The sequence below is a fragment of the Sorex araneus genome, chromosome 3, assembly GCF_027595985.1.
Source record: "Sorex araneus isolate mSorAra2 chromosome 3, mSorAra2.pri, whole genome shotgun sequence".
In the NCBI taxonomy this organism is placed as follows: domain Eukaryota; kingdom Metazoa; phylum Chordata; class Mammalia; order Eulipotyphla; family Soricidae; genus Sorex; species Sorex araneus.
Window position 1 is genome coordinate 211,649,460 of NC_073304.1, and position 1,053,481 is coordinate 212,702,940.

General features: G+C 41.9%; 2 protein-coding genes and 4 non-coding genes across 6 annotated transcripts; 4 read left to right on the plus strand and 2 right to left on the minus strand.

The window, feature by feature from the left end:
* Positions 1–189,775: 189,775 nt before the first annotated feature.
* Positions 189,776–189,910, plus strand: LOC129403921 (U8 small nucleolar RNA). The gene has a single exon (XR_008629559.1). It is a non-coding gene; the product is annotated as a U8 small nucleolar RNA (small nucleolar RNA).
* Positions 189,911–195,428: 5,518 nt separating this feature from the next.
* CA10 (carbonic anhydrase 10) lies at positions 195,429–774,004 on the plus strand. The gene is made up of 9 exons (XM_055132899.1): positions 195,429–195,768; positions 294,097–294,171; positions 435,237–435,379; positions 648,499–648,684; positions 747,035–747,130; positions 752,429–752,501; positions 769,851–770,005; positions 771,286–771,460; positions 773,133–774,004. Exons 1-9 carry the CDS (start codon positions 195,708–195,710, stop codon positions 773,153–773,155), a joined length of 987 nt encoding a protein of 328 aa, XP_054988874.1. The 5' UTR covers positions 195,429–195,707; the 3' UTR covers positions 773,156–774,004.
* On the plus strand, positions 245,863–245,996 carry LOC129403920 (U8 small nucleolar RNA). Its single transcript, XR_008629558.1, has one exon. It is a non-coding gene; the product is annotated as a U8 small nucleolar RNA (small nucleolar RNA).
* On the minus strand, positions 305,874–305,980 carry LOC129403801 (U6 spliceosomal RNA). The gene has a single exon (XR_008629462.1). It is a non-coding gene; the product is annotated as a U6 spliceosomal RNA (small nuclear RNA).
* On the plus strand, positions 357,709–357,832 carry LOC129404077 (U6atac minor spliceosomal RNA). Its single transcript, XR_008629675.1, has one exon. It is a non-coding gene; the product is annotated as a U6atac minor spliceosomal RNA (small nuclear RNA).
* LOC129403601 (ATP synthase membrane subunit K, mitochondrial-like) lies at positions 682,683–682,948 on the minus strand. Its single transcript, XM_055132900.1, has one exon. The coding sequence runs from the start codon at positions 682,946–682,948 to the stop codon at positions 682,772–682,774; it is 177 nt and encodes a 58-aa protein (XP_054988875.1). The 3' UTR covers positions 682,683–682,771.
* Positions 774,005–1,053,481: the final 279,477 nt, after the last annotated feature.

The following is a 1,053,481-nucleotide window of genomic DNA, read 5'->3' on the forward strand; positions in this document are numbered from 1 at the left end:
TATCTACAACAACCCTCATAGGAAGTCATATAAAGAAGTAGGTCAAAGGATGAAATGGAGTCAGAGTGATTTTAAAATTTCTCCCAAATCACATTATCAGTAAGGTTCATTGCTGGAATTTAAGCCCAGGTTTCTCCAGTCAGAGCCTGATTTTCAATTGACATTATGCTCTTCAGCTCTGCAAGACTTGACATTTCACAGTAGTCATATATAGTAAAAAATGGAATGGGACACCAGAAAGAGAACATAAAACAGAAAAGAAGGTACCAGGCAAAACTAGAAGAGATATTGTGAAGGGTGGATTAAAATAGTCATAATTTGATTGCCTTTCTTAGGAAACAGAGTTACCTTCCATCTCCTTCAGTCCAGTATAATATATAGTTTACTCTCTCTCTCAAAATGTGGCAAAGTGATGATCTTGGTACTTCTAGGTTTAGGTTTAATAATTATTGGAAACACTCTCTGTGTCTCTCTCAGTCTCTCTCTGTCTCTATCTCTCTCTTTTCTGTTGCAGGATGCCATAGTTTAAATACACACACACTCAACACACACACACACACACACACACACACACAAACTGTTTAGCTCTTTCATCTTTAATTCAGAGCAGGTTTTCCTAGGCGCCTTTGGCAGTGTCGGAAGATATGTTTATATTTTTGACTGACCGAATGGAGGTGAGGGGTAGAGCAGCTATTATTGACATTAGTGGAGAGGAGACAAGGATTGTGCTATCCACCCCACAGAGCACAGAATAGCTCCTTTCCACCTTACTCCTGAAAGCTAAAAACCAATGCATTAAGAAATGGCAATAAGTAAGTTGAAAAACTCTAAATTTACACAATATACAATGAGAGATTGAATGCCTGGAGAGACAGGCAGGAGAGACGTGAGAGACAGTCAGAGAGAAGTGGAGCTTATTTGGAAGACCACTGAGATGACACACCTGTGAGTTGAATAGTTATGGACATTCTGGCCAAACAAAAGTGTTGGGTAAATGTTACTGAGTAACTGAATTGTCTCAGTTGACACAACTTGGAGCAGAAGAATCACTCAAATGAACTTCACATGAATCCCCATATGAAGAACTGTGGAAAATAATAGATTTAAACTATTAACTTGGGAGGCAGAATGGTTGTCCATCAAGAAAAGCATAAAGCAATATCTCTTTAGTCACATTAAGATGTAATTATTCATTTGTTAAAGGCTTTATGCTAAAATTGATTGCATAATATTTATAAACTATCATAAAAATGCTTCAATTAGTAGCATTATTAGGTTACTCATACTGTCCTGAACTTGAGTCTACTGACAACTATAAATAATTTTGTTTTCTTTATGAAGTCTGCAAAGCCCTATTATTATGATCTTATTGTTGATGAAAATTTCTATACCTTTTTCAGAAATATTTCTGACACCTCCCATTTTCTGTCTGACCACAGGATTTTACAACTAAGGTAAAATCCTAGGCCTAGTGCAGTTCTTTTAAACTACATGATGTCTTATTCATCTTCCCATTCCAATTGCCACATTTATATTTTCCCATTCCCAAACTCTCTTACATAGGCCAGAAAGAGAATACAGAGTTTAAGGAACTTACCTTACAGGGATCCAAACACCTCCCACCTCATTTAATCCCTGGTACTGCATGTATTTTCTTTCATGCATTTTCAGGAATAACTCCTGAGCATAGAACCAAAAGAAGCTCCACTAGGTATGGCCCAAGACACACCCCCCCAAGAAAATAAAGATTCATTTTTTTAATATGTTGTATATCTCAAAGCTTCCTTTTTGATAAGTCTACCATCAATTTGCCATAAGAGGAAGTCAGAGTTGTAGGTAACCCTCTATAACATGTTTTAATTATGTGCATGCTCCCTATAATATTTTGGCATATTTAATATGGCAGGCACACAGCTGGTAGAAACTTAAGGTGAACTGTGATTTTTCATGTACAAGCAATCATATTGGGTAGCAGTCAATTAAAGTAGTGATGATTTAGAAAGCTGTTCCTGACATAATCTCGAAATTAATATTAACATGTTTGGATAATTTGTCTTGGTAATACAACAGGTTTCCAGCATGTTTAATTTAATTATAATTAGTTCTTACATTTTAATATGACTATTCTTTATACTACTTTATAACTGCAAAAATACTTCCCCAGAGAGATACTGTGCAAAATATTAACAAGCGTGTCTTCCACCCAATGGAGAACTCTACAGGATTTTCTCTTTTTTTGTTAATTTATTAATTAATTTTAGAAGTTATTTTGTCTGTACTGTTAGTGCTCATGAATTATCCCTGATTCTATACTCAGAAATTACTCCTGACAGTGCTTAGCAAAAACTATATGTGGTGTGGGAGATTGAACTTGGTTGGTCACATGCAAGATAAAACTTAACCTTCTTACTGTCTCTTCAGCCCTCTACAGAAATTTCAAAGGAAATTTAGGTTATTTAAAATTTATTATTTAAAATTACATATGTTCTGACTCTGCTTATTCAAAAAACCAAATGCATTTGCTGCTATGCATTTGGTTATTGAATCACCTTGATAATAATATGCAGTTTCAGTTAGTGAATAAGCATTGTTACCTGTCTATTGCATGCCTTGAAAACTTGTAGTTTTTGTACATAGAATCTTGTGTGTTCTTTTTTTTAAAGACAAATATTTAAATTTTTATTCCAAAATAGCAAATCGAACAAATTTCTAACATTTCCCCCACAAATACTCAAATTCCACATAATAAATAGAGTTTTACCATTTCATACGAGACATACACAAGCACAAGTTTATGGTAATATTGGCAGCATATAATGTCCTTTTACAATGCTAAGTTGCATAAATATTATTTCAGGTGTTCAGAAATCATAAGAAAAATATAATTGTTTCTCTAATAGCCAATCAACAATAAGCAGTATTACTTAACTGTAGTCATCCTATAAAATGATATTGCTGTGGAAATGCATTAAAATTGTAGCCAACTTATGAGAAAGACCAAAGTTAAGGCATCAAACTTTCTGATTTCAAACTATATTACATAAATACTAACAGTAGAGCTATAATTGTTAAGTATAGTTAACAATTTTAATGAATCTTGTGTGTTCTTGACTGTAGCACTGTAGCACTGTTGTCCCGTTGTTCATCGATTTGCTCGAGCGGGCACCAGTAATGTCTCCTTGTGAGACTTGTTGTTACTGTTTTTGGCATATTAAATACGCCATGGGGAGCTTGCCAGGCTCTGCTGTGCGGGCGGGATACTCTCGGTAGCTTGCCAGGCTCTCCGAGAGGGACAGAGGAATCGAACCCTTACCTGGCAGGATAGACACCATGATCACTATATATGGTACTGAGGATCAAACCAGGATTGGGCAAGTGCTTATCCACTGTACAATCTCTCCAGTCCCAGAAATGCATTTCTTTTTTTTCTTTCTTTTTTTTTTTTTTTGCTTTTTGGGTTACACCTGGCAATGCACAGGAGTCACTCCTGGCTCTGCTCTCAGGAATTACCCCTGGCAGAGCTCAGGGGACTCATATGGGATGCTGGGAATCGAACCCAGGTCGGCCATGTGCAAGGCAAACGCCTTACCCGCTGTGCTATTGCTCCAGCCCCAGAAATGCATTTCTAAGGCTGAATAATATTCTTCCATAATTATGTCCAAGTTTTCTTGATTCATTTATCCATAGAGGGATATTGGGTTATTCCTACCTTTGGCTACCGTGACCAGTACTAACTCATCTGAAATATTGTTGGGTACTGTGAGACCTAGTACCTCACACTGTTGGGTAGTGTGAGCCAGATGGTTCAACGCACAGGCCAGCAATGTGGTGCAGCTCAGTCCCACTGTGCCGGGGGCCATCGGTCACACCTAGGGTGCCAGGGTGGTGGTGTGGGGAATATGATGTCCAAGATCAAACCCGGGACGTTGTGCATGCAAGATATGTGTTTCAAACTATCTCCCTGTTCCCAAGAAATTTTTTAAAATGTATTTTCACATGCTCAATAACATGTGAAGCAGGTACATAAAGAGACCTACTCCACATGTGTTCTTGACATTGCAGTTAATAAGTAGAATTTATCATCAATCCATGAAGAGACTAATTAGTAGGGATAATGAGGCGTCATTGTGCACTTTCAGGTGGATATTGGATCAAACCTCTTGAAAACCTGATCATTTTGTATTGTCAGGTTGCCTGCTCCATCTTCTTCTCCTTGATTTCCTTCTTTAAATTCCTATAAAGTTCTTAACTATAAATGTGTATCATAAATATGACAAATATAGATATGAGAACTGGAACGACGTAATGAGAATATATATACTCACTATTTGATTCAACACCTTATCATTTATCACAAAAATAAAGCTTTTTGTAGGAGACACCTTTAGTGCTGCCAGTTGAGGAGCAGGATGGGATAGGGTCACTCCATCCAGTTCCCTATGCGGGTATGGTGCTGAGTCTCTCCAGGCTAGTGCTCCATCACTCTATCCCTCTCTCCCTTGCCCTTCAGAAAATAGTTTAAGGAAGTAACAATGAAAAATGGTTGGAACTCCTTTCCTTACTCTTTCTCTACAGACATAAACAACATCACAAAACTTAGGAGCACCTTATGTGTATGATTTGAATATTCCCATAATGTATGCATGTGTCCTTAAATTAAACAGAATGTTTTTTGAGTGCTTTTTAAACATGGAATTGCACTATTCAGATTTTTTTTTCATTTTTTTGATACTTTTGCTGTGTACCGTGGCGCATATTTATATTGTTAGTCTCTTTTAATTGCTACATAGAAATTCACTGACCAAGAATGGTGTAATTTATATCTTTGTCCTCCTCTTAACTTTATGGGTATTGTCAAGCCTTCAATTTAAGACAACACTGGTGTACATTTTTCTAACTGCCTCGTTGAACGTATGGGAAAGGATTTCTCCAGAGTACTGCCTGGTAGTTCACTGGGATACACAGTTCTGAATGACTGAATGTGTCTTCTTCCACATGGTTGCACCAAAATAAAATAATGAGTTTCCCTCCTTATTATTATCTTATACTCTCCCTCAGCTGGCCTTAGTAGATATTTAATAATATCTTATATTGTGAGTGTGAAGCATTGTCTTTGTTTAACATTCATTTCCTTATTTCCAGGTACTAGTTAGTCATTCTGTTTGTTTCCTTCTAGAAATATCTTGCTTATTTAAAAATTCCTGTTAAGTTATTTAATTCGTTAATTTCATCTAAAAATGTATTTTAAAGTTTATTTTATTGATAAGTGCTCTTGACATAGTCTAGATATGAGTAGATTTTGTCATTGTTATTCCTTGAAAGCTGAATAACACACGCATGCCCATTTGAGCAGAAAATTCATATTTTTTTAATTTATTCTTTTATTGAATCACCATGTGGAAAGTTGCAAAGCTTTCAGGCTTAAATCTCAGTTATACAATGCTCGAACACCCGTCCCTTCACCAGTGCACTTCTTATGCCTCTTTGCCTAGAATCTTTTTTTATTGCCCCTTTAGAAAAGTTCAGAATCCAGAAAGGATCCAATTAGTGACTCATGAGGTGTAGGAATAGAGGTATGTAAAGGAATTAAAAGGGAACAAAAAATATGGAGACAAAAAAGACCTAAGGTATCACCACGTTTTAAATGTCCACTAAATATTTGCTGATTTTTACTTTTCATTTGACCTTGGCATATACAAACAATAGAGCTTTGGAATTTCCCAAAGAAAGAGATTCTGAAGGCTTTAGAGGAGCACTTTTTTAAAAAAATTTTTTATTCTTTTATAGAATCACCATGTGGAAAGTTACAAAGCTTTCATGTTTAAGTCTCAGTTATACAATGCTCGAACACCCATCCCTTCACCAGTGCACATATTCCACCACCAAGAATCACAGTATACCTCCCCCCCACCTCCCCAGCCCCCCGCCCCGCATGTGTAACTGGTAAATTTCACTTTACTTTCACTTTACTTTGATTACATTCAATATTTCAACAAAAAACTCACTATTACTGATTTGGAGTTTCTCCCCCCAGAGTGCCCCAAAACAGATGACTGGATAAAGAAACTCTGGTATATCTACACAATGGAATACTATGTAGCTGTCAGAAAACATGAAGTCATGAAATTTGCATATAAGTGGATCAACATGGAAAATATTATGCTGAGTGAAATGAGTCAGAAAGAAAGAGACAGACATAGAAAGATTGCACTCATATGTGGAATATAAAGTACCTGAGAGGTACAGGCTTACAATATTGCAATTTCTGGCAGATATTTCTCTGGACTTAGTTACTAAAATACTAAAATACAGAAATCCAAAACCGTGCAGCTGCTAATGTGGCCTCTCGACCTCATATTTCTTCGTTCGCAGCAATGGAAAACAAATTATCAAATGTTTCCTTTTCAGCAGAAAAGTCATGTTTTAAAGGAATGTTGCTTAGCTAGGAGAATCTTTAGAAAGACCATACAATCAGACTGAGGGGTACTATGTTTTCTCAATCACTCTGCAGGACTGTCCCAGTATAAGCCTCACCGTTTACCAGTGAGGCCCAGACACTACTTTGTGCCACTAATGAACCTATAGCATGAAGTCTGTAAAACACAGTTTGTGGGGCTGGAGCGATAGCACAGCGGGTCGGGCATTTGCCTTGCACACGGCTGGCCCAGGTTTGAATCCCAGCATCCCATATGGTTCCCTGTGCATCACCAGGAGTAATTCCTGAGTGCAGAGCCAGGAGTAACCCCTGAGCATTGCCAGGTGTGACCCAAAAAAAGGAAAAACAAACACAGTTTGCAATCCTGCAATCCTTAATTCAGGGGCATTATTTCTAATCAGACCTTATCCCAGTGCTTCTGATTATTAACTCATAGACATCGTATCAATGCCCTACCTGGATTCTGCTTTGGGAAAGAAGTATTCACATAAATTTCAGGAAGGATGTGTCACAATGTCTGACATGGCTAGTCACCTCACCAATCATCTTTTACCCATATGTGAGGCACTTTTTGCACTATTTCCTCCATCTAGTTCTATTTCACAATGCTTGGTACAAATTAGTTTTATATTCCAGATTTGTCAGTATTTTCCTTTCTGTCTTACGGTTTGTGTTTCTTTTCAATAAAATTTAGCCCATACTGAAATTGTATTATTTTCCTATTCCCTTAAAAAATTAAGCTTTGTGTTTCACATTTGTAACATTATTTTATCTTGAATTGCCTTTCCTCTCTCATGGGGAAAACATATTAAGGCTCCCTCCAAGTGGGTTTACCCAAAACATAACACATAGCTGTTCTCAATAACATTTGTCAAACATATCAATTTCTCACTCGTTTATGTTGCTGTTTTATATACCGATATTCCCTATTTACATGGTATCTATTTGGAATTTCCCTTGTGTTACATTATTAAGCTTGGCTATCTATGTGTACATGGGTTTTAATCGCTAAAGTTTTAAAAAATCAATGTCTTATAGAGTGATGCTGTTCGCTTATGATTTTTCTTGTGCGTTATTCTTGTTTCTTCCAGATAAAGTTTCTTAATTTATTCACCCTGTGTTTTTTATTACAAGTGTATTGAATACATTAATTTGTGACCAAGTTTAATTTTATTACTGATATATATATATTTTATCATTAAATATTTAAATTGGTTTTTGTTTATGTATTAGCATACCATTATTGTGTCATATTAAATGTGTCAGATAAATTTGATAAATATACATCCATAGATGTTTTAATATTTCCATAACTATTTTCTTCTTATAAAATCTGTGTTGCATTTTCCTTTCTTCTTTGATGTTATCTGTTCATATTATTTTAATGACTATGATGAAAAAGGTGGCAGTATTAGTGAATATTCTCATTGTGTTCCTTCAAAGGAATACTTTTAACATGAAATAATAAAACACATGTTTGTCGGTGGTTCTTGGTGACTACCAATTTTCAGACTATGTAAATTCTTTTTGGTTATCAAGAATACATGTATAAATGTATCCTATATTTTTTCTCTATTTAGAGAATCATATAGCTTCATTATTATGTAGATGTGCTAATTCTTGCATTCCTAGAATAAATCTCAATTGTCATTTGTATATAAAATATGTGCTTGCCTCTGTGTGTGTGTGTGTGTGTGTGTGTGTGTGTGCAGAATTTTTAGGTTCTGTAGGAATTGAAACTAGTACAATCTGAAATTGCTCTCCAAGAAAATAAATCCCAAATTTAGTATCAAATCTAAAGTTAAGCAATATGACTTAAAGGACACTCTTGTACCTGAAAGACTTTGAGGTTTTAATTTCATTATTACCATGTTAAATCTACATTCATCTATAGATAATTAGCTGTCTTTTTTGCTAAATGTTTGCTTAAAACTTTATCATTAACCATAGAAAATAATTTTGATATATATTTTTTTACTTTTTTGGGTCTTAATATCAAAATGATTCCAATATTGTCAAATAACATTTCATCAGTTTTTGTTTATTTTAATTTGGGGTTCACAGCAGGTGGTACTCTGGGCTTACTTTTGACTCTGTGCTCAAGGATCACCTATTGGTACCAAATTTAAACTAGGGTTAGCCACAAGCAAGGCAAGCCCTTTAATCCCTGTATTATCTCTCCATTCCCAACATTTCATCATTTTTTAACCTCTAGAGTAAGTTTTATAAGTCTGAAGTGAGTCGTGGTTAAATCTCCGAAGAGATCAACAAGATGAAAAAATCCACGGATACTCTGATCTTCCAGTTAAAAACTCCAGAGTGCCATTGGAAGGAGGATGAGCATAATCCCAACCCTACAGAGGCCCCTGCAGTCACACTCATACCCCATAGCTGCTGCCAAGAAACAGCCCACTATCTCATACTAAGTTCTTAGAGATGCCAAACCGCCAAAAATTCCAGGTTCACTGATCTTCGGGCTGAAAACTTTGGGGTCTTCTCAGAATGAGGGGGGCAACCTCTCCCCAACCCTCCATACTTCTGGAAGGCCCAGCAGCCACACCCACACCCCATACTTGGTGCCATGTAAACTTATTGCCACATTAAACATTCTGTAGTTTTTGGAGTGCATGGCCACAAAGACACCTCCAATTTCTACAATACTGGCATCTTAGTAGAATCACACTAAATTAGATGAGAAAGAAATGTAGAAGAAAATAGTTTAAAAATTTTTTAAAATAATAAGTGTACCTTAAAATGTCAACCTGAAGGCATTGTTTTGATTGGAACAATTTTGGCAATATATCTAGATGCAAAGATGTAAAAGGAAAGTGTTAGAGAACTAAATAGCACACTCTGCCCTCACTATGTTTATTCTCTACTTTTTCTTTAACAAATAACAAAATTTGCCTTTTTTCCTTTCCGGCCCCGCACGAGATCGACCCCAGAGGCACCTGAACCACTTTGGACACGAGCAGCACCCCCAAAATGCCTCCAAACTGTGTGCTCGGAGCTTCTGGCCCAGGCGCTGCCAGCGAGTGATGCAATTACCAAAAGAATTTTCCCTGGACTTCATATAGAAATCCAAAACCTAATATCTCTTGATTGTCAGCAACGTGTAAATGTTCCTTTTTGGCAGGGCTTACCGTGGGGGGAAACTCCAAACAATAGTACTGAGTTTTTTGTTGAAGGGTAAAAGATTGTAACGATAGAATTTTAGGCAGAATTTTCCCTGGACTTTATATAGAAACCCAAAACTGCGCGGCTTCGGCAGCCTAATGTCATCTAATCATCAGCAATATGAAATGGTTCCTTTGTAATGGGTTGGACTTTGGGGGGACCATAATAGGGTTAAAGTTTGTAGCGACGTGTAATTTCTGGCTGTACTTTCCCTGGACTTTATACAGAAATTCAAAGCCGCGAGGCCGCTGCCATGGCCGTGCAACCTATTGTCATTTAATCATCACCAATATGAAATGGTTCCTTCTTAACGGGTCGGACTTTGGTGGGAAATCCTAACAAGAATAGCAAGTCTTTTGCTGAAATATTGAAGGTTACCAAAGTGGTAGCCATCTCTCTAGACTGAACTAAGCCATATCCCCACGCCGGCTGAGAAGAAATATCCTTTTTTCTCGGGAAGAAACGCGGCATGGCGTTAACCATAGTATGATGTCCATTAAGCTGACACGGACCTGGTGGTGTGGGAATGGGATACAAGGGAATAAATTATTATGTACTTGGAACAGCGGGGCGCTGGTGGAATCTTGAGCCGGGGCCGATACCAGCGTATTACCTTTGGTTCCAGAAACTGCTTGCAGACATTCTACCAGGCTATCAACTAAGCCAGAGCCCCACGCCGGCTGATGACGGGAAATAACCATCTTTTTTGGTTTGTTTTCCCTTTGTCAGGCAGAGTGGTGATTACTAAACAGGCGTGATCTCGGTGGCGCGGGACGAGGGGAGAAAAAAATAGAAAAGTTATGTAACAAACAGCGGGACTTAATATCTCTACATTCTCAGCAATGGAGAGCCATCAAATGCTTCCTTGACAGTGGGACTGTCTTTTCTTTTTTGGGGGGAAACCCTAGCAACAATAGTGAGTTATGTGTTGAAACATGGACTGTAACCAAGATAAAGCATAAACGAAGTGAAACTTATCACTTACAAGGGCGGGGACTGGGGGGGCGGGAGGGGGCGGGAGGTATAATGGGGTGGTTGGTGATGGAATATGGGCACGGGTGAAGGGAAGGGTGTTTGAGTATTGTATAACTGACATAATCCTGAGAACTATGTAACCCTCCACATGGTAATTCAATAAAATTTAAATTAAAAAAAAATTTGAGTGGTCTGCCATGATCCCTTATCTATCTCAATTGATTCAGAAGTCAGAAAGATAGAATACACATATTATTTACCAGTACCCTCACCACTCCCAAATGCTAATTTTCCTATTAGCATGAGCAAGATTCAGAAGTTTGAACTAGGAACTTCACTTGGAAAGCTCAATTACATATAGAAGTTCTCACACTTGTCTAAGTTGACCAGCCAGTTGAATGTTTACTGTGTTCCTACAAAGAGCACACAAATACCCAAAATAGTAACAGAGACTGTATCCCTGCCTTAGGAAAGCTAATACAAGCCCAAGACTTGCTTCTGTATCGGGCTCTATACCATTATTAAGTGTTCACAATGCCCCAGTTATCTGTTGTAAGAGGAAAAATTAATTTCTCCAAAGAAGAATAACTCAGCTAATCATATATTTCCAAAGTCAAAATCAAAAGTACTTCATACGGTTCTGAATCTGGAAAAAACCCGAATGCCCCAAAACGGATGACTGGTTGAGGAAACTTTGGTACATCTATACAATGGAATACTATGCAGCTGTTAGAAAAAAGGAAGTCAAGAATTTTGTAGTTAAGTGGATGGGCATGAAAAGTTTCATGCTGAGTGAAATGAGTCAGAAAGAGAGAGACAGACATAGAAAGACTGCACTCATCTATGGTATATAGAATATCAGAGTGGGAGACTAATACCCAAGAACTGTAGAAATAAGTACCAGGAGGTTGACCCCATGGCTTCGCAGCTGGCCTCACGTTCCGGGGAAAGGGCAACTCAGAGAAGCGATCACCAACTACATTGTAGTCGAAGGCCATGTGGGGGAAGGGAGTTGCGGGATGAATGAGGGCTAGAGACTGAGCACAGCGGCCACTCAACACCTTTATTGCAAACCACAACAGCTAATTAGAGAGAGAGAACAGAAGGGAATGCCCTGCCACAGTGGCAGGGTGGGGTGGGGGGGAGATGGGATTGGGGAGGGTGGGAGGGACGCCGGGTTTACGGGTGGTGGAGAATGGGCACTGGTGAAGGGATGGGTTCCCGAACTTTGTATGAGGGAAGTATAAGCACAAAAGTGTATAAATCTGTAACTGTACCCTCACGGTGATTCTCTAATTAAAAATAAATAAATTATAAAAAAAAGAGAGAGAAAAAAAATATTGTAATGGGAAATAAATTATTCTGTACCTTGTCATTTGAAAAAAAAAGTACTTCATAAAATTTACAATAATCATAATATTTTTAAGTAGAACCTCTCACCCCATTTTCTTAATCAAGGCAATCTATAGAGCAGGAACTTTTGCATTAGGACTCTGCATCTACATTGCTGCTATTAATGAAGACAGGATACAGTCAAGTCCAGAAGAAATACCCTTGTGGATAGACAACAGCCAGTAGTCGTACCTCCTTCTTGAGAGCTAAACCTGGTAGATTCATAGTGAATCAGACAATTTCCCAAACTAAAGTTGCAAAGTCACATAGAGTTGGGAGGAATCAATCTCATGATAAACTATTTTGTCTGTAAACGTCACAATGATGGGATGAAGGAAGGAAGAATTTCACTGAGAAAACTATTTTTTAATTGTTCTAAATGACAGTATAGTTTTGTTTGTTTTTTTAAATTTCATTTTATTCTTTAATTAGTGAGTCACCATGAGGGTACAGATTCACATATTTCCGAGCTTGTTTTTCTCTCATACAATGTTCGAAAACACATCCCTCCACCAGTGCCCATACTCCACCACCAATAAACCCAGTATCCCTCCCACCCCCATCCCATCCCATCCCCCCACCCCACCCTGCCTCTGTGGCAGGGTATTCCCTTTTGATCTCTCTCTCTCCAATTGGGTGTTGTGGTTTGCAATAGGGGCATTGAGTGGCCATCGTTAAGTCTCTAGACTACTTTCAGCATGCATATGTAAACTATTCTGAAACAAAGACAATTATATTCAGTTAGAGGCGAATATAAAGATGTTTATCAAAGAGGCATAAACAGAGCAAGAGAAAGGAGTTGCATAAAGACTTTTTGAGTCCCATGCCATGATGTAAGGTTTCACTTTCTGGAATTGAATTAGATGTCCATATAACCTTTATGTTTGGCAACACTTAATAGATCCCATACCTTTGCTATCAAGTAATCTCTAAATAAGAATTAGTAATGTTCACCTATAATATAAATAATAACATTTTATGTTGACAGTTATTAAAAATCCTGTTATATGACATGAAACATGTCTGTTCTAAGGTGAAATTCTAATGCTGCCAATTTTGTAGCCGCCAACTTGGCACCCATCAGGCCCAAAGATGTATAGTAGTTGTGTTAGACTAGGTCCAGTGTTGGACAAATAATAAGAGTGCAAAACAGCTAAAATTATACAGAAGCATTTTTTGAGTCTTCAGAATGTTTTAAGAATTTGAAATATTAAAAAGTATATATTAAAAATATTAATGAAAAGGGCTGGAGTGACAGCACAGCTGGTAGGGCATTTTCCTTGTATGTGGCCGACCCGGGTTCGATTCCTCCGCCCCTCTCGGCGTGCCCGGCAAGCTACTGAGAGTATCTCGCACAAGGAAGAGCCTGGCAAGCTACCCGTGGCATATTTGATATGCCAAAAACAGTAACAACAAATCTCACAATGGAGACGTTACTGGTGTCCACTCAAGCAAATCAGTGAGCAATGGGATGACAGTGATACAGTGGAAAAAAACTAAAACCTAAAGCATAGACCCCTTTATTTCATGATTTTTCGCATTTAAGTAATCAAATTAAACACATTAATGCAATAGTGACAAAGCATAGGATAGGGTGACTAAGAAAGAGGAAAATAATCACAGTGAATTATAGTTTGGAGGGCAAAACTCTTTGAAAAAGTGATAAAGTAGCTAAGCCTAAAGCTAGAATATAGAAATTAGCCAGACTTAAAGATGTGGGTGTAAGGCACGCCCCAGAGGCATGAATAGCCTATGCAAATACATCTCTCTATAAGGGAGGAAATGAATACATGTGTGAGGGAGAGAAACCATAGATAAAATGGAGAAATAAGAAATAGCCAGATCATTTGGAAACTTCTACACCTCAGTAAAGGATCAGAGGTTACTCTATTAAATGTTTCAAGCCATAAACCTAGTGCCCTTCATTTCTAGGCTAAATTGCTTTTTTATGAGGTCTGATCCTTGGCAAGTTTTAAATAAATGATTCTAAATATCTATAAAGTAGAAAATATTGATTCATCTTCCATGTTCTTCTCACTTCCTGCAAACACAGAGAGAATGGAAGAGAAGTCATCTATAACTAAAAGTCATCTAAGATAAGTCGTCAATATCTAAAGGAAACTATTTCATGTAAAACCACCTAAAGGTGTAAAATATCTATTTTGTCCAAAATCATTATTCCTTCGCCCTCTGCCACCTTGCCATGATTCTCCATATTTGTAAAAATTGTGTATTTTGTATGCTGTAGTGTTCAAATGTATGGCACTGAACAAAGTGCCAAATCATCAGACATAAAAATATCTTAGTCTTATCATCACCAAATGAACTATATGGTGAAAATAATAATAATTTTGAGCATCTCTAACTAGTGTGGGCCAAGTTATGAGAACAATTTTGCTTATAATGTGCCAGCATGCTCCAGAATAAACTCTGCTGAGTTACAGACTCCCAAGGCTGTTGGTAAGCATGAGAACACTGAATTCAGTTGGGGAAGGAAAGTTTAATGGATTTCAAAGCAAGAGCAAAAGGCTGTCAGAAGAGGAAACAAACCTGACAGACTGTGACCGTGCAGGAGCCAAAGCAAATTTAATAAAAAAAAAAAACCTTTCCGAGGTTAATGGTTCTGTTTTATAGGTGCTGATGCCACACAGAACAGAATCAGGGGCAATGGGCAGCATTTTCTGATGAAGAATGCGTCAGTACTTGACTTAGTTGGCTAAGTAGGATGTTTGAATAGACTGATGCAAGAGGGTTTGGTGATGAGAAGACAAGAATGACTTCTCTGTTCTTGGCATAAAGTGAAGGAAAGTAGATCATTTCAACTAGTACAGAAAATGTTGAAACTTGGAGGGACTTTCAAATTACCTGTTCACATGTCTCATTTTACAGATCGGGAAGAGCTCAGAGGTGAAGTAACTTGCTCAAAGATGACAGAGAGGCAGAGCCAGAATTAGAACTCAGGTCTGACACCCAATGCTGCTGTCAACATATTTACACATTTTGCAGAGATGATTTAGCTAAATCCCGCTATACATGGATTATTGTCTTCAATTGTTCTAGAAAGTATGTTCACTAGTTTATTATTTCTTCACATCATCCCAGCTTTGAGTATTCTTTCTCCCTTTTCTAATATAATATCAATGACAAACATCACTTCTTTTCCCCTTTAACTTGTATGATAAAAATATTTGAGTATCTCTTGTGCAGATTGCTTTGCAAACAATCTGTTTTAAGCAAAATTATGAGGTTATTTGATATAAAGATTAGAGTGGATGTTTGGGAGAAAACAATAGGTAGGAGACAGCATTTTTTTCTGAGCGCTTATGCTCATTTATCTTACATAATATTACAGATGTTAGAACAACATGTCCCAACTCTATATTAAGTATCTGTTATACTATCATTTATCTCTCTGGCAGAATGATTTCTGGCTAGCCCCAACCTTTCATTGCCATGAGTTTACTCAAATATAAAATGAGGGACTGCAACAGATGACTGATTTCCAGACATTTGTTATGTTGATATATTTTCAGTAGTGTCACCATTTCTTTGAACATGAAACAGATTAAAATGGAGCCCATTGCCTTGGTCTTGCTCTCCTGGTCTCCTCATCCTTTGAATGACATTGAGGACAAGTCTTAGAAATCTTAGGAATCACTATAATAAAATGTTTAAAGTACTGAGGGAAACACAGTATTTGACCATATATAACTCTTTACACTAATTTATTTCCAGTTTACTAGGAAAAGCCAGTAGGAAGACTCAACTTGGGAAGAAAACTAGCTTTTCATCCATCAACTTCATGTCATGCTTATATGCATTATTAAATGAAATATTCATAGTTACTTTATGGAGCATTACTCTAATTTTATCAACAAAATAATGATTACTCAGAGGGTATGTCAGACCATTTCAGAGAAATTAAACTGACCAACAGAGTTATAATATTAAGGAAATAGCTGACCCAGAATTTGAAACTTGTTCTCTTTGGCTCTAAAATTTCTTTTTGTTTCCACTGCTATCATTTTGAATTAAAAACAGAGATCCAGTAATAAGTATTACCTCTATATGTCATCTGTCCAGAGGCTTTAGTTGCCATACCAGTAGGGCAGCAAGACTAAGTAGATCCTCTGATTCTCTCAATTCAAAATAACTCTGAAATGATTTACAAAGCTTCTGAGTGATTTCATCTTCTTATACATTATTTGATTCCTCTTCAACCATATCTGAAACAACTGCTCTTTCCATACAATATATTAAAAACTGCTATGAAAGTGTTTTCTTTTTTTGAAGTAGAAATATTTTTTTTATCTTTTTATTAAGGTAGCATTGCATGACAGCATTATTTAAGTTGCCTATGTACAGGACTGGAGAGAGAGTAGGGCAGATAGTGCATTTGCTTTGTACACAACTGATCTGAGTTTGACCTCCAGCACCTTATATACTCCTCACAGCTCCACCCGAACTATCCCTCAGCACAAAGCCAGGAGTAAGCACTGAACACAGCCAAGTATAGCCCAAAAATTAAAAAAAAAAAAGTTATCTATGTGCATCTTTGAAAATCAATGTGTTTATATGAAATAAAGTTCACCATTAAAATTTCAGCTTTATTCTTCACTCTATGAAGGAACATTTATCAGGCACCAACTGCCTACCAAATTTTGAACTTTCGTGTGCATTGTTTTAGTTTATCTTCAACAATGCTGCAATGTCAAAATTAATATGAAGAGTAATGAACAAAAGGAATGGAGACTTAGCAAAGACGGCACAGGTGAGAATATATGAAACTTTGGGATTTCAAACCCAGGCCTCCTGGTTTTAAGTATAATCCTCTTTTTCATTTTTTCCACACTGCCTTCTTCACAGTTCCTGACTGAACTAAATCACAATCCAGGGACTCTTTCATCCTGCCTCTCTGAAGGTTTTCATGCTTAACCAGACTTCAAAAATAGTTGAAATTGTTGCTTGAGTTTTCATAGTAGTATGTATTTCATTCTGACATCTTTACTCTCTCATTACTTTTAAATGCTGTTAAATTAACTGCCAGTTTACTTTGAAATTCTCATATCATGAGATAATGATCACCGGCAAAAGGTTTAAATCCAGTGACAAAGTAAAAGATTAATGCTTGGATGTTAATTATCTAACATGGAGGGTCCCAAGTGCTCTGTCATGTCGCTGGAAAAGATGCTTCATTTTAAAATATGAACCTCTTTCATGGGAGCATCAGATTACGCTGGGAAAGTTATTGCTGAGAGGATAAGCAGATGACACAAACCCCAGCAGCTCGGATCGTAGCCAGGGTAGAGGCTCCCTATTTCCGGTAATTTGCACTGATTGTGGTTAAGACTTCCTATGTCTGAGATAAGTCTGCTCAAAACAGAAGTGTTCTTAATATGACATTTTCTAGATTCATGTGATTCTCGTTTGTTCACCCTCATTGGTAGTTTTCTTCTTCAAGCAAACAATAGCTGCTTTTATCTGAGCACTGCCATAGGTACCAGAGATGCAAAGGTGCAAAAGATCTCTACTCTCAGGAAACACTCCTGCTCTGTGAGGGAACAAAACTATGTCTTCTCATAATTATGAATAATATGAATGCATAATAAATTTTAAAAGCGTTGGAAGTGTCCTAATAATGTGACAGATCGTGTAACTCAGACATGCATGGAAGGGGTAAAGAAAGATTCAGGTGGATACTGAGCTCGACTGGAAAAGATGGTGACCACTTAGGTTTGCAGAAAGGAGAAAAAACATCTATAATAGATAGGAAGCACATAATAATATTGGAATGGTAATGATAATAATCTCTTATGAGTAACAGACTGACATTAAGACTGAAGGTGATGCAGGGTAAGTCTAAGATATAGACTGATAACAGATTGCAGTAAGAGAGCTCAAAAACATAGCTAAATGCTTGTGACATTGACCTTATTTGTTAATTTTTTAATTATTTTTAAAAATTTATTATTTTTATTAGTAAATTACCATGAGGGTACAGTTACAGATTTACATATTTTCGTGTTTGTGTTTCAGTCATATAATGCTCGAGTACCCATTCCTCCACCAGTGCCCATTCTCCACCACCAATGATCCCAGTATCCATCCCACCCTCCCATCCCATCCCCCAACCCCACTTGGCCTCTGTGGCAGGAAATTCCCTTTTGTTCTCTCTCACCTTTTGGGTGTTGTGGTTTGCAATAGAGGTATTGAGTAGCCATTGTGTTCAACCTATAGTCTACTCTCAACACAGATCTCCCATCCCAAGCGGGTCATCCAACCACACTTTACTTGGTGTTCCCTTCTCTATCTGAGCTGCCTTTTCCCCCAGGTGTGAGGCCGGCTTCCAAGCTGTGGAGCAAACCTCTTGGTACTTATTTCTACATTGACCTTATTTTATAGACTCTACCACACTAGTTCCTTTCTGGTCAAGTGTGCCTAGTAGGATGATCACTAATAGTCTGTAGACAAGGACTCTGAATGGCAGCTTTCAGTTCACACCCATTACAGAGCTACTGGGTAAGCATCATATATTGGGAAAAATGACATGATGATCTTTCCATTTCAATTTTCATCTTCACTAAAATGGGTGGCATTTTTTGCACACTATCAATAATGCCTGTGGTGGAGGAGATTTTAATAGAACAAACAATCATCATTTTAAGGTTACTCCTTTCCCAAAAGCTTGAGCTCAATCTACTGGTAAAATTGGAAAAACACCGGGTGCACTCTTGATATCCCCCCAACCACCTTTCTTCCAAGTGATGCCAACTAAGAGGAGAGAGTGGCAATGATTGGCAATACAAATTATCATGTTATTTATCATCACTTCCTCAGCAAAGGCTATGCTGTATAACCAAAAAATACAGAGGATAAAAGCAACAGACCAAGGTTCTAGCTCTAGCTTAAGTACAAATAATTGTGTCATTTTAGGTAAATTACGTTTACTCTCAAGTTAAAACCTCTTCATCTTAAAAGGAAGATTAGACTATACATTCTTAAGATTTTTATGCAATTGAAAATTTCTGTACAATATGATCTTAGATTAGATTATTGTCTTTGTAAAGCATTGGCCTGTTCAAAATTCCTGGATGTTATTCAGAACACAACACTTTGCTTTTTTAGGTTTTTTTTTTAACTGAACAGACTGAATATACTCTTTCAGTTCATATGCATAATAATCAATTTATATCTAAAAGAAGAATGGCATCCAGGCTTTGTGTTCAAACCAAAGGACTAAATAAATATGGTGCTTTGACATTATAAAGATTTTGCACTTCTATTCCCAGTTAGACCACTGGGTGGTGACTATGGAGTAGAAAAATTATTCTGAGAAGCATCATTAAACAGTATAATCAACTAATAGATGCACTGGCTTCAAATTTAATCCGTTTTCTGCCCATCAAGAACTTGCAGACTACCTGACATATGCTGCACGCTGTGGGAAGTTATAGTAACCACTGGAAAATAGGAGAAGACAACATTCTTGGCACAAGAGACTATAGTCAAGCTGTGGTGAAGAAAAAAAATGCACATGAGGCTGGAGAGATGGTACAGAGATTAAGGCCCTTGCTTTGTACCTGATGAACTCATCTGATCCCCTGTCACAGCTTAGGGAACCCCGCGTACTGGCACCAGTCATCCCTGAACACAGAGATGGAAGTATGTTCTGAACATCATCAAATATGGCCTAACAAGCCCCTCATCACTTCCCCACCAAAAAAAATAATAGTAAAACATAGGAAGAAGAGAAGTCCATGACATTCTAGAATGATAAGAACTCAGCGAAATAAAGGGCATAGAGATTTAGAGTTGTCCCAGAGTGCTTCAATGAAAGTAATATTACTTCTTTTGGAGGAATTTTCCATAGCAAGAAGGATTTCTACCAAATGCTCTGTCCACTTTTCCATGGTGATGACTAGAATTATATCATAATGATTAAAATCTTCTATTTATTTATTCTAAGTGCTCTGAGAATAGGACTTTTTTTTTATATCCTGCAATGACCACTCTAAAATGTACTGTCTGCATCCAATATTAAATATATATATATATGTATAGTGAGGACAAACATCATGTGATCATCTCAATAGATGAATAAAAATCATTTGACAAGATATAATATCTTTTTGTGATTAAAAAATTGTCAACAAAACTGGTATATAAAAATGTATTTCAACATAATAAAGACTACATATGACAAAGCCACATGTTGATCATGCCAAATAATAAAAATCTGCAAGTTTTCCCTCTAAAATCAGGAGATTTCTGCATTTTAGTATTTTAGTAACTAAGTCCAGAGAAATTTCTGCCAGAAGTTGCATCATTGCTGGCTCGTACCTCTCCTTATATTCCACGTATGAGTGCAATCTTTCTATGTCTGTCTCTTTCTTTCTGACTCATTTCACTCAACATGATAGTTTCCATGTTGATCCACTTATATGCAAATTTCATGACTTCATCTTTTCTAACAGCTGCATAGTATTTCATTGTGTGGCCACACGACCTCATATCTCTTCATTCTCAGCAATGGAAAACAAATTATCAAATGCTTCCTTTCCAGCATGTCTGACTTGGTGGGGGGACTCAAAACAATAATCGTGAGTTTTTTGTTGAAATATCGAATGTAATCAAAATAAAGAGAAAGTAAAGTTAAATTCATCAGCTACACAGGCGGGGTGGGGGAGTTGGGGGAGTAGGGAAGTGGGGGGGAGGTTTACTGTGGTTCTTGGGGGTGGAATATGTGCACTGGTGAAGGGACGGTTGTTTGAGCATTGTGTAACTGAGGCTTAAGCCTGAAAGCTTTGTAGCTTTCCACATGGCGATTCAATAAAAAAAAGAAAAAAATAGTAAAATAAAAAATAAAATCAGGAGAAAGACAAGGATGTCTGCACTTACCACAATTATTTAATGTATTGTTGGAAGTCCTAGCAATAGCACATAGAGAAGAAAAGGACACAAAGTGTACCCAAATTTAAAGAAAACAGTAAAACTATCACTTTACATTTGCATAATAATATACGTAGAATATCTCAGTCCAATAAGGACCTATTAATATAAATAGACTAAAATGTCAGACTACATAATTAATATACAAACTCAATTGTATTTCTATATGCAAATAATAAAATAACAGAAAGAAAAATAAGGGAACAAATAACATTTGTGATTGCACCCAAAAAATAAGATACCACCAGATAAGTGAAAAACTGACACACTGAAAACCATTTGTTGAAAGAAATAGAAGACAACAAAATGAAAATCTATTCTATGCAATCTATAAGTTGAAGGAATCAACACTGCTAAAATAGTTATGTCACTGAAAGTAATGTAGACTTAATGCAACCCTTTCAAAATCTTAACATCATTCTACATAAAATAAAATCAAAACTCATAAGATTTGTTTAGAGCTACAAAATTCCCATAATAAAAGGGCTATAAAAAGAAAAATTATCAAAATGGATATATCATCATCCCTCATATAGAAAGGTATCACAAAGTAGTAGTTACGAAAACAGGAAGGAATTTAAATAAAAGTAGACATAAAGGCATGTGAAACATAACAGAGCGTAGAAATAAACCACACTTATAGGAACAACTGATTCACTACCAAGAATCAGGTAGTGAAGGGACCAAGAGGATACAAGAGAACAAGAAGTCTCCTCAAGAGGTGTCACTGGGAACGCAATGTAATGTAATGTAATGTAATGCCACAAACAAAAGAATAAAACCAGACCATTAACACAGAAAACAGAAATAAATTAACAATGGATTAAAAACATGGATGCAACACCTGAAATGAAACAATTCATACATGAAAACAGGTGAATGAAAAACATCAGCCTCAAAGATGAGTTTGGGGACTCAACTGCAATAGCAAGGAAAACAAAGAAAAGAAAATCAAATAGGACTACATCAAAAGGAATACCTTCTACTCAGAAAAATTAATTATGATCAAAACAGGTAGGTGGGAATATGACTCAAGAAGTAGAGCACATGCCTTGCATTTGTGAGGTCCCCTGTGCTTTCTCCCACAGGAATGATCCTGGTGACTACCAAGCACCGCAAAGAGCAAACCCTGACTCCCTAGCAACAACAGCCATCTCAATTAAATAAATAGCAAAAAGAGATTCTACTAAATAGGAAAAGATATTCCTCTTTGCACCTAGACAGTTAATAATATCAAATATATAAGGGTTGGAGAAATAATACAGTGGGTAGGGTGGTTGCTTTGCATGGTGCCAACACCTGTTCTATTCCTGGCATCCCATATAATCCCCAAATCCGTGCCTGAGTGCAGAAACAGGACTATGCTGTGAACACTGCCAGGTGTGACCCAAAAATAAAAATGCAAAATTTAAACGTGTGCAGAGAGTTTTAATAGTCATTTATCCAAAGATGAAAATGATGACCAACAGTAAGATATAGAAATATGCTCATTTTATCTTATCATTATGGAAATATAACTCAAGTGACAGTGAAATATTATTTCATTTTGTTAGAATAACTAATATTCAAAAGGCAAGAAAAATCAAATGTTTGAGAGGAAGTGGAAAGAAAGAAATCCCTGTATATTGTTGGAATTATAAACTGGTATAGCCATTCTGGAAAGCAATATAGAAATTTCTCCAAGTTAAATTAAAAATTCAATACTATCTGGTTATCTCACTTCTGGGTATTTTCCCCAAGAGTACAAGGATACAAATTCATATAAATATATGCACTTTCATGCTAGTGAAATATTATTTACAGTCACCAAGTACTAAACAAAATCTAAGTTCCATTGACCAAATGATTTAATTAGGAAGATGTAACCCAAATGTACAATGGAATGACACCCAGACTTTTTTTTTGTTTATTTCCTGGAGGCATGGGGTAGGGGAGCTGGAATAGAGCACCCCCCCCTGCGCAAACGTTCCTGAGGTCAGAGGCACTGAGTTAAGGAACACGGAAGAAATGTCTTGATTGGAGGACTAAGGCTCTCTCTGGCTCTTAGCAAAGGCAAAGGGCCTCGTGGACCTCCTTTTATTGATCATGGTACCCCTAAAGGGCGCAATACAGTGATGTGACCAAAGGCATCAAAAGATGTTACAGGAAGAACATTGAGGCAACATTATTTCCTTGTATCTGCAGGCCAGTAATCTAGGCCTCCGGAAAGAAGGTGCAAAACCAAAACTGAAACCTTCCTTGGGCTAAAAGCACTTGGATTTACATCCCAAAGACAAAACTGGGCCCTGCACCTGAAATCCACATCCCAAAGACTAGGCTGGGCCAGAGCCTACAATTTACAATATCAAAGGTCAGGCCTGGCTAACACCATCTGCATGTCAAAGCCCAGCCAGGCTTCTGTGAGAGAAGGAAAACTGCTCTTTTCAGTATACTGAAATTATTTTTCTGAAGGCAGCTTGAAGGGGGAAAATGTTCAGCTTCATCCAAATCAGTCAGGACACACGAGAAATCTTGCCGATTTTCATGGGTCCCTATGTTCCTGTCCGTAGTACAGTACAGTATACGTGGGCTGGCCCTGGTAGCTCAGTCCAGCCCCAACAGTTGAGGGTTTACATCTGTCCTGTGCTCAGGGATATCTCCTGGCAGTGGGGACTATTTGTGGTATTTGCGGTGCTGGGGATTTAGTGGGAAATCAAATGAAGGCTGCCCTGTACCATCTATCCATCCCCTCCAGATATTTTTTAAAGATGACGTCCTGTCATTTACAGCAACATGGGTGTTCTTAGAGGGCATTGTGCTTATTGGAATAAGTTGAGTGGAAATAGGTACCATACTACTTTGCCCTCATTAGTAGATAGACAAACCAAAATTATAAACAAAATAAAGCAAATTAAGCTTTTATACCACAAAACTGCTTAGTGATCACCAGAAAAGAGAAAGATGGCTTTAATAAATTAGTCAAGAGAGGCCAATTATATAGTGGAGGATGGAATCAGACTTAGTGGTGTTTTTTCACAACTGAAACTTAGAAGATGTTAACAAGACATTGCTTCAGTTTAAGGGGGGAAAGTAAAGGAAATGGTGAAAAAAATACATTGGGTTGAAAATAAATAGGAAGATCATTGTTCAAGCAAAAAAATCAGTATAGAGAGTGAGAACATGAATTTAAAACTGAAAGAATACGTAAAGATACAGAACATTTGTAGGTAACAGTAAGGGGAACATAGAGATTGAACCAAAGATCACTGAGGTTATGTTGGGAGGGAAATTTAGATAGAGAGGGAGAGCTGGCTGGGAAATAAGTTGGCCATAAACTTTTGAATTGAAAACTTGTTTTTTGTGGCAAAGCTATGGGAGGTTTTGAAGAAAGAAGAGGTAAGTGATGACATCTGTGCCTTACGGAGCTGTATCTGGCAATCTTACACGTGAGACTGAGCCTAGACTGGAAAATCAAATAAGATGTGATTGCCATAGTCCAAGCTGTTAAAAGTTGTTTAAATACAAAGCTTTTTATATTTATTAGGACTTCGCATGAGCAGTCTCATCTTTTTTCTTGTCTTAGCTACCTCTCTAATTTTATCTTATACTATTTACCCTTTTGCTTACTCAACTCCATCCTTGCTAGACCTTAAGAAAGTCTAACAAAACTGTCCATGCAAGACTTTCTCTCGGTTTCTGCCTGGAAAGCTATTCTTCTCTGAGCTGAATATTCCCTCAGATAAGTAACTGGATCCCTGACCTCATAAAAGCATCCTATCAAATGTCATCTATCAGAGAGCTTCCTTAACCATCTTACCTTTAGAGCATGTTACCTCCCCACTGGCATTCTTCACCCCTCTGATGTGCCGTATCTTTTCCCACCGTTTTAAATATTTACACGGGATAAAATGAAACATCTATTATATCATTAGAGAACACATTTTGTTTGTTATCTTAGACCTGATGATAGTGTGTGGAAGATAGCTGTGCTGAAAAAGCTATACTTGCTTGAACAGGCAACTTCAAGACTTGACATGAGCTAGTAAATGATTTTTCCTTTCCTTTTCTTTTTCTTTTTTTAATTTTTGTGGGGCAGTGTTGGGGTGGGGGGTGGAGCGATAGCACAGCGGTAGGGCATTCGCCTTTCACGTAGCCAGACTTGTGTTCGATTCTTTCGCCCCTCTCAGAGAGCCTGGCAAGCTACCAAGAGTATCTCATCCGCACGGCAGAGCCTGGCAAGCTACCCGTGGTATATTGGATATGCCAAAAACAGTAGCAATAAGTCTCATAATGAGAGACGTTACTGGTGTCCACTCGAACAAATTGATGAGCAATGGGATGACAGTGACGGTGACAGTGGGGTGGGGTTTGGAGGCTACACTGAGCAGTACTCACAGGCTACTTTCATTTCCGTGATATGGGTTGCTCCTGCTAATGTTCAGGGTACCGTGTGGTTCTGCAGGTAGAATCTGGGGCTGTCACATGTAAAGCATGAACTCTAGTTCACTAAGTTATCTCCATTCCAGTAGTTTCTCTTTTCATGGTCAAAATGGAAACTTCTACCAAACAGCTTCCACTGAAATTGAAACCATCTTCCTTTATTTCTATGATCACACGATATCTAAACTGTTATCTGTCAATACAGTGTAGAAAACAAACATCAGATTATGAGTTAAGCCAAGGTATATAGCCTCACATTATGTCAAGTTGTGATTTCCTTTCCCTATATTCTCCTGGCCTGGGGGGGGGGGGTGTTTTGTTTGTTTTAGGACCACACCCAGTGATTTCAGGGCTTACTCCTGGATCGGCACTCAAGAATCACTCAGAGAACCACATGGGGATCAAACCCAGGTCGACCACATGCAAGGCAAGTGCCTTACCTGCTTTACTACTTCTCCAGCGCTCTCCTACTTTTATTATAGAAACATCTACAAAACCTTCATCTCTGTATTCCCCTGACTCCTTCAAGTCATTCCTGAAACAACTGTCAAGGTAGTGCTTTAAAAGTCCATTATTTGGAGCCAGAGAGTTAATATAAAGGTTAAGATGCTTGCCTGGCATACAGCCAACCTAGTACCACATAAGATTTCCTGAGTACTGCCAGAAGTGATCCCCGAGAACTAAATCAAGATAAATTGGCCCACTGCTGGGTATGCACCCCAACCACCTGCACCTCCATGGAAAAATAAATACAAAGGCCATTATCTGCTTAAAACCAGTGAAGGGAGCCAGCCCAACATCCTATAGCCACCACCATGTAAGCAAGGGCCCAACTCCACAGCTTCACCACTAATTGTGAAAGAGATGCAAACCAAGCCCCTAAAAGTCACAGGTACCTGGGTCTTTAGGCTGAAAACTTGGGGGCATTCTACAGATGGGGGAGGGCCAAAGTCTTGCCCTCCTGTGCAGCCACACCACACCCCATAGCCACCACCATGCAAACCACGCAAATGATCCATTTTTACTGCTTCATGGCAAAACTGCAGAACAAACTAAAGAAAAATTCCAGGTACACCAGTTTGGGGACTAAGAACTCAGGGTTCTTCTCAGAAACTCATTCACACAGTTCTGTAGATTCTAGAGTTCCTGGCAACACCTCCAAATTCCATAATACCAAGAGCCCAATAAGAGCACACCAAATTCAATTAGAAAAAAGAAACATAGAAGTCATTTAAGCTCAATAAACAAAAACAAACACAGAAATCTCAACTAACAGCAAAAAGCTTAGTAAAATCTTAGACAAGGACTTAATGGCCCCATGGTGAGATGTTAACAATTTTCACAAAGTATTTTTCCATGATTTTGGTTATTCTATCTGAAGGATTAGCCCTTTAGCTGATCTCCCCAGCTTGGGACATTTTCCCTGTTCCTATTAATTGAATTGTCTCATATAGTACAATTTCCTCAGGAAAATGATCTCAAGTCTTTTAGCTATTCTTTTCCATTCCACACCCCTTAGATATGTTTTTATTAATAACAGCACACATTCTTCCTAACTTCAGTTATTTTAAATCAATTTATGCAATCACAATAATATAATCAGAAACTGGTTTCTAAAGAATGGGGCTTACACTTCACTTTTATCTATTAACTTCCTATTATAAGAAATTAATATTTAGCTCTCTTAGACTGTTATTTCTCCTGCACCCCTTTTTATCCTCTTGATTGTATTACACTTCAACTGAAAAATCACAGTATTTATATTCCTATCACCAGACAAATACATTCGCAAATGAGTTGTTGAGTAGCATCATTAGATTTTATTCATGAGTTAATAGTCTGGTTTTTCTTCCAGTTTCTCTTTGGCTATTTAAAATCCTTCCCATACTTTTCAATAACTATTCATTATAATTTTCTATGAATCAGAACTCTCAGAGGCTCGATCAGATTTGGGTTTTATTTTTCTTGGAGTATTTCATAAGATGAGTCTCCATTCATCCTCCATCTGGGCGGTTCTCTCCAGGCCTGTGGGATAAAGACAGGACACAGCTGTGATGCCAAGATTTCCTTCTGCTGTTATTCTCCTATATCACTTGCCATTTTTCTAGGTGTTATTCTTTTTCTTAATTTCATTCTTATTTTAATTGGTTTTGTTTCCCAGTCAGGATTTATTGTACTGTTTTCATGGAGCGCTTTTTCCAGTGCATTTCTCATTGCACTGTCAGAAGTCCAATGGCAAAGTGCAGAGGATGGCAGCCCACAGCTCATGAGTCCCTCCTTTCCAGATAAGACTTGCTGCCTTCTAGGCTTGGTTCCCAGTTGCTGTCCTGCCTTATCTCTGCACCATCACTCTTGAGATGTCTGTTGCTTCTCTCAAATCTTCTCTTCTCTGGTGTATCATAGGGATGGGGTACTATACAGCTTGCAAGCCCATATAAGAGCAATGAAATCATGGGACACAAACACGGGTCTTTCTCATCAGTTGCCCAGCGCCTCTCTACAATTAATATATGGTCTGAGAATGATGCTATAAATATCTTAGTGACCTATAGCAGAAAATGATCCTTTTTCATCCCTCTTCCCCACCTTGGTCTATTCTCTCAGTGCCATAGAAGCTGTTTTCCAATCACTGTTATGTCACTGTTATCCCATTGCTCATCCATTTGCTCAAGCGAACACCAGTAACATCTCCATTGTAAGACTTGTTGTTACTGTTTCTGGCATATCGAATACGCCACAGGAAACTTGCCAGGCTCTGCTGTGTGGGCGGGATACTCTTGGTAGCTTGCCGGACTCTCCAAGAGGGAAGCTTGCGTTTTCCAATAGTTTCCAAGCTTAACTTTTAGACAATCCAATTCTTTTTATTTATTTATTTATTTATTTATTTATTTATTTATTTATTTATTTATTTTTAATTGAGTCACCGTGAGAACAGTTACAGGGCTTTTAGGATAGAGTCTCAGTCATACTACGCTCAAACACTCATCCCTTCACCAATGCACATGTTCCACCACCAAAAACCCCAGCATACCCCCCCACTCCCCCTCTGCCTGTGTGGCAGATGATTTTCACTTTACTCTTTCCTTACTTTGATTACATTCAATTTTCAATAGGAAACTCACTATCATTATTTGGAGTTTTTCCTCCAATAGTCAGACCTGTTGGAATGGCATCATTAGATAGTATGTTTTATATTTCAGAAAAGCGGCAGCACGGTTTGGAGATGCCCCAGTCCCTCATACCAGAGCCATGTTAGTAGAAGCTCAGTGTCCCCGGGGCTCCATCTGGAGAAGGCGTGCTGGCTGTACCTTCTCCGTCAGGCACCTGTTGGGGAATTCTTAATGTGTGGTGGACACTGATGACCCTCAATCAATAACCCCTAGCGAATGATGACTAAAGAATTTTTTAATATTAAAATTGACTTGATCTAGGGTTATGATAAATTTTTGTTTTTCTTTTTGCTTTTTTGGCACAATAACTGGGTTAATCCTGGCTCTGCATTCAAGAATTATTCCTGGAAGTGCTAAGTGGAACATATAGGAAGCTAGGAATTGAACCCAGGTCAGCCTCATGCTAGGCAAGCACCCTACCAATTATACTATCACTCCATCCCCATGACTAATTTAATCAACAGACTGTGGTAGAAATGATAATATGAATGTTCTCAATTTAGGTCTTTCTAGATTTTTTTTAGAACCTTTTCTTCAAACACTCCTTGGAAACCAGCTTTATCATATGAAGCATCTTGGGCTGAAGGGATGCCTGGAGCTGCTCTCTGTCCCATAGAAATGTGAGAAATAAAAAAAGCATCTTTTAAGCACCAAGTTTTGCAGCAGTTTGTTATGCAACACTAGATCATTGAAACAGCCCGTGTCATTAGCTCTTTCTCACTTTAGCCTTGTCAGGTTTTTCAGAACGGATTCTTTCAAACTCCTGTCTGAATTCAGTTTGTCAGCCTGCATGTGAGACTTAACTGGAAAGAAACCCTAGAGATTCTCAGCATGTAGTCTAGCACTTAACCTCCATGTTTTTCAGATGGTATCCATGATCTCAACTGTGCTATCAATCCTGGTGAAAATAAACCTCTTCAAAGAATAAATATCTGTTCTTCTGCCAGAGAAGGGGGAGGGTAGTCATTTAGCATCATATGAGGAGGAGAGAACATTTAGATTTCTAACTTATTCTCTAAAACATTTTACACAATGAAATATAATTTAATTTTCCCTGTTACCCATTTCCCCAATCTTAGAATTTCCTGGAATTGCCAGAACCTAAGCCTTTTCAGGGTTTTGTAGTATTAAATTGGGTTGTTTTTCAGCTTTACTGTTGTTTAGAATCTGCCTTTCCTTGGTATACTAAGTCCATTATAATTGCTTCATCTGCTTTTCAGGTTGCAAAACAACATTAATACTGTTTTTCTCTCATGCTTTTCATGCATTTATGATGTAAGTCGGTGAAGGAGGGGGAACATCCTTCAACTAGTTTTACTGGTGCTTTCAGAGGATTTGACATTTGTTGTATATGTTCAATCTATAATTCTATCAGGGTATTTCTGGTGAATACCCTGATAGAATTACATATTACATATTTTTAGAATTACATATTTTTAAATATCTAAAAATTATTTCAAATAATTAAAATCATTTTAAAATTTAATTATAAATTATTTTAATATTAAAATATTTAAAATTATTTTAAATATCAAAAATACATATTTTTTGGAATTCATTTAATTTACTTTTATTTTAAAGACATTACAGACTTATAGGAAGTTGTTGAAACTGTAAAGATAAGTTGTAGGCACGCTTCACACAATTAGCCTTCATGGTCAAAACTTGCAATGCTAGTAAACGACCCAAAGTCAGAATGGGTACCACCCAGTGTTTATTCACTCTCAGTATTACATGCACTCATGTGTGAAAATGTATTTACCTCAGTTTATATATGCCATTCTATGGTCATTTTCATGTGTGACACAGAACTAAACTTTCACCACAGGGGTGCCTCCTGTACAGTCACACTCACTATCATCAATAACAATAACTCTTGGCACTCACTATCTGTCTTTCATTTTTATCATTGTGGTACTTCAAAAATGCCATGTGAACAGACACTTACTGGATGTAATATTATTTGAGATTACCTATTTGTTCAACCTGATTCTCTTGAGTTCTTGTTTGTGTTTTGTCTAGAATTCTCACTATGCCATAGATTCCAGGAGAGAGGGTCCATGTTTCTGTTATTTACTGTTATTATCCCAGTATTGTACATACTGGCACATACAAAATAGGAACTCCAAAGATCAGACCCCTGGTTCCCTTTAGCTGTTAGGATCATTTTGCCTCCTACTACCAGGAAGGCACAATAACTTGAAAAGATTAAAACAATGCAGGGCTATTTTCTCTTACAAACTGAGGGTTCTGGAAGAAAGTAGTCCTAGCCACAGGTATTGTTATTATCAAGTGCTGAGGCTATTCAAGGGCTAAATTTGCAAATGGCCCTAGAGATTTATGGTCACAGAACATCACAACTGCAGGCATCACTATTTGTATGTTATAACATTCAGTGAGAGAGGTGATAGAATCGTCAACCATAAATCAGAGATACAATTAGAAATAGACTTTTAACAAAAAGATCATTTTCACCTCTGACTTGTCTGATTATAATTTAGAGTTTTTAATTCCTGTAAACCCAGGGTCTGCATTTCTTTTGAAAATTAATTTGCTCCCCAAATTAAATGTATAGCTCTGAGTTGGCTTATATTAATGATGCAGCAAAAAATGAAATTTTAATCTTATTAAAGAAATATTACTTTTCATATCTCTTCAACCTTTCAGTACAAGTTCCCATTGTCCTTTCATTTATCAGACCTCATTCTTTTCTTAAAATGGTGTTGCTACACTGAAAAGGACTAACAAGATATTCATGAAATGAGAAGAGAGTGGATGGATGAAATACTGCTAATGGAAGTTCAGCAGAGATTCCAACCAGCGTCAGCAATACCAGAGGCTTCTGAGACTGCGGGTGGTTTTGCATTTTTACTTCTTAGACCCTATTTTCTCCATTATGAAAAGAACAATCATTAAAGGAGTCGGCTCCGTCTATAATGTTCTTCCTAGATCCTTCATTTCAGTCCAGTTGCATTAATTTGGTGCTTAAATTTATTGCTCTGGAGTCTAATGTGTATTACTCCTGTCAGCATTAAATTTAATTTACTGCAGCGGGGCAAAGGGGTTGCTGAAACCAGATTCTAATTCCCAAGCTATTAAAATGTGTTGTCCTTGATAAACAAGATCTGTATTATATACCAGGACAATGTGAGTGCCTATAGAGCTATAGCTCTGCAGAATGTACCTTTTGGATAGCTTTTGCTTCTTTTTAAAATGGTACTTAGTCTCTTTCTTCTGCATATATGAATGTTCCAGGAATGTTGGGCTACTGAAGCATTTTGTTCTAAAGATTTTTTTTTCAGATGATGAAATAGAAAAATCCAACCCCAGCCAGACTAGATAATTCTGCTATACTCCTACTGTTCCTGCTGAGATCTTCTCACCAGTGGACAGTCGCCAAAGACACAGTGTTGACATTTTTTGTAAGGGCAGATACTAAAGACAGCAGGGATCTTTTTTTTTATTGTCAAAAATGAAAATAGATTTTTCAACTTTTAAAAAAGTGTAAAGACACATTTGTTAAGTAGTATGTACTTGTAACAAATTCAATTAGTATGGAATGCTTTACACTGTCAGTATTTTGTACACACACACATATAAATTCATGATGTGTGCATCTACAGAATTTATATATCTGTGAATGACACAAAATAATCATGCAATAATTATTTGGAAAAGAATGAATTAGCTGATATCTTATGCAGTTATCATTTATAAAATTTTGTCAATCAGACACATGATACTATATGATACTATTTTGCAAATAAAACAACCACAAACTAAGATTGTGTTATTTAACATAGAAGGAAGCATATAGGTAAGGCAGAAAGTTAGGATTATTATTTTTCCCATTCCAGAAGATTTTTAAGGTCCTAACTTTTTAATATCTCTCAACTTTGTGACCCCATTAGAGGATTACATTCTAGGACAAACTCCCTATATCTGTAGCAATTAGAGTACCATGTTTTCTCATTCACAATTGACTGTTTTAAAAACTCTCTCAAGAACAAGGGAAATTTTGCCTAAAATTTTTTAATATAGCTCTCCTTCCATCTTCTTAGCCAGGACTAGTTCTTATTCATTCCTCAACCAGTCCCTCACACACATAAAAAAGTAAAGAAAGAAAGAGTAAGCATTCTATCTTCTGCATCAAGCCAGCCCCTAGCATATTTTTAAAAAACATAATTGAATATGAGTGATACCTACTGGAAAAAAATCTAGTTCCTAGTAGAAAATGTAAAAGTCAGAGTATGTCCATTTATCACCAACAAAGTCCACTCTGGTTATGTAAGTGTGTAAGGTTCTAAATTCTTTAAATTTTCCTTTAGATTCACATAATGACCTCTGGATATACTTAATAGAATTATAATTAATTTTCAGGTGCTTTTATTTTATACTACTTTTAGTAGATTTTTTGTTTGCAAAATTTTCCCTGTGAGTTTTTTGGTTTGCTTTTGCTATCTTTTGCTTTTACCCATTCTGCTAATTTAAAACATTTGAATTAAAATGGCTGACTTTCTGGTGATTAACTTTTAATAACTCAGACCTTTAAGATAATACAATTAGGGATTGGAGTGATAATTCAATGGGCAGGAACTTGTTTTGCACACAGTGACCCAGGTTTGATCTTTGGCACCTGAGCCCAATGGGAGTGATTCCTGAGCACAGATCCCAGAGTAAGTTCTGAGGAATATTGGGTGTGACCCCAAAAGGAAAAATAACAATAATATTAAATTTCATTTACAAATTTGTCTACTTTGAGAACATCTAATTGATATTTATTTTGGATTAATTTTTATTAGTTACTTTAGTTTCTTTTCATTATTAATATTAAATAGCTAATATTTTAGATCATCAAATTGCATACACTTAGCATTATATTCTATGTAGCACCTAATATGTAGTTTAAAGTCATAATATGTACTCAAATTTATGTTTACATATGTTCACTGATCACAACTATTTGTATATAACTCATCTTTCAAATTTCTGATCTACTATTTTGATTCTCCTGCTACTCCAGTTTCGCTTATATTTTCCAGTTGGTTAGATTTCAAAATGGTGTTTATTCAATCAATCTGTCAGAGTATAGTTTTTCTCTAAGCTCCTTTATATGGACATTACAATTCTGGTTCATTCTAAAAGAAAACTAATCTGGTGGAATATGAAATATTTCTATTCACTTTTATCATGAGTTTGACAATCTAGTTCTAAAATGTTACTGAGAATTATTAAGGCAATCTGAATTCTCTGGATTTTCTGACTGGATTCCACAGGACGTCAAAAGACCACATAGCCGCCCACCTAAGATATGGTCAGACTTCTTCATCAAAACCCTGAATGAACATTTTGAGGCTCTTCCTATTCCTGGAGCGAGCAGATACCATTGGGCTACACTAGCACGCGATAGGGATGAATGGAGATGTTACTGGTGCCCACTCGAGCAAATCGAAGATCAATGGGATGACAAGTGACAAGTGAATTTTCTGGGCAAGATTTTTGTCTCATTTTTTTAGTCCTACTCAGATTGTAAGACTTTTAGATTTTGTGTCCTGAAATAACAGTAAATTAACCAGGGCATATTTCAGTGAGTGTCCTTATTTCTCAAACATTTTTGTACTTTTCTTGCTAATTATATTTCAAGTTGTTGTTTTTTTTTTTTTTTCAAAACAAGGCCCAGTTCAAGGATGCCTCGTGGGCTTGGTCCACTGCTTTTCATGCATCTTTGAGTCTTCATTCACAACATTAAGTCCCTAGAGATTCTCTTCTTCATTGAATAAATCCTTGCTCATGTCAGTGAAGGCAATAGTGACCAACATGAAACAAAAACAGAAACTTTGCTTTAAAATTGGGGCTATTATGCAAAGTGCTTGCATGGATGTCACCATATTTCCCTTAACCCTTCCCCTCCAATTTCTGAAGATGCAACGGGAAATGATGCTCTTTGAGGTCGCTGGATAATAATTACACTCTCTTTCCCAATCCCCCCACCCCCCAAAAAAATCCTTGCTTTGAATGCATTATGCTTTCTGATATTCTGGATTTGATTTGGTTGCCAGATGACCTGATGGGTACACTCATGTCAAGTCACAGTGAGCTCATCTCCTTGAGGATGCCTACTCTGGGTAGTGGGACTCCTGAGCCATTGAGAAATTGACAGGGTACAAGAACCTTGTGGTCACACAGGCATTCTTTCCTGGGTAGGCTATTTCCAGAATTAGGACTTCTAAGGAAATACTCCAAGTTCAGCCAAGCACCCCTCAATACTCTGTATCAGAGGCATCGTTTTAGTCTTAGGGTGCTCCGTGTTTCATAATGAGCTCCTGGATAAAATCAGATTTGTGAATTCCCAGGTCACATACGTTTCCACTATATGAAACATTTATTTTCCAATTTAGGCACTGTGATTTACTATAGTGTGAATATTAACATTTTTGGAGAATAATGTCACAGCGCCATATTCACCAGCAAAGTGCCAACATCCCCTCACCACTGAAGTTGCCAGGCCACCACTGGTGGCTTTATGTGAGGCGAGGAGGAGAAAGACATCACTTTCTCTCTACCCTGTCTCTGCCACGCCAAGACTGGGAAGGCTAGGACTGGTAAATTCTGCGGAGGAGTCCCTGCATGCCCCGGGCCAGAGCCCTGCCAGTTCCGCTAGGTGACGGTCAAGTTCGTTCTTCTCTGCATGGGAGTTAATCCCCACCACCTAAGATTTCTCTCGGAGGGCCACGGATTCAGGCTGGAGAGAGGACATGCTCTCTGCAGGAAAGGGAAGTCAGTCCTAGACCTGACCCAGGGTTTTCAGGTTCTTGTCGTAGTTCTCAGAAACAAATTTTAGGAGTGAACAAGCAATGCAGTAAAGCAGATTTTATTTGAAAGGTTTTTGAGGAAGGGGAAGGAGGAAGAGGAGAGAGGGATAGAGAGAGACAGAGTGAGAGACATGGACAGAGAGAGAGAGAGACAGAGAGAGAGAGAGAGAGAGAGAGAGAAACAGTTGTTCAAGAGAGAACATGGGCTTTTGCAAAGGCAGAGAGCTTTGAATGGCCTTTAAGATGTACCTTTAAATGGCTCTTAGGCTGTCTTGGTGGAGCTGTCTTGGTCTGGAGTTTCTCTGGCAGAGGTTGGTGGGGGGGGGGGGTCGTTCAGGTGTGTAAATCTCCTTCAGTTCCTTAACTGCAATCTGTATCTGCTGAAATTTGCGTCTCTGTGGGGTCCAGCCTTCTCAGGGTCCTCACTGGCCCGGGAAGGTCTTATCAAGCCTAAGCCTTAAATTTTGCAGCTTCAGTGTTAGCACAGCAGGTAGGGCATTTGCTTGCATGCGGCCGACCTGGGTTCGATTCCTCTATACCTCAGGGAGAGCCCGGCAAGCTACCGAGAGTATCTCTTCTGCATGGCAGAGCCTGGCAAGCTACCTGTGGTGTATTTGATATGCCAAAAATAGTAACAACAAGTCTCACAATGGAGACATTACTGGTGCCCACTCAAGCAAATCGATGAGCAACGGGATGACAGTGACTTGATACAGTGATTAAAATTGTACTTTTCACCAATAAACTCTCTTCTCTTCTCCTTTAGATTGGTACCACAAAAGACTTACAGAAATGACATCTTTACTTATATGTTCATTGCAGCACTGTTCACATTAGCCCAAATCTGGAAACAACCCAAGTGCCCTAGAACAGATGGCTGGTTAAAGAAACTTTGGTACATCTACAGAATGGAATACTATGCAGCTGTTAGGAGAAATTAAATCATGAAATTTGCTTATAAATGGATAGACATGGAGAGTATCATGCAAAGTGAATTGAGTCCGAAAGAGAGGGACATAGAAGGACTGCACTCATTTGTGGAGTATAGAATAACATCACATGAGGCTGACACCCAAGGACAGTAGATACAAGTGCCAAGAGGATTGTCCCATAGCTGGAAGCCTGCTTCGTGAGTGGAGGGGAGAAAGCAGATGGAATAGATAAGGGATCACTAAGAAAATGATGGATGGAGGAATCAGTTGGAATGGGAAATGTGTGCGGAAAGTAGATAATGGACCAAACATGATGACCTCTCAGTGTCTGTGTTGCAAGCCGTAATGCCCCAAAGTAGAGAGAGAGTATGGAGAATACTGTCTGCCATGGAGGCAGGGGGAGGGTGGGAAAGGGGAGATATACTGGGGATATTGGTGGTGGGGAATGTGCACTGGTGGAGGGATGGATGTTTGATCATTGTGTGATTGTAACCCAAACATGAAAATTTGTAAGTATCTCATGGTGATTCAATAAAATTTAAAATAAAATAAAATAAAAGAAATGGTGATCTGGTACTTGCAAGCCCTGAAGTTTCAATTATAGTCGATTGACATACCCTTTGAGCCTCATGCATGAAGGAACCGGCAGAGGAACCTAGTTGTTCAGGACCCGGGGATGAGATCTTCAAGCCTGCTCAGATTGGGACTAGGTCTTCTCCACCCAGATCCCCCTTTTTCCAGTAGCTAGGCAGTCATACCCACAAACTGCCCCCACCGCCATGTAATTCCATCAATGGCCAAGATCCAGAGACTATAAAACAAAGTTCCCAGAATCACATGGCCCAGCCACATTTGCAGCCATGCAACCTCTTATTGTCTAGTTCTCCTTCTCACAGAACCCAGCAAGCTACAGCAGAGCCTGGCAAGCTCCTTGTGGCATATTTGATATGCTAAAAACAGTAAGGATGATGGGTCTCATTCCCCTGAATCTGAAAGAGCCTCCAGTTGGGACTGTTGGGAAGGATGAGTAAACAGAGGCTGCTAAAATCTCATGGCTAGGAGAAATGGAGACGTTATTGGCGCCCGCTGGAGCAAATCGATAAACAATGAGATGACAGTGCTACAGTGATACAGTGACATATCCCTGGGTTCACTTGTCTCCAAGAATCAAATAGAAACCATTCCGGTTGTTTAAGCCTCAGCCCTTTTCTTTCCCTCTGCTCCAGCTTTTCTGTTGTGTCTTTTTGCCTGGGGGTGGGGAGGGCTTTGGGGAACAGATAAGCCTGCCTCTCTTTCAGAAGATTTTCTGGAACAAAAGAGATCTTTTTCCTTCACCTTTTATTATTTATTTATTTTGCTCTGCCATCTTTCCAAAGCTGTGACTGATTGATTGTCATTCTTTCTTGAACAGTTCTTAGCCTTGAACCTCTCCATTTTTATATCCATAGTTTTATTCATTTTAGGAAAACTCTGCTTCTGAATATTTTTTCTGCTCCATATGCATTGTGTGCTTTTACCTGTTTTAGTGGCAAGAATAGCAATCAATTATAAGTAAGCATAATTTTTGTGTTCTCTAAATATTCTGACTCTCTCTAATTGCTATTATCTCTGCTCTGTTCTATACCCTTTCCACAATCTAATTCACTACGCACCTGTGTTTTATCAATTTTTCTTCATATTCCTTTCATTTTAGCGTGACTGTCATCTATGTAAAATATCTGATAGTGTGTTTTCTGACATTCCAGAACTTGAACTTTTTTCCTTCTATAAACAATAACTTTTCAGAAATTTAAAAATTTTATGTTCTTTCAATATTTACATGTATAAACTGTATAAAAGTTATAAGTATGTTACCAAAACGTTCTTTTATTATTAGAATAAATTTTAGCAAGACTATTGTTTATTTAAATTTTAGCCCATATTTTTACCATTTGTTTATTTTCTGAATGAGAGCAGTTCTTCTGTGACCTACTACTTTTCTCAAAAAATGGAGTAAAGAGATAGTACAGCAACTAGGTGCTCGCCTTGAACTCACCAGTCCTGGATTCCTGACTTCTCTTATGGCTGCCCAAGCCCTGCCAGGATTAACCCTGAGCTCAGAGTCAGGAGAAATACCTGGGCACTGCCAGGTTAAATTCATGTAGGTAGTCCCTCCATTTTTATTTGTTGTCTTAGAATAGTGTATTCCAGCAGAATTGAAGAGGAGGGCAAGTTAAGAGTCAAGAACTGAAGGGCAGGTTAAGGGTTAACCGCTGAAGTTGCCCTTTGTAACTACTTGACTGCTTTGAAAGATGTCTTCAGGACCTTCTGCTGGGCAGGACTCTGTCACCAAATGGGCCAATAAACTGCCCCTACGAACTGTAAACAAACATCTGCTCGGAATGGTCAACAAATGTTGAAATTAGCATATTAAGTGAAATAGGTGTGGTTTTCCCTTTTGTATGGTTTTCCTATTGATCCAATACCTGTGATTTTCTTTGATATGTATGATTCTCCTTTGATTCAATACATGTAATTTTCCCCCAATATGTGTGATCCCCTTTGATATATAGATGTGATTCCCTTTGATATGTGAGATTTTCATTTGTCAACATATGTTTAGATATGCAAATTAAGTGACCTATGTTATTCCCTTTGATATGTGAGATTTTCATTTCTCCCCCAAAAGGGTATAAATACAGCCTGCTTTTTGGAGGTCGGGGCCTTCAGTTATGCCACGCTATTGAGGCACAATTGAAGGTCCCAATATAGCTATATTGGCTTAAATAAACCCCATGCATTTGCAGAAAGAGTTGTCTTGGTTTTGTTCTTTTGTCTCTCCGAGCCTCCCCGGGCAGAGATCTGCCGACCCTAACAGAATCACACCAAGTTAAATAGAAAAGTAACATAGAAGCCAACTAAACTCAATTAACAGAAGCAATAATTCAGAGGTGAGCCTGGTAGGTCCATAGGGAAGGGCCCCCCACTCCATGGCAATGAATTCCTGGGAAGTAATAAAACCAATAGTCTCAAGGCTGTTAAAGCCCACCTTGTGAGCACAGGAATTAAGGCCTGGTAAGACTTTCACCTGGCACCACTGCAGACCCCAGGAGGCTGGACCCCCTACAGAGAGGACAAACCAGCAGAAACAAAAGACTGTGATGAGGATTTGAAGGAGACTCACTAAAACGTCAAAGTTATTCCTTTATGACAATACCTAATCAACCCTCACATCTGCAGAAAATTCCAGGCCAAGGCAACCTGAAAAACATTCACATAAAAGTCAGAGTCCAAGGCCATTCTAGGCTCTCTTCTCCTTTGGAGAAGTGCACCTTCTCTCACGAGTGGATCTCTCTTCCTTCCTCTCTTTCCCCGAAAACTCCACATAAAATATGTTTTTCACTTCACTTCTCCTTTCCTCCTGTAATTCTTTTCTGAGAGAAAGGAGAAGGGCCCGAAAGACCTAGAAAAGGACTGATTTTTTTTTTTTTCGGCAAAGAACAATTTCTAGTTCCAGCCTGAGTCCAAGGCTTCCAGAGAAATCGGTGGCAAGGATCAGTTCCCATGCAGTGCAGAACAAGTGAACTTGACGGCTGCCAAGTGCACCTGGCAGGACTTGTCTGTGCCGTGTCGGGGCTCATCACAGACTTGGATCAGGCCTCGATTTCCCAGCATTTCCCTGGGTGGTAGGGGTGAATCGGGAGAAAGTGGCAGATCCCGTTCACAAGGCTGCCTTTTCTCTCCTCTGTTTTACAGAAGACCCCAGAGGAACCTACCAGCATCAAAAGGCTCGACGAACAACAAGTAGCTTATTAAATTAATAGACAAGGACTTTAGCAATCCCATGAACTATAACAGTTTTCACTAAAAAGATATCTTTTAATACTTATCTATTTTAATATTGAAGCTTTGTTATCAAATCAACTTCATGTATTTTATCAACAGTTGTGGCTTTTGTCTATAATCGAACTTTTTTAAAAAAAGAATACTGTCTTGGGGCTGGAACAATGGTACAGCGGGTAGGGCATTTGCCTTGCACACGCCCAACCTGGATTCTATTCCAGCATCCCATATGGTCTCCCGAGCACCGCAAGGAGTAATTCCTGAGCCAGGAGTGACTCCTGTGCATCGACGTGTGTGACCCCCCAAAGCAAAAATAAAATAAAATAAAAAAATTAAAAAGACTACTGTCTTATTAAAACTATAATACTCTCTGTAGCATGAGTACACTGTCTCAGGGATCAGAGTTCCCCCTTTCTTGAGTCATTATGTCAATCAGAAGAGCATTAGTTTTCATTAATAATGTCCATAAGTTATAAGAATGCTAAAATATTACACCTACTAACTCTTCAATTAACACCATTCCAGAGCTACCAATAGCATTGCTCTACTTCCATCTCATCTTTAGATCCGATAAACAAATATAATATTCTGCATAGACCTTCCTTCATTTTTCTTCCACTAGTCTGAAATGTGAATTTGCCCCCAAAAATATTTCTGGCAATAGTATGACCACAGGCACTTAAGTCAGGCTGTCTCCGTTGAATGCTGGCTTCAGTTGTGTCTCTTGCATCCACTGTCTTACCTCTCTGTGTTTGAGAGATATTATTTCATCTATAAAGTGAGAGACTAATAATATTTGCCTCATGGAGAATTTATCATGGTATTTGCCACACAGTTAAGAATTCTCAATCACGCAGCTATGTGTTAGCAATGTCTTTATAGTTTTTATTATCTGAAATTATCCTATTCTATTTGTTCACTTTCAAGCTTTCCACCTCTTTAACAAATATATTAGATCATTGAAGTTAAAAATTACATTTTTAATTAGTCATTGTTATATATTTGTATATTTATCACTTAGACTAAAACCTAGCCAAAAGGTAGATGCTTGATTTAAAAAATTAGTTAAATAAATTAACTAGTGTCTATCACGCCCTCAGCCCAGACGAGATCTGGAGCAGCCTATGACCCACGCTGTGACACGCCCGCTGACCCACCCTGTGACATGCCCTAAGAACGGCCCTGTGACATGCCCTTAGACACGCCCTTTCACCCGTCCTTTGAGCCACTCAGACAAGCCCTTAGACACGCCCTCTGACCCACCCGGTGACCCGCCCTTTGACCCGCCCTCTGACCCACCCTGTGACAGCCCTCTGACCCACCCAGCAACAAGCCCTTAGACACGCCCTTTCACCCGTCCTTTGAACCACCCAGACACGCCCTTAGACACACCCTCTGACCCACCCTGTGACCCGCCCTTGGAACCTCCCTCTGACCCGCCCTCTGACCCACCCTGTTACACACCCTAAGATCCACCCTGTGATAAGCCCTCTGACCCGCCTTTTGAACCACTCAGACACCCCCCACCTACCCACTGACGCGCCCTTTGATCCACCCTCAGAAACCGCCTCTGTCCTTTCTGTGATGTGTCTAAGGGCGGACACCCTATGACACGCTCTGTGACCCACCCTTAGGCGTCCTTTCACCCATCCTTCGAGCCTCTCAGTCACGCCCTTAGACACGCCCTCTGACCCACCCTGTGACACGCCTTATGGTCCACCCTGTGACACACCCTTAGACATCCCCACCTGCCCACTAACCCGCCCTTTGACCCGCCCCTCTGCTCCTTAAAGACTATGATCCGGGAGGTCTACTAACCTATTTTGGCACCCAGAGACTTATAGAAATGCATCTAGACTGTAAACTGAGCTAAAACAACAGAGCTCCTATAATCTTCATTCTCAACAATGGAAAACAAACTATCAAATGATGCCTTTTCAGCAGGTTTGATTGTTGGGGGAAAATTCCAAATAATAATAGTCAGTTCTCTGTTGAAATATTGAATGTATCCAAAGTATAGAGAGAATAAAGTGAAGATTTGGCCACTTGGGTGAGGGGAGGTGGGGGGATGGGAGGGGTGTATATTGGAGTTTTTGGTGGGGGGAACAGGTGCATTGGTGAAGGGATGGGTGTTTGATCATTATATGACTGAGACTTAAACCTGAAAGCTTTGTAACTTTTGTCACGGTGATTCAATAAAATAAAATTTTTAAAAAATAAAAAAAAATTAATAAAAAAAAAGAATTCTCAAACTTTACATCCCTACAGCTTTATTAAGCTTTGACTCTTTCACCATTTAGCATCTGAAGAAAGTTTATCTTACAGGGATATCTACACCTTGTTTGAAATTTTGCAAGGTTTGAATACACTTTTCACATACTTTCTCATTTGAGAAAGAAGCCAATGTATACTAATTATTTGCTTCTCATAACACTGTTTATGATGTTTTATTCCCTAATCTTTGCTTCTACTACTTATCTGTATGCTTTTAAGGAGCATCAAAAATTAATATGCTTTTTATGTCCTTAAAGAAGAGTTTATAAAAATTAATATTCTAGAAATATAAATATCCCTTACTCAGTTTGTTAATACAGGAAAAAATTAAAATGGAAAGGTCATTCAAAAATTCATGAATCAGAGTTATTTAACAGTTTGGTGAGCATTTCTTTTGAGACACTTATGTGCACACACAGAGACACATTTACACACATACTCATGTCTATCAGTTTGAATACTTTCTGCGTCTTCTTTTTTCCTTCCTTAATATAGTATAAACTTTACAGTAGTTTATGTAAAGAAACATAAATCTAAATGAACATTGCTTACTCCATTGGATAAAAAATTGCCTCCAGATTTTATAGGGCCTTTTTTTCACTATGATGAATATTGTTTTAATGAGCATACTTGTCTGGTACTATCTTTAATGGTACAATCCACATTGTAGAATGAGACAGCAGGTCTGTACTTCTATCCATTTAGTCTGCTCTTTGAAAGTGCACCTTTTGGCCAAGAGACTGATAGCTCTCTCTTTGTCTCTAAAAGTCACATGCTTTAAAAAAATGCTATATTATCCAACACAAAGATGGACTGTGACTTGAACTTAGAATGAAATATGCTTTCTCTTTCAAGAGGAATTCTGAAGCATTAAAAGGATGGATGTAGGATGCCGTAAGAACAATTATAGTCTCTGATATTTCCCCAAACGGGCACCCCTACCAGAAGTTCTAAATATGAAATCCACTTGTTCCACTAAAGCTCTACTTTGTTCAGTAAAATCCAAGCTTGAGAGCTGTCAAGAATTGTGAGTCTCATCACTTGTCAAAGCCCAGAGAAAAGATAGGTCTATTGAAATTGACTGGGAAGGGAAGAAAGAAATCTTTTAGAGCTATAGTACAGAAATCAAAACTCAAATTGTTTAAAATACTACAGCTTTCTTTTGTAGTTATATCAGTTTCTATTTCTAGACGAATTTGGCAATTAATGCCGTAGCTTGCATTCTCTGTATTAATGACCAAACCTATACAGCAATGAATAATTTTATATGGTTCTTTCTATCATGTTAATTATTTTTTGAGAAGGAGGAGTTGAATACTTTTAGAGGGTGTACTCCTGGCTTCAATGATTGAACAGGGTCAGCTTCATGCAAGGCAAGGCCTTACACCCTGTATCAACTCTCTGGCCCCTACCATGTAACTTTTTCATGAAACTTTCTTTAGGCTTTGTATATTACTTTAAGTACAAATTTAGTATTATTTGAGATATAATCACTCTTACCTTGCATTTCTCTCAAGCAGAAATATTCCCTTGGCCTGGTAGATATTTATCAAGTAGATTGTACCTACAATGCAGAGAGAGATTACTCAGCTACCATTTTATACAAGGTAAAAATGATAACCCTGAGAGAGTAGCCATGGATATAAAATGTTACAGAAAAAATACTAAGACAAAGATGGTAGAATTTGTATGGGCTGGTACTTCTCTGTTAATGATACCTTGCACTTTTTAAAATTGATTTTGTCTGATTCTATTGCCATTGTAAAATTATCTTTTTCAAAGTATTTACCAAATAGTATATATTAATTTATCCCCAAAAAGCATATCTATTCAAATTAATCTCATAAATAGTTTTGCTATACTAGCACTAGATAGAAAAACATTAATTGATTCCTATGTGATTTCTAAATTAAAGAATGATTAAAGTCTACCTCAAATTTATATTTTCTGGTAATATTTTATCTGGGAGAAAATGTAAATGAAGAAATCCATACCTAGATGAACTCAGTTTAGCTTACAATCACAAAAGGAAGTGTACACACATGTTTTTCAAATTTTTACAGATGCTTCCATTTGTTCTGAATCATGAATATTTGCATATGATTAGTTTGACCAATTTCTGTCTTATTTCACATAGTGCTCCTTCTCCACAGTACAATTATAATTTACAAATTACAACTTTTCTAATACACAATCCTACAAACAATAATTACAGTAGTATTCATGGTACTTTTCTGTTTCCCTAATTCTTTATAATTGGAATTTTTCTGTAAGGAGTGTTTGCCCCTTCTTCCTGCTTGCTTATACATTTAATCCTGTATTGAGATTAATATGGACTCATGGATAATTAGTTCTGATGCAATGGGAAGGGTACATCGATGTGCCCTTTTATAGCCAAAAATCGAAAATCATGTGCAAAAAAACACCAAAAATAATAACAACCAACTGGGGGCATTCAATAAACTACCTGATCACTACTCTTCAAAACTGCCAATATCATAAAAGCAAGGAACAACCAAGAGACAATAATAACTTGGAGAAGACTAGACAGACTTGACAACTAAGCATAACATAGTATCCAGATCAGATCCTGAGACAAGGAAGAACCTAATTTTCCAGCACTAGAGACATCTAAATGAAGCTTATGTTTTAGTTCATAGCATTATAACCATACTCATATCTTGAATTTTTTGCTAAGTGCACCATTACTGAGTAAGATGTTAACACAAGGGGAACTGAGTGAGAGGTCTATGAAAAGCAACTCTCCTTTAAATGTAAATTATTTCAAAGCATTCAGTTTACAAATAAATAAAGGGCATAAAATAGGAATGGCAAAATCTTATTCACAATGTTTTTTCAGTCCAATAAGGTAAGATGTAAAGCACTTAGACATTGGTACATTGTAAGCATTATAAAGTTATCTGTTTGTTATAAAATACATGGCAATAATGTATTACATACTATATTTTATGTGTGATGCTTGGGACCTCATATTTGTGAGACCTGTGCTCTTCCCTTGAACCACATTGTGGCCTATATAAATGTATACACACACAACAAACACACACACATACAAAGTAATATTTGCATATTGCTATGCTAAGTACCTAATATATAATTGCTTTATATATAGAATTTATTTTAATTTTTGAAGTAAATCTTGAAGTTCTCTAGAGCTGGAAGCCTCAGAGCTTAAATCTTTTTGTGAAGGTTGATGGCTAGTATGAGTAGGAGTTGTATTTGAAATATGACCCTCCCTAAATCTGAAGACCACATTATTTCCCTAGATACTTGTTGCCTCCCTGGAAAACACACGGGACTACCATTTATAATGGAGCATTCTGTTCAACTCTTTACATTCCTTTAAATTACTTCAGTAAGTGGACTGAGTCAAAAATCATTAAGCAGTGAGCACGAGTCATATGGTATTATTTCATTTGTTTAAAGAATGGTGGTTTGGCTGGTTGGCTGCATCTGTTTTTATCACTTTCTTATACTTTTATTACTCTTAGGTTGTCTTCACAATAAATAGCAAAACAAACTCAAAACATTCTACAGAGCCCCATTGATAAAATAGAACTTGAGAGCCAAATCCAAAATAATAAAAATTAAAATAAAACAATAATAATAATAATGAGTAACCTGTCAGAATGTCAGAGCAGTTTGGTGGTTAAATTTGATCACCAATATACATATCCCTAATGATCTTGCCAAAAATTAAAGACAAATCAGGGAGATTCTATTAGAATAATTCCTGTATTCTAGGATGTTTTTAATGTTTTTAATGGTTCTTAAATAAACTTTTCTTATAGAAACATATTCCACTATTTCTCCCTCCTCCCCCAAATATTTGCTTTTAAAAAGAATTGCAAGAATGGGGCTTGAAAGACAGTACAGCCCTTAGCATGCTTGCCTTGCACTCAGGCAACCCAGTGTGTTCCTTGGCACCCCACATGGTCCTCTGAACCCTGCCAAGGAGTGGTTCTCGAGCACAAAGCCAGGAGAAAGCCCTGACATTCACTAAGTATGACCTCCCCCTCCAAATAATGATAATAGTAATAATGGCAAGAATTACTATCAGTGGCATCACCACATTTTAAAAATAAGTTACATCATACTATTTATTATTCTTCTTCTCGATATCATTTTTTGTTTCTATCAAAGCTCCATATGCATGATGATTAGAATATGCTATCTCCCTCGTTTTGAGATTTAATTGCAATAATGATCAACTTTCTCTTCTCTTTCTACCCAACATTCTAAGAAAAAAATAACAGCTTTAGATGTAACTAAAATATGTGGAAGATATCCTAATTTTAAGAAATGGGAGTGAAGATAGACGGTCGCTGATGACATAGTTCTAATAACATCAAACATTAGCCAAGTGGCACAAATGCTGGCTGACTTCGACCATGAGTGTGCAAAGGTCGGACTGCAGCTGAATCTCACCAAAACAATGTTTATGAAAAACGAACTAGTCCCTGACATTCCATTGGCTCTCAATGGAATGAACATCACCAAATGCAGCAGCTATGTGTACCATGAGAACTCACCATAAGGAACGACTTGGCACCAGAACTGTGCAGGAGGAAGAAAGCAGTGTGGAACGCCTTCAAACAGTGTCAAAAAAGTGGTTAAGAGGACGAAGAACCTCCGGTTTTCAAATCCACCATTCTTCCTGCACTAACATACGCCTTGGAGACCTGGGCCCTACGAAAATAGGATGAGAACACTATTCAGGTATCCCAAAGAGGAATCAAAAGAGCTATGCTTGGAGTATCATGTTTCACTCAAGTGAGAGAAGGAATCCGGAGTCCCCACCTCCGTCCATGATCAAGAATCAGGGATGCTGTCTTGTTTGCCAAGGCGTCGAAAAGGAGATGGGCCTGACACATAATGCGATTCAGAGATGACCGCTGGACTAGAGCTGTTACCAACTGCATTCCACGGGACATCAAAAGACCGCATGGCCGTCAACCTACGAGATGGTCAAACTTCATCAAAACTCTGAATGAACAACGGTTTGAGACTCTTCCAGTTCCTGGAGCAAGCAGATACCATGGGACTACACTAGCACGAGACAGGGACGAATAGATAAGTTACTGGTGCCCACTCGAGCAAATCGAATATCAACAGGATGACAAGTGACAACTGATCCTAATTTTATATAACAAATTAAGTGTCAGAATAATAACTCTGAGTCTCTAGAACTATTTCTTCTACTTAAGCTCCCTCAAGTTCTGTAATGAGATTGGTAATAGTGAGGTGTGGGTGCAAAAGCATTGACTATAAAGGAGAACTAACTTCAAATTCTCTTACCAGTCATGTGGCATCAAGAAAGCCTTTTAATTACTTAAATTATCAATATTTTCCTCCATAAAAATTCATTCATAAAAACATCCTCTGGCTTTTGCTAGTACTAAAGAGAACACATAAGAATCCCTCATAGACTGGTTATTATCCTGTGAGTACTGAAAAGTTCTCCTTCTTTGGGCCTCAATAAAGAAGATAAGATAGGTATCATTGGAGTTAATTTCAATTTTTGAGAAGAAATTATATAATGCATTGGATAGTGAATTAAAGAGATATACTGATTCAGTGATCTACTGATTCAATATGTACACATCAGTGTCTGCATATTCACATTGACTGTTCCTTCTTGTGATTAAAAAAAAAAAGTAAGTTGTGGTGGGGACTATAAGACTTGTCAAATCATCTTCTGCTAGTTGATTTTGTAATTTTTTGAATTCCCACTAATTATAGCAGTGTTCAGATGCTTCTCCTGCCCACTTGAAGCATCCAAAATAGAGTCATTTCACTCAGAGGGACTGTGATTGGGAATTAGTGAATACACTAAGGCATATTGTATAACACTGATGAGGAGTTTGAGGCCAGACACAAATAGATTCTAGATCTATATTTTACAGTTATCAAGTTTTCATCCTCTTGTTTCTGTTTTCTGATGTTCAGTTCCTTCTCCATAGATTTTAGTAATTTAATATTAGTTTATTGGAAAACCTATTCCTTATGTTGATGAGTAAATAGGGGAATGCTTATAAATCATTTGGTGTTTGACACATTCTAAATGGTAAAGAAATGTGAACTGATTTCATTGTTTTTTCTGCTTCTATTTGCATTATGGAGTATTGGCATATAGATATATGTATATGTGTATGTATGTGCATATGTATATATGCTGATGTCAAAGTTTGGAAATCTAGAAGGCTGATATTCTACAGAGAAACTTGTAGAATTTAAGGCTCCCCCATTCCTGTAGACTATAGCAACCAGGAAAACCACTGTAAAAGGAACTTACCTGTTCTAGGTTAGAACTTGGAGGCAGCTGACCATGCCCAGTCTTAAAGTAATACTAACCTGTGTTTATCAAAACGTTGTCCTGAAAAGTGACATCTAACTCACATGCAGTTACTGTTGGAATGTGCTTGAGAGATGTCTGGCAGGCACTATCTCAAAGTTTACCCTCTGCAGTGGGATGGAGAGTCAGTATCCCCTAGAAGAAATCTCAGACTTGTATTTGGTGACTGAATTTATGGCTTCCACCTAATGTTGTCTCTTGATTGCCTGTAAGCCAGGAGAGCTTTCACTCCTAATTCTAGGTGACTGTGAAAATCACTACTAACCAGAACAAAGTCCATAACCCTCCCTGGCACTCTAGTTGTTGAGATTGTCCCCAGGAGACGCCTTTATCCTCTGACTTTAGAGGTATGCTTCTGGGCTCCTGTATGTGTAATGAATGGGTAAGTAGTTCTTTACAGGTTGATGTAGTGCTGTAATTTGTGCTAATTAAAGCATATTCAAGTGTGAATCACCAGTGGTACATGCTGGAGTCAATATGGTTAAATAGCTACTTTCTACCTCTATCAACCAAGGGCACAGCAAGAGACAACTGATCCGTAAAGACTTATTAGCCAGGACCACAAATGTGACTCAGTGGTAGAGTACATGTCTCCACGTGTTAATCTTGATCCCAGGACCTCGAAAAAAGTAATAAGTCATTATCATGGCTACTGAACTGGAAATGCTAAATCTATAACTAAATTAGTGAAGAAATTGAAAGTTGGATGAGAGGCTAGGTATTCATATAATTTCCAATAGCTCCCAATATATGGCTAAGTAACTATAAATTGTAAGAGAATAAGTTTAATTTAGAGTAACTTGAAACATAAGTTTAGAACTGTTAGTTCCTTGGGGTAAAAAAGATCGTAAACCACTACTTTAAAAAATATTACTTTAACTCAATTTATTAAATTGAACATTAATAATTAGTGAATCAAAATTGCACACCACCTCATAGGATACAATGTGGAAAACAAGCATCACTTATGTAATATTTCTACAAAAATCCATTAAGTTAATCTAGTTACTATGGAACATTGAACAAACCCAAAATTTAGAGATGCTCTAAAACATGATCAAGCTATAACTTTTTTTTTTTTTTTTTGCTTTTTGGGTCACACCTGGCAATGCACAGGGGATACTCCTGGGTCATGTACTCAGGAATTACTCCAGGCGATGCTCAGGGGACCATATGGAATGCTGGAAATCGAACCCAGGTAGGCCACGTGCAGGGAAAATGGGAAAATGCCCTACCCTCTGTGCTATCACTTGAGCCCCTGAGCTATAATATTTAAAAATTCAAGGTTGTAATGATATAAAAAAGAATGAGAAATGGTTCGAGACTGGAAACTAAAGACAGGCGGCAACTAAACACAATGTCTGATTCTGAGTAGGATTCTTTTGCCATCAAAAGCATTATGGGGATATCAGTCAAACCTGAATTGGGCTTGAGGATTGGTGTGACAACATAATGCAACTTTCCAGATTTAGTTGGTAGGGTTTAACTTATGTAGGTTTGTACAGACAATACCTCAATGTACTCAGTAATGATTGGACTTTTAAGTTGACAGCCTCTTCTATATTCTTTTAAGGAAGATAAAGTTTTTTGTACTTCACTTCTGGGATTTTTGTTGTATTTGTAATTTTTAAAACCTAAAGCAAATATTTCTCATTAGTAACATTTCTCAAATAAAGTAAAAGAGACAACTATCTGTGGTATATTACTTGCAAATTTAAGTGTCAATTTAGTCAAGTTATTGTACATATATGACCAAATATTATCCTGATACTTCTTTAAAGGTATTAATGAGATAATATATTTTAGATGAAATTATACCTAAATCAGAAGACTTTGAGTGAAATGGATTACCTTCCAAATTGTGGCTGAAATTATTCTTCTCAGGAACCTTGAAACTGTCTCTTCTCTGGTTCTGCAGTTTAAATATCCATCAGCTTACTTGAGAATGCCATGCTTTCCCAATGGCAGTAGTCAACTCCTTGGAATAAATCTCTATATACATATTTGGTATCCACAAATATGTGGGGGGATACATGCACTCTACGTACACAGGTGTATATACATGCACATGTGCAGACATACATTATTCTACCAGTTATGAGTACCCAAATACACTGCAAATCCCTATCAAACTATTATTATGTGATAATACATTTCATACTGAATAAACTTCAGTGTTCAGGAGTAGTCAAAACTAAAAATTTTAATGCAAAATGCATAATTTAAAATATATCAATCAGTTTTTATAAAATGTTTCAAAACCCAGGCACAAGACATATCAATGTACCATCCAGCCTACCAGATGCCAGTTTGCAGCCAAGAGTTAGTTCCACCACAGATATAGAGTGGAGAGAAAAGGGTGGAAGTGGGTTAGGTGCCAGATATGGCATAGCTGCATCAACCAGAGCGACCCCACTTTATATTATTTTTAAATTAATTTTTTATGTAAATTACAGGGTTTCAATACTGACTTTTTTATAAAAAATTGCTATAAAGAATGAGTATCAAATATTTTTAGAATAACGAATCATCACAAAGGTACTCTAAGTAATTCTTTTGCTCAGCACTCAGCCCCACTCTTCAGTCTGGTTCCATGAAGTACTGTGATTCCCACAGAGGATGTTTGTACTTCACATTAAAAAAGTGCTCCTCTAAGGGACGAGACAAGGATGCCCACTCTCCCCACTTCTGTTCAATATAGTACTGGAAGTACTTGCAATAGCAATTAGGCAAGAAAAAGATATTAAGGGCATTCAGGTAGGAAAGGAAGAAATCAAGCTCTCACTATTCGCAGATGATATGATACTATACTTAGAGAAACCTAAAACCTCTACCAAGAAACTCCTAGAAACAATAGACTCATATAGTAAAGTTGCAGGCTATAGAATCAATACCCAAAAGTCCATGGCTTTCCTATATGCAAATAATGAGAGAGAAGAAAGTGACATGAGAAAAGCAATCCCATTCACAATTGCGCCTCAAAAAATCAAGTACCTCAGAATCAGCTTAACAAAGGAGGTAAAGGACTTGTATAATGAAAACTACAAAACACTTCTTCAAGAAATAAAAGAGGACATGAGGAAATGGAAAGACATCCCCTGCTCATGGATTGGAAGAATTAACATTGTCAAAATGGCAATTCTCCCCAAAGCATTGTACAAATTCAATGCGATCCCTATAGGGATACCCTTGACATTCTTCAAAGAAATGGAGCAAGTGCTCCTAAAATTCATATGGAACAATAAGCCCCCACGAATAGCTAAAGCAATTCTTGGGAAAAAGAAAATGGGAGGAATCAACCTCCCCAACTTCCAACTCTACTACAAAACGGTAGTCATTAAAACAGCATGGTACTGGAACAAAGGCAGAGCTGCAGACCAATGGAACAGGGTTGAATACTCTGACACACACCCCCAAATATATGACCATCTAATCTTTGATAAGGGAGCAAGAAATGTGAAGTGGAGCAAGGAAAGCATGTTTAACAAATTGTGCTGGCAAAACTGGACGGCTACATGCAAAAAAATGGGCTTAGACCTCCACCTATCACCATGTGAAAAAGTCAGATCAAAATGGATTAAAGACCTCAACATCAGACCAGAATGCCTAAGGTACATTGAAAACAAGGTCGGCAAAACCTTCCACGACATTGAAGCCAAAGGTATCTTCAAATCTTACACGCCACTGGCCAAGCAAGTGAAAACAGAGATAAATAAATGGGACTATCTCAAACTAAGAAGCTTCTGCACCTCAAAAGAAACAGTGACCAAAATACAAAGACAATCTACAGAATGGGAAAGGATATTTATGCAGTACCCATCTGACAAAGGGTTGATAACAAGAATATACAATGCACTGGTTGAACTCCACAAGAAGAAAACTTTCAACCCGATCAAAAAATCGGGTGATAAAATGAACAGAAACTTTCCCAAAGAAGAAATCCGAATGGCTGAGAGGTACATGAGAAAATGTTCAACATCACTAATCATCAGGGAGATGCAGATCAAAACAACAATGAGATATCATCTCACACCACAGAGACTGGCCCACAGCCCAAAAAACAAAAGCAACCGGTGTTGGCGTGGATGTGGGGAGAAAGGGAACTCCTTCACTGCTGGTGGGAATGCCAACTGGTTCAGCCCTTTTGGAAAACAATATGGACGATTCTCAAAAAGTTAGAAATTGAGCTCCCATTTGACCCAGCAATACTACTCCTAGCAATATATCCCGGAGAGGCAAAAAGGTTTAGTAGAGATGACATCTGCATTTACATGTTCATTGTTGCACTGTTTACAATAGCCACAATATGGAAAAAACCAGAGTGCCTGAAAACAGATGATTGGCTAAAGAAACTCTGGTATATCTACACAATGGAATACTACGTAGCTGTCAGAAAACTTGAAGTCATGAAATTTGCATACAAGTGGATCAACATGGAAAGTATCATGCTCAGTGAAATGAGTCAGAATAAAAGAGACAGACATAGAAAGATTGCACTCATATGTGGAATATAAAGTAGCTGAGATGTTACAATTTACAATGTTAAATGTTAAGCTTACAATGTTACGATTTCTGGAAGATATTTCTCTGGACTTAGTTACTAAAATACAGAAATCCAAACCCGTGCGGCTGCTAGTGTGGCCTCTCGACCTCATATCTCTTCATTCTCAGCAATGGAAAACAAATTATCAAATGCTTTCTTTTCAGCAGGTCGACTTTAGGGGGGAGAAACTCCAAGTCAATAATAGTGAGTTTTTTGTTGAAATATTGAATGTAATCAAAGTAAAGTGAAAGTAAAGTGAAATTTACCAGTTACACATGTGGGGTAGGGGCTGGGGAGGTCGGGGGGGCGGGGAGGTATACTGTGATTCTTGGTGGTGGAATATGTGCACTGGTGAAGGGATGGGTGTTCAAGCATTGTATAACTGAGACTTAAACATGAAAGCTTTGTAACTTTCCACATGGTGATTCTATAAAAGAATAAAAATTTTTTTTAAAAAAGTGCTCCTCTAAAGCCTTCAGAATATCTTTCTTTGGGAAATACCAAGGCTCTATTGTTTGTATATGCCAAGGTCAAATGAAAAGTAAAAATCAGCAAATATTTAGTGGACATTTAAAACGTGGTGATACCTTAGGTCTTTTTTGTCTCCATATTTTTTGTTCCCTTTTGATTCCTTTACATACTCTATTCCTACACCTCATGAGTCACTAATTGGATCCTTTCTGGATTCTGAACTTTTCTAAAGGGGCAATAAAACAAGATTCTAGGCAAAGAGGCATAAGACGTACACTTTGTTATAAAGAAGGTTTTGGAGACATCATATAAGGATCTCCACTATGACAGCATGACAGTTTCAGAATCTTGAAGGATGTCAGAATGGGGACACCCAATAAATATAACACTCCAGGGCTGCAGCATTAGTACATTGAATAAAGTGCTTGTTTTATACATGGTCAACCTTGGTTCAATCCTGGCATCACACATGGTCCCTCGAGCCCCTCCAGGAGTGATCCCTAAGTGCAGAGCCAGGAGTAAGCACTGAGCCCCTCTCGGTGTGGTTCCAAAGTAATATATATGTGTGTGTATATATATATATATATATACACACACATATATATAGGCAACACACCAAAGATCAAAGCACTATCACAAACTTAGGAGCCAAGAACCTTACTCAGCATAGGTTATGAAAAGTTTCCCATATGTGTCAGAACAATAAACCCACATAGGATGCATAATGATATGGAATATATATCACTTGTATCACTGGTCATCCCATTGCTCATCAATTTGCTCAAGCGAGCACCAACATCTCCATTGGTCCCTGTTGTATGCTAGTGTAGCCCAATGGCATCTGCTTGCTCCAGGAACATGAAGAGCCTCAAACCATTCACTCAGGGTCTGACGAAGTAGTCTGACCATCTCGTAGGTGGGTGGCCAGGCATTCTTTTGAAATCCAGTGGAATCCAGTTGATAACAGCTCTAGTCCAGAGATGTCTCCAAATTGCATTATGTGTCCTATCTATCTGATTTTCGACGCCTTGGCAAATGAGACAGTGTTCCTGATTCTCAATCATCGACAGAGGTCAGAACTCTGGATTCCTTCTCTCACTTGAGTGAAACGTGATATTTTAAGCATAGCTCTTTTGATTCCTCTTTGAAAGAACTGAATAGCATTCTCATCCTGTTTTCGTAGGGCCCAGGTCTCTGAGGCGTATGTTAGTGCAGGTAAGAACAGTGGAGTTGAAAAGATGTTCCAGGAGCCAGAGGTTCTTCATCTTCTTAACAACTTCTTTGATGCTTTTGAAGGTGTTCCACACCACTCTCTTCCTCCTGCGCAGCTCAAATGCCAGGTTGTTCATCATGTTGAGTTCTCGACCTAGGGACACATAACTGCTGCATTTGGAGATGCTCGTTCCATTGAGAGCAAAAGGAACGTCAGGAACTAGTTCATTTCTCATGAACATTGTCTTTGTGAGATTCAGCTGCAGTCTGACCTTTCCAAACTCATAGTAGAAGTCGGCCAAGATTCGTGCCACTTGGCTAAGGTTTGGTGTTATTAGAATGAAGTGGAAGTGGTGTAGTTGCCAACTGTCTATCTTCACTCCCATTCCTTCTCATTCCAGTTGTTGCATGTTCTCGAGGGTGGCACTGAAGAGTTTTTGTGAAATGTCGAACCCCTTTCTTTACATCAATGATCACTTCCTCGTAGAATGGTAAGATCCTGGTGGTGAATCCATAATACAGTTCACAGAGGATCATGATGTACTGAGTTTGAACGCCCTGTTTCGCTAGAGCTTCAAGGGCCACTTCAGTCTCAACAGAATCAGAGGTCTTCTTTAAATCAATGAATATTAAACAGAGTGGGATCTTGAATTCTTGTGAAACCTCAATGAGCTTGATTACCATGTGGATATGGTCGATCATGCTGAATCCTTTTCAGAACACAGCTTGCTCACATGGTTGTCCTTCATCTAGTGTTCTGCTAATTCTATTCAGGATGACTCAAGTGAATAACTTGTAGACGATGGACAACAGGCAGATCGGGTGATAGTTGCTGATGTCGTGGATACCTCCCTTCTTGTACAACAGGATGGTCCTGCCGGTTTTCCATTGGACATAACCTTACATTCAGACAGGTGGCATGTGAAGAGCTGAGCCAGTGTATTAACAAGTACTGGCAGCAGATTCTTCAAGTTTTTGGGTCTGATCTTGTCTGGACCAGGTGCTGTATGGTTGTTTTTTTTTAGCTTTTTGGGTCACACCCAGTGATGCTCTGGGGTTACTCCTGATTTTGCACTCAGGAATTACTCCTGGAAGTGTTTGGGGGACCATATGGGATGCCAGGGATCGAACCCGGGTCGGCCGCGTGCAAGGCAAACGCCCTACCCGCTGTGCTATTACTCTGGCCCCGGTGCTGTATGCTTCTTTACTGAAGAAATGGCATGTTGGATTTCAGAAGGTAGAACACTGGGAACAACATATCTATCCTGCGGAATTTGGTATGTGGGCAGGTGGACATGGCTATCAAAAAGATCCGAGTAGGAGTTGTGGATAGCCTTTTCCATTCCCCTTCTGGAAGATGTGATAGATCCATTAGGACAAAGGAGGGCAGTCATCTTAGTCTTATAGTTGGCAAAGGACAGGCAGGTATTTTGAATACTTTTCCTGGCTTCTGCCACATCAGCCAACACTGCTGCTTTCCTCTCTTTGAGGTCCTCCTTTATCGCTTCTCTGAACAGCTTTGTGAGATCAGACATTAGCTTGTGATTGCGTGAGGCTCATGCCAAACCACGTTGGCAAATGAGCTTGAGAGTTTTCGAAGACAGGTATGAGTTTCCGAAGACAGGCATCTTTTCGTGACTTTCTTACTCTCAGCATTCCTCGCACAATCATGGCGGTGCTGAACCTCGTCAATGTTGTCAACAATGGCATATTCCCATGTTACCGCAATAGTGTCAATGAGCTCCCATTCTGGGAGTTCTCTTGTTAAACTTTGCAGCCCTTTTCCCCTTTCTCACACAAAGGAGATGTGGTCTAATCCTGTTTGGAATTTTGGAACAACAGCAACATTAGTCAGGCAAAACCTTTGATTGAATATGATGTGGTCAATTTCATTGTGGAACTGTCCACCAGAACACTCCCATGTCCAATGTGTAGATTCAGCTTTCGGGAACTGTGAGCTACCATAGATGGTTGTGGTCGACATGATGAACTCAGACATCTGTCACCCTATTTGTTCCATTCTAGGCAATGGGTCCCATTGTGGAGTTCTTCGGTTGACCTTTTAGGTCCTATTTGGCATTAAAATTATGACAATGACCTTGTAGAAGGTGTGGTCGTCTTTATAGAACTTCTCCAGCTCCATATAGAGCTTCTCAATTTCTTCTTCGTAATTGGGTGTTGGTGCATAGACGACAAAGATAGAAACTGCCAGCAATGAACCACATCTATTCAAATGTAAACATCTGATTCGGGTTGTTAGACATTCAAACGTATCAATGTTCATGGCCAAGTTTGTGTTGACAAGGACACCAACACCACCAACGCCTCTACTGTCACATGTTCCGAGGAACAGTTCTTCTCCAGTGTTGAAAACGGCGTGATATGATGGATGCCTTCTCGTCTCGGTCAATCCAATGATGTCGTATGAAGCATCTACAAAGCATCCATTGAGGACCTGATAGTGCAAGCACAGAAGATCAAGTACGACTTCATGGAATATATAGTAATATGAAATACATAGATTAATAAGCAGTAGTGGTAAAGCTATGCAGAATATCTCCAACAAAGTACATTTGGAAGAACAATGGTAATACCAGTTCTATAATGAAACTAAAAATTCGCTTTAAAGACGTTGGTCTATGGTTGTGGAGAATTAATGACAGAATTGGTGGACTGAGATTATCCAGGAGATAAGAAGCATTAGAATGTATCCTTGTCTATCTAGAACTTATTTAAGAGCAGAATGAATCTGGGTCAGATTGCCAGGAATAGCATCACATAAAACATGAGAATATAAAAAATCGTGAGGGACACCACATATCATAGCTCAGCCATTCAATCCGAAGAGTGGGTGATGTAAATTTATCCAATCCCCTAACAAATCACCAAATAGGATTGACTTTGTTTCTCAGTAGTCAACTTCAAGGAAGCAATATAAGGATAGAAAAATAAATTGAGGCTAACAATATTTTCTGATGGTTATATTTTCTTCCCCCGCAATGTCTAGTTATCTATGTATGTGCATGTGATTTATCATCATTCATTAGTGTCAGTTTCCTGGTTCTTTTACTCTATATACCACAAATGAGTGAATCATCCTGTAGTTTTTACTTCTCCCTCTGACTTATTTTGCTTAACATGATGCCCTCTATTTCTATTCAAGTTGTAGTGAACTACATGACTTCATCTCTTCTTAGAATTCTATAGTGTACATATGCCATGACTTACTCATTTATTTTTCACTGGACATTTGGATGTTTCCATTGCTTCCCTATTTTACAAAGTACTTCAATGAGCATATGTTTTGCATACGTATTTTCCAATGTTCTGTGTTCTTCAGGTAGGTACCAGGAGGTAAAATCTATTCTTATATTAGAGCTTCCAAGGACCTAATGATGGCTACTCTTATATCTAACACTTGTTATATATCTCTGTCTAAATTAGGCTCAGTTCTCTGGAAAAATGGTGATTCCTTGAGACAAGGACAGATCTTCTCTTTTTATCTATCACCAGCCATACAATCTTTATTTCCTTCCAAGCGTTAACATGAGCCTGTCTTTTTTCTGTTGGGAATAGTTCTTATCAGTGCATAAAACAACACAACATATAAGACCTTTACAACCTTCTTCCAATGCAATTTTCTAATCTTACTTTAAAGGCTATTTTTGAGCCATAAAAATTGTTCATAGTTCAATCTAGCAATAAGTTACTTTCTTAAGTTAAAGGAAATAAATTGGATTTTATTTATTAAAGCTTAATAAATTATACAGTACTTTGAACCTGAGATATGCCTGAACTATCTTCCCTTGTTCTCTTAAAATTAAATTAAATCTAGCAGTGCACTTAGTTTACCAGGTTGAAGGTAAATTCAGTCTTCATCATTATGGCACTGTATCACCATCCATATATTGTATCCATTACTTCATTTTGGACACTTTAAAATTTTATATTAGGGACTAGAGAGATAGTATAGACCTTAAGGTGCTTGTTTTTCATGTAACTAAGCTGGGGTTCAATTCCCAGAACCCAATTTAATCGTAACCCAATTTTAATCCTCCAAATCATAACCCAATTAAATCCTCCAAACTCATCAGGAATGATCCCTGAGCACAGAATCATTAATAAGCCCTGAGTACTGCAGGGTGTGCCCCCCCCCAAGACAAAAATAATAAAATACAATTTCCTATTAAGGAGAGCATCCAACGAGTTTGGTCATACTGGTTACTATCAACATGCCTACTGTTTCTGTCCGAAACTTTCACTGGATTAGTTTCAGATACTGTCATTCAGGCTTCAAATACAAATATTCCAGGATTGAGGGAATGACTGATTTGACTGGTTGACCAAGTGATAGTCTTAGAAATGGGATAGAAGTGTATATGCGAAGAAAGGAAAAAATTACAAATTGAGTTTCTCCCTGACAAATGCTTCTTTTTCACAGAGAAAGGAAGACTAAGAGGAAAGGAGAGAGGGGAGGGGAGGAATTTCTCTATAAGTTATGGTTCTTTTAGCCCCAGTGTTCTGTCTACCTCAGCAATTGCTTCTTCTGATGCTTCCCTTCCCACATCCAAGTCCAGCATAAATTCAGTTCTTAGTGAAATATTTGCAGTTCTTATCTTTGTACCAGAGTTTATATCTACCTTGATCTGCAAGAACCTTCTACCTTTTTTTTTTATAGTACTTATACACTGACACTGATTTTTTTATTAATCGTCTGCCTTGATAGGAATATTGTAAGTTCCTCAGGGTAAGAACTACATATTATTTCCATATTATGAATCTTTGACAGAATTCCTTGAAAGTTAATATTACATAATAAATGCTAGATGGTATTAATGAAGAGTTAAAAAATAGGTTTCTCAATACGTATTTGATATGATCATAAAATACATAAATATATGTGAACACATTAATATATTGGCAATAGCTATAGAAATAAACGCAATCTTAAATAAAAGGTGCGGGGCTAGACCAATAGCACAGTGGGTAGGGTGTTTGCCTTGCATGCGGCTAGCCCGGGTTCGATTTCCAGCATCCCATATGGTCCCCTGAGCAGGGTCAGGGGTAATTCCTCAGTGCAGAGCCAGGAGTGAACCCTGTGCATCACTGTGTGTGATCCAAAACTCAAAAAGAAATGAGGTGCAATTTATTATTCCTGGAAGTCCAGGTTTGATTCGGACTACGATCCAAGAATGCCATGAGACTACCTCAAGGACCACAAGTGTCCCTGCAGTGGGCAGCTTCTCCTAACATGACAGCAGAGGTCAAGTGCCTGCCTGGCCCCCAAGAAGCCACAAGCTGGCTCCCTGGAATGCCCCCTCATGAGAGACACACTCCCCTCCAAGGCACTGCCCTGTAAGATCAATCTCTCCCATCACAGCAAAGTGTGCAGTCTCTAGGGCATGAAAGCTGAATGTGCGACAATACCACAACCACATTTGTGCTTCCCAGGTATCCCAACCACAATAACAAAAGGGAAAGGAAAAGAAAACAATGAAACAATTACTGCATAAAAATTTTAAAAAGTAATAAAAAACAAAATCCAATTGGCATTTTTTTTTCCTTTTCCTCCAATCAGGTTCCCAGGGAAGCATTTATATGTAAGTGATTTTTCAATGAAAGTCTGAGGAAACCCAGGGAGAGGAGAAAGCCTGAAAGTCAAGCCAGAGTCAGAGTTCAGTCAGAGCTTCAGCTCAGTATCATTTCAGACTGTGGTGAGAGGGTTCAGTCCTTAGGGATCAATTGGCCAAGAACCCTCATGACATGGGTAGGGAGAAAAGGTGATGAACTTGGACATCTCTCACTTTTTGTACTTGAGGGACACGTGGCTTCAGTGTCCTGAGACTGACCGCCAAAGGGGAGCTACAGGTAGAAGCCACTGAAGTTTGCCCCCTGAGGCCTAGAGAGACACTGGACACAGCAGCAGAGAAGTGATTGCTGGGAGCATGAGACCCTGTTATAGTACCTGTCAGGGGCACAGAAATGCTCTGGTGCTCTGGGAGACCGACCACCTCTTCTCCACACAAGGATCCCAAAGCACTAGGCTTCCTCCACCTACCCACAGATTTTGTCTTTGTCTCATATAGTTGTCAAATGTCCCAAGGTGTTTGCTGGTGTCAGACACTAAGATTTTGTGCAAGACCAGAATTCATGTCAAAAATCTTTAGACAGGTAAGTCAGAATTGAAGACAAGGTGAATAAGCAACAACAACAGCAAAAATACTTCAACACCCTCTTATTTTCAGTTTACTCATTTTGTTTAAGGAATAGCACCTCTCTTCTGGTTCTATTGTAGGAATTAAATGTAACAATATTAAGTAGTATGTCTATATATGTGTGTGTATATATACACATATGTAAAACAATTGAGTGACATTTAAGTACCTGTAACAATTTAATATGTCTAACAATGATCATCATATATGTAAGTAAAATACTCAATAAAAAACAAAAAAGTTAATGTATAATGACTTACTAATACTTTTTTAAAATTTACTCACTGCTATTTCACAGTATTGAGAACAACAACTGATAATACCTCATAAAATATATGAAGGAATGAGTAAATAAGTTTATTGTGGTACAATCATTCCTTTACTCCCCAAGTAATGAGCACAAGTCAAGATATTATAGGGAGAGCTTAACTTGAATTAAATAATTTAAGACCTTGAAGAATCTATAATCCAGTAAGGAAGGTGAAATTATAAGCTATTATTTATACCTATAACCGCCATTTGTTCCAGAAAAATAGTGTTTCATATAATATTAAATGATTAAAGAAGTACAGGAAGAGATGAGAAATTAATCTCCTCTCAAGATAGAGGTTGGAAGTGATAGATGACTTAATGGATATAATGTGAATTTGAAATTTTTTTAAATTGTATTATTTCTGTGTAAAAATAATAACTCAAAGATAGAATAAAATTGTATTATTTCTGTGTAAAAATAATAACTCAACACAACCTCTGTTGTCATGGAGCTCACATTCCAAATAGAGAGACAAATAGGCAAATCGGGAACAAACAAAAACTTTAAGAAATATACATCTAATAATATATTAAGGGATCAAGGATGTATACTATAAAGAAAATTAAAACAGAAAGAAAAGTGGAAGAAAGAGTGGAGTTTCTAGTACATGAACAGGCCAAGGAGGTGCAAGTCTTGTAAATGTAAAGCATTTCAACCAGAAAGCCAGAAAGCAGCAATGGTTAGATACTGGGGCAAGAGAGGATTAGTGGGTTTGCAAATTGACAGAAGTTAAGATGGCTGGGCTAGAAAGAGTTACCAGCTGGCTGAGGTTAGAGGGATTTATGAGTTTGAAGCAATAAGAAGCAATTTTAATTAGTGGATCAATTTTTTCCAGTGCTAAGGATCAAACTGGGGATCTTACACCTGCAAACTATGTGTTACACCCCTGAGCCCAAGAAATGACATTTTAGAATCAAAGATCCTCAAAGCACTACAGCTTGAGTAAAGTGTAGGGCATAACCTTGAACACTGAGCTAACTTTTCATGATGTATTGATGCCAATGAGGGAAGTTGACTGTTTTAAATCTCTTCCTCAAGAAAGGACTCAAAGAATAAAGCTTTAGTTTTGAGGGTACCGATCAACTGCCCTTTCCTAAATCTCTCCTAAATGTGTCTGCAAGAAGATTAGCATCCCAGGCCTTGGATGTCAAGCACGGGAGCATCTAGAAAGAAAGAAAAGGCAAGTTTCTGCCAGGGAAGTGTCATTGACAGTGCTGCTGCCTTTGGCTTCACCACCTTAATGCAGTCGAATATCTGCATTTTCTAAGAAAGAGCTGACAGGGAGTGTACTGGCCCATGTTGCTTTTGATGATTCTATTATTTATCATCCCTTAGCTTGCATCTGCTGACATGTATGGCAGCTAAATGGCAGCTTTGAGGGGGTCCCTGTGATTCTGAAGAATGACTTAAAAGCAATGAGGGGATCATGGGCTTGACTATTAGGCTAGACTTATTGCCAGCATATGGTATCCAAAGGTACCTGAGTCCCTTTATGACAGCTAGAAGAATTCTGTGGCAGGATATACTCAACTTTATTGGCACAAATGAATGATGCTACTGTGCCAAGGGGTTCTGAGTTATGGAGATAAACTGGCAGAAAAACAGGAGGCCTGCAATTACCTCCCACATAGCTCATTTTGGGAAATGTGGGTACTTCCTCCCAGATTCAGTTTCAGGGGAGTATGTCCTCTTGTTCACAAAAGTTGCACCTAAAAAAAGAGACATCTTCCCTCACACCCACCTTGATTCCCCAAATCTAACCATTGTCAAATCAGACATCCAGCAGTAAAATAAGATGGTTGAGTGAAGAAAAATCTCTAGATACTTGAATTTAGAAACCGCTAAATGGAAAATTACCATTTTCATTAGCATATCATTTTGAAACAGGGTTTTTTCATTTATAAAGTGTGTGTGTACTTAAAATTAGGGTTTTTTAAAATTCATTTTATTATCACAATAACCCAGAGGGGTATGTGTGAGCCAAATAGCATTACCATTTTAAATATTTTTTTAAAAAATCAAACCAACAAACAAAACCAAACTTGAGGTCCAGTGATTTTACATGATTTCCCAGAAGGTAAAGAAGGTTCAAAGTGCCCTTCTGCCTATTTTACACAGGTGTTTTACTGATGGATTTTAAGTTAGACTGGAGAACATAATAAAACACAGAAATTAACTAGTATTGACTATCCCTACATGTAAAGATTGTTAAAGAAAATTTAAGACGACACAAATAAAAAAGCATTTTATTTTTATCCCATTGGATATAGATTACAAGAATCAATATTATTAAAATTTTCCTACTAGCCAAAATGATCACTGTCAGTGTCATCCCATTGCTCATCAATTTGCTAGAGCAGGCACCAGTAACATTTCCATTGTGAGACTTGTTACTGTTTTTGGCATATTGAATATGCCACGGGTAGCTTGCCAGGCTCTGCCGGGAAGGCGGGATACTCTTGGTAGCTTGCCAGGCTCTCAGAGAGGGATGGGGGAATAGAACCCGGGTTGGCCGAGTGCAAGGCAAACGCCCTACCTGCTATACTATTGCTCCAGCCCAGTCAAAATGACCTACATATTATAATAAATCCAATAAAAATCCCATTTCCACAAAAATATGAAGAAATTATAAGATTCACATGGAACCACATAAGATCACAAATAGCTTAAATATTCTTGAGCCAGAATTAATCTGGAGGCATCATGCTACATGATTTCAAGCCATAATTTCAAACTAACTTAGAAACATGTAGTAGTCAAAAGTTTGTGATCACAGCATAAAAAACACACATAGATCACTGGAACAAAATAGGAATCCCATAAATAAACCAGTTTAGCACAAAAAAGGGAACAGTTTAAAATAATCATAGCTGCCTACATAGGCAACTGATGGGTATTTAAATAATCATGTGGTCACTGTCACTGTTTTAGAGGTCACTGTCATCTCATTGTTCATTGATTTGTTCGAGCGGGCACCAGTAACGTCTCTCATTGAGAGACTTATTGTTACTGTTTTTGGCATATCCAATATGCAGCTTGCCAGGCTCTGCCACGTGGGCTTGATACTCTCAGTAGCTTGCCAGGCTCTTTGAGAGGAGCGGAGGAATCAAACTCGGGTTGGTAGCAATCATTTTCCTACTATTCATATAGATTAAACCAATAGAAGAAAATACTAAATCTAGACAGAGAACCAGTGTGCCTAGACATTTGGAGATTACCTGAAGTCAATGAACCACTGGAATCATGGCAGGGGTGAGGTATTTTCAATATCAGGTCAGTATCTGTGATGAAGAACTATTTTAATTTCTGCCTTAATTTTATTTTTTCCAGCTTTTAAAGATATAATTCACACACAATCTATTCTAGGTATGTAATGAGGTGATTTAATATATGAATAGTAGTAAAATGATTACTAGCATAAGATTAAATATCCATCCTCACTTTCTTTTTATGGTGAGAACTTTTTTCTTTTTGCTTTTTTTTGGGGAGGGGTCACACCCGGAAATGCTCTGGGGTTACTCCTGGCTCTGCTCTCAGGAATTACTCCTGGCAGTGCTCGGGGTACCATATGGGATGCTGGGAATCAAACCCGGGTCAGCCGTGTGCAAGGCAAATGCCCTAATGCTGTGCTATCGCTCCAGCCCCCCTCATGGTGAGAACTTTAAAAAAATCTACTCTTTTAGGAAATGTTATGATTTAAATACAGTTCTATCAACTATGGATGCTGCACTATCTATTAGTTTCCCTCATAGTGCTCAGAGTATGGCTAGATACCTTTGGATCACCTCCACCCATTTCCCTCTACCTTCTAGCAACCACCAATCTATTCTCTTTCTGCAAATTGCATAATTTTTTAAAGATTCCAGGTAAATTCTTTCTCTGATTTGCTTAGTGTGAACGGCTTTAAGATTCATCCATTGTTGCTTCAGATGGCAGATTGGGGGCCTCAGGCTATGCCTGAGGGTGTGGCAGTCTGGGTAGAACTTTGGGTTGTGCTCCTCCTTCACAGGCTGGATTCTCTGGTAGTGTGGGACCTCCAGCTGCACCCCCACAGTTCTGCTGTGTACAGCTGTAGAATAAAGTTTCTGTCCAAGCTACGGGATTCGGTGGGGCTGCAGCCTATGCTTCCTGAGGATGAGCCCCTGCAGGCCATGGGCCAGAGCCCTGCCACTTCACCAGGTGACGGTCAAGTTTGTTTTCCACACCTGAGCCTCGTTTGTTCTTCTCTGCATGGGAGTTCATTCCTACCACCTAAGATTTCTCTCGGAGAGCTATAGACTTAAGACTTCCTTATTCAGTGGCTTCTGGCTAGGGGTAGCCATGGGCTGTGTTCAGCAGTTGACTGGAGGTGTATGCCTGGTGAATTGTTGAGAAGTGCCAGATCTTAGGCTCATATGCTGCTCAAGGCCACTTTTCAGGCTTCTACACTCTGAAGGGTCAGCGGCTAAGCTCAGCAATTATGCAAGGTTGCCTTCCTAATTGGAACTGTGGGATGTGGCTGCCGGGTGCCTGTGGCCACATTTGCTGGAAAATATAACAATAGAGATTATGCTTAGTCATTGGGCAGAGTATGAATTTTCTCCCAACTTGGGTGTAGCCTTAGCATGTACTCCATGCCTGGTATAGCCCATGATCTGGGAAGGCAAATCAGATAGAACTGTCCACAGAGCTTCTGGTTGGAGGAGAACATTTGGCTGAGTTTCTGCTTGTGATCTCCACAGAGAGAACTCAGACCACCATGTTCTGAGCACAGTCTAACAAGTCTCTCCCCTTCTTAGCTGAACCTGATCCTTGGTGTTAGTAGAGCATCGCAGGTTCCCCATGATCCCTGAAAGATGAGTGTCCCATGAAACAACCCCACAATGCTGAGGAAACTGGGTATAGGCGCAAATTTCTTCTGCCCCACTGCTGGTTGTGGAGAGGGACAGTTTAGTCACAGTGCAGCCTTCTACCCTTCTAAACAATCTATCAGAGCTGTCTTGGTCTCAACTGTGCACAGATGTGTTTCAGTATACAAAGAGATATTCAACATTATTAGTCATTCAGGAAATGTAAATTAAGAACACAATGACATATCATTAGCACCTATTATAATAACCATTAAAAAGAAAAAGGAAGACTACTGTGCTATACCAGGACAAAGAGAAGAGAAACTGGAATTTTTGCTGGTGGAAATGTAAAACTGCCACTCAAAAAAAAGACCTAATAATTTCTTTTTTTGTGTGTGAAGTAAAATATGTTTATGTAAAACATGTGAGGAATATGAGGGATGCTTGGAGGCATATGAGAAAAAGAGAGAGAGATGCATGTTCAAGAGAGAATAAATGAATTTTTCCAGAGGAAAAAAAATCCAAGAGTACACATCTCAGGTTGAAATGCAGGCCAATCTTCCAGTGAATAATGAAGCCTAAATTAAAAGAAAGGAATTACATACCTGAAGTCAAGATATGGGTCAATCTCCTGAGTGCAAAATGAATGCTGCATGACTGTACAAAGTTGGTTTAATAGTAGGGTTTCTTGTCAGTTAAATACAATTATGATGACCTTTAGATTCTTTTGAAGCTTCTCTTTTTCTGAGGGAATAACCCTTCATCTTTCTCTAGGCAATTTATCTCTTTATCCTCTCTTTCTTTGTTTTCCTTCTTTTTTCTTTTTCCTGGTTTTTAGTTTTTGGTTTTTTGGTCCACACACCCAGTGGCACACAAGGCTCATTTCTGGTTCTGTGCACAGGAATCATTTCTGGCAGGCTTAAGGGGCCATATGGGATACTGGGGATCAAGGTGCTATACTATTGCTCCATGCCATACTATTGCTCCAGCCCCTGGGCAATTTCTTGTAAAATTTACCATATAAATCTTCCTTTATCTAGTAAAGGTCTGACCAAACTTTGATACATCTGTACAAAGTATCATTCAGAAATAAAATAAACAAAATAAAACAACATGCAATGAACAGAAATGAAACACAAATGCAATTTGTTAAGCAAAAGATCAACTAAAAAGAGGACACGTTACATAATTCCATTTACATAAAAAATCTGCAAGAAAAATGTAACAATTTTAAAAATGGGTAAGGGAAATGAATTTATGAGAGACTTCCATAGCCAACAAATAAATACTTGAATAAAACAACAACAAGTTTTCATTTGTATTAGTCAGATTGAAAAGGATTTTAAATGATCTTAAGTATCTAATATTGATTTGTCTAATGTGGAGAAATGGACATCCTTTTTGCAGGGCAGAGTAGCAATTTGTATAAACATTTTAAATTGCAATCACTAGACTCCAGCTATTGCTCAAAAATATTTAAGAAAACAGTCACACATGTTTGCAAAAATATAAAGTCAAGCATAATCAATGCAGTATTGTATGTAGTCACTCAGAATTCATAAAAATGTAAATATGCATCAACAAGAAAACAGTTTAAATTCTTATTTTGTATAACAGTGGACTATCAGTCATTTTTAGGGCTTGCACTCATGGGTCTGAATTCCGGTAATCTAATTTACATTAACTTTAAATTTCCAAAGAACTTCAGTCCCTAGGAGGTATATGTCACTGTGCTGAGTGCCCCGGTTACCAAAACAAATAGTTCACTGACTAGACCCTCAAGAATCTCATGTTTTAGCAGAAAAGCTAGACTTGTGAATTAGCAACATCAATAAACCATAAGTGCATATGATAAAGGATTCATGTTTCTATGGGAGTGAAGAGAAAAATCACTTAGTTTAGACTCTAAAAAGATATATTTATCAGAGAATTGTTAGTTTCCCTCATTTTTCCACTTATAATTTGCACATCACACAATATTACATCTGTGTGTAAATACTTGAGCATGTGTCTGCCTGAGGGAAGATCCTTTTGATGTTTCTCTTGCACTACTTGAGATCAGGGATATGCAAGACAAAAGACCATTCTTGTGGCTAAAATACAAGTTATCTATTTGTCCAGCACAATGGACTGTCTCGAGTGCTTCTTCAGTGGACTGACTCAAGTGCTCCTTCATAGAATAATTTTCCAAAATCTTTCAGAAGAGGATTATCATGATGTTTACGCAAGTGAGCTGCCAAGATTTTCTCTGAGATTAGCAAGAACGAATTGTACTTGAGAGGCATATACCTAATACATATGCCCATTGAAAATTTATAAATCCTATTCCTTCTTTATTCTCAAACTTGGGTCATGCAACTGAAAATTTGTTCACTTAGAAATTGAGACTTCCAATAGATTATGTAGAGAAACTTTTGGCACGAGTCATACAAATGTTCAGCAGTGGCCATCTCCAACAAGAACTTTGAAAACTAATAACTTCTGTGTTAATTTTTATCTTCTTTAAAGAACGCTAAAAAAAAAAATTTAAAAGATAATGAATCAGAACCAAAAAAATGATAATGAAACAACTCATTGCAATAAGCTTAAAGGTATATCACTGATCAGGCTTTTAAGAAAGAGGAGAAAAGGGAAGAAGCATTAATTCAATTTTCCTTACATAGAACAATGCAAAGGTAATAGCCCATTGTGTTCACAAATTTCAGCTGAACTGAAAAAATTACCAAATAATTTTAACATACTACTGGATTTACCCAATCAATCCCATTGCTATTCTTTCCAAGTGCTAAAATATGGATGCTTAGCTTCAAGTTAAGAAAAACATAAGATCTCATTCTGTATTTTCTTCCATTTCTTTGTCCTGGTACTTTAATACTAACAACATAATTTCTTTCATTCTTTTTCTTCAAGTTTAATGCTCATATTTTACTCAAAGATGGTTGAATCTCCCTTAAAATTATAATTAACAAGGTGTATACATTTCTCTAACTCTTCCACTTATGTCCCAAAAATGTACATGTTGTCAAAATTGGATTCTCAGTTTTCTAACCAATATTTCCTGACTACCCCAGCACAGGTAGAGAACAAACAAACAAGACAGTCATCATAAAAAACCTAAAGGAATAAGTACAAATCCCTAGAAACCTTGCCCCCAAAAGCCTAGAGCTGATTTTGGAAAGTGCATCACTTGCAACGACATACAGAGTAGCTCGTGTAAGAATGCTTTCTTCAAATGTCTGTTCGTCAACCCAGTCACAAAGAACTAGTTTCACATAGAATTCTCACTAGAGGCAGTTAGTGTTGCAAATTCTAGGAAAATTATATAAATTTTAATAAATGTTTACAATGTTCTAAGAAGTCAATATCATGAATTGCATTCCTATATGACAGTAATGTAACTGCATGGCTTGATAGTTAGTCCCAAAGTTACCAAGTTATTGAGAACAGAAATTGAAACTAAGATCATCTTTTCTCAAAACCCAAACTCGGTCCATTTATTTCATTGGCAGGATGTGAGGATAACTCAAAGGCAAATTCTCTATTAGTTGTATATTTATCAAAAACAAAATAATGTGTAACTCTACATTCTACTGTCTCTCACACCAATCAAAAGATATTGTCATCCCAACTACCACTCCCCTATAAATCAAGATTATTAGTAATTATTTTAGTATTCTTCATTTGGACTCAAGTGAAATATATTCTAAGTAAACATTATGGCAGGCAATGAAGCCTAGCTTAAACAGATTTTGTTTTATAGACTTGGCACTTTGTGATGGTTGAGTTTTTACCTACTTCCTTCTGAGATAACGCAGGTGCACCATCAAAAAGCAAATGGTAGTGTGTTGGAAATAGGAAGCCACAGTAGAAAACATGCTTCCTTGTTGTTGAAGATAGTGACTTTCATACTTCCTTTATAAAATGATATTTCAAACTTCTTATGTTTTGCGTTGATGTTGCATATCATCAAAATGTTTTCTTTTCTTGTATGTCTCATGGATTGATTGTTTCTTTTTTCTTTGTCTAACACTGGGACTAGTTAGACCCAAGAAATGTGTTTGTTATATTATTTTATCTCCACTAGGAAATAACTGATCAATCTTTTTTTACACTACATGCTAAGATTACATTGTCAGTAAGAGGCAAAATTAAACTTTAACTCCAAATAGTTCCAACTTAAAATGCATGAACTTTCCACAACATTAATGCATATCTTTCCATGCTGCATTTCTATTATCCTACCTTGGTCTTTTTTCTATGTTTATTTTTCTCCATAGCCCAAATAAATTGAATTTTCTCTTATTGTCCTTCTGGCGTAAAGTATATCTTTTTCCTATTCTTTCCAAGTCTTATGATTCCCTATTCTACCTGTACCAAACCACCACCATCACCAGACTAATACTCCATTTATAAGGGTATATTATTTGTTCAATCACCCATTAACACCTTAATTCAATCATTCGATAAAGCCTAGAAGAGTTAGTACAATTATTAGTTAGTTATAGAACATTCTATATCAGTCTCCCTCAGAATGACAGATAAAAAGATTAATATAACATACCCTTCTATCAAAGAGATAGTGGTCAACCAAAACATTTTGTGGTGGAAAAGTGAAATTATTCTAAATAGGCAACATTACGGAAATGTAAAGACTGGGCATTCTGTTTCATAGAAACAGTAAATATTCTTCATATATGTATGTGCTTTCAAAATTGAAAATCATAATAATTTATGTAAATTTGGGTCTCAAATGAACTTTTCAAAACATAATTTATCTATGTATCTTAATTAGAATAACTATTCTGCAAAACACTATCTTAAGTATTATAGAATAATTAGTCCAATATTTTATTGTAAGTCATATTTACGATTCCAGTTTTGTTGTTATAGGAGTTGCATTGGTTAGTTCTTAAAACCAAATCCCCTAGGGGTGTATGGAGGCCTCCAAACTCTGAGAAACAAGGGATCAGGGTGTCACTAATTCTGGCATTGTCTACCCAATGATAGCATCAACTTCCTCAGGTTAAGTATAGTCTTACAAAATCACTCTCCACTTCAGGTGGTCCCAAGTTTCTGAGCCACTCTCCATGGAGGGTTCCCATTACCCCTTGCTCAGGTGCCCATTACAAACCCAGACTATTTTCTATGCTTCTGGTCTGCTGGACGTTAAAGGAAAGGTTCCTCTGAACACCAGTCTCAAGTTTGTATAATTGGCTAGAAGGCACAGTGAAATCTGAAATCTATTCATTCACAAGATCAAGAATTTATTATGAAGGTTCATAAAGGATACAAAACAACTGCAATAACAAGGATGGGGAGGGGGAGGCACAGAGCTTTTCCGCCTCTCCAGGTACTCATTCTCTCCAAATATTCATGTTTACAGCCCTGAAAGTTCTTGAAGAGCCCCACCTCTTCGATTTTTACAAGTTTCCTTACCTAGGCAAGTCAGCAATGGAACTGTCCCTTAGCAACTGAACTTAGCATCTAGCCCCTACTGCCCTTGGCAACCTGGCCCCACCTTCAGATGTTTCAATGATCCAAATAAATAAAACATATTTTTCAAGTAAATCAGAATATTGCAGCTGTTTCTTTTTAATTTCTTTCTCTATTACACAATTGATGTTGCAGTAATTAGTTACACTTTTAATTCCACTTGTTCTATGGATGTCTAGAAGTGGGTCAACTGATTCAACAAAGTATTGTAAAATGTTCTTGCTACAAGGAAAGTCTCTTTAACAAATGGTGCTGGCACAACTGGACAACCACATGCAAAAAAATGGGCTTAGAACTCGATCTGTCACCATGCACAAAAGTCAGATCAAAATGGATTAAAGACCTCAACATCAGACCACAAACCATAAGGTACATTGAAGACAAGGTAGGCAAAACCCTCCAGGATATTGAAGATAAAGGTATCTTCAAAGATGACACGGAACTAAGCAATCTAGTAAAAACAGAGATCAACAAATGGGACTACATTAAACTAAAAAGCTTCTGCACCGCAAGAGATACAGTGACCAGAATACAAAGACTATCCACAGAATGGGAAAGGATATTTACACAATACCCATCAGATAAGGGGTTGATATCAAGGGTATATAAAGCACTGGTTGAACTCTACAAGAAGAAAACATCCAACCCCATCAAAAAATGGGGCGAAGAAATGAACAGAAACTTTACCAAGGAAGAGATACGAATGGCCAAAAGACACATGAAAAAGTGCTCTACATCACTAATCGTCAGAGAGATGCAGATCAAAACAACCATGAGATACCACCTCACACCACAGAGGCTAGCACACATCCAAAAGAACAAAAGCAACCGCTGTTGGAGAGGATGTGGGGAGAAAGGGACCCTTCTACACTGCTGGTGGGAATGCCGGCTAGTTCAGCCCTTTTGGAAAACAGTATGGACGACTCTCAAAAAACTTGAGGTTGAGCTCCCATTTGACCCAGCAATACCACTGCTGGGAATATATCCCAGAAAAGCCAAAAAGTATAGTCGAAGTGACATATGCACTTATATGTTCACCGCAGCACTGTTTACAATAGGCAGAATCTGGAAAAAACCCGAGTGCCCTAGAACAGATGACTGGTTGAAGAAACTCTGGTACATATATACAATGGAATACTATGCAGCTGTTAGAAAAAATGAGGTCATGACGTTTGCATATAAGTGGATCTACATGGAAAGTATCATGCTAAGTGAAATGAGTCAGAAAGAGAGAGACAGACATAGAAAGATTGCACTCATCTGTGGAATATAGAATAATAGACTATAAGACGAACACCCAAGAATAGTAGAAATAAGTACCAGGAGGTTGTCACCATGGCTTGGAGGCTGTTCTCTCATTCTGGGCAACTCAGAGAAGGGAACAGCAAGTAAAATGTGGTTGTTGGTCATGTGGGGGAAAGATGATGCGGGCCAAATATAGACTAGAGACTGAACGCAATGGCCACTCAACACCGTTATTGCAAACCACAACACCTAACCAGAGAGAGAGAACAAAAGGGAATTCCCTGCCATAGTGGCAGGGTGGGGTGGGGGGAGACGGGACTGGGAAGGGGGGGTGGGATGTTGGGTTTACTGGTGGTGGAGAATGGGCACTGGTGAAGGGATGGGTTATCAAACTTTGTAAGGGAGAAACATGAGCACAAAAATGTATAAATCTGTAACTGTACCCTCACGTTGACTCACTAATTAAAAATAAACTATAAAAAAATAAAATAAAATAAAATTAAAAAAAAAATGTTCTTGCTACATCTTGTCAGAGTGCTTTTTGCAAGTGTTTTAAATACATATGCCAAATATAACAGCCTTCTGCCCTATACTAAGCAACACTATAGCACTGTAGCACTGTCATCCAGTTGTTCATCAATTTGCTCGAGCAGGTCTGGCAAGCTACCTGTTTCGATATGCCAGAAACAGTAACAACAAATCTCACAATGGAGATTTTACTGGTGCCTGCTCGAGCTATACTAAGTAATATTTCTGTATCACTGTCATCCCATTGCTCATAGATTTGCTCCAGCAGGTACCAGTAATGTCTCCAATGTGAGACTTGTTACTGTTTTTGGCAAATCGAATATACTACAGGTAGTGTGCCAGGCTCTGCCATGTGGGAGAGATACTCTTGGTAGCTTGCCGGGCTCTCTGAGAGGGACAGAAGAATCGAACCCAGGTTGGCCGCATGCAAGGCAAATGCCCTACCTGCTGTGCTATAGAATTAATTATATATAAAAAGTATTATTTTTCATGGCAGAGAGTCTCTTGCCCGCATGCCTGGCTGTCTTCCCCAGGGCCCCTTGGAAGGGATGGGCTCCAGCTGCCCTCCCCACCCTGAGCATAGCTCACGGTGGCCGAAGACCACTGGAACCTAGTCACAGCCATGCTCAAGGCCCCTCTCCACATGTTCGGACAGGCCTCACGCATGAAGGTACTGGCAGAGGAACCCAGGTGTGTGTAATCCCATCAACCTCCAAAATTTAGAGACTTAAAAGCAAGCTCGCAGAAGCTTATATCTTATAACCTACTTTTCCCTCTGGGAGAAACTCACAAGCTACTGAGAGCTTCCTGCCCACATGGACAGCCTCACAAGCTTCCCATGGTGTATCTATATGCCAAAGCCAGTAACCAGATGAATCTCATTCCCCTGACCCTGAAAGAGCCTCCAATGTGGCATCATTGAGGAGGCCAAGAAGAGAGAGGCTTCTAACATCTCAGGGATAGGATGAATGGAGAGGTTACTGAGACCGCTCGAGCCACTCGACGATCAACGGGATTTCGTGATTCGTGATCATGATTATTTTTCATGCATTAAATAGATTTCATTATAGAATTATTTTAAATATATAAATTCATAGATAATATATAATAAATATATAACTTTAAATATATAATTAATTCTATAATGAAATCCATTTAATGCATAAAATAATGCTTTTTTATAGAAACTAATATTTGATTACTAAAAGTCTAAAATTTCTAAGATAATTATTGGTTATTAGAATTTCTCCTATTTTTTCTTCTTATAATATTGTGTGTCATTTGTATTTTTATTGCAGATTTAGTAAAGACTTTTTAAATTAAATGTTCTCTTTTACTAGAATTCATTTTTGGGGTTACGTTCAATTTTATAATTAAATTCAATGTCTGATTTAATGTTTCATTAAATCAACCATCCATACACTATTTATTAAAAGACTACTGATTCCAGATTTTAACCTAGCACATAGGGATTTCTCTCTTCTGAGTTCCCACTAAAACGATGACATGGTAGTAAAGGGGGAAAATGAATTCAGAAAAATAGAATAAGAGAGTTCAATAAACTTGTGTGTGTGAAAAATGGACTGAAACATCACAATGTATTATTATGCTCAACTATATCAAGCTGTATACATATATGAAGGGTTTTAGTGTAGGATTACATAGCCTCAGGTAGTTTAGGTTTATTGGGTTACTCCATTTCAGTGCTCCCATTCCTCTGTGTTTATTTGTAGCTTCTTTCTTAGTGTTCTGTTGACTTGTAAATATTGTTTTTTTCTTCTCCTTGAGTCCTTTGCATAGTTTATTCAGAGCAATGTCCTTTTTGTATGGACACAGGAAGACTTAGCAAATGTTGCGCTTTTGTAACCTGGGAGTCATTTGACTCTACATGATATTTTCCTCCTGGGCATCTGTTCTCTCGACCTAAGCCTCAGCTGCCCTTACTTCCTAGCACCCCCAAAAGCAGGGTCCCAACGAGCGACGAGAAGGACCCAGGGGAAGCAGTGAGTTGTGTGCTACCCTGGCATCAAGATGGGCCTGGCCAAAGTGCCTAATGCTTAACTATAAGTTAAGAGCTTGATCATGGACAAATGTTGTCATGATCCAAACAGCGATAACTAGATTTGGACCCTGCTAGGGTGAGGAATGATTAATCTGGCCTGAGTGCTGTGGTCTGAGTCTGTGGCAAGATGTTGCCAGGAGAGCTGCCTTGCAAACCTCAATGTATCTCTTGCTATGTCCATACAAAAATAACTAGTATTAAGATGTTCATGAGTGTTTGGACTAAGGAAAGGAAAAAAACCTTGTTAGGGGTGGCAGATCTCTGCCCGGGGGAGGCTCGGAGAAACAAAAGAACAAAACCAAGACAACTCTTTCTGCAAACGCACGGGGTTTATTCAAGCCAATATAGCTATATTGGGACCTTCAACTGTGCCTCAATAGCGTGGCATAGCCAAAGGTCCCGAACTCCAAAAAGCAGGCTGTATTTATACCCTTTTGGGGGAGAAGGGAAAATCACACATATTGCAGCATCAAAGGGAAATCACACCTATAGATCAAAGGGGATCACAGATAGGTCGCTTCATTTGCTTATGTCAACATTTGTTGACTGTTAACTGTTTCCCTGCAAATGTTTGCATACAGTTCCTAGGGCAGTTTGTTGGCCCATTTGGTGACAGTTTCCTGCCCAGCGGGAGGTCAAGAAGAAAACCTCTTTCAAAGCAGTCAAACAGTTACAAAGGAAAATTTAACCCTTAACCTGCCCTCCTCTTCAACCTTAAGAGTCAAGAAGGGCTTTGGAATGCCCTGCCCTCAGGAAGGGCTTTCTTATGTTGATTTTGCTACCTGGCTGGGTGTAGCCTAGAGGGCAAGGTGGGAGAGACAAGTAGGAGGAGAGACTAGAGAAGCCAGAGAGCCTGCAGTAGATCGAGAGAGAGGCTGGAGCTGGGAGTGCAGGAGATGAGAAAGATGGAAGATTGAATAAACGGTAACTAATCAGCAACCAGCTTGGTCCTCGTTCTTCCTTCGCCTGTCCTTGGCCAATGGCCATCCCGATCCAGCCCATACAAAGTGGTTCCAGAGCACCAAACTCGGGCGGTGAGACAGAGCCCCCTGCAGAGCCCGCGAGTACACATGCCCCTAGGCGTGCTTTAGTTTTTTACATTTTAGTACATTAATAATACTACAATGAAACTAAGAAAATTAAAAGCAAGTCTAGGGCGATAGTTCCATGGACTGAAGATAGCTCCATATTCCTTGCATAATCAATTCTTCAAGTTCAAGTTCTAACACTATATGTCCCACTCATGGGCACTGTTGGACGTGCCCCTGGAGGCCCACTGAATATGAGCCACACTGCATTGGTAGGCCAAAGCATAGAATATCCAGTCTGGTTTACTAAATATCCATAAGAGTGGCCCTCAGGTCCACTGAGCATTGCTTGAGAGGAATCCCCAAAATAATAATGATTAAATAAAAACTAGATCAGGGGCTGGAGCGATAGCACAGTGGGTATGGTGTTTGCCTTGCACGCGGCCAAACCAGGTTCGATCCCCAGCATCCCATATGGTCCCCTGAGCACCACCAGGGGTGATTCCTGAGTGCAGAGCCAGGAGTAACCCCTGTGCATCGCCAGGTGTGACCCAAAAAGAAAACAAAAATACTAGATAAAAGCATATTGGTGATTAAAACCAACTGGAAGAAAGTACAGCCCAGGAAAGCAAGTAAAACATGAAGGAAATTCCAGCGTTCAGAAAACATGAGGAAGGGTCCTGCTAAAGAGTGAGAGGACGGACTTAAAGATAACAGCTAGCTTTGCTCTTGGAAAATCTCTGCTGTTTCACAATACACACTTTGCCCTCTCCAGATAGAGAAAACTGGCTGATATTTCCCGGAAAAATAATAGAATGCTGGGGTGACAGGGTAGTAAATAAAAATAAGCCATTCGCAGAGAGTAGAGAGTAATGCTGCAGCATTTGGGGAGGGGGAGGGGCTCAGGGACACAAAGGAAATGTTGGTCAAAGATGATATTGTTACCATTCTACAGGATAGATAAGCCTATAAATTTACTGCACTGCCTCTTGTTGATAAGACTGAACACTGGAAATCTGCTCAAAGTAGGTATTAAGGGCTCTTGCCATGCACATATATAAATTGATAAATATATGATAAGAGTAATGGGATAAATCGACTAGAAAAACAAGAGGGAATTTAAAGAGAACAAGATGTCTATAGATTTCAGAGTTCAGAGGTATCACTGTATCACTGTCATCCCGTTGATCATCGATTTGCTCGAGTGGGCCCGGTAACGTCTCCATTCATCCTAGACCTGAGATTTTAGCAGACTCTCTTTACTCGTCCTTCCCAATGGTGGTGCCACATTAGAGGGTCTTCACGGGAATGAGACCCATCATTGTTACTGTATTTGGCATATGAATACATCATGGGGAGCTTGCCAGGCTCTCCCCAGTGTGGGCAGGAAACGCTCAGTAGCTTGCCAGGTTCTCCAAGAGGGAGAACAAGGCTATCAGATGCTCAAGGGCACTCTCCACACATTTGAAGGAGCCTCATGCATGAAAGAACCGGCAGAGGAATCCAGGTGTGCAGGACCTGGGGCTGAGAGCTCCAAGGCTGTTTGGATCGGGACTGGGCCTCTTCCACCCAGATTCCCCATTTTCCAGTAGCTAGGCAATCACACCCACAATTATTATGACTGTGGTATATCCAAAGGTATTCTCAATTATGAATTTATAATTTCAAAATTAACAATTTTGAAATTCATAATGATTCAATAAAAAGAAAAGAAGGGAAAAAGAAAAACAATTTTGAAATTCATAGTGATTCAATAAAAAGAAAAGAAGGGAAGAAAGAAAAAAGAGAGAGAGAAAGAAAGAGGGAAAGAGAGAGAAAGAAAGAGAGCAAGCAAGTAAGCAAGAGAGAAAGCAAGTAAGTTCAGAGGATAATTTAAGGATATGGCTAAATATTGGTGAAAAAACTCCTGGACTACCACCAATTGGTAGAGACAGGACTCGGGACATAGTCCTTTACTCAGGCATGGTAATTCAGGAATGGTGAACACTAAACCTGTGTCTCAAATCTTAATCTATACATTGATGAAAAAGAGGCCAAGTCTGGTTTAAGGAGAATAAGAGTTAAGACTTAAGACATGCAAATCCAATTTGCTGTAGCAGTGCTTCATTCAAAGAGTAAAGCTAATAAAGAGAGAGAGAGAGATTCCCTATAATTTAAGTAAAAATTTGGTGAATTTGCAACTGTTTGGTTACCTAATAGAAATATGTTCACACAACTAGGTGAATACAGCTGTATTATTAGCAGGCCAACTGGGATCAACTGAACCAGAAAACAAAACAAAACAAAAACTTCAGAAATTCTGCAATTACAGTATGCTTTTTAGAACACTAAAGCTAGAAGCATCAACATCAGGGACTTTGGAAACAATGTCTGCGAAAAAGTGAGAGTTATGGGTTAGAGAGAGAGAACTTAAAGGGCTGAGCATGTGCTTTGCATGTAGAGGACTCAGGTTTGGTCCTTAGTACCACATGGTCCTCCAAGCACCGCTAAAAATAACTCTTAATCACTGAGCTAGGAGTAGCTCATGAGCACCACTGTATGGGACCCAAAGGTCATACAAAAGGAAGAAAGAATTATGAACTTATTCCTCTCTCCCAATTCCTAAATATATTCTCAAAAGCCAGAAAGGAATTATACAGAAACCATTGCCTCTGCCTACTTGCCCTCAATCTGCCTGATATCAGCTTGAATCTCTGGAGAAAGAGTGACAGTTTTTGAGCAGAAAGCAGCCTTTGGAACTCAGCCATTCACTTATTAAAATGAAAGAAGGGGAAATCTGTGTTCAAACTGTTGTGTCTGCACAGATAGGCATCTGCGAATGCAGAGCATCTGTACCGTTTCTGCCAGAGCCCATCGCGCTCCTGCCTCGGGAAGAAACACAGTCTGCTAATAAGGGGCTGTGTAAAACATTCTGCCTGCAAACGACTTAGGCTTCCACTGATGGATTTCAAATTCACAGAAAAAGACCAGAGCCATGACTCATGGGTAAGAATAATTATCCTGAGAGATCTGAATCTGCTATAAAAGAAACCTGGGTCTTGTGTCCTGCAAATTTGCCTCAGGAGCTTCACACTCTGTAGCTGGATTCTTTCATTTAACTGTCCAAATGATCTTGCTATATAATTCATTCCCACAAAGCGTAATACTTCTTTATCCCACATCTTCATCTAATCATCACCAGAATCACGGTCACTTAATAATGATGCAATATTGATAACATGCTGGGCATTTGTTAAACATTTCTGTAGAATTTATCTCCATGAGGACAATGTTATCAGACAGGTACTATCTTTATTTTCCATTTAACAGGAGAAAAAAAATAAGGTCCAGAATAGCTAAGAACTTGAGCAGGAAAATGCCATTCCTAAATGGCAACATTATCATTTGAACTTAAGTCTCTCTGAGGCCAAAGTCTTTACTCCTCGTCATTACATTTTAATAATCTGCCTCTTCCTTTTGGAGAATTTTTATTTCTTCCAAGGCAAGTTTAGGGGCTGGGATCCTTCAAGATGTAATTTATTGCTGGTTTCTATCTGTCCCACCTTCCTTTAAAATAGGTATTGGGGCCACAGCAACAATACTGCCACAAACAGGTGTGAACTCCAAACCAAATGACTAAATAAATGCATCAAGTTAAATTGGTTTGTATATGCAAAAATCCTTAAAACAATTCGAAGTTTCTGCCTGCCCTTTAAGAGTACGGTGGTCGCCATTTCTAGAAGTCAGCCAGAATCTCTAAGTATGAGTGGTGGTGACGGCAAATCCCAAGTTTCAAGGGACAGGAGAGGAGTGGGGCCTCCTCCTCTCCACCCAACATGGGATGCTGAGATGACGCTACATCCACCCACCATCTTACTTAAGCTCCCACATGGCCATGATCCAGAGACACACAAACAAATCTTGGACACGAGCAACTTACTGAAGCGATTTCTACAGATCCTAATTATTAAAATCTTAAAATTCCTAGGGCGCACATGGCCACATAACATTATATTACATTCATAATAAGCGATACAAAACACATTGTCTAGCATTGCATTTTTGGCAGATAGGACTGGTTTCAAAATATGGAAGGTAACTAAAGTAGAGAAAGAGTATTTTGCAAATTTTCTGCCACACAGGCAGGGTGAGGTGTGGAATGGATGTTGGGGTGGGGGGAATTCTGGGGATTTTGGTGGTGGAAAACTTGCACTGGTGAAGGGATGCGTATTTAATGACTGTATGATCGAAGTTCAAACATGAATTTTTTGTTACTGTACCTCATGGTGAATTAATAAAAAATAAAAACAAAAACATTTGAAGTTTCTATATTAGGATCCTTCTTGCCAGTGGTTCTGGACACAAATTTCATTTGTTCTGATCTGCTGATGAGTCCATTCTCATCTTTCCCGGTTTTTCACTTCAATCTGTTCATTTTCTTTGAGTACAGGTGAATTTTCACACTCAGGGACTTTCTTTTCCACTTGAGCTCCAAAGTTTACCACTAAACAATAAAATATACCTACAATTATTCCCTGTATCTAACCTGTAACTCCTCACATCAATTCTAGTGCCAGTAGGATTAAGACTGTCTGGATCTACTTAACCTGATTTTCTTTTGTTTAGGAAAGAGAAAACTAGACATGGAAAACCAGTTGGAATTCCAGCTAATTTTAGTCTGAATTTTATGTTTTGACCCTCTCAGCTTCAATATCTGATAATAAATACAGAGAACTCACACAAAAAATGTCAAACTCCCAGAGATTTGACCAGCACTTGTGGTCATTATTCAATCTACAGTGCGGGCAGGAAAAAAAATAGGTAGCTGGTGATAGATCAAGGGCTATATTCTGTGGCCCCAGGACCTATTTTAAAGGAAGGTGGGACAGATTGAAACCAGCAATATATACCGAAGGCTGCATTCTGACCTAGGTTTATGACAGCGTGAGGCAAGAGATTTAATGAAAGAAGCAAGAAAACCAGTTTGTTTCCATTTCTTGGCTCTCTCTAACATAAGACCTACTGCTTGGTCCTGCACAGTCAAGCATTTGTAAGGCAGAGTTTTTAATGGGCTGGTGGCCATTAAAAGAAGTTGTACTTCTCTGGGTAAAGAAGTACAACTGAGCTGAATCTTAAGTCTGTTTGCAACTGATAAGGTCAGTGTGAATGTATAACCTCGATTGAATAATAATGTATGGTCACTCAGAGTCAGGTAATTCAATGCCCATAATCCACATCATTATGTAATAACAATAAAATACCAGTAACACTTTGGAATAATTATGTATCTGACCACATAAAAAGCAATATGTGGTGGTGATTCATGCTACTACACATTAACTGTACTTAAATATCTTATTTTCTGGATTCAATTTCCAATGTGAGGTGAGGCTTCCTCACACACAGCAATAATTTAAATATCAGCTATATATCATGCAATTTAACTCGGTTTTGACTATCTACCTGGAGATAACATCAAGTGTCACTGGTTAAAGGCCTAATCTTACAAGATTTGTCTTTTCCCATACACATTCCAGATACCAGTTTCTCCTATGCTTCTGAATAAGAGTCTCTGATCAAAGCCTCCCACAATCCCCTCTTTGGGTTTCATTGATTTGCAAAAGCAATGCATACTGCTCAGAGAAACAGTTTTCTTACAGGAGTTCTCGTTCATTAAAATGGATGGAATTGAGGAACAGTCAGATAATAGAAGTACATTAGATAGAGTAAGGCATATAGCAGGGGTAGGACACTTCTATGCTCTATTCAAACCGTTATTCTCCTCAAATCTCTGTGTTCACCAACCCCAAAACTGTTTTTCAAATAGTCTTTATTTCATAGGAAAAGTTGATTAAATAACTCACTATTGGAGACTGAATTCAATATCTTGTCCCACTTCTCTTGCCCTGAGGCAGAGGTGGAATGGAAAGTTCTAGCCTAATCACCTGGTTAACTCCATTGTCAGCCAGTTCCCACACCTTCATGTCATCTAAAAGCCACTCCATTAGTATAGCAAAAGATACATTTTATCATTCTCCATACAAGAAATTCCAAGGGAATTGGAGCTGTAGTCTCGAAATATTGAATGAAGAAATTACAATTAATAATTTTTTTCTTAAAAATGATTGTCTCACCTAAGTTACAGAAGGAGGCTTTGTCAGGAGTCTTATAATAGGATTCCCTTAACAAGTTATTGTATCTTTTTTTTAAATGAGGTAATATAGTTTTTCTTTTAAAAAATCCTGACTAATAAAATGGCTGATGGCACCTAGTCTATAACTCTAGATGCATATTTTTCTTTATATAAATACTCTAGATGCATATTTTTCTTTATATAAATGCATGCTTGACTGCACACTCACACATACTATAGTTCATGGCTGACAATCTATGGTCTAAATTGGATAGGTTTTCTTTCACATCCTTGTGTCCTATGTGTAAGTTGGCCCCTCTTCCTGAAGATCTCATCCCTTTTTTAGAACTGTAGAAATTCTGAGCCATACTTCAGTAACCAATGTGAATATCACTCCTCTGGTAGTTCTTCCCAAGTCCTTAGGCAGAACTCAATGTCCTGCAATTAATATTGTAAGCATAATCACAGTCATACTATAAATTGCTATTCTCCTTTTTCACTTCATGGTCAAATCTGTTCAAAGTCATATATTAGACTCTAGTTTCCTTAGATTATCATAATTTTTTAATTTGGTTCACAGGAACTAAGAATTTAGCCTGTGCTCAGCACATTATTAATTATCATTGTTTATTAACATTTACTCAACATCTGTATTCTTTTAAAATTTTTTTTTGCTTTTTGGGTCACACCCGGTGATGCACAGGGCACAGGGGTTACTCCTGGCTCATGCACTCAGGAATTACTCCTGGTGGTGCTCAGGGGAACATATGGGATGCTAGAAATCAAACCCTGGCCAGTCGTGTGCAAGGCAAACGCCCTACCCTCTGTGCTATCCCTTCAGCCCCAACATCTGTATTCTAACACTGCTAAAACCAGAAATGATCCACAAATGTAAGATGACCCTTTTCATAATCTATAAAAATGAGATTTAAAACCTCTTGCAATTTAAAATTTGGGGCCTATGATAAAATGAATTGGGGCTTGTGTCCTTTCACCCTTACTGAAATAAGAGGCTAAATATTCTACATTCCAAGCAAACACCCACAAGATAAATGGTCCTGGTTAAAGTATTCGTTGCTACTGATATATGAGTGTATCATTATTCTAAAAATAAAGTATTGTCTTTGCAGAGTATCTAACAAGACTTCAGGAGTTTGTATTGATTAGTGGATTCTTGTGCTTAGGGTCACCAATGAGGAGGCTGCTGCCGATCTGGGAGTTGGAGGAAACTCTCAGGCAAAGGTCCATGTGGAGGAAAACTTCACATTGACATTATAACCAATCCAAGATGATTTGCCACACCTGATCAGTCAAATGTTTCTGATTCCATTAAGTTTTTAAATCAATGGCCTCTGGATTCAGCCCTCAGTTGTTAGGTACAACAATGCTAAAACTCGGTGGATCAAAACATTGATTATTGCTCACAGATGTAAAGATCCATAGGTAGTTCTGCTGAGTGGGTAAGGCTGAAACTGCCTTGACAGGAATGCTCTTCTGTCTGTCCAGTGGCAGAGACGCTGAAGACTGGCATCTCTATATTGATCCCACTCATATAAACCGGACTCGCGGCTGGAGCAAGCGGGTAGGCATTTGCCTTGCACATGACCAACCGGAGTTAGATTCCCAGCATTCTGGATGGTCCCCCGAGCATTGCCAGGAGTAATTCCTGAGTGCATGAGCCAGGAGTAACCCCTATGCATCGCTGGGTATGACCCAAAAAACTAACAAACCAAAAAAAAAAAAACTGAGCTGATACATGGAACTGAGCCACGTGATGTTTCTTCTCAAGCTACCCTAGGTTTGCTCAGATAACAGAACTGAACAGACTAAGTGGACATACTGAAGTTCAAACTTGGAGGTGACATACCATTACATCTATTGCATTTTATTGACTGAAGCAAATCACAACTCCAATTTATGTGCAAGGACTTATATTTTTGAGAAGGAGCTACAAAATTGCACCTCAAATGGCATAGATATAGAAAGTGGGCATTTTTGCAACGTAAGACAAGTTCCACTTCTTTGTTTGACACATTTTTTTCTTATGTACTATTATTGAATCAGTTTCAGTCAAATTCACTCTATTGTCCTGAGAAACTTTCTAGTTCTTACTCTTGTCATAAATTCTAGATGTATTTAGCTATTGTCATTCATTATCAGACTTATATTTTCATGGCTGAGATATTGCTGTGAATTATTTGTTCCACAGAAATATCCCTTAGAAATATTTTGACCATAGTTCATGAGATTATAACTGAAAAAATGGACATTTTTCAAAAAGTGGTAAAGTGAATAAAAATTGAATTAGGCCTCTTTAGTTTTTAGTATTGTGTGCTTGTATGTATATACTTATATACTTATTCATACATATACACATGCATAATATTCACACACATGAACGTGTGTGAATAAACCACAGGTCATATAGATGACTGTGACTTCTTGCTAAATTAAATGTATTTCAGTGCTGGTCTATTCTCTCTTTGGAATATTCTGTCAGAGTTTTTGTGTGGCATAACATGCAACAATTTTAGCCACAGTTTTGCAACAGATGCCAAGTGGAATTTTAAAACATATTTTTAGCCAAGTACTGGAAATATTTAAATATGTATTACTAAGGTAAATCTTGATTTGATTTCACATACTAGTGGCCTCACAGCCAAACAAGAATACAATATTCATATTTTAATTTTATGCCTCAGCTTTTCAAGTTATTTGGCCACTCATTAGTCAATAGTTTGGCCACTAATTAGTCAATGTTTCATCCAAAATCTCAACAGACTCATAATTTTGTTTTTAATTGTAATCAATTTCCTGTCAAAATTCTAGGACATTTAAAACCCAACAGGCAAGAATTCATTCCCTAATACTCCTAATGGTAGTTTGGGGATATAAACATCACTAAATTTGCAGCATCCTGTTTTGAATACAATTAGAAAGTACTGTGGTGAGAAAAATTTCTGTAATACACTTCAAAATCAAAATCCAATGCAGAATTTCTGCATCTTGATAATTATAGGTATTAAGGTTCCTCCCCAAAGTTTTTGTTTTCTCAGGCTCTGAGGAGTCATTATAAGAGCAAAAAACTTTGATTCTAATAAATCAAAATTGAACTTACCTTGTGGAGGGGACTATAGTTATGATTATGATGATACATAGGGTAAATAAATGCACTACAATTTGTCAAAATTTTATCTGTGGCTGATTCTAATAATTGTACAAGAAGTAGTTAGAAGTGAAATTAAAGAATCTAATGGATCAACTTTTGGTGAAAAAATTTAGCCTTTAAGAAAAAGAAAGAGGGGGCTGGAGTGATAGCACAGCGGGTAGGGCATTTGCCTTGCACTCGACCGACCCGAGTTCAATTCCCAGCATCCCATATGGTCCCCTGAGCACGGGTAATTACCAGGGGTAATTACTGAGTGCAGAGCCAGGAGTGACCCCTGAGCATCGCTGGGTATGACCCAAAAAGCAAAAAAAAAAAAAAAAAAAAAAAAAAAGAAAAGAAAAAGAAAGAACGCTATATATGTTCTCTCTGAGATCAAACCTTATCCTGTATTTCAAAAAAAGAAGGTATTTCAGGGGGCATAGCAATAGTATGATAGTATAAAAGTATAACAGCAATAGTATAGCAGTACCTGGCTGACCTGGGTTCAATCCTCAGCACCCCAGATGGTCCCCTGAGCCCCTCAGAAGTGATCCTTGAGTACAGAGCCAGGAGAAAGCCCTGAGCACAGGGTGGGCTTCTCCACCCCACCCTCCCGTCCCCCAGAGAAGGTATTTCAGACAATGTGCCCAAGGCTCTTATTTCAAGGGAGCTTCTTATTACCCCAACCCAAAACGTCAAGTTATAAGGCATGTGGTGTTGACTGCAATGGTACTGAAAAAACTCAAAAACACAAGTTGTGTATGGCTATTGGGTTGTCAGAGGGTGAAAAAAGTCTAGTCAAGAGATTTGGTTAAAGTGATGTACCCAGAAAACATGATACCAGTACCCTAAAGCCAGAATCATACTTTGTATTTGCATTACAGTTAAAATATTTTTTAAATAGAGTCCTTACAATTTTTAATTTATTTTATCCACACATCTTTCTTTGGATACTGGGAGAGTTCAGAGTAAGATGCACAAAACTGGCAGCACAATGCAAGCAAAGACATGACATACAAAAAGAGGTAAAGTGACTTGTTCAGTGTCAATCAAATAAATGAACGAGTTTAGAATTAGAACTTCTCTAGGATGCTGGCTCCTCTAGCATGGCAGTAAATTTGACAAACACCTCTGCTTATATTCTCCCTTAAAAAATTTTTGAATGCAGCTAATTAAATTGGCAAATGCACTTAATTCTGAATTTTTACTGTTCATTCTTCTTTTTTTCTCCATTTAGTATTCAATTTCCATCCCTAGGAATAGCTACTGAGTGAAGATGCAAGGTGAACTTGACTCCTGGGTCAAAATAAGCTTTGGACAAAATTAAATCATAGGAAAAGTTGGCAGAGTAGGGAAAACTCAACCAGATGACATTAAAATTTTGAATGTCATGATAACCATGACATCAACCAGATGATATTCAAATCTTGAACACTCTCATTTGTTTTACACTTGTTTGCATAAGGTTTTGATCTTATACAAGTTATTTAACCTCTCTGTGCCTCAACTTTTCCTACTAAAAAATGTGCAAAATAATAATCTTTACCTTACAGGGTTTCTAGGTATATCTAATTATATATTTCATTTTTAAGTTTAATAAATGTTGTTTCCTTTGTGTAAAGTTTGATGTAAAACAATTGACAGGCTATTCTGCCTAGCTAATTCAAAGACAACAAATGAAAAGATTTGTCTAAATTATCTAACATGGGGTCCAGGAATGGTTCAGGAACAAGGTGCCTTAATAAGCATCAGGTCATGAGTTTGAACCTGATACTTCCCCATATGCACAAAATGAGGAGATCTGCACTTGGGAATGCTGATAGCACTATGGAGTATGCACAATTTCTTGCATATTTTATGTAAGTGTGTGTGAGCATGAAAATAAAACTGTGCAATTCCTCTTAAATATCATCAAAGAGTTCAAGTTTATATGATTACATCATCACAACAACAAAAAGAAGGGAAGAGGAATAAATATTTCTGAAAATTGAAATTCCCCAATTGAGGGATTGAAAAATTAATAAAGTATCTAGCATGACTATTTCTTATTTTAAAAATGCATTCAGAAACATAATGGCTAAATACTTTCGAACTAAAAATAATATTATTCCACTACGTAAAGTACAATGTAATTTGACATTCATGTAAATATTAATAAAGCTATGTGGAATTAAGTAAGATAGACATTTCTCCACTGTAGAATATATACGTTGAATTTATTAACTAGACTAAATTTTTTGTTATGTATCAGCTTTGCTACACTATAGGCCCGAGTTATTCAATTAAATAGCAATAATGTTTGGTGTTGCTCTGATGATATAAAAGCGGTTGAGACAAATTCTATAATAAATTTTCACTGTGAGAGGTTACCCTACATAACTTAAATGGGCTCAATCCATTTGAGAGACCTTAGAAGTAAATCTAAGGAATCCCTAAGAAAGCAGAAGTTCTCACCTGTAAACTGAAGCTTTAAATAACTGTCTCTAGAAAGATTGCACTCATCTATGGTATATAGAATAACAGAGTGGGAGACTAACACCCAAGAACTGTAGAAATAAGTACCAGGAGGTTGACTCCATGGCTTCGAGGCTGGCCTCACGTTCCGGGGAAAGGTCAACTCAGAGAAGCGATCACCAACTACATTGTAGTCGAAGGCCATGTGGGGGAAGGGAGTTGCGGGCTGAATGAGGGCTAGAGACTGAGCACAGCGGCCACTCAACACCTTTATTGCAAACCACAACAGCTAATTAGAGAGAGAAAACAGAAGGGAATGCCTTGCCACAGTGGCAGGGTGGGGTGGGGGGGAGATGGGATTGGGGAGGGTGGAAGGGACACTGGGTTTACGGGTGGTAGAGAATGGGCACTGGTGAAGGGATGGGTTCCCAAACTTTGTATGAGGGAAGTATAAGCACAAAAGTGTATAAATCTGTAACTGTACCCTCACGGTGATTCTCTAATTAAAAATAAATAAATTAAAAAAAATGCTTCTAAATAACTGTCTCAGTTAGCTTATAGAGATAAAAATGGATATAGGTATAGATATATGTAAATAGATATGTAGACAGAAGTAAATAAATTTAATGTCCCTATTCATACATATGCAAAACGATTGCACATACTTTGTGTAAATATATTGTATATAATGTCTGTGCATAACACAAATATATTGTATATAAATCTGTGTGCAATGTGATTATATGTGTGTGCATGTGTATGTGTATGTGGTGGAACTTTGTGACCGTGCTCTTTCCACAGGTCAATGGAGATCTTTGTGAAAAATATCTTGACTCTTATTGTGATTGTATGTAATAGAGCTCTAGGTCTTCTTTCTCTGACAAGCAGAAGAGAAATGTGAGCATTTCACAAGTCTCAGTTGATTGATTGACATAGGTAATAAACAATTCCCACAGTCAGTCTGACAAATTGGGGGTCTCTAAGACCATTATGAATTTATGTGGCCAATCCTTATGTTTTACTTTCTCAAAAGCACTGGAAACTTACTTCAACTTTGTAGAAAGATTCAATTCAGTCTTCCCTCATTTCTTCTGCCTGGCCTATTATCAGACGTCATTATTATTTTGATCCTTCCTAAACCTTAAGCAAGGTTTAGAAGCAGACTTTAGAAGTTCAAAACTGAAAAGATACAAGTAACCATTTCTTTGTAATCCCAAGGTCTCAGAAAAAAACGAACTCTCAAGTAGTAAGTTTTTGTTCCTTTAATTTCTTGACAAACATAATCAATATCTTCATATTTGAGGATATAATCTTTCTTGTACCCCCAATCTTCCAGACACACCCATTGTTCCCAGAATTATATCCAGAATAATAATGCAATGAGAACACAAGTCGGCTTTGAATTGAACCAGAACATTTCTCCTGCACAGACAAAGCCAGGAAAGTTTGCTTTGTGCACTTTTCAGCTGATGTGCAGCTTCCTATTATGTGAGCAAAGAGACCATAATCCATCTTCCTTTGGAAGGTTGTGACGTGCTGCTCTGCAGTTCCTAATGAACTGGCAAGGCCAATTAAGCACTGCATAGAATACCCAAACCCCACTCACCCAATGAAAAACAGATAGATGCATTAAAACTCTATCCTTTGTACATTAAAATTGCTGGAAGAGAGAACAATTGTGTTATTTTTCTAGCACTGAGCAAAGCAGTTGCCCAAATTCACCAAACAAATATCTTTTTTTTTTCCATTTGGGAACTCTTGGCCAACTAGGTTCAAATAACATTTACTGTGCTCTAATATATACTGCGCGCTAAACTAGTCAGTTTCATAAGGATAATGTGTAGTTTTCACAATAACAACGCGATGTAAGGACCACTGTGATGAAAACACTGGTACCCAAAAGGCTAGCCAAATTAAGCAGCTAAAACAATGGCAGGCCTGGGATTCAAAGGCAGCTTTCTTAACACCAAGTCTGGTGTTCTTTCTCTCTTTTACAGATTTTATGTGTATTAGCATTTAGCATTTGAGAGATAACTTATTTCAGTGAATTCATATTGTTGAGAATGGATTCCCCCAAAAGTCTTCTATGGACACTTTCCTCTGCATTTTTCTGAGTATTTCTTTTGGAATTTTTTCCATGGATTTTGTGAAAAAGAGAGTCTCATCCTGATGATTAAAATCGAGTATTCTTGGGAGCGGCAAAAGACTATAGGCCTTCCTGACCTGTTCGAACTCTAAAAAGGAGGGTGAGATCACAGCAGGTAAAGGCAAAGGGAAAGATGACATATTTTGTTCCAGGGCGCTCTTTTCTCCAGACTCTTGCAGGCATCAGTCTGCCTTTGGAGAATGCCCGAATACCCCTAAACCCATTACTTTCACATAAAGTGACAGGTAATTTCTGTTTGAATTCTGATAGAGCAGGGGAGTTACAGATCATGCTTCAGCTTATGCCTAAGTAGGGTCTCTGCCTGGATTTGTGCCAGGATCCTTTCTGAAGTGTTATTGTGGGAAGAGAAAGGAAGCCTCACATAAGAGGAAGGGAGGACGGATAACTACTGGAATTTAGGTCAAGCCGGGTGTTAAAGCCACCAAGGAAACTGCTGGAGGATAAGTAAAGAATAAAAGAATAAATCATGAATTTAGACCCACTGATAATGTCTTATTTACAATGAGGAAAACCAATGTGAGAAGAAAAACAGGAGTCAAAGTTAGAGATGTAGCATAGTGCTGAGTCATAGAAATTAATGAGTGTATTTTCATAGGGGAATAAATCTTCGAAAGCAGCCAGTGCAGATAAAATGGTGAACTGACAGCTGAAAATAAAAGAATTAGATACCATTCTGCCCTCAGAGAAAGTTTTTCTCATTATATATATATTACATATAAATTTACAGAATTCAGATTTCTATAGGATTTGGAGTAAGTAGGAGGTATAAAAGTCGGGACACTGAGTGTAGGATAATATATATCTATATATATATAAATGATATAAAAATAAATATATATACACTGGAGTGATAGCACAGTGGGTAGGGCTTTTGCCTTGCACACGGTCGATCTGGGTTCGATTCTTCCATCCCTCTCAGAGAGCCCGGCCAGCTACCAAGAGTATCCCACCTGCATGGCAAAGCCTGGCAAGCTACCTGTGGCATATTTGATATGCCTAAAACAGTAAAAACAAGCTTCACAATGGAGACATTACTGGTGTCCTCTCGAGCAAATCAATGAGCAACTCGATGACAGTGATACAGTGATACAGTGATATACATATATACATATATATGCAGTGATATACATATATACATATATATATACATACATAATAAGACAAAGAACTTGTGCCCAGTAGAGTGAAGTGGCCCATCTATTCCTTATCTAAAAACCTATAAGAATTCTGGACAGCTATGAAAGAGGCAAAGATAGATGGAGAGAAAGAGAGACTAGAAAGAAGGAGAGATAGATGGAGAAAAAAAGAAAGACTATTCTCTCCCTCCTCTCTGTCTTTCTCTCTGTCTCTATGTCTCTCACCCTCTCTCTTATTCTGTCACTCCCTTACTCTCCCTCTTTCACTCTACTACATTGTCGATCAACTTTCATCTGCAGAAAGAGCTTTCTTAATAAGTAGATGATCTGGGCATGACAACTTCTAAATCTCTCCTCATTCAACTTCATTTCCTGAAACAAATTGGAATTTGCTCTTTCCTCCCAAATTAAAAAACTAGGTGAAGGCTTTCTTGGTTCAGATCCCCAACTTTGTGTCAACAAATTCTTGGCAGGGAAAAGGATGTCTAAGAGGATAGGAACTTACATTCAATTATTTATTCAATAATTTACATTTGAAACAAAGCACATTGCTCTCTCCAGAAGGCTGACTAGAGCATTTTAGAAAGTTGATACTATTTATTCTGCTTCTCGGAACTCATATGTCAAAAAGAATTCTTTATTACAATAAATAAGATGTAATATCCTAAAAACAAACATGATTGGCTATAGGGCAAAACTGTGTCCTCACATTTTCTGCTGTCTTTTGGATTAAGAGCATAAAATAAATTTACAGAAATCAGGCTTTAATTCATTCTTTAACCATAGTATATCAGTGTGAGCTTTTGATTAGGAAGTTATATTAGGAAGAATAATCAAATCATGGCTTGATAAATAAAACTTGTAGAAATAAAATTATCTAGAGCATTGACCAAAAGAAACAAGGGATGGTATTAATAGGAATAATTATAGCAGGCAGAATCTGCTCTATGGGGTTCTAAATTACAGGATATACCTGACCACTTGCTAAAATCTGAGTCAGGTGTCTGTGATGTGGCATTGAAAAAATTCCCTTTTGGGCATTATTAGGATATTAACTCAGGAGCACCATCATCAGATCAGCATTTACACATATTTTTTTCCTTCTGTATTTGAAATACTGGACAAATTCAAAGGGAGCTCCCCACCCATCAAACAATGTGGGTTTCATCCTAAATGATGACTTCCACATCCCAACATCCTCATCTTCTCTTTCCCAGAAAAGTGTCTGTCCTGTGGATCACTCACCTGCAGAGTTAAATCAAACAGGAAGCTGAAATTGGTGAGTCCAGACTATAAAGCATAATTGGATGACTCTTCCCAGGCAGTATGAAGCACTGCATCCTGTCTTACACAGATGGGATTATTTAGCCTTCCCACAACCTTCAAATAATGCATTGTCCTCCTTTGAATCAATCCATAATTCAAAGAGGCCATGCGGTGGCCTCCAGAGGCTTTCCATTATGACAATGCGTATGGACAAGCTAAAGAGAGCTATGTTTTATTATGAAAGTCAAAGACAGCCTGGGCCATCATTTTTAAAAATCTCATTAGTGAGGGTGGTTTATTTAGTTTCACATAGGATTAAAAAAAAAAGTGTTTTTTTTTTTTAACTTTGTTGATGTTTCTCAGCCAGGAAGAGGGATCCCGGAGCCTCTCCACCAAGTACTGGAACAAAGAGGCCCCTGGCATGCAGAGGCTGTGTCAGTGCCGATAAGGAGCTCTGCAGAGAACAACTGTCCTTTGCTTGCAAACAACACCTTAATGGAAGGTTGGAGAGCAGAACAGCTTCCATCTGCATCTGCCTGGGAAAGAAGTGGGGAGTCTATGAATGTCACAATACACAGCTTCCCTCTGCACCTCTCCTGTCTTGCTTTCTCTGTATGGCTTAGCGTCAGACAAATTGGGACTAGAGATTCCTAACAACCAGCAAATGTGTTTTTGTAGGTGCTGAAATGCAGCTTCTCCATGAGATTAAGTAGTAGGTAGAGAAATGTACAGTGAAAGATCCTGGTACTCAGATCAGTCCCACGCTGCCTTGTTTGTGTGCCCATGGGTCTTATCTGCGATGAGGGAATCACATCACTTTGCTGCAGAGGGAATTAATATTTACTTGAAAATAATTTCCGAGCATGCATTCCAAGCAAAGCTATGGGTGGTTTCTGAAGAAAACACAATTATTTGGGGCGGGGGGGGGGGGGTTGAGGAAAAGCACACCTGGTGGAGCTCAGGGATAATTCCTGGCTCTGCACTCAGGGATCACTTTTGTTGGGCTTGGGAGACTATCTTGGGTGCAGAGGATCGAACCCAGGTCGGCTGTGTGTAAGGCAAACACTGTCCACTCTACTATCACTCTGGCCTGAAGAGACCATGATGAAAATAAGCAGTGGGGGAACCAGAAGTGGTCCTAATATAAGGGAGAGAGAGAAGAGAGAGAGAGAGAGAGAGAGAGAGAGAGAGAGAGAGAGAGAGAGAGAGAGAGAGAGAGAGAGAGAGAGAGAGAGAGAGAGAGAGAGCGGTTGGATGTGGTGAAAGTGTGCCGGCAGGTCATATCAGAGAAATACCCAATAGCTGGCAGTCTTAGGAGACCTTTAAAAATGTGCTTAAAATTGAAGCTGATAAATGAATGGGAGAGAACCATGACAGGAAAGAGGAGGGGAAATACCTAGGTAGAAGGCACAGCAAGTGAGAAAAGGGCCTGATAGGTGACTCAACAAAACTGACCTAAAATGGGAGTTGCGTTGGCTGGCTCCGGTTTGGTCCCTTTATCCCACAATTGTTACTAAGTGACATACTCTATTTCAAAAGTGGCTAGGGTTGTCTAAACACTACATTGTAAATCAGCTTTGTTCTGAAGCACACATAGAAAAGGTTGAAAGTAACTTACTTTTCTAGGTAGCAAAGTTGAGTTCATAACAGAGCTCTGAGCTTTCCAGGAGGGTGGGCATAAGCTGTAATTTATTTAGCAAGCAATGAGAAACTTTTGAAAAGAATTTAATCAAGGAATAGGGAAAAAAAAATCTCAGATTTATATTTTGTGCCAGGATCACTGACAGCGAAGTAGAGGATGGATTACTCAAAGGGGTAGAACTGAACTTAAGGGGACCAATTAGTTTACTTAAATTCAAATCCATACCCAAAATGAATGTGCTGTCTATAGCAATGCTTTCCAATATAGTGCAAAATATAATGCCAGACATTTAAGCATAATTTCACATATTCTAGTAACCACATTAACACAGGAAAAGAAATCATATGAAATTAATATGTAGTATATAATAAAATATATAAAAATATATCATTTGAAAGTGTTTTTTAAATGAGATTTTTTTCTTTCTATGTTGTATTAAGTCTTTGAAATTTGTTATGCATTTTACACTAATAGGACATCAATGGTCATGTTTCAAGAACTCAGTAGCTACATATAATGAGGCACTGGCTTAAACTCTGAATATCATTCTGAGACTAGAAAAAAGTAACTAGCAGACAAACACTACTCATATTTTTTAAGATTACAAACAATTTCATGTTCTTAAACCTACGCACTCAACAAATAAGAACTGTATGTTGTCAGATTCAGTAACAGTATAAGAGATAAGATTAGCATACAAATGATAGGTAGTAGATATCAATAATGTCTGTTCAGAGAAAGAAAAAACCCAAAATTAAGAAAAACTTCACTGTATCACTGTCATCCTGTTGTTCATTGATTTGCTCAAGCGGATGCCAGTAACATCTCCATTCATCCCTGTTATGTGCTAGTGTAGCCTGATGGCATATTGGGGGCTCTTTCAGGATCAGGGGGATGAGGACCATCATTATTACTGTTTTTGGCATATTGAGTATGCCACGGGTAGCTTGCCAGGTTCTGCCGTGCAGGTGGGATACTCCCGGTAGCTTGCTGGGCTCTCTGAGAGGGACGGAGGCTTTTGGGGTGGCCTCTAATCACCTTTACAGGTGTTCCCAGTCTACCGAATGTAAGCCTTTGGTCGACTGGCATGTTGTACTGGCACGATCTGCACACTGACAAACACGCACCTGCCTGCGTCTCTGGGCAACACCTGAGACATCTGTGGCCTGAGGTTGAGCTCCTTGAGGTTGATGGAGTGCTCCCAGAGGTTGTTAAGCAGCTGGCAGAGCAGGACCCTATCTCGGAGTTTGAACACCTGTGCCGAGTCCCAGGTCACCCGGTGGTTAGCTGACAGCACCCCATGGTGGAAGAGCCACTGCTGCCACAGCTCTATGTCTGACAGCTCTGCGACTCAGCCCAGCCAAGGCAGGTGGCGATGCTGCAGCCACTGCCGTGGTTTCTCTGTGCCCCGAGATGCCATTCTGTCCAAATCTCGCAAAACAGCCGGTAATGTCCATCAGGAATCACATGTAGAGTTCCAGCAGGGATCACACATAGACATCCCGCCAGGCTGTTTTCACTCAGGGCACCCCAGAGGGGGGCAGGTGAGAGCCCTCCCTGCCCCAAGGGACCCAGCCCCACCAGCTGACCTCCACTACCCAATCACCACCATGCTCCAGGCTGCTTTCACATGCTCTGGTCGAGCCTTACACATGAGTGAAGTCCAACAGAATGCAGCTAATACGGAACTTTGTGACCTTGGACTCTGGGCTCAACGAGATCCAGGAGTAGAGATCCTCTGCCTGCTTCCCCCAGTCTCTGGTGACCCAGGGGTCACACCCATAAGCCACCCCCTGCTGCTGCCAGATAATCTCCTCATTGGCCAACCTCTAGAATTCACGACTGCTTCTCCCGGAAAGGAGCATAGAATGAGGCCCCATAACCATGTCACCGGTCTCCACGCTAGGCTGTTTTCACTAAGGGCACCCCAGAGGGGGGGCCGGTAAGAACCATCCCCGTCCCAAGGGACCCAGACTGCCTGCCACTCAACCTCTACAATTCAATCACCACCACACTGCAGGCCGCTTTCCACATGCTCAGACTGAGCTTCACGTATGAGTGAACATATTCCTAAACACATTATAAGACACTCCCTAGTCATTTTCCATAATTACCACACCATATTTCACTGGAGGCAAGATGGCACTGTCACTGTCACTGTCATCCCATTGCTCATCAATTTGCTCAAGCGGGCACCAGTAACGTGAGATTTCTGAGATTTGTTGTTACTGTGTTTGGCACATCGGATACTTACCAGGCTCTGACATGCAGACGAGATACTCTGGGTAGCTTGCTGGGCTCTCTGAGAGGGGCGGAGGAATCGAACCCGAACCCGGGTCCGGCTGCATGCAAGGCAAATGCCCTACCACTGTGCTATCGCTCTAGCACCAAAATGGCAAGATGGCACCTATGCCGCCCAAACCCCTCACGCTCTCCCAAACCTGGCTCACCATCTTGCCTTAGACAACATGCAGCACAGCACGCCAGGCATGGAACTCTACGCGTGAAGACAAAGTTAAGTGTAGATATATACTTTCCGCTGCTGCTGCTGCACGAGCATGATCCCGGAGGCCAGCTGAACTACTTTGGACACGAGCAGCTCACAGAAATGCCTCCAGACTGTGAACTGAGCCACTGCCCCATGCAGCACCAGTGGGGAAAGATTTCTCTCTCCAGGCTTTTCCATCTTATGAGCACCACAAAAGGGAAGTAAAAGCTTGCAGTGATGCAATTTCTGGCAGAATTTTCCCAGACTTTATACAGAAATCCAAAACCACGCAGCCACGATATTTAGACTTAATATTTAGACTTAATAAATTGCTGCTCTTAATTGTCAGCAATGTGAAACGGTTCCTTTTTAGCAGGTCTGACTTTGGGAGGAAACTCCAAACAATAATAGTGAGTTTTTTTGTTGAAATATTGAAGGTAATCAAAGTAGCAGCCATTTCTCTAGACTGTGTACTAAGTCATAGCCCCACACCGGCCAAGGAGAGGAAATATCCTTCTTTCTCGGTTCTTTTCTTTTTTCGGGGAGAAACACGGCGTGGCGTCAGCCATATTATGAGGTCTATTAAGTAGGCACCAACTTGTTGGCGCAGGAAGGGGGGAAAAAAGAAAAAAAATATGTACTTGGAACAGCAGGACACCTGGGCAGTCTCAGGCCCGGACAGGTACCAGCGCACGCTATGCTGAGATTCCATCCGGGTGGCCACACTTTTGGGCGGCTGCTTTGCTGCTGATCTACCAGAATCCAGAGGCCAACTAGACTACTTTTGGTTCCAGAAACTTCTTGCAGCCATGTCTCTAGACTGTGAACTAAGCCATAGCCCCACGCCGGCGTAGGACAGGAAATATCCTTCTTTCTCGGTTTTTTTCCTTTGTCAGGTGGTGTAGTGTCAGCCATATTATGAGGACTATTAAGCAGGCACAAACTTGGTGGCGTGGGAAGGAGGAAAAAGAAAAAGAGTTATTTACTTGGAACAGTGGGACTTCATATCTCTTCATTCTCTGCAATGGAAAGCTAATTATCAAATGCTTCCTTGGCAGTAGGGCTGTCTTTTTTTGGGGGGAAACTCCAACAACAATAGTGAGTTTTGTGTTGAAATATGGAATGTAATCAAGGCAAAAAGAAAATGAAGTGAAATTTAACAGTTACGCAGGCGTGGGGTGCCGGGGGAGGTATACTGGGGTTTTTGGTGGTGGAATACGGACACTGGTGAAGGGATGGGTGTTTGAGTATTGTATAACTGAGACATAAGCCTGAGAACTTTGTAACTTTCCACATGGTGATTCAATAAAATAAATGAATTTAAAAAATAAAATAAAATAAATTTTAAAAAGCATAGATACATATAAATATGTGTGTTCAAATAAAGATAAGAACCTGGGAAACAAAATTCAAACACATTAGAAGTACATATAGGAGATTATTTTTATCACTTTGGCATGATTAAGAAAATCAAGTATAAAAGCACTAACCATAAAGAAGAATATTTGCAACCATCAAACAGAGGATTAATATTGCAACAGCTAACCTGGGGGGAAAGACTAAAATATAACTGGTAATTTATAGAAAAAATAAATGGCTAATAAATATTTGAAAATATGCTCAACCTCATAGGTATACATAGAAATGAAAATCAAAAGAAAAATTAAACAGGTTGTTTACCAGATTAATAACAATGAAAGAAGATTGTAAACATCAAGGAATAGGAAGAATGTTGAAATTAAGAACTTTCATGCAACTTAGGTGAAATGATATATATATGATCAAACCTGGCTTAGCTGCGTGCAAATCAAACACCTTAACCACCTTAACCTTGTACTGTGTCTGTCTCCAGCCTCTGATGCCTAGTCTTATGTGTCAGCTTGTCTGGATAGAGGATGCCCAATTAAACACCTCTGGTTCTATCTGTGAAGGTGTTTCCGGATGAGATTACTTTCAAATCAGTACAGCAGGGGCCTTTTGTGGGCAGGTCTTATGCAATTATCCAGTTTAGGCCTTGAAGCTTAGGCCTTGTACAAAAAGATGGGGAAAGGAGCCAGTTCTTAGTCTGACATCAGCCTGAATCAGCCTTCTCTCTTGCAGTCAACTAAGTTCTGCCATTGGCCCTTCCAGCTCTCAGAACTATATACTGGCTTCCCTAGATGTCAGGCAAACAGCAAGCAGGTCATACAACGTAGTCTCCAGGATTGTGTGAGCCAGTTTCTTGCAATAAATATCATTTTCCTTAGAATTAAGTTCTCATAAATCTTTTTGGTTCTTTCTCTGGAGAACTCTGAAAAAAAATCCTTCTTTATTTCTTTCCTTCCCTCTTTCCTTCCTTCTCCCTGCCTTTTCTTCTTCCCAATTCCTTCTTCTCACTTTCCCATTTTTTTCTCTTTACTTGCTTCCTTCTGTCTCTTTTTATTACTTTCTTTTCTTTCTCCTCAAGTTTCTCATTACCTGTTTGTTATTTCTCCCCCTTCTAGAATATAAGTTTCAGGAGAGACTTCTGCACCATACCTGTCATAAGTGCATAACTGATGTTCAATAAAATTGTTAGAATAAATAAATGAACTTTCCAAAGAGGGAAATAAGGAGATTATTTATTCCCCTTATTTTATTTATTTATAAATGAAAGATAAAAATATGTCCAAAATAAAATACTAGAAAGTAAATACAAAAGAATAATTAATATGAGTATATAGGCAAAATGATTTGTACTAATGTGTATTTCCTAAGTCAGGAGACTTTTATAATAATAATTTACTATACTGGGAAGGAAGTACCTAGTAGCAAAGAAACAAAAAATACATGACAGAATAGAAGGCAGTATTAAGGGTATAAGTGAATCAGTACAGGGGGTCAATAATGGATTTCATCAAGGATGACAAATGGAATTTTATTAAGTGGTATGTCATAGTAGGAATGATTTAACTTCAAATGTCAATAGTTTTCCAACTTTTAAAAAACATGCTGAGAAAAAATGGTAAAGTTATATGGTGATGAACACGAAGAGTTAATAGAAAGTGGAAGCAAAAAGTAATGCATAATTTATCCTCCTCCATATTTTATTATGACAACTAAAGCACAAGAGAAAATCTTGAAAGCCTATTTAGAGGGTGGGAAGAGTACAGTGGGTAAGATACTGCCTTGCAAGCAGATGACCCTAATTCTAACCTGGGCACCCATTATGGTCCCCTGAAGCCCACTAAGTGTGATCCCTGTCACAGAGCCCAGAGTAAGTCTTAAATACAGTCAGGTATGGCCAAAGAAACAAATAAAAAGAGATTTCATTCTCTTCCCATTATTTGGGGGCATCTTTATCACATTACTTCAATTCAATAACCTCAAAGAACAGTCTTATCCCCTGAGCAATATTCTAGACTCTTGGTCTGAATGACATAAAAATTTAGTTGCCTATATCGTTTTCATGGAAGTTAGAGAGCAAGATTACATTTTCTTTAAACCTCGAAAACAACTGTCCCAAAGTTTCAAACAGGTGATTGACCTATCCTGTCATTCTGTTTTCTATAGCTATATCTCTTCTAATAATCATGGAGGTTTATAAAACTCAACATTTTCCCCCTAAAACTGCTGCCAATAGAGAATTGCATGAGCTATTCCTTCGCTAAATTGAGTCACTAGCAAAAATACATCAACTTCTTACCTCCAAATTCCCAATCCTGAAATAATTTTTAGTCTCATTTCAGTAACTTTTCTCTTACTGGGACTGTCATTAAACTCTAAATATTAGACATGTCTCTCTGGGCCTGCATTACTTTAGCCACAGAGATTCCCAGATGGTCTCTAAGGATATTTTTCTAGTTCTAACATGTTAGAATTTACAAGGGAAGAAAAACCAACAGTGCACTAGAGATAACTAAGGGACAAAATTTCCTAATGATTAGTCACAAAAAGCGGGAACCAAAGCCCTGTGTTTGGAGTTGATTTTTAATTACTTCCCCATTCTCTTCTATTTTTTCATTGGAACGTGCAAAACTGACTCCCAATTCTTTAAAGTGTCCTAAACAACTTTCTTCCCCTCCTCCTAGCTTGAAATAGTCAACAGTAGGTCTTTAAGTTTTTGAGGACATAGTTAAATTCACTTCTGCATTTTGTTTATTTGTTGCAGGCCAGCTTATTGCCCTTCAGCTTATTGCCCTTTTGTCCATAAAACCTGCTAGGGCGATCGGTCCCCAAGTGCTTTATGCAGTAGATCTCTGTTTTTTGGGACATCCCCAGAAGCTTGTCATCATACCTTTCAATAAACTATGTGAACTTGCAGAGGGAGTGAAAAGGGGGCAAGGAATTGGAAATTCGGTTACACGCTGCATGAGTCCCAGGGGAATGCAGCCTTCTGTTTTAAAGAAGAATTTTCATCTGTGCACAAGCCTTCCTGGCTCCCTGCCTCCCACCGACAGATCTGTGGCAAAACTTTTTACTCATCATCTCCCCTCCTGGGCCACTGCGGGTGACCGTGTCGGAAGCGCAGTTCCAAAGATTTCTCATTGTTTCAAATATAGTTGCTTATTCTCATTTCCTTGCTTTCGCTCTTTAAAAAAATTCACAGAGTCCCAGTAGAATCTATGTAAATGTCTTTCTGTAATCTTGGCTTTTTTTTTTTCCAAAGAAAGAAACGAGGGAGTCTGGGGGTAAATTTATTCTCCTTGAGTGTTTCTGTTTTTCTCAGCAGAACAATTGGACTTGGGACATTTTTCCAGTGTCTCTCGCCAGACCATTTTAGGCTTTCTAAAATAAAAGTGAGAATCCTGAACCCCACTTCCTCTCTTCTGTTTGCTCTCATTCCTTTGCTAAGGTATAACCGGGGCATGTGGCCCAGTTCCTCTGTGTTTTTTCCCCTTCGTTCTTCCCTAACTCTGTTTCTCATTTGTTTCACAAAAAAATCATTCACTTGAGTTTCAGCTCCTTATCTGGATTCCCATAAATGAAAATCTAAACTGTACCGTCTTTCTTCTTGTAAGCAGACCCTTGGCTCTGAGACCAGCAGGGGCAGAAGTGGGACTCTGTAAACCTATTCCCTTCTGGTGATGGGGACAAAGAAACCCATTTCTTGCTTGATACCACTTGCCAGGGCATTTTACAGAGGAGAGATGAGTGTTGAGGTATGAGGAACACATCGTTGTAATATGTAAAAAGAGAAAAATTAGAATTTTAAAAACAATTAAAAATGAAGAGTTCAGGGCACAGAATATACTCTCTTCTCTCTCTCTCTCTCTCTCTCTTTCTCTTTGTCTCTGTGTCTCTGTCTCTCTCTGTCTCTGTATCTCTGTCTCTGTTTCTCTCTCTCTCTCTTTCACACACACACACACACACACACACACACACACACACACACACACACCTGAACTGCTCCAGGAATGTCCTAAAACAATCTTAGTCACTAAGCTCTAGGATTGCACAATACAAGCCTTCATCTCAATCCCATACTTCTCATCTTCAGTTACACTTAAGTAGTGCTGGGAACCAGAATCCATAATGCCAGAGTCCAGATATGGAATGCTGCACTGGGAATGCCATGCCCTGCCGGAGTCCTGTCTGCTCCATCTCTGATTTACCCTTTAATAAAGCCAGTGTTGCTCTCCTTTTAGCGATTATCAGTTCTAAGTAATAAATACTGTTTGTGGAGGACAGTTGGGGCTCTCAGTCCATGAGGCTGTTAGTCCCCCGATCCCAGGCTTTTTCTCTTTTATTTCTGTCTCTTTTCTTAATCTTCACTGCACCTCTGCTTCAGGCTATTCACCCAGGGTTGGTCCCTGGGAATATAGCAAAAGATTACACTTTTTTCCCCAACTCCTCTCCCCTAAGCAATTTGGTCTTGGAGCACTACATGCAAAGCCTATCATGGTCTGGCCTTTCCTACTTCCCTAGTTTCTATCTTATCCCTCAAAATTCCTTCTCTGTCCCCCAACTCGAATCCTATGCTTCTGTCACAATCAATAGCCATAGGCCACTCCATCCACTCCTGATCAAACATCTCCTCCAGACCACAATAGCTTTCTTGGCTTCATCTTTTCATAGAATGGCTCTCTTTTCTTTTAAGTCAACTCGTGCTATTAAGCCTGTTTCTGACCTCTGTCTAAAACTTTCCTTACAGTTATATATTCATGTATCAGGGTAGGAGCAACACTTGTTGGATTTACAATGAAAAATGTCTTCATTACTTGGAAAGACTGTAAATTCCTTAAAGGCAAGGATAGACCTGTTGTGTTCATTTCTGACTTTCAATACCTAATGCAGAGCCTGGGTTTAGTAACTGTTTTAAAAATTGAATTATTTGAAATATTCGTTTTCTTCTTAAAATCTTCTTTAAAAAGCACTCTGAAGGGCTAGGGATATAACTCAGTGGTAGAGCACTTGTGTAGCATGTATAAGGCTCTGGGTTCGATCCCCAGATTATTTTGAACTCTCTCTCTCTCTCTCTGAAACAAAAACTGGGAGCAAATTTAACTTTCAGTTTTCTCCACTGTTTCTATCCTGTACTTTGTACCCTAATCAGGAAAAGAAGATCTCGGTCATTTTGATCATTTCAGCCAAAGGACCACAGGACCCCAGGGAAAACACTAGGACAACTGTGACATATACTGTGGTATTTTTTAAAATTATGCAAATAGCCATCTGTTCAGATACCATTTCAGACTTGTTTAATGTGTATAGTTTAGGATAAAGGGGAAACTAAGAAAAGTGCATCTCGCTTTGGACCCATAAAAACCCGAGTGCTACCTGATTCATTTCATGATATGAAAGGTCTCGGTTTTAACGGGCATCTTTTTCTTTGGTCAGAATTCTAAATCTTTTTAATTGCAGTTTAAACACCTGTAGTCAACTCTTAAATGTCTTTCTCATTTAAATTCTAAACATTAAAATTCCAAACATCTCAATCATGCAAATGATAAGATTTAAGGTACATTTTCCCCTACAAACTAGTGTTCCCAATTATGATGACTCTTCATATTCCAGATAGGTGGCTAAATTTCTGAATGACCTCAGAAGACTATGTATGGAATTGAATGGGAATGCGAAATCCTGCCAATATTTTTTAAGCGAACCAAAAAAGTGAAAATAACCATCATTTGTTCCATATCTATCATTTGTTGGCCACCATACTAGGTCCCAGAAGCAAACTTTTTAATATAAATTTCACCCTCAGAATCCTGCAGTTTAGTGTCACCAAACCCATTTATCAGTTCAGACCACTGAAGCTTAACTACATAAGCCATTCACCCTAGATTATGTGCCTAGCAAATATTTATATTGGAGATCAGAAGAGATGGGTTAGAGTATTAATTTCTTTTTTATTAATTAATTTGTTCTTATTGAATCACAGTGAGATACAGTTACAAAGTTGATATAATGTTCTAACACCCATCCCTTCACAAGGGTACATTTCCCACCTCCAATGTCCCCTGTTTACCTCCCACTACCCCACACCTGTCTCTATGGCCTCTATGACTCTCTCTCTCTCTCTCTCTCTCTCTCTCTCTTTGTTTGTCTCTCTTTGTCCTTTTGGTTATTATAGTTTTTAATACAGATACTGAAATTTATCATGTATATTACTTTACCCACATTCAACACTTAATTCTTGTCCAGAGGGATCATCTTTAACTATATTGACATATTGATCCCTTCTAAATCCTAACTTCCCTTTGCCCCCATACACTTGTGGCAAACTTCAAAACACTGACCAGTCTTTCTGGCCCCTGTTTTTCTTGGTCTTGGATATTAGTCTCATTTTTTTTCTATCCCACAAATGATTGCAGTCATTCTATATCTGTCCCCCTCCTTCTGACTCATTTCACTCAACATAATACTCTTCATGTCCACCCATTTATATGCAAATTTCATAACTTCACTTATCCTAACAGCTGCATAGTATTCCATTGTGTAGATGTTCCATAGTTTCTTTATTCAGTCATATGTTCTAGGGCACTCAGGTTGTTCCCAGATTCTGGCTACTGTGAACAATGCTGCAAGGAACAGACAGATGCAGATGTCATTTCTACTGTGCTTTTTTGCACCCTCAGGATATATATACCCAGAAGTGGTATTGCTGGGCCACATGAGAGCTCAATTTCTAGTTTTTTGAGAAATGCCCATACTTTTTTCCAAAACAGCTAGATCAGTCAGCATTCCCACCATTAATGTGCCCCCTTTTTCCCAATATCTGCACCAACACTGATTATTCTTATTCTTCTGAATGTGTGTCAGTCTATGTGAGTCTGCCTAACTTCTTTATCACATTGCTTCCAACCAAATGCCTGCCTCAGTGTTCTCTGTCAGAAAACATTGTTGGAAATTTTCTAGTTGTGTGATATCAACAAGAATGATTGCTATAGAATAGGTAGACACATGAAGGAATATGCTTCAATCTAGAATGAAGATAATCAGGGAATGATTGGCATCTGTAACCTTAACTCTTTTTTAAAAAAATATCTAGATTAGCAAGCACACCAGGTAACATAGGGAGGAGTCTAGTGAAAGCTTCCAGATCTTCACCCTTCTTCATTAAAACCAGCTTGAATGTTCCCCATAGGTTTGGCTTCCAGTGAGACCTGCCTTCAATCTGGTTCCATATGATTCCTACATGATATGATCTACTTGCAATATGGTCTAGTGGTGTCACTCTGTCCTAGGTGTTCACGATTCATTTCTTATAGCCCTGGCTGTTTTCTGTAGACTCAAATATTAGATTAAACATACTTGTACCCTCATCTTATCTCCTGCTAACTACTCCCTGTGTCCACACCTGGCTAGAATTAAAAAATTCTTTGCTCTGAGCCTGCTATTTATTTTTTACCCGGGTATATCAATTGTACAACAATGGTCTCAATCATTTCACCCGATTGAGACAAAATGGTATCTTTTTTTTTCTGGCAGGGAGAGGTACCAGACCTAACAGTGGACAGGAGCTTATTCCTGGCTCTGTGCTTAGAAATCACTCCTGGCAGAGTGAACATGGGTTGGACATGTTCAACCTGCCGTATTATTGCTCCCACCCCAGAATGGTATTCTGGAAAGAATCTGCAACAGACCAGTTGTGTGAACTTAGGATATATCCACTGTTTGACTCTCATTTCTATTTTTGTGAAATAGGGAGAGCAAAAAACTCCACCTCCAAAGTGTGCAAAATCAATAAAAATGATCCATATGAGAATGCCTTTAACACAAATTGAGCATCCTATGACTCATTTGTTCACCAAATCTTGAGAATGTCAGGGGTTTTGTTAGCTACTATAGCCATGCTCTGGAGTTTCGTTCTAGAACACTGAGACAGATAAAGTAGTCAAGTATGCAATGTTACAGACTTTAAATGTAATGGGTAAAAACAAAGAAGGGAAACTATAATCAGGAAGATCAGGAGGGTGGATAAGGTGATAGATGAGGTACAGGCTGGAGGATTCAAGAAGATGAAGAAGACTGAAAGAGAAATAGAGTTATCTCAGCAGAGTTCTGGAAGAAAAGCATCCAAGCCTGAGCTACCAACCACTAACAAAGAGGAAAATGAAGAGAACTGTGATGTTGGACCTGTATAAAGCAAGGGAAGTGTGTGATGGAAATAAGGTCAAAGATAAGAGAGTAATCTCATCTGCCTGGACCCCATTATTTTTTGCTTTTTTTTTGGGGTCACACCCAGCAATGCACAGGGGTCACTCCTGGCTCTGCACTCAGGAATTACCCCTGGTGGTGCTCAGGGGACCATATGGGATGCTGGGAATTGAACCTGGGTCGGCCGCGTGCAAGGCAAATGCCATACCCGCTGTGCTATCACTCCAGCCCTGGACCCCATTTTAAGGACTTGTATCTTCACTGTGCATGAGATGTTTCATTTGGAACCTGTTAGGATAGTCGAGTCTTCAGGACCTTTCTTTATTCCTATATATCTTTTGCTTACATTTCAATACTTCCTGTTTATGTGTAAATCATGTCATTTTATTGTAGAGTCCAAGTGTCACCGGATGACTTGGACAGAATACTCAATGAATGTCACTCATTGGTATAAGTTGTTTGTCCTGGACTTTCTTTTTTTTTTTTTAGAAAATTAAAATGCATATATCATCAAGGTCACTAGGAAAGAGAGTTTATTTATTCATCTATTTATATTTTACCTTTGCTATTGTTGCTGCAATGATGAGAAAAGGGATGTCTTGGATATGGTAGTGTTCTTGCACACACACTGGTTTTGGTGGTAGCCACTGGTGATGTTGTGGTGATAGCACAATTTAGTGGTAGTGGCAAACTTGACACCCACTTGGTTGGGATGTGCTGTGGATGACTCACTGAGGACCCAGTGGAAATATCACTGGGGGCCCTCTCAGCATGTAGGGAGATGTGGAGGATTGACCAGTAACAGCCCAAAGAGGGTGGTTGCTCCCACTGCATAACTACTGGCAACTCATCATGCCATTAAATAAAAGGTACAGGCTTGGAAATCAGAAGACCTAAGTTTGACTACCAAAAATATCATTTAGTTGCTATGTGATCTAAAATAAATTATATAATCTCTCTCTTTCAAAAATTCCTCTTTTTATGCTACCCTAAATAATATGCAAATCTTAGGACCAAATAAAGATCGAAAAGCATGAAATGTAGGAAAACATTTTGGTAAAGTATATTGCAATATATAAATTCTAAATGTGGTTATGATAATTTAGGCACTGACTAATACTTGACATAAAACTATGAATCTTTCTCTAGAAATGCTACCTATATTCCTTTGATGAATAATGAATGTGATTTGTTGTTCAGGATGCTTAGTGAGAAGAAGGCCCACTTCAATAAAAACAAAAACAAAAACAAAAAAACTTCATTGCTCAGCATTTGTTGGATTCCTCTTCTTTTTCTCAAGTTTAGTTAGGTTAGAACACACTTAAAATTAAGATGTTATTAAGATGTTATTAAAGATGTAGAAGCTGGGGGTCTGGAGTGATAGTACAGCAGGTAGACATTTGCCTTGCTTGAGGCCAACTTGGGTTCAATTCCCAGCATCCCATAGGTCCCTGAGCACCACAAGGAATAATTCCTGAGTGAGAAGCCAGGAGTAACCCTTGTGATTGCCGGGTGTGATACAAGAAAAAAAAAAGTACAAGCTGATGTATAAGATCTGTAACTTTCCAAAACTATGTGATGAACAAAAGCTCAGTTACAAAGAGAATGGGTAGGGGTCCTGGAACCCCATATAGTCCTCTAAGCCCCAGGAATGATCCCTGAGTGTAGAGCCAGGAGTAAGCCCTGAAAACATGTTGGTATAACCCAAAACCAGATAAATAAATAAAGCTGGGTGGATGTATGAGCTCTCCGTCTGCATCCTCTCCTTGCATTGGTCCCTTGTCTAGGTAACTACAGCAGACACAGGATGTAAGTTTCACCATCTCACAATTTTTTTTATGATGTAGGAGCAATGCTATTTATTCAGCCATTGATTAAGCTGATAGAATTGGGCATGAAATCCACATGACTTTTTAAATTTTAAAAAAATTTTATAAGTAGTTCACAATGTTTAATTACATTCAATATTCAAACACCAACCCCACCACCATGACACCTTCCCACCACCAAATTAGTGATGTTTCCATCCCAAATCCCAATCCCTGTCCCAAAACACAAGCAAAATAATATATTTCTTATTGTCTGGGCTGGAGGGATAGCACGATCGACCATATCCATACAATGACCAAGCTCATTGAGGTTTCACGAGTTCAAGATGCTACTCTGTCCAACGTTCATCAATTTAAAGAAGGCCTTTGATTCTGTTGAGACTGAAGCGGTCATCAAAACCAGGCCAAGTAGATCATATCATGTAGGAATCATATGGAACCAGGTTGAAGGCAGGTCTCACTGGAAGCCAAAACCTATGGGTAACATTCAAGCTGGTTTTAATGAAGAAGGGTGAAGATCTGGAAGCTTTCACTAGACTCCTCCCTATGTTACCTGGTGTGCTTGCTAATCTAGGTATTTTTTTAAAAAACCCTAGCCAAACAGGGCGTTCAGATTCAGTACATTAGGATCCTCCATGAGCTGTATTACTGATTCACCACCAAGATCTCACCATTCTACAAGGAAGTGATCATCGATGTTAAGAGAGGGGTTTGGCAGGGCAATACCATTTCACTGAAACTCTTCAGTGCCACCCTCGAAAACATCATAGGATGACTGGAATGGGAAGGAATGGGAGTGAAGATGGACAGTCGGCAACTATACCACCTCAACTTTGCTGATGACATCGTTTTAATACACTTGGCTAATATATTTGCCAAGTGGCACCAATGCTGGCTAACTTTGACCGTGAGTGTGGAAAGGTTGGACTGTAGCTGAGTCTCACGAAGACAATGTTCATGAGAAACGGACGAGTTCCTGATGTTCTATTTCCTCTCAATGAACAAACATCTCTGAATACAGCAGTTATGTGTACCTGGGTCGAGAACTCAACATAACGAATGACTTGGTGCCAGAACTGCGCAGAAGGAAGAGAGTGGCATGGAATACCTTCAAGAGCATTGAAGAAGTTATAAAGAGGATGAAGAACCTCTGTCTCCAGGCACATCTTTCGAATCCACCATTCTTCCTGCACTAACATACACCTAAGAGACCTAGGCCCTAAGAAAACGGGATGAGAACGCTATTCAAATATCCCAACGAGGAATCAAAAGAGCTATGCTTGGAGTATCACTTTTCACTCAAGTTAGAGAAGGAATCTGGAGTTCCAACCTCCGTCTATGATGGAGGATCAGGGATGCTGCCTCATTTGCCAAGGCATTGAAAATCAAATGGGCCAGACATGTAATGCAATTTGGAGATGACCGCTGGACTAGAGCTGTTACCAACTGGATTCCATGGATGTCAAGAGAACACCTAGCCACCCACCTTCGAGATGGTCAGACTTCTTCATCAAGTCTTCATCATCAAACCCTGAACAAACGGTTTGATGCTCTTTGTGTTCCTGGAGCAAGCAGACACCATTTGGCTACACTAGCATGCAATGGGGCAAATGCATATGTTAGTGGTGCCTGCTGGAGCAAATCAATGAGCAACAGGACTACAGGTGGTACAAGTGATCTGAAAATATGTATATATGCATATATATATATATATATATATATTTCCCTCTATGATTTGTTGCCTACTGTCTGATCCCCATAAAATGTGGTATGGTAATTATGGGGAATGGGTAAGGAGTGTTTTATGACGTGTTACGTGGCCTCGAAAGTGGCCGCCAGGTGGTCCAGGAGTATGTTTGCTCATATGTGAGGTTCGGCCTGAGTGCATGGGGGAGCGGCCTGGTGCGAGGTGATGGTTGGGTTGTGGAGGCTTTTGGCTGCCAGAGCTGGGTCCCTTGGGTCTGGGAGGGCTCTCACTCACTCGCCTTCTGGGGCGCCCCATGTGAAACAGCCTGATGCGGAGTCTGGTGCATCTCACTAAGTTTTGCTGAATTCTTACCCAACTGGCATTTTGGGCACAAGCAGGAACCAACTCCATGCCAATGGCTCAGGCAACTGTCCAAATAATGGACAGAAGTCTTCTAATTTTACCAAATTCTTTACAAAATTGAGTATTCTAGATTTATAGCTTTGGGGGCTGGAGCAATAGCACAGCAGGTAGGGCGTTTGCCTCGCATGCATCTGACCCGGGTTTGATTCCTCCATCCCTCTCAGAGAGCCCGGCAAGCTACCGAGATTATCCTGCCCGCACGCAAAGCCTGGCAAGCTACCCGTGGTGTATTCAATATGCCAAAAACAGTAACAACAAGTCTTGCAATGGAGATGTTACTGGTGCCTGCTCGAGCAAATCGATGAACAACAGGAGGACAGTGCTACAGTGCTACATATTCATAGCTTTCAATGTTTTCTCACAGAGGATTATATAAACCTTCAAAGAAAATAGAGATGCATGCATTTCTCATGACTGGTTGGGAATGTATATTCAGTTTTAATTGACTCTGGAGAATCCTAGGTAATCATACTAAGGGCATAATAGGAATGAGAAGCTATATTGTTTTGCTAGCTTGACTGTTTTGTTAAAGCAGAAATAAATAAATGCAAATTTTTAATTTCATCAAATCATGAAGTTATACCATCTATACAAGTGTTTTTAGTCACAAGTATCTTCAAGTCATTTTTAAATGAGCTGAAAAGATGATGTGAATGTTCATATCCCAAGTCTGATATTCTCTTATGCAACATTAAGTCATTTCTCATTAAGTGAGTAAACCAGTATTGGCTAAGTATATATTTATAGATATGTATATAAACATCAGAATAATTTTTAAGAGTGAATTTAAATATAAAATTTCTGAGAACTAGAAAGAATCCACTAGACATTAACTGATCATTTACTATATTCTACACAGAAAGCTAAGTTCAGAGCTTTGAAAATGAATATATTCCCTAAAGACACTCTGAAAGATATACAGTAAACCATGGAAAAATAATATGTTCACCATGTGAAGATTCTGGGATGTGGGTAGGGATCGACTCACTGATGAGGAATTGGTTAATTTTGTAATGTAAATGGATTTATGAGTGCTTTAGGGAAGTAGTGAGGTGAAAGTGGCAGAAAAAAGTAGAATTTCATAAAACAGAGGTGAAGGGGATAAGTTTTCTAAGCAAAAGTATTGTCCTAGCATTGTCATATATCTCTGTAAATATATGAAACATTTGTGGTTGAGAACACCTTTGTTTGCTTAGCTCATGTGGAACATGTACTGGAAGGAGGTGAAATAAAAGAAAGCAAAGACAGAAGGGCAGGGAAAATGAGAAGAAATAGATGGGTGTGTAATTAAAGTCAGATTGTAAATAAAACTGCTCTGCTACAGAATTTGTACAATAATTAATGGAGAACTACTAAAGATATTAAAGAGAAATAGAGCTTATTCACATTGATAACTTAAAAAATCAATTACCATGTTCAATATATATAAAATAGAGGCAAAAATAGTTTTTGAAGTACTACATTATCTACAACCTTCGTCAACTGACAATCCATCCCCTAGACCTTGTAATAATCATTGACTATTATTAATCATCCTTACCATCAACAAATATACATATGAAAATTTTTGCATTGAATGAGATTTATGGAACACAATATTGACCAAAACAGACAGAATTCTGGCCCTACTTAGTTTGCAGTGTCTTAGAGATAAATACTAATCATGTAAAGGAGATCATTATAAGTTACAATAAGTACTACTACAATGAGGCCAAATTACCACTAAGCATCCTGGTACTGATTACAAAGATTGCAGACTAAACTCATTAACATTATTCTCATCAAATGTTTGTGGAAGTTACATATTTTAAATTACATAATGCCAAAAGCATTCCCCTTTGGAGACAAGCTATTTGCCAGTGAATTTGGAGTTGGGCAGTCTCTACATAAACCATTATTGTATCTACAATTCTTTATTGCTACTCCAAACATTTATAAATTACTGGAAAGCATTATATTTTGCTAGAAAAGAGAAATAGTCAGGCTTTTCTCAGCTGGAGCCTTTGAAATACATGAGTTCATTGGTAAAAAGGACAGATGGCTGAGCTAATGTCAGTAATTACAGGGAAGAAAAGTCCACTGTTGGCCTAAAAATGCAACAGAATCTATTCTTTAATATCTTTCTAGTGACCTTTTAGCTCAATAACTGATTAATAAAAAATGGATAAAATGATATCATCTTGAAAATTTTCCTGAAAATCTAAAAATATAAATTTACATCTCTATATATGACTGGTGCCCATTTACATAACAGCTTGCTTCATCCATCCTATCTGCATGGTGATACATTTGAGAATTCAAAGTAATGCTGATGTGTTATATTATAGAAACAAAGGTAAAGTTACATTTTCAGTTAAGAGTAGTTCAACAATCTAATACAGAAAATTTTTAATTTGAAAACTTTGTTTATGTTTAACTTTATTTAAACAACTTTATTTTATACCCTAATTAATTAATAATTAATATTATTAATAATTTAATAAGAATTATTTTTAACTGTTTAACTTGGTTACAAAGTTTTTTCTAATACAGTTGTTTTGAGCATCCAACACCAATCCTACTATCAGTGTGACCTTCTTTCTACTATTGTCCCCAGTTCCCTCCCGACCCCCGAAAGCCTGTCCCAATAAGCAGGCACAAAATAAATTACTTTTTATTGCTTGTATAGATGTCTCTGAGAGAGCCTGGCAAGCTACCGAGAGTATCTTGCCTGCACGGAAGAGCCTGGCAAGCTCCCTGTCGCATATGTGATATGCCAAATGCAGTAACAATAGCAGGTCTCATCTCTTGACACTGAAAAGAGCCTCCAATCGTTGGGAAAAATGAGTCAGGAGAGGCTGCTAAAATATCAGGTCTGGGACAAATGGAGACTTTACTGGCACCCGCTCGAGAACAACAGGATGACAGTGACAGTGTCAGTGATACAGTGCTTGTAACAACTAATTGGCTAGTGGGATCATCAAAAAATACTCCAGTCAAAGAAAATTCATGAAAACTGTTATACCTCACAATGAGGTCATTAAAGTCACTGTCTGAGGGTTTGCTAAGATGTGTGTTGCTAGTTGAGCCCTCAGTGCTGCTGTTTTATTTATTGGGATTAGCTGGTTTCTACGCTACTTTCCCATCTACTTTGGTATCTTCCTACTAAGCTGTTGGCAGGTGTTGAGCGACTGGACACTTCTGGAACTCCAGGATCTATAGAATTCGGCGGATGAGTTCTAATTTTAGAAGAAATGCAAGCCGAGCTGCTAAAATTCATGAGTACACTGGTCTTAGGACTGAAAACTCTGGGGGCACCCAAGGAGGAAAGGGGACATACTGAATCCATGCCCTGCTGAAATCTTGGTAGCTGCATCCATACCGCACCCCATCATGCAGACCATGCAAACAGCTCAACTGAGCTTCCCTTCTGTGGGTGCCTCATAGTTTTCAGCCCTAAGAGCAGTGCACTCATGAGTGTTAGCAGCTTGGCTTGCATCTCTTCTGGGATTAGTGGTGAAGCTATGAAACTGGACCTGTGGGATGTAGATCCAGTTATAGAAATATAGAAAAATATAGAAAAAATTCTATATTTCTAATATAGAAATTCTTAAGAGGTTTTCTTCTTCTATAAAAATTTAAATTTTAATCTAAGTATTTTTAAGTCCAGTGTAACCAATCTCTAGGTATATGTAATTTAAGAGTATAATGACACTTTTTGACATTATAATAGTTTACAAGGACTGATGTTACAAAGAACATTAAACTGGATGACTTAAATAATAAAAACTTATTATCTCACAAGATGAAGGTGGTGATAATAATCTGTCCTCAACCCTTAGTAGCTTTGGGCTGGTGTATTCGTCTCCATGAGTCCCTTCCCCTTGCTGTGCTGTGTAAGTCACATTTTTCCAGATCCCTCCTTTTCATAAGAAAACCAAAGGTATTATACTAGACCTGTCCAATGGCTTCACTCTAAACTAATGACTATGTTAAAGGTTTTATCTCCATGGAGAATCACATTCAAAGGTCTCAGAGATTTGAACTTCAACTCGTGAATTTGAGGCAAATACCATTAAAACCACGTTAAACTAATGTACAAATTAAAGCAATTTCTTTACTTTTTTAGCTTCAGACACCATACCTGCATGTGTGCCATTCATTTTCCTTCTCAATGCAGTACATACATGACCATATTTTCCCTAGTTTAGGACCACACACATAGTGCTCAGGGCTTATTCCTGGCTCTGTGTTCAAGAATCACTCCTCTCCAGCTTGGAGAATCATCTGGGGTGTTGGGGATCAAACCCAGATCAGCTTAATGCCCAGGCAAATGCCTTACTTACTGTACTATCACTTTGGTCCCCATACATGACCAATTTACACTGTTAGAATTATAAGAATTCGTATTGGAAAATACAGTGTGTAATATAACACTTTGGGATGGCTGCCCAACTCAAAACTAATCTGTCATTACAGAGACTTACATCCCCACCCAGGTCAAAGTGGTTTCTACCAGTAGTCTTGTTTATCCTGTGTGATACTACCCCACTGACTTAAGCTGTTGTTGAAATAACCAGTAATGTTTGAGATGACACATAGAAGAAGGGGCTAATAGTTATGCACATGCTGTATTTACATAGACTTATTCTACCGATCTATTCTCTTTGCACAGACACCTGCATAGTACACATTTCCACCTATGTTCCCAAATTTTATGTAATCCTCACCACCACTTATATAGAACTTAGATTTTATGCTATTTGGTATTTTTTCAGTGACTTCCAGGTGCTCTGCTAGGTATTTCTTACACCATGCTGCTAATTTTCACAACATTGCAAAAATCAGTATTCTTATCCTCAGAGGAAGTAAGAAACTTATTCAAGGTCATAACACAAAACTAAAATATAAACCCAGATATGTCTGACTCTAAGCATGTGTAGCTCACACTACATTCCACTGAGAAATGTTTGAAAAGCATGATTCATTTTGGCGTGATTTTGCTTTGTGAAATTTTAACACAACCAACTAAACATTAGCTCTCCCTTTCAACTACAGTTGAGGTTGAATACACATTTCAATATTTTTAAACATATTTTTTCACACTGGAAAGTGATGTTAACAGATCGAGCACTAATCAGCAGTGAGATTTGAGATCTCACCCCAATGAATCATGTGACCTTGGATGTCTTTCACTTGTTGGAGAAAATATCCTCACTTCTTAAAAAAAATAAGGCAGTAAGGGCTGGAGAGATAGTAGAGGGGCAGGGCACTTGCTTTGCATGCAGCAGACTCACCGTGGTCCCTGGTATCCTCTATGGTTTCCCTTGTCCTTCCAGGAGTGATCCTTGAGGGCAGAGCCAGCAGTGAGTCCTGAACACTACCAGGTACGGTCCAAGAAACAAACAAAAAGCAATGAGAACTGAAGGTGTTGAGTAAGGAGACTGAACCAGAAAAACTAAACTCTGAGAGTCTCTTCTAGCCCTCCCAGCTCTAAGTACCCTGCCAATCCATTAAAACCCATTCTTTTGATATTTTCCATGTGACCTTTGGAGAAATGCCACAAAATTACATAATTTAAACTTTACACATTTATTTTGTTATTGCCTTGTGTACTATGCCATTGATGTCAGTAAGGTTGGTGCCAGGGAGTGAACTCACAGCCTCATACATGCAAAACAGGTGCTCTACTCCTGAACCATATTCCCAGGTCCTCAATTTTATATTTTTTAATTCTCTCACTATTTACATCTCCCAACAAATCAGTTAACTTATTTCACTACTATACAATTTAAGAGAGTAGTATTTTAAATATTTCATGACTGAAGTTTATGTAAAGCCTTGTTGACTAGTAAAAATAAATAAATACACATAACAATTTGAATTCTTGCCTTCAACTAGAAATAGATCTTAAACATAATTCGATATAAGGACAAGTATCTTAACTTACCATGAAAATCACATGAGATTACTTGAATGAAACAGTGAAGACTGAACTTAATAGTGTCTTTTGCTAAAGTTTTCATAGGTATTTCAGGTAAAAACATTTGCAGAACTTAAAATAAGGAGCCCATGGAATTTTGGGGGCAGACCATTGTATGTAATTACTTATTTCACTGTCTTTGTGGCTCAAGTTAAGGATAGCATCAAAGATAAGGAGGATAAAAAAAAAGAGAGGCAACACCTGAAGAGAACAAAATGGACTGTCTCCATTGCTAACTTTTCACATGATGTTAGGCATGGATGGTTATAATAATTCATCATGATTTTTCAGACTGCTCTCAGATATTTTGTGATATTAATGCTTACATTTCTGTGACTGGTATTATACATTGCATTCCTACCATTTAAAATAAGGAATTAATTGCAATATACTCTTTTGCACTTCTAGCGTGAATGAGAAAGATGAAGAGCAATTGAGAGATTCTGAGTTTTTAGAATGCCTTTCAACAAGATTAAAAGCATAAGGCATCTCAAGTTGGCTCTTCTAAAAACAGAAATTAGCCATCTGTTGGAACTGCAGAGCTATTCTACTCAAACTTGCTGTATGGTCCAGTACAGAAGACTCGGGCACACCCCTTAACCAGACAGAGTTTTAGAGGGAAGGCATTGTGTACTCTCAAGCAAAATACTTAAGATGGTTATTGAAAATGCCCTTTATCTCTTATTTGATAGAACTTACATATGTATGAAAATGTATATAAGAGGCCATTTATAATTATCCAACACCTGGAAGTTATAAATATCTCTAGTCAACTCACTAGTGATCTTAAAGTCTTCCTGGGTTTCCCTGCATAGATATCCAATGAGCAGGTGGGACTAAGGAGGGAGGGAGCTTGCCTTGCTCTTCAGAAAACAAAAGCTATATTTGTGCCTGCACAGAGAGATATGAAATTACTTTAATTTTGTGAATTTTGTGTGCTCATTTTTTTTTGTTTTTCCTTTGGGAGTTTAGCTTCTTGCCAGCATTTCTTACCTCTTTCTAAATTTTTGCCTTTCTGTATTCTTCCTATGTTTATCTTTCCATACTATTCTATACTGGAAATTATATTGAAAAACTGATTCTCAGACTTCCCTCTAACATTCCTGATCAGCCTCTAGTGGGTGCATGTTTTAAGGACAAAAGATAAAACTGGGTGAACTTTCTCTTTCACCAAATGTAGAACTCCGTGATCTTGGTTTTAAGTTTATTGAGATCAGTGCAGTGCCATCCACAAGTCAACCTGCATCCACAGGGTGAGTACATCATCAGCCGCCTGATGGTGCCTTTAGGCTTCCTGATACCCCAAAATTTCCTCTGTGCCTCTGGCCAAATCAGGAACAAATTTCCTGAGAAATCGGGGGCTGGTGCAATAGCCCAGTGGGTAGGGTGTTTGCCTTGCACACAGCTGACTGAAGTTGGCTCGTGGGGTGACTACAAGTGATTTCAAGAGTATACGGAAGCTGGGAGGGTGACTAGGTATGTGGGAGCCATGCCCACAAACCACCTCTGGCTTAGTTATACACGCTCATTTATCAGCCTTATTTAAGATACCCACAAGTAAATCTCAAAAGAGATCAAAAGCCACAGTTAATCTCGTACCTACACAAGGCTGAACAGACCAGGGTAAATTGGAGGGTGGGTCTTCTTGGTGCCTACCCAAGCAGAGCCCATGGCAGCCACTTGATTCCACAATTCAAAATCACCTCCGTGCCCCTGGCCGGACTCCACCATCTTGGGAAGTACTTCACCGATATATAATCTGCTAAAATTCAGGAATGTGGGTTTTGTGATTGAAATCTCTAGGCTTTTTGTTTAACCACCGGGGTTAGGATGGGCTACCTCCCCTCCTGCCCCCAGCTTCCATATACTCTTTTTTTTAAATTTGGTAATTGTTATTTTTTAAATTTATTTTTAATTAGTGAATCACCGTGAGGGTACAGTTACAGATTTATACATTTTTGTGCTCATGTTTCCCTCATACAAAGTTCGAGAACCCATCCCCTCACCAGTGACCATTCTCCACCACCGGTAAACCCAGCATCCCTCCTACCCTCCCCAATCCCATCTCCCCCCACCCCACCCTGCCACTGTGGCAGGGTATTTCCCTTTGTTCTCTCTCTCTGTCTATGAGCTTCCGTATACTCTTGAAAGCACTGGTAGTCACCCCTTGCTTCAGAGACCCATAAATAAATCTTGAAAAAGGAAAAAAATAATAAAGTTCATTGAGATATGAAGGAAAGACAAAAAACACACTGATTGGTGAGGGGAGGGGGAGCACACCCTGTGTTGCTCCTAGCTTTGCACTCAGGAATTACTCCTGGCAGTGATTTGGAGACAATATGGAATATAGAGGCTCAAACCTGGGTCAGCCATGTAACGCAAGTGTTGTACCTTCTGTACTATCTCTCCAGCCCTGACATGCTGATTCTTCATATGCCTTAAGGAGCCACTGAAGGCAACCCTAAAATCAAATCACTATACTGGTTTGTTGAACAATAAATTGAAAACTAAGATTTTGAAGATGATATGTGTGTCAAACCATAGCTGGATAGTTAGTCCACCACTCTCAAACTCATCATATTCACAACTCTCATAATGATTGGGAAAGAAAATATCCAAGAAGGTAGACAGAGATGTGTGTACTTTAAGAAAAGGAGGTGGGACTTATGGGAAAATGTGTGTTCCTCATTCCCTGCTCATACATTGTGAGGATTAGTATCATCAAAATGGCAATATTCCCCAAAGCATTGCACAGATTCAATGAAATCTCTTTAAGGTATCCTTGTCACTTTTAAAGCAGTAGATCAAACACTCCTGAAATTCATATGACACAATAAATCCCTCTGAATAGATAAAGTCATCCTAATGAAAAAGATGGGAACTTTCCACAAAAATGCCGACTGGTTCAGCCCTTTTGGAAAACAATATGGACGATTCTCAAAAAATTAGAAATTGAGCAATCACCACGCTGCCTGACAAAGGGAAAACAAACCAAAAAAGATGGTTATTTCCCGTCATCAGCCGGCGTGGGGCTCTGGCTTAATTGATAGCCTGGTAGAATGTTTGCAAGCAGTTTCTGGAATCAAAGGTAATATGCTGGTATCGGCCCCGGCTCGAGATTCCACCAGCGTCCCGCTGTTCCAAGTACATAATAATTTATTCCCTTGTATCCCATTCCCACGCCACCAGGTCTGTGTCAGCCTAATGGACATCATACTATGGTTAACGCCACGCCACGTTTCTTCCCGAGAAAGAAGGATATTTCTTCTCAGCTGGCGTGGGGATATGGCTTAGTTCAGTCTATAGAGATGGCTACCACTTTGGTAGCCTTCAATATTTCAGCAAAAGACTTACTATTCTTGTGAGGATTTCCCACCAAAGTCCGACCCACTAAGAAGGAACCATTTCATATTGGTGATGATTAAATGACAATAGGTTGCGCGGCCATGGCAGGCGTGATCTCGGTGGCGCGGGACGAGGGGGGAAAAAAATAGAAAAGTTATGTAACAAACAGTGGGACTTAATATCTCTACATTCTCAGCAATGGAGAGCCATCAAATGCTTCCTTGAAAGTGGGACTGTCTTTTCTTTTTGGGGGGAAACCCTAGCAACAATAGTGAGTTATGTGTTGAAACATGGACTGTAACCAAGATAAAGTGTAAACAAAGTGAAACTTATCATTTACAAGGGCGGGGACTGGGGGGGCGGGAGGTTTAATGGGGTGGTTGGTGATGGAATATGGGCACGGGTGAAGGGAAGGGTGTTTGAGTATTGTATAACTGACATAATCCTGAGAACTATGTAACCCTCCACATGGTGATTCAATAAAATTTAAATTAAAAAAAAAAGAAATTGAGCTTCCATTTGACCCAGCAATACCATTCCTGGGAATATATCCCAGAGAGGCAAAAAGGTATAGTAGAGATGGCATCTGTATTTCTATGTTCATTGCAGCACTGTTTACAATAGCCAGAATCTGGAAAAAAACAGAGTACCCCAAAACAGATGACTGGTTAAAGAAACTCTGGTACATCTACACAATGGAATACTATGTAGCTGTCAGAAAAGATGAAGTCATGAAATTTGCATATAAATGGATCAACATGGAAAGTATCATGTTGAGTGAAATGAGTCAGAAAGAAAGAGACATAGAAAGATTGCACTCATATGTGGAATATAATGTAAATGAGAAGTACAAGTTGACAATGATACAATTTCTGGCAGATATCTCTCTGGACTCAGTTACTAAAATACTAAAATACAGAAACCCAAAACCGAGAGGCCGATAAGTGTGGTCACTCTACCTCATACCTCTTCATTCTCAGCAATGGAAAACAAATTATCTAATGCTTCCTTTTCAGCAGGTCTGACTTTAGGGTAGAGACTCTCCAAACAATAATAGTGAGTTTTGTTGAAATGTTGAATGCAATCAAAGTGAAAGTAAAGTGAAATTTATTAGTTACACAGGCAGGGGGGCTAAGGGTCGGGGGGCTAGGGGCGTGGGGGGGCTAGGGGGTGTGGGGGTGTGGGGTGGAGCTATACTCGGATTCTTGGTGGTGGAATATGTGCACTGGTGAAGGGATGGGTGTTCGAGCATTGTATAACTGAGACTTAAACCTGAAAACTTTGTAACTTTCCACATGGTGACTCAACAAAAAAATTAAAAAAAAAATAAAACAGCATGGTATTGGAGTAAAAACAGACCCTTGTGTTTGAGCTTCGACCAGCAAAGAAACACACAACCCGGAGAGTCTTCTTACAGTGATTTATTCAGGAACCTTCCCATGCATGGGGAAGAAGAGGAACCCTAGCTAGGCGGCTTCCCCGCTTTTTTATCCCTCTCGCTGCTGGTTATGCCCAAGTGTCTGCAGCTGATAGGGTAGTTACACCCCGTGTGGCGTGGCAGGACATCCTGCTTCCTTATCAGGAGTTGTTTATGAAGCACAATCTTATGCAATAACAGGAAACAGGCACCATCTGTGAGGCGCGGTCCCGTGGAGGCTCTCCACAGCTCCCCCTTTCTGTTTTAGAACAGCAAGTCTGCGTAGCGACCTCGGCCCCCTTGGCCTTACCCGTCATTGGGAGCCCTCTCGCTTGTAGGTCCCTGTCTTAGATTGGTCCAAGGGTCAGGTGGGGTATGATGCACCCTTTCAAACTCCTCAACTACAGGAGGTCCCCTGCAGTTAAGGGCTCTCAGCTGCATAATACTTTTGCTACATTCGGCTAGACTTGATTGTTCGAAGCGAGATTATTGTTTCAGAGATGCAAGCCAAAGCTGCGGGGATTGCTGCGCTTCCAGGGCAGCGAATGGCTGTAAATACAATGCCTTTGTATGTAGTTATTCTTGCCGCATTCTGCACAGACACCAGACAAAAACCAGAGCAGCGAGAAGCAGTAAGGATAGTACTGCTCCCACCCCCGCCCACTCTTTGAAGAAATGGAGGGAATTGCGTATCCACTTCAGAACGTCTTGAGCGGAGGGGGCTTCTACTCTGGTCGTATTCAGGGCTGTAATCTGTGAAAATAAGGTAAAGGTTAAGTTTTCCGCAGCCAAGGACCAGTTACCTTTTAGATACTGGCTAAGTTGCCAAGATAAATTGCATTAGAGGTCCAATTGTCTACCCGATACGGGGTCACACAGATTCCTGGGAAGGAACCTATACAGGACAATTTCAAATCCTAGTGCAATTTGGGTCTTTCGAGGCTCAGGGCTTTGACAAGGAGTAGGAATGGGAGGAAACCTCATGTCAGGGGAGCAGTAAGGGAGCACTCGCCGCCCTATAGAGTTGCCTTGTGGGGTGCGTGAGTGAGAGGGTAATATTGTTGATGCATAAAATCAGGCAAAGTGCAGGGAAGGTCTAATTCACACAGTGAAGAGAAGAAAGTAGGTATGGAAGGGGATAGTCTATGGACAGGCGTCAAAACAGCCACGTTGTAGCAATGGCCCAGAAAGCTGCTTCTTCAGCTCGTATCGTCACAGGAATCAGGTTGAGCAGGAGCACCAGTTTCCACATATTGGTCTACTGGAGGCGCAGTCTTCCATGTCAGGCATTCAGGAATCCACACTGGTTCTGCCTTGTCCTGCGGAAAAACACAGACAGAACCCCTGGACCAGGTTAACACAGGGTCCGGGCCGCGCCATTCACCAGAAAGGATATCCTTCCATTTAACATATCCTTGGCACACAGGGATCTTTGAAGAATGCCTGTCTGCTGGGGAGGTGCCCTTATCATCAAGAATCAAAAAATTTAGAGTAAGAAGGGCAATAGAGGTTCTTTCTTGAGGGGGCTGTCCCAGGCCAACTCCCCCTTTTTGTTTTATCAAGCATGCTTTAAGGGTGGAATGGGCACGTTCAACAATGCTCTGTCCTTGTGGGTTATACGGGAGGCCATGAGATAAAGAAACTCCCATCTGGGCACAAAATGCGGTGAATTTTGCAGAGGTGTATGCCGGACCGTTATCTGTTTTCAGTTGGGCTGGGATGCCCCAGGCTGCCCATGCTTCAAGGCAATGAGAGATAACATTTGTGGAACACTCTCCAGGAAGGGGAGTGGCATGAATGACACCGGAGTACGTGTCCACGGATACATGGAGATATTTGAGCCTGCCAAATTCCGAGAAATGTGTAACATCCATTTGCCAAATGCGTAAAGGCACAAAACCACGAGGGTTTATGCCCATGGAGGGGGCAGGAAGAAAAGGGACACAGTGTGGACAATGTAAAACAATTGCCCGAGCTTCGGCTCGAGGGATTTGAAATCTATGTTGAAGGGTCCGAGAAGAAACATGGAAGCGGTCATGAAAATTTTTTGCTAATTGTAGAGGGGACTGAATAATAAAACAAGATGGTCTAGTGAGTGCATCAATACAAGCATTGCCTTCTGCTAAGGGACCCGGAAGGTCTGTGTGAGAGCGGATATGTGTGACAAAAAATGGTTTTACATGGGTCCAAAGAATTTGCTGTAAAGCAGATAACAAGGAGGCTATCGAACTGGAGGCCTTTATAGGTCCTGCCACCTCGAGTGAGCAAAGAGCATTTACAACGTATCGTGAATCAGAGATCAAATTGAAAGCAAAGGGGCAGTGTTCAAACACTGTCAAGACAATGAGAAGTTCCACAACTTGAGGGGACGTAGTTGGAAATTGCATACGAATGGGATCCTGACCCTCTATCATATAAGCCCCCCAGCCTGTACTTGATCCATCAGTGTAGATGTTCGGAACATCCCAAAGGGGTACATAAGAGGTGACTTTGGGGAAAATTACCGGATGGGTTTTAAAGAAGGTCATTAGTGGATGTTTGGGATAATGATTATCAATAATATTGGGAAAAGAAAATCGGACAATAGCCCAATCATCATGTAAGTTACACAAATAAACTATTTGAATGGAATTATAGGGGGTTAAAAGAATATCTGAAAGTTCTCCAAAATGTTGCAAACAGTCCTGAATACCAATCATAGCCAAACAGGCTACAGCTGCAGGGTATAACTCCACGGCTTTTGCCGGAGAGACCCTAGGATGAATCCACAGAAGGGGTCCCTCCTGCCATAGGACTGCAGTAGGCTGCCCATGTGTTGGAAGCACACAAAGTAAAATGGGAAACTCAGGCTGCACGCGTGTATTGCTGGCATCGGTAAGAGCTTGCTCAATTTTGCAAAGGGCTTCTCTAGCTTCGGTTGTGAGAGTCCTTGGGGAAGAAAGAGGGATCACCTTGAAGTATATTAAACAAAGGTTTTAACTCATAGTTAGGTAATTTAAGGTATCCCCTTATCCAATTAATGTCTCCTAACAAACGTTGGAAATCATTAAGTGTGTGTAAATGATCAAGCCGAAGTGTAATTTTTTGAGGATGTACTGCTTTGGGGGTTATCTTAGTACCTAGATATTGGACAACTGTTCCCTTTTGAATTTTTTCAGGGGCAATAATTAAGTTGGCATTTTGTAAGAGCGAAGTCAGTTTAAGTAGAGCATCTTTAAGAGCGTCTTCGGACTTTGCTGCCAGCAAGATATCATCCATATAGTGTACACACTGTACTTTTGGGAACCACTTTCGCAAGGGAGCTATGATGGAACCTACATACAACTGGCAAAGAGTAGGGCTGTTTGTCATTCCTTGTGGGAGGACTACCCATTCATATCGCTTATCTGGTTGCTCATGGTTCTTAGAAGGTAAAGTAAACGCAAAACGGGGAATATCTTGTGGATGCAACTGAATAGAGAAAAAGCAATATTGTATGTCAATGGTAATTACATGCCAATCTTTTGGCAAAGTGGTTAATAAAGGCAGGCCACGTTGTACAGGCCCCATCATTTGCATTTGAGCATTAACGGCTCGAAGATCATGCAACAAGCGCCATTTGCTGGATTTCTTTTTAATTACAAAAATAGGAGTATTCCAGGGGGATACAGAAGGATGTAAGTGTCCAGCAGATAATTGTTGATTAACTAGGGCTTCAGCTGCGTCCAACTTTTCAGAGGATAAAGGCGGTGGAACCCACACTGGTTCCTCTTTAGCCATGTTAGGGGGATGATTTCCACAGCGGCCCCTACAATAAATTTTGGACAGCAGAAACATCAATAGGGCGTGAGGGAGTGCAAAACCTAACTTCCATCTTAGCTAGAACATCTCGTCCCCAAAGGGAAAAGGGCAAATTAAGTATGAAGGATTGGAAGCTATACTGGTGTCCCTCGTCATCCTTCCAGGTGAGGTGTCGTGCACTCATTTCCGGGGAATTGAGGTACCCCAGGCCTTGCAACTGCTGAGCAGAAGCCTGCGTGGGCCAGACGGGACGCCAATCTTTAGTGGCTGTTATGCTTTAGTCTGCTCCAGTGTCGAGGAGTCCCACAATCCTTTTTCCTTCCACTATTAATTGCATCATGGGTCTGGAATGCATATCTAAAGCAAGAAAAGCTCCCTCAGTCTGTTCTTGATTTAAAGCCCTTCTACCATTGCATGTCTGCCCACCCAAGGCGGGAAGGAGAATAACTTGGGCAACAGGGTCTCCTGGATTGATGGCAGTAATTCCACGAGGAGATTCAATTAGAATTTTAATACTTTCAGAATGGTTGGGATCAACTATGCCAGGATATACACACAAGCCTTTTAAAACTGCTTTGGGGGAGCCTATTAGCAATCCTATAATTTCATTTGGTAAAGGGGCAAGTTTCCCTGCCTCTAAAAGCTGTACTCCCATTCGTGGAGTGAGAACCATGGGAGTGACGGCTTGTAGGGTCACAGTGGGGGAGGCCTTAGGGGCTCCCCCGTGTCCCTGGGGTGTTGCAGAGATGGCCATCCCTCAGAAACTTGAGCTGCCCCATATATTTGAGGGCCCTGGGGATGTGGGCCCCGTGAGCCGTTTTTTGAATCCCTTCTTATGTTGCTTTGTAATATCGGTTGACCGTGGATATCTTTCACTGTCCTATACTCATTTGCCCAATGGTTTCCCTTTTAACACTTGGGGCAGAGGCCGAGTTTAGGTCCTATAGCTTTGTTTTTGACAGGACACTGCCTCCTCGTGTGCCCTGTTCTTCCACATTTATAGCAGGTTATGGTGAGTCCCTTAGCCTTCTTGGCAATATCCATGACAGCCGCAGCTAAACCTGCGGCGGTTAGGGGACCCCCTATTTCTCAGCATATTTTCATCCAATATTCCAGTCCCATACTCTTATAGGGGGCGATAGCCTTGCGACACTCAGCAGTGCATTGTTCGAATACCAACTGCTTTATGAGAGGCATCGCAGCATCCGGATCTCTGAAGATTTTCCCGGCAGCTTCAACTACTCGGGCAACAAATTCGGAAAACGGTTCCAGGGGCCCTTGAACTATCTTGGTAAGGTTGCCTCGGCCTTCTCCTCGGTTGGGCAGAGCCTTCCACGCTTTCAACCCTATTTGGTTCACCTGCGTATAAACTTCCAGGGGGTACCCGGTCTGCTGATTGGCGAATCCGCCAAGTCCTAATAACATGTCTCTATCCCAGGTTGCTCGTGCCCCTCCTTGGGCCAGATTGGTTGCTGCTTGCTCATTTGCAAATTCCATTAGGAAAGTGCGCCAGTCCAAGTATTGCCCGGGCGTCAACACCGCTCTAGCCACCTGTTGCCAATCATTTGGGGTCATACAATATCTAAATAAGCCTTCTACTTGAGTTAAGGTAAATGCCGCATTGGCTCCATACATCTTTACTGATTCTGCCAAGGACTTAATTATTTTAAAATCTAGGGGCTCATGATATCGCTGTTGATTATTATCTTCAAAAACAGGATAAGTTAACTGCAGCTCTCGCCTAACCTCTGCCCAGAGTCCGGGTTTTGCGAAGGAAAGCCCGCCTCCTGGTTTGTTATAAGGGGGCGGATCATCCTCAGAGCCCTTTAGCGGCAAGTATCGGTCACTATCAAGTGTCGCAGCTTCCTCCTCAATAGAGAGGTCAGAATCCCCATTAGCCTGTCCCTGCTGAAATTGACGTAGCGAAGGATAAAGAGATGGGCGAGTCGTGGATGGTTCTCGGGGCCTTCCTCTCTTTTTGGGGGTGAGTCCCTGTATCAGTGGAGTTCCCCTAGAGGCCTCGCTATCTATGTCTGAATTATCCTCTAGCTCAGAGGCTACAATGCTATGAGGGCTGCCTCTGTCCGACAATTCCTCTTTTGTCTTTTCTAGCGCTTCCTGTCCCAGTTGTATGGCCTCACAGCACTTCTGATCCTCCAAGCAACTTCTGACCAATTTCCATATAGGGCGGACACCGGGCCGCAATTCCTTTCTTTCCCAAGCTGAGTCTATGTCTCTGCCCAATTTGTCCCAACTGGCTAGGGTAAGGGAGCCAGTGGTCAAAAACCAAGGCGCCACATGATCCATCTCTCGTAAGAAAACCTCGATATTCGCCCCACGAAGGCGGATCTGTCTCTGAGCAAGCAAATCGGTAAGGGCAGTCCTCAAATGTTTGGATGGAGAATTTCCCATGATATTGAAAGCGAAAGGGAGACGCTTACTCCTCAATGCAGTCACAGAAAGCAAAACAAAAAGCCCGAAGAAGAAGCAAAAAAAAAAAAAAAACCCAGCCTGCAAGCAAAACATACACATCCATCCCACTAGCCAAAACTTCCATGGACTTTATTGTCCTGACTCACCACAGGAACTTAGCGGTACCACCCTGAATCGCAGCAAGTTCTGAATCAACCGAAGGGCGATGGAAGTCGGTTCCCCGTACGGGCCACCAGCTGTTGCGCGCCGCTTCGACCAGCAAAGAAACATGCAACCCGGAGATTCTTCTTACAGTGATTTATTCAGGAACCTTCCCATGCATGGGGAAGAAGAGGAACCCTAGCTAAGTGGCTTTCCCCCCTTTTTTATCCCTCTCGCTGCTGGTTATGCCCAAGTGTCTGCAGCTGATAGGGTAGTTACACCCCGTGCGGCGAGGCAGAACATCCTGCTTCTTTATCAGGAGTTGTTTATGAAGCACAGTCTTATGCAATAACAGGAAACAGGCGCCATCTGTGAGGCGCGGTCCCATGGAGGCTCTCCACACCCTTGGATCAGTGGAATAGATTTGAATATCCCAAGATAGACCTTCAGGTATATGATCAGTTAATATTAGATAAAAGAGAAAGATATTAAGTGGAGCAAGAAAAAGCTTCTTCAACAAGTGGTGCTGGGAAAACTGGTTAGTCACTTGTATCACTTGTCATCCCGTTAATCTTCGATTTACTTGAGTGGACACCAGTAATGTCTCCATTCGTCCCTGTCACATACTAGTGTAGCCCAATGGTATCTGCTCGTTCCAGGAACATGAAAAGCCTCAAACCATTCATTCAGGGTTTTGACAAAGAAGTCTGACCATCTCATAGGCAGCCACTCGGTCTTTTGATGTATTGTGGAATCCAGTCAGTAACAGCTCTAGTCCAGCGGTCGTCGTCTCTAAATCGAGCTACGTGTCCGGCCCATCTGATTTTCTTTTTTTTTTTTTTTTTTACTTTTTGGGTCACACCTGGCGATGCACAGGGGTTACTCCTGGCTCTGCACTCAGGAATTACTAATGGCGGTGCTCAGGGGACCATATGGGATGCTGGGGATCGAACCCAGGTTGGCCGCATGCAAGGCAAGCGCCCTACCCGCTATGCTATCACTCCAGTCCCAACCCATCTGATTTTCAATGTCTTGGCAAATGAGAAAACATCCCTGATTCTTGATTTTTAATGGAGGTGGGAACTTCGGATTCTTTCTCTTGCTTGAGTGAAATGTGATATTCCAAGCATAGCTCTTTCGATTCCTCTTTGGGATACCTCAAGAGTGTTCTCATCCTGTTTTTGTAGGGCCTAGCACTCTAAGGCATATGTTAGTGCAGGAAGAACAGTGGAGTTGAAAAGATGTGCCTGGAACCAGAAGGGTTTTGTGCTCTTAACCATTTTTTTCGATGCTCTTGAAGGCGTTCCATGCTGCTCTCTTCCTCCTGTGCAGTTCTGGCACCAACTCATTTCCCATGTTGAGTTCTCGACCCAGGTACACATAGCTGCTGCATTCGAAGATGTTCGTTCCTCCATTGAGAGGAAATGGAACGTCAGGGACTAGTTCATTTTTCATAAACATTGTCTTGGTGAGATTCAGCTGCAGTCCGACCTTTCCACAGTTGCGGTCAAAGTGGTTGTATCCCATTTGGAATTTTGGGACAACATCAACATCTGCCAGGCAAAACCGTCAGTTGAATATGATGTGGTCAATTTCGTTGTGGAACTGTCTACTGGGAGACTCTCATGTCCAACATTTAGATTTGGCCTTCTGGAACTGTGAGTTACCATGGATGGTCTTGGTTGACACGATGAACTCAGACAGTCTCTCACCCTGTTCGTTCCATTCTAGGCCATGGGTCCCAATGTGGAGTTCTTCAGGTGACCTTCTAGGCCCTATCTTGGCGTTAAAGTCATCAACAATGATCTTGTAGAAGGTGTGGTCCTTTTTATAGAACTTCTCCAGCTCCGTGTAGAACTTCTCAATTTCTTCTTCAACGTAGTTGGATGTTGGTGCGTAGAGGACAAACATAGAAACTGCCAGTAGTGAGCCACATCTATTCAAGTGTAATCATCCTATTTGGGTTATTAGGCATTCAAATGCTCATGGCCAAGTTCGTGTCGACAAGGACACCAATGCCACCGACAACTTCTGTTGTCACATGTTCTAAGGAACAGTTCTTCTCCTGTGTCATGATGTGATCGATATCTTCTCGTTTTGGTCAGACCAACGATGTTGTACTTGGTCTTCTGTGCTTGCACCATCAGGTCCTTGATGGATGCTTCTGATGCCAGTGTACGTGAGTTGAAAGTCACATACAAAAAGAATAATTCAGACCTCTTTCTAATGCCATGCACAAAAATCAAATAAAACTTTATTTAAGACCTTAAAATTAGACCTAAGTCCATAAGGTTTACAATGGAAAATGTAAGTAGATCTCTTCATGACATTGAAGCTAAAGACATCTTCCAGGATGAAATACAACTGACCAAGAAAATGGAAGCAAAGACAAACAAATAGGACTATATTAAACTAAGAAGCTTCAGCACTTCCATGGAAATGATGACCAGTATACAAAGAAATCCACAAAATGAGAAATATTCTTTACCCAATACTCATCTGATAAGGAATTAATATCTAAGATATATGGCACTGGTGAGATGCATAAAAACTTCCTCAAAGGAGAAATATAAATGGCCAAAAGGCACATGATAAAGCATTCTACATCACTAATTACCAGGGAGGTACAAATCAAAACAGCAATAAGATACCATCTCACACCACAGAGACTGGCACACATCAAAAAGAAAATTCATTGCTGGCGTGGATGCAGAGAGACAGGGACTCTCATGCACTGCTGGTGAGATTGCTGCTGATTGTCAGCCTTTCTAGAAAACATTATGAACAGTCTTCAAAAAACTTGAAATTGTGCTTCCATACAACCCAGCATCACTACTCCTTGGAATATACTCTAGGGGTTCAAAAATTGAAGTGCATAAAAATCCATTTACACTCATAAGTTAACTACGGCACTATTCACAATAGCCAGAATTTTGAAATAGCTCAAGTGTCTGAGAACAGATAATGGATAAAGAAACTATGGTACATCCATACAATTGAATACTATGTAGCTGTTAGAAAAAAAGAAGTAATAAAATTTGCTAAACATGGATGGACATAGAGAGTAACATGTTGAGTCAAATGAGTAACAGGGAGGACAGACATAGAATGTATAGGATATTAAAATATATATAGCATGTGAATAATACCCAAAGACAGTAGAAACAAGGGACCAGGAAAACTGGTCCAGGGTAGGAAGCTTGCCACAAAGTGAGAGGGGAAGTGCAGTTAGGACAGATAATCCTTATCCGTGACAATGTGACTACTATGACAATGATAGCTGGAAATGATCACTCAGGACAAGAACTGTGCTGAAGGGAGGTGAAGTGATATGCATGTGATTCTTTCAGCAATAGTGCTTAGAACTACAGTGCTTAACAGGAAAATAAGAGAAATAGGAAGAGAGGGAGGAGAAAGAAATGAAAAGTGTTTGCCCTAAAGGCAGGTGACAGGAGCGGGAGAGTGGAAGTGGGTAGGAAACTGGGGACATTGGTTGTGGGAACTGTACACTGGTGGAGGGATGAGTGTTGAAACATTGTATGGCTGAAATGCAATCATGATCAACTTTGTAACTGTACATCTCATGGTGGTTCAATTAAAAAATTATTTTTTTAAATGTGTGCTTCTTTGGAGATTCGACTCCAAGGGCAAGAAAAGCAAAAATAAACAATGGAATTACAACAAACTAAAAAGATTCTGCAAGTCAAAAACATTCTCAATAAAACAACAACAACAACTACAACATGGAGAGAAATTTTTAGCATAAATATGTGTGACAATATTTATGCTAAAAATTTCCTCCCATGTTGTCCTGGCAAGCTCCCCATGACATACTAATATGCCAAAACGAGTAACAATGATGGATCTCTTTCCCCTGACAGTAAAAGAGCCTCCAATGTGGCACTGTTGGGAAGGACGAGTAAAGAGAGGCTTCTAAAATCTCAGGGCTAGAACGAATGGAGACGTTACTGAGACTGCTCGAGAAAATTGATGATCAACAGGATGATGATGATGATGATGATGATGATGATGATGATGATGATGATGTGTGACAAAGGGCAGATTTTCAAGATACTTAAAGAACACATGAAATGCAAACAATAACCAAATATACCAACAATAAATGAAGGAAAGAGATAAACAGACACTACCCAAGAATATTTACAAATAACCAATAGATACATGAAAAAATGCTCATTATTGGCTATTATCAATGGAATGTAAATCAGAACAATAATAAGACACCACCTCACATCTATCAGAATAATCTACACAAAAGATGAACAGCAAAATTTGTTGTAGAAATACAAAGAAACAAGAACCCTCAAATGCTGTTAGTGAAAATTTAAATTGGCCCAGATTTTATGAAAAACAGTAAGAACATTCAAAATATTTAAAGTAGAGCTACCACATAACAAATAAATTCCATTCTTGGATATCTATCAAACAAACACTTTTTCAAAATAGATGTGTGCATATCTATGTTCACTACAGTACTATTGATAGTTGGCAAGATATGAAAACACCAGAGCCAAAGAACAGCTGAAAAAAAGGAAAGAAAATTTATACACAATAGAAATGCAACTCAGCTTTTAGAAAAGAGAAAAGCTTGCGTTTGTTTTTTTTACAATATGAATGGAATTGAAGGGGATTCTGTTAAGTGAAATAAGAGAGAAAGTTAGAAATACATATCAGATGATATAATTCATGTAGGGGGTATTTAGAAGCAGAGCATGGGAATAGATAAAACCAGTGGTCAAAGGTTGGAGGGAAACCCCAGTGGGTAGGGCACTTGTCATGCATACAGTTGACCCAGGTTCTATTCCCAGCACGTTTTATGGCCTATTACCAGAAGTGATCCCTGAGCACAGAGTCAGAGTAAACCCTGAGCACCATCAAATATGGCCAAAAAAATTAAATAAATGGGAAATAAAATCTTGAACTGAGACCATAGAGCTGTGGTTATAAAAGAGGATTTGAGAGAGGCACTCTGGTAAAAGGATATTGATATTTTGGTGGCAGTTGTGGCACTGTAACATACATTTTGAAGAGATGTGAATTGTAACCTTAAAGTACACGTAGTTCTGTAAAATCCAATGCTATCTCAATAAAACATATAAGTAGAAATAAAAGCTATGGAAGGAAGTCAAGAAGTCAGGGGGAAAGGAAGGCAGGAAGGAAGGGAAGGAGGAAGGAAGGAAGGAAGGAAGGAAGGAAGGAAGGAAGGAAGGAAGGAAGGAAGGAAGGAAGGAAGGAAGGAAGGAAGGAAGGAAGGAAGGGAGGGAGGGAGGGAGGGAGGGAGGGAGGGAGGAAGGAAGGAAGGAAGGAAGGAAGGAAGGAAGGAAGGAAGGAAGGAAGGAAGGAAGGAAGGAAGGAAGGAAGGAAGGAAGGGAGGGAGGGAGGAGGGGAGGGAGGGAGGAAGGAAGAAAGAGGGAGGGAAGGAAGGAAGGAAGGAAGGAAGGAAGGAGGGAAGGAAGGAAGGAAGGAAGGAAGGAAGGAAGGAAGGAAGGAAGGAAGGAAGGAAGGAAGGAAGGAAGGAAGGAAGGAAGGAAGGAAGGGAGGGAGGGAGGGAGGGAGGGAGGGAGGAGGGGAGGAGGGGAGGAAGGAAGGAAGGACGGAATGAAGGAAGGAAGGAAGGAAGGAAGGAAGGAAGGAAGGAAGGAAGGAAGGAAGGAAGGGAGGGAGGGAGGAAGGAAGGAAGGAAGGGAGGGAGGGAGGGAGGAAGGGAGGAAGGGAGGAAGGGAGGGAGGGAGGGAATGGAGGGAAGGGAGGGAATGGAGGGAAGGGAGTGAGGGAGGAAGGAAGGAAGGGAGGGAGGGAGGAAGGGAGGGAGGGAGGGAGGGAGGGAGGGAGGGAGGGAGGGAGGGAGGAAGAGAGGGAAGGAATGGAGGGAAGGGAGGGAATGGAGGGAAGGGAGTGAGGGAGGAAGGAAGGAAGGAAGGAAGGGAGGGAGGGAGGAAGGGAGGGAGGAAGGGAGGGAGGGAGGGAGGGAGGGAGGGAGGAAGGAAGGATATATAGAAAGACATCTGTGGAATATAAAGTAACAGAATGGGAGACTAGCACCCAAGAATAGTAGAGGTAAGTACCAGGAGGTTGGTTCCATGGCTTGGAAGCTGGCCTCACATGCTGGAGGAAAAGGCAGCTAAGATAGAGAAGGGAACACCAGGTAAAGTGTAGTTTGAGGACAGGCTGGGGATGGGAGATTCATGCTGAAAATAGACTATAGATCAAACACGATGGCCACTTAATACCTCTATTGCAAACCACAACACCCCAAAGGAGAGAGAGAACAAAGTTACCTCTATGTGTCTTGTTTTTAAAAAACCTCTTGTTATTTCTTAAGTCCCTGTTTTTTCTGGTTTTGTTTCTCTTAGTTGAAATTATTCCAGATGACATAGAAATTGTGTTTTTGACATCAGGCAAACTACTAATGTGTGGTCCTCATAATAATTTTCATTTGTTTGACATTTTTCTATTTGCAAAGTTGTTCTGTCTTTTAATCCACACAAGAAGGTAAGACATAACTTCTCACATTAATTTTAAATTTATGACATCACACAGTGCTTTAAAAACTTGCCTAAATGCTCCAATTCTCAATTGAGGCCAGTTTGCTTGTGTTAGAAACCAAACTCTTGCTTTCGTATATTTGTTATGATTTTACAAGTCTCTTAAAACTTGTGTGAACCACTACTAAATTACAACAGAGAGAAAAGGATTAAAAATTACTGAACATGGAGTTAACTAAGGCTCTATGATATGACCAATGGTTTTAAAAACAAACATTAAGGGGACTAGATAAATAAGTATAGCAGGTTGGATGCTTGCCTTTAACATGGAACCTGGTTTATTCGCAAATGCTCCATGTGATTCCCAAAACCCCATTAGAAGTGACCCTTGTGCACAGAGCCAAGAGTAAACTATGAATGTCACTGGGTGTGGCATAAGAGATAATAAATAACATTAATTATCTTATTGGGCTGGAGCGATAGCACAGCAGTAGGGCATTCGCCTTTCACTTGGCCAACCCATGTTCAATTCCTCTGCCCCTCTCGGAGAGCCCGGCAAGCTACCGAGAGTATGGAGCCCACACAGCAGAGCCTGACAAGCTATCCATGCATATTGGATATGCCAAAAACAGTAACAATAAGTCTCTCAATGAGAGACATTACTGGTGCCCGCTCGAACAAATCGATGAGCAACGGGATGACAGTGACAGTGAATTATCTTATTATGAGGTTTTCATATATACATTTTAAAGTAAATTATTCTAAATACAATGCAGAATGGGTGCTCAGGGAAGTGTACTCACCATAATATAAGAGTACTAGTTACGACTGTTGGAAAAATGGAATAGCTTATAGATGAAATAGAATACTGAGTAAACAGACTAGGTAGCTAAATAGTCTTACATGGTACCATACATTTTGAAAAATTGTGATTCACAGGGCTTCAAAGTTCACATATCTAGTTCATAAAGGTCCTTATAAGTCCTGGAGTTTTAAGATATGTGGATGATTCAGATGGATATATTTCAAACATAGTCACACTAAATTGGCTGGAATGATAGCATAGCAGGTAGGGCGTTTGCCTTGCACACAGCCGACCCAGATTCGATTCCTTTGCCCCTCTCGGAGAGCCTGGCAAGCTACTGAGACTATCTCACCCACACGGCAGAGCCTGGCAAGCTATTCATTTCGTATTCAATATGCCCAAAACAGTAACAACAAGTCTCACAATGGAGACGTTACTGGTGCCCACTTGAGAAAATCGATGAGCAATGGGATGACAGTAACAGTGAGTCACACTAAATAGGGAATTATACCTTCAAAAACTCTCTGGCATCAAGCAGTAATCTGAAAGTACACAAGGCTAGAGAAAGGGGGTGAGAAGGATGTTAGAGCATGCTTCTCAGCAAGATATAATGAGACCAAAAGCTCAAGGGAACTGGATTAGATCTAAGGAAGGAGACTGGAGAAATATTCAAATATTATCATTTCTAATCTAGAGTAGACAGTTATATATGGTTGAAAGGGCATGTCAAAGGAATAAAATAAAATTACATGCAGGTTTCTGGCTTGAGCTTCTAAGGAGGTAGAGTGTCATTCTAAGAAAAGGTAGAGAAGGTTGAGGGTTGAGAGGCACAATAAAGGAAATTAATTCAACATTGCATATGTCAAATTCAGTAGCCCTTCATAACATTCAGATGGAGATGTTCTTAAAAGAATCAAAAATAAAAATCTGTAAGTCAATAAATAATTTTGAACTAGAGTAGTGAATTTTTGAAGTTGAGGAAGGAAATAGACTCTCAGTGGGCCATGCATGAGAGAGAAAAAAAGAGACTAGAACTCTGGAGGAATTCAAACATTTAAATAATAAGAAAAAGTACAAAATTTAATAACGGAAGTAATAACGTTATATGTCAAGAGGAAAACATGCAAACTTGAGTTGTTTCTGTAAATTCTTAGAAAACAGTGTCTGGAGAGATAGAACAGCAGGTAGGACACTTATCTCGCACACTGATGACCTCGGGTCAATCCCCAGAACTTCATATGATCCTCCAAGCTCTGCCAGAACTGATCTGCAAATGCAGAGCCAGAAATTAGCCACACACACGACACGTCACACACACAAAAAGAAGTTGTAAACAACGCAAAAATCACCTTAGATGACATAACTGAACATTTACTATATATGCAATAATACATCTCATCTCTGTACTGTTAATTATTGTAAAGAAGTTTACAGACATGAACATTTTATAATTAATTTTATCACTAGATAAGCATTTATGACCTTTGACCTTTGAAAAGGACTCTTCAGTCAAATATTAAGAGTAAATTCCAGAATTCAATGGGCAAGAAATAAATGGGACATATGGCTGCAGAAGACACCGAGAGCAGGTTAGTCTTTTTAAGAATCTTTGATTGGAAATTGGAAGGAAACATCCCCAGATCCCAGGGTCATTTTCTAACACAATAAAGATTTGAGCTATGATTAAAAAAAAGAGTTGAGAGGGGAATGATAAGAACAAAAATGGATTAGGGTTTGGCAACAGGTTCCTTGATAAGATCCTATTTTAGAGTTGAATAGAAAAAAGCACATGTATTTCTCTGAGGATAGTATGAGGGCACAATTTGATGACAAACATAAACATGCAGATAACAAACCAAAATGGAATTGGTATGCATCCAAGGAATGAGCTTTTTACCACCGCTCCAGTATTTGTTGGCCATTGGTCATTGGTCATCTATCTTTGGGACTCAATCTGAGGGACGCTAGTTTGTATAGATTGCTTTCTTACACAAGCTGACTTGTTAATTTAGCAGAGAACTCTAACATTCTCTTTCTGTGAGAGTTTAAGTTTCAGATTTAAAGGGATTGCCTTAAATTGGGTTCCCTCAGAGATGAGATAGAATAAGGACTGTACTTGACCCATTCACACCAATCAAGAAGTCCAAGAGATAAATTCCTCAGAGAACTTGCCTGAAGGCAAAACATGGCCCAGTTTACCAATTCTTCAGGGAAAAATCATTCAGCTGTGATTGCCACCCTCTCTCCAGTGATACAGGCAGGAATTTCTAGTTCTGGTACTTTCTTAGTATTAAGCAACCTCTTAGCTCTACTACCTTCCTAAATAATAATAATAAGTCAGTAGTAAGCAAATACGCCTCCTTATTGGGCCATGGGAGCAAAGTCTCACTAGGTATGTGATGTCAGAAGTATCTGTGGCAACCTTTGAAACCACATACAATAAGCCCTAGTTAGACATGTGCAGACTAATAGGTCATGAAGAGATTCTGAGGTCGAGTTCAACATCAACTGGCAAGGAACAAGAAGCCTATGGAATGAGACAAGTGTTCTCAAGCTGAGTGCAGCAACCATGAACAAGAACCACATTCGAGTATGCAAGCCCTGCAACCTCATGTGTGTAGCCTCAGGTCATCACAACAACAAAAAAAAGAGAATGGAAAGGAGTAAATAAATTTAGAATGCTATTTTGAACAATATAACATTGTAAATATTACTAACTACCATAATGGCAAGAAATGATCTCTCTCTGTCTTTCACTACTTAAACAACCATAATGACTTTTTCATCGCCTTGGTCCCTTTTGCCCTCATAACATTTCCCTGATCCCTTGATTCTAATTTGAGTGTGTGTGTCTCTGTGTATGTGTTTGTGTGTGTGTGAAAGAAAGAGAGAGAAAGAGAGAGAGACAGAGAGTGAGAAAGAGAGAAGATGGACACAAACATTGATATTCAAACCATGAAATTTGAGGACAGAAGGCTATACTTTTAATTATAAAACTAGAACTCGGGTTTGAACAGCAGTTATTTGAAGGGCACTGGAAATCATGCTTTAAGATAAGACCAACAGGGGCTGGAGCGATAGCACAGCAGGTAGGGCATTTGCCTTGCATGTGGCTGACCCGGGTTCGATTCTCAGAATCCCATATGGTCTCCTGAGCACCACCAGGATTAATTCCTGAGTGCAGAGCAAGGCGGAACCCCTGAACATCTCCAGTTGTGACCCAAAAAGAAAAAAGAAAGAAAAAAGATAAGACCAACAAAGGACATGGAGAATGAGAAAGAAACACTCAGAGAAGTGCCTCTTAGCTCTAGGAAGGAGTGAAAATTTAAGGCAAGAAGAACAGAGAAAACACAAGTATGATCTTCTCACCCAACTCAAAAGTCAGAGAACAACTTCTCCAGCTTATCTGATTGGAAGAAACTGAAGTCACTCTAGTATGACTTACTTGATTTACGAGAACACTACTTCAAGCCATATTTCCTCTCTTCTATTTATATACTCTCTTATTTTCCATCAAACATCCACACAGTTGTGTGCATAAGCATAAATCAATTCAAGAAGTAGCCGTGGATTGCTTACTGTGAGTCAGACACTATGTTAAATACTGAAGACACAAGAATGAGTAAGATAGAGCTTCTGCCTTCAGGGAATTATGGTTAAGAGTGATAGATGTAAACAAATTCTCTTACCCACCCAATAAGTGCACCAACACAACACATGCAAAAGAAAGAATATCTTACGTAGCAAGTAATAATAGCAAAGGTAGAAATGACTAAATGTACAGAGAAAACTTTCGAAGAGATGATTCACTTGAAATCTAAAGTATAACTAGGACTTCTCCATCCATGAAAGCAAGAGGAAAGGTCATTTCAGCCAGAGACAAGGTCGACATGGAATCTCTAAAGCATCATGACCGTAAAGAAAAGTAAAGAACAGTCCTGAGTGCCATTAAAAGTGTTTTCAATTGATCCTATAGACCACACAAAACTAGAAACATTTCATGTAAAAGCAATATGGCATGTGTATACACGTATATTTGTAAAAAACTAAGACACACCGACGGGCATGTGCACTCGCAGGCTCCCTGGGCGGCTCTGTCTCACCACCTGCGTTTGGTGCTCTGGAACCGCTGTGTATGGCTGTTAGTCAAGGGCAGGAGATGGAAGGAAGAAGGCCAAACTGGTTACTCGATCAGTTTATTTCTTTTTCTCTTTCTGCTTCTCTCCCGGCTCTGGATCTCTGGATCTGGCCCCGCCAACCCACTCTTACAGCCTAGTTAAATCCCCCAGCATGAGGGGTTGGGGTGTACACATAGGTGTGGTCACAATCAATAGGGTAAGGTTCCTTTCCCTCAGGGGATGCTTCTCCTAGGACTGATTCTCTTTCAGCAGGAAGATCCACCCAAGGGCGGAGTCCCGTGAGTGTGTTTCTCCTCTCCTCATCCAGCAAACATATAAGAATTCATAATATTAATCATTATGTATGGGCACAATAAGAAATGCATTAAAGCTTATAGAATTGCTCTCCTGGAGCTATCTCGACCTCAGACTACAGTGCTCAGGCCAGATCAGTCTTTCCTATCCCTAGCAGGGTCCTTGTCTCATCATTACTTTTGGATCATGACAGCATTTGTCTATGATCAAACTCTTAACTTATAATTAAGAATTAGGCACTTTGGCCAGGCCCATCTCGAGGCCAGGGTAGCACATAACTCACCACTTGCCCTGGATCCGTCCCGTCCCTCATCGGGACCCTGCTATTGGGGTGCTATGAAGTAAGGGCAGCTAAGGCTTAGGTTAAGAGAACAGACACCCAGGAGGAAAATATCATGTAGAGTCAAATGACTCCCAGGTTACAAAAGCATGAATTTGCCAAGTCTTCTTGTGTCCATAAAAAAAAAAAAAAAAGGACATTGCTCTGAATAAACTATGCAAAGGACTCAAGGAGAAGAGAAAAACAATATTTACAAGTCAACAGAACACTAAGAAAGAAGCTACAAATAAAGAGGAATGGGAGCACTGTAAAGGGAGTAACCCAATAAACCTAAACTACCTGAGGCTATGTAATCCTACATATATTAATGTATATTAATATCTCAAATGTGTCTCTTATATGTTTTCTGTCCCATTTTTAATTCATGTTTATTTCTCATTTGGAGATATGTATTTGGAGGCTGCACCGTGTGGTGCTTGGGAGATGGCTACTCATTGCTCAGTGCTTACAATCACTCTACTACGGATCACTCTACACTAGGGATCATGTAGTATGAGCTCCCCTTAATGCAAAGCATGTGTTCCAGCTCACTGAGCTATTTCTTAAGCTATATATATATATGTATATGTATATACATATATATTACATATATATAAGACTTTAGCAACTATGTGAAGAAGAGTTTGCATTGTTTTCCGTGAGAGGTGGAAACTTGTGCTACAGCCCATTTGCCTTTTATGCAGCAGACACAGTTTTATCCCCACCCCACCCCCCACCCTTATCTTATAAAGGTCCCTGAACACGCAGGGAATGATTCCTGAATGCAATGCCAAGAGTGTGAGCATGGCTGATGTGGCCCAAAAACATAAAGAGAGGCAGGGCAGGGTGAAGGGGGCATGGAGCTATAGTACAGTGGGTAGGGCATATGCCTTGCCTGAGCCAACCAGGAGTGTTCCCTGAACTCAGAGCCAGGAGTAAGCCCTGAGCACTGTCAGGGAGCGGAGAAGGGGTCAATGGGGGGGGGGGGGGAGAGAGAGAGAAAGAGAGGGAGAGAGGGAGGGAGAGAAAGAGAGAGAGGGAGAGAGAGAGAGGGAGGGAGAGAGAGAGAGAGACTATTAAGATATATTAAGTATCCATTCTGAGAGATACCTAGCTGCCTCCTGGAGAAGCTGGAAAATGGAAGGGAAAAGTTTATTCAGGAAACAGCCTGAATGTGGGTTGATCAAGCTAGCATTGATTGAGGAAAGGGCTGGAAAATGGAGGAAGTATATATAGTAAATCCATAAATATTCCAAAACTTTATTGAGGAATCAAAATTCAGCATTCAGCTTATACCTCAAGAGGACACCTTTTTGTAATTTTTTTTTTTGCAGAGGGACAAAATTACAAGTAGCCTTTGGGGTAAAATGAAGCTTGCACAGAGTATTTATAAATATACAAGCATCCAAACAGTCTTCCTGATTCAGCTCAAATTAAACACACTTACTTTGGAAAGGTTAGCAAGCCTGACTTTTGCTGAAGTGCTCCTCCTCCACACTTTGTTTTAATATTGCACTGACAAATTGCCTTCACTTTGAGGATTTATTTCCCCTCAGACAGAGCTCACCAAACAGTAGCTATAAAGTCATAACACTTCAAAAGGGTGATTAGTGGTAATGGGAAGAGGGTGGGGGGCTGTGTGCAGGCCTTTTTTTTCCGAAAGAAGAGGCAACTCAGAATCAGCTGAAAACATCTGCCTGCCAGGTGTCGTCAGCCCTCTCTCTCTAATGGGCCCTTGGAATGCCACAAAGTAAAATTCTGCACTTGTGACAAGAAGGGGTAATCACAGAACCCAGCGGTCCTCTCTCAGAGCTTGTTCCAGAGTGATCCTAAGAGAGCAACAATTCAGTTCCAGCCTGAAGAGGAAAAGCTGCCATCTGATTCAGCTCCGCGCTTCCAGAATCTTGTCCTGACAGCCAGTAGGCTTTTGTCACTGGGAAATGAATAAAGCAGTTTGAAGGCAGAGCAGGCAGCCGCTGGGTGAGTCTGGCTCCTAGGAAAAAAATAGTCTGCCCTATTTCAGTCCTTATGTGTGAATTCCCCTGACAGCTGTGTCTTCAAGGTATTTCTGTACCTGCAGCTGACCCCAGGTTTTACAATTCATTGAGAAAGAAGCTTGAATATATATATTCTCTTTCTCTCTCTCTGTATATATATATATATATGTGTATATATATATACAGAGAGAGAGATCAGAGGGATACAGAGGGGTTTAGCAAGGGTAAGGAGAAAACACTAGCCTTCAATGTATATTATTGATTCTGGCAGCAGTGGTGGTGGTGGGACCTCCTTGGTGGGGGGAGAATAAATTCAATCCATTACCATGAAGAAAATTCTACTAGGCAGTCACGAACTCACAGAGGCCAGAGGTGAAGAGAATAGTTCCTTTATCTTCATCTTACACCTCAGGAAAGTGTTTTTTGGAGAAGGGCAGAACTATAAGGACCGTTGTATCATAATCGGTAGCTTGAAGTTCCTTTAATTGTGCCTACTCTCATTTATTCTTGTCATCCTACCTTCTCTCTATCCTTTTATTGTTTCCTTCTGAGAAGGGCAGAACTATAGGGACCGTTGTATCATAATCAGTATTCTGAAGTTCCTTTAATTGTGCCTACTCTCATTTATTCTTGTCATCCTACCTTCTCTCTATCCTTTTGTTGTTTCCCAGGAGTCAACATTCACCCTGGAGAAGATTTTTTTTTTCAGATTAAGCACTCTGAATAGTGAACCTAGAACCTTTTGCTAACTAGGGAATCTTACTAAAGACAAACATCTCTCTACTTAATTACCCCCTCTAGGAGCATAGGTTCAATTATTTCATAAATACTCTTTCTTTTTTTACCTGAACACCTCCAAAATAATTACAAGTAAGTAAATGTGTGTGGGGGATGGAGGGGGGCTAGAAGGGGAGAAGAGTAGGGAAAAATATATATAAATACATGCTGTACTAATACTGTAACGAAAGTCTTACTGCTGTTGGTTATCATTGTTATGCTTATGCTATATAATTATTAAAACTGGAAGTGGGTTCTCAGATTAAATACAAACTGAGAAATTTAAAAACATTTGTTTTTAGGTAACAAATCTCTGAGACTTTTTTTCAGCAACTAATTCAAAAACTGTCTTCTTGTGGCAAAAGTTTATTTATTATAGAAAAGAACTTCCTTTTTCAAGTGAAAAATAAAAGAAAAAACTACATATGTATGTTAGTATTAGATAAAACATGGGTGACAACTTCAACAAGTTAAGGAGAATTGGCTTGCCAGACATTAAATCCAGGTGTTGGGGAAGATGACAAAAAATACAAACTAGGAAGCTGATCACTGGGAAATGATTCCAAAGTGGGGCTGGGAACTTGAAACAACACTCAATGATGAGCACAAAAATCAATGACTTGGAGCACCTCCTAGCACCTCTCCCAGAGACAAGACTGATTTTTGGAGTTCAGGACACAGGTGACTTGGGAGTAAGGAAGATAGACACACTAGTCCGAGACTGCCATAAGAGAGAGCTGATGTCTTTATCATCTGTTAGTAAGAATTTATCATTCATAATTTCAGGAAGAAATCTATCAAAAACAAGTAACCTAACTTTTAAATTCTGGATAGTGCCATAGTGCCACTTTTGAAACATTTCTTGGATGTAAATTTTGGTTGTTTCACTCTCCACTAAACTTTTATTGGATGGGTGAGGTAGCATTGGTTTACAATGCTGTATATGCTTTCAGGATTTACATCTCCTCTGATACTTGAGCCATATCACCACCTTTCAAACTAGCCTTCAAAACTCCAACCCAATCTGATCCGAGATTGTGAATTCTCAAATGGAAAAATAACTGCCTGTAAAAAATATATAGTTTCTGTTTTCAGATTATAGCGGTTTTCAGATTATAGCGTAATAACATAAACCTCCTAATTATATTGTATGGAGCTGCTCTCTTTCAGAAGAGTTAGACAATAATGCATTATTTATCTCTGCTGAGATCAGAGTGAAGCTTCAATAAAGTAAATGGACACTACCCTCTCTTTGCCTTCCATCCAAGTTCAGAGAAAATAGAAACAGTGTGTGTGTGTGTGTCTGCACTGTAACTTGTCTCCCTTATTTTTAGAGTGTCTCCACATTCCACTCAAGGAGAGCCTTTGAAAGAATGCTCTTCTGTTATGACAATCCTAAGTGTCTTCAAGACATGAACAAATGCTTCTTAGAGGGAAAACTTGATCCTGCCCGAGAACCATTATTTAGCAACATCCATTGCTAGAAGTCATGAATGCTGCTAAAGATTCTACAATGCACTGGAAAACTCCCCCAACAAAGAATTAACCGACCCAGAAAGTCAATAATGATGATACTGAGAAACTCTGCTCTAAAACATTAGTCACTTCTGTTAAATCACTCTAAAGTGTCCCATAACAGCAAGGAGAAAATTCAACTCTTTTTGGAAAGTACACATTTGTAAATAAATATGTAAAATATTAATAGATAATAAAAAACTGGATTTGTTAGTTTTCCCCATAATCTCGTTGAAAAAAATTAAGTTGAAGCAAAAAGACTACGGGATATGTATTATGTGATTTAAACAGAGTATTCAAATAGACATGGAGGAAATGCATCTTAGGTAACAACTAACATGCTCAAAGAGCAAAAGGGGGAAAGTAAAATGCATAAGAACACAGGTTAACTAGATTAGAGCTTCAGGTATAGAAGTGAACCATAAGATAAAGGAATAAAAAGTCAGATGGACTGACTGTAAAGGATCATCAGAATGAGGGTTTTGGTGATGTGCAGTTACTGAAGATTTTTCAGGCCAGATTAACAAATTGAGATCTATCTTTAAGTGGCAGCAGAGAACAATATATATTATAGAAGGAGTTCAGACAGGAAACATGAGACTATAGAAGCAGTTTACTCTTTACATAACCCACATAACTTATATGTAAAGAGGAGTAAGGACAATAAGAATGGACATAAAAAAGCAAAATATTAATTATGTGTTAAAGTTTTTTAAATTTATCCACAACTATTAATAAGTAAATATATTATAGAAAGAAGTTGACACTGGAGAAAATATTTAGACATGGTATTAGATACTCAACTCCAAAAACTCCTACCTCCAATAAATAATTTATTCATTTTTTCATTTATTTTCTTTCATTCATGCACTTACCGCTAATTTTTTTTTGGCCATTATCTATACCAGGAAATTTTCTAGGTGTCTTTGATTCAGCAAAGAACAAAACATGCAAGTCTCCCCTCATGGAATTAGTATTCTGGTGAGTAAAATAAGTTAATAACAGAACACAAATATTTTAGTTCTATGGTTTCAGTATTTATTGAAAGCCTAGCATATATTCAATACCATTGGTAGAGAAATAAAAAATACATATGAAATACAGTTTTACATAAGCCAAAGTTCATAGCCTTGTGGATAAGACAAAATAAATAAATAAATAAATAAATAAACAAATACAGAAATACAGAAATCTGCATAAGACAGCAAACGATGGAACCATATAGTACAGAAAATGTATGTCCCTAAACTTATCTGATATTCACAATGACTCTTTAAGGCAAGAATAGTGATGTGTCAATTGCAGAAATAGAAGAAGCATGATTTACTAATGATTAAGTTGGCAATTCACTCATGGAAGACCTCAGAACACAAAGGTAACAAAGGCAGAACTTCTTGTTTGTTTTGTTTTGGGGTGACACTCAACATTGCTGATACTCAGGGATTACTCTATACTCAGGATTTACTCATGGCCATGTTCAGGGAACCATAAGGGAGGCCAGGGATGGAAGCCAGGTTGGCCATGTGCAAAGCAAACACTCTATCCTTTGTGCTGTCACTCTAGTCCCTGTAACCAACCCCTTAACTATCAACCTGTTGCTCTTCTCGTACACTAAGAGAAGATTAATACTCTTTGCTGGCTGTGATCTTTCAAGGCCAGATGTTTTATACCGATAAATATTTCTTTGTTGATGTAGTTTTGATTTTAATCAGTAGTTCAGGTGTGGTCTAATGATAAAAGGTCATCTGTAATGCAGTAACTAATGCAGTACCCTAATCAAGACCCTATCTGCCAGTATCCATTCATGAGATGGTCTTAGAAATTTATTTTTTAAATATTAAGTTCCCTTTCAGAGATGTCATAATTCAGCACTAATGTAGAAGGAAAGCAAATTGAAATAGTCGGTGCAGAGTTGTCTAATACAAACAGCTCAGAATTTGGTTTCAGAGAAACTTGATTCAGGTTAGACTAGAAGCTTCACTGAATGTGATTTTGGAAACCAAATTGCCATCATCAACCTCAGAATCTACCTTTGTAAAATGAGGGTAGAGATCACAAAATATCATTGACATCCTATAAACAGCAGTAAGTAAATATCTAGTCCAGATTATTAATTTTAGCTACCTTCGAGGATTTTTTCTTACTTATCAGTATTAAATGGGAAAAAAGATAAATAGGTGAAAGTAACTTTTCAAATATTTTTAAGGATAAAATGAGACAAAGCTTATAAATTAAAACAGATTTCTATGCTGTCCTTTTTATTCCTTAAAAATTATCCCATCCCCACAAAATCTGCCTCACAAGGCAATGGCACCTCCTGTGAGATTATTTTTCCAAATCCGAAGCACCTGTTTAGCATCTGAAGGAGAATACCACCATGTGGGTCTTAAGAGTCTAAGTATTATATATAGGTTTATATTTACAGGTTTATACTTAAAAGAAGTGAGATTTGAATATAATTCTTAAAGTTTTAGGCCATACCTGGTAGTGCTCAGGCCTTACTCCTGACTCTTAACTGAGGGATCAATTCTAGCAATGTTCAAGAAACTATGTGGGGTGCCAGGAATTGAACCAGGATCAGTAGTGAGCAGGGCAAGTGCCTTACCCACTGTAATATTTCTCTGGCCCAAGATTTGAATTCTAACGTTATTAGCTTATAGAAACCCTATGAGATTTATGCCTTGGTATTTTTGATGTATCTGTCAAATTTTCCCTTATATTCTCTAAATTTTATCTCCCTGTTAGAGTTCTGAAAAATTCAGTCCTCATCCTTTCCAATCCATTAATTTGCTCTTAGCTAGTCTTTGTCTACACCTTGGTCAGTCCACTCAGACCACTTCTCTTGTTTTAACATTTTGCAAAGTTATAGTTTGTTCTTTTGTGACTATTTTTTCATAACTTTCTCATGGCTTATGATTTCTTAACCTAAAGAACATACTGGGGCCAAAGAGATAGAACAGTGGTACAGCATAATGCCGTGCATGCGACGGGCCCAGGTTTGATCCTCAACATCCCATATGGTCCCCCAAGTACTGCCAGGAGTAATTCCTGAGTACATGAGCCAGGAGTAACCCCTGTACATCTCCAGGCATGACCCCGAAAGAAAAGTGTATGTAATAAGCGTATATTTTTTATCTTTACATACATTTATTTACCCATATTTGAGTACCTTATTTTTTTAAATTCATTGCCTATAATTTTTATAATTTTCCCTGTCCATTGACAGTATTTCATAGCATTGCATGCCAAAAAAAGGAAAGCATACTTTGTAATTTTGTCTGTGGTCGCTCTTCAATGGTTTTTTTTTCTGTTTTTTTTCTGGGGGAGCTTCGGATATTTGGAGAAGCCCCTAAGGAACATTTTATAATCACAAACCCTACAGGCTAATAGGACCCAGACCAGTTTTTAGGTTCAGTTTCCAGCTATAAATTTTTGCACTCATGGAGAGAGTGCCAATCAAATCTTACACTCACATGTGGTTTGATGTTTTTTTTTTATTTAGTTTCCTCCAACTGAGTTTCCCATTGCTTATCCCCACAACCTGGGAGAGGTTATTTATTTATGTAAATCATTCCTGAGGTGATATATTAAATTTTCCCTTCTTATGTTATAGAGTTCAAAAAGAATTTTGAATTTTATTTTTCAATTTAGGTAAGAAACCTGAGGCTTTAAATGTCAACCATTATAGCATATACCCCTGTGTGATTGTCACATGAGACATGTAATTTCCTCAAGTTTCTCCTTTTCATTCTGTTAGGATTTTTTAAATCTCATTTAAAAATATTTAAATTTTTAAATATGTGCTGTATATTTAAATTACAATGATCATCATCATCATCATTATCATCATCATCATCATCATCCCGTTGATTATTGAATTTCTCGAGTGGTCTCAATAATGTCTCCATTCATCCTAGCCCTGAGATTTTAGAAGCCTCTCTTTACTCGTCCTTCCCAATGATGCCACACTGGAGGCTCTTTCAGGGCCAGGGGAATGAGACCCAGCATTGTTACTTGTTTTGGCATATGAATACACCATGGGGAGTTTGCGAGGCTCTCCAATGTGGGCAGGAAACTCTCGGTAGCTTGCCAGGTTTTCCCAGAGGGAGAAGTAGGTTATAAGATGTCGCGCAGCCACAAAGTGGCAGCACATTTCCGGGAACTTGGTTTTAAGTCTCTGGATGTTGGCCATTGGTGGGATTACTCAGCGCTGGGGGCAGTCCCTGGGTGTGACCGCCTAGCTACTGGGAAATGGGAAATCTGGGTGGAAGAGGCCCAGTCCCGATCTGAGCAGGCTTGGAGGTTTCAGCCCTGGGTCGCATACACCTGGGTTCCTCTGCCAGTACCTTCAAATTACAATAATAATTATTATAATTTTATCATTTTTATAAGTTATTTCTTTCTGTTTGAATTTGAAGTAAGAGACTTCATATTATCTCTCATGGTTGAAACATCTTCTTTACTGCTATGGAGTTGTATATCCTAGACTCAACATAACTCTCAGATTTAAGACCTTATTCAAATGTACCAACACAGCATAATTTAAAAACTATACTTTAAAATAATAAGGCTCAAACACTCTATGTAAAACACTAAAGCTAAATGATGAAGATATCAAGGATAACAATCCCAACAGACCTTTCCTTGGAAACCAGAGAATAACCACAAGCTTATTATGGAGGGACAGAAAGGGTGAAAGGAAGAAAAGAGGGTAGAGAGATAGAGTACATTTTCCTAGGAACACCTATATTGCTGGATACTACCAAATATTCAGGAATCTAGGTCACGGAAAATAAAAACCTGGCCTGATCCTAACAATAAATCCACTGAAATAATTTTCTTCCTTAGAGTAGCAAACAAACCCATGTACAATTATTTGCAGATTGTTTATTATTATATAGTTTTATCATTGTGTTGAGAAAAGAACAAATTCAGTCCTTGGTTAAAACACAGGGCATTCTGTAGCCTATATCCTATCCTTTTTGCCTGAGTAATTTCCCCTTAAGATTGGAAACCAATGAACTTCCTTTTCACACTATAGCAACTAAGATAATTTGTAGACAACAAGGTCAATTCCCAAATGTCTCCCAGCGAAAATTTTGCCCTTAGCACATTTTTCAAGATCCATTTTTACTAGCCAGAATAAATAGCTTCACTCAAAACACCTAGAAAGTATAGACAAATATACTGAATAACAGAAAGCTCTGAAAGGTAAGGGAATTCTCTAGAATCAGATATAAAAATAAGATTGAAAATTAAAAAGTAAGTAGGTGACCTAAAGTTGCCACTGCCCAAGGTGGTACTGTCAGTCTCAAAATCTGTTCTATATTCTTACATTTTATTACCATGGTAAATGAAACCTGGACCAGTGGGCAATGGGGAAATGAGACTGATTCCACTATAGAGCTAAGACCCTTCCTACTTGGATTAGCAAATTATATTTAAAAGATCTTATGCTTATATGGTAATTAAACAAGAAGTCAGATTTTGCTTAAAAATTCATAATAATGAAACATCACAAATGGACTTTGGGTCAAATATATACCACCCACATGTTGTATGGACTTTCAAGCAAAAAAAAAAGGAATATTAAAATTTGGTCCAATTTTTAATGCCTCCAAGATGTGGGTAAAAGGATATCCAAAACCAGCAAGACAATGATTATTTTAAACAGACTATAATGATTTCAACAGGGAAATCCAGTTTATAGAAGCTCTCTTGGGACTGGAGAGATAGCGTAGAGATAGTATACTTAGCATGCAGCCAACCCAGACTCAGTCCCCGTCACCCCAGTGGTCCCCTGAACTCCATTAGGAGTGACCCTTGACCACAGATCCAGGAGTAAGACCTGAACATCATCTGATGTGACTCCGAAAACAAACAAACAAACAAACAAGCAAAATGGAAGCTCTCATGTTCAAAACTAAAGGGCAGCCCATATGCTGCCAGAACTGGACCCAGTTTGTGCCCATGTAGCTGAGCACATGTGGCACCAGAACTCATGTGGCACTTGAATCTCTCCTATTGAAATGTGGACTTTGCTATGGAATTCTGTGATATGTTTAGGAAAAACCCACATTTTCTCTTGAGCATGTTACTTTCTCTTGCTTTCTCTTCCTTCTTTCCCTTCCTAAAACCACCACCACAAGTCTCACAATTGAGATGTTACTGGAGCAAATTGATGAACAATGGGACAACCATACGACAGTGTTACAGTGCTACTTTAAATATAGATAGGTAGATGATGATGATGATGATGATGATGATGATGATGATGATGATGATGATGATAGATAGATAGATAGATAGATAGATAGATAGATAGATAGATAGATAGATAGATAGACAGACAGACAGACTATATATATACATATACATAAAGGGGGGAGCTGGAACAACAGCACAGCGGTTGGGCGTTCGCCTTTCACTCGGTCGACCCGAGTTTGATTCCTCTGCCCCTCTTGGAGAGCCCAGCAAGCTACCGAGAGTATCGAGCCCTCGAGGCAGAGCATGGCAAGCTACTCGTGTGTATTGGATATCCAAAAACAGTAACAATAAGTCTCTCAATGAGAGATGTTACTGGTGCCCGCTCAAACAAATTGATGAGCAAGGGGATGACAGTGATATAAAGGGTATGGGAAAAACAACCCACCGTAAACAAGAGCCAACACACACACACACACACACATGCATGTGTGCATGCACACATACACAAAATTACACAACCGACCAAAATGATTACAAAATAATCTAAAATTATAAATACATTAACAGATCAAAAATGAATAATATGAATAAATTAAAGGATAAAGGTAATCTATGAAAAAACATATGCTTAAGAAGTAATTACATAATTACTAAAATTACATAATCTCTAAAAATAAAAGCACACATTGTTTAAATTAAAAACATTTTTAATGAGTTAAAGAACATATTCAATACAATTTCAGATAGCAAGAAAATACATAGTTCCCAAGTAACACATACACAATATGGGGGAATTAAACACAAAATAATTAAAAGACAAAATATGTGAAAGACAAGTTATATTTTATTCAAATTAAAACTTTCATACATGGTGGAAGATAATCAAGAAAGTACTTTCTTGCAAATGGAAGAAAATATTTGAAAACTAGGTATCTGATAAGGATCTAGTGTCCATGGCATGTAAAAAATGACAATCTAATTTTAAAGTAGTCAAAGTATTTAAGTAGATATTATTCTAAAAGATAAGCACATTAAAAATGCCTAATGAAAGATGAAGTCATGAAATTTGCTTATAAGTGGATAGTCATGGAGAGTATCTTGCTAAGTGAAATGAGTCAGAAAGAGAGGGACAAACATAGAATGGCTGCATTGGTTTGTGGAATATAAAATAACATAATATGAGACTAACACCCAAGGACAGTAGACACAAGGGCCAGAAATATTGCTCCATAGCCAGAAGCCTGTCTCATGAACTGGGGGAGAAGGCAACTGGAATAGAGAAAGAATCATTAAGTCAGTGATGGTTGGAGGGATCGTTCAGGTGGGAGATGTGTGCTGAAAGTAGATAAAGGACCAAACGTGAAAGCCTCTCAGTCTCTATAGTGCAAAGCATAATACCTGAAAGTAGAGAAAGAGTATGGGGGAAATTGTCTGCCACAGAGGCAGTGGGAGGGGTAGGGTGAGGGTAAGGGATACTGGGGACATTGGTGGTAGAAAATGTACTCTGGTGGAGAGATGGGTGTTCAATCATTGTATGACCGAAAATCAAACATGAAAGTTTTGTAACTGTATCTCATGGTGATCCAACTTAAAAAATGCCTAATGGTGATCACATTATCACATTCTTCATTGAGAAATGCAAACTAAAACCATTAAGTGCTACTTCATATGCCTAGATAGTTATAATAAAAATAGAAAAGTAATTAACAAGCATAGACAAATAATTATATGAAAAAATTGTGACCTTTATACATTACTGATTGATATTTTAAATGGTGCAGCTATTTGGAAAACAACTTTGAAGTTTCATTAAAAGTTAAAATATAGCTATACTATTATATAGCACTGGACTTCTAAGCATGTACACAGAAGAATTGAAAACATATGTCTCCACAAAACTGAAATTCTTATAGCAGTATTATTCATGCCAGTAGAAAATAGAAATAACAGTTGATGAATGAATAAACAAATGTGATATAGCTATAAAACAATATTATTCGTCCATAAAAAGTAAAGAAGTGCTGGTTCACATGGCAGCCTGGTTAAAATAAAAGAAATCAATAGAAATGGGCATGGGGCTAGAGAGAGAGTGAAATCATTAAGACATTTGCTTTGCATGAGGTCTGGTTTGATCCACCAGAACCACATATGGTCATCTGATCACCACATGAGTGGTCTCCTGAGCACTGCCAAATGTGGTCCAGAGCACAGAACCGGGAGTAAGCCCTGAGCACCACTGGATTTGGATTTGACCTCAAAAGCAAAAACGTAAGCAAAAAAGAAACTCTCACATCCAAAAATAAAAGGTCACTGGAAAAACAACCTACCATAAACAAGAGCCAACACACACACACACACACACACACACACACACACACGTTTGTGTGTATGGGGGGTGTATTTCCTGCCTGCTTTTCTAGCACTCATTTGAACGACTTTTGTCTTGTTTTGGACAAAGCAAAACAAGAGCAGAAAGGCAGACCTCTGACCTCTTCCTTGTCACAGAGTGAATCCTCGCTGAAGGAGAGTCAGGCTTGCTTTATGCTCTCTCCCCCACAAAAAGAGGAATGGTTGCATATCCCTTCTGAGCACCACTAGGCATGTTTCAAAAGGAAAGCAAAATAAGGTCAAGTATTACATGAAACTAGATTTAATATTTAAAATAATTCTACAAAGAGAAAAAGAAATAGCATGTACCAGGTGCTGGTAGAAAAAGAAATGAGGATTGATAATAGGAATTTTTAGTGATACTAAATTGTTAGTTGTGATGGCTTCACACCTTTGTGAATACACTACAAACCACTGTTATATACTTTAAAAGGGTGAATTTATGGTGAGTGAATTGTATTTCAACTATAAAAAAAGCCAGCACTCAAGGAGGATATGTACCAGTGAGCAAACTTCTGTATCACATGTTTTAATATCCCATAAGCCAAAGAAATCTATTTATCGGCAATAGGAAGGAATCACACTTCTATGGAGATAGTGGGAAAATAGTCAATATTTACTGAAAATTATCTCATGTACTTGAAATTATAACTTATTCTCGAGCATGTCAAAGTATGGACAAATAAAATTTTGGACAAAATAAACAAATATGGTGATTTAAAAAATTTTAACTTTATTTTATTAAGTGGAGAATCAAATATTTAATGCTAGACATGGCAAGAATAATACATACATAAATATGTAAAACTTCTAAATATATTAAATAAAATAAATATTAGAAAATTGATGATGCAATGAGAACTTTTTAAATGAGGAATAAAGGAAGAAAAATCCTTTACACAAGAAAACCAAAAGGAATGTAGAAAAAAATTCAAAGTGCACAAATAGCCAAATAAATGAAATATAATCACCAGCGTAGTGAGGGAAAATGAATCTTCAGATTCAATTTTGGAGTGAGGTTTTGGGACACACCCTGCAATGCTCAGGGTTTACTCCTAGATGTGTGCTCAGGAATCACTCCTAGCAGTGCCCAGGAACCATACGAATGCAGGGATCAAACCCAAGTTGGCAAGGCAAATACCCTACCCACTGTACTACCACTCCTGGCCCCAGATTCAATCTTTTAAAATGTATGGTTATGCGGTCACTCGACCTCATATCTCTTCATTCTCAGCAATGGAAAACAAATTATCAAATGCTTCCTTTTCAGCAGGTCCGACTTTAGGGGGGAGAAACTCCAAACAATAATAGTGAGATTTGTTGAAATATTGAATTTAATCAAAGTAAAGTGAAAGTAAAGTGAAATTTATCAGTTACACAGTCAGGAAGGGGGGGCTAGAGGTGTGGGGAGGGCTAGGGGTGTGGGGGGGCGGGGTGGAGCTATATTGTGATTCTTGGTGGTGGAATATGTGCACTGGTGAAGGGATGGGTGTTCAAGCATTGTATAACTGAGACTTAAACCTGAAAACTTTGTAACTTTCCACATGGTGATTCAATAAAAAAATTTAAAAACTAAAAAAAAATGCAAATGGTTGTCAACTAGCCATACAATTCTATTATACCTTTTAAAAATAAAATTTCAGTTTTCAAACATTTAAAAAAGTAAAAAATAAAAATAAATAAATAAAATGTATGATTATATGTTATCCAAAAATTATAGGAAAGATTTTTACCTCATTGCTAATGGAATACATATATCCATCTTCCCTGACTGAATTCTAGTTTTAATAACATGATTATTTGTGTTTGAAAGCAATTTGCCTATCTTTAAATTTTTCCCACTTTTAAACTCATATCCATCCAACACTATAGGTAGAAAATGGTAAAATCCAAGTTATAAAGTGGATAAAATGAACAGGCCCACAGAAACTTTGATGTGATTTCCCACGTGTATGTTGGGGAAAGAGGGACCATAAAACAACATTGACTCTCATTGTGAGGCTTCAGCTGGGGTACAATCTGTGACAAGAAAGAGATCAGAGGTCTTTCCTTCCACTCCTCTTGCTTTGCTTTGTCCAAAGCCCAGTTCAAGATGAAAGTCACTCAAATGAGTGCTAGATTGGGGAAGAAGGCAGCTGGGATTGAGAAGGAAGAACTATGACAATGATAGTTGGAAATGATCACTCTGGATAAGAATTGCATGCTGGAAGTAGGTAAAGGAATAAACATGATAACCTATCTCTATCTATATTGCAAACCACAATGCCCAAAAGGGTGGGCGTGGAAGGAGGGAGAGAGAGAGAAAGAGAGAGAGACAGAGACAGAGACAGAGAGAGGTGCCTGTCATAGAGGCAGGCTTGTGAGGGGTGAGGGGTGGTGGGAGGAAACCGGAGACATTGGAGCTGGGAATTGTCCACTGGTGGAGGGATCTGTGTCAGAACATTGCATGACTGAAACCCACTTATGATCAGCTTTGTAACTATCTACCTCATGCTGATTCAATTAAAAGGAAAAAAAATGAGTGCTAGAAAAGCAGGCAGGAAACTGTCTGAGGTAAGTACCTATAAAACATAGATGCCACTAGTCTATACTCAAAGACCATTTCCCATAAGTTCTCTGATTTGGATTACACATTACTAGACATGGTAGTAAGAATTTTAAAGAACTGTATTAGAAACAATAAAACACAAGCTTATTGTTTCCCTGATCCCCTGAACTCTATGACAACCACTATCTTCCAGAATTCACACTATGCTCTATAGGTTTCCAAAGATGTCCAGCCTATACACAGGAAGAAAATTCAAGTAACACACCCCTTAAAATATTGGCTGTGGAGGAGTAAAGAAGAATAAGTCAAAGAATTTAACCTGGGTCTATCAGGTAACTGACTGAGAAATTCTCCCTTATATAAAAGATGAATAGCTCTACTTTCTGACCTACAGCTATGATAATCACATGGCCACTGTATATTATTTACCAATGTCTACTTCTACAGAGAGAAGTTTTATATCATTTGTACCCTGCAGTATATTGGATGAGTTAGGTGTAGATAAATTTACAATATCCAAAAGTGACCAAGAGAGTTCCATATAAGCTAAGGAAGAAACTTGGAATAGGTTTTCTTCTTTCAGTCAATTTTATATAGGAAAAATAAGGCATTTTGAACAGCAAGACATTCTAGGATGTCTGTGTATATCAACTTAACATCTATTTCCCCTCCTTCTGGGAAAAATATCATGAATTTTCTTTTGTTACCTGCATCACTTTCTTTCAGAAGGATAAATTGGATTGAATTCTCCTACCTGATCAGTGGACCCTGAATAGCTTAAACTTATCCATGAAACCTCTCTCCACTAAATACAATGAAGTGAATTCTACCATAGTAAAAAAGAGTAATTTAAATATTTAAATTATTCAAATATTAATTAATCTTCATAACCAAATAACTCAGTCTATGAAATTATATTGTGCTATTATTTTATCATCTACATATTTTAAAGAACTTAATTCACAACTTCCTATACAAAGATAAATAAACACAGTTTTTAAGTTCAGTGTGTGGTTCTGTCATGCTGAAGCCAGCAGCAGATCATAGCAGGATGAACATATGTAAAGTATGCGGTTGGAAAGAGAAGCAGTTGATATCATGGAATGTAAAGGAAAAGAACTGACTCAGAAAGCAGATGTTGTCTAAGTTCTATTCAAGTTCAGAAAATCAATGAGAACATGAAAATACAGTTTTTGAAATGAGAATTCATATTTGTTTTTAATACTACCTTAACAAATAACGAAATTAACAAAAAATTGTTGTTGAATCACAGTGAGAAAAGTTACAAAGCTTTCAGGTTTAAGTCTCAGTCATACAATGAACAAGCACCCATCCCTTCACCAGTGCACATGTTCCACCACCAAGAACCCCAGTATACCCCCCATCCCATCCCACCCTCTGCCTGTGTGGCAGATGATTTTCACTTTATTCTCTCTTTACTTTGATTACATTCAATGTTTCGACAGAAAACCCATTATTATTATTTGGAATTTTCCCCCAACAATCAGACTTAACGAAAAGGGATCATTTGATAATTTGTTTTCTATTGCTGATAATGAAGAGCATATGATGTCTCTGTTGCGGCCTTGCAGTTTTGGATTTCTGGTATTCTAGTAATTAAGTCCAGAGATATATCTACCAGAAGCTGATGTATTTGGAAATTGGTTTGTGTGCCTCTGGGATCGTGCCCGTTCCGGAGCAGAGGAGCTGTTCAGGGTCTCGTCCAAGCTCGGAGCAGCGCCGGTTCCGCCCCCATATCCTGAGATTCCCCGTGTGCCCCGTCACTGCAAACTCATACCTCTGTCCAATAGTCTCTGAAAGATAGCGGTCACCATGCTGCTGCTGAAGGGAGAAGGGGGAAGGGACAATGCCCTTCCCCCCTCGTGAGTGACACAGAGCTGTAGCTTAGTTCGAAGTCTAGAAGCATTTCTGCCAGGAGCCGCTGCGTTCTGAAATTGGTTTGTGTGCCTCTGGGATCATGGCCGTGCAGGAGCAGAAGAGCTGGCGCTCAGGGTCTCGTCTAAGTGGGGAGCCTAATGAAAAATGCAATGACTTAAGACAATACAGATCCACTATCTTAGTGCTCTATAGTTCAGAAGTCTAACAGTGGCTACTGTAAATTTCAAGAAAATTTAGATAAAATCTGTTGAAAAAATAGAAATCACACTGGTAAATGTTTGTAAAAATCAACTGGGTCCACTGTTTTAAAGTCAATTATGCATAGATATAGAATATATGCATACTGTGAAAACTATCCTGGGTCTGCTGATGCATCTCATGCACAACTTCACTTCCAAGTGACGTCTATAGTTTACAGACAGGAGAGAGGCTTTAGGTTCTTCTTAACTGTAAAAGGGTTGGGGATTGGGAAGCATATTAGTGATAGTGAAACTTTTTCTTGATAGGTCATACTCTTACCTTCAAATGCTTCTTAACTAGCTATGGCAGGCCCAATGCAGCGTAAGAATTATATGTCATCCTTTCCAAACAAAGGTTTGTCCAAATTTTGTTTACTTAGTGTAAGCCAAACACCATAGGATATAATTTATTAAAACCTTGATGCAAAGTAAAGAGACTGGAAACAGGTCAGGGTGCAGGGTTCTCATCTCTCACATTGCCTTGTATCCTTGGGCATGAGGGTTGATTTCATGGATTTGCTTCTTTGCAGGATGAATGAGAAAAGAGGACTTAACTTTTAGGCCATTTTTCATTCTGCGAATCTATGTGTCATTAGCTATAGCAGATATTGAATCCAAAGGGCCTTTTGAGATCCATCTCTTACTGAACTTACCAATTTCTTCAGTCACTACAGCATCTAATACCATTTACAAACATAATACAAATTTTATAAAGATTTTAAGTAAACGTATATAATAAATTAAATACGTATAGATGCAAGATCTCAACGGCTGCTCCTCCCAGCTGGGAGTATAAAATGAAGCCCCCATAGCCATGCCACTGGACTCTGTGCCAAGCTGTTTTTCACTTGGGGCGCCCCAGAGTGGGGCGGGTGAGAACCCGTCCCACCGCAAGGGACGAGCCCCAACAGCCGAACTCCATGACGCAACTGCCGCCATGCTCCAGGCCACTTTCCAGACTGTGGGGCTGCAAAGCAGCCATGCAATACATTATAAGACACTTCCTACCCATTTTCCAAAATTACCACACCATATTTGATGGAGTTCAGACAATAGGCAACAAATCACAGAGAGAGTCCATCCAGCAAGCTACCGAGAGTATACTGCCCACACAGGCAGAGCCTAGCAAGCTACCCATGGCATATTTGATATGCCAAAAACAGAAATTATAGGTCTTATTCCCTGACCCTGATAAAGCCTCCAATTGTTGGGGAAAATGAGTAAGGAAAGGCTACTAAAATCTCGGGGCCTGTAGGAATAGAGACGTTATTGGTGCCCGCTCAAAAAAATCGACAAACAATGGGATGACAGTGACAGTGACAGTGACTTATAAATGCATATATAATACTATTAACTACTAAGAATTGTATTTTACAATTAAACATCTGAAAGATTATTTCTTTGAGCTCTTGAAGAAGTGCAATCTTCCTCCCCACAAGAAAGGCAGATTAGTGTACAGTAGTTTCTACTATCTATACCAAACCACCTGGGTTCACTACTCTGATTCTTACTAAACAAAGGCTTGTGAAAAGGCAACTTAACCACTTCATGTTTCAGTTTCTTTACTGTAGAGTAAGAACAATACTCAGAGTTTTATCAGAACCTTATGGAAATTAAGAAAATTTATTACTACAAAGTTCTCATAGAGCAAAGGTTTGATAAATGTGAGTCACTATTGTTGCAGCTAACAGTTTCATTTTGTATTATTTTGGGATCTTTCTTGAGTTAGTCTCAAGGTCCATTTTCACATGTAGATCTGTTATTTGATATGCCAGAAACAGTAACAAAAAATGGGCCTCATTCCTCTGCCCCGGAAGAGCCCCCAATATGGCAGAGTTGAGAAGGATGAGCAAGGAGAGGCTGCTAAAATCTGGGGGCTGAACTAGGCTGCCAAAACGAATAAGGACTAGAACAACTTTCTGCACTTTTAACACACACATGCTGGCATCGGAGGCATCCATCGAGGACCTGATGGTGCAAGCGAGAAGATCAAGTACGATGTCATTGGATTGACCGAGATGAGAAGGTATCCATCACATCACACCAATTTTGACTGGAGAACTGTTCCTTAGAACATGCGACAGTAGAGGCATTCAGTGGTGTTGGTGCCCTCATCAACACAAACTTGGCCATGAGCATTGATTCGTTCGAATGCCTAACAACCCAAATCGGACGCTTCCGTTTGAATAGATGTGATGTGGTTCATTGCCAACAGTTTCTGTCATTGTCATCTACGCACCAACATCCCATGATGATGAAGACGAAATTGAGAAGTTCTACATGGAGCTGGAGAAGTTCTATAAAGAAGACCACACCTCCTACAAGGTCATTGTCAGTGATTTTAATGCCAAGATAGGACCAAGAAGGTCACCTGAAGAACTCCACATCAGCACCTATGGCCTAGAATGGAAGGAAGAGGGTGAGAGACTGTCTGAGTTCATCATGTCAACCAAGACCATCCATGGTAATAGACGTTGGACATGGGAGTCTCCCGGTAGACAGTTCCACAATGAAGTTGATCACATCATATTAAATTGACATTTTTGCCTGACCAATGTCTCTGTTGTCCCAAAGTTCCAAATGGGATTAGACTACCATCTCCCTTGTGCAAAATTCTACTTCACAGAGCAGGGAGAAAAGGCTGTAAAGGTTAAGAAGAGAACTCCCAGAACGACCATCAACTGGGAGCTCTTTGGCACTATTGTGGCAATATGGAAAGATGCTGTCACTGACAACATCGACAAGGAATACAATTGACTGGTTCAGCACCTCCATGATTGTGCGAGGACCTCCGAGAGAGAGAAAGCCACAAAAAGATGCCTGTATTGGGAAACTCTTGAGCTCATTTGCCAATGTGGTTTGGCATGAGCCTCGGACAATAACAAGCTAACATGTGAGCTCACAAAGCTGTGCAGAGAAGCTATAAAGACCTTAAAGAGAGAAGAGCTGCAGTGTTGGCTGGTACAGCAAAAGCCGAGAAAAGTACTCGCCATGCCCACCTGTCCTTCGCTAACTATAAGACCAAGATGACTGCCCTCCAACATCCTGATGGATCTATCACATCTTCTAGAAGGGCAATGGAAAAGGTAATCCACGACTTCTACTCAGATCTCTTCAATAGCCATGTCCAACTGCCCACATACCAAATTCCACAGGATGGATACGTCATTCCCAGCTTTCTCCCTTCCAAAACCTGACACGCTATTTCGTTGGTAAAGAAGCATACAGCACCCAGTCCAGACAAGGTCAGACCCAAACACCTGAAGAATCTGCTGCCAGTACTCGTCAATACACTGGCTCAGCTCTTCAAACGCTACCTGTCTGAATGCAAGGTTCTGTCCCAATGAAAACCAGCTGGATATTCCTGTTGTACAAGAAGGGAGACATCCACAACATCAGCAACTTTTGCCTGACCTGGCTGTTGTCCGTTGGCTACAAGTTATTCACTCGAGTCATCCTAAATAGGATTGGCAGAACACTAGATGAAGGACATCCATGTGAGCAAGCTGGGTTCCGAAAAGGATTAAGCATGATAGACCATATCCATACAATGACCAAGCTCACTGAGGTTTCACAAGAGTTCAAGATGCCATTCTGTATGACGTGCATTGATTTAAAGAAGGCCTTTGATTCTGTTGAGACTAAAGCAGTCATTGAAGCCCTAGCCAAACATGGTGTTCAAACTCAGTACATCAGGATCCTCCATGAGCTGTATTTGGATTCAACACCAAGATCTCACCATTCTACAAGGAAGTGATCATCAATGTAAAGAGAGGGGATTGGCAGGGTGACACCATTTCACCGAAACTCTCCAGTGCCACCCTCGAGAACATTTTGCTACAACTGGAATGAGAAGGAATGGGAGTTAAGACAGATGGTCGGCAACTACACCACCTCCGCTTCACTGATGACATTGTTCTAATAACACCAAACATTAGCCAAGTGACACGAATGCTGGCTGACTTCAACCGTGAGTGTGGAAAGGTCAGACTACAGCTGAATTTCACAAAGAAAATGTTCATGAGAAACTGACTAGTTCCTGACCTTCCATTTCCTCTCAATGGAGGAATGAACATCTCCTAATGAAGCAGTTATGTGTGTACCTAAGCTGAGAACTCAACATGACAAAAAACTTGGCACCAGAACTTCGCAGGAGGAAGAGAGCAGTGTGAAATGCCTTCAAGATCATCGAAGAAGTTGTTAAGAGGACAAAGAACCTCCAGCTCTGGGCACATCTTTTTGACTCCACCATTCTTCCTGCACTAACATATGCCTCAGAGACATGGGCCCTATGCAAACAGGATCAGAACACTATTCGGGTCTTGCAAGGAGAAATTAAAAGAGCTATGCTTGGAATATCACATTTCACTCAGTGAGAGAAGGAATCTTGAGTTCCAACCTTCGTCGATGATGGAGGATCAAGGATGCTGCCTTGTTTGCCAAGGCATCAAAAATCAGATGGGCTAAAAGGCACATGAAGAAATGCTCTTCATCACTAATGATCAGGGAGATGCAGATCAAAACAACTATGAGATACTACCTCACAACACAGAGACTGGCACACATCCAAGAGAACAAAAGCAACCACTGTTGGCGAGGATGTTGGGAGAAAGGGACCCTTCTACACTGCTGGTGGGAATGCCGACTGTTTCAGCCCTTTTGGAAAACAATCTGGACGATTCTCAAAAAATTAGAAATCGAGGTCCCAATTGACCCAGCAATACCACTTCTGGGAATATGTCTCAGAGAATCAAAAACATATTGTCAAAATGACATCTGCACTCTAATGTTCATCGCAGCACTGTTTACAATAGCCAGAATCTGGAAAAAACCCGAGTGCCCGAAAACAGATGACTGGTTAAAGAAACTTTGGAACATCTATACAATGGAATATTGTGCAGCTGTTAGAAAAGATGAAGTCATGAACTTTGCATATAATTGGATCAACATGGAAAGTATTATACTAAGTGAAATGAGTCAGAAGGAGAGAGACAGACATAGAAAGATTGTGCTCATCTGTGGAATATAAAATAACTGAATGGGAGACTAATACCCAATAGTAGTAGAAATAAGTACCAGGATGTTGGCTGTATAGCTTGGAAGAAGCCGACCTCACATGCTGGGGGAAAAGGCAGCACAGATAGAGAAGAGAACATCAAGTAAAATGTGGTAGAAGGACCCACTCGGGAAGGAGATGAGTGCTGAAAGTAGACTATAGATTGAACACGATGGCCACTCAATATCGCTATTGCAAATCACAACACCCAAAAGGAGAGAGAGAACAAAAGGGAATGCCCTACCCCAGAGGCAGGGTGGGGTTGGAGGGATGGGATAGGAGGGTGGGAGGGATACTGGGTTCATTGTTGGTGGAGAATGGGCACTGGTGGAGGGATGGGTTCTCAAACATTGTATCAGGGAAACACAAGCATGAAAATGTTTAAATCTGTAGCTGTACCTTCACGGTGATTCACTAATTAAAAAATAAATAATTTTTTTAAAAAATCAGATGAGCTGGACACTTAATGTGATTTGGAGATGACCGCTGGATTAGAGCTGTTACCGACTGGATTTCATGGGACATCAAAAGAACATGTGCCCCCCCCCCCACCTACGAGATGGTCAGACTTCTTTGTCAAGACCCTGAATGTATGTTTTGAGGCTCTTCATGTCCTGGAGCGAGCGGACGCCATTGGGCTACACTAGCACGTGACACGGACGAATGGAAATGTTACTGGCGCCAGCTCAAGCAAATCGATGAGCAACCTGATGAAAAGTGATACAAGTGATCTGTTTCCAAATGCATGGGTTCCTCCAGCTTATGATAAGTATTCAGAAGAAATATGACACCACCACCAATAACAAAAAACTAAGAAAAACTTTCAAAAAGACACTCTTGGAAATTGAAATGCTAAAACTAAAGTTGTTTGGTTGAGAGTTTGAGAGTAAAGTTTTTTGTTTGTTTGATTGTTTGCATTTCAGGCACACAATGTGATTCTAAGCAAAATGTCTTAAAATTTAGATGCATTAGAACAAATTACCTAATGCCAAATATAAGGTCTAAGATTTTATACTAAAACATGGGCACAGGGGTAGTGCTCAGTATTACAGGGATTCTAAAATGTTCTGGAGTAATAAGACATTAGCGATGAGTGATTTTTTTATTTTATTGATTCATCATGAGATATAGTTACAAGCTTTCATGTCTGAGTTGCAGTCACAATATTCCTCCACCAGTGCACATTCCCCACCAACAATATCTCCAGTATTCCCCCACCTTTCCTACCCTCCCACTGACTCCATGGCAGACAATATTTACCAAACTCTCTTACTTTGGGGCATTATGGTTTGCAATGCAGATACTGAGAGATTATTATGTTTGGTTCTTTATCTACTTTTGGCACATATCTCTCATCCCAACCAATTTCTCCAACTATCATTTTCTTAGTGATCACTTCTCTATTCCAGTTTCCTTTCCCCACTCGCTCATGAGGCAGGCTTCGAACTGTGGAACAATATTCCTGACCTGTTGGGGTCTCAGCAGCCAGTCTGAGACTTTGACTAAAAACAAGAGCTGGCCCTGTTTACAGGGGCCCAGAAGCCCTGCATTTCACACACTCCAGCATTCTACACACTTCAGCATTCCACTCACTCCAGCATTCCGCACAGAGACACTCTGGTTGAGGAGAGAATGGGATGAGGGGTGTGACGGTTAACATTTGCCTGAGCTAGTTAACCTGGCCCTGAGATTGGGGAATACAAATCATTAACTAGCATCTGTACTGAGCTCGATGAGATAAGCATAATATATGCGTAGAATGCACCCCCCAAGATTGTGTGCATAAAAATTCCTGTGTAACTTATATGTTCATTGCAGCACTATTTATAATAGCCAGAATCTGGAAAAAACCCGAGTGCCCTAGAACAGATGACTGGTTGAAGAAACTTTGGTACATCTATACAATGGAATACTATGCAGCTGTTAGAAAAAGTGAGGTCATGAACTTTGCACATAAGTGGATCAGCATGGAAAGTATCATGCTAAGTGAAATGAGTCAGAAAGAGAGAGACAGACATAGAAATATTGCACTCATCTGTGGAATATAGAATAACAGAGTAGGAGACTAACACCCAAGAATAGTAGAAATAAGTACCAGGAGGTTTACTCCATGGCTTGGAAGCTGACCTCACATTCTGGGGAGAGGGTAACTCAGAGAGAGAAGGGAACACCAAGTAAAATGTGGTTGGAGGCCACGCGGGGTAAGGGTGATACTGCTGAATGTAGACTAGAGACTGAACACAATGGCCACTCAACACCTTTCTTGCAAACCACAACACCTAATTAGAGAGAGAGAACCAAAGGGAATACCCTGCCACAGTGGCAGGGTGGGGTGGGGGGAGATGGGATTGGGGGGGGGTGGGAGGGATGCTGGGTTTATTTGTGGTGGAGAATGGGCACTGGTGAAGGGATGGGTTCTCGAACTTTGTATGAGGGAAACATGAGCACAAAAATGTATAAATCTGTAACTGTACCCTCACGGTGATTCACTAATTAAAAATAAATAAATAAAAGAATTCCTCTGTAAGAGTCAATAAATGGAGACTGCTTGACCACCAGACTCCCTCGCTCTGCTCGGTTATGTTCTTTCTCCACTTCTTTCTCGGCGGTGACGCAGCAGGAATCCCGCGGTGAGCAGAGCCAGGACAGAGGCTTCTCCCCTTCCCACTCCCTCTCCCATAGGGAGTAAGTCTGGCAACTTCAGGGGATCATACTCCAGTGTGCCAGGATTGACTGGCCAGGACCCCGACACTGACCCTTCTACCTACTGTTCTTGGGTGTCGGTCTGGTGTTATGTTATTCTATACTCCACAAATGAGTGCAGTCCTTCTATATCTGTCCCTCTCTTTCTGATTCATTTCACATAGCATGATACTCGCCATTTCTATCCACTTATAAGCAAATTTCATGACTTCATCTCTCCTAACAACTGCATAGTATTCCATTGTGTAGATGCACCAAAGTTTCTTTAACCAGTCATCTATTCTCAGGCACTTGCGTTGTTTCCAGATTTTGGCTATTGTGAATAGTGCTGCAATGAACATATAGATACAGATGTCATTTCTACTGTGCTTTTTTGCAGCCTCGGGATATACTCCCAGAAGTGGTAGCAATGAGTGATCATAAAGCCAGGAGGAATGCCCTCACTGAAAGCTCTGGATTTGTCTGCAGTTCCCGAAAAGATACCATCTGTGCTTCCTTCCAAAATTGTACCTTTCACCCAATTTATAAGTTGATGTCTATAGCAAACTGAGAGTGAAACTTCATTTGTCCTTTGTATTAAGGTCATTCCCTGACTTTTCTCTACGGAAACAGTATAGGGACAAATAGGATGTCAGTGCAATTTCTTTCTGCTGGTATGCCCCAAATAAATTTCCTTAATAAGATAAACACCATAGAGGATTATACTTATGTGTATATATAAATATTATACATAGAGGATTATAGAATATGTATATATATTTCTATCACTTGTATCACTTGTCTTCCCGTTGATCTTCAATTTCCTTGAGCGGGTGCCAGTAATATCTCCATTTGTCCCTGTCGTGTGCTAGTGTAGCCCAATGGTATCTGCTCACTCCAGGAACAGGAAGAGCCTCAAACCTTTTGTTCAAAGTTTTGACAAAGAAGTCTGACCACTTTGTAGGTGGGCAGCCACGCAGTATTTTGATGTCCCATGGAATCCAGTCCATAATTGCTCTAGTCCAGTGGTCGTCTCTGAATTGCATTACGTGTCTGGCCCATCTGATTTTTGACACCTTGGCAAATGAGACAGCGTCCCTGATTCTTTTTTTTTTTTTTGCTTTTTTGGGTCACACCCAGCGATGCACAGAGGTTACTCCTGGTTCTACACTCAGGAATTACTCCTGGCGGTGCTCAGGGGACCATATGGGATGCTGGGATGCTGGGATTCGAACCCAGATCGCGTGCAAGGCAAACGCCCTACCCTCTGTGCTATCGCTTCAGCCCCCAGCGTCCCTGATTCTTGATCATTGACAGAGGTCGGAACTCCGAATTCCTTCTCTCACTTGAGTGAAAAGAGATACTACAAGCATAGCTCTTTCAATTCCTCTTTGGGATACCCGGATAGCATTCTCATCCTGTTTTCGTAGGGCCCAGGTCTCTGAGGCATATGTTAGTGCAGGGAGAACAGTGGAGTTGAAAAGATGTGCCTGGAACCAGAGGGTTTTTGTCCTCTTAACCATTTTTTTCTATGCTCTTGAAGGCGTTCCACGCTGTTCTCTTCCTCCTGTGCAGTTCTGATACCAAGTCGTTCCTCATGTTGAGTTTTTGACCCAGGTACACATAGCTGCTGCATTCGGAGATGTTCGTTCCATTGAGAGCAAATGGAACGTCAGGGACTAGTTTATTTTTCATGAACATTATTTTGGTGAGATTCAGCTGCAGTCCAACCTTTCCACACTTTCGGTCGAAGTCGGCCAGCATTTGTGCCACTTGGCTAATGTTTGGTGTGATTAGAACGGTATCATCAGCGAAGTGGAGGTGGTATAGTTGTCGACCATCTCTCTTCACTCCCATTCCTTCCCATTCCATGACATTCTCGAGGGTGCACAGAACCAGATAAAGCAGAACTTTGCGACCTTGGACTCCAGGCTCAATGAGACCTGGAAACAAGATCCTCTGTCTGCCTCCTCCAATCTCCGGCGCCCCAGGGATCACACCCAGACACCCCACCCTACCGGCACCAGATAAATCAGCCTCCACTACCTCCACTACCCAGCCTCCACCCAGATTCAGGCCACTTTCCGGACACTCGGGCCGAACCTCAGGCATGAGTGAAGCCCCACAGAACCAGGAATATATGTCTATAGAGAAAGAATATCACCGCAGATGAAGATGATGAATTTGAAGCATTTCCCAGACTAGAACTTTTGGCATGACTCAATCTCAATAGCAAATCTCTTGGGCAGGAGGCGTATACTGTCCATCTTCCCTAGAAGAAAACCACAGCACAGCAAGGAAACAGAAGTGGCTCCTAGTCACAAGATTCCCTAACCCTGTGTCTAATGGAGATCAGAGTCCTTGATACTGATCATTGTACTTTGTCTCCCAAAAGATGACAGGGAAGGTCCACTTCATCCCCCACACCCAGACTACTCAGAGCCGGGTTGAGTTTAGCCTCTCAATCTCTTTTTCTCTTGAGCATCCAGCTACCTACTCACTTTTTTCCTTCTGTTTACCTATGAAGGGCTTTGCTCCAGTGATTAAGGACTTTAAGCAGATAATTATCCTGTGATTTGCAAGCAGTACAGTGGCTGGTATTTCTTGAAGTAGCACTGCCGTATAAATATTACCTGTGTGCTGTGTCAGCTTATTGCCCACCTTGAGAGCAATCTCCCTGTTAGTTTTATGGCACATTAAGTCTCCTTTTGGAATGAATTGGGTTTGTATGAGTCAGATTGGTTACATCAGAATAAGAGAGTAAACAGCAGGGATGACTGGAAAAGCTATAAAACAGAAGCATTAGGGAATAGGAACAGAGAGGGAGCAGGGAGGGTGGGAAGATATTTAAAGGAGAGGTTGAAAAATGATAAACTAATAGAAATGGAGTGACAGTCTGAAGAGATTGTACTTAATGTAGAGCGTGTGACTGTTACCACAACGGTGAGTCAGAGGATGTAATAACACTTAGCGCTACAGGAAGGATATTGTGTGGAGAATGAAGAAGGGCAGGAAAATCATCTATTTTATTAAATGTCTATGTTGTACTTTTCCTATACATTCAAGTAGGCTTTGTGGCTCAACTGGGCACCCCTTGAAGTCTTTCAACTTGCCTTCTACTTCCTTCTTCAAAGGAATGAAAAGGGGGAAAAAGTGAAGAAACACTATGTACCAAGCACTGTATAGTATATAAACACTCTGTACCAAGCACTTAATACCATACAGGACTAGCAGGTATTTTTTCTTGGTTAATATCCAATTTGAAGCCAGAAGGCATCTTGTGAATTTTAGTGTAATGGGCACCAGCATGAAGTTCTCAATGTTTTTTTTCACCCAGAATAAAAGTGAATAGATAGAAAAGATGAAGTACTGAGCAGAAAAAAACCTCTATAAAAGGATAAAGAGAATATGGGCTGAATCACACTTCTTGGTAAAAATTTTACAATAAGATTTAATCATTCAAAGGCAGTTTCAGTTACTAATTATAGAGTATACTGGGAATGAAAAACTTGGACACATTTACCTATAATTATCTTTTAATTTTTGAAATTGATTTCACTTGTATCACTTGTCGTCCCGTTGATCTTCGATTTGCTCGAGTGGGTGCCAGTAACATCGCCATTTGTCCCTGTCGCGTGCTAGTGCAGCCCAATGATATCTGCTTGCTCCAGGGACAGGAAGAGCCTCAAACCATTCATTCAGAGATTTGGCGAAGAAATCTGACCATCTAGTTGGTGGGCGGCCACGCAGTCTTCTGACGTCCCATGGAATCCAGTCTGTAACAGCTCTAGTCCAGCGATCATCTCTGAATCGCATTACATGACCGGCCCATCTGATTTTTGATGCAGTGGCAAACGAGACAGCATCCCTGATTCTTGGCCGTCGACAGAGGTCAGAACTTCGGATTCCTTCTCTCACTTGAGTGAGATGTGATACTCCTAGATAGCTCTTTCGATTCCTCTTTGGGATATCCGAATAGCATTCTCATCCTGTTTGAGTAGGGCCCAGGTCTCTGAGGCATATGTTAGTGCAGGAAGAATGGTGGAATCAAAAAGATGTGCCCGGAATCAGAGGTTCTTAGTCTTCTTAACCACTTCTTCGATGCTCTTGAAGGCATTCCACGCTGCTCTCTTCCTCCTGCACAGTTCTGGCACCAAGTCGTTCCTCATGTTGATGAGAAATTGATTTATGTGTTATAAATATGAAATTACAATACTCAGTACAATATGGTACTTCCTCTATTTACTTCTCTGGATGGGTCTCTCTGATGTATCATGATGTAGTTTTTTTTTCAAGTGAGGGATGCAGAAAAGTACTTAACACAAGTACTAAATTACATGTGTCCTGGGTTCTCATTTTTGAAAAATAATTATTTTTAAAAAATTAAAAAGGTAATCTAGGGGGGAAAATAGGTGTTGGAGATCACTATCACTGTCACTATCATCCCGTTGCTCATCGATTTGTTCGAGCAGGCACCAGTAACGTCTCTCATTGAGAGACTTATTGTTACTGTTTTTTGGCATATCCAATACGCACGGGTAGCTTGCCAGGCTCTGCTGCACGGGCTTGATACTCTTGGTAGCTTGCCGGGCTCTCCAAGAGGGGCGGAGAAATCGAACTCGGATTGACCACGTGAAAGGTGAACGCCCAACCGCTGTGCTATATCACTCCAGCCCGGGTCATAGCACCCTGAATGCGCCCGATCTCGTCTGATCTCAGAAGCTAAGCAGGGTCGGGCCTGGTTAGTACTTGGTTGAGAGGTGTTGGAGATAGAGGCTAGAAATCTCTAACCAATTTTTTATATTAGATTTAGAATTAAAATAGTAACATAACAAGAAAGCAGTGTTCAAGGCGTTTCTAAAAATCTAAGTGACAACAAAAGAACCCAGCTCTGTATTGAATTGGTAGCAGAGCCTTACATAAAATAATTATTTTAAACTATTTCAGTATTTGTTTACTCATAGGTAGAACTCAAAGACAATAAGATTATTTTTTTAATTCTTAGTAGTTATGCTTTTGAGATACCATTGATATTGTTATTCTGAAAGTGTCATGAATTTCGAACTTTTAGGTTTTTTTTTCTAAATCCAAGCCATGTTAGTGATTATAGAAACCAAGCATTAAAGAGAAAGTAAAAAAAAAGAGAGAGTAAAGAAAGTAAAGGGTGGGGCACTTGAGTTTTCTCAAGTTTCCTCTCAAACTAAAGGAGTTTTATTTGGTTTAATTAATATCTTTTATACATAAGTCAAAATGAGTAACTGAGAATGGGACAGAGGGTAGAGGGTGGAGTTGTTAGGCTTGTCACATGGTGGCCAGTATGTGGGTGAAAAATTATGTTCAGGGTAGATTACCCATTCTCTATCTCCTGTCTATAGGTCTGAAGTAAAATATTTAATATTAAGGACACCTATGATTTTATTACTGAGAAGAGAGGTTATTGAGGACACCCATGAATTTGTTACTAAGAAGAGAGATTATTATGCTATAGTCTATGCACTGGATTTTATATCATTGGACTGGGAAGCTCAGCAAAGTGAGAATTTTGCCTTAAAACATCTTTTTCTTTTTAGGTCATACCCAGTGATGTTCAGAGATTACTCCTCATTCTTCACTCAGAAAATATTCCTGGAAGTGCTTAGAAGACCATTTGGGATACCAGGGATCAAACCCAGGTCAGCCATGTGCAAGGCAAATGCCTTACCTGCTGTACTATCCCTTCAGCCTGCCTTAAAATTTCTTATTATAAGCCATGAGAGCCATCACAGGGCTATGGTACTTGCCTTGCACACAGCCAACTCAGGTTCAATCTCTAGCATCCCATATGGTACCTGAAGCCCAGTCAGGAATGATCTCTGAGCACAGAGCAGGTTTAAGCCCTGAGCACTGCCAGTTGCAGAACAAATCAACCCTCCCCCTAATGACTGCTCCCCAGTATACAGTCTATAGAAATCTACTCTTTTTTTTCTTTTTCTTTTTGGGTCACACCCAAGCGATGCTCAGGGGTTACTCCTGGCTCTGCGCTCAGGAATGACTCCTGGCGGTGCTTGGGGGACTCTATGGGATGCTGGGAATCAAACCCGGGTTGGCCACATGCAAGGCAAACGCCCTACCCGCTGTGCTACTGCTCCAGTCCCGAGAAATCTACTCTTATTTAAAATCATTGTTATATACTATTAACTGAAGCGTTTGGGGCATTCGTTGATTTTTAATTTTAGCTTTTGCATCAAACTAATAGCAGTTTCAGTGTTCAGTTTGCTTACTTTGTACTTCCTCTCTAAATATAAAGAGTAATTTTTATGCTTTTACTAAAATCAATAAGGTTCATGTTACTTTAATAGAAATTAAAAATAGAGAAATCTTGAGAATATAAGTCACCAAATCATTTTAGTTATATAATTTATTCTTATATTTAAACCTGATAGTTTTTAAAATTCCCCTTTAAAACATTGAAATTTAACTATATTTCACAATTTATTTTTGATTCCCAAATGTTCAGAATTGTTATGTCTTTATTGGAAGTACTGTTTTTAGTAACACACAATGAACTTTCTTTCCACTTAATGTTTTTTACCTTGAATTCTACTGAACCAGAATAAAATTTCTCACCTATGCCCTCGTTCTCCTAGCGCATTTCTCTTAAGCAGCATAGGATTGAACTTTGCATTTTCTGCAGTCAGCAAGTTTGATGATAGCGAGAGTTCACCTTTGCCTACTGAATTTTAGCAGGAACAAATGGTCCTAAATCAGAAAAATTATTATTTGTAAAGTTATGATACAGTAACAGGGAAGTTTCTATCTGTGAGCTCTGTTCTCTCTTAAAAGATGAATATTCCAATATGATCTGTGGATTACCTGCATCAGAAAGAACCATCTTAGCAGGTGTCTTAGTGAAAAAGTAGGCTGAAGACTGCACCTATGAATTGGCATCTTATTCTTAGAGGGAAGGAATTCTAGCATTTGCATTTTCAGCAAATTCCACAGGTGATTCCTATTGCCTTTACAGCTTAAGAACTTGAGAGTTTCTCTCTCTCCTTCTCTCGCTGTCTCTCTGTATCTGTCTCTCTGTACCTGTCTCTATCTCTCTCTCTCTCTCCCTCTCTCTCTCCCACCTCCCTGTCTCCCTCCCATACCACCACCCACCTCCCACCTTGAACATTCCTGTAGATTGAATCTGGAGCCTCACAAATACAAGACAAGTTCTCTACACCGCATTATTTGCTGGTTGTATTTGGGTGATTTTAAGAAGAAAAATAAAAACTCCAAATGAATATTTTCTTTGGACAGTAAGAGTTAAAGTTAATGAGAAGAATGTGAGAAGATTTGTAGAAGGGTTTCCTGCCTTCTATATTTGTTCCCTCTAACTCAGAAAAATGACAGGACATTTTATCTTAATGGACTGTTTGTATTTGTCCTGCCTCCTATTGTAATTCTTTCTCACCCCTCCAAAAATTTCCCATTTCTACAATCCTGGCAACTTTAGCTATTACTACTTATATATTATAATCCTGAGATATGAATCTTTAGTGTGGTTACAATCAAGACTATGCTCAGATTTTTTTAAAATGGGATAAAACACATATCTGAAATGATAATAATGTGTTAACATGTTCTGATTACACAATCAAGATTTCCTCTTTTTTCTATTCTTTTTTCATATTCCTATGGAACAGAGTTTCAATTTACTGGGCCAAATATCTCGTACATTTGCTGTCAATCAATGAAGCTATAATATGTAATTCAATCATCATGCATTTCTTTCTCCCACTAAACAAATAGTTACTGAGTTTTTAGATTAATATTTTGGCAGAAAGAACTCGAAACTGTCAAATGCATAGTAGTATATAATAACTAGATTGAGCTTCTTTGTGCTGCCCAAGGCATTAGTGAGGCAAATTTCTGTTTATTCACTCTGTTTTATTACACTGGATCATCAAAATGTGGCTCTGTGAGTTTAAATGACATCTCAATTCCTTCGGTACATTTCTAATGGAACTCTGTATACTTTTCCATGGGGAAATACTTGCCTTACAGGCCCCTGTGAAGCAGTCTTCAGTAATGTCATTAATGGGTTCAAAATATCTATTAGGAAATAAAGGTTATTCATCCCTTAGAGATTTCATACAAATAAAGTAAATGGACTTTTAGAGAATATCTAGTTTATTCTCTAAGTTTAACATATAAGGAAACTTAGGTCTCAAGCGGGAAACTTCTTGCTCCAGGCCAAATTATAAGTGACAAGGCCCAGAAAAGTATGAGGTTTTAGCCCAGTGCTGTATTAGCTACAAAAGCTGTGCCATGAAATCAATGGGACATGCCAAGATATTAATTTTCACATGTCAATAAAACTTTGCTTTGGGTCCTGCTGAATTCGGAGTGGCTTGCCAAAATATCTCATATGTGAGTTCCCTGGTGAAGTTTCTTAGTTCTTCTGTTTTCCTCCATCCACAGACACAATCAACAAGTTTTGCAGACAAGACCCTTGAAATAGATCTCTAGTCCAACCTCTTGTTCCATTTCAAAATCCCTCCATATTGCCTAACTGGCCATGGTTGTCCATTCTATGTGATATCTCTGCTCCATATCTCTGATATTCTATAGCCTTTCTTTGGGTATCACCCAGGTTAATTTATTAAATTGTAATCAAGGTCAATGGTCTCAAAATGATATGGTCTTTGTTTTGAAACAAAATGAACATGTTAGCTTCAGATATATAGTATCATGATCTGACATGAATAGATACTATAAAATGATGACCAAAAGTTTAATTAATAGGCCTCCCTGTTCATAGGAATAATTTTTGTTGTTATAAGAACATTTTAAATCTACTCTCTTAGCAACTATGCCATATGTAATGCAGTGTTATTAACTATTTTTTCATGCTGCACATTCAGCCCTATGCCTTATTTATTTTTTAACTAAAAGATTATATTTATATATATTTTTAATAACCTTCACCCGTTTTGCCCACCTCCTCCCTCTGGCAACCATCAAGCTCTTCTCAGTATCTATGATCTTGGTCTATTTGTTTTACTTTTTACATGTTAAGTTTAGGTTCCATATAAAAGTGAGATTGAATACAGTTGCTAGGTGAAATGATGCAGTCTTTGATTTAAGCATTCAGACACATTCTCCCTTTCTCTGGAATAGCATATGATGTATGCCTAGATCCCTGACTTCATCTTGAACTACTCTTCCTTCTTTCTAGAGTCACACAAAGCTCTCCTGGTTTCTCAAATATGCCAAGCTCGTTTGCTTTTGGTTCTCTGTACCTGTTATTTCTTCCAGAAGTGCTTTCCCCTCAGGTTATATAAAGGTCCCTTTCTTTGCCTTTTTTTTTCCCTCTCCTTTTTTTCATTGTTGTTTTGCTTTTGGTTTTGTTTCATTTGTTTGTTTGTTTGGGGTCTAAACTCGGCAGTGCTCAGGGAGTGAGACATGGGGAACCAGCGCCAAGCATCAAACCCAGGTCAGTCATGTGCAAAACAAGTATATGTGCAAAACGTGCAACATTTATTGTAACATCTCTCCAGCCCCATATCCCCATTTTTCCATGACACATTCCTAAACAAGCTGAGCACTTAATTTCAATGAGTTACTTCCTTCCTTACCACCCAGTGCATTCTGTGATTTTTAAAGTCATACTATTTTTTGAAATTTTATGTTTAATGATTAAGTTTTATTATAGTTTTGCTATATGGTTCCAATAATACTAATGTTTATGGTATTGATATACAAAGCTACTGCATCTCACTGAAGTCACCATGACCCTCCACCACTGTTCTTAGGTCACCTCTAGTCGACCTCTTCCTTACCCGACCCTTAACCCTAGAGCTTGGGAATCTGAGTTTTGCTATCCCTGGCCAAGGGTTTGTTATCATTCAATAATATTATCTTGTTTTGTCTCTCTATATTCCACACAGGAATGAGACCATCCGTTATTTGTCCTTCTATTAAAACAATCTTACTATTAGGATCAAGCAGGATCTGACATGTAGCAAGACATAATTATTATTTATTGAGTAAATAATTATTATTGTTTCTTTCACTTTCTGGTAAAAGCTCATTCAGAAACACACAAACATGCTCAAACTGCTCTGACAGTACCTTTACTTAATTCTGGATAGGCTTTTATAGATTGAAAAGCCCGACTGTCTATTCTTCTAAAAATAAAGAAGGAAATAAAAGAGACAATCACAAAAACTCCATTAAAAATCTGCAATTTGAGGGGCTGGAGAGATAGCACAGTGGGTTGACTCTTGCATGTGGCTAATCTGGGTTGATTCCCAGCATCCCATATGGTTCCCTACCACTTCCAGGAGTAATTTCTGAGTGCATGAGCCAGGAGTAACCCCTGTGCATCGCCTGTTGTGACCAAAAAGAAAAAATAAACTTCTATTTGAGTGGCAGGAGTCATAATCCAGCAGGTAAGTCTCTTGCCTTGCACATGGTGACCTGGGTTCAATCTCCAGTACCCCATACGGTTCCCTAAGCTTTGCCAGGAGTAAACCCTGAGCATCCCTGGATGTAACTCCAAAACCAGAAAAGAACCTGGCATTTGAAGGATGAGTAAATAGAGCATAAATAAGAACCAGAAAGATAGTACAGTGGGTAGAGCACTTGCCCTGAACCTGAGTTTGACAGCTGACCTAAGTTTGATCCCCAGCACCACAGATGGTCTGGTCACCTAAACCCTGACAGGAGTGATCCCTAAGCGCAGAGCCAGAAGTAAGACCTGGGCACAGTTGAGTGTGCCCCAACCCCAACACACACACACACACACACACACACACACACACACACACACACACATATACACAGATAAATAAAGCCTAGTATCTCCAAATTGATGGAAATTTTGGAATAAAATTTACAGAAAAACAGATTCTAGTGCCAATCATAAGAACAGGACTTAAATAAACATACGTAACTAAGGACTGAGTGCGTCTGATAGCAGTTACAATGGGGAATGATGTGTTTCCCATCACAGGGAGGTGCCATATTCACATTCTGGACAAACTGCAGTGCTCACAGCTGTAAAAAGGTTTTTTCACATTAGACAGAGAATTGCAAAAGGTGGTCTGAGCTTTCCTTCCAGTTGTTTCAAGGAGCTTTAAAACAGTGATTTCAATCATATTGTTACTATTGAGAACACATCTGAGAATATCAGAAATTGCTTTCAAAGTCCGTGACTCATTCCTCAGAATATATTAATTTATGACCAGTTCAAATCTACTGAAAATGGCAAGTGATAAGCTCATTGCTATATTTTGTATATAAAATAACACTTATGAGTGTAACATTCCCATTTGACTTGACATGACTGTTTCTAAACCCATTTTTCAAGTAAGAATTTCCATATTATTTTGAGAAATGATAGTTTCAAAATCATTCTGAGGTTCTTTGAGGAACAAAATTATTCAAACATACGACTTCTACTCTGTGTGAATAAAAATGCATGCACACCATGAAAGATATTAAAATCATCAAATCACATTATAATTTCACCTCTTATATAATATTCATTAACCTTTATAATTTATGCAAAGTGCTTTAACTAAATATCTCATTTTACCTCTTCTACAACAATATCATAGAGTCTGCATTTTTCTGATGCATAAATTGAGGATTATATATGGTGGCCTTGACCACAGCTAGATGTCTAATAAAGGATAGAGCATAGATCAAGTTCCAAAGCCACTGGTGCTGGGCTTGCAGTAAATTTTCACCTGTGCTCTGCTAAAGTAAAGCCCTTCACGAATACTGCAGACTTGCAAACTCCAACAGAAGTACATGAGAGATATAATTCTGGAAGGTTTACTTTTCATTTCCTCTCAAACCACACAGTATAAGAAACCTCCTATTCTGTCTTCTGGTTGGACTGTTCCAGCTATAAAGCACAATAAAAACATCAAAAATTATTCTCCTCTCCCGTAATGTGGGTCTTTTCTTGCCAGTGTGTGGAAGGCAATGATGGATTTTCCATGTACTTTATAAATTGTCACACCCTTGTTATTTTCTTTTCCAAAATCTATTTACATTCAGTGGCTTTATGTTAAGCTTGGGTTACTAACTCACACATTTATTCTAGACTTAATTGAATTTTTATTACTCACGATAAAATTGGTGTTTTGCATTTTGCACAGTATTTCTCTGCTCTGGGCTTTCATAAGGTACAATTATGCTTGAATCAGAGCTTAAGGCAATTAATTATTAATGAATGGAATTAAGATATTAATGTTTATCAGTAACAAATGAGAGTTTACATTTGTTTCAATTGTCATAGCAGAGCCTGGATTTTGATACTGTTGCCCTGCCTTAACCAGTAAATTTCAATCCCGAAATCACCTAGATAGATTATACACTATTATGATACCTGCTAAATTAAGACCTTCTAAATTATATGTGTATTGTGTGTGTATATATATGTATTTACATGCACAGTTATAACTATTATAAACAACCACATTCATATACATACACATATATAAGATATTTTCTTAAGATCCATTTACCCAGTAACCTTGTGAAGTAGGTGATGCAATATCAGTCTAAGATTTTGAAATGAAGACACTTAAATCTGAATATTTTGATTGACTTGCACAAGAGCACATAACTGATTTTTAATTTTTTTAATTGAATCACTGTGAGATAGACCCTTACAACACTGTTCATGATTAGGTTTGAGTCATACCCTGTTCCAACACTCACCCCTCCACCAGTGAACATTTTCCAGCACCAGTGAACTCACCTCAGTTTCCCTCCCACCAATCCCCCAGTCCCCACCCCTAGCCTGCCTTGCCTTATACTCTAGAGCAGGCTTTCTCTCTCTCTCTCTCTCTCTCTCTCTCTCTCTCTCTCTCTCTCTCTCCTGAGCATTATGGTTTGGAACACAGATACTGAAAGCTTATCAGATATATCCCTTTACCTACTTTTAGCACTCAATTCTCATCCAGCAAGGAGCACATAACATAACTCTTACATCAAAAGCTGGAACACAAACCTGTAATTCACTGATCTCACCACAAAAACTGAGTGCTCAGGCTCTGACTGTAATAACCCCCAAATACTTAAGAGTTATTCCACACTGGGCATTTTGCATTATTACTTCATTTATTTCTTAAGACAGCCCAGTGAGGTAGATGTTATTGAAGTGGTATGACTTGACCGCCATGCAAAAACCCAGTTCTTACCAGAAAAGCCATCAGTTAACATAATCAGCAATCAAAGGTAATTATATTAATTAGCGAGTTGAGCAGTATGGGACAGGTATAGAACCAGAACTTGCTATAAGTTAAAAGTCTGGTACATGGTGTTTTAAAATTCCTGGTAAGCCTCTGGAGTCACATATTATATTTCCCAGTGACAGTCCCATATAGATTTTGATTAATTAATAACTACAGGGCAGGAGAAATTGTGTAGGGACTAAGGGACTTGCCTCGCACTAAGATGATCCCAATCTGATCCCAGAACCAAATATGGTCTGCTGAGTGCTGCTAAGAGTTATCCCTGAGCACAGAGCCAGGAATAAGTCCTGAGCACTTCTGGGTGTGGCCCCAACAATAACAATGATAAAGTTCCCTATTCACGATCATGAAATCCCGTTAATCACCGATTTCTTGGGCAGGCTCAGTAACATCTCATTTCGTCCTTTCCCTGAGATCTTAGAAGTCCATCTCGACTCAGCCCTCCTAAGGATGTTGCACTGGGGGCTCTTCAGGGTCAGGGGAATGAGATCCAGTTGTTACTGGATTTTGCATATGAATACACCGTGGGAAGCTTGCAAGACTGTCCCATGGGGGCAGGAAACTCTCAGAAGATTGCCAGTTTCTCCCAGAGGGAGACCAGAAGGCTAAAGATATCTTCTGAGAGCTTGCTTTTAAGTCTCTCTCTGGATGTTGGCCATTAATGGGATTACACACATCTGGGTTGCTCTGCCGGTACCTTCATGCATGAGGCCTGTCCGAACGTGTGTGGAGAGGGGCCTACAGCATGGCTGTAGCTAGGTTCCAGTGGTCTTTGGCCACCGGGAGCTCTGCTCGGGGTGGGGAGGGAAGCTGGAGCCCTCCGAGGGGCCCCGGGGAAGATAGCCAGGCATGCGGGCAAGAGACTCTCTGCCGAAAAGTTTCCTATTATATGTACCATATGTATCCCTAATATATGTACATATAAGTGCTTTTTATGTATTCTATTCCGTGTAATTGTCTCAATAATTTCGATGAAAGATATCTTTATTTCATCTTTGCGAAACAGAACAATTGTGGCTTACCACACTTAAGTGCTTTTTGAAATCTCATCGCTCACAAACGTTTCTGGTTCAAACACTAGCCTTCTGACTAAAGATCCAGTGCTTCTTTCTCTCCTCACTGTCCCCCATGGTGCCTAGGCTTTTCATTTAGGATGACTAAGCTCAGCAGTCAAGCTTAGCTCAACACTTATAGTTCATACTGGACATTCGCTCCTGCATTTCTACAAGGGTCCTTTCGATTTTAAGTTCACTGCTTGCTGACCTCAGATGACCTCAGGACTGTCTCCAGAACACTGAAGATTTCTTTTTGCATTTACATCATTTAATTTTGGGGAGCATATTCTAACCATGATAATCAGATCCCAAGGTAGGGAAAGAAACTGTGAGGCAGGCTGCTTAGTTCTGTGGGGAGTGAGAGATTAACACACACACACACACACACACACACACACACACACATACACACACACACACACACACACACAAATTGGTGTCTGAAACTAAATATATGGCGTTGTGAGTAAGCCATCAAAACAGCTTTACCAATCAGAAAAAGCTCCTTCAGTCTCATCAAGTGCTATGAAAAGCAGCTGAGAGGTTACACTTCATCTTCAAAGCCCTGGACAGCAATGACTGCGGTAACTCTAACACATCAGAGAATACACGTTTTCCTGCTGCATCAGAGTCCTGCTCTTGTGGGGATTAGCATGAGTATTGATTACTGACCTATGATTTTTTTTTCCTGGCTGGCTCGGGGTGCCGGAGACCGAACCTGGGGTGTCCGTGCGCAAGGCTAAAACCCTACCGACTGTACTGTATCGCCCCTGCCCTTCTTTTTTCCCCATTTCTATCGTGATTTACAACACTGCTATTGACGGTTTTATGCATCCAATGCCCTAAACCCACACCCACCTCTAGTGTCTGGTTTCCCTCCATCAATGTCCCAAGCGCCCCTCCCAACCCCACCTGACCCCCACCCGCCTCCACCGTCTCCCATCCCCCGTGGGCTTGTAATTTTTCCCTTACTCTGCTAGATGACGCAGTGACTGGATCTTCATCCTGTTTCTCTTTGTTCTGTTAGGTTTTCGCCAACAGGGGGAGCTAGAGGCAAAACGAAGGCCAGCGCCTGAAGAAAGGAATTGATGCTTTTTTGGTTTTGTGTCTCTCCAGCCAACAGCTGACCAGTTTCTTTCAGCTGTTTCATCTTGTTCCCCATCAGAGAGCTACGGACTGAGCTGAACCACATGCCCTCCTCAGAGGATGTCATAGCTCCTCCTCTCAGTTCCTAAACTGCTATGGAAAGCACGTTCCTTTTACTTTCCCTTCTTTTTTAAAAATTGGGAAAAATATTAGCCCTCCATCCAGTATAAGTGTCGGTGGTCAGCCTCATACCTCAACAATGAACATGACCCATATAGCAGCCCCACTGCCAAGTATCCAGCTATTTTCCATGACCAACCAACGCACCCAACTGACCCATCCATTCCACACTTCCTTCTCTGGTAAACCTGCCTTTTGTAGCTATAGTCTAAAGTTTGCTTTTGTTTCTCTGTCTTCCATGTGAGTGGAAATCATATCGTGTTGGTCTTTCTTGGAACCATGAACTCTGGCAAGGTTCACTGTGTGAGTTTCTCACTTTAATTAGGTCTCCCCAGCCAGAAGGGTGGCAGCTGTTTGCCAGTTATTCTCTGTGTGAGTTACAGTTCCAAATTAGTTTTAAGGAATACTGTACATTGATTTTTCTCAAAAAATTACAAATGGGGCGGGGCTTGAGCAATAGCACAGCGGGTAGGACGTTTGCCTTGCACACGGCCGACCTGGGTTCCGTTCCCAGCATCCCATATGGTCCCCTGAGCACCACCAGGGTAATTCCTGACTGCAGAGCCAGGAGTGACTCCTGTGCATCGCCAGGTGTGACCCAAAAAGAAAAAGGCCCAATTTTTCAAAGCTCCAACCTTTGTTGTACTTTTTCAATTTGAAGATGGCAGGAGAACACAGTCTACCCGGGAGAGAGTGCCGAGCCATCTAATCAGAACTTCTAAGGAGATCACCCCTGTTGGTCAAGGAAGATCGCTACATTGGCCTTTGTTCCTAACACAACTTGCTGAAGTTCCTTGCATCTGGAACTGTCTAGTTTGGGTTACCACTAGAGTAGCCAGAAATATTTTCCCCTCCGTGGAGAAAGGTTAAATGGAAGGTGTCAGTTCCTTACATCTAGCTCCCTTGGTTCTAAGCTTGTTTCTTGCTTCTCCTCAGGGAGAAGCCCTATCCAAGCTGACTCAAGGTTGCACCCTGCTGGTTTAAAATAGATAGCTGGTAGCAGGCCAGGAGAAGAGATTCTCCTGACTGAGTTTGTGGTTCTTTTACCCCTGAGATTGGGGTAAAACTCAGTCCCTGCAGTCTGAGAGCTAGTCTAGGGGTTAAGGCATTTGCCTTGTAGGCATCCATGTAGCCTAGATTCAATCCCCAGCAGTGCATAAGATGCTCCAAGCCCCATTTGAAATGATCCCTGAGCACCGCAGGATGTGGTCCAACACACACACACACACACACACACACACACACACACACACACACACACACACACACACCTGTCTCTGAACCATCATAGACTCCTTCCTAAAATCAATGAGCATTATCTAAGATTTTTATTATTTAATTTCGTTATACTAAATCTTCCCACTTCCTTAAGAGTCATTATAATTCAAGTAATTCAATGTGATACAACTATTTTTCTTTGAACACTTTATGAACTAATGGTTTTATGAATTGAACAAATGGGTTGAGGCTCTTCGAGTTCCTGAAGTGAGAAGATGCCATTGGGCTACCCTAGCACGCAACAGGGACAAATGGAGACGTTACTGCCGCTCGTTCGAGCAAATCGATGAGCAACGGGATGAAAAGTGATACAATGGTAAATGAAAAATCTTCGGGCACTTCCATTTGGCTTGAACAGGTGCCTTAATCCCAGTCTTTGGTGAAACAAGAGTATTGAATAAGCTAATTCAAATATTAATTGGACTAATTCAAGGAACCCAAAACAATTACGACTGCACATACAGAATTACCAGCACCTTCTGAAATTCACTATAAAAATGGAGAAAAGAGAGCTACCTCTTTTTTTCTGATTTTCTAACACAAAACCTGAAGTGATGAGAGCCGGTAGAGCAGAGGAAGAATGGTGAGAAACAGTCACAGGATTCCTATTTTATTATGAGGAAATTTAGTGACTTGTAATGGAAAACTTTCTTTTTAAACAATTGTTTATCATTTATAATGTATTTAACCTTTCATTTACATTCATTTAAAATCCAGTTTCCTAAATTTCATTACTTATAAGTAACGTAAAGAAGATTAAAATAAAAGCTAATTCCAAATGTAATATTTATGTCCTTGCCCCTCCCAAGAGGAAATTCAGCATTAAGTAAAATCAGCTCATAAGGGTCATAAAAGAGTCATTAAAATAAAATATTCGAGCCAGTGCAATGAAATCATCACTTGATTAAAAGTTTATAGGACAGTTACCACAACCGTGATATAGTATAGTATCTGACAAAGGCACCATTTGTACGTTTGTAACAAAAGCTCTGGTTTTACAGCCCCCTTTGGACTAACTGTTGTTAACTTTGTCATAGGCTTCTGGTTACAAATATTCATCCACTTTTTCTTGGCAGGAGGTTCTTCTTTTTAACTTTTTTTTTTCATTCTAGTGAGTTTTTTCCATTGCTTAGCAGCAACCATAGAGCAAATTCAGAACTTTGCAGGTTTACTATCACCTAACACCTTTATTAAATCCACACAGGAAAAAGGAGGAAGCTCATGTGGTCCAAGTTCAATAAAAATCTAGTAATCCCATTTGTAGGAGAAATAATGATAAAATAGATGTGGAAGTCTCTCTTGTAGGCTCCTCATTTCCTCTGTGGTTTAGGAATGTGATTCCTTTGAAACACTTTTGGGGGCTAGAGCAGTAGCACAGCATGTAGGGCATTTGCTTTGCACAAGGTCAACCCAGGTTCATTTCCTTTGCACCCCTGTTCCCAAGCCCTCCAGGAGTTCTCCTTAAGCACAGAGATAGGAGTAAACTTGGGGTGTAGCTGAGTATGCCCTCCCCACACATAAGCCCCAAAACAACTCTCAGTTGAAGCACTTCTCATTTGTGAACATATTCAATTTTTCTTAAATTCATTTTTCTTTATTTTTTCTTTAGTCGCTGTAAATTAAGGAGTTTTTCATAAGTGGGTTTTAGATACACAATGATCCAACATCCCCATCACCACTTCACCCATGTCCACTTCCCTCCACCAGTGTCCCCAGATTCCCTCCCACCCACCAATCTGTCTCAATGACAGGCACTTTTTTAAAAAATCGCAGGCACTGTGGTTTACAATACTGTTGCTGATAGGGTTTCATGCATAAAACTTTACCACCTTTCAGTCCCCAGCCCTCCTCCCGTGTGACTATTTGCTCTACCATTATCAAAGTGTTCTCTGGAAAGTCTTTTCACCAAGCATTTGATGTTTGACACCACTGAGAGAAGGAAGGGTAGATCTGTTTTACCAAAAAGAGACTGTGAGCAATACCACTCCTGGGAATATATCCTGGAGAGTCCAAAAAGTATAGTAGAAATGACACCTGCACTTATATGTTCATTGCAGCACTGTTTACAATAGCCAAAATCTGGAAAAAACCCGAGTGCTCAAGAACAGATGACTGGTTAAAGAAACTTGGTACATCTACACAATAGAATACTATGCAGCTGTTAGAAAAAAATGAAGTCATGAAATTTGCGTATAAGTGGATCAACAGGGAAAGTATCATGTTAAATGAAATGAGTCAGAAAGAGAGCGATAGACATAGAAATATTGCACTCATCTGTGGAATATAAAGTAACAGAATGGGAGACTAACACCAAGAGTAGTAGATCAAGAGGTCTGCTCCATGGCTTGGAAACAGGCCTCACATGCTAGAGGGAAAGGCAGCTCAGATAGAGAAGGAAACACCAAGTAAAGGATGTTGGGAGGACCCATTCGGGTTGAAAGATGCAAACTGAAAGTAGACTATAGACTGAACATGATGGCCACTCAATATGTGACCACAACACCCAAAAGGAGATAGAACAAAAAGGAATGCCCTGCCACAGAGGCAGGGTGGGGTGGTGGGGAATGGGATGGGGATGGTGGGAGGGATATTGGGAACATTGGTGGAGGACAACGGGCATTGGTGGAGGGATGGGTAAATGATCACTGTATGACTGAAATGCAAACACGAAAGCTCATAAGTTTGTAACTGTATCTCATGGTGATTCACTAATAAAAAATTTAAAAAATAATTAAGAAATAAAGCCATTTCCTGGATTTACAACTTTAAGAGAGAGAGAGAGACTGCGATACTGGTGACTATATACCTAGGTCTGAGGCCGCAATCAAAGAATAACATATAATGGATGAGATACATAGAAGAAACATGAGATTGAGGTACTTGAGCTTCAGGTATTCCTCTGAACACGAAAGACCGTGCAGAGGCCCCTGGCAAAGTGACATAGTACAAAGAATGAGAAAAGAAGGAAGGAGAGCAGAAGGACAGGTACAGGGGGTTGGGCATTTGCCTTGCAAAGCAATTCACTCCACTATTAGTCACCCTAGAACCTTCAGGTGTGTTTAGAAAAAAAAAGAAAGGAGGGAAGGAAGGGAAGGAAGGAAGGAAGGAAAGGAAGGAAGGAAGGAAGGAAGGAAGGAAGGAAGGAAGGAAGGAAGGAAGGAAGGAAGGAAGGAAGGAAGGAAGGAAGGAAGGAAGGAAGGAAGGAAGGAAGGAAGGAAGGAAGGAAGGAAGGAAGGTAGGACAGACTACATACCTGGAAGAAGAAAGACTATTCATATGCATTCTTGAGTGGGCCCTAAATATATCTGAGGCAGGGGTCAGAGAGATCATTGTATGGAGGTTGAGGCACTTTGCCCTGCATTCAGCTAACCTTGGTTCAATCCTTGGCACCCATATAGTCCACTAGGTATGGTCCCAGACACCCTCCATGCCCCTCGCCTCCCACAAAACCACAGATATGTGGGGTATGTCTGCCTGAGCTTTTCCTGTTAAGTAACTGCAGCATATGACTTTATCTCACCTAGCATGTAGAAAATGCAGATGATGTGTTTTTCAAGTGCAAAATAAAACATAACACTTAATATTTGTGCTTTTAATCCTATTCACTGATGAGGCCAGGTGAAAATTTTCTTGACGAATAATTTAAAGCAAATCCTAATGCATTAGTTGTTAAATCCAGAATTAGATGAGGTGAGGTAGGAGTAAACAGTTATCCTAATGAAAGTCTATTTTTTAACTCTAAGAACTGTTATAAAATTACAGTTCTCTATTTTTATTTATAACTACTACCTGAAGCCAGGAGAAAGGTGAGCATTGTTGATATAAAACTGGTGTGGAGGAGGCCAAGAAATAGCTCAATGGGCCTCCAACTTAAACCACTTGCAGGACAAGCAAGTTTGATCTGCAGCAGTACGTAGTCCTCTGAGCATGGCCCAGAGTGACCCCACGACCAGATCCAGGAGTAGTCCTGGAGCATTGCTGGGCCTGACCTTAAAAGGGGTATGACCTTAATACATAAAAGAAAAACAAACAGAACAGTGGAAAGTGGCATAAAAGAAATGTATCATGAAGACACGCACACACAGACACAACACACACACACACATACACACACACACACACACACGGTGGGATGGAGTTGAAATTGCATTGGATAGAAATCTGGGGAAAGCATCGTATGTGAAATTGTATGGATTTGGATAATACATTTCTTTTCAGTGTATCAGATGCTAAAATGTGTTAGCAACAATAGAAAGAAGAGATGGAATGGTTTAATATAATTAGGTTGGGATCAACATTCGCCTCTGTTTTTGCCTATGTTTAAACTTAGGTGCATCATGGAATCTCACCTTAAACTTCAGTATTCTTACTAGAAAATCAAAGGATTGAATAAAGTTGGATCTGCAATTGTATTAACGTGCACTTGAGTATACTATAAAACATCTGCCATCAAACCCATAACAAAACTGAAACACTGGAATAATTTGAATAAAGAAACAAATTTTTCAAATTTTCAGCAACCATTCATACTGTACCTGTTGTACACTCAGGCAAATTGTTTCTGTGAGTTTAGAAGGCAAGATGTTGAAGTGAGAGAATAACAATGGTGAAAAGAAGAAAGGTAAAGCTGAGTTTCACTAGCTTTCAAACTGCCATGCTAGTCATTGAGCCAAATGTTACTGTATATATAACTTCCTATTCACTATTCATCTGGCAAAATTACAGAAGCCAATAGCTGTATGTCCATTATGTTAATAAAAAAGTTAAACACCTAATTTTGATGACATCATATAATCTACATGAGAAAAAAATCCTATTTTAAAGATAGTATGAACAGTAGTAGTAATGAACTGGTAGTAATTAACTAGTAGTAGTAATTAACTATTATGGCATCAAAGTAATTAACTACTAGTAGTAATTAACTAGCGTGGTGTCAAAGAGAGAATAATAACCCATTAACCATTTGAAATATGGTTATTTTATAAGCCTTACATTCTAATCCAGATAAATTTTCTGCATCACCTTAAATATATTAATGCCTCCACTTGATGGGCTCATTTATAGAGAAGAATCTAATATTAATGCCTCAAAGAGCCCACAGGAACTTATTATTGAAAACTATAAGGAATATTACTAAATAGTACTGCAAAATGAGAAGCTCTTCTATTTGAAATTACTCCATGTAAAGCACCCTTGATCTGTTAGGCATGTTTTCATGTGACCCAAATATTTATCTACTTATCTGTTTGTAGGAAACAGAATAATTCCCTCTGCCCCAATCCCAAGAATAATGAATTTACTGCCTCCCTAGTCAAAAGGGATCCTACAGACATGATTAAGTTAAGGATTTTTAGATGCAAAGATCATCCTGGATTACCCAGGGTCACTCAATGTCATCACAAGTATCCAATGTCATCACAAGGAAATAGAAAATTAGGGAGTCAAAGAAGGAGGCATCATGAGGCCAGTGCAGGCTGGTAAAAGCTGATGCTGAGAGGATCCTTGAGCAAGAAATGTGGACAACCTCTAGAATGGAAAAGATCCTTGTACTTGATTCCAAAGACACCAGAAAAAATAAAGCCCCGCAGAAACATTGAGAGGAGCCCAATAAGATTCACTCCCAGGCTTCTTCTCTCCATATTCATTTGTAACAGTTGACCTGAACAGCAATAAAAAATGCATACACTGCTTGATGACCCCAATCTGCCTGTGAACAGCAATCCTAGCTCCCTCTTTGAGTTTCCTCCTTCCTGCTAAATTTTTTTTTCTTTTTGGGTCTCACCAGGCGATGCATAGGGGTTACTCCTGGCTCTGCACTCAGGAGTTACTCCTGGTGGTGCTCAGGGGACCATATGGTATGCTGGGGATCAAACCCGGGTCGGCCACGTGCAAGGCAAATGCCCTACCCGCTGTGCTATCGCTCCAGCCCCTCCTTCCTGCTAACTTCTGAGGAGTCCCTTGTGGGATGACTCTTCTCACTGTCCATGGCACTGCCGTTTCTTCAGCACTAGCCACCTACTTTACTGACACAGTTCCCTATACCATCACTCACTGCTCTGCCCTTTGTGTGCACATAGTCCGGATGTCCATTACTGTCCATCACGTTCTGCAGTTCTCGGTACCACTAAGAGTTTGTTTCTGCTATCACTATCTCTATAAGGGTTTTTGAACTGCTACAATCCCACACTCCAGACCTCCCCACATCCATTGCCATGTAGCTCTGAGTGCTTCCCAGAATATATTACAATATTCATCGATAGTGAGACTGGGAGGCAGCAGGCGGGGGTGGGGAGTGGGGGGTGACTGCTGAAGAGATCCTGGAGAGGTGACTGCAAATTGTCTTATAAACTACACTTGAGCAAATAGAGTCTCTCCAGCCCTGTTCTGTATTTGGAATACCGATTCTGCCAGCTGTTTCCACAACGGGAGCCATTTACCAGGATGCCACAGCTTTGAGGAATCCTGTGATTCTGAGACCATTTGGATTATGTCCAGAGTTCTGTTAACTCTATAAATGCAAGACCCCAGTGGGCAGGTGCAGAGATGACCTGCCCTACAGCTGCCTAATACAAAGCTCTGATATAACTTCCCTTGATTATTAAAACCTCAGCCTACCCATCTGTGTGGAGGTGGGGAGGGCTTGCTTTTTCCTTTGGTCTCTCTTTCCCTTTCCCAACCCTCCGTTCTACAAAGGTTCTTTTTGACTTCACCTGGAAACTCTGGAATTTGCAAGCCAGCAAGAGAAGAAAAGAAAAACAAAATAAAGCAAAAAAAAATGGAGATAAACTTTTAACTAGTTACTAAGATTGGGAACTCTAATCTAGCCATTCCATGTCCATCTTACTGGCTTCCCTTCCAGTATGGCCTTGCTTCGCTTCCCACCTAACTCACAGCCCACAGCTCACTGGCAGAATTCAGCTTTTCCATCATCTTTAAATGTTCTCCTGAATATAGACTCTGCCTCTCATTCTACTTTCTTGTCCAACTCTGTCTAGGACTCTCCTCATTTCTGTTTTAAGATCTAGTTCCCTTCAGGGAGCTTTAGTTCATAGTCTCTGGGTCATGGCCATTGATGAGATTACATGGCACCAGGGTCCCGGAAGAGAGTGCCAAAGAATCTCCTGACCCCTCACCAGGCTGTCTTCACTGCGGCACCTTGAAGGGGGGTAGATTGAGTCTCCCTCCCAGCCCCAAGCAGAACCCCGGCAGCCAAAAACTTCCAGAATCCAAGTGCCGCCATACTCAAGACCACTCTCCACACACTCAGACAACCTCACCCGAGAGGGGACGAGCCTCACTCAAGACAAGATGAACCTCACTGGAGAGCAGACCAGCAGGGAAACCGAGGTACGTGGAAACCCATGACAGATCTCTAAGTCCGCTCGGATGGGGACTGGGCCTCCTTCTCCCAGCTCCCCAGTTTTCCAGTAGCTTGGCATCACTCCCACAAACTGCCCACATTGCCATGTAATCTCATCAAGGGCCAAGACCCAGAGTCTGTAAACTAAAGCTCCCGGAAGTGAGTGCCACAGAATCTTTGGAGCGTGCAGCCACAAATGTAGCCGTGCGACCTCTTACACTCTACCTCACTTAAAATATCACACATTTTTTTGGTTTCTAATATACATGCTTGTATTCTCTTATATCCGGGTTAAATGGCTCCAGAATAAAATGCAACAACCCTCCCACACTTCCCTCTTATTGTGGTGGGAAGGTGCTTGGTGGTGGGATTGGCATCTGAATTTTATCTGTAATGACCTATTGTGAACTACTTTTATGAAAATAAAATATAACACAAACAAACAAACAAGCAAACAAGATCTAGCTCCCTCCAGGATTGACTGGCTGTATAATTTCCACACCTTTCCAGGGAACACTCCCTTTTTAATAATAGGGGAGATCACCAGGTAGGATAATCCTTGTCTGTTCCTCTATTCAGAGGGTAGATAGAACATGATGATTAGAGTTGGCATGATTTGTGATTAATGTTTCTGCATGATTAGGGCTTGTATAACCCTAATTGCTCCTATCTGATTCTTCATAAAAAAATAAATAAGCAAATAATAGGGGAGTATCTTCCAAACAGAAAAAATACATTGTAGTAGTCAAATGTGTATAAAATGACTGAGTATATACACAAATGTTTGAAGAAAATACTTAGAAAATCTTTAAAGAAAATATTTAAAAGATAGTTTTTAATCTAAAGACAAAACTCGCCTATTTTTTTGTTTTGGGGCCACACCCAGTAGTGCTCAGGGCTTATTCCTGGTGGGTTTGGGGGACCATGTGGCCATATGACAGGTATTAAACACAGGTTGGATAAATGCAAGGCAAGTACTTTACCTGCTGCACTACCACTCTGGTCCCACAACTCCCTATTTTTAATATTTATCAGGTTCTGAGTAACTTAATAATAACTAACATTTCATATGGGACAATGATAGTATGTTAAAACTGATTTTCTTTAAGCACAGTCCAACCAGGGTTTATTAAATGTATCTACTCATTACAGTCTTTGTGCTATATTTGCAGAAGTTAGTCTTCCATTTGGAAAGATAATTTGGGTCTATCACTATCATAAAATAAAATTTATTTATTTAAAATGCTCAATTTGATAATTTTGGACATATGCATATACCCATGAACAATAACCATGATTAAAATAATTGGTATAAATTTGTTATCCAAAAACCTTTTTAGAACTCCTCTGCAACTTCTATCTTCTCCTGAAGCTCCTTCTTTCTGCCCCACATCTCTGCTTCACTCTTCATGCAACTACTATTGTTCACGGGAGTGGGAGGAGAGGAGGGAATAGACTAACTCAAGGCTTCACACATGTGAGGCATGTGCTCCACTGCTGAGTCATATCCTGAGTCCCACATCCACTGCTCTTAGTAAGTTACATAAGTGTACATATAAACACAGAAAACAAACACACAGTTAAAGAAGGAACCTTTGTGCCTGAATGCAGACTGACCAATACAGAAGAGAAATGGACAAGAGAGGTGAATCTGTTTTGTTTTCTAATACCCATGCCCAGCCTAAGAGAAATGTGCCCCCATAAATGTCAAGCTTACACTGATGTTATAAGTCCATGAATAAGTCTTCTCCCCCTCACCACCCCCTCCATAGGGTTGAGAGAAAGAGAAGCTGGAGAAAGAAACCAAAGGAAATCAATACTGTCCATCCCCGGGAAGCAGAACTTTGTCCTCTGCATTCTAAGGACAGTAGGAGTTGGCTTTCACACTTTGGTCATAAAGCCAATGCTATGCTGTATGTATAATACACTGCCTTGAAGTTATAATGGAGAAATGTAGAATAGGAAAAAGGCAAAGAATAAAGGTAGGGTAGTGGAAAGGGGATTTGTCGTCACCAAGATATAAGTACAAATTTGTTAAATATTTAAAATATCCACAAACACATATTTTCTAGCTTCATGGAGTATATTTTCACTTACTTTTGGTTTGATTTGTTTTGGGGATCAAATGCATAAGCACTTCAATTAATTTCATACAAAATTCACCCCAGTTAGAAGGTTTTTCAATGAAACTCTTTTACTGATTTTCTGGGGAGAGAACTTTTCTTAGAAAACATATCCATTAAGCCTAGATGACTCAAGAAAATATTATATTTTTCTTCTAGAAAATGCTAATATAGAAAAGAAATGCAGAGTGATGGCTGTGTTCTGTGATGTATTTCCAGTGCCAGGGACAGAACTGGCATTTAACAGGCATTCAGATCCTCTCATTAGATATGCCTTTGGTTACTCCTAACTCCCAAGGATATTTTCTCCCCAATTCTAGAGGAATTAACTGCTAACTTGAATAATCTCCCTTTGTTTTTAATTCTGCCTTGACTTTCAGCGTTCTCGTGTCTAGACTTCTGGTGTACAAACGGTCTTAACAACATGATCCTTCTCATTTTACAAAGCCTGAGAGGAGGTTGTAGGGCAGGACCACTGAAGTAGGAGGGCTTGGCTGTAATATTTTACATTCCCAGCTAGTAGCTGTGGTTCTGCAGCAAATCTCTGGATTTCTTCATTAAAAGCTGTTAAGTGGAAGTAGTAATAATATTTTTCTTTCTGTGGGTGTGATGATAACCAAGAGAGATAATTTATATAAGGAATTTGGCAATGCCCAGTACCCAGCAAACAAAATACACTTATGTGCTATTATTTTTCCTTAAACAGATATTCTCATATGCATTGAAGACTTTGTTTTGTGTTGTTCTTAAATTGAAAGTATTTGGAGGCACAAAACAGGTTAACTATTCCTGGAGAGGACTGAAGGTCAGTCAGAGTACAGGATGATAGGGGGGAAATCAGGGATGTATAAATTTACTTTCATTGGCTCTTAACGCCAAGACTTAGGGGAGAGATGTGCTCTGTCGGCTTTTTTGAAAGCAAGGATTGTGAATTCCCTATGATAAAACCCCAGCAACTTGCCACATGGCTTGACACATACAAGGCACTCACTTAATAATTGCATAAGTCGTTAATAAAGAAATGGGTCTTGACATAAAAATCTTGGCGCCGAGCTTCTGTTCCCAGGGAGCGCGCTCCTGCTGGCAGAAAATTTCTGCTTCCCAAGTGCAGAAGATATTTCGCGGTCCGAGACAGCGAGCTTGCAAAGGTTGGAATGTGCCCATCTTTGGCAAACTGCGGCTCCCCCTCTCCTGCAGAAATCTCTTTGGTGTGCTCAACTTTCAAGCAGAGGACTGTCCCGCCCCTGCGGGTCCACGTTTCGCAAACACCCTAATTCTTCCTCTCTCCGATTCTCTTAAGGATCCGAGGTCTCCGCTGCCTTCCCGCTGCTGTCTGCTGGAATCCCGGACTGTCGTGTTTTCCTCTAGACAGTTCACGTGTCGACCCCCCACCCCCACCCCGGAGGGCTAGGCCACCGTTTCTGACCACACATCACCAGCAGGAAAATCGACTGGAGGTTCCCTTACCCCAAATCTCAGGAGGGGACAGGACTTCAACTGCTGTGACTCCAGAGTCTTCTCTGTCCAGGACACACCCGCGGCTGGGCTCTGCTCTCTCAGCTCCATCCCCCTGGCCCACCTCCTACCCCCGCAGCCCCTTTTGCACAAACTCGCCAGACTCCTGGGTCTTGGGGAATCAGTTCTAGACTCCCAGGGGCGTTGCAGGGTCACTTCTGTTGCCTCCGGGCCCCTCACCCTTAGAGGTTACGCAGCCTGGAAGTGTCACCCAATCGATTCTGTGCGGGGAAAACTGCTCCTGGTCTCCTCCTCCCACCCCCACCCCCACCCCCCAACCCCCCACGGATCCTAACTGCGCTCATTAGGCCGAGACTCGCCCTGAATGGGCTTCTACAAGTCGACAATTAACCGGTGCATCAGCCCCCCACCCCCGCCCTTGCGGGTAATGTGTTGTGGTGTTTGTGTTCCTTGGCGGTGTGTGTCCATCCGCGCTGGTGCTAAATCTCCAACGTCACAGTTTGCCATCCCGAGCAGCGCGTCCAGAACCCCGAGCTCTTTCCAGGGATTCCCCCGACACGCCGGTGCTCCTCTTCTGCACCCACCCAAGAGGTAGGTCTGGGGCTCTCCCAACCCGTTCCCTCTCGCGGGGGCTGTCGCAACAGCGGTGATAAAAAAAAAAAAGTCTGCTGCGATTCCCCACCACCCTACACCCCCAAGCCCCCGGGGCTGGTCCTCTTTCCTGCAGTGCTCTGGGCGAACAGTCCCGAGAGCCGGGTTTTCTCGCGTCTCGGCGCCTGGACCTTCCAAGCGGCGGGGAGGGTGCAAGTCCTAGTCCGATTGCCGCGAGAGGCGCGCGGCCCCGCGGGTCCCCGCGGGTCCCCGCCGGACCTGGGTGGCGGCCGATGTTCCCCGCCGCCCCCGCCGCCCCCACCGTTCCCCCCACCCCCCCACCCCGAGCCCGGAAGAGCCGCTCGCGGGCCGTGCGCGCGCGCGCTCGGCTTCGGTGGGGAAATCTTCAGTGCAAGCTGCGGAGTGTCGCCGGCAGAGTATTCTAGAGCCCGGGAATAAGCTTCCCAAGCACTTAGAGCTTCCCAAAAAACAAACAGCATTAAAAAAAAAAAAGAAAGAAACGAACAAAAAAAAAATCTGTCAATCAAACAGAGAAGCAGTGAAGCCCGTTCCCGAGGCCTGGGGGCTCCCTAGAGTCTTGGAACCTCCGGGTGCTGGGTTAAGGGGGCAGCGGCCACCGCTCCACCCGGTACTTACAAGGACGTTTTAATTTTTTATTTATTTTTGGGAGGATTTTTTTTGGCTTTTTTTTTCCTTTCTCCTCCCGTTTCTTGGGTAGGAGGGAGGCAAGGGACTTGCAGGCGGGTTGCACCTGCTCTAGGACCCCGCAGAGAGAAGTGAGGTAAGTAGTGTTGGGGCATTGGAGCGAAAAGGGGGGAGAAGGAGGGGTGCAGGAGAGGGACGAGAGGGATAGGGCAAGGAATGAATTATGCCCCCCCCCAAAAAAAAAAAATATCTCCAGTATTCCGCAGCGGAGGAAAAGCGCTCAACCGCGCTCGCAGGATGAGTCCCGCCCGGGTCTCCCGCGCCGCACGGGCGGGCGCGAAGTTCTTTTTAAGGAGAAGAAAAAGTCCCCCCCACCCGGGGAGGGTGACCCTCGCGAGCATCCGGGGAGGGGTCCGAAGCGCCGAGCCCCGGGCGCTCGGGTCCTCCTTCTGGCCGGGCTTAGTCTCGCCTTCCCGCGCCCGCCTGCAGCCTCGGTCCCCCGGCGCCGGGCGGACGCGGGGCCTTCCCGCCGCGGCGAGGACGCTCACCTGGCCGAGCCTCCCCCTCCGCCTCCCCTGCCTGCCCCCATCTGCCCTCCTCCTCCTCCTCCTCCTCCTCCTCCTCCTCCCCCTCCTCCCGTTCGAATCGGGCGGCGCGGGGATCCGTAGGCGAGGAAAGAACGACCCCTGCAGTTGCATTGCGGAAAATCTCGGCGGCGCCCGCGGCGGCCGAGGGAAGCCAGGCAAACTGGGGGTGCAGGAGAACCCGGGAAAATAGCAGAGGGACGGGCAGCCAGGCAGCGCACGACGTGGGGTGGAGGGAGGGGGAGCCCGTGGGCCCCCGGCGCGCCCGGATCCCCGGCTCCCGCCCCGTGTTTCGGCGCGGCTGGGAGGAGACCGCCCCGCGCGCGGACTTGGGGGAGCTGGGAGGGTCGGCGGCGGCCGCAGCGGGCGGTAATCCCTGCCTCTCTCTCTCTCCCCCTGCCTGCCGTGCCCGCCGCCCCCTCCAAAGCCGGCGGAGAACAGCCCCGGAGTGGAGCCGACAGCCCTGATCATGCCCCGGTGAAGGGGGCGGACTTCGAGGGCAACTTGTCGTGGCCAGCCGAGGCTTCGCCAGCGAGCTGCGAGCCGCCTGCCCGGCGCCCGGAACTGCGCGGCGGGGCCCGGCGTGAGGGGGTGGCCGTCGTCTATGTCTTCTTGGGGCGCCCGGCGGATCGGGGTCTCGTTTGTGCACGAAGAAGAGCCCAGCGCGGGTGGCTTCAGGTGGCTGCTGCCGCCGCCGCCGCCGCCGCCGCCTCCGCCCGCACTGTTGCCGCCGCTTGGAGCAGAGACCGGCGAGCGGGACGACCTCCGGGGCAGCGAGGCATCGGACATGTGTCAGCGCATCCGGGGCGCACATCCGTCGAGCCCGAGGGGAGATTTGCCGGAACCATTCAAACTGCGATATTGATCTCGGAGGTGACTGTCCCTGGCCGGCGGTCGGGTGGGAGTCGCGAGTGGTGCGCGCTCGCTCGCAAGTGTGTGCGTGTGTATGTGTGTGCGCCGCGTCGGGCCCTCCCTCCCCCCGGCCCCCCCTGTTTTCCCGTCGAGTGATGCACTTGGAATGAGAATCGGAGGATGGAAATAGTCTGGGAGGTGCTTTTTCTTCTTCAAGCCAATTTCATCGTCTGCATATCAGGTATGGGACGCGCTGGAGTCACTGGCGGGGTTTGGGGTCACGTTGTGGCGTCTGGAACATGGGTGTGGGGGGGTCTTAATTGTGTCCAGTCGTCTTCGGGGTGGGAGGGGAGGAGGGTAGTGGCCGAGACCCTTTCAGCTCTGGAGGTTTGGGATGGGGTGGGGGGGTTGCTGTCTTCAGGAGTGTGTGTGTGTGTGTGTGTATGTGTGTGTGTGTGTGTGTGTGTTGTGTGTTCGGCATGGAGTCCATCCCAGTCCCAGAAGGTAGAGGGATGGGCCATGGGCGATGTGGCTGAAGAGGCAGATGGGTGTTGATTTTCCACCGCTTTTTTGGCTGACAACTCTGGCGCCGAAACCTGAGCCTTGGCAACCCCACCCCCCATCCTCTGGCTTCCAAAGTTCCCAAACTCGGTGGTTCCGTTTCTGGCGAGATGGATGCAGAACTGTGTGCCCCGGGATCTAGGCGCTTTGGAGAGACTGCGGATGATGCGGGCTGGAGAGTGCCGGCCGGGACCAGAGGGAAGTGCACGTCGTTCCTCAGACACCTCAGGACCTAGTTGTGATGCTCTGAAACATGCCCGCTCTCCTCCCTCCGCCTCAAATGAAAAAATGAAAGCACCCCCCCCCCGCACCCCCCGCCAGGCGCCACCATATCATTAACGCCTCCTATTGCATCTCTCCTAATTCCCAGTGGCCAGGATGTGCTGGCTCAGACTCTGAGCTCAGGCTCCAGGTGCCAGTCAGTGGTTCTAGGAGCTAATGGGAAGCCATGCAGGACTTTGAGGTGATGAAGGAGGTTTTGTGCCTGCCTGCCTTGTGTGTTTGTGTCTTTGGGGTGATTTTGATTTTGAAGAAGCCCCTTTGTCAGTGCAGGCAATTAGGGATGTGGATGGGGAGCAATGAGTAAAAGCCCCAGGATCAGCAGTGTTATTCCCCAGTTCAATTTAGCACCTTCTCCTACTGGCAGTGACTTCCCACCCCCTTTTGCACCTGTCATTTAAGCATCCAGGTTAAGGCCCTCTTTGCAGTATTCCTTTCTGCCCGCATTCCCTCTGCAGAAATTGGGGACTCAGCCAACTTTCCGTGAAGTCACCAGGAGAGGAGAGCAGGCACCTTTCACCCCCTTGGAGCAGACCTCTTTTGGGGGGGGGCACTGTTAGTGTGTAGGGACTCACATTTGCTGCTTCTTCCTGCAGCCCTGCCAGCCCCCACCCTCTAAGCCCTATTCTGGACATTGGAAACCTTTGTCTGCCTTTCCCTTGGACCCAGTTCCTAATGCCAGCATTTGGTCTAGGCGCTTTCCTGTGTCAGGGATAAGGAATTATCTACTTGGAATGATTGTGGTTGAGGCTGTAGCTGTCCTCAGTGATGATTGCTTTTGCAATGCTTTAGAGAGAGGTTGGATAGCTGGTAGACACCAGAAAGTGCTTTGGGGTCACTCCAACTCTTCCAATGGGAACTCATTTACCCTATCTTGCCTGTAAGAGGAAGAAATCCCTGCTGACTTGTAGAGATTTATCTCAGTTCTCTGCCTGGATAGACTACCTGGCATCTCACAAGACTACATTTTATTTTGTATCTATACTCCGGCCTCTCTTCTCACTCCCTCCCTTTCCATATTTCTCTAGTCTCCATCTCTTCATCATGAATAACTCTCAAGATTATTTAAAGAAACTTCATCATTTCCTTCTCAAATAATGAGTTCTTTAAAACACACACACACACACACACACACACCTTTATAAACCTTATAAAGGGTTATCATTCATTGTTGCTCAGAATTTCCCCAAGCACCCTTTGTCCCCTGCCTCTTTCTTGCACCTGGTCAGCTGTCAGAGAAGTGATCCAGAGGAGACATTGGTGGTATCACTGTCATAGTTATATTTGTCTACTTGATTTTATATATTAGTGAGTAAATCATACAATAGAAGCAGGGGGAATGGCCAAATTAGGAGATGCTAAGGACCAAAAGGTCTGTCACATGGATTTTCTTAGTAATCATCATTGCTACGTAATGAGAGGATGAAGTGTATGCAAAATTGCTAGCTATTAGCAAAAGACAGAAAACTGGGTTAGCATTCCAAAAGCCTCCTTAGGATCTGCATTAATTTGCACTTTATGAAGATGTTCATGGAGAAATGCAACATTATGTACTCTATATTTATACTTCTCTAGCTGGAAAAGGCCATTCTTTTCTCCATGGCCAAGGGGCCTCCTCCTTCCATAAGCCGAACTACTCACTGAGTGATGTCTATGTATGTCACCATACTGATTAGTAATATAATTATGACTCACACTTGCCACAGTTTGAGGGACTTTGTGTTGCCATCTGGCAGCCCTGAAAGGTATAGGAATGTAATATACTAAAATTGAGCAATTGTGGCAGAGGAAGAGTTTGGTAGGTCTTGCATTTCTGTGCCCATGATTTGCAGTTTTAATTTGCTCAGAACTGTGCTTTACTGAAAGGAACATAACCCTATGATCACAAAACCTTCTAAATCTTAAATTAAAAACATTTTTTTAAAAAGAAAAAGTATGTTGCTACCATCTTGGGATGAATTGCCCAGTAAATGGATCCTAATTCTTACTGAGCTTCCAAGTGCCAGTGATTGATGTTTTTGGGGGGTTGAGGGCTGACTTCATTACTGAAGAATACCACACTAGAAAAGGTCATCAAAAATCTGCAGTGTAAACAGTTTGCAGAGAGAAAATTTTCTTAATAAAATTGGTATATAGAAGTTTTATTAACTGAATTTCACTGAGTCCTGTTGGCATTTAGGATCACTCCAGTGCCTTGTAGATTAGTGGTTCATTAACTAAAGATTCCAACCCCCCCCCACCTCCACCCCCACCTCTACCCCCACTCCATAGGTATACCCAAGGAATTTGTCTCTAGACCTGTGTGAATGTTTGGATGGAGTGCTCCAAATAAGGTGACTTGGATTATTTGGTAGTGTGTCTGCACTAATTATTGGACTGTAATGAAGCCTTGAGCTGCTAAGGATATAGCTTGTATGCCTTCCATTTGAGAGCTCCCATCCATTTTAGCTTCTTAAGCAGAACAGAACTAGGCTAAAGAGGGGATGTCACGATCTGCCGGCTCCACATGAGAGTCAGATCTCATTGTACTGAAAATATCAACAGCCAAAATCTGTGAAGAGGACATGGGGTTGGAGAGAGAGAGAGAGAGAGAGAGAGAGAGAGAGAATATTTCTGAGCATTGAGAGAGAACATATGAAGGAACCAGGGTTATTTTCCCTGTACTAGTAAGAGCACATTCCCTTCTTACAAAAGCAACTCAGATGAGTGAGAATGAGTGCTTAACATCACCACTCAAGAATTTCCTAGACCAGTGACCAGCAATTACAATTTACACAAAACCTCCTACTTGCCTATGTGTAACTTTACTCTTTGTCAGTTTCTCTATAACAACAGCAGTGGCAATTTGAATTGTATGATGCTTTTACAAATATTACATAACAATGCATATAGTTGCATTCATCTATTATTCGTATGTGTACTGTTCTTTTAAAGGGGAAGTGACCTAAATGCCACTGCAGTTCAGTCTCTCGAGGACTTGACATCCATGTCTAGATAAGGTCACATTCAGTTTATCATATATATTTTGGGTCATAATTTCTCTTAAGATTTTTAATCAGTTTCTTTACATGTTGGTATTTCCAGTTGAAAGAAAAAATTGTGTTAATAGGCTGTAGATCTGAGAGAGTTGGAAAGTGGTTGTTTAGGTTTATTGCAGTCTAGAGCTAGAGCTAGAATTAAGATAGCATCATCTTGTCTATGACAACTATTACCCAAGATGGAGATTATTACCCAAGTAATATTTCATACATTGTTTTCCTAATCTAGAAATTAAGATGTATAAGAAGTGTCAGCTCCTACATATAGAAAGGAGATGATAGTGTAAACAACAAACATTTGTCATATGGATTCAGTGAGATAGTATTTAATAAATTGTTACTTGGCACTGTCTCTGAAGTATAGTAAGCTTACAATAGAATGAATATTTTTTAATCAAATCTGGCATTGCAGATTTATGACAGGTTTATGAGGTCATAAATCTTTACCTTTCTTCCTCATAAAGTTGTTAAAAAACAAGATGAAAAGAATCCTTAGCAAGGGCATTCGATAGTACAAATCAGAAGAGGTGTCCCAGGTGTAGGAATGTAGCCCATACCCCACCTAAAAAAAGGCCTTGTCTAACTAACTTTGAAATATCTTGTCTACGGCCATACCACCCTGAACGCGCCCGATCTCGTCTGAAATATCTCTTGATTTTCTCTCTCACCTAAATGAGAGTGGTGGCTTCAGACTTTGGTGTATGATTATGAGCATGGAACATGTTATTCCTTAAAGTCCAATATTGAGGTGAGACTTGGAAAGTTTAATAAATCACCTGGGGACAATGTACTGCTTATTACCCAGGGGAGTGACAGAAATTTCCTCTTTCTGCTTCTAACTTATAACTCATATAAACCCAACTTTAAAAAGTGCTTCTCAAATGGCAAATTGCAGACGTTGTCAATGTAGCTTGAAATAGAACGTTCCTTTAAATTAAACAGCAACAAAGAATATTTGTCTGATAATGTTATCAGCCATGTGGTTTCTTTACTGTCCCACGTGAAGTCACCAAGCTCCCATCACCCACAGCTACTTTAGTGGAGATGAACTCCTAGTGGTGAGATCAAGAAAGTCTTCCTGAGTATTATAAAATTTCAGGTAAAGGATAAGTCAACGTGGAGAAGTGCTTTTTTACTTTGAGGCATGAAGTTCATTACCATCATAGACTGTCAATATTAAGTATTCCAACATTTTAACTTAATTAAACATAACTAGTTGGACATAGGATTTTAGGTCAAAAAGAGATATTCAAGCTTCATATATGTGTTTGGGGGAGAGTCATTGTTTTGTTTTTGTTTTTTAAAATACAGAAGTTGGGGCTGGAGCGATAGCACAGTGGGTAGCACGTTTGCCTTGCACACGGCTGACCCGGGTTCGATTCCCAGCATCCCATATGGTCCCCTGAGCACTGCCAGGAGGAATTCCTGAGTGCATGAGCCAGGAGTAACCCCTGTGCATTGCTGGGTGTGACCCAAAAAGCAAAAATAAATAAATTAATTAATTAAATACAGAGGTTTTAGGAGACCCACCCCATGATGTCACAGTTAGACTGTAAATCATCTCTGTGATTTAGGCAATTCTCCTGGACTTTTAGAGTCTCAGTTTCTGAATCTGTAAAATGGAAGTTATTATCTCTTTTCCCATTTCAAAGAATGGTTAGAAAATGAGAATGATCCTGAATATTTATCACTTTATTCTTGGGATATCAGTTAGGGGACACTTGGGGCTACCACAATCCATGAATGTTTAAGAACTTTATTATAAATAGAATAATATGTGTCAGTAACCTATGCATAGCATCTCGTATTCTCCGTATCATCTCTAAATCACTTGCAATTCTTCATATTATGTAAATACAATAGTTTTACTGTATTACTAGTGAATAATCAAAAGAATAATGAAAGGTCTAGCAATGCATCCATCACTAGAATATCTACATAATACATATTTTTCATCCACCGTTAGTGGTGTCTTTGGGTATGAATCTCATGGATATGGAGGGTCATTCGTAGTTAGTTTATAAGGTAGCACCTGTAGCAAAGTTTATAAATGCACATATAATGATGTCAACAATATGAAAATGTTTTTTTTGTTAATCAAACTGGTGCTACACTAAATACATAATGTTAGAAAACAATAATGCCTAATTGTTTGATAAAGGAAAAGTTCTAAAAGATAAAGGAAAAAATTAATCTAGATGTGAAAGAAAAGGGAAGAGAGAGTGTTGATGGTTGGGATAGAACAAACGGAGGGGACCACATCATTAAGGGGGGGGGAAGGAATGAGTGAGATTAGACAGTAAGATTTATACCAACTGGAGTGAATGGTTCTTTGGGAGATGATAGAAAGTAGGAATGAGCCTTCTAGGGAGCTATTGAATGGAAAGTATTCTGAAGGGTCTGAATATATTTTAATTTTGTGATAATTTTAGTTTTCTTACTATAGATGATTGCATTGATCCAGTGAATTGAACTTTGTTAAAATTTGCTTGAGACATTGACTTTTATTTCAATGTTATGTTGCATGTTTTTTATAACTACTACTTTGCCTGTAGTCTGTGTAACTTGTTTGGGATTATAGACAGGTGAGTTTTGGGAGATTTTAGTTTCCTCATCTATACAATAGATATATTTCCTAAGGTTATGAATCCACCACAGTAAGTTTAAGGAGTACAGTATTACTTGTAAAATGTCTAGCATGGTATCTGGAATACAACAACTATATTACACATTTCACAGGAGAATAAGCATACGCTTTGAAGCCAAGATAGGCTTACATGTAGATTCAGTCTTAGACATTTATTCTCTGTATAATTTTAGAGAAGTTCTTTAAGTGTTTTTATGCCCCTATAACTCTGTAAAATGAGTATTGAGAAAAATAATACTATCCTGCCACAGTTCTCAAAGTACTATTAGTAGAAATACAGTAGTTGCTCAATACATTGTAGTAATTCCCACCACACCCACTATTCCCATCTTTAATGTCATCATCATCATCATCATCATCATCATCATCATCATCATTGTCATCATTTTTGTTAGCAGTAATTCTTATTGAAAATTGCAAACTGTTCTTGTAAATGCCAATTAAATTGTATATTCTGTTCTTAACAGAAGTGTTGCTAGTTATATATGGTTATGGTTCTGTATGGGTATGTATCTATGGCTATGCATAACTATATCTATCATATGGTTGTATGAGGCATAACCATCACAAAGTTAAACCAAAGCTGGTCTTTACATGTAATTCCAAGGTGTTATTTTTCATGTGCTAGAACTGTGTATAAAGCCCCATCAGAGCATAAGGAACAAACAATTGTATTGTTGGTGGATATAAGTAGGAAGTAGAATGGTTTACAGAAGACAGAGCATTTGAACTAAATCTAGGAATGTTAAATGTAAATTTCAAAAGAAGAGGAAAAATAGAAAAATGCCATGATGGAAGAACAGTATTGTTATAGTCAAGAAGGGATGAAGCAAACTTACCAGGGATATGGAGAAATGGAAATAAGAAAAGGGCAGGTTGAGATTAGTGACTGGAAATAAGACAAGAAAAATAACCTGGGAGCAACGTGAATGGGCTTGGAAGTCAAGATAAGAAATTTAGACTGTATCTTTTAGTTATGAGGAGCTAAGAAAAATGACATTATCAGGTGCATATGCAATTTAATAAAGTTCTTTTGTACTTTGATCACAAGAGGCAATAACTTGGAAATCTAATTCCTTCTTTTCAGCCTCCTTCCTTGCTTAGAAAATTTACTTAAAAATATTAACCTTAGAAGACATTCTGGATGACATACCTAAAAAAGAGTAAAAAACATTTGTCCTATATCTTATGTACTCATCTGTATATTTGCTATTCGTATTTTCACATTAAGAAAATACAAATAATTGCAACTTTGTACTTTAATAATGATAACAGAAAAGAACGTCAGCATTAGACAAAGGCTGTAGCACTGTTACTTGAGCAGGCATCAGTAATGTCTCCATTGTGAGACATGTTGTTACTGTTTTTGGCATATCGAATACACCATGGGTAGCTTGCCAGGCTCTTGCCGTGTGGGTGAGATATTCTCGGTAGCTTGCCAGGCTCTCCGAGAGGGACAGAGGAATCGAACCCAGGTCAGCCACGAGCCAAGACAAACACCCTACCCACTGCGCTATCGCTCCAGTCCTATGCACTACTATATATATAGACATAGATAGATAAATAGATAAAATTGAGTTACTTGAGATCCAATAGGAGTAAGACACTGACTTTCCCTTCCAGAAATTAACAATTGAATAATTTACAACTGACTTACCGATTTTAAAAGGTAGTGGTCAAAGCAGAATGTGTTAAACCAAATAATAAATGGAGACACAGTATTTGGAGGAGAGCAAAAAAGAAACATCTGATTCTCCATGTGGCAGAAAGACAGGAAGGAGAGTTTGGTTAGAAGATGCTTGAGCTGACTTTTGAAGGATGCTAGAGAGATTACTTGCAAGATTTTGGCTGCTGAACCCAGAGATGAGTGGCGGTGGAGGAATGATCCTAAAACACAAAAAAGCATTTGCAAAGATGGAATATTAGAAAGAATGTGATGAATTTGAGGGACAATCAAGAAGTCAGCATAGCAAGAGTCGGAGAGTGAAGGGTGATGAATAAAGCTAAGATGTCAGTCTCGACTCCAACAACACATTAACTGCCTGCAGTAATAGTGTGTACAACATGTCCTCCTCCCTGTGGCTCTCTGTGCAGGAAGTTATGCTTTTAAGACTGAAGAAGATTGCTCTGGTATCTGCCTTTTGGTTGTTGTTATTCAGGACATAGCATTTTAAATTTGACTCTGGTCCAGCTATGCTCCATTTGGCTGAGATAACTATTTATTTTCTAACATTGTCTCTGATTCCATGTGGCTTCCCAGAAACTTTTGAGATCACCCAGATAGGGATGACAAAGTGTATTTCCTTACATAGTTTATTTCCATGTTTTTATAACCCCCCCAAAAGAAGTTCCAGGATCACATTGACTGACCTTGGATTTTGTACTGTTAACATCACTCTTTCTGAAAATTGAATCTTTTCTATCTGTTTTTTTTGTAGTTTTTATTCCCCTTAACCTTAATTATTATTAAATATATTAAATATATTTCCAGCATTCAGATTGGGATGGGTGCTAAGATATGGCCTGGGACTGCCTTGGTAACAAAACCAGAATTGCTTTTATTTGCAAGATTAGTGTGGTAATGGGGTAGACAGAGTTTGGGTTTGATTGTATTTACATTCTGGTGCCATCAGGATAGCAGCAGAGAGATTAACAGTCTGAAAGAGACAATCCACAAATGCCTTTCCCTCCAGATCTAAGAGTAGTGGGACATTAGTCACCATAAATGCAGAATTCATCTTTAACTTTGTCCAACACTTTATGCCCAGTGACTGAAGTGGTTGGCAATAGAAAATAAAGCCTGTGACTTTCAGGTGAGTTTTCCAGAGCCAACTCCTGCTGGCTTCACAACACATTTGGCAGCAACTCCAGAGTTGGAATAAACACATTTTCAGAAGGAAATGAGTCAACATGTTCCCCTTCTGCTGCGCCCTCTCCCTTCCATATACACAGCTAGAGTCCATTCTTGTAGAAAACAATTTCAATGGCAGCACTTATGCTGTGAGTATTGGTTATTCCTCCTCCACCAGGTTGAAATAATAGTAGATACTTCATCGGATACTTGAAATGAACCAATGAATCGACATATCTATGGAAAGGTTCTCTTCTACTCCCTTAGAAATTTAATGTGTTGGTTCATTGATTTCACCAATGCTGAGGGATGCTTCCTTGTGCAAGGCACTGGGCCAGACAGAAGATAAAATAAAGTGAGGAAAGAAGCCATGATCTTTGCTACTATGGAATATATATTTAGTGATATGCACATGTGGTTTGTTTTTCATATCATCCACCCCATGACTGGCATTTCATAGAAGCTCAATAATGAGTTATTGAATTGATACATGAATGAGTAATTAGGACTGATTTAGAATGGCTTTCCTTTCTTTGAAGGAGAGTGGGTGATGCTCATCGAGGCTTGTAGGGAGGGCAGATGAAGAAGTCATCTTTCTCTGTGCTACTTTTTTGATTCTACTTCAAGGCAGCATGCAAAGAATCAGAGAATACTAGAACTCTAGAACTGTCCCATGTGTGTATATATGTGTGTGTGTATGAGCAACTTGAGAGTTTTTTATTTCCTTAATGCATATCACCATTTGATAAGTGAGTATTACTTGGGATACTATAGATTTGTCTAAATGTATTCTGCCTTCTAATTGTATTTCTACGATATTCATATTCAAAGGCTTGATGTTGGACAATTAGGGATTAGAGGCTCCATTGTAGTTCCTTCCTCCATGTCATTCCCATTCCTTTAAGACAAGATTAATCAAGGACTGGAGTGATCGTACATCAGGTAGGGTGTTTGCCTTGCATGCGACCAACCTGGGTTCGATTCCCAGCATCCCATCTCAGGTCCCCTGAGCACCACCAGGAGTAATTCCTGAGTGCAGAACCAGGAGTAACCCCTGAACATCATCAAGTGTGACCAAAAAAGAATAAAAAAGACAAGATTAATCAGGATAAATTGTTTTCTGATAGGGTTCAACCTTGGGGGAAACTGGTCTTTGAGGAAGCTCTGTTTCTTAGTTGTGAGCTGAGCGCTTTAGAGGAAATTCTAACCCCAAACTTCAAACTTTTATTTAGTTTGGGGTTAGGATTTTTTTAGATTTAGTTCAATATGGAAATCACTATGGTTTATAAGGTGCATTCAGTCTTAGGTCGGAAAACTTTATTTCCCTCTTTGACTGTTTGGGAAAGAACTGTGGTGTAGCCCACCAGGGGAGGAAAATCAGGAGACCAGAAATTGAAAAAACAGTATGGATTTGCTGTTCTTGGTTTTATATTCTGTTTATAACCTCTTGCTGGATCTGGGTATCTGTGAGGAAATGATCAGTTGGCTGTTTGACTGTTTGCCTGTGAAGTGAATGACAGAAAAAAAGGAATAAAGGTAGACTATAGACAAAAGGAGACATCTACTATAAGCCTCTAAACAGCTAAATGCAGATTCTGCTAATAGAAAGTGTGGCATCTGAAAAATAAATTTTGACTACATAGCCCGGTTGTGATATTACCTACGGTAAATCTGAGCTTCTTCACTATCTTATATTGGGGGTTGGGGAGATCAAATCATGGCTTTTAAAATTTATCTTAAAATACATTTTTTTATTATTTATTGTTAGTGTTTGACTTGTATTTAATATGCCGATGTGTTCAGGACCTTGTAAATTTTTTTTTCTTAGGCTAGAAAAGGGTCATGAGTGGAAAAAATTTAAAAAGTCCTGATGAAAGTAGGGATGCAAACCTCTGTGGAATGAATACAGAGTACAGAAATCACTTGTTTTGCATAAATAATACAAACATAACACAAATGTTTGTCTTCTGTGGTGAAGAAGACACCATTTTTGTGACCTTTCAGTTGTATCCTTGAAATGCTGCTTTATAGTTGTTAGATAATAATAATCACATGTAATTTCACATGTAGTTCAAGTTCATGCATGAGTGCAGCCCCCTTTTTCCTCCATCCTCCTTTTAGAACTGATGAAATCAGAACTGGACTGAGCTAGAAAAGTCTTATAATGAGCTGTTTGAAAGTGAGATGTGTAGAACAAAGGAATGAATGAGCGCTTTGTTTATGCATTGTGGAGTAAATTTGTTTAATTTTTGCTTTATTTTTCCCCTTGCAGTTTGGGTTAAGCTTGCAAAGACATTTGTGAGGTATATGTTCATGAGTGTATCGAATATGTTCCCTTCAAGCATTTTGTTTTGGGTCATACCTGGCTGTTTTTAGGATTTACTCCTGGCCCAGTGCTCCAGGATTACCACTGGCAATTTTCAGGGGAGCATATGGGTTGCCAGGGCTCAAACCCAGGCTGATCGCCATTCTAGGCAAGTGCCGTACCTGCTATACTAAATGTTTTTTTAATGCAGCAACATACTTGGTACCTAGAATATACTGAATAAACGGTGACTTTGCTTTGTTATGCTTGAAGTTAAGAGAACAAAAGATATGTTGGGCAAAATTAGGAAGGAATTTGGCACTGTCATGTAAAACATGGGGATTAAATGAGCCAATTGATATGAAAGTATGTAACACAATGCTTGCACATAATCAGTTGAGGATGGTTGAATCTGATTCACTAGGTGAAACTAGGATGGGGGATATTTTACAGGTGATAGGAAAGAAGTTAGTCATGGCTTACTCACAAAATGATCTTCAGGCACAATTTGCTGGGGCAGGCCCACATTTTTCTTTAATAATTTAGAAAATCATGCGTGCTACTTTTAAAATTTTTCATTTTTCAATGACAGTTTAAACTTATGGCCTCCAATGTAGGTGTATGGCCTCATTTAATCCAATAAATATTTGGCCTTGACATTGGTAATATAAACAAAGCACTGAGTCAGGAATTTGTTCATTGTTCTTCTTGCCTGGTTATAGTTGTAAGCATGCTTAGTAGCCAGGAAGAATAAAAAAGAAATAAGGTATTATCATCCAATCCATTTATAATAAAAGACGTAATATTTACTCTATCTGTTCTAAAACTGTCACTTGCTTCTTCTTACTGATATTGGAATTTGGTAACTCTATTTTCATTATTCTGTCTTGCCAGCTCCCCCAAAAGTTAATTTACATACATGGTAGCCTTCGCAATAATTTTTTCAGCACGTTTGCAACATAAAAAGATATTTTTGATTTATATTTTATATTAACTTTAGAGAATGACTTCTTAAATATTTATTAAAGGCTAGAGATTTCTTGGATTGTGATATGGTTCTCTCTTAGTAGATCTGATCTGAGCATTTCCACAAAAGACATAAACAAAACAAAACAAATAGGATAAATGACAAATGCTGTACTGATGTTACAGGAAAGACAAACTGACCTATGTGTGTCCTCCTGGGAGCCTGCTTTGGAGCTTTTCTATTGTTTTGTGCTTGTGTGTTTGCTTGCTTGCTCTTTTGGGGGGGCAGGGGGGAATGCGACTGAAGGGGGGATTTGTTTTCATCACCAATCACATTTGTAGAGGCTGGATTAAAAATGAGAATGCAGAGATTAATGGCCTGTTCTGACTAATCCACTAAATCCCAACTCCTGTTTCTCTCAAATTGATTAAATTTAGAGAAGTCAAGCATAGACCCACACCTGCTAGTCTGTTATTAAGTCCCAGTGAATTCATTAATAGATCTGTATAATTGTAACCAAAAATTATGGAACTTTTATGGAACATAGTACTCTCTATTAGTCAGTTTTTTTATTACTCATTTCTTCTGTTTGATCCAAATGTGTTGTTTTATAATTATTTTTTAGAATGCATCTTTACAGAATTATATTTAAAGATTATAACACTTATGTAATCCAATTTTAAGTAATTTAGAAAAAAGGCTACAGAGTATGCAACTATTGTTCATGTTTAATCCCCATTTGGTTTCTGTTTATAAACATTATTAGTTATTTAAAGTTTGTACAAAATCTATGTGAGCAGAAAGAGATAAATATATGGTTTTGTGCATGAAGGCAAGGCCAACTTAAAGTAGACAGAAACAATCTGAAAATAACAGTATAACCAGAAATATAGGTAGATATGACATGATAAAAATCACAATTTATGCTGTTATAAATATTGAACACAGTTTTAATTTTCAAAAATTTAGTTGTAAGATTACTCTTGAAAAAAGAAATTAGTAGAATGATGAAAGACAAGAAACATAATCACAGTACTACAGATTTTCGAGTAAACTGAGACACTGAAAGAGATAATCTAGAAATAAAGATTTTTAAAATGGTGTTTAACTGTGAAAACACTTAATATACTTAAATGCACTGGGAAGTTATTTAGGAGATTATTAAAAGTTTAGAGAACACAGACTGAGATTAAATTCTGACTTAATTTCTGCATTTCAGTTTTTCAATCTGTGAGATAGGTCATAAAATAAGGACATTCGTATTTTTATATGTAAATGACATGAAAGTAAATTGCTTGGTAAGACATTTTCAAGCACTTAATATCCAATGGCTTAATAACGGGAACCATCACACATTACATATAAAACAACCAGCCCAATTTCTTTAGAAAGGAGGGTTCTTGGGGCTGGAGGGATAGCACAGTGGGTAGGGTGTTTGCCTTGCACGCGGCCAACCCGGGTTCGATTCCCAGCATCCCATATGGTCCCCTGAGCACCACCAGGGATAATTCCTGAGTGCAGAGTCAGGAGTGATCCCTGTGCATCATCGGGGTGACCCAAAAAAGCAAAAAAAAAAAAAAAGAAAGGAGGGTTCTTCGCTTCTCTTTATACTAGAAACTTGGAAATCTTTCATTGACTCGATGAAAATTTTCATTGACTCAGTGAAAATTTTCATTGACACCTCTCACTGACTTTCAAAAAAAAAAGAGTTCTCACAGTTAAAACTATTTAAGTGAGGTTTAAGAGCCTTTGTAAACTTTCCTTTCCAACTCTGCCAGTTTTTCTGCTCGCTATTCTTAGCATACACCTTGCCCTCATTTTTCCAGGTCTTTGCTTTTGCTCTTTTTCTTCACCTGGTTTAAACTAGCAGAAATTCAGACCTGTCTCACCAGGTTAGCCATTGGTCTTCTCTGTAAGCTTCTGGGAATCTCTCTCTTGCATTCTCACCCACTTAGTTCCTACTGTTTCCAGGGTGGCAGATCACCAGTTCTCATTCCTTCGTCACACGGAAGACTTCAAGGTGCTTCTTTCCTTTTTGTGTATCCTGTTCCCATTCCCTAGCACAGCATGTTGACTGGTTGGTTTTATTCCTCAATCTGTAATGAAAAGATTATCTCCAGTTGCTTTTAGTTGTGTCAGTTGATTTCAATTTTATTTTCTCTTTCTCAATCTGCCTAGTCCCTCTTGCCGAAAAACTATAGCTTGGGATAGGGCAAACTGCCTACAGACTAAATCTGGCCAGTTTCCAGCTTTTGTAAATAAAGTTTTCTTGGAATACAGCCATGCTCATTCATTTCTGTATTGTCCACGGCTGCTTGTACACCACAGCCACAGACTGGGTAGTTGCAACAGAGCATGTGGCCTGAGAACTCTAAAATACTGACTATCTGATCCTTTACAAAGTTTGCAACCTCTAATGAAAAAAACAATTGCTTTGAAATCATCTGACATGTAACACAATACACTGGATCATTTATTTTCTTCATTAACAGATTGGCTAACGTTTAGATGATGTATTAAAAGTTTTAAAACCTTGAATCTTCAGAAAACCCAGAATTACCTTGATTTTTTTGTGACTATGCCAGCGGTGTTTTTACTGCCCATCCAAATGTTCCTTAAACACCTAGCCCCATCAGAAATTTTTTTTAAAATGGAAAAAAAGAATCCCAGTTCGTGCTGGTTTGGATTCATAAAGCTCCCTTTGCTGTCAGAGGAGCTCGGAGGAGCTCTGACCCTAGCCAGGCAAACAGTCTGGGGGGAATCACCCTCTCCTCGGGGCTGATTTATTGCTGGGGATGGCAGCTTGGCAGTGAAGGAGCAAGCTTTGGAGGAGTGCTGTTCTGCAGTGAGCTCTTTGAAAATATAACCCTCCTCTTTGGGGACTGTGAAGGTCAGAGACGCTTCAGAAATAAGAACATCACCTGGAAAGACAAGCAATTTTAGGAATGACAACCTGAAAAATCAAACCTTTCCCCCTGATGATTGAGACAGGCCAGACATATAACCAGAGCCATGATCAGTTTCTGCACTTGGATAGAGATTTTTCTCCTGAACAACAAGCCAACTGAGCTTTGCAGGGCTCTGGGAGATAATTGTTGTTCTTCCTGGACAGATGGGGAAATTGAAGTCAAGAAGCGGAGGCTTAGCCTGGCCACAGAGAGAGTGGGTTCTGGCAAAGGACTCGCAGAACTCCTGGAGCTGAGTTCCCAGCCCTCTTAGACATGGCATTTGCATGCAGAAACCCCTAAAGCCGATTTGAGGATGCTTTTTCTGCTTCACAGGGGATCTTCTTGCCAAACAATGGCCTACAGACCACATCCAGTCTGCTGCCTGATTTTGTCAGGCTGACAACTAATAATGATTTTGCATATTTAGCAGGTTGAGAAAAAAATCAAAAGGAAAACATTTTATGACACCTGAAAATGATAGGAAACTAAGTTTGGGTTCACAAATACAAATTTATTGAAGCAGCCACACCCATTCACTCAGGTATTGTCTATTTATCTGTGACTGCTTTCACATTTCAAAAGCAGATTTGAAACAGAGTCTTTCCCTGTTGTCTTCAGTCACTGGTCCAGAATCCATACGGGTCCTCTAGAGGCAAATGATTGAAAACCAGTGGGCTACTGACCCATGCACTGGTGTGCAGGTTACACCAGTCTGCTGATACTGGTGTATCAGCATATATCTCATTTGTCAGCAGGTACAACCCAGGCAGACACACACACAAATACCACCTCCTGCACTAGAGTGTTTGTAAGTAATATAATAATGGTAATTGGATATAGTAATGCTAATCACATTTATTGAAGCATAATATGTGTGTATGATAATTTCTGGGCCGGAGAGATAGCACAGCAGGTAAGGCGTTTGCCTTGCACGTGACCGACCTGGGTTCAATTCCTCTGTCCCTCTCGGACAGCCTGGCAAGCTACTGAGAGTATCCTGACCGCACAGCAGAGCCTGGCAAGCTACCCATGGTGTATTTGATATGCAAAAAAACAGTAACAACAAGTCTCACAATGGAGACGTTTCTGGTGCCTGCTTGAGCAAATCAATGAGCAACGGGATGACAGTGATACAGTGACAGTCAAACAGTGACAATATCTATTAAACTTGTTTAAAAACTAATAGGTTTTGGAAAAAAAAATCCAGTCATGTAAAGTAAGTTTGTCTATTTCTAGAACATTTCCATCTTTTCCTAAATTTCCTTTTGGTACTTTGTCATCAGTCTCTCTCCTATACTTGGATTCAGGTGACCATATATCTCATTTGTCAATAGTAGCAACTTTTTAATGCTTGTATCTGGAGCATCTCAGATCATTAGGAACTATGTAAAGGAGGTTGGTGGCATATATAGAAACATAAGTTTGCTTTTTTTCTCTCACTTGCTTATTCCTTAATTCACCCAAATCCACACTCTAGACAACCACATGTATACTATTCATAGTGCCAGCAGTCAACAGTCCCTGTGCATTCTCCATCTCTGTGCTCTCATTGTCTCTGACTCTATGAGGGAGCTTGTATCTATCTCTACTTTACTGAGAGCAAATACAGACACCCAGGCATTTCTCTTTTCCCTTTATCTCCATTTTTCCTGTTGTGATGAGTGAAGATGGCACACACTAATTTTGCTCAGGCATTTTAGTTGTGGTGCTCTTCAGGGGTTACTGTGCAGGGTTCACCCATATCTTAGTGCCAGGGATAGGGATGCCAAATAGCAAACTAGGTGAGATATAGTGACACATGTAGAGATTGAACTCGCAGCCTCTCCAGACTCAGATTTGCAAGGCAGGAACTTTTATCACTAGCCCTTCTGGGCAACCCTCGCTGCTCCTCTTTCAGACTCACTCTCTGAAGGTCACACATTTGTTGAGTCTTAAACTCTCATCGTTCTGAATTTGGAACTTGAATTCAACCTCCAAAAGGTTGACTGCTTAACCAAGTCTGCGTTTCAAGCCAATTTAGGGTGTATTAGTAACATTTTATAGAAAAAAACTCAGAGAGGTTAAGTTACATATCTGTGTCACCCAGCTACAAGCTATAGTGTCAAGGTGTCAACCAAGCTCTACTAATTAGAAGACAATGAAAAACTATTATTTTGAAAAAAATCACCATATCCTACAAATGGATGAACGAAGAGCCATGGTGAGATATAGATAATACAGAGGTAGAGTGTGAGTAGGTTATAAGGAGTTTTTAGCCAGATAGACGTCTGCTTTATAAACTAATGGCTATTTTAAGACCATTTAATATAAACAACTAATGGTGCTTTGAGAAACCTGCAGGGGTGTGTCCTTGCTGACCAACACCTATGACCATCAATTCTCTTCCTCTCTCTCCACCCATAGCATTAGCTCAGCATTAGGAGGTTTAGATTGAGAAGAGAGAGAAAACCTAGGGCACAGAGTGGAGCCACATTAGATGTTCTCTTTCTCCCCTCCTCCTTGCACCCACTATTCCAAACAATGTGGTTGTCCTCCATGCCCTAGGTTGAATGATTGCACTGTATGGCTTCAGAATTTTTTAAACTAAGCACATGATATCTAAAAGGCATCCCCCACAAATACTGTTTATAGTTCCCGCTTTCTAAGAGGGTGCCAATAGCTTCTCAGAAAGCCCTCTTACAATCAAGGACAGGAGACCTCAGGGGCCCTGAGTTGTAGGTAAAAACTAGTCTTCAAGACTAGTATGAGAAGAGAAATTAAAACACTTGAAGTAGTCACTGTATCACTGTCATCACATTGTTCATCGATTTGCTTGAGCGGGCACCAGTATGTCTCCATTGTGAGACTTGTTGTTACTGTTTTTGGCATATCGAATACACCACAGGTAACTTGCCAGACTTTGCTGTGTGGGTGGGATACTCTCAGTAGCTTGCCAGTCTCTCCAAAAAGGATGGAGGAATCGAATCCGGGTTGGCCGCGTGCAAGGCAAACGCCCTACCCACTGTGCTATCGCTCCAGCCCTGAAGTAGTCACACATATAGAAATTGGTCAAACTATTGGAACTGAAGGCTATGCTTATACCAGTGGGTTTATGTTAGACACGAGCTCCTCTGCACTGCTGGGAGGAAACAACCAGACTTCTGTCCCTGATGATGATTAATTGGTTGCTTAGGGACCCTGATGTCCAGAAATCTGGATTCTTCTGTCACCAATCCCATCAGAAAACTGAATCCTCGGCAGACACACTTAGAGTTGTTGACTCCAGAACTCAGGTCTCAGGCATCTGGTTGGCCCAATTCAGTCATGTGTCCGTGCCCTATCAAAAGCAAGTTCAGTGACAAACACTACAAATAACTCAAATTCTGTGTGTAGGGAGAAGGGGGAACAATAGTGAACAGATGAGAAAGGGAAGCTAAAACTCAAGGAATGATGATATCAAATTTGTCAGTTTGATACTATGATGGGTAACACTTGAACTTAGGAGTATTAGGAAGCTCTTTTGCATAAGTAAGAGGTGTGAAGCTATGTACCAATGGTCACTGTCATCCCATTGCTCATCGATTTGTTCAAACAGGCACCAGTAACGTCTCTCATTGAGAGACTTATTGTTACTGCTTTTGGCATATCCAATATGCATGGGTAGCTTGCCAGGCTCTGCCGCTCGGGCTCCATACTCTCGGTAGCTTGCCGGGCTCTCCGAGAGGGGCAGAGGAATTGAACTCGGGTCAGGCTGCTTGAAAGGCAAACGCCCAACCGCTGTGTTGTGTTATCGCTCCAGCCCTGTACCAATGGTAAATTGATAAAACTTTATAAAAGAGTAGATAAATTCAAAAGATGTTGACTTCAGATGTTTAGCAAAATAAAAATTAATGCTCTTTAAAAAATAATAAAAAGCAGAGCCAGATGATACAGTGCGTAGGGAGCTTGCCTTGCATGTAACTGATCCAGGTTCAATCCCTAGCATACAATATGTTCCCCTGAGCACCCTTGAAGTAATTCCAGAGTGAAGAAGAGCCAGGAGTAACCCCTGAGCATTGCCAGGTGTGGCCCCAAAACCAAAAAAAATTTTTATTGAAAAAGTTAATTTTTTTTAAAAAAGAAATGTTCAGGTTCTTTTCTAGAGGAAACAAATACAAATGATCTAAAACACTTTATACATTGTGAGCTATCTGTATAATGGTCCCACAAAGATTGTCATCACCTAGTAACCTGTAAATATGTTAACCTAAATTGATAAAAGGAACTTTGCAGATGTGATACAGTTAAGGTTCTTGAGAAAGAAAGATTCTTCTGGATCACTTGAATAGGTGGGCCAGTTACAGGGGTTTCATAGGAGAGGCCAGAGGCGGGGGGTGGGATGAAGGGGAAGGAGATACAGTAACTAAGGTAGGAGCAGATACTCTTTGAAGGTTGAACAGAGTCCAGGAACTATGTAATTAAAGAGGTCACCAGTCATTGTAAAAGACAACGAATATCTTGTATTTATTTATAGGTATACAAATAAACATCTTGTATTAAATATCTCTGTATTTCTCATCCCACCCAGTCTATATGAAGATGAAACATTTTAAAGAACTGAAGGGAGAGAGAATGCCCAGAAGAAGAACCCCAGAAATGTAGATTTAAAGGCACTGAAACTGAAGTCACTTTTTAAACAAATGCTGTCGGTTACAACAGCGGTCAACCTTTATTGACTACTTACTCCATTTAGGAGATAAAACCAAGTATTTTGTATGCTTTATTTTATTTAGTCATCAATGCCAACCCATGAGGTGTGACCAATTTTTTTGAGATAAGGAAACTGAAGTTTAGGGAGTATCATTATATTCACATTCCTGGATTGCCGGTGGAATTTCAATCTCAGTTTTCACAGACACAGGGAGTCTGTTTTTCTGCTTTGCCTTCTTGTGTGCCAAGCCCTGGATTAGGAGCTGGGGATTTACACATGTAAAAGAAATAAAATCTTCAGATAAGTGAGCCTCAAAATATAGCCTGGAAAATGTGCTATGCAAATGCAGACAATTATATAACTTTCCCAAGTGACTGATTTTGAAGGAGAAAACTCTCATTTGGATATACAATTTCCAGTTCATTTGGTTAAAGATCATATTATTTTACTATTGAGGCAGGAGCAACCCTTGTGCTGCTTTCATTAATTTAGGTGCAAAATGCATTTTCCTAGATTATTTCAGTTTAAAAATCACATTCCATCAGAAATGTACATGAGCCATACTACTCTCTACTCTTTCTCCTCTCTCATTACCCACAATTTATGCTAAGGTCAGTGCATGCAGTATTGGGATTATTTGTATTAATAACCGTGAAGCCTCTTGCTAGAAAGTAGAAGGGTCAGGAATGTTGCTTTCAATTCTCATGTTCTAAACAGGATCCCACAGCCTTAGAACTGGGTTTCACCAAGTACCCACAGAAAACACCTGGAGGCTGGGTGAGACTTCGAGCAAGGTCACGTGCATACATTGCTGTTACTCGGTAGAGTAGGGAAAAGTTTGTAAGATCTTTTGATCGCCAAGCCAAGGCTCCTTTATTACAGTGGTGCCCAAGTGTTCTGCTTTGGGGTTCTGGGAGCTGCTGTTTGTCGAGGTACCACTTAGCAGTGCAATTGACAGATGGTGCACCTTGCTTATTAACTCAGAGCCTCCCCCTCTGTGGGCCCCAGGCATGTTGGGAGACAGACTTGCTGGTGTTTTCCGATGCTGAATGGTCTGTAGCTCAAGAGCGTTGAAGATAAATATTCGACATCATTGTGCATCCACTAACTTAAGCCTTACTGGGTCTATTCTCTTCACTTTGACAGGGCACATTTAGAAAAACGAAATGAAGTGCTTTTAGGCACCCAGCTCCTTCATCCATCACTTTCTCTTGTACTTTACCAGCTTGACTCTCTTCTCTGAGACTTATCTTTCTACCCTGTTTTATATCACTTACCTACAAATATCTTGAACACCCCCCCAAAAAAAGCCCTTCCTAGCCCAGAGTTTAGATCGTAGCTTTATTTTTGAGGCAGTATTATAAAAACATATTTGTTGGGAGAGCTTATTGAGGAAAATATGTTTCTGCAAAGAGAAAGCCAATATAGACCAAGATGTCTTCCATAGAGAAAACTCCCAGAGAAAAATCTCACCCCAAGGCAGCAAAGGACTATAATAGGCAATGGTTATAGGATAACCGTGTTCATAAGCTCTTATTTAACTTAAGAACAATGGAAAGCCACAAAAGGACCTTAAACTGAAAGAATTCACATGATCACCTTAAGAAGGGTGGTTTGCTGGAGAGATAGTATAGTGGGAAATTCACTTGCCTTGCACTCCTATAATCCAGGTTTGATCCCTGACACCACATATGGTCCCCCGAGCACCTCCAGAAGTGATCACTGAGCACAAAACCAGGAATAAGTCCTAAAAACCACTGGTTTTGTATGAAGCAATGTATGCCAAATATCTGAGTGCAAGTACATTCATTTGATATCGGAAGCAAAAATAAATGAGGAGCCTGTAGGGAGAAGAGGATGTGGGAAGTAGCTTTATGAAACACCAGTCTGCTTTATAATGTCTAGCTCACAACATTTTGCTTAATAACCTTGGGCTGTGTTGCTTTGCCAGTTAGGTGAAGCTCCAAGATGCTAAGCGTGGCCCTCAGGGCTCTCATGCTGTGCATGCAGAGACACTTTTAAGAGCATTTCCATTCTCTCCTCTTTGCACTTTCTGCATTAGACATAAAGGATTTAGCCTTCTTCCCTCTTTCCAAGTTTCTTTTCTTTGCCCCCTTTATTCCCTTATTCCTCCTTTCCCCACTTTATTATTCAGTGGTCTCAAACTGAGAATTTGCTGTTTGTCAAGAATTGTTTTAAATCTTGAGAGCAATGGATAGTGATATAAATGTAGATTGTGGGTGAATACAATTTAAAAGGTTCATATGTATTTCACTCTGAAATACACTGCCATGGATACTGAGAGAATAAGACCTGAATAGTGTCTGTCTGAAATATCATTTTCAACCTTTTTACACCTGTAGATTGGCACCTATCATGCATCAGGTTCAAGGACAAGAATCCACAAGGGAGGTGGTAGACCAGTGGTTTTTAGCTTTTGTATAGCTGTAGACTGGCACCGGTTTGGTTTGCAGATGAGTGGTTGAAGAATGCTGGTCCAAAGGAGATGCCCATTGACTTGTTTGAGAACTCGTAGAAATTTGTCCAAAAATACAGAGGAGCTCGGCATTTCTGCATATAATGAAATAAATGAACCCTAGCAAGCAGGACACTTATTTTTTTAAACAAAAGATTTTAAAGTTAAAGTGATGCAGGCCTTCTAGTTTTAAGTTGGAGAATGAAAAGTCTGCAAATAGCCATTTGCATAGTTTCTGAGATGCGATCTTTCCCCCACTGGTTATTGCTCTTTGCATTTCTCTTTCTGTTTGTTTTTACCTCTTTGCTGACTCTCTGGATTAAACTCTTCATTGACGATCTCTGTCAATTTCTCCCCTGCTTTGCTAACCACTTTAAAAAATAGACATTTAAAAGCCTTTCGTGGATCTCCCGCGATGTTATGGCTCTCGTGCTGTGTGAATCACCGCTCCCTGCCCAGAGGATGTGCGCCCCACCGCTGGGCCCCGGACACTGTGCTGCAGGCTTGCCACGGAGCTGTGCACAGTGGACCTCACCGACTGACAGCTGGGCTTCCGCTCCCTGGGGTCCATCACCTGCACTGCCTGCCTTCTGCAAAGGGCACTGCACCAGATTGCTTGCTCCCCAGCAGAGTGAGGCCCCGCCAAGGCAGTGAGGCAGCCCCAGGCTTACTTGAATCAGGGCCAGCCCAGTTCCTAGCTGTTTCTTATGGCCAATGTCACTTATCTTGACTTGAATATCCAGATCCTTAGGGCTCTCTGGATTACTTCTGATTAGAGACTTAACCACCTAGGACTTGGTTAAGATGACACCCAGGTGGCCAGAGCCACTGGAAAATATACCAAATTCTGAATCTACTCTGTTTCCTTTCATTTGTTGGACAGGCAGGGGAACTTGGATACAAGATAATGTTCTTCATTCTGCTTCTTATGAATAATATAGTGGGCAACACTCAGAGTGCACCTCATTGGACCATTACTATGCTATAAATGCCTTCAGAGAATTAGCTCCCATTGCTTTACAACAGGTCTGTGGTTCTGGGGTTAGTCAACATTGGTCTACAGCTGGCTTTCTTGACCAGGATGCACTTTCATATCTGTCTGAACTAGAGCAGGTTCCCTCCTAGTCAATCTAAATACCTTCTCAGTCATACCAACTTTCTGAGTGCACCTTCCTCTGTGTTTGCTTTCTAGTACTGCCATGGCTCTTGTGGGAAAATCTTGCCCGGTTTGATCTCTTCCTCCATAATTGAGCAATTGCTGGTTAAGTAATCAGACTCTGTGCAATTGAGTTTCAAAATACTCACAGTGAGGACTCAAGGATGCTGAAAGGATCACCAGTGTCATCCTCTAGAACGCCAAGGAACAAGTGTGTTTTTTTGAGTAATCAGCATTTAGTTTATGGAGCGATAGCACAGTGGGTAGGGCGTTTGCCTTGCACGCAGCCAACCTGGGTTCAATTCCTCTGTCCCTCTTGGAGAGCCCAGCAAACTACCGAGAATATCCCACCCACACCGTAGAGCCTGGCAAGCTACCCATGGTATATTCGATATGCCAAAAACAGTCACAACAAGTCTCACAATGGAGATGTTACTGGTACCCACTCGAGCAAATCGATGAACAACGGGATGACAGTGCTATAGTGCTACCAAAATGAACATTTATTCTCAGCTGTTTTCAGTGCTATAAAGAGATTACATAGAATAAGTCTCATAGACTCTAATATCTGGCTGCCCAAATTTGACCAGTTGCTTCACTACCTAGTTTATATGTGACCTTGGGCACATCACTATTCCTTTTCATACTCTGAATTATTTTCCTTAATATTTAATAACAGTGCCTGCTTCCTAGGATTCTTGGGAAGATTAATTGGGTTAATTCATGTGAGGCATTTTTTATGTACAGTAAATGTAAAATAAATATTTTCTGCCATGATATTGATGATAATGATTAAGAATAAGAAGGCAGTGCATTTGCTCCCTGTTTTAGAAAACTGTTAGGCTATTATGTATACAATAAATCACTGAACAAAAAGAATATCATTGCTTATTTGGGTAATAGATGAAGGTATCTCTGGTGGGCTCGGGGTGCCGGGGAACCCAGGTTGGCTCCATGCCAGGCGAGTGATCTACCTGCTGTACTATGGCTCTGCCAGGTATTTGGCTTTTAGGATAAGCAGACTGGATAGAGGCAGATGAAAAAGTGGTGGCTCAGTCTTCTTGACTCCAGAGCACTTCCTTAATACAACATTGATCATTCTTTCACAGTGATTGTTATCTCTTATTTGCCAAATTTCCCTCCAAACAAAGAAGATTATGGGTCTCAGCTGAAATATCAGCTAACTTCACTAGCAGAGTTTGGATTTTAAGGAAATTCAGGAGATGAGTATGGCATGTGTCTGGGGTATGAATGGCATGTAAATCAAGTTGAGCTTCCTCTACCTAGCAGTTAAGTTGGAAGACAAAGTAAAGGCACGACCCAGCTGATTGAAAACTGGGAGAAAATTTAAATCAGACATCTGATGAAAAATTTAAATAAGACATCAGATGAATTAATTCAAGTTAAGGTATGAGATCCTCTATTGGTGGAGCCATAAGGAATGGATCTAAAGGGAAATAGTTCCCGATGCTAGAGATGCACCTTGAGAGATTGTGATTTGGGTATCAGCAACATCAGCCATGTCCTTGTAGTATCTATGGATAGATACCACAGTAGGTATGAAGACCATTGTCTTGGACCACAGTTTGGATGACACTCCATGCACTTGGATTATCACTGTATCACTGTATCACTGTCATCCCGTTGTTTGTCAATTTATTCGAGCGGGCACCAGTAACATCTTTATTACACTCAGCCCTCAGATTTTAGCAGCCTGTCCTTACTCATCTTTCCCAACGATTGGAGGCTCTTTGGGGTGCTTGAGGGATCATAAGGGATGCTGGGGATTGAACCTGGGTTGGCTGGTGCAAGGCAAGCACCCTACTTGCTATACTATCTCTTAGCCCCTATATTTCTTCTTTGAAAAAGTTTATGTTAATTTCTCCCCCCCTTTTTTATACGGTTGGGGTGTTTTTTCCTGTAAAGTTCTACCAGTGCTTTATATATTTTGCATATTAATCCTTTCTCAGTTGAAGGGTGGACAAGTTGTTTCACCAAGTCTGTGGCATGTCATTGTATTCTGGTCATTTTTCATTGTTTCCTTAGAGATGCAGAAGCTTCTTAATTTAATGTAGTCCCACTTTGTATATCTTTGCTTGGCCAATGGTGTTGCCTCCTTAAAGATGCCTCAAGCTTCAATGTAATGAATAGTTCAGACTATGTTTTTAATCTATTATCTTGTGGATTCAGGTCTGATATTGGGGTTGTTAATCATTTTTATTTTACTTTTGCGTGTGGACTTCAAAAGTGGTCTAAGGTGTCTTTTTTGTTTTGTTTTTTGCATGTGACTGACCAGTTTTCCCAGCACGACTAGTTGAATGGACTTTTCTTGCTCCACTTCATTTTTTTTCCTTTATCAATATTAGCTGTCCATATATCTGGGGATCTATCTCTGGATTTTCAATTATATTCCATTGATCTGAGAGTCTGTCTTTATTCCAGTACCACATTGTTTTAATTTCTACTGCCTTGTAGTACAGTTTGAAGTAGAACAAAGTGATGTCTCCCGTCTTCTTTTCCCCAAGGATTGCTTTGGCTATTTGCGTGGGTGTGGGGTATTTTTCCATATGACTTTCAGGAGTATTTGATCTATTTCTTTTAAAACTTTCAGAGTGGTGGACAATAGTATAGTGTGTAGGGCACTTGCCTGTGCACAGCTGACCTGGGTTTGATCCCAGCACCCCATAGGGTCCCCTGAGCCCAACAAGAGTGCTCCTGAACATAGAGTCCAGAGTAAGCTGGGCGTGGCCCCAAAACATACAAACTAAATAAATTAAAATTTCATGGGTATTCTGATTGGAATTGCATTGAATCTGTATAATGACTTGAGGAATATTGCCACTTAAAAAATGTTAACATGAGGGGCTGGAGTGATAACACAGCAGGTAGGGCATTTGCCTTGCATGCGGCCAGCCTGGGTTCGATTCCCAGCATCCCATATGGTCCCCTGAGCACCGCCAGGAGTTATTCCTAAGTGCAGATCAAGGAGTAACCCCTGTGCATTGCCGGGTGTGACCCCAAAAAGCAAAAATAAATAAATAAATAAATAAATAAAAATGTTAACATGAGCAGAGGCTATGTTTCCATTTCTTTGTGTTTTTTTTTAATTTCTTTTAGTAGTGTTTTGTGGTTTTATTTTTTTGCATAGCTTGTTCCTCTCTTTTGTTAAGCTAATTCCTAGATATTTTATTTTATGACACTATTCACATTTGTAAAGTGTCCTATGCTGTATCGTGCATGAAACCTTTAAATAGGCCTTTGATTCTGTTGAGACTGAAGCGATCATCAAAACCCTAGCCAAACAGAGCGTTCAAACTCAGTACATCAAGATCCTCCGAGAGCTGTATTATGGATTCACCAACAGGATCTCACCATTCTACAAGGAAGTGATCATTGACGTAAAGGGAGGGGTTCGGCAGGGTGATACCATTTCACCGAAACTCTTCAATGCCACACTGGAGAACATTATGCGATGACTGGAATTGGAAGGGCTGGGAGTGAAGAGATGCGGTTAGCAACTACATCACCTCCGCTTTGCTGATGACATCGTTCTACTAACACCAAACATTAGCCAAGTGGCACAAATGCTGGCCAACTTGGATCTCGAGTGTCGAAAGGTTGGACTGCAGCTGAATCTCAACAAAATGATGTTTATGAAAAACGAACTAGTCCCTGATGTTTCATTTGCTCTCAATGGAATGAACATCTCCTAATATAGCAGCTATGTGTACTTGGGTCGAGAACTCAACATGAGGAATGACTTGGCGCCAGAACTGCGCAGGAGGAAGAGAGCAGCGTGGAACAACTTCAAGAGCATTGAAGAAGTGGTTAAGAGGAAGAAGAACCTCCAGCTCCAGGCACATCTTTTTGACTCCATCGTTCTTCCTGCACTAACATATGCCTCAGATACCTGGGCCCTATGCAAACAGGATGAGAACACTATTCGGGTATCCCAAAAAGGAATCAAAAGAGCCATACTAGGAGTATCACATTTCACTCAAGTGAGGGAAGAAATCCGGAGTTCAGACCTCTGTCAATGGTCAAGAATCAGGGACGCTGTCCTGCTTGCCAAGGCATCAAAAATCAGATGGGCCGGAAACGTAATGAGATTCAGAGATGACCACTGGACTAGAGCTGTTACCAACTAGATTCCACAGGACATCAAAAGACCACGTGGCCGCCCACCAATGAGATGGTCAGATTTCTTTTTTATAGCCTGCCATTTTACTATACAAGTCTAGTGGTCTAGTTTCTGGGAATTTTTTCATGAATTCTTTAGGGTTTTATAAGTGTACTCTCATACCATCTACAAATAGTTATAGCATGACTTCTTTTCCTATCTGGGTGCCCTTGTATCTTTTTCTTACCTAATATTTAAGGAAAGTAATTCCAATACTATTTCAAATCAAAGTGTGATAATGGGCAACCTTGTCTTGTGTGTGATCTTAGAGAGAGGGCTTTCCACTTTTACCATTGGATATAATGTTTGTTTTGAATTTGTGGTAGATGGCTTTGAGTATGTTGAGGAAAGCTCTTTCAACTCCCATCTTATTGAGAGTTTTTAGCATGAACAGTTGCTGGATGTTGTCAAATGCTTTATCTATATCCATTGATATGATTCTATTTTTTTCTTTTATTAATATGCTTTATAATATTGATTGATCTGTGTGTTAAACCATCTTTGCATCCCTGGATGAATCCCACTTTTTAATGGTATATAATCTTTTTGATATGCCGTTGGATTTGGTTTACAAGTATTTTGTTGAGGATCTTTGCATCTGTGTTCATCAGTGATATTGGTCTGTAGATTTTCTTGTTTGTGTTATCTATCTGCTTTTGGTATCAGGGTAATGTTTGCCTTACAGAAACTATTTGGAAGTGTGATATCACCCCTTTCATTTTTAATTCAGTTTATTAAGGTTCTTTTCTTTCTATTTTAGATTTTGTTTTATTTTATTTAAAAAAAAACAGCTTTGGGGGCTAGATCGATAGCATAGCCAATAGGGCGTTTGCCTTGCACGCAGCCGACTGGGGTTCGATTCCTAGCATCCCGTATGGTCCCCTGAGCACTGTCAGGAGTAATTCCTGAGTGCAGAACTAGGAATAACTCCTGTGCATCACCGGGTGTGACCCAAAAAGGAAAAAAGAAACCTCTTGATTCTCATTGATATTTTGGATTTTCTTTAATTTATGATGATGATGATGATTTTTAATTTAAATTTATTATTTCTACTCTAAATTTTATTATTTCTTTTCTCCTATCTTATTTGAGCTCCCTTTGTTTATCTTAGATGTAATTTACTTCCTTTCAGCACTCAGTTCTTGTCCAGAATGATAATTTCCAACTATCATTGTCATACTGGTCCCTTCTCTATCCTAAGTGTCCTCCTCCACACTTACAATTTTTTAAAGCCTTAATTCTATGTTGTCTGATACAATTGTGACCACCCTTGCCTTTTGAGGAAGTTGTTTGCTTGAAATATTGTCTTCTATCCTTTGATTGTGAGCCTTTGTTTGTCTTTATTATTCAAATCTGTTTCTTATAGGGAGAAGAAGGTTGGATTCAATTGTTTAATCCATCCTGCCACTCCATGTCTCTTAATTGGTACATTTAGGCTGTTGACATTGAGTGAGATCATTGTCATGGAGTTTTGTGCCATCTTTCCGTAGAAGTTTCGCATGTTTGCAAGATTTGTTTTGTCTAAACCCTGCAGTGTATCTTGCAGAGTTGGTTTTGAGTTTATGAAGTTTCTGAGTTGTTTATCCATGCAATTTCATATAATTTCTTTAAATCTAAATGACAGTCTGACTGGGTAAAGTACCCTTTGTGATGCGTTCATTTCATTAAACTTTTAAAACTCATATCCCACCATTGTCTTTAGGCCCTCATGGTCTCATTTGATAAATCTTCTGTGAATTGAAAGGACACTCCTTTGTATTAATTTTCCTTTTTTGGATCTTTCTGCTATCAATATTTTATCTCTGTCATTGGACTTTGTCATTCTGACTAGTTTGACAAAAATCTTAGTGCATTTTTATTTGGCGATCTTCTAGGTGGTACCCTCAGGCTCTTGAACCTAGGTGCATGTGCTCTTTACTCTGGAAATATCTCATTGATGATTTCTTTAATTATTACTTCTTCATTGGAGTTGTTTCCTTGGTCCTCAGAGTCACCAATAACTATGTTATTCCTCCTGAATTTTTCCCAAAGTTCTCTTTTCTACAAATGATTCATTGATTGACTTTTGGGGAGTCACAGTCAGCAATAATTAGGGATTACTCCTGGCTCTGCACTCGAAAATTACTCTTGCTGGTGCTCAGGTGACCATATGGGATGTCAGGGATTGAATTCAGGTCAGCCAAGTGAAACTCAAACACTACCCACTGTACTATCACTCTGGCCCCATTATTCATTTGCTTTGAGGCTTTTATCCCATCTCTGCTGTTGTCTACTGATTTTGTTTTCAGTTGTTGTTACTCTGCACTAAAGCTTTCCATTGAGTTTTTCATTTCACTTATCAAATTCTTCTTTCTTTCATTTCTGGTTCTATTGTTTTCACACTATCTTGTGTTTTCTTAAGCCAAGCATATTTTGGTTGAGAAGCTAACATGGTAAGATAAGCTAAGTGGTAAGATAAATCCAATTCACAAATGACTAATGTAAGATTTTAGTGGTACAATAGAAAACAGATAAGATTATAAAAAAGATAAGAAAAACAAGAGGAGGGGATTTCTGTTTGCACTGGATCCTTGTGGCTTATGAACTCAAGTCCTAAGTAACATTGAAATCACCTTGCCTGTGTTCAGATTTCTGCTCTTCCTCTTGGTAGATGATAAATATAATCCCTTAAACTTGTTCTTCATCTATAAAATGTGGATCCAAACATTATCAAACAGCTATTTTGAGGGTTTTTCTGTTTTTCTTTTCTTTTTTTTTTTTTTTTTTTGCTTTTTGGGTCACACCCAGCAATGCTCAGGGGTTACTCCTGGCTCTGCATTCAGGAATTACTCCTAGTGGTGCTGGGTGGCCATATGGGATGCTGGGATCGAACCCTAGTTAGTCGCGTGCAAGGCAAACGCCCTACCCGCTGTACTATCGCTCTGGTCCCTATTTTGAGGTTTTCCTGAGATAGTATATGTGAAGTGTACAATCTAACAAATGACAGTGCTAATTACAATGGATGAACTTCTTCATATGAAGGAAAATGTAAATATAGGGAAGTTCATTATCAAGGAACTAGGATCAACTGAAACTAAAGTCAAGGGCTAAAGCAGAGGAAATAAAATAATAACTAATGAAATAGAGAGAATTATTGTCAGAAGAGGCTCCTTCAGCTCCCTTAGACTTTATTTGCTGAATTTGTTTATTTAAGCCTAGAGATCTAGAAAGCATCTGTTTCTCCTTCTACACCCACTTCTTCCATAAAGAACACACAGAGGCCCATTTACTGGAATGTCTCTTAGTAAAAGTGTAAATTTGTGTCTCATCATTAGATATCAAGTCTATATAGTAAACTAAACTTTAAATGAAGAAACGTGATGAATGTCCATGAGGCTGTAATTACATTTCTCTGTGTACTTTGGAAGAATATGCACACATTTCACTAGAACGCATACAAAATGATTCAGTGTAGCATGGTTTGAACAAAAGTATATTGAACGGAACACCAGTACCCAACCAAAAAGAATGGAATAAACTGTTATAAACTAAGAAAAACTGTGGCAAATCTGCACTGTGTAAACTATGCAAAGGGAAAAGAAATGTGTGATATAGCTTTTTGTCTCTGTGGTGGGTCTCCAAAATATATAAGAAACAGACTTCTGAACAAAATGCACAGCCTCCTACTTACAAAAAGCATCTATTTATAATTGAAAGATGCAGGAATAGAACATTGACCCTTGAGCAGTCAAAATTCCATGTATAACTTTTGATTCCCCTAAATTTTAATTGCAGTTGCCCCTTAATATTGATTTTTGAATACCTTTGATTCTACAATACCAAAAATCCCAGGATGCTCAAGTCTAATATTGTCATCCCACCATATTCATGACTTCTAACTCACCAGAGTTAGCCAATTAACATCTACAATTGGTTAAATCTACGAATGCGTAATCACTGTGTTTGAAAAAGTGGTATATGAGAGTTAACTTAAAATGGAAGAACGCTTGGAGTAGAACTCGAAGTATAAAATGCAAAGAAGAAAACACAGATAACACATACAACCCCCATTGTCAAGGGGATAAAAACCAAGATTAAGTGGTACTACCTATCATTAAAAAAGCTTTTATGCAGGAAAAGAAATTCCACAACATAAAGAAGGCAGCCAAGAAATTTAGAGATTTGGGATATATAAAAATGTCTGACATGGGGTAGATGTCCAAAATATATGAAGAAATTACAGAAAAACAACAAAAATAAGTAAGTAGAATGGGCAAAAGATTTGAATAGACACTTCTTCAAAGATACATTATGTCTATAGATGGGTAGTATTATAGGTAATAGTTATAATATAACCCAGTGTCACCCACTAATAGATTAATGCCAATCAAAACCACAAGATATTAGATACTACCTCAGATCAGTGAGATCGACGTAGGTAGAAATATTGGAAACAAGTGTTGGTGAATATGTGGAGAAAAGGAACTGATGTAGTGATGGTAGGGATACAGATTAGTACAGCTTCTATGGAAAATTTTCAGAAGCTGAAAAATAAATACCATATGATCCAACAATATTACCCTAGGTATTTATCCAAAAGATATTGAAGAATTCATTTAAAATGATATCTATATGCCTATGTTTGAAGCAGCTTTATTCACAATAGCTAAATCAGAATCAACCAAAAGGCCACTGTCAGATGACTGAATGAAGAAGCCATGGTATACATCCTCAGTGGATTACTATTCTGCCATTATAAAAGATAAAATCATATATTTGTAGACAAAATGAAAAGAACAAAGGTCATGCTAACTGAAATCATAAGGAAGTAAAAAGGGTTACTGTTTCACTTATATGGAATATAAAGAGCTAAATTACATGAAGTGGTTAAAAAACAGTAAATCTACTAGAATTCTTGATAAATATGGTGATTACTGAAGGTAAAGGGAGGGTTGGTAGAAATAGGTGGGTACAAAGAAGCATAAACATATAGAGATGTGAAGTTATGCCTTGCAATCCTACAGTATCTTATTTATTTAATTAATTAATTTATTGGCTTGTTGGGTCACATTTGGTGATGTTCAGGAGTTGTGCCCGCCTGGCCCTGCAGCCAGGAATTAGTCCTGGTGGTGCTCGAAGGACCATACGGAATGCCAGGAATCGAAACTGTTCTACAGTTTTTAAAACCAATTTTAACTCTTAAAGAACTTAAAGGAAAGAAAGGCCTTGTGAATAAATGTGTCTTCACAGTTCAGTTCTTTGTTGTTCAGGAATCAATTGCATATATTTAAAAGCCTTAAAGGAGGCACATTAAATTGATTCATGGATGGAAGTTCTGATGGAGAAGTGAGGAAATGGGAGTGTGTTGAGCCCTTTCCATACTGCTTAAATAACTGAGGATCTCTTCAGATTTTTACTGGATAGATGCAAACACATAAACAGACATATACATAATGCAGATAAAACTGAGACCTTCTCACCACATCTTCACTTCTCAGCACCTTTCAAAATGGGGGTTCCAAGTTCTTCTTTAGCAAATGCTCTATAGAAAAGCCAAGGCAAAGTTTATTTTCATGCTCCAATCTCCTTAAAGGCAGTAAAGAAAAGAGTATGCTGCCATTTATAAAAAAAAATCACAAACAGTTTCAAAATTAAATGTGGTGCCTAAGTCTCATGGGGATTGACTTAATGTTCTCCCACACAGTGCTGGCAAGCACATATGTCCTAAATAGAAATGAACTACATAGAAATATAAATAACATTTATAGGAGATGGCCAGCCCTGTTCGTTGTTTTCCCAAACAGGCATGAAAATGCCCATTTAAAATTTACATTTAGACAGGAAAATTACCATTATCTCAGTAGTAGGAGAAAAAAATAATAATTCTTGAGGTTGATGCTTTTCAAGTACACAGCAGTAAGCTCATGGATTTTCCAACCATGCAGATGTGTTACCTAAACCAGACATTCAATCCAACGCTAAGTCTGTCAGCCAGACTTTTGCTTATTTTCAAATATATAAATCACTGATGGATTTTTTGATATTAATATTTGGGTAAACATTTCATCAAAATTAGAACAATAACAGCTATAGCACCTACTTTATGTGATTTTTCAAAAAATCATTCTTATCTCTCACACATGAACCTCAGTATATACCATACTAAATATTCAGAGCAGTTATTTTAGAGCAGATATTATTAGCACCATCTTAGAAATGATGACATTGACTTTTAGACAGATTTAATAGGTTTTTCCCGGATAGCATACACAATATTGTAGACTCATTTTTCCTCATAGTACTTATCACTAGCATATATTGTATTGTGTATTCATTTTTTTTAAATGGTGCAGATTCCTAGTGTAATTCAGGAGACCTGGAGAAAACTCTGGTGATTCTGAGATACTCGTGCCAGTGGTTTAATGCAAGAGCCTAAGGGTGTGATACCACTCAGGCATTGTGGTACCAGGGATCACCTAGGCCACCCCAGTACTGTTCAGGGTCTACCAAGATCATACCAGTGATGCTTAGGAGGGGAGACATGTTCTACTAGGGTGCAAACAAGGACCTAATCCCTGACCTATCTCTCTACACTTCGAACTATTTCCCTGAACACCACTTTTTTTTAATGATGATACGATTCCCTTACTAGTATTAAAACTTTAAGGAGGGCAGGAGGGCTTTGAAGCTTAGTCTATTGTTGCCATTTCCTTGAGTAGTACTTAGCACGTACATAAAATGTACCCCATAAAGCTGTTGAATGAGTGGGTAGGAACTGCACCTAAGCTAGTACTCAAGCTTACTTCTTTTTATTCGAATGATGATTTGTAAAGTATCTTTAAAAATGATTTATTCCTCCTTCCCTTTTTTATTGTTGTGATGACTGAATGTCATGCATAGTGATGTACCACCAGTATTTCTACCTGCATTTATAATGGTAGCAATATGGAGGGGAGCTTTGAAAGTCAGCCTTGTCTTATTTTGTTAAACTGACCTGGAGATTATTCAGACAAGGTGAATCTTTGAAAGTGCTTGCAAGAAACTCTTGGTTCACTTGCTACATTGTCTGCAGAACAGTTTGTCACAAGGAAAACACCAACAGCTCCCAAGTGGATTGGATACCGAGACATACATGCAAAGATGTAGAAACAGGTCATATTTTTGGAGGCTTTGGTTTTTGTAGGACCATGGGGGATAATCTACTAGATATAGACACTCATGCATGAGCTGAGGAGTCTTGCCATAGACAAGAATGTAGGAGTAGCAGAGCAGCACATTTGAGGGATCCAGGTACAGGAGATGGATTTGGATGCAAGACAGAGTGTAGTTCTTAGAATGACTGCCATGGGGCAATACAAAATGGTGCCCCACAGAGAAAAACTGAGGTACTTTAATACCAGGACCTGATAGGTAAAAGAAGAAGAATCAGATTTCAGTTAGGTCTTCTGGGTGTAACTGGCATTTCACAAAATATATACAGGGCCAGAGACAAGTAAATAAACTCTGACTTGTCAATCCTGTGTGGAGGTAATTGTTGGTCCAAGAGAAGGACGGGGCTGGCCTGTATCTGGCAGAAGAAATAAAAGATAGTGTATGGCAGTTAATACTTATCGTGCCATGTACCAAGATTTTCAAACCTCATGTGTAGTAAAGTATTTGGCTCTAACAAAAGCATTGTATTCAGCACATTGTCCTTCCCATTGGAATAAGCAACATATAGCATAAAACAGTGATTGAACTATGGTAGTTGGGTTTATATTAACCATACTCTATTGGTCATATTCCACTGTATTAACCGTATTCTAATACATCCACTATGCTTTGAAGTTTATATAAGTTAATCTTCCAGTGATCAAAATCAGAGCGTCAGCCATAGCTAGAGAAGAGAAACAGAAATCCAGAGTATGGTTAAACTTTAATTTGGTGATGAATCTGAGAATAAAATCCTTCGAGCATCCAGGCAATAGGATATCTATAGTGAATGGTGAATATCATAGAGAATCTTCATTTACTAGACTTACTTGCAAGTGTGTCTAGAACACTCTAGAATGTTCTAGAACATTATAGGATTCAGCTGCATCTACTCTTTCATTCTGACTCTGGAGAAGCTGTTCTGGGTTCTGCTGTGTTCCATTGTTTTGTGGGTGCTTTGGGATTGTTCAGATCTTGCCTCCCCACCACATACACACTCCCAATACTTTGGCTACGGCACTCTTTTTCTCTCAAAGTTTTACCATGTTAGGTCTACTGTAGCTATCCATTGCTCTAGCTTATACATTTCCATGCAACATCCCACAGCGGAAGTTATGAAACAATGCATGCTGTCTGGTTAACATGTATTATTAGCTTGGGAAGCTGGTTAATTAATGTTCATTTTAAACTAAAATACCTTAAATTACTCCCTTGAAATGTAAATACATATTTAACTTTGACATTTTATCTTCCTTCAGTTGGAGGAAGTAGGAGGGCCATTTTCTCCTGTTTTGGTTAACAAATTTATATGTCATGTGGATCTTATTCTCCTCTGGAATTTCTCTAATGCTAACTATCTGAAGAAAGTGCTTAGCGACTAATTACTTATCACATGGTGATATCATTACCACTGTTACCTTGTACTGTCATGAAACTCATTAATTGCTATTTAACTTTTTACAAATTTGCCTTGCCTTCTCAAGTAGATTATTAACTCCCTAGAACAGAACAAGGATTCCACCTCCTGGGTATTTTTCCATGACCCACAGCACAGTACATGTCAGTGTCAGTATAATTTCTTGAATTCACAACATAATCTATTAAATATTACGTTTTCTTTTTCCTTTTAGAAAATAGGGTAACTGGTTTACAAAAGTGTAAAAGTTTGTTTTTGGGGTACAAAGTTACCATAAGACACCTATACTAATGTTCCAACACCACTGGATCACTATCTACAAACCCTACCCATCCCTTTCCCTCCCCTTTTCCCACTCCCCTACTCCATAGTCTCGGTTTTGTGTTTGGAGTCTAAAGGATGTGTTTTTGTTGAATATTGCCTGTTTCATTGCTTTATTTTTTTATATTTTATACATGAATAAGATCATCTGACATTGTCTTTCTCCTTTTGAATTATTTTGTTTAGCATGAGCCCCTTCAATTCCATCCATATTGTACCTAAATACACAGTCACATCTTGTCTGGAACTGGAGAGATGGAACTGAAGAGGTGGTAGAGTGGTAGGGTGCTTGCAGCAATGTGTTCAATGCCTGGAACTTAAAGTGATCCATGGGCTCTCAGGAATGTCCCTGAGAACAGAGCAGGGGGTAAGCCATGATCATGATCACTGTTAGGTGTGCCCCCCCCAAATAACCACACACACATATAGGAAAGATTACATATCTTATTATAGCACTGTAGCACTGTCATCCCATTGTTCATCGATTTGCTCGAGTGGGCACCAGTAACATCTCCATTGTGAGACTTGTTGTTACTGTTTTTGGCATATCGAATTGCCAGGCTCTGCTGTGCAAGCATATTACTCTCAGTAGCTTGCTGGGCTCTCCGAGGGACGGAGGAATCGAACCTGGGTTGGCCGAGTGCAAGGCAAATGCCCGAGTGCATTATCTCTGTATTCCATATAGATCACACTATCTCTGTGCACTCAACTGCTGTTGGGCACTTGAATTGTTTCTATGTTTTGCCTGTATTGTACATAGCACTGCAATGAACAAAAGTTTACATATGTCTTTTTGAACTAGTTTTTTTGTTTGTTCTTTGGATAGCTACCTAGAGGAATTGCTGGCTCATATGTTAGGTCTTCTCTTCATTTATAAAGAAGTCTCCATTATATTTTCTATAGAGACTAAACCAGTTTATCTTCCCACCATCAGTCAATAAGATTACTTTTTCTCTGAATACCCAGTGCACCATTTATTTCCAGTTTTTTTAATATAGACAATTCTCATTGTTGACTTTTTATTACTGAACACTGGCAGAAATGCATAGGTACTCATGTGTTTTTGTAGATAGATAGATAGATAGATAGATAGATAGATAGATAGATAGATAAATAGATAGATAGGGAGAGAGAGAGGGAGAGAGAGGGAGAAGGGAAGATAAGAGAAGTACAGTCTACTTAACCATATGTTTCCAAAGAGGTGGCTTATTCACAATTTATTTTAATTTTACCTCGTAGCCTCTGTTTGACAAAGGATTTGTCCTCTGTGAATCTTGAACAGCTAATTTGTATGCATTAGTGAGCCATCTTAGGAATTCAGGGTTGGTGTTTTAAACCATAGTCTCTGGATCATACAGTATCATCATAACCCTTAACAGATCTTGAAAGTGAGAATAACACTGTAAGTTGGGAAAGCAAGGCAGCTATTTTTTCCAAGTTGTTTGGATGGCCGTGTTAGTTGGAAATAGAGGAAGGGGGCTTGAAATCTATACAAATGCTTTTTTCCCCCTCAAAGTCCTCTTCCAGGAGTGAGTGAGGAAAGGAGAATTTCCTCTCAGAATAACTGTTGTGGAATACCTAGAACGTGATTTGTCCACATTAAAATGAGCTATGTCTGAAAGACATTCTAAACTCATATGCATATGTGTTAAGAACAGCAGGTGTAGATGTAGATGGTTCTGTGGGCAGCAGAGCAAATCGCATGTCTGGAGAGAAGGGGAAGGTATGATCCTGTTTTAATAAGACTGACCCGGAGTTATTGAGTCATTAAAACATTCTAGATACTATTCTAGGTGATTTATCATTCTAGCTCATTCTAGCTATCTTCACGTCAACCCTTATATCCTTATAATAATGAAAACCAAGAACTTTCCCAAAATAATGCAACTAATAGTTAATAGAAACAGTATATAATCCCAAGGAGCCCAACTGTAGAGCAGGAGTCAGTGACCATTTTTCTTTTTCTTGTTTCGTTATTGTTTATTTTTCTGTTTGTTTTGTCTTATTTGGGGGCCATATGCAGTAATACTCAGGACTTATAAGAGCATATATAAATGAGCATGACTTTTTCAATAAAACTTTATAAATGCAATCGAAGAGCCACTAGTTGGCCTATCCTTGGCCAACTAGTTCTAATTGCCCTTACTTTAGAACTTAGCTTCCGACCTTCCCAAATCAGAGTCCATTTTCAAAATTAACTATTACTCTCAGTTTACAAGGGAAGGATTGTGACTTATTGAATATCAGGGACTATTTGTTTCCTTGTTTATTTTCTCAAAATACATTATTCACCTGATGAACTCTGGTGAATAGGGGCAGCAGATTGACTTGTTGAATCTTTCCAAATTCAACAGTTGGTTTGTTGAACACTCATGTCTTTGATTTCATATTAGTGATGAAGGTGTCCACAATCCTTTGCCCATTTCAAATGATGCTGAGAGGCTGCTCACTATTAAGAGTCTCTTAGAATACAATTTAGAGACTTTATCATCCCTACCAGTAGAGAGACTATCAGATAGATGGAAGCCCAAGGAAAGAGCAGGTCGGTCAGTTTGGGCGGCATATATTTTGTCTGCACTCATTAACAACAAATGAAGAATCTCTGAAAAGGGCTGATTTATTCAGCAGATGTGGATTCTGAGGATTTGTGAAGCATTGAAGCTAAGGGTGACTTTAGGAGAATTAATATCTTACAAACAATTTATAAAACATTCCCTCCCGAATCCTAATGATGACCAACCCAGCTCTCTTTCCTCCTTCCTTCCCCGCAGGCCTGGGGAATTTGTCTTAATGTTGTTTTCTAGTGTAAAGCTGAGGATACCATCTCATCTGAGTAGGTACTGGAACCTGAGCACATTACTTATTAGTTCATTTGTTTATGGAGGTGGAAATCCAAGCATGACATCAGTAGATTCAGAAAGCAGCGCCTTTACATCTTTCTCTTTAAATCTGGATCTTTGCATATCTAGAAGAAAAAGTACAACATTTAAAATGCATCTGTCACTTACATGCTTGGAAACATGTCACAGTGAGTAGTGAAACATTATTAATTCCTTTTGCCTCCAAAGAATAATTCATGCACTTACAAAGATCATCTGCATCACAATGGAATATTTGGATGTAAGTGTAGGTGTAATTAACGGCAGAAAAATCTCTGAAACACGGGAAGCAAAGAAATTCACCTAAGTCAGCTTCAGACATAAGCCACATGTCAAAGGATTTGAGAACATGCTCTACCTTTGTGGTCTTCGTAATTATGAGGGCCACTGGAGGGGAGAAATATAAGAGCTGTATCCAAAGTGCTTGGACCTCTGGATGAGACATCAGCCACTCATACTGGTTTTACATGCTCTCCAAATTCAGATCCTTTAGTTTAATTTAATGTAATAACTATTTACTGAGCCCTTGTCATATCAAAAGCTCAAACCTAGACATGGGATAATATAATAATAGTGTAGTGGGTGATGTTGGTGCCCTGCCCAGCTCTCCTCTATGCAGTTGTTGTGAATATTGGCTGCTGTCATCTCACAGCTGCCCTCCTCAGAGAATTCTTGTTAGCCAAATGAGAAAGATGCTTGGCATGGCTTCCTCTGTGGGTTCACTTCCATGCAGGGGGCTAGGGGCGGGGGGGGGTGGGAGGCAGTCTACAGCCAGTGAACAACTAATGTGGAAGACTTTGAGTGGGAAAAAATACAAAGAGCTGGATCCGTTCCAAAGTCAAGTCAACTTTTTGATATATTTATGTCCCAGAGTTTCCCCTAAGATCAGGTTGAATCTAGGTTTTTAGCTTTGGACCTCACCCTGCTCTATTTTGATGACCTCACTCTCTTATTTCTGAGATCATGCCTTCAATTTACTCGCAGGCTTTCAAACCCAACCTCAGATTTACTTCTAGAAAAAGTCACTTTCTCTGGATGACAATGATAATAGTGTCATACCTTATTATGTCAGCTATTAGGGGAAAAGGATTGGCTCAACTGCTCACATGCATTAGATCTCATTAAATCTTTATACTAACTTGCTGTTATTTTGTTGAGGTTAACCAGAGGCTCAACATTCCAACAGTCCGTAGAACCAACTTCCTTGGGTAGACTAATCAGATGCCATAGATCTCATTTTATCCAGCTTCCTGAATTGAATAGGACACACATTCATCTATGCTCTCTACTCACAGGAATATTCAACCCAATCCTTGGAATGTTGTTCAATAATGTTGGACAATGCAAATATGTACATATACATATATATGCATATATATGAAGAGTTATTACAAAGAAAGTTACAGGGATTCAGAGGAGGGAGGACTTAGATACGGTTGAAAAACATGACTGTGGGAGATTTTTATCACATGTTTACACAGAGAGCATGCTGAGCTTTCAGATTTCTTTTTAGCTGAATTCACATGGTGTTGCTTCTGGTATATTTCCAGCTTTTACTTGTCAAATAGTCATGTTGAAGAGACTAAGGCCTGGAGTCTGAGCACACAGTTATAGTTGCTTAAACAAACTGGGTGTGATTCCATACATAAACCTGTTTCAAAATACCTTTTAGATACCAAAGAAGACATTAAATGTATTGCCTCCTAATTCAGAGACAAGAGGAAGAGGTTCTCAAGTCCTTTAATAATCTGATAGGAAGTGGATGCCTCTTTTTCATACACTTTCTTTGAAGTTGACCTTGTCATGAACCATGCCTTCAATGTTTCTGCCTTGCCAACCACTAGGCTAGTAGGAGGTTGTACTAGGCTAGTAGGAGGTAGCATTGAAAAAACAGATGAAGGGGCCAGAGCGATACGGGCCGACCTGGGTTCAGTCCCTGGCATCCCATATGGTTCCCAAAGCACTGCCAGCAGTAATTCCTGAGTTCAGAGCCAGGAGCAACCCCTGAGCATTGCTCGGTGTGACCCAAAAGCAAAAATGAATAAATAAAAATATGTATGTTAAATAAAAAGATGAAAATTGGCTTGAAAGAGTCCTGGAGACTAGTGGAACAATACTCTTCTTTGACTTGAGTGTAACAACGTATCCTAAAATATATAAACATTTACACTCTTATAGGCTAATATTATCTCAATAAAATTATATTTGATAATAGTAAAAAGTAGATGTAGATTTTAAAAGATAAAAAAACTATAAAAAGTAGATTTTAAAGAGGTTTTCTGATGAGATTAGATGTAACCTGCTGGCACTTTTTCCTCTCTGTATGAATTTTCAACCCATAAAAATGAATAGCTGCAATTTTGTCCATAGACACCATAGCACCATAGATGTTAATCTACCTTAATCTGCAATACTTGCTTCTTCAGTAAGCAATGAATTAGGAGGGATTCTAGTTTCTTTGAGTATTTTCAAGAAATACTTTTAGGGACTCAGTTAAAATTCCAGATGATTTCATGTTGACTCGAACTGTTATTTGGAGAATCAGTATAGATTGAGCTTAAATATTTCTCTTCAAACCCATTTCTCTTGTCTTTTCTTCTCAATCTTTGACTTATTTCTCACTTGGTCTCCTTGAAGAAGTTGATGCACAGGCATATATGATATATACATGCATCTACATATGTATGTATATGTATGCAACTATTGTGTTTTGAATGTCTTGTAAATTTTTTTCTCAGAAAATGCATGAAACATTCAGTATGAAAATAGCATTTATCTATGAGATTTTGTCTTTGGGGGCAAGATATGTAGTTTCTGTAGTTTATCTTAAAAAATGGACTTAATTTCTATCTTTCTCTGTTGGTGTCCTTTAAAGAATCAAATTAAAGTATTCATTCAAAAGTGCCTGGTGGACGGTTGACAAAGTATCTTGGTGGACATCATTTTTTTTTTACTTTAGTTCTTGTTTGTGACTTGGTGAATTTTCACTGGGTCAATGATTTCTAGACCCTTCCATTTTACATTGGCTTATGAAGAATTTTTTGTTTCTCCTGTGGTAGAAATAAAACCCTTCCAGCATTGCCTTCCTCTGACTTTCCCCAAAGCTCTCAGCACTGGTTTCAGGAAAGGGCGATTACGCTGTGTTCAGATGGCTTGATCTTCTCTCTCCGCTGAACTGTGGCCGGGAAGTGGGAATCCGGGAAGTGCAAACCCCACACATGCTGATGGAAGTCAGAGGTGGCTGATCACGCTGCACGTCGGCTTTGTGGAGGGCAGTTGTCCTGCCTTATTCTAATGGTTTCTGGGCAGGGATTCGTCATCCTTGGTTTTGATCACTGCACTTTATTTTTGAATTTATAAAAACCTGCATCTGGAAACTGTTGTTGGATCCCTGCCCCCTTCACTGCTTTCCTGGGTAATAAAAATGTTAAGATTTATCAGACTGCTTATGTGGAGACGGTCAGAAGTAGACAGTTTTCTAGAGCATTTCTATTGAAACAAAAGCTTAAAGAGTTTTAAGAATCTCTCCTTCTGGGGTCTTTTCCGTGTCATTTTCAAGTACTCCACTTTGGTAGAATTGAGGCCAGAATCTTCTGAATTCAGAATTCCAGTCCTCACTTTTTTTAGAGTCAGAATAAAAGAATCAGGACTCTTCAGGGCATGGAACCCCCAAACTGGAGAACATCTGCATCACAAGTTACAGAGACTCCAAGAGGGCCTTGCCCATAGCTGAGCCAATCTTCTCTTATGGAAAGTGGGCCAGAGTGAACTTACATTTTCTAGTTTCCAGAGGTGTTTCTTCATCGGCCATCAAGTTCATGAAATCAGATCTCCTATTGGGCAGGGAGGTTAAGGTGTTTTATAGGTGGGTAGCTCTATTGTACTCACCACTGACCTCTGGAAATTCCCTGACTACCTCAAAATCACTCTCCTTTTTGTAGGGCCTCATCAAAACCAGGTACGCACTCTGGCTTATGGCCAGTAGAGGGCGATCAAGTTAACGCAATCTTTCTGCACTGTTGAGCTTTCAATTAATGCGTGGATGCGAATTAATAACACAAAGAACCAAATTAACCTTCATGTTTAAAAACAAACCCTTTAATCAATAACCACTAGCTCAATGGGGGCGAGGGGGGGCACAGCTTGCTTTACATACTGTAGTCATTCACCAATACATATCAAGTTGTAGCACAGCCTGTATGTATGCCTTCAATGATGAAATCCCAGAAATCCAAGTGTGTGTCTCCATCATTGTCAGGATTCTGGGCATCACCAGGTAGAAAACCAGGTGATGCCTATGAGACTTACCATGTGTTTTTGCAATATTTGTAGAATTTTTATATTAGCAGCAACAAAAAGCTAGAGTGAAAGAACCTCATCACATGTGATGGGGAGTAGCTCTTGATTCATTCTTCATACCTCCCTCCCTCTCCTTCCCTGTTCAACTCTCAAGGACTTGGCGATAAACAAACCAGTAGTGGCAGACTCCACCAGCCTGGCTCACTCCACGGGCAGCATCCATCAGGTCTGCTGTTGATTAGAGCTGTGGGCAGCTTGGCAGCATTTGGAAGCAGAATAAATGGCCCCATGGTCAGTCAGGTTTTCACAGTCTTCAGACACGGGCACGAGCATGTGGAGAGTGAAAATACAAATTACCTGATACTTCATTCCTTTACACATTCAGGAACCATTCATTGAATCCCTGGTGCATGTCAGCCTCTGTGCTAAAAGCTGGAGAAACAAATATAAGAAAGATATTTGGCTTCATTTAAGGACCCAAGTTGGACATTTTCCTGAATAAATGTATCAGAAATACTGAAAGGAAGATAACCCTTTATTGAAGTTCTACTTGTATGTATAGCTATAACCGCTGACATTTATTGAGTATTCACTGTGTACCAGACTGAGCACTTTACATGCACTGTTTTGTTTGGATTCTTATAATCTGCGAATGCTGTTTATTGTCTTCTATGCACAGGGGATTAAGTAACTAGCCCAAGGTCATCATGCAACTGGAAGTCAGAGACAATGTTATATATAAATTCACAATGCTTATCCATAATAAAAGTCAAATAAATGCTTAAAGTGCAAATACCATTTTTTCAACACATAATCATAAGATTTTATGCTTTATTTTCCCCCCAAACTGTGGGGTATAACCATCACGTGAAGCATTTTTTAAAATGTGCTAGTGTCACTTAAAAAATACTTGTTACCAAGCTATTTGAGGGGCAGTTTTAAGATGCTACATGTTATCACAAAATACTCATGAATATATGTGAAAAACATGATGATTATGCAGTGAAATGTGGGTAATTACAGTCTCTTCTTAATGTGATTTATATCTGAGTTATTCCCCATAAGAGGTTATTGCGATCAATAGCATAGCTATTGTCATTTTATAAATTAGTAGGTGGTTAGTCCATTAATCAAAGTTTAAAGGGAAACAAGTGCAAGTGCAAAGATCTGAACCCTGTCTGACTGCAGAGCCGAAGAGCTTAGCTTGATACCAGTGAAGTTTTTCAAGGACAATGTGTGTGTATGACTCACTGGAGAATTCAAATTCAGATTTGGGAGTTGGTGGGGGAAGGTGGGCTGGGGCAGAGGGGGAAAGGGGATACACCATATGACCTTCTAAAATTCCCCAGCACGCTTTTCAGAATTACCCATGTATCCAGCTCCCGCGCAAATGGGCCAGAATCCCTAGAGGTGGACATCGCAGCGTCAGTGGGGCGGTGAATACTTCCAAAGGCCAGGGGCTGAGCAAAGGAACTGTGTCTTCTACCTGCTCCTTAGAGAGGAAACTTGACTGAGTCCAGCTGGTTCATTAAACTGTAAATAAACTGCTGGGAAGAGGGGAAGTGGTTATCTCTGGTGACTGGAGGAGAGGAGGGAATGATAATCCTAGCAGGAGGGCACCGCCAGGGATCCCAGACTCGGGGAGAGGTGGGTGCTGTCAGGGCTGTGGAGCTGACCCCGGCACCCCACACTGTGAGGAACTAACTCTGCATCTTCGCTCTCTGGCGTTGAACACCCCCACCCCACCCCCAGTTGGCTTAGTATGGAAGGCAGCGTCCATCCCCCACCTTCAGTTCCTTTGTGTGCTGCCTGGGAAGCTCCCTCCCCCACAACAACAGAGAAAGGCAAGGGATATGTTGTGAACTCTGTCCAACTTTTTAAGTCAAAGGGGTTACCAAGTGCCTGAGCGAGCATTTACCAAGTGCCTGACATATTTTTTAAAATTTATTTTTTTATATATTTATATATTTTCGTGCTTGTGGGTACCCATCCCTCCACCAGTGCCCATTCTCCTCCACTGATGACCCCAGTATCCCTCCCACCCCCATCCCATCCCCCCCACCCCGCTTCTGTGGCAGGGCATTGTCTTTTGTTCTCTCTCTCTCTCCTTTTGGGTGTTGTGGTTTGCAACAGAGGTATTGGGTGGCCATCATGCTTAATCTATAGTGTACTTTCAGCATGCATCTCCCATCCTGAGCGGGTTCTCCAACCACACTTTACTTGGTGTTCTCTTCTCTATCTGAGCTGCCTTTCCCCCCAGCATGTGAGGCCAGCTTCCAAGCCGTGGAGCAAACCTCCTGGTACTTATTTCTCCTATTCTTGGGTGTTAGTCTTCCATTCTGTTGTTTAATTGATATCATATTTATTATAGATTCCAGAAGTAGTTACTATTTTATTATTTTTCAATGTGTCAATGGCAAAGGGGCTGTCTCTGTTGAGTCCTGGCATTGGTCCAGAGCTTTCAGTGACAGAGCTGGGGTTGGAGCCCAGATCCATTCAGCTCCAAAGCTGGAGCACTTTCCTTGAGTCGAGGCTGGTTCCTTGCACATGAAGAAACACGAAGTGTATTTCTTAGCAGCCATGTCTTTGAGTTGACCTCCAAGCATGGGGGTCACCACCTGTGTGAGAAGTAGAAAGGTGACACATGAAACCAAAGAGGCAGAGACAACTGTGAAAGCAAAATGGGCTGGGTTGCATTATTGGATTCACATGTGGGAGTCAATCGGTAGGGTCTGTGGCAGAAGGTGAACTTAAGAATTGAAATTATAATTTTTTATTCAGGCAGTCAGGGTCCAGTATCCACTTACATATCCAGTGGTGATGCTAGCAGAGATCCTCCTCTTTTCTGAGGAAGGCTCAGGAACAGGCAGGCTTTCTGAATCCTTATGCGCAGACAGCAATGACCCCTCACTCCTGAGTACATCCCTCCGTCACTCTGATGGGCTGCACCACAATGAGATCTGGGATGACAGCTAATGATGACTAGACATGCAGATGAACATAAACCTGGATGTCATTGTGGATTGTGTTTTGGAAACCTGAAAGAGTGACCATGAAGAAGTTGCTAAAGGAGCATAGGAGAGTTTGTCATGTGGTCACCAGAAGACAGAAGTCTCAACCTAACTACAGTCTACCAGGACCCAAAAGAAAGAAAACTAAAGCTCTCCTAAGGGCTTCATTAGAGCTGGGCTCAAAGCTGGGGAGAAGGATTTTGCAAATCAAAAATCCTTGTGTTTCTGAGGCCATTGGGCTTCTCAAATACAGATTTGTAAGATGGGGCAATAGGGATGATTGGAGTTAGTTTCCAAAAAAAATCGCCAACTCAAGTGGAGGTCTGTAATCCTAAAAGTTTAAAGTTAGGAAAGACAAACAAGGTCAAGAACATGACCCAGCAATTCGACTTTTGGGTGCATAGTCAAAGGTGTTGAAAACAGGCATAAATGTAATATCTTTACTTTCACGTTTACTCGAGAATTTCCATGTTTATTCCATAGCCAAGATATGATAATGACTGAGTTGTCCATGGAGCAATATATGGATAAAAAGGCGAGTGATAACTCTATGTTTATATATCTATAACTATATCCAAGCACATCTTCTTAGTCCATCTTCACATGTATTCCATTTATGTAAAAAGTCGTTGTATTGTGAGAAGGAAGGAAGTCCTGCACTTGTGCCGAATGGATAGGTCATGAGGACAATATGCCAAATGAAATAAACATGAACCATGGTCTCACTTACATGAGAATCTGAAGATGAGAGGTCAAAGTCAGAGAAATAGAGTTAAAACGTGATTTAAGGGGCCAATGAGGGTGGGGGAATTAGGAAATAATTGGTAGAAAGGTCCAAACTTTCAGTTTATATGATAAATAAAGCCTGAGGATCTAGTGTAAAGTGTGGTAACTGTAGTTGATAAAGTTGTAATATATAATTGAGATGTATTAAGAAAACAGAATGTAACGGTTCTCATTTTCTAAACAACATTTGAGGTGAAGGATATATTAATTAGATGGGGGAAGTCCTCACATTACATAGACATACAGCAAGTCAATTTGACACATATATTTTAAATATCTTATAATTTTATTTGTTCATCTCCATGAAGCTAAATTTTGTTAAGTGAAAAAGGCACTGGCGAGAAGAAAAAAAATCAAATGCATGAAAACCTTGGTAGTAATTTATAGTAATTTTATGTCAAGCACTTGCCTTCTATTGAGAGTGGAAGAAAACATTTGTATATTTAAGATAAGATACATTTTGGGTGTTGCTCGTGATTTAAGAATCAACAATTATTAATATACATATGCGTGTAGATATAAATATATGAAAAAGTACAATATACATAAATTACATTTATATAAATTTGGCTGCATCATTAGAAGCACATTAGATATAATTTCTTTACTCACTTTTACTCTTATTGAGTAACAACCAAGATCCACCATCCAGGACCACCAGAAATAATTTCCAAGTCAGAAGTAGACTCCCAAACACAGGTTGCAATGCAAAACAAAAACTATATTATTTGGAGCAAGGGACATAGCTCAGTGGTAGACCACTTGCCTTGTGTTTATGACACTCCCCAAGGGCCCGGACTTCTTGGAAATAAGGATGTTTTCATATATAGTGCAATTGAGAAATTTTTATTTACCAATGGTCTTCTTAAGGAGAACATTATATTTGTATCAAAGAAGTGTTTGGAACAAAAACCAGGAGGAGAAACAGAGACCTCCAGGACATGTTTATGTCACTAAAGATGTTCTACAAAAAGCCTTCAGTGAATGAGGCCAGGCTGTTTCCTGCAGGAGTCTTTGTTTTGCAAAGCCTCTTGGTGTTTTCCTTTGCAAGTTAAAAAGGAATCCAGTGTTGGGAGGTAGCTTACACAGCACAGTCATTTGAAATTCCATAAGGAAAGGAACAGGAAATAAATGAAACATAATAGTGTGTCTCAGAATCTTAGCGTAAGATTGGGTGACTTTGATCTAGCAATGGACTTTTAGGCAAGCTCACTGAAATTTGGCTGCATCATTAGAACTATATTGTGTATAACTTCTATACTCACTTTTACTCTGGTTGAGTAACAACCAAGATGCAACATCACTAGCCTCCTAATTAACATGAATGCAGGTGTATACATTTGTACATATTTGTACCAGTGGGGCTGGAGTGATAGCACAGCGGGTAGGGCATTTGCCTTGCACGTGGCCGACCCAGGTTCGATTCTTCCGTCCCTCTGGGAGAGTCCGGCAAGCTACCGAGAGTATCCCGCCTGCATGGCAGAGCCTGGCAAGCTACCCATGGTGTATTCAATGTGCCAAAAACAGTAACAAGTTTCACAATGAAAACATTACTGGTGCCCACTTGAGCAAAATTGATGTACCAGTGGAAAAAATGGTAACTTAATCTCATCCATTCTTAAAATAACCTAGTAGACTTAGGTTGTATATTTTCCTACTGTGAAAAGTACTTGTCAAAAGTTGGTGTAATATTGGGCTGAGTGTTGGCAGAACTGGGTCAGTATCAGAGCAGTGTTGGTCACAAGCTGATGAGATCCTACCTCCTCCAAAGGTCCCCGACCAACAGCATTGATATCATCAGCAAGTTTTTAAAAATGCAGACACTCCAACCCACCCCAGATCTTCTGAGTCAGTCTTCATTCTAACATTATCTTAGATGCTTCATGCACACAGTAGAGTTTGACAAGCAATGTTTAGATCATTTCCTTGTAAATGTAGGTACTGCTTTGAATGCTACAAATTATCAAGAGCAAAACTAAACCTGGAGGAGAGGAATTAGGACAGCAAGAATTCCTGAAGTAAGGTCACAAGTAAATATAACCACCTTCCAGAGAGAAGTCAAAGTGTGGAGCATGTCTGGCACCAATAATTTAGGAGAAAGGCTCGATGAAGCCATGGAGTGGGGACTTGGAGCCCTGTGAACCCATGTCACCCTTTCAGTTAACGTGGATGAGTTGGGGAGTCAGTTGGGGAGTCGACCTCAGTGAAGGCCAGGTGATGGACATACAAGGGGCTAGTGGTATTGGGTGTTTATAAAAGATGAAATTTATGCACATCTCTTTATATTTTCATCAATGGTATGGTAAAATAGTAAATATGTGTTGAACTCATTTAATCAACTAATAGCACCACCCTGTAAAATATCATATTGGGGGTTGTCAGGTTGGATAATCCTTACCTGTTCCTCTATTCAGAGGGGAGATAGAACATGATAATTGGAGTTCGCATGATTTGTGATTAAGGTCTCTATGATATTAGGGCTCACAACACCTAATAGCTCCTACCCGATTCTTCCTAAAAAAATTAAAAGTACATGCAGAAGACAACAAGGATATTCAATACAGCACAATTGAACTGGTTAAAAATGAAAGAAGGGAAATCTAATTATTAGTTGGAGTATAGAAAAATCAATGCCAATTTATAAAATGGTATGGTACATAGTAGTTAAAATGTATGAATTGATCTACAGTATGATAAATGAGAAAAATAACTTGAAAACGGATGGGTATGAGTGGATAGATTTTATATCATTTTTAACCATATCACAAACAATAATAAGTGGGAATTGCCTTTAAAGAAACAAAAGAATGCTGGCAAAAAGTTAAAATCAACCCTAGAAGAAAAAGACTTTCAGGGAGAGTAGAGATAAAAAGGAAAAGTAGGACCAAGCATATCAGCTCTACCTGGAAGATTTAATTTTGCTTTGGTGCCACACCTGGAGGACTTCACGAATCACTCCTGGTGAACTCGAGGGACCATATGGGGTGTTGGTGATTGAACCTGGGTCAGCCACATACCAGGGAAGAACCCTACCTGCTGTACATCTCTCCAGTCTTCAAAGGCTGTTTTTTTTTTCTTTAAAGAAAGAGAATCTAATGTCAACTTCTCTTTGGTCAACTTCCACCAAAAGGGTATAAAAATATCAGTGTCTATTTTATTATTGTCCAGGCTTTTGCAAAGTTGACTACAATACACACACACATAAATATATATGTATAATCACAGGGAATTAGTATTTAAGAAAGTTGAGGGATGGAGAAAGGACATTAGTTCTATTCTGTTGGAATCTTGCTCATTTTGTCATCCAAGTTGCTTCCCATCTCTTTCTTCTGTGGTCAGACACAGAAGGTGGCCTGGGAATTTGTCTCTAAGGATAGGAAATACATGATAGAGCTGAGCTTTGCCAACCTTTTTAAGAAACATGCACAGTTTTCTGTTGAGTCTTCCCTGATAGCAGGGGGGCTGTTTTCATCAGGGTGATCACCCACTAACTTCCAAAACTGAAATACATGTCAGAGGAAATATGACAGATGAAGAGCAAGGAGAACCTCAAGCAGTGATTGAGATGCTCAGATCTTCTTCAAAGACCTTAGCTCTTTACCAGGATTAAATTCAAACCAAAGATCCAGGCTCTGAGCATCTTCTCTTTCTATAGCATTTCAACCCCTATCTATAGCACCTTCTTTATTTTCTTGTGATTTGTGTTATGCCCTTCATATGTACAGTGTAAGTGAGGCTGGAGTTTGGGGAGTCAGGTGCAGTAGGAGGCTGCAGTGAACACACCCAAACCCAAGCCAAAAGAGTGATTGATTTGGGGATGAGTTCATGTGTCCTTCCTTATTCAAGCAAAATGTGACAGGATTAATTCTTTTATAGTCTGATAAACAGAAGCCTGTCAGCACAAGAGAGACATGTTTCTTCCCCCACCTTAATTATAAATGAAAAACTTACCATACAATGTAAAAGAAAATCTGTTGTATTTATTTTCCTTTTACCTAATGTTAACCCCACTGGGAGGCAAAAACTAAGTTTTGCTTATTTGTTGCTCTTATTGAGATGTAGCATATAGAGCTTACAAATATTCATTGTACAAATTGAGATCTCTAAATACATATTTTAGAGGGATAATGACATATATATTACAGAGAAGGCTAATGGGGAGACATGTAACCCCCTCCATAAAAGTCTAGAATATTTCTAGCATCCTAACAGATACTCCTCTACTCACACTCCACCCCAATCAATTAGCTCCTCCCTACTCCCAATGCATATTGTTAAAAACAGTTACAGCTTTTACAAACGTTGACTGGTCTTGACTGTTCTTACACAGATTAATATGGGTAGTATGGAATGGAATGTTCTTTTTGTGTCTGGCTTCTTTTGCAAGACTTTTCCTTGCTGTTCCTTTTATTTATTTATTTTTTGTTTTCTGTTGATGTGTCATGTGTCATTGTATGACTATACAAAATACATATTTTCTCAGCTGTCATTGGGCATTTTGGTTGTTTACAGCCTGGCTCTGATGAATGAAACTACTGCAGTGTCTCTTGTGCACATGTTTTGACTACCAAAGTACCAATTTAGTTCACATTTATTACCTAGAGTATGGCTTCTGGGTTTTAGAGTAGTTGCAGTTGTTATTTTTAGCTTTAAGAGAAGCTCCCAAACAATTTTCCAGTGTGGCTAGACCAATTTATACTCCCATAAGAAGCTGATTTGAATTCCAGTTGCTCCACGTTTTTGCTAGCACTTGGTATTGTCTATTGTTTTAAAATGTAGCCATTCCAGTTGGTATTAGTCATCATGGTTTTAATTTGCTTAATAAATTATGACTTGACTTTCATATACTGATTGAACCTTTAAAATTCCTCTTTTGTAAAGGAGGAATACTCAATTCTTTCACTCATTTTTCAAGTCTTTTGGATTGTTTCTTAGTAGTTGTAGGAGTATTTAATGTATTACGGATGCAAGCCTTTTTCTTGGATTCATGACTTGCTCTTTTGTCCTTTTAATGATATATTTATTTAAAGAGAAGTGTTGTTTATTTTTTGTTTTTATTATAAGTCTCTCACCTTTCCCATCCCCCAAGAGAGAGACTTCCTTTCATCTCCTATTGAAGAAACTTATTTATCTCAAAGTCCTGATATTACCTCTCTGTATATTCTTCTAAAAGCTTTATTATTTAGTGCGGAATAATTTTAAACACATGACCTTTTTAGTTAAATCTTTGCTTCAAGTCCCAGCTTCCCTACTTAAAAGATGCATAACCCTGATCAAATAATTCTGAGCTTGAGTTTTCTCATGCGTAAATGAGATAAAACCTACCTAATAAATTTGTTGTGAGAACTAAACAAGATATGCATATAAAGTAGGCAGGAGAAGTTCGGAAAAATTTAGTTATCATCCTTTCCTCATTTTGCCACATAAAAATAATACAGTTAGCATTTTTTTTTTTTTTTTTTTTGCTTTTTGGGTCACACCTGGCGATGCACAGGGGTTACTCCTGGCTTTGCACTCAGGAATTACTCCTGGCGGTGCTCAGGGGACCATATGGGATGCTGGGATTCGAACCCGGGTCGGCCGCGTGCAAGGCAAACGCCCTACCCACTATGCTATCGCTCCAGCCCCAATACAGTTAGCATATTAATGAATTAAACATTTATGGGATATGTGCTTTAGTGGAGCACAGTAAAATCTCCAAAAACTAAGGCTTGGGGCAGGAGAGATAGCTCAATGCTGGAGAACAGGTTTCCTATAGGAACACTTGCTTAGACGTTAGGCACTACCTAATCCCCAAAGCCAGGAGTAGCAGCCCTTGAACCCCTGGACACTGACAGATAAACTCCCCAGCCCCCCACTACCCAGCCCCTGCTGCAAAGTCTAAACAACTCTAAGGCTGACTCCGTTGAAGATACGAACAGGGAAAATGAAAAATAACAGTGCTAAAGCCAAGTAACAATTTAAAATCCTAAAGATTCTTCTCAGAAGATAACGGAATGAAACAAAATGCCAGAATACTCAGAGAGGAGCAGTTGTTTCAGTCAGCCAGAGCAATGGAGACTTTGCATGAGTTCTGATATTTTAAGCAGGATGTGATCATCATTTATAGAGAATGTTGAAATGGCTCAGATAGGAGCTTCTGAGATAAACAAGAGAAAACACACAGCATATAGAAGAGGCACTTAGAGTTATCTGGAATGAAGACTTTTTGAGATGATTCACTTGTCATCCCATTGATCTTCGATTTGCTCTAGCGGGCAACAGTAAAGTCTCCATTCGTCCCTGTCACGTACTAGTGTAGCCCAATGGTATCTGCTCACTCCAGGAACACAAAGAGCCTCAAACCATTCATTCAGGGTTTTGACGAAGAAGTCGTAGGTGGATAGCCACATGGGCTTTTGACGTCCTGTGGAATCCAATTTGTAACAGCTCTAGTCCAGCGGTAGTCTCTGAATCACATTACGTGTGTATTCGGCCCATCCGAGTTTTGACGCCTTGACAAATGAGACAGCATCCCTGATTCTTGATCGTGAATGGAGGTTGGAACTCCAGATTCCTTCTCTCACTTGAGTGAAATGTGATTTTCCAAACAGAGCTCTTTTGATTCCTCTTTGGGATACCCAAATAGCGTTTTTGTCCTGTTTTTGTAGGGTCCAGGTCTCTGAGGCATATGTTAGTGAGATGAGGATTGGGAAATAATACTTTGAATTGATTCACTCATTAATTCAACAAATATTTATTGAGCATCTACTGCCTGTTCATATATGATGCCTGATTTTTTCAACTATATGTTTATTTAATTCTCTGGTTTGTTTTGCATATTATATATGTCTCTCTCTCTCTCTCTCTCTCTCTCTCTCTCTCTTTTTATGCTCCCTTTCGGGAGAAGCAGGCATGAGTTCTGGACAGTGGCCGATGAAGAGATTATCTGGTGCTGGTAGGAGGTGGCTTATAGGCGTGATCCCTGGGCCGCTGGAGACTGGGGGAAGCAGGCCGAGGACCTCTGCTCCCAGGTTCCGTTGAGCCCAGGATCCAAGGTCACAAAGTTCAAAGTTACGCATTACCGGGTTCCATGGGGCTTCATTTATGCATGAGGCTCAGCCCGAGTGTGTGGAAAGCAGCCTGGAACATGGCAGCAGTTTGGTTGTGGAGATAGCTGCCGGGGTTGGGTCCCTTGGGGCGGGAAAAGCTCTCACCCACCCTGCTCTGGGGCGCCCCAAGTGAAAACAGCCTGGCATGGAGTCCGGTGGCATGGCTATAGGTGCCTCATTTTATGATCCCTTCCGGAAGAAGCAGCCCTGAGTTCTGGAGGATAGCCAATGAGGAGATTATTGGCACCAGCTGGAGGTGGCATATGGGCATGATCCCTGGGGCGCTGGAGACTGGGGGAAGCAGGCAGAGGATCTCTGCTCCCAGGACACATCATAAGACACTCCCTACTCATTTTCTATAATTACCACACCATATTTGATTGGAGGCAAGGTGGCACCACCACCGCCTGAACCCCTCGTGCTCTGCCGAACCCGGCTCACCATCTCACCTTAGAAAATGTGAGGCTCAGCACACCAGACTTGGAACTCTAAGTGTGATCCCTGCTGGAACTCTGCGCATGATTCCTGATGGACATTGCTGGCTGTTTTTCAAGATTTGGACAGAATGGTGACGGGGCATGGACGAACCACGGCGGTGTCTGCAGTGTCGCTGCCTACCCTGGCTGGGCTGGGTCACAGTTCTGTAGGACATAGAGCCATGGCAGCAGTACGCACAGTGTCTCACCCACTGTGAGGGGTGTCAGCCAACCACCAGGTGCCCTGGGACTCAGCCCAGGTGTTCGACATGGCACAGATCCTCCGAGATAGGATCCTGCTCTGCCAGCTGCTCAACAGTTTCCGGGCACACTCCATCAACCTCAAGGAGATTGACCTGAGGCCATGGATAGCTGAGGTGCTGCCCAGAGACACAGGCAGGTGCGTGTTTGTCAGTGTGTAGATCATTATAACATGCTGGTTGACCAAAAGATTACATTCAGTAGACTGGGAACACCTGTAAAGGCGATTAGAGGCTGCCCCAAAAGCCTCCGTCCCTCTCAGAGAGCCCGGCAAGCTACCAAGAGTATCCTACCCACACGGCAGAGCCTGGCAAGCTACCCGTGGCATACTCAATATGCCAAAAACAGTAACAACAACGGTCCTATTTTCCCCTAACCCTGAAAGAGCCTCCAGTATAGCAGCATTGAGGATGAACAAGGAGAGGCTGCTAAAATCTCAGGGCTGAACTAAGCTGCCAAAACGAAGAAGTATTAAAATGACTGTCCTCACTTTTAATGCACATACGCTGGTATCGGATGCATCCACTGAGGATCTGATGGTTCAAGTGCAGAAGACCAAATATGACGTCATTGAATTGACTGAGAGAGAAGGCATCGATCACATGACGCTGTTTTCAATACTGGAGAAGAACTGTTCCTCAGAACATGCAACAGTAGGGGCGTCAGTGGTGTCAGTTTCCTCATCAACATGAACTTGTCCATGAGCATTGATTCATTTGAATGCCTAACAACCCAAATTGGATGCTTAGGTTTGATTAGATGTGGTTCATTGCTGGTAGTTTCTATCTTTGTCGTCTACGCACCAACATCCAACTACAACGAAAAAATTGAGAAGTTCTCCATGGAGCTGGAGAAATTCTATAAAGAAGACCCACCATCTATTAATGCCAAGGTACAACTGAGAAGGTCACCCGAAGAACTCCACATTGGAACCCATGGCGTAGAATGGAAGGAACAGGATAAGAGACTGTCTGAGTTCATCATGTTGACCAAGACCATTCATGGTAACTCGCAGTTCCAGAAGGCCAAATCTAAACATTGGACATGGGAGTCTCCTGGTGGACAGTTCCATAACGAAATTGATCACATCATATTTAATTGACGGTTTTGCCTGACCAATGTCGCTGTTGTCCCAAAATTCCAAAGGGGATCAGATCACGGTCTCCTTCGTGCAAAATGCTACTTCACAGAGTGGGGAGAAATGGCTGTAAAGTTTAAGAAGAGAAGTCCCAGACCGACCATCAACTGGGAGCTCTTTGGCACTATTGCAGCAATATGGGAAGATGCTGTTTACAACATCGACAAGGAATACAATTTACTGGTTCAGCACCTCCATGATTGTGTGAGTAACACCGAGAGAGAGGATGCCACAAAAAGACACCTGTCTTCAGAAACTCTCAAGCTCATTTGCAAAAGTGGTTTGGAGCGAGCCTCAGGCAATTACAAGGTAATGTCCGAGCTTGCAAAGCTGTGCAGAGAAGCAATAAAGGAAGACCTCAAAGAGAGAAAAGCAGCAGTGTTGGCTGATGTGGAAGAAGCCTTGAAAAGTATTCATAACACCCACCTGTCCTTCGCCAACTACAAGTCCAAGATGACTGTCCTCTGATGTCCTGATGGATCTATAACATCTTCCAGAAGGGCAGTGGAAAAGGTTATCCATGACTTCTAGTTGGATCTCTTCGATAGCTATATCCACTTGCCTACATACCAAATTTCACAGAATGGATATGTTGTTCCCAGCATTCTCCTTTCTGATATCCATAATGCCATTTCATTGATAAAGAATCATACATCATCTGGTCCAGAGAAGATCAGACCCAAACACCTGAAGAATTTGCCTCCAGTACTCGTCAATACACTGGCTCAGCTCTTCACACGCTACCTGCCTGAATGCAAGGTTCAGTTCCAATGGAAAACCAACAGGACCATTCTGTTGTACAAGAAGAGAGATATCCATGACATTGGCAACTATTGCCCAACTTTCCTGTTGTCTGTCGTCTACAAGTTATTCACTTGAGTCATCTTTAATAGGATTGGCAGAACACTAGGTGAAGGACAACCATGTCAGCAAACCAGGTTCCAAAAGGATTCAGCACAATTGACCATATCCACACAGTGACCAAGCTCATTGAGATTTCTCGAGAGTTCAAGATGCCACTCTGTCTAACGTTCATTGATTTAAAGAAGGCCTTAAATTCTGTTGAGACTGAAGCAGTCATCGAAGCCCTAGCCAAACAGGGTGTTCAAACACAGTATATCATGATGCTCTGTGAGTTGCATTGAGGATTCACCACCAGGATTTCACCATTCTACAAGGAAGTAATCATCGACATAAAGAGAGGGGTTCGGCAGGGCGATACCATTTCACCAAAACTCTTCAGTGCCACCCTCGAGAACAACATGTGACAACTGGAATGGGAAGAAATGGGAGTGAAGATAGATGGTCGGCAACTACAACACCTCTGCTTCACTGATGACATCATTCTAATAACACTAAATATCAGCCAAGTGGCACAAATGCTGGCCAACTTCGACCGGGAATGTGGAAAGGTCAGACTATAGCTGAACCTCATGAAGATAATATTCATGAGAAACATACTAGTTTCTGATGTTCCATTTGCTCTCAACAGAACGAACATCTCCAAATGCAGCAGTTATGTATACCTAGGTCGAGAACTCACCGTGACAAATGACCTGGCACCTGAGCTGTGCAGGAGAAAGAGAACAGCGTGGAATGCCTGTAAGAGTGTTGAAGAAGTGGTTAAGAAGACAAAGAACCTCCGGCTTCAGGCACATCTTTTTGACTCCATCATTCTTCCTGCACTTATATACGTCTCGGAGACCTGGGCCTTATGAAAACAAGATTGAACGCTATTTGCTATTTGGGTATCCCAAAGAGGAATTGAAAGAGCTGTGCTTGGAATATCATGTTTCACTGAAGTGAGAGAAGGAATCTGGAGTTCTGCCTCCATTCATAATCAAGAATCAGGAACACTGTCTCGTTTGCCAAGGTGTCGAAAATCAGATGGGCCGGACTTGTAATGCGATTTAGAGATAACCACTGGACTAGAGCTGTTACCGACTGGATTCCACAGGATGTCAAAAGACCACGTGGCTGCCCACCTATGAGACTTCTTCATCAAGCACCTGAATGAATGGTTTGAGGCTCTTTGTGTTCCTGGAGTAGGCAGACACCATTGGGCTACACTAGCACATGTCAGGGACCAATGGACATGTTATGGCACCTGCTCGAGCAAATCTATGAGCAACAGAATGACAAGTGATACAAGGGATACAAATAAAAGGGAAAATAATACAACATGTATAACATATGTAATAAATATAGGCATGTATGTGTATAGAGAGTCTCTTGCCCGCACGCCTGGCTATCTTTCCCAGGGCCCCTCGGAGGCGATGGGCTCCAGCTTCTCTCCCCACCCCAAGCAGAGCTCCCGGTGGCCGAAGACCACCAGAACCTACCTACAGCCATGCTGGAGGCCCCTCTACACACGTTCGGACAGGCCTCACGTATGAAGGTACCAGCAGAGGAACCCAGGTGTGTGTAACTCCATCAACGGTCCTGCACCCAGAGACTTAAAAGCAAGCTCCCAGAAGCGATATCTTGTAGCCTACTTCTCCCTCTGGGAGAAACTGGCAAGCTTCTGAGAATTTCCTGCCCACATGGGACAGCCTTGCAAGCTTCCCATGGTGTATTCATATGCTAAATCCAGTAACAAGCTGGATCTCATTCCCCTGACCCTGAAAGAGCCTCCAATGTGACATAGATGGGAGGGCAGAGTCGAGAGAGACTTCTAAGATCTCAAGGAAAGGATGAATGGAGAGGTTGCTGAGCCCACTCGAGATTAACAATTGACAGTTAATGGGGATTTCGTGATTCATGATTTGTGATGTGTATATTGAATATTATATACTTATATACGTAATTTCTATATACTTTATATTTTTTCTTTGTACAGATTTGTATTATGTGGCATCCTATTACAGAAACAAAAGACAAAGCTCAATCTTTAAAGAAAGAAAGTTCAGTAGAGATTGCTATGAATATAGGGTATTAGATATTAGAAGATCTTAAGAAGCCAAGTTTAGATTGCTTTTGGAGCAAAATTCAGGAGAAAGGAAACTTATAAAAAGCAGGTAAGAAGGGAGTGGACGTGAAAGGGATCACACTGCTATCTTTCTCTGTATCCTTTGCTACGTTCTCATTTTTGGCCAGCCTGTAGGTTAGGAAGAATAAGCCCTCCCAGCACAGAGAAATGCCTGTGTCAGTGTATCTACAGACAACAAATGGTGTGACTAGAGGTATGGGTGTGACCATCTGGGTTCCCTACCAAGCAGCTCTCTTTCATTTTCTGCATGAATGAACCAGAGCCCATCTCCACCACTTTGGACAAAATCCTTCTCTGAGTCTCATATTCATTCTTCCATCAATTCTGAGTGACTTGAATAAAATAAAGTATAAAAGGTAGCAAATACGGTGCCTTCTCCAACACAAGGAGTATTGTTTCTTTGCTTAAAAGCCATGGACAAGAAGATAGGATGCTGTGCAAAGAAGAAGACACTAAGGAGAATAGACACAAAAATAATCAGAGAAATGCAGAGAAAGAGAGAGATACAGAGACTGAAAATCAAAGATAGACCAACAAATAATTAAAAGGCAACAATTGGCAGTAGAAAGAGGGAGTGTAGAGGGTGGAGAGAGAGAGAAGAGACAGAAGAGAATCAAAGCAAAACAATAAGTGGAAAAGTTATGGATAGTTGTGTGGGGAAATAGGAAGAGGGAAGGAGTAAAGAAAGGAGATGGGATGGGAAGAGTGAATGGGAAGGAACAGGGGGGCAGGGCAGGACAGGGCAGAAAGTTAAAGTTACCCTCTTTAACTTTTAGAGAGAGAGACAGGAGACAGACAGCATTTAGGACTTTGTTCAGTGTTTTAGCAGCACCAGTAAAAAACCACAGACAACATTCACCTTTAATAAGTAACACTAAACAAATGGGACTATCTTAAACTACAAAACTTCCGCGCCTCAAAAGAAACAGTTACCAATAATGGCTAACAGAATGATCAAAAAATATTTCCATAAAAGAAAATTTGTGAAAATTGTTGTATCCCACCATGTGGCCGTTAAGTCTTTGTCTGCGATTTTACTAAGCTATTGGTACAAGTTAAACCTTCCAGGTTAATATTTTTGTCAGTCTAGATTGCTTTTCTTTTGTGTTCCATCTCATCCAATCTGTTTGCGCTACTACTGGGATGTCAGTACTGCGGAATTTGGAGATGTTGCTCCAGAAAATCCAGAATATTTAACTGGGCAGTCTGGCTGGAGGCATGACAGTAGCTTTCGAGTGTAGGAGTGGCTGCCGGGGCTTTGTTGGGTGAGAGCGAGCCTGCCCACCTCCAAGATTGCCACGCAGGTCTCACCCGGTACAAGCGTTTAGAAATGTTTGCAGCTTAGCTGATCTCGTTTGAGATGTATTTATGAGTCTCTGAAACAAGGCCGGTAGATGAGCTTACATGGTGGCAGTGGTGGGATGTGGGCATGGCTTCTGGAGCTTCAGGAATTATGGGGGTGTGGGGGAAGGTCACCCATCCTAACTCCAAGAAGGCCTGAATATTTTCAGCCCCAAAGACCCGTGTACCTGAAGTTTTTGGCAGGTTAGTTTCTCTGTGGAGCTCTGTCCCGAGAGGTCTGGGCAGAGGCTTGGCAGCAGCTGGCTCTGCATGTGGGAGCAGCTTCCGGGCTTTGCTCGGGTGGGAGCTGGCCTGTCCACCTCTGAGATCAGCCCAGAGGTCTCAGCTGGGAATGGGTATCCAAGAAATTGTTGTGGTCAGTATTTCCATTTTTAATGTCTTATCTTGCCAGGGAATATTTTAGCACCATCAATACTAATACTGTGGTGTTTATGTCACTTGATTAGTGATGATTTGCCATATCCATTAATTCTTATAACTTTTTATATAAAGTAGTTTTGTAAAGTTTGCTATCTGGACATGTAAGCCTCTAATAAGATTTTGAAGTCTTTTTCTTCCATGTAAACTCCATAAATAATTTGTTACTGTTCTTGATATTGAATTATTTATCATGAAAATATTAGAAAAATTACTATCTATTCAGTCTGCCATTTCTGAAAGATGAGAAAGATGAAAGGAACTTACTTAGTCTTACCGACTTCTGCTGATCTCTCCTATATTTGCTTTCTCTCAGATGATTTAAAAAATTAAGTGATGTACAGCTGAAGAGATAGTACTGTGGGTAAGGACTTGCCTTGCATGCAGCTGTCCTGGGTTCAATCCTCAGCATCCCATATGGTTCCCAGAGCCCTGCCAGGAGGGGTCTTGAGCACAGATCCAGCAGTAAGCCCTGAACATTTCTGGGTGTGACTCCAAAAATAAAGTAAATAAAATGTGTTTGAGATTACCCAACAATCTATCTATTTACAATTATATTTATTTTTTTCCTTTTTTTTTCTTTTTGGGTCACACCCAAAGATGCACAGGGATCACTCCTGGCTCTGCACTCAGGAATTACCCCTGGCAGTGCTGGGGAACCATATGGGATGCTGGGACTCGAACCTGGGTCAGCCGCATGCAAGGCAAACACCCTACCCGCTGTGCTATCGCTCCAGTCCCTGTTTTCCTTTTTTAAACTATGAATTTATCTAAACATTGCAGAAGTCTAGTTTGTTAGACACACTAGTATATTCAGCACTCTGAAGCAAAAATATTGACATTGTTATGTTTCTTTGAGATATTTTTAAGTGCAAGTTGTAGTAATTGTTATGTGCTTGTCCAATGCCATTCCAATATTCTTTAGCATGTATACATTTTTATTATTACTCATATGTATGTAGAGTTTGGCAAGCTCCCCGTGGGCATATTCAATAATGCCAAAACCAGTAACAATGATGGGTCTCATTCCCCTGACCCTGAAAGAGCCTCCAATGCAGCACCGTTGGGAAGGATGAGTAAAGAGAGGCTGCTAAAATCTCAGGGCTAGGGTGAATGGAGATGTTTCTGGCGCCCACTCAAGCAAATTGATGAACAACAGGATGACAGTGATACAGTGATACAGTGATACTCATATGCATACATGCATAAACTATTTAGTTGCATTTTGTGAGTTTCAAGATACACATATAATTATATACACTATATTTTACATTTTAAATTATAAATTTTTTCCAAATAACTTTTTTACTTAGTATAAGTTTTAGTCTATCTAATACAGACAAGCATAATTTGTTTTAACTATGCTATAGCATTCCTGCATATGAATCTGACAATAAATTCCCCTATTACTATATTTATGAACATTTATATTGTTTTCATGATGTGCTTCCATTATTCTCCTATTATATTTTATGTATATTTCTGGAATATAAAACATTTAATTAAAAAGTCCAATGTGAGAGTCTTATCTCATTAGTTTTTTAAACCATTTAAATTTATCGTGATAACTAATATATTTGAGTTTATTTTCCCATTTTATTTGTTCTCTGATAATTGTCTTCTCTTACTTTCTCTTTCATACTCTCCTTTTAGCTCTCCCCATTCATGATTATACTAAATCCTTTGTTTCCTTGCCCTTTAAATTATTTTTTAGGGAACTTGGAATTTATGCCTTTTTATTCACACCTATATTATATATCTGCAACAATATAACATGTGTATATGCTGGTTTTGCTCTACTCATTTTTAATAAGTTTTATAATTCCCATCTATTAATTGTTCAATGTCCCTCGGCTGTATAAAGAGTGAAGTTTATGAACTATAGCATCAGCTTCATTTAAATCTGCAGCATCTGCCACTGGAGTAGCTTATAATCTTGTATGTTATATGTTTTTGAATCTTTGTCTCCATGATTTTCTGTTTTGTAGACACGTTTTGATTAAGTGAAATGGTATATTGGAAGGGTACCTCGCGTTGAAAACGTTATTGACTAAATGATAGCTCTTACTTTTTTTTATGGTTTTATTCACCTTTGGTCTTATTTCTGTTAGAATGTCAATAATTATTCTTTTAAGATATTTTAAATATCTTAAAAATTTTAAGATTTTTAAGATTATCTTAAGATTAAGATATTTTATTTATTTTTTTTTCATAAATGTTGTCTATTTATTTATTTTTCTTTTTGGATCACACCTGGCAATGCTCAGGGGTTACTCCTGGCTCTGCACCCAGGAATTACCCCTGGCCGTGCTCAGGGGACCATATGGGATGCTGGGATTTGAACCCGGGTCAGCCGCATGCAAGGCAAACGCCCTACCCACTGTGCTATCTCTCCAGCCCCAAGATTAAGATATTTTAATAATTATTAAAATTATTCTTTTAAGATATTAGTTCTGTTAGAATGTCAATAATTATTCTTTTAAGATATTGATACCAAAATAATTCCACTTCCACAAGATGTAGAAATGCTTATTCGTGAGAATGTGTTTTACCGTTTCCTAAATAGTCATAATGGAAAATTCTTGCAGAAGTAGCTGAACAGCTTTGATGGAGAGGTTTTTTGGGCTTTCACTGATATTCATCCTCTGATATTCAGCTGCCCATTCACTATCTTTAAGTGAGAAATTTTTATTGTACTTTATTCTGTGACACCAGGGGTCAGATATTGGCTCTCCATACAAGGCAAGTACTTAACTACTGAGCTATTTCCCCAGCCTACCAGGGGGGATTTTAAAAGTTGCTCCCTGCTGTTACACGAGTTCTCTTGCTAGGGCCTAAGCAATGGTCCAGGGAAGGTGCCTGCCTTACATGTGGCTGACTGGGTTTGATCCCCAGCACCATATATGGTCCCCACAGGTTTAGGAGTGAACCCTGGCCACTGGTGGTTGTGGGCCCCCAAACAAAAATAGCCACAACAAAAGAGTTCTCTTGCCTCTTGCCTCCTGTCCCTATTTTTCCAACTATTTGTCCCCTCTTGGTGACCTCTTATCTCTGTGGCCATTTCCAGTTGTTTTATTCCATGGCACTTGATGACTTCTCTTCTGTTTTTGAAATTACAACTCCCTGAAAAAAGTAAAATAGAACTCATATTTATCCGTGGACTCTTAAGAAGAAATAGATATAATGGTTAAGAATACAAACTCACGAGCCCAACAGCCTACCATGTTAGCTTTACTCCTTATTGCCAGTGAGAAGTTGGACAAATTACACAATGTTTCTAATTTTTGATTTCCTCACCTGTAAAATGGGTTCAGTGACAGTAACACTGAAGAGGTACCTATATGAGTTCAATGTGGTGATGCTTAGAGCAGCGCCCACTTTTGCAAGCTATTTATATGTTAGTTACTGTTAATCATTTCTTCTTTTATCTGACTCCTGACTGCTCAGGGAATCTTCAAATTGAGCTCAAGCTCAAAGCTAATGCCATCTAGCCCTGGAACCTATGAAGGCAGCTTTTCCTATATTCATACAGGCTGTCTTTGTGTTTAATAGCCATGCTTAAGTGCACTGATGGGGGCTGGAGCGATAGCACAGCGGGTAGGGCGTTTGCCTTGTACGCGGCCAACCCGGGTTCGATTCCCAGCATCTCATATGGTCCCCTGAGCACTGCCAGGAGTAATTCCTGAGTGCAGAGCCAGGAGTAACTCCTGTGCATCGCCAGGTGTGACCCAAAAAGCAAAAAAAAAAAAAAAAAAAAAAAAAGTGCACTGATGCTCCCTACACTCAGTTAAGGTCAGTATTGGTATTACTTCTTGTGCTCTTCTTCAGTCTTCCAGTCCTAATATTTTTTTTTACCTTGAAAGTTTGTGTCCAGAGAGCGCAAACTCTTGTTTGGCCTACCATTTGAAATTCGTCCTTACCTAACCCCTCAATGTTCCAAAGGAAGCGGATTTGTAGAATTTCGGGGCATTAACCTAATGATGAAAGAGCATTTGCTTACTTTCTAAATAAAATATCATCTGGGAAAATCTGGCCAGGATGATGAAAGCATTTTATTGACAGAGCTCTCTATAATCCTTAGTGGTCTTTTTTTTTGTTTCTTGTTTGTGCCTGATGATTTTTTTTCAGAGTTGAGAATACTGTGGTGCTCAGGAATAGCATCTGCCCCTGTTTGTCCCTGTGTTAAAATCATATTAGTCTGTAAGACTTTTTTTTTTCTTTCTTTCCACTCTTTAGTTTTGTGATTCTATGTCTGTGTGCAACATTCATAACAGAGATAGATGATTTTGACATTCCCAGAAGTCTGAGAAAAACTGTTTTTGAGGGGGGGAAAAACATTTAAAAGAACTTCTTCATTTGTGCCTTTAGAGATTAACTTTTGTGAAGAGGGTCTCAGAGAAATCAGACTCCCATAGGTCTGTCTTTTCATTTGTAGTCATCTGGCTTTGATTTGCAAGTGAGGAGACCTTGAGGGTACTTCATACAGAGTTTTGGAGGTGGCTGATTACAGAACAAATGAGTTCTCTGGGACTTCTAATTCTGAAACGTGTTAAACTCTGCTCTTTCACTCAGTTTTCCTAGGCAAAGGGTTTTGTTTGAGAATTCTGTTCCACATATCAAGAAGGCAAAATTTCATCATTACAGATTCATTGGTGGAATTTGTTCATGTGCTATTGGGAAAATGTGGTCTCTGCTGACTAATGAACTGGAGTGGGATGTTCTGTTTAGGTGGCAATTAATTTATTTTGCAACTCAAAATGCTTTCTTAAAAAATAATTGCAGTTGGAAAAACAGCAGTTCGGTCACCAGAAGTCTTTTCTTTAAATTAGTTAATTTATTTTTATTTATTTTTTTGTAATAGATCCCCACTGTGAGGTGCAGTTACAGACTTACAAACTTTCGTGATTATGTTTCAGTCATACAATGCTCAGTACCCATCCCTCCACCAGTGCCCATTCTCCACCACCAATGATCCCAGTGTGCCTCCCCCACCCCCACTTCATCCCCCCCCACCCCACCCCGCCTCTGTGGCAGGGCATACCCTTGTGCTCTCTCTCTTTCTCTCATTTTGGGTGTTCTGGTTTGCAATAGAGGTATTGAGTGGCCATCATATTGCATCTATAGTCTATTTTCAGAATGCATCTCCCATCCCTAGCCGGCCCTCCAAGCACCCTTTACTTGGTGGTCCCCTATCTTAGAGCCTTTTCCCCCCACGTGTGAGGCAGGCTTCCAAGCCATGGAGCAATCCTCCTGGTGCTTATTTCTACTATTCTTAGGTATTAGTCTCCCTTTCTGTTACTTTATATTCCACAAATGAATGCAATCTTTGTCTGTCCCTCTCTTTCTGACTCATTTCACTTAACATGATACTTTCCATGTTTTTCCACTTATATACAAATTTCATGACTTCATCTTTTCTAACAGTTGCGTAGTACTCCATTGTGTAGATGTACCAAAGTTTCTTTAACCAGTCATCTGTTTTCTGGCACTTGGGTTTTTTCCAGATTCTGGCTATTGTACACAGTGCTGCAATGAACATACAAGTGCAGATGTCATTTCTACTATACTTTTTTACCTTTCTGGGATATATTCCCAGAAGTGGTATTGCTGGGTCAAATGGGAGCTCAATTTCTAATTTTTTGGGAAGCGTTCATATTGTTTTCCAAAAGGGTTTAACTAGTCGACATTTCCACCAGCAGTGAAGGAGAGTCCCTTTCTCCCCACATCCATGCCAACACCGATTGCTTTTGTTCTTTTGGATGTGGGCCGATCTCTGTGGTGTGAGGTGATATCTCATAGTTGTTTTTTTTTTTTTTTTTTGCTTTTTGGGTCACACCCAGCGATGCTCAGGGGTTACTCCTGGCTTTGCACTCAGGAATTACTCCTGGCGGTGCTTGGGGAACCATATGGGATGCCGGGGATTGAACCCGGGTCGGCCGCGTGCAAGGCAAACGCCCTACCCGCTGTGCTATCGCTCCGGCCCCTCATAGTTGTTTTGATCTGCATCTCCCTGATGATTAGTGATGAAGAGCATTTTTTCATGTACCTTTTGGTCATTCAGATTTCTTCTTTGAGAAAGTTTCTGTTCATTTCATTGCCCCATTTTCTGATGGGGTTCGATGTTTTCTTCTTGTACAGTTCAACCAATGCCTTATATATCCTTGATATCAACCCCTTATCAGATGGGTATTGGGCGAATATCCTTTCCCATTCTGTAGATTATATTTGTATTCTGGTCACTGTATCTTTTGAGGTGCAGAAGCTTCTTAGTTTAAGGTAGTCCCATTTGTTTATCTCTGTTTCCAATTAGTTGGTCAGTGTCATGTCATCTTTGAAGATTCCTTTAGCTTCAATGTTGTAGAGGGTTTTGCTGATGGTCGACAGAAGTCTTAAGTCGTGGTATTAGCTTTCACCACTATCTCTTTGAAGATTTGTTCTCATAGGACTGTGCATTTGATTAAAAGCGGAATCAGAAGATTTGCAAACTTCCTTTCATGTCATGATTCTATCAGATTTTTTTTTCTAGATATACTATGCGAGATAGTATATATATTATATCTCTTGCCTGGCATGTAGCTAACCATAGTTTTATTCTCTGGACTGTGTATGGTTCTCTGACTATTGCGACAAGTTTCCCCTGGGCACAGAACCAGGAGTGACCCCAATACCAATTTTGCCCCACCAGAACCACCCAAAAGAAAATAATTTAAAATATAACAGATAAATTTGAAAGAAAATTAAATTAAATATAATTAGATAGTTTATAATGATAACTCATTACATTCAATATTTTATCTTACAGCTTATTTTAGTAGCCATTCTCATTACATAGAACAGGAGTTGAAGAAAGCATTAGGGGTCATATGTATACCTACTGATGAAGAAAAATTACTTAGAAGAGGGGAAAGCAGCCCTCATCCATGGCTGAACTCTCCTCATCAGTCAGCTTTTAACAAATTAAGTATCATCCATGTATTTATTTCCTTGATATTTCCCTCTCTTAATCTAGTATGTAAATGAAAGGAAAACTATCTGAATCATCAGGTATCTATCAATTGGGTCTTTGTAGTGGCCAAATGAATTAGTTCTATTAATGTATCCTCTGGTACCTGAACAAAAGCAAGCCCAAAAAAGAGAAACTGAAAGAGTAAAGGAGAAAGTATTTATTCTTGACTTCATTTGACAACACGTGCATACAAGGCAAAATATTGGTCAATGTGTAGATGATCTGATGTAAATCATTATGCCCTAGGAGCAAGCTCTTCAAAATGGCTAACACTACATGTGATTGGGACTGAGCAATAGCACAGAGGGTAGGGCGTTTGTCTTGCACGTGCTGACCCGGTTTCAATTCCTGGCATCCCATATGGTCCCCCTAGCACTGCCAGGAGTAATTTCTGAGTGCAGAGCCAGGATTAACCCCTGTGCATCACCGGGTGTGACCCAAAAAGAAAAAAAAACTACATGTGATCAAGACAGGGCATATAGATAACATTTTTTGCCTCATTTTTTTTTTGCTATTTTTTTTGTCTTTACGACACCTTTGCAATTAAGAGTGTTCTATTTATTATTATATTGGGATAGCAATTATAAACTGAAAATACCTTAAACAAATTGGAAGCTATTTTCCATCCTGGCTGTATATTCTCCAAATATATATCCATTCCCCCTTTTTAGGTAGATCTTAGGGAATGGGAAGCTTTCAAATTCTCTTTGGTGGTACACTGGGATATAGAGGAATCTCTAAGGCGTACATTAATGCTGTCCTGTAAACACAATTGTATATTTCCCTAGTCAGTGAAATGCTGGCAGAAGTCATGAGCATTATTTCTAGGCTTATGGCATGAAAGCAAATTTGGGGTGATTCCCTATGCTCTTTTCCCTTCTGCTTTAATGTATGCAGCATGGTGATTTGAATACATATGTTTGAATACATTAGTTGCAGACTGCAGAGCAGCAAGACAGAGGGAGTCTGAGTATTGACTTGGAGAACTACCAACAACCAGTAGAGCAATTGGGATTTTTTCCTATATGAGAAATAAACTTGAACTGTGATCTTGAGATTTTAGACTTTGCCTATTACATAATCATAATTAATATTATCTCCACAAGTACATTTCACAAACATTAGCTTTAAATATATTAAAGTTATCTCTTTTTTCTTTCTCACAGAACTGTTAGCCTCTGCAAAATAAAAAGCTAGAATTAATATTCAACTATAGTGCACACATTCTCAATGTTATTTAGTGGGTATTGAATGAAATCATATTGAATTTAGATGAATAAAATAAATTGTATATAAAATAATACATTCAAACATTATAAAACTTTCTTCCAGTTGCTAGGAACCTGGCAATTTTAAGGAGATGTTAGTCTTTGAGATGATACTTGAAGATCTTGAATGAAATGAAGAAAATTGTTGTTACAGAAAAAATAAATAACTTGAACTATAACACATACAAACAAAAGAAGATAGTTAAGTCTGACTAGATCATTGAATTAGTCAGTGAAATACAAAAGCATATGAATGACTTCAATTAAAAATATATTTATTGGACACCTGTTCTGGCAGAATGACAAACACATGAAAAGAATATTGAATAAAATAGATTACATGACAGAAGTATTTAATAAATGCCACAAGAGCACAGAAAGATCACCCTCAAAGTAGTTTAAAGTGAGATTGTTCAGTGAAGCAAAGTAGTTTTATTTAGAGAAATAAAAAGAAGGAGATGGGGAGAGGGAGAGGGAGGGAAAGTATATACAAGTGTATATACAAGTATACTCTCAGAATGTATTACAGAAAATTTTCTGAGAGAAACATGCTTCTCATGCCTTTATGAAAATGGGTTTTCTCAATTTGTTTTTTTGTTTGTTTGGGGGGCCATACCTGGGAATGCTCAGGGTATTGAACCCCGTTGGCCCTCAAGCACCCAATTCACTGTACTCCCTTACTAAATGGTTTTTATAGCAGAGCTTTTCTCAAATTCCCCTCCCCTGCCACCCCAGGCTTTGTTTTGAGGCTGTGGCCTTGGGGAAGAGCCTTGATGAGACTTCTATAATCTTTTTTGAAAAAAAAATTTATGAGAGAATCACTGTGATGTACAGTTACAAACTTATGAACTTTTGTGTTTGCATTTCACTCATATAGTGATCCCTCCACCAGAGCCCATTCACCTCCATCAATGTTCCCAGTATTCCTCTCACCACCCCCACCCCATCCCCCACCACCCCACCCTTCCTCTGTGGCAGGGCATTCCCATTTGTTCTCTCTCCTTTTGGGTGTTGTAGTTTGCAACAGAGGTATTGAGTAGCCATCATGTTGAACTAAAAGTAGACTAGAGACTTCCATAATCTTAACAGGACTTTTTGTTTTGCTTGGAACTTCTTTCTTTCAGAGGGGATCCACCCTTCTTTGTGTGCTACCTCAGATTTTTCCTGAGTAGGTGTTTTCATGGCTGAGGCTACTCCAGCTACTTCAGGCTGGGTGACTTGTGAAATGCCCTCTTCTTTAAGTACTCTCTGAGTTATTTTTCCTAAAGAAAATAAAAAACCAGGATTCCTGTCATATTTACCATCCTGCAATAGTGACTCCTCTGATAGGAGGCTACCAGGTCTGTGGGGAGAGTGAGTCACCTGGCTGCTTCTTGCTGAAAGTGAATGACAATAAGGGCCATGGGTGGAGCTCCCTCTGGAGAGGTCTGTCTGGGGACCAGCTGTAGGACGCATTTTGGATGTCCATTTGGGGCTGCATCTTGACCAGCATCTGTAACTACAAGTTCTTTATAGCAGAAAAATTTTTATTTTAAATATTATAGCCAATGTTAATCAGTTTACCGAGAGTATCCCGTCCTCACAGAAGAGCCTGGCAAGCTCCTCGTGGCATATGTGATATGCCAAATACAGTAACAACAACGGTTTCATTCCCCTGACCCTGAGAAGAGCCTCTAATCGTTGGGAAAGAAGAGTAAGAAGAGGCTGCTAAAATCTCAGGCTGGGACGAATGGAGACGTTACTGTTGCCCTCTCGAGGAAATCGATGAACAACGGGATGATGACAATGTTACAGTGACAGTGATTATAGCCTTATATTATAGCGTGGGTTAGAGATGGAAAGACCCAAAGCTTTATTTAATGTTTCCCCTCACCCCTAATGTAGTTACTGAAGTCAGATGGGTCCCTTAGTTGATGGGATCAGACACAGTAGAGTATTTATCCCTTTTACTTACATGGCTTAGACAGAGGAAAAGGGGAGGTTTCTTTGGAGGGGATTCAAGACATGTGAGAGATTGGAGGCTATTCTTGTCTTTCAGAAGAGGGATTCTTTAATTATCTGAATTTAGTCAGATCATTATATCAAGGACCTTAACCAAAACCTGAGTACTGAGAACCAAATCTACCACATATCTTTTTTTTTGCTTTTTGGGTCACACCTGGCGATGCACAGGGGTTACTCCTGGCTCTGCACTCAGGAATTACTCCTGGCGGTGCTCAGGGGACCATATGGGATGCTGGGAATCGGACCCGGGTTGACCGCATGCAAGGTAAACACCCTACCCACTGTGCTATCGCACCAGCCTCCCTCTACCACACATCTTAAAACTGTGTAGCTGTTTTTATTTTAGATTCTAAACTGGATTTTTTTTTATCATTACTTGGAAAAAAATCATTGACATCTTAAAAACATCACATGCACATTTTTGTGCACCAAGCAGGTCACCATTGATTAATAGTGTGATCTTTGAATAGCAGTCCAAAAAATGCGCATAATTTGTAAATATTTATTTTGAGGAAGCAGGTTTGGGCCACACCTAGCAGTTCATGGAGACTATCCCTGTCTTTCTGCTATAAGTCATTCCTTGTGGTGCCTGGGAAACCATGCAGTGCCAAGAGTCGAACTGGGATTGGCTATTTGTGAGGAAAGCACTTTAATTCCTATACTGTCTCACTTAGAAATTGTTATAGCACAGTGACTGAAAACACCTGTATTACAAGCCTGTGGTCCTGATGTTTGATGGGCCCCACAGGTGGCTTATGTGAAGCCAAGTGTGGGAGTACCACAACCTCAGAAGCAGCCCCCTCCCACCCCCAGAAGCATAGCTAATGTGAGCACCACAGCCTGGAACACATGCAACCCAAGGTCATAGCAATACTATCAATAATATTAATAAAGAAGGGAATGAGGGAAGTAAATAGAATTGCTGAGTGATAGTGGAAAACATGAATAGAACTTTACTTCAGGAAGAGGAATCTTTTTTTTTTTCTTTTTGAGTCACACCTGGGCTGGAGCAATAGCACAGCAGTAGGGCATTTGCCTTGCATACAGCCGACCCAGGTTTGATTCCTCCACCACTCTGAGAGCCTGACAAGCTACTGAGAGTATCTCGCCCACATGGCAGAGCCTGGCAAGCTACCTGTGGCGTATTTGGTATGCCAAAAACAGTAACAAAAAAGTCTCACAATGGAGACGTTACTGGTACCTGCTTGAGCAAATCGATGAGCAACAGGGTCACACCTGGTGATACACTCCTAGCTCATGCACTCAGGAATTACTCCTAGCAGTACTCAGGGTACCATATGGGATGCTGGGAATAGAACCCGGGTTGGCCACATGCAAAGCAAATACCCTACCTCCAGCCCCCAGGAAGAAGAATCTTAATAGTGCCATAGGTGTGAGGTTGGCAGTGGAGAACATGGAGAAGCGGAGTCTCCTAATAGGAGGCAGACATAATCGTTCATCTTTTTAATTATAGGAGTCCTCTGTCTGGAGAGTGTAGATTTATGGGTGAGAATAGATTAGAAGTATAGCAGAATCAATGCCGGAATCCCTTGGGCCGTCAAGGTGGATGAGCATCACTTGGAAGTGATTTCAGTCATGAGTGGTAGAAAAGAAGATGGAGCCAAAAAGGCAGTCCCGGATAGGAACCTCCATCTATCTGTCTTCTAACCAGAAATGAGGTTTTAGCTTTAGTTCAAGTGGCTATGTGAGCTCTCACCATCATGTCCACACTCTGGTCTACTAGAAGACTAGCATTTCCCTTTAGAACTGCTGAGTTTCTTACATGATCGAAGCCCATTTACCAGAATTTAACCACACATTAACAGACTCTACAGGAAAGGTCAGGAATCACGAATCACGAAATCACGAAATCCCGTTAATCACTGATTTCTCGAGCGGGCTTAGTAACATCTCATTTTGTCCTTTCCCTGAGATCTTAGAAGTCTATCTCAACTCGGCTCTCCTAACGATGTTGCACTGGGGGCTCTTCAGGGTCAGGGGAATGAGATCCAGCTTGTTACTGGATTTTGCATATGAATATACCATGGGAAGCTTGCAAGGCTGTCCCATGTGGGCAGGAAACTCTCAGAAGATTGCCAGTTTCTCCCAAAAAGAGAAGTAGGCTAAAGATATTGTGCGGCCGCGCACTTCTGAGAGCTTGCTTTTAAGTCTCTCTCTGGATGTTGGCTGTTGATGAGATTACACACACCTAGGTTCCTCTGTCAGTACCTTCATGCATGAGGCCTGTCCGAATGTGTGGAGAGGGGCCTCCAGCATGGCTGTAGCTAGGTTCTGGTTTGGCCACTGGGAGCTCTGCTTGGGGTGGGGAGGGAAGCTGGAGCCCATCCCCTTTGAGGAGCCCCGGGGAAGACAGCCAGGCATGTGGGCAAGAGACTCTCTGCAGGAAAGGTAGGAAAATATATTCCCTATTCTGGGAAATCATCTGCTTTACTAAGAACCAGGGATCTTCCTGTTAGGGGAGAAAAAAAAAAGAATTTTAAAGAGATTGTTAACATCATGCTTGCTACAAAGACCAATGACTGTGATGATGATGAGATCCTGGAAAATAATGATCTCCTAATGAGTGGGCTGCTAAAAAAGACAGGTAGTGGTATGGGGTGGTGATCAAAAGGCCACCAGAGACCAAAAAAAGAGAACATGGAGGAGTCCTTATTGACACTAGCTGGTGGACTGTCCAGCTAGGCTAGAGTGGCAGCCTCGAAGCAGAAGCACTGGCCTTTTATTAAGAAAATCCTCATGGGGCTGAAGCAATAGTACAACAAGTAGGGCGTTTGCCTGGCACGTGGCTGATGGGTTCGATCCACAGCATCCCATATGGTCCCCTAAGCACCACCAGGAGTAATTCCTGAGTGCAAAGCCAGGAGTAACCCCTGTGCATCACAGGGTGTGATAAGAAAGAAAGAAAAGAAAGAAAGAAAGAAAGAAAGAAAGAAAGAAAGAAAGAAAGAAAGAAAGAAAGAAAGAAAGAAAGAAAGAAAGAAAGAAAGAAAGAAAGAAAGAAAGAAAGAAAGAGAAAGAAAGAAATTCTCATCTTGATGCCCCGAGCACTTTCATAAGCACCTGCTAAACTTGTTTTGCTCACCAGGTTCCTCAACCCAGCACCTGTAAATTCACACAAGCCTAGCAAAGCAAGCATTGCTACAGAAGTGAGAAAAAGCAGTTATATCTGGAGTCCATGAAGCAAACAATCAGTCACCTTTAACCATATCCCTTTAGGACCATGGCCCGTTGTTCCTGTTTGCAATCCATGACATGCTATCTTTTGGGTCCCTGTGGGAAATTCAGTGTATTTACGGATTGATACAGTCAAATCAGCTGAAAAATAAACTTCTAAAAAACGAAAATTCTTTTTCCTCCTCTTCATCCTCCCCTTCATCCTCCCCTTCATTCTCCCCTTTACAATGGAACTGGGATGAAAGACCCAGGCGAGGGCTATGCATTTTGGGGTCTTCCTCATAGAACCAGTCGCTGAAGTAGGTTGAATGATCAAATTCCTCCAGCTCTTAACTCTCCATATATTTTAGTTTCAAATCATTCTTTTATAGTTGTTACTTAAAAAAAATGAAATTCCAGCTTCTTTGTCTGCACAGCTCAGATATGTTCATAATTCAGTGGCTCTCCCACTTAGTGGGTGTGCAATGACCCATGGCAACTACTTGTAATTCATGTTCAGCAAGTACTGAGTGGATCAGAATCTGAAAGGACAAGTGGAAGTTGATCTGATGGTTTAGGAACACAGCCAAAGCAAATGAGAATTTGGACTTTGCCCTAGGTTTGCATTCAGGTAGGTTTGCATCCTACCTTGGCTAATTGGCTGCAGTGGGTGCTTTTGTTGCTGTCTTCCTTGCCTCCCCATTGGACATTAGGCTTTGTCGAGGCTTTTTACAGGATTCTGTTGTACAGACCTGCTGTCCCCTTCAATCAGCTGTTTCCTGCCTTAAGAGATGTTCTATTTCCCACATCCTCCTTGGTGACTGCACTTTGACTTGTAAATGTTATACGTGTCCTCAGGGGCAACTGAACTCTCCTATCAAGCTGCACTTTTTCCTTCAAGGAATTAACTCTGAATTTTTTTTGTATGGAGTATGCAGATCAGTGCTTCTACAGGTCATGGCTTAAAATATTTTTTTCCCCAACAAGATTCTTAGAAAATTATGCCATAGCTTTGCTTTCTTTTCCGAGTACTTTCTTTCCCATGATGCCATTGGTCAGATTCCCTTTCTTTCTTTAGTGGCATTGATGTTGGTGGGCCCCACTGGTGACATGTGAAGTGGGGAGAAAATGGGGAGAAAGACGATCACGTTCTCCCAATCTGCCTCTGCCACCCGGGACCCAAGGTTACTGGGTTCTTGTCTCACCTCGAAGAAAGGAATTTTAGGAGTAGATGAGCAGTGAATTTGCACAGTTTTTATTTGGAGGTTTTGGAGGGAAGGAGGCAGAGGAAGTGGGAAGAGAGTGGAGAGTAACGTGCTCAAGAATGAACTCAGGCTTCTCCAAGGGTGGAGAGAGCCCCTACACACACCCCAACATTAGACATAAAAGCATGAAAGTACACATCTTAAGAGGCGAGATGTGGACGACACATGTGCTCAGGAGCCACATGTACTCAGCCACGTGGACACAAGCAGCACATGGGCTCAGGCAGCATATGCGTGCACCTCCTTTGCTCAAGGTGGCTTTTATAGGGCATCTTCTCGGGAGGTCTTGATCTAGAATGTTCTGAAGTCTTTTCTGGGTTGAATCACTAAAGTTAACTGGACTAAGAGAGAAGGCTGAGTCACTGTCACTGTTACTGTCATCCCATTGCTCATCGATTTGCTCTAGCGGGCACCAGTAACATCTCTATTGTGAGACTTGTTACTGTTTTTGGCATATTGAATATGCCATAGGTAGCTTGCCAGGCTCTGCCGTGCGGGTGGGATACTGTCAGTAGCTTGCCGGGTTCTCCAAGAGAGATGGAGCGATTGAACCTGGGTCGGCCACATGCAAGGCAGATGCCCTACATGCTATGCTATGGCTCTGAGTGTATTCGAGGAATTTCCTTTATGCATAGGGGTCCAATCTCCTCAAGGTCCACTATTGAAGGACTTATCTCGGGTCTTGCTTTCTGTATCCACAAGGTGGGTCAGCCTTAGAACTTTCCTTCCCAGAAATTTCATTACCATCATGTGTGTGTGTTGGGGGGAGAGGGGGGCTTCCCTAACCTACCTGCCTGCATTACCATCATTTTGTACTCCTCAGTACCATCACAATTAACACAAAATAGCAAGATAATGGATCCCATTGATTGAGCACAGTGTTTGCATGACATAGATAAAAACATCTCTTGGGGGGGGATTCTGTTTGTTTCTTAACATTGTATTCACAGCACTTATTTGATAACTGCAAATTTGTGCCTTTTTACCACCTTCATACAATCCTGCCCACTACATCCCCACCCCACCCCAGCCTCTGATAATCAGATAATCAAAACATCTACTTCTTTCTTTCTTTCTTTCTTTCTTTCTTTCTTTCTTTCTTTCTTTCTTTCTTTCTTTCTTTCTTTCTTTCTTTCTTTCTTTCTTTCTTTCTTTCTTTCTTTCTTTCTTTCTTTCTTCTTTCCTTCCTTCCTTCCTTCCTTCCTTCCTTCCTTCCTTCCTTCCTTCCTTCCTTCCTTCCTTCCTTCCTTCTCTCTTTCTTTCTTTCTTTCTTTCTTTCTTTCTTTCTTTCTTTCTTTCTTTCTTTCTTTCTTTCTTTCTTTCTTTCTTTCTTTCTTTCTTTCTTTCTTTCTTCTTATCTTTCTTTCCTTTTTTTTTCATAATGTGGTGGAACCCAAGGCCTCAGACATAAGTAAGGCAAGTGCTTATTGATCAGTCACATTCTGGCCCATAATCACAAATATAATTGTCTTGACTCTTCACAGCATAATGCCCTCGAGATCTGTCCATAGGCATAGTATATTCTTCAGTTTTATAATCTATCTGATAGTATTTTTACATGGCAAATCAGTGGAGTCCTAGGTTACAAAATTCAGTTGGAAATGACCCCCACAGAACATGAGTTGATACCTCACTTTTATTTTTCCTTTGACCTTTTGAGGAATCATACCTGGCTGTACTCAGGAATCACTCCTGGCCAAGCTTGGGGAACCAACCAAATGTGGTACTGGGGATCAAACCCAGGTCAGCTACGTGCAAGGCAAGCACTTTACCTGTTGTATGACCTCTCTGGCACAATGAGACAATGAGTTAATATCTCTTAAATTAACAACTAACCCCTATTTAGTTGTCTTGGACAGGACAAGGAGCAGTAAGGCTGTCTGTCTCCAGACTGCACAATCTAAAGTGATTGATGAGACCCCGGGGGCCATGGTGCTAGATTTTAAAGGTGATGCTAATGATTTTGGCTTTCTTCACTTGGGCCCGCTGCTTCTGGGCAAACTCATGCCCTTTCTCCAGCATCCGCACTTGATCTTGCAGTTCCAGTTGATGCCCCTGCAGTTGACTACAGTCCCTGTGATGCTACTCTAGCATTTTAGTCACAACTTGGGTACTTGGGTGGCTTTAGAATTTGCTGCTGCTCTTTCTTGGTTCTTCTCCACCTCTTGCAGCTCCTGCACCAGTCTCGCTTCCTCCATTCTGGTCCCGGCAGAAATTCTTGCAAGGTCTCTCTCTCTTTCTCTCTCTCTCTCTGCTCTCTGAAATAGTAGTTCTGACTCTCAGGGTCTGTGATGGTGAGATGGGTGTCTCGCATCGCTCAAAGTTTGTTAATATAGTACCCAGACAGGGGATGGTGTGGTATCAGTCTCTCTCTCTCTCTCTCTCTCTCTCTCTCTCTCTCTCTCTCTCTCTCTCGCTCGCTCGCTCGCTTGCTCTCTTGCTCTCTCTGCTCTTTAAAATAGTAGTTCTGACTCTCAGATTCTGTGATGGTGAGATGGTGTCTCACATCTATCAAAGTTTGTTAGTACAGTCTTCAGACAGGGGGTTATGTGGTATCAGTCTCTCTCTCTCTTTCTCTCTCTCTCTCTGAAAATTTTCCAGAATATGCTCAATCAATTTCTGGATGGATGGTGTGGAGAGTCCTAATAGGACCATGGTTTCCTCAGTGAAAGTTAGGACTGTTCAACAAGAGCCTACTATTACCAGAGAGAGAATTCCATCCTGTGGGTCTTCAATATAGGAGTTCTTGCAGGTAGCAGAGCTGCCCTCCTGGGCTTCTGGCTCCTATGGAATGAGGCCAAATCCCTCATTTCAGGTTCGCTAGTGTTTTTGAGGTCTAGTGTCTCCACTGACCGATTCCATTTCAGCAACTGGCTATAGGATTGACAGATGAAGTGGACTGAAAACATGGTGGAGTCTGGATGTGCTTTGATCCTAGGACCAAAAATGTATTTTTTAAAAACTTTAGCTTTTTTAGTACTTCTCAAACCAGTCAAGGTACAGATTGCCCAATTCAGATTAGGAAATTTAGATAACCTTGAAGTGTTTTGTGGAGTTTTGTTTTATATTTTTATTGTTGGGAGGCACATACTTGGCAGTGCATAGTCACCACCAGGCCCATATTCGATGATTTATGGGCCAGGATAGGGAGATGCTGTTTGTGTACCCACAGTTGAATGCAGTGTCTCATATACATAAGATGTGTTCTCTACTCCTTGAATATCTTCTTTAATAAAAATATTGAGCATAGGATATATAAAATAGTTTTTTTGTTGTGCTATAAAAATTAGTAGTAAATCTGGGGTGAAAGGTCTTTTTTGTATATTTTATAAATTATCATTTTAGTATATTGATCACAGTTTTTTTGGTTGCACAATATGGATTTATTTTGTAGGATAACTTGGAGCTCCCTGGATCTGGGTGTCTTCTTCTTCATTTAGGAAATTCATACTTCATTTTTTCAAGTAGGAATTATTTCCCTTTCTTCATTCTTGTTTTTTTTTTCTTTTGGTGTTTGAACAACAGCTAAACATACTAAGCATCACTTCAGATGGTACTCAGGAAACCATTTCTGGTGCTGGGTGTTGAACACTGGATGTCCATGTGCAAAGCAAGCACCACCCACTTTAGGTCCCATATATATATATATATGCATATATATATGTATTATATATAACAGATTTATCCCTTTTGTCTGATAATGGAAAACTATTTTTTGAGTAGCTATCCACTATCTTATCATCAAGCTCACTAATTCACTCTTTGATTCCTGTGATTCTCCTGTTGAGCCCCTCTGCATAATTTTCAGTTCAACCATTATATTCTTCCAGTCTATGATTCTTAGGTGGACTTTTGGGCTTTTTCTCCCAAATTTTATTTTACTAAAGCATCATGAATTACAAAGTTATTCATAGTAGAATTTTTGACATAAAATATTCCATCACCCAATCCTGTCCCCCATGTCAACTTCCCTCCACCAATGTCCCCAGATTCCTTCTCCTACCCACTCCACTTCAGCCTAGCCTGCCATCGTAACAGGTTACTTTTAAATTTGGTCATTAACATTTTGGTCTCTTGATTTCAGTGTTGTTGGCTCTGTAGTTTGGATATTTAACTCTTTTTTTTATGTAAAACAGATTTTATTTGGAGGTTCTGAAGGGAAGGAGGAAGAGAAAGTGGGAGAGTGGAGAGTTAACATGCTCACGAGAGAACCTGGGCTTCTCCAAGGGCAGGGAGAGCCCCTATGCACACCTCTGCATTAAACAGGAAAGCATGAAAGTCCACATCTCAAGAAGGGAGAAGCGGGTGACACATGTGCTCAGGCACCACATGAGCTCGGCCACCTGGGCACAAGCAGTACTTGGGCTTGGGTAGCATATGCGCTCAACTCGATCTTTTTTTTTTTTTTTTTCTTTTTGGGTCACACCTGAGATGCACAGGGGTTACTCCTGGCTCTGCACTCAGGAATTTTCCCTGGCGGTGCTCAGGGGACCATATGGGATGCTGGGAATCGAACCTGGGTCGGCCGAGTGCAAGGCAAATGCCCTACCCGCTGTGCTATCACTCCAGCACCTTGATCATTTTTTAACTCCACCAATGCACCTAGGTTCCCTTGACCCTCATTGCTTCTTATCTATCTCTTCTCCTCTTCTTCATTCTATTTCTTTCCTTCTCTTCCCTATACTCGGGGGCCAAGGGAGATCTATGCCTCCCCCCACCTCCCCATTCACTTGAACTATTGCATTTCCTCATCCATTTACTCTAAATACCCCATATAAGTGATATCGTCCTGTATTTGTCCTTCTTCTGTATGCTTACTTCATTTACGATGGTATCTTTCAGTTTGTATGGACTTTCTTATGCTTTCTCTGTCCTTGTTGACATCCTCTTTTATTGATTTCTGTGAGCATCATTAAGATTGTCAATCTCAAGACTTCTTCAGGCAGTTTTTTGCATTACTTTTTATATTAAGATTCTTTCTAAGTCACTGTCTTGATGTTCCAATACAGTTAAGGCTCTCTGTTTCTTTTATATGTCTTGTGTTCCATGCAGGTCTGGGTTGGGGTCTGGAATAAATATTTGAATATGTCTGGCAGTGATCAGGGATTCTGTCTTGAATACCTAATACTGATTGTGGTACTGAATTTTAGTGGACCTGAGTCAAGACTGGGACTTGATACTCGAGTAGTGCCTGATAGCTGGCAGCAGCTAATGTGCCGAGGTCATGCAAACCAGCATATGAGCTGAGAAACCCATACTGGGAAGGTCTAAAGGCTGGGACCTCAGTCCCCTCTGGCAATGGAACATGTACTCAAGGACCAAAAGGACCAGTAACTGACTTATATTTTTCAACAAGGGAGCATGTCAGGAACCTTGCAAACAGGTTATGCTTTAGGCATTTAATAGGGTACTCGCTGGATGCAGGGTTATGACTTGTCTTACTGTCAAGTGGTACTAATAGCAGTAGGGCCTATTTGTTCAGCAGGAGTGAGCGCTCATTTTTTTAAGGGCATAGGGACTTGGACCACTGCCAGTACTGTGTGGGAGAGATTCCTAGCTCTGTACTTAGGAGTAACCCATGGCAGTGCTCAGAGGCCTATTCAGTTCTAGGGATTGAACTGGGGTCAGCTTATGCAAGTGCCTTAGCTTCCTAACATTGTCTCCAGTCCCAAGAGGAAGCACTGGCTCATATGTATGCGCAATTGTGGGTGTCCGTTTGCTGTGATGGTAGGAGGAGGAAGACACAGGTTCTCCCTAGTTAGTCACCCTCTTCTGTTTTCCATTGTCCCACACTTCCTGTCTAAAACATCAAACACTTATCAATTATTTTCCTTTCAATTGACTTAGTCCTGTGGAATTCAAAATCCATGTGGTGATTTTAGTCTCATTTAAAGCTAGTAGTTATAGGGGCCTGAAAATAGCACAGTGGAAATGTTCTTTGCCTTGCACGCAGCCATCCTGGGTTTGATCCCCAGCGTCCCATATGGTCCCCCCAAGCACAGACAGGAGTCATTACTGAGTGCAGAGCCAGAAGTAACATCTGAGCATCACCAAGTGTGACCCCAAAAGCCAAATAAATAAATAAATAAACTAGTAGTTTTGATGTAAAATTGTGTCACACAACTAACTCATTGACTAAGAATTGGTCAGTAGTTTTTAATAGTAGCTTAGATATCGATTCATTGTATTTATCACGAATCACGAAATCACAAAATCTCATTAATCGTTGATTTCTCGAGCGGGCTCAGTAATCTCTCCATTCGTCCTTTCCCTGAGATCTTAGAAGTCTCTTTCCACTCGGCCCTCCCAACAATGTCACACTGGGGGCTCTTTCAGGGTCAGGGGAATGAGATCCAGCTTGTTACTGGATTAAGCATATGAATACACCATGGGAAGCTTGCAAGGCTGTCCCATGTGGGCAGGAAACTCTTAGAAGATTGCCAGTTTCTCCCAGAGGGAGAAGCAGGCTACAAGATATCGCGTCTGGGAGCTTGCTTTTAAGTCTCTGGATGTTGGCCATTGATGTTGATGGGATTACACACACCTGGGTTCCTCTGCTGGTACCTTCATGCATGAGGCCTGTCCGAACGTGTGGAGAGGGGCCTCAAGAATGGCTGTAGCTAGGTTCTGGTGGTCTTCGGCCACCGGGAGCTCTGCTCGGGGTGGGGAGGGAAGCTGGAGCCCATCCCCTCCGAGGGGCCCTGGGGAAGAGAGCCAGGCGTTCGGGCAAGAGACTCTCTGCCATTGTATTTATACCCTTCTAGTATTCTGAATTCAACATACACATTCTCCTTAATACTTTGACCTTAATTAGGAGAGGCACATGAACGTGGATCTGGATTTGGAACTTTTGTGAGCTAGTTTCATCCATATTTCAAAACATATGAATAGACAATATTGCCACTGATTTATAATATTTATTTTAAATACATCTATTCCTAATTCTAATATATAAATTATAGTTAAAAGGGAAGGAATGTACAGTATGATTCCGATAAAATGTCCATCATATGCATTTGTGATAGAATAGATGTATTTATTAGAACAAGTTGCATTCTACTTTATTTCTTATTCTTCAGATGTCAAATTGCTTTAAAGTTATCGTTATCTAGTAATTATTTAGATTTCTTGACATTATCACAGTACTTGTCCTTAAAAAATAATTTCTGGGTAGAAGTGATAGTGCAGAAGTAAGGTGCTTGCCTTGCATCCTACTGACCTTGGTATGAACCTTTGCACCACATATGCTTCCTCTACTGCCAGGAATTATTCCTGAGCACAGAGCCAGGAATAATCCCTGAACACAGCTGGGTGTGTCCCTAGAACAATAACAGAAATATTTCTTGCATCTATCCATTTCAGAATTGCACACATCCTAGCTTGGGTGTGTAATTTCTCTTCCTTACTCAACATGACTCTCTCTCTCTCCCTCTCTCTCTCCCCTCTCTTTCTCTCTCTCATATTTCCCAAATAAAACTATTTACTTAGAAAAGCTAAAAGTATTTACATTAATTTGACAATGTGAATTGTTATAAATTTCATACAAGAAAAAAAATGAACAAACCAATAAACCAATTTATGCCTTATCCTTTGATCCTGTGTTTTGGCACTCTGTATTAAAGACTTATTCTAAATTAAAGGGAATAGAGAAAGTCTTGGACTTAAAAAAGTAAATTGCAGTATTCAGAAAACCACATGGCTAATAGAAAAGAAAATAATTATGAAATTATGCTGTGTGTCCTAAAATTATTATGAGCACATTTAAAATAAGAATGGAGAAGAAACTTTAATGTTTGGCGAAAGAAGCAGACAACACAATTATGCCCCCTTGTCTTTTGTGTGTGTGTGTGTATGGGGGGAGCACATCCAGCAGTATTCAAGAGCTACTCTTTGCTCTGTGCTGGGGGTTTGCTCCTAGCAGTGCTCTAGGGACTGTGAGGAGCTAGGAATAGAACCTAGAACTTCATGCCGAATATGTACATGGCCCACGAAACTCTCTCCTGCTCTTATTTTTATTATTTTTTTTAATTTTATTGACCCGGGTTCGATTCCCCGCCCCTCTCAGAGAGCCCAGCAAGCTACCGAGAGTATCTCGCCTGCACGGCAGAGCCTGGCAAGCTCCCCGTGGCATATTCGATATGCCAAAAACAGTAACAACAAGTCTCAAAATGGAGACGTTACTGGTGCCCGCTTGAGCAAATCGATGAGCAACAGGATAACAGTGACAGTGACAGTGACAGTGAATTTCATTGAATTACCATGAGATAGTTACAAGCTTTCATGTTTGGATTACAATCACACAATGATCAAACACCTATCCCTCCACCAGTGCACATTCCCCACCACCAATGTCCCCAGTATACCCCCCCTTTTCCACCCTTCCCCTGCCTCCATGGCAGACAATATTCCCCATATTCTCTCTCTACTTTTGGGCATTATGGCTTGCAACACAGACACTGAGAGGTCATCATGTTTGGTCCATTATCTACTTTCCACACACATCTCCCATCCCGACTGATTCCTCCAGCCATCATTTTCTTAGTGATCCCTTCTCTATTCCATCTGCCTTCTCTCCTCTGCTCATGAAGCAGTCTTCCAGCTATGGGGCAATTCTCCTGGCCCTTGTATCTACCGACCTTGGGTGTCAGCCTCATGTGATGTTATTCTATACTCCACAAATGAGTGCAGTCCTACTATGTCTGTTCCTCTCTTTCTGACTCATTTCACTTAGCATGATATCTCCATGTCTATCCATTTATAAGCAAATTTCAAGACTTCATGTCTCCTAACAGCTTCTCTTATTATTATATTCTTGCAATGCATAGCACAATGGGTAGGGCATTTGCCTTGCACGTGGCCGACCCAGGTTGGATTATTCCATCCCTCTCGGAGAGCCTGGCAAGCTACCGAGAGTATCCCACCCGCATGGCAGAGCCTGGCAAGCTACCCATGGTGTATTCAATATGCCAAAAACAGTAACAACAAGTCTCATAATGGAGATGTTTCTGGCACCTGCTCGAACAAATCAATGAACAAGGGGACAACAGTGTGCTGCTTGAGTGCTGCATTATTATTATAACAAAACATAGAAAATCTGAATGAAGTATGGATTTTAGTTAATAATTATTTGTCAATAATGGCTTAGTTAATTATGAGAATGTATTAATAATGAATGTTAGTAATAAGAGTTCTGGGGGTCTATATGGGAACTCTACTATCTTTGTAACTTTTTACCAATCTAAAACTATTTTAATATAAAAAATGTAGCTCTCTATGTCTCTATTTATAAAGAGAGGTAAAGAAAAAGGAATGGTGTCAGACTGCCATTTTTCTCCTATTTCTTTTTTTTTTCTGCAACTTTAGTGACCTCTCTCCCCTCAATCTCATTATTTCCCTCCTCTGTTCAACCTCTAAGTGTTGAACATCCCAGAGTTCTATTCTGTGTCCCTTTTTATCTTTCACTACCCATTTTCACATTTTTCTTGGTGACCTCTGCTTAACTCAGTTTTAAATATCATTTATATGTCAAGTCATAAATATCTATTCCATTTTGATCTCTTCTCAGAATTCAATTGATATTCAACTGCCTACTTGACATCTTCCTCAAAACACTCACCCGCCATTTCAAACAGATCCTTGACTTCAAGCTCCAAAGCTCCTCCTCTCCCAGTCTCTTCTGAGATCTCAATAAGTATCACTATCTAGTTATCAAAAATATATGAGACTCTTGGTCCTTTGCTTTCCTCATGCAATACACTACCATGTCCTATCCACTATTACACTAACAAGATCCATTTTCTTTTACTTTAAGCAACACTATCATAGTTGACAGACATCACCATCATCTTTCTCCTATATGACCACTTAAACCATCAAGCCTCATCTTGAACTTCTCCCCACTCATCTACTATGGTTCACCGATAAAAGCCACTTTTATTTTCTTGAATAAACTTAACTCCTTTTGTCTTCTTAGGATTTTTGAACCTATTTAAAATACTCTCTATGTTGATCTTCATGAAATAGATCATTTTCATCACTTAAATTTTAGTTTAAATGTTCTAGTCTGAAAGATCATCACTGTTACACAATCTCAAAACTTCTATTCACTCTCTATCACTAAACCCTGTCTAATTATTCTATAGGGTATTTTTCTTTACCTAATAGTCATTCTTCTTGCAAGTTAAATCAGCTCTCTAATTTTTATGTCTCCCTCAAGTAGGATATAAGTACTTGGAAAATGAGAACTTTGTAGTCTCAATGCTTAGAAAACTACCTGCTAATTACAAGTACTCAGTAAATGTTTATTTTATTGATAAAAGTGAATAATGAAATACAGACATGAATGTCCTAAAATTCAGGAAAACAAGAGACTATTGTGGAATGAAAATGACTTGAAGTTTCTTAAAAGAAGTAGGAATTAGGGTCGGAGAGATAGTTCTTTGGTAAGGCACTTGCATGAAGCTGACAAGAATTCCATCTTCAGCACCCTATATTGTCCTCTGAGCCCCACCAGGAGTGGTCCCTGAACTCAGATCTAGGAGAAACCCCTGAGCACTACCAGGTGTGGCCTCCCAAATCAAACCAAACCAAATTCACCGCCCCCCCCCCACATACACACACAGAGGAGTGGGAATTGGTGAGCCTTTAAAACTGAATGAAACTATTAAAATAGAAATATAGAGAAAATTCTAGAAAGAAAATCAGGTGAATGCAATGGAGTGTAAGTGCAAAGAGAGTTGTAGACATGTTTTTCTTGGGGACAGCAGGTAGCACCTAGTATTCATTCTGTCTAGTCTTAAATTGGGATCATATAGTCTTAAATTAGGATCATAAAGATTGGAAGGATAACATGAATTTAATCTTTATCTTACAAGTTCAGAAAAATAAAGAATGGCGGCTGGAGAGAAAGTAGAGTGGGTAATTGCACTTGTCATTCACATGCTGACTTGGGTTCAATCCCTGGTACCACATATGGTCCTGCAAGTTCTATCAGGAGTGATCCTTGAATATAAAGCCAAGAGTAAGCCCTGAGCCAAAACAACAGTAAACCCTGTTGTTTTTATGTTACCCAAAAACAACAAAAAACAAATAGAAAAAGAAACAGGAAAAAAGAAGTAAATGATATAAGATATAAATACTTTCAAGTATCTGCCCCCGCCCAGTTTCAAATGCTTAGAAATTTGAATTTCATGTTTCAAATGAAACATTGGTCTAGACAGGAAAGGTTACTGTGGTTTTACAGTCAAGATTTCACCAGTCAAGACGCCAGCTTGTGATGCTCTTCCATCTATCAAGTGGATGTAAGTCTGTCAACCAACTTGAAAATGTTTTAATCATATTCCCATAGACCAAAAAATACAGATAACTCACAAATATCATGAAATATGTAGCACTGTTGTCCCGTTGTTCATCGATTTTTCCAGAGCAGGCACCAGTTACGACTCCATTGTGAGACTTATTGTTACTGTTTTTGGCATATCGAATAGGCCACACCACGGGGAGCTTTCCAGGCCCTGCTGTGCAGGTGGGATACTCTCGGTAGCTTGCCGGACTCTCTGAGAGGGACAGAGGAATCGAACCCAGGTCAGCTACATGCAAGGCAAACGCTCTACCCGCTGTGCTATGGCTTAATTAATATTTGATCCAGACTGCAAGTTGGATAGCATTTTTATTCATTCAGCTTCCACTGAGCATGAAACTTTGCATAAATAATGAATTTCAAAAGAAGACTCTTCTCACCTCAAGAAAGTTACAATTTAGTTGGAAAATATAGCATGGGGACATATGAGTGTTGAATGCCATCAATTTAAATGCTAAAATGTCATAACTTGTTGGGGTTACACAGCTGAGGGAGATACCTGACGGTGCTATAAAAGTCAAACACAGGCCGAGCCATAGTACAGGGGTTAAGATGTTTGCATGAGTCAGGAAAAATGAAGTCATGAAATTTGCTTATAAATGGATGGACATAGAGTATATCATGCTGAGTGAAATGAGTCAGAAGGAGAGGGACAAACATAGAATGATGGCACTCATTTGTGAATGAAAATAAACATAACGTGAGACTAATACCCAAGGACAGTAATAGCAAGGGCCAGGATGAGTGGTCCATGGTTGGAAGGCTGCTTCAAGTGCTTGGGGGAAAGGCCACCAGGACAGAGAAAGGAATGTACAAATGATTGCTCGGGATAAGAGCTGTGTCCTGAAAGTATGTAAAGGAACAAACATGATAACCCCTCAGTATCTGTTTGCAAACCATAATGCTCAAAAGGAGAGGGAGGAAGATAGAGTGAGAGGGAGTGGGGGAGAGAGAGAGAGAGAGAGACAGAGACAGAGACAGAGAGACAGAGACAGACAGACAGACAGAAGAAAAGCAGAAAAGTGCCTGCCATAGAGGCAGGCTGGGGTGGGGGTGGGGGCATGGTGGGAGGAAAACTGGGATCATTGATGTTGGGAAATGGACATTAGTGGAGGGGTGGGTGTTGGAACATTGCATGACTGAAACCTGGTCATGAACAGCTTTGTAACTGTGTTTATCACGGTAACTCAAAAAAAAAAAGATATTTGCATGGCTTTGTGGCAGACCCTGGGACTGAATATGCTCCCCCAATCCTGTCTGGAGTGACCCTGAGCACAGAGCCACGAGTAAACCCAGAAAACCGCTGGGTGTGGTCTACATACCCCCAAGTAATTTAAATAAATGAATAAATAAGTCAAACACTTAGAAAAGAAACATCCCTGATAGGTGTCATGCAATGCTTTAGGGCAGGTATTTATGTGTCCCTTATCAGTCTCTGCTCTTCTCAAGGTCTTGATCCCCTTAGAGTGGAATGGAATTGACTATTAATGGGAAAATCAACGTGATTTGGGGATATGATGCATCCTACATCCAATGTTAGCAAGATTTTTTTAAAAAAAAATTTGCCTTTCAACATCTAGTATTTTCCTGAGCCAGTCAGTTTAGTGCCTTTGACCTACTTTGCTTAGTTACAACTCAGGCAGAGAAGCAATTTTTTTTTTTATTATTTTTTAAAAATTTTTATTGAATCACTGTGAGATAGTCACAAGCTTTCATGGTTGGGTTACAATCACACAATGATCAAACACCCATCCCTCCACCAGTACACATTCCCCACCACCAATATCCTCGGTATACCCCCCTTTCCCACCCTCCCCCTGCCTCCATGGCAGACAATATTCCCCATACTCTCTCTCTACTTTTGGGTATTAGGGCTTGCAACACAGAGAGAAACAATTTCTTAGGAAATAACTGTTTAGGATCCTTACTAGCCCAATAAAACTAAGTATCTACAGCAGCACTGTGTTCTAGCTGCTTCTATAAATCCGCACCTCACCTAACTTATCTCCCATCTTTTCTGAGACCACTTGGCATAGGTATAATTGTACTGCACCAGTCTTAGAAGCATTCTTATGCAATGTGAATGAGTAGAGCAATGTGCAAAACTAGCATAGTTTTGACAACTAGTGAAGCTTTGTTAAGCAATCCTCTCTCCACTACTGAATCAATTTAGATAAGTCTTCTCTGTTCTTGCAGCCTCTGCCTAGCCGCAGTGGGATATTCTATATTATTGCTCGTAAGTTTTGTTTTCCATAAGGCCAAGAGACCACTCTAATTCCCTTATGGAGATGTTCTGCTATCATGTTTTCTTGAACCTAAGTGACTTAACTCTAGCTGTAGTTAATGATATGGGTTGTAAATTATATATAAATAGAAGAGAGTTGTGAAAGTTCTCTCAAAATAGTGTCAAGGAATTAGCATGTGAAAAGTGTAATTACGTTTCCAATGAAAACAGGTGAGAATCTCAGGAGTCATTGAGAAATAGGCATTTTGGGATTGTGGAAGAAATAAAAGGGCTTTTAGAAATCAGTAGGTGTCTTATAGCTTGTTTGAAAAATCTAGAATTTGGTTGTGGATAAGGTTTATTTCAGGCTTCTCCAACTTTGGTGGTTTAGTTCAAAGGAAACGTGGTGGTATAGGGATTATACTGAATTTTATGAATATTTTGGTAACCAATTCCAGACAGCCTGGGAAACACTAAATATTTTGCACAGTTTCGAGAGAGCTCATTGCCTACCACTTACATGTGGTTAAAAATTCACTTCCAAATTCTTTGCTTTTTCCCTCTTTCCAAATTGCTTCTTATTTTCTTTTTAAAGCAGCCCAAAGAGAGTAGGAAGTAAAGCTAGATCACAAAAATCCTTTAAAACTCAAAGACAGGAATCGGTAAACTGTAGCCAAAAGGCCAAAACTGGCCCTATGACTACATAAATCAAACTCTCAGCACACAGAGACACCACTTATATCTAGGCATTCCCAGCTTCTAAAACATTTGCCTTCTATCACTTTGCTTTTTTTGATTTCTCAATCTGTTTTAAGTATTTTTTTTTGGTTTTGGGGTCACACCCAGCGATGCTCAGGGGTTACTCCTGGCTCTGCACTCAGGAATTACTCCTGGCGGTGCTCAGGGAACCATATGGGATGCCGGGAATCAACCTGGGTCGGCCAGGTGCAAGGCAAACACCCTACCCGCTGTGCTATCGCTCCAGCCCCCTAACTTTGCTCTTTTTGAAAGACTAATACATGCTTTTACTTTTCCAAAGAAATACGGAGCAGATTTTGACTGTTACCACACAAGGAAAAATGGGAAAGTCTCTCTTTGATCCTTCAGCAGCCTTTCCAGAGGCTGTGGCACCCAAGCAATGAGTGGCACTTGCAGGCTCCTTCTCTGGAAGCTTCTTTAGGCGGCACATACATTGATGACACCATTCCTACTTTTACTGTGTGCTCCTGGTGTTAGTTTTTCAGTTTTTCCTTTGTTTTACTTTGGTGGCCCCACCCGGCAGTGCTCAGGGTTTATTCCTGGTTGTGTGCTCGGGCCACTTCAGGGGGGGTTCTGGGGACCAGATGGGGAACTGGGGGTTGAAGTTGAGGATGGCCACATGCTAGGCAAGTGCCAGGCTTACAGTACTATGTCTCTGGTACTATGTCTCAAGTAAACTACTAATGTTAGTTGAGATTTTTTACCTACAATTTGGTAGGTTATTTGGGTCAAGAAAAATTCAAAAATATGGGCTGGAGCGATAGCACAGTGGGAAGGGTGTTTGCCTTGTATGTCGCCGACCTGGGTTCGATCCCCAGCATCTCATATGGTCCACTGAGCACCACCAGGAGTAATTCCTGAATGCATGAGCGAGGAGTAATCCCTGAGCATTGCTGAGTGTGACCCAAAAAGAAAAAAAAAAAGAACTAAAAAATATTTCTATGTAAATAGTAACTGCTTCCTTGTTATGTATTTTCAGAGATCAGTTTAAACAGGGCTCCTCTATCCTTGCTGCAGCCTCTGCCTATCTACACTGAGATATCCTCTCTCCAGAGAGAATGGGGGCATCCTGTATTGCGGGTGGCCATAATGGCCACCTGTAGTTGCCTTCAGTAGCCTTCAGAGCTGTTTGACTATTTATTATCTGACCCTTTACAGAAAGCATTTACTGACTCCTAAAAACCTTGCTTTATAATTTTTTTACTTTATTTATTTATTTATTTATTTATTTATTTATTTATTTATTTATTTGCTTTTTGGGTCACCCCGGCGATGCACAGGGATTACTCCTGGCTCTGCACTCAGGAATCACCCCTGGCGCTGCTCAGGGGACCATATGGGATGCTGGGAATCAAACCTGGGTTGGCCGAGTGCAAGGCAAACACCCTACCTGCTGTGCTATCGGTCCAGCCCCTTATTTTGTTTTTTGAACCATACTCAGTGGTGCTCAGGGATCACTCTTGGTGGGCTTAGGTGGCCCCTAATGGAGTGGCAGGAAGCAAACTCAGATCCGGCACATCCTAGGCAAGCACTTTATCTGCTGTACAACTGCCCCACACCTTGACTTTTTAAAAGTTCCACCTTCAAATCTGAACTTTTTAAAATGGCACCTCAAACTCTTTGCCTCAGTTTCTTGATCTGTTTCCGAGAACACTGGAATGTTGAACTCTGAAAAATCTTGCAGTCTTCTTTTGAAATCTGAATGTGCTCATACCATGATAGTGAACACAGGAGAATGAAGTCGAAATGTCTTTTATTTCCTGCTAAGAGGAAGAGCCCCTTGCTACATATATCTCCTCGTTGGGCAGTAATGACAGCTTTTATTGTCAATGCAACATTTTTTTTATTAGACACCTGGATTTTTCCCAGAGGCCGGTTGTAGGTTAAGTAAAGAAAACTCAGTTCATAAGCAAACAGAAGCAGAGGCCGCTGCAGAAGATGGTCTGCTTCCGCTCGCCTGTTTGCTCAGCAGTATTCTCAGCGGGCTCTCCAGTCACCAAAAGAGAGCCGTCAACAACAGCAAGAATATAATTGAGGATCTGGCTAGGAGATGTTAAAATGGAAATCCTGTCCTTCTCTTGGTACCCTACCTCAAATAAGCTTTGTGCTCTTATTACAATAGCAGAACTTTAGATGAGGTGCCCTTTATATGAGATGTTTTATCTTCAAAATTGTCAAATAGAATGGGGCCAGAATGGGCAAGCATGGGTATTTGCAAACATACTATGGGAATCTACCCATATTTTCTGATGTCTGCCTGCAGCACTCACATTCTGTAATTGATAGACATCAAATAACCCCAACTCAGGCTGATTGATTTTTGCAGGGTGAGTTTGACTCCATCGTAATTTTGTCAAAGAAAGGTACTACTGGGAGCTTTACAATTCTGTCATGACAATACTTCATTCTGATTGTCTTGCCTCTTGCTCAAATTTTACCTAATCCCTCTCTGTAATGGGATTAGATGGCTAAGGAAGCAGTTATGAGGGACCAGAGAGATAGTACAGCTGGTACAACCCTTGGCTTGCACATGACTGACCTGAGTTCGATCCCAGGTACCTCGACTGTTTCCCAGAGCTTCACCAGGAGTGATGCCTGACCACAGAGCCAGGAATAAACCCTGATAAGTGCTCAGTATGGAAGGAAGGGAGGGGGGAGTAAAGGAGAGGAGGAAGACAATGACGAAGAGGAGGAGGAGGAGAAGGAGGAAGAGGAGGAGGAGGATGGAGAGGTGGTGGTGGTAGTGGTGGAGGAGGAGGAGGAGGAGGAGGAGGAAGATGGAGAGGTAGAGGAGGGGAGGAGAAAGAGAGGTGTTTGTGACTTTCTGGAGGAAACAGCCTTTCAGCAGTAAGTCTGTCCGTTTCAATAGGCAATATTCATGCAGTTCTTCTTACTTCTCCCCTTCTCCCTTTTTTTTTAATTTTTGGATTTTTGGGGTCACATTTAGTGATGCACGGGGATTATTCCTGGCTCATGTACTCAGGAATTTCTCCTGAGTGCTCGGGGGACCATATGGGATGCTGGGAATCGAACCTGCTGTGATGTGCTCAGGTCATACTCCTGCCATGACTCTGGGGATTGTATAGGGTGCCTGGGGTTGGCTGCATGCAAGGCAGATGTTCTGCCTGCTGTAGTCTCTGGGTCCTAAATGACATTTCTAAAACTGATGCTTCAGTGACACTGGCAAGTCTTCCTTATAGAGGTGTGTGTATGCAGGTTGGAGGTGGCGGAGGTATGGGGAAGCATCCTTGAGTGTACAAGAGAGGGAGAGACAGAGACAAAGAGAACATATGATATGTTTGGAAATCTAAGAACTTCCCTTTTTTTAAGCTATTGTTTTAGAATTAGCTGACTTAAAAAACAAAAGTGCAAGAATTTCTGCTTTTTCTCTCTTTTGTTTTTCTTTGCTTTCTTTTGGTAGAAATGAGAATATCTTTAGGATATGGTCGAATAGCAGGAAAAGGTAGAAAAGATAATTTGAATATGTTATGAATGGTCAGTATACTGAAGACTAAAATGTAGGTATATAGGAATATTAGTATCTTTATTCTAATCAGATAAACTTTAGTCCTCTGGTATTTGACATAATGTTTCACCCTGTCTCATTTATTATGCATAAATGTGCTGTAAATACTCCTTTTAGGTCAGAGATCTTCAACAAGAGGGCCACTATTTCTGGGGAAATATTTTATAAATAGGTGAGGTCACTTGAGTTTCTTTTAATGAAGAGGTTGTAATTTATCGCAGACAGGAGGCAGGGAATATGCTCTATAGTGTATATCTTAGACAATATGGGTCATATATTCAGAATATATGGAGTATTGGCACTTCAGCAGTGCCTATAGTGTAAAATTTGTGTAAAAATTTAGTAGGGCTCAATACTGAAGTATTGTTCTAAATTTTGCTAAGAATTGTTCACTAATTTGAAATATGTCACCTCTGAGAACAGTGCCATTTGTGGATTCTGGAATCTCCAATATGACAGTGTCATTTGTACTTATTTTCAGCAAACACCCAACTTCTTAATTTTGATACTTAATGCGTCAAGCCAAGTATTTACAAACTGAAATATATATTTTACTGTAGTTGGGCTTTGTGTTTTTCTCTTTTATGTTACTTTGACTATCTATATGCATTATTTTTCCATTTTGGGTGTCATTGAGCAATCAACAACATTTTTCACTAAAAACCCACATAGGGCACATTTCAAGCTTCATGAGCCAAATGGGATCCACCACAACTCTGGGGTTGTAGGGAGAAGGCCATAGACAGATTGTAAATAAATGGACATGCCTGTATGCCAATAAATCATTTTCTGGACAATAATATTTGCATTTAATATAATTCTTAAATGTTACAAGGTGTTCTTTTCTGCTTTCATTTTTCCAAATCTTTGAAAATGTAAAATGATTCTTCATGCTTGGGGGGTCCAAAGGAACAGCCATCACCTGGCCATCTTGGCGAGCAGACAATAGTTCTCTGTGCATCATATGTAAGCATTTACACATTGAAATATATGTCCTTATAAGTCACAGTTATTTTTATGCTTCCTGTTTTAGCGAATGAACAGTGTTTTCTTTTTTTTTGGTGGGGAGGGGAACAAAAAGTCTTCACAAAAAGTGATGCTTTGGGGACCTCAGTGCCACTCCAGAAGCTACTTGGCCAACTTGGCAGCACTTCAGTTCTGGACTCAAGGATGCAGTGTTGCTTTAGCCCTGCGGCCCAGAGGGCACCAGGGTAATCCCCAGGGTGCAGAGAAACCTCTCAGGCTATACCCAGTTATACTGTGGGAGGAAGAGGGGAGGTGGGCTTGCAGAGCTGGGAATCAAACCAGGGTGAAACACAGCATGCATGCTTAATCCCCGTGCTATCTCTTGGCTCCATGTGCTATCATTTTTAATGAGTGTGTATAAATACTATAAGCAACAGTTTTGCGAGATAGCTTAGTAAAATGATTTGCCGTAAAACCAAAAGATCTTGTGCTGTGCAGCTCCCCGCTAGAAATGATGAGATGCAGGCAAGAAAGTGTGGATTTCCTAACAGTTGGCACAGAGAATAAAGAGAGAACGCTTAATTCATGGCTTAAACGGTTCAATGACAAACATCATTTCTATTTGGAGAAAAATCAGTAAGTTTTGATAAAAGTCTGAAGTTCCTGTCTTGGATAAAGAAAATCAATCCTGGGTTATCTGTGATGAAAGCTGTGAGTGATGCGTGCAGTTCATGACTTTGGGGCTTTTAGAAATATGTATCTTTTTCAAGCTAGGAACAGGCTCCACATTCATCCAGCAGAGATCACCGGAAGTTTTTAGTTCAGTTTGTTTGCTTATTTGTTTTCAGTAGGAGATGCTGGCTATAATTTCTAGTTAATTTATGGCAATTTATGAGCATGAAAAATCACTTGTTTCAAAAAGGTGCCCTGGGTCTGAATACACTAAATAGCACCTGACTTTATGATTGTGAAGCCTTTGGAATTCCTTTCTCACTGATGAGTTGGGGATAAATGGACCATCAAAGAGTCTGAACCCTTCTGAACACTCAACAAATGTCCTTTGTATACCTACTTAGCGAACTTCAAGATACTTCCTCTGGTTTTTACAACTTGGTCAGGCGTGAAGATCTCCTGGGTGAATTCAGAGCTCTTGGTCCTTCCCTGCCACTAGCAATATCTGGAGTCTCCATCCAATCTCCCACTATCTGTCTGTCTGGTTGATGCTCTCCAGCTTCTGCTTGGAGATCACCTTTCTCCTTGCTGTCCAAGAACAGGCTTTCAAGTTAGCTGTCTTCAGGATCTTTCTTAAGAGCTGTAGGAATACTTTCACTCTTTTCCTATCTCTCAGGAAATCAGAATCCCGGGAAATTCAGTGTACTTTATTGTATCAGCTCGTGGCTTTGTGCTGGGAAACTTGAAGTGTGATAATTTAGAAGAGTTTTTAAATAGGTCCTTTGTGCCACCACTGTTTGCTTCTGAAGCCCTCTAATTTCACTATCATTTCCAGACAAAATGGGCTTCTTTGTTTCTCTGGGGCCATAAACTCTCCTTCAGCTCCAGAGTTGAAATCAGTATAATCATTTCATATGTAGAAAAAGTATCTTCTCTCTATTATTGCTGAGAACATGTATGGAGCAATCCAAGTTCATCTAGAAGCTAAAGAAATTTATCAGTTTCTTTTTCAACCTCAAGTTTCGCTCTCAGACCCATTGTCTTATCCCATTCTTTCTAGTTCAGAGTGATGAATATGAAAAAGAAAGAGTTAACATTTGATATGCATTGGCTGAGTTACAAGTATAGTTCAAATGGTCTGTGTTAAAGGATAAGTGGAGGTATCTAACAATCTGTTTGAGTAAAGCATTGATTTAAATTAGGCAACATTCTGTCTTGCAAATAGAATGAAACTACAGGATTTTGTGCAGAATGAAAGAAATTTATAGAAGGGAGAGGAAGAAGAAGTTGGAGAAAAGAAGGTTGCTGTATGGTTACTTTTCTTTAGGCTTTATGATAGGGATTGGTAAAGCTCATCACCTGACCAGTAGGGATCAGGAGATCTGTAAGTGACTGATTTAAGCTTTGATTTCTGGATCAAGGAGATAACTTGGGGTCAGGTGAACATGCCTTGCATATACAAGGACCTGATCCCTGACCTTTTGGATATATAAGCTCCCTCTGTTGTAGCCCTGGGGGTTGGTAAGTACTGCCAGAATGACTTTGATGGCTTCTAGCACTGAGAGGCCCAAGCAAGCTATATGCCAAGTCCTAGCATGGAATCATCCTGCATTGTTAGTCAAATATGTCTGGGTGTTCCCCGAAAGCCCCTGAGCACAGCTTGGGAGGACCACCCTCACTATAGTTGTGGTTCTTGGAAAACCACAATTTTAATTAAGTCTTGGTTTGCTGATATGTAGCTTAGCATAAGTGATTCCATTCTAAACCCATTGCTTTGTTTCTAACACAGTGTTTCCTTCCTGTATTATTGATGAATGAAATATAAATGCAGTTTAAAGGGATCAACCTAAGTGTTTGTTTCAATATACTTGGGGACGTACAGTCACTTGGAATAGAATTCTTTCAGCTTATCTGTCAGCTGTCACAAGTGTCAAGGATTATCCTGAGGTCATGCCAATATGAACTCACAGCTCCTTATGATAAGTCCCAATTTCTTGGGCTGTCCACCCTTTATCCCTGTGATGTCAAAAGCTGTCAGCAAATTATTTATATATTCTCTTTTCATTTTCCTGACACTTGAGCAGTGTTGGCCTACTGCACTTTCCCTCTTGGGTAAAATCTTTAGAGTTTGCCCTTTTCAGCAGTACCTCCCCCACCCCCTTCTGCATTACTAAGAAACCAGCACACATTTAAGGTCCTTATCCAACTTATGAATGGGATAATCCCTCCCCTTGCTCAATTTCAGCAAATGTGTATATTGCGTACATGTGTATGTATGTGCATAGAAAGATATTGTGTAAGTGGTAAATATATTATCTGGTATTTTTAATTTTTAGCATAAATAATATGACAGGTGAGAAAAAGAGGTGAATCATATATAGAGGCAAGTGACGTAGGAATTCAAAAAGACTTAACAAATCATTATTGTCTAATTCTTGTCTAGAGAAATACCTGAGTACTTATAGGTTGGATAAGTACTTGGTTTGAAAATTCCATTCAAAAAAGCAAAAACAAAAAGACAGGAAAGGCGTTGTCTTTTGGGGTTAGGGACTTTGGATAAAAAGGGCTTAAAAAATTATTTACCCTAGCTTGGAAGCCAGAATCCTATGTTTCTCTGCCATCATCTTACTCTCTTCTTTGTTTTTCTTTTAGCTCAACAAAATTCACCAAAAATCCATGAAGGCTGGTGGGCATACAAAGAGGTGGTCCAGGGAAGCTTTGTTCCAGGTAAATGCACACTTATTATTATTTACTTTTTAAGAAAATAATTTGATAAAAAAAATATAGTTTGGATGATGTCTATCATTATGAATACATTATTTCAATTATAGGAAATACTTTGCTCTAGGGCATAGTCTGACTTAAGTGTCAATAAATGCTCCATTAAGAGAAGGTTTGTTAAGTGAATGGCAATGTGACCAAGACCATATTTTCTCATCTGAGTCTATATCCGAAGGTCCTTCTGTCTCGAGATGTCTCCATCAGGGAGAAGAAGATGGAGAATTGAGGGTTGAAGTTCTGTCTGCTGGAATTTAAGTGGGGAAGAGCCACTTCTTAACATTAATAAAACAGGAAGTATGGAGATTGTTGTCACAGATATCACTTCAGAAGCATTCATGGTCAGGACTTAGCAGACTGGGCAGAGCACCAACTAAATATAACAAGCAAAGTGGATGCATTCAGCATGGGGAGAGAGAACAGGGTGCCACAGACAGATTAGTGCCTAAGCTTTTATTGAGAAGCAATGTGGGGGCTGGAGCGATAGCACAGTGGGTAGGGTGTTTGCCTTGCATGCGGCTGACCCAGGTTCGATTCTCAGCATCCCATATGGTCCCCCGAGCACCTCCAGGAGTTATTCCTGAGTGCATGAGCCAGGAGTAACCCCTGTGCTCTGTGCATCACCAGGTGTGACACAAAGAGCAAAAAAACAATAAATAAAAAGAAGCAATGTGGTGCTGGGAGGAAAGGCAGCTCAGATAGAGAAGGGACCACCAAGTAAAGGGTGTTTGGAGGGCCTGCTTGGGATGGGAGTCTACGAAAGTAGACTAGAGACCAAACATGATGGCCATTCAATACTTGCATTATAGACCACAACACTCTAAAGGAGAGAGAGAGAGTAAAAGGGAATGTGCCTGCCGCAGAGGCAGGGATGGGGGGAGGAGGGGGAATGGGAGGGTTACTGGTAACTTTGGTGGTGGAGAACAGACACTGGTTGAGGGATGCGTACTCGATCATTGTATGAGTGATCATTGTATGACCGAAACGTAAGCACGAAAGTATGTAAGTCTGTCACTGTACCATCATGGTGATTTATTAAAAAATAAAATAAAATAAAAGAAGCAATGTGGCAGTTCTTTGTGCTTTCCCACTGTGGTTACTAGAAGCATCAAGGTGCTCATCTTTTGACTAAATCCAAACTGTAGTAAGCAGAGATGTCAGAAGAGAGTCAGAGGGCTAAAAAGAAGGATGGAAAGGAAAAGGGGGTGAAATACTTCAAAGTATTTCTAACTGCTTAGATGTGCTAAGCTCTCAAGATGACTCAGTAGGTGGTCCTCACTCAGACACTGGAAGTACACGTCTCCAAGTGACCACTGAGGCTTTGTAGTTGTCAGCAAGTGGAAAGAGCACTGTCCCCAGCACACTTGGCTCTTTCTTAGCTGCTGTGTCCTCTTTTTCTGATCTTCTGTAGCGTGTATCACATCATCTGTGCCATGCAAAGCTGAGCCAGTTGCTGACGCCCTCTGAGTATCACTTTTATCATCTGTGTTGTGATGATATTCTTGAAGCTCTCCGGCAGGAGGAAAGCAGGCATGGTGAAGGAGAATAGGTGACCCAGGAAATAATTCAGTTCACTGCCAAGCAGCCTCATAAATTGATATTAGCTTGATAAATTTACTCTGGTACATTTATTCCTTGGCCCACTAGGCATAGAAACTGGACTTGATTAATTCACTCAGAAATGATCAGTCTTTTGATTACAATCTTATAACAGCTCAATTGACACTAGTTATGTTTCTATGGAATGATACCGGCACAAGACCTTTTATATGTGCAATTGAGGACATCCTTTCCAGTGGATGAAGTGCTTTTATTTTTCCCCCTATGGTATCTGCTTCTCATATACCAGATATCTTGTGAATTGCATTTATAATTACATTCGTCTGCTTTGTAATTATGGAATTAGAGAAACAAAGTCTATCCCCTCCAGGTTATAGTAAGTCTTGTTAACTAGGGATACCCTCTGTAGTTGCTGAGATGTTCATGGATAATACTCAATAAGCACTTCAAAATTTTCGGCCCAATATTTCTCGTCTATTTTTCTCTTGGTTGACACATTTCTTACACAGCCTTAAGAGCCTTTTTGAGTCATTTGTTGGTTCTAAAACAGTCGCGGGGCTGGAGTGATAGCACAGCGGGTAGGGCGTTTGCCTTGCAAGCAGCCGACCCGGGTTTGATTCCCAGCATCCCATATGGTCCCCTAAGCACCACTAGGGGTAATTCCTAAGTGCAGAGCCAGGAGTGACCCCTGTGCATCGCCTGGTGTGACCCCCCCCTAAAAAAAAGAAAACAACCAAAAAAACTAAAACAGTCTCAGGAAAGAAGTTTCTGGGGACACAGAGTTAGTACAGGGGTTCAGGTGCTTGTTTTACATGTGGCTGACCACACTTCAATCCCCTGCACTGCCACGAGTGGCAGCTGAGCACAGAGCCACAAGAAAGAATTAAGTTTCAGAATTCAGGGACTGGAGAGATAGTGCAGTAGGTAGGGCAATTGATTTCCATACAACTGATCTGGGTTTGATCCCCAGAACTCCATATGATCCCCTAAACCCTATCAGAAGTGATTCCTGAGCACAGAGCCAGGAGTAAGCCAGGTGCAGCCTTCAAAATCCAAAAATAAAAAACAATAGATTTCAGAATTTGGATAAAGCTCATGGCACATGGTGTCTGTATATGTCAGATGCTGATTATATAACTCAATATTTTATATTCCAGTAGAAGTGAATATTTGTGACATACTCACCAGAGAAGTAAAAGCAGGTAAATAAATCTGGAAAATGTAATCACATATATGAGGGTCTCTTGTGATGCCTAGAACATGCAATGTTTCTTACACTTGTAAATTCAAAGGATCTCTACAGTGGTCAACTGAGAGCTAACTTTATCTTCCTCTGAATTTTACAAGTCTAGAAGCCCCCTGGCTTCCTACCAAAGAAGATGGATGTCTGATTATTGCACGTTGCAAACATTTGGGAACTTCAACTGTTGTAAAAAGATAAGAGTCATGAGAATTTGTGAATCAAGTAATTGAACCTGAGGCTCTAGCATCTGAGACTCCAGATGACCTACTTTACTTACTTGGTGCTTAGGGCAAACAATGGGTTCTTTATTTAATACCATTACTTGAGTGTAAGGCTGATTGTTCCTTGCCATTGGAACTTTAATTTTTCAGGTTATGGATGTAGGAAAAAGAAGAGACTTTATTCGGATAATTTGATCATTCCTTAAGTGCATCTAGGAGTCATTGTCAGTTGGCACAACAGTTACGAATCTCTAACTTCAACAAATGTTTGTGGTGGTTCAAAATATATAATCTCTGTAGCAATTGTAAGTGCAGGGTACTAAATAGCAGTCCCTTTGTTCAACTGAACAAGAGAGATCTTTTGAGAAGTCCTGTGGACAGGAGTATTTATAAGGAGATAACTGAGGACTGGAGAGACAGTGTAGAGGCTAAGGCACTTCCCTTACACATGACTGAATCTGGACAATTCCTGGTACCAGATATGGTCTACTGAGCACTGCCAGGAGTAGTCACTGATCATAGAGCCAGGAGTAATCCCTGAGTACTGCTAGGTGTGCTCCCCAAACAAAAAATAAAACAATAATAACAGAGAGAGAGTGAGAGAGATATGTGATACCTTGTTCTTATTCAAAGATGAACCTGTAGTTTAAAGAATATGATAAGCCATAAACCCTTTGCTCAGTATGCAGAAAGCTGTAGGGGCCAGAGTGATAGTACAGTGAGTAAGGTGCTTGCCTTGCACATATGGCCAACCTGGGTTCAATGCCTGGCACTCCATATGATCCTTTAAGCTCCACCCAAAGTGATCCCTGAGCACAGAAACAGAAGTAAGCCCTGAGGACGGCTGGGCCTCAAAAGCAAAGAAGAATAAGAAAAGGAAAGGGCCTAATAGAGTTACAGCATGTAAAAAAGCCCATTTCTATTGTGATTTTTGGCTATCTCATGTTGAAACTCCCTTTGATGTTGATGTAATCAATATCATTCAACCCCATCCTCAACTACAATCAGCCTCACAGATAACCCTTGTTTGAGTGATAATCTCCACAGAGTCATATTGGGAGAGGGAGCCCCTCCCCGACTGTAGAAGGTTATTATAAGATATTTTCAACATCAGTCCTGGTGATTTCAGTGTCTTTCTCACTGATGCATTATTTAGACCTCATGACTAATTTCATACATCCACTGAAACAGACCATGGTACCCAGACATTTGGTCAAACATAATTATAGATGTTTCTGTAAATATATTTTTCAGATAAGGTTAACATTTAAATAAGTAGTCTATTGATAAAGATCACCCTTCATACAATGGGCCTCATCTAATCAACTGAAAGCATTAAGAGAAAAAGAATGAAGTTCCCCTAGAAGAGGGAATTTTGTTTCCAGGAGACTGTGACCTCAAATTACACAGTAAACTCTTTCCTGGGTCTGCAGTTTTTCAGCTTACCCTGCAAAGTTCAAATTTGTCAGTTTCTACAATCCCATGAACCAATTCCTTAAAATTAATTTCTGTGTTCTCTCCCTCTCTCTCTCTCTGTCTCTCTCTCACACACACATACACACATATGCACACATGCATGCACACACATGTACTACTAATGCAGATATGGACATATGTTAAACAATTATATTCATAGCTTATGGGAGAAAATCTACTTAAAAAATCAGGACATCAATCTCACCAAACATGGCAGAGCAGAGCATAAAAAAGAATCTAGGGTTTTTTTTGTTTGTTTTATGGTTCATTTGAGTATTGATTTCACTAGAGAATTTTCTTGCTGCTGATTTTCTTAAGACAGTTAACAAACTTCTTTATTTCTTATTGTTGGAGCTCTTTAAAACCAGAATTTCTGTCACTTGCAATCCAAAACATTCCTTTGGATTCATGGTTCTCAGTACAGGTCAAAAGGAAGGACATTGAAACTGGGTCTTAATAATGGAACTGGGTCTCAGCATTACCCAAAGTGGAGAAGTAGGAGAATATGAGGAAAGGAGAAGACATGTTTGTTTGGAGGAGTGTTGGGAATATTTGAGTGTCAAAAGAACATTCAGCACTCAGAGGAGCTTAGTGATTGAGAAAGCAGAGATTGTCAAGGGTTAGGCCAGGAAATTTTGCATTATGTTCAAGTGCTTGCACAAATTCCTTTAAAATCAGAGGAATTGTAAGGTACATATAAGATTTAGAGAGACAATTAAACATGTGCTTCATCAAATTAACTTATCTTGTGGTGTCAGAGAAGGAATGTAGGATCTCACATGTGCAAAGCATGTCTGTACCATTGAACCCTCCCTGGGACCCTAAGTGTGTACATTAGGAAACTAGCTATGGCTACATAATGATGTAATTTTATGTCCTTGATAATCCTAGGGGGAGAAAGATCCATGGTTGTTTATAAAAAGCATTCCAAGAAAGAAATTGCAAGCATTGAAATAATAAAAAACAAAAAACTTGAGTTAATCATGTTATTGAAGAATTCAGTTTTAAAGTGATGTCTTGTAGCATTTGAATGATATTAAACACTAGCATTTTATAGCATAGATACATACGTACATATATATAATGTTTATATATAAACATATTTTCCCTTCTATCTCACTTTTATATTTAGCACGAGTATATTTAACACATGAGAAAAACCATATGTCAAATACTGCTATGCATATTATAATTACCCCAAATGGTAGGAGAAATGGGTATACTCTTTAGAGGTGACCCTGTGTTAAGAACTGTGATTTCAAAAAGACACTTTCTTGTTGGAACTGACAATAGAGTGGGAGAGACTTAAATAATAGACTGCCTCTCAACCAGCACTTGCTTCACAGGGCAGTGTTTCTATGGGAAATTTCCTTTTCCTATTTGAACTAGGACATTAGAATCTGGGGACCTGTTTCTGCTTTATTGGTTTGGGATTGTTTTGTTTGTCTGTGTTTTGGACGACACCCTCTGGAGCTCAGGAGCTATTCCTGGTGTTGGGCTCAGGGCTGTCCCTTGGTGATACTTGGAGGGTCCTATGTGGTTCTGGGGATTCAAACCAAGGCTTTTGGGATGCCAGGCAAGTGCTTTCCCCCTGTATTATCTCCCCAGATTTGTGTTATTATGGCTGTTGTTGTTTCTTTTCACTTCCACTTTAAAGCTCTAACTCATGGCACTTGGGTGATCTAGAGTTTTTAAATTTTGAAGAACCCTAGGCAAAGTGAAAAATCTCTCTCCTACTTTACCTCCTCCTCTGGATCCTCCTGGGTCTCTAAGCCTGAGCTCTTCAGCTCACTCCAAGAAATCTGCGTCTGGACGCTTGCTTCCAGCAGAGCCATTTTTCATCCTTGCTTGGTAATGACACAAAGCATGTTCCTCTGTGGTCTCAGGGAGCTGAGGATGGTGGGAGTCAGATGGGGGAACGTTTATCACCTTCGAGGGTTTCTAGGACTGCTACAGAGAGTGTTTGGGACTGCCAGCTCTGAGAGATGCAGGGGGCTGCCCAGTAGAGGCAGTCCCTAGACTGGACTGTAAGGGTCACATGTAGGATTCTGCTAGGAGAAGAATAAAGGGAAGAAAAAGCCACTTAGAAGGGGAGTAAGATGGGTGAAGACCTGGTAGATGAAAATAGGAGACTTGGGCCGGAGCGATAGCACAGCGGGTAGGGCATTTGCCTTGCACGCGGCCGACCCGGGTTCGATCCCCGGCATCCCATATGGTCCCCCAAGCACCGCCAGGAGTAGTTCCTGAGTGCAAAGCCAGGAGCAACCCCTGAGCATCGCTGGGTGTGACCCAAAAAGCAAAAAAAAAAAAAAAAAGAAAAGAAAATAGGAGACTTATTGGATAAGAGATCTCAGGAACATTCTGGCCATGGAGGTTAGCAGGGGCTAGGTCACAGAAGGTCACATCGGTCTGGGAGTTGGGATTTTACCTTAAAAGCTTTGGTACTGGTTTCAAAAAGGGGTTTAAATGGGTGCAGAATTTAGAATCAGAGAGATGTGTGGTATGATAGGAGTTGTGAGAACCAAAGCGACCTTGTCTTTTTTAACCCCTTACACCCTAGAACTTAATGACAACCATGCACATGGGGGCAGCTTGGCATTTGTTAAATCAGCTTGGATCAGAACCAAAGAATCGTAATTCCTTCAATCAAGATGTGAACTATTATCCCTATTATTAAACAAACCCACCATTACAAACTGCAGTATGTTCTGTAGAAGTCTTGAAAAGCCCAGGAAGAACATTCTGATGATAATGAAAGACCTTCCTACAAATCCTTTGAGAATGTGAGACTCGAATATTTGGAAGAACAGTAGCAGTGAGAGAGGGGCTTAGAGTGTTCTAGGCACAGTATTGAGCCCAAATAAAGGCTCCGAGGCTTACGGGAGCTTGCCATGCAAGAGGAACAGAACAAAATCCAGACCCAGCGACTAGTGATTTGAGACTGGATTTAGTCGGGGGCAAGGCATAATGTTGACCACACTTATAATGTCTTTGTGAAGATCCTAGGAATGATGGGAAGATGATGAGCTGTTAAGAGCAATTTACTCTTCCTTGGAGATCTGCCAAGCACCAAGAGATCATGCATTGAGTTTCTAACCACCTGAGTGATTAATAGAAGATATCATGACTTCATTTCAGTTCATGATGAGATTAGGATGCTGCTTTGACCCTCTATGCCATTCTCTGATGTGCTCTTTTAAAATGGAGTGGAAACCTTTTTCCCAGGCCCATAAATTCGCCGAATGTGCAATTCCCTACCCCTTCCTTGTTGGGGAGATTTAAAACCTCAAGATTGTTAGAAGATGAAGGTAATTATACCTATTGGCAACCCAACCACCTGTGGTTTAGCACTACTGTCTAATTATCTGTGTAGTTCAAAGTGGCCAATTTGCTTTGCTTAAGGCAGAGAAAGGCTGACTTTAGACACCTGCACGTAGAGTGAGTTTTCTTTTCTCCGAGATCTAGGAGGGGAACAGGCCAGATGGTGGAGTGTTAACTAATAGAGGATGGTCTTATTGGGGTCATTTATACCCCTCATTCCTCTATATAGTAAAGGATGCATCTTACTAATTTTTCTGTGACTGCATAACAAGTTACCATTCATTTTGCAACTTAAGTGAATACTTACCTGTATTCTCAGTTTCCTTGAAATAGAAAGAAATATAGTAACTAGGTTCTCTGCTCAGAGTCTCACAAAGTTCTCGTAGAACAAGTTCATTTAGGTTCTTGGCAGAATTCAGTACTATGCAGCTCTAGGACTCAGGCACTTAGATCCTGTAGACAGCCTCTTCTCCCACAAAAACCAGGAAAGGTTATCAAAATGTCCATTTGCCTATTTTCAACACTCAGTTTTTGTCCAGATTGATTATTTCTAACTAGGGGAATCAACATAGCTGTTTCTAGGACAATAGGGAAGTGTTTCTTTGAATTTTTCTTTTTCCTTTCAAGAAGATCTGGTCTCTTTAAAGTTAGACCAGGCCTATGATAGTATCCTTTTCAGTGAACTTTCAATGAAGTCAATTTTATTTTCTTTTTGGGTCACACCTGGCGATGCACAGGGTTTCCTCCTGGCTCTGCACTCAGGAATTACTCCTGGCGGTGCTCAGGGGACCATATAGGATGCTGGGAATCGAACCCCAGTCGGCCACATGGAAGGCAAACGCCCTACCCGCTGTGCTATTGCTCCAGGCTCCAGTCAAATTTTGATGAAGTCAACAAACTGAGGACCTCATTCACATATGCAAAACTCCTTCCTCTTTGTTATACAACACAATCTAAGAACAGGAGGGGAATTTTATGCTACACACAAATTGTACCCAGATTGAAAATGGGAGTATTATCTAGGGTACAAACGGAAGGTGAAATTCTTGGAGGCCCCCTTAGTGTTTGACCTGGTACAATGACAACAAGCACTTTCTATAGCAGAAATCTATAAAGGGATGCTGGAATGCTCAGTCCAAAGGGATCAGTGTGCCACTTGCAGATGAAGCAGATATCGATCTGACCAATGTTTTCTTTCCATTATTTCATGATGAAAGCCAATTATTTATTTTCCTTTCTAATAGTCTAGGTAGTTATAATAGTGTTAAAGTTTCTACTATGGGTATAAAAATTTTACTGCACTCCACCACCACAGAAGAGCCCATGATCATCCTCCACTTCTTGGCTGATCTTTTCTACCCTTTCTTCCTACCCCTGCTAAGTAATAATACTCTATATCTCTTTTTGTCTCTGTATTCCATAGATGAGTGAGATTATCTAGTACTCATTCTTCTCACATTGAATTTGCTTAACATAATATCTGCCTGTTCTATCCACATTTTAGTGACTGCATGATTTGCATGCGTCTATGTACAACAGTTTTTTTTAATGCACTCACCTTTTGTTGGACACATGGGTTGTTTCTATATACTGAATATTGTATTAAGCTCAGCTGTGAACATAGACATTTTAACCTATATCCTTGGATGCATGATTTATGCTTTGGGGGTAGATTCCATGAAATAGAATCGCTGAGGTTTATAGGAACATACTTTTTTTTTCTTTGGAAAAATCTCCATATTGCCTTCCACAGAGGCTGAGGCAGAGAACATTCTCACCAATAGTGAAGCAGAGTACCTTTTTCAGCACATTTCCGCCAGTACTGATTGTTTACAGTCTTTTCAATATATGTTATTCTCGTTGGTGTGAGATGATATCTCATATGTGGCAATGAACACTTTTTTTTTTTTTTGCAAACCTGTTGGTCATTCGTATGTCTTCTTTGAAGAAGTGTTTGTTCCGAATCTAACATGTTCAAAGTGAGAAGTAGAAAGCTGTAGTTTTTTGGATTAGATATTTTTTGTTGAGTTTAAATGAAGAATACCCTCAGAAGATCCAAGTCAACCAAAGTCAGATTTCTAAATCATTATTTTCAATATGGGGATTGACAAGAAATGAAAGGGTTATGAGAAAGGACGTGGTTTCAAACTGGTTCCTAGGTTGTGGGTTTGGACAACTAATTGGAGGGGGGAGGGCAGCTGTTCTCCATTTGTGGACATACGAGAAAGCAGTGAGGTGTGGAGGAAAAGATGTGCTGAGCTATTGGAAAACAGCAATCCTTGGGGTCCTCCAGGAGGCCACCCCAATTTATTCTTCTAACAATTCCTTCTGCCCTCATCATCCTGGCTTCAGACTAGCTTGTCCTTTTCCAACCTGGTGTTTGGCATCGAGGTCTTTGACAGCCGGCTCAGACTCAGTGTTTGCTCTTCCCCTGTTCTGCTGACCTCCAACTTCACCTCTGACCTACAGGTCTTGCTGAGCATGGCCGTCAAGTGCAGTTCAGGACACAGGCTTTCTCCCTTTAGAATTTCACTATATTATTAGCAGCTCCATTCCTCTTCCCTCTAAAGGGAAGTGACTCCCAGAATGAAGAGTTTACCTGAACTTCAGCATCCTTCCATACATTCAGCAGAGTGCTAGAAGATCATTGTATTCATTCCTATAGCTGCTATAATAAATTAACACAGAAAGAGGATCAAAACAGCATATATGTATTGTCTTGCAATTTTGGAAGTCAGATGATCTAAAATCAAGGCTCTCCTCCCAATAGTTCACTTTATTTATTTGTTTTAAATTTTATTTTTACAAAGTTATTTATAATAATTTATCGCATTCAATATTTTATTTTATTTTTTTTGTTTTTGCTTTTTGGATCACACCCAGCGATGTACAGGGGTTACTCCTGGCTCTGCACTCAGGAATTACTCCTGGTGGTGGTCAGGGGACCATATGGGATGCTGGGAATCGAACCAGGGTTGGCCGCGTGCAAGGCAAACACCCTACCCGCTGTGCTATCGCTCCAGCCCCTGCATTCAATATTTTAACACCAATCCCATCACCTCTATACCTTCCCACCATCATTATCTCCAATTCTCCCACGACCACCCAAGCCTGCCTCCATGGCAGATCCTAAATAATTTATTTTGTATTGCTTATTATGAATAATCTGCTAAAAATGATCCAAAAAGATTTGCTTTGAGGGAAGTGTGTGAAAATTTTTGTGTCTCACCTTGGAGCCATTAAGCCCTTGTATAAGAGATTACTAACATGTTGTTACAGTTTGAGCTTTGTGTGCTAATATATAAATATATTTTTGATCTGGATCGATTGCCTTCTACTTTACACCCCATAAAATGTGGTGTGCTACTCTTGGCACAGCAGTGGCATCAAGTATCAGATGTCACGCTTCCACATTCACTCCAGGAATTCTAAAATTTTAAATAAGGTGACAGATCTGGAGTTAAATTTTTAACTGGACGGAAACTTTGGGGTCCAGGAGCATCTCTGCAGCTGTTGCTTTCTTTTGAGATTTATCTGTAAGTCTCTGTATCATGGAATGGCTCACTTTTTGACATTGATTTCTTGGGCACAATTTTGTTTGAACAATGTTTAATTTCCCTTAAAAGACAAAGCTTCTGTTTTAACTGTCACATGGTATGTTGTTTTGACAAGAAACAGTCACTCTTTGTGGATTCTTTTTTTTTAGGGGGGTGGGGGGAGGAAAATATCTTTATTGAGATATCATTCAGTATCACAGAATTAACCCATTTAAAGAATACAGTTCAGTGGTTTTGTATATTTACTGTGTGATAATTCCCAAAATTTGAGTTAAAAATATGGAACACTTCACAAATTTGCCTGTCATCCTTGCGCAGGGGCCATGCTAATCTTCTCTGTATAGTTCCAATTTTAGTATATGTGCTGCTGAAACGAGCACACTCTGTGGATTCTTACTTGATCTCTTGAATTACCTCCAGAGCAGGAAATTGTGGGCACCTTATTCCGTGGGTCTTACCAGTTTTATTCCCATCAGAGTTGTGCATCCAACAAGAAATATAGTAAAGCGCTTTGTTTTTTCTATTTCTTCGGGAGGTGAGAGAGGAAGGAGGGTTTTGAGCCACACCCAGTGGTATGTAGGAGTTTCTCCTAGTCTGTGCTTGGGGATTGCTTCTGGTGGTCATCAGGTCATGTGGTACTGGGGATTAACTAGGGTTGGCTGTGTACAAAGCACCTTCACCTTCACCTCTGTATTGTCTCTGGTCCAGGAAAGTGTTTTCTAATTTGATTCTTCCACATGTTGAACATTGGATTTTAGGGAAGTTGCTTATTCTCTGAGGTTTTAGATTTCTCATGTAAAAATCAAGGTTTTGAGTTGATTGGTTTTGAAAGACTCATTTTGGCTCCAACATACTTGGAGATTTTACTAACTGATACAAGATTAATCTCTGAGATGTATCTAGTAGAATTAAGAAATAGACCGTTTGGCTAAGGATATAGTTCTGTAGCAGAATGCTTGCCTTGCATGTTTGAAGCCTTGGGTTACATCGCTGACACTATTGAACAGCAAAAAGAACAACAATAAGCAAACAACACACACACAAATTATTGATTTTATTTCTAGGAAAACTATATCAGGTTCTCAAAACCAATGTTTGGAAATGGAGTCAGTGATATTGTTGTCTCTTTATTCTCATTTCTTATCTGTAAGAAAAAAATAACTAGAACTTAACAATCATATTCTGTGCATAGGAGAGTAATGTTACACAAACTCACCTTCGATCATAAATCCCTTCCATTCTACTTTTCCCCGGGTACGGGGATGGGTAGAAATTAAAATTTACTCAGAGCCTGTTAAGTGTCAGGCAACATTCTGAGGATACAAGTATAAATCGACAAGAGTTCTTGATCTTAAGAAATTTGTGGATGGTTTTAGAAACGAACTTGTGCACCAGGGTTTGTTGGTTAGCTTGGTCAGGAATATATTAGCAATGGACTGGTGAGACAAAAAAGAAAGCAACTAGTTTCTCTGCTTTTAGTATTAGAGAAGGCTTTTCAAATGAAGACTGATTTTAAAATATTACAGAAGTCTGTCAGGTGGACAAAATGGAAAAAAGGTGTTTTTGGTGGATTCAGTGGAATAGAATTTGGCCTACTACTAAATCATAAAGTGCAAACTTTGCAAGTAGTTAGCACTCCTATTTATCTCTTCTCCCATGACTGTCCCTGTTATTCACTGTCACTGTCATCCCGTTCCTCATTGATTTGTTCAATCGGGCACCAGTAACATCTCTCATTGTAAGACTTATTGTTACTGTTTTTGGCATATCCAATACGCCACGAGTAGCTTGCCAGGCTCTGCCGTGCGGGCGCGAAACTCTCGGTAGCTTGCCGGGCTCTCCGAGAGGGGCAGAGGAATCGAACACAGGTTGGCCGCGTGAAAGGCAAACGCCCTGCCGCTGTGCTATTGATCCAGCCCCGTGTCTTAAGTATTTATTGTAAATAAGTATATATTAGACCTAGACTTGCCTTATAGATTCTGAAAGTTATACATAGGGGTTACTGGTTTTATCATTACTGCGTATCAGACTATTAAGATTTAAAGAAGAGGACTGCTTTGTTGTTCCATACTTTTCAAATCCTTATAAAAATTGAATCACTGTAAGGCACAGCAGATAGGGCATTTGCCTTGCATGTAGCCGACCTGGGTTCGACTTCTCAGTCCTTCTCGGAGAGCCCAGCAAGCTACTGAGAGTATCCCGCTTGCACAGCAGAGCCTGAGAAGCTCCCTGTGGCATATTCGATATGCCAAAAACAGTAACAACAAATCTCACAATAGAGATGTTACTGGTGCTCACTCAAGCAAATCCATGAACAACAGGACGACAGTACTACAGACAGTGCTACAATACACACAGTTTAAAAGTTGTTCAGGATTGAGTTTCAGTTCTAGAATGTCCCAACACCCATTCCTTCTTTATTTCACTTATTTTTTATCTTTTGAATTTGTTTTTTTTTGTTCCAGTTTATTAATTTCTGTTGTAAGTTTTATTATTTACCTCCTCCTGTCTGCTTTGGGCTCCTTTTGTTGGTCAGTTTCCAGTTTCTTAAGTTGTGCAATCTTGTTATTTATGTGGGTTCTTTCTTTCTTCCTGATGATTTCTGGCATAGTTATGAACTTTCCTCTTAATGGTGCTTTTCCTGTATTTTTACAAGTTCTGGTAGGTCATGTCCTTATTCTCATTTATTTCCATGAATCTTTTAATTTCCTCTCTGATTTTCTCTTTGACGCATTGGTTGGTCAGTAACATGCTATTTAATTTCCAGATGTTTGAGTTGTTTCTCCATTTCTGTTTCTTGATTAACTTCTACTTTCAGTATGTCATGGTTTGAGAAGATAATTGGTTTGATTTCTATGTTCTTGACTTCGTGGAGTATTTTTTTTAAATGTAGGAGTACTGATATTTATTCAGCCACTGATTGAACTGACTGCAGCAGGCATAAACTCCATGTTATTTCCACATTGCACGGTAGCTCTCAGCCCTTCTCGTCCTTATCCACTTCACTGGTGTGGGAACCCTGACTGGGGGCCGTGGAGGGGGCAAAGTGGCAATCCTGAGTAAAATGCTCAATGCTTAAGCCACTGTGTTTTCTTAGTTTTCTAGTTATACCAAAATATGAATCCCACGTATATCCTTTGAGCCCAAGAAGGTAGAGTAAGCCTTTAAAACTTATGTTAACAATAGCACATTACATGTAAAAATACAAGTGGAGCACAAGAGTATATATAAAATCTAGTTGAACAGAGCTTGGTTTGGATCAAGTTGCACCTACCCAATATGTAATATTCCAAGAGTATGGGCTCTGTAACAAGTCTTCTGGTAGGGACCTAACTTTCCTGGTTCCGATGGGTATATATTATTGATCACCCACTTGGGAAAGGCTTCTGGAGCATGAAGCCTTCCCCAGTTGGAGGGACCCTAAGAGAGGCTCAGTGCCAGAGCCTGTACTGGGTTCAGAGATCCAGGTACACCGTGTCTGTGGAGAATTCAAGAGTAGTCATGAAACCCATAAAAGTCTGCTTTTCATAATCCCCAGGTCCTAGAAATTGTAAAACAACAACAACAACAACAAAATTAATTCAGTGAAATTATCCTCCTTGTAGAAATTTATTTTATTGAGCTAAGCTCTAAAAAATTTCTGCAGTTACTGCGGTCTTTTAATAATAGATGTATAATCTCTAAATTAGCACATTTTAGTTACTTATTCTTTAATAAGAACTATTTTCTGCACAGAATTTAATTGGAGGGAATGCTCAGTTATCAATTATCCTCTAATACACAGGAACATGGCTGCATGGGTATGTCCCATGAGGACATTTCTAAGGGGCTCAGAATTGGTGGGGTTCACTGACAGGCAGCACCTTCCCCACCAATCCCCTCCAATTCCTGAATAACTGTAGCACAATGTAACACCTTAGTCCTGTTGTTCATCAATTTGCTGAAGCGGGCACCAGGAACGTCTCCATTGTGAGACTTGTTGTTACTGTTTTTGGCATATCAAATATGCCACGGGTAGCTTGCTAGGCTCTACTGTGTGAGCGAGATACTTTCAGTAGCTTGCTGGGCTCTGAGAAGGACAGAGGAATCGAACCCGGGTCAGCTGCGTGCAAGGCAAACGCCCTACTCACTGTGTTATTACTCCTGAATAACTGCTCAATGTAACTACTTCAAATTGAATTTAAACAGTTGATTCAAAATTATGAAGTCTAGTACTATAATAATAAACACAAAGAAGGAACTGATCTTGAATTACTTCAATTTATTTTTGCTTAAAACAGGGAGGTAGGGTGTGAATTGCAAGGTTGATGCCAGTTTGGTGAGTGCAAGTTTCAGCTTATGCATGAAAAAAATTTTTTTTTTCTTTTTGGTTCATACCTGGCATTACACAAGGTTACTCCTGGCTCATGCTCTCAGGAATTACTACTGTTGGTGCTCAGGGGACCATATGGGATTCTGGGAATCGTGCCCTAGTCAGCCACATGCAAGGCAAACACCCTACCCTCTGTGCTATTGCTCCAGTCCCAAAATTTCTTGAATTTTGCTCTCAAAATGCCTTGTTCTTAAACTGAGGGTGATTACTATTATACTCTAACAATAAGTATGTTGTTTTTAGAGAGGAAGCTTTTAAAAATGAATCAGCTTTGGAGCGCAGTGTTTGTGATAAGCCCCCATATCTAGCCTAATACAACTTTACATTCACTGCAAGCCTGTAACAGAGGTTGGCAACCCCAAAGCAGAGCTCCTGGCTGCCTTTTGGCCTTGCTACACAAGGTTTCTTAGAGTCAAGGTAGCTGGGTCAACACCCTTGACATCGGGCTCATTATTTTCAGGTTTTATGGTAGGCTGAAAGATTCCTAGGTCCCTCCTGACAAAGCCCTATGTTTGCAAGACAGGCCTTGGTTACCATCCCTGCCCAAAGCTACAGCTTTGTTAGAAGGCTGCTTGGTGAGCTATTGAGCAAGACTGTGTTTGGGTAAGTACTGCTCATTGAGTTGTTGTGTGATAATAGCTTGTTTACAGAATACACAGCAGGATGCTTTATCCTCAGGTTATCCCTTTTTGTCAGGTGGAAGATAATCAAAGGCAGCAAGACTCCAACTCCACCAGAATCCTGCTTCTTAAGCCTGTCAAGGGATGACAGGGAGCTATACCTGTGTGTGGTCTTTATTTCAGAATTGATCATTCTCAAAAAGACAAAGGCTTCTCCATGGCAAGTATCTAGCTTGGTAGGCACTTAGAAAATTCTGCACAGTGCGGATGGCAGGATTCCGCAATGATGATGAGGACTGGAAGTGGGACGAGAGGCACCTATCCCTCTCCCCACCTGTCTCTTACTCCCTGGGACTGGACTCTTAGAAGTTGAGAGTTTTACATTTCAACAGCACAGTACCCTGCAAGTAATCTTGTTCCCTTACTGAATCACAGGTGCCATGTCATTGACCCCTTTACAGCCAAGAGGCTGAGCAATAATGATTCTCATCAGATGGACTTTCGATTCTGGAAGAATGTACAGTTCTAGACCATCAGTTTGCAATGTGGTCCTGCCTGTCTTCTTTTCGTCTTATCACCCAGTCCAGAGTCCCTAATTAGGCCTAGTTTATGCTTCTCTTGACCTCAGGGGCCACATGTTTTAGGGGATTAACTCCAAATCTCTAGCGTAGTCCAGCCTCTTCCCAGCTTTGCCCTTATTTTCCCCCAATCTTAAAAAGGTTCTCTTTCCCCGTCTTTTGAGTACTGGAGTTCCATAGGGTAGAGCTACCATCAGTAAAGGCTATTACATTTTGCTTCTATCTGTCTTACTCCTAGAGAACTGATAATTTTTGTTTCTTTTTAACTTCTACTGCTTCCCCACCCCCCACCCCCAGTGAATTTTCTAAATAACTGTAGCAGTTTTTGCCCAGAATTTTAATTCACTCTTGGGTCTAGGATTCTTGTAGATATGAATCACATGTATTACTTTATCACTTGTCATACCATTGTTCATCGATTTGCTCAACCCGGTGCCAGTAATGTCTCCTTTCGCCTCTGTCACATGCTAGTGTAGTCCAATGACATCTGCTCTCTCCAGGAACACGAAGAACCTCAAACCATTCACTCAGAGTCTTGACGAAGAAGTCTTCGTCAAGGTGGGTGGCCACGCATTCTTTTGATGTCCTGTGGAATCCAGTCCGTAGTGGCTCTAGTCCAGTGGTCATCTTTAAATCGCATTACATGTCCAGCCTAGCTGATTTTCGATGCCTTGGCAAATGAAACAGCATCCCTGATTTTTTGAACATCGATAGCGGTCAGAACTCCGGTCACTTGAGTGAAAGCATAGCTCTTTTGATTCCTCTTTGGGAGACCTGAATAGCGTTCTCATCCTGTTTTCGTAGGACCCAAGTCTCTGACGCATATGTTAGTGCAGGAAGACCAGTGGAGTCAAAAAGATGTGCCCAGAGCCGGAGGTTCTTCATCCTCTTAACCACTTCTTCGACACTCTTGAAGGCATTCCACACCGCTCTTTTCCTTCTGTGCAGTTCAGGTGCCAGGTCATTTGTCATGTTGAGTTTTCAACCTAGGTAGGTACACATAACTGCTGCATTTGTAGATGTTCATTCCATTGAGGGCAAATGGAACATCAGGAACTAGTCCATTTCTCATGAACATTGTCTTCGTGATATTCAGCTGCAATCCAACCTTTCCACACCTTTCCATATCTTTCCATATGTATATATGTATAATATGTATATGTATATTTACTGTTTTTGCTTCATAACAGCATTGCTCAGAAGCTACTACTACCTCAGTGTTTGGTGGTGCAGGGACAGTATCCAGGCCTCCTGCACGCAAAGCCTATATTGTAGCCCATTAAGTTTTCTCTCCAGCCCAGAACATTTATATGTAGACCAGCCTCATCTTGCATCTGTTTTTTTTTTCCAGAGAAAATATTACTGAGATCAATCAGAAAAAGTTATACCTTCATCTCATCAGTATGAATACATGTGAGAAATGAATCATTGTGATGACATTTGATAGAATATCAGGCTATACCAGGATTCTTGTTTGGGTGTAGTAAGGAGACCTCTCAAACAGGGTTCAGGAGGGCCCAGAGATATTCCCAGCAATGCTTGGCCAACTAGGTCAGTTCAGTGTGAGAATGTTGCTCAGATCCAGTGCAGCTCCTTGGGCTACTATGTAGGTCTACACCCAGCAGTGCTCGGAGGCCGCCAGAGCTACACTATGAGGGTAAGGCGTGCAATATTGAGATTTGACTTGGGTCTCTAACCTTGAGCATTTTCCTTGGGTCAGCTTTCTAATTTTTTAATTATGCATTTTATGTTGTTGCAGCTAATTTTTGCTAAAGATACTTTTTTTAAAACTCTCTTAGATTTTGTTCCAGTGCAAACTGGTTACTTTATAAGATTACTACTTAGCTGTCATACTGGCCTTTTACTTTTGTTTATCTTGTAGGTCATTTCTTCATTTTCACTTATTTCAGTATACCCTTGAATTGTCTTTATAGTTTTCTGAACTCTGTATTTTAGTTTTGTTTTTATATTTTTATAGAAAGAGTATGTGGGTAATCAATTTTCTGGGTCCTCAGATATCTAATACAAAGTCTTTCTTTTGACCTTACACTTGATTGATAGTTTGTTTGGTAATAGAATTCTAGTTTCAAATTACCTTCCTTCAGATTTTTCTCAGTATTACTCTACTGTCAGCCTGCAAACAGTGTCCAAGATGAGAAGTCTGATGCTTTTGGAGATAAATGTCTCCCACCAGCTCAGGCACCTAGTAGCTCTTAAGACATTATCTTTATCCTTGCAACTCAGAATTGTCATGGGATGGATCTCAATGTGGATGTGTTTTATCATTCTCTGTATTCAACATGCTGAGACAGAGACTCCAATGGGGCAGAGATGTTTTCTTGTTTTATTCACTGATCCCAATCAGTTATAAGGATTGTGCTTGATGAAAAAGACTCATAGAATCTTATTGATGAAATAAGTTAAAAAAATTTGTTTGTTGTTTTGGACCATACTTTGCTGCAAGGACTTACTCCTGGCTCTGTGCTCAGGGATCACTCCTGGTGAGCCCAGGGACTATATATGATGCCAGAACTGAAACAGAGTCAGCAGCATGCAAAACAAGTATCCTACCTACTGTATTATCTCTCTAGCCTAGAAATAAGCCATTTTTAAGTTACTTCCGATTTTAAGGAAATTTTCTTCTACAATATTTTTTATTATTTTCTCCCATTTCTTCTATTCTCATTCCATACAGGTTTTGGAAATAGAACTTTTAAAATTAATTACATAAATTTGCCATATTTTAATTATAAGAGTTATTTTTTATTTATTAGCATTTTCTTGTTACTAGATACATTATGTTTCTGACAGCCTACAAAGATAGCATGTTTAGAAGTTTTATTTTGTCCTCTTTGTTATCATTGTTGGTTCTCTTTCCAGTAGTTGACCTTTCTTAAATATATGGTTGCCTTTGACCACATGGTCATGACTTCATTTTGACAGAAAATCTTATACTCAGCAGTAGCACAAATATGCAAAGGAGAAAAAGAAAAAGTGCTCTCCTGGTGCAGAGAAAAATCATCTACTCTTCTAGGTTCTTCTTGGGATAGCTGAATAATCAGAATAGCATAAGTCAATTATGTTAGCATAAGATTAGAAAAAGAAAAATTGACATGATAAGTTTAATATGGACATTTTATATAACTGCAAATTCTAAAGATGATGTGGGATAGCCTGTGTTTGGGACCTGGGCATCAAGGAGAGGGAGGAAAGAATTTCACATAATGGAAGGGATTACTTTATCTCTTACTTAAAAATATGATTGTTCTCAATGTCTGTTTATAAAATTATATCTCATAAATATCACCCAAACTACATTCTTCTGGGTCACAAAGTGTGTATGGAGTGTGTGGGGGGAGGGTGCAAAGATTTTCACAAAGGCACGTAAGGACTCGATGGACCTTGAGTTCTCCATACTAAAATGTGTCACTTATTGGAAAAGACTTACTCTGAGGATGTCAACAAACCCCAAAGGGTAAGACTAGCCCTACTAAGCTTAATTCTCATAGGCAGCAAATCAATAATTACACTGTGCTTTTTTCTAATACTTTAGTCTGCAGGTTTGACTCTTTTCCTCCATCTCTGATGAACAGTGAGGAAGCAAGGCTATTACCACTTCAAGAAACTCACTCCTTTTCTAGTTATTTATTTTCTTATTAAATATTCTTCTTTCTGCTTGATGTGGTCCGGAAACTCCTCAAAATTCCTAGTCTTGCAAAAAGCACTTGTTCATTTTATCAGTTATTATATATCCATTCCCTTTATAATAACTTTTTTCTATATTTATACCTGAAAATTAGGGGTGGGAGAGAGTACATACGTGTGCCCTCAATGATAATGGACCCAAATTTCAGTGAATCCTATTTCCCACGAAACTAGTTCTTTCTCCCGACTCTCTTATTATTTTATTGACTTACCAGTTCAGATATGGAAAAAGTCAAGGCCCCGTAGCTAGCCAACTTCAGAGCATAGTCTCGCCTAGGCATTCTGGCTCTAGAACTGATGCTCTTTAGGACTCAGTCACAGTGTTTTTAAACATCCCATGATCTCACCTAGAATCAGTGAGATCCTGTTATCAGTGAACCAGAAGAACATCACCTACTGGTCTTCTAGACCTTATTATCCATCCACTGCCAAATCCTATAGCTTGTACTTCCAGAATTATTCTTATAGCTCTCATTTCATTATACTTCCTCTGCTACCATCTAAGTTCCAGATTTTAAGACTATTGGAATAAACTCCTATTATATGACCCTCATTTCTTTTTCCTTAGCTCCTATCACTATTCCCCATGAAAGCACCACTGCATCCTGTTATCTGTGATATCACATGCTGTAGGCTCTCTCATCTCTCTTAAAGAGGATTGTCTCTAGCTGTCTCCTGGTATCCAAAGCCACCTATAATTTGGCTCAGCTTCCAAACTCATCAGTCATGGTTTCTCAGCAAATAGCTACTACTGTCAGCTTGGGCTGATGACTCCTTGGATCTTCTTCAGCTCAGCAACCTAGAATCTCTCCTCATTCCTCCTGCTCCTGTCTCAACCTTTGGGAATCTGACCCTCCTACACAATCCAGTATGAGCTTCATGATTCCTTAGTTTCCAGCTGAAATTGGTAAGATTCTTTATTTATTTTTTAAATTTTTTTTCTTTTTGAGTCACACCCAGCGGTGCACAGGGGTTACTCCTGGCTCATGCACTCAGGAATCACTCCTGGCAGTGCTCAGGGGACCATATGGGATGCTGGGAATCGAACCTGGGTCGGCCGCATGCAAGGCAAATGCCCTACCCATTGTGCTGTTGCTCCAGCCCCAAGATTCTTGATTTTTAACTATTAAAATTTCTCTATACCCTTGAAAGTAGTCATCAGTTTATAAAAATCATAGGAATCTGTGGATATGAATTGTCAAGTCTTAAAGACAAGTCATCTGTCTCTTTCACCCATTCTGATGTCTCTCCTTAGCTGAATCATGATTGGTACTTGCTAAAATATTTGTCTTTGTTTGTTGGGGGGCCAAACCCAGCAGTGCACAATACGTACCCCTGGCTCTGTGCTCATGGTTTACTGCTAGTGGGGCTTGGGGAATCATATAGTGTGCTGGGGCTTGAACCTGGACTTGCCACGTAAAAGGTGAGTGCCCTACTCACTGTAGTATCTCTAAGGCCCTTTGCTTAAAATATTTAAAAACTTGATAAATGGAGGCAGGCTCTCTGCTGCAGTGTATTGACTCTTGGGCGTTTCTTGGGAAGATTCTTCTTCCCAAATGCATTAACAGCACTAAATCCTACATCACATGTATTTCCTACACCTACAAGGATGCTAAGTGGTCATTCCTTAGTTTTCCACAAATTGGATGAGCTATGGACAAGATATTGTAGCCTGAAGTGTGACTTTCTTCGAACTATCTTTCAGAAGCTTCAAGAAAAGAAAATTGAAAAAACTAAGTATGTGTGTGTGTGTGTGTGTGTGTGTGAGAGAGAGAGAGAGAGAGAGAGAGAGAGAGAGAGAGAGAGAGAGAGAGAGAGGTGGGGTAAGTATTGACAAAGATGGGAGCCACTTTTTATCTAGTAATAACAAAGTTGGAGGAGTTTGCAGGGTTGTACTCAGTGGTAGAGTATTTGTTCTGCACTTGTAAGAAATGCCTGAAATGGAAAACATCAAACTGAAGAAGAAGGTTTGTTTTTGTTTTGTTTTTTATTTGAGTCACACCCGACGATGCTCAGGGGCTCCACCTTGCTCTGCACTCAGGAATGACTCCTGGCGGTGCTCAGGGGACCATATGGGATGCTGGGAATCAAACCCAGGTCGGCCACGTACAAGGCAAATGCCCTACCTGATTTGCTATCGCTCCATTCCCCAAAAGGTTTTTTTTCTTATTACAAATATTTTTGCTTTTTTAAATAAAATGTAATACTGAGAAAATATTGGTTGTTTGTAAAAACTATGAAAAATATTGCTTTGTCTTAATAGAAGAGTTGTGGGAAAGAGAGTCAATGTTAAGAAGTTATATAAATTCTATTCAAAATTTAGTACTGGTGAAAAGATCAGTCTTTTAAAATCTGCTTTATTGAGAAAACAGTTAAGGTAAAATATTCTAATTTTAAATTTGTCACTCAGTTAATTTTGCAAATGCATAAATGTGTATGTTCGTCCTGTAATTAACATCACAGTCATGATAAATAACATCCAAAAAGTTCTCTTGTGATTCTTTATGTTTAATTGATTCATTCTACTGCCCCTTGAGCCTTGGAAACCCCTGGTCTGATTGCCATGAACAGAATTTTACATTTTCTAGGAGTTAATATAATTGTAACTAAATATATAGTGTGTATGTGTGTGTATGATCTTTTGTCCATGGTTTTGTGTAGATTTTTTGCTTATTTTTTAGACACATCTGGTAGTGCTTAGGGTCCACTCACAGAAATGCACTGGAACCCACTCCTAGAAGTGCTTGAAGACCAAGAGATGCCATAGACTAAACCCAGGCTTCCTGTATGCTAAACTTGAATTTCAGCACTTTGAACTATCTTCCTGGCTTCTAGTCCTTTCTTTTAGCATGATGTATTTCCAGTTTATCCATAGCATTGATGGTATTAATTGTTCATTCCTCTATATTGCTTGAATATAAAGTGATACTGTCAAATAGTCAAATATGAAGTCAAATAGTGATTGAATGTACATCTATCACATTGACTTATTGATGGACAGTCAAATTATTTTCAGAATCCAGCTGTTTGGAATAAAGCTGTTATGAATATTGAATTCACACGTTGATGTGTGAACTTATTCTTATATTTCTCTTGACAGGAAAGGGTAGTATAAACCTTGACTTTTGTGTTGGCCTTTATTTCTTTAATGATAGTGCCTGACTTAAGTTTTGATGTCATGACATCCACTTCAAAGAGAGCTAGCTGGAAAAGCACATAACCAACAAGGCTGCCCTCCACCACCCTCCCTCCAATGAGGTGAGGTGCTGTTGGTTTACAGATCCTGATTGATTTATGTAATAGATTAGTTAGGTACAACACGTTTTTTTTTCCTTTTTCCAATTTTGTGTGTTTCTTCTCTAGCTTTAAATTCTTGTTCTTATTATCTGTAAATTCACTAGAAACCCTAGAAGACCATCCTTCTCCTCCCTGTCCTTCTCTGTCTTCTTCTTCATTCTCTTCCTCCTCCTCCTCTTCTATCTCCTCCTCCTTCTCTTTCTCCTCCTTCTCCTCCTCTTCCTCCTCCTCTTTCTCCTCCTTCTCTCCTAGCTGTGTATTCCAGCTGGAATGATATATAGTACTGAGGAACAAATTCAGATCAACTGCATGCAAGGCAAGCTCCCAACCCATTGTACTATCTCTCTAGCCCCAACTTTTCTTCTTTTCCCAGATATTCTGTTTACAGACCATAGAGATTTTACAGGGGTTCAGGTGCTTGCCTTTCATGTGACTGATGCTGGTTCTATCCTTAGTATTGTATATGGTCCCCGGAGTACTCCCAAGGACAGCCCTTGGCAGAACCCTTGGCACAACCCAAGCCTTGGAGTAAGCCCTGAGTGCTTTGTAGTATTTAGTATGTAGTATGTCCCAACTCACCTCCAAAAATAATTTGAAAAATTAATTTTTTTTATATTTTAAATCTGTAATATTTAATATTTTTTGATTCTTTTTTACTTTGAGTTCAATTTTATCATTTCGTTCTAGTTTTTCTTTAAGGGGGAAGCTAGAAACCTTGTGTGAATTTTTAATATTTTAAAAGTATGAGCACTTAATTTATCACTTTCCCTCTAGGTCTACTTTAATTATGACTCAAGATTTGAATATATTATTTAATTTTCATCAATTTAAGTCATTTTTTGTTTCTATTTCTTTTTTACTTTGATCCATTATTTGTTTAGAATTATGCTATTTAATCTCAATATATTCTAGAATTTCCCCAAGTATATTCCTGTTAATGATTTTTAACTTATTTCTGTGATGTTAAATAATACTTTGCTTTAAAATTTCTTAAATCTATTAAAACTTGTTTTATTTCTAATAACATGGTCTTTCTGAGGAACTGAGCCTTATGCAGTTAAAAAATTCTTTGTTGTTGATTGGTGGAGTGTTTTTATTTATTTAATTTTGGGAACGTGTTTTTGGCTCTGTGCAACGATACTCAGTGGCTAATCCTAGCTCAGTGGTGGGGGTGAGGTGGTCTATCCCAGTCTACTTAGGGGGCCATTTGGGGTCAAGGTACTGCTACATGCAGGGCAAGCACCTTAATCTCTATACTATCTCTCTGACCCTGGCATATTATTTTTTAAATGCTATTTAGATTCCATTCACCAAAATTTGTTGTTTAAATCTTTTATATATTAACTAATTTTGTCATTACTTTTTTTTTTACTTTCTTGAGTCACACTCATCGATGCTCAGGGGTTATTCCTGACTCTGCACTCAGGAATCACTCCTGGTGGTGCTTGGGGGACCATATGGGATGATGGAGATCGAACCTGGGTCGCCCGTGTGCAAGGCAAATGCCCTACCTGCTGTGTTATCACTCCAGCCCCTAATTTTGTCATTAATAGTTACATTAAGTCTTAAAAAAAGAGCATAGAATTCTTTAACTATAATTATAGATTTGTGTACTATTTCAGTTCTGTCAGCTTTTATTTCATGCATGTTGAAACTCTTAGAGTATATAAACTGTACAATATCATTTCCTGTCTTCCTGATTGATACTAGCAGTGGCATATGTTTCACTTTCTGTTATACATTCTATTCCACATGGCTTTTATTTTTAAAAAGTCATCTTTAGAAAATACTAAAAATAAGAAAAAAGTATTTTATATTTATCTGCATATTCAACTCATGATTTTATATATTACTTTATATTAATCCAAAATTCCATCTGTTGTCATTCTCTCCTAAATGGAAGGACTTCCTTTAACTTTTACTATAGTGCTAATGACTTGGAAATGAGTAATTTTTCTGGAAAAAATTAAAGTTTATTTAATTTTTGTTAATAAATTTGTTTCCACTGGCTAAGAAAATCTAGGCTGACAAGTTTATGTGTTTATAATTTTCTTTTTGTATTTGATATTGCTCTTCTGACTTTATCTGGAATTTAGTCTTATAGTTGTTTCTCTACATAGAATGCATCATTTTTTTTATCTAGTTACTTCATCTGTTGTGCTCCTTTTTGTTGGTTCCCAACCCCTTGCTTATCATGCTGCTAATGATTATTTTCTTTGTGTTCAACTGTTCATAATTGCTTCTTGGATTTGCAGGTTTTCAATTTTGAAAGATGACATGATTTAAAAAGTTTTAAAAAGTTTTAATGAATCACCATGAGGTGCAGTTACAGACTTACAAACTTTCATGATTATGTTTCAGTCATAAAATAATCAAATACCCATCCCTCCACCAGTGCACATTTTCCACCACCAATGTTCCCAGTATCTCTCCCACCACCCCCACCTCTCCCCCCCCCACCTGCCTCTGTGTCAGGTACATTCCCTTTTACTCTCTTTCTCTCCTTTTGGGTGACACGGTTTGCAATGCAGGTAGTATGTAACATTATTTTTTAACACCTTTACTGCCCTTTCATCCACTTCAACTCTTTCTGAGATCCAATTATGTGTATGTATATTGGATTACTTGACGTTCTTTCTAAAGTAATTGGGATTCTGTTCAATGTTTTACCTAGAACACACCCTGTGGTGCTTGAGAGCCTCTAAGGGGATCAAGTTGTGCTGGGGATCAAAAAAGGGTTGTACACCTTGACTCCTACACTATTTCTTTAGCCTCCATTTATATGATTTTTATGTTTCCACTTCTATTGTTTTCCTCTGCTCCCATGAACATATGGAAAAAAATGTGATAACAGGTTTAATGTTTTTCCACTAATTTAATCATTTCTGTTATCCTTTCATTTGTTTTCATTGACTTTCTGTGCTTCTTATATGAAAACCGTCTCTTCTTGAATCTTTGTATGAATTTTCATTTTGCATTGACATAAAGTTACTGTGAACTTGATATTTTTGACTGTTGGATTTTATTATATTTCCCTTCGAAAGCCAGATTTCTTTCTGTGTGTCATTAAGTGACTTGCAAACCTTTGACTCCTGTGAAGCCTTGGCAGTGAAGTTTTTATTCTAGGGCTAATTTAATTATATTACAAACACTCTTTCTGTGGTTTTCATCTGAATCATGTGTATTATATACCCGCATATTTCAACTTTGAATGGTGGGGATGCAAACTACTCCTAGCACTGTGAAGCCAACTTGGTGAAATGAAAACTTGAATTTAATTTTAAAAATCAGAAGACCTGTCCAGTTATGGGTAGTTGAGAGTATCGAGAATGCCCCCTTTTATCTTTTCCTAAAGTATAAGAGAATAAAAACTTTAACCAGAATTTATTTTTCTTTTTGGATAACACCTGGGGTTATTCCTGGCTCTGCACTCAGGAATTACTCCTGGCTAACCAGAAGTATTTTATTGGATCTGGAGCAATAGTATAGCTGGTAGGGTGCTTGCCTTGCACACAGTCAAGCCTGGTTTGATCCTCAGCATCCCATACAGTTCTCCAAGCTCATAAAGAGTAATCCCTGAGCATATAGCCAGGAATAAGACCTGATCACTGCTGGGTGTGACCCCAGAGCCATCCCCAAACAAAGAAGAAATCTTTATTGGCAATCACCTTGAACATGTGCCAGAGGACACCAGACCCTGAGTGAACTTATTGATTACTCTGGATTGATTAGCCTGCAAACCACCCTTTCTTCCTAAAATTATTCTCTGTTTTCTTTCTCTATAATACCCTTTCCTGTGACAGTTCAGACAAGATCTCTACTTTGAGGATATGCGTTCACCATCTTCCATCTGGCTAGCATGTTGCCTAAAAGGTCTTTCTCTCCACACATCACCATGCCTTTTGTTTGATTAGCCTTCAAGGTGCAGTGGAACAGAACCTACTCAGCTATACCTGTGTGTGTGTTTTCCCAGAAATTGTTGTAACTTCTTGTTTCCAGTGTTTCCCCTAGGACTTGGGTAATTTCATTTCATGCATGCTAAGAATACTCGACCCAGCACTTAAAGGGAAACATCTGCACATCTGTGGGACTCCACTTTGTTGTCCTTCCCACTTTTCAGTAAGTCATCTCAGAATATCTAGCTGCCTTAGCCCGTCCAACTCCTGAAATCTCTCTTTTCAACTCGGTGTGATCAGTAGACTCTGTTTGAACCCCCTGCTACTGTCATACTTTGCCAAACCAGATTTTATAGATGGTGACCTGGGAAACACATAATCATTCTGATCATTTCCTTCTTTTTAGGGAAATGAATCACTGTGCAACATCGATGGTTGTCCAAAAAACACATTTTTTGAACAATTGAAAAATGTCTGAAATATATATTATATATAACTTAAATCTGTATGATATATAATATAATTTTAAAAACTTTTCTTTTTTTTAAGGAAGGAAGTCATTTGGTCCCATCATGGCCTGAAATGAAAGCTTGATCCACTTCCTAGCTTGATACTTAGATGCAATGTCCATAGAATGCAAAGAGCTTGAAGGGAAAATGAGAAACCAGTAACGGATGTAAAAGGATCTGAGGGCCCAAGTTTCTCTAATATGAAACATATTACTCGTGTAACACAAAAATGAATGCTCATAGGCAGACCAGAAACCTGGCAGGGATTTTGAATTAGAGCTGCATGTTTACAGTGGAGTGATGAAAAGCGCTCTCTCTATATATAATAAAGGTGTTGTTTTACCAAGCTATTGATTTTGAAGGTCACTTGAGAATAGCTGCAGAAAAAGTGGGAATCTGGATGCGATAAGAAATCTGTTATTTCCTACCCATATCTTCCCAGACGTGCAGCCACACAGGCTATGTCTAGTCAGAGCATGTTTAAAGGGATTGTTCAGTATAGGCATGTCTGATAATTCAGAACCTTCTCTGTTTAATTCAGCCAAATAGCTCTTCCTTTGTCTTCCTCCTACTTAACTACCTTGGTCTTCCTGAACAACAAAATGTATTATGTTAACAATTTATCAATATGAAGACTTCAACTTCCTTTCTCTTTCTCTCTCTTTTTTTTTAAATCAAAATCTAGATGAAAATCTGGTTTCTTAACAAGAGACCCTGCTTTTCAGACCCTTTCTTTCCCTGTACTGCTAGTCTGTTAACTTTCACACTTACTGTATAATTGCCAGAAATAAGCAGTTTCATTTGAATTTAGGTTAATAGGTCAATTATTTTCCACATCAAGGAAAATTGGACTTCGTTGATGAAGCTGAAGGTGATGCTAACCTTTTTTTTATTAATGTGGAAATATTTTATTTTTAGGTTTAAAATCATAGTTTAAAATATATTTTTGCCTTACACTATTGATATACTTAGAGAGGTGGCCACAAAAGCCCATTGATCCGTCTGCCTGAGCTCTGCATTGAGACTCATTCTGACCTGAGATCATTTAAAAAGCTTGTGGAAGGACCAGGGTAAAAGGTCAAAGGGCTAAAACCACACCTTTGCTTATTGGAATCCCAGGTTCAGTTCCAGGCACCATATTCTCTCCCAGGCACTTCAAGGGGTAATCCCTATGTGCCAAGCTGGGACATCACTGGCTGTGACCCCTATTACATACCGCTATTACCCCTATTATGGGGACCCCTTGCTAAATAATTATTCTGTCAGCTATCAGTTGACAAACAATGCGATGAAGAATGGAAGTACTTGTTTTAATTCTTGTCAACTTTGAGAATGCATATTTAATCTAATACCTAGAGAAGAATGTCACTCATCTTAGATTTCAATGCCCTTATAAGGATTCTCAGAGACAGAGAAGGTGGCTGGATATTTATACCCATTATAAAAATTAATTTTAGGAGTGGAAAAAATAAATATTTCTCCAGGATGCTAAGAACCAAATTGGAAAGAAGGGCGATTAAATCACACTTTACATACCCAATTGATTTAAGAAGAGTAAATAATCATAAACTTGGGAGAGATTTTTAAAAATTACTTAGTTCAATTCATTTTACAAGTAAACAAAGTTAAAATGAGAGACGAAAAATGATTTTCACTTGGTCACATAGATGACTTGTGGCAGAACAGATCTTCTGACCCTCGTTTCCCCAAAGCCAACTATTTTTTTTTGTGGGGGGAAAGGGTTGGGGTCACACCCAGTGGTGTTCAGGACTTATTCCTGGCTCTGCACTCAGGGATAAGGGAGACCATATTTGAGACTGGAAATTGAACCTGGGTCAGCTGCATGCAAAGCAATCAGTGGTTGGGGTGGGAGGCTGTAATTAAATTTTCCTCAGTTGCACCGTTTGTAAAATGTTTGCAAATATGTTGTACTATTTGTTCCTCAATTGCAACTCCATGAGGTCAGTGAACAGGCAGGATAGGTCTGGTTTCTTTCCCAAAAAAGGACCTGAAGTCTCAAGGAAGTGGATTAGCTTGAACAAGGTAATTCAACTGTCAGTGGGCGAGTCATGAGCAAAATTTAGTCAACTTTGTTTAAGGCTGTTATCACTGAAGAATTCTGTCAACACAGTTATTCACTGTGGCCCATTCTTTAAGTTATAAGTTTGCCTGTTCTTGCATCAACACTGCAGTTGTCTTTTACTAACTCAAATAATGGACACTGAGTTGCTTGGTACTTTTTACTGAGTTTTTAATGTGCTCTGCTCTAATGTATTTTAATTCATAAAATCAATGTGGTGTCATTTACTGCCTTAGTATTGTGTAACCTGACTCATTTTAATGGTACCACTTATTAGCTGTGTGATTTGGACAACAAATTAGGCTTCCCCAGCATCTGATTACTCATTCATAAGATAGTGATTATGACACCTACTTCAAAATTTCCATGTGGGGATAAAAATATTCATGACAAATATATTTAGTAAGCATAGGTGTCCTTAGCTATCTGAAAAGAGTAAGAATGCCTAAATAAAATCTTTTTTCCCTTCTGAATATATATCATATTCTATGTATTTCCTACTCTATTATTAACCTATTTATGTTCTACATATTTTCTATTTTTACTCTTTATTTGCCTTTTTAAGAATCTTCCCATCTATTCCTATGCTATGAAACTTTACTGTACCTAAATGGCATAAAACAGAGGAGCAATTACAGGTAATTTATGTGAAATTATTTTTCAGTATTTCCAGACCCTCAAATTAACCTAATTATACCTACTAGGAAAACCATGAAACCTAGTATAACACTAACATACGGTAAAAATACTCTGGAGTTAATAAATACATAGCCAGACTCCCTAGGGGTAGAACTTGAAGGTGCCGATTCTTTGGTAATGTGCTGCTTCCAAAAAGACTGCAACAAAACTAATGTTGAACACTTTTGTTGTGTTTTGCCTTTGCTCCCAAAGCAAATATTCTGTTCACCTTTCTTTTGGTTAGCAGAAACTAATAAATCTTTTCCTTAATTTGTTAGAAGGCTGTGATCAGATAAACCCATCTCAGGTTGAAAATAGGCTAAGTTGAAAATGACAACTGGGAGATCTGGCTGTTGTTATACTAAGCATCATAACTAGAAAGTATCATACTACATTTTCTGTTGAAAGTGTGTAGATTTATATTATCATAAATTAAATGTCTATGAGTCGAGTCAACCTAAGTCTGGCACCCTCTATAATAAAAACAAAATGACATAATATAAGCTTTCAAATGCATGCTGGAAATTATTTTATTTAATTTTTTGCTTTTTGTTTTTTTGGGTCACATCCAGCAATGCTCAAGGGTTATACCTGGTTCTGCACTCAGGAATTACTCCTGTCAGTGCTGGGTGACCATATGGGATGCCAGGGTCCAAACCCGGTTGACCGCATGCAAGGCAAACACCCTTCCCCTGTACTAGTGCTCTAGCCCCCATCATGCTGGAATTCTGTGTCTGGTTGCTCCCCCTGACCCTTTATACACCTTCCCTATTCTCACGTGCTTCCCCCAATTTCAGTTCTATTTACCCCATTCACCTTTCCAGAATAGATAAAATATCTCTTAATGACTTTTCTTATATGTCACTGTCACTGTCATCCCATTGCTCATCTATTTGTTCGAATGGGCACCAGTAATGTCTCATTGTGAGACTTATTGTTACTGTTTTGGGTATATCAAATACACCACAGGTAGCTTGCCAGGCTCTGCTGTTCAGGCGTGCTACTCTTGATAGCTTGCTGGGCTCTCCAAGAGGGGTGGAGGAATCAAACATGGATCGGCCATGTGCAAGAAGAATGCCCTACCACTGTGCTATCACTCTAGCCCTTTCTTATATGTGTCCTAAGTAATTTACAACTTCTTTTAAAGCATATACATTGATCCTCTATTTATCCAGTGTATGTTTATTTAGTGATTTGTATATATCAGGCACTTGGATAGCTTAAGTACCACTAAATTAAATGTAGACCTAGATAGTTGTCGTCCTTCCATTCATGGTGCTTACCTTCCAGAGAAGATAGGGATGAAAGAAGATAAATAAATATCATTTGTAAAAAGGTTCTATAAAGAAAATAGAGTGCTGGAACATAGGATATGGTTAATGTGCAAGATGAGAGATTATAATATGGCATAGAATATAAAAAACATTTGTATTCATATTTTTATATAATTATGGGGAAAGATAAAGGAATTATAGATGGAAAAATTCACTGCCATCCCGTTGCTCATTAGTTGCTCGAGTGGGCACCAGTAGCGTCTCCATTGTGAAACTTGTTGTTACTGTTTTTGGCATATCCAATACACCACGGCTAGCTTGCCAGGCTCTGCTGTGCAGGCTAGATACTCTTGTTAGCTTGCTGGGCTCTCTGAGAGGGGAGGAGGAATCAAACCTGTGTTAGCCGCCTGCAAGGCAAGCACCCTACCCACTTCGCTGTTGCTCCAGCCCTGAATAACCAAAAACCTATGGACTTGAAATGCCTTGATGTGTACAGAAAAACTCAGACTCACAATGGGAGAGAATAATCTTTTGGAAGGAAGGGTGGGAAGATGAACCTGGACTGGTCATACATCACCAATTTAAAGATGGCTTGGAAAACCACGTATAAACTAGGGCAATAAGTGAGAATAAAGATTGTCAATCATTATTTTTGAGGTTTGCAGAGGAGAGTCATTTGTTTCTCTGAAAAACATACTGGAGGGGCCAGAGCAAGAGTACAGTGGGTAGGGATTTGCCCTGCACGCGGCCATCTCAAGTTCGAATCCCAGCATCCCATATGGTCCCTCCAAACACCACCAGGAGTGATTCCTGAGTGAAGAGCCAGGAGTAACCCCTGAGCATCACTGGGTGTGACCAAAAAAAAGCCAAAATAATTGAAAATCATACTGGCTATGTGACTACTGTCTATCCCTCTTATTCTCCTTTCTGCAGATCTATAATTCTTTAGAAAAACGTTATAATGTAGACACCAAGTTAAACTTCGTCTAAAATTACATCTCCACATTCTAAATCCAGGAATCATTCAGATTTTTTATCTTGTTTTTGTCTTGCTCAAGCTCTAGAGTGTTCTGCACTATTGCCAACATCTCCTTGGAATTCTTCTCTGTTAACTACTAAGATATCCCTTATGAGTCATCTTCTCCAGTTCTCAATGCTGACTTCATAAGGATTACTATGGATCCTCCTCTCTCAACATAATAGTATCACTGGGTCTTTTAGTTCATTTAGCTTTTGCTGCCAACTGAGGATCTCAGATTTGCATGACTGAAATCTCCACGTCAGTACGCTACTTACTTCATCAGTTTTCCTTTGAAATCTGCCCCTCCCTTTTGCCCCCACATTTATAGCCATCCTCACTTCTGCTATAATGAAGATTATAGCCTGGCACTCTTCTGCACCCATTCATGACCATTCATTGCCTTCCTGTAGAAGGACCTTGCTACAAATTGTTTTCACAGTTTGATCTTGCCTGACTCAATAACCTCACATATATGTCATAGTGTAGGCATGTTCTTGACTTTGAATGCATTGCACTCTGACACACTGTGATAATAGTCTGAAAGACAATTATTCATACTTATTAGGGGATAATTGTCTTTCATGAACTATGTCAAAGAATTTCACATTTATTGTCTTAGGTGACTCACACATCAACCAGTGGTGTAGATTCTTTTCATATCTATGTTAGTTTTTTGTTTTTGTTTTATTTTGAGTTTTTGGGTGACTCAGGGCTTTTTCCTGGCTCTGTGCTCAGGAATCACTCCTGGCATGCTCAGGGGACCATATGCAGTGCCAGGGATCAAGCTAGGATTGGCCATGTATGAGGAAACTACCATTCCTATACTATCTCTCTATCCCCATCAGATTCCTGTTTTTGAAAGAGAATATTGAGGTCACAGTGTTAAATAATTTACCCAGGATTGGGTTAATAAGAACCAGAATATTTCATTGTTGGGCATGATGCTGTAATTGCTTCTCATACACCAACCAGCCTCTTTACCTGGAATTTCTCTATTTTACTTCCTTGTACATTTCCTTCAAAATGCCTTAGGTATCATTTCTTTAAAGAAACCAAGTACTTCTTTATGGGTCATAATTTCTTATGCTCCCAGGGGACTTACATGCTGTATTATCTCCTTTTCTTCTACCAGATAACAGGCCTATGGACATTCACCATTTCATACCTATAACCCAACACATCAGCATGGAAACCGATGGGATTTTGTACATAGCATGTAGAGTAAGTGAGTTTTGATTAAAGCCCAGATTGCCTCACTTAGTGATAGTGTGACCTCATATGAATTAGAATTAGTCTCTTTGGTATTGTTCTCATCATGGATAAAATAAAGAAGTTTGGTCATAGTAGAGGTCCTGCAAGTGTGGTCCCTCAAAAAGCAGTATCTGCACCACTTGGAAATATGCTGAAAATGCAGTTTTTTACTCTCTACCTGAGACCTAATCGATTAGAATCTCTGGGGGTGAGGCCATACACCTGTGGTGTTTATAATAAACTTTCTCCATGGTTCTTTTGTATGGCTGTATTTGAGGGTTAAAGGTTGGAAATTGGGAATTGAAAACCTCTTTTTGTACAGAAAAGTTATTTTTAACCTCTGCCCCAGATGACAGGATTTCTGAAGATCCTTCCCATGTTGTGATTCCATGGTGAGAAGTCCACGATGTATACCTGGTCGATAGGGACTGCCAGTCAGGAGACCGGGATTGTAGACCATCTGTTTCTCCTTTATTGTATGTAATGTTAGTTATTTCCATAGTCCAAAGTTCTATTTTCTCATTCTCAAAAATGACATTAGGCTACATTTGCTGAACCAGTGAGGGTCCAATTAGGAAAAAAGAAACAACACCAACTCTCTTGAAAGGAGTATAACATGGGGAAGTGGGGTAAAGATGTTTGAAAGCTGAAGATACAACAGGGGGAGAACTAAGGCCAATTAACTTGAATAAAATCTTAGGTCAATTCCCACCCATTGAATTGGAGGAGCTGTAAGGAAAAGGCTGCAGGAAGAACTGGAGATGTGGACCCTATTTAAGAGACTATACCTTAAATATTTGTGGAGACAACATGCTTAGCTGCAGTTCATACCTTAGTTTTGTGTGCTGGATGCCCAAGAGTACACTTGCATTTGGGTTTTTTGAATATTGAGAGTGCTTTGGTCGGGAGATGCCAGGATACCCTGAGGCCTTCTTCACTGCAGCTGAGAACTTTCATAAAAGGAAATAACTGAGGGTGCCTGGCAAGCTACCCGTGGTGTATTCAATATGCCAAAATCAGTAACAATAAGTCTCACAATGAAATGTTACTGGTGCCCGCTCGAGCACATCGATGAGCAACGGGATGATTGTGACTGTGACTGTGCTCTCTCAAAGAATCCAAGGTCTATGGGAAAGCTGCAGAGTGGAATGGTAATTGCTTCTAGCTTTTGCACCGTTGAATGAATATTCGTTCAGTTGGAGGCGCTGAGACAAGGAACGCAAGAGAAATTTTATTTCATGGAGGATCACAGGACTTAGATTCTGTGACAAAGGGAGAGAGTGTCCTGAGATCTCCTTTTATTGCCATCCTACTGTAAATACCTCTAAAGGACTCCATACAGTAACGCCATCAAAAGAAGTTTCAAAAAGAACCTTGAAGCAGTAAAGGTATGCATTGTTTCCTTGTGTCTGTAAGTCAGTGGGTTTTAGACTCTGGAAGGAAATACACAACCAAAACCAAAAGCGTTCTTGGGCTATAAGCACCTGGGTTTGCATCCGAAAGACAAGCTGGGCTAGCATCTGGAATCTACATCCCATCCAGAAGACTTGGCTGGGCTACACCTGGAATCTACATGTCAAAGACCAGGCTGGGCTAGCACTTAAGATCTGTATCTTACAAACAAATAGGCTAGGTAAGCACCTGGGATCTGTGAGAATAGGAAGACTGACAATTTCAGTATACTGAAATTTATGTCATTTATTGAAGGCAGCGTAAAGAAAAAAGATGTTCAGCCTCATCCAAACCAGTCAGGACACACGAGAAATCTTGTCTGTTTTCATGGGACCCTTGTTCGTGCTCGTGTGCAGTACAATCTACAGGGGCTCATCCTGAGGGCTCAGTCCGGCTCCAACAGCACTGAAGATAAATGGGCAGAAGCTGAAAGCTCTTGTTTCCTCCCTTCTTCCAATTTGTCCACTGGTGTCTTCATTAGCAGAATCTGACCATAAAAGCACCCTTTGGAGTCTCCCCTGCATTCTCTAATAGCGACAGAAAAGAGGAAAGGAGGGCTGTCTAGAAGTGCAGACATGGGCAAATAACTGGCATGATCTGATAACATCCCAGGCCCTCCTCTCCTTAAAGAATTGCCTGATATGAATGCATTGATTGCACGTATGTGCCACTGGGATCGCTCTTGCCTCCTTCACCCTCTCCAGAACCATTATTTAAGCATGGGAAAATGCCATGGCTTCAGATACCAAGATGCTAAGGGGACCTATTTTGGAAGAAAAATAAGAGAAGTTTAAAAAAAGAAAGAAGTTAAAAAGAATGCACTTTTAAAAACTAGATATTGTATGGAAGACACAGCTTTGTTTTCTATTGTTAGCTCAGAATTTCAGGGACTGAATTTCAGGGCCTCCAAATGTCTTGAGTACAGATACTCTCCTTCTGTCATTTATCTTCAAACTCATTCAGAGAGGTGGGGTGCGTTCCAGCTTCTAGGTCTTTCTTTATTCAATCCCATCTTCCATCACCTTTCCAGCTATTCTGTTCTCTACCTACTTGAGCTGTGCACCGATGGCTTGTTTTCATTGAACAAAACACAGTTCTTTGTGTTCCGGGAGCTCTTCAAACCATACTTTATTCAGTTCTCAGCAAAACTTGCGATGCCAGTGTTGTCATCAGCCATATTTTACAGGTGAGAGATTGAAATTGGGAAAGGGAAAAGCATCTTCTCAAGTCCACACACTGATGAAATAGAAGAAGTCAGATAGGTTTGCACTCAGACAGGTGGCTCCTCATGCTCAGTGATCACGCTACCAAAGAGGGTGGACCCCTAGGACCTTGTCATCCTATTTTTTCATGCTTCCTGTCTCATCTCTCTTTTATGAGAGTGGAGAATGCAGTTGAAGCCGTTTTGTTCCTCTCAGTATCTCTTTCTTCCTTTCCTGTCTAAAGAGCACCAGCTTCTAGAATTTTGTGTTTATTATTCCTTATTAGCTTTTTTTGGGTTTGTTTCTAGCAGGTAGAGATTCTCAGTGGTGCTTAGAGTCTATTCCTGAGTGCTCAGAAATGACCCCTCATGGTGTTCAAAGGACCATATCTAGCCCTGGGGATTCAAACCAGGGTTGTGAATGTTGAAGCAGCTACATGCGAGGCAAGTGCCCTACTTTCTGTACTATTTCTCTGGCCTTCTTCCCTCGCTTTTTACCATATGCATTTGCTACCCATTAGACGATTTTTACAATATTTCCATGCTGTAATCTTCAGTAGTATGGGGTCTAGAATATGCACCTTTCTGCAGCTTGGTCTTTTCCTTTTTCACTTTCCACATTTGGCAGATTTATTTATGCTGATGAATTGAATTTTTGTCCACTTCACTGCCAGATGGTCATCCATTATAGGGATTTACAATGATTTGTTTTCCATTTGGTTGATGACAAACATTTATATTATTTTTAAATTTTCACTATTAGAAACAACATACAATGTACATTCTTCGATATTTCTTCTTGGGTATATGTATAGATTTATACCAGGAATTTTATTACTGAACTGTATGAAGAAATATACTTTTAATACTTCTGCAGCTCTCCAGTTGGAGGTACCTATGTATAGTTATTCATATTCTTTTCAGAGGGCATTTTTTTCAAGTTTTGTTTTTTGCATTTTCTTAGTATGAATGGGCTAAAATGGAATCTCTTAGGTATTCCTTGGGGTTCATATGAGTTAAGAGCATCACTAAGCTCTTTCACTGCTTCACATTTTGTGCTTGCTATTTATTTTTGCCTAGAATAATTTCCCAATGCTCTACTTAGCAAAACTCCTGCTGGTCTCTCTGTCTCTACATAAATTGCTGCTTTTACTATTTTTGTGCCTTAGCACTTTGATCCTAATTAGGGTAATGTTTATTTCAGTTGTGCTTGCATAGTTACCAATAGTGTATCTTTTATTGTTTTCAAAACTCACCAAAGTTGTACAGTGAATCACTGGTGGTCCTGATATTTACTCCATCGTAGACTTTAATGCAGATGACATTTTATAATATCAGTTTTCCCTTTAGTAAGTCTTACATCTACTGATCTTCTCATCCAAAGTGTCCAATTTCCTATAGTTGCTCAATAAATATTTGTTCGGACAATTCTTCACCATCCAGAATGACTAACAAAACACATGTATTTTCTGAATTTTATTTTCTTTTTATTTCTTACAATTTTATTAAAGAGCCATGATTTACAAAGTTACTGATAATTGCATTTTAGGCATAAAATTATTCAACATCAGTCCATCCACCACTGTCTTCTTCCCTCCACCAGTGTTCTCAGAGTCCCTCCCTATGAATCTATGTTTTTGCATATGGCTTTACCTCACTCATATCACTGGTATAACTGAAGTTCTGATGCCTGCTAACCTATTACTCTTGTTCTCTTCCCCACCCCTCTGCCCCTTGATTTCTTTAATTCTCTGTCTCCTTTTTAAACACTGAGGTCAAGAATTATCTAAGAATCCTGCATCTCCTTTTACTACAACACATTACTCTTCCAGTATTCTAAAATTTCCACAGATAAGGGAGATAATCCTGTGTTTTTCTGCTTCTGGCTTGCTTCACTCAACATATATCTTCCATTTCCAACCACATTGTTGCAGCAAATTTCATTTTCATTGTCCTTTGCAGCTGCAAAGTATTCTACTGAAAACACATGTGTTTTAATTTTATTTTCTTTTAACTCCCAAGCAGTTCTCAGGAGGTCTGAAAACTGTTTCCAGAGATACTGATAGTTTATTTGCAAGGGCCCCAGGATGCAGAGTTGCTCAAGCCCCAGCATGCTGGGACTCCTTTGGGCTATTTCTAGGAGTGCTCTGAGGGCTATGTGGTGCTGGGTTTCAAACTTGTGTCCTTTTGCCTGTGCCCCAATTACTGTGCTGTTTCCCTATTTCCTAAAACTCACGTTTTATTTTATTTATGTGTGTTCTGACTTGGCCCAAATCCCACCTTCTCACTACCAGGGAGCAGTGTAAAGAATATTTCCCTGCAGTGGCCATATTTATGTCCATGTTAGCATTCTGTCAAGAAAGGCAACATGGAATCAATAACTGAAGTCAAAGAAGGAAGCTGCTTTATGTTTTCACTTCAAGTTTTATTTAAGAGTTGAGTTTCATGAGATAATTAGAATACACCATTGTGTTTCCAGCATGTGGAAAGAGATACAAAGGCTATGGATTAGAATTATTCAGGGAGCTATCAAGTAGACCCATGCAGAAAGAGAATTACTCTTCAAAGAAGGTGCCTTGCAAAATGAAAATAATAATAATATAGTGATATTGATAGCCTTTGGTTGCCATGGAAATATACCATTTCACCTGCTCCTATTAGATATTGTGCTTCATTTCACTATACTAGGTTTAATAGAAAATCACATACCCAGCTATATTTTTTAACCATGTCTGGGATTTAAAACATTCAGTGGGCTGCAGTGGTAGTGGGTAAGCATAGAATTATGCATTTCAGTGTGTGCGTGAATATGACCTCCCTGTTGGGTTTAGAAGGCAGAACAGTCAGTATTTTAAATGTAATCCATTTTTATGAGTCTGTATGAGATTAGAGATGTTTGCTGTGCCCATGTGGCTTCTATTTTTCACAGTTCTTCCAATTTTTAATTCCTGTCTTTGTTAAAATTTGATACTGCTCTGAAAATGTACTCATGGCAGTTATATCTCAGAGAATCCAAGAAAATCAATTTCTAATTTTTATCAATTTTATCATTTTATTTTACCACTTAATTTTTGAATTGAGCAAGTTAATACAATGTGGGGAGTTGGAAGATTTGAGAGAAAGGAATTAGCATTTATTGAAGTCATGAATAAGGAATTGTGTGATGAACTTTGCAATTATTATTGTCTTCATTTTTTAAGATGTCAGAAACCATTATTTTTCTTTGTTATTATTTTGTGAATCTCAGTGTTGGAGAAGGGAGGTGATTTTTCCAAGCAGTTTTCCATCTGGCAGATGGCAAAACAGCACTGTTATCAGTGTGTGTGTGCTGAATTGGTGAATATTACATATTTTAGGTGTAGAAATTTACATTATTGGGTTCAGTTAAGTAAATGTGCTTTTATTTGTCTACGAGCTGGTCATTGCCAACATCTCATTAGAAGCTACTGTTTCTTTTTTTCATGGCTTATGTTTTCATGTGTGCCTAATAACTACATAATTGAAGTAGAAACAAAGCCAAAATTCCAGTTTGTCCTCTTTGCTTCCATTTTCGTGATTTCTCACTTCCCAAAGGACTAAGATAGGTTTCCTTTATTACTTTGAACTCTCCTTTCTTACTTCTTCCTTCCCACAAAGACTGCTCCTGAGTCGACACTCTTTCTCCCTTCATTCCATTACTGTGGTCCAACAGTTGTTGTGACTCATCATTAAGACAGAAAGGTCAATAGGCCCTATTGTATGATTTTTAAAATGCTGATAATGTCAAGATAAATGCATTCTCTTAAATCTGTTTTTAAAGACTAGAATCATTCATGCATTTCTGGGGAAGAATAATGACATAAAAATTATTACCAGAACCAATCCCTCCAATCATTGGGGACAGCTAGGATTCACAGCTCAGCTGGACAGAGCCCCTGCCATCCAAAGTGTGCTTTCCATCTTTGGTGGGCTTGATTTTAGGATGTAGAAAGCAAATACTCTGTTGTTTGCAGCAAAGCAATAGGTGCTCTATGCATAGTTGCATACATCCTCACTCAAACTAAATTTTTCTCACTTATATAGAAGTCTCTCTTTAAGAATATACATAGAAAGTGTGTGAGAAAAATAATAGAGCTTATATGCATATAATATTATGATGCAATATAATATTACGACGCAGAGAGTCTCTTGCCTGCACACCTGGCTGTCTTCCCCGGGGCCCCTTGGAGGGGATGGGCTCCAGCTTCCCTCCCCGCCCCAAGCAGAGCTACCGGTGGCCAAAGACCTCTGGAGGCTAGTCACAGCCATGCTTAAGGCCCCTCTCCACACGTTTGGATGAGCCTCAAGCATGAAGGTACCAGCAGAGGAACCCAGGTGTGTGGGACCCGGGGCTGAGACCTTCAAGCTTGCTCGGATTGGGACTGGGCCTCTTCTGCCCAGATTTCCCATTTTCCAGTAGCTAGGCGGTCACATCCAAGGACTGCCCTGGGCACCTTGTAATCCCATCAATGTCCAATATCCAAAGACTTAAAACCAAGCTCCCAGAAGCGACATCTTATAGCCTACTTCTCCCTCTGGGAGAACCTGGCAAGCTACCACCGAGAGTTTCCTGCCCACATGGGAGAGCCTCGCAAACTCCCCATGGTGTATTCATATGCCAAAACCAGTAACAAGCTAGGTCTCATTCCCATGACCCTGAAAGAGCCTCCAATGCAGCATTGTTGGGAAGGATGAGTAGAGAGAGGCTTCTAAAATCTCAGGGCTAGGACGAATGGAGACGTTACTGAGACCACTCAAGAAATTTGACGATCAATGATGATGATTATGATGCAATACATAATAGCATGTATTCATTCTTTAGTTTAGTCACATGACTTTTTAAAGTTTGAACTGGAAATAGGGCCTGTGGCTAAGAAGCTGTAAGTTTCTTAGAAATATTTGTGATGAGGCAGAGAGATAGTGCAGAAGTAAGTTTCTTGTGTTGCATGTGGCTAACCCCAGTTTGATCCCCAGCACCGAGTATAGTCCGTTGAGTAACACTGGAGTTACTCTTGAGCACAAAGCCAAGAAGAGCTTCTAACTACCACTGGGTGTAGCCCACTCAACACCTCCCCAAAAGAGAAGAATTTGTGATCACTACTAAATAGCTCATACTTCTCAGTCTGATTACTTCTCTGTGGAAATTTAAATGCATAGTGACTATAAAGTAACCATTGTAGGCTAGAGATCATGCTTGTTCCTTTGGGAATATAATTTACAGGATAGAATAGGAAACCTTGATGTTTTCCAGAAGTGAAGCATTTGAGACCTGGAGAGATTTAATAACATCCCCAAAGCTGTGTGATTTTTTTCTTTTTGGGTCACACTCATTGATGCCTAGGGGTTTCTCCTGACTCTGCACTCAGGAATTACTCCTGGCAGTATGTGGGAGACCATATGAGATGCAAGGCAAAAGCCCTTCACACTGTACTATAACTCTGGCCCCAAGCTGTGTGATTTTTGACTCCCAAGTCCTGGGTTCTATTATTATACCCAGTATCAGCAAAAATACTGTTCTGTTACAGCAACAAGATACTTTCAATCAGTGCTACTCCCAGTAGCATCAGACAAAGCATCAGACAAAGATTTAAATATGATTGGATTTGTTGACCAATGATGTTTTGAGATAATCTCTTGATACCTAAACAAGAAATGATAAATGGACATCTCCTTTGACGGCCATACTTAAATTAGACAAGAGGAATCCTGTAGTCCCTTCTGTTTCTTGGAATACTCAATCAGAAACATAAAAGAAGGAAAGTCTTGAACAGAACCCCATCAACAAATAATCAATGAACATAAAAGGACTCAATTAGGATACCCGATTAACTTCCAGCTTAAAACTGAGTGTGTTCGAAGTTTAGCAGTGAAAAACCTGAGACTTTGACTCACTGTATCACTGTATCACTGTCATACCATTGCTCGTCGATTTGCTCGAGAAGGCACCAGTAACGTCTCATTGGTCCCTGTCGTGTTCAGGGTCAGGGGAATGAGGCCCATTATTGTTACTGATTTTGGCTTATCGAATATGCCGTGGGTAGCTTTCCAGGCTCTGTCGGAATATATAATAGCACCTCCAAAGGGGATGCCCCCCCTGTAGTTCTAAAATATATCACTGAACAGTATCGGGAAGGATGCAAACACAGGAAACCGTGTTCTCCAGTCTATCAGCTGGGAAGAGCTGAAGGATGAAGCATCATGTTGGGGAAAGGTAAAAGTTGAAATGTAAAAATTTGCGTTAGCCTTTCCAAGACCCTCAGTGTCAGCAAAGCAGCATACTCTTTCAGAGCACCCAAGAAACATTTTGTGAATATGCTATGGAGAAGTGGACTATCTACTTAGTTCAACATTATGTCCATGGTTCTGTTTTGACTCATATTGCTTCTATGCAGTATAGCATCTCAAAGAACTAGTGTGGTTTCCATTTGTGTAGGGATCCTGGACCCCAATTCCAATGTGAGTTTGAAGTTTCCTCACAACATCTAGCAATTTGCTGATATCAGCAGATTGTTTGAGAATACAACTCAATTCTTATGCACTTGACCCAGAGACAGCATCCTATTCCATACAGGCTCAGTCTCCCAAGACCTCACTCCATTTCAAGCACCAGGGACAAATTCAGCTCTTACCAGAGCTTTTTACCAACTAGCTAGAGAGTAAACAGTCTCATTACTTCTTCTTAGATTTCACTAATTTGCTGAAACGGTACGTAGAACTCAGGAAATCTGTGTACTCATTAGATCAAAAGTTCATCCCAAAGGAAAGGAAGGGATTGGAGTTAACATTCAAAGAAGAGAATCATAGGGTGAGGTTTCAAACAAAGGAACTTCTGTGCTCATGGACTTTAGGGTTCAGCATATTGATGAGTAGAAGATCTCAGTTTCCTTACTCTGGAAGCTCTCCAAGCCCCCTTTATTTTTGTGGAGGCCTGATTGATTAAATCATGGACTACTGGCAGTTAACTCAACCTTCAGCCCCTCTTCTCTCTACAGAGTAGGGAAATTTTAACCCTTTTATTAGGTGGATTCATCTGACAATTAGTCCTCTTCCTTAGGAACTTCCTCTAAAGTTCCTAAATTTACCTAACAAAACTTATTGCTTGCTTAGTAAAACCACTAAAGAAATGTATATATTTGGGGGAATTGTAAGCTATGGCCTCTGAGTGAAGAGAAAATATTTATGAGATGTATATTATGAATTCCTGAGTGTACATGCTTATAAATCACAATATCATACCATGTAATATGCAAGTACTGATCTTAGTTATTTTAACCAGCCCAGGTCAATAGCTGTGAACACTTACAAATAATATCATTGCTGTCGCTCTTAGACTCATAACTTAGAAGAGACCATTGCTTGTCTCGAATGATTACTTTGCTCCTTACTTTATGTCATAATTTTCTCCCTAAGTCTTTGTGTAAGTAATTGTTTTACTATCCTAATTTCATACCCATGACAAAGCATGAGACATATCAAAGAAGTCTGTTTTTAATAAAACCCAGCATTGTTCTGTGAAAACTACAAGTTGATAAAATTATCAATTGACAAACTTTTTCTTTTAATTAGGTTTGCTTATAATGGAAGTTGTTAAAAAGCGAGAGAAGTCTGGTTATCAGTTTTGTTATTAGTAAATATGAACTCCATACCTGTGTTTTCTTTCATCCCAAATGGGAGAGTGGTGTAGGACCTTTGTCCCTGCAATTTGTTAATAACCATAATAGCCGCTGGAAATTTTAGCATCATCGTCATTAAGAGGAACCTATCCAGTTCGCACCTTTATTACCTCATTTATCTTCTCATCCCTGGAAGGCATGGAGTCAGATATTACTACTTGCATTTACAGGGGGAAATTCTGAAAGGTCAGCCAACATAAAGTGATGGTCTAAAAGAGGGAAGAGGGGGCAGTTCAAATCAGGATAGCCCACCAAGAGATCTGGTCCTGGGGGACATTGAAAGGGTTCTAAAAATAGGGAGGCTATATCAAGTGATTTCTTGCTGTGTCTCCTCTTGTCCTGCTCTTCCACTCATTTGTCATGTGACCGTGCTCTAATTCACATCTCTATCATTGGAAAAGTGTAGAGAATAACACCTGCTCTTCTTCCAGCAGAAGATTCTTTTCTAAGAACAGTTAGCACTGTGGAGGAGTGAGGGAACAAAGAGTGAGTGTCTATCTTACTCTCTCTGCAGAACATGGCAAAGTCACTGTTTGGTAACCATAGGGGTCTTCTTCCTGTCTACATAGTTGTTGTTGTTTTAAGTTAACTTTTATTATTATTATTATTATTATTATTATTATTTTTCTTTTTGGGTCACACCTGGTGATGCTCAAGGGTTATTCCTGGCTCCACACTAAGGAATTACTCCTGGCGGTGCTTAGGAAACCATTTGGGATATTGGGGATATTGGGGATCGAACCTGGATCTGTTGAGTGCAAGGCAAATGCCATACCCTCTATACTATGACTCCAGTCCCTTACATTAACTTTTTGTGAATGTCTTTTTCCCCCCACTTAATGAGAGCATGAGCCTTCTTATTTTTCTATTCTAGAACCTAAAGCAACAGGATCCTCAAACCTAAAATCAGTTTGAGAGGAGCAGAATGACCTCCAGTCTGTGTTCTTACTGGCAGGAGTCAAAGAAGTATGAGGGTCTGCACTCCCAAGGCCCCCTGCTGGGATAGATGCCAGAGAATTCTAGTTCAGACTTCCTCCTTTTTACAAATATGGAAATGAAACAGCAGAGAGGTAGTGAGGACATTCCAGGTGGAAAACTCACTCTTTCCATCCACCCTGAGGTATTCCTCCTGCCCTCTGCCTGTCTTTCCTTAGAAAAACTTGAGAGCATTGGGGATTGAGCCCCGGGAAAAGGGACAGTGGTGGGCTCCCTCATGAAGTAGAGGACTGAGGGAGTTGTGTGAGAGAGGATGCTGACTCCCCATATCTGAAAAGAACAAGGAGCGAGGAGAAGGAGAAGTTTGAGTGGCCATTTTTTTACCCTTTTTCTGTGGGACCCAGTGGCCTCACTTGGATGCGACCCTATGACTTGCTGCACTCAGTGGTTTTCAGGTTGTCAGTTCATGGAGGTGTGAACGAACTGCAAACCACGCGCATTTCAAAACTGGATTCTCAGTCTTCGCTGAGACAAGCTGACTCAAGAACAGGACGGCTTGCGCGTCTGAGAGCAAGATTGTTGTTTTCCTCTCGTTTGGAGACTCTTTCCAGAAGCTCCAAGTCCATAGGTTGGTGCACAGCACATGCATTGCATCCCCAGCAAACACACACCAAACAGGGATAATCTTTCTACATTGTATACTATTCATGATATGTTATGTTATGTTAAATGGAATTTCATACATCATATAAATTTCATATATCATATATATTTATTTAATACATATATTCATTTAATGTTTCTTAATAGAACAGAATAGAATAGAATAATAGTAATATCATAATAAAGTAGCACTGTAGCAGTTTCATCCCATTGTTCATTGACTTGCTTGAGTGGGCACCAGTAACATCTCCATTGTGAGACTTGTTACTGTTTTTGGCATATCGAATACGCCACGGGTAGCTTGCCGGGTTCTGCCATGCGGGCAGGATACTCTTGGTAGCTTGCCAGTCTCTCTCAGAGGGGTGGAGGAATTGAACCCAGGTCGGCCGTGTGTAAGACAAATGCCCTACCCACAGTGCTATCGCTCCAGTCCAGTAATATAGTACAATTAATCACTAGTAATAGAATAACTACTTTGTTCTTGTTGTTCTTATTATGTTATTATGATTTTACCTTATGTACCAAAGTTTACAGTACATTAATGTTTGTAGCCATGATTTGTAGTTACCAACCCCAGTCAGCAAGTGTCCACAACTACCCAGTGTCCTTTTGTTGCCTCTGATCCACCTATAACCCTGCCACACCTTCTGCCTCTTCTTGGTAAGCTCCGTTTTCAGAAAATTGCTTTGAAAAAATATATGATTGTTAACATTTCCTATAGCCATAAAGAACATTATTTGTGACCAGTTGCGCATATTGATCACGGTTTTTGATTTTTTAAAAAATTTTCTATAAGGACCCTCAGGGAAAAAAAAGTCTAGAAATAAATATATCATGATCAAGTGCTGTTTCCTTCTTTTACCTGTTTTCTCAACTCCATGTTTGGTGTCTTATGCCCTCTCTGTTAATCACAGAACACCCAATTTACACAGTTTGAGAAGCAAGCATTGAATCCATTTCTCTCAACAGAGTAGTCTTTCTCTATCACATTCTGAAAATGCTGGTATTTTATACATGTTTCACTTATCAACAATCAAAAATATTTTATGATAAATGGAGGACAGGAAAGGTGTTCATGAATAGAAATGGCAGTGTCTTGGTTTAATCTACTTCCATCTAGGTGCCATATCCATTTGGTTTAAGTGGCAGTTAATTTTTTTTTTAATTACACCCTCTTAAAAATGCTGTGGATTTGTAGGGATGGGGGGAAGGCCCACTACTTCTTTGTGAGTGAGACTTAGGAAAAATTGTTCTCTATTATCAATATTTTTCAGCGAATGCCACAATGAGGAATGTCTCCATTCTGAAATATGTGCTGTTTCTCCTTTGAGATCTTGCTTATTGATCACCAGAAAGTTCTGAGTCCTGTAAAGTCACGTTGAGTTTTTCTCTATGCAATGAGTCAGCTTTAGTTCCTCCCTTTTATTGATGCAGACCCAGTGGCAAAAGGTCAGTATATGGGTCCACGGTTCCCAGGATTTTCAATATTTTCAAGAATGAAAATATGGAGTAATAAAAACTGCTCATCGTCAGAGTTAGAAATAGAATTGTTTATTGAAAAGTAGAAGAGAGAAAGTCCCCAGCTTGGTGAGGGGTGTGGAACTTAGTATAAGTCTGAGTATGGTTTTTTTTTGTGGGTATATTTTTAGTAGGAAAATTGAGTTTTGTTTTTTAAACAAAGTGTCAGAGTGGATTCCCATTTGCTTCATGAAGGTGCCTTGTAAATTTAGGGCTCATTTGTGTTTCTAACATATGATTAACATCTTGCTGTGGAGAAATTGCAACAAACCCTTCAGAAATTCAAACTTTATTATAATAGGTTACTCTTCTATCACTTGTATCACTTGTAGTCCCGTTGATCTTCGATTTGCTTGAGCGGGCGCCAATAACATCTCCATTTGTCCCTGTCGCAAGCCAGTGCAGCCCAATGCTATCTGCTCGCTCCAGGAACAGGAAGAGCCTCAAATCGTTCATTCAGAGATTTGACGAAGAAATCTGACCATCTAGTTGACCAACTAGGTTACTCTGAATAAGTTTATTCTATTAAAAGAGAGAACCTAGGAGAATGGACACTTTCTTTCTTTCTTTCTTTCTTTCTTTCTTTCTTTCTTTCTTTCTTTCTTTCTTTCTTTCTTTCTTTCTTTCTTTCTTTCTTTCTTTTTTAAATGAAACATCATGAGAGCAGTTACAAAGTTTTTGGTTTAAGTCTCGGTCATACAATGATGAAACACCCAACCCTTCACCAGTGCACATTTTCCACCACCACCAAAACCTAGTATACTCCCATCTCACACCCTCACTCTACCTGTGTGGCAGACGATTTCCACGTTACTCTTTCTCTACTTTGATTACATTCAATATTTCAACACCAAGCCCACCATTATTATTTGGGATTTTACCCAACATTCAGATCTGCTGAAAAGGCAACATTAGACAGTTTGCTTTCTATTGCTGATTATGAATTGCATATGATGATGCGTGGTCGCAATTGTGGCCACACGATTTTGGAATTCTGAAGTTTTAATAATTAAATCTGGAGGGATTTCTGCCCAAAGCCTCTGTGTTCCAAGTTTTGCTTCTGAGATCATGGACAATAAACAGCTCAATCAGCAGCCAGAGGGCTCGTTCGTGGGCAGCAACTCAGGGTCTTATAAGGGCCGGGGGGGTGGGTAAAGGTCCAGCACAGCCCCCATTCCATGAGGCCCCAAGTTCCTCATCACTGCGGGCCCCTCCCTAGCTGTCCTTAGGCCTCTGGAAGATGGTGGTGGTGACTGAGCCACCAGGGGAAACAGGCCAAGGCACAAAACCCATTCCCACCTTGGGTGGTCCAGTGCTGGAAACCTAACATGTAGTCTGGATATATTTCTGCCAAAAGCCACAGGGTTCCGAGCTTTGTTTCTGAGTTTCTGGGATCATGGCTGGTAAGCAGCTCGATCAGCAGCCAGAGGGCTCATTCATAGGCGGCAACTCGGGGTCTCGTAGGGGTGGGGGGAAAGGCCTGGTTCGCCGCCCCCCCCCCCAGCCCATAAAGTTCCTAGTTCTTCATCACTGTGGATCCCTCCCTGGCCGTCCCTATGCCTCTGAAAGATGGCAGCAGTGACCGAGCCGCCAGGGGAAACAGGCCAAGGCACGAAACCCATTCCCACCTTGGGTGGTCGGGCGCCTGAAACCTAATGTGTATTCTGTATGCATTTCTGCCAAAAATCACATGTTTGATATTCAGCAATACAATGTTCGATCACCCATCCCTCCACCAGTGTAAACCTTCCACCACCAATATCCCCTCCTTTCTCATTTCAGTCCTTACCCTGCCTCTATGGAAGACAATTGTTCAGATACTCTCTTTATAGTTTTGGGTATTATATTTTGCTTGGATATTCCCACCACCATAAAAGCCTGCCTTCTAGGGGCAGATGCTAGCTCATCTATTTTCCATTGCTCACTTTGTATATCAGGATATGGCATGGTTTGGAGAAATTGTCCTGGTCCCCACATATAGAAGCCATGTTTGTAGAAGCTCATGGTCACCAGGATTCCATCTGCAGAAGGCTGGGAGACTGCACCTGCTCCACCTGTGGAATCCCCGGTGTTATCGGCTTGGTTTGGGGTCCTGGAGCATTATCCGGTGTTGTGGTGCCCGCTGGCCAGGATTCTTCACTGGACATATTCTTATAATGATGTAGTCTTCCAAAACTAAACAAAGAAACAGGATAAAACATGAACAGGCCCATTACAAGCAAAGAAATTGAAATAGTAACTAAGAATTTTCCCAAGAACAAAAGTCCTGGTCCAGATGTATTCACTGGCAAATTACATCAGACTTTCAGAGAAGACTAACTTCCTTTATTCCTTAAGCTCTTCCAAAATATTTTTTTAAATTTTTTTTATTGAATCACCATGTGGAAAGTTACAATGCTTTCAGGCTTAAGTCTCAGTTATACAATGCTCAAACACCATCCCTTCACCAGTGCACAAATTTCACCACCAGCAGCCCCAGTATGATTCCCCCCGCCCCACCCCCACCCTCCACCTGTGTAGCTGATAAATTTCATTTTACTTTTCTCTTTACTTTGATTACATTCAATATTTCAAAAAAAACTCACTATTATTGTTTGGAGTTCCCCCCCAGCTGGCCTCTGGGGCCATGTTCATGCAGCAGCGGAAAGGCTGCACATGTGTGGCCACCAGGTTTATATCTCGGCGGAAGACAGCACCGGTACCACCCCTATCCCGAGATCACCCACGCGTCCCGTTGCTGCAGACTCAGACCTCCCTTTTGTGGTCATCACAAGATGGCGGCTGGGGCTCAGTTCACAGTCTAGAGACATTTCTGCAAGAAGCTGCTGGTGCCCAAAGTAGTTTAGCTGGCCTCCAGGGTGATGTGTGTGTAGCAGCGGAAAAGTCTTCTAAAATATTGAGGAAACGTGAATCCTCCCTAACAGCTTCTTCATGGAAGAATGTAATGTTAGCTTCACATTAATACCAAAAGCAGATAGAGACACCACTAGAAAACTTCAAACCAATTTCTCTGATGAACATCTTCAACAAATCTTAGCAAACTGAAAATTTGCATATCAAAAATAGTCATATACCATGATCAAGTGGAAATTATCCCAGGCGTACAAAGATGGTTCAATATACACAAATCAATTAACATTAAACATCACATCAATAAAATGCATGATAAAAATCATATCATCACATCAATCAATCTGTTTGACAGCTTTCAAATAGATCTAACAGATCCAACATCTAATCATGATAAAAAGCCTCAACAAAATAGAGGTGGAAGGAACCTTCTTCAAGATGGACTTCTATAATGACCACGGAGTATCATTCTAGATGGTGAATAACTAAGAGCATTTCCTTTGAGATCAGGTACAAGGCAAGAATATCCACTGTCTTCACTTTTATTCAATATAATATTAGAAATCCTTGCTATAGAAATCAGGCAGGAAAAGGAAAGGAATTCAGAGGGGAAAAGGTATTAAGTTATTTGAAGATGACATTATACATAAAAGACTTTTTAGTGAACTGAAGAGTTCACTAAGAAGCTCCTAGAAACAATAAACCAGTTTAGCACCATGGCTATCTACAAAGTAAATATGCAAAACCAGTCACATTCTTATATGCAAATAATTAACTAGAAGAGAAAGTTACTGAAGAGTATTTCATTCCAATTAATGTCCAAAAACTTAGGTCTAGGAATTAACAAAAGAGGTGAGCGATGTATATCATAAAACTATGTCACTTAAGAAAGAGATAGAATGCCTTCGAAAAAAATGGAAAAATATTCCATGTTCATGTATTAGAAAAATCAATATTGTCAAATAACCACTCTACCTAAATTATTATGTAGATTCAACACAGCCCTCATTCAAATTCTAACCCCAGCTATCGGCAAAATAATTAGGCTATGGAATCAATCAACCTTAGTGTCCAATTACAGATGAATGGATTTTGAAAGTGTGATATATGTACACAATAGAATACTATGCAGCTGCAAGGAAAGAGGAAGTCATGCAGCACTTTGCAATCTGGATGGAACTGGAGGATATAAATGTTAAGTGAAGTAAGTCAGAAGGACAAATACAGGATGATCTCACTTACCTGTGATATATAAAATAACAGGACAAGGGAATACAATATATTAAAGGGGGACTATGGTGAAGATACCTAGATTATCTTTAACTGCATAGTTTAGGAAGGAGGACATGAAGCAAATAAATTGAGGAAAAGATTTAGAAGAGGTGTAGGGAAAGTAACAGGGGCAGGGCTCTTGGACAGATGGGTGGGGTGGGGTCTGGTATATCTATATTTCTTAACCATGGATTGAGCACTGATAGCACGAGATCAAACTTCAACAACCAAATTTTAAAATGTTCCTGTCAAGGAGGCAGATTGGGAGTGAGAGGGAATTTAGGGTCACTGGTGGAAGGAAGTTGACACTAGTGATCGGATACATTCGGAACACTGTAGCCTGAAACTCAACTATGAATTTATAAATTCAACTTTATAAGCCACAGTGCTGTAAAAAATATTTTTAAAATATTAACATCTTGCATTCTCATTTAGGCTGGCGGGGACTCTCTGCGCATTTAAGGCCTTTTGAGTTACATAGTTGACCATCTGCCCAGGTGTTGTCAGTATCTCTTAGTTTCAAATGAGCTGAAGGTCTGGGATGGCTGTAAATTTCCTCAGTCTAAGAGCTTAAGAATTTGCAGGATTATTTAAAATGTAGAATGGGACAGTCAGAATAGAGTTATTCTTGGCAACTGGTGAGGGGAAACTGAGACTTTCTGTTTCATTACTATTTGTTATTAGGAACAATAGAATGATACTATGATTGTAATATGTTTTTTGTTCATGCCATTTGCTGAGGGTGCTGGCTCCCCAGTTCAGAACTTATCCTTTTATTCAGATATAACCTCAAGGAACATAGCACTCTAAGGAAGAATAAAAAATTTTAAAGGCTATAAATATGACACTTCCTCTTTTATCTTAAAAAAAAATAAAATTACCCCAGAGAAAGTGAGCTATCACAAGTTAGGGCCATGTATTATGATCTCCTCCAACATCTTCCTGATAATAATGATAATCATTTTCATTTCATGATCATCATCACAATCATCAATATCTTTAGCACAATCATCATTATCACTATCGCCATTATCATATCTCTGAGTTATTAAGCAATTACTATAAGAGAGGCACTATTCTAAGCACTATGCATATTTATTTCCAATCACTACAAGCCTGTAAGATAATTATTCATGATTATCATCATTTTAAGAGACCTGAAGCTTATTGGCAGAAAGTTATCCGTTTTAAGATGGAGGCCTGAGCACCATCTCCAGATTATGAAGTAGTTGCTGAGGACTCCAGAGTGCTTTTAGATATCTGTGATAGCACTGCTTCTTCTGTGGCCTGACTCACTTCCTCTACTTTCCCTCAGTGTGGAATATCTGGCAATGGCTGTGCCACGCCTGACCCCATATTGTTACTTGGCAGCTCCTCCAACAGAAATGAGTTTGAAAGTGAGGGTCACAGTATGTACAATGGGAATGATTCTTAGGAGAAATGGTGACTAGGACAGGAAATACATGCATACATACATATATATATATCGAACCATATATATATACATATATATATATATATATATACATATAGGGTTCGATTCCTCCATCCCTTTCAGAGAGCCTGGCAAGCTACCAAGAGTATCCCGTCCACACGGCAGAGCCTGGCAAGCTACCCATGGTGTATTCAATATGCCAAAAACAGTACAACAAGTCTCACAATGGAGACGTTACTGGTGCCCGCTCAAGCAAATCAATGAACAACGGGACGACAGTGCTACAGTGCTATATATATATATATATATAATTGTTATATTATATACACTTTGTTAGAAATGGGATTTGAACTCACGCCTCCAGGGGAGACTGCAACCTGAACACAGAGCCTTAGACCACTTGGAGCAATAGCACAGCAGGTAGGGCGTTTGCCTTGCACGCAGCCGACCCAGGTTCGATTTCTCCGTCCCTCTCGGAAAGCCCAGCAAGCTACCCTTGGCATATTCGATATGCCAAAAATGTAACAAGTCTCACAATGGAGATGTTACTGATACCCACTCAAGCAAATCGATATTATATGTACACTATATATAGTACAGCTTAAATTATGTACTTAGTGTAAATTATACACGTGCATAAATACTGTATACATTGTGATTTGGCTTGGGAACCATATCCATCAGTACTTGGAGGGGTGTTCACTTCTGGAGGTAATCAGGGGTCAAATCTAGACCTCCAGCATACAAACCATGCTCACAAACCATGAGGTACCTCTCTAACTCCTGAAGATCCATGCTTTTGCTTTATTAAAAAATATTTGTTGGAAATAGAAAAAAGGATTTTGGAAGTAAAGAAGAAAGAATCTCCTTAGCCAGGGAGGAACTTAGTACAAGACTAAGTTCAGATATATGCTTTTCAAAATAGGCATGCCATTACTAATTTCTTAACACCTAGACATAGTTCCCATTTCACACATATGATTGTGTCCTAGTAAGATTATGGGTTCAGCCCATGACTGGGATTAGTGTAACATAAGTATTAACTCTAAAGGGAATCTTCTCCTGGCTATCAAGGATTAGTTTATATCAGATACATCCTTCTGCTGAGAACTAGATAAAATGTGCCGAATATTTTTTAAGCATGTCAGAAAGGATTATAAATGGCCAAGGTTGGCATTTATAATGCCAACCAACAAGGATAAAAACCAACATAGAAGAGAAGTGTAGAATGAGATTGTAATATTTGATGAGATAAGTATTTTATAAAATTGACAAACACTCCCGTACTGATCCAAGAAGCATGACACATTTCAGGTAGAACAAATAATTTTAAAAAACTGTTATCAATAGCATAGAAAAAATGTTTACCAAGAAAAGCTTAAATGCAGACGGAAGGGAACAAAAAGAAGCAACTTTCCAAGTATAAACAGTAAGGTGAGGAGGGAGTTGGGAGAAGACCCAGAAAGAATGGATGAGGGAGGCAGACACAGACGGAGGATGTGGTGTTGTAACTCCTGTTGTAACTTCATGGAACATGTTGCATTGATAAAACCCTATTAGAAGCAGCATTGAAAATTCCTAGTGCTACAAATAAAAAAGAAATAAAATTTTTAAATTAAAAATTAATCTTTAATTGTGCTTAGTAATCATTTCAAATAATGGGAATAATCAAAATAGAAGAGTAAATACAGTGGAAGGCAGAGTAAATGGAACATTTTGAAGAATTCAAGAAAATTGTAGAAGTACTGAAATGAGAGTCTCTTGCCCACACGCCTGGCTGTCTTCCCCGGGACCCCTCAAAGGGGATGGGCTCCAGCTCCCCTCCCGCCCCGAGCAGAGCTCCCAGCAGCTGAAGACCACCGGAACCTAGCTACAGCCATGCTCGAGGCCCCTCTCCACACGTTCGGATGGGCCTCACGCATGAAGGTACCGGCAGAGGAACCCAGGTGTGTGTAATCCCATCAACGGCCAACATCCAGAGACTTAAAAGCAAGCTCCCTGAAGTGATATCTTATAGCCTACTTCTCCCTCTGGGAGAAACTAGCAAGCTACTTAGAGTTTCCTGCCCACATGGGACAGCCTTGCAAGCTTCCCATGGTGTATTCATATGCTAAAGCCAGTAACAAGCTGGATCTCATTCCCCTGACCCTGAAAGAGCCTCCAGTGCAGCATTGTTGGGAGGACTAGTGGAGAGAGGCTTCTAAAAATCTCAGGGATAGGACGAATGGAGAGGTTACTGAGCCCACTCGAGAAATCGACGATCAACGGGATTTCGTGATTCGTGATTCGTGACTGAAATTTTAGATCAAGCGAGAATGTATTTTGGGCATGAAGGCAAAATAAGGATCTTTTTAAACAATAATAGAAAAATTAAGATGAATTAATTTATTTTAGACTGACAAGTTAAGAAGTGAAATTATAATCTCACCATCCAACATAGCAGCAAGATCAGTAGCCAACAAAGAAATACCTTTAAAATTTAAGGAAATTTAAGGAAAGAGACTAGAGTGATAGCACAGTGGGTAGGGCATTTGCCTTGCATGTGGCCAACCCGGGTTTGATTCCCCAAATCCCATATGGTCCCCCGAGCGCTGCCAGGAGTAATTCCTGATTGCAAAATCAGGAATAATCCCTATGCATCTCCAGGTGTGACCCAAAAAACAAATAAATAAATAAATAAATAAGGAAAATATCAGAAACATCAAACTTAGGAGAGTAGGGGAAGGTACACCTCCTGAAGATCTTTTAGCAGGCCCACATCCATATCTCAGATCTCCTGACCCTTTGCTTGATTATTCAGTCTTCCAGGTCCCCATCCACATCCTGTGTTCATAACTCCACTTACTGCTGCTTGTACCATGAAGTGTGAGGCTGCATAAACGGGCCTTTCAATGGCTTCACTCATTCATGGCACTTCCCATGGTGTACACTTACACCTTCCTGCTAATTGGCAGGGAAGGGAAAGAGCAACACCAGTCTGTTACCTCCAGTGACTCCCAGTGTGGAAAACTACCAAGATTCACCCTCATAGCGCAACATTGACAATAGGAAAGCAACATTAAAGCCCATCAAATGCAATGAGTAAAAATCATAGCACAGAAGAGTCCAGAACCAACTAGCTCTGTAACCTCTCAAGTAACATCTAAGGAGACACCATGTTGAGGATATTTAATGAACTCAAATAAATGATTATACAGGTAGTTTTAGCAGAGCACAAGAAACTATGAAAATAGAAATGAGAAAACTGCTATCAAAAGTGACAGAAATGAAGAGTATGGTAGGTCAAATGAAATATCTCAATAGAGTCTGAGCAACATAATCACAAAGCTGAGGAAAAATCTGTGAGCTCTATGATGAGATGCAGAAAACCTCTGGAAAACAACAGAAGGGGAAGGAGAGATTCTGAAAAGAAAGAAACAGCATATCAGAGAACTATGTTATGAGTCCAAGAAAAACGGTAGAATCCCTGGGGAGTAGAAAATCGATTTTGATGAAGAATCACTAGTCAAAGAAATCAAGTTGAGGAGTACAGGAACCTGATCCAAGAGACCCTCCGTATGCCAGCAACAGACACAAATAGAGAAATTTCAAGACACTGTAATCAGAAGACAGAAGCTAAAGACAAGAGACAAAATATTGAAAGCAGTAATATCAAAAAGAAAATTTACAAAGGAATTCTTACAGCAGATCTATCAAATGAGAATCATTTGGGCTAGAAGAAAATTTTGGGGAAAGTTAAAAAAAAATCAATGAAAGGAGAACCTCACCAAGAATACTCTATTCAGGTAGATTATCACTCAGCTTTGAAGATTCGATACAAAGCTTCATGGACAAGCAACAGTTTAGAGAATTCATAACCTTAAACTAGTTTTGTGGGAAACATTAAGGGAGCTTTTTATTTAAAAGATAAGACAAATGTCTCAACATTTCACCATCAAATATAGCATTTGTTCATGATGCTTATTATTAGATTATTAGATTAACAAAGTTCTGCTTACTCCTAGGTTGCTAAGGGTTTCATATTTTTAAAATAATGAATTGACTGTTTCACTTATTTTTAACATTTATTCTAGGTTAATTCAGGTGATTTTTTTACAGCTATAGAATTTTCTTTTAATTATTAATGCAGTTACTTAAGTATTTGACCTACTCCATTTCCGACCTGGGTCGGTTCACCTCTCCTTTGGCAACCTGGTGGTCCTCGGCACCCAGAGGGTCACCATATTGATCCCCAACTTAGTGCGGACACCCGATTGCATAGCGCACTACAGCCCAGAACTCCTGGACTCAAGAGATCCTCCGGCCACAGCTGGGACTACAGGCACCTGCCTCCATGCCCAGCACAGTGATAGCACAGTCGGTTGGGCATTTGCCTTGCGTGCAGCCGACCCAGGTTCTATTCTTCCATCCCTCTTGTTGGAGATCCCAGCATGCCACTGAGTGTATCTCACCAGTGTGGTAGAGCCTGGCAAGCTACACAGGCGTATTCTATATGCCTAGAACAGTAACAACAAGTCTCACAATGGAGACATTACTGGTGCCCACTCGAGCAAATTGATGAACAACAGAATGACAGTGATACAGTGCTACAGCTAAGTATCATCTATAATATATTTTCTAATATAAAACCACCTTCATCTTCTTAGCATAAAGCGCACTCTTACACTTGTAAAAAGACTATTCACATTATCTGTTGGTTTAAAACTTCTCTTTTTTTCACTCTAAATTGTATATTAATGTGACTTATCTATTCCATGTAAATTTTAAAACATATCAGCATGGAGTTATTCATATAATTAATGTTTTAAATTTATGTATCTGTAAAATGATAGACAGCTAAAATATTTTATTGACTTACTTATTTACAATTTTGTGAGATTTTCAGGAGTTCAGCTTTATTCATCTATATATAGTAAAGTGTCTTTATTCTCTCTTATATAGTGAACTATAAAGAAATGTAGTAAGGAAATAACAAATGATACAAAGCATAAGAACTGGAGGTTTTATTTGTAGAGCAGAGGTTACAAAGGAAGGGACAGTGGATGGGAAGTATCCTTAGGACATTGGTTCAGGATGCAGATTCTCTGTGATGGGCATGGTATTTTGTGCATATAATATGCACAAAAAGTATAATGAAATATTGTAAATCATACTGCTTCAATAAACAGGAAAAATATATATGTGTATATTCTTTTTAGTCTCCTAATTTACTTTATTGTTTAATGTCAGATGATATAGACTTCCAGGTAACAATCATTACTAGCACTAAAGAGATTAATAATAAAAGCATCAATTTTCCAGAAATATATGCAGTGAAAATGTGCATTCATGTGAAAGATAACCTCAAAACCACCATGACAAAAACATAAAGAACTAAAAATAATAGGAAGGGGGTTCTAATTGCACTAAGTGACATAACAGACATTCCCACTTATCACCTAATATTACAGAAATGCATAGATTATTAAATATATATCATCTTCACTGGTATATTTAATTACAAATAAATAACAAATGTATTTAGAAAATCCCCCAAAGTTAGAAAGTTAAGTAACACATTCCTAAATAATCCATAATCAAAGAAGCAATTACAATGGAAATTCCAAAACTTTTCCTGAACCCAGTTTTAGGTAGTAAACACTAAAAGGTTTACTTTGAGCAGACTCATCAAGATACAGCACAGTCTGTGTACTTGTTGCTATGTACCATATACATCAATTTGAAAAAACAAAAGTTAAAAAAATAATAAGTGTGCACTGCTCCAAATTCCCAAGTCTTCATATAAACATGTAAGTGATTCTGTGCTTTCTCATTGGTCCATGGATTGGTATTACAAAACTGACACTTCTCGATACTGGTATTAGTTTCTCCAAAATTCAATTTTCTTATCTGTATAAAAGATTAATATTGAGTGTGTTGAGAGGGGAGAATTGGGAATTTGAAAAAAATTAGGGCAAGTTACTTAGTATTTGTGTTTCCTAGTTTTCTCATATGTTAACTGGAGATAACAGTCAGCAAAGTACTTCATAATTAAGGAGAAATTATAATAAATTGCTAGTTGCTTGGTGTTATGTGTATAAGTGATAAGTACTGTTACTATCATGTTTGGCCTCCTGGCCAGACCTTTTCCTTGCTTATGGTGCTGCTTTCTGGCCCATCCTGACTGTGGCTTCCTTTCAGTTCAGTCTGACCTCACAGGCAATTCTGTCTCCTTTATCATAAGTGGCATTAATACACAATTCTACTCACAACTATTTCTTTGTTGTCATTACCCTAGAAAACAGTGTTCATTTTCTTTAGTTTCCATTTTGGTGTTTTATGATGCAGATCATTTTCAACATGTACTTGTCATCAATATTTTATTTAAAATTCTCTCTTCAGAGCCAGAGGGATAGTACAGGAGTTAATGCACTTGCACTTGCCTTGCACACAGTCAGCCTGGGTTCTATCCCTGGCATCACTTTTGGTCCCCTGAGAACTGCCAGGTGTATACTCTCAACAATACACATGCTACATGTGGCCCCAAGATAACAGTAACAACAAAAGACTCTTTATCACAGTCTTCTCTTAGTTTCCCTGAGTCATGTCACTTAATATATGTATGTACATACATATAGTCTTCGTTGTTCTACATGCTCACTTCACTTACATTTCTGTTACAGAATAGGAAGCCAGCAGTTCCATATCACAGACCACAGGGGCCAAGAATGTGGCTCAGTGGTAAAGTGGATGCCTTGCACATATGAGACCTGGGTGGATTCTCAGAACCACAAAAATCAGTAATAAAATATTTCGTACAATATTATGTACAATTGTTGCATAGTAAAGAAGAGGAAGAGGAGGGGAAGGAGAAAGAAGAGAAGGGGGAAAAATCCAAATGCACTTTTGGTGAATTGGATTTTTTCCTCAATGGCTTTAATAAAGCATCTCATATTTTATATATTGGTTAGTATAACAGGATAAAATTATTTAGCATCACCTTCCTGTTATGATGAATGATTCCTCTTTATCATGATAAGCTATAAAAGATTAATACCCATGCTATTGAGAATGTAATTTTTTAATAGCTTGAAGTATATTCAGCAGAGAATACTTTTATGTTCATGACCCTGAGGATGAACTACTTCCACCTGATCAAAGCAGAAAGTCAAACTTATGTTTATAGGAATGATGCTTTGGCTATTAAGTCCAGGAGAGATTGCTGATAGCGTAAAAAAAAATCATTATCGACTTCACCATCATCACTACCATCATCATCATGATGACTGTACTGAAAAACTGTCATGATAAATGAGCATAAGCAATACTACAAATGAGAGTTACATATTACAGGATTCAAAGTTATACATACCATCGCACACGTTACACAAAGTCATAATAATCCTCAGCTCACAGACAAAGAAAGCAAAGTACAAAGAACTAAGAGTTCTTCATAAATTTGTAGTTAAGTGGCCCAGGAGAGAAACAAGTCCCTTGATTTCCCTTCTGCCTCTAAATTTGTAGCTTTCAACTCTATGTGCTGATTCTCATCTTTGTATGCAGCCATTTACTGAAACTTTTTTCTCTGGTCATAGAACTTCAACCTGAATTATGGAATGAATTTAGGGCTTCAGTTTTGCCAGATCTAAATAAGACAGCATGTAATTCAGAAATAAATGTATTAATAAGTATGCCTGTATTATTAAAAACACCAGAGGGTTTTTTTACATTTTGTTTTAAAATGTGCATTTTGAATTGTAAGCTGTTTAAAATATTTCTAAAGATTAAACATCAAACATCAGAAAGAAGAGAACACAGAAGAGAAATGCTCTCTCATTGTATCATTACTTTTGCATCATTACTTTAACACGTAATCATTACTTGAGCAATAAAACAATCATTATTTTTAGCAAGGAAACTGGTGAATTGAGTTTAACCCTGAAACAAAGTTAGTGCTTAGGAGTCACTTCTGCTTTGAAGTGGGGAAAACAACATGTGAAACCCATATGTGAAAACTAGCTGTGGAACTTCAGGTTGTCCTGGAGAATATGGGACATTAAGAAGCAAGAAGTGCCAAAGAAATTCAGAAGATCATCAGAGACTACTTTGAAAGTCTGTATGCCATGAAACTAGAGAACCTAGAAGAAATGGATAAATTCCTGGATTCTTATAATCTCCCAAAGTTGAACCAAGAAGATCTTGAATACCTGAATAGACCTATTAATATCAAGGAAATTGAAACTATAATCAAAGTCTTCCCAAAAACAAAAGCCCAGGTCCTCATTGATTCACTAGCAAATTCTCCCAAACATTTAAAGAGAACCTATTGCCAGTTCTCCTCAAGCTTTTCCAGGAAATCAAAGACACAGAAACTCTCCCAAACAGTTTCTATGAGGCACATATCTCCCTAATACAAAAAGCAAATAAAGACACTACACAAAAAGAAAACTACAGGCTGATATTCCTGATAAAGATGGGTGCAAAGATCCTCAACAAAATATTAGCAAATAGAATCCAACAACTCATCAAAAAGATCATACACCACAACCAAGTGGGATTCATCCCGGGGATGCAAGGAAAGTTTAACATTCAGAAATCAATCAACATAATTCATCATATCAACAAAAGAAAAGAAAAAATTCCTATGATCATATCAATAGATTCAGAGAAAGCATTTGACAAGATCCAGCATCTGTTTATGATGAAAACTCTTGCCAAAATGGATTTTGAAGGAACTTTCCTCAATATAGCCAAAGTCATCTACCACAAACCCATGGCAAGCATTACCTTCAATGGGGAAAAACTAAGAGCCTTCTCTCTAAGATCAGGTACAAGACATGGAGGCCCACTCTCACCACTTATTTTTAATATAGAACTGTAAAATTTGCAATAGCGATTAGGGAAGAAAAATATATTAAGGGCATACAGATAGGAAAGGAAGAAATTAAACATTCACTATTTGCAGATGGTATACTATATTTAGAGAATCCTAAAGCCTCTACCAAGAAGCTCCTAGAAAAAATAGACTTGTATAGTAAGGTTTCAGGCAATCAATGCCCAAAAGTCCATGGCTTTCCTATATGCAAATAATGAGAGAGTAGAAAGTGACTTTGAAAAAAGCAATCCTGTTCACAATCATGCCTCAGAAAATCAAGTACTTTGGGATCAGCTTAACTGAGGAGGTAAAGGACCTATACATAGAAAATTATAAAGCGCTACTACACGAAATAAAAGAGGACAACATATCCCCTGCTCATGGATTGGGAGAATTAACATTGTCAAAATGGCAATACTCCCCAAAGCATTATACAAATTCAATGTGATCCCTATAAGTATACTCATGACATTCTTCAACGAAATGGGCCAAACACTCCTGAAATGCATATGGAAAAACAAACCATGAATAGCCAAAGCAGTTCTTGAGAAAAAGAAGATGAGAGGCATCACCTTCCCCAACCTTAAACTCTACTACAAAGTGGCAATAATTTAAACAGCATGGTACTGGAACAAAAACAGAGCTGCAGACCAATGGAACAGGGTTTAATATCCTTACACACACCCTCAAATATATGATCACCTAATCTTTGATAAGGGAGCAAGAAACGTGAAGCGGAGCAAGGAAAGCCTCTTTAACAAATGGTGCTGGCAAAACTGGACAGCTACATGCAAAAAATGGGCTCAGACTTCTACCTAATACCATGCACAAAGGTCAGATCAAAATGGATTAAAGACCTCAACATCAGACCAAAGTATATCAAGTACATCAAAAACATGGTTGGCAAAAACCTCTACGACATCGAGGCTAAAGGTATCTTTAATGAGGACACTCTGTGTTGTATGAAAGGAGAGAAGGTTAGCACTCCCCTTGACAAGGATGGAAGAGGCTTTGGCCTTGCAACACGCATACAGTTAAGGCACTGCCACCTACTTCGTGGCATCTAACCAACGTTTTTAGAAAACCAAAGCCGAGAGGCCACTAAGTGTGGTCACTCAACCTCATACCTCTTCATTCTCAGCAATGGAAAACAAATTATCTAATGCTTCCTTTTCAGCAGGTCTGACTTTAGGGGAGAGACTCTCCAAACAATAATAGTGAGTTTTGTTGAAATATTGAATGCAATCAAAGTGAAAGTAAAGTGAAATTTATTAGTTACACAGGCGGGGGGGCTAAGGGTGGGGGGTTAGGGGCGTGGGGGGGTAGGGGTGTGGGTGTGCGGGGTGGAGCTATACTGGGATTCTTGGTGGTGGAGTATGTGCACTGGTGAAGGGATGGGTATTTGAGCATTGTATAACTAAGACTTAAACCTGAAAACTGTGTAACTTTCCACATGGTGACTCAATAAAAAAATTTTAAAAAAATAATAATAAAAAAAGAGGACACTCCACTGTCCAACCAAGTGGAAACAGAGATAAACAGATGGGACTACCTCAAACTGAGAAGTTTCTGCACCGCAAAAGACAAATTGAACAGAATTCAAAGACAACCAACAGAATGGGAAAGGATATTCACCCAATACTCATCTGATAAGGGGTTGAAATCAAGAATTTGCAAGACACTAGTTGTACTTTACAAAAAGAAAACATCAAACCCCATCAGAAAATGGGGCGATGAAATGAACAGAAACTTTCTCGAAGAAGAAATCCGAATGGCCAAAAGGCACATGAAAAAATGCTCTTCATCACTAATCATCAGGGAGATGCAGATCAAAACAACAATGAGATATCACCTTACACCGCAGAGACTGGCCCACATCCAAAAGAACAAAAGCAACCGCTGTTGGCGTGGATGTGGGGAAAAAGAGACTCTCCTGCACTGCTAGTGGGAATGCCAACTTATTCCGCTGTTTTGGAAAACAATATGGGCGATTCTCAAAAGATTAGAAATTGAGCTCCCATTTGACCCGGGGTGGGGGGTAGGGGGACGGGGTGGGGATGGTGGGAGGGATGCTGGGACCATTGGTGGTGGAAAATGGTCACTGGTGGTGGGATGGATACTTGACCACTGTATGACTGAAATGTAAGCACGGAAGTTTGTACTGTAACTGTAAGCTGTAACTGTACCTTATGGTGATTCACTAATTAAAAAAAAGCGAGAAGTGGAGGGCTGGAGCAATAGCACAGCGCATAGGGTGTTTGCCTTGCACGCAGCTGACCAGGGTTCAATTGCCAGCATCCCATAAGGTCCCTCAAGCACCGCCAGGAGTAATTCCTGAGTGCATGAGCCAGTAGTAACCCCTGTGCATTGCCAGGTGTGACCCAAAAAGCAAAAAAAAAAAAGTGGGAAAATTTAATTTTTAAATTTATCATTATGGTTTAGATTGTATACTCAGAAAATATATATTGTTATGTATAACACAGAAAACTCTGGTATAAGGGAGTCTTACAAAAGAGTTTTATGTTTGATAACTCACTACATAGCAAACAAAAAGTAACATAAAAGAGATGCTAAGCTACATTAAAAATTTAAAGAAAAAAATGACTTCCAACTGGGAGTATAGAGGAATGGTTTATAATAGAGGGTGAGTAGTGAAGAAGTAGAATTTAAACTCGTATGTATCTATTGTCTAGTATATTCATTTTCAGGGATGAACTGGATTAATATTATTGGTGAAAGGTAACATTTTGGTCTATTCAAGAAATATGCTTTTTGAATACTTTGTTATTTCCTAGACATCATATTAGTTGCTAAAGTCATGAAGATAAGAATCTTTTACTGTGTCCCACATTTTCTCCAGTCTAATGTTTCATTGAGGAACTGAGAAAAAGTGAAAGAAAATGGACAAATGCAGAAGGGGGCATTAACTCTTTTAATGGGAGAGGCCATTCAAAAGCAGAAAAATGAGATATATCTCACAAAACAAAACCACTGCATTTCTGTAAAGTAATTTTTTTTCTTTTTGGGTCACACCCGGCGATTCATCGGGGTTACTCCTGGCTCTGTACTCAGGAATCACCCCTGGCGGTGCTCAGAGGACCATATGGGATGCTGGGAATTGAACCCGGGTCGGCCGTGTGCAGGGCAAATGCCCTACCTGCTGTGCTATTGCTCCAGCCCCTCTGTAAAGTAATTTTTTATTACTTTATGTGTAGCCAAATAGTACAGAAAGTTAGGTGCTTACCTTGCACTTGCACTGAGTATTTGCCCTCTTCCCCTCACCTCGCCCATCAGTGATCCCTAAGCATTAGAATCAGGATTAATTCCTGAGCACCACTGGGTGTGGCCCTAAACAGATGAACAAAATACTAAACCAACAGTTAGAAACTGGCAATGTGGTCCAAAGGGGAGAACATATGACTAGCATGTTCTTGGGGCTAGCAGCCTACCCACTGTACTATCTTTCTGGCCCCAAGAAATTTTTGTATTTAAATTCTCTGTTGTTTTTGAGACTGTGTTCTTCAAATTTTCTTGGATATATTAGAAGCTCTGAAAATTCTGATAACGACTGCTACTGAGTTCTAGTTAAGATGCCCTTGGAAGTTTATATTTTAAGCCCTCTTCTGCTTCAAATACACAACAGTAGCAGAAAACAGACATATGAAGGAGAAATTTAAAAGACTTACACAGAGTTGCTGAAAGTAGATAAAGGACCAAAAGTGATGGCCTCTCGGTATCTGTGTTGCAAACCATAATGCCCAAAAGTTGAGAGAGAGCATGTGGGAAATTGTCTGCCAGGGAGGCAGGGGGAGGGTGGGAAAAGGGGGTATACTGGGGAGATTGGTAATGGGGAATGTGCACTGGTGGAGGGTTGGGTGTTTGAATATTGTATGATTGTAACTCAAACACGAAAGCTTATAACTATATCTCACAGTGATTCAATAAAATAAAATTTAAAAAATAAAATAAAAAAGACTTACACAGAGTATGTTTTTAAAAAATTGACATACTTACTTAACTGAAGTATTCATCATTTAGCTTCTTTATCCTGTCTTCTCCAAAAGACAGTGTAATTGTGCACTGGACTCTTTTTGCACTCCCAACGTCATCATAAGTTTTTAAGCCTTATGTTTTCATTTAGCAGTAGCCCTTATGATATTTTTGTTTGGACAAATATTGTGAGAATTCTCACTTTAAATTTATTTTAGTTTCCTCTATTCGGTCACTGTCATTGTCATACCGTTGCTCATCAATTTGCTCGAGCGGGCACCAGTAACATCTCCATTGTGAGACTTGTTGTTACTGTTTCTGGCATATTGAATACGTCACGGGTAGCTTGCCAGGCTCTACTGTGCAAATAATAATAATTAAAAAATAAAATACAAAAATAAAAGCACTATAAGTGTGAATGAATGGTCCGCAGGTATGAGAGAAAAAGTAAGAATAACATGGAAAAGAAAAAGAGTATATGTGAACAGTTGGACATCCAACTCTCCCTAAATATCCTTTATTATTTTTATAATTTGGCTAAAAATTCACATCTTAATTGTTGATTTTATTGAATTTCTTTTCAATAGCTTTCCTCAAGCATTTTTGACCATTATTTGCAAAGGAATACTCTGAAAAGAGGCAGGAACTAAACAAATAAGAAATGATCAGCAAAACCAAAGCTGACCCCTTGAAAATAAAGCAAACCACTTTCTATTATAAAGTGATCAAAATTTATAGGAATGCTTTACATGAAAAAGTAGAAATAGAAATGAGTTTATGAGAAAAGATAGATCATATATAATGCAAACTGTGTTAGAAAATAGGAAAATGAGGAAAAGGGTTTAACTTACATGAGTCTATAAAATACACCTAAATCAGGTAAAAATGATAAAGAAAAAGTGTAAACTATTCATATTTGATCACATATAAAATCTGTAATAAGTGTTAGCTACTTAAGTACAGTATAAACACTGTATTTTTATATTTTAAACAATTATTTTGCTTTCATTTGTTCAGTTTCCCCAATACTATTTATTGAAGAGACTTTCCTTGCTCCAAAGTCTTGGCTTCTTTGTTGTAAATAAATTGTTAATGTGTGTGGAGGTTTATTTTGGGATTCTCAGTTCTGTCCCATTGATTTGTATGTCTGCTTCCTTTCACTGTCTAATGTCATACACAAAAATTAATATAAAACGTATTAAAATTTTTATGTAAAACCCCAGACCATAAAGTACATAGAGGAAAACTTAGACTAGGAGATACACTACAGATACTGGTTTTAAAAATGTCTTTTGGGGAGGGTTCAACACCAACAACAAATATAACAAAAGCAAAATTAAATAAATGGAGTTAAAAAACCTGCACAGCTTCTATACAATAAAAGAACCTATGTCAATTTGAAAATGACACTTCTGAAGATGAGAACATTGCAAATCATCTAACAAGGCATTAATATTCAAAATATATAAAGAACTCATGGAATTCAAAACCAGAAAAGCAAGCAAACTAATTTTGAAAATGAATAATTCTCAATAGACTCTTCCCCAAAGAAGACATGCAGATGGCCAGTGGAAATATTCAAAGAAGCCCGTTGTCTCTTATAAGGGAAATGCAAATTAAAACATCATAGTTATAAAAGTGGCTCTTATCCAAAAGACTAGAAGCAGCAATATTGCCAAGGACCTGAGAGAACAGGAGTTTGTACACTGCTGATGGGAATATAACTTGTATAGCCACTATGGAAAGCAGTATGGAGATACCTTAAAAACATAAAAATAGGTATTTCATAGGAGATACATATCCTAATCGAGGGACTTACCAAAAGAAATAAAATTACTAATTGTAAAATATACAGACACCCCCTCCATGTTTATTTTAGCATTATTTAAAATATTCAAGAGTTCAACGAGTGCCTTGTATATCTTTGATATCAATCCCTTATAAGACGAATATTGGGTGAATATTCTTCCCCATTCTGTAGACTGTCTGTATTTTGATCACTGTTTCTTTTGAGGTACGAAAGCTTCTTAGTTTAAGATAGTCCCATTTGTTTATCTCTGTTTTCACTTGCTTGGCCAGTGGCATATCATCTTTGAAAATACCTTTAACATCCATGTCGTGGAGGGTTTTGCCAACCTTGTCTTCCATATACCTTATGGATTCTGGTCTGATGTTGAGATCTTTAATTCATTTTGATCTGACTTTTGTACATGGTATTAGGTGGAGATCTGAGCCTATATTTTTGCATGTAGCTGTCCGGTTTTGCCAGCATCATTTGTTGAAGAGGCTTTCCTTGCTCCACTTACATTTCTTGCTCCCTTATCAAAGATTAGATGATCATATATTTGATGGTTTATGCCAGAATATTCAACCCTGTTCCATTGGTCTGAGGCTCTGCCTTTGTTCCAGTATCATGCTGTTTTAATTATTACCACTTTGTAGTAGAGATTGAGGTTGGGTAGGGTGATTCCTCCCATATTCTTTTTTCCCAAGTGTTGCTTTAGCTTTTCGTAGGGACTTATTGTTCCATATGAATTTCAGGAGTGTTTGGTCCATTTCTTTGAAGAATGTCATGGGTATCCTTATAGGGATTGCATTGAATGTGTACAATGCTTTGGGGAGTATTGCCATTTTGACAATGTTAATTCTTCCAATACATGAGCAGGGGATGTCTTTCCACTTCCTCCTGTCCTCTTTTATTTCTTGAAGTAGCATTTTATAGTTTTCTTTGTACAAGTCCTTTACCTCCTTAAGTTAAGATGATTCCGAGGTACTTGATTTTCTGAGGCATGATTGTGAACAGGATTGCTTTTTTCATGTCATTTTCTTCTCCTCGTTATTTGCATATAGGAAAGCCATGGACTTTTGGGTATTGATTTTATAGCCTGCAACTTTACTATACAAATCTATTGTTTTTAGCAGTTTCTTGGTAGAGGTATTAGGGTTTTCTAAGTATAGTATCATTTAATCTGCAAATAGTGAGAGCTTGATTTCTTCCTTTCCTACCTGAATGCCCTTAATATCTTTTTCTTGCCTAGTTGCTGTTGCAAGTACTTCCAGTACTATATTGAACAGAAATGGAGAGAGTGGGCATCCTTGTCTAGTCCCTGATCTTAAAGGGTAGGCTCTTAGTTTTTCCCCATTGAGGATTTTGCTTTTCATAGGCTTGTAGTAGATGGCTTTGACTATACTGAGAAAAGTCCCTTCTATACCCATTTTGGTGAGAGTTTTCATCATAAACAAGCACTGGATCTTGTCATATGCTTTCTAGGAGGTCTGCCCCACAGCTTGGAAACTGGCCATACATGCTCGGGGAAAAGGCAGCTGAGTTAAAGAAGGGAAGACCAAGTAGAGGATGTTGGGAGGACCCATTCGGGTTGAAAGATGCGTGCCGAAAATAGACCATAGATCGAATATGAAGGCCACTCAATAATGCAAACCACGACACCCAAAAAGAGAGAGAACAAAAGAGATTGCCCTGCCACAGAGGCAGGGTGGGGTGGTTGGGGATAAGGCGGGGGTGGTGGGGGGTATACTGGGAACATTGGTGGAGGAGAATGAACACTGGTGGAGGGATGGGTAAACAATCACTGTATGACTGAAATGCAAACACAAAAGTTCTTAAGTTTGTAACTGTACCTCACGGTGATTCACAAATAATAAATAAATAAAAATATTCAAGAGCTAGAACTCACCTAAGTGCCAACCCACCATTATTGGATAAAGAACATATGGTATCTATATACCATGGAATACTACTCAGCTATAATAATGATTGAATTATTATCATTTACAACAACATAGGTAACTTAAAGGGTTTCACTTAGTGAAATGAAAAAAGTCAAATACGATATGATTTCACTTGTATGTTAGAAACAGATGAACTAAATTTAACAAACAATTAAAAAAATGGGACCAGTTTTGCTTATTAGTACAAGGATAAGTAAATTGGGTATAATGGGACAACTATATGGTGAAATATTTTAATGATAAACTTTAATGTTGTATATACACATTCATTTACAATGTATATCTACTTGAGATTTTTAGGATATTATAATTTTATTTTTTATTTTATTTTTTTTTTTTGGTTTTTGGGTCACACCCGACGATGCACAGGGGTTACTCCTGGCTCTTCACTCAGGAATTACCCCTGGCAGTGCTCAGGGGACCATATGGGATGTCGGATTAGAACCCGGGTCGGCCGCGTACAAGGCAAATGCCCTACCCGCTGTGCTATTGCTCCAGGCCCTGATATTATAATTTTAAATAGAAGGTTTGCCTAATAATAATAATCATAATTGTGAAATAATAGATTTTTGGTACCACTCATGCTTTTTCCTGGCATTATTTTATTTTATATTTTGGTTTGTGGGACATATTTGGTTATGGTTGGGGACTACCTCTAAATGATACTCAGCGGGTCATGGGATGCCAGGTATAGACCAAAGGCCCTCTATGCCAGGAATATACTCTAACCCTTTGAACTATCACTTCAGCCCCTTTATTTAGAGTATTAAATAAATTACTAATAAATATTTTAAAGCAAAAATATAAATCTTTGTTTCAGAAAAATGACAGTGGGTTAGGGCTGGAGTAATAACACAGCGAGTAGGGCATTTGCTTTGTACGAGGTTGACCCAGGTTCGATTTCTCCGTCCCTCTCAGAGAGCCCGGCAAACTGCCGAGAGTATCCCTCCTGCATGGCAGAGCCTGGCAAGCTCTCTGTGACATATTCATTATGCCAAAAAAAGTAACAACAAGTCTCACAAGGGAGACATTACTGGTGCCCGCTCAAGCAGATAGATGAGCAATGGGATGACAGTGACAGTGACAACAGTGGGTTAGCATCACAAAATACTGATTAAAGAAAAAAATCTTACATTGTCATCTAATAGAAACAAATATTTCTTTTTTAAAAAAAATTTATTTATTTTTTAATTAGTGAATCACCGTGAGGGTACAGATACAGATTTGTACATTTTTGTGCTCATGTTTCCCTCATACAAAGTTCGAGAACCCATCCCTTCAGCAGTGCCCATTCTCCACCACCAGTACACCCAGCATCCCTCCCACCCCCCCAATCCCATCTCCTCCCATCCCACCCTGCCACTGTGGCAGGGCATTCCCTTTTGTTCTCTCTCTCTCTAATTAGGTGTTGTGGTTTGCAATAAAGGTGTTGAGTGGCCATTGTGTTCAATCTCTAGTCTACATTCAGCAGGTATCACCCTTTCCCCGCGTGGCCTCCAACCACATTTTACTTGGTGTTCCCTTCTCTATCTGAGTTGTCCTCTCCCCAGCAGGTGAGGCCAGCTTCCAAGCCATGGAGTCAACCTCCTGGCACTTATTTCTACTATTCTTAGGTGTTAGTCCCCTACTCAGAAACAGAAATATTTCTGTGTTTTAGCATCTTTTAGAATCTTTCTTTTAGCATCTATTCAGAATTTTTCTTTTACCATCTTTGTTTTGGGCAGGTAGAGGGTTGGGACCATGCTGGTCATTCCTTGGGCCTTATTCCTGGCTCTGTGCTCAAGGATCACTCCTGGCATTGCTCATGGATCCATACGTGGGATTGAACCCAGGTCAGCTTTGTGCAAGGCAAGCTTCCTACCTACTTTACTGTCTCTTCATCCCCCAAATACAATTCTTTTAGTATTATTGTTTTGTTACGGGGCCACACCTGGCACTAACTACTCATGACTCAGTGCTCAGAGATCACTCCTGGCAGGCTCAGGGGATTATATAGGGTTCTAGGGATGGAACCCAATTTGGCTGTCTGTGAGGCAAGTGCCCTGCCTGCTCTATTTCTCCTGCTCTACTACTTCTCTTGTTCCCACAATTCTCTTTGAACTGAAATTAAATAAAATTATTCTCATCTTTTGAACTGTACTTTAAAACCCTTTATCAAGCCTGATTCTTGTAAAAGAGATGTAGAGAATATTTCCACTAAGGCCTCGGATATGAAACTGAGCATTCATATTTACTATTGAAATGCTCAACCATGAAGGGGCTGGAGCAATAGTACAGCGAGTAGGGGGTTTGCCTTGTATGCGGCTGACCCGGGTTTGATTCTCAGCATCCCATATGGTCCTCTGAGCACCACCAGGGGTGATTCCTGAGTGCAGAGCCAGGAGTAACCCCTCTGCATTGCCAGGTGTGACCCATAAAGCAAAAAAAAAAAAAAAGCTCAACCATGAAAAAGATAAACTGTAGAAAAATTGGAAAAGAAGAAAAAATTAATTCAGTAATACTTTATTCTTTTCATCAAGTCCTCAAAGGTCCAGAGATCTCAATAACATTTTTAGAAAATATTTATTTATACCGGAATACTTTCATACACTGAAAATAAATAAACTAAATATGCCCACATTAACACTAATAAGTCTCAACCTATCTTTATAAAAAACAAATTGCAGAATTAATGTGATTGCACTAAGGTAAAAATGAAAACAAAAAGCAAACATATAATCTACACTATGTGTTGTATGGATATACATGCATCTAGTAAAGTATAAAAACAGTCATCATTAAGGACATAGAGCAACTTTTGGGACCTTTGGGACCTTGATCACTTCTGATAAAAGAGGGGAAGAGTGGATTTAAAGATAAAAATTGATTTGCTGCTGACTTTGTCTTTTTGTCTTTTCACAAAGAAAAATCTATTCAAAGGAAGGCAAATTATAACATTTGTCAGATATGAGTTGGAGGTACATGGCATTTTTATATTTATAAATTTTCTGTAATATTTTATTGTATTACTGTGTGACCTTAGTTACAACAGTGCCCGTTCCCTTATTAGGTTTAGTTGACTAGGAACTAAATAGAGTATGTGGCACATCATGACTTCATCCGTTCTCCTATAGCGAGTTGCTGGTCTTTCTGTTACGTTCGATCTCTGCCAACATGGGATGTCAGCTTTATTTGGAAGCAGAAATCATATTGGGGCTATTTTCATCTAGAGACACTGTGACCAGGACCTCTGAACATTTTGTTGTTGATTAGACATTTTGGAATATATATGTTATGCATCTTTTTCTCTCTGCCCTGCCATTACTTCAGTCTCCACTAGATTAACGTTGTAATTTGCATTACCTCTAAGACTTAAGGAAATTCTGAATGAGAGGAAAGTTAGGGCGGTTTTGCCTCTATCCTCTCTTTTTCCCTGAATATTCATCTCAGTTTCCCCTTTTCCTCTTCTGTCTTTTCTTTTGCCATTCTTTTTAGTTGTCAGGATATTGAAAGGAATTCTGGTTTAGGATGCGCTATTTTCCATCTGTGGTGGTTTCTTGTGTGACTAGTGAGTTTGGGTTAATAAAGTCAGGAGCAGCATACTGTAGAGAAGTTTTTTTAAAGACAATAATTTATATAAAAGGATATTTTTGAAAGCTTATTATTGCATCAACACTGCATGTTAAATTGCCACCTACCCCCCATAGAGTTATTCCATGTGGTGAAAGACTAGTAAAGAATTGGCCATCCATGAAATGATTTTGACAGCTACTTTCCAAACCAGTGAAATAGAGCTCTTCCAGTCCAGAGGGAACACTCACCATGTTTACTATTAGAAAGGTGCCCTAAACAGCCATAATGTTTGATGAATGTAATGCCAAAGGGGCATCTTCTGGAAACAAGCAGTGTGTGACCAGTGGGGGAGGCAATTACTTTGATAGGGAGTGGCCTCAGTGGGCTTCTGACCCTTTTCATTTCAATGAGCCTTGGAAGACATCTATCATTCGTTGCCTAAAGAAACTCTCAAGAGTTTGATACGTACATGGAGATATAAAGTTTCTTTACAGAAGTTCCAAATTAAAGTTACAATAGTCATGTGGAAGCAAATGAAGTGTAGAGTTTACTTTGGAAGCTGAATTGACTTTTACGGCTTTACAAATGGTATTAGTAGTGTATTTTTAGAAATCATCCTATTTATAGGGTCAACTGAATTACCATGTTGCTTATTACTGCATGTTAGGGGGAAATGTTCACTAAAGATACATTCTCAACTTTGGGAATTCAAGAGGGCTTAGATTCTAGTCATTATTTACTTAATAATATACCTCAGGTCAACCTGCGAATAGAGCAATACATGAAGTTTAGAAATATTTAATAATTTGAAAGCTTTACATCTTTTTAAAGGCAAGTTTAATAGTTGAATAAGAAAAATAGATGTCCGTAATTGATCTCAGTTTAATAAGTCTGAGGACAATTAATACATTCTTTCAACAACTAAATATAAGTTGATAACTTATATATTTTTAAAAAATAAAAAACATTGGTTTGGGGATCACACTTGACTATGTTCAAGGCTTACTTCTGACTCTGTATTCAAGGATCACTCTTGTTGTATTCAAAAGACCATCTGAGAGGCTGGAATTAGACCATACGGAGTGCCATGGATTGAACCCAGGTTAGCCACATGCCAGGCAAGCACCTAGCCTACTGAACTATTTCTCCAGCTCCATATATTTATATTTTAATGAGCTTACATTTAAAAGCAGAAATTATTCATAATCAAAGAATGTGATGCATCTTTTATAAAGAAACTAGAGTGGCTTAATCTAATTTACAGGTGAATGTGGTTCAACTGTTTCAAAGAAATTAGAATGGTCTACTGGTGATTATCACTAACTTATTCTTGTTTTCTAGATCTTTCCTGAACTTCTCTAAGACTGTTTCTCTAGAGACTCAGAAAAATACTTGTTAATTATTTAAGCACTAAGATCTCTTTGTATAAATGTGTGAAAATAATGTAAGGTGATGATATATGTATACATCCAAAATTTATAACTTTATTCCAGATCTTGTATGTCACTTTATTTCACTGCCCATAGTCCTCTTATTAATGTTGAAGGCAAAGAAAAGCTGTACTAAAAATCTTTACTGTCAACTTCTAAGAAGACATATATCTATGTCTTTTCAGAGTGCTGGTTATAAATTACAGTTTTGATAGGATCAGCAAGATATTGATCTATCCCAGAAACATACAGCTGGCATTCTTACTAACCAAACAGTTTTGTTGTTCTGATTCTGAAATAGGTTGGCTACTTCTTCTCATACCTTTTGGTTTAAGAAATTATAATATGAGATATTTGTTTCATTAACTCTTAAAATCCATATTTGGGTATAAAATTTATTGTGATTGACTGCTAAGGGATAACATAGGGAAATTATAGACTTAAGGGATTTATCCTGGTGCTGATAAACAAGATATTAAATTATACCATAAGAAGCATAACTCAATGAATTTTTATGATCTGTAGAGATGGGCAAATTACATTGCAAATGATAAATAAGTTTTCAGCATCAAGATATACAAATAAATCATCATAAGTAGATATTTTGATTTATTAATATAACTAGGAAGCAGCCTGTTGGGCTGTGCATGTTATTTTTGGTGGTTGTCCTAGTAAGAGACAGATAACTTATTTATGCATTTTGTTACTTTTTTCTATAATAAACTACTCTGAATATTTTTAGGAAAGAGTTTCTTCATTAAAAATAAGAGTCCTTGCACACAGATGTGAGAATGGATGCTCATTTTAATGATTAGTACCAGCATACCACTAAATGCAGATAAAATTCAACAAGGCACCTGAGTCATCTTTTTCTGCCTTTTCTTCAGAGAAAGTTGTGTATTTAAATGTGCCCATTAGGAGTGAGTGCTGGATGTTATTCTCTACCTGAATCAAACATTCCTATATCAAATCCTCTCTGCTTACATATGTTTTTCCAAATTCAATGTTACTGAAATAATGAATATTCCTATTTATGTCTTCCTTATCTTTCCTATTAAGCAAACTGGAGTCTAAATTTTTTTGTTTTGAGGTCACACTCAGGGATGCTCAGGGCTTAATCCTTGCTTTGTCATCAGGGATTACTTCTTTTGGGCTCAGAGGACCATAGGATCAAACTCTCAATCAGCCACATGCAAGGCAAACTCCCTAACCAGGATCTCTCCATCTCCTCTAAAATTTTTTTTAAACATCGGTAATAAGATTTCACATATTCATTAACCAATACTAGTGGACTATGTTAAGGCCAGGGAAAACAGAATGAACAAAATATAGCCCCTGTCTTTGAGAAGGCTACCATAAAATGATAGAAGCAAATAATTCAATTTGGTTATCACAGTGGAGTGGTTAAGTTGTTGGGAAGAAGAGGACAGAGTACCAAGGGAACCCAGAGGACAGGCATGTAAAACTGGAGAGTGCCTTTGGGTGACCAGGATGTCTACTGTAGTTAAAGGATAGTGAGAAAAGATTTTCAGGAGCAGATGGTACTAATGCTGATTCTTGAGAGGTCGAAAATACATCCTTGCAAGATGAGATGCATGTATCATAGCCCATAGGCTCAAGAGAGGGTATATAAGGATAATAAACCTCGACAGAGTTTATTGGATTCTTGCATGAGAGAACGTGGAAATACCTATTTGGCATGGCACCTCAGAAGCTCTTAATACATATGAGTTTCCTTCCCATTTCCATTTCGAATTTCTACATGGAAGCCTTTCCCTGTAAATAGATCTTAAGCTGTGAAGCTAAATTGTGTGCAGAAGATAAAAAGTAAACTCAGCTCTATGTGTATCTGTGGAGATGGGGTGGGGGATAGTGTAGGGTATGTCTGAAGTTACACTGTGTATGTAGCAACTATGTTCTCTATCTTTGGGCCCATCTGTGTCCATCATTTCCCAACTTTTCTCCTCCCTCAGACTACCCTGCTCACTCTCCTACACTAATACCTCCCGTATGTACTCCCTGGAACACAGTCTTCTATAGCCAAGGGTAACTACGTAGGGTTGCCTTCACTCTTGCACTTTTTTATTTTGGCTGAGCTTTTTCCTCTCATACGTTATTCTTCTGTAATGGGCCGACCTTGATATGTTTTCAGAATATGTTTTCACAAAAGTTTTGAGCCACACGCTTTAAAGCAAATATATTTGAAAAACCATACGGCCTCTTCTTCTTCACTCATCAAACTTTCAGCTTCAACAAACCTTTGGAGTTAGCAAACACAATGGAGAGACCATTTCTCTGGCCTCTCTGTGCTCTTCCTCAAATTTCAGCAAAACTGGCTTAAATCCCAGTGTGATTATCAGCGATTTGTCTGGAGTTTCTTGAGTTCTACCCCTTTTGCCTTTCTTTGATCCAGAAACTGAGTCTTGGAATCTCTTGGGTAGTCAGTCTTTCAAGCATAATTTACTTAGTTTCACTTTTCCTGATGTGTTTAGCCACAGTCTCAGCGCTACCTCTGAAACACTAACTTTAAAACTTTATTTTAGACACCGCTATTTACAATACTGTTAATGGGAGAGTTTCTCCTCTAAAACGTTTCAGCCCCAGATCCTCTACCAGTGTCCGCTTCCCCCATCATGGTCCTAGTGCCCCCAATTTATACTCCCCTCACTCACCCACAGCAGAGCCTGGCAAGCTACCTGTGCTGTATTTGATATGCCAAAAACAGTAACATGTCTCACAATGGAGATGTTGCTGGTGCCCACTCGAGGAAATCGATGAACAAAGGGACGACAGTGCTACAGTGCAGTGCAATCACCCATAATAAGCTTCCTACTGAAGACCAGTTCCCAGAAACTTTCATTACATAAAGATATATGGAATAGAAACTGAAAATCTGCTTTAGACAGGGAAGTATTTTTTATTATTACTAAATTTTAAAAAATAAATAAGGACTGATAGGAAATAAAGAGGAATAATAATATAGCAAACTCTTGTAAGGGCTCCTTCAAAAGCTATTAAAGTTTAATAATTAGTTGATGATGTTATGGCCAGGTGATGATGGTATTTGGTTTTCTTGAAGATAAAAGGGTGAGATTTTTTGTGACATACTAGTACCTTACTCCATTCATTTAAATATCCAGTTACTTTTGGATGTATCTCAAAATATAGACCATGCACAATTATAAGGTTCTCTGACTCATTTTGAAAGTAAGAATGGTATCAACCTTTTGTTGATACCAGAAACCCTTTTCCTATCTCTAGCCAGAAGTAAATACCCACCTGATGGTAAGTAAGCCTTTCAAAATTTACCTTCACCTGATTTAAGAGTCTCTGGCCCCTGCGCCTGGCTGTCTTCACTGAGGCCCCTCGGAGGGGGTGGGCTGAGTTTCCCTCCCCACCCCGAGCAGAGCGCCGGCAGCCGAAGACCTCCAGAACCCAGTCACAGCCATGCTCAAGGGCCCTCTCCACACATTCGGATGAACCTCACGCATGAAGGAACCAGCAGAGGAACCCAGATGTGTGGGACCTGGGGCTGAGATCTCAAAGCCTGCTCAGGTCGGGACTGGGCCTCTTCTGCCCAGATCCCCCATTTTCCAGTAGCTAGGTGGTCACACTCAGAAACTGCCCTGGTGCCATGTAATCCCATCAACAGCCAACATTGGAAACTATAAAACCAAGTTCCCAGAAGCGCATGGCTGCAAAGCGGCCTTGCGACATCTCATAGCCTAGTTCTCCCTCTTGGAAAACCTGGCAAGCTACCAAGAGTTTCCTGCCCACATGAGAGAGCCTGGCACACTCCCCATGGTGTATTCATATGCCAAAACCAGTAACAATGATGGGTCTCATTCCCCTGACCCTGAAAGAGCTTTCAATGAGTTGTGAAGGATGAGTAAAGAGAGGCTTCTAAAATATCAGGGCTAGGACAAATGGAGACATTACTGAGACTGCTTGAGAAAATCAATGATCAATGGGATGATGATGATGATGATGATGATGATGATGATGATGATGATGATGATGGTGGTGGTGGTGATTTAAGATACCATTTTCAGGCATTGACTTTAATCTGTGAATAGAAGTTCTCCATTTCAAATTTTTAATATGATACATTTACTCAAGAGCAAATGAGTATTTTATTTTATTTTTTATAAAGTTGTTCACAATGATTTATTACATTTCTACACCAGTCCCACCACCATTACACCTTCCTGCCATCATTATTTTCAACTTTCCCAAACACCACCCAAGCCTGCCCCAATAGCAGGCCCTAAATGATTTATTTTGTATTGTTTGTTATGATTAACTTTCCAAAAATGATCAAAAAATATTTCCTTAGAAGAAAGTGCATGAAGATTGTTGTATCTCACCCTCGAGCTATTAATCCCTGTATAAGAGATTACTAACATGTTGTTACAGGTTCAGCCTTGTGTGTTAATATTTTGTTAATCAAAATTGGTTGCCTTCTACTTTACATCCCATCCAATGTGGTGTGCTACTCCTGGTATACCAGGGTGTAGAACTCTGGGAATTCTAAAATTGAATGGGCTGTTATAGCTGCAGTTAAATTTTTAACTGGATGGTGACTTCAGGGTCCAAAAGCTTGCTGATCTCTTTCAAGATTTATTCATTTGTCTCTGAATCATGGCTGCTTAATGAGCTTGTATGGCGTCAGGAGCAGTGCATGGGCATGACTGCCAGGCTCCCAGAAGAACCCAGAGCTCCTAGAGGTCATCCATCCCCAACTCCGTGAGAGCCTGGAGATTTCAGTCACAAAACCCGCCTACGTGAGTTTTTCAAAAGATTTATTCCTGGATGAGGCTCGTCTGAGCCTGTGGAGTCGGCCATGAGCATGGTGGCGAGTGGATTATGGAGGTTTTTGGCTTGGGAAGGTAGTTTTTAAAAGATACATACGTAACCTTAATATAATTGGGCTGCCCGGTTGCCTATCTTCGTACAGTGAAATATCCTAAAAAATAAACAATTCCACCTTTGTAAAGAATACAAATCTTTAGTAGGCCTTAAAAATGTTAGAAAGGCTATATGCGGCATATCAAACAGGGTTTTTCCTATAAAACCTGGAAGTATTAAATATTCATCTGCTAATCAATTATAGAAAGTGACTTAAAAATTGGGCTATGGTGGTAGACTGTATCTGGTCTTATTCATTTTTATTCACTTTACTGAAAAAATACCAAATAGAGTTTTTCCCTGCCTCTTTATTCCACTTCTGTCTTCTAAGATCTAGTCATTTTTTTTCTGCTTTCTCTTTCACTTTCTCTCTCAGGAATAAGTCAGGACAGTATTTCTTAGTCTTTCAGTTCTATATCTCAATTTTGAAGAGGCAGCATAGTATAGCCATGGATTAGCAAATTTTATAAAGAGCAAGTAAAAACTTGAATATTTTTTTTAATCTATTGTCAGTCTTTGTTGTAAATCTTTTTTCTTCTTCCTTTGTTCATTTCCCTCCTCTTTCTCCTCCTTATTTCTTCTTCTCCCTTTAAAAATGTAAACTTCTTATGGGTCTTATAGTTTCCTAATTCTTGGCATAAGCAGTAGAGCCACAAATTGTGCATAGACTATAATAGGGTAGACTAGATTACAACTACAAAACAAAGTGTACAGTGACTGCACAACAGAATGTTTATAAAGTACCCCCAACAATGCTTGGTTTTCCAATAAATCATCTCTCTTTTTAGCTTGATATATTTAGGGACCAACAAAATATAAGTAGTAAGAAGGGTAAATCCCCCAAGGGGTGAAATGTATATATTGAATTTCTCAAGACAATATGATTGACTTGGAACCAGTTACTATTTTAGATCATCCACTCCGTTGACTCCCATTACTAGTAGGGATAATAGAGAGTCAGAGCAATTTCACCAGACCTATTTAGTACCTGACTTAGCTTCAGTTTATGTTGAGTGGAAGAAATGAGCGATTCAATAAGGAATAGGGAAGAAATAAGAGGGGGAGAATTGATTACTCTCTGGTTGTGTCCTACCTGACACCTCTGGATGATTATTGAGAGTTATTTTGTGACCAAAATAAATTGATTAAAACAGAGTCCTATTGCTGAAGTGAAATTAAACCACACAGTGTGATTTTACTACCAGACTCTTTCCCTGTGGTGCCTTGCATAATAGAAACCAATTGAAAAAAATTATATATACACACACATATATATTAGGACAAATAAATATAAATAAATTGATGCTCTGTGCAAAAGAGTGGACCTGGGGGACTCCATAGTGAAAGGAAATACTGTCAGAGTTGATAGTAGTGTCTCTTAATTGATAAAATGGAAATATTAATGAAGAGAAATACATCAGAGGAAGATGGGATGGTGTTGCAATTTTATGAGGTTGATATTTTATGGCCTGAGGAATTCCCATAGACAGGCATTAAAAGAAAGTAAAGTTAAATTTATCCTTGAGTGGCTTACTCCATGCAGACCTGCAGAAGAGCACATCATTTTCTAGGTAGTCTTTTCCTTGCCTTTAAATGTCTATGGTACTGGAACTCTCTACATGTAATTGAGCACAACGTTATTTCACTACTTATATCACTCCTTTGTTTTCTTGCATGGCATGTCATTTAAATCCTTGATGCCCAGAATACAACAGTTTAGAGTGATTGAACCAAAAATAGAAGCAGCCATTGTTTCTCTAAAGAATATAAGCTTTGACCTAGGCTCTGCCCAGACAACAGGTAGGTTCCACTGCCCTGCCCCCACTGCAACCTCTGCTATATTATTTCACTGGGCTGAGGAGCCAGAATACCCGTCTTCTATCTTGTCAGTTAGCAGACTCTCCACTTGGCCTTTTGGTGGCTATATCTCCCAGATGCTAATGTTCCTGTGATTCCTACTGGAAAGTTGACCTTGGAGTTAAAATATTCCAATATGTTACAGTTGACTCTTTTCACTTTTTCTGGATGCTTCAGGCCAGGGAATAGGGTGCCATTATTTTGCCCTCAATGGTGTCAGTTTTCTTTGAACATCCTTCAAGTTTTTAATATACATTTTATTCCTCAGTGCATGCTAATTTAAATCTGATATGGTCCCTCCAGGTTGAGTCAAACGCTATTTAAATGCCTCCACATTGTGTGATATCTAAATATATTTCTTCAATGCCTCAAATCAACATGTTTCACGTAAGAAAGTTGGGCAGCTTGCCTATTTCTTATCTGCAGATGAAGTGTTCAATATCCCAGATATTGGGGGAAAAATGCTTCTGATCTGCAAATTTCTTTTTTCTTTCCTTTTTTCCTTCTAGAACATCCAGGACTTCCCTATGTTCTTCATAAACAAAGAATTCTTAGAAATCATTTAGCTACCATGATACATGTATACTTTCATTAGTAATAGATTTATTCAACAATGATACTGTACTTTTAGTGAACTTGCCATCTACTGTTTTTAAGTGCTTTTATATCATCTAACATGATGAAACTTATGGTTATTATTGTTCAAACCGAGTCTTGTGACTCTATGCCAGACAAGTACTGGATGGACTTATGGATAAATAAAACAAAGGTGGTTACCATAGGCCTTATTTTTATCATAGACTTAAAAAAATTCTGAAGAAATAATGTTAATTATTAAGGGTGGGGAAATCAGTCTAAAGGAAAAGAACCCGAATCTATGAAAATCAGGGCAGGGACTGACCTGAAAGGGTATCTAGAAATATTTCTTGAAGAGTTTGAATATAACCTAGCATTTGAAGGATAAATAAGCACCATTATACAGAGGGTTTGGGAATTAGAAAATTTTTAGTATAATTCTATTTTTATTATTTAGACACTTCGAAACCCAGGATACACCAGTTGACTCTAAGAAAGGTAGTCACATTGAAAAATGCATTAGTACCTTTAGGTCAGTAGAAAATAGTTGGGTACATTATAGCAATTCTCTTGGTGAGAGTTTTTACTCAAGTGATTTTCTTTGCATGTTTATGTTTGGCTAAAGTGTGGTCTCAGCTGTTATTTAAAAGTCAAGCCTTTGCCCACATGTGGAATGGTCTGCGTTGTTGAGAGAGTGGCCATCTGGTAGCCTTTGAAAGTTGGGTGTTGGAAAAGGTCAGACACATGACTTTTTTATCTACTGGATACGAATTTTTCCCAGTAAGATGGGATCGGCAAGAAAAGTAGGCCAAACAGAGAAAAGAGCACTCTCAAAGATATAGATAACAGGAACCCAGAAAGTGAGAGTTGTGAGAATATGAAGCTGGATATATGCAAGGGCTAGATTATGAAGGCTTCCAAGGGTCATACTGAGGAGACTGACGTTGATCTTATGGACAAACTACAGACAATGGCATCTTAAAATAGATGCTGCATGAAATAGGAGAAAAGACAGTAATGATCAAATGTTAGTGTAATTGCTACGGCAAGAGATATTAAATGCCCGGTTTATTGACAGAAAGATGTCAGAGTTATTTCTGAAGCACAAATCACCATTTTATGGATAAAGGTGAAAGAGAAGAGGGGCATAGCTCCAACTGTATGAAGGAATGTTGACCAACACCCCATCAGTAAGAGAATCCCCTCTTAAGTAGAAGAATCCCCTCACATTTGAATCATCTGTCCCCTCATCTGTGCTCTTCTAGCAAATTTCTTCTTCTGCAGTAAACATCTGCTTACATGTTTGCCTCGGCTGACTTGGAGCTCCCCAAAGGCAAAATGTTTTGTTTATTACTGAATCTCTAGCACAGTTGGTAAAGGTTTAGTTGAGTAGTTCAGTCTATAGTAACTACTCTTATTATAAGACATTCAATACCTGTGTGTTAGTGACTGTAGGTATGACACAGTCTTGATAGTCTAACGGTGAGTTTTGAGGGCTCCACAGAGGGCTCCACAGGAATTATGGGACGCATATTGAGAGAAACGGCTTTGACTCTTTCGGTGAATAATTTTCAAGGAGAAGAAAAGTGATGACTCCTACGGGAAGAAGAAATGGAAGAAATGTCACGTGAGAGGACAGAAAGAGTGACCTAGTTTAGTTCCGTTGCTAAAAAGTAGTGATGAGAAATGAATTCTGAAAAATCTAACCATCTCAGTTAGGTAATCCTTATTCTTGAATAGATGAAGAAGCTTTGCAGAAAGAACATATACCGTTTCTCAGATGTTATAGAAATTTTTAGAATCGATCTAAACTACACTTTTCTTTTTGTTAGACCAACCTTCATTAGGCAGGGAATGTCACTGAATGTAGGAATTGAATATAACTTCAGTAAAGAGGTTGATTTGGACTGAGGTCTTGAAAAAAAATATTGTTTGAATAGTGTCTTCTCTTGGCGATCAGACTTCATTTATTGAATGTGTGTTCTAGGCAGTGCTAGAGCATATAAGCAGAATTTTGTTATTTCTGCTTTGGGGCCACTGTTGCTCATGACTTACTCCTGATTTTGTGCTTTGGGGATCAGATTTTAATCCTGGTGATGCTGGGGGACCAAATACAGCTGGGAATTGAACCAGGGTTGGCCACATGCAAGGCAAGCACCTATGCTATCTCACCAGTCACTTTAAGTAGAATTCTTAGTGGAGCTCATAAGTTTAGTTCAGAGACATTTTATTTCCTAGATAATTTTGCTTATTTGCAATAAGCAAAGCACAGAATAAAAAATAGCAATTTTAATTAAAGAATGATGTGTTCTAATAGTCCAAATGCTGAGTGTTGAGCTTTGTTTCCTTCTCTTGTTTAGTTCTCTTTTTTTGTGTGTGTGTTAAATATTCCACAAGTTTTGGATTTAAGAGGCAAATTTTTATTTGGTTTCACACCTCTAAGAGAATTTTGTGTCTTAGTTATAATTTGAAATCTTTACTTATTTCTTTTATTTTATAATATCTATTTGTTGATTTTTGTGTTACTATCAGGTTTAACTATACTCAAGCATCTTCTGTATATCTGATGTTTCTTAAGCATTTTCTTTATATCTAATGTTATTAAAAGAAAGTACACTTTACAAGTTACATTTCTGAGAGGTTTCTTGTTTTTACTTACTCATTGACCTCTTCCAACTCTGGAATTCTAAGAGCATATCTGTATTAGAAATTGGGTTTCCCTCTCCAACCAGATCTATCAAATTAGCTATCAAATTAATCCATTAGCCATTAGAAACAGTAATCTTGAAGTAGAGACTCTATTGAGAAATATATAGCTCTTAACATGCATATTTAAAGAGAACTGTAGGGAAAAACAATTGATGAGTGGTGAAAGTCTAGAGGGAAAGTTGAAAGATAAAAGTTGACACTAATTTGTTTAACACAGTCTTTGGTAATGGGTTCCTAGTTCATTTCATTAAAAACCAATTCCTTTTGATAACAAGAATTCCACTATCAAGGTGGGTGCATTGTCATAGATAGGTGTTATCAGGACCTCATGTCATAAAACATATTCATCAAATTAATTTCATTTTGAATTTATGCTTTGGCAATTAATATTGTTTAAATATTATTCAATCAATAAAATATTTAGTCAATTAGTATTGATTATATATTACTAACGTAATATGTAATCATCAGTCAATATATAATCAATACTAATTGAGTAAATATTGTTCTTTCCTATAGTTTTCCTATAAGAAGAAAGTTTTAAGGTAGGAAAATAAAACACTATAAATCAAGCACTTAATTTATCTATTTTAATTTTTTATAAATTTGCCTATGATAATCTGGTACACAAGTTTAGATCCCTGTGACACTAATATGAGGAAGTTTCTCAATTTACAAAATGAAATGACAAACTTTCACCAATGTAGCCTTCTATCTAGGCCCACATCTCCTGGAGCAAACCAACCACATTCCCCACTATCAATAAAATCTCCACCAGCCTTCACCATAATATGCTCTGACTAGGCTCTATATCAAAATTGAAAAGAGTAAGCCCAGGGCACCTACAAATTTGGTCTCTGGCTAGGTACATATTCCTTCCTTTGGATTATTCTTTAGTCTTGTTCTTAGTCTAGTATCTCATGGATCTACAGGTATTTTGATTTTCTTTATGTTCTTTTACTTTCTTATGAAATTCAAGACTTGGAAATTACTACTCACCTTCAGAACTTAACTTCTTCATATTTTATTTCTAATCCCAAAACCCTCTGTTTCTCCAAATAGAAATAGTTACTCTGTCTCATTCATATCACTATTATATACTTGTCATGTGATATTAACCTTTGTACCATCATTACTGTACTTCATAGTGGTACTAAAGGACTAGCCATATGCTTTACTGACTGCAAACATAGCAGCTAGTATTGGTAATAATTTCACAGTAAAAGAGAAGATGGGTGGTAAAGAACAAGAGAAGTGAGGAAGAGCAAGAGAAAGGAAAGACACTCGAGTCTCTTCTCCAGGGAGAGCTTCTATTTTATTTATTTATTTTTATTACTATTGAATCATCATGGGTAGAGGCTTGGAACTGGGCCTGCTCCACCCAGACCCCCATTTTCCAGTAGCTTGGCAGCCACACCCACAAACTGACTGCACCCCGTAATCCCATCAATGGCCAACATCCAGAGATTATAAAACCAAGCTCCCAGAAGCGTGCATATGCATTTATGCTGAGCAATATTTTATAGCCTAGTTCACCTTCTCGGAAAACCTGGCAAGCTACAGAGACTTTTCTGCCCACACAGGAGAGTCTGGCAAGCTCCCTGTGGCTTATTCATATGCCAAAAACAGTAACAATGGTGGGTCTCATTCTCCTGACCCTGAAAGACCCTCTAATGCGGCACCATTGGGAAGGACGAGTAAAAAGTGGCTGCTAAAATCTCAGGTCTAAGACGAATAGAGACGTTACTGGGCCCACTTGAGCAAATTGATGATCAAAGGGATGGCAGTGATACAGTGACAGTGACAGTGATCAAATCATCATGGGATGCAATTACAAAACTTTCATGATTGAGTTTTAGTCATACAATGATCGAACACTCATCCCTCCACCAGTGTACATTTTCCAACACCAATGTTCCCAGTATTCCTCCTGCCACCCACACCCCACCCTACCCCTTGCCTCTATGGCATACAATTTCCTTCTTAATCTCCTACTTTGGGGCATTATGATTTGCAATACAGATACTGAGAGGCCATCACTTTTGAACCCTTATCTACTTTCAGCATATATCTCCTATCCCGAGAGATCCCTCCCACCATCATTGACTTAGTGAACAGGGAGAACTTCTGATTTCTCAGCAGCTATTATTGGGATTGCATGAGGGAAGAAAGATGCAGAAAATGTAGGCAGAACCACATCCTGGCTCAAAATTGTATTTTAATTTTCAAGGTTAATTTGGAAAATGCTGGGTTAATTTTTCTTCCTATTACCTTATGCAGAATGTAATTATAAATTATTAGAATTTTCCTCCGCATTCTATGATGGATTTAAATAATAATATTCTTAGAATTCTGGAAGCACCAGGGAAGATTTCTGCTCATGTTTAGACAGATGTTATAAATAACTGTATCCCCCTCTCCAAAGTGACCTCATGTCAAAGCTGAAGGGTAGTTGGTTCCAGTGGTAACTGAGATGCAGCATCCGTTGAACAGATGGAAAAGAATCAAAGAGTATGCTTGAGAAGAGGTCCTTATGACATTTAGTGTCAGAGACAACAGTGGATGTTAATCCAGCAGAGCTAATTCTATGGTGGGGAGTGAAATATTATTTAATCAGCAGTGCTTCATACATAATTCAATTAACTGCCTTCACTCATCAGTATTAACGAGAACGGGAGCCTGGATTAATGTGCAAGAGGCTCATAAAGGAGCTCCCAGCCTACCTAAGTGCTGCCAAAACTTAATAAAGTCCTGCCAATCAAATTGTCGTATCTGGACCCACTGCATCAGTGCACTGATATTACAAATTATCCCGAGCACTTCTCATTGTTTCCTAATTCTTTAATTATGCTGATCTCTGCACTAAAATGTTTAATTAGTGTATGGGGGGAAACGAGTAAGATTGCCTGCCTCTTTCAAATAAACAAAATCAAATTTTATTGCAAATACTTTTCAATGGCAAGTTCTCCTTTCTTATGTCTGTAAATCTTGATAATTGAATAGGAAACTGCAAGTTGGGTGATAATAAACTAAAATGCCACTTTTCTCTTAAGATACTGTTGCGGATGCAGGCGATAAGGTAGGCTTTGTCCAGCGCGTGATCTTATTTTCATTTAGCTTCTGAACTTCAGGATCCTGAGCTTTATTCCATTCTCCTCTGGAGTCAAGAATAGGAGACAAATACATAATACTAAAATCAGATAATCATTGCCACTCACAAGAGCTAAGAGATGATCATTACTCTGGATTTTTCAAGGTGAAAGACTACCAGCTTGCATATTAAGGACAGGTTCCTAGTTTAGATAATTGATAAAGATCTTTGCTTAATGTGTTTTAGGACTGTGCCTGAAATGAGGGGATGGGAAAAGCATTTGTCCTTGTATTGCATTCATTTAATTCACAAGGGTTGGGTGCTAATGTGTGTTATGAGCTAGGTTAAGCTGCTATAAGTAAGTGGAGATGAAGGACAGTTTAATTTTTTTTTAAAAAAAAGAAAAGCAGGCCTTTGCTGAGAAGAAGTAGAGATGTGAAGGGAAAATAATGATGATAATTGCAGTTTTGTTGCACTGTAGCACTATCATCCCATTGTTCATCGATAGCCGGCGCCAGTAATGTCTCCATTGTGAAACTTGTTGTTACTGTTTTTGGCATATCGAATACGCCATGGGTAGCTTACCAGGTTCTGCCCTGGGGGCAGGACACTCTCAGTAGCTTGCTGGGCTCTCCGAGAGGGACAGAGCAACCGAACCTGGGTCAGCCGCAAACGTCGTTTGCAAAGCAAAAGTCCTACCTGCTGTGCTATCGCTCCAGTCCAGTTTTGTTAATAAGAGGAAAATATATAAATTATTGAACATTTAACTAATTGTTAGCCACATTGTATGTTTTATTTTTTAAATACTCTTAGCTTTGTCAGAGAGATATTTTAAATGTCCATTTAAAGAAAATTAAAATGAGACTTACAGAGAGAATACAGCAATGGTTGCTGCAGAGGAGGAAGAATGAGAATAGGATTAAGAGGTCAATAACTGTATCCAAAATGTTTATAGGTTTATCAAAACTAGAACTCGAATATTGTGGCAAAAGGTCAATATTTGTGAAGTCAGGATGACAGAAGCAAAGAGATTTTACTCACTGTATTTTGAAATGTTTTGTAATAGCATCTCCCAGTTTTTGGGAAGTGAGTTGAGGTCTGTGATAAAGACCCTTAGGCTGAAATAATCAAAGTAGTTCTGGAATAGTAATTAACTTATGAGGTTCATGGAAAGTTTTCTAAAGACATTGGAGATACTGATTGTTAAGCAGTTTATTAAGCATCTGTTCATTCCTAGAACTGAATTGGGAAGTTGCAACTGCCCCAAGACCCAGTCTTAGAAATAGTCACTATATTATTATTATTATTATTATTATTATTATTAAATAAATAGAGCATTGCATATGTGTTATTTAATGCAAAATATATCTGAAGGATAGAAAGTGCACATAGAAATGTTTGGATAGGAAGTGCACATAGAAGATGTCATAGAAATGTTTGTGGTTGGCCATTGAAAGGTCAAAAATGCTGATTTTGTGAAGGTGACAAAATTCCTATGAGGAAGTAGAAAAATTATTTCAGCTGGATGTTAATATACTATTATTCATGAGTTGCCAGGCTTTTCACTACATTTTTTTTTATATCTTCCATTCTTTAATCCTGTCAGAAACCTTAGGAGATTAAGTATAAAGGTCACATGATTACAGCTGAAACATGAAGTTCATATTTGTTCAGTTCCTAGCCAAAGTGTAAACAATTAAGAAAATTAAGGGTCAAAAGTGTTGACACCTTGTCCAAGGGCAGATCTTTAACTGGTGGCAAGTATCTTCACACAATAGTCACTATCTGATAAAGGAGGGGACTCATGTGCCTTTTAAAAGCATCTGCATTTATTCAAGAAAACGAAGGGGTCATTTGTGAGGTAGGTGGCTTTCCTGATTTAGAGCATGTCCTTGGAAAAGCAGCTGGATGTTGGCAGCAAGTATAAGTGTCTATTAGAAGTCTCTAGGTTCTTCCTCTCCCAAGACTTCTTGTCTTTGAGAATAATCAATCACGTCAGTGTGGTCAAGGGAGAAATAGCAAGTTAAAAGTGCCAGAACAAGAACAGATTTGGACCTTTTCAATAATGGGCATGTTAACAAAAACATAAATTAAATAATAAAGATTGATTAGAAAAAAATGGCTCAGACAGAATTTGAAGGGATGATTGTTAATGGGTCTACAGTAAAAGTTATTCCTTGGATTTGGAGAAGGTAGTTGTTTCAATTTAGAATTATCCCAAGTTGCTTTCTCCCTTAAACATTTTACTTACATCTGTGATCATGCCATTTGCTTAGGCAAGTACCACTTTTGGAACCCAGGTAGTATTTAAAAAACAAACTTTATCTATAATAGTGTTATAATGGGCTGGAGCGATAGCAGGGCTGGGGCTATAGCACAGCATATATGGTGTTTGCCTTGCACACGGCCGACCCGAGTTAGATTTCTCTGTCTCTCTTGGAGAGCCCAGCAAGCTACCGAGAGTATTGCACCCCCAAGGCAAAGCCTGACAAGCTACCCATGGCATATTTGATATGCCAAAAACAGTAACAACAAGTCTCACAGTGAAGACGTTACTGGTCTCCACTCGAGCAAATCGATAAACAACAGGACAACAGGGCTACAGTGCTAGTGTTATAATAAGAATAACGTTGTTAAAGATAAAATTTGATTTTTATGTATCTAAGAAGTTTATAAAGCAAAAGAAGAATATCTCTAGCTTTCATAAATATTATCCACAACTTATTACAATCAAAAAATTTATTGTAGTTTAATAGGTTAAATGGAGTTAACTCTTACTGGTTTGATGAGCAAGATTACCACACTATCGCCACCACCAAAGGGTGTAAGACCTTCTATCATCATTCCTGTGTGCACCCCTCCTCCACATCTTCCTATTCACTTTCCTGCTTTATAATCTCACTACGATAGCACAGCAGGTACGGCATTTGCCTTGCACTCGACCAACCTGGGTTTGATTCCTCCGTCCCTCTCAGAGAGCCTGGCAACCTACCGAGAGTATCCCACCTGCACTGCAAAGCCTGGCAAGCTTCCCGTGGCACATTCAATATGCCAAAAACAATAACAACAAGTCTCACAATGGAGATGTTACTGTTGCCCGCTCAAGCAAATCAATGAACAAGGGGATGACAGTGCTACAGTGCTACAATCAAAATCATCTCAACTTCTGCAAATAGGATTAGTCACTTTACTAGCTATTTTGCTTTATTTAGTTTCTGGTTCGAGGCTACCTTCAGTGTTGCTCAGGGCTTACTCCTGACTTTGTGTTTAGGGATGACTTCTGGTGGGGCAGAAGGTACTTTATGTTGTGCCAGAGATTGAACTCAGGTCAGCCCATGTAAGACAAGTGCCCGACTACCATACTATCACCGCAGCCTCACTTTGTTAGTAATTACTGCAAAATAATGGAGACAAAATTGGATGCTTCATGAGGAGGTGCTTCAGCCAATGCCTGCCATGGAGTAATAATAAAATGGTGGTGACTAGTAATGGAAGAATATGCAATAATCCAGGCACTTTAGTACTGTATGTATAACCTTAGTAGGAGAACAGAAAGGAATTCTTGTTCTCTTCCTTTCAAAGACATTATTGAATCATAGCCAATACATTAGTTAGGGGGGGAAAGGTGAATATGATACGTGATATATGGACTTGAAGAATTGTATGTATCTCAAGTATGGGAGACAAGTATATACACAGATAATTTTGGTTAAGACACAGGATTTTGGAAATATACTACTTGGTTTCAAAACCCACTTTCACTAAGTATTAGGTAGTCAGTCATTCAGACCAAGATGGGTACAGTGATGGTTTGAATGCAGACTTTGAGAGAGAATTGGTTTTGGTTTTTCATTATCTACTTTCCAAAATTTTCCTGCAATGAATATGCAACATCATTGTCATAAGAAATAACACTGTAGCACTGTCATCCCTTTGTTCATCGATTTGCTCGAGCGGGCACCAGTAACATCTCCATTGTGAGACTTGTTACTGTTTTTGGCATATCGAATATGCCACAGGTAGCTTACCAGGCTCTGCCATGTGGTGGGCGGGATACTCTCGGTAGCTTGCTGGGCTCTCCGAGAGGGGCAGAGGAATTGAACCCGGGTTGGCCACATGGAAGGCAAACGCCCTACCCGCTGTGCTATCACTCCAGTAATAAATCAGTGAAAATTATTTTAAGACAACTGCTGCTCAGCTGGGAATGTGGCTCAAGTAGGAGAGAATGTGCCTTGTATGTGTGAACCCTAAGAATGAGCCCCAGTCCCACATGCCTTTCCTGGCAGTGCTGTGTGTGGTCACAGTGGTGCTCTTGCCCTCCCAGGTATGCTTCTGTCCCCACATACATTTCGTGCTTTCCTAGATTCCATTTTCGGTTTTATCTGTGAAATTATATATTCTTTTAATGTTTTTGCCTTAATTTTACCTCGGTTTGCTTTTCATATTGTAATATTGAATTTCTCTGTGTTTGTGTGTTTTTCTCCTTAAAATTGTAGACAGAAGAAATGTTGGATGAATCAAGGTTTCAAAGTGGGAGGCTGCAATTCTTTCTTTAAGATAGCTAACGAATGCACTGAAGTTTCCTAAAGATTGAGACATACTAGAATAAAATATTTGGGGGAGATATACTAGAATAAGAATAATTTGGGGAACACTAATTGAAAGACAACAGGTATTATAATCTGTAGCACTCTTGCACTGTCGTCCTGTTGTTCATCGATTTGCTCAAGTGGGCACCAGTAATGTCTCCATTGTGAGACTTGTTGTTACTGTTTTTAGCATATCGAATATGCCACGGGTCACTTGCCAGGTTCTGCCATGCGGGCAGGATACTCTCCGTACTAAAATAAATAAATAAATAAATAAATAAATAAATAAATAAATAAATAAGGGTTAAGTCACACACTTTTCACGTGCTCCTGGGAGGAGGGCCTCCAGTACCACCTACACCGAGGGATCACGCCGGCAACGCGGGGTCTCAGCACAGCAGTATGCCAGGCGCCCACCACAGCCCTCAGTCAGAGTCAAGGGTGGTCCTGGGGACCAGTAGCGGGGCTGGACGTGGTTAGGCAGCTGGAACAACAGGCTGCGACACAGAGGCGAGCCCTGGACCAGGGTGCCAAGTCCCAGGCAGGCAGCCCTGCAACTAAAGTGGGCAAACCCAACCCCCCGGGACCCTGTGGTGCACCCTGCACCCAGTGTGACACAGGACCTGGGGGCCAGCCCAGGAGCGGTTGGCGCCCATGGGGCCACCCGGAGGTGAGGGGAGTGGCCAAGGAGGAATGCCTGGGCAGCCTGAGGAACAAGTTGGGGCTGAGGATCAAAAGGTGTCGGAGAGCCTGGAATGGTGCAAAGAGCGAGTGGAGAAGCACCTGGACGGGCAGGAGCATGTCCAGGACTGGGGGCAGGGGGTGGGGGCGCTTTGCCGCCCCAAAGTCTCCCACCCAAGAAGATGCGGCAGCAAGGTCATTTGGCCACCTGCTTCCTGCACCCATAGGGCAAGCCCACCAGGAAAGCAGAACTTACCCCCGCCCAGTCCCCCCGCACAATCCCCAGGGACACCCCTATACCCCGCCCCTGCTCCATGAGATAGTGCCTCTTCAACTTGGTGACTGACATCGGTTGGGGCTGAAGCCAGCCTGGAGCATTCGCCCTACCGGGCCAAGGGGAGCCTGAGCCAGCGCTGGGCAGGCCGAGTGCAGCTCCCTCCAGCCTCTCTCTGTGTCCGCTCCAGATCCCCCCTTTCTGCCCTAAGATTTGGAGGGGGAGTTTGGGCCATCCCTGGTGGTGCTCAGGGGCCACCCCCCACCCCGCATTGTGCACTCAGGGCCCATGGGGTGCTGGGGACTGAGTCTTCACAGGTCCAGCTCTCTGAACACCTCCCTGACTGAGTCTGGCTTTGTTCGGAGGGGGACTTGGCCCCTACCCACCGTGCCCAGTGAGGACCCATATATGGTGGCAGGAAGTGAACCAGATCTGTCCCACATCAGGCCAGCGCTGCCCACTGGACTACCTTGTACTCTCTCCAGCCCTACCTGAGCCTTTTAAACTCCCAGCTCTTCCCACCCTGAGTTTATAATCATATTATCAAATTGTCATCTATTACATAGATATTTCAGATCTCTGGGGATATTCGCTCAGAATAGGTGTCAAGGCATTTCCAACCAATGCAGCCAAGAAAGTTCTTCCAGGGTGGTGTGATAGTACAGTGGGTAGGGCGTTTGTCTGGCATGCAGCTGACCGGGATTTGATTCCTGGCAACCCCATGTAGTCCCCTGAGCTTGCCTGGAGTAATTCCTGAGTGCAGAGCTAGGAGTAACCCGTGAATACCACTGGGTGTGGCCCCCAAACCACCAACACACACAAAAAAGTAAATTCTTCCACAGTTATGTGACAGACTTACTATTCTTCTCTGATCCCTGCTAATAAGTTAGTTCTGGTTTTGATATAATTGATTTTTGTTTTCACTCCTCCCCATCAGTGTACTTTCCTTTTGTAATAGATGACTTGTTTCTTCTCTTAAACATACCATTTCTCCCTCCCACCCTTCTCTCTCCCTCTCTCCTTCCCTCCCACCCACCCTCCATGCTTCCTTCCTTCCTCCCTCCCTTCCTTCCTTCCTTCCTTCCTTCCTTCCTTCCTTCCTTCCTTCCTTCCTTCCTCTCTTCCTTCCTCCCTTCCTTCCCTCCCTCCTTCTCGCCCTCTCTCCCTCCCTCCCTTCATTCCTCCTTCCCTCCCTCCTTCCCTCCCTCCCTCCCTCCCTTCCTTCCTTCTTTCCTTCCTTCCTTCCTTCCTTCCTTCCTTCCTTCCTTCCTTCCTTCCTTCCTTCCTTCCTTCCTTTCCTCCTTCCTTTCTTTGTTTCCTCCCTCTTCTTATCTCTCCACTCTTCTGTCTTTTTTCCTTCCTTCCTTCCTTCCTTCCTTCCTTCCTTCGTTCCTCCCTTCCTCCCTTTCTCTCTTTCTCTCTTTCTTTCTTTCTTTCTTTCTTTCTTTCTTTCTTTCTTTCTTTCTTTCTTTCTTTCTTTCTTTCTTTCTCTCTTTCTTTCCTTCTTTCTTTCTTTCTGGGTTACACCAAGTAGTGCTCAGGTACAGACCTTCCTTTCTTAATCATTCATTATCATATATAGCCACAGAGCTCCTATAATCACAGTGATAAATGAACCATGTGATAATAACCAATAATCCCTGAAAATTAACCTACAAAAATTTCTTTTGACCTTACCAAAGGATAAGCTGCGTAATTAGTAATCACTATTAGTCTTGACTTGTTGTAGTCAGTTATACACAGTTATCATAATTTATATCAACTAAACATCAGGTAAATAGTCCTTAACCACGAAGATGTGAGTGAATAACAAAGCACTGACTTCTGTCTTATTGTTGAGTAACTGGACAATGTTGAACTATGCTGAAATTTTACCTAATTGTAGCAGTCTTTTTATGTCTGACATATAGGGACAGACAGTATATTTATTTTGTTTTGCATAAAAATTAAATCTATCTAAATAATCAAACAAAAGGTAGAATACACATGCATTTGTTTGACAAAAACAAATGAAAAATCCCTTAAAAATAGAATCTGTAAAACAAATAATATATGCCACCCACTTACTGGAGCTATTTAAATGATGTATTTATTTCATACGAAGACAGAGAAGAGACAGTATAGGGGCAGACTATTGTATTTTTATATTATACAGTACTGTCAAAGAAATCAAACAAATTAGAAAACTTAATGTGAGAGAATTTATATACATAAACCCACAATTTTGTAATAATTTTTTATTTCAAAAGTAGTTCACAATATTTCATTACATTTAATACTCAAACACCAATTCCACTACCATTACACCTTCCCACCACCATATTTCAGATGTTTTTATCCCAAACCTCAATCCCTGCCCCAAAGCAGAACCAAAATAATAATATATTTTGTATTGTATGTTATGGAAAACTGCTGAAAATGCTACAAAAAAGTAAATTTTTTCAGAGAAAAAGAAAAACTTCCTCTTGATGGCAGAAAGCATTCTCTGTTCTGAATGTCTTAGATAGAAATTGAGCTTGAAAAGTGCTCAGGTTTCTTGAAGCCCAAACCAAAAAACTGACGAAGAGCATTAAGTGATGTGTGATCTGGACGATTTGTTTCATGGTGGATAAATGACATACTCTGTTATATGTGACCAGATATAAAACATGTAAGAGTTTGAAGCCAAGGAAATAGGGAAAAAATAATTTCCTATAGCAAAATAGACAGTCAGCTCAAAGATGTGAAAGCAGATTAGGCTGGATATGAAAAATAATATTACTGAAGGAGCACTTAAGTTAAAAAAAACCCATACCAAGAAGTGGAGGATGGAGGAGTGGTAGAATGTAAATTAGAAATAAGGGATAGTGATAAAGAATCTTGGGCACTTTGATGAAGATGTAGTAGGCCCAATAAGTTTGATAATGTCTACTCTAGAACTTTATAAAATGGGATAACTTGGTATGTACTCTTTGCTGTTCTTTTTTTATTTTTATTCTCAGCCTGACTTGTTTGTGATGTTGGAATTATTCTTCACTCTTTTAAGGAGTCTGTGTTTCATTACTCCTTAACGTAAAACTATTTTAACATTTCTGTGTTTTCAATTCTCTCCATTTAGTACTTATGGAAATGTCATTGTCTTGGACTCATTTTTGAAAGATATTTTATTAGATACAGAATTATAAATGTGTGAGCTTTCTTAAGTCTTCTGAGTGTGTCCCTTTGTTAATCTTGCCTTATTTCTGATAAATCAGTGATAATACTTACTTTTTTCTACAATATATTATGTATGTATGCACATTCTGTTTTTAAGATTTTTTCTTAATGTTAAGTAAAATGAAGTGTGCTCATATCTTATTTGTTTTTATTTAGCGTGGAGTTTATCTGGCTGCAGATGGGATTGGATTTTTCCACCAAATTTAGAAAATTTTAATCATAAATTCTTCAAAGAAATTTTTGACAAATCTATCTTCTCTTCCTAACATATATGTTAGACTACTTGAAACTGCTCCAGAGGCCATCGAGACGATTTTTTTTCAAGCTTCTCTTTTCGATTTTAGCTTATATAGAAATTTTCATTCTTCCTCAGGTCCACCAATCTTTTCTTTTGTACTTATCATATATTCTCATGGCTGTGAATGTATATTGTGGGGCTGGAGTGATAGTGCAGTGGGTAGGGCATTTGCCTAGCTCGCAGCTGACCTGGGTTCGATTTCCAGCATCCCATATGGTCCCCTGAGCACAGCCAGGAGTAATTCCTGATTGCATGAGCCAGGAGTAACCCCTGTGCATTGCCAAGTGTGACCCAAAAAGCAAAACCAAAAATGTATATTGCACATATAAATATATATCAAATATATGCACATTAATATTGTTCCTAATCAAGTATCATGTTACCCATTAGCACTTTTTAATTCCATGCGCTATATCTTGGTTAACTCATATTTAGAATCTGAATGTGACTGATTTTATTTTTAAAAAGTTTACCCTTTTTTTCTGAAAGTAATTAATTAGCTAGAGAATCAGTTCTATGCTATGGAGGTTACTTGGTGCTTTATTCACTTGGATATTGTACAGCTGGTATAGTCTTACTCTTTATTTTACACAATTTTTAAAATTCCAACTGAATACTGAAATATTTAACAAAGTGTTTCCATTCTGAATGAGCAGAATTCCAAAGTTTCTGTGTATTATGCAACCACCAGAACATCAAGTCAGCTCATAATTCCCCAGAATTGTCCCATGCAGATTTCACACAATCTAGTCATACACGTATGAAATGCTAAGGCAGATTTCTGGAGCATCTAGTCTGCCAAACTGCCTCTTTTTTTTCCAACTCACCCTGAATGCTTCATCTTCCTTACCATCCCTATAGACTCGTTTGTTTCCTTCACCAAGCTAAGAACAGAGCTCTTTGCTTAGGTTCCAACTCCATATGTCAGTGCTCACAGTGTATCCTCCAGCAAAAATGCAGGGTAAATACGGAGCTCATTTTATATATTTTTAATTTCAAAGATGACAGTCTTGTGTTCTTTTTTTTTTTGATCACTGTTTAAAATACTCTCCCATGTCAGGAACTGAAAATCTGCTTGATTCGATTTAGACCTTGCAGAATGCTGCTGCCTCACCAATTAACCAATTTGTGGCATTTCCTAACCTCTTTGACCAGGTAACAGAGAGCCACATTAGCCTAAAATCAGGTTGAATGAAGTCAGAGGCTGAGTAAAATCCTCTCCGTCTGATTTTCACATAGCCATGCTTGTCATTTGTCCTCATGTTTACTTATGTGGAATATGTATTGCACTTTGATTTCATTTTGAGGCAGTGGAAGGAATTCCCAAGAGTGTTCAGGGGTCCTGGTGCCATCACAATGAGCCAGGGCTGTAGTGTTATGGGGCTGAGAATGCAGTGATGCTCATGCTTTGTGGTGCTGGGGACGACCAGGGCCACCCTGGTAATGTTTGGGGGGGCGGCTCCAGGATTAGAAACAAGAGGCTATATAATGCTGGTGATCCATACTGAGTAGGGCATATGAGAGGCATACACCTTGACCTCTGTATTATAGCTCAGGTCCCAACTTTTCATTTCAACCACCATATGCATAAATGACATAAAAGAAATTAAGATGCTTGTCCTGTTTTGACTTTTTCTGTATTGCTTGATATGTGGGGTTTTTTTGGGGGGGGCAGAGGTTTTATCTGCTTGTTCTTTATCATTTAAATAAAATATGTGCTATAAAGACTTCATTTTCACTCCATAGATGTGACTAGCTTTTTAATATATCACGTCTTGCCTCTACTTATTCACTTATCTTTTTCCTATTATCTCTAAAGGTAAAATAGCAAAGTTTACAAAAATCATTAGGGAGGGATGTTGGAGGCATATCCGGCAGTGCTCAGGGCTCTACACGCAGAGAGCAGTTCACCTGCACTCAGTACTGTGGGTACTGTCAGTCAGGTGACCATGTGGGATCTAGGGGTGAAATCCAGGCTATCTACATGCAAAGCAAATGCCTTACCGCTGGGCTATCTCTCCAGCCCCCCCAAACAGAATCTTATGCGACATAATTCTTTTGCTTCTTAGCCACCTGCTGTAAGATGCCATTTTCAGGAATGCATGATAATTTCAAATAACACCACTTTCCTTTTACTCCCTTAATGTCTTGTACTTCCACCACAGCATGGTAGAGTTATAGCTCTTAATAAGTGTTTCCTTAAATGGAAGGAACCTCTCAGGCATAGTTCTTGTCTTACAATTCTCCACATCCATGACCCTATGTTATCCTTCATATATGATGGATTTTCAGAAAAAATATCTTCACAAACTTCATTAGAATGCTATTTTTAGTCTTATATATTCCAGGAAACGTATATGGAATCTAAAGATACTGAGTGTCAGTGAACATAAAGTGTGCAAGGTAGCATATGGTCGTAGTGTCATTTTCAGTTGGTTTCCCAAAATTTTTGTTGTCTGTAGTATAAGCTTTTCTGGAACCAAAGTAAAGTAGGGAGCCCAGAGCAAATCCCACATCTTTTTTGAAGCTTTCTTTTTTACTTGATTCCCCAAATAGTGTCTTCCCTTATATTATTCTGATGTCACATTTCCTATAATTTCTAATTCTGTTTGGTTTTATCATGTATGTGCTCCCAATACTTTCTTCCTAAAAGACTTTGAAGTATCTGAGATAAATAACTGTGCTTTGAATTCTTTTAGAATACTATTTTGTCAAATGTGTGGTATAAAAAATCAATAGAAAAATCAATCTTACTTGGTAAAATAAAACTTATAAATTGCAAGCTTTAATTAATAAAAATTTTCTCTTGTATTTTGTATATCTACTAAGAAAATATTTTAAATAATTTAAAACATGTTATACTAGTTTAAGATCATTAAAAATTATATGGTGACTTTGTTTTATACAAATAAATTGTTAATAAAAGTGTTACATAAAACTTAAGTTCTTTTTAAAGTAGTAGAAGTTTTTGTGCTCAAAAACACACCCAGATTTTAAAAGTTTCAGTATTCTCCGAGTGCCCTAGAACAGATGACTGGTTGAAGAAACTCTGGTACATCTATACAATGGAATACTATGCAGCTGTTAGAAAAAATGAGGTCATGACGTTTGCATATAAGTGGATCAACATGGAAAGTATCATGCTAAGTGAAATGAGTCAGAAAGAGAGAGACAGACATAGAAAGATTGCACTCATCTGTGGAATATAGAATAATAGACTATAAGACTAACGCCCAAGAATAGTAGAAATCAGTACCAGGAGATTGTTTCCATGGCTTGGAGGCTGGTCTCTCATTCTGGGTAACTCAGGGAAGGGACCACCAAGTAAAATGTGGTTGGAGGTCATGTGGGGGAAGGGTGAGGCGGGCCGAATACAGACTAGAGACTGAACACAATGGCCACTCAACACCTTTATTGCAAACCACAACACCTAATCAGAGAGAGAGAACAAAAGGGAATTCCCTGCCATAGTGGCAGGGTGGGGTGGAGGGAGACGGGACTGGGGAGGGGGGGAGGGATGTTGGGTTTACGGGTGGTGGAGAATGGGCACTGGTGAAGGGATGGGTTATTGAACTTTGTATGGGGGAAGCAGGAGCACAAAGATGTATGGATCTGTAACTGTACCCTCACGATGACTCTCTAATTAAAAATAAACTAATAAAAAATTTTAAAAAAAAAGAAAAAAAGGTTTCAGTATTCTTTTAGCAACTTCTATTTTTGCTGCTACTATTGCACATTAGCCAGAGGAAGTCAACTTTTACTCTAAACTCTGTGTAATCTGAAATATCTTATTTTCTGATAAGCAAATGTATCGACTGTGGTTCCTCTCCACATGACTGTGTCATCTCCAAATAGTGCTGGTTAAGCTATCCTCTGCAACAAGAACAGGCAAAACTTTCTAAAGATAACTTATATACTAAGAATCTAAAGCCCCCCCCGATATTTTTATATACTTTTGGTGTAGGCAAAGGTAGATTTAAACACAGTATCACTAATTTTGTTGTGGCTTCCTACAAAAAAAATGGCCTGGTAGAATTCTGATATACTCTTTCTGCTCCAAAGTTTATGCAGATAGTAATTGTAATGTTTCCACTTATGAACTTTAAAACATCTGAAGTTTGTGATGGTCTATAAATGTACATGTTATAGCTGAGGTTCGTTTTGATTTTATATTCTTTTTTATTTGAATTGGGAGGGGCTTGGATGGGGAGGAGGGCCACACCTGGACTTACTCCTGGCTTTGTTGGTGGGCTTGGGGGACATAAGCAGTGCCAAAGAATTGAACACAAACTGGCCATATGCAAGGGCAGTGGACCTTACCCACTATACTATCTCTCTGGCCCTGAGATAGTTTGATTCTCTTTGTCATTAGTCAGAGGCACTCCCAAATTACTGAACTGAGACAAATGTACAGCTTCAGGTTCTACCAATTGAATAAATAACCTTTTTCCATTTATGTAAAATAATCTATTCTAGAATGTCTTTTTTGATTTTTGGGTTTTGGTTTTTGTTTTTTTTTTATTTTCTGGGTCATACCTGGCGATGCACAGGGGTTACTCCTGGCTCTGCACTCAGAAATTACTCCTGGGGTTGCTCAGGAGACCATATGGGATGCTGGGAATTGAACCCGGGCCCGCTGTGTGCAAGGAAAATGCCCTACCCGCTGTGCTATTGCTCCAGCCCCTATTCTAGTATGTCTTTTACAGTGCATTTGAAACCTATATTTTGATCAGAATCTTTAACAAACTAATTTAAAATACCGTACAACGAATGGCCAAAAGGCACATGAAAAAGTGCTCTACATCACTAATCATCAGGGAGATGCAGATCAAAACAACCATGAGATACCACCTCACACCACAGAGACTAGCACACATCCAAAAGAACAAAAGCAACCGCTGTTGGAGAGGATGTGGGGAGAAAGGGACCCTTCTTCACTGCTGGTGGGAATGCCGACTGGTTCAGCCCTTTTGGAAAACAATATGGACGATTCTCAAAAAATTAGACATTGAGCTCCCATTTGACCCAGCAGTACCACTGCTGGGAATATATCCCAGAGAAGCTAAAAAGTATAGTCAAAATGACATCTGCACTTATATGTTCATCGCAGCACTGTTTACAATAGCCAGAATCTGGAAAAAAACCGAGTGCCCTAGAACAGATGACTGGTTGAAGAAACTTTGGTACATCTATACAATGGAATACTATGCAGCTGTTAGAAAAAAAGGAGGTCATGAAATTTGCGTATAAGTGGATCGGCATGGAAAGTATCATGCTAAGTGAAATGTGTCAGAAAGAGAGAGACAGGCATAGAAAGATTGCACTCATCTGTGGAATATAGAATAACAGAGTAGGAGACTAACACCCAAGAATAGAAGAATAGTAGAAATAAGTACCAGGAGGTTGACTCCATGGCTTGGAAGCTGGCCTCACATTCTGGGGAGAGGGCAACTCAGAGAAGGGATCACCAAGTATAATGCGGTTGGAGGCCATGCAGGGGAAGGGTGATGCGGGCTGAATGTGGTCTAGAGACTGAACACAGTGGCCACTAAACATCTCTATTGCGAACCACAACACCTAATGAGAGAGAGAACAAAAGGAAATGCCCTGCCACAGTGGCAGGGTCGGGGGGGGGGAGATGCGATTGGGGAGGGTAGGAGGTATGTTGGGTGTACTGGTGGTGGAGAATGGGCACTGGTGAAGGGATGGGTTCTCAAACTTTGTATGGGGGAAACATAAGCACAAAAATGTATAAATCTGTAACTGTACCCTCATGGTGATTCACTAATTAAAAATAAATTAATTAAAAATAAATAAATAAACAATCAAACAAATAAATAAATAAAAATAATAAAATAAAATACCGTACAATAACCATCCAAATGTGTGATTTTTAGAACTGTATTTCCTGGTCAGGTCCATGATGTGATGTTGGTCAGGTCCATGATGTGATGTAGTCAAGTAAAGTTTTAGCATTTTCTGTGCATTCTCTCTTTGGCTTCTCACTTCATCCTCAGGCCACTCTTTTTTGTTTGTTTGTTTGATTGTTTTTTCTCACTACTTGTTCCTTGATTTCTCTCCCCTTCTATTTTTTTCCTGAAATGTACATATGGTGCATTTATTGCTTTATTTCTTTTTTTTTTAAATTTAAATTTTATTGAATCACCATGTGGAGGGTTACATAGTTCTCAGGATTATGTCAGTTATACAATACTCAAACACCCTTCCCTTCACCCGTGCCCATATTCCATCACCAACCACCCCATTATACCTCCCGCCCCCTCCCGGCCCCCCAGTCCCCGCTCTTGTAAGTGATAAGTTTCACTTCGTTTACGCTTTATCTTGGTTACAGTCCATGTTTCAACACATAACTCACTATTGTTGCTAGGGTTTCCCCCCAAAAAAGAAAAGACAGTCCCACTGTCAAGGAAGCATTTGATGGCTCTCCATTGCTGAGAATATAGAGATATTAAGTCCCGCTGTTTGTTACATAACTTTTCTATTTTTTCCCCCCTCGTCCCGCGCCACCGAGATCATGCCTGTTTAGTAATCACCACACTGCCTGACAAAGGGAAGACAAACCAAAAAAGATGGTTATTTCCCGTCATCAGCCGACGTGGGGCTCTGGCTTAGTTGATAGTCTGATAGAATGTCTGCAAGCAGTTTCTGGAACCAAAAGTAATACGCTGTTATCGGCCCCGGCTCGAGATTCCACCAGCGTCCCGCTGTTCCAAGTACATAATAATTTATTCCCTTGTATCCCATTCCCACGGCACCAGGTCCATGTCAGCTTAATGGACATCATACTATGGTTAACGCCACGCCGTGTTTCTTCCCGAGAAAGAAGGATATTTCTTCTCAGCCGGTGTGGGGATATGGCTTAGTTCAGTCTATAGAGATGGCTACCACTTTGGTAGCCTTCAATATTTCATATTGCTTTATTTCTAAAGGGATCGAGTAAATATAGCCAGTCTTATAAGTGAGTATGACCTCATAAAATATTATCAAAAAAATTGAAATGGAAGGAATCTAGTAGTAGAGCAAATGAAACTTCTCTGTTGCCAGAAATGTAGTTCAGTGGGAGTCTGACTGTGAATCTCCAAATAATAAAGAATCCAGTCTCTAGAAGTGATGCAGGTAGAATTAGTTGAAAAGGAAGGCAGGGCTAATTCAGTAGTAGAGCACATACATGCCTTGCATCTGATCAATCTTTTGTTCAATCCTCAGCACACACACAAAAAAAGCAATCATTAGATGGAACTTATTTGTGATCTTCTAGTAAGTAGAAGAGACATAGCAATGAATTCTTTCTGGATAAAATTTAAAATAATCTAAGAATTTTCTTTGGTCACTTAGAAAGATGGATGAATTAGATCACTGATTCATACTTTTTATGCTTATCCTTCATGACAATAACTCTAAATTAGTCAAATATTAATTTCAGCATTTAAGCATCAATATATCTATGCTTTCTGTAGAATCACCTTGACTCTCTTAAAATCAGATAGCATTAAATTTTACAAACATGCTGCAGCAGTAGTTTTTATTTCCAGATATCTTAGAATGATTTCATAATTATTTTAGACTTCCCATTTCCTATCCCTCATACATACTTCTAATGTTTCTACTATAAAAACTATGAACTTAAAAGAGCTCTTTTACTTTGTGAATGGCTTATTTTCCCCCTACAGGAAAAGCCTTTCCTCGGTTAATTCCCTCTGTTTTTCATATGCATTTTTAATCCACACTACCATAAAATTAAGTTGAAGAATTAGGCATTCTGGTTATTGTAAAAGGATATTTGAGAAGATGGTGCTTTAATGGGATTTAAATGAACTAAAGACTTAGACTGGGTAGCCTGGAATTGGACACATTTTTGCCCAGTCTTGCATAGTATTTTTTTAATTAAAGATGCCGTAAAAATTCCACTTCGGGTACAAAGTCTGAATCGGTGTGAGGTGTGTGCTTTCTCTCCTTCTGGGTGTTTGGGTTAGAGAGCTATTTTGTAAGCTTCTATTACTACACAAAGAGCCATTCACTAACCCCCTATGTTTTGATTACCTCACTGTGGTTAGTACATGCAGTCCACACTCTCTGTTACCTGTGAAGACAAGTTAGATCTCTTAAGTGGCAAAATGTGAATTGTCTCGGAGCGTAATGCTCCTTATTTCCATTTTTCTGGTTAGCCCCTTTCACTCTGCCTGAAAGAGATGCCTCTGCATATTCTCTAAGATCCATACAAAAGTTCTTAAGGATTCAGTCATCTACTCTGTTTCATTTTGCTTGACATAGTAAGTGACACACAATGGGTTCTCAATAGGTATCCACTTTAGTGGAAGAATAGGTATATAGTTAAGTTTACGTAATCCGATGAGCATTTTATTATGACTTAAACTAATTCATTCATTACACTTGCAGCAGATAAGGGAAGATATTTTAGAGGAACATTTCTAAAATATCTGTACTTTAGTCTTTTAACTAATGATCTTGCCTGGTTAAAGTAAGATGACTATTGACTTTAATCTTATCTACATGATAGCAGCACCTTGATTCTTGTTTGATTAGATAACAAAAACAATTGCCTAGCTCCATTAACACATAAAATTGACCATCACTGAGAGTTTTATTTTTAATTCGTTTAAAATATTGTCTAATGTTCTCTGAGGCTTTGTTTTCAACTCATGTAGTACTTGTGTGTTACCTAATTTACAAATATTCAGTCAACTTCTCATCTTTCTGTTACTGATTTTTAGTTTATTTCCATATGATCATAGAATATACTGTATATTTTTTTAATCAGTTAAAATTTATTGCTCACTTTATGACCTTTTTGGCCCAAGATATTACCTACCTTGTAGAAATTTCATACACCCCAGAGAAGAGTTTTTGCTACTCCTTTGATATTATATACACATACACACATATATAATATATTTATATATACAGTTAGCTGAGTCTTGCTCAGAACTTTTACATTTTTGATGATTTTGTCTTCGTGACCTAATATTTACTAAAAATAGTGTTTGTAACTGGGTATAATTTTAAATTTGTCTATTCAGTCAGGTTTTATAAGCTTTTGATTTGTGAATTTCAGTTTATAAACTTATAAGATTATTGTCCTACTGTCTTCTTTTTATCTTATTAATTTTTTATTTTATAAGTTAGTTCACAATATTTGATTGCATTTAATATTCAAACACCAATCCCACCACCATAACACTTTCCTACCACCAAATTCAGGATGTTTCCATCCCAAGCCCCAAGCCCTGTCCCAAAACACAACCAAGAGAATATATTTTGTAGTGTCTGTTATGAAGAACTGTTGAACATGCTTACAAAAAAGTTTTCATATAGAAAACAGTGTGAAGATTGTTCTATTTTAAGACATTCTATAGGATATCACTTACATGTTGTTTAAGTTTGAGTGATATATATGTTGTATATGTCTGAAAATATGTATATATGCACATATATATCTCCCTCTATGATTTGTTGCCTACTGTTTGAACCCCATCAAATATGGTGTGGTAATTATGGAGAATGGGTAGGGAGTGTCTTAAGATGTGTCCAAGAATATGTTCACTCATATGTGAGGCTCGGCTCAAGCGTGTGAGAAGTGGTCTGGAGCATGGCAGTGGTTGGGTAGTGGAGGTCGGCTGCTGGGGCTGGGTCCCTTGGAGTGGGAAGGGCTCTCACCCATCCCTCTCTGGGGTGCCCTGAATGAAAACAGCCTGGCTCAGAGTCCGGTGGCCTGGCTATGGGGGCCTCATTTTATTTCCGGGAAAAGCAGTCATGTGATCTGGAGGATGGCGGAGATTAGCTGGCACCAACAGGAGGTGGCTTATGGGAGTGACCCCTGGGTCACTGAAGACTGGGGAAAACTGGCTGAGGATTTCCACTCCCAGATCCCGTTGAGCCCAGAGTCCAAGGTCACAAAGTTCCACATTACCTGGATTCCATGGAACTTCCCTGGAGCGTGGCGGCCATTGAGCTGTGGAAGTCGGCTGCTGGGGCTCCTAATGTTTTCTTCTTTATCAGAGGTATTTGCTATTTATTCTGGTTCTAAGGTTTTCTAGTCTTATTTAATATAGCCATTTTAGTTTTATATTAACTAGTGTTTTTATGGTGTATGTTTTCCTTATTCTTAATTTTAACTTCTCTGTGTTATTACAGTTCATGCATCCCCTTACAAAACTTACAGTCAGAGCTAGACTGTATATTTATAGGATGGCATAATTATGATAGTTCCAGTCAGCTAGGTCATATAGACTGAGTATGCAGGCCAGCTCAACCATTGGTGTTTGCATAATTGCCCCCTGTAAAGTTTGCATAGAACACATTTCTCAGAATGAATCCCCAGTGATCATGACACTACAAAAAGTATTTTTCTTGTGAACATTGTACAATTAAGACTTAAATATTTTCCAAGAAGATCATCTCTTTAAAATTTTAAGTCATTTAATGTAATTATTTATATACTATATTTAGATTTATTTATTAGTTTTGTGTACTCCAGTTTTATTTCCAATTTTCATTTAGACACCATGATTTGCAATACTCCTAAGAGCAGAGTTTGGTGAATACAATGTTCTAACACCACATCCGTCACCAGAGTGTCAGCTATCCTCCATCAAAGTCTCAATGTCCCCTTTCACTTCTCTTTCCTCCTTTTTGATGGACTCTATAGGGTGATCTCGCTAGGTGACTCTCTATAGGGAGACACTTCTACCCGGTGATTCTCAGAGTTTATTACGATCATCCATTTGTTATTCCTTTACTATGTTCCTTGTATTGCACATGTGAAAGAGATTTTTCTATTTTGTCCCTTTCCCTCTGGCTGACTTCACTGAGCATGATACCCTCGAGTTCCATACACACTGCAACAAATTGCAGGATACCCATCTTTTCTTAATGCTGGCTAGTATTCCAATGTATACATGTACCACAGTTTCTTTAGCCACTTAGCAATTCTTGGGAAACTTTGTTCTTTCCAGATCTTGGCTCCTTGACACTCCACAGGATATCGTTTCAGAATAGTGTTTTGGGGCTCTTGGGATTGATACCAAAACTAAGGTCATGTGGAAGGTGAATTCTTAGTTTTTGAGGAGCAACAATATTGTTTTCCATAGAAGTTGCTCCATTTAACATTCCCACTAGCAGTGGAGGAGGATTCCTCTTATACCACACCCCTACCACAACTGGTTGCTTATACTCTTTTTGACGTGTACCAGTCTCTCTAAAGTGTGAGGTGATGTTTTTTTATTGTTGATTTTTGTTTCGGGGCCACACCGGGCTGTGCTCAGGACTTACTTCTGACTCTGTTCTTAGGGATCACTCCTGGCCAGGTACAGGAGACCTTATGAGGTGCCAGGGATCAAACCTGGGTCAGTCACATGTAAGGCAAGTGCCCTACCACTATACTATTTCTCTAGCCTCAACATCTCATTTTGATTTGCATTTTCCTGACGATAGTGGTAAAAACAAAAACAAAAACAAAACTTCTTCATATACCTATTGGCCATCTGCATGTCTTCTTTGGCAAAATGTCTGATTACTTTTCAGTTTTTGATAGATTTGTTTGTTTAGTTTGTGAGTGCTTTATATATCTCATATATTAACCCTTTGTCAGATGTGTGTAAAAGAATATATTTTCCAACTCTGTAAGGTGTTTTTTTATCCTACTCATCATTTCTTTGCTACACAGAAGCTTCCTAATTTAATACAGTCCCCATTTGTTAGATCAGATAAGTCTTTCATTTTCTTTCTGTGCTCATTGCCTGGTCCTTCAAAGTACTATAATTTGAGTATCTCCAACCAATATTTTTTGCCTCAAAATAATTTTTTAAGTTTTAAAAGCTGGTTGAACCACCACAAATTACCAAGTTATAAAGTTATTCATAATTGAGTTTCAGGTATACAATGTTCCAACACAAATCTCTTCACCAACTATTTTTTTAAAGTATAGAAACCTAACTGGAGCGATAGCACAGCAGGTAGGGTGTTTGCCTTGCACACAGCTGACCTGAGTTCGATTCTTCCATCCCACTCGGAGAGCCCGGCAAGCTACCAAGAGTATCCTGCCCGCACCGCAGAGCCTGGCAAGCTACCCGTGGTGTATTCAATATGCCAAAAACAGTAACAAATCTCACAATGGAGACATTACTGGTGCCCGCTCTAGTAAATCAATGAGCAACGGGATGATAGGACAGTGACAGTGATAGAAACCTAACAAACATACCAGTTCTTTTTGATCCCTCCTTTATGGTAATCAGATGTGCTGTATCTATAAAACATTGATGTCTCATTAGACAATATCAAAGTTTTATCTTTACTAACCATATTTTCTAGAACTTAACGAGAAAGCAATTTTTATGAACCCAGAAAGTTATCATTGCTTTTCTGCTCCAGAATTTCCTTTTAATCTTTATCCCTTTTTAAAAATTTTCATTAGCCCTTCTTCCCTTCTCTCTGTTAATATGACAGCTGAAGCTGAAGCTGCCTGACCGTGGTGCCTTCACACCCAGTTGTGATGCTGACCCCACTGGAGACCATGTTGCTTGTGTATTTGGACTCCATGCTCACTGGCGGCCACACACTTCAGTTTGGGAGATGGCTCGCACCCAACACAATTAAAGCAGCAAGTTGCTGTCAATGCGAGTTATCCTAGATAGCAGAGCTGCCAGACACAAGCAGAAGAACTGCAGGATCACCCTTTGCATGTGCTGGCACCAGGAATAGAACTTGTAGCCTCTCTCTCACAAGACGGGAACTCGAGCACCGAGCCATCTCTCCACCTTTTTCTTGTACCATACATTTCTTTTAAAGCAGGTTTATGAATCCCATTATTTTTTTCTTTCTCCTCAAGGTTTTACATTTCACCCGTTTCTGAAGCGTATTTTTGGAAGATAGGGAATTCTGAATTGACAGTTCTTAGCGGTCAGCATTTTAAGTAGGTTATTGTACTCTTTTCTGATCTCTATGATTTCTATTAAAATAGTCTGTGATTTCAATTGTTTGTGAAATGTTGGGGGTTTTACTTCTTGCTTTTAAGATTTCGTATTGATCTTGGAATTTCAGCAGTTCAGCAAAGTGATAATTTATCCACTAGAGTTCTTTTTGGAATTTACATCTCTGCATTTATAACTTCCACCAAATTTAGTTCTTCTCTATATTTTCTATCTCAATCTTTCCTTTCATGCCACAGTTTTTCCTCATTTAACTTCATGGTACATAACTGGAAAAAAAATCTAACTTTAAACCTTTTTCCAATAGTTTTAACATACGGGTTATCTCAGAAATTGATGTCAGTTGATGGTCTTTTCTTTGCAGGGTTATTGAGAGTTTTCTTTTTATTTTAGTGTCCAGTAATTTTGTTTGTTTACTTTGGTGAGATACCTGACAATGCCTGGAGATTACTTTTGAATCTGCACTCAGGAATTAGTCTTGATAGTGTTGGGATGCCTGGGATTGAACCCTGGTCAGCCACATTTAAGGCAAATACTCTATCTGCTGTACAATCACTCTAGCCCCAGAGTACAATAATCTTGGTTGCATTGTGGAAATCTTGAGAATGAGGTTTGTGACCCCAGTTCTGTTAGAATCCTCTAGAGAATGCTCACTTTAGTTTGTTCTTCTTTTTGTTCATGATATCGAGTAATAAAATTGATGTTTTTTTTTGTCACTTGTTTTATTTATACTTGGAGTGGCAGTGTGTGTGTGTATGGTGGGGGCGGGGAGAGTGGTTGCATAGGGGAGGACTGGCCCAACCCAACAACACTGGAGGAATATTCCTGTCTCTCTCTGTGCTTAAGGATCACCCCTAAAAGTGTTTAGTGAACCATGAAATCAGGTTCCATGCAGTACCAGAAAATCAGACGAGGATCAGCCACAAGCAAACTCTGTATCATCTTTCACGCCCCTGACTTGGTTCTTTATACAAGTCCCAAGCTACATCCTGTCCATTTAGTTTTTAAAGACTCGGTAGTTATTCTCTCTGCTCTTCTTGTGGACCTCCCAGGGGTCAACCTGAGCTCTGTTTTATACAACAGTATAGTTCTTGAAACATCTTCTATGGTTCAGGGATTTATCTATCCCATCTTCTCACTATCTTCTATTGATCTATCCTGACTTCTCACTTAAAGTCAGGGTTATAGGTTCTTAGTGTTATTTCATACTTGCCTTGGCTTTGTAAATTTTGAAGGCAAAGCAATGAGAGAAAAAGGAGGACGAAAATCATAATTATCCCCTGCCTACCTTCATCCCTACACATGCTCTTATTCTCTGTCATCGGACCGCAGAAACCCAGTTGTCTAGTTCCTCAGCTCAAGAGTCGTAGGCACATCTTTGGCTGCAGTAGCTACTTATATGTATATATCAGTGTGCTAAACCTGGATGGAAACTCAACCAAGTTAGCAGAACACACAAAAACAAGTGTAGGAAGAGGTTTCGTCCACAGTCTCCATCCCACAGAATCTTTCTTGCCAGCCCTCTGCAGAAACAATGAGTATATTTATCTTAAAACTTTTTTCTCTATATCTGTTATGTAATTCTTGTGCTGGATATTTCTAGAGCTCCAATTAAAGGAGAGAAGATTAGAAAAGAAAAATACCGGTCAAAGAGATAGTACAGTGGGTAAGGCATTTGCCTTGCATACAGCTGACCCGGGTTCAACCCCCGGCATTGCATGTGGTCAGTACCTCAAGCAGGAGTAATTACTGAGTGCAGAGCCAGGAGTAACCCCTGAGCATTGCTGGGTGTGACCCAAAAAGTGGGGGGGAAAAATACCTCTGAAATCACCACCATATTGATTGTGCTTTCAATTTTTATCTCTTCCCCCAGTCCACCTGCTATTATTTCCTATTTATTTCTCTCAATTTAGGCATCTCTATATTTTTAGGAGTAATCAATGGGAGAAAGAATATCAATGGGAGTATGTGTTTACTCCCTCATGACTAGGTGGAACAAAGCCCCAAAATAAAAAATCACTTGTTATTTTTCCTGTTGAGGTTCTTGTGAGCTACTTAATGCTTTTGTTTTGATTTGGTTTATCTGTTTCTCTTTGCTTTGTTTAATTTTATTTTTGTTTGTTTGTTTTGGGGACACACCCAGTTGTGCTCAGAGCTTACTCCTTGCCACGCACTCATGAATAACTCTTGTTGGGCTCTTGGAACCATATGGGATGATAAGGATCAAACCTGGGACAGCCACATGCAAGACAAGTGCCTTATCTGCTGAACTCTTTCCAGCCCCTCTTTGTTTAGTTTTAATATCATGACTATATGGCCTGATACATTTGAACTTTAAAATAATTATCTCCTAACATTCTTTATTAAGTATGTTTCTTTCCTTATGTATTTTTTAGAGAAAATAGAAAAAAAAACTAATGTTACCTAAGAAAAAGCCACTCAAAATTGTTTCCCAAAATATATAATGAACTTCAATGGTGAGGGTGAAATAATACTCTTAGAGTCTATGTCTAGGGGCTGGAGTGATAGCACAGCGGGTAGGGCGTTTGCCTTGCACGAGGCCGACCTGGGTTCAAATCCCAGCATCCTATATGGTCCCCTGAGCACCACCAGGGGTAATTCCTGAGTGCATGGGCCAGGAGTGACCCTTGTGCATTGTTGGGTGTGACCCAAAAAAAAGCAAAAAGAAAAGTCTATGTCTAGTGTTTTATTTTTTCCAAAGCATATTATAATTTCTGTATTTACACTAGTAAAATATTTCTTTGCCATATGCTTCCCAGGAAAAGTGAAGTAGACAAAAGAAATAGTCTGTTTTTAGCACAATTTGTGAAAGAGACACATCAGGATTACTTTTATATACTTAGGAAAGCACACACATCTTGGTTTCTGGCCAGGAGACTGAACTTAGAACTTTCTAGGAAGACACGAGGGAATTAGTGTTAGTTATTAAAAACAAACAAAAAAAGCAAAATAAGAGTTCTTTCCAAAGAAGTCTTGCTCACATGAAGTGGAAGGTAATTACACTAGTGGGATCCATTGATTGCTCCAAACCAACTTCTTTGGCTATGTGAGACACTTAAACTTCACATTGAACAGATACAACCTGTTGGTACCTTGCCAGATACTCTGAGATCACAAAGATTAATTAGACAAGTTCCTGTCTTTTAGGGTGTGGAGGACACAGAGGCATGCACAATTTACAAAGCCATTTATCAGACTTATGCTGTGCTTTACAGAGGTAGAAGCAGCCTTTCCTGGAAGCATACTGGGGAATGATTCACCCCTCCAGAGGGGAGTGAGGAAGTTTTTTCTAAAGACATGAGCCTTCTACGAGAGTAAAAGATGCATGAGACCATAGAGATGTAGAACACACAGAGGGTGTCGCCCAAAGTTTGGGGTGTAAACAAGACTTGGAGTCTTGAAAGTTCATGGCACGTATCAGAAGAGAAAGTAGTTCAGCTTTGCAGATGTGTGGTGTACTCCATTGTGATGTACTCCATTGTGGTGTTATTCTTGTGATGTTATTCTTTTTGTATTTCATGGTTGGACAATGGTGCAAATGAACCAACTATGAAAACCAGGACTTAGGTTTCAAGTAGTTGTGCTATTGTAGAAGCTCCTGGAAGGGCATTTGCCCCAGAGTCTCTCTGCGTGTAATGCTCTCTTTCCTCTTTGTAGAGCTCTTGTCTCGTTTCCTGCCTCGCCTAAACATCTCCAGTTGTCTCGCTCTCATTTCCTCTGTCTCTCTCTGTGTCTCTAATTCTCTTTTCCTCTCTCTTGTGATTTCATACATTCAAGCAGTGGAAAGTAGCTTAAGACCTGGCACCTCAGCTTTACCCCAGTGTCCCCCAATACTTATGAAGTTAGGTACTTTCATAATAAGCTGATAGAAAAAGACAGTGATGCAAATGTTCCTATGGAAACGGGGTAACTCTGAGCTGAGGCAAAGCATCTGTTTTCCTGCCTAAACACCTTGTAGTAACATTTATCACCTTCCTTCCAATTTGTGTAGAATCATTAAAGAATAAAACCCAAGTTCTGCTTTAATTAGCCCACAGAACAATTAGGCTGCTATATTCTCCTCTTTTCTGTTGGACTACTTATAGGCATATTTTGAAATTTGGGGCAAAATCAGTCATGTTCTTTACAGAGTGGATTTCTTTTTCAGGAGAACTTCTTTCAAGGTAAGATTAAAACAATGTTGACGAATGCTAGATACAGAAAACTAGAATTTAGAAAGAAACTTACAGGTATTGTTCAGACTTAATCCTCTTGTTTTGCATGACAGAATGAGCATTTCCAACCTCCCTTCCTGAGATTTGGAAGAGTTCAAAAAAGACTTAAATAACAACTCACAGATGTGGATTCCCTAAAAAATGCTGATAAATTACCCCCTGCTATTTTCATTGGTTGAGAAGAAAATTTTTGCTGAACCAAAATGAACAGGAAGCCAGCCTCTCAGTACTTCCAAAAATACTATTATTTATAAAAACAAGACACCAAGGTTTTACACTAGCTTTAGGATCTCAGGTTTTACCTTCCCTATCTTTGAAACAGAGGGAATTATTTAGAAACCTCCCAGCCCAACTCAGATACTCAGCTTTTGGAACTCTGTGACTCTCTAGGGTTTTAAGATGAAAAGGGATCCTTTTCTCATATTTTATAACCTTATGCTAAGGGCAGAGGAATGGGTGCTTCAAATTCTTGAAGAAGCTCTTACACAGAGAGAGACACTGCACTGTGAGAATCTCTCCAAGACTGGCCTTTGAGGGGAAAAGTAGAAAATAAAAAGGAAGGTAAACACAAAAAAAGTTACAAACTTGAAAAATATTTTATTCACTCTTTCTCAGAACAATAAGAACTCAGTAAGGTGAGCCCTGATCTGTGAATCCAAACTTGAAATAACATTCTAGCTCAAGCAAGGCTACGGCACTTTGGCTAAGAAACAAAAACAAAAACCCACGTTCTCCTCTGTCCAATAGAAATAACGCGTGTTTCTTCAGGAGTCTGCAGGTGGCAAACACATGAGATCATGGATTTGAAAATACTTCATAAGATAGGAGTCGTAAGTGCATGTGAATAGCTCATTTCATGCAATTTCGTTGAAGGGGGATTCGATCAGAGCAGGGTTGTGAGCTGCCATGACTGGTACTCATTAGGTTTTAGCTTTCAGTAGTCACACCTACTTTCCCTTGCCTTGCTGAACTTGGATGACCTTTCCAGAATAAGCAGGTGCAGGCCTTTTGCATTAGTGTTTGAACATAGCTACTGCTTCTCTCTCCGTCAAGGAGAACAAGAAAGAACCACAGGAAGAGTGAAACTAGGCAGAATTAGGTTCTTAGGAAAGCTCCAGAAGCAGATGTCTGTCTCTGATTCTAACTGTTCCACAAACTAACACCCCCCCCACCCTCCCACAAAGAAGTCACTTGGACAAAGTAGTCTCCGAGCATCTTGAGATATAGATGTGCGGGGTCTGGAATTGGATCATACTCAACAGTTCTCAGGATCACTAGTCCTGTGCTCAAGGGACATTCTTACAAGTGCTTGGGATACCGTGGGCTGACAGGAATCATTCCAAATGGGATCATCCCATATGCGAGATAAAGCGCCTTATACCCTGTGCTATTTCTCTTACACCCTGTGCATATATTCTCAAGAGAATGTATGTAATTTTTTAATGTCTTGCCATTCATTCTGAATTGAATACTTTTTTTCTCACTTAAAAATTTGCATTGAAGTCTTAACCTAAGCTAATCTCAGAATATAGATAAAAATTGGTTAAGTTAGGATGAGGTTTTCTTCATGAGTCTCTCTCTAGCACAATGTGACTGATATCCTTATTAAAAGGTGATGTTTGGACAGACATGTACAACAACACAAGGCCATCTAAAGATGGGTGCAGAGCAAGAGAACACCAAAGGTGCTCAGCAAACTAGCAGAAGAATGAAGAGAGAAGCTTGGACAGGTTCTCCTTCCCAGTCTTCTGAAGTAACAAATCCTGCTGACACCTTTATCCCAGATGTCAACCTTCAGAAAATGCATTTTTATCTGCTAAGTCATTCAGCAACAAGGTACCTCCTTACAGCAGACTTCACAAACAAACAAATGCACTGGAGAGTCAGGCTGTTCCTCTCAATGGAACATATAAGCATGGTTCTAGTTCAGGGGAAAGAAAATTAGATCTTACTTTGTACATAACGCTGGGTGCAAAATATCCCATTGTGTTTGTAAGAGAAAACAGAATTCCACTTTGTTAATATTTGCGATTAACGGAAAATGGTGGTGGCGGCATCATCCGAGTGGCGAGAGCCACCCCCTAAGACTTCCACCCAGAGGTAGGAACTTTGCAATGTTGTGGCTCATAGGCGATCATGGGAAGGGGGTGGTACCAGCACGCCCTCGGCCCAGATAAGATCCGGAGCTGCTGCTCGCGAAACATACCCTCTGCTCCTAAAGACTATGATTCAAAAGGCCTTCTAATCCATTTTGGCACCCAGAGAGGCTTCTTACAGAAATGCATCTGGACTGTGAACTGAACTAAAATATAAGAAATCCAAAACCGCACGGTGCAGCCACACGAGCTCATATAACCTTCATTCTCAGCAATGAAAAGAAATTATTAAATGATGCCTTTTCAGCAGGCCTGATTGTTGGGGGAAAATTCCAAACAATAATAGTGAGTTCTCTATTGAAATATTGAATGTATTCAAAGTATAGAGAATAAAATGAAGATCATTAGCTACTTAGGTAGGGGCTGGGTGGGAGGAGGGTATATTGGGTTTCTTGGTGGTGGAACATGTGCACAGGTGAAGGGATGGGGTTTCAATAATTATATGACTGATATTTATACCTGAAAGCTTTGTATTTTTTTCCACGGTGATTCAATATAATAAAATTAAATTAAAAAAAGAAATGAAAAAAATATTGGCGGTTAATTTTCTCTTCTTCCCAAAGACTGCACATCACAATGTTTTGACTTGACTCAAAAACCTTAAAATCATGTGAGAAGAAAACTCTTACTCATGTCACTATATATATATGTATATATGTGTGTATATATATAGCCAGCGACGAGCACAGCATTTAAAAATGGAGCCACGTGCACGTGGAAGTTTTTGTGTTTACAAAATGTTTCCTCCTGGATGCAGAATTCAGCAGTTTCTTGTCACTTATGTTCCCCCTCCTAACGCAACCTCAGCAGGTTACAGGAGGGGAGAATGTCCTGAAGATCAGGTTCTAGCCAGTACAGCTGTGACTCTTAGAAACTCTCTGCATGTATTGATTAATGCAGAGAAAGAAGTTCAGGCATGTGAAAAATGATCTGGTTTATTCAAAAGTAACAGTCTGTGCATTTTTAATAGGCCCCAATGAGCGTGATTCATCCCAAATTTTCACAGTGAAGGACAAAATAAAAGGAATGTATCCATTCACTTTCTGATTTGAAAATAAATTCATTTTCTTTTTAATTAACTATTCTGCTGTAAGGGATGACATTCCTAAAGACAGTTGTTAAGTCTGCTCTAGACAACTAAGCCCTAGAAGTTTTAAGTTAATTAAATAAGGGGACATTGTAAGCAAATTAAGTATTGGAACTGGGGAACAAGATATTGAATGATTTTTCTCCTGTTGTGAATAGGGACAAAATGAGCAGCCAAGACTTGACTTCCTTGGGCAGTTTTTGTCTTCGTTATGGAATAGAGATGGAAGAAAAAGATGTGAAAGCAGAAATCAGGAGGTAGAGGGGGGAAAAAATCTCTTAAAATCAAAGACAGCGCAGGAAGATGAACTAATAATGTCTTCCCAGTGTTCGGCTTCCTATCTATTGGGATCTTTATTGTAGGTCTCTTATGGAGTCAAGTACCATCTTCCGGGCAGGTTTTATACTAACTTACATTTTCTGTGATTTAAAAATAATCAAAGCTCTATATTACATGGCAATTAAGCTAAATTAGTTCAAGAGTTCATGAAATGAGGCAAAGAATGTAAGAAACTAATGGTTTCCAAAATGGAATATCTAAGAAAATTCACAGGGACTCAGGAAGGAACCGTTATTTTTCTATTGGTTCCAGAGCTATTTGCCTGCCTACTGTGTGCTGGGAACTGAAAATACAGCTGCAAATAACCACAAAAAAAGATAAAGCATCTCTGCCCTCAAGGATTCTGCATTCTAATAAGAGGAGACAGGCTGTCTCTAAAAACATATGGCAGATTAATGGTGGTGAGTGCTATATATCTGTCAGGGTTCTGGGAAGAAAACTTACCATGGGCTCAAAGTCACTGAGAAGAGTTGAGGGACATTTATAGAGGTCTGGGCAGGGTCCAAGAGACATCAAGAGGAATGGGTAACCATTGGGGATTAGGAGGGTATTTCTAATAATGAGCCATCACATTTCTAGGGTATGGAGCAGGGACCCAAAAGAAGAAGTATCTGTGGGTATAGGAGAAGGGCATCCTATAAGGTGTGAACTCGGGAAAGAGAACGTTATTTTTAATCTGCACAGGTAGTGGCCTGAGGAATAAACCCAGGTCTCCTTTTGCCTGTCCTCCAGATCCCTCCGGGTTCTTCCCAAAGTTTGAGTTGAGCTGGAAGGCAAGAACATAAAGAATCCCCATTTGTGCAGTCCATGACGGATACCGACTTAGAGCACAGAGGAGGATGGAGAAAGAAGAAAGAGCCAGGGCAAATGAAAAACACCCAATAAGGTCTCTAACCCTGGAATCAAAGCCAGAACAAGAAAGGACAAAGGGCAATGCAGAGAAGGAGCTTATAGATTTAATTGTGTAGAGAAGCCACACATTCAGCAGTGCTGGGGTGGGGCCATGCAGTGCCACGATGACACGCAGGGTCTTGATCATGCTAGGTGTGTGCTCCATCTCTTGAGCTATCTCCCAAGCTCAGGAGGAGGATTGTAATTTAAAATAGAGGCTCTCTGAAAAAGTGATATTTGCACTGAGATTTAAGTTATGGGACATATGAACTGACTGCAACTGAAATTAGAAAGGAGTCCGGTAGAGATTCCTTCCCTTAGAAAGTACCCAAATACTTGCAGTCATAAATACAACATATAGATCTAACTTATGAATAAATATTTAAATTTGGGGGACTGCATACTAAATTTATTATTTTTTTAATTCATGGGAATTGCATACTAAACTAATTTTTCATGAATAAAGCATGCTGACCAAATATTGGCAGCTAATGCCAATGGCAGAGTTGTTTGAAGACACTGAAGCTAAACGTGGTTGCAGAAGGCTGCAGAGGGACTGGAGCCTCTGCTTGTCCCAGCTTGATTAGCCCAAGTCCTCATTTTTCACGGTGGCCTTGAACCCAGATCTCCTAATGTTCCTTCTCACTGCTTCCTTTCTCACCTCAGGCTTCCTTCCTGTTTTATCACGTTTCAGGTCACTGGCACTGGCACTGTCATCCTGTTGCTCATCAGTTTGCTCGAGCAGGCACCAGTAACATCTCCATCGTGAGATTTGTTGTTACTGTTTTTGGCATATTGAATATGCCACGGGTAGCTTGTCAGACTCTGCCTCGCGGGCGGGATACTCTTGGTGGCTTGCCAGGCTCTCTGAGAGGGACAGAGGAATCAAATTCGAGTCGGTCGCATACAAGGCAAACGCCCTACCCACTGTGCTATCATCACTCCAGTCCGGTTTTGAAACAATGAATGAAAAAGAAGTGGAGGAGAAAAAGAAGTGATTTCAGGTCATCTTTCTTAATGAGGATTTCTGGGACAGAGGGATAGCTCAGTGAGTAGGGCTCTGCCTTGTACACAGCTGACCCGAGTTCAATTCCCCAGCATCCCAGATAGTCCCCCAAGCACTGCCAAGCTGAGTGCAAAGCCAGGAGGAACCCCTGAGCACTGCCAGGGTGACCCAAACTCCCTCCTGTAAAAAATAAAAATAATTTCTACTTGGCTTATACCTGAAAATACGGTCCCTTAGTTTTAGAATCTTGGCCACAAGCAGAGATCAGCTTTGTTGCCACTGCTTCAGAATCTTGCTTGTGCAGTTTTGTGGGGAAAATTTTGACAAAGGAATCAGGTGTAGAAATTTCAAACCTTATGTGCAGATACTCAAACACTGCCATTTTCTGACAGGTACTTATAGCTTGATTGAAAGCAGAGGCATGGCATTAAAATTAATTTGTGAATGGGCTTGAAAATAGAAGTGTAAATGAGACTATAATTAAAGTTTTGAGTAATTCTTCTTCCCAGCTGTGGGCTTTAACTTGAGTTGGTTTTAGCTATATTTAACTTAAGAGAGTTACATTTTGTATGTAGTAGCATATAGGTCTTTGAATTTTGTACATAAGTGTTTTGGGTTTCAAATTATGGCAAAAGCATCAAAAATTGCATCTTAATTGTTTTGTAGTTATTGCAAATCCAACTAAATGTGGACAAAAATAATGATATCATCCTGATTGCATATGTTAAAGAGTTAGTTTAACAAGGATAATAAAGTACTCCTTTAGAAATCATAATGTCTTATTTATGCTTCTTAAGCATTTCTATAATTTTTTTCTAATTGTAAAACAAATGTTTGTCATTCAAAAAGCACTTACTTTTATCATTTAAATATGTCATGAACATCTTTCAGTGCAGTAAAATTTATGTATCATGTACTTTTTAAGAGCGATAGCACAGCGGGTAGGGCATTTGCCTAGCAAGCTACAGACATGGGTTCGATTCCTCCCTCCCTCTCAGAGAGCCCGGCAAGCTACCAAGAGTATCCAGCCTGCACGGCAAAACCTGGCAAGCTACCCACGTATTCAATATGCCAAAAACAAGTCTCACAATAGAGACTTACTGGTACCCGCTCAAGCAAATCGATGAACAACCAACACCAGTGCTACAGTGCTACAGTGCTTTTCAAAAATGCAGATTAAAGTTATATAGATGGCTCAGTGGGATGAGCACATTGTTTGCCTGGATTCAAGGCTTGCGTTTGAGCCCCAGCACTGGGTAGTCCACTGGGTATCACCAGGAGCAACTTCTGAGCACCAAGGCAGGAGTAGCCCTTGAGTGCTGCTGTGAGTGGCCCCAAATCAAACAAAAATCGCACTATTCTCCACGGAAAATGCAGATCATGCACATATTTTTATAATTCATAAACCCATCTTCCAAAATCTAAGCATATAGCAAAAATATATTAAAAGTTGGTATAACTCTGTTACAAATAATAAAGCATATCAATTAGTGTCCAGTCCAAAAAAAATTAGAGACTTGTAATTATTTCAACAGAGATAATTTAATGTAAAATAATGGTTTGATCCGAGGATTGAAAATGCAATAAAGGGACATGCCGGACCGCAGGCATCATAATGAAAGAAATAAGTTTCTACCCCAAAGCTGCGAGAGCAAGAAGAGAGAGGGATGAGAATTTCAGAGCTCGGGGGAGCACAGAATGGGGAACTGAGAACAGACCTGCTGTGGAGAGTCTGGAGGTCAGAGGAGGTTCCTATAAAATTGGGAACTAGACCAGAGTTCCTTAAAGCTTTTCCACTTGAGACCTGCTTTCATCCAAGAAGTACAACATGTAGGCAAGTGCCACAGGCACTTTGGCTTCAATCACTACATAATTGATTTTGAAGCACTTTTTCCTCATTGTATGGTCAGAAACCTTTTATTGTTGTCAATTTTTCACGACCCCCATCTTCAGGTGTGTAATCCCATATGAGGTCATTGTCCACAGTTTTAGCAGCTGGAAGATCTGGACCATTGCATAGTACTGACATCTCATCTCTAAACCGTTTCTGGGCATAAGGGAGGGAACATCTGCAAAAGGAAACTAGAATGCCTATACCTGGATGAACCCCATCATTGTCTAATGCCAACAAGGCAGGATATGGACAGGAAACAGCAATTCCTTCATGCGACTCTTGATTTCTCCAGGTCAGGGGCTTCAGGAGGGCCTGGACTGAGCAGCATCAGAAACAGTATAGATGGGCATATTGGAAGTGTGAGAGCCTGTCATGGGTGGTCACTCCTTGCTGGTCCCAGTCTAAGATGAAATTCTGTGCTATCAAATTCAGGTCTAGCTTAGCTTCCAGGGCGTCTTTCACTGAAGCCCAGGGAACAGTTATTCCTGAAACACTTGTAGACTCAGAATGTATCTGTTCCTTGTGTCAAGTTCCCAAGAAGTGTACCTGGGGATATGGAAGTGTATTTGGTTGAATCCAACCAACCTATTCCCTTGTGCTTGAATGTCTTAAGCCTTCCTGGAATCTCTGGGAAAGGCAGGGTGCTTGTTCTTCTGGGAAAAGACTCCTACAATTAGGAAATAAAGCATGCTAGATTCTTTTGCCACAATGTTCAAGGAGGGTTTGAAAAATACTCAAAGAAACCAGTAAATAGCCTCACGGCCCCTTCCTACCATACTTTGTATTTCCCAGCATACCTTGCCCACTGTAAGAGATACTGCTTGGAAGAAGGCAAGGAACTTTCTAGTCAGGAGGCAGTAATGACTTTGTCTGTGAGACACGCTGTAGCATTGTTATGATCAGGCATGCAAAATTTTACTTGTGCGTCAAGAAGAGCCCCAGTCTCACATTAAGAATTCAGACTAGAGTGTCATATTAAGCGAAGTTAAACATCTGTCTGTTTGCTGAGAGAATAATTTCCCTGAGTATAATGTGCCTTTACAATCGCGTAGGAATATTTGTACAGCACTAATACAGTCTGCAAAGAGACCCACAAGGTCGTGTCTACAGCCATGAGAACATACGCTCTGTTTATAAGCCTCAGGTAGGCAAATCTCTATCAGATATAATGAGTCCCTCCCATTTGTCATACTGCAAACGTTGGAATTTCTTATTCCAGCCTTTCACTGTCTCACAGGTAAAGCTGTATCTGAAACTGTGAACATGTCTTTGCTTTATTTGGGGGTCTTATGAAGATACATTAGAAAACCAGGATTTTTGCATTGTTAAAAACATGCCCAATGATCTCTACAGAGCAAAGGGTCTTCTACTTTGTGTAAATTCGGCAAGTACTGCAGTGTAAAAATCAAGTAGAAAAATATTTTATCTTATTTCAGGGAGTGACAGCATCAATCGTGTTCATTTGGCCCCATTCTTCCTCTCTTCTTATCTACCTTTCATTTTTCAATTAATATACTGGATTTTTTCTCCTCGATAGAAATGGATTGAGCATGGAATGTGAGTTGGAGAGCGAGAGAGGGTGAGTCTGAATGTGAAAAACAACTCCTGTGGTGCAGTGATTTTTTTCTCTCAGAGCTTGTAGTCAGGAATTCTCACTCAGGCATCAAACTATGGATAGTCCTCTCAGATCACACTAAAAATGATAAGAAGTGTACAGTCCTTAAAAACTTGACTTATTCCACTATTCCAAGAGATCTGGTGGGAGATAGGCATTGGACATCACCATTTTTGTGGAAAAGCAATCGATTTGGGAATAGTGGTGGCACAGAGAGAGGAGGCACTGAGAGAAATTCCTAAAGGACAACTTACATGAATCCAACCTTGCTTTTTGGGTCACACCTGGCAGTGCACAGGGGTTACTCCTGGCTCTGCACTCAGGAATTACTCCTGGCGGTGCTCAGGGGACCATATGGGATGCTGGGAATCAAACCCAGCTCGACCACATGCAAGGCAAACGCCCTACCCACTGTGCTTTCGCTCCAGCCCCATGAGTCCAACCTTGAAGAATGAGTAGGTGTTTCATGAGCAAGCATAGGCAAAGGTGTGGAGAAGAGAAAGGAAAAACATGGGAAAGACTTCATACTCTATCTTCATATCAATCCTAGGTCCTTCTCCTGCGCCCGCCATTAGTTCTCCTCACCGATGACCTGACCCTGGGACTTTTGGTGACCGCTCTGATGATCTGTGTTGATGGTCCAACCTCTTTTTCCACCTTGCTCTTCCTTCTCCCAATTCCTTCCATGTTAACATTCCCTGCCATCTTAGGGTAATTCAAATAGAGTCTTCATAAGGACTGGTTTTTCTGAACCAAACATGTTCCAGGTCTTCTGCTACCCCACGTAAGAGCATGTTTGCTGATTATCAGAGCCAATTTATGTCTGATCATAAGGGCCAATTGGTAGTTCAGAATGTGTAATTGTGATCCATGTATCATCTGCATCTGGACCTGCAGAGGCAAACGGAAAGGGAGTGAGAAACAGAAGCACAAACCCCCTGCTCAGAGATACGGCAGATGACAACTTCAAAGGCAGGTGAAAAGATGCGGAAAACCAATTTAGGCTGCCTCCGAATTTTGCAGGAGTCTAGCTCCACTAAGTGGTTTTCTTCGGCTCCTTTTGATGACGGCTGCAGGAAATGAGGTGGCTAATCCCTGTGTTAAGTGGCAGAACTAATTAGTATGGGAAGAGAAGGAAGGAACTCCATGCAGGTGGGTTGAACTAGCACCTTCCAGAAGCCCTGGGACCCGCAAGGCAGGAGAGCCTCTGTCTGGCATTTGCATCTGGTCTCCAGCCTACACATCTGTATTTGCTTAAGGGGAAGGCAGTGGTAGTGACAACATCAGCTATGTGTACCTTCCATTTCACTTTTTCTTCGAAGAGACAGAAAGGCCTGGCAGAAGCCCAGCAGGACATCCGCCCCCGCCTGAATGGAACCTCTGCTCTCTAGGGGAGCTAATGTGCTGAGTCTCAGGACCTGGGACCTCATGACATAAAAATTTCAGCTTCATTTCAACCTCAATCTGCGGCTGAACCAGCCTGTTATTTGTTTCCTCTTCTCCGGTTTTTCTTGAGATTGGAATAGATTTGTTAGCCAATTAGGATGAAAACCAGCCAATTAACTTAAATCCCTATTAACTTCTCCTGTCCAAAGGCAGGGATGAAAGGGAAGAATTCTTGTTCAATATATTGAGATTTCTCATGTCTCCTGTTTGGCGACTGCTAAGCGGGATGCCGCTTCACTCCTGGCCATTCAGGGGAGGATTGATCACCTGCGTTTATTCTTGGGTATGCCCACATCACCCCAGTTGACACCGAAATTTGGAAAGTGAGTTCAGGAAGCAATTTTTCTCTCTCGTTCCTCTGCGCCTAGAAACTGGTATGATAAGAAAATTAAACTTGGTTTTACAAAATGTAATTCTTTGGAGGGTTAGACTTTGGCCTAAGTGAGCCTTCTTTTAAAAAAATATTTAATTGTGAAAGTTGAACGTGCTCAGAGCATATAAACACAGTTGAATTTACATTAATATTCACATCTTGGTTATTTTCCCCCTTGTGCCGATTATTTAATATATTCGAGTCAACAGTCTATATGAAAATTTGCTGTATAGTTAGAATTTATTTTAATCGCTGCACAAATATTCCTTATGAGGATGTACCTAATTTACTTAAGCCATTTCTCGATTATTGTTGCACATTTAGAATGTTTTCAGTGCCTCTTTATTATAAATTATGTTCTCAGGAACATCCTCCACAAATCATTTTGGGTTTAGAGCAGTTTATGGTTTGGAAATTCAGGAAAAGTGTAGACTTTTCTGGGAAAGTGAGGGATATGGAGCCCCCTATAGAAACACCCACTGATACCGGCTGGTTGCTGGCTAAACTTTATGACCCTGTGCCTGAGGCACAGAGTTTGAATACAGAAATGGGATATTCTTGGTTTATCCATGGATCAGGCTCTTAGACAGTTGCTCATTAAAATAGAACATGGTTAAGAATAAGCTATTATCATAGTTTACTTTGTTATTATGAATTGGAAAATTTCTCATCTAAAACAGGTCATTTTTTTCTTCCTTGAGATTTTTTTGGAATGTTTGTCTGAGAGTTTTCTGGTAGATGGGGCATTAGAACAAAGGAAGATTAATTTATTGAGGACCATGATGAATCCTGCTGGAAAGTTACTGACCGTTCTAAGAAACCCTTTCTGGTGCATCTCTCAAGGAGCCAAATGAATAGTCCGCTTCTCTGTTCTATTCTTCATTCTCAGTCTTCCAGTTAATGTTTATCTCCTTATAACTTTCATTGTTCAGGTCATATTGTTCAACTTGTGGATTCTGAGATGTACTTTCTTCTGACATATATTCATTTTATTAGCCGCTTTATTTCCCATCATTTGGCCTGTGGGCAATCTACGTTGGAAGCAGACAGACCTTTGGGCTGCCTGGTTAATAAAGCAAATCCCTGGATTCCATCATAGATTTATTTAATCAGAATCTCTAGCTATGGAATCCCCAGGTAGCTCTTTAGACAAGTTCTGCATTTGGTGGTTGTATATCCTTAAAGATCAAGGTAAGAGCTTAAAGGATGTTAGTTCTGGAGCCAGACTGTTTGCCTTTGAATTCCAACTCAACTGCTTACTATATAATATACTCTCCTGTCTGTTTTCTTGCATGTTAAAATAGTTGTATTCCATGACTGAATTGTTGCTGGAGTAATTTTTTATATATATATATGAACACTTAGAACATGACCTGGAATGGAATTACTGCTTAATAAAGGTTAATTATTCAGTTGCAGATTAGGCCATTTATAACACTCTACAAAGACCTTGGACATTTTAACCACCTTTTCAAAGGAATCCACCCCGTTTTGTTCCTGGCTGAACCAATGCTAAGTGCTTCCTATACTCATAGCTTCCTTATATGTCCCCATATTAATGCTTCATGTCTAAATTAGGATCCGTTGGTATGTTTATAGTGATCAGTAAATTCATAATCTCTGATCACTTTTTGATTGGGGGAGGAGGGCTATTTACTGCTTTCTAGAAGATGGAAAAGGAATTTAAAAGTTGTCACCTCTTGAGACAACACAGATTATACAAAGGGTTTTTTGTTAAGTGGTCAAATTGTTGAGAAATGTGCTATTATGTCAAGAGGAAGGAGAGCTGCAGATTTTCAGAACATGACTTTATAAACATTACAAATGGCCTGGAGTGATAGTGCAGTAGGTAGGGTGCTCACCTTGCACGTGCCGACCTGGGTTCGATTCCTCAGCCCTTCTCAGAGAGCCTGGCAAGCTACTGAGAGTTTTCCGCCTGCATGGCAGAGCCTGGCAAACTCCCCATGGTGTATTCAATATGCCAAAAGCAGTAACAACAAGTTTCACAATGGAGACATTACTGGTGCCTGCTCGAGCAAATCGACAGCAACGGGATGACAGTGATACAGTGACAGTGACTTTATAAACATGTTGCAAAAGTGAGGACTTGGCTGATTTTCTCAATGCAAAAGGCAGACAGAAAGGGAGGAGAGGACAACCTTACAAAGACCGGAGGCTGAGATTCAGACCACTTGCAGAGGACACTTTTAAAGATGTTTTTACTGCTGATTAAATTTCCAAGCAGACCTTGCTGACTCTCCTAGGCTTCCGGGCCCTCAGAACTCTGAGGCTCTTTTAATCTCTTATCCCCATGAACTAGTGTTTCCTGGGGCACTTCGAGTTCTTCTCAGAGAAGACCTGGGAGCTGCCTATTGTTATGAAGAAACTTCAGATTCTCCCTATTTCAAAGAGAAGATGTTAGACTTTAATGTCTCATACCATTGATTTAAGAGAGTTTTCTAAGCTGAATCAGTCTCCCGAAAAAGCACACTTCCAGGAGATCAGCCTGTTACTTTTGCTGCATTGCTGTGAGTCTCCACAGAGGCTGTAAGTGAGAGTATGGTTTAAGGATCTCACTTTTTCCTTAGGAAACAACAATAAAGAAAAAGGCTGATGTCCATACTGTCTCTTTGAGCAAGTATACCAATACAAAATCTGTTTTTCATGTTCAGTACATGAATTTGAGTGTTCTTGTACCAAAAACAGAGACCTAAATGACCAAGAGAATGTTGATCATTTCTAAACATACCACAGTGTAAGTAGGACTTATTAAGAAAGAGTGACTATATAGCAGTATACAAAGCACTTTGCATGTATTTATCTCAGTGCAGTGCTATGTGGAAATGAGAAATACCTTCAAAAATGGAAACATAGGGACAAAATCCTTTGAGCATCACTTTATGTCTTATAGCCATATTGATCTCTTGTGGTGGTACCATTTTACTTTTTGAGCTAGTGTGATCATTTGACATAGCCTTTAACCCACTTTTCATAGTAAGTTTAAGGATGGATCAAAGTCTACCTCAAGACTATACTTTTGAAAGCTGAGAGCATACCATGCACATGGACAGAGAAACCAATGGCTTCTAAGAAACAAGGGTCTTCTGGTGTTGATTCTCAAACTTCAGCTTGTTTCAGCATGACTGATACATGCTTCTTAAATCCAAGAGATCGCTCTTTTGCATAAGCTTCAAGGAGGTCAGGAAGTCATGCATTTAGCCAGATATATCACTCTGGTTATTTTCTCCAAAATCTAGTAGGTAGAAATAATCAATGGGCTTATTTATTGACATGCATTGAGATATTCTTCTCTTTGAGGTCCTAATTCCAAGCTTCAATCAACTAATTTCAGATTTTATCTAAAGCAACCAGGAAAGTGATATATATATATGTATATATATATAATCTGATTTTTTTTGTTTTATTATTGGTTCATGCACGGAAGAGCCTGGCAAGCTCCCCGGAGCATATTCAAGATGCCAAATACAGTAACAATAACAGGTTTCATTCCCCTAATCCTGAAAAAGCCTGTAATCATTGGAAAAGATGAGTAAGGAGAGCCTGCTAAAATCTCAGGGCTGGGACGAATGGAGACGTTACTTGTGCCTGCTCGAGCAAATTGATAAACAGCGGGATGACAGCAGTACAGTGATACAGTGATCTAAAGCACCAGTAATTGCATGAGACAATAAATTTTCCTATTGCAAGCAATCAAATAGTGCTTGAAACTGTTGTTAGACTACATTTCTTTTTTTCTTTTTCAGTGTTGACCTGGTTGTTTTTTGTGAGTTACTCTCAGCTCAGTGCTCATACCTTGATGGTTCTTTGAGAACCATGTGGCCTTGGGGATTGAATCCATTCTTCTTACATGCAAAGCGTGTACTCTAGTCTGTTGAGCTAGCTCTCCTGTCTAAGGGTAAATCTTAAATCTATGACAGGCACACCTACATAAAGCAGACTATGTTTTATGCTCATAAAGCGGACTGTGTTTTATGCCTTTCTGCATGTTTTCATATATGAGTCCTGCTGATTTACACTAGCGAATAAATCCTGAGAAAGCAAAATATTGAGAAAATAATGATATCCATTTATTTCATTTCAGTTCTATGCTAGATGTGAGCATTGTATGAGGGCAAAATGAGCACAGGAATTAGACCCAGATTTAAATAGACCCAGATTCAAATCACCAACTCAGCTATGCTCTAGTTAAATGGCATTGATTAAGTAACTTTACTCTGATCTCCTGTTCTTCAGCTATAAAATGGCAGAAATAACCTCCATATCAGATACTGTACTATATCTCTAGATTAGTACTACATTCCTAGAGGTTAAACTGGCCTCTTTCTAGACTAACACCAGTAGTGCAATCCATGATGCCTTCAAGGGGCTAGAGATAAACCAGGTACAGCAGATAAGGTGCTTATATTACATGCAGCCAACCCAACTTCAATCCCTGGCACCAGTTTTCATGGTCCCCTGAACCTACCAGGAGTTATCCCTGTACCCGCAACTAGGAGTAAGCCCTGAGCATAGCTGGGTGTGGCCCAAAGATCAAAAATAAACAAACATGACTCAGTCAAGAACTGGAACTGAACTGACTGTGATGATAGTTGTTACTTTCTTGGGGTCATTTTAAACATAGTCCCTGTCATATAGACACAGTATGATTTCCTATGATCCCTATTTGCCAACTGAGGAATCAGAGAAAGAAGCAGATTTGTATTTATCAGGAAGCCTTGGAACTAATAAATGACTATCCATTTAGCAATACTCAGAACATTCTGGCTCTGAAACAGGAATATCACTGTCTCACTGTCATCCCATTGTTCATCAATTTGCTCGAGCGGGCACCATTAACATCTCCATTCGTCCTAGCCCTGAGATTTTAGCTCTTTTAGGGCCAGGGGAATGAGACCCATCATTGTTACTGTTTTTGGCATATCGAATATGCCCCGGGGAGCTTGCCAGGCTCTGCCATGTGGGCAGGACACTCTCGGTAGCTTGCCGGGTTCTCTGGAAGCTTTGTTTTATAATCTCTGCATCTTGGCTGTTGATGGGATTACACGGCCCCAGGAGCAGTTTGTGGGTGTGACTCCCTAGCTACTGGAAAACAGGGGATCTGGGTGGAGGAGACCCAGTCCCGATCCAAGCAGTCTTGGAGACTTGGAGATCTCAGCCCCGGGTCCCGCACACCTGGGTTCCTCTGCCAGTTCCTTCATGCATGAGGCTTGTCCGAGTGTGTGGAATGCCTTGAGCATGACTGTGTCTGTGTTCTGAAGGTCTTCAGCTGGAATATATAAGCAGGAATATACAAGTATACAATTGTTCCATACAATGTGTGGAACAATCTAGAAAAATCAGAAGCAAATCCAATAAAATATATGGAAATGTGATAGATGATTAAAGTAATATTTATTTGGTGGGAATGGTTTATCATAAATAACACTGACATGCTAAAAATTTCCCTTTCTGTCTGAGCAAATCCTTTTTTTAAAAAAGCAATTTGTTGTTCATTATTGAAGTCACATTACACTAGAACATTATATAAGTTTCAGGTTTGTATTGTTGACAATGATATACATTCCAAAGTCCTCCCTCACTCCTCATCCTCATTTATGAAGCCCTGTCTCACCTGTATGCTTCATCCTTTCTTTTATAAATAACTTACTGATTTTATAGTTTAGAAAGAGCACATCTTTCTCTTTCTGAGATACACGGTAAATATATTTTAATATTTTATAAAACATTTATATAAAGTTTAGTTGGGTGAGCCACACTAAATAAGACAGGAAACCTAAAGACTATTAAAAAATAGGGGCTGGAGCGATAGCAGAGTGGGTAGGGCCTTGCACTCCGCCGAACTTGGTTTGATTTCCAGTGTGGTCCCCCAAGCACCACCAGGAGTAATTCCAGGAGTAATACCTGTGCATCGCCAGGTTTGATCCCAAAAGCAAAAATTTTAAATTAAAAAAAATAAGTCAATCCAACCATGTAAAAGTTTAAAATCTCTATGTAGCAAAACCAAAAAATGAGGTCAAAAGCTTCATGATCAGCTAGAATAAAATGTTTCTAACATGTGACATAAGGTTAACAGCTCTCTCGTTCACATGTCTGCCAAACTTTACGTGACAAACACAAATTTTCTCAGAGGAAAATACACAAACCATATGATAATCAGAGAAATGCAAATGTAAGCATTTAAGAAGATCCTCAAACTTAACTATAATTAGGAAATACAAGTATATGAATGAAATGCCATTTGTTAAATATGTAGGACTAGTATAGACATCTTTCATGGAACATTGCTGACACAAAAACATTTGATTTTTCTTTGGTTTTGGAACCAGACCCAGCAATGATCCTGGCTCTATGCTCAGGAGTCACTCATGGCCATGTTTAGAGGACCATATGCATGCTGGGAATAAAACTGGGGCTGGCTGTATGCAAGGTAAGTGTCTTGACCCTGCACTCTCTCTCTCTGGTCTCTACAAAAAACATTTTTATAAATAGAATCTCTCATTGTGTGTGTCTTAGATTGCATAGAGAAAAATGTAAAATGATGCCAAGTACCTTACTGGAGCGATAGTAAAGCGGGTAGGCTGTTTGCCTTGCACGTGGCCAATCCAGATTTGATTCTTCTGTCCCTCTCGGAGAGCCCAGTAAGCTACCGAAAGTATCGTGTCCGCACAGCAGAGCCTGGCAAACTCCCCATGGTGTATTTGATATGCCAAAAACAGTAACAGCAAGTCTCACATTGGAGACGTTACTGGTGCCCACTGGAGCAAATCGATGAAGAATGGGACGGCAGTGCTACAGATGGCAGTGCATCTACCTTAGAGATGCCACTTGATAAAAAAAAAAAAAGAGGGATGGGGCCAGAGTAGAATACAGAGGATAGGGCATTTGCCTTACATGCAGCTGACTCAGGTTTGATTCCGGGTATACCATATGGTCCCCCAAGCACCACTAGGACTGTGAATCACGAGGTTGGGCCCCCAAACCAAAAAAATTAAAATTGAAAAATGAGAGGGATCCTTGTCTTTGCTTTGTACTTTGATATATTATTTGACATGATGTTGCCAGCACAAGTATTTTGCTTGTTTATTTTTTGTTTCTTTGAGGAAGATATATCTAGGAGGGCGGCTCAGGGGACTATGCAGTGCCAGGGACATAACTTGGGCCTTCTGCATGAAAAGTATGTCCACTTGGCTTCTATTATGCTGATTTAAAAAAATAAAAACTGATCTTTAAATTCTGATTCCATTACTGAGTGACCTTGGAAAGTAACCTCTGTGTGTGTGATCTCTTTAAATATTATTTTTCTCATCTACAAATTGATGGTATTTTTTCCACAGAATTGTGAAAAGGACTACACATACAGAGCTTATTAAATGGCGTAGTGCTCAGCAAATGAAAATTCCCCTTTCCCTGCTTATTTCACCCTCAGTTGATTTGTTATCAGGGACATAAACCAATCGCTACCTTGGAACTAAGTCTCAACACAAAATGAAGCTGCTCTACAGGCACATAATTTAGCCACTGTTTCTTTGGAGTCAAGTCCCAGGTGGATGAGCCATATCACTGCTTGTTCGTTCTGTTCATCTAGACATTAGGAGTTAATGAATCCAAGAAATAATTGCGCACAGCTTATTAAAAGTATGAAATTAAGTGACCAGGCGGGTGACCTAGACTGCTTCCTGCTCTAAATGCCGCGTGGGTCCTGTGTTCATTTGCAAGCTATCACTACTTCCTCCTGCCTAGATGCTAAATCTTTATTTTTGCTCTTGAAAGTGACCATGGTAAAGACACAATATTAGTGCACATTCCTCACAGCCCCCTCCCTCATCTCCTTCTCCAACAATTATTGAATGCTTGCCGTGTCACAAACGTGTTCTTCATCTTTCATAAACGTGTTCTTCATCTTCCAAACCACTCTGTGGAGGAGTTCTCATTCCCATTCTTCAGATAAAGAAACCAATGTTTACCTACCTGTTCACACTTCCATGGGGAGAACATGGCAGCTCATGATCTTTCTCCCATGCAAAGTCACTCTCTAAGTTGGAGAAGTCAGAATATCGAGTGGCTTAAATTCTCCCTGCAGAACACTTACTCATTTTCAGGGGTCATTTGCCTTGGTTGTGAGGAGCAATATGTTTATCCATGTGAAGAAAAGCTTCTGTCTTTTACCTGGTTATGTAAGACTTTTATGACAGCAACCGATTTATACTTTCAGGCTGAGCTCAAATCTCTCCTCTACTAGGAAGACTTTCTCTAGTACTTGAGAGAAAGGTCAGGTTTCAGTTTACTCCCTTCTCTGCATTTAAGCTTTATGTGCACACACCTTAATTATAATACTCATCATGCTTTATTATAACTATTTGTTAGCATACCAATTTCCCATAGAACTGGATGACCTTAAAGAGTGGGGGTAATTTTTAAAATCTGGCTCATTGGAAATGCTCCATTAATTTTTTAGATGAATGCACAAAAGGACTGTGTGTTAAACAGAATATTTGCAATTCCTTAGAGAGTCCCAAGTTAGAGAAAGGGAAACCCTCGCAAGAGACTCTCCATGTAGCAGCATCAGAATCCCAGTGATGGGAGGAGAATCCATCCAGTATAGGAGTTATTCCAGGCTATTCCTCCTATGAAATAAATCTGAAAGGGGCCAAAAGCCTGCAGCAGTGGGTATTTTAAACATGCTCATTAGTAGTGGCTCAAAGTAAAGATTTATTACGATTGAGAATAGGAGAAAGGACAGTAAATCAACATTGGTGAGGCAAAGAGCAAGGGAAAGATATGAGTTCTTATTTAAAATGTACTTATATGCTTTATAACCCTAAAGTCAAGATTGCTATATTGAAGTGGAGAGCTTTATTTGTGGGATGAATTCACAAAGGTATGTTTATGCCAGTATTTATTTCCTCAGCTTTCATTTGCTTTCCTCTGGCCGAAAAGTTGGGGACTTAGTTTATTGCTTGAGAGCAAGAAAAGATTGTCTTTGCTAGGTCTCTTCATAAAAATATTCCTTGCTTTTGAAGTTGGTTTGTAAAGTATGGGTTGTATACTAGGAAAATGTTCTTTTACTGGCACATATGTTGAAGGGAATCGTTTTTTAAAAACATTCAATTAGTTCTGCCTTTGAGATAGAATTTAAACAAACCCAAAGCAATAGGATTAAATTCACATAAAACTCAACTGTTACTGAGCAACCAAATCTTTTCCCACTCAAACTACTCAAGGATAATCATACTTGCTGTTAGCTATGTTGCAGCCAAGGCAGATACATAGTTTTAAGTCATACATCAGGCCATGGTCTTCCCTTGCTGAAAATTGTGTCTTCTAATGCATTGTAGTGAAATGTAAGGTCCTGACTATGATCTAAACATCTGTGCTCTAAAACATCTGTTCCTATTCCACCCGGCCACATTCACATCATCGTAATTTTATTCTCATTAGTTTCGTCAGTCGGATATCTTATTACTCAAACCCATCTCTGAGACCAACTTCTCTCTCTGTCTTCCCTCTTCCATTCTTTAAAGTGACTGCCCCTCAACTCTCCAGAGTCTTCTAGAAGGCTCTTCCTAAAAAACCGTCTCTGATCATTCTACCTAGGGTACCTCCAGCATACACACTTTAATTTCTCATTTGTTACCATAATGATTGGCTCCATAGCATTGGAGCTGGCTTACCAAAAATTCTGATGATATGGTTATATATGTAGCAGATTAGTTATATCCCACGTTTTTCTACTAGACTGCAAGATTCAGGCAAGCAGGATCCATGTTGGTCTTAATTATTAGTGACTATCCAGAACTAATGGTCGTGCCTGGCACCCAGTAAATATTCACTACATGAATCAGTGAAACACTTTGTCATGTTTTCACGGGATTTAGCAATTTTACACATTACCTATATTAATGCCAAGCTGTTAAATTCCCAACCCCAGAATGCCTGGGCTCAGCAAATAACTCTAACAGATGAAGATTCAGCAAAAAAAAAAAAAAAGAAAAAATGTATTTGTCTTTGGAACATCTTCTTCAAGATAATAATGTCCTCAAGTCAAATATTTAACTCTCAAAACTGGACTTGATTCTTCTGATTTCTCATTCTTCTGACCTATTTCCTGTTTGGGTTAGAAGTTTTTTGATTCTCTCTGGGTTTCTAAAATGTGTTAATAAACTACTTCTTAACTTTTTTGTGTCACTGGCATTTGTGAATGAACAGCTGATAGGATTTGCTTTGGGTTTTCCAAAGCTCACATTGAAATCACAGTCACTGACCTTCTTTTCATCTCACTAGATCCAGAACCAAGGGACTCTTAAGGATTTGTAGTATGTGGTAACAATGTCACGGTGCTATGGGTAAATGTTTTGGCAAGATCACACAAAGATGTGATGCAGCGATTAAATTCCATTGTTAAGCTATGTGAAAACTAATAAGCAAAAATATCCAGGTCTATTTGGTATTCTATTTTATATGTAAATTAGAATATTGTGTGAAAAGGATGCCAGGGCTGATGGCATTCAAACATTTTCAGACTAGTTGTTCATTAATTACTTGGGGTAATTGTTACTCAGTTTTGCTTTACACCTACTTTTTTTTTCTTAGCAATAACTTATATCTGTGGAGCTAAAACAAAAGACATAGCATTAGATAGTAAAACATAATAATTGATGCTCACAAAATGACAGTAAGTTTTAAAAATTAATTTGTTAGAACATCTGTGGAAATTGTAAAGAACAATTCAACAAGGGTTCTGTGGGGGGTTAGAAATAGTCCCATAGCATTCTACATTTTCACCTCTGGGGCTTACTTGTTTTTTTCTGTCAATGGGAGAATTAGTAGTATGGAGGGAAGTGAACTCTAGAAGGACAGGGAAAGTTGAGAGTTCCCTGAAGCTCCTTCTCCTTACTCTAAATCTTAAAGACTTAGTTCTAAAGTCCAATATTCTGCAGGTCAAGTCAGCCAGCTCACTCCTGTGCCTTCAAAAGTATAGCACTCCACGAAGCAATCGTACATCGGGTAGGGTGTTTGTCTTGCATGCAGCTTACCTGGGTTCAGTCCCCAGCACCCCATATGGTCCCTTGAGCACTGCCAGGAGTAATTCCTGAGTATAGAGCCAGGAGTAACCCCTGGCATTACTGAGTGTGCCCCCAAAGACACAAACAAGCAGACATATATAGTACTCCAGGCCACCTTGTTTGAACCAGTCATATAGACTGGAAGAGTGATATGAGGATATTTCCTGATAATCCAGGTTACACAATAACTGCATACTTGTTCCTGGGTAGTTTGGCACCTGAGGTCCTCAGACTTGCATTGACACCTCCCTTATTGTTGGCACCCTTCACACTGCTGCTCAGAGCACTGGCTTCACTACTCTGAATTAGTTGTTCTTTGCTAGTCCAGCTGGACCCTGGACATACCTATGAAACAATTCTTACCTGTCAGTCTCCCACCCAGGCCTCCCAAGGGCCCAGCAAATGAAACACACACACACACACACACACACACACACACACATACACATACACATAAACGTACACATCTTTTCATATCTGAACAGAAACCTTCTTTACATACACAGCACACACACACACACATACACACATGCACACATCTTTTCTTGCCTGAACTGAAGCCTTCTTTACATACACAGCACACACACACACCACACACACACACAAACACACACACACCCCTCTTCTTGCCTGAATTAAAACCTGATTTTCTATCCAGACTATTCTATTTCTCCAATATTGATCGGAGTCTTTTAGGATCCTAATTTTATTGCGGTAAAGGACATTTAAAACACTTAGATTTGAACCTCTGAACATAAAATTTATTTTAACTGGAAAAGAAGCACTAATTATACTCCTAGCTCACCAAAAAGAAATGGTATCAAGTCTTACCATGGACATGACTATTATTAACTTTGAAGTTCCCTGGTTCTGATAATCTGCCAATCTGCAGAGCAGTGGAGGGAGAGGTATTTGAAGACATAGAGGTGTGATAGATTTTGGGTAGCTTAAGACTCCTTGATCTGTCCTTTCTCGCCTCTACCTAGCAGTGTGGCTTTGGTTAAGGATGTCATCCTCTGCCTTTTATGGCCTTAATTCATGTATGCGATTATATCAGATGATCTCTAAGGTGGCTTCTATTTCTGAAAGACGATTAATTTATGGCTGATTTAAAATCAGCAATCCAGTGGTGAATAAATTTAGATACCCTTTTCGGAGGGGAGCTAATGAGGGACACAGCTGAGCAGGGGAGAGTGCTTCTCCGTTGTTCCTCAACTGACTGAGCAGGTGGTAAGAACCAGGCAGGCACATAGACTTGGATAGTGAAGTGGGGATATAAAACCCTGAAACTGTTTATCATAAAGAATGTCAAGCCCAATAAAAGCAAAGGCAGATGTTCATATAAAGTTTTTGCTGCCTGTGCTTTTGTGGGGGTACTTTCTGCGTATGAATTTTATTAGAAAAACACAGCAGCATCTGCCTACCCCTGTTGCCATATCACAGCAGCCTTGCTATTCATTTATGGGCTTGGAATTATTCTTGTTAATGATTTTTAGGGGGATATATGAGATGCAATATTCACCAGTGAAATTTGTCATGCAGCTGACTTCCAGGGAAGGTCCCCCTGACATCATAGATGGCCTAATTGTCAAAATGGTTATTGCTTCAGAAAATGTTTTAAAAGTAAAAGATCTGTATTAGTTCCCCATTGCTCCTATAACAAATAATTATCATTTAATGTCTTGAAACCACAAAAATTTATTATCTCATAGTTCTGAAGGTCAGAAGTCCAAAATGAGTCTGGAGGGATAAAAAAAATCACAATGATAGCCACCAGTGTGGCTTCTGGAGGCCTGTCCAGTCCAACTGCCAGAACTTGCCTGCATTCCTGGGTTCTTTCCCCCTTTATGTTAAAATCCAAAAATTAGCTCTCCTCTTTATCCTGGCTTTACATCTTAAAATCTCTATATCTCTGGGGTTGGTGCAATTGTACAGTAGGTAGGGTGCATTGACTTTGCATATGGCCAATCCAGGTTCAATCCTCGGCACCCTATATTGTCCCCTGAGCACTGCCAGGAGTGATCCCTGAGTATAGAGTCATAAGTAAGTAAGCTGTGAGCACCACCTGGTATGGCCAAAAGTCAAAAAAAAACAAAATTTAAAAAATCTTTATGTCTCTGATTCTCTTACACCTCTCTCCTAACAAAAGACCCTGTAAAGACAAAAGAAAAATAAATTGAATTACTTCAAACTAAAGTCTTCAGCACAGTGAAATAAACTATGGCTAACATAATATGCATCTGACAAAGAGCTACTATCACCTACTTAAAGTAGCCCCATGAGAAAATCCCATCAGCAACAACCCCATCAGAAAATGCAGAAAGAAACTAAGTAGACATTCCTCCACAGAAGATATAAAGATGGCCAACTGGTTGATGAATGCATCTTAATCCTGACTGATTATTAGTAAAATGCAAGTCTAAACAATATTGGGATCTTACTTCACACGAATGAGAATGGCCCGCATCATAAAGATTGGAAATAATCAGTGCTGGTAGAATGAGACAAAAAAAGGAACTGTCATTCATTGTTGGTGGGGGTGTAATTGGCTCAGCCTTTAAGGGTAACACTTTGGAGATTTAAAAACAACAGCAGCAACAACAACAACAAAAATGAGAACGATACTGTAAGTTCAAGTGTGCACTGCATTTGGTAGCTGAAAACCATCTCCATAGGCCTCCCCAGCAGAGGAACAAAAAGATGGGAGACTCAGGAATAGATGGTCAAAATGATCCACTCAATGCAGAGCTGTAAGCATACTTATAGAGTGTCTGAGAAGGGTTTGAGGTATAGGACTACACAGAGGTGTGATTATTTACAGAGGGAAGGCATTTTGATGGAGACAGTTCTCTTGGTGGGGATGAACATTCTGTATCCCAGGGTCTATATGGAGAGAGAGATTCACCCAGGGGCAACAAGCATTTTGCTTTTTCTCTTTCCCTTGCTACTAGTTATATTAAACAATTAAGTTTACTTCTTACTAATATTTGCAGCTATTTGGTTAAACACAATAAGTGGCATAGATTCCAAAACTTAGTTCTCTGGACTCCAAGGGCAAGCAAGGCTTTTCCTGTAAATCCCAAACTAAGTTCCTCAGGCTATTTCAGCTTGTCCTCCCCGCTGGGGTCCACTCTTATATAATAACAGCTTACATCAAGACCATGCTTTTATGCTTCCTAGACTTTCCATTTTTATACCAGGGTAGCTTTGTCCTCTCCCGCCACGTTTATCCAAATCCCATGGCAAGACCCTCCTTTTTGGGGTATTAGGAACATTGGTAACTGAAGCCTGAGTTAAATAATTATGATGAATGTCCAGAAGTAGATATAGATCAGAGTCAATCAACTTCCAAATATTAGGAGCATAGCAAATGGTCTTTCTGTGTTTAAGTGGAGAACATGAAGTAAAATATGAAGATTTTAAGGCAAATAGGAAAACAAGTAATTAACTACAAATACAAAAATCCAGAGTCACCAGAATTTTTACTTTATTTTATAAGTAATTTTACTTTATAAGTAAAAACTTTTCTGTATAAGTAACCAAGCCTGACTTGGGGTATTTAGTAACTAACACAAAGGAAAGGTAAACTTGGTGCTTATAAGAGCACTGTAAACTTCTCTGGGGGGAAGGAAAGGGGGCAATTCACTGATGAAGCCTAAAACACTTAGGGATAATATCCAATGCTATACAATCCAGCAATTGCATTCCTATTCCTTGAACAACAACAAAAAAAAAAACCACTAGTTTGAAAATATATAGGAATGTCTATGTTCATTTCAATGCTATTAGCTATGACCCAGATCTAGATGCAGCCCAAGTTTCACCATCCATAGAGAAGTGTATAATAAAGATGTTTATCTGCACAATGGAATACTACTAAGCATTAAGAAATTATAGTTTGAATGGAGCTTGAGGGGGTAATTCTAAAAGGTCGAAGGAGAAAGACCAATATCAGATGATCTCACTCAAATGTAGTATATAAAAAACAAAGAAAGGGGATAATGGTCAGTGAAAACAAATCTTTTGACCACTGAACTGAGGTTACCAAGAAGGAGGAAAAAGTGGGTGAAGTGGTCCAATGGACAGGATTGGTTCTCTAAATGGAAGACAAGAACATCAGCTGAGGAATTGGTAAATAGGAGGTGGACTTCAGATTATAGAACAAGGATGAGGTGGCTGGACGAGTCTTCCATCTTCTCAGAAGATGGCATTAAGGCTTTTGTGCTAATTGTACTGCAGTGAGGCTGCAGGATGAATGGATCTGAAACAAGAAAACCTGGCCTTCAAAGCGCATGAAGGTAGGTAGGGCTAAGAGAAACAGACCAAGGTTGAAGCCACTTCCATCGAGATCCTTAGCTACACCAGAGGATCTCAGTGGAGAGAAAAAACCGGTGATTCTTTGATCGTCCCACTTTTGAATCTTCGCTCTCTCTACCATTGCCTGTTCTCCCCTTACACTTATCATAATTCTACAATTTCTTTTTATCTACAGTTCCTTCTTTCTGGGGATTGGTGAACTCAGCTTGGAATCTCTGCTCTGTGGGGAAGCGGCAGTCGCCAGTCAACATCGAAACCAGCCACATGATTTTCGATCCGTTTCTGACGCCCCTTCGCATCAACACTGGGGGCAGGAAGGTAAGCAGCTGCGTTGCTTCTTGGTGCAATTGGGAAAAACTGGAGTGAGATGCTGATTCTGAAAGTCAGTACTCCAGACCTCGATTTTTGTCTTTCCTCCTCGGACCTGGCAGCAAATATAATTATATCTAAATTGTGCTTGTTCTCCCTAGCTAGTCAAACCCTTGTGCTTCTAATTACATTGTACCCCCAGAGGTTGCCTGAGGTCTTATCCCTTAGTACCACAAAAAGGTCAGAAAATAAGAATTTCCCCCGCTCCACCACTGCCCCCTGTAAATCATGTCGAAACAAATCCTGCCTCCTAGGAACCTCCTGATTGGGGTTTCTTTTAACCACAACAAAATGGAAATTAAATGCTTAACAAAAGTAAAATTAGATGTTTATCATCCTAGAAGGGAAAACTAACAAAAATCATCTCAGATGATTTATAAGAAAATCAATAATTAATCTTCCTGGGGGCATCTTGTTGGCTAAGAATCCCAGCTCCCGCACAGAAATGCTGAGCTGTGCTCTGTGGTTCGCAGACAACATCCATCTCTCCCGCCCCGCCACTCTGACGAGCCCCTCCTTAATGTGGGGATCTGCGTGTGGGTGTAATTCTCAGTAGTCTTCTCTTCGCTGCTATCTAGCATTTCTCCTGCTCATTTCTACTCGGTTAACTTTGACTGCTTAGATGGTCAAAAGTGGAAAACATACACATAGAGAGAGAGAGAGAAAATTGTGTTTGAAAGTGATTTAGCTCTTGTGAACTCGAGAAGAATGGAAAATCAATTGTGTGCAAGAAATTGGGGTTAAAATTGCAGAAAACTTTTGTTACTGCTGGCAGCTGATTCTCCAGGGTTTGAGCTCATTGGACTCTGCCCTCCACTCTGCATCTGCATTCAATCTACTTTCCTTACCCTGCAATGTCCAAGCCCTTTTTTCCTTTCTGATGTATTGAAAATATCTTTTCCTGTCACTTAGCTGTCAACATTCCACCCCCACCCCCCCACACACACACACAAAATTTTCACTGACTCATCAACGGTTGTTAGATATTTTTACCCAAGTCACAAGGCAAATTTTACACGTTATCACATGGTTAGACTCTTCAGCTAAGCAGTATTTGTGTGTTGTTTGAATTACAGCTTGGGAATATTTTTCTAGAAAAGGCCCTGGTAGGGCATGGCATTTGTTGTTTTGATTCCATAGAAAATGACTTACCCTAATTATTCTTCCATTTTCAGCTTTATTTTTGTAGATGCTAAAAGCAATTTCCCATGGGTTTAATATACCCCTCTCTCCAAAAGAGACAGTGAATCATTCAAGTGAAGTCATGAGTGTGTAAATGGGTGCTAGTCAGTATTTAAGATGGGAGAGTTGCCATTTTGCCGACACACTCAGTCATTTTTTTTCCTAATGGGAACATGATGGAAAGAATAGTTGAGTACCAGGCAAGGGGGAAAAGTGGTAGAAATGGCCAACGTTGTATGAGGTTTGGAATTTGAGTTCCAGAAATTACCTGAAAGATGGCCAGCTAGACTGAAAGACAGACCAAGGAGGTGGTCAGTAGGGAGATAAAGACAATGGAGAAAATCAGAGCAGGACCTGGGAACATATTAAGGGACTGGATCTTTCTTCCAAGACTTGTGGTGTGTTTATGAAGTATTTTTTAATGAAAAAGATTGATTTGGGAGTGGTGGGGAAAGTAACAGACTATGACAAATGCATGGTTTTACTTTCCATCTGAGTGCTGGGAGAAAAATATTCACCTAATTTCAAGACAGCTTCTCCCTCAAATTTATTGGAAAAAAAGACACGGAAATAGCCTGGTATTAAAAAATCACTCACATGTTAGGCTTTGTTTGGGTGCTTTTTGTTGTTAACAAGTAATTTTTTTTTCTGCATTTCCAGTTCAGTAAAGTGTACCTGATCCAAATCAATTTTCAAATGCATTGGAGTTTAGAATTTTGGAAACATTTACTTGTGAGGATGTAAATATTTATATCTGGCATGATTTGTGTTGTCAGATGTTTGAAGAGCTGAGAACTGTCTGCTGGCTCCCTTTGCTTTTGTGAAAGGTGGAAAATAAGATATATATGTTGGTGGTAGAATATACTAACTGGTAATGAAATGCCTGTACATGATAGAAACTAGCTAAATCAAGTTTTCTGGATTTTTTAAAAGTGATATTTAATGAGTTAGAGATTTCTTTTGGAGGTGAGAATCCATATCACTTCTCTGAATTTACTTTTGCTTTGAAATATGTGTATCCAGCTCAGAAAGATTAAAAACCATCCTGTAAGATTAGAACATTTGGAGAATTTGAGCAAGGAGTCATATTTTGAAGTTCAGGATCTGTTTCCAGTATTTATGCAGTTCAGTAATTATGCATTTTTGTAACATTTTTATCAATGAGTATTTGTGCCCAAGCCTGTTCTGCACACTTCCTTGTTTGTGTTGATGGATTTGTTTTCACCAGGTTCTAATTATAAATGTGGGGTGTTTTTTAGCATGAACCAGGGCCAAAATTCAATCTGAACACAAAACTACAAATGATAATGTATGAGAATCAAAAAATATCTATAATAATAGCAAATTATCTTAGACATAATGAAAGATATTCATTTTACTGAACAATAAGATTGCTCTTACTTATTACTAAGCCTTGAGTTTTGTTTTGTTTCTTGAAGAGAAGTATATTTTATATAATTGTCTATATCTGATACATTGGACAGTTGTCGCAGAGGACTCTTATATACAAGATCCAAAATAATCACATTTATTTGGACTTTGCTTGTTTGTTTGTTTTTTCTTGGACTCCCATGAAAATACATGAGATTTTATATATAGTTTTTGTGGTTTTTTCCTATATAAATTATCTTGTTAATTCAAAGATAAAAATATGGTCTAAGGATGTGACTCATATTATAGCACATGCCTAACTTATGTGAGGTCTTGAGTAATCCCCTGCACTGCACATGCCTCCCCTCTCCCCCAGTTCTACCTGGTGACCCTTGAACCCCCACTCCCCGCTGGTATGTGTCCCTGCAACACTAATAAAAACTCTCAAGAATAATAACAAAAATACATAATGAACAATAACAACAAATACAGTGTTATTTTGCTGTAAAATATAAATAGCCTCTCTCCTTTTTTTTTCAAGCCTGCCTGCCAGGGGCAGATGCTAGATAATTTATTTTCCATTCCTCATTTTGAATATAATGAGAGTTTGCAGCCACGCACTTCTGGAATCCTACATTGTAAATGGTTGGGTTCCAGAGACGTCTCTGTAGGGCACTAATCTATTTGGGAATTCAGTTGGGAGTCTCTGGTCCAAGGCTATTGGCGCACTAAGATGGTGCCCGGAGGAAGCTTGTGGGCATGACAGCCAGGCCACAGAGCATGTGGAGAGCCTGGAAGAGACAGCCTGGAACCCACATACCTGGGCCTTGCTTGTGGATGCTCTCTTGGTTGACAGGATTCCATCTGGGATAGTCAGGAGACTGCACCTGCCCCATCTGGGGTGTCCCGGTGAAATTGGCTCGTTATGGGGCCCAGGGATCTCCGGTGCTGTAGTGCCTCCAGAACTCACTGCTGTGTCTCTGGACCAGGGCTGTTGGTACCTAAGTAGCCTCTCTTGATCTGTTGAGGCACTTTCCTGGAACATTCTCTGATTCAGGTAGGTGCTGGAATATTGTGAGTTAAGCTTCCATAGGCAAGATGTGGTCCGTAAATAACCTCTCTGCTGATCTAAACTTTCTAAAATAAGAAAAAACTAAAACTGAGTCTAAAATCTCTTGCTGATTCTACCATTTTAACCAAAATTTATTTTTGGCATCTTTTCTCCTACTTTAGCTCTTTTAATAAATTGACATCTCGGTAATAATATGTGAACTGCTCATGCTATGTTAAATGTAAAAGATAGAATCTAAAAGCACCCACTTAATGATTCCAATTTTGTTTTTAAAGTGTCCTTGATATGCACAGCAAAAAAAAAGAGAAAAAGACCTGGATTACGAGCAATATCATTTTCTTTCCAGTTTTCTAGAATTTCTGGGTTTTCCTGCATTCATTTAATAATCTGAAACATCTGGATTTTAACTTATAATTCCAGTTTAAGCAAAAATGTATTTAGAGCTGGTAAATTATGATAGAAAAAATAAGGTGTCATTCCTATAGATATCTGCATCTTAATCTATCCCCAGAACATATAGCAAAGAGGTACTTGGAAGATGTGATTACAATAAAAGATCTGAAAATGTGAAGCTAGCTCTATATTTTCTAGGTTTGCCCTTTGTCATTATAGGATCCTTGAAGGAAAACCAGGAGGCAAGGGAATCAGTCAGAGTTAGAGAAGGAAGCAACACAAGGATATGATGTGGGGTTAGCTGCCAAAGAACGTGGGCAGCCTCCAAAACCAGGTCCAGATATATGTGATATTAAGTACCTAGCTTATATTTATTTTTGGACTTTCATTTATAACATGCAGGTTTTATTTTCCTTAGTTCACCCTTATCTTAGATTAAGAGCTTCTTAAGATAAATGTTTCTCCTTTCTTTTTTTTTCTTCTCTTTTCTTTCTTTCTTTTTTTTCATTTGACATCTCTGGGGTTTTCTATCTTATAGTGTTAATTGTTTTAAACCAAGATTATCCTTGACTACCAATGAAATTTATTTTTTTTAATGCAGTTAGACAAAAGTCACTTTGACTTATGATGGGAAAGATTGAGAAAGTTCCATGATGAAATGTAAGCTTGCTACCGACAGACTCTGTTTTTAGAAACAGTCGAGTATGTTAGTATTTTTCCTGAAATATGTTTACATTAAGTTGTGTAACTTAATTTTGTATTAATTAATGTTAACTTGTCCTTAAAATCTCATTTTTTTCTGTTTCTTGTGAAATTGCTGTGCTCTGAAATATTTTGTGAGTGTGGAATTTATTTCCCTGCAAGAAATTCATATTCAGGGAAAATATAGATACTAGAAATAGATGATAATTAGCAACTTAAATAACTGAGATAATAATGGAATTAACACTAAGGAAGCAATAAGATGACTATTTATCAAATTAATCATTTTGACATTTTTAACAAAGGTAAGAAGTTGGCTGCTCAGTCCAGTTTTTCTGGAAGAGCTAAGATCAAAAAGGAAGGTGAAATATTATTTGCTGAAGTTTAATTTAAAAATCCCATTTCTGACTCAGAAGAAAAGGTAAAAAGATCGATTGCCATCTAAATATATTGCTGTGAACAGATATTTTGATTGTATAACCAAAATTAAACTTTCATATATAAATATTCTACCCATTTGGAGCTCATTAGTTCCATAGATCTTTTTGTATTGTATCTCTGATCTAGATATGGTGCATAATTTTGCATATATTTGTAAGAGAAAATTAACCTTTGAAGGCTGATGAAGAAGTAAATGTAACTTTTATACATCTGTTATTTTGTGGTTTGATAAATTTCTTGACTTGAATTGACAGCCTCCATTCTCTGAAGAAAACAGTAAAGTTCTCTTTATCTGGGTCTAAATCTAACCAACAAGGAAAGGCGAATTATTAGTGTGGAATGAACAACAAAACTGGAGGGGAAAAAATTGATGTACTGGTTTAGAAAATATAGTAGCCGAGGTTTACAAAAATGCTAAGCATTGTCAGACATGCATGGCTTTTGCACTTTTACAAGTCAGTTTTTGAAATAGCACAGTTAAAATAGGTATGATCTCATTGCCTCATGCAAGATAGCTCTAGAGGGTTGGGAAGCTCTTAAAATGAAATTATGGTAATGCAATTACAAATGATGATGCCAAAAAAAAGAAGGAGGAATGATAGGAACTTAAGATTATGGATGTGACTCTACAGGGATTTTTGTGAGAAATAATGTTTTTAAACAGCATGTCAGAGAAGTGAGAGGAAGGGTTTCTCTCTGAGGAGGAAGAGGACAAAAGACAAACTAACTTATAAAAATGGTTCCAGAGAGAATGAAGCCCAGAATGAGTTGAGACTTCCAGAATGAGAAGGTCTTTTGAACTTATAGTCAAAGGACATAGGATCATTAAATCTCTACTGGGACAGGATGGTTGTCCAGAGATGTTCTGATAAGAGTTTGAATTTTAGATCTGCCATGGAACCCCTGCAGACAAGAGATCTAAACTCTCTAAGCTTCAGTTTCCTTTCTTTGTTAAAAGAGAGATAAAATAGAATTCATCTAGCATATGGTGGAGCTGAGAAAATCATTGAAATAATGCAATTATTAGGCAGGTGGTTCTATATGTTTTTAAACTCATAAAGACCAAAGGAAGAGATGCTCCAGGGTTATCAGAGCTGCCTAAGTTCATCCATCTGCTGTAAAAATCCACCACAGTCTGGGTAACATGGGTTCAACTCGGATGGATTTGAAGACTGCGAAGTCCAAGGTCAAGACACCCATAATGTCATGTTTTAGGACCTTCTCTAAATTCAAGGACAGTACCTTCTTCCCATGGCCTGACTTGTGGAGGGGGGTAGGAAGTTATTGGGGACCTTTTTTGGTAAAGACACCAATTCCAGTCGTGGGAACGCTGTCTTTGTAATTTAGTCATCTACCAAATGCTCTACTTTCTAATACAACCACTGTGGGGATTAGGACTTCAATTTATGATTGGGGGGCAGGGGAGACATAAACATAAGGACTAACAGCTCCCAATAGACATATCATGGCTATCAACAACAACAACAACAACAACAAAAAAACGCAACCCAGTTCCTAGTTGAGGTTTCCTGTCAAAGAGATGAGTGTTCACGTTACTATCAGTAATGCCTATGTTAAGCTGTGAAGTGATTGAAGTTCATTGGGTAACAGAATGGGAATGCAGAACCATCTCGGCGTATTCCCAATCCAAAGGCTGAAATTCAGTAAGCCCAACGGCAAGCCTGTCCCCTCAGGTGTATATTCGTCAAAGTTGCACAAATTTAGGGTGGACGAGAGGTACTGTAAAATCACTGTATGTGGAAAAATCAGAGGAAGTTCATGACTAGTAAGAGTAAACAGCATAGTGAAGATGCCCAGAGACAAATTCAGTTTAATTACATGGCACATAAACACTTTGTCCACTGTGTGGAAGGTCTTGGAACTGTAATAACCTTCACTGAGAAGATAGTATCTGGTGTTTTACAATCATATCCCTTGGTGCTAATGGTTAGCATAATAAATGGGAAAGACCTTGTCAGAGTGAAACATGGTGGAAATGAGAAGAATCAAATATTCAATACTCGATGTGCTCTCTTCCCCCTCATCTTTATCTCTCTTTATCTTGAATATATTTTAAGAAATAATTACAGGTACCTTTTAAGTGTACCTCTCTTGTGCTACCTCAAGCATAGAAATAGCCCTGGTGTTTGGAAATGGCTTAGACCATTCCATTCAAAATATGAATGGAGGCTGTGTAAAAACTAAATCAACCCTATGTGTTTCATTGAGAACTTCAACACAAAAGGAGTTCGGGCAGGCACTGAAGGTCACGTTAGGAGGGCGAACTAGTTGATTCACTAAGAGCAGTATTTCGGGTACACGGAGATAATTTTTTTAATGCCCCTGTGGAAGTGAGTACTTAAGTTGGATGTAAGCCCTCCAGAAAATAAACTCCCTTTAAAATCTTAGCATTGAAAGAAACATGCATTCTCTAATCCTGTATGAAATTATAAAAGTTTTGACTGAAGAAACTCTTTGTTATTTAGGAGAGTTTGTGATGAATGGCTGTAATGGAGGATCTGGGGCAAAATGAATGTTACAGGAAAGGACTTTGATTAAAGGTAAAGGAGTAAGGCCAAGGTAATTGTGCTTATGCTCAGAATAGAGCTGTGTACAGGGCATGGGTGCTTTCCGAGCAAAGCACCAAAAGGTGATAAAGGACTGTGGGATGCAAGACAGAGGCGCTGTACTCTGCGTTGGGAAGTGGATCCAGAGAAAAGGTAGTCTGGTGTTGGTATCAGGTTTTTGTGCACATTGCCTAGCTTGGTTCTGGGCTGAGAATTACAGCTTATTGTCTCGGCAGTTCCTTGTAATATGTACCTCTTAACACGGTTCAGAAAATCAATGCAGAGTCATTAGGCAAGTCTCTCAGGGAAACACCTAGATGTTTGCTTTAGTCTTTTATAAATGTGTCTAATTCTTTCTCGTTTTTACTTCTCTGGCGAGTGTTAGAGAAAGTGCTTTCTGGCGCTTTCCCCCCCTGCTTCTTGGTTCACTACTCTCAATCCCTCTGCTTCTCCATCTCTGTGACTTGCTCCATATTTCCCGCCCCTCTACACTCACTGGTCTCTCTACCCTTTCCTGTCCCCCTCCTCTCTCCTGATCCTGGCTACACATGACCAAGAGGCCGGCACCACTCTCTCCTGTATCAGTGTATTTCCCCTTTTCACCGATCATTGTACGGTTTCAGTGAAGCACAAATGAATGAAAATCCTAGTTCTCTAAGCATAGCTTTTACAAAAGAATATGGTGGGGTGGCGAGGGGGCGGAGATTACCTCAAGATGCTTAATGACTAGATGGGTAGTTGATTCCTGGAAGAAAAGCTTTCTTCCAGGGACCTCACCTGAACGCATTGTACCAATTTAGTTTTCTAGTTAAAGGACTCTACAGGGGAAGCTAACTGGCATTTAACAAAATAACTATTTTTAAAAAACAGACTGCAAAGGGTCTTGTTCACATACAGAGCTTGCAAGTCAGCTCTCTCGCCATCCACCTAAATATGGAAGAGAAGAGAAAAAGAAAAGAAAAATACATGACCTAATTTTTCAGACTTTTTTCCAGCTAACCTGATCCCTCATGCAGTCTGGAACACATATCTTCAGTCGCATCAAGAAGATAAAACTGGATAAGCGCTTGAACAATAACAAACAAACCAAAAAGAGCCAGTCACATATACAAGGGAAGTTTTGAATTTTTATTTTACAAAACTACTATTGATTGTATGTTCTCTCTAAGAAGTCTTTAAAATTTGCTAATCTCCTTTTTTGTAAGCCTGATCATTTGGCTAGATAAACCAGCAAAGCTCTCTCTTTGTAAAGGGTCCTCTTGAAGGGCTGCCAATGTCTAGAAACCAGGTATCTTTAGTCTGCAAAGACTAATAAAAATAATAATAATTTATTAGTCACTTCAGGGGAAGTAAGGGGGTGGGTAGATTCTGTTTAAGAACTTAAGAAAATGCTATATTTTTCTGAGCCTTGTCTCTGAAACAAAAGAAGTCAATTAAAACTGAAAATCCAGAATCAAATATACACTTTGGGGGATTCTTTTCATCATATAATAAACAATGGTACATCTGAGTAGAAATCAGAATTCTCTTTTCTTATGAAAATGTAATGTCATGTAGAAGTAACTTTATTCATGTTACATAACAGAATAAGACTATCTAAACTAATCAATATCTTACTGTTATGTCATAATTTTAACATTTTAGACTATGCACTGTAGCACTGTCCTCCTGTTGTTCATTGATTTGCTCGAGCGGGCACCAGTAACATCTCCATTGTGAGACTTGTTGTTACTGTTTTTGGCATATCGAATACGCCATGGATAGCTTGCCAGGCTCTGCCGTGCGGGCGGGATACTCTCAGTAGCTTGCCGGGATCTCTGAGAGGGACACAGGAATCAAACCCAGGTTGGCCACATGCAAGGCAAATGCTCTACCCACTGTGCTATCACTCCAGTCCATTTTAGACTATAGGTATTCAAACCTCTTGCTCAGTAAAATGCTGAGGCCTAACTAACATCCACAAGTAATGAAAAATTAGTAGATACACTCCCCATATATCTAGTTTTCCAACTCTAAAAATGCAGTTATATAGAATAACAAGATCTAATGTACAGGATCTTGATCATACCTACTAACATGTTCTTCAGTGATACTTGGTTGAAATTTGCAAAAAAAAAATTAGATTTTAGCTGCTCTTACTATCCAACTATATGAGTGATATGTTAAGTAGCTTGACTGCAGTAATTAATTTACTGTGTTTATGTTTATTAGGTCATAGTTGCATGGACATGTAGGAAAAGGGGGGCATTTTATTCTCTGTTGCTAGGAACATAAACTAATTCAGACTTATGTATGACATTCTCAAAAAATTAAAAATAGACTAACATATGTTCCAGTAATTCCACTCCTAGGTATCTATCCCAACACAAAAACATTCATTTGAAAAGATATATGCGCATTTGTGTTCACTGGAGTTCTTTTTACAATAGCGAGAATGCAGAAAAAAAACAAGTGTTCATCAACAGATGAGTGGATAAATAGAATATAGGTTATATACATAATATAATACTATTCAACTATTTTTAAAAAGGTTAAAATATGTTCTGTGCCTCAACGTGGCTAGAACTGGGGGAGAAATAAGTGAAAAAGTTGCAGTAAGTCAGAATAATAAAAACAAAATAATCTCATTCATATGTGGTATATGGAAAAACAATGCAGAAGAATAAAAAATATCTAACGGGAACTATTTTTCTTCTACTGTTCAGTTTCTAGCAAAATATCTGTTTTCACTAATTTCTTAATATGAACAAAATACATTATTTGTCCAATGATGAAGGAAAGGGCGTGGATTATATGTCTGATATTGCTATTTAATACTCGTTTGCTGGGTTGATTTGAGTATAGAAATCAAGTCTGTGTTTGATGATTGCTAAAATACTAATTTCAAGTTTGATAATCTGGTAGAAGATTTTGACCAGATGATCCATTCCAAGCAGTGTTGCATCATTCTTTCAGAATCTGAAGCTACTGAACCCGTTAGATGAGATGGAGATTCTCACATAGATGATTTGCTAAGGATTGTTCTTAGATGGGTCTAAGGATAAAGGGTGGCAGGACGGAAGAAAAATCTCAGCAGTGAGTTGGTTCAGCTGGAGTACAACTGGAACTTGATCCAGCGGGGAACTCTTAACCACAATGGCCCCACAGTGTTATCACCCTCCAGCCTCCCTAGGGTTTGGGGAACAACCCTACTTAGAGGGATATAACTCACGTGGATTCCCAGATTAGATAACCTTTATACTGAGGGTCCTGGAGAATTGAACACTGACTTTCAATAGCCCATCTTGCACAACTCTTCCCACTTCTTCATTCAGCAATATCAAGCTTATAGCTTGAAATTCCTTGAGATAAGAGTGTTTATACCACACAAACCTGAAAATGCTTTATAAAAAACCCTGTTATCTGAAGAGCACGTTTATGGACATCCTTCTGTACAGTTCTTGTAGACCAAGAACACTTCCCAGGAGACAGGTGAGTTGATTGCAGCTAATACCCATAGAATGGCAGGGGTGAGAGTTGGGGGTGGAGGAGTGTCTGTATACTAAATCTGAAAAGACAGTCCAGTTACATCATCTCCGGCATCTATTACAGTTGGTGAGGTAAAGACATTTTAAATTTGTGGCTAATATTCATATTGGAAATGTCTCCAGTCATGAAGATTTGGCCTTGAGGGAGCAGTCAAACCCAGTACCTGTGCCCTATATTATAACGTCTCCAAATCCAGTTGCCCCCACTAGGGAGGGAAGGGAGAGACAGAGGAGTGGTTTTAAGGGGCTCTGACTTTTCTTACATTCATCCTAATTCCTCTTTCAGCTTATCCCCTTAAGTTTTCTTCCTATATTCTTCATAAGAACATCTTTCGTTCATTGCCTCGATAGTCACAAAGTAATGTACTCAAGTAAATTTCCAGTTTTCGCCACCATGCAAAATAAGACCCCGTCTATTTTAGCAGCCCCTCTACCACAAAAGAATCCCAAGTACCGCTATATAAATCATACCATGTTTCAGCAGCATAGCATGTGGCTCTGTAAACACATACTCTACCTATGTTTAGAAATCAAAAGAGAAGAAATGGGGTGAAACTTTTAGACTTTTCCAAACAAGTGGTCCTTATTCAATACACCACCTTTTAAAGCATTTTACCATTTGTGAGTCTAAAAGGTAAGATTAAGAAAAGACATCTGAATAGGAGTGAGAAAATAGCCTTGTGCCAGGCCATTTTGAGTCCATACTGTTCAATCAATTCAAAGTATTACTAGCATTTTTCTCAAGAGTGTAATATACGACAACTGCCAAACTTTCCTTTCATGATTACAAAAAGGACAGATACTGGAGTGAACCATATTTCAGCACTGCAGGGATATAAAAAATGAACTGCTAAAAACGGCCCAGGAGGAATGAATAGCAATAAGACATCAATGTCATCTGTATACTGATTTGTGATGAATTTGCAAAAGGCTTAATGGCATGATGCTATGATATATAGGGGCTTCCTGAAAGTTAATAACTGTAAGTTACCCACTTGGAAGAATGTAATAGGGAAAAGTAAGTGGTCCCAGATAATATATAAATAAGTAGCACTAATATAGTCAAACTGTTCTGTGTATTCCGTATTGTACACTATTGAAATAGAAAGCTTAAAGACTGATGAAGATAGTGGAAGGTGAAATTTTATGCAAATATCTATAATTACACATTTGATAAAACCTTATGTTTGCCTTTGCAGAGAATAGAATCCACAGAGCTAAGGGGAAAGTATGCAATGTATCAATGTAAAAATGACACATTGATCATCTTTCTGATGGAAATGCATAGCAGCCATGGCAGCAGGATGCAGATTTTCCAGGAGCAACACAATCTGTTTGGATGGTCACAATGTCCTTGACCATGTGGTCTGGTTCCCCACCAGAGACTGTGTTTCTTAACTCATCTGATCCTGGCCATGGGATCTTGAAAAAGGGCAACCCCTCCCACCCTACAGTTTGGATCCCAACCAACTAATTTTTATGCCTGTGATTGACAGCTTCTGTTAGCAATGAAGTGCATCACACACACACACACACACACACACACAGGCACTCAAAAAAGAAGTAATTGTATGAAATGGTAAATTAATGCGTTTTTTTTTAAAAAGGGAAAAATCAAGAGAAAGGAACTAAACATATTAAGTTCCTACTACATCCATCTTTTCCCTACCTATTTTATCTGTTCTGAATTTCCCCAAATAACTGAAGATGGTCAATTTTATAGAGCAGAAAATGAAAATGAACAGCTACTAAATTATTCACGTGACAGGGACAAGAAAAGGAGCTGAGTCGCAACTTGAGGTTGTCTCCCTTTCACACTGGTTCTTTCCACAACGTTACTCCAGAACTGAGGTTGAGAGAAATATTTGCTATCTTGTTTGAAAAGAAGAGGACAGGGCATCTGCAGGCCAGTTTCCTTCTTTTTGCCATAATTTGTGAAAACCAGGGATGGGGATGCCCAAGGCCAGGTTCTCGCCTGGTAATTGCCTCTCACAACCTGTTTGTTTTGGCTGTAACATCGCAGCTATTTTATCCTGGGAGGCAGTGTTATAGGTCCGCTTTGTTATCTGGCAGCCACTCTTCCCTGGCAAGGTGGCAAAAACACATACTGCTGCTTCTGAATGGGTTGTTAATTTTCCTCCATCCCTCATTCAAAAAGAACCATATAAAATGCCTAAAATAGTTGTTGCCATTCTTGCAACCAGGAAGTCATGGGGAAGACATGTAGTTTTCATTTCTGGGACACATATAGGGGGAGGAGAGAGAGAGAAAGAGAGAGAGAGAGAGAGAGAGAGAGAGAGAGAGACTACAGCGAACAGTGGGACTCTTCTCTGTCTTTGCTGCCTTCTCTCTTTTCTGTTGTGCCATTCTGTCTCATCGCCGTTGGCATGAGCATTGTCCTTAGTATTTCTGCATCTGGGACACTCGCCAACAGAACCTGGATTGCACTGTGGACACTCTCAGAGGCGTAGTTGCACATGCCACGGGGGCCAGCGTGGATCAAGAAAAACTGTTGGTGCCTCAAAGGACTGAGTAGCGTAAATGGTCTGTCCCTGTTTCTCCTAGCCAGTCATCCTTTAAGTCATTTCCTAGGTTGTGCATAATTTAACAGGGGCGAAGCAGCCGCATCCCTGCCATTCATTTCTCAGTCTGACTTTAGTTCTCCGGGATAATGCTGATGATAACGGATGGGAATGTTAGGTTTGTTCTCCACATCCAGTGTTGAGAGGGAAAAAAATTCAAAGGTGACCCTCCATCCTCAAGTCATACTGGAGCAGGAAAATCAAATCAAAGTCTTACAAGTGCCACGGTATTTAGCACTTACCCCCCACTGGCAACAATTTCTGGGAACTCACTTCAGACTCCCAGATCCCTCCCTTATGCATGGTTTTAGTACTGTGAAACTGGTCTAGCTCCTGCATAAGTGCTTGGGTTTTATGTGTAAAATTAGTTCACACAACTTCAGGTGTTTGTGAAGTTATTGTCATTCTTTCACTGCTAGTTGGGTTTGGGTGGGGGTCTGGAGAGATAAGATAGTAGGTCAGGCTTGCCTGCTGCTGACCCTGGTTTGATATCCAGCACCCCATGTGGTCCTTGAGCCCTGCTAGGAGTGATAAATGAATGTTGAGTGAGGAGTGAGCTCTGAGTACCTATGAGAATGGCTTAAAAAGAGAGAGAAAGAGAGAGAAGAAGAAGAAGAAGAAGAAGAAGAAGAAGAAGAAGAAGAAGAAGAAGAAGAAGAAGAAGAAGAAGAAGAAGAAGAAGAAGAAGAAGAAGAAGAGGAGGAGGAGGAGGAGGAAAAGAAGGAGAAGAAGGAGAAGAAGAAGGAGAAGAAGGAGGAGGAGGAAGAAGATGAAAGTAATTTGGGATCCCTCAATGTCTTATGTCCTTGCCCAATGCTGGTTACTCACTGGCTCCCTTGGTCCACATTGGTCTCTCACAGATTTTATCCCTTTGAAGGTCACCACTGTCCTTCCCATCTGTCATCAATGCTTTGCATTTTGCCTCTTCTAACTAGGGCTTTAAGCTTTGTCCTTTTAGCTTTCCTTGAGTCTTCTTTTCTTGAAATCCCCAAAAACACCACTGTTCTTGTTCAGGTATGAAGACAGAGTCCAAGAAAAGCTGCTGTCTGAGTATAAGGGAACTTCAAGAGATTGTTACAAGCAAAGGATGCTTCGAGTGCTCGCTTGGGATGAGAGATGTGTGCTGAAAGTAGACTATTGACCGAATATGATGAGCACTTATTATCTGTATTGCAAACCATAAAACCCCAAATAAGAGAGAGAGAGTAAAGGGGAATGTGCCTGCCACAGAAAAAGGGGGGAAGGATGGGGGAGTGTTGGGAGGGATACTGGTAACATTGGTGGTGGAGAATGGGCACTGGTGGAGGGATGGGTACTCAACCATTGTATGACTGAAGTGTAATCATGAAAGTAAGTCTGTAGTTGTATCTCATGGTGTTTCATTTAAAAAGTAAAAAAAAAGAAAGATTGTTACTTGCCCTGTGTTCCTCCTTTTAAAGATTCTTATTCCCAGCCCTTAGTGATTTCCATTGTTTCTCTGGTTGGCTACCTATAAAGTTAGTGAGATAAAAAATGACCAAGTATTTTTGCCAGGTACTGTCCCACCACTCCCCACAATCCCCTGCAACCTCCACTATAGCAGTGTGGGGTGATGTTTGTGGGGTAATGTTTACTCCATGAAGGACCAGGCATGTGGGGGTGGGGCCACACATACTTCTCCCCTTCAGTGGGGCTCTGCCAAGCTCTGCCAAGCACCACAAGGCCAGCTCTCATGTTCCCTCCCTTCCTGGAATGGGTGTATTCCAAAGCAAGAACAGGCCATTGTCCCTAAGGCACTAACTAGGTCTTCTGAGCACTCCCCAACAGATAGCATGGTTTTCCAATTTCATGGGTGCTGCTGTCCAAAAGGCCCCAAGGAAGATCCCAAGTTCTTGCAGGAAGTCATTAGAGTGAGCAAGCTGACTGGAACTCAGTGCTCTCAGCATCCAACAGAAGTGATTCAGGCCTGAGTCACTATGCCTTCCTTCTTTTCTCTCTTCCTCAGAAAAGTGCCCTACCCTGCCTCCAATTTCCCAACCACCAACAATTTGTACATTTCTTCTCTCTGCTTTTCTTAAGTTTCTCGGTGCCTCTTTAAAAGGTCCTTTTGCTCTTTCCCAAGAAGTACCTTGAAACCTTTATGGAAATGGATTCTTAGAAGCAAGAATCAATACTCTTGTGATTCTAGAGAAGTATGTAAAAAAAACTAAGTGGGTCCTTCACTCCAGGTGCACCAGAAATCCCTCCCTTCCATCTTGCAAGCTGGGAAGATGGCTTTCTAAATCAATGCCCTCCACTCTGTCCCTTAGCTTCTATCCATGGACTGATATAAAGGATGGACAAAGCCATCAAGTGGAGCATTCCTCCTGTAACTAAAGCTTATGCATTCCTGGCACAGTAGCGTGTGCTACCAAGTCCCAGGAAGGTTTTTAAAGCTATTAACATGAGTGCAGAATTACTAGAATGTATTTTGCGTTTGGGAAGAATATTTTATCCTTTTGTTACCATGTCTTTTCAAAAGATAAAATATACATTGTACTGCACGGAGTATATGAAAGTTCAGTAAAATATGATAATGTTGCTTCGCACGCTGTTCTCTGGGGTTTGATATCAGGAAAATGTTTTTCTCTGACAGCCTCTTATAATGGATGAAAATATTCCCTCTCAATGCATACACAGTGCAAGGTTTGAGGCATATTATTGGAGTCAGGTAATCTGCCTCTGAAATACTGTATTTGAAAAGCAAATTTAAGGCCTAGGACGCTTTTGCTTTATGATCATTGACACTGATGTCAGTAAACCCTTTTCTCTAGCTATGAAGAAGAGAAATGGCAGGTACATTTTTCTCCAGTTGCCATTTGCTTTTTAGTGACTGCACCATATGGAGCACAGTAAATAAACGGTGTAGGTGGTGGAATTCATGGAAAATGGAGCATGCTTGGATTCTGAAGGTCCTCATATAAGTTACTTTATCTCCTTGAGCACAGTTCCTGATCTATAAATTGCAGCTAATATTAAAAAATTGTGGCAAGGATCATAGTTCATTGGAATGTTCCCATTATTGTGCTGAGCACATAGTGTTTTCATAATTTAATTTTAATTTAACAGAGAAATAGCTGACCCTGGAAATTATGTCAACTGAGGCTGCTCACATAGAAATATGCCTGTGGTTAGTGTTATTTATATTAGTGTTATTAATATTGGAGTATATGTGAGTCCATAAAAGAGGGAGAGATGCTACATATAATATAGTAAAATATATAGTAGTTTATAAGCACCGTGATTGATGTAAGGAAAGAAAAGCTATTGTTTTCTCTCTACCATTCTAGGTTCTCCAGCTGGGGTCTTAAAATTAGGCAGACAGAAGACTGATGAAGTTTATTATCATGTAGATCCATTCTACCTGTTAACCCAGGGCAGTACCCAGAGATGAGTAACCAGTGGCTCTAATTGTGGCCCATAGAACTAATTTAGTAGGGGGATGGAACTAGGAGACAGAGCACTTATAACAAAGCAAATGCCTTTTTGGAAAGATAAATGGGTCCCAATGACTGAAACCCCATCGTGAATTTTGTAATTGTGTATTCAATTTTTTAAAAAGGGGTGGGGGGAGGTAGAAGAGAGAGAGAAGAGAGAGAGGAAGAGCAAAGAAAAAATTAATGAGTCCATAAGAGAGCAGATGGAAGTTACCGTTGCTTGTCTTGATGTGGCACTGTCCTAGAAGAATCCTTAGGAAGGTTTAATCACAATTGCAATTTTATTCTTTTGTTCTTGTGGGTTTGTTGTTGTTATTCTTCATTTAGGCAGTAAGAGATGTAGGAACTCAAATACATTTATCCTAATAAGGCTTATAACAAAATGGTGCATTTGGAGCTGGATATGTCCTTATACACAGCATATCTGTACTTTTCAGTCAGTGAAGCACAGTATCCTGCATCTTGTCATCTGGCATTTATTTACTCATGTCAGTGGTTTTTCTTGTTGATTCCTGAGGCCACATATTATTTGGCCTAATAGTAGGTGCCTAATAAATCTACATTGAAAATATTAGTGAGCTCCTGATGAATATTTTCTCGTATTTAGTTTGTGCTAGGGTGACCAGCATAAGTTGTATTTTAAAAATTCAGGAAAGTGGATATTACTATAATTTCCATAGATCCCCTCAGAAAACAAAAACATCAGAATTTCATTCCAAGAGAGTAATTTCTATCCTGTCAGATGATTAGTGGTTAACTAGGTTAGCCAGACTTCTACTTGGGTTTATAAACTCCTGTTGGTCGCTCATTACTATCTTCGTCTAATTGTTCAAGCATCTCTTTGATTAACCTTTTCCTTGAGGGGAGTTGGGAAATATTAAGCAGTGCTGAGGAAGTACAAAGGTCTTACTGGCAATTCTTGGCCAACTGAGCCTTTAGTTAAGTGACAGGTCCTGCTGTCAAGGATACCTGAGTCAACCTCAGGGATGCTGGGGACCTCCATGACCATGGCATGTGATGCTCCAGGGGCTCTTGGAATACACCGTTTTGCTTAGGAGGGGCCATGTGTTGCCAGGACTCAATCCCATGCCTGTCATGTGCCTTAGCCAGTTTACTCTCTAACCCCACCCCATCCTTTGGATTAAACTTTTTTTTCTTTTTCTTTCTTCCTTTTTTTTTTAATTGAATCACCATAAGATGCACAGTTACAAAGCTTTCATGACAGGGTTTCAGTCATAAATGTTCCCATCCCTCCACCAGTGTACATTTTCTGCCACCAATGTACCAAATATCCCTCCCACTATATTAAATTTTCGGAGGGATTATTCCAGTTGACAGATAGGGTTCATATGTGGTGCCGAGTATCAAACCAGGGTCAGACATGCATATGGCAATTGCCTTAACCCCATTACTTTCTCTCTGGTCTGAAGCCAGCAGTTTTAACTCAGCCTCCTCACCCATGTATGATGGACTGAATAGACAGGTTATCCTGTTGCAATATATTAAGAATGGTTAATCCAATACCAAGCAAACCATTTTGTATACTATTTCCTTGATCCTAATATTTCATAGTAATTTTCTGATCTGGTATCTGTCCCAAGATCAGTTGATTTGAAAAAAGCAGCAGGCAAATCTACTGAAAACTCTGTAAGCCTTGTATTGGAACAATTAGGGAAGAGAACAATTCTGATTTATCCATTAAATTTGGAGTTCCAAATAATTCCCAATCATTCTCCCACTTAATCTTCATAACATGTCTTTGAGGTAGTCAAAGCAGCTATTATCCAATAAACAATGCACCTTATGCAGTAACTCCATGTCATGAAATAGGAATTTTGTCTTTAGAACCATGAATTTACTGCTCCTGAGTCTTCAGGTCCGCTGTAGTCCATCACGACAAATAAAAAGTACTAAGCCAAGGTCAGATGTGTTCTGTGGCTCAAACTGATGGGGAAGCCCAATGCCACATGTTTTAAACTCAATATTGACCCACTGTCACTTAACCATGACTACGTTGGCCAAACCACATGGCCATTCATGGCATCTACCTCCTTACCTAGATTGGCCTTTGGGGCAATTTCACATAAAACAAGCTAGAATTAACAAATGTGATCAAGTGAAAGGTGAAAGAACAAAATTTGCTCCCCCTAATCTCTGATAAAGCCTTTAAGACTCATTTTGCTCTGCAAAATTCCATTAATGAGCGGTTTGGGGAACTGCTTTTAAGGTGCTTTTAGCCTTTAAGGTGCTGCTGGCATTTCATAAAGGACACTGTGTCACTGGGTCTTCCTGAAGGAAGTCATAGGTAGATGCATTTAACACTAAGAGCTGGTGTGAGTGTGTGTAGGGGGGGGAACCTTGTTTCCTGGGAACAATTTATCTGCATTTCCACTCCATAAGAACTGTCTCCCCATACTGTCTATTTCTCTTACATATCAAGCCCTTTGGAGGCAAATTCTCACCTGTAATGAAATTAGTGAGACTTTATTGCCCACTGAATTACTCTAGATCTTGTCATTGTAATCTAATTTATCTTTTATCTGCTTTGACTTTTTGGTTATACATAATGTTTTTACATGATTTTTTTCTTTCGGTAAGCCCTATTGAATCTTCTGTGAAAACAGGCAAAACAGAAAGAAGAAAAAAATAAATAAATAAAGCTGTGCACTGTCAGGGGTACCTAATTAAGAAGAGGCAAATCTGCTGGTCTGTTTTTCTGTGTTCAAGTGTTAGTAATTACCAAGGTAGAAAAATATTTTGTTCATGATCAAAATTAAACAAAATCTTTCAGAGACTGGGTTTTATAAAGGATCTTCAAGGTAGGTCAAGGAAAATTCAATGCATTGTCTTAAGCAATTCCTCTCCCTACCCTCCAGCCTAAACCTACAAAAGGACATGAAATTTCCCTTTGGTGGGTCTGGTTTTAAATAGCTCCACTACCAAGATTTGAAAATGAAGAATAATGATATAGGAAGGCATGGATGAATTAAACAAAAACCTTACAGAGAAATATTTTATTATGTGGCTTACAATTTTTAAAGAATGGAAATGAAAACTGCTTCCAATTGCATAGAGAATGAAAGCTGTTGAAAACATTTCAAAGTCCCAAAGTAGTGAAAATAGGAAAGGGGATTATGAGTGGACTTGTGGACTGGGAGGAAAGGGGTCTTCCCTCTCTGTGATTAGCATCCATGATAACTCTGTGGAAGGGATAATTTTGTAAATTGCAGAAGTACTGAAGAGTCGCCTGAGAGAAAAACAAAATGTTGTTTCTGGGAAGCCAGATTTTAAAAGCTGAGCATCCAGTTGACTTTCAAAGTGAATGCTATTAAATGAACATCTGTAAAAGATTCCTTCACAGGGGCTCTTTGTCCTTTGAACGGACTATTGAAAAGTGACAAATTCAGTCTCATCCCAATCCTGTAATTTTGCATAGAAAAGTGTTTGCTTTTCATTTCTGGTATTTTATGTCTTTCATCAGTGACATCCCATGTCCTCAAATAGCTCAATAGAGAGCACAGGACACCATGTTTCCCTATTTCATGAGGACCAGTTGTATATACCTCTGAATGGCCCCTGACCTTGGTGGTTTTTAATTCTCTGAAATATGGTAGGAGATTTTCTGATCAATGTATAGATTAATAGTGACTAATTCTGAAGATTCTGCAGACCTGACCTACAGCTTCAAAGTCCTGAGGTCTGTTCCATAATTTTGCAGAACCCAAGGTGGCATCCAGTCTTGGTATTGGATGAGAAATACCAATATCATTTTACTTACCTGGGAAAAATGAGTTTTCTCTTTAACAGAGTCCAGAAAAGGACCATCTGGGCCCACCCTTCCTCTGCAGTTTCATCTGGACTGGGAAAGGTGCTGCCCCCCTTATGCTAACTCTGGAAAAGCCAGCATCACTGCTCTGAAACATTGTGTGTGCTTGTGATTGAATTCTCAGGAGTTAGGGTCTCCCCTGATATCTACAGGCAGCTGTAGCTCTGAGCCATGCACAGAACCAGATGAAGACAAATCAAGAAGTCGGTTATAAAAAACCAAGGGTATTTTATTCAGCACAAGTAGCCTGTTTCACTAATGTCCTTGCATCACTAGAAGATCAGCATAATCAGAGTTTGATTCTCTCCTGATTTGGACAGATGTCATAGCACATAGCTTAACTCGTCATTTGGTAAAGTAGGTTACTAAACACATCCCCGGAATATGCACTGTGATGAAGTGAGCTTTGATCCTGAAGATGTGACAGGAGTCATTTAGAAGACTCCACATCACTCCTTTAACTGAATTGGCTTTTTATTAGCAACCAAATGTGTATTTCTCCAATACAAGCCAGGAATAAAGATGGTCAATATATTCCATTATTTCTATTGGCTGCCACCCACTTTACTTTGGTGGAAAGCTAGGTAATACACAAAGGGTCCAAAGAAGAAGTCAAGACTAGGAAGATATGGAGCTGAATGCTCTCAGAGGAAAATTCGGCTTCCCAACAAAATTTAATCTAGCAGGCAGGCGCTGTCAACATGATAAATATTCTAGTCTTTAATATTGGTTTACATACCAGGGTAGAAGAAAAGGAGAAATTATTCACACTCTCAAAATTAGTTAAAATGATGTTGTTTGACTTCAAGTGACAGAGGCCCAAGGAAATTCAAAGTTAAGATGGAAATCTCGCAGGCTGAACTGGGTCTGGACTCTCTAGGGGCTTTCTGATGTGTCGATGCCACCAAAGTAATTACATCGCCACGCATGAGCTCTCCCAGGTTCACCATTTGTGGGAATGAGTTCTTTCAATTAATCCCTGCGCCTTAGCTAACTGCAAGTTTCATCTGGTATTTTGGCTGCATGCAGAAGCCAGGGCAAGGTTTCAAATTGAACCAGATCTCAAAGTTACAAGTTGGAAATGCCTTTGTGATAGTTTTTGTGGGACAGAGAGCACTGGATTTGAAATATTGCAGAGCTGGTCTTGAAACCTGCTATGCCATTTTATTAATGTGACACCTGCTTACTAAACACTTGCTATGTGCCAGGCACTGTTCTAGGCACTGAGCATGCAGCTGAAAACTTGCATGAGAGGTAAGGTCCTAGCACTAGTGGAGCTTATGTTTGAATGGTGGTAGCACAGGAAAGACTCCTAGAGAAAAGGGACTCCAAGATAAACATTGTGTGTGGGAAGAGTCAGGAAAAAACTCTTGAGCTTATCTCCTGTGGGAGAAAGGAAGGAAGACTGGGCAGAGGGAGATGGTGGGTTTTGATAGAGTCTCAAGGTAGATTGCAACTGATCACATGCTGAGCTCTGAAGCTGGGATGTTGCTTCAAAATGCCCCTCTTGTGAAGTTAAAGAGTCACCACTCTTAAACTGGTATGAAGGCCAATCTATTACTGGTGACTTTCTAAAGAGTGCAGAAGCAGGAAGTTCTTAATAGTTAGGGTGATCCTGCTAATTTGGATGAGTTAGCTGGGAAAACCCTACGATAGAAGCTTTTCATTGAACCAACCTAAGATGAGGGAGAAAGTGATCCACGTGAAGATTGAAAAGTAATCCATTCAGCCAAAAGGAACAGCTCAGTCTGACCAAAGAGACAGACTGGGCATTTTTGAGATATTTGGGGATAAAGTGGCTTCTCTTGCAGAATAGAGAAAACAGCAGTTGAACTTAAGTTGCAGAGAAGTGACTGATGGTGAAGGGTCTCATAGACCATGGCAAAGTATTTGGTTTAATGCTGTGAGAATTTTAAAGCACTGAGAATTGTGGAAAGGTAAGTGGTAGGACTTGGGTTAAGGTTTTGGAAGACTGCTCCAAGTGCTGCTCGTATTGAGGGCAAGAACTGTGCATGATGAGAACAAAGACAGAGAGTGTGGCAGTATGCCATGTGTTGCTGGATGAGACATGGGAGGTGGCAGGTATACAAAGAACTGAGAAATAAGCTATGGTAGATTTGTATAGTAGAGTGGCAGGCTACAAAATCAATACCCATAAGTCTATGGTTTTCCTATATGCAAATAATGAATGGGAAGAAAGTGATATTTTAAAAAAAATATCCCATTCACAATTGTGCCACAGAAAATCAAGTACCTTGAAATCACCTTAACTAAGTAAGTAAAGGACCTGTACAAAGTACAAAACTTACTTCAAGAAAAAAAAAGAGGACTTGAGGAAATGGAAACACATCCCCTGCAGGGTTGGAAGAATTAACATCATCAAAATGGCAGTAGTTCCTAAAGCATTATACAGATTCAATGTGGTCCCTATAAGGAATCCCAAGACATTTTTCAAAGAAATTGATCAAACACTCCTGAAATTCATATGGAACAGTAAACTCCCGTGAATAGCTGAAGCAATCCTCGGGGAAAAGGAGACAGGAGGCATCATCTTCCCCAACTTCAAACTCTACTACAAAGCAGTAGTAATGATAACAGCATGGTATTGAAATAAAAACAGACCTGCTGACCAAGGGAATAGGGTTGAATATCCTAGCACAGACCCTAAACTATACAATTACCTAATCTTTGATAAGGAAGCATGAAATATGAAGTGGAGCAAGGAAAGCTTCTTTAACAAGTGGTGCTGGGAAAACGAGCGCTCCATGTAAAAAAGGAAATGAACTCTGACCTCTATCTAATGCCACGCACAAAAGTCAGGTCAAAATGGATTAAAGACCTCAACATCAGACCTGAATCCATAACATACAAGGAAGAAACCATAAGCAAAAACCTCCACAATATTGAAGCTCAAGGCATTTTCAAAGATGAAACACCGCTGACCACGCAAGTGGAAGCAGAGATTTAAAAATGGGACTATATAAAAATAAGAAGCTTCTGCACCTCAAAATGAACAGTGACGAAGGATACAAAGAAAGCCCATGAAATTGGAAGAACTGTTTGCCCAATGCGTATCTGATAAGAAGTTAATATCAAAGATATACAATGCTCTGGTAGAACTTTACAAGAAAAAAACACCCACCCCATCAAAAAACTGGGGAGAAGAAATGAACAGAAACATCCTCAAGAAATTCAAATGGCCAAAAGACACATGAAAAACTGCTCTATGTCACTAATCACAAGGGAGGTGCAAATTGAAGCAACAATGAGATGTCATCTCATACCACAGAAGCTGGCACACATACAAATGAACAAGAACAGTCAGTACTGGCACAAATGCGGAGAGAAAGGGACCCTCATTCATTGCTGGTGGGAATGCCAACTGGAAAACAATATGCCTTTTTGGAAAACAATATGGACATTCCTAAAAACTAGAAACTGAGCTCCCAACAATACCAGTTCTGGGAATATATACCCTAGAGTCCAAAAACACACAACAGGAATAACATCTGCACTTCTGTGTTCATTACAGCACTATTCACAATAGCCAGAATCTGGAAACAACCAAGTGCCCGAGAACAGATATATCATTTAAGAGACCATGGTACATCTACACAACGGAATAATACACAGCTGTTAGGAAAAATGAGGTCATGAAATTTGCCTATAAATTGATAGACTGGGAGAGTATCATGCTGGGTGAAATGAGTCAGAAGGAAAGGGACAAATATAGAATGATTACATTTATTTGTGGGATACAAAATTAAAAAAAAAACCAACAGTATAAAACAAATATCCAAGGCCACAGAAAATGGACCGAGAGAATTGGTCAATGGTTGGTTAATAGTGTGGGAGGTGGAGGGCAGTTAAAATAGAGGAGGATTCCATTATGACAATACCAGTTGGAAATGATCACTCTGGACAAGAACTGAGTTTGAAAGCAGGTAAAGGGATATACATGATAACCGTTCAGCATCTGTACCACAAACCATAATACCTAAAATGAGAGAGAGAAAGGACGAGAAAAAAATAAAGATGCCTGCCTCTGTGGATTGGGGAATGCCTTGAAAAGGTGGGAGGGAAACTAGGGACACTGGTGCTGGAAAATTACATTGGTGGAAGGAGGGTGTTGGAACACTGTATGGCTGAAGCGTAATCATGTACAATTTTGTAATGCTTTATCTCATGGTGATTCAATTTACAAAGGCAGGGGAAGTAGGAACATGCTTAGATTGTGTGTGTGTGTGTGTGTGTGTGTGTGAGAGAGAGAGAGAGAGAGAGAGAGAAAGAAACAGAGACAAAGAAGATAGAGTGAGAAAGTGAGATACTAAGATAGCTAATATTGGAAAGAAACATGTTATATTGGGATAGGGAGATTAAGAATTCTGATTTGGATTTCCCAAATTTGAGATGCCTTGAGAACATTCAAGTAAAGGTATAAATGGGAACTATATAATTGAATCTGGAGAGAGTTAGAGACCAAAAAAACAAAAAAACAAGCCAGAGGTAAAGATAAGGAAAATTGAGAAATCTCAGCACATGGCAGTTAAAGCTGTGTTCTAGGTTGGATGATCTAGAGGGTTGAGTGTAGAGGAGAAAGTCAATGATGAAGTCCCAGAGCACATCACAATTAGAATTGGGGAACAATAAAGGAGCAACAATGGAGACTGGACTGAGACTTCCAAAGAGAAGGAAAGGTCTTCTTCAGAGTCTAATATCTTAAAAGCCAAGTAAGGACAGCACATATAACATCTTTCCTAGAAGAAGTGATTGACCAATTATTGGAATTAACAAGACAGCAGTCATTGATAGGAGCTCTTTCAGTAGTATAGTGGTATATAAACCTTCTTAGGACGGAGAAGTGAATTCACTGAGATGGTAAAGACAGTAAAATTTTCAAAAGGATTATTCTGCTCCATAAAGGATATGAAGAAATCATATGTGAGATTTGATTTCTCACATATGAGAGCAGAAATGTGAGGGTAGTCAGTGAATAATGAAGATCAAAAAACTCTTTTATCTTTCAAAAGGGATGTATTAAAATATCACATGCTAATGGGGATAATCCAATTGCCAATTCACTGGTAATGCTAAAGAAAGACACATTATCTATTAGTGTCAACATTTAGGTAAGAGAGGTGGGATGTAATACAAAAAGAGCATGTATCCTTTGGTAAGCAATAGAACAGTTTACGATAACTGGAAGGATTGAGGATATTTTGGTGAAAATGGAACTGGAGAAATAGGTTTGATTACAGAAATATGAAATAGTCCCATGTCCATTGCTTTATGTTCTCAGTAAAGAATCAAGGTTGTCTACCAGAGTAGAGAATGGAACTGAAAATGTGAGAAAGAATAAAATTGATACCCTTGAGGTAGAAGGTGAATGAACGAGCACAAGATGGTAGGATTACTATAAAGACAGACAAGAGTAATGGTTACTATAAAGGCAGACAAGAGCAATGGTTACAGAAAATAGTTATAAGTTTTTAATGCAGGTTCCCTTTATCAGTAGAAGGCAGGAATAGGAAGAACTTATTCTAACCAGCTATAGTTTCCCCTTTCTTTTGAAGAAAAGGGAAACAGGGGAGTCATATAAGTGCCACCTACTAACCATGTGACACTTGAATTTCTGCCTAGAAATTCAAGCTAAGTAGGAATCTGCCTATTTAACCAGTGTTCATTGAGAACAGACTCTATCCCATGATGAATTAATTCTCACAGCAAACTCATGAGATACCTACCTGAGACTCATACAAACTGTGTGCCTCAACAATTTTAGCTGAACCTCAAAACACCATTATCTAATTCTACAGCTGTCTCAGTTCCACAGGACAGAACCAAATGCAATTTCTGAAGGACTAATCAATAACTCTTTTAATTTTCAATCTTAGGGTAAATCTTTAGTCACTTACTTGCCTTAATCAAGAGGCTATAGGTAAGTTACTTGTGCCTTTTATCGTTGAGAGTTTTGTGTCCTCATCAGTTGTCTCTCATGCTGTGCCCCAGAGCCAACAAAGCAGACTTCTTAGGTATAAATATGCATACATTACTTTCTAATAGTCTTAAATCTCTGCTACAGACAAATGAGTAGGTGGAGATGTAAAATAATTAATTCATCTGGTTTTATGTAGGTAAGTAATATGAGTCAGATCCTAAAATCTACAGTGGTTCTGAATAGGCAGAGAATTCCAGAATCCATGTGTGGTCATGAGAGATGGGAAGAGCTTCAGTGAGAGGCTTTATTTGGCCTGTGAGTAGTGGAGGCAAGAAAGGACAGCATATGATTTAGAGAAGGGCTTGAATCTCTCAGTCTTAGAGTTAATAAGTGAGGTAACAGAGATAGAACCTGCACAATTTGGTTGGGAGGAATAGTACAGGAGATAAGTCACTTGCCTAACATCCAGTGTACATAATTCTTTCTCCCTGGCACTGTGAAGGTCCCCTAAGCACCACCAGGAGACACTTCCAATCATAGATCTACGAATAATTTCTGAGCACCACAGGATGTAGTCTAACCCCAAGTCCACCCAAAATAATTCTTGGGAAATTTTGAAATCACCCAAGCCTCCTCAAGGACAGAGGGGCGGTGAGCCTGAAAAGCTTCATCTAATGCTACAGTAGAGAATTGATTCCATTCGGCCTGAAAGCAGGGACAATGGAAGCTAAGATGGAAGGAACTGCACTCGTGGGTGGACAGATGAGGCAGTTTGGAAACAAAGGGTTTGTCCTCCGCATTCATATGAACTGTCAGCCTCATTCCTCTCATTGGTCAAAGGACAGGGCACAGGCAACTGCTGGCCAACTTGACCATGAGTGTGGAAAGGTTGGACTGCAGCTGAATCTCACAAAGACAATGTTCATGAGAAATGAACTAGTTCCTGACATTCCATTTGCTCTCAATGGAACAAACATCTCCAAATGCAGCAGTTATGTATACCTAGGTCGAGAACTCAACATGACGAACGATCTGGCACCTGAGCTGCACATCAGGAAGAGAGCAGCGTGGAACACCTTCAAGAGCATCGAAGAAGTTGTTAAAAGGATGAAGAACCCCCGGCTCCGGGCACATCTTTTTGACTCCACTGTTCTTCCTGCACTAATGTACACCTCAGAGACGTGGGCCTTTTGAAAACAGGATAAGAACGCTATTCCAGTCTCCCAAGGAGGAATCTAAAGAGCTATGCTTGGAATATCACATTTCACTCAAGTGAGAGATGGAATCCGGAGTTCCAACCTCTATCTACGATCAAGAATCAGGGACACTGTCTCATTTGCCATGACATCTAAAGTCAGATGGGCCGGACATGTAATGCAATTTGGAGACAACCACTGGACTAGAGCTGTTACCAAATGGATTCCATGGGATGTCAAAAGACCGCGTGGCCGCCGACCTACAAGATGATCAGACTTCTTTGTCAAGACCCTGAATGAACAGTTTGAGGCTCTTTGTGTTCCTGGAGAGAGGAGATACCCTTGGGCTACACTAGCACGTGACAGGGATGAATGGAGACATTATTGGGGTCCACTCTAGCAAATCAATGAGCAACGGATGACAAGTTATACAGGTGATACAAGTGATAATATATTCCAGATAAATGGTTATTGTGTTTCATTCCCCCTTAAAATACACACATGCATGCCTGGCAATGGATTTCCCTATTTTGCGTAGAAGACACCACAATCAATTGTGCCCAGGGAGCTAAGAAGTTCTCCTGCTTCTGCTTATCCAAAAAAGGAGAAGGCCTCGATCATATAAAATCAGTTGTTACATTTTTCTCTCTTTTACGTTCAAAAATTCCCTTCCTGCCAAAATATTTTGAGCTCTTTTCTCTTGATCTTGTAAAAATAGTTTCTAACATAATATAGATGAGGCACAAGTGTTGGCTAATTAAGTTTTGACACATCACCATATTCTGTAAGGTGGCTACAGCAGACGCCATGTAGGAGAGGAAAAATTAGAAAGAATATAATCAAATTTTCATTTATCCTAATATAGGCATCCTGATGCCATCTGTTACCCTCAGTGTAGCATGCTTCAGGTCAGGAGCAATTCTTTACTCTGAATAATGTCATTGTGATTGTGTTTTTCTTCCCAGGAGTGGCTTGTTAGAAAGAAAAGAAAACTACAACTTTACTCTCCATCTATAAACTGAGCACAGGAGGATGAGCATCGACTGTATGCAGGGGTGGGGAAGGCAAGACTGAAGGGTGATAAAGACTAGCAAGTCTATTAAATTGTTGCAATCGAGGTATATGCTTTGCTAGGTAGACACCAAGTGGCACCTGAAAACTAGCTTGTGAGTGTCCAAGCTTCAGAGGGAATGCAAAGTTTCTCAGTTTTAATAGGTTATAAAGAAATCCTCCCCGGAAGGGAACATAACACGACACTTGCCATAGCCAGGCCACCGAACCTGTGACAGGCTGTTTCACTCGGGGTGCCCCCGAGGGATGTGGGTCAGAGCCCTCCCAGTCCCAAGGGACCCAGCCCTTGCAGCTGTAAACTTCCAGAAGCCAACCACCTCCATGCTCAAGGTCTTTCCCCACACGCTCGGGCCAAGCCTCACACACGTGTGAACCTACTCCTGAACTGTGCATTTGTGGCTGCATTTGTGGCTGTGTGACACATCATGAGACACACCCAAGCAACTCTCTAAGAGTACCACACCATGTTTGATGGGGGTCAAATAGTAGGCAACCAATCATAGAGGGAAATATACATATGTACATATTTACAGATATATATACAAAAGTTCACAAGGCTCAACCTTTAACAACATGTTACTGATATTTTATAGGTCTTACTGGCTTCTGCCAAAATAGAATAATCTTCACACTCTTTCCTCTATGGATACTTTTTTGTAGCATTTTCAGCGGTTTTTCATAACAAACAATACAAAATATATTATTTCGGTTCTGCTTTGGGGCAGGGATTGGGGTTTGGGAAACATCCCAAATATGGTGGTGGGAAGGTGTAATGGTGGTGGGATTGGTGTTAGAATATTAAATTTAATCAAATATTGTGTACTGCCTTATAAAATTAAAAAAGTCACTGTATCACTGTCACTGTCATCCCGTTGCTCATTGATTTGCTTGAGCGGACACCAGTAACGTCTCCATTGTGGGATTTCTTGTTACTGTTTTTGGCATATCGAATATGCCACGGGTAGCTTGCCAGGCTCTGCCGTGTGGGCAGGATACTCTTGGTAGCTTGCCGGGATCTTCAAGAGGGGCGGAGGAATCGAACCCAGGTCGTCCATGTGCAAGGCGAACGCCCTATTTGTTGCGCTATCGCTCCAGCCCAAAATAAAAATAATTTAAAAAATATAAATAAATCCTCTCTTAAATCAAAGTATAGATGATATACTGGGTTCTCTTTTTTTGGTGGCATGGAGGCAATTCTTAGGGCTTGTTCTTGTCTCTGTGCTCAGAGACCACCCCTGGTGTGCCTGGGGGACCATGTGGGGTGCCAGTGATTTAGTCCAGGTTGACTGCATGCAAGTCAAAAAGATAATATACTTTTTATAGCACTATTTAACTTTGTCACATACAAGCATATATCTGGTATAATATGGGTCTAGATAGTCATTTATTTGCTTAACTTTGTCCCCCTCTTAGAAAATAATCTTTGAGGAAAAAGAGCTTGTATTCTTTGTTGTAGTTCATCAGACCCAAACAAAGGAAGGCCCACCATGATTAACTGTTGAATGAATGAGTGGAGAAGAATCATGCACCTCATTTGAAAGCCTATGACATCTCCTGTATCTCTTTCACATTCTTTGTCCCACTGTGTTATGCATATACATTGTCTACTTCCTTACTGTAGACTACATGGAGGCCACAGTCACAAAATCTCCAAGCTTTAAAAATCCTTGGTATGCAGTAAATGAGTGCTGAATAAATGGCTGAATATGAGTCTGATAGATCTGAAATCACTGTATCACTGTATCACTGTCATTCCGTTGATCATCAATTTGCTTGAGCAGGTCCAGTATCGTCTCCACCCTAGCCCTGAGATGTTAGCAGCCTCTCTTTACTCATCCTTCCCAATGGTGCCGCATTAGAGGCTCTTCGGGGTCAGGGGAATGAGACCCATCATTGTTACTGTATTTGACATATGAATACGCCACGGGGAGCTTGCCAGGCTCTTCCGCATGTGGACAATAAACTCTCGGTAGCCTGCCAGGTTCTCCAAGAGGGAGAACTACGCTATCAGATGTCTTCTGGGAGCTTGATTTTATAGTCTCTGGACGTTGGCCATTGATGGGATTACATGGCGCCAAGGGCAGTTTCTGGGTTGTGACTTCCTAGCTACTGGAAAATGGGGAATCTGGGTGGAAGAGGCCCAGTCCCGATCCAAGCAGCCTTGGAGATCTCGGCCCCGGGTCCTGCACACCTGGGTTCCTCTGCTGGTTCCTTCATGCAAGAGGCTCATCCAAACGTGTGGAAAGTGGCCTTGAGATCTGGTATACCTTTGATTTTGTTGAGAGTTGTAAATAGAACATTTCAATCAGGCATTATTCAGAACTTTTAGCCACCAATATTTTAGATACTAGATAGACTGTTGAGTTTGTCTTCTCTGCCAAGATAATAAGGACTCTTCACAGGAAGCTGTAATGCTTGAGTAGAAAGCTGACTTAAGAGTTCCTATCAGAGACAAGACCCCGAGCGGCCACACACGAATGGCTCCTCCGTTCCTGAGAGACCATGATCCTGGAGGCCCGCTAACTACTTTTGGCACCTACTGGCTTCTTGCAGAAATGCCTCTAGACTGTGAACTAAGCTACGGCCCTATGCTGCCCCAGGAGGGGAAAGGTTTTTCTCTCTCAGCCTTTCCTTTCGGCAGCGGCATGGCGATTGCCATCTTTTAGAACCCACTAAAAAGAGGTACAGGCTTGCAGTGATGTAACTTCTGGCAGAAATTTCTCTGGACTTAATTACTAAATACCAGAAATCCAAAATCGAGCAGCCGCAATAGTGGCCACGCGACCTCATATGCTCGTCATTCTTAGCAATGGAAAACATGTAATCAAATGATGCCCTTTTGGCAGGTCTGATTGTTGGGGGGAAATTCCAAATAACAATAGCGAGTTTTCTGTTGAAATATTGAATGTAATCAAAGTAAAGAGAGATTAAAGTGAAAATCATAAGCCACACAGGTGGAGGGTGGGGTGGGATGGGAGGTATACTGGGGTTCTTGGTGGTGGAACATGTGCACTGGTGATCATTGTATGACTGAGACTTAAACCTGAAAGCTTAGTAACTTTTCTAATGGTGGTTCAATTTAAAAAAAAAAAAGAGTTCTTATTAGGTCATATTTTTGGATTTCTACTTGCTCATTGTGTGGCCTTGGGAGGCAGTTATTCTCATTTTTTCCTATTTTCTGTCATGTGGGCCTTAATAACACCTGGAGTCTTTATCTCTTATGGATTTGTAGGGAACAAATTTTTAACAGATGAAAATTAAGTTACTGAGAAAAATATGAAAAGTATAAATCACGAAAGACACCTAAAGTGATTGATGTCCTCACTTTATGATTCACCAGCTTCATCATTACATTTCTGAAAAGTCTAGAACTATGTTCCACTTTTGGTGAGTTCTGAAGTTGTGTCTCCAAGAAAGAACAGTAGGAAATGATGTTAATTTTTAGAGTAAAAACAAAATCTAACCTAGGTTTTCTGGAGACTCCAAAATAATTCTTTGATAATAAATACTGCCTAATTAATTGTCTCCAGATATGAAATTCAATGTTGACTGCTTAGTTTAAATATTTTGTGTTTTCCAATGTAAAACTAAGGACTAGTAAGAAATAAATATGAATAATAAAGAAAAGAAGGAAGAAGGATGTACAAGAGATCCCAATTTTGGGAATCATCCACCATTAATATTGCATTATTTTTTCCCCAACAAGTAATTATTTTTTTCAAAAGATAAAATGTTTCACTTTTTTCATTTCTTCATCTTGTTATATGATTCAGAAGATTGTTGTGAAGATGACAGTGAGAGAGCACATACTATGAATCATAATTGGCAAAACACTAATTTCACCCAAACATAACTAAGCAGTGATATCTTTAAGAGACCAATGTAAGTTGTAGCTAATTTTGTTTTCAATCTGTGTTGTACTATATGTAATGACTACAATGTTTTTAATGAATTATTCAGCTAGGTAGAGATCATACATGTAACAGTGTGGTATAAGACAAGAGTGAAATGTCTAAGGATAACAACAGGAATATTTTATTCTATTCTTACTGAGAAAGGGAGTAATATGTATATATATATATACACACACACAAACATATATATAGTCTAGCTACATGAGAGGAAAACGTTGAAAGAAAAAAAATAATGTCTCCTGTTTTTCCTGTATCTAGAGAAGAAACTATTGTTTCTCTTTGCATATATGAAGTGATCCATGCATACCATATTTCATACCATATTTCATATTTTCCTCAACCATAAAGTAAGTCAATTTGAAAACAATAGTGCTTACTTAATCTTACCTAGAGTGACTTGGCAGGGTGGGAACCACATAAAATTCCCATAAAATACAGGCTTTTCTAAAGTAACATTTTTAACTTTCGTTCTTCTATTATAATTGTATTTTTGGAGTATTATTTCTTATTTTTCTTGAGTATAGTGAGACAATCTGTCAATTTTATGGTCTTTTCAAATAATCATCTTTTGATTTCATTGATCTTTTTGTGCTCTGTTTTATTTATTTCTGTTCTAATTTTTAATGGAAATTTCTGGCCTCCTGTGAACCCCGGCTTTTTCATCTGCACTTCAGTGGATGGCAATGAGGATAAAATAAAAACACTAGTAAAGCAATTATAAAAATATCTCAATAATAAGAATTCATGTAAGAGTAACATTTTTATATAAGCATTGCCATAGTTATTGTAAAATTGCTATCACAATGATCTCTATTGTCATTTTTGTTGTTATTCTCTGTCTAGAATTTTGTGATCTGATTTTTTTTTTTGGTATCACATAAGAGATCTTATGATCATGACTACTAAAAATACAGGTAGCCACCTTGAATTTCTCTTGTGTAGTCTTTCCCATGTTTACTATCTGTAAATGACCTCCTGAGTTTTAATTTTTAACACAATAAAGAGGACAAAATTAGAGGTATTCCCTTAGAGCAGAAGATGCAGGAAATGCTTGGGGTGGGAAAAGGTGGCTAGGATTCCGTCTGGATACTAGGAAATCTATTCCATCTAGATACTAGGAAATCCATGCCATCCCTTTCTGTGATGTGAACAGAACACAGAGGCTATTCTTTATGACTGGAAGGAGTAGGTAGGAAGATAGTATTTCTGATTCCGGTGATAATTGCTCACAGTTTACTCAACACTGTTATTGAATCAGTATTGAAAAGGTAATTTCGTGCTTCATGAAGTGGCAAATTTGACTCATATGCAAGGAAGGCAAAGGAACAAATGTGACATTGACAGTAATAATTACATCCCGCCCCTAAAGCAAGGCCGAGTAAACATTTTACATCTCCATGATATGAAGCATTCTTGCCCTTGCCATCTTCTTAATTGACTGTCCAAAGAAAAGCTACCACAAGATAAGAATTTCTTTTGTTAGATATTTTTGACCTGATCTTTCTTTCCAAGTCATAAATTACTATATTTTGAAAGCTATGTCAGGAACCAATTTGTCACTTGATAACATAAATGAATGAATTGCCCACATTTATTTATAATTAGGTATGAAAAAGCTAGAATCACTCTCTGCATCTCTAAGTGGTCCTCGTGCTCTTTATTCAGACCTAGGCATGGCTTTGATTTCAGAAGAGCCTGAGTCTTTGAGAAAAGATTTTGTGGGAACACAGACACACTTCATCTTGAGTTCTCATTGGCTACTATTTCTGTATTCTGAACTTTGTACAGTGATCAGTCATTCCCCTGCAATGAGGCTGCTCTTATGTTTTTATCTGAAGATCTTAATTCAGATTTACTAACATTTTCTCAGGATTCGCTTCTCTTTCTAAGTAGTCTTATGAATGACGACATGGTTGGTTTAAGAAGAACCTTAGAGTAGAAAGAGGATATTGGGATGTAGGCGAGTTTTCCTACTCCCCATGAATCCTGTGTTTATGGTTGGTGTTGTTTTTTATATATCATTTACAGAAATGTGTTTTATGAAGTCTTCAGATACATTTTTTGTGGGTGAAATTTCTAGAAATAAAGACATAGGCTCAGGGCTGGAGTGATAGCACAGCGGATAGGGTGTTTGCCTTGCATGGGGCCAACCCAGGGTCGATTCCCAGCATCCCATATGGTCCCCTGAGCACCACCAGGACTAATTCCTGAGTGCATGAGCCAGGAATAACCCCTGTGTCTCCCGGGGTATGACCCAAAAAGAAAAAAAGAGAAAGAAAGAAAGAAAGAAAGAAAGAAAGAAAGAAAGAAAGAAAGAAAGAAAGAAAGAAAGAAAGAAAGAAAGGAAGGAAGGAAGGAAGGAAGGAAGGAAGGAAGGAAGGAAGGAAGGAAGGAAGGAAGGAAGGAAGGAAGGAAGGAGAAAGAGAGAGAGAGAGAAAGAGAGAAAGAAAGAAAGAAAGAAAGAAAGAAAGAAAGAAAGAAAGAAAGAAAGAAAGAAAGAAAGAAAGAAAGAAAGAAAGAAGGAAGGAAGGAAGGAAGGAAGGAAGGAAGGAAGGAAGGAAGGAAGGAAGGAAGGAAAAAAAGAAAGAAAGGAAGAAAGAAAGAAAGAAAGAAAGAAAGAAAGAAAGAAAGAAAGAAAGAAAGAAAGAAAGAAAGAAAGAAAGAAAGAAAGAAAGAAAGAAAGAAAGAAAGAAAGAAAGAAAGAAAGAAGACATAGGCTCAAGACTATAGCATCTGTTTTTATGGCTTTTACGATTCTGTAACCATTGACGGGCATGTTTTCATAAATGCTTTAACTACTAATGCTGAATTTAAGGCCCACATTGACCTAGTAAATTTCTTGAATTTATGGGAACTCGCCTACTCCCCAATATCCTCCTACTACTCTGAGCTTATTTTGCTCCCATATGTTTACTATAATTTTGGTTTTTTTTATTTAAAAAGCCAATGTTACATTTTTAGGTGTTAAGATGGGTGGGGTTTGGGGGAGCAATGAATGTACTAAAATTAGAACAGTATAGGGATCAGCATAGCTCATGTGCAAGAATGACATGTAAAGTTCATGAAGTATTTCATGTTTTAAAAATAACAGTTTTTAAATTGTTTTAAACTTAAGTGTTTTAAGTGATATCCCAAGTGTTGCTCTCTAGAAAAAGTCATTGTTAACAGTTAGGCAATGTGTATTCTTCTGGTGTTTTTCATAACAGTAATAATATGGAAATAACATATAGAATATAGATGTATTTTTTTTAGTAATTCATGAATGCTGTACATTCTTCCACACCAGTTCATAGGACTTATTTTGTATTGTTTTTAAATGCTGCTTAGCATTCTGAATATAGCTGAGCTGCCTAAGCATCAATATTTAGAATTAAAATTGTCTTCAATTTTGCACTCTTCAAATAATCAGACAAGAAGTATTCTTGCAGGATTTTTTTCCTACAGGTGACCTTGCTATTTCAATGGGTCTCTGTTTTTAGATTTTGATAAAAATTGATTACTTTCCAAAAATCTGAACCAGGTAAAAATCAACTCATAAAGATAAGGTAACTTGTTCCCTTATCTTTTAACTAAACTAGTTACTGTAGAAGAGAATCTCTTGCCCGCAGGCCTGGCTGTCTTTCCCGGGGCCTCCTCAGAGGGAATGGGCTCCAGCTTACCTCCCCAGCCCTAGCAGAGGTCCCGGCAGCCAAAGACCTCCAGAGCCTAGACACAGCCATGCTCAAGGCCCCTCTCCACACGTTCAGATGAGCCTCACGCATGAAGGAACCGGCAGAGGTACCCAGGTGTATGGGACCCGGGGCTGAGACCTCTAAGGCTGCTCGGATCGGGACTGGACCTCCTCCGCCCAGATTTCCCATTTCCCAGTAGCTAGGCGGTCACACCCAGGGACTGCCCCCCCCCCCCCCCACCACCACCGCCGGCGCTGTGTAATCCTGTCAACGGCCAGCATCCAGAGATGTAAAAGCAAGTTCCTGGATATCTTATAGCCTACTTCTCCCTCTGGGAGAACCTGGGAAACTATGGGAGTTTCCTGCCCACATGGGAGAGTCTCGCAAAGTCCCCATGGTGTATTAATTTGCCCAAACCAGTAACAAGCTGGGTCTCATTCCCCTAACCCTGTAAGAGCTTGGACGAATGGAGACGTTACTGAGACCACTCGAGAAATTCGACGATTTACGGAATGATGATGATGATGATCATGAGCTACTGTAGCACTGTAGCACTGTCGTCCCATTGTTCATCAATTTGCTTGAGCAGACACCAGTAAAGTCTCCATTGTGAGACTTGTTGTTACTGTTTTTGGCATATCGAATATGCCACAGGTAGCTTGCCAGGCTCTGCTGTGCGGGCAGGATACTCTCTGCAGCTTGCCGGGCTCTCCAAGAGAGACCGAGGAATCAAACCCTGGTCGGGCGCGTGCAAGGCAAACACCCTACCTGCTGTGCTATCCCTCCAGTCCAAACTGGTTACTAGCAGACTTACCCTTTAGACTGGGGAAAAAAAAAAAAAAACTGGTTACTAGCAGACTTAATTTTTTGCAGTCTAAAGGGCAAGAATCATATCTTGTTTCAGTGTGAATTCCCCTTTTCACCTACTCTATTGCTATGTTTACTGGCCATTTGCATTTCTCCCTGAGGGAGTTTTATATCTCTATTGGGCAGTTGAGTTTTCTACGTAATTTATAGGTTCTTTTCTCCTTTGCCTTTTAACTCATGGCTTTGTCTACAGAAAAGGTTCAACATTTTGTTACAAAAATTCCTATGACTTTTAATTATTATGCTTCATATTTTGTTCTCATTTCCCCACATTTCCAAGGATTCTGCATGGCCAGTTTTCTGTTTTCTTTTTACATAACATGCTAGGTAGATAAGTATTTTAAAAACATCCAGGAATTTTTTCTTTTTTGGCTTTGGGTTATACCCAAATATTGGTTTTAATGTACAACTTCAAAGGACTTTAAAAGAGTCAGAGAGTCTCTTGCCCCTATGCCTGGCTGTCTTCACCAGGGCCCCTCAGAGGGGATGGGCTCCAGCTTCCCTCCCCGCCCCAAGCAGAGCTCCCAGCGGCCGAAGACTACTGGAACCTAGCCACGGCCATGCTCAAGGCCCCTCTCCACACACCTCACACATAAAGGTACTGGCAGAGGAACCCAGGTTTGTGTAATCCCGTCAACGGCCAACATTCAGAGACTTAAAAGCAAGCTACCAGAAGTACTCGACCGAGATATCTTATAACCTACTTTTCCCTCTGGGAGAAACTAGCAAGCTACTGAGAGCTTCCTGCACACATGGGACAGACTCAAAAGCTTACCATGGTGTATCCATATGCCAAAGCCAGTAACTAGCTGAACTCATTCCCCTGACCCTGAAAGAGCCTCCAATGCAGCATCTCTGGGAATGCCAAGAAGAGAGAGGCTTCTAAAATCTCAGGGATAGGACGAATGGAGAGGTTACTGAGATCTCGAGCAACTCAACAATCAATGGGATTTTGTGATTCCTGATTCGTGAATGTACGACTTACTGATTTGTCATCAGAGATTGTAACTAATAAGACATGAGCTATGTTTATTGAGAGTTTCTTTATGACCTGATACATAGTCCACTTTTGGAACCCTTTCATAGTTGAGTCAAATGACTACATAATCTCAGTTCTTCTGAATCAAAATCCGCTGTCTTTCCTTTGCTCCTCCTCTCATCTATCATCCTTCCATCCTTCTTTCTGTCTCTCTTGGGTTTCTCTTTTCTCCCTGTTATTCTTTCTAGATTGTTAAGGTTTTCAAAATCTCTGTAACCTTACTTCTGCATCTACTTAATTTAATTTCATTTAAAATCTCAACTATTTTTCTTAAATGGAATTATAATTTTATTATCCTTTTATGTGCTGTCTGGATTTTAAGATTCACAGCTATTATAATAAAACACATTAGGACTTACATTTTTATTGATATAAATATATCTTTGTGTATATTTTTGGCCTAAAGTTCTACTTTATCACTAACTCTAGTTATATTTACATTGGCCCAATAAAGCTTTGCTCACTCATTTATTTTTTAGTTCTTTATGTAGTTTTATTTTAGGTAGGTTTCCTTAAATAAATGCATGGAATTATATTATTTCTTTATTCCAAGCTGAGTCCTCTGAGTAATAAAAAAATAGGTTTAACTAATATTCATTATAATGCATTTTTCATGTTTTTCATAAGTTTTCATTATTTGTCTAGTTTCAAAGATCTACCTTATATTTTTGTTCTTCTAAAGTTATCCCATTGCCTATAGCCAGATTACCTAAACAAAATAACAATGAATAACCAGGTATTTTATGTATTTGCTTTATTTCTTCTGTACTGCCTCCTCTGTACTATTAAAATAATTTAAAATTTTGGTTCCAGGTTGTTAATTTTCTTTACTTTGTTCCTATTCTGTTTTATGAATACCTGATTAACAATTCCATTAAATTTCATGGCCACATTTTCAACAATTACTTAGTATTAACTATAAGTTTTACTGATATCATTGCTCATTGTATTGATATGCCACATATTTCTGTTTCTCTGCCTTATTTTGCTGAAATATGGCATGACATTTTATCTTTGTGGTGTTTTTGTGATGGGGATGCAGGTACTCAGGTTCTTGTGTTCTGGTCCTCAGTCATGAGTGAATGTAGGAGATGGAGATCAAGTTGTCAGAGGACCTTATGGAAGTCAGGCCGGCCATATGCAAGGCAAGCGCCCTCTCTGTTCTACTATTGCTTTGGCCCAGAAAAGACTTTATTTGAGAATAGGGAAAGGCAGAAAGCTTCCAGATTATAAGAGAGGTCTCTTAAAGTAGGATTCTGGAGAAAGACAGAAGCCCTTCCTTCTCCTTTTATACCTTTTTAACAAAGGTGGATGAGCATTTCTTTGTTTCAAGCATGTGGCTCATGAAAATGTGTGTGTGGGGGGGGGAGGAGAAAGGGAATGGGGGAAGTGCTAAGATTATTATCTTCTGGTGTCCTGATTCATCAGGGTCTTGGTTCAACCAGGTTATCAATCACCACCTAGGTCAGCCTCATGACATTCCATATTGACGATTCCCTTTCTCTAGGGCCATATCCATCTCGCCCTGTGACTGTTTTCCTTTTGTTCCTACCATTTTGTCTTTATAAGAGGTCATATGAACAATAAAGTTTCTTGGGTCTTGTAAATTTCAAAATGTCATGTTTTCTTTGTCCCATACTTTAATAATTGGACTCTTCTTAGACATTGGTCCTTTGTTTGCGTGCCTAACAGGTCTGATACTAGCGATTAAAGTAGTAATTCTCAACAATAGACAGCCTAAGTTTTAATGCTCTTTCTAACACTAGAAGTTCTCTCCATGGTATTTCTCTCTCTATCTCTCTCTCTATATATATATGAATATATATATATATATATCAGATTAGAGTATGGCACAGGATTTTTGTATGACAAAGATTAAGTAAAATAAAATACTATAGAGAAATAATGGACTCAGTTAAGAAAATGGTAACAGTTCCCTAATATAACCTGTACATTTTCTCTCTTTGTAAGCTAGTAGGACCTTTTTTTTACCTTTGAAGATTCTAACTTTTTAGAATTTCTCATAAAGAAATGAGTCACCTTTTTTTCTCCCTGAAAATTCACATTCCTTTCCAGCTATATGATATCCCTTTTATTATTTGTTGATTATACCCTGCCCTCCATCCACCTCTTTTCTTTCTGAATTATACCTAAACTGACAAATCTCTTGTCCTTGTATATTAACTCCCTATGCCTGTTGTCACAAATTTACCACAACATGGGTATCCAAAACAAAATGGATATAGTTTATAGTTCTGGAAGTTTGAAGATTGAAATTAATTTCTCTAGACTTTCATAAATGTATCAACAGTCTCTGGACACAAAACATCCTTTTATCTTCTTCAATTCTAGAAGTCACCTGCATTCCTTGGTCCTTGATCCCTTCCTATTTGTTAAAATCTCATTGATGTTGGCTTTCCTGCCTCCCCTTTCACTTATAAGGGCTCTTATTATACTGAATCCTCTTAAAAAGTATGGAATATAATCTCAGGGTCAAGGTCCTAAAATTCGTCATATCTAAAAAGTCCCTTTCACCACATAAGCAAGGCCGTTACTCTACCTGCCATGCCATCTTTTTGCTTTCTTGATAAGTTCATCTCTTTGTCTCTGTTTTCCAAGAGAGTAATTTTGAATCCTTTCTCCAGAGCTGATAAATAGGTATGCATTTTATTTCAACAATAATATTTTTAATTTTCAAGAATTCTGATTCATCTTCTCTTGGCAAACTGGAGAGAAACTCGCAATTATCCCTGAAGATGCTAATTTTGCTTTGTCTGTAGTTTTTTTTTTCTTTTCTGTTTTCTGTATCAACACTTTTCATTAGGGGATTTGTCAATTTAATCATCCTCTGAGTCACTTTCAGAATATTAATTTTTTCATTCAATATTAGTGATTAGGTTACTTGTTCATATTTACAAATTGGGATCTGAATGAACAAGTTGGTACCTGGAGTTTGGCATCCTCATCACATACAAAAATCATCATCTCTCTAAAAACAGGTATGAATTCTTATAGCAGAATCCCTGGTTCCTTTCAGGTAGAGGGGACTCTAGACTTTTAGGATACAAGGGCTTTTCTTTAGTGATTCATTGTAGTAACCAAAGTAACTTTGGATCACAGTGCTACATCTTTGGAAATCTTAGCTCCCTGCTAGAGTCTATCATAGACACTCACCATTCGGGAAGTTATTAGGGGTGGGGGAACGAAGAGGAGAAAGGAATGCCCATCCCCCAATCAGTGCTAGGAAGCCCCAGGGGACACTACCAGTAATTTTCAGTCAACCAGGCAGGCATTAGACTGGGTGGGCCTGAGGATGCAATAATGCTCAGGCCCTGCAGTGCTGGGGCTTACCAGCTTGGAAATCACCACTTGGAAATGTTCAGAGGACCATGTGGCATGTGGACTGAACATGCCTTAGCTCCTGTACCCTTGCTCTCAGCCCCTCAGAACGCTGTTCTTTTTGCTCTCCCAGGGACAAATGGGACATCACACATGTGAGTGGTGCTGCTCTTTCATAGACTTTCCTGCAGTTACTCTTCATTCTGCACCCTGATCTAGGAGTTCCTCCAGTGTTTCACTCGCATTTCCTCGGTTTCTTTTCTCCATGGTTTTCGTGGCTGAGGAAGCAGGGGTGGGTGCCTCCACCAACAATTTTCTGCCCACAGAGCCTGTGGTTCAGTGCAAGGGCCTGTGGGTGCCATGCTCTTCAGTCCCTGTGGTTCTGGGGATACCAGGGTCATGGTGGCAGTGCTCATTCCCTTCAGGCACATACCCAGAGGTGTTTGGGGAACCGGGTGGTACTGGGAATCAAACTAAATGTAGGTATGTACTGTTTCCTGTCCCCTCCTCCCCATTTTAATATGGATCATTTAGCTTCTTAGGATTATTGGTCAATGATATATTGCCAACTACTTTGTGTATTTTTAGAAATTTTTCAATATTCTTAATCTGTCAGTGGCAGACTTCTGATACTTTGCGATGTCGTTTTAGTTTTGTTCTCATATGCATTGTGGTGCTTAATGACATAAGGCAGGCGACAGAGTCAACTCTGATGAGAGATTTTTGAAGCCTCTTTGTGAAGACTTTTGAACTACAAAATTTTTTTCAGTTATTTATTCTACTATTATGTGTCTGTAGGACTGGAATGATAGCACAGCAGGTAGAGCACTTGCCTTGCATGCAGCTGACCCGGGTTTGATTCCTCGGTGTCCCTCTCAGAGATCCTGGCAAGATACTGAGAGTATCCCAGCCTCACGGTAGAGCCTGGCAAGCTACCCATGGCGTATTCAATATGCCAAAAACAGTAACAACAAGTCTCACAGTGGAGACGTTACTGGTGCCCACTCGAGCAAATCGATGAACAAGGGGACAGCAGTGCTATAGTGCTATGTGTCTGTAAATGTAAGAATTTTTGAAAATGTATAAGTGAAAAAGTACATTCACACACATATGTATGTATGTGAATAGCACTGTTATAGCACGGTCATCCCATTGTTGATCGATTTGCTGTGTGAATAGTATGTGTGAATAATATGTGTGTGAATAATAAATAAAATTGCTCACAGTCACGACCATGCTATTTCAAGGCCAGGTGACAGTGTGATCAAGTTTTTCTCCTATTTATTCCTGGCTGAGATAATTTCCCATTCCTTAGAACTGTCATCCTTTTTTTGCCCATAGCACATTCTTTGCAAACATTAGTACTTAGGTATCAATCTCATCTCTCTTCTTTTGAGCTCTTAAATGATTTGTGCAATTTATTCACCCTCCTGCCACACCCCCTTCCCTCTACACTACCCCAGCCCTCACACAGCATCTTGCCCAGGTCATGACCATCTTGTGCTAATTCGTGAGACCCTAAGATTCGGGTCTTTCCCATTGTTTTCATCACTCAAACAATCCTTGGGTTCCTTATTGGTCCCAACTGCTGCTTAAATCTTGGTCGTTTGAAATAGTTTTCTTTCCAGGAGTACATCTCTCCTGAGTTGTTCTTAACCTATTTATGAGAACCCAGAAGGGGAGAGAAATGGCCTTGCCTAAGTGCTTGGTTGTTTGTGGGACTCTTTCTGATCCATTTCCTTTGGAACAGAAACCATCTTTCTTTTCTCTCCTTGGCAAGAAGCTTGTTCTGTGCTACTGCCACAGATATCCACCCTCTCCAGTTTCAACCATCACTGCATAAGAAGGCTGGATGAAGCTTTGGATTCAGAGACTATGAATCTTATCCCCTCTATAGAGCCTAGCACATATAAATATTAGTAACCCAATGAGAATTTTCCACTGATTTCAAAACTGTGGTTTGGCTCTACATTTTCAAATAGGGCTGCCTTGTTTTGCAATGCTGTTTATTAATTTATTATTTATGTGTCTTATTCATACCCTGACTACTACTCAAGCTGAGTTTTTGGTAACTAATAGTTACCAAACTATTAGTTATAGGTACACCATAAACGTTATGCCATATAGGTGAGGTAAAAAAAAATGAGGGCTGGAGCAATAGTACAGTGGATAGGGTGTTTGCTTTGCATGAGGCCAACCTGAGTTCAATTCCCAGCATCCCATATGGTACCCCAAGCATCACAAGGAATAATTCCTGAGTGCAGAGCCAGGAGTAACCCCTGTGCCTCTCCGGATGTGACCCCCCAAAACAAGCAAACAAAAATAAAAATGAAAATAATGAAATGAGCCAGTGGTAGTAAGCATAGGATCTAAATGTTCCCCCAATAAATTTATGAGTTTTTTTTTTAAGAAAAAAACTTCGAAATTCAAGGATCAGAGAAGTTGTACAAATGAAAATAGGTGTCACCCTTGAATTTCAGAAATCTTGACTTAAATCTAGCATACTGACTCTGTGGTCTTTACTCTGTCCTGCACCATGATGGAACTCTAGTTCTACTTACCCTGCTACTCTATTCTCATTAATGAATCAACGACATAAAAAAATTATGGATATTTTTTAGTGCGTTGCAACCATAAATTTGCCAAAATATTCTGTTCTATTCAGTTAACGTTCTGTGTGAGATTGTGGCTATTGGCACATTAAAAAGAGAAGAGACTTAAAATGCATCTATTTTTGTTCCTTTTTATTTTACATATGAAGAAATGGAAAGAAGTGATTTGCCCAAGATAGTCAATATAAATGATTCATCTAAGTCAGCGTACTCCCCCAGGACTGTTCAGCAGCTGGGGGATTCCAAACCCCTCTATGTCTAAGAATTGGAATCAGAAATTCTCAACAGATGAATGCTTCCAGTGGGCCCCTGCTTGGAAAAGGGCTTTTCCAGCCTGAGTTAACAATTTTATGTCCTGTTGGTGTTACCGTTGATGGAAACCTTGTTTTTTGTATATATACAAGTGAAAGTTTCCATTGTAGTTCAGTGGTTAGTGATCTTGTTACTGATCTTGTAATGGTAGCAAGGTTTCTATGAGTGAGCAAATTTAATTAGAAGGGAAGTAGGTATAGCAACTTGTCTTCTAACATGGTCTTCCAAAGAACCAGACTTCGTAAGAGTCACTCCCGTCAGTAACCAGATAACCAGTAACCAGATACCAGGTGACTGGATTCTTGGATGCTCATGTTTTACCAACAGAATAGGATACAACTGACATTCTTTGACTTCCAAGAGTGAGCCATGGAGCTGGAGCAATAGTACAGCGGATAGGGCATTTGCCTTGCATGCAGCCGACCCAGGTTCAATCCTGTATATTCCCCTAAGCACCAATAGGAGTAATTCCTAAGTGAAGAGTCAGGAGTAACCCCTGAACTTCACAGGGTGTGGCACAAAAAGTAAAACAAAACAAACAAAAAAGAGTGATCCATAGGGAGCCTTGCAGCCTCCTTCTGGATCTTAAAAGAATCTCTTTAGGCTATTCGACTTGAATCCTGCAGCCATTCCCAAAAAGCCATAGTCACCAGGTTTGTTAGTTTTCAGCCCCAGCTGTGTTCCTAGCCAACTTCTAAAATGATCTATCGCTATTAGGAGTAACATCCAGTTCATCTTAGCATCTAGGTCCAAGAGTATTCTATGACTGTCGTCCTAGTCTGCTATTATATGTAAGACCCAAGGGACATCCCAGTCAATCCACACAACTGTGAGTGATAATAATAAATTGTTATTTTAAGCCACTGAGTTTTGAGATGATTTGTTATGTTGTAGCAGTATATAATGGAAACAGTTGAATATATCAAAAACAAAAATTATTTTCCCCAGTGCCCACAAAACTCAGTGGTAAATAGAACATCTAACCAAGATCTAGAAGATGGTCAAATTGAAATTTAAACTCCCTATCACACACCCCTCCCACAGCCCAAATTGTGCTATTTCTAGCTAAGTTGTTTCTTTCTTGGGTAAATGAAATACTAGGAATAGAAAGATTTTTGAAAAAGCAATGCAATTTAAACATACCTATTGAGACAGGTATTTTGACATTTGAAGGAAGAAAAAACAATTTAGGATGCTTTCAAAGCTTTTCAATGTTTACTTTTGTATTATTTCACTCCGGGCTACAGAAAATAGTTCTTATTCTACTGTCTAGTTATTTGTAGCAATCAACAATGGTATGATGTACCCCTTAAAGGTTTTAATTGAAATCCTCAGTGAAACACTTTATGTACAAGTAACTTATTTCTGCCCAACATGAACCAAGCTATTTTTTCTTTCAGTATTTTTTCCATTTCTTTTCCATTTTCCCTTCTCTCTTCTCCTCCCTCACATTTCCTTTTATTGCTCCTTCTTCTTCTTCCTTCCTTCCTTCCTTCCTTTCTTTCTTCCTTCCTTCCTTCCTTCCTTCCTTCCTTCCTTCCTTCCTTCCTTCCTTCCTTCCTTCCTTCCTTCCTTCCTTCTTTCCTTCCTTCTTTTTCTTTCTTTCTTCTTTATTTTCAAATCAATACCCACTTCTGATTGCTTCTCACTCAGGACAAGGGAAAAATCTCTTGACTCTCATTTGAAAGGTCTCCTAGGATGAAGTATCTCTGGCTGTACCCATACACTTTGTGTCATTTAATCTTCACAACCAAACCTCCAGGTACTGAAATTGCTTCACTTGCACAGTTGAGGAAATGGAGACTAAGATAAAGAATTTGCCTGAAACCCCTCGCCAGAAACAATTAGGAAAGTCCATTGAAATCTTGTCACCTCTTATTCCAAAGACGTTGTTGTTTCCACTAGGCCATGTTCCATTGGACATTTATACTTTGTTTGTTGGACTGTCCCAAGATGTACTGAATGAATGACTTGACCCGAATTTTTCCTCTTCACAGGATCCTTGCCAAGGTCTCTGGCTTTGATTGCTACAAGCTCTTGAAAATTGCTGTTCATTTCTTCTGGTTCCCAGCCCAGTGAGCCTACATGCCTCACCCCTCATGCTTCTTTCCTAGTGAACCAGAAAGACTAGACCACACTGGCTGAATCTCCTTGGAATAGTTCTATTTGGAAATAGGGAGACAGGAAATATTTAGAAATACCTCAACTTGATCCCAAGAATCTTTTTCCACTCCTTTCTCCTACCAGGTCTGTCAAGATTAAAGTTGATCAAGATAGCACATTTCAGTGGATTTGAGGTAGGAGATCTTTTTAGATAGAAACTCTTAGATCTTGGAATAGAGGATGTATTTTACTGGGGGCTCAGTGACAATGCAAGTACTAGGGATCTATCACAAGAATCTGATTCAGGAGCATCTTAGATGGCACCTAGGAGTCAGCCTTTAAAAAGCAATTAAATGACCTAAGATAGTAGAACACTGCTGAAAATAAGAAAGATCGATTGTAGTTAGGCTGAGGTAGTGAACTGTTACTCGGGGAAATTTTCTTAGTTGGCTGCTGTTTTTATAGTCACTCAGGCTCATCTGCGTCTAAGATCACACTGCCAAATTCGCCCACAATGTCCAAAATACCCTATAAATGATTCTAAAGCATGGGACTTCAGAGATAATGCAGGTATCTGTGTCTGGGGAGGGAGGCTTCCCCTCTCCCCCAGTTCCACTTACTGGACAGGCAATATAGACATTTTATAGAGCCAAAGCCCACACCCCTGTCTAATCCTCTGCAGGATTTTATTTTTAGTGTACTAAGTGCTAATTTCTGCGTTCTTTGCTTGAGACAGAGGACTTTCCTGGAGTTTAAAAAAATTCTTTAAAACCTACTCTCTCCTACCTTTCTTACTGCCTGACTTGAATGTAGATTCTCTATTACTTAAAAGCCAAGCAAGGCAAGGCTGCTTACTCTCTTTATTCTGTCCACAGGTGTCTACACACAGCTGTATAGTGCACGCAACTGGCAGATTTGCAGGGGGTGGGGGAGGGGGTCAGAGGAACGAAAGAAAAAATGATAATGCATTGGCCTTTCCCTGATTATTTTATTTGGCTGATTACGGGAAGCCTCTCCAATTCTGAGGTTAGCGGTTGCTCCTCTTTGTGCTCTGAAAAACATGTGACCCTGGGGACCAAACCCAGGGCCTCCCACGTGCAGGGTATTTGTTCTAGTCCTTTGAGATATCCCTCTGGCCCTCTTTTAATATAATAGAAATGTCAGGTTGGTCATTATAACAGAAACATTTATTCCTGGATGGGAGCAATAGCACAGCGGGTAGGGCATTTGCCTTGCATGCGGCCAACCCAGGTTTGATTCCTTCATCCCTCTTGGAGAGCCAGGCAAGATATTGAGAGTATCCCGCCCACATGGCAGAGCCTGAAAAGCTACCCATGGCATACTCGATATGCCAAAAACAGGAACAACAGGTCTCACAATGGAGACGTTACTAGTGCCCGCTCGAGCAAATTGATGAACAACGGGACGACAGTGTGACTGTACATTCAAATGACAAAATTTTTTTTTAATTTTATTGAATCACCATGAGATAGTTACAAACTTTCATGTTTGGGTTACAATCTCACAATGATCAAACACCCATCCCTCCACCAGTGCACATTCCCCACCACCAATATCCCGAGTATATCTCCCCTTTCCCACATTTCCCCTGCCTCCATGGCAGACAATATTCCCCATACTCTGTCTCTACTTTTGGGCATTATAGCTTGCAACACAAACACTGAGAGGTCATCATGTTTGGTTCATTATCTACTTTCAGCATGCATCTCCCATCCCGACTAGTTTCTCCAGCCATAAAATGACAAGATTTCTGATGGAGAAACTAGACTACTTGGGAGGAATCAAAGGGGGAGTGGGAAAGTGACTGCTCTGGGAAAACTGAACTCACTCAAGGAAGATGCCTAAGATTTTTATAAGAAAAAAAGTATATTGTAGAGGCAAGAAGGAGCATATCTTTTGGGGGGTGGGGGGTAGAGGTAAGAGTACAGCAGTTGTGGAAACCAAAGAGCTAGGGATTATTTTGGTAGATATCAAAAGTGAAATGATCAGAGCCAAGGGTAAAAAGTAAAGGAGGGCAAAGATGTCTAAGAGTGTTGATCCAGAGGCCCGTATACTTTTCATCATGGAGAGCTGAAAGGGAGCTGTCAGTCATTCACCAAAACTTTACAGGCTGCCTGCCATCCACACAGATACCACTTTCCCCCCAAGAAAATAACTACACCGAAGGGATAGAACTAACAAAGTGAAGTGCGGGTGGGTGGGGATTGGACACAAAGATTTGTTCTCTTAAGGCAAATGAGAGAAAGACAACAAGCCAAGCATGTAAGCATGTGTGTATCATCATGCTATGGGTTGAATTATCTTTGCAAAAAAAATTTTTGTTTTTTTTTTTTTGCTTTTGGGTTACACCCAGCAATGCACAGGGGTTACTCCTGGCTCTGCACTCAGGAATTACTCCTGGCGGTGCTCAGGGGACCATATGGGATGCTGGGAATCGAACCCAGGTCAGCCTTGTGTAAGGAAAATGCCCTACCTGCTATGCTATTGCTCCAGCCCCAGGGCTAAAGTCTTAACCCCTGAACCTATTGATGTGAATTTGGAAATAATGTTTAAGTTATTTTTGCAGACATAATGCAGTTGAAGTAAAGTCTGTTAGATTAGAGTTTATCTGAAATCAAGTGGCTGTTGTCCTACTAAGAAGGTCATGTGAAGACACAAGGACACAAACACAAAAGAAAGTCATGTGCTGGTGAAGGAAGGATTAGAGTGATGTTATCTATAAACTATGGAACATCCAGTATTTCTGGCAAACCCACCAGCTACTACGGCAAGGGTTAGATTTTACTTCACACCACTGCAAGGAACCAAGCCTGCGCACACCTTGATTTCAGAGTTCTGCCTCCCAGAAGGAAGGAAATATATTTTTGTTGTTTTAAGCTACTACATCTGGTTCATTTGTTATGGCCTCCACAGGAAACTAGTGTAAATTATACTGATTGAAGTATCAATGAAGAAGGAAATTCTGCAAAGGGAAATAGAATATCCCAGGAAAATGGGTAGAGTGCTATTTTAAAGAGAATGGTCGTGGAAAGCATTCCTGGAAAATGCGCAGAAGGCCAGAGGCCTAGGATTCAATTTGCAAACCCTTGTAGTTAGGAGTACAAGATTATTGCAGGGGATAAGAGAAGATTAAACAGAAAAAAATGTAGCTGCAAATGCAGAGGTCCTGAAACATTGTTTTATCTGGACTGTTCTGTAAAAAACTGGGAGACTGGGGGCTGGAGCAATAGCACAGTGGGTAGGGCATTTGCCTTGCACGCGGGCGAGCCGGGTTTGATTCCCAGCATCCCATATGGTCCCCTGACACTGCCAGGAGTGATTCCTGAGTGCATGAGCCAGGAGTAACCCCTGTGCAACGCCAGTGTGACCCAAAAAAAAGCAAAAACAAAAAACAAAAAAAGTGGGAGACTGAACTAGCGGGGAGAGAAATGGAAGGTAAAGGACAGTGACATCAGAGGGATCCCAGAGGCTATGCCATGGAAGCCTAATGAACCCATTCCAAGGAAAGAAGATAGATGTCTGTAGCATTTGTGAGCTAAGCTCATCTGCTTTGTGGTTTCATATAACCATTCTCACCATTCTCACTGAGATTTTCTGGAAGGGTGCAAAGGCCAAGTTGGGGCTGCCACTGAAGGGGTCATTGCAACAATCCAAGAGAAGGTTATAATGTCTTAACTCAAGAAAGGAGAAGGAGAGTTGGTGGAAAGCATTCATCTTCAGGATATATTCTAAAGGTAAAGGAAACAAGATTTGCTTGTAGGTTAAACGTGAGAGGAAAAAGAGAGGTGAAGGATTACTCAAGAATATTACCTGGACAAGTGAAGGTATGAGGTTATTTCTTATTTGTCATTTTGTAGCAGAATGTAAGATCAGGTTTTGAAGAGAAAAATCTTGAGTTCTGCTTTGTTCAGTTGAACATGGTTATCAAACATCAAAATACAGATTATCAGATAAACAGCGTGGCATAAGAAATCAGGGGTGCCAGGCTAAAAATACTGGAATTTATTCCACTTAGATAGTGTATAAAGCCATAGTAATTAAATCACACTAGAGACTAACGTTCCAATACCAAACTCAATGAAACCAGTTCTGATGGGGAGGAAAGTGAGAAAACTAAATGTTTTCTGTCAGGGAAGGAGCTAGAAAGCCAGAAGTGTGTAGTTTCCTGGAAGCCCAGAGAAGAAGGCATTCTGAGATAGAAGGGTTTCTCATGGGCCAATTACAGTGAAGACAGAAACCAACCATTATACCAACCATGTTAAGGCCCTTTGAGACCATGATGAGAGCAGTGAAAGTGGGAAACATTGCTAGTATGATTTATCTAGAACGTACTTAAGGATTTTGCTGTAAAGAGCAACAGAAGGTATTAAATCATGATCCAGAGGGTACTTAGGGGGTGGGGGTGGGTCACACCCAGCAATGTTCAGAACTTACTCCTGGTCTATGCTTAGGAGTGATTCCTGGCAGTGCTCAGGGGATCATGGTGCCAAGGGTCAAACTAGGGTCAGCTATATGCAAGGCAATGTGCCCTAACTCCTGTACTATCTCTCCAGCTCTAGAGGGAAATTTAATTTAGTTGAGGGAAATAACAGGATGAAGATAAGATGATGGAATTATCCAAACTAATATTTGATTAGTTTTAAGTTGTCTTGCATATCTATGACATATGTTATGTATATGCAAACATACATATACATATATAATGTCTCTATATTAAGATTCATTAATCCTCCCAAATGAAATCAAAGTTTAACCCATTCACATTACCATGTCAGTATGACAGGACTTCTTTCACTTCTATTTTTTTCCTGCTACCACCTTTCTACACAGTACTCATACTTTGACCCGATGCCTTTTAGACATGTACTATGCAAATAAAGTTTATTCTATCAGTGAAATACCTGAAAGAAAGATGGATACCACCAGAATTTTATGTGTTGGGGACACAACTTCTCTTTTCTGGGAGATATGCCAAATCATTACTCAGTTCCAGGAAAGAAGAATCAATAATGAGTCTGAGATTTTATTTTTAAATTTTATTTATTTTTGGTATCATTGTTCCCTGACTAGAAAACAAACCAGAGTCTGAGATTTTAAAAGAGAAACCTTCCTGAACCCTTGGTGGATCCCCTGGAGAGAGAAGGAGGTGGCAATGTTCAGTCTCAGAGCTGGTAGATTCCCTGAAAGTTCGATGTGTAGAAATCAAGCTGAGTATAGTAAGTCATGCTCTCAAGTGACCCCTGGCTCCAAGCAAGGGGGGTGGATCTCCTTTGAGGACCAAGCACAGTTGCTGATTTGCTGTGGCATGACCAGAACAAGTGTCGCCATCAGAGACTCACGGTGGGAGACCTCTTTCTCCAGTGACATCTTGTGAAAGCCAGCCCTCTTCACCTTCATCTTTTGTGTCAGGAAGCTGGATACACACACACACACACACACACACACACACACACACACACATGCATACACACACAAACACACTCATGCCCACACACAGAGATGCACACAATTCTCAGTGACCACTTATGGTACTTAAAAGCATCTTTAAAAATTTTGACAATGGAGGAGATTTATGACCATAAGTGAGAGATCCTAGGTTTCCATCCCTAAGCTAGGTGGGGACTGAAGTGATAGGCTGAAAAAAGTGAAAAGGTTCATGGTGATGCAATACAATGAGTTTGTGAATGTTTTACTATCAGTTACTTTGTATTTTTATAAATTTTTATCTGTGTATAAATACACTGCTGTATTTTATTTATAAATACATCTTTAGGCCCAGAGAGATATTACGGCTAAGGCTCTTGCTTTCACATGGCTGAATGGCTGACCCAGGTTCTGTCCCTGGCTTCATATATGGCTCTTGTATACCTCCAGGTACTTGGGTACCTCCCTGAACAAAGAACCAGAAGTAAGCCCTGAGGACCACCAGGTGTGGCCCCAAAAATAAAAGTTTAAATAAATGAGTGTATCTTAATAAAAATATGTACACATGCACGCAGATAATGCTGTACACTTTTTTTTTTGCTATTTTTTACTTTTAACCAATAATATAACTACTCAGGAAGGATGGTTTTGGGCCACACCTGGAGGTGCTCAAGGACTATTTCCAGCTCTGTGCTCAGGGGTAGCTTCCTACAGTGCTCTGGGGACCTTATGTGGTACCGGAGATTGAACTGTGGTCAATTGCATGCAAGGCAAGTACCTTAACCCCTGTACTACCTTTCTGGCCCAAATTAAAACTCTATTTTAATAAAGTCTATAGCACTGTAGCACTGTCGTCCCATTGTTCATCAATTTGCTCAAACAGGCACCAGTAATGTCTCCATTGTGAGACTTGTTACTGTTTTTGGCATATCGAATACACCACAGGTAGCTTGCCAGGCTTCTGCCATGCGAGCAGGATACCCTCAGTAGCATGCCAGGCTCTCTGAGAGGGATGGAGGAATTGAACCTAGGTCAGCCTCGTGCAAGGCAAATGCCCTACCCACTGTGCTATCGCTCCAGTCAGTGACAGCAATATGAAAATTGTCTTTATGCCCCAATGAGTCTTTAGAATGCATCCACATTTCAAATATTGCATACAATACTGTCTTTAGGAACCTAAGCAAAAATTGCAATGGAATATGTTCCTAGAAGTGGAACTGTTGGGCCACAAAAGTCGAAAACTTGTCATTTCCATGGTTTCTACCAAACTGTCCTCCCCACAGCCCTGTCTCTCTTTCCCAAACCAGAGGGTGGTATTCCTCATCTGCCTTCACTTTGCCACCTCTGGAATTATTTGTCTTTAGTGTTTTTGACCATCTGATATGTGAAAAGTGCTAGCTCATTGTTGACTAACCTTGGTTGCCGCCAAGGTCCATCACCTTTTCATATGTTTATCTGCCTTTTGTATTTCATGTGAATTGACTATTCATATTCCTCACTGCTTCCCTAATAGAATGACTTTTTCTTGTTGATTTTTATTAGTTTACCATACATTATAAATATTAAGCATTTTTCTCCTTTAGGGGCTGCAAAGTTTTTTCTCTTTTATCACTTGTCTTTTAAATGTGTTTGCAGCTTATTTTGCTGATGTACAGAAACTTCTATTTTTAGGATATTAAAATCTTTAAATCTTTCCCGCTTTGATTTTTCTGGGTTTTGGCTTGCTTCAGAAAGCATTATTTAGCATAAGATTATAAAAACACCATCCTATTAATGTAATCACTGTTAGGTTTTTAAAAATATGTCTGTAATCCTTCTCAAATTATCTGTTTTATCATAAAGAGATGCCATGTTTGCACGTTACTCAATTTTATTGAGTAAATCATGCATCACTACTAATTTGAAATGCAAGTTAACTTTCTACATCTGTATGTGTTTGTACTATAATTTCTCTATTAGTTTCTCTCTTAATTCATTCACCAAAGTCATGAGGTCTTATTGATGCTCTCTTATTGTTCTGTACATTTTCACACCTAAACAGTTTTTATTTTAAATCATGCTTCATAATAGGGTTTTTCTTCTTAATTTACTTATTACTGAAACCTATTGGGTTTGGCAATAAGCAGAGCTTTCTATAGAGCTTGGATAAAGGTGTGGCACTCAATTTCAGAATGCCAAGGGACCCACAGCAAGGAAATCCTATAATAGAGTGTGTTTGTAGAGAAACTTGAGGTACCATAAGGCCGGTAGACCAGGAAACATTTTCCACTGAAAGGTAGATTGTTAATCACATCTCCCATCTGATGGAGGTTGGGGCACTGCACTTGAAGGAAAGCATCAGACTGTGTAAGAAGACAGAGGGAAAGGAAGAAACAGTGGGAAAGAAATTCCAAACACTTCCTGCTGAAGAGTTCAGAGGCAAGGTCAGGAGGCATAGGATGGGCTAGTGAGAACAGCTGCAACAGACTCTTCTGCCTAAGAAACATCCAAACTTTCTGTACCTGGGTCTGAGCGATTAGGGCAGAAGGATAAACCCTGAGGACGCACAAGCACCTAGGAGGTGAAAGAGTGGGGACACTTAAAGGTTAGAATCTGAAAAGGTGCACTCAAGCAAGTTGTTTGTTTACTAGCTAGAAGAAGAGGCAGACCAGCAAGGTTCCTTGTGTCAAAACAACAAGCTACAATTAAAAAAAAAAAAACAGCTAATAAAAGTTCTCAAGGAGTTCCACCCATTGGTGAATTAATTTTAGTCCTCAATATATTTCATTTCATCTAATGCCTGCCCCCTTGTTCTTGTTAACAGCATGTTTGACTTTCTCCAGGAAGCTTCAGGAAGTCTGTCTTTCATTAACTTTGACTTGTTCTGTTCTCTAGTCTTTACTGCCTGTCTTAATTGTTCTTTCTTACTCATAAATTCCTAGAGTCTTATTTATTCCTATTTTCTTGAGTTTTAATAGGTTTAATTTTATTTTAATAACATTAAGAGACTGAGGAGAAATGAAGAAATTGCATATATTTTGCCAAAGTTATTCACAAATATCAGATTCTTCACCTAAGGATACTGACAATTAAAGCAAGATGCACATTAAATTTCCATATTAGACATTTTTTGCTTTTTTGCTATTTTATTTTATTTATTATTATTTTTTAATTTTAAAATGAATCACCATGAGGTACAGTTACAGACTTACAAGCTTTCGTGCTTATGTTTCTGTCAGACAATGATTGAGTACCCATCCCTCCACCAGGGCCCATTCTCCACGACCAATGATCCCAGTATCCCTCCCACCACCCTCACCCCATCCCCCTACCCCACCCCACCCTAGTGGCAAGGCATTCCCTTTTGCTCTCTCCTTTTAGGTCTTGTGGTTTGCAATATAGCCCACTCAGGATAGTATATTCGAGCTGAAAGTAGACTATAGACCAAACATGATGGCCACTCAGTATCTATATTAGACATTAAAAAAATCTTATGGTAGCCTATAATTCTGCCAAGTCAGTATTATGAACTGTTGGCATTCTTTCACAGCTAGGATGATTATATGGCTTTTCCTAGGTCTTACCAGAACTCTCAGAATCATAGTCTCTGCCCTTCTGTAATTTATGTGATGGTTCCCAAACTTGTCTATTTGTCAGAATTATATAGGGAGCACTTTGAAAAATGTTATGTTCCTAGGTCGTATCATAAATATATTGTTTTGGAATCTCAGTAGGATTATGTCTTGGAATAAGAAGTTTCAAATTTATGCAGGTGATACTGATATACCCTCAATCCTAAGAGCCACTCTGGATTTTTATACCTCTCTACCACTATTTATATTTTTGGGAAATGAACAGGTAGACAATGTTGCAAAGGTTAGATAATGACTTAAATATCTTCAAAACATATAGTGACCCCAAGGATAATGACTGGATACTCTTAGTTGTCATTCAAGCGGACTACATTTTAGCATCATTGTGATGCTGTGTCTTTGAACCCTGGATGTTACGCCAACACACTTTAGGAGCAGAGCAAGTGACTTTTGAAATGTGTGTCTGCTTCATTGTGTCTCTTCAAGACCAATCTACTGTCAGGATACCTGGAAAGAGCTGAAATAGTCCTCTTAATGCAGTAGAGAAAATAAAACTGCATGTATAAACAGAAAAATCCCCCTGGGATAGGATGGTCAGGGAAGAGTAAATATAATAATAGCAACCATTTACTGAGCACTTATTTTGAGCCAAGAACTGTGCTAAATGCATTAAGCACATTTATCTTGTAAATGCTCACAATACGCCAATCACATGGGAATTTGTTTTAGTCAAGACAGGCTAGATATGATGAGGTGGCAAATAATCCTAAAATATCAGTGGCATAAATCAACAAAGGTTTATTTCTCCCTCATATCTCTTGTCCATTTGAGGCTTGGCAAAGGGACTGATTCTTCTTTCATGTCATCCTCACTCAAGGACATTGGCTCATGCAATCCCCACCATCTGGAATGGAACCAGTTGCCAAAGCCTGGCGAAGTCAGAACTGTGCATTAACTCTTCTATGTGTCCACCCTGAAATGACTCACTTTCACTCTTTGACCAAGAGGGTTCACATAGTCAATTAAAACTTAAGAGGGCAGGAAATAAAATGTTCTCAAGTGACAAGAGTCAAAAAACTGAAAATACTGGTGTACTGCACTTAAATCTGTCATGGTATTGTCATCCTTTGTCTTTAAACTGAAGGAACTGACCTGCTGAGTCGTTTAGCAAATACTAAGTGCTGACAGAGATGCAGAGCAAATAGAACACTCTCCTGCATTGCTACTAGGGGTGCAGAAAGGCATAGGTACCTTGGAAATTAGCTGGGTAAGGTTCCTTGTAAATTAAACATATACTTATCATATGAGCCAGCCATCTTTTATTTGTTTTTTTTTGTTTGTTTTACCTTAAAGCACTGATTCTCAACAGAGGGTTACTTTGCCTTACCAAGGGGTATTTGTTGATGGGAGAAGATAATTTGGTTGCAAATTTTTGTTGTCTCCATGGCTAAGAATGCTAGTCATACCTAGTGGGTAGATCCAGTGATCAAACTAAACATCCTGAAATGCTAAGAAAGGCACCTCCATTAAAGAATTACTACACTTACCTTTCTCTCTAATAGATAATAGTAGAGCAGTGGGAAAACTCTGTACTAGAGACATGAAAACCTACAACCCATTAAGAACTTGTACATGTTTGTTTATATAAGCATTATACATAATAAATGAATGAATCCTTCAATGGATAAGTGGACAAGCAAGTTATTTCTACGCAAATGGAATACTGTTCTGTAATAAAAAGGTGTATGCAACAATATGGGGGCATTTTAAATACTAAGCAAAGGATATCAATCTTAGGGAGTCACTGTAAATTTCACCTTCCCATGACTGTAGAGATGGAGAATATATCAGTGGTTTTCAGATGTACAAGGCAGTAGACAGAGAGGGCAGAAAGTTTGAGTTCAAAGGTTCTGCATGAGAGAAATACTAGCAGTGATAATGGAATTGCTATGAATTTGTGTTGTAGTTACATTAATCTACACATATTAAGACTCAGATACATCCACTCGATGATTGTTTGCAAATCATTTTCAAATGTTGGAAAAAAATAAAGACCAAAGGAAGAGCAGTCTGGGAAGCTTGACTGTGAGATACAAGCTGGATGAGGCAGAATGGGAGTAGAGTTCCAGGTCATATGATGGTAGAGAGAGAGACATGGAAATAAAACTCTCTGCACAGGGAGGGACAGTAAACTGAGCGGTTGAGATTAAAGGTGTTTGTTACTCAATCATGATCAAGTGGAATATTGAAAGTGTTAAGTTACCCCTGGTGACTTCAATAACTAGAATAATAAGCACATGCCTTTCAGAGGCAGAATTCCAGACACAGATTAAAACCACCAAGACTGTAGAGATGATAGAGTAGGTTAAGGCACTCTATTTTTGCCAACCCTGGTTCTATTCCCAGTACCACACATAGTCTCTGAAAACTGCCATGAGTGATCCCTGAGCACAGAGGCTGGGATAAGCCCTGAGCACAGATAAGTGTGGCCAAACACCGTCAAAAATGAAAAAAAAAAAAGAAAAAAGAAAACAATAAAACCACTATCCCCATTCTGACTTTCTCCCCACACTGGTTTAGGATATCCAAGGATGAGTGTGGACCAGAATAGGTCACCAAGAGAGAGACAATTCAAAACTTAGGGAAAACAGACATTCCACAGGGGTAAGAAAGTCTGCACTGAGTTTCATGCTATGGTGTTGTTTCAACTCATATCTAATTTTTCTGGGCCTTTGTTTTGTAATATTCTTGAGGTTTTTAGCTCTAAGAAGGAAATGTTGCCTGAGGTGCTAGAAGCAAAATTAGGAAGAGCTGAGTATCAGTGTTTTCAGCATAATTTATATGTGAAACAAGGTTAATATAATAGGCCATGTTAATAATGAGGTCACATTCAAGAGGCTAGTGCCTGCTCATATGGTTTTCTCAGTTCATGTGGTCAGAGGTCATTCTAATCAGCTCTGCCTATCTTCTGACATTTTAATCACTGTAACAATTACCATTGCTTAGGAAACACTTAGGAAAAGACTTGAGCAAAAGAGCAAGGAAAGGAGAACTGAGTTCAAGGTATTTTTTTTCTTTTTTTCCAAGTGATTACTCCAAAGTAGAAGCTTGGGTAGCACTTTTAAAAATTGAATTAATAGGGTAATGTGAGGGCTGGGCATGAAAAGGGAACTCTATTAGGAATGATCATAAATGGAAACAAAACTGGTTGTTCTGTCCAGTGAAAAACTTCTTTAAGCATTGCCATCTTACCTGAATTTCCAGATGGAGTGGCACTTCCTATAAAGTTTTCATCAATGGATGCATATGTATGTTCATTAAAACTACGGTTGTGTAACATTTTTAGCAATATTTAAAGATTTATGTATATATATAAATATATATATATAAATGGATTTGCAACAGAGGTACAGCTTTTCTGGGGAGTGAATTACCCATTCACCCCCACTCTCTACACAGAAAAGCCACAAAATAAATTAAGTTTATTACAACCAATAGTAAGTTGGCTCTTTTTTCCCATTAAATAGGGTTGATGAGTATAAAAAGTAAAGGAAACTCATATTTATTAGTAACCTGTTGCATGCCAGGCACCATTCTAGATTCTTTTAAGTTATTTTTCCTTTGTACCCTTGAAATCTTCCTCAAGTCCTGCTTATTTTTTATTTTCATTTTTATTTTTGCAATTTTGGGGTCACACCAGAGATTATCAGGGGTTACTCCTGGCTCTGCACTCAGAAATTACTCTTGGCGGTGTTCAGGGGGCCATATGGGATGCTGGGAATCAAACCCACATCGGCCACGTGCCAAGCAAACGCCCTACCCACTGTGCTATTACTCTAGGCCCCCTGCTTGTTTTTGAGTTTAGTTGAAGAACACAAACATACACCTCCTTTGTCATTTTGAACTTAAATTTACTTACCACAGCCTGCAGCATACTTGAGAGAGCTAAAGGCAAACTATCAGCCAGATCAGCAGAAATGACTCTCAGAACAATATTGTGGAAGCTGGCAAAGTCACACCCACAAGCACAGTCAGAAGGATCTGAACAGAGGCCAACATCTCCTAACCCCCACACCAGGTATCCTGAATACTGGCACTCCCCTGCCAAAAAATCTCACAGCCACACAGCCAACAACCAAAGTCAAGACATTGAAGTTGGTCTCTGTCTTGCATCTGCATTTCCTATTCCCCACATTTATTGGTGGACCCTAATTCCTTTCTGTATGCTGGCTGCAAGGGAGACTGGGAAGCATACTTCTCAGCTTTCCGGTCTCGGCAATACTGAGAAAGGAGGGATAGTCAGCGTGAACTACCCAATGCCCTGCACCCCGTGAAGCAGTCCATGTTCTTTACATGAAGAATTACATCCCGGAGGACTTTGCTAACTTTAGCCAAGTTCTACAGACAGGAAAGTAGCAGTGTCAGCATTTGAGGCTGTCTGTCCTCAGAGTTTATTGTGTACTTAAATTGTTCTGCACTTGGTTATAAATGCCTTTAAATAATCCTGCTTAATCTTGACTGTAGCTCTGAGAGATAAACATTGGGATCCTCAATTTTAGAAGAGAAAAATAAAGTACCAAGATTTAAATAACTTGCCCCAAACCAGTCAATAAGGAATCAAGCAGCTATTCTTAGACAGTGGACTCCAGTATTTCTCCACCTACCCTCGTAGCTTACTGCATTTTGGACCAGGATGTTTGACCATTGCGATGTTTGGTACCATCTTTCAATGTTTTCCTGGACAACAGCATTTCACTGGTTTATGGAGTAAGGTGGCAATTCTCTGAGAGCCATCTTGTGTGTTCTTACCTCACTAGTAGGAAAGATATAGGACAGAAATTCTAAAGACACAATATCAATATCAATCACAAACAAAAATATTTTTAAAAATGTAACAGTAAACTACCTGAAAATATGATTACTGGCTGTAGCCTTTGCTAATTTGCAAGGTATAAATATTCACACCATGGTTTATTTTAAATTGCCAATGTGACATCTACCAACTCAAGAGGTTTCTGAATGTGTAGCAACTAGCTTTTTCAAGCCATAATGAACAATAACAGACGATGCCCAGGATATCTTTGCAAGGAAACTTGGACACTTCGTGCATTTAAAATTCTGACATGGGGGTTGGGGAGGAGTGAAGAGGTGGAATAGAGGTGGCATGTGGATAGTGTTGGAGGGTCTTGGCCAGCACTTTGTTGGTGGTGAGGGGATGCAATAACTTTGTACATCAAAACCATAGCATTAATGATAGTGCTGTAACCGTGCACCTAAATAAAAGTTTTTTTTTTCTTTTTGGGTCACACTCGGCAATGCACAAGGGTTACTCCTGGCTCGTGCACTTAGGAATTACCCCTGGCGGTACTCGAGGGACCACATGGGATGCTGGGAATCGAACCCAGGTCACCCGAGTGCAAGGCAAACACCCTACCCGCTGTGTTATCGCTCCAGCCTCAATAAAAGTTTTTTAAAGTGATTAAAAAAATAAATAAAACTCTGACATATACTGAGATATCTGAACTGTAGTAATCTGGCAGAAAGTCCACACAAAGGAGAAACAAAGAGTTTTCTGAAGACTGTGAGTTCCTGATGGGGGTGCACAATGTATGATTTCAGTGTTCCGAGAGCCGCCTCCCCAGGCCTCCCCAGAAGAGGAGCAGAGAGAAAGGGGACCACAGACTAATGGTCAAAATGGTGCCTTTAATGCAGAGCTTTTAGCATACTTATAGAATATCTGAGGGCGTCGAACTATAGGACTGCACGTAGCTGTAGGTGTGATTGTTCATTAACAGAGGTAAAGTTTTTTGGAGGAGGTAATTCTGTTGGGGGAATTAACTCAAGGAAAGACACTGTCTCCCAGGGACATCTATATTGCTTCTCTCTTTCCCTTTAGTTGTACATATTAAACAATTAAGTTTACTTCTTATTAATACTTGCAGTTATTTGGAAAAACACAGTAAGAGATATAGAGTTCAAAACTTAGTTCTCTGGGCTCCAAGGGCAAGCAAGGCTTTTACCATAAACCCCAGAGTAAATCCTCAGGCCATCAGCTTGTCCTTCCCCATGGGGTCATAACAGCTTGCATCAAGACCATGCTTTTATGCTTTCTAGACTGTCCCATTTCAATGTCACCATTTACCCTGGTCCATCCCAGTTCCACAGCAGACCTCCCCTTGTGGGATGTTAGGAACTATGGCAACCAAAGCCTGAGTCAAGTAATTATGACGAATGCCCAGAAATAGATATATCTCAGATTCAATCAACTCCCAAATATTAGGAGCATAGAATCCTAACAAAATACAGGTCTTTCTGTTTTTAAGCAAAGAGCATTGTTCTATAGTAAAATATGAAAAGGCTATCTGGGAAATAGAATAGCAAGTAATAGTAAATAGGAGTTTAATACACTTTGGAGGGGAAGCCCCACCTCACATGTTATTAATTAATGTGAAAAATTCTAGAGCTAAGGTTTCAAGTCATTTATGGAAGAGCCTTTGCCAGGGCAGGAGATGATCTTTCCATTGCAGCCAGAAATGCATTGATGCTCTACTGGGAAGGCCAAGAATAACCACCAAGTTTCTCTTCTCTATGACCTTTGCATCCTTCTTTCACTGGAGGTGTTCTACCAAAGTTCAAATCCCATCCTATTATGAGGAGATACTTCCCCAAGTATCTATAATTGAAATTAATCCTATCATTTGTTTCTTCTCCTTAGGACTTGCATTTTATTTTGATTGGCATTATTAATTTCCTACACATGATTTTCCAACAGAAGCTAGTGAAGTTCTTGTGGGTAGGGGTGGTGACTCATTCATCTCTGTAATTCTGCCCCTCTGACATCTCTACCAAAGGTTTGTGATGCACCAGTGCTGGACAAGAAATACCAGCACTGCTAATCAAGTCTGAACAGGAGCCACTGACATTAGAGTCCATTTTCAAATAAATGAGGGAGAAAGTCAGAGGAGAAGAAATGAAGGTGGTGTAGGGAGGGAAGGAAGAAAGGAATGAAAGGAGAGAAAGAGGGAAGAAAGTATGGAAGGAAGTGATGTTTACTTCCTAACTCATTGTTTGGCATAAAGTTAGGGGGATTTTTCCCCTCACAACTTTTTTTATTAAAAAACATGGTTTTGTTGGGGAGCTCGATTCAGTTAAAGACACAATTGGGGCCGGAGCGATAGCACAGCGGGTAGGGCGTTTGCCTTGCACGCGGCCAACCTGGGTTCGATCCTCGGCATCCCATATGGTCCCCCAAGCACCGCCAGGAGTAATTCCTGAGTGCAAAGCCAGGAGTAACCCCTGAGCATCGCTGGGTGTGACCCAAAAAGCAAAAAAAAAAAAAAAAAAAGACACAATTAAACATTAGAGAATATTGAAATCCAGGCATTTAAAAATTACAATTGTTGGTGACTAGAAACTAGACTTTTAGTGGTGAGAATGGTACAGGATACCAAAGTATATCACTACATACCTGAAACATTTATATTATAAACTAATTTCACATCAATGTAAAATATTAATGAACATTGAAAATGATGGGTCTTTAAATTTTTTTATGTAGGAGTACTGCTATTTATTCAGTCATTGATTAAGCTCACTGAATTGGGCATGAATTTCACATTACCTTTAAAAAATTTTTTTAATTGACCTGCCATGTGATAGACCATTATAAAGCTGTTTATAATTTGGTTTCAGTCATACAATGATCCAGCACCCATTCTTCCACCAGTGTACATTTCCCACCACCAATGTGCCCTGTTTCCCTACCACCATCCCCCAACCCTCCACCCCCCACCTCCAGCCTCCCTCTATGGGAGGTACTTTCGTTCTTTCTCTCTTCTTTCATTTTTATGCATTATAGTTTGCAATACAGGTACTAAGAGTTCATGGTGTTTGTTCAGGGCATTCGGTATTTTTATCAGGATGGTAAGGCTGGAGTAGCTTTTCAATTAGGTGGCAGCTTTGGGTTGTGGATGTGACTCCTGAGGCTTCTATAAGTACAGGTGGGGGGAGGGAGCCCATCCCAACCCCAAGAAAGCCTGGAGATTTCAGTCACAAAACCCACATACCCGAATTTTCAGCAGATTATATTTTGGTGAGGTCCGTCCTGAGACAGTGGAGTCAGATCTCAGGCCAGAAGTATGGCAGCGATTTTGGATTGTGGAAGCAAGCAGCTGCCGGGGGCTCTGCTTGGGCTGGCCCCAGGATAATCTGCCCCCTTCCAATTTTCCTCGGTCCGTTCAGCCGTGTGCGGGTCTGAGATTAACTGCAGCTTTTGATCTCTTTTGAGGTTTATTTGTGGGTCTCTGAAATAAAGCCAGTAAATGAGCTTGTATAGTTGAGCTGGAGGTGATTTGTGAGAATGGCTCCCACATGACTCAATTTTTGGCTATTTAATTTCTTGGTAAACTTGGTCCCAAGTTGTTGGGGTCTGGCCAAAGGCACAGTGGCAATTTTGGGGTATCAGGAAACCTGAAGTTACGATCAGGCTGCTGATGCACTCGCCCCGCATGTACAGGTTGACCTGCTGGCAGCACCATACCCCCTGAAAATAGTGGTTTTAGAGAAGGGAAATAATCACTTCAGACTGTCTTAGAGCTACCTGCATAGGAACCTTCTTTCATGAAATAGAGTAACCTTGTGTTTTCTGTTTATTATTTATCTTTCTTTGGGATACACATGTTCCCCATAAGAAGTATTTACCAGAAAGATTGTCCTTGGCAAAATCATCGATCAAGAGCTAAAGCATTATTTCAGTTGATGTGCCAATACCTACTCGACAGTGAATGCTTTTGTGATTCAAACATCTTAATCACTTCCTGTTTCTTGGAGCGTGTCAATAAGTGCTCATATATAATGTATGTGTGCTTACAGCATATATAATATATATGTGGTGTTTGGCATTCCATGCCTGAGAGAACAGCTGATTTATTTCATAGGTTTTATGGACTGTTTTATTATTCTCAACAACATCACATCCATTCTCTTGCATGCATATTTTATAGCACCTTGATGGACTTATTTGATTTGACCCAGTGTTTTGATGACAGCACAACCAGAGGAGGTGCACATTAATTTACACAAATCACTTGCCCAAGTCACTGCAGGGTGTGATCCTGCCTTCAGGTGATTTGTGGACTGCAAGCTCTTTCATGAACATCTGAAAAAGAATCATGGTTAAAAGTTCTTGAGCATGGCTTTAGAGTACTCCGGGATTATCAGAGAAATCTCCTAAACCGGCTGTTAACTGTATACATATTGCTAGTCATTGCCAGAATTACATCTTTGCATTAAATTCCATGTGCTGCTTTTTTTTCTGATTTTCAGCTACCCCATAGAGAGCATTTAAAACCAAACATAATGATTGCTAAGTCAGATTCTTGAGCCCTAAAAGATCATGTAGTAGTATATTGATCTTAATAAATATTAATTCAAGAATAATTTGGTCAGTCAGGTTCTGTGACTTGATTATAATTCCTCACCTCTTCATCTTCAATTAACTAAGACTTACATCTTCTTTTTTAAAAAAATTACTTATTTATTTTTAGTTTGGGGGCCAAACGGCTATACTCCAAGTTTGTGCTCAAGGATCACTCCTGGTGGTGGTCAGGGACCTAATATGTGGTGCCAACAATTGAATATGGATCAGCCACATGCAAAGCAAGTACCTTACCCACTGAACTGTTTCTTCAGTCCCGGTTTTCTTCCTCTTCTTTTAGCACCTATGTTTTCACCTATTTAAGGGTGATTCCATTTTACCTTGGTATAAAGAATAGTTTTTCTAATGATATAATTGTTCATCCTTCTCACCACAACATCACTTCAGATAGTCTGCCTGACTTTGTTTCAAAACCTCTTTTGTGAAGTGGCAATCTGTGAAAGTTTGTCTGAAATCCAAAGCAACATGTTCCATTAAAGTTAGTGTTTAATATGAACTACAGGATCTGAAAGACATTCATTCATTTAGCATATGTGTTTAAAGTTAACATGCTGGTTAAAGAAGTAATGCTCACTCAGTAAGACCTTGGCTCTCCCTTTGAAACTCCTCCAGAACCATGCATGACAGAATTACTGATGCAATTGTGCAAAACCACATTCCTAGAAAGGGAATTCTAGACAAAGAAGTCAGGCTAGACTACAAGGATTTGTCCTTGAAGAGATTCTTAATCTTCCTAGATATATTAATATGGATTGCTCTAGGAATTTATAGAAATTGCTACAGAAACTCAAAAAGGGTAGTGATATCTGGAGTAGTTGCTTTTTGGTCTACGTGTGTGTGTGTGTGTGTGTGTGTGTGTGTGTGTGTGTTTGGTCTACTCGCACAGCAGAGCCTGGCAAGCTACCCATGGTGTATTCGATATGCCAAAAACAGTAACAAGTCTCACAATGGAGACGTTATTGGTGCCCACTCAAGTAAATCGATGAGCAATGGGATGACAGTGATACAGTGATAATGATCTTCTTTCCTATAACTTGAGTCAAAATAGCTTTATCCCAATTCTGAAACTTGCCTAGGACTTCTATGCAACTGTATCAAGGAGAGATCTCACCTTGATATTCAGAGTCAAGTGCATTTTGCATTGTGTTCTATTGTTCCAGGTGCATTTTGCATTGTGTTTTATTGTTATTTATATTAATCACACAGGAGTGCCACACAAGTACATTTACACATCAAGAAATGGAGGCCTGGAGAGGCTTATCAACAACTTCCATCACGAAGAGAGTTCCCGTAGAACCAAGATCAGCAGTTAAATTTCTTGAGCTTGGAGCAACAGGTCTTTTCAAGACAGTAGATTTCTTCTGCAGCTTCTTTCCATGTTTCTTTTCCGGCTTTTTGGGTCACACCCAGTGATGCACAGGGGTTACTCCTGGCTTTGCACTCAAGAATTACTCCTGGCGTTGCTCAGGGACCATATGGGAAGCTGGGGAATTGAACCTGGGTCAGCCGCGTGCAAGGCAAATGAATGCCCTATGTGCTGTACTATTGCTCCAGCCCCCTCTTTCCATGTTTCATGTTGCTTTCTCTCAGCAGGAAGTTGTTCCTCAACAAGATCTTTTATGGTTTTTTTTTTGGTTTTTTTTTTTTTGCTTTTGGGGGTCACACCCAGTGATGCTCAGGGGTTACTCCTGGCTCTGCGCTCAGGAATCACTCCTGGCGGTGCTCGGGGGACCATATGGGATGCTGGGAATTGAACCCAGGTCTGCTGTGTGCAAGGCAAACTCCCTATCCCGCTATACTATTGCTCCAGCCCAGATCTTTTATGTTTGGAGCACCAGCAAAACCTGATGGCAGGGGAGGTGGGTGGTGGGGGTGGGGAAATATAGTCCATGTGTTAATAATGCCTTGTCTTTTTTCTTTTTTTTAAAATTTTATTGAAGCATTGGGGGCTGGAGCGATAGCACAGTGGTAGGGAGTTCACCTTTCACACGGCCGACCCGTGTTCGATTCCTCTGTCCCTCTCGGAGAGCCCAGCAAGCTACCGAGAGTATTGCACACACACAGCAGAGCCTGGCAAGCTCCCCGTGGTGTGTTGGATATGCCAAACACAGTAACAATAAGTCTCACAATGAGAGACGTTACTGGTGCCCGCTCGAGCAAATCGATGAGCAATGGGATGACAGTGACAGTGACAGATTTCTTCTGATCACCTCTTTTAGCCTTTCTAGGTTCTTTTTGTGGTGCTGGAGAGATGTCACATGGGTTAAGGCCAATCCTAGTAGATCCCTAGCACCTTATGATCCCCCTGAGAACCGCAGAAAGCAAGAGTGGGGAGTAGATTTTTGGTTTTGTGCTACAGCCAGTGTTCTCAGGCCATACTCCTAGCTCTGTGCTTAGGAATCACTCCTGATGGGCTCAGGGGACCATACGGACTACCAGGGATCAAATCTGGGTCAGCCACATGTAACACAAGTGCCTTACTCACTATCTTTTCTCAGACCCCTAGGAGTGACCCTTGAGCATAGAGCAGGAGTAAGCCCTGGGTACAGCCAGATGTGATTCCCAAGCCACATCAAATCACACCCAAAAAGTGAATAATTTAGCTTAAAGTAGATAATAACTTGAGTTTAAATGTTATATATGTGTCTATAACTTTATTACAAAACTTTATTTTAAAAACTTTCAGGCTTCCACTGGAGAGATAACAACAGTGGGCAGACAAATTACCTTGCACACAGCTGGTCCAAGTTCAGTAGCCTGCACCCCACATGGTCCCCCACGCTCTGCCAGGAGTAATCTCTGATCACAGAGACAGGAGTAAACCCTGAGCACAGCCAGCTATGTTTCCTCCGCCTCAAAAATCTATTTAGGGTTTATAAGGAACTTGGGATTCCGTCCTCTATGATTTCTCTGAAATGATTATACTGCTCAACTCTCTAGAGTAAGAATGGAGAAGGGGAGAGTGACTCTAGAGAAATGAGTTGTGTAAAACAAAATTGCTGGTGGGTGTCATTTATTTAGAAAGTGTCTAACACCAAGCAGGAGAGGTAAAAACCTGGCGGTCTCAGCAGCATTCAATTAGGACAGAGGTAAAGGGAAGCCTTTCAGTTAGATATCTGAGAAGCAACTCCACCAAGGCTATAGCTCATATAGCGGAATTATTCACAGGAAGGTCAAAAGGTCAGGACTCATCCCAACAAAAGGCAGAAAGAGACTGGACTGGGCTCAGTGATTTTTAGCGTTGTCTCTCGCACTCTTTCTCTAATGAGGCTAGTTCGTGGCTAACTTTGATCGTCTTAGCCAGACGACCATGTTCTACGGACAGGGCACCCTCCTACTGAGTGAGGCAGGAGACAGTATGCTAATAACCAGAAAGCACCTTCTGAATATCAGGTCAGTTTCTTCCAGAAACAAGGCTGCCATCATGCATTTATAAGCCACGGCAGTAAAAAATAATTTGAGCATTATGAGAAGTCAAAAAAGATTCGAGCGCTTTGTGTAAAAACCCTTAAATTCCCATTTCATTAAAAATTCCTCTCCGCAGCTGGTAGCAGAGATTACCATGGTACACCATCTGTGCGGATTAATGTTGACTAAAAGAGTGAGAGTGAGCAGCAGATAAGACGAATGGTCTCTCAGATACAACAGGAAGCCAAAGCAAGCTCTCTTTCCATGACTTTTTAATATTTTTTTGCATCTTACACCTGTTTCATTTGAATCTTGATAGAATTGTTTAAGGAAAACTCAGATTGATTTATTTTTTAAAAGACTGACTAATGTAGACACTGTGGATCATCATTGCACTATTTACATTTACATTTATGCAAAATACTTGTTGGAAGGCTTTTAGAATTTGTTGAAAATAATTAGGCACCTTTGACACATCTCTTTTACATTTCCCATTCTAGGGAGATTTTTTTTTTTTCCCCTCCGACTTGCATCTTGGGTTCACAGGCTAAACTTCAAATTCTACCCTGGAGGTATACCAGATTGCCAGGTGCTGTAGGTCTGAATAGAATCAGTTCCAGAGTACAATTTAGCTTTCCTAGATCACTGGGCGGTTACCATTCAGCAATGAGTTTCTGGTGAACTAGCAAACTGTAGGATTTTTTTTTTTTTTGGTTGGCTGCTTTTTTGTTGTTTTGTGTGTTGAGTACTTGCTGTGTGAGACACTCAGACTGGTTTTCTTGCTTTGTCACTTGCACTGTTTCTGGAAGACACTAAACTGCTGTTTAGAAGGCGCTTCCTGTGTTCAGTGTGCTCTTTTCCGGCCCACCCTCTCTGAGGATGCCTGAAGATGACAATGTAAAATCAGAGTGGTAAGCACGTTAAGCATTCTCATTTCATTGTAGAGACTTGAGACAGAGAATTTGAAAAGCTGGCTGCGTGCTACAAGTCAAGTTCACATTTGCATCGATCTTTGAAATCAGAACTGGTTTCCTTCTAAATCCCATGTTCTTATTAACCTTTCCTCTCAACAGTTTCCATTCAATAGTTAGCTTATTTCAATTTTATTTGGGAGTCTTTAGACCCTATCTTCATATTGGGAATCTCATTTCCTTGAAAATCATGCTATTTCTTCTCAATGTGCCACAACTCATCATTACCAGGAGCCAGAGTATCTTACTTACAGCAGTTACACTTCCTAATCAATTTTGCATCTCTTCCTGTGTTATAAATGTCTAGTTACCTATATTCTATTGACATGTGGCCTCATTTCTTACTGAAATGGGCAGTAGCCTCCATTTCCAAGGCTCTCATTCTAATAGCACTGGGAAGCCAAGGAAATATGTCGATCTTATTGCCAGGCAAACAGAAATAAACCATCAGGTTATTTCTTATACCAGGGATTCATCAGCTGAGCATAATCCAGGTACCTCTGAGTTGTAACTTTTCAATCAACAGGACTATTTCTGAAGAGCTATGATTTCTATCCTTACTTTCTAAATGTTCCTTTTGTTTTTGTTAATAGTTGTCTACTTTACATCAACATATTTTCAGTATTTCTTAAAGGGTGGCCAAAACACCATTAAGTGGGTCTTCTAAGCTTTACAAAGTAAACCTCAGAAGCGTGTAACTATGTTAGAAGACTTCCTGGGATTGATTCCATGGCTGACTGACTGGCTAAGTTAAAGGTCATAGAATAAGAACAGATTGATTTTTTTTTTAAAAAAGACCCCCAGAAAGAATACCCTCTTATTGCCTTTTTAAAAGGAGAAGCTATGAGTACAAAGTCCAAGAGAAGGGAGATATTCTTTGGATGGAGGTATCCATCCAAATCAGGCTGGAGATAATTAGGGCAGGAAACAAAAGTTTTAGCTTTGCAGACTTCCCTATGCTATAGGTCCAGAGAATTCTTATGGCTGCAATGGCAGCACAGAGTCGTGGCAGGATACAGATGAGAAGGACACAGGGAAAACTGGAGTAAAAAAATGTAGGAATACCCATAAAGTGACTGGGAGAAAAGGGAAGTGATGACTTGAAGATATTATTGCCTCTAATCCACCTTTAAGCAAAGCCTAGATAGGAGACATAATACTAATCCCAGACAGCAGCTCCCTGCTGTAAGCAAGAATCCCAACCCAGTGCCTCACTGGGGTTTCGTAGACTCGGTTCTGGGAAAGGGGTGGTTTGAACTCAAAGGACTCTTAAGTATTTACAGTCAGGAATTAACAGGATATAACACTGAGGTTTGAAACACTGCCTTTAGTATATTTGGTTTATTTTATTTTCTCCTGGTTTTACTTGATCTCTCTGTGCTGTGGGCACAGTAAACATGGAGATGAGGACAGCCAAGAGTTCATTCTGGCATCATAGTTAGATTTGTCCTGCCCAGTCCTCTGGAAATGATACAAAGGGGCAGGCAATCCCAGCCTTAGGGATCAGCCTGATTTCTGAGGTCCATATGTACCCAGTCCTGCAAAATGGAAAGTGAAGACCTTGCCCATGTTTATTGTTCACCAAGACTTGCTATAATATCATAGATAGGAAGAACATGAAGCCTCTCCCCCTTGGATTTGGATTGAGAGCTCAGCTGATGAGATGTGGAACCCTTGACAAGCAATTTTACCACTCCTGCATTTCCAGTGAATCTGGCCTCACAGGATAACAGTGGCAATTATATGAGATGACATGTACTAAGTGCATAGTAGAGTATCTGGTTTGAGTGCATATTAGGTCTCTTTGCTTCTTCTCTGCAGCCCTGAACATTTCTCCATGTCCCCTGGGGAACAGTGCCACCCTGGAGAGATGTATTGTCATAAACACATCTTTGATTTTTTTTTTTGCTTTTTTGGTCACACCCAGTGATGCTCAAGGGTTATTCCTGTCTCTGCACTCAGTAATTGCTCCTGCAGTGCTGGGTGGTGGGGACCATATGGGATGCCAGGGAATAAACCTGGGTCAGCCACGTGCAAGGCAAATGCCCTATGTGCTAGACTATCGCTCTAGCCCCAACACATCTTTTAATTTGGGAGGATTATAGAGAGGAATTATAGGCAGTGAGTAGAGGGCAGCCTCTGTTTAGCAGATTCATTCATCCATTCTCAGTCCACAAATCATAAAGGAATAGTCACTTCCCAGACACAGATTCAGAAACTGAATGTGCTACCAAGAGTTATAAACTAGACACAAAGTTGTGGCTTCATGGAGTTACATACTAGAGGAGGAGGCAAACAAATAAGTTAATGTAGCATGTCAGGTGGTGATTAATATCATGGAGAAAAGTAAAGTAGAAGTTGGATGAGCAGTGTTTGAATACAGGGGAGTAATTGGGACATTTATAGTGACAAATCTCTTTTGGGTTTATAGAACCTATGAGGAAAATTTATTCTGTCCATCTCACCGGTAACTCCTGTGTCCCCTAGATCCTAGCTTCTTAAACTGTGGGTCTCAACTTCATAAGAAGTCTCATAAGTGAATAAGGGGGTCATAAAAAAATTGGCAATGAAAAGTCAAAGAATTTCAGAATACACAACAACAGCAGAATTCAAAATCAACCATGCCATGAATCTAAGAGATCTCTGGCAGTACTCACCTATGTTGTATTTTTTTTTCAGAAAGTAAAAAATATGATGTTTATTATTTAGATACAACATAATATTATAAAGACAACACAAAAAAGTCTGATTAACAAATTTCATAAAGTTGCATAAATAGAAAACAGCTGCAATTCTATTAACAGTGAAGTACCAAAAAGATTTAGTAATAAAACAAATGCATTTATAACTATATCAAAAAAGTAAAATAAAAATAAATTTAACTAAGAAATTGAAAGATGTGTATACCGAAACCTATAATATATTACTAAAAGTTGAAAAGGACACAAGTAAATAATATGCAATTTCTAAGCTCATGAGTTAATATTTAAGAATTAATATTGTTAAAATTCTCATACCATCCAAAGTATCTAAAAGTTTCTTACAATCCCTATCAAAATTCCAACTGTATTTTTTGATAAATTGATAAATGGTATTTAAAGAAATGAATATTGACATACAAAAGAATTAAATGCGGTGAATAGATTCTTTGGTTAAATATGTTTGCTGTGAGGAGATAAACATTAATTGTTAATGGTATGCACTTTTAATTTCAAATACATTTTTACATTTATATGTAAAGTATCCACTTAATATTTGGCACATCCATTCTTTTTTGACTTTGTGATATGGAGATCAACTCTAAGGTGTCACATGAAAGGCAAGTTCTCTAATCTGAGTTATACCTCCAGCTATTTTATATTGATTTTATGTTCATAGCTTTCCATTCCCTTTTTTTTTCATTTATAAGTTTTTTTTTTAATTTTATTGAATCACCATGTGGAGGGTTACATAGTTCTCAGGATTATGTCAATTATACAATACTCAAAGACCCTTCCCTTCACCAGTGCCCCTATTCCATCACCAACCATCCCAGTATACCTCGCGCACCACCCCCCCCCGTTCCCGCCCTTGTAATTGATAAGTTTCACTTCATTTACGCTTTATCTTGGTTACATTCTATGTTTCAACACATAACTCGCTATTGTTGCTGGGGTTTCAAGCAAGTCCCATTGTTTGTTACATAACTTTTCTATTTTTTTCCCCCCTCGTCCCGCGCCACCGAGTTCACGCCTGTTTAGTATTCACCACGCTGCCTGACAAAGGAAAAAAAGCCGGAAAAGATGGTTATTTCCTGTCATCAGCCGGCGTGGGGCTCTGGCTTAGTTGATAGTCTGGTAGAAAGTCTGCAGTTTCTGGAACCAAAAGTAGTGTGCTGGTATCGGCCCCGACTCGAGATTCCACCAGCGTCCCGCTGTTCCACGTACATAATACTTTATTCCCTTGTATCCCATTCCCATGCCACCAGGTCCGTGTCAACTTAATGGACATCATACTATGGTTAACGCCACGCCGTGTTTCTTCCCAAGAAAGAAGGATATTTCTCCTCAGCTGGCGTGGGGATATGGCTTAGTTCAATCTAGAGAGATGGCTACCATTTTGGTTGCCTTCAATATTTCAACAAAAAAATTTACTATTCTTGTTAGGGTTTCCCACCAAAGTCCGACCCGTTAAAAGGGAACCATTTCATATTGCTGATGATTAGATGACATTAGGTCACGCGGCCGCTGCCGCGCGGTTTTGGGTTTCTGTATAAAGTCCAGGGAAAAGTCTGCCTGAAATTCTATTGCTACAATCTTTTACCCTTTTATGGTGCTCATAAGATGGGAAAACCTAAAGAAATACCGGGCCCCCGCACGGGTGGAAGTGGGAAAGCTCCCTTGTCCTCCTCAGTCATACTGGGGCTGCGGGCGCGGCGAAGTGGGAAAGCCCACGTGGCTGCACTCTCTTTAAGTGTCCGAGGTGGGCGGAGACCGGTACTTCCCCGCCCTCGATCTCCCGCCAGCCGCGCCGCGCATTTGGGTGCGCGTCTCCATTTTGTGCTCAGAGAAGTGGGGTGGAGGCTGTGCTGTGCCCAGGAGAGGTTGAGGGAGAGAGAGAGAGATTTAAAAAAAGAGAAACACCGGGCCCCCGCACGGGGGGCCTGGCGGAAACGCTCAAATCACATACTGCAGGTTGTTGGCTGGGCTGCTGGTGTCCAAGTGTCCTTGTCCTCCTCAGTCATACTGGAGTGGTGGGCGCGGCGAAGTCCTATGTTGTATTTCTCAGGAAAAAAAAATATATGGTTGCAAGTGGGAAAAGCTTAAGAAGCACAAGAAGCACTGCCCTAGGTAACAGCTTCCTCAAAGTAAGAAACTGAACCTCTTTGTACAGCTCCACCCAGTCCCCAGCCCAGCCTCTGACATGTACTAGACACTCAATAATTGTTTGTTGAACCAACCTGCCTCCTCAGACCTCTCCCAGGAGCTAACGTGCCCCTTGACACCTGAAATATCAGTTGTGTTAACAGCTCCACCCGCTTGCCTCAGAGTGACAGGCAGTAAGCTCCAAGCCTGCAGGTTGCTTATTGATTTGACTAATAATAAGTAATGGAGTGGCAACTGAAGTGACATTAATATAATGTGGAAAAGAATGAACACCAGAATTGAAATGCTCTCATGCATCAGGACCCTTCTGCAGTGGAAAAAAGAATTTCATTTTCTTGCTCTGTGTTTTTTATCTTACTGCTTCAGTGCTGGGCACCATACAGTTCTGAGGGGTGGGGGGTGGAGGGCACCAAGTCTGTTTCACTATGGGAAAGGAGAATTAAGAGTGCAGAGAACTCAAGGAAGAGAAGATAGTAGCAGAAGGAGAGGACTGCATTCTGCCATTTGAAATCCTTTTTTTTCTTTTTGATTTTTTTGGGTCATACCTGGTGGTGCTCAAGGGTTACTCCTGGCTCTGCACTCAGGAATTTCTCCTGGCAGTGTTCAGGGGACCATATGTGATGCCAGGAATCGAACCCAGGTCATCTACATACAAGACAAATGCCCTACCTGTTGTATTATTGCTCCGGCCCCTGGCATTTGAAATCTTATACAGAATCCTGCATTGTGTTTCCTTTGGAAAGAGCACCTAAGCCTCTGACAGATACAGTGTCAGGCACCCCGGCTCCTGTAGGAAGTAAAGACATCCCTGAAGGTGGGGAAAGTTGCTAGGGTTGAAGTCCCCCTTGTAGTCCCCGTCAGTGCAACTGATTTCTAAAATTTCTCTGAGCTAAGAGAATGGAGATAAAATACCTATTGTAACATATTCTAACCCAATGGAGGAATCGCCAAAGAATTTAAGTCTCAGTGCAAGAAAGAATGTCCCCCATCTATTCTAAACCTGTGTAGTCCTAGACTTTTAAGCTGCTCACTTTTCTAGGGAAATGATGCCTCCTTCCCACAGATAGGATCTTCTGAAATTTTCTCCAATGAGTTGAAAGTTTATCTTCCATCATCTTGCACTCTTTGATCTTGGCTATGTCCAGGAGAACATCAAGGAATAATTCATGTCAATAGCAAGAGGATAAGCTATTTGATAGAGCTACTATGCAAGTTCTGCACAGCCCATTGCAACTGGTTTTAAGAAAGTTATGGTTCTAGAGTTCCTTTCAGATGAAATCCGTAGCGATTCATCTTTCGTGATGACTTTGAAGTGTCTAGTCAGATGCAGCAGTAATCTTTTATTCAACTGTTTTTTTTTTTCCTGTGGATGTGTGCATTGTCCACATTAGACTTCTTTTATGTAAATCAGGTCCCCGGATGGGAAGAAACAAAGCCAAGTCAAATTAATTGGCTAATTTTCAAAGGCTTATTCTACATTGATTGCAACTTTTTTTTCCATGAATTTTTTATTGTGTTTTCCGTTTGGTATGCCAAGAGTTGTCTTTGGATCAACAGCATGTAAAGTTGATATATAGAAAGTTGACCCAAATTATCTCTTTTAAAATACCTACACACACATCATACGTATTGTGACCTATTTCTACATTTTTTTCCAACGCAGTGGGTTTAAAATATAATAGAGGACTGGCAAAAAAAAAAGAGAGAGAGAGATTTTTCATAGCTGTAGCTTTTCCTAATGCCTTTCTAACCTTATACTCTGTGTCTGTCGAACCTTTTTTTCTTTCACTTCCTCATTATTTTTCCACCTTTTCAATTTTAACCCATGATTTTAGAAAACTTAGACCAAATAAGACAGTTAAATAGCATTTGGCTTAAAGGAACTTTAACAATCTCCTCCACCCCTGCTCACAGCCCTTCTGCTGTCACCCAGCAAATAAGCACCGTGTCCCTGCATCACCTGAGGGACTCAGTGCCTGCCCAGAAACCTCTGGGTACTTCTCTCTTCTGTGACTCCTATTGATCTTTACCAAAATATATTCTTTTCCTTCACTCATCCCTCTGTTCTCACCCTTGAAACCATGCAAACCATGCAAAATATTCCTTATATGCTTCAGAGGTTTGAAAATAATTAGAGATGAGTTGTTTCTTGTGATGTTTTTGAGCCATTTCTTTCTTTCTTTTTTTTTTTTTTTTTTGCTTTTTGGGTCAGACCTGGCAATGCACAGGGGTTACTCCTGGCTCTGCACTCAGGAATGACTCCTGGCGGTGCTCAGGGGACCATATGGGATGCTGGGAATCAAACCCGGGTCGGCTGCGTGCAAGGCAAACGCCCTACCCGCTGTGCTATCGCTCCAGCCCGAGCCATTTCTTCATTGAACTGGAGGAAATGTAGTTTGACTCCTTTTTTATTTCTGCTCATTTTATGTAGAAAAACAAAAATGGAAAAGAATACAGCTAATAAATTTGCCTTCCAAAAACTCCATAACAACTTTCTATAACAACTTTCCAGAAAATAGTAGAATTCCTTGTGTTGCTTTAAAAAGTACTTATGGAAGTTTGGAAAGATAGTATGGGGATTAAGGCACTTGCCTTACATGTGACTGACCCTCCTTTAATCCTAGACATTGCCTGTGGTTCCCTGATCACCATCAGGAGCAATCCCTGAGCACAGAGAAAGGGATAAACCCTGAGTCTATGGAGTGTTGTCACACCCCCAAAATAAAATAAAATTTATTTAATTGTTTTTTAGTAACCAAAGGTATTCGCACATATACAGGTACATGGATTGATATGCGCACATGCATGTACATTCAGTTAGTTACTATCACTTACAATCTTTCCAGTGCTTCACAATCTCACTTAGTATTCAGAATAGCTCTTTGAGATAGTCTTGTACCTCCGTAATCTCAGCATGCACCTTTCAGATGACCCGGTTTCATGAAGTATAGAAAATATTCAGATAGAAAAAGTTACTATGGATCCCTAAATTGTCACTCAAATATCAGACCATGTATGGGCTTTCAAACCAATAACCCACAGAGCATGTGCCCTGGTGTCTTTGATTGGAAAGAACGACTGCTGGTTTTGACTGCCAGGCATGATCGAGAGCAAACGTGGTGCCACTGCCAGAGTCCAGGTGTCAGCCAAGAGAGTTTAGAGGAAGAGCTAGTTAAAGTAGATACTGTGCATCTAAAAAGGCAAAGAAATAACGTGAAGATGTCAGAGGTAATAATTGCAGGGGGCAAGTACCATTTCTAGGACCGAAAAATGGGGGGGGGGGGTACACATTAAAAGTTAGAAGCTTGGTCAGTGGTAATGAGACTGGCCTCTGGAGTGAGGGCCAGGGCCCCTACAAAGCCCCAGATACTGCTAACATCTCTAAGGGAACTCTTACGAGGTTGGGTCAGTTATGTTGGGAAAAGCTGCAAACTAGGTTCAATTCCTGTTACGAGAAAAGGGTCTGTAGCACTGTAGCACTGCCATCCCGTTGTTCATCAATTTGCTCGAGCGGGCACCAGTAATGTGTCCATTGTGAAACTTGTTGATACTGTTTTTGGCATATCGAATACGCCACAGGTAGCTTGCCAGGCTCTCCGAGAGGGATGGAGGAATCAAACCCGGGTCAGTTGCGTGCAAGGCAAATGCCTTACCCGCTGTGCTATTGCTCCAGTCCTCACAGGAAAAGGGTGGGTACTAAAGTGAAAAGATCAGGCCACTTTCTCTCTCTCTCTCTCTCTCTCTCTCTCTCTCTCTCTCTCTCTCTCTCTCTCTCTCTCTGTCTCGATGAAAGAACCGTCTTTATTCATAAGAAGACCAGATTTTGGATGTTGAAAGTACGCCAGTTTTCATAAACAAATGCCCACGAGTAAGAGTAAATCAAACAAGATCACTGACCACATGCAAATATACAAAATCAAAAATCGAACAAGATCGCTGACCACATGCAAAAAATAAAAATCGAAGGGTGAGGGTGGGGGTGGGGTGAGGTGGGGTGGGGAGTGAAGGCAAAAAAAAATAAGGCAGCCCCTGGGCCAGTGTTCACTTGATAAGAAAGGCCAGGCCACTCTCTGTTGCCAGGATCACCAAATAGGCTCAAGGGCATCAGTAGCTGTCCCTCCTTGTAGCCACTCAGTCTCCTCTAGCGCCCCCTTTTGGCAGAACATGACAGAGCTCAGAGTCCTAGCTCCAGGTACAGGTCTAGCTCCAGCCTCACAGGAAAAAAAAAATGTGGGAAGTTGGATTTGAGACTGCGCAGCAATAGCTGTATTCGTGGTGTGGTGAGGGTTTTATGTTTACATTTCAGAGTCTATCCTTGGCTTAATGGGAGGTTTTCACAATACATCTCACAAATAATGGAGTGTGGTGGGGAGGAATAGATCAAGTAGTTAGAGCATCATCCCTTGGTCTCTTTACCCCGCCAAGTATTGGCTCCTCTGGATGACTGTTGCCAGGGCTTGTATTCTGAATGACATTTTAATGGTGGAGAGGAATCAATAACTGCTACGTTGTCGCTGGCATATACAGCATTGTGTTATAATGTGTTTCTGCCTGTAATGGCTTTCTGCTGTGCAGATAAAAGTCTTGAAGTCAGAGGAAACCCAAAATGCTGCCGGTCCTTCAAATTCAGGGTCGCTGGGAATGATTGGAGAAAAGCTTCTTGGGGAAGAGCATCCATCCTCCGCTATCTCTGGAAGCTGTAAATGTGGAAAGCACCCAATCACCTCCCCACTCCCCCAGCCCAGTCAGTTATTCTGATAGAGCTGCGGCAGGAGACAACAGACTCACCTACTCCGGGGCATCAAAATACAGATCACATATTTGGCCCACTTTCCAAACCATCGCTTGCCGTCCATCTTCTAGTCCTACAATGTGGTTGGGTGTTTAGGGGAAAACAAAACAAGAGAACGCTGCAAACGAGGCCTCAAGGACTGGTGAGGCAAAGAAAATTGCAAATCTGGCTGTGCTGGAGCCTCTCAATAATTGGATGTTTCTAAATAGGAAGGACTAATTTCATGGGGTCAGTGCTGGGTCCTGTAAAAGCATCTACCATTTAAAAATTAATGCTTGATGAGTGCTAAATCCAAAATGTCTCAAGAGACCAGAAGAGAAAGGGTTTCCAGGAATGGGATCTGGAGAGAGCATGAGGTGAAATGGGATATGTCTGTAAGGATGAGGAAAACTGTCAAGAAGTTCAAATCTAATAAACCAGAGGGAACGAACCTAGCCCTCTTTTGGCACATTTCTCTTTCCATATACCTTTGACCTGGTTCAGCCCCTGAAGGCTCCATGCCTCTCACTAGTATACCCAGTCCTCAGCCCATTCAAATGCTCTGACTTTTTAATACAAAATACATTTAGTTAATGTGTATACTGGCAGTCTTCAGTATACACGCACGCCTTCAGAATTTTGGAAAGCACCAGACAAGTGCATATTTTTTGCCTGCTTAGCAAATATAACATTTATGTAGTTCCTTATGGGCTCATATGCTCTTTTAGGTTATAGCCTTCAGATTCACATACCTTGTGAAATAAATAACTGTATTATTTGTGTTTTCTAGGTGAGGAAACTGGGGGGTCAGAGAGTTTATATAACTGGTGAGAGATGACCTCATTAGTAAAGGGCAGAGCCAGGACTTCCCCACATCTGGGAAGTCTCTCGGTGTTGGAAATATAGCCTCGCTGGGCAGATGGGTCCCCCAGGATCTTTTTCAGATGGAACCAAAGGTCTGACACCGGTCACTTTTCAGGCCAAATAATGCCAGTGTAAAGAGGGAGGTAAGAGACACGGTGGATAAGGAAGTCCTACATGTTACTGTGAGTTGTTGACAGCTTTATACCAGCACCCGCCTCCCTCACTCACAGACAAAATCTTGGGGGAGAATTCTTGTTGTCTTGGTGAAGAAAGAGCAGGATGGAATCTGCTCTTTCTTCACAAATTGTTGTTCAGTTACTTCCATTTCTCTTGAGAAAGTGATTACAGACATTATGAGAAACAGCATGGGGAGTCTTCCAGCCATCAACTCCGTACCCAGTAGATTTCCAAAGGAAATGGAAGAAATTGGAATCAGGGTCTCTGAAGGATAGAAGCACCCCCACACTCACTGGAGTATTATTCATGGGGGATAAAAGATAAAACAACCTGAATGTCAGTTGAGGGACAAATGCATTAAAAGTATTTGGGTGGGGAGTCACCCAAACAGTGCTCAGAAATTTCAAGGAGCCCATAATGACTCTCAGCCAGCCAGGCATGAGGTTCAGTGCAAGAACCCAAATATGTGGTGTTGCTGAAATCCTTCAGTGCCAGATTTACCCGGGTAATCACAGAGAGGTGCTCCTGAGACCTCCAAGGATGCACCCATTGATGCTCATTGGTGCATCACACCCATTGATGTGGTACCAGAAATGAAACCTTGGTTGGACACATCCACTCTAACTGTTATATTGTTTTCTGACATAGAGTAGAAATTTTCACACTCACTCACACACACACGCACACGCACACGCACACACACATGTTAGTTCAGAAATTGTGGGTGCATGGGACTCGTGTGTTTAGTGGACGAGAACCACCTCCCCAGGCAGACTGACTGTGACAGATGAATGAAGGAATGGAGGAATGGGGCCACAGGCTGGTTGGCAATCAATGACCTTTATTTTCTTTTCCCCCTTTCCCTTACAGAGTAGTTATAGAAACCATGAGGGGTTGGGGTACACATAGGTGGAGATAAATGTCATACTAATAATAAGCAGGTGCAAATCTCCTCCTTCAGAGAAAGTTCTAGGAGACTAACTCAAGGACAAAATCTCATCTAAGGGGTCAGTACTCTTATTTACTAGGAGATCTGCTCAAGGGTGGGATTCCATCTAAAGGGGTATTGTGTTGTACTTTCCTTAGTAATCCATTTAAGCAATCATATTGAACACTAATATTTCTAGTCATTTTGTATGGGCACAGTAAGAGATATTTTAAGCTTAAAGAGTGGTTTTTCCTGGGGACATCTTGCTATATATCTAGGCTATAGTCCTCAAGACAGATTAATCTTTCCTAAACCCAACAGGTATCTTATCCAATTACTTCTTTTTGGTCATGACAAAGTTTGTTCCATGACTGTGCTTTTATTATACTTCTTATGGTGTTAGCTTGTCCCTTTTCAGTGCCAGGGTTGCTTATAGCTTGCCTTGTGTCCATCCAAGTCCCTCACCAGGACCTTCCTCTTGGGGATGTTAAGAAGGAAGGGCAACTGAGGCTTAAGTCAAGTAAATATAGTGAATAAATATGATGGATACCCAGTAGTAAATATTATTTGAAGTCAATCTTAACTCCCACATTACAGAAGCGGAGCATCAACTGTCTTCCTGTGTCTATACAAAAAGGACATTGCTAAACCATGCAAAGGACATAAAGGAAGAAAGAAAAGCAATATAGGATTAGAAATGCCTGATGGAATTGGGTGTGCCTTGGGGGCACTGTGGTGGGAGTAACTCAATAAACTCACTGCAGGAGAAGCAAGGACAAACCTGTTATCAAACACACATGCATGTAACCAGTGCTGGCATGGATATGGGGAAAAAGGGACGCTCCTTCACTGTTGGTGGGAATGCTGATTGGTCCAGCCTTTCTGGAAAACAATAAGGACAGTCCTTTAAAAACTAGAAATTGAGCTTCCATATGACCCCGCAATACCACTTCTGGGAATATATCCCGAGGATGCAAAAGAGCACAGTAGAAATGACATTTGTACCTATATATTCATTGCAGCACTGTTCACAATAGCCAAAATATGGAAACAACCCGAGTGCCCTAAAACAGATGACTGGTTAAAGAAACCTTGGTACATCTACACAATGGAATACTATGCAGCTGTTAAGAGAGATGAAGTCATGAAATTTGCTAATAAATGGATAGACATGGAGAGTATCATGCTAAGTGAAATGAGTCAGAAAGAGAGGGACAGACATAGAGGGACTACACTCATTTGTGGAGTATAAAATAACATCACATGAGGTTGACACCCAACGACAGTAGATACAAGGGCCAGAGGGATTGCCCCATAGCTGGAAGACTGCTTCATGAGCAGAGAGAAGAAGGCTAATAGAATAGAGAAGGGATCACTAAGGAAATGATGGCTGAAGGAACCAGTCAGGATGGGAGATGCATGCCAAAAGTAGATAATGGACCAAGCATGATGACCTCTCAGTGTCTGTGTTGCAAGCTATAATGCCCAAAAGGAGAGAGAGAGTATGGGGAATATTTTCTGCCATAGAGGCAGAGGGAGGGTGGGAAAGGGGGGCTATACCGGAGATATTGGTGATGGAGAATGTGCACTGGTAGAGGGATGAGTGTTTGATCATTGTGAGATTGCAACCCAAACATGAAAGCTTGTAACTATCTCACAGTGATTCAATAAAATTTTAAAAATTTAAAAAACCATGCATGCACGCGCGCACGCACACACACACACACACACACACACACAGAGCATCATTGAGCTTTTACAGAGAAGTTTGCAGCAACAAGTATGAACCTGGAGGGCATTTAGCTGTGTAAAATAAATTAAACACAGAGAGACAAATACTGCTTGAGTTTCCTGACTAGTGTACTCTAAAATAGGCAAGGGGATAGAAGCAGAAAATAGAATGGAAGCTGTTAGGAGTTAGGGAGCAAAGAGAGGAAAAGGAAATAAGAAGATATTGGTGACATGGAACAAAATTTCAGTAAGGCAGGATGAATGAGTTCTGTCTAGTATATGACTGTGAGTATACTTAATTACCCTCTATTGTAAATTTGAAATTTTCTTAGAGGATATGTCTTATATCTTCTCAATACTTACATAGTCGTAGTGATAGCTATGTAGAGAGAATGGATGAGTTATTTAGCTGGAGTACGGTGATCTTTTCTGTTTTATTTAGATAAAATTTGACATAAAGCATGATGCACTTTTAAGGTGTGTGCATAGTAATTTGACTTACCTCTATCTTAAAATGATGACCCCAGCAAATTTAGTTAAAATCCATCATCTCTTGTAGAGGCAAAGATGGGAAAACAGTTACTTTTTCAGTGTGATGAGAGCTCTTAGGATCTACTCTCTTAACTCTCATATATAGATAATGATCTTTTCAGTGTTATACATTTCTCAAAAGATCAAGTTGTACCTCTTATATCTATACAAAGTTTATATGGCAAAGTTATCTCCATGAAGATGTTCTTTAAAACTGATTATTCCAGAAGGTCACAAAATTTCTCTTCTTTTCATTTCATTCTCACCACATCCTTCATAGGAAGCATCCTCATTGGCCCTGCTTTGCAGATGTTGTTGGATTTCAGTTTACCCTGACTCCAGCCCTATCCTCTCAATGACTGTATCCCATGACCGCAATTTGACATCTGTCCCTAATTTCCCCTTTTTCTAGCCACAGAAATCATCTCAATATGAATATTCTCTCCGTGGGTTTGCAATAATGGGGTCACTGTAGCCATTTCCAGTATTCCAGCACAGGTCAGGGCCAAGACACATTGGAGCCAAGAATTTTAATACCATCTGGTGTTAGTCCTTATAAAAATGTCACGGATGCCACTGGTTTAAGGAATTAAAAGGAGGCAACGTAGGTAGCAGTCTTAAAACTAGCATTTTGAACTACCACTTTCCCTTGTAAACAACTTTTATATACCCCTTTTGGAGTGTGTATAATGAAATGACTAACATTTTCCGCTGTAACCAGAACTATTACACAGCAGCTGAGTGTTTTGTAGCTGGAAATCTGTTCAGGAAAACACCAGAACTTGGTGAAAGGGGGAGGCTATGGGGACTCTTTGACTCTGCAAGGGCTCATGTTCCTCAGGTACCCTGTGGGAATGGCCTCCGCAAAGCAAAACAAGGTCAGAGCACTGAGGAAATTGCATCTTGCCTTTTCACTATGAAATGAAGCTCTTAGCTGCCCCTTTTACGTCTGCTTTTACTTCCAGTCCTTTGCACTCACTCACTAAGGAACAATGTGTGCTTTTCTTAGTTTTTAATCTGCCCCCAAAGAAATCTCTACACTGAGAAAATGTGTGCCCACCTATCGTGGTGGTTTGCATTTCAAGTGACATGTCCCAGAGAGATTCTGGATGAATCACGTTTTTCCTGTTCTTTTCTGCAGTTTGCAAATATATGTAGTTAACAATGCCTGCCACAGTTATGGATATTCAGAGAAACATAGTAAGAGATTAATGAGTCTTTTTCCTCCTGAATTCTGGAAGGTGGGCCTCAGAAGAATGAGTGACAGGGACTGAAAGAGAAATTCCTGAGTTCTCATTCTCCTTCCTCTGCTGTACTGAAAATGAGGAGTTTTCTAAGGAGCTTTCACGGGACTCGAAGAACTGACGTTCCCACAGAAATCCTAAAAATGTAAACAGAGTACCGTGTGTCTGCCCTAGTCTCCTAGTCCCATTGCAAGGAGCGACTCTGCTCTGGTTGGGGACAGTGGTTCCAGAAACAGACAATGGGAATGCTGTGTCTCCCCCCACTTCAGTCGTCACAGGAGGTCAGTGAGGTAGTCTGACTTAGAGCCATTTAAAAAAAAGTGTGTGTGTGTGTGTGTGTGTGTGTGTGTGTGAACAGGTCTGATAAAACAGATATATCCAGAAGTGTTTTGTAATTTCTCTTGGGAGGAGCCATAGCACAGTAGGTAGAGCGTTTGCCTTGCACAAGACTGACTCGGGTTTGATTCCTCCATCCCTCTTGGAGAGCCCCACAAGCTACCGAGAGTATCCCGCCCACACGGCAGAGCCTGGCAAGCTACCCATGGTGTATTCGATACGACAAAAACAGTAACAGCAAGTCTCACAATGGAGATGTTACTGGTGCCCGCTTGAGCAAAGCCATGAACAACGGGACAACAGTGCTACAGTGCTACATTGCAGTTTTGTAGTTTCCCATATACTCCCCTTCTGCACTTGCTCACTCTCAGATCTCGAACCTGAGAAAGGATAATAAAAGGTCCCCTAAGCTTTGTTGGACAGACCTATGATGCCTCTTTTAGGACTGTCTTGTTGTGTTCACCTGACAACTGTGTTCTTCAAAATATATCTTGCTTTTTGATCTTGCCCACTTTTCTCACCATTGGTAAATTCTTTGTTGTTGTTGTTTAATTTTTTATGTTTATTTATTTATTTTGGTTTTTGGGTAACACTAGGCAATGCTCAGGGGTTTCGCCTGGCTTTGCACTCAGGAATTACTCCTGGCAGTGCTCAGAGAACCATATGGGATACCAGGGATTGAACCCAGGTCAGTCTCGTACAAGTCAAATGCCCTCCCTGCTGTACTATCGCTTCGGCCCCACCATTGGTAAATTCTTTATTTTTTTACTTTTAATTTATTCTCATAAAGTTGTTCCCAATAATGGATTACATTCAATATTTTGACACCAGTCCCACCACCATTACAACTTCCCACCACCATTATTTTGAGTTTTCCCGCCACCACTCAAACCTGCCAAAAAGGCAGGTGTAGATAATTTATTTTGTATTGCTTTTTATGAATAGCCTAAGGCATTGCGACCGCACACACCTGGAATTATAAAATTTTAGATAATTAGGTTCTGGAGAAATCTCTATAGTGAGCTGCTCAGTTCTGAGATTCTTTTGTGTGTCTCTGGATCATGGCCATTAAGGAGCTTAAATATCAGATGGAGGCAGTTTGTGGGCGTGACCTCCAAGGTCCCATAGCGATGAGGAGATGAGAAGGGTGGGCCCCTTCCCTATCCCTTGAGGCCTGGAGTTTGCAGCCACTGAACCTGCATACCTGCACTTCTCAGTGGGTCCTGAAAGTTGGCTGTCGCAGGGATTCTTAGGGGGCAGGTGGAGAGACGATGCCCGCTCCTGTCTGAGGCATCCCAGTGAAATGGGCCTGGCTTAAAGTGCGGAAGCATTTCTGCAGCGAGCTGCTCTGTTCCGAGACTCTTGTGTGTCTCCCCGCTGGTAAATTCTTAACCAACTCACTGCTCAAGCAGTACAGGTACAGCTGCTCCTATATCTGGGGTAGAGGAAAAAAGCAAGTCACACCTGGCCAGCCATGTCCTGTCAGGTGAATTAGGTCTGTCTGGTTATCTGGACCACTTTTGTAAACATGTGCTATGGTTCTTGGGGTTTCTTATAGTGAACCTTGAAGAGCTGCACAAAGAGTAGCCATCTCCTCCAGCTCCCCTTCTGTAAAACTTCGGGGTTTCTTTTGTCTGAGAAAACCGTGGCCCCATGCTGAAAGGTGTATCTGCATGCAGGGAAAGGCAGCGTTTCGAATCTCATCACCTATTCTTCAGATCTCACTCTGCCAGAGTATGCACACTCCAGCCCGTCTCCAGACCTGGCTATCCTCAAAATCGGATGTGACAATACCTAGTTAAGAAGGTTGTGTTGGCACTATTATCATGTAACTGTCTGATTTTGTGAAAAGCAGGAGAATGATTCATTTGGAGGATGATATTTTTAATCCTTCATTTACTTATCATGTCACTTTCCTCCTCAGAACAAATGAATTACTCTGCACTGCATATAAGATCAAAACCAATCAACCTCTCTCTCTATCTCTTTCTCTCTCTCTCTCTCACTCTCTCTCTCTCTCTCATTCTTTCTCTCTCCTCCATGCCCCCCTCCCTCCTCATCCCCTCCAGGACTAAGTTCCTATTAACCCATTCATTCTGGACCATTATGCTGAAATAGAGGCTTTCCTTCTGTGCTATAATTACTAGAAGTTTCTCTCCCTGGGGAATTTGATCAGCCTGTTCTCTCTGACTATTGTCCTCCCTACACAAAAAAACTCTTATTCTTGTAAAGGGTCCCCACTTTGGGGGCGGGAGGGAAGGGGTAGTATTTAGACCACACTCAGTGGTGCTCAGGGCTTACTCCTGGATCTGCACTCTAGGATGACACCTGGCAGGCTCAGAGGACCATATGGGGTACCAGGGATTGAACCCAAATTGGCTGGTGTGCAAGGCAAGTACCCACTGTACTAACACTCCAGCTTCAAGAGTTCCCCACTTCAAAGTGACCTTTTTTGTTGTTGTTGTCGTTCTCAGTCCTCTGTGTGGGCAGCCTTTTGTAATAGGGAGATCTTGATGCCTTTTGCTGCTTGAGCTCATGCGACCCTTGGTCCAGCAGTTTTTATTTTTTGTATTCTCCCCACTTGTGGATGGAGTAACTGCATAATGAATCGAGCTGCATTTCAGTATTGGTGCTGCTCCTATTACCGCTCTTAATTTCCTCGTTGTTTATTTGTGAGCGGCATGTCTTGTGGTTTTCATGCTTAGTAGCAGCCATGCACCGAACAGTCAGCAGTCCTTTATGCTGAAGCCTTCCTAGAATTCTTTTGGCCTCATCAACAGCATTTGGGATTTGGGCCATTTGCCCATGTTGTTTTACTGGAGTGTCTCTGTCGTCTGGTTTCGGATGGGTGGCTCCTTCAATCACCAGAATGAACAGCAGGAAACAGACAAAAGAAGAGCTAGGGATGCAGACTTCGCCCCACTGTTTCCTCAAGGAAGGAAAGAAAAATCTGGAATACATCAGGCCTGGATCCGCATCAGAAAGCTGTTTCTGATGCTAAAGTATGGTCCGTACTTTAGTCCCTTTGTACCCAGAAAGCTCTGGCAGCAAAGGGCTAGGAGTGTCCAGTCCACACTGTAGAAAATGCTGGAAACTTGGAAAAACCAGATTTCCTGTTGCCATCTTCAGTTTAACTCTGGCCAATTTACTATTAGGGGAGATCTTTATTTATTTTTTTTTCAGAACCGGAAAAGTCTCCTTATTTCCCGTAGCAGCCTCTCACCTAGAAGCCAGAGTAATTGGATCCAAAGGTGAAGCTCCCTACCCAGGCCCGCCTGGCCGATAATTAGTGAGAAAAGCAGGAGGAGGCAGAGGTCATGGCCCGAGCACTCCACTCTGAGAGTCCTGCTCCTTCTGCTCCATGTCCTGTGCTCACTTCCGTTTAGAAATGATTCACCCTGTCAGGGATTTGAGGATCCATTTAAGGAATTAATCTCACCTCCAGGTAATGACTGCCCCTTTCCTTGGATACTCTGCTAGATTTTGCCATTAGTAGATGCTTCAGTTCTATGGGTAATGAAGAGAGAGCCCGCCAGACCTCACTGCCCCCCCATCTCACCTCCAGCAAAAAAATCTCCCAAATGAATTTCTGCATGTGCATCTAGGCTCCCACCTGGTGAAACAGATTATCTGTCTTCGTCCCTCTTCCCTTTGCCTTGTTTTCCTTTCGGCCATGGTAGTAGAAGGAACAATAAAAGGTGAAAGATGGAGAAGTTGCTAGATATTTTATCGCATCTTCACACCTAGGAATCCTACCATGTATTTAGCATCACTGAAATTAAGAAGTGTCTTACAAGAAATGGTCAGTGGTGTTTTAGGTTTTCTTTTTCTCTTGCATGATGGCACTGATTACAGTCTTGCTATTACGCCATGTAAAAGGAAACAACACTCCTCATTTTACAATGTGCTCATTTATGTACAATGTCCCCGTGTGCCAGGCTCCGTGGCCCTTCCTCTTACCAACCAGCACTCCCTCATTCAGAGAGGAACACACTGAGAGAACATGATATTGCCGTCTACAAAGCCCTAGGAGATCATCATATCCAGCCCCTTGGACCATTCATTTTTCTCTCCTCTCTTTGGTTCTTTCCTATTTTCACCCCAAGCAGGGCTTCTTCTGCCTTTCCTGCCCATTTGACCCTCAGCCTCTCGTGAAGCCAGCCAAGGAGCATCATGATGGACTGCATAAGATTCAGACTCTCTTGCTGAAATCTTTTGCAAATCTCTCAAGCTTTACATACCTCTGATTCCTCATCTGTAAAAGGACGTGAAAAAATAGCCTCTTTCCATGCAGTTGTGAAGCTGAAGAGGAATAAGATGTATAAAGCAAGTGGAATCCTGGTCTGGTCTACATGGAGGATTCAGGAAATAGATGGGATCACAAAGTTCCCTGGTTTCTGAGTCCTCTGTGGACGTAACCTTCAGGTAGGGCTCTTGCTTTAAACGTGGATGACCCTGGTTCAGTCCCTGGCATTCCAGATGGTCCTTCTGCTCCATGTCCCATGCTCACTTCCGTTTAGAAACTCAAGACTGCCAGTAATGATCCCTGCGTGCAGAGCCAAGAATTAGCTGTAAGCACTTCTGGGTGTGGCCCAAAAGCTCCTTCCCTTCCAAATGGCCTTTAACTCCCTCCAGAGGGTCATAAGCTCTGTGCCTAGATCCTCATCCCACACTCTGTCTTCAAAGATATCAGCAGGGGAGCTGCGTGCCGAGTTCAGTGCTGTGAAGAACAGTGGTCCACCACAGTGGCAGACAGCTGCCTCTGCCTGCCAAGACCCTCTATTGTCCAGAGCAGATCTTGCCTGCCCAGAGCCTCTTCCCCATGCCCTAGTGCGGAGACATATGGTACATACCCCCATTGAGACCTAGAGCAGGCTTAGAGACATAGTCAAGAAACAAGGAATCTCCAAAGTGGGAATAGAATCATATGGGACCCCAAATAAATGGTTAGGGTGTAGAGACAGTAGATGGCAAGAATGGAGAAAAGAACAGATGAAAAGGACATTTAAACAAATGCTTTGTCGTTTAAAAAGAAAAGGTGAGGTTGATAAGGGTTTCTAAATAAAAAATTAGCAAACCCCTGGTTCCCTTAAAGATGAGGGAGGGGAGTGGGTGTAGGAATTAGTTTAGGGAGTGGACATTTAAGTGGAAGCCATGGCTTAGTGTGTAGGATGGAGAGTCCCTTGTGGTAAACATTGTTCTGAGTAAATTTTGTGTCTTATCTTACCCCTGTGAGCTCTATGAGATGATTAGAGCTACAGTAGTACCCTCGCTGCACAGGGCATGGGATGGAGATTCTTAACTTTCTAGTAGATCCCCTCATGTATACAGTTCTTGAGAGGCAGCTCGAGACTTTAGATCCCGCTGGTCCCCAGAGCCCAAATGCTTAACCTTTCACATAGTATTGAGGTTCAAACTTGTATTTGAATTTCCGAGAGTATCTGGCCCGCATGGCAGAGCCTGACAAGCTACCCGTGGCATATTCGATATGCCAAAAACAGTAACAAGTCTCACAATGGAGCCCGCTCGAGCAAATCAATGAGAACGGGATGACAGTGATACAGTGGATACAGACTTTTGGCAAGTAACTTAACTTGTCTATGTCCAGATGTTTATTATTTCTAGCCTAATTTCTGTAATGGCTAGATTTTAAAAATATAGAAATATGACCCCAGTGTTAAAATAGTCTTATAACTAGCATTATTAAAAATTGTTACACAAAGTCCTAAATAATTCCAAGAAAACCATGGTGATTTTCTTTTTTTTTTCTTTTTTTGCTTTTTGGATCACACCTGGCAATGCACAGGGGTTATTCCTGGCTCATAAACTCAGGAATCACTCCTGGCGGTGCTCAGGGGACCATTGGGATGCTGGGAATTGAACCCAGGTCGACCACGTGCAAGGCAAACGCCCTACCTGCTGTGCTTTCACTCCAGCCCCCCAAACCATGGTGATTTTCTAATGAAGTGTTTCTGTCTGAATGTTTATTTGGGGGATGGATGTTTCCAAATAGAGCCCAGTGATGTTTAAGTATCTGAACCAGGTAGTTTAATGCCAGGAACTGAGAATGTGATCGTGCTCACCCTGTCAGTGCTTGGAGGCCATTTATGCCACACACAGCAGTGCTTGGTGGCTTCCAGGCTGCATCCAATGGTGTTCCAAGGACCTGAGATCTCACTGGGTTCCCATATGAACAAAGCATGAGCTGACTCCTGTGCTATTGCCTGTCCCCTGGTCTGAGTTTTCTCACAATCATTCACTGCTGCTGATCCTCATGGTGTAGAGACCATGGATAAATTCAGTCCTTATTGGTGTTTGTTTGTTTATTCATCTTTCTAGCTTAGTGAACCTGGAAACTGCCTGGATGGAGCTATGAAGTGATCATAGATGAGGGTCCCTCCAATTCATGTCAGCTTGCTGCATGGCCTGATTTGAACTCTGGCCCTGTGAGTTTTAATGGCTGTACTATGCTGAGTCCTCAACAGTAAATACGTCCTGAATATCTCTTCTCCTTCATTATATAAAGAATCGCTGGTTTTAAAACCCTGCCCAATAGGAGCCCTTGTTCAGTGTGGATTTCTAGATGACAATCATGTAAAAAGCTCTCTTAATTTCTTTTCAAATAAAATGATCTGAGTTGGGGCTAAATATAGAAAAGAAAAGCTTTGCAAAATCAAAAGTTTAGTGACATCTAGATTGTTTTAGGACAAATTGAAAGATAATAGTTTTCTGATCTTTGAAAGAAAAGTGGATAAAATATCATGAGATGTGACTCAAAGAGGCTCAGAATGTTTTCAACAGCTGACCAGCTGTTGAAATATTCTTTTTTTATTTTATTTTTTTTATTGAATCACCATGAAAAAAGTTACAAAGCTTTCAGGTTCAAGTCTCAGTCACTCAATGATCAGATCCCCATCCATTCACCAGTGCACATGTTCCACCACCAAGAACCCCAGTATACCCCCACTCCTACCCCCTCACCTGTGTGGCTAATGATCTTCACTTTATTCTCTCTATACTTTGAATGCATTCAATATTTCAACAGAAAACTATTATTATTTAGAATTTTCCCCCAACAATCAAACCTGCTGAAAAGGTGTCATTTGATAATTTGTTTTTCATTGCTGAGAATGAAGAATATATGACCTTGTGCAGCCGCAATAGCAGCTGCGCAGTTTTGGATTTCTGATATTTTAGCACAGTTCACAGTTTCGTGTGCGGCTGCTCCAGATCTCGTCTGGGCAGAGAGCGTGCCGGTAACACCCCATCCCAAGATCTCCTGTGCGCCACGTCACTGCAAGCTTGTACCTCTGGGTAATGGGATCTAGAAGATGGCGGTCGCCACGTGGCTGCCATAGCCGCCGCTGCCGCCACCCCCGCCAAAAGAAAAGGTCGAGAGAGAAAAACCTTTCCCCTCCCTGGGCGGCATGGGGTTATAGCTCAGTTCACGGTCAAGACGCATTTCTATAAGAAGCTGCTGGGTGGGGCTGGAGTGATAGCACAGCGGGTAGGGCGTTTGCCTTGCACACGGCCGACACAGGTTCAAATGCCAGCATCCCATATGGTCCCCTGAGCACCACCAGGGGTAATTCCTGAGTGCATGAGCCAGGAGTGACCCTTGTGCATTGCTGGGTGTGACCCAAAAAGCAAAAAAAAAAAAAAAAAGAAGAAGCTGCTGGGTGCCAAAAGTTGTTAGTAGCCCTCCAGCATCATAGTCTTTAAGGAGCAGAGGAGCTGTTTCGTGTGCGGCTGCTCCGGATCTTGCCTGGGCCTGTTGAAATATTCTTATTCAGTCTATTTGCCACAAGCTTGATACACAGGGAGAATGGTAGTAGATGGGCACATGCAAGTAATCTTTACCACTGAAGTTCACTCTAGTCTGGAAAACTGACACCAAAATTAGCTGAATATAGAATTTGAAAATGGCAAAATCATGTGACAAAATAATAAAAGAATTTTCTGCCTGCCTTCTAAGGACTATACATATATTCATGGATGTCCTCCTCTAAACAACCCCACTTTTAAAAAAAATAGACAAAATCCTCTTATTCGTTACAAGAGTAAACACTGAGACCAACTAAAGCATGGCCACACAGGCTGAGCGCAGTAGAGCCCAGGGCTGCCTCGCTCCCTTGGTGCTTTTCGATGTACTCCATCCCTTGGTGCTTTTCGATGTACTCCACGATGTTGCGTGCATCAGGGCACCATTCATGATACACGCCAGAGGAGTTGTGTAATATATAACCTGGGAGGCTGTCTCCAGCCCAGAAGATACTACACTGTGTATTCAGATTATGCCTTTTAAAGGAAATTGAGGTTTGTAGGACTTAGTGCCACCTCCAGGGCTATATCCGTAAGTGGCAGGACTGAGACTTGGAACTACCCTGCTTGCTCCTCCATGGGACACTCTTTCTAGCATTCGTGCCATCTCCAACTTTGCTCCTCAAGGGCTACTCTAAGAGTGCAAAGAAATGGGAATTCGTACAGCCAGTCCTAGAGGCACAGCCCACTAGGAACAAGTGGCAACTTGCTCCTTAAAAGGGGAAATGGACACTGGTGGAGGGATGGGTATTGGATCATTGTATGACTGAAACCTGATCACGAACAGCTTTGTAACTGTGTTTCTCATGGTGACTCAATTTAAAAAAATTAAAATGTAAGAAATAAATAAATAGATTGAAATTCTGTTAGAAGATAAATAAATAAAAGGCAGGTTTCCTTAATCTTCATGACTGAGGCTCTTGGGGCACTCATGAATTCTCCCCTCTGCAGGTAAGTGTTTAAGCACTACCAAACCTCTGCAGGAAAAACACCAGACATCAGGCCAGTTGACTAGGTTTGCTGTCTTGTCTTACATGCTCCACAGATATTGAAGACTTAATGAGCATCCAGCATTATGGTGAGAGAGTACAGAAGTATACTAGACCCTTGCTTTCTCAAGATCTCCAATCTAGTGTCCTTGTTTAAGGAAGTCAACTTTGATGAATGCCAGTTAGTTCTCCCTTCTCTGCCAAGGGCAGTAATGCCTGTCCCCTAGAGCAGTGGTGACCCTGAAGTGAGGTAAATGGCAAATGTGCTTTGCAAAAACCTCACTCAAGGCAGGCAATCAACAAACCTTACTCTGATCCCCACCCACCTGCTACCCTAAAAAAATGAGTGTGACCGTACTTGCCTTTGCAGTCTGGATTCTTCCACAATAGGAATCTTACTTTTTGATGCGATATAAGGTTGATGGATGATTCCAAGTTGGCTTGGCTTGCATGGGTTAAAGCAATGAACCTGTTCTCCATGTTTCTCAACTTTATATACATTATGACTTGGTATACGGGACCATAAAACTCAGGACAGATTTATATACATACCATACTGCATATTTTCTTAGAAATGTTTTACCAGGCACCTGTAATACGTTGATAGATGTGAGCAGTTTTCTAAAGTTTATTTCTTATAAATCTCTTTTAAATTGCATGTGAAGTGACATTTTATGGTTTAACTTTTGTTTTCATGACACAGCCCAAATTTGCATCTCTGCTGTAGCTCTTAGGACTTCCATGCTCACTGCACCTGGGTTTTTCCTATCCTTAACGCATTTCTTTGGTCCCACATTTCTTCAGGAAGCTATTACTAACAACCTCAGTTTGGCATCTTTCCTGGAGAAGCCAATCCATTTGTGACTGTCTTGTGGAAACAGACTTGAATTATTCAAATCCCATAGCCAACTTGCTTGTGAGTCTTTGATGCCAAGAAGCACTTTGTGTGGTCTGAGCCCTTGGCATGAGAGTTGCCATGAAGTCTCGTGGACCCTTCCCCAAAGGTTTTTCTTTTTGCCTGGAGTTGCCTTGGACTTCCTGACCCGCACTTCCGTTGAGTATGGAAACAAAGAGAAAAGGAGATAAAGGGTACCCTCTGAAGTATGCTCTGCGCACTAGACTCTTCATGGAATGCTCGGCAGATTCATAATCTTACTAAAGAGCTGTGAGTGTGCTGGCATTAACCTTATTAGAGGAGACAGTTTCAGAAAGATGAAGCAAATTGGCCAAGGTCACACAGCTAATAAGGGGGGAAGCCAAGTTTCACATTCAGGAGCTGTCAACTGCAAAGTCGGATTCTTCCCTTTGCACCAAAGCCCGCGGGCCTCCAAGGCAAATAAAGGGGACCCAGGTGGACAGAGGATAACTAACTGCTCATGTCTATGTTCTAGAAACTCATTAGTTTGAGCATATATATATATTGAATGTGTCTTTGGTGCTGCATTTGAAGTAGCCATGCCAAAAGAAATGAATTCTAAAAGGATGTCTCAGTATTTCCTCTGGATAAGCCACTGCCAATGAGTGTTTTACAGAGAAATACTGACTCGCTGAAAAGTGATTTTTCTTTTCCCTCGCTGCCTGTTATACTTGGTATCTATTGTGCGTGGCATGTTTGTATGGAAGGGCTCATGGAACACTTGGGATTGAATCTATGAATGAATAGATGCATTTACCACATCCCTAAAAATATTGTATGGCACATATTGTTTGTGAATCTTTGTTCTCCATATGCCAGGGCTTACGTCTTGTCACAGTAGGTTCCTAGTACCTGACATAGGTTAGAGGCTTGCTGAGTGAATGCATGAGAGGAAGAGTTCATATTTGGTCACCTGGGGCATAATTAGACATAATAAGAGATATATGAATCTGGAGAAGGATGAAGCGCAACAAACCTCAGGATTTTAGGGAACACTGAAATCAGCAATCACAATCAATAATATTTGTGTGCAATCCCTTAAATACTCAAGATGAAATCCCAGAGAACAGAGATGAGGGTAAAGCAAGGTTGTGTGTGTTCCAGCCGAGGAATAAATTCAGCCCTGAATATTTTTATTTCTTTCAACCTTGGACTTTCTCTCATGTCTTTAACTTTTAAAACACTGCATGAAATTTTAATTTGTCTTCCTCATGGAGACCTGGATGCCTCTTCAATTCTAAGGGAACCTAAGGGAACTGACTTCTTGAACCTGATCATGTAAAACCAGCAGTAGGAACTAAAAACTTTGGGAGAGCCATAAAGAGATATAGTACAGGAGTTAAGGCATTTGCCTTGCATGCAACTGACCTGGTACTATCTATGGTCCCCTGAGCATCACCAGGAGTGTCCCCTAAGCAATACTCGGTGTGGCCTCCAAACCAGTAATTATGATAAATATGAAAGTGCTTTGTGTCTGTCAGCTCACAACAGGTCCACAAAATCTCTCACCAGAGAGGTGCTGTTCTGATGCAGCAGGAGCAGGGTGGGCCAAAATGAGGACACTAAGCTACTGTCTCATCCTGTCATAGATGACTCAGAGCTGTAGCTGAGAGGCTGACTGTCTCAGCCTTAAAGGTTGACCAAAACCTGGGCCACTGGAGCCCCCATTCTGACTATTTGTGTATAACTTTCCCCAGGGAGCTTCACGTACACAATATTTCGTGGAATCCCAATGTTCTAACCATTATCAGAAGCAGAGTAGCTTTATGTGCGATGTCATTGCTGCCGACAGAGGACACTGAGGTGCTAAATGAAAGACCTGGGCTGGGGTCATGGAAAGGAAGAATCAGAGTGCAAGAGGAGTGGTTTATTGGAAAGAGAGCCTGGACAGCCCTCACAAGCCTCTAGAGGAGCTAACAAAGATCACACTCTCCTGTGTTTTAGGGTGGGTTTATACTGAAGTATAGAAGGCTTGAGGGGGTGGGGGGAGGGATGAGCAGTTGACTCAGAATCACATCCTGTTTCTGCCTGGTGGGGGCGGTTGGCTGAGCCTAGGTCAGTAGGTAGTCTTGTTGGGTTCCAGAAATCCCTTAGGGCCCCCAGGCATTGGTGGAACTGCATATATTCAAGGTGTCTTTTTCTGGGCCCACCCAACACAGACCTCTGGAAGAGAAGGCTAACATTTCCGATTTAAGAATGTTAAAAAAAAATGATGACCCTCAGAATGGGATATTATGATCATACATATATTATGATCATATCTCAAGTGGCCATAATATTGAAAGTTGGGCAGACTCTACGTTGGGTGCAGGTCAAGGAGAGATGTAGTATTTTTTGTTGTTGTTTGTTTGTTTTATTGAATCACCATATGGAAAGTTACAAAGCTTTCAGTCTTAAGTCTCAGTTACACAATGCTCAAACACCCATCCCTTCACCAGTGCACATATTCCACCACCAAGAACCACAGTAAACCTCCCCCCACCCCGCCTGTGTAGCTGATAAATTTCACTTTACTTGGAGAGATGTAGTTTTGACATTGTGTTTCTAACTATCCACAGGTCCACTCACCTTCCCCACTGATGCCATCCCTGCTGGTGAAAGCAGCTTTAAGCTAACAGAAAGTCAGAGAATATTTAAAAAGGAGATTGCTTCGTTTGTGCTCTGGAGAGATTTACCCCAGAGAGAAAAGATTTCAGTATTATTTGTCTGATTATATTATTCTTGGATGGGTTAAAGAATTTTATCTATTTACAGAAATATTTGGAGTCATAACTAAGGAGAAGAGGGCTGATGCAGTACAGCTGACTTGAAACTTAGAATCTCTCTCTTAGAAGCTTCCATTTAAAGTAAATCTGTGACAAGCTACAGAGATTCTCTGGCCAGCAGCCAGAATCTCATAGCACAGTCCCAGGTTTATTATAGGACACTGAACTGCCCATATTCACCCATAGCCAACTGATCTACCTACCGCATTATGCACTTATGAGCATACCTAATTAACTGCATTCCAAAATTTTACATTGAACTTTATTTGACTTTAAATATACACCGTGATGCATTAATCTAAGCCAGTCATTGGGCTTTTAGACATTATAAGGCATGCGTATAACACTCAAAACAGATGAGTCTGCTCTCTTTTATTTACTGTTGTTTAAAAACCTATCTACCGAGCCCAGGAACAAATCAGTCTTATGTTGGAATAACAACTCATCAGTGCTAGATCTGTATGATTTGCTAAAGAAGCTTAGAATTCTGCCTTTTTTATAGGAAAGAGTGAACATTCCATAAGCCAGAGACAAAATATGGGGGCTTACGTGCTTACCTTACATGCAGCCAATGCCAGTTCGATCCCCAGCACCACAGATGGTTCCCTGAGTATTTCTAGGAGTGATTCCTGTGCACAAGGCCAGGAAAAGCCCTGAGCACAGAGCTAGATATGGATCAAATCCCCTAACCACCCAAACAAAGAATAAAAATCCTTTATGCTGACATCAAATCCATCCATAGCACAGCGGGTAGGGCCTTTGCCTTGCATGTGGCAGACCCAAGTTTGATTCCTCCATCCCTCTCGGAGAGCCCAGCAAGCTACCGAGTGTATCCCGCCCGCATAGCAAAGCCTGGCAATCTCTCCATGGAGTATTCGATATGCCAAAAACAGTAACAAGTCTCACAATGGTGCCCGCTCAAGCAAATCGATGAACAACTGGACAACAGTGCTACAGTGCTATGCTAACATTCAGGACAATTAAGAGATTAACATCCAGGCATAGTCAAGACACAGATTGTCCAAGTTTCAGTTCAGTCTGGTCCTCACTATGCCTCCACTTCTTTATTTGCTAAATGGAGATCATAGTACCTACCTCCTTGAATTGTTAGAAATCACTAAGCTAAGATTCCTAAGGCACTACCCAGCACCTGGTATTAAGATTATTGGCATCCCTGACCATAGACAACCCCAGCGCAGAATTGCCAGACATAGGCAACTATTAGAATACTTTCATTTCTCCGAGGGGAACGAGCCCACCTTGTAAGTGGATTGAATCTCCTCCCATTTTTCCCTCCTCTTTCAATCTTGGAAGCAGTTCTTACCTTGAAGGTGCACCTAATAAGAACCCCAGGGGCCAGAGCAATAGCACAGCGGGTAGGGTGTTTGCCTTGCACGCGGCCGACCCGGGTTCGATCCCGGCATCCCATATGGTCCCCCAAGCACTGCCAGGAGCAATTCCTGAGTGCAGAGCCAGGAGTAACCCCTGAGCATCGCTGGGTGTGACCCAAAAAGCAAAAAAAAAGAACCCCAGTGGTGAACCAACCTGCAGACAAATAAAAAATTTAGAATAAAATCAAACAATTTGGCAAGCTTCCCTCATTTTTCTCTTGGTTCCTATTGAACTTTGTACCCATTTCTGTTCGGGTCCTTACCACAGAGCATGCAATTATCTTTTATTAAGGGCTCATCTCCCTCATGGACAATGATGAGCCCTTATCTCATTCTTCCTTCTCTGCCCAGGACCTAATTTCCTGTGCCTGGTACACAACAGATGCTTGATAGGTCTTCTAAAACACTCTGTAACCAGTATCCAACATGGTGGCCCTATGTCACCTCTTTATGGTGGTCGTTTCCTTTCTGCTTGGTGCCCTGTGTGTGTGCACACAAGTAAAGCTGCCAGCAGCATTCCTGCCTTAGTTGAGCTTTCTAAGGATTCAGGGACCCCTGTGTGTGCACCCCTCTAAACATCCTCAGAAGCTCAGAGGAGAGAATGCCACCTTGGAATCTGCAGCCAAAGATGTGTTTCAGGGGAGACAAGAGGCTTCAGATCATTTCTGAAATATCTGCGGTAATAAAATGAATAAATCTCATTTATGAGCGTGGCAACCTCCTCCTATTTAGAATCTTTACATCTCAGAGATGATAGAGCTTTATGAGAGAGAGAGTTCTCTGGAAGAAAGAAGCCCACTTTTTAATCTATCAGACCTAAGAGGTGGAAAGCAGTGGAAATGAAGTTATGAAAAATTATAATAGCCTGGGGAAGAGAAATCTCTGTTCACAAGTGCGAAATGTGTTTTGATTGTGTCAGAAGTTTGGCGGACAGGAAATTTGATCAGAGGGGACAGAGGTATTAGTGACTGCAGGATAAAAAAAAATTATTTCAAGGTTTGGTGGTTTAAAGAGAGAATATTTATTATTTTCTCGTTTGTTGGGGTCAGAATTGCAGAAGCTGCTTTCTTGGCTTCTCTGCACTATTGCAAGTTTATCAGGTAAGACCATGAGAATGGGGGCAAGGGCTGGACGGTTCACTGACACAGCCTTACCCACAATGTTCCCCCTGGGGACCTCTCTCGAGGCAGCTTGGGTATCTTCATGGCATGACATCTAACTGGCTGTAGAGTAACAGAGAGCTTCAAGAAAGAGTGAGCCGAGATTAGGTATGTCTTTTGAAGAGAGAGAGAGAGAGAGAGAGAGTGCGCGCGCGCACACGCGTCTCTGTGTGTGTGTGTGTGTGTGTGTGTGTGTGTGTGTGTGTGTGTGTGTGTATTGATCTCTAAAGGAAGATTCCTGAGGCCTCCATAACAATGTACCACCAACTGAGTGGCTTAAAACTTAAAACTCTAGTTTATTGTCTCCCACTTGTGAGCCTAGAACTCCCAACTCCAAGTGTGGGGGAGATATATGTAGGATAAAGGTTGGTTTGCCCTTCCTCCCTGGCCGCTGGAAGCTTGTGTTTGTTGATTGCCCCCCAAACTGTCAATTACCTTTGTCTCCTGATCAGACCTGACTTGTAAGTATTGTCTTTCTCTTCTCCTAATGTCCTTTGCAGGGTTATTATTTCAGAGCAGTTGCTTTTTCAAAGCAGGCCACACTCTCTCTGAAGACCCTAGGAAATGCATCCTTCCCACCGCCTCTCTTGGCCTCCAGTAACTGTCAGCAACCTTCACTGTATTCTTTTTTTTCCTCTCTATAAAATATCCTTTAATATTTATTCTTATTTATTTTTTCTTTTATGATTTTTATACATTTTATTTTCATAAAGTAGTTCACAGTAGTTCATTACAGATAATATTCAAACACCCACCCAAACAGGGAGTATCTTCCCACCACAATAAGAGGGAAGTGAGTGAAGGTTGTTGTATTTCATTTTGGGGCATTTTAAGCCCATATATACAAGAAAGCAAGCAAGTATGTTAAGACCAAACACACGTGTGCTACTTTAGGCACATCAGTGGGCTAGAATATAAGAGGTCTAAAGTATATAAGAGGCTAGAGTATTCATGGCCTCGAGATCCAGGAAATACTGCATCAATCTCTTCCAGGAGCTTTATTTTATAGTCTCTGGATCTTGGCCCTATTGATGAGATTACATGGTGTGTGTGGGTGGGGTGGGGGGTTCAGTTTGTGAGTGTGACTTCCAAGCTACTGGAAAACTGGGGACGTGGGTGGAGGAGGCCCAGTCCCAATCCGAGCAGGCTTGGAGATCTCAGTCACAGGTCCCACATACCTGGGTTCCTCTGTTGGTCCCTTCATGGATGAGGCTCATCCAAGTGTGCCTCACTGTATTCTTCACTGAGAGATGCCCCAGTGTCTGCCTCTGTCTCCATATGGTCTCTTCCCTCTTTCAATGTGTCTGTTTGTTCTTCTTATGAGAAGAAGAACTCATTACCTGGGGTCTCACCTTTATCTATGGTGATATCTTCTTAGTTGACTGCATCTGCAAAGGGCTTATTTCCAAAGAAGATTAAATTCTGTAGTTCTGAGTCTCAAGAAGAGACATAACTGTTTGGATTGTTTGTTTTGGGAGCCAGAATACTTTTCAACCCAGTACACACCCACCATCAACTTCTGTTTAATTCTATTTGTTAGAAATGAATCACTAAATACATCCCACACTTAAGAAGAGATAAGTGAGGCAGCCTTACAAAGAGTACAAAGAGTACCAAAATCTGGGGCTGGAGAGATAGCACAGCGGGTAGGGCGTTTGCCTTGCACGCGGCCGACCCGGGTTCAAATCCCAGCATCCCATATGGTCCCCTGAGCACGGCCAGGGGTGATTCCTGAGTGCATAGCCAGGAGTAACCCCTGTGCATCGCCAGGTGTGACCCAAAAAGCAAAAAAAAAAAAAAAAAAAAAAAAGAGTACCAAAATCTTACCAAAAAAAGAATTTTACCAAAAAAAAAAAATCTTTTAAAGAGTAAGAATTGGACTGGAGCGATAGCACAGTGGGTAGGGTGTTTGCCTTGCACACAGCCCACCCAGGTTTAATTCCTCCATCTCTCTGGGAGAGCCCAGCAAGCTACCCAGAGTATCTTGCCCGCACAGCAGAGCCTGGCAAGCTACCCGTGGCATATTCGATATGCCAAACACAGTAACAAGTCTCACAATGGAGACATTACTGGTGCCCGCTCGAGCAAATCGATGAACACTGGGATGACAGTGCTACAGTGCTACAAAGAGTAAGAAAATCTCTGTGAAAAATTTTAACCCACTCCCCAGGACACAGTTGTGTAGTCCATACCAGGTGGTCTCAGGCTGGGCTTTTCTTGCTCTCCTCTGAGGCCAAGAGAACATTTGCTGAAATTCCATCTGATTTCACTAGAATGGGTATCGGAAACAGCCTATTTAAAGGGAAGTCCCTAAAAACAAGAGCCAAAAATTTCTTTTTAAATGAATGAAAAAGTGTTTGAACTTGACTTTCATAATGAAAAATGATGAAAAGTGTACTTACTGAAATGTGACACAATTTAGGTCAGAAATGACCCAGCAGCGGCCAGGGTACAATTGAGGAGTGTTTTTGGTTTCCTCATTTAAAGAAAATAGATTTCCAGGGGGACATTTTTTTCCTGAAAAGGAAACTATAGGTCCAATAAGTTTGGGTACCCTTTCAAAAGTTTCTGCTTTTGGTCTTTCCCTCTTTATTTTTATTTTTTTGAAACAAAATCATAACTTTGCACACTTCTTTCACATTCTCAGCATAATCATGAAGGCAGATTTTGGCAGTTTGGCAAATTTTGAGAATTTTTATCAATATACCCTCATTTCTTTAGTTTGCAGTTCTCTTCTTTAATGCCAAAACTGTCATGCTTAAGGACTTCCTCCTCTTCAAATATTGCCATTATGTTTCTGCCTCATCATTTGTCCTTAATTCTGCATGTGATTCTAGCATTTCTTCAATAAGCCCTTTTTCAAACTTGGCAAAAAAAAAATCTCCCATTGGGGAAAAAGTACTTATTTTACTTCTAACCCACTTGCAAAATTTCCAAGACTGTATTTTATAAGAAAGTCAATGAGAGACTTATAATGACATTGAATGAGCTGTTAGTGTTAAGTAGGGACTGATTTTGAATGGGGACTGATTTTATAAGTGATAAATTCAGTGATGAATATGTGCATGCTATTGTGAATTTACTGTCTCTAAAATCTCACAACTTCGGAGATCCCAATCATGAAAACTCAGAAAACAATAACTCCCTGACTTCATTTTTTCTTCTTTCTCCAGCTCCACTCCTTCCCACTTGAGATTATTCTGATATGTCCAGATTCTTGAAGGCAGTGTTATAAGGAATGCATAACCTTAGATATGAATTATTTTCAAGGTATAGTCTTGCATGAAAAGGATGGTGTCCAGTGATTCTCCAAGTAGATAATGTTTCACCCACCCCATGCTCTTGGGTGTGTGGCAATCTGAGTGGATAGTAAGAGCCTTAGATACAATGGGAAGGAAGGGTGTTTTCTATTTTTTCATTTAAAAAAGAGAGATTTATAAGAGACTGCTGAGTGGATTTTATTCTCTAAAAAAGGAAAAGTAATCCAAATAAGTTTACAAATCTCTTATGTTTTTTTTTAATTTTTAAAAATTTTAATGAATCATTGTGAGGTACAGTTACAGACTTACAAACTTTTGTGATTACGTTTCAGTCATACAATGATCAAGTACCCATCCCTCCACCAGTACACATTCTCCACACCAATGTTCCCAGTATCCCTCCCGCCACCCCTCCCCCCCTCTGTGACAGGCACATTCCCTTTTACTCTGTCTCTGTCTCTATCTCTTTCTCTGTCTCTGTCTCTCTCTGTCTCTGTCTGTCTGTCTGTCTGTCTGTCTGTCTGTCTGTCTGTCTGTCTGTCTGTCTCTCTCTCTCTCTCTCTCTCTCTCTCTCTCTCTCTCTCTCTCTCCTTTACAGTGTTATGGTTTAAGCAGAACTCTAGGATATGGACCTGAGAGGTTTATTTCAACTACTTGATTCCACTAGCAAAGATAACAAAAATAAACAAACAGGGCTACATCACATTTAAAAGATTTACATGATAAAAGAAACAGGCTAAAATAAAGATACCCTTCTGAATGGGAAAAGATATTTGCACACATTGCATCAGTTAAATGGATAATATGCAAATATATAAAGCACTTGCAAAGACCAGTCACAAAAAAACTCAGGATCTTATCCAAAAAATGGGGAGGGGAGGGGGGAAGAGTGAGAATACAGAGGGTGGAGCATTTGCCTTGCATGTAGCTGACCCAAGTTCTATCTATTCCAGCATTCCATATTGTTCCCCAAGCCCACCAGGAGTAATTCCTGAGTAAAGAGCCAGGAGTTACCCTGAGCATCACCAGCTATGGCCAAATCCCTCCCCACCATTGCAAAAATAATGGGGAAAAGAGATGAATGACACTTACATGAAGATGATATCTGGAAAGCCAATAGACTTATGAAAGTCCTGATAACTTATTATTAGGTAAATGCAAATTAAAACAACGAAACAATAATCTCACGTGAGTGAGAATGCATCTAAGTGTTTGAAATTTTTTTAAAATTTTGTTTAGGATATTATATTTTAAAGTCTAAGTATTATGCAGTCACTATAAGCAAATTTTCTTTTATAAATCAATCCAAGTTCAGAGAGATAGTACAGAGGTTAACCTCTTATGTTTGCAGTTGAAGACTGTTTGTACTCCAACGTGCATCAGGAAATTCTTATGGAGAATGGGACACATTTCAGAGACCAGAAAATGGTGTGAGGTTTCTTATGGCTTTCTTTACTACAAGAGAGTCACTGTAGGAGGAAAGTCAACCAGTTTTGAATTCTTCTAGTTTAAATGTCCCCCTAGTGAGATGGGAGTTTGTCCTTCAAAAGTCCCTTCCAGTGAAATGCAAGTCTATTTGCATGAAAAAAGAGAAGTAACTGAACATCTACTTTGTTTTACAAATGAAATGTAAAGACATTTTCTATTCAAAGACAAGGTGGTTAAGGAATTGCCCATTAGAAAGATATTATTGTGCCTACCTTAAGGGACTGGAGCATTAGCACAGATAGCACAGCAAGTAGGGCATTTGCATGAGGCCAACCCGAGTTCGATTCCTCCATCCCTCCTCCCTCTCGGAGAGCCCGACAAGCTACAGAGAGTATCATGCCTGTCTGCATGCCAGAGCCTGGCAAGCTACCGGTGGCGAATTTGATATGCCAAAAAACAGTAACAAGTCTCACAATGGAGACATTACCAGTGCCTGCTCTAGCAAATCGATGAACAACAGGACAACAGTGCTACATTGCTACCTTAAGGACCCCAGCTTTCAGAAGTTGTTCCTTCGCCAGATTGATAGTACAGTGAGGATTTGCTTTGCACACTGCCAATCTGGGTTCAATCTCCCATCCCCAGGACCTCCAGGAGTAATTCCTGAGTGCAGAGCCAGGAGTAGCGCCCAAGCATTGCTGGATGTGACCCAAAAAGAAAAAAAAAAAAAAAAAAGTTGTCTTCCTCTTAAGAGAATGGTTCCTTTCCATAGCAACCCACTGTATTTCCAATTTACCCAAAAGCATTGTACCAGATGCTTGGAGTTACCTTGCTGTCTTGCTCCCAATGTTTCCATAGTCATTTTTCAGGCGGCTTTCCTTGGGCCTTTTGCTTATTTCTGGGTAAATTTAGCTGCCACTTTAGTATCTTCACCCATCCCCGCTTCAGTGCTTGACCATGGACATTCAGCAGCAGCCCTAGTCAAAGTTTATCATCTGCAGGTAACTCAAACAAAGCTGTATACTCAGCCCACCTCTGCAAATAACCCATTCACAGCCCACTCTCTGTTTTTTTCCTTTTCTTTCTTTTTTAATTTTGTAACAAAAACTAATTCTAAGTTGTCTCTCATAGGTTTGTTTTAAAAGCTGGAAGCCAGCTGCAGGAAACCAGGTTAATGGTTCTGTATGCTGTTATTCTTCTCATACTGAATGCTTAAATTTTAATTACCTATTGATTTATTGATGTGACTTTTTCTAAAAGCAAAATTGGTTTAACATGCATGAAAACTGTTTAGTTATGAGTGTGTGTGTGTGTGTGTGTGTAGGAGTTTCATAGCAGTGATGCCTTATCTTTATGGGTGTGTGTTTCCAACAAACAAACCTAATAACAACCAATCACTTTTAAACTACAGAGTGCATATTAGGACCATCATTTCTAACACTGCTCACATTCCAGAGTGAACACAAAGATATCAAATAGGGCAGTGCTCAATCACTGTCATGGTTACACAGGTGAATACACAGAGATGTTACTGATATTTCTGCTATAGCTCATAGGAGATGCTTTAAATCTCTGGATTGTCTTCATATGGTGTCACATTGTCTGCAGCCAGCATCCTTTGTGTAGAATCAGTCTAACTTCCTGATCCTGGTCCTATCCTAATTGCACTTTTGTTGTTCTTCTTCTTCCCCTTTTAAAATAAAAGGTCTCTTTGCAGAGTGGATATGGAGCAAATCCCGTTAGCTGCCCACTTCCGAACCTGCTCTCCTCTAACTATTGATGAAGTACTGGTTTTGTTCAGGTGGCCTCTTTGAGAAAGCATGACCACCCAGAGGACAAACCCTAAATAGTCTAAGATGGCTATGAAGATCTCATACCCTTGTCTGTCAGTGACAGGCTTAGAGGCAGGCTCATGACTGTGCTCAGGCCATTGAGAGGTAAAACTCTCAATACACATATAGAAATGTTCTCCTTCAAGAGAGAGAGGGAAAGAGAGTGAGAGAGAAAGAGAGAGAAAAGGAAAGAGAAAGAGAAATGAAGAAGAAAAGTGCCTGCCACAGAGGCAGGGGGAGGGAAACTGGGGACATTGGTGATGGGAAATGTACACTGGTTGAAGGGATTATATATTCATTATTTCATTAAAAACTAATCGATAACAACCTTGTAACTGTGTACCTCATGGTGATTCAATAGAAAAATTTTTAAAGAAAAAAATGTTCTCCTTCTATTCAAAAGAAGAATAATGAACTCAGCAACACTGAAATCATGAGATCTAAGCCATAACCACCAGAATTTTGAAATGTGTCTGTTAAGATGACAGACAAGGTAGAGGATTGGGGTAGTATAGAAGTGTGGGTTTGGGGATGGAATATGGGTACACTGGTGGAGAGGAGTTGATACTAGTGGTGGAGTAGGTGTTGTGATATCATATACCTGAAATTGAACCATCAATAACTTTGTAAATTATCGTTCTTCAACTAAATAAAACACTTTATTAAAATTAAAACATTAAATGTTAAACAATAACATTAATTTTTAAATCAGTTAAAAAATAAAGAAGCACAAGGGACTAGAAGCAAACTCTCAGTACACCTATAGGAGTTCTCTGAGAGAGAGAGAGAGAGAGAGAGAGAGAGAGAGAGTGAAAAGAGAGAGAGAAAGAGAAAGAAGAAAGACCTCTACTCTTTATTCTATACTTGTTCCATGCGAAGATGTGATGCCTAGAACTTCTGAAGTAAAATCCACAAAGGTAGACAGGGTCACAGTGAGGGGCTTGGGCCAGATATTCTCTGTGTGGATAGCTTCCCTGCCTGTGGACAGCTTACTCTATGACAGAATAAATCCCCTCCATTTTAAACTGGTCAAATCCGTGTTTTCTGTTACATGCTGCTCATCTCATTTGATGTTGTAGCCAAAATAATAAAGCAATTCATACTATGTTCTTTGCTTAGAGAGCGCTTCTGCTTCTATTTACCAGGCAATTTTGAAGACTAACCAAGGTGCAGTGAACCACTCCCTCATCCAATTTCCTTTGAAACTCTGCATGTACATATTGCAATTTATCCTAATTTCCTGAGGCTGCTTTGTGGGCTTGTCTTCTCACTTTCAGGTCACATTCTCCTACAAAATCTGTACCAGAAATAATACCAGGGACACTGTTAAATGTTTACGAGCAAAGCAGATGAATCCTGTACTTAGGGATTAATTATAGGACAGGCTACCAGAGTTAGAGATCCTAACAATGACGTGGGTATGTATGGAGGCCAGGAAACCAGAAAAGAGCTGTGAAATTCTAGTCAGTGTAGAACACAGATGAGATCACACTGAATGAGCTGAATAAATGACACGTGGTCTGAAGACCTCGTGTTGGGGCAGACAGGGATCTTGATTTTCACTGTTATAGGCAAAAAGGGGGAAGGACAAAGATAGCCAAGTCCTTCTTAAGGAAAGATAAATAATAACACAGAAGATCTTGTTCCCACCAGAAAAGTAGGAGTCTGACTGTCTGGCTGAAGGAGATGAAGCCCACTATTACCCGTCTCTACTGCATTCACTTAGCCCTGCAGAATGTCAGTTCAGCTCTTTTTCTGAGCAACCACCTGGGTCTTGGTGAATGGAGTAGAACTCTGCTTTGCTTTCTGATACTTCACTGGTAGTTCCTGAGCTTATTCTCCCTGAAACTCTGTCCCTGCAGGGGCTTTGTTTTAGACACTAAGTTTTGTTTAAAATAATCTGGAGTGAGGACCACACATTTTTGGAGAGTGGAATTCTAATATTTTTGCTCCATGTTCCACATCTCTTGGTTCTCCCCCATGTGGGGCCAGGTTCTGTTGACATGCCTGTCCAAATGCCTTTCCTATTGCCAAATGCCTTTGCTGTATTTCTATATCCTGAAAGAAGCTCACATCCTGTATATTCAAAAGCTGAAGCCATCCTCCCACTCCTCAGACTTTGAATCACTCTAAAATCAAAAACATAGGAGAGAACCGTCATCTTTTCCTTCTCCTTTGTTTCTCATCTATTGGTTTTGTTCTATAGCCTCCAAAGAGCCCAAACAGCATCTAAGTGAGTGTGGGCACACATTCACCACACACAAACACACACACACACACACACACACACACACGAATTGTCCCAGAGTTTAAGTTGGGGCATAAATGGCCTAATAGTCTCTGGTCAGAACTAACTCTGCGTTCTTTCCCCTATCAGACATGTAATAGCTGTATGTTCAATTACACAGTGTACCCAGAACGGCAGCAAGCATGAAAGAGCATGTACTTTGAAAATTCATAAGAGTAGAGAAAGTGCTTTGGTCCACATGATCTAGAACCAAAATAATAGTCAGCAGTCATGGGTTCTGTACTGGGTACTGTGCTAATAATACCTTACTTACTTACTAACCTCACTAGTGAGGTGCATCTGCTCATTAGCCCTTATTACTGGTGAAAATTCTACAATTTAACATGATTTGCCCAAGACCATACTGTTTTTTTCCAATTTTTTTAAACACCATGATTTGCAAAGTTATTCATAGTTGAGTTTTAGACATATAATATTGTATCACCAATCCCACCACCAGTGTCAAATTCCCTCCACCACTGTTAACCAGGGTACCTCACATATACACTCTGCCCCCAGCCTTTCTCTTGACAGGCACCTTTCTACATTTGCTTGTTAATGTTTGGGTCTCTTGATTTAAGTGTTGTTAGGTATGTCTTTGGATATTTGGTTCTATCATTCCTTTACACCACATTTGTAACTTAATTCCCTAGCCAGTTGCTTCTCACCTATTTTCTTTTTTTTTAATTTTATTGAATTACCGTGAGATAGTTACAAGCTTTCATGTTTAGGTTACAGTCTCACAATGATCAAACACCCATCCCTCCACCAGTGCACATTCCCCACCTCCAATATCTCCGGTATATCCCCCCCCTTTCCCACCTTCCTCCTGCCTCTATGGCAGACAATATTCCCCATACTCTCTCTCTACTTTTGGGCATTATGGCTTGCAACACAGACACTGAGAGATCATCATGCTTGGTCCATTATCTGCTTTCGGCATGCATCTCCCATCCCAATTGGTTCCCCCAGCCATCATTTTCTTAGTGATCCTTTCTCTATTTCATCTGCCTTCTCCCCTCCACTCATGAAGCAGTCTTCCAGCTATGGGGCAATCCCCCTGGCCCTTGTATCTACTGTCGTTGGGTGTCAGCCTCATGTGATGTTATTCTATACTCCACAAATGAGTGCAGTTCTTTTATGTCTGTCCCTCTCTTCCTGACTCATTTCACTTAGCATGATACTCTCCATGTCTATCCATTTATAAGCAAATTTCATGACTTCATCTCTCCTAATAGCTGCATAGTATTCCATTGTGTAGATGTACCAACGTTTCTTTAGCCAGTCATCTGTTTTAGGGCACTCGGGTTGTTTCCAGATTTTGGCTATTGTGAACAGTGCTGCAATGAATATATGGGCACAGATGTCATTTTTACTGTGCTTTTTTGCATCCTTGGGATATATTCCCAGAAGTGGTATTGCGGGCTCATATGGAAGTTCAATTTCTAGTTTTTGAAGGACTGTCCATATTGTTTTCCAGAAAGGCTGGACCAGTCAGCATTCCCACCAACAGTGAAGGAGCGTCCCTTTTTCCCCACATCCACGCCAGCACTGGTTGCTTTTGTTCTTTTGAATGTGTGCCAATCTCTGTGGTGTGTGATGATACCTCATTGTTTTTTTGATTTGCATCTCCCTGATGACTAGCTATGTGGAGCATTTTTTCATGTGTCTTTTGGCCATTTGTATTTCTTTTTTGAGGAAATTTCTGTTCATTTCTTCTCCCCATTTTTTGATGGGGTTGGAGGTTTTTTTCTTATACAATTCTAGTAGTGTCTTGTATATCCTTGATATTAATCCCTTATCAGATGGATTTGGGTAAATATTCTTTCCCATTCTGTTCTCACCTATTTTCTTTTCCCTTCCCTTCCACTCTTTCTTTCCTTCTCTTCTCTATATTCTGGCACCAAGACTGATCTAGACATCCTCCTTTTAAATATCGCATTCCCTCATCTAGTTATTCTAAATGCCATATATAAGGGATATTATCCAGTGGTTATCATTCATCTTTTGGCTTACTTCGTTTAACATGATGTCTTTCAGTTTCATCCATGTTGCTGCAAGTTGCATGATTGTACCAAATTGAACCAGACAACATTCCCACCAGCAGTGGATGAAGATTTAGTTTTCACCACTTTCAGACCAACAGATTGTTCCCAGTATGTTTAAATGTGCCATTCTCACTGGTAAAAGGTGATATCTCATCTTGATTTGGATTTCCCCAACAATAAGTGATGATGATCATTTTTTCCTGTGCCTCTTGGCCATTGGCCATACATTAGTCTTCCTCAGAGAACTGTCTGTTAATTTCCATATTTTGATGAGGCTGTCAAATTTGTTGTTGTTGTTGTTGTTATTGATCTTTGTGAGTATATATATATATATCCTGGATAGCAACCCTTTATCTGATGTGTTGAGTACAAATATTTTCTTCTACTCAGTTTGTTGTCATTTAGTTTAACCGTGTTTCCTTTGCCATACACAAGCTCTTTAGTTTAATATAGTCCCATTTGTTTAGTTTTTATCTGTAGCGTTTGACAATAGTGTGGCCTCATTGAAGACTCTTTTGGAGTCTTGGAGCAGTTTGCCTATATTTTCCTCCTTATACTTTATAGATTCATGTCTGATCTCAAGGTCTTGATCCACTTGGAGTTGACTTTTGTGTCATGTGTGAGATAATAGATCCAGCGTCAATTTCTTGCATATGGTTATCCAGTTCACCCAACACCATTTGTTAAGAAGGATGTTTTATTCCATTTTATACTCTCAGCTGTTTTGTCAAAAATTAACTGACCAGTATACATGGATTTATCCTTGGATATTCTATCCTGACACCTTGATGAGAGAGTCTTTCTTTATGCTAGTACCACGCTGTTTTGATTACCATGGCTTTATAGTATAGATTCAAGTTAGGTAGTGAGATGCCTCCCAGTTTCCTGTTTTTCAGTATGGTTTTAGCTATGTGAGTCTATTGTGATTCCACACAGACTTCATAATTGACTGTTCTAAGTCTTTGAAGAGTATCACTTGAATTCGGATAGGGGTTGCATTGAATCTATTTTAGGTTAGATAGCGAAACCACACTATTAAGTTATAAACCCAAGGTTCAAACCCTCTTCTTCCAGACCTCAAAGCTAGTTTTCATAACCTTAAAACTCTGTATACTTTATCTCATTGATCACAGTTATTATCTACACAAGGATTCCTGTTCCTACTTTCTGAGCTACTTGTAAGTGGTAGTTGCATAGCAGAGGTAAGATACCCTACCTACTCTTTGAAACCAACACTTCAGCAGGAATGCAGGGCCCCTGTTGCTCATTGACTAGCTATGTGTTATTAATTCCCAGGATTGATTATTGCATGGGTTCCTCTTCCAGAATTATATTAATGCAACTTTTGGAATTTTCTGATTTTTTATTTCATAAGGCCATGAATTTGAAGATAGCCTCTTCCTACCAAAGTATAACCCCCTGCTGGACCCCTGTCATTCCTTTTTATACCTAGTCATCAACAAGCACTTGGACCTTATATCTAATGAACAGATCAGTTATTTTTACATCATTTACATGCTTATGTTTATATGTTTTTCTATAAAGTTGGATTTTTTTAGCCACAGTTTTCTGATTGATAAGAAAACATTTGATATATTTGAAGACTGTTTCTTCTCTTATTGATCAATGAATATATCTCAAAGATTGTAAGTCCCTGACATTTTGCAGTTATGTCTTTGTCCAACAGATGTTTTTGGATCTTGTTAAGTGTCAGTCACTGTATTAAGTAAAGAATGGGGATAAATAAAAACAGAACAATTTTATTATACATAGAGACCTTCAAAGGTGATAGCAGATGGAAAAGGGAGTGATCCACCTTTGTAGAAGAAAAAAAGAGAGAGAGAAAGAAGGGAAATAAAGGAGTAGGATCCATAAAGCTCCAAAGAGCTAATCCATAGGTACCTTTAGCAGAACTGTGGATATTCCAAACCTCTAGTGTCAGAGAAGTACAGATTTTGTATGCAAAAATGTTCGCTGTGTAAAGGGAAGACATGTGCTCTGTTGTGGAAGGTCTCTTTGAATTTCACTGGAAGTTTTAATAATAAATAATTCCTGAAAATAATTGTCAGTCTTCAAAGAAAATAAGAAACATTCAAACTGAGTAATAACTGCATTAAATTCCTTGTAGCAATTAAGCAGTCTCATCCCCTATAATTGAGTTAGTACATAGCCTCCTCATACATATCCCAGGATTTCTGAGGCAACAGTACTTCTAAAAGATATCTCTGTGTATGTGTAAATGAGATGTGATTTAGAAGGTACAGTTTCCATCAGGCTCTGTCCTGAAATAGTATAAGTAGCAGCATTAAGATTATATATTTAAAAGACCTAGACAAGACCATAACTAACAATCAGATAGTTATGTTAGAAATGGCCCAAATTCTGGGGCCGGAGCGATAGCACAGCGGGTAGGGCGTTTGCCTTGCACGCGGCCGACCCGGGTTCGATCCCCGGCATCCCATATGGTCCCCCAAGCACCGCCAGGAGTAGTTCCTGAGTGCAAAGCCAGGAGTAACCCCTGAGCATCGCTGGGTGTGACCCAAAAAGCAAAAAAAAAAAAAAAAAGAAATGGCCCAAATTCAGAACCCAGAATCAAAGCCCTAATTTCTGTCTGTTATGGTTTCTTATATTGATTCAGAAGGTATATTAACTCTCTGTGGCTCATATTTTTTAAAAAGTTGATTAGTATTTGTAAAGTTTATGAATTGATGAGTGGAGATAAGTGGACAGTCATTAGTATCTGTACTACCAACTTTATAAAAACAAGTGATTCATTATATATTGAAAAGATAAAGTGTAAGAAGACACCTGTCCCTGATCTTTCAATCAATAGTGATAAATATTATTTTAAACTTTTGAGACTCTAAGACTATACAGAGCCTTTCGCCATCCAAATTTTTCCTTGACTCCAAGAGATGATATATTAATTTGAGGAACATTATATTGCATTTCTGTTAAACAGTTAGCTAGATAACAATTCCAAAACTTTAACCTGCAATGGACAATAAGTCAGAAATTATAAAGAATGAGTTTTCAATAACAGTAAAATAATTACAAATAGTTAGATACCCTGGCAAGCTATCGAGAGTATCCCGCCCACAAGGCAGAACCTGGCAAGCTACCCGTGGCGTATTTGATATGCCAAAAACGGTAACAACAAGTCTCACAACGGAGACATTACTGGTACCCGATCAAGCAAATTGATGAACAATGGGAGGACAGTGCGACAGTGCAGTTAGAGACCAAGGGTTCTGTACATACCAGGCCCTACATACCAGACATATACTCTAGCCATGAAACTTGTCCAGGACCTGAGTTCATTGTGGCACCATCTTAATCTGGGTGCTGGATGCTGGTACCTTTGTCAAATTGCTTTTATGATATGGTTTTCAGCCTCAAGTCTGTGGACAGTTTTAATCCATGCAAAAGTTAAGGCTGTTTACCAACAGGTATGAAAGGTTGAAAATCATGGATGAAGAGCATTGCCAGGAGTTACAAAAGGTCCCCAGTGTCATGGGAAGCAAGATCCCAGGAGTAGTCATGATACTTTTTCTTGACTGTGTGTTTACTTGGCCAGCAAGAATAACAGGTGAGAGATGGTGGGTCAAGCTTCAGCCTACAGAGAGAATGTCTTTGTTGCTTTGTTGGCAAAGAGAGCAAACCTATAGCCACTCAATTTGTTTCTCATGGTCCCTTTTCAGGTGATGAGTGAAAACTGAGTTTCAATGTGTTGCCGGAAAAAATAAATAAATAAATGTGCTGCCGGGAGAAGTGTTGTTGGTGACTGGAGTGTCCTATCTCTCATGTTGTTCCCTTTCTACCCCTCATCCTCATCCTCAGCGTTTAGGCACCTTTATCACCAACTACACCGTGACATTGTTGCTGCTCTTGCTTCCATTCTCTGCTCTCTGGTTAATCTTACCTGTCTCTCAAGCTCAAAAGTGATCTCGATGTCCTCACAGCCCTTGATTCTACTCTTACAACTTTCCATGGATTATATTCTGATGACACTTAGCACTAGCATTTTCCATTGAGGTAGTTAAGTGGCTGACTTAGGAAGCACTCTCTGCAGGTGCTAAAACACTAATGTTTAGGAACATTGCTATTATTAACCGCTCCCACCACTACCTTGCCCAGAAGAGTTTTGGAAGTATAACATGAATGTTTATTTTACTAAATTGGAAGGAAACAACACCTTTTTTTTTTACATGAATGCTTTTTTTTTATTTTAGAGATACAGTGACCAATTTTATTTTTTACAAAAGAAATGGATAATATGGAAAGATGTGAGCATAATCATAGGTTTGATGGACATTTGAAACCAGGCTTGTCTTTAAAGATATACAGGACTTTTGATTCTTAAAAACAGGAACAAGCATTCCTTTTAATTTTCCTCTGTATGCAGGCACTTGATAGACCTTGGCATTACTCTTTTGGGGAAGCCCAGCAAGAGAGGTTGTCACCATTTCATATATTTGGTGAAAGCAACTCCAAACGAATGAGTGATGTTTTCTAGATTTATATAATAAAATAAATATAAAATAGATTTAAATACAAATTTGAGTTCATAGAGCAAAGACTTTCCCCCTCCAGTTGGATGTCATTTCTAAATAACTGATAAATTGTTTCGACTACTGTGTTGAAATTGCTGAGTAGGGGTGAGGGAGGGGGAGTGGGGAATGACATCAAGGTTATGGCTTGCTATGTACCTGGCACTATTCAGGAAACAACATCTTGGTTTGTTTTTTTTTAACTTTTTAGTTGAATCTCTATGAGATAGACCATTACGAAGCTGTTCTCGACTGGATTTCAGTCATACAATATCCCAACACCCATCCCTCCACCAGCAGAATCACCTTTCTTAGAAGCCAAATTATGCCTTGTTTTCTGTGTGTTCACTTCATCTGTGCCAGACCCGTGACTCAGTGAAGGAAGAAGCCCCAGTGTACTGCGCCATAGAAAAAGAAAGTATTTGATACATCAGCACCCTGTGGTTCCACTACTTAGGGTCCCAAAGTAAATCCTGACTCTTGAAAAAAAGATGAGTCAAGACCTGAGGCCTCTCTCTCCCAAGGCACAGCCCCAACTTCCAGTCAAATCTTTTCACGTTCCCCCAAAGGTCCCAGTTCCCAGTGCAAGTAATTCTGGGTGCTCAACTATAATTTGTTCAGTTCCTACAAGCTAAGGCTGATTTTATCTCAGGAATAATCACACCCCCTGCCTCAGAAATTGATGTCTGGCTACATAGTACTGTTGTAGCTGTCAGTGAATCCCATCACAGGCTCCCTGTAAAAAGACTATCAGAAGCACCAGCTTCCACACTCAACACTCAGAGCACAACCTCCTGCAGTTTCTAGCTGACTTAGTCCCTGGGTACCTCTCTATGGCTGAGGACAGAGTAGGAGCTATTTCTCCTGACCCTTTGCTTGTACATTTCCCCAGTAGTCCACTTTTGCCTGACACCAGAATGATTCATAGTCCCTGCAGTCCCCCAAGATGATGGTCTTTTATTGCCCCAATAACTGTGTCCCTTGTATCAACCCTTTTTTGTAGTTCAGCTCATTGAAGTAACATTCATGATCTCACAGTACTTGGGGAAACAAAGTGTAAGGCCAAGTTTGTTTGACCCTAATGCCTACCTGCCTAACCCTTCAGCTTCCTGTCCCAGAAAAGTGAGAGATGAAGGAGGCTTTTCCCAGCCTGAGCAGGTCCAGGTGCATAGATGTATTGCCATTTCTTTTGTGTTTTCATCATCATCATCATCATCATCATCATCATCATCATCATCATCCCGTTGATCGTCGAATTTCTCAAGAGGTCTCAGTAACGTCTCCATTCGTCCTAGCCCTGAGATTTTTAGAAGCCTCTCCTTACTCGTCCTTCCCAACAACTAGAGGTACTTTAATGATAAAAGAACAGCCACGGTAAGGCCATGGAAAAGATACAAAGATGATTTATGTAACTTTCCTTTCCTATTTGCACCTTACTCACTGTACTCTCTCCATCCCCCCTCCCACCTTTCTCTCACACCCTCCACTTCTATTTCTGAACCTACATTTGGAAAGAAAATGTAGCATTGATGACCCAACATTATTATCATTATCATTTGGACAGCAACCAATTTCCCATTCTTCTCCGTAATTGCCATTTCACAGGCCATGATTTGGGGGAACATGGACAGAGAATCCAAGGAAAGAGGCAGCTCACTAAAGAGTATCCATTTTCTTCCCGGTTTTCTAGGAAAAACCTGAAAAGTTCTAGGTACAATTTCACTTCAGGAAACTGAATGGGGGGATAATCTCTAAATCATTCTCATGCATCATATGCTGCTTTTCAAAGGGAAAGAATATGCGTCAAAAAGATTTGTTCCATCTTAAACCTGCGTCTGAGCATCCAGGATCAATGTAGAGGCTGATTAAGCTGTGCTCAATAGATTTCTGCAGTCAAGTTCATCAAGGCACCCATTTCTCTTCTTCTAATGATGCTGAACCTCAAGCTCTTCTCTGAAGTGCTTTAATTTTCACTTGGTCACTGTGAGAAGACAGTGACTTAATGAACTGCAAATAGGAAAGGAAAGTTACATAAATCATCTTTGTATCTTTTCCATGGCCTTACCGTGGCTGTTCTTTTATCATTAAAGTACCTCTAGTGGCTTTTCTTTACTCAATATTGGAAATTAAATTATAAACCGCATTTCAGCCATGTAGCACACCAAAGAAAAAGTACATAAAGTCATTAAGATAAATAACAAAGATAAATTAATGTCAACAAGGCACAGTATTATTTTACCCTATATTGCAATAGCTTTCTTCCAGCTGATTTGTATTAAATCTTTTAGAAGACAGTTGTCTTCTAAAATATACACATTTCAGCAAAACTGTCTATCAGTGCAGATTCATATCATCCTACCCTTCAAAATGATAAGAAAATGAGTTGGAGGTTTGAACACATCTCTGTGTTTTAAAGGCAGCATTGGAAATTAAAGTGAAGAATTAATTAAAGATGAATCAAAACTGCTAGGTCTCTAGTAAGTTCACTGCTTTTTGCTTGATTCTGAATGCCCTGATTTGAAAGAGTATTTCAACCTAACCAGAATTTTAATCAGCTGTCTAAAAGTTGGGAGAACAAAAGAGAGATGGAAAGAAAGAAAAAAAATAAGCCTAAGGGTAAATGCTTAAAAATGCATCAAAGGCTGTTGAAAAATAAGCTCTTAATCTATGTCATGTTTTGGGGAAGAGGAAGACAGGACACTCTGGTTTCTCTTGGCCTCCGCCTTTAGGTGTGGCATTACGGAGATGAATAGTCCATAAGGCTGGTCAGTCGGCTTCTCTTTCTGAACACACTCTCCTGCCAAGGCCCCAGGGAGAAGAGTGGATCCAAAGGATCTGCAGCCATTTCCCAGCAAAACAGCCAGAGCAGGACCAGGGCTCAAACCTGTTGGACTCCCTGATGCCTGTGCAGGTTCAACAACTCTCCCTGCTTGGCAGGCCCCCAGAATCTTCCCTGAGGCTGGACTCATCATGCTGTTCTGGTCTCTCACAAAAATCTTGAAACTGAAGGACCTCAGGTTCATCTGCATGATTGCTCTGGTTCCCCCCCCCCTTCAAAAGCACAAATCCTTTCAACAGGAAACCAGTGTTTCCTCAAGCACTGTAAGCACAGGGTGTCACTTCTCACCCATTCCCTTGTCATTGGGCTTTGGCTACACAGCCTTCCTTTTGTTACTTAAAAGTTCTCTCCCTTCCACAACAGGCCGCCCTTCCACAACAGGCCGCTGGTCTTTGGTCACTGGAACCTAAAACTGTTAGTGGGATCACTGTTCTACAAACCAGTCTAGTTGATAGGTAAAGACAATCAACATACATTTCTGAGCTTTCTCCAGGTTCAGTGTTCATGGTTAGCAAGTGATCTACTCTTTTTTTTTTTTTTTTTTTTGCTTTTTGGGTCACACCCGGCGATGCACAGGGGTTACTCCTGGCTCTGCACTCAGGAATTACTCCTGGCGGTGCTCAGGGGACCATATGGGATGCTGGGAATAGAACCCGGGTCGGCCGCGTGCAAGGCAAATGCCCTACCCACTGTGCTATCGCTCCAGCCCCTACTCTTTTTTTTTTTAATTCTTTTATTGAATCACCATGTGGAAAGTTACAAAGCTTTCAGGTTTAAGTCTCAGTTATACAATGCTCAAACACCCATCCCTTCACCAGTGCACATATTCCACCACCAAGAATCACGGTATACCTCCCCCCTTCCCCCTACCTCCCCAGCGCCCCCCCACATGTGTAACTGGTAAATTTCACTTTACAAGTGATCTACTCTTGACCTTCTTGATCTGCTCCCAGGAGCTGCACTCGAACAGAAAGAGCCTATTTAGACTTGGATGCATAATTTTACTCCTGCCACTAAACAAGTGTCCTCCAGTCCATCATGAACTTCCCTAAGTCTCAGATCCTTGCCCTCTAAAAGGGAATATGTGAGTGATGGTGAGAGGGACATTCTCTCACAGCACATCTATAAACACACGCAGGGCCAGCACCTTCCCTTGTCATTACTTCCTCACTACCTCTATTCTAAAATCACTGGCTTAGCTGCATCTTTTGTCAAGCCACCCTCTTTGGAAGGATGATGGGTCAGAACATTTCACACTAGAGCTCCTCTTCCAACTAAAATAGTGAAAATTTCTCATGTGGTAAAAATAGTCTAAATTATAAGGATTCCATCTCAACCACCACTACCAAGACAACACTTACTATTCTCATTTTATTGGTGAAGTAAGAGAAGTGAGAATGTCCTGCTCAGGTCGTACACTGGTGCCTGTAACTCAGGTCACACAATTTTGCCTAGAACAGAGTCAAGATTCAAATCCAGATCTCTCTGACAGCAGGTCCATTGGATGGCTCTAGGGTATCTGACAGTTGTTCTGGGGAAAATGGAGAGCAAGTGGGAATGTGAGTGAGGTGGATAGCAGGTGTCTATCTGATAGTAGCAAGCCATTTCCATTTTTTCTATATAACATAATCTGCATTTTCCAGCCTTGAGCTATAATTAGAGCTCATCTGACCTAAGAAGTGGTGATCACATTCCTCTCAGTCAGTTACTCCCTCTGCAACTAGTGGTCATCTTATGACCCAGTTCTGATCAATGAAAACTAAGAGAAACTATGAAAAAGCTTCTTTACAACACACGAAAATGAGTTCATCTTTGGTTTAGTTCAACTTAATGTAAGCAAACTCCTTTAACTGCCCATGAGTTTCTTTTTCTGCTGGTAGCCACAAAGTATAAAGAGGCGCTGGTGGGAAATACTGCTGGTCGTCTCAGTCGCTTACAATGACCAGGAGGCAACCAACCAGAAGATAAAAGGCGAGGACAGGAAACGTGGGAGGATAGAGGTTAAATCCTTCATAATGTTCTGAACCCCAGCCCTGAGCCTGATATTATCTGCTTCTTGGTGTTAACCGTCCCAGCCAGGGTTCTGAATTTCAGATAAAGCCCCCACTGTGGCTGGTTCATGTAAAACACAGTCATATAAAAAACAGGATGTTAAATGGTATGCAGACTCTCTGGAGGGACCACAGGCAGGATTTGAAATGAGAAATCAGAGCAAGGTCCAGAGAAGCTATGGAGACTATTTCAGTGAAAACATAGCCATGCCCCTGAGCCCCAATCATTCCTGAGTGAATGAAAGAAGCTCTGACAAAATCAAACTTTACACCAAAGAGATTGCCAGGCTGTCAGTGTCCTATGCCTGCCATCCCCTGACATTGAATTCAGATCTTACATGCATACATGCTAACTGTGGAATCCAAGTCTCAGACTTGTACTCTAGCTGCAAGGGACCCTGGGAATACAAGTTTTCTGGTCTCTATCCTCAGGATGGACTGGAGCGATAGCACAGCGGGTAGGGCTTTTGTCTTGCTTGCAGCCGACCCGGGTTTGATTCCTCCGTCCCTCTCGGAGAGCCCGGCAAGCTATCAAGAGTATCCCACCCCGCATGGCAGAGCCTAGCAAGCTACTTGTGGCATATTCGATATGCCAAAAACAGTAATAACAAGTCTTACAATGGAGACATTACTGGTGCCTGCTCGAGCAAATCAATGAACAACAGGACGACAGTGCTACAATGCTACATCCTCAGGAAGGAAAGACTTGGAATATCAAATAAAATTAAAATAAAGAATGCATGGGGTACTAATAAGTGACCACACACCATACTAGAGAGTGTCACATCATTTCTTTCTTTTTTTTTTTTCATTTCTTAAGCTGGTGTTTGTCAGGTATTCTGATTTTTTTGGCTCCCTCTCAAGTATAAAGGATGCAGGGAAGTTGCCTGCTGGCTCCCTGGAGGAAGCAGTGTCAGCTTTAGATACTTGGGACTTGGGGGCCCAATGCTTCCAGCTTTTAGGGAGATATATTTCACAATATCAGTTTTTGAGGTAAATTTCTGAAGTTTTCAAGGGCTCTAGTTCATTGGTATCAGCTGGTCATAAATCTTTTGTGAATAAAGATAATAGGACCTACAAAGCAAAGAAGCATATAAGGCTTGAATGGAATTCAGAAATGCTCTTTTAAAGAACGTGCAATTGTTTTTCTAAATAAGGTGTACAAAGGAAAGAGGGAGAGAGACAGGGAGAGAGAGAAAAATATACATGAATTTCGTGCACCCTTAAGTTAAAGAACTGCTCCTACTCCTCTCCCCCAGTCTCCCCTGCATGCTTTATTGATTTTTCTTGGTATTTTTTTTCCTATTGATTTTTCTATACCCACAGTGGCCTTTTCTTGCTCAGGGTGGGGTGATTTTTGAACTTCATCTCAATCATTTTCAACTTTAGAAATAAGCAGTCTTGGAAAGGAACCTAGCCTGGACTCTAAATCTGAGTGTGGCTTGGAAATGGTCACTTGCTTTTCTACACCAGAGTTTTCTGGTTTTCAGAAAGGGAGCCACAATGAACACTACCTCCTCAGGATACTCTGAGGATTGAAACAAACACTGGTAATTCGGGCGTCTAGCTCAGTGCCTATCAGCAGGTTAAACATCTACTGACAGCTAAACAAAGCAAGAATGAAAGTGCTCAGTTTTACATATTGTTGACTATAAATGGCATGGGCCAGCGTTAAAAAATAAGGCAAGTCCCACAGAGCTTAGTTTTAGAGGTTTTTCTGCCCAAAAAGGTTTCCTCAAACAAAATTTGGTTGGTATGCTTTCTGTCATATTCCATTAATTCTAAGACCAACCTCTTTTGATATCCCTGAAATATTAATACTAACACTTTTTTATAGTAGTTCTGGGGCCACATCTGGAGTGCCCGTGGGCTACTCTCAGCTCTGTGCATAATAGTCACTACTAGCAGGACGCAGGGGACCATGCAATGCCATGGATCAAACCTGGGGATCCTACATGTAAAGCATGCACTTAGCCCATTAAGCTACCTCCCGGCCCCTAAAAAGGCAATATATCTTATAGTAGGTGACACCTTATAATTATATAGCTTTTATGTGTGTGCATTTGTGTGTAAGTTTTATTTCTTTATTATGCACCATACATTATATAGCATATGGTATATATTATCACTTGTATCATTTGTCATCCCATTGATCTTCGATTTGCTCGAGCAGGTGCCAGTAACATTTCCATCTGTCCCTGCTGTGTGCCAGTGTACCCCAATGGTATCTGCTTGCTCCAGGAACACGAAGAGCCTCAAACCATTCATGGCCTATATTATATCATATATTATATATTGTACATAATATGTATATATTTTTATGTAGAAAATATATATAGTAGAAAATCATGGCTCTGAAAAGTTTTGCAGATTAAAAAAGGAGGAGCTGATTGTAATGGAAGTTTGTTCTACATGTGCCTTTCAAAAGTGGGACTATCAGGAGCCAGAGTGATAGTTCAGCAGGTAGTGTTGCTTTGGGCATGATTGGGGGTTTCTACTCCTATTCCACTAAGTTAGATGATGCAAATGACACTTTCTCTCACTCAATTCAGCTCTTTCATTTTTGTTTCTATTTTCCACTGCTGTTCATGAGACAATAAGGAGAATGCAACTGAACTGTCCACTCGTTGACCAGCATGGCAGTGAATCTGACCAACTGACTCAAAGCTGCTGATACCAGCACCATCCTTCTTTGTGGTCTCTGGTCAGTGGGTCAAGGAGTCAGAATTCATGGGATCAAATTGGCATAGCAACAGAGCACAGAGGGGTCACATGTTGGTATGTAGTCAGCCACTCTACCGTAGCTGAGGGCATCTACAAAGCAAATCAAGGTATAGCTCGTTCAAGTCAATATCCCACACTTGGGGTTAAGGCTTGGCAGTAGAGCATTTGTTTTCCTTGTGTGAGACCCTGGGCTTGATTCCCCAACTGCACAGAAAAATAAAAGTAAGTATTCAGAAGCATTTGCACACAGGGAAGAAATGCCTGAAGAGTAAGAGATTCAATACATGATGAAGTATGGCAAGAGCTCTGGGCAAGGTCAGAAGTTCAGGGTCAGCAACATTTGGGGGGTGGAGGGAAACAGATTGGATGAATCACACTGGAGCCTGAGGAAAAAGGGAAAAATCAAAATTATTCTTTATAATTTGTAAGGCTTTCCCATGGTTTTCTGGTATTATCATTTTCAGATATTCAGCAAAACCACCTTAAATTTTGCAAAGAGAAGGGTGCCTCCCTAGTCTTCGCCTGATACCAACCCCATAGAGAGATTGATGCATGAAGAGCGATATCGAAAGACGTGTCTTTGAAGTCAGCTGGCCTAGAATTGAATCCTCTCTTGACTCTGCCCCAGCCTCATTCTGAATTTGTAGTCTGGGGCAATGCACTTCCCCCTTAAATGTTTGGTTTCTTCCTCAGTATAATGGCAAAGAAACTTAACTTGGTTTGGTCATTCATCCATCAACAAACATTTCTTTTAAACCTATATGCCTGAAATATAGTGAACAGAAATTGTTTTTTTTTTATAAAAGCAAGATTTCTCTGCTGTTCCAATCTTTACATTTTGGTTTAGAAAACACATATAATTCCATGGAACACAGTTGTGGTGTTTCACAGGAAAATGAAGCAGGGTGGATATGTTTGACGATGCTCACAAAGAAAGGAAGAAGAAAGTGGTGGAAGCAGGTTAGGGAAGGATTATGGAGAAGATTAAAGAAATGGCTATCTCTGAAGTAGACAGCACCATGCTTGAACGCATCTTGTTGACTTCATAAGTAATGTGGTCTTTCTGACTCAAGTAGGGAAAGATAAGTTTGGAAGGGTGGGTGGGACCCAGGGGCATGGCTGTAGAGCCACCTTTGAAGCTGAAAGTCTACAATTCTGGACAATTCTATCACTCAGTACACAAAAATAGCATTCAAGTATCATCCTATATTTCTGGAGCATGGCAGTGTCTGGCCTGGAGGACCAGAAAAGGCAATTGTCTACAAAAACATTTCCCCTTCTGCTCTCTTCTTATAGACAGAATAAAGTAGAAAGACTAGCTCTGCTGGGGAAATTCACAGAAGGAACAGAATTGGACAAAACCCTCTGTGATTTGTCTTCCAAAGGGGATGAATATAATCTCTTTCTAGAGCAGCACCCAACAGGGAACCTCAGCAAAGCTCTCACCTGTCTGGATCTGGAAGGGCTGCTCTGAGCTCTGGGCTCCTGAAGCCAGCTCTGTACACACTCTGCACTCCATCCGTGGGCAACTTCCAGCAAGTCGGCTGATCTGGCCTGGCCTGGTTCATGTGGCCCCTTGCCAGCCCTCGGGATGTGACTGTCCTGGCATTTCACCAGCTCATTTCATGGTGCTTAGGTTACTGCACAGCAGCATGTAAAGAAAGAAATGAAAGTTTTCTCTTCTTCACCTGAACGCTTTATGCCTGTAAAAACAAAGGAAGAAAAAAAAAGGAAAACAAAGATCAAAATATAAAAATGCTGTCTTCTCAGAAAGAATAGGTCTTAGGAAAAGTCTTTAAAACTTTTTCTTATCTATTGAATCCTCTGGTTAATTATTAGGGAACAAAAGAAAGTGGGGGGATGGTGGGAAAATAGGAGTAAGGCTGTAATTAGCCTCCTCCTTAAACCAGTGTGGAAAGATTCAGGACTTTATTCTATCAAGAACCATTTAAGAGTTTCCCCGACACATAAAGCACATAAAGTTGTGCCTGTGTACATAAAATTTAAATCCTCCACTTAATTCACCCTTTCCCTTTTTCTTTCTAGAAATTTTTAGTTCTTGGAGATGATAGTACCATCTCTCCAAAGAAATTAGTGAATCTTCCTTCTGGCCCTCAAAATCCTGTTAGATCTCTCATTCCTATGTTTCTGATATATCATCCCTCGTGTACTATCTATTTTTATTAATTACCAGCTATCAGTTAGTATTTTATGTGCTGGGAATACATTGGTGGAACCAGGAAAGCATCATGGAGCTTCCATTCTCTGGGATAGAAGACAATAAATTTTTAACTTAATATACATCCAGTCATATTAAATACTTTAAGGGAAAAAAATGAAGCAAGAAAAGAACAGTAGAGCTGGAATGATAGTACAGTAGGTAAGGTAAGGCTGGGTTCAATCCCCAGCATCTTATAAGGTCCCCGAAGCACCATCCGGAGTAATTTCCGAGTGCAGAGCCAGGAATAAGCCCTGAGTTTCACCAGATGTGTCCAAAATAAATTGTTTTAAAGAGAAAAGCAATAATGGGAGAGTGTGGGTACTATTTAATACTGGTGGTCCAAAACAGAGTTTCTTTTTTCAGAAAATAATATGAGCAGAGGTCTAAAGGAAAGCAAAAAAAAAAAAAAAGGTAATGTGAGTGTATGCAAAAAAAGATACGTGCCAAAATGTCTATGAAATCTCAAGTGAGTTTGTGTATGGAGGATCCAGAGAAAACTAAGGACACAGACGTGCAGGCAAAACAAGGATAAGAGGTGAGCAGAGAGCAGAGTGTCCAGAGCTGCAATGTTTGGTCAATGTTGGAGCTTCAGATTTTATTCTGAGTAAGAGGAGAAATCATAGAAGGGTTCTGTTTAGAGGAATGACACATCCTAACTTTCATTTTGACAGGTTCTAGCTGGAGGGGGCTATGAGACAACATCAACTTTGTGATGTATTTTGAGAGCAGAGCTCACTTGATTTGCTGGTAAATGGACAATGCCCTATTAGAGAAAGAGAGAAGTCAGAATTTCAGTAAAAATTTAGGAGATACTGGCTCTTCCTTCTTTTCACCTAACTCATAGTTCTTGGCTTACTATCTGCCATGACTGAGAATTCACCCATCTTTATTCCCTTCTAGGCCAGGAGGGGTAGAACCTAGCCTTGTATGGGTTTGCTTATATTGCATCTAGTGTCTGAATATAGAGCATCTAGCAAAGAGTGTCTGGTATACATGAAGTGCACAATACATATTTGAAGAATGGAGCATTTATCATGAAGGAAGGAAGGAAGGAAAGAAGGAAGGAAAGAAGGAAGGAAGGAAGGAAGGAAGGAAGGAAGGAAGGAAGGAAGGAAGGAAGGAAGGAAGGAAGGAAGGAAGGGAGGGAGGGAGGGAGGGAGGGAGGGAGGGGGGAGGGAGGGAGAGAGGGAGGGAGGGAGTGGAGGGAGGAAGGACGGAAGGAAGGAAGGAAGGAAGGAAGGAAGGAAGGAAGGAAGGAAGGAAGGAAGGAAGGAAGGAAGGAAGGAAGGAAGGAAGGAAGGAAGGAAGGAAGGAAGGAAGGAATTCAGTTGCATTTTCTGGGTCTCCAGACCAGAGGTTACCATGCTTCCAAAATACATAATGTTTTAATCGACCCTAGTTCATAATTTAACCTGGCAAAGACATTGTCAACATATGTGTGCTTATTTGCTACCAAACGATTCACAGTTCACAAAGTTTACCCAAAGATCCCCTCCTGCCCCCGCAACAGTGGGTGAGGGCAATAACTAATGTAAGCAGCTTATGTAGTGCATGTCTTCCAACTGGACCCTCACACCAACTCTGGCAGGTACTCTGAGTGGGCAGATGCTCCTGTCCACATTTTAAAGATGAGAATTAAAACTTATGATTTTGAGCAGTTGCCATAGGTTATGTTAGATAGACATAACAGGACTCAAACTTGGATTTTCAGTTTGATTCAAACTGTCAGTTCCATTTTCTTCATCTCTACGCAGATATTCAGCAGCATTCAGGTGCTGGAGAGATTTTTTCAATATGGTTCAGACTAATAAAATCTAGTTTTAATTGCTGTGTAGAAATTTTATCTATATAAGTAGAAATAATTGCCCCACAAAGATTATCTAGGGACCAGAGAGATAGTACAAGGGTTAAGGCAATGCTCTGAAAGCATCAGACCCTGGTTCAGCCCTCAGCACCATACGGTCCCCCAAGCATCACAGCGTGTACCCCTGGAGACCCCCCAAACATGAATGAGTAGAAGCCTAGAGGCCCCCAAGGTGGATGGGGTAATGCATGACACCACGGGGCCTGGCAGTGCTACTTAGGTCTTAATGCTAAACCGCCAGCTTAGTTGGCTGAGAATCACTGGGCACTGCTTAGGGACTCATTCCCTGCAAACAGCAGGCTATCTTGTATTCAGGGAGAATGTAGTGTGACCAAGTCCACCTCCATGTTGCCCAGAGTTTTCATTCAAGGGTCGGGGTCCCAGATGTACAAAAATAATATTATCTTCAAGAAAGTGGAAACTCATGGAGTAATAAATCAGCTCTAGGATTCTCCATGTGCTTTGTGTGAAGAGTGCAGGGAAAGGCCATCATATTCCAGAGACCAGGACATAGTGCAGTGGGAAATGGACGGGGAACATTCTAAGTGTTCACAAGTTATCCCAGGAGGGATTCAGGTTCAGGCTCTAGCGACAGACTTTAGGGGCTCAGATTCTAGTCCTGCTGCTGTGAAACTAGAAAGAGTAACTTCCTGGAGCTCTCTGAGCCACATTCATAAAAGAGGAATTACGGCAAGGAGCTCTTCAGAAGATGCTTAGATGACTCAATGAGAAAACTCTGCTCAGAGAATGTCGTCGAGCAAGGGCAGAGAGGAACAGAGACAGAGGGAGGGAGAATACGGGAGTGAGGTGGAGAGGGCACCACGCTTCTGATTGATAGTAGAAATTGAGCAGACCTCTAAAGGTTGGCTGCAGATGCCAAGAGCAGAGGGGGCAGGCAGCCATGCCAGACAGACCTCTGAGTCTAAAAGCAGAGCTACTGCAGAGGGGCAGAAGCAGCCTTTCCGGGACCCAGTATAAGACACATCTGTACTCCATCGTCCAGGGGAAGTATGAGTGTGGGGGCTTTGGGGCTTTGGGAAAGTGCCAGAAAAGGACTATTTTTAGGTTGCAAATCTGCTAAGTGACCTCAGAAGGTGACTATTTTTCAGTTCCATTAGCTCATCAGCAGTTTCTTAATGAGGCTAATTAGCCCCAAGCAGCTCCCACTCAGCAGGGCTTCAGGGCGCGGTGGGGTATGTGCAAACCAGTAGGCTGGTGACCTCCATCAGCAGCTGAGGTGCCTCCATCCTGGGCATCACCCTCAGCGAAGCTTGTAGCTTAAAGATAATCTCACAGTTCGGGCTGACAGCCCCAGAGCCCCAGAGCCACCAGGAACTGAGACCCAGCTGTGACCTATAGGAGGCCATCACCGTGGGGACCTGCGTGCAGATTAAATTCAACGCCAACAGCCTGGCTGGAAGACAAACCTCACTGGAGACTTGGGAGGTTTCTGTTGTTAATAAGGGATTTTCTCAGGACCTGAAGTCACTAATGTTAGAACATGGATTAAGTTCTTATTTAAACTCACAAGTTGACATCAAGTGAAAAAGAGACCTTGCACTGGAGATATAGTACAGGGGAAAGGGCACATGCCTTGCATGCGGCTAACCTGGGTTCAATCCCCAGCACCCTGTCTGATTCCCAGAGCACTTCTGAGCGTGATCCCTGAGTGTAAAACTAGGAGTAAGCCCTGAACATTTCCAGCTGTGGCCCAAACGCTAAAGAAAGAGAAAGGAAGATCTTAACTCAAAGTGACTTTGAGTGCATCACTTTCTAGGATGCTGTTTCCTCAGTCACTAAAGTGACAGATAGCTGTGGCAACTGATGTTCTGCTTCTACAGCATCCTCCTTGTGGATATCATAATGATAAGACTTTTTTTTCTGTCCCATAAGCAGATCATAGAGGAAGTATTCCGTGCGGGATCCTGGGCAGCTGGAACAACATGTGTCCAAGAGATAGCCCTTATAAGGCCTCCTGTGTGCCAGGGACTAAGTTCCACTCACATTAGCTACACAGCCTGATTTAACCTCTCCATGCTTTCTATGGTTGGACCAGTCTGCTTTACCCACAAGGCAACAGATGTGGCAGGGGAGGTTAAGAGAGGAGCCTGCGGTCTCACTGCCCATCATCGGCAGAGGCATCGTGCAAACCTACATCTTCCTTAAGCCAAAGTCGGCGGGTTAAGCATCACTTGCCCTCCCTTCCACCCCCAAAGGAAAAGATTCCTTGATGTTGACTTCGGTGCTGGAGTGATGGGGCACTCAGAGCAGGCACCCACTTTGAGGAGGCCATACAGTGCAGGCAGACACACAAGGGCCCCCGCACTCTAGCACTGAATCTCTGCTCACGCATTGTGGGGGAGAAGGAGGCGCACAACACTTCCCCTTTCCTCCCAGGACTGCTGTCTCCTCAACTGCTAAAAAAGGATTGGCTTAGAAAGATCTCAGATTTCTTTCTCTCCCTGGCATTATTTCATCCTGCGATGTGCCAAATGAAATCAAATAAGATAGATTTCAATAAAGGAGTCAGATGCTAATTTGGGCAGCTGTCAGTTTTGTGAGTCTTTCAAGGAAAAGAAAAAAAATTTTTTTTCTTCTGTGCTGAGACTGAAAAAAAAAAAAAGAAACATCCACCCGGCTCATTTATTTCTTTCCTTCTGTGAATGAGTTCTAAATCCCCGGTGTGGTGAGGTAAAGATGACAACTCTGTCTTGACAGATGAATGAACCAAGACTCAGGGAGGTCCTTTCTGACTTGTGATATCAGAGCAAAGCAATAGCTCATGACAGACAAAAATTGACCTTGGGCTGGAGAGAAATAACACAGGGGTTAAGGCTCTTGCCTTGCACATGGCTGATCCAGATTTGATCCCTAGCAAGGCAGATGGTCCCTGGAGCACCACCAGGAGTGATCCCTGAGCATAGTCAGAAGTAAGCCCTGAGCATCTCTGTGTGTAGTCCCAAACCACACAACAACCGGATGTGAATTGAAAGACAGTCTGGACTGGGTGATGGCAGAAGCCTGTCCCAGTTATACTGTGTTACCACAAACACCCCACCAAGGTTCCTGGTGATGGTGCTAGCAGTGAAAAGGACTTATGGGAAGCAGTGTTGGGCCACATCAACTGTGCTGGACAGAAAAGCAAGCTGAGTTCAGATTCCTAATTAAAATCTCTGCCACCTGCTGATTACACCATCTTGGGTAAAACTTGTGCCCTCTCTCCCCTTCTCGTACCTGCTTCCTCTTCGTGGAGTTTTAAGGAAAATGCAGTATCACAGAAGGCTCTTGTCTGGGTGTAGTACCTCCCTCGCCACGCTTCCTTCTTTCCTCTAAAGCAGTGCGGTCATATCTTCACTGCCACACACAGCTGAGGTAGAGAAAGTTACCCCACTGTGAGGATATGAAGCACAACTCTTGCTCCATCCCTACACATCCTCTCTCTCTCGGGAGTCTTGTCTACTTGTTCCTGGGAGATTGCACATGAATATCAGTATACAAGATGAACTCAAGCCAGTGTTGAAGGGGGTTGCCAGTCCTGGGCATGCTGTGTGTGCCTCAAAATTGGATCTGAAGGGAATAGCACTGTCTATAGCACTGTTATCCCATTGTTCATCGATTTGCTAGAACGGGTACCAGTAACGAACGTCTCCATTGTGAGACTTGTTGTCACTGTTTTTTTGGCACATTGAATGCACCAGGGGTAGCTTGCCAGGCTCTGCTGTGTGGGTGGAATACTCTCGTTAACTTGCAGGGCTCTCCAAGAGAGATGAAGGAATCGAACCCGGGTCGGCCACATGCAAGGCAAACGCCCTACCCGCTCCAGTCCAAGGGAATAGCATCCTCCTAAATTTTTCTAACCCATGCAAAGAGTGCAACTTGCTCCTCCCTTTCAACACTCTAATGGGAAAATAGCGGAGCGTAGGGCAGAAGTTAGCCATGTTGTCTTAAAGAGCTAGATGGTCACTATTTTAGGTATACATGCCCTTTGATGTCTGTGTTAACAGATTCACTCTGCCATGAAAGCAACAAGGTCTGATGCATAAGCTGCCAAGTGGTTTCAGATGCCAAGAAAACTTTATTTACATACATAAATAAGAAGTAGGGAAAGGGTTTGCTCTTGGAAAAGAAGGTGGAATATAATATATGAATGGTATATTATATTCCAATGGTATATAATATAGGTATGGATCACCTAAGCACATTCTACTCATGTTCTCTCCTGTGCTACTTCCTTCCCATCTGCATAGATATGCAGGGGACTAGTTCATCCATCTACCCAGGGCCAGCTAGGTAACCAACTATCTCAGAAATCTTTTCTCTTAGTGGTTCAACATCAGTAGGGTGCCTTCTACTGCAGCCCCATGAGGGTTGGTAGGGCTCCATGGAGAGTAGGTGCAATAGTGGGGCACAGGTTCTGATCCATAGGCTTTCTGAATGCTCTGGCTCTGAACGCTTTGGTGCCACGAGCGTCTGCAATCTGATTCAGTCTCTGTACCCTCTGAACAATTTTGCAAGAGAGCAAAACAAAAGTCATGGGACCACACAGGAAACTGATTCTGAAAGAGTTCTCCAAACTTTCAAAGGAATGCATGGTGATACAGAAATGTGTGTGATCCCTTATCAGTGCATCCTCAAGCAAGAACTAGCAGCTACTCTGAGAACTGTAACTAATCACAAAAGTAATTTTGAGATATTACCGATAACAGCTACAATGTGAAATGAAAGCATCTCTGGTGTCTATTAGAAGAGAAGACATGGATATTATGGCATTGTGGTGATTTGAGGTTTGCATGCATAAGGTTTAAAAAAATCCACTTCATCAGAGCTGATGGGGAAGTAATTTTTTTCTTCCCAAGTTCTTGCAAGCAAGGACCTCTTAGGGAATCCAAGGACCTAAGTTTTAGAACCCTAATACATTATCTCACATGTCACAAAGAGGTCTCAGGGATGACTTAGGGACTGGGACATCACATCACTTTCGCTGCCAGTCACCACCTAGAGTCATGTAACAGAGGAGACCAATCCTTGGAAAGTGCAAGAAGGGCCATATGGGATGAACTTGATTTGTGCAGCTGGAAAGAAGAGAGGGATAACCAAAGACTAGGGTACTTTTACACTGTTGACCCTGGTCCCATATCATTTTGGGTCCCATATCACAGCTTTTCCCATACTTGTATCCTGACTCAGTCCTTTAGCAACACACCTAGACCATCTCGTTCCTACAGCCAGGCTTCCTGAAGCTTGGTATTGTTGCTGTCATAGATATTCACAAAAGTTTAGAGGAGGAGGATGTCCTTTGTTATTGGGTAAATTTTAGCAAACATTGTGTCAACAACAAAAAAAGTATATCTCCAAACTCCAGGACTTATCAGAGCCTTGTACGTGTCAAGCCCTTCTGAATTCTAAGCAGGAGAAAACATCAGGTCATATTTCCCACTCAATCTCTGTTGCCCAAGCAACAAACACAATCCTTAGACACACTGTAAAAGGCTGGCCTCTCTCTAGACTCCGTTTTCTTCACGCTCACATTGGTGCAGACCTTTCTACTTCCGCCCGACCTTAACAAGGTATTGGGATAAGAAATAAGAAAGTGCTTTGTAAACTCGGAACAGTTATAAAACTTTAAGGGGTCCATTACTAATGCATACTTATTAATAATTCACTAATAATAAAATCTTCCCTGCCTCACTTAGATGTTCCGTGGAAGATGTGATAATTGAAGCCACCAAGGCCCCAAGAGGTTAAGGTCTCACCCAAGGTCATGCAACTAGAAATGTAGTCACAGCACAGATTAATTATGATGACAAATATGGAAACACACTCTCTGCAGTGTCAGTTGCTTTTGGTGTTGGAGTGGTTTTTGTTCTGTCTTGGAAGACAGGAAGTTGTAAATCATCCATGGCATAAGCCACCCCACCCCTCCCAGCATGGAACCCATGAGAGAAGGGTGCTGGGTGGAGTCCAAATCAGACTGGAGGTGATCCCCAAACTACTCAACCTTTCTGAGCCTTAGTTTTTCAATTTGCAGATGGGCGGTTTTGTTGAGTGCTGATTTTCTTCATGAGTGGGCCAATCAGAAATAACATTTGCAGAATAAGGATTGGAATAGCAGGGTTACGATGCATGACTGTGTTACTATGCATGTGCACTAATATATGATCCTGCGCCTGAGTTCTCGAGAGTGATATGAAAGATGACATACTAAACTCAGAGGTTAGAGAAACTCCAGGAGGAACAAAGATCAAAGGAATTCAAAGAAGACCAGTAACTATTCCAAACGCTACCCCCTTTGGCAATGACCCTAGCAATGGACTCTTACCTAGGTAGAAAATGCCACATGGGGCAGCTTGAGAGAAAAACCAACTTGAACAAACAAAGCTCGGGCATACGCTGCCCAAACCCATGTGCTGCTTGTGTAACGGCCAAGTGTACATGGTGCCTGAGCACATGTATTACCCACAGCTCCCCTCTTGAGATGTGTTCTTTCATACCTTCATACTTTAATGCTGAGATGTGTACCAGGGCTCTCTGTGTCTTTAAAAAGGTCCACATCCTCTTTTCAATGTGCTATTCTCTTTTTCTTTCTCTCCCTCCTTCCCCTTCCTCAAAAACCTCCAAATAAAATCTGTTTTTTACTTCCAAAAAAAAAACTCAGATGTTTAAGATGTACAGCTTAAGTGGGTATGGGTGAGGTATGGGTCCCTCTTCATTGTGTCTTGTACAGTGCCACTCATCCTATCCCTCAAGGGCCAGTCCATGATATGATGTCCTAGACCTGTCCCTTGCTGTCTGCTAGTCTCTGGTGTACAATGGCCTGCTCTTGTCCCTATGATGTTCTCTGTCCAGTATATGTGTTTTTTATTTTTAATATTTTATCAGAGAATCACTGTGAGTTACAGTTACAAACTTATGAACTTTTGTGTTTGCATTTCACTCATACAGTGATTGTTTACTCAATCTCCACCAGTGCCCATTCACCTCCACCAATGATCCCAGTATCCCTCTCACACCCCCATCCCATCCCCCACCACCCCACCCTGCCTCTGTGGCAGGGCATTCCCTTTTGTTCTCTCTGCTTTTGGGTGTTGTAGTTTGCAATAGAGGTATTGAGTGGCCTTCATGTTCAGCCTATAGTCTACTTTCAGTTCGCATCTTCCAACCCGAATGGGTCCTCCCAACATCCTCTACTTGGTGTTCCCTTCTCTATCTGAGCTGCCTTTTCCCCCAGCATGTGAGACCAGTTTCCAAGCTGTGGGGCAGACCTCCTGATCCTTATCTCTACAACTCTTGGGTGTTAGTCTGAATCTTGAGTCTTGTGCTTTTAGTCTGAATCTGCAGCTAGACTCCTGAAACCTGTGTCCCCTTACCTGGGCATGTGGCGCTGACACCTGATACTGAATGTCTATGGCTGTACCAAGCAGCTTTATATCATTTCAGTTTTCCTAGTCTCTGTCCTTGGCCATGTGCATAGGGGTAAGATCCTCACTCTTCTGCCTTTTGTCTTGGTGTCAGTGAGAGGGCAAAAAATAAAAAGTATTGCCTGACTTGGGGCTTCCTTTTATCTCCTGTCATCTCCTACTCTCAACCATCCCCATTAACTATTTTTATTTTTTTGAGTTTTGGGGTCACACCCAGAAATGCTCTCAGGGGTTATGCCTGGCTCTGCATTCAGGAATTCCTCCTGGTGGTGCTCAGGGGACCATATGGGATGCCGAGGATGGAACCCAGGTTGGCCACATGCAAGGCAAATTCCTCCCCACTGTACTATTACTCCGCGCACCCCCCCCCACTAGCTAATTTAGCTGGATACTTTTTTGGTGGGTGAGATTTAAAATGACCAAATAGTTTGCCTGACACACCTTCCTTTTACTCTCACCACCACAATCGCACGTTCTCACCACACCAATCACAAAGCTTTATGGAGTCTGCTATATGCAATCGTTATGGGCAGGCCCCAGCAAAGAGGGCAGAAAATGGCTGGAGTTTTGAGGAAGAACTGGTGATCGACCTAAAGCAGCATTCTGCCACCTTTTTACACCTGCAGACCAACACCTGGGCTGCACAAACTAGCAGTTATAATCCAGGCAAGAGATTGTTGGTCTTCAGCCTCTCAACACCTGCAGACATTTAGTCCAGGAACCACTGGGCTAAAAGGCTTTCTGCAGGAAATGGACTTGTACTGAGCACCTCCTGCCAACTACCCCTAACACCCCCACCTCAAGGTAAATCTGCCTCACATTCTGGAAGCCTGAACAAATGGGCTGCATGTGGGGCAGGCTAATGCCTGATGGGCCCATGGATTTCCACCGAGAAGGTAGCATTAATATCTTTTGATTAGGTCCTCAAAGAACTCTATAGAGGTCAGAAGAGATCATATGTTGCAAAGATCTAAGTATTAGTTTCCTCCTTCCTTTTAAATGATAACCATGTCTGTTGTGACATTTCAATAGCCCTTAATTTAAAAAATATATATATATATATTATTGAATCACCATGAGAAACAGTTACAACGTTGTCCATGATTGGGTTTCAGTCATACAATGTTCCGATACCCATTCCTTCATGAGTGTACACTTCTCACCACCAATGTCCCCAATTTTCCTCCTTCCACCCCTCCATCCCCAGTCAGCCTCTATTGCAGGCACTTCCCCCTCTCTCTCCCTCTCTCCCCCTCTCTCTCTCCATCTGTCTCTCTGTCTCTGTCTCTGTCTCTGTCTCTGTCTCTGTCTCTGTCTCTCTCTCTCTCTCTCTCTGTCTCTCTCTCTCTCTCTCTCTCTCTCTCCTCTGTGCATTTCTATGAAGGTAGTCTAGTGAAATGTTCATGTCAATTGAAAAAGAAAGTGCAAGTGCATTAACTTGATGCATCTTTATTTCTAAACCATTCCTGAAGTCAGTCTAACACAAATTGTGTATGTTCTTTTACTACAAATGTGAGCTACTGGGGAGATGGTTTAGCAAGGTCCCCTCATTCTGGAGGCTCTCACTCACACTCCCAAACCAGTTCTTCTCCCCTGAGCAATGACTAGACTTTCCTTATTGTCAGGCCATTGGCCAGAAAACAGCCTAGGAGCAGACAGGACCCAGATTGGGAAGTGATAAATCATCCTGGATACAGCATAGTGTAAAGAGAATCTGGAAAGGAACTTGAACAGGTCTCCTCCAACAAAGGACACTGTATTGGCTTACAAATCAGCCAGAGAAGGACGTGAAGCCTTGGCTTCTCGTGTTTACCAATATCCACTGTACAAACACTCCCACTCAGGAAAATGTCAAGCTTAAGAGCACGGTGGCATCACTAAGCATGGAACTAGGAAGAGATGCAGAGCAGCACACAATTTTCTATCCTTTCCACCCACCTGGATGAAGCAAATTCTAATAATCTCCAGAGGAGAGATAATAGAAAAATGTAATTTTAAAAATTAGAAAGTAATGAGTTTTGAAAATGCATTACTGTTGTTTTAATATAATTAAACGTATCTATTTGATAGTTTATGTAATGTAATTAATCGTGATGTGTGCAACATTGGGCTTGCAGAATTCTTAAAACCTTAAATAAACTTTTGTGAACTAGGATAGGTGAGCCAGAAGGGAAAGGATGATCTGAATTCTTATACTACCCTCTGGTGGGCCCCAGAGCACGGTTAATTGGACCAGCCTTTTTGCAGTGTTATTCCTTACAGCCAGGCACCCCCACAAACAGCCTGTAGTTGAGTACATTGAATTTACTGGTTCTGCCAGCGAGGAAAAGCCATATTGTGAACTACCAGGGGACCTCTAGGTAAAAGTTGTAGGACTTATTACGAGATTAAGACTTATGATCAGTGCTTTCGAGGAGGGTTGAAGGAAGCAGTGCTTTGCCTGGGACTACATGTTTTCGGGAAGTGTTATGAATGGCTCTCTTACTCACTGTTCTTGGGGTGGGTAGGGGGCTCCCCAGAGACGTGCAGAGGGCCCAGCCACCACTCACAGTGACACTCAGCCAACTGAGCTGGCAGTTCTATGTGAGGGTTTGAGAATAGAAGCTGCTTGGGGCCTGTGGTGCTGGGACCACCAGCTGCCCAGGTGGTGCTGAAGGCCTCCAGAAGGATTCTCAGGATGCTAGGGAACCATGTGGTGTCAGGGATCAGACCCGGGTCAGGCTTATGCACCTAAGCCTTGTGCTATCTCCCCGGCCCTACGAAGCTAACCTACAAAGCTAAAAGAATGGCGCAAGGTTGGAAATGTGTCTGGTACAGCAGGAAGAGCCAGGAAAGGGGAGTGTCTGGAGTTTGGATGATGCCTGTGCTTTGTATAGTATTCGAACTTGTGGAAGGGTCCTGTATGGGACTGTCTGGGACATGTCCATCACTGAGCGGTGGTCCGTGGGATCCTTTGTGTTTGTTGAATGGCCTGGTGAAGAGTTCCTGGTCAGTCCTTGGGGATCAGAGACCTGCCACCCCTTCTGTTACTCAGTGTGTCCTTTCACAGAGCCAGCCTTTTGAAGCATAAATGAGAAGGGCGCACCCCCACTTCAAAACCTCGGGACTCTCCTTTGGTTAACCAAATGGAAGCTTCTGTGTCCTACAGCAGCTGTTCACTGTTCTTTTGGATCCTCATCTTCCGACACCTCCTGCTTCGTGCTTTTTCTGCTCTTTTCTACTTGGTTCTTACCACCTTGTCTTGCCTGCGCTGTTCCCTTCTCCCGTCTGCTCAGCCCTCCTGCTCTATTCTGACTCTACAGAAAATCCACTCATTCTTTAAGGATCCTCTCTCTCAGTGGCCACCTCCTGCAGGAAGCCTTCCTAACTTTTTCCTCAGTCAGGAATTTTCCCTAGAGCTTCCAGTTTATTTATTCCACATCTCTTTAGGGGAGATTTATTTTCCCAGGCACTAAGAATTCCCCTAGGAGTATATAGACACAGATCCTGTTCTCTTGAAATTTTACATTCAACTAGAAGGAAATAGGCAAGATCTTGTTAAAACAAGAGGTGTTACCAAGTATTGATCAATGCTCTATACTGAATTTAAGAGTAAGTTCAGTGGCAGGCCAGAGCAATTATACAGAGTAGGGTGTTTGTCTTGCATATAGCCAACTGGGTTCAATCCCTGGTATCCCACTGGTCCTCTGAACACTGCTCAGAGTTATTCCTGAGCGTAAAGTCAGGAATAACCCCTGAGCATGGCTGGGTATGATGCCAAAACAACAAAAAATTGAGATTAGGTTTAATGGAAAATAGCGGATAGTGCCTTGCAATGGGACTCTTCTGCAGAGGTGATAAAGCAAGGTTAAAATCTAAAGGACCAGAAAGCCTGAATCACATTCCAGCCTCACTGTCTACTGGGGGGTCTGTTTGCACAAGACTCAAGATCCTGGTGTTCTTTACCTCCCTGCTTTTCTGAAACCTGGACTATCACTTATCACTTCCATACACAAAAATTTTAGCCTGTGACACCCAGTGAGGGCCCCTCTTGCCCAAGAAGGTCCCGCCCACAGCTGACATCTGTGATTCCCAAAGTTTTCACATCCCATATCACATGCTGGTCATCAATACCAACCTTTGGTGCAAGAGACAGAGACCCAGGCCTTAGGGCTGCCTTTCTGTGGGACATTGGATATGGTATTTAATTTTTCACATCTAATCAGTGAGAAAACTCCTAAAGATAAAGGGCTCTATTTTTTTTCCTTACATATAATTTACAGATAACCTTAAGATTCTTATCTTTTTTAATCTTTGGAACCCAGCATTGAAACAAGGCCAGGCACACAGCCTGTGCTTATAAATATTTGTGGATTAGGTGGGTGAAAATAGTCATCTCCACCTTCATCAAAGAATGTTTTTGAGATAACAGATCTCAAGTACCCAACAGGAAACAGATCAAAAGAAAATGTTAGTTCTCCTTCTGACATTCACTTATGATTTTTTTTCCCCTCTCATTCCTTTTGTCCCTTTTACTGACACTGTTATACTTTTATTTTATCCTGCCTAGTGCAATGAAAAGCCTCACACAGGGCTTACAAACCTAAGTGTTCTGATTTAAAATTCACTATTATTAGTAATATGAGGTACTCAGTCACTCTGAGAAAAAAAGTGTCTAGACTGTGTCTCTAAAAGATACTGAAAATTAGTTTTGTCCTCAAGATGTTATCTTTCATTATTAATACAGTATCTAAACATTAAGAAACATTAGAAAACAAATAAAAGTAAACAGAATAAAATATCTCTGTTCTCCTAACTAGGCATGATTACTATTTCTGTCTCATATATGCATTTTTAAACATATATTATAGACAGAGTTGAGTCATAGTATATGTACAATTTTATTTACTTCCCCCTAATCTATCATAGGCACTTTCTAAACCATTTTCTAGTGTTAGTGGCTACATTGCACTTCATCTATGGTTCACATAAGCATTTTCTGTTAGTGGACATTTATTTGCTTCCTGTTAGTTCCTGTTATAACTAATGCTGCCATAAGTGTTTCTGTGACTAATGATTCTTCCTCAAAGAACAAAACAAAAATTTCAAGAGATAGAGATACAGATGGAAATCTTAAACTGCCTCCAGAATTTTGGTCAGTTATAGAAAACTTAACAAAGTATTTTGTCCCCCCAAATCCTTTATCCATATAGAGGCATTACTATACTGTCCCAAATTAACAGTCGCAAAGCACTTCCAGTATCTGAGCAGATTGCATTGCTGGACTGTGTACTCTTTGTGATTTCAATTCTTTTTGATCTTGAATAGGGGGGAAAAAATGTACTTAGAAGATAGACTTATAGGTGAGCAGCTTGTGGGAGCTTAAAGAATTTAACGCTCCCTAAGGAGCACTGGAGCATTCTCTCTCTCTCTCTCTCTCTCTCTCTCTCTCTCTCTCTCTCTCTCTCTCTCTCTCTCTCCCTTTCTGTCTCTCTCTTTCTCTCTCTGTCTCTGTCTGTCTCTTTCTGTCTCTCTCTGTCTCTCTGTCTGTTTCTTTCTGTCTCTCTCTGTCTCTCTGTCTCTCTGTCTCTCTATCTCTCTGTCTCCCTTTCTGTCTCTCTGTCTCCCTTTCTGTCTCTCTGTCTCTCTCTGTCTCTCTGTCTCTCTCTACATCTATCTCTCTCTCTTTTTTTCTCTCTCTTCTCTTACTTTCTCTTCTCACTAACCCTCATCTGCTCACACCTCATGGAAAGGCCACAAAACTACCTTCACACAAGTAGGAAAAGTTGCCTACCCATTTTTCTTTCAATCTTTGTATTATGGCTTAAATAAAATGATGTTATCATGTACATTATTAATGTCCAAAGTTTCTGCGACACCCCCCTCCTGCCAAAGTGCACTGGACCTTCCCCACCACTGTCCTTATAACTACCTTTAAATATATTTCAGAAGCAGTGGAAGCATGAGATCCAAACTATGTCAACCAAATACACAACGACTAAACTTTAAAACATGCCTTTAAAATATTCCAGGAGGCAAAACTCAGGGGAGCAGGAGGGAGAGAACATGGGGACACTAATGAGGTGGAGGAAGCTAACACTGGTAGTGGAACTGGTGATGAATATTGAGTCTCTGATCTAAAACTCAACTATAAATAACTTTTTAAATCATGGTGCTTTAATTTTTTTTCTTTTTGGGTCACACCTAGTGATGCTTAGTACTGGTTCTGCACTCAGGAATTACTCCTGGCAGTGCTCTGGGGACCATATGGGATGCTGGGGATCGAACCCAGGTTGGCCGCGTGCAAGGCAAATGCCCTCCCCACTGTGCTATTGCTCCAGCCCCATGGTACTTTAATTTTTTATAAAAAACTTAATAATAAATATATTCCAGGGACCAGATCAGGTCTGCTTGCCTCCTGATTTAGTGACGTTACTCGATGTTCTAATAGTCACTAATTTTCAAGGGTGCTAAGGCAGTGATGATAATGCAAATTTGTCTTTGTTTTACCGCCACTGTCAATCACCAGTGGTGTAATTACCAGTGGTGTGGAGACAATCAGATTAATGGGTACTGAGGTGCCAAACTGGATGGGGGAATAAAACATTTTGAACTGAAATATCTCAGTCAAATTTAACAGCATTTGGTGGCTTCCAGACATCTCCATGGAGCGTCCTCTATCACAGCTACATGAAATCAGAGCCCCACTTTCCTCCTATCTAAGAAACCATCTTCCCACAATCTTGCTTCTAATTCAACAAAAACGATGTCCAGTGCTTACAGTCAGCAGGCTCCTTCCGGGAGGCTGACCTCTTTCTTTGTCCTCATTCCTGGGAACTTCTGTGAGCCTGTGCTCTCAGAGTGGCCCACGGCAGCTCCTGTGCTGGGATCCCGCCGACAGATACCATTGGTTTAGTATGAATGGAGTCATGAAACTGTAGAGTGTCTGTGTTTAAAAGGAAAGGGGAAAAAATAATCCCTTAGACTCACACTTTATTGGCTCCCTTGGTGTAGGTTGAAAAGTCAGAGAAAGAATATTTCAGAAGTTAATTGGAAAATAGCAAGCAAGTTAAGTAAATTGCCTACTCTAAACCCATTAGGTAAGCGTTTATTACAATACAAAATCTTGATGACTGCAATTAACACATTTATAAATGCTCTAACTTCAAGCCTTCCCTCTACTGACTGAAGACTACAAGCCAACAGCTCTTCAAGTGGAGTGGTGGGTTCACAACCCATTCCCTGGGCCTGTGGGTAGGGGGGGTTGGTAAACAAATTCCCCGAGCCTAATATTGCTAAGCTTCTTCTTACTCCTGAGAGCTGTTGTAAAGGAACAGGAAATGGCAATTGGAGGAAGGGAGGGTTTTTCATTCATTAAATCTATTGACATATAACTTTCATTCAAAAACATACACAGATTTTAAGGGAATAACAGACCTTTTGGGAAATTGTACACATGTTTATACCAGTGTTCTCTCCACTCAGACCACAAAACACACCATTTCCAGCACCTCAGGAGGTCCCCCTCGTGCTCTCTCTCAGCCAATAACCCCTTAGTATAAGTACTATTAGGATTTCAGTCACCAGGCTGCCTATTTTAGCACTTCAAATAAGAGAAATAATATTGGATAGACTCTTATCTAATTTTGGTCCAGTTTATTTTGCTCATCTTGTATCTGTTAAAGTTTAACAAGTTTGTTTAATGAAACTGAAGCTCATTTTTTACATTGCCTTTTTTTTCTGTCTTTTGGGTTGTACCTGCCTGGTAATGCTCAGGAGTTACTCCTGGCTCTGCAATCAGGAATTACTCATGGTGGTGTTTAGGGGACTGTATGGGAGGCCAAGGATCAAACCCAAGTCAGCCACATGCAAGACAAAAAAATGCCCTACCCACTGTACTATCTAATCTGGCCCCATTTACATTGTTTTTTATCCTTCAGGTATTCATACCCATTCTACTCTAATGAGTGTTTTAGGGCTATTGTGATTATTTCTACTTGGGCACTCTAATGATTAAAGGTGATATGAATCTTTTCATACACATAATAAAGGTGATATGAATCTTTTCATACATACATCTTGACATATAAACATCAGATATAAGCTTTTCTGTGCTTTATAAATTATCAGTGAGAACACTGAAACAAGACCTGAGTTGTTTTTGGAGCTTGGCCATTTCAGAATATAATTTTACAAAAATAATTTAGGGCCTTTATTTCTAAATCCTTTCCACAATAAAATTAGAGGACTTTTTGACCAAAATCCTTCATAACCCAAAAGAAAAGCACTTCAATTTTTAAAAAATTTTTCAAATTTTATTGAATCACCGTGAAATATTTACAAGCTTTCATGTTTAGGTTACAATCTCACAATGATCAAACACCCATCCCTCCACCAGTGCACATTCCCCACCACCAATATCCCGGGTATACCCCCCCTTCCCCACCCTCCCCCTGCCTCCATGGCGACAATATTCCCCATACTCTATCTCTACTTTTGGGCATTATAGCTTGCAACACAGACACTGAAAGATCATCATGTTTGGTCCATTATCTACTTTCGGCATCTCCCATCCCAACTGGTTCCTCCAGCCATCGTTTTTTTTAGTGATCCCTTCTCTATTCCATCTGCCTTCTCCCCTCTGCTCATGAAGTAGTCTTCCAGCTATGGGGCAATCCCTCTGGCCCTCGTATCTACCATCCTTGGGTGTCAGCCTCATGTGAAGCACTTCATTTTTCTGAGCCTCCACTTCCTTACCTATAAAGCAATTGAAACAAATGCTCCCCAGCTGAAAACAGGGCTTCAAGAGTCCTCCATGATCCCAGGGACCATTGGCATAATGTCCTGGCTGGGTTAGTTGTTTTCAAGGGTTACTATTCAGCAAAAGAATACTTAGAGGAAGAAGACATGTGTTTGAGTCTCAGTGGATAACTTGAACTTCAAATGCTGAAATTTTCTCATCAGCAAAATGAGGAAAATGAGATTTGACTCACAGCCCTAATGCTTTTGTGAAATCCTGATCCTCAGCTTCCTCCTACAAGACCACAACCTCTCGTAAGGAAATTCTGTTAAAACCTGCGCCACCCACCAGCACCCAACACAGAGCCTAGCAGGCAGTAGGTACCTGGTTGCTATTCGCTGGATGAATTGCTTTGAAAACCATGCATTGTTATACAAATGTTGCGTTCATTATTGTCACACGTTAAATCGCATGTGCTGATGAAATCAAATCTCAAGGCAGATTTGTTTATACAATATGAAATTATACATTGCCTATCTTGTGCACTAAATCATGCTACTTGCCGAGGGAATTCAAAACATGAAACACAGTTTCAGCCCTTAAAGAGATGCATTATTCCATTCAGCAAACATTTATTTTCCGAACACCTGTTACTGCACCAGGCATAGTGCCAGGTACTAGGAAGAGAAGGATAAATAACACATTTTTTTCTTTCTCATTTTTTGGTTTGATGTGTTTTTCCATTAATTTATTTGGCACTGTTTTCCCCCTGTGCAATCCATGGAAGGTATTCACAACCTATAGGGAAGACAGACAAGTAAATAGATTATTAACAATCCCTTGTAATTGGTTTTTTATGGGGGTATAAATGGAGCTCTATGGAGAGATCTGGGGCACCAGAAAATCTCCCAAAGTTAATCATGCCTACCCATGTTTTAAAGGGATGAGAAGGCACCCCAAAGAATAGCCCCTTCAGTGCTCTTTCTGCTTCTCCTTGCTCCTTTCTAAGCTAGTCTCCAGAAAGCCACCAGGAATCATTTTTCAGGCCATCAAAGTGGCTGTTTAGAGAAAACCTGGATCTGAAGACTTGGATGATCATCACAAAATCTGAGTCCAAACTCACCACAGAAGTATCCCTGAAACCCAAACAGACAGGAAAGTTCCCAGATGGACTGGAGAGAGGAACATCCTTAACATGAGCTTTTTATTAGGAGAATTACAGTGGGTAGCACTTACACACCAGTTTTTCATCATTATCCCACAACTTCCTTAGGAAAAACTCAACTTCTCAGTTGGCCACCAAATTGCACACATTCTGGGTCCTGCCTCTTGCTCTTCTCGGACCATCCCTCACTGGAGGCACAATGGCCTCCTCTCTGCTTCAGAGTCCTGCCCAACCTCTTCCACTCTCCCAGTCTTTGTCTTCGCTGCTTCCTTTGTTTCCAGCACTCTTCACACTCCTTCCTGACTAGTTGGTTCCAGTCCTTCAGAGCTAGCTTAGCCACCAGCCTCCCTTCATCTACTCAGTGTAAGCTTTGCCCAATCCAGGCTACACTTTAGAGCTATCTGGAAGTTAAAGGGTACAGGGAGATAGCACCAAGGCCTGGCACAAACGGGGCCAGAGGTTAGGGTCCCCCAGGCCCCAGCATTAAAGACACAGCTGGGTAGACCCCAACACCACTAGGCCCAAGCAGCTCAGTACCATCAGACAGAACACTGAACTGCGAGGCCTGCACCTGCCAGTTAAGTACTGCCGGGAGTGAGCTCAGGTTCCCAAGCACTAGTGGGGAGGCACCCCCAAGCAGGCAAATTGGAAACTCCCTGGGGGAAAGAACTACCTAGGAAAGGGAAATCTATGGAAACCAGATCAATGATTGCCTAGCACAATGGGGTGGGAATGGGGGGTTACTCCAGATGGAGGGAAGAGACTCTCTAGGAGATGAAGTTCTAAACCTGAACTGGAAGATAGTTGCAATGCTGTAGTAGTTTACTGTGAATTACCCAACTTTATAATGAGTGTAAATTATTGCACCTGAAATATCCTTATATAGAGCTGTTATTAAACTTTGTCTGGAGAACATTTGAAAAATAGTGGTATTTTTGACTGTATTAGTAATTATTGTATTAGTGACTGGAGAGATAGTGGCTTAAGGCATATATCTTGTATATGACCCACCCTAGTTCAATCTCTAACTTCATGTATACCCTTGAGCATCATCACTCCATGCAGACATGGATTCCAAAAGTACCACCAAAGTGGCCCAGGCAATCTTTGGCACCACAGAGCTTGAGAGGCACTGCATCCTCAGCTTCTCACAAAGCTGACCCACTTGACCAAGAATTCCCAGGAAGAGCCCCCAGACCTCTTGAGTATTGCCTGAGAGCCCTCACCTGCCCCCGAAGTTCCAAACCTGGTCATTTGACCTCACTCCCATAAATTCTGATCTGCCTGATCTGGGGAAGGCGTCCAGGCACCTATATTTCTTGGCAGTTCTGGTACACAGCCACAATGAAAAAGCATTACTCTCCCTTATCACTCTGTTTATTGGCTTCATAGCAATGTAATTATCTTATTTGTTCAATTGCTTACTTGGTTATTGTCCTGATCATGTTTTATGTAAAATCTCCCTTAAGGGGGAGACTTACTGGATCACTTTTGCATCTCCTGCATCTAGATTATAGGCACTGCTTAACATGTTCATTCAGTAGATGAATAGAGAAGTGGAGGATGTAAAGAAATCCCTGGCTGAGCCATAGAAATGTGAGAGAACATGGCTTGTTAATGCTTCGTGTCTGCTGCATAGCTGCCCGGAATGGCAAACGTGCAGCTGGAGCTGGATGTGTCGGTGCAAACCACGGTGTGGGGTGACAGAAACCCCAGGTCCAATGAGATGGTCACATGGCCCTGGAAGCAACGTGGAAAAACTCCAGACATGGTCAATGCAGGTGTTTCCCGAAATGATTAAATGCAGAGTTCAGAGAAAATGCTGCTGGTTCTTCACTTTGCAGTTCTGCACCAGGTTTGCAATAAGATCTTTATGTCATTATCCCAAAGAAAAACCCTCACGCCTCCCCCCACCATAATTGTAGTGTTATTCCCAGTGGCCATGATCTGGAAGCAATCTAAGTGTCCACTATAGATGTGTGTGTCTCCTATGCACTGCTACTACACACCCAAACAAAATGTACAGCCTACTGGGACCTCCAATATAAATGAGCTCTCAGCTTACCCAAATTATTAAGTGACACATGACTGTATATGAAACATGAAAATACTCATCAGCCACAAAAAAATGAAAATACTCATCAGCCAGAAGAAACTCCTCATCTACATTGTTATAATGAACCTTGAGATCATTCACTGTATTACTGTATCACCATGATCCTGTTATTCATCGATTTACTTGAGTGGGTGCCAGTAATGTCTCCATTCATTCTTGCCTTGAGATTTTAACAGCCTCCCCTACTTGTTTTTCCCAACGATTGGAGGCTCTTTTCAGGGTCAGGGGAATGAAACCCCTGTTATTGTTACTGTATTTAACATATCAAATACACCATGGGGAGCTTGCCAGGCTCTTCCATGTGAGTCGGATGCTCTCGGTAGCTTGCCAGGCTATATATATATATATATATATATATATATATATATGTATATATATATACACACACACACATATACATATATCCCTTTATGGTGATGTGTCCAGGAATATGTTCACTCATGCGTATGCTCGGTCCAAGCGTGTGGAAAGCAGCCTGGAGTGTGGCGGCAGTGAGGTAGTGGAGGTAGGCTGCCAGGGCTGGGTCCCTTGGGAAGGGGAGGGTCCTCACCCACCCCACTCTGGGGCACCCCTGGTGCGGAGTCCAGTGGCATGGTTATAGTTATGGGGACCTTATTTTATGCTCCCTTCTGGGAGAAGCAGTCATGAGTTTTGGAGGATTGCTGATGAAGAGATGAGATCCTTATACTATGAAAAATAAGTCAGACAGATGCTGTATAATATCACTTTATGTGTGGAATCTAAAAATATTAAACTCAAGGAAACAGAGTAGGCTATTGGTTGTTAGGTGTGGGGGGTGAAAGAGATGGGTGAAGGGGGTTCAAAGGTACAATCTTCCAGTTAAGAGATGAATAAATTCTAGGAATGTACTGGACAGTGCAGTGACCATATTGCACCACACTTTGTTATATAGAGTTAATAAAAGACTTGTCATCAAAACTGCTAAGGACTTTTTAAAAGTTATATTTTTTAAAAAACTACAAAAAATGATGAGTCCGAATGATAGAATAGCAGGTAAGGTAATTAGCTGTGTGGCCAACCCAAATCCAATCCCAGGATTCAACCCCTTATGGTCTCCCAAATACTACCAGGAGTAATCCCTGAGCACAGAGCCAAGAGTAATCCCTGAATATTGATGGAATGACCTAAAAACAAACAAAAATGCCTACAAAAATTATAATCATGTGAAATGATGAGTGTCTTAACTAACCGTACGGTGGCAGTTATTTTGCAATATATGCATATGTCAAAGAACTGTATTGTACCCCTTAAAGTTATACAATATATGTCAAAAATTAGTAATGCTGGGGTAGGGGTAGGAAAAACCCTTACTGCAAAAAGAAGATTAAAGAAAAAGCTCTCACCTGTAAACGTCTACAAGCCCTTAAGGATGAGTTTTGCATTCACTAAGGAAAAATCGCAGACAGATTACTAAATAATAATATATAAAATATAAATGATGTTGCATGCATATTTAATTACTTAAAATGGGCTAGAATGTTCTCAGACTCGCCTCCCCGTTTTCAATTAGATGTGTATAACTTCATTTTGCATTGTTGCAGATAATTTTCTCTTGAGAAAGCAAATTTACTTTTTCTCTTTGGTGATTCATCCAAATTGGAAGAGTAAAGATGGAGCTAAGACCAAATCTTGGTGAAAACCGAACAGATGGAAACAGAGGCTTATTTTAAGAACAAACCAAAGTGTCCAATCTGACTCCAGAAGTTTACATGAAACCAACGTCAGGGGCACATTTCAAAGGAGAGAACCCTGCAAGCAGAAATGAGTCTCTGACTGGACAGATCCTAGGAAAACAATGTAGGGGGTGCAAACTAGAGCAGAATTTGCCAGAACGCACCAAGAGTGTTACAGCCTTTTCATATTGTCTCCATGGTCCCATTTGGCACATCTCATTCCAATTCCCTGCCTTCAAAAAGCTCTCACGTGCTCATTTGCCTTACTCCAAACCACTAGGGCTAAAAAATGAGGGGCCCAAATGCAAGGATAGCAAACAACAAACTGATCTGTTGAACAGAGTCCACGAAAACAGTCTGGTTTTGTTTTGGAGATTCTTAATTTGTAGTACAGTGGGTAGTCAGCCTGTCATCTGTACACACAGCAAGGCCACTGATCAGTTTCTACAGCTTCTGGTTTGTGACAATATAAAACATAATCCTTTTGTTTTCAATGCCTCGGGAGTTGCATGAACATAATTGTAAAAAGGCTATTTAAGATCATAAATTCGTATTTTGTAATCTGTAAGAACGGGTATTCCTTTGCTCTTAAACATGGGTTATCTGAATTTTCAAAGGAAGAGGCAGTAACCTCAGGTATCCTGATGGAAGTGTGATGTGTGTTAGTAGCTAAAAATCTACAACTGAATTCTGTGCTGAACCAATTTAAAGGCGAAAAGAACTGCAAAGATTTGATATTACTCTTGAAAAGTTTTTTACACATTTAATGGCTACTTTTGAAGATTAATATTCCTAAAGTTACCCTGATCTGTAGTGTGTTTAGAAATTGATTCAGCCAGGACCAGAGAAATAGTACAGTGAGCAGGGAACTTGCCTTCCATATAGCCAACCCAGGTTAAACCCCTGGCATCTCAGGCCCACCAGGAGTGATTCCTAAGCACAGAGCTAGGAGTAAGTCCTGAGCACCACTGTGTTTGGGGAAGCACACACTCCGTCCCCAAAGAAAAGAGAGAGAAATTGATTCAAGTCATTTTACTTTATTTTCTCACATATGGATATGTGATATTCAACCCAAACGATTTAGGAGTAAAATCAAATGCTCTTTGAAGATAAATTATATTCCAGGTCCATTCAGGTACAATCATGTCATGATATTTTTTTCTTTTTGGGTCACACCCGGCGATGCATAGGGGTTACTCCTGGCTCATGCACTCAGGAATCACTCCTGGCAGTGCTCAGAGGACCATATGGGATGCTGGGAATTGAACCCGGGTCAGCCGCATGCAAGGCAAATGCCCTACCCGCTGTGCTATCGCTCCAGCCCATCATGTCTTCATATTTATGGAAATAAGCATGTTGGCAAGGGTCAAGTCCAGACTTGAACTCTTCTGGGAAATGAGTCTGTATATGTTGATTAGACTGTGTTTACACTTTATTAATTAGATTGCAGTAAGTCAATTAGCAAGAAAGTAGAATACTCATACCTGATGCCTGTGTAATAATGCTACCACTGACTCCACTAAATGTTAAGACAACCTCCACTGAAGACCTGAGAACTATTTCTAAGCCAATCCATACCTGAGCTGAGTCCAGGAACAAACCAACCATTCCAGCAACTATCACAATGTCAGTTGTCAATTGTGTGAGGGGAGAAATGTTGAGGACAGAAATGTGAACATGGTAGGTCACAAATTAAGAATTATTGGCTGATCCTGTGTGACAGTTTCACACATCAATGAGTTTAGGTTCTTGATATTTTTTTCTCTCCAGAATTCATTTCTGGACTATCAAGAGGGGGAGGGGAGAGGGATGGCCATATCTGGTGGTGCTCAAGGCTCATTCCTAGTTTCCTATTCAGGGTTCACACCTGGCAGTACTCAGGGGATCATAAGGACTTTGGGAATTGTTGGCCACATGCAAGACAAGCACTTTACCCCCTGTACTATCTCTCCAGCCCGTAATTCTATTTTTAATTGATTTTACACTAGAAAAATTAAGTACATAAAACAGAGAATTGTTTACCAATCATAAGTAATTCTAATTTTGCATTAATATGTGCTAGACAACATTGTAAAAGTTTTGTAAGTACTATAGCACTGTCGTAGTGCTGTCGTCCCATTGTTCATCGATTTGCTCGAGCAGGCACCAATAAGTCTCCATTGTGAGACTTATTGTTACTGTTTTTGGCATATCGAATATGCCACAGTAGCTTGCCAGGCTCTGCCATGCAGGAGAGATACTCTCGGTAGCTTGCCAGGCTCTTCGAGAGGGACAGCAGAAACAAACCCAGGTCGCTCGCATGCAAGGCAAACACCCTACCCGCTGTGTTATCACTCCAGTTTTATAAGTACTGACTCATTTTATTCCTTTTGACAACTCTGATGAAATAGATACTGACTAATATGAAAAAATGGGTACTTGGTACTTAAGAAATGTCTAGTACCCTAAGCAATATCACAACACCAGTAAGTATCTAAGTAAAGCTTCAATCCAGACATTGTAACTCATAGGCCAATATGATTTATTTATTTATGGAAGATAGTCTCTTTTTTTGATATTTTTCCTGCTTTTAATTCACTGACAAAAAGAAATATGCTAGATTCCCTTCAGCTCAGTAACTTTCAGCTCCATTTGTAGCAAAAGTTAAAAATATTAAAAAGTAAAATTAATTAATTCAGTGGTAATTATTTTCTGACTGAATTATACTTTAAAATGTAATATACCAATCACCATTTAATTATCAAGCCAAGTTATAGACAGTAAAAGTAGCCTTCTGTTCCCAAATTGACTAAAACTGGCACTTGAAAATAAGCATTTATTTTTCCTCTTCCCTTTGTTCTGATGACTCAGAGCGGGGCACGTTTGTTGTGGTGTCAGGGATCACAACCTTCAGAGAACCCCAGTGTGGCATGTGGCACAATTTCAATGTTGGGATCATACTTCAGGCCTTCAGGCCTGCTAGGTGAGTGCTGTTCCACTGAGCCACATCCCTAACCTCTTGCATGTATTTTAAAGATGTAGATCTCTTTCTTAAAATGTGATTTTTTTTTTTGCTTTTTTGGGTCACACCTGGAAATGCACAGGGGGTTACTCCTGGCTCTGCACTCAGGAATCACCCCTGGTGGTGCTCAGAGGACCATATGGGATGCTGGGAATCGAACCCGGGTTGGCTGTGTGCAAGGCAAACGCCCTACCCACTGTGCTGTCACTCCAGCCCCTCAAAATGTGATTTTTATATGCTCTTTCTTCAACACTTTCCTTTTCCCCAGCAACAGCACCACAAATGAATAGGAGGGAAGGAAAGAATGGCACTAAATCAAACATTTTCCTTGATCTTAGAAATTTTCCATGGTAAGATTGAGTCATAAAGCTGGAGGAGAGATGCCACAGATCTGAAGAATCTGAAGAGAAAAGTCAGCAGGTGAACATGAGGCTTCCCATGAGGGCCGGACTATAGGAACTGGGAGGCCCAAATGGTAGGAAGACCACTCAGTTCTGGCTGCCACTTTGGAACTGCAAAGACACAGGTGAAGACACAATCCCAGGGGTGTAGAGAGAACACAGCTTCAAAGCACCTTGGGCAAAGTACCCCATCCTCATCAGCATCTCAGAGCCCAAATCTCTAGCCCACTCTTCTAAACAACCTTGGTGGTCAGACTGGGCTAATTTTCAACCATTTGGAGATTTGAGAAAACCCCATTTTTCTGTAAGGGTTTCAAGTAATGTCAGAGAAAGAAAACAAAGGGACTGCATGGCAATAGGCCAATTCTCCATCCCAGCTAGAAGGAACATGTTAATCCTTTAGCATAAAGGAAGCCTGAATGTCAGGGGCCCTGAGATTTTAGGATGAGTCCTGTTCTCTGCTACTCTACTTTAAGATAATAAAATGACCCATCTTATTGATATTGGTGAGAAGTGATGGGGTTCTTTAGTAAAGGCAACTGTAGCAGGACTCGGAGAAGATGTAACTGGTTACTTGGGAGCCAGAGATTGCAAAGCTGTGAGTGTCTGTCAATTATCATAGACTAATGAGCATGGGAGGGGTTCTCTTCACCATAACTCCATGTCGTCTGAAAATCAACTGGAAGTGGGGCCCTTAATGGATATCCCTAGTTATCTGATTAAATCCAGATTCTGCAACTCACCTTCTCTTCAGCCAACATCTGATGTTGTTCTCTGCTTCAAATGCAGGAATTCTGGTTTTTTAGATTTTAAGTACAAAGCTCCTCTCCAAGAAAGGCCCACGGAGACTGGATAAAAAAAAAAAAAAAAAAAAAACACAAAAACACTAGCTTGCATAGGAGGTTTACTTGTGTCGAAAGAAATGTTCTACAATGCCAAGGATTGATTGTACTAGTCACTTGTGGAGACTGTCATTGTCATTGTCACTGTCATCCTGTTGTTGATTGATTTACTTGAGCGGTCACCAGTAACGTCTCCATTGTGAGACTTGTTGTTACTGTTTTTGGCATATCAAATACACCATGGATAGCTTGCCAGGCTCTGCTGTGCAGGTGGGATACTCTCAGTAGTTTGCCGGGCTCTTGGAGAGAGACGGAGAGGGACGGAGGAATCGAATCCAGCTCAGCCGCATGTAAGACAAATGCCCTACCCACTGTGCTATCACTCCAGTCCTTGTGGAGACTACCTGGGTTAAAATATGTCAAGCCCCTTTTAATTGACTTATCATTGGTTTGCAATCTTATGAAATTTTGTAGGTATAAATTTCATACCTCTCTATGTTTAAGACCAATCATACCCACCATAAAGTTCTAGTGCCATTCCACCTCCCAAAGGACTCCTCTACCTATAACCCCCTCTTTGCTCCCCTTTCCCACTGTTACCCGCCATAGGTTTCACTGAGTCTAGGAGTTCTTTTTGTTATTAGTAAAAAAACCTTTTAAACAGTGCATAGCACCAAGTGAACAAGAGGCAAGAAATCACAGTAGACTATCACTGTGACCTCAGGAGTCATCTTCACCATAAGGGGAAAAGGAAACCTTGGGTAGAGTAACCACAATTGCTCAACTCCCAGGTGCCAAAAAAATCATAAATGAAGCCATGTGTGCCTAGCTCTAGTTCTCTGCTCCTTCTAGGATGCCATCTCTCTGTGCAAAACTAATACGAAACATGACAACAGACCCAGTGCTACCTCCCAGCTCCTGTGGAAAGCACATATCCATGTGATCAATAATAGAGAACTCTTCCCCATGCAGCGTCTGACACAGACCCAGCATCTTCTTCAACCAGGCATGTCAAACAACCGTTCTCCATAATTTAAAATCTAGATGAAAAAGTGAAGCTATTTGTCATCTATGATTTGTGATACCCAACTGTCAGGCATCCAGCTCTGTGGAGCACACCCTACAGTCCTTCTCCGTCATGAAATGTCCTTGATTGTAGTCTGTTGGGATTGCTCTTCGAGCAGTGCCTCCAGTAGAGTTTGAAATTAAGGCAGCAGAATTACCATCTCATGTGTTTTAAGAACAAAGACTACTGAGAGTTATTTACCTACAACTCATGCTTACAGACTGTGGTATCACTGAGTCTGATATCTTACATAAAACATACATCCTCTTGTGTTAGGATGCTTTGTCCTTATTGCACTGTGATCTTCATGTTGGGGAGTCTAAATCTGGAATCACTCAGAACAAAATGCCAACCCACAGAGAAAGGTTGCAAATTCAGCATGTCATCCACCCTGTTCCTCACTATTCTCTTTCTAAAATTTGTTTCTGAAAAATAAAAAGAGGACTATGATATCCATATTTTTCTTAATTGCTTTCCCCATAGGAATATTCTCTAGGTTGCATAAGATTCATATATACATATATAAGATTCATATATATATATATATATATATATATATGGAAGAGGAGACTGAAGGGCTAGTTTTTTTTTCCTCTAGTGTGAAAATTAGAATGTACTTTCATGCTGTGAAGAAAGTGTACGAGAGCCTGACTGGGAGGCTATTCTACAGTTGGCCCTAGATGAGATTGGTAAATTGCAAGAGGGAGAAAAGATTTCTCCCCAGTTCCCAGGAGGGACGGCAGATCTACTGACAACCCAAAGATGGATGGGAAGTGCTTTTTTCCATTCCATTGTCTGTCAGTCAACAGCTCTGACTGCTCGTCACCCAAACAAAAGTGAGCATGTGTGTGGTTTCTCATTCGCTCTTGGTGGGAACTGCCATGGGAGACCAGATGTCCCTGGCCACAACAGAGCACTGTCCTTATTCATCCCAGTCACATCCCATCAGGGGAGAGAGAAGCCTGAATGGCTTCAGGGATAGAAATGACCTCCAGTCTCTGAGGGAAAGAGACAGGCTCATTCCACAGCCTCTCTCCCTATAAAGAGACAAGAAATACTCAGGCAAACCAGGGCCCCTGAGGACAGGCCCTCCAAAGGGTGGGATGGACCAGTGAGGGGAAGAACTTCACCCGAACAGACCTTCTAGTTTTGATGGATGTAGGAGTCAGAAATAATTGCGCCCACCTACCCCACTGCCAAAAGCTGTTTTTCTAGGGAAGGTGTGCAAATATAACCTTTAAACAGGAATATGGAAAGATATGTCTTTCTGTTGAGTTCGTTCCATTTCAGATGCTACTTTTGTCAAGCATGCCGTATTTCCATCCCATATTTTATCATCTCTAAAATTATACTACACTTGCCATTGATAATTGAAAATTGATCAAAGTTTGCTTGCAGTAGTTTTTCTTTCTTGGTGATATATAAAATAATGAGGCATCCTACAATCTACAGTATTGTTGATTTCATAAGATAGTGAATATGGGGACTGGAGCTATAGTATAGAGGGTAGGGCATTTGCCTTGCATGTGGCCAACATGTGTTCGATCCCCAGCATCCCATATGGTCCCCAGAGCACCACCAGGAGTAATTCCTGACTGCAGAGCCAAGAGTAACCCCTGAGCATCGCCAGGTGTGACCCAAAAAGAAAAAAGAAAAAGTTGTCTACCTCTTAAGAGAATGGTTCTTTTCCCATAGCAACCCACTGTATTTCCAGTTTACCCAAAAGCATTGTACCAGATGCTTAGAGCTGCCTTGTCGTCTTGCTCCCATGTTTCCATAGTCATTTTTTAGGTGGCTTTCCTTGGACCTTTTGCTTATTTCTGTGTAAATTTAGCTTCAGTATCTTCGCCCATCCCGGCTTCAGTGCTTGCACCATGGACATTTAGCAGTGGTCCTAGTCAGTGTTTATCATCTGCAGGTAACTCAAACAAGGCTGTATATTCAGCCAGCAGTAACCCCTGTGTATCACCATGTATGACCCAAAAAAGACAAAAGAAACATAGTGAATATGGCTGAATTCAGATGAATTGTATCTTTTAACTGATTTTTAATGAAACTTTATCAAGATACCATTTTAACCTACTTAAAGTGTGCAATGTAATGTTGTGTATATTCAGTCAGATAGCCTTAGGCCAAATAAGTTTAGAGCATTTTTACCACCCCATAAAGAAAACCTACACTCATTCAAAGCGATCTCTGCTTCACTCCAGCCCTTCTAACCATAGACAACCAGTAGTCTGCTTTTTAGGCTTGTATATTTGTCTATTCTGAACATTTCACACCAATTCCAGAGAAATAGTACTGGGGTAAGGCATTTATTTGCCTCGTTTGCAATTTAATCCCTGACACCACATATGGTCCCTATAGATTTATCCATTCTGAACATTTCACATAAATTTCGGAGAGATAGTACTAATTTGTCTTGCCTGTGGTTCAATCCCTGGCACTTATCTTTGTACACAGAGCCAGAAGTAACCCTGAGCACAGCCGGGTGTGGCCCAATATCTGCCCCCACAATGTAGTCATAGCATATGTGGGTCTTTGTGTCTGGCTTCTTTAACTCAGCGTAACATTATGTTCATCTAGATTGTTGCATATATCAAAGCTTTACTCCTTTTTATAGATGAGTTCTTATATTATATGAACATATTACATTATTTATCCATCAATTAATTGACATTTGTATCTTCTGATTCTTCTGATTAATGATGCTGCAGAAACTTACATAGAAGGTTTTAGGTGAACAAATGACTTCATTTTCCATGGTATATACCTGGAAGAGTAAAATCAGTTATGTCTAAAAGTATCTTTGTGTTTAACTTTTCAGGGCATCACCAGACACTTTCAAAATTCCTACTTACATTTTTACAAGCAATATATGACAGTCCATTTCCTCACATCCTTGACAATACTACTAATAATTGAACTGGTGCCATACTATTGGATGTAAAGTTCTGTATTACTTACAGGGGCTTTTTTGTTTGCTTTTCCCTTATGACTAATGACATTAAGCATTGTGTAATGTGCTTATTGGCTATTTGTACATTTCTTTGGAGAAAATTCATTTTCTGCAATAAATTTTTGTGTATTTACTGTATTCCAGGCATGTGACATACTGAGCCCCCAATTCTTCATGCCTCTCTGTTGTACCCATGCTCTGCCAACTAATGTAATAAGTCTCTCATTTAGATTGAGAAGTTAGCCATGAGTTACTTCGTGGCTTGCAGTGAGATACTGGAGATCACGTCCAAGCCAGCTTTCTGGAGGATGAGACATGGAGTGTAGGACTGAGTTACTCTGCCATCCCAACCAAGGCTCTCCTAGATCAGACAGTAACTCAGCATATCCGAAAAGCCACGAGCAAACCCAACTCAGATTATCTGAACCTCAAGGACTCAGGAACTAAATGAATGTTTGCCACTCTCTCCTAACAATGCTTTGTGATTGGTTTGCAGCCCTATATACAGATAGCTGGGGCAATTTTCTTAAGTATTGAGGATTGGAAGAATGAAAACACACAACTTCCTGGCCCAGGGATCTATTTTGAGTTAGAGAAGAAAGAAAAGTACCAAGGAGTAACAACAGGAACTGGAATTTGGTCTGGGCTGTGGAAGATATTTGGGAACTCCTTTGACCGGGATATCTCTCACTGTCCACTGTGCAGAATACGGAGCCTGCGAGAGCTTGAGAGACAAAGCTTCCTATGTCTGCCAGCTTCCCCACCTGTGCATTTCACTGGCTTCCTTGGTGTCACTGCAAGTGTCTTATACTCATGCTCTTCCTGGAGCCATTAAAAATGTTTGGTGATGCGCAGAGTTGGCATAAAACTTTAATTATGAATCTTTGTTGCCCAAATTAGCATACCCACATAACTTTAATTAAAACTTACTGCTTCATATTCCTCCCAGGTTCTGCCCTGATAAAACGATTTATTATCCTTCCAAGTCTATGTCTTAAGCCTTCTCTGCATTTTTCCTTGAGGAGTTCTGCTTTGGCCATACCTTTGCTGCACAATTGTGACATTTCAGCATTAAGCCAACTTTAAAGTTTTTTTTTTCTCAAGCTGCATTAGCTTTTATGCTCCTGTCTTCTTTGTTGACACTTAATCAAACACTTTCACTATGCTTAGCACAGCTAGATGTGCCAAAAAAATCAGTCTGTTAAGCTGAATCTGTAAAGTCGACTTCTCCCCCTCCTCTTTTCAGCCTTTGTTTCTTTTTTTTTTTTAAAGTTCTAAGCCATCTCCTTCAGAGTGGTTGGTGAACATCTCTTATCAGGAATATTATAAGCCAGATGTTTCTGCTATTTTAGGAACATAGATGCCTTCGAGCCTCTGAAGAAAGCTCTAAGCCCTCTTCCACAAAGCAAGCACACATAGAGCTATACAATAATATCCCAACATTTTAAGAGTCTGATCTTTAAAACCTCATGGTTTACCTAAAGGCCTGCAGTTGCTGACCTAAAAGACTCATGTTTCAGTGAAAGTTTGAGCTTTCAAAGAGAGGCAGAGTTTGAATAATTTTTTTTTCTGAACAATAGATGTGGTTGCCTAACTGAATGTGTATTGCAGCAGTATTCACCTGAGAAAAAGTGATAGGAAGGAATATTTGGCCATTAACAAAGGACAGAGAAGTGAACACTATATGAAGGAGCAAAACAAGGATGCCCTGGCATTTGCTTGCAAATCCATCTCTGCCTGCGCTTCCAAGAAAACTTACTTCCTTTCCCAAAGCCACGGAGTTTCTTCAATAAAAAGTGCAGACGTTGGGGTCAGGGAGATAGCACAGGAGTTCAAGCATTTGCCTTGCATGTATTTGACTCCATATCAAACCCTGGCACCGTGTCTGGTCTCTTGAGCACCACCAGGAGTAATCCCTGGACACTGTCATGGCCCAAAACCACCCCACTACCGCCCCCCCCCCCAAAAAAAATAGTGCCAGGGTAGCGGTAGGGGATTGGAACTACAGTCAATGGTTACCCCAGTGCCAATATACTCTGCACATATACAGGGATGGCTACATCCAAGTCATCTGGAAAGTTTCTTAAAATACAGATAGTTACAGATTGTCCATAAATATAGATACATCAGGCTTACCTCTTGACATTCTAACTCACTAGCTCGGGGGTAAAATTCAGGCATCTGTGATTTCTAAGATGTCCTCAGATGGTCAGTAGATGTGATCAAATGTAGGAAACACTGGATTAAATGATCCTCTGGTGATTTCCAGCACCCTTCCCACCACTCTGTGATCCAGTGATCCTGTGTGTGTGTGTACATGTATGTGTACATGCACATTCACACACACACACATGCATGCATATGAGTTAGGACACACTGGTGTTTGCTGCTTAAGCCTGTGGAAGCCACAGGAATGGCAGCATCCCTTTGCACAGTGTGGACCATAGCTCATCCATGTTCATGCGCCTGCGAGGTCTCAGTACCTACTCTCTGTCCAAGTTGGCCATGCCTGCCCCGGGCAGCTGGGGCTGTCTATATTAGACATGCCTGCTGCCCTGATGTTGAAGAGACACTCAGGAGTTTTCAGGCACTCCCTGGGCCCATCTTCCATCAGTGGCAGTTATTCTGGCACACACAGCTGGCAGATGGACTGTGGGGAGATAAACTGTGGGGAGATACACTGTGGGTACATATACCTGGATACTTCTGGGGTAGAAAAAAAATTGAATGTCTTTAGAAATGAAGATAGTTACTTAAAAAATGTTAGCAAGGTCACCATCCTCATCCTTAAGGAGACTCAATCTGTTTCATTTAAAAGTGGGAAGAGAAGAACCAGTGTCTTTGGCAGCTGTGGGAGCTGGCTTTGCCGTGAACTTCCCTGGCCTTGGTGGCTTCTGGAGGAGTAACCATGCTCTTGGCACAGATGCTGGAGGTTTGGCAGTGGACAAACCTTCAGGGAGTCGGAGAGGAAGAGGATAAAGTGACAGCTGCTATATTGTAATTAGCAGGAACTGCCCCTGATTTGAAGTGCTCCAGGCACTCTGATGACAGGTAAAGACAAAGCCCAAACAACATGGTTTTATGACTAGTGTGAATTTAGCTTTAATCCTAAACCAGAATAGTTTCATAAATTTGACTTGAATTGCCTTAAAAGAAATTTGAACCAGGGGATAGTAGGTCTTCTTGTGTGTTTTGTTGATTCAAACTCGTTCCTGACATCTCCAAGAGATGTAAGAGTGTGTATTCTAGATTCTACTTGTGCACACACTGCATTTGGCCATGCAACTCCTGGGGACTATGGGAACCAAATGGTTTCTTTTGAAGACTGCTGTCATGGCCTGAGTAATGAAGTGGAAATGCTCTGGGCTAGGATGGAGAAGGGATCATTGCTCCATGATGGTTGGAGGGACCATTCGGGATGGGAGGTGTGTGCTGGAAGTAGACCAAGGACCAAACATGATGGCCTCTTAGTATCTGTATTGCAGACCATAGCACCCATAAGCAGAGAGAGACTAAGAATGAAATTGTCTGCCATAGAGGCAGGGGGAGGGGTGTGAGGAGATGGGGTGGATACTGGGGACATTGATGGTGAGAAATGTAACTGGTGGAAGGATAGGTGTTCGGTCATTATATGACTGAAACCCAAACATGAAAGTTTTGTAACTGTAGCTCATGGTGATTCGATTTAAGAAAGGGGAGTGGAGGGGAGGAATGGAAGACTGCACAGATTTTCCCATGAATTTTCAAGAGACCTTGGGCCCCAGGGTCCCCCATCAAAGAAAAGAATAGATTTCAGGCCAGAGAGCTCATACAGAGGGTAAGGTGCTAGCCATTCCTGTAGCTGACTTCAGTTTGATACCTGGCACAAACTATGCCCCCCTGAAGTGATCCCTAGGCACAGAGCAGATATAAACCCTGGGCACCAGCAGCATGGCTCCCAAACCAAAATAAAATAAAATATTTGGTAGGTCAGAGAAATGGTTCAGTTGACTGAGCTCCTCTTTGCATGCAAAGTGCCTGGGCTTGACCTAAAACCTTGAATGTTTTCCTGAGGACCAACGAAAGTAATCCCCAAGCACAGAGCCAAGAGGCGATCCTGAGCACCGCCAGATGTGGCTCAGAAATGAACAAGAAAAGAATAAATTTGGAACAAGTAATCTGTTCGATGTCTTCTGTCTGTAACATATACCTTCAGTTAGCGGTCTTCGGATGTCTCTGGGAAGAGCCAAGATCAGTCATAAGAGAGACAGCAGGAAGAACCTGAATGGAAAAAAAAAAAATTGCGCCTCTGGATCTGGTCCCAGTACTCTCTTTCTATAAAAGCCTCAGTATCTTTCTAAACTGAAGATTTTTGTTCTATGCAGTAAACTCAGTACATCTTTCTGGTTCCTAAGAGTTTCAGGTTCACCACAAAATTGAAAGGTAGCCAGAGAATTGCCCATCCACCCCTGTCCTCTGCCACAGGCTCTGTCTCCCTCCTTCGCAACAACCCCCATGAAATAAGAAATTTGTTACAACTGGTAGACTTACAGCGAGACATCACTGTCCTCCCAAGTCCAGAGTTGATTTAGGGTCGATTTGTGGTACTGAAACTTCCGTGGATTTAGGCAGAGGCATTATTACACATCCACCTTTGCAGTATTATACCGGTCATTATCACTGCCCTACATAACCTCTGTGCTCTTCCTACTTGTCCCTCCCCTTCTTACTCCACCCCTGAAAATAATAGAAATTCTGTCTCCATAGTTTGGCCTTTTCCAAAAGGATATAGTGTAGGAATCATAAACTGCGTAACCTTTTCAGAGTCCTTTCTAGGGCTTTCTTATGTCATGCCATTATTTTTCTGTACTTTGGATTCTTCCCACTCTAATCTACCCTCTGAATCCTTTCCTGGGGACTGGTGGGCAGGAGGAGGGGCTTGGACACTTTCCACATACATGTCCCCTTCCCCCTCCCTCCAGCTGCCCAGCACAGGGCTGCCTCTGGCCACCTGAGTGTGGGCAAGGGCCTTGCAGAGGACACTTTATGCCTCCCTGGGCTCAGCCCAAGCTCTGTCAGCACTGGTCAGATCCAAGAGAAAATATTTTTAGAAAGGGCACTCAGGTCCTTTACCTCCTGCTGGAAGCTGGTGCCAAGAAACGCAGACCTGCCTCCAAAGGCAGCAGCTTTGTTCCATTAATATAAAACAAAACCTCAGTCACCCATGGTTCTAAGCAGCGGTGTTCTGATTAATTGAACCTTCCAGATGCCTTTTTGACAGCTGAAAGTCTTGTTTCCTTTTCAATGGCTAAGGCTCTCAAAAACATACGATTCCCATATATTCTGCTTTGGGAAGGATGACATTGGGAATACAGTTGACATCCCCGGGGGCTTTGTCACATCATTTCCAATGTTGGTCCTTGCTGTTCCAGTAGATGAGGTCTGCTGAACAAGATGATGCCAGAAACAGTTCTGAATATGGATCAAACCCAAGAGGGTCCTCTGGAGGTGCATTTTTAAGAAATGAGGAGGAACAGACAGATAGCTCCGGTGGACTGGAGCGATAGCACTGCAGGTAGGGTGTTTCGATTCTGGTTCAATTCCTCCATCCCTCTCGGAGACCCCGGCAAGGTACTGAGAGTATCCCGCCCGCATGGCAGAGCCTATCAAACTACCCGTGGTGTATTTGATATGCCAAAAACAGTAACAACAAGCCTCACAATGGAGACATTACTGGTGCTTGCTCAAGCAAATCGATGAACAACAGGATGACAGTGCTACAGTGCTACAGAGGAGGGACAGAAAGAGTTACAGAACAGATACTCTGTGCAGGACTGTGAGCTGGATGCATTCCCCACTTACACTCCAAAGCCTGCCTTGGCACTGGAAGGCGTCTGGAACATCTGGTGGGAACTCAGGCCCTTTCCACGTGCCATCTTGTCTGAGCTTCCTCTATTTTCTACTGTGTTTTATTCTCCAAAAACAAAATTAGCAATGCAATTTAATTAACTGAGAGTTGTAGGTTTTTCCCTTATAGTTAACTGAGTTTTCATTATAAAATTTCACTATTTAAGAAATCATGAAATTTGCATATAAGTGGTGGGACATGGAGAGTATCATGCTAAGTGAAATGAGTCAGAAAGAGAGGGACAGATATAGAAGGACTGCACTCATTTGTGGAATATGATATGAGACTGACACCCAAGGACAGTAGAGACAGGACCAGGAAGATTGCTCCATGGTTGGCAGCCTGCCTCATGAGCTGGGGGAGATGGCAGCTGGACTAGAGAAGGGATCACTAGGATCACTAAATCAATGATGGTTGGAGGGATAGTACTGGATGGGAGATGTGTGCTGAAGGTAGATAAAGGACCAAACGTGATAGCCTCTCAGTATCTGTATTGCAAACCATAATGCCCAAAAGTAAAGAGAGAGAGAGAGTATTGGGGAAATTGTCTGCCATGGAGGCAGGGGGAGGGGTGGGACGTGAGGGGATATTGGGGACATTGATGGTGAAAAATGTGCACTGGTGGAGAAATGGGTATTCGATCATTGATGACTGAAACTCAAACATGAAAGCTTTGTAATGGTATCTCACAGTGATTCAATAAAGTAATTTTTTAAAAAGGAAATTTCAGATGGTTTTTAAAATTTTCAGTGGAAGGAAAACTAGATAGTACAGGGGTTAAGACACTTGTTTTGCATGCATCTGACCTTGGTTCAATCCCTGGCACCACATATGGTCCTTTGAGGACCACCAGAAGTCGTTCCTGAGGACAGAGCCAAAATAAGTCCTGAGCATCACCAGGTGTGGCCCCAAAACCAGCAACAACAAGAAAAGTCTTTTAAGAATCTTGCCTTCAGTACAAGAAATTATCCATGACTTAGCTGTCATGGATACAATTTCTGGGTTACACTCTCACTTTTTGTCCTCATATTTTCTCTACTTTTCCACTTAAATGTAAGTATATTATAATATTTATATCATTGATTTATTGTAATAAAACTTTGTTTCAATCCCAGTGTTCATAAAAACAAATTCTGAAAGAAAAGTTTAGTTGGAAAAAAATGCAGAAACTTAGGACATTACATACTACATTTAGTATATCTATTACATACAATGTTTAATCTACTTTAATTGTTTACTATCACATTTTAAGTGTCATAAAATTGAATTTAAGATGCAAAATAGAATCCTGCCTGAATAGGAAAGGATGCCTTAGAGCTCAGAGAAATTAAAATTAATATGGTATAAAGGGATGACACCTGCCAACTTAGGCTAAAATGTCCTCATTTCAGTTTCCACCTCTGTCACCAATTAGCAATATGACCTGCAGCCAGACATGTCACCTTTCCAACCCCTGCTTTTCGCTGGAGAAGGAGTACTTCTAACAGTTTTCTTCCCAGTTTTCCCCTGAGTGTACAGGCAGCAAAATGTCCTATTTACACACTCATATTTGTTAACAATAGAACCAGAAACCAACTGAAAATACACCTTTCCCTCTTGTGATACTGAAGAAATTCAAGGTGACTAACATAATTAACTTCTCTTCTGGGGCATTGCAAGACCCCCCAAAAAAACCTTGGCAGGAAAGCCATCGTTTTAATTTGCAGCTCTCTGTACTGCCTAGTTCAATTCAGCCTTCTTCCAAACCAGCATCGGTTGACTTTGCAGAGGTGGGTTCCATGGTCACTGTTTTTGTTTGATGTATTATATACAAAGAGAAAGGGACTCTGTAAAGCAAATCCCAATTAGATTGCATTGGATGTCCAGCGTCTGAGCATGCTCAGACATTGGAAGGCAGATGGAGACACAGCAGGTAGATAAATGAAAACCCCACACTGAATGAACAATTGACAAAGAAAGGTCAGAAGTGAGATGGTAAGGAAAGAAAGCACAAGGAACACCCAACATCTGTCTAAAAGACACAAGGGGAGAAGAAATTGTCTTTCCTTCACAGATACCATGTGGGTCTGTGTACTAATTTACCAATCAGCAGCTGTTCCCTGTTCCCACTGTCCATTTTACAAGAGACAAGTTTATTACCAAGCTGTAGTATATTTCTCAGAGTCCAACCTCCAGTTTTAAAAAAAATCCTCTTGCTTTCTCCTTTCTCCATCCATCTTAGCTAATTGTTACAGTGCAAGGCCAAAAAAAAAAATGGATTTCTAGGGATTACCCTTCTTCTAGGGAATACTGCGATAAATTTACACCAAAATTAAGATGATCAAGAATTATGATTTCAACCTCAGTCCATTGTTCAGTTTTGTTGCAATTTATAGTTTGCTTTGCAGACATCAGTAACATCTGGGATTAGATGTGTCCTGTGTCTAACCAATGGATACAGGCTCCAGGACCCCACACTCATTCTGTGAAGTGCCAATCCCATGGTTTCCAGAAAAAACAGCTTAGTTTTTGTTCCTTTGATGGCCTAAGCTAATAATCGCTGATGTGAAGTAGAAAGAAAACCTACACTCTGTAAGAAGTTCAAGGGCTGGAGCTCTTTCCACCCACCATCCACTCCAACTTTATTTTAAATCATGAAGCCTCAGTTTCCCCAGCTAGATCAGTTGGTAGAGTTTGAGTCTCTCAAATCATGAAGCCTCATTCCCTGTTGCTTCTTGGATTGAAGGTCTTTGGGGTCTTCCATGCCGTGGGAGGGCAGGAAGGATGGAGAGAGGAGTTTGGAACATCATTGGATAGGAAGAGAGAAACTAGTAATAAGTGTTTCTCTGTGGATCTCACTAGGAAAACCGAAATCTTAGAAATAAGGCAATTTCTTGGAGATCTACATTCTCTGATTTTCCATTGACTATGCAGTAACCACAGGCAAGGTTTGTGAACCTTTGAGCATCTGTTTCATGATTTGTAAAATAGGGGTGGCAATAAATATAATCTAATGTTGCTTTGAGTATTAAATTGATAAGGGGGTTGAGATTATGTTTAAACTACAAAAAGCTTCATAAACGTAAGATACTGATAGAGTTGTAATAATAGCAGTCAGGCAAGACATTTGATTCTCCCTGAAGTTCACTCAGACTTAATTTATGATTTGCCTCTCTGCCTATATAGACCTGTCTCTTCATTAGACCTTTTGATCCTGGTGCTTATTTTCTGATTTAATTTTTTTTCAATATGTAAAAAAATAATAATAGATTCCAGTCGATCTTCTTTTGATTTGGTCATAGCAGTATGGTATTATAATAGTTTTGCCCATATGCAGCAACTGAGGCTGAGATTTTACACTGAGCTTTATTCATGAATTCAATCAAAGCTTTCTACTTGTCATAATATAGTTATTCTGACAACCATATGCTGTCACCCATCTTCTACTGCTCAAGTACTTTAAAGCTCTTAAATGAGATTTGATTATGTTTCACTATGATCATATACTTGATCTATTATTGGTTTTATCAGGTCATGATTCACCAATTACTGAGCCTCTATTATCTGCAAAGCATCAAAAGGAATCAAAGTTGGCAAAGAACAAGCTTTGAAACCTAACAGGATTGAGCTGTTTCTTGCTTCACTGTTTGCTTTCTTCATGTCACAAATAAAGATGGAGCAAGTTGATTGACCTCAATGTCCCTACTTTTCTCTGGTAAATTTGGAGAAATACTACCTGTCTCTCAGATGAGGATAGCCTATGATAAAACACCCAGTCTAAGAACTGAAGAAGTAAGTCTACTGTCATAACTTGCCACTTATTTATCTTTCAGTATATCTCTGCCCCTATCTCAGTCCCCCTCAGAGTGCCTGCCATTTCTCTATGTGGAGATAAGTGCTTATTTTCAAGAACTTAGCATCTAGTAGAAAAGCAAGAAATACACAGAAATTATTTCACTACAGATCATAATTAAATAGATTCTAAAATTAGAGGTTTAAACAAGATCCTACAAGAAATATGGATCAATCTCCCAAGTGGAAAGACTTTATATTGTCTCCCTAGGCTAGCAGGATTCTAATAAGTGGGAAGGGGGAAATATTCACTTAGATAGTTATTCTAAAAGAGTTATTTCCACTTTCTTCCAGGAATATATATTTTTTTAAATTTTGGGCCATACCTGGTGCTTCTCGGGGCTTACACCTGGCTCTGCACTCAGGGATCACTCCTGGTGGTGCTCGGGGCACCATATGCACTGCCAACTATCAAACCTAGGCTGACCACATGCAAGGGCCATACCATTCCAGCCCCCAAATAATTCATTTTTATTTCTCCACCCAAGTTGGTGGCAACATGGGCTTCCATCTCCTTAGGGACCCTTAGGGATGAATATTTTTAAAGCTTTAGTGAGGTTATATCATTTACAATGCTTAATGGTTTCTCGTGCACACAATTCTGACACCGCACCCATCACCCGTGTACCCCCTCCCTCTACCAAGGACCCAGCATCCCTTCCTCTCAACCTCTCCAACTCCATTGTGTGGATAAATTCTCCCATTATGTTGCCTTTGACCCTTTGTTGCCACTTTGCTGTGTATCTTTAAATCCCACATGGAAGATTATTCTGTATCTGTCCTTTCCTTTTGACTAAATTCACTCAGCATGAGATCTCCTGGTCCCAGCCACGTTGCTGCAAATTGCATGACTTTGTGCTTTCTTACAGCCTTATGGGGTATTCCATTGTGAATATATACCACAAATTCTTGATCCATTCATTTGTAGTTGGGCATTTGGGTTGTTTCCATATCTTGGCTATTATACTAAATGCAGAAATGCAATGATGAACATAGCTGTGTATATGTCCTTTCAAAATAATGTTTTGTGTTTGGGAGGTAGGTGCCAAGATGTATTGCTGGGTAATATGGAAATTCTGTTCCTATTTTTAGATAGATTTCCATATTGCTTTCCACAAGGGCTGAACCAGGTGATATTTTCAGAAGTGGATGAGACTTCATGGATGAATGTCTTAAGCATGTTAGTCACTGGCAATTACCCTAATATAGACTATAGAAATAAGATTGAATTTGATATTCTAAAAATTCATGTCTGTCTCTTCCTGGTGCAGTCAAAAAGCCTGATGTAGATGCAATAACCAACAAAGAAAGCACTAATCATTTCATTTACCAAATGTTAGTTTATCACTTACTATGTGACAGCTCCTGTATTTTAAATAAGTGGATATTCATTCATTTGCCTTATTTAAGGATATGTCTTTCTTTGTAAAGGAAGAAAGAAATTGGAGAATTTGTTTTCATATGGTCATTTGGACCACATGAACTTGTTTAGAATAGAATTCAAGATGGTAGTCTATTAGACAACCTTGGGTAAACACAATGGGAAAATCAAGAATGGAGTGTTTAAGTCTTTTTTCTGAGGTGGAGAGAGCACCTCACCATGCTCAGGAACTAATACTCCTGGCTCTGTGCTTAGGGATCAAGCTTTGCTCAGGACTTACTCCTGACTCTGTGCTCAGGGATTAATCTTGGGTGAACATATGTAGTACCAGGTCAGTCATGAACAAGGCAAGCACCCTACCTGATATATCAGCCCCTGGAGAGCCAAAGTGTTAACCTACTCCTTTACATAATATCTGAGAACTACACTATTATTTCACTGTACTGAGAGAGAAAGTTCATTCTGAGTGCTTATATAATCTCATTTATTCTTCCTAAAACTCTCTGAGATATATAAAGAGGTTTCCACTTACAGATATAGAAACTGTATCTGTTTTTTAAAGTTATGTAACTTGTCCAAAGATGCATATCACATAGCTTGGGAGTGGTAAGCCTAGACCTAAATTTCAGTCTGTTTTTGTTTTTTTATTTTATCTTTATAAAGTTGTTCACAATAATTTATTACATGTAATATTTGAATACCAATACCTCCACCATTGCACGCTCCCATCACCATATTTTGAATATTTCCACCCCAAATCCCTAACTGTGTCTCCCAAAGCAGAACCAAAATAATTAACTTTATATTGCTTGTTATGGATAATATGCTAAAATAGTTCAATAAAGTTTCCTTAGAGAAAGTATGTGATGAAAAGTTGTATTTCATCCTGGAGCCATTAAGCCATTGTACAAGAGATTACTAACATGTTTGTTAAAGTTTGAGCCTGTGTGCTCCCCCTGAGATGAATTGCTTTCTACTTAAGCCCCATTGAAATCGATGTGCTACTCTTGGTACATTAGTGGTGTAGAGTATGAGTGGTCACTTGGCTGCAAATGCGGCCGAGCACTCCAGGAATTTTAAAATTTAAAATAAGATTATACAGCAGATTCACTCATGGGTGAGGCTCGTTGAGCCTATGGAGAGCGGCCATAAGCAAGGCAGCGATTGAGTTCTGGAGTTTTTTAGTTGCCAGGGCTCTGTTGGGGCAGGGAAGGGAACTCACCTGCCCCCTCTCTGAGTTGCCCTAGTCAGCCTAGCGTGGGGTCCAGTGGCATCTCTGTGGCATGTCCAGTTAGTTTTACTCTAAAATGTGTCCTATTGAACAATAGTCTATGTTACTTCCATGAAAGCTGTCTTCTGAGAAACTTTCCTTGCCCCCAAGTCAGAAAGAATATTTATGAAAGTATTGCAAAACATTATACTAGGGTTCATTAATACCTTAGTAACATTCAGTGCATTGTTAACATTTCTTTGAGAGAGATGCAAAGATGGAAGAACCTTTAAAATTGTTCCAGCCACTCAATTCACCTGTTTATAGTCATAGAATGAGTTCAAAATCAAATTTATCTGGACACACACTTATATTAGCAAATATATGCCAAGCCCACCGTGTTCCCAGAATACAGTTAAATAGGGTCCTTTCACTCAAGAACTTCTTAGCCTTGTAGGAAAGACATCTTTTCAAACACATAAATAACAACCTGTTTCTGGTAAATTTATGAAGAGAATTGTTTAGGGACAGACAGAAGAGTAGTCACCATAAGCGAGGAAGGTGGGTAAGAGAAAGAGGGTAAGTCATAGGCAAGAAGTATGAGTCCAGTTAGCTGTCACTTAAGTGAGAAATCCATTGCTTGAATCCTAGAGGACAGTGGTTAGATGCAAACACCCTTCTGCTTCAGGTAGTGGCCAGGCCCAGCTGCAGACGCTTTATTTTTTTTCCCTTTTATTTTTTTTATTAATGAATCACCGTGAGGTATAGTTACAAACTTATGAACTTTCATGTTTGAATTTCGTTTACATCCCTCCACCAGTGCCCATTCTCCCCCACCAATGTTTCCAGTATCCCTCCCACCACCCCCACCCCAACCCCCACCATCCCGACCTGCCTCTGCAGCAGGGCATTCCCTTTTGTTCTCTCTCCTGTTGGGTGTTGTAGTTTGCAACAGAGGTGAGGTATTGAGTGGCCTTCATGTTCTGTCTATAGTCTACTTTTGGTATGCAGCTTTCAACCTGAGTGGGTCCTCCCAAAATTCTCTACGAGGTGTTCCCTTCTCTATCTCTGCTGCCTTTCCCCCCAGCATGTGAGGCCAATTTCCAAGCTGTGGGGCAGACCTCCTGGTTCTTATCTCTACTCCTCCTGGGTGTTAGTGTCTCATTCAGCTGCAGACACTTTAGACTGTCATGTTCTCACTGTGCCCCTCTCTCTTGTGACTGTGACACACAGACCCAGCCAAACGAGGAAGTTGGGACCAGGAGCCCTGGTGCACGGTGAGTCAGGAGTGCCCTGACCACCACCACCTATGATGAGCTTCATTTCCCCACTATTCTTGCCAAGCTTTTGGTGTGTAGTGGCTCCTTCTTTGACCAACGGGCAAGAAGGCAGCTGGAAAGTCAGCCGCAAGCCGAGTTTCACCCAGCAGGGCAAGGCAGCTTCTGTTGTTGTCATCCAGGGTTTTCCCAAAAGCCATAAAGCAAGAGAGAGGTGAGATGCATGCCTCGTTCTATGAAGAGTGGGGTCTAGAGACATCACCTGCCTTCCCTTTGGAATGCCTTCTCCCCATTATTCAGAACGGAGGCATTTTCAGGGACCCACAGGGAGAGGGGAGAGGCCTTCTATGCCAGACAGCAAAATAGAAAATGGCAATGACAGCTATGTGAGGAGATGTAACATGAATGGGCAAATGGGATATGGAAAATCCAGACTGGGGTCAAGGGACTTTTCCCCAAGGAAACATGGGGGTGGGATATTAGCCAGGTAGAAAGGAGGACTAGAAGAGAGCAGAGCAGGTGGATTTGAAGTAGACAAAATGCCCTATGCACACACGGGCAGAGCTCAAGACATGCAACTTGTCTTGGAATAGCTCAAGCTGGGCAGAGTTGGACAGAGAAGCTCATTGAGATTATTCCAAACTCATTTCTTTAAGCTGTAGGCTGTCATCTGTTAGCCTAAAGTGAATTACAGATAAATATGTCAGTATTGCATTAGCATAATGCGAGTGTCTTTTATTAGAAAACACCATAATTGAGAACTAAATTGTATGACAAATACTCTTAAGTGTCATTGAATTTCAGAGGAAAGGGAGACTCAGACTCATTTAGTAACACTGCAATCATACATCCTCTCTCACAATATAGTACATAAGTTAGGGCTCCCTGACCCCCAACCCCACCCCCACCCCCAGGGACTTGAACCTGCATCTCTTCCCTTTTAAGCCCCACTAGAGTCATTGAAGTGAAGCTTCCTAGAGGAGCAGATGTGGGAGTTCCTAGAAATACTGTGTGGTGGAGGGTACTGAGAACCATTTTAAAGCAGCACATTATATATGGAAATCTCCCTAATTTCCAGAACACAGCACTGCAGAGTCGGCCTCACATCTCACTGGCTGGCTGGGGCGCTCTTCCTAGAGAAGGTGGCCTTGCCTCCCCCACCTGCTGAGGTGTGGCCCACGGCTAGGGTGTGGCCAGCTCCTCTAAGAAGTTTCTCCACTAACATCTGGCCCTAGGCTGCCACCCCCTACCTTAGACTGGCTTCTCTGCCTGAAAAGAGGATTTAGCTGCACAGGATTTAGCAGGGACCTGGTCAAATCCAGCAGGTTAGCTGCTCCTTCCCCACACTGCACTTCTGTACCCTGAAGGCCTGTCCTCTAGAAGCTTCTGTTCTCCCAGAAGGCTATGGAGAGAGGCCAGTCAGTTCTCTAGCCTGTTTTTTGGTTTGTTTGTTTGTTTGGGTTTTTTTTTTTTTTTTTTTTTGCTTTTTGGGTCACACCTAGCTATGCACAGGGGTTACTCCTGTCTTTGCACTCAGGAATTAATTCTGCTGGTGCTCAGGGGACCATATGGGATGCTGAGAATCAAACCCAGGTCAGCCGCGTGCCAGACAAACACCCTACCTGCTGTGCTATTGCTCCAGCCCCTTTCTAGCCCGCTTTAATACAGCTTGAAACTGCCTGTCAAAGGCTGGGGTTCCCTCTCTGGCAGTCTGGGAGAAAAATAAGCTCCACCTCCCAGTGGCCCCACTGCAGAGTGAAGGGGCCCAATGAAGCCCCCATCATCACTCCTGTTTGCATGAAAGAAAAGACAGCTCAGGATATCCTGTTACTCCAGAAGGGAGGGTCTCTCCTCCTTAAGCCACCCTCCTTACTTTATCACCATCCCCGTGCTTCTCTTCACTCTTCTTTACAGGCTTTCTCCTCTCTGCGCTCCTCTCCTCAGGATGAGTTGAACAGTATGAGTTGGAGGTTGGGAACCTCTGCTCTGGATTTCAGTTCCTCTCTGAATCATTTATGAGACTGGGGGAAAGGACTTAACTTTGCCTAACCTGCCAGGGAGAGAGTGATAGCTTGTTTGGGATCTGGGGACATGGCTCAAAAAGCTGGAGCACGTGCTTTGCACACACAAAGTCCAAATTCAATCCCCAGCACCGCATACTCCACCCCTGCCAACCTCTGGGGGAGGCCCTGGTGGACTCCCCGCATCACTGAGCTGGTGCAATACCAAATTCAAGTACCAGACCATCACGCTCGATCAGTGGGGCTATATTAATCACCAGGAGTGTTCCCTAGGCCTCCGGGGTCTGATGGATAGATCCCCAAAAGTTGATTAGGTCCAGAGTTCCCAGAGAGCACCCAGGGTGCTTAGGCACTGGTAGCTACTGCATGCCAGCACAAATGGAGACAATTTCTGTCATCTGGAAAGCCCCCTCCTGCCTCTCCCAGGAGAGTGCTGTCCCACATGGTGGCCAGCTTCCTGCAGACTTCCATTGCAGACAGGGGTTCTCTAGCAGCTCAATACAACTGACATTTGATTTGGAGTAGGATGCTCCTGTGCATTCCAGGATATGTAGCAATATTCTTGCCTCCACTTAGTAGATGTCAGTATGAAACACATACAAACACACAGACACACACACACACATGCACACACACATGCGCACGCACGCACACACACACACACACACACATTCCTAGCTATGATAACCAAAACTTCCGGATCCTGCCAACTATCGTTCATCCCTGGTTGCCAGCTAGCACCCTAAATTAGTTTTGCCTTTCTCAGCTTCATGTAAATGCAATCATGTGCTCTACAATAAAAAGACTGTGAAAGCTCCTGAGTTTTTTTCCTAGCCATTAATAGTTGCCATTTAATTAATTCATTAAGCAATAAAATATTAATTGATTATCCAGCATGTGATAATTGTTGTACATTGAAGGAAGATAGCATTAAGCACAGAAAACATGCAATTTTTAGATTTCTCTTGTGGCTCACTTCAAGACTATTCATTCCCAAGTTAGTTTATGCACGAGGAGCATCTTCTTGCATGTAAACTCCCTGAAAATATGAAAAAGAAGGATAAAATTCCCATAAGGGAAGTCAGGAAAGCATCCCTGGGAGAAAAGTTAATACTGTAGACTATAATTAATTGAGAGAGCGTCCATAAAGTGTGTTACCTGAGATTCTTGGTCACAAGCAATACAGACAACTCTTGTCTAAAGCAAACAGGAGATTAGTTGGAAGAGTATTGGTGGGAGGCTTGAAGGTGAGATTGAGGATCAAAGATGCTTAAAACAACCCTCTCTGATCCTAAGACTACCAACAATACTGCAGCCTCTGCTCCACCACTTCTGGTTGAGTTCACCTCCACTTGCCCTCTTGTAATCAGAATGCAATGCCTGTCTCCTGGCTGCACCAAAGAATGAGCCCCAGGCTTCTCCAGTGGGAATCAGGCCCTCAGAATTGCTTCCCTACCGAGACCCTGCCCATCAGAGGAGACAGAGAGCCCTATCCATCAGGGACTTAGAGGATAATCAGGTTTTTTTGATAATCAGAAAACTGACACAGGTCATCGTTCAAATGGAGAAAGGAAGAGACTAAGCAAAACCTTTTCTTATCAACAGAGAATGAGCCAATGTTTGACAGCACCGGTCATTGTTGAAAGGGAAATTCCAGTCCAGTGGGCCTTGATTTCAATTTGTCTGAGCAAGTGTTTTCTCCAAGAAGATGCCGAGTATCAGTCCCGCTCCTCGGAGAGAATGCACTTCTGCACCGCCTTGTCATCTGTGATTACAGCGTCCAGGTGCTTGTGTGATGGATGGCAGGCCTATATTTTCAGGCAGCTGTTATAATGCTACTTAGCATATAAACAGAGAAAAATATTTCCATTCTCACCATATGTCAAAGAAGCACTCATTCCCAAAGGCCAAAAAAAGTTAGTAGTGCATTCTTTGGAACAATCCAAGTGATCATGAAACAAAGGTCTTTTCAAGTTAAATCTCCCAGTATTTAATAAATGTCAAGTTTTCTGCATTTGATTGTGTCTTGAGAGGAAAAACAAAAATAAGCCCAGTCTGGGTAGGGAAGGAGACTGAGTTTCACGGAATAGCTGGGAGTGCCAGAAGAGAGCGCAAAAACTCTGCATTATTCCATGGTACAATCTCAGGCTTCAGAATCATACCAGCATGGTACAAACATCAGTCCTGCCACACATTAGCAGCAAAATCTTGACCAAATACTCTGACCCCTGTTTTCCTCATCTACAAAACAGGAATAACAGGTACCTGCTTTCCTGTTATGTAACTATATTATTATGTAAGTTCTGTTCCATATTATTTAAGTCACAGAATGGTGTATATAAATCAAGAACAATATCAAGTATGTAGAAAAATATTTTTAAATAACATGTGTCATGATTTTACTGAGTGCAAAATTCTTCCTGGCACAGGGATCAAGTAGTGTTAACAGGGGACAAAGAGGGGACTACATTCCGATAGAGTGGCAGACACAAAGGCGTCTTTGTCAGTCATTAACTGAGTTTCATGTGGATGCAGAGATAATTGGTCCATTTTCAAGGAAATCCCAGCCCTGTGGAGGAAATTAACAAACAGTTTTTCCATTCAGATTAATATACATGTAATATCAGATGATTAGAGGCCATTTGATCTTGAGCCTCCAGGGAAAGCTTCCCAATTGGATTTGGGACCAAACTGCATCTCCTCTTGTTTAAGCTGCCAGAGGAGACAGGGAACTTTGCTGATTGGATCTGTTCTGAATCCATGGCAATTTCTCATCCCTACTTCTACCTGTGACCCATTTGTGAAGGAAGTGGCAGAAACAGCCACTTATATCTCACAGCACCTAACCCAGTGCCAGGAATTGGGCTACCTTTATCTCAGATATGATCTGGGAGAGTCTTGCTGGGGACCTGCACCCATTCCCCATCACAAGCTGAGACTCAGAGAAGCCATTGGCTCAGGCTTCTTTACCAGCCAAGTCCCTTCCTGATCTGATCGTTATTAAATTGATACATTTTCTCTCCGGTTCTTCATCCCCAGGCTCTGTGCTTCAACCATTTTATACTACTGACGACATACATACCTTAAAGCAGACCTGAGCAAACTACTGCCCATGGCCAAATTTAGCTCACTGCCTAATTCTATTAGAACACAGTCGTGCCTATTTTCTTACCTGTCATCTGCTTTTTTGCAACAAGATTGAACAGTTATAACAGAAAACTTCAGTTACAAAATCTAAAATCTTCACTCCCTCACTCTTCAGGGAAAAATTTGGCCGGCACCTGCTGTAGAACTCTACATACCCATACCACCCACTCCTGTGTTGGGGAAGCTATTTCTTTCATCCAGACATAATGAATTCCAAGAATTTTCCCTAAGTCCAGTTTAGGTGTGTGAGATTCTACTCCCAAAGCATTTATTTCCTCTCTCTTATTTGTAAAAGAATGACTTTTGACTCAAATCCCTCTTCAAAGTCTTTCCTAATTTCTGAAGGAGTTGCTTCTGTTTTGCATCTATTTCGATGTCTGCATGTGTTCATCTCTTACTGTTGCTCCTTCAAGTGTCTGAGTAAACTCAACAGCAAGAATCTCCTCTTATAATTCTTAATGCTTCATCATGCCACCCAACTCCTTGAATATAACGGGAGCTCATTTAGACAACTAAAATTTTTTCTGTTCTTCCTTTTTCCAACTATACTGTAGCTTGTTTATGAGAGGAGACTGAGTGGTGAGACGTAGGAGGCGAGAGCAGTTCAACGCCAACATTTGGAAAACGTGGTGTCTCCCTTTCCATCTTTGGGTCTTTCCTCTTGCCACTTAAGTGACCTTGAACAACTCTTTCCTAAATGCTTTCTTGTGCATTATAAAGAAAATGCAAATAATCTTCTTGCCCTAAAATTTCTAAGACCAATGTCCAAAACTGAGGATCAGCAGCTAGAAATATAGATAGCCAAGGAGGTACCCAATCCACATTCTTTTTTACTTTTTCTTCTTTCTCTTTTTTTTTGTTTTCTTGTTCTGTTTTGTTTTGTTTTGTTTTGTTTTTGGTTTGGGGCCACAACCAGAGATGCTCAAGGCTTACCCCAGGCTCTGTGCTCAGGGATCACTTTTGGCAGGTGCTGAGGACCATATGGATTGAGAGATCAAACCCAGGTAAGCCGGATGCGAGGCAGGGGCCTGCCCTATCCGCTGTACTAATGCTCTGGTGTCTTTTGCTCCTTTTTTTTTTCTAATTTAGGGTTCTTTTTGTTTATTTTTTGCTTGGTTTTTAGTCAATGTAATTTACAATACCATGTCAAAATAGGGTTACATGTGTACAATGTTCCAATTCACATTCTTATCTATTGTTGTCAAGGGAAATTTTGAAGGAATTCCAAGAATTTTCCTTAAGTCCAGTTTAGGTGTGTGAGGTTCTACTCCCAAAGTATTTATTTCCTCTCTCTTATTTGTGAAAGAATGTTATTTGACAACCAGGTTGCACTCTCTTATTTTCCTGTTTGTATGCTTTTTCTTTTTTTAAAAAAAAAATATTTATTTGGATTAGAGAACGGACTCAGCTTACACCATTGCAATTTTGAGGACAAGACCAATGCCAAAGCCAAACCAAGCCGTAGTAGGAGTAACACCCATGTCCACCATCACTCATACTGGCAGAAGGCCTTTCACAGTGCCATAGGAAACAGCTTCTTTGTCTCTGGTGATGGAAGATTGTTAGCAAGATAGGAGATAAAGTTGGTTGGATTATTTCAAGAGAGGACAGAAGGAAGAGGTTAATTGGGGGGGGCGGGGGGGGGAGGTGCCAGAGTACATTGCCAATGAAAAGGGGCTGTTCCCTCTTTTTATTCTTTTGTAACCAGAGAGGTGAGCAAGCATACTTTTCATTAGGCTTCTGTTAAACCCAGCCATACTTTTACCGTTTTTAAGCCTGCGGACTGTAGGTAGGATGTAAAAATGCCAGCAGGATACTCAATTGAGACAGAAAGGATATTCAAAATAGGATACTTTTTTAGGGCCTTTTACCGGGTTCTGCCCTGCATTATTTTATTTATTTTTATTTCCAGGTCAAAACCAATTTTTTTCTTTTTCTAGTTTTCTCTTACATATTTGCCCTGTTCCTAGTTAGGCCTGTAGCAACAACCCCAATCAGTTCCAGCCTTCAATCAGAGCACACCCCAAACTTGTCTCTTCACAGGAGTTCTTTTGAAAAAACTGAGTCACCATGATTCACACTACTGTTAATAGTAATGTTTCAGAAATACAGTGGTACACCACACCTTCCACCCCCTCATCCCCAACTTAGCAAACTCAGTTCTATAGGCTGACATTCAGTGTCCAATACTATTGGTCACTATTTATTTCCACACAACGTTTCTTTATGTTTCACAGATGAGAGAGATCACTCTGAATGTCTGTTTCCCTTTGACCTGTGAGGTCCTTTTTCACTCTATCACTGTATCACTGTCATCCCATTACTCATTGATTTGCTTGAGTGGGCACCAGTAATGTCTCCATTGTGAGACTTGTTGTTACTGTTTTTGGCATATCGAAAATGCCACTGGTAGCTTGCCAGGCTCTGCTGTGCGAGCGGGATACTCTTGGTAGCTTGCCGGGCTCTCTGAGAGGGACAAAGGAATCGAACCTGTCGGAGAGTCTGGCAAGCTACCGAGAGTAGGGCATTTGCCTTGCACAGCAGGGGTTACTCCTGGAATCATGCACTCAGGAATTACTCCTGGTGGTGCTCAGGGGACCATATGGGATGCTGGGAATCAAACCCGGGTCGGCCACGTGCAAGGCAAACGCCCTACTCACTGTGCTATCACTCCAGCCAGATGTCCTTTTTAAGCTCCATATTTCTGAGTCCCTCACCCAAACACCTTTCAACATGAGAATCCCGGATTGGGATCAGGAGTCTTTACAGGCATAACAAGGCATTTGGTAGGTCACTTTGCACTTCCTCGCTTAGGAGAACAATTCCAAGCATGAAGCTCTCCTGACTCTTAAGCCACAGAGGTTCATCATCAGTGTTTGGTTGAAATGGCAACTATATTTATCACCCACACAAAGGAGAATTCAAGAAAAGCCCTTGCTGGAGGGAGGCATTTTTCAAGCCTTGCAGCCATGCCTTCAGGTAAGGCTCATTTGCACACCTGCATCTTTCCCCCAATTTTCCAGAGAAACCCTCTGCGACTAATTGCAGTTTTGCTAATTGAATCTGAGAGCACCTGTTTCTTAATCAATATTAATGCATCTTATGGACCTGGAATTTGTAATGAATCATCCTAGAGGGAAAAATTATTCAGTGGGGGAGAAACAAGGATTCTGTGTTCATCTGTAGGCCTGAATCCAGTCTGGGGAGGTAGAGGGTGAAATAGGATTGCTCTCCACATACCAAGTCCTGAGATGTCAAGCCCCGCCCAGGGCTCCTGCTCCAGCTTCCAGTGCCCACTCAGCTTTTAGAAGAGGGAAAATGGAGCCTGTGATCTACCCGCCCCCACACACCTGCTCCCTATGTCCATGAACACCTCCCTCCCCAGCCTTGCTTCTGACCACTTACTAGGTTTTCCTTTATCCCAAATTCCTAGTGTTGAAGTTTCAAAAAACAAAAAGCAAAAGCTCTTGATGTCTTTCCCAGTTCTTCTTACTGTATGTAAGAGGTAGGGGACGGGAGTGGAAGTGGACAGGTTAACAACCAGGTTCTGTAAATCTCAGGTCTCCATCTCACCCATTTGATTCAGGAACGTGGGGTTTCCATGCTTCCAGAAGGTTCAGGTCAGAGGTGACTTCCTGGCAAACAACCCCATTTCCTCCCTGCACATCCTGACGGAGCTGCCTCACTTCTGTGAGGCCCAGTTCGAGCACTCGCCCTGAGGGTTATTGTCTGCTAATTGTCTCTCCTTCCTAGGGTGGGGTGGTTGGGCAGCACCCCTTGCCTGGCCTACCTCTGGGCTCCTGTTTGTAGCTAGCACCAGGCCTGGGGAAATGTTGGTGCTTTACACCTTCCAGTCGAACAAATGATTGAGCATTGTATTATTTACTCCTGTGTCAAGGTGTTAGAAGTGATTTTACAGCTATCAGGGCTATTACCATGTGGTCAAGGGGTGTTTTCTGCAATCTCATCTGAACTGATGGAACAAGAACTTCCTAACAAAGTGTAAAATCCTGTAAGATTTCATCATCTGTCTGCATGCCCCCATGCTCAGAGAACTATTTGCAGGGTACCCAGGAAACCAGTCACATCCCTGCACCAGTCCACAAGTCTGCAAGCCAGCCAGCCAAGCTCGACTCTCAAAGCAAGCAGATGCTGACATGGGTGGGTATGCGCCCTGCTCTGGCCCATCATCTGAATACCCCATCCTGTGCTGGTCAGTTGGGCCAGAGCATTTAGAATTAAAGGCTCTGGGGAGACACAATTAAACCTGGATGTTCACTTCAGCTGTTGGAAAGCTTCTAAGTGATCTAGTACAATTTAGCTTTGTCCATCTACTTTTAAAGTTTTTCCTTTTTGGTTTTTGGGTCACACCTGGTTTTGCTCCGGGTTTACTCCTTTATCAGTGCTCAGAGATTACTCCTGGTAGGCTCAGGGGACCATATATGTGGTATCAGGGATCAAACCTGGGTTGGATGCATGCAAGCTATGCACTATACCTGCTGTACTATCTCTCCAGGCCCATGTCTATCTTCCTTTTCACTCTATCCATCAATTTTTTCAGTGTAGACACAGAAAAGTATTTCCTGAGATAATTGTGCCTGAATCATAACATATACACTTGGATTTTGAATATTTGGTCTACAAAAAGAGTGTGAAGTATCTCAGTAATCATTTTTAGCTTAACTGCAAGTTGAAATGATCATCTTGAGGATGCATTAGGCTAAACAATAACTGGTCTAAAAACTAATTTCACCTACTTTCTTTTACTCTTTTTTGATTGTGATGACTATAAATATTTTAAATATGGCCCAGACAGCATTTCTATTAGACAGTGATGTACTAAGGCATATTAGCTCTGACAGCAAGAAGCTCGAGTCCACAATAGCTGGATTGTTCATTTTTAATAACTTCTTTCCCATCCACTTCCCATTACAGGAGTTCCTAACATTTCTTTGACTGTATTGGAATCTCAGAATTTTGGGGGGGCAACCCAAACAGAGACCCCCTAAGCCATCTTCATTGCCAAAAAACAAGTTCCTGTCACTAATAGCCTATTTGGACAATGGTATTAATCTCATTATTAGGTTCCTAACTTCTGCTCTAGTTCAGCATTTATTTTTTGCATAAAACCAGAATTGTCTTTGTAATGCCCAAATATCTCATTCTTGATTAAAATCTTATCAACACCTTCCTTGTTGACCTTCGGGAAAAATCCTAGACACACCTAAGCATCACCCCTAAGATTGTCCATAATTGACTTATGTTACCAGCTCCCTCTTGCTGTGTGCCTAGTTTCTCTTCCACTTTTTGGTTTTAGTCATACTTCCTGCCTTTTAGCTTCCCAGGAACCACACACCTTGGAATATCCTGCACTCGTCTGCACAAAAATGCTTGAACCACCATCATACTGCTCATCCTCAGAGCCTAGGGTCCCTTTCTCAGATTCAATTTCAGGCAAGAATATGCCGGGTTCCCCACCACCCATCCATATGACATAGTCTTCTAGCGTCTCCTTCTCTGTTTAGTTCTTGTCACTGTATTTCTTAAAACCTGTGCCCTGACACTTAGTGGATACCTTGTAAATATGCATGAAATAAATAAGAATAACTTCACTATTCACTCTTTCATCTCAGATTTTGTTCTTCTTATTTGTGTGTGAGAGTGCTGGCCTAGCATTTCTTATCTGGTCCCTTGCATCCTACATCCTATATGATTTCAGTGAAGTCAGAGATAAACCCAGGAGTCAGGCTGTTGGAGATCAAACTATCAGCTTTGTTAATGATTTTTAAAATAAAAAGCCATGCTGAATGAGATGGCCATAAGGTCAGCAACAAAGTGAACTTCCAGAAATTGGACTGAACCTCTTTACTATGGGTCAGGCCTTGAGGAACAAGCTTTAACAGTCGAGATCCTAGCATGATCAAGAGAAGTTATGGAAGAGTCCTCCTGTGGTCAGGTGGTTGTGGGGAGAGAGTACGGCCCTCAGCCTCACAAGTCCACTCCCCACTCCCAAACCCCTCCCTCAGATAATCCAGTCCCTCTTCCTTGGAGAATCAAGAAGGGAGCAGAGGGACCTGATGTGTTTTTATGGGCCTGGGGCAGGGATCAAGGAATGGTGGAAGATCCCTGGAAGTCTGTACGTGCAACTAAAGAGCAGGAAAATGAGCACTGTTCTTGGGAAAGTCAAGTAGATTGGAGTCTGAGTGAGCTGAGTAGGCGCTCCAGGAAGCACTGCACAAACCTTTAACTTTTATTTAGAGTCTCCACATATGCCTCAGATGGGTCACTTTCTACTCATTCCTCACCTTCCTTTCAATGAAATAAGTAAAATGCATTCATCGTCTAAAAGTTCTGGGCTCTGGCTCCTGTCTGGCTTTGCCCTAGAAGGTGACCTTGAATGAGACCACATTCCCCTCCCACTGTGTTCCCACATGTGTGTGAGTGCATGTATGTGTATGTGTGTGTGCGTGTGTGTGTGTGTGACACACTCTATACATCAGCGTTATGTCCCCACCTGACGTGATGGGATGCAATAACAAAATAGACTTTTTTGCAGAGGGGTGGGGTGGGGGCAAAGAAAAACTCCAATTAAAAATGTGCTAAAGTCCTTTGAAAATTCATAAGTAACAGATAAGGATCTAGTCTGGTGCCTCTATCCTGACATTCTGACAGCTTCATTGGTTCAACTCTTTTGAAAAAAGAAAAGTAACTTTAAAACTTGCACAAATTACACCTTTTGTATTTTAAGTTGCACAGGCATGACAACATGATTATTCATGACTCTGGAGGATGTTCTTGACAACAGGAGGACATTACTATCTCCTTCCCTGTACCAAATTAATAAGAAGCCCCAAGAATCAAAGGGAACAAACAAACAGAGCCCCTTCTCCATAGGAAGAGAGAACAGTCTATGCTTTGAAATGTTCTGTCGCTTAGGGAAAGGTAGGTGTGTTGCTGGCTGATAAATATTCTCAGGCAGAAGCTGCTGAAGAGACAGGTCCCTATCAGCTTTGATGACTTCGGTCGCAAGAAGCAACTGGACCTCTGAGAGCTCGGAGGAAGAGAAAGCATCCGCCCTGCCAGAAATGCATTGCTGGCAACCCCAGCAGAATAGAGCAGAGATGCAAGCCTGGAGTGGCAGCGACTACTCAAGGAGAGTGTATCATGTGCTCAACACTGTGCTAACGTGGGTGGCACAAGATCCTGAGAAAGGTCCAGTTTCTTTGCTTTCCAGAGGGGAAACTGAGGCATGGGGTAGTTGAACCATGATTGGCAGGGGCAGAATTGGGACTTGGACTCAAGCAATCTGGCTCCAGAGATCCAGCGGGCTCTCATGATGCAAGTCTCTACACATCACCAGTCATAGAAATCTCTAAGGGGTACAGGTAATGCCATGCACACTGAGTGTGAATGTTGCATATGCAAATGTGGTAACTAAAGAATTAAGTGCTCTTCAAAGTTTCAAAGGGTGCCAAGGGTGGGCAGTGGGTAGAAGGGACGGAGAAATAATACAGTGGATAGGGTACTTGCTTTGCATGCAGCTGATCCATCTATCTTTGAGCATCTTATATGACCCTCGGAACACCAGGAGTGATTTCTGAATGGAGACCAGGAGTTACCCCTAAGCACTGCCAGTGTGCCCCTCCAAAAAAAGAATTCCAAGAGGGGAGAGATCACAAGTTTCTCCCCACTAGCTCCTCCACTCCTAGATGATGACAGCATTCTTGTTGGCGAGGTGCAAGTCACAGGGTCTAAAGTAACGATCTACATGAAAATCCTGTTCCCTCTGTGACCTTGGCACGTTGCTGCGCTTCTTAGAGTATTAATTTCCTCATTTTCAAAATGGGACGCCTCCGCTCGTCTCACATGACAGTTATTAGGATTAAATTGCATGGCTGTGGGAGTAGATCCAATAGAAAGAAATTCTATTCTCTCCCCACGCTGCCCCTGTGACAGTGGTAGCCCTCACTCATTTGAACTTGGTCTCTTGCTTGTGCTTGTGATTGCCATGGGATTGACTTACAGAGCTAGTCCGTGTTCCACTGCTGGAACAGAAAGGGTCTGGGACATGGATCAAAAACAGTCACATCTGGGAAATCTAATTTTATTTCACTTTGGTGGAGCACAGATCACACAACAACTTCATTTTCTAAATAGGCACCTGTGTGCGGGCATTCCCATGTACTTGCGTGTTTCTTTATAAACGTTTTGAGTTATTGTGTGAGCATCGTCGTCGTCGTCGTGGAAGTAATGCTGTTACAGACAATTCTGATTGTATTACTTATCATACAGAAAACAAAACACTGAGTTTTTCACAGAGGAAACTTTTGTTTCAGAAGGCGCAAACCTTGGGAATTCACCAAGTCTATAGTTCAAAAAAAAAAATTACCAGTGTAAAGCTCTGGGGACTTGTAAAGGGAATAATGATCTTCAAATAAGAACCCAGGTTCTCCTCATAAAATCTCTTTCACTTTAGCTTGATGGATGGACTCATTCTGGTTCACTTGATTCACTTGCTTACTGTTGGATCTTTAATATTATCAGCTCTGGATTCCTAAAACAATGTCTCCAAAGAAGTCTGCACATCAGACCACCCCAGCGCCAGTAAAAGGATGCAGCTAAGGGGTCATGCTCAGTAAAACATTAAACAGAGAAGAATGTGGCTTTCTGTGGTTCAGACCAGTGGCAACTACTTTCCAAGACATCCTTAAGAATTCCAGTACCTGACTACTAGTCCCTAGTGTTTATCAAGTAATTATCAGGCACTCTTCTAAGGACTTCATGTTTCGTGCATGATTTAGTCTTCATGTAGTAGCTACTGCTTTCCTCATTTACAGCTGAGGACAGTGAGATACAGTGAGGTTGGGATTTGAGAAAGAGGAAAAGAAATGAGAGGCATGATGGGCTTGAGCAGTAGTGACAACTGCTCTGTGGCATCACATGGACAGTGAGGTTCCTGATTCATTCTGCAAGTCACAAAGACAACCTGTTCACTTAGATTCTGAGAGACTTGTCCTCGCATGTTAGATGGGTTTTCTTCCAAGTGAGCTCTCTGTCTCTGTCTCTATCTCTGTCTCTCTGTCTCTGCTCTCTCTCTCTCTCTCTCTCTCTCTCTCTCTCTCTCTCTCTCTCTCTCTCTCTCTCTCTCTCTCTCTCTCTTTCTCTCTCACTCTCCACCTGTGGTTCCCAACTCACAGCACCCCAGAGCCTTGGGATTTCCTAAGAATGGAAAGTGATCAAGGTCTCATTTATTTTCAGGAGGTGACTTTTAGCTCCACCTAAGTATGGGAGCAAGGGCCAGTGAAGCCAACCTTGTAATTGTCCCAACCCATGACTTCTGGGAAAGGAAATAGGGTTTAGGGGTGAATCAATTGCCTGTGACTGATGATTTAATCATCAGCATCCATGCCATGTGTCCTCTAATAAAAACTAAAAGACAGGGCTCAGAGAGCCTGTGAAAAGGTGATCACACAGAGATTTTGGGGAGCATGGCCTGCCTAGAAAAGGCATAGGAGTCCTAGATCCTTCCCCCACCTTTCCTTCTCATCTCTTCTATCTGGCTCTTCATTGACATCTTTTATATTTAGTATGTAATTTTTTATAATAAATCACTAGCACTGTAGCACTGTCGTCCTATTGCTCATCAATTTGCTCGAGCGGGCACCACTAATATCTCCAATGTGAGACTTGTTGTTACTGTTTTGGGCATAGCAAATACACCATGGATAGCTTGCCAGACTGCCGTGTGGGCGGGATACTCTCGGTAGCTTGCCAGGCTCTCTGAGAGTGACGGAGGAATTGAACCCGGGTCGGCTGCATACAAGGCAAACGCCCTACTATGCTATTGCCCCAGTTCATAATAAATAAATAAATAAATAAATAATAAATCAGTAACATAGCAAATTGCTTCTATGACATTTTTGCCATCCTCTAGCAAATTAATTGAACTAGATGAGGGGCGTATGGTAATCTCTGATGTATAGGCAGTTGAGCAGAAGGACAGGTAACAACCTAGTCTCACCGCTAATGTCTGAATGGGGTGGGCAGAGGTGGGATTGGAAGAGGGAAGTTGTCTTGTAGGATACATAGAATCTGAACTTACTATCTTTGGGTACACTGTGTCTAAACTGAGTTGAATTGAGTTGAATGACACCCAACTTTTGTCTGAGTGCTCCTTTATGCACCTTCCACATCAGGATTTAGTGATCAGGACACCCCAAGGCACTGAAGTTAGCCAGTTGTGTCAAGCCTCACCTCACAGGTTTGCACCCCTTATATCCCTTCCATGGCCCCCAAACCTAGCATACTTTGGCACATGCTCAATGGATGCTTGTTGAATGAACTGTCAAAGAGCCAAGACTGGCCATTGTTAAGTTTCTTGAATTCAGGAAGGATGCGTGACCAGATTGGAATGAGGTCAGACAGCCACCATGACAAGAGGGAAGATAGAACATCAAAGAATTCTCAAGGGTGTCGATAGGAACCCTTAAGTCCTCCAGTCCTTCACAGCCATTCCAGAAAAAGCAGCAGCAAACATGATAGGAGGGAGGTCCTTGACTGACTTCTGGGAAGTGATGGAACAGGGAGGGGGCATTGCAAAGGACACTCCTGGGTGGGTGACCTCATATTGGTTCCTTCAAGTTGTGTGATCTTGATCAAGTCTACTATCTTCACAGACCTCAGTCTTCATAGCTATAAACACAAATATAAATATATATGTATATATACATATATATTTAAAGAATGCAAGAATGCATTTTTCCCTTCTTTTTTCTTTATTGGACAGAGGCTCCCTAGCAGACCTTGGGGAGGTCAGGCTCATCAATTGATTCTCATCCATCAGTCCAGTCAACTAGGCTGGATGTTTCAATGCTAGAGCCCTGTGCTGCTCTACTGCCTAGGCCCAGAGATGATGGGGGTCTCCAGGACTACCGCCAACAGTGCTAGGAAGCCATGGGTCACAGGGCATTGAACTGGGATTTTTAAAAATTTTTTGTTAGTGAATCACCATGAGGTACAGTTACAAATTTATGAACTTTCATGCTTGCATTTCAGTCATATAGTGGTCATTTATATCCCTCCACCAGTGCCCATTCTATATTCCTCCACCAATGTCCCCAGTATCCCCCCCATCACCCCCACCCCAACCCCCACCACCCCACTCCACCTCTGCAGCAGGGCATTCCCCTTTGTTCTCTCTCCTTTTGGGTGTTGTATTTTGCAATAGAGGTATTGAGTGGCCATCATGTTCAGTCTATAGCCTACTTTCAGCATGCATCTTTCAACCCTAGTGGGTCCTCCCAACATCCTCTACTTGGTGTTCCCTTCTCTATCTCAGCTGCCTTTTCCCCTAGCGTGTAAGGCCTTGAACTGGGATTTTTGCCCACGCAAAGCACATGGCCCTGGACCCTAAGCTATCTCCCCAGCCCCAAGAATACATTTTTCATGTCTTGTCATATAAGTCATTCCTTGAGAGCTTTTTATACCTCTTGAGGGTATGGGGAATAATGTGGTTTTACAGTGCATATTCACAGTGCATTGCCATGTATTAAAAGCACACCGGAACTCCCCAAAAACTCCGAGGAAAAAAATTACAAGGGCTGTTTATAATGGGTTTTGCCTGGAGCTGCAGAGATAGTACAGAGGGTAAGGTGCCTGTCTTACACAAGCTTACCCTAGTTCAAAGCCTGGTGCCATATATGGTCCCCTGAGTACCACCAGGATAGGTCCCTTAGCACAAAGCCAGGAATTAGACCAAGCAGTAACTGGCATGGCCAAAAATTAAAATTAAAAATATATATAATTGGTTTAACCTCAACATTTTTAGAGCAATGAGACTATAGCTCTTTGCCCATTGGAAAGAAATGTTCCCCATCTCCTGTTTAGCCTTCCTCACCAGATCTTCCCACAATTCATATAACACACACATATTAATGATCTTATATGCGATATAACTATTTCTTAAATGTTGGCATCTTCTCTTTAATTCCCTCTTCACCTGGTCCAGGGCTGAGCAATCAATTCTAGGGTATGGGGAAGGATGTAGTTTTATCCTGATACAGTTCAGCTGTATCAGGATGCACTAGTGAGTGTGCTGGCTGATGGGCTCTTGCTGTACAGTCCAGGCAGCACAGAATACAGATTAAACTGTGCATCCTTGCTGCATCCTGCTGCTCCCATGAGACCCTGCACTTCCCACTCTTCTACAAATAGCTGGTGCAGATCAGTACCCCTAGCATTCGGCAGAGTAACTTCCCTGAATGTGGCTTTCTGCATCCACTCCACTCCCAGATACACGTACAGCCTAGGTCACGGCCCCCTTTTATACACAGCAAGTGCTCACACCAAATCCTCTGTGTGTTCTTGCAATCTTCAGTAAAATTAAGAGAAGCAAGTCCTTGGTTTCCATGAAAATGAAATGACCTTGAAGGGAACCCTGTGATTTGAACATCTATCCCCAGAGGACCCACCACAAGCCTGTGTCATAGCCCTTTCTGTCTCATATGTAGTTAGAAATCTGTCATTTGCACTCTCTGTCATCTTTACTTTTTACACCGTGGGCATGTCGCAGCTGTTGAAGAAATAGTAGGTGAATGATGTCCTAATGAAGGCTGAGCCCTCTTTTCCTTCCCTTCCCCTAATAAACCCCCCAACATTTTACCTGGAACATAGGCTGTGATCTCCAGAAATCTGACTGCTGCACTCAGCTCCACAATGAGAGGACTAAATATTAGTCACAAATTACCATTTTCTCATTGAGTTGCCTTAACACATGGCAAGAAGAGATGACATTTAAGACATATTATCTATAATGATATCTGCTATATCTTCTGAATAAAGAATGAAAATGTTAATTTTTAAAAGTATATTTTATTAAAGCCTCCACCCCTTAACTGCACACTTTTTTCAAGTACAATGTTTAGAAAACTAGGCCAGGAGGTGGAAGGTGCAGCGAAATCATTGTGTTTTGACATTTTCCTTTCCGTCTTACCATGTCATCAGCTTTCATCCTTGGCCCATGCCTTTCTGAAAACATAATGAACTCTCAGAACTGAATTCTGGGGTGAGCTTGATTTGCTTTTGTTCCAGGGAAACAGGGAGCTTTCCCAGAGATTGTGCACCAACTAGGAGGCATGTAGACTCATGGGCTCCTGTCCACAGCCTTAAATAAGCGTAAATGAAACTTAGTACCCAGCAAAGAGAGCAATGATTGAAAGAAGGTCACTGTCATCAGCTTGGATCTGATGGAGGTGTCCATGCCCCCTGTGAGGCTGTAACATTCTCCTTTCAGAAAAGTTCTAGGCAGCAATTCTGGCTGACTCGCTGTATTGAAAGCCGAGCACTAAGATCAATAGAGCAATATTTTATGAAATTCAATTTATCAGAAGATTTGACACCTTAAATATGATGGAACGTCTTATTTATTGGCAATCGTGGAAACTTCAGGAGAGTTTGACGCAGCGAATGCAAAAGCCCAAAGTTGATTTGAAGTTTCCTGCCCTTGAAAGAAGACAATGATGGAGCACTGCTTTTGAAAGCTGAATCTCAATCCCAGGCAAGCCATAATGTTAAGCTGAAACACGTATCATTGGCAAGGAGTTGTTAGCACTGCTTCCACCTTTAGCAAATATTTAAAAACGGCAACTCCGCAGAAGAAATATATTTCCGAGGTGGTACAGCCTTATAAAAATGTTGGCCTTAAGCTTGATTCCTACCCCGATCTCTCCCCAAATGAAGTCGCATCAAATATTATAACTGAGAGTCACTAAATGCAGTGTGGCTCTGGGAATGGATGCATTGGAAAAGAACACACATGGAAAAAATTCATGTAAACTTGATAAAGTCTATCGTTTAAGAGTGAGCGCAATGTCAATTTCTTCAGGTTGGCAAATGTGCAATGATTAGGGGAGTTATAAATATTAGGGAATACTGGGTAAGGGGTATTTAGGAACTCTCTTTGTATCTTTGCAGTTTCAGTCCTAAAGGTCATATAACCTTTAAATAACCAACGCATAAAAGTTAGTTAAAAAATGTAAGCAGCTCAAATGCAGAGGTCAGTGAGAATATAAGGTGAGGTGCTAAGAGAAATGTGAGATGTGGAATCTATCCAAAAGCTTGAGGATGGCGCTCTCCTCTTCTCTTATTATCCATCCCCAAGATTAAGTTTTTCACCTCCCTAACCTCAGTTTTCTCATCCCTAGAAACAATCATAATAAGCGCTCCATGCAATTATGATGAACATTAAATGATATCATCAATAAAAACAACTTTGCAGTTAGTAACTGTTCTGTGCAGTTAGTTGAATTTAGTTACAGGCCAAGATAAGGGAAAGTCCATAAATTCTTTAAAAAAAAAAAAAACAAACAGTGGCGGACCCTTGCCTAGTCACCTCCCATAGCCTCTGAGTCACCAGGAGTCTCATTTCAAGGACAAAGCAAGCTGACAACCATTGCCAGTCATGGCTCATCAGGGTAAGAGTCTGCAGAAACTTGAGCTCGGCGCAATTTATTCCTCTCTTTGGGTAAATAATCATCCTATTTTCAGCCCTCTGACTCAGAGGGGGGAATCCTTTTTTTTTTTATTTTTCCCCCAAATTTATTTCCCGGTTATTTGAATTAACTACCACTTTACTTCCCTAGGTAAGTTCTATTATAGATAAGAATTGCTTCCAGAGAAAGAATCCTGGTTCAATTTGTTACTTCTTTTTTTCCCCCCTTATCTTGGGTGTTAGAGAAATACATAAAAAAAAAAAAAGCAAAACGAGGCAAACTGTCATACTCATTCATCTTCCCACCTTCCTTGAAACAGATAAATGGCCAAGCAAATTAAATGTCAGTTAGGGAACTTGCCACTCATAGCAGCTGAGCAACTTGCAAAGAGGCCCAGCAAAGGAGGAGGAGATGGAGTCCGCACGCTTGAACAGGACCCCTGGGGAACTATCCTCTCTGCCCCCCAGCCCGCAGAGGCATGTTGACGAACCTAGTGGGTAGGATTCATCTCTCCTGCCTGCGCCTTCCCTCCAAAGCAGAGCTCCCGGGCAGGCTCGAGGATTGCTCATTCCCTCACATCCAGTTGACTCGTGAAATTCATTCTCTCCACTTCTTTATTGAAGATCATACAGGTGTGGGTGCAGATTATAGAATCGAGCCACTCCCTCAAGCCTGACCCAAGCAGGGTCCTTGGTCTTGTGGGTACGGACTCCAAGTAGTGCCTCTTAAAGAGATGCCCACTGGGCTGGGCTGGGCTGGTCCCATCGCTGAGACCCACAGCAGCCTGATGCTTCCCATACCACCTGGGCACCCCTGCATTGGTATTGGCTCCCAGCAGAGTTTTCTTTTTTATTGGGTTGGGTGGGGGGGTGTATCCAGGGGTGCTTGAGTTTACTCCTGGATCTGTGTTGGGGGTGGGGTGGAGGTAGCAATCCTGGTGGTGCTCAGGGGACTATATGCAGTGCTGGGGATCAGACTGGGATTGGCCATGGGCGACGCCAGTGCCTTAGCTTATTTCTCTCCTCTTTACTATCCTTCCAGGTAGGTCCCAGTAGCTCTTTGCTGCCCAGCACTTAAAACTGGGGGCCTTAGCCCTACATGCCCTCCCAAAATAGGAGCCCCTGGATTTTCAGTCTAGATTTTATACTTGATCTTGCTCACCAAGTTGTCATCACGGTCCCCCTTCTCTGGACTCCCGGGCACTCTATGACAGACTGTCCAAATGTTGGATAAAATGTGCTTTGCTGCCTGCAGATATGATTATGAAATTGTGCAGTTCTTGGGAAGCACAAGGGGCAATATCTGTTAAAATCATAAGTGCGTTTACCTTTGCACTTACATTTTCATTTACAGGAACTTACGTCCACATAAACAAAAATGAGATGCTTAGAGCACTATTCTTTACAACATCTGGGCAGTAGCTAATTCTTGGAACCAACACAAATAGCCACCCATTAGGGATGGATAATAATCATGGCTACAATAGTACCATAAGCCTAGTAAGAAAAAGTAAGCTTTCTCCTAAGGGGCAGTCACTAGTGTGTAATGAGGGTGGGTGGGATTGGAGGAAGATGTAGTGCATCTGTACCTAATTGCCTTGTGTGTAAGAAAGTAGGAAATAAAAATATAAATACTGTTTCTTTGTGTGCAGAAGTCCAAGGATGCAGCATCCTAATCTAAGGCCATGAGAGGCAGGATAGAGTAGCTGGGGCAAAACTAAACAGCAGTGCGATTTGTTTTCTATCAAAGCCGATATCCTCTTCCTAAAACTCTTTCAAATTATAGACATTTTAGATGAACAGGCAATTATTTAATCAGGAATTTCTGTGATTCAGATATAGTTACAGTATAAGAAAGAGGTAAGAAGTCAAGCTTGATCTCATCCCTTCTCTTGTCACCATGTTCCCACATGGTCACCACCACGTGGCAGAGTTACTTACTTACTCCAAAGAACGTTTAAGTAAATATTATTTCTTCATTAAGTCAAAAGGCATACTACACACTTATTTTGAACCTTGTTTTTTATATTTTTCAGCAACGTATCTTGGCATAGTTTGATATAGAAACAAAATGTTTTTCAAGGATATGTATGTAAGTTGTAGTTTTTTTAAGTTACCCTACGTTTTATTTAAAATGCTTATGTATCCTATCATTGAATTGTTTTTCTATATTAAAGGGAATAGCATTTCCGAGGCTGGAGTAATAGTACAGCGGGTAGGGTATTTGCCTTGCACGAGGCCGACCCAGGTTCAATTCCTAGCATCCCATATGGTCCTCTGAGCACCACCAGGGGTGATTCCTGAGTGCAGAGCCAGGAGTAATCCCTGTGCATTGCCAGGTGTGACCCAAAAAGCAAAAAAATTAAAAAATAAAAAATAAAGGGAATAGCGTTTGCCTTGCACGTGGCCAACCTAGGTTCGATTCCTCCATCCATCTTGGAGAGCCCGGCAAGCTACCAAGAGTATCTCGCCTGCACGGGAGATCCTGGCAAGCTACCGGTGGTGTATTCTATATACCAAAAAACAGTAACAACAAGTCTTACAATGTTACTGGTGCCCGCTCTAGAAATCGATGAGCAACAGGATGACAGTGATACAGTGATATAGTGTCTGACCCATTTGAGTCTTTCCTAGACCCTTTGCCAGCTCTCAATTTTCCTGCTGGGCTGCCTGAGTCCAAGACACATGTACATAAATATGCACGCACATTATTCACACAGATATGTGTGTACACATTCACACACACACACACACACACATGCTGGGTACTACCCCACTTGCAAGGGCTCATTAGCATCAGATGCCAACTTTCAGGAATAACCAACCTTCTTGGTTACAAGTAAATTGGAGACCGCTGCATTAATGCGGTAATGGAAATATAATGAAGGAATTTATTGTCCCTGAAAGACAATATCTGCCACACGAACCCCATGGGGTATCTGCAGACAGTAAGTACAGCTCCATGTCTCTAATTCCTCTGGCCCATAATTATCTGGGGAGCACTGTGACCCTGCAGCTCTCCCTATTAAAAGTATATTTCCTTACAAAATGAACTGTGCTTTATTGAATTGCATCATTGTGATCACTGGAAATTGACATATTGGGCTCATTAGCCAGGAAGTTGGATAGTTAATTTATGAGGTTTCCTCGGAACCTGTCCCAGACCACTCATTGAGGGAACTAAACAGCCCACAATGAGTTGGAGGAAAGTTACTCTAGCAGAGTTGTATGATTTTTCTCTCATTACAGAGATAATGAACAGAAAACGTCCTGGGTGCAGAGAGTGCTTCCCATGCCGGCACCCACCCCCCCCTTCCAAAGAAGACTTTGCTTTCTCACATCCTGATGCCATTGGATCGGCGAACAGCCGTATTCTGCTCATTAGCACCATTTTTCATTTCAAATGCATCACTGCTGAGATGAAAAGATGAGCTGAGTCCTTGCCTTTATCTTTAATATTTAAAAAATGTTCGCACAACCTTTTAAAAATCAAATATTGATGCTGGTACCTGTTGTTCTTCAAAGTGAAGCAATTATATCGCTGGCCCTGCATGGCAAGACTGCGATTATTAGAAATGAGAATGGGAATGGTAGGGAAGACATCTCTTTTGCTCACCATGGCTTCTCCCTTCTGCCCAGGCTGAAAAGCTTAAGAGCGCCTGGCTTTTAGTAAAGAAATGTGCTGAGGCAGTCACCCAAAAGCACCCAGCAGACTGGCTGGCAAAGGATTTGGAGCTGCAAGGAACATATCCTCAAAGTAGATTCCACAGGATGGTGCTGTGCCTTGCAGCTCTATAGACTCCCGGTTCCTGGCCAGTTTGCCCACAGGCCACCAACTTCCTTCCACCTCTAACCTAAATTCCTAGGGAACAGCTGTTCTGGGTAATGGAATGGTTCCATACTGCCCTCTAGTGGCTGCTCTAAGAAGCTCCAAGTATGCACAAGTAACAACGTTCCACAGTCTTACCAGCCAGGGTCTCACCTGCCAGGGTCTGGGGCTACTGAGGTGAGCCAGACCACAGGCTATCTTGGAATCCTTCACGGTCCTTGCAGGTAGCACATAAGCAGATAGTATGGAGCAATAGGCATATATTCCCCAGGGGAAATTTCAGAATGTGAGGGGATATGGGCTGGGGCAATAGCCCAGCGGGTAGGGTGTCTGCCTTGCACATGGACGACCTGGGTTCAATTCCTCCGTCCCTCTTGGAGAACCCAGCAAGCTACCGAGAGTATTTCACTCCCACGGTAGAACCTAACAAGCTACCCGTGGCATATTTAATATGCCAAAAACAGTAACAACAAGTCTCACAATGGAGACATTACTGGTGCCTGCTTGAGCAAATAGATGAGCAATGGGATGACAGTGATGACAGTGATGAGGGGACATAGGGAGCATTAGTCCCAAATATGGGGATCTCAAAAGGCTTTAGATTTGGTCTCAGAGCATGCAAAAGCAGAATCAAATCAGATCTAGCTGGGAGAAAAGGGCTTGGGTGCCACTCAGAAAAGATGAGAACAACAGCGAGGACTTTTCCTTTGTACGAGTTTAGTTGAGATTGTGTCTCCCATTCCTTCATCCCTCTCAGAGGATTCGATTCCTCCATCCCTCTCGGAGAGCCTGGCAAGCTACCGAAAGTATCTCACCTGCTCGGCAGAGCCTGGCAAGCTACCCGTGGCATATTCAATATGCCAAAAACAGTAACAACAAGTCTCACAATGGAGACGTTACTGGTGCCCGCTCAAGCAAATGATGAACATCGGGATGACAGTGCAACAGTGCTATAGTGTGTCTCTCATCAGCTTTTGAGATGCATGTTTTCCTTTCATGTTCTAGCACCTCTTTGGGACATCACTATCATTGTTTTATGTGTCGTATTTTCCCTTTTTATGGTTGAACATAAAAACAGGGTGCATTTCATAATCTCTGGCACCTGGGGTTTGAGGACATCAATCACGGTGAAATAAAGGCTTAAATTAGTCTGTGGCTAGGGATGAAGAGGCAGGGACAGATTAGAGAGTCGTTAAGAGGTGGCATTTTTTGTGGGGTTTTGGCCCTAATTGGACATTTTGAAGGCTTGCTGAACTCAGGCGTCACTCCTGGAGGTTTCAAGGGAGCAGATGAGAGGTTGGAGATCAAGCCCAGGTTGACCGCATGTAAGGAAACCCCAGGATAGCCACGTGTAAGGCAAACACCTTCCCTCCCTTTGTACTATCTCTTTGACACACCCACCCCCAGCCCCAGTTTTGTATTTTTATAATGGTGGACTGATTAGATGTCAGAGATTAAAGCAAAGAAAATAAAATTTCATCTGTGGAGTGTGTGTGTGCATGTGTGCGTGTGTGTGTGTGTGTGTGTGTGTAAACAGTGAGAAAACACTAGTGAAAGTTATGCCTGAAGTTCTTTGACCATAAAATAAGTAGAGGGATTATATAACAAAAAAACTCCATGAAATCGCCTCCTTGAGTAAAACTACAAGGATATCCAATGAACCAGATCGATGAGTAGGGCCAGGGAGGAGGTATAAGAAAAGAAAAAATGGGGGGGGGGGAAGCGAGGGGGAGGCCTCTGAACTTCTAATACTTGTCTGCTTATAGGGAACAGGCATCACAGCAATGAACTTCATTTGCCCTAATTCATCTGGCGAATACACTCTTCTGATCCCAACAAGATCAATTGTGCAGATATGTTGGAGCCATGAGCACCTCTGTCATGGATGAGACAGAGAATACATTTGCTTCCCCAGGCCGGATACCCAGAGAGCTGATTTCAGCATCAACAGCAAACACTTCCTCCTCCCCGCAACCCCCACACTCCCTACACATATACCCCAGCCCGAAGAACAAACACTCCACTGCCTTCTCTCATCAGCCCTTTAACTGAATTCAACACACAAAATTGGGTGATCTAACTGTGGCTTTGGCACCGTGAAACACAGTGTTGGGTTCAAAAATCTGAGCCCTATATTCTGAGATGCTCTGATTCTTGCAGTATTTCTCTTCTCCTCCCTTAGGTGCAATTCTCGTTGGTGCTGTCAACTACTTAATCATTCCATTGGGGCCTTTTTTGGTTGTTGAGTTTTAAATTTTATTCCTATTAGTCAAACACTTGAAAAGGTAGGTGGAATGCCTACCTACCGCTGGTAGGCATTCCAGAGGTGGCGTGAAGGATGGGAAGATCTCTGATAGAGAAATGTGGCAGATCCAGGGAATCAATATAGCATGCTAGCAGATTATTTATTAGTCAAAGTATCCTCTTCTAGCTTGATTTCACATTGCAATGAAAAAGTGGACTAGACTTCTGGGAATATACCCCAGGGGCCCAAAAACACAGCAGCAGATACACCGTCTGCACTCCTATATTCATTGCAGCACTATTCACAATAGCCAGAATCTGGAAACAACCCGAATGCTGAGAAAGATGAGTGGATAAAGAAACTATGGTACATCTACACAATGGAATACTATGCAGCTGTTAGGGAAAATGAAGTCATGACATTTTTCATATAAATGGATGGATATGGAGAGTATTATGCTGAATGAAATGAGTCAGAAGGAGAGGGACAGATATAGAATGACTGCACTCATTTGTGGTATATAAATATATATATGCACATATACATTTATATGGGGCTGGAGCAATACCACAGTGGGTAGGGCATTTGCCTTGCACGTGGCCAACCCAGGTTTGATTCCTCCGCCACCTCTCAGAGAGCTCAGCAAGCTACCGAGAGTATCTCACCTGCACAGCAGAGCCTGGCAAGCTATTTGTGGTGTGTTCGATATGCCAAAAACAGTAACAACAAGTCTCACAATGGAAACGTTACTGGTGCCCGCTAGAGCAAATCTCTGATTTGCCCGCTAGAGCAAATCAGAGACAGTGATACAGTGATATATTTTATATACATATATTAGTATATATCTAATATAAATATATGTATATATGTGTGTGTGCAGAGAGTCTCTTGCCTGCATGCCTGGCTGTCTTCCCTGGGGCCCCTTGGAGGGGATGGGCTCCAGCTTCCCTCCCCATCCTGAGCAGAGCTCCTGGTGGCCAAAGACCACCGGAACCTAGCTACAGCCATGCTGGAGGCCCCTCTCGACACGTTCGGACAGGCCTCATGCATGAAGGTACCGGCAGAGGAACCCAGGTGTGTGTAATCCCATCAATGGCCAACATCCAGAGAGAGATTTAAAAGCAAGCTCTCAGAAGCTATATCTTTAGCCTACTTCTCTTTTTGGGAGAAACTGGCAATCTTCTGAGAGTTTCCTGCCCACATGGGACAGCCTTGCAAGCTTCCCATGGTGTATTCATATGCAAAATCCAGTAATAAGCTAGATCTCATTCCCCTGACCCTGAAGAGCCCCCAGTGCAACATCGTTAGGAGGGCCGAGTCGAGATAGACTTCTAAGATCTCAGGGAAAGGAGATCTTATGAGATGTTACTGAGCCCGCCCGAGATATCGGTGATTAACGGGATTACATGACGTGACGTGATATATATTAGAAGACTAATATCCATCACCAGGAAAAACAAGAGTTAGGAGGACTGGTCAGTGGTTGGACCAAACCATGAGCGTGTGTGGGGCTGAGGGTAGGTAAGATAGAGAAGAGACCAATAAGACAATAATAGCTGGGAGTAATCATGCTGGACAAGATCTGACGGTTGAAAGTAGATAAAGGGATCTTCTTGGTAACCTTTCAGTATCAGTATTGCAAACCACAATGCCCAAAAGGATATGGGGGGGAGGGAAGAGGAGGGAGAGAAGAAAAGTGCCTGTCATAGAGGCAGGCAAGGGGTGGTGTGTGTGGGGTGATGGGAAGGATCCTGGGGACACTGGTACTGGGAAATGTACACTGGTGGAGAGATGGGTGTTGAAATCCAATCATGAACAGCTTTGTAAGGGTCTATCTCACAGTGATTCAATAAAAACGTTAAAAAATAAAAATAAAATATTGAAGTGGCGGGGCTGGAGCAATAGCACAGCGGGTAGGGCATTTGCCTTGCACGCGACCAACCCAGGTTCAATTCCCAGCATCCCATATGGTCCCCTGAGCACCGCCAGGGGTAATTCCTGAGTGCAGAGCCAGGAGTAACCCCTGTGCATCACCAGGTGTGACCCAAAAGGCAAAAAAAAAATATTGAAGTGAGCTGGACATGCATTCATGTCCTCCATCCTTTCTTTGCTTGCTAACTGTGGGCCACTGGGCAAACTAGTGAAACCCTCTTAGCCTGTTTTCTCCTTATTTATGACAAAGAGTTAGCCATGTGCTTGCTGAAATGTTTTGCTGAAAACACATGAGACCACCCAGGACTGTCCCACCAGGCGTGTCTGGTACCTGCTATTCCAGATTACCTCACCCTTGGCTGCTCACAGTTCACAGAAGCGTCTGTCCTTCCCTTTGCACACCCCTGGCTTCCCATCGCCAGGTCTCTGATGCTGCTACTCCTTATTCTAAGTCTCTCCGGATGTCCACATCTCCCTCTCTCCAAGTCCCATTTCAAATGCCAGCTCCTCTGTGAAATGTCGCTGGCACCTCTGAACAGGCGCCGTCTCGCTCTCACTCCTTGGAGCCAATATCACAGCTCAGCATGCCCTCCCCGTGGGTTCTTTCACATATATTATCTTGGGCACTTACAGCTCTGTGACCTATTTACCCTTGCTGAGCCTCAGTTTCTTCACCGAAGGGTGATAATAAAAAAGACCGGTCAGTAGCAAGGAGCATGTTGCTAATGAATGCATGCTGCAGCCCACCCAGGGCTGCACGGATTGCAATGATGTGGATGCATGAGCGTAACACACTGGAGGTGACCTCTCGGCAGACACTGTCGTTGCCTTGGTTGCTGACTTCTATATGTTCTTTCCGGACCTCGTGTCTTTTTTTCACACCGCCCCTCATCTATGAAGGGCTGCCTCAGAGATGGCGGCAGTGGTGAATCCAATCCAGTGAATGCATCAGGGCAGTCCTGTTTGAATGGTGATGGTGGATGATATTTATTTCTCAGCTTGAAACCTGAAGCCTTCCTGCCAGAGCACGTGAAATTTTCATTCCACTTGCAGTCACAAAGCATGTCAGTACAGGACGGCAGGGTCAAGTCCCCACTGCACCGTCATTAACAGACAAGACTAAGAACTTTGATGAGGATAGAGTTAAATGACTGACCTTCGAGTGGGAACAGAGGGAGTCTAATCTCGGGAGCCAGAGGAAACAGTGGATTAGACGCGCTTGGGAGTTCTTCCCAAATGCCTGAACAAATGCATCGCTGAGGCAAAGATTTCCCATTTTGATCGCATTTTCCCTCCGCTGCTTACATCATGATTTCCAGAGGCAACCAACTTCTTTGAAAGAACATTGAAAGTTTCATAATTTAGACAATGGGATACATTACCTATTCCTTGTAAATAGCACTAGGCCATGAGTCACTGGGTTTCAAGGTCAGTCGATTCTAAGTACCAACCCAGGCAACTGTCATTTGTCTGCTTCCCATCGCTGGCTGCTCCATAAAACTTGCAACATGAATCACCAAAAAAAAAAAAAAAGGAAAGAAAGGTCCCAACAAATAGGAAGGAGTATACTTGATTGAAGAAACAGATATGTTGGTGAGATCATATTCCTAATTTACTGCTGGGGTATTCAGTTGCTTCTCAGAATCTCGTATCCTCAGAGGCTCTCCCCACCCCATTTATTAATAGATCTGTTTGCAAGAGGGAGATCAGGAAGAAAGACATCTTGGACAAGATCACACCATCCAATATGGTAGCCACTGACCCGAGGTGGTGGCCATTGAGTACTAGAAAGGCAGTGAGTCCAAGTTTGAATGTGTTTTGCATGTTAAATACATACCGAATTTCAAACAGGTGAACACAGAAATTGAAGTCCTTCCCCGCCCCCTCCATCGAGGGTCTGAGAGATACTACAGGGGGCTAACATGTATGTCTTGCATGTAGCAAACCACCCTCTTTTAGTCCTGGCACCACTTGGTCCCCTGATCACCTCAAAGTGTCACCCATTGTGTGGGTGGCATGAGTAATCCCTGGCATAGCAATGCCTGAGCAGCACCACATTCTTTGGTCCTGGCATTGAACCACTGACTCAGATGACTAGGCATCACCAGGAGGGTTCCTTGGGTCTCCTCTTGGTAGAACTTAGTAAGTAACTCTTGGTAGAAGCCCTCCCTTCCCCCCAAAAAAACCATTAATAGTATTAATTTAGGTTCTATATTGAATGAATTTTTTTATTATGTTGGACAAAATAAAATATATTCTCAAAGATAATTTTCTGTTTTTTTTTCTTTTTGAAGAAAAAGCTACCAGAACATTTAAAATTGCAGACGTAGCTGGTTTTCTTTTTCAGGCAAGGAGACAGCTGCAGTAAACTAGCTCCTGGGCCCACATCATAACTGTGGACCCAAGATTTAGCATGTGATGTGATGGTCTACAGAGTATCTGGTTTCCTTTAAAAATCACCTTATTTACTTGTGAAAATTGAACCATATGAAGAGACACGAAGTAACGGTGAGCTGGCGCCCTCTCCCCTCTTTTCCCAGATTTGTCTTGGCCTCTCCCTCAGAGGTAAGAGTCAGTCCAGTGTCATGCTTACAGCGACTCTCAAGAAATGGTGCTCCCCAGTGCTCTCCCAGTCTTACACCTGCCTCATTCATTACGTTCCCTACAGGCCACTCAGCATTTGAGTAAGTCCTGGAGGCAACAACCCAGGTCAGGCAAGAGTCCACAGGGCAGGGACACTGTGGGAGAGTATTGTGAAATAATGGATTTGTGCTTTGACAAGAGGAATGAGCGAGCACAAGAAAGGTTTGATGAATTAGCTCCCACAGACTTGCTACTTCTCATTTCTCTGAAAACCTGGGATTGAGGATGCTTACATGACCAGTGGGACCTGGGACACCCCCACGGGAGAAAGGTACGAAGGTGATCTACGGGATCAGGCAGTGTCTGCACCTCAGCCCCACGACCTCCCCTGAAAAGACATTTTCCTCTTTGGAGATGAAATAACTGGATATGGGGAGTGATTTGCCTAAAGGCTTTGTGATTTGGGAACTGAATTAAGTGACATTAGCTAGAAATAACTTTTCTTGGGAGAGTTTAGTAAGTTAATTAAGGAAATCTAACCTTGAATTTTTAGTATAGGGAGAAATGGTGGTCAGAGTATGAGTCGCTGTATAGCCCACAATCGATAGATGATAGATGATAGATAGATAGATAGATAGATAGATAGATAGATAGATAGATAGATAGATGATGGATGGATATTTAGGGTGTTCGTGCTGACATCTTTATTAATATTTAAGCAATCTTTATGGCATAGAGAATAGAGAAAATTTTAAATACTCTCTATTACTATGCCCCTGCAGCCAGCATTGACTATCTGTCAGACTTGATTAAAATAAACATGAAGGGAAGCTGGGAAGAGAAAAATGGCATTCCTACTGAAGACCTGCCCCAGATAAACTGGGCTGGAGCTAATACCAAGTACCTAGATGGGCCTGAAAGCATCACTCTGTGTGTTTCTTTGAATTAAGTAGAACTAAGCACTATCCAGGTGCTAGGAAAATAGCACAGATATAAAGATGGCTATATCATCTTTAAAAATTATTATTAATGTATTTATGCCTATATGCATGTATTCCCACAACTTTGATTGAAGATAGTACCAGTCACTAAGATAGGCTTTGAATTCACATCATTCATGTATGTCCTCCACATTCTGCTTGTTCTCAACTCCAGCACCAACTAGGTGAGAGAGATGTTTTGCCACGGAGGTGCCAGCTAGCATCCCTGTAGGGTTTGTGACAAAACTATCTTTATAGCATTATTTTAAACATCAATATTATCACAGACAGCTCAACTTTTATTTCCACAATGAAAGGAATGATACGGTAATTATTAGCTCATGTGATCATCTCATCTGTTTTCCAACATTTGTTGTCTTCAGAAAAACAGACTGACTCAGATGATGGAATAGAGAAAGATTCAAGTACTTAGTATTGCTAAGAAAGAAACCACATTCTCCCCTCAAGGTTAAGAGTGGTGGGTGAAATCTTGGAAGCATTTCTCAAACCCTCTTACATAGCTCCATCTACGTATAGTAGATCAAAACCAATCTCACTGCTCAGGTTCCATTTTCATTTTTTGTTTTTGAGAATTACACCTGCCTGTGCTCGGGGCTTACTCATATGGAATACCAGAGATTAAAACCTGGTTTGGGTGCATGCAAGACAAGCACTCTATCAAGTTCTATTTCCTTTCATACCCACCTCTCAGCCACATCCTTCCTAACAGCTCCAACCAACAAAGTCCTAGTATTTGATCTTCTGCATTTTCTTTCAAAGCTGCATTACAAAAAAATGCATTCTCCTAACCCACCCCCTCTACCTCCGCCTCTCTTCTCAACAGTGAATTCCTTCTAGCTATAGTTATTACTAGAAATCCATAATATAGGACAGCTGGTCCAGCAATAAGAAGAGCCATGAATCCAGAGTAATAGAGTCATGTAAATGGTCCATCCAGTCGACAGGTTCGATTTTTTAATTTTTCAATGAGAACCAGTCTTTGTGTGTACATACTTCTTTAGCATTCCAGAATCTCTCGCTGAATGATGTGCTGATGGACCTTCAGCAGAAAATGATTTAAACAAAAGATAAAAGAATATGAGGAAGGGGCCAGTACAGTGAGTAGAGCTTTGCACGTGGGCGACCCGAGTTCAATCTCATATGGTCCCCCAAGCACCACCAGGAGTAATTCCTGAGTGCAGAGCTAGGAGTAACCCCTGAGTATAGCTGGGTGTGACCCAAAAAGAAAAAAAAATACGAGGAAAAGGAAATGAGAAAAGAACAGAGTTGGTTGATTCCCTCTTAGGTCTGCCACTTACTTGATATAAATCCTGGACAAATGTCTCCAACCCCTGCATCTCCAGGTTCCTGGTTCATGAGTGAAAGGTTGGACTTGATTATCTCTGTAATCCTGTTAGCTGTAAAATGCACACCCCGCTAACATTGCCATTCCATGTATATGCTAACAGGAAATCAGGCTAATGATTTGACTCCTCTTGTTTTGGCCAGACTGTTCTTCCTTGTCACAACGCCTTCAGAGTGCCCCTCTGAGCAGAGAGCCCACTGGTTTCTTGCCTTTACAAATCAGTCCTTTGGCATCTGGAGCTACGCTGCAGGAAACCAGACTAAGTGGTGTTCTTAAATCTCTGAGGCTCACTAATTACATTGCAAAGACCTATTACACACCTCAGCAGAGCGTTGAGAGACACATAATAGAAAACCTCAGTTGCAAAGAAAGGAGACCTAATTTATATGACATGGCTGTTGGACCATCTTCACTCACACCTGAAGGCACTGAGCCAGCATTATGGACAGAGCTACCCAGATGCTAAGCCTGTATGAGGAGAAGCAAGTAGGTAGGACCCATCTTTTAACTCCCAGCAAATAAAGACCAGGATTTCCCTTGATACCTTTATCTATAATAAATTTCCCCAGGGTATTCAGACTAAGTTTTGTCAAATTAAACTCAGGATGGCACATCCATGGACATGCCTTATTTTACTTTGACTTTTTTGCCCGGCCCCAGAAGATGTTTCCAACCTGCAGGCTTTCCTAGCACTCAGCCAAATTAGTGTTGTCTCTCGTACAATCACACAATTTAGACACAAAGCGATAGCACAGCAGGTAGGGCATTTGCCTTGCACACGGCCAACCCAGGTTTGATTCTTCTGCCCCTCTAGGAGAGTCTGGCAAGCAACCAAGAGTATCCCACCTGCACGGCAGAGCCTGGCAAGCTACCCGTATTCAATATGCCAAAAACAGTAACAACAAATCTCACAATGGAGACGTTACTGGTGCCCGCTTAAGCAAATCGATGAACAATGGGACAACAGTTCTAGACAGTGCTAGACAGTGCTAGACACAAAAGAGTCTGTGCTGGAATTCTGACCCTACCACTTCCACCTGTGGGATTGTCGGTTTACTCACCTCACCCCTTGGAGCTTCCCTCAGTCTCTGTAGAACATGAATAAAAATGTCTTCTCTACATGGACAATGTAAGGACTGAACAATGGTTGTAAACATAGGGCTGAAAGAGACCCACGTTCCTGCCTCTATTGCAGACAGTTATGTCAACATGCATCAGCCCAGTGTGCTCACCCAATTATAGAGAGTCTGATGTTGGGAAGTGCAATGGCCTCTCCATTGTGCCACAGAGCCAGGAATCTGGACAGACTGAGCCGGAATGCCGTCTAAGCTGAAATGTATGTACTATACACCAGTATTTCCCAAAGTGGCAACATACCCCCGGGGCTCTGAAGTGATGCAGAGGGAGGACAGCAGACTCAGCTACAATTGTGAAGGCTCCCACTGTATCTAGTCTTAAAAAGGTGGGTCTACAAGTGTTCACTGAGTCCATTTATAATCCTAAAAAGGAAGCAGTAGGCCACATCAGTTTGGGAATTTCTGCTCTCAATGAAATATTACTCTGATTTTTATAAAAGTATCTTTAACTGTCTCCAACTCCAAAGAGCTTTTGCTCATGTGGCTTAGTTTCATGTGTTCATAAGATAGATTATTAAAGCTGCGAAAAAAAATTCTTAAGGCAATCTGTTGAGTTTGACTGTCTTAAAGGCAAGAATGTGACACTGCAATGTTCTAATGAACAGGGTTCTAATACCCACTCTACGGAAAATAGATCAACAGCACAAACCATTAGATGTCTAAGATGGATAGTGTCTTTAAGAAATGAAATTAAGTGCCAGAGCAATAGTGCAATGGGTAGGGCGCTTGCCTCACACACAGCCAACCCAGATTCAATCCCTGGCACCACCAGGAATGATCCCTGAGTGCACAGCCAGGAGTAAGCCCTGGGTACCTGTTGGTTTCATCAGGACATAACCTTGCATACACACAGGTATCACGTGAAGAGCCAAGCTAGTGTATTGATGAGTACTGGCGGCAGATTCTTCTGGTGTTCAGGTCTGACCTTGTTTGGACCAGTCTTTACTGATGAAATAACGTGTTGGGTTTCAGAAGGGAGGACGTTGGGAACGATAAATCCGTCCTGCGAAATTTGGTATGTGGGCAGGTGAACATGGCTGTCAAAGAGGTCCAAGTAGAAGTCGTGAATAATCCTCTCCATTGCCCTTCTGGAAGATGCAATAGATCCATCAGGACATCGGAGGGCAGTCATCTTGGTCTTGTAGTTGGCGAAGGACGGGTGAGCATTGAGAAGACTTTTTCCCAGTTTCTGCCACATCAGCCAACACTGCTGCTCTTCTCTCTTTGAGGTCTTCCTTTATCGGTTCTCTGCACAGCTTTGTGAGCTCGAACATTAACTTATGGTTGCCTGAGGCTCATGCCAAACCACATTAGCAAATGAGCTCAAGAGTTTCTGAAGACAGGCATATGTTTGTGGCTTTTCCACTCTCGGCATTTTGCACAGTCATGGAGGTGCTGAGCCAGTCGATTGTATTCTTGTATTCCTCATAAATGTTGTCAATGACAGCATCTTCCCACGTTGCCACAATAGTGCCAAAGAGCTCCCAGTTGGTAGTCATTCTGGAAGTTCTCTTCATAAGCTTAAACTTTGCGGTTCTTTCTCCCTGCTCTGTGAAGTAGAATTTTGTACGAAGGAGATGGTGGTTCGGTCCGATTTGGAATTTTGGGACAACAGCGACATTGGTCAGGGCAAAACTATCGACTGAATATGATGTGGTCAATTTCATTGTGGAACTGTCCACCAGAAGACTCCCATGCCCAACATATAGTTTCGGCCTTCTGGAACTGTGAATTACCGTGGATAGTCTCGGTCGACATGATGAACTCAGACAGTCTCTCATCCTGTTCATTCCATTCTAGGCCATGGGTCCCGATGTGGAGTTCTTCAGTGACCTTCTCGGTCTTTTCTTGGCATTAAAATCACTGAAAATGATCTTGTATAAGGTGTGGTCTTCTTTACAGAACTTTTCCAGCTCCATGTAGAACTTCTCAATTTCTTCTACATCGTAGTTGGATGTTGGTGCATAGATGACAAAGATAGAAACTGCCGGCAGTGAACCACATCTGTTCAAGCATAATCGTCCAATTCGGGTTGTTAGGCATTCGAATAAATCAATGCTCATGGCCAAGTTTGTGTTGACAAGGACACCGACTCCACCAATGCCACTGACGCCTCTGTTGTCACATATTCTGAGGAACAGTTCTTCTCCAGTGTCGAAAATGGCGGATGTGATCGATGCCTTCTGGTTTAAGTCAGACCAATGATGTCGTACTTGATCTTCTGTGCTTGCACCATCAAGTCTTCGATGGATGCGTCCGATGCCAGTGTACATGCATTGAAAGTATAGTCATTTCAGTTCTTCGTTTTGGCAGTATAGTTTGCCCCTGAGATTTTACCAACCTCTTCTTGCTCATCCTTCTTAACGCTGCCATATTGAGGGCTCTTTCAATGTCAGGCATATGAGGCCCATTGTTGTTACTATTTTTGGCATATCAAACATACCATGGATATCTTGCCGTATGTTGCCAGGCTCTGCCATGCGGGTGGGGTACTCTTGGTAGCTTGCTGGGGTCTCTGAGAGGGATGGAGGCTTTTAGGGCGGCCTCTAATTGCCCTTACAAGTGTTCCCATGGTTCATACCATATTTGAACCCCATCAAATATGGTGCAGAAATTATAGAAAATGGGTATTAAGTGTCTTATGGTGTGTCCGGAAAGCGGCCTGGAGCGTGGCTGTGGCTGTGTAGTGAAGGTAGTGGAGGTAGGGGGATAAGGTATTTATCTGGCACCAGTAGGGTGGGTTATCTGGGTTTGATCCCTGGGGCGGAGGAGGAAGAGGAAGACAGAGGATCTTGTTTCCAGGTCTCATTGAGCCTGGAGTCCAAGGTCACAGAGTTCTGTTTACCTGGTTCTGTGGGGCTTCACTCATGCATGAGGTTCGGCTGAGTGTCTGGAATGCAGCCTGGAGCATGGCTGTGGCTGGGTAGTGGAGGTAGTGGAGGTCAGCCGATGAGGTGTTTATCTGGTAGGGTAGGTCATCAAGTAGCTCCATTAAATAAGTAAAAGCAACATCTATGTTACATGTGTTATCAGCACAACTCTTTGGTTAAGAGCTATTTGAGTAAGATGTCAAGAAGAAAGCAAATTGCACTCATTTGTGGGATATATTATGTGTGTGTGTGTGTGTATTAGACTAATATCCAAGGCCAAATAAAAGAGGTCAGAAGGACTTGTTTATGGTTGGAAGCATGCCACAGTGTGTGGAGGTCAAAGGGAAGTTAAGATAGAGAAGGAACCAGTAACCAGTATGACAATATTAGTTAGAAATGAGCACTATGGGGCTGCTGGAGTGATAGAACAGGGGGTAGGGCGTTTGCCTTGCACGTAGCCGACCCAGGTTTGATTCCCAGAGTCCCATATGGTCCCCTGAGCACCGCCAGGAGTAATTCCTGAGTGCAAAGCCAGAAGATACCCCTGTGTATTGCCAGGTGTGACCCAAAAAGAAAAAAAATAGAAATGATCACTCTGAACAAGAACTGAGTGTTGTAAGTAGGTAAAGATAAGGAGATATACATGATAACCATTGAGTATCTGTAATGCAAACCATAATGCCCAAAAGGGGGAGAGAGAGAGAGAGAGAGAGAGAGAGAGAGAGAGAGAGAGAGAGACAGAGACAGAGACAGAGACAGAGACAGAGACAGAGACAGAGACAGAGACAGAGAGACAGAGAGAGAGAGAATAGTGCCTGCCACAGGGACTACGGCAGGAGGTTAGCCAGAGGAAAACTGGGGACACTGGTGAAGGGATGGATGTTGGAACATTATATAACTGAAACCCAATTACCCAATCATGAACAACCTTGTTACTGTGTATCTCACTGTGATTTATTAAAAGTTTTTATTTTAAAAAATAAGAAAGCAAGTGATGTTTGAAGATCAACACGATGGTTTATTTCTTGTAATTCTATGACAGCACCCTAGTGCCTGTGTATTTGGTTGAGCATTATTCTGGAGGTGTCTGTGAGAGTATTTTTGGATGAGATAACATTTGAATCAGTAGACTTGAAAGTGGTTTGCCTTCCATACTGTGGGTGATTCTCGTCCAATCAGGTGAAGCTTGAACAGAATAAAAAGACTAACCTAACCTCGCCCCAACCCCCACCAGCCCCAATCAGGAGGGAATTCTGCAGCAGATAAATAAGCCATAAGCTGCAGCCTTTCAGATCCTCCCCTGAGACTTCAGTCTGTCAGCCCATCCTATATATTTTGGGACTTCCGTAATTGGGTGAGCTGATTTCTAAAATAAATCTCTTTCTGTATGTGTACAAACAGCCTATTCTGTTTCTTCCACCCTTGTTTCCTTCCTGTCTCCCACCCCCACCCTCTGACTCTAAGTCTCAAGCCATGACTCTCAATTTACGTGATTTTTTGACCTATGGCCCCTTCGCAATATCCTACTCTAAACCATAGTGGGGTTCCCACACTACCAACCTGTCTTTGAAGATAGTTTTATAACACTTCACTGTAAGCGAAGTTATGCCCAAAAAAATACCATGAAGAGCACAAGCTTTAGTGCCAGAGACCAGAGGTTCAAGCCCAGACTCCCTGTCAGTCCCTGGCATCACCAAGAATGACCCTTGAGCACATAGCCAGGAGTAAGCCCTGGGTACCACCAGATGTGGCCTCCAAACCAAAATAGAAAGGGGTAGGGAGTGGGAGGAGTGAGGAGGGGAAGGGTGGGAAAGGAAGGGTTCGGGCTTTCTTTGGTGTCTGGGAAGTTGCTGTCTGAGGAGACAGCCATACATTTGGGTCATTAGAAACTTCTGTTGGCTTTAGTTGCCTCCTCACTCCTTTTGTCTCCCTGCCAGAAACCTTTATCTGTCTGTAATTTCCTGGTTTGTAGAGGCACCAATTACCAGGTGTGCTCTGTGGGGGGCCTCCACGCCCCACCTGAAGGGTGAATCCGATATCCTCCTATTTCAGAAGAAGCAAAAAGGATCACATTAGGTGGCGTCTTGCATGTGCTGGGGGTTAATGACATTTAGGTTCAGAACTCGGAACCCTAGTGGATACCCAACTGAGAGTTCAAAACAAGATGCCAGCTGCTGCAGCGATAGCACAGCAGACAGGGCGTTTGCCTTGCACGCAGCTGACCCGGGTTCTATCTCCAGCCTCCCATGTGGTCCCCTGAGCACCTCCAGGAGTAATTCCTGAGTGCAGAGCCAGGAGTATTCCCTGTGCATCGCCAGGTGTGACACCCCCCCCCCAAAAAAAAACCCCCAAGATGCCCGCTCTCATGAACAAGATCATGGCTAAAAGTTCTCCTGACCTTAAGAACACACTGACCAGATTCACTTTCCTTTAAAAAAAAATGACACCAGGATGAAAGAGATATCTGGGTCCATTCGTAAAAGGTTCTGAGTAGCTGTGAGTGGCTGAAAGGCATTGTTTTTCCTACACGAAGACTTCAGTTGTGCATAGAAAACTGAAGGTAGTGGACTTGCTCTGCCAAGGAGTGCACTGTGATTAGGTGGTTTCAAGTTATCCATGTAGTACCATTTGGCACACAACGACTGTGCAGAACCTGCAGCTTGCTTCCGTCACAACAAAGAGCCCCACCCTATCCAATGCCAGAATAAATATTGACAGGAGAGGAAACCAAGAAACTTGTGGTTCCTCCAGGCCTCTTCCCAAAATAAAATCCAGCCATCCAGGGTCCAGCCTAGTCCGCTACTTTCCTAAGAGAATTCTCCAGCCTCTGGAAATACCGAGCATTGAAAAATCACCAAGAGAGCTCCCTTCTGCAATGACTCACGATGCTTGCACTTGCTCACATCAACATCATCCTATTTGGAATCAGAACACCTGGTTTGCCATTCTCACCAGCGAAAATGGGGGACTTTGGACTGATCACTGAGCCTTTCCCTAGGATGTGTACAGTGTCCATTTGTAAAATGGGCATCATGTTCCTCCTGTACTCATTTGACAGTAGTTTAAAATTAAGACAAAAGAACGTAGGCAGCCACAGGCTGCCTGAACGTCCCCTGCAGCTTCAGTTTCTCCATTCAGTTCTATTTCCTCTTCTGCATAATACAACTTTTTTCCGGCATGCTGTGCACCAAAGTAGTTCATTGGAAACACAGTAATTAGCATTACAGATAAAATGACACTGCTGCAGTGTTAATTACTACAGTGCAGATGTACCATTAGATATCATACATAATGTTGTCAAGCCTTTATTTTTAAATTAAAGTGCAACAAACCATACCGTGGCTACACAGTGTTTTTTTTTTCTGATTAATACAAATTAATGTTATTTCGGTGTCTAAGCAAAGGGTGGAGATAAGGGGAGGGTTGTGTTTAATTGTAAGAACACATGGGCAAATGGTAAAACTTCAGATGGATTCCACATGACTTCTCTCACTCTCATCTACATAATGGAGAGTTTGAGCTCCATGAAGCCAGGAGCCATTTATTATTTTATTCATCCTACTATTCCAAACTCCTAGCACACAGTCCAGTGCATTTATACTTTCTGAAAGAATGACTTAAAGATAGTCATGTAAACAGAAGGGGTGCGGAAATAAAACAGAAAAACTCAAAGACCCATGAACTATTACCTCGATGACGTTGGCTTTTGGTTGCTTCGTGGCTTTCAAAAGAACCACAGATGCTTCCCACACCTGAAGCTTTACATCTCATCAGGGGGAAGGGAGCCACCATGAGAAGGAAGTCAGTTCAAGTTCATTGTTGTGATGTGTAGAAGGAATACTTTATTCCACTAGGCTCCCGGAGAAAGAGAACGTGAACATAGGTCTTGCCAGCCAAGCAATAAGTGAAAAGTAAGGGAAGGAAGAGAATGAAAACTGCATGTTATTTAATACTCACAACAACCTCATGGGGGAAATTCTTTCCTCAATTTTTTTTATTATGAAATTCACCACCATTACCAACTTTATGCATATCCATTTCAGTGGTCTTAAGTACATTCATATTGCTCATCAGCATCCATCTCCAGAACTCTTTTCAGCTTGTGAAGCTGGAACCTCATTCTCTTAAAAATACAAACCCCCCATTTATCCCTTGTCCCAGCTCCTGACAATCCTCCTTCCACTTTCTCTTTCTATGACTTTAACACATCAAGGTACCTCCTAAAAGGGATTAATCTCTTTGAATGAATTTAAGGGAATTAACCGTTTCCTTCTCTCATTTTGAAATTTGTTTTCTATATGTCCTGCAGTATTTTAAACCCACATTTTCATGAAGAACTCTCTTATTTTTAATTTAAAATTAGGAGACCGGGGCTTCAAGAAATCAAGTGGAGAGGAATAATTTTTGCCTGAAACTCTTTATTCCCTGTATTGTGATTATGGTGCCAAAATAAAAATTGGGAAGAAAACGTTTTTTAAAAATTAAAAAAAAAATGACTTACTTAAGGTCAGCATGAGGCAGATTGAGTCTTTTGCCTCAAGAACTCTTGGTTCTCTCTCCTGCCATGAGACTGTTCCCGGCAAGAGCTGCATGCGGACCCTGCATGGACAAACAAGTCATGGACCCTGCCTTGTTTCAGTGAGAAATTATTTTTCTAGGAGCATTACACAGTCACAGATTTCTAGAGTTGCAGACAAACTTAAACATCTTGTACAAAGAATGTATCCTATAAGAATTCTGAGCAGCTGCTCTTACCTGTCTTATATACCATCAGTGTCCATGACTCTATTCATAATGTCATTCAAGAAAATTCCAGAACTCTGATCCCATTCTATGGGATGTACTCTTTACCATAGATTAATTTAGTGGTGGATAATAAGACTAGTAAGATGCATATATCTGCATATACCATTTGACCCAGAATTTGCCTATTGAGATATCCTGGGACTCATAAAAATTTGTATCCATGAGATCTTCATTACAGTATTCTTATAATGGTCAAAAAATAATAAAGAGAATTTGAATATTGAACAATAATCTGTAGAGTTTTTCCAAGAAATATTAGGCAACCATTTCAAAGTGACAATTGTTGTAGAAGAACAGTAATTTCTGGGTGGAGTTGTGTTGGCGAACATACAAGTGTGAAGTTTCTTGTCCCCTAAACACACACATATGGAATGAGCCCATAAATATATGGGTACCTCTAGCTTTGAGTATTAAGTGTATATACTAAAGCAATAGTGGTACTGTGTATATACACTAAAATAGTAAAGTACTGTGGAACTGTGACTGGTTTTTTAAAATGTAGTAGGAGGAGTAATGGTGATGATTGTAGTGATTGATGGCAGCAGTAGGAGTAATCGTGCAGTACTAGTAAAATAGTGGTAAGACTTGGTAGTCCTGAGGAGGGGGACCACCAGGGCTGGACTCAGAAGTGAAGGGGTGCCCCAAGATGCATGCCTTCAGTACTGAGGATTAAACCCAACCTGTGCTAAGTTTGTGCTCTACAATTTGGACTATCTCATCAGTGATGGATCCTCCACACCATATAGAATGCCCGTTTACTAATCATAAGAAAAACTAAATTTTGAATGTGGATTAACTGTCAAGCACAGACCTGTCTCCATCCTTGTGTTCCAAAGAGTTGTCACAGCTTATGACATTTCGTTTGAGTTAAACTTCTGAGGAATAATGTGGGGGATGCCTCAGAGCAAGTGCCCTAGAGGCCAGATAAGGCAGGACTGTGTCTTGTGGGGAAGTGGCCACTCCTTGTGCTTGTCACCTAATGGTTCCCTACCAAGAAGGAGAAGAGGGTGTTGTTGGTGGAAGCACCTTGCTGGGTTTAGGGAAAAGTGCAAGGAGGAGAGTCTTGACTAACCTGTCACCCATTGCCTTGCAGGTCAGCGGGACCATGTACAACACTGGAAGGCACGTGTCTCTGCGTCTGGACAAGGAACACTTGGTCAACATTTCAGGAGGGCCCATGACATACAGCCATCGGCTGGAGGAGATCCGGCTTCACTTTGGGAGTGAGGACAGCCAAGGTTCGGAGCATCTCCTCAACGGACAGGCCTTCTCTGGGGAGGTAGGTTTGCCTGTTGAAGTTCAAACTTAAGTACTGACCAATAAGCAAATGTAGCAGCCGAGAACTTCCCCAAGCACTCTGCCCTCTTCAGTTCACATACATTAAGGCCACAACAATAAGTCACACCCATTTCAATTACAGAATAAGAAGGACAGTTGACACAGATGCCCTCTGCATTATGACACTTGATGGACAAGGTATACTTCATCTGACCCGATTTATTCCTGTTCCACTTGAGGGTGATTATCCTTATATTTTAGTTACCCTGTTTCTGCCAAAAAGTTCTCAGTAACCTATCAAGAAATCTTGTTGCCTCAGTAACCATCAAGAAGACCTATTGGCTTGGTCTTTTTAGCATTTTTAAACTCAAGATCATGTGTAAACTTTGGTGATATTTTTCATAAAGTAAGGCAAAACACTGGGAAATAGACCCACAATCTCAATGAGTACAGTGGTCAGAGTTTAATGAATGTCCAAAATGTTGCACCTGAGACCCTACCCAGGCTCTCTGCTAGATCCCAGGGAACAGAGGTTAGAGAGTCAAAGAAAGATGGAGTTCCTATCACAGAGGAACTTGAACAGTGCTAAATTCAACTCATTAAAGAATAATGCCATGCTGTCATAGAGATTCAAAAGGCCCAGGGAAAAAATGAAAAGGCAAAAGCGACAGTTTCTCTTGAAGAGGTTAGGAGAAGCTTCACAGGGTAGGTGCCCTTGAACTGGACTGAGAAGAGAGGTATTGTAGAACACTTTTAAGAGCATGTGCCTTGGCATTAAAGAGCCTGAGTCTGAGCATCCTTCTATATACCGCATGCTGCTTATGTTCCTAGGAGTGCTTACTAGATCCTTCTAAAGCAGAGTTGCTATTTTGAAAATCGAGTGGACCCCAGAAGTGAGGTGTATACCAGAAGGACCCCTAGTGGATAGAACACAGAGATAAAGCAGAAAATGAGGGTCAGAGGCACCAAGACATGGTCGGGCTCTGTGTTGAGGAAGCTCTACGTAGAGTTCATCGTTGATCGACTACTAATGATTGCATAAAGAACAGGTTTGACCATGTAATTGAATCTCCTTCCTGGACCTGTGGGAGAAAACACTAAGGTTAATTAGGGATATCTTCCAAAGACTGTGTTACATATGGGAAATTCCCAATATTGGAAAACCCTGAATTAAAGAAGAGCGGGGAATATGGGAGGCAAAAATCGAATTTGTGTTTTATGGTTGAAAGAACTGAAGTTCCTACTTTGCATGTTGAAGGCCCAAGATTCATTCGTGGCTCAGGCCATGATCTGCCCCATTATCACCCCAAAAAGTGACAAGAGTGACTAGATCCTGGTGATAATTACAGAATAACCAGACTTCAATCATTTCTTCCTTTTATAATGTCTGTTAACATTTTATTTTTTTGCTTTTTGGGTCACACCTGGCGATGCACAGAGGTTACTCCTGGCTCTGCACTCAGGAATTACTCCTGGCGGTGCTCAGGGGACCATATGGGATGCTAGGAATCGAACCCGGGTCGGCCGCGTGCAAGGCAAACACCCTACCCACTGTGCTATCGCTCCAGCCCCTGTCTGTTAACATTTTAAATTATTTTCCATGTGAAGTTATTTGCTTCATTGTTGGTTTGCTATTATTTCTTTGTTTTTCTCCCCTAGTGGTCTGTTATATTTAAGTGCTCAGCATAATACTGCCTCAGAGTGAAAAAATGAATTTACCAAGTGAATGAGTAAAAAAAAAAAAAAAGCAAAAAAAAAAAAAACTAGATGGTTGCTAGGCTAAAATCATTACGTTGTCGAAATCCTTGGAGTTGCTTATTTCTTGAATATGCAATAAGGGCGCTGCATAATGTGTATGAATCACAACTTTGGAGTAGTGAGTGCCTCGCGAATCCTTCAGGGAAACATAACAATCGGATCTCTCCATGCTATTACTTTTCCTAGACCCACCCCAGTCCAGGGTGAGCAGGCTCTGCAAGGAATCTGAATTTTAATAACTTCCTAGAGAGTCCCATGATGAGATTTGAGAAGAAGTTCCTCCATAGGACATTAAACACTCTCCAGTGAAGAAGCATTTAAACATAGTTTCAAATCAGAATTTGGGTTGGAGGGAGGGGTTATCAAAACATTGAGCTGTGAGTTCTTCCTCAAATCAAGTGACTTTAAAGATTCTGGGAAAAGGATCCAAGGAAGGAGCATTCATAAATATTCCTTCGAGAGATCAACTGGGATCTGCTTGAATAATAGTAGATTTTAAAAATCTACTACCACCAAAATTTTAAAAGTTAGCATTCAGTGACTATCACCCCCTACAAATGGCAAAGCTGGATGTTATCTAGGCTGATGGAGCGTGAAGATCAGCCTCCCATGCAGGGTCACCACAGAAACAGCTGCTCCCCCTTCCAACTTTATTTCCTTCCTGTGGCCCCATTGTCATCTAGTTTGACCCCTAGTATCATGACAGGAACCCTCTATTTATGCAGTTTTCCCCCTGTGGCCCTCTTAGAGTATCCTGGGGTCCCCTGGGGGACCATCCAGCCTTGGTTGAGAAATGCTGTTCCAGCAAGCTGAACAGTAACCACTGCCCAGGTGCCTCTCTAGCACGCCCTGGATAAACGACGTCATTGCAGCAGGTTTCTTTCCAAGTCTCTCATACCGAGTGGTGTATAAACTAGTGTAGGTTGAGGTGCAAACATCCAGAATCTTAGAAACACCGAAACAATGACATGGAGAACGTGGTTGGATAGTGGAGCATTGGCTTTTGAGATATATAAAGGATTTAGTAAGGAATCTGGCATTTTCTATGTAGTGCTGAGGAAAGAGAAATGGAGTCAATGGATGGAAGTTACAGAAAGATGAAGTTCACCTAAATTCATATTCCAAACCATCAGAACTGTCCGTAAGAAGGAGTTCACTCTGAAAATAGTGACTGCTTCTCAGCGTAGTTAGTAATCACAGAGTGGAATTTTGAAGCCTTCATAAATGTGACTCACATCCTAATGAGCAGGTGGACGGTTATCTTTAATGTCCCTTCTAATATGGAACTTCTACAGAATCCCTGATTTCCTTACAGAAAGTGTCCTCCGATTGGTCTCTCCTGGGCATTAGCTCCAGAGTGTAAACAAATGTGCTCCATCCTCTCCATTAACATTTCAGTTTTCATTTTGAGCTCTCTTCAGAACCACCTTTGGTCTCTATTTTTGGCTGTCCGCTGAGAGAGGACCCAAGCAGACACTTCTCACAGCAAAGTATGTGTTAATTTTGTTGACAGTGAATAATAACATTGCCATCTGCCCCATCTATCATTGCTGATCGTGATAAGTCAATTAATGCCAGGCATTTTCCTGGGCACTGTGCAGCGGTGGTTATCTGAAGAGCTGTAGATTAATTGCAGTCTTGTCTAGTGAGGTTATTGTAATTGATGGTAATCATTTGCTTTGTTTTATAAAGCTGCGTGGATGTACGACACAGTCAGCAACTGCATTTTTATAAAAATTATTCATGTCCTACCCAGAGAACTCCTGAATGCCTTGTTGGGGGTGGGTGATAAATGAGCATATTCAGAGATTCAAATGTCTTGGTTTTTTTTTCGTTGAGAAGAGAAAATTAACTGTTTTTAATAAGAAAGACCCTTAGCTTGCTAATCATGTCTAAGTGGTGAGATTAATGTCCAGTGTAAAGGAGGTTTCTTTATGAAAAGCAACAAATACATTGAGCAGGCCAAAGATAATATTTGGAAGGAATCCCAGTCTGTGGATGAAGTTGCAAGATGTGGCTAGACTCAGAAGACTCTTCTTTATTTGGAAGAAATTAGAAACATTCACTTCCTAGACCGTCCTCAATGGGGTTGGAGAGATAGTACAGTGGGTGGGGTGTTTGCCTTGCATGCGGTCAAACCTGGGTTTGATCCATGGCACCCCATGTGATCCTCCAAGTGTCACCAGAAGTGAACCCTTAGCAACAGTATGTATGGCCCTAAAGCCAAAAAGCAAAGCAAAACCTTTCTCAAGTCCTTTGCAAAGGGGTAAGGCAGGACATCCAGTGTTCTGCCAACCACAGTGACCAACCTCCTGTTCCTTTCATCAATTTTCACTTACCTACTGTGCTTTGCTATGCTGAGTGCCACAGCCTGGCTCCAGCCCAGAATAGTATCCATCTAGGGAGACCTCTGTTTGTCGCTGGTCCTGTGCAATGCTGATTATGTTTATGGGTTATTCCTGCAGGGTATTAGGAAATGACCAACTCTGACTCTTTCTCTCTCTCTCTCTCTGTCTCTCTGTTTCTCTGTCTTTCTTTTTCTCTATCTCTGTCTCTCTGTCTCTGTCTCTCTCTGTCTCTGTCTCTCTGTCTTTGTCTCTCTCTCTGTCTCTCTCTCTCTCTGTCTCTCTCTCTCGTGTGAGGGGAGGATAGATGAACTACAGTGTAACCTAGCCCCTCTGAGGATCTCATCTGTCTGCCTTTCCAGGTCTCTGCTGCTCCTCAAACCCATCTGAGGGCAGCCAGAGTCCAAAGCAGTTTCCATGGTGATAGAGATAAGATTTGTTTAATTAAAGGGGGGAAATAAAAACTGTTCATATATATCATTTTTTTAGTTTATTTGAGTCAAAAACAAAGAGAAAACAATTATCTCAGAGCCAACAACTGGGACCAAATAACAGAAAATGCAGTTCTGGTCCTCTTCAAGGAATCAATTATCTGCATCCTTGAGAGACTGGTTTCACTAAAACAACACAAATTTGTAGGATAAGCAACTCACCCCTGTCTTGTCCTGAAGTGTGCTAGGCTACAAAAAATGCTGAGGAACACAGAAGGGAGACCCAGAGCATTGAATGGCTCTGGAGAAGAAGCACTTGGGCATTCTAATGAGTCCTTGCCTGGGCGATCAGGACCTTCTGGCGGAGAAGCTCTGTTGGCACAATTTGAGATGTGTGGGGGAAGCAAATGGGATGTGGGCGAATCACAGGTCTACAGGTGAACCATATGAAGGAGCTGTGTGTGTGCTATGTTGTCTCCAGCTGACACCAGTTCCATCCCCCTGACCACTCCCAAATCCAGCACCATCTCCCGCTGACCTTTCCAAGCTCCTCCCCACTCCTCCCACGAAAAGCCTGGTTCCCCTTGACTTCCAGAGATTCCTGGATAGTCATCTCAAGCGCAGTAGTCCCCAAACCGTAGGCTGCAGACCAAGGACGTAAGAACAGTTTATGTTTTCAAAGAACTGCTTTTTTTCCAGAGGAATTTGCAGCATTAGTGGTAGAACAAGTCCACCCGCCACCCGCCCTGTCTCCTTCTTCACCACCTACCCCGCCCCCCAAGTAGCTCTTAGCTAAGTAGTTACTTAGCTCCTGCAAATGGCTCAGATGAGAGGTTTTCAGGAGGACTGTGGTCAGCTGATGCCATTCAGCTCATAATGTATATCTCCCTTGGGGAAATGTAAGTGTTTAAATAAATCACGGGAATATTTTAAATATTAAAGGAAGATACAAGGGATCATATATGTCCCGCAAAGACCAACTGTTTGCCACCTATCTTTTTTACATTTAAGAAAAAACCTTCGTGACTGCAATCTATTAAATTATCCATCATTGCAGGTTTTTGTTTTGTCTTTCATTTGGTTTGGTTTGGTTGGAGGGGCCACACCCTGCTGTTCTAGGGGCTTATTCCTGGCTCTTCACTTAGGGGTCGCTTCTGGCAAGGTTCAGGGAACTTTCTGTGGTGCTGGGGATTGAATCCAGATTGGCTGAGTGAACGGCAAATGTTCCACCCACTGTTCTATTTTCCTGATCTCTATCACTATAAATTTTTTAGCTATTGACTCTTCAATTGGAACTGTGGCTCTTTGTTGAAAGGAATTTTACCTTCATCATTGCTATATTCCCATTGCCTATGAGATACCCTCATGCTCTGATATAGGAATCAATAAATGTTTGCCTAATGATGGAATAGTTTGGTTAAATCCCTTTGGATAAGGAATTTTCATTCATCTCTGTACCATAAACTTAGTACAGTGACAATACACAGTGGGTGCTTAATTGGTGTTTGTGGAATCATTCAACTATTAAATCAATAACTCAATGACTAACATACTCAAACAACTTAGAGGCATTTCTTCCTGAAATTGGGTGGGGCAGGCGGGCGGAGGGGGCACTGTGTTCAAGACTAAACCAAAATATACAATTAAAAAATATACAATTAACCTAAACTGAAGTTGGAGTGTTTCCATAAAGACTGTCAAAGGTATACAATTCCATTAGAAACTAGAAAAGATGAAGATTTAGTTCACAGCAACCACTAAATCATGCTCTGGGGTTTCTCTGAGAACAGAGTATTCTTTGAGAAATGCTAAATGTATTTTTTTTCCTTTTTTTGTTTGTTTTTTTTTTATTCTTTAATTAGTGAGTCACCATGAGGGTACAGATACGGATTTACACATTTTCGAGCTTGTTTTTCCCCCCGCATAAAATGTTCGCAAACAATCCCTCCACCAGTGCCCATTCTCCACCACCAATAAACCCAGTATCCCTCCCACCCCCCAATCCCATCTCCCGCTCACCCCACCCTGCCTCTGTGTTCTCTCTCTCCAATTGGGTGTTGTGGTTTGCAATAGGGGTATTGAGTGGCCATTGTATTCAGTCTATAGTCTACTTTCAGCACACATCTCCCTTCCCACTCGGGATCTCCAACCACATTTTACTTGGTGTTCCTTTCTCTATCTGAGCTGCCTTTTTCCCCAGCATGTGAGACCAGCTTCCAAGCCATGGAGCCAACCTCCTGGAACTTATTTCTACTATTCTTGGATATTAGTCTCCTACTTTGTTATTTTATATTCCACAGATGAGTGCAATCTTTCTATGTCTGTCTCTCTCTTTCTGACACATTTCACTTGATACTTTCCATGTTGATCCACTTATATGCAAATTTCATGACTTCATTTTTTCTAACAGATGCATAGTATTCCATTGTATAGATGTACCAGAGTTTCTTTAACCAGTCATCTGTTCTAGGGTACTCAGGTTTTTTCCAGATTCTGGCTATTGTAAACAGTGCTGAGATGAACATATAAGTGGAGATGTCATTTCGACTGTACATTTTTGCGTCTCTGGGGTATATTTCCAGTAGTGGTATTGCTGGGTCAAATGGGAGCTCAATTTCTAATTTTTTGAGAAGCGTCTATATTGTTTTCCAAAAGGGCTGAACCAGTTAGCATTCCCACCAGCAGTATAGAAGAGTCCCTTTCTCCCTACATCTTCTCCAACAGGAGTTGCTTTTGTTCTTTTGGATGTGTGCCAGTCTCTGTGGTATGAGGTGGTATCTCATGGTTGTTTTGATCTGCATCTCTCTGATGATTAGTGATGTAGAGCACTTTTTCATGTGCCTTTTGGCCATTAGTATCTCTTCCTTGGGAGAATTTCTGTTCAGTTCTTTGCCCTATTTTCTGATGGGGTTGGATGTTTTCTTCTTGTAGAGTTCAACTAGTGCCTTATATACCCTTGATATCAACCCCTTATCTGATGGGTATTTGGTAAATATCCTTTCCCATTCTGTAGATTGTCTTTGTATTCTGGTCACTGTATCTTCTGCAGTGCAGAAGCTTCTTAGTTTAATGTAGTCCCATTTGTTTATCTCTGTTTCCTCTTGGTTGGTCAGTTGTGTGTCATCTTTGAAGATACCTTTAGCTTCAATATCGTGGAGGGTTTTGCCGACCTTGTCTTCAATGTACCTTATGGTTTGTGGTCTGATATTGAGGTCTTTAATCCATTTTGATCTGACTTTTGTGCATGGTGTCAGGTCGAGGTCTAAGCCCATTCTTTTAATGCTAAATGTATTTTGCCAGCCCTATGCTAAATGTGGTAAGAAGCAGAGGGATTGGACAATTGGCAGCACCTTGGAGGACTCATGGCTCCATTCATAGGACAAGGCACAGTGAAAATTCAGAACTTAATCATACCCAGAGATGACTATCAAGTATCACTGCTAACACCCAGCCATGCTGCATGCTTTGCACGGCACTCCTATTCATTCCATTAATACTACTGTGCCTAGGGGCTGGAGCAATAGCACAGTGGGTAGAGTTTGATTCCCAGCATCCCATATGGTCCCACCCCCAGCATCACCACGAGTCATTCCTGAGTGCAGAGCCAGGAGTAACCCCTGAGCTTCACCAGGTGTGACCCAAAAAGCAAATAAATAAATAAATACTGTGTCTAGTGCTGCAGACACTTAGCACATCGATGAAAATGCCTGCCTGTAAGGTCCTGGCAATCTAGTGTGGGTGGACAAATAATAATAACCTGCATAGCAAAAATGAGTAAATATATAAGGTAAGTAAAAATAAGATCAATGTCATGGGTTCAGATACAGAACAGAGTGAGAGATGGAGGGTCAGAGGATAGGGTATGGATGTGATGAATTACAGTTTTTAAATTTACAATTTTACAATTTAAAATTTACTATTTTAAAGGTACTGGCCTTTTTGAGAAGATGATGTTTGTGAGGTTGCCAGAGGGGTGAGGTGTCAAGGGGAAAGACATTGGAGATGTTCGCCCCTGGACTGTCATGTTTTGGAGTCTTGGAGTTCAGTGGTGATATGGTGTCTGGGAATTGCATGAACACACGTGGCTCAAGTGGCCAGAGGTGTCAAAGTGAGGCTGGGCAGCTCTTGAGCAGGTCCTCTTTGTGTGGACTTTGTGCGGACCTTGGCTTCCATTCAGAATGGACTTCACAGCACACAGATAGAAATTGCCACATGTGTTCACTGAACACTAACTAGCACAGGAAGGTCACCTGGGAAACTGAGGTCCTAGACCAACCAGATAACAAATGATTGAAGTTGCCTATAACTTAGGCCTTCTGATTTCTAACACTGCTTGATATAAAGCAGTGTTATCTGCAAAGGTCATAAGAATGACTGGTCACCTCCTCTAGGCCCTCACCTAGTGGGGAAATTCAAAGTTCTACAGGCCATGGGGGAGAGGGGCCTGCATGGAGCCTACAATGTGTTGAAGGATGCTATCTTTCTGAACAGATTGTTCACTCCCTGCAATCAGAGTTGGTAGTACTTTTCAATATCTTCCTATGCATGGGAAAGGCACTTGGTTGTTGAATGAATAGATGAACAAATGAAGATAATTTAAGACTGTAGCTGTCATAATTTCTAAATTATGAGCCATATATCCTGAATTTGATTTACTATAATAATATCAAACATAATAAAGTTCATGTCCATGTTAACAGAAGTCCTAGACGTTCTGTGTTTAATTATTCACAAATACAAGTAAGTAAATCCTCCTATATCTGGAAGGAATAATGGAAAAATTGATAGCCATTATGCTAGAAAAAAAAAACCCTTTTTTTTGTCAACCTGGAATTACTTCTAAGCAACTTGTCTTTGCCAATGCCAGAAATTAAAGGACAATATTCCAGGAGACTGGCCCCCAACCCCCACCTTGAGTAAGCAAATTTGTCTTCAAGAAGCAAGGCAAATGAGCCAAAAACCCTAATGGTGCTAAGACAGACAGATAAAAAGTCTGATCTACAGATAACAAGTTTTCCTTTGGAATACTTTTATAATTACTTTTAGGAAATCCAAGCCAACTCACCTGTTTCTTGGATCCCAGTGTTAGATGGACACTGTGGACAACCCAAGAGAGAAGATTTCACATTTGAATCACTTGCTGAGCTTGATGTATTATCCCATTGACTTCATCCTAGTTTCCTCCTAATTCTGACCTGGTCTCACCAGGATGCCATCCTTACAGCCAAAGACTATCCTCTTCCATCGAGCTCTGATTTCCTCTCTGTGTGTCCTCTGAAGCAGAAAATGATGAGGGTATAATATTGTGAAGCAATAGTAAAGACTGGGTCTTGATCAAGACTCCACCGAGACAATCTCTGATCATGCTTGGTAAATAATGAATGGGGTCTACCTCCCTTTATTAACCAAAGGCACTATGGTTAAGTGATGGAAATGTCTTAACACTTCTATGAACTATCTATGCTTCTTTAAAAAATCCATTTCCGAAACCACAGGAATAAAATCAATTGGAAAGGAAGGTGCAAAGTAAGAATGACCCATTAGCAATGACTGTGACCCCTGTCAACAGTTCATTAAAATTTGTAGAGGTTCCACCAAAGATCACATCTCCTACTTCAAGATATAGACTTGTTATGAGAAAGAACAAGCCTGTGCTTGAACTTGTATATTAAATGTCCATGTCTGAGGTCAGTGCCCACAGACTATACAGACTGTCTCCCTGATGCCAGAGAGATCAAGGGACCTTCCCAGTCACCAAGATGTAGTGGCATAGTTAGAACCAGAACCCAATTTCTGACTCCAGTTTTGAAGTTTTAAATTCTTCACATGAAATTTAAAGTGGTATCGAATCCCCAAGATTCAAAAGACCCTGTTCAAGTTATCTGGTTTGGTTTCCCAGTAAGGCAATTATAGCATTGAGAACCAAATTTCCTGTCTTATTGAGCAAAGTCCCATCGTGAGGGCATTTATACACTCAGCCTCAGAAAAGCTAAAGATATTGACTGGTTATTTAGCAAACATGAGCAGCCATGCAGAAATGAATCTAGAAGTCCTCAAATCACCCCCAACAAAAATATCACAGATATGAGACTTATAAGAGTACCTACTCACAAGAAATGTGAAAATTAAAGCTTAGAAGACAATAGAAAATATAATGCCTTAAAAAATCCTTTGTTTGGGGGCTGGAGTGATAGCATAGCGGGTAGGGCGTTTGCCTTGCACGCGGCCGACCCAGGTTCAAATCCCAGCATCCCATATGGTCCCCTGAGCACCGCCAGGAGTAATTCCTGAGTGCAGAGCCAGGAGTAACCCCTGTGCATCGCCAGGTGTGACCCAAAAACCAAAAAAAAAAAAAAAAAAAAAAAAAAAAAAAATCCTTTGTTTGCTCTCAATGTAAAAAGATAATCATACTATTACAATTGGAACATAAGGATATAAGCAATGCTTTCCTACAGTTCAAATACCCCTCCCACCCATCTTCTTAATAACCACCCAGAGCAGCTCAGTAATATTAAATATAAGTAATCTTGATAACAATATTGCAAAATTAAATCATTAAATGTCTAGGAACTCCATGGATGTGCTGCTATACAATTCAAAATAAAGCTGTTTAAAACCCTCAGATTCATTTGCTCTGACATATCGATAAACTTTTGCTGAAACAAAGCTAATCATCTCAATGGCGCAGGCTTAATTGCTCACCAGTTGACGGATAATAAACAGACCTGAGGATTAAAATATGAACTAATTACTGTACTCAATTCCATTTACTTGATTTCATGTTCCATTAATTTTTTTTTGCATCATTTCTGGTAGAAGCCTTAGATTTATGGGTGCCCCAAGTAAATTATGTCACTTAGTTGCCTGTGGCATACTCATGTTCAGAATTGGTTGGAAAGGGCAGAATTCTGGGCAGTAAATATTTAGCTGAAGCAGCCTAGGATATAGTAAGTGAAGGTAATTATCCATTCTCAAATACCAGCCAGAGTCAGCGTCTATAAATCTATCCCCATCTCAGTAGTAAAAGGGCACCACCAGGATTGCTCTCATGATTATTCATTGGCTCAGCTTGTTAAAAGGCAGTCTCCAAGAGCAATAGTTGCCTTGGCCTGGGACACAGCTGCAGGAACCCATTGACAAGATCCCACAGAGCAAGGGCATTGGCCTCTGAGTCAGATACACAAACCCTTGACCAAGAGCCACATTTCACTTAGAAGATCTGACTTCAAGACCCCATTCTGTCACCTCCTTGCTGTGAGATCTAAGGAAAGGCAGAATCAGACACATCACGTGGCCTTCCTTAACCTTTTTAATGTGACATAGAATTAACTGTTGTAGTCCTATAGAATCATAAAATGATTGTGCCGTGCAAATGAAAGGAAAAAGAAACCATTCCCGTGATAGGACTTTTTCACTATATAAGGCAGTGGAAGACAGTTATTTACCAGTCTAAACATCAGAACTATCTAGCATCAGATCTTCAGAGCTAAGACTTGGAGATCATCAGGATCCACACGTGCAGTGTTGTAGGCATTGTGCTCAGCACTGATGCTCATTGAGTACTCAGTACCCCCATGTTATAGGGAGAAAACACTAGGAGAAGGTCAAGAATTTGCGTTGGGGAAGTCAAATCATAAAGGGGGAAGTCCCTTGTGCAGAGAACCCTGTTTTCATCCCCACCACCACATATGGTTCCCCGCCCCCCACAAACAGAGCCAGAAGTGATTCCCTAGCTCAAAGTGAGGCATAGCCCTTGAACATTGCCTAATGTGGTCCAAAGCACCCCACTACCCCAGGGGGAAAAGAAGGGAGGGAGGGAGGGAGGGAGGAAGGAAGGAAGGAAGGAAGGAAGGAAGGAAGGAAGGAAGGAAGGAAGGAAGGAAGGAAGGAAGGAAGGAAGGAAGGAAGGCAGGCAGGCAACAAAAAGACTTTGCCTTTGGAAACTCAAGAGGGAGAGGGCAGAGCTGGGATTGAAAGCTGAATTTCTGACTCCAGCTATTCCTCCAGCTTCCCAAGTCACTTGCCTCTGGCTTTGCCTCTAAACAGCTGCTTGATCATAGCCCTGTCCTTTCTGGCCTTGTGTACCCTCTCTGCTCCCCGAGATAGTATTTCAGCTCTGGATCAGCCTTAAGTCTCAGCTACAAGTTTTCTGGCTATGAAGTAAGAACAGAGCCTATCGCTGCAAGGCCCTCAGTTGTTTGGTGAAAAATGGACCCAGCACTGCTGGTGTGGCAGCTGAGACCACGGCCTTAGTCTCCAGCCCCTCCCAGACAGACGGCACAGCCAAGTCGCATCCAGAGACATGCTTTTGAGTTTTCTCTCACCTCTTTGCAGGAGAATAAGCAAGGTATTGTATATTTATAAACTCGTGTGTGCATAAACACATCTGTTTCCCTCTGCAAAGCCCAAGAAACCATATTCCGTAGTCTCGGAGGTAGCTTGGGTGAATATGTTTTCTTGCTTTCCATCTATTTGCTGAGCTAGAAATTTCAGGATTGAGCCTTGAAAATGAATCCTGCAGGAGCTATTTGGCAAAATGAGCTGAGCCAGGAGCTTTTAAATCACAACTCCCAGCCAGGGAAAGGGGGGAAGGCCCAGGGATCAACAGATACCCGAGTGGGACTCAACACCTCCTGCTACTTACTGTGTTTTCAAAGAAAATCCGAGTCTGCTTCAGGAAAGACCCCAGACATGGGAATGGGCAGCCAAGAGCAGCCAATGTCTCTGTAAGGTCCTCAGGGCAGGGGTATTGTGTGTGTGTGTGTGTGTGTGTGTTGTGTGTGTGTGTGTTGTGTGTGTGTTGTGCATGTCCTACCTGTTGCATTTGCCTCCCTAGCTTATATGTCCTCTCATGCTCGAGGCAAGGGGCTGGGACAAACTGGACTGAGCAGCGATTGATTGTAGAGATTAAGACTATCAGCAGTATTCACTCTTGGGTTTACATTCTGGCTCTGTCACTTATCGGCTATGACCTTGGGCAAGTTACTCCATTTTCTTGTGCCTCGTTTCCTGCCCTAGTAACATGAGACTAACAGTGATGCCCATGCAAGAGGGTACACCTACAAAGACCACTTTCTTAAGGGGTCACAACCAATGGTGCTCAGAACTTACTCCTGGCTCTGTTGCTTAGAGATTACTCCTGGCAAGACTCGGGGACTATCTGCATTGCTAGGGACCAAACTGGGGCTGGTCATCTGCAAGGCAAGCACCTTACCCCCTGTGTTATCTCTCTGGCACTCACTGTCATTTTCTTAACGGTGTCAGGAGACACTGGAGGACTAGCTGGAGGCAGATTCTTCTTTCTTTTTCCAAAGTCACCATTCACTGACTCAAGTATTAGTGCTTGTCAGAAAAGAGTCATGGTTTGGTGCTTGCATAGCTCCAGCACAGGCCAGGCGAGTTCTGCTATCCACTTATCTGGCTTTGGTGGGGTGAGAAAAAGCACTAGCTGGAGTGTATGGAAGCCCCCTTCCCTCCTTGGATAATGACTCATTCTTACAAAGAAGCAGCAAGCAGCATGTTTTCTCCTTTCTGAGGAGTTTGAGGCCAAGCCTTGATCTGTACTGATTGAGTGACTGCCTACCTCGGTTTGCCTGGACCAAGCCAGTTTGATACCAGTTGGTCCTGCTGTCCTGGTAAATGTAACCTTTATACTCTCTGATGCCTACTTTGGCTAGTGAATCATGGTTATCCTGTGTCTAGAGAACGTTAGGTAAGCCGCTTGGATGCTCTAGATCTCCTCTTCCTTCTCCAGAAAGTAGAAGGATTAAAAGTAGTTCACTCACAGCCCTTCTATCACCCCAGGGATCCGTGGAAGCAAAGCTACCAGCATCTTTTCATCATCATAAATAAGTATTGATTGGGGGGAGGGGAGTTGCGGCTTGGAGAGTCAGAGACATGGGCCTGCAGCAGAGAGCTCCTGCTTACGTTGGAGGGCCTCCCCTCAAGGGCCTCCCATTCACTTTAAGGGGCCATTGTCATACCTGCTTTAAAGAGAAGCTTGGGAAGTTAAATCATTTGACCTGACATGGAAGACCAAAGCTCAGATTGTTCTGCTCATTGCAGTAGACCCCTCCCCTTCACTAGTAAGGAGGCTTGAAATAACAAATTTCCCTAAGGGCTGGAGAGATAGTACACTGGGTAAGGAGCTTGCCTTGCAGGCAGCTGACCCAGGTTCAATCCCTGGCACCCCATAGGGTCCCCCATGCCTTGCCAAGAATGATTTATTCCTGAGCACAGAACCAGAAGTAAGCCCTGAGCACAGCCAGGTGTGGCTCCAAAACAAACTAAGTAAAAAACAAACTCTCCACTCCCTGTCTGATATCCACACACACACACACACACACACACACACACACACACACACACACACACACACACATGCACAAGTATCAGGGCTTAGTTATTCAGTGGCTTCACAGGTAAAATGCTCCCGTGGTTAATAAGTTTTGTTTTGTTTTGTTTTTTTTAGAATGGTGGTTTTCCCTTGAACTGTTTTTGTTTTTTGGGTTTTTTTTTTTTTTGCTTTGGATATGTTAATTACAATGTAAGTGATTTCTCTACACGGAGCACCCCTAGGAAGAAGCCCCAGGAATTATCATCATCATCCACTTAGGCTTTGTTTCCATTCAGGTCTTTAGAGAGCCAGAACAGCGAGAAGATTCTGTCACCTTAAACTCCTTTATAAATCCCTACTGGTGTCTTGGTGTCGACATTTAGCTTCCTTTGCCATCAGACAAAAGGGAGAGTGTTTCTGCTCTAAAAAGCAGTCTCAGGCTTTGCTTTTAAAATCTCAGGGGCAACCAAACACTCCATCCCACCAAGCTCTGGGGCCCGCTTCTGGAGTATTCATTTAGCTTGATTTACATTATTTTAATTTTCTTAGGGGTGTCTTTACTAGCTCCAGGGTGATTTCTTCCCCCTTAATTAAAGAACAAGTGGATTCCCAAGCACACAGAACAAAACAAGCCCCTTCCAGCCCCCTCTCCCTTGTCAATTTCTCCTGCTGTTCTTTCTTTTCTGCTGCTTCCAAGCATTGCACCACACCTGCCTTCTCAAAAGGGAGAGAAGACTCAGCGAAAGGAGGTGAGGCGTGCTTGGCACCCTAAAATCTACCAGCCCTTGGTTTTCAGTTTATTTCATTTCCTGGAGCATCTGACAATTGGGGGCGGGGCAGTGCGGGGAGGCGGGGGAGGGACTACGGGAGTCTCTGAGTCTATTTGTCTCCTAGAGAGAAAAGCTATTCTTTCTGTGAGTTTGACAAAAAGCAGGGAGGCAACAAAGAACTCCTCTAGCCTTGGGCTGCAGAGATGAACCTATGGAACCCCTGAATTCGCAGGAGTTCAGGGAGTTTACGTCCCCAAGTGCATCTTCACTTAAGAAACTTGCAGGCTAAAGAGCAGAAACTCGCTCAAGGTAGGTGAACTACAAGGATGTGTCCTAGGAGGCCACTAGGCTAGGTCAGGATACACACCTGGAAGCCAGAACAGGAATGAAAACTTGCTCCCCCTCCCCCATCTCGGTTTCTTACCTCTCCGTGAGTACCTTATTCTTTGTCTCTCTCCATCACTTTGCCTTTTTTTCCCTTTCTGTACGTGGAGGATAGATATAGCTCCTCTTCCAAGTTCATGCCTCTTTGAATCAAGATCATTCTGGACCAACTGACTAGCTATTAATCCCGATGAAAATTTTCCATGAAAAGTTTTTTATTGTCTCCATCGGAATCTGATGCTGTTGACTGTGCGTGTGTGTGTGTGTGTGTGTGTGTGTGCGTGCGTGCGCGCACGTATGCACATGTTGGTGGGTGGGTGCGTGGGTGATGTAGATAGGTCTCATAACCTGCCACTGTAGTGGAGAAAGAAGTTATCTGGCGAACTCGTGCATTATAGACTGTGTGGACACTGGGTGGTAGGGGGCTGGTGAATGCTCTAATCAGAAATCATTTTCAATTCAAGTTGATAAAAACCCAACGCACTATCATACTATTGACACATTTAACTAAAACCTAAGGGTCGGAGAGGGCTTTCTGGCATTAGCAGATCGTGAAAGAGGAATGTGAATGTGGCTGACATAGGAGAAGAGCACTGTGAACAAATGGGAATACCAAATATTAATAGAAAATCTATAGTCAATCTGTAAAACATGCTCTCAAAAAATTTTACATCTTGTGATTTCTCAATCATCTTATTACAGAGGCTTCAGGACACATCACACAGATGTCACTCATCTTCCTGATTACTGGATCCTCTCTCCACTCTCTTTTCTTTCTGCCAGCGCATAAATCACAGTGGGCTTGAATAAGTTGCTTAGGCATTAATGTCAGCTGCCATCTGAATGCCAGCTCTTTCGCTTACTCCGTGACCTTTAATAAGTTACTTAGCTATTCCCAAATAAGATAAGGAGTATTCGAAATACTTATATTGACTTCAGCGAGAGATTGCTTGGATAAAGCAGGAGAGAACAAGGTAGAGAATCTCACTACGGTGTCTAGTATAGAGTAGAAGTCAGGAGTGTGTGTTAGCCCGTCTCCCCCTCCATCTACTGTCTTATCCAGAAGAGGGTTAATAAGCTGTCTTGGACAAAACCTGATAGACTGTGGGATGACCCTGTGGTTTAACCCTGAGACAAAATAGCTCGACTTTTCCTTCACCGATGGGAACGTCTCTAACACAACCAATGGGTCCATAATCTTGCCTCTTGTCTCACCGTCAGTTTCCAGGACTCAGAACAAAAAGAATTGCTTATATTATTTGCAACTACTCATTGCCTGGGTCCTGTTTCTACTCTCTCTGTGTTATGTGTGTTGGCAGGAGCTATTCTGGTGATCAGTATCCTGGGTAACCATTTTACCTGGCCACAGGAGATAAATATGGGTCAACTGTGACTAGTATCTGTCCCTTCCAATGCACTATAACAACCCAAGGACTTACTTTGCTCCTTCCGTTGACTTAACTTTTTAAGAATGTTAAAAAGTCCAAATGTAGGACTCTCAAAACTCTTTTGAATATCAAGTCCAGGATATCCCCACTGGGATAATTTTCTCATTATTAATGTTCTGGAAAATGCCAACAGGTTAGAAACACACAGCTTTCTTGGTCAGCGCCTGAACTTGGTCAACATTGCAGGTTATATTATTTAACTTTTGTGCTCATTTTAATTAAAAGAAAAGTTCAGTTACAGTGGACCTTTAATATTGAAGGTGTGTGTTTTTTTCCATACTGCCATGTATTGGATTTTTTTCAAGAGGAAAAAGAATGTTTGCTTGAGTTAAGAGCTGGGGATCAGGTTAAATTTGCAAACCAAGTCTTCCTTAGCTAGAAGTACAATTCGCTTCACTGCAAATATGCATTAATCCCTTTAACCTTCCTTAAGTCCCTGTTGATTTTCTGCCCAGATTTACAAAACATTTCTACCAAGAAATAATGGCCAACAAGTTTAAAAAAGATTTGGACTAGAAAGAAGATATTCCTACTGCACAGAGCTTGGCAAAATCTGACCAGCGTGTCTAATAACTTTCTCAACAAAGAAGAAGAATGAATAACCCAAAATCACAACTAATAATGAGACCGAAGCAATAGTATAGTGGGTACATGGTCAACCTGGAATCAATCCCCGGCATCCCATATGGTCCCTTAGCACTGCCAGGAGTAATTCCTGAGTGCAGAACCAAGAGTAACCCCTGAGCATTGCCAGGTGTGACACTACTCCCCACACACACACACAAAAAAAAAAATCACAAGTAATATAAAAACAGCATAAGGAAATACATTTAACGCCTCATAAAACAAATTTGTGTTCCTAGTATAAGAATTATTGGGCAACCCCAAATTTTAAATATTGAGAATTCCCAGTTCGTGTCTCAGAGCGCTTCCATCTGTGTAAGAGATATTCACAGGCTCTTCTTGCTAAGTCCACGTGAGAAGGTGCTGCTTGCAGGGGGAACAGGGTTGGTTCTGCTCTGCAGATTGCTGCTGGGATATGATTATGAGTATGTCCTTGAGATTGGTCTCTCCTGCTGGCAGTTCTCGGACAAGTCATTTACCAATCTCTGCCTTCATTTTCTCATCTACAAAAAGGGAAATGGTGATACTAACTTTTTGCCTGCTGGCTCATCTTTTGTTCTGCTCCACTCACCATTTGAAAGACATTTTTATTGGATACTTATTTCCCTTTATCTGACATTGTTTCTGAGGCTTGTCTTTTGCATTTCTGAGAAGCATCACATTAATACTCATATCATTAGAGGAATTACAAATTGATGAGACTTAGCAGAAATTATATGACATAAGATGACAGATGGCAGCTGAAACTTTCACCCACTTTCCTCTAATCTTTCTTCTTCTGCCATCGCTGATAGGCACTAACAGGCCAGCTCTGTCCATCTGCTGGGATGCTCCAAAGAGGCTCACAGGGGCCAGTATTTGCTGGATGGGCAAGAGGGAGAGCGAAAGTCTCCAAAAGAGGATGGTAAAGATGTATTGGATTCTTTTGAAGACTAACTTTTGAGAAGAAGGAGACTTCTACTCAAAATAACCAGTTCTCCCCAGAATACCTTTCTAATGCATGGACTGAGTGAAATATGGGGCAGATGTGTCTTTATTCACCAGCAGATAGAGGCAAGGAAGCTGAAATGAGTTGCCCCAAATCTAGGCAGAGCAAGGAACAAGGAAACTGGTTGCTTATAAGATTTGCAATAAAAATTCTTGGGGAAAATTTAAAAACAACAACAATAAACAAATGGAAATTAGAGCCTCAGTTGTCCCCTTGGCTTATCACACAGACCCAGTTGGCTTAAGAAAGCACTAGAAACATGATTACATTTGAGGGTCACCCCTTTACCCCAAGTGCTGATGTTTCTAGTAAGAGCACCGACTCACCTGTGGGACCAGGTGTATGACCGTGTGCCTGTATTGCAAGTTAAATAAATGATACAAAAACAAGAGAGCCAGAGAATAACAGTTAACCAGCAGGAAGAATATGGTACTGTTTTTCTTAAGAAGGCAAAGTGGAAGCGAGAGAGATAGTGCAGTAGGCAGGGGGATTGTCTTGCACACAACTGACCCAGCTTTAATCCCTGGCCCTCTATATGGTCTCCCAAGCCCGCCAGAAGTGATTCCTGAATACAGAGCCAGGAGTAAGCACTGAGTAATGTTGGGTGTGGTTCCAACCACCAGCCACACACACACACACACACACACACACACCAAAAAATAAAGGTCAAGAAAGATACCATTGGGGGAAAAAAAGAATAAAAGAATGACATTTGAGCAAAATCTTTAATGTACTGAGGGGACTAGACTTGATGGTGAGTGGGAAAAGAGAATTCCCTGAGAAAGCAGCCTTCGCCAGGGTGATAGATGGAGCATGCTTGATGCTTCTGAGAAATGGAGGTTTGGGGACGTGTGTGAAGCAGAAGAGGTAGGAGGTCGGGGGCTGACGTGGTAGGGGGCAGTTGGGGAATAGGGTTTGACCAATCTGAAGACCTTTCTCGAGGAGGAAACCATGTCATCAAAGACACGTGATGTGATCTTATGGTGCCATGGTAGTTTCTGAGCGAAATAGAAATTGTTTCCTCTTCTCAAAACACTGACTCCCCACCCCCACCCCCAACCAAGGCCTTGATTGTGTGATATACTGTTGTTCAGATCTTGACTGAAGGGTCCTTAACATCTGATCACTCATACCATCACATTACCCTGCTTAAATGCTCTATTCATTTCTGCATCTCACTGATCATTTTCCCTTGTTTATCCATTTACTTACTTAAACACTTACATATATACATATTTCTATCTTTTTCACATTTAAAGAAAATATTAATTCCCTCTCCTCTGGTGTGTGGGCAGGACTCAGTGACTGGCTTCCAAAGAATAAAGAACAGAAAGGGGGAACTTCTCCTTTCCAAAAGAGATGCCTGAACCCAGTGATCAAGGCTGAGATCCCCAACAAGGCCGCATGGGTACTGGAGACCGTGCGATATGACAGGCAGAAAAGGGCATTTTGGCCTCTGTGGTGTGTACCCCCGAGCCCATCACCCTGTGTCAGTTGTGAGCACAGCAACATTCTGCAAATATGCCTGCTGAGGGTTTCAATGATGTAAAACAAGGGGAGGCTGAAGAACTGTCACAGGTTAGAGAAGAGTGAGGAGGGATGACAGCCAGATGAATCGGGGACCTCAAATCAAAGGAAATCAGATGCTGAGGCATTGAAGATAGTCTCTGGCTGGTGCCGTTTTTTCTCGTTGTTGATGAAGGTGCCACAGTTATATAAGATGCTAACTGCAAGGAAAGATGGAGGAATGTATGTGCAAACACCACACCTCGCTTTAAAACTCTTCTGTAAACCTCAAATTATTTCAAAATAAAAAGGTCTGCCAACAGCACACTCTACAATATTAAGGATATTGCCTGTCTCCTTTGTCACTGCTCTGCCCCTAATGGTTAGGAACTCATTAAATATTCCATAAATGAATAGGATGGACACTACTGAATCAAGTCATAAGACCACTTTAAATAAGGAAAGAGGATCTGGAGAGATAGTACAGTGGGTAAGGCACTTGCCTTGCATGCAGCCAACCTGGGTTCGATCCCCAGCTCTGCATATGGTACCTGAGCTCCGCTAGGAGTGATTTTGGGACACAGGGGCAGGAGTAAGCCCTGAGCAGAGCCGGGTGTAACCTCAAAACCACAAAGGAAGGAAAGAAAACTGTAGCTTTGGAAATCAGCGAGCACCACTGGGATGGACCTTGATGGTCCCCAGCACCACAGCACTGGACATCAGGCCCTCACACTGAATCACTGGCCCTGTTGGCCAAGTGTCACTGGAGAGGACCCCAGACCTTCTGAACACACATTAGAGGCCCCCAAAATAAACAAGAAAATAAGCAAAGTGCTTGATGAAGTGCAAAGTACTTTGCAAGTGGGTCTTTTACAAATATAAGGAAGTAAGATTATTACCCCATTTCAATTTTGGAAAAATGGAAAGCTCTCCCACTCCCTGGGAAATCTCTGGAAGAACAGACAGCTCAGCAGCTGCTGACCTGCAGCATCTCTCTTCATAACCATTTTCCAACTCAAAGTTTCCAAGAAAAAGAGACCTCGTTTAAAAGTTATATTTTAAATTTCATTTATCAGTAACAGCTTATTAATCTGGGTTCATTAAAAGTGTGGGGGGGTACTCGTCCTCCACCACTGCTGCTTATTTCTCAGACAACACTTGGCAAAGACAAGGGGATGATCTTTTCTTCTGAATAATTGAAAGTGAAAATCAGAGGCTATGTCCTCTCTCTTCTCCCCCTCTCCTAAGTGCCAGCTACTCTGCGGAAGGGGTCCTTAGAAGCTCTGGTGTAGAGAGTCCATTGGCTAAGTGTCTCAGCGTCTGGAGGCGCAGGAGAGTGTGAGGGTACTTAGGAGAAGGCAGGAAAGCTTAACAGATGGCAGAAAAGTGGACAGCCTTAATACTAGGTTACATGCACCACACACATCACACATCATGCATCCACCATTCACCTTTCCACATATCCACTCAACCATCTCTGTCCAACACAGAGAGGAAACAACTGAGGCACAGACAGGCCATCCACAACTAAGAATCGAATATCTGGGTGTGATCCACCTCTGCCGTAGAAAGGTGGCCAGTAAAGGTGAACCATTGATTTTGCTCCTTGGTAAAATCTGTCAAGTGTGAACAACTCTCTGGAAATCTCCATGTTCTTTTCTTGCTCGTTCATGGTCACTGTCACGCTGTCACTGTCATCCCATTGCTCATCGATTTGCTCAAGTGGGCACCAGTAATGTCTCCATTGTGAGACTTGTTTCTGCTTTTGGCATATGGAATACACTGCAGGTAGCTTGCAAGGCTCTGCCGTGTGGGGGAGATACTCTCAGTAGATTGCTGGGCTCTCCGAGAGGGATGGAGGAATCGGACCCGGATTGGCCACGTGCAAGGCAAACACCCTACCCGCTGTGCTATTGCTCCAGTCCATCACCATCGTAATGGAGAAAAAAAAATGTATGTATATATATGCATATGTATGTATATATGCATATGTATATATATTGCATATGTATATATATATATATATATATATTCTCCAAAAATGTGTGTGTGGACTTCAAATACTTCAATTGAATTGTTATAACAGGAGGCCAGGATGTTTCTGGATGTGGCCTTGGTCAGCTTCTTACAAAAATGGGACTTGTGCTGAACTATAAAAGATGCATCAAATTTATATGAACAGGTATGACAAATGCAACTTCCTAAGTACTTCTATGAAAGCAGCATGTCCTTTAAGTCCTCAGGCCTTGGTGGATAAGTTCCTTTGTCTACCTCCACCTTCAGCTCTCTTGCTCTACTCTCTGCTAGTAAACTGCACTTCTCTTTCAAGATTCAGTTCAGTTGAGTTGCCAACCCCCCCACCGTCATCCCTGGAGATTTCTCTGTGCCCTACCAGCTTCAATCCACTTCCACTCCCAGATACAGGGAGCAAACGGCTCCCTGGGGTACCCACAGAATGTTCAGCTGTGTCCTTCCCACACATCACACTGTTTTTCACAAGGGCCTACCCATCCCCAACATTATTTAAGACTGCAAAATCCTTATCCTTCTAAGCCCAACCATGGACCAGTGCCCAGCAGAAGGTAGGCATACCATGAATGAGTGAACAGATAGTACAGAAACAAAGTCTGAGCAGAAAACCGGCGGGATCTTCCCTCTACTCAAACCTGAGGCACAGACATGCAAAATGAATAGAGATGAAATGCAAGGAGATTGCAAGAGAAAACTGATCCCTTCCATTGACCAATCATGTTTCTTGACATGGGAAAAGAGAAAATAACTAAAATCCACCATTTGCCGATTGGTCAACTGGCAGCTTCTGAATCCTTCCTATGTACCACATGCCATGTCCACTTTCTGGGGGCTGTTGGTGAGCACCTAGGAGGGCTGCCCTGCTGACTGTCCATGGAGAAAGACGGACTGTCCACTGGGAAAGCTCTTCTGGTATAAGCCAAGAAGAAGTGCTTATTTTTCTCCCTCCCAGAAAGCAAGGCTATCAATGAAACCTTGACATTTAGTGAAACTAGGAGTGGAAAGATGAGCATCCAACCAAAGTTCAAGCTGGGCAATGGGAAACCCAAGCTGATTGGCGATGCTCAGGTGTTACTCCTGGCTCTGCACTCAGGAGTTACCCCTGGCGGTGCTCAGGGGACCATATGGGATGCTGGGAATCGAACCCGGGTCAGCTGCGTGCAAGGCAAACACCCTACCCACTGTGCTATCGCTCCAGCCCCTAGCTGGTCTTTTTATGTAACTTATTCAGAAGCTTCTTTCAAGTGGACTGTGGGGTATTCATGATTCTTTGGTCTGTGTAGGGGAGGACATAAAAGAGCAGCCAGTTGGCCACACATGTGTTCTGTCCACTGTAAAAGCCACCAAGATCTCTGCATGATTCAGGATACCTGGAGTCGTGCTCTGATGTTGCCACTTAGTGCCTGTGAGACCTTAGCCTGTGCATTAACTCTTCTTAGCTCTTCTCTTTCTGTCTTAGGCTGATCATTTGTGAAATGTAAAAACCTCTTCATTGCTCCATTTGTCATAAGGGCTGAGAAAATGACAATGTATGTGCTCCCACCAGGCTCGAGGTAGATTCTCCACAGTGGAGACTGTGCTCTCTATGAAATGCTATCACTATGCCCTTGGTTATCAATAAGGAGGTTTGCACCAGTGTGCTGGGCCCTGAGGCGGTAGTGAGGTGAGGAAGATGGGATTTTCTTTGGGTCTTCAGGGATAGACACGGCTTCCTTTATTCTCTCTTAAGTTGTGTTTTCACTTGCAAGCCTTCATTCCTTGAGTTAACAGGTCATTGCTTCTCTGCTGTACACTGATATCATAGTATTGTTTTGAGAAAACAAAAGAAGTGGGAAAATCAGCCCATCATCCTCCAGCTCAGCAAATCACACCGGATTTGATTTCCTGAGTTCAGCACAAATGCCATTTCATGAGGAAGAGACACAAGGCTGGGTGGTCTGTTTTTTATCCAGAGTCAGTGAGATCTCCCTTTCTCCTTTTAATGATAGAGAGTGCTGGGGCTCAAACCTGGCATATAGCAGTATGATTGAAATCAGACGCACAAAGCTGATGCTGTTCGCTGGGCACTGTGGGAGCTTCACCTTCATCCAAAGCATGAGAGAGTGAGCCCATCCTGCCCTACTGACTGTCACTGTCATCCGTTGCTCATCGATTTGCTCAAGCGGGCACCAGTAACATCTCTCATTGTGAGACTTATTGTTACTGTTTTTGGCATATCCAATACACCACGGGTAGCTTGCCAGGCTCTGCCGTGCGGTTTCGATACTCTCAGTAGCTTGCCGGGCTCTCCGAGAGGGGCAGAGGAATCGAACACGGATCAGCCGCATGAAAGGCGAACACCCTACCGCTGTGCTATCACTCCAGCCCTGCCCTACTGACAACAAAGACAAATGCTTGCAAATAAAAACCCACTCCCATGTTCACGTTATTGGAAAGTGGAATCCCCTACTAGACTTTCCTGCATGTAAATGTGGAAAACAGCTTCCTTACATACAAAATACAGGGGCAGCTATATAAACTGTACTTGCTGGAACTGCCCCTCCATGCGGAGTGGCTGTTTACAAAACCTCTCACACATTCAACTTTTAGCCTCCAAAATTTGACTCCTCTCCAGCCCCCTCAAAAATTCCAACTCCCAGGCCACTTCATCCTCCTGATTACTCTTCGCCAGAACTGTCCATCTGCTGCTGCCATGCCCCTGGCCCATGCAGCCCTGCAGCACTGTTGGGAGCCAGGACTCAGGGTAGGAGATATTGAGGCTGTCGGCCTCTCCTGCAGGTGCCTAGGGCGATGCCATGCACACCCCACGCACACCCAGTAAATACTGACTGTCTGCCGCAATGCCCAGCTAATCAGCACCAGGCTTTTCATCTGTACTCAGAAATGCAAAGACAGATGGGATACAAGAGCAGAGCGGGAAAACAGCCTCACGCTGGAGCCCAAATAGCATTGCACCCTCACATTCATCAGACATAAAGGATTCTGATTTCAGCAGAAGATAAAAGGGTCAGCGAGTGCCCCATACGAATGGCAAGTAGGTTCGAAAAGCTGCCCATCGGATTCTGTTTTTCTGACTTCAAAGGGAAAATGAACTGAATGAGTTTCCAAAGCTTCCCCAGAGAATAGATAGATAGATTTCTTTGAGATTATGACTAGCTAGTTCCCTGAAATGTAAATATTTTCCATATACCCAGAGGATCACCCATTGGACACACTGTCTTGTCCTGCATCTACATTTTGACAGCATGCTTATGTCCGCACCACATCCCAAGCACCAAGAGCACTGAATTCTGCCCTTCATTCTGAACTTATACCTCACATTGAATCTATCCTGCTCTTAACCTGTTAGTTTCAAGTTCATGGCTCATGCTCCAGCTTTGCTCCTAGCCTTACTCTCTGAATCTGACACTCAACATTAGGTTTTTTGTTTGTTTGCTTGTTTGTTTGTTATAATTCCAATTTTTCCTATCACAATTCAGGTAGTCCTGTGTACTATAGAGGAACTTGAATAAATACCAAGTTTGACGCATCCCTGAATTCTTCTTCCATCAGGCTATATGATGGGCAGCCTTATCCTTTGATCTAGTTCTCTAAGTGGGAGCCTTTCCTATTGAAAGGCTTATTGATAACACTGAGTTAGTATTACTGGTCTAATCATGATTTCTTCCCTATCACAAAGCTTCTCTTCGTGTCAACAAAGAGGGTGCTTTGGGGGTGTAGAGGGGGCGGGGGCGGGGGCAGGTGATGGGAGGAAAACTGGGACACTGGACACTGGTGCTGGGAAATGTACACTGGTGGAGGGATGGATGTTGGAACACTGTATGACTGAAACCTAATCATGAACAACTTTGTAAGGGTCTGTATCACAATGATACAATAAAAAATTAAAAATAAGTAAAATATTGGGCCTTTTATAAAAAAGAGAGGATGCTGATTTTGTGAGAACCTTGTGTTACACAGAGGATAGCATTGTAAGGGCTAGAGATAGAAAAAAGTTTCTTTTTTTATTTTTAGTGTTAATTTTGTTTTATTTTAATGAATCATCATGAGATACAATTACAGACTTACAGACTTTCATGATTGCATTTCAGTCAAACAATGTTCAAGTACCCATAACTCCACCAGTGCCCATTCCCCAGTATCCTTCCCTCCACCCCCACCCCTTCCCACCTTCTGCTTCTGTGGCAGGCACATTTCCTCTTACTCTCTCTGTCCTTTTGGGTGCTATGGTTTGCGACACAGGTAACAAACAGCCATCATGCTTAGTCCATAGTCTATTTTCAACATGCATCTACTATCCCGAGTGATCCCTCCAAACATCATTTATTTAGTGCTCCTCTCTCCATCCCTGCTACCTCTTCCTCCAGCTCATGAGATCGGCTATCAAGCCGTGGGGCAGTCCTCCTGACCCTTATTTTAATTGTCCTTAGGTGTTAGAGTTTTATTATGTTACTTTATATTCCACAAATGAGTGCAGTCTTTTATGTCCGTCTCTCTGAAAATATGGATCTGAGACATAACTAAAATAACTAAGAGAAAAAGCACAAAACCAAGAATCAAGTAGGTTTCAATTCCAGTTCTCCCAATGATCATGTGGTCTTGGACAAGTCACTTCCTAACCCAGAATTTTGTTTTTCAATCATATAAATGAAGGGATTGTGGCACATGATTGCCAAAATGCCCTCCAGGTGTAATAAACTGTAATTCTTTTATTACAGGTCACTCTTTCTGAGATTCCATTTTCTCATCTGTAAAAAAAGTGACATTTCTTATATGTCAAGTCCAAAATTCCTTCCAGCAGTATTATGAGTGTCAACTAAGAAAATGTATCAAAGTCCGTGGCATGCTGTTAATTTTGGCAAGGATTGGGAGTGGTGGGGTAACAGGAAAAAGAAAGTTTGAATTTATCCCAAACCTAAAATTTAGCAGAGTTACTTTATTAACTGTGACTGCATATATGTTCCTTTTCCCCATTTCTTAATTAAAATTTTAAAACATCAACTGCTTTAAGAGTACACCACATCTGTCTTATTGATAATTTTCTTGTTGGGGGGCAGAATTAAGTTGGAATGAACCTTGATGTCGAAATTAAAGGTTGGGTTAGTGGAATCAGGTCAGGTAATTAAGTGGATTGGAGAGATGAGAATAAGCGCTGTTCTTGTCACTCTGGGTGCATTATACAATTGCCTCAACTTTGAAATAATGCTATAAAGTATAATTTGTTATTATTATTACTACTACTATTTTTATAGTATCTTAATGATGGAAACCAGAGCTCAGAGATCACATGCCTTGGGGTCAGAGCAATAGTATAGCAGGTAGGGCTCTTGACTTGCACACGACTGACCTGGGTTCAAATCCCTGGCACCACATATGGCCCTCTGAGCCCTGCCAGAGATGATCCCTAAATGCAGAACCAGTAGTAAACTCTGAGCACCGCCATCTTTGGCCCAAACAACAACAACAAGGGGTAACATGCCTTTTATACCCCAAAGCTGAGGACAAAACTCCAGCCTACATAGTCTCAAAAAACCCCATCATTGCCTGCCTCAACAGTTAAAAAACTCAGGTTCATCACTATTTGTACATTTAACCATGAACCAAAGACTTCTGCTAATGGGTCTTAGCCTCTCATAGATCAAGACAATTGTTCTTCCTCATTTAGAGACATGCAAGAAACATTTACTGAGATCCCCCTGTGTCCCAGTCCTATATTAGGTCTGAAGCTTCAGGGATAAATACAACTCGGATTTTGACTTTAATTCCCCAGTGACTCAACTTACCAATCTACTTTTGAACCATAAACTGAGTTCTTGTGTCAGCTAAGTTCCACAGTGAGTGATGAAAGTACTGCCGAAGTTTTGTGAAGATGAGCTAAAAAGAAACAGAGCCATGTGGGAGTTTAAGATTTCATGTCTTCATGCCTCAATTTGCATATGATGTCATGCATCATTTATGTGAGGTTTTTTTGGTGGCATTTATTTTATTCAAAGCCCATTTATCTTGGACTTTTTCCAGTGCTGTGTGAGATTTTATGATTCATCAAATCCCTCTTCTCCATAATGTTAGTTTTGCACACATGCCGAAGTGTGGTATTCCCAGATGAGCTCTCAGAAGGAACTAGGGGATTGCAGTGAGATCAGAGGAGAAAGTGTAACCAATTTTGGAATGGTTGCCATTTGCAATGTCATGGTATAAAAATAGGTATCCAAAACTTCAGTGAATTAACTTTCCAAAGATTGTAATGTAGTATTCATAGATTATTTAGGTAACATTTCTCCATTCTACTTAAGATCCTCTTGCCTGCATATCTAAGCTTGAAACTGGCATTTTTTTTCTCCTTGGGAGCACCATGACATCTTGCCTGGAGCACTCTGTGTTCTTTGATTTTTAGACACAGAAATTCACTCTAATTGATTTAAGGATTAAACTAGTTTATTTCTGTATTATACCAAGTAATCTAGAGAAGCAATGGTTAAAAGGTGGCCAGGGACAGCTAGTTGGAGGTCAAAGACCTCTGGCTTAGTTTTTAAGTATTTGTTGAGAAATGAACTTGAGTTTCATACACAGAACACTAGACAAAGGACACCCATGTGAGCAAGCCGGGTTCCGAAAGGATGCAGCACGATCGACCATAGCCACACAGTGACCAGGCTCATTGAAGTTTCTCGAGAGTTCAGGATGCCTCTCTGTCTAACGTTTAAAGAAGGCCTTCGTTTTGGTCTGAATCTCCCTGATGATTAGTGATGAAGAGCATTTTTCATGTGCCTTTTGGCCATTCGTATCTTTTCCTTGGGAAAGTTTCTGTTCATTTCTTCATCCCATTTTCTGATGGGGTTGGATGTTTTCTTCTTGTAGAGTTCACCTAGTGAAAAATACCACCTCATACCACAGAGACTGGCACACATCCAAAAGAACAAAAGCAACTGCTGTTGGTGTGGATGTGGGGAGAAAGGGACCCTTCTACACTGCTGGTGGGAATGCCTACTGGTTCAGCCCTTTTGGAAAACAATATGGACGCTTCTCAAAAAATTAGAAATTGAGCTCCCATTTGACTCAGCAATACCACTGCTGGGAATATATCCCGGAGAAGCAAAAAAGTATAGTTCAAAATGACATCTGCACTTACATGTTCATCTCAGCACTGTTTACAATAGCCAGAATCTGGAAAAAAACCCGAGTGCCCAAGAACATATGACTGATGAAAGAAACTTTGGTACATCTATACAATGGAATATTATGCAGCTGTTAGAAAAGATGAAGTCATGAACTTTGCATATAAGTGAATCAACATGGAAAGTATCATGCTAAGTGAAATGAGTCAGAAAGAGAGAGACAGACATAGATTGCACTTATCTGTGGAACATAAGATAACAGAGTAGGAGACTAACACCCAAGAATAGTAGAAATAAGTTCCAGGAGGTTGGCTCCATGGCTTGGAAGCCGGCCTCACATACTGGGGGAAAAGGCAGCTCAGATAGAGAAGGGAACACCAAGTAAAATGTGGTTGGAGAACCCACGCGGGAAGGGAGATACATGCTGAAAGTAGACTATAGACTGAACACAATGGCCACTCAATACCCCTACTGCAAACCACAACACCCAAAAGGAGAGAGAGAAACACAAAAAAATACCCTGCCACAGAGGTGTGGTTGGGTGGGGGTGATGAGATTGGGGGTGGGAGGGATACTGGGATCATTGGTGGTGGAGAATGGGCACTGGTGGATGAATGGGTTCTCGAACATTGATGAGGAAAACACAAGCACGAAAATGTGGAAATCTGTAACTGTACCCTCACGGTGATTCACTAATTAAAAAATAAATAAATTTTAAAAAATAAAGAAGGAAAGAAGGCCTTTGATTCTGTTGAGACTGAAGCAGTCATGGAAGCCTTAGCCAAACAGGGCATTCAAACTCTACATCAGGATCCTCCGCGATCTGTACATCAGAATCCTCCTAGAGCTGAGATTCACCACCAGGATCTCACCATTCTACAAAAAAGTAATCATCAATGTAAAGAGAGGAGTTTGGCAGGGCGATACCATTTCACCGAAACTCTTCAGTGCCACTCTCAAGAATGTCATGCGATGACTAAAATGGGAAGAAATGGGAGTGAAGATGGTAGGCAACTACACCAACTCCACTTTGCTGATGACATCATTCTAATAACACTAAACATTAGCCAAGCAGCACAAATGCTGGCCAACTGCTACCGAGAATGTGGAAAGGTTGGACTGCAGCTGAATCTCACCAAAACATGTTTATGAAAAATGAACTAGTCCCTGATGTTCCATTTGCTCTCAATGGAACTAACATCTCCGAATGCAGCAGCTATGTGTACCTGGGTCAAGAACTCAACATGAGGAATGACTTGGTGCCAGAACTGCGCAGGAGGAAGAGAGCAGCGTGGAATGCCTTCAAGAGTTGTCAGAAGAAGTGGTTAAGAGGACAAAGAACCTCTGACTCTGGACATATCTTTTCAACTCCACCATTCTTCCTGCAATAACATACACCTCAGAGACCTGGGCCTACGAAAACAGGACGAGAACACTATTCAGGTATCCCAAAGAGGAATCGAAAGAGCTATGCTTGGAATATCGCATTTCACCCAAGTGAGAGGAGGAATCCGGAGTTCCGACCTCCGTCAACGATCAAGAATCAGGGACGCTATCTCATTTGAAAGACGTCAAAAATCAGATGGGCTGGACATGTAATGTGATTTAGAGACGACCGCTGGACTAGAGCTGTTACCAACTGGATTCCACAGGACGTCAAAAGTCTGCATGGCTGCCCACCTACGAGATGGTCAGACTTCTTTGTCAAAACACTGAAAGAAAATGTTAAGGCTCTTCGTATTCCTGGAGTGAGCAGATACCATTGTGCTACAGTAGCACGCGGCAGGGACGAATGGAGATGTTGCTGGTGCCCGCGTGAGCAAATCAAAGATCAACAGGATGACAAGTGATACAAGTGTTGAGAAATGATTTATTTTCAGTCATCTTTCATTCGATAGCACAGCAGTTGGGCGTTTGCCTTTAATGCGGCCGACCCGAGTTCGATTCCTTTGCCCCTCTCAGAGAGCCCGGCAAGCTACCAAGAGTATCTCACCGGCTCAGCAGAGCCTGGCAAGCTACCCGTGCGTACGGGATCTGCCAAAAACAGTAACAATAAGTCTCTCAATGAGAGATGTTACTGGTGCCCGCTCGAACAAATTGATGAGCAACGGGATGACGGGGGAAATCTTTCATTCATAGTACTAATCCTAATTCATATTCCTCAGAGACTGAATCAGGTCTAGTCTGGGAGAACAGAGACACACCCAAGAACAGGGACTAGGACTGGAATTTCCATATGACCATATGAACTGAGGAAGGGGCAGATCTCCAAAGGAAAGGAAGGGTGCTATTATCAGGAGGAGAAACAGATGCTTAAGAAAAAACAAATACTAACAAAAATCACTTGCTGCACTCTGTCTTTGTTCTAGTCTAAGCCCAGAAGTCAAGGAAGTTGGCTTTTGATTTTCAATTTAAGTGCAAACTAGGGAACCATCTCCAACTAGAGGTACAGAACTGAACTTTATTCTTGGATGAATGTCTATTACACGTGTCTTCAAGTACTCCCTTCCTCCTGAATCTTTGATGGGTTCAATCAATGCAAGATTCTTATCTTCCTTCACCTGCCCCAACAGACATCTCTTCCTTTGATGTAGTCCCCGTCAAGTCAAAAAGTGGCCAAATACAGAGTTTCCTCTTGCTGACTGTGCCTAATGTCCAGATGTTATTCTAGTCCCTCAGTCAAAGGCAACAATAATAGTGTTCAGACCATTCAGTGAGCTTGAGTGTTCCCGATTACTCAAGAACACTAAAATAGGAAAACACTTCAGTGAAAAGTCTTCTTGGACAAGTGAAGTCTTCCTGTTTACAAGTACATCAACCCGTCATCTGGTTTATTATTAAATCCCTGTTCTGAGCCCATGGCTACAGCTTCCCTGCAGTGACAAGAAAGTAGATTCTGCATTGCCCCAATGTAGAAAAACAGAACATCACAGCACAGAGTCCCTGCTGCAGTGTGCCCCACCCCAACAAGCCCACTCACTTTCCTTTTGCCTTCACGGAAATGGGAAGGTTTTGTTTGGGGCAAACCCAATAAAGGACAAGCTATCCCACTAATCTGAGAGGCAGTAGCAAGTTCTGTGCATTGATACCTTGCAAATATACAAAATGTGAGAAATTCCAATTTTGCTAGTAATTTGCAGTTTGTCTAGCTGAGAGGCGTTCCAAGCCTGCATACAAACTATGTTGGGAAATAGAAGAATGCACTCAGTACAGGTCTGCCTTGATTTATGTTGTATCTGTTTTCCTAAAAATTGTTCTCTAGATCAATACCTGTCAATGGTTCCTATTAACTTACGGCATTATTCCAGTGCTGCTTTACCTAAATGTATTTTATTATTAAAGTCTTCTAATGCTTTAGCTTTGTGCCTCTACTTCACTCCAATCTCTCTGCCAGAGGGAAAGCATTTTATGAGAAAAAAACATGCTATGAGTTTTCAAGTGCCATTTCTCCTCATCCCCCTGGGAGTCCTATCAAGTTATATTTTCCCCTTTCCTTTAAAGATTGAACAGTTGAAGTCCAAAGCCACTCACTTAATAAAACACTACATGAGAACCGCGACCCATGTCTTCAGCAGAGACTGAAACCCATGTAACAAATTATTGTTTGAGTTTTTTTTTCCCCAATAGATGTTTGTGAAACATTTGAAAAGGACTTGGAAAATACCCCATCTCTAGTTGTTGCTGGACATTATATGTTCACCATTCATTTAGCACACAGTTATCAATGATTCATTAATAGATTTGAAACAAATACGAGTGCCTGGAGCCTGGATTAGGCACATACATTTTATAATGCACTTGTTCATCACTAGTAATGTTTGTCACTGTCCCTACCTAAAATGACCCTGAGATTATACCAAATGATCTTCAGTTGAAACAGATTAAAACAGAAGTTCATTAGGCCAATAGAGCAGACATCCCTTTACCCATATTCCTCCTGATAGCCACAGATTTCAACCCACAGTGACTGTGACTGTCTCATCGCACCTGACAATTTCCCCCTTCCTGGAGGAACTGCCTCCTGCTTTTGTCTTCAACACTTATCTTGTGTCCTGCTGAGACCCCAACACTTACATGCTCTTCCCCTCTTCCCACAGCCATGCACACAGGGCAGGTGTACAATGGGCTGACTTCTTCACCTTAGGTGGGAATCATGCTGTCAACATTTATCAACACCAGGCCTTCCCTAAGTGCGTAGGCTGAAGTTTCTCCAACATCCCTTAGATATTTGCTTCTGTTCTATTCCACTTTTTTTTTCCAGGTTCATAATTTATTGTACAAATGATCACAATGAGTCCTTAGCTTCTTCAGATATCAGAACTGGACAGACGAGGTACAGTTTAAAATCCATTTTATGTTGCCTTCACAGCTAGGGTTTTCTTAGGCTTCAACTTGAAGTACAAAACCAACAGAGTGATTCCTTCGTATGTGGCCAGCACACAATTCATTCTACCTGTCAGAGTGCAAGAGTTGAAGTCTTTTTTAATACCAAGGGACTGGAGTTGGGCATCAGCTTCTGGACCTGCCATGACTGCAATCTGGGCAGAAGTTCCAGAGCCCTCAGTCGGTGTCCTTCAATGTCTACCGACACCCCGAGGTCTGACCGGAACCTATTCTGCTTTCTTTCTATTCTGCCTTTTACCCTCCTCTTACCGAGGAATCAATCAATAAGTCAATAAATTACTTGAATTTGACTTCCTACCTTAGGCTTTTTCTAAGGAAACCCCATCAGAGATGTCAAAAGCAAAAACTCGTGACTCCTATGAGAAGATGTAGTATTTTTCCAAAGGATTGCTTTAGAGCTAAGTTATTGGGAAATTGGCAATGTGTATGACTTTATTTTGTAGCAGTAGAGTTTTATAACGTATAGTTCTTTGACTAGAACTTACATACTCTTTTCCACTCATTTAGGTTGTGCTTTTTAAGTAAACAAAAATCAGCAAGATCGATTGGCATATGCATGGTTCTATTCATATCGCAGATAAGGAAACCGTGGGGGCTCATAATATGCAGGACTGTTTCAAAACCACATATACATTGCCAATTTCCCAATAATTTATCTCTAAAGCAGCCCTTTGTAAGAATATCACATCTGCTCCTAGGAGTCACGAGCTTTTGCTTTTGAGTAATGCTGCTAAAGTAAGTGTGAGCTGCATTGAAAATTAATGTACTGCCCAATCATTTCCACTGAGCCTTTGGTGAGGTTGATGTTGAGCTTGTTGGATAATTATCTGGCTTTTTTTTAATCCAAGCGTCCTTTTATACATTGCGATCTCTCTTTTCGAGTTTAGCTTCAAGTTTACTGAACCGTTTAATTAACTTAAGTGTTTAAACTTCTAGAGGTGTTGATTGATTCTAATCAGTATTTTCTGCTACTCTAATTGAAGACTTCCTCTCTTGGACTGTTGTCAGTGAAGCAAAAAATAAAAAATAAAGCAAAATGTTGTTTAGTCTTTGGCATAATCGAACACAGATTTGGTTTGGCCCATAATTGCTTGAACTCCAGGAGAACAGAGTGGAGCCAATTTCAGTTTCCTTTGAAGTTGGAGAATCATCCCCATGCAGAGACTCTGTGGGAGACACAGGGGGTAGAGGGGGGAGGGGCCGCTGGGGCCAGGATCAGGGTCAGGATGGGATTCACAACCTCTCACACAGGTGCCAAACTTGAAGCCACACCACTTTCGGGTTTGACAGTTTGCACTCTTCATGGACACTCGGTGAAGGGGGCTCTGTTGGGAGTGGGGGTGAGTGAGGGACGCATTGTTTACAGGGCTAAATACTACCCAGAGAAAGGGATGTTCTCTTTAAGAGCTCTTCTCTCAAAACACAAATATCATTACAGCCTCCCATCTCTAGCCCTAGGACTCTAGGCAAATGCAAAGTTTCACCCCTAGGATTAGAGCTGCCTTTTGAGGTCTTTGTGCAAGTGGGAAGGATGGGAGCTGGGCTTCTAGACTCCAGGTGTTCTCATGCATGGGAGCTATGTTTATCTGCCCTTTGAGTTCCTCCTGAGAGAGAAGGATGGCGAGGGGAGGGAGAGAACTTGTCAGAACAGCTCTGGAGAACTCCTCTGAACCTTCCCTTCAGGCATCTGTGATGTGAGCCAAAGGCACCCCCCCAAATTAAGACCCCCCAAGACCACTCCCCATGTGTGGGTCTTGAAGACCAACTTTTCTGAAAAAATCAAAAAGATTTTCTGGCAAGCGCCCCTGTGTCTTTCCTGAGACAGTTCTGTTTTAGTTGACTTCTGTGCGGCACAAAATAATGTATTATGGATATTGCATTTTTCTGCTAAGAAAATGTCGGCTGCTAAACTAGATCAAACCGCCCTGCAGTTCTTCAGTGCTGACTCATTTTAATTATTGAACTTCTCTCCCTGGAAAGTACGCTCTGTGCTGTTTGCTGAGAAACTGGCAGTTTTAACACAATTTGGAAAGTTTTCATAGATTGATCACCCCAGGAAAACAGGCAGCTGATCACCAGAGAAATTCTGCAGTTAAGATTAGTTTGCTATTTGATGACACTGAAGAAGTGAAGATGCATGGTGTTTCCTTTGTGTTCTGCCCTACCTCCCGAGCAAGACCATTTCCTCCTCTGCATGTAGCCAAGACTCCTGTTTTCCCGAATACTTCAGGTTAGTTCTAAAGCTATGGCAGGCACAACGGACTCACCTCCTCCAATTCATTCCTTTGCCTCCCTCTGCTTGAGTCACTTCCTAACATACCCATCTTCTTTCTGCTTTGAAAACACTGAAAGATTTCCCCTACTTCGAGTCCTTGGCAGGTTCAAATCTGGCTTATAAGATTTTATCTTAGTCTAGTCTAGCTACCTGGTGTGCAGTCCTGATTACATACTGCAATCACTTTAAGAGTCATCTGCCTCCGTCGTTTGGGTTAGGACCTCTAGGAATGGGACCACCCATTAGTATTTTATAAAAATTTCCCTGTGAACCGTAGGTATTTATCCAGTTTAGTCTTCCCCATTGTTTGGGTTTCAATTCCAACATCACCTCTCAAAGAAGCCTGAATGCTAAACCCCAGACCTCTGCATCACTCCCTGATTTTATTATCTTACTCCTATTCATCACTATCTGAAGTTCTAGATAAATAAATAAGTGAATGAGCACAGGGCATGTGGGGTAATCCTTCAAACTATCTTTCTTTTTAATTTTTTATTAGTGAGTCACTGTGAGGTATAGTCATAAACTTATGAACTTTCGTGTTTGCATTTCAGTCATACAGTGATCATTTACCCATTCCTCCACTAGTGCCCATTCTCCTCCACAAATGTTCCCAGTATCCCTCCCACCACCCCCACCCCATCCCCCACCACCCAACCCTGCCTCTATGGTAGGGCATTCCCTTTTGTTCTCTCTCCTGTTGGATGTTGTAGTTTTCAATAGAAGTATTGAGTGGCCTTCATGTTCGGTCTATGGTCTACTTTCAGCTTGCATCTATCAACCCTAATGGGTCTTCCCAAAATCCTCTACTTGGTGTTCCCTTCTCTGTCTCAGCTGCCTTTTCCTCCAGCATGTGAGGCCAGTTTCCAAGCTGTGGGGCAGACCTCCAGGTCCTTATCTTTACTATTCTTGGGTGTTAGTTTCCCACTCTGCAACTCTATATTCCACAGATGAGTGCAATCTTTCTGTATCTATCTCACTCTTTCTGACTCATTTCACTTAACATAATACTTTCCATGTTGATTCACTTATATGCAAAGTTCATGACTTCATTTTTTCTAACAGCTGCATAGTATTCCATTGTGTCAATGAACCAAAGTTTCTTTAACCAATCATCTGTTTTTGGGCACTCCAGTTCTTTCCAGATTTTGGCTATTGTAAACAATGCTGCAATAAACATACAAATGCAGATGTCATTTCTACTACACCTTTTTGCCTCTAAGGGATATAGTCCTAGGAGTGGTATTGCTGGGTCAAATGGGAGCTCAATTTCTAACTTTTTGAGAATCGTCTATATTGTTTTCCAAAAGGGCTGAACCAGTTGGCATTCCCACCAGCAGTGAAGAAGAGTCCCTTTCTCCCCACATCCACGCCAACACTGGTTGCTTTTGTTCTTTTGGATGTGGGCCAGTCTCTGTGGTGTGAAGTGCTATCTCATGGTTGTTTTAATCTGCATTAATGACTAGTGATGTAGAGCATTTTCTCATGTGTCTTTTAGCTATTTGGATTTCTTCTTTGAGAAAATTTCTGTTCATTTCCACTCCCCATTTTCTGATGGGGTTGGTTGTTTTCTTCTTGTAGAGTTCAACCAGTGCCTTATATATCCTTGATATCAACCCCTTATCAGATGGTTATTGGGTGAATATCCTTTCCCATTCTGTAGACTGTCTTTGTATTTTGGTCACTGTATCTATTGAGGTGCAGAAGCTTCTTAGTTTAAGATAGTCCCATTTGTTTATCTCTGTTTTCACTTGCTTGGCCAGTGGTGTGTCATCTTTGAAAATACCTTTAGCTTCAATGTCGTGGAGGGTTTTGCCAACCTTGTCTTCCATGTACCTGATGGATTCTGGTCTGATGTTGAGATCTTTAATCCACTTTGACCTGACTTTTGTACATGGTGCTAAGTAGAGATCTGAACCCATTCTTTTTGCATGTAGCAGTCCAGTTTTGCCAACACAATTTGTTAAAGAGATTTTCCTTGCTCCAATTCACATTTCTTGCTCCCTTATCAAAGATTAGATGATCATATGTTTGAGGGTGTGTGTCAGGAAATTAAACCCTGTTCCATTGGTTTGAGGCTCTGCCTTTGTTCCAGTACCATGCTGTTTTAATTATTACTGCTTTGTAGTAGAGATTGAGGTTGGGGGGTGGTGATTCCTCCCACATTCTTTTCCCCAAGAGTTGCTTTAGCTATTCATGGGGGGTTATTGTTCCATATGAATTGCAGGAGTGTTTGCTCTATTTCTTTGAAGAATATCATGGGTATCAAACTCTCTTGATGGCTCCTTATTGACTTTATCTATGAATTCATCCCCTCATTATATATCCACTCATTCACTTATTTACTTATCTAGTACCTACAGGTACCTGTTGACATAGAAGTCAAAGAAGATGAACAGAATCCTTCTCTATCAGTTTGAATTAGAGTGGGGGAGATAGGCAAAACAAACCAATAAACAAAAAGAGAAAGTAGAACTTTAAATAGTGATGAATAGGAATCCAAATTCTATCCACAGCACAGAATGGTCCTCCAAGCATTGTCCAGTGTGACCTTGATGAGCTCTGGCATGAACGGGACTGAACAGCATCACATCATCCAGCCCAAGCTTTGAACCATCTGGCTTGATTGGCCAAGTATCACTGAGAATGGCTCCTAGGCTTTCTTTGCTTGGGAATGCCCCTCCCCAATAAAAAGGAGTGAGTGGGAGCCAAAGCGATAGTACTGTGGGTAGGACGCTTACCTTGCATACAGCTGATCTGGGTTGGATCCCCATCACCTCATTTGATTCTCTGAGCCTGCCAGACGTGATCTTTGAGCACAGAGACAGAAGTTAAGTTCTAAGCACAGCTGGGTGTAGCCCCAAAACAAAAATGAAAACAACAATTGCTTAATTTACAAAAGTAGTGACTAGAAACCAAGGATATAGTTCAGATGGCTGGATCTCACGCTTGCATACAGGAAGCCCGGTTGGGTTGCCAGCACTACATGCCTTCCCACTTACATGTCCCCCACTTGGCATCATGCTGGGAGTAACCCCCAAACACCATCTGATGTGGCAAATCAAAATAACAACAAAAAAATACAACAAAGTGACTGAATGAGCTTCCGTTCTTAGAATTTAACTTACTACTTTTGATAGACTATTTCACTTCATTAAGAGAGTCCTCTAACAATACATTCAATGAAAATATACGTGCAACCTCTATTGTCCTCATTTTCTGCTCTGAAACCTTCACATGAAGACACAGAAAATTTCTATGGAAAGCAACAAATTGGTATATAAGCACACCATGAGTCCATATTTTTGCTTGAAACTCTCGATGTTTAAGAGAGTTTCTGTGTGTATGTTACAATGTATGACTGACAGATCCTCAAGTTAAGGGTTCACCATCCTGTAACTGCTTTCCCACCACACAGCCAAGCCCTGTGACAAGGACTCTTCTGTGTCCCTCGCTGCCCACTTTCCCTTCAACTGGACTCCCCAAAGGAATGGAATGCACTTTATCCATAGACTATAATAGAATAACCACAGAAGTCACTTCAGATTACTAAAGCTGCAAAGAATTATTACATCTTTGGGAGCCTTCCCTACTTTTACTGCTATATTCTGTGATCCCCATGCCCAGAGATAAGTGTCTCCACTCTTTCCTAGGTTGATAATCTCCTCCAAATGTTTCTGTAGTATCTTGACCTAGCTACTTCCTTGACCACGAATCTCCCAATGTCCATCCTTTGGCCAATGTATGTCCCACCATGAGTAAGCTAGACTTTCATCCTGTAACCCCACCACTACTACACTACTACCACTTACTCTTTCTTCCTGGATGCCTTGATTTTTCCTGGAAAAGCTAAATCCTTCTTGTCAAATATATATATGTATATATATATTTGTATATATATATATAGTGCCCCAAATCTGTTGGTCCTTCCATCTTCTAGAAGAAAATCCATTTTTTCTGCTTAAGACTAGGAACAGTAAAAATACATGAACATAAATAGGTAAAGTACATAGAAGTATTTCATGTATATAGGTAAGATAGAAGTATTTAAAGTAAGTAAAGGACATAGAAGTATTTCATGTATATAGGTAAGATAAACATGGTGTAAGATAAACATGGGTAAGAACAGATACCCTATATAAACCCATGTTCACATCCATGTGGTTCTGCTTCCAGGAAGTATTTCTGGTAACCTAAGAGAGCACCATCAACTTCAGGATGTAAAAGGCCAAATGTTAAAATCCTACTGGAACCTGACTCTCCACTATTGTAAAAATAGGCTCAAGTAGGGCTGGAGCAATAGCACAGCGGGTAGGGAATTTGCCTTGCAAACAGCAAACCCGGGTTCAATTCCCAGCATCCCATATGGTCCCTTGAGCACTGCCAGGGATAATTCCTGAGTGCAGAGCCAGAAGTAACTCCTGTGCATCGCTGGGTGTGACTCAAAAAGAAAATAAAAGGCTCAAGTAGCCAAAGCTTGGTCAAACCAGGTGCCAGTGGCATCTAAGACCCAGGATGAACTCTGCATCCCAGAGAAGTGAGAAACTTGACTACAGGGAAACCCCTTGGACAGAAACAGCTGGGGGAACCCAACTGCTACCCACCATATAATCCAGGACAGATCCTGAGTGTGCAATGGAACCAAAGAAAGCTCCTTTATACTGGGACGTGGTGGAGAAGATGGACATTAGACAGCTGTGTGAAACATGTGGCCCACACAGCGGGCACAGGTGCTGCAGAGCAAATATAGGAGGTGGCTTGTAGGCAGCAGGGCTGTTCTGGAGTGGAGATTACAGAGCTAAATCAGGTGGTCAGAAAGACCAAACTGAGGATGTGACAGGTGATCAGAGCCCTGAAGGATTTGCGGGGGAGGGTCAGCCTGGCATGATCAAGTAGAGAATGTGCCCAGTATATGGGGCAGAGAGAGCGAGGAGTCGGAAGATCCTATATGAAGGACACTGAATAGACTCAGCCAGGCTGGCCAGAGCAATCATGAAGGTCAGGCGGGGCAGGATCTAGATCTGGATTTTGGTCTAAAGGTGATGAGGTTCCTCTGAGGTTTTTAAGCAGAGAAGAGGCATGATTCCTTTGAAATTCTGACAAGCTTGTGCTGCACCAGAAGTTACGGAGGGAAAAAGCAGAATCAGGAAGACCATATTAGGAGACAACAGCAATTATCTGGTTGAGAGCTGCTGCAGCTCAGACTAGGTAGGTGACTGGAGGTGCAGCTGGATCCTGGATTGGTTTTGAAAACAGAGCCAGATTCGAATGGCTGATGGACTCTGGATGCTGAGGGGGACTCAAGGTGTGCGGCCAGGGAGGGAAAGATCTCCCACAGGAGTACAGTTTTTTTTTCTTTTTGGGTCACACCAAGCAATGCTCAGGGGTTACTCCTGGTTGTACACTCAGGAATTACTCCTGACTATGCTTGGGGGACCATACGGGATGCTGGGAATTGAATCCAGTTCGGCCACGTGCAAAGCAAATGCCCTACCCAGTGGACTATTGCTCCGACCCCCCAGGAGCACACTTCTGGCAAAGAGACTCCCTTTAGCATCCCAGCGCAGACGAGATGGACTGTAAGTAAGCTCCAAAAGACATCCAGGGAAGGAATTGGTCTCATTGGTAAGGTTCCATTCACAGGGTCTCAAACATGCCAAAGCCTGGGCCAAGCACAAGTCTACATAACTCCATTTCCTCTTCCAACAGCTCTGTGATAGATATAATGTCCTGGAGAGGAGGAAACAAAAGCTTACCACAGAGTGGCTTGCCCAGCAATGATACCAGGACTCCAGCAGGGACTCTCTGACCTCCAGACCCATGCTCTTCCCAGCACCAATGCTCACAATCATGTACATGCAAAGTATTTTGCAACCGAGCTCAAAAATTGAATTGTGTATTGTTCTTTTCCTCAGTGGGATTTTTTAACTCTGGCTCAGTTTTCTGGATGGAGAACACTCTTAACTTTAGCCAGTGATGGAAGATTCTGGTTGAGTTCTGGCTTCTTTATGCAGCCTTTTCTATGTGTCTCCCAAAATTTCTTTTTTTTTAATTACTAGATCCTTTGGTAGATTCATTTTTATTTTATTTATTTATTTTTGCTTTTTGAGCCGCACCCGGCAATGCACTCCTGGCTCATGCACTCAGGAATCACTCCTGGCGGTTCTTGGGGGACCATATGGGATGCTGGGAATAGAACCCGGGTCGGCCGAGTGCAAGGCAAACGCCCTACCCGCTGCGCTATCACTCCAGCCCCGTCTCCCCAAACTTCTACCAGCAACTCAGCAACAGTGTCATAGCCCATGAATCTCCACTGACATGGTTTCCATTTGGTTTCAGAGGAGTTGTCTCCCTAGAGGCAGTTTTCATTCTGGGTGCAGTTGAGAGAGCTTGCCTTCAGCAGGAAAATATGGATTGTTCTTCCATTCTCAGGTGTGGTGAAACAATAAAGCTAGCATTTCCTGGCCTTGTTTCCAGGCGTGCAAGGGGAATTCATATCTGTCCATCTGTGGTACTAATCCTGTTCTCTCGATTGTTCAGGAAAATTCATGTGTGAGCCCCATGTGAGCCAGGCACATTTTAGAGTCTGCAGGGGTGAACAAACAAGGCATACTACCTGCACGTGCAGTTGGTAGGCTGGCAGGAGACTGTCTAAGTTGACCATTTCTGAAGATTTGGGGCAGAGGTAGGGTTGTGCTCTTAAGGAAAGGAACCTGTTTCTGTGTGTACATAAGAAAGCCAGGCCTTGTCTAAGAGGTGAAAGAATGTGTTCCTGAAAACATTATGAGTGAGCTGCTTCCTAGGATGGCTAACTCTCCCTGGGTGGGTAATGGAGGGGATACATGGTCGAGGGAAGTCTAGTGATGAACGAGAAAGAGTGTAAGAGTGTAGGGTCAAAACTTGATGTAAAATGAAGTGTAGTACTAAGAAAGGCCACAAACCTTCCTTTAAAATGTTGGTCTTGGGGCCAAGAGTGATAGTACAAGTGGGTAGGGCACTTGCCTTGCACATAGCCAACCTGGGTCGAGTCCCCAACATCCCATCCGGTTCCCTGAGCCTACCAGGGGTGATCTCTGAGTGCCAAGACAAGAATAATCCCTGAGTACTTGTGGGTGTAATCCCCACCTCCCTGCCCCCCCCCCAAAAAAGTTGATCTTTAGAGTGCTAGTACAGTGGGTAAGTGGTAAGTCCTTTTATGTGGCCAACCTGGGTTCAATCCCTGGAATCCCATATGTTCCCCCAAGCACTGCCAGTAGTGATTCCTGAGTGCAGAGTCAGGAATAACACCTGAGCATTGGTGGGTGTGACCCCCCAAAAATTAACAAATAAAATTTAAGAAAAAAAGGAATGTTGATCTTTAGCCTAAAAGGGATAGGACTTTGCAACTAGATTGACATTTGAAAAAGCAAAACACTAGACATTTTTACTTAGAAAGGCTCATTCTGGGACTGGAGAGATAGTACAGCAGGATAGATGCTTGCCTTGCATGTGACCAATCTGGATTCAATCCCAAACACCCTGTATTGTCCCCAGAGCACCACCACGTTCTTAGTGCAGAACCAGGAGTAAGTCCTGAGTATAGCCCAGTGTGACCCAAAACCCAAAATCAACCTCCCCTGTCAATATACATACATATATATATCTGTATATATATATATACATATATATATCTTTCCATATATATATCTGTATATATATACAGATATATATATGGAAAGATCATTCTGCTTACGTTGTAGGACATAGAGGTGCAAGATAAAGGTTACTAATTCTGTACCCACATGGCGGACTTATTTTATTAAATATGTCTGAGTATAAGCATGTTGGATCTTGAGATTTTTAGAGTGCATTCCTCTAGTTTAGCTATTATTTTATGGATGAGCAAATTGGCCTAAAGGAAAGTGACTTGTCCAATACCACGTAGCTGCTAAATTACTGAATCAACACTCAAACACAGTCTTCTTAAAACCTTGTGCATGTAGGATTTCTCTTTCAAGCCCATATTCTATCTTGAACACATAGCTCACAGACATTCTCTTTCAACCCATGTTTTCTCTTGGATACGTATCTTGCTGGCTTGCTCTTACAAACCTATGTTTTCTCTTTAACATGGATTTCTCTCCTCTGCTTTTTCCACTCTGGAGAAGCCCACATTCTTCTTGAACACATATTCCTCTCTCTCCCCTCACACATTTCTAAATAAATTTCTTTCAATAAAAAAACTATCTTGCTTCACTATTTCACTTCCTCCTGGAAAAAAAAGGAGGACAAAGGTGGGTCAAAATACCGTGTGCTTCTTAACTGTAGAGATTAAACTCTTTCAAAATATTGTGTTATGTGTAGTATAGTATCTACAGTGTTTGAGGAAAATAAGTACTCTAACTTTTGATTGAATGAACAAGAAAAGTGGGTAGATGTATACATGATGAATGGATGGGCGTATTGATGGGTGAACAGATGGACCTATGAAATTATGGAAGGAAGGAAGGAGGAAAGAAGGAAGGAAGGAAAAAAGGAAGGAAGGAAGGAAGGAAGGAAGGAAGGAAGGAAGGAAGGAAGGAAGGAAGGAAGGAAGGAAGGAAGGAAGGAAGGAAGGAAGGAAGGAAGGAAGGAAGGAAGAAGAATGGATGGATGGATGGATGGATGGATGGATGGATGGGTAGATGAATGGATAGATGGATGATGGAAGAAAATATAAAAGGAAAGATGGAGGGATGTATTTGAAAGTGTGTTCCTTTTTTCTATATTCCAGAGTTCTATGGCAACATTTCGAAAGATGAATCCTTTCTTCCCTTAGTGAGAGCCACACATTGTGACTTTCCTTCCCCAAAGGCATGTTGTCCAGTCATGGCAGCCATTCTCAAGCCACAGCATCAGTGTGACCATCCCCCACCCCCCTCCTCCAGGACATCCTTCCTCACCCAAAACTTCCCAGATAGCCTGGGTCCCTGGAAGAAGCTGGCAAGCTCAGTGTGGTTGTTTGGGATGGCAGGCAGCCCGGGATCAGCTGGGTCACTGCCCTGCCTCCTCATTCCTCCTGGAAAGCTGCCTCGCTGGCTAACTATCCAAACTGAATTTTAAAAACTTTAATTAGGTTTCCGTGAAGATTTATCTCTTTTAATGGCAGAAAGCCCGGATTCCTAAGTGTTTCTTCAGGAGCTTACTCTGTGCCACCCCTCTATCCCTCTTCATCTCCTACCCCATTAAAGTCGGAATCCAAATAAAATGCTGGAGAAACATCATCCTGAATGACAAGAAGCAGGGATAGGTGCTTGAAAGTGGCTCCGAACTTTTAGCCAGATTACACCTATGACCGATAACTCATTTCTTTAATCCTCACCACCAAAGTAGGGAATGAGGCCTGATCTGAATTGTACAGACCAGGTTAAGTGAGAGCACAGGGTTGAAGTGACTCAGAACTCAGATTCAGATCTAGTAGGGACATACCTGCCTTCTTTCCAGGATGATGATATTCCAGGTGGACTGAGTTTCTATATTTATAGTTTGGTCATTGTAACAAATTAGCCAGGAAAAGCTATTTATTCTAGCTGCCATTTATTGGTCACTATATACAGGGCCTGTTAATGAAGTTTTCTTGCAGGCCAATGGCATTGTCCTCTTTGCCCTCAGAAAACCAGACTAGAGACCCCCTATCAACCCTTTTTGTCCTCATGCAGCCATAAGAAAAACCACTTATTCTCCCCAAGCCGCCATCTTCAGCTCTGCCAAATGGGCATAGTAATTGAAATACCACAAATTCCCAGAAGGATTCAGAGGATGCCCCCCAAAATTGGATAATTTAAGGAAAGTGTATTCTACGACCAAATCTCAAAGATATGGTGGGAGGGAGGTGGCTCAATAACACATTAATTGGGGTGGGGGGAAGTTTACTACTTGGAGAACCAGAGGGACAAAGGCAGGGAGAAGTTTCTAGAACCTGGAATGAGAGCGATTCCCTTTGGAGACATAGCCAGTCCAAACAACATCTCAGGCATGAACCCAAAGCCTATGAACCGTAATCTCCCTGAATCCCTGATCCCAGGCTGACACTATGGGAGCCCCAGAGAGAGCCCCAAGTCCCAGAGCTAGTCTGGGGGTGCACATCACCGATCTCCCCAGTAGTGGGGAGAAGGGGAGCACATGATACCAGCTCTGCCTGCGTCCAGGTGACCTTATGAAAATGAAATGAGTTGGGGGCGGGGGGAGGTATGTACATAGCAGAGAGTGCCACATAAGATTTTTTAAAAGGTACTTACTAACCTGGATGAATAAACTCACTGTCACCAACCCTTAGAAACTACTTACCATGCCACCAGGATGAGGAGACAAGGTTGAATCGAATCATTTTTCTCCTGTTAAAACTGAATGTGGAAGAAGTAGCTTTCCAGGTGGCCGTCAATGGGGTTTGAAACTTGAGCATCCTGTGATTGAGTCAGCATCTGCCATCAACCAGCTGGGCCATCACAGTGCCCTCATGTGCAATGCAGGCATCAAGCCCATTTTGTATAATGGCCACCTTTGGAGGAAGAGGGGTTGAGGACTAAGGAAGGTGGAAAGAGAAACTCAGAATGTACTGTGTGTAGTAGATGCCCAGTGAATCGATTCTGGGGACCAAAGCCATAGTACATTGAGAGGTGCTGCCTTACATCTGGCTGACCTAGGTTTGATCCTTGGCTCCCCATATGGTGCCCCAAGCATCGTTAGGAGTGATCCCTGAATGCAGAACCAGGAGTAAACCTGAAGCACCACTGGGTATGTCCCTCCCCCCAAAAAAACATCAATTCTGGAGTAAGAGAATGAATGAATGGTTTCCAGGATCCCTTTGGCTTCCAGAGGTTAAGAGTCTGATGCTCTAGAGTGGAGACAGGCTCTGTCTGACCAGGCATTTGTGACATCTGGGTGAGATCCCAAATTGTACATGAGACCTAATGCAGTATGGGTGCTAGGAAGTGAACATAGACTACAGAAAGAGGGGTTCGAGGTGGAGATAATACAGCTAAGAACTGTCTAAAGCCACTTTTGGAGGCCACAGCAATCTCTGAGTAAATAAAATTTGAGTGTAAGCTGGAAACTTTTATTGAAATTCCAATGTGTCAAAACAGGGCTCTTCTGGAAATACCATAGAAAAGGCTTTGTAGTTATTTTCTTGGCCAGTTCCCAAAAATGGGGTGAATGTGGGTGGGGAATTGAGAATTCACTATTATGTTTATTTGGGCTATAACAAAGGTCCAAGCCTCCAGAGCATTGTAAGAAGAAATAGACGTTAGAAGGGAGCACGTACTAAACAAGAGATAGCAGAAACATTTAGAAATAGAAATTTTAAGATGGAAACACATAGTAAACAAGAAGTAGCAGAGAAGTTAAAATATAGACTCATGGGTTGCTTGTATCTCCCAAAAAGATATGTTTAAGTCCTAATATCGAATTTCTATGAATGTGACCTTATTTGTGGAGTTTTGCCAGTGCAATCAGTCAAGTTAAGATGGTCATTAATCCAGTGATTGGTGACCTTACAAGAAGAGACAAACTTGAAGACAGACACAGAAGCCGACTCTGTGAAGAGAAAGACAAAAATTAGACTCTCACAAGCCAAGGAAAGCCAGGGTTTCCTGACAGCTCCCTGCAGCTAGGAGAGAGACCTGATACAGTCTTCTACAAAGCCACCAGAAAGAAGCAAGTCGGCTAACACCTTGGTTTTGGATTTCCAGCCTCCAGACTTGATCGTCGAATTTCTCGAGTGATCTCAGTAACGTCTCCATTCGTCCTAGCCCTGAGAAGCCTCTCCTTACTCATCCTTCCCAATGATGCTGCATTGGAGGCGCTTTCAGGGTCAAGGGAATGAGACCCAGCATTGCTAATGGTTTTGGCATATGAATACACCATGGGGAGTTTGCGAGACTCTCCCATGTGGGCAGGAAACTCTTGGTAGCCCGCTGGTTCTCCCAGAGGGAGAAGTAGGTTATAAGAGGTTGCATCCAGGAGTTTGGTTTTATAGTCTCTGGATATTGACCATTGGTGGGATTACACGGCGCCGGGGGCAGTCCCTGGGTGTGACTGCCTAGCTACTGGAAAATGGGAAATCTGGGTGGAATAGGCCCAGTCCCATTCCGAGCAGGCTTAGAGGTCTCAGCCCCGGGTCCCACACACCTGAGTTCCTCTGCTGGTACCTTAATGCATGAGGCTCTTCCAAATGTGTGGAGAGGGGCCTTGAGCATGGCTGTGGCTAAGGCTCCAGAGATCTTCCACCTCAGGAGCTCTGCTCAGGGCAGGGAGGGAAGCTGGAGCCCATCCCCTCCGAGGAGCCCCAGGGACGACAGCCAGGCACACGGGCCAGAGACTCTCTGCTGTGAGAGAATAAACACGTAATTTTTAAATAAGCTACAACTTTACAGTGGCAGTCTAGGAAATAGATACAACCTAGGATTTGAAGATGGTGAGCACATCAGGAAAACAGATTCAGCTAGGAGGGGACCCTGAGACCCTGGTGGATAGAAGCAAATATTCTGGTAGAAGGTGCGGTGTTGGAATGTTGTGTTCATGAAACCCTATCACGAAGTGTACCATAAATCATGATGCTTCAAAAAAACATAAAATATACTTTTAGGGGCTGGAGCAATAGCACAGCGGGTAGGGTGTTTGCCTTGCACACGGCCAACCTGGGTTCGATTCCCAGCATCCCTTATGGTCCCCTGAGCATCACCAGGAGTAATTCCTGAGTGTACAGACAGGAGTAACCGCTGTGCATTGCCAAAAAGCAAAAAAAAAAAATGTACTTTTAAAAGAAAAGCAAGGCAGAGCAGCAAGAGAGGAGGAAAGGCATGTTTGGGCAGGCCATGCAGGTGTGAAGAAATTAGGACAGCATCCCTGGGGGAAGTAAGATGTGGAAGGCAGGGAAGGCATGAGCCAAGCAGAGCTAGGGAAAAACATGAGAGCAAGAAGCTGCAGGTGCCATAGGGACACCCCGAGTGTCACAATTCAGGGAACACCAAGGAATTCAGTGTGCCAGGGGTAGGAACAAGGAGAAATTTGGGAAGGAGGGTGAGGGGTGAGACTAGCAGGCACCTACCAGAGGCAAAGCCAGAATATCCACTCCCACTCAGCATGGAATAGGGTAGCTTTTGTTGAGGGCAAGGACATGGGGGGCAGTGCAGGATTTAGGATTCTCACTCTGGCTGAGGGCAGAGTGATGCAGCCAGGGCCAGAACCGAGAGCTCTGTTAGCACGTCCCTGCACAGCCAAGCTCTGAGTCTGCCCTTTCCAGTCCCACAGCCCCTCTTCCAAGGACATGTGCCTACAGAGGGGCAGAGTTGGATGCCCCACTGGATCCTCTCTGCAGCCTCCAAGGCCTCCACGCAAAGGCCCAGGTACAAACTTATTCTGATCACTCGCCAAACAGCAGGAACATGTACTCCACACCTCCCTGGCTCTCCCTGGCCTCCGTGCTCATGCCTGCCTCATAGAACATTGCAGGAACTGGGTGAAGGGAATAGCTGCAGAAGCATTTTTTTAAGCCTAAAGCAGGAAATAAATGCAAGTGATTGCAAATAATGCTAATAACAGTCACCCCTCTCTTTCCCCTGCTACCAGCAGCCTCTCAATGCCACCAACACAATATCTTCATGAGGAGAGGGCGCCCCACGTGGGGATGACAGCCGTGTGTGCATCTGCCAGAGAGACATTTTCATTTGCTCCATTTCTTTGTAACAGGATCAGCCATGCCCCGTTAGCACGGGCCATCTGTTGGGAGGGCCGAGACTTGTTTTGCAGACCTGCCCCTTCCAAGAGAGCAGCAGGCTACCAGCCTACAGCAGCGCAAATCTCTGGATTCTTCTAGGATGCTGGTTCCCATTTAATTTGTAAGAGAGACAGGTTTTGTTTCTGATGCTCTGGAGGGAAGTCTCAGAAAGGACAGGACACTGAGGGCCCCTCCTGGCATGAATCTGGAGGTGAGACAGGTGCCCTCAGATGCCTTTGGGTAAAGAAAAAAGGGAGGAAACTCGGACAAGGCTCTTGCAGCCAAGACCCGGGAGAGTGGTGGACCTTTCAGTGCAGGGTCTGGTCCTCAGTAAAAGCTGAAAGAGATCCTTCTGTCCGGTGACCTTGAGAGGCGTGTGCACAAGCTGTTTCACTTTAGGGTCCCCATGAGCCATTGCAGCAGAGGGCAGAGGAGGGGAACCCTCTCTTCGATTTTGGAGAAAACTCAACGACAGCAGTTGGAGCAGATGGCAGAGCAGCCGGAGCCCTCAGAGGTGCTGGTGGGGGGTAAGGAGGAGGCAGCGCTGGGCCTGGTGGGCTGGGAGGGAAGAAACCAGCCTTGCGGGGGGTGGGGTGGGGGTGGGGAGGCCCCTCCATCCACGTCTGATGCCACTGCCATTCTGGAGCGGAGAACATTGGGCCCAGGGTCCATGTGGGGTCTGGGAAATGCCAGAGGGAGATTGAGAGTGGCCTGGCCTCTCTGCAGGGCTGGAGAGTGGTAAAATCGAGGTCTAAGAATCGTGTCCTAGCCCAGGATGAGGGAAACTGGGGATCCAAGTGACCACCTCAGAGATACTTTTCCCTGAATGCTCAAGGCACCCAGCCATCTCCATGAGTGGTGATTTGCTCATCGTGTTTACTCATTCAGAGGAAGAGTCACGGTCCTCCTCTGTGCAGGCACACAGATCCTGGCCCTCATGTGGCTTCCACCCCAACACTAGAAGAGAGGCAGATATTAAGTCATCACTTATGCTTTTCTGCATCTAAGAAGATGTTGATCACTTTGGAAAGAAGAAAATGTAAAGCAAGAGGTCTAGGGAGGAGCAGACAGAACTCATCAGGATTACAAGGGCAGTGCTCATAAAGGAAGGGATGTGGAAACCAGGACTTCAAGAGGAGAACTATTGGGTGTCCAGAGTAAGAGACATTGGTGGTGGTGGAGAAAGCTTTGAAGCAAAGGGAAGAGCTAATACCATGGTCCTGAGGGGAGCTCTTTCCTGATGCATTGAGGATGGCCAAAGGCAGGGCCCCTGCAGAGGAAAGGACAGTGGAGCAGTCTCTCTCTCTCTCTCTCTCTCTCTCTCTCTCTCTCTCTCTCTCTCTCTCCACACACACACACATGCATTTAATCTGCATGCTAAAGCTGAAATCCATATTACTACCTCTCCTTTCCACCTCAGAAGAAAGTTGAAGCAATGTGATGGCATAAATCTAGCACCCAGGTCCAGCTCTAACGTGATGCTTTTTTCTTTATATCACAATGTCACCTCTTAGGAGGCCCCTGTGGGGTATAGAATCAGTTATAAAATCTGCATAGATGTACAATCATGCTCGTGTGGCTTACTGAACTCTTCTCCATGTCCAAAACACAGACACAGACACACAGACACACACTCTTTGATCAAATTCAGAGAGTCGTGTTTTATTTTCAAGCAGTCCAGTTGGTGGCCTCCTTTTTTTTTTTTCAGTCGTGTAAGGAAATAACTCAAAGCAATCTGAAAATAAGGGCTTGCTCTCTGCATGGGGGTGAGAGATGGGTGGAGTGGAGGGTGTGGAGGGTGCACAGGGAAAGTGGGGACAGCTCCAAGCAGAGAGGCCATCAGCCTGTAGAGTGGAAGCATTCACTGACAAACAGCAGATCATTTCAAATGAAAAGTTGCTCAATACAAAGCTACAATTTAATTTCTCTTCTTACAACCCTGTTGCCTCACATCTAGTTAACCTCATTTTTACTTCAAACTTCATTTCACTTACAGTAGGAGCAAGTGCAAATGAATCACACACCTTTCTCCTTTACTGTGACATGATAAATGGTATGTTCATTCATTCATTCCAAGATTATTGAGAATGCTCTGAGGGACTAAATGGAAAATAGGTTTTAAAGTTAGAGCTTCCTGGACTGAATCCTGGTTATTCTTGCCACCCTTGGGACCTTATGTGAAGTTAATTACCTTTCATAGACTAAGGTTTCTCATTTGTATATGAGGATTCTTTTAAATCTCTGATTTGTAAATTTCCCATGTAACGATGTTATAGGGCAGATAATAAATTATTTTTTTGCCTTAATTCCATATCTCTATATTCCAAAACCTGTACTAGGGAGGCCAGCTTAAGTGTGTCAGGATTCCCTTCCATATTCTCCTCACCCTTGAAGGGAAGTGATAGTGATAGGTAAATAAACAAGAAAATAATAGGTGAGTGATAGGTAATCCATGGATATTGGATTGTTCACAATTATCTTTTTTAAGTAGAAGGTGACATTTCTTTTTGTTTGTTTTTTGTTTGTTTGGTTGGTTTTTTTGCTCTTTGGGTCACACCCAGCAATGCTCAGAGGTTACTCCTACCTCATGCACTCAGGAGTTACTCCTGGCGGTGCTTGGTGGATTATATGTGGACCATGTGGACCATATGGGATGTTGGGAATCAAATCCGGTTGGGCCGCATGCAAGGCAAATGCCCTACCCACTGTGCTATTGCTCCAGCCCCAGAAGGTGACATTTCTGAGGTGATCTAAATATTAAGACTTACCAAACCTCTATTACAACCACTGTATTGGCCGGGAATCGAACCCGAGCCTCCTGCGTTGCAGGCAAGAATTCTACCAGTGAACCACCACTGGGCTGGAGCGATAGTGCAGCAGATAGGGCATTCACCTTGCACGTGGCCGACCCGGGTTCGATTCCTCTGCCCCTCCTGGAGAACCCGGCAAGCTACCAAGAGTATCTCTCCCACGCGGCAGAGCCTGGCAAGCTACCTGTGGCATATTCGATATGCCAAAAACAGTAACAACAAGTCTCACAATGGAGACGTTACTGGTGCCAGCTCGAGCAAATCAGTGAAAACGGGATGATAGTGAGTGACAGTGACCAAACCACTGGAAGATGGAATAGTTGGAGCAAAAGTCTGAGGATGTTGGACTGGCTGCAATGTTCTGACTTGATGGAAAAGGAGAAAGATATAGAAAGAAGCCAAGATATAAGAGTAAGGTCCTGGCCTTGGGGATGGGGGGTGCTTGAGAAATCAGATTAATGCACTAAGATTTCTTCTACATAGGAGGGTTTCCCATTGGAGACTATTAATCAAAGCTGTGACATGTGGGAGTTAATTTCAAGATCACCTTAGCTATCAAAGGACACTGACTAAAGCAGAGCCCAACACAAGCAGAGCAAGCTTAGGCCTGGTGGTAGGATACTGTTGGCTATTTTCAACTGAGTGCTAAAGGATCTGCCGTTAGATTCTCTGTGGGTACCAACAGAAAGAAGGCAACGTGAACACAGTTTAGATGTGGGGCTTGGGCAGTGAGTGCATGAGGAGGACTGAAGAGGATTAGGTTAGCAAGCAGGGTGGCAATCATGTTGGTCTGCCCCTGACAAATGTAAGTCTATGACATTGATTGTCATTCAAGGACTAAGTAGGCCACTGGGCAGAGAAGTATAGGGTGGTATTTCTCCAACTTGACAGTCCACTAGAATGACTCAGAATTAAAAGTAACACTACGTTTCAAAAGTTGCACTAGAGGGGCAACTTCTGACTCTAGAGCATGATCTTGGGGTTTTCTTTTCTTTTTTTTTTTTTTAAATTTCTATTAGAGAATCACTGTGATGTACAGTTATAAACTTACGAACTTTCGTGTTTGCATTTCATTCATATGGTGATCGTTTACCCATCCCTGCCCATTCACCAATGTTCCCAGTATCCCTCTCACCACCCCCACCCCACCCCCCACCACCCCACCCTGCCTCTGCGGCAGGGCATTTCCTTTTGTTCTCTCTCCTTTTGGGTGCTGTAGTTTGCAATAGAGGTATTGAGTGGCCTTCATGTCCGGTCTATAGTCTACTTTTAGTTCGCATCTTCCAACCCGAATGGGTCCTCCCAACATCCTCTACTTAGTGTTTTCTTACAAAATATTCTCTGTGATTCTAATGTGTGAAAGACCCACTCACCTAGGGTTTTTACAGAGAGCTCTGTTGAAGGTTCCATTTGGGGTGTTGTCAGGGAATAGTTGGTTCTAAAAGCTAAGGAACAGACTGAGATTCTCTGACAAAAAGGAGAACCAGGTCCAGGCAGACCTTGGGGCACCCCCAAATCCTAAGCATCCAAGCATTTGGAGATTAAACAGAGTTGCACGCACAGAAGCCTGGGCCAACTCCAGGATATCCGGTCATTTGTATTTCTCCTCATGGAGCCTCAGTACAGGTGCTAGCCCGTTCATTCTCCTCCCTCTGGTTTTCCTGGGGTTCTGTTCAACAATGGAGTCCAGCCTCCCCCACCTTTTCCTCTGTCAACTCTTTGGCTGCTGCTCAGAGCCATTTCTATTTCCTGGTCAGTGTAATGCAAACCAATTCATTTAGCAGCTGTTCCTCCTTCTGATTGTTTGTTCCAAGACATATTATTCTACATTTGTCCGCATTAAACTGCATTTTATCACCCATTATCCCAAGTCCTTCCATTATCTGAACCCCTCTGTGTTTGATTGCAAAGCTGAGTGATTTGTGGTGCCTGCAAAAGCTGTCATTTGCAGATTTGAAATCCTTCTTGCAGGGCCATTAGGTGCGTCATTAGCATCAATAACACAGAGGGGCCGTACCTGGCAGCTCTGCAGAGGTGGGAAGAGACGCTAGGGACTGGACAGGGGTTGGTTTGTTTTCTGTGCCTGGGAAAGGCAGTGACACCCTGGCCCTCCCCAGCTTAGGCTCCCCCTCCTGTTCTGGCACTGACATTGAAAGCATCTCAGATGATTCACAGACGCCAACTCTGATTCCTCACGTCCTCCCTGGCATCCATCGCCTCCAGAAATGTCAATAATTTAATAAACCATTCACAACACCGTGCCTCTGGGTCTCTCTCATCAAGCTGGGTGCATTTCCCAGCCATCTCTCACCTAATTGCAAGGGACGTTTCTGAAGATCAAACACACATTTGCATGTCCAGCGAACAAGTTCACATGCGACTATATCTGGTAAACGACTCGTGGGCTGGGGATTTCGGGGATTTGCCACCCACTCATGGCAAATCCACACAGGGGAGTTGGGGATTTGCCACCCCCACTCTTGTTGAGGCCCCAGGGCTGTTCCGGTGGCAGGGTCGATCAGCACTGCACAGTGAGGAATCCAAGGCCAAAGGCAGCGTTCAGAGCCCTCACCCCTCCTTCTCCCCCTCCGCCCCACCCTTCCCATCCAGTCTCTCCCAGAGAGCTCCTTCTTTGCTCTTTTTTAATGAGATTTCATTTTATTATTTTCAGCTTATACTTTTAATATTTCAAGGCATCATGAATCCTTCTCGATGGCTTGAGAAATAATTAATCAAAGGCCCATCTATTTCCTTCACCAATTCGCAGACAGCCCCGACTCTGAGCCAAGTGGAGGACCCTGCTGAGCTGGGGGCACATGGGCAGAAAACTCTGCTATGAATCAGAAATGCCGATAAAGACAAGCCCCTCCCATAGGCTCCTCTTCTGTCAAATACCCTCTGTCCAAGGGATAATTCCCCACTAGGCAATAGCACCCTGACTCACGAGGTGTGTGCATGGGTCTGGGGAGGTCCTAGTAATCTGGGAGAGAGAGACTAGCCTTCACTCAATGCCTGCAGGATGCTCCAACCCCTTGACCAGCATTACTCAACTGGGGCCATGTGGCCCTTTGTGGGCCCCCAAGATATTCTAAGGGGGCCACAGGTAAGAATCGCATGAATGAGGATAAGGGGCCAACCAATAGGACAGGGGGCCTACAGGAAGAAAACAACATTGTCAGGAGCCTTGATGAGGAAGAAGTTGAGAAATCTAGAGTAAGATGCCAAGAGCATCCCACTGATAAACACTAAATGGCTTGGGTGCATCGGTTTTCTGTGTCTTCTCTAACACATTACCACAAACTTTGTGGCTAAAACATTATCAGGGCCAGAGATAGAGTGGGCAGGGTGCTTTCCTTGCATGTAACCAACGCAGGTTGAATCCCTGCCACTGTGTATGGTCCCTGAACCCCGCCAGTAGTGATCCAGATTTCTTACTAGGGAAATCTTCTAGGTGTCTTTCCCATTTCCCAAATCCCCTCACTTCCCTCTCATTGGATACACCCAATGAATCTGGAAGCAGCCAGAGAAAATACCATGTCTTATCACCAGTTTACAGGTGAAGAAACTGTGACCAACTGAGCTTTGGCAACTTGTCCAAGGTCACAGCAAGCTAATAAATGGGAAAGCTGAGAGTGCTGAGACACCATTCACCCCGGCCCTGTCCTCTCCATCACACTGACGCCAAAGCTCTGTGGAGCTGTGAGGCAGTGCTGAGATGGGTCCCAGACCTGTCTTGTCTGAGTCTTCGTGGGACCAGTCCTTTCTAGATACAGCATGAAACTGTGAACAGGATTAGGGTTAAGGGTCAGGCAAAGGCCAGTTTTCACCTCTGTCATTTAAAGATGGACAGGTAAAGGTATGCTGTTGTGTTTCTTTCAAGCTAGGCTGATCCCCGGAAATCCCTGATCATTAGTAACTCCTGAAGTGTTGGTTCACTTCATTTGTTCCCTCCTGAGGGCTGCATCTTGAAAAGTTTGAGGATAGAATGCAAACCTCTAGGTTGTAGTAAGTGTATCCTGTGGTTCCTTCTGATCGGTAGACAAATTTGGAAAGAATTTGGTCCATGGGAGTTAAACAACCTAGTGTGTATATCAAGTAACCAGAAATGGAGTCGCCCTTCATAAAAAATGAGCATATTTCTTCCTATACTCATCCCAGATTATTCTAGCTTGTCCTTTATCTGCTTTTAATTATTGGTGCTGAGAAAATGAAAACAGAGGAAAATCCTGTTTCTAAAGCCAAAAATGTCTCCTAGAGAAAATGACTTCAGGGGGCTGGGCTGGCAAGGCAAAGCCTGCTGATGGGGCAGTAACTATCATTTAGGGTTTTTGCCACTGCTTCCTGACTTACCTTCATTTTCTCACCTTGAATATTTCACCTCTTTCACCTTTACCCAGGGAGCAGGAGTATCTGTCCCATTTATTCACTGAGCACAGCGGTGGGCCCCATTATGGTGCTAAGTCTGCCCCATAGATCAGCCCCTACCAGCACCTTCACCAAACTCTCTTTCTGGATAGAGGAAACCTGTGTTATGTGCTTTGGTTTCTTAGAGCACAGTGGGGAACCTGGAGGGGAGGGAAAGAGAAGGGGTGAGGGAGAGAGTGAGAGAGAATTAGGAATTAGGTTTAGAGATTATTCGTTTGATTCTTATTTTATTTAGGCATGGCTATTTACAATATTGTTAACTACAGGGTTTCAGACAACCTGTCCCAACACCACACTCACCGCCATCCTGTCGTCATCCCTCCACCAGTATCTCGAGGTCCCATTCAGTCCCCCACCACCTCCCTTGGCCAATTCTCAAGGCCAACTCTCAGGGTTACCAATGGCCCTGAGAGTTATCCCCTCACTGTGTTTGTTTATACCCCACACATGAGAGAGAACGTTCTGTATCTGTCCCTCCCCTTCTGACGCCACTCAGCTTGATACTCTTCACTTCCACCCCTGCAGTGAAAAACGGCACGAATCATCTCTTCTTATAGCTGAGCAGGATTCCATTGTGTATACAGACCACAGTGCATCAACTCATCTGTGCCCAGGCATTTGGGTTGTTTCCACATCTTGACGATTTGCAAATTGTGCTTGGCAATTGTTTTTAAGGGTGAGTGAATGAATGGAGGGATGTGGAAAACTTGATTCTCCCCCTGCTCTTCCTTGACTGTAGCCTTCTTCCCTCTCTCCCTCATTTGTTTCTGATGAGTTTCAACCCAAAACTTCATTTCCTGGTTTGCAGGAGGGAACAGGCTGATGGTACCTAAGACTTTGCTTGCTAATTAAGATAAAGTGGGAGAGTCCTCTGGATCCAAAATTGTGTAATGGCAATGAACTGCTGATTATATGCCCCTGACTCTGTTTCCCGGGAGGCCTTGTCTGCCTCCTGTTCCATCTCTCCAATTCCTGCTCCTTGGAGCCTGCATGCCCCAGGCCTTGTTCATCCGTCTCGGGGACAGCTGAGTCGTCAGCATCTTTCATGGTTCTTCAGGCTGCAGATCAGCAAGTGCCTGTGCCTGGTCCTGCTCACTGCCGACAGAGCCACACGCCCTTCTCCTTAGTTCTCCTCATGGTGGGAGAGGACTTTGTTTGGGGTGTGGAGCAGAAATATAAAGCCAAACTTTTAAATGTTTGGATTTTTTTCCCAGGGAGACAAATCAAACATGCAGGTCCAGAGAGATACAGTACAGCAGGTAGAGCTCTTGACTTGCACGCAGCCAACCCGGGTTTGATCTCTGGTATCCCATGTGGTCCCCTAGCCCCACCCAGAATAATTCCTGAGCACTGCTGGGCATGACCCCCAAACAAGAAAAATAAATGAATAAACGGTAAACATTTAAAAATAATCAAACATGTAGGCTCGCTTTCATTTCTGTTGCCTTTCAAATACATATTAGTTTTTAATTTATTTTAATGTTATCATGTTAATAATTTTAAAGTGAACAATTCCATAGTAATTTAGAATATAAATTTCCTAAAAAGTAAAATGTATTACGTATTAAATTGGCAATGTTGTAAAACTATAGTAAATTTACTAAATTCTTAGTAAACTGGTAATGGTAAACCATTTCCTTTAGCTCCAAAACACTTTCATCACTCCATATCCAAAAAGTCATTTCCAATGATCCCTTCCCCACAATCCCTGGCATCCCCTGCCTGCCTTCTACCTATAGACTTACCTGTTCTAAATCCTTCACAGAAATGGAAGCAAACTATATTGGACTCTTTGTGTCTGACATTTTCCCCTTTTGTCATGTTTGCAAAGTTCATTCCCATTATGGCATATGCCAGTATTTTATCCTCTCTATGACTGAATGATATTCCATCAGGTGACACCACATTTTGCATGCCTATTGACCCATGGGTGAAATATGGGTTAGTTTTGCTTTTTGTTGTTGTTGTTGTCGTCGTTTTTATTTACTGTAGAAAAAAGTGGCAACTGTTGATACAATTTTAGGATTAAAATTGATTAGATAAGAAAGCTGCAGTATTTGGGGTTGGAGCAATAGCACAGCAAGTAGGGCGTTTGCCTTGCATGCAGCCGACCTGGGTTCGATTCCCAACATCCCATATGGTCCCCTAAGCATGGTCAGGAGTAATTCCTGAGTGCAGAGCCAGGAGTAACGCCTGTGCATTGCCGGGTGTGACCCAAAAAGCAAAAAAAAAAAAAAAAAAAAAAAGCTGCAATATTCATACCAATGGATCTAGAAAATAAATTTATATGAACATTGTTATACATGATTTCAGGGTTGCTTAGTCCTTGTCTAAGAATTTATTGAACAATTTCTGTTGCTTCAGGAGGTGTTGCAGACATTTCCAGATCTGTGATCTGAGCCAGAGTCAACGAGGTGGCAGATCTGGGTGGTGGACGGGACTGGGGGTGGGAGTCAAGAGGGCCATAAAGAGGCTACCCACCTTGATTCCAAAAAAATAGAAAATAAACCACCAGCGTTCTCAGCCCAGGTGCCAGTACCAAAATTATTCAGAGATTGGTGTCTGCGGAGAATATTCATGAAGTAGTGGAGACATACCCTTGGCATAGCTGTAGTGGTGGTTATGGGTACTGCTGCCAGAGCCTTGATTTGGCAAGTATTTGGTATACTCTGGGGGTTTCAGCAGCGGGGCCCTGCAATTCTGTAAGGTTTAGCTGCCTGGTGTGCATCTCTTGGGAGACTTAGTCAGGATTTGGTAGAGCAGGACTGGTGAGTGAGTGGACATGGCAGTAGACATGGATGGTGGACCTGGTTCCACTTTCTGACTATATTGAATAATGCAGCTATAAATGAATATCTGTAGATTATTGTTTTCCATCCTTTGAGTTCCATCTTGAAGTGGTTATATGGTCTTTGTATGTTTAACATCATGAGAAAATCCCCAATTGTTTTCGTGAGATGATGCACCAGGATGGTCACCTGTCAAGTCAGGGGTTTCAGGGTGTGGTTGCAGATGACCGGGGACCCAGCCCCATCTCTCACTCTGGCTCTTTCACTGTCTATACGCATAACCCTACCCGCTTAATTGTCTGCCTCTTTCCATGCATTCTTAGGAAAGGGAGCCAGAATGATAGTACATGCTTGCCTTGCATGCAGCCAACTCAGGTTTGGTCCCCAGCACCGCTTATGATCACCTGACCCCTGGTAGAAGTGATCCCTGAGCCTGTGCACTGCAGTGAATGGCCCCTGGGAAAGGTGTCCTGTGCACTGCAGTGAATGGTCCCAAAACAAAACATAAAAGAGGGCAAAAGAAAGAAGTGACAGTCCAATGGGGAGTTCCCATGCATAAACATTATAAGGATCAGCAACTCTAAAACCCTCTACTTATCAGACAGATTTTTCATGAGCATATTTGAAGATATTGTTTCAGGATGCAGTCAAGGTATTGAAGACTCAGAGATAAGAAACATATTAAGGTTGGAGCAGCAGAATCAGAAGTTGATCCTACATCTGCCTAACCACGAAAGGAGGCATCTCCTGTCACACCACTTCAGGTCCACTGTGTTAAACAGCAGATGCCTAATTGTCTTCACAGAAGTAGCAGAGAATACACATCCAAGCTGTCCTGGGCTGTCTGGCAGCTAGAGGGCCCCATCTGTACTATGCATGCCCCTCCTATGGACCACTCAGCCCCCTGGTGCGTTGATGTAGACACTGGTGAGAGCAGTGTCAAGACCACCTGATGACTCCCTCAATTTTCATCAGGAACTAGTCAAGAGCCACTAACAATGAGATACAAGGCTGAGATGTGTAGAATCACCCAGCATAGAGGGGTGTGTTCTGACATAAGAACAGAAGATGTCTGGAAAACCACACCTGGGACTTACCTCCCAAAAGGCTGCTGCTGTAGGTCTGTCTAGAGAGAACCTACAATTTTGCGTTTCTGACCAACATCCAAGTGTGCAAAGCTGCCTGTCATTTCTGAGTGTAAAAGAGAGGAGGATCACTAGAACTCACTTTTCCCTTCTCTCTTCTTGATAATTACTGTCCAGGCATAGTTGACTCTAGTGCCTGGTGCAGGTCGGAATCTGGCCAGAAGATGGATAGAACTTGGGGTGAGTGTGCCTTATAAAATAAGTCAGGAACGGAATGAACCACACCAGAACTTAACCCTGGGTGGTATATAAGCAACCAAAGCAACTCAACTGTCAGAAAAAAAAAAAACATGAGCTTTTGGGCTCTGAAGATTATGGAATAACCAGTGAGAGTAAGGTGGTGACAGAAAGGGGTAAAAGGCCACTGTGATTGGGAGGGGACACTAAGAATTTTGGTGGTGAATGTGATGAGGCTTAGACACACAGAGTGCAAACTTAACTCCTGAAACTCTGGAGCCGTGTCAATGAAGGTAAAGAAATAATACAAAACAATAGCATTATAAATAGACCATCAGTTTGTAGAATCTTAAAACATTAAGTGCAATTACTTAATACTCAGTAGTCACACTCTTGATGTATTCTCTATATACAGACATGTCACATGTACACACACATCTAAGGATAGATGCTACTTTGAGTGGCACTGCCAGTTTTATCTCAACTGCAAGCCTAAATTACTAGCAATTATTGGTATACCAGTGGTCCTTAGGAGAGCTACAAATAATTGCAGTGCTTAATGTTCCTACAGGATATTTGTGGGTCTTTCTCAGAAAGCACTGTTTTCCTCAGGGAAGTGTGTATTCCATGTGAATGTCATCTATGTGTCCAGGTGAGGGGAAATTTTAGCGCCATGGGTCCATTGAGCTAGAAGACTTAAAGAGTAATTGATCACCTGTATTTTTCTCAAATCACCCAAGAATGATGTCAGTGAGGCACATCCTGCCTACAGTGTCTCCAAGCCTCCCACAGGGCAGGGAGCCACCTGTGCTTCCAAGGTCAGAGTCATTGGCATTGCCCCAGGGGCCATGCCAATGGTGCAATGATCCATCACAGCATCTTCTGCAGAGCCCAGATTTCCAACTTCTTCTTCACTCACCCGAGTGCATCTTTTATGAAGGATCACGCAGCCCTCTCAAGATGGTCTTTGTTTATTTAAGGCAACTGGGGGTGGGGATGGGGAGGTTCCAAAGGCTAAGATGGAATGGAAGCCATGTTAATTCCGTGTTAATGACAGCAGAACAATTTTCTTACAGGAAATAACTAGTTACCTTAATCATTTGAAGTGGTTCCTACAGCAGCAGCCTTAAAAGGATGGTTATGCTTATCACAATAGAAGCACAAAGGAAATGGAGCCGTGAATAACGAGACCTTAAACAGATTTCTGGCATCGTCCTTCTGGGTGGTATTAAATGGTATTAATCTTTTTAACTGACTTCAATCCTGAGACCACAGCCGTGTGATAAAATGTTAAGTGAACTGCTGGAAATAGAGGTGGTCCCACCAGATTTATTGTGCCAATTTACCAACAGCAGAAGTGTGCCCCACTGCTGTGAGGAAGGCCATAGAAAGGAAAGAATGACAGGTAGATGTATGGATTAATTAATAAAATGCAGATAATAGCATCTTTCCCAATATTAATACTCCTTCAGAAGCTGCTCTATATTTGTCTCTGGGAAAGAAAAAAAAAACACTACAATATAGTGTTTGTTGTTTCATCCCTCCTCCCTCCCCAAGATAATGACCAAAGTTTGGAAAATGAATAAAACTCAGGAAACTTATACAGACCACGGCTACACAATAAAAATGAAAAAGTAACTGCACACAGGGTTAAAGTGCTTGTTCAAGGGTTTTACAGTTCTGACACATCATGTAGGGTTTTTTTTCCTATGTGAAAAAAGTGATTTTTTCCCTCTGTTGGCAAAATATCCAAGTCATAGAAATGTATTTGATGCCTCTAATGCAATAGGAGTTGTGCTGGATCCTGAGGAAATGACTTCTGTATACCTGGTTCCCTTCCAGCAGCTCTTATGCTACTGAGAAAATATTCTGAAAATAACTATAATAGGGAGCATTTAAGGCTATAAGAAAGATGAGCTGTAGGTACACTAGTGATGTAGGGGTCCACAGGGGCATTTCTACCTGAAGGGTAAAGACAACAGGGCTTTGCAGCGTGAATAAGAGTTTACCAGGTGAGCACACTATGAAGGACATTTCAGATGAATGGAAAGATATAATCATAAGATGCATCAGGTTCCGGAAGCTATTATTCATGTTGGTGGAAAGGTGAACAGTAAAGTGGAAGTTGTGAAGGCCATGGGAAATTCCCTGGGCATATCCTGACCGAGAGCAAGCTGGCAAAACTGAGTCATCACAATAACTGCCGTGGAGACAGTGGTTTGGAAGTCAAAAGGTTGGAAGCAGCAATACCAGTTGAAACTTTATGAAATAATCCAAGTAAAATTAGGTGAGGTCCTGAAGGAAGAAGTAGTGTCATTGGGAATAAAGAGGAAGGGGACGGCACCACGAGTTATTAAAAATATGACTGTGATCCATCAGACTCAGGACCAGTGGGCTCCCAGGAATAAGAAAGACAAAAGAGATTCCTACGTGCCCATGTCTCTAGGTGTGGTGCCCCGTGGAAGGGGCTTTTGGATAGGATACAGGCAGAACGGTCTCAGCGATGGTTCAGAGAGTGGAATTATGAGCCTGGCTCTGGGTAGGCTGAGATTTGGAGTTTAACCCACACTGCGTGTGCTCCGTCTTTCCTGCCTAGATACAAGCAGCAGCCACAGCTAGCTGGAGCAGCTCAGTGGGGGTGCTTGGGGCGAGCTCTGGTTATCTGACCATGGAGCGCTCAGGTGTTCATCTCTCCAAACGCTCAATAAGACTGAGCTGGACAGGCTCTAGGACTTGGGCGGGGTGGCTGCCTTTGCTCATCCTTGCTCTACCCAGCTCTCCATCCACAGACCCCAAAGCCAAGAATGGTCCTTCCAACCACCCACCGCCCATCCAGTTAATTAACCCTTCAGGCCACAAACCTGTTCCACTTGAAATACTCCGCAAGGGAGGCTGTTGTTTCCAGCAACCTCTACCAGTGTTAAGGGTTTCTTGAGCCAGAGATGTGGTTTAGTGTTGAACACTTGCCTCGCATTTGTGAGAGCTTGGGTTTGATGCTCAGTACCACACCCCACCCCCAGTTCCCTCCCACCAAAATCTTGTCTTTGTAATTAAAGCAAAGAGATTGGCCAGGCCTATAGGTATGCCTCTGAATGCCCGAGTTGTTGGTATCCCCTTCCAGGCCTCCTTTCCTGCAAAATTCCAGAATTTGCCTCTGTAAAGCAACCAGCCCATAGGGAACTTGTTTCAGTTACTAAAAGGGAACAAGGAGTCTGGGTTGGTGGCATTTGTTTTCCTTCAACTCAGCACCACAGGGCAGTGCTGGGCAAGTATTCCTGGCAGAGGGATTGGGTAATAAGCCTTTTCTGAATAGCTGCTGCCTTTCCTAAGGCATTGAAGAGGTTCCTGGAAAGAAAGCAGGATACTCAGGGTCATTTTTCATCTTGGCTTCTGGTTAAGAGCCAGACTCTGCAGTTGGGTCCCAGGGTTCAAATTGCAGCTCTTTGGTTTATTAACAAAATGAGATTGTGAGAAAGCTTCTTAACTTATTTAAGCTTTGGTTCCCCCTCTATAAAAGGGGATAAAGAAAAGGCTGTGACTTGAACTGTGGGGGTTGATCCTGAAGACCAAATATCATGGTCATTAAACACCAAACATATTGCCTGGCATATAGTATAAAGCCAGAAGTATGGCTCTGAGTATTTGCTGCTATGATTCTAAGTTAAGGAAATTGACCCCAAGCCAGGTTAGGGGTGGAAACAATCAGATACAAAGCAATAAAAAGCAGTGGGCTGCTAATGAACCTGACAGCTTAATCCCACTACAATCCTGCTCATACTAGACTTTGGATCATTTCAGAGATGTGGGTTATGCAGGGATATATGGGAGAGGTGCAGGCAGAACAAGAACGTGAGGTACAAGGGCAAATTAAGTGTCTGAGTGCTTGTTGCATGTCTAGTGTGCTCTGAAAGTTTTACATGCATTCACTTACATAGTCCTTATGATAGCTTGAGAAAGAGGTAGTGTTCTTTACATCTTAAAAATGAAGAAACTTAGGACTGGAGCGATAGCACAGTGGGTAGGGCGTTCACCTTGCACACGGTCGACCCGGGTTCGATTCCCAGCATCGTATTTGGTCCCCTGAGCACTGCCAGGAGTAATTCCTGAGTGCAGAGCCAGGAGTAACACCTGTGTATTGCCGGGTATGACCCAAAAAGAAAAAACAATGAAGAAACTCAAGTTCTAAGAGGACATGTCACTCGGCCTTATTGCCAGGGGTAGAGTTAAAGATCTAACCATCCATTCCTTATAGTCAATGGGGGAATTGGTATAAGCATGTGAAAGTTATCATTTAAAGTAGAATGTAACCCACATTTAACATTTTACCATCAATTTAAAAAGATATATGCACATTTATGTTTACTACAGTGATTAGTACATTTTGGAAGCAACCCAAATATACAACAGTAGATGAATGAACAAAAAAAGTGTTACAGCTGAATATTATGCAGTTGCAAGATGAAGTCATAGAGTTTGCAACAATTTGGGTAAAACTCGAAGATTAAGCTGAATAAGTCAGAGGGAAATAAACATTGAATGACCTCAAAACAAGAGAATGTGAAGTATTGAATAATAACCAACTTTGTCCTTGGTTACGAAGTATATCAACAAATATTGGGGTCTGGGGAGAAAGAGAGAATGAAGATCAGATCAGAGGTGACATGAGGAGAGTGCAGAGGGTTTGTACAGGCACTTTGATGACAATAGGTACAATAATTTTGTACATCAATACTATAAATTTAAGCTTTATTGTAACCATCACATCAAAGGATGTAACCAAAGAATAATTTTTGAAATTTTAACTCGCATCTTATTTTAATGAAGACTAAGCAACAATCACTGATACAGTTATAGAGCTAAACTGGATTAGATAACAAACATACAATGTTAAAATAATTTACTATTGTAAAAATTTAATTTTTATGTGAAAATTGTTATATCTGATTGTGGGGTTGTTAAGTCCTTATCTAAGAATTTATCAAGCAGTTGCTTGTTGAGCCTTCTGTTATTGTTTTTGTTTGTTGTGTTTAGTTGGCTTCTATGTTATTTTCGCGTCAAATTTGGTGTGCTCCTACTGGAATTTCAGTATTGAGGAATTAGGAGGTGCCGTCTGATCCAGAGACTTCAGGTTCTATGATCTGGGCTAATGAGTTGACGTGGCAGCAGATAAGGGATGTGAGTGTGGCTTCTGGGACTTCCAGAAGTATAGGTCGTGTGAGGGGAGGCTGTCCACCCCAATTCCAAGAAGACCCCAGAGTTCTCAGCCTGGGTCCCAGTGCCTGAAATGATTCACAGTTTGGTACCCATGCAGGGAATATTCGTGACGCAGTGGACTGAGTGTTTGGCATGGCTGCAGCATTTGGGGTGTGAATGCTGCTTTGGGGGCCTCAGCAGGATGGCTACTCAACCCACCTGCCTCCTGAGGGTGTCCCAGACTTTTTCAGCCTTGGAGGCTGGTGTTTCCATGAATTTTAAATGCTTCGCATGCATCTCCTCGAGGATTTAGTCAGGAATTGGTAAAACAGGGCCAGTGGGTGAGTCAACATGGTGGCCACTATGGGAGGTCCACGTTTTAGTATTAAGAGAATTCCAGAGGAGGAAGAAAGTAGATTCAGACAGAGAAACTCAAAAGTCCCCATGGAATAGTGACAAGAAGGGCTTTCCATAGGCAGAAATTATGATTTAAAGAAATAGCCATTCTAGAAGGAGACAAAGAGTATGAGCAAAGGTGGAATGTGTGGAACCATGAGACATGTGCTTGGGCAGCAAGTAGCCTCTAAAATGGTAGGTTGTGTGTTGTAGAGAAGAAGGTAAGAGGAAACTGGACAAATCTGGACAAGGCTGCTGACAGGTCAAGGACAGGGGGACCTGGTGGTGGGAAGAAAGCAGGCGCTCACTCTTGGAGGAAGTCAAGAGACTGATTCTGGTCTCATTTTGTGAGGGGCAGGGAGGAGGCTGAGTGTCTCGGGGGTGGTTCCTACCCAGAGTCTGAATTTGTCACTCACACCTGACCTGTGAGCCAGCTCCCTCCCACCTCTGGGCACAGCATCGCCAGTCGTGCAGAGACTGGGAGTGAGAAAGGAACATGCCATGCCAGTGACACAAGGAAAACACCCCAGTGCCAGAGATTCCTCTGGGCTTTGTTTCCTTTGCCAGCCCCTTCAGTCTGATTGACAGTCCCGAGACCCCAAGCATTTACATCCATTGGGAACCTGCACAGCTTGGCAGTTCACCCATCAGTTGGCATCATTCACAGGCCCCTATTCTGTTTATTAATGAGCGTGTGACTGGACACTATATTTAACATCTTCATCTCAGTTTCCTGATTGGGTACATTGGAAGAAGTAATTAGCTTCCTGTGCCCATGCATCAGCTTGATCACGTTTGCTAGCTCTGTGTGGTGGTTGCTCATTGTGTGATGAACAATGAAAATTTGGAGGAGTGTGGGCAGCTCAGATGGGGCTAGAGAAAGATGGGGCTGGAAGGGGACATGGAGCCCATCCAACCCCTCAGTCAGGACTTAACAAGGGGAGTTGACATCCCCCAGGTTGGCATGACCCAGTGTTCCAGAGGTTCTGGGAAAGAAAGTAATGTGAACTAGATGCTGAGGGAAGGATAGCTCCAGGTAGACAGGCTGACGAGTTCGCTCTGCTCTAGGAGGCAGAGGCTGTTCCTCTGCTGCATAAACCAGATTTGGATCCTGATCTTTGTTTTATAACTAGAAGTCAACTAAGTTAAAAACTTTCTTACCTCAGTTTCCACATCTGCTAAGTAGGGACAATTCCTGCCAGCACACCTGTTGTAACAGCTGAGCAAATGGATGTCGACGGGGTATTCGGGACAATGATGATGTGGAAAATTCTGTCTGTGGTATCTCTTCATTGCTTTAAGTTGAAGATCACCTTTGGCAGAAGCAGAGATGTCACACAAAATGAAGGAGCAGCTTGAGCAAATGTCTAGGAACAGGAAAGAGGCTAGAAAATAAGGTTAGGGTATCGGACCCATCAGGAGAGACTTTGGGTCCTCAGCTTCTCCTGTCTGAAAGTGGGTTTCATAGACAGGCTCTAGGGTGGGACCAAGAGGAGACCCAGGTAAAGAAATAATGTTATAACTTTCTCCCTTCCTGGACTAAGAACAGCATGGAGGCAAGACCGAATCACCACCTTGGAATCGACACCAAGGGGACTGTTCAGAGTAGAGTTGGGAGCCCGCTCTCTGAGGCTAGGTGCCCGACTTTTCCACTCACCATGGTGGGTGTTTGAGGCTCTAGTTTGTGCTGGGGACTAAGACCTGCCTCCCTGGCTGACCCAGTCCTGTTGGAAAGGACCTTGCCCTGGTATATGTCACAGGTCCTAAATGAAGTCATAGTACCAGATGAAAGCCTTTGCCACACGACTGGGCTTGGCTTAGACAGCGGCGAGGAGAGGTATAAACAGGAGGTCGGCCCCAGAGACATTAGGCTCCGTGACTTTCAAGTAAAGGCACGATGCACTCACATGAGCACAGACATGCTTGGAACGCCTGCTGAAGTCTTAATATAGACTGCCATGAGCCTCTTCCCAGTGCTGTCAGAGATTGCCTCCCAGAGCATCTTTTGGGAGCCTTGGACAAGAGTACCATCTGGGCTTCCTTGTCCTACACTTTTTCTTTCCTCCATCTTCTTTCTCCACTCTCACCACAGACTCTCATCTGGAACAGTCTCAAAGGGTCCTTTCTATAAAACCAAAATCCACCAAGAGAGATATGAACTACCTGCCTCCTGTGAAAAGCCAGCATTGGATGACCCTCAGGCCTTGCAGGGTTATGGCAAGAAAGGTGTTTCCCACCAGGATCACTTTTTTTATTTGGCTCCTGAGACACTTCAGCAGCAGGAAACCATATAGCACAGTTCACCTGAGAGCCCTATGATGGCCTTTATTTACAAAGTAGGAAACCAACTTTCCTAGCCACCAACCTGACGGGAGTATCACACATCCTTTTACCCCATGCAAGATGTTTGCAAAGTATAGGAGGTTCTTGGTGATGTCACTGACATAGCAATAATTAGTGAAAAGGGGGAGCTGAAAAGTTCTGAGGGCCCTGCAAGGGAGGCCTGGAACAGTAACGGCTGACACTTCCTCCAGATATTCATTACCAGTCACAACTCTGATTTAAAGGCACTAACTGGATTGCAGAGGGAGCACTGAACTCTTAGATTCTAATAACTTGGCTGGGAAGCATCCCCTTTGATAGAATTCCTTTTTCCTTGGGGCTGCATCTTTGTAGCTCCCTCTCTCCTCTGTAACAAGCATCGAGAACTCTCAAAACACTCAGATTGTTGTCAAGGAGTTTTGTGCCATCTTTCTTCAGGAATATGGCATGTTCGTGGGACACATCTTGTCTTAAAGTAGCCCCTTTAGTTCTTCTGTAAGGATGGCTTTGAGTCTATGAAGTTCCTGAGTTGTTTCTCTGTGAAGTTGTATTTGAAATTCCTTCAAATCTGAATGAGATTTGAGTCTTAACTGGGTAAAGTATTCTTGGTGAGGGGTTCATTTCATTGATGTACAACATGACAACCTTTCAGTATTGAAAGCCACAGTGACTTGGGGCTGGAGCAGTAGCTCAGCAGGTAGGGTGTTTGCCTTGCACTCGGCCGACTCAGGTTCAGTTCCCAGCATTCCATATGGTCCCCCAAGCACCACCAGGAGAAATTCCTGAGTGCATGAGCCAGGAGTAACCCTTGTGCATCGCCGGGTGTGACCCCAAAAAAAGGCAAGAAAATAGAAAATAGAACCACAGTGACTAAAAGGAAAGAGAGAGAGGTGTCTGCCACAGAGAGAGGTTGGGCTGGGTGGGTGAGGGAAACTGGAGATTTTGGTGGTGGGGTATGCACACAAGTGCAGGGATGGGTGTTGGAACGTTGTATGATTGAAATCCAAACATGAATAGCTTTGCAACTGTACCTCATGATGACTCAATAAAAAGAATTTTTTTTTTAAGAATCCTCAGAGCAAACACCATTTCCCCCAATATTTAGTTTCTTTTCACATCACTATAATAGGCTGGAATATAAGGCCATCCTTAGATCATGAAAATTAATTCCTGAATTATTGCTTTTTTTCCTACATAAATATTGAGACAGTATTGGGACAGTATTGAGATGCAGAACCTCCTGCTCCCGTGCCAGGCTGTCTTCACTGGGGCCCTTCGGAGGGGGACAGGTTGAGTGTCCCTTCATGCCCCAAGCAGAGCCCTGACAGCCAAAAACCTCCAGAACCCAGCCACAGCCCTGCTCAAGGTCACTCTTTACACACTTGGACGAGCCTCACGCCTGAAGGAACTGGTAGAGGAAACCAGGTATGTGAGACCCGTGGCTGAGATCTCCAAGCCTCCTTGCATTAGGACTGGGCCTCCTCCACCCAGATACCCTGTTTTCCAGTAGCTTGGCAGTCACACCCACAAACTGCCCCCAGCACCATGTAATCTCATCAATGGCCAAGATCCAGAGATTATAAAACAAAGCTCCCAGAAGAGATCAACACAGTATTTCCTCCATCCCTCTCGGAGAGTCTGGCAAACTACCAAGAGTATCTCACCCTCACGGCAAGCCTGGCAAGCTACCCGTGGCATACTCGATATGCCAAAAGCAGTAACAAATGACAGTCCTCATTCTCCTGATCCTGAAAGAGCCCCCAATATGCCATTGGGCTACACTTGCATGTGACAGGAAGGAATGAAGACATTACTGGTGTCCACTAAAGCAAATCGATGAACAACAGGATGACAGTGATACAGTGAAGTATTGAGACTTTTTTAGGGTTTTGGAGGTCTTTTGGAGGAAGGAAACTTTATTTTCCAATAAGTGGATTCTTATATCATATTTGGAATAGCCTAATATTGTCCTATTTTTTGCCAAAAGTTGTTTTGTATTTACTGTTCACCTTTTACAATCTCCCTGAACACATCTCCTGTTTGAGGGTCTTACAATCTCTGCAATCCAGACTGATTTTTTCACTATTCTGTTATTTCTAAGAAAAACCACACATTAGTTTACAGTACCTCTAGGATTAAAATATTTCATCAGACTTTTTAATTTCACCTGTCACACACCATGACTTGAGAGATGTTATTGAAACTGGATAATCTGATTCCAGAGCTTAGAATTCCTGGATCACTGAGAACCTACAAAGGTTCTGGAAGGACAAGAATAGGGGAAAGGTGGTGGGCAGTTGGCAGTATGATTCCCAAAGAGTAAGTCACCAGAAGGAGAAGAGGCGAAGAGTCAGTTACAGGCTATCTACCTGGGTTTTTCCAAGTGATCCGTGCTAGAAGCAAATAGAACCCTACCACCATTCCCACGTGTACACTCTTCATCTTAAAACTTTTAATGACTTCCCATTGTTTTTTGGACAAGGCAGAATTCTTTCACAGTCTCCATGATTGGGGGTGGCTGGAGCTCCACCTTCTTCTCCTAGGTATCTTATCTTTTGGGTTGTAGACCTCTCTTTTTCTTACTGTGCCTTCTGGACCATAGGCCTTCCTTCTGATTTGCCTCCAGAGTCCAAGGGGCCTTGCATCAGCACTGCTTCTGCTTTTAAGCATTTCCTCTTTTCTTTTGGTGTTGGGTCACACCTGGCAAAGCCCAGGGCATACTCCTGGCTCAGCACTCAGGAATTACTCCTAGTAGTGATTGGGGGCACCATATGGAATGCCAGAGAGATCGAATCCAGATAGGCTGCCTGTAAGGCAAATACCCTACCTGCTCTACCATCCCTCCAGCCTCTAAGCATTTCCTTTCATGCATCTGTTGGTGCTCAGCATGGTACCTGTTATATAGGAGACACCTGTTTATGAACAGAGTAAGTGATGGAGGCTTTCTAAAGTTTGGTGTATTTCATTTTGTGGAATGGCAAACCTTTGATTTCATTTGACCTGTCCACCACTGACTAGAGAAACGAGAGATCTTAAATGGGCGTCCAGGAGACTCAAAGACTGTTCCTGGCCTGCACGCATGCATTCTTTACCCACAGTCCCTGCAAGCTCCCTCCTTTAAATATGCAACCTCCCTGCCCCAGAGGTCATACCCCTGCAACCTTCAGCTCACACATGCTATCTGCTGAAATTTTCACCTAGGTATTTGGTTTCAATTCAATGTTATTTAACTGACTTTCATGGAAACTCAGGTGGCAACAGGCACATACATCCAGCCAAGGTGTGTTCACTTTTTTAGAAGAATGACAAAACCTTGACTGAAATCTCCACGTTTTCTAGATGAAGACCCTGTGATCTGAAAGGAGGCAGTGACCCACCCGACTATGGACAAGCAGTTCCCTTGGCTTCTTCTACCTCAGGGCTCCTGCTTATTCTACTCCTTATCACCAGAGTCAATCAACCAGGGATAGTGTTTATCTCTGTTTAGTAGTTGTGAGTGTGTGTGTGTGTGTGTGTGTGTTTGCTTACGAAGCATCACACTTTCTGTAATGACTGGGTGCAAAATCAAGCTTAGTTTTATGAATATTTTATCCAAATTGCTTTTCCGCTTAATTTACAGGAGGACAGAAACCCCCCCTCCTCTTATTTAATAGATGTTGTGTTTCTATTTCCATTAATATGATATTAGGAGAGTATTCATTGAACACAACACTTATGAATTACTGCCAGCTAAAGACTAGGATTTTGGCGAGGATTTTGTGAGGGTTTAAGCTTTCCTTTCTCTGTGATGGGTCTTTTCAATCTGTACAGAAAACTAATGTGTCTGAACAACTTATAGTGAAAGTGTGTGTATGTGTGTGAGTGTGTGTGTGTGTGAGACAATGACTATATTGAATTAATAGAATTAAAATTTATAGAGAATTTTTATAAAGACATTTGTTTATTCAAGCATTGAAATATAACATTCTAGGCGTCAAGTGACATGAAAATGCAGCTAAATATGTATCCATAGTATTTTCAAATTCTTCCCAAAAGCCACGAAGGCACTGGTGGTTAACCCCTGTCGCAGATCATAAGAAACTAACACAGAAAGATATTAAGGGATTTCTTGAGGTCACTAAGCAAGTAAAAAGCAGAACTTGGCTTGAAGTGGTGGGACTTGGGGCCCTCAGTCAACCCATTGCCCCATAGCTGCCTCTTATTAGAAGGAGAGGTTGGTTCTACTTTGTTTTTCTGTGCCGAGAGCTTGGTTAATTCAGAAACCATCAGTGAAGTTTGGCTCAGAAAAGCTTTCTCAATCAATCCTTTGGTGTTCTTCTACTGCAGGTCATCTCTGACTAGTCAGTGCCCCTGGATATTTGACAAATAGTTCTTTGGTCGGGTTATCGCTAAGCCGGTGTAGCTATAAACACAAATAGTTCTAAGGGAAATAAAACCTTGCATTGTGGTCTCTGAATACATCACTCATTTTGCACTCTGGGTTCCATATCGTGTAGTGGGGTCAGCCTCTAGCAACAGAGAAGGGAGCTTTCAAAGCCATGCTCAGACTCTCACAGATCTGCTTTAGCCCAAATCATCACATGATCATTTGGTAACTGCCTTTCTTTTTCACTGTCAGAGATCAGACCCCAGGCAAAGACATCTAGGGCATCAGGTTTAAGCACTGAAGTTTTTTCCAATACAGTTGAAACTAAAATCATTTAAACTTGAAAAATAAAACAAAAGTAACTATTTGCCCATTTCTGACTGCGTCTAAAAGATGCAAGAACTATCCATCATAACAATTAAGTCAGAAAAGCCATTAAATCAGGGCTGAAGAGACAGTTCAGCAGGAAAACCTCGCTTTGCATGCAACCAACTAAGACTCAATTCCCAGCATTATGTACAGCCTCTTAAGCCCCACTGGGAGTGATCTCTGAACAGAGCCAGGAGTAATCCCTGAGCACGAGGTCCCAAAACCAAAAAGAAAAATTAAAAAAAAAGAAAAATCATTAAGACTATGTTCTTGGACTAAAATTAGAAATAAAATCCCACTGCAATAGTTATTAATTTGGTATATTAATTGACTTAAATAAAGATAGTTCCTGTTGAGATATTTATGGCCTTCTTTACACATGTCATTTAACTAACTTGCATTGAGGGGTAGCAGATTTATTCCCCAACATTAACATTTTTTTAATAATGTAGGAGTACTGCTATTTGTTCAGCCATTGAGTAAGCTGATTGAATTGGGCATGAATTCCACATTACTTTTTTTTTTAATTTTATCACTGTGAGATAGTTACAAAGCTTTCATGTTTGAGATTCAGCCATACAATGATGGAACACCCATTCCCCCACCAGTGCACATTTTCTATCACTCACACCCCAGTCTTCACCCTGCCTCTATGGCAGACAATTTCTCCACACTCTCTCTCTAATTTGGGGCATTATGTTTTGCTCAAAATTTCCCACCACCATTCAAGCCTACCTGCCAGGGGCAGACACTAGATAATTTATTTTCTACTGCTCATTTTGAATATCATGAGAGCTTGCATGGCTGCAATTGCAAATGTAAGTTTCTAGAGTGTAAATGATTGGGTTCCAGAGACATCTCTGTATGGCACAAATCCACTTTGGGATTCAATTGGGAGTCTCTGGGCCAGGGCTGTTGGTATACTAAGATGGAGCCCAGAGGCAAATTGAGGGCATGACAGCCAGTCTGCTGGGCTGGCAGGGAGCTGGGGAGGGACAGCTTGGGTCCTCTGCCACCAATGAGCCTGGAGATTCAGTCCTGGAACCCGCATAACTGTGCCTTGCTTGGGGAAGCTTTTGATCATCAGGATTCCATCTGGAGTAGGCAGGGAGAACGGCACCTGCTCCATCGGGGATGCCCTGGTGAAATTGGCTTAGTATGATCAGAGAGATATCCAGCGCTGTGGTGTCTTCTGGGACTCGCTGCTGTGTCTCTGGGCCAGGGCTGTTGTTGCGCTAAGATGGAACCCAGAGGCAAACTGTGGGCACGACAGCCAGTCTGCAGGGCGGACGGGGATCTGGGGAAGCCTAACATTAACTTATTCCTGATAAGAACCTAAGAACCCTGCTTGACCATAATAAAATACAAAAATTTAAAGATATAAAAATAAGTTAAAGGGCCAGAGAGATAAACCCTGAGCATTGTCAGGTGTGGCCCCCAAACTAGGTAATAATAATACTTTTAACATAATGTTAGATAATATTCATTTATAAACTTGTGTACATGTTTCTAAGATAGTTTGGCTTATAGTCTCACTAATAGTCTACGAAAAATCCTTATGAACCCATCTTGAGTCAAGGCTTGTGTGTAAGTAGAAGTTTTCACGAACAGCGGAGGTACAAGGATGGATTCTTACCTTAATCAAGGAATCATATAATGATTCCTTGATCTGCTCTGCAAACACCATAAAACCAAGTGTGCCTTTAATTAATACTATGCATATGGGCTCTGGAATTAATTATAGAATCAATTATATATAATATATAATGGACATGTAACAAAAATGACCCAAATCTTCCAACATATAAGTTTTCACCTTGGGAAATGAGTCAGAAAAGAGAGACAAACATAGGAGGACTGCACTCATTTGTGGAATATAAAATAACATAATATGAGATGAACACCCACAGACAGTAGACACAGGGGCCAGGAATATTGCCCCATAGTTGGAAGCCTGTTTCATGACCTGGGGGAGAAGCCAGCTGGAATAAAGAAGGGATCACGGGGCTAGAGCAATAACACAGTGAGTAAGGCACTTGCCTTGCACGTGGCCGACCTGGGTTCAATTCCCAGCATCCCATATGGTCCCCCAAGCACTGCCAGGAGTAATTCCTGAGTGCATGAGCCAGGATTAACCCCTGTACATTACTGGGTGTGACCCAACAAGAAAAAAAAAAGGGACCACTAAGTCAATGATAGTTGGGGTAATCGTTTGGGATGGGAGAAGTGTGCTGAAAGTAGATAAAGGACCAAACACAATAACCTCTCATTATCTGTATTGCAGATCATAATGCCCAAAAGTAGAGAGAGTATGGGGGAAATTTTCTGCCATGGAGGCAGGGGAGGGTTAGATATGGCAGGGTATATTGGGGACATTGGTGGTGTAGAATGTGCCCTGGTGGGGGATGGGTGTTTAATCATTGTATGATTGAAACTCAAACATGAAAGCTTGTAACTATCTCACAGTGATTCAATAAATAAATAAATAATTTTTTTAAGATTTTTTAAAAAAAGAAGTTTTCACTTTAGGACAAGTTCTTTTACAGCCATGATGGTGTAGCTAAGAGAGGGAGCACACAGGTCGTTTGAGAAAAAGTGTTCAGAGAAGCTACTTTTCTTGTACATATACTGTTCTTATAAACTCTCGTTGAGCCTGTATGCTTATATATATGTATATTATATGTATATGTGTACATATACATATATGGACCGGAGCTATTGCACAGCAGGTAGGGCGTTTGCCTTTCATGTGGTCGACCCAGCTTTGATTCTTCCGTCCCTCTCGGAGAGCTTGGCAAACTACCGAGAGTATCCCACCTGCAAGGCAGAGCCTGGCAAGCTACCCATGGCGTATTCGATATGCCAAGAACAGTAACAACAAGTCCCACAATGGAGACGTTACTGGTGCCCGCTCGAGCAAATCGATGAACAACGGGATGACCGTGCTACAGTGCTATAAACTCTGGAAATTTTGTGAGATTCTTCTTGGTAGATGGATGACAAGAAGATAAAGTAAGACACAAAAATGAATAACATCTGGACCCTATCCTTAAGAAATACAGCTGACAAGTATAAATGGCTGACTGCTGCTCTCACGGGAACTTTGCAAGTCCCACCATCACTCTGTGCCTCCCAACTCCTGTATCTGAGCTCCAGCTGACAGATATCTCTGGGAATCATCTCAGCCAGCCCGTGACGGGCACTTGCCAGGTGCCAAGCACTGAGTTCTTCCGAAGAAGGCTTTTTGGGGCCAGAGTGACAGTGCAGAGGGTAGGGCATTTGTTTTGCACGAAGCCAACCTGGGTTCCTTCCCTGGCATCCCATATGGTCAGCTCAGGGGACTGAGCACTACCAGGAGTAATTCCTGAGTGCAGAGCCAGTAGTAACCCCTGAGCATCGCTGGGTGGGACTGAAAAAGAAAAAAGAAAAAAAGAAAACCCACGCTGTGTTATCTCTGGGGAGGGACAGGACAGGGACTACTACCATCTCTCAGTCTGGCTTTATAGAATGCTCTGAGAGCTGGACCGCATTTGGAGGTCTTCAGTCAACAAAATTATGGGCACTTCTTGTTATTTTTAGCCTTAATTGCTTTCCATGTCTCAAAATGCAGGAAATCATCAGTCACCAGGCAGACCAGTGATAATTGCCAAACCTTAGGGTGAGAATGTGGCAGTTGGTAAATATCAAACCGCTTTCTCCTCTGCAGGCTCTGTGGGCTCTTACACTTAAAGACAAACTTGTTAATGACTTTCTATAAATAAGTCTGAGCTTATAATTGTTGTTCCAGCAACAGCTGCTGAAATGCAGTATAAAAACTCCTTTGCATGTGTCTTTGTTTTCTTGAGGAAAGGAGATGTTTGGACCCTTGAAAGTAAGGAGTACTGGGCTCTGGGCTGTGTGACCTTGGGAGAGTTGCTTGCCTTCTCTGTGCCTTTGTCTCATCCTTGGCTCGTGGTAGGAACACACTAGGTAAAATGAGTGAAATCTGGAAGGATAAAGAGCACATTCCTCCCTGAACTTCTGGGGACATAGGGAGAAACCTTAGGGATTGGGTGTGGACGTGGGCATTAAATTCATTTGCGCTTGTATGTTCCTTAAAAAGTTTAAAGGGCTACTATTGAAAGGTAAAGGGATATACATGAAAACTGTACTCTCCCTGTACCACAAACCGTAATGAGCAAAAGGGGAGAGAGAGAGGGAGAGAGAGAGAGAGGAAGAGAGAGAGAAGGAAAGTGCCTGCCATAGTGGCTGACTGGGGATGGAGGGGTGGAAGGAGGGAAAAATGGGGACATTGGTGGTGGGAAATGGACACTCATGAAGGGATGGGCGTTGGAACACTGTATGACTGAAACCCAATCATGGACAATGTTGTAACTGTGTATCTCATAATGATTTAATATATATATATATTTTAAATTAAGGTCTAAAGTCTACTGAAATGTCACAACAGACATGATTATCAGTTAAAAGGAAGGAGGAAACTAATACTTAGATCTTTAGCAACATATGATCTCTTGCGACATCTCTAGAGCTCTTTGAGGGAAAAAATATTTTTAATCTCTCAAATTTAAGCCAGCAAGGTTGGGAAGTGAACCCTGCTCGTATGGGGGCTCAGCCACACACATTCTTTTATATTTTGTTTATGGCTACTTCCGAGGGTAAAAAAAAAAAAGCAAAACTGAATTGTTACACTAGAGATAATGCAGTCCACAGAGTTGGAAAAGCACATGCAGCCCATCATCTATCTGAAAATATTTACTCCTGAACTCTGAACAGAAAAGTGCTGCTGCCTCTCTTACTATAGTGTAGCCACTGCGGGTGCGTTTTTCTTTACACAGTCTCTTCCCCGCCGCCCCCCTCCAGTGCCTGCCACACAGCAGGGTTCCAGAGCTGTCTGAGCAGCCCAGCTAAGTTGTAAAATGAGCCACGTTACAGACAGTTTCCTTGGGAGAACAGACTCCTGGTGAGGGTCCCAGAATGTGGGTAGCAGCGCAGGCTAGAACCCTCAGAGGTTCCTCTGACCAGGACCCAGAAACTAAATATCACCATGGGAGCCAGGTACCCGTGAGCCAGACAAGTTAGTCCCTATTTCTAGGGCTGTAAAATATCTCTGTGGGAGCTAAACTTCTTGTACAAGAACTAATACAATAATAACTACTCATTGAGTGCACACTTGCTCCATGTCAGAGTTTGGGCTAAAAGCTTTACAGAATCTAAATCATAAACTTTTCCCCACAGCTGTAGAAATAGTCCGTATCTTTATCTCTGTTTGTAGGTCACAGGCCTATCTCATTTGTCAAGGGTTTCCCCATGACAAAGCCTGACTTTGCCATCCACATAGCCCAGTATTCTGTCAGTTTTGGGGGCTCCCATTAATCATCATACCCCTTAGAATGCCAGGCAATTCCTTTGCCAAGCCAAACACCTTCTCAAGTTGTCCTTTCGGAGATGTCCTGCATACTATGTTGCCTTGTGATGGGGCCGTGTGGTACTATTCATGTACCTAAACAGAGATTTCTGTCTCACTGTTGCTAACATGTGCCAGGAACTGTGCTGGGGCATCATAATACTACAGGGACCCATCAGATGCAGTCCTTGCCTGGATGAAGTTAAGTGAAAAGAAGGGGCATAAGTCATTCAATCAAGAAAAAAACAAAACTGTGATTTATGGGTCAAAGGTGCTGTGAGAGTTGGGGCTTGGGGACCATGCTCTGAGAATAGGATCATGAGCACAGATCCAAAGGTACTCAAGCACAGGTGTTTGCCATAGCAGGGAGGAAAGGTTGCTATAAGCAGGAGGAGCAGGCTCAAGGAAGAAAACACCCTGCACAAGGAAGACAGAAAATGGGCCCTGAAGTCTGGCTGGATAAGACAGGAGCCACTCCAGGTGGGGGCTCACATTTGAGTTTTTGTCTTAAAGGCAATGGAAGATGCTGAGGTGTTTGGAGAAGATAGTGGTGGTGTCACTTCAAACGTCATATGTGGTCTTCCTGGTGTCAGGCTGCTCTTTCCCAAGTTCACCAAGCAGCTCTTACTAGTGAAGCACCATGCTGAGAAATCCCCACGGCACTGAAAACGCCCCACTGCACTGATAAATCTCCACTACACTGAGAATGCCCCAGTACAGTAGAAGTCCCCACTCCACTGAGAACGCCACACTACACTGCTGGCATCCAGGATTGAGCCCAGCTGATGGTTCTGCTGGGATGGGAGGGGCAGGCAAGCAGTGAGCAGCCTGGCATGCCCCAGTGAGTCACCTCCCTGCTACAAGGTGACAACTCATTAGAGACCTTTATGCCAGTGGCTGCTCCCAGCCTAACGGATGACAAGGACAGCTTGCTTGCAGCAGATTCTGCTTACTCAGTGAACATAGCGTCCTTACTTACTGGCTTGAAGGTTGAGTTACCTGTCACCCAAGTGAGGCTCCTTGTATCAGTGGTAGAGTACAGACGGGTCCTAAGAGAATTCTAGGATGATCACACAATTGTCCACCACCTTAGACACCTCCACTGACCCATCAGGGTCTCTATGGTCTGGTCCAGCCTCCCTAGTCTGACTTCAAGTCATGCCACTCTTCCTCATGGAGTAGCTGCTATCACCACCACTATCACCAGTTGCTTGTTGAATGACTAGACGACTATGATTTTGATCCAGGCATACCCTCTCTCTGATCTCCATTTCTTCATTTCTAAAAGAACTTGGCTACTTTGGGTTTTCACTTAGACTTTTTTTTTTCTTTTTGGGTCACACCTGGCGATGCACAGGGGTTATTCCTGGCTCTGCACTCAGGAATTACCCCTGGCGGTGCTCAGGGGACCATATGGGATGCTGGGATTTGAACCCAGGTCGGCCGCGTGCAAGGCAAACGCCCTACCCGCTGTGCTATCTCTCCAGCCCCTCACTTAGACTTTTGACCAGAGATTCTATGCGCTATAGAGTTGAGAATCATTCCACAAACATTTGCCAACAACTCCTGTAAACAAGTTCCGTTAAGGCCCCAGGGATTGAGGGTTCATTCAAAAATGAATTTAAGGAGGTTTCATGTTTCAAGCAAGGAATTTCATGTAGACATAACAACTAAGTACAGTTCCAATACCACTTAAGCAAAATTCTCTCAGAGATCCCTTACTTATGTCTCATATTAAAAAGAAATAGCACCAACTCATAGAATCATGGAGTTTTGTGAGAATTAAGTGGAATGCCAACATCATCTCTGTGCCAGATGTTGTTGTGCCACCATCTCTGTGCCATCTTAATCATATCATCCTGGGTGTAAGCTGCTTTGAACTTGCCCGTGGAGGAAAACACCATGGTAGCAAAGTGGAGCTACAGTTGATGCCCAATAACAATGGTTCATGGAAGGTGCTGGAGGGAGATTAAGGCCAGAGATGGGCTGGATACAGTCTCTTCCTCCCGTCTTCACAAGATTCTCCAAAAGCAGTCAGGAGATGTTTTTAGAAACACACTCAGGAAACAGGGCTATAACCCAAGATGTCATGACTTGCATGTGTAAGTCTGGCTTACATCCCCAATACCACCTGGACCCCCAAGCACCACCAAATATGCTCATGGTCCCTAAGCACCACAGATCACTGTACAACAGATCATTGTTTCTTCCTGCACACCAGTTCCTGTTCTCTCAGCCAGTGATGCATCTTTCTTCATTTTTGCCACGTCTGGCTCCTCTTCATCATCAGAACTCAGCCAAAACCCTGGAGGAGGTGGTTGTCAGCAGCACTGCCTGAAATTGTTCCCACTGCAGAGAGCAACACGAGAGCAACATGCTGCAAAGGTGCCTCCAGATCCCAAAGTCAATATTCAGCTAAAAAAAAAAGAAAGAAAATTAAATTAACCTCAGCCGTATCACTTATTTAAAATCTTAGAATTCCTGAAATGCATGGCCGCAAATGCTACATCTCATACCCTATACCACTGATGTACCACGACAAGGACTTAATGGCTCCTGGGTGAAATACAACAATCCTCACACACTTTCCTCTAAGGAAACTTTTGGGGATCATTTTAGCAGAATATTCATAACAAACAATACAAAATTTATTATTATTGAGGGCAGGCTTTGTGGGTGAGGGTGGAAACCTTCAAAATATGCTGGTAGGAAGGTGTAATGGTGGTGGGATTGGTGTTTGAATATTAAATGTAATTAATTATTGTGAACAATTTTATAAAAACAAAATAAAATTTGAAATTGCTCCCACTGCCATACTCTCTCCTACCCCATCTACTTCTTTTTCCCTTCTACTTGTAAATCAAATTTTTATTTTGTTTCTTTCAAAGCTCTTGCTATTCTCTGAATTTTTCTCTAGGAGAGCAAGGATTTTATTAGTCTTGTTCTGTCTGGTCTTGGCACATAGTCAACCCTCAAAGATTTTTTGGATAAATGGAAGTGAAGGATTGGGAGTAAGAAGTAAGATTGGTCTGGGGAAAGATCATATGGTTCAAACAAGGGGTAGCTTCAGTGAAGCCTCATAACCATTCATAGAAGATATAGAAAGGGGAATATGATGGATCATTGCATTCACACCAGACATTATGAAAAGATGAGCAATATTTTGTTTGTTCCTCTAAAACATAGATGTCACAGTCTTGTATTTCCAGAAAACCTCTCTAGGAGGGTACCCAGCTAATTTAATAAAAAGAAGAGATTATAAAATAATTTCCAGTAATCCAGGTTTAGCTCTTTCACATACTAATTCCAAGTAGGCAAACAGATGCCTTCTGGGCACCTTGTTAATGAAGAGCTAAACTCTGTGTTTAATTAACATGCCGTCATTAGCCCCTAAAGAGTTGGCTTTTGTAAGCAGTTTCAGCATTGTCCCTGCAATCTTGGTCACCTCGTACAGTTGCTCTGAAGGTTGAACAATCACTTTTTAGCCTTGTATTTCATGTAGGCACTATGATTACCAAGGGTCAACTCCAAAGTTGGGCCTCTTAAATCACAGTTAAGAAGTCATCCAAACTCTTGACATTTCTGATTTTGGAAGGCCTGAGTTTTAAAATATTGCCTAAAAATGGCATGAAGAAACTCTCAAGCATAACTTTCAACACCATTTTTATGAGTTAAACCACAGTTAGTGGTCAGGACAACCAGCTGAACCCCTTCTCCTAAGCCCACCCAGACCCAGCTCCTAGTAACAGTGGTTAATGGATATTGTTGATGGATATATCAAAAAATCAAATGGGCTGGATACGTAATTCAATTTGGAGATGACCGCTGGACTAGAGCTGTTACTGACTGGATTCTATAGGATGTCAAAAGAATGCCCGGCGACCCACCTACGAGATGGTCAGATTTCCTCGTCAAGACCCTGAACGAATGGTTTGAAGCTCTTTGTGCTCCTGGAGCAAGCAGATGCCATTGGCATGCAACAGGGATGAGTGGAGACATTACTGGCTCCTGCTCAAGCAAATCGATGACCAACAGGATGACAAGTGATACAAGTGGATGGATATTGGATTGACATCTCTCCACCTGGCTGGAGAAGAAATGGTGCAACAGCTTCAGAAACAAGAATTGCCAGTGGGACCCAGGAAGCAGGAAAAAAGAAGATGGACAACCTCCTGTATCAGGTTGGGTCGTGTAAAATTTAGCACCTTTCCATTATTTAGCTCTGCTGTTGGTGCATGAACCAGGAAGCACCTCCAGCATCTTCCTCACAAAAGCAAGGACTCCCTCTCTTGCCTCTGATGCCAAAATTTACTCTAAAGAGTAGACACAAAAAGCTCAGCTGCTGCCAAGCTGCCTCCATGAGTCTTCTGGTGCTCCTGGCTCTTCTGAAGCCCTGGAGCCTGCTCACTGCACACACATATGCTTTTCTGTCTGTAAATAACAAAGACTTATAGAAGACATCCCTTCCTTAACCAGCACCCTCTGAAATTGTTCTCTTCCCACCTCCCATCTCTCCCTGTTCTTACAGCTCATGCTGATTCTCACCTCTACTGCTCAGAGCCCTTATTTCATGGCTGATGTTCTGGGCCTTCTCCAATTTGAACTTAACCTAGCTCCCAATATATAAGATGTACTAGATGAGGTGCACAGCCAGACAAAGATATGTAACCAACATCAAGATCTACTAAGCCCATGCTTCTGAAACTTTAATAATGTGAGTTCTAAGTTCAGATCACTGGGAGCTTGTTAAAATGCAGCTATTGATTCTGGAGAGGTAGGATGGGGTTAAAGGTGCTGTATTTCAAGAACCTAGATGGCCCAGACCCCACACCAGGCTGAGTCACCTGGGGAACCCTGGAGGGGGGTGATGAGCTCAAAACACCACCCAAACAGAGTCCTGATAGTCAAAAAATCCATACTAATCATTGCCATGCTACATCCATACTCCACAGGCTTGGACAGCCTCATGCAAAAATGAATCTTCTAAAAAAACTCAGGTATGCAGGTTTTGTGACTGAAATCTCTAGGCTCTCATGGAGTCGGGGATGGGTTATCTTCCCCCCATCTCCCTGTTCTTCTAGAAGCCTGGCAGTCATGCCCATGAACTGCCTCTGATGCCAAATAAGTTCATTAACCAGCCATGATCCAGAGGCTCATATATAAATTTCAAAAGAGACCAATAATTCACAATCCAGTTAGAATTTAACTTCAGCTGAACTGCCTCATTCAAAATTTTTGAGTTCCTGGAGCCTGACATCTCAGTCTACAATTTTTAATCATTTTTAGAAAATTATTTATAACAAGCCATATAAAATAAATTATTCAGGACCTGCTCTAGGGACAGGCTTGAGGAGCAGTTGGGAAAATTGGAAATAGTGGTGGTGGGAAGGTGCAATGGTGGTGGGATTGGTGTTGAAATAGTGAATATAACAAATCATCATCATCATCATCATCATCATCATCATCATCATCATCATCATCATCATCATCATCATCCCGTTAATCACTGATTTTCTCGAGCGGTCTCAGTAGCGTCTCCATTCGTCCTAGACCTAACTTTTTTTTTCTTTTTTGGTCACACCTGGCACTGAACAGGGGTAACTCCTGACTCTGCACTCAAGAATTAATCCTGGCAGTGCTCGGGGGACCATATGCGGTGCTGGGACTCAAACTGGATTGGCCGCGTGCAAGGCAAACACCCTACCCGCTGTGCTATCGCTCCAGCCCCGTGGTCCTGAGATTTTTAGAAGCCTCTCTTTACTTGTCCTTCCCAACGGTGCCACATTGGAGTCTCTTTCAGGGTCAAAGGAATGAGACCCGTCATTGTTACTGGTTTTGGCACATGAATACGCTACAGGGAGCTTGCCAGGCTCTCCTATGCGGGCAGGAAACTCTTGGTAGCTTGCCAGGTTCTCTGAAGGGGAGAATTAGGCTTTAAGATGTCGCTTCTGGGAGCTTGGTTTTGTAGTCTCTGGACATATGCACACTATTATTCATTGTTACACTAAGAACAATAGCAAGATATCAAATTTAGGTGTCCAATGACAGATGAATGGATTATATATTCATAATGGGATATTATGCAGCTGCAAAGAATGATGAAATTATGCAATTTCCTGCAACACATTTGGAATGGAAGATATCATATTGAGTGAAGACAGAAGAAAGACATATACAGGATGATCTTATTTATCTGTGGAATACAGAATACTGAATGAGGAAATGTATTGTAGTAAAAGGGGATGCTTAGACCACGCTTGATTCTGGTGGTTAGAGAGGAGATGGAGAAAGAAGGAAAGAAATCAAGCGGGTGCAGAAGAGAGTGAGAAGTAATGGGTGAGCAGGCATCAGGGCTTCAGTTTTACCAGTGATCTGAGTGAGACTTATAGCCATATAGCCAAAACATGGATTCAACAAAACTGAAGACAGGAAACCTAAGCAGCAACCACGAACTCTGTAATGTGCCTGTCAAGTTGAGAGGTGGTGTTGGAGTGGGGTTTGGGGTATGGAGGCAATCTGGGAACACTAATGGAGGGAAGCTGACACTGGTGGAGGGATTGGTGTTGAATTATTGTCTACCTAAAACTCAACTATCAGCAACTTTGCAAATCATGGCTCTTTAATGAAAATTTTTTTAAAATTAAAAATTAAATGAGCAAAAATCCTTAGTAGGCATATCCCATAATGGCCTTTCAGAAATGTCCAATCAACATCTGAAAACCGTTAACTTCATTATTTAGCAAGGAAACACAAATTAAAACCATGATATGCATTCATCTAAATGCCCAGAATTAAAAAGATAAATAACACTAATAAATGTGAGAATAAAGAAAACAAGATCTTTTGTAAATTAGTAGTACAAGGTAAATTTTTTTATATATTTTTTAATTTATTTATTTTTAATTAGTGAATCACCGTGAGGGTACAGTTACAGATTTATACATTTTCCCTCATACAATGTTCAAGAACCCATCACTTCACCAGTGCCCATTCTCCACCACCAATAAACCCAGCATCCCTCCCACCCCCCAATTCCATCTCCCCCCACCCCACCTCGCCTCTGTGGCAGGGTATTCCCTTTTGATCTCTCTCTCCAATTGGGTGTTGTGGTTTGCAATAGGGGTGTTAAGTCTCTAGTCTACTTTCAGCACGCATCACCCTTCCCCTGAGTGACCCCCAACTACATTTTACTTGGTGTTCCCTTCTCTATCTGAGCTGCCTTTTCCCCAGAATGTGAAGCCAGCTCCAAAGCCATGGAGTCAACTGTCTGGAACTTATTTCTACTATTCTTGGGTGTTAGTCTCCTACTCTGTTATTTTATATTCCACAGATGAGTGCAATCTTTCTATGTCTGTCTCTCTCTTTCTGACTCATTTCACTTAGCATGATACTTTCCATGTTGATCCACTTATATGCAAAGTTCATGACTTCATTTTTTCTAACAGCTGCATAGAATTCCATTGTATAGATGTACCAAAGTTTCTTCAACCAGTCATCTGTTCTAGGGCACTCGGGTTTTTTCCAGATTCTGGCTATTGTAAATAGTGCTGCGATGAACATATAAATGCAGATATCATTTCGACTATACTTTTATGCTTCTCTGAGATATATTCCCAGCAGTGGTATTGCTGGGTCAAATGGGAGTCAATTTCTAATTTTTTGAGAAGCGCCCGTATTGTTTTCCAAAAGGACTGAACCAGTCGGCATTCCCACCAGCAGTGTAGAAGGGTCCCTTTCTCCCCACATCCTCTCCAACAGCGGTTGCTTTTGTTCTTTTGGATGTGTGCCAGTCTCTGTGGTGTGAGGTGGTATCTCATGGTTGCTTTGATCTGCATCTCCCTGATGGTTAGTGATGTAGAGCACTTTTTCATGTGCCTTTTGGCCATTCGTATCTCTTCCTTGGGAAAGTTTCTGTTCATTTCTTCACCCCATTTTCTGATGGGGTTGGATGTTTTCTTCTTATAGAGTTCAACCAGTGCCTTATATACCCTTGATATCAACCCCTTATCTGATGGGTATTGGGTGAATATCCTTTCCCATTCTGTAGATTGTCTTTGTATTCTGGTCACTGTATCTTTTGCGGTGCAGAAGCTTTTTAGTTTAATGTAGTCCCATTTGTTTATCTCTGTTTCCACTTGGTTGGCCAGTTGCATGTCATCTTTGAAGATACCTTTATCTTCAATATCGTGGAGGGTTTTGCCGACCTTGTCCTCAGTGTACCTTATGGTTTGTGGTCTGATGTTGAGGTCTTTAATTCATTTTGATCTGACTTTTGTGCATGGTGTCAGGTCGTGGTCTAAGCCCATTCTTGTGCATGTGATTGTCCAGTTGTGCCAGCACCATTTATTAAAGAGGCTTTCCTGTGCAAGGTAAATTTTATAGCCACTTCAAAAATAAGTTTAGCATTGGGGGCCGGAGCGATAGCACAGCGGGTAGGGCGTTCGCCTTGCACGCGGCCAACCTGGGTTCAATCCCCGGCATCCCATATGGTCCCCCAAGCACCACCAGGAGTAATTCCTGAGTGCAAAGCCAGGAGTAACCCCTGAGCATCGCTGGGTGTGACCCAAAAAGCAAAATAATAATAATAATAATAATAAGTTTAGCATAACTTACTTTCCCTGAATAAATGGTCACCTCTGGCTCAGTAATGCCATGGAAAGAATGGAAAGAAGACCCCCTCTGGCTGCCTTGGCCCAGGAATACAGTTGCTCCAAGCGCAACGCTCTGCTGAAGTGGTGCCAGAAGAAGACCGAGGGCTACTCGATAAGGGGATGCACCTCCTTAGTCCCTATGGATATGCACTGCATGGGCCAGTGCGTGTTGTTGCTTTTCTGTCTCTGGTGGGACTGCCAGTGAGGTTTCACTATTTGTGTACTGCACAAATGGCTGCATCAGGGACCAGAAGTGGGGCTAAATCTGTCTGCACTACACCCAATAAATTGTGTGCCTACAAGCAAAGCTGTATCTCCTGTAGAAAGGGGGAACCTCTTTGATATGCTCAAGAAGGCCTAAATACCCTAAGCTTGTCTTCTGGATAGGCTCCTACAATGCAGCAAGTTCACTCTGCTAAATAATCTTCCCATAAAGGATGCTAATTCTAATTCATAGTAGTGGGCCTTGGTGGTTTTTTCTGATGGTGGCTGAGGTGTAGCTCAGGTGTTAGAGCACAATAGAAGGCAATGGGTGACATACTGTATTTATTATTTATTTTATTTTATGTGGGCTGGAGCAATAGCACAGTGGGTAGGGCATTTGCATTGCCCGCAGCCGATCCAGGCTCGATTCCTCTGCCCCTCTCGGAGAGCCCGGCAAGCTACAGAGAGTATCTCGCCCGCACGGCAGAGCCTGGCAAGCTACCCATGGCATATTCAATATGCAAAAAAAAAACAGTAACAAGTCTCACAATGGAGATGTTACTGGTGCCCACTCGAACAAATCGATGAGCAACGGATGACAGTGATACAGTGATACGCATCCTTTTAGTTTTAGTGTGCGCGCGTGTGTGTGTGTGTTTGTGTGTGTGGTTAAACAGATTTTATTTGGAGGCTTTCAGAAAGGGGAAGGAGGGAGAGAGAAAGTGAGAGAGAGAGAGAATGTGCTCAAGAGAGAATGCCGGCTTCTGCAAAGGCAGAGAGAGCCCCTACACACACACCAGCCTTAGACAGGAAAGTCCATATCTCAAGAGGGGAGATGTGGGCACCACGTGTGCTGGACCACATGGGCACAGGCAGCACATGGGTTCAGGCAGCATATGCGCTATTATTTCTTTTCTTGAGGAACAGTCCAATTGTTTATGGTTTGCTCATATTTTGAAGTGGTGCTGGTAGATCCTTGAGCATGTGTGTGCTTAGGAACATGTGCCCGTTTGTCCTGAAACTGTTTTTAGGAGTGGCATTACCAAGTCAGAACAAATCATCACAAACAACTTTATTTAAAAATGAAATTTAAAAAATAAATTAATTCAGTAAAAAAAAATTTTAAGAACCTAGATGGTGGGGCTGGAGTGATAGCACAGCGGGTAGGGCTTTTGCCTTGCACGCGGCCGACCCAGGTTCGAATCCCAGCATCCCATATGGTCCTCTGAGCAATGCCAGGGGTGATTCCTGAGTGCATGAGCCAGGAGTGACCCCTGTGCATCACTGGGTGTGACCCAAAAAGCAAAAAAGAAAAAAAAAAAAGAACCTAGATGGTAAGGCTATTACTGGCCTAGGCACCTCTCCTTGAGGAGCAAAGCAACATCTCATCTTTTTGTTTGGGTCAGTGGGCCGGGAATGCTGCTCAGGGAACCCTTCCAGCAATACTTGGCGAACTGGGGTTGACCTGTTCTATGCTTGGGCCTGCCAATGTGTTGTTTCTTGATCCACTAGTGCTGGGAGCCGCCAGACCACACCTGACACTGCTGAAGTGCTGAAGGTGGTCATGCAGGGCTGTGCTGGGGTTGGAACACAGGTTCTGGTTCCTATAGGCCACATCCCCTGAGCTAGCCAAGCTATCTCCTCAACTCAATGTCTCTTTCCCCCAGCCCCCACATTTCATTGGTGTGGATATAAGCAGAAGGCTGTATTCAAAACAACGATAAAAATTATGTTAACTATAAGCTCATCATTCCTACAAATCAAAAAGTCACTTTTAGGTGGCTCAACCTAATATGAGAGGCATCCCTTCAACCAGCCCATCATGGAAAGCAAAGCTGCTGATAGCAGGATTCTAGTCAAATAATGACCTTGGAACAAAGAGGAGGCCAGACTTACAATAAAAAAAAATTGTAATATATTCCTTTAAGCCTAGAGCACAGCAATCTGCCCTCTGTATTTGCTATCCTCTCTCTCTCTCTCTCTCTCTCTCTCTCTCTCTCTCTCTCTCTCTCTCTCTCTCTCTCTCGGTTCCTGGCCACAACAGAATCCCACCTTCCAAAAGAGGTTAATAAGACATCTTCCTACCTCTTCCATCTGTGAGTCAGAGGGATAGCTCCACAGGGTTGCCTTCCCCTCCCTGCTCCCTAAGATCTACTTCCCAGCTCGTGCTGAGGTTTTGAGGCATGGCCCAGAGCACTGGCACATCCCCAGGTGGTTTTGTAGACTGCACGGTGCGAAGATCTTAGCAGATGGCAGGCTGTTTTGATTCTCATTAGAAAATTTATTTGACACTGGAGGGGAAGTAGAAGGTCCCCCCCCCACTCCAACACACACACACACAGAGCTCCTGGTTCTGGCAACACCTTTCCACCTGCAGGAATTTCCAGCTGTGCCTGTGGATGGCAGAGGAGGCGGATTGATGAGCATCGGCCTGATGAACCCGCTGGCCTGAGTCCTGAAAGCGCGCATGCACCAGCCCCTGCTTGTGGTTACCCTTCTGATGGCTAAAGAGCTGCTGGAAAGCCATCTGCCACCACTGGCAAAAGTCACCGGAGTGCATTTTAAGCAATAAGCAAATCAGATATTTCAACAGCAGCAATAATATGTGCCTCCTCCACGATGTTTGACTCAAGAGGTTTGGGGTCTGCTGAGATTCAGGGGCCCACCCACCTGACTCTGCACTGATGAGACATTGCTGCCATTTGTTTATCCTTATTTTTTTTTCCTTTTTGATTTTTGGATCACACCTGGCTGTGCTCAGGGCTTACTCCTAGCTCTGTGCTCAGGGAATTAAACCCAAGTGAGCCATGTGCCAGGCAAATGTCTTACCTGCTGTACAGTCTCTCAGGCACTCAATATTTATCTTGAACCCACTCTCAAATCCAGCTGTCCTCAAGCTGGAAAACAGAGAACAAATATCTTGTACCTGTTCCAGTCCACCCCAAATCATTGACTTTCTCAACTTCTGAAAGTTTACGTCCTTCTTTCAATGCAATATTGAACATCGTTAATAATGAATCGGCCCTTCTACTTTCAGAGTCGCAAATCATATTTGCATGTGCCACTTATTCTAGTTTCTCAGATCAGCCAGTGGAAAATGCTAAGATCTGCTGGGATTGCCAGGACATTGTTTACAAGAGATTAGAAAAGGGGGAAAAAAAGTGGAAGCCACCTGCTGCTAGTGAGAGGGTGGTTCCATCTGTTGGAACATTCCTTCAAAGCAGAATCTTGCAGCTCCTAGGACTCCAGATCTTGATACACTATTGTTTTCAGGAGAATCACAAACTCTATTTTCAACTTAAAAAAACTCATTTGGGATCATAATTGCAAATTCTTTCATTGTTTAATTTCAACTTTGCATATCTCTGACATTTAAAATTCTTCTGTCAGTACATGTCAGGTAAACTACTTAATGCTTTGATATTCCTAGATATTGTGAAAGGATCACCACAGTCACGCTAAATAACATATCCATTGCTTTTACACAGTTACTATTTTACATCCATGTGTGTGGGGGGAATATTTCATTTAAGAGCCATTGTCTTAGTGAATTTCAAGTATATAAGAGCGTGCAATTACATGTGTTATAATATAAAATTACCTGTTAGCACCATGTTGTACATAACTGGAATTTGGAACCCTTGACCAACATTTCATTTCTCTCTCACACAGCCCCTGATGGCCACCATTCTAGTCTTTGATTCTCTGAGTTTGACTTCGTTGTATTTTCACTGAGATTGTACAGTATTTGTCTAAGTCCAGTTTTCTTCACTTTGCATAATGTCCTTCTGGTTCCCTCATGTTGTTGAAAATGGCAAAAATTTTTAAGACTAGGGAATAATTCAATTATGTGAACACACACCATCTTTTCTTTATTCATCCATCAGTAGACCTCTAGGTTGTTTCCATATTTTGGCCATTGTGAATAACGCTGCAGTGAATATGCTGATAACTCTTTGAGATTCAGATTTCATTTTCTTGAATGTATACCTGAACTTGGGATGTTTTTTTTCTATCTTACTATCATGGAATTTTTATTTTCAAATCTGTAAGTGACCTTCTTACTGTGTTTCTTAAAGGTTATGTCCGTTTACACTCCAGTCAACTGCAAAAGGATAGTCTTTTTTCACATCCTCATCAACACTTGTCATCTTTGGTTATTTTGATAAGAGGCATTCTAATGTATGTGAGGTGGTATCTCATGGTGATTTGGTATTCATTTTCCTGATGTTTAGTGATTTTTATTTGAGTTCATGCTGTTAAGTTGCCCGATTTCCTCATATATGTTAACTATTAGCCCCTTATTAAATATATGCTTTACAAATATTTTCTGTAGGTCACGTTTCCTGTTTTGGTTTGTTTCCTTGGCTGTATAGAAACTTAGTCAGATAAAATGCAATTTGACTATTTTTAGTTTATTGTCTGTGCTTTGGTGTCATGATCCAAATATCAATATCAATAAGCTTTTGTTTTTTCTGGTAGTTTTGCAGGTTCATGTCTTACAAATAAATGTTTAATCTATTTTGACTTGATTGACTCTGTATGTGTGTATGTGTGTGAGCGTGCACTAAAGGTTGAGTAAAAGTTCCAAGTTTAAGCGTGTAGGGCGTTTGCCTTGCACGCAGCCGACCCGGGTTCAATCCCCGGCATTCCATATGGTCCCCCAAGCACTGCCAGGAGCAGTTCCTGAGTGCAAAGCCAGGAGTAACCCCTGAGCATCGCTGGGTGTGACCCAAAAAGCAAAAAAAAAAAAAAAGTTCCAAGTTTATTCTTCTATATGAAGTATCCAGTTATTCTAATATCAGTTTTTGAAAATCCTTTCCCTATTATGTGTATTGGTATACTTGTCAGCAGTCAGTTCACTGTAGTTTTGTGGATTTATTTCTGGGCCTTCTGTTCTGTTTCATTGCTTTATATGTCTGCTTTTATGTCAGGATCATACATATTTTTATTACTATAGCTTTAGAATGTATTTAGAAACTGCCATAATGTGATGCTTTCAACTTAGTTATTACTTCTTACTCAACATTGTTTTGACTGTTGGGGCACATTATCAACTCCACATAAATTTTAGATTTTTTTCTATTTCTTTAAAGAATGCCGGTAAACTCTTGATAGAGATTACATTGAATCTTTATATTATTTCTTTCCCAACACTGAATTCTTAGATCATCTTTGAGATGTATGGGCACTGTATCAAATCTATAAGCCATAAATTTAGGATATCTTTCCATTTATCTGTTTGGGATTTTTTTTGGTAATTTCCTTTACCCATATTTTATAGTTTGCGATTTATAAGACTTTCATTACTTTGGTTAATTTTCTTTCTGAGTATTTTGTTCTTTTGATTTTTCACCAGTAAACATTTCATTGCATTTCTGCCTTTCCGGAAAATTTATGTTGTGGCCAGAGAGACAGTACAGAGGTTAAGGTGTTTACCCTGCATGTGGTTGATCCAGGTTCAACTCCTAGCACTGCACACGTTCCCCAGAGCACAGAACCAAGAACACAAGCCCCATAAGTATTAATGGTGTGTCCCAGACCCCCAATGTGAGTATTTCAAATGAAAGCCCATGTAGGGTGCTGGACTCGAGCATTTGGTGGCCAAGAAGCATTTCCCTGGCCACAAAGGACCCAGGGAATGGAGAAACAGGAACTGGGCCCCAAGCTGTTTGGTAGTCGGTTTATTTCTCTTTCCTCACAACGTAGTTTGTTCTCTCCCTTTACTGCACAATGGCAATTGGAGTTTTTTGGTCATAGTCCCACTAATCATAGTTCTATGATCCTAGTCTCCTGGTAGACCTCAAAGTCCTCTCTCCTCTTATCCCTTACATCATAGTTATATAGAAATCATGAAGGATGGGGGTACATTTAGTTGGGGTTGAACATTGTCATAACAACAAACAGATGTAAAGTCACTCCTTCGGGGGATGTTCTAGGAGATTAACTCAAGGACAAAATCTCATCTGAGGGTTCAGGACTCCAGATTACTAGGAGATCCGCTCAAGGGCAGTATTCCATCCAAAGTGTGTTGCTTTATCCTTTCCTCAGCAAGTGATCCTTTTAAACAATCATAGTAAATTTACTTCTTATGATATTTCTAGTCATTTCATTCTGTATGAACACAGTAAGAGATATATATAGAGAGAGCTTAAAGGTTGGCTCTTCCTGGGGACATCATATTCCAGACTATAGTCTTCAGGCCAGGTTACTCTTTTCTAATCCCAGTAGGGTCTTTATTCAGTCACTTCTTTTTGGGTCATGACAGAGTTTGTTCCCTGGCTGTCCTCTTACCTTATTATATTTCTTATGGCACTTAGCTTGTGCTTTTCCAATGCCAGGGTAGCTTACAGCTTGCCCTGTGTCCATCCTTCCCTTCATCAGGACCCTGCTTTTGGAGCAATAGGAACTAAGGGCAACTGAGGCTTAAGTCAAGTAAATATAGAGTAACTATTATTTGGACTCAATTAACTCCCATGTTACAAAGCATAGCATCAACTCTCTTCCTATGTCTATATAAAAAAGGACGTTGCTAAACCATGCAAGTGACATAAAGGAAAGGAAATATAAAGGACATAAAGGAAACGCAATATAGGATTATATAGTGCCTGATGGAACTGGGTGAGCCTCAGGGGCACTGTTGTGGGAATGACTCAATAAACCTAAGCTCCCTGAGGGAGGAGCAAGGACAAACCAGTGTCATCCAACACCCCACCACCAAATCCACGTTACTTTCCCATTTGTGAGTTGTAGTTATATTTTGTTTAACATTTGCTCCCAGCTCCATCCTTTGAAAGTCACTGTCATTTTGAAGGCCAACTCTGACCTTTTCAGTCAAGTGCTCTAAGTGTGAAATGGTATGAAGAGCAAGAGGCAGAGGGCCTGTGACTGACAGAATCTCCTGTAGCGAACTGCTCTCACCATCTTGCTGGGGCTCACAGTCTGAAAAAAGACTAGGCTGGAACAGAACAGTATGTATCAATCATGTGATGCCTGTTTATACCAGGTTTTTATAACAGGTTTCACAAAGGATTTTTGTTAAATGTTAGGATATAGCATTGGTACCTTTGTCAGGAATCAGTTCATAGGATGTTATATTATATCCTAACATTTAACAAGTATCCTTTGTTTCAATGTATTCAGATACAATATTTTCCAATCAATCTGGATACAGATTCAGAGACATATAGAAACTTGAAAAACTCACACAGCAAATCATAGGTGAGGATCTTGAACTCAAAGTGTTTTATCCCATTTGTTGCTATTATAAATGAGATTATTTTTCTTAATTTCCTTCTTGGATAATTCATTTTTAGCATAGAAAATGCCATCAATTTTTGTTTGTTGAGTTGTACACTGTAAGTTAACTGAGCTCATTTATTAATTCTGTTTTTGTATTGTAGGCCATGAGTTTTTACTGTGTTCTGCATATCTGCTTATTTCATCTGCAAATAAATATAATTTTATTTCTCTATGAATTAGATGCATTATTTATTTTTTGTGCAATTTTTCTGGCTATGGCTTTCACTACTATACTGAAAACAAATGGCAAGAATAAATATCCTTACTTTGTATTAGATCTTAGAGGATAAGTTTTCCATTTTCCCCATCCATTCCAGCTATGGGTTTTTTTATTTGCTTGGTTAGTTGGTTTTAGAACTATACCCATTGATGCTCACTGGTTACTCCTGGCTCTGTACTCAGTAATTACTCTTGGTGATGCTTAGAAATTATATGGGATGCTGGAAATCAAACCCAGGTAAGCTACATGCAAGGCAAACACCCTTCCTGCTGTCCTATGGCTCCAACCCGAGCTGTATATTTTTAGTACATCCCCTTTAGTGTGTAGGGGTAAGTTCTTTCTATGTCTCCTTTACAGAGCCTTTATAATGAATAATGAACATTTTGAAAAGCTTTTTCTGAATTTGAGATGATCAAGTAATTTTTATCTTTCTTTTAATGTATTTCTCATATTGATTGTTTTGTATGAGTTGAACCATCCTTCTATCCTAGAAATAAATTTCACGAGTTATAGTGTAATTCCTTTAATGTCCTATTATATTTGATTTGCTAGATTTTATTGAAAGTTTTTAATATTTGTATTCCCTGGGGACATCGGTTTACTTTTCTTTAAAAAATCTTTCTCTGGCTTTGTTATCAGGCTGAGGCCAGCCTCATAAAATAAGTTTGGAATTGTCCCTTTTGTTCTACTTGTGATTGTGAATTCTTCCTTGAATAATATGTGGTATTTGCCTGCAAAGCCTTCTCATCAAAGGCTTTCCTTTATCAGAGGTTTTTGGTATTAACTTTTGTTTGTTTGGTGGCCACACCGAGAGGTGATCAGGGGTTACTCCTGGTTCTGCACTCAGGAATCACTCTTGGCAGGCTCTGTGGACCATACGGGATGCCAAGTATTGAACCTGGGTTGGCCTCGTTCAAGGCGAGTTCCCTACTTGCTGTACTATAGCTCCAACTCTGTCAGAGCTTTTTGATTACTATTTCAATTGATTAATTTGGGCTTTTCCCCCCCTTTGGGGGTCACAACCAGCAGTGGTCAGTATTATTCCTGGATCTGCACTCAAGAATTATTCCTAACATTGCTTGGGGAGCCATATGAAATGCTGGGGATCAAACTCTGGTTGGCTGTATGCAAGACAAGCACCCTACCCATTAAACTATCACTCTGCCCCCAAGTTTAGGCTTCTTATTTCTGCTTGATTTGGTATATGTAGGTTAGATATCCAAGGTTTTATCTAAACTTTAAATTTTAAATTACACTTTTGAAACCTCTATTTTTAAAATTCTACAGATGTGCATAATTTATAAGTACAAAAATACCTGGAAATATATGCTAAATTGTTAATAGTTCTATTTCTTGTGCTAGAATTTCAAATGGGGACTATCACATTTTTTTTCTATTTTCAGTTTGTTATTAAAATGACAAGTTCTTTCCTGTTTTTAGAAATCTATCATAAGGGTTGAAGATAAGACTCAGTGGTAGAGTGCCTACATTGCATGTGTGAGTCCCAATTTGAGACCCAACCCCCCAAACTGGCAGTGGGGGGTATGGAGGGGAAACACAGTTCTTTTAGAACTCCATGCTGGAGGTGAATCCCAAGCAGAGATTAATTATACAATTTTTCCAAAGAAGCAAAGTCTCAGTGAGGTAGAGTTAAGTTAGTGAGGCATCTGTTTAAACATACACCTGTGCTATGTTTTATAATTACAGGGTTTTTTAAAAAATTAGATTAGAGGGAACATTGAATTTACTGGAGCCCAGGTACAGTGGTTTTTTCCCCTGCCACCCACACAGCCTGTTGTGCAAGGGGATTCATCCACAGATGGATGATTTTCATTGCATGAGGTTGAAGTTAAGACCTGAATTAGCAGATGACCTGGACCGGCCAACCAGTGCACTGGGAGTGTCAGCCATCGCTCTCTGGCCAACACTGCCGCATCGAGCAAGCTGGCCAGTCTCCTCTGGACTCCCTACACTGACTGGGGACCTGACAATTCCCTACTTGCCCGGGGCCAGGAGGAAGATTTACTGAGTGCCAACGACAGCTGTGGGTGCAGCTGGGAGAGCACTTCTCCCCTGCAGCCCAGTTCCCCTCCTAATAAGGGAAACTCACTTTGCACAAACACTGTCTGGGAGAAGTCCTGGGACAGAGCCAGAGCCAGATGGGCTTATTAAAGGCAGGATCACTACCAGAAAACATTTGCAAACACATCGGGGTATTTTTGTATGCGGGTGTATGTACGTGGGGGTGCATGCGTTTTGCACACACATCGCCCTGAAATCCCTTCAACTGTGAGGCGGTCTTGCCCATTGTTTACAATATACCTGATAACGTGTCCGTGTGTGGGGCGGATGTGCTGAACCCTCACACCTTGTAAGGCTGAATGGCTGCTCTTATTCTTAATTCTTATTCTCTCCCTCCTTCCAGGTGCAGCTCATCCACTATAACCATGAGTTATATACAAACGTTACAGAAGCTGCAAAGAGCCCAAATGGATTGGTGGTAGTTTCTATATTTATAAAAGTAAGTATCTTGCATGAACCCATCCTTTGCCTCTTGCCATCCCCACCTTAATTAGAACATCAGTCTCCAGTCTCTTTGGAATCATACAAAGAGCAAATATTTATCGTCCCTTGTTGAACCTTGACATCTTCCCACACTCCGAGAAGGTCAGGTTGCTGACATATGAGCATGTGAGTGGGGGGTCAGCCAGGGATTGGACCCAGGGACTCACACATGTCAAGGGAACTACTGAACTACACCCCATCCCCCTGGCTACTGACTTTTATTATCCATGAGATGTTTGAAAATAAGGGCGTTTTCAGTGAGATGTAAAGATTTGGTTTCAGTTCAGAGCACCGGGCCATGAGAAGTCAAGCAGCTCTCTCCGAGGGAGAAGGAAGCTTGCTGAATCGGAGCAGGCTTCAAAAGACTCAGGATGGAAGAGAGGAGAAGCAGGTGGTTCGCTGACAACACACTGGATTAAAAGTCTGTCCATCTGTTGCTCCTTGGCAAAAGAGAGTCCAGGCAAACCTGAGATGGCTCTCCCTTCCAAGCTCTGCCTTTTGAAACGGCTCCCTCCAGCCACTGCTTTGAGTATCATAATCCCCTCCCTGGGTCCCTCCCTCATAAGCATCCACCAGAGAAAATGAAAGATCACCAACGCCGGCATTTTGACATTCTAGGGACATCCCACATTTCCCTACCCATCCTCAACAGCAATTTCCAACTTAGTTGCTTCTCATTTGATTAGAATTTTGAAAAAAAATAAGAATTACTTTGAACACTCGATTCCTCTGCCCCTCTCGGAGAGCCCGGCAAGCTACTGAGAGTATTTCGCCCACACGGCAGAGCCTGGCAAGCTACCCGTGGTGTATTCGATAGACCAAAAATAGTAACAACAAGTCTCACAATGGAGAGACGTTACTGGTGCCCGCTCGAGCAAATCTATGAGCAGCGGAATGACAGTGACAGTGACAGTGATTGAAAGGAGAAAGAAATTATCTTTCCGATATTGAAAGAATAAAAGGAAGATAGAAGAAGGAACAGCTATGGGCATGACAATTCTGCAAACTAGCCATCACTGTGCTCAGGGGCTGGGCAAGTTCAGACCTTGAATGGCAGAAATGCCCCAGCCAGAGCTTGGAATCTGCTGACGGTCATGGTCAATGAAAATGCAACTCCTGTGTCTCTAGCTCTCCCAGGATACCATCACAGCTCAGCAGATTGGGCTCAGGGACACCCCAAGCACTCTTTTATTTCCACCCCAAAAGCCTCCAGCCACTTTGCAACAAGTTCTTTGTCCCGATGAGTCCTTCCCCTCCAGGCCCCATGGTGCCTCCTTGAAGTCTCCAGTCAAGCCTGTCTGTGATCTGAGCAGAATGGGCCCCATGGGCAGGGACATCTGTGATTGGTGGCTGTCCTGGCTACCCAGGCGTGTCTCTACCAAAAACAGGAGGGGGCTTTTGTCCAGAGAAGCATGTTTTTCAACGGCCAATCCTACTTCACACTTGAGGGTACACACCAAGGGAAATGACTCCTGACACAGGTGCTGCAGATCCCTGCAGTCAGCACAGACACTCTAATAAGCAGCGGCTTCTGGGTGCCAGGCATGGGTACATGCACTGGATAACTCTTTTTTAAAATTTAACCCTCACAGTAAACTGTCTTGGAGTCCCCCTCTCACAGACAAGGAAACTAGTTTAGAAGCTGTGTCTCAGCAGCCGATTCCAGACAGGACCCCTACCTGACTCTAACAAAATGACCCAATCGACACTGTTTGCCTCTGAAACAGAGCTGGGAGAAAGCCCCAAGAAGACAACATATAAAAATATCCCCTCTAGGGGCTGGAGCAATAGCACAGCAGGTAGGGCATTCGCCTTGCATGCAGCCGACCCGGGTTCAATTCCCAGCATCCTGTACGGTCCCCTGAGCACCACCAGGGGTAATTTCTGAGTGGAGAGCCAAGAGTAACCCCTGTGCATTGCTGGGTGTGACCCAAAAAGCTATATAGATATAGATATAGATATAGATATAGATATAGATATAGATATAGATATAGATATAGATATATAGATATCCCCTCTAGTGCCCGGGCTACCCACCAGCAGGTTTTGAATTTCTGTCCCCCTCACCTAAGTGACTTTTGACATTGATCCCGTATTTCACCACTTAATCATCACGTCCTGGTTTTCGTTTTCAGTAATGCCAGTATCATTTTCATTTTGCTTTGTTTGGCCACACCCAGCTGTGCTCACAATTTACTCCTGGCTCTGCACTCAGAGACCACTGCTACCTGGCTTTGGGAGACCCACTGTGGTTCAGGGTCACCTTACCCATTTAATCTCTCTGGCCCCCCAGTACAATTTCTTTCCACTTCACATACTAGTTGCAATCTCCTCTGTTTTTCTGAAAATAATAACAACAATAATAATCATTCTATGAAATGTGCAATGACTATGCATTGAAAGACTGGTAACAAACTACACTCAATGTTGTAAACCTGCCCCTATGTCACAAGGCTGGGTCATGCTTGTCCAGGGCTCTGTTCCCCTTCCCTCCCCTGACTTCCCCAATGCCAGACTTTCCGTGAAATCTCCCTCGGCCCAGAGCAGCTTCTCCCATTGTGCCTGGCCTTTGGTGGGTGTCAGCCTCCGCCCCTGACTCTGATGCTCTTTGCTCAAAGTCCCTGAGTCAGTGAATGTCATCAGGCAGCACAAGCACTTTGCAGCTGACAGGGTGATTGATAGGCTGGCAAGGGAGCCTCCTCCATGGCCAATGACTGGCATGTTTCACTAGCTCTGCAGAAACGCTTACTCCACTGAGACCACGCCGTGCTTCCCAGCATCCCAGCATCCCAGCTGCTTCCCTGCGGGTTGTATGCTGTGTGTGTGTGAGTTGTGGGGGCTGGAGGGGAACTCACAGTCCATGCCCTGAGATCAGTGGCAGGACAGTGTCTAGTTCTGCATCTTCTGGGCCGGCCTTACCCTGAGGGATTGGCCTCTTCTTGCCCTGAGCAAACCTGAGGCTTTCTGGCTCGATCGTGACATAAGCCAGAGCATTTTGTGTCTTTGTCCAACAGAATCAATCCCAGTGGCTCCCCGGTGAGCTCTCTGAGCTGTGGCTTGTCACTCACTCATCCCCAAACACAAATGAATGTAGGACACGGGCCAGCCCTGTGCTCAGCACCGGCACCAAGAAATGAGGCAAACAAAAGCTGGCATCTCTCAAAGGCACGCGACCTGGGCAATCCCCACTCCTTCCAACCTCCTCCCCCTCCTGCTCCCTGCAGGGTGAGCAGAGACAGAGACCCCACTTCGAAGTCAGCTAGGACCCGAGAGATGTCCTCCAGGCCCAAGGCTGAGCCAAAGAAGGGTTGGGGTTATTGGCGGAAGGAGAAGACTTGTTTATCTGTAGGTTTTATTGATCTCTGTCCCCACCTAGCCCCCCACCCTTGCCATGACCCTGGAGAAGTGGGATTTGGCTGTAACTGCTGCTCAATCACACACCATTAACTTCCCACTTAAGCTCCCTGACACCAAGCCCATATTTCATCCTCTCACCCTGCGGCCAGCACACTAGAACCCACAAATCATCCCCGTGCACCTTGGGAATTTTTTCAGTTCTTTCTTCATCAGCTTGTCAGAGTCCCATCCGCATGTTAGCTTTGCCCAGACCCACCAGGTACCCGGAGTCCAAGGTACCAAGTGGAAGGTGTGGCACAGGCCCTACCCGCCTCCAGGAGAGATTTTGGCTCTTCTTCCGGTCCTTCTTGAGGCACATCAACCCAGTCAGTTTCAACTCTCTTAATAGGCCTCAGAGAATGTCAAACCAGAAGCAGAATCAGGCTTCTGAGGAAGTATTGACTTCTACTGGCAGTGTATTGACTCTGGGGCTCTTCTCCGAGCTAGGATGCTCTCACTTCCCCCAAGACTCTCCAATAGTGCCTGGAGCGTGTCCTCACCACATGAGCAGGGAACTCTGTGGGAAAGGAGACAGTCGGGGGAAAATAAACAGTGTGTTTCTCCAAACTCAGAATTACCTGTTGCTTGTCTAATAATCATCATCATCAGCTGCAATTTTTCCAACCCTCAGAATAAATCAGATTTAAAATGTTGCTGTGTCACAACACCCGATTAGCAGCTGAGGAGTAAATTACAGAGCAGGGCAGAGCTGAGCAAGGTAGGAGAGAAATGACTAGGTTGAACAATGGCTCCTCAAAAAAGACTGAGGAAAGAGGGATTCTTAAGAAAATAGAGCGCACTGTGCTAGGGGAGCACATCACAACCTACAGAAGGTGTTTCACTGGCTTAAGTCCCTTAAAGCTTGCCTTGTTTCCCAAAAGAAGGAATTTTGAAACATATGGCAAGAACATTAAATCTGAACTTATCCCTGATGGCTATAAAGGCACTGGAAAAATATTTCTTGGAAGGAAGGAAGGAAGGAAGGAAGGAAGGAAGGAAGGAAGGAAGGAAGGAAGGAAGGAAGGAAGGAAGGAAGGAAGGAAGGAAGGAAGGAAGGAAGGAAGGAAGGAAAGAAGGGAGGGAGGGAGGGAGGGAGGGAGGGAGGGAGGGAGGGAGGGAGGGAGGGAGGGAGGGAGGGAGGGAGGGAGGGAGGGAGGAAACTGGAAGAAGGGAGGAATAGAAGGATAATTGTTAGGGGCTGGAGTGATAGTACAGCAGGTAGGGCATTTGCCTTGGCACACGGCTCACCCGGGTTCGATTCCCAACATCCCATATGGTCCCCCGAACACAGCCAAGATTAATTCCTGAGTGAAGAGCCAGGAGTAATCCCTGTACATCACTGGGTGTGACCCAAAAAAAGGAAAAAAAAGAATAATTGTTAACTGAACGGATGGTTTATTGATTCATAAAGTGATGAGCAGTGATTTCAGGCTATACACACACAGAGATTTTCTTTTCATCTTTTCTTCATCTCTTCTATACCTTTATCTCCTTTGACTTTTCTTCTTGCTCACACACATATGCTCTGTCTACTTAGATAGCCATCCTCTCATAACAAGCCCCTCCCTGTCTCCTGTTCAAAACTCTCTATGCCAAATAAGACCCTCCACTGGGGTGGTCTTTTACCTCACATCCATGAGTCTACCCTGACATTTTTCACACTAACATAAACATATTCCTCTTCCTGTTTTCCTTCCCAGATGGGAGTTTCTTGGTCTATTTGATTTCTGAATTACCAGCCTTCTTAGTGGTTGGCACATGGTAGGACTCAATAAACATGTATTAATAAGTGAATGTAAGAGATGTCTATCTTGTATCAGTACTTCACAGTCACTAACCACTTTCTTTTCTTCTCCAGGTTTCTGATTCATCAAACCCATTTCTTAATCGAATGCTCAACAGAGATACTATCACAAGAATAACATATAAAAGTAAGTCTGGCTCACTTTTCTATACAGCAACTATACCACAAAGATTAGCCCTGTCTGAAGGCAGAAAGCCAGAACTGATCGTCTCTAAGGGCCTCTTTCAGCTTCATGTTCTTTAATTCTGTAGAAAGTCACTCTGGAGAGTCAGGGTTGACTAAGAAGAAGCTCATTTCAAACAGAAGTCCCCAGAGTGCCTTTGTCATCCACGCTTGTCTGAGGCAATCATGATTATGATAATGATGGTCATCACTAGCCCAAGGATTGGTAATGAGCTGGGGGATGCTACTAACTGATGAACTCCACCATGTAAGCTGCCCACATTTGGGTCTTTGCCAATGATGTGAATGCAAAAGAGTTCTCCAGGTAGCTTAGATCCAACATCAGCCCCAGCGGATGCCTCAGTTGGAGGGCTACCTCTCTCTTTGTGTCATTAGTTGTCCTGGCTGGTAGAGCCAGCTGTCAGATTGTGCAATCACACATTCCCATGTGTGAGCCACTGATCTAGAGGACTCTCCAATTTCCTTGGTCGTCCAGGATGTTACACCCCCATAATCCTCAAGCAACAAAGAGACAAAAGTATGTGGTTGGAGGAAGAGGAGAGAAAAGGTGCTAGTAGTATCACCCATACCAATCCCAGAAGTTGTGGGATTTGGGGGCAGTTATGTGAGACCACTCATGGCGATGAATGAAATCCATGCAGGTGGGGGGCAATTTGGGCTTATTGTAAGTGAGATTTGATTTTTGTCCTCCATCTAGGAGCTTCTACATTTGAACTGTCTCCAGATTTCAATTTTTTGTTTGTTTGGGGGACACATCCAGAGATACTCCTGGCTCTCTTCTCAGAGATCACTCTTGGCAGTGCTCAGAGGATCATATGGGGTGCAGGGGATCGAAATAGAATTTTCCATGTGCAAGGCAAGCACCCTATCCACTGTACTGTCTCTCCAGCCCCTGATCTTCATGTTTTCAAGTTAAAATACTACGTCAAGAACTCTGAACCAAGGAGTACATAATTCTCAGTTGCTCCAGGTGACTTATGTGAAGTGGGGAGAATATAGGTGTCACTGTCAAGGCGGGAGGAGTCTACCAATTTCCTTTCTACCCACTTCAGTTACTTAGAGAAGTGCCTGGGGAAGTTTAGGATGAAAGTCTACTTTGAGCACCGGCATGGTACAGATTTCATGTTTCACCAGCTCTGCACAGCAGTTGTCAAACTGCACCTGAGTCACACTTGATCCACCCAGTGTGGGAAATGATCCCTGCCACCCCAATTTCTCTGGGAGCTATAGAACTCAGGCTGAAGCAAGGTACTGCTCTTGCAGGAAAAGGAAGCTCAACCCTAACTTTTATTCAGGTATATGATAGGTGTATCACTTTTCCTCATTAAAAAGTTTTAGAAGGAGATAAGTAGTGAAGTAAGGGAGTTTATTTAGAGATTATGAAGAAGGAGAGAATAACATGTTCAAGAGTAAGGGAGAAAGATATAAGTGTGCATCTCAGGTTGATACACAGGTGAATCTCCGAGATTAAGTATGTGCCCACTTGCCATTGATAAGTTAGCTTTGTAGTTTTCTCTCCCAAACTGCCCTCATATGGTACTTTCCACATGGATAAGAGCCCATTACTAGAATGCTATCAAAGAAAAGCACTTTGAAATTTGAGGTCCATCTTCACAATCTCGCTTTGGAACCACACCGCGGGTGCTCAGGGATCACTCATGGTGGGACTCATATGGGGTGCTGAGGACTGAACCTAGGTCAGGCATGTGCAAGGCAAGTACCCTACTGGCTAGACTATCTCTCTGGCCCCTCACCGTCACATAATGTCACAGCTTTCCCCCCCCCACCCCCCGTCACAGCTTTTTGTTCCTCTGAAACATATCCTGTAGGACTCCGGATTTCTCTGGGGTTGGCACAGATGCCAAACAGAGTCTTATTGGGCCTCCATTCCTGGGCCCACAAAGGGAAACTGGTCTTCGTGCTGTTTGGCTACTTTAAGGCTAGTGACAGAATGACTTCTTTAAATCACATCTTGGTTTTATTACTTCTAGAGAATTCATTGCCAGCCCTCCCAGTCTATCTGCATTGCCAGCCCTCCCAGTCTATCTGCCTGCTTCAAAATTTTCACTAACCAAATGTTAAAAGATGCCCAACTAAAAAAAAATTTAATTGTTTCCATATTTTGGCTGTTGTGAACAGTGCTGCAATAAATATATAAGTACAGATGTCATTTCTACTGTGCTCTTTTGCATCCTTGGGATATATTCCCAGAAGTGGTATTGCGGGGTCATATGGAAGCTCAATTTGGTACATCTACACAATGGAATACTATGCAGCTTGTTAGGAGAGATGAAGTCATGAAATTTGCCTATAAATGGATAAACATGGAGAGTATCATACTAAGTGAAATGAGTCAAAAAGAGAGGGACAGACATAGAGGGACTGCACTCATTTGTGGAGTGTAGGGTAGCATCACATGAGGCTGACACACAACGACGGTAGATACAAGGGCCAGGGGGATTGCCCCATAGCTGGAAGACTGCTTCATGAGCGGAGGGGAGAAGGCAGATGGAATAGAGAAGGGATCACTAAGAAAATGATGGCTGGAGGAACCAGTTTGGATGGGAAATGCATGCCGAAAGTAGATAATGGACCAACACAGACCTCTCAGTGTCTGTGTTGCAAGCTATAATGCCCAAAAGTAGAGAGAGAGAGTATGGGGAATATTGTCTGCCATGGAGGCAGGGGGAGGGTGGGAAAGGGGGGGTATACTGGGGATATTGGTGGTGGGGAATGTACACTGGTGGAGGGATGGGTGTTTGATCATTGTGAGATTGTAACCCAAACATGAAAGCTTGTAACTGTCTCATGGTGATTCAATAAAATTTTTTAAAAAATTTTAAAAAATTAATTAATTAAAAAAAAGATGTCCAACTGTATTCCCCATGTGCTCTTCATGGGCCAGAGCCCCGTGGTATCTGCTCCATCAACCTGCAGTGATGATGGGAAAGGAGAAGGCAGGAGGGACCATAGAGGGAGCCACTCCCTGACTCGGGAATGGATAATCGTTCATCCATGGATTAACAGCATCCATGCATGTCCTGCCTCATCAAAGACACCAAACAAGGCTTCCAGAGTCTAGATGGGCCATATACCAGCCTGCCTGCCGTACCATAAGGGCTCGCAGCAAGCTCCTCCCTTGGAAGGAAAGATTGGTGTCAGGAGAGGGCAGTGGTGGTGATGAATAAGCCAGGACACTCAGGGAGATGGGACTTCCCCTCAGAGAATGAAGGAAGATGTTGCCAAACCCCTCCCCTTCTTCATCCACGCGCCGTGGAACCGTCGCCTTGTGCACACTTGGATGGCTCCACCAGGGAGATGTGTGTGCAAAGAACCCACGTTATAGCTGCCCACAAAGATGAAGTCATTTAACTTTTGTTAATGAGAAAGGCATGAAAATTAAATTAAAGGTTTTCAAATCATCTTGGATTTGCAGTTTAGGAACCATGAAAAGCTGTGAAATCACATATTAAGCCCAGCACACCCCCTAACAGATTGCCAGCCTCAGAGCCATCTCCAGTGGGATTTCCTTCCCTATTCTCCCTGGGCACAGCTCCGGTCTGATCAGTATTAAGCAGTTCAGGAGAGGTGGAAGCCTCGTGTGGGTTCTGTGTTATCAGGAGGATGGCCTTCTCCAAGAGTAACTTCAGTCCCAGTGCAGGCAGTGGCTGGACAGCCAGGGAGCAACATGCTGTTGGGACCTAGGGTAGATGGCTATTTTGTGGCTAAGGAAAACTTAACATTTGCCTAATTGAAAGGAAGTGTTCCTCCCGACTGCTACCCCAGCAGGCCCAGAGGAACTCAGGACCCCCTGGGGCAAGAGTGGAAGGAACAGCAATGTCAACCCCCAAAGCTGTCATTCATTTGTTCACTCACTCCACAAAAACTAATTGGGTAGCTCCTGAACGCCAACTGATGGAAAGATTATAGAACACATTTCCTGTCTTTGAGACTCTAGCCCTGGAATGGAGGAGACAGGCATATCAGAGCCGATTATAAATACACATATAACAGGGCAGCATTAAGAATAGGAAATAAACTCTTTGGGAAACAAATGTCGACCAGAAAAATCTGCACAGAATTACATGGCAAGATTGCACAATGCAGGTGTCATTTTGTTATAACTGAAAGTCTGCTTAATCAGGACAGCAAGACAGAATCTGGTGAAAAAACACAATTTTTATTTACATTGGCTGGCAAGGCTAAGGACCAAAGTTAGGCAAAGCACCTGAAGTGATTGGCCTGGGGACCAGGGGTTCCAGAGCGCACTTATATAAAACATCTTTGGGGCACATGACTCCTGATCTAGGATGAGACAGAGAGTATAGTCACTGGCATCAAGTACAGATGATGTTGAGGTTACAGCATGGCACCAAGGCACAGGAATGATATTGGGGTTACAGTACAGCAAGGGTATCTATTTTTTTGTCACCCAGTGATGCACAGGGGTGACTCCTGGCTCTGCACTCAGAAATTACTCCTGGCCGTGCTCAGGGGACCATATGGGATGCTGGTGATCGAACCCGGGTTGGTCGCATGCAAGGCAAATGCCCTACCCACTCCAGCCCCAAGGGTATCATTTTTCAAAGGGAAGTATAATCTTGGTTATGTCAAGGGATGTTAGACAACATTCTTTCCCTGAAATCAAGAGGTCTTCTGGTTTTTGCAGTTAAGATCATTTACAAGTTATGAGTCACACATTACAATTTAAATTAGGACTGCAGAGATTAGAAAGGATTTCCAAGAGGGAGGGGGAGGAAGGGAGGGGGTGGGGCTGGCTGGGGAATGGGCTTTGCAAACCTAGACACCAGCCTCTCCAAAAGCCTGGAGAGCTTTCCAAGGACCAGGAAGAGCTCAAGGAACTGTCTCTGTCTTTGGCTTCTGATGCACCAACAGTCCACCCAGCAAACATTGGTCCTGCCTGAATGAGCAGAGGAATGAATGGGCCTCCAAGGTAGCAATGACAGGAACAGATGGAGTGGCAGCCAAGAGGGTTTGCAGCCAGATCCTGAAGGGTCTGGGGAGTTTATCCTGAAGACAAGTTGAGGAAGTGCCTTCTGGCCTCTGAAGACTCACTCCTTCACTCCTAGATGTGTCAATTGAGGAAAACAGGAGCCCCTCCTTTGTCTCTCTTAATCCTTGCCTGTCAGACCCAACAGAAAAGAAAGGCAACTAAAGAGACCCCACATGGAGAGTGGAAACAGTTTCCAGAACCCTAATCATAGGTATTTTGTACTCTTACCCATTGGGGAATAATGGGAGGTTGCACCTTTATCATATGCCTAGAGGGAGTAACACTGCAGGGATAATGATGCCCCATGGAGGACACTATGGCAGGAAGGGATTGATTTGCCCAGCAGGAAACCGCCAGCATTCTTCCCTCAGGCTAAACTCCCTGAGGCAGGGAAGGCTGGTCTGGCAACAAGCAGGGGAGATTCTGGGCACTAGGAAACAGCTAGAGGGTGAGAAACAGGGGCCTGGCCGGCTCTCCATCCAGCAGCAGGTTATGCTAATTCTTGCCCCCCCCCAGTCCAGTGGAGATCATGTCACCTGCTTGGAGACATCTACCCACTGTACCCTGCTTCTACACTTGGAAGTAGGACAGAATCCATCACCTCCGTACCTCCCTCTGCGCTACACGGGAACCCCTGCTCTGGATTTCTCTACTCTGCCAACCAGCCCATTCTCCCATTCACCTAGAGTCACACCCCAGCACAGCTACACTGTGCCCAGCTCACTTAGATGCTGCACCCACTCTGCAGAGTGCTGAGCGCCAGGAACAAGTGAACCAGCTGTGCATTTCCACATCCTCTGCCCAGCACCACTGTGCAAACAAATCACTTCCGAAGTCACTTAACAATGAGTGTGTGGTGGGGTGTCGCGCGCCGCTTCGTCCAGCGAAGAAACACGCAACTCGGAGATCCTTTTGGCTGCGATTTATTCAGGAACTTTCTCATGCGTTGGAGAAGAAATCAGGAACGGGGACGTGGAGTAAGGAGGAAAAGGGGACGCATGAGGGAGAACCGACTAGCTAGGTGACTTCCCCCCTTATATACTTCTCCCTGCCTGTTTGCCCTCAAGTGTCTGCAGCTGATAAACCAGCCATAACTTGTGAGCGTGACAAGACATCCTGATTCCCCATCAGGTGTTGCTCACGAAGCATGGTGCAACCAACAAGAAACAGGTGTTCACGAAGCAGGTTCCATGGAGGCTCTCCACAGTGGGGGGTGGAGGGGATGTGTTCTGAGGGATGCTCACCTTGGCACTCCCATGGACCCCTTGCTAACTGCTCTCTCTGTGGGTCTTTTGGGTAGCTCTGCTTCCAGTTTCAGGTCTGTAGATAAGCTTGGGCAGCTTGGTGCAGCGTGGTTCCCATTTTTCTGGGATCAGCCCTTGTCTAAGGCAAGAGCTTCTTCTTCTGGTGGAGATGAGAAATGGATCAAGATGCTTAAGGGCCTAAGCTTAAAATTTACACGGTCTTGCTTACTTTCCACTGGCCAATCAACTGATGTGGCCAAGTCTAACATCAAAATCCTCCTATGGAGTGGGCATGCATGGGAAGGGAGTGAGCAGCTCCTAACAGTGTGCTCTTCTATAGTGGGTGAGTGCAGACTCAAAGGTAATTTTTTGTGTTCCTATCATGTGTTATTCCCTAAGAAACAACCAGGCAGGGTTCAGGACCAAGCCAGACTGCAAACTAAAAGGAGAAGAAGCATGAACAGCATGACTTTGAGGTCTTCAAAATTTTTTTTTTAATTAAATCGAGTGATATCACAGTGGTTGGGCGTTCGCCTTTCATGCGGCCAACCCGAGTTTGATTCCTCTGCCCCTCTCGGAGAGCCTGGCAAGCCACCGAGAGTATCAAGCCCGCGTGGCAGAGCCTGGCAAGCTACCGTGTGTATTGGATATGCCAAAAACAGTAGCAATAAGTCTCTTAATGAGAGACGGTGCCCGCTCAAACAAATCGTTGAGCAACGGATGACAGTGACAGTGAAAATTAAATCACCATGTGGAAAGTTACAAAGTTTCCAGGCTTATGTCTCGGTTATACAATGCTCGAACACCCGTCCCTTCACCAGTGCCCATATTCCACCGCCAAAAACCCCAGTATACCTCCCACCTCCCCACCCCCCACCCCCGCCTGCATAGCTGATAAATTTCACTTCATTTTCTCTTTACCTTGATTGCATTCCATATTTCAACACAAAATTCACTATTGTTGTTGATGTTTCCCAAAAAAAAACAGCCCTGCTGACAAGGAAGCATTTGATAGTTTTCCATTGCTGAGAATGAAGAGATATGAAGTCGCACGGCTGCGATAGTGGCTGTGCAGTTTAGGATTTCTGCATTTTAGTATTTTAGTAATTAAGTCCAGGGAGATTTATGTTAGAAATTGCATCATTTCCCTTCCTGGGGCAGCATGGGGGTATGGCTTAGTTCACAGTCTAGAGACATTGGTGGAAGCAGTTGCTGGTACCAAAAGTAGTCTAGCTGGCCTCTGGATTGTGGTCATCAGCAGCAGAGCGGCCACACAAACATGTGGCCACCTGGGTCGCATCTCGGCGGAGCACGCACAGATATCACCCCGGCCCGAGACTGCCCACATGCGTCCCACTATTTTAGTTCCAGCCTCTTTTTTTTTTTCTTCCCACGCCACCGAGTTCATACCTGCTTAAAAGTCCTCATAATATGGCGGACGTCAAATTTGTTTTAATGCTGATACTTTATTACACTAAACTTGTCATCAGCCTCTTCTATTAATTCTGACTTTGATTCTGTTTCTGAAGAGCCATCTCTTCGCTTTTTGCCTTTATTTCCTCTCGAAAGGGACTTAAGTAACCACAGAAGTTAAAGGCATTTTGAAAGTTCAATGTCATGCAATCCTAAACTCTCAGCAACTTCAAGTTACCCCTTGGTATGAGATAAGAAGAAAGCAATGTGACTCAGAGGGACAGTGGCTAACTGTTGTTTTAGGTGCACATTTATAACCAGAGAAGGATAGAGATTACTCTACATGGAGCCAGTCTTTCTCCTGGATGCAGTTGTAATGAGAAGTCACATGAAGACTGGGCACAAAGAATGATATAATCTGCTAATAAAAGGATCACTGTGGTAGTTTGCTTAAGACTAGATTCTAGAGGGGCAAGGTTGGGAGATGATTTAACTATCCAAATGAGATGCTGCCACTCAAAGAAGGCTCATGTGGATGGTCATAAGAAATTTGGGGGTATTTTTGTAGGAAGAGATAAGTGGTGTCTTGATAGCTCAGATATGTGAGATGTGAGACTTAGAGGAGTCAAGGAAGACTGAGTATTTTAACCTCGGAGGAAGCCTCTTCCATCAACAGAGATAGGGTGAAACCATGGATGAAGCACTTAGGGGTGGGAAGGAATCAGAAGCTAAGAACATGTTGAGCTTGAAATGTCTATGGAGCATCCACAAAAAGGTGGGGAGTAGGCAGTTGGCGTGTGAGTCTGGATTTCAGGAGCGAGAACTAAAGCTATAAATGTGGACGTCACTGGGATCCAGATGGCATTTAAACCCAGATGAAATCATGGGAGTGAGCCTAAATAGAGAAGAAGGATGGGACATGTTCTTACTTTTGAAAGAGCAGCTCCAATCTCCGTGACTTCTATTGCAAATCATTTCTAAAGATAGCTTTTCACTCCCAGCCCAGAGAGGCTCCTATGTGTCTGGCTCGTGGGCTAGCAGAGGAAGGACAGGGAGGCAGGAGCTAGCATGGAAGCATGGGGTAAAATAACAACATAACGGCAGCTGGTAGGTCACAGTTCCTTTGTCTGGTTTGAATGTAGATTGGATGATGGGAGGTGGGGTGACATTGTGCAAAATCACTCTATAGAACAATTAAAAAATAATTTTGGTTAATCTCTGAAGAGAAGGGGCTGGAGCCATAGTACGGCAGTGGAGTATTTGTCTTGCACACGGCCCACCCGGGTTTGATTCCCAGCATCCCATATGGTCCCCTGAGCACCACCAGAAGTAATTCCTGAGTGCATGAGCCAGGAGTAACCCCTGTGCATCACTGGGTGTAACCCAAAAAGCAAATAAAAATAAAAAGGAATCTCTGAAAAGAAGAAAGGAGAACCTTGGGAATTTAGGGATCTAGAAACCATGGTGGTGAAGGCTACCATACTCAGGGAAACAATGTATTCTTGTGAGGAGAGATGAAGCTAAGTAGATTTGGGTTCCTAGCACTATCATTTCCTTTGCTATGTGACTTGAAGCATGTTTCTTACTGATTCTGAGATGAGTTTTCCTCACAAGTCAAATGAGGTCATTGATACTGATACTGGGAGTATGCGGGTAGGATTAAACAAAGGAATAAGTTGATTGCCTAGACAATGAAATAAAGAGAATAATACTGGATGTTTCCCAGTCATCCTAAGGTATGCGGCAGTGAAGCCCAGGATCCTGAAGGATGACAGGCAGGTCATTATGGTGCCAATAAAAATTATGTTCACGGTAAAGACAATATCAGGCACAGAGACAGCAGAGCTTGCTTACTTTAAATGAAGTCCAGTTCCATACTGTGGATGGTAATGTCCTACTATTTCCCTGGGAAGCTTAGCTTTCATATATGTAAGCAAATCTTATAAAACTCGCTCACTAACTCAGACTGGCAATGGAAAAGACCAGCCTGAATTAATTTCAGGCTGAATTTAGAAAGTCTAAAGAAAATCCATTTTATTAAAGTTAAATTCCCCCTTCAATAGATTGAGGGTCAAGTCTGAAATCGTGACATTGAAAAATGGATTTTTTGAGTGGAATTTTAGGCCTAGTTATCAATAATTTACATGAGATATTTTAATTTTTTAATGTAGTATATTGAAATAATGCCAGTACACCTCCATTTTCCTCCCATTAGTTAATTAGCAGGCACAGAGTCTCCATTACATCAAAGGTAGCATTCTTAGCATTTTAGTATCCACCTGATTTCATCAGGCTAGCTTTATATTTTTTATTAAGTGACAATTTCAAACAGTGAAATTGTGAGTAGGAGCATGCAAAGAGTCTTCTTAAATGGATAAGATAGAGCAGTTAATCCATATATATAATCCTACATCATATATCAAGATTTCTTTCTTCCAGTGTTCGAGGACAGTGGACCATTTCTGTGGCTTAATTCTCTTTCAATATCACATGCTCTATTCATTTCATAGATATTCTGTACCATGGTAAACTTTGGTCCAATGAGAACCCCAAAGATCAAAGATTTCAAATTAAAGATAGCCTGATTTGATCTGAGTAGATCTCCTCCGAACAGGACAGGGACCAGACCGTAGGCATTTGAAGAACTTTTCAACACAGTGTTTTGGCAAGTGGTCCAAGCTTTTCAAGCAACTTTTTCAATTAAACATGTTTATAAATTTGCTTGAGTCACCCCGCACCTACACACACACACACACACACACACACACACACACACACACACACACACACACACACAAAAGTCCCTGCCACTCAGCCCTAGCTGAAAGATGAAGGTGTAAGCAAGGAAGAGAGACTTGTAAGTGCCTTATACTTCTCTGATCCTCAGAAAGAGCTCTGTGTACTCACTCCTCAGAGGGACGCCGACTTAACTGTGATGAAATATCACCAGGGAGTTTAAGCATATTGCTCCCGGAGTCTTTCTCTATGCTTAATTGAACTTGTAGTTTCATTTCAAAAGGATGGCTTTAGAACTCTGCGCAGAAAGCAAAATGCAGCACACACTTTGCATGTTGCAGTCAAAGCACTAACTCCAATCATCAAGAAACAGAAAAGTGGCAGCTTACCTCCCAGAGTTCTGTTCTCTGGGGCCCTTTTTTCATTTATTGTTTTTATAAAACAAAACAATCATCTGACTTTTTTTTTAGATAATTTCCTTTTTTTCCATTTCCGTTGAATTTGCCTCCGATTATAAGAGGAAATGTCATTCCATAGGAGAAAATGGCCAAGTAGTTCCGTATTGATCAGAAGCAAGTCCAGTATTGATCTTGGAACTGCCTGCCTTTTCTCATTGACAGCATTCTCTTTGAATGGGAGCTTCATAAGCAGAAAGCAGGTAGTGTTCAGTCTCGTAGGGGGTCCACAAGTAAATCCCATGCATTTGCCAGGGACTGCTTTGGAAGTGTAGGCTAAGCAAATGATTCCCTCACTCTCAGAGGCATTTCATTAGTGCTTCTTGTTAAACAGGGAAGATTTAGGACATGGCTCAAAGGGCTGGAGCACATGCTTTTCAGGATAAAAGCTCAGTTTGACCCTGGCACCTCATGGTCCCTTGGTCACCACTAAGAGGGACCTCATGAACCCCTTGAAGTGCCAGGAGTGGCCCCCAAGCACTACCAGGTTTGGGAAAAAAAAACAGAACAGAAGGAAAATTAAAATTCAACTTAGAATTGGTATCCATGTATTAATAGAAGATAAATCATAGGGGCCGGAGCGATAGTAGAGCGGGTAGGGTGTTTGCCTTGCATGCGTACAACCCAGCTTCAATCCTTGGCATCCATATCATCCCCCAAGCACCACTGACTGCTGCACCCGAGGACATGATCATCAGTGGGGAGTAATTGGTTCTTTGACCGGTCAGTCACTCAAGAGATCCCAGTGTTCTTTGATACCAGAACTGAAAACTGCTGGGCTTGTCCACTGCCCTGCCAACCACAATAAACCAGTCTCATGGGTAGAGATGGGGTGTAACAAAGCAACATACGACTTTCAAAATTCAGTCCCTAAAAGATAGATCACTTGAACTGTTGAATGCCAGACTTCGGGACAGAGAGGTAAGCCTGAATACGAACATTCCTTGTTAAAGGCACACCAATTCTAGCACCGTAAGAAGGACTATTCAGGTGTATTTGGTGTATAAATAGGGGAATGCCATGGAATATCAGTCTTACCCTGATGTCCCGGGATGTACCTTATGTGGAGTAGTAGTGAGCAACCTGTATAAACAACATTGTGGATTGGGACCTTCTAGTATTTGCCCCACCATCTGACATCATGTTACACCTTTCTCTCTCCCTATCAGCCCAGCTCACTAGCAGGGGCAGTGGCTGTGCAGAAACTATTTAGTCCATTCATCCTATGTTTACTGTGCACCCATATGTAGGGGACCTCACACTGGGGCTTGGGGATTCAGAGCTAAAGGATGGAGATCCTTCTCTCCTCTGCTGCCAAAACTACCAAAATTCCCAGCTTAGTGGGCACATTCAAGTAGGGAAGCAATTCTTGGCACACCAACTCAGTAAATCAAGTGAAAATGTACCCAGTTGGGGAGAATCAAGGGGCCCTCTCATGGGTCACTAAGTGGTTATTGCAGAGAAGTTAGGAAAGAACTCTCCAGGGAGCAAGAGGGATCACAGTACTCTGGGCAATTGCTGCATGCCCACCGGATTGAAAAGCATGATCTCATGTATTCCTCAGATAAATCTTCCAGGCAGGCACTCAAAGTGCACTCAGGTTGCATTGAGCACTGTAGAAATGAGCTTCTCCCACCTCGAGAAGTCTGAGTTCAGAGGCCCACGGAGGTCAGCTTCACGGTCAGTTTCTGCTAAGAGTCTTCCTTCAAGTTGCAAAATTCCTCTGTATCCTCATACGGCAGCAAGAGGGGGAGAGAGCTCTCTGGGTTGCTTGTCCAAGAGCTCTAATCCCATCACCCTCATGACCCAGCCACCTCCCAAAGGTCCCCACCTCTAATTCCATGCCATGGGGGGCGTGAGGGTGGGAGTTCAACCTGTTAAATAGAAGACACAAACATTCTGTCATGGCTATCTCCGGCTACACCAGTAACGTGGACAGCGAGGTTTGTCCACGTGTCCACCATCCTGACCAGCTTCCGCTCAGGACTGAATTGCAAGCTCACACCCTCCCTGGGCATCGCTAAGGCAACCAAAGGGCAACGGGGGGAGTGCATGTGAGCGGGATGGTTGGCAAGAACAGAGCAGCGCAGGGCAGGGCCTTGTAAACGGCTGTTGCTGCCCTCGGGAGGCAGGGGCTGTGGACATAGAGGAATCCCTTGGCAGGACCTCTGAAGGAGGGGGAGAACAGTGTTAGTCTGCTTTGGGGGGGCAATTCCTTAAACCTCGTCCTTCAAACCTGCCCCCACACTAACCCTTTCCTTACAGGGGAGGCTACCCAGAGCTAGCCATGATTTCTGAAGAACATAAATGCTCTTTTCTTTCTTACTTTAGTCATGCCTGGAAGGCCCCTCATCCTACTGTCTCCTCCCCACCGGCCCAAGTGAAATAAAATACAATAATAGCAGCATGCCTGAGTACCCAATATGCTCGGTGTGCAAGCTTGGTTAAACAAATCACATTGACCTTTAATGAAGACGTGCCGGGTGCCGCCTTCTCTCATTCAGGACGTTCATCTTTAGGCCAAAGCACCATCAGAGCAAGCCTCATTAAGTGCAAATCGGATCTGACTACTCCCCTCCTTCCACCCTTCAGTGGCTCCGCCTTGCCCACAGGCTGAGTCCCAAACTCCCAGCAGCACAGAGAAGGATCCCCTGCGCTGACCCCACCAGCCTCATGGCTCACTGCAGCCCTTCCTCTGCCACGCGCCCTCACATGAGGGTGCCCCAGTTCTCTCCTCACCTAGTGCTTTCTCTTGCACGATGGCCATGGTGTCCTTGACAGTCACCCCCACCCCAGCCCCCACCGGCTGCACACCTGGGGAAAAGAGGGCAGTGGAAGGCCTGAATAAAGACTAGAAACCCCGCAATGATTGCATTATCACAGAGTGCGGGAGGAAATGATCTGCTGTCATTCAAGATGCAGTTCAGGTCAGCTCCTCAATTAATTCTCTCCTGAGCCCCGGAACTGATGGCCTCTCTGTGTGCCCGGCACAGATAGATAGATCATGCTGTCTCTACGGTCCCTCAATGCATTCTCTTGATTATTTCCAGCTTGCCATCACCTAGCCTGACACATATTAGAAGCTAAATAAACAAGAGTCCAATGGTAAAGACTCAATATTAAGTTTATTGATACGAATCTAATTCCCAAGTCTGTGCTATTGTCTCGTTGCTTTGTCTTGAGAGTCAGATTACCTGGTCTAGGGCACTGGACTCCATCCAGTCTTGTTCCAATCACTCTGTCACTCCTGTCCTGATCCTCCATAGTTTTTGTTTTTGTTTTGTTTTGTTTTGTGCTGATGAAAAGGCAGACACACTTAAATGGAAAGTGACAGCAAGTGTGTTCTGCTAGAGTTGGTCTCCAAATCCAGCTTGCCCAATTTCTCAAACAGAGACCTGGGAAAGGTTAGTTACCCCATCAAGATGGTCAGAGACTGGGGAGGTGGTTTTGGATGAAGCAGTCAAACAGGGGTTTTATTTACATCATTCCAAATCACTGGGTCCATTGATTTGTTCCTCATACAACTGACAAGTGAAGGCGCACTGAAATCCAGTTTCCTTAAACCAAGATAGTCCTTATTTTTTAAAATCAAAGAAAGGTGAATGTGTAATTCCTGGAAGAAGAGATGGGGAAGGTTGGGATCCTTGAAAAAATGGATGAGCTGCATCAATGCCCAGGATCAATCAGTAGGTGCAGATGGGGCAAGGAACACTTATCAAGGCACCACTGGCTATACCAGAGTCTATACATATTTATTCTGTCTTTGGTTATCTGTCTTTTCAACTAGAATGGGATCATTATGTCTCTCTTGTTTTCCACTCTGTCTTCAGGGGACAGCCCTGTGGCCAGCACAGAGTCCTTAGTAAACAGTCATTAAATGAATGAATGACCTTGATTTGAAGATCAAGAGGGCACTGTGGTCGCCAGGCAATTCTGTGTCTGAGGGCAGGAACCAATTCAATCTTCAGGGTCTTTTTATTTTTCAGTAAACAATAATGTTACTGTCAGCCTGACCAATCTCAGTAGGTCAGTATTAGGTTGCAGTTGTATGTGAAAGTCCTTTTTCATTATTTTATATGTGTATGTGTGTGTTGAAGTTGAGAAGTTATACCACACACCACACACCAAAGAGTTAGTCTTTTCACTGGGATTTAAGCACATGGATGAGAGAATATACATGAAACGTTATGAGATATACATTGATCTATGGGGATTGGAGGAATCAGTCTCATTCCTCTGCCAGCAGGCTTCGAGTCCTTGCCTTGCACACTCCTGGTCTCTTGGATCAATCACAGAGGCACACAATCATGAACAACCCAGAGGGCATAATACTTTTGGAAACAGATTTGGAAACATGGGAGAAAGAGGGCAGTGGAAGGCCTGAATAAATATGGGATGCCCTGTGAAGATTGATTATCAAAGAGTAGGGGTGAGATGTGGGGGCGGGGAAGGGGGGACTCTGAATTGATCTCCAGGAAACACCAACACTGAAAAAAAGCAAGTGGGAAAAAATGAAGGATCTTCAATAGATCTTAAGAAGGAATGACCAGGAAAACAAGGTCAGAAGAATGATACATGCTGTTTAGGAGGCAGGAGCAGAGAGTAAGAATGTACATAAACAAGGGAAGACAGACTCATAGGAGAGGTGGCCCATAAGAGGTTCATTGAAGGTATCGATTTTTGAAAATCAGTACATCACATTTTTATGAATTCATATAGCCAATGCATTCACTTTTAAAAATCATGACAAAATACATCAAATTTGTTTGATGTTGTTTGAATTGTTTATTTGATGTTTGATTATTTGAGTTGTTATTTATTTTGTTTATATTTGTTTATTATCTCTTTTTTCCATAATCTAGTATGCACTTATGTCATTATAAAAGTACGCTTAATTACAAAAGAACCATGAGTGCTAACAACTCAAATAAGTCTAAGATCAAAAACTAGCTATATAAAACCACAACACCTAATCAGAGAGAGAGAACAAAAGGGAATACACTGCCATAGTGGCAGTGTGGGGTGGGGGGAGACGGGACTGGGGAGGGGGGGAGGGATGTTGGGTTTACTGGTGGTGGAGAATGGGCACTGGTGAAGGGATGGGTTATCAAACTTTGTAAGGGAGAAACATGAGCACAAAAATGTATAAATCTGTAACTGTACCCTCACGTTGACTCACTAATTAAAAATAAACTATTAATTTAAAAAACTAGCTATATAGGTGTGGCAGAGAGAGAAGATGCACACAAATTTGATCAGATGTTGAACTATAGCTACTGACTCTTATGATAGAATCATAAATCTTATGATTTACTTTCCTTTCAAGCCATATGCTCTTAGTGCTCTTTTAATCACAGTGCTAATAAATAAGAATGATAACCAGGCAATGTTTCAACAGTTCTTAAAGACCTTAACTATGTATTTCACTATTTGTTCTGTGGGTCCAGGTTTCAGAAAGCACAATGAAGAACTGGGTTCTTTTTTGGCTGTGCGGTTGACTATACTTGTAGTCACCTAAATACAGTGTCCTCTCTATAGGAGGAATGTATGTCCCTGTATCCCTGATAACCTTGGTGAAGTGACTTCCTCGGCCACCAAAATAACAGCAAAAATGGCAAGAGATGGGATATGAACTTGAAGAGCCAACACATATCCAACATACTTAGTTGTTGTTTTTTTTTGCCTGCCATTGCAACTCACAGGAGACCAGAGAGGGTCTTCTTATAGGACCAGAGTCCCAGAGAACAGACAACAATGATATGGAGGAAGCCTTTATCCAACCTATAATGGAGGTATATATAAGCAAACAAGCAGTGTAGAGACTTGAGAGATAGTACAGTGGGTAAGGTGCTTGCCTTGCATGTTGTGACCCGGATTTATTCCCCAGCAGTCCAGGAGTGATTCCTGAGTGTACAGCCAGGAGTAACCCCTGAGCGTCACAACGTGGTCTAGAAAGAAAGGAAAAGAAAGGAAAAAAAGAAAAGGAAAGGAAAGGAAAAAGGAAAGAAAAGAAAAGAGAAGAAAGAAAGAAAGAAAGAAAGAAAGAAAGAAAGAAAGAAAGAAAGAAAGAAAGAAAGAAAGAAAGAAAGAAAGAAAGAAAGAAAGAAAGAAAGAAAGAAAGAAAGAAAGAAAGAAAGAGGAAGGAAGAAAGGAAGGAAGGAAGAGGAAGGAAGGAAGGAAGGAAGGAAGGAAGGAAGGAAGGAAGGAAGGAAGGAAGGAAGGAAGGAAGGAAGGAAGGAAGGAAGGAAGGAAGGAAGGAAGGAAGGAAGAGAAGAAAGAAAAAAAGAGTTTTGTTGAAACCATGGAGATTGAGGGTACTAGTTGTTAATACAACCAGATTTCAGTCTTCTGAAATCTGAAAGGGGAAAAAAAATAAACAATGCTAACATTTTCTCAAGAAATCTAATTCTTTACTCTTATTTTTTCTCCAGATGATGCCTATTTACTACAGGGACTTAATATAGAGGAACTATACCCAGAGACTTCTAGTTTCATTACTTACGATGGGTCGATGACTATCCCACCTTGCTATGAGACAGCCAGTTGGATAATAATGAACAAGCCTGTCTATATTACCAGGATGCAGGTGAGTCTGTCTGCCCTTTCAGCTGATGGGGAAGCCAGCGTGGAAGGGTTTGTGGAGTTCCTAGTATATTCTTTTGCCAGGCCTGTTCTGTCTTAGGTACTATGAATTGTAAAAAAATATACAACCTTACAGTTCTTAAGAGTTTAATTCAAGATTAGTAAGTTGTTAGGGATGGTTCCTTCTCAGGGAGGTGAAAAAGAATCTCTTCTTATTGGAGATTGGAATTTTGGAATTTTTCTGACAATCTTTGGTATTTCCTGGCTTGTCAAAGTTTTGCTCTAATCTGCCTCCATCTTTGCATGGTGTTCTGCATGTCTCTGGCCAAATCCACACTTGCATTTGGACACCAGTCATCTTGGATTAGCACCCAACAAACTCCAACAAACTCCTCTTAACTAACTCCTTCGAAACATGACCCTGATCCCAAATAAGATTTCTCCTAAGGTACCAAGGTTTAAGACTTAAATGTATTCACTGGGGTAGTGAGGCGGGGGACGGGGAGACCAGGGGGGAAGGTAGTTACAACTCAAATCATCATATTTATGTTTAAAGAAGCAGCATCTGAAAAGTTTGAGCATGAAGTAATTTTAGAAGCCTCCCACCTGCCTGAGCAAGGCCTAGTTAACCAAGCATACTCCATGTTCAAAAGCAAGTCAGTGAAAAGGATGCTAGAGAGAAACATGTTTGAATAGACTGGTTTTTGTTCTCTATTAAAAGATAAATATATTTCAGAACCAGGGCAATAATAGTACATTTCCTTCATGTTCTACTCAACGAGAGAGTCTTTACTGCTTCATAATTCTGGGGTGGGACTCACCCAGCTCCTGGCCTGATGTGCTCAGAAAAGGAATTAGATTCATCTAAGTTAGCTAGCTCTGACCCTTGGATCAAACACTCTAGTTTGGATAATACACATGAAGGGGAATAATACCATGAGTTATTGAAGATGACTGAACCTGACCATCATTGAAAGAAGAGACCCTGAGGAATACCTCTCTTTATTTTCTTCTTCTTTGGTGGATATTTGAGGATGAGAGAGCAATTGAATCATCTAGAGATGAACATGATAAGAAGGTTTACTCAATGTATAAGGGCATGAGACTTCCAGCACCATTGAACCCACAAAACAAGGGTCTCAGAATGGGGAAGGGAGGAGAACTTGTACACCCTTTCCACGGAGCCAACAGTCTGGCTTGGGCACAGTCAATGTGGTCTTATTCCTTCCGTAGAGCTTATAGGAGGATAGAAAGAGTTTCTCACAACTGTTTCTCTCTTGTCAGATGCATTCCTTGCGCCTGCTCAGCCAGAATCAGCCATCTCAGATCTTTCTGAGCATGAGTGACAACTTCAGGCCTGTCCAACCACTCAACAACCGCTGCATTCGCACCAACATCAACTTCAGTTTACAGGGGAAGGACTGTCCAAACAACCGAGCCCAGAAGCTTCAGTATAGAGGTGAGTGCAGTGGGTCAGAGACCAATGGGCCAGGTCAGAGCTCCATCTCCCTGCTTCGATCTGTTCTAATGCCTGGCATTATCTCCCAGGCATTGAAGAGTGATTATAGATGACAGTAAAACTACTTCCCTCCATTGTGTATGGCTTTTCTGTGATCCAAGCTTTATAACATCTATGAAAAGGATAGGGACAGGGAGAAGGAAAGGAATGGAATAAAGTCAAGCTTTCCAATCCCTTTTGTTAAGACAAGACAGACTTTTGATCACCATTTCGCAGGAGAACTCAGAAGGGCTCACTTTTTTCAAGGTGTTATCTAGTAGAACAGAATAGCTTCGACTATTTGAGCCTTTAGTTATATACACAATGGGCTTCTTCCCCCCACACACCTTCCCCCCAAAGGGTGAGCAACAATTCTGGTGCCAGGACTTTGGAATCTGTGTCTCTAAAAGCTTTTCTTCTTCTATTAGGGAGGATATTTAAGATGATTTCCATCTCTTGTAACTTTGCCATCCATACCCAACCCTCTCTCTTCCCTTTCACACTCTTAAGTAGTGGCTGATCACTGGAATAAGACTTCCAAGACATGCCCTGGAGGCAGAATACCCAAATCACAGACCTGGATCTGTCCTTAACAAGCAAGAAAACACAGCTAAGTCATTTTCTCACTGGACTTGGCTTCTCTATGACAGATGCTAGACAATCTACTTCACAGCTTACTGTGGAGAAACCCTTTGTAGTAATAATGTGCTACACAAATAGGGGGGCTGTTGATGTTACCCACCCCTTTTACCAACTACCTTCCCTGTTGCCCCTTGGTTCCTTCATCATCCCTCTTGGTGTTCCTATATTTCTTCTTTCTTATTTCTCAGACTCAGAATACCAATACTATAGCTTTTCTGTTTCTTTCCAGTTAGCACCACCAAATAAAAAAATCCAACGTATGTCATCTTCATTAATTACCGATTTATTGTGTACTTGCAATGTACTGGGCCCTTCGCTATGTGATGAGACCCAGTGGTGAAGAAGACAGTTATGAAGACCCCATCAATATAGAGCTTATAGTCTACATTAGGGTTTGGTAAACTTTTTTCTGTAAAGCTAGTGAGTATTGCTGGCTTTATGAGTCATAGAGTCTCTGCCATAATCCACTGTAAGGTGAAAGCCCCCACAGATTTTCTGTGAATAAATGAGTATGGCCCTGTTCCAATAAAGTTTTATTCATAAAAATGGATAGGGGAAAGAGTTTGGCTGGTGGAATGCTTACCCTGGCCTAGCATAATGCCACCTACTTGAACTCTCACAACAGTGGAAATGTTCTATAGATATGTTATCCAGTAAAGCAGCTGCAAGCCCCATGTGGCTATTATACCTTGGGAAGTACAAATATGGTATGTATAAAATATGGAAGTACAATGATACAATGATATGACTAAATTTTAATTAATTTAAAGTTTATGAAAACCTTATGTGGCTAGCAATATGATACTGATACTGGGCAATAGAATTTTGTGAGTATGGGGTGTTAGGATACATACACATATGTATAACATTTACAGAACTGTCCTTTCCCTTTTGTAGAAACATCCAAACAAGACACAGATTTCTCGATTATTTTGTGTAATGCCTCATTTTGCGCTGTTCATATTATTTTTTTCTTTCTCTCTCTTTCCAGTAAATGAATGGCTCCTCAAGTAAGGAACTAAGCCAAGAAGAATCCCACCTCAGTGAAATGCTACAACTGTGAATTGACGTAACCTAGAATGTCCCCCTTCTTCTCTTTCCTTCCCTCCCTCAAACCTCTCACTCTTTGGACTGGCCCTTTCTTCATGAAAAGTCGACAAAACCATGGCAGAGGAACACACCTCTTACAGACAGACACACATGCGTGCATGCGCACGCAAACACACACACACACACACACACACAAGCACTCAGACATATGTACACACATGCAAACATACCTTCAGAAAGACAAATGCACACAGCCTCCAAGGGCAGTCAAGTTTCAGAAACAACAGGCTTATTCCTCAGAGGTCTTAGAAGAAAATAACCAGTTAACCTGATTACAATTTTGATACCGTTTTCCTGAACTAATTTATTCAATGAGACTTTTCATCTTTGTACATACAAAATTCTTCCAAATGAGAGAGGAGAAACCACTGATACCCTGACAGCATCAAGTGGACTTTGTTCTCTGTATCAAGTAATCTCAGAGAGGGTCTTCGGGTCCTTCCAGGGAGCTGGTGACTAGTGAACCAGGATAAAGTTGACCAAGGATGCTTATTTCTAGATTATAATTCTTCTGTTTACTCAACAATTTAAAAAGAAGAAAAAAAAGGACAGACATTGAAGAGATACACATTGTATATATCTATCACCGCAAACTATCAAGAAATGGAATTATTTCCCCTCTGTCTCATATCTGTAGTAGGATTTGCCAAGATCAGAATTGATCCATTTGCTGTTTCTTGTTTTTTCAAAGGCCACTCATTGTGTTTGGTTATTGTTCACCACTCAATAAATGTGTTTAACGAGTTCATTTCATTTTTCTGGCTTTGGTCTGTTCTCCTTCCTGATAGGCATAGCCCTGGCTCCATGCACCTGCATTCTTTGATTTCACTCATCCTTCATCTATCTGTTTTGTTCCTTTGCAGCCAGTTTTGACTGAGTTTGTGGCAATCAGGAATGCATTTGCTAAGCAAGTATAACTTTAATTCCACTCCATGGCTCGATTATTCATATGAGGTGAGCTTCAGCCTGACATAGTAGGCAACCGATTTCTTGCGTTTTAAAAACTGCCATCCAGCCCCCACCCCTGTGATGCTCCCTTGAAGGAATGCATTTTGCCTTGTCGGTTCCTGGAAAAAGGGGTGTCTTTTCTCTCCAGCTGCAGCTGGATCTCACAAAGTACAAACGAATGCCTTTCTTTTCTTGTTTCTAATGGTCACTCACTGTGTTTGGTTACTGTCAAGAAATCAATAAATGTGTTTAACAAGTTACCCAGAACCCATGTCTGAGTTTATTGAGGAGGAGGATGCCTCTGAGTCCTGCTGTGTCCACAGGCAATTGCATTACATCCAACAGCCTGTCTGGCCATTCACAGAGCCAGGTAATTAATACCCTGTTGAGAAAACGTATAGGCTTAGCTGCTGGAAGGAAGGCTTGGATGGTCATTCAGTGGCCAGATTAAAATTAGCATGCATCTCTTCTTTCTGTCACAAGCTCTAGAAAGAGGAAAGGCCCCAGCATGTAAGGGCCGTGCAGATGGGACCCCTCACCAGTCAAGTATATTGACAATTAAAAACAAACAAACTGTGAGATATCTCACATTTTAAATAATGTACTTAATTAGATTATTCTATTTTGCTTTCTATACTAAAGTTACTTATAAGAGGCCTTGCCCCTGATGATATATATATAAGCCTGTTTCTGAACAATTAAATGTTCCCAGAAAACCCAATATATTTGCAAAGGTTTGGGGTAGGCAAGTGGCAGTGTTTCAGGGGGTGAATTTCTGCTTCCTCTCTGATGACCCCCTTTATTCTGTAAGGGCAGATGGTGATACAGTATCAGGGTTGAAGAATATCGATGGTAAAGGAGCCACACCTGGTTTTAATATTTCAATCTTTTCTCTGCCATTTGCCTACTTTCTATGCAACCCTCGGCAAGGTGTACTTTTCTGATTTGTACCCTGGGGAAGCTAATGACTACCTCCATAAGGTGTAATATATGGAGACTCCACTATATAATGACAGCTGGGATAGTGCCTGCAATGATCTGTAATGGTGCCTATAGAGAATGTGTGCAGCCAAATGGAAGGTTATACCCATTCCTCCCTCTACAGGGAGAGCCTAGGACCAATCCCAACAGGGTATCAAATAATCAGAAGTGTGTGTGTGTATGTGTGTGTGTACATGTATGTGGTGCTGGGGATTGAACTTGAGGCTTCACATGTACAAGGGTGGTGCTTTACTGCTGAACTACATCCCCGGCCCCTTAAAATAAATTTCAAACTAGAGGAATAGATGCCCAGGAGGAAGTATAGAGTTAAACACCTAAAGTGTATCATGATAGGGAAGAAGGAGGCAGAGAGCTAAGATTCTGGGATTCTGGCTCCTCTTCTGTTACTTGCATTTTCTACAACTTTGAGTGAGTGAGTCTGACTCTAATGGGATAGTATAAGGATGCTAGAAATGACTCAGACAGGAATTTACTCCTGCCATTCCACTCAATCACCCCATAACTCTGTCTCCCATTCAGTTCTTAGTCCTGGTATAAGAGTAGAACCCCAACTGGAACCCCAACTTCTCCCCATTGGGGTCCTTGGCAAAAGCAGAATATCACTCTGGCCCAATAGATCTCAAAGTGGAGTGACCCAGCCTTCTTTCCCCATTCTGGGTCTAGATGTTCTTTCTCCATAATCACCCTACTTCACAAACTATAAAATGGAAATAGGGCACTTTCGCTGCAATCCATGAAAATGTGCTCCAGATCAGTTGTCTGAGTACCTTCTGGGAGATGAGGGTAAGGGCTGAGGGGTCACAGGGTGTGGTGGGGGAGGTGTTGGAGACAGAAGAAAGTTTTCAAAGCATCTAAAGTTAGCCTAGCAAAGCCATCTGGAAGATAACACCCCTCCATCCCAAGCCCATGGTGGGATGGGGGTGGGCAGCCATACCACTGCATTCTGCTGTGTATGTGGCTGGCTGGTTGTGTCCACCAGAGCCTGGGTTTCCTGAGTACCCCGTTCCCCTGGGGAAAGTAACTTGAACACACGGGTAAGTGCCTGCCAAACTGCAGCAATGTGAGGGACCATGTTCTTGCTTATCAAAGGGCCTTCTCAGAGGATGCCACTTGGCAATGTCGATCTAGAAGAGCCCTGAGGCTCTTCAGAATCACATCCCTGTCCCTGCGTGTAGGAACTATTCTGGATGGTCTCAAATTTGTCCCCAGCCCCCTTTCTCCTTACCCACCTCCACCATCAATAGCCAGAGTTCCAATAACAAATCTCCCTTCTTGGAAATGAAAAAAAAAACATTTATATGGAAAAAAAGAGCTTGGCACCAACCTTCCAGAACACAGTTCCCCTCATGGCTCCTTATTACTCAGACAGATATTTCCAAGACTACAGGCTACTGGGGACAAATGAAAACAAGCTGCAAATCAGGAGACCTGAAGTGTAGGAAGTCAATCAAGGTCCATATCTAAAAGTTAGGGGGGACAAATGATAGCCTAGAAGTTTCCCCTTCACACTTCACACTGTCTCCTCCCTACACTGTCTCCTCCCTGCAGTGCTCCCAAGCCACATTTTCCTCCCCATCTTACTCCCAAAACCACATCTTCATCCCTGATCTCATTATTTTCAGCCAAGACTCTTGAGTCTTTCTGTCTCCAGTCTCCAGATCCATGAAAGACCCTGAACCAAAAGCACAAAAATGCCCAAACCCTGCCCCTAATAAGAGAATTTTTTTGTCTGCACAGAGGCTGTGTAGAAAGTTCTAGATGGACTAATGGAGTAGGTAAATATAAACTGAGGCACCTTGTTGGGGGACACAAAAATGCAAAACTCAAGAGACCTACAAGGAGCAGCCCTCCATGAGCACCTGACAGAAAAACAGATTGTAGGTGCAGAGCAGGAGATAGGAACGTCTGTGCTACATGTAGCTAAGTAGGCCTAGGAAGGCTCCCTGACAGCTCTACATAGGAGGTCTGAAGCCTCACCTGCTGCCCAGGGTGAGGAGCAAGAAGTTGAGAGGCACATCCAAGCCCATTTGTACCCATCACTAAGAGCAGTGACCCAAAACCTCCAACTGGAGCATATCACCCAGGATTCCAACTTCCAGTGATCCCGCCTGTTTTCTGGTTAAAAGTTCCAATTTCTTAGCAAGGCAAGCAAATCCTTCCTTAATGGATTGTCAGCAGGGATCTGCAAACTCGGCTCAGCCTCTGGCCTCCATCCCTGGCATCCCTCAGCTCTTTTTAGTCTTTCCTCATTGTGGAAATGCAACATACGCTTAAAGAAACCCAATTCAAAGCAGCCAGGCTTCCCTTATCTCCACTGGGGGGAAATGAATTCTTTCTTGTACAGAATGCACACAATATATCAATTTCATCTCTGATTAACATTTACTTCATTGGGGTCAGGATACTATAATATAGAGGCATAGTTGCATCATACAGCCTCATTTACTTCTATATTCTCCTATCTGCACATGCTAATGTGAAGTTCTCAAAAAGAGAGAGAGAAGGAGAGAGAGAGGGAGAAAGAGAGGGAAAGAGAGAAGGAGAGAGGTTATCTCTTGGTTAATCTTTTTAACTCTCAAAAATCATATCAAAAGGGCCTGGAGAGATAGCACAGCGGGTAGGGCATTTGCCTTGCACGCGGCCAACCCGGGTTCGACTCCCAGCATCCCATGTGGTCCCCTGAGCACCTCCAGGGGTAATTCCTGAGTGCAGATCCAGGATTGGCCCCTGTGCATTGCCAGGTGTGACCCAAAAAAAGCCAAAAAAATCATATCATAATATTTTGCCAATAGTAGGCAATTAAAAAATGTATTGACATATAAAAATTTTCCTATGGTGGGGAGAGGGGCATGGCGGATCGTGCTTGAAATTCTTTTCAATTCAGATTTGAGTTTCTTCTAAATACCATATATCCTAAGCACAGTTCTGGGCTCTTTGATATACATTTTACATGAATTTGTTCTTTCATTTGGTGCTCGTAATGGTTTTGTCAAATCAATTTTGTATTTATTTTGTGAACAAAATTAATCCCAGAGGTAAATCTACTCCACAAGATCACACAGTTGGTGAGTATCCAGCCAGAAAGTTATAGCAATGACAGACACTAGGAAATCTTCAAGTGACTATGCTTGTAGCTGGAGCCTGAATGAAAGAAGTTTTTCTCACAAGACTGTGGCCACTAAGTACTGGTCTCTAGAGTAGACCCAAGACACAGGAACTCTGGCAGTACAGCTCCTGGCAACAGACCAACTATGTTAGTCTCCCGTCTGTAGAGTTTTAAAGTCACAGGTAGGACTTGAGCTTCCGTATGACCCAGCAACTTCACTCATTGGAATATATTCCAAGGGCCCATAAACAAAATGAAGAAAAGACTTTTGCACCTCTATATTCCTCGCAGCACTATCTACAATCACCAAAAAAATCTAGAAACAACCCAAATGTCCAGGAGTAAATTATTGAATAAAAAGAAACTATGATACAGATATACAATGGAATATTACTTAGCCATAAGAAAAGATCAAGTCATGAAATTTGTTGCAACATGGAGGAACCAGGGGAGTATCCTGCTGAATGAAGTTAGTCAGAGGGAGAGAGACAAAGACCGACTCAGAATGATTTCTCTCATATGAGGGACATAAAGAAACATAATGGTGGAATGACAAATACCCAAAGGCAATGGAAACAAAGAACAGGAGAGCTGGTATTTAATAGAAAAGATGCACTTTAAGGGGATGGGTGTTAGGACAGGGAGGGGCCAACATCTATGGTGGAGGGGAGTGTTCAACCAGAAGGAGGTGGTGCTAAAAGGTGGTAAAGTGTTATGTATTAACCCTATCAGCCAACAGTACTGTAAACCATAGCACAAAAACTAAAAAAAAAAAGGTCATCTTGTAGAAGCAGACTGGTTGGTGTGGGAGTGGGTGGCAATTGGGGTGGAGGCAGGGGCCATTGGTGGAGGGAAGTGAACACTGGTGAAGAAATAGGTGTTGAAACAGTGTGTGCCTGAATCCAATCATGAATAACTTTGTAATTCTATGGTGACTAAATTTTTTTAAGTTAAAGCAAAAAATAAAATAAAATTCACAGGTAATTAATTCTTCAACATCGGCACAGAGAACCAACTGAGTACTCATTAGTATCACCTGGGTGAACTGATCAAGGCAATGCAGGAAGGTAGGTAGTGGACAAGCATTTGGTGGTTCTAAAAAGTCTTGGTGAATCTAACATCAGCCAAACAGAGAGCCACACTGCTCCATACCTAGAGATTTGCAAAATAAATATAATTGTATAGAAGTTGCCCTCAAACAAGGCTACCTGCTCTGGAAGAGCTAACTCAACTAGAATGGCAGAATGGAATCAGTGAAGGAATGATTCGTTAGCAGCCCAGCGTACTGGGCTCTGACACCCAAATCCAGTTAGTTGTGCTCCTGGAACTTGAGAGTTGACAAGGATCCTCGATCCTCATGCTTGTCCCCTTGATCCCATGGCTCACCTTCAGTGGGAATTTTAAGGATAATGAATGCCTAACCTTCAGCAACAGCCAATTGTCATATGTCCTGTTGGTCACCTGGTGGGTTCAGACAGCCTTGTCCCAGTTGCCAGGGCATGAGGGGAGGTGAGTGAGGGACATCAGCTGCCTAGGGAGTGTAATGGATGGCATCATTTCTTTTCCCATAGCCTACACATAGGAGAAACGAAACTCTGAAAGGAGTCAAGAAAAAGCTTGGGGAAAGGAACTCAACACATATTGGATGATACAAACAGAAAGATGCAAACGCTTCTGCTTTTCTTCTGTGCATGCAGGGCTGGAAGAAGCACAGCAAGGATATTGATTCAGTGGTCACTGAATATGGCCTGTGGTGGGAAACTTGTTATATAGTGAGCGTGACTCCCACCGTCATGCCCCCCCCATGCAAATAGATTTCAGAGATGGAAACTGGAGCTGCCTCTCCCATACTTCCAAGAGTCATGAATGGTGGGTAAAAGGGAGTTCTAGGAAAGAAGAATCTGAGTCCAACATCTATACCCAGGAAATGACCTATTGGCAAGCTCAGAGTAGGTGGGGGAGGGCAATAGGAAGGTTGCCACCAAGAGGCAGAGCCCTAAAGCAGTGTTCCTCAGCTCTTTTGGGCGGTCATCTTGCATCTTTGATCCCTTCCTGTAGATCTCCTGTTTACTGGCTGGCTCTCTTGTCTCATCCTATATGAATCCCACTTCTTGAGAACTGGCCTAAAAGAACATGGGTGCTGAGTACTTTGTGAGGTGGCTGGAAGGGCAAAGACTTCCCACCTGTATGGAATGTCAGGTGGGCCCTGGGAGCCAAGAACTGGCACATACTGGTCTAAGTCACTTCATTAGCTAGACACTAGGTCCCTGAGGTCCTAGCACCAACCTCACAGTGACCTCTAGGCTGGGCCCTGGTGGGGGAAGCAGAAAAATTAATTGTGGGTCACTGCCACCAAAAAACTTAAAATCTATAAGGGGAAATGAATCAATGGCTCAATATATGGGATTTAGGAATATTTACACTCTAGAGCACATTTTTTTAAATTGTCTTGTAGGCAATCTGGGGAGCATGGGGGTACAATCTGTCCACAGCAGAGGAATGCCCAGCTGAGAGGGTGACTCTGGGACACTGTTCTGCTATCCATCCACTTGCAGGGAATGAAGTCCTTCTTTTAATTCACTCAAAGACAATGTTTATGCTACCTGGGGCCTCCAGGGTTGCAACTTTCAGAAAGGAGATTCCAAAATGAAGAGCTACACCTTGATTGAAAAACTCAGTGGGGGAGTTCCCGGAAGGGAGAGGGAGCTGAATTAGGCCTGCCAGGTGGCAGGATTGAAAGAGGTGGGAGGCAGGACTGTATTCCTAATAAGCAGAGCAGCTGCCGAGGAGATCTGGAGCTAGAAGGAGCCAGCCCATCAGGTGCTCTCAGCTGGACGGAACTTCACTAGTGAAACACAGATCTGATGAAAATGGTCCTAAGAAAAATTAGGTGAGTTTGGTAGTGGGAGGCGAGGGGAAGTGGCTGTGTGTGGGCACCAGGAGGTGAGAGCCAGGAGGTCTGTGATTCACTCAACTAGTGACTCTGGCAATAATATTATTTTTTAATATATAAAAAATAAGGCTACAGTTTCTCATTGAGAAAAAAAGAGGGTTGGAGAGATAGAAGAACCCAGCTTGATCCCAGACATCCTATATGGGTTCAAGCACTGCCAGAAGCAATGCCTGAGTGCAGAGCCAGGAGTAACTCCCAAACATTGTTGGGTGTGGCCCCCAAACAAACCAAAATAAAAAGGAGAAGAAACATTTTTTACAAGCAAAGACACAGCAATAACCTAGGGAAGGGTTGGGAGCTAGAATAGGGCTGGCTCCTGCCTTGCAGGCTCCCTATCCAGTTTTGATCCTGCCACTACATATGGTCTCCTGAGAGTCCTATAAGGAGTGGTCACTGAGCACAGAGTTAGGAGTAAGCCCTGAACACAGGTAAGTGTGGCCACCCCCTACAACAGCCCCCATCCCTGAAGAAAAGAAAGAAAGAAAGAAAGAAAGAAAGAAAGAAAGAAAGAAAGAAAGAAAGAAAGAAGGAAGGAAGGAAGGAAGGAAGGAAGGAAGGAAGGAAGGAAGGAAGGAAGGAAGGAAGGAAGGAAGGAAGGAGAAGGAAGGAAGGAAGGAAGGAAGGAAGGAAGGAAGGAAGGAAGGAAGGAAGGAAGGAAGGAAGGAAGGAAGGAAGGAAGGAAGGAAGGAAGGAAGGAGAAGGAAGGAAGGAAGGAAGGAAGGAAGGAAGGAAGGAAGGAAGGAAGGAAGGAAGGAAGGAAGGAAGGAAGGAAGGAAGGAAGGAAGGAAGGAAGGAAAAAAGAAAGAGAAAGAGAAAGAGAAAGAGAAAGAAAAGAAAGAACCAAGGAAGAAGAGCTACCTATTTTATAGGATTGCAGAGGGTCTTGTGTTAGTGTAATAGGCAACAGGGAGCTATTGCCAGTCTGGTTAGAAGTGGGAAGGAAGTGGTGGGGCTTATGAGTCAACTGGCAACTTTGAGCATCCCTGGAGAGAGGCTGGAAGCCACATGGAATCTGGAAATAGACCTGGGTTATAGAACAAAGGCTTTGGGGTGAAGAGGAACAGAGAAAAATGCAGCTTTAGATTCCTACTGCTCAGGCAGGAATTGGCTCAAAGCCTAACTCTTCTAGCCTTTTTTGCTTTAGAAATGTGCTCCTCCTGGAGACTCCCAGGATTGTGTGAAAGGGAGAGCTCTGTAGCTCAATCCCCAAGGCCCAGGGAGAAATCATCCACCTGCTGCTCCAGGAAATAGAGGAGAGACCCCAGAATAGATGGGGGTTAAATAGGAAGTTCCAGGAAGGAAGGACCAGGAGAGGCTAAGTGAGTGCTAATGGCCAGCCAGCACCGACCATGTGCTTTCTGGGCATCAATCCATTTCATTTTCACAACACTCGTTGTGAAATATGAACTACTATTATGGGCTCCAGTATACAGAGGCCAGCAGGCACAGAGAGATCAAGCTCAATTAGTAAGCTGCAGAGAAGAGGGCCTGGCATCGGAACCCCCCTGCCTTGCAGAAAATGAGCTGGTAAGAAAACACAGCACAAGTGAATTAAAATAAGTAACAAGAACCTACCCAAAGAATTTGAACCGGAGATCCAAACTGAGCATGCACACGTGCTCATAACAGCACTATTCACAACTGACGGAAGGGGGATACAGCCAATTGCTCGCCAGTGGGTGAATGGATAAATGGCAGAGGCATCCAGTGGAATAATGAAATATTACTCATTCATTAAAAGAAAATGAAGTATTGATCATGCTACAATGTGATCTTTGAAGTTATTGTGCTAAATGAAAGGGCCTAGACACAAAAGACTTCATAGTCTATAGTTCCATATATATATGCAATATCCAAAATAATTACATCCACAGAGATAGAACACAGGTGGGTGGTTACCAGGGACTGGAGAGGGACAGAACTAGGAAGCAATTGCTTAACTAATCCAGGGCATTATATAGGGTGATTAGAAGGTTTGGAATTCACCAGATATAGAGAATATATTCTATGTCACGTAATTATTTGCCCCAAATGGTAGCTTAGAGGCCAGGGATGTGGTTCAGTGGTAAAGTAACGGCCTTACACATATGAGGGCTTCTGTATACTGGAACCCATACTAGTAGTCCGAAATGTGAATCAAATTTTAGGCACACTATTCTGGAGCTATCTTGCATCCCAGCATGGTGCTCTCTCTCTCTCTCTTCCCCATCATATTCCCTGTATAAAAGCAAATTATTTCACATGAAAATAAAATGGTTAGCTTTATGATATGTGAATTTCCTTCATTTTTAGATTTTTAAAAAAATTTTAGGGCCATAGCCAGTGATGTTCAGGGGTTACTCCTGACTCTGCACTCGGAAATTGGCAGTGTTCAGGAGACCATAGGAGATGCCAGGGACCAAACCCAGGTCTGCTGTGTACAAGGCATTTGTACACAGTATAGCCCTACCTGCTATACTATTGCTTCAGCCTGTTGTGTGAATTTCACTTTAGTTTGAAATAATAATAACAAGGTCAGAACAGGTGTGGATGGAAACAGCTTTGTGAGTGTTGAGGGATATACAGACAACTGTGGACTGTATGTCATTGGTGTCTGATCTGTGCACACGGATTTACTGAAACCCCACTGTGTCATCACTTGGTTGGTGGGAAATTCTGGTGGCCAGCTATATCTATTTCTCCCCAACTACTTCCCATGTACCCTGTACCAGTCTAAGCACTAGACTAGCATCATTTCATCCATCCTTCAACAATTCTCTGTGCTTAAAAATACATATGTCCCCAGAGCACAGTGAACAAATGGAGGTTCAGAATAAATGGTTTTTTTTAATTTGTTATTTATTGAATCACCATAAGAACAGTTACAAAGTTTTCAAGTTTAAGTGTTGGTCATACAATGATCAAACGACCATCCCGTCACCAGTACACATTTTCCAACACAAAGAACCCCAGTATATCCCCCATCCCACCCCTCCCCTGCCTCTGTGGCAGATGATTTCTACTTTATTCTCTCTACTTTGATTATCATCATCATCATCATCATCATCCCATTGATGGTTGAATTTCTCGAGTGGTCTCAGTAATGTCTCCATTTGTCCTAGCCTTGAGATTTTAGAAACCTTTCCTTACTCATCCTTCCCAATGATGCTGCCTTGGAGGCCCTTTCAGGGTCAGGGGAATGAGACCCAGCATTGTTACCGGTTTTGGCATATGAATACACCTCGGGAAGTTTGCGAGGCTCTCCAATGTAGGCAGGAAACTCTCCTAGCCTGCTGGTTCTCCCAGAGGGTGAAGTAGGCTATAAGATGTCGAGGCCGCCCGCTTCCAGGAGCTTGCTTTTAAGTTTCTGGATGTTGGCCATTGATGGAATTACAGGGCACCGGGGACAGTCCCTGGGTGTGACCGCCTAGCTACTAGAAAATGGGAAATCTGGGTGGAAGAGGCCCAGTGCCCATCTGAGCAGGCTTGGAGGTCTCAGCCCTGGGTCCCACACACCTGGGTTCCTCTGCTGGTACCTTCATGCATGAGGCTCGTCTGAACATGTGGAGAGAGGCCTTGAGCATGGCTGTGGCTAAGGCTCAGTCACAAAGACTGCAGAGAATCTCTGGCCTGAGTGCCTGGCTGTCTTCCCCAGGGCCCCTTGGAGGGGATGGGCTCCAGCTTCCCTCCCCGCCCTGAACAGAGCTCCTGCGGTCGAAGACCTCCGGAGCCTTAGCCACAGCTAATGCTCAAGGCCCCTCTCCACACGTTTAGACGAGCCTCACGCAGAGGAACCTAGGTGTGTGGGACCCGGGACTGAGACCTCCAAGCCTGCTCGGATCGGGACTGGGCTCTTCCACCCAGATTTCCCATTTTTTAGTAGCTAGGCGGTCACACCCAGGGACTGCCCCCAGCACCCTGTAATCCCATCAATAGCCAACATCCAGAGACTTAAAAGCAAGCTCCCGGAAAAAAGCTATGCAGAGAATCTCTGGCCCATGCACCTGGCTGTCTTCCCTGGGGCCCCTCAGAGGGGATGGGCTCCAGCTTCCCTCCCTGCCCTGAGCAGAGCTCTACTTTGATTGCATTCAATATTTCGACAAGAGACCCACTATTGTTATTTGGAATTTTCCCCAATAATCAGACCTGCTGAAAAGGCATCATTAGATAATTTGTTTTCTATTGCTGATTATGAAGAATAATGATGTCACATGGCCACTATCGTGGCTGTGCGATTTTGGATTTCTGATAAGTAATAAGTAATAAGTCTGGAGGGATTTCTGCCAAAAGCCACTGGGTTCCGAGATTGGTTTGTGTGCCTCTGGGATCATGGCCTTTCAGGAGTCAGAGGAGCCATTCATGGGCCGCAACTCGGGGTCTCGTCGGAATGGGAAGAAGGGCAAAATAAATGTTTAAGTAACTTGTGTAATAGCTAAGAAAGTGGCAGAGCTGGGAGTCAAACTGGGGTCTCTCTGACTGCTGAGTTCTACACGCTATTAAACTCCACTCCATCTCTGAAGCTATAGAATCTCTGCCCACATTGGGGTGGCTAGGGGCCAAGGCAATAGTACAGCAGGTAAAGTATCTGCCTTGCACATTGTGAGTTCAGGTGTGGGGGCACAACACATGCATTGGGCAAACGAGTCGCCTCCCAGCCTCCTCAGCAGAGGAACAAAGAGACAGGGTACCACGTACTAATGGTCAAAATGTTCCATTTAATGCAGAGCTGTTAGCATACTTATAGACCATCTGAGGGGGTTCAAGGTATAGGGCTGCACATAGGTGTGACTGATCATTTATAGAGGTAAAGCATTTTGGTAGACACAATTCTCTTGGGGGGATTAACTCAAGGAGACACTCTGTCTTCCAGGGACACCTATACTGTTTTTCTCTTTCCCTTTAGTTGTATAAATTAAACAATGAAGTTTACTTCTTATTAATACTTGCATTTATTTGGATAAACACAGTAAGTGATATAGATTCCAAAACTTAGTTCTCTGGGCTCTGAGGGCAAGAAAGTCTTTTACTAAATCCTAGACGAAGTCCTCAGACCAGTTCAGGTTGTCCTTCTCGATGGAAGTCCTGTCTCTTAAGTCATAAAGGCTTGCATCAAGACCATGCATTTATGCATCTAGACTGTCTCATTTCAATGCCAGGTCACCGCTCATGCCAGGTCCATCCCAGTCCCTACAACGAGACTTCCCTTTGTGGGGTGTTAGGGACTATGGCAACCAAAGCCTGAGTAAAGTAATCATGATGGATGCCCAGGAGTAGATATATTTCAGAGTCAATAAACTCACAAATAATTGGAGCACAGCATTAATAGTCTTTCTGTGTTTAAGCAAAGAACATTGTTCTGTAGTAAAATATGAAAAGGCTCTAAAGAGAAATTTTTTAGAAGCAAGTAATTTATTTCAAACACAAAGTCCAAAATCACCAGAAGTTTTGGCTTATAAGTAACTAAGACTGACTTGGGGAACTGTGACAATGAGAGTAAAACACAAAGGAAAGGTTAAAGATAAACTCGGGGCATGGGGATATCAATAGCGTGTAAGCTCCCTTGGAGGGGGGAAAAGGGGCAATTCATTGATGAAGCCTAAAACACTTAGGGTTAATTTCCAACACAGGCGGCCAAACCAGGCTCAGTTCCCTCAAAGCCATATGGTCCCCTAAGCGCCACCAGGAGTGATCCCCAAGTGCAGAGCCAGGAGTAAGCCCTGAGCACTGCTGGGTGCGGTCCACAAAAATACAGAACATAGTTGGGTGATTCAGGACTGGGATCACTCAGGACTAGCATAACCAATGGAGCACGAACCACAGCACAATTCCCCAGCTTTCTGTCATCCTTGGGCTGAAAGGGGCCCTCCAGCAGTGTGCCCAAGCTGAGAGCAGTTGAACTCTGAGTGGAAGCTCAGCCACGCGTTTCTCATTTTTCTTCCCAATCAGAAACAGAAGTCATTGATGCTCAGAGCAATTGTTCAGTTCCTAGAGGATTAGAACAGCCGTCAAACCATTACTATGGTTGCTATCTACACTCTTGCTAGGAATTATTCGCAAGACAGGTTGCATGATAAAGACCCAAACCAATTACAGTGAAAAGCCCAGAGTAAGAGACAACCTACTCCTTCCTGCAGTGCCCAAAAGCAGGTGAATAACTGAGAGCCTGTCAAACTCCCAAGCTAAAGCAGAAGGGGAGAAGTGGTTCATGAATCTTTTAAAGAAAAAGCTGGGCACTGATGGAGAGAGAGTGAACACAGCCCAATTCCAGGAACTCAGACAGCTTACCCTTCCCCAAAGTGTCCAACCACCTAGGCATCCCAGAAAAATGATTCTATCCTGGGAGAAAACCAAGCCATGTGGGCAAGTGATGAGCTTCTGACTTGGTACCAGACTACCCAGCCTCCTGTGAGCACAGGCGCTGGTGAGGGAGGCTTGATGCATGAAGTGAAGGGGAACCCAGAGCAGGAATATCACTGCAAGGAGCCTACACTTCCCAGAGATTCCCTGCACCTGTCGTATGTGCTTCAAACAATTTTAGATCTGTCTCCTAACTTGGCAACCCGCCTTCTTTCTGCCATGATGGTCCTTGGGAAAGGGCCAATTCGAGAGATATGAAAGGAGGTCTGGGGAAAACAGCTGGTGATACAGCAACAAAAGGTGTCCTGCTTTAATGGGGATTAGGAGTCGAACTGGAAGGACTGCCCCGCCCCAACAAACTCTACACACACAAGTCCCAGAGTAGAAGGTTCTTGCACCCCCACTCCAGTGTGAAGTCGAGTCTTTGGACTTTTCAGACTCACTCTTCACCCTCCTACACCCTACTCAGCATCCCAACAGGGTGGCCTATGGGTCCACTGGCAGTCTGTCACTTTCAACTAGCTCCAGAAGTAGGCCCTGTCCTGAGTAGATGACAAGGATGGGAGGACAGTGAGGTGGGGGTGTTTAATCCATGGCTCTCTCTGGGGCAGCTGACCCATAGCTCTTCTCCAAGGAGGCCCCAGCTCTGGTGATTAGTCCCTTCCTGCTGCTCCATGTCTCAGAGGGCCTCTGTTCCCATCTCTCACCCCATGTTTCACTGCCCTGGTTCCCTGAGCTGAGGCTCTTACCTCCTGTGTGCTAGGTTCATCTTGTCTAGGGGACAAGGCAGTAGACTCCCCAAAGACAGTTGAAATATTCCATCAAAGCCCAAATCAACAAGAGTTGGGTCTGAACCTGGAGGCCAAAATGCCCAAAGCAACATCTCTCACCATCTCTCACTGCAGCCTCAAAGCCAGGGGCTCATGGGAAGCTCTACAAAGAGTGATTTCTTGGCCCAGCTGGGATTTAAAAAATGAAAAAAAAAGAACACAAAAAAACCCCAAAACACAACTGTTTCATAACAGTGGGCAGGTCCTTTGAATCTCTAGACATCATTTTCTTATCTGGGAAAATAAGGTGACACTGTCCCTGTTACAAGGACTCAGGAAAATGTTGATGGAAGACTTGGACCACCACACCAGAGTCCACTGTGTAGAGCTTTCTCCTTCCTCACCTCCTTTCTTCCCTTCTTCCTCCCTCCTTCATTCCTTCCCTCCACCCTCCCTCCCTCCCTACCTTCCTTCCTTCTTCCCTCCCTCCCTCCCTTCCTACCACTCTCCCTCCTTGTTTCCCTCCCTCCCTCCCTCCTTTCCTTCCTTCCTTCCTTCTTCCCTTTCTTTTTTCTTCATTCCCTCCTTCTTTTCTTCCTTCCTTCTTCCCTTTCATTTTCCTTCCTTCCCTCCTCCCTCCCTCCCTTCCTTCTATTCTCCCTCCTTCTTTCCCTCCCTCCTCCCCTCCCTCCCTCCCTTCCTTCTTTCCTTCCTTCCTTCTTCCCTTTCTTTTTTCCTTCCTTCCTTCCTTCCTCTCGAGCCTCCTTCTCCCAGTTCCTTCATCCCTCTCAAATTCCTCACCTATCAAATAAAAGAGCAATTTATGTTTAATCAATTTGAGTAAGCAGCTTTAATTAAGCATCCTCCTCAAGCCAACAACTCAACAGTCTGCTTGGGGGGACAGGAGGCTGCCTGAGACCCCGCTTCCGGGCAGGTGAGGCTTCTGATAAGGGACGGAGGTTCCCAGCAGCCACTAAAACAGGCTGTGGTGAGCAAAGGACAGAACACCAAGGTCTCATTCAGGAAGCAATTAACAGGCCTGGGGAAGGGAGAAGTGGCTGCTAAAGGAAGGTGTTCTGGAAGGTCTGGGTTTCTGTGAAGCAGATCGCTAATTGCCTATTCGCACTGAGTCCCTCATTTCCGCTGCAACCTGTCACTGTACAGTGGGTTGGGCCTCGCATCCAATTCTGCCCTGGGAAAAACACTCTTCAGCGTGTCCATGACATTTTCTTATGGTTTTGTCAAAAAAAAATTGCAGGAAAGACACAAAGGAAAGCTGCAATGCCCAGTACTGGTGCTACTGGTGGTGACAGAGGTGAAAGGACGAAAGACCATGGAGGACATCTCAGTCAGGGTCTGCTGTGGCCTGGCTGGAACTCACTGTGATCCCCCACCTCCCTCAGGCCACCGCTCCTGCATAGAGCTTGGAGGTCCTCCACTGGCCTTGGATAAAGACTAAATTCAAGTCACTCAGTCTGGCCCAGGGAAACAACCCCCTCCCCCATGTGATTTCCCCACCCCAGGACTGTAATTCTGCTGCAGATGCGCAAAGGACAGGTGAGGCCGAGGGCAAACCCATTTCCGGCCAGGTTTGGCACATTCTTTACCAGCTTGTCCAGCTCTCACTGACTTACTCAAAACAAAGATTCAGCACCGCTGCTCCCAGCAGCCTCTCTGACCATGGCCTCAGCGGCCTGCTGAGGGGGTCTGTCTGCCGCATACGTTTGTGTTGTGCCAGCATGGCTCACTGGCCTGTCTCCCACAAGATGAGAAACTCCCCTGAGTAAGCACCATGTCCCTTTGTAAAGCTCTCTGTGAGATTTATTCCAATTTCATCTTTTAGTTGGAGTGTCATGATTTATAACAGTTTGAATAGTAACCTTGTAGGAGTCCAGTGTGACTTGACCATACCAACCACCAAAGAGCCTTGAGCCCTCCGCCACAGTGCGGAAAGCCCTTCTCATTCCCCTGCTTGGCACACTCAGTTCTCTTGGCAGAATCGCAAGGTTTGTTTCCCTTGGCCATTAAGTTCTTTCACTGTCACTGTAACACTGTCATTCCATTGCTCATTGATTTGTTCAAGCAGGCACCAGTAGCATCTCCATTGTGAGACTTGTTGTTACTGTTTTTGGCATATTGAATACGCCACGGGTAGCTTGCCAGGCTCTGCCGTGCAAGCGGGATACTCTATGTAGCTTGCCAGGATCTCCAAGAGGGGTGGAAGAATCGAACACGGGTCGGCCGCATGCAAGGCAAACACCCTACCACTGTGCTATCGCTCCAGCCCATTTTGTTTCTTTATACAGCACAAATGAGTGAGAGCTTCCGGTATTTGCTCTTCTCACTCACTTCACTTAACACCCTCCAAGTCCAGTCAAGTTGTAGCAGATTGCAAGCATTCAGTTTCTTACAGCTATATTTCTTACACCAGTATTCCCTGGTGAGTTTCCACCTCGTTTCCTTTGTCCACTCACCTGTTGTTGGATGCTAGGGTTATTTTCACAGCTTGGCTATCGGAAATAATGCTACAGTGAACATACAAAGCCACATGCCTTGCTGTCATCTGAGCATGAAGTCTAAAGCGTGGCACATAGCAGATTCCCAAGCAGTGTCCAATGAATGAAATGACAACTGACTGCTAAGAGGAAACAATTCAGAGTTCAACCCAGATGCATTTATTCATTCCCAAAAGATGGTTGTGTGAGATTGAGGTCGGTCTTGAGGGGTCACATGTGAGCATGTAAATATAAGGGGTTATATTTCATGCCGCATTCCTTCTCTGTGGAGAGAAGGGCCATTGCTGGAAATCAAGCTGCTGCTTCCAGGAAGGGAAAAAACCACAGGTAATCCCCATTTGCAGTCCTGCATTAGCGCTATCATTTCTGTCTTCATTGTCTTTATTTGTGGGGGAGGGCAAGGGGTTGTTTGTGATGCTCTAGGGCTACTGCTGGCTCTGTGCTCGGGGTCACTCCTGTGACAGATCCTTAGTAATGCTCAGGGGAGCACATGGTCCCAAAGATCAAACCACATAGGAAGGGTCTGAAAGGACAAATCTCTCAGCCCCTCACAATAAATCGGCCTTGAAAAGTAAATAATACACACTGCTATGTCTGAGCAAACTCAGGATGACAAGATGAAGTCACAAGCCTAAGGCCAAACTAATGCTGTCCATCCTGGAGGCACTGGGGGTGGGTGGGGCAGCAGGAGGTGAAGTCCCTGTAGTGTGAAGCCCTTCTCATATCTCGGAGTCAGGCTTTGGCTGGTAAATGCAGTGTTACTGGAATGTCATTCTTCCTGAGCAGGCATAGAGCTGAGCTGTAGGCACGCATGCAACAAGCAAAGTAGGAAATATTTGTATCCTCTAGGTATTTACAGAAAAGAGTACCCTGGAATCTTACCCCAACTGAGATCTTGCTGCTTGAAGCAACTTTTCCTTCAACCTTTCCTTTTTCAGACTATTGAAATGATGCCTAGATATGTGATTTGTCTGCAAGCACACGTACTAGTTTTATTCAATACTTTTTGCTCTCTGCTATTCACTTTGAAGAAGAAGAATTGGTCCTTTCCAATTCTATTTTTCCAAGCTAAAAATAGAGTTGCAAAAACATGTATGTTCCCTGAAAAACCTTTCTAGGATGCACACTGGAAAATATTTGAACCTAAGTTTGTACACACTCCACACTGCCCACTTCCTTTCTACTTCCCAAACCATCCCTTCAGCCCTTGCTACGCTCCGGCCTTTCCTAGTGCCCCAAAAGTTATTAAAGATAGGCTGCGAACCAGAAAGTGTAAGCTCAAGCATTAGAAGTAAATGAAGACAGTTGGGTGCAGGTAGAAACGGCAAATGTGAGCAAGCTAGGAAAGTGGTTCAGGATGGAGGCAGCAAAGCATGCTGGGAGAGAGGCTTAGAAGCAAGAACCAAACACTCCATGTCAAGGATCTGGTGAATGTGCCGCCCTCTTTATAAAGATGATGTTTGGTACTCCCTGGCAGTATCTGGTGTCTCGGGTTCATGGAGCCGATTCTGATGCAGTCTATGACTGAGGGTGGATTGACGCAGACTACAGGCTGATGGTACTGTAGACAATCTTATTCAGGATCAACAGCGATTATATAGGGACACACAGAATGCAGTATACGCAGGACAAGTGCAGGGGGGAAATGGGAAACGAAAGGTTAGATCAAAGATTACATGGGGGAAGACTGATAGAAGCAGAAATAAAATTATTTAGATTCCATCACTATTGCCAATCAGTTATTTGTCTAGATTCCATAGGTGTCAGCATCCCTCCCACATTCCAAACCTGACCACTGGTGTTTGCCAATCATTAATCTACCCAGGAAATGTCAGTCTCCCTGCCTCTACTCCGTCACCCCCTGTCTGGATCCTAGGAGCGTTCTCACAGTTGAACCAGTCCAGTTAGTTTTGGAAATTAGCCAGCAAGAACTCCAACAGATGTTTAAGCACACTTCTTTTTTTTTTTTTAGAACCATCTCTGGTAGTGCTCAGAAGACACCGGGGCTACACACAGCAGTATTCTAGGAGCCAGGAGACGCCAGCGGTGGAACTCAGGGTCTGCCACATTCTAGGCCTGTAATTTATTTGAGCTGTCTCCCTGGCTATTCACTCACTTTTATAGGAAAAGAGAACTGCCCTTTCAGTAACAGCAGGAGGGAGAACTCAGTAAACAACATTCTCTTACTCAGTTGCAATTCCTAAGGGTCTGTAGGATGGAAAAGGCCTCTCTCGGTTCTCCCTGGAGAGTGCCAGTAATTTGTATGAGCAGCTATTGGAAGACTTCACTAGCTAATCTCATTCCCCGGGCTGGGAAAGAACCTATCTTTCCAAAAGCAACACTCATTTCAAGGTGAAGTAGAAAGATCCAGATTTCAAGGTGAAGTACAAAGATCTGGGACAGAGGAGGATCTTCCTTAGAGGGGTTGTAATGCAGGAGGGAAGACAGGACATGCTCCACAGGGCAGCATGATGGAACGTGCTGGGATTTAGAAGATGAGACCCCAGTGAATCCCATGAACCTCTCCTATCTTCAGCATCCCCATTACTAAACTGGAGACGTCCTTACATATGACACAGGACTGAAGGTGACAAGACTGCTGTAGCTACCAAGTCCCATTTCTTTAACACTCTTATGTTAGCAAATCACTTTGCACTTGGTGTCTTAGTGAGCCAGGTGTTGCTAGAAGCCTTAAATTTTGAGGAAACCTCCTGCCTCATACTTTTTTGAACTGCAGATTATTATACAAATGGGAGTTCCCAAGAGTTCCCCCGCATGACTCTAGGGATCTGCTATTTGGTGTTCACGTTCACTTGGGCCATTGAGGAAAGGCCATTTATCTGAGGCAAATTTGCAGCTTTATGTGCTGTCTTAAAGGAGAGCAAGGGCAATGGATCTCATTTTGTATTTCAGTTTTCTCATGCCTCATTTAGTTATTACCACTTAGGTAACTGTTGTCAAGAAAAAAGTTCCCAAACACAGAGAGGAAAGAGAGGAGAGAAGTCGATGAATAATATCCTATAACCACAAAAGGCCATTTGCCATGACTGGTCTTAGGACTGGAACTCAGGCTCTTTGTTGTCACCCAGGATAAAGTTCCAGGTCAAGACTGCTATAGGCTGGCACAAGCCAAAGGATGGAGGGAGCTTTCAAACCAGTTGTTTAATCATTGATGGCTTGAGATTGGCCATGGGGAAAGTACTTACAGCATAGATACTGATCATCAAGTGGACAGATACTGATGGTTAAGGTATGTTTATGGAAAAAAAAGTCATTGTTCCTCCTCTCCAAGCTCTTTTTTCTGTACTGGACTGTCAGACTTTACCCACAGAGTGCTTTTGGTCACCTGACATGTGGGATTTCCCCACATGCAGCAATTTTCAGCTGGGGGAGAATTTTTTTTTAATGTAGGAGTACTGCTATTTATTCAGCCATTGATTAAGCTGATTAAATTGGGCAGGAAGTCCACATTACTTTTTTTATTCAGAATGTTAGTTGCATTTTATTATTTTTAAATCACCATGAGAAACAGTTACAAAGCTTTCCTGTTTGAGTTTCAGTCATACAATGATCGGTCACCCAACCCTCCACCGGTGCACATCTTTCACCACCAAGAACCCCAGTACCCCCTCATCTCACCCCACCCCCTGCCTCCATGGCAGACAATCTCCCCCATACTCTCTTTTGTATTGCTTGTTATGAATAGCATAAGATGTCGCGCGCGGGGTGTGGCTTCTTTCTGACTCTCTGTTTGAGTTCTCAGTCAGACCCCACAGGGCTCAGCAGGGTCTGTGCTTCACACCCACCGTCTCAAAACTCCTCCATTCTCCCCCACTTCTTGAGGTCTGATAACTTGCCACCACAATTCCTGGAATTCACATGCTAGATTACTGAATTATTACAAAAGAATACAACTGAGAAGCAAGTAGCAGAGTAGCCTGGGACAAGTCATGTGGGAAGGCGTGGTGGGGAGCTTCCAATGCCCTCTCTGGGGCACCACTGTGTGTGCCGGGACCTCCATGTGTTTACTGATTCAACACCAATCTGAATCTCATCAACTGGGTTATTCTGGGACTTCCTTAGGCATACAGATTTATCACGTTCACTGGCTGTTGGTGTGAAAGCTTCCTCCAAATCCTCTTTCCACCCCAGAGGATGGAGAATGATGCTAAAAGTTCCGCCTTCTAATCACGTAGCTTTCTCCCTAGCAAACAGAATCCCGTTTTCGGGGATTTTTCAAGTCAGCCACATAAACATAAGATCAAGTCTCATTGGAAGTGACTTGTTATAAATCATAAACCTTCCTTGCTCTATCACCTAGGAAATCCCAAGCATATTAGGAGCACAGACCCAGCAACAGAAGACCAAATCTTACATCTATGAAAACTCATCATTTGCCATTGTTTTGCCCAGGTTTCCAGTTTATCAGCACACTCACGGCAGGTGGCCATTTGATATTGTCTGAGTCACAGACAATATCACCTGTAGTGATGGTGACCGGGTCCCTGGTGCATTCGGGCCAATAGACATCCCTAGTTAATAGATGAGGAATGGGTTGCAGACAGATCACCAGACAATAATCAACAACCTTTATTCCCAGTTCCACTGACTGGGAATAATAGGGGAATGCCGTGCCCTGCGCTGCTAAGTCGAACAGGGTCCCCAAGGCGGAGGGAGAAGGGCAATGGGGTAAGGAGGGCTGACAAGCAATGCTCATGCAGCATCTTTATTGAACAAGCAAAAGACTTTTATAGGTCTCTAGAAGGAAGCAAACATTGGAAAAATACTCAGGAATGTTCAGGATACGTAAGTTTAGAATGTACTGGGCTTCTAGATGTCAATGATGTTTTTCTATAATTACATCATTTCCATGATGTTTTTCTTGGTTATATATTGTTATACCTTAGCAACCCATTCTGCCACAAGAAGGGGGAAGAGCCTGCTAGAAACAAGAAAGTCAGCCCTTAGATTGTGTAACCCCAGGAAATGGTCTCTATAAAGCAGCCTTCAGGCAACACGTTCCCAGGACTAGAACTTTCCTATTATTAAATAGTAAAGGCTCCCAGCAGGGGAGAGCAAACTGCTAGAGAGTAGGGGGGACCGTGATAGACTGGGAAACGATGCAGGGGGAGTGTAGCACAAAGATGAAGTTTAATACAGCTCCAGGAATGGTGACTATCCCTGGGGATGATGGTGAGCCTTGGAAGTACTGCAATGAGTGGCACAAAAGGGTGGCAGGTAACTCAATTAACAAAACATCCTGGCGAGAGGGGTGGGCCTGGGCCAAGCCAAACTGCTCATAATAGAGGAGCAGTGATCACAAATTATGGGGAGCTGGTGCCCCTTTTGGCACTGTCCTTGGCCACTGAGGCATAGTCTCCAAAGCTCTCTCGCCTCAAGGAGAACCCCCAGTTGTATAATCAAAGGGGGAAGCATCACCCAGACGGTTCTAGAGCAGCACCAGTGGGGGATCCAGCAGGTAGTAACCAGAGGGCATCAGTGTCTGTGGTCACTCCCAGGAACTTCATTCTGCAGGAATAAGAAGGATAAGAGGAGTGCTTTGACAGAACAAACGGGATTCTATGGCACGTTTATGAAGGGCCATTTTTCCTTTCCTGAAATCAGAGATCCTTTATTATCTCCCACTCCTGTAACACACTTCAGATAAGACAGGAGCACTGGGTGTACCTGGTTCAGATGGCTCTCCTTTCTGCCAGTATCCATCTCTCCTCCACGGAGGAATGCATGGCTGTATGCATGAGCAGGGGGTTGGAATTTTACAGGCAGCATCCAGAGGCTGCTCAATCTTTACTAAGTAAACCATTTGCTGGAATTAACTACTTCATTAGTACTGTGACAAGCCTCATCGAGAAACCGATACCCTGAAGTTCATGGTCACCTTACTAAGGATAGAATATTTGCCTTCTGACTCAGTTTCACTTTTCAAGAGGGCTTTAAAACTTCTCCTACCATTCTCTGAATTGTCTTGTAGAAAACAATCAGGCAGGGGAGCCATGTCAGACTCAGCATCAGCGATCTCACACTCAGGCTTTCTCTAAGGCTTTATCCACTCATTCATCCAATCGTTCAATAAATACACAGTGATCCCAGGTCACATCCCCACCTTCCTACACCACCTGGGGCAGCCATCAAAAATGCATGTATGCTCCCTGTTTCTTCTCTTCTGAAACCCTTCAAAACTCTCCATTGCCTGCAGAATGAATTTCAACTTGAGTCTGACATGCAGGCTTCTTGCAGTCTGGTCCCAGCACAGCCCCTTGGTAATTTCTGAAATAAAATCCATACTCTCACAAATTCTACTTTTTATTAGGACATAATTAAAGAACACAGTCTTATGATTAAATGTTAGACCAGAAAACCTATATAACGTACAAAATGTAGTTCATTTTCTCCCTCCTCCTCTGACCCCAGATTCATTCCCCTCCTAAAGGTAACCACTGTCACTGTCACTGTCATCGCTGTCATCCCGTTGCTCATTGATTGTTCGAGCGGGCACCAGTAACGTCTCCATTGTGAGACTTGTTGTTACTGTTTTTGGTGTATCGAATATGCCATGGGTAGCTTGCCAGGTTCTGCCATGCAGGTGGTATACTCTCGGTAGCTTGCCAGGCTCTCCGAGAGGAATGGAGGAATTGAACCTGGGTCATCCATGTGCAAGGCAAATGCCCTACCCGCTGTGCTATTGCTCCAGCCCACCAGAAAACACATTAAGAAATGATAAGCAAACGTGGTAACCTCTCAATATCTGTATTGCAAACCAAAATGCCTAAAAGTAGAGAGAGAGTATGAGGGAAATTGTCTGCCATGGAGGCAGGGAGAAGGTTGGAAAGGGCGGATATTCTGGGAACATTGGTGGTGGAGAATGTGCGCTGGTGGAGAAATGGATGTTTGATCATTATATGACTGAAACTCAAACATGAAAGCTTTGTAACTGTATCTCAAGGTGATTCAATAAAAAAATTTAAAAATAAAAATTAAAGGGAACCACAAAATAATTTAGAGCAGAAAGAAAGGACAGATGTCAAGGCATTTGTCTTGCACATAGCTGGCCCCACATTGATTGCCAGCACTGCCTATGATCCCCCAAGTACTGCTGGGAGAGATCCCGGAACACAGAACCAGGAGTAAGCCCTAGGAGTGGTCCAAAAATAACTAAACTAGGTTCTACATTTTAAAACATTTTTAAAAACTATACATTCAGTACATAATAGTCCATATAAATGTATGGTCTTGATTTTCCAATCACTATATCACTGTATCACTGTCATCCCGTTGCTCATCGATTTGCTCGTGCGGGCACCAGTAACATCTCCATTGTGAGACTTCTTGTTACTGTTTTTGGCATATTGAATATGTCACAGGTAGTTTGCCAGGCTCTGCCGTGTGGGCGAGATACTCTCAGTAGCTTGCCAGGCTCTCCGAGAGGGATGGAGGAATTGAACCCAGGTTGGCCACGTGCAAGGCAAACACCCTACCCACTGTGCAACTGCCCCTTTCCAAAATTAAATAATATTACACATGCTACATGCAAAATACGTTTGTCTTCATTTTGTAGTGATAGCCCTGTGTCTGTGCATGTGTACATGTCTCTCTCATTCTCCAAAAGAGCTAAATTGATTTAGAGTATGATTACATTAAATTGTTTAATCAATTGCCACTTGATAATTTGCTAGATATTTACATGTACTTTCAACACACATCTCCCATCCTAGTTTATATTTTTCTATTGGGTGATTTTTATTGTTGATTTGTAAGGAGTTGTTTACATATTAAAATAACAATACTGGCTTCTTTTTTTTAATTTTGCCATTTTTGGTCTCTTTCTTTCTGTACTTATTCCTTTCTTTCTTTCTCTCTTTCTTTTGATTAATCACTGTGAGATACAGTTACAGACTTACCAGTCTTGCTTTTTAAAGCCCATGTTTTTAATCCAACACATGTCTTTCTTTCTGCTTTTTCCTATTCTGGAGAAGGCCCATGTTCTCTCTTGAACATACATTTCTCTTTCTCTCCCTTCATGTCTTTCTAAGTATATTTCATTCAATTAAAAACTATCTTGCTTCACTAAGAAAAAATAAAATAATGACACAGAGCCAAAGGATGTAGCTCCACTGTAGGGCACTTGCCTTATTGCCTGAGGCCTGGGATTGATTCTCAGAACAAGGAAGGAAGGAAGGAAGGAAGGAAGGAAGGAAGGAAGGAAGGAAGGAAGGAAGGAAGGAAGGAAGGAAGGAAGGAAGGAAGGAAGGAAGGAAGGAAAGAAGGAAGGAGAGACTTTGTCTAGTAGATATATTCATTCAGCACCCTCCTTTACATTGTAAGCAGAGAACTTGAATGTACAAAGCACTTCTAATGGAACAGGATTACTTTTCACAATGTATAAAGAATATATAAAAATTTCTGTAATCATATTATTCCTCCTGTTATTGCTACAAAAACTGCCTCTTTCTGTGCCTCTTCCTCACCAAATAATTATGACCTATCCCAATGAGCTTACACAGGGTCCTTCATTCTCTACACATACAATGTTCCAGGTCACTAATTTGAATAAATCAAAATTGGTTCAAGATAGTAAACCCATTTGCCACACAAGCTACAAAACAGACTTGGTGCATGTCTAAGCCTGGCCCTGTCCAAAGAAGCTTCTTCTTTCAATCCTTGATCTCTAGGTAAATATTCCGGAGTATCTGCTAGTTGCAGATCGAGAACATCTCTATCTGCAGAAGAGAACATCTCAGCCCCAATGTCTACTCAGTGTTGCTAATTGATTCAAATAGAGTGTAGTTTAAAACCACTTAGAGCTAAGTACTTCTATTCTAACTCTTTAGATGAGGGTCAGGAGGGCCATACTTCCTCTTGAAGTATGGCTATTTTGTTCTAGATCAGGTGTTTATTCTACACAATATCCCTCCTAAACCAGGTGGGTCAGTTCAGCATTAATTGTCAAATTAAAGCAATACATTCCTTTCAAATAGAAAGCAGTTTACCGGGGCTGAGGTGATAGCACAGCAGGTAGGGCAGCCGACCAGGGTTTGAATCCCAGCATCCCATATGGTCCCCTGAGCACCGCCAGGGGTAGTTCTGAGTGCACAGCCAGGAGTAATCCCTGTGCATCGCAAAAGAAAGGAGTTAAGCAAGAACCCGAGTGTCCAAAAACAGATGACAGGATAAACTATAGTCCATATATTACTCAGCCATAAGAAAATATAAAGCCATCAAGTTTGCAGATACATGAAGGGCCTGCAAAGTACCGTGCTAAGTGAAGTTAGTCAGAGGAAAAGAGATGAACACAGAAGGATGACTCTCGAATGCAGAGTATAAGGAAACGGAGTGGAGGAATAATGAATGCCCAAAGACAATGGAAGCGAAGAACATGAGACCTGGTAGTCAGTAGAAAATACGCCACCTGAGGGCGCTGGGAGATAGGACAGGGAGGGGGCAAGAACTAGAGTGGAAGGAAGGTCAAATTGGAGGAGGAGGTATGGTGCTGAAAGGTGGCAAAGTGTTCTGTACGAAACTCTACTGGCACATCACATTGCATTACATTAAAGTACAGTACATTACAATGCAAAAGCATGCATATTTTTAAAAAGTGCCCCTTGTGCAGGTATACAGGTAGGTGGGAGGCAAAGGGTGGGGGAAAATTGGTGGAGGGAGGTGGGCACAGGGGAAGGAAATGGTGTTGAGACAATGTATGCCTAAAACCCAATAATGAATAACTGTAATTTCACGTTGACTAATAAAAAATTAATAAATTTTAAGTAAAAAATAGAAATGAGTTTACCAAATAAATTTTTAAATAAAAAAGTTCTTTGAGGAGCTGGAGCGATAGCACAAAGAATAGGGTGTTTGCCTTGCACGCTGCCGACCTGGATTCGATTCCCAGCATCCCATATGGTTCCCCGAGCACTGCCAGGAGTAATTCCTGAGTGCATGAGCCAGGAGTAACCCCTGTGCATCACCGGGTGTGACCCAAAAAGAAAAAGATCCTTTGTATAACTTTAAAAAATAAAGAAGAAGAAAGAGCAACTTTAAATAATAAAGTTATTCTGATTCCTCCAACTTTTCCTATAAGGTAGCTTCCTGAGTGCCAAAATCATGTTTTGCGGAAAATAAGAAGTCCTTGTAGCTCACCTCCATTTCTCAGTGCAGCTACAGATCTCTTCCAAGATTTAATAACTCTAAAGAGACCTCATGTAGCTCTGTACTTACTAAGAGCTGCTGTCTGACGGGCACCATTTCATCAAGTCTGTTCATAGTCTATGGGCTAGTTCAGGCTGACCCATTTTCAGAAGACTAAGTTTCTCTAAGTCTTGAACAAAGATCAGTTTCTCTCTCTTTTTTTTTTTTTTGGCTTTTTGGGTCACACCCGGCGATGCACAGGGGTTACTCCTGGCTCTGCACTCAGGAATTACCCCTGGTAGTGCTCAGGGGACCATATGTGATGCTGGGAATAGAACCCAGGTCGGCCGCATGCAAGGCAAATGCCCTCCCCGCTATGCTATCGCTCCAGTCCCCAAAGATCAGTTTCTTAAACTCCTTGAGTTGGTGCTGCATTCCTTGAAAATTCTAGGATTAGAAGAAAGTAACTTGATTGTGGAACTGACATTGGTAAAGACAAGTCTAAGAATGCATGCCACTGTGTCTTTTTCATAATAACATCACCCAGAAAGGCTGTCGACCTTCTCTTCTTGGCTCCCAAGTTTTCAGGTGCTTTCCTCAATATTATGGTAGTTAATTCCTTGTTCTGTAACTCTGAGCTCATCTGTGAGCTTCTTTGGGCTAAGAAAGAGCTCACACTCCAATTTCTTAGCAAAAACATTTGTCAGAGGGACCAGGGCTCTATAAAGATTTAGACATTGGCATTGCACCAATGAATCAACGATAACTGTACCTAATGAAGGACTATTTTGTGTCAGAACCTGTGCTAAGAATGTTTCACATGTTTCAGTCTTCAAACAATACTAGGTAATTGAAGTTTTTAATATATATTTATGGCTGGTAAAACGGGATAATTGAGACGAAATGAGTATGAATTTCCTAAAATTTTATGGCGTATAAGTGGCAGACCCAGAAATAATACTTATAACCTGCCTGAATCCAAACACATCTACTCAGAACCATTATTCTGTACTTCTCCCAACTGAAGTTGTTTGCACTGTCAGGGAGGATAAGAGGTTATGATGCAATTGTCTTGGGGTTAGAGTGATAGCACAGTGGGTAGGGCGTTTGCCTTGCACTCGGCCGACCCAGGTTCTATTCCCAGCATCCCATATGGTCCCCTGAGCAGCACCAGGGGTAATTCCTGAGTGCAGAGCCAGGAGTAATCCCTGTGCACCGCCAGGTGTGACCCAAAAAGCAAAAATAAATAAATAAATAAATAAATAAATAAATAAATAAATAAAAATGATGCAATTGTCTTTATGGAGCAATATACAACTACATGTTCAGATTCATTAAATATACTGTACATCAAAATGGGATGTTATTTTGAGGCATCATATTGTGTAACTACAACTAGATAAAGCTATCATTATCAAGAGTGTGATAATGGAAGAAAAATAGAAACCATCATCAATGGAATCAAGAACCCAGGAATAAGTACTTGAAAATATGGAGAATAAATAAAATCTGGCAAAGATTATAAAATGAAGAAAAGAAATCCTCTTCAATATATACTGTTGATAAAATAGGATGGTCACATCAACAGAATGGAAATGAATCATTCTCTTATATCATGAGCAAAAGTTAACACAAGATGGATTAAAAATTTGGATGTTCGGGCCGGAGTGATAGCACAGCAGGTAGGGTGTTTGCCTTGCACGCGGCCGACCCGGGTTCGATCCCCGGCATCCCATATGGTCCCCCAAGTACTGCCAGGAGTAATTCCTGAGTGCAAAGCCAGGAGTAACCCCTGAGCACCACTGGGTATGACCCAAAAAGCAAAAAAAAAAATTTGGATGTTCAACTCAAAATCATAAAATACATTGAAGGAAAAGGCAAAAGACTCCGTGGTGTTGGGATGTTGGTTTCAGTGATATCTTCAGGGACTTGACGCCAACAGCAAGGGAAATAAAACCAAAAGAAGTAGGATTATATAAAATAAAAAGTTTCTGCAGATGAAACTACCACTGACATGGAAAAAAAAAACCCTACTGAACCGAAGTAAACATTTACACACTACATCTAACGAAGGACTGAGATCAAAGATATAAAAATATTTCACAAGCTCAACAACAACAACAAAAAGGCCCATCAAAATAATTGGGAGAAGAGCTGAAGAGACACTTTACAAAGAATATAGACAGATGGTCAATAGGCACATGAAAAATATTCCTTATCACTTATTATCAGAGAAATGCAAATCAAAACTACAATGAGATATCACCTCACACCTGTGAGAAAGACTTCTATTAAAAGACTAGAAACAGCAAGTGCTGGAAAGAATGTGGACTAAAAAGTTCTCATTCACTGGTGGTACAGATGAAAACTGGTTCAGCCTCTAAGGAAAAATAGTCTGAATATTTCTTCAAATAGTAAACATAGCTCTGCCATATGATCTGGCAATTCTTTTTTTTTCTTTTTGGGTCACACCCAGCGATGCACAGGGGTTACTCCTGGTTCTACACTCAGGAATTACTCCTGGCGGTGCTCAGGGGACCATATGGGATGCTGGGATTCGAACCTGGGTCGGCCACGTGGAAGGCAAATGCCCTACCCGCTGTGCTATCACTCCAGCCCCCATTTTTTTCTTGATCTGGCAATTCTATATCCAGTATTCTCCAAATAAAACAGAAATGTTAATCAGAGATATATGCACACCTATGTTTATTGCAGTTCTCAGTAGTTAAGACCTATCACAACTTAGGTACCCAGTAGATGAGTAAATTAAGAAACTCTGGTCCATATACACTAAGGAATAATACCCAGCTCTAAGAAAATATGAAATATTTGTGGGGGTGGCGGAGTAGGTGTTGAGTCATACGTGGAGGTTCTCAGAGCATCCTCTTAGCTCTGTGCACAGGGATCTCTGCTGGCAGTATATTCAGGAGGCCATATGGGGTGTCTGGATTGAACCAGAGTCGGATACATGAAAACAAGCACCTTAACTCCTGTGCTATCTCTCTACCCGCCAAAAAAGGATGAAACTTTGACTTTTGCTATTGATGGAATTAAAGAGGGCGATGCATAGAAAAATCGGTCAGAAGGAAAGAGACAAATATTGGATGATCTCACTCACAAGGGAATCTTCAAAGTAACTGAAGAAAACAGAAACACCTTAGACTCTGATCACAGAATGCTGGTCTCTAATGTGAATAGGGGGGAAGTTTGAAAGGGTGGAGAGTCCAATAGAGAGTAGTGGAGGGATATTGGTATTTGAATGAATGTTTTAAAGATATATGATATTGTATCACTAAAGCATATACAATCTTATAAACCAACATTACCTCAATTTTAAAAAGCAACATAAAAAAGAATCATAACAGGATGTTTTTAGATAATGTTAGTATTAATATTCATAAAATTCTTAATGGTCATCCAAACATATTATTTGAAATGTTATATATTATTATATTTTTAATACAAAAAATACACTGATATACTATAATAACCATAGATGTTATAGATTTTCTTCTGAGTTTTTTTGTATTTTCTAATGGAGTTTGGTGTAACCCACCAGTCATTAGAGAGCAAAAAAAATTCTATTTGTTTTCTTTTTCTGTCATTGAAATATGGCCACATTCACAGAATGCCCAATTTTCTCATTCTTGGGCTTGACCATCTTCCTGAATGATTCAAGAATCATCATGGTATAATCTCTTATACCTCTCCCAAGGATGAAAAGTAGCCAGTAAATCTTCTAATTCTACCACTTCAAGGCCACATAAAAAACTATAAAGTTCTAAAGAAAGATCTGTTCAGAGTCTAGTCTGCTTCCTGTTCACCCAAATAAGAAAGCTACAAATTGGATTTAGCAATTTCTTAAATATCTAACAGAGACCTCATTTCAATTTTTTTTAGCATAGGACATGCCCTGATTCTTTCAGAAGTAAAAAAAGTCAACTTTTTATTAAAATATAATCTGTGGATTCATCATAGTTTATCTGAGGTGTGTGTCATTACACCCGACCCTTACTCCCGCCCCCACCACCACACACACACAAAGTCCAAATCAATTATTTGCAATTCTCAGAAGGCATGTAATGGATCCAAATATAAGATCCAGATGAATTTTTCAAAAATATTCTTTTAATTCTTAAATGTGCCTACTCCACCATACCTGGCCCTGCTCTTTTTTTTTCTCTTTCCTTTCCTTCTCTCCCCACTCAAATTCTGCTTTGTAGACTCTGAATCAGAGATTAAAAAGGTAAGAATTGAGCAGAAAAATACGGAGTTTATTTTGGTGTTCTTAGACGGATGAGATGGAGACAGATGAAACACTTTATATATAAAGTTACACAAAATAATTATTTGGGGAGCTGTCCTGTCCAACTCAGGAAAGTCACCCACACATTAGTGTGCATAATTAGCAATACCAGAGTTGCCACTGTTGGAAGTAGGTGGAGAGTGGGATTGTTTCATGGAATTGCACAGGAAGTGTGACATTACATAACTCATCGCTGAGAAAAGCACAGGGTAAACGTACTTTGAGCTCAGGTTTCAATCAGCAAGTGTCCTTTCTCATTCAAGGAAATGATAAACCTCTTACTTTTTCATGGTGTGAGGGCTATTGCCACCAATCTGAGCATTCTGGTGCCAACAAGTCATAGTTAGAAAAACATAAGGATGTCCTATTGATAGAAACATGAACAGTCCACATTTAGTACTTATTGGATTACACTGGAGGAATGGGTTGCCTTAGATGGAAATCAATGAGGATGAACTAAATCCTTAAAGATTTGTCTTTGAGCAGGTGGAATTAGCTATTAAAGCATGTCATAAGAAGCCAAGTTGGGGAACACAGATTATCCTTTAAACCTAAGTGAGAAGGCTCCATCCTGTGTCAGCAATGACACAGTTATCACCATTCCCCTCCTAATGAGGGCTAACATCCTGGTATCAGTATTCCTGCCTTCTAGTTCATTTCTGACAAGGGTGGATGGTAAAGGATTAGACTCCAGAATGAAGTGCCAGTCATTCTTTACAAATTGTTCTTAGGCATTTCTGTGTCTCTCTTGATGCTTCTTGTGCATACTTTTGGAGCAACTGGTACACACCATTGTGTCTTAGCAGTAGACATCTGGCACCAAATGGATAAACGCCAACGACAAACCAGTTTAATTTTTTTCTAACGTTTCCCCTAAAGATGATAAGATATGAACACCAAGACCAGCTAGGATTCTGGTGTTTATAGTGAGAAAAGAAAACAAGGTCATTTATAGAATTTTTTTTTTAGTGAAATACATCATAATATAGTTGCACTACCCACTGGGTTAACATACATTATTTAAAAAATGTCAAAGCTCAGATGAACGGATTATAAAGACTTTGTAGTATATATACACGATGAAATACAATGCAGTTACAAGTATTCCATTAAGCAGCAAACCATACAGTTTGCTGCAACCTCGTTAGAACTGGAAGATGTAATGCTGAGTGAAGTAAAAAGTAAGACAAAGCTAGAAGAAGTAAGACAAACACAGGATGATCTCACTTATCTGAGGTATAGAGAATACTGGGTGAGGAAATGTAAAAGGGAGATGCTTAGGTCACCCTTAACCCCAGTGTTTAGAGAGAAGGACAGAGAAGGAAAGAAATCAAGAGGGAAGAAGAGAACTGGAAGTAAGGGGTGAACAGGTATCAGGGTTTTAGTTATACCAGTGATATGGTGAGTGGCATAGCCATATATTCAAAACACAGACTCAACAAAACTGAGAACGTGAGTTCTAAGTCACAACCACTGAAACTTTGTTATATGCCTGTCACCTTGACAGGTGGGGATGGGGTGGGGGGTTAGAATGGGATGGGATGGAGGGAAGTTGACAATGGAAGTGGGATTTATGTTAAAATACCATATGTTTGAAACTCAGCTATCAATAACTTTGTAAATCACGTTTTTAAATTTTTTTTAAATGAGACACGCAAAAAATAAAATTAATTATTTTAAATAAAAATATTAAAGGTGAGAGAGAATTGCTGTGTTATTGGTGTGATTTGGGCATATGTCTACTTCTCTGCAGTTCTTATACAAATCTGTGTCAGAAACTTCTCTTTGCTTCCTAATGTCCATTCATACCATTCATCCACTATATAGCAAAAAACTGTAATGTGCCAACCTAAAACACTACATTTCCTGGAAGATAGGGGTGACTAATGGCACATAAATAGAAGTCATTTGGCGGAGTTTTCAGGAAGGTCATTTAATGGACTTTTCTTTTGTCTTTGCTCCTTTCTCTGACTGAGTGCTTAGAATGTGAAAATGATGTCTGGGGCCAAAATGTTCACACTAAGACTAAGAAGAGACTTTGAGGATGAAAGCTATCTACCAAGACTAGTGGGACCAAAAGGAGTAGGAACCAGTGTCTCTATTTACATCTCTAATCTGGACAGACAGACACGTGTAGCATAGTCCTATGTCTGGATTTTTGGTTATGTGAAGCCTTTATAATATTACAGGCACTACACTCAACACCTTTATTGCAAACCACAACAGCTAATTAGAGAGAGAAAACAGAAGGGAATGCCTTGCCACAGTGGCAGGGTGGGGTGGGGGGGAGATGGGATTGGGGAGGGTGGGAGGGACACTGGGTTTACGGGTGGTGGAGAACGGGCACTGGTGAAGGGATGGGTTCCAAACTTTGTATGAGGGAAGTATAAGCACAAAAGTGTATAAATCTGTAACTGTACCCTCACGGTGATTCTCTAATTAAAAATAAATAAATTTAAAAAAAATAAAAAAAAATATTACAGGCACTACTTTATTCTTGAGGTAATAGAAGACAACAAATCCTTTAGCTATAAAGCCTTCTACCTGCTGGCAAGTGAAAGTCAAGAATGTGAAATAAAGGAGTGTAGAATATTAAATTTCATGATAATCATAATAACCACACTTGAAGATAAGAATATTGAAATCCAAAGAGATAAAAATAATTTACATCCACCCAGCTCCTAAGAAAAACATCAAGAATCAGCACTTAACTTTCAATCTTCCAACTCAGGTTGTCTCCAGGCTCCCGCAGGCCAACTGTCCTCGGGAAGCTAGAATCAGTGTTCTTCTGAAAATGCCCAAAACAGGGGCTAGATAAATAGTACAGTGAATAAGACACTTGCCTTGCACACGCTCGACCCGGGTTCCAGCTATGGCATCCCATCCTTGAGCTCTGCCTCGAGTGATTCCTGAATGCAGAGCTTGGAGTAACCCCTGAGCATCACTGAGTGTCACCCAAAACTAAATGAAAAAAAGAAAAAGAAATGCCCAAAACACAAGATTTCAGCTGGCACCAAACTCTTTTCATTGGACCTCTACCCCTTGTAAGGGGACCTCTGGGAATATAAAATAATAACACTTGTGAAAAGAGAGTTTTAGGTGAACAACAAATGCATAAAACATACAAAAAAAGGTAGCACTACACTGTCACACTGTCGTCCCTTTGTTCACCAATTTGCTGGAGCAGGCACCAGTAACATCTCCATTGTGAGATGTTGTTACTGTTTTTGGCATATCTAATACGCCACGGGTAGCTTGTCAGGCTCTCCCGTGCGGGCAGGATACTCTCGGTAGCTTGCCAGGCTCTACGAGAGAGACAGAGGAATCGAACCCGGGTTGGCCACGTGCAAGGCGAATGCCCTACCCACTGTGCTACCGCTCCAGTCCACAAGGAAAGGTAGGAAGGACAAATGGAAAAGGACAAGTAGGAAGCGAGAATGGAAAGTACTCCAAAACAAAGAATAACAAACTAAGGTCCCCGACAAAATTGGGCCCACTGTTTTTGTAAATTGTTTCATTGGAAACCCACCCTGCCTATTTCTTACCTGTTCCCTTCTGTTGCTTTACCAAGAGCAGCTGGCTCTAAAAGTTTACCAACTGCTTCTATGTGGACAAAGTTTGCCAGTGAGCTAAACAGTGACCCTCATGCACAATGACCACCACCATGATGAGTCCACCTCTGAGGACAGCCCCCTCCACACAGCTGCAGCCGGGACAGAGAGCCCTAGGCAGTCTTCAGATGGGCACGTTCAACAGCTACACGTTTAATGTTTGTAGCTCTGGTGCTTTGTAATAAAAGAACACACACCACTAAAATACAACAAAAGGTCAATGAGGCAGTGAGGAGAGAGTGACAGGGCGAGTTATGAGAGAAGAGCAGCCGGAGCTCTCCCCGCGTCCAGCCAATTGGACCACACAGAGCAGGAACAAGGGGCTGTGTGAAGAGCTGGAAAAGGTCAGGAAAGACGGGGTGGATGATATTAAAAAGGAAATAAGGAAAATTGGAAAAGGCAGAGTATTCATAAGTGGGGCAGGAGAGACAGATGGACTGTCATGGAGGGTAAATTGCTCTGAGAGAAGATGAGAAATGTGCCCAGAGTCGAGAGAAAATCAAATCCTGGGCCCGCACCCACCCCACCCCACGAGGTGGGGAAAGGAATAATAAAGACAAGTCTGCAAGCAAAATGATGTACAAATGGTATTTTTCCAGAAATAGACTAATAAAATGCAGATGAAACCCATCAAAGTGAAAAATGCTTTTCATCACTTGAAACATAGCACAGTGTGCTGAAAGGTGCTGGGCCACAGAAGCCGATGAGGAAGGGCTTTGAATCCTGGCTCTGGCACTTACAGCAAGCGGCACCTCCAAGCAACGCTTCCTAAGAAATTCTGTAAGTGATCTTGCTTACTCTGTGGAGCGCTGGGGCATCAACCACAACTATTCAGAAATGACACCCACTGATGAAGCCACATGAGTGTATCCTTACACTTATCTTGCAGTCCTGCCAAGCATTGATTGGTGGACAACAATGGACATCTCCATCTGGCATAAAAATGACTTACTGTGAATGTCTGTGAAGTGAACTTGAAAACTTGAAAACGCCGTCGATTTGCATGCTGCTCAGGAAGCCCTAGAGACCGTTCTCCATGCTGACTCAGGATGGGTCCTTCTTCCCTGAGGTTTGGAGATCCTCCCCATCAGACATCTCAAGCTGGTTTCTTACTAGAGGCCCTGATAAGGACTCCTACTAGCTCCATGAGTGATCTCTGAGGATTGAGTCGGTGGTCATTGTGTTCTACACAAAGCAACCCTTTCCCTTAACAAGCACGCAGTAGCTCTGTTTCTCTGGCAAATCCTTGCAGAATTTTGACTTTTTTCCATCAAATGCTTAGGTTGGCAGCTAGTTTCCCCATGGTGATAAAGAAAACATTTGATGAAAGGTGAAATTGGAGAGAGGGACCCAGGTCAGATCAGTAGCAAGAGATGCACTGAGTAAGCCAGGTGTGGGCAACATGTCAGAATGATGTAGGATGGAGCTAGGAGACCTGGGTTCCAAAATCCCAGCAAGGCAACATAGTACATGCTGAATGTAAGGCTGAACATTTTGCAATGACTTTGATTCAATTTGTATAACAACCATATCATAAGAGATACAGTATTGACCCTTACTTAACTAATTTTGATATTTGTTTATTCACTTTTGCTCCATTTTATAGATGGGAAGCGAAAGCTGGGAGAAATGAAGTGACTTTCCCAAGGACACTCAAATTTGGGGAATTCTAAATTAAATTTTAAATGACTTTTAAACATTTTTGACTGGTAACTGCTTAAGGAGTTTCAACTAAACCTTCTAATAGGCAGTCACTAAAGAGTGGAAAATTTTATACAAGTTACCTTAGGCTACATGCTTGGACAGTGATTTTCCAACTAACAATCAGTTTACAAATGTTAGCTCTAGTTCCATTTCAAAAACTTGCACAGAAAGGGTGGTATTGGTGTGGAAATCCTGACTGGATGCTTTAAAACCACAGATCAAACTTGCACTTTATTAACTTCTCTTTCACCCCAGAAATTGTCATTCTTCCCTCCAAGTGTCTGAACATATAAGACAAGTAATCAGTTCACTTTAGCTGCTTTGGGAGTGAGGGTCAATAATTAATATTTTGCTTTCCAAAATTTGTTGGATGAACTCAAATGGGCACTGATTCACCTCCAGCATAAAATTCATCCACTGAATGCCTTGACATTTGAAGCAAAGGCAGCCCTCTTTAGAACCTCAAGAGCAACAGAAAAATGCTCTTTAAGACTGTAATGAGGCCTTCCAAGCCAGAATTACCATCAGGCTCTGACATTATCTGATGTTTCACCCTCTACACACAGGCACTGAGTAAGCATGGCAAAATCTCACCTACCAAGAAGAGAAGGCTTTCACCTAAAGGGCCTGCCTCCATATATCTGGCCAATAATTACTATTCCGGTTATACAAGTTATGACAATGTGCAAGGAAAACAAGCCAGATCAGACTCTTCTCCTTTGATTCTTCAACAATCCTCCATCACACAGGGGGCATGATCAAAAGCAAAGTCTAAAAGCTTCTTCATAACATGATCATTTCTGATCTCTGCCACCTCATTTTTAGCCCTTTCTCCAACTGATAGGCAGATCTTAGACTCTGGTCCAACCAAGCTACACTTAGTTTCCAAGTACAACATGTTTGGAGGGATTCACATCTGCTATTTATTCTACTTGAAAAACAAATTCTTGATCTCAGCTCCCAGTATCAGCTAGATAAAGTCAGAGGAAGCCTTTAAGATCCTGGTCAGATATGACTTCATCCATCCATCCATCCATCCATCCACCCATCCATCCATCCATCCATCCATCCATCCATCCATCCATCCATTCATCCATCTACCCATCCATACACATGTCTACTATTGTCTGAACAGGTGTGTTACAGATGTGACTTCGTGTAATTGTGTATAACCCAGTAAGAGAAGGCTTTGCTTCTTTCTCTTTCAGCTTTCTTAGTTATCCCCAACTCAACACCAGAGATCTAGAGTTTAGTTTCTCCCTTTCTCCCTACACTGGCCAGCTTCAGATTAACCAATGAAGAGGTCAGGTCGACTAGAGTTCAAATCCTGATACTAGTTGAAGGATCACTCCTGGGGAGGGAGAGAGAGAGAGAGCCTGTCACAGAGGCAAGTGAGGTGGGGGGTAGGGGGTGGGGGACGGGGAGGGAAACTGGGGTCATTGGTAGGAAATGTACACTGGTGAAGGTATGGGTGCTGGAACATTATATGACTAAAACCCAAACATTAAAAACCTGTAACTGTGTTTCTCACTGTGATTCAATAAAAAAAAATTAAAGAAGGGATCACTTCTGGTAGTACTCAGGGGACCATATGCAGCGCTAGGGATCACACCAAAGTTGGCTGTGTGCAAGGGAAGCCACCTACCTAGCAACCTATTGCTCCAGCCCTAGTGCAAGTCAATGAGCCTGATCCTTCACTTGGATGTTTCTGTAGAATATGTGTATTAATGTCTACTATAAGGAAATGTGATGGAAATTAATGGATAATTTATATAAAGTACCTAGCAGTGCCTGGCACAGAGTAGTAGATGCTCAACAAATGTGTTTTTATGCTCCATGTTAAACAACATAAAAGTTCACATTTTAATGAAAAAAAGAAATGATCTCTATACATCATGCTTCAGATTTCTCTTCTCAAGAGTGAAAGCTGAAAGTGGTGAACACATTTATCCAGAAAGAGGAGGTGAGTGCTTATGGAAGATTCCCCAGATGAGTGCTCATTAACTGCCTCTATTTTGTGAAGGGCGGTTCAAAATGTCACAATTACAAAAGAGCCCAGAGAGCAGCCAATCCCACCATCCAACATCTCACTTTTCAAAAAGGAATCCACGGCCCAGTGGCACTGCTGAGAAGCACAAGAGGGTCTGGAAACTTCAAAGGGCATGGGTAGAAAGTAATTAAGAGAAGTTAGCTGCTGCAAATTGGTTTTGGAAGCAGGTGGGGTGTAAATAATACATAAAATAAGTAAAGAAGATTAATACTTTGCTTCTTAAACAGCAGCAGAGACCGCCTGGAGCTGATAAAGTAGAAGCCAAGTGAGAGACCCTGGAGACGAGAGGCAGCTTTAGCGTCCCTTCAATCAAACCAGAGAGGCAGTGTTCAGAAGAGAAGTACAGCACACAAAAACACAGGCTTCACAGAGAGGGGATGTGACAAAATACACCTTACTGATGAACAGAGACTAGAAACTCTGGGGTGTTTTTTCTTAGTAAAGAAAGGCTTTGGGGGAAGAGCAGGGCTGAGTGTGAGAAGAGTAAACTTACTGTTTCTGCAGAGTTTCCCAAAGTGTTGGTATTAGTTGTAAAATCTATGCTTCCCCTCAGCACAGCATTTCACCTCTCAGATGTTGTTACTCATAAAATATTTATTCAGCAAATATTTATTGAGCATCTATTATCAGGTACCATTTATCTAGACAATGAGGATATATGAGCAAATAAAATCAAAAAAGGTTTTGATGAAGAAGGAAGACACAGAGCAAACAAACCAGGTGATTTTTAGGGAGTCAGAAGCACTACATGGAAAATAAAAGATGGGAAGAAGATGAGACCAAGAAAACCTCTCTGAGAGAAGAAAAGTGCCTGCCATAGAGGCAGGCAGAGGGTGAGGGGTGGGGGGTGATGGGAGAAAACCTGGGGACACTGGTGCTTAGAAATATACACTGGTGGAGGGATGAGTGTTGGGATATGGTATGACTGAAATCCAATCATGAACAGCTTTGTAACGGTCTATCTCACAGTGATTCAATAAAAAAGTTTTTAAAAATAAAAGAAAGAAAAGAAAAGAGAAAAAGCAAAGAAAAGCAAAGAAAAAAGAAAGAAAAGAAAAGAAAAGAAAAAAAGAAAAGAAAAGAAAAAAAGAAAAGAAAAGAAAAGAAAAGAAAAGAAAAGAAAAGAAAAGAAAAGAAAAGAAAAGAAAAGAAAAGAAAAGAAAAAACCCCCCTGAGGTCAGAAAGAAAATATAGGCAGTAAGGCATTTATTTTGCATGTTGCTGACCTCAGTGTGATCCCTGGCATCACATGATCCTCTAAGCACCACCAAAAGTGATGCCCCCCCAAGGATAGAGCTGAGAGTAGTTCCTGAGCACTGCCTGGTGTGGCCTAAAACCAAAGAAAGAAAGACTTCTGGACAAAGGGACTGTTGCACTTGGCTAAGGACTGGGCCAGTGAGAACCTGAGGACCTGAGGCAGAAGGAAACAGAGGCCAGAGAGATGGTACAATGGGAGGTGGAATGGTGGTGGAATGGGTGTTTGACTATTAAATGTAATCAAATATTAAAAATAAAATAAAATTTTAAAAATTAAAAAAAGAGATGGCACAATGGGTACAGTGCTGGCCTTGCACACAGCTGGTCTAGGTTCAATCCTTGGTGTCCCAGATGGTCCCCTGAACCCTTCCAGGAGTAAGCCCTGAAATCAGAGCCAGGAGTAAACCCTGACTACCACCAAGTGTGGCCCAGAAACAACAAAAAAAGGAAAAAACTTAAAGGTTCCAGGAGATGGCTGTGGTCCCATTTAAAGAACAGGAACCAAGCGCATTGGGAGAGAAAAAACAAGGCGAAGTCAGGAGAAGTGTCAGGAGAGCAGACATAGTACAGAGAGCAGGAGTCCAGTCAGTGAGAAAAGGGAGTTGACACTCTGCTCCACACGCAAGGGGAAATCACATGATGATCCAACGGTGGACATGACTTCTACTTTCAACACCAAGCTTTAAAATCTACAGTGGAATTGCTGTCTATCTCTAAGACAGATACTCTTAAACAAAGAGCCTGAAACCAGGAAGCAGCAGAACTTCCCCCAAGTGAGGATAAAACAGCAGTTTAGAGAATACATGCAATCAGCTCAAATAAATCCCAGGACCCCTATGGTGTGCTGTCAGGATGATTCATTCATTTCATTGTCCATTTTTCTACTCAGTTGACATATTTATTGAAAATTCTGTTCTAAGTGCTGGATGTACAGTACTAAATAGTGTGTTTGTATATTCTAATGGATTTCACATCGTGAGGTGGCAAGCACTAATAAGCAAACAAATATTTGAAGGTAGTGCTGAGAAGTACTATGAAGAAATGTAAATACTTTGCATCACCCTGATGACTAGCAATGTGGAGCATTTTTTCATGTGCCTTTTGGCCATTTGTATCTCTTTTTTTTTTTTGAGGAAACTTCTGTTCATTTCTTCTCATTTTTTGATGGGATTGGAGGTTTTTTCTTACAAAATTCTACTCGTGTCTTTTATATCCTGGATATTAGTCCCTTATCAGATGGGTATTGGGTAAATATTATTTCCCATTTCTGTGGGCTCGTTCTGTATTTTGGTCACCGTTTCTTTTGAAGTGCAGAAGCTTCTTAGTTTGATGCAGTCCCATTTGTTTGTGTTTGCCTCCCCTTGCATGGTCAGTGCTGTTTCATCCTTAAAGATGCTTTTAACTTCAATGTCATGGAGAGTTCTGCCTACATTCTCCTCTATGTACCTTATAGATTCACATCTGATATTGAGGTCTTTAATCTACATTGATCTGACTTTTGTGCCTGGCATTAGACAGAGGTCAGAGTTCATTTTTTTTGCAGGTAGCTATCCAGTTTTCCCAACACCACTTGTTGAAGAGGCTTTTCCTTATTCCACTTTACATTTCTTGCTCCTTTGTCAAAGATTAAGAGACCACCGGAACCTAGCCAGAGCCATGCTCAAGGCCCTTCTCCACGTGTTCGGACAAGCCTCACGCATGAAGGTACCAGCAGAGGAATCCAGGTGTGTGTAATCCCATCAATGGCCAACATCCAGAGACTTAAAAGCGAGCTCCCAGAAGCTCCGCAAAGCAGCCACGCGATATCTTATAACGTGCTTTTCCTTCTGGGAGAAACTCACAAGCTACTGAGAGCTTCCTGCCCACATGGGACAGCCTTGCAAGCTTCCCATGGTGTATCTATATGCCAAAGCCAGTAACCAGCTGAATCTCATTTTCCTGACTCTGAAAGAGCCTCCTATGCGGCATCGTTGGGAAGGCCGAGAAGAGAGAGGCTTCTAAAATCTCAGGGATAGGACGAATGTAGAGGTTACTGAGACTGCTCGAGCAACTCGATGATCAACGGGATTTTGTGATTCGTGTGATTCATGATATTTGGAGACCTGTGACAGGATATGCAACTCTGTTCCATTCATCTGTAGGTCTGTTTCTAGCCCAATATCATGCTGTTTTAATTACTACTGCTTTGTAGTAGAGTTAGAAGTTGAGGAAGGTGATGCCACCCAACAGTGAGATATCATCTCACACCACAGTGACTGGCACACATTCAAAAGAACAGAAACGACCAGTGCTGGCATGGATGTGGGGAAAAAGGAATGCTCTTTCACAGTTGGTGGGAATGCCGAGTAGTCCAGTCTTTTTAGAAAACAATATGTACAGTCCTTCAAAAGCTAGAAATTGAGCGTCCATATGACCCTGCAATACCACTTCTGGGAATATATCCCGAGGATGCACAGTCGAAATGACATCTGTACCTATATGTTCATTGCAGCACTGTTCACAATAGCCAATATCTGGAAACAATCCAAGTGCCCTAGAACAGATGACTGGTTAAAGAAACCTTGGTACATCCACACAATGGAATACTATGCAGCTGTTAGGAGAGATGAAGTCATGAAATTTGCTTATAAATGGATAGACATGGAGAGTATCATGCTAAGTAAAATGAGTCAGAAAGAGAGAGACATACATAGAAGGAATGCACTCATTTCTGGAGTATATAATAACATAACATGAGGCTGACAGCCAAGGAGAGTAGATACAAGGGCCAGGAGGATTGCCCCATAGCTAGAAGCCTGCTTCATGAGAGGAGGGGAGAAGGCAAATGGAATAGAGAAGGGATCACTAAGAAAATGATGGCTGGAGGAATCAGTCGAGATGGGAGATGTGTGCTGAAAGTAGATAATGGACCAAATATGATGACTTCTCAGTGTCTGTGTTGCAAGCCATAATGCCCAAAAGTAGAGAGAGAGTATGGGGAATATTTTCTGCCATGGAGGCAGGGGGAGGGTGAGAAATGGGGGGCATACTGGGGATATTAGTGGTGGGGAATGTGCACTGGTGGAGGGATGGGTATTTGATCATTGTGTGATTGTAACCCAAACATGAAAGCTTGTAACTATCTCATGGTGATTCCATAAAATTAAAAAAAAAGAAACATAAATACTTGGAAATGAAACTTCAGCATTCTCACTTTTCAAGTGAGAAGTCCCCCAAGGAATCTAGATTTGAGCAGAGAGTTCCATGAAAGTCGTGCCAGTAACAATGCCAAACAAGAGCATGGACACAGTAATTCTGGGGCACGAGCAGACTTGTTGCATTCAACCAGCAATAAAAAGTCCAGGCAGGCTGGAATAAAGTGTTCGTGGTGAAGAGCAGTACAAGATATGGTCAGAGGTGGTCAAAGAGCTCCATTGATTGAAAAACCCGTTTTCCTTACCAGTACTCTGAAGAACCAATTTTGTAATAAATCACTGTAGCACTGTAACCCCATTGTTCATCGATTTGCTGGAGCTGGCACCAGCAATGTCTCCATTGTGAGATTTGTTGTTACTGTTTTTGGCATATCGAATACGCCCCGGGTAGCTTGCCAGGCTCTGCCTTGCGGGCGGGATACTCTAGGTAGCTTGCCTGGCTCTCCGAGAGGGACAGAGGAATCAAACCGGGGTCGGCCGTGTGCAAGGCAAACTCCCTACGCACTGTGCTATCACTCCAGTCAACTGTCCATAAATGGCCCGGATCCATGCGGGCATCTTCTAGTCATTTCATATTTATCTATTCTCTGACCTCTTACTGATATCACCGAGTCAATTTAGAATTCACAACGCCAGCTTACAGCATGTCTTAAAATCCACACTCTCCTAATCTTATCTTGTTCTATTCTCTCACAAGCTACCCTACAACTTGCCTCTGCTCTAATATTTCACTCATCAAAACCTCAGTGGTTCTCATCTATGAAGTCCGTTCAACCACCAAGGTGGTTTTATTAAAATACTAGTGCTCCATGGACTGGAGTGATAGCACATGTAGGGCATTTGCCTTGGACGCAGCCGACCTGGGTTCAATTCCTCTGTCCTTCTCGGAGAGTCTGGCAAGCTACCAAGAGTATCCCACCCACACGGCAGAGCCTGGCAAACTACCCATGGTGTATTCGATATGCCAAAAACAGTAACAACAAGTCTCACAATGGAGATGTTACTGGTGCCTGCTCAAGCAAATCGATGAACGACAGGACGACAGTGCTACAGTGCTACTAGTGCCCAGGTCAGCAGCCCAAGTGCTGACATTTTTAAGACAGCTCCAAGGAGGTGTCTGTAGCCTCTGCTCCTAGTCCCAGCTCTACTCTTCCTCCCCTCCCTTCTTTCTTTCTTCCATTGCTCCATTTTCTCCAGAGGAAGTCTAAAGGGGAAAGGATAGCTAATAAAGAGAAGGAAAAAAGCCAAACAGACAACACAAAAATTTATCTAGCAGAGGTTTGGGGAAGAAACAATTTTACAAATAATAATATATACATATTTATTTTGCCTGTGACATGTATAATCAAAGAAGGAAGAAATAGACTTTTGCTGCTCTAACAGAAAATAAATAAATCACAGTTAACTAACATAGCAGTTCAATATAGGGCTGCGTTTATATTTCCTTTGAGCTTACGTGCACTTTATGGTCCTTAGATAAAAACTTATCCCTTTATCCATAGGACTGCCTGGGAACAAGCAGCCTGAAGGAGTAGATCAAACAGGAGAGGCCCCTGGGAATACACAAATCACACACACTTTGGCCACTGATTTAAGTTTAGCAAGAAACTTGTATTTTAGAGATCTGAGAAATTCTGTCATATTTGAAGGAGCTACATGATATACATAAATTGATCAATAGACGGATGGTTTCCAAAATAGCTTGCAACAACAGACTGCTTTGTGAACCAGATTTTACACCAAAAATGCATTGTTCTCATCCAAAATCAACTTTTTCTCTTAGCATTTACTACCCTACAGAAGGCAAGGGAAGGAAAGAAAGTGGGAAATTTATGAAGCCTGAAATTAAGTGCAAGAAAATAAAGAGAGGAAGGAAGGAAGGAAGGAAGGAAGGAAGGAAGGAAGGAAGGAAGGAAGGAAGGAAGGAAGGAAGGAAGGAAGGAAGGAAGGAAGGAAGGAAGGAAGGAAGGAAGGAAGGGAGGGAGGGAGGGAGGGAAGGAGGAAGGAAGGAAGGAAGGAAGGAAGGAAGGAAGGAAGGAAGGAAGGAAGGAAGGAAGGAAGGAAGGAAGGAAGGAAGGAAGGAAGGAAGGAAGGAAGGGAGGGAGGGAGGGAGGGAGGGAGGGAGGGAGGGAGGGAGGGAGGAAGGGAGGGAGGGAGGGAGGGAGGGAGGGAGGGAGGGAGGGAGGGAGGGAGGAAGGAAGGAAGGAAGGAAGGAAGGAAGGAAGGAAGGAAGGAAGGAAGGGAGGAAGGAAGGAAGGAAGGAAGGAAGGAAGGGAGGGAGGGAGGAAGGAAGGAAGGAAGGAAGGAAGGGAGGAAGGGAGGAAGAAAATACCCATGAAAGTCATGGAAAGATGCTCTTAAAAGTGCTCCTCTAGTTAAAGCTCCAATATAAATAGGTAATGACAGGTGGAGAGGGAAGAATAGGAGAGAGAAAGAGGTATCAGTGTTAATTTTCTTTAAACTCCTTCCCCCAAAGCAAAAATATTTCAAGTTGAGCTGACAACTATGCGGAGACTGGTGCATTTTTTTCCTGCTTCTGATGGCCACCACCTTCTGTTTTCTTTGTTCATATTTTCTTGTTAATTAAGATAAAAATCTTCCCTGTGACTTTGAATGTGAGAAAGAAACCAAGGACAAAAGGATGGCAGCCATGCTGTGACTGAGTTTTACAAGAAGTCAAAATTTATAAAACTGTATAAAATTCTATGCTCCACTCTGGGTTTTTCTTCATCAGTATCACCTTGCACTCTGTCACTTTATTTGGTGGTGGATTTAATCCCAGGGTAAAATCGGACAGATCACAAACGGGACCTCAGTTCCTGCCTCAAGGGTCCATAGGATAAGAAGAGACTGAATATGGAACCTTACTCAGAAAGCAGTGGGGGTGCCAAGGTAGAGTCTACAACCTCCGTCTTGCCACATCTTTTCTTCCTGGTTTGTGCTCAAAGTCCACCAAGAGAGAAAACAGCATGACTAAGCTTAAACTTTGCACAGATCAGATTTTCTTTCCTCTTGTGATTCTGCAGGATGATCACTGTATCACTGCATCACTGTCATCCTGTTGATCAACGATTTGCTCGAGTAGGTGCCAGTAATGTCTCCATTTGTCCTAGCCCTGAGATTTTAGCAGCCTCTCTTTACTCGTTCTTCCCAGTGGTGCCGCATTGGAGGCACCTTCAGGGCAAGGGGAATAAGACCCATCATTGTTACTGTATTTGGCATATCAAATACAGCACAGACTCATGAGAAGGGGAATAAGACTCCATCTCTGGATGAGAGGGGCAACAAAATCCCTTTGCAAAGAGAGGGTACAATGCATTGGGACCAATCATATTCCTCCTTCTGGCTCCTGTAATTCATTAAAAAATTAATTTCACCACCTCCTGGGATTCCAAGGCCTTATTTAGTCACAGTGTCAGGCTCAAAATGCATGACTCCATGTTCACTATCTGATGCCAATGTGATCAAGAGTCTGCAGGCCAGCACTGTCAACAATAGCCAGAATCTGGAAAAAACCCAAGTACCCAAGAACAGATGGCTGGTTAAAGAAACTTTGGTACATCTACACAATGGAATACTATGCAGCTATCAGAAAAGATGAAGTCATGAAATTTGCATATAAGTGGATCAACATGGAAAGTATCATGTTAAGTGAAATGAGTCAGAAAGAGAGGGATAGACATAGAAAGATTGCACTCATCTGTGGAATATAAAGCAACAGAATGGGAAACTAACACCTAAGAATAGTAGAGATAAGTACCAGGAGGTCTGCTCCACAGCTTGGAAATTGGCCTCACATGCTGGGGGGGAGAGGCAGCTCAGATAGAGAAGGGAACACTAAGTCAAGGGTATTTGGAGGATCTGCTCGGGATAGGAGATGCATACCAAAAATAGGCTATAGACCGAACATGTTGTCCACTCAATACCTACATTGCAAACCACAACAACAGAAGGAGTTAGAGAACAAAAGAGGATATCCTGCCACAGAGGTGAGGTGAGGTGAGGGGGATGGGTCAGGGGTGGTGGGAGGGATACTGGGATCATTGGTGGTGGAGAATGGGCACTGGTGGAGGGATGGGTACTCGATCATTATGTGACTGGAACACAAGCACAAAAGTTTATAACTCTGTAATTGTACCTCATGGTGATTCACTAATAAAAATTTTGCAAAGAGTCTACATGCAAATTATCTTGATTCAGAGATTATTCTGTGAATGAAGCTCAGCCGAGATGGTTTCTTTCTTCCTCCCCCTCCCCTACCCCCTAATATCTGTTGTGTTCGCTCCTGGTGTTTGGTCACGTGGCAGATCCACTGAGAGCAGATAGCAGCTGACAGACTCAGTAGCTGATGGACAGTACTGACTGAGTTGTCCATATTCTCTTCCATGTGTTTTACTCTCCTGGTTAGATCGGGCTTTGAAAAAAAAATGTGACAACACAAATATTCAACTGGATTTTGTCATTTGATGATACTGGTTAAGCAAGTTAAAAAAAAAGAAGCAGAAAAAGGACCAATGCCAGTAAAGCTTTTGGTATTAAACAAGGTCCCACTCTGGAAATCTAAAGCTCAATCTGACTGGAGAATGCTGAGAGCAATGTAGAACCCACCTCACGTGTGTCCCCCTCAAGGAATGAGAAACAGAAAGAATTTGCCTCCATTCCCATCTTCCATTAGCCAAATGCTCCTCCGTGGGCCATTAGAGCCCCAACACTACTGGCCTATTCCAAATTCAAGTTGAGAAAATGCTCTGAGCCTTCAGTATGCCACGTTGAATATACTGGGACCGTGAATGCCAGTAGCCTGTGGGGAGAGCACGAACAGCATTTGCTTCTTTACCAGCAGACCTCCACTCAGAAATCTGTTAGGTTTCAAGATCTCTATGCCTAGTAGGGGGGTTGGGTTGTTTTTGCTTGTTTGTTTTGCTCTATTTTGTTTTGTTCTGTTTTGAGCTTAGAATTGTTTTCTTCCTTTGAAACTCTAAACTTAAAAATTTTAACAGTAATTTTTCCTTCAAGAACTTTCAAAGTTTATGTAAAATACTCACAGGTTTGTCACCTCAAATGAATTAAGAAGCACTGCAGACAATAGCACAGCGGGTAGGGCATTTGCCTTGCATATGGCTGATTCCTCCATCCCTCTCAGAGAGCCCAGCAAGCTGCTGAGAGTATCCTACTCACACCGAGAAACCTGGCAAGTTACCCGTGGTGTGTATTTAATATGCCAAAAACAGTAACAAGTCTCACAATGAAGACATTACTGGTGCCCGTTTGAGCAAATCGATGAACAACGGGATGACAGTGCTACCGTGAAGACAAAACAAAACAAAACAAAAACAGAAACAAGCAACAACAACAAAAAAACAGTATACCTGAAATTTTTGGCAGGTAGGTTAGCATCTCTGTGGAGCTCAGCTGGAAACTTTACAATACTAACATCCCAGTAGGAGCACACCAGATTGGATGGGAATGGAATGTAGAAACCAACTAATCTGGACTAACAAAAAGATAAACACAAAAGGCTTTCAACAACAGTTTAGCAAACCTTCAGATGAGGACTTAATGTCCCCATGGTGAGATATAGCAATTTTTACAGTTTTTTAACTGAGGTATTCTTTGATCATTCCATCAGCCATTAGCCATATTTAACAAGCAATATAAAATAAATTACTGTGGACCTACGACAGGGGCAGGCTTGAAGGGTGGCTGAGAAAGTGGAGTCATTGATGGAGGGAAGGTGACAGGGGTGGTGGGATTGGTGTTGGAATATAGTGTCTGTAATAAATCGCCATGAACAACTTTGTAAATTACAGTGCTTAAATAAAGTACGGGGGTGTGGGGGAGGTTGCTGGAGAAGGAGAGAAGAAGGAAAAATGAAGCACTGCAGCAGTTGTTTCCTTTTCTGGGATGTTTTTAGCTGAGAGAGGAAGTTCTCCACCCCACACCCCAGTCTGCAAAAGCCAAATAACAAACCTTATTATTATTCAGTTAAGGGGAAAAGGCCTGGGACCTTTCAGAGCATCTGCCTTGCTCTGTTCATCCCTCCTTGCAGCTGCTAATGACAGGAGGATGATTTCCTTTACTATTCTAAGACTATTTTCATGTCATTGATGTAAGCTTTCTTGTTGATCAAAGCATGATCCAAAAAAAGAAAAAGGAAAAAGAAGCACTGTGGCAGAGCTTAGATCCAGGAGCCCTAAGTTTACAACTCAACTCAACCACTCACTGAATAACCAAGAGCAAATTGCCCTCATCTTAAAAAAAAAATTAGGGGAAGGGGGATAAAAGTACATATACGTCATGGAATTACTGTGAGACATAAGCTGATGGATTTAATACAACTCGGCGCCAAGATAATCAGTGTGGCTGACTGTAGTTTGTGCTCCCGGGATCACCTAAGGCAAGTAAAATCCACAGCTCCGAGCAAGGAACATTGTGGAAACTCCTGTGGCTTGTTTATGCTACATCCTTCAACAACAGTATGCTGGCAAGACCTAGATGAGTGTTGCCTCCCAAGGAGTTGCAATTTTAAAAAATTTTCCAACTTTCCAATATTTCAAGTGAGAAATCTTAGAAGTTGACAAGACTCTTGAGAGTTTGCTCTTAAGCCTCATCACTGAGCCTGACTTTGCAGCTTGTTCAAATAACCTAGGACTCTGCTTGGTCACCACACAGTCATCGGCTCATTGGTGCCACATTGGTACCAGGTTCTCTATGGCAGGCTGACCCTGTACAGTGACCCCGTCCCCAGCTTGCCACTGTGTACTCCCTTGGTAAACATGGAGCTTGGCCAGATTCCCTGCCTTCCAAATCAGCGCCAGCAGCATCCTGCTGACTCATTTCAACCTGGTCCTGCTCCCAATTCTCTCCTGCTCTCATTTTCTGACCCCCACTTATTTGCTTATTTATTTATTTTTATAATTTTTTTATTAGTGAATCACCATGAGGTACAGTTACAGACTTATAAACTTTTGTGCTTGCATTTCAGTTATACAGTGGTCGAGTGCCCATCCCTCCACCAGTATCCATTTTCCACCACCAATGGTCCCAGCATCACTCCCACCACTCCCACCCCGTCCTCACCGCCCCCACACCCCGCCTCTATGGCAGGGCATTCCCTTTTGCTCTCTGTCTCCTTTTGGGTGTTGTGGTTTGCAGTAGAGGTACTAAGTGACCATCATGTCTACTTTCAGCCAGCATCTCTCATCCCAAATGGGCCCTCCTAGCACCCTTTATTTGGTGGTCCCTTCTCTATCTGAGCTGCTTTTCCCCCCAGCACGTAGGCTGGCTTCTAAGCTGTGGAGTAATCCTCCTGATACTTATCTCTACTGTTCTTACTAACACTGTTCTTGAGTGTTAATCTCCCATCTGACCTCCATCTAAATCTAAATTTCAGGCCCTAAATGAGTAAATGGATGGAGATGTTACTGGTGCCGTTAGAGCAAATCGATGAACAGGACAACAGTGCTACAGTGCTACAGATGAGTAAATACTTATTAACTCCCCAATTTAAGTTCTTTTACATTTTGAAGGCATAAATTTTATTTTTTTTTGGGGGGGGCGCTGGGCAAGAGGTCATACCTATCTGTGCATGTGTTACTCCTGGCTCTGCTCTCAGGGATCACTCCTGGTGGTGTTCAGGGGATAATTGGAGTGCCAGGAATCACTCCTGGGTCAGTCACACACAAGGTAAGCACCCTCCCTGCTGAACTGTTTCTTGAGCCCTGGCACAAATTCAGTTCTTTGCCAAATAAATCCATGAAGAGAGCTCTTGGCAGATTTATCTCTATCCCAGTGCGCCTTGGGACGGAGGAACCAAAGATGCTCAAACAAATTGGGAGTCAGAGTCTAATGCAGCTCTGCAGGTGTGGTCTGCTAGTACTTCTCCCCGTGAAGTGAGCTGTCCATCAAGGAAGGCACCGTCTCCAGTTTTCTAGACTTATGTCAAATGTGAAAGACTGAAGACCTCACCCAATGCGCACAGAGTGACAGAGATGAGAGAAGTGAAGAAACAGGAGAAGTTTATTGATTTGGGCTCCTGGCAGCGCCTACAGACTTCTGGTGAGTGGCGACCTGGGAGAGGGTAAGTGAGAAGTGGTCTTGGGCAGGAAAGGAAATAGGGATCAGTGGGATGGGTGTCCTGAATCTGGCCTTCTGTTATCTGTAGGGGATGGATTTGAGGAAACATAGAATGCAGCCTGGTGACTAACTGGCACCAAATGGACCATAAGTCCTATCTTCCAAGCAGGGGGGCAGGGTGATCTTTGATTCCGGGAATATTGCTAACTCATATCTGACTACCATTGGTTTTGGAGCAAACCTTACAAAATTCCTAGTAGCAAACTGCCACACAAACTGCACCCCCAGAAGAAAAAACTGCACTTGAGGTCCGGAGCCATAGTACAGCGGGTAGGGCGTTTGCTTGCACATGGTCAACCCGGGTTGCATCTCCGGCATCCCATATGGTCCCCTAAGCACTGTCAGGAGTAATTCCTGAGTGCAGAGCCAGGAGTAACCCCTGAGCATCACTGGGTGTGACCCAAAAACAAAAATTAAAAAAGAAGAAGAAGAAACTTGAAAGTGAGGACAGAGTAAGGGTGGAGAATGAATACTAGAAGGTGAGAAGTTGTTGCACCAAAAGGGCAGATCCAGAAAGGAGACACTGGGGCTGGAGCAATAGTACAGTGGGTAGGGTGTTTGCCTTGCACGCGGCCGACCCAGGTTCGACTCCCAGCATCCCATATGGTCCCCTGAGCACCACCAGGAGTAATTCCTGAGTGCAGAGCCAGGAATAACCCCTGTGCATCACCGGGTATGACCCAAAAAGCAAAAAGAAAAAATAAGAAAGGAGACACTGCTGTCTCAGTTCCTGATACTGAGCATTTACAGGCAATTTCAAGGTCCAGGGTAGCCCTTAGCACTGGGTGGGGGGAGAGAAAGACAGGACATTGGGCCCACATGGTCTTTGCCCAGAATCAACCCTCTCTGCTAGCAAACAAGTCCTCCACACTCAGCTTTTCTAAAGCTCCCCTGCCTGTGGGCATCGTGGAAGCTATGTAACTCAGAACCAAGAGAAACTTAATTTTCTTCTCTGCTATTTAACCACCGAGAAGACCCAGGATCTTCTCATTTCCCCCAAGGTCTTCTAGCCAAATTCTCATAAGACACAGCAGGCAGAATTCTCTTCTCGCAAAATTCGCTCCAGGAAACTCAATCATCCCCTCTAGTGGAGGGAGTAGAACCACACGAGGGTGGGTGGCTTTACTCTGCGCTTTGTGTTTTGCTTTGGTTTCATTTCTCACGTCTTTGCTCAAGTAAGACACAGTCTTTGGTTTGGTTCCAGAAACAAGTAAAACAGGAAAATGAAAACATAAAAAAATCTCTTCTTCGCAGCAACTAGAAACCAACACAAGTCAAGCTCTTTCTACCTGCCCTTTGTTGCAAAAAAAAAGCACACACACACACACACACACACACACACACAAACGGAAATCATGCAAGATACCAATATCTGCGTGTAGAATTGATGAAAAATAGGAAGTTAATAGAACTCCAGAGTGTAGAAAGTAGTCTCTTGGTTTTTTAGGAGGGGCAGAACATTATGTTGTTGGGGATGGGGTGGGAGGCTGTGAACAAGACAAGCGAGGTAAAAAAAAATAAAAATAAAACAGATAGGGCTGGGAAGATAGTACAGTGGGTAAGGCACTTCTCTTGCATGTAGCAAACCTGAATTCAGTCCCTGGTACCCGTATGGTCCCCCAAGCCCCAATAGAAGCGATGTCTGAGCACAGAGCCAGGAATAAACCCTGAGCACCACAGGATGTGGCCCAAAATAAACAAACAAAAAAGTAAAGGGGAGTAAACATTTCTTTGAAAGCAGCGAGCACACTTCATAGAGCACAGCGGGTCCAGCAGAGTGACTCCAGGCCTGAGGTGCGAGGTGGGAGGGCGGAGTCAAGGGGCTGTGAGGGTGTGTTGGGAGACTGGGGATTCTTAGTCTGTCTTAGTCCACTCAGATTGTGGGGCAGAATTCTAGGTGCTACTGGTGATCTCAGTTTCTTTACCTTCTGGCTGTTGACTGCATGTCTCAGAGGGTATGTCTGCCCCGTACAACCGGCTGAAAATTCTGGAGCTAGCATTCAAGAGGTTTTCCTTGGTCCTTGTTGCCTGTTGAACCAACCGTAGTCATGGCACCTGTAGATGAATACCTGGAGAGGCGGAGTCTGCAATTCCAGCGCATCATCTTGACCAAGAGGGAGCCACAGGCAAACCCCCAAGTGAGAAACCTTCTATGAAACCTAAAAACGGGATTTACCTTCAAAAAGATCATAAATGACAAAGAATGAATACAAAAGGTTCCAGATTAAAGGAAGCTAAAGAGACGTGACAGGGAAATGAAAATTCTTCATCCTACATTTGTTCCTGTGCTGGAGGAGGGGAGGGGAAATGCTGCCAAGGACGTTATAGAGTCAGTTGGTAAAATTGGAAAGTGCATGGAAGATTAGATCAAAGTATTGCTAGGGAGGTTGAATTACTGAAGTTGACAACAATTAGATTGATATTCCCATTCTTAGGAGATACGCACTAAAGTGTTTAAGAGTTAATAGATATGACGTATAAAACTTAGAATTAAATGGTTCAGGAAAAAATATGTATGTAAGAGAAAGAGAGGATGTGGAATATGTGTTTGTGATTGTGTGTGTATGTGTGTGTGTATAAGAAAGGGGAAAGTGGATGAGGGGAAAAAAGAGAGAAAACACACAAATTATAAAGCAAATGTGGTCAATGTTAACAATATTAGAGAGACTATGCTATTCTATTTCTTAAAGCTTTTCTCTAGGTCTATTTTCAAATAAAATCTGGGTTTGTTGTTTTTATGGTTTTTTTCAGGAGTTGTGTGGCTTCATTGACTCTGCTTTTCACATGTAAAAGTCTTAGAAATGTTCTCTTTTTTTTTTCTTTTTGGGTCACACCTGGCAATGCACAAGGGTTACTCCTGGCTCTGCACTTAGAAATCACCCTGGTGATGCTCGGGGGACCATATGGGATGCTGGGAATCGAATCTGGGTCGGCCGCATGCAAGGCAAACACCCTACCGGCTGTGCTATCTCCAGCCCCTGAAATGTTCTCTTAAGATGAAGAAAAGTAACAATAGCCCAGAAAATTCCAGCATTAGTAAAAGGAAAGCAACAAGACTTCTCTTCTCTCTCCTTTGTCAACCAGATGTGTCTATTAGCCTAAGCTCTGAGAGCACTCTGGACAGTATACTGGCCTCTCCTTGGAGGTTCTTTTTAATTTTGCCTGTTACTCTGTCTGTACCTGAGAGAGTTCAGTCACTTTCCCAGGATATCCAAAATTGTTGCATTTCTTTATTCCAGTCTCACTTTAAGAGGGCCACATACCATCCCAATTTTGGGGGTTCCTGAGATTTCTGGGACATGAAATTTCAGCGCTAAAACTAGGACTGTCTCAGACATCACCTATCTTACGGCCTGAGTTCTGGATCCTGATGAAAAATCACTTCTATCTGGTCCCACCTATTATAGCAACTTAGGGCACTTTACATTTTCTTGCATTTAACAATAAGAATGAAAATAATTCCATTTTAAAAACAGTACAGAGACATAAAAAGTGGAAGCATAAAAATGACTCTAAATCCAAGCCACTAGAGTAAACCACTGCCATTCAGTGACTGTCATATCCTGTATGACCAAGCATAGTCAGGGCTGTAAGGACAGACAGGCAGACAGAACTGAGAAGTAGACAAATAAGTATGAGACTCTGCCATGCATGCTACTTTTACTTAAAACAATTACAAGAGGAATAAAGGGAGGCTTGCTCCTTCAGGCTTGTGTTCTCCCTTGAACAAGTATCTTTCTGTCTCTTTGCTTCCTCTTTCAAGCTCATATTCTTTCTTGAATGCATATTCCTTTCCTTTCCCCTCAACCCCACATCTTTCTAAGTAATTTTTTCCCCTATAACCAGAATTTCTTTCTGGTTGTTTCGTTTAACCAGAAAAAAAGGAATAAGGGAGATTTGGTCATTCATCCAAACTGGTACCAACTTTGAAAGTTGATGTTCTTCTAGAACCTAACAAAAAATCCAGGTACACGGGAGCAGAAGCGCCAAACGCCAGGCCTCATGGGACAGGAGAGGAGCTGGCCCTTCTCCTTCTCTTCACCCTGATGGGACTCTTAGATGATGCCCACGAACTGCCCCCGGCTACTTATTAAGCTCCTACATGGCCACAATCCAGAGACACACACACACACAAATCTCGGAACCGAGCAGCTTGCTGCAGAGATCTCTCCAGACCCTAATTTTAATAAATTTTAGAATTCCTAGAGCACACAGCCGCTCTTGCAGCCACACAACATTATATGCTAGCCATAACAAGCAATACAAAACAACTTGTCTAGCATTGCCTTTTCAGCAGGTTTGAGCAATAGTGGGATTGGTGTAGAAATATTGAACGTAATCATAGTAGAGAGAGAGTATAGTGGAAATTGCCTCCCACACAGGCAGGGGGAGGGTTAGAATAAGGGGGGGAGTGGACACTGGGGGTTTTGGTGGTGGAAAATGTGCACTGGTGAAGAGATGGGTGAATGATCATTGCATGACTGAAACTCAAATATGATAGCTTTATAACTGAATCTCATGGTGAATTAATAAAAAGGGGGGAAAGGGGGAAAATAAATAAAATCAACATGTAAATAAATAAATAAGAAAGTTGATGTGCTGGCATTTTTTTGGAAGAGTATTCATTTTATTTAGCGCCTATAAAGTTCCAGATAATGAGGAAAGTATTTATGCTAGCTCAATTACTTAGGTCAGTGAATCTTAACTGTACATCTTAACTGTACATCACAACCTCTGGGAAAATGTCATTCGACCTGTAATTCTGTGTTTCATTAAAAAAAACTTTTTAATTGAATCACTGTGAGGTAGATCCTTACAAAGCTGTTCATGATTGGATTTCAGTCATACAGTATTCCAACCCCCATCCCTCCACTATTTCCCAGACCAGTGTTCCCCATCACTCTCCACCCTGCGCCCTTGCCTCTCTCTATATCAGGCGCTTTTCCTCTCTCTCTCTCTCTCTCTCTCTCTCTCTGTCTATCTGTTGTCTGTCTCTCTCTTTCTCTCGCTGTCTCTCTGTCTTTATCTGTCTGTCTCTCTCTTTCTCTCTGTCTGTCTCTCTCTTTCTCTCGCTGTCTCTCTGTCTTTATCTGTCTGTCTCTCTCTTTCTCTCTGTCTGTCTCTCTCTTTCTCTGTCTCTTTCTCTCTCTGTCTCTCTGTCTCTGTCTGTCTCTCTCTTTCTCTCTCTGTCTCTCTTTCTCTGTCTGTCTCTCTGTCTCTGTCCGTCTGTCTGTCTCTGTCTCTGTCTGTCTGTCTGTCTGTCTGTCTCTTTCTCTCTCTCTCTCTCTCCTGGTGTGCTGCCATTTGTCTCCGGCCTTTTACCCAACAATTATCTAGAGGTCCCAAAATTCTGCATCCCCCAAACTCCCCCTTTATCCAATGACACTCCTCTGCTGCCACCTGGCATCATATCCACAGGAGAAATGTAAACCATTCAGGGCTGCCACCCAATAATTCAATAAGTGCCTTTCAGAAATGCAGTCCTATTTTTAAGGAAATGTGTTTCCTGCCTGAGATCTGAGGGGGAAGTGTTTGTTGGATCACAGCATCTCCTCTCAGATTGGTCCAGATTGCTCAGTGTGAGACATGCATACTTGGGAGTTCAGACTTCGGGGGATTGTAGCAACTACTTTTCTTCAACCGTGATGGAGGTTTGTTTTATTTAAATTTATTTGGTGATTTTTCCCCCAAAAGGAAAGGACTGAGAATTGAGATTTTTAAAGTGACTTTACTTCATCAACTCTAATCACAAAGTTCACCCTTAGTTTTGCAGTCAGCCAACAGTGAGTAGCGAGTACCTTGAGACAAATTCTTTGTTTTCTGCCCACCAATCTTTTCTTGTGCCACTTCAACTCCTCTGCACATCTTTGTTCTTTTCTAGAACATACCACAAACTCATATACTTTTCTCCATCTCTTCTACTTTTTCCTCTGTTCCAAGTGCTATCAGGCTTTTCCTGAGCAACTACAACTGAGTCTTAACTAGTCTTGTTGTCTTTACTGCTGCCTCTCTTTATTCTATCGCCAACATAACTTAGGTCATGGCAATCTTCCTCCGTGTAAATCAAATCATGTCAGTCATCATCCTTTATAGAAAACCTTCCATGACCTTTTTTCCTTGCTACCATGTGACAATCCAAGACTAGGAATAACTGTAAAGTACATCAACTGGTAAATGGATAAGCAAAGCTTGGGCTGTAGTACAATGAACTAAGACACCCGCAACCCCCCACCCCCACACACACAAAGGAAAGAAGGAAGAAGTTTCTGATACAGATTACAGCAAGGAGGAATAAATAAAAATATATAAAAGAAGTCAAAGGGGTAGATAGTAAAAGAAAATTCTAAAACTAGATTGTGGTGTGGAGCAATAGCACAGTGGGTCGGGAGTTTGCCTTGCGCATGGCCAACCCCAGTTCAATTCCTCTGTCCCTCTCAAAGATCCTGGCAAGCTATGAGAGTATCCCGCCCACACGGCAGAGCCTGGCAAGCTCCCTGCGGCGTATTCGATATGCCAAAAACAGTAACAACAGTCTCAAAATGGAGATGTTACTGGTACCTGCTCAAGCAAATTGATGAGCAACAGGATGACAGTGATACAGTGATACAGATTGTGGTGATCATAGCATATCATTGCAAATTTAAGTGTGCACTTAAAAAAAGTGTTTCATTGGTATTTAAGTTATTCATGCCACAAATAAATGTCATGGTAAATATTCTTTTTTTTTTCTTTTTGGGTCACACTCAACGGTGTTCAGAGGTTACTCCTGGCTCTGCACTCAGGAATGACTTCTGGCCGTGCTCAGAGGTACCATATGTGATGCTGGGAATCGAACCTGGGTTGGCCGTATGCAAGGCAAACACCCTACCCACTACCCACTGTGCTACCGCTCCAGCCCCCAAGCAAAGTATTCTTTAATAGAGCTATTGTTTTCAAGAACAATAGGACTCCAAAAATATCATAATCCATTCCAATAATAATTCTGAAAGACGATCCGAAATGCTGGAATCCCGAAGGCTGAAATTCTAGAAGCTCAAAATGCCAAGAGTCCTAAATCTCAAAGATCACCCTAGGTAAATCAAAAATCTTGAAAATAAAATGGTGGAGAAGACTCCCCAAATTCCTTGAAAGACCTGTCTTAATCTTCTGAAAAAGAAATGTTCTCTGAGAACACAAATGATTGATAAATGCTGATGGCCGAAGGATCTTGTAAACAGAGGAGACAGGAGCTTGACTCTCTCGTGACCTAAGTGGCCAGTGGGGCTAAGACACATTCGCTTTTCAAAGTCAGGCGGATGACCTCGAGTAGGGATCAGCAGACTCTTTTTGGTAAGAAATGAAACAACAAATATTTTTGACTTTGTGGGCGACACGGTCTTGGTTGTCACAACCCAGCTCTGCTGCTATGACACAAGAGCATTGAAATGAATATATGTGGCTAGATTCCAATAAATCTTTTTTTAAAAGATGCCAAAATATAAATCACATGTACTTTTGTGAAATACTCTTCTCCTTGTGACTTTGTTCTGTTTGGGAACCTCATCTTGTGGTGCTGGGGTATGTCTCCATTGCCAGCTATTCCAGCCATTTTTACTATGCCAGGGATCTCTCCCAACAATGCTTGGAATCCCTGAGGTACCATGGATGGAACCCGAGCCTCCTGCATTTGAAACCTGCACTCAACCCATTTGAGCTAACTCTCTGCCCTTTCTTTTGATTTTTATCCCCTCAACCATTTAAAAGTGCAAAACCCACTAGCTCATAGGACATACAAAAATAGGCTGAGGACCTAATTTGGCTCTTTGCCTAGAGCTGTGCCATCCTACAGAAATATACTGTGAGCCAGGTGAACACTGGAGAGGTGGAAAGTGCTTAAATTCATAATAGCTGCTGTAGGTGAGTAACTACCTGGGGCGAATGGCTACTTGTAACACAGACCTAGGGTAAATATAAATTTTATATCACAAAGGTCAGGAAGTGATAGAGCAGGTCCAGATAGAAAAGAAAGAGTTAGAGTCCATCACACCAAATGGCAAAGTCTAAGGGAGAGACGGGAGTGTGGGGCATTTGAGCAACTATCCGGACAGATCTCATCCAGAGTTCAGGAGATCATCTCGGCAGCAGTGGTGAGTTTCAGTCCAAACACTTACTAAGTCCTTTTGGTACAGACACCCTAGAAAACATTACATGTCCACTCTCTCATTGAACCCTCACAACTGCCTGCGACGATGGTACTCTTACCTTTACATCAAGAGTTAGATTAAGAAGAAAACAAGAGATTTGCTCAAAGCCATATGGCTGGTTAGTGACAGAGATGCCCATTCGTCTCTTCCTCACACTGAGTAAGGGAGGGGTTAATATTAGCATATGAAGAGTCTTCCGTTTATGACTTAATTTTGTATCTTTAAATTAATAAATAATTCACTATTTTAGTTAAAATTTCCTGGGTATTTTCAAGGAAAAATTAGATAGCAGAACTTTAATGCATTATGACAAAACAATCCAATAAATAAGTGCTTATAAACACATTTATTGTGCTCACAATCTGTTTCTATGGAAAATTATGGCTGTGTCTGAATGCTATTTGCTTCAGTCCTTCAGCAAATCTTACCTGGTCATCACTGAACTCGGAATCACCCAGTAGAGTCTGAGGTGAACATCACTTTTTTTTGTTATCCTAAAGACTAATAACCTCACTTCCTAACAGGAAAGGTAATAGGAAAAAATTAAAATTAAAAGAAAAGTATTTTTAAACTCTAGAGCAATAGTACAGCAGGTAGGGTGCTTGCCTTATACAAGGTCGACCCAGGTTCAATCCTTGGCTTCCCATTTGGTCCCCTGACCACCACCAGGAGTAATTCCTAAGTGCAGAGCCAAAAGTAACCCCTGAACATCACTGGGTGTGGCCCCAAAACCAAAAAAAGAAGGTAATAGGAAAAGATAAGGATGACAATTTCTGGTTTGACCTCACTCGTGAGAGAATATGCGATATGATGGCTTAGTTTTGATAGGGGTAAGTAGTCAGGAAAGTCTCTTGCCCCCTCACCTGGCTGTCTTCCCCGGGGCCCCTCGGAGGGGGTGGGCTTCAGTTTCCCTCCCAGCCCCAGCAGAACTCCTGCCACCAAAGACCTCCGGAGCTTAGCCACAGCCATGCTCAGGGCCCCTCTCCACACGTTCGGACGAGCCCCACACATGAAAGAACCGGTAGAGGAACCCAGGTGGGACCCAGGGCTGAGACCTCCAAGCCTGCTCAGATCGGGATTGGGCCTCTTCCACCCAGATTCCCCATTTTCCAGTAGCTAGGCGGTCACATCCAGGGACTGCCCCTGGCGCCGTGTAATCCCACCAATGGTCAACATCCAGAGACTATAAAACCAAGCTCCCGGAAGCATGTGATATCTTATAGCCTAGTTCTCCCTCTGGGAGAACCTGGCAAGCTACCGAGAGTTTCCTGCCCACCTGGGAGAGCCTCGCAAACTCCTCATGGCATATTCATATGCCAAAACCAGTAACAATGATGGGTCTCATTCCCCTGACCCTGAAAGAACCTCCAATTATGCATCATTGGAAAGGAAGAGTAAAAAGAGGCTTCTAAAATCTCAGGGCTAGGACAAATGGAGGTGTTACTGAGACCGCTCAAGAAATTCGACGATCAACGGGATGATGATGATGATGATGATGATGATGATGATGATGATGATGATGATGATGATGATGATGATGATGATAAAGTAATAAAGCAGTCAGGAAAAACTCCAGAAAAGTATCCAAAAGCTAAAGAAGTTACCTGGATAGCAGATGTCAACATGGAGAACAGAACTTCTGTCAGCAAGAAAGCAAAGTACTACAAGATGGTACTTCACCATTTCTTTGGGTAACTCTGAAAGCAGTAAAGAAACTGTTGTATAATGGGAAGGGAATTCTCAAGTATTCTGACCCCTCCACCATTGTACTTCCCCTTATCAATATTTTTCCTTCCAAAATCTCTTGAACTGATGCTCATCACATACTGGACATTGACTAAGAAGTGATGGGAAGTAAGAAAAATCATGGGGATTCATACAAATCTTTACTTATAATTTAACAGGGATGAGTTCAGGTCTTTTTAGCTTTGGGACTAGGAATATGGATGACTTAGGGAGAGAGAGCAAAAGTTTCCAAGGAGAGCATCTGATTCCCCCAGAAGATGCTCCATGGCCTGATGGAGAATCTCAAGCTCATAGATGCCTTCTGTTGCTGCTGTTCATAGAACATCGAAGACTTTCAAGTTCCTCAGATAAAGGCTCTCCAACTTAAGTGAAAGGTCAAATGCTGTCCCTTATCAGCTCACAGACAAGCCAAGCAGGCAGCCAAGGACTCCAGTCTGGACAGTTACATTGCTAAGAACATAAGATTGCTAGGGTCTGCTCTGCCACGTTTGACATTTCCTCTTCTATTATTAAATCTTGCTTCCTACCTCTCTTTCAGGAGCTGATTTGTTTCGATCTATGTTGCTGACATTATCGGGTTCCCTAGATTCTCCCACATTCTGGGAGTGTTCTCAAATGTTGTATAACTGGGGGACTCTCAAGTCAGGCCGAAATCAATTTCATTTAATATCTATATGTATTTTAAATTTACTTCTGTACATAAAAACTATGGGCTGGAGCGATAGAACAGTGGTAGGGCAGTCGCCTTTCACACAGCCAACCCGTGTTCGAGTCCTCCGCTCCTCTTGAAGAGCCTGGCAAGCTACTGAGAGTATCACGCCTGCACGGCAGAGCCTGGCAAGCTACTCGTGGAGTATTGGATATGCCAAAAACAGTAATAATAAGCCTCACAATGAGAGGCGTTCCTGGTGCCCGCTCAAACAAGTCGATGAGCAACGGAGTGACAGTGACATAAAAACTATAGTTATTATGGTGAACCCAAAGTTCTCCTTACTAAGAGAAGGCAGAAATGTTACACAGGGACAGAAAGATAGTACAGGGGTTCAGGGACTTGCCTTGCACACTGCCAACCCAGGTTTGATCCCTGGAACGACATATAGTCTCCTGAGTACCATTAAGAGTCTTTTCTGAGCACAGAGCCAGAAACATCCTCTGAGCACTGCAGGGTATGGCCCAACTCCCTCCCTTCAGGCCAGAAATAAGCATTACATTAGTGACTATAACGCCAAATTTGGTTAAGAAATCTCTAGAATCCATGGTTAACTAGACAGACAGAGAGAAAGAGAGAGAGAGAGAGAGAGAGAGAGAGAGAGAGAGTGCTATCCAGTAAAGCCTTAAACCTTTGCCCTATCTAAATCTCTAGGATCTCTTCATCTAGGTTCTGGGAAGTCGGTATACCATCCTGGACTGACCTGTTCTGCCTTGTCTAACTGAGCTTCCCTACATTCTGTAAAAGGTATTTCCATCAATTGTTGATAGTGATGTGTACATAAGTAATCCTCTCTCTACCCAAGTTGATGACCCAATACATCTGTGTTTCAACAATCATGGGGATAAGAGAATCTTCTCTCTACCAGTTTTAGACAACTTTAATATATTCCCAAGAAGGGAGCCTCACTGCATCTATTCTTCATTAATAAACCCAAAAAAGGGATCTGAGACACAGTTACAGGGACTAAGACACTTGACTTTCATATAGCCAAATCCAGTTTGATCCTGAGCACCACATATGGTTCCTTGAGCAGAGCAAATGAGAAGAAAACTGTGAAAAATCTGTCAAGTGGTAAAAGGGTCCTTTCTCAAGGCAGTCTGGCTGGTGTCAGTGGTTAATGAATCCCATGGTGATAAATGTCTCTTCCTTGTAGAGTTTTGAGATAATGAAGTTCAATGGCACCCATTTCCAAGGTCTGCACAATCCCCTTCCAGAGTCTTTCCAGGGGGCATTGGGTTTTCTCTCCCCCTCCATCCATGATAGGGCCTGGTTTAACATTAAGTATATAAGATGTGAGAACATAATTTACAGCTAGGAGGTGAGGCAAAGGTCAAGTAGGAGTGAGCAAGTACATTTGTGTGGAGTAAGATGGAATCTCTAATGCTTGCTCATTTACCGTATTATATCACAAAGTGTAAGAAAGATAAAATCATACTATTTGTGCTATATGGATGGATCTAGAGATATCATGATAAGTGAAGTCAGAAGAAGAGAGATAGATATTTAATGATCTCTCTCATATGTGGGATATAAAAAAACAAAGTAAGGTAATAACAGACATCCAAAAACAACAGAACCTGAGAACTGGTATGCAGAACTGACCTTTCCATGGTAGGGTGAAGGGAAGCTGAGGTTGTGAACATTGTATGCATGAAACCCTATCATTAACAGTACTGTAAATCACAGAGCCTCAAAAAAATTTTTTTAATATATTTAAGCCTATAAGGAAAAAAATTTTAAGTGAGAAGCAATCTCTACATCAAATCAAAGAAGGAGGCAGTATTCTGGTCCAAAGCCAGAGAATGGACAGCAAGTTCTTATGAGCTTCGTTGTCACACGTGGTTCAGAATTATGACTGTGACTGCAGAGAAGGCTTTGGAGGTGTAACCTGAGGGAGACCCAACCACAAACAAGTCAGTACAGAGTCACACAGGTGGCCCTGGAAGAAGACAAGCCAGCTGTTCTCTCAGTGACCAGGAACATGATGTAGAGCTTCTGGCTCTGCACTGAACTAAGTGGAGAACTACTTCCTGTCCGTGCCTGTGCTTCTGTGCAGCTTTGCTTCAGATGTGCCCTGAGACAGCAGAGTGTTGGTAGGGGGTTGGGACAGGGGCACTTCAGATGAATTGGCCACCTCGAGAGTTTGCCTTGATTGATGCTAATTGAATTTTAATTGAAACCATCTATCCAGGCCCCAAGTGCACCTGAAAGAAACTTCAATATCCGGAAGCCACACCCCAGAGAGTTGGAAGCGTGTCTCAAGGCACCATTCTACCAAGTACATTATTTGTCTATTAAACCTTGATACACCTTTGGAGACTCCATAGTCTGGCCTGCTAAAGACCAAAAAAAAAAAAAAAAAAGTACAGCTTCTATTTTGGGCTGCCCTACAAAGCTGGGTTCTGACCTGATAAGACTATTACAGTTCATTTAGCATCATTGCCAGGCACCCTGCTAATTAGAACTGCGGGACTCTTAAAATCACTGGATGATGCAGTGTTTGCTCCCATGCCTTTCTATGCTGATGAAAATTCATATGGAATTTATACCAAGTGAGTAAGTGTTGGGCAGGGAGGAGGGATGTGGACAGGGAATGTCTAGACAGCTGAGGAAAATAATTAGAATGAAAAGGAACTTTATACAGCAACACAGGGTACACAGACTTTACAAATAGCTTTGGTTTATTCATTCCACAAATTTCCAGAGTCCCTACTCCATATAAGTCATTAATTATTCCAGAACTTTGGAATACAGCCTCTCAAAGTACATATTTTAGTAAAAGAAAATAGATATCAAACAAATATAAATTAATACTTTCATGGAGGGCTGGAGGGATAGCACAGTGGGTAGGGCGTTCGCCTTCTATAAGGCCAACCCATGTTTGATTCCCTCCGCCCCTCTCGGAGAGCCTGGCAAGCTACCGAGAGTAGCGAGCCCGCACGGCAAAGCCTGGCAAGCTACCCGTAGCGTATTGGATATGCCGAAAATAGTAACAACAAGTTTCTCAATGAGAGACGTTACTGGTGCCCACTCGAACAAATAGATGAGCAAGGGGATGACAGTGACAGTGTTTTTCACGGAGTTAAATGAAATCCAGAAGAGGAGAGTAAGGTAACAAATAGATTAGGAAAAAAAGGGGGTGAGCCAGTGTTGACAGAAAGGGCCTCAGGGGAAGTGACATTTAGATTAAGAGAAGAATGAAGAAAGGACCTGTGAAAAGATATTTGGGGAGAATAATATAGAGAAGGTAGAACATATATTCAAAAAATAAGGCATCAGAGAACTTGGCATGTGAGAGGGTCAGAGACAGAAACAGATTCCACGTAATGCAGGTACAGACCGCACTTGGGTAATCTATAAAAAAGTCTTTAAAGTTCAGGTTTGGGTCTGAGAATTGAGAGATATTAAACACACTTTCACAAAATGGAAAGATCAGGGTCAGGGATGGATTTGTCAATATGTAAAGTCAACAAGAACTGCACTGGTCACATTTTGTTTGACACAGCAATTGGGCATCCAAGCGGAGATGGCAGAGGAAAATATGTGCTCAGAAAGAGTCTTGTGGTAACACCATGATGTGGAGTATAAGAAGGCAGGAGATCTCTAGATGAGGAGACTCTGAGATGACAAGTTCTTGGACCAGCCCGCAGCACCTGCAGTATATTATGGAGGAGGACCTCCCTGGGTGCCATATGGAAACCAAGGATGGGGGTTTGTAGCCCCCATGTCAGATTCTGCTGAATTGGTGGCTGTGGACCACCTAGAATACCCAAGTCGTGAACTGTAGCAGCCCTGACCCATGTCCTGGTCCTTCCTGGGACCACTGTTGCTGTTGCCATTGGGGCCAAGAGCACCATGGCAGATCAACCTGGATCCATGAGGTAAGTGCATCAGTAGCCTGGTGGTGCCCTTGGGCTTCCTGATACCCCCAAATCACTGCTATGCTTCTTGCCAGATTCCAGCAACTCAGGACCAAATTTTCTGAGAAATAAAACTGCCAAAAGTAAGTTTGAGAGACACGCCCACAAAAGACATCCAGCTCAGCCATGCAAGTTCATTTTTTTGCCTTACTTCAGAGACTTGTAAACAAACCTCGAAAGAGATCAAAATCCATAGTTAATCTCAGACCCCTGCAAGACTGAACAACCTGTAGCACACTGGGGGGTGGAATGGGGTAGATTCCCAGTAGCTACTTGCTTCCACAATCCAAAATCACCACCATGACCCCAGCTTGACTCCACTGCTAGGGATGGACCTCGCCAAGATATTAATCTGCTGAAAACTTGGGTATGCGAGTTTTGTGACTGAAATCTCCAGGTTTTCTCGGGGTCAAGATGAGCTACCTCCCCCCACCACCTCCCTGTACTACCAGAAGCCCTGGCAGTCACATTCACACCCCAAAGCCACCACCCAGTTTAAAAAGGTTACTCCAGCTGTACCTTCCCAATAAAAATACTGAGCATTCTGAACAAACAGATGACCTCTTAGTACCTGTATTGCAAACCATAATGCACAAAAGGAGAGAAAGAAAGAAGAAAAGTGCCTGCCATCAAGGATGGGGCTGAGGGGATGGATTTCAGGAGGGGCTTGTTGTGGGACGGAAACTGGTAACATTGGTCATGGAAAATGTGCACTGGTGGAGAGAAGGAGGGAAAGTGGGAGAAGGAGAGGGAGAGGGGAAGAAGACGAGGGAAGAAGAGGAGGAGGAAGAAGAGGAAGAGGACGATGATGATGATGACAAGAAGGAGGAGGAGGAGAAGGAGGTGAAGAAAAAAGGAAGAGGAGAAGAAAAAGGAGGGAGAGGAGAAGAAGAGAAGAAGGAGAAGGAGGAGGAGGAGGAAAAGAAGGGGTGGAGAAGGACATGAGGAGAAAAAGGAGGAGAAAAAGAAGGAGAAGGAGGAGGAGGAGGAAAGGAGAAGAAAGGAGGAAGAGGAGGAAAGGAGAAGAAAGAGGAGGAGGAGGAAGGGGGAGGAGAAGGAAGAAGAGGAAGAGGAGTAGAAGGAAGTGTAGGAGGAGAAGAGAACAAACACTTCCCTAGCAAAATTGGCAGGGTTGGTACAAACAATAAAGCTAGACAGAAACATGTAAGCAGGAACGGTTAAAGAGCAACATATGCTAATGAGAAATAAAACAATAGTTTAAGAAGAGTGGTTAGACAGGGAAAGGACAAAGTGAGCCTAAAGTCCCCAGTCACCACAGCCCAGGGGCTTCCCTCCACTCAGGGTGTTTCAGGACATGCTCCGCTCCACCTGGATGGAAAATATTGAGAATCCAATATTCCTCATGCACCTTCTATAAGTATTCTTGCATTAAATTCCAGTTTGTCCTTATGAAAGTCTCAGGAGGCACATTGTTGCCCCATTTTACAAAGAGCATATTGAGGCTTAATGAACTTATGTGCCTTTCCAAGGTCTAGCAGTCAAGGACTATCATGCCACTATTATTTTTTTTTAACTGAGATATTCCTTTAATGTAGACAAAAGCCACAACAATTGAGACACAGTTTTAGGATTGAAATTGATTAGATAGCAAAGTTCCAATATTAAAATCTATACGTTTAAAAATCAATTTTTATGTGAAAATTGTTATATTTCATCATGGGGTTGGTAAGTCCTTGTCTAAAGATTTCCTTAGCTATTTGTGGCTAGTCAAGTCTTCTGTGTTATTGTTTTTATTTGTTGAGTTTAGTTGACTTCTTTGCTATGATCCCATCTGATTTTGGTGTGCTGCTACTAGAATTTCAATATTGAGGAATTTGGAGGTGTCACACAGTCCAGGATTGTCCCACACTGCTGTAGCCCCAGCAGCCACACCCAAAGGCGTTTCGCTCATTCCACCATTTCACTCATCCTCTCTGCAGAGACACCAAACCACAAAAATCCTTAGGTACTCCGGAGTACAGGCTGAGAACTCCGGGGTCTTCTTGGAGTAGGGGTGAGCAGCCTCCCTCCATGTGGCCCCTCCCAATATTTTCAGAAGCCCTGGAAGCCATGTCCACCTCCCATAGTTTCTGCCATGTCAACTCATTGACCCAGCCTCTAACTCATGTCACTATTGACTTCAGATCTACCTGGTTCCAGATATTGTCCAGTCTCTAGCATGGATAATGGGAAGACTTAGGTAAGAAGGTGCGGGTGAAAATAAGTGAAAGCTTTCTGAAATTATTCCCTATCTAAAAATATTTCCATGTTCTCTTTACTGCTTTTAAAATTCGAAATGGAAATTTCATCTTCCAAGGAATCTTCCCTGGATCCCCTATCCAAACTCAATATTACCCTTTATTTTAGTGGCCTTCAATCCATATTGCTGGTCTGCAGGTGTAGAAAAGTTGGAAATCACGGGCCTACTGCTTTAGTTATAGGTGCTATAACATAGCTTAGTACGCAGGACAGGGTCCAGTCTACAGGTCTAGAAAGACTGAAGAATACAGCTCTATATCATTTGGTAAAGGCTATGCTTTACATGGCAGAAGAGTCATTGGGGTTAATCTGACTGGCACTTAGGTGCTCATTATGACCACATTATTATTATTGTTGGTATTGTTATTACTGTCCTGGTGTGATAGCACAGCGGGTAGGGTGTTTGCCTTGCACGTGGCTGAACCCGGGTTGGATTCCTCCATCCCTCTCAGAGAGCCCGGCAAGCTACCAAGAGTATCCCGCCCGCATGGCAGAGCCTGGCAAGCTACCCGTGGCATATTCGATATGCCAAAAACAGTAACAACAAGTCTCACAATGGAGATATTACTGGTGCCCGCTCGAGCAAATCGATGAACAATGGGAGGACAGTGCTAAGTGCTATTATTATTACTCTGACTTTTACTACTATTACCACTATTAGCAGGGCACCGGTGCTAAAGGTTTTTTTCAGATGTGATTTTATACAGCCTGTCTCCCTTCACCCAAAGATGCAAGGGCCACAACAACAACACAACAACAACAAAAAGCAACGTTCCTTTTATGTACAAGTAACCAAATCCTAGTTGTAGCCTGAAATCTTGTCAAGCTCATTCATAATGCAGAGGTACAACAAATTCCATCCACATTACAGCTCTCCATTTTCCCTAGTTCATTGCTCAGAGTCACACATTATAAATTGCCTTTTATGTTATCTCTCTATTCCAGTAAACCCTTCCCCTAATCCTTTTACCCTGCCTGGATCCTTCGCTCTGGGGCTGCCTGCAGCAGCCACTGACAGCAGGATGGGCTGCTCTTTGTAAAGTTATCGATCCCTATAAACTACTTTATTAGTGGTCATTATTACTCTGTTTCTAATCACCACTTTAATTAAAGTTTTATCATCCACATTAGAGAGGGTAGATGACTTTCAACAGGCTGGATGGGTTTCTCTGAGCCATGAAACATCCCCCTGCATTCAGCCAACAGCCTTCTAGTTCAAGGGCTTTCAGATGCTTGTTTTCCTCGGGGTGGGAGTGCACATGAGAACCCCTCCCAGTCAAGAAATACCAAACTCACAGCACATCATTAGAATGGTTAGGACTCATTCGAGTGCCAATTCAGAGTCAGGGAGTGGCCCGCCGTGCTTGAATGGTCTATAAATTCAGAAGGTAATCAAGAATCAAAGCTCCAAAATTCCCCATACAGGCACATTTCTTTGCAATACCTTCTTGAGCTATACTTCCCTCTTTCCCAGAGTTAGTCGCCTGATTAATCATTCAAGGGCCAGAAGAATAAGCCAAAGCCTATGCTTCACATTTAGATCAAGTTGACATCCATATGGAATCATTTGCTGATGAATTCACTACCTGACTGAGCTGAGTTCTTTGACAGGAAGGGACTGACTTTGTGGATTTTTGTCTGTCAACAACAAACCCAGGACTCCAACACAAAGGGTCTGCAAAGAGCTGAGAATAAGGTTGCAGTCCTACACACCTCCATCATTCCAGGTCAGCTAGGCCAGCCTTAGAGAGTGGCTTCAGCACCAGTAACCCCTACCAGGCCTATTCCTCCAAGAGGAAGTAGGGGAGTCAAAGTTGGCTCAAGGTTGCAGTCTTCGCCATAGCCCAAAGATAAGAGCAGTTCTGCTCATACAAGGATAAAGGGCAGGTACATAGATACATACCGTGGACTATTGTTCGGCCTTAAAGAGGAAGGAAATACGACATGTGCTCCACCATGGATAAACTTTAAAACCATGCTAAAGTGAGCCTGTCTCCCCACCTCTGCCAAAGACAAATACTGTTAGATTCCCCTTGCATAAGATATCCAGAGTAGACAAATTCACAGAGACAGAAAGGAGAAGTGTGGCTGCCCACTATCAGGGGACAGAGAGGAATTGAGAGTATTGGGTAAAAAGTCCAGTTTCAGTTGGAGAAGATGAACAAGTTGTGGATGGTGATTCCCAAAAATGTGAACATACTTGACACCACAGACTACCAGTGTGATAGATTTGAGAACCCTGTCCGGTGCAGACAGAGGAACAGAGAGGAATAAAGTGAAGGAAATAGAAGTTTATTGGGGAGCACTCCCGGATGGAACTCTACAAACCTCTGATGAGGCGGGGGTAGAGCCATGCACTGGGAGAGACTAAGGGGGTTTTCAAGTAATCTTGGGCAGGAAAAGGGGAGAAGAGTGCTGGGTCTGGCCTGTTAATCTGTAAGGGATGGATGTGAGGAAGCAAGGGATGCAGCCTGGTGGCTTTCTGTGGCCGGGTGGGCCTTAAATTCTGTCTTCCGCTCTGGGGACAGGGTGACCTTTGACTCTGAGAATATCACTATTTCATCCACAGGCCACTATTTGGTCCCAAGCAAACTGTGCACTGTGCACTTCAATGTTAAAAGCAAGAGCATAAATTTTTGTTCTTTGGAGGCTGAGAAAGAGAATTTTTTTGCCATTCCCCAGACTTTTTCCAAACCTCCCATGGTTCCAAGAAGTCATAGCACCCCACAGTGTGAACCCAAAATTCACTCTCTCATCCTGGTAGAGACACGCAGCACGCTGAGTCAGGGAGATGCTTCCAGGGGGGTGCACAGGCCTGCCAGGGAACATGTGCTGTCGCTTCCCCTTCAGTTTCTCACCCAAAGCCTCCCTGGGCCTGAAGCTGTTCTGTTTCCTAAAGCCCACAAGTTCCTATAAAACCAGTCCCTTCACCTCAAATAGACAATTCATTTCAGAAGCATCAGAATGAGTCCAGGCACCACCATTGGAAGATACACCAACTGTTTAATTCTTCACAGTGACCGGCCTTAGGCACATATTTTAAGGGGGCGCTCAAAATAATCACTAATAAAGAATTCTTCATGACTTTTTCCCCCAAAATAAAAATGAATGCACAAAATACCAAGATGAACAAAGTACCAAAAACTTTAACAAAAATAAGATCCAAACCTATGCTGTGCCTGAGGAAAAGGGGCAAGAAAGGAATATTAATCCTTTTTCTCCAGTTCCAGAGATCAACCTTAGGGCCTCACACATGCCAGCAAGAGCTCTGTAATTCAGCCCCATCCCCAACGCTTACAAATCCTGTTTCTATTTGAAATTATGCTATGTGATTCATGGTGAGTTGTGCATGAATTTTTACGCTTTCAATCGATCCACCGTGTCAGTTATTGCATGTAAGATTCCCCTGGAGAGTTGTGGGTAAATACTCCTCTTCCACATCAGTGCCTCAGCAGCCAACCCCTGAACTGTCTCCTCCCCGACCTGCAGCAGATCCTCGCAACCAATGCTTTGGGGTCTATAAGCTCTTCAGAAAGAAAAGTTTACTTTGGGAAGAAGGACAGGGGGTATCTACGTTCCTAACACCTGTGGCAGCACCAAGAAGGGGGGGGGCGTGGACAGGTCTCCATAATGTAACCAAACTCAGCTTAACTCCTCCGAGGGTTCTGTGAGACCACACATTCACGCTCACTTCTCCCATTTTACAGTACACCTTCCTAGTGGGTTTTCCCCCCTTTCTTTTTCTTTTTCATTTCTTTTCCTTCCTTTTCTTTCCTTTGATTCAAGATCTGAAAGAGGCAGCTCACCTGCTTTTAATCATTGTATTTCCTTTGCAACTTGCTGATTCGTTAGAATCATCCTGGGAGGGCCAGGGGAGCTGTGTCTTTAACAAGTACCCCGGGGGTGGGGGTGGGGGTTCCTATTCAAAACACTGAGAAATACTGGATCCTGGCCTCAGAAATTCTGGAGAAGAGATTCTTAGTTTGGGTGTTATTGGCATTTTGGACTAGATGATCCTTTATGATGGGCGGTCCTCTGCAGTTGAAGAAGTTCATCAGCATCCCTGGTCCCTGTCCTTGAGGTCAATTACACCTCTAACCTATTTAACAGCCCATATTTGACAAGTGCTGGGAGGGAGGCAAAGTCAGCACTGGGCCTGAAGACTGCTGGTTTTGAAGTTCTGCAGATGGACTGGAGCAATAGCACAGCAGGTAGGGCGTTTGCCTTGCACGCGGCTGACCCGGGTTTGATTCCTCTGTCCCTCTTGGAGAACCCAGCAAGCTACTAAGGGTATCCTGCCCGCATGGCAGATCCTGCATATTCGATATGCCAACAAGTCTCACAATGGAGACGTTACTGGTGCCAGCTCGAGCGAATCGATGAGCAACGGACGACAGTGCTCCAGTGCAGATGGAACATCATATGACTGAAACCCAATCTCGAAAAACTTTATAACTTTATTGTATCCCATGGTGATTCAATAAATAAATATATAATTTTATGGGCTGGAGCGATAGCACAGCGAGTAGGGCGTTTGCCTTGCAGGCTGCCGACCCAGGTTCGATTCCCAGCATCCCATATGGTCCCCTGAGCACCGCCAGGGGTAATGCCTGAGTTCAGAGCCAGGAGTGACTCCTGTGCATTGCCGGGTGTGACCCAAAGACCAAAAAAATAAAATAAAATAAAAATAAATATACAATTTTAAGAATGAACTTTCTAGAAATAAATATTTAAAAAATTAAGGTCTCCAGTTCTCCAGTTGATTTAATGTGCAACCAAGAGGCTTTAGACTAGAGTTTCTCAAACTGTAATGCACATGGAAATCAGCCGAGGATCTTATAAAAATGGTCTGAATGAAGCCTATAAGTCTGTGTCTCCTATTAGTCCCCAGGGCTACAGATGCTACTGATTGCCATGGAGAAGCAAAGCTGAAAATCATCTTGTAATTGGGCTGGTCTTGAGGGTATTCTAGTCAACACTTAGAGGGAGTCTGTTTTCACCTGAGTCAACAAAAAAGAGACCACATTGCCAATGTTGAATTTGCTAAAATGGTTTGTGTGGGTAGCATACAGAAAGTTTGTATTAAAAAGGCCTCAGGCTATAGACTTAAGTTTCCCACTACTTGGAGTCCAAGAGAAATGATTTGTAGGAAAAATCACCTGCATGGCTCCTCTGAATGTCATCCTGCTAGGACTGTGAGTCTAATTTGTTCCAGCATTAGCTACAATCACCCAATTCCCTCCGGGAGAAAACAAGGAGAGGCTAAATGGGGCACAACTATCTTACCTGTGTCATTTGTGTCATTTGAGCATACCTGCGTCATTTGAGCTAAGAGCAGTTCTGTGTCTATATAATTTTTTTATTTCTCTTCCTTAGTGCCAAGTTACCTAAGAACAGCAAACGAACTATAATCAAGAGGTTTGTTTGGGTTTTTTTGGTTTGAGGCGGGTCAGACCTGATTGTGCTCAGTACTTACTCCTGGTTCTGTGCTCAGAGATGACACTCGAAGGTACTCGGAGGACCAAGGAATTCCACCATTCCATATGCTGGAATCCAGGTGGGCTGCATGCAAGTTAAGTACCTTAAACCCTCTTCTATCTCTATGGCCCTTAAAGTTCTTAAAGAGATAGTGGAAACTCGGGACAGAAAGGACCCTGGGAGCAATCAGTGCAAGGCAAAATTTGTTTCTCCCTGCCTTACTCTGCTGAACTTGCACCCTTGCCCAGTCAGATGCTAGGACTCTGTAGTCTTGGACTTCTTCACATGAGGCTTCCATTAATCAAGGTGTGTGTAATGCCTGCAATATGGAATAAAGCCCAACCCCCGCAGCTAGAAAGGGTTAAAATTCTTAAAAAATTAGCACCCCCGACAAAAGTGCTTTTTTGTGCCTCAGAAGCCAAGCGCAGCCAACAGCATTCAACATGGGTGAGACACTGGAGACATTTTCACTAAAGTGAAGGGTGAAGTAAAGAGAGTCCATCCTGCTGTATTACTTATCTTCATTATTCATGACTATTATTTGGTGATAGGGCGATGAGAAAGGAATAGTAGCATTAGGAGTAAGGAAAAACACACCGACCTGCATGGAAATCCCAAAAGAATTAACAGAAAAGGTTTTTAAGAAGACATTAGTATAGGGGCCAGAGAGAGTATAGCAGGTGCTTGCCTTGCACACAGCCAACCTGGGTCAGGAATTTTATTTGGTCCCCTGAGAACTACCAGGAGTGGTTACTGAATGCAGAGCCAGGAGTAACCCTGGAGCACTGCAGGATGTGACCCCAAAACAACCAAACAAGACATGAGTGTACTGACTAATTAAATCATGTAAACACAGAAATCAATAGCTTTCTTATGTGTGATAAGTATGGGGAAAAAAACCTATAATACTTTAAAAATATTTCCAACTCCACTATAAGGAATGCATGATGGTTCTAAAGTTTTGTGTAAAATTCTTATATTTCTTCTCTCAAGAGATTAGGGACCCTCTGCTCCTAAAGACTATGATCCGAGAGGTCTTCTAACCCATTTTGGCACCCAGAGTGGCTTCTTACAGAAATGCATATAGACTGTGAGCTGCGCTACAACTACGTGCAGCCTGGGGAGGGATTTTCTTTCTCTACCCTGTTTTTCTGCATGGAAAATGGCGGTGGTGGCAACATCCATGTGGCGAGAGCCACCTCCTAAGACTCCCAACCCAGAGGTATGAGTTTTGCAGTGATGTGGCTCATAGGTGATCATGGGAAGGGGACGTTACCAGCACGCCCTCCGCCCAGATAAGATCCAGAGCTGCCTCCCTCGAAATGAACCCTGAAGACTATGATCCTAAAGACTATGATCCTAAAGACTATAATCCGAGAGGTCTTCTAACCCATTTTGACACCCAGAGCGGCTTCTTACAGAAATGCATCTAGACTGTGAACTGAGCTAAAATATCAGAAATCCAAAACTCAAGCTCATAGAGTCTTCCTTCTCAGCAATGGAAAACAAATTATTAAATGATGCCTTTCAGCAGGCCTGATTGTTGGGGGGAAATTCCAAACAATAATAGTGAGTTCTCTATTGAAATATTGAATGTATTCAAAATATAGAGAGAATAAAGTGACGATCATTAGCTACTTAGGTGGGGGCTGGGTGGGAGGGGGTATATTGGGGTTCTTGGTGATGGAACGTGCGCACTGGTGAAGGGATGGGGGGGGTTAATCATTATATGACTGAGACTTAAACCTGAAAGCTTTGTGTTTTTCATGGTGATTCAATAAAATAAAAACTTGAAAAAAAAAAAGAGATTCGGTTGAGGGGCTAGAGCGATAGTACAATGGGTAGGGGGTTTGCCTCGCATGCGGCCGAACCAGCTTCGATTTCCAGCATCTATATGGTCCCCCGAACACTGCCAGGAGTAATTCCTGAGTGCAGAGCCAGGAGTAACCCCTGTGCATCACCAGGTGTTTCCCAAAAAAGCAAAAAAAAAAAAAAAGAGAGAAATTAGGTTTAGTTCCACTCCCCTGTACTCTTTCACTCCTTACTCCCCACCACTCTCCCTCCCTTACCCTCCTCCCCTACCCTATTTGCCCTCTTTATGGAGATGCCCACTTGGCAAGACACTGACTCCTGCCAGAAGCCACATGAGAGAGCTTGGAATTACTTCTCTGAAGTGGAATCCTGAGCTGGCCACTGTGGTGATGGCCAACAGCTGACCACAAGCTCACGTGAGAGCCCGAATTGGAACCATCAGCTAAATTGCTCCTGTATTTCTGAGTTGCTCCCACATTTCTGATCCACAGAAGCTGTGAGATAATAAAAATTTTAAGACACTGTTTGCAGTAATTTGTCACCCAGGAATAAATACCCCATACATTAGGCCTCGCCACTCAAGCAACCCAGGGTCTCAGCTTGATTGATCACAGTAAGAGGCCAGCAGAGTTGGAACAAACCTATAAATACCAGTTTGGGAGATGTTCAAAAGGTCTGGAGGAGAATATATTTGGAAAAGGAGAAACAGAGAGGAAAGAACAGCAGGTGGCATGAGGAGTGAGATAGATGAAGAAAAATTTAGTGGGTTTTGCTGTGTGCCTCTGATGTAATGCTGCCCGTGCTCCATTTTGAGAGGCTTCAGGAAAGATTTTAATTGTTTTCTGATGCTTTTTTGAATATCACCCTGTGTTCTGCTCAAATGTGGCACTGCTGAGACCTGCCCTGTGGCATTCAGCTGAATTTACATATCAATGACACCAACAGTAACCAGTTGGAAATAAAATGGAATAATGGGGAGAAATATTCCGTTCATCATATTAACCAAAGTACCTGGGAAACAGCAAACATGCAGGATTTATATGATAAGTAATAATTTGTTACTCTGGGACATATAAGCAGCTTTGAGCAAAGGACATTCATTCAGTCCATCAACAAACCCACGGTTGAAATAGAGTTTCACAGAAAAATAAAAAAGGGGAAAGTAATTTGCAGGGTATATATGGCTTAAATATTAATATCTTGTCAAACACTACATGTAAAAAATTGTTAATGCTGTCTTCTTCCATAACAAGCCATACATATTCACATTAGAACACTCTTAGTGGGAAACCTGTTTCTTGAGAAAAATATTTTTAAAAATACTGTGGCATCATGGTGTTTGGGGCAGATTGTCCTCAAAATGTATTCTGCACATGGCTCCATTATGAACATTTTTTTCCCTGAGTTTAAACATAGTGTCTTTGCACTTGTAATCTCTTTTGTTTCACAAATAATTCACCCAAAAAAAGTCTTTGCAGAAATTATCATATTACATACCAGACCTTGTGCCATATCTGTATATTGAGGGGTAGCATAATGAATTCTTCTCTCTTGACTGCCCTAGTGAGAAACAGTGAGGGGCTGGAGCGATAGCACAGCGGGTAAGGCGTTTGCCTTGCATATGGCTGACCCGGGTTCAATTCCCAGCATCCCAGCACCGCCAGGAGTAGTGCCTGCGTACAAAGCCAGGAGTAACTTCTTTGCATCTCTGGGTGTGACCCAAAAAGCAAAAAAAAAAAAACCGAAAAAACAAAAGAGAGATTTTAGCTTATTCACATAAAGACAGTGCTAAGCTGTTGACTTTGAAGATTATTCAAATATGAAATTAAGCCATTCAAAACAGAGGTGGGCAAAAATATTATAAACATGCCTTGGTGCCTGTGGAGTTCTCCACCGACAGTGATGATTACTATTATTAGTCTCATTTTATGAACAAAAAAAAAACACTAAGACCAAGAGCACTGTTAAATACATAGCTAATAAATTGCAGAGCTAAAATTCAAAACCCAGCAGGTCAGCTCCTATCTTCTTAATCATATGATCTCAAGGTTCAGCAGTAACCAAAAAATTTATTATTACTATTATTATTATTATTATTTACTGCTATTCAACATGCTGCATGAGGAGAATCTGAAGCATGAGATAAGTTATCCTCAAAAGCAACGAGGCAACCAAAGGATCTGGAAGGAACCATTCCACCCCAATTCAACTACGATAGGCTCTGTATCCCCTCTATCTTATGGGGGTTCCACAAAAGAACTTTGCAAAAATGATTATATTGAAGATGGGTAGGATAAATTCTTATATCCAGGGGAGTGTTTGATGACATGAGAAAATATGAAGTGAAAAATCAATGTTCAAAATCATACACACACAAATAGATAGATATAGATAGATATAGTTGAACTTCAAGAGAAAGCTCTCTCTCGCTCTCTCTTTCCCCCTCTTTCTCTCTCCCCCCAAGAAAGAAACATCAAATTAAACTTTTGTTTTCTCTAGACTTAAAATGCAAGGGATTGTTTTTCTTTAATTTGGGGCCTTGGAGGTTTTGTGGTTATTTTGTGGAATGGATTTTGTTTCTGTTTTTGTTTTTTTTTTGAAACACACCTGGTTGTACTTACTTCTGAATCTACACTCAGAGATCATTTCTGGAGGGGTTCAGGGGATTGAACCCAGGTCAGTTTTGTGCAAGAAAAGTGTCCTATCCACAGTACTATAGCTCTAGTCCCATAACTTTTTTAGAATTTAGACTATGGAAAAACGCTCAACATCACTAGTCATTAGAGAAATGCAAATTAAAACCCCAGAGTACTATTTATACCTGCTAATGGGTATCATGTAAAAGACAGGAGTTAACAAATATTGCCAAGAATATGGGAAACCACGAACCCTAATTCACTGCTAGTGAGAATATAAAATGCCACCGCAATTTTGGAAAACAGTTATTTCTTTTAAAATTAAATATGGGACTGGAGAGACAGTAGAGAGTTTGACTTGCATGAGGCCAACTGGAGTTGTATCCCCAGGACCCCTTATGGTTCCCTGAGCACTACCAGGAGTAATCCCTGAGTTCAGAGTGAGGGGTAAGCTCTGAGCATTGCCGGGTGTGGTCCTAAAACCAAATAAATAAAAAAAAACTAAAGTCAAATACTGGGACAGGAGTGATAATACAGTGGTGAGGGCACTCGCCTAGCATGCAGCCAACCGAGGGTTAATCCCCAGCATTCCATGTGGTCCCCGAGCACTGCTAAAAGTGATTCCTGAGTGTGCAGCTAGGACCAATCTTGAGCACAGCCAGATGTGATCCCCAAACCAAATAAAATAAATAAGATAGAAGTTGAACAGATTTGCTATATGTTGTAGCAATCCCACTTTGAAGTATCAATTCAAGAGAACTGAACACATATGTGCACACAGAATTGCACATAAATGTTCTTTGCCTACTGTTCATCATATGAAAATTTGAAAACTCAAATGACTATCAAGACATTCTGTCATAAAGACAGAAAGGCAATATCCATATACAATAGATATTCATAGCTAATAAAATGAAATGGGGGTGCTGATAGATGTTTCAACAGTGATAAGCCTTAGAAACATGTTCATTTTAACATAAAACATTTTAATAAAACACGTTCATTAAAATAAGCCAGATACAAGAGATTACGTATTGTATTATTTTGTTTAAATATATATATATATATATATATGAAACACCCAGAAAAGGCATTTCTCTAGAGAGAATGTGGATTAGTAGTTGCCTAGAGAAATGTGTGGAGAGGGGAATATTATCAGTAAACACATATGAGGAATCTTATTTAAGTGACAAGAAATCTCTAGAAATCTCTAGAATTGATTTATGGTGATGGTTGCACAGCTTCGTAAATTTAGTTAAGAAATCATTAAAAGGTATCCTTCAAAAGGGTTAATTACAAGGCCCATGATAGTTCAAAGGGCTGAACCCATGGTTTGCATCCTGAGGCCCAGGTTTGATCCCCAGTGCCACAAGTTCCCTCAGCACTACCAAGAGAATAACCACTGAGAATTACCCAGTGTGACCAAAACAAACAAAACTAGCTTCAAAATAACTTCAATAGATAAGTAAAAATCATCATTTGGGATGATAATATTGACATGGAAAGAGGTCCATAGAATGTTATTTTAAAAAGTTTAAAAACTGCAAACAGCATGGGAAATACCTGGAAAGGTATATGCCAAAGCATTCACCAAAACATTAACCAGTTTCTTGGGTGGATGAAATTGTGAATGCTTTTCTTTCTTCTTTCTTACTAAATATTGGAAAGGCATTGAGGCATTTTCATACAGGACTCTCTCTGAAGGAAAGCTATAGTTCCAAGCACTCTGATAGTGTCTTGTATCAGGCAAATTACCTAGTTGTTCAAAGTCACACTTTGCTCATATGTAAAATGCTCATAATAACAATTTGTCTTTTCTAGCATGGCTTGTGTGTATAAAGTAGCTGGTCTGACACACAGAAAATAATCAATAAATAGCATGATGTTTATTTTTCAATAACAATTCCATAATACATCATTTTTAGAGAACAAAGTTATTTTTCAAGTCTTTCCACGAGTTAACTTGGCAGGGAAATGAAGAAGCACAAAGTGGGAAAAAATAACAAGAGACTTTCCACCTTCCCAAAGCATGGTATGCCTTGATCAGCGGCATGATCACCTCCATCATTCTCCTCCCCCATCCCACCCTTGGGTCCCCACATACACAAATTCCCTTTGTGGCCACAGGGACCAGACACAACCGAGGCTATGGGATGTGCTTCATTTGTTTCAAGAAGAGCCTTAACTCTTTGGCAACCAATGCACAAAACTTTTTTTTCTTGGTAGAAAGGGCAGAAGAAAAACCATATTTGTTTTTTTTCTTTCCTTTCCCTCAACCAGGATGCAGAGTGAAGAGACCAGGATTCCAAACTGGAAAACAATAAAATGGCATGTGTTTCATAAAAGGTCCTACTCCAGTGGAGGGTCTGACCCAGCATCTGTGACCCTAACTCTTTTTATTTTTAATTTTTTTATTGAATCACTGTGAAAAATTGCTATAAAGCTTTCATGATTGAGTTTCAGTCATACAATGACCTAACACCCATCCCACTACAAGTGTGCATTTCTCACCACCAAAGTCTCACAATGTAGACGTTACTGGTGCCCACTCAAGCAAATCGATGAGCAATGGGATGACAGTGATACAGTGAACGTTCCCAGTATCCCTCCTGCCACCCCCACTCCACCCCAACTCTTGCTTCTATGGCAATTTTCTTCTTACTCTCTACTTTGGGGCATTATGGTTTGCAATACAGATATTGATATCTGCAATACAGATATTATCTATCTACTTAGCACACATCTCCCATCCCGAGTGATCCCTCCAACCATCATTGACTTAGTGATCCCCTCTCTCTTCCACCTGCCTTCTCCCCCAACTCATGAGGCAGGCTTCCAACCATGGAGCAATCTTCCTGGCCCTTGTATCTAATATCCTGGGATATTAGTCATATATTATGTTATTTTATATATTCCACTGGAGTGATAGCACAGCGGGTAGGGCATTTGCCTTGCACAAAGCTGACCCGGATTTGATTCCTCTGTCCCTCTCAGCGACCCCGGCAAGCTACCGAGAGTACCCCGCCCGCACGGCAAAGCCTGGCAAGTTAGCAGTGGCATATTCGGTATACCAAAAACAGTAACAAGAAGTCTCACAATGGAGACATTACTCGTGCCCGCTTGAGCAAATTGATGAGCAACAGAATGACAGTGACATAGCACTATATTCCAGTCCATATATTCCACAAATGAATGCAATCATTCTATGTCTGTCCCTTTCTGACTTATGTCATTAGCATGATACTCTCTATGTTCATCCACTTAAAAGCAAATTTCATGACTTCATCTTTCCTGTCAGCTACACAGTATTCCATTGTGTAGATGTACCATAGTTTCTTCAACCAGTCGTCTGTTCTCGGGCACTTGGCTTGTTTCCAGATTCTGGCTATTGTGAACAGTGCTGCAATGAACATAGAGGTACAGATGTTATTCTTACTTTGCTTTTTTGCATCCCTGGGATATATTCCCAGAAGAGGTGTTAATGAGTGACCCTAACTCTTTACCTACCTTCCATGCCATACAGTGTCTTAATGTCCATCATCTCCATGGGGACTCCCACCCACTGTCCTTTCCTGGGTCTTGCAGCCAACGTGCCCGTTCTCATGCCAGGGAGCCAGTGTCCAACAAAACCAGGCCTTGGTCTGTCATGAGGCTGAGACTTTCCTTGTGACTTGCATCTGAATCAATTATTCTACCAAATTTCCCTAATACTCCTGGTTTCTGAATGAGTGATTCCTCTCCCATCAGTAGCCCTATTATTCTTCCGATGTCATACTGAAAACTGCCTTTGCTATAAGGATATAAAAAGCTGAAGAGAAGGAAAAGGTTACCTTCCTGTAGGTTTCTCCCTCCTGGATCTGCTGAGGATTTTGAGGCCCTGTGTGTCTACATGACTACTAAGTGCAAGATCCAGAAAATCTCTCAGCCTATTTCTGGAAGCTTACTGTCTACTTCCTAGATGTGCCATCTCTTAGCAGGTCAGGGTTCTAAAATCTACCTTGGGACCAGCTTAACATACAGCTATTACACTATGAATGCCTTACTCCTTGTTCTACAAAAGTCACACGCTCTTTTTCTTTTAGTAAGTTTTATTGGATCACTGTGAGATACAGTTGCAAACTTGCATGATTACGTTTCAGTCATACAGTGCTCGAGCACCCATCCCTCCACCAGTGCACATTTTCCAGCACCATCGTTCCAGTGTCTTTCCTGCCACTCCCACCCTATCCCATTCACTGCACCTGTGGCAGGTACAATCCTTCTTACTCTCTCTCTAACTTTGGGCGTTATGATTTACAGTACAGATACTAAGAGGCCATCGTATTTGGCCCTTGGTCTTTCAGCACATATCTCCCATCCCAGCCGATGCCTCCAATCATCATTTACTTAGTGGTTCCTTCTCCATCCCAACTGCCTTTTCCCCCAGCAGGTGGGCCAGCTTCCAAACCGTGTTGTGATCCTCCTGGCCCTTATCTCTACTGTCCTTAGGTGTTAGTCTCATATTATGCTACTTTATATTCCACAGATCAGTGCAGTCATTCTCTGTCTGTCCCTCTCTTTCTGACTAATTTCACTTAGCACGATACTCTCCATGACCATCCACTTTTACACAAATTTCATGACTTCACCTCTTCTAACAGCTGCATAGTATTTCATTGTGTAGATATACCAGAGTTTCTTTAACCAGTCATCTCTTCTCAGGCCACTGGGGTTTTTTCCAGATTCTGGCTCTTGTGAACAGTGCTGCAATAAACACACCAGTTCAGATGTCATTGCTACTGCAAAAGTCACACACTCTTGGTAAAAGCGTGTGATCCCTGCATATGGGATGGTGTGAATTGGAAGGGGTGCTGCCCTTAAATACGATACTGAGTAGGAAGAGGATTTTCACAGGTAGGTTATGCTAGGAATAATCATTTTCCTAAGGCATATGACTAGGGTATGAACATCATCATAGCCACAAAAGCCATCCCAATGTCAAGTGTGAAGGCATGAGATGAGAAAGATAATGGGTAAATAGACATAAGCCCCATCTGAACTCTCTGAACAGTCTCTTCCCAGAACCAAGTCCTCTGACATCCCCCTTTGCTGCCAGTTCAGGGACTCTGAGAAGCGGCTCCTGAGAGAACGTTAATCATACAAGCACCGCGTGGGAAATTATCTGCTGTTTCAGTGGAGTTGATTTCAATCTCTCTCCCATATTGCAACCGTCAGTCTTACAGTCTTCATTTCCAGCTTAACTCACCTGGCACCATTGTTCCTTGACAAAACCTGCACACAAATGTTTATAGCATCTTTATTCATATTCACAAAAACTAGAAGTAACCAATATATCCTTCAACAGGTGATGGATCACCAAACTGTGATACATCCACCTAATGGAAAACTAAATGGTGATACATCTACTCAACAGAAAACTATTCAGTGGTTTGTTTTTTAAAGAGGGATGAGTTATCAAGCCATTCCAAGTCATGAATAAATATTTAGTGTACACTGCTAAGTGAAAGAAGCCAGTCTGACAAGGCTACATACTATACAATTCCTTTTATGTGACGCTCTGGAAAAAAGCAAAACTATAAAGCTGGTAAATACATCACAGGTTCAAGGAGATGAGATTATTTTTAGGGTGGCAAAGCTATTTTATGTGATACTCTGCATTTGTCAAAACCCAAAGAATCTTTGAACATACAGAAAATGTCTGAAATTTTTAAAAATTCATTTTGAAAGTCAGCCTAGAGATCTTAGATAGGATCAAGACTATAACAAAGGATCTAGCTGTATTATAAATGCATCAAAGAACTTCACTTAATGGGAGGTAGGGGCAAAACACAGTGCTAAACTTAGTAACTGGAAATGAATGCCATCTGCAGACTTGAGGCAAAGGGAAATAAATAGAGATATTCTTCTCTACTGGACAAGTTGTTTCCCATGGAGATGCAGGTTGACAATTCTGAAACCACTGTACATAAATACTGGAATATAACCATAAAGTGAATGTGTGGCAGATGGTAGGAGCCAGGTTTCTCACTGATGAAGTGAGAGGTTACAGATTAGCAAAAGGAGGTAGCTAGAATGACCAAAGTAATTGTACATGAAAGTTGGAAAAATTTGTATGAGCTCATATGATTTATGTATGAGTGGAAATGAAAACATTTATAGACATGAATATAGATGATATAGATATGTAGATAATACATATGTACACATAGGGGTTCATATTCACAAAAATATTTCCTGGGGCCAGAGAGATAGTACAGTGGGTAAGACACATTTTTGCACATAGCTGACCCGGGTTCAATCGCCGTCTTCCCATCTGTTGCCTTAAGCCCTGCAAGAGTTATCCCTGAGCAGAGAGCCAGGAGTAAACACTGAGCATTGCTGGGTATGGCCCCCACAATAAAACAAACACATAAAATAAATCAAATATATTTCTGAGTACTAAGAGTAGTAGTAGTAGTAGTAGTAGTAGTAGTAGTAGTAGTAGTAGTAGTAGTAGTAGTAGCAGTAGCAGCAGCAGCAGCAGCAATAGTAGTAGTAGTAATAGTAATACTAAGAGTACTATTAGCTAGAAAGATCTAGAAGCAATAACATTCCAGTGTCAATGAATATCTTGGCCTCTAAATTTTGGTTTCTAATAGCACTAGTTAGAAAAAGAAAAGAGGATCTTTGAAAAATGACTGTGTCTAAGGCCAGGCCAGAGAACAGAAAAGATAAGCCTTGAGCATCTCGTAGTAATATAGAGGAAGGAACTATTTTTACAGTCACAATGACAAGAGGATATCAAAGGGATGCAGAAATCAACTAAAAGAACTTCCAAGGGCCAAAGCTGAAACCTTTTAAGCATAGTGATGTTTGATTACAACCTAAAATATAAAATAATTAAGCATGTGTTTGTATGGTTATAAATAAAATAGGTACCTCCTTAACCATATCTGAAGAGGGATATACCCAACCATCAGCAAAGTCAATAGCAGCCTCTATATTGTGACTTCAAGGACACTGGGTGTGATTCTAACCTTGAACAATGCCTCCTTTGCCTACTGGCTTATGCCTGACCTTCAGCCAACAGTTTATTCTCTGGGCTTAAGGTTTTCAGGTTTGTATTGGTCCTATTAGGGGCAGAGGGGAACCACACCCAGCAGTGCTCAGGGGTGACTCCTGGCTCTGCACTCAGGGATCATTCTGGCAGGACATGGAGGAATATATGGGGTACTTGAGGTTGAAACCAGGTTGACCATGTGCCAGGCAAGGCACACTACTCACAGTACTATTTCTCAGGCCCCAGGAATATCTCATCTGAAGCAAACAGTTTTCTGCAGTTCAAAGTAGTTGCTTAGAGTAAATCATTAAAAATAAGCCACCTTGTAGACAATATTAATGTTTTTAAGATACTTGAAATTATTTTTTTCAAATCACTTTGCAGAAAAGCTTTTGCTACAGAAGTCACAATTATTCCTAAGAGCAGACAAAACACTGGAGTTTTCTTAACTGCTGACAACTCAGAGTAGTGCCTCACACATATTTCTATACGAAAGGGACTTCTGATTTCATCCTTCATCCAGAGATGTCCTTGTTAGCTCTGTAAAAAAATGACAGAAACACATCTAATATATTTGTCAATTTTATAGTGATCACTATTGTGTCTCACTATTTCTGGTCAAACATCTGAATGAGTGCATTAAAATGTGGATAAAAGATAAATGAGACTAGGAAAGATATCATGCTTTCCAAGTAGTAATGAGTTTTCATGTACTCTCTCTGGAGCCTGGGAGCTCTATAAAGCAGTCACGACAATGTTTACTATCCTGTGTTATTGCTGGAGCAAAGAGGGGTTCTGAGAAATTGCTATTTAAGGTCAACAACCTGGTGAGTGTCTGAGCCAAAAGAGTAAGTCCTCTAGTTCCACATCTCAGAGCTTCATTCTTTAGCCCTCAACCTCATCTTTGTCACATACTATATGTGATATGGCAGAGACATCATTTCTTACTGAACATATTCCCAGATGTCTGCTGAGGTCTCCCTGGCACTTGAGTTCTAGGTAAGATTATCTCACCCCCTGTATCAGTTTGCAAGAACTGCAGGGTTGCTCCAACAACAGAAATTTATTTCTCACATTCCAGGAGGCTAAAAGTATAAGACCAAGCTCCATGAGAAGAGGAGGTGGTCTCCTTTGGAGATGCTGTGTATTCACAGGGTCCTCTGTCCTCACTCCTTCCTGATTCTCATACTCTTCTTATAAGAACATCAACCCCATGAGGGCTCTACCTGAACACCTTGTTAACCTAATATCTTCTTTAAAATTCCATCTCCAAAAACTTTATAAAAGTAAAATAAAACCAATCTCTAAATAATCATCACATTCTAAGGCATTGGGTATATGAATTTGGGAGAAAACAGGAATTCACTCATAGTGCCCACCCCGTTTCACTTCCACAGGACTGTAACACTCTGCTCACTGTGATGTGGGCACTTTTATTCCACAGGTTACAGACCTACTCCTAGAAGACAGTGCCCACATCAGTTGAGGCTTCAAGAGCCTGGGATATGACTAGCTATAAATCATAGGTTCCTGTGATCCCCTCCTCTGGTTCAATTGATTTGTTAGAGACGCAGTCAGAACTCATAAAACCTACTTACTCACTAGGTTGATGTTTTATTATAAATAGACATGACTCAAGAATAGTCAGATAGGAGAAAAGCAAAGAATGGGGAAGGGAATGGGCCAGGGAATGGGACCCCCATGCTCTCAGAGTACGTCACTCTCAACAAATCTCAACATATTTTCCAAACCCTCTCCTTTTGCATTTGCAAGGATGTTTCACCACAGATTATAATGGATTATGTAAATGACCGTGGATGACTGATTTGACTACTAAGCATCTCCTCTCCCCAGGGTCAGAGAACGAAACTGAATATTCCGTCACAGGACTGGTTCTCCTAGTAACCATCAACCCTTAGATAGAGTCCAATAGTCACTTCATGAACACATTGAGACATATCTGTGGTTCTCTTAGAAAATGGCGGGTTTTTGAGGGCTTTGTGCAAGAAATAGAGACAAAGACCGATAGATTTTTTTTATTAACCACAGCATCACATTTATGTATCACAGAGCATATCACAGGTTCTTTTCTCTTGTTCAGCCTTCCTTGAATCCTCCTGGTCTTCACCCTCCAAGATGAAACTGGAAACTCCAAATTCCTCTCCTCCCATTCATAGATCTTTTCATTTTCCCTAACAAACTCCATCCAGACTGACTATTAATATCCAAACCAAACCCCATGGGTGTTCAGCAGCATGGAAGCCCTTAGATTTAACCAGTCGTACTTTCCCTTAGTCTCCAGTTGCAGGCTGAAATAGCATTTGTGTCTTCATTACTCAAACAAATCCTAATGATGTTGATATTAGTGAAGATGAATTTTTAACAGCATGAGACTGAAGTGATAAAGTTGCTAAATAAAGAATGAGGTCAGAGTCACTAAAATGCTTGAAAACTGTCAGCTGGGATGGATAAAAGGGCACACGATGCTAAGAGCTTAGGAATATAAAGTAGAAGGGTCCAGGGAGGAAAAAAGTTAAGTGCTATAAGCTATAATTCTGGGTGAGCTTTTGTCTGTAATCCATGATATAATTTAGTCCTGCAACCATTGCTCTTGACTGGGGAAAGAATCTGATCTCAGTGAGAAATGCAGCTGTAGAGAGAACCCAGCAGAGAAACTCTGTCACAAGGTGGCTGCCTCTCCCAATTAGCCACTGAGGCCCAATGGAAATGGATTTTAAATCATGGCACTTAGTGACTTAGTGACTTATAAGCAGGAAAATGATGTGAAAACTAAGTGTAGGGTTTTAAAAGAATGAGGGCACATAGAAATTCACACTGAAAGTACAGTAACATGGGTTTCCATTCTTAGCTTCCCTACGAGAATGAAGGGTTTATTGATAACACCCAACTTTGCACTGTGCATTGTTCAGAACTGGAAACAACCCACATTCCCTATAACAGGAGAACAGATAAACAAACTACAGGCCACCAAGACCTAAGAATAGTATTTGACAAATAGTGTACCAACTACTGATACACACAACTACTTATATTTCAGAGGCTTTATACTGAATATAAGAAGCAACTTATATATACTATTACTCAAGAAGAGTGATACAACAGGTAAGACACTTTGCTTGCATATGGCCAACCCAGATTCAATTCTAGGAACCATATTTGGTCCTCCAAGAAATCACCAGAATTGTTCCCTGAATACAGAGTTAGGTATAAGACCTGAGTACATTCAGGTGTGGCCCACAATAAAAGAGAAAGAGAAAGAGGGAAAGAGAAGAAGAGAGAGAGAAAGAGAGGGAGGAAGGGAGTAAGGAAGGGGGGAAGAGAAGAAGGAAGGGAGGAAAGGAGAAAGGGAAAACCAATAAACATTTTTTTTAAAAAGCCAGGATCAAAGACTAAAATTTTGCAATTCCATTCATCTTGGATTTTTAGAAATATAAAACAAAACTATGGAGATGGAGCAAAGTGTTTGCCAGGAGTTAGAGGAGGAAAGAATGTGAGAATTAAGAGGCAGTATCCTCTTAGTATCCCCATTTTAATAGTAGGTAGCAAATCTCTGCCTGTATTAGACTCATAGAATTGTATCACTATATATTAGTGTAATTTGCCAACACAAAAATCTAAATACACTCAACAGAAAATATATAATATTAAATATATAATAATTCAGTTTTTCCACTTGATGTCGAAAACAGTAACAATAAGTCTCACAATGGAGACGTTACTGGTGCCTGCTCCAGCAAATCAATGAGCAATGGGATGACAATGATACAGTGATACAGTGATGTTTTTCTAATCTCAATGATCCTCATAAGCGTTTCAGGGGCTAGAGTAGACATGAAAAAGACCCAGTAAACATGACTTCCCATGTCCCTTCAGCCAGAATGCTCCCTCTACTTTGATCTATTTGGTGTTTTAAGGATTTAAGGAACATTTTCTTTTGGAGAAGTGTGGGGGTGGGGGGAAAGCTTGAACCATTGCTATAATAATAAAATAAATTTTGATCAAGCATTTGCTCTATATCAGGTATATAAAATGCTTTTTCATATGGACCATCTCATGTTTTGTTCCACATAACTCCATGAGACAGGAATTCTTCAATGATGAAGAAAGGTGAAGCATAGGAAAATTCACTTTCTCACAGCCACCTAGATAGTGAGTAGTAAAACGGGGTGTTTGATGGCTGTGGTATCTCTTAAATACCTACTGACAGGAGTGTAAATCACCAACAGCCTCAGACTGCACTCTGAAATTCACCACTTTCCCACAAAGCAACATGTCCCGTGGGTTGCTCTAGGACTCAACGACTGTTCAGTGGCTGAAAGTAATAGACTAAAATAGCTTTATCAGGCTTATTCTTTTCCTGGGTGCCACTGACTTAAGATTTGCCCCATCAGCCTGGCTGAAATGTCTCTAGACGTTTATTCGCTGCCTTCCTTCTCTTGCCCACAGGAGAGACCAGCACCTAGGCAGATGCTTTCCCAGCCCTTCTGGCTCCCTTTCTTCTTTTCCTCATCAGTGGCCCCTGCCCCCTCACCCCACCGCCCCAGTGAAGTTCTTTCATTTCTTTTTTGTTGTTGTTGGGTTTGGCTCCACACTCAGCTGTGCTCAGGGCTAACTCTTGGCACTGTGCTCTGGGATCACATCTGGCAGTGCTCAAGTGAACTATATGGGGTGCTGGGGATTGAACGTGGATCAGCCACATGCAAGGCAAATGCCCTACACTCTGTACTATTGTTCTGACCCCATCTCTTGTTTTCTCACTTGGTGTCTGCTTTTTGTTATGGGTTTTTTCTTGTAGGGGAGGGGGATAGGTGATGGGTGTTGAGGGGAGTTTTGGCCATACCCAATGGTGCTATAGGGCTATTCCTAGCTATGTGTTCAGGAGTGAGCCCCGGCAGTTCTCAAGAGATCACAAGTGTTTTCAAGGACTCAAGCCAGGGTCCTGGATGATTCAGTTCCCTGCATGTAAGTGCCTTATCTCCGGCATTATATTTCCTGCTCAGAGTCTGCCTCTTACACAACGCTAGCACACTCACTCCTGCAGCCAAGTCTCTACAAGCATTGCAACAAGAGGGCAATCCAGGTCTTCAGAGATGATCATACCTAAGACCAGGATTGTTGTAAAAAGTAAACTCGTGGCCCCTATGAATCATCACTGGATACCCCTCAGCTGGCTGGCAGTGGATGCTCAATTGTTATGGAGGAAATGATTCTATGACCATTAACTAAGAGGGATTTTGTGAAGGCGTATTTCTTCTGGCAATTCAAGAGAAGTGGGGAAGGGACAGAAAGCAGATGTCTGTTCTCCAAGACCTGGCCTGCATGTCCACAGACCACACCTCTGCTAGCCACTTCCCCCCTCCAAATCCAACTGCGCACAGAGAGACCTGAATGCCTCTTCCCACCCCAATCAGCATTTTATACAAAGCACAGGTATTCTGCTGCACCCTCAGACCTCATGGAAGTCACTCCCTGGACTGAAAAAAAAATCCTTCTGAAAGAATGACTCTCCTAAAGGACTGTGAATTGGACGCTGACCTGGAGCCAAGCAGAGGAATTTTTCAATACCCACTTTTTTATATAAAATTTGTAACCTTTCTCTTCTCATTGCAACTAGGTGGTATTGATTGAGCAGAAATTTCAAGGAAGTATGTTGGGGGCTTAATAGGGGTGAGCCCGTGGTAATCGTGGCTGCCCACAGTTCAATTAAGACTCCTAACCGAAAGGGAAAAAAATAAAAGCAGAATCAATACTTCCACCAGCACAAGGTTTCCGAACTTTGCGTTGGCTGGAGCAGAGCCTCCTTCACTGCAGGTGGTTCTGATTTCTGCCACATGCTTCTTTCTCATCATTTGTCAATTGAGAGACAATAGCAGCAGAGCTGACGGTGAACTAGATGGAATGCAAGTCTAGCAGAGACAGAACTCCAGCCCTGCAACAGCAGGGGGGGAGATGAGGAAGCAAACAAAACTAAGAAGCAAGTGGGGAGTAAAAATGCATCCAGATGACAATGAAGCACCAACTCTCCCCAGTCAGTAGCGACCAAAGGTCCTGATGTCCAAAACTCATGAAAAATTTGAAAATGTCAGATCTGACCAAATTTGAGGGATTTTTGTCTACAAATAAAAATAAGACTTAGAAATCTACCTAGATCTTAATGAAACCAATGGGGAAAAAAGATACCAATAAAAAAGTAATACAAAATGAGGGATTCGGTTCGTCATTCAGTATTCCTTCAGCCAAGTCATCTTTTTTCTCAAACTAGTAGTCTCACTTTTTAATTTATTTTAGTTTTTGGAGAGCAGTGGGGGTACACCAAAAGATGCTCAGGGATTACTACTGGCTCTGTGCTCAGGAATCACTCTTGGCAGTACTCGGGGGACCATATGGAATGCCAGGAGTGAAGCTGGATTGACCAGAGGCAAAGCAAGTACCTTACCCACTGTACTATCCCTCCTGCCCCTAGCAGTTTCACTTCTTTGAAGTTTCTCTGCCTACCAGTACAGTTACCTAGAGGATGTTTCTCAATCTTTTTCCAATCCATGTCCCTTTATGGCTTGTTTCCTTCTTTCCCAACCTTGGGAAAGTTCCCTATCTCATGAGACTTTGCTAGTCTGATGCTATGGCCCCTCCTTGATGCTATTTTCACCTGAGGCCTCCTTGGAACATTGTGGGGAATCACACGGGGTCCTGTGCCTTGCCCCCCTATCCACGTTGAGAATCATAGACCTAGAGGATTCTGCTTTCAACTTTCTTTAACTCTTCCCAGGCTGAGACATCCAAGAGGGAATCCAGCTTCTGCTTTCACTGTGGTGGAATTTAGGGCCTAGTGAGTGACGCATGATTGTACTCAGAGACTCTCACCCATGCCTGAAGAAGTAAAGCTGCAGTACATGGTGAAAGGAAGGGTGGGATGTGGTGTTAAGGGAAACTCTTTGTAAAACTGTCCCAAGAAGTTGTTCCCAGCTCCAATTGGAGCTTCCATACTGAACCCTGTGGTGAAGTCTTCACGCCTGATAAAACAGGACTGAAGACCTAAAGAAGTGAGATCCTTTTCCATCTGTTGCTTTCCGGTTATTCCATTTGTTTAGAGATAGGGGATCCTCCTCGCCCCAAGGGACACAGCCCCAAGCAGCGAAAACCTCTAGAACTCAATCGCCGCCATGCTTATGAAGTTGCTTTCCACATGCTTGGGCCAAGTCTCACCCAAGAGTGAACCTATTCCTGGACCACTTGTGACCACACGACAACTCATACCTTATACCACCCATACTCTAAGCATACCGCACCACATTTGGTAGGGTTTGTGTGTGTGTATAAGAGGCAACCAATCTTGGAGGGAATTTTTTTTACAGACATATATATATTTTTAAGATTTACAGATACACATATATAGCACTGTCTAATAGCACTGTCATCCCGTTGTTCATCAATTTGCTCGAGCAGGTACCAGTAACATCTCCATTGTGAGACTTGTTGTTACTGTTTTTGGCATATCAAATATGCCACAGGTAGCTTGCCAGACTCTGCAGTGCAGAAGGGAAACTCTCAGTAGCTTGCTGGGCTCTCTGAGAGGGACGGAGGAATCAAACCAGGTTCGACCGCATGCAAGGCAAACACCCTATGTGCTATCGCTCCAGTTCATATATATATATATATATATATATATATATTTACATATATATGTAAAAAAAATTTTCTCTAAGATTGGTTGCCTCTTACACACATATATCTATATATATACATATACATATACATATACATATACATATACATATACATATATATATATATAAAAGCACACAAGGCTCAACCTTTAACATGTTAGCAATCTTTTATAGAAGGGCTTAATGTCCCCTTGGGTGAAATACAACAATCTTCACACTCTTTCCTCTAAGAAAACTTTTTGGTCACATTTTCAGTGGTTTTTCATAACAAACAATACAAAATAAGTTATTTCGGTTCTGCTTTGAGGCAGGAGTTGGGGTTCAGGATGGAAATATCTCAAATATGGTGGAGGGAAGGTGTAATGGTGATGAGATTTGTGCTTGAATATTAAATGTGATCAAATATTGTGAATTACTTTATAAAAGTTAAAAATAAATAAGTAAATAAATAAATAACATAGACAAGAAAATGCAGGAGTTGATCTTTAGAAAATTAGAAGAAGTCATTCTTTCAGAACATTATCTTTGGCCAGCCATGAGACTTTTTTCCACAAACCCATATCTGGACCACTCAGGGGAGCTACCATCCAACACAATGTTTATCACTTCTTAGGAGGCAGTGATAACTGTTGAATGAGTGCCTGAGTAGATGAGCAAGCCAGCCAATGAGTGGAGTACTGCTGAAACAGGGACTTCAAACTAGGAGTTCCTCAGGGTGAAAGACGGTAGAATCTGGGAGTTTTTATGGTTGTTTTCAAATGTAGACAACTGATACATACAAAGAGTATGTCAGGAAGCATATAAGCTCTAGAGTTAGACAAATCTTGTTCTGAAATTCAGCTTCTCAGTGCCCTGCTGTATGATGTCAGCTAAATTATCTGTCTTTCTGAACTTCAAGGTATCATCTATAAGATCAGAATAGCAGTACATATGTCATATAGTTATCCTGTGCTACAGGCGCAGTTAATGCGGAAGAATAATTTATTTTAAACCATATGAATAAAAGTTTTACCTGGAGAGAAGAGTCTATGAGCTGGCAAGAGGCTGAAAGCAGGGAGCTCTTTTTATGAGCCATCAACCTCATAACAGCGGGCAGCAGAGACATAGAAACAGGGAGATATGGTAGTAAATTTTAGGTGGCCAACACTGCTGTGATATAACTCTTCCCTCTCTCCCCGACCTTCAGTAGTCTTCAATATAATCAAAGGCCCTTTGTCACTGGTGGGTGCAAGGGGAGAGGCACATGAAGAGAATTTCCCCACATCTAAGTTCATAGGGTGACTCCAGTGAACAAGAAGACCCAAATACTCCAGTTTTTCAACCAAAAGCCTAGCTCAGGACCAGGGCAGAGCATGGAAATGAAAGACCCTGGTAAATTTCATAACTTTGGGGGAGGACTTTGGGTAATAGCATTTTAAATCAAATTTATCGATATCTTAAGAGGGCTAGAAAAGTCCATTAACTTCAAATTATATGTAAAATACCCGACGTTATAAACCCTTAATAAAAATGGATTTGTCTCTTGGAGAGTTTGTTCCTCTCACACCACTGACACCGTGGAATAAATGGAAAAGAGGGAATGATCACCACAAAGAAAAGCACTGCCTGTTCCACTTGGCTGCATGCGTCCAGCAAATGAAAGCACACAATAGTTTGCACATCAATTTCCAGTACCACACATTTTTCTAAAATGTTCTCTGAAAACCAGATGGCTCTCAAATCACTGAATTAAAGCCTTGGATCTACCCTTTTGCAATAGCTGCTTGGAAACAATGAAATGCTTGCTTAACTAAAAGCAGACAAGAGAAAGTTGCAAAAAAATAGAAACATATGTTTTTGTTTGGGGGCCATACCCAGTAGTTCCCATGGTTTTACTCCTGGGGGGGGGGGGGGCTCTAGTGACCATAGATGCCGGGGATCAAACTCGGGCTGGATATGTGCAACACAAGCACTCTACCCACAGTACTATCCAGCCCCCCCCCCCCCCAAACACATTTCTTTGGGAATAGTTCATGCTCAACATATTCTGAAGGTACTTTCATGAGACTAAAGCTATATAATTCATGTGATGTCCTAAAACCCACTGGCACACTGCTTGGAGACCTGCTGTTTGTAAAGAGCCCTTGCAGCTACACTTGGTGTGAGTAGGACCCTACACAATCCTTTGTATCTTTAGGAATCATGAGTAATTGCCAGGAGCTCTCTGGAAATGGAAGTGTACTTCTCAGCAGTATGCTTTCTCTTTCTTTGGTACCACCACCAATAATGACCCTGAGCTTCTAGTGTTAGGGTCCGGTATCGAGAATTTTCCCCTTCGAATCTGCACAAATTGCTCAGCCAGTAATGTAATAAACAAGCGGAGTTTATTATGCCAGTTAATTGGGGTCAAGCTTTGAGGCACGCAGGCCCAAGCAAGACCCCAAACAAGGGAAAAAGCTGCAAGTTTTATAGTTGATGTTTACATCTGCTTACATCCTAACACGCACGTACAATTTTAACAAAAATGTAAGTGAAAATGCAAGTTTCATGATTCATTCATGATTCAGAAGAAAACATACTTTCAAGTAGTACAAACAAGCAGTTCCAGATAGATGATCTAGACATGTTTTCAGAACATTCTGGCAGCTACCCCCACCCCCCTGCTTGTGTCTGGGTGGCTTCTATAGACCGTGAATAGCGGTTATGAAACTATTTGCCAAGGCCGAGTTTTCAGCCCAAATGACCTTCCCTCACAAATGGCCAGGGGAAGAAGGGGGAGTTTTAAGAAAAACAAAAAGGTTTAAGTAATACAGGATGTGGAGCAGGAACCGGGTATGATGGAGTCGCTCCGGCCCTGCTCTGTGTCCGACATTAGCTGATGGGGAAGGGCAATAGGAAAGAGAGTCACCTTTCCTATTAGTACGAGTGGATAGTAGGGTCTTACTCCTAAGGAGATCTCCAGGCCAACTTATCCATTTTGAAGGTCCCATCCTTTTCACATTTCATTTATTCATCATGCAAATAATTACTGATTTAGCACTTTCTATGTGCTGGGAACTCTACCAGGATATAAGGATATGATGACCAATGAAAAGCTAAAGTAGTATGCTTCCAATCATAGAACTAGAGATAAAATAAAAGTAAAGACTTGTTGATGTGGCAGAACGCCCGAGCTTTGAGTTAGGATTCCTTTTACTAGCTTTGTGATTTCTGATTTTTTTTAAAAAAATCTACTTTGCACATAGGACCATTCCTTTGCAAATCCTTTGGGGAAATTTTTTATTCCCACTCCCCTGAAAGGGAGCACCAAAAAAATGAAAGTCACATTTCCTTTATGAAAGTCACATTTCCTGATCAGTGTGAATCTGACTTGATATCCATGAAGTGTGTTTGCCTTTTTCTTAATGCCTACACTGTATTGGACACAAAAATGATTATGTGTGTATATGTCATTAACAAAGTTTCTGCTACTATTATCACATTTGAAAATTAAGAAATTCACATGAGATATAAGAATAGATTTGCTAAGGATCACACAAAATTATTAAGAAAAATGGCTCAAATAATTCCATTTAAAATTGCATCCAAAAATACCCAGCAATATGTTTAACCAAAGAATACCAAAAAAAAAAATTCTGTATACATGACTGAGCACAGAACCAGGAGTAAATCCTGAGCACCATCGAGTGTGACCCTAAAAACAAAATAATAATAAAAAAATTTTTTCTCTGATTAATGGGTTGTTTATAGTTTCTACCTGTTCAGTAAATTATAGTAACTCATATTCTCTCTCAGAAAATTATGCATTTCTTTGAATTTCAAATTTGCTACTAGGCAGTGGAACTTTATATCCCCTTTTAATATTTATTGATGCTTTCTAAATCTCCCTTTAATGTCTGTTATTTTATCTCCTCCCTAGTTCCTCATTTTCTGTGCAAATTTTCTCCTAATCCTTAATTTCAATTTCTAGCAACTTGTCTTTATATTACAACATTTTAAAAAATTTTTTATTTTATAAGGTAGTTCACAGTATTTGATTACATTTAATATTCAAACACCAGTCCCACCACCATTACACTTTCCCACTACCATATTTGGGATGTTTCCATCCCAAACCCCAATCCCTGTCCCAAAGCAGAACGGAAATAATATATTTTGTATTTTTTTTATGAAAGACTGCTGAAAATGCTACAAAAAAGTATCCATAGAGGAAAGAGTGTGAAGATTGTTCTATTTTGGCAGAGGCCAAATACTATATTTGGCTAATATTATAAAATTAATAAAATCTTATAGTTAGAAGATCTTCTATAGGATATCACTAACATGTTGTTAAAGGTTGGGCATTGTGAACTTTCGTGTGTGTGTGTGTGTGTGTGTGTCCCTCGATGATTGGTTGTCTACTATTTGAACTCCAACAAATGTAGTGTGGTACTCTTGGAGAATGGGTAGGGTGTGTCTTATGATGTGTCGTGTGGTCCTGGAATTGTTTGCTTGTGCATGAGGGTCAGCCTGAGCGTATCACAGAGTTTTAAAGCTGTGATAAAAGTTTTGCTTATATGGATATGGGTGGAGTGGGTGTGGGAGGGAGACACTGAGATATTAGGGGATGGATGGTGGATAAGCTGGTGGAAGGTGTGATATGGTAATTGTGAGCACGAAGCCCTATCCTTACCAGTATTGTAAATCATGGTGTATCAGCTAAAAGTGTTTTTAAAGTATTTTTTTAAATCTGCTTATTTTATGTTAGGCATATCTTCTTTTCTTAATTATTTATATAGGAAATAATGATGTTTTCATGCAGTTTATTTTATGTTCTAAAGCAAAACATTTGGGCTATGCATTTTTCTCTAAATTCAATTTTAGTCTTGTTCTATGTTTTGATACATGTCCTCAATGTCATTGTTGTCCAATTGAGTGGTTGTCAACAAGTTTATGACTGCGTATTGGTGCAAAAATGTTTCATGGGCCACTAAGGCACACACACACAAATAATGTTCTACTTTTTTAATCTAATATTATAAAATTAATAAACTCTTATAGTTAAAATAACTAGAAACCAAGAAGTAAACTAAAATATTAGTAATAGAATTCTTGAAACGTTAAGAAAGCACTATCTAATTCAAATAACAGTTCATTTCTACTACTGTTGCTTTGTAGAATATGTGATTACCGTGTCTACAGCATTGTCTCTGAGAGATGCAGCACTGAATGAACATCCATTCAGTTTCTCTGTTGTGTTCTTATCACTGATAGTCTTTCTCCAGTAACCAAGACAGTGGAGGGGGGGGCAAAACTGAGATGGTGATTGTATTTTATGCTTAGATACCATCATGATTTTGTTGTCATGAGATTAAGTGCTAAAAAATTGACATCTTCTATAAAGGAATTATTAATTCAGAGTTTCCTTTACTAGGATCCTCATTTTCAGTTTAGTAATGATTAAACTTTTGGACCAATGCCCTAAACGTTGACTCATGTAGTGAATATTACTTTTCAGTTGGTGTCAGCAGCTACCAAGACTTCTTGTGAAAATGGAAGCATTCCTGTATCTTCCTCTTATATGTGACTATCCCAAGGAGCTAGTTTCTTTTGGAATGTACCTTTTTTTTATTTTAGTCATATATTTGTGCAACTCTGTGCCCCCTCAGAGAGACAGAGAGTTCATTGAAAAGACTAAATGTACCCACCATATACTCAAGCTTAGCCATCCATTCCTTGTCCAACAAAGGCTCTGCTCGGACAGAGCATGATATAGCAGAAAATGCTTTCCTTTTTCCCTCAGTTCAAAAGGTGCCAAAGAGTCTTCCTCTTGATAACTATTTCCCTTCTGCCGGGAAAGTAATGTTGCATTGTGAGTGTTTACTCTCACAGTGTCATGACTAGCCCGGGGTGTACAGCTTAACTACAAATGTCACTTATGTTTTTCGTGTCATTCATCAGTGTTTGTTTGGTAGAAAACATCCTTGCAGCTTGGTGCTCCTGATAGATCAGAGAGAGAGTGGACACAATTTCTGGGTGAATAATATTCTTTGCTTTTGCAAGTATACCTGAGTCATGTCCAGTCCTGCTCAGAGCATCATCCATTCATACTCCAACAAATCTGTCCCAGTCTAAGCCCTGCACTTGAGAAATACTCATCAAGAACACTAAATAGTTCTGAACTATTATTAGTCCACCCAGGTAAGTCAGATCGACAAAGAAATTCTTCCCTAAGTCATCACCTTCACTGTTCCTTACGCAGTACATAGAAGAATGTGGTGACTCATGAGAGTCAATTCATCAAGATGAATTGCCAAATCCTAGATTTCTTTCTCACCTCTACCTCTTGCTCTTCTGTATGGGTGACTGTGACTTTCAGACAATTCCCTGTGAACCACGTTGTGTGAAAGCAATGTCTATAATCTTTTTCAGCAGTTTCCTGCGTGACATCTAAGATGCCAGGCTTCTTCTCACCCCGAAAAAAGAGTGTCTTCCCGCTATGACAATAATAGCTGGGTATGATCATGCTGGACAAGATCTGAGTATTAAAAGTAGGTAAGGGATATTCTTGATAACCTCTCAGTATCAATATTGCTAACCACAAAGCCCAAAAAGAGAGAGAGAGAGAGAGAGAGAGAGAGAGAGAGAGAGAAGAAAAGCAAAAGTGCCTGACATAGAGGCAGGCAGGGGGTGGGGGTTGGGGGGATGGGAGAGAAGCTGGGGACACTGGTGCTGGGAAACATACACTGGTGGAGGGATGGGTGTTGGAATACCACATGACTGCTTTGTAGTGGTCTATCTTGCAATGATTCCATTAAAAAGTTGTAAATAATAATACATCAAATTATAAAGGTTAAAAAAAGGGTTTTCTTTTAGATATTCAAAGAGAAACTATTTGAAGCAACATTTACCCCATTCCTGACCTTCTTCATTTGACTTTTCTAACATCTAATTGTACCATCTTCCCCCCAAATCCAGTGACCTTCTTATACGACAGTAAGTTTGAAAGGTAGAATGTCAGAACATGCTCCACATGTGGCTGTGGGGACAACTCAGTGCCAAGGGCCACAGCAAAATCAAGCCTCGGTCCTCCATGGGCCAGATCGATAGTACAGTGGATAGGGCACTTGCTTTGCATGAGGCCAGCCCTGGTTCAATCCCAGAACCCCTTATAGTCCCCCGAGCCCACTAAGAGTGATTCCTGAGCACAGAGCGAGGAGTAAGATCTGAAACTGCCAGGTGTGGCCCCCAAACAAACAAAAATGCCTCAGTCCTCCTGGTTGGAGAGTGAGCAGTTCCCTTCTCTTTTCTGCTTTCTGTTGCACATTCCAAAGAATCCATGCACAGGTTTCCTAGTTCCTTCTAAACTTGAAGCCCTCACCCTTAGCTTCCAGTGGGGACCATCACTACTTTTGTTCCTGATTATTACTGTTTTTGCTTTGAACGAAAGTGAAAAGGTTTTGATGTTTGACTTGGGGGTCAGGGGAAGGGGTCTGTATTATAGGTTTTGAATTTTTTCACACAATGACATAAAAAATAGCTTGTGTTCCTCACCATAATATGATCCCAACAAGCAATATATATGGGCACTGCAAGTTAAAGAACATCTGGGGACAGCGAGATGCAAGGGACATGGTTAAGATGCGTTGTCCTGAGGTGGTCGATTTATGCACTGACAAGATGATGTATGTCTAAGTCCAGTGCTTAGACTCATTGCAGGCAGCGCTGTTCCCCTCCACTCTGATATAGGATTCAGGTACATCGTGTGTTAAGTGGCAATGACTTTTTGCAGGCCAGCAGGAAATTTCCACGTACCAGCACTGGTCTGTGGACGAGTGTAATGAGATTTTTAATTATACTTACATTTTTCTTGACCTAAGAATTATTTAAGTGAATGTTTTGTATCTGCTATGCTCTGTTTTTAACTTTTGAGTAGCTGGGTCTACTTCATTTAAAAAAAAATAGTTTGGGAATTAGAGAATATGGGCCTGTACAATTTCTTTCTGGAATTTGAGAGTTTTATAGCCCCATCTTAAAAGCATTCTTTCAGCCCCAGTGAAGAGAAAAAAGAGAAATTTGAATTTACTGCAGAATTCTAGAGATCCAGCAGACTAGGGGGAAGGAGCCGAAGCTGCAAAAGTTTGATCTCTGGGTTTGTACTTCTCCTTGCTGTGCTGCGGTGGCTGCTAAGGAAGGGCTGGCTGGGGAGTGGCAGTGATTTGCCTGACAGAGACATTGGTGCCAAGTGCAGGTTGCTTCCTGCAGAATCCAGCTCCAACTGTCCTTGTTTCCAGTAGCATCTCTCGAAACAAATGAGTCATTTCAGGTCACTCCTACTTACCTTCCAGTCAAGCTGGTCGTAAGCACAATTACAGTCAGAAATACATATGTCACTCTTCTGGTCCCTAGTTAGTCAACACGCTATGGTTTCTCGCATGCATGTGCTGTAATATTTCTAATGTCACTGCAGGGTTTTTTTCCTATTTTTATTGTCTTTGGTTATTTGCCTGAGATTTTCCAATGGTAGGAACCAGACGCAGGTGCTGGTCACCAACTTCTTTAGAAGTCTAACTTGCCTTTTTTGTCTTTTCCTTCTTTTCTGCCTCGTAGAACAACAATCCGTTAGTAAAGTATTCATTACGGTCTAGGTTAACAGTCCCTCTTCAAATATGTACTCCCAATGTAGCACTGTAGCACTGTTGTCCCATTGTTCATCGATTTGCTTAAGCGGGCACCAGTAACGTCTCCATTGTGAGACTTGTTGTTACTGTTTTTGGCATATTGAATACGCCACAGGGAGCTTGCCAGGTTCTGCCATGTGGGTGGGATATTCTCGGTAGCTTACCAGTCTCTCTGAGAAGGATGGAGGAATCTAACCCAGGTCAGCCGCATGCAAAGCAAATGCCCTACTTGCTGTGTTATCGCTCCAGTCCATCTTCATATGTAGAGTAGACTATTCCTTACTCCCAATGTAAGCATATGAAACTGGAGACATGGAAAACACCACTACCAAAAGCATGATTTTAGATGGGCTTTAAGAACACCCGCACTGCCACAAGCACAGCAGAGGTCCCTCTGTTGCCAGGGCTCACTGTCAGTGATATCCTAATGTCTGAAAATAAATCCAGCCTTGGGCAGCTGACCACAGATGTGCACCTGAAACTATGGCAACAGAAAATCCTTTACCTCTGGATCCCAATTAAAAGTGCTCCTTTGGCTCTAATTAGGGTGTTTGGTCTCCAAAACTAACACATCAAAGCAGTCATGTAAACCTCAAAAGTCACCATAACCCAAATTGATATTTCTCATGCAAGCAGCTAATAAGTGGCCAGACCAAAGGGCATGCAAGATTGAGGACAACTCAATAACTCCGTTTTGGGATCCTTTCATTTAAAAAAAAAACAAATCAAATAGACCTTTATTGATTCATCATTGAAAATATTGCATAAAATTCAAGAATATAGGCTCATACCTCTCTGTGAGTAATCCCCACTATGTTCACCACCAGACTTCAGTCCTATGTCCAGAGTGACCTCCTCTATCCTTTCTTTCTGGCCTTCCTACCTTCCCCTTCCAGTAACTATCACATATTTTATAGTCTAAGAACTAGTTTTCAGTGACTTGTTAATTCCATTATTTGTCTATTTATATTCCACGTAAGAGAAACCCTCTGGCAATTGTCTTTCACTTTCTAACAGGTTTTGCTTAGCATAATCACCTTAAGTTCCATCCACATTGTCATAAAAGGCAAGATTTCATCTTTTTAAAGAGCTGATTAATATTCCTCGAAGTATTTATGCTACAGCATCTTTATCCAGTCACCTGTCACTGAGCATTTAGGCTGTTCCCATGTCTTGTGTATTGTGAATAATACTGCTATGAACATGGGACCGAATATCTTTTGATTCATGCTTTTAGATTCTTCAGAAAAATACCTAAGAGTAGGATTGCAGGTATGTCTATTGTTTTTGAACAAAATCTCTATACTATTTTCCAGAGATGTCACACCAATTTACTTTCCCACCAACTGTGGGCAAAGAATCCTTTTTCTCCGCATCCTTGCCACATGTTGTTTTCAGTCTTTTTAATACCGTTCTCACAGGGGCGAGGTGGTACATCATTGTGGTTTGGGTTTGAACTTTTCTAAAAGTATGTATATTTCTACAGTTGTGATTGTATCATGGGTTGTGATTGTAATTTCACCCCTTTCTTTTCTGATTCTTTCAATTAATTTTGTTGTTGTTGTTTTTCTAAGTGAGCCTTGCCTTTTAAAGAGCTAGTTATTAGTGGGTACAGTGCCGCCAACAGGTCAATCTGTACCTTCGGGGCGAGTGCATCAGCAGTCTGATGGTGCCTTCAGGCTTCCCGATACCCCCAGATTACCACTGTGCCTTGGTCCCAACAAATTGGGACCAATATTACCAAGAAATTAAATGATCAAAATTTAGGTATGTGGGAGCCACACCCACAAAGGTTCAAGTGGAAGAGCGCCTGCCTTGCAGAGGTGGGGCCCTAGAGTCAATTCCAACTCTACCCCTGAGGCATTGCTAGAATGGCTCTGATCCTGGCCCAAGAACCAGCTTTGAAGACCAGGATTAGCCCCTTACACTAATAAGAATATATAAAAGCAATTAAAAAGATGTGAAAGGTACAAAGCCAGAGTTTACCAGAAACACCAAACTCTATATCCCTTCGTCCATCGTCCCTCATCTTCATTTCTCTCTGTTTTCAGCTCCTAAGAATTCCACCCTTACTTTCTGGGCATTTAAAAGATCTTTATTATAGTCTCTTAAGAATTTCTAGGTACTTTCCAGTGGCAAGATTTTCAGATTCCTTACACTAGTATATTACTGGAAATGGAACCACCAGTGATGTTAATACATTGTTTAATTTAATTTTTTCAATTTTTATATATTTTATTTTCATAAAGCAGTTCACAATAATTCATTACAGATAATAGTCAAACACCAATCCCACCACCAAGCACCTTCCCACCACAATAAGAGGGAAGTGTGTGAAGGTTGTTGTATTTCATTCTGGAGCCATTTAAGCCCCTATATAGAGAATACAAGCAATTGTGTTAAAACCAAACAAATGTGTACTACTTTTGGCACATAAGTGGGTTAGAGTATAAGAGGTTCACACAGCCGCAAGTGTAGCCTCACACTCCAGAAAATTCTGTGTCACTCTCTTCCGGGAGCTTTAGTTTATAGTCTCTCTGGATCTTGGCCATTGATGAGATTACATGGTGCCTGGGGGCAGTTTGTGGGTGTGACTGCCAAGCTACTGGAAAACTGGTGAGCTGGGGGAGGAAGCCCAGTCCCGATCGGAGCGGGCTTGGAGATCTCAGTCACAGGGTCCCACACTGTTTAATTTAATTTTCATCCCCTTCTGCAAGATAGGTCATCATATTCCCATTTCACAAATGGGGACATTGAGACACATAGAAGTGAAGTCGTTTTCTCAAGGTCACACAACTAACCCTGACCTTGAAGGCTATGCTCTTTGCCCCAGTATCATCTGACCTCATTGAAGAGCTAGCCTATTTCCTCTATCATGGCTGAAAGAGTGATACAGCACGGAACAGAACTGAAGAGCTCTTGCTGAGGAGTCCTTTGAATATTCTCCTTGAATAACACTCTTTCCTGGAAAAAAAAAAACCTGGAAGTTTTCCATGATTAATTATAAGGGTGAATGGTAAGCCAAAGAATTATGAAGCTTGAATGTGTCTTGACATCACCTTGGGGGAAACCATCAAGAATCACAGAATAGGCTGGTGTCTGAGCATGCTGTGAACGTGAGAGGCAAACCTTCCCTTCTAGGCACCTGGCCTCAGTTTATCCCAGGGAGGGTCAGTGGAAAGTCTGGAAGACTGGCTCTGCCTGGAATCTGTAGGAGAAAGTGAATACAGGAGAAGTTAATGTTCATGCTGTGAAACCATGAAACCAATGAAAACCTGGACCATTGGGTTAGAAACTGGCCCAAGGCCAAACACAAAATATAGCCATTGTTGGAGGCTTCCCAAGTTGTCTTATTTTTTTTAAGTATCACATTAATCACAATGATTAATGGTGAAACCCAAGCTTTTTATTATGCAAAAGGATCAAAGAATATTTTGATAAAAGAGGGAGGAGGGATAAAATGGTTTGAATTTTGCATAGCATAGTGAACCAAAAAGGGACAGTTAAATATTCGGGATGTGATTTGAAAACCAGAAATCTGAATGAGTCTCACAAATCATACATAATAGTGGCATATGCAAAGAAGGTTGCCAAAAAGCAAATGTGTCTACAGATGGACCATCAGGAGGCAGTTGGGTAGCCCTTGAGTACTGCAAGGGCAGCCAGAGCATGAGAAAGGGCATGGGAGAAAAATAAATACAAGTGCATGCAAGAATATTGCCACCTACCAAACTTCCAGAGCTTGAGAATGGGCCATCTTGACATTGCAGAGTCTTTCACATCCTCTGCCCCAAACAAGTAGGAGCAGAAGGATAGTGGCAACAGGGTACAAGTTGTGAGTTCAAGGAGAAATTGCAACAAAACAAAACAAAACAAAACAAAAAAACCCTGTTGAATCCAAATGCAAGTGTGTAGAATATAAAGCCTCATCCTGAAATCCAAACCAAGCCAGAAGAGAAGTTAGAAAGAGATGAAGATGCACAACAAAGTGTTTGAAAAATAAAGTTGCCCTTGAAGAAACTCTTAAACTAGAATTCGGTGCTCAGAAGACTTTGGATGACCTGTCCATTGCCACTGGTATAGGACCCAAATGGAAATTTCCCAAACTGAAAACATTAAATCCTTTTCTATCTCCTTACATGTTACAGAAAAAAATCTGAAATAACAATGACACAGCGTGTCTTTAAAAATTAATTTGTAGGAACTTGAGTGATAGTACTGCAGGTAGGCATTTTCCTTGCATGCAGCCATCCCTGGTTCAATCCCCAGCCTCCCTATAGTCAGAGCTCTGCCAGGAGTGATCCCTGAGCACAGAGCCAGAAGTAAGCCCTGAGCACCACCAAATGTACCCCCCTACCAAAAAAAAAATTAACCTGAATATTTTCAAAAAGATCTGAGATACATGAAAAAAATTATTTATTTGCCATGAAATTGCAAAGTTAGGGGCTGGAGCAATAGCACAGCGGGTAGGGCATTTGCTTTGCACACAACCAAACCGGGTTCGAATTCCAGCATACCATATGGTCCCCCGAGCACCACCAGGAGTGATTCCTGAGTGCATAGCCAGGAGTAACCCCTGTGCATCACCAGGTGTGACTCCCCCCAAAAAAAAATAGAAAAAGGAAAGAAAGAAATTGCAAAGTTATTCATGATTAGGTTTTAGACATACAAAGTTTCAATACCTATCCATTCACCAGCATCCACTTCCTTCCACTGTTGTCCCCCATTTGCTTCCCACCTTACTTTTACAAGACTTTTAAATATATATATTTTAAAATATATTTTTCATATGTACATATATATGTATGTGTTTTTGCAATGTTATTTACATTACTGTTGCTGATAGGGTTTCGTACATCAGTCTTCACCACCCCTCAGCACCATCTTCTCCTAGTTGAATGCTTCCCTCCACCATAGACGTTCCCCTTTCCCTGTCCTATCACCCAGGCCCCGCAAGTGGCTTGTTTCCTTCTGAGTACCAGTTCTCAGGTTCTTTGTTATCTTTGCCTTTAGGTATTCATTACTCCACCATCGTTTCTTCGTGAGAGAGATCATTCTGTATCTGTCTCTCTCCCTCTAACTTCACTCAGGGTGATGCTCTCCAGGTCCCTCCACGTAGTCATGCAAATTGCATGACTTAGATAAAACAAGATATTAAAGTACATCTTAAGCAGAGAAGCTTGGCAGAGTCCGGCTCACTTTTCCTCTTCCTCCTGAGAAACTAGACCACATTTACCAGCCTCCTTTGCCACTAGGCATCACTTCCCTGACACGTAGAAATTATGTGGTTCTCGCCAATAAAATGTAAGCAGAAGCACACTGTGCCACTCCAAGGATAGCCCGCTAATTGCAGGCAGATGAGTCCATAATAGCCTTCATCAGGTTAACTGTACAGCTTTCAAATAGAATGACTAGTCTAGTCCTTCCTTCCATTTGTGAGAGTTAATTTGCTGTTGAGGAGCATTTGAGCCCATTTGGACTTTATACAAGAAATTCCTATTGTAATGAGTCACTGAGAGTAGAAAGGTTCTATGTTGGAAGACTATTGTTGCAAGCTGATAGCAACACTTTACTTTGTACGGAAGTTATAAGTTGAAGAGGAATTCAGACACAACCAAAACCAAAAATACCGAGCACCAATGTAGCAATCAGGTGACAATCAGAGCAGAGTATCTGAGGCAGATTGAGAACATTCCATTCCCAAACCTGAAAACTTGACCTCCCCAACTTAGAGGGGAGCTTATGTGTGAATCTGTAACTATACCCTCACTGTGACTCACTAATTTAAAAATAAAAATAAAAAAAGAAACATCATGGTGGAATAACCAATACCCAAAGGCAATAGAAACAAAGAGCATGAGATCTGATATTCAGTAGGAAACATGGGCTGGGGATTGAGCAGGGAGGGGGCCATGAGTATGGTGAAGAGAGGCATTCAACTGACAGGAGGTAGTGGTGCTGAAAGTTGGGAAAGTGTTATATAGGAAACCCTATCAGCAACAGTGCTGTCACTCACAGTTTTGTAAAACTGTTTGGTTTGTTTTTTAAGTGCTGCTCGTAAAAAGCAGGCCAGGAAGCAAATGAAGGTGTGGGGGCATTGGTGGAGGGAGGCAGACACTGGCAAAGGGATCAGTGTTGAAACATTGTAGGCCTGAATCCCAATCATGAATAACCTCATAGTTTCATGGTAACTATTTTTTTAAAAGGGGGAAGTGTAGCACTGTAGCACTGTCGTCCCATTGTTCATCCATTTGCTCGAGCGGGCACCAGTAACGTCTCCATTGTGAGACTTGTTGTTACTGTTTTTTGGCATATCAAATATGCCATGGGTAGATTGGGAGGAATCGAACCCAGGTTGGCTGTATGCAAGGCAATCTCCCTACCCCCAAAGTGAATGTCAAAGGGGGAAATAAATAAATAAAATCTTAAGCTCTAATAAAAAAAAGAAAATTTTTAAAGAATTATGGAATTTTTTAAATTTAAAAACCATGATTTACAGAGTTGTTCATAATACAATTATTTCAGGCATTCAACGTTCCAACACCAATTCCATCAACAGTGTGACCTTCCCTCCACCAATATCCCCAGTTTCCCACCCACCTCAGCAAGGCTGCCCTCTTAGCAGGCATAAACAGATGCTTCATATTCCTCATTACAACAAAATGGCAAGTGGAGTTATTAGACAATGGATCAACAAGAGTCAGTGTGTGATCATTATTCTATCTTACAGTAGTGTTGCTACAGTCATTGTCTGAGGAGTTTTGAGCTGGTCGGTGCTGGTTGGGACTTTTGTGTTATTATTTTCATTCACTGAGCTTGGTGGGCTCCTACATACCCACCGTACATTTCCCATTTGATTCACTGTGCTTCTGTTGGGGTGTCAGTACTATAAAATTTGGAGGTATTTAGTAGCTGAGGAACTGGGCTGTTTCTGTAAGAGGAGGTCAGGCTTGGAAGCTGCTAGGCTGCCTGGAAGGGCAGGGTTTCTGCCCACCACTATTCCAAGAAGGCTTCAAATTTCCAGCAAGAAATTGATCTATCTGGGCCAATTCAGCAGCTTGGTGGCTTTTTCAAGAATTATGAAAATTTTAAAGGAAACTGTCCTTCAGCTATTTGTCTAGTCTCATCCTTGTTGATTCAGGCAGAAAGCCAATATGAACGACTCTGCACAATGCATTCAAAAGAGGTACTTTTCTTAAAAAAAAAAAATACACATTAGAGACTGAAAGTATATCTGAGTCCTCTACTGGGTGATCACATTTATCCATTTTTCAGGGAAATTTTAAGTGTACGACTATTGTCTCAGCATGTAAATCTTTCTCTCTTCCATCTTATTTTTAAAGTGTCTCAGTTAAGATATAAATTACAAGGTCACTATTGTCCTAAAGACCTGGCTAAAATTAATCTATACCTTGCTGGGAGTAACTGACCCACTCACTTCCTAACACATAATGTCCTTGCGCTCATAAAGCAGGTTGGTGGGAAAGTCTTCAGATTCCGTGAAACACTAACGAGTCTTCTGGGACATGATCTGTCCTCCAGAGAAGGAATAGTTGAAATGAAGAAGTCTGGACCAGAGAGACTCATGGGTCTCTTACATTATAAAACATTATAAAACACATTGGTGCTGGAACATTGTATGTCTGAAACAACTCTATTGTGGGCAACTTTGTAAATCGCAGTGTCTTAGTAAAAATTTTACAGTGATAAATAAAAAAATTGTAAAACAAGGAGATTAAGAGATTAAAGTCTCCATTTTTATGAGACTAGGAGACATCTGAAACTCAAAACTATATTAGAGCTTCCAGAAAGCAAAGAGAGACGTAGTGAATGATGTAGCATGGCTTAGTAAAGTAAAACCTAAGTGTCTCGCAAGAAATAAAACAGGGGCTAGAGAAATAGGTTAGGGGTTAAGGTATTTGCTTTGCACACAGACAACCTGGGCTAGATCCCCAGTACTTCATATGGACCCTTTAGCCATGCCAGGGGTGATCCCTAAGCACAGATCCAGGAGTAATCCCTGAGCACTACAGTGTGTGACCTAAATACCAGTAAAGGATAGAAACCAGTGAGAAATTAGCTAATTGACAGAGAACCCAAATTAGATAATAAATTAGGATATCCTACTATTTAGAAAGTTGTGTATAATCATTACTGTGTTCAAAGCAGTTACTCTTCCCCATCCCACCAACAGGTAGATTACAAAGTCTCTGGATAAACTAACCACATTGGCTCCAATTCAGAGACACCAGAAAAAGGAAGGCGTGCATAAGATATAAAATTCAAATTGTAGAAAATTAACTGAACAAATATTCTGAAGGTGAGAGTTCCAACCTTCTCCCCTATCCCAGAACACTATCATTGAGCTTGATATTCCTTTGGAAGATTTTTTAAAATAAACAATCGAGGAAGGAAGGAAAAAAAACCTACATTAAAGATATTAGTGGGAGGCAACAAATTCCCAAACATGAAAACCCCATAAGTCGATAAGACCGTTCCAAATATAATCACCTTCTTAGAATCTGCCTATTAAAAATGGATGGACCCCAGGCATTTGGAGACAGCTGAGAACCTAAAAGACAGAAGTAGAGACAAACTGTTGGTGTTACTGTTGGTTTATTATATTATTTATACTATAGTTGCTAATATACTTTGATATCTCTTATCATTCTGCACAGAGCCCTGCTCTTGCTGCTTCTTGTCATCCTGTGCCTGGTTAAGCCTTAGGCAAAAGAAATTTTTTTAAAAAATGTATATTGAAATAAGCAAGCAGCCTATCTGTCCCTCCTCCTAAAAAGATTAGGTAACTGGAAGTTTTGTCTTTCCTGGGTTCTATCTACAAGACCAGATGAAAAGCTCCAACACCACGCACGGGGTTGACTGTCACTGCTGTATGTGCAGATATGCCAGAGCTGAGAAAGGAGCTAGTGTGCGGGCGCCATCTTGGAGAACTCTGCAGTGCCCTCAGAGCTAATGGTCTGGCCTTACCCCATTCCAGTCATTTGTGGAAACCCTTTGCTTGGAGAAATAAAATCAACTTTCAAAGTTGATTGATTCTTCCCATGCCCAGAGCAAGAGCCCACTAAGTGGGAGATTGTCCCACTGACAAAAAAAAAAAAAATCTCTGGAAAGATTCACAACTATATCTTGGAAGAATTACAAGCCATGCTGCTAAAATTCACAGGTACACTGGTCTTCGGGCTGAAAACTCTGGGGAGCCCTTGGGAGAGGAGTGGGCTGCATCCCAGCCCTGCTGAAGAGGCTCCATCAGCCACACCCACAGCTGCTACCTGGCCAGCAGCCCAACTCCACTGCTTTATAGTTCATCTCTGCAGATTCATCTCTGCAGAGACACAAAATCGATGAAAATTCCAGGCACGCTGGTTTTCAGGCTGAGACTCCGGGGTCTTCTCGGGGTGGGGGTGGGAAACCTCTCCCCACCCCGCCCCCACACTTCCTGAATCCCCCGCAGTTATACCCACATCCCACGGCCACAGCCGTGCAAGCTCATGCACCGAGTTCTACAGACCCTGGAGTTCCAGGAGCACCTCTCTGTGCCACACCTCCAAATTCTACATCACTGACCCCCCAGTAGGAGTATACCAAATCCTCCAACTAAGCTCAATAAACAAAACAATGGCATAGAACGCTCAACTGGGAACAAGCAGCTTCGTAAAGCCTCAGACAAGGAACTAACAACCCCATGGTGAGATATAAAAATTTTCACAAACTTTTTTTTTTACTGAAGAATTATTTGAAAATTCCATTAGCCAATTAGTTGTAACAGGAGATATAAAATAAATTATTTTGTGCCTGCTAAGGGGACAGACTTTGAGGAGAGGTTGGGAAGATGGGGACAACGGTGGGGTAAAGTCATTCTTGTAGTGAGAGTGGTGTTGGAACTATGAATGTCTGTAACAACTGTGTTATTAACAACATCGTAAACTACAGTGTTTGGATAAAGTTTGATTTCTTTAATTTTTAAATTTAGAAAACAAAAATTTCTGGAAGAAGGGAATTAGAAATGCCAGAGACAAAACAAAAGAAAACTCAAGAAAATTATTTTTAGTACCAGAAAAAATATAGATTATCCACTTAAAACTGTAATAAACTCCAAAATGTAAGTATTACATAGTTTTCTTATATTACTCAGCAAAAAAAAGAATTCGAATTTTCACTAGAAATGAAAATATGAGAAAAGTATAGGCCAAACCAAAATATCTAACATCTGCCTTGTAGCATAGATCTTTCAAAGAAATACTGCAAGTAAACTTCCCAGGACAAAGAATACAACTGTCCAGAGTGAAGGAGTTCATGAAGCAGACAATACTGAATAACTTAAAGTGCATCGATTGGGGCCAGGGTAAGACATTTACCTGGTATGTGACCAACACGGGTTTAATCCCTGGCATCCCATATGGTCCCCCAAGCATCACCAGAAGTAATTCCTGAGCACAGAATCAGGAGTCACTACTCAGCATCGCCAGGTGTTGCACAACAACGAAAAAATAAACAAAAGCACACCGTTTGTGGGATTTCAGAACAATGTGCATTAAAGGAAGGTCTTAAAAGATCCTTAATAGCTTCCAGGGAGAAAAAAATTAAATGCAAATACTGAGAAATGAGGGCCAGAGACATAGAACAGCAGGTAAGGCACTTGCCGTGCACACAGCTAACCCTGGGGTCCAGTCACAAGCACCACATATGGTCCCCTGAGCCCCACCAGGAGTGATCCCTGAGCACAGAGACAGAAGTAAATCTTAAGCATGGCCAAGTTGGGCCCAAAAACAAATATGGCAATAATAACAATAATGGGAAATGAGAATGACATTGGAGGGCTGGAGCGATAGCACGGTGGGTAGGGCATTTGCCTTGCACACGGCCAACCCTGGTTCAATTCCCAGCATCCCATATGGTCCCCTGAGCACCACCAGGAGTAATTCCTGAGTGCAAAGTCAGGAGTAACCCCTGTGCATCGCCAGGTGTGACCCAAAAAGCAAAAAAAAAAAAAAAAAAAAAAAAAAGAATGACATTGGAGTTTTAATGGCAATATTGAAAGTTACATCTTGAGGCATATGTTAGTGCAGGAAGAATGGTGGAGTCAAAAAGCTGTGCCCGGAGCTGGAGGTTCTTCATCCTCTTAATCACTTCTTTGATGTTTTTGAAGGCATTCAACGCCGCTCTCTTCCTCTTGCGCAGTTCAGGTGCCAGGTCATTTGTCATGTTGAGTTCTCGACCTAATTACACATAACTTCTGCATTCAGAGATGTTTGTTCCATTGAGGGCAAATGCAACATCCGTTTCTCGTGAACATTGTCTTCGTGAGATTCAGCTGCAGTCCGACCTTTCCACACTCACAGTCAAAGTTGGCCAACATTCATGCCACTTGGCTCATATTTGGTGTTATTAGAACAATGTCATCAGCGAAGTGGAGGTGGTGTAGTTGCTGACCTCAGAGACCTGGGCCCTAGGAAAACAGAATGAGAATGCTATCCGGGTATCCCAAAGAGGAATCAAAAGAGCTATGCTTGGAATATCACATTTCACTCAAGTGAGAGAAGGAATCCGGACTTCTGACTTCCAATCGACGATCAAGAATCAGGGACGCTGTCCGTTTGCCAAGGCGTTGAAAATCAGATGGGCCGGACACTTAATGCAATTTAGAGACGACCACTGGTCTAGAGCTATTACTGACTGGATTCCACGGGACGTCAAAAGAACATGTGGCTGCCCACCTATGAAATGGTCAGACTTCTTCATCAAGACCCTGAATGAACGGCTTGAGGTTCTTCGCATACCTGGAGTGAGCAGACGCCATTGGGCTACACTAGCATGGGACAGGGGTGAATGGAGATGTTACTGGCGTCCGCTCAAGGAAATTGATAAACAATGGGATGACAAGTGATTCAAGTGATACAAGTGATTGAAAGTTATGAGAAAAAAGAAAAACCTTACAAATTAGAAGAAAAAAGTTTCTAATCAGATTCTATACACATTTAAACTATCAATTCTGAAGGGAAGATAGAGTTTCATAGGTTTTTTTTACATGCTTCACTTTCTCAGAATACTATCAAGGAATGTGCTCCACCCACAAAGAGACAAAGACAAATTTTAAAACAAAAATGAAACCCAGTAAAAAGGAGTAACAATAAGAAGGTAAGTGTCCAGGATGGGAAAACATCCATAAATCAAATATTTATAGATAAAACCCAGGAATGAGAATTCTGGAAGTGAAGATTCCAAGAAAGATTAAAATATACCAAATAGGCAATCTGACAGGTATGTATGGAAATTACATTGAGTGGAGTTTTATATACTTGTGGGAAGAATAATTGGATGGGTGAGGAGTAGGGAGGGGGCCAACTATTATAGCTGAACGATTCGAGGCTCTTTGTATTCCTGGAGTGAGCAGATGCCATTGGGCTACTCTAGCACATGACAGGGATGAATGGAGACGTTACTGGTGCCCGCTGGAGCAAATTGATGAGCAACCAGATGACAAGTGATACAAGCGATGGGAAGAATTGGGAAGAATGAGCCATAGACTTCAAAAAATTAAATGGAAGCTTCTAGGCAAAATTGCTCACTAAATTATTCAGGTAGGAAGTAAAACAGTATACTCTTAATATAGAACTAGCCAATAGTAAGGAGTTATACTAGGAACAAGAAATATGAAGTTTTCTATAGGTATATAGTGCTTTAATTATATTAGGGATGTAAAGGGAAAAAAATAGTAGCAAATTCTCCTTGTTCTCCTATCTCCATAATAGGAAAGTAATAATAATAATAGCATCCAAAGATCAAAAGAGAGCAAGGTATCCAGATAATAAATAGGAGGGTAAGTACCAAAAGAAATAAAGACGAGGAGTCCAATAGAATATTTCTGGGTGGATGAAGGAGAGCAGAGCTGAGCAATTATATTTTTAAAAAATAAGTCTTTTGCAACTCTTGAATTTTTTAATTAAAAAGTACTATTTTAAAATTCAGGACTTCTTCATGGTTTTTTTTTTCTTCCATCCAGCACATTTTTTGGGCAATAACAAATCTATATAAGATGCTAGGAGCCTCGGGCAGTAATGAAGGACAAAGGGCATTATCTCCATTTTAAAGTCGTTGTTGAAACACAGAACATAACCAAGAGGCTGCACAATGAGAGCCACTAACGCTTTTCGGAATTTCTGGCATCCAGAATAACCTTCTTTCATTTAGCCAAGTTTCTACCTCTCGACTACCACCTTCCCGGGCAAGAAGTCAGCACCTGGCTTTTTCTCAGCCTTCTTTGCTGCAAGGGCACAGACATGATGCGTCAAGTAAGGAAAACATGATGTGCAGAAGGAGCCACGATGTGGGAGCAGGAATGATGAAGCATAGCAGGGTGGCAATCGGCATTTAAAGGTAGCAAACGGTAAGGAAGTCTTGCCTGCCAGGTCCTGTATCATCCCACACACAGTGACACCGTGGGGCAAGAGACCAAGTCACTCCAGCAGCCAGGCTGCGTTGTCAGGCTTTGTTTCTGGCTGTGGTGCTTAAAGCTTGGGCCTCCCATCCCGCCCCAGATCAGCTGCCCTCAGCTACCTGGCACCCTTTACTGAAGAACTTTCCTGGTTAATTAAGCAAGGATAAGTTTCATTTGCCACTGAGCACCCAAACTGATGGGAGAACTAGACAGGCATTGTCTGGGATGGAGATTTGTGGGAGGACAAGAGGACAAGAGAGAATATTAGAATGTCACGAGTCAGAGGAAATGTCTTTGGAGCAAGAGGAGGAGATAAAGGGGAAGCAGCAGGTGAACATGGTAGCTTGGAAGGTTGAGTTCATAAATACTTGAAAATGCCATATAGTGTCTTCCTGGGTGCTTTGTAATACATTTTAGAACAGACTGGAATTCTTATAAAGCATGTAAGAGAGGAGAGCTTTATTACTTTTGTCATGAGCCGAATTTTATCCCAAACTATTGTGTCTAAGAATGCCAGTCTGTACTAGTGAAAATATTGAGAAGAAATCTACGAATCCATTCAGAGAGTCTGATCATTACACTCCTTGCTCAACCCCCCCCCACCCACCCCCATCCCAGAGTCATCCCTTTTATCTCAATAAACCCCACCCTGTTCACATTCTCTAACATGTGTCCTACCTTCATGACTCTCTAATGCCCAGTTACTGTTCTTGTTAATCTCCAAATGTCAGGGCCCCTCCCACCTCAGGGCTTTTGCACTGGCAAGTCCATCTCCCTGGACCATCCTTCCCAGATCCCTACATGGCTCACCACTCCCTCCTTTAGGGCTTGTGTGAAACTTTCTCTCATGACCTGATTCTAAATGCCCCTCCTCCCAGACACTCCCCCACTTCCCCAAACAATGCTCTGTTTTTCTTTCTTTACAAAGCACTTGGGCTGGAGCGATGGCACAGCGGTTGGGCGTTCGCCTTTCACGCAGCCTGACCTGAGTTTGATTCCTCTGCTTGAGAGTATTGAGCCCGAGCGGCAGAGCCTGGCAAGCTACCCGTGTGTGTTGGATATGCTAAAAACAGTAACAATAAGTCTCTCAATGAGAGACGTTACTGGTGTCCGCTCGAACAAAACACTTGGTAACATCTAATGAGCTTCATAACTTACTTCTTTATTTGATTTATTGAGAGACTTTCTTAACTAGACTGAAGATGCCAGATCTCAAATGAAGTGATTCATTTCTATTTTTTTATTTCTGTGAACAAATCCTCAAAGAAGCAACATGATATTAGCATTTTCATCTTCCTGATGATAGTTGAATAGAAACCAGGGAACTTCACCTAGCCTGAGAAAGCCATTGTTTGATATTTTCCAGAACTTATGTCTAAAGGGTACACAGTTCATCAGGCAGACTCCCTTTGTCATGGCTGTCATCTGTAATGATTAGTGAGCAAGCTAGAAAACCCCTCTCTGTGCTCTCAAGAGTCTTACGACCCCATGTGGACAGCTAAGAAAAAAATCAGATTTTGTTTTGATTTTCAGATCTGAAATCTCCAACGCAGGAAAGAAAACCCCCAAATACACTCACATGTGTGCACTCCATACAGTAAATAGTAATTCCCTCAAGGGATGAGAGTTGATTGGCACCAGGTCTCGGTTACAACTAATATCTAAACCTGTGAATGCACTGAGAATGGTCTTTTTCCCAAGTGCATTTTCCTTCTTCTTCAGCATTTCCAGACATGGCCATTTTTTAAGAGCGTGAGAGTGAATCTGGGGCTGCCAGAAGCCTGGCCAATACTCCAGAGAATTCAAATGAGCACCTGCTCCACCACCTCCCTTATTGGGTGCCCAAATGGCCCTGGCCTGCCTGGGAAAGTGCCAGTGTCATTGTCATTGGAATTCACATCTGCAGGGTCATCAAGGGTGTTTCAAAGTCCCTCACAGACAAGGGGGTTGTCCCACACAGACCAACATGGCAGACACATGCTGATGACTGAGAGAGCATGGCAGATTCCACATAGTGAAAAGCAGAACTGAGAGAAATGAAACACACCAAGAACCAAGATCACCAGAAGCAGAGAATGGAGGATTCTTCTGAACCCTGAGCATGGAGTCTTTCGAATACTCCATTCTCAGAAAGCAGGCCGAGAAGCCAGAGCAGAATGAAGGCAAGTGGTCTCTACCCGCCAGCCGGCCAAGCACATCATCTTCAGGCTCAACCCAGACATGCCCCAGGTGTCATCTGAATCTGGCCCCCATATGCAGGCGTCAAGCCAGATTGAAAAAAAAAAGAGAGAGAGTTCTTCGAGCTTAGTGGCAAGCAGGCTTGCAAAACAAGGGCACTCAACACAGGAGGCACCGCCTTGGGCAATGCATGACCAGTACTTTTTCCATGCCACCCTCCCTCCTACAACAAATCTCCAACGTTTCCCTGAGTCTGAATTGTGTTCAATCCTGTGTGCAGTACAGATCACCTCAACAACTCCACCCGCATGCTCTGGAGGCTGCACCCTTCGAGCAGCTTTGGGAACACACTTTCCCAGAGGAGCAGGGGGAGCAGCATCGGACTTTCCCAGTCCTCATCCTTCTGATTGTCTTCTAACGCCATCGATTGACTTCTAGCAACAGGCAGGCTCCAAAAGTTGTCAAGACGAGAACCCTAGGTGCCAAGAAACAGAGGAGAAAATTTTTCAGAGAGCCCCTGAGGTCTCATTCTTGAACGGGGAAATGGTCGTCGGGGGAATGAGCTGCGCTAGAGTCACTGAAGAGGCAGCTGGCCTCGCTGACATCGAGAGTTGATGGAGTGCTGCAGTCCATATGGCCTGCAGCGAAGCAGACGAGAGCACCAGCCAGTGATCCAGGCGAAAGAAGGGCATTGCGTGGACTTGGGCCAACACACAGTCTCCACTGCAAAGTTCCAATTGACATTTGTAAATCCTAAGCCCCCTTTCTTAAAATATGTTGAGTGAAGATTAATTTTTGAGCATCAAAAATAAGCGATCACAAGCTCCATGCTCAGAGGTCACTCTTGCTGATGCTTGAGGACCACACCGTGCCTAGATCCAGCCCAAAATTCCCAGATGCAAAGCCTGCTCTTAGTCCATTGAGCTCTCTCACTCTCTCCCTCCCTCTCTCCCTCTCTCTCCCCCCTCTCTCTCTATCTCTCTCTCTCTTTCTCTCTCTTTCTCTCTGTCTCCCCAGTCCCTAGAGCAATTATTCTCCCTTTTAGTATAAAGAGTCTTTGAACTGTATGTAACTTTAGCCGTATAGATAATTGAATTTCTTGGAGCAAGTCAAACAAAGTCACACTGGGACTATTTCTAGTGCTTGTCTGCTGCCCACAGTTGGGAGACGATGTAATAACTAACCTCCAGGACAGAAAACAAACAAACACACACACACACACACACACACACACACACACAAAGTCTCTCTGGGCAGAACACAAGATTGCAAGGGTTCTTTATTCAGAGGTCCCCAGAGGCATGGGGTTTTCTACTATAATCATCATTTCAGATTCCCCCCATTTGATGATCTGCATAACATATGTAAAGACTTTCCTTATATTGAGGACCACAGAGCTAGGTCAACGGACTGACCCAGTCTCAATCCCTGGCACCTTCTGGTCTCCTGAGTTCCTCCAGAATATGTCCCCCCAAAACACTTTGTTAAACTTAAAACTTTGTGAAGATAGCAAAATAACTTCCCAAGAATGCCATAGTTTCTTTTCTATGGTGAGAACACCATCCAGGCTACTGTTTGTTGATTCCCAACAAACAACACAGGCTATGCAGTGGCGTTAGCCAAACCCCTCTTTACTTACACAATGCAAAGCAAAGCAGGTGCTAAATTTCAATGGGTTCAAGGGCTTCACATCTACTCTGAATCTTTTGTTAATATTTCAGATTGTTCTTGGTAAATGCTACTTCTTTCTTACCCTGTCTTTGCCTTTGTGCCATTCAATATGAAACTTTTAAGTACAGGAGAGTTCTGACATTTGCAAGCCTTTTGGACTTAACCTTTATAGTTTGGCCTTTCTGAACAGCATTAAAGGTTCAAAGAATGGCATATATTTAATTATATATAATATGTTTGTATGCATAAATAGGCTGGAGCAAGAGCAGAGCGGATAGGGCATTCGCCTTGCACGTGGTCAACCTGGGTTCGATTCCTCCGCCCCTCTCAGAGAGCCCGGCAAGCTACTGACAGTATCTCACCTGCACGGCAGAATCTGGCAAGCTACCCGTGGTGTATTCGATATGCCGAAAACAGTAACAAGTCTCACAATGGAGATGTTACTGGTGCCCTCTCGAGCAAATGAATAAGCAATGGGATGACAGTGATACAGTATGCATAAATATATTTTATACACAGTATTTTTGTATATACTATATGCATATATGCAATAAAAATTATATATTGTGTATGTAATATATGTAATATATACTAGCCATTCATAAATTGACTTTCTCTTTTGCAACTAACATTTTTATTTCTTTTTTTATTTTAAATTTCAATTTGAGGCATCTTGATTTACAGTACTGTTGGTGATATGCATACCACATTCCCACCCCACACCTTCCATCAGTGTACCCCATCATCTCAAACCACCCTTCAAATTTTTGAGACACAAATTCCAATCTTGCATGCTGTAGGATCCACAATTTAGCCACCAATTAAATTGTGACACCCCCCACTCTCTAATCCCTGAGTATGCATCTAAATTTGAGTCAATCCTTCTCTCTTTTGTCGTCTCACGCACCATAACCTTCATGAAGCGACACAAGTTTTATCCCTTTTGAAAAGTAGCTCCCAAAAGAAAGTCAGCTGCTGGTCCTGACAATAAAAATGAAGAGAAAGTGAAGACATTTGAGAAAGTAATGGATTTTACAAGAGAATCGAAATTCAGGATACACTCAGGGTGCAATGTCAAGTCTGACTGCATCCATAATCTGAAGGAATCCACCATACATTCTGTAGAGAAACAATAAAGGTAGTTTGTAAAACTGCTTCAGGACATGTTATAACAGTGTAAAAATTGCCCATTGAGTGAACAGTAAATCACTTCCATAAGAGTCACTTAAATTTTTCGGTTATACTTATGGGGAAAAGAATATGACATAATGGGGATATTCTTGTTGCTCTTGAGACCGACCTTAAGTAGCAAAAGCATATCTCATACATTGATTCCATTAGGTCTTTATTCATGGGCAACTGAAAATGACTCGCTCCCCCAAACCTCTCCCGCCACCGCACCCCCGCTCTAGTCTGCCGCTTTGTGGCCATGTCTGTGAATCTGTAGCTCTTGGCCACACCAGCCTAAGGACTCTGTGGTGAGATAACTCAACCTGTGATGGTCCCCATTTATTAGATGTTGGTGAGTGGCAGAATTCACTCAGACTAGAAAAACACTAAAGACTGGGGCTGGAGAAATAATACCGTCAAGTATTCGCTTTCCTTGCAATTGGCAGGTCCAGGTGCAATTTCCTGAGCAACACTAGGAGTAATTCCCTGAGGACAGCCAGGAGTAAGTCCTGAGCACAGCCAGGTGTGGCCCCAACCTCCTCGACACATCCCCCACCCAAAAAAATAAAGAAAAAAATAGCATAGCCTGGGTGCCTCCAATAAGAAACCAATTTTCTCCAGTTATGAGAACTGGATTCCAAGATTAAGATGCTAGTCATATGGGATTACGATCAGAATGCCCTGTCCTCGCTACAAGAGTGAAAGATCATCTCTCATGCCTCTTCCTATCACTATCTCATTCGTCAGAGCTCACCTTCATGAGATAATTGACCCCAAAATTCTTCCTCCAAATACCATGAAAGCAAGGAAAAGGAACTCCATGTAGGAACTTGGCGGGATGCAGGTTCAGTCCCTACTAGGAAGAATGGTTCTTGGTGAGCATCTTGCCCAAGGTGCACAAAGAAACAACGCCCTCTAAAGGCAGAAATCTCCATGTCCTGTCCATATCTTGTGCGCAACAATATTGGAGTACACTATTAGAACGTTCATCCTGTTCTTTGACTCACCCAGTTTTCCTTTTGTGTGTGTGTGTGTTAAATAGACATCATAGGTCTTCATCATCCTGAAAAGCATGTTTCTTTCTAAGTCAGCCATTGACCTTGTGTGTATGCATTCAGGTGTTATTATCTGGAGAATGTAAAATCTGCAAAGTTGGTGAGACTTATCCTTAGTCCCTGAATCCCATTAAGCTGCATTAATTTTCTTGTCTCTCCAGAGGAAGGTTTCTCCTCCTATTCACTATTTTCACATATAGTGAACTTGGACAGAGGTTTACTAGTTCACTAGAAGGTTCACTCACTGATCACAGGATGTGCTCAGCCTCCTGGAACAGATTATCTTTTAGTTGTTGCTGTTGTTGTTGTTGTTGTTGTCGTCCTTCTGGAAGACCACGCTTTTCTGTGTTCAGTGCTTACTCCTGGCTATGTGTTCAGGGATCACTACATATGGGAACCTTTGCACTATGCGAGGCAAGTGCCCTACCTGCTATATTATCTCTCCAGCCCCTGGAGCATAGCATCTTAAACATCCTTCATTATACAACAAAATTATTTTGAAAACAGAACAAATAACAGTAAGCGTCAGGTAGGTGCATATAATTTTCTAATGTTTTTCATATGTATGTGTGTAAAATTATGCCAATACAATTAATAATAAAATTGTTATTAGAAGGAAAAAAATTAATGAAAGATTTTTAACCAGATATACTCTATTCCTTCCCAATTTGTATTCCTAAGACTAAGTGGAAAAGAGCTCAATTAAACACCACAAAAGGACAATGAGGCAAGCAAAAGTCTTACTAGGATCATAAGATGACTCTGGCCATAATATTGATGGTTCTGTTATAGGTAGGAATTTATACCCTCAATACACATAAACTACTTAGCCTCTTTGTTCTCATTAGATGAGATTTTATGTTCAGAACAGTTTAAGTAAATATTAGTCCAAGACTTCTTCAGGACAACGCTGTGCCCTGGTTCTTACCTAGTTTTGGGCTAAATTAGTTCGGATTCATTTCTGACTCTGTATTTACAATAGAAAAAATTCTAGAAACATGCAATGGCTTATAAAAAAATCAAATACTAGCTATCTTGGCCATTTTAATCTTTTCAAAATACACATGTGCCTAGAATTCGATCCTGAAGTTAAAATGTCAATGAGTGAGACCCAACAATATAGCTCACTGGTAAAGCACTTGCCTTGCATGTGTGAAACCCTGGATTCAATCACAAGTACTGGGGGAGGGAAGAAAAAGAAAAGAAAATCAATATATGGTAAAGGTCTTTTTTCTATTCCTTTGGTTGCCCTCTCAGTGTAACCATGATTAATTTTGCAGGTTTTGCACAAGTATTGATGTCTCTATTTTATAAACATTGCTAATTCTCAAAAGTAAAATTAGTCTCTTATAATTCATCTATTTGGTAAATAGTTACCGAGTTTCTACTCTGTATGAAGCACAAGGAATATGAGTAAACCAAACACAGTCCCTGACTTCAAGGAGCTTAAAGTCTAATCAGGATGAGGCAATAGTTATTTACAAAATAAGGACCCCTGGTAAAGTTTCATCTCTATGCCACATGACAGTGCTGCCTTCTGTGTAAGGAAGTGTTCACTAAAAGGCTAAAAGATCAGTTGCTTTTAATTAATTACAAAAGAAAAGCGAATGGATGCTTGTGAATTCTATAGTCATTCCTTGGTGAACTTATTAATTTGCAAAATACCTGTTAGAGAAGTTAGAAATACCACACTCAGTACCCCCACCCCAATAAGAAGAAAAGCTGTAATTAGATGATGGCATTGTCAGTCTGAGTTTGAAACAAGTTGGTCACAAGAAGCAGCCCCAGGGGCTGCAGCAATAGCACAGCGGGTAGGGCATTTGCCTTGCACGCGGTCGACCCAGGTTTGATTCCCAGCATCCCATATGGCCCCCCAAGAACCACCAGGAGTAATTTCTGAGTGCAGAGCCAGGAGAACCCCTGTGCATCGCTGGGTGTGACCCAAAAAGCAAAACAAAAAAAAGTGAATTGACTGTGTGTCTGCAGAGCTTGATGGTGGTGAACTGGCATTATTTGTGCCCCTCATGTAAGACTAAGCTCTGTGAAGATATTGCAAACCATTCAAGAAGAGATCTCACTTTAAAGAACGGAGACTACCCTAGTACCAGATTCTGATTGTTATTTAATATTATCTTCATTGGGGGGAAGAATGACTGACACCTTTATCCAGAGTTATTAGCCTTCCATTCACAGTCATATTTCAACAATCTATCCATTAATCTGAGGCCTGTAACGGAGAGGACACTATCTACTGCTCTTTGACCAAAACTTTTTTTTCAGCTCTTTTTTTTTTTTAATTAAAGAGAGAGAGATGTCTGACTTCCCCCGGACTCACAGAAGGATGCCCCCGAGCCAGGCAGGAGCTCTGGCCAGACTCTGGGCCATGTGCATCCTGACACCTTCTCTCTTCCCCAGACCAGGAGCAAGCAGGACACAGCTGCCAACTCCGAGGACAGACAACAAATGGTATTTCCTCTAATTTCTCCCACCACACCCCACCATGGCTGACAAAGGGGAAACAAGATAAAAGCATTTTCTACAGTCACCACCTGGTCTGCTGTCAGCTGCCTCCCCTCCACTAACAAAAGGGCAAGGTGCTCACCTGTCCGATTCAACCCTGCCCAGCTCCCTCACCCCTCCAGACCCTCGTTAAGGCCTGCTGGGCCCCAAGCACACCAGGGGCTGAAGCCTTGAGTGCTCAAAGCCCCAAGTTCAACATGGTTGTTCCCTCTCCCAGAACCACCAGCAGTGCCCCAAGCCCCTAAAGAGACCACTGCTCCAGGTACTCAGTTACTGCCAGTGCTGCCAGGACTGGGCTGTCCCCACCGATTACCCAGGCCCTAGTCACACCTGTCTGATTCCTGTCCCCATAGCTCAACGTGGGAGGATTATAGGCAGGGAAGGAGACAAAGTCAGCAAGGTGGAGCTTGCTCACGGGCTGGAGGGGTGCAGTGAGCCCGGAGGGTGCCCGCACACCCCAACAGAACCTTCACATCTGGCCAAGCAGCCAGAACGGCCTCGAGGAGTCACATCTCCTTAAGAAGACGTTCGTGAAAACCCACCGTCGGGACTCGCTGGCAAAGGCCCCGCCCTCACTGCCCGCATCGCTCAATGGACCTCGTACCCGGGGGCACTTCAGGCTGACATGTGGAGGTGCTCGGGGTCAGCATCACCCTGGCTCCAGGAAGTCGGCTTTGGTTAGCTGGCTCCTAATCCGATGGGTCAGGGAGTTCCTCAGTCATCTGTCCCAGCATTGAAAATACCCCCCAAGGGACCAGAGCAAGAGGGCAGCCAGTCTCAAGTGGACGTGGGGAACTCTCCTCCAGAAAGGGGGCCACTTCCTCCTGAGGGGGCTCTGGTGTGGAACCTCTACTGGCAAGTGGGAGACAGGAAGTTGGGGTGAAGACGCAGAGCTGCCCTCCTGGCTCCAGCTTGTGGCTTCGCTCCCTTCCTGTGAAGGGGCAGAAGTGCAAAACCATCGTCATGTGGCTTCTGCTTCTGGAACTCCCCAGTTCGGCCGCAATGAGGCAGCCAGGAGCAGAAGACAGTTACCTCCGGATGCATGCAGGGTGTCGGAAGGGTCACGTGGCCCCAAGCTGCACCGCCTTTTTGTTTGTTTGTTTTAATAATTTTATTTTCATAAGGTTGTTCACGGGCTGGAGCAATAGCACAGCAGTTAGGGTGTTTGCCTTGCATGCAGTCAACCCAGGTCGATTTCTCCATCCCTCTCGGAGAGCCGGCAAGCTACCAAGAGTATTCTGCCCACACAGCAGGAGCCAGGCAAGCTACCCCTGGTGTATTGGATATGCCAAAAACAGTAACAGCAAGTCTCACAGTGGAGATGTTACTGGTGCCCGCTCAAGCAAATCGGTGAACAACAGGATGACAGTGACACCGTGATTTTTTAAATTAATTTATTTATTTTAGAAGTTTCTTCACAGTACTTGATTACAATTAATGTTCAAACACCAATCCCACCACCATTACACCTTCCCACCACCAAATTTGGGATGTTTCCACCCCAAACCCCAGCCCCTGTCCCAAAACACAAATGAAAGAATTTATTTTGTATTATTTGTTATGAAGAGCTGCTGAACATGCTTACAAAAGGGTGTTCATACAGGCTCTCTGGCTCCTGATCGAATTGCTGAACAGCCATGATCCCAGAGACTCAGAAACAAATCTCGGAACCCAGCGGCTTTAGGCAGAAATGAGTCCGGACCCCAATTAGGGTTTTGGCCCTGAGCCACCCCAGGTGGGAAAAGGTGCCGATCCACTGCCTTTTCCCCCGGTGGCTCAGGGGCCATCATCTTCCAGAGGTCAATGGACAGACAGGTTTGGTCCCGCAGTGAGGGGGCATTTGGGGGCTCACGGGATGGGGGTGGGGCCGGGTCTTTCCTTCCCCGCCCAAATGAGACCCCAAGTCGCTGCCCACGAACAGCTTCTCTGGCTCCTGACCGAGTTGCTGAACGGCCATGATTCCAGAGACTTAAGAAACAAATTTCGGAACCCAGCAGCTTTTGGCAGAAATTCCTCCAGATTTAATTATTGAAATTCCAGAATTCCAAAATCGCACGGCCATGCGACAACATATGCTAGTGATAATCAGCAATAGAAAACAAAGTGTCTAATGTTGCCTTTTCAGCAGACCTAAGTGTTGGGGGAAAATCTCAAATAACAACGATGGGGCCAGTGTCAAAATATTGAATGTAATCAAAGTAGAGAGAGAGTAATATGGACATCATCTGCCACACAGGTAGGGGGAGGGTACAGGATGGGGGAATATACTGGGGTTTTTGGTGACAGGAAAAAGTGCACTGGTGAAGGGACGGGTGTTCCATCATTGTATGATCAAGTCTTAAACCCGAAATCTTTGTAACTGCTCTCACCGTGATTCAATAAATAAATTTAAATTTTTTTTAAAAAGTGTTCATACAGAAAACAGTGTGAAGATTGTTCTATTTTGGCAGGAGCCATTGCGACATTCTATATGATATCACTAACATGTTGTTAAAATTTGGGTGATGTGAGCTTTGGTATACATGTCTGAAAATATGTATATATAAATATATGTATATATATATTTCCCTCTATGATTTGTTACTTATTGTTTGGACCCCATCAAATAGCACTGTAGTACTGTCATTCCCATTGTTCATCGATTTGCTTGAGCGGACACCAGTAATGACTCCATTGTGAGACTTATTGATACGATACTGTTTTTGGCATATTGAATATACAACAGGTAGCTTGCCATGCTCTGCCATGCAGGCAGGATACTCTTGGCAGCTTGCCAGGCTTCCTGAGAGGGATGAAGGAATCAAACCCACGTTGGCCGCATGCAAGGCAAATGCCCTACCTGCTGTGCTATTGCTCCAGTTGGACAACTTAGGTAAAAATAGAAATTACTAATTTCTCTGTGGATATCTACCAAGTCAAGGTTGAACAAGAAACCATCCAGTTTGCCAGAGGTTGGAATTTTTGCTAGATAATGGGGGAAATCATCATTATCATCATCCTGTTGATTGTCGAATTTCTCAAGTGGTTTCAGTAACATCTCCAGTAGTCCTAGCCCTGAGATTTTAGAAGCCTCTCCTTACTCGTCCTTCCCAACGATGCCTCGTTGGAGGCTCTTTCAGAGTCAGGGGAATGAGACCCATTATAGTTACTGTTTTTGGCGTATGAGTACACCATGAGGAGTTTGCGAGGCTCTCCCAGGTGGGCAGGAAACTCTCGGTAGTTCGAAAGGTTCTCCCAGAGGGAGAACTAGGCTATAAGATGTCACACAGCCACTTTGCTTCTGAGAGCTTGATTTTAAGTCACTGGATGTTGGCCGTTGGTGGGATTACACGGCACCAGGGGCAGGCCCTGGGTGTGACCGCCTAGCTACTGGAGAATGGGAAATCTGGGCAGAAGAGGCCCAATCCCGATCTGAACAGGCTTGGAGGTCTCAGCCCCGGGTCCCACACATATGGGTTCCTCTGCCAGTACCTTCATGCGTGAGGCTCATCGGAACGTGTGGAGAGGGGCCTTGAGCATGGCTGTGGCTTGGTGGCAGAGATCTTTGGCCGCAGGAGCTCTGCTCAGGGAAGGGAGGGAAGATGGAGCCCACCCCCTCTGAGGGTCCCTGGGGTAGACAGCCAGGCGCTCGGGCAAGAGACTCTCTACCAAGGGTGGGGAAAGCCAAGTGAATACATGTGAACTGAAAGTACTAGAGTTCCAGAGGAACTCAGAACATCAAGCTCATTGCCAACCAATCCCTTTCCCCACATCCAGAGGAATTTTGCTTAATAAGTAGTGAGACAAGGGCTAGAACAAGGATGATCTGGAAAGTAGGCATAGATCTTTCATCAACTCACAACATTTAGATCCTAAAGTTCTGCTGGATGAAGAGACTTGATCCTCACGCTTTCAAGACACTTGACATCAGAGGCAATCTGAAGTTTATTAAGTAATAAATAAATCCCAACCCAGCTCAACTCCTGAGCAGATAACAGAAATCAATACTTGCCCTATTTGTGTAGTGAAAGAAAGAGAGTTCCTTTGATGGAAGAAATTATTTTCAAACTCTACTATTTTCTTTTATACAACCTGACCAATATAATCCAGAGAAAAATCAATCACCACAAGCAGACCCACAAATAATTCACAGTTAGAGTAAGCAGAAGCAATCTTTAAAATAACTCATCCATGTAATAAATTAGAGGAAAATAAAAGCCAACAAGTGGTAACAGGGTGCCCACCACCACGGAGTCAGTGGGAACCGGTGGGAACAAATCAATACGAGGTCATATTTCCCTTTCCTCTGACAGAGCAGTGGTAGATAAATCCAGTAAAAGCAAAAGACTTAAGTGTATGCCATAGACATATATAGTGTATGCCACAGACAAATATTTTATGCCATAGACATAATATTAAAACATCCATGTTTGGGCTGGAGCGATAGCACAGCGGGTAGGGCGTTTGTCTTGCATGCGGCTGACCCGGGTTCTAATCCCAGCATCCCATATGGTCCCCTGAGCACCGCCAGGGGTAATTCCTGAGTGAAGAGCCAGGAGTAACCCCTGTGCATTGCCGGGTGTGACCCAAAAACCAAAAAAAAACAAAAACAAACAAACATCCATGTTTTTAGTGAAATCATGCAATTTGCTGCAATGTCGTTGGGACTGAAAGATATCATGCTGAGTGAAGTGAGTCAGAAGGAGATAGACAAACAAGGGATGATCTCACTTATCTGTGATATATAGAACACTGGATGAGGAAATGTAGTAAAGGGGGGAAATCTAGATCACTCTTAACCCCAATGTTTAGAGAGGAGAAGAACAGAGCAGGAAAGAAATCTAAGGGGAAAGAAGAGAATGAGAAGTAATGGATGAACAGGCAACAGGGCTTCAGTTATATAAGTGATCTGATTGTGCTTGTAGCCATATATCCCAAACACAGACTCAACAAAACTGAAAACATGATATCTAAGGTGCAACCACTGAAACTTTGAAATGTGCCAATCATGTTGGCAGGGACAGGCTGGGGATTGAGTGGGGAGGGAATATGGAAACACTGGTAGAGGGAAGTTGACATTGGTGGTGGGATTGATGTTGAAATATTATATGCCTAAAACTCAACTGTGAATAACTTTGTAAATTGCATTTCTTTAATAAAAATACATTAATTAAAAATAAATAAATAATTTTAAGTGCCAAATATATTTTTAAAATATAAGATATTTAAATGGGGGAGGGAACCATAGCTAAAAGTAAAATAGTGTTGAAACTGCAAAAAAATAAAACAAAAGTTAAATATCTACATGTCTGCCCAACTTTAAGGTCAGGTACCATAACCACCAACACTTCATTGCATTCAGCCTCTCTGCCTTAGTGCTACAAATGCCACAAGGCATTCTTTACTTCCCTGGCTGATTCTAGAATGTGAGCATCCCTCACTCAGACCCTAGAGTAGCAAGAACACAAAATGAGGAAACAAAAGAATTCACAAGCATTAATGGGTCAAGACAAAAGCCTGTAAGAATTCTTTTTTTTTTTTATTTTATCACCATGTGGAAAGTTACAAAGTTCTCAGGCTTATGTCTCAGTTATACAGTATTCAAACACCATTCCTTCACCAGTGCCCATATTCCACCACCAAAATCCCCAGTATACCCCCCGCCCCCACCCCCACCCCAATTGCATAACTGATGAATTTCACTTCATTTTCTCTTTACCTTGATTACATTCCATATTTCAACACAAAACTCTCTATTGTTGTGGGAGTTATACCCCCAAACAAGATAGCCCTACTAGGGAAGCATTTGATAATTAGTTTTCAATTAAAAGATTGTATGTTTTCAGGTTTTAGAAAAGGTGGCGAGACCGCTAACACAGCCGCGTGGCTCGGATGTGTCCCAGTCCCGAATCCCGGAGCCGTGTTAGTTGCTGCTCAGTGTCGCCAGGGCTCCATCTGGAGAAGGTGTGCTGGCTGCACCTCCTCCGTCCAGCTCCCCGGTGTTGCTGGCCCCAATTTGGGTCCGGAGCATTTTCCAGGCCGCGTTGCTCACCAGAACGCCTGGCCGCTTCTCTGTTGAATGTGGCAAGATCAAGAATTCTTTATACAATAGATGTGTGTGCAAGCAACACCCTAACAAGGCTCACTGAACTGAGAAAAACACTAACAAAGAAGCTCAACAAGGATAGAAAAAGTTTAATAAACATTCCAACAGGAATCACAGAGCTAAAGAATTCAGAACTTGAGGAGGCAGGACCAAAATGATCAAAACTTGGAAATCTGTGTCTGCATTTTCCTGCAGTCACAGAAAGTCTGTACCAAAGTCTGGATCCATCTACTTAGAGATAAACCTGAACCTGGGATAAGCTTTCTCAGCAAAGGACAAAAGTATAGCATCCAGATGGATTCGACACAGACACGCTCTTGCCAAGAAAGAAGCTCTACAGAGCAACAAACTCGAACTGGGAAGAGATTTCTAAGGCACAGAACTTTACCTTGGGAAACAGGGAGGTATGCCAACACCTGGTACCCTGATGCTTTGATCTTGAACTTATACCAAGAGGATGGTAGGTAAGAAACCACCAGGACTAGACAGGGGTAGGAATTTATGGCAGGAACTATGCTCGTGACCCTGGCAACCTTGCTGATAGCAGTGTTGATAGATGCCTTACTCGGTCTCACACTCCATAGTAAAAGATCCAGAGGGAAAAACCTTTATGAGAGTTTCTCCATCCCCTAGAAAACAACTAAGCTAGCTAGACACTGAGAAATGATTATCAATAGTGCTTATTCCCGGCAGTCTAACAGACACCCCCCCCACCAGTCCACACTGAACTACTAGTAAGTAAGATACAACTTCATAGCCAGAAAGCACCACCAGAGGCTCCCAAAGTATAGTTAGTAAAGGAACTCCATTACTTGCTATAATCCCTTGCTGAGCTGAGTCACAGTCAACCAAACACTGCTCACTAGCTGTCCTGGAAAAATGTCTACATCACCAGCTGAGACTGAGGCCCTAGTGTCCTCTCAAATGCAATCTGGGTTAACCAGCCCCCACCTACATCTGCACGGCAATAAAAGCCCTGTTATTCAGGGCCTTACTGTTGCATCCTTTTAAATATCTTTGGTATTCTGCTTATCTGTCCACTATCCAACCCAAACTAGGCTCTCTGGATCACAACACCCCCTCCAACAAACTTAAGTATTTCAGCACAGATGCTGAATGCCTAAACCACCTTGTCAAATCTGTTCACTGTCGTTTTGTCTGTCTTCAGCCTTCATCCTCCCTTTTCCCAGATTTATTGAGATATATTTAACATATGATGTTGTATGATGACGTGAACAAACTGATGTGTGTATGTATTTGTACCATCATCATCATCATCATCATCATCATCATCATCATCATCATCCCGTTGATCGTTGAATTTCTCGAGCGGTCTCAGTAACATCTCCATCTGTCCTAGCCCTGAGATTTTAGAAGCCTCTCTTTACTCGTCCTTCCAAGGATGCTGCATTAGAGGCTCTTTCAGGGTCAGGAGAATGAGACCCAGCATATGTATGTGTATATACATTTATATATATATATGTTCTATATATATTAATATATATACATACATACATGTGGATGTTTGTATTTCTTGAACCCTCCCCACACTATTTTGTCCAACCCCCAGTACCTAAAAGCCACCATCTACACAGTTTCTAAGTACTGGGCTTTATTTTGGTTTGGTTTTGGTTTGGGGGTTGATTAGTTTGTTTAATTTCAAATAAAACTGCGGTTATCCGTCTGTGTTACCACAAAAAAACAGAATTTCCTTATTTTATGGCCAATTAATGCTACATGTTATAGTATGCATAACATTTTGTTTATATACGTACACACACTACATTTTCCATATTCACATATCCACCAACGGAACTATTGAAAATAGTGCTGCGGTGAACATGGGAGATAGAGATCTCTTCAAGATAATAATTTGACTTTCTTTAATGCATATCCAATGACCTCTGAGGTTGTAAGAAGTATACCCCTGCTAGGTGTGGGGCTGAGGCATAAAGCAGTTCCTGGGTCGACAGTAAGGTCTGTGGTTGGGAGGCTTGTTCCCAGGGGTTCAGGCAGGGAGTGGTCCTGTCTGGTAGCTGGGAAGATGTCACTGCCTTATTCAATAGGGCAGAGCTGGGCCAAGGATCCACTTTAGGGTCTACTGTTGGTTCCACTGACACTTTGCCTCTTACCAGGTGTGCAAATGAGTCTACCTCCCACCAGGTTCTGGGGGTGGCTCCTGCTCGTAACTGGATAGACATCAAAGTGAGCAGGACCCTGGCTTAGTGGAGCATAATCATCTTCCGAGAGTATTTCCACGTTAATGGTCCTAACTGAGAACTACAGACCAGTCTTGGGAAGCACAAATGGGCATGTCTTCTCCTGGGTTCCTGGGAAGGCTGGGCTGCTCTCTGCCCACAGCTAAAGGAGCTGGATCTGAGTACAGAGTCAGTTCATGATCTCCTGAGATTTGGATAGAAGACTCCAACGGATCCCTACTGCTTATGGAAAGTGGAAAGAAGGACCTGAAGCCAAGTATAAGTCCCTTTCAGAATCTTTGGGGCTAAAGGTCTCTAAACTCATAAGACTGTTCACAGACAGACCCTCTCTGTCTTTTTCAGCTCTCCATGCACTTTTCCAGCTTCTAGATTTCTGATGTTCCAGTACATTCCATGAAGTCCTATCAGGAACCCTGTATAACAGACTTATAGGGATTCAGACTTTTCCAGAAGGAAGAAAATACATATTCTATTTCTTAGTTTAAAACACATGCACACACACATACACAAAATTGATTACATATTCTATACACTGAAGGAATTTGGGCAGAAAAGAATTTTCTTTGCCCTAGAGCAGCAAATAATTTCCATATCTAGTAACCCTAATCAATAAAGGTTAGAAAGTTACCTGAGCAATAATTTCGAGTTTGTCTCTAGGGCCCACTAGAACTTGTATTTTTATCAACTAGCAATGTCTGCCATGAACACAGAGAGGAAGTAGCTGGAAGTTTGTCAAATATCTGCAGGTCCTTTTTCTACCCCAAATGAATAGCATAATCTGGTCTAAAACCCCAGTTTCCTGTACCAGTTGCTACACATTTCATCAAAGAACACTCAAGAAACATCTGAGTTTATCAAACATAAATTGGATTTTATCTGTTACCATACAGAACACTTCTTTGCCCTGAAATGTTTTTACACAGGAAGTATCAAGTGTTCAGTAAATTAAAGGGTTGGTTTGCAGATCATTAACTGCTTGACGGTGAAACCTAGAAGCAGATCATTAGGAGTTTTCACTAAAGGACCATCAGAATGAAATGGAGCTAAAATATAAGTTTAGAAATGATCACAGTAAACAAGGTGGTAAAATAAGACATACTTTACAAGAATTCCATTTACCTGGAGCTTTTGCGAATCAGGGCTCCAGAGGAGGTAAATGTGGACTCAAATTGCAAGGAAGAAAAGAGAGACATAACATTTTATTTTATTTTTAGGTCTTCATATAGTGAGAAAATTATTTTTTGGTGTACTTGACTTAGGAAGTTAAACATTTTATTTTTTTAGAAAACAGAAAACCACAAAATCCTTTGTATTGGTTTACCAATCAGTTCTCAATTTTATAGAACTTTAGGGCTTTAGCTTCCCTTCTCTTTGACACTTATGAGTGTGGATACCCTGTAAGCCAGCAAGTCACGTGAAGAAAGGTAATACCCACCTCCTGGGAGGAAAAAATAAAAATTCATCAGGATCTTTCTAATGGCAACTGACATGTAGTGAGACTAATGAAATAAATGAGAAAGAACGTCCAGTGACTGAGACCCAATAGACATGAGATTCCCAGGAAGGAGTTAAAAAAGTAAAGGGGAAGAAGGAACTCTGGCCCTGAAGACCCACTAGAGCAGACTCCACATGCATCTCTGGTTTTTGGGTCACACCTAGCGATGCTCAGGGGTTACTCCTGGCTCTGCACTCAGGAATTACTCCTGGCAGTGCTCGGGGGACCATATGGGATGCCGGGGATTGAACCCGGGTCGGCCGAGTGCAAGGCAAACGCCCTACCCGCTGTGCTATCACTCCAGCCCCTCCACATTCATCTCTGAAGTAGAGTTGGCACAGGCTTTTGGCCCCTAACTATGGAGACAAAGATGGCTAAGGGTTCAAAGTGAAAAAAAATGCTGTTTTGGCCCACCTCCCCCATCCACCACCATGTCAACTAACACAAAGGGCCTGCTCCACCAAATCCTGACTAAGTCTCCCAGGAGACACAAGCCAACCAGCTACACTTTTTGGAATCACTGGTCCCTGCATCTGAAAGCCCCACAGTGCCGGCAGGGGGCAGTAGGGTTGAGGACCTGCCCAGCCAAAGCTATCACAGCAGCACCCACACCCCACCCATACAGCCACATCAAGGGCTCAACTCCACTGCTTCGTAAATATTCTGTGCAGAGATGCCAATCTGTGAGTAATTTCAGGTACCCCGTTCCCAGGCTAAGAACTCTGGTGGGTTTGTTTCTCCTTTTGCAGAGTTGGGGTGGATAGCCTCCCCTCACACCTCCATAATTCCAGAAGCCCTGGAAGTCATGCCTCCCACATCTGCTGCAATGTCAAATCACACAAAGGCCCTCCCCGGCCTTTAAATCACACAAAGGCCCTCCCCGGCCCTATTAAATCTCCACAGCCACTGCTATGTGGACTCATTGGCCCAGCCCCTAGATCCTGAAGTTTCTGGACCACAGTCATATACACGGCCACCCAACACTTCCTAAAGCATCAAACGGCTTAATAAATTCTTAGACAAGGCCTTAACAACCCTGCAATCAGATATAACAATGTTCACATAAAATGATTGTCTATATCTATTTATTTTAATATAGCAGTTTTGTTATCTAATCAATGTTCATTCTAGAATTTTATCAATAGTTATGGCTTTTTCTACATGAAAATAATTTTTAAAGCTTTTTTTCCACATTAATAAGAAAAAGAAAATCCATTCACTGTTGGACATGTTTCTCTTTCTCGTTGATTTGATAACCTGCTGGTGATGTGGGCACTCATTTTACAGATGAGGACTTAGGTATTTGGATCTCACTCTTGTCCCCCCTGAGGAATCAGAAAGTGCTTCCTCACTCTGGTCAAGGCAGTTTCTCACCATCACCTTTCAGTCTGCAACATAACCCATAACTGCCACAACCTGGAAGAATAAAGATTCCAACAATAAATGAACAGGGGTTTCACTTCTATTGCAGCAAGAGTAATACACTAATTTTTTTAGGTGGTATCTTTGCCAAGATACGACCTATGTTATACCTATAAACGTCAAGCATTTAGAATTGCATTGAGATTTCCATGTACACAAATCTCACTGATTTGTTCATTTATATTTTTAATAAAAGAAGGCAAAACAAAATTATGTCAATAATTTGTATGAATTGGAACAATATATCAATGCCAAGTGACTGCCACTAGATATATTTTTTTCATTTTTCTCACTTCATCATTCAACCTTGGAAGAAGTGTGATGTATAATGAAGTTGCTGGTATAACCTTAACTGGCATTCTGCTAATAGGTGTCTCTCTCATTTTGCAAATTGTAACCTGCAAAATGATGACATGCCTGGAAAGTGGTGATGGGGACTTATGAAGCTTAGCACCAATAGTCAGAAAATGCCCATGAGAAACCATCACAGGCAGATTTATGATGGCATTAGACAATACGCATATGGCATTAATTATACCTTCCAAGATCAGCTAGATTGCAATCCCAGACAGTATGTCAGGCGGTAACACCCACTCGCAATATCTCTCAGCCAGTTACCAGTGACATCTTGACATCTTTGTCCAAGACAACCTGTGCACTAGAAGCCCCCAGACTCAGGCCCATAGAAAGAAATCTCTAACAGCTCATCCTGTTCTGCAGTCAGGTAAACCTAAATAAATGAGAGAAAATGGGACCATTCCCCCCCTAGATGACTTCTCAAGATTGAAGGGAAGGATGACAGAATGACTGAGAAGATGGATTCGAGAAGAAGAGAGAAGGGATTTGGATCTTTTAACTATGGCCAAAAGATAAGGTCAAGAAAAGGTGAGGAAGTAATCTTAATGCCCATCTTTATAGCTTAGAGTTATGGATCATCATCATTGGAAGAGACCTCACATTTCCAGTCACCCCTCTATACCTTAAGCTCTAACATGTCACCAAAATAGCATCCAGCCCCCTGCCCTAGGGGGATCACTCATAACATAATTAGTAACATAATATAATTATCATATTATGTTATATAGCACAACTCATTCCCTAGGCAACCCACACTATCTTGAGCAACCCTTAACACAGCAAGTTTCATCCTCCCTTGTAACCAAAACCTGTCTTCCGATATCTGACAGCTACAGAAGCAAATAGGACAGTGCCCTCCTTCAAGTAACAACAAGGCAAGTGCTTGGTAAAAGGTATTGTGTCCTGTAGAAAATCCCTCCTCATTTAGCCTCCATCTGTCTGCCTCTGACCCATTGGGACATTAGCATCAGAAACAGAAAAGAAAAATACTTTAAGCAAAGCAGGCTATAAAGTCAACACATGGGAACTACTGGAGAGATAGCACAGAGGTTAAGGTGCTTCCTTTGCATGCAGCTAAGCCTAGTTCAATCCCCGACACCACATATGGTTCCCGAGCACTCCAGGAGTGACCCCAAAGCACGAAGCCAGGAATGTTCCCCGAGAACTGCTATGGCAATTGTTTTTGCAATATTTATAAATATAAAATAACTACTCTTTAGACCTGAACACTACAGCTAGACTTCAGTTAACTATGTATATGTATATGTATATGTATATGTATATGTATATGTATATGTATATGTATATGTATAGTTGTGTGTATATGTAGTTGTAGTTGTAGTTGTAGTTGTGTGTGTATATGTATATTTTTTAAATAACTTTTCTGGATGGAAAGAAAGCTCAAAGGCATGAAAGACATATTTAGTTTTCTCAGACTTCCTTAATAGAATGGCACAAGTTGGGTGACTGTTGAAACAGAAATTTATTGACTCAGTTCTAGAAGCTAAAAGTGCTAGGCCAAGACCCAGGCAGGTCTGTTTCCTTCTGAAGCTGTGAAAGATGGAAAAATATTCTATGCTCATAGATTGAAAGAATTTACATCATTAATTACATTCATTACATTATATTTACATCATTGACTACATTACTCAAAAAAAACAGTATACAGAGTTGATGCACTATTAAAATTCTAACAGCATTCTTTACAGAAACAGAATTTAAAAATCATGAAACTTATTTATATTTACAAGAAACCTTGAATAACAGAAACTTTCCTGATTCTTTTTAAAACTAGACAAAACTGGAAGTAGTGTGCCCCCAACTTTAGATTGTATTACAAGGCAAGAGTAATGAAAACAGCCAGAGGGGGGCCAGAGAAGGAGTACAGCGAGTAGGGCACTTGCCTTGCACTGCAGCTGACCTGGGTTCAGCTTCCAGGACTGCATATGGTTCTCTGAGCACAGAGCAAGGTATAAATACTGAGCTAACAGTTGGAGATGGCAATTAAACAAAAAAAACAGCATGGAGGGCAGAGACAAGGCTTAAAGGAAAAGTGCATGCTTTACATTTGTGTATTCTTTGATGTGTAGCACCACCCAAAACCAAAAATTTTTTTTTAATTGGCATGGAACAAAACCAGACACACAGATCAATGGAACTGAAGTAAGAATAAAGAGCACAGAAATAAAAGCATACTTGTCTGGACAATTAGTTTACAACAAAGGAGGTAAGAGCTTACAATGGAGCAAGGAAAATCTCTCCAATAAGTGGTGCTGGGAGAATTGTACAGTCTCATGAAAAGAATGAAAGTGGACCACTCTCTAATGCCATAGACAAAAACTCATTTCAAATAGATTAAAACTTGGAATTAAGACTTTAAAAATATGTTTGAGAACAGGTTCCAATAGCCAGGGAAACAAAAGTAAAAAATAAACAGAAGGGACTATATCAAACTAAACTATTTCTGCAGAGCAAAAGAAACTTCCATCAGAATGAAAAGACATTCTCCAAACTGAAAGAAGGTTTTTTGCACATCATATATTCAACAAGGGATTAATATCCAAATATACCAGGCACTCACAGAAGTGAACAATAAAAAAGCAACCTGATCATTCTTTAATTGAGCAGAGAATGTGAATAGACACTTTTCCAAAGAATATGTAGAGATGGCCAATTGGCACATGCAAAGATATTAATGGTCTTGTTTATTATCAGGGAAATGCAAGTCAAAACAATAATAAGACATTATCTCATATTATTAAACAAAAGACAAGAAACAACAATAGTTGGAAATAGTGAGAAACAGGAAGTCTTATACACTATTTGTTTTTTTTTTCTTTTTGGGTCACACCCGGCAATGCTCAGGAGTTACTCCTGGCTCTACACTCAGGAATTACCCCTGGCGGTGTTCAGGGGACCATATGGGATGCTGGAAATTGAACCTGTGTTGGCCGTGTACAAGGCAAACGCCTACCCACTGGCTATCACTCCAGCCCAAAGTTTTATACACTATTGATAGGGATGAAAATCAATGCAACCGGTATGAAAAGTAGTGTGGAGATTCCGCAAAACTTAAACAGAGAGTTTACAATAACCAAAATCTGGAAAAAATGGAGTGGCCAAAATCAGATGACTGGCTAAAGAAACTTTGATACATCTACACAATGGAATACTATGCAGCTGTTAGAAAAGATGAAGTCATGAAATTTGCATATAAGTGGATCAACATGGAAAGTGTCATGTTGAGTGAAATGAGTCAGAAAGAGAGATGCAGACATAGAAAGATTGCAATCATCTGTGGAATATAAAGTAACAGAATGGAAGACTAACACCCAAGAGTAGGAGAGATAAGAACCAGGAGGTCTGCCCCACAGCTTGGAAACTGGGCTCACATGCTGGGGGGAAAGGCAGCTGAGATAGAGAAGGGAACATCTAGTAGAGAATATTGGGAGGACCCACTCAGGTTGAAAGATGCATGCAAAAGTAGGCTATAGACCGAACATGATGGCCACTCAATACCTCTATTGCAAACTACAACACCCAACAGGAGAGAGAACAAAAGGGAATGCCCTGCCACATAGGCAGAGTGGGGTGGCGAGGATTGGGGTGAGGGTAGTGGGAGGGATACTAGGAACACTGGTGGAGGAGAATGGGCACTGGTGGAGGGATGGACAAACGATCACTGTATGACTGAAATGCAAACATGAAAGTTTATAGGTTTGTAACTATACCTCACGGTGATTCACTAATAAAAAAATTTTTAAAAATTAAACAGAGAAGAGCCAGAGTGATAGTACTATGAGTACTATCACTGTACATTCCACATGGTTCCCTGGGACTGATCCCTGGGCATAGAGCCAGGAGTAAGGCCTGAGCACCACTGAGTGTGGCCCCAAAACCCCAAAATAACTAAAGAACATAATACCATTGGAGCCACAGAGATAGTATAGCAGGTAAGGAACTTGCCTTGCATGTGGCCAACCTGGATTCCATCCCTGGCATTGTACGTGGTCCTCCAAGCCTGCCAGGAGTTATTTCTGAGTGCAGATCCAGGAGTAAACCCTGAGCATCACTGGATGTACCTCCCCCAGCCCCCACCTTTGGGAAAAAAAATACCTACTAATTTGAAAAGGTAAACACAACCCTGGTGTTTGTTACAGCATCATTTACAATGCTCATTAATTGGAAATAACAGTGAGAATGGTCTATATCAAAGTCTGGGAATAGGAAGTCTGGCAGAAATGTGGTGAAAAGGCAATTCTTATTCACCACTGGTGAGGATGTCGTCTGATTCATTGTCTTTAGAAAGTAGTTTGGAGGAGACTCAAAAATTTAAGAATAGTGCTTCTATATGACTTTGTGATTCTACTTTCTGGACATCTACTACAAAAACATTAATCCAAAAGGACATAGTACACACATGTGTTCCTTCATCATAGTATAGCTTACAATGGCTAAGTTCTCAAAACAACCTGTGTCCAACAAGAGATGACTGGAAAAAGAAACTGTGGTCTGAAGAGCTAGTACTGCTGATAAAGTACTTGCCTTGAACACAGCTGACCCACATTCAATCTTCGACATCCTACCTAGTCCCCCAAGTTACACTAGGAGTAATCCCTGAGCACAGCACCAGGAGTAAGCCCTGAATCCTGCCAAATATGACCTCCCTTGTCCCCCAAAATGGAAGCAAAGCAAGAAATTGGATGTTCACAAAGGAGAAAAAAAAAACAAGATACGGTCAACAGAATTGTGATTTGGGGTGCATAAGGGAAAGAACCTTGGGATAAAGGTGGAGGGATCTTGGGCATTTCTCAAAAAGCGAGGAATTGAGCTTTCTTCAGACGACCCAGCAATACCACTTCTGGGAATACATCCTGGGGGGCCAAAAACACACAGCAGAAAGGCTATCTGCACTTAATGTTTCATTGAAGCACTATTCACAATAGTCAGAATCTGGAAACAGCCTGAGTGCCCGAGAACAAATACAATGGTACATCTACACAATAGAATACTATGTAACTGCTAGGAAAAATGAAGTTATGAAATCTGCTTCTAAGTAAATGGACATGGAGAATATCATGATGAGTGAAATGAGTCAGAAGGAGAGGAATGGACATAGAATGATTGGACTCATTTGTGGAATATTTTAAAAAATAAAGCATAAGATGAGACCAATACCCAAGGACCAGGAGGACTGGTCCACGATTAAAAGCCTACCTCAAAGCCTGTGGGAGAAGGCAGTTGGGATAGAGAAGGGACCACCGTGACAAAGATAGTTGGAGATGATCACCCTGGATAAGAACTGCATGCTAAAAATAGATAAAGGAACAAATATGATAACCACTCAGGACTTGTATTTTGTATTGTAAACCATAATGCCCCAAAGGGGAGAGAGATAGAGAGACAGAGATGGAGAGATAAAAACTGGCTGCCATAAAGACAGGCTTGGGGGAGGGTGGCGGGAGGGAAACTGGGACTATTGGTAGTGGGAAGTGTACACTGGTGGAGGGATGGGTGTTAGAATACTGTATGACTGAAACCCCACCATGATCAGCTTTGTAACTCTGTATCTCATGGTGACTCGAAAAAAAATCATTACATTTGAAAAAAAGGTGGAGGGATCTTGGCACTCTGGTGGTGGGCAGGTTATAGAATCGGCACTGCAAGCAACAATATTGATAAGGTTTTTTATAATAGAACAAACAAGTACAGTGGTGGAGGGCCTTCAGCACATTACTGATGGTGGAGGTGCAGTAATTTTTCATACCAAAAATATAAGCATTGACACTATTACAATTATTTTATTTCAACTGCATTTTTTAATTAAAAAAAAAGAAAAGGAATTGGAAACATCACAAGTGCCTATTATCAAACCAACAGGCAAGAAAGATGTGATAACATGTACTCAATGGAATCCTAATCCCTATGATTTCATTCATATGTGATATGTAGCACTGTAGCACTGTCATCCCGTTGTTCATCGATTTGCTTGAGCAAGAACAGTAATGTCTCCATTGTGAGACTTGTTGTTACTGTTTTTGGCATATCTAATATGCCATGGGTAGCTTGCCAGGCTCTGCCGTGCAGGCGGGATACTCTCGGTAGCTTGCCAGGCTTTCCAAGAGGGACGGAGGAATCGAACCCGGATCAGTAGAGAATACAAATATATGAGTCCAAGAAATCAAGCATAAAGTTTTGGACTATAAGAAAAATTAAAGGTAACCAGGAGGTCCTGTGAGAGGGGGAGTCTGATCACACAATCTGAGTCTGCTACCTACGATCCTGAGACAAGCCCCCCGGGATTCCAGATTCAGATCGCCCTGGCCACTCCCATCTTCAAAACAAAAACAAAGCAAGTTTGTGATAGACCGGAAGGCATTTTCCTGCCCCTTTACTGTCATAGAGACAATGCCTCATACTCACTGTCTAATGGCACTACCAAACCCTTAGGGTTTGATGTTGCATTGTATTGGTTCCATTTTAATTGCAAGTAAAATGTGAAACTGAAAAAAACAAATTAATAAAACAAAGGTTGCCAGGAGGAAAGACGATGTAAATCAGAACACAGGGAACAAATGCGTGTTGAAGGATAAGCAGGCTTTCACTGATTAACTTAATGTACTTATACTGTACACCCAGGATGATTTTCTTGTGACACACCTGAAACTCACATGTTACCATGGAATGTTGCTTTAAGAAAAAAATAAAGGGAAACTGGTTATTAAGTTGGTCAAAATTGTCATATGGTCTTTATCACCCAAAATTTTTAATTAAGTTGAAGGGAGATCAGGAATCTTTCTAAAGAGTTGCAGTTCATTCTTCAAAAGTTACTCATTCAAACAATTCAATTTTAATCAGTGATCAGGTATTTTTCTTTTACATACCATGACTGAAAGTTGCTTATGACAGGAAGCAATGCTGAATTTTATTTTAATAAAATACTTAGAGTGGCTGGGCTGTAGCGATAGCACAGCGGTAGGGCATTCGCCTTTCACGCGGCCGACCTGTGTTCGATTCTTTCGCCCCTCTTAGAGAGCCTGGCAAGCTACCAAGAGTATCCCACCCGCACGGCAGAGCCTGGCAAGCTACCCATGGCTTATTGGATATGCCAAAAACAGTAACAAATAAGTCTCACAGTGAGAGACGTTACTGGTGCCCGCTCGAACAAATCGATGAGTAATGGGATGACAGTGACAGTGAATTAGACTGGCTGCTCCACAACAATATTCCACACTTAACTGGTACATATATGCTAATTCCAGGAAAAAGGAGAAAACAAGAAATGGAACTTTTTGCTCTGAATATCTTTGGAGAAGAGACTGCTTTAGAGACTCATGAGTTCCACTTCTCAAAATCTCAAAAACTTGGGTTTTTCCTATGATCTTTGAATATGAGTTTCTCCCCCCTCTTCCCTGCACACACTCTGCTGCCACCCCCCAAACATTCCTATTACCCCAAAGCCTCCATCTGTGAGTGGAAAGCATTTAGCAAGCGATGAGACCCATCATTCAAATACAAATAACACTCAAACATCTCACAGTTACAGCAGAGGAAAGACCTGCTTTCTTCAGGCTGATGAGAGTTCTTGAAGTAACTACAAATCTATCCTTTATTCATAAGATATTGCTTGAGAGCCTACTACGTGCTGGGTACTGTTACTGTTTCACCAGACCATAACTCCAAGGTTACCAGACCACCCATTTCTATGCAGTTTCCACTTTCGCAAAGTGAACTGCCGTTCTGACTCTTGTGAGCAAATTCTTAGCTGACTCCGTGCACATACCAAGGGATGAAATGTCACAGCAGAGTGCAAATAATCCCTTTCTCCCCGACTTAACAGTGTGTTTCTATTCCCTCCAGCTTCAAATGAGACACTTTTTCTTGCAAAGAAGTCAAGTGAATCGAAGGCTTTACCTTGCTTCATAAATCTTACACAAATGAGATTAATTCTGCAGGAAGAAGCCATCCCCCGACCTCCCACCTCCGGGAATACCATAGAGAGAAATGCATGCAAGGCCAAACCAAGTCATTCAGGCCACCACTTGAGAACAACGGCTAGAGAGAACCTCAAAAACTACCCAGCCCCTCTACTCGAATGCATAAAGCAGGAGAGATTCGATAACTTTCCCTGAGTCACGCAGCTGGAGCTAGAACACAGATCTCCCCACCCCTAGCCCGGCTGCTTTTCAGCACAACCTTACGGGCTTGGTCTGATTTTTAAAAAACCCTTTAGTATCAGATATTTGCTTGCTTGCTGCAGATATTATATTGTTGGGAGGAGCTCATTCTAGCAAAAGAAAATAAATCTTGATTTGAGAAACTTTTTGGGGGGGGGAATTTCATGATACCTCTTAAGACCATCAGAGAATCTCAAGCAGTAGGATGTTTTGTTTTGTTATTCCCACCAACTCATTTTTTAGGTGGCATAGTTTACAATCATGGTATGTTTATGCTTTTGGCGTACAAAGTTATTGCATCTCCTCCATTACCAATGTGCCAAAGACCCTGCACCACTGTCCTTACATCCGTCTACTCTACCCATTGGTCCCCACCTTCTAGTAGATAGCCTCAGTTCTTTTGTCAGAGGCCAAGGTTATTTTCTTTTTTTTTTCTCTTTAAAGAAATATTTTATTGAACCACCGTGAAAACAAGAAAAAAAATACAAAGCTTTCAGGTTTAAGTCACAGTCAAATACTGATTAAACCACCATCCCTTCACCAGTGCACCCGTTCCACCACCAAGAACCCCAATACACCCCCCTCCCACCCCACCCCCCATCTAAGTAGCTGATGATATTCCCATTATTCTCTCTATATATTGAGTACATTTCATATTTCCATACAGAACTCACTATTGTTGATTGGAAATTTTCCCCAACAATCAGGCCTGCTGAATAAGCATCATCTAATAATTTCTCTTCCTTGGTAAAAGTGAAGACTTTGAGTCCGCGCGGCCGCTATTGCGGCCGCGCGGTTTTGGGTTTCTAATATTTTAGCTCAGTTCACAGTCAAAATGGATGGCTGCAAGAATCTGCTCTGGTGCCAAAATGGGTTAGGAGACCTCAGGATCACAGTCAGTAGGCGGGAGGCTCTGCTTCTCGTGCCTCGGCTCTTGGTTCATCTCTGGGCGGAAGGCACGCCTGGAACACCTCCCCTCCCAGGATCACCTACAGGCTACGTCACTAAAGAAAGTCCTACCTCCTGGTGGAGGGGTCTTAGAGGGTGGCTCTCACCGCGTGGCTGCTGCCGCTGCCGCCATTTTCGCTCAGAAAAATGGGGTGGAGAGGGAAAAAAATCCCTCCCCGGGCTGCACGAGGTTGTAGTTCAGTTCACAGTCAAAATGCATGGCTGCAAGAATCTGCTCTGGTGCCAAAATGGGTTAGGAGACCTCAGGATCACAGTCAGTAGGCGGGAGGCTCTGCTTCTCGTGCCGCGGCTCTTGGTTCATCTCTCCAAGGTTATTTTCATTCATTGTTGTTCCCTTTGTTTCTCTATACATCACCTAAAACTGAGATCATTCGATTACCCAGCCTTTAAGGTCCTTCTCTCTCTGACTTATTTTGCTTTACACAACAGCCTCTATTTCTATCCAAGTTGCAGAAAAGAGTGAGATTTCATCTTTTACCTCTAGCTGAGTAGTATATATAATTTTATATATATATATATACCACAATTAATTTTTTGCATTATTCTAAAATTTTACTCTTTCAATTCTTTTTTATTTGTTGGGAACAGAACCAATATTATTATTGAATATATGCAGTGCTACTACACTGTGCCCACCACCAGGGTATCTGGATGCTTTTATCATTATCTTAAGATCCTCATTCCAGCACCCTCCCACCCTCCCAACACACACACACACACCACCCTTTATAGTTATACTGGCCTTGTTTCAAGGTTGTTTCTATTTGGAATTATTAATCCCTTCCCTTTTTCTTCATATTTTGCAAATAAGTGAGCTTTTCTAGTGTTTATCCTTTTATCTCTGACACTTAGTACGTCAGCCTCCATTTCCATCCAAGTAGCAGCATATGCCAAGATTTCATCCTTTCTTATGGCTGAGTAGTATTCCATTTTGTATATATACCACAGTTCTTTATCCACTCATCTGTTGTTAGGCATGGGAGTTATTTCCAGATGGTGACTACTGCAAATTATGCTGAAAATAAACATGTGTGCATAGGTCTATTTTAGCTAATGTTTATGTGCTCTTGTGATAGATGCAAGGAGTGGAACCATTGGTAGTTCTAATATTAATTTTTTGATAAGTCTCCATATTTTTTTATAAAGATTGAAGCTGATAACATTCTCACCAATAGTGAATGAGATCTCTTTTTTACCTGCCAGCACTGTTTCTGGACTTTTTGATGTAGCTATTTCCCTCAGGGATAAGGTGATATCTCATTATGGTTTTGATTCTACTTCCCTGACAATCAGTGATCAGTGATCGTGAAACCGATTCCTATTGGTTGTCTGTATGTCTTCGCTGAGGAAGTATCAGCTCCTCTTCCCACTTTTTGATGATATTATTTGCTTTTGTTGTTGTTGAGCTTTATGAATGTTTAAAATATCTTGTAAATTAGCCCTTTGTCAGATGTATGGTGTACAACTATTTTCTTCCATTGTCTTTCTATTGTAGCCATAAATTCTTTTACAGATGAGAGGATAAGCTATGACCACTCCTCTGAAAAAAATGCTTTATATCCAGTTTCATCTATACAATGAATTGGTTAGGACAATTGATCTATGAATTCCCACCATTCATTCAGGCATTTGGTCAGCTATTTTTCAAGCACTCACTAGCTGCCAAGCTCTGGCCCTATATGCCCTTCAGGGATGATGGTCCATGAACTAGTTCACTGAATCATTTACTCATCAGGCATTTACTGAGCATCCCCTTGAGGTAGGCAGCCAGGAAGTCAGGCAGGTGAGGGACGTTCTTTGGATATTATTCTGCAGGAACTAAGTCCTGATAAGACTCTGAATGCTACCAGCCCCAAATAATAAGGCATGGACGTCTCCTAAGAATCCAGTTAGGAAAGAAGCTTCATCAGGAACAAAAGGTCTCAATGAGACTGTTGGGGAAGGTGAGTAAGTAAACAGGTTAGTGGAAGAATTTCCTGAACGAATGATCAGTAGAGGAAAGATTTTTAGGGACGTATGAACTACAATGAGGGACAAGCAGACCTACACTCCTGAACGGTAAAGAGTAAAGTTCAAGTCTTACGTTTTATTCAGGCTTCTATACTAAATGTCTAATAGGGCGACATCTAATAGCCTATTTCTCCCTCTTGGAGAACCTGACAAGCTACTGAGAGTCTATTGCCCACTTGGGAGAGCCTGGCAAGCTCCCTGTGGTGTATTCATATCCCAAATACAGTAATAGATATATACATACCTCTCGGAGAGCAAGCTACCGAGAGTATCCCGTCCACATGGCAGAGCCTGGCAAGCTACCCGTGGCATATTTGATATGCCACAAACAGTAATAATAGGTCTCATTCCCCTGACCCTGAAAGAGCTTCCAATTGTTGGGAAAGATGAGTAAAGAGAAGCTGCTAAAATCTCAGGGCTGAGTGTAATAGAGACGTTACTGGTGCCTGCTCAAGTAAATCGATGAACAACGGGATGACAGTGAGACAGTGATACTAAATGTCTAGGTGACTTAGTCCTGGGAGTCAGGCCTATTGTCCAAATATGACAGACAGGCATTGTTAAGAATATTGCTGACTAGTATCTCTCTCCCTGGCCTATCTGCATCCTACTGATAAGTATTCTGCCCATTATCACCTTGTCTCCTGAGGACAGAAGCCTGCTGGGACATCCCAGAGGCCAAGCACAGGGGCTTTATTTCCCCCATTGTGGCTGCCTGAGATATTGATGGCTTGGATGTCTGATAACCTAACTTGTGCCTGGGAGAAGGGAATGTGTTAAACAATCATATCTGAGAGCTATATTTCTCTCATTCTCACAGTGGAGATTTGTGCTACTCAAAGTTAATCAAAGACAAATTGGAAACCACCTTAATTCAAAGTCCTTTTTCCTTGATGACCTCCCTATATGGTACCTGCAAAAGAAGCCCAAGCTGGGGAAATTTAGGAAAGGAAAAAAGAAAAAGGCTCATGAAAGGCACCTGAGAAAACAAGTAGGGCATACTCCATTATTTTTTTTTCAGTGATTTCATTTATTGATTGATTAATCACTGTGAGCTACACTCCCAAGATTTCATGTCTGAATTTCAGTTCTTGAGGTTGTCCTCACCCCTCTGCTCTTGGTGCAAAAATTTTCCCCTTTACTTTATGGTACTCTCCCTTTTGGAGGGTTGCCTGCATCACAACGTGGAGTATGGACTTGATTTTATGAGGTTCTTTCTTTTCTCTCCCTCTTCTTTCTGACAGTTCCTAAATAAAAGCGTGTTTGCTTCACCATCTTCTTCTGAAATTTTTTGCTGTGAAAATAGACAGCAAACCGGGGAAGCCCAGGTGCAAGTCAGAACTTGAATGTCCACACCAGGAAAGAGTCGTGTAGATCATTTTTTGAATCTTTCACCAGCAATGTGGTGGTGGGACAAATGAAAGGAGGAACTCTTTCTTGTGCCTATTTCCCAACACTACAGCTTCCCACCTTTCCCAACAGCAGACAAGCTCAGTGTCAAGCACTGATCAAGAAAGTTGAGAGAGGGGCTGGAGCAATAGCACAGCAAGTAGGGCATTTGCCTTGCACGCAGCCAACCCGGGTTCGATTCCCAGCACACCATATGGTCCCCTGAGAACTGCCAGGAGTAATCCCTGAGTGCATGAGCCAGAAGTAACCCTTGTGCATGGCCGGGGTGTGACCCAAAAAGCAAAAAAATAAAAGGAAAGTTGAGAAAGGATCCAGGGGCATTGCTGACCCACAGAGTAGGAGTGTTTGAACTTTATGGAAATTCATCCAGTTTAGCCCTTCACTATACTGGGCTAGGGGGCAGAGATCCCACTCAGGGAGTTGACCTACCCAAAGTCACCTCCAGGTAACCCAAAGTTACTAGGGTAGAGGCAAAACCAAAACGAAAAGCTGATCTAGTTTATGCAAGACGAGGACAACTGCCATCTTCTCATCATTTCAAGAGCCCTTAGGACTCTTATATAGCATGATCTGCGGTTTTTTTGTCTGATTTCTGAATGACTATCTCTATTTTAGATCTGTGGTTTTGTGTGATTTCTGAATGACTTTCCTTTTATTGACATGCTACATTGAGAAAAGTTATTTTGAACTTTCAAGGTCTGTCTCCTTCATAAAGTAAATTCAAGTTAATTTCAAGGAATTGCATCTCCTTTGTCACTACTGTCTCACCAGCATCTCTCCAGGTACAAAGAAGGCATTCAATAAACATTAGTTGCAAAAATGAATGAATGGATGATTATTCTTACTCCAGAAAAACTTCTACTATGGCAGTTTTTCAAGTAAAGAAAAGAAAGAAGGCAATAACACAGAACAGACGATCTATTGTGCGTCACAGACAAGTCATATTTCTTGCAACTTTTTATGAGCCATGATAGGAAATGTATTTCTTACCGTGGGTCTCAGTCAAAAAAGTTGGAAAGTCCTCTGCTAGAAAATGGAGCTGTTCTTATCATAAAAAGGAAATATGGGACAATTGACAAGCTGGGTGTGAAATTAATTGGATTTAGAACATACTGTCTCAGAAGTACAGAGAAAGAATCCGCAGTCACTCCAACATGAGAATCTAACAACAGAGAGATGTCAAGCAGGGTCTATTCTCTTGAGGGTGGTGGCAGTTTGAGAGGACAGTAGAATAAATGCCAATGGCAGTGCATGTTTAAATGTCAAGCTAACTTCACAGTTGACAATGACTATGGCAACTAGAAGAGGAAGGGGCATGGTTAATGAGAGTTTGAAGCAGGTGAGGAAAGCAAGAACAAGCCAAGAAGAGAAAGAGAAGATGCCCCAAGACAGGGAAATGTGTATTTACATAAGGGCAGCAGCGCTCTATCTCTCTCGCTGCCCATGTTCGGTAGTCTCAGCCCGCTTCCCACACCCCAGGGAGGCTGATGGCGATGGGCAGGTGAAGGAAGGAACGAGAGCCAAGCTGGTTGGTGTCGGTTGCAGTTTATTCCAATCTCCTCTCCATTCTCCTCTGAATTTCCTGCTTCTTCCTCCCCCATGCTACTTCATTCTCTTTCCAGATCCCACTTCAATCTCCTTCTCGCTCTCTCATTCTCCTTCTCCTCTCCCAGCCCACTCTTACAGTCTAGTTAAATCCCAAAGCATGAGGGGTTGGGGCTTACACATCGGTGTGATCATACAATCAACAGAGGTAGTCTTTCCCTGGGGGGGAGGGGGAAAGCTTCTTCCAGGACATATTCTCATTCAGCAGGACGACCCACCCAAACCCAAACCCACCCACGGGTGTGTTTCTCCTCTCCTTGTCCAACAAACATATAAACATTAATAGTATTAAGTTTATAAAATTGCTCTCCTGGGGTCATCTCAATCTTAGACTACAGTGCTCAGTCCAGATTAGTCTTTCCTATCCCTAGCAGGGTCCTAATCTCGTTGTTTCTTTTGGATCATGACAGCATTTGCCCATGACCATGCTCTCAACTTATAGTTAAGTATCATGGCACTTTGGCCAGGCTCATTTCGATGCCAGGGTAGCTCACAGCTTGCCCTGGGTCCATTCAGTCCCTCGTTGGGACCCTGCTTTTGGGGTGCCAGGAACTAAGAGCAACTGAGGCTTAAGTCAAGGAAGCAGATGCCCCGGAGTGCGTATTGCTCAGAGACAATTAAATCCCAAGTTACAAAGGCATAATATTAACTGTCTTCCTGTGTCCATACAAAAGGACATCGCTTTAAAGTATAACTATTCAAAAGATATAAGGAGAGGAGAAAGGCGATATTAACTTACCATGCAAGTTCAGTGTCCTTAGGAGTTTCTGACCTTACAAGTTAACAGACTCTGATTAGGGGAAAAAACTGATTAACTGGTTAGGAAAGAGAGCACAGAGAAGTTACAGATAAGCACAAATGAATGGGAGTGACTCAGGAACACTGTGATGGGTGTAACCTGATAAACTTAAACTCCCTATAGGAAGGGGAAAAGGACAAACCATTGTTATCCTACAGGAAAATATAGTATTTAGAACCGGTAAAGAAATCAGCAGGACTGGAGCTGAGACTTTAAAGGGAGGGTGGACTGGAAACATAAATATGAATCTACTCTATTTAGATGTTTGTGAGTATGGTGTTATGGCAATAAAACTGGAAAAAAAATTAGAAAACACATCACATTTTTTGAAAACCAATAGGTTTTTTTAATGACATTGCCATTAAAGGTTTGATTTGTATACCTAATTTTTATACCTAGATACCAAGGTCATGTGAAACTTTCTCAGGGAAAAAGCTTAAGAAGACCTGATCCACATGACCTTCATGAAGTGTGTACACATGGTCTTCCTCCTGGACCTTTGCATCTCTTCTTGATCTCCGTTTATAAAGACATCATACTGAATTATGGCCTACCCATATGATCTCATTTGTGCTTAATTATATATTTAAAGGCACTCTCTTTGAGAGAGTCTTATTCTACACAGTACTAAAACTTCAATGGGAAAATTTTGAGAGGATGCATTTCAACCCACAGTGGAAAATTTTAAGAAAAATAGAAGCATTGGGTCACACCAAAAACTCGAATTTGGAAGGGGCATGGCATTAATGCTCTTTAAAGCTTCCAAGTGGCTCTGTGTTTGTCCAATATTAATGACCATGAAGCAGTTCATCCACTGAGATTCTAGTACCAGCTCAGGCTAAAAGAACCTGGACCTGGGCTGGAAAAACAGTACAGGGGTTCAGGTGCATCCCTTGCATGTGCCTGATCCCAATTCAAGCACCAAGACCAGAAAGTCTCCCCAGGTTCTTCTGGGTAGGACCCTGAGTCCCCGCACCACCAAGTGTAATCCTGGAGGCCTCCCAGCTACAGCCAAGGTGACCCAGGCAAGCATCACTGCATCTACAGGCCATCACACTGACCATCCAGACTGGCTGACTATTGCTGGGAGTGACCTCTGGGCCCCTGAACACCACTTGGGAGATCACTGACCCCCTCAAAAAAAAAGGAGAGAAAGGGAATGTGGACTAAAGAATTAGAAGGAGGTGTTCAAACCCATAATCTACTGGGTCCAGGCAGTAGGATGGTAAAAGAATTTACCAAGACAACCCATAGTGCCCAAAATGAAAAGGCAGGGATGGGGGCATGTGGGGGAGTGGCTGAGAGAGAAGAGAGGTGCCTGCCATAGAGGCAGGCTGGGGTAGGGGGCAGAAGTGGGGGAGTGGGAGGGAAACTGGGGACATTGGTGTTGGGAAATATACAGGTGGAGGAATGGGTGTTGGAAAATTGTATGAATTAAATCCAATCCTGGACAGTTTTGTAATGCTCTCATAGTGATTCAATTAAAAATAAAATAAAATAAACTTTAAAAAAAAAGAAAGAAAGAAAGAATTTACCAAGAAAGTGAGATGGTTTAAGCAGAGAAAAGTCAGCTTAGTAAAATAGCAATAACACAGCAGGCAGGGTACTTTGCATGCAGCCAACCCAAGTTTGATCCCCAACTCCCCATAGTACCTTGAGCCTTGCCAGGAATGATCCCTGAGCACAGAGCTAGGAGCAAACCCTGAGCATCATCAAGTGTGACTCTAAAAACTAAGAAAATAAATTAAATGAAAGAGAGTGCACTGGTCAGACTGACGGAGAGGGGGCCTCCAAAGAGAGAGGCCTATCTAACGTTCTTAGGGGACACTCCTTTATCTGGGCTGCTTCAGGTGGGACATTTCCACTTTCTATAGATTAGTAAATCCTAGAAAAAGGTAAACAAGAGACATGTGCCGACTTGGGGGAGAGAGTAAATTACACAAAAAGCCTTGCAAGCCAATCAAATACAAAGAATAATAAATAAATATAATAAATTGAGCCAACATTAAATGTAGAAAAACATCATTTAGAGATAATAAAATACACATGAACTTATTTTAGCCTAATCCAGGAAGGGAATAGTGGGACCAATTTTAGGAATTTGGGTGGCAAAAGCATAGATAGAATGTCTTTCTAGCTAAACTGACAAGGCAGGGGTGTCAAGGCCAGTTCTACAAACTGTGAGCAGAATGGAGCCATAGCTAGGCCTCTAGAGCTGCCTGGGCACAGCAGATTATTTTAGCAGGGGCAGGGAGGGGGGGTCTCAGCCTGCCAGGCCTTTGAAATAGGGACTTCAGTTAAGCACTTTTTTTATTTGTGGGGGAGGGGGTGTTACTTGACCACTTCATGGATTATTGTTTTCCCAAGGTTATAAATGTCCCCCCCCCCAATATTTTTATCTACATTTTCAGCATTGAAATGCCATAGTCAAATGAAAGAAAATGGTCCTTAGACTGGAGCCATAGCACAGTAGGTAGGGCGTTTGCCTTGCACGTGGCTGACCCGGGTTCGATTCCCAGCATTCCATATGGTCCCCTGAGCACTGCCAGGAGTAATTCCTGAGTGCATGAGCCTGGAGTAACCCCTGTGCACCGCCAGGTGTGACCCAAAAAGAAAAAGAAAGAAAGAAAATGGCTCATATTTTTCACCCGGACACTTCCTGACCCTTCTGTGTTCCAAAGCATCCTGGTAAGAAGTGGCACATCATCGTAAAGAAAGTAAATGTAAAGAAAGTCAGAAAAAAATAACAGGAGAATCAACTTCTAGCCTATCAGGTACTCCCCAGTAATACAGTTGGACAGGATGTCCATGGCATCCTGCCCAAATGCATTTGCAACTAAAAGCTATCGGGAAAACATCAAGGGGCCCCGCCATTAGCATCCCCACTCAGTTGCAATGGGACTCCTTTGAGAACAAATTTGCACAAAAAGTGTGGTATGCTAATTAAAATGGAAGTCTGTGTGGACATTTCACTTGTGGCTTAGTTAAATGCAATTAGCATCTGAAACAGAAAGGGGACAGTGGGAAAGAGGCTGTGTTAGGGACTTTGGGGAGAAATGAAAGCTTTAGCCTTTATCTTTAATGCTGAAGAAAGCCCTAGTGGAATTCTGTCCTAGTGAGTAAAATTTACAAAGCAAGCTAGAAAAATCCCAAGTGCCAAGCCAGACGATGAATTTACTGGGGTCTTGAACTCAGATGTTCTACTGTCTGTGTGCCCACCATTAGAAGCATAATATAATAAAAACAAATTAACACACAACACAATCATTTGTAGCCGACACCAACTTGATGGAGGAAGAGCGGGAAGGGAATCTTTGGAGGAGAAAATCACTAATGTGAAAATCTGTAATGCAGCTCTGCCAGAAGCCTGCCCTTCTTGAACTTGGCCATTGAACTTGGTTGGAGTCAATAAACCCCATTACTTGAGACAACTTGGGTGGGTGGCAACCCGGCTCCCACCTATTCCTAAGCTTTACTCTCTTGAAATCTACACCCCACTTTCTACACTTAAATGCACTCACATGTCCAATCAATCTTTAAAACTCCTCCCTCCACCAAAAACTCCCTTCCTTCTCTCCTTTCATCTTCTGCCTCAAATCTCTTTAAAGAGTTTTCTGTTTTTGTCCAGTTCCCGTTAAATCCTGAGCACACTCAATATTCCACTATTCCTCTAACACAGCTCTTGCAAAAAGTCTCTTCTCAGAAAAAAATCCCCTTTCTCTGGTTCAAAAGAGCATCTTGTACTTCTCACAGAACCATTCATTTTGCCGACTTTCTTCTCCCAAACTAAAAGCTTCCTGAACTTGGAAGCTTTCTCTCTTATTCATATGAGACATTCTAGCTCCTGGCGCAGTGCGTGACCTATAGTGGATGCTTCATGATTTACTGTTGAAAAAAAAGTGTGTAGAGAGATTTTTCAAATCATGAATCTCATCACTTGGTGAAAAGTCATTACAATTTACATTATGCCCTGGAGGTTTTATTCTTATTTATATTATCATCGTTGTGTGAGTCTGATTAATTTTAAGACCGCAATGCTTTTTGCCATTTTTCATCTTTCTAGTGTTGAATGTCTTAGATCTTAGCCCTCATTGAGTTCACTAAGAAAAAGTTTAATAAAAACCACCTTCAAATTGATGAGAGACACTCATATGAAACTGTTTATTTGGCCATTGATTGTATTAAATTGATATAGCTATTGCATTCAAATAAAGAATTCTTGACTTCCTGACTTTGGGGGGAACTTCAGTTAAATTCATTTACTAGCTGGCTCCCATGAGAAGTTTCAGGAATAAAGCAGAGAGGAGTTGGGGTGATTAATACAGAGATGTTATTAAATTCAAAATCAGATGCCAAGGACCAGATCTTTTAAAGTACAGAGCAGGCCCATTCCCTCTGAGGCCACAGTATCGTTGACCATGTCCTACAAAGAGTTTGGCTTCTCCTTCTCCCCTTGAACTTCATGCAAGCAAAAATGGGAAGGGGAGAAGTTAATGTAGCAGCTTATGATTTTTGTAATAAATCACAAGCATGAGCCTTTGGTCTAGCAATTTTTAAGTACATTATGTTCTGACTCATGTAGTCAAGGATGACATCAGCACAATATCAATTTTGATATATAAGGCGATGACAACCCTGACGGATGTTCACATTTAGCTTCCCATTTCTGAAAGCCGAAATGTGCTCTTTCTCCTTCCAAGTACTGTAAATTCACATTGACTTAGGAGACGCCTTCCCAAGGAAGAAATCAGACTTTATCTAATTATTATGGGGAGGGGTGGTGGTTTGGGTCACATCCAGAAGTGCTCAGGGATGACTCTTGGCTTTGTACTCAAGAATCACTCCTGGAAGAGAGCAGGGAACCCTCTGTGGTGCCAGGGATCAAACCTAGATCAGCCGCATGCAAGGCAAGTGCCCTATCAACTGTGCAATCTCTCCCTCCCATCCAGTCTTTATCTAATGGTGTTTCTCCTTAGGGCAGCAGATATAACCCTTGGCTCATGAGGCTGTTCGGTCTGGACAGAATTTGTTAGTGAGACTTAGACTCAGACCCCTGTCTCAGTGACTGTGCTTCTTGCTCCAGGACAAAATACAGGTAGGTAGATGTCAATCTAGCTGACATCCACTCAAGGGGCACTGCCACTTTCATGATAACAAAGGGTTTGAAAGAAAAGTTAGCAACTCACTTTAGGTCTCTCTCAAAAGGGCTATATATTTGTTAGTCAATTGTAATGGTTAGACTCCAGATAGCCATCAATCCTTTCCTCTCCACTCACATCACCCACCTACAAAGAGGAAGAACCTACTTCTGGTGCAGGAATAAACAGAATATAGTTCTCTAAGGCATTTAACTCATGAGCAACACATCTCTGCAGTTCACCAAGCTGATATAAGCTCCCTCCCACTGATCCCCAAAGTACCTAGTACAGTCCTCCTGCATAACAACACACAACTTAATATGTGCACGTGCTCTGCACCTTCAGCTTTCCAGGCCCAATTCCTCACCCTTGAAGCTTTTAAGTTTCAAGCACCAAGTCTGGCAGTAGGGCACGGTGATTAACTCCCAGGGTGTTGAAGATATTCAATACCAGGTTTAATCCTGACTCACCTGCCTAACCAAGAGTGTGACATTTGTCAAGTTTCCTTATTTCTCATCTTCTTGATTTCTGTTTCATTGAGCTGTGTTTGTATGAAAATGCCCTACTCAGGCAGGGCCTGACACAGCAAAACCTTCAATAAATAGTAGTTACCCAGGGCCAAAGAGATAGCACAGTGAGTTGGGTGTTTGCCTTGCATGTAGCTGACCCAGGTTTGATCCCTGACATCCCAAATGGCCCCCCAGCACCACCAGGAGTAATTCTTGAGTGCAGAGCCAGGAGTAACCCTTGAGCATCACTGGGTGTGGCCCAAAAAAACAAGTAAAAATTAAATAAATAGTAGCTGCCATCATTATTATTGTTAGCCATTCTGTAAGTGTTATCAAACTAATAAAGTCTTTTAAAAATACCCACCTATTCAACTGAGATGGTTCCTTTTATTCCTCTCCTGGATTGTCCTTCAATCCATAACTCTCCAGTTTACCTGCACTTGGAGTTGGAGTCTGATGCCCAGGCTGCTTCTCGGGTAGACAAAATTAGAATGTTCAGAGGTGGGACCCAGGCATCAGGCATCAGAAGTTTTTATAGTTTCCAAATGATTCCAACATTCCTTCAAGGTTGAGAATCACTCTTTTCACTGACAGCACTTTTCAAGGATCAGCCATGAGTCCCCTGCTAAACCATCTCCCTGGGGGTTTCAGCCCACTTTTTATTTCATGATGGGGATCCCCAGGTTGGTTGGTCTCAGGGTTCTCCCTCTGGGGTGCCTTTCCTTCTGTTGCTTGACCCTTCATCTAGATATGCCACAACACATAAGATTAACAAATCCAAAACAGACATCTCTGTCTTTCATCCCTGCCTTCCAGCTACAATCCTCCTGGGTCTCCAGTCTCGGTTAAAGGAGGCAAAATCAACTTCCCAAAGGTTCCAGCTGAAAGCACTAAAACTGTGCTATCTTCTTATTAACTCTCCCTCCACCCCCACAAAAGTCAGTTATTCAAACTTTTTAGCTTCATTGTCTTCTTTTATCCCTCTGTTTATGCTCAACTTGTTTCTGCCCTAAATCAAACCTCAAATACCTCTAGCTCGGTCTGCTAACATGACCTTCCATCCTAGACAGTCCCTCCACTCATCAATCATTCCATGCTTCCTGTGATACATTCCTAAAACATACCTCTGAACAAATCATATCTCTGCCTTAAAATATAGTGGCTTCCCTTCCCATTGTTCTCAGTTCAACTCCTTGCCTGGGCTGAGAGCTTTCCAGTATTTAGAACCAGTTCCTTTCCTTATCTCTCACCTAAGTTCATCTGTTGGTTACTTTCCAGCCACATGACCTGACTAGTCCTTCCCAAGACAACACACCCTCATACCCTGCACTCTGACCTTTCACCCTTGCTCAAGCTGGAGATTCCATCTCAATCTCTCTAACTTTCCTCCCGCAAAATTAATGCTCCATTCAAACTTCCAAAGAGATCCATCTTCCTGTGCAAATCATAAGACCTTTCCATCCCTGGGTATTCTTCAACGATACATTGGCTTGTAATAGAAAATACCAGAAAAAATTCCATGATCCTCATTACATCCTCAAGTGATAAGATTAGAGCCCTTGAACTCCTGTCACCCTTATCCTAAACTAGAGGTTAGGCACTTAGAAGCCATCTCTCTATCAGCTCCCATGACTATATGCAGTTGTTCCATGCCACTGGGTTTGTCATCTGAGCACTGAAATGTTTACTTACCACTATTGTGCACAGGATTAAGAACATACATTCTGGAGCCAGGATGCTCCTGAGGTTCAACTCCTGGCTCTGCCATTTATCACCAATATAACCTTGGTTATATTAAAGTAAGTATTCAAAAATGAACATTGATAGCTAGTAAAAGTGGAAATTGGCACATTTTAGAGGATTATTGGATAATATATAACCAAAATTTAACATTGATCCTGTAAATCCACCTTTCCAATGCTTCATCTAGAAATAATTTTTTAAAATATGAAATTATGTGTCTCTAAAGATTTTGGATGCATATATGTGTAAAAAAGGGAAAAATATAAAATCCTTATTGTCATCATGTCAATTACAGAAACTATGAACACATCTACATTGAGGCAGTATACATTTTTTGAGATATTACCTATATATTGAGGATACAAAAAGATATATTAAGATACATGATTAGGTTTCAAGAGCAAACTAACAAAAAGTAGAGCATGATTGTATGTTTCACAAATATATGTATTCTCATATGGATAGAAGTACCTCAGGAAGAATACCCATCAAATATTAAAAGTTATCACAACTGGGCAGTGAAATTACACTGATTTGCTTTGTAAAAAAAGTGTTCACTTCCAGTTAGTATTTTTAATTGATGTGTCAGAAATGGAAGGAGGTCACAATAGAGTGCAACGATGCCTGCTTGGCCCACAATGACCTTGCTGGTGAAGTACCCAGGGAGTTCAGGACTCAAAAGGTCTGCAATGAGGTCCTCCAGGCATAACCACCATGGTTGTGCCAGCACCCTTAAGGCAATTGCCAGGCTGTACCTGAGACCCACTTGATCAGCATGGCCTGAGAACTGGTCCCCACCACAAGACTTTTCAGGAAATTGTGGTTATGAGGATGAAGCCAGGTTTCGCTCTTCATTGGGAAAGGAAAAATCCTTCCTGACCTCCACCCAGATTTCTCAGATTCACAGTCTATGTTACAGAAAAGAATTTACACAGAAAACAGAATATCAAGCCAAATCATTTTATTTAGAGAGTAGAGTGAAAAGAGCTAGAAGAGAACTATAAAGCAGAATAAAGGCATTGGGGTGTAGACCACACCTGAAATGGAGCACCACATCAAGTAAAGGGAAGAAGTTGATGGTCCAGGGTAAAGGGCTGTGGGTGACTCCCACTATGGAGAGCACCCCTCATGTTTTGGCAAAACTTGTGTCCTGGGCCCTGTTTTCCAAGCTGCCCTTATTTGAGGACTGTCTGTACAGGTAAGAGTCTGCCTCTGGGATGATGTCAAGGAAAAATGACTTCAAGTTCATGTGGTCTCCATTCCATTTCATCAGGGCCTTTTGTTCCTTATGAAGAAGCATTTCCTCTCTTAAAGGTATTCCCTAGGTGAAATACAACAATCTTCACTCACTTTCCTCTCAGGAAACTTTTTTTTGGGATCACTTTCAGAGGATTATTCATAACAAACAATACAAAATGAATTATTTCAGTTCTGCTTTGGGGCAGGGGATGGGATTCAGGATGGAAACATACCAAATATGGTGATGGGAAGATGTTATGATGGTGGGATTGGTGTTTGAATATTAAATATATCAAATATTATTAACTACTTTATAAAAATAAAATCACTTGTATCACTTGTCATCTGTTACTCATCAATTTGCTTGAGCAGGTGCCAATAATATCTCCATTCATCCCTGTCGTGTACTAGTGTAGCCCAATGGCATCTGCTCACTCCAGGAACACTAAGAACCTCAAACCATTCATTCAGGATCTTGATGAAGAAGTCTGACCATCTCATAGGTGGGTGGCCATGCATCCTTTTCACAACTTGTGGAATCCAGTCGGTAATAGCTCTAGTCCAGTGGCCGTCTCTAAATCTCATTACGTGTCCAGCCCATCTGATTTTCGACGCCTTGGCAAATGAGACAGTGTCCCTGAACTTGATCGTCAATGGAGGTCAAAACTCTGGATTTCTTCTCTCCCTTGAGTGAAACGTGATATTCCAAGCATGGCTCTTTCGATTCCTCTTTGGGAGACCCGAATAGCGTTCTCATCTTGTTTTGTAGTGCCCAGGTCTCTGAGGCGTATGTTAATACAGGAAGAATGGTGGAGTCTAAAAGATGTGCCCAGAGCCAGAGGTTCTTCATCCTCATAACAACTTCTTCAATGCTCTTGAAGACATTCCACACCACTCTCTTTCTCCTGTGCAGCTCAGGTGCCAGGTCATTCATCAAGTTGAATTCTCAACCTAGGTACACATGACTGCTGTTTTTTCCATTGAGAGCAAATGGAACGTCAGGAACAAATGAACGTAGTCCATTTCTCATGAATATTGTCTTCGTGAGATTCAGCTACAGTCCGACCTTTCCACACTCATGGTCAAAGTTGGCCAGCAGTTGCGCCACGTGGCTAATGTTTGGTGTTATCCGAAGAGTAATGTTTGGTTATCCACGACTTCTACTCGGATCTCTTCAACAGTCATGTCCACCTGCCCACATACCAAATACTTCGGGGTGGATATGTAGATCCCAGTGTTCTCCTTTCCGAAATTCGATGTGCCATTTTGTCAATAAAGAAGCATACGGCATCTGGTCCAGACAAAGTCAGACCTGAACAACTGAAGAATCTGCTGCCAGTACTCATCAATACACTGGCTCGGCTCTTCACACACACTGCTTGTCTGAATGCAAGGTTCCATCACAATAGAAAACCAGCAGGACGGTTCTTGTTGCACAAGAAAAGAGGCATCCATGACATCGGCAACTATCGCTCGATCTGCCTGTTGTCCATCATCTACAAGTTATTCACTCAAGTCATCCTGAATAGGATTGACAGAACACTAGACGAAGGACAACCATGCGAGCAAGACAGGTTCTGAAAAGTTTCAGCCACATGGTGACCAAGCTCATTGAGGTTTTGTGAGAGTTTAAGATGCCACTCTCTCTAATGTTCATTGATTTAAAGAAGGCCTTTGATTCTGTTGAGACTGAAGCAGTCATTGAAGCCCTAGCCAAACAGGGCATTCAAACTCAGTACATCAGAATCCTCCGTAAGCTGTATTATGGATTCACCACCAGGATCTCACCATTCTACAAGGAAGTGATCATCGACACAAAGAGAGGGGTTTGGCAGAGTGATACCATTTCACCAAAACTCTTCAGTGCCACCCTTGAGAATGTCATGCAACAACTGGAATGGGAAGAAATGAGAGTGAAGATATACGGTTGGCAACTACACCACCTCCACTTCACTGATGACATCGTTCTAATAACACACACACACAAAAAAAAATAGCACTGCGGATCAGCATGGAAAGTATCATGCTAAGTGAAATGAGTCAGAAAGAGAGAGACAGACATAGAAAGATTGCACTCATCTGTGGAATATAGAATAATAGACTATAAGACTAACACCCAAGAATAGTAGAAATAAGTACCAGGAGGTTGACTCCATGGCTTGGAGGTTGGTCTCTCATTCTGGGCAACTCAGAGAAGGGAACACCAAGTAAAATGTGGTTGGAGGTCATGTGGGGGAAGGATGATGGGGGCCAAATATAGACTAGAGACTGAACACAATGGCCACTCAACACCTTTATTGCAAACCACAACACCTAATCAGAGAGAAAGAACAAAAGGGAATACCCTGCCATAGTGGCAGGGTGGGGTGGGGGGAGACGGGACTGGGGAGCGGGGGAGGGATGTTGGGTTTACTGGTGGTGGAGAATGGGCACTGGTGAAGGGATGGGTTATCGAACTTTGTATGGGGGAAACATGAGCACAAAAATGTATAAATCTGTAACTGTACCCTCACATTGACTCACTAATTAAAAATAAACTATTAATAAAAAAAGAGCAAAATGAAAAAAATAGCACTGCACTGTAGCACTGTCGTCCCGTTGTTCATCAATTTTTTTGAGTGGGCACCAGTAACATCTCCATTGTGAGACTGTTTTTGGCATATCAAATACGCCATGGGTAGCTTGCCAGGCTCTGCTGTGCGGGCGGGATAAAATAAAAAAAATAAAGGTATTCCACCCTTTCCATTTGGGCTGGAGTCATTCAGGTTTTTATCAAGTCTTTGTTCTCAGGAGTCATCCCCAAGTAAGTTCAAGAGTTCAAGCTGGAATACTCAGTCTGGAGTTGTGGCAGTGCTGATATCCAGAACACCTTGGATAAAACCTTGGTCTTATGACTTCTCAAAACTCATTGCCAAGGGGCCCCTACCTGACTATGCTCTTTATTACTATAGTATGCATAGAGAAAAAAGTGAAGTTTTCCTCAACTTCCTATGAATACTATTTGAGTCAAATTAATTCCATTTTTGTCACAAACTGCTATGGTGGTATTCTAGGTGAAATGTATGCAGCTTAATTCAAGAGCCTGACAACTCCCTGCAGAGGACAATGAGGAATATCCCTAAGTCATTTCTTCTTTCCAGTGACTACAAGGAACAGCAAGATCTTCCTATCCAAGAGAAGAAAAGACACAGGAAAGCTATCTCTGAGACTGTTACAAAGACCCCACATGACAACATTCTATTTGAGGACTCCTGTCAACCAACCCAGACTTTCAGACAGGGAATCTAAGCTTAGTTTAACCACTCTCCTGATTAATCTTTATCACATCCCCTTTTCCCTGGTCCCTAAAGGAACACAGCTTGAAAACTGCTGTGATTATGGATCTAAATCACTATTCCTTTTTTTTCTTTTTGGGTCACACCTGTCGATGCACAGGGGTTACTCCTGGCTCTGCACTCAGGAATTACTCTTGGTGGTGCTCAGGGGACCATATGGGATGCTTCAAATCGAACCCAGTCGGCCGCATGCAAGGCAAATGCCCTACCCGCTGTGCTATCACTCCAGCCCCACTATTCTGTTTTTCAAACAAATGCTTCCTTGACTACATGTGGCTGGATTATTTCTAAGTCATTCCCATTCACTCAGAATAACACTTCCCAGATGCAACTAAACAGTTTGTGGAGTGTTCTTTCTGACTTTTATCTACATGCATACATACTTACTCAGATCATTCCATGAGGTTTTTCTAAGTTTCAGTATAGAAATTAAATTGGTAGGACTGGAAATGTAACTCAATGGTAGAGTGAATGTTTCGATACTTTGATAAGATTCAGAAGCATATCACCAGGACCACAAAATAATGATGATAATAATAATAAATCCAATAATCACAGTACCTACTCCAACATTCTACAAGATATCCAAAGCTTTTCTAAGATTAGTGAGGCTGAATCAATAGTACAATGGGTAGGGTGCTTGCCTTTCACACAGCCCACCCTAGTTCCATACCCGGCATCTCATATGTCCCCTGAGCACTGCCAGGAGTGGTTCCTGAGTGCAGAGCCTGGAGTAACCTCCATTGCTCCAGGTATGGCAAAAAAGAAAATTAGCAAGTTTTTCCTAAGATTTATCTTAATTGGGTCTAGAGAGAAAGCACAGGGGTTAAGGTACTTGCCTTACACAGGCAAATACCTTAACCCTTGACCCCCATTCAATCCCTCGAACTCCCTATGGACCCCTGAGCACCTCCAGGAGTGGCCAATGAGCACAGACCCAGGATTAATCACCCAGCACTGCATGTGTGCCCTCCTCCAAAAGATTTACCTGAATCTCCAAAACATCTGCTCTTGTGACCTGCTGACTTTCAAATCCCTGTTTCTAACAAATTCTCTGTCTATTTTACAATTTACTTCCCAGTTCTTTCTCCTGCCCTCATCAATCCTAGAGAAACACAAAGCTCTTTTCCTTGACTTTTCCAGAGACCTTGCTTTCAAGCTGTGTATCTAAAATTTGCCTAAGGTTTGGTACAATAGGTGGGGAAGAAAGAAAAGGAAAAACAGCTTGCATTTTAACACACAAAAAAATCCTTCTTAAACTCCTTCTTGTCCCCCCTTCCCTGACCTCTCCTTGCTAACTATGTCAGTAGATTCAGGACTCGGGTCAATTCTCTTGAACTTGAGCTGTCTTTTGTATCATCTTGCAAGATCCTTCCCCCACATTTACTTTTCTAACTTATGAATTCTGCTCCACAAAAAGGTCATTTGTCTATTTCTTATCCTCACACAGATGCATAAGAGACCCCAACACACTGCACAGTTAAATCAACCATTCTCCCCAGCTGACACCCCAAGGTGGATTGAGTGACCCCCCCCTCATTCCACAGAACACACCAGATCCATAAAGGCTATATGTCATATTCCTTCTAAAATAGATTTTAAATAAAGGTGAATTTCTAACCCTTTGTACAGAGCCCTCCTTCCTGTTTCATTCTGTTTCATTGTCTCTAGAGGAGATTCTTTCTATAACTCTAACTGAACTATACCTGTTTCTTCAGCTACACAGAAATCTTAGCACAACCAGCTGTTTCCGGGAGGCCCATATTTGGCTTCAAATCACAGAGGAGGTCAGGGGGTATGGCTATCTCCAAGGGCATCATCTGACCCATTTTATCTTCAATCTACTATATTGCCCACCTTTTTTTCCCACTTTGGAAAATCCACTTGGCAGAAGAAAGTTCTAAAACAGCTTTGAAATCACTCTTACAATAGGCCACCTTTCAGAGTCAGGGACATAACATACTTAATGATAGCCAAAAGTCTCCCAGGTAAAAGCCAGCAAAAGAGGACCCTGGAAATTGGTCAAAAAATAATATCTTTGAGGATAGAGAGGGAAGGCACTTGCCTTGCATGTGATTGTAATACGGGTTCAATCCTTCATACCATGTATGATCACTTGAGCCCCACCAGTAGTGATCTCTGAGCACAAAGTTGGGAGTGAGTACTTCCAATCACTCCCCCCCCCACACACACACACAGAAAAAATTCAGTAACAATAGACAACATACCTATTTAAAAGAAATTCTGATCAAAAATCCCTACCCACAGAGGCAGGAGGAGACGGGGTGGGAGTGGCGGGTGGGGTACTGGGAATATTAGTGGTGGAGAATGGGCACTGGTGGAGGGATGGTTACTCAACCATTGTATGTATGACTGAAATGTAATCACGAAAGTGAGTAAGTCTGTAATTCTGTCTCACAGTGTTTCGTTAAAAATTAAAAAAAAATTAAAATTCCCTACCCAGAGACCGGAACGATAGTACAGTGGGTAGGGCATTTGCCTTGCACGCGGATGACCCGGGTTTAATCCCCAGCATCCCATATGATCCCCCCCCCCAAGCACTGCCAGGAGTAATTCCTGAATGCAGAGCCAGGAGTAACCCTTGAGTGTCACTGGGTGTGACCCAAAAAAGAAAAAATAACACTACCCCCCAAAACATAATAAAAATAAAAACTTTAAAAATCTATCCACATAAGACTCACATGGATTAAACCCTTGGTACTGCAAAGAAACAAAACAAAACAAAACAAAAAAATCAGAACTAATCTCTACCTACCCAGTTCTAACTCTGCCCACTTCCAACTGCCTCAGGTTCCATGAACCTGACAAAATATAGTGAAGAAAGAACTCAAGTTTCCATGGACTGATTCCTCCTGGAAACTGCATACTACTGGACTAGGAGAAGTTTTTCTAAGAGAAAATAATGCAGGTGTTAGAAAAGATACAGCTAACATCTGGGTCCTCGTGGAACATGTGTAAGGTTAGCACACAGACCATGAGCTACCTTCAGAGTTATAACTCTCTATTGAACAGCTCTACTAGGTGTATCTCTGCTGGCTGTAGCAGCAAGCCCAGACAGGAAACTTCAGGACAGGAATACCAAAGGCTTCTGGCCAGAGAGCTGCTTGCCACTTCTCACTGCTGCGAGCTGGCTGGGTTCTCGGGGCTCTCAAAGCTTTGCCTCTCAGTGCTCTGCTACTCAGGCTACTTGTTTGTACCCTCTGCCGCTTGCTTCTCACCGTCTCTGGTCACAGCTAACAACAACCAGTTTCTGGTCACTGGCCAGCATCAACCTCTTCATCCTGTAGTCTTCTTATCCATTGTCAGCTTCCTGAATGGCCACTTGAACTGTGGCATGTGTGTGTATGTGTGTGTGTGTGTGTGTGTGTGTGTGTGTGTGTACACGCCTGCCCTTAGCTGTTTCTACTATCTAATTGGTAAAGTGAGATTTAAAATAACCAATAAAATTATCCAGATTTGGGGGCTGGAGTGGTAGCACAGTGGGTAGGGCGTTTGCCTTGCATGCGGCCAATCTGGGTTCGATTCCCAGCATCCCATATGGTCCCCCGAGCTCTTCCAGGAGTAATTCCTGAGTGCATGAGTCAGGAGTAACCCCTGTGCATTGCCGGGTGTGACCCAAAAAGAAAATATATATATATATATGTATATATATACATATATCTCAGAGTATCTGCCCCACCCCTCCTTCCCTCCTGATAACACAGGGTCTGGAGGAGATCCTACAACATGAAGTTAGACTTCTCTGAAGATGCTGTTACAATGCTAGCAGGGCCCTGAGGCAGAAGAACAGAGTGGAGCTGACAGTAAGTCTCCAAGTCCCAGCTCCAAGTCATCAGCTGCCTCAGAGCTTCCCAAGCCTGCTGTGGCTGACTGCCCATCAACACTCAGTCGGTGGGTTGGAAACACAAAGCCGGCTGCTGACACTGACATTTTGACTGTGTGTGTGTGCGTGCAAAGAATCACTTCTAGGGGCTTTGCTGGGATGCTGGGCTGGTCCAGAAAGAGGCCCGTCTCACACTGCAAGGAGGAAGGGCCTATTGCTCACTGCATGAAGGCAGGACCCATTCCACCCTGCATGGAGGCAGGAGCTATCCCACATTGCATGGAGAAAGGACCTAGGACCTACCCCACACTGCCTGGAGGGTAGCAACCAGGTTTCTCATGCTCTGCCTTGATGCACCAGGTGAGAAGGGAGAGGTTAGGCCCTGATCTCTACCAGAAGAATCCCCGCATAGACCTAGCCAGGGCAGTAATCCCGTTTAATCCTGTTTGCTCTTTGACCTCCACCAGAGAGAGTGAAAAACATGGTAATTGTGACCAACTGACCATAGCAAGGTGCATGTAACCAGAAGTGGACAAAGTGCCAGCAGTCATGTCCCAAAGTTTAAGCATCTCTGTACTGTCCCTGAGCTGCTATAGGCACCCTCAGTCATGGGAGTTGGACATTAAGGAATCTGGGGACTTCCTTGACCGTGACATGGGGATAGCTGAGTGTCAAGGGTTCCTGCAGTGGGACAGGCAAGCCAGTAAGAGCATGTCACTGAACTGGGGAGATGTTGAAGCAAGTGTTTTGCATGTGGGAGACCCAGATTCAACCCACAGCTAGACTCTGGGGGTAGGAAGTGGGGGGAAAGGTGGAAGGGAGGGAGGGAGGGAGGGAGGGAGGGAGGGAGGGAGGGAGGGAGGGAGGGAGGGAGGGGGGAGGGAGAAAGAGAGAAAGAGAGAGAGAGAGAGAGAGAGAGAAGACTCAAGCATTAACCCCATGCTTTTGGGGGCATAGAAAATGACAACCGTTCTCTTTTAGAGCAATAAAGTATGTTTTAGCATGTGAGCAAGCAAACTTGCCCCAATATCCAAAACAACTTTGAAAATAAGTTAGTGAGCCAGCAAAATTCACCCATGTTGATTAGAGATCCAAAAGAACGAGTGCAGGAGTGCAGAGCAGAGTGGGACAGTCAGAACACCGTCACCCAGGAGGTTGACATCATTTGACCCACATTTTCCAAATGATGACATTGAAGCTCAGGGAGATTTTTTTTAAGGTAGCCCCGCAAAGATGTTAACTGGGATCCTAAAGGCCTGGCTTGCAAACATTCCTCTTGTTGCTCCCAGTGAGGGGACAAAGGGTACGTATTGGACTCCAACTATGTGGCAAGCACCGTTGGTCGAAGAATCAATAGGAACAGGGAAGCCTTCTGCTCTAAGAGCAGGTTGTTCCCCATCCCTCCACACACACACACACACACACACACCCTGCCAGCAGCACTCAGGGGAGACAGGTAAGCAATGCAAATTATAGAGCAGAGCTAGGAGCCCTGTGGCTTTGCCCCATGCTCTGCTTACTCATCAGTCCCTGCCTGCTTCTCACTCTGTCTCCCTGAACAGAGCAAGGAACGGGCAGTGCCGTGGCCCGGTCAGCACTGTCCCTGCCTTGTGGCACCTGCTTCACAGATATAAATGCATCTCAGCTGCAAGACTTGTTATGAACTGGAAATTAGCCGCTTAATACCTAGGCTAATGAGTATGAAAGAGCTAAAACAGTCACACCTCAAGGACAGCAGGAACCCAGAGGAAAAGCAAAACCCAAAGCTCCACGGGTACTAGGAAACCATTCAACTCTCCTGTGAAGAAGAGGGGCGAGATTCAGAGATCGAGTTCTGCTGGGGCTGGGTTTTAGAGAGACAGCTGGTCATCTGGTTTGCCTCCTGAGTCCCCCCTCCATCCTCCCTAAAACAGGATGATTGAAAAAAAAAAAAAAGGCCCATCCTTGGGGCTGGAGCGATAGCACAGCAGTAGAGCGGTTGCCTTGCACGCGGCCAACTCTGGTTCGATTCCCAGTATCCCGTTTGGTCCCCCGAGCACCGCCAGGGGTAATTCCTGAGTGCACAGCCAAGAGTAACCCTGTGCATCGCCAGGTGTGACCCAAAAAAAAGGAAAATAAAGGTCCGTCTGGCCTTCTCATGAAGTGTTTCAGGACCCCCCAATCAGTAAGGAGACAGACTATCCCAAAATGCTCCCCTGAACCAGCTCCTCAGGCATCAATGCAACTGTCATTCTTGCTGATCACTGGTGGACACAAAGTCATTTCTGGCCATTTGGGAACGCAGTGTTCAGGACCAAGGGAGATAAAAGCCCTGACCAAGAAGGAGAGGGGCAGACACAGAATGATCTCTCTCATATATAGGATATAAGGAACCAGGATAGAAAAATAACAAAAGCCAGCAGAAACAGAGGACTGGTCTTCAGTAGGAAGCTGACCACAGTGGACGAATCAAGTGGACACTGGAATATGGTGCAGGAAGCAGACGTTCCAGCGGAGGGTGTGGTTCTAGAAAGTTTGATGCCTACTGCCCTACATTAACAACTTTGTAAGCCAGGGTGCCTAAAGTAAAAATTTTTTAATTTAAAAAATAAAAACAAACCAGCAATGCCATTCCCTGGCGTTCATCTAAAAGACATGAAAACACCATGTCTTTTTGGTTTGGCTTTGCGGTCACTGCCAGCTGAGCTCAGGGTTTACTCTGCACTCAGGGATCATTCCTAGAGGGCTCAGGCAACCATATGAGGCTGGGATCAGCTGTGTGCAAGGCAAGACATGTAAATGCTGTACATTCTCTTCCAGCCCCCTCCCCCCAAAATATAGTTTTTAGAAGCCCCATAGCCAAACCCCTGGGTCAACCTCTTTATCGATCCAGCCATTCTGGTTCCACAGATTCCCCCACAGACCCCCTCCTTCTCTGGGTCCTGCACCCCATAGACAAATGGGCACCTTAGATGCTTCTCTTCTCCTGGGAGTCCTGTGACGTTCTCAGCCCACAGGGCCAAAGAAAAGGGAGATTTCTGAAATAGACTTGTTGCCCAGCAGATCTGCATGTGAGCCCTGGCTCTGATATGTGTCTTCCCCAATTCCAGTAAGGTTCCCCTCGCTTTGATTTCCTGTCAGTAAGTGAGAACTAAAAAAGCAGGGTTGGCAAGACCTTCAATGGGGTGGGTAATGAGTAATGAAGGGCTCTGTGCCTTCTTGCCCTCCCTGGATGTCAGCTCCTTCTCGGCCCTGGGGCTTGGTGAAGGGGGACCCTCCCTTAGGGCTTACACATGGCTCTGAACTCCAGGGTCATGCCTGGCAGTGCTGGGAGACCATGTGTGTGCTGGGGATCAGGCACCCAGGAATGCTCGGGACTGACTCACAATTCTGTACTCCAGGGTTGTTCTGGCAAGGCTGGGCAACCACGTCTGGGGCTGGAGATCAAAGAAAGGTCAGCCACATGCCAGGCAAGTGCCTTAGACCTCATATTATCTCTAGCCTTCACTGTTATCTCTTAACAGTTCCCACTCCTGGGGGCCGGAGTGACAGGACAGCGGGTAGGACGTTTGCCTTGCATGCAGCTGATCCACATTCAATCCCTAGCATCCCATGGTCCCTCGGGCACTGTCTGGAATAATTCCTGAGTGTAGAGCCAGGAGACAGCCCTGAGCATCAATCGGGGTGTCTCCAAAAAGTCAAAGCACCAAAAAGCCAAAAATTTTTTAAAAAATCAAGAAAAATAATTCCCACTCCTCAAAATTCACACCACCAGGAAACAAGTACAAATTCAGCAGCTCAGGCTGTGAATCGTGTCTGCTGACGGGGCTTCCCCCTCTGGACTGAGGGGACTGCTCAGCCCCGTGAGACACCGAGAGCTCCTGCTGCCACACACCTGTCTGCCCCACCGCCTTCCTATCGGCAATCATCCGAGCGGATCGAGAGCTCCTGGAGGCCCTGAGCATGTTATTTAACTTCTTGACGCCTCAATTCCTCACTCGTAAAGTGGAGGTAATAATAGTTCCTTCCCACAGAAGGTAGTTGTGAGGATTAAGTGAGTTAATTATGAACCACTTACAACAGTAGCTGGGTAGTGGTTAAGTGCTCTTTAAGCATGTCGTCTTATTATTTCTCCCATTCTTGATTGCTTCCTAGTTATTTAGGGCCCTCAGAGACGAGTAAGAGCCAACACACACCACAACCGATCCAAGATTGCTATCACAACTGGATGCAACGCTTATTGGGAACTCAAATACATACATATATGTAAGTTATATATAAATACATATAATTTTATATCACTGTATCACTGTCATCCCGTTGTTCATCGATTTGCTCGAGCGGGCACCAGTAGCATCTCCATTCGTCCCAGCCCTGAGATTTTAGCAGCCTCTCCTTACTCATCTTTCCCAACGATTGGAGGCTCTTTCAGGGTCAAGGGAAAGAGACCTGTTATTGTTACTGTATTTGGCATATCGAATACACCAGGGGGGAGCTTGCCAGGCTCTTCCATGATAATTTTATACAATATATATAAATATATGTTTTTACATATCATCTTCCAGTCTTTCCATATGGCTTAGATTTACAACATGCCCGTTTTATAGACAAGAAAATTGAAGCAGAGGGAGTTTGAGAGATTTATACATGCACCCCAGGGAGCTAAGGGGCCACCAGGCTTAGCTTAGGTCTGTTTCGCTCCAAACCACACAGAACTCTGGAAAGATCTGAAACCAGAGCGAATATCCTCACCCTAAGTTCACATTCAAGAATCACAGCAGGAAAGTCTTCAATGTTAACCTTCTGGGATGCAAATAATCAAAACTAATGTTGCCTAACTTAAGCAAAAGGGGATAACACAGAAGGAAGAAGGCACTCTAAGAATCAGGCCCCAATACAGTCCCAGGCATTTCTCTGAGGTCTAGAAATTCAGGTGAGTCACCCTTCTCTGGACATGGTATGACCCTCTCTCCTGAACCCACATTCAGGTACTCTCCACTTGACAAGAGTTGATATGAGACAAGAGAGTTTGTTCAGAAGTAGCAACCTGAAAAAATGACCGATTCAATGTCCCCACACCACTAGCAACCCCCATCCTCATCCAACTTCCTCTCAAGATGGGGTTAGAGGTTTCTACAGGGTTGCCTAGAAAAGTAGGTTATAAGAAACATGGTTATAGTCAGAGGGGGTTGGAGCGATAGCACAGCGGGTAGGGCATTTGCACTGTAAGCGGTTGACCCGGGTTCGATTCCCAGCATCCCATATGGTCCCCTGAGCACTGCCAGGAGTGATTCCTGAGTTCAGAGCCAGGTGTAATCCCTGTGCATCACCAGGTGTGACCCAAAAAGTGAAAAAAAAAAGAAACATGGTTATAGTCAGAGCAGAAGACAGTTTTCTCCAGAACATTCGAGTTGATGAGCTGGAGCCATGTAGAGCAGATAGGGTGTTTAAGTTGCATATATCCAACCTGGGTTCAATCCCCGGCATCCCATGTGGTTTCCTGAGCACTGCCAGGAGCAATTCCTGAGTGCAGAGCCAGGAGTAACCCCTGAGCATCTCCAGTGTGACCCAAAAGAATATTTGAGTTGCATGAGTAGTTAATGGATCCTTGGAGAATGCAAGTGCAGCCTGTTCCTTGCAGCATGGTCCGGCCATCCTCCTTCTCCAGGGTCCTCACCTGGAGGAGTTCTTCAGCCAACCTGCGCTTGACTCTTCTGTAAGGACAAGAGCAGCCATGGCCATGATGAGCCCAGGAATGTTCTCAGGGCCTGTGGTTTTCTCTTCCCTTCTCCATGCATGACTGGACTCGCTGGTTTAACATCAAACACACAGAGCATTAAGAACATCTCAGGGTTGAGGGGTGGAGCAAAGACCAAGGGGAAAAAGAGGAAGAAAAGAAGTGTGCATGTGGGGCCAGAGAGAGAGAGAAGAGCGGGTAGGGTGCTTGCCTTGCACACTAAACAACCCAACTTTGATCCTCGGCATCCCATATGGTCCCCTGAGCAGTGCCAGAAGTGAGCAGCAAGATGTAGTCTCTCAGGCTTGCTTCCTTACTTGAGGAGCCACTTTTGATGGAAGGGAGGAAGCTGGAGAAGAAGTTCAGAAAGGGGGGAGGGGGGTCTGTACCCGCCACAGGACAGAATACCGAACAACGGAGCTGAAAGGACAGACCGGTTGTTTGGCCCCTACCCCTCTGTAGATGGCCCCTTCCACCAGGCTTATGCACTTGCTGTCTAACATTTTTCCCTCCTGGAGAGAACTTAACTGTTGGTTCCTGGTCTCACTGTCTCTGTCTCTGTCTTTCTCTCTGTCTCTGTCTTGTCTTTTTCTCTGTCTTTCCCTCTGTCCCTGTCTCTGCCTCTGTCTCTCTGTCTCTCTCTGTCTCTCTCTCTCTCTCTTGGGATCATACCTGGCAATACTCAGGTGTTCCTCTTGGCTCTGCATTCATGAATGACTCCTGGAGGTGCTCAGGGGACCATGGGATGCCAAGGATTGAACCCAGGTCAGCTGCATGCAAGGCAAACACCGTACCCACTATACTATTCCTCCGGCCCCAGTTCATGGTCTATTGGATAGTGACATCCTAATTGCGATACTGCTTGTGCCCTAGAGGCAGAGGTGAGGGGAGAAAGAGATAGGGTTCCTGATGCAGGGAAGGCTCCTGAGCTGAGCTGCGTCACCTTCACAGACAGTGGCATTAGTCATCTATATAACCTCATCCTGGCCATCACTAACCTGCCTCCTCCTGCACTCCCTATTCCAAGTCTGACTCAGGTCAGGGAGATAACATATTAACTACTGCCCAGTCAAGTTTCTGGAAATGAAAAATATTCAATGCCCACATATTTTAAAAATAATGTTTTATAGAATGCAGATGCTGCTGGCAGGGAAACGGCTCAGATGAAAGCATATTTTCACTGCAAAGGCAGAAAAGATGAATAAATCCATCTTCCTCCTTCCCCAATGCAGGGGAATAGGCATTCCCTGAAACAAAAGTGGGGCGCTCTTCAAAGCTTCCCAGATGGCAAAAACTCATAGGAGACAGAGAACCCCTCAAAGCTGGCAGGAGGTAGAGGGCACGGTATAACTAAATGCAATGCAGAAGCCTGAATTGAATCATAGAGCGGAAAAGACATTCGAGGAAACCCCAGTGAATTCTGAAGTCTGGACTTTAGTTCACAGAATTGGCTCCAAAATGCTAATATGAAGGGAAGCGGGGAGAAGGGTGTGTGGGAACACTCTGTGCTACCTTTGTAACTTCTCTGACAATCCAAAATAAAAGGTTCATTAGGATGGGAAGGGGAGAACCGAGTCTCAGACAGAGCAGAAAATGCCCCCACCACACGCACTTAACACCAACCTCAGCACAAAGGGGCACAGTCACGAGCAAATGTAGCCTCCTTCAGGCACTGAATCATCCGAAACATATCAGTGGAAACACCAGAGAGGAAGCAAGGGGAGGTGGAGAGATCCGAGATCCAAGCTCCAAGAACACATCAAAAGACCAGGAGAAGAGAACTGGTCTGTTATTCCCTACAAAAGGGATGTCACTCATCCTTGTGGAAAACAAAAAGCAAATAAGTATGGAGATGAGTGTGCTTGGTGCTAAGTTTTCAAATCAAAATTTATAAGACTGGAGAGATAGAACTGACCATAGAACTGTGTGCATGCCTTACACACGACTGACCCGAGTTCAATCCCTGGCGCCCCTACCCCGAGAGCTGCCAGGAGTGATCCCTGAGCACAGAGTTAGGAGTAAGTCCTGAGTACTCCCAAGTGTGACCCCAAAAACCAAGCAAATAAGCTAGATATACGTAGATTTTAACACCTAAAAATATCAAATGATATGTAAGGAAAAAACCCTTTGGGAAGAACCACACCTGACAGTGCTCAAGAACTACTCTGAACTCGGTGCTCTGGGAAACCATGCTACACTGGGGATGGAACTCAGACATCCCCATGCAAAGCTCCAGCCCACTGAGCTAGCCCCCGGCCCCAGAAAAAGCTTCAGATTTTAAAGTAGCATGGAAGAGGGAACCTCTGCTTGCTGCTCCAGCTTCCCAGGTGAGATTAATCTCCAGGTCAGGTCACTGGCTCTACACAGAACAGGAGACAGATCCCCTAGCTGTCCGGCTTGGCCCAAATACAAGCCAGAATATTGAAAGCAGCAAGATCAGAAAAAGGAACTTACATACCAAGGAAAGCCCATAAAGTTCACCGCAGATCTGTCAAATGAGACCCTATGGTCCAGAAGAAAATGCAGATACAGTACAAAAACTGAATGAAAGGAAAACCTACCCAAGAATACCCTACCCAAGAAGATTATCACTCAGGTTTGAAGGAATAAAACAGAGCTTCATGGACAGGCAACAGCTTCGGGAGTCATATAGCCTTGAAACCAGTTTTGCAAAACATGATAAAAGGGGTTCTTTATTTGTCTGTTTGTTTGCTTTTTGGGTCACACTCGGCAATGCACAGGGGTTACCTCCTGGCTTTGCACTCAGGAATTACTCCTGGCGGTGCTCAGGGAACCATATGGGATGCTGGGAATCGAACCCGGGTCGGCCAAGTGCAAGGCAAATGCCCTACCCGCTGTACTATTGCTCCAGCCCCCTGAAAGGGCTTCTTTAAAGGACAGAACTAACCTCCCAGCTCGGGGCACTGAGTATGGCAGTCACCCATGGTGCATCTGATTGCCCTCTACTAGATTAAGGAGCATAGGTTTACTCCTGCTTGCTAAGGGTTTTTATACATCTTCACTAATGAATTAACGATTTGTGGATATTGAATGCTCTATGTCTGATCAGTTTTTTTACATGTATAAAGATTTTTATTGCAATCTTTTACTTATTAATGCAGAAACTTAAGCAGTATCTGTAATAAGATATTTTCTAAAACCAATATCCCTTTTCTTAGAATAAAGCATTTTGTATGTTTATAGGTTTATTCAGACTTTATTTTCTTAAATTTCTTAATTTTTAAATTTTTGAGTTTTTAAAATTTTCTTCACTCCTACTAAATTTTACATTTGTAGTTTCTGCTATTTCATGTATAGTCTAAAATATATAAGTACTCTGGGGCTGGAGGGATACCACAGTGGGAAGGGCTGTAGGGAGCCATTTTACAGAGCTTGGCTCTTATCGTCTAGTCAAGCGGAGGCTGCTTGGAATTCCTGTGATCTTATCATTTCACCACTTGTCTCACTAGCCAACGGCCATGCCTGATCAACATTTTACTTTTGTTCCTGTGGGGGTCCAAGCATGCATACCACCCCCTCCCACCAAGAGGTATAAGTATTGTAACTGCTGTGAATAAACCCTCTCCTCCTCCTCCTTCTGGCTCTGCGTCTCTTCATTTGGTTGCGTCCCCTCCTTAGCCCAACAAGGGTCCTCCCTGTGGGACAGGATGATGCCCGCAGGGGGGACCCCACACCTGGCGCCCAACGTGGGGCACTAGGGGACCACCGAACGCCCGGTCAAGTTCACATCGGCCGATGAATTCACGGAAAAGTGAGTGTCTCTGAGGGTCGCCTCTCTCTTGGCGCACACCCTGGTATGGGACCGGGCTCGAATACAGTCTCGTGTTAAGGACAAGACGGTCACTGGCGGAAAGGCTTGAATTCCCTTGTCTTGTGTGTATGTGTGAGTGATTGTGCAGTCTTGGACGTCCTCGTCCTTGTACTGAGTCTGTGGCCCCACACCAAGGGCATTTGCTTTGCACACAGCCAACCTGGGTTCAATCCCCAGAAGCCCAGATGGTCTCCTGAGCCTTCCCAGGAGTGATTCCTGAGTGCAGAGTCAGGAGTTACCCCTAAGCATCATCAGATATGGCCAAAAACAGAAACAAACAACCAAATAATATATAAGTGCAGTTTTTTAATTAATTAATTTTTTAATTAGTGAATCACTGTGAGGGTACAGTTACAGATTTATACATTTTCGTGCTCATGTTTCACTCATACAATGTTCAAGTACCCATCCCTTCACCAGTGCCCATTCTCTACTACCAATAAACCCAGCATCCCTCCCACCCACCCCCAATCCCATCTCCCCCCACCCCACCCTGCCACTGTGGCAGGGTATTCCCTTTTGTTCTCTCTCTAATTAGGTGTTGTGGTTTGCAATAGGGGTGTTGAGTGGCCATTGTGTTCAGTCTCTAGTCTACTAACACCCAAGAATAGTAGAAATAAGTACCAGGAGGTTGACTCCATGGCTTGGAAGTTGGCCTCACATTCTGGGAAGAGGGCAGCTCAGATAGAGAAGGGAACCCAAGTAAAATGTGGTTGGAGGCCATGCGGGGAAGGGTGATGCGTGCAGTTTTTTTTTTAAAAAAAGGTTTCATGACAGGAAAGACCAGAATGAGATCTAAATCAAAATAAAATTTAATGCAGTGTATTTTAGATGCCAATGTTGAAAACTTATTTATGTAAATGAGAATAAGCATATTTTATATTGCATCAACTTTTTAAATTTATTTACATGGGTTAAAATCATATAGCACCGGCCGCCGGAAGTCCCGCCCTCGACCCACCCTCGGCGCCATCTTCCCACCTTCAACAGAGAAGAGGCCAGGCAGTCTGGTGAGCAACGCGGCCGGAGAAATGCTCCGGACCCGAATCTGGGCCAACAACACCAGGGATCCAGACGGAGGTACAGCAGGCACACCTTCTCCGGATGGAGCCCTGGCAACACTGAGAAGCAACTAACACGGCTCCGGGTTGCGGGACTGGAACACATCCGAGCCGCGCGGCCGCTTTTCTAAAAACCAAAAACATACAATCTTTTAATGACAAACCAATTATCAAATGCTTCCTTAGTAGGGCTGTCTTCATTGGGGGAAAAATAGTGAGTTTTGTTTTGCAATATGGAATGTAAGCAAGGTAGAGAGAAAATGAAGTGAAATTCATCAGTCATACAGTTGGGGGGGCTCTGGCGGGGGTATACTGGGGATTTTGGTGGTGGAATATGGGCACTGGTGAAGGGATGGTGTTTGAATATTGTATAACTGAGACATAAACCTGAAAACTTTGTAACTTTCCACATGGTGATATAATAAAAATTAAAAAAATAAATAAATAAAAAAAAGAAAAAAAAAAGATGAACTACAGTGACATTCATGCATCAGAAGAGAGTGCAAGATACAGTTCACATGGGAACAAACGATCCTTTAACTCCACTAAGGGCGAGAGCAAGCCTCCTCCCAACCTTTATCAGCACAGATGTTCGAAGGAAAGCCCACAGCCAGCAGAGAACAGTGCTCAGGGTGAAGGTGCACCTTGTCAGTACAGCTGTAGCCCAGGGTAAGGGTGCACTCTCTCCCAGCCTTGTCAGTACAGCTGTAGCTCGGGGTGAAGGCGTACTCTCTCCCAGCCTTTTCAGTACAGCTGTAGCCCAGGGTGAAGGTGCACTCTCTCCCAGACTTGTCAGTACAGCTGTAGTTCAGGGTGAAGGCGCACTCTATCCCAGCCTTGGCAGTACAGCTGTAGCCCAGGGTGAAGGCACACTCTCTAAAAAAAAAAAAAAAATCATATAGCAACCAATCATCACAAATTGACTTGTATCGACTTCTTTTCTGATACCATTTGCCATTCCTTTAAGCTTTGCTGGAGCAAATAATATGAAATAAATCTGTTATCTGGTAGTTTAGGGGGCTGGCTGGGGGTGGGAGGGAACCTTGGGACGAGGAGGGAAGAACACACTCGTGATGCAATTAGCTTGGAACATTGTTTGCCTGAAACAACTCTATTATGAATAACATTGTAAATCACAATGTCTTAGTGAAAACAACATTTTTAAAAAATAATAATAAAGTAGCATCAAGAGAAAGCTAAGGGGGAGGCAAATTGGGCATCTGGGGGGTGGGAAGAGGTGACTACAAAGGAAAGTGACTACAAAGTCTCCTCTGATCACAGGGGAGCAGAAATCAATCTAATTTTTAAAAAAGGAAAAAGAAATCCATCTAATGGAGCCCAAAACTCACTGGAAACCCAGCCCACTTTGGCCAGGCCCCCAAGTCACTGCCAAACACCCTGCCAGGTTAGTTCCCTGTTCACTGGAAAGACCGCCCATGCCAACATATGTGTGTGGTCAGGCCGAGTCTCCCACGGGGCCTTCCTGGCCACTGTTGTGGGTGTGGAAAGCACAAAGCACCTCCGCACACGTGCGCACACAATTCAGTTCCCTGAAAAGCAAAGGCAGCAGGCTTTGTCTTCCTCCTCCATTTCTGCACACCCATGTGCGCTCGCAACAGTTGTGGCTCTGGTTCTCAGGATGTAGATTTGACACACCTGGTCCCAGCACTGCAGGTCCCCACGTGGTCGATGCTGGCAGTTCACTTCAGCTCATGTGACAACAATGGACAGGAAGAGTCCAAGCACAGGTCAAAGTTGGGGGCCTTCTCACATCACACTGCTGTGGGGACTGCTTAATCTTTGTGAGGCCCTAGGGGAATACAAGAAGCCAACTGGAGGTGGGGAGAGACTCCCAAGCCATGCTCAGGAGACCCAAAGCCCCTTCCAGTGGCACCTCTTAGCAACTCTTTGCCAACCAGGTCACCAGGTCTATGTGAGACCTCAAGGATATAGTGCTGAGGGTTACCTGGGGCCCCCCTGGCAGTGCCTGGGGACCTCCAGGCTGCACTCTGTGGTGCTCAGGGATTAAACCACAGTCAGGTGCCTGAACTATCTCCCCAGCCCCAGGAGACTAATATTTTTAATTAGGCCCTGTCCTCAAGCAGATGAACAATGAAACAGAAATGCTGTCTAACAATTCGACTGGAAAAAATTTACTAACAATGAAATCAAACTAAATGGCAAAGGCATGACTTCAAAATGAAATGCAAGTGTTAATGGATTCTTGAAACCTAAGAGGATAGGTTAGGGAAAACAGTTACCCTGTGGGTCACTTCCCTTCCTGGAGTGCGGGCGAGACTAAACAACCAAGTTCTGATAAATAGGTTATCACAGGGCTGGAGATTTAGTACAGCAGGTAGGGAGCAAGCCTTGCGAGCAGCTTGGCAGGGTTCAATCCCAGATACCACATATGGTCCTCTGAACCCTGCCAGGAGTGATCTAGGAACACATAGCCCAAGTGTGAGCCCTGAGCAAAGCCAGGTGTAGAGCACTGTAGCACTGTCGTCCCGTTGTTCACCAATTTGCTCAAGCAGGCACCAGTAATGTCTCCATTGTGAGACTTGTTGTTACTGTTTTTGGCATATCGAATATGCCACAGGTAGCTTGCCAGGCTCTGCCGTGTGGGCGAGATACTGTTGGTAGCTTGCTGAGCTCTCCGAGAGGGACGGAGGAATCAAACCCAGGTCAACCGCGTGCAAGGCAAACGCCCTACCCGCTGTGCTATGCTAAATGACTGTCACTTGGTTGGAGTGAAGTGTGAGGTATAGAGCAAAAATCAAAACTACAATGTTTTATAATTAGAAAAATAGATTGTCACAGAATGGCAGAATGGGTGGCCAGTTCCCTCTAAGGTGAGGCTTCCAAAGTCGGCGTGGGGAGCCCTCTCCGACTCTCTCTTGCATCAACTTATGCTGTGTCTGGAGGACAACAAGGTCTAGGCTGATTTGTGTTCCCCCACATTCATGCATAGTTGGAGCTCTAACCCCCAATGTGACTGGACTCAAAGAGCACCCTTAAAAAAGGTCCACAAGGCTAAAAGTTCCTAAGGCGGGACCCCAGTCCCATAGGGCATCTGTCCAGGCTTCAAGAGGAAGAGACCCTTGCCGGGCCCACTTCAAGGGAAGATCAACAGAGGGTGCAGGAAAAGCAGCTGACACTTGGAGAGAGCCCTTGGGAGATGCCAACACACATTACAGCACCTCATCTTGGACCTCGGACCCCAGAACCATGAGAAAACCAATTCCTGTTGATAATGTGTCTTACACACACACACACATACACACACACACACACACACACACACACACCAGCCCTCCTCCCTTCCTGTGCTGTTGATTCTGGCAGTCCTGGCAAATCCATAGAGCAGCCAAGAGCATGTCAGTGAACTTGAACTGCTTCTCCAGTCTTGACGCGGCTGTGGCCCTGGTCCTTCAGCTGGCCAAGTGTCTCATAAAAGCCTGAAAGCCAGAGGCATCCAGCAACGCCAGCCCAGGTTTCCGGCCCCCAGAAGCCAAGGGATAGTAAAGATCTGTGGGTTGAAGCCACTGGCCTTGATGTAAGTTGCTGCCGAGCAATGGAGAACAGATGATGCACGACCAGTTCACTCAGTTGCACAAGGGCAGTTCTGGGTGAGGAAAATAAGCCCCAAAGGCTGGGTGCCTTGCCCAACACCCAGCTGCCCGGCACCCCCTCTGGAAAGAGAGTGGAGGGAGTCGAAGGTCAGCAAAGCCCACACATGAATTTTGCGGCAGGCACCCCTGCCAGGCCTGATCAGAGAACAGTCTGAAACTATCCCAGAGAGTTATATTAACCATCTCTTGGATTCTTTCCTGCCAGAATTAAAAGAGCATCAGTAGGGCTGGCGAGATAGTAGAGCAGGTAAGGTGGCCTTGCACACAGCTGAGTTGGGTTCAATCCCCAGCACCCCACCTGGTCTCCTGCCAAGAGTGAGCCCTGAGCGCAGAGCCAGGAGGGAGCCCTGATCACAGACAGTGTGACCTAAAAACAAAAAAAAAAAAGAAAGAAAGAAAGAAAGAAAGGAAGGAAGGAAGGAAGGAAGGAAGGAAGGAAGGAAGGAAGGAAGGAAGGAAGGAAGGAAGGAAGGAAGGAAGGAAGAAAGGAAGAAAGAAAGGAAGAAAGAAAGAAAGAAAAAGAAAGAGGGCCGGAGCCATAACACAGCGGGTAGAGCGTTTGCCTTGCATGCAGCCAACCTGGGTTCGATCCCCGGCATCCCATATGGTCCCCCAAGCACTGCCAGGGGCAATTTCTGAGTGGAAAGCCAGGAGTAACCCCTGAGCATGGCTGGGTGTGAGAAAGAAAGAATGAAAGAAAGAAAGAAAGAAAGAAAGAAAGAAAGAAAGAAAGAAAGAAAGAAAGAAAGAAAGAAAGAAAGAAAGAAAGAAAGAAAGAAAGAAAGAAAGAAAGAAAGAAAGAGAGAGAGAGAGAGAGAGAGAGAAAGAAAGAAAGAAAGAAAGAAAGAAAGAAAGAAAGAAAGAAAGAAAGAAAGAAAGAAAGAAAGAAAGAAAGAAAGAAAGAAAGAAAGAAAGAAAGAAAGAAAGAAAGAAAGAAAGAAAGAAAGAAAGAAAGAAAGAAAGAAAGAAAGGAGAACATCAGTATTTTAACAAAGCCCACCTCCCCACATGCATGATAAAGCCCTTAGAACAAGGTTAAGAGAACTACCATCATCACAAATATGTACTACAGGGTGACATTCACACTGACTCTGCTCTACACATTTTTAAGAAACCTGACAGCAAAGACTTGCAAAGCATTTGCTGTTGTAAGGACATTGTCCCAGTGGCTCCTCTGAGGCAGTTCTGCTATCATGCCACTGCCCCCTCCCCACTTTTTTTTCCCACGGAAGTACCATGAGGTACAGTTACAAAGTTGTGCATGATAGGGTCTCATGCCCTTTTTTTATGGATGGGAAAACTGAGGTGTAAAGGAGTTGACACAAGGTCACACAGCTAGGAACTGAGCCAAGATTTCAAACCAGGCCTTTGATGCGGGGTTAGTGCTCTTAACCCCATTTCCTCTAGGTCTTCATGGGTTTGGGGCATGTAAAATCATTCCACTAAAGCACAATGGTACCTGGCTGACACATCTCTGTCCCATAACTTTCTGGTCTTGAGATATGAAAATAGAAAGGGTCTGGGTACAATGGTAAAGCTCAGGCCTCGCAGGGATGGATGGGGCTTTGGGTTCGATCCCGAAAATAAATAAACAAATAAGACAAGTACAATAAAATGTGGAAGATAATCTCAGAAACACGGAGACTATCTCACTGGGAAACCTTCAGAGACTCCTTGATGACAGGACTTTGAGCCCCTTCAGTATCAGCCCAGGCCATAGGGCCCGGCCCCAGGTCAGAACCCTCCCATAGCTGCTTATTCCCGGTGCCGAAACACCGTAGCCAGCTCCATCTCCTGCCTCCACGCTGTGCTGGGGGCCACACTCAGGCATTTCTCCTAGTATCCCATCCTCTGGATCCAACTCCAGCCTGCGCCATCCCCACTCTATTCCCACCGTACCTGGCTTTGCCTTCTACCCTCTTCACTCCCTCCCTCTGGACTGAGATTTCCACAGAAGCAGAAGTCACTTATTTGTCTTTATAGTCCCAGCAATTAGCACCGCACCTGGCTCCTATTAAGGACCAGTTTGTTGAATGAACACAAGCCTTGCAAGGCACCTAGAGACGTATTTCCATCTCTCACTCCAGCTGTCTTCTCAAGGCAATCCTGGAGCACGGAGCCATATGGAAAGTCTGCTGGAAAGGCTCAAGAAAGAAAGTGGGGGAGTCCCATGTCTTCCAAAATTGGGGGCCTGGGTGGGGTGGGCGGGGCGGGGGGAGTGCAGGACAAGAGGTCTGAGAGAAAAATGTGCTTGTCAAGTGAGCCAAGTAAGCAAATTCCCAGATGTCTGCACCCCACAACTCTCCAAGACCATCCCATCAGCTTCCTGTTGCCACTGTGACAGAGGAGCATAACCTTAGCCTAAAACTACGAAGATGTATATCTTACCATTCTGGAGGTGAGCGGGGGTCTGAGTAGATCTCATGGGCATATCCCAGAGCAAGGTGACGTGGCACTGAGTATTTCTTGGAGCTCTGGGGAAGAACTAGATCCTTTACAGCTTTCCAAAGCTGCCCACAGACCTTGTCTTCCAGCCCTTTCCTCTTTAGAACTAGCACAGCAGTTTCCTGAATTACCCTCCCCTCTCCTCTTTCCTGCACCGGGACCCTCAGGACAGCCCCTTCACCTCAAGACATTTCTCATCCCCTTCACCTCAAGACATTTCTCAGGATCCCATCTGCAAAATTCCTTCCACCTTGTAAAGGAACACATTTCAGACCCCAGGGCTGGGGATGTGAGCATGTTTAAGAAATGATCATTCACACAAATGAATCTCGGACCCAAGCAACTTGCTGCAGCGATCTCTTCAGACCCTAATTATTAAAATCTTAGAATTTCTAGAGACATTATATTATATCCATAGCAAGCAATACAAAACACATTGTCTAGCATTGCATTTTCAGTAAGTATGAGGGGTGGTAAGACTAGTCTCAAAATATCGACGGTAATTAAGTAGAGAAAGAATATTTTGCAAATTGTCTGCCACACAGGCAGGGGGAGGTGTGGAATGAGGAGGGGATACTGGGAATTTTGGTGGTGGAAAACATGCACTGGTGAAGGGATGGGTGTTTGATGACCCATTGATTGAAGTTCAAACATGAAATTTTTGTTACTGTACCTCATGGTGAATTAATAGAAAAAGAAAGAAAGAAAGAAAGAAAGAAAGAAAGAAAGAAAGAAAGAAAGAAAGAAAGAAAGAAAGAAAGAAAGAAAGAAAGAAAGAAAGAAAGAAAGAAAGAAAGAAAGAAAGGAAAGAAAGAAGGGAAAGAGAAAGAAAAAGAAACAACCATTCTGTCTCCAAAGCTTCCTAGTATTTCTGATGAAGAAATATTTTCATGATCTGACAGTTTCTTCTCTGGGTGGGATGATCCAAAAAGAAAAGAGAACTTCCACTGTTGCTCAAATCTATTTTTCTAAGTGTCTCATTTTGAAGAACTGATGGTAGCCATGGGTCCCACTATATTTATATAACATCAAGTATTATGTGTGAGTTAACTAAAATATCTGCTTCTTTCATGTTTATATTTTGCTCATGCAGGATTGGGAAGATCTGACTTGTAAGGGGAAGTGAAAAGAAGTATGTTTGGTGAAAACCACCATGTGCCAGGAATTCTGGCTCTTATTTCATTTAAATCTCATAATAATCATCTTCTGAGTTTGACTCTATTATCTCCTGTTTCAAATATAAAGAAACTGAGCGAGAGGTGATTTACCTAGGTCATGGAAGCAGTAAGTGGCAGAGTGGGTTTAATTCCTTATTGGGGTAGGGGTGGTTGTTTAGTTTTGTTGGGGTTAGGGGCACACCTGGTGGTGTTCAGGGGTTACTCCTAGCTCTGCACTCGAGAAATACTCCTTACAGTGCTCAGGAGACTATATGTGATGCCAGGGATCAATCCCAGGTCAGCCACATGCTAGGCAATGCCCTACCCATTGTGCTTCCACTCGGGCCCCAACTCCAGATTTGTTAAACTCATACCTTTTCCATCAGGCCCTATTGCTGCCTCCAAAAGTTCAACGCAATGAAATATTACTTGGCTATAAGAAAAGAAATCATACAACTTGCCACTCCATGTATGGAACTCGAACGTATCATGCTGAGTGAAGAGAGCCAAAAGAAGAGAAATAAAGAATGATCTGTGAGATAGAAAGCATAGTAAGGAGGGGTCGGGGGAGGTATACTGTGATTCTTGGTGGTGGTATGTGCACTGGTGAAGGGATGGGTGATCGAGCATTGTATCACTAAGACTTAAACCTGAAAGCTTTGTAACTTTCCACATGATGATTCAATAAAAGAATAAATTTTTTAAAAAAAATATAAAAACGAAAGCATACTAAGGAAATAACAAAGGACAGAAAAGTACCAAAACCTAAGGACTGGTCTAAGGAATGGAATTCACCCTGGCTGAAAGACTTGAGGTGGATAAAAGGGGAAGTTAAGGCTGGGGAAGGGGAGTCCCTAAGGAGGAAAAATTCAAGCACATTGGAGGGAAACGGTCACTCTGGTGAGCAGTGCAGTTGTGATGTTAAACTACTGCGTGCATGAGGCCCTACCACTTTCCAATACCTTACCAGTATTGGAAAATGGTATGGTGCAGTGTTTAAAATAAAATTTAAAAAATTTAAATAATAGTGGAGAAAATAAAAGTTCAGCTTTCTTGTCACTGACTACTTGACTGGAGCAGAGAAATAGAATGTAAGGGGGGAGTGTGGGGAGTAGGAGAGAGAGAGAGAGAGAGAGAGAGAGAGAGAGAGAGAGAGAGAGAGAATGGATAAATTGGATTGAAATTTTCCATGAGTAAGACTATTTGGGGGAACCCCTCTGGAGGCATCCCAGATGCCCTCCACCAAATCTGCAGTAAGGTCCAGGAGGCTGCTTGTTGCTAAGCAACAGCTCACCAACCACACTCTGTACCAAACTAATTAACAGATTTCACCTGAATTCTAACAGTTGCTAGGTAACTCTTCGAAGGGGCATTTTCTCCTTCCCTCCAAGCCAATACTGATCCCAAAGGGAAAGGCGGGGGTGTGTGCACAAAAAAAGAAAAGCCAGTGAAGATATATCTATATTTAAAATTCCTTTCAGGGCTTCACTCTATCCACCCAGAGCACACAAATCCAGGAAATATGACTCAGTGACACGGAGGTTGTAAAAAAAGAGGTCTGGGAGCTGGTGAATTGATTCTGCAGGGAAAGAGACTTATGAGTCAAAAAAAAAAAAAGCCAGAGACCATCAGAATTCTCCTTGGGGATCATTTCACAGGAGAACTCTTACTGAAGGGACAGATGCTTTGAGTGATAGGAGTGGGGGAAGGGATACTAAATTTAAGGAGCACTAGTTATCACCTCACAATGGCTTCCTTGCATTTCCAAACCTCTTATTTCATCTTCACCAAATTCTAGTGATGAGGATGACTATTACTGTCGATACTGTACCAGTGAGAAACTGTGATCCAAATGCTAATAATGTGATTATGATCATATGCCCAAAGAAACCGGAAGCTTGAGAACGGGTCAGTTTGACTCACTTCCATGCTTGATCTTTCCACTCCTCTCCATATGGGGCAACTTCCATGCCATGAACATACCACAGTTCACTGAGTAGAGCCTCAGCATGAAGGCAAGCCATTGGAAATGAAATACAAGCAGGAAAAACATGACTGCTTTTGTTCAACCCAGGGATTTAGCACTACCTTCAAGTAGGTTCTCAAACTGGGTAGTTCCAAGAAATTCTTCAACATTCTCTATTGTTTTATTTTGTTGTTGTTTTGTTTTTGGGCCACACCTGATGGTGCTCAGGGGTTACTCCTGGCTCTACATTCAGGAATTACACTTGACAGTGCTTAGGGGACCATATCGGATGCCAGGGATTGAACCCATGATGGTTGCATACAAGGAATGTGCCCTACCCGTTGTATTCTCTGGCCCCAACTCTAACATTCTTAATATGGAAGGATCCCCAGATGATACCCTTGCAGGACTCCAAAGAATTTCCATTTATGTGGGTTTTATCTATTAATACTTCCCATACTAGCCATTAAGACATACATTTTTAAATATTTATAGATTAATTGATCATAAAGATAACAATTAGCCCATCAAAAGGCCAGAGAAATAGTATGAAGGGTAAGGTGGTGCTTTTCTTGCATGCAATCCGCCCAGGTTCAAGCCCTGGCACCTGAGCACCACCAGGAGTGATCCCTAAGCATAGAACCAGGAGTAAGCCCAGAGCACAGACAGGTGTGGCCCCCAAACCAAATTCCAGTCTCCCCACTCCCAGCCCTTCTTGTCCAAGAACTTTAGCAAATCCTCTCCTATATGCAGCTTTTGCATTGTTTTCCACAATTAGAAGATCCCAGACTGGCTCCAGACTAACTGGAGTGATTAGAGAAATATGAATTACATATCTTCCTAGTAGTCCTTGCCCTATTTCTTCCAGTACCAGGCTCAGAAAGAAGCAGGAGACCTAGCCTGGTGATTGACAGGAGGGTTGGCCAATCAGGACCCTCCCCTAAATCTCTTTACCCAGACTTGCTCTTCTTCCCTGAGAGACGAGTATGTTATACTAGGTCATCAGCATCAAGCTAGTGCCTTAGAGTCATCTGCCCTGGCCTCCCACTGCCAAGTGCTGACTTGTCTCACATGTTGGGGATTTTGTCAGATGATTTCTGTCAGCTGTTTTAACACTGACATTCGCCTCCAGTTTATCTCACTGACTGTTTTATTGCTCAGGTAAAATTCCACCTTGGTTTAACTGCCTCGTAGAGTCTAGGGAGAGTGAAGGACTCCCTGTAGCTCGGAACAGATGCTCCTCTCTTGCTCCCTCCTGCATGCTCTTTCCCTTTCGGGAGCTCCATCCAGTCTTCTCTCTGCTTTCTCTGACATAAAGCAGCCCAGGATGTCACCTGTACCTGAGTGCAAACCCCACACAACTCTTTGTATCTTCACATGGAAGCCAATGTCTCCATAAACTTCCTGCCATGATTGACTTCCATAGTCCAATGATTTCTGGCCAGTTTCTCCTCTCATTGGCTGAGATAGTTATAAGTAACCTGTGCCAACGTCGGCTTGAGGCTGATATGGTTGGGACAAATCAGCTGTGACCTTAACGTCACTTTCAAGTGCTCAAATTCTAAATGTTTTTCCAATCATGAAATCCTTTCTCAATTACTTTTCTTTTTCTTCCCTGAAGACACTCTCCCTCCAATAACCACCTTTCCTCAGTTAGCTCATTTAGGCTTATCAAAAGGTTAGCAGTAAAGAAATGGAAACATGAGAATTTTGTGCAAATGAGAGTATCTCAAATAGTGTGGACATTCAAAGCCAGTAACTATGACAATACCCTACAAATCAATGCCTTTTTTATTTACTCACATGTTTATTGCAATATTATTGCAATAGTCATAAACTACAAGCAACTTGCAGTGTTCATCAATGGACAAATATATAAAGAAAGCATATTTTTTAAGGATAAAATCCTGCTATGTGCAAAAATGGATGTTAATGTCTTTTATAGGATTCTGAAATTCTTGAAGGCTTCCTTCCAGAACCGGGATGCAGAGATCAAGATCTCTGGTTCCCACAGGCTAGAGCAAAGTGGCTTCTCAAAGTTGTGGCCTGGCAGGCTGCAGCAGGAAGAGGTTAAACTGTAGTGAGGAGATCCCTAGCCCGGGTGTCAGTGGGAGATATGGAGAGGGAAGGGTAAGGTTGGATGTTCATGGTCCCTATTTGGTGCAAAGGGAAGCGGTTCTGTGTTAGGATCAACTGAGTATGAAATAGAAAAGGGGAAATTCCAAACCGAGGAAAACGCAGCAGGTTAAAACACTAAATTGGATCCATAAAAATAGACATGGAAACAAGCTCCCAAATAGAATGCGAAAAGAGAGCTGCCAGCTGCAGATATGTGCAGCATCTCAGCTGCAAATAACACAGACACACACACAAAGGCAAACTCTCAGAATATCCAGACAACATGAGAAATAAACGAATGGAGTTCCATTCATGTCAGACAAAGTTATGCCAAAGAAGAGATGCATGTGGAAAATAGAAATCAGTGCACCAAGTAATACTTGGAAAGATGATGGAATTAACTGTAATTCTTTTACCTGTTTTTCATAATTTATACAATCTTTTCAACTAAAAACAAGTTTATTAACATGAAAACTTTCAAAAACCTCCATCAGATCCTGATATTGGTTCATTTCCTACAGCTATTCTCACCAGTTATCACAATCTGTTTGTGGCAGCTTATACAAGATTAACTTAAACAACACACACTGATTATCTACAATTGGCTAGAGAAGTCCAGCACAGGAATCACAGAATGAAATAAAAGTGCCAGCAAGACTCAGTTCATTTGCAGAGTCTCTAGAGTAATTTTTTTTTCTTTTTTCAGTTTTATGGGTCACACCTGGCAATGCTCAGGAGTTACTCCTGGCTCTGCATTCAGAAATCGCTCTTGGTGGTGCTCAGGGGACCATATGGGATGCTGGGAATTGAACCCGGGTCAGCTGCGTGCAAAACAAATGCCCTACCCGCTGTGCTATTGTTCCAGCCCCTCTAGAGTAATCTTTCCCAAAGTGGGTGGTCCTTCCCTTATCACATCCCTCAATTCCCTCTTCTAACTCCCTCTTCCACTTTTAAGAACACGTGATTCCATCAAGGCCACCAGAATAATGCAAAAAGAGGGGAGTAGTAGTGAGCACAGGTGTCATTGGGAGGCATTTGTTCATGTAGAAAACGTATATTTCTGGGTGCAAAGTGCTGAGTCATTTTTCTGAAAAGGGAGAGTGGAGCACGTGAGTCTGGGAACCTCAGCTGTAGAGGAATATCCATTGCCTTGCTTCTCGAAGCATCTAAGCAGCCACGGGCAGCCCTTGGCTCATCACTCCAACTTTTTCCTTACATTCCTCCCATCACATCCCTTGATTCCCTCTCCTACCTCCATCTTCCACTTTTAAGGACATGTGATTCCATCAAGGCCACCAGAAAATGCAAAAATAATCTCCCAGTTTTCACCTTCACCCTACTTACAACTTTAGTCTTCCTTTGCCACGTATGATAATATGTTCACAGGTCCCAGGACTGGCAGGGGGGCCACTGGCAGGAAGCGTACATTCTGCCTAGCACACCATCTCTTCTATTTCCCCTCCTTTTCCTCATGGTGCCTGCCACAGCTCTTACCCAAGCTACCTGTTACCTTCAGATTAAAATCTTTCTTTTCCAAGGCAGCTCAGATAGAGAAGGGATCACCAAGTAAAGGGTGCTAGGAGGGCCTGTTTGGGATGGGAGTTGTGGGCTGAAAGTAGACTATAGACCGAACATGATGGCCATTTCATACCTCTACTGCAAACCACAACACCCAAAAGGAGAGAGGGAGCAAAAGGGAATGCCCTGCCACAGAGGCGGGGTGGAGTGGGGGGAGGACTGGGTGGGGGTGGTGGGAGGGATGCTGGGACCATTGGTGGTGGAAAATGGGCACTGGTGGAGGGATGGGCACTCAACCACTGTATAACTGAAATACAAGCACGAAAGCTTGTAAGTCTGTAACTGTACCTCACGGTGATTCACTAATAAATTTTTTAAAAATCTTTATTTTCCATTACTAGAAGAAATAATGAGCTGGTATAATAGAAAGCATATACTGTAGGGGAGATGGGGGGAGATGGGAGCAGTTGGTGACACTAGGACATGGTGGAGGAAAGCTGACACTCTGCTGGAGAATGTGGTGCCGGAATGTTTTTTGCGTGAAATCTGCCATTATCAATATTGTAAACTATGATTCCTAAAATAAAATTGTTTTTTAAAAATAAAAAAATGTACTCCTTTTCCAGCTGGAGTGACAGTACAGCAAGAAGGGAGCTTGCCTTGCCTTGCAGACCCAGGTTTGATCCCTGTCAGCCCATATGATCCCCATATGATCCCTGAGCTCATGAGCCAGGAATAACCCCTGAACCCCACCAAATGTGACCCAAAAACAAACAAACAAAAACACTTTCTTCTCATACCTCGACTTTCCTTAACCTCCTCACGGCCCTGCCCTCACACCCACCATGACTGTCTATTCTACCCAAAGCATTCTTACTCATCCACATCCTGTCCACATCTCTATAAGGGCTCCCTAAATTCCCTGGGCACAACTGGATACTCAGTGCTCCAAGAGTCTTATCACCAAAAGAGCACTGTATGGTGTCCATAATGATGGAGCGATGGAGCACCCCACTCTAAGCACTCAGGCACAAGCATGCCCTGCATTATGCTATTGTCCACCTCCCACCCACCCCACCCCCTATGCCGCACTGACTCCTTCCAGCAGCCCTGTCAGGCATTACTGACCATCTAGCTCCTCATTCAGTCTCAGACTAGGAGCATTTAGCAGGCATGGATCATACATACCTTATTCATAGCCATCTCATCAACACCTCACTCAAGGGTCAGCACATCATGCAGTCTATGTTCATTTGGATCAACTCAACTGCTCTGAAGATTCTCTGAGCTCAAAGAGAGCTGTTGGCTACCCAACTAAAGGATGGAATCGGAGCTTTCTCAAAGGCCAAATACGAGGTGTGCAGCCTTGGATGTAACTCAGATCCTGGGGTCAGGAGCAAATGTGTCTGGATTTGGTATGTGACAGGTCACAATGCAGCCCAGCTGTTTGAAGAGCAGTATGTGAGGTCCACGGTGGCCAGGGGAGAACAGTGTACACAGCAAGTGCTGAGTCTAGAGCACATTTCTCCTACAGCATTTTGTGAGCATCACTGGACTGTCCCGTGGACCATCCTGCCGCTCACAAGGGCCTCTGAAAGAATTTATCATCCATCACTGATAATTAAGCCCTTAAACCAACTAGGGGATAAATATTTGTTGAACATTTTCAATTAGGATCAATATAAAGTAAACTCACTCATCGGTATATCTATATAACAATTTATTGAGTACTAAGATCCTTGCATACAATAAACAGTTCCTGAGAACATGCCATTTCCACACCTGGAATATTAATAAAGTCTGGCTTCTGCCTGTGACAAGCTTGTGGTCCCATAAGAGTAACAGACTCAGAAAAATAAGTCATAACAGTCAACTGTGAAATAATAATAAAGCTTTGGGGCATTGACTTTATCATATAAACTTCAGATTCTTTATATTTGTTCTGGCCGAAATATTAGTACCTATGTCATAGAGTTTATATAAAAATCATAAAGGTTATTTCACATAAAGAGTTGACTTGTATGAGGAAATAATGGAAAGACAAGTAGAAATAAATTTTTCAAGGAGCTTAAATACATCACTAAGGTTCTTGGGCTTGGTCCTATAGGCAATGGGAAATGGTTAAAGGGCTTTAGCTGGAGGAATATTTAGAATAAAACGTTTCTTTTCAAGACAGCAAAAGAGCAAAGCAGGAGGAAGGACAACCTGAGTGAAGATGAGGCAGGGAGTGAAAATACCATTATTATTAAATTACCACTAGCTAGTGAGGTCTTGAAGACAAAGACTGATCATGCTTAGTATTCTATCTACAGACTTAAGGCACAAGCATGCCCTGCATTATGTGGCCCAGTATGTGGCCTATGCAGACTGTGCTATTGAATGGGTAGATGAATGGAAAGAGGAAGAAAAGGAGATGGGGTGAAAAGGAGTGAGGACACCACAGAGACTGGCACACATTCAAAAGAACAAAAGCAACCAGTGCTGGCATAGATGTGGGGGAAGAGGGACGCTCCTTCACTGTTGGTGGGAATTCCAACTGGTCCAGCCTTTCTGGAAAACAATATGGACAGTCCTTCAAAAACTAGAAATTGAGCTTCCATATGACCCTGCAATACCACTTCTGGGAATATATCCCGAGGACACAAGAAAGCACAGTAGAAATAACATCTGTATCTATATGTTCATTGCAGCACTGTTCACAATAGCCAAAATCTGGAAACAACCCGAGTGCCCGAGAACAGATGACTGGTTAAAGAAATGTTGGTACATCTACACAATGGAATACTATGCAGCTGTCAGGAGAGATGGAGTCATGAAATTTGCTTATAAATGGATAGACATGGAGAGTATCATGCTAAGTGAAATGAGTCAGAAAGAGAGGGACAGACATAGAAGGACTGCACTCATTTGTGGAGTATAGAATAACATCACATGAGGCTGACACCCAAGGACAGTAGATACAAGGGCCAGGAGAATTGCCCCATAGCTGGAAGACTGCTTCATGAGCGGAGGGGAGAAGGCAGATGGAATAGAGAGGGGATCACTAAGAAAATGATGGCTGGAAGAATCAGTCGGGATGGGAGATGTGTGCTGAAAGTAGATAATGGACCAAACATGATGACCTCTCAGTGTTTGTGTTGCAAGCCATAATGCCCAAAAGTAGAGAGAGAGTATGGGGAATATTGTCTGCCGTGGAGGCAGGGGGAGGGTGGTAAATGTGGGCAATGTGCACTGGTGGAGGGATGGGTGCTTGATCATTGTGTGATTGTAACCCAAACATAAAAGCTTGTAACTATCATAGGGTGATTCAATAAAATTTGGGGGAAAAAAAGAAAAAATAAAAGGAGTGAGGAGTGGAGGAAAAGAGGGAGGGACAAACAGGCAGATATTTTTATATTAATCCTGGTAAGAGATGACAAGTCCTGAACTAAGACTGTGGCAGTGGAGATGGATGTATATTTAATATGTACATGTATATTTAACAGACTGAATGTATATTTAATAAGTTGAGGTTGACAGGGCTTGGGGGACCATAAAGGAGGATGGATCTTCAGGGAACCTCAAGTTTCAGGTCCTGAAGTCAGAACCCAGAAGCAAGGAAGACAAATAGTAAAAGAGAGCCCTGTCACCAACCGGGCATCTCAAGACCTGGTCTTGTGCCAGCCTCCCAACACATATTTTCTCATAATCTCTACAAACAGCTTTGCATCCTCTGCAGAGGGAAAGGAATTAAAGGGAGCAGATTTATCAATCTCCTAACATTTCCTGGCTAGTCTTTGGGGTTGGTGCCAGGTCCACTGAAGGTCTATATCCTCCCTTCCTCCTCCATCCTCCTCCTCCTGGTGTTTTCCTCCAAATACTTCATTTAGTCAACTGTTTGAAAGTTTTGTCACTTTTTCGAGTCTGTGATTGCTGGCTCTGAAATTCCTCCCCTACCCCCAGGGCATCAGAGATCAATAATTTTTCTCTATGAAAGTGCCAAATTGTAGATACACCTGGTTCTATGGGCCATGCAGGCTCAACTCTGCTCTTGTACCTTAAACAACACATAAATAAGTTAATGGATTATCTTTCCAATAAAACTTTATTACAAAAAGAGGGAGGGGGTGTCTCTGGCCCGAAACCCAGTTTGTTTGGCCCTGCTCAAAACTTGACCCAACACCATATGGAAGCCCAAGCAGGCAAAGATCTGAGCTGTAGGCTGACTTTACTGTGTCCACATAAGCAAAGCACAGAACATCCATGGATTCAAGTTCAGGGATAACAAGGATATTGTTATCTGTTATTCCTTCCCTCCTCGATACTGCACAGAGAGAAGAGAACTACATGCCAATCATGTAGCATAAATATTACATTTCATATTTTGTTTAATCCCTAGAGAAACTCCACTGTTCTGTCCACTATTCAGATGAGAAAGATGGGTCTCAGAGGGGTATTAATAATTATTTTTATTACTGAATCACCGTGAGGGTACAGTTACAGATTTACATATTTTCGTGCTTGTGTTTCAGTCATACAATGCTCAAGGACCCATCCCTCCACCAGTGCCCATTCTCCTCCACCGATGACCCCAGTATCCCTCCCTCTCCCCCATCCTACCCCCTCACCCCACCCCGCCTCTGTGGCAGGGCATTCCCTTTTGTTCTCTCTCTCCTTTTGGGTGTTGTGGTTTGCAATAGAGGTATTGGGTGGCCATCATGTTCAATCATAGTCTACTTTCAGTACACCTCTCCCATCCTGAGTGGGTCCTCCAACCACACTTTAATTGGTGTTGGGGAATTAATAATTGACTTAACAGGGGCTGGAGCTGTAGCGCAGCGGGTAAGGCATTTGCCTTGCAAGTGGCCGACCCAGGTTCGATTCCCAGCATCCCATATGGTCCCTTGAGCACCGCCAGGGGTGATTCCTGAGTGTAGAGCCAGGAGTAACCCCTGTGCATTGCCAGGTGTGACCCAAAAAGAAAAAAAAATTGACTTAACACACATTGTCCAGAAAGGATAGAGCTGGGTTTTGATTACAGGTTCATCCAGCTCCAAGCCTGAGCCTTTCTCAGGACACCACACTCTCTCCTAAGGAATACTATCACCGGGTAGCAGCCAGTCAACCAACTCAGGACAGAGGGTGCTAAAACCAGACACGCACTTGTCCTATGCACTCAGGCTCAAATGTGGATTAACTAATCACTGCCAGTCAGACTCTCATTAACCAAACTTCCAAGGGACAAATTACAAAACAAAATGCCTATTCTCACAGGACATAGTTTCTCTTATTTGATACTAGAATGTCCTAGTCCTAAACCTATATATTTCCCACACTGAAGTGAAAACTTACAACTTACAAATGAAAATATCTCAGTGAGTAGAGTTAGGACACAAAGGTGAGTCCAACCCATGACTTATCTCTGGATATATCAAGGGCCTGGAATGCCATGATCCCCAAATTCAGTACTCCATCACCAGGGTTTTGTTGTCCATAGCACCTATTTATTTTTAAAAGTGGGTACAATGGTTGGGGCCATACCAGATGGTATTCATGGTGTCCTCCTGGTTCTACATTCAGGGATCACTTCTGACAGACTTGTGGGTTCATATATGATACCAGGGATAAATTCTAGATTAGCCATGTTCAAGGCAAGTGCCCAACCTGCTCTACTATCTCTCCAGTTCCTATCTTAGCTTCCTTTAACAGAAGTTTAGATCAGATATGGGTCTTCTGTAGAAAACTTTAACAATACAGTAAAGAAAAATAATTCCAAATCCTCCACAATCCCATTACTCTGAGATGATGGTCATGCACATACACTTTAACATACACATATATGCTTGCATCTTTATAGACTTTATAAGTTCTTTTATAAGAAAAGAATCTTTCTATTGATGCTGTGCCCACTTTCTGGTAACCTTTTCCTCACTAAAGGATACACAGAAGAAACTTTCCTTGTTACTAGATATTCTTCTTGATCGTTCATTAAATGTCTCTGTGGTGGTCCTTTATAAGTATGTGTCTCAGTTCATTTCACCAGTGTCATTGGCCCAGTTCCCCCACCTTTAGATTCATTCTGCTTTCACTGCATTAATACCCACCAATCTGACTGTAGCCTGACAGGGAACCATGGAGTCTCCTGATCCCTTGGCTTAGTTCTATTTGTCACATTTCCTGTCTACCAGCTCTGAGCCTACTTCTCCCTCACAGCCCACTCGGAGGACTAAATGAGAGGTGATCATTGAAGCCTCTATATCCTAGAGATCACAGTCTCTGGGGAAGGACCAGTTAAATCTGTCTAGAAACAACCTACTGGGGGCTGGTTCATCCAGGGGATGAAGAGGTCAGGGAGGGTCAAATGACCTTGACTTTTCCTTCTTACAAGGTTGCTCCAGAAACCTTCACAGGAGAACCTTCACAGGAGAAGCTGGACATGGGATTAGACATGCAAAGGTCACTGAGCATGAGATCACTCCCTTAAGACCTTAGAACAAGGGCTGGAGAGATAGCACAGTGGGTAGGGTGTTTGCCTTGCACGCGGCCGACCCGGGTTCAAATCCCAGCATCCCATATGGTCCCCTGAGCACGTCCAGGGGTAATTCCTGAGTGCAGAGCCAGGAGTAACCCCTGTGCATCGCCAGGTGTGACCCAAAAAGTGAGAATGGGGGCTCTGGAAGGAAATTCCAAGCTTGAATCCCCTCCAACCCAGGATGACTTCAGGTACCCTTCTTTCCATGACTCTGTGACCTCACCTGTGAATTAGCTATTGAGTGATGACGTCTACCTTACGAGCCAGAAATACCATGTGTGAGTGTTATCATATTCCCAGGCACATAGTAAAGGTTCAGTGGCCATGAGCTGGTTTTGTGTTTATCCTCCTCCTCATCATTACTATTTCCGTGATGGCGGCTAATAGAGTTTTAGTGCTATCTCAGAGCCAGCCACACAGGGAAGAACCTGGGCCTTGATAAATTCCAGCTCCTGGGGGCCATAACAACTCTATTATTGCCGCCATAAACCACCGGGGCACCTTCAGCATGCTGACTGATAGAACGCGGTGCTCTGGATGGCAGAGGCCAGCCCATAAATAAATCAGACCAAGCACCAACGCCTGGCACTCAGACTCCTGAAATTTACTGGCATGCTTCTCATTACAGCCTACACTGTTTTTCCCATTGGCAGGATCCAGAGTTTTCTGCAACACCACCCCCTACCTCCCGCTGCCCCCAAGCCCACCACAACTGGTCTAATTAAGAGGGGGTGTGGACAGGATGGGCGTCGAGTAGAGAGGAGATGCAAGGAAGGAGATGGCATGAGGTGATTATTGGTGGCGGATGTGCCCAGAGGTGAAGGACCCATGAGACAACCCACCTCCACAGCCCTTCAGAGGCTCAGCTCCGCGGCAGTTCATCTCTCCCGCAATCTGAAAGTCGGAGAACAGGTCAGGGCCAGGGTGTCAGCGGCAAGTCAGACCTGAGCTGCTATAATATAGTGAGAACAACACAACAACAAAGCACTCTGAGGAGACAAAGCTACTTTTCCCCCAGGGTAGAACTGAAAGAAAACAGCTATCCAGAGAGATAGTACAGTGGGTATGGCACTTGCCTTCCACAGAGTTGCCAAGGGTCAATCCCCAACACCGCATATGAGTACAGAGCCAGGAGAAGGCCCACGCACAGCTGGGTGTGTGGGTGTGGCCCAAAAGCTAAAAGAAAAAAAAAAGGCAAACAGGAGCTGGCCAGAGAGTGTGTGCTTTGCATGCATTTGACCAGCAATCAATCCCAACTAATCAATCAATGGCTCCCTGAGCTTCACCAGGTGAAGGTCTCCAAGCATTGTCAGGGTGGTCCTGAGGCCCACAACACCTCCAGGTCCAAGCAAAACATGGCATCCTCAAGCCCTCAGACAGGACCACTGGCCCAGATGACTGAGAATTATTGGGAAGGCTTCCCAGAGCCCTGGAGCACCACTAAGGGGGTTCCCCACCCCCCACAAGTTAGAAGGAAAACAAGCTGGTTCTCATTGGTTCCGGTCACCCATCCCCAAGATGGGAAGAGAAAGAAAGAAACAAAGTATCATAGATGCCATCTCTACCTGTTCATCACATTCTCCCTTCACTCCGAGATCAATGACCCAACACGTTTATGCGCACTAAAGTCAATCATGACATTAGTTCCAAAATGAGATTTATTTCCTCACCCGAGCTGCAAGTCTCATATTGACACACGTCTGCTTCTCGGTGCCCTTCTTGAAAATTAATGCCTCTTCCCAGCAGGCCTGCATGATGATGAGCAGGTGTCTTTTCGTCACAGATTTGGGCTCCAGCTGCAGGGGTTGGAATTAAACTCCAGGGTGCAGCTTGAGCCTAAGAAATCCCCTCACTCCCAGCTGACGCCAGCCCCGCCAGCTGCTCCCAAGGAAGATGCTCCTCTAGACTCTCAGAGATGGCAGAAGCTGCCTCCCTGTTCCCTGTGTTCTCTTAGTCCCTGGGAAAGCGGAGAGGACGCACTTAGCCTGGCTCCTAAGGGCTAACTGGTCAACCCGCACCCCATCCCCCAGTCTCTTGTAAGAAGTTGCCAGCGACTGATGCCAAAGCAGGCCAGGGAGTGTCCATGATCCTTTGGGATGGAACCAGGACACTGCACAGAAAAGCAAGAGCCTGCAAAAACTGAAAGAACTCCCAAGTGGAAAGAAGAAAGAGCTTGGTCAGAGAGACCAAGCCAGGAGGGGCAGGGGGACAGGGAGCAGGGAGGTTCAGTGTGGACTCAGAGGACCATATGCAGCAGGACAGAAGCAGTTCCTATCCTCTGGGTCCAGGGCCTCCTGCTCAGCCAGCTGCCAGGAAGACTTCCTTTCTGGCAGTCAATTGTAGAACTACACAGTGCAGGATTCCTGGGGGTCCCCCAGGGCTCCACTCTGTGCTGGCACTCTGTGTGCTCTCCCCCAGACAACCCCTGGCTGATGAATGGGACTCCATACCTACTGTACATCCAGGACTGGTCTAAGCACTGTCCACTCCTCCCTACAGCCCTCGCAGGAGTATAACCATCATTCTCTTTTTTTGTTTTGCTTTTGTTTAGGGACAACACCCGGTGACACTCAGAGCTTATCCCTGGCCCTGTGCTCAAGGACCACTCCCGACAGGGCTGCTGAGGGTGGGGTGCTGAGGGCGGAACCCAAGTCAGACACGTGCAAGGCCAGTACCCTCTAAGCTGTACTAGCGCTCTGCTCCCATCATCCTCATCTTACCAAGGAGGAAACTGAGCAACCAAGGGAGTAAGGCATTTGCTTCAGGTTCCAGTGCCGGACGCAGGCATGAAGCTTCAGTTCAACTCAGACACTCTGACTCCAGGATCAAAGCTCAAGACTAGAGCACACGGCACTGCCAAAGCAGGTGGGACAAGGAGACCATACGAGGGATAGAAGGTCAAAGGCAAAAGGAAGTCACGATGAACTGGAGTGAATGCCTAGAACATTCTCTGACATTCAGGACTTCTTTGAGAGGTATGGAGGGGTGGGGTCAGGTATATTGGCGATTCCACCTGACTGACTTGGCCAAAAGCAGTACGTAAGCTGGGTGGGTGGCACCCATCATAGAAGGGATACATACTGACAGCACCCACATAGCACCCATTTTACCTGCCTTTGACTTCCCTGCTCTCTAGCCCTCTCGACATTTAGACTAGAAGGAAGCACTAATGAGCAAACATAAATTGAGTTTCTCCTGAAGCAGGTGCTGTCCTAGGTGCCAGGAATATATGGCAACAAATAAGGCAAACTCCTGCCCTAAAAGGTGTTTGCGTTCAAATGGTCCCAGAATAAGTCTGAACCAGAAAAAGAGTGAACAAAAGCTTTGAAAACAAATGAGAGTCAAATATGATCAAAGTCATATTTGATCAGCCCTTACCTACCAGTCTATAGGAAAGGTCAGCTCGAAAGAATCCAATTTGAAGATTTTAGGGCATTTAGGGCATTTTCTTGCACGCAATTCAAGTCTTCGAAGGTTTCACTGAACATCAATAAATCATCCCAATAAAACTCATCATCCTGGCTCATCTGCGTCACCCTTTATGAGTTCCATATTGTTAAGTGATATTACTGAATGTGATTTGTCAATGACTTCCTGCTTCCCCTCCCCATAACTAAAGTTCATAACAATTTTCAGAATCAGCATTTGTATGTGTGTGTGTATGCACATACACACATGAGAGCTGGCTGTTCATTTATAAATCCAACAAGCAATCATTGCATATCTAATCTGTGTTGGGCATTCACATGTGTGCTCAAAAAGACAAAAACTTTGTTCTCAGGGGGAGCACAAATAAGATCATTACAAAATAGCACGGAACGTGGCACTAAGTGTATAGATCCCCAACCCTGACGAGGGAGGAGAAGGAAGATGGCACACAGGAAGTAACAGCTAAGCTGAGCCCTGCAGGATGTGAACAAGCAAGCAATAAAATTAATACATACATTCCAGCTGAAAAGAACAAACCTTTCAGATTCAGAAAAACAGGTTTGAATCCTGGCTTACCAGTTGGGTGGTGGGATGCAAATACCTTTATTTATCTGAGCTCTGGTGTCCCGATTTATGAGATGATCATAGGAACATTTACTTTATAGGCTCTATTTCAGAATTGCTCGTAAATTGCCCGGCACTGTCCCTGGCACCTTGTAACTGCTTAATAAATAGGAGCCATGGTTTTGATGTTATCAGGAAGTCAATAAACATTCATTCCTTTCAACAGAGAAGAGTAACCCTGAGCTGAGAGGAACAAGGCAACTAGGGAAAACAAAGTGAAAATATTGCCATATTTCCTCATTAAAACCTGGCTTCCTTTTGGAAAGGGGAAGATTTCTCCTCCCTCTTCTCCCATACAGGGTGATTAACTAACCTACTCCAAAGCAGGAGAAATGCCACTTTCCACTCCAATAAATAATAAGGCAAAATTTTCCTACATGCTCAGGGCCACCCCAGGACTCATCTTTGTAAGCCAGCAGGAAACCTCCCTGGAGTGCTGAGGCTGACTGTAATTGAATCATTTGGCATGAAATTGGGGAATGCACCATAATAAATCAGACCAACCACTAAATCCTCCAAGAGGCAGGTGCTGAAGAGACCCCAGTGCCAGATCTAGCCGGGAGGGCTCTGCCTGTGGGGTCAGGGGAGGTTTTGTGTGCTTCTGCATGGCTGGCAAATATTTCCTCTTTGCCAGTATTTGGAAGAAGGATATGAAGAGGTTATTTCACCTATGCTCTGGCTCCTGGTAGCCCTGCATTATCCTGCTGGACACAGGTAGAGCCTTTGATGTGTGCAGGAACAAAGGTCCTTTGGTCAGCAAAACCCAATTCTCACTTTGGGCAGTGAGAATTGCAGCAGCTCCTTGGGCAAATCTCTCAACCTCACTGAACTGCCTTGTTGGTGAAAATGGGAATTCTGAGATACTGCTGTGGGAGTGTGTGATCACTGGTATAACAAGCTGCCACATGCTGAGTGGATGAACCAACACAGGTTTACTTTCTCACAGTCCCGGAGGTCAGAAAGCTGAACTCTGAATCTCTGCCATCAAGGTGTAGACGGGACTGGTTCCTTCAGGTGGTTTTGAAAGGAAGGTTTCCACTTCCTTGCATTTTTGCTGCCTTTATAGGTGTATTCCTTGGTTCACGCCCCCTTCCTCTGCCTTCAAAGAGCATCTCTCCATCTTCTGCCTCTTCACAGTGCTTTCTTTCTCCTCTTCCTGCACCCTCTCAGGACACCCCTGACCAACATTCTTATAAAATCCAGGATAATCACCTCAAGACTCCTAATGACATTAGCAAAACCCCTTTTAAAACATAAAATGGCATCGACAGGTTTTGAGAATCAGAACAGGGATGTATTTGGGCACCATCTTTCGGTCGATTTCAACTGCTAAAGAACAAGCAGACATGTGCAAAGAACCTAACTCACGGGGCCCATCATCGGGGTCCATCAGCAATGCTGAGCTACAGTCTCTTTAAGCGTGCTGGCCTTCTCTGGATCGTATTAGCCTTCCAAAATGCATTTGATATTTTGGAGCTGTTTCAGAAGGATAGTTAATATATATTCTTTAAGTTTAACAGCATTTATTAGTGAAGTCATCTGTCCTGGGCTTTTGTTGCTAAGTCGACTTTTGATGTCTGTTTCAATGTCTGTACTTGTGATGGGTATATTCCAGTTGTCTTTTTCTTCTTGGATCACAACCAGAAGGTAGTCAGATCCTAAAATGTGGCCATTTCTACTAGGTTGTCCGAAGTGTTTTGTGGAGAGATAATTACCATCCCTTTCTCTTCCCTGCTCTCCCACGAACACGAGTACCCAGGAGATCATCACGAGTACCAGTGGAATCGTTTGTACAGCGTTACTTCTCGGCACATCTGGAAACTCCGACCACCTGATCCTGGTGTGGCACTGTGTTGCCTCTCTCACCAAAGGCCATTCTCTGTGTAGTCAGGGGTCATTTGCAAAGAGGAGAAATCTACTCAAGCTAGAGAGAGTCCTTGCAGGAGCACAGTGGACAGCTCAGCCATGCCTCCACACACCAACAGTCCCACACTCTGCCACTGAGTCTTCAGCGCTGTGCTCTCCGCAGGAGCCTCCAAAGACCAGCTTCCAGGCAACCTCTAGAACAGCGTTTCCCAGCCTTTTTCTAACTATGGTCCCCAGCTAAACTTGTTTATGCCTTGTACCCACCCTGTCCTTCCCATTACCCCCCCCCGTCACATGCTGTGACCCCCCTCACTGATACAATTTTCCCCCTTGAATATCTCTGGGTCCACAGAGAACCATATGCCACTGCCCACCCCCCTCCACGAGAAACACTCTACTAGAATCTCCTCCAACAGGTCTGGCTGGCCTTGGCACCAACTCTGGCACCAACACTGTGGGCCTTCCCCCGTGCCCCGTCTGACCTCAGTCAGCCCATCCCTATATTATTTGATTGTTTGCCAATAGACAATGGACTGGTTCTTTGCATTGTGAATCTCTGTCTTAGTTGGTACCACCTCCAACAGCCTGGGTCACTGAAAATAAGAAATTGATTTCTCCTTGTTCTGGAAGTTAGAAACCCAAAGTCAGTAAGCCAGCAGAGCCTGGTTCAGGTGAGATTCCACTTCAGGGTGACATGCTGCCAACTACTCGTATCCTTTCTGGGCCAAGAGGAAAGGGGAGAAGCTCTCTTTTGTGACTCTTCCCAGAGCTATGATTCCATTCCTTTCATTATCTCACCTCACCCTAATTTCCAGAACCATCTCTACCTCCTAGAACCATCACACTGGGAAGAAGTGCTTTAACTCACTTGGCGGTGTGTGTGGAGGGGCAGGCATTGAAGGGGTGTCACAAAGAGTCCATGACAATCTTCCTGAGTAAAGCGACCAATTCTGACTCAACCAACTACATGCAGAGAAGGGGCTGAATTCACAAAGCACAGTCCTAGATCTTCTAGGTACCAAACTGGAATGTGGGAAATGCCACAGGGGAAACAACTTCCCAAAAAAGGCAGTCTGGGCTAGACACTCATTCTAAATCACCCATCTCTGAAAGACAACTCTGCTAATATTTCAGAGCAATCAGCTTTATTAGTGCTTGGAATACCCCAGAATCATTAATAATAAATTGCCTAATCATTAAGAATAAGAACTCCATGAATTACTAATCATGAATTCCCACTCCCTTGCCCAACAGCTGGCAGCCTGGTATAGCAAATGATTAAGGCCCAGAACCTAACACCACAGTGGTCCTGCCCCACAGCTGTTCACTTCCTCTGAGGAACAGGGCAGAGAGCCTGATGCTGGGACTCGGGGCAGGTCCTTCTCTATTCTGAGACCTGAGACGGTGATCATGCAACAAGATGTGGAACTTCAACCCTGCTACCTGAGCTTGAGTGATTCACTCAAGTTGCCAAATTGAGGAAGTCCAGAGTCAAGTCTTTCCCCCCCTAAAATATTTTATTTCTTTATTTATTAATATTTTGCTTTTTTAATGAGTAAATATTAGATAAACCCTTACAAAGCTGTTCATAATTAGGTTTCAGTCATACGGTATTCCAACACCCATCCCTCCACCAGTGGACATTTCCTAGCACCAGTGCCCCCAGGTTTCTTCCCATCATCCCCCACCTCCCATCCTAGTCTGCCTCTATGGCAGGCCCTTTTCTTTCTTTTCTCTCCCTCCCTCCTTCCCTCCCTCCCTTCCTCCTTCCCTCCCTCCCTCCCTCCTTCCCTCCCTGTCCCCCTGCCTGTGTCTCTGTCTCTGTCTTTCTCTCTGTCTCTCTCTCCCTCCCTCTCTCTCTCCCTCCCTCCCTCTTTCTCCCTCTTTCCCTCTCTCATCGTAACCTCCAAGAGCCAATAGCCTCTGAACTAAAAGGCTACAGAGCTAAAAGGAATGCAGAGAAAGAGAAAAATCTGATCTACCCAAGACCTACACCATACCCCAGAATTTCGGGGTGTGGAGCTACCAGGCCCTGGAGTTATCAATGGAGTCATGTACAACTGCAATAGGGTCTCATAGCCACATGGCTGCTCTCCCAAGAGGGAGAGAGGGAGAGAGGGGCAGTGTGGTGCGGGTAAGCCCACCCCTTCTTCCCTAGGCCAGAAAAATGCAGCTAAACGAGTTTGAGCTTGCACGCATCTGGGCCCAGCTAGACCTCATCTGTTTGAAACTCGCTGGAGGAACAGAGGTCCTTTCAGAGATGCTTGAATGAAACAATGGGACTCCTGTCCATTAGTAAGGAAAAGGGGACCCTGCAAGGCCAGAGTTGACAGGGCACTGCCTCTCCGCTGAGCCCGGCGGAACGCAGCACAGAGGGAACGAGAGCGGGACGCGTGCTGCATATGTTTATCAGCCCGTTTCCAATTTTGTGTCTGAAATCAAACAGCCAAGGATATGCATGCTTTGAATTTTAATCTGTCCCTTTAGGGCAGTCGCAGGTTATGAATACAGAGGATGAGCTGACTGCTTCGTGCGTTGATCTCTCATCATTCGCTTTACCAGGACCTCGGCAGAGAAGGCTCCCTGCTTTCCTTTCAGTCAAAATTTTTGTGCCCTAAACAATATAAAGAGCCATTTCAATTTCCATCCCATAAGCAGCGCCTGTCCATGTTCTGGAGGTGACAGGGCAGCTGAGAGCATCTCCTCTGCTCTCCGGACAGTCATCTTCTGAAACATCATCCTTCTCAGGTGGCCGGGTTAGGGGTTTGTTTATCCCTGGAGATTAGCCACCAGAAAAGCAGGATATTCATTTTCAAAATCTCTTCTGCAGGTGGCAAAAAAACAAACCCAACACTCATCCTACGGGGGTCTCGAGACTGAAATGGGAGGGAAAATGAATATCAAAAAAGGAAGCATTAATACTCTGAGAGTAGCCATTGATTTTAGATATTTTGAATTTATATGTTCCTCTTATGTTGTCTTCTGCCATGAATTCCAATATCTTGAGGACACCTCTGGATTCTAAAAAGTTTTATGCTGTCTACAGAGATGAGAGACAGAGAACTGAATTATGAGTGGGGGCGGGTGGAGAAGATACATTTTCTGCATAGGAAAAAAACTGATACTACAAAACTTCCTCAGGTTTTCTGTAAACTAAAGCAACTGACGTTCATCTTGGCCATAAAGGATGCTCAGTCTGAGCCAAGTTTAAGTGGACCTATTTGGCAAGAGTGGTCTGAATTGGTGGTTGAGCTTCAGTCCTATTTAACTTGCAAATATGCAAAAAGAAAGAAATTGAGGGGTTTTTTTCCAAGGCAAACTGGTTTTATTTTTGCAGAATCAAAAACAGTTGTTACCGGCCCCACTCTCCGCCGAGATGTGATCCCAGCGGCCGCACATGTGCGGCCTCACCGCAGCTGCATGAGCATAATTCCAGAGGCCAGCTAAACTACTTTTGGTACCAGCAGCTCCTTGCAGAAATGTCTCCAGACTAAGAACTAAGCCACGGCTTTATGCCTGCCCAGGAGGGGAAAGGTTTTTCTCTCTCGCCTTTTCCTTGCGGGGCAGGGGGGGTGGAGTAGGGGAGGGCGTGGTGACCACCATATTATGAGGACCACTAATGAGAGATACAAGCTTGCAATGATCCAATTTCTGGAAGAAATTTCCCTGGACTTAGTTGCTAAAATACAGAAATCCAAAATCGCGCGGCGTGACCTCATATCTCTTCACAGCAGGTCTGACTCTAATGGGGAACTCCTAACAATAATAGTGAGTTTTTTGTTGAAATATTGAATGTTACCAAAGTAAAGAGAAAGTAAAGTGAAATTTATCAGTTACACAGGAGAGGTGGGTGGGTGGGGGGATGCGAGGTATACTGGGTTTTTTTTTTTGGTGGTGGAATATGTGCACTGGTGAAGGGATGGTTGTTTCAGCATTGTATTACTGAGACTTAAGCCTGAATGCATTGTAATTTTCCACACGGTGATTCAATAAAATAAAAAAAAAAATTTAAAGCAGTTGTTACTTTCTCATCCTATTTCAGACACTCCTCAAGATGCCCGTCTGAGTTCTTATCAGAGCCAGAGTTCTTATCTGGCAAATCACATCAGCGTTTTCATAAACCACCATCATAAAACTCAAAAAATATGAAACCATACTGTTGTTGCTGTTGTTTTAATTTAGGGTCTACTTTGATAAAAGACTCAGCTATTGAGTAACCCTACAAATTTTATGTCAAATATACTTCCTCTGATATTGGAGTTTTTGTTGGTTTTTTTTGTTTGTTTATTTGTTTTTAAAGAAATTTTTTATATACCCAAGAGACTCTGGAGGGAAATCTTTGGCCAAGAGGCATTTGTGCAAACACGATTGTAGAAAATAAACCAAATTTGCCCCTAGACATATATCCATCTCTCTATCTTTCACACTTTTAATCTATCTGAGAGCTATGTGGACACCTGCAATTCACTGATGTCTGTAAAAAAAACTAAGGCTCGCGGAGGGACGCGTACACTCGAGAGCTCTCCAGGTGGCTCTGTCTCACCGCCCGAGTTCCGTGCTCTGAAACCGCTGTGTATGGGCTGGATCGGGACCGCTGGTGGTCAAGGACAGACGAAGGAAGAACAAGGACCAAGCTGGTTGCTGATTAGTTACTGTTTATTCAATCTTCCATCTTTCTCATCTCCTGCACTCCCAGCTTCGTCCTCTGTCTGGATCAACTGCAGCCTCTCTCTCCATCTACTCCAGCCTCCCCTCTAGTCTCTCCTCCTCCTTGTCTCTCCCACCTTGCCCCCTAGGCTACACCCAGCCAGGTAGCAAAATCAACATAAGAAAGCCCTTCCTGAGGGCAGGGCATTCCAAAGCCCTTCCTCACTCTTAAGGTTTTTTCTTTTCCTTAGTCCAAACACTTATTAACATCTTAATACTAGTTATTTTTGTATGGACATAGCAAGGGATACATTGAGGCTTGCAAGGCAGCTCTCCTGGCAACATCTTGCCAGACTCAGACTACAGCACTCAGGCCAGATTAATCATTCCTCACCCTAGCAGGGTCCAAATCTAGTTATTACTGTTTGGATTATGACAACATTTGTCCATGATCAAGCTCTTAACTTATAGTTAAGCATTAGGCACTTTAGCCAGGCCCATCTCGATGCCAGGGTAGCACACAGCTCACCGCTTGCCCTGGGTCTGTCTCGTCCCTCATCAGGACCCTGCTTTTGGGGGTGCTAGGAAGTAAGGGCAGCTGAGGCTTAGGTTGAAAGAACAGATGCCCAGGAGGAAAATATCATGTAGAGTCAAATGACTCCCAGGTTACAAAAGCATAGCATTTGCTAAGTCTTCCTGTGTCCATACAAAAAGGACATTGCTGTGAATAAACTATGCAAAGAACTCAAGGAGAAGAGAAAAACAATATTTGCAAGTCAACAGAACACTAAGAAAGAAGTTACAAATAAACACAGAGGAGTGGGAGCACTGTAACGGGAGTAACCCAATAAACCTAAACTACCTGAGGCTATGTTATCCTACAGATGTCTTTCTGTTCTGCCTTTACTGGCCAAATTTGCTAGAAATGGAGTTACTAGAAGAGTAGCACTGTAGCACTGTTGTCCAGTTGCTCGTCGATTTGCTCGAGCAGGCACCAGTAACGTCTCCATTGTGAGACGTTACTGTTACTGTTTTTGGCATATCAAATACGCCACAGGTAGCTTGCCAGGCTCTGCCATGCAGGCGGGATACTCTCAGTAGCTTGCCGGGCTCTCCGAGAGGGACAGAGGAATCGAACCCGTGTCAGCCACATGCAAGGCAAACGCCCTACCTGTTGTGCTATCACTCCAGTGTCAACTCTGCGAAGTAGTTGGAAAAAGCTGAAAATGGTAAATACTCACCCAGGACAGGGAGTCTTTTTCTGGAGCCGGGAGGGTAATCTGAAAACTGAAACCTGGAAATTAAGAGCTGTAGCCAGCAGCTTTAAACTCTGCATGCCACCTTATGGATTTAAAAATAACTCTAGTATTCTTCAAAAAGCAAAACCAGAGTTGGAAATGTAAAGAGGTTAAGATATTTGCCTCCCAACTGCACTCATTTGTGGCATATAGAATAACATCACATGAGGCTGACACCCAAGGACAGTAGATACAAGGGTCAGGAGGATTGCCCTATAGCTGGAAGCCTGTTTCACGAGCGGCGGGGGGGCGGGTGGGAGAAGGCAGATGGAACAGAGAAGGGATCACTAAAGAAATGATGGCTGGAGGAACCAGTTGGGATAGGAGATGCATGCCGAAAGTAGATAATGGACCAAACATGATGACCTCTCAGTGTCTGTGTTGCAAGCTATAATGCCCAAAAGTAGAGAGAGATTATGGGGAATATTGTCTGCTGTGGAGGCAGGGGGAGGGTGAGAAGGGGGTATATTGGTGATAGGGAATGTGCACTGGTGGAGAGGTGGGTGTTTGGTCATTGTGAGAATGTAACCCAAACATGAAAGCTTGTAACTATCTCACAGTGATTTAATAAAATCCCACATGGTCCCCTGAGCACCACCAGAAGTAATTCCTGAGTGCAGAGCCAGGAGTAACCCCTGTGCATCGCTGGGTGTGACCCAAAAAATTTTAAAACAATGAAAAAATGAAAAAAACTAAAGAGTCAGGACTATAACTCAACTGCTAGAGCCCAAGTCTGGCAAGTGTGAGATCCTGAGTTGACTCCCCACACCCCCTGCCTATCACCCAGTCCCAGCACCACCAGGTGTAGCCCTTGGGGTCACCTCGCATGTGTCTGATTTTGTGGCTTATTTTGCTTCCCCTTTCCCGAAGGTGGTTCCCTGAAACACAAGTTCCTCAGAGCTGGAAAGGATTCCACAGACCACTAAGAGAAACAGTGCTGTGTCCCCCCGTCCCAAATTCACGACTGCCAGTACCCTCTGCTCTGCAGAATGAGACGGTTCAGGGACAGGGCTTTGAAGAGGTGATTCAGTTAAAAATAAGGCCTGTGGAGAGGGTCCTCATGCAGTTTGATGGGAGTCCTTCGAAGAGGAGGGAATTTGACACAGAGGCCCCCAGAAGGCACATTCTCAGAGGGAAGGCCCTGCGGGGAAAGACGGGAAGAAGGAGGCCACGCAAAAAGCAAGAAGAGAGGTTCCAGAAGACATCCACCCCACCCGAAACTCGAGCTCAAGCTTGCAGCCCCCGGAACCATAAGGAAGTACATTTCTGGGGGTGCAACCAGCACATCACAGCAAGCTGTGTGTTTTGTTACAGCAGCACAGATACTGACCACCATAACCCTGAGGAGTCACAACGTGCATGCCATGTTCCGCGTGTGTAATCGAGAGGAACAGGCTGTGTGAGGACCCTCGACCTGGACTCCCTTCCCTTCCCTCTATCGATGCTGCCTTTGTGATGACCAGGGTGCTCACTCATTTGACCAGGTGCATTTTGTACTCACAGAGAGGGGGCTGCAATCCTGACTCTGGTGCTCACGCATCCTTTTGGTTGTTGTGCTCACCAGCAGTCACACTCTTTAATTGTGGTGCTGGAACACCCTCCCCCCCACCCCGGCGGCAGAGTGGCCAGAAATTCTTTGCAGCTAGGGCTTCCATGTAGCAGAGCTGTCAGGCATACAGCATCGATGTCAGGATCACACTTGGTGCATGCAGGTGGCACCAGGACTCAAACCCAAGACCTCGTGCTTGTAAGGCAGGCACTTTTGTGGCCACAGAACCCATGCCTGGCCCCCAACTGTTTTTCTCTTTGAAGGGTGGTTTCTAAACTTCTGTATTTATTCCCTGCACAGGGAAGCCATCATCAAGACTGATGACAGAGAAAAGGCCATCTGGATATCAGTAAAAATTATGTTCTTGCTCTTCAGGAATAAAGAGGAGGATAGATAATTGTCAAAACCATTTGACAAATTGTAAACAAGGAGGGCGGTCGTAAAAGCACAGTTGACCTGCTGTGCTAATGGCACCATCATGCAAACTGGAGTTCGGGTTCCAGCTCTGCTGGGAAATGACCCCACAAATTTGGTCAAGTGGCTGCCCTTCTCTGGCCTCGGTTTACCCATTTGTAAATTGCATGGACTTGCTGGCTTTTTTTCACTTTTTTTCATTGAATCATCGTAAAATACAGTTACAAAGCTTTCATATTTGAGCTTCAGTCATACAATGATCAAACACCATCCCTCCACCAGTGCACATTTTCCACCACCAATGTCCGCAGTTCCCCCTCCTTCCAACCCTCCCCCTACACCTATGGCAGACAATTTCCCTCTTACTCTCTCTCTATTTGGGGGCATTATGGTTTGCAGTATGGGTACCGAGAGACCATCATGTTTGATCCTTTGTCTACTTTCAGCACACATCTCCCATCCCGAGCGATCCCTCCAACCATCATTGACTAGTGATCCCTTCTCTATTCCGCTAGCTGGATTTTCGTGGACTAAAACCTCTCTACGGTGAGGCTGTGCCCAGTCACTCAATGTTAGGAGGCCAGGTTTTCTTAGCAGTCTGGCATGGCTTCTCCTCTCCCTGGTTCTCTTGTGGCTTTCATTTCACATCTAAAAGCTCTCCTCATGGCTAAGTGCCCAACTCCTTCCAGATGCTGCCTGGGCTCCCGGTCTATAATTTTTCTCATCTGTAACTCTTATGGCAGAATAACATTTTAATAAGTTAACGGCATGTCTCACGTTTATATATTTTCTTTGTCATTCTCTCGTCATCGGTCTGAGTGTTCATGCTCTGCTTACCAATTCAGGAAAGGGACCATATAGCAGCATCCTGAGAACAAGTGAAGCACTTCTCAGTTTTTGAACTGAAAATCCCAAAACCTGAGCCATATTAGTATACAGAAGTCCATAAGGGACAAGGCTAAATTGCCTAGCTGGAGATTTCCAAGAAAGACTAATGATACCAAAATGTAAATAAAACTATTTTTAACCCCCTTTCCTTCTCAAAAATCATCCCAAACTAACAAGGAGGGCAAGAGGCAGAAAAAAAGAAGCTTTGAATTAATGAGGCTACACATTCTGTATAAAATCCATCCCCAACATTCATTGAGAAATGCAGAAAGACAGGAATGAAAAATGACACTGCAGAAAAAGGTCAAATCTGAGTGCCAGAGAAAAAGACAGTGAGCAGTGAACAGTTTATCTCACCCCCTCAGAGGTTCAGAAAGATAAGGAATGCAGGCAGCACTCTCAGAAGCAATATCCCAAATTAGAGATGGGAAATCTTTTTGAAAAGCCATTTAAGGAGCACCTGTGAGAGCCCACCTCTAAGATGGTTCAAATAATGCCCATATGCTTATCTCCTGGTATTTGTCTTATTTCTCCTCTACTTTACCTCAGTCTGTGGAACCTACAGAACATGGTGGTAATAATTGGTAGTCATTTGCCGAAGGCAGCCAATCTTCACTGTTCTTTTGCAGATGTCAATCCACCCTAGGGCCAGAGAGAATACTGGGGTTAAGACACTTGCCTTGCATCTCACTGACCCCAATTCAAATCTCCAAGCACCAGAAGGGGTCACGCCAAAGCACAGAGCCAGGAATAAACTCTGAGCACTGCCAGAGGAAGAAAGGCAGGGAGGCATGGAGGCAGGGAGGCAGGAAGGCAGGAAAGTAGGAAGGAAAGAGGGAAGGAGGGAGGGAAGGAAGGAAGGAAGGAAGGAAGGAAGGAAGGAAGGAAGGAAGGAAGGAAGGAAGGAAGGAAGGAAGGAAGGAAGGAAGGAAGGAAGGAAGGAAGGAAGGAAGGAAGGAAGGAAGGAAGGAAGGAAAGAAGACATGGGGTGAAACCTTGGCTCCTAAGAGAAGGTCATGGTCCCCCTGGCCCCTCAGGTGTGCCCATTAGGTGGTCCAGCATGGGCAAAGGCAGTTGACTCCATTGTCAGGTCTGGAACAAGACCCAGAAGCATGTTCACCTTAATTGAAGAGTAAAAGGAAGAGTGTTGATTCTTAAATTCTTCCAAAAGTCCCAGATTTAACTACCACTTGACTATGGGCTAAAATCATATCAGTTTTCTCTCAAATGCATGTGCCCGTGCTAAGTGAGGGTCACCATCAAAAGTTTTAAATCTTAAATCCAATGTTCTTTCCCATAAGGTCATTAGTGACAGGCTGAAATGTTGCCAGGGATCTGTGATGGATGGTTGTCATTTATTCAGAGCAAAGTGCTACACCGAGCCCAAAGGGTCATTTCCTAAACCACAAGGTATTCTTACGGGGGCCCAGCTGCTGAGGGACGCAATCCAAATAGCTGCACCCCAGCCCTGCCACCCGGTGGAGCATCACTGCAACAAAGGCACCCCGGCTGCAAACATCACCCCACTCTCCCCGCATGGCCCAGCGGGCAACTTAGAGCTGCTTGCTTGAACCTGGATCCCCAGTAGATGCCTGAGCCCCACAAGAGGGAGATGAAGGGGGACACCAGGCAGCCCACAGACTCGGTGTCCACAGGCTCTATCTGAGAATGATGCTTCAGGACATTGCCAGGGCATTGAACTTGGGGTTATCCAGAGATGGAAGTACACAGTCCCGACCTGTCGGGGGATGCTAGGAGTCATGCCCGCTGCACCACAGCAGCAGCACTCGGGGCATCAGAGAGTCACAGAACCCCTGAAGTGTCCTTGAACAAACCGTGGGGGAAACTGAGAGATGGACATGAGCAAGGTCAAAACCTCCTCAACTGCAGAACCCAGCAGACACAGTAAATAAGGGGAGCCATCCGGTCCAGGGGCCTCTTACATCCTGTCAGAATCCCCTCTCTCACCCCAAAAAATGATGGTGTCTCTGTAGACAAGTAACCTGAATAACCTAGTAGCAACAAGGATGGCAATTAGCAGGGAGTTCATGGATGTCAGCAGATCAGACATTCACAGAGCACAGCTCTATGGTAAAGATGACGGATACAAAGCACATCATATACAAAGCACGAGTATGGCACTTGGTAGTTTGCAAAGCATTTGCAGCCCATGTTATTCCATTGCCCCCTCCTGAGACTCTTCACAGGAGGGAGCGCAGGGCTATCCCGCTTAAGTTATTCTGTGGTTTTCCACCCTGCATACCTGTGGACCACGGACTAAGAGTTGAAAACCAGTGTGTAAGTCTAAGGAGGTGAAACTTAGAGCCGTAAAGGAATGGGTTCCCAACACACAGACCAAAAAGAGGCATGCTGGGGCTGGAGCAATAGCACAGCGGGTAGGGCGTTTGCCTTGCACGGGGCCGACCTGGGTTCGATTCCCAGCATCCCATATGGTCCCCTGAGCACCGCCAGGAGTAATTCCTGAGTGCAGAGCCAGGAATAACCCCTGCGCATAGCCGGGTGTGACCCAAAAAGCAAAAAAAAAAAAAAAAAGAGGCACACCAGGACTGAGACTGAGTGTTTTGATGTCCAGCCCCACGACTCTCCCTCTGTGGGCCTCGAACAGTAGCCAGCGGTTGTCATTGGTGAGCAGTGGATTCTGAGAGGCCTGTGGTCAGCATGTGGCCTGCAGCAGTGTCCAGGCCAATCCTGCTGAGCTGGGCAACATAAGATGGAGCCAAGAATCTCCTACCCAGGGCCAGCTCTTCAGTGCTGAAAACGAGGCCCCAGGATGCCCGCAGGAACAGCCAGTTACCCTGATGGTGCTGCTCTGGCCCTTCCATTCCCCAGCTATAGGGAGAAGTCATTATAAATAGAGAGAAAAAAAAACTCTGCACTTATAAACTGCCAGCATGTACCAGTCATCATTGATACCCTATTCAAGTAGCATTTAAGATTGAAAATTATTTGTAATTTGCCAGTCCTGTTGGACCCGAAGCATGAAGCGAAATCAGCAAAGTACAAACTCAAGAGAGTCTGGCAGGAGCAGGGAGGGGACCCCGCTTCACACACGTCCCTGCCTAGCACCTACCAGCTGCTGGTGCAGACGGAGACCCCAGGTCTCTAGTTCCAACAAAGGATCAGCTTTGACCAAGATGTAGGGGACACAGGATCCTTTCCCAGGGACGCTAAGCACCAAGGGTTCCCTGCCAGGAGGGACCTTAAAAATGCTCCTGGTTAATGCAGAACTCTGTGACCTTGGACTTTGGGCTCAAAGGACCCAGGAGCGGAGATCCTCTGCCCATTTCCCCCAGTCTCCGGCAACCCAGGGGTCACACCCATAAGCCACCTCCTGCCAGTGCCAGATAATCTCATCATCGACCACCATCCAGATCACACGGTTCTTTCTCCCGGAAGGGAGCATAACATGAAGCCTGCCACAGCCATGCCACTGGACCCCATGCCAGGCTATTTCACTCAGGGCGCCCAGAGAGGGGTGGGTGAGAGCCCTCCCCACCCCGAAAGGACCCAGTCCCAGCAGCCAAAAACCTTCAAGAACCCAACCATCGTCACAATCAAGGCCGCTCCCCACACACTCAGGCCGAGCCTCAGATATGGGTAAACATATTCCTGGACCACAGGGCAGCGAAAGACATTCTCTACCCATTCTCCATAATTACCACACCACATTTGATGGGGTTCAGATAGTAGGCAACAAATCATAGAGGGAAATGTATATATATACGAAAGCTCACATCACTCAATCTTTAACAACATGCTAGTGATATCCTAAAGAATGTCTTAATGGTCCCTGCCAAAATAGAACAATCTTCACACTGTTTCCTATATGAATACTTTTTTGTAAGCATTTTCAGCGGCTCTTCATAGCAGACAAAACAAAATATATTATTTCGGTTGTGCTTTGGGACAGGGATGGGGCCTTGAGATGGAAACATCCCAAATTCGGTGGTGGGAAGATGTAATGGTGGTGGGATTGGTGTTTGAATATTAAATGTAATCAAATATTGTGAACTACCTTATAAAATAAAAAACAAATAAATAATGCTCCTGGGTTATATACCCAAAACACAGACTCAACAACACTGAAAGCCTGAGATCTAAGCTGCAACCCATGGAACTTTGTAATGTGTCTGTCAAGTTGACAGATGGGGTATGGGGCACGGGGCGGGGGTGGGGATGGAATATGGAAACACTGGTGGAGGGAAGTTGACACTGGTGGTGAGATTGGTGTTGAGATGTCATATGCCTAAAACTCAGCTATCAATAACTTTGGAAATCACAGTTCTTTAATTATTTTTTTATTTCTTTTTATTTTTTTTTTTTTGGTTTTTGGGTCACACTTGACAATGCACAGGGGTTATTCCTGGCTCTGCACTCAGGAATTACTCCTGGCGGTGCTCAGGGCATCATACGGGATGCTGGGAATCGAACTCGGGTCGGCCGCGTGCAAGGCAAACACCCTACCTGCTGTACTATTGCTCCAGCCCCTATTTTTTTTATTTTAAAAATAAATATATAAGTTCTTTTTTAAAAGCTCCTGGCTAACAACCCTTTTTACTGATAAGAAAACTGAGGCCATCTGTATGACTGAAATGTAAGCACGAAAGTTTGTAAGTTTGTAACTGTACCTCACGGTGATTCACTAATAAAAAATAAAAAAAAAAAAAAAACTGAGGTCAAAAGAGTTGAAGCCTCTCACCCAGGCATAATCAGCAGTGTAAGGCTTGAGCTAGGGCACAGATAGAGACCCTGGCTAGACCCCAGCCTAGTCAAGGGTTGCTCCTGACTCTCTGAGCAACTGTGTTTTGCTTCCTCGGGGTAGATGCAGCGTTTCTACTCGGGCCTAAGCACTGCGTTAAAGCAGGGCTTTGTACACCTCACTCATGACCTCTTCTTTCCGAGAAATGCAGCACGCACACCCGCTGCGCCACATATAACCAGCGCACCCAGAGATACCCGGGCTTCATGATGCAGTTTTATTTTGAATTCCGTTTGGGAGGTTGCATTTTCAGAAACTCTTGACCATTGCCACGATTTTGTGTAATTCTCTACATTCAGTTACACAACCCCAGATGGAGTCTCCACCCACAGCCTAAGAAGCAGCTAGGCCTAATCCCAGCGTGATATCAATAGGACAAAATATTTACATTAGGGGCCAGAGAGACAGAACAGGCACTTGCCTTGCAAGCAGCTGACCAGGGTTCCATCACCAGCACCACAGAGGGTCTCCCCAAGCCCCATCAGTGAGCCCTGAGCACAGAGCCAAGAGGATCCCCTGAGCACTTAATTTCGGTTAAAACCTTCCTCAAATGAACGATAATATTTACACTATTCATCTCACTTTAAAGATCAAGAAGCTGAGGCAGAGTTGCCCCAAGTTCTACAACTAGTAAGAAGCAGGATGAGAGCATAAACTAGGATCTCGCCCGGCGCCAGGGGCACCTTCATCTGTGCAGTGCCCAGAGATACTCAACTGGCCAGAGCTGGAGGCTGCAGTGCCCCGGGTTCCAGAACGATCGGCTGCTGAGTCGGGAACTCTTTCTGCCTCCTTGCCAGGGGTGCCTGCCCATCTGCGTTCCTGGGGCCACTCGCCCAACCACTGCCTCTGAGAAGTGCCTTTGATAAAAGGAGGGGTGGGGGGGGAGCGCAGCTAGGCATCCCCACCTTCCACCAGCACTGCCCAGGCCTAACCGCAATTGCACCTCCGCTACCCTCCTGGCCCAGAAAACTAGCAGCTTCAGAGACTTGCACAGAAACGGAAAATTGCCTGCACCAAGGCATAGGGCCCGCCAAGATCCCCAGGGAACCTCTGACTCAAGGCTGCAGGACTCATCCTGCCCTCCCCTGCCCCCCGAACCCCATCTCCAGTGGGTCCCAGCGCCCGCTGGGCCCGGACACCCCCTTGAGGAACTGGCAGACGGCAGCCTCCAGAGGCCAGTGGAAAAATGAAAGCAATTGATTTTGTTTGGAGGAGTTTGTGTTAGTCCTTTTTATTATCTCGAGAAGGGTTATGAATGCTCTAAAGCAAAATCAATTACAGGCACTTGGGGAGAGGCCCAGGGCAGCCCTGGGGCTCCAGAGGAGAAGCCCGCCGGAAGCTAGGAGGCAGGGCCAGGTACCCCTTGCAAGCTGGGCTTTCTCCCTCCGTTTTCACAGCCCTGCCCCCCCTAGGGACCTCAGGAGATGATGGGGCCAACGGGGACCCAGGTCTAAGCTGGATCGAACTGATTTCCCTCTCCCAGAAATTCAGAAGTGTGTCCAGAGTCTGCAGAGATGGTTTCAACAGAGGAACATGAGTCTGGCCTTGGGAGAGGATATTCTAGGCCTCGCGCCCAAGCAGAGCAAACCTTCAGGGAGCCGGAAAGGAGCAGCTGAAGGAGGGTGCAGGGGACAGGAAGGAGCAGAAATGGAAGACAAGGAGGCCAGAATGATAGTACAGTGGGCAGGGCATTTGCCTTGCACACAGTCAACCTGGGTTCTATCCCTGGCACCCCATATGGTCCCCTGAGCACTGCCAGGAATAATTCCTGAGAGCAGAGCCAGGAGTAACCAACCCATGAGTATCGCCAGGTGTGACCCAAAAAGACAGAGAGAGAGAGAGAGAGAGAGAGAGAGAGAGAGAGAGAGAAAGTATAGTTTGTAGTTTGCAAAGTCTTCAGACCCTCTGACAGAGCTGGACTTTAGGAAGCATCTCTGGGGTATGTACTATGGGGGGGTTGGCGTTTATAAGGCCCTTTATTCTCAGTGAATTTGGCTCAAATACATTTGTGTCATTTGCAACCAAATGCTAAAGTTATAGACTGGAGCCATAGCACAGCAGGTAGGGCATTTGCCTTGCACGTGGCCGACCCAGGCTCAATTCCTCCATCCCTCTCGGAGAGCCCGGCAAGCTATTATAAGGTCCTAAATTTTTTATTTCATCTCAGTTTTTGGGGGTCCCTAAGCAGTGCTGGGGGGTGCCAGATGCTCTCAGCCCAGTGCTCCTCAGGCCCAGCAGTGCCACCCCAGAGGTGCTCAGGGGATCATATGGTGCTGGAAATCAAAACCAGGGCCTCTGCCTTCATCTTCATGTTTAAGAGATAGAATATTAAGCCAAGGAAGGGAGAAAGACTCATTCACACATTGACGCAGGCGCATACCACCAGTGGCTCACCCTTGAATGTGGTTTGATTAACACAAATTGCAGTGCCTGAGTTAACTTGTTAAAGATGCTGCATTTACCCACTAAAGAAGCTCTGCTAAAGTAGCACCTTCATTCGCGCATTTATTTGATCATTCAACAAGCATTCATTAAGCTTATTAACTATGTGCCAAGGACTAGGGTGAGCAAGACAAAGACCTCGCCTTGGAGAACTCGAACCACTAATGAAGCTACATTCAAACAGCACAGGAAGCACCCACGGTTTTTGTCCTTCAGCACCCACTTCCCTCTTTCATCAACAGAATTCCCCTTTCCAACAGAGAGCGCATTTCCTGGGATACAAAGAGGTGGTGATTCTGTTCCTTCAAAGCAGTCAGTCAGGGGGCTGGAGAGATAGTACAGGGGATAAGGCACTCGCCTTGAACATGCCCAGTTCAATTTTAATTCCTGGCATCCTTTATGGGTCCTTCAAGCACCGCCAGGAGAAATTCCTGAGTGCAGAGTTATAGGATAACTCCAGAGTACTGCTGGGTATGATTTAAAAAAAAAAAAAGAGGTCAGTCTTCTTGGCCACAAGAGTGTGTTCGGGAATAGGTGTATCACCAAAGTTGAGCACTCCCAGACCTCTTGCAGTTTTTCTGTCATTTGCTGCTACCTAGTCTTTCTACTTGCCTTGCCCAAGAAGTAGGATGCTGGCCTGGGATTTCGGGGGCCACCCAAGAGATAACTGTTTCCAAGAAACTTAGAGACAGAGAGACAGAGAGCCCTGGAATTAACTGTCCCATTCATGTTTTCATTGATCATGTGAAGGAATTCTCTCTTTTGTCAATTTTTTTTTTTTTTGCTGAAAACTATTTTGAGTTGCATCTTTATTTAAGATCCTTATCTTTCACAGCTGGAGAGACAGTAAGGAGCAGGCAAGGAGCTTGCGTTGCATGCAGCTTGCCAGAGTTTGATCCCTGGCATCACATATGATTCCCCAAGCCCCACCAGGAGTGATCCCCTGAGTGCTGAGCCAGGAGGAAGCCCTGAAGACAGCTAGGTGTGGCCTAAAACAAAACAAAAAGAGATCCCTCTCTTACGAGAAGGACAAGCATTCTAGCCAGAGCAGCCCAGCGGAGAAGGGTGCTAGTACAGACGCGTCTATCAGAAGATCACAGGTTGTCTGAGTGATCTTGTCCTGCAGTTCACACATGCACTTGAGAGCTCAGTGCGGATTAGCAAGCAGGTCCATCCAAACGACTGCTGCACATGACAACATGATGAATTCTACAGTGTCTGTGGTCACCGGTGCCTGGGAGACATGATATCACGACCAATTGTGCCCTAGTCTTCGGAGAACTGTCCGACATGGTGGGAGGGGCTGGAGGGGGGTCGCAGCATTCCAGAATTCTGGGAGAGAGGCTGGCTGCAGACACGCAAAGGTCCAGGCAGGGCAGTGCTACCCTCAGTCGTCAGCTGCTCTCTAGAGCTTGCCCTGACTATGAACGTTTGGCATCCTACAGAGTGTCCTTTACCCCAACAAGACATGGGCCTGTCCCCTAGCAACCGGTTTTCTTCCTGCGCACCCACCCAGAATTCCAGGTCATTCTTCCTCCTGAAGCTACTGCAGTGGTCTCTGCTGCTCTGCTTTCCAAAGGCTCCTGGGAGAAAATGTTCCCTCTACACACAGTGACGTCTCCAAACAGCTCCCAGTCCACTGGCACCTCTGTAACAGGGAAGGAGGGCTTAGTTCTCTATTGTACATACAATGGGGAAAACCCAGGCTAAGAGGGGACATGTCACTTGCCTGAGGTCACAGAGCTGGGAACAGAAGGGGCTCTGGTAGGACTAGTCTGGGCCCTTTCACAATAAGGCCTTTGCCGTCATGTTTTGCTGCAAGTGTTTTCGCCACTGAACTAATTGGCTATAAAACAATTTTCCCATCAAAGATAACGGGCTGACAGTGTGGTTGCAAGTTCCTTCCAGTTATCAAGGTTACGGATGGCTCTGCTGAGTTGACAGATGATGAGGTTCGCTCTGAGAGCTGTTCCTCATTTTGAAGCCCACTATCTGGAGGGGGAAGAGGGCCTGGAGGGTACCGAGTGGAACCCACGTTGACCACAGAGCTTCGGAGCAATACTCAGCAAACATGTAGCAATGTGCCCAGAGCAAATAAGAATGTAGAAGACTTTTTCCAGACAACAGATAGCTCTGTTACAAATATGCTTCCTTGGGGGCTAAGAGATAGTACAGTGCAGGACGTTTGCGGATCCAGGCCTGCCAGGAGGGACGCCTGAGCACAGAGCCAGGAGTAAACCTTGAGCATTGCTGAGTGTGGCCCCAAAACAACAGCAAATACATGGATATGCCTCCAAATATGTATTAATATGCCTATGTATATGTATACGTTGTGGTGGGTTGAATCGTGTGTGTGTGTGTGTGTGTGTGTGTGTGTGTGTGATTGGGAATCATGGAACCATTTATTTTGGGGAAATAGAAGGAGCTTGATTGATTTTTCCTTCCAGGTTCTAATATTAGTGACAGAAGGCCACATTACAGCAGAGCTTCTTAAATTATTTCTACTCACGATCCCCTTTCGCCCAAGAAATCTTTACACAACCTCAGGTATATAGGTGTATAAAGCAGATTGACAAATCAAATTTTCACTGATGATAAATCCTAACAAAATTTATTTCAGATTTTTAAGACTACTGATGACCCAGCCTTCCATTGCAAGACTCCACACAGTATAAGGAGAGCATTAGAGAGCAAACTTATGCATCTAGATTAGCTAAAGAATTGATCAGTTATGTTTCTGAGGATGATTACGAATTACCAACTGCCTCACTGATACTTGCCATATCACAGGAAACTTTTGCCAAATGGGAAAACTTGACAAATGGGAGCGATGATGAGGCTCACGAAAGTCCTACAAAGTGGGGGGGCAGAGCTATAGGGCACTCACTTTGCATGCAGTCAACCTGGTTTCAATCCCTGGCATCTTACATGGTCCCCAAGCATTGCCAGGAGAAATTACTGAGTGCAGAGCCTTGAGTAACCTCTGAGTATGGCTGAATGTGGCCCAAAAAAACAAAAACAAGTAAAGATCAGTGAAGTGATAGTTATAATAGTTCGGGAGGACTTTTTTTTTTCTTTTGGGGTCACACCTGGCGATGCACAGGGGTTACTCCTGGCTTTGCACTCAGGAATTACTCCTAGCAGTGCTCAGGGGACCATATGGGATGCTGGGAATCAAACCCGGGTTGGCTGCGTGCAAGGCAAATGCCCTACCCGCTGTGCTATCACTCCAGCCTCCTGGGAGGGTACTTTTTGCTTTTGTTTTCCAGATAGTGCACTGTCTAGCTTTAAGTATATTTGTTTCAGTCACAACCTAACAAAACTACACAGTCAACCAGCTATGTTATATTTTACAGCAAAATACAGGCAATGAGTTAAGCAAGGGGGGAAAAAAGTGAAAGTGCAAAGAATGTACTAGGAAATCATGGAACATAACAGGAGAGATTACCAGGCTCTATTCATATGAATCCTCACAACCAACCCTCCCTACCGACATTTCTGGACTTTTGCAGATCCCTCTGTCCTGAAACTCACTGAAATCGAGGCTTTCTGCTGTTTCAGCTGGCATGGGCCCTGGCCCTGCTCTCCCATCTGGGTTTCTGCCCACATTCTCGGGGGCATCTGCTCTTGAGAAAAAGAAAAAGCAAAAACCATGACAGGTTCATAATGAAGCCAGAAGAAGCTGGGCCTAGGTTTCAGTTCCAGAATTCTTGGAATTGAGTATAGATTCCTGAAATTGAGTCACGATTTAGCCAAAGTGAGGTCAACTAAAGTTACCAATCAGGGGCAAGTAGGAAAGCCCCCTATGTAATCCTTATGTAACCCTTACGTAACTCTGACATAACCAATCAGCTAAGTATAAGCAGTGAAAAACCCCTCAGACTGCGGCCAAACGGTGGTCGGCGGAAAGTCCCTGTTATATAATGATATGGTCTGAAAGCCCCTCACGTCTGAGACTCAGGGTCGCTCATTCCGAGAAGGCTGCCACAGTGTCGGTGAGGCAGATGAGGGCCCTAGATTGCCAATCAAGATCCTTTGCTTATTGCATCACAATTTGTCTTCGTGTGGTTTCTCTGGGGGAGAACTCGGGCCCGGTTGAACAATCTCACACTGATTTCCTCCTCCTTCTCACACAGAATGTAGCAGGGTCACAGATGCAGTTAATGCAGGAGGCCTTTTGGCAACCAAAAGGTTTAGGGGCTCCCTGGACAGTTGGTTAATATCAACACTGACAATGACAATGTACAAAATAATTCACAGCGTGGCTGACATTTCCAAAACTATTGTGGGTTTTGCAGCAAAGATAACTTGACTCCAGTAAGAGTTCAGTCCAAAGGGGCATGTTCCACCCAGACTGGGCTAGGGGGGTGGGTCCCAGAGTGGGGGGGTGGAGGGTCCTAGGAGGGTCCAGCAGCAAAGCAGCTTCTCCAGAAGGCAAAGGGGAAACAGAAGTGACTGTGCAGACCTGCCCATTCCACTTCACTCCCCGGGTAGCCAGGAGCCGTCCTGTCCATGGCCGCCACAGCAGGGGCCGCTGCCTGTGGGGGCTGGAGGGGCAGCTTTCTGAGGTGGCTGACCAAGCCCTGGAAACCCAGGTTTGTCTGTCCCAACAGGGCATGCTCCCGGGCAGATCTGTCTGTGTGTTGTGTTATGAGGGAAGTTTGCTGCTTGGGAGACCACGTAGGACCAGGTAGGTTGTTTCTGATGATTCAAAGCAGCTGTGCATTGGCAATTTTGCATGGTTTGACCCAATGTTTGGAAAAGTAGAAAATTCTGTATTGGTGGATGGTGATTTTTTTTTTCACCACTCTACTCTGTTTTGTTTGGGGCTTTGGGGGAAAGTGGGGAGAGTGGACACACCTTGCAGTGCTCAAGGGTCACTCCTGGCTCTCTGTGTTCAGGGGATCACATGCAGTACTAGGGGTTAAATCCAGGTCTGCCGCACGCTAGGCAAGTGCCCTACCTGCTGTACTATCTCTCCAGCCCACCCCCCTCCTCTGATTTGCTTTCCAAAAACTAACAGGCAACTCCAAAGGACTCTTTGATTGTTCTTTGACGAGGGCTAGAGACAGGAACCCATCACGCCCCACACCTGGAGACAGGGGGCCCTCACAAACCCTCAGCTGCTGGGACCCAGCCAGCCCCATCCCAGCTCAGCTCTAAACCCATTCGCCTCCCTGGCGGGCAAGACCCTCCCCTTCTCTGCCATTTTGCCTTGCTCCCTCCAGCCTTGAGGCCAAGGCCCACCCCTGACTGGGGCTACCAAGTGTCTCTCCCTGGCTCCTCTCCCTGCTCCCAGGCTCCATCCTGTGTACAACCAGCAGGCCCTGGGAACGGACAGCTTCTCAAAGTTTCTCAGATGCCTAGGAAATGGAACTCCATGAAAATACCTGCCATTCTTTTCATCCAGGCTTTGAAAGAACCTTAAAAGAGCAACAAGCAGACTGCAGTTTCCGAGGAGAGGCCCTGGGGAAGCTGAGAGCCAGGCTGGGAAGGCAGGTCTGGGAGAGAACCCACGAAGGAGCAGAGGGGTCAAAAGAAAGAGGCTGCCGAGTGGGGAGTCCTGATGGGGCCCCTTGAGCAGGATGTGACTTAGCCTTTCCCGGGAGAACGCCCTGAAGTTGTGTGCTGCAACCCAATGCAGTCGGGATCCCAAACGGGTTGCCACTGCACAATAAAGGCAGAAGGTAACAGAGAGAGAGCAGCGGGGGCAGAGGGTGATTTTCCGGTCTGTAAGTACAGCTCTGGTGGGGCTTATAAAGCAATCCGTGGGCTGGAGAAATAGTGCAGAAGGTATGATCTCCTAAGCACTGCCTGAATAATTCCTGAGTGCAGAGCCAGGACTAGCCCCTGAGCATGGCAAGGTGTGACCCAAAATCAAAACAAGCAATCCTTTATTTATAATGTATTTTTAAAACGTTTTTTAATTGAAGACACAACTTGCAATAGTATTGAAGCCAGTAGTTTACACTTGCTGTGTCGCTACACTAATCCCTCCCCACCCCCACCCCCCAGTCACTCCCTCCATCATGATCTCTGGGTTTGTTTGCACTGGGGACTGTCTGATCCCTTTCTTTCTTTTTTTTTTATTTTGGGTTACACTCCTGCACTCAGGAATTACTCTTGGTGGTGCTCAGGGGACCATATAGGATGCTGGGATTCGCACCCGGGTTGGCCACGTGCAAAGCAAACACCCTACCCGCTGTGCTATTGCTCCAGCCCCTGTCTGATCCCTTTCTTAGTTTCTTTATACTATGAAGAATGAGATCATTGGGTCTTTTTCTTCCTATTCACTTCCCTTAGCATGACAGCCTCCAATCCACCCAAGCAAACTGTAAGTGTTCATCTCTTCTCTGAAATGAGTAGTATTCCAGTGTGCACTTAGACTAGTTTCTTGATCCACTCATTTGTTGTGGGGTACTTGGGCTGTTTCCAGCTGTTGGCTACTGTAAGCAGGCTGCAACGAACATAGGTGTGCAACCATCCTTCCGGATTAATATTTAATGTTTTTGTGTTCTTAGGGTAAAGCTAGGAATGGAATCTCTGGGTCACCTAGAAATTCTCTTTGTAATTTTTTGAGAAGACGCCAAAGCATTTTTCCAAAGAGGCTGGACCAGATCACAGTCCCACCTGCAGTTAATAGGAATTCCTTTTTGCCACATCCCCACCAGCAATTAATCCAGAATTTCTAGTACAGACCATTCTTTTCGGTGTGAGATGAATTCTTATTTTGCTTTTTGATTTTGCTTTCATTTCCCTGATAACCAGGGATGGCAAACACGTTTTTATGTGCTTATTGGCTATCGTATGTCTTTTTGAGGAACTGTCTGTCCATCTCTCGTCCCCATTTTTTCAGGGGTGGGCTGGGGGGAGGGTGCTTGTTTGGCTTTGGTTTGGAAACCACACCCCGCAGTGCTCAGAGCTAAGTCCTGGCTGTGCTCACGGATCACTCCTGGTGGGATTGGGGGACCGCATGCAGAGCCAGGACTTGAACCCAGATCAGTCGCCTGCAGAGCAAGCACCTTCCCCATTTTACTATCTCTCCAGCCTATTTCCTCCCTATCTTTGGACGGGTTTGTTTTGTTTTGTCATTGAGCTCTGGGAGTGCTTCATATATCTTCGATATTAGCTTTTGTTATGTGTGCTGTGCAAATATGAAAGCAGTCCATTTTATCAAAACAAGGCTTGTGAGCTTGGGAGAGTTATGGAAAAGCTGCAATCTTAGGGACATCGTGATGATGAAAAAAACGATGATCCATTATTTAATGGAAAATTCTCAGTTAACTGGACATCCTGGATTCTATCTGGCAACCCGAGGAGAGTGGGAAAACCCTGGAAGGGGTCTGGGAAGGCGTCTTCCCCAGCCCACGGCTCTCCCCAGAAGTGAAGCCACACTCTTAGCACCGCCGAGAAAGATGTTCACACTTTCAACAGGACAGATGTCAAGGTCTCAGGATAAGTACCCAGGAGAAGGCTCAGCTTCCAGGCCCCCGCGCCTCTGCCCAGAGTAAGACTGAGAACCCCCACACCTTGTCCATGTGCCAAGAGGGAGGTTTACAAGATCAGCATTGCCCTGCTGTTCCCTACAGCAGTCTTTTTCTTAAACAACTTTTTTTTTTGACTATACAGATGATAGATGTAAGTGATTATGCAGAAGAGTCATGGGGGGGGGTGTATTTTTTAAAACTCGAGAGAATGCTAAATAAAAGAACATGACGTGATGCTATTATACTGATATGTTCCCTTGCAGTCTTTCGATGCGCCTCTCTGAACTTACAACGCTGGCCTCAGACTAAACGTTCAGGGGGTTATTGCCTTTTTATTCAAGTTGGTTTCTTATCTGACGTCATCCCATTGAATTCCACTTCAGACAGTATTTGCCAAATGCCGTCTCTCTGCGTGCTGTGTATTAAGAGCAGTAAACAAGTCTGACACCGCCTCTGCCCTCCCAGGCCTGCAGTTCAGACTGGGGATCAGACATGGAAACAGGGAGATAAGAAGAGACTTAAATAGCCTCCTGCAAATGGACTCTGCAGCAGTCTAATTCAATTGTGCATTTTGCCTGTGAGGAATTATATTCTTAAAAACGCAGCAAGGACATGGCCTGAGAGCTCGTACCGTGTGTGTTCCTAATGTGTGTTCCCAAGTGTGTGTCCTTGCATGCAGACAGCCCAAGTTCAAGTTCCCCAATACTACACACGGTCCTCTGAGCACCACTAAAAGTCATTCCCAAGCACAGAGCCAGGACTAGCCCCAAAGCACTGCCTCAAAACCAAAAACTGCAGGAGTCAGATCGGTACAGTGGGTAGGGTGCTTGCCTGGCAGGTAGCAGGCCTGGGTATGGTTGGTTCTCTGAGCACACCCCACCTCCTTCCCCATCCCTTCCCCACCCCTCCCCCACCAAGAGTGATCTTTGAGGGCAAAGCCAGAAGCGAGCCCTGCCCACTGCTGGGTATGGCACAAGACCAAAAAATGCAAAAAGGATCACGGAGACAGCTCCAGGGGAGAAGCTACTTTGATGCCTGGAATGACATGGATGACTCTCCACCCGGTAGCCCCTGAGTCCTGCTAAGTGAGGATCCCATCAAAATAAATGGTACAGGGAGAAAGTGCTTGCCTTGTACTCAGCCCACCAGGATTCAATTCCCGGCACCCCATGTGGTCCCCGGAGCAGCACCAGGAGTGACCTTGAGCACAAGCCAAGAGAAAGCCCTGAGCACAGCTGAGAGTGGCCCCCCAAAGGGAAAAGGAAATAAAAGAAATAAGCAAATAGCTTAGTGACTAAAATTAACACGTAGAAAAAAAGAATTTGAAGAGGCACATGAAAGGACATATTTCATGTATGGTACAACGTGGCAGAACATTAAGTGAAAAGAGGTCAGACCCAGTTGCATTAACTCATGGGAGTGCTGGGGCCTCCCCGGGAAGACCATCGAGAAAAGTGCCAAGCGGGAATCAAATGCATCTTTCTCTAGCATGATCGTCCACGGTATCGCACTGCTCCTCTGCAAATGACTGTAAGTGCTTTAAGTCCTTGTTGCTCAATATCCAAGTGAATCTCAATATTTCCTTTAAAATAACAGAGCAATGTTCACTGTGTGTTTCTCTGTGTGTGTTTGTGTGTGTGTGTGTGCAAATCTGATCATTTCACAAATCAGTAGTTGGTCTTGAGGTAGAAACACTAGTTTCTTTTTTTTTTTAATCGAATCACCGTGAGCTAGTTACAAAACTTTCATTATTTTTTTTCTTTTTTTGGTCACACCCAGCAATGCACAGGGGTTACTCCTGGCTCTGCACTCAGGAATTATTCCTGGCGGTGCTCAGGGGACCATATGGGATGCTGGGAATAGAACCCAGGTCTGCCGAATGCAAGGCAAATGCCCTACCCACTGTGCTATGGCTCCAGCCCCCCAAACTTTCATTATTGAGTTTCAGTTGTACAACATTCAAACACCCATGCCTCCACCAGTGTCCATTCCCCACCACCAGTGTCCCCAGTATCCCTTCTGCCAACCCCACCCCACCCACCCCCTGTCTCTATGGCAGGCACCTTCCTTCTTACACTCTCTCTCCTTTGGGGCATTATGGTTTGCAATACAGATACCAAGAGGCCATCATGTTTGGTCCCTCGTCTACTTTCAGCACACATCTCCCATCCTGGGTGATCCCTCCAACCTTCATTGACTTAGCAGTTCCTTCTCCATAACAACTGCCTTCTCCCCCAGCACTTGAAGCAGGCTTCCAACCAGGGACCAAATCCTCCTGGCCCTTGTTTCTACTGTCCTTGGATATTAGTCTCATATGTTATTTTATATTCCACAAATGAATTCCGTCATTCTATGCCTTTCCCTCTTCTTCTGACTCATTTCACTCAGCATGATACTCCCTATGAGACCAGGTAGTTTCATATAAAACTGGCTTTTCATTCACCCAATAGACAACATTTTCACACACACACACACACACACACACACACACACACACACGCACGCACGCACACGCACACGCACGCGCGCGCACGCAGGCACGCGCGCACGCAGGCACGCGCGCACGCACGCATATGCGCACTCACGCACACCCATACGCAAATCTGGATCTCATTCCTCAGACCTCCCTTTTTTTTTTTTTCACTCAAAGACTTTTTATTATAGTACCTAGGCTGGAACTAGGACTGACAGGAGAGGGTAGATGTTGCAGGCAACTGTTACCTTGATTAGCATCGAATGCCCATCCCAGTGGTTGTGAATGTGCCGAACTTTTAGAAGTCCTTAGAAGTCATGTGTTAAACACGGCAGCTTCATAAGAAAGAAGACCCCTTGGTCCCCAGATCACCCCTTGGAGACCTTTTGGCTCAGCATCACCCATTACATGAAGAAGACACAAGGTTCAACTAGGCTGAGCTTCTGAGATTTGCAGTGGTGTCTGTCTTAACCTCTAGTTTAAGTGAGACAGGAGTCCCGGCCTGGGACTCGCCCTGCAGCCCCTACTCAAGGCCAGCACCAGTTTCTTCCCATGGAGCAAAGCTCATCCACTTATGTCACTGGAGAAACAGCCCCACAGGCTACCAATGAGAAGGGGGCCAGAACTTGCCCGTGTCCAGAAACCTCTTATCATTTTTTCCTGTCTCTTTCATCAGAAAACAAAAAACTGATAGTGCAGGCCTGTTCTGGAGGGAGCTATGAGCTACTGCGAATGGAAGTATCTAGAAGCAACTGCCACACTGCCTGGGGTTGGGTCCCCAGTGGGATGTCAGCCTGGCAGTCCCTCTCAGGGCCCTCTCCTCCCTCTGCGCAGGGGGAGGTGCCTGCAAGCAAGAACACGGCTGTTCCTTCCTTCTCGAGGCTGCCACAGGTCCAACATTGTGCTGTGATTGCCATCTTGTGGAGAGAGAGAGAGAGAGGAGGAGAGAGAGGGAGGGAGGGAGATGGGGAGCACTCACAGTTTCCCTGGTAGGTATCGAGGGAGCCCCATTGATGAGCAGCCTCTCAAAAGGCACCAGAAAACAGAGGTCAAGGTCAAAGTTGCTGCCTCGCCAAGTTCTTTCCTTTGCCTGATCAAGAAAAATTAAATTAAAAATCCCTGCTTCCTGTTCAACCTCCTGCAAATCACATGCTCTGATTGTCTGCAACTAGCCCTTTGAATTTACTTCATTATTTTAAAAAATTATACATATGCATTATTTAAAACAATAAAACACTATTGAAGGCTTTAAAGAAGACAGTCACAAGGGCTGGAGAGGGTAAGGGCATTTGCCTTGTACGCAGTCAACCTGGTTTTGATCCCCAGAACCCCATATGGTCTCCCAAGCACCACCAGGAGTAACCCCTGAGCATTGAGGGGAGGAAGAGGAGGAGGAGAAGGAGGAAGAAGGGGAGGAGGAGAAGGAGGAGGAGAAGGAAAAGGAGGAGGAGAAGAAGGAAGAGAAGGAGGAGGAGAAGGAGGAAGAGAAGGAGGAGGAGAAGGAGGAAGAGAAGGAGGAGGAGGAGAAAAAGGAGGAGGAGGAGAAGGAGAAGGAGGAGGAGGAGGAGGACAATGAGGAGAAGGAGGAGAAAAAGGAGGAGAAGGAGGAGGAGGAGGAGAAGGAGGACAAGGAGGAGAAGGACAAGGAGGAGGAGGACAATGAGAAGGAAGAGAAAAAGGAGGAGAAGGAGGAGGAGGAGGAGGAGGAAGAGGAGGAGGAGGAAACTCACATATCTCTCCAAATCTAACCCTACTTAGGGCTGGTCCCCAGAAGCTTATGTCCCTGCCCCTCCCCAGCACAGACTCAGCCAATGCCAAGTGTTCTGGGTTCGGGCCTTGGCACTGACGGCAGGGGGGTCTGGCTGGCTCTGCCGCTTCCTAAGATGGGCCGCTGGGCAAGGACCTCACCTCAGCTGGCCTCTTCTTCTCGCCTCAGGGTCCAGGTGACCATGGCATGACTACCCAGTATCACCATGAGATCCCAGTTTGAGAGACAGCACAGTGCTTTGACCACACATCGTCATGGATTGCCGTGATCGAGTGAGCAGGAAACTGGCGAGACAGTCTGAGAAGGGAATTTAATCCCACCTGGTGTTTTTCCTACATTACAAAACACGGGTAGGGGCCAGGAGCTGGCTCAACTGGAGAGCTCATGCCTTGCACGTCCGAGGCCCTGAGTTCCATCTGCAGAACCACATGCCCCCTATCACTGTCAGGGGTGACCTGGGGGAAGTAGGGGTAGGGGCATCTCTAGTGGCTTCTGAGGGCCGTGTAGAGGAGGTTTCTGCCCAGCTTAGTTCAGTCACTCAGCAGCTGAGTGACTGACGGGCTGTGTTTCCAGCCCCACCCGTTTACCCAAAATGCACCTACACCTTGAGTCCTGACTGTCATCTGGACTCCACACTGGGTAGATATAAGCAAAATGACCCACAGGCAGCCAGGGGACACTCGGAGACTCTCTAGGCCATCCCCATGTTTCAGAGGCAGGAGAATTAATGCCCCGGAGAGACTGAGGCAGAGCTAGGCAAGTTCTGGACTCAGGGTCTCCCTCTAGCGGGTGGCCACAGACTCCCCAACCTCCTAGCCTGCCTCAGGCTGCCCCAAATACACCCAGAGTTCAAACTTGAAAATTATTGATTCTGGGAATCCAGCTGCATTGAAGCAGTGTAGCACTGTCGTCCTGTTTTTCATCAATTTGCTTGAGTGGGCACCAGTAAAGTCTGCTTTGTGAGACTCATTACTGTTTTTGGCATATCGAATACACCACGCTCTGCCATGCAGATGAAGTACTCTTGGTAGCTTGCCAGGCTCTCCGAGAGGGACGGAGGAATAGAACCGGGGTTGGCCGCATGCAAGGCAAACGCCCTACCCGCTGTGCTATCACTTTACTACCAGCTGCATTAAGCCCAGTTATTTGCATTATCTCAGTAATGGCAGTATCCTATACTGGGATTTAATTAAACAATCTTTCTGTCTTATAAGAAAGTTGGCATCATACAATGGTACATCCTGTGAACCTATGAGATCCAGAGATCCCTAAAACACAAACACACAATTTCAAAAGGACCTAAAAGGTCCCCAATCTCGATGAAATCTGTGAAAAATTCAGTAGGTGTTCTCAGACCCCAGACTGACAACGCCCAGCAAAAAAAGGCCTTTGGCATTATAGGTCAAAAAAAAATTCAAATCTTGACTCCAACACTTATTAGTGATGTGACCTTGGATCAAATATCTGAGCCTGACAACATGTGAGTGGATGGTGGATGGAGAAGTCACAATCTATCTACCCAAAGGAAATCCTGCCTTTTGCTACAATGTGGATGGAACTAGAGTGATGTCCTGCTAAGTGAAATAAATCAGAGGAAGAAGGACAAGTACCAGACAGTCTCACTTACATGTGGGGTATAAAGAAACTATGAGAGGAGCTGGAGAAATCGTACAGTGGGTAAGATGTTTGCCTTACACGTCGCTGACACAGGTTCAATCCCTGGCATCCCATATGGTCCCCCAAGTACTGCCAGGAGTGATCCCTGAGCCAGGAGTAAGTCTTGAACATTGTTAGGTGTAGCCCAAAAAGCAGAAGGAAAGGAAAGGGGAGGAGAGGGGAAGAGAGGGGAGGAGGGGTGGAAGGGGTAGGGAGGGGAGGGGAGGGAAGGAGAGGGCAGGGCAGGGATAGATAATGGAGAATAAAGCCCAACACTTAAGACTCTAACATCAGGGCTGGAGCAATAGCACAGCGGGTAGGGCGTTTGCCTTGCACGCGGCCAACCCGGCAACCCGGGTTCGATTCCCAGCATCCCATATGGTCCCCTGAGTACTGCCAGGAGTGATTCCTGAGTGCAGAGCCAGGAGTAACCCCTGTGCATCACCAGGTGTGACCCAAAAAGCAAAAAAAAAAAAAAAGACTCTAACATCAGAACTGATATTACCAAGCATGAGGGGAGGAGCTGGTACAGTGAAGGGAAGGGCAGTGGATGAGGTGGGAGTGGGGATGGGGTCTCAAGGTGCCATAAGGATAGTGGTGGACAAATTGGGGTCCTTTGGTGTTGGCGAAGGTGAAGATACCTACCTTGCACCTCAAAGCCCTATTGAAAACCATGTAATCTCAAGAATGAAACATAATAACCCCTGACTCTGAGGCTCTATTTCCTGTCTGTGAAATGGGATAACACCTCCTGCTTCATAGGAGAGCTGTAGGGTTAAAAGAGAACTAAAGGTTCCTAGTATAATGCCGCCACAGTCAATAACAGTTAATAGATGCTGAGCACTGGCTCTGTCTCTGGCCCATGTGCTTTATCTGCACTATCTCAATATCCCTGTGAGACAGGAAAAATGATTATCCTGTTTCAGAGATGAGGAAGCTGAGACAGAGAAAAATTGGAATTTGCCCAGGAGAACATAACTTTTAAATGGAAAGACCACGGCGCAAACAAAGTCCATATTCTGTAGCACTGTATCGTGTTCATTGTCTCAAAGAATGACAATTTAATCTGCTCCAGAAGTGGGGTTTGTGAAAACAAAAGCAGAGAAGGAGTGGAGGTAAAGAGTAGAAATAAACAGAGCTTATGGGGAATAAGTTGGCTTCATTGCAAACCTGCCCTTTATGTATTTTTCTCAACACAGAGAAGCTGTGAAACGGGTCCTGGGGCAGGAAATGCACTGTCTCCCCTAAGTCCCAGAACGCTGACCCACATGTTTGCATGCGCAGGCATTGTCCTGACATGCTTCCCATAAAACCTGCCGACCAATTCTCACCAGCCTTATGAGACAGACTCCCACTGTTCCCATTTTACAGATGAAAAAACTAAACCTCAAGACCAAAATCTCTCCAAGCCCACCAACTACAAAGAGGCAGAACTGGACCCAAAACCCTCATTGGCCTGAGATTTTAGCTCTAAACTACTTCCCACTGGTGGTTGGGGAATGGTTTGGGGCATAAATGACGAATTGAGACCAAGATGGAGAGGTGAAATGCAGCTTAAACTGAGACCACTAGCAAGGGAGGATAAAGAAGCACAATCCATAGACTCTGGATGATTCTGTCCAGGATGACCTGCCACAGCAGGGTGGTAGCTTCATCAGAGGAGCTGGCCAAAGGCAGAGGGAAAGGACAGCAGCTTTTTCTGTGATCGCGATTGCCATGGTTTGCTAGGAAAATCAAAATCAGGCTCCTGAACTCCAGATACAATAAAATGAATGTTCTGAGTTCCTAGGCCCCTGGGAAAGTCACACCCCCTTAACATCCAGCATGGGCCCCCGGAGTCTGGCACACCAAGGGTACAGGAACACCCCTGATCTTTTCCTATCCAGCCAGGTAAACCACACTCATGCCTTAGCTCTGAATTAATTCATCCTTTTGAAAGATCAGCAGCAACAAGTCCCCAGAGACCCTCCAAAGGAAGAGACCAGACTACAAAACATGGACACCCCCTTCTGCGGGGGTGTTCTTACCTCCCCACCAGGTCTGACCACCCCAAAGCCCCAGGAGATGGGTACGTCCAAAACCCAGGACTCAGAATGTAGAGCCAGAATGGAGAATCCCCCTCTTGTCTTCCCCATCACCCGGTCTTCGTGATGATGGAGCCCGCTATCCACAATGTGGGCTTGAAAACTTGGCATCTGCAAAGCCTGGGAACTTGTTGGAAAAACAGGAAACCAGCTTCCACCTCAGGCCTCTTGAGTCTGAAATTGCATTTTAGCAACATCCCCAGATGGTCTACGTGCCTGGGGAAGTTTGACAACTACCAGTTTAGACTTTGGCTCTGACTGCCCAACCCACCTACCACATCCCATCTGGACAGCCAGCAGTTACTCAACTCACACCCCTCATCAAGCTTACGGGAGTTTCCAAGTCTCCGCATTTTGCTGCTCGTTAGAAATGCAGCTAGCCCAGGTCTAGGCTCCAGGGTGATTCACGAGTCTGGCTTACCTGGCTGGATAGGACAAGATCAGAGGTGTTCCTGGACCCCAGGTGTGCCAGACTCCTGGGGGCTTGTGCAGGATGTTAAGCGGAGTGTGACTTTCCCAGGGGCCTGGGAACTCAGAACATTCTATTGTATCTGGAGTTCAGGAGCCTGATTTTGATGGGTCCCCCTGGGTCCAGAAGCTGGAAGTGCAAATGCTGCTATGGTGGAGAGCGCATGGATAGTAGAACCTGGTTGGTTTGTACCCCAGATTCTTACTCTGAAGCTTGCCATACATGTGGATTTCATGTATGAAATCTTCATGTATGAAATCTCAAACTTCATTGAGCCTGTTTTCTCATCTATAAGAATCAGGATCCCAGCATCTCAAAAACCAGTGAGAATGGCAACTATCAAAAATGTTGGAAACAACCAGGGTTGGTTGGGAGGTCGTGAAAATAGAAACCTCATCCATAGTTGGCTGAAATATCATCTGGTTCAGTCTCTATGGCAGTTTGGTGATTCTTCACAAAGATAAGAATAGAGTTTTCCTATGCCTTGGTAATTCCACTTCTTGGCATCAATTCCAAAACACCAAACATTCATTTGAATAAATATTTACACACCTACATTTATTCAATTAAGTATAATAATCAGGATATAGAAATCACCCAAAGATTCAATAACAGATATTTAATGGATCAAGAAATTGTGGTATACATACACAGTAATATGTCTTATCTATAAGAAAAAAATATGTCTTAATAATTAACACATATTTATTATATATAAGATATGGTATTATGTATCTTATATGAGATATATCATTATATATTATATATGTTATATTATTGTGTTATGATATATGTTATATAGATGTTATATATTGCATGTTACTGTATAATATATTTATATATCTTATATATAATAATATATCTTATCCATAAGTAAAGATGAGGGACCAGAAAGAGTAGAGCCAGTGGGGCACTTGCCTTGCAACTGACCCACTTCGATTCCTGGCATCCCAGATGGTTCCCTGAGCACCTCCAAGAGTGATCCCTGAATGCAGAATCAGGAGTAATCCATGAGCACCACCTGGTATGGCCCCAAAACAACAAACAACAAATTTTAAAAAGTGAAGGCGTCAGGTGCCCACAGGATAGTTCTTACCAATGGCAGAGCTTGATAAAGGAGAGTTGCTACATCCTGAATCCAAACTTCTGACGCCCAAGTCTCTGCCTGCACTCAAACACAACAGCATCACACCTTCCTTTCAAAGAGCTGAGGTCCTGCGTGAAGTGGCATGGGGACACATAACAAAAGGCAAAAGGCTTGTCTCAGGAGCAGCCAAACTAAGTCTCAAGCCAGGCTGGTGTCACTGAAATCTTGCTGGGAGAGAACTCAAAGGATTGATCATATGGGAATTTGCATATGGAAATCCAGGGTTTGATCCTCAACACTGCATGGTCCCCTGAGCACCAAACCAGGAATAACCCCTGAGCACCATTGAGTATGGCCCAAACAAAAACAAAAATCCCTAAACGTGAAAACAGGAGCCAAGTCCATGGTTGGAAGCTTGCCACAAGAGTGCCTGGGAGGCAAAGGGCAGTTAGGATAGAGAAGAGACCAATATGACAATAATAGTTGAAAATGATCATTTTGGACAGGAACTGTGTGTTGAAAGTAGGTAAAGGGATATACCTGATAACCTTTCAGTAGCTGTATTGCAAGACCATAAGGCCCAAAGGAAGAGAGAGAGAGAGAGAGAGAGAGAGAGAGAGAAGTGTCCGCCATAGAGGCATATGGGGGTAGGAGGAGTGGGCTGTAGGGAAACTGGGGACATTAGTGGTGGGAAATAGACACTAGTGTAAAGGTGTGAGTTTCAAAGAAATAGTCTGGAGGCACGGGACACGAGCATTCGGTTCGGCGGCTGAGAACCGTTCCCCTGATGGACCCATGGCGACAGATGGACAAAGGGCCAGGGGAACGGAGAAACAAGGTCTGTGCCCTAGGCTGGTCGGTTTATTTCTCTCTCCTCCCCAGCATAGTCCAATCTCTCTCTCTCCCTTACTGCACAATCGTTAGTCCTAGTTTTGCTCATAGTCCCAGTCATCATAGTTCCTAGATCCTAGTCCTAATATTCCTTGTCATAGTCCTAGTCATCGTCTCGTCCTTCTCTTTCTCGTAGTCCCTACTCTCCCCTTACAGCATAGTTATATAGTAATCGTGAAGAGTGGGGGTACACATAGGTGGGGTTGAACATTGTCATAACAACAAACAGAAGTAAAGCCACTCCTTCAGGGGAAGTTCTAGGAGATTAACTCAAGGACAAAATCTCATCTGAGGGTTCAGCACTCCAGATTACTAGGAGATCCACTCAAAAGTAGTATTCCAGAAAGCAAGGGTGTATTGCTTTCTCCTTTCCTCAGCTAGTAATCCATTTAAACAATCAGAGTAAATTTACTTCTTTTAATATTTCTAGTCATTTTGTATGAACACAGTAAAAAGATATATTAAGCTTAAAGGTTGGCTCTTCCTGGGGACATCTCGCTATATATCCCCGACTACAGTCCTCAGACCAGGTTAGTTTTTCCTAATCCCAGCAGGGTCCTTATTCATTTACTTCTTTTTGGGCCATGACAGAGTTTGTCCCATGACCATGCTCTTAACATTATACTTATGGTGCTTAGTTTGTCCCTTTCTGATGCCAGGATAGTTTACAGCTTGCCCTGGGTCCATCCAGTCCCTTCGTCAGGACCCTCCTTTGGGGAGTGTTAGGAAATAAAGGCAACTGAGGCTTAAGTCAAGTAAATATGATCAATGCCCAGGAGTAAATATTATTTTTTGGAGTTAATTAACTCCCATGTTACAAAAGCATAGCATCAACTGTCTTCCTGTGTCTACGTAAAAAGGACATTGTTAAACAAACCATGCAAATGACATAAATGAAAGAGAAAAGAAATATAGGATTATTAGTGCCTGATGGAATTGGGTGTGCCTCAGGGGCACTGTTGTGGGAGTAACTCAATAAACCTAAACTCCCTGGAGAGCAAGGACAGCCCAATGTTATCCAACATGAAGAGACAGGTGTTGGAACATTATATGAGTGAAACCCAATCATGAATGTTGTAACTGTGTATCTCATTGTGATTCAATTAAAAATATATGAATTAATTTTTTTTCTAAATTCCTAATTGAGCCTTTGCAGTTTGAAGATGAAGCCCAGGCAATGACAGGCATGGTCAGTGGTCCAGAAGGAAGGCATCAACCGACACAGATGGGCCCCACTCACTCCACTGCCCCAAACAAATAAATAGCACCCACAAAGTCTAAATCAAAGACCTAAATCTGACTTGAGAATTGATTTCAGAAAAAAAAATCTTAAAAGTAGTTTGGAATGATGCCCACTGGAGGGGTGAAGGTGAGGGGAGCAAGGGCAAGGCTGTTAGAATATGCAAAGCAAAGACTTCTCTTCGCACCAGTGAGGGAACCCCGACATTGACACCAAAAGGCTGCTCAAAACTAGCTGCGTCCCCTTTCTTCTTGCAGCTATTCACAATACTAAGACATAGTAGTGACCTAAGTGTCACCCATCAGTGCAAGAGTGAACTGAGCTGAGTGACATCAATACAGTGGTAAGAAAATCCTGGCAGCTTTGACAAGAGGGAAGCTTGAGGCCATCCTGCTAAAGAGACCAGAGAAAAACAAATCCTGCCTGCATGATCCCTCATATGTAGAATCCCACAAAGCCAAATTCATAGTAATAGTGTCCCCTAGAGACTGGGGGTATGAGTAATGGGGAAGACATTGACCAAAGGGTACAACTTTCCATCTGAAGACAGTTAAGTTCTGAGAGACCCAGGCAGGACATATTGATTATAGTTACTATAATTCTACTCCAGACTTGCAAGTTGCAAAGTGTGCAGCTCTTTAAATACTCTCACCACAAAAATAAATGGTGAATGTCGGAGGTGTTACCGTGGTAATCACATTGCAGTAAGTGAGAGTAGCGAACCACCAGGTGTGCTGCTTCGACATACTCATTGCGGATCATACACAGAATGTGTCGATTACATCTCAATAGAGCTGGGAAGGGGGTTGGAATGCCCAAATATCAGCCCTCCTGCCACAGGGCCATGTGCTCAGCCAGGATCACTTTACAGATAGGGAGACTGATCCCTGAGCACAGAGTTGCGCTGGAAGGGCGTCCAGGTTTGTGTAGATAGATGAGTCGTAGAGGGAACACTTGAGGTTTTCTCTCTTTCTTCTCCTTTGGTTTTTGGGTCACAGTAGTGATGCTCAAGGCTTACTCTTGGTGCTGCATTCAGGAATAACACCTGGCAAGAATCAGGGAACTATATGGGGTGCAGAGGATTGAACGCAGGTCGGTCACTTGCAAGGTAAGAGCCTTACCCACTGTAATACCTCTTTGGCCCTTGAGATTCGCACCCCAGCCTATAGCTCATCCCACAACACTGGGATAATTCGGGGAAGACGTTGTTCCTTTGTCTGTATAATACCATCAAGTCCCAGCAGGGCTGACTGTGCAGGGTTCTCAAAAGCCTTCACGCTATGGGCTTCTAAAAGAAGCCCTGTCTGGGGAAGCCAATGGACATGAGGGCACCTACCTTGCATGTGTAAGACCCTGAGCTTGATTCCGGCCCAGGCCCCAACTAAGAATCCCTGTCTAGAAATATGGCAGCAAGGAACCGGCTGCTAAAGTCCAATGCACACGAGAAAATGTGTGTTCTGTCATGAAAATTCATACCAGTAGGTCCGATTGACAGGATAGGGGTTAAGGCACTTGCTTGCACACAGCTGACCAGGGTTCGATTCTGGCACCGCCAGGAGTCGCCCCTGAGCACAGAGCCAGAAATGAACTCCAAGGACTGCCACGGGTGGCCCCAAAGCAAAACAAAATTCACTCCCCCAGCTCCCCCAGCAGCAGGAGGTCTGAAGCAGGCCCACTCGGAACCTTGCCCCGGCCTCTAGTCTGTGCAGACCAGGCCTCGTCAGGGACGCCCTCACCCGACAATTTATCCCAGTTTTTGTTTTGTTATACACAGTATGTGTGCCCTGCCTGAAACACTGGAGTCTGGAGCTGGCAGACCTCACCCCCAGTGGGGCTCTAGCCGGCCTTGGGGAGGCCGTTACCTACAAGGTCCTTGTATCAGAGCGGGTCTAGTTCTGCCTTCTTTGTCTCCTTCTCAGAAAATGCTCTTCAGTCAAGGTTGCTGAGCACCGCAGGCCCTCACCCTCCTGCCTGGCTCCCAGAGATGGCAGGTGCTCTATTTCTCCAGGAGAGACCCCCAGCCTTGCCCCCAATCCTAAATAATTCCTCCAGTCTGGTTCCTGGTCCTGGACTCTGCCTACTTCCACACCCATTGCTCCATTCAAGCGCCACCCCTGCTCCAGGCGGCCAACCAGAGCTTCCAGACCTCCTTCCTTCCTTCCCAGCCTGTCTTCCTCCATCCGCCTAGAGGGAGCCAGCCCTACTGGCCCTGTTCCTCTACTGTGTGACCTGGAGCAGGTTGCTTGACCTCTCTGAATCTCCTCTACAAAACAAAATAGCATCTGGCAGTGAACCCAAAAGGCCCCAGATGGCCTATGACTAGTCTTGCCTAACCAAATCCAGAGATGCGGCTGGTGACCATTAAAACAAAGTTGTCAGTTGATGCCATCGCCAGGTGGCACGTGACAGCCATTAATTTTTTACATGAAAAATGGCTCCGCTAATTGAAAAACATCAAAAAGATTGAGGTTTACACAAATGTTCAGCTCTGTTTATTTTTTCTAATTTACTTTTCAGCAGTCAGTAAGAACTTAATGAGCTCTCGTTTATGGCTTCCTCCCTATTTATAGATATTAGAGCCTGTGGGGTGGGGGGCGTCTGCACCGAGCGCCTTCAGCCTGGGCTCCACAGCCAGCGGGGAGCAGTTCCGATCCCCAGGTGAATTCCGGGTAGAAATTATCACACCTCAAATTCTCAGCAGAGATTCCTAACGTTCATTAGGTAAACACTTGGCTGAGTTGGTCCTTATCAGCCCAACTCTGCCTGCCTTTTCTTGGCAGGGTTTTCTGCCTGGAAAGTCCTTTTCATTGCTCCTTTTAGTGCGAATGAAGGCAGTGTAACTTTGATGGCTGGTTGCTATACTGAGTACTTTGCAGCAAGAGTTCTCAAACCTGGGGCAGGATGCCCGTGATATTCCAAAGGGGCCAGTTTGGAAAGTTGAACGTTGAGCCACAGCAAGAGACTTAAGGGACTAGCCAGTAGGACAGGACTGAAGTGGGTGGGCTCCCCGTGGGTGGATTATGTGAGGCGAGAGGGGAGGAGAGAGCCGGTCACTTCCTCCTCATCTGTCTCTTCTACCCCAGGGCCCAGGGTTACCTGGGCTCTTGTCTCACCTCACAGAAAAGAATTTCAGGAGTAGACGAGCAGTGAAGTAAAAACATTTTATTTAGAGGTTTTTAGGAATAGGAAGGAGGGACAGAAAGTGAGAGAGAGAACATGCTCAAGAGAAATTGGGGCGGGCGGCCACAGTTTGGTGCAGCCGCTTTGCTGCTGATTGACCATGATCCAGAGGACAGCTAGACTACTTTTGGTCCCAGAAACTGCTTGCAGCCATGCCTCTAGACTGTGAACTAAGCCATTGCCCCATACTGCCCCGGGAAGGGAAATGATGCAATTTCTAACATAAATCTCCCTGGACTTAATTACTAAAATGCTAAAATACAGAAATCCTAAACCATGCGGCCGCTACTGTGGCAGTGCAACTTCATATCTCTTCATTCTCAGCAATGGAAAACTAATTATCAAATGCTTCCTTGTCAGTGGGGCTGTTTTTGTTGGGGGGGAACTCCAACAACAATAGTGAGATTTGTGTTGAAATATGGAATGTAATCAAGGTAAAGAGAAAATGAAGTGAAATTTATCAGTTATGCAGGCGGGGGTGGGGGGGTGGGGGGTGGGAGGTATACGGGGGGTTTGGGTGGTGGAATATGGGCACTGGTGAAGGGATGGGTGTTTGAGCATTGTATAACTGAGACATAAGCCTGAGAACTTTGTAACTTTCCACATCGTGATTCAATAAAATAAATAATTTTTAAAAAGAGAGAGAGAGAGATTGGGGGCTTCTCCAAAGGCGGAGAGAGCCCCGACACACATCCCAGCATTAGACATGAAACCATGAAAGTACACATCTTCAGGAGGGGAGATGTGGGCGCCACATGTGCTCACTACATGGGCAAAGGCAGCATATGCGCACCCTTCCTCTGTTCAAGGTGGCTTGCACAGGGCTTCTCCAAGCTGCCCCCAAGTGGGGCTTTCTGGATAAGCTGTTTCCGAGGGTGTAGAGTTGGGGGTGGTCTATTTGAAAGGAAGGAAAGAAGGAAGGAAGGAAGGAAGAAAGATCTTTTTCTTGACCTTTTCTCTTGCTGGATCTTCTCCCAACAGGTGGGTCCAGTCTTCTCTGGTCTGGACTAGCTGAGGGTTAATCAGGTTAAAGGAAGGAATTGAGGGTTCTCCAGTAATTCCCTCAGGCCCTTTCTATATAGGAAGGGGTGCAGTCTGCTGCTGGAGAAGGTCTTATGAGGTCTTGCTTTCTGTATCCATGAGATGGGTCAGACTTAGGACTGGTGGCTTTATTACTTCCCAGAAATTTCATTGCCATGATGGGGTCAGGGCGGGGGGCTTCCCTAATCTATCCGCCTACATCAGGACCACAGGAAGGAAATGAGGGTGGAAAGGGTAAGAAAAGGGTTGAGAAACACTACTTTACATGCCTGTCCGAACACTATGAGGAAGGTACCATGGTGAACCTTTTCCAGATGAGAGAGTGGGACTAAATTAGAGATGTAGGGGCTGGAGAAATAGTACAGTAGGTAGGACACTTGCCTTGTACACAACTTACCCAAGTTCTATCTCTTGCACCCCATATGGTCTTCTTAGCCCACCAGGGGTGACCCCTGAGTGCAGAGCCAGGGGTAAGCCCTGAGCTTCACTGGGTAGGGCACCAAAAAAAAGAAAGAAAAAAGAAAGGAATGAGGGAGAGAGGGAGGGAGGTAAGGGAGGGAGGCAGGGAAAGAAGGAAGGAAGGAAGGAAGGAAGGAAGGAAGGAAGGAAGGAAGGAAGGAAGGAAGGAAGGAAGGAAGGAAGGAAGGAAGGAAGGAAGGAAGGAAGGAAGGAAGGAAGGAATAAGGGAAGGAAGAGAGGAAAAAGGGAAGGAGAGAGAGGGGGAGGGAGGGAGAGAGGCAGGGAAAGAAGGAAGGAAGGAAGGAAGGAAGGAAGGAAGGAAGGAAGGAAGGAAGGAAGGAAGGAAGGAAGGAAGGAGGGAGGGAGGGAGGGAGGGAAGGAAGGAAGGAGGAAGAGAAGGAAGAGAGGAAAAAAGGAGAGAGAGAAGGGAGAGAGGGAGGGGGAGGGAGGCAAGGAAGGAAGGAAGGAAAGAAGGAAGGAAGGAAGGAAGGAAGGAAGGAAGGAAGGAAGGAAGGAAGGAAGGAAGGAAGGAAGGAAGGAAGGAAGGAAGGAAGGAAGGAAGGAAGGAAGGAAGGAAGGAAGGAAGGAAGGAAGGAAGGAAGGAAGGAAGGAAGGAAGGAAGGATAAGAACCCCTGTCTCCCTTCGTGCTGGGACACCAGTGAGCTGCACCCTCCTTTCATCGTCAAACACCACAGCTCTGCTGAGCTTGGCTGGTTGGAGAAGAGGGCCAAGTGTCAGGAGACCCCGTTCAGCTCTCTTGTCTGCCAGGAGCCCCGATGGTCATGCAAGCCCAGGCCTGCTCTGTGTCTAGAGACCTCAGCCCAGACACCCATACTTCTTCCCTTCCGGGGGATTAGTGTCAAAGACAGGATTCATTTAAGAGCAGCTCTGCCCCCACAGCCCCTAAAAGCAAGAGTCTGCCACACCATAAGGCCTACATCACATTTGACTGAGATGACGGGAGGCCTCGGGGATCCCTCCACGCATCTCATACCTCCATGGCCACGGGGACGCCCACCGGGCCCAGCAGGGCTAAGAGCAGTACTTTTGTTGGTTTGGTCTGGCGTGGGGGTTACACCCAGCTGTGCTCAGGGCTCAGTCCTGGCTCTGAACCCAGGGATCACTCCTGGTGGGCTGGAGGGGGTGATGGGGAACAGGGGGTGATGGGGATGGAAGGTGGGTCAGCCGCACACAAGGCAACTGCCCTGCCTGCTGTACTATCTCTCCAGCTCTTGAGAGCACAGTACTTGGAGACCTGAAGTAAACAGGTCGAAAGTAGAGTCCAGCTTCTTTCCCCATGCAGTGGAAACCACCCCCCACCCCAGGGCTGCACCCCAGTGCAACAAAACCAACCTTGTTTCAGGCAGTGCAAGGCAGACGGCAGGGAGGGAAGGAGCTGGTGAGAAGCATTTCCTAGGGCAGAGACCTAAGAGCCAAGTTTCCTCCCAGGCAGTCAAGGTGGTGCGAGAAAGAAAGAGTCTCCCATATTTCTTCACCAGCCCGGTGAGGGACAGGACCCCAGAGGCGAGAGGGTTAACAGGGTGGAAAGTGAATGGTTGGGCTCAGGGGTGGTGCGGTGGAGAGAAGAAGGTGACGGGGAGGGAAAGACCCCTACCCCAGTCATTTCTGAAGCCCTGGTACCCAGATGTGGCCTGGTTCAGGGACAAAGGTGAACCCACGTCTGAGAAGGAATAAGTCTCAATAGCCTGGTCAGACTTCTTCGTCAAGACCCCGAATGAGGGCCTGGAGTGATAGCACAGTGGGTAGGGCGTTTGCCTTGCACGCGGCCGACCTGGGTTCGATTCCCAGCATCCCATATGGTCCCCCAGCACTGCCAGGAGTAATTCCTGAGTGTAGAACCAGGAGTAACCCCTGTGCATCACTGGGTGTGACCCAAAAAGCAAAAATAGAACAAAAGAAGCATGAGCTCAGACAGCTAGTGAGGAGCTGAGCAGGAAGGAAGTTCTTCCCAAGATGTGATGGCGAAGTTAGGCTCTGGGAGAGGAGCAAACAGGAGTGAGTCTGGGGCGAGCAGTTGGCTTTGGAAAGCCCTCAGCTAGGAAACCCATCTGGGCTTCTCCCCGCAGAGAGAATGAACAAGGACCCCGCTGGCCAGATCACAGCTACCATCAGGGCTCAAGACACGAAACAAACCTTCTGCCTTGGATGCAATGCAATGTGGGGGTGAGCGCAGAGAAAGGGCTAGAGGGCAGGAGCCAGGGATGGAGGGTGGGGTGGGGGGAGGCGAGGAGGAATGGAGAAGGAAAAGGGAAGGAGGGCATAGAAGAAAGAAGAGAGTTGAAGGGAGGGGAAGGGAAGGATGCGCCAAGAAAGAGAGCAGAAGGGAGGTAACGGAAGACTGGGGAAGGAAGGAAAGGGATAGAAAAAGAAGGGAGGGAAGAGGAAGAAAGGGAAAAGAAAGGACCAGAGGCATAGGGAAGGGGTTAAAGAGGACGCTCAATATAATCCTTCCCCCTTCCCATGTTTCCAAATCCTATTCTACAGATCACGCCTCATGGGAGAGACTCCACAAACTTAGAGCTCTCGGGCCAACTAAGTGTGGAGAACATCATCTGTTCTGTCCTTTGGACACTTCACACGGCTTGTTAGTAAATTAAAGACCTTGAGAAGTCTGGCAGTAAAGAACCTGGGTCTTCAGCCACGTCCTCAAGCGATACCTAGCTAACATTCCACAGAGCCCCTGGCTGGGAAAGATAACCTGCAATTAATTTCAACCCCAAACGCTCTTTCACAGACCTGTCTATTGCCCTGAGTTCCCTCACAGCCCCAAGGCCAAGCCCCAGGCTTAGGGTGCCCATTCCCAAGATGAGGGGTGTGTGAAATGAGGTGCATGCTCACCATTTGATCCCTGAAAAGGGAGAGGAGGAGGAGGAGGAGGAGGACGAGGAGGAGGAGGAGGAGGAGGAGGAGGAGGAGAAGGAGGAGGAGGAGGAGAAGGAGGAGAAGGAGGAGAAGGAGGAGGCCTGACTCGGGCAGGCTTAACAGAGATTTACTTCCTGGGCATCCCTCGGAATGGATATCCTGCATGATTGAGCCGGGCTTTGTTCAATTCTCAAAGCAATTTGCCAGGAGTGAGAAAGGAGCGCTCGGTAAAGCAAGCTGGTCAGTCCGGGGTGATTACTTCTTATTCCAAAACAATTACGAGAAAGGTAAAATGGGTTGTGTTGCTTTTTTAAAAAAAAATCATAATAAAGTAAAATAAAATAAATAGGACTCTGTCCTAATAGCATCCCATGATTTCCAGTCAGAACCACCAAGGCCACGGCCAAAGGCAGGTCAGCCAGAGGAATGTGGGGAGAAAACATGCAGAGAAAACATGACAATCAGAAATGAAGCAGATAGGGCTGGGGTGGGGCGGGGCAGGGGGGGTTGGGGGAGAGGGGGATTGTCAGCAGGAGGTCCAGAGAGGAAGACTAGAGAAGCTGAAGCATAGGAAGTGAGGGGGTGCCCTGGAAACCAAGTCGCCTCTTGGCAGTCTGCCCCATCCCTAAAGAGTAACCAGAGGAGGTAGTGGAGGGACCATGAGGCTGCCTTGGTCTTCCCAAACCAAATGGCCCAGGGAATAGGGACTCAGGCAAAATCACTTCCTGTTGGATGGACTAAAGAAGTTTGGGCTGGTGGGAGAGAGAGAGTTCAGGCTAGATGGCAGAGATCCAGTCTCCAGAAGGAAACTTCTCAAGACTGACCTCTCCCACAGAGCAAAAGTGCAATGCATTCAGAGTGGCCCTCACTTCCCCTTTCTGGGTCCTGAGGGTGAAGGAAGGACTCAGACATACGGCCCAATGGCTGATGTCACTGCTAGATACATTATCTGTATCTAGCATATAATGTATGCTAGATCCAAGGTCACTCCAAGGGCAACACACCCACAACACATCCTTCCACAACACATCCGCCCACTTCCGTTCTCTTTCCTGGCCAGGTTCCCTCGACTGTTTGGAGAAAGACAATTTAAACTGGAGAGACAAGACAGGGGTTTAAGACACTTGCCTTGCACACAGCTGGCCTTGCTTTTAACCCCATATGACCCTGCTTTCAATCCCCATCCTGCATATGATTCCCTGAGCATGACCAGGAATGACCCCTGAACACCACCAGGTATTGCCCGAAAAGCCCTCTAAAATTAAAGTCAAACCTGGGGTCATTCCTGAGCACAGACAGAACTAGGAATAGTCCCTGAGCCACATTGGGTGTGGCCACCAAAACCAATAAGGAAAATGAAATGAAATGAAATGAAATGAAATGAAATGAAATAGAACTGAGTCTTCCAAGACTCCAGGAGGCCGCAGTGAAAGCATCAGGCAACTCATCCTCAAAACTAAAGCTGTTCCTCACTCATCCAACGGCTGCAGTCAGCAAACAGAGCAGGGGAAACTGGGATTTGATGCTGTGAACACGGGTTCCAATGCCAACCTCGCGCAGCCCAGGAATCTCATCGCAGGGATCAAGCAACAATTGAGGTCTCTTTATCTCAGCAGCGAGGAGTTTGTATTTTCATCCTAAGATTTTTTAAATTTATATATAGAGCAATAGCCACCTCACCAGGTTGCCTCAAAGTTTGAATGGAATCCAGGTGGAAGCGCTTTGCAAATGAAGAGCAATTGGTAGGTACCTGTCATCTGTATCAACCAACTCCAGAGGAATCCTGAAAGTTACAAAGCAAATCCTTTTGAAATCGCTGAAAAGCAGATGCCCACAGATACTTGCAGCGGTGAGGCTGGGAAGGAATGTCTGCCTTGAACAGTGAACAAGAGCAGCTAAAATGAGAAAAAGACAGGGACCAGGGCTTCAAGGCATTAAGAGGAACTATTAAAATACCTAGGACTGCTTAAATATTGAGGAGGAAATAGCATTACTCTTCCAAGTGGTCCTTCCTGCCTCTTTTTTCCCACTTCTTTAGAGCATTATTATCTTTTTCTCCCCCTTCACCTCATTTTCATGGCAGTTCAGGCCCCACAAGTACACTTAATTGCTACCGCCCGGCTCATACAGAACCCTGATAGAGCATTTCACTGTCCATAGCACCATTCCAGCCACTGGCCCGAGAAAATGATCCGGCATAGGAGGGAGAGGTGAAGAGAGAAGGCAAGAGAGAGGCAAGAGGTGAACAGAGCGGAAAACTGGACCTGACCTTCCTATGGTCAGAGACTGTAGGAGAACATGGGGCTTGTCCTTTTAGCCTTGATAACTATTTAAGCAGATTACTAGCTCACACCCTTGTTTGGAATCACACCCTTGAGCGGATCTCCTTAGAAGAGATTTCCTTAGATGAGATTTTTGTTAATCTCCTCAAGAAATGGTCTTACCCTTCTTTGTTGATTTGTTAATGTTAAACCCACCTTTGTGCTACTGCCCTATGTAATTTGTTATATAAACTAAGACTGTGAGACAGGAGAGAGAGACAGAGGAAGAAGACAGGGGAGACAGAAGAAGATGACACAAGAGAAGACACAGAAGACACACGGGAAGACACAGAAGCGAAGGAGACAACACAGACAGAAGAAGACACAAGCACAGACAGAGCGGTCAGAAGAGACCAGAGGAGAGACTACAGAGACAGAGAAAGAGAGACAGACAGAAGCAGGGGAGACACCAAAGCAGAGCTCAAGGCAAAAGAAGTGAGAGTGAGCGGGGATGAGAGAGAGAGAGAGAGAGAGAGAGAGAGAGAGAGAGAGAGAGAGAGAGAAGCAGAACGGGAACGGAGATCAGAATAAACTACAACTGATACTGACCAGCCTGGCACTCGTTCCTTCCTACACCTGCCCATCTCCATCAGCCTCCCTGGGGTGGGGGGAAACGGCATGAGACTACCGAACGCGGGCGGCGGGAGAGATAGAGCCCCGCTGGCCCCCTTCCTTCCTTTTCTCTGTGTTCACACAAGAGACGGAATCTCAGGCTCAGTGATGACCAGGGGACCTGTAGTAGTGTCTGCGGGACCATCTCCTGATACCGGAAACCCACATAAGAGAGACCCATGGAGACCCATGAGGCCAGTCTCCAGCCAACAGCCCCGAGGGCGTTATGTTCAGGTCCAGACAACCAGACCCTCCCCCTGCTTCAGTTGAAACCCCGGGACAACTGCCCAGACACTGCCCCAGATTTCCAACCACAGGTGGTGAAAGAGTAAAAACCGTGTTGTTTTCAGCCACTTGGTTATCCCACAGTATATAACTAATCCAACTAGCTAGTGGCCAAGACGGGGCTTGGACTCAGGCCCACTGGTTCCTCACTTTGGTTCCTTCACCTCTAGAGTATGTCACCGCCCATGTCTGTCTGCAAGAGAAACGTGAGCACATAAGCCTGGGGATGTTGGTGATATTCCCGTCATGAAGATTCACGTTCCAGAGAGACTGCAAGAAAGATGTGTCCCTTCCGAACCGCTGAAAACATACAATCTTTTAATGCAAAACTAATTATCAAATGCTTCCTTAGTAGGGCTGTCTTTCTTGGGGGGAAACTCCAACAACAATAGTGAGTTTTGTGGTGAAGTATGGAACATAATCAAGGTAAAGAGAAAATGAAGTGAAATTCATCAGTTATACAGTTGAGGGTGGGCGGCGGGGGCGGGGGGTATACTGGGGATTTTGGTGGTGGAATATGGGCACTGGTGAAGGGATGGATGTTTGAGTATTGTATAACTGAGACATAAACCTGAGAACTTTGTAACTTTCCACATGGTGATAAAATAAAAATTTAAAAAAAAAAAAAAGAAAGAAAGATGCGTCCTTGCTGGCGCTCTCCAGGGCAGCTGCAATTTTCCGGAGCAGAATTCTAGAGACAGAATTTGGGGAAATGCTGAGAGGCCGTATCCCCTTATGTCACAGACGAGGAAGGTGAGTCTCAGAACATAATAGAAGTCACACAGGAAGCATGCAGTCTGACTCCAAGACCCAGCCTTTTCCCACTGAGCCAGCCTGAGAGGGAAAAAGTCAAGCAGGGGAAGAGAGGTTGGTTGCCCGGGGCAGCGGAAATGAAAGATCTGCAGAAAGCAGCACTTGGAGACCTGGAGAGGACTCTGTGGCCATTCTGACACCTGCCTTGCTAGCATCAGGTCCAGAGTTCAATCCCAGGCGGGGGCCTCAAGCCCAAGTTCTCCCTTGAACACATCTCTTGCTTGCTTGTTCATTTGCTTGCTTTCTTCCTCTCTGGAGAAGTCCATGTTCTCTCAAACACGTATTCCTCTCTTTCACTCCTCACATGTCTTTCTAAGTGGAATCCAGTCGATAAAAACTACCTTGCTATTAAGAGGGAGATAGAGAGAGGAGAGACAGAGAGAGAGAGGGAGATGGAGGGAGAGAGAAAGACAGAGAGAGAGAGAGAGAGGGAGAGAGAAAGAAAGATAGAGGGAGAGGGAGAGAGAAAGGGGAGAGAGAGATGGAGGGAAAGAGAAAGAGAAAAAGATGGAGAGAGAGAGAGAGAGAGAGAGAGAGAGAGAGAGAGAGACTTCAAGCCCAGGGGCCACTGCCCACACTGAGCACAATCCCAGCAGTGCTACCCAGCAGCCCGGCTGGCTCCAGCCCCAGCATCACACATGATTTACAGATGTCCCCAAGCCAGGGCTGTGGGAGTACCCCCACTGAAGGGTGTAACCCTCTGCTGGCGCACCGACGGGCATGTGTGTGACCCATGCCCGGTCAGAGCAGTGACACCAACCGAGGTGCCCAGTCTCAGCATCAGAACCCAGATGCAAAGCAGAAAAGCAGGAAGAGTGATGGGTGAGAAAGGGGGAGGTGGAGGGGGTGGGGGGTTCAGGGAAATGTGCCCCATAATTGCAATCCCAGCATCCCCATGTGCCTCACATTGCTGTTCAAACAGATCCCAAGAGGCTCAAAGCCCTGCCCATAAGCGGCCGGTTACCTGCTGCCTTGCTGGGCCAGGTGACGCCCTGGTGAAGGGAGCATCCATGAATGCCCTGGAGCTCACCTGTGAACATTCTGAAACATATGGGGGAGGGGAGGAAGAAACATTACTGAGTGGTTACATTGCCCCCCTTCCCCCCAGCCAACGTTCTGCTCCTACTGATGGCATTTGATCTTCCCAACAAACTAATGACATGGCAACTCTCCTCCCTGCCCCATTCTACAGAGAAAACTGAGGTACAAAACAGAGTCAAGAAAAAAAAAAAGAGGGAAAAAAGAAAAAAAAAAAAACAGAGTCAAGATTCTGCGAAGATAGAGCCAGAAGCTTGCTCTACAAGTCTATTTTCCCTTAAGCACGGACCTCACTAGCTTGTCTCTCTGTTTCTTTACTTTTTTTCCACTCTGGAGAAGTTTGTGCTATCTTTTTTTGTTTGTTTTAATCTTGTGAATTTTTTAAATTTTATTTTAAATTAAATCCCCACGAGATAAGCAGTTACAAAGTTGTCTAAGATTGGGTTTCAATCATACAATGTTCCAACACCCATCTCTCCACCAAGGCACATTTTGCCACCACCAATGTCCCAGTTTCCTTCCCACCAGTCCCCAAGTCTGCGCTATCTTGAACATGTACTTCTCTCTTTCTCTCCCCTCACATATAAGAAAAACTATCTTGCTTCACAGAAAGGGAAGGAAGGAAGGAAGGAAGGAAGGAAGGAAGGAAGGAAGGAAGGAAGGAAGGAAGGAAGGAAGGAAGGAAGGAAGGAAGGAAGGAAGGAAGGGAGGGAGGGAGGGAGGGAAGGAGGGAGGGAAGGAGGGAGGGAGGGAGGGAGAGTAAGGAAGGGAGGGAGGGAAGGAGGGAGGGAGGGAGGAAGGGAGACAGAGGGAAGGCAGGGGATGAGACTCAGTGGTAGCTCACAGAACTTGCAGGCATGTGGATGACCTTCCATCCCTGGCACTGCAAAAAAGAAAAAAATTAAATGCAAGAGGTAGAATCTAAAGGCAGACAGGTCCAACCACAAAGTCCAAGATTCATTTTTAAAAATCAGTTAACAGGGGCTGGAGCAATAGTACAGCGGGTAGGGCATTTGCCTTGCACGCTGCCGACCCAAGTTCAATTCCCAGCATCCCATATGGTCTCCTGAGCACCTCCAGGAGTAATTCCTGAGTGCAGAGCCAGGAGTAACCCCTGTGCATCACCGGGTGTGACCCGAAAAGCAAAAAAAAACAAAAATCAGTTAACATTCATAAGTTTGGTAGAAGCTCTTTCCCCTTTGCCCTTCATGTAAAAATGATGTAAATATGGATATGTGTTGCTTCTGGAGCGTAGCAGTGTTGGACAAGGACTGCTCAGCTCTTTTCCCACGTCCAGAAAACTCTGGGGCTTTTCTCACGGGTTCCCTTCCAAAGGAAATGTTTTACTCCACCCATGAATGGACAAAGCCAGAACACCTGAGGTTAGGATGGCGGGGGCTGGGGGCTGGTTTCCTTCTAAGAGGCATTGTTGTAAATGGAATGGAAGGAGCGACACTTCCTGGAATAACAGCAGGCGGTTTTGTCAAGACATCTTGGAAGCCACGTGGCTCAAACAGAGCCAAGTCCGTTGTGGCTGAGGTTCTGCCTTGGACAGAGAGGGATGCTGGTACACTGTCAGCATACCAATGCCAGAGGGACCACGGACAGCTCTTCACGCACGGAGGCTGTGGAAGCAAACTCTCCGTTAATATCCTGCAAGACTACTCCCGGCTCCTGTGGCCTTCTAAGAGTGTTTCGGGGTGTGTGTATGTGTGTGTGTGTCTGTCTGTCTGTCTGTGTGTCTGTGTGTCTGTGTGTGTCTGTGTGTGTGTCTGTGTGTGTCTGTCTGTGTCTGTGTCTGTGTGTCTGTGTGTGTGTGAGAGAGACACAGAGACAGAGACAGACAGAGACAGAGACAAACAGAGGGAAACAGAGACAAATGGAGAGAAACAGAGAGAGACAGAGAGACAGAGAGACTCAATCAGCCCTAAGTGAGCAAATCACTATGAATCATTCCTCCATTCACAAAGAAACATGGGAAAGAGAACTGTGCATGTAATGAGCAAGTTACCCCCCAACTCTGCACTAGAAAAAAATTAAGTGCAAGAACTAGGATCTAAAGGCAGACAGGTCCAACTATAAGGCCCAAGATTCATTTTTTTAAAATCAATTAACAATCCTCCTAGCTGAGGCTCTCCTAGTGGGGTGAGGCCTCCCCTGCCGTCTAGCCCCTGTTTACAGATGAGGAAAAAGAGGCCACACAGCTGCTGCCTGGCCAAGTCAGGCTCTCACCCCATGATGGTGCTGTGCAGCTCCCTCCCTCACACTCCTCTTCCTCACCAGGCCACTTTCAAAAGGCTTTACAGGGAGCCGCAGGGACTTGGGCCAGGGATGCAGCTCAGGAAGTACCCAGGGATGTAGCTTGGCAGTAAAGCATTTGCTCTGTATGGGTGAGGCTCTGGGCTCAAGCTCCGAGCTGTAGGCAAGGTGTCTGTGCTGGGTCCCATGCATCTTTGTTGCTTCCAATCATCATCCCACATGGCAACTCTCACACTCATCCCATGGACAAGAGAACGAAGGCTCAGAACGCTGAATAAATGGCTCCAAGATCAGCCATGGAAGCCAGGCAGGTCTCACTGCAAGTCTCGGATCTTTCTACCAAGCCGTCGACACTCACAGACCCTCACTACCCCTCTCTCCCCAGACTAGCTATGTGTGACCCTCTCCTGACTCAAGGCAGATTCCAAACAGGGCCTAAGAGCTGGACTGGCTGTGTTTCTGGGGAAAGGGATTCAGGAGCAGGGCTCTGCTTCTTTGTCTTTGTCAGCGAAAGAATTCAAGTGTAGACAAGAGCAGAGTGATTCATTAAAGAGACAGTACCCAACTGAGGTGTTGGTGGGGGCACTCTGAAGGGCGAGTCTCACACCAGGTTGGGGGGGCAGGCTTTCTAGGAGGTAACTAATGGGAGGAATCTGCATCCGGGCTTGGGCTTGACTAGCATGTCAGGGATGGTGCTAAAGGTTGACCTGCAGATCAGGCCCACACGCTTGCACCACCATCACATGAGTCATTAGCATCTAATTATGCAGCAAGTGGGTGTGGAAGCAAATATATGGGGTTTTTTTTGTTTTTTACTTTTTGGGTCACACCCAGCCATGCACAGGGGTTACTCCTGGCTCTGAATTCAGAAATTACCCCTGGCGGTGCTCAGAGGACCATATGGGATGCTGGGAATCAAACCTGGGTCGGCCTCGTGCAAGGCAAACGCCCTACCCGCTGTGCTATGGCTCCAGTCCTGCAAATATATGTTTGGGGCTTCATGAAGAGAAAAGTGGAAGCCCGTCAGGGTCCTATGCTATACTGAGCATGCGGCACCAGTAGCTGGCTGGAACTGGTTTCCCAGCATCCTCTCCTATTCAGGAAGTGGGTAACCCCATGGCTACCTGGGCTGGGGTCTCAAGGCCCCTTTACGTTTCTGGAGGTACATGAGATCATTCTTGGTGTTTCTCAGAGTAGTTCCCCACACAGCTTCTCCCTATAATAGTCACTCAGACAGCAACACACCCAGGGGAAGGGCAGAATCAGAGTTTGTCTCTCCTGCTCTGGTGGACCATGATGGATTATCAGCCACAGCTAAGGCCCTCATTTATGGAGTGCTGCATGTGCCGTGTTGAAGGAAGCATGTGAGCCAAGGGGGAAATACGTTCAAGCGGCCTCTGGCCTGGTTGCTGTGCCCGCTAAGCTTCAGTGATCCCATCTGTAAATTGTGGTCAACTCCCTCACCCCTGAAAGCAATGAGCCCCAAGTCTGGGGCCAAGCAATTTCTTGAAAGAGCAGCATAGAACCATGTGGCCCCAAGAGCGGTCACCTCAGGCTGTGTGCAAACCCAGCTCAGACATTGCTCTCCTGATTCCTCCCTCCCCTCCTCCTGGCTCTAAACGATGCATGAATGTTTCCGTATCATTCCTAGCCTGTTTATTTTTGCCTCGCTAGGAACCAATTTGCTTTATTTCTTTTGTCAGATTACATTATGTGATTCCCAGTTTCAGTTCGCTGCATCCACTTAGGGAAGCATCTCAGAATAATGAAACATGTTTTTAAGTAAGTGTTTCAAACACAAGCCTCCGCGTTCTTGCAGGATGCAAGAGATTTCCACTTGCCGGATGTCCCCATGACCCAGGCCCACCAGGCTGCTTACAAGAGTCACAACCCCCTGTGCCTGCAGCTTCGGAGCCAGTGCCTTTGTTCACTGAAGTGTATTTATTTGTTTGGTTCTCTAACACCCACCAAGCTATAGACTCTTTTGGTTGCTTGGGAAACATGGTCGTGCATGAGCAAAAAATAGACATTGTCCTTCTCTGTGTGAAGTTTAAAGTCTAGAGGAGGAGAAATAAATTAATCACATGTCAGAAGAAAAGTATAATTAAAAAAACATGACAAGGACTTGGAAGGAACCATGCTTTCAGAGCAGATAACAGGGAACTTCACCCTAGTTGAGGAAAGTATTTTGGGGCTGGAGAGATGGCTCCAAGTGTTGCAACACAGGCTTTGCACACTGGAATCCCAGAAGATTTGTATTTGGAGTTTTTTGCAGACATCTTGAGGTTTTTCTTTTCTTTTTGGGTCACACCCTCAGTGATGCTCAGGGGTTACTCCTGGCGGTGCTTGGGGGACTATATGAGATGCCGGGGATTGAACTCGAGTCTGCTGTGTGCAAGGCATTTTGCAGACATCTTGAAGGAAATCTTCCAGATGAATTATGAAATTATATTCACAAATCATGACTGGAGCAATAGCACAGCGGGTAGAGCGTTTGCCTTGCACGTGACTGACCCAGATTCGATTCCTCCGTCCCTCTCAGACAGCCCAGCAAGCTACCGAAAGTATCCTGCCTGCACGGCACAGCCCAGCAAGCTCCCCATGGCGTATCCGATATGCCATAAGAGTAACAACAAGTCTCACAATGGAGACGTTACTGGTGCCCACTTGAGCACATTGTTGAACAATGGGATGACAGTGATACAGTGCTACTTTCAGAAATCACCTTGATTAAAGAAACAATTTTTTCTTACTTGCACTGATTGCTTTTTATGGATGAACCATGGATTGCGAGTTTCCTTATGACTGTTTTATATTTGCAATGCTACTACAACCGCTCCTACCACCAGAGCGTCAATAATCCACCACAGGCCCAAGGCTCGTCCCCTCCCTGCCCCATGCTGCAGCCTCAGTTCAGCAACAATTCCTGGTCTGTTCCTGTTGGGAACTGTCTGTTCCTTTGCTTTGTGTCTGTAGACTCTACAAAGGTACAAGACCATCCACTATTTGTCTTTTATCCTCCGACTCCATTTATTATGGTACCCTCTGATTCCATCCAAGTTACAGCAAACTGCAATATTTCTTCTTTTCACATAGCTTAGTATCATTGTGTAGCCCACCACAATTTTACTATTTACTCATCTGTTGTTGGGCACTAGGATGTTCACCTGCCTTGGTTATTGGCAATAGGTGTGCATATGTCCTTATAGAGTGATGGTTTTCGAGTTCTTTGGATAGAGGCCAAGGAGGAAGACCGCTAGGTCCTAAGGAAGTTCTGCTCTTGGTTTTCCAAGGAGCCATGAGACCATAGTCCCAATTAATTAGGATTCCTTTTTCACCACATCTGCACCAAACACTGGTTGTTTCCATTTGGCATTGTCACAACTGGATGATGATATTTCTCTTTGTCTTTTAAGATTTTATTACTTATTTTTTAAGAGGGGTTTGAAACCCTACATGGCTCTGCTCAGGAATCCTGGCAGTACTCAGGAGACAGTACGTGTTGTCAGGAATTCAACCTGGGGTCAGCCCACATTCAAGACGGATCCTTAATCCCTGTACTAGCTCTCTGGTCCCTCATTGTCCTTTTTACTTAAATTTCCATTTAGCTTTTATTTTTTCTTCAAGATAATAAGTGATGAAGGGCATGTTTTCATATGCCTTTGAACTAAGAAATGTTTTTTCTGAGGAAATGTCTGTTTAGCTCCTCTCCCCGCTTTTTGATGGGGTTGGTTTTTTTATTGTTAATATTTAAATGCTTTATATAACTTGGAAATTAGTCCTTAGTCCAAGGTATGATGCATGAATCTTCTCTCCCATGCAACCGGTTGCCTTTTTATTTGGGATATCATTTCTTTCTCAATGCCAAAGCTTCTTTTTTTTTAATTTAATTTAATTTTTTTGCTTATTTGTTTGTTTTATTGAATCACCGTGAGAACAGTTACAAAATTTCAGGTTTAAGTCTCAGTCATACAGTGATCAAACACCCATCCCTTCACCAGTGCACATGTTCCACCACCAAGAACCCCAGTATACCCCCCTCTTACCTCCAATTGTGTGGCAGTTGATTTTTACTTTACTCTCTCTTTACTTTGATTATGTCCAATTTTCAACAGAAAACACACCATTATTGTTTGGAATTTTCCCCCAACAATCATACCTATCGAAAAGGCATCATTAGATAATTTGTTTTCTATTGCTGATAATGAAGAGCATATGATGTTGCACAGCCGCGAAAGTGGCTGCGCGGTTTTGGAATTCTGGTATTTTAGTAATTAAGTCCAGAGGTATTTCTACCAGCAGCCCCGCTGTGTTCCGAGATTGGTTTGTGTGCCTCTGGGATCATGGCCGTTCAGGAGCAGAGGAGCCATTCGTGGGCGGCCGCTCAGGGTCTCGTCAGGGCCGGGGAACAGGACCGGTTCCACCACCCCACCCCCCCATCGCAAGATTTCCCGTGTGCCCCATCACTGCAAACTCTTACCTCTCTATCCAATTGGCTCTGAAAGGTCACGGTTGCCATGCTGCCGCAAATTAGAAAAGGCCAAGGAACAAAAACTCTTCCCCTCCCAGGGCAGCACAGGGCTGTAGCTTAGTTCACATTTCTTCCCGTGGAGCATTTCTGCAATATGTGTTCCAAGATTGGTTTGTGTGCCTCTGGGATCATGGCCATTCAGGAGCAGAAGAGCCATTCCTGAGCATTTTTTTGTATATCAGGAAAGGTCGCACGGCAGCATAAGAGGACACATGGTTTGGAGAAATAGTCCTGGTCCCCACCTACTGGAGCCATGTTTGTAGAAGCTCATGGTCACTGGGATTCCATCTGGAGGAGGCGGGGAGACTGCACCTGCTCCACCTGGGGCACCCCAGTGTTATTGGCTCAGTCTGAGGTCTGGAGCATTCTCTGGCATTGTGGTGCCTGCTGACCTGGATTCTTCACTGCTGAGTCAGTGCCAAAGCTTCTAAGTTTGACATAGTCCCATTCATTTATTTCTGATTTTGTTTTCTTTGCCATTCCTCCACCCCTCTCAGAGATCCCAACAAGCTACCAAGAGTATTGCGCCCACACGGCAGAGCCTGGCAAGCTACCCGTGGTGTATTCAATATGTCAAAAACAGTAACAATAAGTCTCACAATGAGAGACGTTACTGGTGCCCACTCGAGCAAATCGATGAGCAACAGATGACAGAGACAGTGACAGTTTTCTTTGCCAGTGGAGCAAGTATTGCCTATGTTTTATTCAATGTACACAATGGATAGATTTGAAACAGAGATCTTTGGGGCTGGAGCGATAGCACAGCGGGTAGGGTGTTTGCCTTGGACGCAGCCAACCCGGGTTCGAATCCCAGCACCCCATATGGTCCCCTGAGCACCGCCAGTAGTGATTCCTGAGTGAAGAGCCAGGAGTAACCCCTGTGCATCGCCGGGTGTGACCCAAAAAGAAAAAAAAATGAAACAGAGATCTTTAATCTTCTTATTTTTTATCTTATTTATTTGTTCTTTTAGATAAGAATATCTTGAAGATAAAGATATCAAACAAATTTCCCCCATTTGATCCATTTTGTAACCTTTGTGTATGGTGTGACATAGGGGTCTAGTTTCTTTCCCCACCTCCACCCTCAGGAGATGTTCCAGCTTTTTCCAGCACTATTTATTGAACAGACATCCCTGTGGTACCCCAGGCTTGATCTGTGGAACCATGGGGTCCCTCAAGTACTGCCTGGAATGACTCCCAAACCCCACCCAGGCACAGCTCCCAAGCACCACCAGGTATACACACACACACACACACACACACACACACACACACACATACCAATAAAGGAAACTGCTATTCGAGATGAGCTTTTTGAAACTCTGAAACATAGTTAGATTCACAATTTTAAAAGATCCTGGATACAACAACAAAGAGAACAGAATAGGAGTGGGAGTATGGGTGAGGTGCCTTCTCAGGGGACTAAGACACACAGAAGGTTGTCGTGGGACTCCTGGAGAAAAGTGATGCGACCTGGACTAGGGTGGAGGCTACAGATCAGAAAACCATGCCCAGAGTTACTAGCTATAAGGGTGAAAAAACACCTTGTGGGTGAAAAAACATGTCACGATTGACTGTGGATTTGGGGTCTGAGCAACCATATGGCTGCTGGTGTCACTCACTGAGGTTCCATGAGTGTGTGGCCACATGCACACCCAGTGCCATGAGAGATACAGAGCTCGCTCCTCTAGGTCCCTCCCTGCCTACCACCGGACAGAGATTCAGTTCCGTGATCTCTGACTCAGAAGGGAAAAATAGGATAGTCACTATTAAAACCCATGAATTAGTGATAAATCCTGAACTGAACAACTGTGGGGAAAGTAAATAAATTTTACAGTAATGAACACACACATCATAATCAAGAGGCAGAAAAATTAGCCAACTCCTCAAGTTCCATTCAAAGCCTCATCCCTGGCATTTACTTGAAAATATTAAGTACCTTCAGGGCAAATCACTGAAGTGGCTGAACAATCTCTACTGCAGTATTTAATGATGCTTATAAATCCTAAAACCCTTCCGGGGCCATTCCTGGCTGCCAGTGGAATGGGGCCTGATGTTTTTGAAATTATGAGATAGCCTAATTATGTCTAACAAAGTCGGTTATCAATACAGTGTGCATCCAGGTCTGGACTCTATTAGTCTCTTTATCTGTCATGCGCGGCATCTGAGAAGCTGAACAGCATTGTAAAACTCCTTTTTCTACCAGCTCAGTTAGTAAATATTCTAAGTTTTACTGGCCACTATTGTCCTCGTCACAGATGATGACTCCAGCCTGTCATGGAAGGGCATTTAGCAAGTCACTAATGGGGGGCTGGAGTAGGTACAGTAGGAAGGGCACTTGTGTTGCACACAGCCAACCCAAGTTTGATCCCTGGCACCCCATACGGTTCCCAAGACCCACCAAGAATGATCCCTGAGCACAGAGCCAGGAGTAAGACCTGAGCAACCCTGGGTATGGCCTCAAATCAAAAACAGAAAGACACAGATGATCGATAAATGAGAGAGCCAGTCTGGGTTACAATAAAACTTTAATTAAGTGGTCAGGATCAAAAGTAGAGTGGGCAGGGCACTTGCCTTACACGTGACTGACCCAGGTTTGGTTCCCACTACCACATATGACCCCCCACTACTGATGCCTCCGCAAAAAGCCAGGAGTTAGCCCTGAGCACTGCAAGGTATTGCCAAAAAATTAAGTTAGGGACGCCAAAATTTGAATGCCACATAATTTCCAGATGTCTTCAAACATCATGTTTCTTTTGATTTTCTTTAAACCAATTAAAAATGTAAAATCGAGGGTCCTGAGAGATAGGACAGCATGTAGGGCACTTGCTCTGCATGAAGTCAACCTGGATTTGATTCCCAGGACCCCATATGGTCCCCCAAGCCTAACAGGAGTGATCCCTGAGCCCAGAACCAGGAGTAAGGCCTGGGCACTGCTGGGTGTGTCCTCTGCCCAAACGAAAGTAAAACCAGGTCAGGATGATCGTACAGGAGATAAGATGCTTTGGATGTGGCTGTGCTGGCCTTGGTCTGCTCTGAGCCCCTGAACACCACCAGAAGTCGCTCCAGAAACAGAGCCAGGAATAGCTCCTGATTAGCTTGGGGGCTGACGTTCATTTACCTCTGAGTGTGTGTGTGTGTGTGTGTGTGTGTGTGTGTGTGTGTGTGTGTGTGTGTGTGCAAGCGCGTGAATGCATGTGTTTGGTTTTTGGATACATCCTGTGCTGAGAAGCCAGGTGGCTCAAGAAACTGAACACGGGGCTCCTGTGTACAAAGCATGTGCCCAGCCTGCAGAGCCATCTCCCTGGCCTCCAAGTTTTTAAAAGTAACTTACTGAATCGCCGTGAATTATAAAGTTCTGGTTTGGTTTTTTGTTTGTTTGTTTTTTGCTTTTTGGGTCACACCCAGCGATGCTCAGGGGTTACTCCTGGCTTTGTACTCAGGAATTACTCCTGGCAGTGTTGGGGGACCATATGGGATGCTGGGGATCGAACCCGGCTCGGCTGCGTGCAAGGCAAATGCCCTACCTGCTGTGGTATCGCTCCGGCCCCCTGTGAATTATAAAGTTACAAAATTACTCATGATTGAGTTTCAGGGCTACAGTGTTCAATCACCAATCCCTTCCCCAGTGCCCACTTAACCACTCCCACCTCTGATTCTGAATGATGGAACAGTACGCAGAGACATCAACTTTGCCTTCCCAAGCTCATTATATCTGGGCAAGCAGGGAGAAGCCTTAAATTCCCTGAGCCTCTGTTTCTTCTCTCTAAACTGAGGACTATCAGAGGACCTCGATGAGGATTAAATGAGGTGATGTATGGAACAGAAAGAAGTCCCAGAAGGATCCAGAATAATTACGCTCAGAAGAGATTGCAGTGCTCCATAGATGCCAACTCCCCCCCTCGACCCCCCACTTTCTAATTGACTTTCTCTCTGTGTGTTGTGTTTATTTCTCTTTCTTTGGATTTAATCTTCCCTTGTAGAGACTGATTTCCTAATGAAGCATGAGAGTGGATTTGCTCCCCTCAGGAGGAAAACAAGCCCCTTCCCTTGTTGATTTGAGCCTCCCGGCCTGACCCTTTTTCTTGTGGCATTGGTGCCTGCCTGCACAGGCCTCCAGAGAGCTGGGTATCAGCGATTATCAAATACCAGGGAGAGACTAATGAAACCACAATTGATTCATCAAACTGATGCCTCTCCCTAGGAATGAATCCCATTAGGGACTCGGGGTCTCTTTGAAAGGATTTACAGAGGAGGCAAGTGTCAGCGGCAATTATATGGGTCTCTTCTTTCTTTCTCTCTCTCTCTCTCTCTTTTTTTCTTTTGGTCACACCCTGCACTGCTCAGGAGGGAGTATACTCCTGCTTCTGCACTCAGGAATTACTCCTGGCAGTGCTCGGGGGACCATGTGGGATGCCGGGGATCAAACCCAGGTCGGCTGCATGCGAAGCAAACACCTACCTGCTGTCCTATCGCTCCGGTTCCAGGCCTCTTCTTTCTTAGCAGAGATGACCGCCTCCCCTCCACCATCTCCCCAGCTCCCCAAAGTTTGTGAGGACCCCAGCCACCACTCACAAAAATCACAGGTCAGAGGGTGGCCTCCTGCCATGCTCATTGTCTCCCCAGATCCGCAAGGGGGTGGAGAAGCATCCCGCCCAAATGCCATCACGAAGAAAGAAGAGAACACGGAGCTCTGGAAGGAAATATTGACGCTGACTTCCCGAGAATTGGAGGATAGAATCCAAGTAGGATGCTCAGGAACACCAGGAACAGAGTCTTTCCCACTATGAAAATATCCAAACTTTACTTTAAAGAGGCTTGCTCTGGGGTCAGGGGAAATAGGGCAGTGTCTTACTTAGTGTCTGGTCCCAAGTTCAAAACCCTGGAAACCCATATGCATAAATCACCCTCCCAGTCTCCCTGCTGTCTGAGATTCCTGGTGCTACAAGCAATTTCCCAGCCAGGGGAGAGCAAGCACCACAGAAATGGGTGTGATCCCCAGCGAGCACCACTATTAAAAGAAATGCAAGAGCACCACTGCCAGGAAGCACGGCCACCAGCCAGCACCTGTGTGATCATCACGACAATAACGTGTGCATCTCCACCAAGAGTGCTCACCGCTTGGGTCCTCTGACAAGCATCACAGCTTAGCACTGTAGCACTGTATCACTGTCGTCCCATTGTTCATCGACTTGCTCGAGCGGGCATCAGCAACGTCTATATGGTGAGACTTGTTGTTACTGTTTTTGGCATATCGAATACGCCATGGAGAGCTTGCCAGGCTCTGCCGTGTGGGCGGGATACCCTCAGTAGCTTGCCAGGCTCTCTGAGAGGGATTGACGAATTGAACCCAGGTTGGCCACATGCAAGACAAACACCCTACCCGCTGTGCTAATGAGCACTGCAGCTGAGTGTGCCAGCACCACAGCTGGGCACAGGTGCAACCTCAGGTCATCATGGCACCAGTAACAGCAAAGGGAGCGAGAGGGGGAGGAATAAGAGACACCCCTAAAAGAGCAGACTCTGACCACTGCCACTGCAGGGGAGGGATTCAAAATTCACACCCTCTGAAATGCTTTATCCCAGACCTCAAGATTTTCCAAAAACTCTATTCTCCTACTGTTCTTCCTCATACCCTGCACATACATCACAGTCCCAGAGTCTGCCTCCTTGGGGATGAAACGAGCCATCGGACGGGTACTGGAGATACTCTTCCTATGCCTGAATTGGACACCTGGCTCTTCTTGCTCACACTATGACCCTGAGGGGGAGAAAATCACCCAACTTTTCAGACGCAATCATACTGAAATCATTTTTAGGAATGAAATGAAACAGTGTTTGCAGCACACTTAGCATGGCACCCAGCACACCTTAAGTGTCCTTAAAGAATTATGTGACCCCTGCTGTGAGAATGCTATCTAGTGTAGCCCTCTGGAAAACATGACGATTCCTCAAAAATACAAAGAATAAATATTGAATGTAATAAATCACTGTGAACAATTTTATAAAAATAAAACAAAAAAATGTAAATACTAAGAATAAAGCTACCATGTGACCTGGCAACCCCACCGCTTGGTAGCTACTCACAAGACACAAAAACATCCCTTCAAAAAGATATATGCAGGGGCTGGAGCAATAGTACAGCGGGTAGGGTGTTCGCCTTGCATGTGGCTGACCCGGGTTTGATTCCCAGCATCCCATATGGTCCTCTGAGCACCACTAGGGGTGATTCCTGAGTGCAGAGCCAGGAGTAATCCCTGTGCATCGCCAGGTGTGACCCATAAAGCAAAAATATACATATACATATATATGCATACTTATATACACTACAGCACTTAGTAGTTCAAGAGCCAAGTTATGTAAACAACCCAGATGTTCTAAGACAGAAGTGTAGATAATAAAGCTGCAGTCTATGGGGTTCGCAAGGTCAACACCCTACCTGCTGTACTATCACTCCAGCCCCCTTGGACTGTAGCTTTCTTATCTACACTTCTGTCTTAGGACACCTGGGTTGTTGCCAAAAAAATAAATAGATATAAATAAAGCTGTAGTCTAGATGTACAATTGGAACATTACTCTACCACAAGGAATGATGAAATCAGGCAACTCACTGCACCATGGATGGAACACGAGGGTCCATGTAAAGTGAAGAAAGTCAGAAAGACAAGATCAAACACCAGATGTTCTCATTCTATATGCCAGACACTTGTGTGTAGAAGAATAACATGTCACAGAATGGTAGGTAACAAAAGTGGCTGGCTCTAGATCCCAGTAAAATGCCAAGGGAATAGAGAAAGGACAGGGGAGGCCAAAGTAACTTGGAAGTCCAGAAGTCACCTGGGCCCCTCTACCACATAGAGGCAAAGTTTCTGTATATATCTAAGGCACAAACTCCAGCTCGACATAGGCACGGGGCCTAAACTACAATCAAGCCTACCAGTCTAAGTGCCAAGGAGCCAGGCTTGGTGGCAGGAGAGAATCCCGGGTAAGCAGTGGAGGAATAAGGACACAGGGATCAGAGGCAAGAACACTATATGCCTGAATCCCCGTTGCAAACAACTATGCAGATTACAGTGTCTAAATAGCACTGTAGCACTGTCGTTCCATTGTTCATCAAGTTGCTCGAGTGGGCACCAGTAATGTCTCCATTGTGAGACTTTTTAAAAATTTTTATTAGTGAATCACCATGAGGTACAGTTACAAACTTATGAACTTTCATGTTTGCATTTCGTTTACATCCCTCCACCAGTGCCCATTCTCCTCCACCAATGTTCCTAGTATCCCTCCCACCACCCCCACCCCAACCCCCACCACCTCACCCTGCCTCTGTTGCAGGGCATTCCTTTTTGTTCTCTCTCCCATTGGATGTTGTAGTTTGCAGTAGAGGTATTGAGTGGCCATCATGTTCGGTCTATAGTCTACTTTCAGCACACAGCTTTCAACCCGAGTGGGTCCTCCCAACATTCTCTACTAGGTGTTTCCTTCTCTATCTCAGCTGGCTTTTCCCCCAGCATGTGAGACAAGTTTCCAAGCTGTGGGGCAGACTTCCTGGTTCTTATCTCTACTACTCTTGGGTGTTAGTCTCCCATTCTGCTACTTTATATTCCACAGATGACTGCGATCTTTCTATGTCTGTCTCTTTCTTTCTGACTCATTTCACTCAACAACACGTTGATCCACTTATATGCAAATTTCATGACCTCATCTTTTCTAACAGCTGCATAGTATTCCATTGTGAGACTTGTTGTTACTGTTTTTGGCATATCAAATAAGCCACAGGGAGCTTGCCAGGCTCTGGCGTGCGGGTGGGATACTCTTGGAAGCTTGCTGGGCTCTCCGAGAAGGATGGAAGAATCGAACCCGGGTCTGCCTCGTACAAGGCAAATGCCCTACCGACTGTGCTATGGCTCCAGTCTGGTGTCTAAATAAAATTAAAAAAACAAAAAAAAGATGTGTCTCATCACCAACATTGCATGGTGCTAAAGCCATTCCATGGAGTCCCCAAAGGCCTCAAAACCAGCTGGACAGAGTAGACATCTACTGTGGCCTTTGCAGGGCTGTGTTACGGGCTGTAATTGGGCCTGTGGCCAGATGACTGAAAGGTGCGTGCAGCAGCAGCTTCCTGGAAGTGGAGATGCATTTCAGGAAGAAATCTAGTCTAGGCTCTCCCCCGGCCCTTAGCTAGCCCCAGGCTCCCTGGAGAACTAGAAACCTGCCGGCTGCCAGAGAGAGCAAATTGCATTTGCCAGCCGTGCAAGTCCTGTTGCCAGTGCTGGCCATGCAACCAGAGGAGCTGCTTCCCACTGACCGGGCCACTTCCCACTGACCGGGCTGCTTCCCACTGACCAGGCTGCCTCACACTGATCACAGCCATTTACCACCGTCCAGTACCACCTTTCAATGGCCAGGCCCAGACCATTCTCATCTCCTACTGACCACGCCCAGGTCTCACTGACCAGGCCCACTTCCACCGGTGAGGGAAAGCACTCTTGCTGCCTGCGGTGTCAGGGATAAGCCCAGACACAGGCACAGATGGTGTTGTGCTTTGAGGAAATTCACTTTGTTCCATCTCTTTCCTTCGTCTCCAAACCCACAACTGAAAAATTACTTTCATCCCCTTACCCATCAGAGGAGCGAGCCCTGAAGGGTGGGTCCTTACTAAAGGTCTCTGATGTTCTGTCCTCACTTAGTCTCGCCAAGGCTTCTCCCTGGACTCTGGCAGGTTGCAAGGACATAGAGGACCCGTCCTGCCCCGGAAGGGCTTATGCTCGTATCAGAAGAAACGGGTATGCCCATAAGAAACACGAGCTAGGGAGCACATTCTGCAAGCAGGCATGTGCCCTTCACGGAATACTTCGGCATCCCCCAAGATGAACTGGAGGTTATTCCCGACCACAGACCCTTAGATCCTTAGAGTGAAAAAAGACAGAGCAGGAAAGTTAAAGAGGAAGGGGGTGTGGGGGGAAGCTGGATATTGGAATTCTGAGCTGAAGTTTGACTCCAGGCATTTGAATTAACCAGTCCTATGTTCCAAAGAATCCCAAACACCCTTGTCTTCTCTTCGTCACTAATCCAGAAATATTGAGATAATAAGACAAACCCAGAATGCAATCAAGTACAGTAAACCTGTTTCCCTGGGTTCATTTCAGTATCTAACAGACTGTAAATCACATTTCTGCTCTCTGCAACTCCCCAGCACCTATTTTCCATTAAAGAGACTTAGTAAGTGCAAAGTCTTTTTCCAGTTAATATGCCCAGGTAGACATATGGTAAATATAATTTTATACATGCCCAAAGGAGACCATTATAGGTAGCCCTGCCCAGTCCCCCAGCAAATAATGTGCAGCCTAAATTTGTTAAATTGGAATATCAAGTTTCCAGTGAAAGATGGTAGATTGAACTCATGTATTTATCTCCTTTCTCTTTTTAGATTTTCCACTAAATGTACGGCAAATTTCTTCAAGTGTCCACAAAAAGAGAAGATAGGGATAAGGTAGTTTATTATGAATAAGGGACTTCCACTCAGTTGTCCTCTATGTCAGGAGGTCATGGTCACAGATGGAGCAGAGTCAGAAGCACCTGAGCACCTAGAGGCAGAGACAAGAAGCGAGCAGATTTGCCCCGAAAAAAACTCCATGGAGGGTCTGGAATGATAATACAGCGGGTAGGATGCTTCGAGAAGAAGGAGGGAAGCTGGAATTCTCAGCTGAGGTCTGACTCCAGCAGCCCACCTGGTTTGATCCCGACACCCTGTATGAGCCCCTGAGCCCTGCCATGAGTGATCCTGAGCACAGAGCCAGGAGCTAAGTGCTGAGTACCATTGAGTGTGACTCAGAAACAAACAGAAACTCTGCAGAAGCTTAGGACGCAAAGACCTCAGTTAAGAGGAAGGCAGGTATGAGACCTACGACCAAATTCAAAGGTAATCCTTCTGTTTGTTTGGAAGTTGGGATTAGGAAAAGAGGAAGACACCCCAAAGCCGCCACCCAATTGAAAAGCTATTTCCAGCCTTACCTTCCTGATAAAAAACACCTACAAATGCTCCGAACAAACACCATGACCTCTTAGCTCCTGTATGCTAAACCATACCACACAAAAAGAAAGGAGAGAGGGGCTGGAGCAATAGCACAGCGGGTAGGGTGTTTGCCTTGCACGCAGCCGACCATATCCCAGCATCCCATATGGTCCCCTGAGCACTGCCAGGAGTAATTCCTGAGTGCAGAGCCAGGAGTAACCCCTGTGCATTGCCGGGTGTGACCCAAAAAGCAAAAAAAAAAAAAAGAAAGAAAGAAAAGAGAGAGAGAGAGCAAGAAGGAAAGTGGCTCCCAGAGAGAGGCTGGGGGTGGGGGGTGGGGGTAGGGTGTTGGGGGATGGGGGTAGGAAAACAGGGGAAATACACACTGGTGGAGGGATGGGCGCTGGATAATTGTATGACTGGAAGCTAATTATAAACAGTTTTGTAATGGTCTATCTCATGGATGTTCAATTTTAAAAACTTTTTAAAAAAAGTAATGTGGAGTTCATGCCCAATTCAATCAGCTTAATCAATGGCTGAATATATAAGCAGTACTCCTACATTTAAAAAAAATGGGGGGGCTAGAGCAATAGCACAACGGGTGGGGCATTTGCCTCGCACGCAGCCGACCATATCCCAGCATCCCATATGGTCCCCTGAGCACCACCAGGAGTAATTCCTGAGTGAAGAGTCAGGAGTAACCCCTGTGCATTGCCGGGTGTGACCCAAAAAGCAGAAAAAAAGGGGGGGAGGGGGAAGAGTAGAAGAGTTTCTTGGCCAACACCCAACACCCAACCCCGTACTCCAGCCACACAGAATCTTAATGATCAGACAGCCATTTCCCCTCCCATGGCTGCAGATGAGAAGTTTCTCCTTTGGAGAAATATCAAGTTCCCCCATTTGGGGTGGGGTGAGTCATATTCTGGCATTATTTTCCAGTCCAGCAATAGGACCTTTCCTCGTCCCCAGGGTGTGCCCAGAACGCCAATGAAAAGAAGGCCCCTCCTTCCGGCCAAAGGACCAGCCCGGAGAAGAAGCCTGGGGGGCGGAGTAACAGTGCAGTGCGTAGGTGGGTCAGCATGCAGCCAATCTGGGTTCTGTCTCTGGTACCCCATACGGTCCCCCAGAGCACCACAAGAAGCGATCCCTGAGCACAGAGCCAAGGATAAACCCTGAGCACTGCTAGGTGAGTTCCAAAAGCCAAAAGGGGGAAAAAAAAGAGGCCTGGGATAACTCTGTACCGAATTCTCTGTTGTGCCAATGAGGGTTTGATCCCCTGCACCTCAACGCCTGCACCAAGTACAAGCCCAGCAGCAATGCTCTTTGAGGTCTCCGGCCCCTCAACAAAGTACGGGACCCTTGTGAGCACCACAGCCAAGCGGGCACCACGCCATTATCACAACAACACAAGGGAAGTAAACATTGCAATCCAAACTTTTTGAAAGAGGAACAAGAAGTCCTCCTTGTTGCATACTCCTGTATCGAAAATGTCTAAAGATGAGAGGCCTGGAAATTGTGCCTGAAATGAAGAAAGGGATTAGAGGCAATTAAAACGGCAGTCTCAAAAAAGCAGGACTGAGGGGCTGGAGCGATAGCACAGCAGGTAGGGCGTTTGCCTTGCATACATCAACCCAGGTTCGATTCCCAGCATCCCATATGGTCCCCGAGCACTGTCAGGAGTAATTCCTGAGTGCAAAGCCAGGAGTAACCCCGTAAAGCCAGTTGTGACCCAAAAAAAATTTTTAAAAAGTAGGACTAAAATTAGAAGAAATGAGGCAGAGACTGTTTTTTTTTTTCATGGTGAACTTTCAGTGCCTCTTGATTTCTTAAATATGCACATTATTGCTCTCACAAATAAAAATTTGTGAATCTGACTCAGGTCTGATATGAAATAACCTGGTGACAAAGACTAGAGAAAGAACATGGCACATTAATGCACTGGGTAATTGTTTCTCTCACTGTTACATTTTCTTTAGTGCTGGGGTTGTGCATCTATATATGTAAACCTACGTAGCTTTTGTGATTATATGCATTATATAGTATGTAATTATTTTTATACAGATAATTTATATCTATCTTATACATGCCTATATTGGGATTAATTTTTAGCATAAATTTAGCATAAAATAACTTTTAAATTGTCCCAAAGAGAATTAATATGGTAGCAGTAGCAGCCTGATTTCTCATTATCTACAAATGTTACTGCAGCTGCTGCGATGCACGTTGCGTTCGGTGGCCCTGAACCGCCTCCCCGCGGCCCCCCCACCCCCCCACCTCCCCAGGGCTCCCCAACAGACACAGAGAGACAGCTGGGAGACGGGAGGCTGGGGACTGCAGTCTGAGGGTGAAAATGGCCCGTTTAGTGCAGAGTTGCTAACATACTTATAGAACATCCGAAGGGAGGTTGAGGTCAGGACATAGGTGTGATTGGTCATTTACATAGATAAACATTTGGCAGAGGCAATTCTCTTGGGGAGATCAACTCAAGAAGACACTTTGTCTCCCAGGGACATCTACATTGCCTTTATCTTTCCTTCTAGTTGTATTAATTATCAATACTTGCAGTTGTTTGGATAAACACAGTAAGAGACAAAGATCCCAACACTTAGTTCTCTGAGCTGAGAGAAAGCAAGGCTTTTACCGTAAATCCCAAACTATGTCCTCAGGCCAGTTCAGCTTGTCCTTCCCCATGGGGGTCCTGTCTCTTAGGTTGTAACTGTTTGCATCCTGTTTGCATCAAGACCATGCATTTATGCTTTCTAGAATGTCCCATTTCGATGATGGATAGCTTTGCCACTCGCCCCAGATCTATCCCAGTCCCACGGCGGGACCTCCCTTTTGGGGTGTTAGGAACTACAGAAACTGAAGCCTGAGTCAAGTAATTATGACCAAATAATTATGCCCAGGAATAGATTCATTTTAGAGTCAGCTAACTCCCAAATATTAGGAGCATAGCAATAGTGGTCTTTCTGTGTTTAACCAAAGAACATTGCTCTATAGTAAAATATAAAAGTATAGTAAAACATAAAAAGGCTATAGGGGAAATAGAAAAGCAGATACAAATATACAGCACTTCAAATACAAAGCAGTACAAATACAAGCTCAGAATTACCAGAAAGTTTTGGTTTACAAGTTATCAAGACTGACTTGGGGAACTGTGACAATGAGAAATAAAATACAAGGGAAAGGTTAAAGATAAACTTTAACTAAGTGAGGGATGCTAGCAAGAGCATGTTAAACTTCTCTGGAAGAAAAAAGGGGGACAATTCACTAACAAAGCCTAAAACACTGAAGGTTGATATCCAACACCTATATTGGGATTAATTTTAGCATAAATTTAGCATAAAATAACTTTAAATTTGTCCCAAAGAGAATTAATATGGTAGCAATAGCAGCCTAATTTCTCATTATCTACAAATGTTATAAAAATAGATTAAGTATAGAACCGGAGCAATAGTCCAGGAGTTAGGGTGCTTGCCTTGCACACAGCCAACCTGGGTTCAATTTCTGACATCCCCTATGCCCCATCAGGAATGATGCCTGAGTGCAGAACCAAGAATAAGGCCTGATCCCAGCCAGGTGTGGCCCAAAAACAACCAACCAAACAAATAGAGCAGTTGGGGGCCAGAAAGATAGTTCAGCAGGTAAGGCACTCATCCTGCATGTGGTCAACCTGGGTCCACTCCCCAGAACCAGATATGGTTCCCTTAGCACCACAGACGTGACCTCTGAGCACAGAGCCAGGAGTCAGCCCTGAGCACTGCCGGGTATTAACCAAAAACGACAGCTCAATTAGACACATGGGCATAATTCGCACCAACACGTGATGAGGCATACTCATGGAACCCCAAAATAGAAATGAGAAGGACCAAATCATCCAGAGCAATGAGACCCAAGCACTGACCCCATCCACACAGGAGAAAGGAAAGATGCAAAAGGGGAGAGAGCGAGAACCAGGAGTAGCCTCCGGTAGCCACTGGGGGAAGCAGAGGGCAGCTTGAAATCGCTAGGGAAGCTGGGGAGGGACTGGCCCGCTCCCAGCCGGCGGAGGGACGAGGGGCTGCGGCTGAGGCTGGCAGGACAGAGCCTTCACAGCAAGGACAAGCTGCACACCACAAAGGCTGGTTGCCGCCAACAAAGCCAAACCGTGACTGCCTCAAGCCAAAGGCAGAAGAACCAGAATTAGAATTCTAACGAGAACTCGAATTAGAACTAATCCTAATTACATCAGAATGAGAAAAACTCAGAAGGGGAGAAAACTCAGGAAGGAACTAAAAATATTTTAAATTCATTTCAGAAATAAAGTCTGGACTAGACGGAGCTCAGATCAAATAAACACAACATGTCGCTTACCAGAAACAGAAGGGAAGAAAAGGGGGAAATGAAAAGAATAAGATTCAAGAGAAACGTGAGACCAGGGCTGTAGCTTTTGTGTTTCTTTTTTTTATTTCCTTTTTTTTGCTTTTTCTTTTTTGCTTTTTCTCTTTTTTTTTTAAATGAATCACCGTGAGATATAGTTACAGACTTACAAACTTTCATGATTACGATTCAGTCATACAATGATTGGGGCTGGAGTGATAGCACAGTGGGTAGGGCGTTTGCCTTGCACCCGGACGACCAGGGTTCGATTCCCAGCCTCCCATATGGTCCCCTGAGCACCGCCAGGGGTAATTCCTGAGTGCAGAGCCAGGTGTGACCCAAAAAGAAAAAAAAAATTAGTCATGCAATGATCGAGTACCCATCCCTCCACCAGTGCCCATTCTGCATCACCAATGTTCCCAGTATCCGTCCTGCCACCCTCATCCCATCCCTCCCTGCCTCTGTGGCAGGCACCTTCAGGGCAGCAGCTTAGAGGTATAGAACCCACCTCGCATGTGAGACCCTGGGTTTGACCCCCAGCACCGGCACCAGAAAAGGAGCAACTGAAGAGTATAGAACAGTATAGGAGTGTAGATAGACAAGGGCAATCACACCTATAGAGAAAAGTCCTAAAGAAAATCAAAACAAGGGAACAGAACAGACCCTGGAAACCACAATTGAACAAACTATTGAAATAACAAGGATTTCAAATTTCTTATTTCTTTAATTTATTTGTTTTGTTTGTTTTGGACCACACCCCGCAGTGCTCAGGGTTAACTCCTGGCTCCGTTCTCAGGCATCACTCCTGAGGGTGTCCAGGGAACTATATATAGTGCTGAGGATTGAACGAGGACCAGTCTTGTGCAAGCCAAGCACATGTCTGCTATACCATCTCTCTGGCTTCAGATTTGAAATTTCACATTGAAGAGTCTCATGGTTGAGACTTCTGACCTGGAAAGAACAGACATTTAAGTAAAATTATTGGACTTTTAAAAGAAGAGTTAAAATAAGAGTTAAACAATTAAATTCTTTAACTGTATTTCTCTTTTTTTTTTTTTTTTTTTTTTTGCTTTTTGGGTCACACCAAGCAATGCTCAGGGATTCCTCCTAGCTCTGAACTCAGGAATTACTCCTGGTGGTGCTCAGGGGAATGTATGGGATACCGGGGATCGAACCTGGGTCGGTAACATGCAAGACAAACGCTATACCCACTGTACTATTGCTCCGGCCCAAATTCCTTAACTGCTTAAAAAATGAGATTATATGGCTTCAGAAAGAAAAGAAAATCAGATAGTTATCAGACCTTTCAACAACACTTAATGTCAAAATGAAATGGAGTAACACATTTGAGATACTCAAGGAAGAAAAGTATGAGCCAAAAATTTTCTATCTGGTAAAACTAATCTTCCAGATATACGGATAGCAACTCAGTGGAAGAGTCACTTGTAAACTCTGGGCTGAGAGTTCGATCCCCAGCACTGCTCCACATGCCAAATACAATCCCCATCTCTGGAACCCTGAGCCACAAGAGTGTGACAACCCGGCACACCACAACCTGGTTGATGTGAGCAACGCAACCAAGAGTTGCGTGGCACTTGTGGCTTCTCCACAAGGTGATATCCCCTGCACAATGCAACAACCACCAACAATAACCAAAAACTGGGTGGGGGAAGGAGAAAAATAAATAGACCTTGTCTTGTAAAAGGTACTGACAGAAGTAATCAGCATTCAATAAGTTCTCCACCTATCCCATGCCCCTTCTACTGAAAAGGTCTAGAAACAATGACTTACCAGCGCATATGATCTTAAAATACAATCTCTCATTCAGAGAGGCCTCAGAAAAAATGACTTATTCTAAGCCCGGAACAGGATATGTGCAAGATGAACCCAAAACACTTTTCTGCACCAAATAGCAAGGAAGCTGGGCCAAAGTGATAGTATCGCAAGTTGGGCATTTGCCTTGCACGCAACCCAGGTTCAATCCCTGGCGTCCCATATGGCCCCTCAAGCACCACCAGGAGTAACTCCTGAGTGTAAAGCCAGGAGTAAACCTTGAGCATCACCAGGTGCCAGGTATGAACGATCCCTGCCCTACAGGATCACCACACACACACAAAGAAGCAAGGAAGCTATTAAAAAGAATAAAACAGAGGGGCTGGAGCAATAGTACAGCAGGTAGGGCATTTGCCTTGCATGTGGCCGGCCCGGGTTCGATCCCCAGCATCCCATATGGCCCCCGAAGCACCACCAGTAATTCCTGAATGCAAAGCCAGTATTAACCCTTGAGCATTGCCAGATGTGACCCCAAAAAGCAAGCAAAAAACAAAAAAAACAATAAAACAAAAAAGATGCCAAGCTGCTGAATCCTCCCAGGTAGATCAACTTCTGGGCTGAAAACTCCAAGGCCTTCTCAGAATGGGAGTAGGCAGATATCACACGTGACCTCACCCCACCTGGAAACGGCTTAGCTCCACAGCTCCTGGAGCACCTGGGTGCATATGTGACTGCATGACACCTTCTCTATATTTCACAGTACTAACAGACCATTAGGAGCACAGAATTTTTTTTTTTTTTTGCTTTTTTTTGGGTCACAAGGGTTACTTCTGGCTTATGCACTCAGGAATTACTCCTGGTGGTGCTAAGGAGGACCATATGGGATGCTGGGAATCGAACACAGGCCAGCCGCATGCAAGGCAAACACCCTACCCGCTGAGGAGCACAGAAATTTTGATGAGAAAGTTGCACAGAAACCCACCACGTTCGAGTGAAAACAATAACACAAAAAAGACTCAACTAGTGTGAAGCATGGCGACAGGCACCAGAGCTGATAAAATCTGTCCCTGCGTAGCAGATAAGATCTGTCCCTACATAGTGACCCACTGGGTAATGTCTGGACACGTTTTACAAGCACCAGATATCTGGTGTTGAGTCCCATCCCCCAAGAATTATCACCTAACTGCATTCCTAACTGCAGCATCTAGCCTTATCTGGAGTTGGGCCGGAGCAAAGCAGAGTTGGAAAGGTGATAGGCCAATAATACCAAACTTTATGTGATTGGACCATCCTCTTAAGCCAAGATTCTCTAGAAAACATGTGTATAGTTGGCAATAAAGTGGGGCTGGAGCGATAGCACAGCGGGTAGGGCGTTTGCCTTGCACGTGGCCGACCCAGGTTCGATTCCCAGCATCCCATATGGTCCCTTGAGCACTCAGCACCCTGAGTGCATGAGCCAGGAGTAACATCTGCGCATTGCTGGGTGTGACCCAAAAAGAAAAAGGAAAAGGAAGCAGCAATCAGCTGTCTCCCGGAGTAGTTTCTCCTCGCACCCGCCATCCTTCACCCCACATCTGCCTGGACATGGTGCGCAACATGTCTGGGCACAAACTAGCACCAACCAGTTCAGTAAAACGCCAGATGTTGACTTTAGTGACACTATTGTGAGATACAACAATTATCACAAATTTACTTTTATTCAAAGAGGAATCGAAAGAGCTGTGCTTGGAGTATCACGTTTCACTCAAGTGAGAGAAGGAATCCAGAGTTCCGACCTCTGTCAATGGTCAAGAATCAGGGACGCTGTCTCATTTGCCAAGGCATCAAAAATCAGATGGGCCGGACATGTAATGCGATTCAGAGACGACCATTGGACTAGAGCTGTTACCAACTGGATTCCACGGGACATCAAAAGACCACGTGGCCGCCCACCTACAAGATGGTCAGACTTCTTCGTCAAAACCCTGAATGAACGATTTGAAGCTCTGTGTTCCTGGAGCGAGCAGATATCATTGGGCTACACTAGCACGAGACAGGGACAAATGGAGACGTTACTGGCTCCCGCTTGAGCAAATCGAAGATCAACGGGATGACAAGTAACAAGTGATACAAGTGATTACTTTTATTGTCCTGTTTTCTGATAATTAGATGTGTCATTTTGCTGTAACAAAAAATATGAAGTAAATTAGTTTGTGCCTGCTAAAGGGACAGGCTTGAAGGGTAGGGGAGGAAACTGGTAACACTGGTGGTGAGAAGATCACACTGGTGATAGAATTGGTGTTGGAACATTGGCTGCCTGAATGCCTAAAACAACTGTATTATGGTTAAAACAACTGTATTACGAACAACCTTGTAAATCATGGTGTTTAAGGGTTTTTTTTGCAATTTTTATACATTTATTTTCATTTTAGTCTCCTGCCCCCGTGCCTGGCTGTCTTCACCGGGGCCCCTCAGAGGGGGTGGGTTGAGTTTCCCTCCCCGCCCTGAGCAGAGCCCTGGCAGCCGAAGACCTCCGGAACCCGGCCACAGCCATGCTCAAGGTCCCTCTCTACATGCTCAGACAAACCTCACCCATGAAGGAACCGGCAAAGGAACCCAGGTGTGCAGGAGCCAGGGCTGAGATCTCCAAGCCTGCTAGGATCTGGACTGGGCCTCCTCCACCCAGATCCCCCTTTTTACAGTAGCTAGGTGGTCACACCCACAAACTGTCCCCAGTGCCATGTAATCCCATCAATGGCCAAGATCCAGAGACTATAAAACAAAGCTACTGGAAGCATGCAGCCGAATTTGTGGCCATGCGACCTCTTTTTGTCTAGTTCTCCCTCTTGGAGAAACCGGCAAGCTACCAAGAGTATCCTGCCTGCACAGCAGAGCCTGGCAAGCTCCCCATAGCATATTTGATATGCCAAAAACAGTAACAATGATGGATCTCATTCCCCTGACCCTGAAAGAGCCTCCAATGTGGCACCACTGGGAAGGACAAGTAAAGAGAGGCTACTAAAATCTCAGGGCTAGGACAAATGGAGACATTACCGGCGCCCACTCGAGCAAATCAATGAACAATGGGATGACAGTGATGATGATAGTGATGATTTTCATGAAGTAGTTCACAATAGTTCATTACAGATAATATTCAAACACCCCCCCACCCCATCCCACCAGCGAGTATCTTCCCACCACAATAAGAGGAAAGTGTGTGAGGGTTGTTGTATTTCATTTTGGAGCCATTTAAGCCCGTACATAAGAGAATATAAGCAGGTATGTTAAAACTAAACAAATGTGTGCTACTTTAGGTACATCATTGGGCTAGAGTATAAGAGGTCTCGGGGCCACAAAACTCCAGGAAATACTGCATCACTCTCTTCCAGGAGCTTTATTTTATAGTCTCTGGATCTTGGCCGTTGATGAGATTACATGGTGGGGGGGAATGCCCCTAGGGGACAGTCTGTGGGCATGACTGCCAAGCTACTGGAAAACTGGGGAGCTGGGTGGAGGAGGCCAGCAGGCTTGGAGATCTCAGCCACGGGTCCCGCATACCTGGGTTCCTCTGTCAGTTCCTTCATAGGTGAGGTTCATCCGAGCATGTGGAGAGTGGCCTTGAGCTCGGCTGCACCTGGGTTCTGAAAGTTTTTGGCTGCCAGGGTTCTGCATAGGGCAGGGAGGGAAACTCAACACCTCCCCCAACCCCACCAAGGTGCCCTCGTGAAGACAGCCTGGCACAGGGTCAGGAGATTCTGCCATGGTGTTTAAAAAAAAAAAGCCATGTCAAAAGGACTTAGGAATAAATTCAAAGATCCTTCCACCGGCCAGAGTTGGGACAACGTGAGCAACAGTTATTATAGATGTAAGTAGGGCTGGGGAGATATCTCAAAAGGCTGAAAGAGCCAGAGCATGTGCTTTGCCTTCAGGAGGCCTGCATTTGATCCTCAGCATCACATGGTCCCCCAGTACCACCAGAAGCACCTCCCCAAGCACTGAGCTGGTATTAGCCCAAGAAGACTGGGGGATATGTCCCCAGTATATCCCCAAAGCCAAAATTAAAACAAGACAACTAATACCAACTACAGCTATAAGTTTATAAGGATATTAAAATACACATGCGTGCACACGCACACACAGGCATACACACACATATCCTTGATAATCTTTAGAAGATGGAGGAAGGGGAACTAACTCATCACCTTCTCACCAACTTAAAAACAAGTGATAAAGGGGCATTCCTCTCGCCTTTCCTATTTCTTATTAAATGCTTTGCACAGCTCTGTGAGATAATTATCATCATTTCAATTTGTAATTACTTATACATCATCATTTCAAGCCAGAGAGGTTCAGTTACCTATCTCAAGTCACCCAGACAACAAGTGAAAGAGAGTCTCGTTTCAGAAATTAATACTTCAAAGTTAAGCGAATAAGGCTCTACAGGGCGTCCAACTACACAAAAGGATGAAACTCAATGCTTTTCGTCAGCAAGGTGAAATATTATGAGTAACAAATGGACAAAAAAAGACCCCAGAGATTCTGCATGAGAAACCTTCCCTTGTACATAAGTATAATCATGTGACCCTCTTTAATATCTTTTTCTTCAGTATTCTATATCCATGTCTATATCCATGACAACACCTGTTACAAGAATCAAATGAGGGGCTGGAGCGATAGCACAGCGGGTAGGGTGTTTGCCTTGCACGCGGCTGACCTGGGTTCGATTCCCATCATCCCATATGGTCCCCCGAGCACCCCCAGGGGTAATTCCTGAGTGCAGAGCCAGGAGTAACCCCTATGCATCGCCGGGTGGGACCCAAAAAGCAAAAAGAAAAAAGAATCAAATGAATATAATTTCCAGATGTGCCAACATGGGACAGGTGTTCTTTTTAGTTGAAGGAATTCATATTCCATTCAACAGGTAACTAAGAAACTGGCAGCTCAAGGCTGGATGTGATCCCATCACGGATGAGCCCCTCATCCCTAGGGGCAGCAGCTGATATCTCTTCTGAGCCCCCTTACACCCCAGCTACCTCTGAGCCACAGTCAGAAGTTTGGCCCTGGGGGTTTAGTACCTCAAACGAAGCAAAATTCTGGCAAGAGAAGCAGCAGAAAGGAGAGGGAATTCACAGACACACAAGTCAGGGACACGGTAGACCCCACTCACTTCAGAGACCTTACTGAGAGCAGAGCAGGGCAGGGCAGGGCACTGGACGCAGAACCAGTCCATCAGGGGTCCTGACTGCCATTTATTGGATTTGTGACCTCAGATCAAGTCACTTCCTGTTTCTGAAACTCAGCCTGCCCAGGGGAATAAAAGAGTTAATAACACCAGCCCTGTCCACCCCCCAGGCTTCTGAGCAGATCCCTGAGACAAGGAACAGCTGGCACTTGCCAAAGGCTCGACTTTGCCAAAGGTGCAAGGAGCCAGCAACCTGCCGTGCCTTGGAACTCCCGGTCGGCTGCTCTGCAGTGACCACTTCCGCAGATGAAGACTCGGAGACCTGAAGAACGCCTGTGATTTGCTCGTGGCAGAGCTGACATTCGCAAGCAAGCAGACTGATTCTGGCCTCTGTGCTCTGCACTGTCGTGCCCCCACAGTCTGTCTCTATAAACAAAGCCTGTGCACCAGGACACTCGCTGTATCGAGAACTACGACAGCACAGTTCCTCCAGGAGCCAGCACCAGGGACACTGCAAGGACCTCCCGGTGAGGCAGGGAACTGGCAGACTAGAGGGCCTCTGAATTCTCTGATTCACCTGGGGCGGCCCCTGCCCTCTGCGGCCCCGTGCCATCCCCTGCCCCATCCCCAGGAGACAGCAACACTCCTGTGTGTTTCCAGAATGGCCCAGGATGGCTCTCACTTTCTTTTCTTTTCTATTTTTTCAAAAGAAGTTTAATTGGATCACCGTGAGATACAGTTACAAGTTTGCATGATTGCGTTTCGGTCAAACAATGCTCGAGCGCCCATCCCTCCACCAGTGCACATTTTCTACCACCATTGTTCCCGGTGTCCCACTCATCACCCCCACCCCACCCCACTCCCTGCCTCTGTGGCAGGTGTAATCCTTCTTACTCTCTCTCTCTCTCTCTCTCTCTCTAATTTTGGCCATTATTATTTGCAATACATGGCTCACTTTCTGCAAAGGAGGGAAAAAAAAAAAACGTTTATCAGAGGGTAGAGTCAAGATCTCTGACACAAAGTCCCCCTCCAAGCGTCCCTAGGAAATTAGAGAACCTAGGGTGCTGTCGTAGTTGAAAGAGCACCAAAGTACAAATGAAGGCTCTTGGGTTCCAAGTGATTCCACCCCTTGGCATCTATTCCAAGCACACCAATGTGCGTGCGCGTGCGCACACACATACACACACACACACACACACACACGTGTCTATGTTAACTGCTGAGCCACAGACAAGAGCCAAGATCTGGAAGCAACCCACATACTCCACAATTTATGAGCAGATAAAGAAATGGTGCCATGGAATAGTACTCAGCTCTAAGAAAAAAACAAATGTTCCCTTTTGCTACAACTTGGATAGAACTGGAGCAGGCATGGAGTAAAATAAGTCACAGTGCAAAAAACAGTGCTGGATAAGCTCACTCATACAATGCAACAACGACAGTTGGGGACAGGGGGTAGGGGCGTAATGAGCAAGGGAATGGACCGCGTGATGAGTGAAAGCAAACCCTTGATCACTGACAATAGAATTGAGTTTACCAAGGCAGGGGTGAGGGGGTAGTGGGAAGATAGGGGAAATCATAAAGGACAAAAGAACAGTGGTGAAGGGTCTTTGGCATTTGGATGGAGATGGAGATGCAGTAATTTCATACACCAAATGCATAAACATATTGTTGTTACCATGTTGTGTCAATAATATTAAAATTACATTGTAATATTATTGTGTATAAATAAAGACTAATATGAGAGGGAAAGATTCTTGGATTCAGGTACCAAGATCCAGGGGGCTGGAGTGATAGCACAGCGGGTAGGGCGTTTGCCTTGTACACGGCCAACCCGGGTTCGATTCCCAGTATCCCATATGGTCCCCCGAGCACCGCCAGGAGTAATTCCTGAGTGCATGAGC

Excerpts from the sequence above, each read along its gene's own strand:
- CA10 (XM_055132899.1), top strand. The coding sequence starts at position 195,708 with ATGGAAATAGTCTGGGAGGTGCTTTTTCTTCTTCAAGCCAATTTCATC. Across the intron at positions 294,172-435,236 it reads CCAGGGAAGCTTTGTTCCAG|TTCCTTCTTTCTGGGGATTG; the intron begins GTAAATGCACAC and ends TTTTATCTACAG. Across the intron at positions 747,131-752,428 it reads TAGTTTCTATATTTATAAAA|GTTTCTGATTCATCAAACCC; the intron begins GTAAGTATCTTG and ends TTTCTTCTCCAG.
- LOC129403601 (XM_055132900.1), bottom strand. The coding sequence starts at position 682,948 with ATGGCAGGTCCAGAAGCTGATGCCCAACTCCAGTCCCTTGGTATTAAA.